Source organism: Pleurodeles waltl, chromosome 8 (assembly GCF_031143425.1).
Source record: "Pleurodeles waltl isolate 20211129_DDA chromosome 8, aPleWal1.hap1.20221129, whole genome shotgun sequence".
NCBI classification, from domain to species: Eukaryota; Metazoa; Chordata; class Amphibia; order Caudata; family Salamandridae; genus Pleurodeles; species Pleurodeles waltl.
In genome coordinates, this window is record NC_090447.1 from 1,166,896,931 (window position 1) to 1,168,050,363 (window position 1,153,433).

The window sequence follows — 1,153,433 nt, forward strand, 5'->3', positions numbered from 1 at the left end:
ACCAGCTTCCCTTCAGGTGGGTAAATATGTGCAAATTTACCAATCTTTTGTATTCATAACCTTACAATACTTGTGTAAAGATAAAAAACAAAGGTTCTAAATAATTTCCCTCAGACCAATCTCTGTGTAATGTCTTCATGTTAAATCTACATTGTTCCACTAAATAGGACACAGCAGGTTTAGTTCAGGTTGATGCTCAGGTTGAGGCTCCCTGAAGGAAGAGTTAAGACTCACTAATAAACCAAACATTTGTGTAACTAAGGCAAGAACCACTACCATTGTTAGCAATGTACAACCTTTGGGGGGACTTGACTCCACAGTTTCTCTCAAGTCAAATAAAAAAGAAAAGGAATAGTCAAAAATGGACTAGTTGATTTTACTGTACAATTCAGCAAAACCTTCAGTTTGTTTCAATGTAAGTCTGTTTGTTCAGTTACAACAGAGGTCTTCAAACTGAGAGGCGGGCCCCCCTAGGGAGGCCTCAAGTAATCCCAGGGGGGTGCCAGACTCCGGTCAAAAGCAGCATTATACAGATAACAGGCCTTTGCTTTAAGCAGAACCATGTTATTGCATTTTTAAACAGGTAACAATACTTAACTACAATGTTAAAAAACATCTAGACATATTTACACTTTGCCACCTTCATAAAATAATTGTGAATTCTGTGGGGGGCCCAATGATTTTTATTTTTTAACTGGGGGGGCGTGGCATTAAAAAATTTGGAGACCACTGAGTTACAATCTACAACTGGATACACTCAAGGGACAACCCTATTCTTCTAATTAAACCTGGGGACTAAATATCTTTACCTGATATTCAGGATACTGACCATGAATCTTCTGCATCTGGACATATGTCACTTGAATTAGGTCAATCAAAAATAAAATAAAAACATCAATCAAGCTTCACTGTGGTAACACCGTTCATGTTTTTTTCCAAGAATTTCCGATGATTCTAAGTCACATGAATTCTTTAATCATACACACTTTAAACAAAGTCCATTCAAGTACCACTGACCAGGCACTTATTGTCATTTTGATCTCCTGACTACCACTTGTTCACTGTCACTTTGTTCGACTGACTCTGTTTCTTCCTTTATCGTTTTAGGGATGTGTTTCTCTAACACAACAGCTCTCAGTCTCTCACCACTTTTTTGCCACTTCTCACATCTCAGCAAAATTCTGGTCGAAGTACTTGTACCTTCCTTGAGCTCAGGGTGCCCACCTTCAGTTTAATCTGCTTGGTTCACAGTGTTTACTCTTGGCTCACATGCTACAGGCTCTGCACTTTTCTCGTCTTAATTCTGAGACACTTGAGTGCAATCTGATCCTCCATTTGGGCCTTCGTTCTGTGCTAGAGTTAGACTGTGAATCAGTGGTCGGTGTCACCAGTTCTTCATTGGCATGTCTCACTCTCTTGTTTTGGGAGGCATGGATCTAGTTGGAGAGGCCCCAAACTTCACAGAAGTGTTCATTACAAGGTTGACCTGGTAAGGGCCTCAGCAGCAGGGCTCCAGTCAGGATTTACTGACATGTTTCTTCACTAGGACCTAGTCCATCAGACTTAGGTCATTGCACTGTTCCTGCCATGGAAGCAGGGTCGCCAAACACCCTGGTGAGAGAAAGAATAAACCATGCCAGGAGATCCTTTGCAGTAGTGAAGAATCATACCATTTGCCGTATTCATAAGTGCAGCTGCAGGCACGGCAGGAGGTGTCATGGCTATCCACACCAGGATGTGATGGAGGAGAACCCAAACCTCTGATCAGGACTGCTTCGGAGGCTCATCAGAAACAAGGATAGAGTGCCAGCCCAGTTCATAGAAGTGGAAGCAGCACACACCTTGGCTAGTTAAGACTTCAGCATCACATTTATTGCTCTGCAAATCCAAACACCTCTGGCTTATGGCTAAAATGAAACCTCTGCTCTACCTGTAGTGCTACACACAGCAATCTCATAATCTCATTCTTCAAATGGGACCTCTGATCTGACTCCAAAGAAACGGATAGGCTGAAAAGAGGGATCAACTCCCTCAGTAGTAATTTGACCACTGACAGACTGTCACACCTCCTGGTCAGGTAGGCTTCCACCTAACACGAAAAGAGACAGACTACCATCAAAGATATACTGGAGTCTGTTGCAGATGGGCATTTCCAGAAATTCCAACTGCATCTTCTTCAAGGGGTCATCTGATCTTCCTATGTCAGTTGTGGCACCGAAATTGGGTTGTACAAGAAGGTCTTAAAGAGACGGATCATAACATCTTTATCGAATCGGATGGAACGGTGGAAATGCCTTGTCATGGTGGCAACATAACATCTGGTAGGACCATCCTCTCATCTGTTGAAACACAAGCCATGTACTGTTTCTTCACACATTTGGACCAAACCCAGTTTCTTTCTTGGTTTTGGGACTTTATCTTGAATTACCTTCAGGTCTTCACAGATATCAGTAGTGCTTAATAACATGTTTTAAGCAGCATTACTTTCAAATTCACATGAGTCTTCCTGATTGAATGAGCAGAAATCAAGGGCTCAGTGTCGTGCCATTTTATCTGCATAGGGGTTTCTCGGAGTCACAATGTCCCACCTGCTCCTGTGTGCCACACATTTTAGAACCAGTACTTCTCTAAGCAATTGCAGTGCACCCACTAAATCTATAACAAGACTCCCATTTTGAATATGGGGGTGCAGAGGAAGTCACAAAACCCATCTAGACCACAACTGGCCGAAATCATGAACCATGCCAAAACCTTCTTGACTATCAGTATAAATAGTGACTCACAAACTGTTGGAGACATTGCAAACTGTAGTAATCAGTTCAGCCACATTACATTACACAAACAGGAGACATCCACTACACAAGCTAAAGCACACACAGCATAAGCTGATTTCAGAATTTCTTGTCCATCTCCTAAATAAAAGCCATCCACAAACAAGATAAAATCAGGCTCTTCCAGGGGGAGGGCTTAAATGTCAGGTCTTGACTCTGTAGACAGTTCCATAAGTTATACAGAGTCATAAGCATCCTCATCATCACTGTAACATTCATTGGAAATGACACCTTCAAAGATACATAGTCAGCACCTAGGATCACTTGTTTGTATGTGGTAAGACTAACATTTTTCATGTGTTGTGTTTGAGAGTGAGTTAATAAACTCTCAAGTTAGTGTGGAAGGTCATTTGGCTTAACCATGAGTCTTTGTCAACACAGACAGTGAGCACCCATCTCTCTGATAACAATAGAGGACAAAATCCTTTGTGTAATAGGATATTCCCAGGACTGGTGTGAGGCACAGTTTCTTTTGAATCTTTAGGAAAGCACTAATGCATTTGTTGTCCCAGGGCAGTGGATCAGACATATAATTGTATGAAAGACTCTGTAGCGACTTTGCCACTGGGGAAAAGTTGGGTATCCACTAAAAAAAATAATCCTCCATTCCTAGAAACATCCTGAGTGCTCTGAGTTGTAGGGGCTCCATACTCAAGAGTGTATCGATTCGATCTTGGGACACTTTCCTAGCTCCTTTCTCAATATGATGGCCAAATTCAGAACCTCCCTCTGACAATACTGTAATTTTGTAAGGGACACCCTGGGCCTCATTTACGAGGAAATGATGCAGCGTGGCAAAGCAAGCCAGCTTGCTGCGCAGTGCTGCATCATTTTGAAAGTGCAGGGATACCTCATATCTACAAAAATACAATGTATCCCTGTACTTTCCTCAGTGCTGGTGCACAAACTGCTGCGTAGTGCCAACTCAGGCACCCTTGCATCATGGTGCAAGGGTACCTGGGTTGCAAGGATGATTATTTATGGGTAGGAAAGGACACCTTCCTGCACATAAACCATCATTAATGACGTTTTCCTCTTTCTATGTGTGCTGCAGAATGCACTACACATACAGGAAAAACAGTGATAAATAATGTTATTTCTCCCAGAAGTGCCACTTTAATGCCACCCCTGAGGTTGTATGAAAATCTGATGCATTCCCAGTCTCGTAAATCTGGGACTGTGTCAGACTCCGTCAGGTTTCATGGGTGTTGCGTGGAAACACCCACAGCAAAATGTCATTAAACTTTTGCAGGTCCTGAACTATCCTCCCTGTTTTACTTGCTGTCTACAAACCCATTGCAGGTGAGTTGTTCCCTAATTTTTCCTTCAGGATGCCCTGCTCTAAGTTGGATTCAATCACAATAGTAATTCTAGCAATCACCTCAGGTGCAAGATTGTATTGGGGTGTGTGGAAATACCCTGCATTAGTTTTATTGTAATTTTCACAGGCTCACTGTTTTTGATCGGGTCAATACCAATACCTGCAAAATCCTACACTTTTTTCACCAAAACTCTTAAGTTTGAAGGAAAGCCTCTCCCATCAGTACTGAAAACAACCCAACTGTTGGTTTTTGTGATTTTAATTTGAAGTCTGTTTTCTCATTGTAACCCAGCCCAGTGTGAAATTTGCAGAGTAAATCTCTGCCCATCTGTCTCACCGAACTTGAGTCACATATTACAAACTGATTGTCCTTTTCAAGAGGCCCTATTTTCAGAGTGACCTTGGCTGAAACTGGGTTCGTGCTGGAAAAGCCTACAACTTGGACTTGCCCTCCCAAGGTACCTCAACTGTTCTAAGAGCCGACCGGGTAGCTCCAGTATTGATCATACAGAGTGGCCATTCACCTCTCCAGCTACATGTGGCCCAATCTGGTCTATCTCTAGAACTGTGCCAATCATGCAGTTCTCTTCCCCTCACAGGCACATCTTTTTGATTGATCTATGTCCAGTTCAATGGGATTGTCAAAAACTGGAACTGTTGGAGACTATCAGCTCTCAAAAAAGGGTTCTGTTGAAACTTTGTATTAAGATTTGGGTTGTACCTTGGGCTGGCCATGTTCTGTTGCATCATGGGAACTTGGTGCATATTGGTATTATATGACCTTTAAACTTGCATAATCTGTATTGCCATTGCATTCATGTTTGGCATTTGAGAATGGGCTTATCTTAGTCAAGGCGATTCAGGGCTGGGACATTCAAATGCCCCAACAAAAGAAGCAGTGGGTCTGACAGTAAAGGTCTGTTCCCATTAGGAGCAGGGACAGTACTGATCTTCATAAGGTTGGCCATTGTCGTGAGTGGCACAGCGGGGGGAAATAATGGGCTAGAATGCAACCCTGAGTGCTTAAACTATTTGCAAGCAGCCGTCCCATCACCTTTTGGGTGTTTGATTGCTAGTATTATCCCTGGAAGGTTGGATACTGGTGTAACATTCCAAGTCTATTAACAGTAGTGATTGTGATTTACAAAAAGTGGTAAGTGTGCATCTTTCACGGGGTACTTCTATAGGTGCAGATTTATTACTCTTTGGTAAACAGATCACTATATCTATGTAAGTTCTTGATCTAAAAAATGAACAAGTTAAATCATCATTGTGAAATCAGGATGATGAGAAAAAAAACACACAGACACAGCAGACCCAACTCAGGGGCCCAAAACCCAAATATCAGGCCAAGAATGCATTTATTTGGGGGGTGTCACACCCACACATCATCCCTGAAGATCCACCCCTGTCTGAACATCATTGTGCATTTGTTTTGAGTTCAGTCTACATTCTCATTTCCAGAGGACCACTTTGTTACAAATATGGAAAGGAGTAGTCTTTTCAAAATATTTATGTCTATCCCTGCATTCTGATCAACAGCCACTCCTCGACCTCTGCCTTGCGGAACAAAATGCCCAGTCTACATCATCTGACCTCTATCTTGGTAACCAACTCCTTGCATTCATGCACCAACTCTGGGAACAGGATTCAATTCTGTACCTGCCAAATAGGGCCATTCTGAAAGTCTCTCTGTGCAAATTTAGTCTGTTCGAAAATGTATTTCTCCTTAGTCTTTTTCCTGTTTTACCTCCACATTCACTGCAACATTTGGTGCAGTGCAAAATGTCATCCCTTAGAGTTTGACTGCCAGCAAATCCCATTCTGTTGAATATGGGAGCTAATTACGAGGTGTGAACTAAGAATGAAGTGTGAAAAGAAACAGCTAAGTTTTTCCTTTTCTGGATTTTCGATACCACTGTGCTGTCTGAAAACCTGGATCAGCCTCTAATAATAGGCATGCTCATATTCTTTGGACTAGTTACTTAAGCCAATCAACCTCTTTATGCTGAACATTCATTTTCAAATAAGCAATGAGTTGGTTTTACTTATCCATAACAGTAAGAGAGGGTATGTGTGTCTGAGCGTCTCTTGTTGCTTCAGTATCTGGCCAACCTACAGCCACCTTACACCGTGTCCACAAATCATTAGGGACCACAAGGTCTAAAAACTGATTTTTAAATGTGGGCACATGCACATACCCACCTCCATGCATATCTCTCAACAGATATGCTCTGACCTCCATATCGCTCTTACTAGTTTCCCCTTCTGGCCCACCTGTCTTCCCTTTTCTGTTTCTTTTCCTCTCTGGATCATCAGTCCTATTGTTTTCTGATGTTTCTCCTTTTTCTGATACACCCTACCAGCTCCCTAACGCGTGATTTCAAGCCTGATGTTCTTGAATTCTCCTTAGTATTCACATTTATGAACATTTCAAAGTTCTTCTTTGATTTCTGACTTTTATTTAAATCAGCTCCAAACTTAGAGGCCTGCTTTATCAACTTTTCATGATTTTCACAGCCATGTCGCACATCTTTCCTACTCAGGAACAAAAGCTCTTCTTCATTGTACCCATCTAGGAATCCTAACTCAAGATTTGTATTGACAAGCTCCTCAAATTCTATTTTTAGTCTTAAAACATCCAATTCTGTACAAAATGTCTCCTTTTCTTGAATTTAGGACCTTGGGCACATTTATAAGGGAAGGCCCCTCATATATAAGGCTGTGCTGCCAAATCTAGAGTAGTACGTGTCAGGTGTACTAGGGGCTTGTGGAGACAACGTGGGGATGTAATGACAACAGTAGTACTGTAGTTCCTAATAATGGTGTAACAGGGTGCAAAATTCCTTCTGGGGAACTCTGATCAACAGGTGCACTCACACCTATAACTATGTTTTCTTCCCTCTACAGGTCCTGCTAAAGGCAACTGATTTCCTGGAACATGATGAACAATATCATACGGAGGTGATTGAGAATTTAGTAAATCATCAAAGAAAACATCATCCTTATCACTGTTGTTCTCATCCCTTCTCTTCTCATTCTCACCTCTTTCTGTGGATTTGTTCCTTCCTGTTCTTTCCTCTGATATGATAGGATACATCACCATCCCCTCAGTCACATTTTCTTTCTTCCCCTGCTGCTCTGTGTTCCATCTGGTCTCCATCCAACCATGGACCTTATTCCTTGTTTGGATCTTATATTGCTTTTTTGTTTTTTTTAGCATGAATAGCTCATTCTCATACATTCTAAACCTCACATTCAGCAGGTCTTGGCTGGAGCTTCATTTTATACAACACTCACCTAAGGTTTTTGATTATTCTTAAATTGAATGTTCCTTATGGTTAGAATTATAAGTCCCCTTCCTTTGGTGTCATTGTATTCCATGGTTTGATACAAATGCAAGCATGTAACCCTGCTGGGTGGTCATATAATGACCGGGTTTGCCCTCTGGAGGGGCCTGCTCACCATTATGGATGTGAATCCTCACGTCATTTCTCAACATAGCTCTTATTATCGTGCAGAATGTCATCCTTGCTCCTTACACAAGGCAACATCGAATCTGTGAATTTCAAATTGAAATTACCAGCAGTTCCCAACAAATCATAATGTAGCACTCAATGACACAAACATCCAATTCTAGCTTGACACCATTGAACCGACCACTCACAGTGCAGCACCCAGTACTGTAACGACCAATCCCAGTGCGGCACACATGCTAAACAACCATTCCAAGCACAGTACTTAAAGTTGTAACTTGCAGCACTGGTCCACTAAAGAAAATAACCAAATGCACATTTATTAAAAAAGCACACAAACTTATTTAACATAATACAGCAAATTCCTGTCTTTTCCAGCACTGGTGTACAATGTTTTGCTCGGTGCCAACGCAAGCACCCTTGCACCATGGTTCAAGGGTGTCTGCATTGCAAGCAGGATAGTTTTTGTGCAGGAAGAGACTCCTTCCTGCACAAAAACAATTCTCTGAGGCATTTTCCTCTTTCTATGTGTGATGCATTCTGCAGCACACATGAAAAGAGAAAGTAATCCGGAGATTTCTCATCATTACACCTCACCTGGGGAGGCATAGCATTTCAACACATTTCCAGGTCTATCAGTAATGGTAGATCTGTTGTTTCACCAAAATCCATGGGTGGAAGTGAGGTAACACCTGCGCTCCTCACATAAAATGCCTTCCTAGGGCAGAGGAATGCAACAGAGTGATTTGCACTGTGTTGTGTTACTCTACATTTATCAAGCCACACAAGGCCACACAAGATGGCCTTGCATGGCTTGATAAATCTAGCTTGAGAGTTGTGTCACTCTTGCATCCTATTGCGTGTTGCAAGGGTGCTACAACTCTTTAATAAATATGTCCCAAAGGCAGCAATCTTTCTAGGAAAATGAGGAATAAATCCTGGCAGCATCAAAAACATAGAATGAATTCTCAAACTTCAGAAGCAGAGTGGGTCAGTTAAATTGTTCACAAATATGTTAAAGTTTTAAAAGGGCATACAATGTAAATGTTGAAAATATTTAGACTGGATAATGATTCCATAGTTTAAAGAGGAACAAAGTTTTTGATTTCTTACACAGAACAAATGTTGTTCTGGTTAGTGATTTGATGCTATTGTGCACCGCATCTAGGAAGGTTGAGGGCAGCATAGTGCTGTGGAGTCAAATGATTACCGCGGTGACTGGGGTTTTTGATACATGTGCAGTTTGAACAACACGTTCAGTGTTTGATGCCATTGTACACCGCATCTAGGAAGGTGTGGGGCAGCGCGCAGCTGTGAAGCCAAACGATTGCCTCGGTGACTAGCAGTTTTTGGTACACATGAGGTTTGTTTGAACAACACCCTCTCGTGCAGCATTTAAACAAGAAGTAGGTGGCACTTGGACATTGAAGCAAAATGGTAGTGTGAGGAAAAAGCAGTATAATACAAGCGTGCAAGAGCACATTGGGGGCAACATTTCAGAAATATTCAAAGTCTATTATCACTTACATAATTTGAAGGAGCACAGGGATATTTCCATAGCTGGATCAGACTTGTGACCTTAGACTTAGCACAAGAATACCCCTGACGTTTTTGGGGACATGAAGGCACGCAAACCTCGCAAGGTTTGGTGGCCATTTTAGAATGGACAGTTTGATATACAGTAACATTGATAATATTGCAGTGTGATTTTGAAGTGTGTGCCGTTGGTGAACAACGGATATCAGCTGATTTCTGACACAAAGGGAGACTTGTTTAGTGGTTTTTGCTGGTAGGAGAATTTAGTTTTTGTAATTTAACATGGCAACAGAATGTGGCAGTGTAGATTTAGAAACAGAGGAGAGAGGTATTAGTGAGGTGAATATAAAAAGGTTAATTCAGAGTGAATTTAGAGCATCAGTAAAAGAAGTGGTGTAGACTGTGTTGGATAAGAAAAGGAAGGGTGCATGGTCAGAAGAGGGAAGCAAGAGAATTAATAAAAAACAGAAAAATCTTAGAAAGACTAAGCATTTTAAAAAAGTGATGAAAGATGGATTTAACTCCATAAAAAAGGTGGGTGGTCGATGCCTGCAGTGGCATGCACAGAAAAGGTGTCCACAGCGACACACAACATCAATCTGATGATGAGTTTATGGATATTGATGCTAACATCATGCACAATGGAGATAAAATATATCATGAGTATATTTTGGACAGTAATCAGAATGATGATTTGAGTGATACCATTAAAATGACTACAAGCACAACAGCTAATGCAGTGCATAAAAGTCCCTGGGAGAGGAGATGTTTTGTCCCTATAGTTTTTTGCATCCTAGTAGTGCTGATTGGTTGCCATTAGACCATGTTGGGAGATTTATAAGAGTGGATTAGGAAACCTTTGGAGAAAGAAGTAAGAAATGTCCTTAAGTCGAAGTGCTCAAGGCCACAGATTGGGAGTAAAGTGTGTGCAACTCTGAATCTTGAACTAGATATAAATACATTTTTGTTCAAAATGGGGAGAGATCCCCACAACTGCCTTGAAAGATCATTAAAGCAATACTGAGATCAGCTGTTGGATACTTTGGATCCACTTGCAAAAATTATGGACATGGCAGAGGAGGCACACTTGAATGAGGAACTAGTTTATGTCGAGTTGTTAAGGGAATGGAGTAAAAGGGCAATGGTGTTCTTAGGAAATGCTAATGCAGGTCTGTTAGTTGAGCATAGGAAAACTATCTTAATGAAAATGAATCCATAGTTGGGAAAGATGGCTAATAAGGAAACCTCAGAGGAAGCTAAAGGTTTGCTATTTGGAGAGGGCATGGTGAAGAATTTAGGGAAGTATGTTGCTTTATTTACAGCATTAGACAAGGTGCAGACAAATATGTGGAAGGATTTCAGTGGTGTTTTTGGAAGGATCAGCAGACAAGGACTTTTTGCTGGCCGGGGATTTTAAAGGACTCAGTACAATTTTAGCAACCCAGGAATTGGAAGATGCTGCCAAGGTTATGAGGGTTTCTTCCTTCAGAGAGGATGGTCTGGGAGAACCAGACGTAACAGGAAGAGAGGTCAAATATCTTCAGGAAACTGTGGTGAGTATGGGGATTTATACTGGTTTTTCTCCCAAAAGTGTATGTGGATGCCTAGAACGATTTGTCAACAAAAAGAAACAGAGAGTTACCATTTCAGGGGAAAGAACCAATGGGAATAAGTTTAACACAGGAGGAAGAGTTATTGACTGATGGAGAAATAGAAGCAATGTTGCAAAAGGGTGCAATACATCCTGAAGAAGAACACTTAACAGGCTTTGAAAGCACTTTATTTTTAGTGAAGAAAGGGCAAAGGATGGAGGTCAGTTATAAACCTAATATTATTGAATAGATTTCTATTTTACAGGCATTTTAAAATAGAAAGGATCCATTTGCTAAGGTATATGCTTCTACCAAGGGATTGGTTAGTGAAATTGGATTTGAAAGGTGCTTAGTTTACAGTGCCAATGGGGGTGAACATTCAGAAATTCTTGCAGCTCAGATGGAGGAATCAGCTATATCAATTTATTTGTCTTCAGTTTGGCCTGTCGTTAGCACCGTGGTTCTTTACAAAGGTAATATGTGCTGTGTAAGCACATGTGTGAGAAAGGGGAGTTTGCATGATTGTTTAATTGGACGATAATCTTATTATGTCACAGGATTTAGAGGAATTAGTAATTCAAATAAAGGAGGTAAGAAATATTTTGGAGAGGCTAGGTTTTCTGATAAACAAGAAAAAGTCAATTGTGAATCCATCTCAAAATGCTGAATTTTTGGGTTCTCAGATAGACACAGTTGGATTAACATTGTTATAACCAGAAAAGAAAATAGGAATGATAAAGAAGGACATGTTGCATGTTTTGGAAAGGAAGAGTTTGACATTGAGAGAGTTGGCGAGAATAATAGGATTATTTTCATCATAGCTGTAGCCCCAGGGCCCTTGCATTATAGGGCTTTTGCAGAGGGTGAAGGCAGAGGTTTTGAGAAAAAGATTATAGTTATTGTATGGCGACAATATCATACTGGATATGGAAGTGATGGAGGAGTTGAATTGGTGGATGCACAATCTCAAGGCATGGAATGGCAGAGCAATATTTGGGTGTGTTCCAGATTATATACTGTAGACAGATGCCAGTCTAACTGGTTAGGGAGCTGGACTGGAAGAGCAGGAGACAGGAGGTGTTTGGTCCAGGTCCAAGAGGAACCAACACATAAACTGTTTGGAGTTAACAGCAGGGCTTTATGCCTTGAAGAGTTTCAGGACTGTGTTATAAGGACAGTCAGTCTTGATGAAAATGGACAATATATCAACAGTGTCTTAGATAAATTGATTAGGGGGAAACAGATTCCGTAGTCTTTTGGACATAGCAAAGAAGTTGTGTTTTTTTATATCTGAAACACAACATAAATTTATGAGTGGAGTATCTGCCAGAGGAGAAGAATCCAGTGGCAGACTGGTATTCGAGGCATCTAAAGACTTCAACGACTGGAAGCTAGGTCGAGTGTATTTTGAGAGAATAGATCAGATTTGTGGTCCATTGGAGGTGGATATTTTTGCAACCAGGTTGCCATTTTAGATTCCCAAGTATTACAGTTAGATACCAGATCCAGGTGTGGCTGTGATTGATGCATTTCAGCAGAAGTGGACAGAGAGGAGGGGGTATTCTTTCCCACCATTTGTAATGATTCACAGAGTGCTTCTGAAGGTGAGGAGGAAGAGGTGTCTGTCAGTACTGATAACTCCTTTTTGGGTGTCTGAAGCATCGTTTCCAATATTTACGGAATTAGCATGTTAAATTCCCTTGTTGATCATGGCAGAGGAAGGTTTGTTGACAAATGAAGAAGGTGAGGAGCAGCTGTTAGTCATGAACAAGGGATTGAACCTTTTTGTTTGGAAGGTGACAGGAGATCTAGAGCATTCAAAGATCTTCTGCAGGTACAGAAGAATATGGAATGCTTGGGTTTATTGGTGCATTGAAAGGGGTTTGGATCCTGTGGAGACGTCTGTGGTAGAGGTGGTAAATTTTTTAGTAGAGCAATTTGATAAAGGTCTAAGTTATGAGATGGTAAATTGCTACAAATGAGCGATATCTGGTCATCTTGTACCCACAGGAGGAAAATCAGTAGGGAGTAATATTTTGGTTTGTAGAGTGATGAAGTGTATGAGACTTAACAAACCTCGTAAAGCAAGATATGATGTGTCATGGGATGTGAATTTTGTCTTGAACTTAGTTTTAGGTTGACAAATAAACAGATATATGAGTTTAAAAAATATAACCATCAAATTAATGTCTCTTTTGTGTTTAGCTTCATGCAGAAGAGTATCAGATGTGAAATGTTTAGAGGTAAGTAACAGAACATGTAGTCCAGATGGAGTGTCCTTTGAGATATGGAAGTGAACAAAGACTATGGGGGTCATTACTATCTCTGCAGGGAAACCCACTGAGATCGGCGCTGGCGGTCATCAGAAGACTGCCAGCGCGCAGACACCCGCCACCAACATAATATACATCCAGCTGGCCTGCCAGGTAGAAACAGTGTTTCCGCCAGCCGGCCCAGCTGGAAGCAGGGCCTGAACATTGAGGCCGGCTCCAAATGTAGCAGTGAAATGTGCGACGGGGCTGTGCATGAGGGCCCGAGGCACTCATTCCGCCAGCCTTTCCCTGGCACTGTAAACCATCAGGAAAAGCCTTGTAGAATACGACTCATTATCGATCAGAAACGCCGCCACCGCCAGGCTGCCTGGTGGTGGGAACCTTGTAGTGGCAGCGTTTCAAACGTGCCGGTTCAGCCACATTCATTATATGGCGGTCTGGACCGCCATGCCATTGGCGACAATTACCGCCATTATGAGGGCCTATGTCTACTTCAGTGGTTTATCCAAAATTTTAAGAATGTAAACAATTGTGTGTGGTAGAGTGTTTGAAAGAAAATGAGTGTGGGGCACTGGAGAACAGGAGAGTTGGTGATCACCAACTGTTGATTTCATACGTGAAGCCATTTAAAGCTGTAAGCACTGCTAAAATTGCAAGATGGATTAAAGAAATATTTAAAGCACATTCTTTAAGAGGAGGTATGGCAGGTAAGGTATGTTGGTCGGGTGGAAAAATGCAAGGAATGATGAAGGTGGTTGACTGGTCAAATGTAGGTACATTTGCAAAACCTTACTTAAAACCGATTGAACACATGTCAGAGGTAGTGTTGAAGGGATTTCAACATGCATTATAGTAGCCTCCTGTCTTGTAATGTAATAAAAGCAAGTTTCTCAGATTATTATGAAAAGAGAATCAGGATTTTATTATAGACACTGCAGCTAATATTCTGCATTGACTTTTTAATTGCCACTCCCACTGCCATTCTCACATTGAACTCAAAATTCTATTTTGACACTACAACTAAAATATGACTGTTGGACTTGGCCCTTTCTACAGGGTCATCCACAAACTTTTTGTCTTCACTCTGCTGTTTTCTGAACCCATTTTATTTGTCCTTTAGGACAAATGCACTTTACCACATCTCACCAGTGCTAAAGTGTTTATGCTCTTCTCTAAACATGGTAGGACTTGCTTACACCTAAATGGCACACTAAATTTAATTGTGAGTCCCTGGAAAAGTAATACTACGTGCACTCAGGGCCTGTAGATTAAATGCCTATAGTGGGACCTACAGCACTGATTGTGCCACCTATTTTAGCAGCCCTTTCAACTTTAAACATGACTCAGGCCTGCTATTGCAGCCTGTGCATGGGGGTATAGACTACCATTTTGACCTGGCAAAACTTGCAAGGCCCACATCTTCCTTTTTAATACATGTAAGTCACTCTAGGGTAGGGGTAAACAGCCAAGCGGGCGCGGTACAGTGTATTTCAAATCATGGGCATGTGCTTCTAAGTTTTAAATGTCCTGGTAGTGAAAAACTCTTAACTTCATTTTTCACTACTGCAAGGTCTGCCTCTCCCAAAAGATAATAATATAGTCACTTTTTTACATTTAATAAGCCATAACTTTCAACTGAGTAGATGGACAGGTTCAGTTTGGTGTCTAAAGAATTGTAATTAAAAGCTCTCTTTAATGGTAGTCAGATTTCTAATCACAGTTCTGAAAGTGCTATTTTTAGAAGTTGACATGTTTTTGCTCTAGCCATTTGGTGCCTGCACTCTGAAACTGGGTCACATGACTAGGTGTAGCTGGCAATTAGTCTTTGTGTATTGCTCCCAGACAGTGAGACAAATGGAAGATAGGCATTGATAGGATGGGGCACTCTGAGTTAATGAGGGGGAGGAGATATCACCTACCACACTTGCACGTGATAAAGGCCGAGCCTGAGCACTCTCCCAAAGGGGTTTAACACTAGTCTATTATGCCCCTAGACAATTTGGGGCTAGGGCAGTGAAGCAGGAAATTCCAGCATCTATGAGGGTTGGAAATCCTTAAAAGGTATAAATAGTGGACTTCCGTCCCCAACTCTTCAGTACACTTCTGAACCTGTGGAGGACTCTCTAAGGACTGCTGTGCTGATGAAAGGACTGCCACTTTGTTGGACTGCTGCCTTGAAGAACTGTTACCTGCTGTGCTGACCTGCTGCCTACTGCCGTCTTGCCTGGGTAAGAAGGACTGAACCTGTAACGTGAACCTAGGACCACCAGAATGACTCCAAGAGCTAGACTCTTTTAATCAGCAGTGAGTCCTACCCTGCCAAGTGGTGCACTTAAGTCCTGGACCCTTGAAAGTGAGTCTGGCTGTGCCAGTGCATCTGTGTATGCAGCAGAACTGAGGCAATCACTCTCCTGCACAGAGCAAGCCTGAACACAACTGACTTATCACCTTTTCTGTGAGGGCTCTTCTAGTGCAAGGATTCCGCATCAACCTCATAGCCTGCAGCTGCATCGGAACCACCGCTGCACGACACATCCCAACACAGGGCCTTATATTGCAGTCCTATCATTTATGGTAGCCTTGACGACAACGCAGAATTTGACATCATAAGCCTCACAGTTTCTTCGGAACCAGCTGTCACACAACACATCCTCAATGTAAGACTTTGCATCACAACCTTCCCTTGTTGATGGCCTCCTCGATGACGATGCAGGACCTCGCATCACAGCCGTGCAGCTTCCCAGAACCTGCACATCACCTCAGCTTCACAATGACTCCTTGGTGCAGGACCTTGCAAGGTTCGCCAACCAGGGTTAAAGGTATGCTTATTCAGTCAGCCTAACTGGCTCCCTGTAGCAGGCCTGCACTCCATCATTGTTGGCATGAACTTGTGACTTTGTCCCAGCTTGACATGACCAGATATCCACAGTTTGAGCTTTGTGCTTTTTTTGGCACTAGTTTCACTGAAATCTTTATACTTGCATATCTCTAGTTCTACTGATTAGCTTTTTTTGTCATTTTGGTCTTGTTTTCATTTATTAGAAATTACTATATTTTTCTAACTTGTTATAGGGTCCTTTTGTGTGGTGTTTTCATGTGATTACTGATTGAAGTGCAGCACCAATACTTTGCACATTGCTTCTAAGTTAAGTGTGACTCAGCTGCCAGAGGGTTAAGCACAGGTTAATTTGGGGTTTGTTTGTGACTTCACCCTGACAAGCATAGTGGTTATGACTTAAGTAGGGTTTCACCTCCTCAACCAGTAACCAAGTTTCTTGCAATGACACATCATTAAAAATGCAAACACCACAACTCTCAACAGCTTACAATCAAAGATGCATAACCCTACTTCTACCCATACTCCTAGGATATTGCAACTATTTTCAGGATTTCTAAAACCATAGGACCATGGAAGTTTAGGAATAGAGACTGAGTCATGGCAGATTTTAACTCTCTCTGGGGCAAATTCTAAATCATCTAAGCCTCAGTAGAAATCATCCTCTTCTACCAATTGATGGAGCATTTTGCTTTGTGCAAATTCAGGACCCATAAGCTTTTTTTGATGAATCTAAGTTCACAACTGAGGTTAGTCATCAAAATCAAAACTATTGAATAGCTTGAAGGACTTTAGGCTACTCAAAGAAGATAGAAGTTTCAAGTCATGAAGGTTTATTAAAAGATTAGCAAGGTCCAAATTTCAAATATTCACATTAGTTATTAATCAATTAGTCAATGTATAGTTCAAAACAATTCAAAAGTCATGAATGCAAAGAATAGTTCTGATAAAGTTGACTCAAAGAGGAAAGTTCAGAACAATCAACTCTCCCAAAAAGAAAACACTCTATTCAGCTAAGTCAGAGAAAGGTTCTGCTAGTAAATCAGAAAAAAGGAGCTCTGAAAGTCATTACAAAGGCTTCTGAACTCTTGTCTACTCAACATTTGCTTAAATCACAGAATTCTAACATTTGATACAGCTACACACGGTTTCCATATAATAGACCAATCAAGCTAAGGCACAAGTAGATAACTAAGCTCATTATTTTTTGAAGCTACTACACAACAGTACTTCCATAAATGTCCTTCAAACATAGTTATCTGCAGCATAATGAGAAGCATTAGATCAAGCTGTATATGCAGGTGCATTGCACCAGCTCATTAAGACATTCTACAAGTATCACATAAAAGAAAACATTTCACATAGGAAAGGGCACATCATATTGGTGTATATAGAGTCAGCTTCTCCTTGAACAAAGAAAGACACATGATAGGAAATAAGATGGCAACCAGATGTTGGCCATCTAAAAATGCAGGCAAGCACAAGCTGAAGTCAAACTAAGTGTGAATAATACACAAGCAGTACATTTGTGTGTTACATGTTAATGTTCATACAAATGCAAAACACTTAAAATTAAAAACATCTCAAACATAAGAACCTCTATCAGGTCACAACACACCTAACAAGCTGCAGATTCCTATATGCCTGGAAGGAAAAGTCAAATGGCTGGTCAACCCTGAGTTAGTGTGGGATAGGCTTCATTCTTCCTGCTTCTAACGTGGTTCTGAGGAATATTGATTCTGACTGGGGTATTTGAAAGAGGTACACCTATACCACAGGTCAAACAAAACTATCCAATCATCAAAAAAATCTCAAACCCAACCCGGCGATACTTTACTGCAAAATTATGCATTTCCTGTTATGTGAGAGCATCTTGTAGATGAAACTGCTAGCGCAGGTCGTGTTAATAAAACATATTCATGAGTATTCATGTATTCTGAGTAATGGATTTGTGTAGAAAATGTAATAACATTGAAAAATAATGCACACATTGAAAATGTGATCACGATGAGTGGGCGCCAATGTTCATGAAGTATACTTATTAATGGTTTAGTAATATGAAATGTTGAGCATATGTTTGATTAATGTGGTAATATGTCATATTTAGGGTTATGCATTATGTATTAGCTTTATTAATTGTAGGCCATAACTTAGCGGAGGTCTTAGCCTAGTTGCACGGCCTCATGTCAAGCTGTATTTCTAAACCGATTAATAAAATAGCTGCCTTAGAGAATTAATCTGTGATTTTCTACCGTACTTACTAAATGTGCTCATAGCTAAAAGTCTTTCTCATGAGAACCGATTGCTAGAAGATGCTGTACTTGCTAAATGTAACATTATGAGTGCAATGTGTGTAAGACTGGCTTTCTCAGGAGAAGAACAATAGAGGCACCGACTGGAGTATAAGCTGCAACAATATTGTTACCTGACTAGACGGACGATGAGGACATTACAGGAGGAGCCAATAGGCGACATGTAAACCTAGTACTAGTAGAAAGTATAGAATTGAAGTTTTAGTTTTATTGGACAAAGTGTGAACATGCGATCCCTTGACCAATAGGGACTTGGGAAGTAGTTTTATTTAACAGGTCTGCACTGAGAAGAAACCAACATTGCGCATTTTGCCTTTTGGCACCGTCATAATTTCCTGTGCGTCTTGACAAGAGACATGCTTAACTTTAATGCTTGAAGACTTTGCCTTTTCTGAACTTTGATGCTGAATCCTGATGCCTTGCTGACTGAACTGATGTCCTGATGACCAAGACTATCTTAGCTTGCCGATCCAATTGAGGAGAGGTATTCTTTTACCCATGCGTTGTGTTATGCCTATTTGCTTTTTTCTTCTTTCTAGGTACCAACTGCACTGTTTTGATAGAGCCATAGTTGGATATTTTCCAAATTTGTGTTTACTAAATTGTTTTACATGAAGCCCAACATGCTGATGATAAGGATCCTCACTAATGAGAATTTGCTTTAGGTACTAACGTTTGATGTATTTCTTTGCGTAATCTAAATGTATATGATATCGTTTGCGCAATTGCTCCTGTTATTGATTTGCACTGTAAATTTAGAATGTATATTAGCTCAAGCTTTGATTAGATTGTGTTTCTTTCACAGATTTGGACAGCCAGTGTTGTTTCTGTATGTGTATCATTTGATTTTGAGATTATGTTACATGACATTAGCAGTGTTAATATAGGGAAATAAACATTCTAACTTTTACTAAAGGTGCGGTTATTCATGACTGAAGGTGACAATTACTGACTCCATTGATTACTAATGTTATTAAATGTAATTGTTTATTGGTGTTAATGATTAATTATTGATTATTGATTTGCCCGTACTGGATCTATGGTGGGAACTCTTAATTGCAAGTCAAAAGGTTCATCCACCTATTCGCGTCCCCTTGTAAGTTTACTTATTAAGGTCAGACGCGCTAACAAAACTCTGCCAGAGGCCTCTGCAACGAAAAAGTAAGATGTTGTGGTAGAAAGGATCCCTAAATCATAGCTCTTTCCAAACCCAAATCATGCCCTTATTTGCCAATCCCACTCCCCTGGAGAACAGGGTTATTTTTTACACTTTCTGACCCACAAATGCTTGATCATGTGTTTTGGAGATGAAAAAGTGATGTTTGGATTGGGCTTCAGTTAAAAAAAAGATTTTTTAGCCTTGCTGAATTTTCCTATGAGAGGCCAAATAGTCCTCCTGGGGCATTTGCGCTCATTAAATACGTTTCTTCATGTGGAAGGCTCTGAAATATTATAATTTTTTTATAGTTTACTGGGCTTTTCCTAAGGCTAGTATTGGTTTCTCATCAAAAAGTTCTATAAAATATGTGGCTGTTAAGGCAACATATTTGGTAAACTTAGAATTGAAAAAGGCTGTTCAGCTCTAATTATTCAAAACTTTTCTGGGGAGAAGACAACCAATCAATCAAGGCTTCCATGGAGAGACTGTGGTTCGCTCACTTTGCTTCGTTTAACATGGGGTGGATATTAAAAATCAAGCCATGGCTGTTTTCAGCTACTAGTCCAGCCCAGAGATTTTCCTTTTTTTAGAAAGGTTTAAAAGACCATTTGTTACATTCAGTCACCTTTTGTAAACATCTTTATGCTACGTCAGCAAAGTATTATGCTATTAATAAGAAAGACTATTTTAAATTTAAAAAATCATGTTTTTAGGTCTGGCAGAGATAGCTTTAGTGGTCTGTTAGATCTTTTGAAATCTATATGTAATAAAATGCACTGAGTGGGATGATGGGTCAGCCTCCCTCAGTCATTGTTTGTTCTAAGTATCATTCACAGTTTGGTCAGCCACATTATATCCACTCAGTGCTGTATCAATCACAAATGTGTTGTTTAGAGGAGAAGTCTACTAGGCAAGAGAATCCATCCCTGTGGTCGTAGCTGCTAGGGTTGACTGTTATGCTATGTGTAATTGTAAATCGCACTATCACCTGTGAGGGTTTCCTGGCGCTGCTCATTTTGGATGTCAGGGAAACTCCCAGAAGCTGAACATTTGAAGGCTGATTTTTCCCTCAGTCTCCCCTGAGTGGCATACCTCCCAAAGGATGTTGCTGCAGGGCTGCAAGCTATCCTATCAGAGAGTGACGTATCTTACTAATTATATTATTCAATGCTAGCCCAGCAGACGACCTGGTGTTATAGCAGACTCCATAGCAGTATTCAGCAGTGTCACCAAATACAAAGGATGCGTGCCAGTGCTAGGGCAAAGGCAGATGACTAACTCATCATCTGTGTCTTCACTTCAAATCTAAAGTGTGGGCACTGTTCGTGCACATGCTTTGGACCTGGAGGCGAGGCAGAGAAGATGAGTGGGTATTTGGCTCGCTGCCATGGTGCATCGTGGAGTAACACGGAGAATTAAGAACAGGTACGCTGATGGAAACACATTGTTTAAAGTAAAGTAATGTGGCCACGGATTAGTAGCCACACTGCAGATGCACACAGCTGAGGTGAGCTTGCCAAGTCATGGGCCTGAAGTGGCGGGACTTGGTATAGCACAAAGCCAGGCCTCAACAATAATTAATTGCGACAGTGACCGGGGCAATGGCAGACATTTCACTCATTCCCTCTGTCTCCGCTCCGAGTCTGATGCAAATACTATCATACACGGATTATACCAAACTAGCAAATCCAATCGGGATATGAATTGAATTGAGAAATAGTGATGGTGCAAATGTGAATGTGCACTGGGGTTACTTTGTCATTGTGCATATGTGGCCCTGCACCCAAGACTGCTAAGTGACATGCAGAACTGGCCCACCACTCAAAATATCTGATTGTAAAACGGAACCAGCATTCAAGATTATTGAGTGATGGTGCAAATAAGAACAATCACTAAGGGGCATATTTACAAGCCCCATGCGCCACCAGAGCATCACTTTTCTTGACGCTCCTGTGGTGCTGTGCACTATGCCATAGTTACAAGGCAGCGTGAAGCCACTTTTTGTGGCTTAACGCTACCTTGTAAATACGGCCCCTTCACACGCAGCACTTTGCGTGTAAGGAGCGCTCTATGAGTGCGGCTGTGGGTGTGCAACAGCACATCCATTGCATTTTGACTCTGCCCCAGATTTATTTGATTTCATAAACCTGAGGCAGCGCCAAAATCAAATGCCACCCCAGCTGTGGCATTAGCATGGGGTAACGAGGAGAAATGCTTTCATTTCTCCTCGTTTTTTGCTCTTTCTTGGTGTGCTGCATTCTGCACCACACATGGAAGGAGCAAATCACTATTGAAGATTGTTTTAATGTAGGAAGGTATCCCTTCCTGCACACAACAATCTCCCCCCAACACAGCAATCCTTGCACCATGGTGCAAGAGTGGCTGCCTTGACGCTCGGCAGAAAATTTAACGCTGTTGCAGGGGGAAACACAGGGGTGTGCTGTATTCTTGTTTTTACTGTGCATCCTGCGTTTCTAAAGTGATTCAGCGTGCCACTGCCACCTTATTGTGAATATGCCCCCGTGACCACATCTGTCCTTATTTGGCCTTTTTTTGTTAACTTATAAGGGGATGCGTTTGAGGTTTGATGGACCTTTTGACTGCGCTTGGAGTGACTCCCACCATAAATCACAATTATACCCAAATATCGTCAACAACATCAATAAACAACATGAAGTTCCTTTGGAGTCAGAAATCTTCACGCACCATGACCCATTTGGCCATGAATAACCACACCTTTATGTAAAAGTGAGACTGTTTATTTCCATATATTAACGATGCTAAGGTCACGTAAATTAGTCACAAAACCAAATGGTATACATACATAAACAACACCAGTTGACCAAATCTTCTAAAGAATTACAATTTAGCTAACACATTGATCACTAAACATTTGAGAGTTACAGTGAAAATCAATATCAAGAATAAATGCACACTAGAAATAGCATACATTTAGGTTCAGCAACGAGCACCATTAACCATCTGTTAATAGCATCTGTTAAGATGTCCAGGTTTCTCTTACTAACCTTCTGATTAAAATGGCATGTTTGGACTTCATGCAAAACAATTTAGTCAACATGAACTTTGAAAACATCTAACTATGGCTCTATAGAAATAGCAGTTGGTACCTAGAAACAAAAGACATATTCCATAACAAGCACAATAGCATTTTGTATACCTCTCCTCATAAGGGTCAGCAAGCTGCGATTATCTTCGTTAGTTGGACATCGGTTCGGTCAGCATCAGCAACGGGCCATGAAAGGGAATGGTTCAGAAACAGGGGTCTCTAAGCTTTTCAAACCATTTAAGATGAAATATCTAAGGGATCAGCATTTAGTATTTAAAGTTTGGCAATAAAGTTAAAGATAGAATCCTCTATGGAGGAAAAGGAAATAGGAATGAGTGCACTTCTCTCCGTGCAGTCGGGCTAAGTTAAAATCACCTAAAGAACTTCCCTCATTACCATTGTTCAAAGGATCAAACGTTTACAATTAGTCCAATAGAAATAAAAGCTCAAATCTAAGATATAACTAAACTTTCTTTCACATATCGATGATTGGCTCCTCTTCTCCTGTTCCCATTGTCAGGCTTGTCAGGTAACATTTTTGTATCCATCCGTACTCCAGTCAGTGCATCCATTGTTAGCTCCTGGGAACATCACTGTCTTACGCCTCAAACTATACATCATATCGACTATTAGTACAAATTTTTCTAGCAAGCAGTTCTCATGAGAAAGTTAAAGACATCTGCTAACATTTGGTCAAATTAGTGCAAACAATACATGAATTGATTTTCTCTAGACATACATTTCAACAATTCTATTAAACAGTGCAGGTTATTATGTGGCTGTGAAGACTATACCCAAACCTCACTAACTTAAGGCCTACAATTAATAGAGCAATATATAACAAGGAATCATTAATATATCACTCTGCTACATTTTCTTAATGCAAGTACTTCAATTAATATTATTAAGCATTTTATAAAAACACTTCGTACTATAATGGAAGCCACTCAAGTGGGCACATTTTCCAAGTCACACATTATTTTCTAAGTGAGTCAAATTCTATGCAAGTTAAAATTCAAAATACATGAAAATCATTAGCGGTAAATTCAGCGTTCACAATCCCTTCTCTGATGACTAGATATGTATCACACTTTACATCATTCTGTATAAATGTTTGTTCACCTAAACCTTTTATTTCTCCTTTCCGTTTTTGAATTTTCGCTAAATAATCTTTCCATTTTAAATACTTCCCTCCTCTGATCATTTTTCAATTTCAACCTTTTGATCACGTGATACATTTTATAAATTCCCCATTCTCCAATTATACAAAGCATAACAATCAATATCACTTGTCTTATTTTCAATATTATCCCTTTCCCTAGGCTGCCAAGCCACAGAAGCGAAACCTTTGCCAATGTTTTCCCGAACTCCAGGTTCTTTCAGTTCTTTCAAATCAGCGCTATAATTAGTCAGATTGTTAAATAAGCTTCTAATTTCCTTATTATTATTAGGTATATATGAGCAACAATGTTGCGCACTCAGCATTTTACAAACTCCGCCCTCCTTTGCTAAAAGGATGTCTAATGCAAGGCGGTTCTGAAGAGTCATAGATCTTACCGCAGCCATTTTTGTATCATGAGGACCATGGCTCCTGAAAAAATTGCCAGCATGTTATCCACAATAGTAGACAAGTTTCCTATTTTCAAAGAATTCATAATAACTACTACTGAAGGAATTAGTACGACAAATATGTCTCCAACTATGCTAGAATATGATTCTCGCTTTTGTCTAACGTGATGTAATTCAGTCATTTTAGGTATTTTATCCAGATTCTCAAGTTGATAAATCTTTGGGAAAACTATCCCCATGTAGCATGTACCATACCATCCTCTTGGAAGACGGTATGACGCATTTGGTCCACAGATATAATAAACTCCTGGAATTGCTGGGTCTTGTCCATTCAACATGAACGTCCATTTATTCTGAAACAAAAACACATGTCTACATTCACTCATTCCTACAAACAATGAATCAGTTCTAGATTTGGGCCTATATAAAAAACGCTTTCCTACATGATGTGCATCTGAAGCTAACCTCTCTTGTGTCTTTATGTCACTGAATGCATGGTCATTTATAAATGTCATTTTCTCTAACCCATTTTCTAATTTCTCCTTCATTGCCTTTCTTCTATCATCTGTCTGATCTAAGAAGCTCTTTTCTATAGGTGTAAGCAAGCATGCTGCCATGCATGTAGGCTTTGCCAAATGTCAATGTAGGTTCAAAGAATCCTCTCACTAACTCTGATAGGGGCAAATGAAAAAAACACATTGTGGTTCGTGTAGAAGTACTGAATGTACTCCTGTTTATAAAATCTGGTTAGTAAAAGACTACAACTTATTCCATAAATAAGGGGCAAACTATGGTAAGTAACTCCTTCCTCCACTGATGAAGGAATCTGTGTGCAGACATAACAATCTCTTGCATCCATCGCATCAACATACTCACGCAATAAGCAATAAAAAAGATTTGAAGAAAGTTCTCCTTGGACACTGTCTACATGTAAATAGTTTTCATCTATCCTAAACATATCTACTTCTGTTAGTATAGTAGTTGTCTCTAAAGCACAGGTGTGGTTGGCCACAGTCTTGTCAAGAAGAGCCATGCTCATAATCAATACCAGACACAATATCATGCATACAATCGCCAAACCAATACCCATGTATTTACAGCACCTATTCTTCCTACCCTGTTGGCTATTGTTACTCATGATCTTGTAAAGAGTCAGAAAGTAGAAGAGAAAAAATGTATAACCTTGCAGCAAAACAAAAATAAAAATCCTCAATCATCTTCAGCAGTTATTTACAGCTTTCTGTCTTTCTTCCAGGACCCTTGTCAAAAATAGGTAGCTTTGTCAAAATCAGTTTAGCAGCTTGTCAAATCAGGTTATTTCAAAGGTCACTTCCAGATATTTTCAATAGTCTCTCTCTGGCACTTTTTCTCAAATTCACAGTTTTGCAAGGTTCTTTCAATGATCTTTTTCAGGTTCCAAAATATTGAACTGGAATGTCTCGATCAAAACTAAAATACAAAAATTCACTTTGCCATTCACTTGTCATTGCATATGCCCATTCAGGACCTGTGTACATTCGATTTGCAATTCTCTTTCTTTTTAAACTTCGATGTCCATTTGACTCTCCATCACTGAATTCTTCTCTTTTTATTGTGTCTACTTCTTTCTCAATGGTTGTCACTGTAATTGCTTCTTTCTTCTTTGCTTGTGATTTCAGCCACTTATCTCCTTTCAGTGGACCTTTTGTCAATGCTCTTTATAGTGCTGGACTAGTAACTACTCTTTGTTCTGCAGGATTTTCTCTTGACATGCCTATTACTGGTTCAGGAGGAGTCAGATCATTTTGGCTTCGATCGGCCTCAACTCCTTCCTCCTCATGGTCTGTAGTTTGCTCTGTTGCTTCTGCTTCTGGGAGAGCTCTCTTCTGACTAGACTCTCCTGATAATCACATCATCTGTCATGTTCACAAAAGCATTCGCAGGGACCGCTGACAACCTCATTGCTCTGAATTTCATACTGCGGAGGTCCTGTTTTTCTGTCAGGTGTGTTTCTCACAGTCATCAGAACTAACAGCAGTGCGTATGGCCATTTCAGATTTGTGGACGCACATATTTTCGCCATTCTTGATTTCAAGGTACCATTCATCTGCTCCAAAAGTCCTGAGCCTTCAGGGCGGTAACTACGATGCAACTTCTCCTCAATGTTTAAAGCTGAACATAGTAATTTGATCACTTCATTGTTGAAGTGACTTCCTCTATCTGATTCTGATTACCCTCTGTCCAAGCAAGAACCCTCACTCTAGTCAGGGTAAGTCACACACAATCCAAAATTATCCTGTGCCCACCCTCTAGTAGCTTGGCACGAGCAGTCAGGCTTAACTTAGGCTTAACTTAGAAGGCAATGTGTAAAGCATTTGTGCAATAAATCATACAATAACATAATATAGCACCACAAAAATACACCACACAGTGTTTAGAAAAATATATAATATTTATCTGGGTATTAGCAGGTCAAAACGATCAAAGATGCAATATGAATTTGTAAAGATATCACTAAAAAGTGATATGAAGTGTCTTAAGCCTTTAAAAGGCAAACAAAGGCCCTCATTACAACATTGGCGGGCGGCTACTGCCGCCCGCCAAGTTGTAACCGCCGTGCGGCCGCACTTCCGCGATGGCCATTTGGACATCCCCGCTGGGCCGGCGGGCGGAAACCGGGTTTCCGCCCGCCGGCCCAGCGGAGATCTCGGCTGCAACATGGAAGCCGGCTCCAAATGGAGCCGGCGGTGTTGTGGCCGTGCGACGGGTGCAGTTGCACCCGTCGCGCTTTTCACTGTCTGCATAGCAGACAGTGAAAAGCTGCATGGGGCCCTGTCAGGGGGCCCCTGCACTGCCCATGCCAGTGGCATGGGCAGTGCAGGGGCCCCAAGGGGCCCCACGACTCCCCGTACCGCCAGCCTTTTCCTGGCGGTTCAAACCGCCAGGAAAAGGCTGGCGGTCGGGGACCCGTAATCCCCTCAGGAGCGCTGCAAGCAGCGCTGCCCTGGAGGATTATCACCGCCGGGGCCATTGTGGCGGAAAACCGCCAGCCCCGGCGGTGCGACCGCGGCACTACCGCCGCGGTCGTAATGACCTAGGAAGCACCGCCAGCCTGTTGGCGGTGCTTCCGTCATTACAGCCCTGGCGGTCTTGGACCGCCAGGGTGTAATGACCCCCAAAGTCTCTTTCAAGCACAAAGTACCTTGTTTAAAGTGGAAAATCTTCGCAAAGGGCCACAGAAGAAGAGATACGTGGAAAAATGGTGTGTGCGTCGATTTCTCCCCTGCACACACAGACTTGTGTCGTTATTTTTCGCGCTGGGAAGTCGTGCGTCGTTTTCCGGCGCACGGACAATCTCTTTCTGTGGGTCGCGGGATTACCAGATGTCCCGGGGTCTGTGCATGGATTCTTCGGCTTGTTTTCCGGCTGCGCGTCGTTCTGGGAGGCTGTGCGTGGAATTCTCGTTCTCACGGCAGGCGTCGCGCCGATTTCCCCTCTGGAAGTCGGGCGGCGTTGTCCTTGCGAGGCCGTGCGTTGAAGTTCCAGTCGCCCCGAAGGTGTCGCGTCGATCAGCGTCGGTGTGCGGCGATTTTCTCGCCGCGGAGCAAGCTGTGCAGCAAAACTTTAGACGCACGAAGAGTCCAAATGAAAAAGAGAAGTCTTTTTGGTCCTGAAACTTCAGGGAACAGGAGGAAAGCTCTATCCAAGCCCTTGGAGAGCACTTTTACAGCTAGACAAGAGTTCAGCAAGGCAGCAGGGCAACAGCAAGGCAGCAGTCCTTTGTAGAAAGCAGTCAGGTGAGTCCTTTAGGCAGCCAGGCAGTTCTTCTTGGCAGGATGCAGGTTCTGGTTCAGGTTTCTTCTCCAGCAAGTGTCTGATGAGGTAGGGCAGAGGCCCTGTTTTATACTAAATTGTGCCTTTGAAGTGGGGGTGACTTCCAAGAGTGGCTAAGAAATGCACCAGGTCCCCTTTCAGTTCAATCCTGACTGCCAGGGTCCCAATAGGGGGTGTGGCAGTCCTTTGTGTGAGGGCAGGCCCTCCACCCTCCCAGCCCAGGAAGACCCATTCAAAATGCAGATGTATGCAAGTGAGGCTGAGTACCCTGTGTTTGGGGTGTGTCTGAGTGAATGCACAAGGAGCTGTCAACTAAACCTAGCCAGACGTGGATTGAAAGGCACAGAAATATTTAAGTGCAAAGAAATGCTCACTTTCTAAAAGTGGCATTTCTAGAATAGTAATATTAAATCCGACTTCACCAGTCAGCAGGATTTTGTATTACCATTCTGGCCATACTAAATATGACCTTCCTGCTCCTTTCAGATCAGCAGCTGCCACTTCAACAATGTATGAGGGCTCGATTTACTTGCCGCTGTAGATTTGGCTTTACAGGAGAAGGCTCCCTTGGCAGTTTTGACTTTTGATGCAGCTAAAGCATTTGATCGTGTTAAATGGATCTTTTTGCAGGTTGTGATGGAATTAGGTGGACTGGGAAATTCTTTTACTAGAACTATCAGGGAATTGTATAGATACCCGACTGTGAGGATCCTGGTTAATGGTTTGCTGTCTCAAGAATTCAGGATTGGTCGGGGTACTCAACAGGGCTGTCCTTTGTCACCTTTGCTTTTCAACTTACATATTGAGCCTTTGGCAATTTTGCTACGGGCTTGCAGGGATATTCTCCCTTTTCGGAGTGGGGGTTGGGAAAAGAAAGTAGCATTATATGCAGATGACCTGATGCTTTATACTTGTGGTGTGGTGGGTTCCCTACCTATCATTAATACATTGATGGAGCAGTTTGGTGGAATGTCAGGTTACAGTATAAATAATGAGAAAACGGAAATCATGTGTTGGAATATGGCCTATGTTTCTCCGTTAGTTAAACGGGAGATTAAATACTTGGGAATCCAGTTTACGGCTAATCTCAGTGATGTGGCAAGGGTTCATTTTGACAGGGCCTATATGGAAACTAAAAAACTTCTTAAGGCATGGGCCATTCTCCCTCTTTCCATAATCAGCAGATCTAATATTTTAAAGATGTGTATTCTTCCAATGTTTACTTTTCTATTTAATACTATCCCTTTGGAGTTTAAGTCATGCTGGTTTCAAAAACTACAGGGTGACTTATCTACATTTGTTTGGGCATCCAAGGGAGTAAGGATAGCATGGAAGAAGCTATGTAGAAAGAAGGAGTGGAGGGGCATAGCATCCCCAGATTTTTATAGGTACTATCTGGCATTCCAACTAAAGAACATTAGAGTTTTACTGAATAAGAAGTTAGATTACTCTCCGGTTTGGAGAGCTTTGACGGCGCATCTTGCGGAAGGAGCTGATAATTTTCTGTATAAATTTGGGCACCTGAAGTTCTTTAAGAAGGTTCGTTTGAAGATTCCCAGACATGCTTGTAAGGTCTGGATGCAATTTCGTAAAGGTGTTAGGGATAGCTTATTATTGTAGCTCTGCCCCCATTTGGGATTCACCAGGTACTCCTGAATGTCTTACGGATAAGATATCTATTCCACTGAAAGTTAACGGCGTGGTAAGATGGGGGAAGATTATAGAATACTCCGAATTAATATCTTGGTCTGCATTTCAGGAGTGTATAGGTGAGACAATCTCCAAGTTTGAGTATTACCAATTATCTAGCTGGGTCAAGTCCCATCAAGTAGGAGAAATTGGGAGGAGTTCTTGGGAGGGAAAATTAAATCAGACATCCATTAATAGGGAGGTTGCTTTTTGGTATCATGCGCAGCTGGATGCAGCAGAAGATATTTTGTCTCTCCCGGTGTTGAAATGGGGGAAGATTTTTCCTACTTTAGATATTATCTCCCTATGGCAAAAGTCATGTTCTAGGTTGTGGTTTACTATTAAATCGGCGGCAATGAGGAAAAACCATTTGTTTACTTTGCATAGAGTATGTTGGTCACCAGCTAGATTAACGGCCATTGGGAAATCCAACAAAAATTGCCCGTGATGTAGGGATGTCAATGCGGATGATATCCATATGTTTTGGCAATGTCCAAGTCTGAGTAAGTACTGGGAGGATATAGAAAGTATCCTTAAGGCAATTTTTGGTGACAATTTAAGAATACATCTTTTAATGGTAATGTTTGGGGTATGTGATACAGAATTTATGGGTCAGAAAGTGTCTGTGCAGCAAGAGCACTTGTTGTTCGTATTAATGCTTTTGGCTAGATGGGAAATATGTTGTAAATGGGTGAACTCACTACCTCCCATCGCTCAGGACTGGCAATCATCAGTAATACGGTTATGCAATATGGAACAATCTGGTCCTCTTAGTAGAAGAGATGATTTTTGGGTGGTTTGGGAAAATGTTTACCAGTGTTAAAAATGGTTGGAGTGTGTTAGATGTTGATTTTTCGTCTTTTTTTTTTCTTTTCTTTCTCTTCAAAATTAAGTCCAATGATTAAAACTCCCTCTACCTAATGGGTGTCGCTTTGGTATGACCACAGCCTGAGTAAAACGGTAAGGTGTGGCCAATGGCATATGTGGGAAAACTTGGTACGTGCAAGACAAGTGGTGTGGCCCATTGGTATTGTGGGGTCTACTCTTGGATGAATAGACCAAAGGTTTTTTTTTTTTCTCTTACCAAAGCGAGGGTTGTAGGATGAGGACAAAAAAAAAATGTATGAGGGCAGCCCCAATGTTAGCCTATGAAGGGAGCCTGCCTCACAGTAGTGTAAAAACGAATTTAGGAGTTTTACACTACCAGGACATATAAACTACACAGGTACATGTCCTGCCTTTTACCCACACAGCACCCTGCTCTAGGGGTTACCTAGGGCACACTTTAGGGGTTACTTATATGTAGAAAAAGGGGAGTTCTTGGCTTGGCAAGTACATTTAAATGCCAAGTCGAAGTGGCAGTGAAACTGCACACACATGCCTTGCAATGGCAGGCCTGAGACAAGGTTAAGGGGCTACTGAAGTGGGTGGCACAACCAGTGCTGCAGGCCCACTAGTAACATTTATTCTACAGGCCCTAGGCACATATAGTGCACTCTACTAGGGACTTACAAGTAAATTAAATAGCCAATCATGGATAAACCAATCAATAGTACAATTTACACAGAGAGCATATGCACTTTAGCACTGGTTAGCAATGGTAAAGTGTCCAGAGGTCAAAAGCCAACAACAACAGGTCAGAAAAAATAGGAGGAAGGAGGCAAAAAGTTTGGGGATGACCCCGTCAAAAAGCCAGGTCCAACAGGCACACATTGACCACTGTCCCTTTCCCACGTTCATTTGCTGACAGATAATGCATCGATGGCAAACTGCTTCGGCAACCTGTCTAAACTTTGGATTGAACCAAAATTGTTAAAAGGTACGGACCATTGCATCCCTCTCAACATGTGCTTGACGATGATAGTATCCAGCCATTTGAGTCAGCAAACTATTAGGTAGAACTACTTGTCCCTATCCAGACACCCAGATATCATCTTCACGTTTGTTAGAAATGGAGTTTCAGGTTGGCTAGTGTATGCACCTAAGCCAGGCAGAACCCACGCACTCTAGTCAGGGTAAGGGAGTTACACGTCCAAGATAACCCCTGCTCACCCCCTTGGTAGATTGGCACGAGCAGTCAGGCCGAACCCGGAGGCAATGTGTAAAGTATTTGCACAACACACGTGACGCAATAGATATACCCCCAAAGGAACACAACACCAAGTTATGTAAAAATAAACTGTATTGCACAAAACATAATTAGACCAAACACAACATGTCAGTAATTACCCTGCTACCTTAGCAGTTGTCAGAACATTACACAGGTTACTAATATTCTGCAAGAATAAACAGTAGTCTCATTAGACACGTAAGTACTTAGAATTCTGCATCATAAGCAGTAGTCAGGAATCACATTATAAAACCAATACATTCATCATGGTATTATCATAAATGCCCATAAGAGGAACATTAGAAAGCATAGGTTATGTCATAAAATACACGGGTTAGCATATCACTCTACAATATCCCTTCCAGGAGCATAAGAACGAGTATGTCCAAAAAGTACCTGTAGTATGATGTAGAGGCACTCCTAGTGCCAAGAAGATCGATATGGGGGACCCCCGGTACTCCTATGTGCAAAACGGGGGCCACGTGTTGATCCTGTAGGGGTGGTACGCACCCCCTATGGGTTTGCAGGTCGGGCCCCTCCTGGGACCAACAATCCCTTAGGTTTCCCCTATGGTCCACTTCGGGCCATTCCACAAAAGGAAGGGGGGGAACAAACAGAATGAAAACCCCATCATGGGGAAACGAGAGAGAGATTTGATGGTGCAGGGGACTCCAATGAGGCTTCCTCCCATCCGCGATCTCTGGGGCTCAAAAGGGGGGGCCAGTGGACGGGGAGCCTCCGTTGAGGCCTCCTTCAATGCTCACACTCCTGACACCTGGGACCTGGGGGAGCGGGGGCCTTCAGTGAGGCTTCCACCCCGCTCTGATGCGGCCGCACCCGACGCGGTGTGCGAGCCCTCCTTCAGCCCTTTCCCCAGCTGCAGAGGTAAAAACAGCACCAAAGTGGGAGCCCACTTGTGCCCCGGGGGTACCTCTCGTGGCGCGCTTCACCCCGGGGGAACTTTGAGGAGCTCACCAGCTCCAGTTGTCATTCCTGCAGACCAGGTACAGTGCATCTCCAACACGCTCGTATTTTCAGAGAGCACGGGTCATGGCGGTGATCTTCCTTACACAGAAACGTGCTTACGAGTGCCAGGGATTAAATAAAAACTCTCACGAGGCGCTAGGATGCCCACAAAGAAAGCACTGCACTCGGCGCTATGTAACAGACCATGAAGCACTCCTCGTGCTTTTGATAGTTGCAGGGATCAGGGGCCACAGCACCCTGTCCCTGGAGACAGAAGAGGGGGGAGCACAGGGCTAGCAGGCCCAACAACAGGTCAGCATAAGGGATGCAGATGGTGGCAGTTCCTCCTAGTGACCTAACAAGTCACAGGTCACAGCAGCAGCAGTCCAAGGTGGGTCCTGGTGAGGCCATTCATTAGCGTTCTGTGTCCTGAAGATGTCCCAAGAATGTCTAAATTGTGGGGAAAAATCCCACGTACTTATACTTGGTTTTGTCAGGCATTTCCAATGGAGAGGAGAGGGGGTTTCAACCAGCTACAACTGGTTCTGGGAGTGTCCCCTCTTTCCTCTAGCACAGGTTCCAAAAATCAGTTGGGAGTAAACAACCCTTTTGTATGAGGCCATGGCACAGCCTTTACAAATGCATATGTGTCCCGCCACTCCCTCCTCTCAGCCCAGGAAGACTATTCAGGATGCAGATGCACCTCTGTGACACCTCTACCTTCCCTGTGTACAGGCTGTCTGAAAAGTATGCACAAAGTCCAACTGTCACTCTGCCCAGACGTGGATTGGAGTCAAGCTGCAAAACACCAGAGTCATAACCACAGAGAAATGCTCACTTTCTAGAAGTGGCATTTCAGTAATGATAATAAAAAATCCACCTACACCAGTAAGTAGCATTTCTCACTACCATTACAACCTTACCAACCATGCCTACACTACCCCTCATAAATCAGACAATACCCCCTACACATAAGGCAGGGCATTTCCAATGCAATCCAATGAGAAGGCAGCACTCATAGCAGTGAGAAACCAATAGGCTGTTTGTCACTACCAGGACAGGCCACACTACTAGGCACATGTCCTGCTTTCTATATACATAGCACCCTGCCATAGGGCTAGCTAGGGCCTACCTTAGGGGTGATTACATGTAGTCAAAGTAGAGTTCTAGGCCTGGCAAGTAAATTTAGATGCCAGGTCCCTGTGGCATCAAACTGCGCACGCAGGTCCTGCGCCAGCAGGCCTGAGGCAGGTTTGAAAGGCCCCTTTGGTGGGTGGCGCAAGCTGCGCTGCAGTCCTAGTAGTAGTATTTAATGTACAGGCCCTGGGTATAGAGACACCACTGTACAAGGGACTTATAGGTAAATTAAATATGCCAATTAGGTGTAAGCCAATCATACCAACTTTAGAAGGGAGAGCACATGCACTTTAGCACTGCAATCCTATGGTAAGGCAGCACTCACAGCAGTGGGAAACCAAATAGGCTGTTTATCACTACCAGGACAGGCCACACTACTAGGCACATGTCCTGCCTTCTACATACATAGCACCCCGCCCATAGGGCTAGCTAGGGCCTACCTTAGGGGTGACTTACATGTAGTCAAAGTGGAGTTCTGGGCCTGGCAAGTAAATTTAGAGGCCAGGTCCTTGTGGCATCAAACTGCGCACGCAGGCCTGAGACAGGTTTGAAAGGCCACTTTGGTGGGTGGCGCAAGCAGCGCTGCAGGCCCAGTAGTAGTATTTAATTTACAGGCCCTGGGTATAGAGATACCACTGTACAAGGGACTTGAAGGTAAATTAAATATGCCAATTAGGTTAAAGCCAAAAGCCAATAATACCAGTTTTAGAAGGGAGAGCACATGCACTTTAGCACTGTTTTGCAGTGGTAAAGTGCCCAGAGTCATAACATCAGACAAAAACAGTCATAAAAATTAGGAGGAGAAGGCAAAAAGTTTGGGGGATGACCCTGTAAAAAGGACCAGGTCCAACAACGTTGAACACATTTTAACTTTATGCAATTCCTTTTCTCACCTTTGTCAACATTATCCTGTAGTGCTTTCAACTCTTCCAAGATATTTATATCATGTAATGCATAACTTGGGCACATTTCTTCTTCAGGTAACAATTCCCATTTATATTTGAATGACATACAGTTCAATGAGCAAAACCTTTCGACTTGATCCGCATATCCAATAACCTTGAAACAAAATCTTGTGCTTTCAGGTGGGCATTGCATTTCACCACAGAAATCTTTTCAGGCACTTGAATAGCTTGTAATAAATCATTCTTTCACCGTTTCTAACCTGTGAACCAGAAGACGTCAGGAAACCTCTCTGTGACCACAGCTGGCCAAAATCATGGACTATTCCAAATCTATGCTGGCTGTCTGTATAGATAGTAACTTTAAGCTGCGGAGAAATGTGGCATGCTCTCATGAGGGCTACTAATTCCGCCACTTGTGCAGAATACACTCCTCGAAGCCAGGATGCTTCGAGTATACCAGAAATTTTGTACATGGCATATCCTGCTCTCAATGTCCCCATGTTGTCTCTTAAACAGGAACCATCAACAAAAACAATTTGGTCATTTTCTTCCAATCGAGTATCTCGAATATCAGGTCTCGGTTTTGTGCACAAATCAGTAACGTCCAGACCGTCATGTTCAACTTTTTTCATTTTGTCAACTTCAATATTCTCTATTGGAAGCAAGGTTGCTGGGATAAGCACTGTACACCTTTTTAACATTACATTTGGGGAACCCAAGATGACAGTCTCATAAAGTGTTAAATACTTAGGGGGTCATTCCGACCCTGGCGGTCAAAGACCGCTAGGGCCACGAATGACGGAAGCACCGCCAACAGGCTGGCGGTGCTTCCTAGCCCATTCTGACCGTGCCGGTAAAGCCGCGGTCAGAAAACCGGGGCCGGCGGTTTCCCGCCGGTTTACCCCCGGCTGGGCGAATCTGCCAGGGCAGCGCTGCAAGCAGCGCTGCCTTGGGGATTCTGACCCCCTTCCCGCCAGCCTGTTTCTGGCGGTTTTCACCGCCAGGAAGAGGCTGGCGGGAACGGGTGTCCTGGGGCCCCTGGGGGCCCCTGCACTGCCCATGCCACTGGTATGGGCAGTGCAGGGGTCCCCTAACAGGGCCCAGGGTGGCTTTTCACTGTCTTCTTAGCAGACAGTGAAAAGCACGACGGGTGCAACTGCACCCGTCGCACCGCCACAACACCGCCGGCTCCATTCGGAGCTGGCTCCTGTGTTGCGGCCCTCATTCCCGCTGGGCCGGCGGGCGCTAACTTGCTTAGCGCCCGCCGGCCCAGCGGGAATGTCAGAATGCGGGAAGCGGTATTTTTGCCGCATGGCGGCCAAATGGCGCTTCCCGCCTGGCGGGCGGCAACCAACGCCCGCCAGAGTTAGAATGAGGGCCTTAGTCTTGGTTCTGGTTAGTAAAATGTCTATGGAGTGAAAGACCAGGACAGTTAAAGGATGACCCATCATAATGCTCTCATTCTGAGTGAGGCTCAATCCAGCCGCTGCAACAGTTCGCAGACAGCCTGGTAAAGGTGCTGCGACTGGGTCCAAAGTAGCTGAAAAATATGCTTCTTGGAGGTTCACACCACCATGGACTTGAGTCAAAACGGTCAGAAAACATACATCATACTCATGACAAAACAACATGGAGGGTTTTGTGTAGTCAGGAATTCCCAAAACCGGGGCTCTGCACAGACTCTCTCTCAATTCAGTAAAGGCTTTCATACAGGTTTGATCTACCACTAAGGGATCAATTACTTCTTTGTGAGTCAGATTCTGCAATGGCCTTGAAAAGACTGAAAAGTTGGGAATCCACTGACGACAATAACTCACCATTCCCAAAAACATCCTGACATCTCTCTGTTTCGCTGGCGGGTTCATCTGCAATATGGCTGTGACCCTTTCTCTAGAAATATTCCTAATTCGTTTTTCAATTAGGTGTTCCAAATATTTTACTTCTTTCTGACAGTACTATAATTTAGATGGGGACACCTTATGTCCATTCTTCCATAAGTGATTCAGCAAGGCAATAGTATCATATTTGCATATCTTTCTCGTCTTTGTTGCAATTAACAAATCATCAATGTACTGAACTAGCGTTGATTGGAAAGGCATTTTCAATGACTCCAGGTTCTTCTTCAGGATCTGGTTTAAAATGGACAGTGATTCTGAAAACCCTTGTGGAATTCTACTCCAACAGTAGACTTGATCCAAAAATGTTAAACAAAAAAGAAATTAGCTATCCTCATGAAGAGGTACTGAAAAGAATGCTTGTGACAGGTCTACTACGGTGAACCATTCAGCATCACATGGGATTTGAAACAATATCACTGCTGAATTATGCACTATGGGACAACACTTAATTACACATTCATTTACTTTCCTCAAATCCTGAACAATCCAAAATTTCCCACATGGCTTCCGCAATACAGTTATAGGTGAATTACATGGCTGTCAGCACCTCTTTCAAAACACCTTGGTTTACAAATTCTACAATTATGGGTGCAATCCCTTCAGTTGTGTCCTGTATCATGTGGTACTGAGGAATCTGGGGAAAAATCACATTTGGCTTAACTGGGACCTTAACTGGCTCAACTCCTTTTATTAGACCAATGTATTTTCCTGAAAAATCCCACACTTTCATTTTAACTGTTCCCTGTAAATCAGAAGGAAGATCTCTCACTGTGAAAACTGGAAAGAAACTAATCAAAGGGTACTCCTCTTTTACTGTGTCACATTCTGTTTCTATGGCAAATCATCATCGTCATGGTTTGTCTGAATGGTAATTTCATAATTTGAGCAAGTAATTGAACATCTTGTTTTGCACAAGTTCCTTCCTAGTAAGGATACCGGACTCGAGTCACAAACTACGAATTTGTGTAATCCTTTAAAATTGCCAATTTTAACCTGGACTGGTTCTGTAGTGGGGTTGGTCAAATACTAGTTTGCAACTCCTACAATCTGGACTATTTTCCATGAAAGGGGCAGGTTTGGAACTTCTTTGTTCTCATTGTTGAGCATGTAGCTCCTGTGTCAGCTAAAAATGAGACTTTGTGACCCATTACTTTTCTTTTCATCTATAGACCTTTCTGATCTATCTCTAGTGAAGCTGCTAACACGGATTCCTCTTCATCCGAACTCTCGCTCACCCAATCATCATTCGCTTCATCCTCATTGTGTAATGAGAATTGGTGTACTGTGTTATTACTCTAATTAAATCTTTGACCTGTGACCTGCTGAGAAAACATCACCTGCTGTTGCTCTATTGGGGCTTGAGGTATTTGGATTTGCTGTCTAGGTACCATTTGAACTTGAGGTTGCATTCGCTGTGACTGGGTTATCTTCAAACATGCCATTTGCACTTGTTGCATGGGTGGAAAACTTAGCATTCGGTTCACATTATTTTTTAAATTTGGGTTTTGACCCCTCATTCTCGGTCCTCTCATATTTGCGAAAGAATTGATTGCGTTCGTTTGCTGAACAACACCTTCCTGTACTAACATCGGACACTCCAGTTTCCAATGTCCGAGGCCTCCGCAAGTGTGACATGGCAACAATCTTTTCATTCCTTGTACATCATTCTGAACAACCGCAGTATTCAAATCAGGACTAGGGTTCACGTTTCTAATTCCACCATGACCACTACCTCTTGCTTGTTTCTGAAACAACACGTTTCCTTGCTGCTGTTGCAGCTACTGTGGAAAACTTCCCAGCATATCTGTTTGTGCCGCTTTAATCTGCATCACCATTGCCTTCTCTTTCAACGTTCTCTGCTTCAACGCAATCTAGTCATTACAGTATTTTGCATACTGCAATACGTCATCAACCGGCTTTGGTTGCCAACAAATCAAATGACTTTTAATATCTGGCTAATCTCGGGTCTCAATCCTTCACCAAATCTGAACACAAAGTGAATCATGTCTTTCGGCTCAATTGTTTCTGTCTCACTGTAATGTTTGAATGCCTGCAACAGTCTCTCATAGAATACATGTATTGTCTCCTTGCCTTCCTAAGCTGCCCTGTCTAATCTCTGCCAATCAATATTTTTGGGCAAAATTCTCGTTTTCAGAAACTCAATTACCTTATAATAATATTTCATTACATCTGGAGATGGCTCACCTGTTGCTGGATCTCTCGGAGGTTCTTTCACTGGCCAATCTACGCTCCTTTTGCACTCCACCCATACATCTGCTGGAATTACTATTTCTAACAGGGTGTTCAAGTCTTCTCACAGGCATTTTGCGAGTTTCACAATCCTGTCTGTTTGCTGGTACCAATCCTCTGGCTTCTCTTTCAATCTGGGATAATCATTTGTAAATGACAAAATGTCAGTACTGCTCCAGGGGACATGCACAAATTTCTCTCCTGGAATCTCTCTCATTGGTAAGATTTTTACTGGGTCCGCAACCTGGTGCATATCTGTAGTAAGATTCATAGAATACCTTTTTCTCTGGTCTCTTTTCTTTGCCCATCTGCCTTCGCACTTGTCTAAGGCTCCCCATGTTTGAATGCTCTGAATGAAATTCCTTAATGTGAATTTTAATTCCCGGGACTCTCATGTTCTCAAAATCCTTTGAGTTGAGCTCCAATCTGTTACTCTTTTTAAAAGCTTTGTTTTCTCAATTTCTACATTGTATTTTCCTGCTAAGCCTGTCAATTCCTGATGTGCCATTCCTGCTTTGTTAGTTACCAGTATGCACAAATAACTCAACTCATCTTCTCTGTATGTGTCAATCCTGTCCAACCCCATTGTTCCCTCTATTAGGGCACTTCCTCCACTGGAATCTCCTTGTGTGCTATTCAACTTCTCTAACCATTCACTTAACTGCTGAGCTGTCAAGCCTTGTAATGAAACATTGTTATGGCTCACATCTGGCACGTGCTGTAATGTTAAGTTCAGGGTCTCTGTTGTCATAATGCTTGGATTAGGACCTATGTACGACCTCACCTCATTATTTGGAGGGGACCTGAAAGGACTTAAATCAATCAACTGACCTGTTCTGTCACATATCGTTCTCATGGTAGTCTTTATTCTTGCATTCTCAATGAATCTCTCCCTCTTTATACTCGGACTCAGGATTTTCAGCTCAGAATTCTTGTTGTTTCCCTGGGCGAACAACGGTATGACTGGACCTATGGTTACTGGCACTGACACTGCACCTGGACTTGATCGGACGTTTCGATCTCTCGGGTACACTATTCCTGTATTCTGACTTGTCAAAGCAGACATCTCTGTCTGTGATCTTGTTATGTGGGTGTATCTCGGGATCGTCTGTGTTTGCATCAGGTTCATTAGATTTGGGGTAGACTCTATCTGAATAAGAGTCAGTTTTTGATAAACTTTTCCTGACGGCACTGCTAGGTTTGTTGTGGTATCTACAATAGGAACATCTGGGTAAATTCTGGGAATATCTATCTGAGGCATAGGCATTTGAATCTCTGAAGTAGCTGGAATATTTTGATTAACCTGAATCTGGCTCTGAGTGGATTAAATTGGCATTGGGGCTGTAGGTCTATACTGGTGTTTGAACTTCTTTAATGCGCTGCATAAGGTGGGGAACGATTTCTCAGAAACTGTAAAATAAACACATCATCTGATTCTTCCTCACACGTTAAAGACTTACTAGACTTTGTGGATCTCTGCTCTTTCTCACCTGAAGGGCAAGAATCCCTCTTCTTACTACTCTTTTTAGCCTTATTCCTGTTCTCTTGTGTAATTGCAGGAAACATCTTAATTCCCTGGAAAGTCTCAGCTCTCCAAAACCTCTGCTCACTATACCATCTAGCCTCTGCTAGTGTCTTCTCATCTTTTCTCATTCTTCTCTCAAATTTCAGTTGGGGTTGCCTTCTAGCTACTAGTTCCCAAATTGCTAATGCTTCAAACTGTGCTGGTCTCAGAGGAGGTTTTAATTCATAAAGTACTCTCCTCAAATTCTCTAAAATGTTCAAATTAAATGTTCCATGAGCAGGAGATGTTAATCTTCAGTCTCTCTCTGTCTCTTTGCACCATTGTTTCAGCCAGACATGGTGCAGCACCTTGTTCTTAGAATACAATATAGGCGGGTGTACCTTCTGGTAGTGTAATTTCTCCTATTCTAGTTGGAATAAACGTATCTCCCATGAGGACACTCTTTGAAGCTTTGAAAAATTTCATTTCTGTAATTTACATTATTTTTAATCAAATCAGGGAGTGACTTTCAATCCCAAAATCCTTTCTGCAGACCCTTTCTTCAAATTACGCTTCACAGTTGTCCACCAATCCGTTTGCGACCTTTCTTTATAACCAACCTAACCCAGCGTGGCTCCAATGACGTCACAGTTACACGTACAGTGCCTGACAAAGCCTTTCAGCTTGTCTTCCTCAACTCAAATTCATACAAACTAAATGCAAAATATTGTGAGCACTAAGTAAAAACAAATACACAAATTTGTTTGCTTACTACAGGTAGGGTAACACAATTGCTTCAGAAACCTTACTGATTTTTCACTGTGGCATTTCGCTCTAACAGATACTCCTATCTCAGTTTCCCTGACTCGCAAGCAAAATTCAACCAGCAAATTTCACTCTCAACTGATCATTGGGTCTATCCAGCTGCACATAGAACTCAGCAAATCTAAATCGAAAACCTTTCACTCACCTTAACATGCAATCTTGAGTTTGCTAACCACGCCGGATTGACCTAGTAAACAGACACATTATAACATAAACCAAGGGTATACACTTATCCCATACTCTGGAGTATTAGCACGCAGGGTCCGTATACCAACAACCACTTGGACAATTTTCGATCACAAAGCACCACACACATGTGAACTTCAAGGACTTTCCTACTTTCACACTTTGGAGTACGCAAACTCCTTCAACAACTTCATCTGGAGTATGCAAACTCCCTACACAACCTTATTTGGAGTGCGCAGACTCCTCAAACCCTCATAAATATCACAATTCACCTGCGATTGGCTTAAGCTGTGCAAGCGCAAAACCTATTACATTCACACTGTCACTAGAATGCTGAGAACTTTCTCAAACAAGCATTGACAAGCTCCAAGGTTCTGGGAAAGTCATGGTAGATTCTTAGGGAGACATAGGCCCAATTATAACATTGGCGGTAAGTGCCGCCTACCGCTGCAGCGACGGCCTCAAAAAGACCGTCACCGCGGCTAACATCCGTCCGCCATAATATGACCACAGCCGGATTTCCACCACAACAAGGGCGGTAATCCATCTGTGGCCATGCTGGCAGATGGTGTTAAGGTGGCGCTGCCTCCACCAGCAGCGCCACACCAGTAGACCTCCGCCAGCCGTATTATAAAAAACAATACGGCCTGGCAGTGTTCTGCTGGTGGGCGCTGCTGGTGGTAGCAGCACCCCAAACCGTCCCCTGCTGGAAGACCCCCTGGATGGAGGTAAGTCGGGTTTCCGACAGGGGAGGGTGATGGGGGGTGTTGTGTGTGTGCGTGTAGGGGTGTGTGCATGAATGTGTGAGTGTGTGCGTGAATGCAAATGTGTGTGTAGTGTTGTCTGCATGTGTGTGTGCATGTGTATGAATGTGTGTATGAATGGAAATGTGAATGCGTGTCTGTGTCTCAGTGTGAATGTGTGTACGGATGTGTACGTGAATGAATGGATGCATGCATGAATGAATGCGTGTAAGCCTGTGTGATTGAGTGTGTGAATGCGTGGTGAGTGCCTGCGAGTGTGCATGTATGGGGGGATTTGAAGGTGGGAGCGTGGATGGAGGGGGGTTGTCTGGGGAGTTTAGGGGGTGGGTGGGCCTCCTGCCAGTAACAGGGAAGGAATTCCCTGTGACTGGTAGGGCGTAACGTCATGGTTTTCGTGGTGTTATGAACGTCACGAAAACCATGGTGGTAGGCAGGGTCAAAATCCCACCGGTGGTACAGTAGCGGCCACCGGGTTGGAGATTGTTATCTCTAGCCGAGCGGCTGCTACCTCCATGGCAGTCGGTGTGGTATATTGGCGGGTTGGCTTCAGCCAACCCTCCAATGTCATAATGTGGCGGTATATAATGTGTCATAGTGTGGCGGTATATACCGCCAGCCTGGACATAATGACCCCCATAATCTTTTCAGTTTTGTATCATCGAATCTGAAAATCTAAACCTTTGTCAATTTCTCTACCGAATCTGCGAATTATTTTGATCTTTTAAGGAGACTACCCATCCAACTCTTCTACCACTTCTGAGGAAATGGTCCTTATGATTGCCTCTTAACAGGGCTAATCATCCTACTGTCTTACCTATTTTGTAAGGGGAAACTTTATAGTCGCCTCTCAAGGAATCTAACTATGTGAAAAATGTTATGATGGCCTCTTAAGGAGACAAGCCATCTTACTCTGCTTTCATTTCTGTGAGTGTGTTTGTCCTTATTTGGTCTTTTATTGTTTATTGATAAGGGGACGCATTAGAGGTTGATGGATCTTTTGACTGCGCTTAAAGTGACTCCCACCATAAATCCCAATTATAATAAAATATCTTCAACAACATCATTTAACAACATGAAATACCTTTGGATTCAGAAATCTTCACACACCATGACTCTTTTGGCCACGAATAACAACACCTTTATGTAAAAGTGAGAATGTTTACTTCCCTATATTAAAATGCTAAGGTCACGTAAATTACTCTCAAAACCAAATAGTATGCATACATAAACAACACCAGTTGACCAAATCTTCAAAGGAATATCAACTTAGCTAACACATTGATCGCTAAAAATTTGAGAGTTACAGTGCAAATCAATATCAAGAATAACTGCACACTAGAAATAGCATACATTTAGGTTCAGCAACGGAGCAACATCAATCATCTGTTAATAGCAACCTGTTAACATGTCCAGGTTTCCCTTACTAACCTTCTGATTATAATGGCATGTTTGGACTTCATGCAAAACAATTTAGTCAACATAAATTTTGAAAACATCTAACTATGGCTCTATCGAAATAGCGGTTGGCACCATAACAAGCACAATAGCATTTTGTTATACCTCTCCTCATATGGGTCAGCAAGCTGTGATTATCTGAGTCAGTTGGACATCAGTTAGGTCAGCATCAGCAGCGGGCCATGAAAGGAAATGGTTCAGAAACAGGGGGCTCTACGCTACCCTAACTATTTAAGAAGCAATATCTAAGGGATGAGCAATTAGCATTTAAAGTTTGACAATAAAGTTAGAGCTACAATCCTCTATGGAGGAAATCGAAATAGATATGAGCGCACTTCTCTCTGTGCAGTCAGGCTAAGTTAAAGTCGGATAAAGAACTTCCCACATTACCATTTGTCAAAGGATTGTACATTTACAATTAGTCCAATGGAAATAAAAGCTCAAATCTAAGATATAACTAAACTGTCTTTCACGTGTCGATGATTGGCTCCTCTTCTCCTGTTCCCATCGTCAGGCTCGTCAGGTAACATTTTTGTCTCCATCCATACTCCAGTCAGTGCATCCATTGTTAGCTCCTGGGAACATCGCTGTCTCATGCCTCAAACTATACATTGTATTGACTATTAGTACAAACTTTTCTAGCAAGCAGTTCTTATGAGAACATTAAAGACATCTGCTAATGTTTGGTCAACTTAGTGCAAACAATACATGAATTTATTTTCTCTAAACATACATTCCTAAACAGTTCAGCTTAATATGAGCCTGTGCAGACTAGGCCAAAACCCCACTAACTTAACGCCTATAATTAATAAAGCAATACATAACATGTAATCATTAATATATCACTCTGCTACATTTTCTTAATGCAGGTACTTCAATTAATATTAATAAGCATTTATAAAAACACTTTGTTCTATAATCGCGGGCACTCAAATGGGCACTATTTCCAAGTCAGACATTATTTTGTAAGTTAGTCAAATTCTATGCAAGTTTAAAATTCAAAATACATGAAAATCATTAGTGGTAAATTCAGCATTTACACCCCTCAGGATTGTTAAGTGCAGGGAGTAATTAACAATTAACTAATTATTATTTTGTAATAGGCCACATCTAAACAAGAATTTGTTATCGTGTACTGAAGTACAAATACTGTTGGCTGTTAAAAGACAATTAGCATTACCTTGTGCAACAAATTAGCTTGGAATGATTGATGTGATTAACATAGGTGATACCAAAATAATTTGCGTATTGGTAACCAAGTGCACCAGGCGTATCTCGTAACCTTTCGAAGTGGTTTCAAAATCATATTCTCCTCATCCATCACAAACTTTTATTGTAGAATAAGTTTTAATTCCTTGACTGCTAAAAATAAGTCAAAATCCAATGTTAGGAATTAAGCTGACTATAGTGGCTGGTAAATCACCCTTTGCTTGTATTGTCTGAATTTAAGAGTGGTGGGCCCTCCAACTTTCTTCTTTTTATGATAGATAGCCTTATCAGGTGACACATAAGATTCTTGCTTGGGCATCTTTTTAATCATAAAAAGGAAGGACACCATAGGTACTTTAAAATATGGATTATAAAATTAGATTCATAGCTAAGATCATTAGCAAATTCTGGCATGACTTAATAATTCATCGACATCTTATAACATTGATTATTAGAACAGATGGACCTCCATGAGGGTTCTTGGTGATGGATCATTTCTTTGCCTTTTGCGGATTAAACTGGAGGGTGATAAATCTGACTGAAAATCCTGTTGCTTTGCTACATTTAGGCATCCTTTGTCTTGGTAAAGAGTAGACCATGTGATATGTTCCTGGCTTGAATATGCAATCTGGTCCTTTGTCAGTTCTGAAGGTACTTCAATCTGTTATTTGAACCCAAGTGGAGATAGATAAATATGGTTGTTTGTCAAAGTGCATATCTGTTGGTAAGGGGCTTAAATATGAATTTGTCTTTGATCTTGCCCTTTTTTTGACTTTTTTGTGAGATCACCCCTCGTATGTACTGATTACTCACTAATTCATTACCAAGATTTGTTATTTCCACATTTGTTAATTAATTTATGCAGATAACCTAACCCTGTTGGATTACATGCTTGTTTGTCACCACCATAAACTAGGTGATTTAGATACCTGCTGTGAAATTAAGAGCAATTAATAAAATAAAAGTGTTTATTTTTAGGACAATCAAGTAAAATCTTGTTGCCAGTTTTCTGCTAGCTGCTTAAATCTAATTATGTCTTTTGAATAGCTTGATATGGATTTTGCTAATTAATTTACCTGGAAAGAGCAGTGGGATGGTGTTAAGGCTAGGCAGGATAAATCTCAAGATTTGATGCCCAACTTGGGGGTATATACGTGTTGCCAATGCTCTAATCTTATCAAGGCAAAAAAGTTCCTCTTACCTAGTATGGGTCTGAACTGAAAAGCTTAGACAGAATGATTGATTTCAACTAGTTAAAGTACCAAATCTTAAAATACATCCTCAGTTTTCTGGAAAATACTTCGGGTCAAGCCTTGAGGCTGGAGTTGGCATTGACTTCCTGGATAACTTTGTGACAGGATAAGGTATTGAAATATATCCACATTAGTTCATTGTAATATGGAACAAAAAATCTCTACCATGTTACAGTAATATTGAAACCTTTCGGTTGCAAAGATTTAACAAGCACTGATAAATCCAATAGGCCCCAGCTTTTGGTTTAGCCAAGGATTTTTTCCAGTGCTGTACAACATGAGCAAAATGTAATCCTTTTAGCCAATGCTGAGGAGTGTTGGCAAAAAATTAGCAATAATACAAATGTCAAGTATGTTGTATGAAACTGTCAGTCGCATCATTCTGTATGCCAACACATGGGTCAGCAAACATGTGCACACCTACAGAACGATGAAGAATATATTCTTTTAGTTGACATTCCAAGATGGTGAATGCCACTTGGAGTAGTAAATAAAAGATGAAGAACAAATATTTGATTTTAACCGCTTCTGTGCCGCGGACGTAATGGTTACGTCCCGCGGCACAGTGCTCATGTGCTGAGGACGTAACCATTACGTCCTCGGCCTGGAGCTCGGAGGGAGCGCTAGCGATCCCTCCGTGGGCCTCCCTCCCACCCCCCAAGGCAGGGATGGAAGGGGAAGCCCTTCCCCTTCCACACCCGGCACCCTCTGATCCCCTATACCCCCAACCCCCGTGACATCAGCGCACAATCGCACGCTGACCTCACAGAGGCCGCCTCCCATCACACTGGAAGCTCAGCTTCCAGCGTGATCGGAAGAGAAATGCAAAAAGCATTTCTCTTCCGATCATGTGATGGGGGCCTGAGAGGCTTCAAAGGGAAGGAAAGGAATTTCCTTCCCTTTGAAGTCTCTCAGAGCATTTTAGCAGCCGGATTGTGAAGCGATCCAGCTGCTAAAATGCCCACTAGACACCAGGGATATTATTTTGTTAGGAAATTGGCATAAGGGGAGCGACCCCTTGGGCAAGGGTCTCTCCCCAGGGGAGCATTTTTTTTCAAGGCCTTTTCTGCCCCCCCTGGGGACAGATCGGCCTATTATTAGGGGGGGCAGAAACCTCTATGCGTCAGCGATCTTTTTTTTTGTTTTGTTTTGTTTCTTTTTGTTTTTTAGAGGTGGGGAGTGACCCCTTAGACAAGGGTCGCTCCCTTAAGGGGCAAATTATATTTAGCCCATTTCTGCCCCCCTTCGGGGCAGATTGGTCTATTTTTATGAGGCCAATCTGCCCCCCAGGGGGGGCAGAAACCACTAGACACCAGGGAGTTTTTTATGCGAATTTCACGCAAAGGGAGCGACCCCTTAGGCAAGGGTCACTCCCCTGGGCGGCACATTTATTTTAGGCCATTTCTGCCCCCCTGGGGGGAAGATCAGCCTATTTTAATTAGGCCTTTCTGCCCCCAAGGGGGGCAGAAACCACTAGGCACCAGGGATTTTTGTTTTTGTTGTTTTACAGATGGGGAGCGACCCCTTGGGCAAGAGTGGCTCCCCTGGGGGGGGGGAAATTGTATTGAGGCCATTTCTGCCCCCTTTGAGAGCAAATTGGCCGATTTTGTGCTACGCCAATCTGCCCCCAAGGGGTGCAGAAACCACTAGACACCAGGGATCTTTATTTTTTTGCATCAATTTCACGCAAGGGGAGAGACCTCTTAGGCAAGGGTCGTTCCCCTGGGGGGGGGGGGGGAATTTATTTTAGGCCATTACTGCCTCACTTGGGGGTAGATCGGCCTATTTTTATTAGGCCGATCTGCCCCCAAGGGGGGCAGAATCCACAAGGCACAGGGGATATTTTTTTAGCACCAATTTCACGCAAGGGGAGCGCCCTCTTAGGCAAGGGTCATTCCCCTGGGGGGCGCAAATTTATTTTAGGCCATTTCTCCTCCCCTTGAGGGCGGATCGGCCTATTTCTATTAGGCCTATCTGCCCCGGGTGGGCAGAAACCACTTAGGCACCAGGGATTGGTGTGTGTGTATGTGTGTGTTTTGTTTGGGGGGGCAGCCCATTGGGCAAGGGTCACTCCCCATGGGGGCACATTACTGTTGGCCATATCTGCCCTATTGACTTATTTTTGGAAGGCCCATCTGCCCCCAAGGGGAGCAGAAAGCCCACAGACCAGGGAAGATTTTTTTTTCAAAATAAGAGTGTGGGGGTATGGCCATGCCCCTACCCCAAATAAATGGGGACAACGTTGTTCTGCCCACCAGTGGGCAAATGGGGCAATTATCCCCGATCCACACCCTGGGGGGGGGCAGAAAGTCTACTAAATGCCAGGGAATTAAAAAAAAACAAATTGTGGGGTGGTGGCTACCAACCAGTATGGGCCTGGTTATGCCCCCACCCCAACTGAAGGGGGTAACAGTATTTCAGCTCTCCTCCGCACACTAAAACATCTTATCCCACAGCAAGCAAGAGGACATTTGATTATTTTGGGTTTTTGTTTTACATTTAAGCCATGAGAGCTTGGCTAACTCTCAAAATCGTCCCACTTGAAATGTTGAGGGCTGCACTTTATGGACTTTGGGACGCTGCCATATAGAAAAATCCACAAGACCTAGACACATCTGAAAATTCAACATCTGGGTGATTCCAGGGTGGTGTGCTTCACAGGCACCCGCACCATTTTATTACCCACAATGCCCTGCAAACCTCCAACTTTGCTGGAAATCACACATTTTTCCCACATTTGTGTTATGCAACCTTCCCGAATCTGCATGAATCCACAAAATTCCTACTACCCAGCATTGTTTCATCTATACTGATAAAAATTCTGCTGCACTTGTCAGCCTAAAAATGTTTTTTTTAAACTGCCCTTTTGGACCCGCTTTGGTTCCCCCTCAATTTCGACATGTTTTTGGCTCTTCCCTGTCACAAGCACTTGGCCCACCTACACAAGTGAGGTACCATTTTTATTGGGAGACTTGGGGGAACACTGGGTAGAAGGAAATTTGTGGCTCCTCTCAGATTCCAGAACTTTCTGTCGCCGAAATGTGAGGAAAAAGTTATTTTTGGCCAAATTTTGAGGTTTGCAAAGGATTCTGTGTAACAGAACCTAGTGAGAGCCCCACAAGTCATCCCATCTTGGATTCCCCTAGGTGTCTAGTTTTCAAAAATGCACAGGTTTGGTAGGTTTCCCTAGGTGCCGGCTGAGCTAGAGGACAAAATCCATAGCTAGGCACTTTGCAAAAAACAGGTCTGTTTTCTTTGGGAAAATGTGATGTGTCCACGTTGTGTTTGGGGGCATATCCTGTCGCGGGCGCTAGGCCTACCCACACAAGTGAGGTACCATTTTTATCAGGAGACTTGGGGGAATGCTGGGTGGAAGGAAATTTGTGGCTCCTCTCAGATTCCAGAACTTTCTGTCACCGAAATGTGAGGAAAATGTGTTTTTTGGCCACATTTTGAGGTTTGCAAAGGATTCTGGATAATAGAACCTGGTGAGAGCCCCACAAGTCACCCCATCTTGGATTCCCCTAGGTGTCTAGGCCCGTATTTATACTCCGTTTGCGCCGAATTTGCGTCGTTTTTTTCGACGCAAATTCGGCGCAAAACTAACGCCATATTTATACTTTGGCGTTAGACGCGTCTAGCGCCAAAGTATTGGCAAAGAGCGTCATTTTTTAGCGTGAACGCCTTCCTTGCGTTAATGAGATGCAAGGAAGGCGTTCCCGTCTAAAAAAATGACGGCGACGCAAATGCGTCGTATTTATACTCCCGGGCAAAAATCACGCCCGGGAGGTGGCGGGTCAAAAAACCCCGCATTTGCGCCACATTTTAACGCCTGGGTCAGGGTAGGCGTTAAGGGGCCTGTGGGCTCAAAATGAGCCCACAGGTGCCCTCCCCTGCCCCCAGGGACCCCCCCTGCCACCCCTGCCCACCCCAGGAGGACACCCAAGGATGGAGGGACCCACCCCAGGGACATTCAGGTAAGTTCACGTAAGTATAATTTTTGTTATTTTTCTATTTTTTTTGGGTGGCATAGGGGGGCCTTATTTGTGCCCCCCTACATGCCACTATGCCCAATGACCATGCCCAGGGGACATAAGTCCCCTGGGCATGGCCATTGGGCAAGGGGGCATGACTCCTGTCTTTACTAAGACAGGAGTCATTTAAATGGCGTCTGGGCGTCGAAAAAATGGCGCTAATCGGGTTAAGACGATTTTTTAGCGTCAACCCGACTTGCGCCATTTTAAGACGCCCTAGCGCCATTTTCCCCCTACGCCGGCGCTGCCTGGTCTACGTGGTTTTTTTCCACGCACACCAGGCAGCGCCGGTCTGCTTGCGCCGGCTAACGCCATTCCATAAATACGGCGCCCGCATGGCGCTTCGGAATGGCGTTAGACGGCGCTAAATTTTTTGACGCTAAACTGCGTTAGCGCAGTTTAGCGTCAAAAAGTATAAATATGGGCCCTAGTCTTTAAAAATGCACAGGTTTGGTAGGTTTCCCCAGGTGCCGGCTGAGCTAGAGGCCAAAATCCACAGCTAGGCACTTTGCAAGAAACACACCAGATTTCAGTGTAAACATGTGATGTGTCCATGTTGCGTTTCCTGTCGCGAGCATTAGGCCTACCCACGGAAGTGAGGTACCATTTTTATCGGGAGACTTCTGGGTACACAGAATAGCAAAGCAAGTGTTATTGTCCCTTGTCTTTCTCTACATTTTTTCCTTCCAAATGTAAGACTGTGTGAAAAAGGCGTCTATTTGAGAAATGCCTTGTAATTCACATGCTAGTATGGGCACCCCGAAATTCAGAGATGTGCAAATAACCAGTGCTTCTCTACACCTTATCTTGTGCCCATTTTGTAAATACAAAGGTTTTCTTGATACCTAATTCTCACTTTTTATATTTCACCAAATTAATTGCTGTGTGCCCGGTATACAATGAAAACCCGTTGCAAGGTGCAGCTCCTTTACTGGCTCTGGGTACCTAGAGTTCTTGATGAACCTACAAGCCCTATATATCCCCACAACCAGAAGAATCCAGCAGACGTAACGGTATATTGCTTTTGAAAATATGACATTTCAGGAAAAAGTTACAGAGTAAAAAGTGAAGGAAAATGGCTGTTTTTTTCACCTCAATTTCAATATTTTTTCATTTCAGCTGCTATTTTCTGTAGGAAACCCTTGTAGGATCTACACAAATAACCCCTTGCTGAATTCAGAATTTTGTCTACTTTGCGGAAATGTTTAGCTTTCTGGGATCCAGCATTGGTTTCACACCCATTTCTGTCACTAACTGGAAGGAGGCTGAAAGCACAGCAAATAGTAAAAGTGGGATATGTCCCAGTAAAATGCTAAAATTGTGTTGAAAAATGTGGTTTTGTGATTCACGCCTGCCTGTTCCTGAAAGCCTGAAAGATGGTGATTTTAGCACCGCAAACTCTTTGTTGATGCCATTTTCAGGGAGAAAACCACAAGTCTTCTTCTGCAGCCCTTTTTTCCCATTTTTTTGAAAATAACTACATTTTTTTGCTGTATTTTGGCTAATTTCTTGGTCTTCTTCAGGGGAACCCACAAAGTCTGGGTACCTCTAGAATCCCTAGGATGTTGGAATAGAAGGACGCAAATTTGGCATGGGTAGCTTATGTGGAGAAAAAGTTATGAGGGCCTAAGTGCGAACTGCCCCAAATAGCCAAAAAAAGGCTCGGCACAGGAGGGGAAAAGGCCTGGCAGCGAAGGGGTTAAGGACCACCTGGGATGAAGGAGCAATGAAACAGTGGGTGAGGTAAAAGTAATGAGTACTGGACAGGGGGGAGCAATGGATACGCTTGAGGCCGAGGGTGGAGAATTAATAAAAACAAATTAAAAAACTGGAATGGGGAAGCAATCGACGAGGTAGAAAGAGGAGGGAGTAACATGTAGCATGTGTGGTGGAAGGAAGCATCACAACAGTAAGAGGGGAAATCAATTAATGATTTGGGGTAGAAGGGGAAGGGAGCAACAAGGAATGCCTAGGGTGGTTATTTGAGAAACAAATAAGAGAGAGATCAATGAAACACATCCATTCTCACAGTGCTTAAAGAAAAAGAAAAAAATAGGTCCCGCAATATGAGCAGTAAATGGATACAAGTATTCCGATCAAAACGATGGTCAAGAAGCTATGATTCAGGTGAGAGGCAAACACAAGGAAGGCTATTGAATACGGTGCAAGCAAATGAAAGAAACAATAAGGCCAACCAATTATAAGCAATGTGCTGGTTCTAAGCCCATTTTACGTTTTTGGTATGGTCCACAGGAGGTCTTTTGGCAACATACAACTAAAAGTTGTCTCTAGGTAAGACCTTTCAAGCTTCTGTGGCCCACATGCTTTGAAGAAAATCATTTTGAATTCTGGTCAGACCCGCAGCTTTATTGAAGTCTCTGCTTATTTAATAAACAAGGTTGGAAGCAATGTGACCAGGAGCTTCTTGAATGATGTGGTAATCTTTAATTATTCCAAACCTATCACGTTTTGCAACTATATTTCACATTAGAGTTAGGATTAATTTATGATGGTCAATATGCATTTAATAATAAAGTGTAATCTTTGGCTGTAACAATTTTGTGGAAATTAAAGTGCCACTGTTTTATATAATATTGTTTTGATATAACGTTTTAGGGGCAATTGCCTAAATATACTTTCTACATTTCAATATGTGCAATTAGGATTAATACGTGATTTTGTAAATCTGAACATTAATTAATGGTTACCAAATGATGCAGAACAAATAAACAGGCATAAAGTTGGGAATTCTTGACAGATTTTGGGATTCCTGACACGATCGTTCCCGCTCCTCCGTAATGCTTACACCGACATTATAGAAGACATTCTGGTATCCTGTATCATGGCATCATGGTGCAGACCCAAGGTCTAATGGTTGAGCTGGAACAATAGTTTTTATTCTTCGATGCCAGTTATTTTGTAATGCTTGTGATGGCACAAACTTGCCAATGATTGGCATTTTTGTAACATTATCTATACTACGTGAGTCCTCCGCCTATACATTTGATGCATATTGTCTACATCCATTCAATGACTCAACCATTCGTTCAGACATCCATAAATGCGTGCATTGGCGTATCCAACTATTCATCTTTGCAGTCGTCCATGCAGCGCCGATGCATGCACTCAATCATCCATTAAATATTCATGCACTATCACTCGCTTATTCGTCTACAAACTCATTTATCCAAACCTTGACTCGTTCTCACATTCACCCACTTGCCCATCCACACACACAAACTCGTCAATCAGCAAAGAAGCAATTTCTCTCGAAGCCAGAAATATTGGCTTTTTGTACAGCCACTTTTTGAGGGTGAAACAAATACCAAATATGTTTATACATCTAAACATATTTATTTAATAACTACAAATAATGCATATAATCAACGAGGAACAACAAGTAGCTTACATTCTGACTGTTGTGTTTCATTTGCTTTCTATGCAAGCTCGTGCCAGCCAGGAACACGAACCAGGAACCCTGCTTTGCGCTGCCAGACTATTCCAAAAAACTCTTAGCAGCTTGCCGTTCACATACAATACAATGCAGCCCACTTTGCATTGCAATGTCGAATATTGCAGTGATGTTAAATCATCATTTATATATTCATTGTGAGCCTAGAACAAAGAGTTGTTAATGCAGTCCCAAAGTATCTATGCACTGCTGTTACTGGACAAATTCAGCTTTAATTTCACTGCATGTAAAAAAAAAGGAATGGGAGATTGGGAGATGCTGGGAATTTATGTGGATAAACTATGAAAATATATGTATTTTATAGTAAAGCAAGGGAATTTTATGATTTGGGATTAGCGAATCAGGGGGTCTAAATGGAAAGTCTAGATTATTTGAGGGAATATCTGTTTAAAAACCCTCCATTCTTTATTGACAGCGCAACAACATTACTGATCTCTGTCACTTAAAAAATTGTGTTGACCACTGTTAATTGTTTTTGGGTTGCTAATTGATTGTTTTCTCTATTTGCTAATTAAAAGGCCACAGGTAGTGGCACTTAGATATCCCTGCTGATGAAGGCCTTTCAACACAAGGCCCTGTTTGATAAGGTGTGAATCCACACCCAGATGTACCTTGGTTGGATAGAAGTAGTGGCTGTGGGTGGAGGCTCAGCATAGCAACTGGCCACATACCAGAGCACCATGGGAGAAACAGAGTACGGTGCCCCAGCAAGGCCACATTCTTCCTTCACCCTGCATGCTTTCCCCATCCCTCTCCCAACCCGACCTGCATCTCCACTAACATATTGACCTACTGAAAGCAGTTGGTGAATATCATTGGAATGGATGGGCCATTGGGAAAATATCTGGATAGTTTTTGCCCATTCCAGGGACTATGACTTGTAATGACTGGTTATAGGTTCTGGAAACAGTTGAAATCGGGGATTTCAGGCACCAAATTTCAGTCAACACTTGAGGACGCACTAAATTATGGTAATAATGTCACCTAATAAAAACGCTGGGGAAATTCATTTTGTAATGCTTGCTTTACAAACGGCGAAGCTAACCATCAAGCAGCAACGAAACTTTAAATGAAAAAAACCACCTATTTCATCTAAATTGGCAGCTGAGATAGTGTTGGTCGCCTGCATCTCTATCCTTCCAATTACTGTAATTGTTACAATCTACACAAAAATGGCAAACAGATCATCTAAATAATAGCCTCTTTTCCTGTGACATTTATGCATTTACTGCTAAAGCAAAAGAACTCAAGTCACTTTAGTATTGACCCTCTCATCAGCCAAATGGCTTTTCATGTCAATTCATGAACTGTAATTAAGATCGACCTGCCCAAAAGCAACCAGGGACATCATTGTGTAGCATGCAGGATCATAAGGCCGCAAATAGCACCCGCACGCAGCTTGCCTTTTCAGTGAAAAATACAAATTGCTCTAAATGGTTTTGTCCTTCTTACCGCTTATTTTAAATTGGCTTCGCGCTCATGCCATATCCTTTCCCGCCACCCCCGTTCATTTATACTTCTTATCCATCGGCCTTGACACTGAGACTTCCCGGAAACGTCCTGTCTTTTAACAGATGGATGTTAGTGGGATATTTATTTACAGGATAGAATTAAATCAGGGCTGCATCTTACCGTACAGTTAACATAATGAGCTTAGTTCTGAACTCAGGAGTTTTAACCAAGCGCTTGGGACCCTTCCATCACTTGCTGTGTCGAATTGGCCTCCGCAGAAAAGGCAAGGCAGCCATTTTGTTGCCACTAGACGACAATCTCTCATCCCATATTGAAATGTCGTAATTCATAGTAACACTGGCAGGTGAGGGACCGAAAGGCAGGATGCCACCATGGCATAGGCTCTGATGAACAGAGCAAAATGTTCATTTGGCATTCCAGAGACCACCCTGCCATTTACGATGATTGCCATCTCTTGGGAGTTGCACGATTTTGCATACCAGTTAGCTATTAAAGGCGCAGGTGTGCGCGCTGACTTCCAAAGGAAACGTAATGCGGCAGCATTTACATATAAATGTTTATTATTATTTTATGGCTTTTCACTATAATGTTTATGTAAAGATTAAATGAGATGTCTGTAAATCCCAGAATACCCATAAATAACATTCACATGAAGCAATGAGCACAAATTCACATATTGTATAAAATCCATAGTCATAATGAAAACTCTCAGTCACTGAAATTTAATTATCTCATGCGAGAATGAGGAATATCTTTGCAGGTGTTCGTTTATTTTTTTTATTTTTAATGTAGGGGCACAGATGACAAAATTAAGTTTCTCCTTCCTGGACTTCAGCTTATTTAAATAAGAATCAATGTTGAAAATGCAAAATAGGCACCGTTTGACGGAACCCACCTCATCACCAGGTTGAGCTCACTAGGTATTTTTGGGTGCCCAACCATGAGTTATAGTTACCTTAGAGCACACGTCATATTTACTTCAGATAACTCTAACTATAACTGGTGAATTTCTATGGTTTGGTACGTTTCAAATATGAGCTTAACTACAATGTCTTTGTCACCTTTGTTTTTTTGGAGTGAATTTCTATGTTTTCTTAAAATTCTGATTCCTAACTATAACGTCCCTGTAACCTTTGTATTTTTTCAGGGAATTTCTATGTTTTTTTAATGTATAGTAATTTTCATTAATATACGTTAATCCAGCCACTATCACGGACGGCCTTCGGCCATGCGGCAACTGTTGGCCACAGGCCAACCCCTCGTAAGCACACAACTTTGCGCCATGCACGTCCTTCACCTGTGCACAGCAGGGGTTGCCCACAAGGCCTAGCCTGCAGCCAGTCCCTGCAGCAAACCCCCCTAACCAGCCAACCCTAATTTGCACACTGCCCTTTGGCCCTGTGCAGCAGAAGTTGGTCACATCCTGTCTCTCTGGGTGTGAGAGTAGGTGTAAGAGGATGTATCTGGAGGTGAGGGTGGCTGTGAGAGTTTGTCTGGGTGTAGAGTGCATGCATGAGTGTCTTAGTGCGTGCGTCAGGGGTGGCTGTTCCGTTAGGGCGGAGGCACGTAGCCCCTGCCAGAAGCAGCAGCTGCAAAATCTTTAAAAGAAAATGACAAAAACGTTTACTATCGTTTTCTTGTAAAGGGGTGGGGCCAGGGCACAGCACTCCCCCTCAGAGTGCCTGTGTGTTTGGCCGGCCATCTCGGGCCAACCAAACACACATGTGCAGTAGGCTCTCTCCAGCTCAGAAACACAGCTGTGGGGCTGGAGAGAGCATGCACAGGCTCCTAGTCTGCTTTGGAGAACCCTGGCTGGGCACTTCCAGTCAATCCTAATGCTGCTCTGAGCAGCATCAGGATTGGCTGCAGGGCAGGCTGGGAGCCTGTGCCCACAGCCTATAGAGGAGATGGAGGAGCAGTGGTTGACCACAGCATGCAGATAAGTTTATTGTTTATTTTATTTTAAAAATTGTATTAATATTTCCTCCCCGCCACCCCCCTGCTCCCCAGAGCACTTCCCCACCCCCGTAACACCCGCAAGATGCGACTGGTGTGCGTCTGCGCAGGTTTGTGAGTGGGTGCATGAGGGTGTCAGTGGGTCTGTGAGTGGGTGTGTGAGTGGGTGTGTGAGAGTCTGAGTTGGTCTGGGAGTGGGTGCATGAGTGTCTGAGTGGGACTGTGAGTGGGTGCGTGAAGGGCTGGGTGGGTGCACAAGGGTCTGAGTGGGTGTCTGAGTGGGAGAAAAAGATTGAAAGAGAGAGAGAAAGAGAGGGAGAGAGCCAGAGATAGAGAGAGAATTGTTTAGGCTTTGATGCATGATATATTTAGAATGATATATCTCTGCACGAATTCAAACTACAAATTTATTTTTAAATTTAAAATACTAAGATCGCCTTTCAGTATGAGAAAACATTTGCAGTTGAAAATAAATTAAAGGAGGGAAATGGCTACAGCTGGAGTCAACCCTGAACTCTAACGGTGAAAGTCTGTCACCTTCTACATTATACTTCAAATTTCTTTATTTAAAGCTATTTCTTTTGCCCTTTAAGGGCTATCTGGGACTGCAGGGGAGCCTCAAGTCCTCCCCCGTGGTCCCACCACAGTTTAAAAAAAAAATTTGGTGGCCCTTTATGGGCTAACTGGGACCGCAGGGGGAGCCTCAAGGCCTCCCCTGCGGTCCATTGCTACAGCAAGCAAGGAGCTGGTATCTCATCTATCTCCCCTGAACGCATCGCTGCATCCCTATATACACAAATATGGTTTTCATTTAGTAGCTATAAAACTACTGAATGGGTTTACACCAACTATCAGAAAGGCCTCTTTTTGGACCAAGGGCTACCTTTCTGCCAAATGTGGTGTAATTCCATCCAGTGGTTTCAGCGCTATCGCTGTTCAAAATCACTGTGGAGAAATAAAAAGGGAAAAAGCATTTTGGGACCCCCCCTTTTACTCTGCCCCCGCTTGATGGATCACCCCAAAACTTTCCAGCCAGCAGCTGAAGTGACAACAGTTGGTTTTTGGAAAATTTCATGAAGATTCACCAATTGGCGCTAAAGTTATTAATTAAAAAACTAGCTTTTTCTATTGAAACTAGGGCCCATATTCATACTTTTTGACGCAAATCAGCGCCAGGGCAGATTTGCGTCAAAAAGTTTACCGCCGGCTAACGCCATTCCAATGCACCAGCCGGGCACCTTATTTATGGAATGAAGTTAGCCGGCACTGCGGCCTGGCTTGCATCAAATTAAATGACTCAAACCGGGCAGCGGAGGCGTAGGGAAGAATGGGGGTTGTGTGTCAAAGAATGGTGCAAGTCAGGTTAGAGTAAAAACTATTGGCTCCAACCTGACCTGCGCCATTTTTTGACGCACAACCCCCATGGAAATGACTCCTGTCTTAGCAAAGACAGGAGTCATACCCCCCTGCCCAATGGCCCTGCCCAGGGGACCTATGTCCCCTGGGCATGGCCATTGGGCACATTGGCATGTAGGGGGGCCCAGTTAGGCCCCCCCATGCCACTCTAAAAAAATCTATATATATACTTACCTGCACTCACCAGGGATGGGTCCCCCCATCCATGGATGTCCTCCAGGGTGGGCTAGGGTGGCAAGGGGTGTCCCTGGGTGCAGGGGAGGGCACCTGTCGACTGCTTCCATGGTTTCCCACCATGGAAAATAGCCCACAGGTCCCTTAACGCCTGCCCTGACCCAGGCGTTAATTTTTGATGCAAATCGAGGTTTATGTCATTTTGCAGCTCCGCCTCCCAGCCCGTGTGCCATTTTTGCCCGGTTGGAAAAATATGGCGCACGGGTGTTTAAGTAATTTTTTGGACGGGAACGCCTACCTTGCATGTCATTAACGCAAGGCAGTTTCACGCATCCAGAAAATGACGTACACTGATACATTTTGACGTAACCGGGGTCTAACGGCAAAGTATAAATATGGTGTTAGGTTTGCGCCGAATTTTCATAAAAAAATGACGCAAATCTGGCGCAAGCAGAGTATAAATATGTTCCTAGGTACTATGTCTTAATTATAACTACCTAGTGGCTACAGCCACTAGGTAATATATGTAAAAAAACACATAAACACACACACATATATATATATATATATACATATATGTATATATATATATATATATGTGTGTGTGTGTGTGTGTATATAGCTTGAGTCATGTTTGATTATAAGATGTAACACAATGGAGCCAGGAGGAATGAATAAGGATGAAGAATTATCCGTACATTTATTTTGATAATAATAATTTTTTCTAATAATAGATGTCGTGAAATATTAATTTAAAATGTATTTTTTAGTTTTGTGTTTAAATGTCTCTCCTCCATTTCCATCTGTTGACAGAAGGCAACATTGCCAAAATGAAAAGCAAAGGAGCTATTACATCATGACTACTTTAGGACTACATAAAGAATTAATTATAAGGTGAAGAACCGCAAGTTTGGCAGGAGGTATGTCTGCCAAAATGAACAAAAAGCAAAAGAGCTATTATATTTTAACTACTTCAGGATAATATAATGAAGGAATCAGTAGGAGATAAGCCGGAGATTCGGCATGTTAGTATATTGATTAAATATACAATATAGCAACAAAGAATAAAGAATAAAAAATAGAATTGTTTTTTGTAGAAGAAATAAGTGTATATTATTGTTTTGGAATATATATATCTTTTCTTGGCTATATGGAGTTAAGTAATGAGTAGTTATAGGAATATCCTTTAAGATGGCTGCCAGTATTTTGAAAGGAATGTAGTCCGCTTTTTATGTTTACGCTTGTGGTTTAAGTTATAATAGGAAATGGAAGAGGGACTCTGAATATCTCAGTGAACAAGGGAGCAGAGTCTCCTGAAACGCGTTGGGGAATGAATCAGTCCCATTGTTTTACCTGCCTGATTGAATAAATCACAGTTTGAAGCAAAAGTAAGTGACTGTGACGTCTTCTTTTGTGCTAAGAAGCCTCATCTTGGGAATGTGAAGGGTTCGCGACCCTTTCGCAGTCTGCAGTGTAGGGTGCAGATTAATAACGCGAATGTTGAGCTTTAATATATATATATATATATACATATATATATATATAAATCTTCAAATATGTTAAAGTTATGGTTATAACTTTCATATGCAATGTATCCGCCACCTTGAAATTATCATAAGAAGCAGACCTCATTATGCTCTGTTACCAGAAAACTTTAACTTTAACTCTCCGCTCTACCATGCATGTGTGGTTAGAAATAATGTCATTTGAGAAGTTCTAAGTGTTATTATTAATGCTTTGATTTCACATTCTATAAATGACATAGTATGAAGAGTATAATAAGGTATTTCTAACTATAAAGTATTCTTAATGTTTGGTTTTTTATTGTATGTGAATGGTTTTTACTTTTTAATAAAAATGTTTTTCAAATCTCAGAGTGGAGTGTCATTTATTGGAGTGCTGTAAAGTGAAGTGCAGTATAGTACAGTGAAGGAGAATGTTGTAGAGTCTAATGTCGTAGAGTAGAGTATTGCAGACTGGGATAGAGTGTAGTCAAGTAGAATGGAGTCAAGTAGCATACACTGGAGAAAAGTGTTGCACAGTGGAGTGGTGTGGTGTGACATATCATAGGGTGAGATATCGTAGAGTAAAGCAGCATGTTGCACAGTGGAGTGATGTGTCGAACAGTAGAGCTGAGCATTGTGCAGTGGAGTGTCACCTACTGGAGGGTCATGAAATAGAGAGTGGTGCAGTGGAGTGTCAAAGAGTAGAGTTTTGTAGAGTGGTAGTGTTGTAGAGTGTAGTGGCATAGAATAGATTTCAGTGGAGTAGAGTGTTGTATACTTCAGTGTTGTAAAGTAGTGTTGTTGAGTACTGTGTTGGAGAGTCTCATACAGTATAGTGTTGTCCACTGGAGTATCATTATTTGTTTGGCCACAGTGCATGGCAGAGCGGTGATCTATAATTAGTGCTTTTAGGTTAGAGAGCTAAAAAGAGTGCTTAGCGAGGTCTGCTACCTAGAATAATTTGAAGGTGATGGGTAAATTGTAAATTAAATTATAACTATACATTTCGAAATGTTAAAGTTTGGATAGTTTATATGGGAAAAATAAGTGTACAATGGAGTGTGTCTGCTTAGAGTTGAGTGCAAATTTGGACAGTGGAGTGTACAGAAATAGAGTGGAGTAGAGTCTAGTATAGTAATATGGAGCGTACTAAAGGTTTTGTGAAGTGGAGTTATATAGAGTGGAAGAGAGTACAGTGTAGTGGTGTGGAGTGGAGTAGCAAACAGTGAAGTGGCATAAACTGGAAAAGCATAGACTGGAGTGGCATACAGTGGAGTGGTGTAAAGTGTAATTGCACACAGTGTAGTAGGGTACAGTGGAGTGGTGTACAGTGAATTGGTTTAGACTGCAATGGTGTATTGTGGGATGGGGTACAGTGTAGTAGCATACAGTGGATTTGGGTACAGTAGAGTGGGGTAAAGAGGAATACCACACAGTAGCAGGGCAAAGATTGAAGTTGCATATAACGTAATAACATAGAATGAAGTGGGGGGGCATGGCCAAGATGGTGGCCAAGTCAGACACTGAGTGTACAGCTCCGCCTCAGGCCCTGGCAGAATCCTGATGCATCCTGCCCACCAGACCACAACACACAGATACAAATTGCTGTCCAGTCGTGGGCATAACGTGGGGCTTACCTGATGCCCACTTTTTTTTTTCATTGACTGGTTCCAGAACATTGGATCTGCGTGGAGGGCATGCTCCAGACTGGGCGGTACGTCCTGTTCTGCCGTGCTGTGATCAGATCCAGACCTGGGGCGCTTGTGCCCAACTCTGCCCCTGGTCCTCCTTCCGAGGAGGCCCCTACTGTTAGTTCGGGGTCCCTCTGGAGGGCATGCCAGGGACCCTGGCATCTGACTGGCTAGAATTGTGAGTTGAGACCTGTGCGGCAGCCATGCATAGGGCTCTCCTCCTCTGTGGGTGGGCACTGGCAGGCTTTGGTGGAAGTGCGGCAGGGCTGGATAGGCAAAGAGACAAGTGACCACCAGCCGGCACACAACAGGAGTATAGCGCAGCCTGCCTTTGTCGCGTCACGGTGCAGCCAGGTGGACTGGCAGCCCTGCACTTGTCCAGGGCACGATCCTTGAGACAGGACCCCAGTGACTGTGAGACCCTCTCCACGATCACAGGTGTCTCTATGTATGCAGTCCCAGCACTGGTGTTTGGTTGCCCTTGTAGACCTCCGCTGCACAGTGAGTACAAGCAGCAGCCACCTGGTGGTGCAGAACTGTTGGTCCTTGACCAGATAAGCAGAGGTTTACTCACCTAAGGACCTTCCCACCCTGTTCCAGGGTGGCAACAAGCCAGTACTCCGCATTTTAAGCTGCCTACTGCTAAGAGCATTAGTCAATGTGCCTACAACCCTGCTAAGGTGTATCCTCTAAGCATGATGCATCCATCCTGAAATACTACCTGCAAGTAGATGAAGGAGCCTTGTGCCCTCCTGCATAATAGCCATCACGGCGGGCATGGGGAGTGGATCCCTGCCTGCTTGTACTTAATTCCGTATTTCTGGAGATGTCTGTGCTGCAGGGCCTCACGCTTTCTCATCCTTTCCTGACCATACCACGCAGAGACAATACCTGGGGGTACATATCAGTGCCTGGTGGTGAAACCGGGTATGGCGATATATTCAAGTATTACACGCTGGTCACTAACCATCCTGCTCTATGCCTACCAGACAGGCACTGCTTGTGGGGTACCCTTGTTATTGATTTAGGGACTGCTGGTGCTAACCAAAGTGTATTTCTCATCACAGCAGTAAGGGCACCTCAACGCATCCGGCTCTCCCACCTTGAAGGTGCCAGTGCTCCACAACACCATAACCAGCGGGGCAAAGGGACACCACAGCATGATGATGAAAACCAAGAGCTCCAGACCCTCACCACAGGACGTCCTGGGATGGCTCCACATTCAACCTACAGCAACGGATGCCTCAACGGCACTGCAGCACCTGGAAACTACACTCCAAGCGTGCTCCATTCAATTCAAGAATTTTCACTAATATCACACATGGTGACGCAAAATTATTTTAAAACCATAATTTGCCCCAAAAACTCATCTATATCATACTCCTGGGGTCAGGGTACCTTCACCCTGACCCCTAATGCCCTTTCAAATTGGATTTTTACCCCCGGGACTGTGTCCTGTGAAATAAAATGGCGGCCCAAACTGTCTAGTCAGGTTGAGGTCAGACAATTGCAATGCTTCCTTTTGCACGTGCATTTGCAAACAATTCACAAATTTTGCAATGTCATTGTGACCAGAGATATACAAATATATTTTCCCTGCAGTATCTCAAAAACTACTGAAATGATTTACACCAAATAAACAAAAGCATTATCTGTGTACCGAAAGCTAGCTTTCTGCCTAATTTAGTGTAATTTGGTCCGGCTGTTTGAGCTTTAGACGTGTCTAAAGGTCATATGCAAATTAACATGGGAAACGCAACTCTTTTCATCCCCCTTTTTTCTATTCCCCCTCTTGATGGATCAACCAGAAACTTTCCGTGTGCAACAAGAATCACTGCAACACTTTTTTGGGAAAATAAATAAATAAATATATATATATATATATATATATATATATATATACGTATATATATATATATATATATTTATGTTACCTAGCAGGATGTTGTACTTGTTTTTAAGAAGCCGCCTGGTGGTCCAGGTCCCGGGGGCTATGACAGTTTGCATATGGGGGGCCAGGTGGCTCCCCTGCAGCCTGTGTTCTACTACCTCCCTTGGGCTGAACTCATTATGTGTGCTGGGGGAAAGCCACCACCGCAGCCCCGGGAACCACCACCTCCCAGGGGCACAATTTAAATATTGAAGGGAGTCCGATACGGACCCCGCACGCCAGGAACCAGCACTCCCCAAGGATATTTAAGATGGAGGGGCCACAGCCCCCCTTGTAAAGCCTATGATGACCCTGGGGACCACCACTTCCCAGGGCCAGCTCCTGCCATGTCCGGGGATACCCACCTCTGGGACATACCTGTTTCCTCTGACTTGATGGGAGCTTTGAAAGCTTCCACCAATTCACAGCAGACAACTTCACTTTCTGCAAGTTAAAGCTGTCAAACAGCTCTCACTTGCAGAAAGTGAAGTTTTCATCTGTTTCCCTGCACGCAAATATTCGTACAGGGAAACGGATCAAAACATTGCTCCTGCAAACAGAGAGCTGCTATTTCAAGTTATTTGATGCAGCTCCCTGCTTTTGGGAGCAATGTTGGCTTGCGTACGGCAAGGGGAGCCGGTTAGGACCGCAGGTGCTTTGAGGCTTACCCCAGGGTCCTTTCACCCTCTTTCTCCCTCCCATCCCATAATGGGATGGAAAAGAGAGAGAGATCATTATTGCATTGGTCTCTCCATACAATGACTTCAAAGAGTCAGACTATCAATATGTTTAGTACCCATGTTATAGTTACTTTTGGATGCAGAGCAGAACAGAGTCACTTTTGGCCTAATGGTCAAAGTCTTGTGCTGCCACTGAGTAGGCTGAAGGTTCAAATCCTAGTATCGCTTGGCAGTCCATCTGTTTATTTTCTAGTGTTTTCACTGTCAAACAATTCTAGTGATGGAACACTGAAGTCTTTTCACCCTCAAATTCTGTGGGTTGAACGTCATAGTTAAGTCTGGACACTACACAGTAAAGAGTCACCTCTGGCCTAGTGGTTAAGGTCTAAGACATGCACACTAAAGGTTAAGGGTTCTGGTCTAGGTGAGTGTGTTGTCATTTTCTGCTTTAGTTTCTTTTCAACTATAAATATTTAAGTTACACACCAAAAGGTGATCTCACTCTTTTTAATTGACAAAAATGTTTTTCTTTTTAATTTGTCTGGAATTATCTAATTCTAAGTATATCATTCATCATAGCCTAAATGGTTCACTTTCTCAATCTCTCCCTTTCTCCCTTTCTCAAGGTTGGGTGGTTGGGTGGGTGGCCACAAAGAACGGCTGCGTGCATGGCATGGTTAGAGTAACATATAGTAATGAAAGTTAATGTACATTAAAAACCATGAAAAATTGCTGTAAAAACAAAGGTAACAAAGAAGTTAAAATAGAATTTAAAAAAACATAGACATTCCCTTAAAAAAAATGTTTATCGGGACATTATAGTTAGGCTCACATTTTAAAAATCCAAAACCAAAGAAATTCACCTGTTATAGTTAACGTGATTCCAGGTAACTATAACTCATGCCCTAAGGTAACTAGAACTTGCACCCTCGCCATCCACTGCCAATTACCCCACATTTTACGACACTCATGACATCTTTGATAACATCATTGATAATATCAATGTAATCTTTGCACTAACATTTGTGACGAAAAAACTCTGCATGGCAGGGGGCAAGTTATAGTTACCTTAGAACACAAGTTATAGTTACTTGGAATAACTCTAATTATAACAAGTGAATTCCTATGGTTTTATTTGGTGACATGGACCCCATTGAAATGCATTTTAGTGAATGGCAGGTTTTGAGGGTCACAAAAAGGAGAATGTATAAAGTGTGATAATAGATTTTAGTTACAATATTAAACATTTGCTGATGATGCCAGAGTAATTTTAGGAATTGTGCTGTGTTCTAAGGTGATTGTACCCTGTGAAAAAGGTTTCTGCTGAGATATCATGAATCATGTTTGAAAGAAAACTGTTTTCTCATGATTTTTCCATATAGGTCATGGAAGGTGCTCCAGTAGCTAAAATGAGAGCATGCTTTCTGTAAATGAACACTATCTTTTTCAACCATATGAAAATGAAGTCTGACATGCTCAGTAAAACATGTACTTCCAACAGCAGCAGCCTGTCAGTTGATCCCCTTGTCTTTTACTGCAGCCTCCACAAGTGTTCTAAAGAACACCTGGAGTGCTATCAGTCTTACTTATCACTAAAGTGTGGCACAACTGAAGCCACCTTGATTGAATCAAACTGGTAAAACCTAAAACATTAATTTTACAAAGAGACAAAATGAGGGGGTTCATTTTATCATAGAAATTATGGTCAATGCTTTAGAAAATGCGTTCTCAAATATCTTCGTCTTCTATTTAATTAAAACATTCTGGCATGCAGACTGAGGCATTCACTTTCAACACCAGCAGTAGACTGCCAGTTAAACTCTTGCTGATCATGTAGCTTTACTACAGTGTTCTAATGAGCCACTAGAGTGCTAATATTCTGAATTTATGCCAAAAGTGTGGCACATCTGAATTCCATCTTGGTGGAATCAGAGTGGAAAATTGAAAGCATTTTCCACTGAGGACACTCACTAGATGAGGTCGGTGGGAATCCTCATAACAAATTAGTATTCCAAGATCATCATCAGAGAAAAAAAGAGCCCATCTGTACCACAAATATCACCCAAATGTTGCCCAAGTGTAACCCAATTCCAGAAGTGTGGAAAACACTTAGGTTTGTTGCTTGCTTGCAATTTTATATAGCACAGACATGAACCAAAGGCATTGGAGTGCTTTAAATGAGCAACAGTTACATTACACAAGGACACATTCATTTTGGTTTAAAGCATGGGGAAATTAAGTTATTTGCTAAGAATTACAGGATGTTGACCTGATACTTAAACTTGAACTCGCTCATCAGTTGCAAAGTCTGCAGCTCTGACCTAATGTCTCATTCTCTTCCACAAGTGTGACATATAATCAAGTGATCAACTAGATAAGAAAGGTTAAGATAGCAAATAATTTAAAAGTGCTTTGTCATCATTTGAGAACTCAGAAAATATGTTCTCATTTTAGCTTTTTAGAGCACTAACCTTAACTTCTAAGGAACTAAGACCCTCTAATTTTTATAATTTCTAAAGGAAATGATTTAGGTATCAAGTTTAATTACATCAAGTTGACACCAGGCTTTTCACACTTATGTAATAAATATAGAATTTTTGCAACTAGAGGTTCATTACAACACTGTGGGGAGGCAGATGTCAGGGGCACAGAATCGGATAACGGAGGGCAGGGAGGAGGGTGCAGAGGGAAGAAGTTGACTATGCTGGGCAGGCAGGAGGGGAAGAAGAAGCACAACGGACCATGGAGGGCAGAGTAAAGGGGAACAGGGGCAACAAACCAACCATGCAGAACAGGCAAGAGAGGCTGTTGCAGTATTACAGACCACCAAGGACAGAAGGAAGAGCCAGTGGCAGTACAATCATACATGCCAACAGACCCAATTCAGACAGGAAACGCCCAATGTTTTTAAGCCCAAGAGGGATTTATTTTATCGGTCTCCTGCCTAAAATCTCCTCTTTTTCAATGTAAGTCAATGGGGAAAATCATTTTTCCAGTTTATTTCAAAATCTCCAGCTTACCATCCTATTAAGTTCAAATGTTAGCAAGGATGGCACATTGGATCATGGACTCGGATAACAGAGGGCAGGAGGGAGATCAGCAGGTGCACCAAACTGGCATTACAGGCCAGGCGTCAGAGGTTGCAACTGCATGATACACCACACAGGGCAAGAGGGACAGCAGTGCAGGACAACAGACCATAGAAAGCAAGAGGGAGGGGACATGCACAAGTACAAGAGAGAGCAGAGGGCAAGAGGCAAGGACAGCAAGCTGACCATACCAGACAAACAAGAGGGACAGTTGCAGCATAACAAACCATAAAGGGGGGGTCAAATCAGGGGCATGACAATGGACCAGACAAGGCAGGAGGGAGGGGGTGGATAGTGGCCTGCACATGGAAAACAGAGGGCAGAGGACAAGGGGGCTGGGCAGGAGCAGCAAGCTGACCATGTGCAGCAGGCAGGATGGGCACTGGAAGCACAAGACACCATGAAGGGAAACAGTGAGACTATAATGGCATACACACAGACAACAGAGGGAAGGTGGGAGGGGTCAAGAAGCTGACTACACTGGGCAGGTGGGAGGGGCTGTAGCAGCACAGAAGACCATTCATGGCAAGTGGGAGGCTTAGTGGCAGCATAACAGCCATGGTGGGTAAGGAAGCGGGATAGGAACTGGATACATACAGAGAGGGCAGGGGAAGGGGCTTCACAACAGACCACAAAGGGCAGGCGGGAGGAGCAGTTGCAGCACAACAGAGCATGGAGGGTAGAAGGGAATGGCAGCAAAATGGACTATGGAGGACAGGAGGGAGGGGATAGGGGCATGGAATTCTGACAGGCAGGGTGGAGGTGGCATGGACAAACAGCAGCAATCTGACCATGCAAGGCAGGTGAGAAGGGGAGTAACAGCTCATCAGAACACTCAGATTCAATAGGATGGGCAGGGGTAGGTCCATGGAGCATGGTGACAAAAAAGGAGGCAGCAGGGGCATGAACACAGACAGAGGGCAGAGGAAAGGATGGTAGTGGCAGCAAGTTAAGTGCAAAGGCTAAGCAGGAGGGCAATGATGGGGCACAGAATTGGGTAACAGAGGGCAGGAGGAGTGGGCAGGGACATCAAGCTAAATAGAGGGCAGTGGCAGCACATCGGACCCAGCAGGGCAGGAGGGAGGGGGCTGGTCCATGGACTCAGAAAACAGAGGGTAGGGAGGAGGTGGATGAGGCAGCAAGTTAACTGTTCAGGGCAGGTGGAAAGGGCAGTGACAGAACAGCAGCTACACAGGGCTGTAATGAGGGAAAGGAGCATGGACTTAGATTATGGATGTCAAGGAGGAGGAAGGGCAGGAGCAGCAAGCTTGGGTGGGGGAAGCACAAAGCCAGGCCAGGCCCTGTATCCACCCTCCCCCCCCCAAACTGTGCATTGCTATGGACATCTTAATGTTAAAAAAAAACATGAAATTCACTGAAAAAGTGAACGTTTACAGGGATGTTATAGCTAGGAAATAGAATTTAAAATCATTAGATTTTCCATCCCAACCAAAGACATCAAACGACTCCAGCGCATCCAAAATGCTTCCGCCCGACTGATCCTCGACATACCCCACCGATGCCACATCTCCCCTCATCTGAGGGAACTCCACTGGCTCCCGGTGGAGAAGAGGATCACCTTTAAACTCCTCACCCACGCTCACAAGGCACTGCACAACACCGGACCTTCCTACCTCAACTCCAGACTAAACTTCTACGCTCCCACACGTCAACTTCGATCCGCCAACCTCGCCCTCGCCGTTGTCCCCCGAATCCAGCGCAAGACCTGCGGCGGCAGATCCTTCTCCTTCCTCGCCGCCAAGACCTGGAACTCTCTCCCCACATCTCTACGCCAGACCCAGGACCTCCTCACCTTCAGGAGACTCCTCAAGACCTGGCTCTTCGACCGCTAACTGCAGCGAGCGCACACCCCCCCCCACCCCCACCAGCGCCTCGAAACCCTGACGGGTACATAGCGCGCTTTATAAATATCGTGATTGATTGATTGATTGATTAGACATTTACTAAAATAACAGGGGTTACAGGGGCATATTAGTTAGATTCAGATTTAACATGCACAAAACAATAGAAATTCAGCTTTTATAGTTACAGTCATTTCACATAACTATAACTCATGTACTAAGGGATCTATATCTCCCTGCTAATCACCCCAGATATTACATCACTCATGACATCTTCTATGGCATTGTTCCTAATGTCACTGCAACATTTGCAGTATTAATGAGAAAACTGTGCATAGCGAGGGTACTGTAGCAACAGGTGAAAAAAGAGGAATTGCAGAAGGAAAAGCAGAGAAGCTCCCTCAGAGTTGGAGGAAACCTGAAGGTTGAGTGTGGGCAGTCAGAGGGTCAAAAGACGTGTGGTTATTGGTTAACTCCCCCAGTTAAGAGACAAAAGCAGCAGGAAAGGGGCTTATTTACAATACTGTGTGGTAGTAGCTTCAGCACAAAAGGTATTTCGCCATGTCAGATGAAGCAGTAAAGGAGTATGAGTGAAGAGTCCATAAATGTTTAAGTAAAGTATGGCCAGTCCTGGCCTCTGTAGTAATGACAATCAAGAAACAGCTCACTGCAGTTTCTTAATGACAAAATTAAGCTAGTTGGATAAATTAGTGCGCACAGAATTAACAAAGTGATGGAAGAGCAAGTCCCTGCAGCAATAAGGGGAAGTTGGTTGGATACCAAGAAGGCTACATGTGTAAGTTGCCCCAAGCATTGAAAACCCGCATCAGTACATGCCCTAAGAATGGGCACAGAGCAACAATGATGGCTCAATACAACTAGTGCAGATTCTCATAAAGTATGCCGATATTGATAAGCAAAAAATATTGCAAGAAATTGACAAGATATTGCAGCTCTGGCAATGGAAGCAAAAACAAGGTAAAATTAGCAAATTTCCTGAAGAGATGAGATTGCACTTAGTGAAACAAGAAGAAATCATCACTGACCAGAAAGATCAGAAATTAAAAGGGGGAAAAAACTATGAAAGGGGACATATTTACTTGTTTGCCCATCCATTTAAGCACATCAGGAGGCAAAGACTCTCAGACAGTAAGAGACAAAGAAAAGAGCAATGTCAGAGTGATACCACATCCATTGTTAGCTCTGGATTGGAGATGGAGAATGAGGATCCTGGCACAAGTGATAGAAGCATTAGAGATGTACCAATAGTTGCAGATGAGCTATATTTTTTATGGCTCGACAGGACATTAAATCTAGGATCACGGAAAAAAGTGCAACAAGGAAAACGAGAAGCAGGGAAAAAAACGAAAGCAACAAAGAAGTAATTGTTCAAAAACAGCCATCACAAGCCCCTAAAGGGAAGCATAAATACAATTGCAAATATAGAATGATATGACTTCTATAACTAATGTATCGGCTTTCCAGCTGAGTGAGGTGGAACAACATATTCTTGCATTGGGCTTGTCTTTCTGTCAGGGAAAGAGCTTTGACTATGTACAGACACGAGTGGACGTTTATAAATGTATTAGGGTGCTCAAGCTAAAGAAATACTATGCAAAGCAAGTTATGTGTAGGCCACCACATCAATCATGTTCAAAGGACAAATACTCAAATTTAAAGGAGTCAGATATGAAGCTTTTGATTCAGTTACAACATTTGAAGAATGAGATACAAGGCATACAAGACGTAGCCACAGAAGAGAGCATCATTGAGGTTCTGAACCTACAGGTTTATGGAGATGCAGCACCTCCTTTTAACCCACAGTCACATTTTGTTCCAAGCCTGCAAAGAGATGGTCTGGTCATATTTTCAGACTTGGTAGTGCAAGAAATTAAGCAGCTGCATCTCAGTGCACTGAAAGACAAGCACCACTTAAAAACAAGACCTAGAATAAATGGTTATGACAGCCTTATAAGGAGGATGAGAGATGACTCAGATATGGTGATCAGACATTTAGATAACAGCAGAAACATTGTCCTGTGGCCAATGCAATTATTCAGGGCTGGAGCAGAAAAATAATTGGATGAAAGAGATTTTTTATGAGCCAATCACTGCAGTACGAGCTAGAGCAATCAAAGGTGAATATCATGCTGAATTGACTCAATGGCATAACATGATGTTGCTGACCCAAGAAGAGTTCCTTTTTCTAAAAAACAATAATCCAAACATACCAATGTTGTATTTGATAGCCAAGGTGCACAAGGATCCAGTGAAGCACCCGGGATGCCCCATCACCACAGCTATAGGCAGTTTGCTAAAAAATATCCCAAATATGAAGTCTATTTTCTCCAGGACCATATAAAGAATCTCACATCGTACATACAGGACACAGGAGACTTTCTTAAATGTGTTTTTGATACCCCCTCAGAGGAGGGATATATTCTAGTCTCTATGGATGAAACATCTGTCTAAACTAGCATTCAACGCACTGATGAATTGCAGGCTATACAGCACTTTTTAAAATGCTAGACCAGTCATGTTACTGAAACATACCAAAATGTTATTGAGTATGGCTAGATGTTGCCTGGAAAACAACTTTTTGCTATTTAACAATATGGTATACAGACAGTTGAGAGGTACAGCTATGAGCACCTGCTTCACCCCCAGCTATGCAAATTTGCATATAGACTGGTGGGAGGAGCAGGTGTTCCAGGTAGAACATCAATAAATATGACACAAGAACATAGTATAATGGACTTGTTTCATAGATGACCTATTTGTGATCTGGAGAGGGACAGAACAAAGTTCTAAAGATTTTGTCACAAAGATTAATGAGAACAACCTTAACCTATGCTTTATGAGCACTACCAGTAAAATGGAGGTAGTCTTCCTGGATCTTAAAGTGTATGTAAACAATCACCCTCTAGAGACCAAGATCGGCTGTAAGCCCACAGTGGGCAATACGGTTCTACATGCCAATAGTTTCCACCTTACAAACTTAAAGATGAGTATTCCATATGAGAAGGATTTCAGAGAAAGGGGTTACCCCAATGAAGTAGTTACAGGTCTATAAAGAAAGTGAAACACATGAGTACAGAAACAGTGTTGTTGAAGAATCATAACTCTCCAAAGCAATGTTCACATGAGTACAGGTTCACCACACTCTGCAAAACAGAACATATAATCAGAAAGGTACTCAATAAGCTTTGGCAAGTGGTGTGGAATGATCCAGTGATAGGGCACATACTCCTCAGGAGGTTAGACTGCACTTTCAAATGAGTATGCTCAATGAGAGTTGAACTGGTACAGATTGACCTACCTGAGCCGATCAAGAACAATTGGCTGGAATCAAGCAAATGATTCAAAAAGCGTAGTAAATATAGGGCGTCTGAATACAAGATCTACAAACCACACTACAATATTTCTAAGGAAAGCAAACCATAGTACATAAAAGGCGATTACACTTGCAAAACATATCATTCTGTAGACGTACTAAAGTGCCCATCTGGGCTGAGATATGTTGGGAGTACGAAACATCAACTATATAAACATATACTGCAACATGTCAGGGCCACTAAACACTGTGATGGGACATAGTCTGTAGCCAAATATTTTGAAGAAATGTATGACAATAGGTGTCTCTAGGCACCTCAGTATTCAGCTCATATTTATCTGTATTCCTTATGGTATACTCTAGAAATTATGACTGCCTCTTCAAGCTATTGTAATCCTTCATGTTTTCTTTGTCAAGGGGTTTTAACACTTCGTTGTTTATTTCTGACAATAATAATAGGGATAGAATGGCAGTGCCATGTCTTTTTTTTCTACGCTGTGAATCTGGGGTATACATATATATGCAAAAAAGAAGAGAGAACTCTGGGTAGTTCCCAAGTTTAGGTGGAGAGCAGCTCTGCAACACCAGCAACACTCTAGATTTGCTCACCTCAAATGTCTGTTTATCTAGCAGAGTTTATAAGCATAGGATCAGCATAGTGCTATCCATGCCGAGCTAGACAGGGACAAAGTCTTATGCCATTTGTACAGCAAAATCTTTAAGTATAAGATCGACACAGTGTCATCCTCACAGAGCTGTAAAATGACAAAAACCATTTACCACTCCAGGCACAGTATTACAGCTTTGGACTGGTCAAACACCATCCAAGCCAACCTGGAATATGTGAAGCACCCCCTGACATGTGTTTTGCTCTCATGAGAGCTCTTCAGAAGGGTTTAGCGTTGTCCAGACACAAGGGAGCACCCAGTATAAGTCAAAACAAAGCCCTTTCAGGGTTAGAGTGATGCATAAATTATGCAAAAAAGAAGAGAGAACTCTGGGTAGTTCCCAAGTTTAGGTGGAGAGCAGCTCCAGTAAGGAGCACCTCGCAACACCAGCGACACTCTAGATGTGCTCATCTCAAATGTCTGTTTATCTAGCAACATTTTCAAGCATAGGATCAGCACAGTGTTATCCACACCAAGCTAGATAGGGACAAAGTATGTTGCTATTTGTACAGGAAATACCTTTAAGCATGGGATTGACACAGGTCATCCTGGCCGAGCAGTAAAATGGCAAAAAACATTTACCACTCCAGGCACAGTATTACAGCTTCGGACTGGTCAAATACCATCCAAGCCAACCTGAAATGAGTAAAGCAACCCCTGACACAGTCGCCAGTAGGTAGCTATAGTTAGGACTTAGTTTCCATTGAAAAAACATTTTTTGACGTGGCTATATCTTTGGTGCCGTTTGACAAATCTTCAGAAGATTTTCAAAAAAAAGTGTGCCCATGGGTGTTGTTATGCATGGAAAGGTTTGGGGTGATCCGTCAAGCAGGCTGATAAAAAAGGGGGGTCAAAAAAGGTGTGGTTTCCATTTTATTCCAACAGAGATTTTGAACACAACTACAGCCTGATCTGCTGAGCCTAGTTACACCAAATTTGGCAAAAAGGTAGAATTTTGGTCCAAAGATCACACTTCTTTTATTAGGTAGAAATCTGTTTAGTAGTTTTGGAGATATTAAAGGAAAATCACATTTGTATATCTAAAGGGTTTAACACTTTGCAAATAATACTGATCTCATGCAGAGATCTGATTGGCTGCCAACACTTCTACCAGGAAGTGTTGGCAGCCGTTTTGAGGCTCAGCTGAAGCCAAGTCTAAAAAAACAGATGAAAACAAAAAAAAAGAAAAAGGGGCAGGATAGGAATACCCTGGGCCCCTTTTTTGGTCTAGGGCTCCCCCTGGATCCTGCCAGGGCAACAAAAAGCATTTTCATAAAATTCACATCAAAATTAATGAATATTCATGAATTTCACAGTGAATTAAGAACAAAAGCAAGCGTGTTCTCCTGCACTTGATTTTAATTTTGCCCCCACATGTGTCAGGTCCCAGGGGCATTGTGCGGACTTAAAAAGCAATTTAGGGGGCACATGGGAGCCCCCTTGAAGGGCTCATTGAAGCCCTGGGGCCACCACCATCACAGGGCTGAATTTCATGCTATGTGGGGAGGAGGGGGGCCTTGTGGACAACACAGGCCACAGGGCTACAATATTATATTAATGTGGGGAGGTCCACGCAGGGGCCCGGGAACCACCACTTTCCCTGGGCTACAACAAATAAAGTTATGCAGGGGCTGCACAGAACCCACTAGGCCCTAGGGACCACCACCTCCCAGGGGCTGCAATAATAAACTAAAGTGGGGGGGCACATGGACCCCCTCGGGCCCTGGGGACAGCCACCTCCACTGGGATATAATTTATAAAACGTTATGGGGGCTGTGTGGGCCCCCTGGGGCCTGGGAACCACCACCTGCCTGGGGACAATTCATATTTAAAAATGGAGGGGGCCTATGCTGCCCCACTCCCAGGCCATATATGGCCCGGGGCCACCACCTTCGCAGAGCCTGTATTGCACTGAACTAAGGGGGTGACATGCAGCCCCCCCTTCATGGAGCCACATCTGGCCCTGGGGACTTCCACCCCTGAGGGCTGGCTCCTCCTGCCTCCCGAGGTGCCCACCCACAGGAGGTAGCTGTTTGCTATTAATTAATCAATGAATCCACATTTACATAGCACTGCTTCTCACTAGAGCAGGCATCCAGGCACTGTGCTGCTGTGTCAATGGAAAAGCCAGATTCTGAGCTACTTCCTCAAGTTGGTCAGTTAGGATGAATTGCAGAGGTGGAGGGGGAGGGCATTCCAGGACTTGGCAGTGAGGTAGTGGAAGGAGCGACCTCCAGTGCAGCAGTGTCTGATCCATGGTATCAGAGCGAGTGCTAGGTTAAGTGCTAGGTGAGTGAAGCAAAGGTTCCTAGGAGGTAGGTGGAAGCTTGGGTGGTGGTTTATGTAAGTAGGTCCTTGGTCATGGATGGCTTTGTAGGTGTGAATTAGGAGCTTAAATTGACACCTTTTATGGATGGGGAGCCAGTGGAGTTCTTTCAGGTGATGGGTGATGTGGGTCCTTTTTGGCAGGTTGAGGATAAGTCTGGCTGCTGTTTTCTGGATTGTCTGAAGTCTTCTCATGAGTTTGGTGGTGGTACCGGAAAAGTGTGTTGCCGTAGCCAAGTCTGCTGCTGATGAGAGACTGTACCACTGTTTTCCTGGTGTTGACGGGAAGCCACTTAAAGACTTTGCAGAGCAAGCAGAGGATGTGGAAGAAGGATGAAGCAACCATGTTGACCTTGAGTTTCCTGGAGAGTTTGCTGTCCAGGATGGTGCTGAGGTTGTGGGCATAGTCCTTTCTAGAGGGGGTGGGTCTGATGGGCAACAGGAGTTGTTCCAGAGGGAGGTGTGTCCGCCGAAGATCAGTACTTCAGTTCTGTCCGTGTTGAGCTTCAGGCAGTGGTTCTTTATCCAGGCTGACATGTTCTTCATACAGTTGTGCAAGTTGGTCTTCGTCGTGGTGGGGTTCGCTGAGAGCAACAGGATGAGCTGGGTGTCGTCGGCATAGGTGACCATGTTGATGTCATGGTTTCTGAGGATGTCTGCGAGTGGTGTCATGTAGATATTGAAGAGGGTAGGACTTCAGGAGGAACCTTGAGGGATGCCACAGATGGTGTGCTTAGGTAGGGAGCTGGATTCTCTGGGTGCGCCCCAAAAGAAAGGATGCCATCCGTTTCAGTGCGTCATCTGTGATTCCGATCTGTCTCAGATGGTGGATGAGCATGCAGTGGAAGACGGTATCAAAGGATGTGGAGAGGTTGAGCAGGATAAGGGCGGCTGATTCTTTGTACAGCAGGGTGTGAATGTTGTCAGTTGTGGCAATAAGGGCTGTCTCTGTGCTGTAGTTGGCTCCGAATCCTGATTGTGAGTGGGCTAGTAGGTTATTTCTTTCCTGGTGCTCAGTGTCAGGCAAAGCAACACTTCCTCGGGTTCTGTATGAAGCTCAACAGGGCCCACCTCCAGATACCACCAAATCTGAATGCTCTTATAGCGCAGATTCTTGGAGTGATCTGATGAGGGGAAGGGTATGGGATGCAGTCAGCAGGGAAGGAGACCTGTAAGAAAAAAAATAATTGTACAACTCTGAATATACTTGCTATTCATTCATAGCAATTCTAGAAGACTTGTATATAAATAAATATCCCAGAGCAGGATTAATTTACCACTTTTCATAAACTTCTTTTCCCATGGGCAAATATGAGTTGTCCTCATCAAAGAAACCAAATTCTCGTAATGTCTGCTGTCAATTCTGTTTCAATTCACAAGATTTGTCCCACAATTTCCAAATGAGTTCACCGTACTCACTTTCATACATATTGTACCATCATTCACACTTATGACCTCAATGTGAATCAAAGATTCGTAAAATAATATACACTCCACAGCAATGCCAAAATATCAAGCAGCTCAAGAAATGGTGCATTAATTGTTAGTAACTGTTCGGTCTGTAATAATCTTAAAACGCCAAGTGAAACGAACCATGCGCGTATTTTAGTTCGGGTTTAAACATTAACACTCCATGTGCCTTAGCGATAGATGGCCTTACCGTGCAGAACACGATCCTCATTCCTGCACATGCTCTAACGAAGAGGAAGATACTCCCAGGAAGTCAGAAGTCAAATTATCTCAACCGCGATAAAACTGGAGGGGTAGAGGAGAAGGCTCTTCTAAGCCGGAACCTCGAAGAGGAGGACAAAATCGGCACAGGGAAACAGCTGACCTTCAGGAGGAATCCGGAAAAGGATAATGAGCATCAGTTGCTAGGCGGTGCCGGTTTTATACTAGGTGCCAAACCCAAGATGGTGGTTGTACAGCCTGCTCGGATTTGTAGTCTCCTACAGACTACTACCAAAACGATAGAGAATGAAGCAGCACAACTTTAGCACACAGCTATATTGGTCAACAAACATTTGTCTAAAAATACAAGACATGCCATATAATACCATAAGATATATGATAGGGTAATAAGACAGTTTTATAGGAAAACGAGCAACAAGACCACCAGTTGGCTTTGCAAGCGGCTTCATGAGCTTTCCCACAAGATGGTTTGGCACACAATGGTAATAATGAGTGTGCAGGTAACTTAACTGGGATGGGCCTTAGATCGCGCACCAGCTGTGTTCTGACATTCAGTGAGTTAGAGATTGATGACCTTCTCCAGGACTATGGCAGGAAACAGGAACAGAGTGATGGGGTCTGGGGTCTGCCAATGGTTTCTTGAGGTGGGGTCTGACATCTGCATGATTCCAAGTATCTGGAAAGGTGGCTGTGGGGATGGAGGTGTTAACGATGGTAGTAAGCTGGTGGCTCAACTCGTCTTTTCTGAGGTTGAAGAGTTGGTGGTGGCATGGATGGATGGGTGCTCCACAGTGGATGGACAGTGGATGGAGTTCATGAGAGTACTTGTGTTCATGTGCTAAGCTGTTCCCATGCATTGAGAGGATGGTCAGTGGCTGTGGTGGCTGGGTTGCAGGGGAGGCCGGCTGGTTGGGGATAAAAATTTCTGTAGATGGTTGTTATCTTGCTGTGGATATGGTAAGTGAGGATGTCAGAGTTCCAGTGAGGGGGGTGTCAAGTTTTCAGTGGCTGGCAGGTAGATAAACTTTTAGGCAATGGTAAAGAGCTCCTTAGATTAGTTGGTGATGGTCTCGATCAGAAGGGTCAAGGCCTCCTTCTTCGTGGCTTTTAGCTTGCAGTGGTAGGTGTTGAGGGCCACTATGAAGGTAGCTCAGTCTGGTGTTGTTTCTGCTAGTCTGCCATTTTCTTTCTAGTTGTTTGTATTCCCATTTCACTGTGCTAAGTTCCGGGGTGTACTAGGTGGCTTGTTTGCTGGATCCATGCGGTCTGAACGGTTTGGAGGGTGCATCTAGGTCAGCAGGGCTGGCGATCCACAAATTGAAGTTCTCTGCTGCCTAGGTTCAGATCTAAGGTGATCTTGATTTGGGTGGTGTTGAGGGAGTATTTCCATTGGTGCTAAGAGACCTTGGTCCAGCTGTGGGAGGGGGCACTGTGGTTGTTAGGGGTGGTGTGGGGAGGTTCAGTGATGGTGAAATGTCTGTTAATGGGCATGAAGATGGGATCCAGGCATGTGACCTGTTTTGTGCATGGGGTCTGTGGCCACTTGCTAGAGGCCGGTGTTGTCCATTCATGCGAAAAGGTCTGTGGGATTGGTGTCTGTGGGGTTGTCCAAGGTAAAGTTGAGATTTCCCAGGAAGAGGTTGTATTCGGATTCAATGGTTAGTGTCCAGGGCAGATGCAAGGGTAATCCAAGACTCTTTGATGAAGGTCACGTCGGATGCGAGGTTGCAGATGGTGTCCTAGACTTTAGTGGTGTGTTTGTAGAGTGATCTGCCGTTGATCAGGATACAGCTGAGGTGTTCTGGGGAGGTCTCGGTTGATGGGGATGGGGTGGTGTTGGTTGCTGAGGTGGCAGTCGAGCCTAGTCCAGGTAGACTAGCAGTGGAGGCAGATGAAAGGTCCTGCTGTGGAGTGAGGTGATGCAGCGCAGCAGTTAATGTTTCGTCTGGGGTTCAGTGCGAGGAGCTCCATGGCGGAGTATCCGTGGAAGGGTGGAAGTCCAGGGTTCCTGGCACTGAGCTCGGTCCACACGCGGATGGACCCAGACAGGCTTGCCTTTGGTGCATAGACGGGACACCAGTAGCATCACTATGCTGCGGCCTTCATTAAATAGGTCTTAGGAAGGGGTGCTTTGGAGGCAGGAAGCAGTCAGCAAGGAGAGAGAGCGAGAAAAGGCAAGAGGGAAATGGTGTGGTGGGCAGTAAAGTGCCCTGGGCCCCTGGAGGCCTAGGCACTAGGGCACTGGAAGCCTGGGCACTGGGAGCCTGGCTGGTGCTTGACTGGCAGCAAGAGGGGGAGCTTGCAATGACCTGAAAGTGTGGATTTCAACTCTTTCCCTGCCCACAGAGATGCAGCCAGGGAAAGAGATGAAAGTATTGCTCCTGCATGCAGGGAGCTGCATTTACTGCCTTGAGGCTTCTCCCGCTGTCCCCAATGATATTTACTGGGGGACCTGGATGGGGCCAGGGCACCTGGGAAGAGGTGGCTGGGCCCCGGGGGATGAGTTCCCAGGGCTGAAATCGACCTAGTGAGGGGCCACATGGCCTCTATCCCATTTTAAAATAATTATTTGGCCCCAGGAAGTTGGTGGCCCCAGGAGCCATGAGGATCTTCACATCCCCCTATATTTTTTTAATATAGCTCCAGGGAGGTGGTGGTCCAAGGGGACTGGAGGGGGCCATGTGACCCCCTAAATATATGTATTTAATGTTGCCCCCTGTAATATCCAAATCCTGTGCCACATATGGCTTTCGGCCGTGCAAGGTGTGGAGTTTGGAGCTTAAAGGACAGGCGTGGCACGGGGTTGGTTTGTTTACAGGGTGTTGGCCGCAGGGCCTGGCTAGAGGCCAGGCCCTGCAGCCACCCTTGTTGTGCATGGCTAAAGGCCGTGCACAGTGGTGGTTGGATAGTATTTGAAATTGCTTTACATTAAAAAAACATAGAAATTCTCTGAAAAAATTGAAAGGTTACAGGGATGATATAGTTAGGAAATAGAGTTAAAACACATAGAATTTCATTTAAAAAAACAATGGTTACAGGTATGTTACAGGTAGGATCACATTGTAAACATGCAAAATCACAGAAATTAAGCTGCTATAGTTAGAGTTATTTTTGGTAACTATAACTCCTGCCCTAAGGGAACTATAACTCATGCCTTCACCCTGCACTGCTAATTACCCCAAAAATTACAGCAATCATGACATCCTTTATAGCAATATTGATAATGTCACTGTAACATTTGCAATACAATTCTTGATGAGAAAACTGTGCATGGTGGGCCGCAAACCTAGTGTGCAATATGATTTATTGCTGTGCGACATGATCTTACCAGTCAAATCAACTTTATTCCACTAACTTAGCCATGTAAGTTACTTCAACACCATATTTCATAAAAAGTCATTTTAAAAGTCCACATAGCGTTACTTAAACAAATATTTCAGGTCACTCATGTAAGTCTCACAACAACATATGTAATACATTTTTAAAGTCCACATTATAATGACATAAAAATGTTCTCATTTACCCATTCACCAAAGGTATGTACAGCCAACCTGCATCCAATCGAACATATCACAGTACATTTAAACAATCATATACCCCCAAAACTTCATGCATCATAGATTTATGTATTATAAAATTCCATAGCTCAATAAAATTCCAGTCCAAAATACCATGCCCCTCTTTCAAATTATTCTGACTTCCAGAAATAAATTCACAATCGAAGAGCAATTACAACAGAAATTAAGTTGCTGCAAATACTGCAAGGCCCATCTAGACTATACAGTTTAAAGATATTATAATTGGGGAAAATAAGAGACATATTTAAGAGCCCCTAGCACTTCCTTGTGCCACAGTAGCATCATTTTGTTTATGCTAATGTGACCCAATAAGGCCAAAATCCCCATACCATATTTACAAAGTGGCACTTTCCCGTAGGTTCTCATTATCCTAAAGAGACTACTGGATTTGGGTGGCAAAATCACCTGTACTGCGGGGGACTCTGATCTCGCACCATGTGACACCTGTCGGCCTATTCCGGTTTTGTTCCGGCTAACTAGCAGTGCCTCATCTCCACCCAAGAGCAGGAATGATTGGGGCAACCGGGCGCATGACATACATGACTCCTCAGGGGAATCGTGGTCACTCAGATCTCGTCCGTTTCTCTCAGGTGCATTAGTCTTGCATATGCAAAGACAATCAGAAGCAGAGGAAAGTTCAACAAGGTTTTATTGAAGTAACTGCATCTTAGATAATAAAGCATGTATTGTAATAATTAGGACGATGAAACACAATAAGATTAAAATTGTGACAAGGAGAGTAAAACACAAGAATAATGCTGCCATACTGTCACTAAGGTTTGTAGGGATAGTTCCTACCTAGGCTATGTTAGAACACAACATGTTAAGCTCTAATTCTGCCTTTCAGGTTCCCCCTGGGAAGACATCATCCCTCATACCTGAGCAAGAGGCCAGTAGTCTACATAAGCAGCTGTAGCAAAGCGATCAGCAATCAGCATACAGTCATGGTCATCTGGCTGGAATCTCCCTCTAACGTACATGAGTCAAAGTAGTGTTTTTATAATAAAACAGCTGATGTTCGAAGAAAGGATCTCCACGTAAGAGTATGTATGTTTCTGTGAACATTGGAGACAAAGCGTACCACTTTTGCTGGCAACCTATATTACTGCAGCCTTGAGAAAAGCACAGAGCAAAAGAAATGTCTTGCTTAAGAACGCAGTGCTGACCTAGGCGGAGAACAGCTAGAGAGAGAAAATAAAACAAGACTGCAAATGTGGCTAATGATAAAATAATATAACAAAGCTAAATGAAATACATCTAGGTTAAGGTGCACAGCAGCAGGCCTAGTTTGCTAAAATAACGTGTACAACACTATAGCTAAAATGGCTACACAACAGCGCAATGCATGCATTGTGCCACTTTGTAACTCTTTGTGCTACATTATGCCTATGCCAGGCATTATGTATCCAAAGGGGGCATTCCCCGTTAGAGGGGCCGAAAAAATGGTGCAAAGAAATCTAGCAGGAACTATGTGCTGCTACAGTTGCCTTACTAAATACCCTAACATCCCTCTTTTCAAAACTCAGGTTAGTAATCCTGGAGACGAGATCCCTTTTATTTATTCACCTCACCGATTGTGGTTTCTCAAAGAAGGCAGGCGAACAAATTATTTCACATAAAATCATGATATAATTAATCCAGGGAACTTTCAGCACCTCCTCCAGGGCCAAACCATCACCTATTCACTTATCATCTGTAAGAAGTACACCAAGTTCTACATGACATGTGCTACAGCAGGTGCTTTAATAAAAATATTAATGAATATTCATGTATTTTGAGTAATGGATTTGCGTTGAAAAATGTATTAATCCAGAGAAAAATAATGCCTCCATTTGAAAATGTGTCCACGTGAGTGGCCACCAATGTTCACAAAGTGTACTTATTAATGGTTATTCATATGGAATATTGAGCTTATGTTTGATTTATGTAGTAATACGTCATTTTAAGGGTTATGCATATTGAAAGCCTTAACTTAGCGGAGATCTTAGCCTAGTTGCAAGGCCTCATGTCAAGCTGTATTTCTAAACCGATTAATAAAATGTTTGCTTAATGAATTAAATTGTGATTTTCCACTGAGCTGAGCAAATGTGCTCCTAGCTAAAAGTCTTTCTCAAGAGAACCGCTTGCTAGAAGATGCTGTTCTTGCTAAATGTAACATTGTAAGTGTAATGTGTGTAAGACTGACTTTCTCAGGCAAAAACAAAAAAGACACTGACTGGAGTATAAGCTGTGACAATATTGTTACCTGATGAGCCGGATGATGACGACATTACTAGAGAAACCAATCAGTGACTTGTGAACAGTGTACTAGTAGAAACTGTAGATTTAAGATTTTAGTTTTAGTGGACAAGGTGTGAACATGTGATCCCTTGACCAATAGGGACTTGCGAAGTAGATTTAGGAAAACTTACTTAGCCGGACTGCACGAAGAAGAATCTGTCATTGCGACTTGCCACTTGCCATTGCGTATTTGCCCATTTTCTTTCTTGCCAAAAGGCCGTTACTTTACTGAGGCCCTCATTATGAACTCAGCGGGAAAACCCGCCGAGTTCGCGCTGGCGGTCTACAAATGACCATAAGCATGTTGAAGACCCCGCTGGCCACATAATGATCATTCCGCTGGGCCGACGGGCGGAAACAACGTTTCCACCAGCCGGCCCAGCGGAATGCAGGGCCTATACACTGATGCCGGCTCCACATAGAGCCGGTGGCAATGTAGCAGTGTGGCGGGTGCAGCAGCACCCGTCGCGCAAATCACTGCCCGACATGCGCGACGGTGCTGTGCACTGGGTCTTCTGCATTGCCCATGCCAAGTGTATGGGCAGTGCAGGGCCCCCTCTCATTCTGCCAGCCTTTCCCTGGCAGTGTGAACCGCCAGGGAATGGCTGGTGGAATCAGGTACATTATCTGGCGGGCAGCACTGCTTGCAGCGCTGCCCTGTCGGATATGTAACTCCGCCATCAGCAGGCTTCCTTTGCCATGTCTATTATATGGCAGTCTGGGCCGCCATGCCGGTTGCGGTAATTACCGCCACCCCCGGCATGGTGTCCCAGACTGCCATTTTCAGAATCAGGGCCTGAGTGTCTAGAGACGCGCTTAACTTTAATGCTTGAAGACTTTGCGTTTTCTAAACTTTGATGCTGAATCCTGATGCCTAACGAACTGAACTGATGCCCTGATGACGAAGACTATTTTAGCTTGCCAATCCAATTGAGGAGAGGTATATTGTTACGCATGTGTTTGCTATATCTATTTGCTTTCTCTTTTTTAGGTACCAACTGCACTCTTTTGATAGAGCAATAGTTAGATGTTTTCCAAGTTTGTGTTGACTAAATTGTTTTGCATAAACCCCAACATGCTAATGCTAATCTGATGTTAGATAAGGGTCCTCACCAATGAAAGTTTGCTATAGGGAGTAAAAGTCGATGTCTTTCCTTTGCCGAATCTAAATGTATGTAATATTGTTTGAGCAATTGTTCTTGTTATTACTTTGCACCGTAACCTTAGAATGTGTAATTATTCAAGCTTTTATTAGATTGCGGTTCTTCCGCAGATTTGGACAGCCAGTGATGTTTCTGTATGTTTATCATTTGATTTTAAGGTCATCTTGCGTGACATTAGCATTGTCAATATAGGTAAATAAATATTCTAACTTTTACTAAAAGGTGTGGTTGTTCGTGACTGAAAGGTCATGATGTGTGATAATTACTGACTCCTATTGATTATGGATTTTATTGATTAGTTATTGAATTATTGATCTGCATGTACTGGATCTATGTTGGGAACATCTTAAATGCGAGTCAAAAGGTTCATCGACCTATTCGCGTCTCCTTGTAAGTTTACTTATTAAGGTCTGACCCGCTAACACATGTAATTAGAGCAATTAGAGGAAACCGAGAGCAACTTTTTTCAGGCACCCGTTTTCCACCTGCTGATTCATATCCGCATTGGCGTATCCCAAATGCCATCGGCATAGATAGCCTCGCTACACATTTGATTTTATGTATGTATATCATTTCTTCTACAGCATTAGTGCCCATTCTTGTAGCACATCTAAATATTGCAGAAATGGTTTTGTCAAAATACTTTCCAAGCACTTTTAGCACTAAATAGCAAGTCTAAACAAGTATTGCAAAACAATGGGTCTCGCATATTCCGAACAAGTTGTCATCTTTTGACAACAGCGCCCATGAGCAAAAACAAACAAAAAAACATGAGTTGAAACTGAGAAAAGATGACTTAACAAAATATATGAAAGTTAGCTTTAAAAAACTAAAACTTTGCAATTTTGTTTGTCCTGAAGGGCACGTTTGTCCAGTCACAAGCCTTCTGTTTGCAGGGCACTATAAGTTAAAAAGAACAAATAGTACCTCAATCACGTCGGGAGCAGCAGACGGGCACTAATTAAGTTGAAATTAATTGAAAATGATGCCAGACATGCCTTCATGAATTACAAGGCTGCAAAGAAGAGTGCCAAGCAAAACAATAAATGGTGAGCGACAGGTGTACTCCAAGCCCTTTACTGAAGACAACAGCATCTCACTTGTGAGACTCATGCACAAGCGCATGCACTCACAGGCTCGACCCTAAAAAGAAAACTTATTTGTAGATGACATCTCATTACACTTCAAGAACGTTACACCTGCCTTCTTCTTGCCCAGTCTCATACACATTGTAATTGCTTTCCTGCAATTCACAGACATGCCAAATTCATCTATAAATAGAAGAAAAATATTCAATTATACACTGAAGGGCATTTCCTGTCCCTACTATCAGGACAGTGTCATCTACATGCAAAAGTATTGTAATAGGCAAGAACAGACTTGTGGGAAATCCTGTGCTATTTCCGGTAATATCACTATTTCACTATTAGGGAACAATGTACACAAAAATGGCTCTAAAATACACGCCTGCCATACTCCTCTATTAACTGCAAACAGGTCTGGACACTCTGCCTGTCTACTATATTGCATTCTGGCCTTTGTATCATCATACAATTGACACAGGAAGTCAATTAGCAACCATGTTGGAAATAAGTGCTCACAAGATTGAACAGTTTATGCTACCAAATGCAGAGGACAAGTCCATAAAGACCAAATACAGAGAACCCTTTTTAACTACAGCATATTTGTTTACAAGAAGAGAGAAATTCAAACATTGATGCACTGTGCCAAGTTCTTTATGAAAGCTGTACTATATATGATGCTGACAATATAATTTTTTCCTGCCCACTCTTCCAACCTTGTCAATACAATTCTTCCCACCACCTTATGTGAGAAAGTCACCCTTTTAGCATGTTCAACCCGATGTTTATGACTGATACTGGTGGCAACTGACTGTGCCCTAGCTCTGCCAAACAGGCCAAGGGCCAGTGCTCTGAATAAAAGGTATATGGTCAAATTGTACAATGTTATAATTCCAGTTGGCAATAACAAACCCTGTACGTCCCTAATAGATAGGACAAGGGTAATTTCAGCTACCTATAAGTCCCTAGAATAATAATATTGAAGGTAAGTTTAGAGGCCCAGTAGATTAACAGCACTTGAGTGTGCAATACTGTGGTGCCTGCTGTCATTTTTAAAGGCAGCCCTGTCTTTTAGACTGTCTTTAGAAAGTAAAATGTGTGCAAATTAGACTTTGGGATTTAAAGTACTTCCCAAGTGAAGAACTACCTTATTTTTACATATGTCACCCCAAGGTCTCCCCTAGATCCCTGAGGGGTGGGGTGCCATGTAACTATAAGCAGGGATGTTATGAAATATATTTTATATTCTCTGGTGAGGGAAAAACTGCACCTTTCATTTTAGCCCATTGTAGATAGATACTTAGGGCCAGATGTAGGTAGAAAACATTTTGAGAGGTGCAAATTGCGAGTCCCAGCAACTCGCAATTTGCACCTCGCAAAATGTAATGCAGAAAGGTGTCTCAGACACCTTCTGCGACTCGCTATGGGGTCGCAAAGACCCACCTCATAAATATTTATGAGGTGGGTCGCAGTTTGCGACCCCATAGCGAGTCTAGGCACTCACGGGGATGGTGGCCTGCTGGAGACAGCAGACCTCCATGTCCGTGACTGCTTTTCAATAAAACAGTTTTTTTTTTTCTCTTTGCAGCTCGTTTTCCTTAAAGGAAAACGAGCTGCAAATAGAAAAAATACCGAAACCTTTTAGTTTCAGTTTTTTTCAGAGTAGGCAGTGGTCCATAGGACCACTGCCTGCTCTGAAAAAATATTATTGTGAGAATTCACAAAGGGGAAGGGGTCCCACGGGGACCCCTTCCCGTTTGCGAATGAGTTACCATCCACTTCAAGTGGATGGTAACTGCGAGCTGATTTGCGACCGCTTTCGCGGTCACAAATCAACTCTACATCGCGGTGCGACTCACAAATAGGTAGGGAACACCCCTTCCTATTTGCGAGTCTGAAACACATTTTGCGAGTCAGTACCGACTCGCAAAATGTGTTTCAGCATCGCGTAAGGGCTTTTGCGCTTCGCAAACAGCGTTTTTCGCCATTTGCGAGGCACAAAAGCCTTCTTACATCTTGCCCTTAGGGTCTTATTTACTAAAAATTACACACTGCTGCCACAGAGCAGCGTTGCATAAAAATGTTTAATGTCATGCTCTGTATTTACATAATGGTGCTACATGACATTAGGATCAGGGCAGCATGAAAAAAATTACGCCAGCATGTGTGCTGAGTTGGGAAAAAAGTGACGCTAGTGCAGCAAAAGTGACGTTAGCCTGATTAGCAGCACATAATCTGATGCTAGTCAGCCAAGTGGCACTTTTGCACCTAAAAGTGATGGGAAAACAGCTGCAAAACACCACTTTACAAAAAAAAAACAGGAGACACTGCAGAAGCAAAAATGGAGACCCCTTGAGACAAGAGACCCCAGGACAGCCCTAAAAACCCCAGTAGGAGCCAGGATGTCCAGACAGACTCCCAGGAGAAGGGGAAAAGGAAGTGCATTTTCAATGAGGTGGAGAACAACATCTTGATCACTGAGGTGATGGAGCATGAACAACATGTCTTCGTCATCTCACAACTGCTTCTATGGAAGAAAGAGGCCATATGGTAGTGCAAAGTGGACAAAGTCAACAATGTGGCAGCGGCGAAGAAGACAGTCATTGACTGTAAGAAGTGCTGGCAGGATTGCAAGTGCAGAACAAAAGAGAAACTGGCTAGCAACCACAAGACAGCATTGCAGACTGGAGGTGGAAGTCCAGGACCCCAGGAGGAGCTAAATGACTTTGAAGAGATGGTGGCAGCTGCCATCCCTGAGGAGTTAGTGACAGGAGTCCAAAGACATGACGGTGCAGCATACAACGAACTACAACAAGCAATAAGTCACTTGGGGAAGGGCAATGTGGTAACTATGCAAGGGTCATTCCATGGGTGTTGCTTTGGGTGTTCCCATGCAGCCCCATGGAACCCGAAGAAATCTGACACATTCACAGATTTTCAAGCCTTGGACTGCGTCACATTGCTAAGCCACCCCAGGGGTGGCATAAGAATGATGCAACGGGGAGAAATATCTTTATTTCTCCCCTTTTTTCCTATTTCTTTGTGTGCTCCAGAATGCAGCACACATTGAAAGAGGAAAATACCTCTTGTGATTGTTTTTGTGCAGAAAGCTGTCCCTTCCTGCACAAAACAATCATCCTCACAATGCAGGCATCCTTGCACCATGGTGCAAGGGTGTCTGCATTGACACTAGGCAGCAATTTGTGCACCAGCACAAGGGGAGAGGACAGAAATTAGCCATATCTTGTAGGTATGGTGCATTTCTGCCATTTCCTGGTGGTACAGGGTGGCGCAGCAAGGTACCTGCACCACCGGCCACGTAGATGAGGCCCTTTGTGCCTCATGTATGAGAAAATGACACAGTGCAGGTGCAGGGATGCGTTGTATGCACTGAACGTCAACGCATCCCTGTACTTTCCACAGCAATGGCATAAAAACTTCTGCCTGGTCCAATGGATGCATCCTTGCACCATGTAGTTACTTGGCTTCACTTGGGCCCCTGCACACTGTAAATCCTCTGACTGGAATAGATGTGTCACAGGACAAACCACTCATCTGAGAGGGGTCAGGTGTGGGAGATGTGAGACATACACACGTAGGAACATGGCAAGAGGCATGTCTATTTGTACCCTGCATGAACCTAAGTTGCACCCAGCTGACATTGTGTGCAGGGGAGTGCACACAAGTGTCAGCTGTCATGGATGGGACCAAAGGAACTAATCACATATTATCAATTGAACGGCGGGTGATGTGAAAAATGTACAACACTGCACTGTGTGTTTACAAACTAATGAATATGTGTGGGCATTGTGGGACATTGATACTGCTCTGCATGGTAGGTGCTTACTCCTCATGGCAAAATTACATTTGGCTTGAACAGGGAGTCTGTACATACTGGGGAGCCAGAAATGAACATGTGTATCTCTTTGTACCCACACATATACACATGGGTCACTGGGTCTGACTGGACTACGCTTGTGGCACACCTGAGGAGGGATGGCAAAGAAAAACCCAATGGGGGACCACAACCTACATGTCAAGAGGACCAGGGGGAGCATGTGATACTTACCAGTAAGGAGTATGATGCAACAATGACTCATGGTGCCACATGTACAATTTGGAGGATGTCAAACAAGATTCAACAAAGGTATACCAAGAAACACCTAATCACCACAAATTATGGGACCCATTGAGGAACTAAGGCCAAAGTGGATGGTCCCACTGATGTTGGATTCAAATGTAGAGACTTGCCACCAATCACAACACCACTAAAATATGGTGTGAGGCCCCAGCAATTGCTGTCTATAACAAAAGAATATGTAGTCCCACTGGATATGGACATGCATGATAGATGAATCCTAGGCATGTGAGAATGAATGTATGAGTTGTGTAGGATCACTGTGTGCCACTTACCCGTTTACCAGGTCTCAAAAGTGGGTAATCTGTGGAGGTCTGAACACATACAATAGCGAGGGACTGAGTCATATGACATGTGACACTCTTCAGATAAACAACTCACATCAAGATGTAATGGGGGAATGTAAGTGAGCTAACCTACACAGTAGGAAAAATCCCATCCCCTTTGAGCAGGCACATAGTGCATCTGAAAACAATCAATTTATAATGTAAATCTTGGGACACTGTGCATGAGTACCCATGCCCAACGGGTGTACTACACATCACTTTGTTAAGTCAGGGACCCATGTATGAGGAAATGATACAATGTGGTGCTGCAAGCCAGCTTGCTGTGCTGCGCTGCATCACTTTGGAAGTGCAGGGATGCATTGTACTTACCAAAATGTAACACACACCTGTACTTTACTCCGTGATGGTATCCGCACTGCTTCCTAGTGCCAACACAGGCACCCTTGCACCGTGGTGTACGGGTGCCTGGGATGCAGGGATGATTGCTCTTGTCCTGAAAGGGACACTTTCTTGAACTTGAACAATCATTAATTTGTCTTCCACCTTCTATATGTGCTGCACAAATACATCGCACATCGAATTAGGAAAAAATGGGGACTCAAATGTCAAATCTCTTTGTTGCACCACTTCAATGCTACACCTGAGGTTGCCTAGGAATCTGATGCATTTCCAGATATCTAAATCTGGGAATGTGTCACATTCCTTTGGAATCCATGGGTGTTGCTGGGGAACACCCACAGCAACACCAATAGAACTCACCTTTTATGCAGTGTAATGCGTAAAAGGGATACACAATTACAGGGCCATGACAAGCTAAACAAGTTGGTGTGGTGTGGCCTTGTAAATTAAGGGCATGCACACTGTGCCCCTGGAGCATCAAATTCATGATACCCCAGTTGCAGAGTGTGCTGCTAGGGCCTTGCAAATAAGACCTTCAAAGTGTTCCCTTAGAAACCTTGATTGTAAACCTGATCACTCATGTCAACATCTAGCAGAGATCAACATTAACTTACCTTCATTTCATTGCAGAAGATGACACCATACCTCCTCGCCAACAACCTGTCCTGGACTTCTTCGATGATGCAGATGACCAGCTGCAAACCATTAATCTGTATACTTTCCAGCAAAACATGAGTGACATAAAGGCATCATCTCTGGTCACAGGGAGGCTAGAAAGTATTGTAGGGTCTCCAGATCCACTCCACAGCCAACGTACAATACTTGCAAGCTCAAGCATAACCTTGGATTCCTAGGACCCAGCACTTACATTCCCAAAAAATGCGGTAGGAGTCCAGCAGGAGATGGCAGGTATGGTGCGGGTGGGGATGGAGACTATAGTGGGTACCCTAAAGGCAGTCCAAATAAGGACAACTCAGCTTCCATACGAGGTACGTATTCTCCGCCTCATGGCAGACAGCAAGGCCCTGGCTGACATCGCTGGTGTCATGAGGCAGAGGCATGGGCAAATACCCAGTTCAAGTGCCACCAGCAGGTTGGCCAACAGGCTGGGGTCAATACAAAATGTCTTGGAGTTCATGGAGCAGAAGTAGGACTCCCTCATTGCCATCTTGGGTGCCCTTCACTAAGATGTTGCTGCAGTGTTGCAGACCCTGCAGCTCCTCCTTGCTGCTGTGCTGCTTCATGTGTTCCACAGATCAGAGCTGCCATGTACACGACATCCACATCTTCAACCCTCGATGTGTGTGTGCCTCCCTCTAATTCAGCACCTAAAACATCCCTGTCATGGGAGGCACCACATACATCAGAGGATGAAGATGTGGATGGAACATCTTTCACCAGGAAAACAGGTAGCTTTTTTCTGTGGCACATGGCCCTTTTCTCTTTTGCTCTGTGCATAAGATCATGCCAGTGTCAAAACACCTGGAAATGTCCTCAATTGGAATCTCCCACTGTTGACCTCTCACATACGTGGACTGTCATTGTGGCCAATATTCCCTAATGGCAATGTGGTCCTCCTCCTCACTAAAGCACTCCTCTCCTACACATGGCCCATGACATGTTCATCCCAATGGACTCTGTTTGTACATCCAATGGCTAAATACATACGTTGGAATTGCTGTCTCATGGAATGTACATCGGTACTGCACGTAAATTAACACATGTAAATAAAATCATTTACAACCTTGGTGTTGTATGTGTGCCTGAAGCAGGAACAACATGGACATGTTTCATTGAATGAAGCTAATACACTGACTGCTTACCAAAGAGATATATGTGGATTACAGTCTGGGAAAAAGACATACAGACTGAGTCAACATACCTGATGAATATGATATGTATGTTGATGAAAAAAACAGTTTTTGAGGCTCCTAAGCATATAATGCAACAGGTATCATGCAGTCATTGTGACAGCTGATATAACACATACCACAAGTGGCTGGTCTAAGCAAGGATAGTAGCAAAAATCTCACATTGATTTGACAACCAAATGATGCAAGTTTAAGTCTGTGAGGGTCAGGTATAAGTATGTGAGTAACTAATCCATGATTTAGGGAGAGGGCAATGACAACAACATTCCACAAATGCATGTCCTATGACTTACCAACACAGAGCAAAAGCACATGAATACCTTTTATGAGATGTGTATCAATTTACATCCAGATTGTCGCTTACATTGCTAAATTATGTTTGTAGATAACGGATGGGATCCCATTGCCAACCTGACATGTACTTTGCCATAAGGAATACACCTTGTCACAAATTTCCAAATACTGCTTGCAAAGCCAAATGCATGTACCTAACATAAGCTATACAGATATGCTAAATCCTAGACAGTAAATCATGATGGAGACCATAATGTATGAAGCAATAAAAGTTTTATAAAGCCATTGATCTTACACTAAAAACGACCTAAACTACCTAACCTAACTATCCTTACCTATCCTACACTACCTTAGAATACTTTATGACTGCAACTAACTTATCTTAACTTATCCTATACATTTAATGCCACATGATAAACATCAACCCCCTCGATCTGTAGTTAAGGACGATAGTAACTAGAGCTCTACACAAACTAACTAACCACCTAGACCTAAACAAAGATTTATTTTTATTTTTTGAAAACAAATACATTTTTAAAGTACACAGACCTAAAGCATCACGCCCCTAATAACACCCAATAATTAGGGAGCCAAAATAAGGTACCCACCTCTAATAAAAACTACTATGGACTAAAACTACCCTACACTACACTAACTTATCTAACACTAACTATAAAAAAAACTCAACTATAAAAACTATATACAAGGGGAAGGAAGGTAAGTGTCTAGTTGGGCCATCCTGTTCTCATTTGCTGATCACTGGAGCCTTAGTCTCAAACAACATAATGAGCAACTGGTCATGCTTATGGTGCAGGTTTGACAAAAGTAACATTGTGTCCATAATTTCGTACCAAATGTCCTGCTCATATTCTGCCCAAAGTACATTTGGTGGGGCCTTTGGTGTGGTTGGGGCAGTTGTGGCGGTGGAGGTGGAAGGACCTTCTCCTGCAGGCTCACCCTTCCCTGTGGCCCGGGATCTGCCCTTTCCATGGTGGGTGGAGATGGCTGGTTCCATGGTTGAAGCCCCTTGTGGAAAGGTTCTCCAGGTCCCTGATGCTCTCTCCAGTCATATGTCTTTCCCATCCTCTTGAAGACTTTTCACACATGGTGGTTGTGGCAACAGCAGTCAACCATTTTCTAAAACTTTCTCTTCAGGGATAAGGTCATGTTTCCGGAGTAAACTGAATGAATATATGCCATACAAAGGTTCATGTGGTGAATGAACATCAAGTATTCCATGTAAATACTATCAGTAGACATCACATGATGCATATCACAAATCACAATAAAATCTTGGAGGGTAAAGTGAATAGACATCTGCCCAATATCCATCATCTCCATATTGATTATGGTCCAGATATCAAGGCCAAGCAAATGTTGCACACTAGCAATGCCCCATCTTTGGACATTTTTGAATGACCATGTCATCATTGACTATGGTTATGATAAATGCTGTTTTGTGATCATGGCATGGCACACTCATCATGTTGCATTGCTCATCAATGTCCCTTCTGCATACTATGTTGCCCTTGGATCCATTGGCAATTAGCAAAGTCATCTGAGCAAGGACTGTAAGTTAGATGGCATATATCACAACATTATGTGGCTGATATGGCATGGGCACGTATCTGGACACACTGCTACATGGAATATACATGTGTCAGGTATCATGTGAGAATGGAGGGTGGATGGCTCACTCACATCACACAGAGATACAGGAAACTATTCCCATATCCACTCATCTACATACATGGTGGACCGTGCCATGACTCCTATCATGCTCCCCAAGTAACTGGATGAGTCCCACTATGCAGCCTATTACGTGTACATATGGGTGCCCAAATCATGTCAGCTTGCTGCACACCAGCATGCAACACAGCCATTTAATAGTGGGGGCATACTTGCCCTACATCTCATCTGCAAAGGGATCTTGGAACAGCAATGGCTAATGCTGTTCCTTGTATGTACCTATTTGCATTACATCCTGTAGACTATCAGGGCCAGCACTATCTAAAGCTGAATTTGGTATTGGCATGTTGTATGATACTGTTGTATGGACATGTGACGGTACCATAGATACATGTCTCAGGTACATAGTGTAAGCCTTTCAAATGACAAACTAGCCCAAGAAATTTCAAGGCCAGCTGAGTGTACTGGCACTTTGCACCTACATGACTCACAAAACACACTCAGCCATGACTAGAAATACACCTGCCTCACTCTTGTCATCACATGTACATGACTATGCAACATACAACAGTAGGTAGACATCCTTGTCTCCTCATTTACCAAACATGGTTAGAAGTCATTGCTGCATGTTCAAAGACAACAAACATACACGTTTTCTACATCCCCAAACTACTACATTCTCATTAAAGGTACAAACATGTGTGATATAATCAGGTGATCCACTGACATGTCTCAATTTGGATCTCAAATGTTAAGGGACATCTCCTAGGGTGGCACATGTTGTCATATGCCCCAGCAGCAGGCCAAATATAGGAATTGTGCACAGCACATCTGGTGACATGTGCACTGTGGTGCTAATAGGAAAGTGTCTGGCAGGTATGCTAGGGACACTGCTCAGTGTGGGGGCATGACAGCCCAGTTTTTGTAAACTTTTGTATAATGCTTTACCTCTGAAATGACTTTTTGGGGGTGTGATGGCATTTGAACCCTGACATATATCAACCATTAACACAATGGACCACAGTTACCACCCCAAGATTCATATTGCACCACCAGAGCAACATGTCTGTTGAGTTCATGTGGCACAGTGTGCCTGGCCATTGGCACAAGGCTAGTAATGCAACACAGTCAAATGTCACCTAAGAGGCCCTATGGGAATGGAATACCTTATTTAACCACATTTTCCTGCTTCCTATGTGTGCTGCTATCTACAATACACATAGACAAAGTACAACACCATTGATGATTGTGTATGGGTAGGAAGGTGTCTCTTCATGCACATGCACACTTGTCTCTGGCAACCATGTACCCTTGGAACATGTCAAAAGGTAATCATCATCAGTTTGTGTTTTGGCACAGGGGACCAGTACAGGAATGTGCCATATGTCAAATTTACAGCATACTGCTGCACTTGTCAAGGATTTTGTTTAGTGCAGCAACACGACTTGAAGCCTGCCCTCTGTCCAATCTTAGTAAAGGAGGCCATCGGGGCAGCAGAGATCTACTGGAATCCATACAGGATTCACTAACATAAATTGTGTACTTACCAACAGTTCCACTGACCTCTATCCGGGGTAATCTAAGAGGTCACGTTCCTGTGAGACGATGGCTACCCATCGATGCTTGAGCTTTTTTTTAAAACAAATGTTATTAGGTTTTGCATCAGTATGTTAACAATAATTACACAGATAAGCATTAAGTGTACTGTGCAGTCAACAATGCTGCCTTACTCCATCTCCAGTGACCCAGACCCTCCCTCTGCCCCATGCCGCAACACCCATACGTCTAGATATGCAGGGAGTGTAGTGCAATGGTATGTTCTAGTTCTTTTCAGATCTTGGGCCATATGTACGAACACATTTTCCCATAGACACAGAATGGGCTAAACTGCTTGCTACATCTGGCCCCTTGTCTTTTAATTGCATGGTCGTGTTGTGGCGGTGGTCACCGTTGGTGTGTCCTTAGCACTTTACATGCTTTGGCAGTTGTGGAATCTAGCGATGAGGGGCAATAGGTGAGATCCCAGGGGTTCCGTGCAGTAGTTTGGCATTTTCCTCTCCGCATCTTCGGCATTTTGTATCAGCTACATGAAAGAGGATATGAAGGCATCCAGCGTGAGATAGGCCCTATGCAATATATAGAAATGTATTAGTTTAAATAGGTGTTTCTGGACACTTTTGCTGTCCTCTCTAGTATCGACTCCCAGTCCCTCTCTGGTATAACATTTCCAAGATCTTCCCCCCATCTAGTCTGCAGGCTTCCAAGGGGCTGTAGTGTGTCAGTCCGTATTGTCCTGTATAAAACATTACTGCCTTAATAGTGCCTGATGATAGTACTACACATCAGCAAGATGCAGGAGGTTGCAGTTTGATTTGTCCAGTTTGCCAGTGTTTCTGGAGTGTCAGTGTGACTGCTTGGTGTAGTAGATAGTGCCCTTGTGAGAGTCCGAACTCCAAGTGAAACTCATCAAATGGGAGGAGCTTTCCTTCTCTGCATGTCTCCCACCCTTGTTGCTCCTACTGCAACCCAATCCGCTATGCCCCCCAGTTTCCTCTGTGAGGTAGTGATGTTAGTACAGTCATTGGTATGTCTGGGGAGGAAGGGATTCTTGTACGTGCTTTTTGGAGGCATCTATCCCAACATTTTTGTATAACCAAGAACTCTTGGGTGTCTGGGGTCTTGGGGCAGTTAGTTTTCAGTAACACTCCTATCAATCGGTGGAGATCTGGGGCAAACAGGCCGATTTTGCGACTCTGAGTTTGCCTGTCTGCTACCCTTAGGGTAAACCTGCCAGCTGTGCTGCCAAGTAGTACAATTTGAAGTCAGGGACTGCCAGTCAACCATCGCTACTCGACCTCTTCATAGTTGTAAGCTCTACCCATCTCCAAAACGAACCCCATAGAAATGCTGTTATCAGGGAGTCTAATTCTCAAAATGTTGTTTTGGCTATCCAGAGCGGGAGAACCATGAAGAAATACAGTAACCTTGGGAGGGCCACCATCTTGAGTAATGCAACTCTCCCTGCCATGGATAATTGAAATGTTTTCCGAAAGTTTAGGTTTCTTTTCAATGCTCTGATTGCTTGACCTATATTTGTAGGTCGGCCCAGTTATGATAAATCTTTACTCCCAGATAGGTTAGACACAGAGGTTCCCAGGGGATTAAGTCTAGACCCACTGGCAGTTCCCGATCCTCCATCATTGGGAATAATTTTGATTCCTGCCAATTGACTAATATGCTTGATAACAAGCCAAATCTCTTGAGGAGATCTCTGTCTCCTTTTAGGTCTGTTGAAGTGTTCCAAATGAACATCAGCAGATCATCTGCATAGAGTGCTATACGTTGAGAAGCATCACTGTATGCTAGCCCTTGGTACCAGTGATCTGTTCTTGCATGGATGGCCAGTCGTTCCATGGCTAGCGTGAATAGCAATGGCAAGGGGGGCGCTTATGTCTCGTCCCCCGTTCCATTCTGTACATTTCAGAGATCGTACATCTCATTCTCACTCTGAACCTAGGGTTTGCATATAGTAACTTCGCTTATGGGAGAAAGACACTGTCTAGCCCTATGTGTTCCTTCACTCCATAGAGGTATTTCCACTCTAGGCTTCCAAAGGCCTTCTTGATATCTATCGCAAATATAGCAGTCACTTATTTTCCCTGGATTTCAGCTTCTCCCTTCTCTTAAGGTGAGGAGATGCCTGATGTTTTGGGCCATGTTGCATCCTGGTATAAATTCGCTTGGTTAGGACGGACCATACTATCATGAAGGGCAATAGCCTTGTAGCCAGGATTCTACTAAGAATTTTATAATCACTATGAAGCATCAATAGGGGTTGGTATGCTTTGCTATCATGCACCAGTCTACCGGGTTTCAGCAGCAGGACTATCAATAATCTATATTTGTTTCCGGCAAGTATCCCCAGTCCCTAGCCTTCTCATACAGTTCTACAAGTTTAGGCACCAACTCATCTATATAGGTAGCATAGAATTTGACGGGTACGCCGTCTGTACCAGGTGTTTTCCCTCTAGCTAATCCTTTTATGGCTGCCCTAATTTCTGGTAACTCAATCTCTCCACCTAGTGCCTCTATTTCCACTCTGGTAAAGTTTGGTATTGCTAGTAGTTCTAAGAAGGGCTGTATGTTGACCTTCGTACATTGCATGCTACTGGTGTAAAGGGTAGTAGGGAAACATCCTTTTTTACAACTTTTTTTTTACGAAGGTCGTGGTTAACGAAAGCGCAACAACGCTTTTTTTTAACCACGACTTCGGTTTTTTGTGCCTTAACTACGTATGTTCTGAACAACAAACATGCGTGGTTAAGGTACAAAGAAGGGACTTGGCGAAGGTAAGTGGTGGGTTTAGGTTTTGGGGAGGGGGGTCAGGGGGTTTTAGGTTTTGGGGTGGGGTTGGGGGGGTGGGGCGTTTTTGGTTTTGGGGAGTGTGTGGGGGTCAGGGGGTTTTAGATTTTGGGGTGGGGTTGGGGGGTGGGGCGTTTTTGGTTTTGGGGAGTGGGTGGGGGGTCAGGGGGTTTTAGGTTTTGGGGTGGGGTTCGGGGGGTGGGGCGTTTTTGGTTTTGGGGAGTGGGTGGGGGGTCAGGGGGTTTTAGGTTTTGGGGTGGGGTTGGGGAGGTGGGGCGTTTTTGGTTTTGGGGAGTGGGTGGGGGTCAAGGGGTTTTAGGTTTTGGGTTGGGGGGGTGGGGCGTTTTTGGTTTTGGGGAGTGGGTGGGGGGTCAGGGGGTTTTAGGTTTTGGGGTGGGGTTGGGGGGGTGGGGTGAGGGATGTAGGGTGAATGGTGCCTATTGCTAATGATTTTATCAGGAATGCCTTTACAACGAAATATCGTTGTTAAGGCATTCGTGGTAAAATCATTAGTAGTAGCAACGAGGTCGGTGTTCCGACCTCGTTGTTAAGGCAGTATTTTTTTTTGCAGTCATTGTTTCGTCGTATATTCAGGGTAGTATAATAGCAATGAAAGTATTCATTGATCTCTTCTTGTCTGTATAACCTCAGCCTACCAGCGGTGTTGATTTCAACTATTGGTTACCCCCCCTTTTGTCAGGTTCTCCAGCCATGCTAGTAGGTGTTGGACTTGGCCCTTTTTGCATGATCATTCCCTCCTATTTTTTCTGACCTATTGTTGTTGGCTTTAGGACTCTGGGAACTTTACTGCTAACCAGTGCTAAAGTGCATATGCTCTCCTTCCCTTTTTATACATGTAAGGCACCCCTAAGCTAAGCCCTAGGTAGCCCCATGGGCAGGGTCCAGTGTATGTTAAAGGTGGGGCATGTACATATGTATTTTACATGTCCTGACAGTGAAATACTACCAAATTCAGTTGTTTTTCACTGTTGCAAGGCCTATCTCTCTCATAGGTTAACTAAGGGGCTGCCTTTAAATATCCTTAAAGCGCAGATTCTCATTGGGAGCACATAGACATGTGGAGTTTGTGATCTCTGAACTCACAATTTAAAATACATATTTTAGTGAAGTTGGTTTTTAGATTGTGTGTTTGAAAATGCCACTTTTAAAAAGTAGCCATTTTCTTCCTTAAACCATTTTGCGACTTTGCCTGTTTGTGAATTCCATGTCTGGGTCAGTTTGGCAGTTTGGCTGTTTGCACCTCTCCTCTACACAGTGACTCAAAGGGAGCTTGGGTGTAGCCTGCATATCCTGATAGTCCATTTGGTCTGAGGGGAGGGAAGGAGTGGTCACTTACACCTGAAAGGGCTATGCCTGCCCTCAAACAATGCAGGCTCCAACTAAGGTGTGCCAGATCATCGTGGCCTGCTGTATGCTGCACAACTTGGCTTTGTGACAACAGGTGCCTTTTCTGCAGGAGGATGGTCCTGAAGGAGGTGTTGTGGCAGCTGTGGAGCCTGTGGACAGTGAAGAAGAGAAGGCAGAAGAAGAGGATATTGACAACAGTAACACCGTGATTCATCAATACTTCCAGTGAGACACAGGTAAGAAAACATCACTTGCTCCTACATCTGATACACTTGTTCTACCTCTCATCTGTCTGTCACTTTCACCCAGTGTATGAACCCTGATTTGTCACTTTCCCTTTCGATTTCACGAGTGGGTCCCACTGTGTGACCTCTGCTATGTTTCCTCATGGACTAGAGCTGTGTGACATAGGTATGTTGACAATAGAAAGGAGATTGATATTTTCGTCAGTTATTGCAAATACACATTTGTGAAAGCACAGACTGACTCCAGATTGTTTTGTGAGTTAAGGGTGTTTATTTAAGTGCTAAATAGTAGTTGGGTTGTAAAATGGTCAGGGGTGATGGTGGAGGAATGTCCATGGCAGAGTCCAGTCTAATAGTCTCACAGGTGCATTGTCCAAAGGGGCATAGGAAGTGGAGCTGGGGCAGTTTATGGATGGACAGGGTGACAAAGTGGGACAGAAGGATGACAATCAGGGTGGTCTGATTTCTTGGCGGGGTCTTGGCATTGTTCTCGGCTTTGTCCTGGTTCTCAGGGACCGCTTGCAGGGTGATTCTCCATCTGCAGGGGGTGGGGTGCTGGTGTTTTGGTCCTGCGATGGTGCCCCCTGTCCACTAGCGCCGGCAGAGGTGGTGGGCAGTTCATCGTCCAGGCTAGTGTCAGGGGCCCCTTGTTTGTGCCACAGTGTCCCTCCTGGTGTTCACAAGTTCCTTTAGCACCCCTACAATGGTGCCCAGGGTGGTATTGATGGATTTGAGTTCCTCCCTGAACCCCAAATACTGTTCCTCCTGCAGCCGCTGGGTCTCCTGAAACTTGGCCAGTACCGTTGCCATCATCTCCTGGGAATGATGGTAGGCTCCCATGATGTTGGAGAGGGCCTCGTGGAGAATGGATTCCCTGGGCCTGTCCTCCCCCTGTCGCACAGCAGCCCTCCCAGTTCCCCTGTGTTCCTGGGCCTCTGTCCCCTGAACCGTGTGCCCACTACCACTGCCCCCAGGTCCCTGGCGTTCTTGGGTTTGAGGGTTAGCCTGGGTTCCCTGTAGAGGTGGACACACTGCTGCTTGACGTGTCCTGGGGACAGAGGTATGGGCCCGCTGGGTGGGTGCTGTGCTGGTGTTTCCTGAGGGGGGCGGCTCTCTGGTTGCTTGTGCCACTGTCAGGGGAACCAACTGTCCCGAGGTCCCAGATGGGCAGGCTGGTCATCTAGATCCAGTTGGACAGAGCTGCTGTCATCACTGTGGGCCTCTTCTGTGGGTGAAGTGGATATGTCTGAAACCTCCTGTCCGGTGACGTTGGGTAGGGGTCCTGCAGGGGTGTAAAGGCATGATTATTGCATCTGTGAGTGCCATGGTGTGCAATGGGTGGGTGACTCTGTACCCCAGTGCTTGCATTCCTGTGTAGGACCTTGTGTGCTAATTGTTTAGGGGTCTGTGTGGGTATGTGTAGTGGACATGCATTGGTGATGGGTGTCCATGCTTTGTTGTTGCATGCAGGGCTTGGTGTTGGGATGTATGTTTTGTGATAGTGGGATATCTGTGAGGAGTTGGAGTGATGGGCGTGAGGGCAAGGGTGTGGGTATGTGATAGCATGCAGGTAGGGTGGGGGATGTAATAGTTAAGATTTGGCTTACCAGAGTCCATTCCTCCTGCTACTCCTGCGAGGCCCTCAGGATGCAGTATAGTCAAGACCTGCTCCTCCCATGTTGTTAGTTGTGGGGGAGGAGGTGGGGGTCCGCCGCCAGTCCTCTGAACCGCGATGTGGTGTCTTGAGACCACGGAATGCACCTTCCTCTGTAGGTCGTTCCACCTCTTCCTTTTTTTTTTTTTTTTATCTTTTTTTTATTTTATTGAGGATGCACAGTGTACAAATACAAAAGCAGAAAGAAGGCTGAATAAATACAATGAATACATTAAATAAATACACATCATTACATAAATTCATTTCATCAATCTACAGCAGACATCAAGACCACTGAAAGGGGGCATATGAAATAGCCTGTTCACGACCATTAGAATACAAATAACGTGCCAAAGTTGAGCATAATTAAATAAATGAATAGATCCCCTACGAGCCTGATTCAGTTATTACCTAGCCACTGTGCAAACGGGGCCCAGATAGCTTCACCCAACCGTCTACGCCCGCGGCCCTTACACGCATAAGCGCCCATCTCTAAATAAAACAATGAGCACATCCGAGCCAGCCAATGGTTAAAAGTTGGTGGAGTTGACTCCAACCAATCAGATGCAATACAGCAGCGGGCCACAGACATGGCTAGAAACAAAAACCTCTGTGAATATTCTGGGGATACCACTCCATCAGTTCCAAGTAATACCAATTGCGGTGAAATTACCACCTCCCGAAGGGTTAGCCTAGTTAAAAAGTTAGCCATATCAGTAAGAAAATTCATTTAGCCTGCTGCACTTAAAAAACATATGCACCAGGTCGGCCGATACACTCTTACATCTGGGACACACCACCCCCCTTGAGCTGCGCCAATTAAATAGCTTAGCGGGAGTATAATATAAGTGAAAAATAGTTTTATAATGTTGGGCATGTGGCCCAGTAGATAATATAAAACGCAGTGCCATATCTAAAGAAATACGAACTGCCAATTCAGAAGCTCCAATATTCCGCGCCCACCTCTCCGCCTGTTTACTCAAGTCATCTGGCATTAAGTTCAAGAAGAGCGGATAAAGCGAGCAAACCCGCCATCTAGTGGAATTATGAAGAACCTCCATAACTGGGATTCTATCCCCCACCTGGCCAGATGCTAATCTAAAATGTACCCCCCAAAAATGTCTAATTTGCAAATATTTAAAAAAATCCTTGGTATTTAATGAAAATTCACTTGTCAGTTCTTCAAAAGATTTAAGGTGGGTATTCCCATAGAAATCACCAATACACCGAACACCAAGCTGTGCCCACCTGGTACAGTATTCATCCTTAAAAATGTCAGGAAGTACCGACGAATTCAAAATTGGGGTGTAAAAATTGATCCGGCCGATTCCAATTTTTCTTTTAACATTGGTCCAGACCTTAAATGCAGCCCAGACAGTCTTGAACTTAACTTTTTTAAAGTAACTAGGCTCCACTGTTCTCAAGAAAGCTGCATTGGCATGACTTCCCCAAATCATATTATATATAGTAGGACAAATTTCGCCAAAATCTCGATTATCAGCCTGTCGAATAATTAATGGTTGGATATATTGCAGTGCAGATGCCCAGTAATAAAAAAGAAAATGAGGGGCCACCCACCCCCCCCCCCTCTCTGGGTAGCACTAAATACTTATATGCCCGCCGTACTTTTTTAAAAGACCAGATAAAACTAGTCGCTAAACTCTCCATATGCTTAAACCATTCTTTGTTAAATTCCAGCGGGATAGTGCGGAAAAAATATAGGACCCTAGGTAAAAAAATCATTTTAATAAGATTGCATCTACCAATAATTGTTAAATGCAGATTGTTCATATGATGCAACTCTTTCCTGGTTTTAGCTAAGACAGGAGCAAGATTGCTCTCTACTATCAAGTCCAAATTAACCGACAATCTGACACCTAGATAGGTCACTTGATTAGCCCTCCTGTTGTCTTCATTAATGGCCCACTCATTGCCCAATATTTGGCATTTACTCCTATTTAATGCATAGCCTGAGATTTGCCCAAACTCCACAGCTAGTTTCTCTATTTGTTCGATCGCCTTCCCTGGTTCAGGAGTAGTGACAGCTATGTCATCAGCATATGCCAAAATTTTAAACCTGCCCTCCGCCATTACCATAGGCGAGATCAATGTATTTTGCAATAACTTCTGAATCAAGGGGTCTATATAGAGTGCAAACAATAAAGGGGAGCAGGGGCAGCCCTGCCTAGTTCCTCTTGTAATATAGAAGGGTTCTGAAATTGCCCCGGCTAATTGAATTCGAGCAAGGGGCTTCTGATATAAACCTTGTATAGCCTTAATAAACCCAGCCCCTATATTAACTTTACTGAGCACTGTCCATAAGTATTTCCAATTGACCCGATCAAAAGCCTTTTCGGCATCTAATAATATTAATGCCATAGGGGCCGCCATAGCCTGAGATGCATCTAACATGGTGATAACACGCCTAACATGATCGGCGGTCCCCCGCCCGGGAATAAACCCATGTTGCCAAGGGGAAACAAGCCCACCAATAACTCGGCTAAGCCTAACCGCAAGGATTTTGGCATACCATTTGGCATCCGCGTTTATCAGTGAGATAGGTCTGTAGGAGCTTGGTAAAAGTGGGTTCTTCTCTTTTTTTTTAAATATAACAATGTTAGCCTCCAGCCATGAGCCCGGCGCCCGCTCTCCAGCCTGTACTGACATAAAGAGTGCCATGATATCATCCTTTAATTCCTCAAAAAACGTTTTAAAGAATTCTATTGGGATCATATCAGGGCCAGTGGCTTTCCCATTAGATGTAGCAGTTAGAGCCGAGATAATCTCATCCAACTCAATGGGGGCAGTCAACTGACAGCCCTCCTCTTGCGATAACTTTGGGCACGACATATCACTCAAATACTGAGCAATCTTTTTGTCTCTCTTATCCGAGAAGAGATTTTCCTGCTGGTACAATGCAGAATAATATTCTTTAAACACCTGTAATACTAATGTATCTCCATACACAATCTGCCCCAGCCTATCTTTAATTGCCAGAATGGCACTCCGAGCCACCTTTTGTCTAGTCTTATATGCAAGTACCTTGCCCACCCTCTCACTAAATTCATAACATTCCTGCGTACGACTCTAGGCTTTAATGATGTCCTGGTCTAAATACAGCTGAATGATCTTGGCCTTCGTGACCGTCATCTTATCCAAAGTATCTTGTATTGGAACATTATTCCTTGAAAGCACCACTATCTGACTCTCCAAAGAAGCCAATTCAGTCTGGGCCGCAGATATAGCTAGGTGCCGTTGTTTCTCCCACCTAAGGGCGTAGCTCAGAGTTTCCCCGCGGATAGCAGCCTTTAAAGCATCCCAGAACATCCCCGGTGGGGCCGTACCCCTATTAAAACCCCAAAACTCAGTTAGCCATACTTTCATCTGTGACACATAAACTGAGTCAAACAGCAAGGCCCGGTCAAAAGACCAGGGTCTCAGATGTCGCTCCTTACGCAAGTCCGAGAGTTGTACTACCAAGGGATTATGGTCAGATATGACCCTAGGGAATTTTTCCACCAGAATTCCTTCGCATAACGATGAAGACAGAAAAAAGTAGTCTAACCGGACAGACTTACGGTGGGGGTATGAAAAGAAAGTGTAACCAGGATCCATAGGCATACAATGCTGCCATGCATCCACAAGACCATGAGTCTGCAGCAACATTTGTAAGGCGCGAAACACCTTCGGCTTTCGTCCAACGTATGAACCCTGATTCTGTAAGAGGATATTAGTCTCAGTATGTATATTAAAATCCCCACATACAATAAGCGGTAAGGCCCAGAGCGCAAGATCAGTATTCAACATATTAATACCAGCCGGATCATCAACATTAGAGCCATAAATAGAACACACAGTAAAATTCAATTGTCCCATAGCACACTCTATTATCACCCATCGGCCCATGTTATCAACCTTTTTCTTAACCACCTTAAGAAGATCTCGCCGTGTAAGTACTGCAACCCCTCTAGTGTTCGTATTTTGGGTGGTGTATGCGACTAATTGGAAACCAGGAAAATCCAACAAATACTTTTTAGCCGGGGTAACATGCGTTTCTTGCAAACAAATTATATCTGCCCTTAATGTTCTAAGCTCATGAGTGGCCAGACGTCTTTTCTTAGAATCATTTAGCCCACATATATTTAAGGTGGCTACCCGTAAAACATTACGGTCCCCCATTGAAAACTGTAACAAATACACCCAAACTTACATCTTGTTTCATCATACACCTAATAATCTCCTGTGCCTTCAAATACATATTTCTGTGCATCTCCCATGCAAAACCTACCCAGCCCCAACCCACCCCACCAATCACCTCCCCACCCACAAAAGGAGACCCTACCCCCCACCCACCCCCCACCCAACCAAATGAGGCTTCCAGACTTGTGTCTGTAAGATGTACAAGCAGCCCTCCCCCCTTGAAGGGCTCCTGCAACGACTCCTAAATTAAGCTAATTAACTGACCAAAGAAAAATTGTTTCCCCTAAAAGACTAGACCCCCACAAACCAGCCATTTGAATAAGAGCACCCCTCCTCCTCTTCTACTCTCCCCAGGCTACCCACCTCTATCACCCGCCCCTTTCATTTTTCCTTTTCTTTTTTTAAATAAGCCCTGCTCTTTTTTTTTTTTTTTTTTAACCGTGTATCAACCATGTATCAACAGTTAAGTCAAAGACTGCAAGTACTCCTTGGCTTTGATCTCAGATGCAAACACTCGTATCATCCCATTATATATAGTCTTAAGTCGAGCCGGGGACAGTAGATAGGCTTCCGCTCCCTTCTCCTGGAAGGGGCTAATCAGTTGTCTCAAACGCCATCGTCTCTCTACCGTAGCATGTCAGAAGTCGGGGCGGGAGAAGAATGTACAACCCTCACAGCTAATCCTAGCATCAGGGCGGGCTTTCTCAAAAACTATTTGGCGTAGCAGATAATTGCCAAAATAGACTATAAAGGCCCTAGGCTGTTGCTGGGCTGTTCCACTTGCTCCTGTTAATTGTTGATTCCTCAGATGTAGTGGAAACCGATGGGCTCTCTGTATTTCTTTCTCCCAGTCCCATCCAGTCTGCTCCGGGAGTGCTGCTTTTAGCAATCTAATTATAAAGGCTCTTGAGTCCTGCCCTTCTACACCTTCTTGTATCCCAATTAAGCGCAAGTTGTTACGACGTTGCCGGTTTTCAAAGTCCTCTACTTTCCACTGAATATCAGAGAGTTGACTCTCATGCATAGCGGCTTGTTTTGTCACTGCACCCAAATCTGATTCCAGTGCGTCCGCCCGGCACTCAATAGCAACAATCCGCTCCCCAATTTCAGAGCATGTCTTCGCAACCTTACTGATTGCCACTTGTAGTTGCTTCGTGGCCACCCTGGCTTTCTTGCTGTCCCTCTGCGTTTGCTTATGCTGTGACGTGATGGTCTGATAAATAAGGTGCAGAGAAGGGGAAGGGGGCGCAGACTCTACATTCAGAACATTAACCTCTGTTTGAGCTGGAGCCACTGAAAGATCACCCATACTATGTAGCAGTTGTTGTGTTTCTGTGTAGTCCTAGGACATAGCTCTCGTCCTAGACACCTTCTTCTTTTTTTTTCCCCTCTTCTCACTGGACTCACCAGCTTTGTCTAGTCTTGTTATCTCAGTCTGATTTGATTGACGTTTGACTGTGGTGCCCCTCAACACAGAAATAGGGGTTAAAGGCGCTGTAGAACTATCACAAGTCTCTCAGTCTATAGAGGGGGAGGTGCTGTCCTCATCCGAATCTTGAGATTGATCCGACAGGGAAAAAAACTTCTCCCCAACTTCACCCTGAGCTGATAAGTCCACTCTACCCTGCCGGTAATCACGGATCGCCTCCAGAGTACAAGCCGGAGCTGACGGGTCGGTGCTTGGCAATAAGCATACTGCTGCTGCTGCTACTTGCTCGCAGTACCCTGCCCCTGACACTACTTCTTGCGCCAGCCCTACATTGCTTTGAAGCCCAGGGGCATATAACGGCAGGTCAATTTCCCCCTCAGATGCAGCTGCAAGCCCGTTACCCCCTACACAAAAAACAGAAGCCTGTGGGGATCCCCCAGCACTGCAACTTACAGTTTGATGTACATCCAGAAAGCGGCTACCAACATTGGTTTTCACCTGAAGCGACCCTCCACTATCTGAGGAAGCCAGACGTCCGGGACCAGTGCTGTCGCCATCCCCAGCCAATTCTGCTGCACTTCGTATAGGTTCAGTATCAGAGTCCTTTATAGTAGTGCTGCCCCCCGTAGGGGCAGAGTTATGAAGGGCTTTAAACATCCGGGGTATAGTCACCACTTCCTCCTTTTCTCCAGTCTGTTTTGCGCCATTCTTTGCCTTGTACGTCTGCCCCAAAGCCGCAGAGCTCCCTGGGGCTGGCTGCCTGCCCTCAGGCGCATTCTCACCACTGCCGGTGTTTCCAAAGCCGCTGTTCCTGGTGCTCCCCCCCCGAACTAGGGGCTGGGGGTCCAGAGGTCGTCGTTCCTGCGACCCTGGTTTTAGCCGGCTGCCGCGTGCAGCTTTCGGGGCCATCCGCCGCTGTTTACCGCGAGGGGGTAAGAAAATAACAAATGTCCAAATGAGGAAGCCACGGCCGTTATGGCCGAAATCACCCAGGGAGCTCCTAATGAATCCGTCGATTCCGCGCGCAATACTGCTCGGCAGGTAATTACCGCAAATGTAAGCGGGTAATGCCTTCATCTGAGGCCGCCCGCATAATCCTCCCCGCGGGGGAAACAAAAACGCGCACAGGAGCCGGGGGGAAGGAGAGCTTTCTGACCGCTAGCAACTCGCGGCCGCCATCTTGCCTCTGAGAATGTCCTCCCGTGTTCTTGGGTGCTGTCCCACTGCATTGACCCTGTCCACGATTCTGTGCCATAGCTCCATCTTCCTAGCTATGGTGGTGTGCTGCACCTGTGATCCGAATAACTGTGGTTCTACCCGGATGATTTCCTCCACCATGACCCTGAGCTCCTCCTCAGAAAACCTGGGGTGTCTTTGAGGTGCCACGGGGTGGTGTGGGTGATGTATGAGGTGGTATGTGTTGTAATGTGTGGGGTGAGGTTTAGGGGTGTGTGGTGTTTTGTGCGTGGATGTGTATGTGTGATGGTGTTGTGTGCCTCTGTGTGCTGGTGTTGTCTTTGCTGTGCTGTCTCCCTGGACTTCGTCAAAATGTTTGGTAGTGAGGGTCTGTGGGTAATGTGGGCGGGTGTTTTATATTGTATTGGGAGTGTGGGAGTGGTGTGTGTATGTATATCAGGTGTGTGTATTTGGAATTGTCCAATATGGTAGTGTTTTGTAAATGTGTGTGTATTTTGAGTGTGGATTCGTGGGTCGTGATAGTGTGGGCGTATTCCTGTTGGCGTGAAGGTAGAGGATTTGTTATCGCCAGTTTATCACTGACATTTGGTGTGGCGGACTTGTGTGGGTGTGTAGATTTTGGCGGATTCCGAGCTGTGGTCGTAATAGCTGTGGTGGAATTCCTCGGCCGCGGCGGTGTGTTGGCGGTCTTCTGCACGGCCGTAAGCGTGATTTACCACCAATGTTGTAATGAGGGCCTACGACTCTTAGGCCATCATTATGACATTGGCGGTAAGTCCTGCTTACCACCATGCTGGCTGCTGCCAACATACCGCCGGTGCGGCGCTTTACCTCTACCCATATTAAGACACACACATAGCAATCCCTCACTATATAGCAACACACACAAGTCCGCCAGCCCAAAGGTCAGTGATAAACTGGCGGTATCCAAACCCATACCGTTACGCCAACAGAACTAAGCCCACAGCATTATGACCCACGAAATACCGCCGTGGTAAACCATTGATGGTACATACCGCCGCGCTCAGAATACACACAACCTAACAAAACAACACTACATTGCACAATTTAAACTACACACACCTGACACACATACACACACCACACTCACACGCCCACACCAATATAAAACACACATCCACATTACCCACAACCCTTTACGACTAGAAAGAATTGCCACCAGAGAGCGAGAGACACCAGGAGCACCCACAGAGCCAGAGCAACAGAACACCATCACCCAAACACCATCCATGCACCTTACAGCACAAACCCCAACACATCCCCCACACACCCTCACACACACCACATACTACACCCATGGCACCACAAAGACTCCCCAGATTCTCTGAGGAGCTAAGGGTCATGGTGGAGGAAATCATCCGGGTAGAGCCACAGCTATTCGGATTACAGGTGCAGCAGACATCCATTGCTAGGAAGATGGAGCTATGGCAGATGATCGTGGACAGGGTCAACGCCGTGGGACAGCACCCCAGAACAAGGGATGACATCAGGAAGAGGTGGAACGACCTACGGGGGAAGATGCATTTCACAGCAGCAAGACACCAGATAGCAGTATAGAGGACTAGCGGTGGACCCCCACCTCCTCCCCCAGAACTAACAACATGGGAGGAGCAAGGATTGGCAATCATGCATCCGAGGGCCTGGCAGGAGTAGCAGGAGGACTGGACTCTGGTAAGTCAACTCTTTACTACTTTCAGCCCCCCTACCTGCATGCCATCACATACCTCCACCCCCACCCTCACTCCATCACCCTACTACCTCACATACACCCCACCATAACAACCCACGCATCTCAATATCAAGCATTGCATGCACCACCAATGCATGGACATCACTCACAGACCTGCATGGACACCCATCACTAACGCATGCACATTTGGGAGAATCACCCAGCTCACAAAATCACTACTCACACAACGCAAAGCTGACAGGGCAATCACAACCATAGAGGGCAACACACCCATGCACAAGATGTCACACGCAGAAACAATAACACTGCATTTACATCCCCACAGGTCCCCCACCCAATGACACCGGAGAGGGTTTGCCAGCAACATCCAGCCCGCCCCACAGAAGAGGCCCACAGTGATGACAGCAGTTCTGGACAACTGGATCAGTATGACTAACCTAGCCCATCAGAGATGTCCAGACAGTCGGTTACCCAGGCACAGTCCTATACCACCACAGAGCCTCCCCCCTCAGGAAACACCAGCACAGCACCCACAGAGGGGGGCTGTTGGAAAATGGGTTATTGGTAAAGGCAGGTAGGTACCTACACCTAGCAACAAGCCACTAACCTCCACTTAGGTCCAGTTAGGTCTCAGTAAATTAACCCCAGCTCAACCCTTGGTAGCTTGGCAACGAGCGTCAAGGCTTAACTTAGGAGACACTGTGTAAAGCATTCAAATATCACAAAACAGTAATTAAATAAAACACAGGAAACAGTTTAAAAATCCAAAACCAATTTATAAAAATAGTTTATATTTTTATCTTTAAAATGACACAAAAACGAATAAAATCGGATAAAGGGAACCGGAGATATGAATTTTTAAAGAATTATTATTTTTCTAGTGCTTAGAAACAAAAAGCGCCAATCGGGTCATCTGGTTGCACCTCGACCGGGGCAAAGTCAAAGTTTCAGGCCGACCGCGATGGAGCCCTGCTCGGCTACAGGTCGCGGGAGGCCTCGGTTAAAAGTTTACCTTCACACTTAGGGGGTGATTCCAACCCTGGCGGTCCGAGACCGCCAGGGTTGGGGACCGCGGGAGCACCGCCAACCAAGGCCGCGGTCAGAAACGGAAAACCGGCGGTTCCCCGCCGGTTTTCCGCTTCCCTGAGGAATCCTCCATGGCGCCGCCATGGGGATTCTGAGCGGTGTCGTGGGGCCCCTGGGGGCCCCTGCAGTGCCCATGCCAATGGCATGGGCACTGCAGGGGCCCCCGTAAGAGGGCCCCTAAAAGATTTTCAGTGTCTGCCATGCAGACACTGAAAATCGCGACGGGTTCTACTGCACCCGTCGCACCCTTCCCACTCCGCCGGCTCCATTCGGAGCCGGCTTCCTCGTGGGAAGGGGTTTCCCGCTGGGCTGGCGGGCGGCCTTCTGGCGGTCGCCCGCCAGCCCAGCGGGAAATACAGAATAACCGCGGCGGTCTTCTGACCGCGTAGCGGTATTCTGTTGGGGGAACTTTGGCGGGCGGCCTCCGCCGCCCGCCAAAGTTGGAATCACCCCCTTAGTCTTTATTTTGAAGATTTTCTTCAGCGGGACGAACCTGCCAGTCCTATCCGACCTCCTGGAGCCCTTCTCCGGATACGCGATGCTGGAATCCTCGGTGGCGATTTTTAACTTCGGACTTAGTCGTTTTTTCGAGGTGAAAATCCTTCGACCGGGGTAAACCTGGATCTTGATCCGACGTCCATGGAGCCCTTCTCGGATACGATGGCTGGGAGGTCCCGGTCAACTTTTCACCTTCGGACTTAGGGGGTCATTCTAACCCTGGCGGTCGGTGATGAAGGTCGTCGTTCCTGCGACCCTGGTTTTAGCCGGCTGCCGCGTGCAGCTTTCAGGGCCATCCGTCGCTGTTTACCGCGAGGGGGTAAGAAAATAACAAATGTCCAAATGAGGAAGCCACGGCCGTTATGGCCGAAATCACCCAGGGAGCTCCTAATGAATCCGTCGATTCCGCGCGCAATACTGCTCGGCAGGTAATTACCGCAAATGTAAGCGGGTAATGCCTTCACCTGAGGCCGCCCGCATAATCCTCCCCGCGGGGGAAACAAAAACGCCGCACAGGAGCCGGGGGTAAGGAGAGCTTTCTGACCGCTAGCTACTCGCAGCCGCCATCTTGCCTCTGAGAATGTCCTCCCGTGTTCTTGGGTGCTGTCCCACTGCATTGACCCTGTCCACGTTAATGTGGCGGGCCAACACAGCCCGCCACATTAACACTCCGACCGCCACGGCGGTACAGACAAACAGCGCAGCGGTCACCGCCAACAGGCAGGCGGCAGACAATGTACCGCCCACACTATCATAACTCACCAATCCGCCACCTTTTCCGGGGCGGGAGCCCCGCCGGTAAAAACACTGCGGAAACAGACTACGAACGGGAAAACGCTCACCAAAACACACTCCACGAGTACGGAGGACAGCATGGAACCCGAATTAAACATCCTACCTGCTCTCGTCTACCTTCTCATCTACCACGAGTACGAACGCCGGCGCAGACGACAACGGGGAGTAGTGCACCTACGACACACGGGAGGGGGGAGGAGGAAAGGTTACGGCCACATACATATGCGACCCCCACCCCCCCAAACAATGTACACACCAATGCAGAGCAACAATGCACAGTGACACCACCCAAACCCCCCTGAAAAATGCAAAGACATAATTAAATTGTGAAGAAAAATTTATATAAAAAATAGGCTCTGATAAATATAGGTCAACTATGCAAAATATCCATACCAAAATAATACTATATACACTGCCATGGAGAACAGAGGCAATTAGTCCTCTACATCAAAATTAAATAGAACAGTCCGTGGGCCACAGTGTAGCGACACAAGGGCAAAGCCCACACAGGAGACCTGAGTCCTTTGGAGATAACACTGCAGGGGCATCTGATGAAAAAACTACAGGCACCTCAGGGGGAAAGGAAGGGGGGGGCACCACAGCCACATGAGTCCACGACGCCAGATCCACGAAGGGGCCACCATGCCCATTGATGTATCCTGGGGAGTGCAAAGCCACAGTCTCTCAAGTCTCTACAGTGGGTGGATTGCCCACTGTGCCATCCTGGGGAGTGCAAAGCCACAGTCTCTCAAGTCTCTACAGTGGGTGGGTTGCCCACTGTGCCATCCTGGGGAGTGCAAAGCCACAGTCTCTCAAGTCTCTACAGTGGGTGGGCTGCCCACTGTGCCATCCTGGGGAGTGCAAAGCCACAGTCTCTCAAGTCTCTACAGTGGGTGGGCTGCCCACTGTGCCATCCTGGGGAGTGCAAAGCCACAGTCTCTCAAGTCTCTACGGGAGTGCAAAGCCACAGTCCATCATGTGGATGACAGTCTCCACTGGTCAAGGAGGAGGCATGGTGGGCACAGTGAACCATAAACAGTGCTTGACAGGAAGGGCCCAGCGGAGCGGTGCTTGAGACGGCGGTGGCCAGCGGAGCGGTGCTTGACAGGAAGGGCCCAGAGGAGTGGTGCTTGACAGGAAGGGCCCAGCGGAGCGGTGCTTGAGACGGCGGGGCCCTGTTCAGCGGTGCTCTTCTGCACGGCGGGCCCTCTTCAGCGGTGCCTATCTACACGGCGGGGCCCTCTTCAGCGGTGCTCTTCTGCACGGCGGGCCCTCTTCAGTGGTGCCTATCTTCATGGCGGGGCCCTCTTCAGCGGTGCCTATCTTCACGGCGGGGCCCTGTTCAGCGGTGCCTATCTTCACGGCGGGGCCCTGTTCAGCGGTGCTCTTCTGCACGGCGGGGCCCTGTTCAGCGGTGCTCTTCTGCACGGCGGGGCCCCGTTCAGCGGTGCACTTCTGCCCGGCGGGCCCTCTTCAGCGCTGCCTATCTTCACGGCGGGGCCCTCTTCAGCGGTGCTCTTCTGCACGGCGGGCCCTCTTCAGCGGTGCCTATCTTCACGGCGGGGCCCTGTTCAGCGGTGCTCTTCTGCACGGCGGGGCCCTCTTCAGCGGTGCTCTTCTGCACGGCGGGGCCCTGTTCAGCGGTGCCTATCTTCACGGCGGGGCCCTGTTCAGCGGTGCTCTTCTGCACGGCGGGGCCCTCTTCAGCGGTGCTCTTCTGCACGGCGGGGCCCTGTTCAGCGGTGCCTATCTTCACGGCGGGGCCCTGTTCAGCGGTGCTCTTCTGCACGGCGGGCCCTCTTCAGCGGTGCACATCCAGTAGGTCAAGGGAGCCAGACCTGGGCTGGACTCCCTGCTCAGTCGCCCTCCGACCGTGATGTTTCTGGACCCTTCGGTGACGGAGTCCTGGGCCCTTTGGTGTCCTCCTTTACAGCTGGGATGTGGCATGTGGGGCCCACCTGCTCCGCGCTCCTGCTGGCTGACTTCTCCGCCCTGCTGCCCTTTCGCTCCTTAGATGGGGCTCTCGGGCCCTTGCCTCCCCTAGATGTTGTGGCTGGTAAAGTGGGAGAACTTTGCTCCTTGGAGGCAGCGGTGTCAGTCCTCGCACGGCGGCCCTTTTGTTTCCTGGTCCTCTTGCCGGGGGGGGGCTGGATGTGTCCTTGCTGCTGATTGAGGTGTCACTGCTGGCAAAGGGTGGACTCCAGAACCCATGCACAACAGTGACACTCGAAGCTGGGCTGATGGTGGCTGAGGTGCTCTTGGGACTCTTTGCAGATGGAGGGGGTAGGTCATCGGAGGGAAAGAGGTTAAGATTAGCCAGGAAAACCTTTTTAGGGCCAAGGTAAAGGGTAGGAGAAGTGGTGATGGGAGTGGAGGAAGAGGATGTGGTTGTAGGAGAGTCAGGTGTGCTGTCATTGGGTGAAGGTGCTGGTGCTGTAGGTTGTCGTGAGGTGGATGTCTGTTGGGTGGGTGGCTGCCTGCGTTTGTGTGTCTTGGAAGAGGGGGTGACAGACACAGTGGGAGAGGACACAGGGGACGTGTAAATGGCAGTGGGGGTGGTGACTGCACGCGTGCGGACTGTACAGGAGGGTGTGGTGGTGATGGAAGCACTGGCTGATGTTAGTGTGCATGCAGGTGTGAATGGAGACGTCACAGGGAGGGAGGAGGGAGACGAGGAGGAGGGGGACACAGGGGTGGTAGTGACTGTTGGAATGTCTGCATCTGGGTGTTGCTTGGGTGAGTGTTTGTGGGATCTGTAGTGCTTGTGTCTGGATGAGCTGCCCTTGGGTGTTGAGGTGTGTGCAGGCTGGTCAGATGGTGTGGATGGGATAGGCTGAGGAACAGGAGACAGAGACAGGGTGGAGGCAGTCAGAAGAGGGAGGCTGGAAACAGGGACAATGGCTGCCGTCAGTGCTGAGGCCAGAGCAGTGAACGATCGTTGATGGGCAGCCTGACCCGAATGAATGCCCTCCAGGTAGGCATTGCTCCGATGCACCTCCCTTTCTACCCCCTGGATGATATTCAAAAGGGTAGTCTGCCCAACAATGAGCGTCCTCACAAGGTCAATGAGCTCCGCACTGAGGGCAGCAGGGGTGACAGGGGCAGGGGCTGAGGTGCCTGGGACGTAGGAGACGCCCGCCTTCCTGGGCGAGCGGGCACAGAGCGTAGGCTGAGGGGCTGCAGGGAGGGCGAGGCTGGGTGGCGGCTGTACCTGTAGAGGCGGGGGGCACGGATGTTGCCGCCACCGCTAGGGAGCACCCATCCGAGGACGTGTCTGTGTCGCTGGTCTCACCACCGGTCCCCGTTGAGGTGCTCCCCTCGCCCTCCGGATCACTGGTGCCCTCGGTGTCTGTTCCTGGGCCCACCGGGGCCTTGTGACTTGCAGCTCCCTCGTGCTCCGATGCCAAATCTCCTCCGCCTGATGATGCTAATGCACACATGCACAAGAAGATGAAGAAGAAGGGTGGGGGGAGAAAAAAGAAGACCAGGTTGAGTGCATGCAATGTCAACACCGTTGGCGGAGAGGACAGACACAGGAGCCTCATGCACTAAGCCGCGCATTCGGGGTACACTACTCAGTACTTCTGACTAGGACAACAGGTCAAGAGACGACAAACGCGCACATGTGTGAGGCTGGACCATCAATAGATGTACTTGTCATCCTACAGAGGTGGGGGCCGGGAGCACAGGGCCATGCCTAAGGGAGAGGACTACACTATAGAAAGCGCCCTGGCCTAATGTCACCCACAACCCTCCTCCCCCACCCAGACGCCTCCACTGCGCAGAAAGATAGCAGAATGTGCTGATACTCACCCCCTTGTGTCTGCTGTGATGCTCTCAAGCGCCCATCCAAATCAGGGTAGGCCACCGCCAGGATCCGGGACATCAGGGGGGTCAGGGTACGACTGGCACCCCTCCTAGGTTGGGAGGCCATCCCCAGCAGTGACTTGGCGGTCTTCCTGGTCCCGCGGCGGATGTCCTCCCACCTCTTGCGGCAGTGGGTGCCCCGTCTGACATGGACCCCCAGGGCCCGGACTTCCTTGGCGATGGCACGCCAAATCTCGACTTTCTGATGGGCGCTGACCTATGTGACATGTACAGGGTGGGAAGGAAACATTCATCAATTTACTGCATGTTAGATGTGATTGGCCCCCCCCCCAACCTTGCCATATGGCACATGCTCTCATCTGTCGTGCGTTGCACTCCTCATTCGCCCCCCACACCACCAACTTACATCCACCCCACTCCACACAGGCATCGCCCATTCCATGTGCACCCGGTGTACTTACCTGTTGGTCCGGAGGACCGTAGAGTAACGCATACTGGGGGAGGACCCCATCCACGAGCTTCTCCAACTCTTCAGACGTGAAGGCAGGGGCCCTTTCCCCAGTCGCAGCAGCCATTGTCACTTCCAGACCGAGGTCACAGCAGCACTTGCAGTATAGGTCCTCTCCTGTGGATGATCAGGTCTCGAGTGATTAAGCAGATAGAAAATGGCGGTCACGCCCGCGGCGGTGCGTACCGCGACCGCCGGCGCACATCGTCATTGGCTCCTGAAACCCATAGGCTTCAATGTTAACCAATGCGGCTTCGTATAGCGGTCTTTGACCGCCTACCGCCACGGTGTGCTCCGCCAGCGCATTGACCTCACATCCCATTGTCCCACTTCACAGGTCAGGCAGCCGCCATTTCAAGGGCCCACATGGCATAATTTCTACTGCGTCACACAGGCCTAGGCCTTGCATTGCCACACATACACGCCTTTCAATACATAGATAACCGTGTGCTATGCAAGCTGTGGTGAACGTACCAGTGATTAGCTTGACTCTGTGCTCCATGTTGTCATTCCTAGGCACCGTCCGCTGGGACTTGCGAGGAGAAGGATGAATCCTCGCGTGTACCGACCGCTGGTGGACGTGTCGACAATGGAAGAACGCCACATCATACTACGATACCGACTTGACCGTGCCACTATCCATGAACTGTGTGCCCAGCTGGAGCCAGCCCTGATGTCCCCCATCCGCCAACCCACAGGAATTCCCCCTCTGGTGCAGGTGCTGTCAGTCCTCCATTTTCTTGCAAGTGGCTCATTCCAGACAACAGTGGCCATGGCATCTGGAATGTCTCAGCCCATGTTTTCAAAAGTTTTGTCTAGAGTGTTGTCTGCCCTGACGAAACACATGCGGAGTTACATTATATTCCCTGAGGAGGTTGATTTGGCCACTGTGAAGGGTGATTTTTATGCCCTTGGACATATTCCCAACATAATTGGTGCCATTGATGGGACCCATGTGGCCTTAGTCCCCCCAAAAGACGATGAGCAGGTGTACAGAAACAGGAAAAATTACCATTCTATGAACGTCCAGGTGGTCTGTTTGGCTGACCAGTACATCTCCCATGTGAATGCCAAGTTCCCTGGTTCAGTGCATGACGCGTAAGTGATGTGTAATAGCAGCATCCCTCATATGATGGAACAGCTACAGGGACAACGTGTGTGGCTAATAGGTGACTCTGGTTACCCCAACCTGCCTTGGCTATTGACCCCAGTGAGGAATCCCCGGACCAGGGCAGAGGAACGGTACAATGAGGCCCATGGGCGAACTAGGAGGATCATAGAAAGGACCTTTGGCCTCCTGAAGGCCAGGTTTAGGTGCCTGCATATGACAGGGGGATCCCTGATGTACTCACCAAAGAAGGTGTGCCAGATCATCGTGGCCTGCTGTATGCTTCACAATCTGGCATTGCGACGTCAGGTGCCTTTCCTGCAGGAGGATGGTCCAGATGGTGGTGTTGAAGCAGCTGTGGAGCCTGCGGAGAGTGAAGAGGAGGAAGACTCAGAGGACGACACAGACAACAGGGACAGAGTTATCCAACAGTATTTTCAGTAGCACACAGGTAAGAATCACCCACGCCATTTTACTTTTCCTGAAAGCCTCCTGCATCTCAACTTTGTCTATGACCCCCCAGTTCTTTTAAACTGATGTTTGATTTTCCCTTCCCTTTTCAGTGCTGTATGACCCACTGCGTGACTTCTGCTTGGTTAGCCCATGGACTAATGCTTCTTGATCTCGGTATGTGTTCAGCACAAAGTTAACAGAACATAATTGATCTGTAATGTGTTATACATTTGTAAATAATACAGCCTGACTCCTAATTGATTTCAGTGCATTGAGTGATTTATTTTTTGTGCTAGATAATGGTACATGATATTAACACAGTGATGGGTGGGGGTGGAGTAATGTCCATGGCAGAGTCCAGTTCTCAGTCTCACAGGTGCATTGTCCATATGCCTGTGGAAGGATGGAGCAGGGGCAGTTCAAGGTTGGACAGGGTGGCAATGTGGGACAGTGGGATGACTTCAGGGGGTATCTCATGCTGGCGGGGGTCTTGACATCCTACTCTGTCTATTTTTTTGATCTCAGGCTCCTCTTGCGGGGTGGTTGTTCTTCAGCAGGAGGTGGGGTTCTGGTGGCCTGTCGTTGTGGTGGGGCCTCCTGTCCACTAGCGCCGGCGGAGGTGGTAGGCTGTTCCTGGTCCGGGCTAGTGACAGGGGCCCTGTGTGGTGCCACATGGTCCCGCAACGTGTCTTCTATCCGGTTGAGGGCCTGGACTATGCTCCCCATAGCGGTAGAGATGTGGGTGAGTTGATTGGTGAACCCCATGTAGCGTTCCTCCTGCTGTGCCTGGATCTCCTGGAACCTGGCCAGTACCGTCGCCATCGTCTCTTGGGAGTGGTGGTAGGCTGCCATGATGGTGGTGAGGGCCTCTTGGAGAGTGGGTTCCCTGGGCCTCTCCTCCCCCCCCTGTCGCACAGCAGCCCTCCGAGTTGCCCGGTTTCCCCCGGCCTCTGTCCCCTGAACGGTGTGCCCACTACCACTGCCCCCAGGTCCCTGTTGTTGTTGGGGTGGTGGGTTAGCCTGGGTGCCCTGTAGTGGCAGACACACCGCTGATTGACCTGTCCTAGAGACAGAGGCATGGGCCCGCTGGGTGGGAGCTGTGCTGTTGTTCCCAGAGGGGGTTGGGTCTGCTGTGGCCTGTGTCTGTGTTTGGACAACCGACTGTCCAGAGGTCCCCGATGGTCCGGGCTGGTCATCAGGTTCCAGGTCGACAGAGCTGCTGTCATCACTGGGGGCCTCTTCCGGGGGGGGTGATGGACATTTCTGGACCCTCCTGGCCGGTGTGTTGGCGTTCGGGTCCTGCATGGGGTAAGAGAGTATGGTTATTGTTTCTGTGTGTGCTATTGCGTGCGATTTATGGGTGCCCTTGTCCCCCAGTGCTGTCATTCCCTTGGGGGAGGTGTTGTGGGGGTGTTTTGGGGGGGGGGTATGTGCAGTGGTCATGCTTAGGTGATGGGTGTCCATAGTTTGTGGTGGCATGCAGGGGTTGGTGTTGGGTGGGTTGTGCTGGAGAGACATTCTCAGGGAGGATGTGTGATGGGGGGTTGGGGGTGAGGGTGGGGGTGGGGGTTAGCATGCTGGGGGGGGGTGAAGTAGTTGAGATTGTACTTACCAGAGTCCATTCCTCCGTGTACTCCAGCGAGGCCATCAGGATGCAGGATGTTTAGTACCTCTTGCTCCCATGCTGTGAATTCGGGTGGAGTGGGTGGGGGTCTCCCGCCAGTCTTCTGCACTGCGATGTTGTGTCGCGAGACCATCGAGCGCACCTTTCCCCGTAAGTCGTTCCAGCGTTTGCGGATGTCGTCTCGATTTCTGGGATGCTGTCCCACCGCGTTGACCCTGTCCACGATCCGCTGCCATAGCTCCGCCTTCCTGGCTATAGTGGTGTGCTGCACCTGTGAGCCGAAGAGCTGGGGTTCAACTCTTATTATTTCCTCCACCATGACCCGGAGTTCTTGGTCCGAAAACCGTGGGTGCCTTTGGGGTGCCATGGGGTGGTGTGGATGAGGTGTGGGGTGGTGTATATGGTGATGAGTGTGTTGGTGTGTGGTGCTTTGTGCTTCTATGTGGTGTGTGTGATGGTGTAGTGTGCCTCTGTGTGATGTAGCTCTCTATTCTGTGATGTGTCTCTCTCTCCTTCGTCTCTGATCTTCGGTCGTAGGGGTTTGTGGGTGATGTGGGTGTGTGTTTTATAGTTGATTGGATGTGTATTTCCTCCACCATGACCCGGAGTTCTTGGTCCGAAAACCGTGGGTGCCTTTGGGGTGCCATGGGGTGGTGTGGATGAGGTGTGGGGTTGTGTATATGGTGATGAGTGTGTTGGTGTGTGGTGCTTTGTGCTTCTATGTGGTGTGTGTGATGGTGTAGTGTGCCTCTGTGTGATGTAGCTCTCTATTCTGTGATGTGTCTCTCTCTCCTTCGTCTCTGATCTTCGGTCGTAGGGGTTTGTGGGTGATGTGGGTGTGTGTTTTATAGTTGATTGGATGTGTGGGAGTGTTGTTTGTATGTGTGTCAGGTGTGTGTATTTCAAATTGTCGAATGTGGCAGTGTTTTGTATATGTGTGTGTATTTTGACGGCGGCGGTGTGTACCGCCAATGGAATACCGCGGTTGAAAGACCGCCGCGTGGATTGGTGGGTCAGAATGGCATGGGCTTGTTTGTGTTGGCGTGGCGGTGGAGGTTTGGTCATCTCCAGTTTTCCGCGGCCCGCTGATGAGGCGGGCTTCCTTGGATGTCGGGTTTTTGGCGGTTTCACAGTTGGTGGTCAGAATGACCGTGGCGGTTTACCGCGGCCGCGGCGGTAGAATGGCGGAGTTCTGACCGGCGGTATAGGCCTTTTACCGCCAAGGTCAGAATGACCCCCTTATTCTCTTTTTCTGAGATTTTTCTTTACCGGGACGAACCAGCAAATCAGGCCGGGTCGCGGTTGAGGCAAGCTGGCTAGAGTTGCTGCGGCGGGTCGGTCCCTCTATGGAGCTTTTTTACAAAAATTCTCCAAACTTCTCCAAACTTCTGGGGCTTCACCCAGATGTCCTTTTAAGGTTCTTTTGGGGTCCACAGCTCACCCCAAGGGTCCAGAAGTTCTGAGATGGTCCTTGGGGGGTGCAGACTACAACTCCCAGAATGCACCTGGCGCAAACTCCTTTTTGGCCACCGGGCAGTGGTCAGCTGGTCGCTTTCTTCAGGAGTTGGTGCAGGGGACTCTGGTTAGCAATTTTTCACCTGTAGCAAACAGGGAGTCCCTCCTTGAACCAGTTGAAGCCAGGCAAAGTCCTTCTTGTGGTGAAGCCCAAGTGTGCAGCTGGTGCAGTCCTTCTGAGTGCAGGTTCCAGGTGCAGGCCAGGGGTCCAGCAGGGCAGTCCTTGTTCTCCTTTTGTTCTTCCTTGTTGGAATCTGATGGGGATCTGATCTGCCAGTTTTATCCTTGCTCCTGGGTGAAAAGCAGGGGGGTCCTGGTTCTCCAATCAGGTGCAGGGTCCTTCCCCCTGCGATGACCACTTCCTGGGAAGTGTGGCAAAAATCCATCCCAAAGGGGAACATTCTCTAAAAATCCAACATGGCTGAATCTGATTTTTGGAGGTTACATCTGGCTGAGCCCACCCACTGGTGTGGCTAAAAATCATAAACACACCCCTCTCCTGCCCTCTCCTAATCTAATCAAGGGGGCACCTAGTTGTCTGGGGTTGCAGGATGTGGGGGTGTTGCTGGTTGCTCCAAATGTCCTTCTCTGCCTTTGAAGACCAGTTTGGCAGCCCTCCCCCTTCCTGCCTCACCATCTGCTGAGGGGAGATTCTCTCCCACAGGCACATTCCTTTGTATGAAGCCAGGCCACTTCACACCTCATCAAGGCAGCTTGGTTAAGCTGCTACAGGCTGGCCAATCAGAGCACAGCAGCAAAAACAATGCAGGGCTGAAATTGGCAACTTTTTAGGTAAAGTCTAAAACTCTTTACCTGAACAAGTTATATTAAATCCAACAACTGGAAGTTGTGGGATTTATTACAACAATTAATTTGATACCAAATTCTTGGTATGCATCATTTAAGGAGACTTGAAAATATAAAACAAAGGGGGTCATTCTGACTCCCGCCGGCGGCGGTAACCGCACGCCTGGCGGGAGCCGCCGAATGACCGCACCGCGGTCAAATGACCGCGGTGGTCATTCTGAGTTTCCCGCTGGGCTGGCGGGCGACCGCCAGAAGGCCGCCCGCCCAGCGGGAAACCCCCTTCCACGAGGATGCCGGCTCCGAATGGAGCCGGCGGAGTGGAAAGGGTGCGACGGGTGCAGTTGCACCCGTCGCGATTTTCAGTGTCTGCTATGCAGACACTGAAAATCTTTGTGGGGCACTGTTAGGGGGCCCCTGCAGTGCCCATGCCATTGGCATGGGCACTGCAGGGGCCCCCAGGGGCCCCACGACACCCGTTCCCGCCAGCAAGGTTCTGGCGGTCAAAACCGCCAGAACCAGGCTGGCGGGAAGGGGGTCGGAATCCCCATGGCGGCGCTGCCTGCAGCGCCGCCATGGAGGATTCCTCAGGCCAGGGGAAAACCGGCGGGAAACCGCCGGTTTCCCTTTTCTGACCGCGGCTTTACCGCCGCGGTCAGAATTGGCCTGGATGCACCGCCAGCCTGTTGGCGGTGCATCCGCGGTCCCCACCCCCAAAGTCTCCCCATTCTAGCCTATGAAGGCCATTTACTACAATGAGGGAAAAACGAATTTGGCTGTTTTGACCTCACCAGGGCTTATAAAACTATTTTTATAAAGTCCCTGCTTATAGTTACATGGCACCCAGCCCTAGGGGCACATAGGGCACACCTTAGGGGTGACTTATATGTAAAAATAAGGTAGTTTAAGACTTTGGAACTACTTTTAATTCCAAAGTCGAATTTGCATATAACTTTAATTTAAAAGCAGCCAGCAAGGCAGGTCTGCCTTTAAAATGACACTGGGCACCTCAGCAGTGCACCTATGGGTGCACCACCTATGCTGTGGTCCCAAAACCTACATGCCCTACCATATACTAGGGACATATAGGTAGGTTAACTTAGCCAATTATAATTAGCCTAATTTGCATATCCATTTTACACAGAGCACAGGCCCTGGGACTGGTTAGCAGTACCCAGGGCACCATCAGAGTCAGGAAAACACCAGCAAAAGGTGGAAAATGGGGGCAAAAAGTTAGGGGGCCTCTGCAATCAGCCCTGTTTTCTCACAGGGGCCATACCTCTATCCCCAGGACACATCAATCAGCAGTGTGTCCACCACTACAGGGACCCCAGGCAACCGAACAAACACAGGACGATCAGGGACCTGGGGTCAGAGGCAGTGGGCACACGGTTCAGAGGACAGAGGCACAGGACAACAGGGAAGCTGGGAGGACTGTTGTGCAACAGGGGGAGGACAGGCCCAGGGAACCTACTCTCCAGGAGGCACTCACTAACATCTTGGGAGCATACCACCGTTCCCAGGAGATGATGAGCCAGATACTGGACAAGTTGCAGGAGACCCAGCGGCTGCAGGAGGGACAATACCTGGGGATCAGAGAGGACCTGAAGGACACCCACACCACCCTGGTCACTATTGCAGGAGTGCTGGCAGAAATGGCCAACACCATGAGAGAGGCAGTGGCACACCACAGGGCCCCTGACACTAGCCACACCGATGAACAGCCCTCCACCTCTGCTGCCGCTAATGGACAGGAGGCCCCGCCACAGGAACAACAGGCCACAAGCACCCCACTGCCCTACAGAAGGAGAACCACCCCACAAACGGTCCCTGCGATCCAGGCAGAAGCCAGAGAACATTGCCAAGACCCCCGCCAGGAAATAAGACTCTCCTGATTGTCACCCTTGTGTCCCACTCTGTCACCCTCTCACCTTGAACTGCCATTGCTCCCCTTCCTATGCCCCCTTGGGCAATGCACCTGTGATACAAATAGACTGGACTCTATCCTGGAATTTCCTCCACTATCAACCCAGCCCATTCCACTGCCCCCTCCACTGCTTAGCACTTAAATAAACATAATTTAAAAAATACAAGTATGGAGTCTGTCAAATTATTTAACTATGTACTTGTTTAGCAAGCTTTACACACTGCAATACAACTGTACAGGAATAGATACATAAGAATGACCTGTAGTAGGCTTCAGTCAGAACACCAGGTGCCAGAATGGGGCAAAGATATCTGAAAATAGAGATGCCAAAGGGTACAGTGAGTGGCCATAGAATTGGGAGAATCTGCCTGCCATGTACAATGTCAAACACAAAACTGTCAGTGTAAAGTGAAGTTACAGTGTTGTAACCTGTGTGTCACTGGAAGTACTGTCGTATAATTGCTGTTCTATTGTCCTCATTCTCATCCTCTGCCTCCTCATCTTCAGTGTCCACAGGCTCCACTGCTGCCACATGGCCATCTCAAGCCTCATCCTCCTGCAGAAAAGGCACCTGGTGTCTCAAGGCAAGGTTCTGCAACATGTAGCATGCCACGATTATCTGGCAGACCTTCTTGGGTGAGTAGTACAGGGATCCACCAGTCAGATGGAGGCAACGAAACCTGGTCTTCAGGAGGCCGAATGTCCTTTCTATAATTCTTCTTGTTCGCCCATGTGCCTCATTGTAACGTTCCTCTGCCCTTGTCCTGGGATTCCTCAGAGGGGTCAGTAGCCATGAGAGGTTGGGGTAACCAGAGTCATCTGAAAATATCAAGGGACAACTGTTAGACACACACTAACCCTTAGGGACCACACCATACCCATACACCAACATCCACTGGGTGGGAACCAGGGCTCACCTATTAGCCACACCCGGTGCCTCTGGAGTTGAGCCATCACATATGGGATGCTGCTATTCCTCATGATAAAGGCATCATGCACAGACCCAGGATACTTTCCATTGGTGTGGGAGATGTACTGGTCCTCCAGGCAAACTATCTGCACATTCATGGAGTGAAAGCTCTTTTGATTTCTGAACACCTGTTCATTTCTCCAGGGGGGGGGGGAACAAATGCAATATGTGTACCATGGATTGCCACAATGACGTTGGGGATATGACCCATTGCATAGAAGTCAGCTTTCACTGTGGCCAAATCCTCCACCTTGGGGAAAACAATGTAGCAGCGCATGTGTTTAATCAGGGCAGACAACACTCTGGTTAGCACTATTGAGAACATTGGCTGTGGCTGCCAAGCCCACTGTCACTTGTAAGGAGCCACTTGCCAAGAAATGGAGCACAGATTGGACTTGCACAAGATGGGGGATCCCAGTGGCGTGACGGATGGCAGATATCAGGTCAGGCTCCAATTGGGCACACAGCTCTGTGATTGTTGCCCTGTCCAGTTTAAGGGTGAGGATAATGTGCCTGTCCTCCATTGTTGCAAAGTCCACCAGGGGTCTGTACATGGGGGGATGTCTCCAACTCCTATTCATCCTCAGCGTTTCAAATCTAGGGGGCAAAATGGGGAGCAGCAAGTCAGTATTCCACATTTCCAAACACTAAACTGCATTGCATCACAGCAGCCACAAGTGGGTGAGTACAGTTTTCCTATATACCACATGCACGTGGTGGGGTGGTCTCCGGGTGGGTGATGTGGGCCTGTGGGTGCCCCTAGGCCAAGCCGGACATTGCAGGATATGTCCCATGTTGGGCAGGGGCTGATGAACACCACCTCCTACCAAGCTAGAAGGCATCCACTACTGGGCAGGGGTTTGTGGGTGCCAGGTATGGTGCTATTGGCATTAGGTAATCCTGTCCATGGCCTGGTGACTAGCATTGTGACTGGTAGTGCATTGCCTAGTGCGTAGGGCTGTTCCCTGTGTGTGTGTGTCATGTATGCCAACGGTGGTGTTCGATCTGCCATTGACCAAGTGTATACTTTGTCTCTTCCCCCCTTTTTTGTTTTGTCACCCTGTCCTTATGTGCATTAGCATCATCTGGCGGAGGAGCAGAGGCACCGGCGACGGAGGGAGCTGCATCCCACAGGGCCCATGAGGCAAAATCCACTGACGGTAAGACGGAGGGCGAGGGGAGCACCACGGCGGAGACAGGATGGGACAGTTCTGACAGTGATACCTCCTCCGATGGAAGCTCACTGGTGGTGGCGGACACCTCTGTGCCTACCCCAACTACAGGTACAGCCGCCACCCCACGTACCAGCACCACCGTCCCAGCAGCCCCTCAGCGAGTTTACCATGCCCGCTCACCCAGGAGGGTAGGCATCTCCTTTGCCTCCCCCTCCAACTTCTTCTACCCAGTCCCATTCCCCTCAAACCCAACCTATCCCATGCACACAGGCAGACCAGCATGCACACAAGACATCACACAGGAGTGGCTCAGGCTAACACAAGCACCACACATCATTCCACAGGCACTCACACAAACACCATCCAGATGCAGACATACCAACATTCACTGCCTCCATTGTGTCCCCCTTCTCCTCGTCCTCCACCTCCCTCCCAGTAGCGTCTACACTCACACCTGCATCCTCTACATCCTCATCCACTACCTCCATCACCATCAGGCCTATCACTACACAACCCTCACTGGTAGTCACCACCCCCACATCCATGCACACGTCCCCTGTGTCCTCTCCCACTGTGTCTGTGCCCCCTCCTCCCAAAGTACACAAATGCAAGCACCAGACACCCAACAGCCACCCACCTCACAACAGCATCCAGCCCAAGCAACTGCACCCAAAATCAGCAGACACCTCCAACAACCACTCCCTCTTCCTCCACTCCCAAACCTTCACCCTCTTCCCGCCCCAATGTCCCTAAGAAGCTTTTCCTCTTCATCGTTGACCTCTTCCCTACCCGTCCCCCCATTGTTCACATCGGGCCAGGGGGATCAGAACCCAGGCGAGCACCTCAGCCACCCAGTCCACGGCCACAGTAGTGTCGACAGCTACTGCAGGTGGGAGAGGCTCCAGGGAACCAGCCATCAGCACTGAAAGTGTGCCTGCACCAGCTGCCAAAGGGAAGAGCAAGGAGGCACCACCAGCTGCCAAAGGAAAGGGCAAGGAGGCACCACCAGCTGCCAAAGGGAAGGGCAAGGAGGCACCCCCAGCTGCCAAAGGGAAGGGCAAGGACGCACCACCAGCTGCCAAGGATAAGGGCCAGGAGGAACCACCAGCTGCCAAAGGGAAGGGCAAGGAGGTACAACCAGCTGCCAAGGGGAAGGGCAAGGAGGCACCACCAGCTGCCAAGGGGAAGGGCAAGGGGCTTGCAACAGCAGGCAGGAAGGACAGGAGGCGTGGGACTGATTCTGATCCCCTACCACCAACCATGGCGGTTCAGCTGTCCGAGGCTGCAGGGGAAGGGCTGGAGCCTCCCCCCACCACTGCCAGCAACGCCACCAGCACCGCCACCAGCATCCCCAGTGGGCAGACGACTGAGGCTGCAGGGGAAGGGCTGGAGCCTCCCCCCACCACTGCCTGCATCGCCACCAGCAGCCCCAGTGGGCAGCCATCTGGGGCTGCAGGGGAAGGGCTAGAGCCTCCCCCCACCACTGCCAGCAATGCCACCAGCACCGCCACCGGCAGCAGCAGCCCCAGTGGGCAGACGTCCGAGGTTGCAGGGGAAGGGCTGGAGCCTCCCCCCACCACTGCCAGCCCCGACACCAGCCCCGACACCAGCCCTGCCACTGCCACCACTGAGCAGCCATCACCGCCGGCTGACAGTGTGTAGTTCTGCCTCCATGGGCTGTAGTGCATCCTGGCCCCTGCAAATCCTGTAGGTGACGCCCAGGTGAGAGACTGTGACCATGCACTCCCCAAGTGCTGCATCACAGGGCACAAGGCACCCTCCAGATCCAGTGGAAGAAGCCATCCACTCACAGCATCTTTGCCAAGATGAAGCACACTGGGCACAAGGCCCCCTCCAGAACCAGTGGAAGAAGCCATCCAGTCACTGCATCCTTGCCAGGATGAAGCACACTGGGCACAAGGCCCCCCTAGAACCCAGGATGAAGCACACTGGGAACAAGGCCCCCTCCAGAACCAGTGGAAGAAGCCATCCACTCACTGCATCCTTGCCAGGATGAAGCACACTGTGCACTAGCCCCCTCCAGAACCAGTGGAGAAGCTATCCACTAGAGAGACTTTGGCCTTGCACTCTCTAGGATCAAGCAGTGTGCAAACCACCCACTAGAGAAACTGTGGCCTTGCACTCCCCAGGACCAGCAAGTGGGCAAACCACCCACTTGAGAGACTGTGGTCTTGCACTCCCCAGGGCCAAGCAGTGGGCAAACCACCCACTTGAGAGACTGTGGCCTTGCACTCCCCAGGAACAAGCAGTGGGCACACCACCCACTTGAGAGACTGTGGCCTTGCACTCCCCAGGACCAAGCAGTGGGCAAACCACCCACTTGAGAGACTGTGGCCTTGCACTCCCCAGGACATCGCTCAGGGCATGTAGCCTCCTCCAGGACCAGTGGTGTTATACCATCTTCCAGCTGAGGTGCCCCCCATTCCCTGTCCCCCTGAGGTGCCTGTGTATTTTCCACCTGATGCCCCTGTAGTGTTCTCTCCATGTTGTTGCAGGAGTGAGGTGGGGCCTTGGCTAATGTGTAGTGGCCCTGTGGCCCACGGACATTGAGGACTGGGCAGTGTCCCTCCATTTGTATACATGTATATACTGTTTTGATTTAGAAGCATGTATTTCTACTATTTTATCTTATTACACTCACTTTAATCAATTCCTTTTGTCCTTGCATTATTCCTGAGGGGTACTGGGTGGATATGTAATGTTATTGCATCTGTTTGTGTGTATGGTGTTGGGGGAGGGGGTGTTGTCTGTTGCATGCGTATGTCACTCTCTTTTTCCTCCCCCTGCCATGTGTGCTAGACGGCAGTTCTCACCATGGTCGTCTTCGCCGGCATTGATGTTCTTAATGCATGAAGAGGTATAGCAGCATGGAGAAGATGTGCAACTCGGGCTCCATGGCATTGTGGTTGTTCCCTGAGCCTCCAGAGGTGAGTCCTTTGACTTCAGTGTTCTGTTTCTGCCGTGCTTTTGATGTTGTTGGTACGGCCCCGGAAAAGGTGGCAGATAGGCCTGTCTTAATACAGTGGGCGGAACATTGTCTTCCGCCTGGCTGTTGACGTTTACCGCTGTGGTGCTTGTTGCTACCGCCGTGGAATGTGGAATACATACCATAGACAATTTCTGAACGCAATCCTGTCCTACTACATTTGCATTGGGAACGCACCAGACCCTGCATCCTGACCTGGTGACTGAAGCCTGAGTCACTTGAAGACCTGAAGTATTGCATGATGACAGAGGACAATATCTGACAATATTTAGTGGAGAACACAGATACACCCCGTACCCCCAGATACTATGGGATGCCTTCAAAACAGTGACCTGAGGTAGGTGTATAGCTGAATCTATGGGAACTCGGGGAACATTGAAACGTGAGATAACAGACATTGAACACAAGCTGAGGGACATAGAAAAAAAGAGGCCAGGCCATCCCAAGCTGCAGCGCATGGTGCGCAAAGCAAAAGAACGAGAAGCGGACCACTCGGAGGGACTCCGCTGCTTCAATTTCTGAAACTATCTGATAAGGGCAAATGCTGAAAGAGATAAATCGGAAACCCTACTGTTAGAAATTGGGTCTTTGGTTGGCAGTCAGGTTACTCCCTATCCAAGTAAGGACCCTCACTCTAGTCAGGGTAAAGGAGAATCACCTTCAGCTAACCCCTGCTCACCCCCTTGGTAGCTTGGCATGAGCAGGCAGGCTTAACTTCATAGTTTTAGGTGTAAAATATTTGTACTAGCACACACAGTAACTTAATGAAAACACTACAAAATGACACAACACAGGTTTAGAAAAATAGACAATATTTATCTAAACAAAACAAGACCAAAACGACAAAAATCCAACATACACAGTCAAGTTATTCATTTTAAAAGCAAAATAGTCTTAAATCTTTTTGTAAACAGGTAAAACAGTGTTAGTGTTAAAAAGTACCTGGGTAGCGTCAAAATAACACACACGGGTGAGTGTACATCGAAAAAGGTAAGCGGTGCCTCGATTTCTCACCTGCAAGCGAGATCATGCATCGTTTCTAATTCTCCGGTCGGGTGGGCGTGCGTCAGTTTTCCTCTCCGCAGGAGAGCGATGCGTCGATCTGTGCAGCACTCGGATCCGGGCACGCGTTGTGTCGTTTTTGCGTGCTCAGCATGTTTTGCATCAAAAATACTGCAGCACGGTGAAAGCAAACCCGGGCTGTGCAGGTTGCGACGTTGCCAGCCTCTGTGGTGTATCGTTTCTCCAGCCGCGAGCATCGATCTCCCAGCCACGCCACAAGTGCTCTGTTGATTTCAGCCGCGGAGCCGACAGCGCATCATTTCTTCAGCCGCGTCTTGGAGGTTGCGTTGGAAGTTTACCTGCATGGCGGTATGCGTGGATTTTCAATCTTGGTATGCCAGCTTCACCTGTCAAGGCCCCAGGAACTGGATAGGGCACCACGTGACATGGTAGGAGTCTCAGCAGAGAGTCCAGGTGCTGGCAGGGAAAGTCTTTGATGGCCCTGAGACTTCAACAACAGGAGGCAAGCTCAGGACAAGCCCCTGGAGATTTCTTCGCAAGCAGGAATGCACAACAAAGTCCAGTCTTTGTCCCCTTTCACAAGGCAGAAGCAGCAATTGCAGGGTAGCTCCACAAAGCACAGTGACAGGCGGGGCAGCACTTCTCAGCTCTTCAGCTCTTCTCCAGTCAAAGGTTCCTCTTGATGTCCAGAAGTGATCTAAAGTCTGTGGTTTCAGGTGCCCTTCTTATACCCAGTTTGGCCTTTGAAGTAGGCTTAATTCAAAGGAAAGTCTCTCTTGTTTGTGAAATCCTGCCTTACCCAGGCCAGGCCCCAGACACACACCAGGGGGTTGGAGACTGCATTTTGTGAGGGCAGGCACAGCCCTTTCAGGTGTAAGTGACCACTCTTCCCCTCCCTCCTAGCACAGATGGCTCATCAGGATATGCAGGCTACACCACGGTTCCCTTTGTGTCACTGTCTAGAGGGAGGTGCAAACAGCCCAATTGTCAAACTGATCCAGACAGGGAATCCACAAACAGGCAGAGTCCCATAATGGTTTAATCAAGAAAATGCCCACTTTCTAAAAGTGGCATTTTCAAACACACAATCTTAAAACCAACTTTACTAAAATATATATTTTTAAATTGTGACCTTAGAGACCCCAAACTCCACATGGCTATCTGTTCCCAAAGGGAATCTACGCTTTAATCATTTTTAAAGGCAGCCCCCATGTTAACCTATGAGAGAGATAGGTCTTGCAACAGTGAAAAACTAATTTGGCAGTATTTCACTGTCAGGACATATAAAACACATTAGTAGATGTCCTACATTAAACATACATTGCACCCTGCCCATGGGGCTGCCTATGGCCTACCTTAGGGGTGTATTACATGTAAGAAAAGGGAAGGATTAAGCCTGTCAGGTGGGTACACTTTCCAAGTCAAATGGGCAGTTTAAAACTGCACACACAGGCACTACAGTGGCAGGTCTGAGCCTTGTTCACAGGGCTACTAATGTGGGTGGCACAACCAGTGCTGCAGGCCGACTGGTAGCATTTGATTTACAGGCCCTGGGCACCTCTAGTGCACTGTACTGGGGACTTAGCAGTAAATTAAATATGCCAATAAGGGATAACCCAATCAACAATACAATTTACACAGAGAGCATATGCACTTTAGCACTGGTTAGCAGTGGTAAAGTGCTCAGAGTTCAAAAGCCAACAACAACAGGTCAGAAAAAATAGGAGGCAGGAGGCAAAAAGATTGGGGATGACCCTGCATAAGGAAAAATTCCAACACCATTGATTCCCATAGTGCGTAATTATGCACAGAAACAGAACATTTGCTAAACATTGAAAAATCATAACTGAAAACATACTTACCCAATTTTGATGACCTTGGTCTTAAAAAATATATAAAAATCAGAGGTATTTCTGCAGATTGTCATTTATTGATAATGTGAGTACAACAAATGCTTAGCACATCTCCTGGATTAGCCTAACTGTTCACCCACACTACGACAAAATTAGAGCATTAGATGGTCTATTTTTGCCTCTGGATAGCAAGGTGGAGTTGCTCGGACTCTGCATGGTGTACATCATTTTTGTACACTTTATAGACAGACAGCCTGACACAGTGGCTGTTTATTCCATTCACTCCTAGTGGGGTAATGTGACAGGATGGTGTCAGATGGGGGTTGCCGAAGTGGGAGCTCCCTTCTCCTGCTCCTTCTGCCATTGGCATCAAACCACTTCCCCCCATTGATGCTTGAGTTGGTAGGCTGTCCGCCCCACCTCGAAGATCCACTGCATGTGGATGTGAACCTTCCACCAACTCAGGTTCTGTGCCTCCATTCTGTACTACAGGATCACTCGCTCAACCATGACCACTATATTTGGCAGGTAGTGGATGACCAGCCGTAGGAAGATCAACAACTCCTTCGCTCTTATGCAACAGGCCCTTCCTTTCCCCGATATGTCCCACCCCAGATGCATGACTGATACAAACAAAAAAAACACACCCTCAGCTACCACTACAAACTAATCCACCCCAATGACAAACACCCAACAATACACAGTAACTTACAACACAATATGAAACTACAAAGGAAAAAACAGACGTCAGGGACACAACAGGGACAGCAGTCAGCACAGAAGACTCAATGAACAGCACTCTACAACAGCACCACACAACCTCTCCCAAGCACAGACACAAAGACTACGAGTGTAAGAGAAAGTGAAAGTACCTTTACAGTTCCTGGTTCGCAACATGGCTAAACCATTCCATCACTTCCTGTGCTGATGCAATACGTTTTGAGCCAATGCATTGTTTTTATTTTGCCATTACACACCAATGTGTGGATTTTTTCAGACACATGACGATGCACCATGAGAAAGTTCTGACGCGTCACATAAGATGCATCAATTTTTGCCAATCTCAGGGGCTGAAAAAACACTCATTGACACAAAGCGTAAATTTATTTGGCACAATGAATGAAATATGTGAATCTGTGTATGGTGTCATGTGGAATTTAATTTTGTAGTCATATGGATTGCTGTCTTGCCTCTAAATAGTTGTGTTTCACACCTTCCTCTCTTTCCATGTTTCTAATGTATGTTTTCTAAGTGTACATGGATGAAAGTGCATGCATTTAAGGGATCAGACTACGCATAGGGTACATACCCTATGTTTTTTAGACACTACACCTTTGAAGGATTGCCCTATGTGTTGGCACCTAAATCCATTGTTTATTCAGTGTAGTGGCCCTAGGCCTAGTTAGCAGACCCAGGATACAGGCAAGGTTCAGTCACCAACATTGTCATTCCGTCAAATTTGGTTGTATATGCAAAAGGCATGACTTTATGACACTGTGACTGGGCGGGTAATTTGGCTAGTCTAGGGCTGTGATGATATGCATTATCTTACATAGTAACACTTTCTTGTAATCACACTCTTCTGACAATGTGTAAGTCATTTATGCATGTACTACACATGTGACTAGTATATGGTACATCAGCACTGTTGCTGCTATTGATGTTACATCTGGCACTTGCTCCCCATCTTCACTGTACTCTTTGTACCATTCTTCATGCTCCTCATTGTCATTGGACCATGGGAGATTGTGCCCAGCACATGCGTTCTGCAATTTGCAGTACACAGGTCTTGGTTTAATTGCTCTTAGTGGTGAGTAGGCTAATTGGCCTCCAACATATCCAAACATATCTAGACTCACGAAGTAACACTTGTGTCTCTGAAAATGTCCTCCACACTGTAGCAGGTCCTGTTTGGGACAAGATTATCACTCTGGTGAGCTTCTGTATAGGTGTGCTCGTGAGGAGTATTCACCCACAGCTGCAGTCTATATCCTTCGTGGGCCTGGGCAGAGTGCGCAGAGTGGCAAAGAATCTCCACTGTGCTACGCGGAGTTCCCTGAGCCGGTGGAGTCCTCCATTGCACCTGTTCACATTGCGTTTGATGTCAAACGCAATGCAAAGTATGTATTCGTGTTAAAAACTGCGTGCAATGGCACCATGCGGTTCGCATGGGCGCAGCTATTTTGTTTTTCACTCTGTTTATGGTGTTGTTCCTTTAGCTTTTCATCTGACCTCAATCTTTGTAATCATCCACCCTTACACTTAATCAATCCCTGTTTTCATTTATTGTATTAGTTTGTCTTTTTGTATCTGATTATTTTTAGGTTGTTTAACTTTTTTGTGTTTTTTGTTACTTTTTGTATTTTGTTTATTTTTCCCTTGTTTCTTCCTTCCATGTCTTCTTGTTTCTTTTCTTCTCTTCTTCACCCTACCCCACCCAGCACCATGGCAGAGCAGGGCAACAGCGGCCGTCTGCCTTGTGGCCAGCACTGCCGGCAAGGGGTGCAACCTTGGCAGATCTTTAGTGAGGAGGAAGTGACAGCAGTGTTTTTTTTATGTGCAGCACCACCCCCCCTACATTCTGGCAGCAGGCGCAGACCTGGGAGTGGTTACCCACTGCAGGAGCATCAGCAGTGTTGGGCTAGGGTGTGCCTTTTGGTCAGGGCTGCCATCCAAGTCCAACACACCACCCAGAAGTTGATGCTCCGCTGGGCGGATATAAACGACCACAAGCAGACCTGCTTGACCTGTAAGGCATCGAGATCCCGGGGCTTGATGAGTATTATATTTTTTTGTGTTTCTGTTCTACAATGCTAACTTTTGTTTCCGAATAGCATGCGGCTTCCACTCAGAGGTAAATTATGCTTAGTTTACATTAAGAATATGATTTATTATGTGATCCAGTAAGAGGTAGGCAGGTGCTCGGCGCTACAACATCGTACTCATAGGTAAGCACACGCTTAGGATGATTATTTAAAAATCAATACACCAATGGATTTTGATACACATACACCCCTTTTGGGTCATCCAGATACTCCTGGAACATCCTCTGAATGGTCATTGGTGCTGCCACCTGCTCAACCACATTTTCCTTCAGTCTGCATCCATGGTCATAGCTTTCCCAATTGCATCAACTCCTCTTTGAATGAACAGCCTTGATTTGTTGGTACTGCTCAAACAGACATTGCAACATATAATAGGTTGAGTTGCAACGTGTTGGCACTTCCCGTATCAGGGCTTTCATTGGTACTCTGTTATCACACTGAATAATCCGCAACTGTTTCCGGGCTTTAAAAGAATTGCTGAAATGCGTGCAGATGCGTCTACAGGTGGTTAGTATGTTGCTGACTATGTCTTCTTTTTTAAGAAAGTCTTGCACAACCAGGTTGGTGCAGTGTGCCAAACACAGGACCCTGAATTAAACACTCTCTACCATAGCCTTGATTATGTTACTGCAATTGTCCATTGCAGCAAATCTAACTCAAAAATGTTTGGGTTGCAGCCATTCAGGAAACACATACTGCGTGGTACCCTTACATGATTACCCAAGTTATCTTCTTTTAAGAGTCTATGATGCCGCCCTTCCTACTCCAAAGTCTCTTTTATAAGGAAAAGAAACATCCCAAAGATTCATACGAGGTGGGCTCACTCATGTAACGTTACATGCCTCATCATTATCTACCTTGTCCTACCCTGGTGGTACTGCCAGGGTGGACTCAACCTCAAGTGGGTCTATCTTGAGGGAGTTCTTAGATATTACATCACTGGGCAAAGAACTCTGGTCCAGATTGAATTAAGAATATCTGAGGATAAACCACAAAAGTATCCTTATTTTTATTTCAGTGGTATGCTCGATATGAGTAAAAGCACAACCACCAGAAAGTTGTCACATTGAGGTCATTAAAAGGATATTATCCCCAATACTACCCCTAATTATTGCCTGCCAGCGTGTTTCTGCCCTTTTCTTAATAGCCTACAGAGGTCTTGGGCATTCATCAAGGCTAAATGATAAAACCTTCATCCAAACAACTAATTCAGGAAGGTAAAAAAAACACTGAGTACAAACAGTAGATCTACCTTGCCAAATTTGTTTCTGCTTTTAAGGTAGTGCCCATATAAAATTACAATAGAAAAAGAAGGAATACGAATGGCTGAAAAATAAAGTTACTGACCTATTGATAGCCCAATACTGGGGCCAATTCAATCAAAACTTCCCCTGCTTGTTTTAGGGTGTCTGTGGGTATATTCATAACAATAGTGATGGCACATGTGCTGAGGAAGACATACAAACATGCATAGCACACGTGACACAAAACATATGTGAATAAAGTTGGAAATACCATATATCCATCTTATATGTTGTATGAAAAATGAAGGTAGACTACCTATACTTTGGGGTACCTTCATCTCATGGTCTGCCCCGAGGGGGCACCTCCTGTAATCACACACTAGACATAAGGTCAGGGTAGCAGTTAAGTGCTGAATTCATGAGCTCTAAAGTAAGGTAAGTATACAGTGTCAAGAATAATATAACTGATGGTCGTTTACGTGTACTCGTATCCTTATCTAAGGTGTTTCCTCATATTACACCATCAAACGCTCATTGTTTTCCTGTTGTTTCTACACGGAGATGGGTGTCGTATGAGCGCTCAGTTAGTCAAATATTAGGGAGATTTTTTTACAATCGATTGTGTTATCATAGCAGGATACCCCTTCAAAAAATTAAGCTTTTCATGTTTGTATCACCCTTTATGCGCCTTCCCCTCCCCAGTGTATCCTGCACTTACTTTGACAAGGAAAGACACCCTCAATAGATTGCGTTCTAACGTGTTGGCATCTCCTGTATCAGCGCTTTAACCTCTACCCTATTGGCAAGCTGAATAATCCACAACTGCTTCTGGGTTTTAAAAGAATGGCTGAAATGAGTGCAGATTCATCTGCAGGTGGTCAGTATGTTGGTAGCTATGCCTTCTTTCTTTAGAAACTCTTGAACAAACAGGATTATACAGTGCGCCAAACACAGGACCCTGAAATAGCCACTGTCTGACATGGCTTTGACTATGTTACTGCCATTATCCTTGGCAACAAATCCAATTCAGAGAGCTCTGGATTGCACCCATTCAGACACCCTGCTATTAAATTCCTCTGAGATGTTTGCAGCCTTGTGCGATTTCTCCATAGCAAACATGGCTACTGTTGCTGCCGAAAACTCTTACAAATATCTTCAGGGCCAAGACCTGTAGATTGCTTTTTATTTACCCAGAGAAAAACGATCCAGTGTGCAGTGATGCACATGTAATCAGCCACCTGACAACTGGTCCACATGTCTGTCGTCAGGTGGATAGTGTGGACAACACTTTGCTGCAAAGCTTATCTAACCAATGGCAGCTCATCATGATGCAGCGCTGGTACAGCAACTCTGGCAAAATAGGTCTGGCTTGGAACCTTCCATTTCAGGCAGAGGTCTGCCACAAACTCTAAAAATCCCACTTCTCCCACAAAAGAAAAAGGAAGGAGGTCCAGTGTTAACATTTTTGCCAGCTTCCCATTGTGCAAACATGTCATTGGGTGGTTGCAGTCATAGGGCCCCTTTTGCCTAAATTTGTCCATAATTGTATCCTGTATTTTCTTCTTCTATGGGGCCACTGACATAGGCAATATTGAGATGTAGGTAGTGGTAGACTGAATGTATGTCATGGTGCAGTCACCCTATACCATGGTGTCAACATCTGACTCTGAGTCTTCCTGTGCTATTGTGAGGTCACTTAGGGGGATGAGTCTGGTGCACTGCTGGGGACAGGGATGGCTTGAATGAGTATGTCACCCTCATCTTCCTCACTGCCCACCATGATTTTTCCAGTTGTAGCTGATTTTTCCTGGCTCTCCTCACATTCACCACTGCAACCACGTTGAGCCATTGTTTTAAGGTACTCCTCCCACTGGATTGTGCGATGTTTTTTCATATGGGTTGTCTGTCTGTGAGTACCATAATGTGAACCTGACATACCTCGACGAACACTTGCTTGGCAAATGGAGCATATGGCAATGTTCTTCTCCAGTTTACTTATCGTAAAAAATTCCCAAACTGGGGAGGAGTACTTTCTTATTGGGCCACTGCCAATGTCTGAAGAAGAACTGGATGTAGGTGAGTGTGTTGATTGCATCTCTGACGTGCCTACTTCTACTGAGGTACAGGTTGGTGCAGGTCTCTGCTGGGGCCTTACAAATATGGGAGCTTGCGGTGCTGCCTGTGCCACATTCCTCGGAGCAGGTTGAATAGTAATGTCAGACTCCTCTGTGCCTACTTACACAATGACTGGCTCGTTGTCATCCTCCTCATCATCATCCCCCTTCCCTGATTTTAAGGCTTTCTGGAAATTTTCTTTTTCCCTTGCCTCTCCTGGCATCTCCCAGACTCTGCTTGGGCCCACTCCATGTCCCTATCATCGTCATCAGAAGTGGTGCTTGGAGAATATGGTGGAGTAGTACCCTTCCTTTTTCTTGCTGGAGACATGGGAACCATTAATTATGAAAGAAGATGTTCTTGCTCAGCCAGACGTTTGACCTCTTGTTCTGCTCCAACTTTGTTCTGCTCCAACTTCGGGAAGATCTGGCTGCAGCTGCTGTCCACTTTGCTCTGTTTCTTGAAATAATTGGGTGCCACGTTGCAAATTGACAAATCCAATTTAACATCACTGCTCATCGGCATTGCCATGATTGCAGTGGCTGCCTCACTAACAGACATGGTCTTGGGTTTGGGTTGGTGTGGTGCTGTTGATGCAGGAGGGCTTTTCCCAGGCTCCTCTCTTGAGGACAGTGTGGCAGGCACAAGTATCCTGAAAAAGGTTGCAGTTGGCACACCACTGGTGGAAAGCTGCTTCTTCTCACTGGCCACTTTCTTGGGAGCAACTTTCTTTGGGGCCATCTTAAGCCCTAGGTTAGCAGTGGCACTGGGATGCACAAGCAAAAGAGTTTGGTGCCTGTGGACTGAAGTAACTGTAAGGCCTTCTCTTTGGCAGTACTGAAGGTGATATGGGGTTTCTTCTCTTGTGTACCTAAAAACAACCAAGCAAGAATAACCTGTAGTTAGTGAAAAGTGGCATTGTGACAGGTTGAAATAGTACAGAGAATTGCAATCTTAATGCGGTTAGTTACTTATGTAATATACCTATTTAATCAAACATTGTAAAAGCAAACAACACCATCACGCCATAAAAAAAATGTCATTTAAAATGAGACAGCTAAACAGGCAGATCTAGCTCTTTGCTTTATCTCCATCTGTTTTAAAAGAGACACCTAGGATAGTCAGCGAGAGATGCACAGGTAAATGGTATAATTCTTTAAATAACCTATGGCGGCGAGGTGGTCCAGGGAAAATTGAATAATCTTTAAGAAAATGAATTATGCTATCGATTAGTCTGCCGTGCTCCACAGCCAGTGTGTCCTGGAGGAAATGGAATTACACCTGAAGAAACTGAATGCAGTAGTGTAGCTGTGTGCCTTGGGGAGATGGAAGGTGGGAGGTGTGGATCAGATGGATGTGGATGGATGGATCGAGGCAAAATGCAGGATTAAATAAAAATTTAAATAATAATAAATTAAAAAATTAAAATTAAAAATCTAAATTAAAAATAAAGTACAAAAATGAAAAAGTCTAAAAAAGTACATCTAAAATTTAAAAACAACTAAACATGAAAATAAAACATGAAATAAAAAAAAGGCATAAAACATTAAAATAAAAATAAAAAATTAAAAATTAAAATGGAAAAAATTATAATAGAAACTTAAAAAACAAATGATCAATGATTGACAATGTTTGTATGTAGGCATATGCCAAAGACACATGGTTGCACACACAAAATGACTGCCAGTCAGTCACACAGTCAAATAACAAGGAGCAAAGAGGATGCATGGAGAACAGAGAACACATGCAAGTCTATGGCAATGGACACTGCCTGGACCGACAAAATGGCTGCCAGCCACATGGTCAAAGAACAACAACAAGGAGCAAAGAGGCATGGCTAACAAAGAGCACATGCAATCCTATGGCAAGTGACACTGGTTAGATGGACAAAATGGCTGCCAGTGAGCCACATGCTCAAACAACCACAACAAGGAGCAAGGAGGCATGGCAAACAGAACACAATAAAGTCTATGGCAAGGGACACTGGCTGGATGGACAAAATGGCCGCCAGCCAGCCACATGGTCAAATAACAACAATAACAAGGAGCAAGGAGGCATGGCAAACAAAGAACACATGCAAACCTATGGCAAAAGGACACTAGCTGCATGCACATAATGGCTGCCACCCACATGATCAAACAACAATAAGGAGCAAGGGGGCATGACAAACAAAGAACACATGCAAGCCTATGGAAAAGGGACACCGGTTGCATTCGCAAAATGGCTGCCAGCCACATGATCAAACAACAACAACAAGGAGCAAGGAGGCATGAAAAACAAAGAACAAATGTCAGCCTATGGCCAAGGGACACTGGCTGCATGCACAAAATGGCTGCCAGCCACATGGTCAAACAACAACAACAAGGAGAACACATGCAAGCTAATGGCAAATGGACAATGGTTGCATGTACAAAATGTCTGCCAGCCACATGGTCATAGTCAAACAACAACTGGAAGCAAGGAGGCATGAAGAACATAGAACACATGCAAGCCTACGGCAAGGGACACTGGCTGGATGGACAAAATGTCTGCCAGTCAGCCCCATGGTCAAACAATAACAGCAAGGAGACATGGTAAACAAAGGACACATGCAAGTCTACGTCAAAAGGACACTGGCTGCATGCACAAAATGGCTCCCACATGATCAAGCAACAAAAAGGAGCAAGGAGGCATGGCAAGCAAAGAACACATGCAAGGCTATGGCAAAGGGACACCGGTTGCATGCACAAAATGGCTGCCAGCCACATGATCAAACAACAACGACAAGGAGCAAGGAGGCATGGCAAGCAAAGAAGGCATGCAAACCTATTGTCAAGACAGGGCCACTCACCTGAAAAGCAGGATGTCTGCAGGGGCGATGGTATGCCTCCCGACCTCCTGGAACACCTCTCGGCATTTCCTGGTGAACACAGAAACCCCAGCAGGTTTCCCAAAAGGAAAGGGGAAGTGGAAGAGAAAGAGAAAAAACACTGCCACGTCTTGCTGGTCCAGCCAGGCACCCTGTATCTTTAGGGGGGCAGGTCGTTGTTGACAGAGTGATAGTAGAGTTAGTGCACTCAACTTCCTTGAAACTGAATCTCTCGTTCTGATATGGGCAAGGGAGCAGTAGAAGAACACCGGGATGCTCCAGCACTTTTCTTCGATAATAATAACTGTTGGCACAATTACTAACACTGCATTACCAAAAACTCAAACTAAGTACCATAACGATAAGTTCTGCAACACTAGGGGTGGCTTCACAGAGATTCACTGTTGCACAATACAATTAGAACTGTGATTGCTCTTATCATGCATAAGAAAGACAAACAAGGGCATTAATTATATCACGTATAACTTTCCTGCATGCATAGGGTTAAACTTAAAGGAACAAAAACAATCCAATAAATACAAATGTCCACTCTAGGTTTAAACAGTTAGGGTGGCACAGTTTGGTTTGGTTTCACTGTGTGTGTGAAAAACCCTTCAAAAGCAAATTCCTCCAACCTGAAACACAGACATGAATGACACAATTTAAATCCAATCACGTAAATGCTCTTTTAAAATTGCACTGTCACTTTTTGTAGTACTTGAGCTCAAGCAGATTTCCTGAAGCCCATTTAGGCAAGTAACTACAATAATAATGTAGAATGTTCAGAAATGCATTTGTCTCTTCAAGATAAGCACTCTGTCAAAATACGAGGTCTGAAATACACCAGCTGTTCCAGGAAAGCGCGGGGCGCAAAGAACAAACTCCCTGGAGAATACTAGTCACTGAGCTGCAGTCTTTTCGGGAGTGCTGGAGGAATGCCTGGTGTCAGCTGGTACAGGAACGAAGAAAAGAATTGCCTCAAAAGTCTTGAATATGAGGATGACAGCAGGGGCTGGACTGCCAAATCAGATGCTGTGATCAGGAAGTAAAACAAAGCCAAGCAGGGAGGCATGCTTCACTCTGCTATTTATAGCCAATCAGGAAGGCAGTTGAGTTTCCACGTGTGGATGAGTCACCACACCCAATTAGAAGCACATGTCTACACCACACTCAATTAGAAGCCCATGTCTACACCTGCTCACATTAGCAAACAAGCATTGGTAAAACAAGCATTGATAAAACCAATTGTGTAACGCAGCACATTATGTTTACTTAGAAACATGAAAGTTTAACCAAGAACAGAGACATGATTTAACCCTAAACCCTGGGGATGCTGACCGATAACGCAGGAGGCACCTTGGGGATTCCTGACACCTATGGCAAATGGAACTGGATGCATGCAGAAAATGGCTGCCAGCCATATGGTCAAACAACAACAACAAGGAGCAAGGAGAACCAAGAAGAACACATGTAAGCATGTGGCAAGTGGACACTGGCTGCATGCACAAAATGGTTACCAGCCATATGTTCATGGTCAAACAACAACTGCAAATTAGGAAGCCTGAAGATCAAAGAATGCATGCAAGCCTATGGCAAGGGACACTGGCTGGATGGACAAAATGGCTGCCAGCCACATCGTCAGACAACAATAAGGAGCAAGGAGGCATGGCAAACAGAACAGATTCAAGCCTATGGAAAGAGACAATGGCTGGATAAACAAAATGGCTACCAGCCAGCCACATGGTCAAACAACAACGACAAGGAGCAAGGAGGCATGGCAACCAAAGAACACATGCAAGCCCACGACAAAGGGACACTGGCTGCATGCACAAAATGGCTGCCAGCCGCATGGTCAAACAATAACAACAAGGAGCAAGGAGAGCAAAGACGAACACATGCAAGGATATGGCAAAGGGACACTGGCTACATGCAAAAAATGTCTGCCAGCCACATGGTCAAACAACATCCTCTCATGCCATCAAATATTATTACTCCACAATATACAGTATACACATTATTGCAAAAAAATGAAATGCATTTTAAATGTAATCCAATGCCATCCCTGCCCTAAATGAAGTTTTAAAAACATACCACTGAAACGTGTATTTCATGCACTGATGACTAGTAGTACTGAGCGTACAGGCTCAATGGCACTTTGGAAATCTATTCCACATTCTCAAATAATATTGCAAATGTTACAAACATGTAGAAAAGATACTGAGCTATGCAACAGTTTTCCTTTACAAAAGGTGAAAAATCATTGAAATGGAAAATAAATATTAACCAGGCCCATACTTAAACTCCAGCCCACCCGACACCATAATCTTTTACAATCAAATATCAAATTAAAGTACAAAGAAATACTGGTGCATGCCCAAGCAAACAAACAACACCCTTATACAATAGTTTTTAAACTTACGTGTGTGATTCAACAAAAACAAAGTCAATATCCAAAGGTATATCCAGGCGACAAAGAGAGTGATCCTTCCACCCTCAAATCTTACTGAAAAGTGACCAGAAGATGGACAAAGCACTGAGAGGAGCCATCAGAAAGGAACAGGAGGTTGGAGTTTCTGGCACAAAAAAGGCTTCTCAATCTACAAAACAAATTGCAGGGTCCATTGGAGAAAAATATCTAGTCAAAATCTCTTTTTTGACTAGATTTTCTAGCTCTGGAGTAGAAAATCTACTTCAGAAGTGAATTTGTGCCCACAAACAGCCCTGTTTTGGCCACCGGCGTGGCTGGAAGCAACGGTAGCAATCACAAAGGCCCTCATTACAACCCTGGCGGTCAGTGTTAAAGCAGCAGTAATACCGCCAACAGGCTGGCGAAAAAAAAATGGAATCACGACCATGGCGGAAACCGCCAACACAGACAGCCACTTTAACACTCTGACTGCCACGGCGGTAGAAACAAACACCGGGCGGTAACCGCCAACAGACAGGTGGAAGACAATGTACCGCCCACACTATTATAAGAGGCCTATCTGCCACCTTTTCCACGATCAAAAGCACGGCGAAAACAGGACTTAAAAGGAAAACCACTCACCTCTCGACACCCAACGAGGAACCAGGACGCCAAGGAGCCCGAACTACCCGTCCTGCCCATGCTGGTCTTCCTCCTTCTGTTTCAGGAGCATGAAAGACGCCGTCGACGACCACAGTGAGGGGGGAGGGAAAAGAGATTGACACACACACGCAACATGCAATATCCTCACCCCCACCCCCACCCTCACCCACAACACCATACACACAAATACATGCAGAAACACTACATATACACCCCCACGCCCCTTGGAAGAACGCAAGGACACAATTAAATGATTGTAACGATTGTAATCAATAAAAATCAGATAGTGCAAGTTCAAAAATCAGTATATACAAATATGTACACCAACTACACAAGTCCGGATATTAATCAAACATCGTCCGTGGATCAGTGTCCCAAAATGCATGGGCACAGCCCACACAAGATAGCTGACTTGAAATGGAGAGAACACTGCAGGGGCATCAGATCAAAATGAAACAGGCACCTCAGGGGTAGGGGGGCACCTCAGCTGGATGAACGCACAACGCCACTGCTCCACGAGGGGGCTCCATGCCCACTGCTCTATCCTGGGGAGTGCAAAGTCACAGGCTCACAAGTCTTTACAGTGGGTGGTTTGCCCACTGCTCCATCCTGGGGAGTGCATAGCCACAGTCTCACAAGTGGATAACAGTCTCCACTGGTTCTGGAGGGGGCTTGGTGCCCACAGTGCTTCATCCTGCCAAGGACTGAGGAAGTGGATGTGAATCTCCACTGGTTCTGGAGGGGGCATTGTGGCCAGAGTGCTTCATCCTGCCAAGGACTGAGGTAGTGGATGTGAATCTCCACTGGTTCTGGAGGGGGCTTGGCACCCAGAGTGCTTCATCCTGCCAAGGACTGAGGAAGTGAATGTGAATCTCCACTGGTTCTGGAGGGGGCTTGGTGCCCAGAGTGCTTCATATGCAGTGTGGCTGGTCCCATTCCCTCACATGGGTGTGTGTGCCACAAGATTGCCTGGGAACAGGTAGCATGATACGCCATGGAGGCAGAGACATACCCCACCCTGCTGTGGCTTCGCCTGCTACCTGCAGGTGCAAACAGTGATGCGAGTCATGCCTCATGGAAGTTGGGCACGATCCAGGAAGTCTTCTCCAGGCTCGGACGGCTGCCCACTGGAGATGATAGCCATGTCAGCTGTGGTGGCACTGTCTGAGCACGTCACGGGGCTGGTGGTGGTGCTTGCGGTGGTGTTTGTGGCGGAGGTGCTGGCGGTGGTGCATGTGTCTGCACCTGTTGAGGACACAGCAGGACGTCTCCTGCAGCCTCGGACGGCTGCCCATTGGGGATGATGCTGGGGACTGTTGCTGAGGCAGCAGACGTGCAGGTGGCGGTGCCTGTGGCAGTGCAGGTGGCGGTGCTGGTGGCGGTGCAGGTGGCGATGTCCACCGCCGTACAGGTTGGTGTAGTGGTTGACAGAAGGGGTGACTCTAGTCCCTCAGTTGGAGCCACCGGGCCCTGTTCTGACCTACTCTTCAGCTTGTGTCCCTTCCCCACCTTTGATGTTGCCGTTGGTGTCTTGCCACTGTCCCCTTTTGGTTGGAGGAGCCCTTGTTTGCTGGAAGGTGCGGCTTCTCATGTGGGCACCTTCTTCACCTTGGCAGGTGGCAGAATGGCATGCTCCTTGGCCTCGCTAGGTGGCACACTGGCAGCCCTGATGGGTGGTGCACTCGATGAGACCGGAGTTGCTGGCACCACTGTGCTTGGGGATTTGGTGGCTGAGGTGCTGGGCTGGGACCTGAAAAGCTTGGCCCTAGGGGAAGGGCGGGGGGGAGGTGTAGGGAAGAGGTCAATGTTAGCCAGGAAATGTTTCTTGGACACACTGGGACGGGATACTGGAGGGGGTTTGGGAGTGGAGGAAGAGGTTGTGGTTGTAGGAGGTGTACATTTGCTGAATTTGTGTGACGGTGCAAGGGCCGGCGGCTGTTGTGAGGTGGATGGCTGTTGGGTGGGTGTGTGCCTGCGTTTGTGTACTTTGGGAGGAGGGCTCACAGACACACTGGGAGAGGACACTGGGGATGTGTGAATGGTAGTGGGGGTGGTGATTGCACGTGAGCGGTGTGTGGTGATGGGCGTGCTGGTGATGGAGGTAGTGGCTGAGGATGTAGTGCATGCAGTTGTGAGTGGAGACGAGACAGGGAGGAAGGAGGAGGACATGGAGGAGGGGGACACAGTGGAGGCAGTGGATGTTGGTGTGTCTGCATGGGGATGGTGCTTGTGTGAGTGCCTGTGGGATGTGTGGTGCTTATGTTTGCCATGTCCACTCTTGTTTGTTGAAGAGTGTGCATGCTGGTCTGATGGTGTGCTTGGGAGAGGCTGAGGTAGAGGGGATTGGGTCTGGGTGGAGGAAGTTGGAGGGGGGAGGCTGGACATAGGGACAATGACTGCTATCAGTGCTGAGGCCAGAGCCTGAAATGCTCTCTGTTGGGCCGCCTGGCCAGAATGAATGCCCTCCAGGTATGCATTTGTTTATTGCAAATGCCTCTCAGCACCCTGGATGGCATTCAAAATGGTACACTGCCCAACAGTGAGGGATCTCAGGAGGTCAATAGCGTCCTCACTGAGAGCAGCAGGGCTGACTGGGGCAGGGCCTGAGGTGCCTGGGGCAAAGGAGATACCCACCCTCCTGGGTGAGCGGGCAAAGGACACACGCTGAGGGGCTGCTGGGAGGGCGGTGCTGGTAGGGGGGTGGCGGCTGTACCTGTTGATGTGGTGGGCAAAAAAGGGGGGGAAAGACAGAAGAAACACATGGTCAGTGCATGCAACACCACTACCCTTGGAGGACACAACACACAGGGAGCAGCCCTATGCATAGGCCATGACTAACAGTGCTTAGGAAATTCACTTGCCCATGGGGGATGATGCCTAGGCCAATTTGCTGCACACCTGGAACCCACAGGAGCCTGACTAGGGGTAGATGGCTATTACCACTATTGGGGTTGGAGTGCCACAGAGCCTGCCTAACAAGGGACCTACCCTACCAAGTTCGCCCTGGCCTAGGGGAACCCACAGCCCACTTTCCCCAGCCAGACATCTTGTAAAGATCGCTGAGTCAGCTGAATTAGACTGTACTCACCCCCTTGTGGCTGTGATGCCCTCAAGCACCCATCCAACTCTGGATAGGCCACCGCCAGGATCCGGTACATCAGGGGGGTCATGGTGCGCTGGGCACCCCTTCCACGTTGGTCCAGCGGCGCAGGTCCTCCCATCTTTTCCGGCAGTGGGTGCTCCATCTATGGTAGACCCCCAGGGTCCGGACGTCCTTGGCGATGGCACGCCAAATACCCTTCTTCTGGTGGGAGCTGACCTAGAGGAAAAGTGAAGTTAGAATGGATGTTACTATCCCGTACAGTTCATCTCACGCATTTCCTAAACACCTCCCACCCTAACCCAGACATACATACACACTCACTATCCTCACATGCTGGCCTGTCCCCCTCCCCACCCTCTTCCATCCAGGACACTCCATACAATCATGTGCCATTCACCATGCTCACAGTGTACTCACCTGTTTGTCTGGAAGACCGTACAGTTGCGTGTATTAGGGGGAGGACCCCATCCACCAGTTTCTCCAACTCCTCCGAAGTGAAGGCAGGGACCCTTTCCCCAGGCACTGTAGCCATCATCGCTTCCAGACACAGGTCACAGCAGCACTTGCAGTGTAGGTCCTCTCCTGTTGAAGGTCAGGTATCAAGTGAGGGAACAGTTAGAAAATGGCGGCCACGTCCGCGGCAGTGCGTACCGTCACCGCCGGCGTACATCGTCATTGGCTCCTGGAACCCATCGGGCCCAATGTTAACCAATGCTGAATTGCGCCGCGGTCTTCGACCGCCTACCGCGACGGTGTACAACACCAGCGCAGTTACCTCATTTCCCCACCTTACAGGTCAGGCAACCGCCATTTGAGGGGACCACATGGCAGGCAAAAAAATTGTTTCACACCTATTTAGGCCAGGAATACGGACAGAAAAAGGCACATGGCGAATTTGTAACGTTTTTGCAAAAAACACATTGTGATACCTAAGTGTTGGATGACCCTCTGCTCACTATTCTCTTCCATAGGGCACGTCTCCTGGGGCAGGTGATGAGATGGCGGCAGCCTCCGGTGTACAGACCCCTGGTGGACCTGTCGACAATGGAAGAGAGACACATCGTTATCACTTACAGACTTGATAGTGCAACAATCCAGGAACTGTGTGCCCAGTTGGAGCCAGACCTGATGTCAGCTATCCGCCATCCCACAGGAATCCCCCCTCTAGTGCAGGTTCTGTCTGTACTCCATTTCCTGGCCAGTGGGTCTTTTCAAACAACAGTGGCCATGGCATCAGGGATGTCCCAGCCAATGTTCTCTAATGTGTTGTCTGCCCTGCTGAAACACATGCGCACCTACATCGTTTTCCCTCAGGTGGAAGGATTTGCCAGCAGTGAAAGGTGACTTCTATGCCCTGGGACATATCCCCAACATCATTGGTGCCATTGATGGTACACATGTGGCATTTGTCCCCCCTGCAGGAATGAACAGGTGTACAGAAACCGGAAAAGCTACCATTCTATGAATGGTGCACATGGTGTGTTTGGCAGACCAGTACATCTCCCATGTGAATGCCAAGTATCCGGGCTCAGTGCATGACACTTACATTTTGAGGAATAGCAGCATCCCTTATGTGATGGGCCAACTCCAGAGCCACCGTGTGTGGCTAATAGGTGAGCCTAAAGTCCCCACAGAGTTCCATTTGGTGTCTGGGTATGGGAGATTCCCTAATGTTTGGAGGATGTCTAACAGTTGTCCCTCGATATTTGCAGGTGACTCTGGTTACCCCAACCTGTCATGGCTACTGACCCCAGTGAGGAATCCCAGGACAAGGGCAGAGGAACGCTACAATGAGGCACATGGGCGAACTAGGAGGACAATAGAACGCACCTTCGGCCTCCTGAAGGCCAGATTCCGGTGCCTCCATCTGACAGGTGGATCCCTATACTACTCACCCAAGAAGGTCTGCCAGATCATCGTGGCCTGCTGTATGTTGCACAACCTGGCTTTGCTACAGCAGGTGCCTTTTCTGCAGGAGGAAGGGCCTGATGTTGGTCTTGGGGCAGCTGTGGAGCCTGTGGATAGTGAAGAAGAGGAGGCAGAAGAAGGAGATGTAGACAACCAAAACAACATCATCATGCAATACTTCCAGTGAGACACAGGTAAGAAGATGGAACTGCTTCCCACATCTAATACTATTGTAGGAGCTAGCATAAGTCTGCCTTTTTCACTCTGTGTATGGACCCTGACTTGTCACTTTGGCTTTCCATTTCACAGATGTGGCTCTCAATTTGTGCCCTCTGCTATGTTTACTCCTGGCCTACAGCTGTGGAACCTTGGTATGTGAACAAGTACATTGACATTGCTATATTCCAGAGATTTTGCAATTACACATTTGTGAAAGCACAGACTAACTCCAGATTGTTTTGTGAATCAAGGGTGTTTATTTCTGTGCAAATAAGTGGAAGGGTGTGCGAAATGGGCTGTGGTGATGGTGGAGGAATGTCCATGGCAGAGTCCAGTCCATTTGTATCACAGGTGCATTGTCCAATGGACAGGATGACAAAGTGGGACAGAGGGGTGACACTCAGGAGGATCTTATTTCCTGGCTGGGGTCTTGGCAATGTTCTCTGTCTTGTTCCTGGATCTCAGGGACCGTTTGCGGGCTGGTTCTCCTTCTGCAGAGGGTGGGGTGCTGGTGGCCTGTTGGTCCTGTGGCGGTGCCTCCTGTCCACTAGCGCCAGCAGAGGTGGAGGGCTGTTCATCGCCCAGGCTAGTATCAGGGACCCATTTGTGTCCAGCTGTGTCCCTCATGGTGTTGACAAGATCAGCTAGCACCCCTGCAATGGTGACCAGGGTGGTGTTAATGGACTTCAAGTCCTCCCTGATCCCAAGGTAGTGTTCCTCCTGCATCCGCTGGGTCTCCTGAAACTTGGCCAGTGCGTCTCCTGGGAATGGTGGTATGCTCCCATGATGTTGGAGAGTGCCTCGTGGAGAGTGGGTTCCCTGGGCCTGTCCTCCCCCTGTCGCACAGCAGTCCTCCCAGCTTCCCTGTTGTCCTGTGCCTCTGTCCCCTGAACCATGTGCCCACTGCCACTGACCCCAGGTCCCTGATTGTCTTGGGTTGGTGGGTTTGCCTGGGGTCCCAGTAGTGGTGGTGGACACAATGCTGATTGACATGTCCTGGGGACAGAGGGATGGGCCCACTGGGTGGGTGCTGTGGTGGTGTTTCCTGAGGGGCGAGGCTCTGTGGTGGTTTGTGACTGTGTCAGGGGAACAGACTGTCCCTAGGTCCCTGATGGGCCAGGCTGGTCATCTTGATCCAGGCGTGCAGAGCTGCTGTCATCACTGTGGGCCTCTTCTGTGGGGGGGCTGGACATGTCTGGCACCTCCTGTCCAGTGACGTTGGGTACGGGTCCTGTTGGGGTGTTAATGCATAATTTTAGTATCTGTGTGTGCCATCTTGTGCATCGGGTGCGGTACCCTCTACTCCTGTGCTTGCATCATTGTGATAGCGCTTTTGTGATAGTTGGTTTGGGTTCTGTGTGGGTATCTGTACTGGGCATGCGTTGGTGACGGTGGTACATGCATAGGTCTTGCATGCAGGGCCTTGGTATTGAGCTGTGTGGGGTGTGATTGTGGGACATATGGAGTTGATGGAGTGATGGGAGTGAGGGTAAGAGTGGGAGTATGTGATGGCATGCAGGTGGGGTGGGGGGATATGGTAGTAAAGATATGACTTACCAGAGTCCAGTCCTCCTGCTACTCCTGCAAGGCCCTCAGGATGCAGTATTGCTAAGATTTGCTCCTCCCATGTTGTTAGTTGTGGGGGAGGAGGCGGGGGTCCACCGCCAGTCCTCTGTACAGCAATCTGGTGTCTGGATACCACGGAATGCACCTTCCCCCGTAGGTCATTCCACCTCTTCCCGATATCATCCCGTGTTCGTGGATGCTGTCCCACTGCGTTGACTCTGTCGACAATTCTCCGCCATAGCTCCATCTTCCTAACAATGGATGTCTGCTGCACCTGTGATCCGAATAGCTGTGGCTCTACCCTGATGATTTCCTCCACCATGACCCTGAGCTCCTCCTCTGAAAACCTGGGGTGTCTTTGAGGTGCCATGATGTGGTGTGGGTGATGTGTGAGGTGCTGTCTGTTGTGATATGTGGGGGGTGTGTTGGTGTGTGTTTTTTGAGGTGCGTGGATGTTGTATGCATGATGGTGTTGTGTGTCTGTGGATGCTGGTGTTGTGTTAGCTAATCTCTCTCTCTGGCCTTCTTTCAGATTTTTGGTTGTAAGGGTTTGTGGGTAATGTGGGTGTGTGCTTTATATTGGATTGGGTGTGTGGGTGTGGTATGTGCATCAGGTGTGTGTATTTCGAATTGTCCGATGTAGTTGTGTTTTGTAAATGTGTGTGTATTTTGAGCTCGGCGGTGTGTACCGCCAGTGGATTTCCCCGGTTATAAGACCACTGTGTTGACTCGTGGGTCGTGATAGTGTGGGCGTATTCTTGTTGGCGTGATGGTGTAGGTTTTGGTATCGCCAGTTTATCACTGACCTTTGGTGTGGCGGACTTGTGTGGGTGTCTGTATTGTGGCGGATTCCGAGATGTGGGTTGTGATACCTGTAGCGGAATTCCGCTGCCGCAATGGTATGTTGGCGATCTTCAGCACGGCTGAAAGCGGGATTTACCGCCAGGGTTGTAATGAGGGCCAAAGTCTTATGCGTGCTCGCTAGTGGCCCAGGAGTATTGTCGTGCCCATGAGAGAGTGCCAAAACCCAATCTCACGAGCACAAACAAACTCCACTCTGTCCCGGAGTGTGAAATTCTGGAATTCAGGAACTTTGCCCTACTCCGCATATCGCACAGTACCCGAATTCCACAAACTCCACTGGTGGAGAGGAATTCTACGCCCAGGCCTAATCCTTGTAAGCTGAACAGTGAGTAAAAGTGGATTGGGGGGATGGTCATTACACCTAATAGTCCCACATACATTTACTAGCCATTCTGTGTCCTGATGTACTCAGACATATTGTCAATTGTATGTGACGTGCTATGCCATTGATTGGCATCCATACAAAATTATCATTGATTTGTCGGACACTGTACCACACATACAGGTGTACTGTCCCCTGTGATACACTGATGTTTGTCATACATGTGAGCGCAAAAGATGTGGATGTTGAGAGTTGTCAGCAGTGTTATGAATCTGTCACTCACTGAGTTGACACATCTCACATAGAAACACTGTTGCAGGTTATGACTACTATTTACATACCTTGTCATGCAGTTTGGCAGTAATGCATCACATAGTGATTCATATCTATCCATTTTCCTTTTGTACCAACAATTCATTGTCGGATGTGAGTGTTTTCATTTCAATATGTATGTTCGACAGGCCATGCATACATTATACAACACACCCTTCAGAGATCACTGCATTGTGTCTGGTACTTTGAGGATAATGACAGTGTTCACACTTAATTGACAACTATTGTGGCCTAGTTATGGTTTCCTCAATATGGGTGTGTTATTTTTTAAGTGGGAGTGTGTTAAACACTCCAAGACATATGTTAGGTTGACTCATTTATTTATATGTTTGGCAGTCATGCCTTCAGTCATATGTGCTTAACTAAAGTTCTGCACAAAGTTAACATCTCCATGCACCTGCAGCAGTGTTCTGAAGGTCAGGTTGATGTGGTGGCTCATCCTCCTCCTCGTCCCTTGGCACCTCCTGTTCTTCATCACAGGATACATTAGTCCTGACACAAATATCATGCATTATTGCACAGGCCAAAATTATCTTGCATACCAAAGGGGGGAATACAAGAGTCTCCCACCCGAAACTACCAGGCAGTGAAACCAGCCCGTAAATAGAACAAAGGTGTGTTCAATTATGTTTTTCGCACGACTGTGCATCTAGGTCTAAGTCTTTTCTGTCTCATGATGTGGGTTTCCAAACGGTGTCATGACCCACTGTTTGGAAGCCATATCCTTGGTCAGCTGAAATGTAAAAGAAAAGAAACAATGTCATTGTTTTGGATTACTATATTTACATACATCTTGCATGTGAGTGCTGTGTGTATTGGGTTTATCATGCTCTTCTCCCAAATATGACCACATGATATGTCGCTCAAGCCAGTGCACTTCAGTTTCCAGGGGCTTGTTCATTCACTGAATGGTATGTCAAAAGCAGTGCATGGGCAGATACAGCATATAATTAAACTTCAAAACTGTTATATTTCTGCAGGAGATGGTGGCTGATTCCCATCACTCAAGTCCACTCAATGTTTTGTCTTCAAATGTGTGCTGTGACAGTATGTGGATGTGAATCTTTTTGTAGGTCCAGCCTGGGTTGTTGGTGACATACCAGACATGGCTGACACAGACACATGTATATGTTAATGCTCATCCCCAGATGTTGGTGTTGCCATACATTACAATTGTCTATGCCTTTGTTTGTACTTAATTGTCCATAACAGTTGACATGATGCCATCCACACAGTAGGCATCATGTACACTCCCCGGATAGTTGGCCACCATATTCAGGATGAACCCACGATGGTCAATGATGGCCTGTACATTCATTGAGTGGGTATGTTTCCAGTTCCTGTTTTAGTGTCCAGTTGCAGCAGGAGGAACGAGTTGCACATGTGTGCAATCCATGGCACCCAGCACATGCAGAAATCCAGCAATGGCGTAGAAGCCTTGTTTTATTTCCTGCTGCAGTTGCTGGGTGTTAGGGAAGCGGATGTGGTGGGTTGTGATGCAGATGATGACATCCAGGCCAGAGGGGAGGAATGCTGACAGGGATGTCTGTGATATTCCTCCCACTTGTACTTCAGTGGTCTGGAAGGAGCCTGATGCAAGCATAAGTAGCACGGCCAGGAATTTGGTCAGTGGTGGTATGCTGGTCATGCTGTCAACCGTAGCCTGCAGTCTGGGCGCAATGAGGTAGAGCATTTGGATGATGGGTGATGACCTCTTCCTCCCTGAGGACAATCAGGGATGTCCGCTGGCAGTAGAGCCACTCCTTTCTCCTGCTCTACCTCTGCAGTAGGGATGGTGGTGTTGATAGATGTGGTGGTGATCGTGAAGGTTGCAGTGGTCGTTATGGTGCCCAGCTGTATCTGGAGTAAATTCCTTTTGTCCTCCAGGTTGACAGAGTGTTTTGTGTGTGTTCGCCTTATGTCCTTTACCATAGAGTCATTTTAATGCTTGGTCTGAGCAAAATGCTGATGCTGGTCAGGCTTAGCATGACTTTTCCTAAGCAAGCGTCATTTTTCAAAAAGCTTAGAAATACGGCTGTGTCAAAGCAGTGTCATTTTTTGAGAGGAAACGCCTACCTTGCATATCATTGTCAGTATATGACGCAGCCCGATGCTATTGAAAAATATTATGGTGGAAAAAACGATGCTAGAGGCTTCTAGCTTCACTTTGAAACATGGAGTTGTTCTAGCGCCGCTGCAGTGTCAGAAAAGATGATGTTGCAGTGGTGCAAACTCCTCGTAAATAAGCCCCTTAGTTCCATATGTCAAAATGGGAATATGTTCCATAAGCCTAGGTATGGCTAGGTGGGAGCTAAATCTGTCATGAAATGACTCAAATGAATGGTAATAATAAATCTAACAACTTGCCCTTGATGAATTTATCATAACTAATACAGAAAATAAGTTATGAGACTTTCTTTTCTGTAAGCCAAGTTCCAGCCTGCTAGTGGTCTCTCCTGATTGGTCACCCCTAGCAGGATTAGCCAGACTGCTTTGATGAGGTGATAAGTGGCTTGCCCTGAGCAGCGGCTATTTGATGGGGGAGATTGGCAGATTCTGAAGTCAGGTCTGGAAGGTGGCTGGGTAAATCATGCTGAGGCTTAAAAGGAAGCCAGTCAGAAAGCAATTGTTAGGGTTTGTGCACAGCAAAGAGCATGTCCCCTCTCACTGCACTAGTGGCTTCTGTAAGAGCTCCCTGTTAAACTTACTATTAAAAGCCTTTCTTGATATCTCACCTTCCCCCCCCCCCTAGGCTTCTGTGTATGTTGTTTAATGTGCTGTTTTGTTTACACATTGGGCCTTGCTTTTACCAAGGCTTCTTTAAAACACTCCTCTCTAGGCCATGTGTTAATTAAACTCATTTGCATAATAACTGAAACTCTGCACACCTTTCAAGAACATGTGCAGCATGTGAGGACCACACCCAGCTCTTCAAACCACACCCAGCTCTGCACACCTTTCAAGAACATGTGCAGCATGTGAGGACCACACCCAGCCCTGTCTATAAAAGGCAGCCCCCGAGCCTCACCCAGTGCTTGTGCTCGTCTACCTCCCGCTTACCTGAGGACAGATCCCTCGGCGCTGGCACTCCTGCTCTCTACAGAATTTCATTGGCTTCAATGGGCGCAGCTGCTGGCTCTTCCTTCTTCCGGTTTCCGGTTCCTCCTTGCCTTAGCCTCTCTCCTACAAGCAACCTGCAAAAGAGAAAGAAGACAAGGTTAGACTGATCAGTATCTCTTGCCAGCAACAAGTAAGTGCAAAACTTTTATTACCTGAAAGAACTTTGACAACAATTTCTGGATTCGTGTATAGACAATTTGAAACAAGATACCTTCCACGAACATTGTGATTCAAACTCTTTGTTACAAGAATACTTTGCGGAACTTTGTGAAGCAAACATTTTTTTTTTTTTATGTAACTTTTAAGAATCGAACCGTGGAAACCATTAACTGCAAGGCAAACAATAAATCAAGGACTTTCACAAATTACATGCTGTATTTTGACGTAAAAGTACAGTATTTGTTTTATAAAAGATTCTGGAAATATGGGAAAAGTGAGTCTGCTATTGGGAATTTAGGCTTTAGTTATATTAAGATGAATATTTGATATTGGTAATTCTGATAACGGTATTTGTTTAATGTTTTAGAAGCTTTAGAGTAATAGAAAGCACATCCCAGAGCAGTAACACATTCCAAACCTGGAAACTAGAGACCAGGATCCAAGAGGTACTTTTAGAAGAAAATTTCTAATAAATAAAGGGATAGTCAGGAACTCAGTTAGGAATAGGTTGTACTTATCTGTTCTTTGTTTATGTTTCATTAGGCACCAGTTTCTACAAAAGTCAGAGAGGGCCGCAGATTTGTGCAGCACTTCAACAGTGGAAACGCAAGAACGGTGTTGTCTCTTTATTTTATTTTATCCACTTCCCCCCTTCCCTTGAGCTTCTGTTCTTAGTGCACTGTTTTAAAAACTAGTGTGCTGGAACAAGCAGTTTCAGGGTGGGGTCGGATTGTCTTCAACCTCCATCAGAACTGAACAAGGACTCAGGTGAGTTGGGCTTTGACAGAAGCACAAGCCTTAAAAAAAAAAAAAAATCAGTTCTGGTGGACGATGAATATCGGGGAAGAAATAGAGGGCATTGACGTCACGGATATGGCGCAGGCCCTAAATGAGGACTTGGCTCATAATGAATCAGTGTCTGGCATCTTGCAACATATGCAAGAGGAAATAGAGAGATTAAAGATGGAGAATACCTCTTTAAAACAGGATTTAAGCAGGTATAAATTTAGGGTATCTCAGTGGAACACAGCTTTTACGCCTTTGTTTAAAACCTCCTCAGAGACAGGGGCGCCATCAAAACATACAACTTTGCCTCCCCCAGTTGAGGTCACTGTTAATGTTCCTAATGCTGTGCCCTTAGCAGCACCTGAACGTTTTCATGGAGATAGTAACAAATTCCATGTTTTTATCAATCAATGTCAATTACACTTCGTTTGTAAGCCACAACAGTTCCCTACTGATGCTATGAAAGTGGCATTCGTCTTGTCTTATTTGGGTGGCACAGCAGCCAATTGGTCAATTCCTTTCGTGGAGAGAGATGATCCCATCCTCCATAATTGGAATCAATTTAAACGTACCATGACCAGCCTTTTTGCAAAACACACTTTCATGCAGGCAAGTGATAATGAGCTTTTAAATCTTAAACAAGGTAACAAGGATTTATTGACCTATCTCACTAGTTTTAATCGTTTACTCACCGAGACACAGTGGCCAGAAGAAAAGCGTGTCTCCCTTTTCTATAAAGGTTTGAGAGACGAGTTAAAAGACGCGCTGGCTCATATCGTTGATTTGCCAGAAGACTATTCGGACTTTGTAGATTTAGTTGTGAAATTAGAACATAGACTAGGAGAAAGAAAGGGAGATAAATACAAACTGGAATCAAGGTTAACTTTTATTAGACACGAGAAGAAAGACCCAGATAATAAACTCCCTGAACCTGAGCCTATGCAAATAGGGACACTCAGAGGTCCACTCACATCAGAGGATAAAGAAAGAAGGAGAAAACTTCAATTATGTTTATATTGTGGAAGGGCAGGTCACTTTGCCAGAGAATGTCCAGTAAAGTCTAAAAATCCACGAAAGGGTGCTGTTTCCTCCACCTCCTCAACTGAATCGGGAAACGATTAAGCTCGACAAGGGGAGAGGTTACTTGTTCGAGAAAACATCTTAATCAAACCTCTAATGCTGCAGCCTTCATGGTACCGCACATACCTAGACATTTCATAATTCAGGTCGTTTTAATTGTTACTACCCAAGTGAGGCATTCTCTCCCTGTCCTACTGGACTCAGGCGCGACAGGAAATTTTGTGGATAATAAGTTAGCTGAAAACTTAGGATTTCCTATGTGCCTAAAGCCTTGTCCAGAAGCAGTATGTGCAGTGGATGGGTCAGAATTGACCTCTGGATTAATCACAAAACAAACAAGTCCACTTGTTATGGTCTGTCAGAACGGGCACACAGAGGTGATTAGCTTTGATCTGATAGATACTCCTAATTTTGGTTTGATTCTCGGGGTACCCTGGTTAACAACTCATAACCCAAAAATTGATTGGGTGAATAGAACTGTTACTTTGGATTCCTCTTTCTGTAGAACCAATTGCTATCAAGAAGCAGGTACAGAACAGAGCACAGTATTACACTGTGCTAGTGTTACACAAGATGAACCAAGTCTCCCTCCTGAATATTCTGACTTTAAAGACGTCTTTGATCCAGTAAAGGTTAGTGTGCTGCCCCCACATAGGTCTTATGACTGTCGTATAGATCTTATCCCAGGGGCCCCTTTACCTAATAACAGACTATATGCTTTGACTGACGAAGAAACCTAGTACTTAAGAACCTACCTAGATGACCTACTACAGTCTGGGTTCATCCGTCATTCCACATCTCCGGTGTCATCTCCACTCTTTTTTATCCCGAAGCCGGATAAATCCCTGCGCGCGTGTATCGATTATAGAGGACTAAATAAGGCTACAATAAAGAATAAATATCCTCTTCCTCTAATACCTGTGTTGTTGGATCAATTAAGACATTCTACTGTATACACTAAACTAGATCTGCGGGGAGCTTACCACCTGGTCCGAGTAAAAGAGGGGGATGAGTGGAAGACAGCTTTCAAGACAAAGGCCCTCATTCTGACCTTGGCGGTCTTTTCGCAAGACCGCCGAGTTACCGCCGCGGTAAAGACCGCCGACCGCGGCGGTATGCCGCTGCGCGTATTCCGACCGCTGGGAGCGTTCCGCCGGAATACCGCCAGCAGCCACACTGGCGGTCGGCGGGAAAGTGGAGACTGGTCAACCTCCACCGCCACGCCAGCAGAACACCGCCCCCAGAATTACGACCCACATTTCTGTGTGGCGGTCTTCTGTTGGCGGTCTTCTGTTGGCGGTCACGTCCCTATGGCTCCCGTCGCCTCCCGGAGGACCAACGCACAAGGTAAGTTGATCGTCCGTGAGGGGAGGGGGTGGGGGGGTGTTGTGTGATGTGTGCGTGCATGGGGGTGTGCGTGTGAGTGTGTAGAGGGGGTGTGTGAGTGTGTGCATGCGGGCGGGGAGTGCTGCTGTGCCTATGGGCGATGTGTGTAGTTCGGCGGGTGCGCATGTCGGCATGTATGTGTGCGGGTATGTGTCCCCGTTGTGTATGTGTGTGTAGGGGGTGTGTATATGTGCATGTTGGGGGTGTGTGCATGTCGGGGTGCGTGTATGTGCATGTCGGGGTGGGGGTGGGGAGGGGGTTCGTACCACCTCTGGGGGGTGGCAGGGGGGTGGAGGGGGTGGGGGGAGGACTCGGGGGGGCAGTGGGGGGTGGGGGAGACCCCTATCAGTGCCAGGGAAGGAATTCCCTGGCCCCGATAGTGCCTACCGCCATGGTTCGCATGGCGGTTCCCGAACGCCAGAAACCGCGGCGGTAAGCAGGGTCATGATACCGTTGGCGGTCTTGGGTCGACCGCCGGACCGGAGTGCGCAGACTCCAGCCCGTCGGTCATGACCGCCGTGGCTGTCGGAGTGGGGAAGTGGCGGTCGGTCGCGGCGGTGACCGCCGCGGTCAGAATGCCATTTTTAATACCGCCGGTCTGTTCGCGGTCCGACCGCCGCCTCTCCGCCGACCGCCAAGGTCAGAATGAGGGCCAAAGTTTGGTTTATTTGAGTACACAGTAATGCCCTTTGGGTTATGTAATGCCCCTGCGGCCTTTCAGTTCTTTATAAATGAAGTCCTACACGAATTCCTGGACGTTTGTGTCATAGTATACATAGACGACATCCTCATTTACTCTAAGAACTCAGAAGAACATACCCAACATGTTCGTGCAGTATTATCAAAGTTAAAAGAAAATCATCTTTTTGCTAAGTTAGAAAAGTGTACTTTTAATGTCAGCAAGGTGGACTTTTTAGGATACTGCCTGTCACCTCAAGGAATAACTATGGATGTAAAGAAAATCAGTGCTATTGCTGATTGGCCAGAACCATCCTCTGTAAAAGATATTCAGAAATTTCTGGGTTTCGCCAATTTTTATAGGAGGTTTATTGCACATTTTGCAGACATTGCGGCCCCAATAACTACCTTGTTGCGGAAAGGGCAACGATTTCTTTGGACTGATGAGGCGGCACACGCCTTTCAACTCCTAAAACAAAAGTTCACTTCAGCCCCAATTCTGAAACATCCTGATCCTGACTTGCCTTTTTTTGTTGAAGCGGATGCTTCACAAGTAGCTTTAGGAGGAGTTCTCTCTCAACGAGATGCAGTAGATGGCCAGTTACATCCTATAGCCTTCTATTCCAAAAAGTTATTACCAGCTGAACAAAATTACACTGTGGCTGAAAGTAGCCTTTTCAGAATGGAGGCACCATTTAATGGGAGCCAAGTACCCAGTTACAATCTTTTCTGACCATAGGAACCTACAGTTTTTTGGATCACTTAAAGCACTAACACCACGTCAGATGCGCTGGTTAATTTTTTTTAGCACATTTGACTTTGTAATAACCTATAGACCAGGTGCACAACAAATTCCATCTGATGTGTTATCTAGATACGGACATACTTCAGACATGAAACAAGATAAAATAGGAGAACCCATTATTCCTCCCCAAAAGTTTTTGGCACCAGTACAACAGACGGATTTCATCACAGATCTATATAATGCACACATGCAAATAGCACCTCAGGATTGGTTAAAGGATTCCCATAACACAATACAACGAGGTTTATTGTATCACGACAACATGCTGTTAGTGCCCACCTCTGAATTACAAACACAGGTGATAATTTGGCATCACGCCTCACCGTTGGCAGGTCATCCTGGTTGGGTAAAAACCCTGGAAAATGTGCAAAAACACTTTTGGTGGGACACTATAAGAAAGGACATAAGCAATTTGTCACTACCTGTCCAATTTGTGCAAGACATAAATCTTCTCATAAGGCCCCTGACGGCTTGTTAATACCAATGCCAACACCCAAACAACCTTGGCACACTGTGAGCGTAGACTTTATTGTAGGTTTACCACCTGTAAAATCTTTCACAACAGTGTTGGTTATAGTGGATTTTTTATCTAAAATGGCACATTTTGTACCATAACGGAAATTACCCACGGCGGCAGAATTTGCAGATATTTTTATAAGGGAAATTGTGCGTTTATATGGTTTGCCAAGCAAAGTGGTGTCAGACCGAGGGAGCCAGTTCAACTCTAAATTTTGGAAAAAATTATGTAAAAAGCTGAAAATAGATGTGGCATTATCCACTGCTTTCCACCCAGAGACAGATGGACAGACTGAACGACTGAACCAAACCTTACTTCAAACGCTACGTTGTTTATTGGCTGATTATTCTAGTGAATGGTTGGAAGCTCTCCCTGTAGCGGAGTTTGTTTATAATAATACTGAGCATTCAGCTCTACTTTGCTCACCATTCTATTTCTTGCAGGGGTATCATCCAAGAGCTATACCCATTTTGTTAGAAGATTCTCTGTTACCTACAGTAACGGATAGACTAACGAGGTTAGGTGACATACAAGACAAAGCCAGGAAACATTTATTAAAGTACAAGGAAAGCATGAAAAGACAAGCAGACAAACACAGATCTGAGGCCCCAATGTATAAAATCGGTGACAAGGTATGGCTCTCCACAAAGAACCTAAACATAGAGGGATCCCGAAAGCTGCAACCACGTTTCATTGGACCCTTTAGTATAACTGCCATAGTAAACCCGGTAACAGTAAAATTAGATTTACCAAAAGAATATCCAGTACATACCACATTCCATGTGTCCTTGCTTAAGCTGTACAATCCAAAAACCCGACCTGAACCACCACCTCCACCCATACCAATTAAGGGAAATCTAGAATATGAAGTGAAAAGCATAAAAGACTCAAAAAGAATTAGTGGACGTCTGTTTTATTTAGTAGAATGGAAAGGATATGATGAATCTGAGAATTCATGGGAACCAGCATCATATGTACATGCCCCACAGCTGATTAGACGGTTTTATTTAAAAAATCCAGGAAAACCCCGTCCTGTAGGAGGGCCTTTGAGGGGGGCAACTGTTAGGGTTTGTGCACAGCAAAGAGCATGTCCCCTCTCACTGCACTAGTGGGTTCTGTAATAGCTCCCTTTTAAACTTACTATTGAAAGCCTTTCTTGTTATCTCACCTTCCCCCCCCCCAGGCTTCTGTGTATGTTGTTTAATGTGCTGTTTTGTTTACACATTGGGCCTTGCTTTTACCAAGGCTTCTTTAAAACACTCCTCTCTAGGCCATGTGTTAATTTAACTCATTTGCATAATAACTGAAACTCTGCACACCTTTCAAGAACATGTGCAGCATGTGAGGACCACACCCAGCTCTTCAAACCACACCCAGCTCTGCACACCTTTCAAGAACATGTGCAGCATGTGAGGACCACACCCAGCCCTGTCTATAAAAGGCAGCCCCCGAGCCTCACCCAGTGCTTGTGCTTGTCTACCTCCCGCTTACCTTAGGACAGATCCCTCGGCGCTGGCACTCCTGCTCTCTACAGACTTTCATTGGCTTCAATGGGCGCAGCTGCTGGCTCTTCCTTCTTCCGGTTTCCGGTTCCTCCTTGCCTTAGCCTCTCTCCTACAAGCAACCTGCAAAAGAGAAAGAAGACAAGGTTAGACTGATCAGTATCTCTTGCCAGCAACAAGTAAGTGCAAAACTTTTATTACCTGAAAGAACTTTGACAACAATTTCTGGATTCGTGTATAGACAATTTGAAACAAGATACCTTCCACGAACATTGTGATTCAAACTCTTTGTTACAAGAATACTTTGCGGAACTTTGTGAAGCAAACATTTTTTTTTTTTTATGGAACTTTTAAGAATCGAACCGTGGAAACCATTAACAGCAAGGCAAACAGTAAATCAAGGACTTGCACAAATTACATGCTGTATTTTGACGTAAAAGTACAGTATTTGTTTTATAAAAGATTCTGGAAATATGGGAAAAGTGAGTCTGCTATTGGGAATTTAGGCTTTAGTTATATTAAGATGAATATTTGATATTGGTAATTCTGATAACGGTATTTGTTTAATGTTTTAGGAGCTTTAGAGTAATAGAAAGCACATCCCAGAGCAGTAACACATTCCAAACCTGGAAACTAGAGACCAGGATCCAAGAGGTACTTTTAGAAGAAAATTTCTAATAAATAAAGGGATAGTCAGGAACCCAGTTAGGAATAGGTTGTACTTATCTGTTCTTTGTTTATGTTTCATTAGGCACCAGTTTCTACAAAAGTCAGAGAGGGCCGCAGATTTGTGCAGCACTTCAACAGTGGAAACGCAAGAACGGTGTTGTCTCTTTATTTTATTTTATCCACTTCCCCCCTTCCCTTGAGCTTCTGTTCTTAGTGCACTGTTTTAAAAACTAGTGTGCTGGAACAAGCAGTTTAAGGGTGGGGTCGGATTGTCTTCAACCTCCATCAGAACTGAACAAGGACTCAGGTGAGTTGGGCTTTGACAGGAATGCAGCCAGGCCTGCCCTCTCACACTGTACCCAACAGATAGATAATGGGCTCAGGAAAGGAATTTGCAGATGTTGAGAGGGGGAGTTAATGGGAATGAGCAACTCCAGTGGGTTGGGTTAGCCAGGTGTTGCTCCTCTGGAGGAAAATTCATTGTCAAATGTTAAAGTGCAGTGTTCAATGGGACAAGAAGATGCCACACTTTGGAGGAAGTTGTCATGCTTCTGGGTGGCACCCTGCAGCTCAGTGGACATAGATGCCAACTGACTGTCCCATAGGATGACTGAATAAAAGTGGCTGATCTGCTTAGAATTCAGATCTGCTGCCTGAAGCCAGAAGAAGGCCTGACCTGCAGGAAACCTGGTCTAAAACCCAGAGGACTGCATACTGAAGTATTGCTCCTGTTGCACATTGCAACAACAGCCCAAAGGATTTTGCCTTGCTTTTAAAAGGACTCCATGAAAGCAACAGGTTAACAGAGTTTCACTTGCACCATCTCCATCAGGAGACCCCATCTGGGCAGCCTCCTGTGGCTTTTTAAAGATTTGGCTAGGTGAACTGTGGGAATTGTAGTCCAAATGAGCAACTCAGATTCTGGAGCTGTGAACTGGGCCTATGGACCACTTTCCTGCATCAAGAAACAGTTCTGGAAGTAAGTGTAAAAGTGTTACATTGTGAAGATCTGGAACCGGTCCAGTGCAACCTACCTTTTGAGCGCCATTTTCTTCTAAGTGCTAGTTGTACTTTTAATCTTTAAAAATGTATATCTCTGGTTCCCTATATTACACCTTTGCTGTTTTGATTCCATTTTAAAGACAAACATAGTTCCTATGTTTATAAATTGGTGTGTGATTTTTATTGTGTCTTGTGGCTTACTTATTTACTGTTTTGGTGTATTTAAATGCTTTACATACTATCTCCTAAATTAAGCCTGCCTGCGTGTTGCCAAGCTACCAGGAAGTGAGCCAGGGGCTAATGTTTTGATAACTTGACTGAGCCAAATACTGCCTGGGGGTGTTATTGATAGGTGTACGTGCATACTTACCTATACTAATAACCAGTCTGCAACATCTTAACTGTTGAATCCAGCAATGAAATAGGCTTATAACAATCTGGATCAGATGTGTTCTCCTTTTTTTAAATAGGCAGTATAATGGACTGCAGCCAGGTCGGAAGAGGACCAAACACAGTTACTGCTCTAGAAACATTCATCACCAGAATGGCCAAAAAGTCAATATTATGAATAAAGACATCCAAAGGAACGCCATTTGAGCCAGAGTATTTCCTCATTCTACTGGGCCTTTTTGCTTCAATCACTTCAGTTTGGCTAAACTCAATAGGAAACGCTGCATTGACATTTGACTTATACTGCAAATAGATCCATTCCTCCTCCATTTCCTTTGCTCCTTCATTATAAATTGAATGGAAGTGCCTAACCTATTCATCAGCCGTAATAACAGTTTCGATAGACGGGTGAGCAACATCATTAAAATACGGGGAATTAATCACCTTCCAAATAATTGCACTGTCAGAGTGGGCACTTCTTACCTGGAGAGCTTCCCATGTGTTCTTTTTGATACTATTGTTCCTCTTATCCACCAAGAGTTTGTATTTCATCCTTCACCTCTTGACCAATGTACTATTCCTGTGGTTACTCCTCAAAGCACTTTACAGGTCTTTATGAGGCTTGGTGCACTATGAGTCAAACAATCCTTTACTTTGCCTGGGGGCTTGTCAACTGTACTATAAACATAATTAACGGAACCTTCAAATGCAGCCAAAACAGCATTCTCTTCTGCCATCTCATCCAAGCAAGTAGCTACAGAGTTAGCATGTGTCCTGATTAAGTTAACGAACAACCTTTTGGTATCCACACCCTCCCATTTCAGAGCAATCCCACTTAGCCTTACCACATCAATCTCCTGGGACAGAGCTTCTGGCTTAACCCTCACTTGAAGCTTATCAAAGCTCATAACAAGAGGACTGTAGTTATGCATACCTAAGAAAAGAATATGAAAATTATCTACAAAATTAATAAGATTTTCTGAGATTTAAGTATAGTCAATATTACTACATTGACCCTTCCCAATACAAACTGAAGGAGCAGTGGCTGGTAAGGGGAATACATTGTTGATGAAATTAAACTTACTTCCCAAAAAGAGCCTATTCAGTGCCTCTCCATAAGGAGAATAAGAAAATGGTTGAAAACCTTTGCTTTATTATTGGTGAAGTTGTAAACCTCTTTAGCAACTAAAGTGCTAAGTAACATCTCCCATCCCATACAAAATTCTCTTTACCACTAATCTCAAGAAAGCCCTTCAGATCTTTCTCGAGATTCATGATAACACTACAGGAGGAAAATATTTTAATATTAATTGGTAAATACAAGAACCTTGCCCCCTTAAAGTAATTTCTGAACAGTTGAAAATACGGATTATCAAGTATCCTCTTAATAACATTCTCTGAGAGATGAACTGCATTTACAATCACCAATTCTCCCCTGACTCTCCCATGAGAGGTCCTATTAGCAGGTGAACAATATGAGGAATAATCTTCTAACGAGAAAGGATCAGTTGGTTTCTTGAAAACATACATTGGAATAGTACACCAAAAGATTTTTAGATGGTTATGACGAAAGTGTCTCAGATCTGTTATATCACCAACATGAAGGGGTCTCTTAAGTTGATCAGATACTTGTAATTCTGGTGGTCACATGGTAAATACACTCTTCCACCCAAAGTTATAGTAATAGTCCTAGAAATAGAATCCTAAAACTAGAACTATAGCAGTAATTTTACCAAAGCACTCAAAGAGGTGTAAACTCAAGTAGTACAATTAAAGTCCATAAAACACAGTATAGATGATGTGATCCAAAATCCATTCAATGGTGAAGTTTTACCAGTGTCCATACAATTAAAGAAATACAAGCTGTCTGGTACATATTAAATAGAAGATCAAAGACAACTGACCTGTGTTGTCAAGTTGACTTTTTCAAGGCTGCAAACAGTATATGGATAGGCTACTCTGAATCATTAATTATGGAGAATTGATTGTTAGTGTCTCAACCAAAGTAGACAACTGGTGAACAGGACCTAAATTGGTGATGTTTATAAATCATTGGAAAGAATGACTCCACCATCTCCCTGGGGCTACCTACTATAATATTTTGTTGGTGGTCACACTGACCCCCTGGTCCCCAGGGCTACATTAAATAAATATGAAGGAAGGCCGTGTGGACCCACGGGCTCCATGGATCACCATCTCCCTGGGATTACCTACTATAAAATGTGCGGGGTGACACTGACCCCCTGGCCCCTGGAACCTCCAGCTTTCCAGAGCAAAAAATTTAAAATGGTTAAAGTGGCTGGGAAACCCTCTCCAGGTCCCCGGGACCACAACTCTTCAGGCACATTTTCATACTTTAAAATGGGAGCAGACCACACAGTCCCATCCCCCAGGACCTGGCTTTATCCTCCTGGGTGCCCTGGCCCCACTCAGGGCACCCATTATAGTTTGATGGGGGGTTTGGGGGGGAGCTCCAATGCTCTTGCGATCCTAGCTGGCTCCCCACATCCTGCTGGAGCTGACATTGGTACCACATGCAGGTAGCTGCTGGAAATGCACCTCCCCAGAGCTGTATATCCCCCCTCCATGATTTTAACAATATTTATGGCCTCATGGAGATGGTGGTCCCCTGGACTGAGGGTTTGACGCGGACCCCCTCTTTTAAGTTTATTGTGGCCCCGGGAAGGTGGAGGACCCCTGGGGCCACGGGATCCACGAAACTCCCATGCATAATTTAATTGCTGTAGTCCAAGGGAGGTGGTGGCCTGTGAGGCCAGGGTGGATCTGTGCAGCCCCCCTCACATCATTAAATTAATAAAAACTCAGGGAGATGGTGGTACCTGGGGCCCAAGGGGCCCATTCGGCCCTCTTATCAGTATACAGTCAAAGCCCCGGGGAGGTGGTGGTCTCCTTCCTGATATTGCATTGAGCCTTAGGGAGGTGGTGGTTTCCAAGGCCCAAGGGGTCCATGCAGCCCCCCTCCTGAGATTTCATTGTTGAGCCCCAGGGATCTGGTGGTCCCTGTGGCTTTAATAAGCCCTAGGATGGGGGCCCCATGCATCCCCCTCCTTTATACTTTATAAATACCCCCGGAGAATTAAAAAGAAATACTTTTTAAGCCTGTCGGTGGTCCCGGGGGATTACTTGACCAAGGCTAGGGTGTAACGATATTGGTACCCTAACCCCTTTTTACTGCTTTTTTTGGGACTCAGCTGAAGCTGAGTACCAAAATGGCTGCCAACACTTCTTGGTTGAAGTGTTGGCAGCCAATCAGATCTCAGCAGGAGATCTCCTTGGATTTGAGGCTCTAGATATACACTTTTCTTTTCCCTTTAATATCTCGAAAATGACTGAACTGAAGTGTGATCTATGGACCAAAAGATACCTTTCTGCTAACTTTGGTGTAATTCCATCCAGTGGTTCGGGCTGTAATTGTGTTCAAAACCTCTATGGGAATTAAAATAGATAACATGCTTTTTTTGACCCCCTCACAACAAGACCCTTGGGCACACTTTTCTTTTCAGACAATAGGTAATTATAGTTTGGTCTGCTTTTCCAAAGACAGCGTGTATTTTGGTTTCCTAATAACTTAGGCCCTACTCATCAACCTCATCTCCATCTTGGAAAGTTTCAGGGTGATCTGTAAAGCGGGGGCTGTGTAAAAAGGGGGGTCCCAAAATGTAAAATCTCCATGTATTTTCCTAGACTTCTTTAAGACACGTGCTAGCAAAATCTGATTAACAGAATTACACCAAATGCGGCAGAAACCTAGATCTTGGTCCACAGATAATGCTTTTAGTGGTTTGGTATAACTCCATTTAGTAGTTTGAAAAATTAAGGGTGAAAAGTAATTTATTTTGGCAGTTGGGCTTGCAAGAGCATCGTGAGCCTCCCCCAAGAGAGCAAAATCTAAATTGTAGCACTGTGGTTGGGTGAGAGGCCTCTTTCTCCAGTGAGCCTTCACGTTCTCATGAGAGCAAGAGGTTCCCTGAGTCTTGGGAGAGCAAGCATTCTGTTTGGCTGGCTGCTAGAATGTTAGAAACAAAATGGTGGCCATTGGTTTTTACTGTGAAAAAATGGAGGTGTTGTGAAGATGAAGTAAAAAAGATTTATAAGGGGGCAGCAGAAGGGCTTGCTGTCCCCATGGATTTCGACATGAGGTGTTTAAGGGATAACCACTGAAGACTATACATGTATTATGTTTTTAACACATTTTTATCATCTTGCAGGACTCTTGGAAGATTGTAAATAGTAAAAAGGAGTATGTGAGTACTCAGTACACTCTACTAGTAGAAATGCATATTGTGGTACCTTAATACTGAGAGGAAGTGTGGAAGAGATGAGTACTGTGATGACTAGAAGGTAAAACATTTTTTTCAAGTAATGATCTCAAAAGACTCGCGCAGGATCATGAAAAGTAGAAAGCAGTAGGTGATCTTTGAATATACTGTTGCATCCACACTTGCTGTTTCTGGAGATGGTGTTTATCAGACTCTACTATTTATATGAATCAGCTTGGTAAGAGTTGTGAGTAGAGTACAGTCTCTTCCCACATCCTTCTATGCACACCCATTTTCAGAGAGTATGGTGTTAGGACTGAAGACAATCCCTCTCCACTCACTACTACACACCTGTCATCTGAGAAAGAGGTCTGATAGGAAAGGTCATTCTCTTCCCACACACTACCACACATACCTCCCATATGAGATAGAGGTCTGAAAGGACAAGCCTGTCATTCTCTACACACTACTATGCACAGCCGTCATCTGAGACTGAGGTCTGAAAGAAGAGGTCAGTCTTTCCTCACACTTTACTACACACAGCCGACATCTAAGAGAAAGGTCTCAATTGAGAGGCCAGCATCTCTCTAGACACGCTACCAAACACACCCGTTATCTGAGAGAGGTCTGAAAGGAGAGGCCAGTATCTCTCTAAATCCTAATATGTTTAGCTGTCATTTCAGAGAGCGGTCTAACATGAGAGGTCATTCTTTCCCTACACACTATTATGCACACTGGTCATATGAGACACAGGTTTGTGGGTACAGGCCTGCTATTCTGTATCCACTACTACTCACACCTGTCACCTCAGAAAAGGTTTGGAAAGAAAGGCCTGTTTATCGACACACCCTTGTCACGTTGGCTCTCATTGTATCAATGAGGTTACTGGATTTGGGTGGTAGCATCAACTGAACTGTGGGGAACTGAGTCCAATCCCACACCATGTGACAACTATCGACCTAATCCATTTCCGTCCTGCTAGTGCCTCATCTCTGCCCAAGAGCAGGTACGTTAGAACTTCTCAGGGAAATCATGGTGGATCAGATCTCATCCTTTTCTCTCAGTTACATTAGTCTCACACATGCAAAGACACCATCCCAATGCAGGTCAGGGAACCGGTAGTCTCAGCAAGCAGTTTTAATGGAGTCAGACAGCATGCAGTTGTGGTCATCTGGCTGGAACCTTCCTCTAACGTGCATGGGATAGGAAAATATTTTTACAATAAAAAAGCTGATGTTCTAAGAAAATCTCCCCAAATAAAAAATATGTGTATTTCTGTGAATGTTAGAGATGCAATGTACCACTTGTGCCAACAAACCAATCTCGCTGCAGCTTTGAGGAAAGTACAGAATTAAAGAATATCATGCTATGGAATGTAATGCTTTCCTAGGCAAAAGGACAACTAGAAAAAGAAAAGAAAACACCACGACAAATGTGGCCAATTTTAAAATAATAAAATGAAGCAGAATAGATGTTACTAGGCTAACGGGCAGAATCAGCAGGTCTAGTTGCTAAAAGGATGTGTCCAGAGACATCAGTAAAAATGGCTCTACAACACCCTACTATGCACACTTATCATCTGAATGAGGGGTCTGACAGGAGAGGTCATCCCCTCCCCACACACTACTGTGCACACCGATCATCTGAGAGAGGTCTGAAAGGACTGGCCTGTCATTCTCCAAATACTACTTTGGACACCCTTAATCTGAGACAAAGGTCTGAAAAGAGAGGCCAGTCCCTCCCCACTCCCTACTAAGCACAGCTATCCCCGAGAGAGATGTCATAGCGGAGAGGCCAGTCTCTCTACACATACCCTACCACTCACACCCATCATTTGAGAGAAAACCCTGAAAGGAGAGGCCATTCCTTACTCACACCCTAATAAGAACAGCTGTCATCTGATAGAGAGGTCTGACAGGAGAAGCAAGTCCCTCCCCATGCATTACTATGCACACCCATCATCTGAGAGAGGTGTGAAAGGAAAGGCCTTTCATTCTTCACATACTACTTCGCACACCCTTCATCTGAGCCAGAGGTCTGAAAGTAAAGGCAAGTCCATCCATACACCCTACTATGAACTCCTCTCATCTGAAAAATAATTGTCAGTGGATAGGCCAGTCTCTCTCCACATACCCTAATATGCACACCTGTCATCTGAGAAGTCTGAAAGGAGAGGCCAGTCCCTCCCCACACTCTACTATGCACAGTTGTCATATGAAAGAGAGGTCTGACAGGAGAGGCCAGTCTTTCTTTATGCACTACTACATGCACCTGTTATATGAGGGAGAGGTGTGAATGGACAGGCCTGCCATCCTCCACATGCAACTAGGCACACCCGTCATCTGAGACAGAGGTCTGAAAGGAAAGGCCACTCTATCCTCATAACCTTCTATTCACACCAGTCACCTCAGAGAGAGATGTCAGCAAAGCGGCTAGTTCCTCACTGCACACTACTATATACCACTGCTGCTTTGGGGAAAGCTGTTAGTATATGGGCTAGAGCCTCTACACACCCTATTATGTACACCCATGAGCACAGAAAGGTCTCAGCAGAAAGGCTAGTCTCTCCCCTCACTCTACTCATCACATCCATTATTCCAGTAAGAGAGGTCTCAGTAGAGATGCCAGTCCCACCACTCACCCCACCCTACTATGCATATCTGTCATCTGACAGAAAGGTCTAATTGGAGATGTTAGCCTCTCCATACACCCTACTATGTATACCTGTTATACAATAGTGGTGTCTCAGCAGAAAGACCAATCCATGGACATGCCCTACTATGTATAGTTGCCATGTGAGAGAGCGATTTAAAAGCAGAGGGCAGTCCCTCCTCATGGTCTAGTAGGCACACCCATAATCCAAAGGAGAGTTCTCAGTGGAGAGGCTAGTGCCTCCTATATACTACTATTTCCCTAAAATTGTGGGCGATCCCGTGAAAGTATCACAAGAGTAGAGTGCAAGCTTCAGGGACTGAAAATGACCGAACATGCCATAAGGTGTTTTACAATCCCATAAGCCTCTCACAAGATCTGTATGGAAAATTACTGTGCCTGCCACAAGATGCTTTACAATCCTATGAGTGTCCCCTGAGATTGTATGGGAGGAAGGACATAAAAGGGCCAAGGCTCAACCAACAATTACCATTCTTATTACATGGTTGAAGAAATGCTGTGATATAATTGGCTGCAGAGCCAGAGATAGCTCACTGCTTTGAGGAGAAGGAAGTCTGTTTGACTTGTGCTCAGCAGAAGTGAATTTATGTGGAGCTGAAAGGCACCAGAGTATACATCTATACTTAGGAAAGAACTTTAAGATCAAATATTTAATAATATGTTTTATAATCTTCATTGTGAGGTAGCAGTAACTGTACTAATGTTGGTAGACTTAATATACATAGTGTTTGCTGAGTGAAAAACTGTTTGGGGAGATGTAGATATGTTTATATAGGTTTGAGACGTCCCCATTATAATGTAGAGAGGTGTGAGCAAGGTTTGCAGATTGTATTAAAAAATTAAATGTAAAGAAATTACTGTTTCTTAAATATTAAAACAAAGAATGAATAATATAAGCTCTACTGTTCTTAACGAACCTCACTGTCTATGTATGTAAATGTATATATATATATGTATATATATATATATATATATATACATATATATATATAAGCCCTATGAGATGTTTGAGTGGTGAGATTACTACTTCTAGAGTGAAACACTATTATAAGTGTTAGAAAAGGTGTGTTACGATGATTGTATTACTTTAGAAACTGTCATGGAAGCAGAGTTCATTACATATTATAATTTAATTGCAAAAATAAGGAAACCGACTGCTTGAGGGTGTGGTATTTTTCAGGAGAAAAGAAGATGTTGTTACTGGTGCTCTAGATATAAATTTGTGATAGTGGGTGAAAACTTTAGAAAAGTTAGACAATATAGTGATGTATCACTGTTATGAATTATTCATTGTATGTAATTTATCTTTTATGTTATTTTGTTTTTTTTAGACAAAAAATGGAAATGTGTGTCTGAGGAAAAAATAAACTGCTTACATAAGTACCCAAAAAAGATTCTTGTTAACACAAACATGATTAGTGTGCAGTTGAGCAATAACTATGTATTGAAGCACAGTGTTTTCAGGACGGAAGTATATAACAGTAACTGGATAGTTGGGCAATTCAGCCTGACCTAGGCTTTGTGAAATGTAGTTTATAGATATGGTGCTTTGCTGAACCTTTCTTGCCACCTAGCCTGCTGATATATACTTGAAACTGAACACTCATTAGCAGACAAAGGTGGCTATAACCTACTGTCTACACAGTATAACGTATGACTGTTGCCACTGGGAGATGTCTGAAAGAGAGGTGAGTGTGTCCCTACAATCATGTATGGGCACCAGTTGTGAAAGACACAGCTGTCAGAGAGGGTACTCCATTTTATACTCTACTATGGATATTTATAACTATGAAGAAAAATTTGCGCAGAAAGAGCAGTCTCTACTCACAGCCTACTTTTCACATATTTTACCCTAGTGAGATGTCTCAGCTTGCAGGCCAGTGTGTTTCCTTAGCTTAGTCTCTATAGTTGTTATGCAAGACAGGCTACTCAGCACAGAAGTAATGTAATCTCTGCACCTTACATGTACATCTGCCATCCTGGAGATAGCTGTAACCAGAGAGGTAACCCCTTTTCACACTTTAATTTGGACACCCATCATCGAAGTAAGAGGGTCACGGGAGCGGGAACAATCTCCCCCACCACTGTATAATGCAGATATCATGCAAAACAGATCTGTCAGCAAACAGGACAGTTCCTCCCCACAGCCTACTATTTATACCTGTCAGCCTATAAATGGTTATTTACCTGAGAAGAGGTTTAATTGAAGAGGCCAGTACTTGTTATACTTGCTATGGAAAAGTGAGGTCCCTTTCTACAATACATACTAGTGAGCATGGGAAAAGGTGTCAGTGGAGAGGCAATGCCTCTTTACATCTTACTAAACACACTGCTTATCTTCATGCAAGGTCTCAGTGGAGAGTCAAGTCTTTCCCCATAGTCTACTATATACAGTTTTTAGGCTGTGGATAGGTCAGTGGGATCAGTTTCTCTTTACACCATACTGTACACTATTGCTATACTGTAAAAGGTCTCATATGAGAGTACTTACTGCACATATCATTCTAATGGAGACTATAAGGCATAAGTACTTTAATAAAAGAAAGTGTAGATTGTTCCTCTAAAAATAAGTTCATGATCTCATAAAAATCTCTAGAAATTGCAAGAAAAAAGTAGTGGTGTACGCAACCTTGATGCAAGTTGTTACTGGGGAGACTGTCCCTCCACACACTTGTGGGCCTAGTCCAGTCTCTCCTCACACCCTAATATGCACTGCTGCTACACTGCAGGAAGTGTCAGTGGAGAGGCCACTTTCTCCCACACCATAGTAGTGGGGGACTGTAAGTGACAATTATTGTAACCATGAAGCACTGCCCCCTTGTAAAGCATGTGAGAATTTGTCTCCCTGGCTCTCGTAAACTCTTGCAAACTCTCGCAAAAGGTTTGCAAAAGCCACCATAAAAGTGGCCTTCTCTGGCTCTCGCAAGAGTCTTCTGAGAGTTTTTGAGAAGGGAAAAAAGGGGAAATATAGTACAACATAGATCATAAAAGAAGAGGGTAGCACCAAAAAGAGCTGTTTTATTAACGTTTTTTAAGAACTATCAAAATTATTTTTGTGTTTTCAAATATTTTACATTTTTTAGGGTTACTGACATTTTTTTAAAGAGAATAGCAAAAATATACAACTTGAGGTGCTAATCAAACACCACCAACATCTTAAAAACAAAAAGAAGAAAAACTTACTAAAAAGATAAAAAAAACAACTACTGTGTGAATGGTCACTTTTGCTCTTGAGCAAAGCTTGTCATGGGCAGACCTGCTTGTCTCTGATGAAAACATTATGGGGGTCATTCTAATCTTGGCGGGCGGCGGGAGCCGCCCGCCAAGCGGGAACCGCCAGAAGACTGTACCGCGGTCAAAAGACCGCGGCGGTCATTCTGAGTTTCCCGCTGGGCTGGCGGGCGACCACCAGAAGGCCGCCCGCCCGCCCAGCGGGAAACCCCCTTCCACGGGGATGCCGGCTCCGAATGGAGCCGGCGGAGTGGAAAGGGTGCGACGGGTGCAGTTGCACCCGTCGCGATTTTCAGTGTCTGCTATGCAGACACTGAAAATCTTTGTGGGGCCCTGTTAGGGGGCACATGCAGTGCCCATGCCATTGGCATGGGCACTGCAGGGGCCCCCAGGGGCCCCACGACACCCGTTCCCGCCAGCCAGGTTCTGGCGGTCAAAACCGCCAGAACCAGGCTGGCGGGAAGGGGGTCGGAATACCCATGGCGGCGCTGCCTGCAGCGCCGCCATGGAGGATTCTTCAGGCCAGGAGAAAACTGGCGGGACACCGCCGGTTTCCGTTTTGTGACCGTGGCTTTACCGCCGCGGTCAGAATTGGCCTGGATGCACCGCCAGCCTGTTGGCGGTGCATCCGCGGTCCCCGGCCCTGGCGGTCTATGACCGCCAGGGTCGGAATGACCCCCTATATGTTTGTGCAAGCAGCAAAATAGTGCTTTATTAAAAAAGCAGGATTATTGTCAGCTTGCGCACTTAGAACCTGGCAGGCACAGTATCTCCTAGAGCAAATGATGTTGAAGCCCCTGTAGAGTTGTCTAGCTTCATGGCATGAGCCAACTCTGCCCCTGCAAGCCTTTGTGTATGCATGGGCCTCAGATGTCCCCATTTCCTTGTGGTAATCATGCTATATTGTTTATTTTTGCTCCTCCGGCTAAACTGTTTGCTGCAAATTTTATAATTGACATACTTCATAGAAACATTCTTGGCACTTAGCTTAATTTGAAAAAAATTGCTACACCAAGGATTCCTTGGTTAGCTGAGGTAGCTGATGTTGCTGGGCTGGTGCAGAAGCCCCTGGCTATTCATCTGAATCAGATAAAGACATCTTTCTGTTAAAAGCAAAAAATGAAAGGAGAGCAAGCCAAATGTTTACTCTCACCAAATTCCAATTGTGAAATAAAACAAAATGGATAGAATCTTCTAAATACAGGGAGTGCAGAATTATTAGGCAAATGAGTATTTTGACCACATCATCCTCTTTATGCATGTTGTCTTACTCCAAGCTGTATAGGCTCGAAAGCCTACTACCAATTAAGCATATTAGGTGATGTGCATCTCTGTAATGAGAAGGGGTGTGGTCTAATGACATCAACACCCTATATCAGGTGTGCATAATTATTAAGCAACTTCCTTTCCTTTGGCAAAATGGGTCAAAAGAAGGACTTGACAGACTCAGAAAAGTCAAAAATAGTGAGATATCTTGCAGAGGGATGCAGCACTCTTAAAATTGCAAAGCTTCTGAAGCGTGATCATCGAACAATCAAGCGTTTCATTCAAAATAGTCAACAGGGTCGCAAGAAGCGTGTGGAAAAACCAAGGCGCAAAATAACTGCCCATGAACTGAGAAAAGTCAAGCGTGCAGCTGCCACGATGCCACTTGCCACCAGTTTGGCCATATTTCAGAGCTGCAACATCACTGGAGTGCCCAAAAGCACAAGGTGTGCAATACTTAGAGACATGGCCAAGGTAAGAAAGGCTGAAAGACGACCACCACTGAACAAGACACACAAGCAGAAACGTCAAGACTGGGCCAAGAAATATCTCAAGACTGATTTTTCTAAGGTTTTATGGACTGATGAAATGAGAGTGAGTCTTGATGGGCCAGATGGATGGGCCCGTGGCTGGATTGGTAAAGGGCAGAGAGCTCCAGTCCGACTCAGACGCCAGCAAGGTGGAGGTGGAGTACTGGTTTGGGCTGGTATCATCAAAGATGAGCTTGTGGGGCCTTTTCGGGTTGAGGATGGAGTCAAGCTCAACTCCCAGTCCTACTGCCAGTTCCTGGAAGACACCTTCTTCAAGCAGTGGTACAGGAAGAAGTCTGCATCCTTCAAGAAAAACATGATTTTCATGCAGGACAATGCTCCATCACACGCGTCCAAGTACTCCACAGCGTGGCTGGCAAGAAAGGGTATAAAAGAAGGAAATCTAATGACATGGCCTCCTTGTTCACCTGATCTGAACCCCATTGAGAACCTGTGGTCCATCATCAAATGTGAGATTTACAAGGAGGGAAAACAGTACACCTCTCTGAACAGTGTCTGGGAGGCTGTGGTTGCTGCTGCACGCAATGTTGATGGTGAACAGATCAAAACACTGACAGAATCCATGGATGGCAGGCTTTTGAGTGTCCTTGCAAAGAAAGGTGGCTATATTGGTCACTGATTTGTTTTTGTTTTGTTTTTGAATGTCAGAAATTTATATTTGTGAATGTTGAGATGTTATATTGGTTTCACTGGTAATAATAAATAATTGAAATGGGTATATATTTTTTTTTGTTAAGTTGCCTAATAATTATGCACAGTGATAGTCACCTGCACACACAGATATCCCCCTAACATAGCTAAAACTAAAAACAAACTAAAAACTACTTCCAAAAATATTCAGCTTTGATATTAATGAGTTTTTTGGGTTCATTGAGAACATGGTTGTTGTTCAATAATAAAATTAATCCTCAAAAATACAACTTGCCTAATAATTCTGCACTCCCTGTAAAGACATCTATATTGACCAATCAGAATCCTGTCTTAGGGTGTGCTTCCTCCCCCTGTCCTCTTGTGAGTTTCTCGCAGACATCTTGCAAAACTAAAAAACAGACTTCCTTCATATCTTCTATAGAACAGTACACAATTCATTTTTCTACCTTAAACAACATGTCAAATGTTCTGTTTTGTTGAAAATAACAGTAAAGGACTAATTAACCTAATTCAAAATGTAGAATCTCGTGTATGGGTGTGTGGGTCACGAGAGCCAAACAGAAAGAACAGACTCCATGGTAACCATGTAGCGGATTGTGAATTAGGCTTTAAAAAAACATAAATAAATATCCAACCATCTTTTATCCACTATTCTATTATAGATTAGCATTAAATAATACCAAAGGGTGGACGGTAAATTCTACCTCACCAGTGGTTTTCGCAGAGCTTTTGGCACTCTGCACTTTGCTTGGAGTGAGGAATTCAGCAACAAACCCTGCCAACTGTCACGTGGCAGAGTTTACCTGCGCTCACCAGTACTGCACTGTTACCATCAATGTGGGCCAGATGCCCTGGTGTCCTCGGGAGCTGACCTGTGCTCTATAAAATCACAGCACAATAAAACGAACCATTTAATGCCAGCATGCTTTCAGGTTGTATCCACCGCGTGGGTATTTGGCCTGGATATCATAACATTTTTGGTGCCTTCAAAATATGTAGATGGCTGCAGCAGATGGGTCTGTGAAATGAACACAGGCCATGCTCATGTGCGTTCCTTAATCGATTAAATTAAAAGATGGGATCATCAAATCATTTGAACATATTAGGAGCAGGCTTGGAAGAGAAAATTGTGAAATATTCCCCATCGCTTGTGCCCTCGCATGACCCATTTGATGTGTCTTATGCAGCTTAGGAAGTGATGCAATTGACTCTAGACTTGGAAACAATGAAAACAGTAAAGGTAAATTGTTGAATACATTAAAGTCTGCTTAGCCTGTCAGCTGTCAGCCTGTCAGCAGAGCATTCTCTGGGTCTAAACAGTAAAATTAAGCCTATTGATTGGAAGCTGATCCTGTGCGAATATCTGCAGTTTCCTTTCTTTTGGGTTTTCACATGTGATGTTCCCTCAGATCAGCAGAATGTGCTTTGTAAGCAGTTTTACTTTTATACAGAAAACAGCAGAACCCAAATGGTGGTCGCACACACTAAACGTACTTGCAGACCACAGGGCAAATTAACATGTCTCTGTTCATATGTGCTGTATGTATTTTTGAACAGCAGATGGGAAAGGGAGCCCTGGGATAGGGAGTGATGTGGTGGCTCTGTGCTTAAGGGGCTGCCTTACAACCCCCTCATGGCTGCTCATGGTGACTCTTACAGTCACAGGCAAAAGAAGGAGGAAGGGGTGGAGTCCTGAGATTGAGCCTGGGGTGTGGCTAATGGAAGGAAACGCCCTGAATACATGGTCAGGGGAGGAAACGAGAAGCAGCTGAGGTGCTTTTCTGCCATCAACCTTGCATACCTCAGGCTGGAGAGGAGGCCCGAGCCCCCAGGCAGTGCACTGAACCATGGGTCTGTGAGCTCCATTTACCCCAGAGTGAAAGATTCTACCTGGCAGCATTTACCCCCTGATAGGCAACAGGACTCTTGAGCTTTGGACTCTGCCCAGTGGGCAGGGGGTGGTCTCAGCGACTCCACACCTACAGCAGGAGCTTGTCACTGTTCAGTTCCCCTGTGCTTTGCCCGGGGCATCTACAGGGCTGTGCTGATCTGCGATCAGGCTGAGGTTGGTGGAAGAGGAGGGCGTGTGTTCTTCATATTTTCCTGCTGTGACCACTCTGCCTGATCCAGGTTGCAGCTGAGGAACCAGCAAAATGCTGCTGGTGACCAGAGAGGCCTGTGGAGGCCACAGCCTGCACACACTCGGGAAGAATCGGATCGGATCTCTGAAATGTCCCCAAAATTATCCCAGTAAGAGGCTGACCCTGGGTCTTGTTGGGGGAGGGTCTAGTGTTCATTACCTCAGCACTTCAGGAGGTGGTCTAGGTGCCAGAACTGCACATTATCCAACTTTGTGGAACTCACTGGAGTTTTCCAGTAACTCCACGGAATTCCACGGAGTAAAACTCCACTTGTTCGCCCATCTCTGATAATAACTGAAAACATGATAAAGCACCATAAAGAATACATAAAAATCAAATTTAGAACAGTACAATCTTGTGCGTCTGCTGCAAGAGTAGCATGTAATGCTGATATGATGCTAATATGTTTACCATAGGACTATAGCCAGTGGCTCAATAAGCAAAGTAGGGCATTTGAATGGGTGTACAAAGCGGTGATTAACTTTATGAATTGAAATAAAATATATTTTGGAAAACTATAAATAGAAAATATCAGCTAAAAATAGAATAGCTATGGAATGGTGAGACAAGTAAAAAAGTATGCATAAAAAGTGTGTATTAGTAAACAAGAAACAAATCAATTTTTGTCAGGGCAAATCTGATCTATAGCTTCAGAAGTTGTGCAGTTAGCTGGGAGCTAGGTCAATATTTTATATTGAGAGTTGTTGGACAATATAAACATAGGTTCTCTGGACCCTTTCATTGTTTTAGGGAGCTAAATAACATCCTCCTATAACAGAAAAGTGGTATTCTGGCTCCATTCAACATACTATTGAGCAAGTTGATTACTGGAGGCTTTAGTTCTACAGAGACAATCTTGAATCACTTTGATAGCAAGTCATCCCCTTCTGAAGCTTTCAATTGAATCCTTGGAGAATGGTCCTCACTAAAAAAACAGTGTGTATTTTAATGTGTGCCAAGTATTCACCCCACAGCTTCCCTAGAAACATTTTATTTGGCTTGATGGATGTGTTGATACCCACCTCTTTTGAGTCTCTGATCTGATTGCCCAATTTAGCATTTTTCAATTAAGTAATTTTGTTCTTGACATTCACAGATTTTTTTCCATGCCAAACTTTTATCTCCCTTATTCCCTCCTTGTATATCTGTTGGCCAGTCATTCAAGAGCTTAAAATTCCTCTTTCTCTAAAATAGGCTCTAAGGTTGTCCTTGGCCAACGTCCATTTTCAGTCAATCAAATCTATTAGAGTGTGATTTTAATGCTAATGCCATCACTGCCAATAACCTAAAAAAGATCTTAATTGTTCCTTTCTTATTTACTTTTCTAGTTGGCATAAGAAATGATCGTCTATCGTATAGTGGCCTTAAGGGAATCCCATACATAGTTACAGGTTGATGAGTTCTCGTTTTGTTAACAAACTAGAGTGATCCGCAGTTTTATCCAAACAAAGAGTGCTTTTCGAGACAGTACCTACTTTGGGGGTGATTCTGACCGCGGCGGTCGCCGCCCGCCAAGCGGTTCCCGCCGAAAGACCGCTCCGCGGTCAAAAGACCGCGGCGGTCATTCTGGCTTTCCCGCGGGGCTGGCGGGCGACCGCCAGAAGACCGCCGGCCGGCCCAGCGGGAAACCCCCGTCAACAAGGAAGCGGGCTCAGAATTGAGCCGGCGGAGTTGAAGGGGTGCGACGGGTGCAGTGGCACCCGTCGCGATTTTCACTGTCTGCACAGCAGACAGTGAAAATCTTTGTGGGGCCCTCTTACGGGGGCCCCTGCAGTGCCCATGCCATTGGCATGGGCACTGCAGGGGCCCCCAGGGGCCCCTCGACACCCCATACCGCCATCCTGTTCCTGGTGGGCGAACCGCCAGGAACGGGATGGTGGTATGGGGTGTCAGAATCCCCATGGCGGCGCAGCAAGCTGCGCCGCCATGGCGGATTCCCATGGGCAGCGGAAAGTCGGCGGTACACCGCCGCCTTTCCGCTTCTGGCCGCGGCTGTACCGCCACGGTCAGAATGCCCGGCGGAGCACCGCCAGCCTGTTGGCGGTGCTACCGCCAACCTCCGCCCTGGCGGTATTTACCGCCAGGGTCAGAATGACCCCCTTTGTGTCTTGACTGATTTTGTCTACAAGAATGCTTGCCATGGTATGATCCAAACTGCTATTAGGTGTATAATTCATAACAGCTCTATTCAAGAGTTCAGAAATGAAAAAAAATAATCTAACCTATGCAGATCCAAAACGTTTTGAAAGAATATATACCGTCTAATGGCAATATTATGTGTTCTCCATGGATCACAAACTCTTAATTCTTCTTTAAGCTACTGAACAGTCCAAACTTACCGACTGTAAAAGGGTTCAGTTTTCCCTGTTAATACTAATTTACCAGGGTGGGTTGAGGTGGTCTGTGATGAAGCATGCCACGTTATGTGGGTGAGACCACCTTATCCAATATCTGAAAAGACCTTAAGAGTAAGGAGGCAATCCAGGATTGAAGTACTCAGGCAGAGAAGAATAAAAATCCCTCCCTGAGCAATTCCTAACCATACTCTTTTGTGGGTGCTGTTAGTTTTAGGTGGCAGTACGTTGAGTAATGCCTCCTTTTCTCTCTTTGTGGTAATGTAAATAATAAAATTCTCCCCTCACAGTTCATGAGCTCCGTAAGGACACCTGGACTATTAACAGGGAATAAAGTGACCAAGGGCCATTTTCAATCGAACCATAGAAAGAGGCAATTGTGAACCCAGCAACATGATGCATCTCATGCTACTTTCCAAACAGATCCAGGGAAATCATTAACAAGAAGGTTAACCATTCTTCTGTATGTATCAAAAACGAAGGAGTAGTAAACTAGCCAAAATGCAGCCAAAATGTGTTTGCTTTTTCTTTGTTGAGATATTTGCCATTCTTGAATCAGAACAACAGAAGTTATTAAGATTTTTGTCCAAGTGAGGATTGTGTTTCTCTTATTGGTATTATTGAGGCTTTTGAAATGTAAGCAAATTATTTTTAAGTAAGGCATGAAACTTGATTTTCATTTATGTCCTCTAACCAGGCCTTCAACAAATGTATAACCATGAAAAATTATGGTTATGAAATTAACCCTTTTTCCTGTCTTCTCAAGAAAATTTAATTTTCAAATTGTGCGCTTTCTTCCATTGCACTCCCTCTCCTTCTTTCTCCTCCCCCTCTTTCATCTTACTGCCGCCCCACCCATCCCCGTTTTATCTTCCTCTACGAGTCTATTCCAACTGTCCCTTTGGAGGAGCCATCCTCCAAAACCACAGTGCTGTGTGTTAGACCTGACAGCCTTAGGGTGGTCATCCCCAACTTGTTTGGCTGCCTCCGTCCACTTTTTGACACTGTTTTTGCTCGTTTTAGGTCTCTGCACATTTTACCACTCCTAACCAGTGCTAAAGTGCATATGCTCTCTCCCTTAAAACATGGTAACATTGGCTCATACCCACTTGGCATATTTAATTTACTTGAAAGTCCCTAGTAAAGGGCACGGCATGTGCCCAGGGCTTGTAAATTAAACACTACTAGTGAGCCTGCAGCACTGATTGTGCCACCCGTATAAGTAGCCCTTTAACCATGTCTCAGGCCTCCCATTGCAAAGCCTGGGTGTGCCGTTTCACTGCCACTTCGACTTGGCATTTAAAAGGACTTGCCAAGCCTTAAAACTCCCCTTTTTCTACATATAAGTCACCCCTAAGGTAGGCCCTGGGTAACCCAAATGGTGGGGTGCTGTGCAGGTAAAAGGCAGGACATATATCAGTGTACTTTATATGTCCTGGTAGAAGAAAACTCATACATTCGTTTTCCACTGCTGTGAGGCCTGCTCCTTTCATAGGCTAACATTAGGGCTACCCTCATATACTGTTTGAGTGGTGGATTCTGATCAGAAAGGTGTAGACAGGTCATATTTAGTATGGCCAGAATGGTAATACAAAATCCTGCTTACTGGTGAGGCTGGATTTTATATTACTATTTTAGAAATGCCACTTTTAGAAAGTGAGCATTTCTCTGCACTTAAATCCTTCTGTGCCTTACAATCCACATCTGGGCTGGGCTGGTTGACAGCTCCCTTGTACATTTCACCCAGACAACCACAAACACAAGATGCTCAGTCACACCTGCACACATCTGCATACTGAATGGGTCTTCCTGGGCTGGAAGGGTGGAGGGCCTGGCACTTACATTTCAAAGGACAGTGGCCTGCCCTTACACAAGGGACTGCTAACCCCCCTACTGGGACACTGGCAGACAGGGTTGTACTGAAAGGGGACCTTGTGCACTTTAAAACCACTCTTTGAAGTGTCCCCCACTTCAAAGGCACTTTTGGTATATAAACTGGGTCCCTGACCCTACCAATTTAGACACTTCTGGACACTTAAAAATACTTCTTGGGACAGACGTTCTGCCCAAAACATACAACCTGCAAAGAGAAACTACCTGGCTGTCCAAAGGACTCACCTGGACTACTTTTCTGAGAAGGATAGCTGCCTTGCTGTTGCCCTGCTGCCTTGCTGGCCTCTGGCTCTGTTGAGAAGTGCTCTCCAAGGGCTTTGATTGAGCTTGCCGCCTGTTCCGGATGTCCCAGGGCCAAAAAGACTTAGGGGGTGATTCTGACTATGGCGGACGGCGGAGGCCGTCCGCCATAGTACCGCCGCCAAATGACCGCACCACGGTCAAAAGACCGCAGTGGCCATTCAGACATTTCCTCTGGGCCGGCGGGCGCTCTCCAAAAGAGCGCCCGCCGGCCCAGAGGAAATGCCCCTGCAACGAGGACGCCGGCTCAGAATTGAGCCGGCGTAGTTGCAGGGGTGCGACGGGTGCAGTTGCACCGTCGCGTATTTCAGTGTCTGCAAGGCAGACACTGAAATACTTTGCGGGGCCCCCAGGGGCCCCGCGGCACCCCCTACCGCCATCCTGTTCATGGCGGGTTTCCCGCCATGAACAGGATGGCGGTAGGGGCTGTCAGAATCCTCATGTCGGCGGAGCGCGCTCCGCCGCCATGAAGGATTCCCCCGAGCAGCGGTAAGTCGGCGGGAGCCCGCCGACTTGCCGCTTCTGACCGCGGCTGAACCGCCGCGGTCAGAATGCTCGTGGGAGCACCGCCAGCCTGTTGGCGGTGCTCCCGTGGTCGGTGGCCCTGGCGGCCACCGGCTGCCAGGGTCAGAATGACCCCCTTAATCTCTGCAAAGAAACTCCTTGTGCAGCAAAAATCAATGCACAGCCTGCCGGAATCAACGCACAGACAGCCTCGCAGTGAAAGAATCATCGCATCTCCGACCCGGAACGACGTAGCCCGGCTCCCCGAGTGCAGATTGATGCAGTGTCAGCATTGTGACCTGAACTTCGACGCACAGCCCACCGAATCGACTCATCGCCGAACCGGAACAATGCAGCCCAAATTCCTGAGTGAGCAATCGATGCAGCATTTGCCGTGCAACATAAAACTCCGACGCATTGCCCACTGGATCGACGCAGCACCTGTGACTTCATACTGCACACCCAGGATTTCTACTCATCGTCCCTGGGCATCAAAAGACCCCGCATCGCAAAGAGGACTCAAGCCTGCATGCCGGAATTCGACACAAAGCCCTTGCTGCATGGGAAAGAATCAATGCATCATCTATGTGCGTCCAGAAATCCGACGAACACCCTTTGTTTTCCATGCATCACCTCCTCTGTGGTCTCCGTGTGTGTAATTTTGATGCAAACCAGTTACTTTGTGCTTGCAAGAGATATTTGTTGCTTTTAAGAACTTAAGACTATTCTTATTGATAGCAAAGTGACGTTTTCAACTAGAGATTGTCAAATCTTGCTCGTTTTGACCCTAATTTAATCAGATAAATAGCTTATATTTTTCTAAACCTTTGTGGTGTCTTTCTGTGGTGTTTTCACTGTGTTTTGCATGATTTATTGCACAAATACTTGACACATTGCCTTCTAAGTTAATCATGACTGCTCAGTGCCAAGCTACCAGAGGTTGGGCACAGGATAATTTGGATTGTGTGTGACTTACCCTGACAGGAGTGAGGGTCCTTACTTGGACAGGGGGTAACTTGACTCCCAAGCAAAGACCCCATTTCTAACAGTGTGGTATTACACTTTAATTGGAGGATTATCTTCCTGCATGGTTCTACACCAATCCACACCGACACAGCGCTCCCTCTCTTGATTTTTAAATATCACCCTCTACTTTCAAGAGTATATTTTTTAAGCCCTCCTCTATATACCATGATTCTTGTTGATTTCGTGTACGTTGTCTTGTGCGATGCAGAGATCCCTAAAACAGTCAAATTTCCCATGTGCTAGCACCTTTATGTTTACCCCTTGCATTAGAATGACCTGCCACCAATAGAGTGAATATTCAGTGGAGACATCTGGGAAAAAATGGAGAGACAATTCATTACAATTTTAAAAGTTTTAAGCTGCGTAGCTTTAACTAAGATTGTTTCTTTTTCTGAAAGTCCCCAAAGTTCACCATATCTCTCCTTGAGGCATGAGCTGTGTTTTTTCTAGTGCAAAGGAAACACAGTCAGGTTGGAAAATGGAGAAATCTTCCTTAGTGTCAAGACAAATAAATGTTCTAATCAGCCTTCAGCTGTTTCTGCAGGGATAACCCTTGTCCCTTATGCTGTGGGACACCCACAAACCCTACATTTGATGTTCACATTCTATTTTCATATTCTTCCTGTTTTATTTCAGAGACTCTAGCTCCTTGAAGAGTGTTGAATGTGTAATACACATCAGGATGATATTCCAGTTTTGAAGCCCATTGCTCTAAGTCCTCTACATGATGACTGCAATTTTCCAGTATAGAGTCCAAGACTTGCATCTGCTGTTTCAGAGTTTTCAAAAGCTTCTGCAGGATAATGTTGATATGCTCAAAAACAATGTCAATGTACACCATGTCATGTGCCAACTTAACAGCAAACTTGCTCTGCTATTGTCGATTCCACCCAACATGACCTCCCTGTCAACCCAGAGCCAGAAGTATGTGGTCAAGCAGGCCCTGGGAATCAGGCCTAAAGCAACTGATTGACAGATCACAGGTGATGTGACACGTAGCCCACAGACAAACGTGCAAAACAGGAAAGACCCAGATCGATTCCCCAGATAGGCAGCAATGCCACAAAGGTTTTAGGAAATTGGCCCTCAATAATACATTTGGCTCAAAATACCATAGAGTTAGATGCCACATGAGGCAAGGAAAACACAGTCAATCAGAACACAGCACACACACCACACACAGTGATCACGTGCTCCCCATGCCGGGCAACTGGACATATTACCTACTGTCCTACACTATGCCAACGCAAGGTCAAGACCCACCTGCACACTTCATTAGATGATCAGATTAATGGCCTTGTGACTAGGTCCCAGATTCCTTTTTTCAAAAAATATACTCAAATGTTTTATTGCACCTCAGGACAATGTATAAAAAAGATGCACAAAACTCTGTAACTTTGAGAGACAGTCATCAGACCATAACTCTGTACTGCACTCTCCCGGCTGCTGCGTTTAATTAAACTGACTCTTCCTGTTTTGCCAAATGCCTATTGTCTTTCATTTATTTCAGGTAAATCCGCATTCAAGCAACAATTCTTTGTCTGGTACTGAAGGTGAGTTGTCTTCGAATAGGAGTAGTTTTTGTTCTACATCTTGATAATGGCCTTGGGGTGTGGGGGGAGCATCATCACCTAAAGTCTTGCCCGCACTCCTCCAGCCCTGTATGATCACATCCCCTTGCAAATATGGTGGCAGATCCTAAACACAGCATCCTAAGAGGTTTGAGAAGGAGAGCTCCTGGATCTTCAAAACCAGCAGGAGTGACGACACCAAGCAAGCAATTAGCAGAATGTTCCCCACACTCATGCCACAGAGAGGCTTAAAGTTCTTTGGCACACAGCTTGTGGAGTCTTACTGGCTTCCTGACTGTCATGCTCCTATCCTTTGCTGCTGTCACACTGGCACTCGTAAAGTGCCATTCAGGGAGCTGTGGAGATTTCCCTAGTCACAAGTGAGGTGAGGCTGCGTGAAAAGAGCTGTGGAGGGATTACTCCAGCATCGCTTCCTCAAATCAATAGGCTCCCATCACAGAGAAATGGCAGCATTATAACTCTCCACTGTGTTGTGTAAACTACTGTTTTATATAAAAGCTCCATATTTATTTCCCCATTATCAGCTTGCATTTGGGCCTATTCTCTCCAGCCACTTCAGCCGAAGTGTTGTGCACTACAAATAGAGTACCACTCACCTTATTTGCTCTAAAGTGCAGACTACTCCAATCTGCCAGTTAGAAGTCCATAAACGCTGAGAAATAAATCAAAATGATTAAGTAAGCCACAAGAAGAAAACTATTGTTTATAAACTCAGCCCAAGAAAAGGATCAGCAAGGAGGTCCACAGTCCCAAAACTCTCTTAGTCAGACACGAGGAATGTGAACAGACCACAATATTGCCAGGTCATGTCAGAGATGAGCTGTCAATTCCTGCAGGGTAGCCACAAATGAAACAATGTTCAAAATTAGGAAATAAGAAGAAGAACAAGAAGGAAAGGTAGATGTAGAATATGTAAAATATGAAAAAGTAGAAGTAGATGCAGTAGAAGAAGGAAAGTTAGAAGTAGAAGTAGTAGAAGAAGATAAAGAGGGAGTATCAGCTGCCTTAGTCTACACCATCACTTTTCTTCCTCAAGAACAGCATCAAACTCTAGAGAAAAAGACAGGTGCAAAAGCAGTTGCCAGCAAAAGAAAACCTTAACTGTATTCTGAGCAGTAACCGTCATCTGTTAGTGGCATGGCCCAAACAATTTAGACAGAAAGACCCACACAATGGCAAGAAACACATGATGGCAGAAAAGATAATGCTTTGCACAATTTCAACATAATTAAAGATGTTTTAAACTGAGAGAATAGGAGCAAGGTCAACAGGCAACCAAAAACTAGTAAAAATGAGAGCACCTTTCATAAGAAAAAATTATTCAGCAAAATTAATGATATGCTTTAAATAAAATGACAACAAAAAGGAAGAAAAACACTTCTGCTTGATCAGGGGATAGCCCTCTCCTTCCTAAACAACTTATTACCATAGAATTTCCCTTTCAAAGGGATGATAAATATATTGTACACCACAATGAAATTTACAACACCACAATGAAGTTTGCAATGAAGAAGAGAGTGATCCTTCCTTAGTTTAAGTACATGTTCTTGATAGCAACAGGGTTCAGCTTGATTAAGTGAAGGGTGACTCGCTACGAGATGGCTGAAGTTGTCTGTGAATTCAACTTCCTTGTCAGGTTGAAAATGGTAAAGTATATATATATACCTGTGAGTAATCTGTGATCAGATATTAGGCGGCAGCCAAATGAGAAGATAATTTGTCAAACAGTTTTGTGATCAAAAGCAAAGGGGAGAACCAAGAACTGGGGGGCACAAGCCAGAAAAGAGGTAGGGGCTGATTTAGTAGACAACCAAAAGAAAGCACCAAGGGAAAATAATGAAACTGTTTGAGCTGGAGGTGGATAGCCAGTTAAGGGATGTTCCAGTTATCTTTGTAGAGGAGAGGGTGGCTAGCAATGTGAGTTCATGGACTATGTTTAAAGTGGTGTACAAGTCAAAGGGACTGAGTCCGAAAGACAGATGGGTATACTATTGATTGGTGATGAAATGACATAACTGTGTGAGACCAGTCAAAGTGCAGTACAGTTGGGACAGAGTAGTTTTCTAAATACAGATGACAGCATAGTTATGGAGGGGGCAAAGTATTTGTTAATTTGTAGGCAAGAGGGTCAGATGGGTGCTGAAGTGGGTAACTGACCTGAGAATGGGGACGTTCTGAAGGGAAGGTTGTGACGAAGGTATACAAGCTGGAAGGATAAGAGGGTGGCCCATAGTATGAGGGGGACATTGATGGCTGTTTGGTCCTTAGGTTAGTAAAGGTTAGTGAATACATGGATGAGAAGAAGCAGGCATGAGTCCTGCATAGTTTCTGTAAGTTACAGTTAAGGGATGGGAACTGTTCTTCATAGCATGCGTAGTAGTGGGAAAGACTGAGGTGGCTGCTTGTATCATAGGTGCATATGTATGTTGTATTTGTTTCATGAGAACCTAACCAATTGTCAGATGGAATGCTGTACAGGGTCAATGGCAAGCATACAGTCAACTAATGACTAATGTGCTAATGATGAATTTGTAAATAATGCAGCTGCTTTAGAGAATGATGCGATCTGGTAAGGGGCACCAAATGACTTCCATCTGGATGGAGGCAATGTTATCCAATCCTAGATTGGGCATGTTGTCTTGTGTCGGATGCCCTTAAGGGGGCGGAGGGCACAGTGGAGCCTGGAAGACATAAATCCGGGCAAACGAAGAATATATTTATGAGTGTTTATTAAAAAACTTATCCACCCTCAAATTTTGTTAGAGGGTTTTATTTGAGCACTTTGTGACATGTTAGTGGCGCAAGGAGGTATGATTTTCTTTGCAGGAAAGTTCTGGTCACCATGGGTGTTTTTAAGGTATAAGAGGATATGGGGCTATAAGGTTTATGGTAAGAGGTGGAGGTTTTGAAGTTGTGAGCTCGTTAGAAGAAACTGAATTCTGACTGAAGTGTTGATGAAAGAAGTAAATTATTTGATACAAAAGAAAGTGCATAAGGTAGGGGTTACAGAAGTCAGGTGAAAGTTTGCATTTAATCAGTTATTTGGTGATTTGGGATGGGGCTGAGGTGAGGAGTTGGCAGGTAAAAGAGGAATGGGTCAGTAGTCAATGGGGAGTAAGTGAGTGCAGTATAGACAAGGATAACATTGAGTGATTTTCCATGTCAGTGGCTTGGTTGTGAGTGTGAAAATGCTGGCATTATACAAAAACTCTTGATTGATAGATCCTTGTAAATTTTTGTGTCAACAATAATATACTAATTATTATTGGACTAATGGTTTCTTTATACACTGCTTTTCATTTAAAAAAATATATATTTTGATTATGTTAAACACTGCTTGGGGAATAGAATCAATGTGTACCACTCACATAAGATCAATTTGTAAACATACATTTCTGCGCTAATCAATCTAGTACCACGATTATATAGACATGCAATACAAAACATTAATTACACCACACTCTGTTATTATATTAAAGTATTTCTTAGTTGACTGCCAACATGTTTTTAGTCCATCTCATTAGGTCCGTCTTTAAGGTAGTCCACAGTTAAAAAAAAACATAACTGTCCCAAATATCTCACACGTAATGAATGTGAACTAGGCTGGTAGTCTCTGTGTTCTCAAATTCTTCATTCTTTTGTTATGGGCTTCTTGCAGAGGAAAATGACGGCGTGCATCAGCCTGTTCATTCCTGGCCTCTTCAGGACTGTATAAGCGATGTGAGTCCTTTGCTTAAAGTTAATGAGCAGAAAAAAGAGTCCAAAGGGAATAGTTCGATAGATATAGGAGAACAATATACTGTTTGGGGAAGCAAACTCAGCTAATGTAATGTGTTTGACGTAAACAGTAAATAGTATTCAATGTTGTGTGTGCACCTGGGTGTTTGCTGTGTGTGCTTGTTGTGTGATCTGTGGTGCCTGTGCTTGTCTTTGTGAGTTCTGTCTGTTGTCTTGGGTGCATGCTCGTCTGAATGTGTGCTTTGGATCGGTGGGGCTAAGGGGTCTGGGACTGGAAACAAGTAGTGGAGGGGGGATGGAAGAACTAGGGACACTGGTTGCAGTAAAAGAGGAGGCCGTAGCCTGAAACGATCGCTGTAGGGCAGCCAAGCCACTGTGAATGCCCTCCAGGTAGGAATTGCATTGCTGTATCTGGGAAGCCATTCACTCTGGTTGACTGGCCTACAGAGATGGATCTCAGGAGGTCATTAGCCTCCTCAGTGAGGGCAGCAGGGCTGACTGGAACAGGGGCTGACGTGCCTGTGGCAAAGGAGACGTCCACCCTCCTGGGTGAGCGGGCATGGGCAACTGGGTGAGGAGCTACTGGGAGGGTGGTGCTGGTACAGGGGGTGGTGGAAGATGATGTAGCTTGGGTGGTCCTAGAGGGGTCCACAACCACCAGGCAGCTTCCATTGGAGGAGGATTCAGAGTTTGTTGTTGTACCTCCTGTCTCCCCTGTGGTTCTCCCCTCACCCTCCAACCAATTGGTCCCCTCGGCGTTGGTTGACACTGCCTCCTGGGTCCGTGGGCTGCAGCTCCCCCACTTACTGGTGCCCCTGTTCCTTCACCAGATGATGCTAATGCACACAAGGACAGGAGAAGGAAAGGTGAGAGGGTGGGGGAGAAAGAAAGGGGGCACAGGGTCAATTACAGCAATAATAGCACATTTGGCATATACATCACAATGATTCACCGGAACTAACACTATGCAGTAACAACCACAATACAAAACCATTGCCTGGGAAGAACAGCAGAAATGAACTCAGCAGACACTACCATCTGCACACCTACTGGGACTCACTGATCCATGTCTGCCTGTTGATAAAGGCACAGCTACACAATTCCGACAAAGTGACTTCACAAAGTGAAATTGCCAGGTCACACCACTTTGGCAGTGGACATCAGAGCATCACAACAACACCGGTGAGTCAGGATGTAGGTCTCAAATGAAGCTGGAATACCAGCTAATTGCCAATACCAAATGTACATACCACTCACCATTGCTAAGCAGGACTTAACAAGATGAGCTACACGGGCATATTGGGCCATGCACTGACTAGAACCTTGCACCCAAACACCATGACAGGCATCATGAAAGAATTCCACATTGTGTGTACTCACCCCCTTGTGGCTGCTGTGCTGCCCGCAAGAGCCCATCCAACTCTGGATTGGCCACTACCAGTATGCAGGCCATTAGGGGGGTCAGTGTCCGACAGGCATCCCTCCCTCGTTGCGAGGACATCCCCAGCTGGGCCTCTGTGGTTTTGCGTACACATTGCATGCAGCAAATTTACACTCCCCAAATGACTCCCCAAATGACACACTGCCTACACACATACATCTAAATACAGCCAGGTTGCATCCAAAGTACCCAAAAGGTGCTCACCTGTTGATCTGGAGGCCCATACAACTGTCCATACAAGGGTAGGCCCCCATCCCCAAGCTTCTCCAGTTCTTCAGATGTGAAGGCTAGGGCCCTATCCCATGTATCACAGGCCATTGTGGGTTCCAGACACAGGACACAGCAGCACACACAGTGGAGATGTTGATATGGTGAGAGTCAGGAATCAAGTGAAGTGGGATACAGAAAATGGTGGTCACGTCTGTGCCGGTGAACACCGTCACCACTAGGGCCAGACTAGGTGGTCCAGAGGAGATAGTGACATACTGACAATATGGCATGGCCAATACTGTGGCATCCTGTGTGAGGGCCTGTCATGAGTTGTTTCTCCTCACTGATGCTGTGTGGAGTCAATTGCAGTGCAAATGTCTGTGTTAATGTGACCAGCTGAATGTAGGCTGTTGTGTTACAGGGTCTCATGTTGCTGTACTTCATTGACTTCTCATTTGAATGTTGCTAAAGTTTTCCTTTTTCACAGATGTTGGACTGTTCACCACCGTGTACTCATGTTAAGTCTACAGACTGCTTTCACACAGTTTGGCGGATGGTGACTTGTGGCATGCTCATACACTGGTTATGTGTACCCCAGACTGACTTTGGATGGAGGCACACTTAATTCTACATTTGCGCAGGACAATAAAGGTCTCAACATGGCATATTGTTGAAATGAAAGCACAAATCCTTCAGTTGTGATTAAGTGTGTTTATTGAATTGATTAAAAGGAAGGAATAGTGCAATAGAGTGGGTGATGGTGGACGAAATCTTCAGTGAAGTGGCCCAATTGGTTTGTAGAACAGGTCCAGTATCCATGGGACCATAGGAATAGTAGCAAAGGCAGTCCAAAGTAAACAAGGTGTCTCAGTGGCACACAAGGGAGACATTTAGGAGGGGCTGACTTCCTGGCAGTGGTTTAGGTCTTGACTACAGTCTCTGGTGGCTGTCTGGGCTCCAGGGAACATTTGCAGGTGGTTCTTCTGCTGCAGAGGGAGGGGTGCTGGTAGCCTGTGAGTCCTGTGGCAGGTCCTCGTGTCCACTAGCTGCAGCAGATGTGGAGGGCTGGTAAGTACACTGGCTAGTGGAAGGGGCCTGCTGATGTGTTGAGTAATCATGCATGATGGTAGCCATGTCACTCAGCACCTCTACAATGGAGGCCATGTTGTCATTTAAGGTGTGCAACTGTTGCATGATCTCCTGGTGGTGTTCCCCCTGCAGCTTCTGGTTCTCCTGCAACATGGTAAGTACCTGGCCCATCCTGTCCTGGGATTTCTGGTATGTTTCCAGGACATTTGAGAGTGCCTCCTGGGCAGTCGGTTCCCTGGTTTGGCCCACCCCATTGCGCACAGCTATCCTCCTACTGGCCCTGGCCTCCTGTGTCCCCTAAACTGTGTGCCCACTCCCACTGACCCTAGGACCTTCATCGTCTTGCCTGTGTGGTGTCGACTCGGGTGCCTGTACAGTTGGGCACACAGTTGATTGACGTGTCCTGGGGACAGAGGTTTGGGGATGTTGAGTGGCTGCTGTGGTAGTGGAGTCCGATGTGGGGTCCTCTGTGGTGGACTGGGTGTTGCCTGTGGTGTTTGATTGACCAGTGGTCTTAGTTGGGCCAGGGAGATCATCCAGATCCAAACATCCAGAGTTGCTGTCATCACTGGAGCCTTCTTCTGGTGGACGACTAGGTTGACGTGGCACATGTTGGCAGCTGACATTACCTGGGGTACCTGTGGACTTGTATGAGATTTGTTACAGACATTGTCAGATACATAGTCAGCATTTTTGGCTTTCCCTATTGGATGGGTGTTGTTCTTCCACCTTTGGTTTGTGTATGGTGATGGATTGTGGGATTGGTAGTGCTACATGCTGCCCATGCATTACTGTTAGGTATGCATGCTGAGCTTGGAGGGGTGTGCTTGCAGTGGGTAGGGCATGCATGGGTACACAGCTGAGGGTGGTTATGGGGGTGGTTCTCTGTTTGGGATGGAGTAGGGTGAAGGGAGTCAGGGTGACGGGGTGACATGCCATGCAGGTGTCAGTGGTGGTGGGGTAGTAATGGTAACTTATCAGTGTCCAGCCCTCCAGTGATTCCAGTGAGGCCCTCTGGATGCAGGATAGCCAAGACTTTCTCCTCCCATGTTCTCAACTGTGGAGGAGGAGGTGGGGGTCCACCGCCAGTCTTGATGACAGCAATGTGGTTCCTGGATGCTATTGCACGCACCTTCCCCGTAGGTCATTCCACCTCTTTCTAATGTCATCCCTTGTGCGTGGATAGGTTCCCACGGAGTTCACCTTGTCCATGATTCTCTGTCATAGCTCCATCTTCCTGGCAATGGATATCTGCTGTACCTGTGCACTGAGCAGCTGTGGCTCTATCCTTACTATTTTGTCTACCATGACCCGTAACTCCTCATCAGTGAAACAGGGGATCTTTTGTGGGGACATGCCTATTGTGTAGTGGGTGTAGTGTGTGTGTTGTGCAAAGGGTGGAATGTTTTGTTGGGGTGCAGGGTGTGTGTGTATGTGGGATGCTGTGGAGTAATGATTGTGACCTGTTTTGTTGTGTGTTGGGTGTTGAGGTATGGTTTATGTGTGCAGTTCTGTTAATGTTTGGTCTGGCAACATGTAGCTAGGTGTTTGCATTTGCAAAGGCTTGTGGGTTGTGTGGGGGGTGTTTTACAGTGCTGTTGGTGGGTGTGTATGGTGCATGTATATTTGTCAGGCGTGGGTTTTTCAATCTAGCCAATGTTGGCTTCTGTTGGTGTGGAGTGGCAAAATCAACCACAGTGGTCCGTACCACCAATGGGTAACCGCTACGGTGATTTGTGGGTCATTATTTGGAGGGCGGGGTGTTGCAGGCATGGCGGGGAGGGTGGTGGGACCGACTGTTTCTCCTCCTCATTAGGTCTGGCTGGATTGTAGTTTTTGCTGCTTTCTGGCAATTTTGTGTTTGTGGGTCATAATCTGGCGGGCGAATTGCCGCCTCCACATTGGTCTTTTGGCAGCCATCACCACAGCGGTCTTCTGAAAAGACCCCCAAAGTCATAATGAAGGCCTGAGTGTTTTATTTCATTTGTGTAAGTACTGTGTGTGACTATGGGGTTATTGCATGAGCTTTGCATGTTTTCTAGATAAGCCTTGGATGCTCATCCACAGCTACCTCTAGAGAACCTGGCTTCTAGACACTGACTACACTACATTAATAAGGAATACCTGGACCTGGTATAAGGTGTAAGTACCATAGGTGCCCACCGCACACCAGGCCAGCCTCCTCCAGACCACCCAAAGGGTAATCATTTACTTGTAAAGGATTTCTGAAGTCATAGCCTGAGCAAAAAAATAGTTTATTACCAATAAACTGGCCAGGACTATGCAAACCAACTCATTTGAGGTGACTTGATGCCCTCTTCTCTAGATCTAAATGAGGTCTACCCCCAAGTCTTGCCATTGCCTCTTGAGAATTCTAATGAGGAGGCCCATAACTCTTCCTAGCGCTTTCCCACCACCTCCAACTGTTGTTGTATGTAAACGTGTACAACACCGTTTCCACCTGCTGACCCAGTGGAGAACTCCTAATGGGGCCCAGGGGAAGGCGGCGGCACTGGCGGAAACCTGACCACGGGAGTTTGGCGGGCGGTCTTTTCCACCCGCCAAACTCTTAATGACCCCCTAAAAGACTAAGGTGGTCATTCTGACCCTGGCGGTCTTTGACCGCCAGGGCGGAGGACCGCGGGAGCACCGCCGACAGGCCGGCGGTGCTCCAATGGGGATTCCGACCGCGGCGGTAAAGCCGCGGTCGGACCGGCACCACTGGCGGGGTCCCGCCAGTGTACCGCGGCCCCATTGAATCCTCCGCGGCGGCGCAGCTTGCTGCACCGCCGCGGGGATTCCGACCCCCCCTACCGCCATCCAGATCCCGGCGGTCGGACCGCCGAGATCCGGATGGCGGTAGGGGGGGTCGCGGGGCCCCTGGGGGCCCCTGCAGTGCCCATGCCACTGGCATGGGCATTGCAGGGGCCCCCGTAAGAGGGCCCCTACATGTATTTCACTGTCTGCTGCGCAGACAGTGAAATACGCGACGGGTGCAACTGCACCCGTCGCACAGCTTCCACTCCGCCGGCTCGATTCCGAGCCGGCTTCATCGTGGAAGCCTCTTTCCCGCTGGGCTGGCTGGCGGTCTGAAGGCGACCGCCCGCCAGCCCAGCGGGAAAGTCAGAATTACCGCCGCGGTCTTTCGACCGCGGAACGGTAACCTGACGGCGGGACTTTGGCGGGCGGCCTCCGCCGCCCGCCAAGGTCAGAATGAGGGCCTAAGTCAAGAAAATGACAAATCTTAAAAATTACAGTTAAAAATCTGGCTTTTTGGATTAACCAGTTACCTGCTCCCATTTGGAAACTACAGCTCATTAAATGTAATAAGACAACTCCAAAGTTAGTCTGTAGGTTAGGTAGGCCTTGCAGTAGTGAAAAATAAATTTAAGAGTTTCACTATCAGGACATGTAAAACTTAAAAGTACATTCTACTTTTTTAAATACCCTGCACACTGCCCTGTGGGCTGTTTAGGGCTTACCCTCGGGTGACATATGTATTGGAAAGGAAGGTTTGGACCGGCAAAGATTTATTTTGCCAAGTCAAAATGGCACTTATAAACTGCACACACAATGGCAGGTATGAGACATGTTTAAAGGGCTACATAAGTATGTGGCACAATAAGTGCTGTAGGCACACTTGTAGCATTTCATTTACAGGCCCTGGTTACATGTAGTACCACTTTACTAGGGAAGTAAATTCAGTATGCCAATTGGGGATAGTCAATGTTACTACGAGTTAAGGAGTGAGCACATGCACTTTAGCATTGGTTCGCAGTGGTAACGTGTGCAGAGTCCTAAGGCCAGCATAAACGAGTCAGCAAAATGGAGGGAGGCAAAAAGGTTGGGGGAAGGCCAACCTAAGGATAACAGGTCAACATAACACCCCCACGCAGGTGAGGAGAACTACCCAACCCACTGGGAGTTCTCATCACTTAGATGGAAGAAACAGGATAGACCTTCAGCACTGGTTTGGTCTGACCCAGGAAGGTGTTCCACTGTAGAGTCCATTCTCTAGTAGGGAGATGTACCACCTCAACAGTTTGGGATTGTTGTACCTCATTTGCATAAGCCATCTGAGGGGACCGTGGTTTGTCTGAACTTGGAAGTGAGTCCAAAAAATTTATGGTCTCAGCTTCTTCAGTGCCCAGACCACAGCAAACGCCTCCCTTTCATTCACACCCCACCTCTGTTCCCTTGGAAGTAACCTTCTGTTAATGAAGGCTACCGGTTGGTCTAGGCCCTCCTTCCTTATCTGTGCAAAGACTGCCCCCAAGCCATGCTTTGAAGCATCTGTCTGCAATATGTATACCATAGACAAGTTAGGGGCTCAAGTACAGGTGCTGTACACATGACCTCCTTGAGGGTATCAAAGGCTTTCTGGCAGGCCTCTATCCAGATCACTTGTCTGGGCTGCTTCTTCAAAGCCAACTCTGTTAAGGAGGAAATAATGGTGCCATATCCCATACAATCCTGTGAGGCCCAGTAAGGCCTTCACCGCAGTCTATGTTTTAAGGGGTTGCAGGGCAAGAATAATCCCAATCTTGGCCTGGAGGGGCTGCACCTCGCACCCGTCAGCACTGTATCCCAGAAATACCAAGGATCCCGGCTCTATCTGGCACTTAGTCAGGCCCACTTGATGCACCTCTTGTCTGTGGTACAGAATTCCTCCAGCTTGAGCTGTAGACAACTATGTTGTCAAGGTAGGTGGCATACAGTGCTTTCTTCACAGCCTCGGCCCTGTTGTCTAACCTCTGAAAGGTGGCAGGGGCATTTTTAGGCCAAAGGGCACCATTCTAAATTGGAAGCTGCCCTCTGGGGTCGAGAATACAGTATTCTTTTGTCCCCTGAATCAGCACAATCTGCCAGTATCCTGATGTGAGATCAAAGATATTTAGGATTTAGGAAGTTGGTAGTGCCAGTCTGCCAATGAGCTCATCAGCTCGGGGGATGGGATATGCATCAGTCTTTGTGCTGGAATAGAGTCCCCTGTTGTCCATCTGGATTGATGCCTAATGGGGCAGCCTTGAATACCACAACCAAAGGACTGTGCCAAAACTGTTGGCGTGCTCAATCACCCCTAATGCCAGCATCTTGGAAACCTCCTCCTTGATTTGAGCCCTCATCCTCTCTGACAGCCTGTAAATTTTGTTTTTAACAGGCTGACTGTCTTCAGGGTTCGATGTAATGGATGCACAGGTGTTTGAGACCAACCGTTAGGTTGAACAGCGAGGAAAACTGCTCCAGCAGCTGGCGAGTCACTATGTTGTTCTGGGGTAAGAGTAGGGTAGATGTTGACACCCTCTACTGACCTAGTGTGCTCTTGGACAGACAGGAGTTCAGGGAAAGGCTAGCTGTCTTCTACCATGCCTTCATCTGTCATCAGGATCATGCTTACTTCCAACCTTTCAAAGTGTGGTTTGAGGCAGTACACATGGCACATCCTTGAGGTGGTTCTAGGTTTCTTGAAATTCACCAGGTAGGTGCACTCCCCCTTCCACTCCTTTACCTCATATAGGGCTGTCCAGCGATCCTGGAGAGCTCTGGTCTCGACAGGCCCACACTTCTGGCCAGTATTGAGCTCCACCAGAGCGGCTTTCTGGTCACTTAATAACATCTTAACTGTCCTCAATATTGCCTTTTGCCTTCTACCAGATGTAATGTATCTAGTTGCAGAGGACTAGCATGTAGTTGGCCCCATCCTGAGGGGGTTTCCTGGGAGCCTACTCCCACCCCTCAATGACAAGGCTAATAGATCCCCTAACAGGGTGGCTACAGAGGTATTCAAAGGGGCTAGACTCCACTCCCTTCTGTGGCCCTTCCCTGTAGGCGAAGAGAAGGCATGGCTACAGGATGTCCTACTTACGCCTCTTTGGTTCAGGTTGGCCCATTATCATGCCTCTTAGGGTCTTCTTGAATCTCTCCACATGAGCACTGATTTAGGGGTGACAGGGTGTGGAGAACGTATAAGTTACTCCACCCTCATCCCACATTGACTTCACGTATGCTGACATAAAGTCAGTGCCTCTCTGACACTACTTCTTCAGGAAACCCCCACATTGAGAAGAATCCATATCAGAGACCTGGCCACTGCAGGTGCAGTCACTGACCTCAGATGGATGGTGTTGGAACTGGCCCTTTCCACAGGGTCATACCAGCCATTTGGCCTTCCTTCCATCTCCTCGTTTTCTGACCTTGATTTTGTTGGTTTTAGGAATCTGGGCACTTTACATCAATGCTAAAGTGCAGGTGCTCTGTACTCTAAACTTGGTAATATTGACTTAGCCACAATTGGCATATTCAATTTACTTGTAAGTCCCAAGTAAATTGCACTATGGGTCCCAAGGATCTGTAAATTAATGCTACTAATGGGCCTGCAGTGCTAATCATGCTAATAATATGTGTGCTAATATGTCTCAAGCCTGCCATTGTAGAGTCTATGTGTGCAGTTTTAAACTGCCATTTCAACCTTGAAAGTGTGCCCACGTGCAAGGTCCAAACCTTCCCTTTTAGTACATATGTTACCCCTAAGGTAGGCCATTGTTAGCCCTAAGGGCAGGGTGTAGTGTATTTAAAAAGCTGAATATATACTTTTAAGTTTAACAGGCCTTGGTAGTGAAAAACCATTAAATCAGTTTTTCACTGCTGCAAGGCCTATTTTTCCCATAGGTTAACATGGGGGTTACCTCGAGATAGCTTTTAAGTGTAACTCCAATTGGGAAAAGAAAGAAATTTGGAGTTTGGTGTCTCTAGATTCACAATTTAAAATCACAACTTATGGTGAAGTTGGATTTTAAATTGTAAGTCTAAAAATGCTACTTTTAGAAAGCTGGCATTTTCTTACTTTAACCATCGTGTGAATCTCTGCCTGTCTCTCAATACACGCCTCGGGTTTGTGACAGGTGGGCTTTGTGCAGTCGCTCAATGGGAGCTTAGGTGTGACTTAATGTGCCTTCATGGGCCCATAACAGGCTTGATGGGAGGGTGGAGCTTAGTACTGCCTCACTTACACCAGAATAGGGCTGTGCCTCTCCCCACACAAAGGGCTGCAGAACTCCCCGTAGAGTGCCTGGAGACAGGAAAGGAAGGGCAGGGACCTTGTGCTCCTTAAAGGCTTCTTTGAAGTCTCACTGGCTTTAAAGGCACATTTGAGTATAAGTATTGGACCCCAAACCTCACAAAATCACAACTCTACTGGAAGTAAGGACACTCTGCAAGGAAGAAGGACCTTGTCGGAGGGATGGGTGGAAATATGGCTTAGGAGGCTTATTTGAGGGGTAATTGTGGCATTTATTAAGGATATGTAAGTGTTACAGAACAAAGCCAAACAAGACTGTAGAAATGGTACTCCACAACTTTCAGGCTGTGTCGCAATTCTTGTGCTGTTTCTGATAGTGTATTTGCAGGTAGGATGGTAATCTTCTTCCTACTTCTTTCTCTTTATGGACCCAGGGAAGGCCACTACCAGTATCCTCAAAAGAAGGAGACAATGTGGTAAAAATAGATCCATAATTATCCATCAGACCCACCATGATATCACTGAAGCCAATCGGTAGTGTGGGCAAAATGAATGGATATAGTTGAAGCCTCAAACCACAAGAACGTTGTGGAAAAGGGGAGGCGAGGGTCAGGTTATCAGTGAGTCAAATCAGAGGAGGAGAATTAGAGCCAGGAAAAAAAAGTAAAAAAAAGATTGTTAAACGAATGACAACAAGTAATCAATAGGGAAAAGATCCCTGAAGCAGGGCTTTAGGCACCCGATGTGTCCTTATTACCTCTTATGCTATACCAATTCTTGCGGTAATATGCATGTGGCTGGGCCCCTTCCCACTCACCACATCTACCACAATTCTCCTCAGTTGTGGCTGGTATTGCTGCATTGACTGGCTGTGTCCACCACTCCTCGGTTCACTTCTCTTCTTCTTGTTCCGCGTCTTCTCGTGTCTGCAAGTTGCTGCATGCCGACATTTTGCTGCCATCTGCATTGGCTTTAGAAGATAGCGCATCTCAGTTAGGCCTGCTTGCTCTGTGTTCCTCTGAAGTCGACCTTCCTGATTCTAGCCGCCCCTCCTCCTGATGACCTCTATTTCCCCTCCTAGCCTATGGGAATCCTCCTCTTGTTGTTCTCTTCTGGGTCATCCTTCCTGTAAATGGAGGTCTTTTGTTAATATTGTTGATTTACCACAAGTCTCCTCCCTGACCTCTCTCTAGGTTTTTTCTGTGGCAGATCGACGGAGAGTGACCGCAGGCAATCTCTGAGGATATCTCAGGTAAGGAGGGCTTCAGGGAGGGGGTTTCTTCACAGACTGCTATGCTGCCTAAAGGGACTGGCACTCTGCAAATGCATTGCTATGCAGGCCTACTGCTAGCTGTGTGCTGTGCTGTAGGAGTGACTGCCACTTTGCTACTTGCTTTGCTGTGTTGGCCAGCTGCTTGCTGTGCAGGACTGGACTTGCTCTCTACATTCTTGAACCCAAGAGTGTCCAAGGGCATGTTGGCTTGCCCCCCGTTCTCCACAGTCTCAGGGACAGCAAAGACTGTCTGCAACTCTCCTGGTGCTGCTGGACTCTGCCATCTGTGAGTCCTACCCATGCATAAGGTGCCCACTCCAGTCCGGGGCCTCAAAAGTGGGTTCTGTAGCTGCCCTCGAAGTCGACCCTTTGCTCCATCAAAGGTACTGTTTCAGCAGACCCTGCATGGGTTCTGTATCTTGTGTACCATCCATTGCGGCCAGCCTGACTTATGATTTGTACTGGTCCCTCGCGACCTCAACTAACTTTTCAACAGATAGTGACTTCTAAGCACGGTTTTCACATTTAATCTTTACAAATTCATATTTTGACTACTACTTATTGGATCTTTGTTGTTTTGGTCCAGTTTTACTCAAATAAATATTCTATATTTTTCAAAAACGGATGTGAAGTTTGTTTGTGGTGTCTTTCACCATGTTACTGTAATTAAGTGTTGCACAGATATTTTACTCATTCCCTTTTAAGTTATGCTTGACTGCTCTGTGCCAAGCTACGAGAGGATGAGTCCAGTTAATTTCGGTTTTGTGGTTATTCACTCGAACTAGGATTGTGGTACCTACTTGGAGATGGTGCGTTCCTCGGCCAACTCAAGACCCAATTTCCAACAAATGGCCTCTGGGGAGTGAGTGGTGTGGTCCACCAAGACCAAGATGAACTTGTTGCCTAAAGCTATCTTGGGGTCCAAGGTTCCAACAATGTTAATGACCACCCTTTTAAAGGGACTGTCAACAACAGGTAATGGGATCAGGGGAGCCTTGAGCTTTTTCCCTGACTTCCGACTGGCCTGAAAAGTGGGACATGACTCACAGACTGCAGCTGAGGCCATCATCATCTAGGGCAAATAGAAATGGGCAACAAGCCTGGCAAAGGTCCTGTCTTGCCCAGATTTCCTGCCAGGGGAATGTCAGAGCCAAATACAGTAGGAAGGGCCTGTAACACTGGTGGGGGGGGCACCAGAATGTGGGCTGCCTCAGGTCCTGGAACCTTAGGTTCACTGTATAGGAGGTAATTCTCCCAATAAATAAAGTGAACTCCAGAGGTATCACCGACTGCCTGGGCCTCAGCTTGCTGCCTCAAGCCCTCTAGAATGTGGCACTCTTTCTGCACCTTGCTGAAGTCGTCCCTGGTAGGCTCAACCTCACCTTACCATCCCACAAACTCAGGCTGGTCACCTACGTTGGCGTCCTCCCCGGTAGGCTCAGGGGTATCCTCCTCAGGTACCTCCTAACCTGGACCACAGGAACTTCAGGGACTGTTTTCCCATGCCCCTTGCTCCCACTCTTCTTGGCAGCTGCTGGGCCATTGGTTAAGGCTCCAGGCACCCTTGACTCTCTTTCCAGGTAGCGAGGGACCATGTGGTCATACAGATCCATTCAGGCAATCCCAACATCTTCAAGTGTGACCTGAGCTCCACCTCCCCCGGATACTGTGCTCCAGGGTGTTACCTAACAGAAAATCTACAGACACTGCAGGGTTCAGAGCTACTTTAAGAGAACCTGATGCCTCCCCCTCACTCAAAGGGACCCAGAGCCACCGGTAGATGACTCTCATGTTGCCTGCAACTATGACTTGGTGAAATGTGTTAGGGAGGTCCTGCTCAAAGGACACCAGCTGTCATCTTACAGTTGTCATGCAGGCTCCTGTGTGTCTCAGAGACTCCACCTATTGGCCATTAATGGTGACCCACTAAATGTACTTACAAGTATTGACAGGCAAATGGGTTATTGGCACCATCTCCTTATCCCCCAGGGGTACTAGAGTCACCTCTGTCTGCTCACTGGTAAGGGGCTATGCCCTCTTTGACATTTGGAGTCTCTTGGAGTGCCCATATTTGTGACACTCAGTACATTGGGGGACAAACCTCCCTGTCTGTTTGTCAAACAATCCTTTTTTCTTGAGTTTATGCTGGCACTGGTTACCATTGTTCCCTAGGGAATTATTTTGGGGCCTTTTGAGAACTCCTTACTTTTAAGTTCCACCCCCCTCTTTCTTCTGGTGGGAACCGTGACCATTTTGGTAGCCCCCCATGCCTTTTTGGACATTCTGGTGCCAACCAAGAGGTCAGTCTCCTCAGCAAGCTTCCTCAGGCCAGTCAGCTTGCTTTCCACTAGCTGCTGGTGCAGCTCTGTAAAACAAATATTGAGCATGTGCGCCCTGAGAATCAAGTTTTATGGCCTATCATAGTCATAGACTTTGCTGTCCCTCACCCAGCCCTTCAGAGCCTTGCTGGGGTAGTTCAAGAAATCTACCTAAGACGGATTTGGGAGCTTGTCGCTGTCCCTGAACCTCTGGCAATACTTTTCAGGGATTAGCCCACTATTTAGCTGCAAGATGGCTTTCATGGAGGTGTATCTGGTTTTGTCATCTACTTCTAGGATCAGAAGAGTGGCACTCCTGACTGGAGGCATATGCTTCCACAGACCCCACCCCATGACCCTCTGGGTTTGTGTGTACTCTCAGGATCACCTCGTAAGATAAAAGCCATTTCTCAATATCATCTCCTACGACCTAACTGGACATCAGGTCTGGGGTGGGAGGGGTGATTCTCATTACAGGCAGCAATCACAAATGAATTCAGAGTGAAGAACAAGCTAACCCTAAATTAACCTGTGCTCAACCTTAGGCTAGCTTGGCACAGAGTAGTCAGGCTTAACTCAGAGTGTAAAGTATCTGTGCAACTCTCCAAACAGTAACAGTGAAAACATACCACAAAAGAAGACCACAGAGAGAGTTAGACTAGAGTATTTTTTAATGAATAAAACAACGAAAATGACAAAAAATCAATTAGTAGAGGCACAGATATTCAAGTTACATTTTTTTTATTAAAGTAGTAGCAAAAGATATAAAGCCCCAACAGTATATCTGGTCACGCTGGACCTGACCAAATTCACAAGTTCAGGTCGACCTTGATGGAGCATGGGCCCAGTTAGGCCAGCTGAACATAGTACATCAAACCCTGGTTTGCAGAGCGTTGCGAGGATCTGCTTCAAAGATGTGTCGTTCAGCTGAAGCAATGCATCTGTTGCAATATGCAGCAAGGCTGTTGTGCGAGGTCCTGCGTTGTCCTCAAGAATCCCATCAACCAGAACTTGTGATGCAAAGTCTAGAGTTGAGGATGCGCCGCGCAGTTGGAGTGGTGTGTTGGGTCTAAGGAGCTGTGAGGCGGTGATGTAGAGTCCAGCATCATCATCGAGACTGCCATCTACGAGGGATGCGAGGGCCGGCATTGAAGATGCGTTGCTCTACAGCAGTTCTGATCCATGGAGTCGCTGTGACGCATCAGTTGAGCTGTTCAGCCGAGGTGATGCTTTGGTTCAGTTGGATCCACAGAGGCTGGCAAAGCACCTTATGCCCACTTATGCGGGTCTATGGCTGGGGTGGCACCACTGGGATGAGAAGACTCCTACATGGCAGAGTATAGGTGCTGGGTCAAGGTTGTTGGAGCCTTCTGTCCCTGAGGCTCAAGTCAGGGGGCCAGCCAACTAGCCCTTGGAGTCACTCTGGGGTTCTGGTTTCAAGAGATGCAGATCCAGTCCTTTTCACACAGATAAAGAGGCAGCAGGCAGTAAGTCAGTACTGCTAGACAGCAGCACAGCAAGGCAGTAGTCCAGCAGGGCAGCAGTCCAGCACAGTGGCAGTCCTTCAGCAGCACATCTGTTCTTCTTTCTAGCAGTCAATTCACAAGTCTAGAAGTGTACTTGTGGGAGTGACTACACTTATATTTCTTTTATATTATTATTTATGAGTTATCACGTATAGGGTAACCATCAATTACCCTTAGAGGTCGATCTGGACCTTTGCTCTCAGATTGGAGTGTGATAACGTCCTAACAATATTAAAATTTGTTAGAAATGGGGTCCCTGGTTGGCAGTCAGTTTGCACTCTGTCCAAGCCGGGGCCCTCACTCTAGTCAAGGCAATGGAGATACACACTTAAGATAACCCCTGCTCTCCCTCTTGGTAGCTTGGCACAAGCAGTCAGGCTTAGCTCAAAGGCAATGTGTAAAGTATTTGTACCAAAACACACAGGAATACAATGACATCAATACAAAATGGACACCACCAAGTTTAGAAAAATAGCCAATATTTATCTAATCAAACAAGACCAAAACAACAAAAATCCATATACAAATAAGGTTATGAAATTAAAAAGAGTCTTACTCCATAGAAAACAATGGAAGCATTCATGTTACACAAAGTACCTGGTTTGCATAAAAAATAAAGTACGCTAGAAAAGTCAGCGATGCATTGATTCCATACTCGCAAGTGAGGCTGTGCGTCAATTTTTCTGCGGTTGGGCAGGCGATGCATCGTTTTTATCTCCCGCAAGAGAGCGATGTGTCGATTTTCAGACTGGCACCTCATCCGGGCAGGTTCAATCTGGCCGCACGGTAATGAGGAACTGCCCTGTGTGTGGCTTCCATTGATTTCAGCAGCCGCAAGTGGGTGTTGCATCGATTTCCCAGCCAAAATGCAGACAGTGTGTTGGTTTCCCAGCCGCAATGCAGGTGGTACGTCGTTTTTACAACCTCGTTGCAGGTGGTGCATCAAATTGTTCTCCGCACGGCTCCTGTGTGTGGATTTCTGCCTTGGTTCCACCAGCTTCACCTTTCAAGGGCCCAGGGACTGGAGTGGGCACCACTTGGCAGGGTAGAAGTCTCAGCAGAGAGTCCAGGTGCTGGCAGGGGAAGTCCTTGATGGCCTTTAGAGTTCAACACAGGAGGCAAGCTCAGTCCAAGCCATCGGAGGCACTTCACAAGCAGGAATGCCACAAAGTCCAGTCTTTGTCCTCTTTCAAACAGAAGCAGCAACTGCAGGCCAACCTAGGAAAGCACAGTCACAGGCAAAGGGGCAGCACTCAACAAGTTCTTCAGCTCTTCTCCTTGGCAGCGGTTCCTCTTGAGTCCAGAAGTAATATGAAAATCTTGGCTTTTGGGTCCACTACTGATACCACTTTATGCCTTTGAAGTAGGCAAACTTCAAAGGAAAGTCTCTGTTGTTCACTAGATCCTGCCTTGCCAGGCCTGGCCCAGACAAACACCAAGGGGTTGGAGACTACATTGTGTGAGGGCAGGCACAGCCTATTCAGGGGTAAGTGTCAGCTCCTCCCTCCACTCTAACCCAGATGACCCATCAAGATATGCAGGATACACCATAGCTCCCTTTGTGTCACTGTCTAGTGGAGATTCAAAAACTGTCCAACTGTCAGTCTGACCCGGATAGGGAATACATAAGCAGACAGAGTTACAGGATGGTTTAAGCAAGTAAAATGCCCACTTTCTAAAAGTGTCATTTTAAAACTGACAATCTAAAAACACAACTTTACCAAAACATGAATTTTTTAATTGTGAGTTCAGAGACACTAAACTCTCTATCTCTATTTCCTCCCAAATGGAAACTTCACTTAAAAGATATTTAAAGGTAGCCCCCACGTTACCCTATGAGACAGATAGGCCTTGCAATAGTGAAAAACAAATTTGGCAGTATTTCACTGTCAAGACATGTAAAGCACATCAGTATATGTCATACCTTTAATTTACACTGCACTCTGCCCATGGGGCTACCGAAGGCCTCCCTTAGGGGTGCCTTACATGTATAAAAAGGTAAGATTTGAGCCTGGCAAGTGAGTACACTTGCCAGGTCGAATTGGCAGTTTAAAACTGCACACACAGGCACTGCAGTGGCAGGTCTGAGACATGTTTACAGGGGTACTCCTATTGGTGGCACAATCAGTGCTGTAGGCCCACTAGTAGCATTTGATTTACAGACCCGGGGCACCTTAAGTGCACTTTACTAGAGTCTTACTGGTAAATAAAATATGCCAATCATGGAAAAGCCAATTACACATACAATTTACACAGGGAGCACTTGCACTTTAGCACTGATCAGCAGTGGTAAATGTCCAGAGTACCAAAACCAGCAAAAACTAAGTCCAGCACACAGTCAAAACATGGGAAGCAGGGGCAAAAAGACAGGGGAGACCAAGCCAAGGATGCCAGATCTAAGAAATACCAGTTCAATACAGTTTCAAACAATAGAATTTGATTATGGAGACATTATATTGCACACACCATAACCAATGGGGCCATGAATCACCACACCAGTTTAGTAAAGTTAAAAACATGTATTTCCATAGATTAACAAAGGTAACGACACATAAATCATACAAAGAACCAAGTGATACAAGTAAAGAAACAACACAGGCTGACTAAAACGTCTAAGGAACCTTAATCTACCTATAAATTATATCATCAAACATTAAAGAATAACAACACTAACTAACAATAAGAGAATAGGATAGATGAAAACAGAATACATTTAGTGAACACTGATGAATCAATAACAATTCAATTTTGTTTGAACAAATTTTGATTATGACGTCCTTAACTATTACACTAATTAGAAGTGGATGTTGGGACATACTTGCAAAAAGGAAAAACAGACAAACTTAATTTGGAAAACATCTAGCTAGGACACTAACCAAAAATGTGGCTGGATGTCTAATAAAAAGAAAACATAAAAACCTTAATGAATTAGATCAGCAAGCAGCGAAGTCTTTATCAGTAGAGCACCTTCAGTCTTCATTCGAACAGGACATGAACAGGGGACACAGTTCAGTAATGTTTGGCCTTATTATATCTGAACTGTCAATGGCAGAAAGCTAAAGAAACAACACAATAATTTCACTAGCAGAGTGAAAGAAGAACACTGAAAGTTTCTGGAAGTCTGAAAGTCTGAGAAAACAACTACTGAATTTACATCATCTAAACATTGTTATATTAAAACCCTAGAAATCAACTAGGTAGAATGCTAATGGGCAGTCTATGGGGTGGTTTAGGTCAAAATCAATAAACTTTACTCCATGCTTAGGAAGAATCTTTTCCTCATTCGCTGCATTTATGATTGGACCATCTTCTCTTGGTCCTGCTCACCAGTTTCCGCAGTAGAATACAATTGTTGCAGGTTATACATGAGCAGTGATGACTCTTGTTCCTGGGTACACATTATCTCATCCCAGGAAGAAAAAAAGAAAAAACAAATGTTACAAGAGAAGAATATAACTTTTCACAATATGTGAGTTACACAGAATATTGAAAATCTATATGTCTAATACATTTGAGATATTTATGAAAGGTCAGCAAATGAACAATGAACGTTTCTAGAAACTGCTGAGACAGAGACATTGCACAGGCCTTTAAATGTAGAACTAGCTTTAGGCATATTCATGCAGGCCCATGCGAACATTTAATAAAAACATTTAACTCACATTTAAACCTAATAATCATTTAATTCAATAGTATTAATGTTCATATCAATTCATATTAATAAATTAGAAAACATTTCTACATTAAACACTAATAATTTCTATTTACGCATTTTGTTTATGGTGTTCGCCACTTTTGCCATTCTACATGATGCACTTTTTAAACACACATTTTACCTTATTAATTAGTACTTTAATACTTCAACATTTTATTAATGAACTTGCTCTCTTACAATCCCTCCCCTGATGAGTATATGTGTGTCGTATGTGTTGTCACAAAATATACTCATTAATACTTGTATTCATTTGCTAGCTTGTCAAAAACCCAAAACTTAGTTTCTTTAAAATATTTCTTATTTCTCAGGTTTTCTCAGTTTTCAGTCATTTTTTAATCAGAATAATATCTGTTTCTCACCTTTTCTAGTTTAATTTCTTCCCTCCTCTGTTAAATTTTCATCCTTTGTCTTTTAATCAGTATGTATAATTTGTAAAGTCCTAATATGCAGATGACACATACAACCACAATTAATAACAGTTTTAAAACAATTCCCACAATCCCTTGACCAAGGTTTCTCAGCCAGTTTATCACTTTTGTAAAACTTTTACCAACATTTTCCCAAACCCTTGGCTTTTTCAGATCTTTTAAGTCAGAATTTGTATCAGTCAGGTTTTTAATAAAATTTCTAATTCCTTTACTATTGTCAGGTATATACGTGCATCAATGTTTCACTTTCCTGCAGACTCTGCCTTCCTTTGCTAAAAGAATGTCTAAAGCAAGATAGTCTTGGAAAACCATTGAATGGACTACAGCCATTTTAGTATCCATTAAGTTCATGGCTCCAGAAAAATCTGGCAGCATGTTATCCACAATAGTAGACAACTTTCTAATTTTTATGGCATTCCAGAACAACTCCTACAGAAGGAATATTTGCTCCAAATATATACCCAATTATTTTGGAATAACTTGCTCTTTTTGATCTTGGTCTTTGCAATTCATTCATGTCATGTGTGTCATCTATATTGTCAATATGGCAAATCTTTGGGAATACAACTCCCAAATAACAAGTCCCATACCATCCCCCCTTGAAAGACGATAATAAGCATTCTTTCCACAGATGTAATAAACCCCAGGAATTGCAGGATCTTGTCCATCCAGCATAAAGTCCTATATATTCTTTAAAACAAATACATGTCTGCACTCACTCGTTCACACAAACTTTGCATCCGTTCTGGATAATGGCCTGTAAATACAAAGCTTTCCTACATGGCACTGTAATTTTAAAACTCAATTCAAAAGTGATTTCAAGCTCCAAAATGCTGAGCTGAATTCTCACTGTCAAAACAAAAGGAGACAAACTCATGTTGCCATTCATCTATTGTCAAGTAGGCCTATTCAGGACCTGTGTATCTTCGACTTGCAATTCTCTTTCTTTTTGATCTCTGATTTACACTTATTTCATTTTCACTCAGATCTTCATCAACATTTGTTCTTCTTACTACTTCTGGTTCTTGCTTTTCATTTATAGTTGACAGTACGTCCGGAATGTTTTCTCTTGTCTGCGGCGTAGGTCATTTATCTTCTTTTAAAACTTTTCTTGACAGTGTTGATTGCAAAACTGGACTTACAACTCTTCTCGATTCAGCAGAACTTGAACTCAAACATACAGCACCATTAGCCAATTGAGGAAGAGTCAAAACTGGGTGACTTTGATTCAACACAGCTCCCTCCTCAGCTAATTCAGGAAACATGATCTGTTTCAACTGATTTTCCCAATCGTCTGCTTCTGGGAGAGTCCTCCTCTGACTGGACTCTGCTGCTATGTCTGCTGGTGCTTGAGTAAGTTTAGGAACCTCTATTTCATCCCTCTGCGGTGTGTTTACCTCATCTCTTAGAGGTGTACCTTGATCGTCACCAGTTTGCACTGTCTCTGCTGTCTCTGCTACTGTCTCCATAGTCGCTCTTCTTGCTCTGTGCGACTGTATAGAAGTTGTTGGTACTCTCAACAACTCATTTTCTTCATCATCCAGAGGATAGGGCACTTTTTGAGGGTGACTGGCATTAATCCAGTTTAGGATATCAGCACACTTCACCGCAGTCGTCGTAACAAGCACGACCTGGTACAGCCCCTTCGCACTAGGCTCCAGACAAGTTTTCTCACTTGCTTCTTAATAACCACCCAATCACCAGCTCACAGATTGTGACACGATTCTTGGGATAGCGGCACGGTTGCAGCTTCCACCTGGTGAGGAAAAGAGGGAACCACATCAGCTAGACTCTTGCAGTAATTCAGCACTATTCCATCTGTAATGTTAACAAGAGCATTTGCAGGAACAGCTGCCAATCTCATTGCTCTGCCCATGAGGATTTCATGGGGAGAAAGCCCAGTCTTTCTGTCGGGTGTGTTTCTCATGCTCATCAGAACTAGAGGTAAAGCATCTGGCAATTTCAGATTCGTGGATGCATACATCTTTGCAAGTCGAGCTTTCAAAGTGCATTCATTTGCTCTGCCAATCCAGAAGCTTCAGGGCGATAGCTACAGTGCTACTTCTGCTCAATGTTTAAGGCTGAACATAGTCATTTAATTACTTTGTTATTGAAGTGACTTCCTCTAAATGATTCTAAACAGGCTGGAAACCCGAAACGCAGTATTAACTCCCTCAGTAAAATGTTTGCTACTGTGAGACTATCATTTCTATGTGTAGGGTAAGCTTCAATCCAATGACTAAAAATACAAACACTCACCAACACGTTTCTCAAACCACCAGACACAGGCATCTCAATGAAATCCATCTGCTTTCTGTTAAATGGACCCCCTGCTCTTCCACGGTGGCTCAAATTGACAACAGTTCTTTTTCCCACGTTCATTTGTTGGTAGGTAACACATCTGTGACAAATTGCTTCAGTAACCTGTCTAAATTTTGGATTGAACCAAAACTGTTTGAATGTATGAATAACTGCATTTCTGCCAATGTTTATTCACCATGATAGTATCTTGCTATTTGAGTCAGTAGACAGTTTGGCGAAATCAGTTGCCCTTCATTTGAAACCCATATATCACCATTGTCTCTCTGAAAACATTTCAGTTTCAGCCAACCTTTCTTTTTATCTTCAGGAACATTCTCTTGCAAACTTTTGATTTCCTTCCATGTATCAATCACTGTTAACATCTAACTTTGATTTACTTCATCAACGATTGGATCTTTCCATTCTTTATTAAAAGAGATGCAATTCAACGCACAAAAACCTGTGACTTGATCTGCATAAGCATTTCCCATTGAAACAAAATCGATTTATTTCTGATGTGCACTGGATTTGACCACAGCTATTTTCTCAGGTATTTGTAGGGCTAGCAACAAATCATGAATTCAATCACCATTTCTAACCAGAGGTCACCAAACCTCTCTGAGACCATAAACTGCCCAAAGTCATGCACTACACCAAATCCATACTGACCGTCTGTAAAAATTGCAACTTTGAGTTGTGCTGATATACAGCATGCTCTAGTGAGAGCCATCAATTCACCCACTTGTGCAGAAAATACTCTTTGAATACTCTTTGAAGCCATGAAGCTTTGAGTACTCCCGAAATTGTGCACACATCATATTTAGATTTCAGCTTTCCTGTATTGTCTCTTAAACAGGAACCATCAACAAAAATTATCTGGTCATTCTCTTTTAACATGGTATCTTGAATGTCAGGTCTGGGTTTCGTGCACAAATCAGTAATTTGCAGGAAGTCATGGTCAACTTCTTTCAGTTTTTCAATCTCAACATTTTCCACAGGTAACAGGGTTGCTGGGCTAAGCACAGTGCACCTATTTAAGGACACATTAGGCAAGCCTAAAATCAGTAACTCGTACTTGGTAAGGCGAGCATTTGTCAAATATTGGGTCTTTGTTCTGGTAAGCAAAACTTCAACAGAATGTGGGACCAAAACTGTTAAAGTATGTCCCATCACAATACTTTCACTGTGTAATACTGTGACCAACTGCAGCCACGGTCTTCAAAAAACCCAGCAAAGCTGCTGCAACAGGAAGCAAAGTAACAAAAAAATATGCTACTGGGGGTTTTACACAACCATGTACCTGCGTCAAAACTGAAATTGCACAACCATCACGCTCATGACAAAACAGCAAGAATGGTTTTGTGTAGTCAGGCAATCCCAGAGCTGTTGCTCTGCACAGATTCTCTCTCAACTCTGCAAAAGCTTTCATACAAACTCCATCAAAAGAGACAGGATCAGTTATGTCTCTGTGAGTCAATCTCTGTAATGGCTTTAAAATAACTGAAACATTTAGAATCCATTGGTGACAATAGATCACTATTCCCAAAAACATTCTGACATCTCTTTGAGTAACTTGCACCCTTCTCAATTTGGTGACCCAAATATGTCACTTCTTTTCGACAATACTGTAGTTTCGCAGGGGACATTTTGGCCCCCATTATGAGTCTGGTGGTCACTACACTGGCAGACTCGTGGTGGCAGTCGGACCGCCTCGAATGCATCAGTCTGTCGGCCACATCACAACCATGGCGGTCGAGCTGTTGTGGAACCGCCAGCGGTTTGGTGGTAGGTGGCGGTCCTAATCCGCCAGGGCAGCTCTGCAAGCTGTCAGCCATTTCATGGAGGTAGCACTGACATGAAAAGGCTGGTGTAAAACAGGTGCAGGGGCCCTCCTGGCCAGTACCCTCACAATGTTTACTGTCTGCTCTGCTGTAGGCTGTTTCCCAGTATACCAGGGGGGCGGAAACTCAAGTTTCTGCCTTCTGACCTAGCAGGAAACTCCTAATGGGCCCAGCGGGAGGTAGCCACTATGGTGGCAACCTCCCTGTCGGAGGTTCGGCAGACGGTCTAAACCATCTGTCAAACTTGTAATGAGACCCTTTATGTCCGTTCTCATCCAGATGATTCAATAAGGCAATAGTATCTTGCTTGCACCCTTCCTTTGTCTTTGAAGCAATCAAAAGATAATCAATGTACTGAACCAATGTTGATTGAAAAGGCATTTTCAGTGATTCCAAATAATTTTTCAAAACCTTTGAAGGTGTCTCTGAAAAGCCTTCTGGGATCCCACACCAAGCAGACACACAATTACAGAATTTGAAACAGAAACAAAATTGGCTAGCCTCATGAAGAGGCACTGAGAAAAATGCTTGTGACAACTCCACAACTGTGAAACGTTCTGCATCACTTGGAATCTGGAACAAAATCACTGCTGGATTTGGCACTACAGGACAACATTTGACCACTATGCCATTAATTTTTCTCAAATCTTGTACAATTCTGAATTTCCCACTTGGTTTCTTCAAACCCTTAATTCGAGAATAACATGGGTTGCTCAGCACTTCTTTTAAAACTCCCTGCTTCACATAACTACGACTTTAACTGGCTCAACTCCTTTTATCAGACCAATATCTTTTCCAGAAAGATCCCAAACCTTTAAAATAACTGTACCTTGAAGGTCAACTGGAAGATCCTGTACTGTAAGTGCAGGATAAAAAACTCTCACTCATCAATTCATAATTCAATTCATCTTCAATGTGTAATGTAAACTGTTGAACCATTTGATTATTTGACTTTGACTTAATCTTTTACCTGTGTATTGCTGAGGAAGAATCACCTGCTGCTGTTGTGCCATTGGAGCTTAAGGTATCTGCATTTGTTGCTGTGGAGTCATTTGTAATTGAGGCTGCTGTTCTATTTGCGGTGGCACCTAAAAACGTGGCACCTGTAACTGTTGCATTGGTTAGGGAATTTGCATTTGCTGAGGAATCTGCATTTGATAATCATGTTCTGAACATTTAAACTTGGACCTCTTATTCTTGGACCTCTCAAATTTAGGAAAAGATTGCTTTCATTCATCTGTGTAACAACACCAACACTTTCTTGTACCACCGTTGGACACTCCCGTTTCCAATGACCGAGGCTCCCACAAGCGTGACAAGGTAACATCTTTTTCATCACCTGAATATCTCCTGGATTAACATTAGTATTGAAATCCAGGATCTCTACCTCTCGCCTGGTTCTGAAACATGCACACGTTTCGCTACTGTGGAAAAACTCCTTTCATTCCCTGCACTCCTGACTGTGACTGTGCTACTTGTGCTGCCTTAATCTGCATCACCAATGCCTTTTCCTTCAGTCTCTATCATTTCATTTCAACTCCATCACTACAGTATTTGGAAAACCCTAATACTTCATCAACTGGTTTTGCTTGCCAGCAAATCAAGTGACTCGTGAGCATGTTACCAACTTCAGCTCTCAGCCCTTCCACAAACCTGAACACTAAATAAATCATGTCTTTAGGCTGAATTGTTTCTGTACCACTATAATGTTTGAATGCCTACAACAGCCTTTTATAGTAAGCATGTACTGACTCTTTTCCTTCCTGGGCTGTCCAATCAATTCTCTGCTAAACAATACTTTTGAGGGAAATTCTCATTTTCAAATATTTAATCACTTTAATCACTTTGTAATAGCTTTTCATTACATCTGGAAATAGTGCACCTGTGACTGGATCCCATAGAGGCTCTCTTGTTGGCCAATCAACACTCCTTTTGCACTCAGCTAGAACCACTATTTCTAACAGAGTATTTAAATCTTCCCACAGGCATTTTGCAATTTTCACAAATCTGTCTGTCTGCTGATACCATTCTGCTGTTTTTCTCTCTCATCATCATCATCATCATCACGTTACTTTATTTCGGTAAAAACATACCATAAAAGTACAGTACATAACAATCCGGAAAAAGATCATACAAGGAGTACCAATAAAAATAAATAACAAATTCTAAAAAGAGAAGTGTACAAAACAAGGTAAAGCAAAAATGTAAGAAGGTTATCTTTCTCCATAAATATAATGCTTAAAAAACATCCAGTCCCAGCTATAGCATAAAACTGGTAAGCTTACACTTAAATACAACAAATATGCACTATAATACCTGCTTCTAAGCTACTGCCAAAACTTGCTTTTTAAAATCACTAATCTAAAACGCCATATTGATTCAAGAAATTTTGCCACAGGGTAAACTATTTGTATGGATGAGTCAGATTTAAGTACTCTCTCAGCAAATAAACAGTTCCTGAAAACCATTTCTTTACATAGGGGAATAATCCAAAAAGCCCTCTGTTTGGTATATGTACGACATTGGAAAAGAACATGAAGATCAGACTCTTCATTCTTACAACCCATCGGGCATAACTTAGACTTATTGATAGAATTGGGCCATTTATAAGTTAAAGAACAAAAAGGAAGCGACCCAATTTTAAATCTAATGTAGAGAGCACGCGCAAATGGAGAGAGTGCTGCATCCATAAAAGGCTCGAACTCATAATGACATTTGAATTGCAGAAAGCTATCAGTCATAGAAGAGGGCACAACTTCAGCCAGTTGTGTAGTTTGAACTTTGAGCCAAAAAGCGTCCTTCAATGTCTGAACAGCATTTTTGGGAATAGAAGAGGGATCTTTCCAATAGGACCCCAAGCCAAGGTGGAGTAAGGACTGTTCAACATAGGAGCACCACTTAATCTTGGTGTTGGGGTTAGAGCCCACCAAATTGAGCAGCCCACATCTAAATGGACTGAGAGCATCTGATGACCATAGCCGAATCCAAAACAATAAAGGCCTTAAGGCAGCGATCTGGTTAATAGGAAAAAGATTTAAATCTAATCGGATGGGCAAGGATGGAGTACTTGATGGAACTTTTAACAACATCTTTAAAACTGATTTTCCACCCTAGTCAAGTTCTCCAGATTGCAATGGCCCCATAACTCGCACCATACAAAGCCCCCCACCCCTCCGGCTTGTGATTTGTATATTTCTAGAGCAGGAGTCAGGGCAAAACTGGGGGATCTGGTTGCAAATCTCACAATGCCACCCGCCCTTTGCTTCAGGCACATTAATGATTTCTGGAGATGGGCCTGCCAGTGGTGTGAATCTTCTAATTTTACACCTAGATAATCAAAAGTGCCCACTCTTTCCAGTGGAGCACCTTCTAGGTAAACAAGTCTCTTCATCGTCTGCTTTTTGTCTCCAAACAACATGTATTTCATTTTTGATGAATTCATTTCCAGGCCATGATCTTTGCCGAACTCCACGAACCTTGCAAGCAAACATGAAAGGCCCATGGCTGTTCGGGAGAGTAATAAGGTATCGTCAGCGAATAAAATACATGGGAATTTCTGCCCTCCCCTACTAGGGGCATCACTAGGACAATCCAAAAGGTAGGGAATTTTTTCTCTCTCAATCTCGGGTAGTCCATGTAAATGATAAAATATCACTCCTACTCCAAGGGACATGTACATAATTCCCTCCAAGAATTTCTCTCACTTTTAATATTTTCCCTGGATTATCAGTCTACTGTGCATCAATATTCCCATTCACAGGCTCCTTTTTCTTCTGATCTCTTTTGTTTACCCATCTGCCTTCCCATTTACCTAATGCTCCCCATGTTTGAATACTTTGAATTAAATTCATTAATATGAATTTTCATTCATGGTGTTCTCATATTCTCAATATCTTTTGAATCAAATTCTAACCTGTAGCTTCTTCACAGTGGTTTCGATTTATCTATTTAAATTCCATATTTTTCTGCAAGTTCTCACAACTTCTGGTGTGCTATTCCTGCTCCATTTGTGACATCTTTACACATAAATCGTAGTTCATCTTCATTATATGAATCAATTATGTTTAACTCATGTTCCCTCAATCATTTCATTGAGTTATAATTTAAGTCTTGTCAGGTTCAATGATTTGTCTCCAGCATTAGTTTCTACTCCACTACCCACTTTTCCAACCAGTCTGTTAATTGTTGAATTGATAAACCTTGCAATGAAACATTATTTTTTGCATTAGACACTGGAGTAATACACAATGTGTTGGGTGTCATCAGAAATGAATTAGTATTTGACTTTGAAATAGAATTATATTGCTCCAATTGTATAGTCCCAGGATAGGTCAAATCAGTCAATGGTCCTGTTCTGTCAAACATCTGAGCCTGATTTTTCTGAGACATAATTAAAGCTGATGCATTTAATCTCTCCATTTCTGCATTTGTGTTAAAATATTCTGTACATTATTCTCATTATTGTTTCCCTGAGCATACAATGATACAACAGTACCACTTGGAATGGGAACTGACAATGCTTCTTGACTCAAAGTAGCATTCTGGTTTCTTGAGTAAATTAATCCAAAACCTTGTCTTTGGTTTTGCGGAGGTTGGTGGGGAGGGAGTTCCAGGTTTTGGGTGCGAGGTAGGAGAAGGACCTGCCTCCTGTGGTGGTGCGTTGGATGCGGGGGACTGTGGCTAGGGCGAGGTCGACTGATCGGAGGTTGCGGGTGGGAGTGTGGAAGTTCACTCTGTCGTTGAGGTAGGTTGGGCCGATGCTGTGGAGGAATTTGTGTGCGTGGATGAGGATCTTGAATGTGATTCTCTTGTCTACGGGGAGCCAGTGAAGGGATTTGAGGTGTCGTGAGATTCGTTCGTGGCGGGGGAGGCCAAGTACGTGGCGTGCAGCTGTGTTCTGGATTCTCTGGAGTTTGCTTTTGAGTTTGAGTGTGGTGCCGGCGTAGAAGGCGTTACCGTAGTCTAGTCTGCTGCTGATGAGTGCATGGGTGACTGTCTTCCTGGTCTCTGGGGGAATCCATTTGAAGGATTTTTTTAGAGTGCGGAGTGTGTGGAAGCAGGAGGAGGTTAGAGCATAGATTTGCTGTGACACGGAGAGGGAGGGGTCCAGGATGATGCTGAGGTTGCGTGTGTGGTTTGCGGGGGTGGGTGAGGGGCCTGGGGCGGTAGGCCATCAGGAGTCATCCCATATGGTTTTGTTGGGACCAAAGATGATGATCTCGGTTTTGTTGGAGTTAAGCTTGAGGTGGTTAGTTGTCATCCAGTTGGCGGTGTCGAGGAGAGCAGCGTGTAAGTTGGTTTTGGCGGTGGTGGGGTTGCGGGTGAGGGAGAGGTTTAGTTGGGTGTCATCTGCGTAGGAGAGGATAGTGATTCTGTGTGATCGGAGGATGTTGGCTAGGGGGATCATGTAAATGTTGAAGAGTGTGGGGCTGAGGGAGGTCCCTTGGGGGACTCCGCAGATGATCTTGGTAGCGGCGGAGTGGAAAGGTGGAAGGCGGACTCTCTGGGTCCGGTCGGTGAGGAAGGAGGTGAGCCAGTCTAAGGCTTTGTGGCGAATTCCTATGTTGTGGAGGCGTGTGCGGAGTGTGTGGTGGCAGACAGTGTCAAAGGCTGCGGAGAGGTCTAGGAGGATGAGTGCGACGGTCTCACCTTTGTCGACTTTGGTCCTGATATCGTCAGTGTATGCAATGAGAGCGGTTTCCGTGCTGTGGTTCTTGCGGAACCCGGATTGTGAGGGGTCAAGAGTGTTGTTTTCTTCGAGGAAGTGGGATAGGCGGGCGTTGACTAGTTTCTCTGCAACCTTGGCGGGGAAAGGGAGGAGGGAGATGGGACGATAGTTGGAGAGGGTCTCCGGGTCGGCTTTGTTTTTTTTTTAGGAGAGCAGTGATTTCCGCATGCTTCCAGGGGTCTGGGTAGGTGGCGGAGTCGAAAGAGGAGTTGATTATGTCGCAGAGTATGGGGGCGATGGTTGGGCTGGCTTTGTTGTAGATGCGATGTGGACAGGGGTCAGAGGGGGATCCACAGTAGATGGAGTTCATGTTTTTTTCAGTTTCTTCGTGTGTGGTGGGGGCCCAGGTGGTGAGTGTGGTGGGGGGTTCATGAGTGGAGGTTGAGTTGGGTGAGTGAGGGGTGTGTGTGGTGGGTGTGTGTGGTATGAAGCTGTTGTGGATGTCCAGGATTTTGTGGTGGAAGTGGTTGGAGAGGGCGTCACATAGGGGCTGTGTGTGTGAGGGGTCTCTGTTGCTGGCTTTGGGTTTGGCTAGTTCATTAATGATGGTGAAGAGTTCTTTGCTGTTTTAGGAGTTGTTGTCAAGGCGTGTCTTGTAGTGCTCTCTTTTGGGGGTGCGCATGAGTTGGTGATGGGTGAAAATGGTGGCTTTGAGGGTGGAGAAGTTGGTTGTAGAGGGTTCTTGTCGCCATATTTTCTCCGCTTAGTGGCATTTGCGCTTGGAGTCTTGGAGTTCGGGGGTGAACTATGGGGCGTTCTTGATGTTGCGGGTGGCGATGTGTTTTCTGAGGGGGGCTAGTGTGTCTGCGCGATCCATTTCGAGAAGGTTGCGTGCTCCTGTGTTGGGGTCGTTGGTGTGGGGGGGTTGTGAGCCAGTTGGGAATTCAGGCGTTCCGTGGGGATCTTGTCCCACATGCGGTAGGGTGTGGTGTGTTGACGGTGGTGTGTGGGGGGTTTGTTGAAGGAGAAGTGGACGCAGTGGTGGTCAGTACAGAGGAGTTCGGTGGTGTGGGTGTAGGCTATGTGTTGGCTTGAGGTGAAAATTGCGTTGAGCGTGTGTCCTGCTGAGTGGGTGGGTGCGGTGACCAGCTGTTTGAGTCCGAGGTTGGTGAGGTTGTCTATGAGGGAGGTAGAGTTGTGGGCTTGTAGGTTCTCCAAGTGAAAGTTGAAATCACCAAGGAGGATGTAGTCTGTGGAGGTGAGGGCGTGCGAGCTGATGGTGTCGGCGATGGTGTCGCAGAAGGCGGGGCGTGGTCCTGTTGGTCTGTAGATTAGTGTACCTCTGAGGGTGGAGTTGTTGTTAATGTGGATTAGGAAGTGCATGTGTTCTGTGTTGTCGATAGTGTCTTGGGAGCTGGTGGTGACTTTGATGATGTTCCTGTGTAGGATGGCGATGCCACCACCTGGCCTTTTGAGGCGGTCTTTGCATTGGAGTTTGTATCCCTTGGGGGTGGCGATGGCTATGTCGGGTTCCAAGGAGGGGTTGGTCCAGGTTTCTGTGAGGGAGGCTATGACAGGTGAGTGTGATGTGATGAGGTCCCAGAGTTCTATGGCATGTTTGTGAAGGGAGCGGGTGTTGAGGAGCAGGCAGTTGAGGTGGTTGTGGTGGGTGGTGTTGGTGTGGTGCATGAGGGTGTTGTTGCGGGGTGTGTTCTGGTTGTGGGGTGGTGTGCTGCAGGGCTGGTCGGTGGGGGCAGAGCAGGTGTGTATTGCTTTGGGGGTGTTGTGTGTGTTGTCGAGGGGTCGCTATGGTTGGTGTGTGGTGTGAGGGATGAGGAGCAGGAGAAATGACAGGTGAGGCAGGTGAAGGGGCCATGAGTGTGTGTGGGGCTGGAAAGGGTGCAGGTGGGGTGAGGGCCTGGGTTGAGTGAGTGGAGGGTGAGGGGGAGTAGGTTTATCTGAGAGGGCCAGGGGGACTGGCGCTGGGCGCAGTCTTGGCGCGGACGGGCGCAGACAGGCACAGATGGGCTTGCCTTTGGTGCGCCTTTGGCGCCCCAGCGGCGCACCTGCTACGTGTGCGCGCCGCAGCTGCCATAAATGGAGGTGAGGGAGGGAGTGGCAGCTGGGAGGAGGGAGGGCTGGATGAATAGGAAGGCTGGGGGGTTGGGGCCGCAGGGGACGCAGCGGCTAGGGATTTAACAAGCAAAAGGAACGGCTGGTGAGGAGGAGGGGGGAGGCGGGAGGTGCCACAGGGGACGCAGCGTCTGGGGATTTAACAAGCAAAAGGAACGGACGGTGAGTTACCACAACTGGGGACTGTGAAACCTGTACTGGCTGTGATAGTGCTGATGCACTTGAACTAGTACTCCTAATACTCAAACTTGATTCTTGTGCTACATATGGTGGAGAACAACTCAATAACTGCATTTGAAATTAATCATCATCTGAATCACTATCATAAGTGTTGGACTTTTTTGCTTATGCAGGGTCATCCCCAATCTTTTTGCCTCCTGCCTCCTATTTGTTCTGACCTGTTGCTGTTGGCTTTTGAACTCTGAGCACTTTACCACTGCTAACCAGTGATAAAGTGCATATGCTCTCTGTGTAAATTGTATGTAATTTGTTTATCCATGATTGGCATATTTGATTTACTAGTAAGTCCCTAGTAAAGTGCACTAGAGGTGCCAGGGCCTGTAAATCCAATGCTAGTAGTGGGCCTGCAGCACTGTTTGTGCCACCCACATAAGTAGCTCTGTAATCATGTCTCAGACCTGCCACTGCAGTGTCTGTGTGTGCAGTTTTAACTGTAAATTCGACTTGGCAAGTGTACCCACTTGCCAGGCCTAAACCTTCCCTTTTCTTACATGTAAGGCACCCCTAAGGTAGGCCCTAGGTAGCCCCAAGGGCAGGGTGCAGTGTATGGTTAAGGTAGGACATATAGTAATGTGTTTTATATGTCCTCACAGTGAAATATTGCTAAATCCGTTTTTCACTGTTGCAAGGCCTGTCCCTCTCATAGGTTAACATGGGGGGTACCTTTAAATCTGATTAAATTGTAGATTCCCTTTGGGAGCGGATGGACATGTGGAGTTTGAGGTCTCTGAGCTCACAATTTAAAAATACATCTTTCAATAAAGTTGATTTTAAGATTGTGTGTTTGAACATCAAGAGGACTGCCTTCAGCCTGGAGAAGAGCTGAGGAGAAGTGCTGCCCTGCCTGTGACTGTGCTTTATCGAGCTATCCTGCAGTTGCTGCTTCTGCCAGAGTAAGAGGGCAAAGATTTTGTGAAGAAATCTCCAAGGGCTTGATTTAGAGCTTGCCTCCTGTTGTTTGAAGTCTCAGGGACAGCAAAGACTTCTCTCTGCCAGCACCTGGAGTCTCTGGAGAGACTCCTGCTCTGGCAAGTGGTGCCCTATCCAGTCCCTGGGCCCCTGGAAGGAAAGCTGGTGGAAATTCAAGGAAATCGACTTCGGACGACTTCGGACCGACACCGCTGCTGAATCCCGTGATGCCGCCTGCAACCGACTCCGTGATCTTCGCTGGAACACGGCGATCTTCGCAAGCCCGACGCCGCTGCAGCCCCGCTGAAGTCCACAACTCCGTGGAAGTCGCCGCACCACGTCGTGACCGGCGACGCTCGAAGTGCACGGAATCAACGTTTCGCATCGACGCCGCGGTCCCCGACTTCGCGCATCGACTCATTTTCACTCTTCACCAAAGGTACTGTACTTGGGAGTCTACGCGACTCCGTGTCCGGTGCCGCTGGTGTCGGCTGGTTGGGAACGACTCTGTCACGATGCTGTGTTAACACCTCTTCGAAGCATTTTGTGTTTCTAAGCGCTATTTTTTAGTTTAATCTTTAAAAATTCATAACTTGATTTGTGTATGTTGGATGTTTGCCGTTTTGGTCTTGTTTTGTTTAGATAAATATTTCCTATTTTTCTAAACTGGCGTTGTGTCATTTTGTAGTGTTTTCATTAAGTTACTGTGTGTGTTGGTACAAATACTTTACACCTAGCACTCTGAAGTGAAGCCTACTGCCCTGCCAAGCTACCAAGGGGGTAAGCAGGGGTTAGCTGAGGGTGATTCTCTTTTACCCTGACTAGAGTGAGGGTCCTTGATTGAACAGGGGGTAACCTAACTGTCAACCAAAGACCCCATTTCTAACAATAAGTCAATGATTTTCTAGCCTCATCTGATTTTGACTCCTCTTCTTCAGAAGAATTGGTATTCTTTTTCTTTGTCTTTTGTCGGGCACTGCTCTCTTTCTCTTGTGTAGCTGCAGGAAGCATTCCAATTCCCTGTAAGGTTTCTGTTCTCCAAAATGTTTGCTAACTATCCCATCTTGCCTCTAATAAAGTTTTCTCAGCTTTTCTCATTCGTCTCTCAAATTTTTGCTCCTCTTGTTGTCTGGCCACTAACTCCCAAATGGAGAAAGCTTCAAATTGTGCTAGTCTCAGAGGAGGTTTTAATCCATACAACACTCTTCTCAAATGTTCTAAAATTCTCATATTGAAAGTTCCACAGGCAGGAAACACTAAGCTCCACTGTTTTAACCAAATACATGCTGTGGTGCCTTTCTCTTTAGTTACGATATATGCAAGTGTACCTTCTGGTGGAGTGATTTCTCCTATTCTAGCTGAAATAAAAGCATCTCCCTTAAGCGCACTCTTTAATGATTTGAAGATTTTCATTTTTACTTTATTTCGGCTTTGAATTACAATTTCATTTCAAAACAGGAAGTAATCCAATCCCAAAATTCTTTTCTCAACCTATTATACTTGTGAATTGTTCTCCAATTTCTTTGCTGCTCCTTCTCACTAACCAACCAGTCCCAGTGTGAACCTAATGACGTTACACAGCGGCTGACAAAGTCTTGCAGACTTGTTTTCCCCAAAACTGATTCACCCAAATCTAATGCAAAATATTGCAACTACTAAGAAAAATCAACACACCAACATGTCTGCTGACTACAGGTAGGTAACACAATCACTTCGGAAGCATCACAAATTTTTGATTGCAGCTTTTAGCTCTGACAACTACTCGTTCAATTTTACCTTTCTCTGATTCGCAAGTAAAATTTGTCCAGCAAATTCTACCCTTGACTAATACTAGATCCTCTTTGTGTACTCAGGAATCACCAATATTGTCAAACTAATACTCCTTTAACACACACTCTAAGAATATTATTTGTCAACCATTCCCAATTGACCACACAAAGCAGAGAAATTACACAACGACAACCAAGTGTCTTCTATACTTATACAATACTCTGTAGTCTTAGGCCAAGGCAGGGTACGTATACCAACAACCATGTGGGCAATTTTTTAGCACAAAGCGCCACACTCAATTGACGTACAATGACTTCCCTACATACACCCTTCAAACTACGTTGGAGTACTCAAATTCCCTGATTCTCACAAACATCACAATTCACCTGCGATAAGCTAAAGCAATGCCAGCACAAACCCTAACTCAAACATAAATCACACTATTAGCACTGGGAACTCCTCAAAACAAGCATTAGCAATTTTAATGTTCCTCCAAACAAGCACTGGTAAAATCTAATTTCCCAATTCTTTCTAAATGACATATAACTAATAAAGATAGGACGTTTCCCTCTGCTACCAGTTTCTGTGGGCGTGACTAGCCTTATATTTATTTTATAATATTATATGTAAGGTGTCACACATAGGGTAACCATCTATTATCCTTAGAGGTCGATCCGGACCTTTGGACTCAGATAGGAGTGTGATAACATCCTAACAATATTAACCATCAATTCAATACAAACAATAGCATTTGATTATGGAGAATTTAAATTTCGCACACCATGAATAATGTGGCCATGAATCACCACATCAGTGTAATAAAGTTCAAAACATTTATTTCCCTAGATTAACAACACTAAAGTCACGTAAATCATACGAAGAACCAAGTGATACAAGTACAGCAACAACACAGGCTGACCAAAATGTCTAAAGAACTTTAATCTACCTAGAAATTATATCATCAAACATTCAAGAATAACAACACTAAATAACAATAAGAGAACATGGTAGATAAAAACAGAATACATTTTGTTAACACAGATGAATCAATAACAATTCAATTTCATTTGAACAAATTTTTATGATGACATCCTTAACTATTACACTAATTAGAAGTGTATGTTGGGACATACGTACAAAAAGGAAAAACAGACAGAATTAATTTGGAAGACATCTAGCTAGGGCACTAACCAAAATAGCGGTTGGATTTCTAAAAGAAAGAAAACATAAAAGCCTTCAAAAAGAACAAATGCACATTTGTTATACCTCTCCTTAATGAATTAGATCAGCAAGCAACAAAGTCTTCATCAGTAGAGCCTCTTCAGTCTTCATTCGAACAGGACATGAACAGGGGACACAGTTCAGTAATGTTTGGCCTTATTGTATCTAAACTGTCAATGGCAGATAACTAAAGACACAATACATCATTTCACTAGCAGAGTAAAAGAAGAACACTGAAAGTCTCTGAGTCTCTGAAAGTCTGAATATCTGAGAAAACAACCACTGAATTTACATCATCTAAACAATGCTGTATTTAAAACCTAGATAGCAAATAGCTAGAATGCCATTGGAAGTCTATGGGGTGGTTTAGGTCATAACCAATAGGCTTTACTCCACATTTCAGAAGTATCTTGACTTCATTTTCTGCATTCATGATTAGACCATCTTCTCTTGTTCGTGGTCACCAGTTTCATCAGTAGAATACAATTGTTCCAGGTTAGACATGAACACTGAAGACTTTTGTTCCTGTGTATACATTATCTCATCCTAGGAAGACAAAACAAATGTTACAGCACAAGAACATAACTTTTTCACAATATGCGAGTTACACAGGATATTGAAAATCTATCTGTCTAATACAGTTGAGACGTTTAGGAAAGGTCAGCAAAAAAATGAACAATGAACACTGAGTCTCTAGAAACTGCTGAGATAGAGCCATTGCACAGACCTTTAAATGTAGAATTAGCTGTAGGCATGTTCATGTAGGCCCATACGAACATTTAATAAAACATTTAATTCACATTTAAACTTAATAAGCATGTAATTCAATTGTATTCATGTTCATATTAATTCATATTAATAAATTACAAAAGATTTCTTCATTACACGTTAATCATTTCTATTTACGCATATTGTTTACATGTGTGCCACTTTTGCCATTTTACATGATGAACTTTTTAAACACACATTTTACCTTATTAATTTGTACTTTAATACTTCAAAATTGTTTTAATAACCTTGCTCTCTAACATACTGAAGAGTGGGTGTCTGAAACCCAATATTTATATCTAGCTGTGACTTTGAAGTTGGGGAGACGTTTTTAGAGGTTTTTCTTTGAAGTCCCCAGACATCCTTCCACCCCGTCCTGGCTCCAGACTAACTACAGGAGGTATCCATCCTTTTGTGTGGAGACATGACACAGCCTATTCAAGTGTAAATGTGGCTGTGTCTAACTCCTCCCTCTCATCCTGCCAGTGGTGGCTCATCCAGGCATAACTAAGCTCCCTATTGTGTGTGGCTGTCCACGAGGAATACACAAAGCTCACCTGGCAGCTACACCCAGTCATGTTCCCAAGGGACAGGCTACAGGCACCAAGTGGCTAAGGCAGGAAGTGGAGCTCAGGTCCCATTTGGAAATGTTGCGATTGCCAGTGTGGGCCTTCATGACTACATGATCCATGGCCGCCGGAGAGGGTAGTCAAGAAGGCCTGGAGCCTGAAACAGTGGCCCAGGTGCCTGTCAAGAAAGGAAGGGGCAAGGAACATGGGAAACCCGCTCTTGAAATTCCCAGGGTCCGAGAGGAGGCTGAACCTGAGGAGGACGCCCCGGAACCTACAGGGGAAGAGGTGGCTGAATTGGGGGACCCGCCTGAGCTGACCCATTGGCAGCAGGAATGAGGCCATACCAGGAAAGAGCACTGAGCAACACAGAAACCATGCCCTACCCTTGAGGTCTTTAGGAACAGGCCGAGGCCCAGGCAGCTGGTGATGGTGACACCTCTGGAACACACCTACTTTCCCAAAAGAATGATCTCCTGTATGGTGAGCCTAATATTGATGAGCCTGGGGCAGCCCATGTGCTGGTGGTACCCCAGTGCTTCAGAGCCTTACTACTGGGTCCGGCGCATGATGTGCCACTGGCAGGTCATTTGGGGCAGGGCAAGACCTTTGACAGGCTTGTCACCCACTTTTATAGGTTCAAATGAGAAAGCACTCAGATGTGTTCTGCAGGACTTGTCAGACCTGCCAGGCAAGTAGCAAGTCTGGAAAGAGGTGCACGGCTCCTCTTCAACCCTTTCCTGTCATGAGCACCTCTTTTGAGTGGTTGGACATTGGCTTTGTGAGGCCTCTGGGTCCCAACATTGCCATGGGCAACAGGTTTATCCTGGTCTTGGTGGACCATGCCACCCGGTACTTGGATGCTACCCCCCTGAGGACTGTGACTGCACCCACAGTGGCCAGGGCACTGAAGGGGATCTTTACTCGTGTGGGTTTTCCCAAGGAGGTGGTATCTGTCTGGGGTACCAATTTCATGTCACTTTACATGAAGGCTATGTGGAAGGCGTGTGGTGAAACATACAAGTTCACTATGCCTTAAAACCCCCAAAGCAATGGGTTGGTTGAGAAATTCAACCATACCCTGAAGGGCATGATTATGGGTCTCCCTGTACCCATGAGACGCAAGTGGGACTTCTTGTTTCCATGCCTGTTGTTTGCCTACAGGGAGATACCACAGAAGGGGGTTTGCTTCAGCCCCTTTGAACTTCTGTATGGGAACCCTGTGAGAAAGCCTCTAAGTTTGGTGGAGGAGCGCTGGGAGCAAGCTCCCAGGCAGCCCCCCCAAGATGTATTCAGTTACATCCTGGCCTTCAGGAACCAGACAGCCCACTTGCGGCAACTCGCCCAAGAGAATCTGGAAGCTAGCCAGGAAGACATGAAACACTGGTATGACCAGAATATCACTCTGGTTGAGTTCTAGCCTGGCCAGAAAGTGTGTGTGATGGCCCCAGTAGAGCCCCGTGCTCTCCAAAACTGTTGGTCTGGGCCATTTGAGGTGAAGGAGCACGCAAACATACTGTCACCTACTTGGTGGAGTCCTAGGAACCCTTCAAGGGTATTACACATGAACCGCCTAAAACCACACTTTGAGAGGTCTAAGTTGACCATGCTCTTGGTCACGGATGATGGGGTAGAAGAGGAGTGTGAACCTCTCCCCTACTCTGACGCTAGAACAGCAGAGGGACTGTTGCCAGTTACTGGGTCAGTACACCTCCCTGTTCTGACTCCCCCTGGGGTCACCCATTTGTGCACCCACGATATTTACACTAGGGATAGTCTACTTGTCATGCACAAGTCTTACAGGGTGACTGACAGAGTGAGAGACAGCATCAAGGAGGAGGTCTCTAAGATGTGGGAGTTAGGGGTGATTGAGCACTCCAACAGCCCTTGGTCCAGTCCTGTGGTTCTGGTCCCTAAGACTGCTCCACCCGGTGTCACACCTGAACTTAGGTTCTATGTTGACTAGAGAGGGCTCAATGCTGTCAATCGTACTGATGCACACCCCATCCCCTGAGCTGATGAGCTCATTGACTAGTTGCGATCTACCCAATTCCTCAGCGTGTTTGATCTTATATCTGGGTACTGGCAGATTGCCTTAACCGAGGGGGCAAAAGAGAGGTCAGAGTTCTCAACACCAAAGGGGGTACTACCAGTTTTGTGTCATGCCGTTTGGGTTGAAGAATGCCCCTGCCACCTTCCAGAGACTGGTCAACCAGGTCCTGGCGGGGTCGCAGAACTTCAGTGCTGCCTACATAGATGGCATTGCTGTCTTCAGCTCCACCTGGGAAGACCACTTGCGCGGCCTCCAGGAAGTGTTAAAGGCCCTGCAAATGCAGGCCTCACTATTAAGGCCAGTAAGTGCCAAATAGGGCAGTGGTCGGTGGTGTACTTGCGACACCAGGTAGGAGGGGCCAGGTGGCACCCCTAAAGGCAAATATAGACACCATTCTGGCTAGGGCACCCCAAGACCCAGACTGAGGTGAAGGCCTTCTTAGGACTCACTGGATATTACAGGAGATTTGTCAAGGGGTATGGCACTATTGTTGCTCCCTTGACAAAGCTGGCTTCCAAGAAGCAGCCATGTCAGGTGATCTGGACAGAGGTGTGTCTGACTGTGTTTGACATCCTGAAAAAAGGCCAAGTGCACAGCATCCACACTCAAGGCTCCTAACTTTTCCAAAGAGTTTGTGGTGCAGACAGATGCTTCAGAGCATGGTGTGGGAGCTGTGCTCTCACAGCTGAACAAAGAGGGCCTAGATGAACCTGCAGCTTTTATCAGTAGGAGGTTATATCCCAAGGAACAAAAGTGGAATGCAATAGAAAAGGAAGCTTTTGCTGTTGTTTGGGTGCTGAAGAAGCTGAGACCCTACTTGTTTGGGACTAACTTCCGGGTTCAGACAGACCACAGGCCCCTCAGATGGCTAAAGAAGATGAGGGGTGAAAATTCAAAATTGTTGAGGTGGTCGATCTCCTTACAGGGAATGGGCTTTACGGTAGAACACGGCCCTGGAACAGACCACGCTAACACTGATGGTCTTTCCATATTTTTCCACCTTAGAGAAGAGAACTCCCAAGGGGTTGGGTAGTTCTCCTCACTTTCAGCTGGGGGGACATGTGTTAGACCTGGCAGCTCTTGGTATGGTTTCCCTGTATTTTTTGCTTCAGACCCCCTGTTTTTGGATCCTGTGCTATAATTCATTTTAGCTGGTTTTGAATCTCTGGGCACTTTACCACTGCTAACCAGTGCTTAAGTGCAAGTGTTCCATGTCTAAATTGTATTGTTGATTGGTTATCCATGATTGGCATATTTGATTTACTAGGAATTCCCTAGTAAAGTGCACTAGAGGTGCCCAGGGCCTGTAAATCAAGTGCTAATAGCGGTCCTGCAACACTGATAGTGCCACCCACATGAGTAGCCCTGTAAACATGTCTCAGACCTACCACTCCAGTGTCTGTGTGTGCAGTTTTAAACTACCGGGCCCTAACCCTCCCTTTTACTACATGTAAGTTACCCCTAAGGTAGGCCCTAGGTAGCCCCATGGGCTGGGTGGATGGTATTTAAAAGGTAGGACATTCACTGATGTGTTCTACATGTCCTAATAGTGGAATACTTCCAAATTTGGGTTTCACTATTGCAAGGCCTAGCTCTCTCATAGGTTAACATGGGGACTGCCTTTAAATATGTTTTAGGCGCGGTTCCCCACCAGGAGCAGATAGCGGTATGGAGTTTGGGGTATATGAACTCACAATTTAAAAATACATCTTTTGGTAGAGTTGGCTTTTAGATTGTCTGTTTGAAAATGTCACTTTTAGAAAGTGGGAATTTTCTTGCTTAACCATTCTGTGCATCTCCCTGCCTGTGGAATCCACGTCTGGGTCAGACTAACAGTTGGACTGTTTGTAAATTCCCATCAGACAGTGACACAAGGGGAGCTGGAGAGTGTCCTGCATATCCTGATTAGTCTCCTGGGCTAGAGTGGGGCAGGAGGAGCTTACACTTACACCTGAAAGGGCTGTGCCTGTTCTCACACAATGCAGACTCCAACCCCCTGAAGTGTGTCTGGGGCTAGGCCTTGGGAAGGCAAGATCTTGTGAACAACTGAGACTTTGCTTTGAAGTCCGCCTACTTCAAAGGCAGAAATGAGTGTAACTAGTTGACCCAAAACCCCAGATTTTTAGATTACTTCTGGATCGAAAGGAACCTCTGCCAAGGAGAAGAGCTTGATTCTTGAGGAGGACCTGCCACTCTGCCTGTTGCTTTGATGTGCTGGCCTGCTGCTTCTGCCTGAAGAGGGAAAGAACTGGACTTTGCTTTCTGAAATCCCGCTTGTGAAGTTTCTCCAAAGGCTTGGACTGAGCTTGCCCCCTGTTTTGAAGTCTTGGGAACATCAAAGACTTCATCTACCAGTGCATGGGCCCTTCCTTCTGTTGGGAGTCCTGACTTGTTAAGTGGTGCCAAAACCAGTCCCTGGGCCCTTAGAAGTGGAAGTGGTAACCTTCAGAGGAAAATCTACGCACAGCTGTGTGCGTGTCAGAAAAATTGACATTGGGCCTGTCCTGTGGCAGAAAAGCTTTTCGCACAGGCATCAGAAATTTCCACGCATAGATCCTGGGCATCAAAGTCTTCAACATCTCCGCATGGACCTGAGGCTGCACATCCAGAATCGATGTCATCTGGTGTGAGTAAAGAATCGATGCACTGCCTCACTTGCGAGTAAGGAATCAACGTATCGCTTGCTTTTCTGATGCACTGTCACACTTGCGACTTTATTTTTGACGCATACCAGGTACTTTGAGCTAAAACAACGCAACCATTGATATCTATGGATTAAGACTCTTTTTATTTAAAACATTCATATCTTTGCTTGTGTATGTAGGATGTTTGTCATTTTGGTCCTGTTTATTTTAGTTAAACACCGGCTATTTTTCTAAACTGGTGTGGGCTCCTTTTGTGGTGTATCCACTATGTTACTGTGTGTGTTTTGTACAAGTACTTTACACATTGCTTCTGAGATAAGTCAGACTGCTTGTGCTAAGCTACCAAGGGGGTGAGCAGGGGTTATCTGAGCTATGTATCTTCCTTACCCTGACTAGAGTGGGGGGGTCCCTGCGTGGGCAGAGTGCAAACTGACTGCCAACCAGAGACCCCATTTCTAACACACCGCATCCTGCCCTGTGGCCTAGCCTAGGGGTGCCGAATGTATTAAAAAGGAAGGTTGGGGCCTGGCAAAAGGTTTATTTTGTCAAGTTGAAATGGCAGTTTAAAATTGCACACACAGGCTGCAATGGTGAGCCTGAGACATGTTTAAAGAGCTACTTAAGTGGGTTGCACTATAAGTGCTGCAGGCCAGATTTTAGCATTTAATTTACAGGCCCTGGTTACACGTAGTACCACTTTAATAAGGACTTAAGTGAATTTAGTTTGCCAATTGGGAATAAGCCGATGTTGCTATGTTTTAAGGGGTGATCACATGCATGTTAGCACTGGTCAGCATTTGTACATTTGTAAAATGTGCAGAATCCTAGGGCCAGCAAAAATGAGATAAGGAAAAATGGAGGACAGAGAAAAATAGTTTGGGGTAAGAACACCCTAAAGCTGACAGGTCTAACAGTATCAGACATTAAATAGAATAGACCAGACATTTAGGGATGTACTTAAGTGAAAACACCAATAAAATGAGCAAATATGGTCACCAAGAGGGAATAAATGAGAGTCACTAAGGAGCTATTGAGGTTCTTTCCATGGGGCCCCCACCCTACAAGCAAACTCACTTTCCTGTGTGGGTGTTTCCAAAATGCTGTTGTTGAATGCCTATAATGCTAAAAGGTTCCCTAAGATTTGCATAACCTATACATCTTAGAGTCCTTTTTTGAACAAACTAGAGGGGACCAAATGGGCCTCAACACATGTTATCTTGATATGGGATTTTATTGGTCATTTGTGCAAGATCCCTATGGCTCCATCTAACAGGCATCAGAGATGTTTGCTCATGAAGGGCCTTCATATGGAACACATCTCCCAAGAAATGTTTTTAACCTCCAACCTAAAGGAGTGTAGTGTTACCTCTGTGTTTGACAAAATGGTTTACTCAGACCCATCAAAGGTTAATCTGACCTTCTAGGCAGGGACCGTGCCTCATTTACTGATTTTGTTTTTGTGTCATCTCCTATTTACTCCATAATTTCAGAGGTTATATCAGGTTGTAGTCACTTTAGTGATCATAACCCCATCTCTCTATCTTATAGATAGGGAATGATGAGGAGGGAGAACGTACACAAGGTTGGCAGAGCCTGGGCGATAAAAAGTCCGGGTAGGAGGCCCAGGTGGAATCAGGTACCTGCTGAGTGTTTTAGTCAGACTTTGTTTTCCAGCTGTGCAAGTGAGCTCTCAATCAGTCTAAACAATGCTTCAAGTCCAAATAAGGTTCTAGTTGTTTTTTCTACCATCACTAGCGTAATCTCAGAGACCCTCAGCCTCCCGACAGGCTTTAAGCCATTTTCTGGACCCAAATAGTTTGATAAAAGATGCTCTCATGCTGCCAGAGATTTAAGAAGGGCACTTAAAGTCAATCCTAGAGACAACAAGATATGTCAGAGGAGACATACACAGGAAGTTAAAAGGTGCTAGAATGCTTTGAGGGATGCTGCCTGGGTTAGTTTGTTGGACGCAAGCTGCCTTAAGAATAGCGCAAAATTCTGGGGCATCATTAATCAACCAGGTTTGGCTCCAGCTGATGCCTCTTCATTATCACACCACATAGTAGTGGAGGACTGAGTTTATAATGGTTGTATAGGGGCTGGAACCACTGTGATATGCAGTCACTGGGATCTCAAAATGGGTTTTCATTGGATGAAGTAAGAAAGGGCATCACCAGATTGACCAGAAACAAAGCACTGGGGCCCAAAGGGATTCCACCTGACCTCTGAGTGACTGACTCGTGGACCCTGAGTTTGCCGTATACATTAAATGCAGCTGTCATGACTGCCCACACCTCCTGGGCTAGATTTATCATTGCCCTGATTTTTTTAAAATGTGACAGGAACAACCCTAAATGCTACTGACCGATTTATTTAATTAATTCTGTTATTAAAGCTGTGGGTCTTGTACTCCTAGACAGAATGTGGTCTTGGGCTGAGGAACGTAATATCTCAGAACTACAGTTCAGGTTCAGGTGTGATATGTGGACTATTGATCAGTGCCTGAACTTATATTTGATATTGAGTAAATATATGTTGGCCCATAATGGATCCATTTATGGATTTTACCTCAGCTTTTGACCGTGTGACCCAAGATAAATTAGAAAGGATTATTTTAAACATGACAGTTGACCTGGAGATACTTTACTTTCCAAGGGACTTCCATGCTCACACTTTAGCGTCTGTTAAGTATACTAGTGAATTGAACTGTACATGCAGATTTAACAGGGGGGTTACAATTGAACAGGTCCTAGTGAACGCTAGGGTAGACCGCCTGCAGGTTGGAGGCCGGTCTCTCCCTGTCTTGCTAAACATGGATGATGCTGTGTTAATGGCAAGAACCACTAGGTGTCTCCAAGCCCTTCTCAACTCCTTTGTGGGTTATATGAACGGGTTAGACCTAAGGATTAACATTGGTAAATCCCATCTGTTGATGGTAAGCCCTAGATTGACAAAAACGTGTAAAAGGTGGGGATGCAGGCCTTATCCCAGGTCAATGCCTTTTCGTATTTGGGTGTCATGCTTGATTCAGGAATGTGCTGGACCCCTCTGTTAAATGTGAAAAAGGCTGATTTATCAAGTGCCACTGCAGCAGTATGGAGGTTTGCTTCCAGAATGGGAAGGGAGTGTGTTGCAAAAGTCTCTTATGGGAGTGACATTTGGGGATACGCTGAACATAACACTCTACAGGTAGTAGAACACACATTTTTTAGGCATCTGCTCACGGTCCCTCAATGTATCCCATCCAATATAATCCATGAAGAACTAGAGTCTCAGGAGCATATTTATGCTTGTTTTGTTCCGAATTTGCGTCATTTTTTAACGCAAATTCGGTGCAAAACTAACTCCGTATTTATACTAATTCGGTGCAAAACTATTTATACTTTGGCGCTAGACCCGTCTAGCGCAACAATTGTGGAGTTAAAGTCATATTTTGGACGTGGAAACTTACCTTGCGTCAAAGAGATGCAAGGTAGGCGTTCCCGTGCAAAAAATGAATCTATGGCCATAGCTCCATATTTATCCCCCGTGGTAAAATCACGCACCGGGGAGGAGGGGTCAAATAATGGTGCAAAGCCTGCTTTGCTCCATTATGTAATGCTTGGGTCAGGGCAGGTGTTAGGGGACCTGTGGGCCTATTTTCATGGTGGAACGCCATGTAATAAGCCCACAGGTGCTCTTCTCTGGCCTAAGGGACACCCCCACCCACACCAGAGGGACAGCGGAGGATGGGGGACCCATCCCAGGTAAGTATACAGGTAAGTATTTTTTTTTAAAGTGCCATTGGGCCCCCATACATGGCACTGGGTGCAATGGCCATGCCCAAGGGTCCCTGGTTCCCTGTGCTGGCCATTGGGGTGTTGGGCATGACTCCTGTCTTCTCTAAGACAGGAGGCATGTGGTATGGATGGTTGTGCATCAGAAAATGATGCTAGGCTGGTTAGAGTCATTTTTGTTTTTACTCTAACCTGCCTAATGTCATTATTTGGTGCAAAACCCCCTTCTCCCATACTGCCACCCTCACCCGGCTAATGTAATTGTTTTTTACGCTAGCCTACCCTTTGCACCGGCTTGCACCATTTCATAAATACGGTCCCCTACTAGCGCTCAAGAATGGTGCTAGCCGGTGCAAACCTTTTTGATGCAAAACTACATTAGTGCAGTTTTGCACCAAAAAGTATAAATGTGCACCTCAGGACCTTACAGACACTATTGCCCTGCGCCCAAATGCATGTTGCTGAGAGCTCTGAATCAAGGGTGGCACCCAATTAAATAAAGCGATTTTGCTGGATTAGTGGTCTCTTGAGCATGCAACTCGTATTCTGTGGTTCAAATACATTGAAGCTACATCCCTTGGGGAAAAGCAACATGTTGCTAAAATCTCTATTCATGGAGCCTTACCTCACCATTGTAACTTCTAATCATGATTGGTTCCTGCTCACAAGGTTCATTCTAAATTTGTTTCCTCAGCCGGTTGCATCTCCTCAGCGTTGGGAAGCTGCCCACTCTCTAGCCCCCGCAGTTGTGACCAGGTGTCCCAGCAGGACACAATGCAATTTGTCATGTTTGTAAATATTTTCAAGACCCTAGGAAAGTTTATATTGTCCACCTTTTAAAAGCTTGTCAATTTAACCAAGTCCTACCTGCTCATTTGTTTTAACAATTGTTCACTGCTTAATTTTTAACACTTAGTTATTCAAAGGTTGCGTTGAGAGTCAGAAATTTAATGGGTGACAGAATGTAGTGATGAAAATTAAGCAGGTTCAGAATCATCCGGTTTGTTAGTCTGTTTTAAATGTTTAAATGATTCAGTATGTGTTTATATATTTCTTCTATTATTGACTGTGATGCTTTTATGTTTTTTTATATTAACTAAATAACGCATATTTGATTTAAAGTGATAGCGTAAAGCAAATAATGATGTGGTGATGTATTCTCATGAAAGACTAAAGACCACTGTACGTTAGTGAAGGATTACAACAAAAACGTGGTAATGATGCAAAAGATTGAAATGATTATCCTAATAGCAATACAATTTTTTTAATGAGCCAAGAGAAGTGGGTCTTGAGGGCTGTACAGCTTCCTCTTGAAAGAGACCATGAAAGGTTCAAACCTTGAATATGAATGTTGTCTCCATTTATTGTTTTATAATAATGTACTTGTTTCTAAAAGTAGGAAAAGGGTGCCAAGTGGCGCCAGCATTTGGAGAATTAAGAAAACTAAGGCCCATATTTATACTTTTTGACGCTAAACTGCGCTAACGCAGTTTAGCGTCAAAAAGTTTTGCGCCGTCTAACGCCATTCTGAAGCGCCATGCGGGCGCCGTATTTATGGAATGGCGTTAGACGGCGCAATCAGACCGGCGCTGCCTGGTTTGCGTGGGAAAAAACCACGTAGACCAGACAGCGCCGGCGTAGGGGGAAAATGGCGCATGGGCGTCTTAAAATGGGGCAAGTCAGGTTACGTCGAAAAAATCGTCTTAACCCGACTTGCGCCATTTTTTAACGACGCCCATCCCCCATCAACATGACTCCTATCATTGTAAAGATAGGAGTCATGCCCCCTTGCCCAATGGCCATGCCCAGGGGACTTATGTCCCCTGGGCATGGTCATTGGGCATAGTGGCATGTAGGGGGGCACAAATAAGGCCCCCCTATGCCACCAAAACAAAATATAAAAAAATAAAAAATTATACTTACCTGAACTTACCTGAATGTCCCTGGGGTGGGTCCCTCCATCCTTGGGGGTCCTCCTGGGGTGGGCAAGGGTGGCAGGGGGGGTCCCTGGGGGCATGGGAGGGCACCTGTGGGCTCATTTTGAGCCCACAGGCCCCTTAACGCCTGCCCTGAGCAGGCGTTAAAAAGTGGCGCAAATGCGCCGTTTTTAGCCACGCCAACTCCCGGGCGTCTCTTTTGCCCGGGAGTATAAATACCACGTAAAGGCCTGGGAGTCATTTTTTAGACGGGAACGCCTCCCTTGCATATCATTAACGCAAGGAAGGGGTTCACGCTAAAAAATGACGCACATTCCGGGAACTTTGGCGCTATTCGCCTCTAACGCCATAGTATAAATATGGCGTTAGTTGGCGTTAGTTTTGCGTCGAAATTGCGTCAAAAAAAACGACGCAATTTCGGCGCAAACGGAGTATAAATATGGCCCTAAATGTCATCTCTATCCATTGCTCAGTCGGTAGCCATAATCATTAAATGCATATCTTGCTAAGGTGTGTATTATAGGATCTTGAATCTCTTTATCAAAAGGAGTAGTTGGCTCCAATAACTGGCTGAGGAATGCCTGCTTTAAGTGAATATTGGGATTTTCCTGCAATTGACAAGTTGAAAAAATGTGTCCTCAACACTGCTTTATTTATTTGGGGGTTGAGGCCCTCCTAGCAACTCATCATCGTTCACAGATCATTCCACTACATAACATTATTAAATGTTCACAATAATAAAAGCTGTCAATCCATCTACATTATGAAAAATAGAGTTAGAACCTATAAATAAATATGATCATATAGCTTAAACATTCTTGGTCAAATCAAGGGACAACATAATTATTTCTTAAACACCAGGCATGGAACTGATATTTTGTTAGTGTAAAAACAATAGGACCACTGGTGTCTGATTTAAAAATGTTCAAAGCATCAACATGGCAGGTCAAACACATAGGACAATCCACTTCCTACATAAAGACACGTAACCAGTGCAAAAAACCATGTGTTCCTCAGTATCTTTCTCAAGTAAACAAACTGAACAATGATCAGTTAGAGATCACAGATCACTTTTGACCATTTACACTTAAACGTTTGGAGTAGTAAAATACCTTATTGAAACCAGGGGTATAGTTGTCTTGTGATCGATGGTGAGAAGACATCTAATAGAATTTCAAAATATGGAGTACATTGAAGATGAGAAACTTCGTAGTTAAAGACCCACTTTTCCTAGTACATCAACCATCTACTATATATCCCCAATATGATTTTTGACCAGTTCTACAGAGGACCCCGTTTTCAGCGTTGGATTGTCTCATACATCATTTAACCCTAATTTGTGCAACCATAAGAGAGGCCAGCCATGGAATGACCTCCTCACTCCTCCCCCTGAGGTCAAGGTTCAGAAATTCTACTAAGCCCCTTCTGAAAGACTCCAGCTCATTGGTGGCCCACAGTCTACACCAGTACATGAGTGGTCTAAGTTGCATTTGTGGGCTACACCGTTTATTTCCATATCCAGGTGTATTGGTACCAGAGGAATGCAGGTTAACAAAGTTCTTCGAAATCTATTGATCTAGATAAGATCAGAATCTAGATAAGCCATCTATAGCACTGAAGCCCCATACTTCAGTGCCTTAAAGGACAGGGCCCAATGTTCTTCCCCTGTAGACCTCCAAGGACGGGGATATTGACAGAGAAGATGTGGCTTTGAATAGCTTCAAAATATCTGCAGAACTGTGCTATAGAGGGCTATCAAATTCGTCCTCAAATGCAGGAATTAAAAAATGTGAGATGACCCAGGGATAAATCATTCACTCTTTTCATCTATCTGATCCACTCAAATAGATCCTATTTTAAGACAACTTTCTGGAGTACACTGCAATAATATACCAGCAGGTGAGTTGAGTTGGATAAGAGGCTTAATAGCAGAGAAGGTCATTTCTTTCTTTCACTAGTTTTCCTAAAGTCCACTCCTTTGTGTGGTCACAGATTTCAGGATGGCAACAGAAAATGAAGCGTCAGTCTGGGTTTCCCGACCTGTCCTTTTTATAACATGACTGACACAAGCCTAGAAACTACCCTGAAGTGGAGAGCTGTGCTGCCAAGTGTGATAATCAGATCATATGTCTCTGGTGATGTACGTAAAATCATAAGGTTGACATTTTTGGTGGAGCGGAATAAGTAGATTTCTCCTGTGGCAACTGGCACTACAATTTAAATGCAAAATCATGTCATGTTAGCTGGCAATGAGGCATGTACTAATAGCATCAGATGTTCTGCTTCTGACTGACAAGAGGAAATTGAAGGTTGATCTTATCAAGAAGCCCCTAATGTTGATTAATGGGATCCTGTAAATGTTAATCCTACACATTTTTTAAAAAGTCATTAAATTAGGCAAATGCGTAATTCTTTATATTAATTGCTCATTAGGTTTTTCCAGGCCGTAATTGAATGATTGACAAATGCTGTCTGTTCAAGGAATTCAGAACCAACAAACAGATTAATTAGCTGCTGTGCTACAGGAAACGATAATTACCTTGTTTACTGCGAGAAGTGGAAGGGACTTCCATGGCTGCACCAAATATTTACTCTGGAGTTCTAAGGGAGGGAGAGGGACGTCACTTGGAACAGAGAGGCACGGAGTCAGAGTGCACTCAGCAGGTCCGCAGCGGGGCTTTTACATAAAGAGCTGGATTTTTTCAAAGCAGAGCCGATCGCCCGTTTCTTGCGCTTCAGGTGTGTATATTTCATACAAATAATTCGGACTTTCTCCGATGCATGGAACATAGACAGCCCAAGTGGGAAACAGTGAACCGAGATCGCCTATTTTTCAACTTGTTCTGTCTGTTAAAAGTTCATGCACTCTCGGAGAAGTTCCGTATTCCGCTGCACAGATTTACAAAGATTTGGATCGAGGTTGTGTCTTTTATTGGCAGCACTAACCCAAAATCCTTTTAGGTATATACAAAATCATTCAAATGTCCATTTGTGTGGCTTCTTAAGAAATAGTAATTCAACGCAGCACACTTGCATTCCATGGGTGGTGCATGGGCACTGGCATCCACCTGAGGCAAAAGCATATTTACAGATGTAGATAAGGGTTAGCACCAAAATGGTGTGCCTGTCTACGACCCCTTCCTGCACAAAACTATCCTGAGTACAATGCAGACTATGGTGCAAGTGTGCTTTCATTGGCACCTGGCAGCCCAAAGGAGGCCAGCACGGAGAGGGCAGAACTATGCCATTTCTTTGAAGGTATGCACCGTTTGCTCTGTTCTGGTTATGCAACACAGCAGAGCAACGTTGCTTGCTGTCTCTGCGTTGTTCCACTTCTTGGTAAATATGCCCCATCAAATGCGAAAAAAACAAGCACACTGCACTGACCTGAGACAGCAAACCTCTTCAAGAACTGGCCACTGAATCTTGGTACAATCTTCATCTCTCTCTGCAAATCCAAATCTAACACATATTTTTGATTTCACTCAGACACATCTTGTTTCAAATTATTCATTACATAGCTAACATGCCCTACCGTTTGAGGCCAATCTTCCCCAGGATCCTTTAAATTAGACAGCCAGGTTAGATAAGATAGGTTAGATAGATAGATAGACAGAAAGATAGATAGATAGATAGATAGATAGATAGATAGATAGATAGATAGATAGATAGATAGATAGATAGATAGATAATGTAAAGTCTAAAATTCAAGCTCTTGACCTTAATGGTTTATCGCTATGTGTATGTAAGCAAGTACCATGAGATGTATTTTAGTACATAATTAAAAGTTGAGAATTTTGGATGAGGATTTGACTAGACAACTTAAACACATAAATACACATATTTATTAACAAATCATAGAGGCCTTCATTATGTCATTGGTGGTAAAAACCGCCTACCGCCACGGCGACGGCCACCAAAGGACCGTCGCCGTGGCTAACATCCGTCCACCATATATGACCACAGCCGGATTTCCGCCACAAGAAGGGCAGAAATCCAGCTGTGGTCATGCTGGTGGATTGTGTTAAGGTGGCGCTGCTACCACCAGCAGCGCCACGCCAGTAGACCACCGCCAGCCGTATTATGACAAATAAAACAGTCTGGAGGTGTTCTGCTGGTGGGCGCTGCCGGAAGACCCCCTGGATTCAGGTAAGTCGGGTTTCCGACAGGGGAGGGGGGTGGGTGTGTTGTGTGTGTGTGTATGTGGGGGGGGTGTGCATGAATATGTGTGTGTGTGTACGTGCATGTACATGAGTGTGTAGTGTTCATTGCGTGTGTGTGTGTGCATGTGTGAGACTGCATGTATGAATGCAAATGTGAATGAGTGTCTGTGTGTAAGTTTGGATGTGTGTACTGATGTGTGCATGAATGAAGGGATGCATGCGTGTATGAATGTGTGTATGCCTGTGTGAGTGAGTGTATGAATGTGTGGTGTGTGCCTGTGAGTGTGCGTGTATGGGGGGATTGGATCGGGGGAGAGTGGATAGATGGGGCGTGGGTGGGGGTAGTATGGGGAGTGTTAAGAGGTGGTGGGGGTATGTATGGGGAGTGTTAGGTGGATGGTGGGGGTTGTATGGGGAGTGTTGGGGGATGGACCTCCTACCAGTGACAGGGAAAGAATTCCCTGTCACTGGTAGGGCCTACCGCCATGGTTTTCATGGCGTTCCGAAAACGATGGCGGTAGGCAGGGTCATAATGCTGCCGGCGGGATAGTGGCGGACGCTGTGTTGGAGATTGTTATCTCCAGCCCAGCGGCTGCCACCGCTGTGGTGATCGGTGTGGTACATTAGCCAATCCGCCAAAGTCATAATGTGGAAGTATGTACCGCCAGCCTGTTGGTGGTACTACCGCCACATTAACACCCACCGCCGGGGTCATAATGACCCCCATAATGTCTTGGATATTTTGACAGAGTTTAATGTAAAAATACACATGACTTCATAAAAGTCAAAGATATTTTACACTTGTCCTAGCTGTAATTTATGCACTCAAGTGTTGAATAAGGCAACTCAAGTACTGGACAATTACGAGCTAAAGCATGATTTCATGAAACAGAAATCACAGTAGGTAGTTTACGTTTTATTTGAAACTGCCCTATATTATTGGAAGCAAGCACTGTTGGTAAAGTTAAGAAAAGTTTTCAAGAGCATCTCGCTGTTAAGAAATAATATTTACATCTATGCCATTAAGCGTGCATTGGTGATCATAAGGATCATACAATTTGAGAAAAATCCTTAATCAGACAGAAACCTTTTTCAATAGCAGATAAAAGCCAATCTCAAACAACAATGGACCCTTAGCAATACTCAGGGAATATGTGTTTCCTAAATGGGCAGGCCCCTTTGGATGATGAGTTTGATGTTAACATGTGCATCACCATTTGTATTATTTAGAGGCTGGTATACGTGCTACATGTGAACTAAATTGCACACAAAAGAGTGGGAATTATGAATCAATTACAAGGTGCCACCTGTGATTGAAAGGTGTATTAAGAATGGACCCTTGTAGATATTTTATGAAATTATGGGGAGTTGGGGTGAGTCACTAAGATTGTGCATTTAAAAAAGTATAGTTTGCTGCATTGACATAATTGGCATTCCATCAATTTCAATGCTTGGAATAAAGGGTGGCTGAGTGAGTGATTGATTGCAAATGTGCATAGATAACCCTACAAGAAATAACACATTGATGGAAGGGTGTTTGAATTAAACTCAGTCACTAGTAATCGCTTGAGGAGTTAGGGGTAACCATAACACCCTCGCTGGCGTTGTAATTACCACTTCTGCTACTCTGTTCCCAACTTTCATTGTATTTCTACTAACTTGTAAAGTGCTCTTCTGGCCATGTGGCTTAGTCTGCGCTATATAAATATGCCTACAATTTTTAAAACAAATAAATAAGTGCAATTGGTGAAAACAATAATGGATGACAAACTGAAAAGTAATTAAAGCTAACACATTCACCTAACAGATATAACTTTTCCTTTACATTACTGACCTTAAAACTCCGCAAACCAATTCACACTCTGGTCTGTGAGAGAAACCTCAGAAAAATTATTATAATAAACCCTGGACTGCCCAAACACTGTTATGCAATAACAGTGGCACATTGTATGCTATGCAAACAAAAATAAAAATAACAATTGATGAGCATATGCAGGGAAAGATGGGTACATGAATGAGTTTAGCTCATGGAAATAAGGAGGGGTAAGTTACTGGGCTAGAAGATTCATGGGACAGGCTTACATAGCCTTTAGGTGTAGCATTCCATCAGAGTGATGTAGTCTAACCTTTAGTAGAGCCACTCGCACCACAAAGGTCATCAGAATGTGATAGTTTATATTTTACATTAATCATAGCTTTAATGGCTAACCGTAGAAAGCTGCATTGACACTCAATTTAAATGTGCACTTACTTGTATTTCAGAGTTCTACGTAGATGGCATTTGAATTAAATCACATGTTTCAAGGATAAACTTGATGTATAATAGAATTTAGACTCTAGATAAACAGAGCATGTAGAAACAATATTGAATTTCTAATGATTAGTAGATGATTGAGTTTAAAAATACGTGTAAAAGTGAGAAGAATGTACTCTCTGTTGTACTTAATTAAATGCAGTAGCAAAGGTTTGCCGTTTAAATGAAATATATTATTAATACTCACTAAATATTAATGCTGAATAAGTTTGCGTATTACATGTGTTTTAACAAAACATTAATTAAATGCATTATTATGATTCCCTTGTGTTTACATGAGGGAGGGCTGTTGAAGCTTGTAGTTAGTGACTGTGCTAGAAATGCTGATTCATTTCCTAATGTGAGCTTTCTTTTAGGTTATGTTCTCACTAGAAGCTTAGAAAGCTGGTAACAGGCTCTATTGGTGAAGTATAGAGAGAATGTAGCATAGTGTCCTTGACAGAAGAACATTGTGAAACATGGACTTGTTTTGTATACAATTGTTTCAAACTTGCATGGAGTCACCAAAATGGAAGATGTCCGCATAACAGACCTAGGAGAGGATTGGACTGTTTCCACTTGGAGTCTGATTATCGATTACTATTGGATGATGCCCCTTCAACATGACATGAACTGATGCTTTTGACGAATCACAATGCTTTGTGGATTCTAAAATATCAATGGACGTTTTAATATTGAAGCAGTTCTGGACCGTCCCTGACAGATCCTTGCAGTCCACAGATGTTGTCCTGATTCTTGCTGATCCTGATGCTTTCCTGATGAAGATTCCCTGAATGCTGTACCCTTGGAGAGGTATCTTTCTCTCTGTCATTACTTTTGAATTTCGATTAGGTTTAGAAATCCTTTTATTTTCCCCTTCAGAAGACTCTTGGCCGAGCTTCTGATGACGCTTGCCTTTTTTTTCTTATTTTTAGCCTAACTTTGTTGGTGACATCCAGTCCGAGACTATCTCTTTCCAAATTATTTTTGTTCCTTTTGTGCTTTTTGTATTTTGGTCACATGTTTTTTTCCCTGCACATGTATTTCCCTGATTTGGTTAGTTGTAGGTTTGACCTGTACCAAGCCAAAGATTTTTGACTTTGCTCATTTGAATTGACTGATGATTGCCAACTCAGAGAAATGTATCATCTCTGTAACTCGGATATTCTTGTTGATGATATGCATTATTGTTCTTGAATGCTTAGTTGTATTGATGTTAGTTTGCCTATATCTATTTTGATGCCTTAGGCAACCCTTAGTGATTATATATCTTAACAACTTGATTTAGAACATTGTCTACATGACTAAGCTTGTGTTTGTAATACCTTTTTAACTTTATTACCCGATTGGAGTTTTCCTTCCTGTGGACGCATTGATCATGGTGTTTAAGTGTTTGGGGCAGTATTGAAATTCTGTTGATGTTTTACCACACAACTTACTGGGTCCAAAGATTCCTCCACCTCAAAGAGCATTTAATCCTGTGAAGGATGAAAACGTAGCAACAAGAGTAAGGTTCAAGGATTCTCAGTTTCTCATCTCAACAAATTGTTATCTACCACTTTAATTGAATGGAATTTGAAGTATGTGCAAAATGATGGAATTAGAATGTCCATATGTCAGAATGACCACCATGATGGCAGCGCCATTATTGTTATGTTAAGAATTACTACAGGTTTCTCAGGCCCACCATTATGTTAAAAGTGGTAACTATAACTTGCTACCTTGACATGCACAGTTTTCTTATCAATAATTTTATTGCAAATGTTGCAGTGATAGTATCAAAGATGGCATAGAAGATGTCATCAATGATTTAATATGTGAAATAATTAGCTGTGAATTGCGAAGGCGCAAGTTATAGTTACCCTAGGGCGCAAGTTATAGTTACTTGAAATAACTCTAACTATAACTGCTGAATTTCTATGGTTTTGTGCAAGTAAATTCTGTAACCTTCATTTTTTTCAGTGAATTTCCATGTTTTTTTTAACATAAAGTCATTTTAATTACTATACGTAAATCCTACCACCGCTGCACATGGACTTTGGTTGTGCGCGGTGGGGGTTACGCTATCCCACAGCGTTTGTGTTTTGCTTCGCTTTTGCTGCCCTAAGTGCGCCGGGTATGCCCAGACGTGGGTCCCGGGCTCACTGTGCCACTGGATTCAAGCTAGCCTGGCTGATGAGGGGTGATACCCCGAAACCGGTCCCAGGATGCTTGTTTCCGGTCCAGGGAGAACCTGGCCTGGCAGTTCGGGCTGGACTGTTCCCATGAGAAACAGGGTCAAGACTGATTTGCATATGGCTGGGTTCAAACTGGGGTGGCATGCTGAGCAAAATAATGGATGGATTAAACCCAGATCTGTGCCTGGGGGAGAATGTTTGATTGGTTCCGCATTCCGTCCATCCAGTTACGCTATCCCACAGCGTTTGTGCTTTGCTTCGCTCCTGACCTGTGGAAAACCTGCACTGCACACTAGCTTTGGGGGTGCACTCCAGGGGTTGGCCACAGGGCTTGTATCTGTCAGTGGATCTGTGAGTGGGTGCTTGAGTGTCTGAGTGGGTCTGAAAGTGGGTGTGTGAGTCTGAGTGGGTGCATGAGTCTCTGAGTGCATGTATAAGTGAATGAATTAATGTATGAATGAGTCTGTGAATTTAAAAAAAAATGTGTTTGCATATCCTCGAATATCCTCAAATATATTCTTGAATATTCTCAAATATTCGAGGATATTCAAGAATATTTGCAAATATTTGCGAATATCATGCATGGTAAAGAAAAATCATTTTAAACCCATAACTTGACCCTAAAATCCCCTATATTATACCCCTGGGGTCAGGGTACCTCCAACCTGACCCTTATACCACTTATCATTTCTATTTTCAGCCCCGGGGACTCTCTCTGCTAACATAAAATGACGGCCGCAAATTTCTACTCAGGTTGTGGACAGTCAATTACAGTGATTCCATTTGTGCATGCATTCCCAAAAATTCATGAATATGTGCAATTTATTCACGAAGGATCCGTGTCCCTAGATGTACAAATGTATTTTCCCTTTAATATTGCCAAAACTACTGGACTGATTTACACTACATAAGCAAAAGCACAATCTGCGTACTGAAAGCTAGCTTTCTGCCAAATTTGGTGTCATTCCGTCAAGTGGTTTGTGCTGTAGTCGTGTTTAAAGGTACTATGGAAATTAACATAGGAAACACAACTTTTTTACCCCCCCCCCTTTTTCTCAGCCCCCGCTTGATAGATCACCTCTAAACCTCCTGTGTGCAACAAAAATCACTGGCACACTTTTTGTGTAATGCTTTGTGCAGATTCTTCAAATGGAGCTAAGGATATAGGCAAGTCAAAAAAAGCATTTTCTATGGAAACATGGTTCTAACATATATAATGTTATTAGGTTGTGGTCAGATAATTTTTTTTTAATTGTTTTATTAAGTTTTGCATCAGTATGTTAACAACAATTACACAGATAAGCAATATGTATCCTGTGCAGTCAGTCATCAATGCTACCATGTTCCAAATCCCGTGACACCCCCCAGTCCCACCCTCTGTCCCATGCCACAATCCCCATTAGTCCAGATATGAAGGGAGTGTAGTACAATGTTATGTTATAGTTCTTTTCAGATGTTGTCATTTATTTGTGTGTTTGTGTCGTGGGGGTGGCCACCAGTGGTGTATCCTTAGTACTTTACATGCTTTGGTCAGTAGTGGAATCTAACAATGAGGGGCAGCAGGTGAGGTAGGTCCAGGGGATTCCCATAGGAGATGGTTGTTCAGTGTATTTCAGGTAGTCTACCAACTGTTCCCAGGCCCTGGCTAAGGCATAAGGTCACCTGCCCCTTCCAGCTTTCTGCATCAATAACACTGCCTTGTATCCCGCCCATCTTTCTACTTAATTTTTCCAGCAACAAATGTATGGACCCCCTGGGGCCTTCCAGTTTCTAGTTATCTCTCTCTTTGCTAAGACAAGTCCCAAGTCTTGAAATCTGCTTGTGTCTCTATGCATGGAGGTGTGTGGGAACCAGTGTAAGAAACAATGCCGAGGGGTACAGGGAATATCTTGTGATGTAACATCTGCCATTGTTGTGGTCACCACTTCCCATTAGTTAGTCAGGGTTGGGCAGGTCCAAAGCATGTGCAGTAGTTCTGCATTTTCCACTCCACATCCTTGGGCGTTTTGGCTCAGCTATATGAAAGTCTTAATGAAGGCGTACAAGGGTGAGATAAGCCCTGTGTAATATATAACAATTGATTTGTTTATATTGGGTGTTTCTGAACACTTTTGGTGTCATCTGTAGTATTGACTCCCAGTCCTTCTCTGGTATAGGAATCTTCCTCCCATCTAGTCCGCAGGGTCCCTTGGGACTCTAATTTGTCTGTCTGTATTGCCCTATATAGACATGTTACTGCCTTAATAGTGCTTTACGTAACGATAAGCTGCATGAGGTTGCTGTTCGAGTTGTCCGGTTCGTCAGTGTTTCCGGAGTGTCAGTGTGACTTCTTGGTGTAGAAGAAAGTGTCCTTGCGGGAGTCCGAAACTTCAACTGAAGCTCAAATGGAAGGATCCCTCCATTGCTGCATAATTCTCCCACCCTCGTTTCTCCCACTGCAACCCAGTCCACTATGCCCCAAACTCTCCTTCATGAGGTGGTGATGTTAGCATAGTCATCGGTATGTCAGGGGAGTAAGGGATTTTTGTACATGTTTTTGGAGGCATCTATGCCAACATTTTTGTATATCCTGGAACTCTTGGGCGTCTATGGTCACGGGGTAGTTAGTTTTCAGTAATCTTACCATTAATTGGGGGACATCTGGGATGAACGGGCTTTCAAGATTCTGAGTTTGCCTGCCAGCTAGACATAGTTTAAACCACAGCAGCTGTTCTGCCAAGTAGTGCGATTTAAAGTCAGGGACTTCCAGTCCGGCTTTGTTACTTGGCCTTTTCATAGTTGAAAGCACTACCCGTCTCTGACCCGAACCCCATAGCAATGCTGTTATCAGGGAGTCTAATTCTTGAAATGTTGTTTTGGGCATCCAGAGTCGGAGAACTGTGAAGTAAAACAATAAGCTCGGGAGGGCCAGCATCTTGAGTAATGCTACTCTCCCTGACATGGATATTGGAAGTCTAGCTTGGTTTTCCATGCTGTGATTGCTTGACCTATATTTCCTTCTTGGAGGTCAGCCCAGTTATGATAAACCTTTACTCACAGATAGGGATCGAGGAGTGTGTCTCTGTCCTGTGGGAAAAGTTTGGAGAGATGTAATATGGTAGCCCTGGCTTTGAGGCTACACCCCCAATTATGGATATGGGTCAGTGGGCTTGAAATTAGATACAGCCAAAACGGAGCACTCAAGATGGGCTAAGACTTTTGAGTTGAACAAATCTTGCATCAGGACATAAACACTTGACACCTGTCTCAATAATGTAGAAGGACATTTATTAGGAGAGGCTTGCGTCATAACATAATATTAACATAACTGGAACTTTGATTGAACACTTTGCTGTTTTACCTTTTGAACTTCTCTGTCTTACAATCTCACTTCATTCCCCACGTTTCTCTGTTCACCCAGCATCCCCTTCCATTCTCCTAGGCATCACCCTTTTGCATGCGTCCCCTGCCTGAAACAGGCATCCCCCACTCTGTCATCCTTCACCTGCTTCTTTTTCCCCATTGGAAGAGTGGCCAGGCCCGCATCTGACCCTCCACCCTCCCCCTCTACTGTCACCCAGCATAAACCCTTTAGGCATTTTGCTGCCCCACCAGCGAACCCACTGCAACTCAAAGAACTCAAACAGGCTCATTCCACCACAGCTTCTCTCCCCACAAATTAGTCGGCAAAAAATTCAATTCTAGCATGTAATGTGCATTCCCCATTTCCGACAAATGTACCCCATCATCCCTGAAACGCCCCTGTTTGCTCTCCTTAATCCCTTTATGCATCAACACTTTGATGTCCTGTGTCCCACAGAACACCCGCATAGCCCGAGGGAGTTTTTTCTTGGCCCATTCAATAGCCCCGTGCTACAAGGCTCCTCTCCATTTTCCCCTGGGCACAAACTCTGTCCATACCACACAAGTCCCATGCATATTGTGCTTCAGTAATGCGAAATCCCACTGCATGTGTTGCAGTAGGGTGAGCCCCAATAATCGTACCAGATCATTTTCCTCTAGGTGCAATGCCAAGACATCAGGACAACCCCATGTCGGCAACATTGAAGTTATAAAAGGAAGAAAATTGCCCCACCTCATGCCGCTCTTCCCCCACCACAAAACCTCGTGCCTGCTACTCGGAAGTCCCAAAGATCGTCCATAGACTTGCTTTTCCACATATTTTGCTGCCCAGTGAATAAACAAATGCCCAACCAGCCATGTCACCGTTTTCTCCGGGTCGTGCACACAACCTGGAAGGATAAACAGATGTCAGTGTAGGACAGAAAAATTCCCCCCCAACGAAAACCCCCCACAGCACAAACTGTCCTGTCCATTGAAAATACTCCAACTCAAACCCTCACATTACTTTTGCAACACTTCGACCGCCATCTTCCAATGTGTCTGATTTGGTCCCAGTCCCAACCTAAGCGAGCCGCCTCAGTAGCCGCACCATTCCGGAATGAGTGAGTTCCAAAATTACTTGCCTGCCTTCCAATAAGCCTCAAAGCCATCCTCAATACCACCAACAACTGAAAAGCCATAAGCTTCTTACCATTCGTATGACAGAAAACACCCCCTCCATGCTCAAAACCGTGCTTCCTGAAAGAGTCCTATTCTTGTACCGGACATGCTTCCCTCTCTGTCTCTCCACTTCCCTCTTCCCAACTGATTCGTTTTTTACCACCTCAACCAGATGCCCAAACGTGCACCCTGCCTCTGCACATCCCCCTTTCATATTCCACAATCTTTTCCCACACCTAACAACTCAGATACTCGGAAAGCCCCAAAAAACATCCATATCATACGCAAACTAAAAAGTGCCACTTCATACTCATCCACACAACAAACCGGCAACACATGTAACATTTTTACCAGCAGGTCAAATGTAATAGCTTCACACACCACCCTATGTGACTCTGATCGTGCCCTGCCCCAACCTTTCAACATTTTTCCCAAAATGTCATCCTTTGCAGGGTCCCTGCCAAAAAAACAACTTCCCATAAAAAGAGACACCCGCCTAATTGCCCCCAATCGTGGCTGGCGACAATCCCTTGTGAATCAGGAATATCACAAAACACACCCTTCGTGCTTCAAGCACACCCTGCCCCTGCCACCAAAAACGCCCTCCATCCACCTCAAAATCCTGAAATTCCAACCATGCTAGATGATAACTTCTTAGAGTGGATTCCGCTAGCGACATCTCCACCAGTCTTATGACCATCCGTCCCCCACTCCTAAATGTCTGCTGGGACCGCAGTCTTGTGCTCTTCTGCATCCGGTGCCAATGTGTGGAAATGCTGCCACTGCGAACAAGACAAGGAATCTGCGATAGAATTGTCGACCCCAGGAGTGTGTGCAGCCTTAAATTTTATGTTCAAAGACAAACAGCGCAGCATGAATATTTGCAAAAGGTGCAGCACCCTGAGATCCCTGGCCCTCCGTCTGTTCACCAGATCAACCACTGTCAAGTTGTCAACATGAAACATTATGGTCCTGTTTGCCAGCGTGTCACCCCACACTGCCAAAGCCACCAACAGTGGGAAGAATTCCAGAAACGCAATGTTCCTTCCCTGGTTTAACCATTGTGCTGGCCACGGTTCCGCACACAACCGTCCATCCCAAAAAAGGCCAAAACCAAAGGCCCCTGTCGCGTCGGAAAAAATTGCCACCTGCCATACGGTGTCCTCCTCCTGAAAAGCCATGGTAACCCAATTAATCTGTGTCAGGAAAAGCTCCCACACCTTGATGTCCTCCCTCAAACCTACCATCAGCCAAATCCTGTGATGAGGAAGGGATGCTCCAGACATCGCCAACCCCATCCATCTACAAAAAGTCCTACTTCCTCGGACCACCCTACATACAAAGTTAAGGAGGCCCAGGAGCTGTTGTGCCACACGCAGTTCTATCCTCTGTCTCAACCTGATCTGTCGTAAAAATTGCAGGATTTCTTCAACTTTATCCGCAGGCAAACGTGCCATGAATGCCATTGTGTCCAGCTCAATGCCCCAAAAAGTCAACACACAGCTAGGGCCCTCTGTCTTTTCAGGGGACAGAGGTAACCCAAAATCCTGTGCCAATCTCTAAAAACACTGCAAGGCCTTCCCACAAGCACCAGAATTTGGTGCCCCCACAAAAAGGAAATCATCCAAATAGTGTGACACCGTCCAATGCCCACTCACCTGCTCAAAAACCCACTGCAAGAAGGTACTGAAAGTCTCAAACAATGTACAAGAAATTGCACACCCCAAGGGCAACACTCTGTCTACGTAAATAGCCCTTCCCAATTGCATCCCCACAAAAGAGAAATCCTCAGGGTGAATAGGGGGCAGCCGAAAAGTTGCCTTGATGTCACACTTGGCAAACTCACCGCCATTGCCGTATCCCCTTATGAGCCAGATAGCGTCATCCACGGAGGCATACACCACCTTGGTGTCCTCAGGTGCAATAAAATCATTGACCGATGCCCCCTCTGGCCATGACAAATGGTGTATCAATCGGAACTCCCCTTTTGTCTTCTTGGGGACCACACCCAAAGGTGAGACCATAAGATCATCCATGGGCCACCTGTAAAAGAGGCCCGCAATTCTGCCCTCTACCACCTCCTTGGTCAATTTTGTCTCTACCACTTCAGGCATGGCCAATGCCGACTGCAAATTCTCTGCCCATCTCTTTGCCCATGGCCATTGGTACCGAACCTAAAAACCCTGTCTGAAACCCCATTCCAATTTGCGTGCCATGTCCGTACCTAGGTACATGAGCAACCAGGACAGTGACCTACCCAGGTTAATTGGAGTAGGCGTCTTTCGGCCCAGGAGCGCCTTGCTCTCCTCTGCCGCTGGTAGATCTCCACTGCTCCGCCAGACTGGCCAAGGAAACACATTGTGTGACTGGGTGTCTCCCCCCACATTTGGAACATTCATGCCTAAATTTGCAGGGGTGCCTAGGGAAAAACCCCTTGTTGAAGTTCCAGCATGCTCCTGAGTTAAGCACTGGTGCTCTTTGTGCCTGACCGGCCACGCCTGGAGCGAGACGCTGCTGAAAAGGCCTATATACCACTGGAAGGCCACTAGCTTTATGTGTTGATGCAGAAGACTGCGAAGAGGCCATCCACTGCATCCATAGCTCTGGGTCCACTTCACCCCACAGTTTTTCAGGATTAACACTCACTCTGGCCCTGAACTCCTCATCGTAGCGCAACCATGCAAAACCTCCAAAATGCATTTGGGCCTTGCCAATAATGTACATGTACTTAAACATGGCAATGGCTCAGTCTGCATATTTTTCGTAGTAAACACTAGCATATATCAGGAATGCCGAGGTCCAATTATCCATAGTAATGGGTACTCTAGGTCTACACGCCAGTCTCATTCTTCCTCTTTAGAGCATTCTTTGGCCTGAATGTCTCTATGCAGGAGCCAAAACACATCAACATACTCATGCTTCCAGATCCGAGCTTTCTTCTTCTCTGACACCCCAGTGGCATCGCTAAACCCATATAGGGGAGACGCTTCTTATGGCTATGCTCTTCTTTAACGTCACAATCCTTGCCCCCACTCACCACAGTCTCCCCCATTACTCCCTGCGGTGTCACAACCTTCTCTGCCTCTTGGTCCTTGTCACTCGCAGATACTGCACTTATACTAGGTGGGTCATGTACTGAATCATCCCCCACCCCAATAGACTTATAGTGGGCCGCACCAGCCTTGTCCCTCCACTTGCCCTAAGGTGACCACCAGTCGCCCTTACCTTGTACTCCGTGAGCCTGAATGCTCTCCTCTGACAAGGCCTTGGGCCAGCCGCCTTCCATGCACGACACCTCCCGCACTCTTGTGCCAGTCTTTGATGTCTGCAAAACAGGAAAAAAGAGGGGATTGCTCCTCTCCTGCACCCCATTCCCATCCCATGGTCCCCACTCACCTCCTTGTCACGTATCTCCCCTTCTTCCCATTCCTCCAGATCCTTTTCATAGTCCAACTCAACCACATTCTCCTCGTCCATCCCCCATTCATCATTCTCACCCTCAGCATCCATCGCGTCATGCTCAAAGAACTTCCCGTGGCCCCCATGGCGTATGCCATCTGCGTACTTCATGCAGTGCCGCGGTGTAGAGAAGGCCACCGAAGACCCTCTATTGCTTCGGACCAACATGCACCCCGTTGGCTTCGCCACCCTTCTGCCAACCTCTGTTGCTGGTGTTGACTCCCCGTGCCGCACCTGACCTCAATGTCCACTGCTGACCAGTCAACGGTAGCCTGGTGCTGAATCACCTCCCCCCATGGCCAACCACAGCTGACTCCATATGTTCCCTAGTGAGCCCCAGTTCAGAATCCCTCACCCTACTCTCAAGTGTCCCCCAATGGCCCTCCTCTGCAACCTGTGCCTTCTTGCCTTCTTGCTTTTGGATTTTCCTTTGCTCCCCTTCTACCCCTCAGCTGTGCCTTCTTCCCAGCCTCAACAGGCTGGCCAGCCACTGAAATGTCCAGGGGTTGCTCCAAGCCCCCAGTCCCCCAGGCCTCTGTCCATTATCAGGGCTGCCATGCCCTGCAGGCAGGCCCAGGTTCCTCCCCAGCTGCAGCTTCCCCTTGCCCTTCCCCCACCTGCTCCTGCAGTACGTCAGGTTCCCCCAGCGCCCCACCAACTAATCTGCACCCGGAGGGGTGACGCACTGCGTCCCTGCCCCCCCGGACCTTCTTCTCCGCCCCGGCTGGTGAGTTGCAGGAGGGCAACCGCCGCCACTACGCCGTGTGTAGTAGCACACGTTGCGGGCTGCATCCCCACCCAGGCCTTCTCAATTACACCAGGCCTGGGGAGCTCGCTACAGCTGGCTTCGCCTATGACACAAAGCACAGCTCGTATGGCTGTGCATCATGTGCCGCAGCCATCCCTACATCTACCGCTACTCTTCTACCCGGGGATCGGCTCCAACCTCAGTGCAGCGCGACAGGTTGCACGGAAGAGGCCGATCCCCACTCCTGCCCCTCCCTATAAACTATCCCTAACCCCCTCCCCTTCCTTCCCCCCCAGCCTATCCCCTTCATGGCTGTCTCCTTCCGGCCCGAAGCTTCCAGTGGAGAGACTGGACTGCGTCCTTCTCTCCATAGGGCCCTCCATCGTAGTGCAATGGCCACTGGAGGGCATGGATAACTAAAATAATTATTGACTCATTGAAGGGTAAGAATGGTACTATGAACCCCAGCATGCTGTTTTACTGGTAACCCACTTGGGAGCCCACCAGAGGGCAAAACTTTTATTAGTAATGAGAAACAGCTATGTTGGTTCATTTAAAAACCCACCTGTGAAAAAAGACGCTGTGTAGTTCAAACACATCAGGCAAAGAAGTGCGATGAGGATTTGTTCTTGCCGCAATTAATAAAGTGCCTGAACGAGGAGTGCGTCTCTCTCCTGTGGACAGAGGTTAGAGAAAGATAGATATAGGTTTTTTTATATATATATATATATATATATATATATATATATATATATATATATTAACCTACATTATTTGGAATCTCAAGCAATTAGCACAGACACATATAATTGATTCTCGTGTTATGCCACAAATGATCGCCTTTATGTCAAAAATAAATGTCACAATTCCAGGTTCTGGATTACACCAGATATGAGCATCATCATGGTGTTGGTTTCAAACTGTAGTCCAGGAACAGCACCATTACGCAAGGGCAGTATTTTTTGATAACATGGTGGAGTATTGCAGGACTGTACATTTGCGCCCCCAGCCCAAAAACAGAACATCAATAGAGTAAGCCTCCACCAAATAAACTACCCGAACAGCAGTGTTGTAGCTATATTCATCATTCTTGGGGCAGTGTGGCTACTAATAATGTTGCATGTCATCGATCCCAACGTGCAAGCCAAGCCTTGATGTTGCTCTGCCAAACGTCTATGTCTCTGCAAGAAAAACTGCTTACTGCACCCCCCCAATTGCTTCCTATGCTTTTCTACTATCACAGAAAATACAATAGAATGCACTATAACCCAATACACACCTATTGGCATGATTAAACATACAAACAAGTATTGCCAAAGTTAGGCTGTATGAAGTGTTTCTTTTGCATATTTATTGCACATCATGTATATACGATGTCAGTAGGGTGTGGCCAGATGATGTACATACCCAAGGTGTTTGCAGCATCAGGAGTTAAAAGGGCATTATCCACCCCACCAATGGAGATAGTCTCTATAGAGGAATACAAAGTATTTATAAATCTTCATGGAATTTCAAAGCTATTAACAAAGAAACTTTGTGGAATGCTCCACATCCATTTAATCAAAGAGACTAATGATTAGTGCACTTAAGCATAATAAATATACTTTATCGGTCTTTACACTATCCATGGCAGATAATAATTAGTTTAATTTCCACTCAATAAGACATCACATAGTAAATATTACAAGCACCTCATGATAACTTTGAAAATGTAAGGATTAAGCTATTGAGTCTGCTCAAATGTTTGGCCAGAGACTGTCAATGAGAGGTAAAAGGTTGCAAAGAAGAGAAAAGCTGAGCTGGGCACTGGAGGGGAGAAAGATGGACAAGTATGAAAGGGCACAGGTAAGTAGAGGAGGTGACAGTGAGGCCCTATCCTTTTTTGACAACCATCACACAACTCCTAATTAGATTATTTGTGAGCATCAGCAGGGCATCAGAATTACCTGCCGCCTTCCATCCAGCACCTTCACAGCATCCTGACTCTCATCAACAGCACCACAAGAGTTACTGGCACCTCAATGACTGCTGCAGGCTCTCTGTAGACATTTACCATTAATAAGTAGATTTGTAGAGTGCTTCTTGTCATCCGTTAGGGTACTTAGGTGCTGCAATCCCTGTGCGAGAACTAAGAGACTGGAGCTTTCAGCCCCACCTGAATCCCTGTCTCTCCTGGACACCAGTTAGGAAAGTGAGAGGGTGGGAAATGGTCCCCTAATCTCAGTGCTTAATTTGTAAAAGAATGATTGCAGGTACCAGAATCTCCATTTAGAAACCTGTGGCTGGCACTATTACATGTCAGCATGCCAAATACCAAAGCTGTGCTGGAGCCTTTCAGATATGCTCTAAACAAGGTCGACAGATCTCTACACCCTAGCAAGGGGTAAGAGATGTTAATATTTTAATCAATCAACATTTAAATTTACAGTATGACCAATTTGACCGCACAAGGAAAACCCAAGTCGAAAATAAAGTTAAAGAGTTTTATCACAAGCTTATGCTTAGGTTAATGTAAATAATTCTCAAAATCAAACTATAAGGATACAGTATCACCATAAGAAGGCCCACACAACAAAAGAAGTTTAGGTGAAGTAACATCAAACAAACTAGAAATTCAATGAGGGTGATGCAGAACAACAGGAGAAGAACCTGATGTTCAGAAATTAAACGCTATCCAAATCTCCTAAACATGAAGACAATCTAAAAATCATCTAGGTTAGCTAACTAAGCAAAAGAAGATCCCAGAGATAACAAGTCACTAACTGACAGGACATGTGTTGGGCTACAAAACATGAGGACAAAAAGTATAAAGGAATAATAGGACAAAAAGAATTTGGAAAAATGGCATTTGAGGCAAAATTAGGCTAACCAAAGTTGGCAAAAAGTAAGTAAAAAGAGAAGGTGTCAGCATTTCAGGCTCTTCTCATGAGTCACGGGAAAAGTCTAATGGGGTGATTACGAGTTTGGCAGTCTAAGGTCCGTCATGTTGGCGACAGCGGTCGTACCGCCAACGGGCCAGCAGTGAAAACTGCTAAATTATGACCATGGCGGTCTTTCCAACAGAATGCAGTCAAACCACCGCCAGTACGGCCAGTGCAGACATGCCACCACGGACAGCTGTAAGCACCTTCAGGCCTGCGAGGCCATGTTGCTGCCGGACATATTACAAGGCTGCACACCACCAAAGTTTCCGACGCGGTCGCACAACCATGAAAACCCTGGTGGAAACTAACTCTATAAAAGGAAACACTCACCTTCTGGAACACATACTTGACTGGAGCCACCATGGAACCTGAACTGGAAGTCCTCCCACTGCTCCTGCTCACACAACAACTCCGGATGGTGACAAAGACAACAAACGTGAGTACACACACCTACCTCACACTGTAGGGAAAACCCACACTACACATGCACACACAAAATACACATCTGGGATGGCTTACGACAGCGAAACACACACGTAACCACACACCCATATGCACATACACACACACCAACACGCACAACCATACTACACACACGCATGCCCATACTATACACAACACGGCCAACACACACGTGCCATACACACACCAACCCGCAGACACAACAGCGGCACTGTCTAACACAACCATCCACAACAGCACCGATGTACACAACAACACAAAAGCAACTACACAGACACTTCGTCAAGCAATGTCATAGCACACCTCCACATGACAACACATACAAAGAACAACATGTAACAACACCAGACAACCAAGAAAAACAATCACACTGCAGTACAACGACACATACATCACAACACTCTAACACCGCACGCAACGCATATGACTTAGCAAACACCACACACACGGTCACACACACAACACCACCATTACACATCTCTACACAAGCAATACACAACTTAGCTGCATATATGCATGTCACAAACACAATCAAATCTCACACACAATACACAGCAATGACTGCAGGACAAATTGCAGGGCCACACCCACACATGCAGCCCAGGCACAACAGCTGGCACAACCAACACACACATGTCACACATGCACAAACTGAAGTCCACAAACACCGAACTGCCATGTAGAAAGAAATGCAGGACAACTATGTCAACATCGAAGCCAACAACATGTTGGTCCAGATGTATTAAAAAATTACAACATATTAAGCTAAAACTATGTACAATTAAAAGGCCAATGGCCAGTCCAAGGTGCCAAAGGCACACATGGCACCTTACAGTGCCCCAACTTGACTCCTGACTGCAGAATGACCTCCACATGGTAGGGGCATCAAGGGGGCAGGTAGGCACCTCAGGGATGAGGGGGTTTGGGAGGGGGGTGCTTGGGCTTGGTTTGGGAGGGGTGTCATTGGGCCTGGGCTTTGGAGCAGTAGACTTCTTGGCAAGGGAAGGGGTATGGCCACAAACAGGGGAGGACTTGGAGGTGGAAGTGCTGGACTTGGGGAGGGAGGGAGAATGCTTGGGGGTATCACAGAGTGGGAGAGGAATAGGGAACAAGGAAAACTCCAAGAGGACTTTTTTTTTATACACGGGGCAGTCATGACTAAAGGGTTTGGGATTGGAGGGAGAGGGAATGGTTGTAAGATGAGTCAGTTTGGATGTCTTGGGTGCAAGTGCGTGCGTGGAATGCTTGTGGGTGCTGGGTGTCTGGTGGGTGGGTGAGTGATGATGTTTAAGTGTCTTGGGAGGAGGAAGGAGGAGCTGCAGGGAGATGCCATGCTGGATGGGTGACTTTCTGTTGGGGTGGTGTCTCTAAGTATGGCAGATGTGCTGCATGTGGGGGTGTCGGTGGTTGTGGTGGGTGCAGATGTGGTGACTGAGGTAGATGTCTGCAGTTCTGATATTGTGGTGGCTGTGGGTAAGACAGGTGTTGTGACTGGATCCGTCAATGATGGTATGGTGGCTGCAGGTGTGTCAGATGTAGTGTCTGTGAAGGAGGGAGTGATGGGAGAGTCTGTCGAGGTAGTGGATGTTGGTGTGTCTGCAGGTTGGTGCTGTTTGTGTGCATGCCAGTGGTGGGTCTTGTGGTGCTTGTGCTTGTCAGTGGTACCCTTGTCTGTTGAGGTGGATGCATGCCTGTGTGTATGTATGCTTTGGATGGGTTTGGGGACAGGGATTTGGGATTGGGGAGAGGTAGGTGGAGGGGGGACAATAGGCAAAGGGACACTGGCTGCCGTCAGTGAAGAGTTCAGAGCCTGAAAGTATCTCTGGAGCCAGCCAGGGCACCGTGAATGCCCTCCAGCAATGCATTGCTCTGTTGGACTTGAGCTGCCAGTCCCTGTATGGCATTCACAATGATGAACTGACCCACAGAGATGGATCTCAGGAGGTCAATAGCCTCCTCACTGAGGACAGCAGGGCTGACTGGGGCAGAGGGGCCTGTGATCAAGAAGATGCCCACCCTCCAGGGTGAGCAGGCACAGGAAATTGGTGGGGAGCTACAGGGAGGGTGGTGCTGATAAGGGGGTTGACAGACAAAGTTGGTGCAGGGATGGTCCCAGATCGGTCCGCCACTGCCAGGGAGTGTCCACTAGAGGATGATTCCAAAGAAAACGTGGTAGATCCCGTCTCCCCCGTGGCACTCCCTTCGCCCTCTGTCCCACTGAGTCCCTGGCTCTCGCTGGTACCAGCTTCCTGGGTCTGATGGGCTGCTGCTTCCTCACTCGCCTGTGTCCCTTCTCCCTTGCCTGACGATGCTGATGCACAAAAATAGAGAGGGAGGGAGAGAGAGAGAGAGAGAGAGAGAGAAATAGAGAGAGAGGGCAAAAATGGGTTAACATATTGCTCACGCACACACTGTTTAACAAGCACATTTGTTACAATACATATCCTGGATAGGTCATCGTAGGTGCCAATATACATTACCAACATCATCTTACAACATGTCCATACTACCCACCCTGTATTGCAGCACTCACACCTACATCAATATCTAAGTAGGACAGCACAACTGGACTCATCCAGAAGATGACTACCAATGCCATTTCTGCTGGGACAGCATGCCCTGGACGTAATAACTGTCTGCCAGAATACACATCATTCTTCTCCATGCCCCTATCACCTATTGGATGTCCAGCTGACCGAACAAAACACTTCTGCCACCACAGTAACAACACATGATCAGACCATGTCCTCTGTAACATATCCATAACATGAAGACAACTCTACTCACAGACCACACAGCACCTGCCTGTCACATTACATGCCAGACCAAATACTCTGTACAGTGATGCCAATATGGGATTCAACACAAAACTGGCCATGACAAGTCAGGCACCCAAATAGTTGAAATTTGATGTGTATAATAAAAGTCTGTGGTATAGCCATTTGGATAGTCTGACCCAATCATAGAATAAGATAGCAGACACCCAACAATATATGTCTCAACTGGGCATACTGCTAAGTGCATCTACAAAGTCCCATATATCACATATGACACATCTATACTCAATCACTGAGTGCAGTGTCACACCAGATGTACTCCGGGAACATACATATATCATTATGGTTCATTTGCAATGCAACCACACATGCAGTCACACCTGTCAGACTGTGCAACATGACAACTCTACCCTCAAACACCATTCCAGAAATGACAATATCTGTCATAGAGGCCAGACAACACACATCTTGGACGGCAAATGTCATGATGCATTAGGCACACATGGACCAACACCACTGCCTGTACACCACTTACACATCCCACTACTACATGAGCCAGCCAGGGGAGACTAAATGCAACATCAGATTTACAGCTACTTGCCATGTGACATGCAATAGGCCAACCTCACCTAATGTGCCACTTCAGCTTACCCAAGGCAAGCAGAAAAGTCCCAGCCCATTAGATGTGCTCCCAACTTACCATTAGGACATGATGGAGGCAGTTACTCTGCAATATAGCATATCAATTGCTAGGCCATTGTCATACATCTTATGTACATACCGTAGTGACATATGCAAGACCTGTCAAGGCACGTTCCACCTCTAGTACCATTCCATTGATTTAACAGTAACATCCCCACAAGTATTACACCTAGGAATGCATAATGTCTGCAACCAGACCTCATCAATTGAACATGTATCTGTATCCCAGTTTGCCTAACTTCAGATACCCTACAGTCAGCAGATCACCTAGATATGACAATACACCTATCAAATCAATGATCCAGTCCCATGAAAGACATATCTGTAGTGGAACTGTAATGGCAGCCCGACGGTCCATCAATAACATAACTAGTACATGATGTTTTCACTCCCTGTGATGAAACTAGAGTCATAGTAGCATTTTCAGGTATCCTACACAGATGGGAGTGGACTGACACCTCAGAGCCACAAATGCAGATGGATGGAGCTGATCATACTCAGTGCTTAGGGAGATACTAATACTCACATCCATTGCATAGGCATTATGGTCTCACACACGTGGTCATGTCATTTGACCATCTCCACGTTCCAGACATGGAGAGGTGTAGTAATGGGAGATGTACATCCACTGTAAAGCATGCCAACACATCTACTATCCATACTCATCCAGGGTGCATGATACCAAATTCCAATGTACGATACACAGGATGCCATCACAACTATGTCACTTTTCCTAAACTGAGGCATATTATCCCTATCACCTGCAGGACATGGCATGATGGGTCCCAGCGACAGGACACAGCAGCTCAGCTCATGGAGGTCTTGCTTGCAAGAGTGTCAGGAGTCAAGTGAGCAAGGCGGCAGACATGGTGGTCATGGTCGCCGTGTACAGCACCGTTACCGCCAGCGGTGATTGCCATTGGCCCCAATCCTCCATAGGCAGCAATGTTATCCAGTGAGAAGTTACACAGTGGTTGCGACCGCCTACCACCATGACGACATACACTGGCAGACATAAGTCACTTCCAACTGTCCTGTGCAGCAGGCCAGGCGGATGCCATTTTGTGCACATATCATGCCTTGCAATCCCTAAATAAGTGTGTCATACACATTTATGAGTTAACTGTGGAGTAGGCCTATGTTGTGCCATCATAGTTTAGCCAATACATGTGACATGCATGTCACTGTGATGCTTCAGCTTGCCCATAATGGTATGTGTCAGCAGTGCAATGCATGTCTACAGTGTTAGGTGTGTGTGCCATGATGACATGTTCTGCTTACATGTGTGAACTACTAATCACTTAGTATATTTTCTACTCTCTATCCTAGATACCCTGCCATGAGGAGATTGAGACATGTACAAGTCTACTGACCACTAGTTGACCTTGCAACTGTGGAGGACAGGCATATCATCCAGACCTATCGTCTGAATCATCAGACCATCATTGATCTATGTGCCCAGTTGGAGCCTGATCTGGAACATTAATACACTTGCAAGTACTGATGGGTACGTTTTTTTCTCCAATATGAAGCTATGGTCTTTTCTTTATCTCCACTGAAGATCCAGTGACAGGGCTGCTACATAACTATGCGTGCTTTAATGACGCAATACCCTTTGTTGGGGTTCTCCATCTAGTTCAGTAGACGGCTCACCAGTCCTTTTTCAGTGTCTATAGGGCGGGGCTTCACCTTGATGATGCCTGTCTGGACAATGGCGAGGCATGCATGTGATTGGCTTCTATTAAAGTCAAATTAACCCAAAATTCAACTTTTGAATTAAGTCTCAAACTACCTTTTTTACATATACGTCACCCTTAAAGTTTGCCCTAGATAACACGAAAGTTTGAGTGTAGTGTAAATAAAAGAAGGGACTTTATAAAATATTTTTTATAAGCCCCAGTGAGGGGAAAACAGCCAAATTTGGTTTTTACCCATTGTAGTACATTATCTTCATAGGCTAACATTGGGAGGCTTTATTTAAAACTAAAGAAATACAATTTCTGCCAGAAAAGAGCTAAATATATCATTTTTGATATCAAATTAAAAGTTAGAATAACTCCAACACCCTGCCAATGTTGGATTTATTATAACTAGTACAGAGGAAGGGTTTCAGAACATTTTCTGAAAGTTACCAAAATCAGCCCTGTAGTGCCCTTTCTTGATTGGTCAGTCCCTGGCAGCCTGAGCCAAACAACCTTAATGAGGTACAAAGGAAGCATCTTGTGGGAGGAGAACTGATGCAGTCGATGGCAGAGCAGGAAAGGGGGTTGGAGTGGACAATCTGGTTCTTAAAGGAGGGAAAGCCACCTGGGACAGAAACTAGACCCCCCCCATTTCATTCTCCCGAGGCCAGAGGGGATCCACAGTAATTAGATTAGGAGAGGGGCTGGAAGGGGTGTGTTAAAGAAACTTAGCAACACAGTGGGTGGGCTCAGCCAGATGTTCTCTAAGGAGAAATTTCCTCCGTCTTGGATTCTTAAAGAATGTTGCTTTCTGGGATTCATTTTCACTACACTTCGCAGGAAGTTGTCACCCCAGAGGTTGGCACGGTGTACCCCATTGGTCAGGGGTGCCCTGATGCTTATGAACACAGAAGCATGGATAAATATGACAGAGTAGCCCAACAATTCAGATCCCTCTCTGGAAGAAAATGCTATAGAAGAATGACTGCCCTGCTGAACCCCTGGTCTGCACCTGAAGGACTGCCCCCACAAGGACTGCACCAACTGCACACTCTTGGCTTCACCAAGAAAAGGACCTTTCCTCGCTTCTACAGCACCAGGAGTGGATTCCCTGTAAGTAACAGGTACAAAGGGGCTAACCAGTTTCCCCTGCATCAAGTCCAGAAGTTTGAAGATATTTGGAGTAACTTTGTGAAAAAGCTCCATAAGGTGACTGACCCATTGACGAGAGTCAAGTCGGCGACGTCTAACCGAGACCCAGCCTGAATTTCAGGTTCGTCCTGCTGAAGCTCCAGAGCTTTTCCCTGTCAATGGAGCCAAGCGGAGCCTCGACCGACGACAAGAGAAAAAGCTCCAAAAAAGATACTAAGGCCCTCATTTCAACCCCGTCGGACGATGCAAATATGGCGGTAAGACTGCAATCAGGCCGGCGGTCATTACCGCCCCATTATGACATTGGCGGTTTGGCATATGCCAAACCGCCAATGTCCCGCACCGTCCGCCACGGCGGTAACGACTGCCAGGCTGGAGACAACGGTCTCCAGCCCGGCGGCCATCACTAGTCCGCCGGCAGTATCAGGACCCTGCATACCGCCATGGATTTCGTGGGGTTTTCAACCGCCAAGAAATCCATGGTGGTATGCACCCTCAGTGCCAGGGAATTTGTACCCTGGCACTGATTAGGGTCTCCCCTTCCCCCCTCCCCCTCCCCTGAGTCCACCCACGACCCCCCACCACCCCCTAAAAGTAGTAGGACACCCTCCCCACCCCTGCCCCCGACCCCCAATGAACCCCCAAACATACCCCCCACAACCCCCTACATGCACGCTTACACCACTCACAAACATACATGCGCGCATACATGCACACATGGACAGATACATACACGTTACATTTCCCCTACACACATTATACCCCGCATACATACACGCACTCACACAACCCCTCTACACACTCACATGCACAACCCCATGCACGCACACAACGCCCCCCCACCCCCTCCCCTAACGGACGATCACCTTACCTGTTCTGATGATCCTCCGGGAGGGAACGGGATCATGGGGGCTGCTCTGCCGCAAGCACCCTGTCACCAGAACACCGACACGCCGAATACTGAGTCGTATTACGGTGGGCAGTGTTCTGATGACGTGGCAGTAATGGGGGAGCAGCCTCCACTACACCGCCGACCGCCAGTATGGCTGCTGACGGCTCTCCATCCAAAAAAGGACAGAGGGTCGCCAGCAGTTATAATATGGTTGGCGGAAGACCACCAACACTGGTGGTCTTTGTCCCGGCAGAACCTCGGCGGTCTCCTCCAGAAACTGCTGAAGTTGAAATGAGTGCCTAAGTCAGAAGGCAAAACTTTGACCAAGGCCTACCGCTCAGTGTATATAACTTGGGCTCCATTGCGGTTGGCCTCAAGTGTGACCAGATGTCCCCTGTTGGAGCTTTCTGCTTTTTGGGAACTAGAAAACACATTTTTACGTCTAATCTTTAAAAATTCTTATCTCCGGTTACCTACATTGGAGTTTTGTCATTTTTGTGTCATTTTAAAGATAAAAATAATTACTAATTTTATAACTTGGTGTTGGATTTTTATTGTGTGCTGTGTTTTACTCATTTACTGCTTTGTTGATAATAAATGCTTTGCACACCTGTCTCCTACGTGAAGCCTAACTGTTTGTGAGCCAAGTTACCAAGGGTTGAGCAGGGATTAATTACTGAGACCTTAACTGGACCTAGTGTGGGATTGTGGCCTGTTATTACGTGTAGGTACCTACCTGCCCTTACTAATAATCACTTTCCAACAATTACATTGGACATAACCCAATCCTCATACACTCCACTGTCCAACTCTATACTCCACTCTGTGCCTGTACACTCCAACATACAACACTCTTTTCCACTATACAACACTTTTCTATATGACACAACACTTCACTCCATAGTACTAGACCACAATTCAATTTATAACAATTTACTAACCTATGCCAAGTGAGTCGAACACCAACCTAGATGTGCCATCAGTAGTTAATGAGCTACGTTTTTATGGATGGACAGAACTGAAAATTTTAGACCAAGAAAGAAAGGGCCAAACCAAAAAAAGAGGAGGAGCAGAAAGAGACAAAGGCACAATAACAAAACCTAAGGCACAAGCAACACAACTGAGATGGAAGAACAAGGATTAACAGACAATGACAATGCGATTGTCAACTTATCGAACATTAATGTGACTAAAGCAGAAGAATACATTTTACCTTACGTTTATCATATTATCCAGAAAGATCTTTCAACTATAAGCTAAAAAGAATTGATATATACAAATTTATCAGGAAATTAAAATTACAAAAATATTATGCAATGCAAGTCACACAACATACACGGATTAAAGAGAGCAAATCTGACAATCAAGGAACTCTAAAGATATCTGATATGAAATTAATAATGGAACTAAAATAATTAGAAAATGAAATACAGGGCAAACTAGATGAAATTTGTGAACAGACTAACTTCCCAAATTGATTTAGATAATTGTGGAGAAGCAACTAGATCATTCAAATTTAAGTCTAGTTTTGTACCTCTACTGCCAAGAGATGGTCTAGATATCTAGGAGGAAACAATTGCTTACGAAATCAAACAGCTGTATATCTCCAAAAATAAAAAAATATAGGGAACAAACATGGAAACAGAAAGCATAGCAGAAACTAATAAAGAATCCTAGAAGTAACAAACAAGTGGTAATAAGAAAGGCAGACAAGGGAGGAAATATTGTGCTCTGGTCTACAGAACATTATATGGAAGACAATTGGAAGACAATTAAGTGACAGGGAATTGTACACTTAAACAACCAATCTAGCTACAATAGCAGTAAGAAGGAGTATCACAGTGAACTGACAGAATGGTGAAATGAGGGTTTATTAATACAGGAAGAATTTCTGTTTTTGAGAAATGAAGTTCTGAAGATGGCAATTTTTTACCTAAATCCCATTTTTCATACAAATTTGGCAAAACTGCCTGGGCAGCCCATTATATCAGGGGTGGGAAGTCCCCTAGAGAACACCTCTCAGTATTTAGATTATTTTTGCAAGATTATGTGAAACAAGTATTATCCTATGTATAAGACACTGGAAACTTCTTCAAGAGAATATTTGATATCCTCTCGGGGGAGGAATATGCATTGATTTATATGGGTGTAACAGCATTGATTGTATATGAGCATAAATTGTAATGATGGTTTAAGAGCTTTGCAATCCTTCTTGAATGCTAAACCATTATGTTTGATAAAACACACTCAAATGTTGATAAAGATGGCTACATGGTGTCTTGAAAATAATTACTTCTTGTACAATAGTCAAGTAAACAGACAACTTAGGGGTACAGCGATGGGCACATGCTTAGCTTCCAGCTATGCTAATTTGCATATGGGCTGGTCAGAGGAGCAGGCGCTCCTGACTGAATTTGAACAAGAACGGAATGAAAATGTGATAATTTGGGTCAGGTTTTTAGATGACCTCTTCATAGTATGAAAGGGGTCAGAACAGAGTGCAAAGAATTAGTTTTTAGAATTAATAACAATAACCTGAATCTTCACTTCACATGATCCATAAGTAAAACAGATGTAGTATTTTCTGACTGTTTATGTTTGCAATAACAATGTAGGAAAAATGATATAGACAACCCACTGCAGGAAATCTGATTTTACATGCACGGTTTTCACTGTGAAAGCTTAATAGCTAACATCCCGTATGGAGAAGGTTTGCAATTACGAAGAAACTGAAGTGAGAACAAAGAGTCTGACCTAGCCATTCAACAGATGAGAGCACTGTTCAAACAGAGGGAATATGCAGAAAACATTGGCCCCATTTAGATGTTGGCGGTGGGAATATTCTGTCACAAATGTGATAGATATCCTCTCTGCCACATTATGATTCCCATAGGCTAGAATGTATTACCTTTGTTATAGCTACTACCCAAATTACACAAGGGTAGACTCAACCCACCAGGCAGACCTATTGTATCTGTAATCAGCTCTTTACTTGAAAGCACCTCCAAGTATATTGACTTCTATCTCCGGTCTTTTGAAGGCACATTACTTCATATATTAAAGACACAACACATTTTTTAAAGATTACTGGGTATATACACTGGGAACAGTACTATCTACTGTTGACACTTGATGTCAGGAGCCTATATACCTGTATCAAGCATGACTCAGGTCTCAAAGCGGTCAGACATTTTATGCGGGCCAGGTCGATTTCACTTCCTCTACATACAGTGACGATATTGGATAATGATTGACTATTCTTTAAAGAACAACCTTTTCATCTTTGATAATCAGGTCTACAGGCAGCTGCAAGGAACTGCGATGGGTACCTGCTTCACCCAAGCTTTGCAAACTTGTTCATGGGCTGGTGGGAGGAGCAGGTGTCCACTGAAATCGCTGACTTTGAGGAAAAGGTGAATCTGTGGCTCTGTTATATTTACAACATTTTTGACACCTGGTGAGGGGATGAATCATCAGCAAAAAAATGTGTGTCTAATCTCAACCAACAGAACATCAATTCACAGTTTACTGAACATTTTGGTAGGTCCTATATTGAATTTTTGGATGTGGAGATTGTAGTTATGAAACATCAATTTACCACAAGGTTATTTAGGAAATAGGCGGCAGCGAATAGCTTACTTAATGCCCAGAGTACACATCCCTCTATACGCAGTATCCCTTGTGGGGAGTTACTATGTGCTAGACTGATTCGTAGTACTGTGGAGGATTATCAACATGAAAGCCAGATCATGTGTGAGAGATTTAAAGAGAGAGGTTATAGTATGGAGGTTATATCCCAGGCAAAAGAGAAAGTTGACATTGTCTCACAGGACAGTTTGTTACATCGAGGTAATATGAAAAAATTGGAGGAACAAGACACAGTGTGGTTCATTACAACATATTCTAATCAGTCTGACAATGTCAAGCTATTGTGAATAGAAGTTGGCACATTTTGTCGACTGATCTTGTAATAAATAAATTCATACCCAGCACACCTCAGGTTATTTTTAAGAAGAGTAGATTATTACATGATGACCTCAGTCAGAATATGGTATCTCAGTATGACAAATCTGACAAAAGTAATACCAACTTTTTTGGCTTCCACTGCTGTTTGCAATGCAGGGCCTGCACTAACAGTGAGAACTGTCATAGAAAGGAGAGGGGAAGAGAGAGTATCAGATCAGAGGTAATTATAACATCAATACAGAATTTTGTGTTTATTGCCTAATATATAATATATTGCCTAATATGCCCATGTGAGAAGTTATATGTGGGCAGCACAATTCATCATGCCAAGAAGGAGTATTAGTACATAAAAGGGCAATTCATCATGATGATCATAATTGCCCTGTTGTCAGACACTTCCATGAGCTACATGGTATATAATGGTTTTATTGATAAATTCCTTGATTATAGTTTTCTTTTCCTTATTTTTGTACAAGGGTGAGAACACAGGTTGGGTTTGTTAGTAGTGAGCCAGGTATGTCTGATCTACTTGTATATCTCTGCAACTCTGCAACAGTATTAACCAGCCACATGCCCACTTGGGGGAGAGAGATGTACGTCATCATGGTCACGTGAGACAATCTTACAGTATGTTTTGATATGGGACAACAATTGTGACATTGGGTTATGCCCACTGGGGCCTCATTTTTGTCATTTCCACAGTATGATTCCATTTGACATAATTTTATTTTTCATGGTCGCAATTTTGAAAAATATTGATAGTTTTGTATTAAACATTTTGTGACTATTTGCCATTTTTTTGTATTAATTTGCCTGTAAGGTGTTGCATAGGTAGATCTCACATGCCTTCTATTAGTTCTTCTGAGTGTCTGATCAAGGGGTGTTTGTACATCTATAATCCCCATTGCCTGATAACTTTGTATAAATTTGGATTTTTAACATAATTACATGAGTATAGTGTTGTAGGTTGCAGATAGGTTTGTGACAATTATACTAATTCAGCTATGTGTACTACATTCAAATATGGCTTTAGACTCTGTGTAAGCACTGGGTGACAGAGTTTGTCCATTGTTTATGTTTATGTTTTGTACTATTTGGCAATGTGTTATTCACTGCCATCTTATCCGTGAACAAGGCTATGGCCAAAACGGTTTGGTGTGGAAGCTTGTAATCCTTCAGTAAACATCATTTTCAGCAGTTCAACGTTGTCCAGGTCCTTCTTTTACATAAGGAGTTTGTGCTGCATATATATACATATAAATATATATATATATATATATATATATATATATATATATATATATATATATATATATATATATATATACACACACACACACACTTATGTGTATACACCCTTCATGGCATCTGGAAAAGAACACCAAAGCACAAGCACTTGTGCAACAAAGTGCAAAAGGTTTATTCAGGTAGCAGCAATAATACCCAGGGATTGCTCCTCTTGCTCACGGGTCAAGCAAGGGGAGCAATCTTTGAAAGGGGTTGAGTATTATTGCTGCTCGTGCTTTGGTGTTCTTTTCCAGACTCCAGGGAAAGTGTATGTTTATGGGACTTCCCACACCTGTCAGTGCAGGCTGGCATCTTAAGTAGTCGGGAGAACAGTGGGAGAGCTATATATGCATTGCATAGGAAGTTGTTGTTTTTTTTGTTTTCTAAAATGGTATGTTTCAACAGATTTTCAGTTAACTGTAACATCCCTTTATACATATACATAGTTGGACTTGGCATTCCCAGTTTTGCAGGGTCACTCCCAAACTTTTTGCCTTCACCTCTACTTTTCTTAATTTCACTTTAGTTATCATTAGGACTCCGTGCACGTTATCACTGCTAACCACTATTAAAGTGCTCTCGCCCTAAAACCTGGTATAATTGGTGTACACCTGATTGGCACATTTGATTTACTTACATGTCCCTATTATACGGTGCTGCATGCACCCTCGGCTTGTAAATTAAAAGCTACTACTAGGCCTGCAGCACTCATTGTGCCACCCACTGAAATAGTACTTAAAAGCAGGTCTGAAAATATTCTGAGCAATACTATTTTTAGAAAGTTGGCCCTTTCTTGTCCTAAACATTTAGGCCCTCATTACAACCCTGGCAGTCGGTGTTAAAGCAGCGGTAATTCCGCCAACAGGCTGGTGGTAACAAAAATTGAATCATGACCACGGCGGAAACCGCCAACACAGTCAGCTACTTTAACACTCTGACCGCCACGGCGGTAGCAACAAACACCGCGGCGGTAACCGCCAACAGACAGGAGGAAGACAATGTACCACCCACAGAATTACAACCTGCCCATCCGCCAGCTTTTCCAGGGCGGTACTAACGCCATCAAAAGCACGGCGGAAACAGTACACAGAAGGGAAACCACTCACCTCTCAACACACAAGGAATAACCAGGACACCATGGAGCCCGAGCTGCAGGTCCTCCCCATGCTGGTGTATCTGCTCATATACCAGGAGCACCAACGCCGGCGACGACGACCACAGTGAGTACTGCACCTAGCACACAAGGGAGGGGGGAGGAAAAAGAGAGTGACACACACACACACGCAAGACGCAACACCCCCACCCACACCCCCAACACCATACACACAAACACATGCAACAACATTACATATACACCCCATAACCCTCAGGAATAATGCAAGGACAAAAGGAATGGAGTCAAATGAGTGTAATATTAGAAATACATAAAAATACGTCCATAAATAAATGAACAGTATGTACAATACTGACAACATTTACAAAGTGAGTGACAATGTCCACACAAAAATTGTCCGTGACCGACTGTGACATAACACATAGGCCAAGCCCAGACTTGACTCCTGCCTCAAAACGGAGAGAACACTGCAGGGGCATCAGGTTGAAAACACACAGGCACATCAGGGGGACAGGGAAGGGGGGGCACCTCAGCCCAAAGATGAGACAACGCCACTGCTCCTGAATGGGGCTCCATGCCCATTGCTTGGTCGTGGGGAGTGCAAAGCCTTAGTCTCTCAAGTGGATGGTTTGCCCACTGCTTGGTCCTGGGGAGTGCAAGGCCAAAGTCTCTCAAGTGGGGGGTTTGCCCACTGCTTGGTCCTCGGGAGTGCAAAACCACAGTCGCTCAAGTGGGTGGTTTGCCCACTGTTTGGTCCTGGGGAGTGCAAGGCCACAGACTTTCAAGTGGATGCCTTCTTCCACTGGTTCTGGAGGGGGCCTTGTGCCCAGTGTGCTTTCTCCTGCCAAGGATGCCTTCTTCCACTGGTTCTGGAGGGGGCCTTGTGCCCAGTGTGCTTCATCCTGGCAAGGAGGGGGTGAGTGGATGCCTTCTTCCACTGGTTCTGGAGGGAGCCTTGTGCCCAGTGTGCTTCATCCTGCCAAGGATAGGGTGAGTGGATGCCTTCTTCCACTGGTTCTGGAGGGGTCCTTGTGCCCAGTGTGCTTCATCCTGGCAAGGAGGGGGTGAGTGGATGCCTTCTTACACTGGTTCTGGAGGGGGCCTCGTGCCCAGTGTGCTTCATCCTGCCAAGTATAGGGTGAGTGGATGCCTTATTCCACTGGTTCTGGAGGGGGCCTTGTGCCCAGTGATGCAGCACTTGAGGGGTGTCAGGCCACAGTCCCTTACCTGGGTGACAAAGCCACGAGATTTGCAGTGGCCAGCATGCATGATACTCCATGGAAGCAGGACTACAGTCCATCCGCCGGCGGCTATGGCTGCACAGTGGTGGTAGTGCCGGTGCTGGTGGGGGTGCTGCCAGTGGTGGTGGAAAGATCTAGCCCTTCCACTGCAGCCTCGGACAGCTGCCCACTGGGGCTGCTGCTGCGGGCAGTGGTGCTATTTTCAGCGATGCAGGTGGCGGTGCTTGCGGCGGTGCTGGTGGCATTGCTGGCTATGGTGCAGGTGCCGGTGCTGCCAGTGGTGGGGGGAGGCTCCAGCCCTTTCCCTCCAGCCTCGGCCGGCTGCCCACTGGGGGTGCTGCTGCTGACAGTAGTGGTGCTTGCGACGGTGCAGGTGGCGGTGCTGACCGCAGTGCAGGTGGCGGTGCTGGTGGTTGTGCTGGTAGCCACCAGGCCTTCACCTGCAGGCTCTGATGGCTGAAGTGCCTTGGCTGGTGTTCTGTGCCCCTTCCTGCCCTTGGCAGATGGTGGTGTTACCCTGGGTCTACCAGCTGGAGTCTTTGACGTGGCCATGCTGGGTGGTTGTGGCTCCTTCTCCTTGCTGGATGCTGTCCCCTTCTTGACCTTGCCAGGTGGTGGAATCTTCTTGGCCTTGGCAGGGGTTGGTGGCACACTGGCTGGCCTGACAGGTGCCCCCTTAGAGCCTCTGACATCTGCAGAAACCAAAGCGGACGTGGACTTGGTGGCTGAGGTGCTGGGCTGGGTTCTGGTCACCATGGCCAGAGGTGAAGGACGGGGGAGGGGTAGGGAAGAGGTCAATGTTGGCTAGGAAAAGCTTCTTAGGGACATTGGGGCAGGAAGAGGGAGTGGTTGTAGAAGGTGTCAGTCTGCTGTGTTTGGGTGCAAGTGCATGAGCTGGATACTGTTGTGAGGTGGATGGCTGTTGGGTGGGTTTGTGCTTGCGTTTGTGTACTTTGGGAGGAGGGGTCACAGACACAGTGGGAGAGGACACAGGGGACGTGTGCATGGATGTTGGGGTGGTGACTGCCAGTGAGGGGTGTGTAGTGATAGGCGTGCTGGTGATTGAGATAGTGGATGAGGATGTAGTCCATGCAGGTATGAGTGGAGACGCTACAGGGAGGGAGGTGGACAAGGAGGAGGAGGGGGACACAGTGGAGACAGTGATTGTTGGTGTGTCTGAATGGGGATGGTGCTTGTGTGAGTGCCTGTGAGATGAAGTGTGGTGCTTGTGTTTGCCTGAGCCACTTCTGTGTGTTGATTTGGTTGAATGCTGGTCTGCAGGTGTGCTTGGGATAGGCTGGGGTTGAGGGGATTGGGACTGGGTAGAGGACGTTGGAGGGGGGAGGCTGGAGACAGGGGCAATGGCTGCCATCAGTGCGGAGGCCAGAGCCTGAAATGCTCTCTGTTGGGCCGCCACACCAGAGTGAATGCCCTCCAGGTATGCATTTGTTTGTTGCAAATGCCTCTCGACACCCTGGATGGCATTCAGTATGGTTGACTGCCCAACAGTGAGGGATCTCAGGAGGTCAATAGCCTCCTCACTGAGGGCAGCAGGGCCTGAGGTGCCTGGGGCGAAGGAGATTCCCACCCTCCTGGGTGAGCGTGCACGGGACACACGCTGAGGGGCTGCTGGGAGGGCGGTGCTGGTAGGGGGCGTGGCAGCTGTACCTGCTGTTGGGGTGGGCACAGAGGTGTCCGCCAATGCCAGGGATCTTCCATCGGAGGAGGAGTCACTGTCTGTAGTGTCATTTCCTGTCTCTGTCGTGGTGCTCCCCTTGCCCTCCTTCCCACTGGTGCCCTCACCGTCAGTGAATTCGAACTCCAGGCCCATGTGGGATGCAGCTCCCTCTGTCACGGTGCCTCTGCTCCTCCCCCAGATGGTGCTATTGCACACAAGGACATGGTGACAAAACAAAAAGGGGGGGGCAGAGGATACACTTGGTCAATGCCAGCAACACCACTACTGTTGACATACACAACACACAGGGAGCAGCCCTATGCACTAGACCATGCACTACCAGTTACACAGCTAGTCACCAGCCCATGGGGTACAATGCCTAACGCCATTAGCTGCACACCTGAAACCCACAGGACCCTGCCCAGTAGTAGATGCCCACTAACACTATTGGGGTTGGAGTGCTTCAGAGCCTGCCCAACAAGGGACCTACCCTGTCATGTTCGCCCTGGCCTAGGGGCACCCACAGCCCACATCCCCCACCCAAGTAAAACCTTAACCCACGCAAAGTCATGAATCTGAATCTGTACTCACCCCACTGTGGCTGCTGTGATTCCTTCAAGCGCCCATCCAACTCCGGATAGGCCACCTCCTACGACGGGCACCCCTTCCTCGTTGGGCCTCTGCCGTCTTCCTTGCCCAGCGGTGCAGGTCCTCCCACTGCGGCAGTGGGTGCTCCGCCTGTCAAAGACCCCCAGGGTCCGCACCTCCTTGGCGATGGCACACCAAATACCCTTTTTCTGATGGGCGCTGACTTGCAGATTAAAGACAGCAGAAAAAGGATTAGTCATACCATCCAGACTGTCATACTCTTGACACACCATATCCCTCTCATCCCCTTACACGCATACATTGACCACCATACATGCAGCACTCTGCCCAGGACCCCTCAGCCCCCCCTACATGAGGCTGACACACACAGCACTCCATACATTCATGGCTCACGCATCATGCTCACAGTGTACTCACCTGTTTGTCTGGAGGACCATAGAGTAAAGTGTACTGGGGTAGGACCCCATCCACCAGTCTCTCCAACTCCTCCGAAGTGAAGGCAGGGGCCCTTTCCCCAGACACTTGAGCCATTGTCTCTTCCAGACACAGGTCACAGAAGCACTTGCAGTGTATGTCCTCTCCTGTTGAAGGTCAGGTAGCAAGTGAGTGAACAGATAGAAAATGGCGGTCACGTCCGTGGCGGTACGTACTGTCACCGCTGGCGTGCATCGCCATTGGCTCCTGGAACCCATAGGGCCTAATGTTATTGCAATGGGCTGGGTTGATGATGGAGGAAAGTCCAGGGTAGAGTCCAGTCTATTGGTATCACAGGTGCATTGTCCAATGGCGCATAGTAAGGAGAGCAATGGCAGTTCAAGGTGGACAGGGTAACAGAGTGGGACGCAAGGGTGACAATCAGGAAAGTCTTATTTCCTGGCAGGGGTCTTGGCAATGTTCTCTGGCTTCTGCCTGGCTCACAGGGACTGTTTGCGGGGTGCTTCTCCTTCTGCAGGGGGTGGGGTGCTGGTGGCCTGTTGGTCCTGTGGCGGGGCCTCCTGTCCACTAGCGCCGGCGGAGGTGGAGGGCTGTTCATCAGTGTGGCTAGTGTCAGGGGCCCGTTGGTGTGCCACTGTCTCCCTCATGGTGTTGGCCATGTCAGCCAGCACCCCTGCAATGGTGACCAGGATGGTGTGGATGTGTTTGAGGTCCCCCGTGATCCCCAGGTACTGTCCCTACTGCATCCGCTGGGTCTCCTGCAACTTGTACAGTATCTGGCCCAAAGTCTCCTAGGAATGTTGGTATGCTCCCAGGATCCCTGCTACTGCCCTGTGGAGAGTGGGTTCCCTGCGCCTGTCCTCCCCCTGTCGCACAGCAGTCCTCCCAGCTTCCCTGTTGTCCTGTGCCTCTGTCCTCTGAACCGTGTGCCCACTGCCACTGACCCCAGGTCCCTGATTGTCCTGAGTTTGTGGGGTTGCCTGGGGTCCCTGTAGTGGTGGACACACTGCTGATTGACGTGTCCTAGGAACAGAGGGATGTGTCCTCTGGGTGGGTGCTGTGCTGGTGTTTCCTGAGGGGTGAGGCTCTGTGGTGGTATGGGACTGTGGCAGGGTAACCGACTGTCCAGAGGTCCCTGATGGGCCAGGTTGGTCATTGTGATCCAGGTGTACAGAGCTGCCGTCATCACTGTGGGCCTCTTCTGGGGGGGGGGACTGGATGTTGGTTGCACCTCCTCTCCGGTGACGTTGAGTGGGTGTCCTGTGGGGATGAAATGCAGTGTTATTGTATCTGCGTGTGCCATCTTGTGCATGGGTATGTTTCCCTTTATGGTTGTTATTGGCAAGACAGCTTTGGCTTGTGTGAGTTGTGATTCGGTTGGCTAAGTGATGGTCACTAGTGTGCATGCTGTGGTGATGGGTGTCCATGCAGGTCTGTGATGGGGGTCCATGCATTGGTGGAGCATGCAGGGATTAGTATTAGGATGTGTGGGTTGTGATGGTGGGGTATATGTGAGGTGGTGTAGTGATGGGGGTGAGGGTAGGGGTAGGAGTTATTGATGGCATGCAGGTAGGCTGGGGGGGATAAAGTAGTAAAGATTTGACCAACTCCTGCGAGGCCCTCAGGATGCATGATCGCCAAGACTTGCTCCTCCCATGTTGTTAGTTGTGGTGGAGGAGATGGGGGTCCACCGCCAGTCCTCCGTACCGCTACCTGGTGTCTTGCTACTACGGAACGCACCTTCCTCGTAGGTCGTTCCACCTCTTCCTGATGTCATCCCCTGTTCTGGGTGCTGTCCCACGGCATTGACCCTGTCCATGACTCTCCCACACAGCTCCATCTTCCTTGCGATGGACGTCTGCTGCACCTGTGATCCGAATAGCTGTGGCTCTACCCAGATGATTTCCTCCACCATGACCCTTAGCTCCTCCTCTGAGAACCTGGGGTGTCTTTGTGGTGCCATGGGTGTAGTGTGAGTGGTATGTGTGAGGGTGTGTGGGGTGATGTGTTGGGGTGTGTGGTGTGAGGTGCATGTATGGTGTATGGGTGATGGTGCTATGTGGCTTAGAGTGAATGGGTGCTCCTGGCTTGCCTCTCTCTCAGTTGGCAATATTTTTTTTCATTGTAAGGGATTGTGGGGATTGTGTGTGTGTGTGTTTTATAGTGTTGTGGGTGTGGTGTGTGTATGTGTGTCAGGTGTGTGTAGTTTGAATTGTCCAATGTGGTGTAGTTTTGTTAGTGTGTGTGTATTTTGAGCGCAGAGGTGTGTACCGCCAATGGTTTACGGTGGTTGAAAGACCTCCGCAGTGATTCCTGGGTCCTGATGCTGTGGGCGTATTTCTGTTGGCATAACGGTGTGGGTTTTGGTACCGCCAATTTATTCCTGACCTTTGGGCTGGCGGACTATTGTGGGTGTCTGTATAGTGGCAGATTTCTCTGTGTGAGTCATAATAAGGGTAGCGGTATACCGCCGCATTCACGGTTTCTTGGCGGTCGGTGGCATTTACTGCCAAGGTTGTAATGAGGGCCTTAGTGCCTGCTGCCTGTATCCTAGCCCACATGACTGAATAGCTTGTCAGTTGGGCTTTGTGTATTCCCCTCAGTCAGTGAGAGAAAGGGGGACTAGATGTTGGCAGGATGGGCCACCCGTCCAGGAATGTCGGTCCGAAACTTTTCGCCGCACCACTTACATTTTAAAGGGCTGTCTTCAGCATGCACAAAAAGAGAACTGACCCCAGTCTTTTGTCAGCCCAGAGTACTTGAAGCCTTAGCACAGGAAGGGAGGTACTTTCCAGAAATTTGGAATCTAGGACTCCTTCCCCACATCAAAGAATGGTACCAGGTTTAAACCCTGAACTGTCTTGCTTTTATTACGCTCCTGGAGCTGTGGGAGACTTCAGAATGACTGCCTTTTACTCCAGAGGACTGTTTTGCTGCTTGAGCCTTGCCTTGCCCCTGAGGACTTAACAGGACTACTAGAGTGACTTCGAAGGCTAGTTGGCTTGCCTCCTGCAAGCTACAGAGACATTACAAGCTCCAGAGACTTTGAACCCCACACCCAGGCTCTGCTGGAGTGAGCCTTAACACTTAGAAATAATGATACAGGTGCTACTTTTGCCTAACCCTAAAAGTTGGGACTTAGACAAATTTGACCAAAAAGTACCGGAAGAATAGACAGAAGACCTGGACCTACCTGCCATCCAATCCAGCCAGGGTGCATTGCTGGTCAGCCTGACTTTTCTGTAGCGCCTGCAATTTTCTTCTCCGCAGCAGCAAATCATGTACAGCGGAACTTCCAAGCTCGGGTACCGGGCCTCCTGGAGCGGCCTTTGGAGACAGTTTGCAGCATCACCCCACTGGAGGTTTTGACTTCTAAAAAGTTGTCTAATTCCAATGGTGACATGCTCCCCGTCATTGATGACCTCCATGGCCTTAAAATTTGGCTTCTCCCACCCAGATTTCTTTCTGCCTTCATCAATGGATTCACCAAGACCTCGTCCAGAGCTCCCTAGTGATGATTTCTCCGACTTGGAAACAGCTTGTTGCCTTGCCCCACTGAACTCATCCTTCTCCTAGACTTTTCTTCAACATTTCTTTTAAGTCTGAAGGTGAACTGAGACTGGGTCCAATCCAGCTCATGTAGCTGAACCACCCTCCTTTGGGGCTGACCTTAACTTTGGGCTTTTCCTTGGCCTCGCATTACCAGATACCTTTGATATTTAAGGCGCAAGATTTCACTAAAAAACTTTTAAAAATCATAACTCCACAGGACACCTGTTCCTAAAAAATATATGTGCAATAATTCATTTTCTTATTTAAACACACTACATTTAGAAAAACAGGCTGCATTTTTTTTTTTATTGCTTTATTGAAAAGCAATTACAGACATGGTCTACTGACCCCAGCCGATTGTGGTGATTCGCAATTTCAGACAAAACACCTTCACATTTATGTTGTAGATTTGCTGGGAAATGGGTTATTGGTAAGGGCAGGTAAGTAACTACACTTAGCAATAGGCCACTAACCTCCACTTAGGTCCAGTTAGGTCTCAATAAAGTAAACCTAGCTCAACCCTTGGTGGCTTGGCAATCAGCGACAAGGCTTAACTTAGGAGACAAAGCGTAAAGCATCCAAATATCACAGAACAGAAATTAAATAAAATACAGGTAACAGTTTAGAAATCCAAACCCAATTTATAACAATAGGAAATATTTTTCACTTTAAAATAAAACCAAAACAAATAAAATCGGATAAAGGGAACCGGAGATATGAATTTTTAAAGAATTAATGCTTTTTAGTGCTTAGAAACGAATAGCGTCACTCTGGTCATCTGGTCGCACCTCGTCTGGGGCAAAGACAACGTTTAAGGCCGACTGTGATCGAGCCCTGCTGAGCTACAGCCTGCGGGTGGCCTCGGTCACAAGTTTATCTTAGGACTTAGTTGTTTTTCTGGAGATTTTCTTCAGCAGGACAAAGTCGCCAGTCCAATCCGACCTCCTGGAACTCTTCCTCAGACACACGTCACGGAAGTCCTCAGAGGAGATTTTTACCTTCAGACTTAGCCGATTTTTTTGAAACAAAAATCCCTTGACCAGGTCAAATCTGAATCTTGATCCGACGTCCTTGGAGTCCTCTTCGGATACACTGCCTGGGAGGTCCAGGTCAACTTTCTACGTTCGTACTTAGTCACTTTTTCTGAGATTTTCTTCACCAGAACAAACCTGCAAGACAGGCCGGGTCACGGTTGAGGCAAGCCGGCTAGAGTTGCTGCGGCGGGTCTTTTCCAAAAAGTTCTCCAAACTTCTGGATCTTCTTCCAGATTTTCTTTTAAGGTTATTTTGAGGCCCACAGCTCACCTCAAGGTTCCAGAAGCTCTGAGATGCTCCTTGATGGTGCAGACTACAAATCTCAGAATGCACCTGCCGCAAACTCCAATTTGGCCACTGGACAGTGGGCAGCTGGTCAGTTTGTTCAGGAATTGGTGCAGGGGACTATGGTTAGCAATTTCTCACCTGTAGCAAACAGGGAGTCCCTCCCTGAACCAGCTGAATCCTGGCAAAGTCCTTCTTGTGGTGAAGCCCCAGTGTGCAGCTGGTGCAGTCCTCCAGAATGCAGTGTCCAGGTGCAGGTCAGGCGTCCAGAAGGGCAGTCCTTCTTCTCCTGTAGTTCTTCCTTGTATGGATCTGAGGTGTGGGTACAGGTCTGCCAGTTTTATCCTTGCTCTTGGGTGAAAAACAGGGGGTTCCTGGTTCTCCAATCAGGTGCAGGGCCCTGCCCCCTGTGATGACCACTTCCTGGGAAGTATGGCAAAAATCAATCCCAGGGAGCAACATTCCTCAAAAATCCATCATGGCTGAAATTGATTTTTGGAGGTTACATCTGGCTGAGCCCAGTCACTGGTGTGGCTAAAAATCCTAAACACATCCCTCTTCTGCCCTCTCCTAATCTAATCAATGGGGTACCTAATTGTCTGGGTTTGCAGGATGTGAGGGAGGAGCTGGGTTGCTCCAAATGTCTTTCCCTGCCTTTGAAGACCAGTTTGGCAGCCCTTCCCCCTTTCTGCTTCTCCATCTGCTGAGAGAAGTTCTCTTTCCCCAGGCACATCTCTTTGTGTTCAGCCCAGGCTACTTCTCACCTCTGGCTAGGCTGCCAGGGGCTGACTAATCAGAGCAAAGCACTACAGGGCTGAAGTTAGCAACTTTTTAGGTAACGTTTAAAACTCTTTACCCGAACAAGTTATATTAAATCCAACAATTGTAAGTTGTGGGATTGATAATAACAACTAATTTGATACCAAACCTGAGGTATCTGTCACTTAAGGGGACTTTAAAAATTAAAATAGCATCTCCTCATTCTAACCTACGGAGGCCATTCACTACAATGAGGGAAAATGAATTTAGCTGTTTTACCTCACCAGGGCTTATGAAACTAAGCTCCCTGCTTATAGTTATATGGCACCCAACCCCAGGGGCACATAGGCCACACCTTAGGGGTGACTTATATGTTAAAGTAAGGGAGTTTAGGACTTTGAAAGTAATTTTAATTCCAAAGTCGAATTTGCAAGTAACTTTAATTTACAAGCAGCCAGCAAGGCAGGCCTGCCTTTAAAATGACACTAGGCACCTCAGCAGTGCACCTATGGGTGCACTACCTATGCTGGGGTCCCTAAACCTACATGCTCTACCATATACTAGTGACTTATAGGTAGGTTAATACTGCCAATTATAATTAGCCTAATTTGCATATCCACTTTACACAGAGCACTGGCCCTGGGACTAGTAAGCAGTACCTAGGGCACAGACAAGAATCAATAACCACCAGTATCTGTCCAAAAAGGTTGGGGGGACCAGGGCAAAGAGGAGGACTTTCCTATACTGCCCTCCCCCAGATGAAAGGTGATGGGGGTACTAACCTACAACCTGGTAGTCTTCATCAGCTAAGTGGAAAATCCTGGAAAGGCCATCTGCGTTGGCATGGGCAGTCTCAGGTTTATGGTCTACTGTGAAGTCCATCCGCTGTAGGGTAATGGACCACCTTAACAGTTTTGGGTTCTCCCCCCTCATTTGCATCAACCATCTATGAGGTATGTGGCCAGTTTGTACACAGAAGTGAGTGCCAAACAGGTATGGCCTCAACTTCTTCAGGGACCAGACCACAGCAAAGGCCTCCCTCTCAATGGCACTCCATCTTTTCTCCCTGGGGAGCAGTTGCCTGCTGACAAAGGCAACTGGCTGATCTTGGCCCTCTTCATTGACTTGTGCTAACACTGCCCCAGTCCCTTCTTCTGAAGCATCTGTGTGCACTATAAACTCTTTGCTATAGTCAGGGGCCAGTAACACTGGTGCTGTACACATAGCCTGCTTCAGAGTGTCAAAAGCTTTTTGACACTCTGGGGCCCAAATGACCTTCTTGGGCTGTTTCTTTGAAGTAAACTCATTCAGAGGGGCCACTATGGTCCGATAATTCTGAAGAAATCTCCTATAGTACCCAGTCAGGTCAAGAAAGGCCCTGACCTGAGTCAGGGTTTTAGGAGCCTCCAAATCCAGGATAGTCTAGATCTTGGGCTGGAGAGGTTGTACATGGCCTCCACCAACAAGGTGGCCCACGTAAAAAAACTGAACTTTGCCCTATCTGTCACCTGCTTGCCTTGATAGTCAGACATTCTTGAAGCAGGGCCTGAAGTACTTCCTTCAGGTGGACCAAGAGGTCCTCCTAGGTGGAATTAAATACAGCTATTTCATCCAGATAAGCTGCACTGAAAGATTTTAACCCAGACAAGACTCTATTCACCAACTATTGGAAGGTGGCAGGAGCATTTTTCAGGCCAAAGGGCATCACCTTGAACTGAAAGTGGCCCTCTGGTGTGGAAAATGCTGACCTCTCCTTAGCCCCTGGGCTTAAGGCAATCTGCCAGTAACCTGAGGTCAGATCAAATGTGCTCAGGAATTTGGCAGCCCCCAACCTCTCAATGAGCTCATCAGCCCTAGGTATGGGGTGAGCATCAGTCCTAATGAATGCATTTAGACCTCTGTAGTCCACACAGAATCTAAATTCCTTTTTCCACCCTGGGGATTAGGTTTGGGTACCAGTACCACTGGACTGGACCAAGGACTGTCGGAGGGCTCAATTACCTTGAGCTCCAACATCTTAGCTACTTCAGCTTTGAAGTTGGTCTTGACCTGGTCCGACAGCCTGTACAGCTTGTTCTTGACAGGTAAGCAGTGACCAGTGTCAATATAATGGACATACCAATTGGTGAGTCCAGGGGTCAAGGAAAACAGACTAGCAAACTGTTCCAAAACTTTTCTGCAGTCTTTTTGCTGCTGGTCTGTCAACTTGGGAGAGAATGCCACTCTCTCCACTGACCCATCTTCTGCATTTGAGGACAGGATGTCTGGCAGAGGCTCACTCTCCTCCTCCTTCCCTTCATCTGTGACCATCAGCATGGTCATGTCTGCCCTGTCCTGGTGGGGTTTCAACCTGTTGACATGCAGGATTCTATGAGGATCCCTGGGGGTGCCAAGGTCCACCAGGTAGGTGACCTCACTCTTTTTCTCCACAATTGGATAGAGGCAGGTCCATTTGGCCTGAAGTGCCCTAGGAGCCAAAGTCTCCAAAACCCACACCAGCTGACCTGGGTGATACTCAGGCATGGTAGTCTTCTTGTCATGCCAGAGCTTCATGAGCTCTTGGCTGGCCTCCAGGTTGCTGCTTGCCTTCATCATGTACTCAGCCATGTGTGACCACAGGCCTAGCATATAATCCAGCACATTCTCCTTGGCTTCTTTGAGAGGTTTCTTCCAAGACTCTCTCGCCAAGCATAATGGGCCTCTTACAGGGTGCCCAAACAGTAACTCAAAGGGGCTGAATCCAACCCCTTTATGTGGCACCTCTCTATAGACAAACAGCAGGCATGGGAGGAGAACATCCCATCTCCTCCTGAGTGTTTCAGACAAACCCATGATCAAGCCCTTCAGGTTCTTGTTAAATCTTTCCACCAGACCATTGGTCTGTGGATGATAGGAGATGGTGAACGTATAGGTAACACCACACTCATCTCACATTGCTTTCAGGTTGGTCAGACATGCAATTTATGCCCCTATCTGAGACCACCTCCTTTGGGAATCTCACTCTGGTGAACACACCAAGTAGGGCCCAAGCCAATGTGGGAGCAGTGACTGTCCTGACGGGTATTGCGTCAGGGTACCTGGTGGCATGGTCCACAACCACTAAAATGTACCTGTTGCCTGAGGCGGTTGGTGGGTCTAGGGGGCCAACAATTTCAATCCCCACCCTCTCAAAGGAAGTCCCAACCACTGGCAGTGGTATCAAGGGAGCCTTTGGCTTACCCCTTCCCTTGCCACTGGCCTGGCAGGTGACACAGGATCTGCAAAACTCCCTGACTTTTCTGACATTTGGAGCCAATAAAAACGGTTGACCAGCCTGTTCTAAGTCTTGATCTGTCCCAAATATCCAGCTAAGGGAATATCATGGCTGAAAGTCAGGGTGAATTCTCTATGCTCCTGGGGGACCACCACTCTCCTGGTTGCCCCTGTTTTGGGGTCCCTTGCCTCGGTGTACAGAACTCTATCCTTCTAATAAACCTTGTAGATTCCACTGGTATCCCCTTGTTCTTGCCTGGCAGCAGTCTGCCTTAGGCCCTCAAGAGTGGGACACTCTCTCTGTCCCTGGCACAATTCTTCTCTGGTGGGCCCACCTGCCACTTGCAGTTCTGCCAAGTCAGGCAGAGCTTGCAAGGGAAGGGGCCCTCCATCAGAAGTCAGATCCTCCCCCTCCGGTTTGGATTCCTCCTGACTCTCTGTACTTGTTGCGGCTGGCAAGCCAGACCCCGTGCTCTTTCTCTTTTTCTTGGATGCTTGGCCCATTGTTCCATGGTCCAAGTGTCCAGCACTTCCCCGTTGTGCTGCCTGTGACCTGGTCACAGCACACACCCATTCATGGAGGTCCAGCATCTGTGCATGGACCCTTCTTTCCACCTCTGACCATTCAGATGCTTACCAATCATTTCCCAGCAGAAACTCTACTGGGGGGGCAGGAGCTACAGCTACCTTCTTAGGGCCAGTCACACCTCCCCATTTCAGGCTCACCATGGCCATGGGGTGGAGTTTGGTTCTGCTATCTGCATAAGTTACTTGGTGGAAGATGCCAGGTAAGCCTGTTCTGGAGAAACCAGCTTCTCTGGGACCATTGTCACACTGGGTCCTATATCTCTCAGAGCTTCAACCTCAGTCCCATTGACGTTAGGCCTCTGCCTATCCCTCTCTATGCTGGGAGGTAAGGTTTCCATAGTTGCAATGTCCACCTCACCCACGGATACTAAGGTGACCTCTGAGTACCCTGATCCCAGCCCTGGGCCAACTTCCACCCCCATCACCACACTAACAATCCCATGGGATTGCCCACCAGTGGGGGGCTTCTTGGAGCAGATAGCATCTCCTCTTTTGTGTCAAGGTTGATGACACTCAAAGCACTTGCCGGCCTTAGCAAGCTCCTGAAACTGTCCTGCCTTAACAGGATCATAATGCTTGCCCTGATACCCCTTCCCCTCATAAGTGGAATGGGTTGGGGCTCCCCCAACCTCTGAAGTTGTTGGGACTCTTGTGAGGACTCTTTGGACTTTTTATCATCTTTCCCTTGGTTCTTCCCCTGAGAAGAACCATGTCCTCCCTTTTTCTGTTAACCCCTTAGGGGTTTCTGGTTAACCCTAGTTATTAACCAGTCATCTGCTGCCTCCCCCAGCTCTCTGGGGTTGGTCAACTTATAGTCAACTAGGTATTGGTGGAGCTTCTCTCGGGCACAATTAGTTAGAAGGTGCTCCCTCATAATCAAATTGTAAAGCCCCTCAAAGGTACTTACCTTGTTGGCCAGTATCCAGCCCTCTAGTGCCTTAACTAAGAGTTCGACAAAATCCACCCAGGACAGGGGGGCTTGTCTTTTGGGTGTCCCTAAAATTGAGCCTATACTGCTTTGGGGTCAGACCAAACCTTTTAGATAAGCACCTCTTCATACTAGGGTATGAATCTGCCTCCTCCCCACTTAAGGTCAGAAGCCTATCCCTCCTTGAGTTGGGGACCAATTCCCAAAGAAGTGAACCCCAGCACTGACGCTTAACTCTCCTCATCTGGAGGGCCCTCTGAAAGGCCCCCAGCCACTTGCCTATTTCGCCCCCTCTACATAGGCAGGTACCACCCCCTTGGGTAATCTGGGGCAAAACTCCGCACTCATGGACATCTCAGCTTCTCTGTCACTGCCACCATCTCTCTTCTCTTCCCTTGCCCACTTTTTCTTTTCTAGGGCCAGCTTCTCTGCCTCCAAAGCTATAAATGCTGGCTGGGACTCCAGCTCTCTTTCCCTAAGGGACAGGTTCTCTCCTTCTGAACGGACCCCTTCCCACAACTAGCTTTGGGTATGACCCTAGTTACTGTGTGAAGTGAGGACCGGTCTTCCTCCTCCTCACCTAGGCTCAGATGCCCTCCCTCTCCTGAGTGGTTGGAGCTAGCATCCTCCCCTACTTCTTCCCCCTCTGGAGCTTCCTCTGGGTCTACTTCTTGGGCCTTAGCCCATGCTGTCGGGAATGTAATCATGACATGCTTCCTGAGGTTAGTGGCTGCAGGCAACCCCCTCTCAGTACATAACCCCCTAAGCTGGACTACTGTCATTGTGGGTAGGCTAGCCAGATCAAGCTCCATGGTTCTGTAGTTTTGTGTCAATAAAAACATTTTGCAAAAACTGGAAACAAGAATTTAGAAAAATCCCAAAAATTCAATAATTGAAATTAATCCAAATTAAAAATTAAAATAAATTGCACTAGGGCAATTTAAAGGATTTTTAATTTGTTTTACTGAAAACAGTAAAGTGATACTGAACATAAAAACAGGATCCCACCACTGCCAACAAAAATGTTGGAAAATAGGTTATTGATAAAGGCAGGTAAGTAACTACTCTTAGCAATAGGCCACCAACCTCCACTTAGGTCCAGTTAGGTCTCAATAAATTAAACCTAGCTCAACCCTTGGTAGCTTGGCAACGAGCAACAAGGCTTAACTTAGGAGACAAAGCATAAAGCATTCAAATATGATAGAACTGTAATTAAATAAAACACAGGAAACAGTTTAAAAATACAAAACCAATTTATAAAACTAGGAAATATTTTAGCTTTAAAATGACACCAAAACAAATAAAATCGGATAAAGGGAACCGGAGATATGAATTTAAAAAAACATTATGCTTTTTAGCACTTAGAAATGAATAGTGCCAATCTGGTCATCTGGTCGCAACTCGGCAGAGGCAAAGTCAAAGTTTAAGGCTGATCGCGAAGGAGCCCTGCTTGGCTACAACCTGTGGGAGGCCTCTGTCAAAAGTTTATTTTAGGATTTAGTAATTTTTCTGGAGATTTTCTTCAGCGGGACCTTGTTGCCAGTCCAATCCGACCTCCTGGAACTCTTCCTGCGATACGCAGTGCAGGAGCTCTCGGAGGAGATTTTTACCTTCAGACTTAGACTATTTTTCGAGATGAAAATCCCTTGGCCGGATCAAACCTGAATCTTGATCCGATGTCCTTGGAGCCCTCTTCGGATACACTGCCTGGGAGGTCCTGATCAGCTTTCTTCATTCAGACTTAGTCACTTTTTCAGAGAGTTTCTTCACCAGGACGAACCTGCAAGTCGGGCCCGGTCGCGGTTGAGGCAAGGGTTGCTGCGGCGGGACCGTCCCTTTATGGCGCTTTTCCCAAAAGTTCTCAAAACTTCTACAAACTTCTAGATTTTCCCCTAGATGTTCTTTTAAGGTTCATTTGAGGTCCACAGCTCATCCCAAGGTTCCAGAAGCTCTGAGATGCTCTTTGAGGGTGCGGACTACAACTCCCAGAATGCATCTAGCACAAACTCCAATTTGGCCACTGGACAGTGGTCAGCTGGTCAGTTTGTTCAGGGGTTGGTGCCGGGGACTCTGGTTAGCAGTTTTTCACCTGCAGCAAACAGGGAGTCCCTCCTTGAACCAGCTGAAGCCATGCAAAGTCCTTCTTGTGGTGAAGCCCAAGTGTGCAGCTAGTACAGTCCTCCAGAGTGCAGTGTCCAGGTGGAGGCCAGGGTTCAAACGGGGCGGTCCTTCTTCTTCTGTAGTTCTTCCTTGTAGGGATCTGAGGTGTGGGTGGAGGTCTACCAGTTTTATCCTTGCTCCTGGGTGAAAAATAGTGGGTCCTGGTTCTCCAATCAGGTGCAGGGTCCTTCCCCCTGTGATGACCACTTTCAGGGAAGTGTGGCAAAAATCAATCCAAGGGAGCAACATCCTCAAAAATCCATCATGGCTGAAAATGATTTTTGGAGGTTACATCTGGCTGAGCCCACCCACTGGTGTGGCTAAAAATCCTAAACACACCCCTCTCCTGCCCTCTCCTAATCTAATCAAGGGGGCACCTAATTGTCTGAGTTTGCAGGATGTGAGAGAGGTGCTGGGTTGCTCCAAATGTCCTTCCCTGCCTTTAAAGACGAGTTTGGCAGCCCTCCCCCTTCCTGCTTCTCCATCTGCTGAGGGACGTTCTCCTCCCCCAGGCACATCTCTTTGTGTTCAGCCCAGGCTACTTCACACATCATCAAGGCAACCTGGCTAGGCTGCCAAAGGCTGGCCAATCATTGCAAAGAACTACAGGGCTGAAGTTGGAAACTTTTTAGGTAAAGTTTAAAACTCTTTACCTGAACAAACTATATTAAATCCAACAATTGTAAGTTGTGGGATTTATTGTAACAAATAATTTGATACCAAACCTGAGGTATCCATCACTTAAAGGGACTTTATAAATTAAAAATAAAGTTTCCTTATTCTAGCCTATGGAGGCCATTCAATACAATGAGGGAAAAAGGAATTTTACTGTTTTACCTCACCAGGACTTTTAAAACTATCGTTATAAGGTCCCTGCTTAAAGTTACATGGCTCCCAACCCTAGGGGCACAGTGCACACCTTAGGGGTGACTTAAATGTAAAAATAAGGTAGTTTAAGACTTTGGATGTACTTTTAATTCCAAAGTCGAATTTGCATGTAACTTTAATTTAAAAGTAGCCAGCAAGGCAGGCCTGCCTTTAAGATGACACTGGGCACCTCAGCAGTGCTCCTATCGGTGACCTACCTATGCTGGGGTCTCTAAACCTACAAGCCCTACCATATACTAGGGACTTATAGGTAGGTTAATATTGCCAATTATAATTAGCCTAATTTGCATATCCACTTTACACACAGTACTGGCCCTGGGACTGGTAAGCAGTACCCCGGGCACAGCCAAGAGTCAGTAACTACCAGTATTTGACGAAAAAGTTTAGGGGTGACCAGGGCAAAAAGGAGGGCTTTCCTACAAGGTTGAATTGCAAACCTCTCGGATTAATAAATAGGTTGGTTAAAAAAATACAGAGGCATTTGGTAAACCTCTGTGTGCAAATTGCAACAACATTTTCAGAACGCATTTTCAGTGTATGATGCCCATGGAGTCCCTTACATATTTCAATGTTGATTCACTATTCATTTTGTTACAGAACATTGTTGCTATAAAGGTTGCCACATATCTAAAAGTGTTGGAAATCAAAGTCACATGTTAAACTGAAAATGGAGATTGGTTTATTGCACCAGGAGACATAAGTGATAAAGTTGTGAATCAGGCACACTTAAGGAGGAACGGCCCTAAAGCTAGGGTGAGAGGGCTCTACTCATCTGTAGTGATTTGACAATTGAAAACTGTATTAAGTTTGCAAGAATAAAATTACTTGAAAGAGGAAAAAAATCAAGGAACCACATTAAATAAACTTGGTTAGTGAGTTACTCGTCAGTGCATCTATAAGTAATAGCATATCCAACAGAAAATGGGGATTAGATAAAATATGCACTGCTCTCAGTAATACTGAGAAATACAATCACCCAACTTAAAATGGGTGGAGTAATGCTGTACCAGGCCCATGCCTGCAGCAACACTATGGGCCTGGTTACGATCTTGGCAGGTGGAATACTCTGTCATAAAAATGATGGATATGCAATCTGCTACAATACAATTTAAATAGGATATAAGGGAGCCATTATCTGGCAGACGGGATATCCGCCATGTTTGTGACCCTGTCTGCCAAGTCCGTAATCAGGCCCTATATTCCTTTGTCGTGCTTGTGATCTCTGCTTTGTTGCATGACTGGATGATGCAAAACCTCTAGCTTGCTGCCATGTAGTGCACTGTTCATAGAGTGCATTGGAAACCCACTTGCAATGTCCCAAAGTGAAATGGCTGCTGCATTGTACTTACGAATGATGCAACATCTCTAGCACGCTGACGCTGCTGGTGTGTAGTGTACTGCTCTTTAAGAACATCAGAAAGCCTCTTCTGTGATGTGCCCTACCTCCCAATGCTCACAAAGGCCTCTGTTGTGCTGCTTGCTGAATTCTGAGGTGTGAGCATGTCCGACTTGCCGTTACCATGCCGCGAGCTGCTTGTTAAGTGTGAGCTGAAGCGAACTTGCTGCTGTAATGCCACGCTTTGCCTCTGAAGCGTGAGGCAAGCCCAACTGGTAGCCCTGCTTGCCAAAATCCCAAATTCTATGTTGGCAGAGCTCCCACTGGAACATACTTAGAAGAGATGGCAATCTCAGCAAGAGGCAGCGGAGGATCAGAGAGCCAAGTGGAGAGTTCTCCTACGCTGTTCACAACATGGGTTCAGGAGAGGTTGGGGTGGTTGTAAATGCCTATTTCCTCCCAGGCTTCTCATTACCAGTGTAAAAAACAGCAGCTCCAAAGACGGAAGGGCCCTAGAACCACTAGTATCCTGTATGGATGCCTGTTTTATGGATTAGGGGACTTGACCAGAGGACAGGGACCCACGTCCTCTAAGGCAAAGCAGTATGCAAAAAAGGTGAAGTCCCACTTTGAAAGTTATTGATTTTATTGTTATGCAGACAATGTAGTCCCAGTTATACAATCAGTCACTGGTTAACAAAACAGGGTATACGGTCCAAGGTCCAAACATTATATAATATCCAAGGAAAAAGGAGAATCAGCCAACACGTGTTTCGCCCCCTCTGGCTATGTATTTGCCGGGGCTTTCTCAAGGCATACGCGAAAGAGCAGACATGTATTGATTACAGACTAAAATAGTCCTTTTCTTGTACAAAGTAAATGCCAGCCCCCGAAAACAAACCATCCAAGGCCTCTCTTTTTCTGGGTTATTCTTGCTCTGGGTAATGTTTGGTAATCACTTTCATCATTTTCAAAACCTTCTTCAGACATCATCAGTGGCATTTCATCCAAAGGGGAAGTTTCATCATCTACCTCATACCTGTTACTCTGCCTCTCTGCTGAGCAGCAGAGCAGAGAGGCAGAGTAACAGGTATGAGGTAGATGATGAAACTTCCCCTTTGGATGAAATGCCACTGATGATGTCTGAAGAAGGTTTTGAAAATGATGAAAGTGATTACCAAACATTACCCAGAGCAAGAATAACCCAGAAAAAGAGAGGCCTTGGATTGTTAAGCAGCAGAGCAGAGAGGCAGAGTAACAGGTATGAGGTAGATGATGAAACTTCCCCTTTGGATGAAATGCCACTGATGATGTCTGAAGAAGGTTTTGAAAATGATGAAAGTGATTACCAAACATTACCCAGAGCAAGAATAACCCAGAAAAAGAGAGGCCTTGGATTGTTTGTTTTCGGGGGCTGGCATTTACTTTGTACAAGAAAAGGACTATTTTAGTCTGTAATCAATACATGTCTGCTCTTTCGCGTATGCCTTGAGAAAGCCCCGGCAAATACATAGCCAGAGGGGGCGAAACACGTGTTGGCTGATTCTCCTTTTTCCTTGGATATTATATAATGTTTGGACCTTGGACCGTATACCCTGTTTTGTTAACCAGTGACTGATTGTATAACTGGGACTACATTGTCTGCATAACAATAAAATCAATAACTTTCAAAGTGGGACTTCACCTTTTTTGCATACTTCATTACCAGTGTAATCTTCAGCCCTCAGCTCTAACTGTTGCCCTACAATTCTCCTCACAGAGCATTCCAGGATGACAGGTCCTAACATGGAACAGATGACAGTTCTACAATAGAACGGATGAGGTCTACACTCCAAGCACAACACAACAGAAGGTTTATGAGGGGAAGACCTAGAGGATGATTTAAATCTCCCAAATGGCAATATTAGACCTTCTCTTTTGTAATGGCTATTTTTCAGCGGTGGCTGCTGCAAATCTCAAGGGGAAAGGTGGGCAGGGGTGAGGGACGCCAATGGGGGAGGGTTAAATAAGAAATACATATATTTTTAAACTTCTCTTCTCCTTTTCCCGTCACCGCCGCTATCTCCTGCTGCCTCACTCCTCTTCTCCCGATGTGGTGTACCAGTATCCACTGGGATACCTGCATAGGTTCTCCAGCAATCCTGGCACTGCTTTCATGCTATACCAGCATGAAAGCAGCATCAAGATTGGTCTGAGTGGCTTGGACTGCCACTCAGACATAACCCTGGGGTCTGTGCTGTTTCTCCAGCCCAACTGTGTCCACTGCTTGTGTGTTTGGCTGACCTGAGATGGCTGGCCAAAAACACATGTGCACCAAGATGCACTCTATCCTCCTACTCCCTCCCACCTCCCTTGGCCCAGCCCGCCCTCCCTTCACATGCTGCTGGTTGAGTCAGTAGCTGAAAGCTAAAATGATAAACAAACATAATTTTATCTTTCAGCTCCTGGCTTAGCCGGGGGGCAACACTCCTTCGCCATTGTGAAGTAGCCACCCCTGCCATTTATCAATGCATTGACTACATAGCTATACTCAAAAGTTCTTGTATGAAATGTTCCTGCCACTTGCTAGTATACTGTGGTTCCTAGACACTCATGCTACATCCTGGCTGATTTCCGTGTGACATACCTTTGCCTATCGTTCTACAATTGTGCTCCTTAGTAGGGCAGGAAAAGAGCTATATCATCCTGCAACATATTTTTGTTCTATACCTGTCTTGTTAGTCACCTTGTTTAATCCTTATTTGTAATGGCATTATACTGTGTCATGAAATGTCTGCCCTTACTATAGGTGTAGCTGTGCACCTGGTTACATGCAATGACACTATCTAAAAAAAACATACATTACACTTAACTCTGAATTTCACAGAGTTAATGCAGGAGCTGCAGATGAAACAACTTAGGAACATACATTTTGTACTCTGCAGCTCATGTACTCACGCTGAGAAATGGGAGTTACATTGGACAATGGAGTTCTTGGCCAACTTCTTTCCACTGGTGGCCCAAATGCTGCTGCTTGGCTCAATTAAAAACGTTTGGGCATATTTAAGGGAATGCCACGCAATGCACACATACATATCATATGAATGTTGTTAGACTTGGCATCCTAGGAGTGGTCTCCCCTATCTTTTTGCCTCTGTTCCCCAGGTTGTTGATATGTGCTGGACTCTGTTTGTGCTGTTTTTGTTACTCTGGGCACTTTACCACTGCTATCCAGTGCCAAAGTGCAAGTGCTCCTATATAAAATGTGTATGTAATTGGCTTTCCATGATTGGCATATTTGTTTATTAGTAAGTCCCAAATATAGTGCACTAGAGGTGCCCAGGGCCTCAAAATCAAATGCTACTAGTAGGCCTGCAGCATTGGTTGTGCCACCCACATTAGTATCCCTATAAACATGGCTCATGTCTGCCATTGCAGAGTCTGTGAGTGCAGCCTTAAACTGCCAATTCGACTTGGCAAGTGTACCCACTTGCCAGGCCTAAAACTTCCCTTTTTATACATGTAAGCCACCCTAAGGTAGGGCATAGGTAGTCCCATGGGCAGGGTGCAGTGTATGTAAAAGGTGGGACATGTTTTACATGTCCTGACAGTGAAATACTGCCAAATTCGGTTTTCACTGTTGCAAGGCCTATCCCTTTCATAGGTTAACATGGAGGCTGCCTTTAAATATGATTAAAGCATAGATTCCCTTTGGGAGCAAATAGACATGTGGAGTTTAGGGTCTCTGAAATCACAAGTTAAAAATACATCTTTTAGTAAAGTTGGTTTTTAGATCGTGTGTTTGAAAATGCCACTTTTAGAAAGTGGGCATTTTCTTGCTTAAACCATTCTGTGACTCTGTGTGTTTTGTGGATTCCCTGTCTGGGTCAGTTTCACAGTTGGGCTGCTTGCACCCCTCTCTAGACAGTGACAAAAGGTGGCCTGGGGTGTAGCCCGCATATTCTGATGAGCCATCTGTGCTAGTGGGAAAGGGAGGAGTGGGCATTCACAACTAGCTGGGCTGTGCCTGCCCTCTAACTATGCAGTCTCCAACATCCTGGTGTGTGGCTGAGGCCTGGCCTGAACAAGAAAGGATCTTACAGACACTTGAGACTTTACTTTGAAGTAGGCCTACTTCAAAGGCAGACGGGAGATTACTTCAAGGATTCAAGAGGAACCTCTGCCTGGAGAAGAGCTGAAGAGCTGAGGAGAAGGGCTTCCCTGCCTGTGACAGTGCTTTGTGTAGCTATCCTGCAGTTGCTGCTTCTGCCTGTGCAAGGGGACAGAGACTTGACTTTGTTTCATTCCTGCCTCAGAAGTGACTTCAAGGGCTTGGAGTAGAGCTTGCCTCCTGTTTTAAAGCCTTAGTGACAGCAAAGGCTCCACCATCCAGACTTGAGTCTACTAGCTGTGGACTCCAGCTTGTCATAGGGTGCCATTCCAGTTCCTGGACCCCTGAAAGTGAATTCCTGGAGAAAGAACTGTCTACCGATGCCGGACAATGCCGTGAGACCTCGTGAAGGACGCCACTGCCTGGAACCCCGACGCCACTTGCCCCGTCACCGTGGACCTTGATGAGTGCGAATCCGATGACCCTATGAGCTGACCCCGCTAACCCTGAACTGTGACTCCACCTGCCCCGAGGCCAAGGACCTCGTAGAAGTCCGACCACCCTGTAGGCCTTGTGTCACTGCAACCGCTGATCCTGCCCGACTTTATTGTGGATTTTTATTGGATCTGGTCTTGTTTATATATATAAAATATTTTATATTTTTCTAAACCTGTGTTGGGTCATTTTGTAGTAGTTCACTGTATTACTGTGTGTGTTTGTACAAATACTTAACACATTGGCCCTCATTCCGACCCTGGCGGTTTCAAACCGCCATGGTGGAAGACCGCGGGAGCACCGCCGACAGGCCGGCGGTGCTCCAATGGGCATTCCGACCGCGGCGGTAAAGCCGCGGTCGGACCGGCAACACTGGCGGTCTCCCGCCAGTGTACCGCCACCCATAGGAATCCTCCAAGGCGGCGCAGCTAGCTGCGCCGCCGAGGGGATTCCGACCCCCCCTACCGCCATCCAGTTCCCGGCGGTTCTCCCGCTGGGAACCGGATGGCGGTAGGGGGGGTCGCGGGGCCCCTGGGGGCCCCTGCAGTGCCCATGCCACTGGCATGGGCACTGAAGGGGCCCCCGTAAGAGGGCCCCTAAATGTATTTCACTGTCTGCTTCGCAGACAGTGAAATACGCGACGGGTGCAACTGCACCCGTCGCACTGCTTCCACTCCGCCGGCTCGATTCCGAGCCGGCTTCATCGTGGAAGCCTCTTTCCCGCTGGGCTGGCGGGCGGCCTGAAGGCGGCCGCCCGCCAGCCCAGCGGGAAAGTCAGAATCACCGCCGCGGTCTTTCGACCGCGGAACGGTATTCTGGCGGCCCCCGACAGGCCGGCGGCGACCGCCGCCGGCCAATGTCGGAATGAGGGCCATTGTCTCTGAAGTTAAGTCTGCCTGCTCATGCCAAGCTACCAAGGGGCGAGCAGGGGTTAACTGAGTGTGATTCTCCTTAACCCTGACTAGAGTGAGGGTCCTTGCTTGGACAGGGGGTAACCTGATTGCCAACCAAAGACCCCATTTCTAAAAAATGTGTTGTAGCATTATCTAATTGTTGAATCTGGCCCTGTTTGCAGGATTATCCCCAAACATTTTGCCTTCTTCCTCTTATTTTTTCTGACTTGTTTTGGTTGGCTGCTAACCAGTGCTAAAGTGCATATGCCCTCTGTCTAAAATGTATTGGTGATTGGTTTATCCATGATAGCATATATGATTTACTAGTAAGTCCCTAGTATAGTGCACCAGATGTGCCCTGGGCCTGTTTCAAATGTTACTAGTAGGCCTGGAGCATTGATTGTGCCACGAACATGGGTAGCCCTGCAAACATGTCTCAAGCCTGCCATTCCAGTACCTGTGTGTGGAGGTTTACACTGCTATGTCGACCTGGCACATGCACCCATTTGCCAGGTTCAAACCTTCCCTTTTACTACATGTAAGTCACCTCTAAAGTAGGCAGAAGGCAGCTCTATGGGCAGGGGGCAGTGTATTTAAAAGGTAGGACATGTAATGGTATGTTTTACAAGTCCTGGTAGTGAAATATTGTTAAATTCGATTTTCACTATTTCAAGGCCTATCTCTTCCATGGGGATTGCCTTGAAATATCTCTTAAGTGTAATTTCTCATTGGGAGCAGATGGAGATGTGGAGTTTGGGGTCTCTGAACTCACAATTTAAAAATGCATATTTTGGTTAAGTTGGTTTCCAACTGATATGTTTGAAAATGGCACTTTTAAAAGTAAGCATTTTCTTGCTTAACCATTCTATTCCTCTACAGGTCTGTGGAATAAATGTCTGGGTCAGGATGATAACTAGGATGTTTGTAAATTCACTTTAGACAGTCACACAAAGGAAGCTGAGCTGTGCCCTGCACATTCTGATGGGGTTTCCTGAGCTAGGGTGGTAGGAGGAGCTGACACTTTCACCTGAATAGGGCCGTGCCTGTCCTTACACTAAGCAGTCTCCAATCCCTTGGAGTGTGTCTTGGGCCAGGGAAGGGATGGCAGGGTCTTGTCTACTACAAAGACTTCTCTTTGAAGTTTGACTTCTTCAAAGACAAAAAGGAGTATAAGTACTGGACCTCTGACCCCACAAAGTTAGAACACTTCTGGCCTGAAGATATCCTGCCAGGAAGAAGAGCTGGATGCTGTAGGAGGGACTGCCCCTCTTTCAGTTGCTTTGTTGTGCTGGCCTGCTGCTTTCTTCTTCTGTCCTGGGAGTGAAAGAACTGGAATTCTCTTTCTACATCCTGTTTTCTAAGGTATTCCAAGGGTTTGAACTGAGCTTACATCCTGTTAAGAATTCTCAGTCCCATCTAAGAATCCACCTGCCAGCACCTGGGCTCTCTCACTGAAAGAACTGACTTGCCAAGTGGTGCCAAATCCAGTTCCCGGGCCCTTGGAAGTGAGCTCTGGTGCAACCAAGAAGAAACTAAAATCGACTCCAGTGTGATTTCAGAACCAGTGTCAGTGCCTGACTCCACCCCACTATCTGCACCAGAGCTGTGGTTCTCACTGAGTGCAACAACCAAAACCTGCAACACAGCCCCCATGCCACCGCACTGCCTCTGAAGTCACGCCACAGCATGAGTCGCAAGTGCTGTGTCATCGTCATCTGTGACAGCCGATTCAGACTCTGCTGCAGCACCTGTGGCTCCTTGGTGTGATTGCAATACCACAAAGTCGAAGCCTTGAATCTTGATCTGCTGGATTTATCGACCCTGCCTTGCCGTAAGGAACCAACACCATATAACTTTCCCTGCAACCGTAAAGAACAGACGCCTCACCTCCTCTGCCTAGCTGTAAGGAACTGATGCCTCACCTCCCCGGTAGCAGTAAGGAACCAAACCCGCTCCAGCACAAGCAACGCCTCACCTCCCTGACTCCACACAGCATCTTTGTTTCTCCATTGTTTTCCAAGGCACTGTAGCAGGGGTCCGTGCAACCCCGTGACCTTCCTACACTCCCTCGCAAATGGCATCAGACTTTTGGAAGCGAATCAAGACGCCGTGATAACCCCAGCTGGAGCTATTGTGTTTCTAAACTCTATACTAATATTTAATCTTTGAAAAGTCATATCTTTTTTTGTGTATTTTTGTCAGTTTGGTCTTGTTTTACTCAGATAAATATTGGATGTTTTTCTAAATTGATGTGGAGTATTTTTGTGGTGTCTTCACTGTGTTACTGTGTGTGTGTACACATACTTTACACATTGCCTCTGAGACAAGCCTGATGGCTTGAGCCAAGCTACCAAGGAGTGAGAAGCGGTTATCTTAGCTGTGAGAATCCCTTACCCTGATGAGATAGAGGGTCCCTACTTGGACAGGGTGCATACCACTGCTAACTATAGACCCAATTTCTATAGCCCCAATTTCTAATACCAAGGATTGAATTTACACTGATCAGTATTGGTTCTGATGTGACATTTTTGTATCATAGTTGCCCCTGACAAAGAGCTTACGCCCGAAATGCATTGGGTTTACAAACACTGTGGTCACCTATGATGTACGGTTATTCCTCATAGGCTGGAGAAAACACCAGGATTGGCATCTCCCATGTATTTGAATACTGGAATTACTATGCTCATAAATATGGACTGAACATTCCTCCACCATCACCCCAGCCCATTGCACATCCCCCTCCACCTCGTAGCACTTAAATAAACACCCTTGGAACAAATACGATGGAGTCTGTCAATTGATTGAAATATGTATTAGTTTAACAAGCTGTAAACATTTCAATTCATATGTACAGTAATATATACACTGGTATGACCTGTAGTGGGCAGCAGTAAACACACCAGGAGCCAGAGTGGGCCACAGGGATCTGAAAATAGAGATGCCAAAGGGTACAGTAAGTGGCCATAGACATAGGAAAATCTGGCTGCCATGTCCAATGTCTAACACGAAACTGCAATGGAAAGTGAAGTTACATTGTCTTACCTGTGTATCACTGGAAGTACTGTTGTACGAGTGAGCTTCTGTTGTCCACATCTTCTTCCTCTGCCTCCTCTTCCTCACTGTCCACAGGCTCCACCGCTGTCACAAGACCATCTCCAGGCTCATCTTTCTGCAGAAAAGGCACCTGGCGTCTCAAGGCGAGGTTGTGCAACATGCAAGCAACATGCAACATGCAACGATGATCTGGCACACCTTCTTGGGTGAGTAGTACAGGGATCCACCTGTCAGATGGAGGCACCGGAACCTGGCCTTCAGGAGACCAAAGGTTCTTTCGATGATCCTCCTTGTTCACCCATGTACCTCATTGTAACGTTCCTCTGCCCTTGTCCTGGCATTCCTCACTGGGGTCAGTAGCCATGAGATGTTGGGGTAACCAGAGTCACCTGCAAATATTCGAGGGATACCTGTTAGACATACACTCACCCTTAGGGACAACCCCACACCCATATAACTATATCAACTGGGTGGGGACCATGGGCTCACCTATTAGCCACACCCAGTGCCTCTGGAGTTGAGACATCACATATGGAATGCTGCTATTCCTCAAGATGAAGGCATCATGCACATAGGCAGGATACTTGGCATTCACATGGGAGATGTACTGGTCCACCAAACACACCATCTGCACATCCAGGTAGTGATATATTTTTCTATTCCTGAACACTTGTTCATTCTGTCGGGAGGGGGGGCAAATGCTACATGTGTACCATCAATAGCACCAATGATGTTGGGGATATGTCCCAGGGTACAGAAGACAGATTTCACTGTGACCAAATCCTCCACCTGGGGGAATACGATGCAGCCGCGCATGTGTTTCAGCAGGGCAGACAACAATCTGGTCAGCACATTGGATAACATAGGCTGTGACCTCCCTGATGCCATGGCCACTGTCGCTTGGAATGAACCACTTGCCAGGAAATGGAGCACTGACAGGACCTGCACAAGAGGGGGGATCTCTGGTGGCTGGCGGATGGCTGAAATCAGGTCTGGCTCCAATTGGGGACACAGTTCTTGGATTGTGGCCCTATCAAGTCTGAAGGTTAGGATAATGTGTCTGTCCTCCATTGTCGCCAGGCCCACCAGGGGTCTGTACATGGGAAGATATCTCCATCTCATATGCATCCTCAGCGGTTGAAGTCTAGGGAGAAAACTGGTGAGCAGAGGGCCATATACACACATCTATTGAAATAATGATGCATCTCTTCCTTTACAGAAACAGAATGTGAATTCGAGAGTCAGTTGATGTGCCAATGTCTGCTGTGACGCAGTTAGGTGCCATGCCCTGTGCCCCCCTGAAATGGCAGCTGCCTGACCTCTGAGGAGAGACAAGTGGAAATGAGGTAATTCCGCTGGCGTTGTGTGCCGTAGCGGTCGGCGGTCGATGACCGCTGTGCAACTTTGCATTGGTTAACATTAGGCCCTATGGGTTCCAGGAGCCAATGGCGATGTACGCCGGCGGTGATGGTACGCACCGCCGCGGACGTGACCGCCATTTTTTATCTGTTCACTCACTTGCTACCTGACCTTCAACAGGTGCTGCTGTGACCTGTGTCTGGAAGAGACAATGGCTCAAGAATCTGGGGAAAGGGCCTCTGCCTTCACTTAAGAGGAGTTGGAGAGACTGATGGGTGGGGTCCAACCCCAGTACACTTTACTCTATGGTCCTCCAGACAAACAGGTGAGTACACTGTGAGCATGATGCGTGGGCCATGAATGTATGGAGTGCTGTGTGTGTCAGCCTCATGAAGGGGGGCTGAGGGGTCCTGGGCAGAGTGCTGCATGTATGGTGGTCAATGTATGTGCATAAGGGGATGGGAGGGATATGGTGGGCCATGAGTATGACAGCCCGGACAGTACGACTAATCCTTTTTCTGCTGTCTTTTCCCTGCAGGTCAGCGCCAATCAGAAAAGGGTATTTGGCGTGCCATCGCCAAGGAGGTGAGGACCCTGGGGGTCTTTGACAGGTAGAGCAACCACTGCCGCAAGTGGTGGGAGGACCTGCGCCGCTGGGCAAGGAAGACGGCGGAGGCCCAGCTGGGGCTGGCCTTCTAACGAGGAAGGGGTGCCCGTCGTATCCTGACCCACTTGATGTTCTGCATCCTGGCGGTGTCCTATTCGGAGTTGGATGGGCGCTTGAAGGCATCACAGCAGTCACAAGGGGGTGAGTACAGATTCAGGTTCATGACTTTGCACGTGTTAAGGTTTTACCTGGGTGGGGGATGTGGGCTGTGGGTACCCCTAGGCCAGGGCGAACATGGCAGGGTAGGTCCCTTGTTGGGCAGGCCCTGAAGCACTTCATCCCAAATAGTGTTAGTGGACATCTACTACTGGGCAGGGCCCTATTTGTTTCAGGTGTGCAGCTGATGGCGTTATGCTATGTACCCCATGGGCTGGTGACTATCTTTGTAACTGGTAGTGCATGGCCTAGTTCATAGGGCTGCTCCCTGTGTGTCGTGTACACCAACGGTAGTTTTGTTGCTGGCATTGAACAAGTGTATCCTCTGTCTCCCTCCCCCTTTTTGTTTTGTCACCCTGTCCTTGTGTGCATTAACATCATCTGGCGGAGGAGCAGAGGCACAGGCGACGGAGGGATCTGCATCCCACATGGGCCTGGAGTCCGAATCCACTGACGGTGAGGGCACCAGTGGGACGGAGTGCGAGGGGAGCACCACGACGGAGACAGGAGAGGACACTACAGACAGTGACTCCTCCTCCGATGGAAGATCCCTGGGACAGCCGCCACCCCTGTACCAGCACCGCCCTCCCAGCACCCCCTCAGCATGTTTCCAGTGCCCAGGAGGGTGGGCATCTCCTTCGCCCTAGGCACCTCAGGCCCTGCCCCAGTCAGCCCTGCTGCCCTCAGTGAGGAGGCTATTGACCTCCTGAGATCCCTCACTGTTGGGCAGTCAACCATACTGAATGCCATCCAGGGGGTCGAGAGGCATTTGCAACAAACAAATGCATACCTGGAGGGCATTCACTCTGGCGTGGCGGCCCAACAGAGAGCATTTCAGGCTCTGGCCTCCGCACTGATGGCAGCCATTGTCTCTGTCTCCAGCCTCCCCCCTCCAACTTCCTCTACCCAGTCCCAATCCCCTCAACCCCAGCCTATCGCAAGCACACCTTCAGACCAGCATTCACCCAAACCAACACACAGAAGTGGCTCAGGCAAACACAAACATATACTTCATCTCACAGGCACTCACACAAGCACCATCCCCATTCAGACACACCAACATCCACTGCCTCCACTGTGTCCCCCTCCTCCTCCTCGTCCACCTCCCTCCCAGTAGCGTCTCCACTCACACCTGCATGCACCCTATCCTCATCCACTACCTCCATCATCAGCACGCCTATAATTACACACCCCTCACTGGCAGTCACCACCCCCACATCTATGCACACGTCCCCTGTGTCCTCTCCTACTGTGTCTGTGACCCCTCCTCCCAAAGTACCCAAATGCAAGCACACACCCACCCACCTGTCATCCACCTCACAACAGCATCCAGCTCATGCACCTGCACCCAAACACAGCAGACTGACACCTCCTACAACCACTCTCTCTTCCTCCACTCCCAATCCTTCACTCTCTTCCCGCCCCAATGTCCCTAAGAAGCTTTTCCTAGACAACATTGACCTCTTCCCTCCCCCTCCCCCCCTGTTCTTCACCTCGGGCCAGGGTGGCCAGAAACCAGCCCAGCACCTCAGCCACCGAGCTCACGTCCGCTGTGGTTCCTGCAGCTGTCAGAGGCTCTAAGGGGGCACCCGTCAGCCCAGTCAGTGTGCCACCAACCCCTGCCAAGGCCAAGAAGATTCCACCACCTGGCAAGGTCAAGAAGGGGACAGCATCCAGCAAGGACAAGGAGCCACAACCACCCAGCAAGGCCAGGTCAAAGACGCCAGCTGGCAGACCCAAGGTGACACCACCATCTGCCAAGGGCAGGAAGAGGCACAGAACACCAGAACACCAGCCAAGGCATTTCAGCAGTCCGAGCCTGCAGGTGAAGGCCTGGTGGCTACCAGCACAACTGCCAGCACTGCCACCTACACTGCGGCCAGCACCGCCACCTGCACCGCCGCAAGCACCACTACTGTCAGCAGTAACAGCCCCAGTGGGCAGCCGTCCGAGGCTGCAGGGAAGGGCTGGAGCCACTCCCCACCACTGGCAGCACCAGCACCATGGCCAGCACCGCCACCTGCACCATGGCCAGCACCGCCACATTAACTGCTGAATGCACCGCCGCAAGCACCGCCACCTGCACTGCTGAAAGTAGCACCACTGCCTTCAGCAGCAGCCCCAGTGAACAGCCGTCAGAGGCTGCAGGGGATGGGCTGGAGCCTCCCCCCGCCACTGACAGCACCCCAACCAGCACCAACACTACCACCACTGTGCAGCTGTAGCCGACGGCGGATGGACTGTAGTCCTGCCTCCATGGAGTATCATGCATCCTGCCCACTGCAAATCTTGTGGCTCTGACACCCAGGTGAGGGACTGTGACCTGGTACCCCACAAGTGCTGCATCACTGGGCACAAAGCCCCCTCCAGAACCAGTGGAAGAAGGCATCCACTCACCCTATCCTGGGCAGGAGGAAGCACACTGGGCATAAAGCCCCCTCTAGAACCAGTAAAAGAAGGCATCCACTCAACCTATCCTTGGCAGGATGAAGCACATTGGGCACAAGGCCCCCTCCAGAACCAGTGGGCAAACCACCCACTTGAGAGACTGTGGCTTTGCACTCCCCAGGACCAAGCAGTGGGCAAACCACCCACTTGAGAGACTGTGGCCTTGCACTCCCCAGGACCGAGCAGTGGGCAAACCGCCCACTTGAGAGACTGTGGCCTTGCACTCCCCAGGAACAAGCAGCGGGCAAACCACGCACTTGAGAGACGGTGGCCTTGCACTCCCCAGGACCAAGCAGTGGGCATGGAGCCCCATCCAGGAGCAGTGGCGTTGTCCCATCTTCCGGCTCAGGTGCCTCCCCCTTCTCCGTCCCCCCGAGGTGCCTGTGTGTTTTTGACCTGATGCCCCTGCAGTGTTCTCTCTGTATTGAGGCAGGAGTCAAGTGTGGGCTTGGCCTACGTGTTTTGGGCCAGTGGGCCACGGACATTTTGAGTGGGCATTGTCCCGCCTTTTGTAAATATTGTATGTTTTGTAAATATTGTTTTTGAATTATAAACATATTTCTAACTATTTCCAATATAACACTCATTTCAATCCATTGCTTTTGTTCTTGCGTTATTCCAGAGGGTTACGGGGTGTATATGTAATGTTGTTGCATGTGTTTGTGTGTATGGTGTTGGGGGTGGGGGTGTTGCGTGTTGCGTGTGTGTGTCACTCTCTTTTTCCTTCCCTCCTCCCCTGTGTGCTAGGTGCAGTAGTCACTGTAGTCGACGTCGCTGGTGTTGGTACTCCTGGTATATGAGCAGATACACCAGCATGGGTAAGACGTGCAGCTCGGGCTCCATGGGGTCCTGGTTCCTCCTTGAGTGTTGAGAGGTGAGTTGTTTCCCTTTAGAACACTGTTTCCTCCATGCTTTTGATGGCGTTGGTACCGCCCCGGAAAAGGTGGGGGATAGGCCTCTTGTAATACAGTGGGCTGAACCTTGTCTTCCGCCATACTGTTGGTTTGTTGCTACCGCCGTGGCAGTCGGAGTGTTAAAGTGGCTATATGTGTTCGCGGTTTCCGACGTGGTCATGATTCCATTTTTTTAGCGCCAGCTTTACCACCGACCGCCAGGGTTGTAATGAGGGCCTAAATGTCAGAATTTACATATCATAGGTTTCTACTTGATACACTGGCGCTTGTTCAGCAGGCTTTTTACTACAAGTTCACGTTTCGCTTAATGGCAAAGAAAAGTGGGGGGGGTTGACATGGACCATGTTTTTGTCACCATGGTTGAATGTGGGTTTTCGATTATGCTGTGCGCACTGTTCACACCACTCTTATGCTTAGACACTTGCCATGAGTGTTAATTTTCCTCATTGGCATCTAGCATGTGGTGCACAGTAACATATGTTTAATCAGAGATTTTTTCATCCACTATTTTCGAGCATACATCTTTTGTTTGAACATTTAACAGATACATATCGTATGAATGTGTGGTCGCATTATTGAATGATTGAATTTGCACTGGTCAGTATTGGTTCTGATGTGACTTTTTGTATCACAGTTACCCCTGACGAAGGGTTTTCGCCTGAAATACATTGGGTTTACAAACACTGCGGTCACCTATGCTGTACGGTAAATCCTCATATGGGAGAAAAAGGCCTGGATTTGCATCTCCCATATATTTGAATACTGAAATTATGATGCTTATTGTTAGAAATGGGGTCTTTGGTTGACAGTCAGGTTACCCCCTGTTCAAGCAAGGACCCGTACTCTAGTCAGGGTAAAAGAGAATCACCCTCACCTAACCCCTGCTTACCCCCTGGTAGCTTGGCAGAGCAGTAGGCTTAACTTCAGAGTGCTAGGTGTACAGTATTTGTACCAACACACACAGTAACTTAATGAAAACAATACAAAATGACACAACACCGGTTTAGAAAAATAGAAAATATTTATCTAAACAAAACAAGACAAAAATAACAAAAATCCACAATACACTAGTCAAGTTATCAATTTAAAAAGCAAAAATAGTCTTTATGTAGCGTGAAAATGTACCTTGGGTACGTCAAAAATAACCCCACACGGGCGAGTGTGTGTCAATCCTTTCCCCGCACGGCGTTCTGTGCGTGGATTTCTTCCTCTTAGGCTGCCATCTTCTCCTTTCAGGGTCCCAGGAACTGGATGGGCACCACAGGGCAGAGTACGAGTCTCTCCAGAGACTCCAGGCACTGGCAGAGAGAAGTTTTTGCTGTCCCTGAGACTTCAAACAACAGGAGGCAAATCAAGCCCATGGAGAACTTCACAAGATGGAAGGCACACAAAGTCCAGTCTTTGCCCTCTTATTCTGGCAGAAGCAGGAACTCTAGGATAGCTGCACAAAGCACAGCCACAGGCAGGGCAAGTCTTCTTCCTCAGCTCTTCAGCTCTTCTTCAGGCAGAGGTTCCTCTTGGTTTCCAAAAGTGTTCTAAAGTCTGTGGTTTTGGGTGCCCTTCTTATACCCATTTTCTCCTTTGAGGTAGGCTTACTTCAAAGCAAAGTCTCTCTTGATTGTGAAATCCTGCCTTGTCCAGGCCAGGCCCCAGACACTCACCAGGGGGTTGGAGACTGCATTGTGTCAGGGCAGGCACAACCCTTTCAGGTGTGAGTGACCACTATTCCCCTATCTCCTAGCACAGATGGGTCATCAGGATATGCAGGCTACACCCCAGCTCCCTTTGTGTCACTGTCTAGTATGAGGTACAACCAGCCCAACTGTCAAACTGAACCAGACAGGGAATTCACAAACAGGCAGAGTCACAGAAATGGTATAAACAAGAAAATGCTCACTTTCTAAAAGTGGCATTTTCAAACACACAATCTTAATTCAGCTTTACTAAAAGATGTATTTTTAAATTGTGAGCTCAGAGACCCCAAACTCCACATGTCCATCCGCTCCCAAAGGGAATCTACACTTTAATCAGATTTAAAGGTAGCCCCCATGTTAACCTATGAGAGGGACAAGGCTTGCAACAGTGAAAAACGAATTTAGCAATCTTTCACTGTCAGGACATATGAACCACATTACTATAAGTCCTACCTCAACCATACACTGCACCCTGCCCTTGGGGCTTCTTAGGCTTACCTTAGGGGTTTCTGACATGTAACAAAAGGGAAGGTTTAGCCCTGGCAAGTGGGTACACTTGCCAAGTCGAATTTACAGTTAGGACTGCACACACAGACACTGCAGTGGCAGGTCTGAGGCATGATTACAGAGCTACGTATGTGGGTGGCACAACCAGTGCTGCAGGCTCACTAGTAGCATTTGATTTACAGGCCCTGGGCACATCTAGTGCACTGTCCTAGGGACTTACTAATAAATCAAATATGCCAATCATGTATAAGCCAATTACATATACATTTTGTAAAGGAGCACTTGCACTTTAGCACTGGTTAGCAGTGGTAAAGTGCTGAGAGTAACGAAAACAGCAAAATCACCATCCAGCACTCATCAACAACCTGGGGAACAGAGGCAAAAAAATTAAGGGAGATCACACCCAGGATGAAAAGTCTAACACTTATGAATATGGATTAAAGAAACTGAAGAAGTAAGAATGACTGAATATTCAGGCTAAACTTGTTTAAATTGGATTACATTTTGTCAATAATGTCTCAACATCTACTGGTTATGCATCTGTGTGATGACTTCCTTGGCGCCAACTAGGGATAAGCATTTTCTAACTTTAGCCATTTGGTGCTTGCTGCCTGTCTCTGCTCACATATCTAGGTAGGGTGGGGTGACAGCTGAGCTTTGTGTATTCCTCCCAGACAGCCACACACTAAGGGAGCTTAGGTGTGACTTGATAGGCCTTTATGGGTCATCCTTGGCAGGATGGGAGGGAGAAGCTGGGCACAAACTCACTTACTATAATACCAACAGTGCCCCTGACAGACAAATCACACTCTACCTCTCACTCAGAGGGAATCCCTAACTGCAACGGATTTTGGTTAAGGGATGGTCCTGTCCCAGTACCTATCTAGAGATAACCCCTGTGTCTGGGTGAGATGCTTTTGTCAGGTCTGGTGAACAGCAATATTCACATCAATCCTGTTCCCAGACAGCTTGTGTGAACAAAAATATATAACTACATATATATAGGAAGCGCCTCACATAAGTGACCACTATGTTGCTAATTGTCTGTTATTCATCAACTTCCTCGCTTTCTCATCATTGGCAGTTTTCCTTTAAATCAGAGGAACCAACACTTGCTAGTGTGTATCCCTGTCAATTGTGTCAGATATATCTTAGCCTCCAAAGTCCTCATAAAGGTAGAAAAGTTGTCCCCATTACAAAAAAGCAAAAAATAATTTGTTTGGCATTTAGCATATGTCTTCATTTTATGCCCACACTCAGGATTAAAAAGAGATTCAATGTTTAGACCATTTTAATGTGAACAGCCGACATTTTTCATTGTCACCTCACAACTAACTAGCAATTTCATCAGAGCAGTAGGACCAGTGATCACCCATTTATGCACCGGATCTGTATTTCTAAAGGAGAGAAAAGGTGGACAGATAACACAGAGTGAGATATATATGCTAACCAGATGTCACAGAGAATTAAAAATGACAAATTACCCTGCCTAGACCACAAGTTTCCTTTTCAATGCAGCAATACAGCCTCACTTACACCGGAATTGTCTGTGTCCTATCCACACACAAAGGGCTGCATTACCCTCTGTAGTGAGTATGAAGCCAGAACAGGAAGGGCAGTGACTCTGTTAATTTCAAAGACATGTCTTTGAAGACTCCTCAACTTCAAAGGCCAAACTGGGTATAAGTACTGGATCTCTGACTCCACAACTTTAGTACACTTCTGGACCTGTGTATACTCTGCCAGGAAGAGCTGCTGTGCTGGTACCAGGACTGCCTCCCTGCCAGACTCTGCTGGACTCTTGTTTCACTGTGAAGACCTGTTACCTGCTGCCCTCTTGCCTGGGAGAGAGAAGGACTGGACTTGCATCTTCACAACTCAGAACTAAGAGTGACACCAAGTGCTAGCCGACTAGTCTCCTGATTTGAAGTCTCAGGGACATAACAGACTTTCAGCCATCCTATTCCTGCACCTGGACTCTACAATCCATGAGTCTGTCCTACCACGTTTTGCCACCCCAGTCCTGTCCCCTTGGAAGTGCAACCAATGAAGCAACACACCTCTGCCATTGCGTGGGCAGAACTGATTCATCTCCTCCGTTTCATGGAACAGAACCAGTGCATCGTCTTTGGAACCAACACTACAGCACTGTCTTTAATGCAAGGTCCCCGTAGCTCCATCCACAGCAACATCATGAACAACACCAATACTCCGCAGCACAGCCACCGTGCCTAATGGACTCAAAACATCACCTTCATGCAACTGGAACCCAGACTCAAAATTCACCTTATCTTGCCATTGATTATGTTGGGAAATCAACACATCTCCTCATCAGCATGGTTTGGAATTGATGAAACACCTTGTCCGCCAGATTTAAGATATTTCAGTTCAACTGGCCCAGCCAGGTCCCTATAGCTGGCACGCGCTCCATCACACATGGACTGAACTTTTGACTTTGTCTCAGTCAGGCATGACCACATATCTCCAGTTGGCGCTTTTTGCTTCTAAGCAGTATTTACAGTTTATTCATTAGAAATTTGTTACTGAAGTTCTGCTTATTGGATTTTTGTCTTGTTTTATAGAATAAATTAAGTTTCATTTTTCTAACCAGGTGTTGTATCTTTTTGTGTGGCGTTTGTACTGTTTTACTGTTTAAAGTGTTGCACAAATGCTTTGCACATTGTCTCAAAGTTAAGCCTGACTGCTCTGTGCAAAGCTACTAGTGGGTGAGCACAGGTTAGTTTAGGGTTTGCCTGACACTTACCCTGACTTGGATTGTAGTTGCTGTTTGACTGAAGTTTACACCCCAGTCAACCAACAACCCAAGTTCTAAAAGGTAGAAAAACTGCAGAAAAACTGGTAACATCTGTTTAGCAGTAGAAACTCATTTGGCACATAATGGTAGACTACACAATAATGTTGCTCAATGGTGGTCCATAATGCAGAGGTGGGGTGGGCCATAATGCATGGGGTTGTACATAATGCATGGGTGGGGTGGGCCCACACATGCATACTCTTTTACACACATATTCTAACCCACCACATACACACGCACACCGTATTCAAAGTATGCACCTCACACACAACATTCATACATACACACACACCCAACATTGCATTTTTTTTAATTTTTCACCAGGCTGCATCCCAGGTTACTGGGGGAACCTCAATGGTATCTGGAGGATTGGGACTGTCACCTCCTCTAACTGGCTGACCTTTGGCCAATGACACGAGGCATCAGTTCCTTGCTCATCACAGAGTGGAATAAGGTCAGTGAGCCTTTCTGACCCCACCCCACTCCACTCTGTGAAGATCATCACTGATGAGCACTCAGCCCTGGGACCTTCAGGTCTTAAAACTGAAGCACCCAGGTCCAAGTCTACCAGTGATGCTCCCTCTCGTCATGAGTTGTAGGCTTACAGACGACTTTGCCAGGCTCTTGAGGTCACAACCACTGGGCTGTGAAAGCTTTAGCCCAACAATTTCGACGCAGCCACCTTAAACCAAGAGGACCCAGTAGTTATTGCCTAATTTCTGGATGTCCTGTTTTACATAAACTAATGAGGATGATGGTTCTCCACCAATTAAATTCTCATGTGGAGGCACGTGGTATACTTGATTAATAATCAGTCAGATTTAGAGCAAATCATGGTATTAAAACAACGCTGTTTGTTGTATAAGCTACTTTAATTCATGTATCAAGGGAACCTTGATCTCGCACCACAGCTTCTGATACTGTAGACTTGGACATTTTTGTCCAAAGGTTGAGGGAAGTAGTAGGAGTAGGCACAAGAGCCAGATGATCTATTATTTCCTGTGTCAAGAAAAAGGCCAGACAGCAGAGATGGCTCTTTTTACCTCTTTTGCTTCCTCTATGCTGAGTGCCACAAGAATGTACATTACAGCCATGTTTATTTAACACCTAAGACCTCTGATGTTCATTTTGAGGAAGTCTTAGCTGAATTTTCAGTAGTATGCAAAGAATACTTAGATGACTTGAAAAAACAAACTGAACTGCTCCATTCATGTATAGGTGTGGTCTCCTTAGACTCCTTCCTCTTTGTGAATTGAGGTGCAAGCTTCATGGAGAGTAGGTGGTGGTCATATTTCCTTTAGGGAAATCAGGCTGCATAAAAACGTTTTCTTTATTTATAAGCAATCACAGGTATGGTGGTCAATAGACCCTTTTAGTCATCCAAACCTGTGACTTTAGTCAAATGAAGTCAGTAGCTATTTCCCACAAACCTGATTAATATTAACTAGGTAGGTCAGATTGTGAACCACTCCAATTCCTCATTTTTTCAACTGTCCTGCTAGTATATAAATCAGTTTTAAAAATAAGCTTCTGGTTGCAAGAAGACTAGTCACAAAATGTGATCTTATTTTGCAACCAGAACAATAGTACATCTGTGCTTTTGTCCACTTGTTCCAAAGCAAACGTATTACAGGAAGTGGTTGCAGACTGGATATATTGAAGCCCATTGGTGAAATAAGAGTTCTGAGTAAACCAAACAAAAAACATTTAAGAAAAATTTAAGAAAAAACCCCTCAAGGACCACATCTGCTAATACCTCTGACAAGTAAGACGACTGCCTCTTAGACATGACATCATCATCTACAAGTGCACTTAAAATGATAATAAGAATTCAGCCATGTCAAACCATGCTCACTATGCATGCATAAACAGAATTTAGGCTGTACTGTCTAAAGTGGAAGGGATATAAAAGGAGTTCTGCAAATAACAATAACCAGAGCTTTCCATAGCTAAGCATTAATACCCTGCCACCTTTTGATTATCTCTGGTTCTTTGATCAATTTCTAGCCCCCTTTCCCCAACCTCCAAATCTTTTAAGACACTGGCCATCAGGAGTTCTCTAAAATATTGAAGTGCCCCTGTCCTATGAATCACCTCCAGGACAACATATTGCAAGCTAAAAATAAGTGTGTGGTGGTTGCTACTTATTGAAAAAAATATTTTGTATTTAGTCTTTGTTCTTCACTCCTAAATCTATGATATTTCACCATTCCATTTGGGGCGTCATACCTTTAGAAGTGGAGAAGCAGTTCTGTGCAATCTTACTAATTCAATGCAGTGATGCAGATTGTTTGTAAACCTGTTAACAAGAGGTCTGTGATAAAGTGGATCATTAGTTGAAGTGGATGGCAGTCCTCTTCAAGTAATTATGGCACTATTCCTTATTCCTTAGTTTGGACTCAGTAAATAAAGGGGCATATTCATCAATGTGTTGTGTCGCCCTGGCGCCACACGAGGGGCGCAAGGGCTATGCAACACTAAAGTAACATTTATTTAAGGCACGCAAGGCAACCTTGAGTGGTCCAGAGTGGCTACATAAATCTGGAGTCATGCAAAACAGCGCAAATCGCTGCCTTGAGTTACTCTGCCTCAGGAAGGCTTTCCAAGGGTGGAGCAGTGTGTTCCCATGCATCCACCCATGGATTTTGGTGGATTCCCAGATTTGCCATTATTGGTAAACCTGGGAATGCATAAAAATGCTATGCTTCCCTATAGGAGGCAAAACGAGGATAAATATGTTCAGTTTTCCTCATTGCTTCCTTTTTCTAAGTGTGCTGTGGTCTGTAGCACACTTAGAAAGAGGGAAATGCCTCTGAGGATTGCTTTTGTATGGGAAGGTGCCCTTTGCTGCACAAAAAAACAATCCTGCCTACAATGCAAGGGTGCCTGCGTTGGCACTAGGCAAAGAAAAGGGTGCCAGTGCCAGGAAAAGGCTGGAATGTGCCATATAATGTTAAATATCATGCATTTCTGGCCTTTCTTTTTCACACAGCAGGGTGGCTTGCAGCTCCACATGAAACCTTGATAAATGAGGCCCCAAATATGAGCTCAACACTTGGTAGGTGTAGCACAGAGCAGGCAGGCTCGACTTAGGAGAAATGTGTCATTACTAATACTATAATTATTGACAGTAACTAGGTAAAACATTGATGTCCCTTAGTTTTTCAACTGGCTAAAAAATCTTTATTTGATAGTTAATTAAAACCATTCCAATGTTGTAGAGATCAAAAAATTAATGTATTGTAAAAATGTTCATTTAAAGATTTAAGAAATAATTTTAAATCATTCAAATTTAAAAAGATAAGAAATAGCATGATGACCAATAGTGAAAGTGCTTGGTGAATAATGTGGTAAATCATAGTTGTGCCGTGCTGGGAATCTCCCAGGGTTCACCAGGGACGCATTTCTTGTGGCCACTTTGTATGTAAACTTCATGAATTGCATAACTGCATACGTCTGCAGTTCCTACCCTAAAAGCAATGATCGAACGCCTCCTGACATAGATGGATATTCCGTTTTTTGGAACAGTGGCTTAACCAGACTTGCCTTTCCTACTTGAAGCCAGGACAGGTGCACACTATGTGGCCAGAGATTACTTCAAGTAGGGGAAGAAGTGACAGATGCTGTCTTTGCATGGTTGTTTCCATCATTGGGCTATTTCCCCTATATCAAATATGTCCATCCGTAATCTTAGGAACATTAGTGTGTATAATTTTGGCATGGGGAATGTCAGAGTTGAGTATTAAGCTTGCTGTAGGTTGCCGCTGCAAACTACATTGGGCTATTTCCCCTATGTCAAATATGTCCATCCGTAATCTTAGGAACATTAGTGTGTATAATTTTGGCATAGGGAATGTCAGAGTTCATGATTAAGCTTGCTGTAGGTTGCCGCTGCAAACTGATTAAGGGGCTTTGCTTGTAATGTGAAAATGTTTTTTGCGGAGTGGATTTTGACAGTCCTCCATGAAAGGCTTTTGAATGAATCATACGGGATATTCAGGGCCTAAGGAGGTGTCATTTGTAAATTGATCAGGGTCTTACCAAATGCCAGCTTGACAGGGAAATGAGGGCATATTGAACATATCTTGACTAAGAAGGAATTTAAAGCACTCAACATCTACCTTCTTTAATTTCAACCAAAGTTTCAATAGATTGGCCCTCTGTGTCAGTGTTTGGTCTATATCACCAAGTTGTAATAAGTACCAAAACAGATAAAAAGTAGAAAAGATACAAAAAAATGTCACTGCAATTTCATAAAACAGAGAAAATGTTAATGGGCAAATAGACCCCAAAACAAAACAAATCAGGTGGAGGGAACCTGAGATATGATTTTTTATGTTTCTAGAGCCAAAAAGCACCAAGCACCACACACCAACCATAAGTATCTGGACACGCTAGATCACATCAAAGTAAAAAGTTAAGGCTGACCGCGATGTAGCGCAAGTCAGATATAGGGACCAGGTTTCGTCCAATGAAAAGTTTTACCTTCTGACTTGGGGCCTGGTTTAGAGTTTGGCCAATGGGTTACTGTGTCACAAATGTGAGGGATATCCGGTCCGCAGTATTACGATCTCCATAGGCTATTATGGGATCATAATACCTCGGACAGAATATTTGTCATATTTTTGACAGAGTAACACCCTCTGCAAAACTCTAAATCAGTCTCTAGGATAGAAGTTGAAAATCCCCAGCAGGGCAAGGCAGCAGGCTGTGGCTAGGAAGGGTTTCACAAAGTCGGATAGCCCTCCGACGAAGCCCTGACTAAGCCATTGACTTTGCACTCCAAGGGAAAGAAATTTGAAATTCATGCCCAAAGATGGTTCCTCCCTGGCCCGATACTTTTGATGCCTTTGTTCTGTGAAGATTTCTACCTTTGGTCTAAGAAAGGTTTTTGTGAGTTAGCATCCTTTCCGTGGGTCAAACCAGCAAGTTGAGTCCAACTGTCAGTGTAACATTGGCGGCTGTGGCTTGGTAGTGGTCTGGTGGTTATCTCTGGTTCTTTTGGAAACAATGCTTGAAAAGTTGTTATTCCCAGCTTTCAGGGTAAGACAGGCGGAGTATACTCTGACACTTTTCCAAGGGCACCAGGACCCTTGGGACACAAATTAGGGGGTCAGGACTCACTCCAGGAGAAACCACCAGCAGGGTCCAGGAAACCTTCATTTGTAACTGGTCAGCTGGGCTATTTAGGAAGTTGATTTTCTTGCAGCTTTTGTGTCCCAGTAGCTTAACAAGGGGCTAGCTAGTAAACCCTTGGAGTCCACTCTCCCGCCTTTAGTTCAAATTAGAGCATTTTCGCCCTTCTGGTTTCTCTCCATAGGTTACAGTAGGTGCACACCTCTTTCTGAAGTCCAAAGGTTTCAGCAAGTATAGTCCTTCTTCTATCCCCCCCCAGTTCCAGCAGTGTTCCGAAGAAGATACCTAGGAGTGACACTTTTACGGTGGGCACCAAATTGTAGGCAGGGGGAAACTCTGTGGCCAACAGGACAAATGTTCCCAGGGACAACCCTGCCAAATAAAACATCATTTCCTGGGGGTTTGACTGCAAACATTCCTACAGTGCCCTGCTCTGCCAAAGTCCAACATAGAGGAATCTTTCTTCCCCTAGTTAGAGCTCTCTGCACACCCCTCAAGTGTGACTAGGGAAATGGAAACTCCCCATAGGAGACATTCACATCTCCCAGCCAGTTACCAGGTGGCAGTCCCAGTTTAACTCTGCAAAGGCTACTAGAGAGTATAGGTAGGAAAATGCCAACTTTCTAAAAGTGGCACTTTCAAAATAGTAGTTTAACATCCGGCGTGACCATCAGATTGGATTTTAAATTACTATCAATTTGAGTCCTTGAATCAAGGTTCTAGCTATTCCAAAACTGAAGTTATGCATCACAAGGTGTTATAATGTATTATAAGGTGTTATAATGTAACCCAGTGCTTTTTGATAGGGGAACAAGCCCTGCCATAGTTAAAAACAAGTTTCAAGATTTTTCACTGCAAGGACAAATACAACTTAAGCACACATATCCTACTTTTTAAATACCATACACCCTGCCTTTGGGCATATGGGGCCTAACTTAGGGGTGACTTATGTAAAAAGGCAGCTATCTGCCTTGCAAAAGGTTTATTTACCAGTTCAAATTTGCAGTTTTAAAGGTGTACATTCAGAAGGCAGGAGTAGGCCTGAAGACATGCTTTACGTTATCCCTTCAGTGGTGCACAATAGATGCTACAGTCCACCAGTGATAATTGAATTTTCAAGCCCTGAGTACACTGGACACCATATACTAGGTACTTTTAGGAAAGTTGAATGTTCCAGTTAGGGTTTTTAACCCATTCAACAAATCTTTAGGGGTCAGAGCACATCCCTGGTGCCTGGTTAGCAGGGTCCCAGTGTGCACAGTCTAAAAACCAACAGCATAAGTTAAAAAAAAAAAAACGAGATTGTCCTGCAAACAGAGGCCTTTTTTCACAAGTACTAATAAAGTCTTTGAATTATTGAATGTACTTCCATTTTGTATTATAGAGTTGGACTCTGCACATTTAGCCTGGTTGTTCAAGTGTAGTCTTCTTTTTAAGTTGGCATGTCAGTTGTAGCTTTATTAAAGTCAGCTTTCTTCTGTACTCCGCTGTACCTCCTTCTTGCATGCTTCGCATGAACAGAACTAGGGAACCTGGCATTTGCTCATTAGTGTTTGACTTGAGTTTCAGTGTAATCATGTGTTATTTTCTCCACTTGCTACTTTATATATTGAAAGTATTGAATTTTGCATTATATGTTCCACCGGCTCACACGTCTAAGTGCTTGTCCGTTGTGTTGCAAATCACACAATTTGCTGCTTGCTATTTTTTGGCATTAATGATGTTAAAGGTCAATGGGATTTCTTCAGTGTTTGTTTTCTTTCAGACCCCACTTTCCTCTCTTCAGCTCTCTAGGTACTTCCCAATTTAAATGAGCTCTCCTCCCAATCTGAGAGTGTTTAAACAGGTTCTTTCCCCCAGTGTGTTTGGAGTCTGGTTGTCTAGTAGTAGTGTCCAGGGGATGAATAGCAGAAGCCCTCTGTGCTTCTCCAACTGAAAAGAAGAACTGTTAAAGATGCCCTTTGTTCTGCAGCTGTCCTGTACTTCTCCAATATATCTAATCCCTGCTAAGTGGTCAGTAGATAACACCACTCCGTTCTTCCTGGGCTTGTTGTGAAGCCATTTTAGTTATAGCTTCTTTCACGTTATTTTAGCGAACTAGGTCTGCCGCTGTGCACTTTAACCTGGATATATTTTATTCAGCTTTGTTCATTATTTTAACAATAGCCACATTTGCGGTCTTGTTTTATTTCTCTCTATCTAGCTGTTCTTTGCCTAGGTCAGCACTGCGTTCTTAAACAAGACATTTCTTTCACTCTGTGCTTTTCTCAAGGCTGCAGTAAGATAGGTTACTGGTAAACGTGGTAACGCTTTGTCTCTGGTGTTCCTAGAAACATACACATCCTTACATAGGGACATTTGCTGTTTTATTATAAAAACACTTCTCTGTCCCATACACGGTAGAGGGAGATTCTAGCCAGATGACCACGACTGTATGCTGATTGCTGAACGCTTCGCTACAACTGCTAATGTAGACTACAGGCCTCTTGCTCAGGTATGAGGGATGATGTCTTCCCAGGGGAACCTGAAGGGCAGAACTAGAGCTTAACATGCTGTGCTCTAATATAGCCTAGGTAGGAATTATTTTAATGATTTTAGCGACAATATGGTAGCGTTTTTTTAATGCTTTACTCTCCTCGTCACTATTTTAATTCTGTCATGCTTTTTCGTCCTGGTTATTGCAGTACATGCTTTATTATCTAAGATGCAGTTGCTTCAGTAAAACCTTATTGAAACGTATACTGCCTCTGACTGTCCTTGTATATGTGAGACTAATGTAACAGAGAGAAACAGATGCGATCTGAGTGACCACGATTTCCTTGAGGAGTCAATTGTGTCATGTTCTCGGCTGCCCAATCATCCCTGCCCTTGGGTAGAGATGAGGCATTGCTTGTTAGCCGGAGCAAAGCCCGGATTAGGCCGACAGGTTCCACCTGTAGTGGGTTCAGACTCAGTCCCCCGTAGCGCAAGTTATTCTGCCGCCTAAATCCAGTAGTCTTATTAGAATAATGAGAGCCTACGCGACATGGTGCCGCCAACGTTTGGTCAGGCTCTAATTTTCAGGTCCTCCTCAGTATCTCTGTCTCACTACATACAAAGACACCTCAGTACTATATATAGAGACGTCCGTGGTACTAAGGATTTTCCTCGTCAGCTAAGTAGGGAGTACCTAACTAACGCTGTAGGTTGTTCAAGCTTGAACCATTAAAATGATAATCCCCATTTGGTGTGCTTGCCTTTGAACAAAATTAACCATTCGTTATGGCAAACCCCCAATGGGTAGGAATTGCAGTCAATATGCGAGCACCCCTTACTGCACATTTATTGGCACATGGCCTAACAGCCCAGGGGGTCCAGTCACATTTGTTGTTGAGGCTCATCCAGCCCATAGAACAGAATTTTCTATTCTTGGGTCACATTTCCAGCAGCTGATGGGAACACAAATACATTTCATCACTATACACCTGCAAATAAACCTGCACAATACAGAGCATATGCATATCTAGAAATACCTCTATCTTATCAAGAACATAATAATTGGCTTGATGGTGCGCTACCCCATATAATTTTACACATTAGGTTAGGTCCTCTAAGTAATGACAGTCCTACCTGGCCTTTATTGGCCACATATACCCCTCACTCTGAAGCAGCAACCTTGATGGTAGCTGAAGGCCGCCGCTTATATGCTGATCTGATGGAAATATATAGATGATTAGTACAGTTTGTAATGCAAACATTAAACACAAACCCAGCATGTGCTGCTCCGGCGCAACCACATGCAGTAACGCCAGGCATTAATCGGGCGACTGTACATTCGATCATGGCTAAAGTACCCGCCAAACAAGAAGAGATTCTGTTTTGGTTAGCTCAAAAAATGCACTGGAAGAAGTATTTCCCCATACAGGACCTCAGGATAAGCATAGAATATTAACTATGTGCTTGCCATTTGGGATGGTTTCCACAATAGACAACTGCAAAAGTTGGAGAATAGTATTTGCCACGTTCTACCCTACTGCACATGGTACACCGACACTTGTCAATTTACCTGAAGTGTTGAAACAAATTCAAGATGAATACGGGACTGCACACACGCATTCTCAGAGCTTTGCAAACAGACATGCTTGCAGCACAACACTTACACACAAGGGACAATAAAAAACATCTGGTCACCAGAGTAATTGCTGGTGCCATTGGTTTCACCTATGAAACTTTCAATGAGGGTGAGACAGTCCTGATTGCTTACAAATAACATTTGTATTCAGCATCAGAACAATTCTTTGCTCCCAAAGAGAAAATTCTCGCTGCTGTTCAGATGGCCGTCATTTAAGAAAGACCACTAGCCAAGGGGAATCTCATTATTGTAATTTCTCCAATTCCAGCCCTTGAGGCTGTTACCAAAGCCAGCGTTTCAAACGCTAAAGCATTACATCCACGAAGGATTCAATGGGCAACGTCTTTGACAGCCACTGATGTTGACTATTGCCCTCATTACGACATTGGCGGCAAATGCCGCCTACCGCCACGGCGACGACCGCTAACATACCGTCGCCGTGGCTACCAACCATCCATGCCATTATGACCGTAGACAGAATACCGCCAGAAGGCTGGTGGAATTCGGTTGACAGTCATGGCGGCAGACGGCGGTCTGGTGGCGCTGCTGCCAGCAGCAGCGCCATGCCAGCAAAACACCGCCTACCGTATCATGTTCCATGATACGGCCTGGCGGTGTTTTGCTGGCGGACGCTGCTGCTGGCAGCAGCATAGCATCCCGTCTCCTGCCAGAGGACCCCCTGCAAGCAGGTAAGTCGGGTTCTCCAACAGGAGATGGGGTGGGTGAGGTGTTGTGTGCGTGTGTGGGGGTGAGAGTGGGGGAGGACTCTGGGGAGTGGGAGGGGGGCAGGGGAGACCCCTATCAGTGCCAGGGAGGAAATTACCTGGCACAAATAGTGCCTACCACCATGGTTTCAGTGGCGGTACAGAAACCACTGAAACCATGGCAGTGTCATAATGCCATGGGCGGCCTAGTGATGGCCGCCGGGCTGGAGACTGTAGTTTCCAGCCCAGGTGTTGTTACTGCTGTGGCGGTCGGTGTGGTACATTGGGGGTTTGGCTTTGGCCAAACCGCCCATGTCATAATAGTGGAGGTAGGTACCGCCAGCCTTTTGGTGGTAATACCTCCACTATTCCACCAACCCCCAGGGTTTTAATGAGGGCCTATATTTTTGACCCAAAATTACAAACTCAAGAATTTTTGCAATAAGAACTAGATTACCCAGTTCCAGCAAATACATTGCCTATTGATCCATACCAAAGAGTCATGTATATTGATGGCTCAGCACAGCCTGCAATAGGCACAAAACATCAATATTCCGCTGCTTGCGCAGTTGTAAGTGGCTACATGGAGGATAATAAATTCTGTCCCCAGCATACATTCATGCAAATCCAGCGGATTGCACAGCACAACTAGCAGAGCTAAAGGCTCTGGTGATGGCACTGGAACACTCGGATCCTGCAGAGCTAACACTGATCGTCTGTGATTCGTACTATTGTGTCCAGTCCTTCAATGAATACCTGCATTACTGGCGCCAGAATGGGTTCAGTGATTCTAAAGGCAACACCATCAAACACAGACTTCTGTGGGGGAAGGTAGTGGATTTGAAGGAAACCCAACCAAACGTCCATGTTGATCATACACTTGGACACCAGCACGTTGGAATACACGTTGCTGGAAATACACTGGCTGATGAAGCAGCCAAATCAGCTGTAGCTACGGCTGAAACCGGACGATGTCATATGGGCTGCTGTGAAAGCCACGGCTGAAGGCACGCCCTATCCAAAAGCATTTCCCGTTAAATATTCCTACCGAATGGGAGGCTTCCTTAACACCAAATTAAAAATACCAGGTGTGGGAGTTCGAGTAATTCCCAAAAAAGACATGAGATCAGAGTTGATTAAAGCAGCGCATGAAGGGGTTGCATCTGCCCATGCTGGTGTGGCGGCTACAATAGCATTATTGCAAACACATTATCGGTGGCCTGGTCTATACAAACAGGCCAAGCAGCATGTCCTTTGTTGTGACATCTGCCAACAAATTAAGGGTTCCACAGCCAAATGCCCACCACAGACACCCCTCCTAATTTCCAACAAACCTTTACAATGTGCATACATGGACCATTGTGGTCCCCTAACACAGGACAGTGCATACAAATATATTTTAGTCGCTGTTGCTCCAGATTTCTATGGGTGTGGCCACAACGCTCGCCTGACACTCGGACTGTTATTAAAAATGTGCAAGTCTTTATGGGCACATATGCATTTACGGCTTTCCACTCGGACCAGGGCCCTGCTTTTGCCTGAAGGGCATTCAGGGACGCCATAACTCATCTCCATTTCATCCCGAGGGAAATAGTGTTGTGGAGCGGCGAAACCGTAATTTAAAGCAGTCGTTAACAGCCAGAGGCTTCGGTACGGGTCGTAGTTGGCTTAATCATCTGTGTGGAGTCCAGAGAGCACTTTACCTACCTAGAAGGTCCCTGGGGGGGGGGTCGTACTTCATACGAGTGCCTGTTTGGAACTCAAATGTATGTTCCATATCTAATGGCCCTGGCCTGGAGGCAGCAGAAACACCTTTTGTCATAAATGAACGTGTCACTGTCTTGCAGGAATTACAACAGTTCTGTGACGAAAACGCTTCTGCCAGTGCTGCCTCCGCAGGCATTAAGGATGTACCAATAACACCTACTGGCTGGATTCCAAAAGTTTGGAATCTAGTACGTGAAAAAGTTTCTGTGAAAAAGGAGTTTGGTCCTTCTTATTGTGCACCGGTCCCAGTTTTGGGAATACACAGTACCAGAACTGTCATTCTACCGCCGTTGGCTGGTGCTAAAGAAAATCGCTTTGTATCTATCGACTATGTCAAGTTACACCATGTGGGCGATCCTGCACAGCAGTCCAAGAGGAGCAGCCAGTAGTTCCCGAATCCCTCTCACTACTGATCAAGAAGTCCCTCTACAAGTTTTGAGCAGTAACGCTGACACCTCTCCGAGCTTGGCGAGGGTGGAAAATGATCTTGCATTAGTTCCACTAACATCTGTTACAACAAATGACAAAGAAAATACTGATCGATTTGACACAACTTCAACACAGGTGGTTGGTGTAATTTATTATGAACCACTGAGGAAGACCCCTACCAGATCTCCTCCTACAAATACGGCTCCAGTTTTTGCACAAACTGCTACTGGATACTTTGTCGAAATCAACGATACTTTCTGTGACTCATTTGCTTCTTCTACATCTGAACTGCCAAAAACACTTAAGATGAAAAACTGGCTTAAAACAAATTACTTTATTTTCCCATGGAACTATCAGTGGCTTTCCTTTACTGTATCTACCTTTCCTTCGTTGGATTGGCTTTGTCATAACATTCTTTCTATTAATATATGGTCATTTTCTTCCTGAACAGTTGAACTGGTGGATGAGGTCCTAAAACCTGATTTTTCTTCTCTCAAGGTCCGCAGAGGCTTGTCATTCGTGAACATTTCCGCCATACCAATTCCTGATGGGATTGTTTGCGATATAGTCACATTTGATATATACAGCCCCACGGAGGTCATTCAAATACCATATGGATTTAAGCTTTCAATGAATGATGTAATAATACCCAGAGTTGTTTCTGATGACTGGGATGTGAAAACAGTTGATTCTAGGATGACTGAATTGCTTTATTTCACAGTATTCGAAAGTGAAGATGTTTATCAATCTAAAGAGAATTATGGTGATATGTTTTGCTATAATTATTATGGGCACCATTTCATTCACAGAGCAAGTACCCCAAAGACTATTTTTAATTACACACAATGGGAAATTGCATATTTTTCTGGGCACAATGTTAAAAATGCTGAGTCATATTATTTTAAATTGCCATTGATGGAAAATGTACATATATTACTGACAAATATGAATGATCATTTTTTTCGGATTGCTTTGTTTCCCGGTTGGCTATAGATGGCTATGAATATTGCCTGAAGTTGATTGACTTAAAAAGTGTGTGGGGAACACAAAATTGGCAAATAAGGGGGAAAGAAGCTTTGTTTTGCGCATGCCTGATACCTGTTCAAATGATATTTTTAAATGAAACTGTACAACAGAAAAGCTGTTTAGGTTTAGCAGACTAAGGAATTGAATGCGTACAGTATACCTGCCTCTGCAAAATTTTACAAATGGCAAAAGTATATAAATGCAACTGAAGATCAGCTCGATGAATAGGTCCAGAATGGCATGTGTAATGCTTCACTTTCACATCCTGGCGGGTGGTTACTGTGGCCAATACATACCAATGGGTGTCATAAACGTTTTATAAACTCCACGCGGAGTTTTAGAACTAGTAGGCCGGACCCTCACTTTGTGTCATCCGAACATGAGGGTATAGTAACAACATGCAGTGTAGGGAAACTATACCAGCAATGGTTGAAGAGTTCCTTACTAGATGCTGTTAGAGAACACCTCAGTCTCCTGTCTAAGAACACTAACTTACAGGATTTCCTGTTAGGCCCCAGAAAACAACGCTTAAAGCGCATCTTATACTCGGTCTTTAATGAAATTTGGAAGCTTTCCCAATAAGAAGCTGCTGCCCGGTCAAGGCAAATAGATCAGGAAAACTAACAGAAGGCATTAGCTGTTGCAGATAATGGGATTCATACCCTGTTCGGATATACACCTTAAACAACATCATTTCTTCTGCAATAGACATAATAGAAAGTGATATGTCTTCTTTACACCATGGACAGAGTCAACTAAGGTCTATTATGCAGTTGGGTTGGATACTACAAACGTTGAAGACAGGTCGCTTTCTCTGGCAACACGTTAGCGCATGGGATATATTTTCTACATTTAATTTACCGCGACAACAACAACTACTGGCTAAGAAAGAAGCGACTTATGTCATGTTAAATATTAAAAAGTTAGAAAAGTTGCCTTTTACTGTGACAGAATACCATCTGCTAAGTGGTTAATACACGGGGTCATTAATGTTCCGATTTCAACACTTCAATTTATGACCTGCTTAAAAGACATTCCAGTAGGCAGATATGAAAGGCTAGGAGATAGTTACATCCATGAGGTCTGGGAGCTACCCTTCTCGTACAAATGTCTCAGTGGCATGAAAGAGGTCTTTCTTAGCTGTAGTGAATGTAAGACTTCTGTCAGCCATTCGATGGTTTGTAAACAGCTGCCGTTGCATGGGGCGTGTAATGCTTTGGCAGCGAACTTGGCTTGATATCTAAAGGGAGTTCCAGTCCCCTTGATTAGACATGCATTCCAGGTGTCTTCAAATGGCAGCTATGTACTCTTCAATAGTGAAAACTGTTGTGGGATGTGAGCCAGAATAGTTTATGTCGTTTCAGTCTCTAAGATTGTTACACGGGAACGTACTTTTTCCTACCACAACACAGAGGGAAGTAGCTGAGATTTGGCCACATATCGCTACTTCAAATGTGATTTTGACAAGTTGAGCAGACACAAGGCTTTATTGTTCCAAATACATGTGGCACTCACATCTGCATGCAAGATCTATGCACTGCAGGTGGCAAGGTTGTCAGCAGAGATACAGTCCCCTTTAGGTACCAACTTTCTGAGACACTTTGTTTAGTTCGTGGGACGAATATTTAATGCGTCCAGTACTACTGGAATGGTACATTTCTTTAAGGCTGTTGGTTCTGGTTTCGTTCACACCTTCTCCTCTTTATATGGTTTAATACCATCAGCCATCCACTCAATATTCTCCAGTATTGTTCGGGGATTTCGGATAACTTTGGCTATAATAGGTGGCATCTTGCTATAGCTACTTTTTCTGCACAATGGCTGTCCCGCTGCAGCAAGGAGGACTGAAAGCGCTCCCACCAGCAAAGATGTGTCGTGAACGCATGATGCAGTACTTTGGAGCAACACTCCTGAAGCAATTGGAGTGTGACTGGTCTCTGTCATTTAGAACGGTTTTGCATTGTGTGCAGCCTGTGTTGCGGTGCCTCTGGTGCTCGTTCGAACATGCACTGAAAGTTTGTCTTTCTACGCAATGCTTGCTTTCATTGGACGCTAATCTGTTGATGTGCTCACTGAGGGCTCATTACCAGACATGCGCATTGAGGGTGCGTTTGCTACGGGAAGCTGCATATGAGTTGCCCTTCATGGAGGATGCAGCTCTAAACTCATTGTTGAGCACACCACGGAATGCTGCTGCCTTGGCTGGAGCTCAGGCTTTGGAACACATACGCTCCTTTATTTTTACTTGGCAATGAACTTCCTACTTTACCACCTGCCGAAGTGGATTATATCCTGTCTTCAATTAGCCCAGATTTGATTGGCAACTTCCAAAATGACTCTGACTCTTGAAATTTCGCTTTTTACGCCACAGTTACCATTTTAAATTGTCCTTTTTATACATGCTCAAGTGTCTTTTTAACCTTTCATTATTGACATTCTCAAATATATATTGCAGGTTGAGTTTTAGTAGCTTTTATCTATAATTAGGCCCTGAGTCACCTTTGAACCGGCAAGGGGGGGGGTGTTGTGTAGCCATTTTTGTTATAGCTTCATACATGTTATTTTAGCGAACTAGGCCTGCCACTGTGCACTTTAACCTAGATATATTTTATTCAGCTTTGTTTAATATTTTAACAATAGTCACATTTGCGGTCTTGTTTTATTTCTCTCTATCTAGCTGTTCTTTGCCTAGGTCAGCACTGCGTTCTTAAACAAGACATTTCTTTCACTCTGTGCTTTTCTCAAGACTGCAGTAAGATAGGTTGCCGGTAAAAGTGGTAACGCTTTGTCTCAAGTGTTCATAGAAACATACACATCCTTACGTAGGGACATTTTCTCAGAACATCAGCTGTTTTATTATAAAAACACTTCTGTGTCCCATAAACGGTAGAACGAGATTCCAGCCAGATGACCACAAATGTATGCTGATAGCTGAACCCTTCGCTACAGCTGCTTATGTAGACTTCTAGTCTCTTGCTCAGGTATGAGGGATGATGTCTTCCCAGGGGAACCTGAAGGGCAGAACTAGACCTTAACATGCTGTGCTCTAACATAGCCTAGGTAGAAATTATTTTAATGAATTTAGTAACAATTTGGTAGCGTTATTTTTATGCTTCACTCTCCTTGCCACTATCTTAATTCTGACATGCTTCATAGTCCTAGTTAATGTACTACATGCCTTATTATCTAAGATGCAGTTGCTTCATTAAAACCTTATTGAAACACATACTGCCTCTGATTGTCCTTGTATATGTGAGACTAATGTAACCGAGAGAAACTGATGCGATCTGAGTGACCACGATTTCCCTGAGGAGTCAATTGTGTCATGCGCTCAGCTGTCCTATCATCCCTGCCCTGGGGTAGAGATGAGGCACTGCTAGTTAGCCGGAGCAAAATCTAGATTAGGCCGACAGTTGTCAATTGTAATGGGTTCAGACTCAGTCCCCCACAGCGTTAGTGATTCTTCTGCCCAAATCCAGTAGTCTCATTAGAATAATGAGAGCCTATGCGACAGGCTCAGAGGTAGGCTATTGTCTTCTGAGCTAGGGATGTGAAGTCTCCTAACAAAAGATGTGTAGTCAAATCCTGGAGGTGTGATGTGAGGCAGAACAGGCACATGCAGCCTAAAGTACATCTTTAAAAAGTTAGTTTCAACTAAAGTTATCAAATATATGATTGCAAAATTAAATCTAAGTGTAAAAATTAACCAGTAATAATGTTAGATGACTTTACTAGCATTTTCCGAGATGAAAACGAAGATGGAAAATAAATATTCTTGTAATACCTAGACTTGTCTTATAAAAAATGAAGATGAACATAAAAAGTAGAAATACGTTAAAGGCCTTCAGTCACTCTGAGGTCATATGTTTTAAATACATACTGTGCAACTTTATTTATTAGACACCCTGCCTTGTGGGCTTACAAGGCACACCTTAGGGATGACATTAATGTGAAAAATAGATTTTCCTACATGGCAAAGTCCAAGTGGTACTGTAGTGCCTTTACTGCAGTGCAACCAGAGAACAGTGGTGTTCCTGGCAGCCATATATTTTTGTCTTGTGTGTGGGTGATGGAAATACACACTGCAGCCTATATATGGCATTTACCTCCCTCACCATTGGTACAATCTCTGCTCCACTTACTATGGCCTTACAGGAAAACTAAATAGAGCGTTCGGGTTAAAACAATTTTACACATACCATTTCAGGACCACAACACATGCACTATGAACAGGGGCGGCTCCTCCATGAGTGTTGCCCCCCCGCCAGCAGCGACAGCTGTAAAACTTTTACCAAACAACCATAATAAACAAAGTAACAACTTTGTTTATTATGGTTGTTTGGTAAAAGGGGTGGGGCCACGGGGTGACAAGTGTGAGGAGGAGTGCTCCCTCAAAGCACATATGTGTTTGGCCAGCCGTCTCGGGCCGGCCAAACACATGCGCTGTAGGCTCTTTCCAGCCCAGCAACACAGTGGGCAGTGTCAGGATTGGCTGCAGCGCAGGCTGGGAGCCTGTGCCTGCAGTCGACGAGGGACAGAGGAGCGGTGCACAGTGAAAGAGGTAAGTGTTTGTTTTTTTTTGTTTTTTTATTTGAATTCCTCCGCCCATTCCCCTGCATGCCGCCCCGCCCCTTCACCTTGCAGCGAGCCGCTCCTGACTATGACACTGAATTGCAGTGTCATATAGTTCTAATACTAGCAGAAAAAAAGGCTCATGAAAAAGGCAAACAATCTGATTTGACAATGCAGAAAAGGCAATTTTGCTACACCTTACAATATAGCTTGTAATATATTGGTAAATAGGACAATACATTGGAAACCATATTCACTTGGGGAGTTAGTATGAACCTGAACGGATGAGAGAAATGAGCAGGGAATGTCTGGTGGTGGGATAAAAAGGCATTAGGCAGATTTAGGACTACATAGCTTTTGTATTCAGTGCTCCCACATTTTATTTAGGCGTGGGAGAAATTTTGATTATATTGGAGTAATTTCAATAATTATTCATTACTCTTGTGAAATTACCAAAGTTACTCTAGCTTGAGTAATTAAGAGTAATTTGGGGCAAAACACCTACCATAGGTTCACAGGAACAACGAACAGAGTGAGTGGCTACTGGCTACTTCTGTTCCTGTTCTGTAGCATTTAATACTATTTTATTAATGCAACATGCATCCTCTGTCTCACTTTGAACACAAGGGTGCATTTTGCTCTAAGAAAATAGTGTTAAATGCTGGATTACACTTCTCACACAATTATGCATAATTATGAGTAATTTATCGGAAATTGTACTACAGAGAATTACACCAGTTATGTCCACCCATCACTTACTTGCACTGGCCGTGTGGTTCTGAGCAAAGCCATGGGCACCAGCTCTCATTATGTTACAAATTAAGCACTAACTTTTGCCAGCCTAGGCAGACAGAATAGAAGTCTGGTGATCTGTTTGGGAAAAACAAAACAAAATAATTCACCAGATCATTCCTCCGGGGTGACCCATAATTTACGGTCCTTAAGTAAAAATACTTTAAAAGCTTTTTTGGGAAAATCGGCTGTTTCAACTCGTTTTCCTTTCCAAAACCTAACAATAAAAAAACAGTACAGGGGTCTGACGATGTCCAGAAAGAACTGATGGAATGACAGTTAATGTAAGATGTACTTAAAGCGTTCTTCTTACTGTGAAATCTTATCAAAATGATTTGCTGAAAATCATAAATATTAGGCCGTCTTGTTTTAAAAAAAGACAGCTCCAGGATAATTATAATTTGTTGGTCTTGTAATTAGAGTATATAAATAATACCTTTTTTGCATATTGCCAGTTTTGAAAGGCACGAATCAAGGCTGATTCCTCAACTCCAAATTTTAGTTTCGCTGTATTCAAGCCTTTCACTCTCTGTCTTTAAAGAGGCTGCGCTGTTTTCCCATATTCTTCTCTCCTCATTGTTCCTGCTCTGTAATACAAAAGATTGAACATATTGTCCTCAAACAGAATAAACAGCGGCAACATTGATCTGTAACTAATGCTGGCATAAAAGATCTCACAAAAGTAGCCCTTTCAGCACTGTACCGTCTGTAACAAAACAATTGTTCTACATACAACGGTGCTTCTGGTCCGTTACAAAGAGCATCTGAACATTAACATATTGGCAGCAGTTTCGCAGAAGATAAATCTACTTGATTATTTATTTTTGTATTAATATATCAATATTATATTATTGGGATTATTCCAACAATGGAAACTTAGATCTGAGAGAGAACGGAGTGCTTTATAAATGAAATGCAAAGTTACCACATTCATAAGTGCTCCTTATAGGAGAAAATGTTGACATTTAAAAAGGGATTCAGATACATATTTCAGGTAGGAAAAAACATACAGAGTAATACAGAGAATAGGGAATGAAGAGGAAAGGGGGATATCTGGATTCAGAAAAGTGTTGGGGGGCTTTACCATTGTGAACTAAGTTAACAGGAGAAAAGAAAGGATTTTAGGGTCACATATCCAACGAGTTTTAGCATTTAAAAACCCTTTGAATATGTAATTCAGAGCATTTGCAAACAATAAATCCCCTTCTCTCACGTACTAAATGCAATTAGAGATTTTGAAAATTGTTTCGGAATTGCAACATATGTTTAGAAGTGGATACCTATTTGCTATTTAAAAGGGCGTGTTGAACGTGTCCCTTCCAAAGACCAAATCAGTATGCTATGTATCAATATTTTGCAATTGACAACCAATATCCGGTTGCTAAACAGTGATATTTTATTAAAAGAGGTGGAATCCCATTAAAAAAAGGAAGCTGCCCCAAAGACCCTTTCCCTTTTGTGAAGGACTTTAAGAGGTGGCAGTTCATCCTCTTAAACAAACAAACAGAAAATAAACTTCATCTTAAACACAGCCCATTTTCCCTTAAGACAAAGGGGTGCATTTAAAAATAAAGTTTGCTCTATTAAAAAGCAATCACATAATGATGTGTTTGCCCCAGCAGGCCACCATCCCTTTGATGCATTGAATCACAGTGGGTCACATTTTGTGACCTACTTCATTAATATTCATCAGGTAGGTCGAATTGCAACCGACTATGATTCTTTTTTTGGGTGTTGAACCGACCTCTTAGTGAAAAGGTTGGCTCACAAAATACCACACTCGGTGAAAAACTACTGGCCGCAAATTACAACAAATATTTTGTGGCCAGTGTGTTTGGTACCCCTGGCCCATAATGCTTTCCTGAAGGATGCCAGATCTAACTGCTCTTGGGCAACTATATAAGGCAATCATTATGAGTCAATTGAAGCAGTAAACCCAGGCGGACTGTTTCTTCTGCACTCGTTTTTTCAGTGTGCAGGGACACCAGATCTGTTGTTACTAGATGCTAATTCCAGCTGGTAAAATCAAATGAGTCTTTGGCTGCAACATTGAAGTCTCAGTTCCCATTCCCACCACATATTTTCTCCACAACTTCCAGGGTGCCTTTTTGGAGTTTCCTTTCCTTCTAATCTTACCCACACACCACCCCACCCAGCACCATCCCACAGCTAACATCAGAGCAGATGATAAATATGAGCATTAAGCCTTCGGAAATAGGGAAAATTGTGCACAGAGTTGTCCCCATTCCAGGGGGATCAATTTGTAGTAGTTTGGTAATGGTTGGGTGCTACTGCACAGTAACATAAATTGTGTATTCAGAGTTTGCACCCTTCCAGTACCATACAACTCATAATGAGGGTACATGGTAGGTGACCACTAGTAATGCAGTAGTGGCTGAAGTACTAGAATATCAACTTGGTATGCCAAGAACCCTAGTGTTTCAGGGTTCGGTTATTACATCAACTTCTCTGAATTCCAGAAGACCCTTGTTAATAAACTACAAAGGCTCCAAAATCAAGTTGACAAAAAGCACCTGAACCTAGAGGAGAGATTGCATCAAAATTCATGGAAAAGCACTTCACTGGCTCCCAGTGGAGGGCAGAATTAAATTCAAGTCTCCCCATGCTGCTGGCGGATTGGGGTGAACACTCTGGATACCTACAGAAACTGGTATCTGTTTGTAACTGTCACATGCCTTATGATAATCTATTATTTATTTGCCATTCCTAAGAGTCCTCAAACTTCAGATACATGGAGGGAAGCTCCCTGGAATCCAGTGATCTGGGCTGCCGAAAGCCCTAAGTCTAAGGCAGATGTCAGACTCAGAGTTTCAGAAAGAACAAGAGACCTGAAATGTTCTAAGTCATCTACCAGAGCTCAATTCCCTGGTGGGTTGCTAAAAATACTTTCAGACTGTTCCCTTCACTTCATTGGTTGGAATCCAACAGCCCACTCCTCCAGCTATACTCCTTTCTGATCCATCCTAGTTCTTTGAAATAACTGCAAGGTCACACAACACTTTACTTAGCCCCTACTAAATAAACTTCAGAAGCTACAGCATATGATATTATACCTGGCAAGCTTGTGTAACTGTGTTATTGTGTTTACCCCAGTTACTTCATACATACATATTTATTTGCCAGGCACTTTACATTCTATTGACTGATTCAGTTCCTGTGACTAATGTCCATTAAGATCATACTACTCAGCAGTAGTTTCCTGTTCCACCATCACCGCACGCTTGGACATATTCATTTTGCATTTCCAAAATTTCAAGCACAGGTTTCTGTCCAACTTCTACGTATGCCATATATTCTTCATAGACTCTGGTAAGACTAGAGCCAGGGTCCCTATAATGAAGTTCTTCTTTGACCATCTGCATGTGTTGCAAGCGGGCTCTGCATACAGTAGAGTTAAAAGTAGTTTATAACAGAGCCACCAATCAAAGCAGGCAGCCTCCATGAATACATCAGCCAATTGAACATTACAGAACCCTGGGCTCCTAGAGTTTTCAATCACACACCCAGGTTCTGTTACCATAACACGTAGTAGAAGCAAACTATAACACATTCCCTTTCCCACATATAACAAGATAATTTGGACTATAACATAGGAACCACAAAATAATGACAAGAGAACAACTGAAAGTACGAGGAAAGGAAATGCAAGATAAAATGTGCTAAAACTTCAATATAGTAAGTTCAAGGTACATAATCCCTCAACCATTCAGGTTTGCGACAGATTCTAACCTCCTTTCCTGCCTTAGTAGGTGATCCTTTTTGTTGGTCTGTCTTGACATTGTCGTTGTCTGGACTGTCAGACAGTTTCCACCATTTCACGGTGCAGGACATACTCCATACTTCACCATTTTCTAAAATTACTACATTTCTTCTTACCTCCATTATCTGGAAAGGATCCATTAATGCAGCTCCTAATACTTCTCCTGATACGCTCTTCCCAACTCAGGACTCTTTTTCAGTCTTTCTCCCCATTGTCTTGACTGCAACATTTCTTCCATCTATGCTGGGTTCATCTTTGTACAACCCACTCTACCACTCAAACACATACAAGGAGATACCATGGGGATAGAATGTGGGGTGTTACGGTGTGCCCACCACATTTATCTGGATATTTCAGCCAGCAGAACTCTTGTTTTATACAAACTGCATACAAAACTTTACCATCCTCTTCATACGCTCAGCCAGACAATTGGCTTGAGGCAAATACAAGGCTGTTTTCAAATGAACAATAGCCAGTGATCTTAAGAAATTCTGCAACTCTTGGGACGTGAACTATACACCATTAGCCCTCAATAAGTGATTAGGTATACCTTCACTGGAGAATCCCTCCTTAAGTAACTCTATCACCACCTAACTTTGCAATGTTCCCTCACATTTTGTCACCACCCACTTGGATTTGTAGTCAACCAATGGCATCACATAGCGTTCATTGGCAAGTAGTAATTGGAAAGGACCCATAAAATCCAAACCTAACTTTCTCCATGGTTTGTCAGGTACCCTAACAGGTAAAAGGGGAGCTTTGACTACAGATTTGATTTTATCATTCTGAACACACATAACACAGTCTTTCACTACTACTTGAACTTCTCGATCTAACCCAGGCCCCAAATTCATCTCCTTGAGTCTGGACTTGGTTCAACTCCTGCCCTGGTGACCCTCATGGGCTAAATTATTCATCTTTTTTCTTACTCCCATGGGTGGTATAGCTTTCAATTCTGTGAATAATTCATCGTCTAAGAAATATAATTCTTCCTTCACAGTCCAATATCCACTTAGGGAATCAGGAATGCTCCTATACTCAGGCCATCCTCTCACCACAAACTCTTCAAGCATCTTCCTGTCAGTGTCTTGTTCTTTCGCCAACCTCCACTCTTCCTTGGAAATGGCTTCTTCCCTCACTGAGCTAATCACACATCGTAGATCTTCATCATTCTCTCCTTCAATTGGAGCACGTGACAAGAAATCAGCCACACTATTCTTCACACCAGGTAAGTATTCCACATGAAAATGTAACTCTGTTAATCCTTCCACCCACCTTTTGATTCTGGGGGCCAACTCATCACCCCTCTTTGAAGAAGAAAATCTGAACAAGAGGCCTGTCATCTGTCTTTACTACAAAAGGTAAGCCCCACATGTAGAATTTAAAGTGTTTGATTAACCAAGTACATGCTAAGCCTCTCTCTCTATGACAGAATAGTTCAGTTCCATACCCCTGAGAGAACAGGAAGCAAAGGAGATAACTCTTTCTTCTCCTCCCACCAATTGGGACAATATTGCTCCCAACACATTTATACTTACATCAGTTGACAGTATGGTCTTAACAGCCACATCAAAATGACCCTAGGTGGACATACTACTGATGCTGTTTTTGATAGAAGCAAAAACAGATGCACACTGACTTGTCCACACAAATTCACTCCCCTTCTTCAGAAGTGACCTCAAGGGTTGTACCACACTTGAAAAATTCACAATGAACATGGCATAATATTTATCCAAGCCTAAAAAGGATCTGACTCCATCATTATCTTTAGGTTAAGATGCCTTAACAACGGAATGTACCAGCTCCAACTTATGACTGATGCCCTCCTCTGAAATGGAATGTCCCACAGGTATTAGCAGTGACTCTGAACTTGCACTTTTCCTTCTTTAGTCTCAGCCCTGATGAAGCTAGTTTGCTCAGTACTCTCCATAAGTTTTCATAATGGTCAGATAACATCTTTCCATAGACAAGAATGTAATCTTGAAACAAAAGTACATCCGGTATCTCACCTAACACTCTTTTCGTCATACATTGGAAACAAGAAGCTGCAGAGGCTAGGCCAAACGATATTCTTAAAAACTGGTTTGCTCCTAGCGTTGTAAAGAATGATGACAAGTGTCTAGGCTCGGCATGCAATATGACCTGATGGTAGGCCAAGGATAGATCTAGAACACTGAAAAACGTAGAACCACTTAAACCAGCCAACGCCTCCGAAATGTTAGGTAAGGGTTGACAATTCACCCATATGTGTCTATTAAAATCTCTGAGGTCAACACACATGCAAATTCGCTTCCTACCAACCTTGGGTACCAATACCACAGGTGCCAGCCACTCCGAGGATCCAATTTCCTTTATGACACCCAACTCCAACAATTTATGTAATTCCTTCTTCAAGGGTTTAAACATCAGTTTAGAGACTCTCCTCATTTTGTGTAGACACAGGATGGTATTCTTTGTGAGGATAATCCTGTGTTCAAAACCCCTCAAACAACTTAAAGTGTCACTGAAAACTGTGGGAAACATATCAAAAATATCCTGGTAGGCATCCTCATTGCTTACCTCCATCACCTGACAAGGGGAATTGGGGTCCACTCTAATGCCCATATTGCGTTGATGACACCAACCTAACAAATTATCCCCTCACTAAGCCACATATACCTTTCCAACAGTTTCCTTACTTTGAAATTTAATTTTCATGACTATGTACCCTAAAACATCAACCTTTGCCCCACCATAACTTACAGGGTTAATATCAGGTGCCATCACGAGATTATTATCCTTCCCGAACACCACCTCCCAATTATTGTCACCTATCATGGTTTATGGTGACCCTGAATCTGCTAAAACCTTGATGTCTCTATTGTCTAGTTTGATGCAACATTCAGTCAGAATAATTGGTCCTTCATCTATGGCCCCAACACCCACTTCTATCTGATTGATATCAGGATTTACACTAAACACTATTTTTTTCACACCATCTGATACCACATCTACACTCATCAGTTTGTCACCCTTACAGACTTGTGCCTAGTGAACCCTTTTTCCACATTTTCTACATACAGAATTTCTTACGTAACAGTTTGAACTCTTCTCTGAGTGTCCTGGGTTACCACAGCAGTAACACTTTGTTTTGATCTCTCTACTGTCTTTATCCTTAGTAGTTGTAGGCATTTTGTTATCAGTATTCACTTTAGACACTACATTAGAATTTTGCATCTTTGTGATAACATCAGTATGCAAGCAATCCTAAGGATCACTGTCATTCATCTCTTTTAGCCAATTACTTGTACTCTCCATTCCTTCAACTGTTGCAACTGCTTCCTTTAAGTAAGGATTTTTTGTCAATAGTTTTTCCTGCACACGCTTGTCTTGGTGCATTGAACAAACTGTTCTCTAATTAAGAAATCTGTAACATCTCCAAAATCACATGTGCATGCTAAAGTGCATAATGATGCAACAAAACTTCCTACACTTTCAGTTTTTCCCTTGGTCCTTGCAAAACATTTGTGCCTTTCCAAGACTACGTTTAGTCTGGACTCAAAATGTTTAGCCAACATAGCTACAGACATTTCATATATGTTGATTGGTTCTCCAACCGCCGAGACCGCCAGGCTGTCGACCGTGGCACTTTTGCCATGGTCATGATGTCAGGGCCTCTTTGGCAGTGTTCTGACCGTGACCATGACCCTGGCGGGCTGGTGACCGCCATGGTCATAATTAAGGCCTTTGTCTTGTCAGTATTTAATTTGAGATGGTTAATACTCATCCAGAGAAATACAGCTGATAGGGTTTAATGGCGTCCTGGTTAATAGGCTCATCCTTCTTGAAGGAAAACAGCAGTTGGGTATCATCAGTGTATGAAATTGTCCCCAAAAGACTCGACCACTGCTGCCAGAGGGGTCAATTAGATGTTAAAAAAGGTTGGGCTAAGGGTCGAGCCTTGGGGTACTCCAACCAGGATACTGCTCTTTCAAGATGGGAAATGTGGCATCAAAATGTCTTGGTATCTGTCTTCGAGGAAGGATTTCAGCGACTTCAGAGCTGTGCCCCTAATGTCTATATCAAATAGACAGGCAAGTAGCCTAAAGTGTGGACTGTATTGAATGCAGCAGACAGGTCAAGCAGTAACAAGACTGCCTTTCCTAGCTTGCATTTATCATTTTGGACACTTCCAGAAGAGCTGTCTCTGTATTTAGGCATAAACCCTGACTGGCGGGGGTGGAGAAGCGAGTTGAATTCAATATATTTGGAAATCTGTCGGTTAACAAACCTATCCACCAATTTTGATGAGGCAGGCAGCAAGGAAATAAGCCCATAGTTGCTTAGACTGTTGGGGTCTGGATTAGGTTTTTTCAAAAGAGGCAGAATTGTGGCCTATTTCCAGTTAGAAGAGTTTCATTAAACCAGGGGCAAGAGAGCTTGGGATGACCTGTCAAGCATCTGGGTAGAGGGACTACGGCCCAGATTTATGAAAAATTACACAAAACAGCGCTAGCAAAGTTGTGCGGCAAAAATGTTAGTACAAGCTACCGTCAATCCCTAGCACCATCAGTGCACCATATTTAAAAAAATGACTCACAAAGGCGCTAAGGAATGGTTAGCGCCAAAAAAAGAAGCTATCCTTTGCGACGTGCCATAAGAAAAAATGAAATTTATGCTCCAAAAATGATGCTAGACTGTTTTGCAGCACGTTTTTGGAAGCAAAACGGATTTGCTCCATATTTAACTACATTAGCATAAAAAAAACTTGCAAGCAAGAAATAGACATTTGGGAACACAAGATGGAGACTGTAGGCCAGGAGAGACCCCAGGGAGATTCCAATCAGCCATGTACCAGCCAGGAAGGTCCACCAAAGTCCCAGGAGGAGAAGAAGAAGTGGAAGTGCTGCTTTAGTGAGGAGGAGCATGACATCTTGGTCAGAGAGGGGAGGGAGCACCAACACCAGCTCTTTGTCACCTCTAAATTGTCAATAGGTAGGAGAGAAGTCTTATGGCAGGCAATAGTAGACAAAGTCAACAGCGTGGCAGAGGTGAGGACGACTGTCATGGATTGCAAGAAACGCTGGCACGATTGCAAGCGCAGGACTGAGTAGAAACTGGCAAGGAGCCAAAAAGCAGCACTGCAAACTGGAGTTGGAAGTCCCGAAGCACAGGAGGACGTGGATGAGCTGGAGGAGATGGTCGCAGCTTTCATCCCGGAGGAGCTGGTCACTGGAATCGCAGGACAGCGCAGACTACCACGAACTACCACAAAAGCAGGATAATTTGCACGGGGGCTATCTGGAATCTCACAAAAATGCAGAAGGGGGAGGCACATAAGACACACTCAATGCATGCTAAAGGGTTGCATCGGGACACATAGGCCCTGAATCAAAATGCCCTATCGCCACCCAAGCCACACTTATAGTGACGCTTTGGTTGCACAATGCACTCCGACATATATACAACGTGGACATAAGCATCTTACTATGTCTCTTATCCAACATGTAAATATGCAGCACATTGCCTGGAAGGGACATGAAGTTAGTATGGCTGTGCTACAACAACACCCATTGCATATTGTCAGTGCTCCAGATCAAACACACCATTTTCATCATAGACTGAGACTGAAGTCAATATCACCCCAGGAGTCGTGTCAGGATAGCGTAGCAAGGCAAAATGCTGTCCTTCCTTCCTTGTGTCATTGCACTTCTCATGTGTGCTGCATCCTGCAGCACATATTGAAATGCCACCTTGCCATAGTAGCTTGAACATGTGCAGGAAGGGACACCTCCCTGCACATAAACAATCCATCCCCTCACCACAGGCATCCATTCATCATGGTGCAGTGATGCCTGCGTTGGTGCAGGGAGAACAAATCTGCTCAGGCACAGGGGGAATCACAGGGGTGTGCCGTATGCCAGTAAATATGATACATCCCTGTGTTTCAAAACTGGCACGGCTCCATGCAACACATATTGCTGCTGCATTGAGTTGTGCCACTTGAGAAAAAATCAGGCCCTATGTATGCAACCTGTGGAATGCAAACCACACAGGGTGGACCAACAACAACTCTCACACACCTCCATGCCCCCTTTGGGAATGGCCACAAAAGTTAACTCATACAACAAATGAGGCATGTCTGTGAACATCACTTGTGTAGCTGTACAAGTAGCTGCAATCTCACTATCTAACAAGAATGATGCCCTCATTATGACATTGTACTTACTGCCATGTCGGCTGCCGCCAACATACCGCCGCAGCGGCGGTTTACCGCTACCCTTATTTTGACACACACATAGCAATCTGTTACTGTAGAGACACACACACAAGTCCGCCAGACCAAAGGTCGGTGATAAACTGATGGTACCAAAACCCACACCAGTACGCCAACAGAACTACGCCCACAGCATTATGACCCACTAATCACTGTGGCGGACATTCAACTGCGGTAAACCATTGGCGGTACATACCCCTGAGCTCAAAATACACACACACATACAAAACTACACCACATTGGACAATTCAAACTAAACACACCTGACACACATACACACACCACACCCACACACCCATACCACTATAACACACACACACATTACCCACAACCCTTTCCGACTCAAAAAGATTGCCAACTGATAGAGAGAGACACCAAGAGCACCCACACAACCAGAGCCACAGAACACCATCACCCATACACCATCCACGTACCTCACGGCACACACCCCAACACATCACCCCACACACCCTCACACACCCCACACACACTACACCCATGGCACCACAAAGACATCCCAGGTTCTCAGAGGAGGAGCTAAGGGTCATGGGGGAGGAAATCATCCGGATAGAGCCACAGCTATTTGGATCACAGGTGCAGCAGACATCCATTGCCAGGAAGATGGAGCTATTGTGGAGAATCGTGGACAGGGTCACCGCCGTGGGACAGCAACCCAGAACAAGGGAGAACATCAGGAAGTGGTGGAACGACCTACGGGGCAAGGTACGTTTCGTGGCTGCAAGACACCAGATAGCTGCCCAGAGGACTGGCAGTGGACCCCCACCTCCTACCACACAACTAACAACATGGGAGGAGCAATTCTTGGCAATACTGCATCCTGAAGGCCTGGAAGGAGTAGCAGGAGGACTGAACTGTGGTAAGCCAACTCTTTACTAATTTCAGCCCCCCACCTGCATGCCATCACAAAGCCCTACCTTCACTCCCATCACTGCACCACGTCCCACATACCCCACCATCACAACCCACCCACCCCAATACCAAGCCCTGCATGTAACACCAATGCATGTACCCCCATCACAGACTTGCATGGACACCCATCACTAAAACATGCACATTAGAGAGAATCACCTAGCCCACAAAATCACTACTCACACAAGGCAAAGCTGACAGGGCAATCACACCCATACAGGGCAATACACCCATGCACAAGATGTCACACACAGAAACTATAACACTGCATTTACATCCCCACAGGTCCCCCACCCAATGTCACTGGAGAGGAGGTACCAGCAACATCCAGTCCCCCCACAGAAGAGGCCCACAGTGATGACAGCAGCTCTGGACGCTTGGATCTGGATGACCAACCTGGCCCATCAGGGATCTCCGGACAGTCGGTTACCCAGCCGCAGTCCCATACCACCACAGAGCCTCCCCCCTCAGGAAACACTAGCACAGCACCCACCCAGCGGGCCCATACCTCTGTCCCCAGGACACGTCAAACAGCAGTGTGTCCACCACTACAGGGACCGCAGGCAACCCCACAAACACAGGACGATCAGGGACCTGGGGTCAGTGGCAGCGGGCACACGGTTCAGGGGACAGAGGCATATGACAACAGGAAAGCTGGGAGGACTGCTGTGCGACAGGGGGAGGACAGGCCCAGGGAACCGACTCTCCACGAGGCACTCACCAACATCCTGGGAGCATACCACCATTCCCAGGAGATGATGGGCCAGATAGTACAAGTTGCAGGAGACCCAGCGGCTGCAGGAGGGACAATACCTGGGGATCAGGGAGGACCTGAAGGATATCCACACCACCCTGGTCACCATTGCAGGGGTGCTGGCTGACAATGCCAACACCATGAGGGAGGCCGTGGCACACCACTGGGCCCCTGGCACTAGCCAAACCAATGAACAGCCCTCCAACTCTGCTGCCTCTAGTGGACAGGAGGCCCCGCCACAGGAACAACAGGCCACCAGCACCCCTCCCCCTGTAGAAGGAGAACCACCCCACAAACGGTCCCTGTGATCCAGGCAGAAGCCAGAGAACATTGCCAAGACTTTCGCCAGGAAATCACATCTCCTGATTGTCACCCTTGATTCCCACTCTGTCACCCTGTCCACCTGGAACTGCCATTGCCCCCCTTCTTATGCCCCCTTGGACAATGCACCTGTGATACAAATGGACTGGACTCTATCCTGGACTTTCCTACATCATCACCCCAGCCCATTGCGCATCCCCTTTACCTCTTAGCACTTAAATAAACACCTTTTGAAAAAATACAAGTATGGAGTATGTCTAATGATTTAACTATGTATTCGTTTAACGAGGTTTATACACTGCAATACAACTGTACAGTACTGTATACATAGGAATGACTTGTAGTTGGCTGCAGTCAAAACACCAGGTGCCTGAGTGGGGCACAGATATCTGAAAAATAGAGATGCCAAAGGATACAATATGTGGCAATAGAAGTGGGAGAATCTGCCTGCCATGCACAATGTCAAATACAAAACTGTCAATGCAAAGTGAAGTTACAGTGTCTTACCTGTGTGTCACAGAAAGTACTGTCGTATAATAGCTGTTCTGTTGTCCTCATCCTCATCCTCTGCTTCCTCATCTTCACTGTCCACAGGGTCCACTACTGCTCCACACCCATCTCCAGCCTCCTCCTCCTGCAGAAAAGGCACCTGGCATCTCAAGGCAAGGTTATGCAACATGCAGCATGCCACGATTATCTGGCACACCTTCTTGGGTGAGTGGCACAGGGATCCACCTGTTAGATGCAGGCACCAGAACCTGGCTTTCAGGAGGCCAAATGTCCTCTCAATTATTCTCCTTGTTTGCCCATGTGCCTCATTGTAACGTTCCTCTGCCCTTGTCCTCGGATTCCTCACTGGGGTCAGTAGCCATGAGAGGTTGGGGTAACCAGACTCACCTGCAATTATTGAGGGACACCTATTAGACACACACTCACACTTAGGGCCCACACCATACCCATACACCAACATCCACTGGGTGGGAACCAGGGCTTACCTATTAGCCACACCCGGTGCCTCTGGAGTTGAGCCATCACATATGGGATGCTGCTATTCCTCAGGATATAGGCATCATGCACAGAGCCAGGATACTTAGCATTGACATGGGAGATGTACTGGTCCGCCAGGCACACTATCTACACATTCATCAAGTGAAAGCACTTTTGATTTTTGAACATCTGTTGACTTCTCCGGGTGGGGGGGACATGCAATATGTGTACCATCAATTGCCCCAATAATGTTGGGGATATGTCCCATTGCATAGAAGTCAGCTTTCACTGTGGCCAAATCCTCCACCTGGGGGGAAACGATGTAGCTGTGCATGTGTTTAATCAGGGCAGACAACACCCTGGTCAGCACTATTGAGAACATTGGCTGTGACATTCCTGCTGCCACGCCCACTGTCATTTGGAAGGAGCCAGTTGCCAAGAAATGGAGCACAGATAGGACTTGCACAAGAGGGGGGATCCCGGTGGGGTGACAGATTGCAGGTATCAGGTCAGGCTCCAGTTGGGCACACAGCTCTGTGATTGTGGCCCTGTCAAGTCTATAGGTGAGGATAATGTGCCTGTCCTCCATTGTTGACAAGTCCACCAGCGGTCTGTACACGGGGGATGTCTCCATCTCCTATTCATCCGCAACGGTTGTAATCTATGGGGCAAAACAGGGAGCAGCTGGTCAGTATTTCCAAACACTAAACTGCATTGCATGTTGTAACTGTAATAGTATGTCGTTGGTTAGGCCCAAATGGTGCCTATGTGTACTGTGACGCACTTAGGTGCTATGGCTTGCCCCCCACGAAATGGCATCCGCATGTCCTTTTTGGAGGGAAGGTGGAAATGAGGTAATTCTGCTGACGTGCGCCATTGCAGGAGGCGGTTGAGTACCACTGTGCAACACCTCATTGGTTGTCTATGGGCCCTATGAGTTACAATGGCCAATGGTGATGTATGCCGGCAGTGACGGTACCCACCGCTGCGTACGTGACCGCCATCTGTTCACTCACTTGCTACCTGACCTTCAACAGGAGAGGACCTACACTGCAAGTGCTGCTGTGACCTGTGTCTGGAACCGGCCATGGCTCGTGTCACTGGGGAAAGGGCCCCTGCCTTCACCGCTGTGGAGTTGGAGAGACTGGTGGATGGGGTCCTACCCCAGTACCGAATGCTGTGTGGGCCTCCAGACCAACAGGTGAGTACACTGTGAGCACGATGCATGGGGCTTGATTGCATGGAGTGGTGTGTGTGAAGGCCTCGTGTAAGAGGGTGTTGGTGGAAGGGTTCTGGGCAGCGTGATGCATGTATGGTGGGCAATGTCTGTGCATAAGGGTATGTGAGGGCCATGGTGGGCGGTGAGTGTAACAGGCCAGACAGTATGACTGATACCTTTTTCAATGTATCTTTTTCTGCAGGTCAACGCCCATCAGAAAAAGGGTATATGGCGTGCTATCGCCAAGGACGTGCGAACCCTGGGGGTCTACGATAGGCGGAGCACCCACTTTCACAAACGGAGGGAGGGCCTAAGACACTGGGCAAGGAAGACGGCGGAGGCCCAGCTGGGGATGGCCTCTTAACGAGGAAGGAGTGCCCGTCGAACCCTGAACCCCCCTAAAGGCCCGCATACCGGCAGTGGCCTATCCGGAGCTGGATGGGCGCTTGAGGACATCACAGCAGCCACAAGGGGGTGAGTACAGTTTCCAAATATAATATTTGCATGTGGTGGGGTGGTATCCGGGTGAGGGATGTGGGTCTGTGGGTGCCCCTAGGCCAGGCCGGACATTGCAGGGTAGGTTCCATGTTGGGCAGGGGCTGATGAACACCACCTCCAACCAAGCTAGTTGGCATCCACTACTGACAGGGGTCTGTGGGGCTCAGGTATACTGCTATTGGCATTAGGTATTCCTGTCCATGGGCTGGTGACTAGCATTGTGGCTGGTAGTGTATTGCCTACTGCGTAGGGTTGTACCCTGTGTGTATGAGTCAGGTACGCCAACGGTGATGTTGTTGCTGCCATTGACCAAGTATCCTTTGTCTCTTCTCCCCCTTTTTGTTTTGTCACCCTGTCCTTATGTGCATTAGCATCATCTGGTGGAGGAGCAGAGGCACCGGTGACGGACGGAACTGCATCCTACAGGGCCCATAAGGCCAAATCCACAGACGGTGAGGGCACCAGTGGGATGGAGGGCGAGGGGAGCACCACGGCAGAGACAGGAGGGGACAGTTCGGACAGTGATACCTCCTCCGATGGAAGATACCCGCTGGTGGCAGACACCTCTGTGGCCACCCCAACTACAGGTACAACCGCCACCCCCGTATCAGCACCACCCTCCCAGCAGCATCTCAGCGAGTTTCCAGTGCCCGCTCACGCAGGAGGGTGGGCATCTCCTTCGCCCCAGGCACCTCAGGCCCTTCCCCAGTTAGCCCTGCTGCCCTGAGTGAGGAAGATATTGACCTCCTGAGATCCATCTCTGTTGGGCAGTAAACAATAGTGAATGCCATCCAGGGTCTGGAAGCCCATTTGCAACAAACAAATGCATTCCTGGAGGGCATTCACTCTGGCATGGTGGCCCAACAGAGATCAATCCAGGCTCTGGCCTCCTCCCTGATGGCAGCTATTGTCCCTGTCTCTAGCCTCCAACCTCCAACTTCCTCTGCAGAGTCCCATTCCCCTCAACCCCAACCTATCCCAAGCACACATTCAGACCAGCATGCACCCAAGACAACACACAGGAGTATCAAATCGGGACACTTCTCAAGTGGTGTATGATGGAGGCCCACCTGCAACACATGACAGGAAAACATAGCTTAGTGATTTTTGGCCATTTCTTTTGCATGGACAGCACGTTAACATTCAACTTGTTAAACTGAGTAAGCAAGTCAACTTAGTGGTAGGTCAGAACAACTGCCAAACAGTTATAATCTGTCTGCGAGATGAAGGTCCAGATAATGGAGACCCTTGCAGCACCAAAGCATCACTTTCCCTGACGCTCCTGTGGTGCATTTCACTGCACCGAATGCACCATGGATTTGTCATGCAGCTTTTTATGAGAGTTACACCTCTATGTCCATATGGGGCAGCATGACACAGTCTGCATCAGAGGGGAATGCAATGGTTGTTGCAGTGGCAGTCTCATTGTAACACCCATTGCTTTTAACCCTGCCCCAGATGTTAAAGACATCTTACTCATTATTAGCGCTAAAAGACTAACAACTGCCCAGGGGTGGTGTGAGCATAGCAAAGTGTTGAGGAATGCATTGATACATCCTTGTTTCGTGTCACTAATATGTGTGTGCCATGTCAAGCCACACACACAAGAGCTAAAATGACATGGCAGTTTACTCATGGTCACGTAGTTGGCCCTTCCTGCACATTAGCTGAATAACATTACGGATGACTTGCAATTTCCGTGTGGGCAGCCATTGTCACCATAGTAAACCATTTATGCCAAGAAAGGGATACCCACCTGCGTATTTACACTCCCCTCAACACAGACACACTTGTACTGTGGTCCAAGTATGCCTGCGTTGGTGCTGGCTTAGTAATATGCTAGTGCTGCCACAGAGGCCTGCCCCATACTGTCTGTAAAACGAGGAAGGCCTGTTGTACAAATTTAGATAATAGAAACATTATGGGGTGTATGTGATACACGATGTACACAAAGAGGAATGTGCAAGTAGTCTGTGCCTAGCTAAGCTCCCTTAAATACCATTGGCCAAAGACACGAGGGGGCTGATTTAAGGAAAGTTGTGCTGCACCTAGTGCCTCACAACTGCCCTTGCACCCCTTAACGCCCCTCTTTCCCCCACCATGTGTGCCGTATGAAATATACACACAACAGCAACAAGACACAGCACAAAACTCTCCAACAACACCAACCCTCCACCAGCACCAGCTCCACACACCCTCACAAAGTCTCAGACAAAAAAACAGTGAAGTGAATGAGAATGCACCGTACCAATTATTCAGCCAGAATGTCCTGTTTCATCACTTCTTGGGGCTGTGCATCACGTTTTCTGATATGTGCTGTTTTTCTTTTTACACGTGACGTTCATGCGTTGATTTTACCCAATTGAGGTTAACAAGGCCTCAAAACTTGCAATTGATGTGCAGGAGTCATGCATAATGTTTTCTTTAGCAAAGTTAGAAGTTTTGAGGTTTGCGTCTACATTTTTGACACATGACGGTCATGCGTGGTATACCCTTCCCATGAAGCCTGACAAGGCCTGTGGACTTCAAGTTCACGCGCAGGGGCCAGGCATCATATTTTTGGCATAGCGGAGTATTGAATATTGCTGTTTGGGTCAACATTTTTGAGGCATAACGGGAATGTGTGAATTTTGTTGGAAAGACTGACAGTGCACCCAGATTCACATACCATGTCACAGGGCTATGCATGTATGTAGTAAACTGTAAACTTTGCACTTGTATAGCGCACTACTCACCCGTTAGGGTCTCAAGGCGCTGTACTCATACCGCTATGGAACCCTTCCTGGCTTTTCCCTGTGAGGTGCCCACTCCAGAGTGAAGCCAGGCATCCAAGCACTGTTGGGGCCGTTGTGGAGATTAAGCAAGCTATTGCCCAGAGTTGCAGAGTGGGACTCATTAATTAGATTAGGCACCGAGGCGAGAATTATCTGGTCCAAGGGAATTGAGCCCAAGACCTGCCGAAGCGGGACTTGAACCCTGGTCTTGAGCCAGATCTCTGCTTCAGGGTCTGCCGCTCTAACCATTGTGCCACACTTCTCACACTAAGGCCCTCATTCCGAGCCTGGCGGGCGGCGGAGGCCGCCCGCCAGGCTTCCCCCCTCCGAAATACCGCTCCGCGGTCGTAAAACCGCGGAGGGTATTCCGAGTTTCCCCCTGGGCTGGCGGGCGGTCTTCACAAGACCGCCCGCCAGCCCAGGGGAAAACTCCCTTCCCACGATGACGCCGGCTCGTAATAGAGCCGGCGGAGTGGGAAGGTGCGACGGGTGCAGTTGCACCCGTCGCGTATTTCAGTGTCTGCTTTGCAGACACTGAAATACTTTTAGGGGCCCTCTTACGGGGGCCCCTGCCGTGCCCATGCCATAGGCATGGGCACGGCAGGGGCCCCCAGGGGCCCCGCGACTCCCCCTCCCGCCATCCGGTTCCCGGCGGGAGAACCGCCAGGAACTGGATGGCGGGAGGGGGAGTCGGAATCCCCATGCCGGCGCAGCATGCTGCGCCGGCTTGGAGGATTCCTTTGGGGCAGCGGGAAACCGGCGGGAGACCGCCGGTTTCCCTTCTCTGACCGCGGCTGAGCCGCCGCGGTCAGAATGCCCCGCGGGGCACCGCCGGCCTGTCGGCGGTGCCACCGCGTCCCACGGCCCTGGCGGACTTGTTCCGCCAGGGTCGTAATGACCCCCTAAGTATGGTGTGGCTCCCTGTGTGTGCATGTTCATACAGAACTTAAAGGTAACATCGGTATGTGTTACCATTGTGTTTGTATGTGTGTGTGATGCATGCAATGACTGATACTGTTTGCAAATATGCATGTGTTGCTAGACTTTGTACACATACATGTTACCACATGTGTACTAGGAGTGTACTCATGTGATCTAAAACATATATGTGGGTCTACCACATTGTAATGTCTGATTTCCAAATGTACATATAACTAAAACACAGTAGATATGATGGACTATGTCCAATACATAGTAATGCATGTGATACCCATGGCAAATCGTACTCTGAGGATGCAGTGGACAACAGCTTGGTTGATTTCACATCACCTGCCAATGTGAGTGCATGTGTGTCCACACTGAGGTGTGTTGTTAGATTCAGGGTTTATGACGCTTTGCTACACGTGACATATAGTTCACCATGCATCTATGATGCAGGAGTTGGTGTACTCACATATATCAATGAAGGTTGGTATGTGCTGTGTGGGTTGGAAGACATGTGTAGTGTTGTATGTGCAAAATGTACTACAGAGGTATGCTCATGGGACATGTTGGACTTTGTTAAATGGCTGTGTAGTCATATCAGTCAAACCTATGTTTCTATATGTTGGAACACATCTGATGGTTGTTTAAGTCTGTCAATGATCATGTAATACAAATGCTTTTCATTAGTGGAAAGTTGACTTTTGTGCTTACTCAAACACACAATGTCAGGCCTGTGCCATTTAAGTGACTGTGCGTACTGAGATGTCAGACATATGTGTGCATGCCACAAACTAGGTACTCACAATCGACCACAACATGTTTGTTATGACTGTCACATACAATGGCATACAACTGTGAAGCAGTGTTGCAGTCAGGCAATGATGGCAGCCTAGTGATCATTTGTACTGTGTAACTATGCCCACACAAACACATAGTCGCATGTTTTGGTGCAGCTTTAAAGTGTTCCATTATGATCAGTCTACTGTGCACATGCATCAGGCCCCTGACTACGTCAAGAGTTAATGTAGCCTCAGCATTGGGGCTAGGGGGTGTTGGGTGGGGATCTAGCCTCCTCATGATAGCTCTTCAGCAGAGCAATGCGCAGTCCCCTGCAGACTGACACATGTACATTTGTGATCAAATGGCCTGAGATTTTCATTTTCCTTTGGGGTACTTGATGTCAGGCTTGCCCTATCATGTCCAGAGGACTGGCTACTTGTAGGTGTATGATATGTCTCTTTATTTGGCATGGTCTGACAGACATGGTAATACATTCTTAGTAATTTCCATTTGCAGCTTGGTTAGGGCCTGAGCTAAAGTGTAACTTGTAATTTTTGTATGCCCTAGGGGATAGATGATGTCATCTGTCACTGCCTTCTGTCAGAATATTACGCGATGGGCAACTACAATATTGTTGTAGCACACATGAGTTATGTATTGACCTAGTCATCTTCTCTGAACATATGTTGAGTGATCACATGGTGACACTGTTGTGTTGCACAGTCAGTATTGGTCTATGTGTGTACCTTTTCCATCATGTACGGCACATCTTGTTTGGAATAGATTAGGTCCCACATTGCTGCCATTCTTTAGGCTGCTTACACTTTTTACAAATCTTCTACTGCAGCATTGTCCAGTCATACATGGACAGGATGCAACGAGTGAATTGTGTAATTTGGAGATGTACACATCTACTACTGGCTACGCAATAGTTTCCCTCTCATTTCCAGGCTTTGCGAGATTGCATGACTTCCACACACACATGACAGTACACCTGCCACAGCACTTGTGTAGTCTCCATGTGACCTCCTCATGTTGCATCTCCAAGTATCTGTAGGATTCTCTCAGCTGCCCTTCCAAATCCTTTGCTGTACATGGGTTTGCACTAAATTTAGCATTCCACAACCTATGTCACTGTCACCATGAGTGTATTTTGTTAGTGAGTGAAATCATCTCAGCGCTGTATTATTTTTTGGCCACATGCAACATATCTGTCTCCTTCTTCAGACATACATTTTAGGATGGGTCTATGACATGTTTGGACATTGGTAGACATACTTGCATATCCCACACCTGTGTGGCATGTTTAAGACCTAGATGTTTTAGGGAATTTTGTCACTGTTGATAACTTTCTCTTGGACAGGCATGTGAGTGTCAATGAGAGGTGTGTTTTTATATGTGCTGTGTGATGGTATTGTACACAGTATATTGGATAACCGTGCGGACACATGTCAACCATTGTACGTAATTGCAAACCCTTTCCTACCTAGGCCATACACCCGTACATCAGTCTTCACATGTATATCTGGGTTAGCTGCATCCATGTGTCAAGACAGCAGACTTGTGTGACAAGTGTGTTAGAATTTAGACAAGGAGTGGGACGGACTCCGTCTGCATTCCACCCAGACATTAATTTGGTGGTGCATGCTCCCATTTTATAGTTAAATCCTGGCTATGGGCCATATGCATGAAGAGTAGATCAGCGCCCATTGCTGCTTCACTTGTCTAGCAACCCTTAGTGCACTCCACTGCCAACATGTGTGTGCTATATCTGAGGTACAGAACACCATGGGACAGGGTTGGGCCCAGTGGTGGTGCCGGAACGTAACACCATTGATATATGATGCAGACTTAGGCTCAAACTTTTGAATTTTGGTTCCTAACCCTGAACAGTCAATGAAGGTCCATTGATACCAATGGTCTCCTCCTTGTCACATGTGGTCAGTGCTGCCCTAGCAGCAATCCCCCTGAGTTGTGACACAGTTCAATTCCTATTTTTCTAATGCACCATTTGAAAACAGCCCCTACCGTATGTGCGCCACTCTTGCATATATCTTGCCAGGTGTGGGGATAATGTAGGGAAAGGGGTAGGAATGTGCAAAATGGCCACTTAAAGCTACATATTTTTGTGGTGCATGGATCTAGGTCTTCAAGTGCCACAGCTGTGCGGCATGGAGGTGCTATACCCTCTTACATCACAAACTATGTTTCAACCATCTTTGTTACTGTTGTGTTTCTTTCCTGCTCTCTGAGGTATGATCAACGTTCCAATGGTATATGTAGTGGCGAATGGGTAGACCATGGACATTCTGGTTCAAAATGATTTATTGGTGATTGTTACAAAGTGACATAATTTGTACATTGTCAGGGGTGGAAGTTCTGTACAATTTGTTGTCTACTGCGAACTTCAGCAGCAATGTTTTGTTGTTCCCCCTCCAACTGTGCTGCACCATTGTCATCATCCTCCTCATTGAGGACATCTACCAGTTCATCCCAGGGAACATTGGTCCATATACATATGAAATGCAAGATTGCACATGCAAGTATTATCTTGCATACCAGTGGTAGTGCATACAACAGGCTTCCTCCTGTCAGGACCAGGCACCTGAACCTTGACTTCAGGAACTCACATGTCCTCTCCATCACATTTCATGTCCCTCTGTGCCCTTCATTGTATGCCCGCTATTCCACCATTGTCGGGTTGCCAAAAGGAGTCATCACCCATTACTGTAGGCCGTAACCTAGGTCGGCTGCAAAGGACTGATAGAACATGTGTTGGTAATGCATATTTGTGGTTTTGTATGTTCCATGGCAGGTGTTAGTTTTAGGTAGAGTTGTGACTCCAACTTGCTTCTGGTTTTGTGTCTGTTCCTGTTTTGTAGTATGGTTACAGTGGTTCGCGTTGATGGACATTACTATCATGAGTTGTGGCTCAGGGACCTGGTGATTGACAAAATAATCCAAACTGACAGTTCAACCATGCCAAACATGTGTTGTGTTGTCCATATTTGAGGCTGTGTCCTATTGTTAGTGGAACCTACCACCCCCTTGCACCACAATTCTCTCATTTGTATTGACACCATGATAGCCCTACAAAGCCAAGCTCAGGCCTCCATGTTACCATGTGAGACCACGCATGCAGTGCAATACTTTGTGACCCTTTGTGGCAGATGATGGCCGTGCCAATCATCATGTGTACAAGGGTGTGATTCACATAATTAAAAGAGTAGCACAATATGTGCAGTGGAATCTCCAAGGTTCCTATACATGATTTCTCACAAACACTTTCAACACATGCACAGTGCAGGCGTTGGGAGGGGGTACACAACATTTTTGCATGGGTCCCTATGTACAGTGCATGAAAGGTCAGGTATGTTCTCAATACTCCTACAGAGTCCTACTATGGCAGCTATTATCTTTACACTATTGCACCTACTGTGCGCCAAGGTGGCCCATTACTTGTATATGGTGCATACATGATGGTGTTACGGGGCGCTAAAGGGTACATGTGAAATGGCACTGGACTAGGTCCAGCACCACTTCTCATTTATCTGCCTCATGGTCTTTCATGGCTGGTGATGTTGTATTCCTATGTGTGCAGCACAATGCAGCAGACAGGTGAAGGTGCACAACACAGGTACATCAGGTATGTGAAGGTGATATGTAGTTGATCATGGCAACCCTTGTGTGTCATTTGATATTGGTGCTGCCGAGGGGCTTGTACACCATGACAAATGTGAGGCTGTGCCTATGTGTGACTTTCTTTACATTAACATGGCCTATGCCATTCACATAGCTGAGCTGTTCATTGTTTGGAGTAATGTGTGTGGGATCTGTATTTAGTTGTCAACCAGTGGACACTTGTAGTGATTTGGGCTCAGCTTCTGTATTGAAAGGGTACATAGCTCCACCTGTGCTTCATGTGTTATACCAGTCAGGTTGTGGCTTCATTATGTACATATGTGTGTATGTGTGTGTGATGTGCAATGAATGTGGTGTAGTGTGGCATGTGGCATATGTGTTGTCTGTACATCTGTGTTCCCATGCCCATGTGTGTGTAGTGTGGTGTATGTCTTGTTTGTCCTACAAGGCTGGTGTGTTGTCTGTGTTCTGGTTGGTATGGTGGATTACCTGCAAGCAGGGCATTGCCATCCTGCCCATCCTCTTACCACTTGTTGATGATGGAATGCCAGAATATGTAGGCATCATGGAAGCTGCTGGGATATTTGGCAAGGATGTTTGTAAAGAACCCACGGTGGTCCACAATGGCCTGCACATTTATGGAATGGGTGTGTTTGCGGTTCTTGTAGAGGTGTTTCATTGCAGCAGGTGGCAAGAGTTGGACATGGGTGCAGTCCATTGCACCCAGCACCTGCAGGAACCCAGCAATTAGATAGAAACCTTGCTTTGCCTCCTGCTGCAGTTGTTGGCTGTTGGGAAAGCAGATTTGATGGGGTGTGACGTGGATGATTGCATCCAGAACCTTTGGTAGGCAGGCCAAGAAAGATGGCTGGGAGATACCAGCCAGTTGTTGAACCTGTTGTCTGGAATGATCCTGACGCTAGCATATGGAGGACTTTGAGGAGTTTGGTCATGGGTGGTATAATAGTTGGGGCTTCCACCCTTGCAGTGATGCCTGGTGCTTTGTGGTGCAGCAGTCGTACAGTAAACACACGCTTTAGACGGTAGGTTCTGATGGCATCTTGTTTCCTGAGCCCAAGGATAGTTGCGCGCTGTTGGAATATCCTCTCCTGCCTTCTAGGCTGCCTTTGTGGCTGCTGTGGTGGTGTTTGGGGTTGCTGTGGTGGTGCAGGAGGGACCTGTTGGCGTTTCAGTCGCCTGCGGTGTGTGCCAAGCTGGAGAATTAACAGTTCCATTCTGTCCAGGAGGTTGCTAATCTTCAGTTTGTTTTCACTGAGTAGTGGTGTGTGGGCCTCATTTGAATGATTGGTCTGACCAGGCGTTAAAATTTGACGTAAATTAGGCTTTGTGTCATTTTTTTAGACTGATTCCTTTCTGTGTGTCGTTTTAGCATTGGGCAGTAAACATGGCACTAGAGGGCTACCGTCATTTTTTGGAAGGGAACGTCTACCTTGCATATCATTGTTGCAAAATGATGCAAGGTCGGTTGGGGCTCCGACAAAATGATCTAACTCAATATTTTGAGGCTGGACAGTTCTAGCGTCAAAATATAAATGTGGTTTTAGGTTTGCACTGCTTTTGTGTAAAAAAAAATGAAGCAAAGACAGTGCAAATTTTTCATGAATATGGGCTAATTGTTCTACTGTAGAATTAATCCATTTGTCAAACACCAGTATGTCTAAGTCAATAGGTTGAGGAAAGTATGGTGCAGTGCTTTCCAGAGTGCTAAGCAAACTGTCCTGAAAGATCCTAAAAAAGGTTGAATATTATTAAATGTGATGGAAGTACTGCCACTCCATGTAGGGCCAGCTGCCATCCAAAATGGAAATGGTGATGGTCAGTCCAGGGGAGAGGTAAGGGGTCTGACAGACATAGATCTCATTATGACATTGGCGGTAAATACCGAATACAGCCATGGGGACTGCCGTCAACATACCCCTGCGAAGGCGAACATCCATCTGCCAGATTATGACACATATACACAAAACCGACAGACAACTGTCACAACCACAAATCCGCCAGAGCCACAGAAGGCAATAAACTGTCAGAACTACCACCCATACCATTTCACCACAAAAAGAACGCCCTCCAAAAAATGACCCACGAATCACCACAGCGGACACTCACTGGTGGTAAACCATTGGCTGTGCACACCGCCAAGGTGGGAATGGCCATCCAAAATACAAAACAATACAACATTGGTCAGATCAAAAAAACAAACCTGACACAATTACACACACCCCACACACCCACTGACGGCACAATAAAACCCACACCCACAAAACCCACAAACCTTTGCAAACACGAGACCAACACATCTTGCAATGCCAATCCCGAAGACAACTCTACACACATACCACAACTATCTATTCATCCCTCACGCACCACAGACCACACACCCCACCACATCACACATCACCCTCTGCACAACACACACACTACGCAACACCCATCTCCCCACAAAGGCACCCATGTTTCACTGATGAGGAGTTGCGGTGAGGGTGGAGGAAATAGGGTAGAGCCACCGCTGTTTGGAGCACAGGTACAGCAGATCTCCATTACCAGGAAGGTGGAGCTACGGCAGAGGATCGTGGACAGGGTGAACGCTGTGGGACAACATCCATGTTCAAGGGACAACGTAAGGAAGAGGTGGAACGACCTATGGGGGAAGGTGCGTTCCATTGCAGCAGGGCACCACCTTGCCATCAGGAGGACTGGTGGTGGACCCCCACCTCCTCCCCCACAGCTGACAACATGGGAGGAGCGAGTCTTGGCAATACTGCATCCTGAGGGACTCACTGAAGTAGCCGGAGGACACAACACTGGTGAGTCACCATTTACAGCCTATCACCCCCCCCATACCTGCATGCCATCTCACCCCCTCACCCTGACTCCCTCCACCCCACTCCATCTCACACAGTGCTCCACCCCAATTACCACACCTAAATGGCAACACCTGCATGCCATAAACACAGCAAGCACATCCCTTCCACCTCTGCATGCACACCCACCACCAATGCATCCACAGTATGTTGAACTACCAATCCATCACCACAAGCTACCAAAGGTGGGAGGAAAACACCGATATCATTGGGAAAGGCAGGAATGCGCAATATATCACAGACAAGTACCCTAACACATCACTTTCATCCCCACAGGTGCCCCAGCCAATGTCGGCGAGGAGGTGCCACAGCTACCCAGTCCCCCTCCAGAAGATGCCCCCAGTGATGACAGCAACTCAGGAGCTCTGGATCTGGATGAACTCCCTGGCCCATCTGGGATCACTGGTCGGTCAGCTACCCCATCCCACAGCCAGTCCACTACAGAGCCCCACCGCCCCCTGAGTCTAACACCACAGCAGCTAGCCAGTGCTCCAGACCTCTGTCCCCAGGACATGTCAGTCAGTAATGTGACCACCTGTACAGAAGCCGAGTCCATCCCACACGGGCAAGACAATGATGGTACTGGTGTCAGAGCAGAATAAGCACACCATTCAGTGGACACAGGCACAGGGGGTCAGAGACAGTCAGGACAGCTGTGCGTCAGGGGGAGGCCAGGCTCAGGGAACCGACTTCCCAGAACGTACTCACAAATGTCCTGGGGGCATACCAACAATCCCAGGACAGAATGGGTCAGGTGATCAACATCATGCAAGAGAACCAGCGGCTGCATGGTGAACACCACCAGGAGGTCATGCAACAATTGCAGGCCTTGAATACCACCCTGGCCTCCATTGCAGGTGCTGGGTGACATGGCCAACATCATGCAGGAGTACACAGTACCCCAGCGGGCCCTACCACTAGCCACTGTACTGTCCAGCCCTCCACATCTGCTGCAGCTAGTGCACAGGAGGTCCTGCCACAGGACCCACGGGCTACCAGCACCCCTCCCCCTGAAGAAGGTGAACCACCCTGAAAGCATTCCCTGCGAACCAGACAGACACAAGAGGCAGCTGCCAAGACCAAGACCACCGCCAGGAAATGAGCCCCTCCAGAATGCCCCCCTTGTGTTCCACTGTGTCACCTTGTCCCTTTGAACTGCCATTGCTCCTCTTCCTTTGGCCCTTGAGTAACTGGACCTGTGCTACAAACAGACTGACCCACTACACTGAACTTTCCCCAACAATCTCCCCACCCTATTGCACTTTTCATTTTATACCTAATTTATAAATAAACACCCTTGGACACAATTTGAGTAATAGTGCTTTATCTGAATGAAATGTACAATGTATTGAACTGTATTGAACTGCATGATCTTGTCCTGTAATGTTTTCATCCATCCTACATATGTGTCTCAGCAGTCTGTACACATCACAGCATTACACTGTTGTAACCACACCAACATCTGCAATAAGGGATGGCATATGTGACAGTAAGGTGGGATGTAAAGGTAGTGACTGTCATTAGACAAACAGCCACACTACACAACACTGTAATGGAGAAATGTATACTTCAACAGTCTTACCTGAGTGTCATTGGAAGTACTGCTGAATGATATGTGTACTGCTGTCCACATCTTCCCCTTCTTCCTCCTCCTCACAGTCCTCAGTGTCCACTGCTGCCACAGCTGCATTGTCACCCCGCTCCTCCTGCAGATAGGACACATGGTGTCTGAGGGCCAAATTGTGTAGCATGCGTGTGATGCTATTAATTGTGTTTGACCAATGACTTCATGTTTCACCATTGCGCATATTAGTTGCTCAATTTTCACCAGTAGCACATTATGGGGGTCATTATGACCCTGGGGGAAGGCGGAGAAGCGGCGGTAAGACCGCCAACAGGATGGCGGTCTTTTTTTTTAGTATTATGACCATGGCGGTTACCGCCATGGTCATCCGCCGCTTCTCCGTTCCGCCCGCCAGGTTTGCCGCTCGGCGTATTATGACTGTTGGCTGCTCTCCGTCCTTTTTCGGACGGAGAGCCGCCAACAGCCATACTGGCGGGCGGCGGGGAAGTGGAGGTTGCTCTGACTGAGTGTGTGGATGTAGGCATGTATGTCGGTGTGTGTGCGTGTGTGTGTTGGTGGTGCCTGTGTGCGTGTCGTGTGTGTGTGAGTTCTGTGATGTTGGGGGTCGGGGTAGGGAGGGGGTCCCTGCCACCTTTGGGGGGTGGCAGGGGTGGTGGGGGGTGTAGGGGAGGGAGTCGGGGTAGGGGTGGGGGGTGGGGATCAGACCCCTATCAGTGCCAGGGAAGGAATTCCCTGGCACTGATAGTGCTTACCGCCATGGATTTCATGGCGGTTCCTACCGCTGGAAATCCACGGCGGTAAGCCGGGTCAAAATACCGGCGGCCGTATTGTGACGCCCGCCTGGCTGGAAACCCAGGTCTCCAGCCCGGCGGGCGGAACGGAGAAGCGGCGGATGACCATGGCGGTTAAGACCGCCAGCCTGTTGGCAGTCTTACCGCCGCATCTCCGCCTTCCGCCAGGGTCATAATGACCCCCATAATACGCTGAGCGGCAAACCGCCACTACTGGCGGTTTTCAGCACGGCAGTCCCTCAGCGGTCTTGTAAAAAGACCGCCGAGGTTGTAATGACCCCCTATAAGTTTTGTTCAGTTTAGCTGCCTATTGGCTTTGACATGGCATTAGCACATTACGTTCTGTATTCAGGATAGCTGCCTATTGGCTTTGACATGGCATTAGCCATTACATTCTGTATTCAGGTCAGCTGCCTATTGGCTTTCACATGGCATTAGACATTACATTCTGTATTCAGTTTAGCTGCCTATTGGCTGTGACATGACATGAGACATTACATTTGATATTTAGGTTAGCTGCCTATTGGCTTTAACGTGGGGTTAGACAATGCAGTTGAGACATTGCAGATGAGCTGTGTTTTTCCAAGCTGTGTTTTTCCACAAGATAGACCAAGCTAACCAGACCTTAGTTGATAAGAGCACGTAGATTTTGTGTTTACCTCGCAATCCAGTCTGAGAACGAGTGAGCTCGGGAGAATTGGCCACTCTCCAAGTTTCTTTGGTTCTCACACTGAGTTTGCTTTTAAGGATGACTCTGGAATACAGCAGGGGTAGATTGAATCTGCTTGACTTCAGACAGGAACAGAGACGTCAGTTGCCTGTCTCCCGTTTGGGTAGAAAATCTCTTTCTTGCAGTTGACCGGAGTCATCAACTTGCAGACCCCAGAAAGATGAAGCTGAATATAGGCCCTACAGCCTTGCCCCTACGGTGATGAATTTTGACTTTTATGCTTTGCTTTGAAGTTATGCTATATTATAATCACATGTATTTGCTGTGTACATTGCAACTGAGAAGTACTTTGTTATATTTAGCTTTCATTGCTTCAACTACTTTTAAACGTGTGCTTCCAATCTACTAATTTCGTCTCTCAGGAACCTTGTGGTGAACAATAAATGTCTTCTTTAAACTCTGAAGTGCATTCCAGAGAGATTCTGTAAGCTAGGTTATGAGATAAGAGCAGGAAAGCAGAACATTTTGGCGTGAGTCAGCAGTCTGGGAGTCAAATTGGAGATTTTGAAGTGCACGATTTAAAAGTGTAATTGTTTTTTTGTTGTTTAGAGAATTACAGAAGCATGGCAGACCATGTTTGAAAATGCATGTGAAGTTAAACTGCCTTATGGTGCTGTGAGAAACATGTTTTCTTGTTTATCAGGACTGTATGAGTCTTCGGATGAGTGCTGTGATAAAGCATATTTAGAAAATGTGCCTTTTGAAAGAAATTATGTTCCTTTTGTTCTTGACAGAAGGGTTTGGATACTTTTATCTGCTTACAGAAAAATGCAGGAGAGATGTAGGCAGTTAGTACATGGAAATAAGTACTTATGTGAGCAAATTAGCCAGAACATATTCATGCAAGATAATGCTGAAATCTATAAAACTGCTGTTTTAGAAGAATCTGGCTTTTCCCCTTCCAGTAATGAGGGGGTTAAGACAGCTGTGAGCCAGTCTGAGCCTAAGTGTAAGCAGAGCATAGAGCAAAACACCCCACAGTTTTGGCAATTGAAGAGCATTCCTTAACAGATAATACTGAGAACAGAGCTCAGAATGTTATTTACAGAGCGCTTCTGCAAAGAAAAATTAATTCAGACATTTCAGAAGTACTGTCGCAAAATGTGCAGTTACTGGCACAAGTAAAACAAAAGATTTTAGAGTTTCTTACTGTTTGCACTAAGCAAAAGACACGAGTTTCATGAGCTTGTTTGATTTTTGGAAACAGAATAGCCCTCATCTGAGTGAAATCTTAACACCTTGGTATAAAGTAACTAGGAAAAAAAAACATGAGCAGCTGCGCGCTTGTGATTTGGTAAATGAAATAATTCAGACTTTAGGTTTCTACGCAGTGCAAGAGGGAAACACTGATTTACATGTAAATCAGGAACAGGGGAAGACAAGAGTGCCCCTGGACTTTTGGTGTATGAAACCTGAAATATCAAGCATGCAGTGGGTGATGAATTCACCTAACTCTCACAGTTTAGGACAGGCACAGGAGGCTAGTATCAAACACTGGATCTGGTACATGCAAGACAGGGCTAGAGTCACTGCAGCCCTACATGAACAGGTGTCACAAGCCCCTTTTCAGGATGTGGAGAGGGTGCAGGGAGTACCACAGGTAAAAGAGTTACCAGTGAAATTGAGTGCACCATTTGAATTTGTGTCCCCTGAGGATAAAAAGCGTGTGTGTTTGACTAATGATTACAATCGAGTTACTGAAAAGTTGTTGTCTAGCACAGGAGAAGGAACAGCGTTGTACAATGTGTGTCAGACTTTAAAGCAAGAGCTGCTTAAGATGTGTAATTTTTACACTGATTCTTGGTTCAATGCCAATAGTTTAGCCGTTTGGTTTTCCACATGGCTTGTACATAACTGGTTCAATTCCCTTGCAGATGTTAAAGAGAAAAATTCAGAGAGAGAAGTGTCCACCCAGAATTCTGACTTAGTGGGGATGGCTAAGTGGGTGCACCAGAAATGTGGACATCTGGGAGAAAAAGGCACTTACAGGTGGGCAGAGATGAGAGAGATGCACATTCTCCTAGATTTGATAAAAACTGTGCAGCACGCACAACAGCAATCTGTTCCACAAACAGTCAAAGATCAGTTGGAGAGAGGAAAGTTACCAGGACAGATATGTCAAATTGATCAGGTTTTAGGGGGAGTGATTGCTGCAGATTACCAAGGAGAAATCAAAATTATGCTGATAACTGGAAAATAATCTGATTCATTCATACAAATTGGAGACAGAATGACCCAACTTGTCAAAAGTGCAGTGAATGGAGGTTTGGTAAAGAAGGAGTCTGCCCCAGCCTTTCTGACAGTGCAAGGAAAGGGAAGCTGTGGTGCAGCAGATAAAAACCTCAGTGCTGAGGTGTGGGTTGAAGCCCCAGATGACCCTCCAGAACCTGCAGAAATCATAACAAAGGGCCCCAAAAACGTCCTGCAGATTATAAAACAAGGAAAGGAAGAGGAAGGGCACATTTCAGATGACAAATGTTATTTGCAAGAAAAGTCATACTTTTTTCTTTTGCAGATCCTACCACGTTTCGCCACTGACCATGAGTGTGCTATGTGGTCTCCCTTCGGGTGTGTGGATTCGGGAAAGGGACCAAACCCCCAACCTGAACCTGATTGATTAAAGTACAAACACCATGGATCCATTTTGCGCAAATGGCGCCTTCAGTTCAAGTTCAACTTGTTTGATTACGTTGCAACCTTACCAGTTAACTGTCTGTGTTTTTTTTCGTATGGAACTCTGACTTTCGCTTACATTCCAGCAAACCTTTCAGGTGGACAGTGTACCTTTACATTAGTAGGACTCATGCTACATCAAATTGCTATTTTAGAGACACTATTATCCCAATCAGAGTATATGAGTTTCAGCCTTTTCTGTGTAGATGAATCTGATGTGAAAGGTTATGAGATCAATATGTTAATCCACTTCCATTGCTTTACAGTGATTGCTTTTATCATTCAAATCTGATTTGCTTATAATGTTTTGATTTTTTTGATGTTTTTGTTTTTGTTTGAAATAAGAGATATGAAACAAAAATTAATTGGTCATAGGGTGGAATGTGATGCTATTAATTGTGTTTGATCAATGACTTTGTGTTTCACCATTGCGCATATTCGTTGTTCAATGTTCACCAGTAGCACATTATGGTGGTCATTACAACCCTGGAGGATGGTGTTAAAGCGGCAGTAAGACCGCCAACAGGCCGGCGGTAAGAAATTGCAATTACGACCGTGGCGGAAACCACCAACAAAGACAGCCACTTTAACACTCCGACCGCCACGGCGGTACAAACAAAGAGCGCGGCGGTCACCGCCAACAGATAGGCGGGAAACAATGTACCGCCCAAACTATTATGACAGGCCAATCCGCCACCTTTTCCGGGGCGGATTCACCGCGGATAAAAACACAGCGGAAACAGGAATCCCGAAGGAAAAACGCTCACCTCTACATACCCCACGAGGAACGAGGACATCATGGAACCGGAACTCCAAATTCTACCTGCGATAGTCTTCCTGCTCCTCTACCAGGAGCATGAACGCCGGCGGCAAAGACCACGGTGAGTACTGCACCTATGACACAGTGGAGGGGGAGGCAAAAAACAGGGTCACACACACGCAACACCCCCACCCACTACAACACACACACTAATACATTTTGATACATTACAGTTACACCCCCCCAATTCCCCCGGAAGAATGCAACGACAAAAAGGAAATGATTGTAACCATTGTAATCTATTAAAATCCAGTACTCCAAAATATATATACACCATAAACAAATATATACACCAATAATACAAGTCCAGGTATTGCACCATTTATAGTCCGTGGACCACTGGGCCCACACTCTATACCCGATCAAAACAGAGAGAACACTGCAGGGGCATCAGATTGAAATACAACAGGCACCTCAGGGGGAAGGGAAGGGGGGCACCTCAGCCGGATGAGTGTACGACGCCAGATCCACGAGGGGGCCTAATGCCCACTGTTCAATCCTGGGGAGTGCAAAGCCACAGTCTCTCAAGTCTCTACAGTGGGTGGGTTGCCAACTGTTCAATCCTGGGTAGTGCAAAGCCACAGTCTCTCAAGTCTCTACAGTGGGTGGGTTGCCCACTGTTCAATCCTGGGGAGTGCAAAGCCACAGTCTCTCAAGTCTCTACAGTGGGTGGGTTGCCCACTGCCATATCCTGGGGAGTGCAAAGCCACAATCTCTCAAGTCTCTTCAGTGGGTGGGTTCCCCACTGCCACATCCTGGGGAGTGCAAAGCCACAGTCTCTCAAGTCTCTACAGTGGGTGGGTTGCCCACTGCCATATCCTGGGGAGTGCAAAGCCACAGTCTCTCAAGTGGATAACAGTCTCCACTGGTTCTGGAGGGGGACTGGTGCCCAGAGTGCTTCATCCTGTGAAGGACAGAGGTAGTGGATGGATGTCTCCACTGGTTCTGGAGGGGGACTGGTGCCCAGAGTGCTTCATCCTGTGAAGGGCAGAGGTAGTGGATGGATGTCTCCACTGTTTCTGGAGGGGGACTGGTGCCCAGAGTACTTGATCCTGTGAAGGACAGAGGTAGTGGATGGATGTCTCCACTGGTTCTGGAGGGGGACTGGTGCCCAGAGTGCATCACTCAACCTGTGACGGACCCAGTTGCATCAGTGCCCCTGCCGCTTATGGGCTAGCGGTGCTTGAGTTGGCGGTTCATGGCCCAGCGGTGCATGTGCTGGCGGTGCCCTGTTCAGCGGTGCTTGTGCTGGCGGTCCTTCATGGCCCAGCGGTGCTTGTGCTGGTGGTGCCTTGTTCCGCGGTGCTTGAGTTGGCGGTCCTTCATGGCCCAGCGGTGCATGTGCTGGCGGTGCCCTGTTCAGCGGTGCTTGAGTTGGCGGTCCTTCATGGCCCAGCGGTGCTTGTGCTGTCGGTGCCCTGTTCAGCGGTGCTTGAGTTGGCGGTCCTTCATGGCCCAGCGGTGCATGTGCTGGCAGTGCCCTGTTCAGCGGTGCTTGAGTTGGCGGTCTTTCATGGCCCAGCGGTGCTTGTGCTGGCGGTCCTTCATGGCCCAGCGGTGCTTGTGCTGGCGGTGCCCTGTTCAGAGGTGCTTGTGTTGGCGGTCCTTCATGGCCCAGTGGTGCTTGTGCTGGCGGTCCTTCATGGCCCAGCGGTGCATGTGCTGGCGGTGCCCTGTTCAGCGGTGCTTGAGTTGGTGGTCCTTCATGGCCCAGCAGTGCATGTGCTGGCGGTCCTTCATGGCCCAGCGATGCTTGTGCTGGCGGTCCTTCATGGCCCAGCTGTGCTTGTGCTGGCGGTGCCCTGTTCAGCGGGGCTTGTGCTGGTGGTCCTTCATGGCCCAGTGGTGCTTGTGCTGGCGGTGCCCTGTTCAGCGGGGCTTGTGCTGGGATTGGGCTGGGCTACTGGGCAGCTGGGCTGGGGGTGGCCTCCTGGGCAGCTGGGCTGGGGCTGGCGGTGGCCTCCTGGGCAGCTGGGCTGGGGCTGGCAGTGGCCTCCTGGACAGCGGGGATGATGGCGGTCTTCTCCGCCGTGCAGCTCTTCCAAAACTTGCCGGGTTTCTTGTGGCCCTTGGGAGGTGTCACAGCTGACTCCACACTCCCACTGGGACCCCTGGGAGCGTCTTTGGTGGCTGGAGTCTTCCCCCTCTCCCGCCGGGCACTGGCCAACTTCTGATGCTTCACAGGTGGGGTACTGGCTGTGCTGGGGCTCCTTGCCACACTGGCTGTCCTGGTGGCCGGTGCACTCCACATACCGGTGACTACAGGCACCACTTGTCGCGGGCTGAGGTGCTAGTTCGGGACCTATGAGATGGACGGGGTGGGGGAGGTGTGGGAAAGAGGTCAAGGGTGGACAGGAAAAGTTTCTTGGACACACTGGGACGGGTAGCTGGAGGGGGTTTGGGAGTGGAGGAAGAGGTGGTGGTAGTAGGAGGTGTACGTTTGGTGACTTTGGGTGCAGGTGCATGCGCTGGAGGCTGTCGTGAGGTGGATGGCTGTTGGGTGGGTGTGTGGCTGCATTTGTGTACCTTGGAAGGGGGCATCACAGACACATTGGGAGAGGACACAGCGGACGTGTGAATGGTAGTGGGGGTGGTGACTGCACGTGAGCGGGGTGTGCTGGTGAGGGATGTAGTGGCTGTAGAGGTAGTGCATGCAGGTGTGAGTGTAGACGAGACTGGGAGGGAGGAGGGAGACGACGAGGAGGGGGACACAGTGGAGGCAGTGGATGTTGGTGTGTCTGCATGTGTGTGTTGCTTGCGTGAGTGCCTGTGGGATGTGTGGTGCTTATGTTTGCCAGAGCTTCCCTTGTGTGTTGAGGTGTGTGCAGGCTGGTCTGATGGTGTGCTTGGGATAGGCAGAGGTACAGGGGATCGGGTCTGGGTGGAGGAAGTTGGAGGGGGGAGGCTAGAGCCGGGGACAATGGCTGCCATCAGTGCTGAGGCCAGTGTTTGAAAAGCTCAGTGAAGGGCCGCCTGACCAGAATGAATGCCCTCCAGGAATGCATTAGTTTGTTGCAACTGCCTTTCTACACCCTGGACGGCATTCAAAATGGTAGACTGCCCAACAGTGAGGGACCTGAGGAGGTCAATGGCCTCCTCACTGAGGGCAGCAGGGGTGACTGGGGCAGGTCCTGAGGTGCCTGGGGCGAAGGTGATGCCCACCCTCTTGGGTGAGCGGGCACGGGGTGAAGGCAGAGGGGCTGCTGGGAGGGCGGTGCTGGTAGGGGGGGTGGCGGCTGTACCTGTAGATGCGGGGGGCACAGATGTTGCCGCCACCACAAGGAAGCTCCCATCAGAGGACTTGTCTGTGTCGCTGGTGTCAGCTCCTGTCCCCGCCGTGAAGCTCCCCTCGCCCTCCGTCCCACTGGTGAATTCCGAGTCCGTAGTCTCGCCCTCCAGGGCCATGTGGGACCTTCGGCCCCCTGAAGGCCAGGTTCAGGTGCTTCCACATGACAGGTGGATCCCTATTCTACTCACCAAAGAAGGTGTGCCAGATCATCGTGGCCTTCTGTATGCTTCACAACTTGGCTTTGCGACGACAGGTGCCTTTTCTGCAGGAGGATGGTCCAGATGGCGGTGTTGTGGCAGCTGTGGAGCCTGTGGACAGTGATGAGGATGAAGCAGAGGAAGAAGACATGCAGAACAAGGACTCAGTGATCCAGCAATATTTCCAGTGAAACACAGGTAAGAATACAAACCTGCCTACTACATGTACTTTTACACTACTACCTCTCTCCTGTCTGTCGTTTTCACCCAGTGTATGGTCCCTGAGTTGTCACTTTCCCTTACGGTTTCACAGATGTGGGTCCAACTGTGTGACATCTGCTTAAATTCCTCATGGACTAGAGCTGTGTGACATAGGTATGTTGACATTACTATTTCAAAAACATTTTGTCACTGTAATTGCTAATACACTATTTTGAAATCACAGACAGACTCCAGATCATTTTGTGCTTTAGGTGTGTTTATTTAAGTGCAAATTATTGGAGGGGGAAGTTAAATGGTGAGGGGTGATGGCGGAGGAGTGTCCATGGCAGAGTCCAGTCTATTAGTCTCACAGGTGCATTGCCCATATGGGCATAGGAAGTGGAGCTGGGGCAGTTTAATTATGGACAGGGTGACAAAGTGGGACAATCCGATGACAATCAGGGTGGTCTCATTTCTTGGCGGGGTCTTGGCATCGTTCTCTGTCTTGTTCCTGGATCTCAGGGACCGTTTGCAGGGGTGTGGAATTTATTAAAATATCTACTTGTCCAGGGGACAGGTTGCTTCTCAAATCTACTTGTCCTGTAAAAAGATCTACTGGTCCCTTTGGTGCCACGTAGTGTGGCGACAAATGATGGCAGCAATCTCATTATGTAAGAGCTCTGATAATAGCCTCTCTGATTATGCCAGGGCTACTACCATAGTAGGGGTTGAATACTTGCAGTTTCAATCCCTACTGTAGCAATTTCCTTATTTTGCCACCTTTCTGCAGATCTGCATACTGGGGCTGGAGGAAGCAGTAAGCAATAGTTTCAGGGCTGGAATGCCTTTGAGTCTGCAAACCTACTAACCTGCATGTTTTAAAGATTTTTACCAGCTTCTCTCTAATATTTTCCCATAATAAGAAAGGTTGGACATTTACTCCTGACAATGGCAGAATTAGAACTTCTTCCAGGGTTGGGAAGAAAGTGGCTGGAGGGAAAAATGCTCAATAGATTTTCACATGAGCAAATCTACACATCGTATTTACCCATGCTAAAATACAGTTCACAAATATTTTATAGGGGTACGACACATACCATGGGTGCACTTTTGTGAATTTCTTTAAGAAGTTGGGGCCACATGTAGGTAGGTTCAAATTTGCGAACTGCAAATTGCGAGTCGCAAATCCGAATGTTGGATGGTGTCCTTGACACCATTTGTGATTCGCAAGGGCTTTGCAAATGCCCACCTCATGAATAATCATGAGATGGGTTGCAATTTGCGACCCCCTCGCGAATGGCGGCCCTCACAGGGATGGTGGCCTGCTGGAGACAGCAGACCACTATGTCTGTGACTGCTTTTCAATAAAGCAGTTTTTTTTTTTTTTTTTTGTAATGCAGCCCGTTTTCCTTAAAGGAAAACGAGATGCATAACAAAAACGAAAATGAAACGTTTTCGTTTCATTTTTTCAGAGCTGGCAGTGGTCCGCCGGACCACTGCCTGCTCTGAAAAAATGTTTACAGTGACATTAACAATGGGGATCCCTTCCCTTTTGCGAAAGTGTTAGCACCCATTTGAAATGGGTGCAAACTGCGATTGGTTTGTGACCGCGAACTACATTGCACTGCGAGTCGCAATTAGGAAGGGAACACCCCTTACTAATTGCGAGTCGCAAACCCGTTTTGCGATTCGGTAACCAGGTTACCGAATCGCAAAACTGGGTTTGTGCATCGCAATGTGCTTTTTGCACGTCGCAAACAGCGAAAGTCGCTGTTTGCGACAAGCAAAAAGCTACCTACATGTGGGTCTTGGTCCCTAATTAGGTCTGGTGTTAACAAAGACATTTTGTTTTTATTAAACTTCTATTTCTCTCTCTTTCGGCTGGCTTTACTGTGAGTGATCGCATTCTGCTCTTCCACAAGGAGCATATTGGCACACAAAGTAGTTTTGTTCAGTGTCAGGAACTACAGTGGCAATCAGTGACGTAACGAAACTGGAGGGTGCCCCTTTGCAAAGAACATTGAGGAGCCCCCTCTCCAGACTCACTCAGGGCAGGTTCTGTGCTGAAGGGGCCCCCTGGAGGGCGGCTGCAGGGCCTTTGTTATGCCGCTGGTGGCAACGTGTGCTTTTAGAGTTCAAAAACATTTTGGTTTTTTTTTGCCAGTGTTTGTTACAATGTTTAGGGCCTGGTAGCTCCCACAACAATAAAGTGTTACAAAAGCCATATCAAAACAAGACACGCATGAAACTAAAAGACTTATAAAAATATGTCAGATCAGTTGGCTTTGTCAGTGTTTGTTTATTTTCATGCTTCCCATAATCGTGTTGAAAATGATTACACTGATTTTCCATTAGAAATATCTTTGGGAAATACTAGCATGCATCAACACATTTTACTAAATGACACTTCATTTGCATCTAATCAGAGAGCATTCTGGGAGCATTATACTTAGCCTCATAGCCTAAACTTTTCAAACGTGTATACACGTTTTTTTTTTTTTTGTACTGGAACCAACGTCAGTAGTGAAGTGTGACCTTAAAACATTTATTTACAGCACTCACCCTAATAATGAAGGCTTTCAAATAATGAACCATAAATACAAGTTTGAACAGCATTATCTTTTGGAAACACATTACCTCAACTGCAGAGAGTTCCACTCCCTGTAAACAGGCAGCCAAAGGGTTTGTGTTGCAGAGGGTTGGGCCTACTTGTCCCAAGGACAAAGTAAACATAAAAACTTGTTGCCCTTGACCCCAAACAAGATGTCCCGGGCGATAGGAATTCCACATCCCTGGTTTGCGGGGTGGTTCTCTGTCTGCAGGGGGTGGGGTGCTGGTGTGGTGGTCCTGTGGCGGGGTGTCCTGTCCACTAACGCCGGCGGAGGTGGTGGGCAGTTCATCGTCCATGCTAGTGTCAGGGGGCCCTTGTAGTGCCACAGTGTCCCTCCTGGTGTTGAGTACTTCTTTCAGCACCCCTACGATGGTGCCCAGGGTGGAGCTGATTGTTCTGAGTTCCTCCCTGAAGCCCATATACTGTTCCTCCGGCATGCGCTGGGTCGCCTGAAATTTGGCCAGTATCGTTGCCATCGTCTCCTGGGAGTGGTGGTATGCTCCCATGATGGAGGAGAGGGCCTAGTGGAGAGTGGGTTCCCTTGGCCTGTCCGCCCCCTGTCGTACGGCAGCCCTCCCAGTTCCACTTTGTTCCTGGGCCTCCGTCCCCTGGGCCGTGTGCCCACTGCCACTGCCCCCAGGTCCCTGTTGTTGTTGGGGTGGTGGGTTATCCTGGGTTCCCTGTAGTGGTGGACACACAGCTGATTGACGTGTCCTGGGGACGGAGGTATGGGCCCGCTGGGTGGGTGCTGTGCTGGTGTTACCAGAGGTGGGAAGGTCTGTGGTGGCCTGTGCCTGTGTGAGGGGAACCGACTGTCCAGAGGTCCCCGATGGTCCGGGCTGGTCATCTAGATCCAGTTGGACAGAGCTGCTGTCATCACTGTAGGCCTCTTCTGTGGGTGGAGTGGACATGTCTGGACCCTCCTGTCTTGTGACGTTGGGTAGGGGTCCTGCAGGGGTGTAAAGGCATGATTACTGCATCGGTGTGTGCCATGGTGTGCAATGGGTGGGTCACCCTGTACCCCAGTGCTTCCATTCATGTGTGGGACCTTGTGTGATAATTGTTTAGGGGGGTGTATGGGTATGTGCAGTGGGCATGCTTTGGTGATGGGTGTCCATGCTTTGTTATTGCATGCAGGGCTTGGTGTTGGGATGGGTGGTTTGTGATATTGGGACATATGTGAGGAGTTGGAGTAATGGGGGTGAGGGCGAGGGTGGGGGTATGTGATAGCATGCAGGTAAGGTGGGGGATGTAATAGTAAAGCTTTGACTTACCAGAGTCCATTCCTCCTGCTATTCCTGCGAGGCCCTCAGGATGCAGAATCGCCAAGACCTGCTCCTCCCATGTTGTTAGTTGTGGGGGAGGAGGTGGGGGTCCGCCGCCAGTCCGCTGAAACGCCAGGTGGTGTCTTGAGACCACGGAACGCACCTTCCCCCGTAGGTCATTCCACCTCATCCTGATGTCCTCCCGATTTCTTGGGTGTTGTCCCACTGCGTTGACCCTGTCCACTATTCTTCGCCATAGCTCCATCTTCCTGTGGCTCTACCCGTACGATTTCCTCCACCATGACTCTGAGCTCCTCCTCCGAGAACCTGGGGTGTCTTTGCCGTGCCATGGGGTGGTGTAGGTGATGTGTGTGGGGTGGAGTGTGTGGTGATAAGTGTGGTGATATGTAGTGGTGTGTGGTGTGAGGTGCGTGGAAGTTGTGTGGGTGAATTTTTTGTCGTGGGGGTTTGTGGGTGATGTGGGTGTGTGTTTTATATTGTAATGGGTGTGTGGGAGTGGTGTATGTATGTGTCTCAGGTGTGTGTATTTTTTAATCGTCCAATGTGGGGATGTTTTGAAGAAGTGTGTGTATTTTGAGCGCAGCGTTCTGTACCGCCAATGGAATACTGCGGTTGAAAGACCGCCGCGTGGATTCGTGTGTCGTGATAGTGTGGGCATATTTCTGTTGGCGTGACGGTGGAGGTTTTGTTATCGCCAGTTTATCACTGACCTTTGGTGTGGCGGACTTGTGTGGGTGTCTGAATTTTGGCGGGTTCCGAGATGTGGGTCATAATAGCTGTGGCGGGATTCCACGGCTGCGGCGGTGTGTTGGCGCTCTTCTGCACGGCGGTAAGCGGCTTTTACCACCAATGTTGTAATGAGGGCCTATATGTTTTGTTCAGTTTAGCTGCCTATTGGCTTTGACATGGCATTAGCACATTACATTCTGTATTCAGGTTAGCTGCCTATTGGCTTTGACATGGCATTAGCCATTGCATTCTGTATTCAGGTCAGCTGCCTATTGGCTTTAACATGGCATTAGACATTACATTCTGTATTCAGTTTAGCTGCCTATTGGCTTTGACATGGCATGAGACATTACATTTGATATTTAGGTTAGCTGCCTATTGGCTTTAACGTTAGGTTAGACATTGCAGTTGAGACATTGCAGATTAGCTGTGTTTTTCCAAGCTGTGTTTTTCCACAAGATAGACCAAGCACACCGGACCTTAGCTCATAAGAGCACGTAGATTTTGTGTTTACCTCGCAATCCAGTCTGAGAACGAGTGAGCTCGGGAGAATTGGCCACTCTCCAAGTTTCTTCGGTTCTCACACTGAGTTTGCTTTTAAGGATGACTCTGGACTACAGCAGGGGTAGATTGAATCTGCTTTACTTCAGACAGGAATGGTGACGTCAGTTGCCTGTCTCCCGTTTGGATAGAAAATCTCTTTCTCGCAGTTGACCGGAGTCATCAACTTGCAGACCCCAGACAGATGAAGCTGAATATAGGCCCTATAGCCTTGCCCATACGGTGATTAATTTTGACTTTTATGCTTTGCTTTGAAGTTATGCTATAATATAATCACATGTATTTGCTGTGTACATTGCAACTGAGAAGTACTTTGATATATTTTGCTTTCATTGCTGTGACTACTTTTGAAATTGTGCTTCCAATCTACTAATTTAGTCTCTCAGGAACCTTGTGGTAAACAATAAATGTCTTCTTTAAACTCCGAAGTGCATTCCAGAGAGGATCTGTAAGCTCGGTTAAGAGATAAGAGCAGGAAAGAAGAACAATGCAGCAAACCACAAGAATCTTGCAGACCTTCTCAGGGGAGTAGCATAGAGATCCACCTGTCAGATGGAGGCACCTGAACCTGGCCTTGAGGAGACTGAAGGTCCGTTCAACAATCCTCCTAGGACGCCCATGAGCACCATTGTATCTATTCTCAGCCCCTGTTCTCAGATTCGTAACAGGGGTCAAGCAAGAGCCAGGACAGGTTTGGGTAGCAGGAGTCAGCTGGAAGAAGTGAAGGACACACATTAACCTTGCACAATGGTATGGGATATGACTCCTGCAGGCATCGTTCACATTCATTGGGTGGGGACTCAGGCTTACCTATAAGCCACACTCTGTGCCTCTGTATTTGTGCCATCAGCTGTAGGACGCTGCTATTCCTCGGGACTTAGGCATCATGCACAGACCCAGGATACGTGGCAGTGACGTGTGAGATACTGGTCAGAAAGGCGCACCATCTGGGCACTGAGTGAGTAGAAACTCTTCCTATTCCTGCACACCTGTTCATTGGCCCGGGGGGAGACTAAGGCAATATGGGTCCCGTCAGTTGCCCCAATCACATGTGATATGTGTCCCATTGCGTAGAATTTACCCTTCACAGTGGGCAAATCATCAACCTGGGGGAATGCGTTGTAGCTGCACATGTGTTTGAGCAAGGCAGCCAGAACCCTTGCAAGCACAATAGAGAACATAGGCTGTGACATTCCTGCAGGGATATTACTGCGGGGCAACGAATAGCAGGTAGCAGATCAGGCTCCAATTCTGCACACAGCTCTGTGATTCTCACCGTGTCCAGATGATAGGTGAGTTTGATGTGCCTGTCCTCCAGTGTAGCCAAGTCCACAAGGGGTCTGTACACGGATGCCTGCCTCCTCCTTCTATTCCTCCGCAGTGGTTGGTACCTAAGGGACCCAAAAGTAAAAAGGGAGTGACAACAGGACCTGTAGACGAACAACATCAGAGTAGACAGAGCATGTATGTATGATGGACACTAGAATTGTCTAGTTGTGTACATTTGACACCAATGACGCAATTTAAAATTCAATACATGAGTACTAGCAGTAGAAAATGGCAACCACCTGTATGAAGGGCCTAGGTGGAATTGACCTCAATCTGCCAGCGTTAGACGTCATGGCAGAAGGCGATCTACACCGCTGTGCAGTTCTCTCTGGAGTACAGGAACCAATGATGATCCACGTCCGCAGTGACGGTGTTCTCCGCCGCGGACGTGACTGACATTTTCACCCTACTACTTCACTTGATTCCTGATTTTCCACTGGACTACATCTCCACTGCCTGTGCTGCTGTGACATGTGTCTGGTACCTGCCATGGCCTGTGCTACAGGGGAAAGGGCCCCAGCCTTCACGTCGGAGGAGTTAGAGAGGCTCGTGGTTGGGGTCCTACTCCTGTATGGGCAGATATATGGGCCTTGTTAGAAATTGGGTCTTTGGTTGGCAGTCAGGTTACCCCGTGTCCAAGCAAGGACCCTCACTCTAGTCAGGGTAAGTCACACACAATCCAAATTATCCTGTGTCCACCCTCTGGTAGCTTGGCACTGAGCAGTCAGGCTTAACTTAAAAGGCAATGTGTAACGTATTTGTGCAATAAATCATGCAATAACACAGTAGAACACCACAAAAATAAACCACACAGTGTTTAGAAAAATATAGAATATTTATCTGGTAAGATGCAGGTCAAAACGATTAGAATGCAATAAGTATATGTTGAAATATCACTGTAAAAAGGGTATAAAGGCTCTCATTATGAACACAGTGGTAAACACCGTCGACGGCCGTGGCAACGGCGAACAGAAGACAACCATTGGCGGTGAACAGAAACCCGCCATATAATGATAAAAAAAATCAGAAACCGAGAAAAATCTCCCTGCCACCAGTAACCGCCAGGACCTTGTCGGCGGAAATGCTGGACCTCCCACCCCACCACCACCGAACACACAAACACCCCGCCCTCCAAATAACAAAGCACAAATCACCGCGGCGGTCAGTGGAAGCTGAATGACCATTGGCGGTACAGACCGCCATGGGCGGCAAGTGGATCCAACAGCAAGAAATGCATACATTGACAAGTTTGAAACCCACACACCTGACACATATCCGCAACACTATAAAACACTCACAGACACACCCCAAACCGAATGCCACAATACACAATACATACACCCAACCACACAAGAGCACCCTCCTCTAGATCCACACAAGACACCATTCACAACACTCACCATGGCACCCCCCAAACACCCACGCTTCACAGAAAGGGAGCTAAGGACCATGGTTGACGAGATCCTGAAGGTGGAGCCACAATTATCTGGGGCACAGGTCCAGCACACACCTATCGCCAGGAAGATGGAGCTATGGCAGACAATAGTCAACAAGATCAATGCTGTGGGACACCATCCACGCACCACGGACAACATCCGCAAGAGATGGAACGACCTGCATGGGAAGGTCAGGTCCATGGCATCTAGGCACCACATTGCAGTCCAGAAGACTGGGGGAGGACCTCCACCAACACCACCCGACTACACTGACTGGGTGGAAAAGTTACTGGCCATCCTGCACCCTGAGGGACTCACTGGAGGAATGGACTTGGTTTAGTCATCTACAATTACCTCATATCCATCACCCCTGGAATGCATGCACCACCTCACCCCTCAAACTACCACCAGGACCACAACCCCACCCAGGCCACAATCACTACATCCAGTCCCCCTGAATGACCACAAACCCACTAACAGCCCCACATCCCTCCCCCTGTGCACAGCCACCCACCCCTGCAAGGAATCACAATGGCCTACAGCACCCAGAATGCACCTCCACATCATAAGCAAAAAGCAATGCTAACCACACAAATGCATCCTGCATGGCCCCAAAGTGTGAAAACCTGCATAAAACTGGACATTGACAGAGGCCACTGTCACCCCCTACCAACAGGCAGGAAGACGATGGCCCCAGACCAAGTGGTACCGCCAGACCTGTGCATGGGACACAGGCACAGGGGGCTAGGCCCAGTGGGAGGGTATCAGTGGCCCGGGGAGAGGCCACAGGATGGATGCTGCAGCCCAGGACATGATCTCTGAGGTCTTTGGAGCATATCACCATACCCAGGACAGATTGGCCCAGGTAGTATTCACCCTGGAGCAGAGTCAAAGGATGCAGCTCGCACACCACCAAGAGGCCATGGAGCAGTGGAAACTGCACAATGACACAATGGCCAGCATAGCAAGTGCGCTGCTGCACCTTGTCCCAACACAACCTGAGGCCCACACAGAGCAGGAAGCCCCTATATCACGCCAGGATACAGACCGGACAACAACAGCATCAGCAGCAACTGCACATGTTCCACCCTCTCAGGACACACAGGGGACATCCATCTCAACCCGTACAGGCCAACACCAGACACCCAAATGGACCCTCAGGGCCAGATATGGCACTGGAACACCTGCCAAGACCAAGGCCCCCTCAAAGAAGTGACCTCCAAGTGTCCCACTAAATCAATGACCAAACCGTGTGAAAACTACAACAAACTCCCGTAAACATTGATGGACCTACCACTACTGCCAACAAATGCTGTGACCAGGTTGCCATGTTGTACAACTACCAGTAGCCCACTCCCATCACTGTAATCTGCACGATTTAATCCCTGTGCCAAATAAAACACCAGTTCACCTGTTACAATGTCCGCTGTCATTATGTTGAAACAAAGTGAAGTATGGATGCAACTGTATGATAACTCATTTATTATTATCTGAGTAGCAGGAAATGCACCACACGCATTACATGTTGTTGTGCCTACAGATGTGTTGAACTACTATACTATAATGTAACCTGTCCCATGCAGACCTGGTCACAGTGGCAATGAGTATTGACCCAACACCCCCCTAGATGCCAAGGCACACTGACAGCATGCTGCAAAGACAGCAATCTCATCCAATTGTCCGACAGAGTTACTGGAAGTAGAGTTGCATCAGTTGTGTCCTGGAATTTACATCTTTCCCCTCCTCATCATCACCATCACTCTCATCCCCTTTCTGAGGAAGCTGGTCTCGATATGCAGCACCCTCCTCCTCCAAGAGGGGGACAGAATTTTTCACAGCCACATTGTGCAGCATGCAGCAGGCCACCACTATTCTACAAACCTTTTAAGGCCCAAAGGCCAGGGAACCGCCAGAGATATGTAGGCAACTAAATTGGTCCTTCAGGAGACCTGTTGTGCGCTCTATCACCCTCCTAGTACGTCCATGGGCCTCATTGTAATTCCTCTCTGCATCTGTTCCAGGATTCCTCACTGGTGTCAGGAGCCAACGCAAGTTGGGATAGCCAGACTCACCTAGAAAATGGTGCAAAACAGGGCTGTCATTGACAACCCTCAGAGGCAGACAGTCTGGCAGTCTGCTATGTGGCAATAAGTGTCAGAAACACCTACCTATGATCCATCCTCTGTCCTCTTGCAGTTATTCCATCTTGTGTGGCACACTACTGTTCCTCAGCACAAAGGAATCATGGACTGATCCAGGGAACATGGCATTCACATGTGAGATGTACTGGTCTGTAGTACACACCAATTGAATGTTCATGGAATGAAAGTTCTTCCTGTTTCTGTACACCTGTTCACTGACTCTTGGGGGGATGATAGCTATGTGGGTGCCATAGATGGCACCTATCACATGGGGTATGTTGGCAAAGGCATAGAAGTCAGGCTTGATGGCAGGGAGGTCAGCACTTTGGGGAAACCTCACATAGGACTGCAGGTGTCGTACAAATGCATTCAGGAACCTGGACAGTATAATGCTAAACATTGGCTGTGAAAAACCTGCACCCATGCCCACTGTCACTTGAAATGAGCCCTTGGCCAGGAAATGGAGTGCAGAAAGCACCTGCACTTCAGTAGGGATGGCATGCTGATTACGACTAGCCTGTCTCAGTGCTGGATGCAGTAACGCACAAAGTTCATCAATAGTAGCACGAGTGAGTCTGTAATTGATAATGATGTGACGCTCCACCATGGTCCGCAAATCAACAAGTGGTCTGTACACCGATGGGACCCTCCCTCGCCACAAGGGTCTGTACCTAGAAGAAGTTGAAAACATGTGTGAGGAACACACATACATCTGCACACATTGTTTCTCATTCAGCACTGCTGGCATGATTGTAGACGACACAAATGCTTAGTGTGTGTGACATTACAGCAACATGACCACAATGAAATATCAGGACTGGTCCGGTTTGGTAATGTATATTGTTTCATGCCTATGGGTGTTTAGGGGACAATAGGGCCTGCATTGTGCTGATGAGGGTTTTACAACTGCATAGTTAAGGCCAAAATGTCCGGCCCCTTTAATCCAGAAGTATTGTTGTGGAAGTGACCTCATACTGCTAGCAGTTGACGTAATACCGTAAGGCGGTGTTTACCGTTGTGCGCAAATTCATTGGTTAACATGGTTGTCAATGGGCATTGTTAGCGTATCATGATCGTCGCCGGGGGTGACGGTGCACATCGCTGCGGTGACTACGCGAACTCGTCACCCCAACTTCACTTGGCTCCCGGATCACGTGCATGCAGGTACTCCACTTAGTGTACTGCTGTGTCCTGCCTCTGGTCATGGAAATGGCACGCGTTGCAGGGGAAAGGGCCCCGGCCTTCACCAACGAGGAATTGGAGAAGCTTGTGGGCGGGGTACTGCCCCTGTACGCCGAGCTCTACAGTCAGCCAGAGGTACAGGTAAGTAGGAGGACTGGGGTGCATGGATGTGTGTAATGGTGGTTGTTGGCTGCATACATGTGTGCACTTGTAACACTGTATGGTCCAGGGTTTCTGACATGCTGCGTGTGTGTGTGCTGTTAGGCTGTTTGAAATGTCCGTCCCATTGTGGACGTATAGCCAGCTGTATATGATTGGCCAGTGTCTGAACTCAATGCTACTTTTCTGTGTGTCCCTTATAGGTAAGTGCCCACCAGAAGATGGAACTTTGGCATGCCATAGCCAAGGAGGTGCGGATCCTGGGGGGTCTACAACCGGCAGAGCACCCACTGCAGTAAGAGGTGGGAGGATCTGCAGCACTGGGCGAGGAAGATCTGTGAGGCCCAGCTGGGGAAGTCCTCCCAATGAGGAAGGGGTGCCCGTCGGGCACTGACCCCCACATATGCAACGCATCCTGGCGGTGGCGAACCCGGACCTGGATGGGCACTTGAAGGCTGCACAGCAGTACATATACCATATTTTGGCTCCTTGATGGATGGGTGTGTGTGCGTTCGTATTTATGCTGTCTAGTGGCAGGGACTCTGACTGATGTCCATCTACATAATGGCCCCCGTGGGGAGTAGGGGTGATTGGGTCAAGTCTGCAGTATGTCAGGTTCTTAAGTTCGTTGGGGAATGGCTGTAGAGCATGGTTCTGGCCACTAGTCAGGGGCATAGCCATGTGTATATCGGTAGGTGCTGCTTGGTGAAATATGTTCTGGGTGGATGTATGTGTGAACCACTAATGTACCTCCATTAAGCTATTTACAAGTGTCTCTACTGTTTTCTCTCCCTATCCCTGTTCTCTTGTGTTGTCTGTGAACATCAGCATCATCTGGTGAGGGGGCTGATGCACCGCCAAGTAGAGAGGCAGCAGCCCACGGATCCTCGGAGGCAGAGTCTTCCGACGCCAAGGGGACCAGTTGGTTGGAGGGTGAGGGGAGTACCACGGGGGAGGCAACTACCACTGGAGGTAGTGACTCTGATACCTCCTATGATGGGAGCTCCCTGGCGGTGGTGGACCCTAGTGGGCCCACCCCTACTGTGTCATCTTCTGCCACCCCCATGCCATCACCGCCCTCCCAGTGGCTCCCCACCGAGTTGCCCTTGCCCACTCACCCAGAAGGGTGGGCGTCTCCATCGCCCCAGGCATCTCCTCCCCTGTCCCAGTATGCCCTCCTGCCCTCACGGAGGAGGCTATTGACCTCCTGAGAACCATCTCTGTAGGGAAAACAACCATCGTCAATGCCATCCAGGGGCTAGCATCAGAGGTGCAGCAGACCAATGCCTATCTGGATGGCGTTCACGGTGCTGTGTCTGGCCTACAGAGATCTTTTCATGCTCTGGCCTCCTCTTTGACGGCGGACAGTGTCCCTGGTCATTCCCTCCCCCCCCCAACCACCTCTACCCCCTCCAGCACCCCACTCCCTTCACCTGTCTAAAGCACACATTCTGACATGCAGGAACACACCTCAACACACAAGAAGCACACTTCAAAACACAAACACCACACCTCCCACCACAAGCATACACACAGCCACCATACACATCCAAACACACCAACATCCACTCCTCCCAGTGTGTCCACCTCTTCAGCCTCCCTGTCTGTTCAAAACACAAACACCACACCTCCCACCACAAGCATACACACAGCCACCATACACATGCAAACACACCAACATCCACTCCTCCCAGTGTGTCCACCTCTTCCGCCTCCCTGTCTGTTCCCTGTACATGCACACCCACAGGCACTGCACCCTCATTCAATGTTGATGACCCTATTCCTGAAGTCACCACAATAGCACACATCCATTCATGCACCCCAGACACCACACCTGCACTCACCACAATGACTTTAGTTGACATATGCAGGACACTCACCAGACTTGCAGACACACAGACAACATCCATTTACACTGGCAGCCTGTCTTGTCCCACTGTGTCCACCCCTCCTCCTCCCAAGACACTCAAATGCACCAAAACACCCACCCATCACACATCCACAACACCTCAGCATACTGTCCAGTCACCTGCACCCACCTCACTCACACCTACACCTGTAACGACCACTCCCTCTACCTCCACTCCCACGCCTTCCTCCAGGTCCACCACAATTGCACCTAAGAAACTTTTCCTATCCTGTGTTGACCTATTTGAACCCACTAGCCCACCCCGACTCGCCCCTAAACGTGCTCACCTCCTTGCCCTGTCCACTCCTCCCACGTCACAGCCCGACCCTGTCCGCCTTTCCCATTCCCGTGCTACCTCCCCTGTGAGGAAGAGATCCCGTGCTGGCCCAGGAATATCTGCCGCACCCCAGGCCAAGTCTGCTCCAGCAGCTGCTGTGACAAAACCTAAGCCCCCTCCACATTCCTAACGGAAATCTAAGCCCCCCCTCCCAGTCGTAAATCTCCACCCCTCCACCCCCTGTCCCTGAGCTGCGTCGATCCAGTGGGCGCTCGGTGGAAATTTCTACCGCAAGGCAGGTGCTGCGTTGATTCCTCTCAGGAAGTCGCGCTGTGTCATTCCGGCTCGGCTTTGCGTCGATCCAGTGGGCTGTGCGTCGAATATACAGTCACTACGCTGGCTCTGCGTTGATCTTCTCCTTGCAAAGTCGGGCTGCGTCGTTCTGGTTCGGCGTGCGGTTATTTTCTCACCGCGATGCAGGCTGTGCGTTGTTTCTTGCAGTATATGGTTTGTGTTGCCCCTAGACCTATCTTTTCCCATTGCATCGATTTTTGCTGAACGGGGAGTTCTTCTTGCAGGAATTAAGTATTTTTGGTCCTGAGACTTCAGGTAACAGGAGGCAAGCTCTATCCAAGCCCTTGGAGAGCACTTCTTCAGCACAGCCGGAGAGCAGCATGGCAGCATGGCATCAGCAAGGCAGCAGTCCCTCTCAGAAAAGCAGTCAGGTGAGTCTTTTGGGCAGCCAGGCAGTTCTTCTTGGCAGGTTGCAGGTTCTGGTTCAGGTTCTTCTCCAGGAAGTGTCTGAGTTGGTAGGGGCAGAGGCCCTGTTTAAATACCCCCAGTGTGCCTTTGACGTGGGGGAGACTTCAAAGAGTTGCTTAGAAGTGCACAAGGTCCCCTTTCAGTTCCATCCTGTCTGCCAGGGTCCCAGTAGGAGTTGTGGCAGTCCTTTGTGTGGCGGCAGGCTGCTGTCCTTTGACATGTAAGTATCAGACCCTCCACCCTCCCAGCCCATGAAGACCCATTCAATATGCAGATATATGCAAGTGGGACAGAGCATCCTCTGTTTGGGGTTTGTCTGAGTGAATGCACAAGGGATCTGTCAACGAAACCTAGCTAGACATGGATCGTAAGGCTCAGAAGGATTTCAGTGCAGAGAAATGCTCACTTTCTAAAAGTGGCATTTCTAAAATAGTAATTTTAAATCTAACTTCACCAGTCAGCAGGATTTTCTATTACCTTTCTGGCCATACTAAATATGACCTTGTTACTCCTTTCAGATCAAAAGCTACCACTCAAACAGTATATGAGGGTAGCCCTAATGTTACCCTACGAAAGGAGCAGGCCTCACAGCAGGGTAAAACAAATTTAGGAGTTTTACACTACCAGGACATGTAAACTACACAGGTACATGTCCTGCCTTTTGTCCACACAGCACCCTTCCCGATGGGTTACCTAGGGCCTACCTTAGGGGTGTCTTCTATGTAGAAAAAGGAAAAAGGGGAGTTTTAGGCTTGGCAAGTACTTTTAAATGCCAAGTCGAATTGGCAGTAAAACTCCACACATAGGCCTTGCAATGGCAAGCCTAAGACATGGTTCAGGGGCTACTTAAGTGGGTTGCACAGTCAGTGCTGCAGGCTCACTAGTCGCATTTAATCTACAGACCCTAGCCACATATAGTGCACTTTACTAGGGACTTATAAGTAAATTAAATAATCCAATTGGGTATGACCCAATGTCATCATGATTAAAGGGAGAGAGCATATGCACTTTAGCACTGTTTAGCAGTGGTAAAGTGTGCAGAGTCTTAAAACCAGCAAAAACAGTGTCCAAAAAGTGGAGGGAGGCAGGCAAAAAGTTAGGGGTGACCACCCTAAGGCTGTCAGGTCTAACAGGCCTCCAGACCAACAGGTGAGTACATCATGGTATGTTGCCTGCGACATGGCTGCATGTAGATGTATGTGTGTGCTGGCAGCGTGTCATTTGGGGTGGTATGACTGCAAGCAATGTGAATGAAGAGGTACGGGTCATGTGTGTGCCTGATGAGGGGCAAATGCTGTATGTATGCCATTTGTTTGATAGGCTGGATTGTCTGGTTCATGGTGTCTCTCTGTCTGTGTTTCCTCTGCAGGTCAGCGCGCATCAGAAGAAGGGGTTGTGGCGTGCCATCGCCAAGGACTTGCAGACAGTGAGGGTCCATAGCTGGCAGAGCACCCACTGCAGGAAATGGTAGGAGGACCTGAGACGCTGGGCCCGGAAGACTGCGAAGGCCCAGCTGGGGATGGCCTCCTAACGAGGGAGGGGTGCACATAGGAGCCTGACCCCCCCAATGGCCCGCATACTGGCGGTGGCCTACCCAGAGCTAGATGGGCACTTGAGGGCAGCACTGCAGCCACAAGGGGGTGAGTACAATGTGTGTGACATTTATCATTTGTTGCCTGGCATGGGATTTGGGTGCAGGGTTCTAGTCCGTGGATGCCCCCATATGGTAGTTTAGACATTGCTGCGTGGTCTAGCTTAGGTATGTTGGTTGGTATGCTTATTTGTATTTGATAGGTAGCTGGCTTTCCTTGGTAGACAGGGCTTAGTTGATCCTAGTAGGTGTGCAGATGGCAGTGTTTGGCTCCTACCTGCTGCTGTACCTAGCCAATGGTATTCCAGTGTGGCCCATACTTCCCATTCTTAGTCCCAGTGAGTGATAGTGATGTGTATGCCATCTGTGATGTTGGTGCTGTGATTGACCCTGTGCTCCCTTTCTTTCTCACCCCCCCTCCTTTTGTCATCCTGTCCACGAGTGCATTAGCATCATCTGGCAAAGGAGCAGGGTCACTGGCGAGTGAGGGAGCTGCAGTCCACGGGACCCAGGAGGTAGAGTCCAACGATGCCGAGGGGACCAGTGGGATGAAGGGTGAGGGAAGCACTATGTGGGGGGGACAGGAGCTGATACAACTGAATCTGATTCCTCCTCCAATTGGAGCTCCCTGGTAGTGGCAGGCCCCTCTTGGACCAGCCTAGCGACTTCATCTTCCGCCACCCCCTGTACCAGCACTGGCCTCTCAGTAGCCCCCCACTGAGCTGCCCGTACCTCACACTCAGGAGGGTGGGTGTATCCTTTGCCCCAGGCACCTCAGGCCCTGACCCAGTCAGCCCTGCTGCCCTCAGTGAGGAGGCAATTGACCTCCTGAGATCCATCTCTGTAGGGCAGTCAACCATAGTGAATGCTATACAGGGGCTGGCATCCCAGGTGCAGCAATGCCTTCCTGAAGGGCATTCTCAGTGGCTTGGCGGCCCTACAGAGATCATTGCAGGCTCTCGCCTCCTCTCTGATGTCTGCCAGTGTTCCTGTTTCTTCTATCCCCTCTCCAACTACCTCTTACAAGTCCCAGTCTTCTCTCCCCAAACCCATCCCACGTACACATTCTGACAAGCATGCGCCCAAAACAACAAACAAGACTTGCACAGACAAACACAGGCAGCACACTTCAGTCCACAAGCACACACACAGCCAACACACAGATGCACACACAACATCAGCCACTGCCTCCACCGTCTCCCCCTCCTCCTCCATCACAGTCACATCAGCACTCACACCTGCATGCACAGCATCAACAGTCCATATCCTGCCACCTGCACAGCCTTGCCCACAGTCACCACAACAGCAGACATGCACCCCACACACCACATGCGCAGTCACCACCATCACCACCTCACTTGCAGACACCACCACAACATCCATCCTGTTTGTCCTCCCCACCCTGTCTGCCCCACCTCCAGACACACAAACACTCGTACTCAGACCCCAACAGCCATCCACCTCACACACGCACGCTGTCCATGCACCTGCACCCAAGTCCAGCATATCTCCTCCTCCTACAACCACTCCCTCTACTTCCACTCCCATACATCCTCCCACAGCCCACCCCACTAGTCCTAAGAAGCTTTTCCTTTCCTGCCTTGACCTCTTCCCTCCCCCGTCCTGCCAGTAAGCAAAAAGACCCACCCCCCTAGCCCAGTACCTCAGCACAAAATCAAGCCCTTTTCCTTCCCCGAATACTTCTGCTGCTACTAAGGGGCACAAGAGAGGCACTCTGGCCCCCGGCCCCAACCACACACCTCTGCCGCCTAAACGGAAGTGCAAGAACCAGCCCTCTCCAAAAACCAAGACCAAGGACCCCCACAAAGAAACCCCACTGCCACCCTCCCACCACCACTGCCCCCTGCCTATCATCTCCATGATGCCCCTGCCCAGTGGTGTGACTGGGCTGTCAGGAGTCAAGTTGGGTCTTATAGGTTGCCCTGTGGCCTTGTGACACTTTGGACTGGCCAATGTCCCTTTCTGTACATACTGTACATATTGATATTTCAAGGTCACTCTTTATAATATTGAGGTCGCTGTTCCCACAATTTTAGGTATGTGTCCTGGCTTTCTATGCTCCTGGGTTCTGTTGCTGTTGTTTTACTCTCAAAACACAAATAGAGTCAGGGAGATTGGAACTAAATAATTTTTGACAAATTTAAAGGAATCAACCCATACTAACTCCCTACATATGAAGCCAAAAAACACAAAAAGGTATGGGGTTCACTTATAATGAGGAGCTGTACCCAAAGGAGATTTTCCTGGAGCTCCTTGACCTCACTGGGTGTACGAATGAAGTGTAAGTGCTGTGAAGTGGTGATGGGGGGGTTGTTTCCTTCATGGACTAGGTGGTCTCACACACTATATAGTGTCATGCTTCATCATTTGACCACCTAGCCCCACCCAGGTAGGACAATGCCACCTGGGCAGACTCAACCTCACCGTTAAAAGAACGGGAGGGAGTGCGTACATTTTTATTTTCTGGAATTAGTGGGATCCAGCTAAGCTAGGGAAAGATATAAAAACACCTTAGCAGTTACCAGTGTGCAATCTACACTTTTAATAATGGTGTCTGCTGGTGTGTTTAAAAACAAGGATAGGACACCTTAGTGAGAACAAGGACTCACTGGGTCACCTATCTAAAAATGGCCGACATGTTTCTGCCCTCTACAAAGAGCCAAGGAAGGTCTGGGGGCATTCTTCAGGGCCTAGGATCCCCTAACGTCATGCATTGCAGAGACAGACATCCAACACTCAGTAAGAGAGTGGGTACAGTAAAGTGAGAAATGATGTGGCCTACCTGAAGCGAGGAACTACCTTGAGTAGGCCCCAAGTCTAAAGGCTCCAGGAGGGGGAGTGTCCCCTTATAGTCACATTTGCATCAAAGGAGGTGCTCGCTATGCGCCTAATCCATCCCCTCACTGGACCGCTTGAGCGTGTGTGTGTCACTCTCCCCTCCCTCCCTTGTGTGCTAGGCGGCTGTACTCACCGTCATCGTCTTCATCAGCGTTGGTGCTCCTGGACAGCCATGGCATTGTACAGCATCGGGAAGACTTGCAGTTTTGGGTCCATGGCGGCCACAGACTCCTCTGTGTTCCTGGTGGTGGGTGTCTCCTTTTATATGATAGGTTTCCACCAGGCTTTTGCTGGCGTTGCTAACGTCCCAGAAATCCTGGCTGTCTTCTGTGTCTTAATATGGTGGGTGGATCCTTGTCTTCCGCATGCCTGGAGATAGCTACGGCCGTGTTCAGTGGTTGTACCGCACTGGAGGTTGGGGTGGTACATTGGCATCTATGGGAGGGATCACCGCCATGGTCATAATTTGGTGGTCATTACCTCCTGCCCGGCAGCGGTACTACTGACTGTCAATGTTATAATGAGGGCCATAATCTTTCACTGGAAAATACTAGGTCAAAAGTGTGTTCACCTGAAAGTGTGGGGTTGGTGACCATTTGCGAAAGGTCAAGAGGGGCCTTAATGTCTTTAATACTAAGTGCGTCTTTATCCAAGGGATAGTCACTGTGGATATTACAGAAGATTTTCTCAAAGCCATAAAGTCAATCATCCCCAGAAAAGCCCTGGGCCCAAATTGCATACAGGCGGACTTATATGCATCTGAGCCCCTTATGTTAACATCTTTTCTAGGGCAATTATGAAGGGAGGAATATACCAAAATCTTGGAAGCTTGTAGAAATCGTACCAATACACAAGACAGGGTGGCAAGATGATCCTGCAAATTTTAGACCAATTAGCCTCGGAGACAGGCTTCAAAAGACCTTTTGCCATCAGATTTTGAGGAAATGATAAAGTGGTCCCTAAAAAACTGTATCCTTTCTGACTTGCAGACATGGTTTAGGCAAAAGACAAGAACATTAGACCAGTTACTGAGATTCTGAGATTATTTTGACGGTACTGCTAGGAAAAGGTCACCCCTATCTAGTATTTGTAGACCTAAGGGCACCATTTCACCTAGTCCACCGGAAAAAAGCTTTGGGAGGTCTTAGAGAATGTGGGAGTACCTGAATACATTCTAGTTACCCCACACTGCTAATCTTACAAGTGTTAGATATGGGGAAAATGAGGAACACTGTAAACAGCTGGAGACAGAGGATGCTACAACCGGTCCTAGACTCCCTTGCCAGGTCGACAAGACCAGCCTACAGACAGGCTAGAGTTCTTGGACAGTGGGATCCATTGGAGGGGGGAGGCGTAGACAGGACAGTGGATGTGGTGCAATTTATTATGTCATTGGTTCAAAAGGGGGAGTCTAGAGTTACTATCGCTGGTAAATCAGCAGGTATTTCTTTCATGGGCAAACTTCTTTGGGGCTATATGCCTACAGCCGCCGAGCTCAGGGCGTGGATCTTGGAAAGGTGGGCTTAGAAAAGAGGACACCAGGGACCTAGAAGGAAGCCATTAACCTGGGAACTATTCTGAGCAGCAATAAAAAAATTGCCTTTGACATGCCAAGAGGAGGATGAGGTGATTTTATTTTCCACTTTAATGGCGTGGATGTTTTTTGGGGTATTTAGGGTGTCCGAATTGCTAGGCAATAAGAAGAGCAGGGGATTAGTGTGGGAGAAAGTGTCTCAGAGTAATGTCGGTGGGAGTGTCTGGCTCCCCAGATCCAAGATGGATCAGAGAGGGTGGGGAAAGGAGGTTTTCCTTTGCACATACTCAGTGGAGGCATATTGCCCAGTAAGATGGGCCAGTCTGTTGAAAGGAAGGAGAGTAGCAGAGAGGGACGTGGTCTTTATACATTACATCAAACTGTTCACCTGATAACAGTGTATCAGTTGTTAGCCATTCTAAGGAAGGTGCTGCTGCATAGGGTGGAGGCAGCCTGCTATGGCACACATTCATTTAGGATTGGGGTAGTGACAGAGGCAGCTAGGAGTGGGTGGGAGAAAGATAGCATCATGAGGTGGGTAGGTGGACATCAGACTGCTATCAGTGTTATGTGCAGGGGGAGGAGGAGTGTCAGTAGGGAGGGAAGACTACTTGCTATTGTGTTTTTCAGGTATGGTATCAGGCCCGGATGTTCGGGCCCTATTAGTGTGGATCATGTGACATTCGTTCATTAAATGGGCAGAGAGACATTCAAAGCGGAGTAATCACGGTACCAATTTGGGATTCAATCCAGCATTGCTGAATGTGCGGGGCTAGGGAAAGGGGGTATGAGATGGTGAGAATTGCTGCAATGTTTGAATAGCTTGATGATTCGGGGGTAATTTCCTGATTTGTTGATCATCGATTTAGGGGAAAATAATTTGGTTATTAAAAAAGGAGTGGTAGTCATGCAGGGCATGAAAGACAGCCTACCAGAGATAAGGAGACAGTGGTCAGAGACCCATGTGATATGGAGTGGTCAGGGACCCATGTGATATGAACTGAATATATACTGAGAAGGAAGTGGAGAGGGGCTGTTAAGCTGGCAGCCATAGAGAAAATGAGGAGGAAGATAAACAAAGAAATGAGGAACTTCTGCAGGATACATCGGGTAGGCAGAGTAGAGCACAAGGATTTAACATACGAAACACTAGAATTATTCCAGGGGGATGGGGCGCACCTCTTATTATTCAGTACCTATCTTTATCTTTTGCAGATCCAGGATGTGGTGGCTCAAACATCAAACATACATTAGAAGTCAGCAGGGCAACTGGTTGAGAATATCATGTTTTTTTTCAGAACCTAGAAAGTGGCAGGTGGGGCAGAAAAAGGAAAAGCAAGGCTTCAGTCTTTCTGGGGGGTAGGTTGGCAGAGACGTTGTCATGGGTGAGGAAGGCAGATTAAGGTTCAGTAACAATTTAAATTACTTACAGGTTTAATAATTGCAGTTAAACGGGATGGAAGTTTGAAAACTTCAAGGGAGGAAGTTTAACCCAAAACAGGGGTACAGCTTTGCAGTTTAAGTTGCGGGGGAGGGACATTTGTAGAGGGTGGGAGGGTAATTTAGATAATCCAGTATATAGTGAGGCTTTTAGTTTTGTAAGGCTTAAGGCCAGGTTAAATTATGTGATGTGCACCTGTTTAAATAAAGCAGCCTTTTTCACATAACAAGGTGTCTGTGGTCTGTACTGATCCCCTAGTCTCCAAAACTACTGGTCGCAAAAACACACAACATAAAGAAATGAACAAACAGAACTAACCAAGGTTCACATGTCTAGGCGCGGCTGCCATACTTGTCATCCATCAATGTACAAGATAAGGTGCAATTTATGTTTTAAACGGACAAGTCACACATTCAAATAATGTATTTCCATCAGCAGGTCCAAACAAGCATGTTGAAAATTGGAATGGAACAGCATGTGAATAGAGCTCCATACTTAGAAAAAATACTCATATCTGCTACAACAATTAAATAATAACCACTATTTGCAAAAACATGTTTGCTCAATCAAGCCACATAATTATATACCATCCATCATAATTAAAGGGGAAATCCCTAAGTATATCAGTGATACGCACCTGTAGACCCTAGTAAAGGCAACAGAGAAAGATTAACATTACATCAGTATTTGGTGCACAAATAGCTGTAAATAATGCCAACTTTTGACCCTTCTGCATAATCCTAACATCATACGTCAATAGATGCTTGTACCAGCTAGTCATCGTACACTGAAGGTTCTAGTTAATCTGTTTCTTCATATAAAGTGAGAAAGTCATTAACTACCATATGTACGCTGACACAAGTCAAATATATTAGGACAATGAAATCCTATACATTAAGATTCTTACTTCGTGTATAGTAAACCTACATTGCATGAAAACAAAAGCATATGGTAATCAACACAAACAACACCTCCTGGTAATTGACTCCTTATAAACCGATTCACATATAAAATTGAGAACCAGGTGCATGAAACACATAATCAGGACCTATCCAATTGACAACACCATGGACCCAAAAAATATTGCATTTTATGATCAATGTTTAATCCATTCTCAACAGAATGTAAGCGTCTCGCGTTTCCTCAATTTAAGTTCCTGATTACCACCCCTAACATCACGCTTGATGTAATCAATGCCATATGAAGCTGAAATGTCTATCCTGGGCCTCATACTCCATAGCATGAATTGTTATGTGGTAACATCCTACTGTTTCAATGCTCTAAAATGTTCTGTAATACATTCCTTTAATGGCCTAAAAGTACTACCCACTTACACTATCTGACATTTGCAAATTATTACATAATTACATAATTGCATTATCCAGCCCCCCCCCCCCCCCCCCAGGCTGGAAACAATCATTATAGTGAAGGGGATGCACGGCCCCCCTCCTCAAATCATTCGAGGACCAGAAACCCCACTCTCAGGTCCAAACATATGTATGGAGAGAGGGGGCACACAGCCCCTTTCCCTAGTCATCAATGTCCTCGGGAAACCCACACCCAGGCCAAAGATATTATGTATGGAGAGAGGGACGCATGGCATCCCTCCTAAAGCCATCAGAGGCTCCGGGGAGCCCACCCCTGGGCCAAAATCATTAAACAAGGGGAGGGGACCCCCGATCCCTCAAGTTTTGACAGGCACAGACGCACCCACCCCAGTGGCTGAAATATTGCAAAATGTGAATGGGGCCACATGGCACCCCTCCCTGAGCTTCTAAATGTGCAAGGGAGCCCACCCCTGGGGCCAAAATGTAATAAAAATGGGAAGGGGCAGCACAGCCTCTCTCCCGGAACCTCAAAAGACCAAGGGGAGCAAAGCCCAAGCTGATCACTTTAAGAAAGGGAGCTGCGAAACCCCCTGCATGAGCCAATAAGGGCCTAAAAAGACCCCATCCCCTGTGGCAGACTCAGATGCTGTGTCCCGGGGAGTCCACCCTAGGACATAGAGGTTTCCCTGCCCACACCGGGATGGGCAAGGAAACCTCTGTTTGCTCTCGCTTGGCAGGAGCATTTTCAAAACTCCAGCTAAGCGGGACCAAACACAAAGGGCCTGATTTAGATGTTGGCGGTAACGGTCCCGCCATTGGTTTTCTGACTGAAAACCCATCCGTCCCCATGACCGTCCGCCTGCCGGATTTAGATGTTGGCGGTCCCAAAGACGATAACCCGCCCATGTCCCACCAACTCCACAGAGGAAGCCCATCCACCACGACAATGCCATAGGAAAGATTGTCTGATGGCAGGACTCCAGCCTCACTTACTGCCAAGCAGATTTGGATGTGCCTTAAATGCAAAGCAAAGGGTGGCGGTCCGAACACCAGGTCTGACTTGATGGATTGGGGATGAAAGGAGATGAAACCTCACCTTTTCTTTCGATTCAACTTCCGTTTCTGGCTGAACATGACTGGACAAAACCCTCCATTGCTGCTACCACACGAACATGGAGAAAACAAGACCCTCCCCGATTGCTGGACACAAAGGTAGGCAACCCACATTGGGTGTATATGGTGGGGGGGGGTCACTACACATGGGCTCAGGGCCACTGCGGACATATATGTCACAGTAATTTTTTTAAATTATTGTGACATGGATATGTTTGGGACACAGGTGGGTCAGACACACATGGGGACACACTGGTACACAACATGTATTGCACACACACGCAACTGTCATTATGGTGCCAGTATTGATCGCCAAATGGATGCTGGCACCACAGTGACAGTACATTCACACATGTAAACAGTGCCAATGTGTGCACATTGAAAGGGGACCTGTACCTGTCATGGTGTGCTTCGAGTTGTGTGTGAGTTAATATGTGTATGTGTGATTCGATTGGCTAGGTGAGGTGGATGGAGGTGTATTGAGTGACGTGACTCTATCAGTATATGTGCCACTTCGTGTGGACGTTGTTGTGTATGTTGTGTTGTGTGTTGTGCTACCGCGTGCAGATTTCTGGTGAATGTTGGTTTGTGGTGGTCACTACTGTGATGTGTGTAGCTGTGCATATGTGTGGATGTGTTTGTAGAGATGAGTGTGTTGGTTGTGCCATGTGTGATGCAGGGGGATGCATATGTGAAGGGTAGAGTGTGCGACTAACCTGTATTCCATAGTCGCTGCATTGTCCGATGTCCATTGGGTCCAGCAAAGTCCTCCCTCCGTCAGCAGACCAGCGACAGGACACCGCCTGTCCAACTGTAATAGCTAAATATGGCCATCAAGAACCCGCCTGGCTGACAGCTTGGAAAAGCAAGCTGTTGTGGTGGTCTGCAGCTCAGCTGCAATACATCTAAATGCAATGGTATTCTCAGGCCCCCCTCCAATGCAGCTTGGCGGTAACACTGCCAAGATCAAAATCAGGCCCCAAGTCTGCTCCCAGTGGGTGGGAGCTTTGAAAACTTCCACCCGCTAGGAGAGGACTTATGAACTGTTTCCCTGACCGCACTGTAGCAGGCAGGGAAGCAGATCAAAATATTGCTCCTGCCCACTGGAAGCAGCAGTAGTCACTACTCCCTGCGGGTGGGAGTAATGGCGGTTCCAGCTGTATGCAGGGAGCCGGCTGATGTTGCTCTCCCTGCAGCCCCAAAGAAGACTATGGTGCCTGGTGTGAGCACTAGGGCACCCAACTTTGACAGTTCCAGGCCCAGGGGGATGGGGTCCCTAGGGCTAAAATCGGCCATGGAAGGTAGGCTGCCTGCCACCCTCCTCCTCAAAATCATGCCAGGCCTCCAGGAATGGGTTCCCTGGGGCCAAAATCGGCCCAGGGAAGGGGACTTTGTGTTTCCCCCTAAACATTACTCTGGGATACAGAGGCACTGTGGTCCTCTGGGTTGATAATGGCTCGAGGATGGGGGCAGTGTGCCCCACTTCCCCTAGAAATCATGTGGGGCCCCAAGGGATGGGATCCCTGGGCCTAAATTGGCCTGGGGAGGGAGAACACCCATGCTTCCATCCCCTTCATTTGAAGGAGTGGCCCTGGGGAATGGGATCCCCTGAGCCCAACAAGGCTCAGAGATGGGGCCACGTGGCCACACTGCCCTTCAAAAAAAGAGCCTGGGGATGTGGTTGCAAGGTCCAATTAGGCTCTGGAAGGGGTGTCATGCAGTCCCCCTCCCCTTTGAAAAAAGACCCTGGGGGTTTGGGTCCCCACCGCCTGGCCCTGTGTCCAGCTCCCCCCACCCGAAGACCATGTGCAGTTTGGGTTGGCTGACTCCAAGGGGGTTGGCCACAGGGTGAACCGTCCGCCATGCATGACCAAAGGTTCGGGGTTAGATTTATGTATCATAATTTAATATTACTTTACTATAAAAAATAAAAAAAATCACTGAAAAAACAAAGTCAAAGTAACATTACAGCTAGGTAGTATTTTTTTGATAGTTTTCGATAATTTACTGAAAAAAACAAAGGTTAATGTAATCTTATAGTTAGGTGAATTTGTCATTGACAACATTAACACTTTAAACTAAAAGGACACAGAAATTCACTAGTTATATTTAGCAGTGCTAACCATCACTTGCAACCTCGCCATGCACTGTTTATGACCTCACATATTACGTCTATGAAAAAAACATTTTTTATTTTGTTAATAACTTTGGGGCCACTTGATGAATCTTCACAGAATTTTCCAAAAAAGTATGATGCTTACTTCATTGTCTGCCTGGAAAGATTTGGGGTGATCCATCAAGTGGGGGCTGAGAAAAAAGGGGTCCCAAATGCTTTTTCCCCATTCATTTTTTAGAGGGATTTTCGACAGGAATAGCACCCAAACCACTGGATGGAATTACTGCAAAAGTGGCAGAAAGGCAGCTCTTTGTCCAGAAAGTGACCGTTTAGTTATGTGGTGTAGTTTTTTTCAGAGATTAAAGAAAATCCAAATTTGTATATACAGGAACGAAAAGGCTCTGTGAACCCTCCCAATCTCGTACTGAGATCTGATTGGTTTGCCAACACTTCAGCAAGGCCATAGGCCAGGCCCTGTGGCCAACGACCGCCAGTCTAAGTATAGTAATGAAAATGACTTTACCTTAAAAAAAACGAAATTCCCTGAAAAAAAAAGGTTACAGGGACGTTATAGTTAGGCAATAGAATTTAAAAAGCCATAGAAATTAACTTAAAAACTCAATAGTTGCAGGGACCTTGCAGGTAGGCTCACATTTTAAATGTACACAACCATAGCAATTTAGCAGTTATAATTAGAGTGTTTTGAAATAACTATAACTCATGCCCTAAGGTAACTATAACTTGCGCCATCTCCATGCACTGCTAAATACCCCAAATATTACAGCACTCATGACAACTTTTATAACGTCATTACAACATAAATGAGACATTAGCAGAAAAATTATTGAAGAAAAAATTGTGTATGGTGGGGGCACGAATTACCTCAAATCACATTCTCAGTATTGTTGTCAGTGAATTTGGGAGAGTGAGATCACGTTAGTGTCTGAGTTTTCCAATACCTGAAACAGACCCAAATTCTGTATAGAGGGAACATTCATAACTGCGGTCATTAGCACAATAGCGTCAACATTTTTGACGCTATTGTGGCACTTTGCTACACTAGCGTCAAAATTGTTGACACTAGTGCAGCAAAGCACAGGGAAGCCCATTAAATAAAATGGGTCATATAAAATTGACGGAAAAAATGGCGCAGTAAAATGTTGTAAATGTCACTGTGCCATTGTTTTGGGCCTCTCTGAGCTGGAACGCCCCCTGATGCAGGCATAATGTGGCACAAGGGGTTTCAAAGTGGCGCAATGCAAGCATTATGCCATTTTGTAAATGTGGCAGGAAAGTCACCTTAGCGCCGCCTCAGCATAAAAAATGACCCAAGGTGGCGCTAAAGTGGCGCAAGGGGCTTGTAAATATGCCGCCAAGCCTTTACCGCTGCATTCTCTGGGTAATGGGTGCCAAGACACCAGCAGTTAAAATACCACACAGTCCTAACTTTCAGAAAAAAGATCAAGATTTCTGTGAACATGTAGAGCATTCTATCACTGAATTATTAAGTCCCTTTTCATTGTACCAAACAAGGACTAGGTTTTGTCCCATCAGAAGAATGACAGTAAATGCTGTTAAACTATAAGTTTCAGACTCTTAAAATGCATAACTAAAAAAATATGTTTTCTTTGCCTTTCTTGTTGATTCTCACTGGCCAACTTTAAACTGCAAACATCTTCTATGACTTGCACTCGAAAAGTGCTAACACGTCATTGAGATTGAAACCTAGAAATGAGTGGAAAATAACATTTAATACCAGATGTTGCTAGTTGAACAAAAAGTTATGCCCTTTGGTCTTTGAAATGCATCAAGAGCGTTCCACCGTCATAATAATGTCACATTGCTGGATATTTTGAATATGTTTGTCATTTTTTCATGACATTTTGATGAACGCTCATAACCCAGAGGGTCACTTGGAGCATGTTAACAAAGTGCAACATCGCTCAAAGCATCGCCTCCGGCATGCTGAGTATAAAGATGTCAATTTTATAATACCCCAGTTGAATTTTTAGATTTGTTATTTAATCTCTTGGGATGTCAATGGACTGAACAAAGCAGAGAGAATATCATAAAAAAGTGTTTGAATCATACTCGATTTGTCTTATTCAGAAATAACTTTCTTTTGCAGGAACCAAACTACTGATTTTGTGATTCAGCAATTAAAGAAGTGATTTACCTGTCAGGACTTTGTATGATGGATGTAGAAGTCCACTCCATTCCTTTAGCTGAGCCGGAATGCAATTTCCCAGTAAAGGAGCAAGAACTACTATAAGGCACTGGAGCAATAGGGATGAATGGATATGGGGGGAGAAACACGGGAACTGAACTTCTTTTTCTGGAATGCTCCAATAGTCGCTTTGCGCAACTGTACCACTTTTGCACAACTTTGCCCAAATTTGGAAGGATTTTGGAAGCAAGTGCTGGATGATGTAGATCACGCATTCAATACAGGGATCCCTCGATTCCCAGCCTATACTATTCTAGGCCTACCTAATCCCCTAACATTCCCGTACGATCCCCCAGAGGGCATCAGATGGTTTTAGCTCTAGTCTAGGTGCATCACACCAGGTAATCGTTTCCCTATGGGGCTCAGAAAGAATTCCTGATACCACTGCTTGGCTCCACAAACTATGATTTTTGCTCGAGATGGAAAATATCTCAATTATGGTGGAACTAAAGCAGGATGATTACGCAGACACTTGGGCCCCTTTCATCACCATACTGTCTTCAGAATTCAGTGAGCTTAATTGCCCTGCCTATCTGAAAACATTGCAATTACTCCCCCACAATGCGTTCACTACAGCATGACTCGCCCTGGCTAAGCACTTTCTTCACATAAGGCAGATGGACACGATACAGCTGTTTTTGCTCCTCACTTGGAATTCATAGAAACTATTGTACACACGGACACGGGGCAAGGGTTGGGGTTGTTACTCTTATGGTGTTGTTTTGTTTCTATATTAATCTATCACTGCCGGCCCCAGGGTTGTAGGAGAAAGTGGTGTTTCACATTGCATTTCCTCACCCTACGCTGCCAGTCTCCGGGGTTGTAGGCACAATGCTGTGAAAGTTCTTGTTTGCCCATTTAGGCTTTCTTAAAACAATAAATAGAAATAATACATAAAATCCTGGAAAAAATAAATGATAGTAAGTGTTAGACCGGACAGCCTTAGGGCGGTCATCTGCCAACCTTTTGCCTGCCTCCCTCCACTTTTCTGACACTGTTTTTGCTGGCTTTAGGACTCTGCACGCTTTACCACTGCTAACCAGTGCTAAAGTGCATATGCTCTCTTCCTTAAAACATAGTAAAATTGGTTCATACCCAATTGGCCTATCTGATCTACTTGTAAGTCCCTAGTAAAGTGCACTACATGTGCCCAGGGTCTGTATATTGAATGCTACTAGTAGGCCTGCAGCACTGGTTGTGCCACCCACATAAGTAGCCCCTTAACCATGTCTCAGGCCTGCCACTGCAAGGCCTTTGAGTGCAGTTTCACTGCCTCTTTGACTTGGCATTTAAAAGTACCTGCCAAGCCTTAAACTCCCCTTTTTCTACATATAAGTCACCCACCCCTAAGGTAGGCCCTAGTTAACCCATAGGGCAGGGTGCGGTCTGGGTAAAAGGTAGGACATATACCTCTGTGTTTTATATGTCCTGGAAGAGGAACACTCCTAAATTCATTTTCCACTGCTGTGAGGCTTGCTCCTTTCATAGGCTAACATTAGGGCTATCCTCATATACTGTTTGAGTGGTAGATTTTGATCAGAAAGGTGTAAATATGGCATATTTAGTATGGCCAGAATGGTAACACAAAATCCTGCTTATTGGTGAGGTTGGAATTTATATTACTATTTTAGAAATGCCACTTTGAGAAAGTGAGCATTTCTCTGCACTTAAAATCCATCTGTGCCTTACAACCTGTCTAATCCACGCCTGGACTGGGCTGGTTGACAGCTCCCTTATTCATTTCACCCAGCCAACCACAAAAACAGGATACTCAGTCACACCTGCACTCATCTGCATACTGAATGGGTCTTCCTGGGCTGGAAGGGTGAAGGGGCCTAACACTTACATTTCAAAGACACTTTTGGGTATATAACCTGGGTCCCTGACCCCACCAACTCAGACACTTCCAGGGACAGACACTCTGAACCAGATCCTGAGACCTGCCAAGAGGAGCTGCCTGGCTGCCCAATGGACTCACCTGGACTGCTTTGCTATGAAGGACTGCTGCCTTGCTGTTGGCCTGCTGCCTTCCTGGCCTCTGGCTTTGCTGAGAAGTGCTCTCCAAGGGCTTGGATTGAGCTTGCCTCCTGTTCCTAAAGTCTCAGGGCCAAAAAGACTTATACTCTTCAAGGAAACTCCTTGTGTGATGAAATTCGACGGACAGCCTGCCAGAATTGATGCACAGCCTGCCCATTGGTGAAAGAATCACCGCATCGCCAAACCAGAACGAACCAGCCCGGCTCCCCGTGTGAAGATCGACGCAGCACCTGCATTGCGACCGGAACTTTGACGCACAGCCATACCAGATCGACGCGTCGCCGAGCCAGAACAACTCAGCCCGACTTCCTGCATGAGGAATCGACACCGCCTACGTGCAACAGAAACTCCGACGCATCGCTACACTGGATCAATGCAGCACCTGTGATTTCGTTCCCCATGCTCATGATTTCCACGCATCATCCCTGGGCGTCAAAAAGACGCTGCATCGCAGTGAGGAGCCAAGACTGCAGGCCAGAAATGGACGCAAAGCCCTTGCCGTGTGGGAAGAACTGATGCATCATCTGTGCACATCAGGAAATCCGACTCACACCTTCCTTCTTCCACGCATTTCTTCCTGTGCGGTCTTCGTGCATGTCATTTTGACGCATACTAGGTACTTTGTGCACACAACAGACATTTGTTCATTCTTAAAGACTTAAGACTCTTCTTAACTTTTGAAAAGTGATATTTCAACTTGTGCTTATCAAATCTTGATCGTTTTATCCTTAATTTACCCAGATGAGTATCTTATATTTTTTTTAACCTGTGTGGTGTATTTTTGTGGTGTTTTCACCGTGTTATTGCATGATTTATTGCACAAATACTTTACACATTGCCTTCTAAGTTAAGCCTGACTGTTCAGTGCCAAGCCAAGGATAATTTGGATTGTGTGATTTACCCTGACTAGGATTGTGGTCCCTACTTGGGTAAGGGTGTGTACCTCTGCCAACTAGAGAACCCCATTTCCAACAGTATAGTACCAGTATATTATGTGTTCAATATTGTGCTCAACATATTTATGTTTTGTCGATATGTATAGGTATGTATGTAGTCAAAAATATTAAGTTTACCAATATATACTTACCACAATGATATTTTGGTTGTCAAAGTTTTTAGTGCTATGTTCATTCAGTACAATATTTCTTTAGTCGATATTTTGACATAAAGGACTCTAGGACATCCGAGCTATTATATATCAGGTTCACAGTTCATGTTTGCGCCACAGTGCACCTTTAAATGAGTGTTCTGGTTGTAAATTTGTGTCGGAATACAATACATTCACTGCACTCATGGCAGCCATGAACTCAGGGCTGCCCTGGGGGCAGATCAATCAGTGAAATATGGAGTGGCTGTTTCAATAAGTGAGTGAGTTACTGTGCCTGCTTCTCCCCCTAGGGTTGCCTTCTGGGGCACACTGACAGTGTACCATCTATTTATGACACACTGTCAATGGGTCTCCTTACAGCTAATTTGCCTTTGCGCTCATATCTATAATATAGGGCGGGTGCAAAGGCGAAAACGATTCCTTCACATCCCCATGCAAATGAGGGAAGACCCTCTCACAATAGCACTGGCACTTCATGTGCACCATTGCTATCAGTATTGCAAAAGGAGCCGCACAAGAATCTGTGGCCACTCTTGTCATACCAAAATGCCTTGAAGGCGCACAAAACAGATGTACATGCCCTCTGCGTCCCCAGGGCACTTGTGTAATACAGCCCTGGCTTTCCCCATTGATCTTAAAAGGTGCATTTTCAGTTAGTCATTGGTTTCCGGTCATATCTAGTACTCTCTGAACTAGAGGATTAATGTCATCTTTGTCAGCTCATTTCCCTCATTAGTGTACCTATTGAAACCTAATCATTAGCCTATTCCTGCTTTCAAGACCTGTACATGCAGGATACTGACTTTCTATCTGTTATCTTTGTGAAGAGTACAACATTTAGCAGCCAATGTAGTACTTATGCACTTGCTGCTACTGTGTGAGATCACTGTTTGTCTTGCTTACCCAAGTGATGGTGCTGCAGAATGCATGGAGAATACTGCACAGATTCTCCTAAAATGAGAAACAGGCAATTCCAAAAGAGGCTAATAAGAGTACACCACTATCTTACACAATCCAAACAAAGCGACTGTGATTCTGCACTTTTGCCCTCTTCCAATGGGAATGCAAACTATCAAGGATTTTCCACCATACATGTGTAGTTCTGTCAAACATAATGGCCACCTTGGAATGCTGACTTGGCTCAGTACCATCTGAATGATTTTCCTGGAACTGGTATCTATTTTTTCCTCTCACCTATCTTCAGATTATAATAGTACTATTCCCTCACAATAGAACCATGTATGTCCTGAAGACAAAGTTCACTTGGATTCAGAATGCACATACATTGGAACCTCTGGATTGGATTGTAGGGAATATCTAGTAGTTGGCTTTCTTTTTAATTTGATCAACAACATCTGACCAATATCTTTTAGTTGATCAAGATGGCTTGCTTCAGTCACCAAATATGCACTATAAGTGTTCTAGGTTTTCCACTGCCTTTCTGTTTCTCTACAATGTGAGTTCATCAAGTTCCATATGGGGCGGGGGTATTCACAAAGGTATGTCACACGTGTGAGTAAATTACATGTGTAACTTTCCTCTTGCACTTTTTGAGTAACTACTACTTTTGCCTGTTTGTAAAATCTCAGTGCAAAGTTACTGAAAAGTGTGGACTTACATGTCTCCACCTATCAGTTTGTGGGGTGAAGTCAGAATAATCATAATTTATGACCCTATAATAACTATAAGTCACTCACAACAGTATTTAACACCTAATGGGACCACAGCACTCTGTACAAATTCTCACACACGAGGAGCCTCACATGGTAGTGAATCTGAAACCTCCTCACACAGGGATGAACCTACGCACAAGGAGCAGATACTTCTGCATGACATGTAATAGTAGACCTTTACATGGTAATGAACAGGCACATTATATACACCCGAATGAAATCCGGCACATTTGACACACATTCACTTACAACTACATAAATTTTGCACACACCATTGGGTTTGCTTTTCTCTTCTTCAGCTTTTGGATGCTGCAGCCAACACATTTTGTCTGGAGGATGTTTCAATTTGGGAAGAGGAAGATACATTTCAGCCTGGAGGAGAAAACCCTTTTAGCAAAATGTGTGGTAAAATACTACAAGCAATTGCATGGGCTGCCTCCATTTGTTTTCAGGGGAACCCAGTAGTGCAGCTTACGGCAGGAGGTCACAGACCCTCTGAATGCACGGGGACATAAAAAGGCAAGATGAGAGGTGTCGGGTGATGGAGAAGTTCTTCAGGATTCAGCTGGCTAAAGTTCTTTCTGGAGAACAACTGGATCCTGTCTCACCAACCTAGATGTACCCCATTTGTTGGATGTGCAGCCACTTCACAACAACACTAATGTGGTGGCAGGTAAAATGATAGCTCCCCTTCCAACTCTGTCTATCTCTTGAAAACTAAATGTACTAGCATTCATCCATATCTGCCCTTCACTTATACCTGCATTGCTAGTCGCAGATATATATATCCTCATCCTGTAACACAAGCCATAAAAATGCATACATGTTGTGTTTGTTTTGATTTCATTACTCTTTCACACAGGCACTCCTTCAAGTAGATTGGTTGCTTCAGCTGAGGCAGAAGTTGCTATAATGCAGCAGGACAACACATAGAGCAGGTCTTGTAGCACACTCCCCCTGCACAGACAGGCTTGCTCTTATGGTAACAAGCTCACTAACACACAATAGAAGAATGTTCTCCGTTGGTTCTTAAAATCCTAAAAATAAATGTCACTATGTGTTTTGACCTTGTCATGTAAACTGTTACACTATTACATAGTAATATTTTTACTTTGACCTCTTAAGGCCCGGTAATGTTGTCATAGCCATCCACTGCTGCACATCAGCTTCTGCTCCTAGCCATGCAACAACATGTGGATTGGCACCACACAGCATACAGGTGGTACACACTTGTAATTTAAATCTCTGCACTTCTGCCTAAGAATCAAACCTGTTCATTTATTACTGACACAATTCCCTATTGGCACCATGCTCAATATGCCATCTTGTCCATTGATATTATTTTTGTCAATGACTCTGAAATTTGGCAATAGATAGGTAACACCATAAGATCTGTTAGGTCATGGTTTAACTTGTGGGATAACAACCATGCCTGTCAAATGGGTAGTGAAACCATGTACCCAGCATCTTCTTGTTTGATTTAAAATGGCGTACTTTCCTATATATGCTCCTCTCTCTCCTGTCAGCTTTTGTCATACAACAATGCTTGGTGACAACCTTGAAAGCATCCACAACTAAGGCATCAGGGGACATCTTGACAGCAACAACTAGGCCCTCTACCACCAATCCATCAGATACGTCTGGGAACCTGTGTTTTTAACCTCTATATTGCATCATTAGTTCTTCCGCTAACTCGTATTTTTCTTTTTTGTAAGTATATCAAATGTGAAAGGATTTTATAATGGTGGTTGTTGGACCTGGCCCTTTCTGAAGGGTCACGCTCACATGTTTTACCTTCTCCACTCTTGTATTTCTGTACCAGCTTTTGTTGGCTTTTATGACTCTGTGCACTTTACCACTGCTAATCAGGGCTTATGTGATTGTGTTCTCTCCTTTAAACATGGTGATTTTAGCTTACACTAAATTGGCACATTTAATGTACTTGTAAGTCCCTGGTAAAGTGGTACTTCAGGATCCCAGGGTCTGTAAATTAAATGCTACTAGTGGGCCTGCAGCACGTATTGTGCCACATACTTGAGTAACCTTTTACTCATGTCTCAGGCCTGCCATTGCAGTGTGTGTGCAGTTTTACACTGCCATTTCTATCTGGCAAAATAAACCGTTTTTTATAAGTCACCCTTGGAGTAGGCCATAAACAGACCCAAGGGCAGGATGCAAAGTATTGAAAGGGTTGAAATGTACTTTTAAGTTGTACATGCCATGGTAGTGAAAAACTCTTACATTTGTTTTCACTATTGCAAAGGCTTACCTCTCCTATAAGATAATATTGGTATTATCTAATTACATCACGCTGGTGCCCCTGGGGACAAGGTAGTAGATCAGTCAATTGTTTGTTACTCACCTCCTGAGCTCTTTAATTATACTGAACATTCTGTGTTTAGGTCTAGAATAGATCTGCAGGCCCTCAAAGTTTCCCCAATAGGGAACGATAGGCAGGTGCTATTGCGGGAATTATGATCTGCACCCGAGCAACAGAATATGAAAGTTCTGAATGAGTGGGGGTGGCTCCCACTCGTCCTAAACCAGGTGCAGGAGTCCAGGTCCCTGTCTCAATCCTCTAACTAGCATAGGCCTAAATATTATTTCCTGAAATGCAGCAGGGGTAAAATTCTGTAGGGAAAAACTATCTTACAAGCTCACTAAACCTTGACTTGATTTGCCTCCAGGAGACTTGGTCCGATACAGATTTATTATGGGATGACTATTTTGTTATTGATTGCAAGGCCACTACATCTCAAAGGGGGCACGCTAAATGGGGAGTTGCCTTTTTTTTGTCAAATACAGTTAAATGGGAATTTGTTTGCTATAAAGACCCCAGTAATCTCTTTATGGCCTTAACCCTTCAACTGCATAACACTTCTCGGGACTCTACCCTGTTGTTACAAATTAATGTTTATGTTCCTCCTGAGGCAGCCTATGATACCTTGTTACAGAATGTTTTTGCCTACATAGAGAATGCATTAGATAGCGAGTTCCCCCCATTTATAGTATTAGTGGGAGATCTACACTGCAAGATATCCATCCATGCCCTATGTCAAGTGCGTGAAGCTGAGGGAGAGGCTGTGCTGTGAATTCCAGCCTGTGTCTCCTCCCCCTCAATAAGAACAAATAAAAGAGGGAAACTCCTCCTTAGTCTTCTTGGGAAAAACGATTGCATCATAGCTAATGGAAGGTCTCCCTCTGATTCTCCTGCTTCCTTTACAGACATTTCTTCGGAGGGAAGGGCAATTTTAGACTATCTGGTGCTTGGTTATTCCACTTATTGCCTACTATATGATTTGAAGATCATCAGCACCCTTCTCAGTGACCATAAACTGCTTCTTTTTACATTAGAAATGAACTTACCATTGACGTGGTCTTGGGAGCTGGGTGGGTTAATTCTGATCTTTGATAAAAAGACAGGGAGGTCACGGTGGGATCTCAAAAGGGTTGTAGGTGTATCAGAGATGTTGGTAACTGTGTTGGCTGACCTGGTTGATTGGGAGGGTAATGAATTGCAAACATTTTCTAAATTCATGAAGCAGCTTTAACCAACTCTTCTTCCGGAGTTTCAAAAAATAACTTGCTCATTACTTGACTTAATCAGGGAAATAAATAACCTGGTCAGGTCCCAGTATTTAGTTTATTCAGTTGAAAGGAATTCCAGGGTGTCTTTGTTTAAAAGGAGCAAAGGCGTTTGAAGGCCCGCCTTGCAAGAGAATCTAGAGATAGGCTTTGGATCCACCTTAGGGAAGCATCAGTAAGGGTCAGGCCAGGCGTTTTTGGGCACTTGTGGGTGAAGGCTGTGGGTCTAGAGTTCAATCGTCCCCTGTTGCCATAGCTGAAGCCCACTGTTCTGAATTTATTGCCTTCCTATATGCTTCAAATGGGATAGAACCGTTTTGGCCCCCCAAAAGTAATGGGATACATTCTTTCACCTCTCCCTCAGTAAAGGAGGTAGAACTGGCCATTCGCTCTATGCGCCTTTCTGCCGCAATGGGTCCTGATGAACTTCCCATTCATGTATTAAAACAAGATATCTGCTCTTGGAGTAAGATCTTATATGTGGCCTTCAGAAGGTGTTTTCTCTAGCCTATTGTGCCCCCAGACAGAATAGGACCGGGCAGGAAAACAGGGAATTCCATACACATCTGTGAGAGGGAAACCCCAGATGCTTTTTCCACTTCAAAGTGGGCACCAGGTATGAATATTGTACTCTCAGACTCAACTCTTCAGATCACTTTCAGGCCTCTGCAATACTCAGAAGGAGGACTGTTCTGCTGCCTTGCTGCTCTCCTATAGGAAGGACTGCCCAGCTGCTCTGCTGCTTTGCTGCCCTGTTCTTCTGCCTGCAAGAAGGATTTTTCTGCTGCCTGAAGAACAAGGATTGTGCCTGTACTTTAAACCCAGGACACCCAGAGTGACTTCAAGGGCTCCATCACCCTTAATCCCTGCACGTGGACTCAGCCTACTATGAGTCCTAACCCCCAAGTGGTTCCTCCACAGTTCTGGATCCTTGAAGGTGGGCATAAAGGTGGTTTGCCAGCCCAGCTGTGGTCCCCATCAGAACCAATGTAGCGCTACACAACCTAATGCAGCATTTGCAACACCTTATTGAAACCGATGCAGCATGACGCAACACGATGCACTACTCTGCTTCACTTCTCTGAACTGCAGCTGGACAGCACAACACGCTGCATCCAAGGCATAAGGTATAAGTCTCAGCAGGAATAACCTGGTTCCTGCATCTGGCCTGCACTCCATTGTAGTCGACTTGAACTTGTGACTTTGTTCCAGTCCGGCATGAATAGATAACCACAGTTGGAGCTTTGTGCTTCTAGGCCAGAGGTCTTCAAACTTTTTGATGCCAGGACCTCCTCTCAAAATATTTGAGGCATAAGGATCCCTCTTAAAAAAAAAACGTATAGAACTTGGTACTCCTCATCATCCACACTCGTAAATGTCCCCAATTCCCACGGCAAATTATTTTTACAGTGAAGAAATCATTTTAAACAGTGTTTAGCAAACCAAAGGTCAGTGAGTGTGGTGGAGTGGTCAAAGGTGCAGCAAAAACAAAGGTCCTTTTTATGAGGAATTAGTGTAGGGCAGAGCTGCAAGCCTTTTTGCTACACTGTCTTACGCCAATATAAAAGGGCAGGAATGGACCGTATTTTATTAAATACAGTGCATTCCTGTCCTTTCCCCCTGTACTGGCTTATAAATTGCTGCCTAGCGCCAATGTAGGTAGGATTGTTTTGTGCAGGAACCTTCCTGCACAAAAAAAATCTGAAGATGCATTTTCCTTTTTCTATGTGTGCTGCAGAATGCATGGAAAGAGGAAAAATGAGGAGAAATGAAGAGATTTCTCCTCATTATGTCTGCTTTGGGAAGGCATAAGGTTTTGGCACTGCTCCAGTTTATGTGATTTTGAAAATCTGGGGCAGCGTCAAAATCCATGGTTGTTGAGTCGGAACAGCCACCACAACGTCCATGGCACGCCTCCTTAGCACAGAGTAAGGCAGCGCAGTGACTTGCGCTGCTTTGACTTACTTAATATCTATGAGGCCATGCAAAGCCACACATGCAAAGCCACGTAGGGTGGCTTTGCTTCGCCTCAGGTATGATTGACAGACTTGTATTGCTGAGGCGTAAAAAAAAGTGATACTCTGGTAGCGCAAGTCTCTCATAAATAAGCTCTAAAATATTATGAAAGCTCAATTAGTTAATGCACTGCAGAGGCTTGTGTAACCGGAGAAGACAGAAAGCACTGTGAATATGTAAGTCATTATTTTATATTTGCATTATACATAGTATAAAAAAGACTACTACAAAATGTGCAAATTGTTTACCATAAAACAGTGATTCCAAAATATAGATTTTAGTAATACGCAGATCATACGTAATACATTTGTTTAGCAGAAAAGCCCCTTCAACACCTCATTAGGGGTAGTAAACACTATGTAAATAGAATTACAATTAAAAGCAGCACTTCACAATTCAGTTGTGAACTCTTTTTACTACCACTCAAAAATAATAAATCTTTCTCATCACAAAGCTTCCAGTGATTGAGTCAGTACCAGCTCCCAAGCATCCTTTACATTTGCAGATGCATATTAACTGTTAGAGCATATGTGCATTTCTTTCAGGCAAGCGGTCACCCTAGCAAGAATCCCTCTTTAAAAGCTTACCTGTCCCTCGGATTCACTGAACAGGAGACTCACTGAATGACAATTCAGCTGAAGCTTTCTCAACTATCTAAATTAACTGTCCCAGGATGGTTGTTGTCTTCCAAAACAAAGACGTTTTGGATTTGAGGTAGAAGTGGCTGAGGAATGTGCGCCCCCCCTTCCGATTACTCCACCGCACCCTGGGGGTCCCAACCCACAGTTTCAAGACCTTTATTCTGGGCACTATTTTAAACAAAATCTTTAACATTTCATATCTTCAGTTTTACTAATTGTTTTTTTTGTCATTTTGATGTCAAACAATTTATTAGACTTTAGTCTATTCTTCTAAATTGGTGTGGGATTTTTCTTGTGTCACGTTTCCCTTTATTACTGTTTATGTGCTGCATAGATACTTTACACATTGCCTCTAAATTAAGCCTTGACTACTTTGTGCCAAGCTACCAGAAGGTTAAGCACAGGTTATTTTAGTGACTTTTTGTCTTTCACCCTGAAAGAGATTGTGGTTGTTGCTTGAAAAGGGCTCACACCCCTCTCAAACAATAACCCTATTTTTCACATTGGTGCATCTTCTTCTATATGCCTCTCTACAGTATATGCATTTGTGGTTATGATGACTTATTTAGGTTGGCATAGAAGTTGGATCTGGACATTATTTGGAAATATCAACCAATATGACCCAGGTCCTGCAGCTGATTAAGCATGGGCTATCCCAAAAAGCCACCTCTAATGCAAATTCAGATTGATGAGATATAATATTTTAATGCATGGATTGACTGTTAATTGTAAATGCTAGCTTATGTTCGTATGATACTAACTTTACTCTTTATTTGCAGGGCAATGTTTACTAAAGTACTGTGTTGATATTTTGAAACAAAAAACTGGGTGTGATGTACTTTAGCTGCTATAACCTTATTCTTCCATGTACTGGGGATACTGAGTCAGGCGATGATGCAGAACTATCAACAAGTGGATGACCGCAGGCAATCCAAGGATTGGATCCAAAGCTATAATATCTATGTCCAGCACTGCTCACCAAGAACAGGAGGAAGAACAGGTCAAACAGGAGGTGGATCTGGACACTAAGGAGAACTTTGTTGCTCCCACGAAATACATCTTCAAGAAGACCAATTCACTGTCTGGCAGCAGTGATGCTCCTAAATCCCTTCTGAAGATTGACAGTCCTCAGCCATTAGCTAAGCAGCAACAGATGTTAGTTCCACCTATATAACAGCTACCTCCACATGGCCCTCAAATTACAGGTATCTCTGTATAATTACCTACCCACTCCCACCATGAGGGTGCATCACTCGCTTTCTCTCAATCATCTTAAAGAAATCCCCCCTTTGAGATGCAGGCATCCACTATTCATGAATCCCTCCCTCCACACGCACACAATGGTCAATCTACTGGCCATGTCAGAATACCACTCAAATAGAGATGTTGACATGGGCTAATGTTGCTAACTGGGAGGATCAGTTTTACCAACAACAGTTTAATGTGGAGTAAGTTATTTATGCTACGGGGGCTATTTTTGTGGGATGGCTGATTCCCTTAAAAGACTCCCTCAGATGTTTGACAAGCAGACCTGTTCCTTTTGAAAAGTTGATAAATGTTACAAATGCGTGACAGAGATGCACCAAGAAAATGTTCTAACTTTTGAGGGGGGTGCAAGGCACCATGCCTTGGCCATGAAGATGATAGAGGAAATAGGCAAGAAATGCCAATGTTGATCTTCAAGGTCAACGCATGTAGGGTAGCAAACCCGCCAACCTCTGCCATCCCCACCTACACCACTTTCAGCACCACCACCACCACCACTTCTACCACCTCAACCTTCAATACTACAAACCCAACCTCCAACAACACTAGCATGTCTTTAGTCATTTCCTTTCAGTATTGTGTACAGGGAGTAGTAGGAGAATACCCCGCCAACATATTTGTTCAGTCAGTATCTCTTACACATTTATGGGCATATTTAAGAGTCCCTAGCCCCTATGGTGCAAGGGTTCCTACATTGGAGCACGGCAGCCTATTTAACGCCGGCGCAGGGGGAAACACAGGGGTGCGCCATACTCTAGTAAACATGGTGCATCCTTGTGTTTTGAAAATGACGGTGCGTGGCGCTGCCAAATTTGGCACAGTGATGCACACCGTCATTTTCTCTTAAATTTAGTCCTTACTGTCACCCTTTTCATTAATATAAATCTATACTTTTTACACATTTTACATATGTCAACCTTTCATCTGTGTTTAATGTTTGATCTTGCATTTACTGCATAGGATAGTGCTATGTTTGTTACCTTCTGTGTTCATTTTCAAAGTGTAGTGCATCTACAAATCGCACAGTGCTATACAAAGTACCTTCTAACTAACAAAACGTTTTCAGTGGCTGACTACAATGCAAAGTGTAGTGATATTTTAATTACAAGGACTAGATTTTTTTGTTTCACTTTGAAGTTATTTCTATACATATGAAAAAAATGTGCTAAAAGAAAAACATATAATTTGAGGAAATGGGAATCTGTCCTTGAGAAGGGGCAAAAATGAATGAAATTGCAGTCTTTTCTCAGAGGGGAAATGCTAAATTGGTTGGGGTCAGGCAAATAATAAATACATGTCATGAAGCGTCGAGGGGACCAGTCTGTATACATAGGGGCAATTAGAAAGTCCATAGTCCAAATAGAAGAATCCACTGTCCAGACTTATAATAAAGTCAGACCCCCTAGCGGGTTTGTCTGACTCAGGTTCCTGGCTTTGAGGCAAAAATTGCTGGTCATCCTCACTCTCCGTTTTGACCAGTGTGTAAATACTCCTCTGACCTGGACATCAAATTAGTGGCATGGCATGACCAACCATCTCACTGGAAGAATGAAACAGGAGTGTAGCAGGGGGAACTGGGGCCACATATGGTTTAGAGATGCTCAATGACTGTCTTTCAGAGTATCCAGACCTCTTCAATCAAGAGGCTGATTTATGTGTTGGTGGTATGGATATTCATTTGCAATCGCAATCGCAACGGAGTATTGTTACTGGAAACATAATGGCCCGCCCCCTTGATTTATATGCAAGCTAACCTTTGGGGTAACCACAGTGGAGACTACTCAGTCTCCCCCATGATTATACCATTTCAATGGTCTGACGGAGTGAAGGCCGTTGGTGGTTAATATCTAGTTTGCCTACCTAATTTTGATGGGCTGACATTTCACTGCCATCCACCACCAGAAAAACCCTGGCGGTAAGGGGCAGTCAAAACTGTCTAATGCACCTCTCACCTTGGAAGAAAACTCCCATGGGGAGGAGGACATTGTATTTTTATCTTCAAAAAGAAAATCCCTTTTGGGGATTTTCTTTTTGAAAATAAAATAAAAATAAGTTTGACTGACAGCTCCGCCATGTTGTCATGTTGATATGTTGGAACAGCGGTTCCTGCCAATGTTTCAGAAATTACCCCAACCTTGGTGGTCATTTCTTTTTTACTCAGAATCTGTTCATTAGGTTTTCAAGAAGCATTACATGTCATTGTGATGAGTACATATGACATTGACTGCGATATGTATACACCAGTTGGAAACATAATGTAGCTTCACATGAACATCAGGAATCTTCCCTTAGGAGGATAAACAAGAAGAAAGAGATCTTTGGCCATGCGGGCCAAATTGGGGAGGATACAGCTATGTGACAGTGCTAGCGATGCCGTTAAGCATGTGGGTAGAAGCAAAGAGTGAGGATCCAGTGTAGGTACTGGTCAGAATGTGATCATCAGGGCACCCCCCACAGTATGTGAGGCTGAGGAGCGACTAAATGGATGCTGAGCGGGTTCCACCCCATTGCATCTAGTCAAGGGGGATCAAAGGGTCAACAGATCCAACAATAAGGAAGAATAAATTGGAAAACCAGAACCAAACTGGGGGAAAGGAAGAGGGGGTCTTCCTGTTTCGCAGTACCAGGGAAAATAGGTTTGACCAGCAGGGGGTAAGGGGAGCATCCCAATGGGATCCCTGGGAGAGGGATGCCTGGAAGTGGAAGAGAGGGGGAGGAGATCCCCCACCCCCAGTGCCCAAAAGCCCCCACAGCACCAGAACAGACTATTAATCAAACAGATGGAGAGCTCTAAACCTATGGGGAGTGAAGCACAGGTGCTCAAGTCAAGAATTGTAGTCAATGAGGGGTTGCCAAAGGAGTATAAATTGTTTGTCAGTGTATGTTATTTCATGTGACATTCATTCCATAGCTAATGTGTGCCATAATTGCATGAACTAAGCTGCTATTAAAAGAGCTGACTGGGTTTTCCAACTCAAAGAGATAAATTGGTTCCCTGCTACAGTCATGTGGCAGACAAGGTACCAGTCTGCGTAACTCAGTGCTTCAAGTGCAACTGGTTGAATCCCTAGTCTGATTGTGCAATAGCCTGCTAGAATGGGAAAACCCAACATGCCCATAATGTGACTGGGATTAGGCCGGAATAAAAAGGAATTCCTTTGAAAATGTATCGATGGAGGAGCAGAACCTTCAAATGTGCTGGAAGACCACAACCTATGTGCCACACCTCCAGCAAGTATCTATAGGAGCAGGAAACATGGTGTACAATTGCTTGGAGATGTAATACCACTGTAGCAGTAGCTTATATGTTGATTCTTGTTGCGAAATGCTTCCATGGGTCTTAGGGATCTCGCGACACAGGAGCTCCCATTGCATCTGGGAAATGCCCAGAGTGCTGTCCTGGTCCCATTTAGCCTGTTAGGTTTAGTGAGGGAGTATCCAAGATTGCTGGAGGACACTATGTTTTAGAGATAAGAACTTTGATGCCCTCAAACCCATGCACTAGGGGCTTGGATGCTGGGAGGAAAAGAGCCCAGTGGCAAAGCTGGAAATATTTATGCGAGATGTTTGAGGGATGACGAAGTCAAGTTTACATTGCTCAAAGGACTCGATGGTCAGGCCCAAGAAGAGGTCTTCCAATGTTCTTCAGTACCCCTTCTCCCATTCTGGGAAAATGCCTGGGATGAGGGTGGCTGCAAAGTCCAGGTTGAGCATTGTTGGAGTGTTTGGGGAGGGGAAAGAAGTATGACCTCTCCTAATTGCCAGCCTGTCCCAAATCTCCAGGACTGTGCGGTAGGAGTCACCAGGTAAGCTGTGCCAATTGCAGGACTTGCTATGACGAGATCATCAGATTAAGTATGTAGGATTTACTCATGTTGATTTTGTAGCCAGAAACTGTCTCAAAAGCCCGGAAGCTACCGACTACCTCAGGGAGGGAGATCTCCAGTTCAGTTAGCACAAGCAGAATATCATCCGCAAACAATAGGGTCTTATGTTGTTCCCCCAAAGGATATGCCAGATATGGCAAAGTCGTGCTGTATGCGGATAGCTAGGGACTCAACCAGAAGGGCAAAAAGCAGTGGGGAGAAAGGGTATCCCTGCTGGGTGCCTCTTTGCAGAGTAAAAGATTTGGTCATCTGGCCCCTTACCCAAATCGCAGATGTGGAGGTGGTGTAGGGGGCCATGATCTTACTAGCCATAAGGAGGCCCAGGCTGACTTTGTGGAGGACAGCGTGCAGAAACTGACTCAATCTAATGCCTTCTTAGCATCAAGTGAGAGGAGGCAGGCAGGGATGTTGTGAGCTTGAGTCTTTTTAGACCAGATAGTCCAGGTGTCTGATATTGTCAGCACCCTGGTGCTGTTGGATAAAGCCAACCTTTTTGGGGCCTATCAGGCCTGGCAGCAAGGTCTCCAAGTGGTTTTCTAAAATCTTTGTGTAGATTTTAGCATCAGTGTTAAGCAGGGTAACAGGTTGATAGCTCAATGTCAACATGATCAGAAATTGAAATTGCTGAGATCTGTGCAGCCTAAAAACCCCTTAGAAGACAGTGCATGAGAAGTCAATGTGAACAATGTGGGAATAGGGCCAGTGAATGTGGTGAAAAAGTGCAGTTCCTAGAATCTGGGTGCAAGTATCGCCTAGAATCAATAAGCCCAGGATCTGAAATTTCTCGACGAAGCTGTCCAGACTTGGTCCTAGTGCTCTGGAATTGTGGTGAGCTCCTATCAAGGTTGGGATCCCAGACTAAATTAAAGCCCCTCCCCCTCACTATCAGGGCAAAGCTACTCGAGCGGCACAAAGAAACAGCGCCTACTGGCATACCTCGTGGTACAGTTTGTGTTGATTTTACAGTGAGGAAGAAGCTTCCAGTGCTAAAACTCTGCACGAGCAGTGCGACATGCCCAAATTCAACCTGCTAGTGGAACTCAGCAGAATCTGGTGGAGTTATTATGTATGTCTGTGGAATTCTTTGGAGTAAAACCCCACAAGTTCCATCCAGGCCTAGTTTCAAGAGTGAGTAAGTGCCTGGACCTGATACTAAGCAGGACAGGAAACATAATTGTATGTATTCATTTGTAATGTGCCATTTCTGTATCTGCTTACTTTAAATATTAGTCATGGATAACTTCTAGAACACCTTTAAAGGCGCTTTCTATGCATATTTGTTCTTTGATATATGTACAGATAAAAGATACAAAATACCAGCTTGAAGTGATTTTGCTTATTTTGTACCATCAGTAACATCAAAATATCTGCCCTGTGTCCAATTGCTCTCAGAACATGTGCTTAACGATAATAGGGTGTAAAAAAATACCATAGCGTGGGGGTATAAAACATTTTAGGATGATTTCTTTACTTCTATATCTTCTGAGCACAAAAATCATATTTGTATTTTAATATTCCATTTCAGGAGTTTTGTAGCAGTTTCAAGATAGTTTAGGCCTTCTCATTGATCAAACGGGGGTAATTTCTAATATTTACCTCTTTCCATACATGTCATTGCTTGGTTTCACTCAGAAGAAAATGCTACACTAAGTGTCACACATTTTCTAATTGAGTGTCTCTCATGAATACACTGAAACCATGGAAATGCCACACATAAGCAATCTGAATACTTGGCAGCTATACAATAATGCATATCTGTACAACTTTAGTTAAAACTGAATATTGTTCTTATTTTATAAGTGCTGAAATTGTGTAGACTTCAACAAACTTATCCCTATTGTGGGCTTCCATGCTCAAATGTTGGTAATTACAAATCCTTATAATTGAAAATTCATGATATAGCTGCAAAATCAGCCATTCAAAGGTGATGAAAGTGTTAATAGTAGTTTACGTCTGTTACACATCCAATTTGCCTGTTGGAAATGTATGTTATGAACAAGTTAAACTGGATTCCACATATTGGTTATTTGACATTAGACAGTTTTTCAACAGGGCTGAAATGCATTTTAAAGGATGTTGAACAGGTCAATATTTTTAAACATCAAACATTTGCACATTATTTGTTGGATGTGAGAAGGTAAAACATTGGTGGTTAGAAGGTAATGTAACAGTACACAATGAGTAGTCAATCCAATGAAAGCAAATAAACATGCATGCTTGAAAAGCTGAACTGTTAAAACTTTTATGCCATACAAATATATGAACTAGAACAATTGACAAATCAGAACTCTCAAAACGAACATGTACTTCAGTGTGAAATACTGATATACACTTATTTACCCTCTCTCCGTGGCTCAAACTACTCCAGCTGACCATGGAGGGCAGCTAGGCCACTTTCAGGACCCTCTGGGACAGTGGTGTTCTGTGGGGTTGTTGCATATGTGGTTGGGAGGACAAGCCGATATGTCCTGAACATTAATGTTGGCCCAGTGTTTAAGATATTCCTAGTGCTTGCTACGCATTTTCCTCAAGGGGTGTGGCCATCCACTGCATTGAAGCACATTAAGATGTCTTACCAGATTGTGGCCCTTGCTGCATTGCTCAGCTGGATAACTGGAACCCCATAAAGCTGAGGGTACTTGTTGACGATTCCCTATGTGATGATATTTATTCCACTCTTAAAGATTGGGGATCCTTCTTCTCAAGTCCCTCAGCCATGTTGGGGACAAGAATTGTCTAAGGAGCAGGAGGATGGAGGAATATGGGGCTTTGAAGAGAGGATTCCTTAGAATGGCCACAAAATGGCCGACCTTCTCTTCCTGTATATCATTTCCCGTCTGTTGTGGTAGGTTTAGATCTCTGTGAGCTGTGGGGAGATGGGAGAGAGAGAACAAACATACGCAGCATCACCTGCAATAAAGCAATATGCATTTTTAACAAATGGACATCTATTCTGATTGTACTACATTGGGCCTACCTACATGCAGTGTGTGCCACAGTAATGTGTGTGTATTGGGTTGGAGTGATTATTGATTATGTTACATACCATTCCCAGAGGCAAATGTAGGCCCAGTGTAAGTATTTGTTATTTACCAATAAACAATATGTCACCAAACCCAAAGCAACCAAGAGACATGCAGGAGGTGACTGTCAGCAAATTTAGCTTTCATGGGTGCTTCCAGGAAAGGCAGAGTAGACATCTGTGAAGCAGCCCCTGGCACTGCAGATTGCCTGTAAGTTGATGGAGTGCTAGTAATGTCTGTTGCAGAAAAGATGTGCTGTGCATTGAGGTAGCTAAATGTGACATGGGAGCAGTCAATGGCACCTAGCACATGAGGGAGTTCCCTTGCCACTCTTTGCCTTTCCAACAGTAACTGTGGCATAAGAATAAACTGGTGCACTCTTCTGTTGAAGGACCTCAGTAGCTGATCCAAGCATCCAGAATAGCTTGTTTGGAAAATACAAACTCGCACTAAATAGATGGCGCGATCACGACGTCTTTCCACTTTCAGGACTCCACTTTGCATATCTGGACTGCCGGGTAAGTCTCTCTCTGCACTTCAGCTTACAATTATTCATTCAGCCGTGCTCCAGGTTGCAATAGACTGCGGGAGTCTTTTTAGATGTACAGAAAAACTTTAATCTTACTAAGCATATTGCGGGGACCACACTGTCTCTGGTAAATTATTCTAGATTCTACAACCTGCAGTTATCTTAGCCCACTCACAGAACTACATATTTGCCAACTTATACAGTACTCCAGTTTTCTGTTAAATTTTTCAACCGCCTCGTTCTCAGACTGACTTTTGCCCCCCTTTTCCTACATATGCATGACCTTTACAATTCTTATATATTCCATCTTCTCAGTGTAGGTCACACTGTGCTTTAGACCAGGTGCAGTTTTGGTTTTCGTACACTTAGATGTGGCCTTTCTTTTCTTGTTTCAGAAACTGACTTATCAGGGTCATTTGTCCCACTCCAGTTAGGATTGCCTATCAACTTTCACATGAGTCTTGACCTTCCGTCTATGACTGGAAAACAATCAATTAGACCTATTGAGGTGAATACCTTGATGATTTAGTATGCTTATACCAGGGTTGTTTGTCCCCTGTGCTACATTATGACTAGAGCTTTTTATTCATGTTGCTTAGGTACTTGATGTCAACAAACAAACAAACGAGGGCACTGCAAAATTTACACAATGGTGGCACGTCTTGACATGCTAAAGTTACTTATTCATCCAACACGTACGTGATCACTTATTGACGCACAATTCAGGTTCTTGGTTATCTTCTCAAGCGCACTTTATATTAGCACAACTAACAACACTTAATTCCATCTATTCCTTAATTTGGGGCACAGTTGTGATGGTTCATTACTGTTTCGCTCTAACATGCTGCACTTCTATGCTGCAATATAGTACATGCTATCATGTTGAGTTTTGGGCTTCTCTTTCGTTCCTTCTTGCACCAACTGGTGGATCATTCGTTCTGTTCTTTTCTAACATATTTAGACCAATGCATTACCAAATTGTTTAATTTTGGGGGGCTTCACCATCAGCCCCTGGGCACCTACAATAGAACCTATTACTACTTATCGCAGACCTGTCAACTATTGCTATCATCCTCTTTAGGATTTTTACAACTATTTGTTTCTCTGTATATCTATACCTTTCTTACAGCCTTGGAAAAGTTACTGTTGTGATGAAACACGTGTTGGCTATGGCTGTGAAACTATCTTCAACTTTTATATGTTAAACTGATGCTTCAAACACCAATAAAAAGATCTCACTCTAATCGGACTCATCTGGATAAATGCATAACAATTTACTGTATATGAGTGCTGCGGTATCTCTAGGAATATATATGTGTTGACAAAGGCACTCTGTGGCAAAACACGTTATGTTTAGCACTTCCATTAAACAGTTTCAGTGCGATCTTCGTGTGCTGTCCTTCTTCATGTGAGGAGAGAAGAGAGTGACAAGATATATATATATATATACATATATATATATATTTATCTTTATGTTACTAACTATTTTAAATAATTTCATTTAATTTAAATGTTATTTCTATGGGGTTTTTATTTTAACCTTGTATCTCCATTCTTTTCTATAGGAGAGTGTTGCAGTACCATTGGTTGTCCTGTGTGGTGCTGTACTTACTTTAGGTTTGAGCTGGAGTAATTTACTATTGCTTTGGGCCCTTTTTTGGCTTTAGTAACCTTAGAAGGGCAGTTTTTACATAGCAATGAGCTTACTATCCTCTCGGTGGGTGTACATTCCTTCCTAAAACACTCTCAAACCCACACTAAATTCCTTCTTACTCCTGCCTACTTCCATTCTCTTTAATTGTAGGTATTCCCTATCTTCAACCGTTCCTTCCACATTTACTATTAGAATGTATACTTACATATACAGATACTCTGCAATCGGGGAGGAAATCTCCCCACAGAAAAGGATAAGAGAGGCGGAGGTGTAACCTGTGCATGTCATTTAGTGGACATAGGGGGTTATTCTAACTTTGGAGGAGGTGTTAATCCGTCCGAAAAGTGACGGAAAAGTGACGGATTTACCACCAGCCGTATTACGAGTCCATTATATCCTATGGAACTCGTAATACGGCTGGTGGTATATCCGTCACTTTTGGGACGAATTAACACTCCTCCAAAGTTAGAATAACCCCCATAATTTGCTATTACATTTGTAGTACTGTTGTAGTACAACAAAACACACTACAAATGCAGTTTGTGAATGGGCCCATGGTGTTTTCAATATGTTCACGGCGAAAACAAAATTATTGGCTGCATCTCCACAAGAAATACATCACTGTCAATAGCAAATGCAGTCCAAACACCTGTCAATCAAATCAGTGTTGTTAAGCTTCAATGCTAGAAATATGTGTCTGCTCATCAAGGGTCTTTCTCATGCTCAAACTACTCCCACCAGATTTGCATAAGCAGATACAGGAGATGAATTGTACTTAAGCAACTTCTACATGTTGGTTAAGGATGGACGTCACAGACTTTAGGCTGGCCATTTGCTATCTTGGTTCGTCTCTCACATGTGTGATCATGATAAAACCCCTTGTTACAGAGTAAAACATCAGAGAAAATGGCACTTAGCTGACAGTCTTCCACACTGTGACCTGGTTCCCTTTTCCTAAATAAAAAAATGTCCTTTGTGTAAATCGTCATAGCCACCTTTTTAGACTACTATTCAAATACTCTTGCCTTGCAATTAGATGGGTGTTTCTACCGCGGCATCTGGTGTGTGAATTTCGCAAATTTGTGCATGTAGAACCCTGCTCATGTTTAGACACTTTCGAAAGCTACTTGCTCTGAGAGTCTCTGAGATTCTCTGTTTCCCATTACATGGGGGGTCATTCAGACCTTGGCGGACGGCGGAGGCCGTCCGCCAAGGTACCGCCGACAAATAACCGCACCGCGGTCAAAAGACCGCGGCGGCCATTCAAACATTTCCGCTGGGCCGGCGGGCGCTCTCCAAAAGAGCGCCCGCCGGCCCAGCGGAAATGCCCCTGCAACGAGGACGCCGGATCAGAATTGAGCCGGCGTAGTTGCAGGGGTGCGACGGGTGCAGTTGCACCCGTCGCGTATTTCAGTGTCTGCAAAGCAGACACTGAAATACTTTGTGGGGCCCTCTTACGGGGGCCCCTGCAGTGCCCATGCCATTGGCATGGGCACTGCAGGGGCCCCCAGGGGCCCCGCGGCACCCCCTACCGCCATCCTGTTCATGGCGGGTTTCCCGCCATGAACAGGATGGCGGTAGGGGGTGTCTGAATCCCCATGGCGGCGGAGCGCGCTCCGCCGCCATGGAGGATTCAATGGGGCAGCGGTAAACCGGCGGGAGACCGCCGGTTTACCCTTTCTGACCGCGGCTGAACCGCCGCGGTCAGAATGCCCTTGGGAGCACCGCCAGCCTGTTGGCGGTGCTCCCGTGGTCGGTGACCCTGGCGGTCACCGGCCGCCAGGGTCAGAATGACCCCCATGATACTTGCACCTGCTCATTGGAAGAGAAAAACCAACACTCATGTGACCTTTGACTAGAAGCTTTTCAAGTTGGGTGAAAAATGTGTGTGATGCTCTCCTATTGAAAGGAGCTCTCTCCTCAGCAAGTGTCAAGGAGATTTCGGCCCGATTTTCCCGTGACCAGTGCTATTTAAAATAAATAAATACTTTTTGCAGACTCATACAAACACAAAGTAGGAGATGTTTCTTCAATAGATTTTGTCAAGTATTATGGCTTAGTGGTACAGATGTGCAATAATTGCATACAGTAGAACTTCTGATTTCTGCGCCACTGCTTCTCCAGGTAGATTTGACGCAGAGATGCTCATTAGAAATTATTAATAAATGCTTATATGTTATGATTTATAAAAAAAAATAATCGTAGAGAAACATTAATGTGAATGTTTGAAAATGTGCCCATTGGATATGTCAGCCACTTATACAAACTTGTACTTAAAAGAACTAAAGATGTGTGAAATAATGAAAATATGTGGTAATAATGTAGTAATGTGCCATGATGAGATGTATAATCTATGTTTTGCATTATATTGTAGAGTTAACTTAGCCAAAGTTGTGGCCTAGTTTTTCCAGGCCTCATACGGGAGCTGCATTTCTAGCGCACTGCAGAGAAGCTGGTGCATTGAACTGTCCCTGAATTGCAGACGTTAATAAAATCTGCTTAGCTGGAATTTTCTGCAATGTACTGACGAACAGGAGATGAGGGACTAGGAAATGTAACAAGTTTGATGTAAGACAGACTCAATGTACTTTCCCAGGACTCGAACAATAGAAGCACTGACTAGAGAAGAAGATGCAACATTTTCGATACCTGATGAGCCAGATGATGAGGGCATCGTACAGTAAACCAATCAACTAATTGGGGATAGAGGAATATTAGAACTCATAGATTTGTAAAGTTAATATTATAGGTTAGAGTCATATCTGCCAATTAACTGACCAATTAGGAATTAGGGGGATAGACTGAAAAATGCTAATAAAAAGTAATGACAAGGGGCTATAACTTCACATGAGAGGGGAGAAATGCTGATACCAAAAGACACTATTCGAGATTCTGTCATTGGTCCCATGCTCTCGAGACCCTGATGCCTTGCTGATCGATTGATGACCTGAGGATGAAAACTGACTTTGTTGCTGATCCATTTCGTGGATAGGTAGCTATGACAATGTGACTGATTAACTTTTATGCCTCTCTGTACCAAGTGCGCTGTTTTATAGTTTTTCTCTTAGCTAGATGTTTTCCAAATTCTCGTTTTCGAAATTGTTTTTGCATGAAGTCCTACATGCTAAATTCTAATCTGGGTTAGGTAAGGGACCTTTGGTGACGTTGACAGTCACAAATGATTGTCGGACTGATTGCTGACCTCTGCTATTAATGCTGTTATATTAATCTTTGTTGGTTTATGCTGAAGCATTCGAGAATATGTTTTCTCAAGTTCTGATTAGATTATGTTATTGGTGGTCATTAATGCACTCATTTTGAGTTGATTGAATAAAGTTTGATCTAACCTGATGACCTAGTATTGTAACTAATAGGGAAATAACATTGTTAAAATGTCTAATTGAGTTGTGGTTATTCATGAAATGTTGATTTATTGTCTCATGCTTAATGATTCTCTTAGTGGTTGTTGATTGATTACATTGATAATAGATGTTCATCGATTACTACATAGCTAGGATGCTTCATGCGATCCAAAAGGTTCATCGGCCTATAGGCGTCCTCTTGTAAGTTTACTTACTAAGGACCAGGTGCGCTTGCAGTTTTTGGTAGCAGCTTGATGGTAAGTTTCCTTGGAGAACTAGTTATGTGGTGACCAATGGTTATGGTGGTAGTTTAAGTTAGGGTTACTTATTCATTTTTATGAGGTTTGAATTTTGTTTTTCTGAAATGGCAATTGTAGCAGAGATGATGTCCCCTTAAGTCCAGAAATGACTTTCCCAGATCCTGGATCCCGCTAGTAAAGAATGGTGTGTTCTCGGCATCTTTGTGATAGTGTAAAAGTGGTAGGTTGCGCTTGCAAAGGCTTATGTAAATCGCAGGTGAATTGTGATGCATGTGAGGAAAGTAGGGAGTTTGCGTACTTCAGTTGAGGTTTAGTAGGAGTGTGCGTACTCTGCAGTATGTGAGTAGGAAAGTCGTCGAATTTCATATGTGTGTGGCGCTTTGTGCTAAAAAATTGTCCAGGTGGTTGGTGGTGATGTGCGGACCCTGCGTGGTCTAAGGCTCCGGAGTATATTGACAAGTGTAGGAGACACTTGGTTATATTTTGTAATCTGTCTGGTTTAGTAGGTTGATCGGGCGTGGTCAACAAGTCAATGTGTGAGTTAAAGTGAGTAAAAGAGATTTTTCTACTGAGATTTGGCGAGTCCTATGTGCACCAGGACAGACCCATTGATCAGTTGAGAGTGAAATTTGCAGGTCGAGTTTTGCTTGCGAATGTGGGAGACTGAGAAAGAGGGATAGCTGCATGAGCAAAAAAGGCCATCAGTGAAAATCCGTAAGGTCTCTGAAGCGATTGTTTACCTTCCCTGTAGTAAACCAGCAGGTTGTTTTGGTTATTGGTTTTTGGTTAGTGCTCTCAATAACTTTGCATTAGTTCTGTGTGAGTTGAAGTTTAGGAGAACAAGCCGCAAGACTTTGTCAGCCGCAGTGTGTGAGTGTGACGTCAGAGTGAGACGTGCTGGGATAGGTTGGTTAGTGAGAAGAGTCACGAGCGAATTGGCAGCTGTCCATAAGAGACAATTGGTTGAGTAAGCGGGTCAAAGGAATCTTGGGAATAAAAGTCATTTCCTTATTGAGTCGAATACACAAAAGATAACAAAATTAAGTTTTTCAAAGCATTCAGAAGTGCCACGAAGGGTGATTCTTACATTGAAGCGACATTTGGGGAACCGACCCCACCGGAAAATTCTCCAGCATTTATTGTCATGGAGAAGCGATGTGTCGCACCATGTTTTTGGTTACAGCAATGGTGCAAATTGTCAGAGAAACAAGGAGCTTTAGCGTTTCCAGAGCATGGAACATTTAATTTGAGAATTTTGGATCAGTTGCGAATGACATTATATGAGACGAAACCACTTCCGAGACCAGCACAGTTTGAGGATTTAGCAGTTTGGGAACTCGTAGCCAGACAGCAGCAAGAGATGAAGTTCCAGAGGAGAGTAAGGATGGTAGAAAAGACCTTGGCAGAAGCAAGGTGGGATTGAGAACCGAAAAACTGGAGAATGACGTTACATGGGGTTAGGTTGTTTCCTGCTATTGCAGAGGAAGATGAGTCAGATGAAAAGGAGGATGATGACAAGAGTGAAAAGGGATCAAGAGATAAGAAGAAGAAAAGACTTATGTAGAAGAAGAATATTCAGATGTTGAGGATCTTATCACACAGATATTGAGGGATCGTCCTCCGCCTTATGCAGCGCATGATGGGGGTCCAAGTACTAGTTCTGTTCCGACTGCTCCAGCACAAGTAACGGAAACAGTGGGACGAGTGCAGACAGATAATAGACAGATACAAGGGGTAGTGCAGAGTACTCCTAATGCAGTAACTACTTCGATGGTCGAAGGGCAAATGTACCCACCATTGATACAGAGAATGTATCCAGATGTGCCAGTTCTTGAGACAACTTCGAGCTTAGTGGTGCCATCATAGTAAGTGGTTCCAAGGCCAATGCTAGTCCAGACTGAGCCGACTCCAATGCTGTTGCCTCAGGCACAGACACATGGTTTGCCGAAGTTTACACCAATGACAGGGACACAGTCAGATGTGACACCAGTGATGAATCAGAACATGGGAGTAATCCTTCCACAAAATGCAAGTGTCAGAGCAGCACCAGGTGCAATATCGCTGCCGATTACTGTTGGTCCAGCGGTACCATTGTTTGCGCAAAAGTAAACAATTGCAGGAGACAGGGTGAATTGTCACAGAGCCTCGTGAGGAGGGGAGTGAGTGATCATGTGCAGGTGGTATCATCTATGGTACAGAACTTTGATAAATCTAGAAACCATTAATGGATCTCAGTCCACTTGTTTTAGTTCCAGATGCGGTAAATGGCCCGAGTGTAAGTCAGAGCCTGAAGCTTTTGACACCGCAGACTCCAGGTGCAGTGGTACAACAGGTACTATTGCTGAATGTGAGAAATATCTCATTACAGGGATTGACAGCACAGCAATTGAATGAGTGGTTGGATAGTTTGAATACTCCTCAAAACACTTTCAAGGGTGAAGAGCAGATAAACCGTGTAAGGCTGGCTACAGAAATAACCGAGCTAGTTGAAGGGACAATGGGAGTTAATAGTTTAGAATCCTATACAGAAGAAGAGCTGAGGTACTTGTGTCCGAGTATTATGAGAGAAGTGGGCAAGAGACACCAGTAATTGGCAGACCTAGCAGATAAGCATGACATAGAAATTGAGAAAACAAAGAATTTGAAACAAAGCTACAGGTTAGACTTCGAGGCAAAGGATTTTGAGCATATGAGGTCAGCAGGAATGAAGACGCATCTTAAAGAATTATTGCAGAGTGCTCAGATTTGGGGAGCATTAGAAAAGTGGGAAGGAAGATGGGCAAAGAAGAAAGATAAACAGAAATGAGATTCACAAAAAGGGTCTGAAGGTGCTCAGAAAGAAAAGGATCCAGTAAAAATGTTACAGATGAGGGAAATTCCAGGAGGGCAGTGTGTTCATGTTCCATGGCACAGGAGTGATATTCTGTCATTCACAAACGATTATCCAAAACTGAGCGAGAAACAGGTTGAGTGGTACCAGCAGATAGATAGATTTGTGAAACTTTCTAAATGTCTGTGGGAAGACCTGAATACCTTGTTGGAAATAGTGGTTCCAGCGGATTTGTGGGTTGAATGTAAGAGAGCAGTGGATTGGCCGACGAGTGAACCGGAAAGGGATAGAGTTACAGGTGCACTATCACCTGAAGTGATGAAACGTTACTATGAGGTGATTAAGGCGAAAGAGTCAATACATACCTATTATGAGAGATTGTTGAAAGCTTTCAAGGAGTACAGTGGTAAAGAAGCAATTGAGCCGAAAGACATATTGCACTTTGTGTTCAGGTTCGTTGAAGGATTGAGACCTGAAATAGGGCAGATGATTAAGAGCCATTTGATTTGCTGGCAAGAAAAGCTGTTTGATTAGGTGTTCCATTATGCAAAATACTGTAGTGATAAGATTAGTTGAAGCAGAAAAAGCTGAAGGAGAAGGCGATGGTGATGCAAATTAAGGCAGCTCAGACAGGAGACCAAGGAGCTTTAGTGCAACAGATACCGCAGCAGCAGAGAACTGTTACGTTCCCACCTCAGGTGAGAGGTAGGGGTTGTGGAGTCATGGGAGTGGCAAACAGACAGTTGACAAATCCAATCACAGATCCTGTAGAGGTTGAGATTGGCAACTTCCAGGGACTGCACAAGTTTGTAGTTTGTGACTCAAGTCCAGTGTCTCCACTGGGAAGGAACTTACTGTGCAAGACCAAATGTTCCATTAGTTTTTCGACTGCTGGAATAGAGGTCCAGACTAACAGTGATGATAAGGACGATCAGGCACCGGAAACAGAGACTGAAAGTGTTAACGAAGAGTCCCCGTTGATTGAGTTTTTCCCAATGTTTATTGTGAAAGAATTGCATGCAGACTTGCAAGGAACAGTACAGGAAAATGTGTGGGACCTGACAGGTAAAGAAGTGGGTTTAATCAAAGGATTGGAACTGATTAAGATTACTTTGAAGCCGAATGTAGTGTTTCCGCAGCTTCCACAGTATAACATGGCACAAGACGTTCTAATGAAAGTGGCACAGATAATCGTAGGTTTTCTAAAACAAGGAGTTTTGAAAGAAGTGTTGAGCAGTCCATGTAGTTCACTGATAAGGGGCTTGAAGAAGCCATGTGGGAAAGTACGCATTGTGCAGGACTTATGAAAAGTGAATGACCTGGTGGTCAAGTATTGTCCTATAGTGCCGAACCCAGCAGTGATACTATTTCAGATTCCTTGTGATGCTGAGTGGTTCACGGTGGTTGACTTGTCACAAGCTTTCTTTTCTGTGCCTCATCATGAGGATAGTCAGTTTCTTTTTAGTTTAAAATTCCTAGACAGAGTCTACAGCTGGTGCAGGCTTCCACAAGTGTATACGGAGTCACCGTCTCTGTTCAATCAGATCCTGAAAAAGAATTTGGCGTCATTGGAGTTACCGTACCAATCAACTCTAGTGCAGTACATTGATGATTTGCTAATTGCGTCCAGGATAAGGGACGAGTGTAAGTATGGCTTGATTGCCCTGCTGAATCATTTGGCAAACTTTGGACATAAAGGGGGTCATTACAACATTGGCGTTAAAAGGCGCTTACCGCCATGCAGAAGACCGCCAATACACAGCCGCGACCGCGGAATCCCGCCACAGCTATTATGACCCACATCTCGGAATCTGCCGAAATTCAGTCACCCACACAAGTCCGCCACAACAAAGGTCAGTGCTAAACTGGCGAAAACAAAACCTCCACCTCCACGCCAACAGAAACACACCCATGCTATTACGACCGACGAATCCACGCAGCTCCAAAACACCGCCACATTGGACAATTCGAAATACACACACCTGATACACATACAAACAACACTCCCACACACCCAACACAATATAAAACACACACCCACAAACCCCTACGACCAAAAAATAGAGACGAAGGCCAGAGAGAGAGCACAGAATAGACAACCCCACCACACAGAGGCACACAACACCATCACCCACACAACATCCACGCACAAAACACCACACACCACTGCACATCACCACACTCATCAACACATACACCACCCCACACATCACCTACACCACCCCATGTCACGCCAAAGACACCCCCGGTTTTCCGAGGAGGAGCTCAGGGTCATGGTGGAGGAAATCCTACTGGTAGAGCCACAGCTATTTGGCTCACAGGTGCAGCACACATCCATAGCCAGGAAGATGGAGCTATGGCGCAGAATCGTGGACAGGGTCAACGCTGTGGGACAGCATCCAAGAAATCGGGAGGACATCAGGAAGAGGTGGAACGACCTACGGGGGAAGGTGCGTTCAGTGGTCTCCAGGCACACCATCGCTGTTCAGCGGACTGGCGGCGGACCCCCACCTCCTCCCCCACAACTAACAACATGGGAAGAGCAAGTCTTGACCATCATGCATCCAGAGGGCTTCGGAGGAGTCGGTGGAGGAATGGACACTGGTAAGTCAAATCTTAACTATCATATCCCCCACCCTACCTGCATGATATCACAACCCCCCACCCTCACACCCTCCCCTATCACTCCAACTCCTCACTAATGTACTAATAACACAAACCACACATCCCAACACCAAGCCCTCAATGACACAACTAAGCATGGTCACCCCTCACCAAAGCATGCTCACTGCACATACCCAGAACACCCCCCCAACCATCATCACACAAGCCCCCCCACAGGAATGCTTGCACTGGTGTACACGGTGAGCCACCCATTGCACACCATGACACACACACATGCAATAATCATGCACTTATGCCCCTGCAGGATCACGAAGGACCGTCACCACACCGGAGGGTCCAGACAACTCCACTCCACCCACAGAAGAGGCCCACAGTGACGATAGCAGCTCTGCCCTACTGGATCCTGATGACCAGCCTGGACCATCGTGGGCCTCGGGACAGCCGGTTCCCCTTGCACAGGCACAGCCCAACACTGACCTTCCACCCTCTGGTAACACCAGCACAGCACCCACCCAGCGGGCCCATAGCTCCCTACCCAGGACACGTCAATCAGCGGTGTGTCCACCACTACAGGGAACCCAGGATAACCCACCACCCCAACAACAGGGACCTGGGTGCAGTGGTAGTGGGCACATGGTCCAGGGGACGGAGGCACAGGAACACAGGGGAATTGGGAGGGCTGCTGTGCGACAGGGGGCGGACAGGCCAAGGGAACCCACTCTCCACGAGGCCCTATCCTCCATCATGGGAGCATACCACCACTCCCAGGAAATGATGGCGACGGTCCTGACCAGGTTTCAGGACACCCAGTGCCTGCAGGAGGAACATTATTTGGGGTTCAGGGAGGAGCTCAGGACCATCAGCTCCGCCCTGGGCACCATCGTAGAGGTGCTGAAGGACATACAGCAGACCTTGGGGACACGGTGGCACTCCAAGGGGCCCCTGACAGTAGCCAGGACGATGAACTGCCCACCACCTCCGCCGGCGCTAGTGAACAGGACGCCCCGCCACAGGACCACCACACCAGCACTCCACCCCCTGCAGACGGACAACCACCACGCAAGCGGTCCCTGAGATCCAGGAACAGGACAGAGCAAGAAGGCAAGACCCCCGCCAGGAAATGAGACCACCCTGATTGTCCTCCCACTGTCCCACTTTGTTAACCCTGTCCATACTTTAACTGCCCCAGCTCCACTTCCTTTGCCCATATGGCCAGTGCACCTGTGTGACCAATGGACTGGACTCTGCCATGGACATTTCTCCACCGTCCCCCATCACCATAGTACAACCCTCCTCCATTTTTGAGCACTTCAATAAACACCCTTGAACCACAAAAAAATCTGGAGTCAGTCTGTGATTTGGTCAAATGTATTATCAATGACAGTGTCAAAATGCGTTTCTAGTTGTAAAGCCAATATACCTATGTCACACATCACAAGTCCTTGAAAGATGCAAGCAGATAACACACGTTGGTAACCACACCTGTGAAACCGTAATGGAAAGGTACAACTCAGTTACCAAATAATGCTATGAAATTACACACAGGATAGAGGAAGACGTGTGACAGTGAATGTAATGGTAAAAATGAAAATGTTCTCACCTGTGTGTCACTGGAAATATTGCTGTATGACTGACTCCCTGTTGTGTATTGTCTTCTTCCTCAGCTTCCTCCTCATCACTGTCCACAGGCTCCACAGGCTCCACAGCTGCCACAACACCGTCATCTGGACCATCCTCCTGCAGAAAAGGCACTTGGCGTCGCAAAGCAAGATTGTGATGCATCGAGCAGGCGATGATGATCTGGGACACCTTCTTCGGTGAGTAGAATAGGGAACCACCTGTCATATGGAGGCACCTGAACCTAGCCTTCAGGAGGCCGAAGGTGCGTTCGATCACCCTCCTAGTCCGCCCATGGGCCTCATTGTAGCGTTCCTCTGCCCTGGTCCTGGGATTCCTCACTGGGGTCAGTAGCCAGGACAGGTTGGGGTAACCAGAGTCCCCTAATAGCCACACACGGTGCCGCTGGAGTTGACCCATCATATAAGGGACGCTGCTATTCCGCAGGATGTAGGCGTCATGCACTGAGCCAGGGAACATAGCATTTACCTGGGAGATGTACTGGTCTGCCAAACATACCATCTGTACATTCATGGAATGATAACTCTTCCGGTTCCTGTACACCTGTTCACTCCTGTGGGGGGGGGACCAGAGCTACATGGGTCCCATCAATAGCACCTATGATGTTGGGGATATGTCCAAGGGCATAGAAGTCACCTTTCACTGTAGCCAAATCCACCACCTCAGGGAAAATGATGTATCTCCTTACGTGTTTCAGCAGGGCAGCCAACACTCTGGACAACACGTTGGAAAACATAGGCTGGGACATCCCTGATGCCATGGCCACTGTTGTCTGAAAAGACCCACTTGCAAGGGAATGGAGCACTGACAGCACCTGAACGTCAGGGGGGATTCCAGTGGGATGGCGGATTGGTGACATCAGGTCTGGCTCCAACTGGGTATATAGTTCCTGGATTGTGGCACGGTCAAACCTGTAGGTGATGATTAAATGTCGCTCCTCCATTGTCAACAGGTCCACCAGCGGTCGGTACACCGGAGGATTCCGCCATCTTCTCAATTGTCCCAGCTGACGGTGCCTAGGAAGGACAACAGCGACCACAGAGTCAACAAATTTCCAGGTATGTACCCAGAGATACACAGAACACGACACCAAACACAAAACCATTCCTGTATGTGTGTTGAGTGTAGGCCTAGCTATGTGTGACGCAGAAGTAAATGAAGCCATGTGGGCCCCTGAAATGGCGGCTGCCTGACCTCTAAACTGGGACAATGGTATTGTGAGGTAACTGCGCTGGCGTTGCACACCGTCGCGGTAGGTGGTGGTAGACCGCGGCGCAATGCAGCATTGGTTAACATTGGACCCAATGGGTCCCAGGAGCCAATGAACAAGTGTGCCGGCGTTGATGATACACACCGCCGCGGACGTCACCGCCATTTTCTATCTATTCAATCACTCGATACCTGACCTTCGACAGGAGAGGACCTACACTGCAAGTGCTGCTGTGACCTCGGTCTGGAAGCGACGATGGCTGCTGCGTCTGGGGAAAGGGCCCCTGCCTTCACTGCTCAGGAGTTGGAGAAACTAGTAGACGGGGTCCTCCCCCAGTACACGCTACTCTACGGTCCTCCAGACCAACAGGTAAGTACACAGGGAGCACGTTGTATGGGCTAGGCCTGGGTGGAGAGGGCTGGTTGTAAGAGGGAAGGGGGCAGAGTTCAGGGAACATGAATGCATGTGAATGCATGTGCCACATGGCAAGGGTAGGGAGGGGGGACACTTACATCGACGGTGCAGTTGGTAATGACTTCTCTTCTTCCCTTGTGCATGTCATGTAGGTCAGCGCCCACCAGAAGAAGGACATTTGGCGTGCCATCGCCAAGGAAGTCAGGACCCTGGGGGCCCACCAGAGACGGGGCACCCACTGCCGGAAAAGATGGGAGGACATTCGCTGCTGCAGCAAGAAGACAGCGGAGGCTCAGCTGGGGATGGCCTCCCAACGTGGGAGGGGTGCCCGTCGCACCATGACCCCCCTGATGTTACGGATCCTGGCGGTGGCCTACCCTAAGTTGGATGGGCGCTTGAGGGCATCACAGTAGACACAAGGGGGTGAGTACACTATCATTATGGGGACTTTGCGCGCAGTGGGAGGAGGGCTGTGGGTTTCCCTAGGCCATGGAGACTTCCATAGACTAGGCCCCTCCATAATGCAGGCCATGTGGCACTCCACCCCACCGCAGTAGAGTGCCAAGTACAGGTATATATGCCCCTGTGGCATCCATGTGTGCAGATGTCCACCATAGCCATGTAGGCCAGATCCCAGGAATTGCATCTGTAGAGGCCAGGAGCATGGCGTAGTGCAGGGGGCTGCTGTGTCTGTATTGTCCGCCAACGGTAGCGGTATGCCATGCACTCAACCTGCCTTTCTTCTGTCATCCCCCCCCCCTTTTTGTGCTCTCCCTGTTCTTTTGTGCATCAGCATCATCAGGCGAAAGTACAGTGGCACCGGAGCACGAGGGAGCTGCATCCCACATGGCCATGGAGGTCCACACCACGGACTCAGAATGCACCAGTGGGACGGAGGGCGAGGGGAGCTTCACGTCAGCCACCATCTGTGCCCCCCACTTCTACAGGTACAGCCGCCACCTCCCCTACGAGCACTGCCCTCCCAGCAGCCCCTCAGCGTTCGCCCTGTGCCCGCTCACCCAGGAGGGAGGGCATCACCTTCGCCCCAGGCACCTCAGGCCCTGCCCCAGTCACCCCTGGTGCCCTCAGTGAGGAGGCCATTGACCTCCTCAGGTCACTCACTGTTGGGCAGTCTACCATTGTGAATGCCATCCTTGGTGTAGAAAGAGAGTTGCAACACGGTAATGCATTCCTGGAGGGCATTCATTCTGGTCAGGCTGCCCTTCAGCGAACCCTGCAATCTCTGGCCTCAGCACTGATGGCAGCCATTGTCCCTGTGTCTAGCCTCCCCCCTCCAACTTCCTCCACCCAGACCCAATCCCCTGTACCCCAGCCCATCCCAAGCACACCATCAGACCAGCATGCACACACCTCAACACACAAAAGTAGCTCAGGCAAACATAGGCACCACACATCCCACAGGCACTCACACAAGCATCACACACATACAGACACAGCAACATCCATTGCCTCCACTGTGTCCCCTCCTCATCGTCTTCCTCCTCTCTCCCCGTGTTGTCTACACTCTCACCTGCATGCACTACATCTACAGACACTAGGACTCGCACAGAACACCCAGCACCACACCCCGCTCACCTGCACTCACCATCCCCACTACCATTTACACGTCCCCTGTGTCCTCTCCCAGTGTGTCTGTGACACCCCCTCCCAAAGTACACAAACGCAGGCACCCACACACCCAACATTCATCCACCTCACAACAGCCTCGAGTACCTGCACCTGCACCCAAAACACCTAAAGTGACATCTCCTACAACCACCTCCTCTTCCTCCACTCCCAGACCCCCTCCAGCTATCCATCCCAGTGTTCGTCAGAAACTGTCCCTCTGCAAAGTTGACCTTTTTGCCCCCACCCCTCCAATTCATCAGTCCCGTCGTAGCGCCTCAGCCAAAAAGCCTCCAGTACCAGTGGTGCGTGTTCAAGGTGTGTGGAGTGCACCGGCCACCAGGGCAGGCATTGTGACACGGAGCCAAGGCACTGCCAGTCCACCCCCTGTAAAGGCTCTGAAGTTGGAAAGTGGCTGACGGGACCGGCTGAAGTCTCCTGGAGGCAAAACAACTCACAGGGTTCCCAGGGGGATTGCAGAGTCAGCTGTGACTCCTCCAAAGGTGGGGAAGGGCCAGAAGAAGTCTGCACAGCCTGGTGTGAGCATCACGGCGGAGAAGGGCGGTATCCTTCCCGGCGGCTGGGATGCCACCGCCAGCACCGTCGTCACTGGTCAGGAGACCACCGCCATAGGCATTGCCCAGGAGGGCCCAAGTATCGTCACTGGTCATGAGACCACCGCCAGAGTCATTGCACAGGAGGGCCCAAGTATCGTCACTGGTAAGGAGACCACCGCCAGAGTCATTGCCCAGGAGGGCCCAAGTATCGTCACTGGTCAGGAGACCCCCGCCAGAGTCATTGCCCAGGAGGGCCCCGGCAGCCACAGCCACGCTGGGCAATGAGGGACCGTCATGCCACACATCAATGCCCAGTCCATAGCCCGCCATGGCAAAGCACCGCTGAACAGTCCAGAGAGCGCCATGGCAAAGTACCGCTGAACAGGGCATGCACCGCTGAACAGGACAAGCACCGCTGAACAGTCCAGAGACCGCCATGGCAAAGCACCGCTGAACAGTCCAGAGCCCGCCATGGCAAAGCACAGCTGAACAGTCCAGAGCCCGCCATGGCAAAGCACCGCTGAACAGTCCAGAGACCGTCATGGCAAAGCACCGCTGAACAGGGCATGCACCGCTGAACAGGGCAAGCACCACTGCACAGTCCAGAGACCGCAATGGCAAAGCACCGCTGAACAGTCCAGAGCCCGCCATGGCAAAGCACCGCTGAACAGTCCAGAGACCGCCATGGCAAAGCACCGCTGAACAGTTCAGAGACCGCCATGGCAAAGCACTGCTGAACAGGGCATGCACCGCTGAACAGGGCAAGCACCGCTGAACAGTCCAGAGACCGCCATGGCAAAGCCCCACTGAACAGTCCAGAGACCGCCATGGCAAAGCACGGCTGAACAGGGCATGCACCGCTGAACAGGGCAAGCACGGCTGAACAGGCCAAAGACCGCCATGGCAAAGCACCGCTGAACAGTCCAGAGCCCGCCATGGCGAAGCACCGCTGAACAGGGCATGCACCGCTGAACAGGGCAAGCACCGCTGAACAGTCCAGAGACCGCCATGCCAAAGCACCACTGAACAGTCCAGAGCCCGCCATGGCAAAGCACCGCTGAACAGTCCAGAGACCGCCATGGCAAAGCACCGTTGAACAGGGCATGCACCGCTGAACAGGGCAAGCACAGCTGAACAGTCCAGAGACCGCCATGGCAAAGCACTGCTGAACAGGGCATGCACCGCTGAACAGGGCAAGCACCACTGAACAGTCCAGAGACCGCCTTGGCAAAGCACCGCTGAACAGTCCAGAGACCGCCATGGCAAAGCACCGCTGAACAGTCCAGAGACCGCCATGGCAAAGCACCGCTGAACAGGGCATGCACCGCTGAACAGGGCAAGCACCGCTGAACAGTCCAGAGACCGCCATGGCAAAGCACCTCTGAACAGTCCAGAGACCGCCATGGCAAAGCACTGCTGAACAGTCCAGAGACCGCCATGGCAAAGCACCGCTGAACAGTCCAGAGACTGCCATGGCAAAGCACCGCTGAACAGGGCATGCACCACTGAACAGGGCAAGCACCGCTGAACAGTCCAGAGACCGTCATTGCAAAGCACCGCTGAACAGGGCATGCACCGCTGAACAGGGCAAGCACCGCTGAACAGGGCATGCACCGCTGAACAGGGCAAGCACCGCTGAACAGGGCATGCACCGCAGAAGAAGGAAAAGACCGCCACATCAAGCATCGTTATCCCATGTGCAGCTGGGACTGTGACGGGACAGGAACTGTCACGGGGAGACTAATCCAGTCTGGGCACCATTTCCCCTCCAGAACCAGTGGAGAGATCCATCCACTACCTCTGTCCTTCACAGGATGAAACACTCTGGGCACCAGTCCCCCTCCAGAACCAGTGGAGACATGCATCCACTACCTCTATCCTTCACAGGATGAAGCACTCTGGGCACCAGTCCCCCTCCAGAACCAGTGGAGGCTGTTATGTACTTGTGAGACTGTGACTTTGCACCCCCCAGGATGGAACAGTGGGCAAACCACCCACTGTAGAGACTTGTGAGACTGTGGCTTTGCACTCCCCAGGATGGAACAGTGGGCAAACCACCCACTGTAGAGACTTGTGAGACTGTGGCTTTGCACTCCCCAGGATGGAACAGTGGGCAAACCACCTACTGTAGAGACTTGTGAGACTGTGGCTTTGCACTCCCCAGGATACATCAATGGGCATGGTGCCCTCCCCTTCCCTTCCCCCTGAGGTGCCTGTTGTTTTTCTCTCTGATGCCCCGGCAGTGTTCTCTCCGTTTGTGGACAGGTATCTTGTGTGGGCCTCGCCCATGCATTTTTGGCCTAGTGGTGCACGGACATTGAGATGCGCATATCTGCACTACTTCTCGTACTGTATATACCTTTGTATGAGTTTATATATATCTGTATATAATTGACACATGTATATTGATACATTACAATGTTTGAACTGATTTCGTTTTGTCTTTGCATACTTCCGGGGGGGTTGGGAGTTGTTACTGTGATGTTTGTAAATGCATTGGTGTGTGTGTTGTAATATGCTAGGGTGGGGGTGGGGGTGTTGCGTGTGTGTGTCCCTGACTTTTGCCTCCCCTATGTCGTAGGTGCAGTACTCACCGTTGTCTTCGCCGGCGCTGGTCTTCATAGATGAGTAGGAAGAGAAGGGCAGGTAGGATTTGTAATTTCCTCTCCATGGTGTCCTCCTTCCTCGTGGGATGTGTTAAGGTGAGCGTTTTCCCATTGCAGTAACTGTTTCCGCCGTGTTTTTATCCACGGTGAATCCGCCCCGGAAAAGGTGGCGGATTGGCAGGTTGTGATACTATGGGCGGTACATTGTCTTCCGCCTGTCTGTTGGCGGTGACCGCAGCGCTGCTTGTCTGTACCGCCGTGGCGGTCGGAGTGTTAAAGTGGCTGTCTTTGTTGGCGGTTTCCGCCACGGTCATAATTCCCTTTTTTTGCCCGCCGGCCTGTTTGCGGTATTACCGCACCTTTAACACCGTTTACCAGGGTTGTAATGACCCCCAAAGTGTCACCTTTGAAATTGCAGTACTGTCAGAAGTCAGTGAAATACTTGGGAAACCAGACTGAGAAGAGGTCAAGGAGAATCATCTCGAGAGAGAATTACAATGATACTGCAGAGAAGTCCTCTGACTTCACAGAGAGATGTCCGGATGTTTCTTGGAATGGTAGGTTATTGTCGTCAGTGGATTCCAAATTTTGCTGAGATTGAAAAGCCATTGCAGCAGCTGACACACAAAGATGTTACAGATCCCATAACTTTATATGAGGATCAGATGAAGGCGTTCACTGAGTGAGAGTTTGTGCAGAGCTCCAGCATTGGGAATGCCTGATTACACGAAGTCATTCACATTGTTTTGTCATAAACGTGATGCTTGTTCCTTGTCTGTTTTGACACAGGTCCATGAGGTGCTTATCGCTCAGTAGCCTATTTTTCAGCTACCTTGGACCCAGTTGCAGCAGCTTTCCCAGGCTGTTTGCGGGCAGTTGCTGCAGTTGGTCAAAGCCTTTCTCGATGTGAGGGAGTAGTGATGGGATACCCTTTGTCGGTAATGGTTCCTCATTCTGTTGAGATTTTACTGACAAGGACAAAAACACAGTACTTGACTGGTGCAAGATTGACAAGGTATGAGATGAGCATACTAGGTGCTCCAAATGTAACATTGAAAAAATGTAGTGTCGAACCCGGCAACATTACTTCCGAGTGATACTGTTGAAATTGAAAAAGAGGAAGACATCAAGCTTGATTGTCTTGATGTAACTGAACTGTGTACAAAACCAAGGCCTGATATCAGAGATACTCAATTGGAAGAAAATTATCACATTGTCTTTGTTGATGGCTCATGGCTCAGAGATGGTGCAGGGACATTGAGAGCAGGATATGCTGTATGCACAATCACAGGTACCTTAGAAACTTCCTGGCTTCGAGGTGCATATTCTGCACAAGTAGCAGAATTGGTGGCTCTTACTAGAGCTTGCCATGTTTCTGCGAGACTGAGAGTCACAATCTATACTGCCAGCCGATATGGATTTGGAATTGTTCATGATTTTGGTCAATTGTGGTCGCAAAGAGGTTTCCTGACCTCTACTGGTACACCAGTAAGAAATGGCGACAAGATAAAGGAGTTGTTGTATGCTATACAGTTACCTGAAGAAATTACAGTGGTGAAATGTAGTTCACATCAAAAGGCACAGGATTATGCAGATTAAGTCGCAAGGTTTTGTGCACTGAACTGTATATCCTTTAAAGACAAGTGGGAACTGATGTCAGAAGAAGACAACAAATGTATAAGTTTTGCATTAAAAGTGATTGATACTCTAGAAGAGTTAAAAACATGGCAAAGTAATGTTGACAAGGAAGAGAAATGTTTTTGGACTAAATTGAAATTTGTTCAACGACCTGATGAAATTTGAGTTTCTGAGGAGGGTCAGATGGTCCTGCTAAATAGTTCATTGTCCCAAATGGCCAGATATTACCACAGACAGGCACACATTGGGAGGGATGACACGGTTAGATTGGTCAAGATCGACTGGTTTAACCCTAAGTTGAAGCAGGCAGCAGAGGCAGTGTGTCATCGCTGTATAATTTGTCAGCAGCTAAATGTGGGAAAAGGGACAGTGGTGAATTTGAGCTACATTGGAAGAGCAGGAGGTCCATTCAGCAGAATGCAATTGGATTTCATTGAGATGCCTGAGTGTGGAGGTTTGAAATACGTGTTGGTGATTGTGTGTGTTTTTAGTGACTGGATTGAAGCATACCCTACAAGAAGAAATGACAGTCTCAAAGTAACAAAGTTGTCACTTGGGGAGTTGATACCATGTTTCAGGTTTCTGAGCTCTTTAGAATCAGATTGGGGAACCTACTTCAATAACGAGGTGATTAAACTCTTATGTGCAGCACTAAACATCGAGCAAAAGTTGCATTGTAGTTACCGCCCTGAAACATCAGGACTGGTGGGACAGATGAATGGTACCTTGAAATCAAGAATTGCAAAGATGTCAGCAGCTACAAATCTGAAATGGCCAGATGCATTGCCTTTGGTGTTGATGTCGATGAGAAACACAGCTGAAAGGAAGACAGGGCTGTCGCCCCATGAGATCCTCATGGGTAGGGTAATGAGATTACCAGCAGTTCCAGCCAATGCACTTGTAAACACCTGAACCAGAAAAGGAGCCAATAGAGCCTGAAGTTAAACCAGAGCTTGTAGAAGATAGTCCTATTACCTGTGTAAGAGATGAAAGTGAAGAATTACAGGAGGGTGAGCAAGAACCAATTTCGATGGATACAGCAGGAGAGCATAGCTCAGCAGAGGTTCTCCCAGAAGCCGACGGTGCTGAAAATCAGAGAGTTGAGACGGGTCAAAGTGATCCGACTCCTCCTGGGCCCGTTGCAGGTCCATCAAGAGAAAACAACATAGAAAAAGAGAAGGATAAGAGTCCAATCTTGAGAAGAATATTAACGGAAGGAACCCGAAAAGGAGATAATTGGCCTGAATCACAGATAGGGAAGAAAAAGGAACTGGATATAAATGAAACAATAGAGGAAGAAGTGGATACTACGAGAAAAGAAGAATTGAGTGAAGGAGAATTAAGTGGTGATCGAAGGTTGAAAAGAAAGAGAATAGCAAGTCGATGTTACACAGGTCCTGAATGGGCTTATGCAACTACCTATGAATGGCAACACAAGTTTATGTTTTTTGCTTTGATAGAGAAGTTCTGAGTCAATACTTTGATGTAACCTGAAGGGAAACAAGAAGCTGAACTGTTGAGCTGATCTGAAAAACTTAAAAGAGACTGTTTGAAAATAAAACTGAAAGAGACATTGATAACCTGATTTGACATGAAACCGGATATGACAAGCTGCTAATCGATTTTGACAAAGGAAAAGGGTTCCTGGATGCGAAATTGAACTATGAATAAATAATTTTTTATTTTTACTGCACTTTATATGAGCGTTACGTCTGCTTTCTGATTCTTTACTGAGCATGGCTGAACTAAATAATCAAGATAGGGTTGCTAGGCACTGTAGATACATGAGTGTTGGATTGGCAGTTATGTGTGGATTCTTATTTATAATAATGAATGTGGGAATGTCTGTTCATGATATGAAAAGACCTACTTTGACTTCTGCTCCTGAAACTGCTGCACTAACAGCTTTAGAGAGGTTTAAGCTAGATGAGAAATACTTGCATGATTATACTAATGCACAAGGAGAGCTTTCTTCTAACATTTTCTATCGCTTGTTGAGTGAGTATGTTGAGACAATGAATGCGAGGAATTGTCTTGTATGTACGCAAATTACTTCGTCAGTAGAAGAATGGGTTACATACCATAGTCTGCCGCTAACATATGGAATAAGCTTTAGCTTGCTACTAACCAGATTTTATAACCAAGAGTATATACAGTATTTTTATTCCAACTATGACATGGTGTTTTCGTTTGTTCCTATTATTAGATATCTGAGTAGAGTAGCTAAAGAGCATGATATAGTACTAGTTAGAGGATTCTTTGAGCCAACACTAACATTTGGGACCGCGTATGCACATCGTAATAACCTTAGATGCTTGCTTACACCTTCAGAAAAGAGCTTCATAGGGCATACTGATGATAGGAAAAAAGCATTAAAAGAAAAATTAGAAAAGGGGTTAGAGAAAAGGACTTATAAAAATGATTATGCTCACACTGCAATTAAAACACAAGGGAAATTAGCATTAGATGCATTACATGTAGGGAAGCTTTGCATATATATGGGTCAAAATCATGCACTGACACTTTATTTGTGGGAACGAGTGAATGTAGAAATGTGTTTTTGTTTCAGAGTAAGTGGACGTTTATGCTGAATGGTCAGGACCCTGCTATTCCTGGAATCTATTAGATTTGTGGACTTAATGCTTATTATCGTCTTCCAAGAGGATGGTATGGGACATGTTATTTGGGAATAGTTTTCCCTAAAATTGACCAGATAGATGACTTAAAGAAGTTTCCAAAATTTACTGAATTACATCATGAGCGACAGAGGAGGGAAACCTCTTCTGCAATTGTGGGAGATATCTTTGATGCAGTGACTCCTTCAGTTGGAGTCATTCTGAATTTGAGTAAGATACGAAAGTTGTCTACTATTGTAGATAACATGCTGATGAATTTTACAGGGGCAATACTCCTGATAGATACTGAATTAGCCGCTATGACGCTTCAAAATAGGCTTGCTTTAGATATTCTTTTAGCGAAAGACAGCGGAGTCTGTAAGATGATTAATGCGAGGCATTGTTTTTCCTATATCCCAGATAATGATAGGGAGATAAGAGACTTACTCACTAATCTGACTAACTCAAGTAAGTATTTAAAAGAATTGAAAGAACCAGGTGTTTGGGAAAAGGTTGGAAACGGATTTGCTTTAGTGGGAAATTGCCTTAGTCAAATTTGGAATGGGGCATTATTACAAATCATACAAGGGATATTAATTGTGATTGCTTGCATATTAGGATTATGGGGTTCATGTAAATTATGTCTAAAGATAACATTGAAAAGATCTATGTTAGAAATGGGGTCTTTGGTTGGCGTTCAGGTTACCCTCTGTCTAAGAAAGGACCCTCACTCTAGTCAGGGTAAGTCACACACAATCCAAATTATCCTGTGCCCACTGAGGTACTGGGTTTTTCAGAACTGGTACTGATCCGGTAACCCAGCGGTGCCAGGGTACACCCAAAGACCTCGGGTACTTTCCTGATTCAGACTACAGAAACTCAGAGTCTTCTAGGTGAAGTCAAAGATCGAATTTATTGGCTGCAACCAATTGACAAGTGTCCTAGAAGTACAACAGCACGATTTGTATGTTCTCAGGAGACTGTGTTTCAATGCAAAGTCAGGTTTCCTTATATACAGTTTTTTAAGCTTCAGGCAAACATTCTTGACATTTTGGTTGGTCATTCACATGTTTTCACTACAAAGGAAAAAACAGTGTCATGATGAAACCTTATATTTCATGTCATCCAACCCATAATAAATTACCCGGCAAGGCCTAGTATTTTACATCAGATAAGTGTGGACCCCTAATAAAAACAGACACCTCCCCCTCGTAAAGTAAGAAGAAGAAAAGAGCAGGTGCAGGTGTGAGCAAGTTAGGCAGGGTGTGTGAGCGATAATAAGGGTTTTATGGCCTGGTGTGCCTTGATGCTATCTGATTCGGCCACTGGGAGAGGGACTGACCAAACAGGTTTGGCCTGAGGCAATGGTTCCAGCTTGCCCAGGTCAGAGAAAAGTCAATCAAGGTGTACGTGTCCTTGGAATCAAATCTGACTGTATTATAAGCCTATGTGAGGGCAACTTTTAAAAATGGCTGCCGTGTATAAAATGGGAGCCACGAGTGCAGGACGAAAATGGCGATTTCGAGGTGAAAACGCTGCTAGAATTGAGCGAAAATGCTCATGCTTAGTGTACTAGTCATTATCGGTCTTTTGATACTAAAATCGTACTGCTGTGGCAAAGTAAATTACATGGGTCCAGAATTTTTAGAACCACACCACCCTCTGGTAGCTTGGAACTGAGCAGTCAGGCTTAACTTAGAAGGCAATATGTAAAGTATTTGTGCAATAAATCATACAACAACACCACATAGTAGCACAAAAATACCCCACACAGTGTTCAGAAAAATATATAATATTTATCTGGATAAATGCAGGTCAAAACGATCAAAGATGCAATAAGTAAATGTAGAGATATCACTGAAAAGTGAAATAAAGTGTATTTAAGTCTTTTAAAAGCAAACAAAGTCTGATTCAAGCACAAAGTACCTGGCTCACATGAAAAATCTCTGCAAAGAACTGCAGAGGAGGAGAAACGTGGAAAGAAAGGGGTGTGCGTCGATTTCTCGGGCCACACATGGCAATGCGTCGCTTAGTTTCCATGCAGGGACGGCTGTGCGTGGATTTCCAGTGCTCAGTCGTGGATCCTCTTCGGGTTGCAGAATTTTCAGACGCCCCAGGGATGGTGCGTGGATTTCCTGCGCTGGCCGAACAAAGTCACAGGACCTGCAGCGGTCTGGCTTGCCTATGCATTTATCCTGTGGGCTGTGCATTCAATTTCCGGTCGCTACACTGGCGCTGCATCGATCTTCTTGTTGCGAAGTCGGGCTGCATTGTGCCGGTTTGGCGTGTGGTGACATTTTCACTGCAGTGCAGGCTGTGCCTCGTTTCTGGCAGGCTGTGCATCGAATTTCGCCACACAAGGAGTCCTTCTTGAAGAGATGAAGTCTTTTTGGTCCTGAGACTTTAGGAAACAGGAGGCAAGCTCTATCTAAGCCCTTGAGGAGCACTTCTTTACCCCAGCCAGAGAGCAGCCAGGCAGCAGGGCAACAGCAAGGCAGCAGTCCTTTACAGAAAGCAGTCAGGTGAGTCCTTTGGGCAGCCAGGCAGTTCTTGGCAGGATGCAGGTTCTGGTTACACGTTTCTTCTCCAGGAAGTGTCTGAGTTGGAAGGGGCAGAGGCCCTGTTTATATACCCAAATGTGCCTTTGAAGTGGGGGGGACTTCAAAGAGTGACTTAGAAGTGTGCCAGGTCCCCTTTCAGTTCAATCCTGTCTGCCAGGGTCCCAGTAGGGGATGTGGCAGTCCTTTGTGTGAGAGCAGGCCCTCCACCCTGCCAGCCCAGGAAGACCCATTCAAAATGCAGATGTTTGCAAGTGAGGCTGAGTATCCTGTGTTTGGGGTGTGTCTGAGTGAATGCACAAGGAGCTGTCAACTAAACCCAGCCAGACTTGGATTGTAAGGCACAGAAAGATTTAAGTGCAGAGAAATGCCCACTTTCTAAAAGTGGCATTTCTAAAATAGTAATATTAAATCCAACTTCAGCAGTCAGCAGGATTTCATATCACCATTCTGGCCCTACTAAGTATTACATTCCTACTCCTTTCATATCAGCAGCTACCACTCAAACAATGTATGAGGGCAGAACCCAATGTTAGCCTATGAACGGAGCAGGCCTCACAGCAGTGTAAAAACAAATTTAGGAGTTTAACACTACCAGGACATGTAAACTACATAGGTACATGTCCTGCCTTTTGCCTACACACCACCCTGCCCTATGGATTACCTAGGGCAGACCTTAGGGGTGTCTTATATGTAGAAAAAGGGGAGTTTTAGGCTTGTCAAGTACTTTTAAATGCCAAGTCGATTTGGCAGTGAAACTGCATACACAGGCCTTGCAACAGCAGGCTCGAGACAATGTTAAGGGGCTACTTAAGTGGGTGGCACAATCAGTGCTGCAGGCACACTAGTAGCATTTAATCTAAAGCCCCTGGGCACACATAGTGCACTCTACTAGGGACTTATAAGTACATTAAATAGTCCAATTGGGTATGATCCAATGTTACCATGTTTAAGGGGAGAGAGCATATGCACTTTAGCACTGGTTAGCAGGGGTAAAGTGTGCAGAGTCTTAAAACCAGCAAAAAAAGTGTCCAAAAAGTGGAGGGAGGCAGGCAAACAGTTAGGGCTGACCACCCTAAGGCTGTCAGGTCTAACAATCTAAAAATAATCAGCAGAGGGAAGAACGAAACAGGGAAATAATTTATAGGGAAGATTTGAGAAGGAGACAAAATACAGCTGAAACAGAATTGTGAAATGATGGGGAAAGAAAGGTGTAATGACATATTTAATCATCAGAAGAGGAACAGTTGACGCAGATATGCTAATTAGAAATTATTAATAAATTCTTATACATTATGATTTATAAAGAAATTCATTGTAGAGAAAAAATTATGTGCATGTTTGAAAATGTGCCCACAGGATATGCCAGCCACTTATACAAACTTTTACTAAAATAACTAAAAATGGGTGAAATATAGAAAATATGTGATAATAATGTAGTAATGTAGTAATGTGCCATAATGAGATGTATAATCTATGCTTTGCGTTATATCGTAGAGTTAACTTAGCCAAAGTTGTGGCCTAGTTTTTCCAGGCCTCATACAGAAGCTGAATTTCTAGCGCACTGCAGAGAAGCTGGTGCATTGAACTGTCCCTGGACTGCATACGTTAATAAAATCTGCGTAGCTAGAATTTTCTGCAACGTACCAACGAACAGGAGATGAGGGACTAGGAAATGTAACAAGTTTGATGTAAGACACACTTGATGTGCTTTCCCAGGACTCGAACAATAGAAGCACTGACTGGAGAAGAAGATGCAACATTTTCGATACCAGATGAGCTGGATAATGAGGGCATCCTACAGAGAACCAATCAACTAATTGGTGATGGAAAAGTATTAGAACTCATGGATTTGTAAAATTAATATTATAGGTTAGAGTCATATCTTCTGATTGACTGACCAGAGAGATGGACTGAAAAACTCTAGTAAAAAGTTATCACAAGTGGCTAAAACTTCAGATGCGAGGGGAGAAATGCTGATACCAGAAGACGCGATTCGAGATACTGTCATTGGGCTCATGTTCTTGAGAGCCTGATTTGTTGCTGATCGATTGATGACCTGAGGACGAAGACTGACTTTGTTGCTGATCCATTTCGTGGATAGGTAGCTATGACAATGTGACTGATTAACTTTTACGCCTTTCTTTCTAGGTGCCAAGTGCGCTGTTTTATAGTTTTTCTCTTAGCTTGATGTTTTCCAAATTCACTTTTTCGAAATTGTTTTGGCATGAAGTCCCACATGCTAAATGCTAATCTGGGTTAGGTAAGGGACCTTGGGTGATGTTGACAGTCACAAATGATTGCCGGACTGATTGCTGAACTCTGCTATTAATGCAGTTATATTAATCTTTGTTGGTTTATGCTGAAGCATTTGAGTATATGTTTTTACGTTTTCTCAAGTTTTGATTTGATTATGTTATTGGTGGTCATTAATGCACTAATTCTGAGTTGATTGAATAAAGTTCGATCTAACCTGATGACCTAGTATTGTAACCAATAGGGAAATAAAATTGATAAAAAGTCTAATTGAGTTGTGGTTATTCATGAAATGTTGATTTATTGTCTCAAGCTTAATGATTCTCTTAGTGGTTGTTGATTGATTACATTGATTACATTGATAATAGATGTTCATCAATTACTACATAGCTAGGATATCCAAGCGAAAGAGGGTGGAGAATGCCAAAGGCGCTCGCACATCAACACAGGTTTATCTAATGTCCATTAGTAGTAGTCTTTTTCAAGCAACAGCTAGTAATGGGTGCCAGGCTAGCCATGCACCTGCCACCTCAGGTGTCAGAGGACCACACACTGAAACCACTGACTGGTTACCTGTACAATGAGAACACAAAGGCCAGGGCACACCCAAATTAAAATTCCGTGTAGTGGATCCAAGTGGTAATTCGAGAATTGAGTCGAAGTCTAGCAAACAGGTGACACTGGATATTTATTACAGGTGAGAACAAGTGGTCAGAGTTCCAGTCAAATGACCACATACAACACAAGTCCAAACAGCAAAACAGCCGACACGGGTTTCGTCTTCAAGACTTTATCAAGGCTGTGAAATAGATGAACAATATATACAAATAGATGAGATGGGATATGAACAATAAGATATCCAACATCAATGTCAATTATAGGAAAAAGGGGGAAAGGCCCAACCAACTGAAACCAGTGTGACTAAAACAATCACACGAAAGAGATTATGAGTGTCTGAGTGGTTGGCAAATCATACCATAATTAGGGGGATGCGCACCACAGGTGAAAAGTCATGTACGGAGAAAAGTGCACAGTATGAGCGTGATAAACAAACTGAATAAGAGTAAAAGAGTGGGCACGAGCACAGCACCATGGAGTGATAGTGCACCGATGAACACATAGAAGGCAGCCTACAGAGTGAGTGAACCGCGCCATTTAGAAAAAGTGATTTTATAGGCCAAACGGTGCATCAAAAAATTTATTTTTAAATTGATCAAGCAAAATAGAAGGCACATTAGTAAACAAGTGCAAGAGATTAAGTCAGAGGTCAAATACCTTCAGCTATGCGAACATATGGAAGTGAAGAGAAGTAAAAAGGAGTTCCAGGCGCGCTTGCAGTAGTATTTCTCATACTGCACTGGCTGGCATACAAAAGGTAAAATTCCCAGTTGACAAGTCCTCCAATCACCTTGAATAAATGTAAAGGTGTAGGAAAGTACCATCTTGCCTGGCATGTTACCCCCATATTTCACTGTATATATGTTGTTTTAGTCTATGTGTCACTGGGACCCTGCCAGGCAGGGCCCCAGTGCTCATAAGTATGTGCCCTGTATGTGTTCCCTGTGTGATGCCTAACTGTCTCACTGAGGCTCTGCTAACCAGAACCTCAGTAGTTATGCTCTCTCTGCTTTCCAAATTTGTCACTAACAGGCTAGTGACTAAATTTACCAATTCACATTGGCATACTGGCACACCCATATAATTCCCTAGTATATGGTACTGAGGTACCCAGGGGATTGGGGTTCCAGGAGATCCCTATGGGCTGCAGCATTTCTTTTGCCACCCATAGGGAGCTCTGACAATTCTTACACAGGCCTGCCAGTGCAGCCTGCGTGAAATAACGTCCACGTTATTTCACAGCCATTTACCACTGCACTTAAGTAACTTATAAGTCACCTATATGTCTAACCTTCACCTGGTGAAGGTTGGGTGCAAAGTTACTTAGTGTGTGGGCACCCTGGCACTAGCCAAGGTGCCCCCACATCATTCAGGGCAAATTCCCCGGACTTTGTGAGTGCGGGGACACCATTACACACGTGCACTATACATAGGTCACTACCTATGTATAGCGTCACAATGGTAACTCCGAACATGGCCATGTAACATGTCTAAGATCATGGAATTGTCACCCCAATACCATTTTGGTATTGGGGTGACAATTCCATGATCCCCCGGGTCTCTAGCACAGAACCCGGGTACTGCCAAACTGCCTTTCCGGGGTCTCCACTGCAGCTGCTGCTTCTGCCAACCCCTCAGACAGGTTTCTGCCCTCCTGGGGTCCAGGCAGCCCTGGCCCAGGAAGGCAGAACAAAGGACTTCCTCTGAGAGAGGGTATAACACCCTCTCCCTTTGGAAATAGGTGTGAGGGCTGGGGAGGAGCAGCCACCCCCAGCCTCTGGAAATGCTTTGATGGGCACAGATGGTGCCCATCTCTGCATAAGCCAGTCTACACCGGTTCAAGGATCCCCCAGCCCTGCTCTGGCGTGAAACTGGGCAAAGGAAAGGGTAGTGACCACTCCCCTGACCTCCACCTCCCAGGGAAGGTGCCCAGAGCTCCTCCAGTGTGTCCCAGACCTCTGCCATCTTGGAAACAGAGGTGTTGGGGGCACACTGGACTGCTCTGAGTGGCCAGTGCGAGCAGGTGATGTCAGAGGCTCCTTCTGATAGGCTCTTACCTCTCTTGGTAGCCAATCCTCCTTCCTAGGTAGCCAAACCTCCTTTTCTGGCTATTTAGGGTCTCTGCTTTGGGGGATTCTTTAGATAACGAATGCAAGAGCTCATCAGAGTTCCTCTGCATTTCCCTCTTCACCTTCTACCAAAGGATCAACCGCTGACTGCTCAGGACGCCTGCAAAACCGCAACTATGTAGCAAGACGACTACTAGCAACATTGTAGCGCCTCATCCTGCCGGCTTTCTCAACTGTTTCCAGGTGGTGCATGCTTTGGGGGTAGCCTGCCTTCACTCTGCACCAGAAGCTCCGAAGAAATCTCCCGTGGGTCGACGGAATCTTCCCCCTGCTAACGCAGGCACCAAAAGACTGCAACACTGGCCCTCTAGGTCCCCTCTCATCCTGACGAGCGCGGTCCCTGGAACTCAGCAACTCTGTCCAAGTGACTCCCACAGTCCAGTGACTCTTCAGTCCAAGTTTGGTGGAGGTAAGTCCTTGCCTCCCCACGCTAGATTGCATTGCTGGGTACCACGTGATTTGCAGCTGCTCCGGCTCCTGTGCACTCTTCCAGGATTTCCTTCATGCACAGCCAAGCCTGGGTCCCCGACTCCTTCCTGCAGTGCACAACCTTCTGAGTTGTCCTCCGGAGTCGTGGTACTCCCTTTTGTGACTTCGCGTGGAATCCGGTACACTCTTCTTCCAAATGCCTGTTCAGGTACTTCTGCGGGTGCTCCCTGCTTTTGCGAGGGCTCCCTCAGTTGCTGGGCACCCCCTCTGTCTCCTCCTCCAAGTGGCAACATTCTGGTCCCTCCTGGGCCACAGCAGTACCAAAAAACCTCTACTGTGACCCTTGCAGCTACCAAGGCTTGTTTGTGGGACACCCCCGCGCCGCACGGCCACCAGCTGCTGTGTGTGCCCCCTCGCCTTGCCCCTGCCTCGCTGCCTGCCTCGCTGCCGGCTGACGCCGTTGGCGTCGGTTTTGCTTGTTTTGTCTAGCATTTGTGCTTGTTTGAACTGCATTTTCCTCCCGTGTTAGCAGCTTTTGCCTGACTTTTGTGCCTGTTTTTTTTTTTCTAATCAGTTTCTTCATTTTCCTCCCGTGTTACCAGCGTTTGTCTGACTTTTGTGCCTGTATTTTTTCTAGTCAGTTTCAGCCCTTTGCGTTCTCCTGCCTGTCTGCCCACCTCCCTCCCCGCTCCCCGCTTCCCGCCACCACCGCTGACCACGCCCCTTTTTCCTTTCTGTTCCCTCCCCGCTCCCGCCTCCCAGCTGCCCCGCCCACCCGCACACTTCGCCTTATATGGCGACCGTGCGAACGCGCAGCGGTCACGCGCAGCGGGCGCGCCGATGGTGCGCCGAAGGCGCGCCAAAGGTAAGCCCGTCTGCGCCCGTCCGCGACCGGATCGCGTCCAGCGCCAGGACCCCTGGCCAAAGAAGATCCAGACCGACCCGCCTGACGTACTCCGCCGCCACCCTCATCGCTCTCAACACCGGCCGACTCCCAGACTGCCACCAAGCCACACCACGACGCACCCACGGACCCTTCAGCTGCCACGCCTGCAAGTTCTCCCGCACCCAGACCAGACGCACACCAGCACCCGCCAAGTCGAACACCAGCAGCACCCACCTCAAGTGCATCCTGCTCAACACCCGCTCCGTCCACAGACACGCCATCGAACTCTGGAACCTCCTAGACGCCACCGCCCCGGACGTTGCCTTCCTCACGGAGACCTGGATGAACGCCTCTTCAGCTCCCGACATCGCCATCGCTATCCCAGAGGGCTACAAGATCGTCCGGAGGGACCGAAACGCCAACCAGATGGGAGGAGGCATCGCCATCATCCACAGAAACACCATCCGGATCACGACCAGCACCGACATCACCCTGACCAGCGCCGAACACCTGCACTTCCAGATCCACACCAACCCGAACACCACCCTCAGAGGCACCCTGATCTACCGACCCCCTGGTCCACGCACGCAATTCAGCGAGGACATCGCCGACTTCGTCAGCCCGCATGCCCTCCCCTCCGCTGACTACATCCTCCTGGGAGACCTCAACTACCATCTGGAGAACAACAACGACCACAACACCAGCACCCTGCTCGACAACCTCGCCAACCTGGGACTCAAGCAACTGGTGTCCACCCCCACCCACCTCGCCGGACACACACTCGACGCCGTCTTCTCATCCAGCACAGACATCCTCTTCAGCCACGCCACAGAGCTTCAATGGACGGACCACAGCTGCGTCCACTTCACCTTCAAGAGAACGACGACCCACCAACACCAGCAACAAGCCGCCCACAGAAGCTGGAACAAGATCACAGCAGACCAGCTCGCCACCTCCCTGAGCCAGCACCCTCCTGCCAGCTCAGCGAACCCCAGCCAGGCCGCCGACAACCTCACGAAGTGGATCAGCAACTGCGCGGACGAGCTCGCCCCGCTGAGGACCCCGCCTAGCAGACCCGGCAGCAAGAAGGCCCCATGGTTCACCGACGAACTCAAGTGCTCCAAGAAGAACCTCCGAGCCCTCGAGAAAGTCTGGAAAAGGGAACCAACACCGGACAACAGGACCTCCTACAAACTTGCCACCCGGAAACACCACCAGCTGATCCGCGCCGCCAAGAAAACAGCATTCAAGGACCGGTTGGACAACAACGCACACAACAGCAAGGAACTCTTCAACATCGTGAATGAGCTCTCCAACCCCAGCGCAGGAAACAACGAAATCACCCCATCACAAGACCTCTGCAACTCCCTCGCTTCATACTTCCACAACAAGATCGCGGACATACACAACAGCTTCAACAACCAACCAACGCACACCATGACCGAACAACCACCCCCCACCACCACCCTCCACGCCTGGACCCCGATCAGCACCGAAGACACCATCCGCACGATGAACTCCATCCACTCCGGATCACCGACCGACCCCTGCCCTCACCACGTCTTCAACAAGGCCGACGCTGTCATCGCACCCCACCTGCGAGACATCATCAACACATCCTTCGACACCACCATCTTCCCCGAGAGCTGGAAACACGCCGAACTCAGCGCTCTACTCAAGAAACCAACAGCGGACCCCACCGACCTCAAGAATCACCGCCCCATCTCGCTTCTCCCGTTTCCAGCCAAAGTCATCGAGAAGACCGTCAACAAGCAGATGGCCGCCTTCCTCGAGACGAACGGATCCCTCGACCCCTCACAGTCCGGCTTCCGAGCCAACCACAGCACCGAGACCGCCCTCATCGCCGCCACCGATGACATCCGAGCCCTGATGGACAATGGAGAAACAGCGGCCCTCATCCTCCTAGACCTCTCCGCGGCATTCGACACGGTCTGCCACCGCACCCTAGTACGGCGCCTCAGCAACATCGGAATCAAGGACAAGGCGCTGGAATGGATCATCTCCTTCCTCGACGGAAGAACACAGAGAGTCCGCCTACCACCGTACAAGTCAGAGGCCTCCGAAGTCATCTGCGGCGTCCCACAAGGATCATCTCTGAGCCCCACCCTCTTCAACGTCTACATGAGCCCCCTCGCGGCCATCGTACGCAAACACAACCTCAGCATAATCTCCTACGCCGACGACACCCAGCTGATCCTCTCCCTGACCAACGACCCCGCCGCCGCCAGAGCCAACCTGCACGAAGGGATGAAAGAGGTAGCCGAGTGGATGACGACCAGCCGCCTGAAACTGAACTCGGACAAGACGGAGGTTCTCATCCTGGGCTCTTCACCCTCCGCCTGGGACGACTCCTGGTGGCCTCCCGCCCTGGGCACCGCACCCAAACCGACAGACCATGCACGCAACCTGGGCTTCATCCTGGACTCCTCCCTCTCCATGACCAGGCAGGTCAACAACGTCTCCTCGGCGTGCTTCAACATCCTACGCACACTTCGGAAGATCTTCTGGTGGATCCCCACCGAGACCAGGAGGACCGTCACCCAGGCCCTCGTCACCAGCCGACTGGACTACGGTAACGCCCTCTACGCCGGTACCACCGCCAAGCTCCAGAAGAGACTCCAGCGGATCCAGAACGCCTCAGCCAGACTCATCCTCGACATCCCACGATCCAGCCACATCTCCGGACATCTGAGAGACCTGCACTGGCTCCCCGTCAACAAGAGAATCACCTTCCGCCTCCTCACCCACGCACACAAAGCCCTACACGACCAAGGCCCGAGCTACCTCAACAGCCGAGTCAACTTCTACGCTCCCACGCGCCACCTCCGATCAGCCAACCACGCCCTCGCCGCCGTCCCCCGCATCCAAAGAGCGACTACAGGAGGAAGGTCCTTCTCCTACCTGGCCGCCAAGAACTGGAACTCCCTCCCGACCGACCTGCGCCTGACCCAAGACCACCTCTCCTTCAGGAAGAAGCTGAAGACCTGGCTATTCGAGCAGTAGCGGCACCCCCCCCCCCCCCAGCGCCTTGAGACCCTACGGGTATGTAGCGCGCTTTATAAGTATCATTGATTGATTGATTGATTGTGGTCTTTCTGTGCGGGAACACCCCTGAAAGCTTCATTGCAACGTGGGACATCCGTTTTCCAAAGGAGAAGTTCCTAGCTTTCTTCTTTCTTGCAGAACTCCAAGCTTCTTCCATCTGGTGGCAGCTTCCTTGCACCCTCAGCTGGCATTTCCTGGGCTCCTGCCCACTCTCGACACTGTCGCGACTATTGGAATTGATCCCCTTGTCTTACAGGTACTCAGGTCCGCAAATCCATTGTTGTTGCATTGCTGGTGTTTGTTCTTCCTGCAGAATCCCTCTATCACGACTTCTGTGCTCTCTGGGGGTAGTAGGTGCACTTTAAACATACTTTTCAGGGTCTTGGGGTGGGCTATTTTTCTAACCCTCACTGTTTTCTTACAGTCCCAGTGACCCTCAACAAGCTTGCATAGGTTTGGGGTCCATTCGTGGTTCGCATTCCACTTTTGGAGAATATGGTTTGTGTTGCCCCTATACCTATGTGTTCCTATTGCAACCTATTGTGATTCTACACAGTTTGCATTCCTTTTCTTGCTATTACTTACCTAATTTTGGTTTGTGTACATATATCTCGTGTATATAACTTATCCACATACTGAGGGTACTCACTGATATACTTTTGGTATATTGTCTCAAAAATAAAGTACCTTTATTTTTAGTAATTCTGTGTATTGTGTTTTCTTATGATATTGTGCATATGACACCAGTGGTATAGTAGGAGCTTTACATGTCTCCTAGTTCAGCCTAAGCTGCTTTGCCATAGCTACCTTCTATCAGTCTAAGCTGCTAGAAACACCTCTTCTACACTAATAAGGGATAACTGGACCTGTCACAAGGTGTAAGTACCTCTGATACCCACTACAAGCCAGGCTAGCCTCCTACATTGGTTGTGCAGCGGTGGGATAAGTACTTGTAACTACTTACCACTTTGTCATTGTGTACTTTTCATAAGAGAATAATATACAAAACAATTCAGTGTATGTACACCTAACCAAAAAGTTTTGCTTTTCTCCTCTTTTTACAAAGCTCTGAAAAGTTTTCTAAAGCTTCTAAAAGTTAGAAAAGGTTTTTTTCTCTCTTCTTTAAAAAGTTCTGAAACTTTTTCTTCCTTCTCACTATTTCTAAACCTTTTACTATCATGTCTGTAGATTCTACTCTTAAAATGGTCAATACTACTTATGACAATTTTAATTACAAGAGCCTAAGGAGTCTCTGCTTAGATAGAGGTTTAGGGATAGGAAAGAACCCTACAAAAGAGTTTCTATTTAACATGCTTATTGTAAATGATGAGTTCCAAGCAGGCACATCAAATGAGAGGTTAATAGAAGGTTCCCATTCTGACTCAGGGGATCTCCTTGAGGGAGGTGGGGAGGGTTCTGAACAGGATCTGCCCCCTAGCAGGACACCCAGTAATGTTGGTAGTAATGGAGGTTCCCATCACAGTAGAGAAGTCTTTATTCCTAGAGGCCAAGTTGCTAGGGTTCATTCAGTTAGGGACAGATCCCCCTCTGTTGTTTCCAATTTGTCTTCTGTGTCCAAGCATTCCCAACCCACCCACCCTGAAGATAACTTGTTAGAAAGGGAACTCAAAAAGTTGAGGGTTGAAGAGACCAGACTGAAGCTTAAACAGCAACAGCTGGCCTTAGATAGGGAATCCCTAGACCTGGAGAAGGAAAGACAGAGGTTGGGGTTAGGACCCCATGGTGGCAGCAGAAGTATTCCTTATAGTAATCCTGTTAGAGAGCATGATTCCAGGAATCTGCACAAGATAGTCCCCCCTTACAAGGAGGGGGATGACATCAACAAGTGGTTTGCTGCACTTGAGAGGGCCTGTATGGTACAAGGGGTCCCTCAAAGGCAGTGGGCTGCTATTTTGTGGATATCTTTCACTGGAAAGGGTAGGGATAGGCTCCTTACTGTTAGAGAAAGTGGTGCTAACAATTTTGCAGTTTTGAATGATGCACTCTTGGATGGATTTGGCTTAACCACTGAACAATACAGGATTAAGTTCAGAGACACCAGAAAAGAGTCCTCACAAGACTGGACAGATTTTGTAGACTGTTCAGTGAAGGCCTTGAAGGGGTGGTTACATGGCAGTAAAGTATCTGACTATGAAAGCCTGTATAATCTTATTCTGAGAGAGCATATTCTGAATAACTGCATGTCTGACTTGTCACACCAATATCTAGTGGACTCAGATCTGACCTGTCCCCAAGAATTGGGAAAGAAGGCAGACAAATGGGTCAGAACAAGAGTGAACAGAAAAGTTCATAAGGGGATGACAAGGATGGCAAGGAGAAGGATGGTAAGTCTTCTGACAAGGGTGGGGACAAAAGTAAAAATGAGTCTTCATCAGGACCACAAAAATCCTCTGGTGGGGGTGGTGGGTCCAAATCCTCTTCCAATAATCAACCTAAAACGCCTTGGTGTTATTTGTGTAAAGTCAAAGGCCATTGGACAACTGATGCCAGTTGTCCAAAGAAAAACACCAAACCTCCCACTACCACAACCCCTGCTGCAAATTCTAGTGCCCCTAGTAATAGCAGTGGTGGTGGGAGCAAACCTACAAATAGCCAATCCAAGGGAGTAGCTGGGCTCACTATTGGTAATGTAGTTGGGGTTGGTCTTGTTAGGGAGACCACAGAGGCTGTGTTAGTCTCTGAAGGTGCCATTGATTTGGCCACCTTGGTTGCTTGTCCCCTTAATATGGATAAGTACAAACAACTTCCCCTAATAAATGGTGTTGAGGTTCAGGCCTACAGGGACACAGGTGCCAGTGTTACCATGGTGATAGAGAAACTGGTGCACCCTGAACAACACCTACTTGGTCAGCAGTACCAAGTGACAGATGCTCATAACAACACTCTTAGCCACCCCATGGCTGTTGTAAATCTCAACGGGGGGGGTTACTGGTCCAAAGAAAGTTGTGGTTGCCTCAGATTTACCTGTAGACTGTCTACTAGGAAATGATTTAGAGACATCAGCTTGGGCAGAAGTGGAGTTGGAGGCTCATCCTGCAATGCTGGGCATTCCTGGCCATATTTTTGCTTTGACAAGTGCTCAGGCCAAAAAGCAAAAAGGACAGTGTAACTTGGATCCTAGAACAATGGACCAAGTGCTCCCTAAAGCTAGGGTTAGCAAGGGTAAATCCCTACCCATTATCCCTCCCTCTACAGATGATTCTCCTTCTGAGGAAGAAGAATTTCCTCCCTGTGCAGAACCTTCACCAGATGAGCTGGCAGCAGACACTGCAGAGCTTTTGGGTGGAGGGGGGCCTGCCAGGGAAGAGCTGAGTGTGGCACAGCAAACCTGTCCCACATTAGAGGGTCTCAGGCAGCAAGCTGTCAAACAGCAAAATGGGGATGTCAGTGGCTCACATAGAGTTTACTGGGAGGACAACCTCTTGTACACCGAGGCAAGGGACCCAAAACCTGGAGCAGCCCGGAGATTGGTCATTCCCCTGCAGTACAGAGAGTTCCTCCTAACTCTTGCACATGACATTCCTTTGGCTGGGCATTTGGGCAGATCAAAACATGGGAAAGGCTTGTCGCCCTGTTTCACTGGCCTAGGATGTCAGAGGACACTAAAGATTTTTGCAAGTTTTGTGTGACCTGCCAAGCCAGTGGAAAGACTGGTGCCACCCCAAAGGCTCCCCTTATTCCACTACCTGTGGTTGGGGTGCCTTTTGAAAGGGTAGGGGTTGACATAGTTGGCCCCCTTGACCCTCCTACTGCTTCAGGCAATAGGTTTATCTTGGTGGTTGTGGACCATGCCACAAGATATCCTGAAGCAATTCCTCTAAGGACCACCACTGCTCCTGCAGTGGCAAAGGCCCTCCTGGGAATCTTTTCCAGGGTGGGTTTCCCTAAAGAGGTTGTATCAGACAGGGGTAGCAACTTCATGTCTGCATACTTGAAAGCAATGTGGAAGGATTGTGGTGTTACCTCCAAGTTCACCACTCCTTATCATCCATAGACTAATGGACTGGTAGAGAGGTTTAATAAAACTCTCAAAGGTATGATAATGGGACTCCCTGAAAAACTCAGGAGGAGATGGGAGGTCCTGTTACCTTGCCTCCTTTCTGCTTACAGGGAGGTTCCCCAGAAAGGAGTGGGCTTTAGCCCCTTTGAACTCCTCTTTGGACACCCTGTAAGAGGTCCACTCACTCTTGTGAAGGAGGGTTGGGAACAACCTTTAAAAGCTCCCAAACAGGACATAGTGGACTATGTACTTGGCCTAAGATACAGAATGGCCGAGTACATGAAAAAGGCCAGTAAAAACTTCAGGCCAGCCAAGGGCTCCAGAAGCAATGGCATGACCAGAAGGCTGTTCTGATTCAGTACCAACCAGGACAGAAGGTGTGGGTATTGGAGCCTGTGGCCCCAAGAGCACTCCAGGACAAATGGAGTTGACCCCATCTCATTGTTGAAAAGAAGGGTGAGGTTACCTATCTGGTAGACCTGGGCACTGCCACAAGTCCCCTTAGGGTGATTCATGTCAACTGCCTAAAACCCTTCTATGACAGGGCTGATCTCACCCTGCTAATGGCAACAGATGAGGGACAGGAAGAAGAGAGTGACCCTCTCCCTGATCTCTTTTCCACCACTAAAAATGATGCTTTAGTGGAGGGAGTAGTTTCGGCAGATTGTCTGACTGCAGAACAGAAAGACAACTGCATAAATCTCCTTGGACAATTTTCTGAACTCTTTTCAATTGTGCCAGGTACCACATCCTGGTGTGAACACACAATTGATACTGGAGACAGCTTGCCTGTCAAATGTAAAATCTATAGGCAGCCTGACCATGTCAGGGACTGCATAAAACAAGAGGTTCAGAAAATGCTTGATCTAGGAGTGGTTGAACCTTCTGAAAGCCCATGGGCGAGTCCTGTGGTGCTTGTACTAAAGCCTCACTCAAAAGATGGAAAAAGGGAGATGAGGTTTTGTGTAGACTACAGAGGTCTCAATCAGGTAACAAAAGCTGATGCTCACCATATACCCAGGGCAGATGAGCTCATTGATACACTGGCATCTGCCACGTATCTTAGCACCTTTGATTTGACTGCAGGGTATTGGCAGATCAAATTGGCTGAGGATGCTAAACCTAAAACTGCATTTTCAACTATAGGAGGGCACTACCAATTTACAGTGATGCCCTTTGGGTTGAAAAATGCACCTGCCACTTTTCAGAGGTTGGTGAAGACAGTCCTACAAGGGTTGGAGGCTTTTAGTGAAGCATATCTAGATGATATTGCTGTCTTTAGCTTCACCTGGGATGAGCACCTGGTCCACCTTTGGAAAGTTTTGGAGGCCCTGCAAAAGGCAGGCCTCACTATCAAGGCCTCAAAGTGCCAGATAGGTCAGGGAAAGGTGGTTTATCTGGGACACCTGGTAGGTGGAGAACAGATTGCACCACTTCAGGGGAAAATCCAGACAATCATGGATTGGGTTCCCCCTAGAACTCAGACCCAAGTGAGAGCCTTCTTAGGCCTCACAGGGTATTACAGGAGATTCATTAAAAACTATGGCTCCATAGCAGCCCCTCTTAATGATCTCACTAGTAAGAAGATGCCTAAAAAGGTATTGTGGACAGCTAGCTGTCAGAAAGCTTTTGAGGAGCTCAAACAGGCCATGTGCTCTGCACCTGTCCTAAAAAGCCCATGTTACTCCAAGAAATTCATTGTTCAAACTGATGCATATGAATTAGGGGTAGGGGCAGTCTTATCACAACTGAATTCAGAGGGCCAGGATCAACCAGTTGCTTTTATCAGCAGAAGGTTGACCCCTATAGAAAAAGCGTTGGTCTGCCATTGAGAGGGAGGCCTTTGCTGTGGTCTGGGCACTGAAAAAGATGAGGCCATACCTGTTTGGCACTCACTTTATTGTTCAGACAGACCACAAACCTCTACTTTGGCTAAAACAAATGAAAGGTGAAAACGCTAAATTGTTGAGGTGGTCCATATCTCTACAGGGAAAGGACTATACAGTGGAACATAGATCTGGGAGTACCCACTCCAATGCAGATGGACTCTCCAGATATTTCCACTTAGACAATGAAGACTCATCAGGTCATTGCTAGTCTTATTGCCCTTCGCTTGGGGGGGATTGTGTAGGAAAGTACCATCTTGCCTGGCATGTTACCCCCATATTCCACTGTATATATGTTGTTTTAGTCTATGTGTCACTGGGACCCTGCCAAGCAGGGTCCCAGTGCTCCTAAGTATGTGCCCTGTATGTGTTACCTGTGTGATGCCTAACTGTCTCACTGAGGCTCTGCTAACCAGAACCTCAGTGGTTATGCTCTCTCTGCTTTCCAAATTTGTCACTAACAGGCTAGTGACTAAATTTACCAACTCACATTGGCATACTGGTACACCCATATAATTCCCTAGTATATGGTACTGAGGTACCCAGGGTATTGGGGTTCCAGTAGAACCCTATGGGCTGCAGCATTTCTTTTGCCACCCATAGGGAGCTCTGACAATTCTTACACAGGCCTGCCAGTGCAGCCTGCGTGAAATAACGTCCATGTTATTTCACAGCCATTTACCACTGCACTTAAGTAACTTATAAGTCACCTATATGTCTAACCTTCACCTGGTAAACGTTGGGTGCAAATTTACTTAGTGTGCCCCCACATTGTTCAAGTCAAATTCCCCGGACTTTGTGACTGCGGGGACACCATTACACGCGTGCACTATACATAGGTCACTACCTATGTATAGCGTCACAATGGTAACTCCGAACATGGCCATGTAACATGTCTAAGATCATGGAATTGTCACCCCAATACCATTCTGGTATTGGGGGGACAATTCCATGATCCCCCGGGTCTCTAGCACAGAACCCGGGTACTGCCATACTGCCTTTCCGGGGTCTCCACTGCAGCTGCTGCTGCTGCCAACCCCTCAGACAGGCTTCTGCCCTCCTGGAGTCCAGGCAGCCCTGGCCCAGGAAGGCAGAACAAAGGACTTCCTCTGAGAAAGGGTGTAACACCCTCTCCCTTTGGAAATCGGTGTGAGGGCTGGGGAGGAGTAGCCTCCCCAGCCTCTGGAAATGCTTTTGAGGAACCGGGAGAAAATGACGCTGATTCTCTCTCAGCGGTGGAGGGACACCCTAAATCCTCAGGGTATATAGTCATACATTACACAAACCAGACGGAGTCACCAACTGTAGGAGAAAAGATAAATTTTATTAGATGGTTTACTAGCCCGAGCCAGTACAGAGTCCCAGGACAGTCAAGTGACTATCCTACGGAGGCTTCCCCTTCACTCTGGGGCACCCAACCCTATATACACACAAAACTGCTTAGTCAGAGGACAGCTCCACCCCTAGTGTCTTCAAGGTCCTCTGCGGCCTTCAGAATATTTCAGGGATACACGTGTGGTGGGAGAAGGTACAGATGCAGCTGGCAGGAGGTGGCAACGACCTGTACGAACCTGTTCTGGCAGTTACTGATTAAGCACAAACATTCTCGGAACTACGGTTAGAACAAGTAAATTACAGCGATAAGTAGATTGCAGCCCAAGGCTGTGAACACAAGGTCAATCATCAAAGTTCAGGAGGTTTGTCGAGCACATGGCAACATAATAAAGATACAGATGCCTAGCAGCTTTGGTGTATGATTAACTTTATGTACATTTTCTCAATCCCTCCTTTTGCCATTGTGAGGCAAGTTTGAACGTCATTCAGTGTCTGTGTTAATGGACATAAGGGCCCTCATTCTGACCCTGGCGGTCGGCGGAGAGACGGCGGTCGGACCGCGAACAGACCGGCGGTATTAAAAATGGCATTCTGACCGCGGCGGTCCCCGCCGCGACCGACCGCTACTTCTCCACTCCGACCGCCACGGCGGTCATGACCGCGGGGCTGGAGTTTGCGCACTCCGGCCCGGCGGTCGTCCCAAGACCGCCAAGGGTATTATGACCCTGCCTACCGCCGCGGTTTCTTGCGGGCGGGAACCGCCGTGCGAACCATGGCGGTAAGCACTATCGGGGCCAGGGAATTCCTTCCCTGGCACTGATAGGGGTCTCCCCCACCCCCCACTACCCACCCGAGTCCTCCCCCCACACCCTCCACCCCCCTGCCACCCCCCAGAGGTGGTACGAACCCCCTCCCCACCCCCACCCCGACATGCACATACATGTACCCCGACATGCACACACCCCCAACATGCACATATACACACCCCCTACACACACATACACAACGGGGACACATACCCGCACACATACATGCTGACATGCGCACCTGCCGAACAGCACACATTACCCATAGACACAGCAGCACCCCCCGCCCGCATACACGCACTCACACACCCCCTCTACACACTCACACGCACACCCCATGCACGCACACATCACACAACACCCCCCCACCCCCTCCCCTCACGGACGATCAACTTACCTTGTGCGTTGGTCCTCCGGGAGGCGACGGGAGCCATAGGGACGTGACCGCCAACAGAAGACCGCCAACAGAAGACCGCCACACAGAAATGTGGGTCGTAATTCTGTGGGCGGTGTTCTGCTGGCGTGGCGGTGGAGGTTGACCAGTCTCCACTTTCCCGCCGACCGCCAGTGTGGCTGCTGGCGGTTTTCCGGCGGAACGCTCCCAGCGGTCAGAATGCGCACAGCGGCACACCGCCGCGGTCGGCGGTCTTCACCGCGGCGGTAACTCAGCGGTCTTGCGAAAAGACCGCCAAGGTCAGAATGAGGGCCAAGGTCTTTTATTTCCTGCTCAAGGGACAGCATAGCCGTGTGTTGAGGAGGGCAAACAGGCCAGGGGGCAAGGGATGCCATACAGCAACCGCACAAAGCAGGTAGGCACTGTACACAAAAACAACAGGTGAGGAATACAGCAGCGAGCACAAAAAGGAATATTAGTATCTTCCAGCCCCATTGGGAAATCAAACCCCAAAACCAGTTGGTTAAGGACCATGTTCCTTCGTCTTGGTGTATTGTGGAAGCTATCATATGCAACCTTTGAATAGCTTTATACACTGAAGGGGCATTGTCTGGTATATAAACGCAGCAGCTCGATCCAATCAAAGTACAGACTCCATCACGGTCTGCTAGTATGATGTCATGTACCATTCTATTTTGAAGAGTAACAAGGCGGTCAGTAGCGAGTTCTGCAGTGATGTTGCTCAGGGCCCCAGCAGTCTTGTTAATTGTTGCCTCCACAACTCGTGTGAGATATCTTATATCCCTACTGTTCGTCATAGGGCCCCAAAATGGAAGGACTCCTTTAAAGTAGTCCAATGCTTCTAGTGCTGAGGTATCTTCTGCAGATATTACCCCTCTCCGAGTCCTGTGGTGTTGAGGGCCAGCTGTGTAAGTTGGTGGTAGTAACCAAGCAATGTAACACGTTCCGGTCCAGGTGGGTACCAAGGAGGTGTAGGCATTATTACCAAAAACAAAATACGTGTTTCGTGACGGTATCATTGTAGGCCAATCAGTTCCATTCAATATTATTGTAGCATTACAGTTGCTGTTGCCTACACTTCTATTACCATTTTTCTGAAAACAAAGTGGAGCCTTGACCTGTGTTACAAAAATCTTCGGCCAATCCGGGGTGTGGTATTAAAGGATAAAAAATATATGTCAGTAGACCTATTTCGTCGGTCAGCATACTCTGACTTTGCCTCCTTTGTTCCATAGACTCTCGTTCCAGTAGGCCAACATAACCGGTATAGGTGGGTGACCAATAGTCCAGAATTAGTAGCATCCATTGAGGTAGCCCAGATGGCTGATAGTTCATACCAGGCGCTTCAGGAGCCATCGAAAGAAAAAGGAAATGAAATATATGGTAACCCTTTTTGCACGGAACTTGGTAGCAAGCCACATACCCAACAATTTGTTCTATTTACAGCCAGCTGATGTTGATGTAACATAGATATGAAGGTATTTTTTTTCATATTCCTTGCATCGTCCTTCCTCATTGGGTGGTAAGGAAACATGGCTGTGTTCTGGAGGCGGTGACAGAGTTGGAGAGACCTTTGAGTCAGAATCATGTATCAACCATCCAATGCAGGCCAGAAGTACCAGACATAGCACTGTTATGGTGAGGCAAGCGATATGCGAGCCCAATAGTCTTTTTGATATTTTATTTTCTGCATTTTCCTCTTGTCTTCCTGTATAATGCCCATTTCTGTTTATTGCTTGTCCCACTAGCAGTTCAGTCCAACCTAGGTGCTGCCCGTGACTGTTGGTTTCTTCACTGAGGGGTGATTCCAGCAGTCCTATTGACACACTCTGGTCCGCCCCAACAGACAAAATCATGGCCCTGCAGCTATTGTCAGACTTAGTACAGGGGACAAGCAATTAGTTCATGTTCTTATTTTCTAATTTTTTGTGGGCGAAAATTGTATCTGGTGGAATTTGGTACGGTATGGTCAGGAAACAACTGTTCAGTGGGACCAGGATCTGGAGAGGCCCCCTGCAGGGCACTGTCGTTCTGTTCTTTATTTCTTTCTGTATTTCTATTGGAACTGTCCTTCCTTGTTGGGCAGTCACCACCTTTTATGCCTTCACAGGATACAAACGGAGGTATTTTCTTGCAGTGTGAAGCATGTATCCAATTCTTGGCTCCCTCGACTTTAACTGCTGTTCGAGTAGCAAGAAGGACCTGTCGCGGACCTTTCCAGTGGGGCTCAAGACTCTTTTTCCATTGAAAATTCTTCGTGAGGACCCAATCACCAGGTTGCAAGTTGTGGCCTGTATCAGTGGGCACAGAGAGTAGTGCTTTGTGTACCTGCTGATGAATCAGACGTAAAGAATTAGTAAATTCAGCGAGATAATCCAGCAAGACAGGATGCTCAATGTCAGAGTATTTACGAGGACATGGAACACCCCAAACGTTCGCCGGCCTCCCCATCACTATCTCGTGTGGTGACAACCCTGACCTTGAATGGGCTGTCATCCTAACAGATAATAATGCTAGGGGCAGTGCATCTGTCCATGTAATACCGCGATCAGCACATATTTTTGATATTTTCAACTTGAGTGTACCATTATAATTCTCTACTAAGCCTGCTGATTGGGGGTGATTGGCTGCGTGAAACTTCTGGCGGAGACCTAGACCTTCGCAGACCTTCCTCATGACCTGTCCAGTAAAGTGACTTCCGTTGTCTGACCATACACATCGAGGGATCCCGAATCGGGGAAAGAATTCTTTCAAGAGTACTTTAGTTGGGTAGGCCTCCACCCATTTACTAATCATACAAACCACGACCAGGACGTATCTCAAATTGTTAAACCTTTCCATTTCAATATAATCCATTTGTAACACTTCAAAAGGATAATCTGGGGGGCCAAAATGTCCAGGTGGGACTGGTGTACCTTTTCCTGGGTTATGTTGTAAACATATGATACATGTTCGAACCAGATGGTCTGCTGTCTTCCTGATACTATCATTAGCCCAAACAGGGTCAAGTATCTCACAGATACTTTTGGCACTTATATGGGCTGGACCATGGGCCATCATTACTACTGGTAAGATAAATGCATCAGGGAGCATCCATCTTTTGTTTTGAGACAGATCTGTCCAACACTGTATGTCCTCGTCAAACTCGGCCTTTCATCCCTTCCATGAAATTAGCTTGTGGAATCGCATTTTACAGTTCTTAGGTATGCTATGCCTAGTGGCCCCTGTGATACACAATGACAATCTCTGCACAGGCCTATCATTAAGTAAAGAGGCCTACAAATGTAATTCGCTACTGCTAGGATTGCATTATGTTGCAAGGCTTGCTCTCTGAACAGCCATCATGAAATATCATCATCATTGCATGCTAGCTGAAGCAATCTCCCTTCTGGAAAGTACCAGTCTGAGTACGTGATGTTCTCAAGTTCTGTCACAAGATGGACCATGTGATATTAGGCACGTAGGCCACCTTGTGTAAAATCCTTTTCTATGCTTTTTGTTACTATATATGGTATGATAGGAAAAACTACCTCAGCCATAATGGAGAAGTAGTCATACGTCAATCATACGTCAAAGCCAAAGAACCAATAAGACGTTGAATTATGTTTGTGGTTTAATACTATAAAAGATCGTGTATTACTTCCTTGAATTAGGCTGTTCCTGTACACTAGTACAGAGAATCCTCCATGTACATGTCTTTCTATTCTATCCCTAATAAATTCATTATGTTTATCTAGAAGAGCTGGCTAACGGTCGTTTGTATCCTGAATGGGTGCTGAATAATTAGGCTTCTACAAGCTCTTGTTCAGTAGCCTCTGCCTGAATCCTTTGTACACTTTTCAGTGTGTTCCCAAATATCTCATGCTCAGAGACCTCCTTTCTATTTTCCACTATGTACATACATCCTATCTTTTCATGTGCTGTTTCTTTCGCTATCTGGTCAGCAAAGGCATTGCCTCGGTCGACATCATCGGTCACCTTTTTGTGTGCGCTACACTTGATGATGGCCATGGTCTGGGGAAGTGCAAGAGCGGACAAGAGGTTCGATATCAGTGTCCCATGTTGAATATGGGTACTGTGTGAGGTCAGAAAACCTCTTTCTGCCCATAATCGACCAAAATTGTGTACCACCCCGAATGCATACTGGCTATCTGTGTAGATGTTGACATTCAGTCCCTTACTCAGCTCACAAGCTCACGTCAGAGCTATCAATTCTGCCGCTTGAGCCGAATTCTGTGGTATCCTAGCAGCCTCTATTATCTTTTCCATTGTTGTTACAGCATAGGCTGCAGAGGTGGTACCATCGGGTAATTTAAGGCATGAACCATCCACATATAGTGTTCCATCAGGATCATGTAATGGAGTATCTTGCAAGTCTACTCTGCCTTTTGTCTCATCTTCTGTACGAAGGATGCAGTCATGTAGATCAGTGTGGGTATCCTCAAGCTCCTCCGTGAGGGGCAGCAGGGTTGAGTGTGTTACACCTCTGAAGTGTGATATGGCTAGCCAGAAGTGTCAATTCATACGTGGTCAAACGGGCATTTGTGAGATGTTGCGTTTTTGTCTTATTCAGTAATGCATCAACAGTATGTGGAACCAGTAACATGAGAGGGGAGTCCATTACTATCCCAGCAGACTGGCGCACCGCAACTGCAGACGCAGCTACTGCGCGCAAACATCCCGGGAGAGCACGGGCCACAGGATCTAACAGGGCCGAAAAATAGGCACACGGGCGCTGTTTGCCCCCCATGTTCCTGGGTCAATACTGACAGGGAACATCCATCCTTCTCACAGACATACAACTGGAAGGGCTTACGATAGTCAGGTGTGCCTAGCACAGGTGCTGTACAGAGTGCGTGCTTAAGGTCGTCAAAACTGAATTGGAAATCATCATTCCACTCAATGTTCTCAGAACAATCCTTACGTATGAGAGACAAAAATGGTTTGATGAGAAGGGAATAAGTGGAATCCACTGACGACAAAAGGAAGTGATGCCTATAAAGGCTCTCACATCTCTCTGAGTACGTGGGACAGGTATGTTTCGAATGGCTTGTACTCGTTCAGCAGTCAAGGTACGTCCCTCCTTAGACAAGAGGTGACCGAGATAGGTGACCTGCTGTCTACAATACTGCAATTTAGGGAGAGAAACCTTGTGATTATGGTGAGCAAGGTGCTGTAGTAGGGCCACTGTGTCCACTAGAAAATTACGAGGAGTACCGTTGACTTGTACTTCAAAGTGAGGGCCTTTCTGTTTAACAGGGATAGAGACCGGTCCCACCCCACTCTGTCCTACGCTGTCCTAATCAAAAGAGGAACCATGTCCCTCCATTGGGTCATAGTCATCATTAAAAAATTGGCGCTGTGGAATTTTGGAGGAGGGATTGTCAAAATAGTTCTGTCGCGGAGTACTGTGCGAGCGGGGTCCCACTTGCTGTCTGTCTCTGTCAGTATTCTGTGGGGAGGGGCCTGGGTGCCCCCGTACTCTATTATCCGGGTGGGCGATATTTCGGGAGGGGCCAACTTTTTTTGGGCAATCATTTTTCCAATGGCCCTCCTCTTTACAGTACGCACATTGGTAATACCCTAGAGACGGGCAGGAAGGTGGTAGTAGTTGTTTGTTGTTAGATGGGCCCTGGGAATGGGACCTGGAAGGCTGTGGACGGGACGGCAGATATGCCCGTTGAATTTATATTTTTGTCTTCAAATCTTTAGTCTTTTTATCCGCTTTCTCTTGCTCCTCTATTTCCCTATTCTCGTAATATTGGGCCATTGTCAGAATACCAGTGGATGTTGTCACTGGCCAAGTGCTTTCAAAAAGTTTCAATTTAGCGTTTATGTCAGGTAACAGGTTAGCAACAAATTTGTCCACAAACAATCAGAGTCCACCTTCGGTGGCCATATCCTGCCCACTAAAGTCAGAGAATATATTCTCAAACCTAGTGAAAAAGTCTGAAACACTCTCACCCTTTTTCTGCTTACAAGCTGACAACTTATCCCAATTTATTCTATGCAGCGTTAACATTTTTTTCATGAAATCTACAATGCGATCTGGGAGAGCTAATATTATTGGTTCAGGTTTTGCTCCCCCTGTTCGTGCACGCTCAGCTCCTTCAAATGCTGCCCAGGTACCCCCGAGTTCAGCAACATGGTCAGCACGGCGTATACGTCCAAATGTCGGGGGGAACTACCGCAGCCATCAACATGTCAATATCAGACAATGTCATTACATAGGAGTCTAACGTCTGTTTCAACTCCTTATAATAACCTGCTGGATTCTTTCGGGGGTCGGGTAACGCTGCTTTGAATGCATAAGTTTCGGTCCTCTTCCATGGGGTATGGACCCATATTTGTTGGAAGTGGCCAGGTACTGCTGCGTTGTTCCCAACCGCCGGTACTGGTGCGTGCCAGACAGGTGGGACCTTCCTCATTGGGAACATGCTGGTGTCGGGACTGGCGTCGCATAAATACAGACGGCCTGAAACGTAAGAAGGGTGACAACATAAGAAAAAAAGGTCTGTCCCGAAGGGGACTCCGCCGGAGGCACGGTTTCAGAGGGTGACCAGGCCCTCTAGGGTCGGTATTCCTGTATCTTCGTATTCGGTGATGACTAATTCACACATAAGAGAGGCCGCGTGAAATTGTACTTGGGTCCTCCACTGCCTTATGGTCTGATAAATATCCCGTGCCCCATACTCATTCCAATTAGTCATCCATCGGTGAGTCAGCTCGTCCACCACATCCTCCTCATGAGGACTGGAGAACAACTGACTCCAGAAAGTACTCTTTCGTGGAGTGGTGGGACGCGGGGTGTCTCGAAGGGATGGAGAAACTATTGACCCAGAAGTCGTAGGGCGTTCCGCGGACCATGAGACGGGTAATCTATTCAGAGGGGGAAGAATAATAGCAGGAGGAGCAGTGGGACCCTGGGGACCATATTCCTGAGGCGTCTGTATCACAGGAGTGGTAAGGGGCTGTAGGGTGCGTGTATTAGACCCAACGGGAGGTGTGACAATAGGCGTGCCTGGCACCGGTGGTTAATTAGGTAAAACGGGGTATAATGGGGATGTGTATATTGGTGGCTTATCTAACAAGTCATTCATAAGTGGGTCTTCTTCCGTCATTTTTTCCTGAATTGTCTGGGAAGGGTAACATTTATCAGTATTCAAGCGGTGTGTTCTGTCAAACGTCATAATGCCTTGTTCACGTTCTGTCCTGTCTAATTCACCTGCTTTATCAGTCAGTGTCCTAGTCATATGTCTTTTAGCGTCCTTTTCTGCCTTTTTGCGTTTCTGGTCTGCTTCTTTCTGCCAGATCCGCAAAGAGTTGAACATGCCTGGTCTACTTTTAGTTGCAAACAATCGTTCCTGTAAATAATTAAGTTTACTTTCTTCAAAGGAGCCATGAATAGGCCATTGTAGGTCTGAACTAGTTCTCGTTCTTTTCCTCCATATGTCAGACCAGACAATAGGGCCTATCCCATATTTAACATACATGTCATGATTTGGAGTCCCGGCCGGAGTAGCAGGACACGTTTCCTCCAGGCGGGAGTCCTTGTTACAACAACAACAACACCATTTTCTAAAACGACTCAGTACCGGCATTATGTATATAGTTTGAAAAATATTGCAGAAATGAACCGTTCAATTACTTACATCAGTGGTATTCAAAACAACTCAAATGCAAATATGCTTTCTCCTACTATATCATAATATATATCAGACAACTTAGGTCCGTTTTACCACTGACGTCGATCTTTGCAAAGAGCGATTTTACCTTTTTAAAAGAAACAGATACAGACAGTTTTAGACAGGAATTTCAAATTCCTGTCCTTACCTGACACTCTATTTTCTCCGTCAGTCAGGGACTCCGATTATTCACAGAAGACAAAGACACCAGTCCAGACAGCGCCAGGAGGTGTCTCAGGCGACCGAAAGACCCAGTAGTCGAAGTCCGCAGGTCCACAACATAGAATGGTGCTCAGGATCAGATGTGGGGCGCCTCCCTTGGAAATTCGTCAATGAGTCCTCCGTCACCGGGACAACCCCCTGGATGCCTGGATGGTGTCCCTGTTTGGGCGCCAACTGAGGAACTGAGAGAAAATGTCACTGATTCTCTCTCAGCGGTGGAGGGACACCCTAAGTCCTCAGGGTATATAGTCATACATTACACAAACCAGACGGAGTCACCAACTGTAGGAGAAAAGATAAGTTTTATTAGAGTCCCAGGACAGTCAAGTGACTATCCTACGGAGGCTGCCCCTTCACTCTGGGGCACCCAACCTTATATACACACAAAACTGCTTAGTCAGAGGACAACTCCACCCCTAGTGTATTCAAGGTCCTCTGCGGCCTTCAGAATATTTCAGGGATACACGTGTGGTGGGAGAAGGTACAGATGTAGCTGGCAGGAGGTGGCAACGACCTGTACGAACCTGTTCTGGCAGTTACTGATTAAGCACAAACATTCTCGGAACTACGGTTCGAACAAGTAAATGATAGCGATAAGTAGATTGCAACCCAAGGCTGTGAACACAAGGTCAATCATCAAAGTTCAGGAGGTTTGTCGAGCACATGGCAACATAATAAAGATAAACAGATGCCTAGCAGCTATGGTGTATGATTAACTTTATGTACATGTTCTCACTTTGATGGGCACAGATGGTGCCCATCTCTGCATAAGCCAGTCTACACCGGTTCAGGGATCCCCCAGCCCTGCTCTGGCGTGAAACTGGATAAAGGAAAGGGGAGTGACCACTCCCCTGACCTGCACCGCCCAGGGGAGGTGCCCAGAGCTCCTCCAGTGTGTCCCAGACCTCTGCCATCTTGGAAACAGAGGTGTTGGGGGCACACTGGACTGCTCTGAGTGGCCAGTGCCACCAGGTGATGTCAGAGGCTCCTTCTGATAGGCTCTTACCTCTCTTGGTAGCCAATCCTCCTTCCTAGGTAGCCAAACCTCCTTTTCTGGCTATTTAGGGTCTCTGCTTTGGGGAATTCTTTAGATAACGAATGCAAGAGCTCATCTGAGTTCCTCTGCATCTCCCTCTTCACCTTCAACCAAAGGATCGACCGCTGACTGCTCAGGACGCCTGCAAAACCGCAACAAAGTAGCAAGACGACTGCTCGCAACATTGTAGCACCTCATCCTGCCGGCTTTCTCGACTGTTTCCAGGTGGTGCATGCTCTGGGGGTAGCCTGCCTTCACCCTGCACCAGAAGCTCAGAAGAAATCTCCCATGGGTCGACGGAATCTTCCCCCTGCTAACGCAGGGACCAAAAGACTGCAACACTGGTCCTCTGGGTCCCCTCTCATCCTGACGAGCGTGGTCCCTGGAACTCAGCAACTCTGTCCAAGTGACTCTTCAGTCCAAGTATGGTGGAGGTAAGTCCTTGCCTCCCCACGCTAGACTGCATTGCTGGGTAACTCATGATTTTCAGCTGCTCCGGCTCCTGTGCACTCTTCCAGGATTTCCTTCGTGCGCAGCCAAGCCTGGGTCCCCGACACTCCTTCCTGCAGTGCACAACCTTCTGAGTTGTCCTCCGGAGTCGTGGGACTCCCTTTTGTGACTTCACATGGACTCTGGTTCACTCTTCTTCCAAGTGCCTGCTCAGGTACTTCTGCGGGTGCTGCCTGCTTCTGTGAGGGCTCCCTGAGTTGCTGGGCGCCCCCTCTGTCTCCTCCTTCAAGTGGCGACATCCTGGTCCCTCCTGGGCCACAGCAGCACCCAAAAACCTCTACCACAACCTGCAAGCTTCATCGCTACGTGGGATATCTGTCATCCAAAGGAGAAGTCCCTAGCTCTCTTCTTTCTTACAGAACTCTAAGCTTCTTCCATCCGGTGGCAGCTTCCTTGCACCCTCAGCTGGCATTTCCTAGGCTCCTGCCCACTCTCGACACTGTCGCGACTATTGGACTTGGTCCCCTTGTCTTACAGGTACTCAGGTCCAGAAATCCACTGTTGTTGCATTGCTGGTGTTTGTTCTTCCTGCAGAATCCCCCTATCACGACTTCTGTGCTCTCTGGGGGTAGCAGGTGCACTTTACACCTACTTTTCAGGGTCTTGGGTTGGGCTATTTTTCTAACCCTCACTGTTTTCTTACAGTCCCAGCGACCCTCTACAAGCTCACATAGGTTTGGGGTCCATTCGTGGTTCGCATTCCACTTTTGGAGTATATGGTTTGTGTTGCCCCATACCTATGTGTTCCTATTGCAACCTATTGTGATTCTACACAGTTTGCATTACTTTTCTTGCTATTACTTACCTAATTTTGGTTTGTGTACATATATCTTGTGTATATAACTTATCCTCATAGTGAGGGTACTCACTGATAAACGTTTTGCATATTGTCATAAAAATAAAGTATCTTTATTTTTAGTGATTCTGTGTATTGTGTTTTCTTATGATATTTTGCATATGACACCAGTGGTATAGTAGGAGCTTTACATGTCTCCTAGTTCAGCCTAAGCTGCTTTGCCATAGCTACCTTCTATCAGTCTAAGCTGCTAGAAACACCTCTTCTACACGGGATAACTGGACCTGGCACAAGGTGTAGGTACCTCTGGTACCCACTACAAGCCAGGCCAGCCTCCTACAAAATGTATTAATTGATCATATCCCCATTGATAACTAATAGAACTAAAATTGACAGCAGGCGTTACCCATACCCACAAGAGAAACTAGTTTGTTACGGCTATTCCCCTTGGCCTCAGACTCGTATACTTTACTGTACCACCTCAGAGGTGGCTCTAGCCCACAATGAGAGTCTGAAATACTAACACAATCAAGTAAGCAGTGCAAACACTGGGCTGGAAACTGCCCCACCAACAGCCTGACATAATAGCTTCCCCACCCTTGCATAAAAGATAGACTTAACCTTGTACAGGAGCAGCCTACCCATTGGCACAATAGCAAACCCAGCTATAGCAAATGACCTGATGTACACATGACAAAGAGAAAATATAATGCTAGAATAGGAAAATTGCCAGAGTTATCAAATAGGCAGCACTAGCAGTGGCATAATAGCAGGACCAGATGTAGCACAATACTTGATCCTGTTCGGCATAAGAGCAGCTTCTGCCCTAGAGCATGAGTAACCATGCCCTGGCGAAGAAACAGCACAAGGTATATTGCATGAGAAACTCTGGGCACAAACACCCCTAAACCTGAGAGATCAGAGATGCCAGCCCTGGATCATGAGCTCATGACCCTCATTGGTATTATATGAAACTCAAAGTATTTATGTAAGCTGAGACATTCTTCTGAGTGTTTTGTTGATCACAGATGGATGTAAGAATGTGAATTCACATGTGTTCAGTCCCAGCGGGGTGTAGAGATTCGCACTGGTGCAACCTCACCATTACATGAGCAAATCCAAGAAGGACAGAAGACTGATTAGCTAAAAGACACTTCCTGGGAGAGAGGGTGGAATCTTCCCCTCATTTTAGTTATATTGATGACAAAGACTCCACCCCATGCTTTCCTGAGCCCCTTCTTCCCTCGAAAGACTACCTTGGTCAGTGTGGTACATTCATCATCCATTAGCCTTGTGTCCCTTCTGAATTAATTAACATTGAGAAATAGTTCCCCAAAATTAAAGGAAACCCCATTCAGTTAGTTGAAGTATTACAATGGAAAAACATGAAAGCAGACCAAACTGGGCTAATCTGAATCAACTTCTGTGGTTCGGGGTCTGTGGAAGTGAAAGAGTAATTAGTTGAGCAGTCAGCATGGGGAGACAAAACTCCAGGAATGATGAGACCCATAACATGGAAAAGAATTGTTGAATGCTGCAGTGGATGTACGTTGGTGAGAATGGACTATAGTAAGATCTCAAATTGAAAACAGAATGAAGACTAGTCACCCACAGGTTATTTAGTCACTCTGAAGGATGTGTTTGAGCGATAATCAGGAATTGCCCATCCAATGGAGATGGGTCAGAAAGCTTTTGGGGCTGCCTTTGTGCAGGGATTGTTGTCTAATGTGAAAAGTCAACTGATGACAATATGTATTGGATTTCAAGCTAATACGTTAACAGATGTATTGATTGTTGCAAGTCAGTGAGTTACTTCATAGGAAAGATATAAAGTGAATGTTGAATCTAAAAGAATGTCTTTGAAATGGCAAAATATGTATTCGAGTGTGAAGGCGAGAGGGCAGGGAGCCCTGTGAGGGGTGTCAAAAGGGAAAATCGAAAATCAAGCAGGAGAAAAAATAGGGAGGACAATGGGAAAGAGTAAAAGCTTTGGGTCCGGCTGGGTCATGTTTTGCCTCTCGTCAATTGGGACATTGGAAAAGGGATTGTCCTAACTCTTTTACTCAAACATACCCAAATGTGCTGACCCACACAACTATAAACAGATCACTCAGAACCCTTATTCTGAATTTTAGGACCTCAATGCACCCTGTAGATCTGAAATGTCCCTATGTTAATTTCATGATAAATTATAAACTCACCACCTACCTATTGATATTAGTGCCGGCCACTCTGCTTTGAATACCTTCCTTAAACTTGTCTATAGGCGCATCTGGTGTTTTGAATCAATGTGTCCCCCATTTTACAATTCTGTTTTTATCACCCTGGGCCCTATTACAAATAAGAATTGCTTCTTAGTAAATCCTACCTCTGCAGTCAATGTATTGGGTCAGTATATATTGCACAAACGGGACTGCACTCTGTACTGAACACCAGATGGAGTCTACCATAACATCACCAGGAGTTCACAACTGTCGCAGCAAGAATGTGGTGTCTTTGATTATTTGCCCATTTAGCCTTTGTTATTTTGGTGAAACCAATCATCTTTTAGGAATAGGACAATACCCTTGCATGAGTATCCTTTGAGGTTTTATTAAAAAATGATGAATGAGTGTTTATGAATTTTGAATAATAAGTTTATGTAGAAAATATAAAACATACCAAAATAATCCACGCATTTGAAAATGTGATCTCAAAGAACGGCCACCAATGTTAACAAAGTGTACTAATCAATGAGTTATTAATATGAAATGTTGAATATATGTTAGATTAATGCAGTAATACGTCATATTAAGGGTTATGAAGTATGCTTTAGCTTTATTAATTGTAGGCCTTAACTTAGCGAGTGTCTTGGCCTGTTTTGCCAGGCCTCATGAAAAGCTGTATTTCTTAGCGTTTAATACAAATGATGACCAAGTGAATTAAACTGTGAATGTCAATTGTATTGTTCAAATGTGCTCATAGCGGAAGCTTTCGTGTGAACCGACTGCTAAAAGATGATGTTCTTGCTATTGCAACATTTTATGCGTAATGTGTGTGAGGTTGACTTTCCCAGGGCAAGAACAATGAAGATACTGACCAGAGTAGAAGCTGCAACAATAATGTTACCTGACAAGCCGGATAATGAGGACATTGCAAGGCAAACCAATCAACAATATGAGAACTGAAAAATATTATAATTTATAGATTTGGGATAGTAGTTTTATTGGACAGAGCGTGAACATCTGATTAAGTGACCAATAGGGAATAAGTATATAGTTTAGGTGACTTTGACTTAACAACGCTGCAGAGAGAGAAGGGGGGCATTCTGAGACATTCTGCCCTTGCCTTCATGAGACCATTAGCTCATTCTGAGAGAAGACAGCTTGCTGCCCTTATTCTTTCTGACCGAGAAGTTATTACTTTCTGATGCATCTTTACTAGAGACGTGCTTAACTTAAATGCTTAAATGACTTTGCCTGTTAAATTTCTTATGCTGAAGCCTGATGCCTGGCTGATCGACTGATGTCCTGAGGACAAAGACTGATTCTGCTTTGCTGATCAATACCGAGGATAGGTATATTTCTGAAATGTGATTACCATGCATATATTCTTTTTCTTTCTAGGTACCAACTACGCTGTTTTGTTAGAACCATAGTTAGATGTTTTTTTCCAAATTTGTGTTACTAAATTGTTTTGCATGAAGCCCAACATGCTGATGCTAATCTGACGTTAGTTAAAGATCCTCACTTAAGATAACAGGGACTAATGCTTGATGGATTTCTCTCATTTAATTGACGCAGTTGACTTTGCTATTGATTTCCACCGTAACTTTAGAATGTGCTGTAGTTCAAGCTTTGATTTGATTGCGTTTTTCTGCCACTTTGGACAACCAGTGTTGTTTCTGTATGTGTTTCATTTGATTTTGAGATTAATCTAGATGACCTTAGCATTGTTAATATAGGGAAATAAACATTCTAAACTTTTACTAAAGGTGTGGTTATTCATGACTGAAAGGTCATAGTGCGTGACAATTACTGACCCCATTGATTATTGTTTTTATTAATTACCAATGACTATTGATTATTGTGTATTGTTATTGATTATGTAGTGGAGCTATGGTAAGAACTTCTTAATTGCGAGTCAAAAGGTTCATCGACTTAGTCGCATCCCCTTGTAAGTTTACTTATTAGGGTCTGATGCACTAACAGTTGTTTCAAGGATTAGTGCTTAGCATGGTTGTGGTGACACAAAAGTGATGGGATACCAAGAGGTATGAATTTGTACCATGTTAGTTTGTGGGTTTGCATTTTGTTTTAATCTAAGATTGGTTATGTATTTTTTAGCAAGACAGATATTTCAAATGTTTGGTTTTACACTGATTGTAATCTATATATGTTATTAAATAAATTCATGTCTCATGAAAACTAATGGTATTGTCTCAGATAAATTACCTTATGTGCACACATACACACATGCACACACACACAAATATAAATATATATATATATATATATACAGTATAGATAGATAGATAGATAGATAGATAGATAGATAGATAGATAGATAGATAGATAGATAGATAGATAGGTATAGATATATATGATTTAGATCTCAGTGGAGGGAAATACTACTTCACAAATGTGACGGATGTCCCGTATTCCATATTACTATCCCATTAAAGCCTCTGGGGTCTGTAATATGGTGGACAGGACATCTGTCATGTTTGTGATCAAGTATGCCCTCTGCCGAAATCTAAATCAGGCCCAAAGTCTTTTGCAATTTATACAGCAAAATCTTTAAGTATAGGATTGGCACAGTGCAATTATTGCTGAGCTTTCAAATGATAAAAGCCTTTCACCACTCCAGGCACACTATTGCGCCTTTGGATTGGTAAAATAACAAAATAGCACCCAAGCCAACTTGGAATGAGCATACTACTGGCAGTCGCCGGTAAGTAGTCATAGTTAGGACCATGTTTCCATAAGTAATGCATTTTTTGACTTGCTTACATCTTTAGCACTGTTTGACGAATCTTCACAAACTTTTCCCAAAAAAGTTGCACAGTGAATTGTATTGCATATGGAAAGTTTCGGGGTGATCTGTCATGCAGGCTCTGAAAAAAAGGGGGCTAAAAAAACGTTGCCTTCCCCATGTTAATTTCCATTGGATTCTTTAGACACGACTATAGGCCGAACCACTGGATGGAATTACACCAAATTTGTCAGGAAGCTAGCTGTCGGTACACAGATTACGCTTTTTCTTATTTGGAGTAAATTCGTTCAGTAGTTTTTGAGAAATTTAGGGAAATTCCAATTTGTATATCTCTGACAACAAAGTATTCGCGAACAAAGACGAGCTTGTGCAGGGAAATGCGCAGCTCTGATTGGCTGCCAACACGTCAAACCAGGAAGTGTTGGCAGCCATCTTTGGACTTGGCTTGAGCCGAGTCCCAGAAAACATTTAAAAATAAAATAAAAGGGGCCAGGGTAAGGACACCCTGACCCCTTAGGACTGGTGCAGTGAGTTCAGGAGAGTCACAAATTTGTGGCGAATAAATGGAAAAATACAGGGGCTGGCTACTGCGCTTGTGTTTTTTTATAGGCCCCAGGGTAGGCCAGGTCCCAGGGGCAATAAAAATCTAGTGTCAGGAGGACCACCACCAACCAGGAGCTTTTATTTTTGTATATGTGTGGGGCCTGCACCTCTCCAGGACTTCCATTTTTATATATACAGGCAGGCCTATAGTCCTCCCCACTGCCCTGGGCACCGCCACCTCCTCAGGGTTTTTGTTTGTGAATATTTGGTGGGGAAGCTGTGACCCCCCACTGCCCTGGTGACGGCCTCCCCTGAGCTTCTTATTAAATACATGCGGGTAGGCTGCCCTGGCACCACAGTGCCCCAGGGACTACCACCCCCCAGAGCAAAGTGTAAAAAACAGAAAGGGGGTGCCTTTGGGACCCCCAAGTCCCAGGGACCACCGCCCCTGGGGTTCTTATTAAATACATGTGGGGGGCCCACGACAGCCCCATGCCCGGGGACCACCACCCTACAGGGCGTAGTGTAAAAAAATGCTCAGATGGCCCTGGGGACCGCCACTCCCCAGGTCTGCTCCAGAGTGCCCACCCCCAGGACATAGCTGTTTTCTGTGGCTTGTCTGCAGCTGCAGCCAAGCCAAAGGAAGCGCTCTGCTGTTTGACAGCAAGAGCTTTAAAGCAGGTCCTGCCGTCAAACAGTAGAGCTTTCATCTCTGTCCCGTGCCTCATAGGTTGTGTGCTGCGGTGTCAGGGTCGGTGGGGTTGACGGGTGGTTTCTGGGCTAGGGCGTTGGTTAGTTGAAATTCTGTGACTTTGCCCCATCGACGGCGTGGTGGTTGTTCGGTGAGGTGGTGTTCTGTCTGTTTCTTGAAGGTGAAGTGGATGCAGTGGTCGTCGGTCCAGTAGAGTTCGGTGGTATCGTTGAAGGTGACGTGGTTGCTTGTGGAGAAGATGGGGCCAAGGGTGTGACTGGCTGTGTGGGTGGGTGTGTTGACGAGCTGTGTGAAGCCGAGGTTGGCGGGGTTTTCGGTCAGGGTGGTGGAGTTGATGTCATTGTTTGTTTCGAGGTGAAAGTTCAGGTCACCGAGGAGGATGTAGTCCGTGGAGGCGAGTGCATGGGTCCTGGCCAGGTCAGCGATGGCGTTGGTGAAAGGTGTCCTGGGGGTCTATAGATGAGTGTTCCTCTGAGCGTGGTGTTGGGGTCGGTGCGGAGTTGGAAGTGAAGGAGTTCAGTGGCGCTGAAGGAGTCGTCCAGGGTGGTTTTGACTTTGAGGGTGGCTTTGTGGACGATGGCTATGCCTCCTCCGGTTCTGTTGGTGCGGTCTCGGCGAGCGACTTTGTATCCGTTCGGTATGGCTATGGCGATGTCGGGTGCTGAGGAGTCGTTCCACCAAGTTTCGGTTAGAAAGGCTACGTCCGGGGAGGTGGAGTCGAGCAGGTCCCAGACTTCGATGGCGTGCTTGCGTGCTGAGCGGTTGTTGAGGAGTATGCAACGGAGGTGGTTGGTCTTGATCCTAGGAGGTTTGTGGGCTCTGTTGCAGGTGAAGCTGCAGTTGTGGCAGGAGAAGGGTCCGCTGCGGCTGCCATAAGAGGAGGGGAGGGTGGGAGTGGCACCTGGGAGGCAGGAGGGCCTGGCGAATGAGAGGGCTTGGGGAGTGGGGCCACAGGGGGCGCAGCGGCGGGAAAAAAGAGGCAGGCGAAGGAAACGGTGAGAAGGAGGCAGGAGTGGCCGCAGGGGACGCAGCGGCAGGAAAAAGAAGCAGGCAAAGGAACCGGGATGGAGGTGGCGCGGAAGGCGGAGCGGGGAGCGACCTGCCTGCAGAAGCATATGGGAACACTTCATGGTGTATACCCTCTATAACAATGTGACACTCACTTTGGCTGGAAAAAAAAGTGGTTTCTTGATGTTGTCAATCCTAAGGTACTGCTTCTGGGGAGCTATCAGTTTATTCCAGCAGTTTATGCCCATGAGAGATCAGATCAAGCAGATTTTATTTTTTACTAATAGACACTCTGATCAACGGCACAAACTTCAGTACATTGACAGGCAAGTGAATGTCAATCAAGCGTGAGCATATTTCAATTGTTATATGATATTTCTCAAGTAGCAGCAAGTGAGAGTTACTTTTATATAAAGGGTGGCACCTCCACTCCAGGATAGGAGCAATACAGTTAAGTTTCTTGACAACTCAACATTCCACAGCAATGCAGTATACCCCCAACTGCTAAAGACTGAGGGCAGCAGTAACAATAGCAGACGAGACCCACAGGGGTATCCAGTCTCCAGCAGACAGCCACTTACCCCAGGCACAGGTGGTACGGATAAGGAGTAATGGGGGCATCATTGTGTGGCTGGCGTGGTGCGGATGAGGAGACTGAGAACTGGAGATATGACTCATTGACAAGTGGGCAGGGCAGCATCAGGAGCAGCTCTGGCAGGGAGGCCAGTCTGGGTTTAGATGCGGGTCCAGAAGTGGACACCGCTGGGATGCTGTCCCCGGAAGGTGCAGCACACTTGCACTTGATGTAGTGGATCCACATCATCAACCCACAACACTTGACAGCTGTGCTGGTGATGAGCAACAACTGTAGGGACCACCTCAACAAGAGTGAAGAGTGAACATTCTCTGATGGACTCAGATGTAGATCCATTTATAGAGCTGGAAGTAATTGAAGACTTCAGTTGGACACTCAGGTAAGGCAGCCTGACCCTAAGAACAGAAAAAGTAAACACAACAGTATAGGTTTTCTGCAGTATTGGAGGACAGCATCATCATTTAATTGTAGTTCGAATTTGGCACTGAGATCGAAGGGTTTGACAGCAACATCAGAGAACATCCCAGAACTATCTCGTAGAGTATCAGTCTGTCTTTCTGAGTTGGGAAAGCTCTGAAGGACAACAGAGCTAGGTCAAGGGATTGGGCCATTTCAACTGTATTTCATATCATATTTCTGATAGCTTATTCTTGGGTATACCATTGTTTCATTCCAATATGCCAGCTAATTCAGGGTGATTGGTGCAGTAGAAGTGTTGACAATCCCTAAAGTGTTGTAAAACTCTTCCTCTCCTGAGGAAATGATGTGTGATCCTCAGTGGCCGGAGAGGCAGCTCAGGATTCCAAAATGAGAAATGATGTCCCTAATTAAGCGCTTTACAGCTGTAATGGTATCTGCTCTTGTGCAGGGATACGGCTACATGCACCTTGAGAACATAGAGACAATCACTAACACAAAAGAATATTAGGCACATCTAGGTAACATAAAGTTGATCTGGATTTGGACAAAGGAGGCCAGACAAAGGAGGTTGAGCAGTGAGTCTGGTCTGTTAGATCAACTGAAGGCTTTTTCACATTCTCAGTTACAATTAGAAAACATGAGGTTCTTCCTCTTTACTGATGGCATCAAAGATGTTGAGTTCAAAGTGTGGGAAAGGACAACAATATCATAAAAATGCACAAAAGCATTTGATATCACAATAATCTGGTGGCGGATAGGTATTGCATTTTAGTGGTGAGGAGAACAGCAGAAATGGCAAGGGGTGCAGTAACCATCAGAGTGGTACTCAATGTAATATTTCAGAAGTGTAGCATCTAAAAGGTAGCAGCAGTGCTTACAGAGAAAGCAACAAGGACCTAGCCCAGTCGTGACTGGGTCCAAAGCAAAAAAATATTTAGCTATAGGCTTTTCCTAGTCCGCACGATCTTGTACTAGGACCCCCAGGGCAAAACCATTTTAATAATGACAATATAGATTAGAGGGTTTTGCACAATCCTAGGACAAAGCTTTTTTGTTACCTGTACAAATGCATTGCAGCTTCTTTATAATGCTACAAGGGCCCAGGGGTGTCTTTTCTTCCATAATCTTGCAGAGTATGCGTTATATTATAGTGATCCAGGATCTATTGTCTACAGTACCCAACTGTTTGACCTGGCCCTTTTACAGAGCCATACCCCAGACGTTTTGCCTTTTGCCTCCTTATTTTTCTGACCTTTGTTGGCTGACGCTTTGACTCTGAGCACTTTTTCACTGCTAACCAGTACTAAAGTGCATGTGCTCTCCCTTGTAAAATTGGTATGATTGGCTTATACCTAATTTGCATTACCTAAAAGTCCCTTGTAAAGTGGTACCCCTATACCCAGGGCCTGTAAATTACATGCTTCTAGTGGGCCTGCAGCATTGCTTGCGCCACACACTGAAGTAGCCTGTCAAACCTATCTCAGGCATACTGACACAGGGCCTGTGTGCGCAGTTTTCTGCCCCAGGGACCTGGCATCTAAATGTACTCACCACACCCAGAACTCCCCTTTTACTACATGTAAGTCACCCCTAAGGTACGTCCTAGCTAGCCCTATGGGCAGGGTGCCATGTATGTAGAAGGCAGGACATGTGCCAGGTTGCGTAGTGGTAGTGACAAACAGCCTAACGTCGTGTCTCACTGCTGTGAGTGCTGCCTTCTCATAGGATTGCTTTAGAAATGCCCTGCCTTATGTGTAAGGGGTACTGTCTGATTTATGAGGGGTAGCGTAGGCTTGTTTGGTATGGCTGTGATAGTAATAAGAAATGCTGCTTACAGGTGTGGGTGTATTTTTTATTACTATCACAGAAATGCCACTTGCAGAAAGTACGCATTTATCTGTGCTTATGACTCTGGTGTTTTGCAGCTTGCCTCCAATCCACGTCTGGGCAGACTGACAGTTGGGGCTTTGTTCATACTTTTCAGACAGCCTGTACACAGGGAGGGTGGAGGTGTCACTGAGGTGCATCTACATATTGTATGGTTTTCCTGGACTGAGAGAAGGGAGATGTGGGACACAGCTGCATTTGTAAAGGCTGTGCCCTGGCCTCGCACAATAGGGTCGTTTACCCCCCACTGATGTTTGGAGCCTGTGCTGGAGGAGAGAAAGGGCACTCCTAGAACCAGTTGTAACTGGTTGAAACCCCCTCTCCTCCCCATTGTAAAACACACTGTAAACTTAGTATAAGTACAGGGGAATTTTCCCCACAAGGTAGACATTCTTTGGACTTTCTTAGAACTCCAGAAACCTTACCTGGAGCTGGACACAGGACGCTGTTGAGAGGACTCACCAGGACCACCTTCGACTGCTACTGCTGACCTGTGACCTGCTAGGTCACTAGGAGAAACTGCCACTGAGGACATCCACTTGTGTGCTGGCCTGTGGCTGGGTTCGCCAGCCCTGTGCTGCTTCTTCATTTTTTGTCTCCAGAAGCAGGGTGCTATGGCCCCTGACCTCTGTAAGCTTTCTTCAGCACAAAGAGTGCTGCTTTGATGAGGTACCCTGCACGCTTTTGTAGCGCTTTTCTGGCCAAAATCACCACTGCAGCCCGGGATCACCGTGGTGCCCCTCACATTGTTTTGAAGCGCTCTTAGTGCCCAAAAATCACCACCGCAGCCCGGGTGTATAATAATACCCTAGCGCCTTGAAAAGCGCTTCTTGCCAGCCAAAATCCCTGCCACAGTCCAGGGCATCCCGTGTGGTTCTGTGCGATTTTTAATGCGCTCCGTTAATTGCTAAAAATCACTGCGGCTGCCCAGGCCTCCGTAATTATCCCAGCGTGTCAGAGCGCGCTGTGTGGTGTGCCCCCAGGGCACTTGGAGGACCAAGAGAAGGAGAAAAGGAGCGAGCGCGCTCCAACCGTGCCCTGGGGTGAAGCTTGCTTTTAGACATGCCCCTGGGGCTCCTGCAGGCACCTTCCTTGGTGCCTGCTCAACAGGAGGGCCCAGGTCGGGCAGGAGAGCAGCTTGAGCACCGTGTCGGGTGTGGCCGCTTTGTGCTGCAGGAGGGATGCCTCATCGGGCCCCGACACACAGCACCGGAGGGGATGCAGACCACCACCCTCCCCCGAGAACCAACATGTGGCCCCCCGTTTAGCGCACAGGAGCACTGGGGGCCATATATTCTGCTTCTAGGCACTAGGAGTGCCCTTTCTTCATATAAACCAGGTACTTTTTGGATACATATTTTGCTCTGGGAGCTTGGTATGGACCGGGGTGGTTCATATATTACATACCTGCTTGTATGACACTATATATGTGCTCTGATGTTCCTTTTATGGGCATGAGGTGCTAATATATATTTTATGACTTGTGATATGTTCTCTAATGTTCCTTTTATGGGTATTTACGAGGTATTCATGACAAGTGCATAGAATTCTTTACTATAATTCCTGAATACTGCTTATGTTGCATAATCCTGAGTACTAATGTGACAACTGCGTATTCTTGCAGAGTATTAGTAACTTTTGTAACGTTCTGACAACTGCTAAGGTAGCAGGGTATTACTAACGTGTAATGTTGGTCTAATTATGTTTTATGCAATACAATTTATTTTTACAAAGCTCAGTGTTGTGTTTACTTTGTGGTATACATTTTGCGTCACGTGTTGTGTGTGTTGTGCAAACGCTTTACACATTGACTCCAGGTTAGGCCTGACTGCTTGTGCCAAGCTACCAAGGGGGTGAGCAGGGATTATCTTGGATGTCTAACTTCCTTGCCCTCACTAGAGTGGGTGGGTTCTGCCTGGCTTAGGTGCATACCCTAGCCAACCAGAAACCCCATTTCTAACACCAACCATACCAAAGAAAGATAATACCTATTAGGCAGTCACTGGACGGGCAAGTTATAGATGATTTCAATTAGCTCTGGTGACAAGGGATACTCTCCGTCTGAAATATAGTGACCTAAATATTGTTTTCAGGAAAGGCAAAACTACAATTTCTCCTTTCAAAGTCTTATGCCCCATTTTAGCTAATTCAGTGAGGAAATACAGCGAGTTGACCTTGCAGTGGCGTAAAATAGTGGATGTCAACAACAACTCATTATGTGGACCCCCCCAGGAAAGATCAAAGTTCCCAAACCTTTCAATAAAGTTTGGAAAAAGATTGACAGACACTCCACAAATCCTTCAGGGACTGCCGACCCCAAATACTGTTATTTGCCGAATGAGAACAACTAGAGGAACTGACTCTCTGTGTGTATGGGGATGGAAAAGAAGGTGGAAAAAAGATTGATGTAAAAAATATGAGAGAGACACCCTCACACCAAGGGGACACATTTCTACAACCAAAACATATGACACTTCTCTAGGTACACTCCTCACGAAACACTCACACACACCACTAAATACCACAGAGGTTTACAAAAATATATGTGTGGCTTTAATTTTGTCAAGCATACAAAATTAAATATTTTCACTTTTAAAATTTCAAATAATAAAATGTAAAAACACACTCACACACACATATATTTATATAAATATATATATATATATATTTATATATATATATCAACACTTCACCATTGATGCTGCCTTCCCGCTTCATGCCACGTCACCGCATCAACTCTCCACTCCCTTTCTGGATCCAAAGGAGGAACAGGCACACCGGAAAGGCAGTATGTCAAAATGTAATTCTCCATGTGCAGACAAATCAAACAGCATGGGTTTTGGCAATTACTTGCCTTTGTCAACATACTCAGAGCCATTTTCCCATGACTCGCCATGCACAGTTGTCTTATCAATAAGTTTATTGCAAATGTTGCATTGTGGAGTATGAAAGATGGCAGAGAATATTTCATCAATGATATAAAATGTGGAGTAATTAGCTGTGCATGGCGAAGGTGTGAGTTATAACTACCTTAGGGCACGAGTTTTAGTTACTTGAAAGAACTCTAACTATAACTGCTTAATTTATACGGTTTTGTATGAGTAAATTCAGAACCTAACTATAACGTCCCTGTAACCTTTGTTTTGTTTCAGTGAATTTCTATGTTTTTTTTAACGTATAGTAATTTTAATTGCTACATGTGAATCCAACCACCTCCGAAGGTCGTATGCAGCGGCGGTCGACCACAGGGCCTTGCCTGCAGCCCTGAAGTCAACCCCATATAAGCACCCAGCCTTGCACCATGCACTCCATTCTCCTGTGCACAGTAGGGGTTGCCCTGTGGCCAACCCCCTTAACCACCCAACCTGATGTTGTGCACTGCCCTTTGCACATGCATGGCTGTGGGTGTGAAAATAGATGTGAGAAGGTACATCTGAGGGTAAGAGTGGCTGTCAGAGTGTCTGTCCCTCAAGCTATGGATCAACGACTGCGCCGACTGCCTTGCTCCACTCAGAAAACCCTCCAACAACCACATCAACAAAAAAGCCACCTGGTTCACCAACGACCTCCAAGTCTCCAAATGCCACTGTCGAAAACTCAAGCAAATATGGCTACTCGAACGGACTCTAGAAAACCACGCGGCACTCAAGGATGCCACACGCAAATACCACCAACTCATCAGGCTAGCAAAAAGATCCTCCTTCAAAACCCACCTAGAAAACAACGCCCACGACTACAAAGAACTTTTCAGCATCGTAAAAGAACTCTCCAACCCAAACGCCACCGTCAACGACATCACACCCTCCCAAGAACTATGCGACGCCCTAGCAACCGCCTTCCACCAAAAAATCACAGACATCCACAACAGCTTCAACTCCCCTCACACTCCGGACGCTCCTACCCCACCCACCACGAACCCTACCCGCTCCAGCCGACTGACCTCCTGGATCAACATCAGCGAAGACGAAACCCGCAAGACCATGAACTCCATCCACTCCGGATCACCATCAGACCCCTGACCACACCACATCTTCAACAAAGTAGACACAGCCATCGCACAACACCTATGGAAAGCCATCAACATCTCCTTTGAAACTGCAAGATTCCCGGAAAGCTGGAAACACGCCGAAATCAACGCCCTTCTCAAGAAACCAAAGGCGGACCCCAAGGACCTGAAAAACTTCCGGCCCATCTCTCTGCTCCCTTTCCCGGCAAAGGTCCTCGAGAAAATCATCAACACTCAGCTCACTCGGTACCTCGAAGACAACAACATCCTCGACCACTCCCAGTCCGGCTGCAGATGCAACCACAGCACAGAAACCGCCCTCCTCCCCGTCACAGACGACATCAGAAGCCACCTCGACAATGGAGAAACATCAGCCCTGATCCTCCTAGATCTATCAGACACCTTTGACACTGTCTGTCACCACACCCTAAAATCCCACCTCCACGCAGCAGGAATCCAGGACCAGGCCCTCGAATGGACCACATCCTTCCTCGCTGGCAGAACCCAAAGAGTCTGCCTCCCCTGTACCAATCCAAAGCCTTCAACATCATCTGTGGCGTACCCCAGGGCTCATCCCCCAGCCCGACGCTGTTCAACATCTGCATGCCCCCCCTCGCACAAGTGGCCCGCCAGCACAACCTCAACATCATCTCCTACGCCGACGACACCCAACTCATCCTCTCCCTCACCAAGAACCCGCACAATGCCAAAACCAACCCCCACAAGGGACTAAAAGCCATCACCGACTGGATGAGAGACAGCCGGCTAAAACTGAACTCAGACAAAACAGAGGTCCTCATCATTGGGCGCACCCCCTCTGCCTGGGACAACTCATGGTGGCCATCCACGCTGGGTCCCCCACCGACTCCCACCGACAGCGCATGAAACCTCGGCTTCACCCTCGACTCCTCACTCTCCATGTCAAAGCAGGTCAGCGCCATCTCCTCCTCCTGCTACAACACCCTCTGCATGCTTCGCAGAGTTTACAAATGGATCCCAACAGAAACAAGAAACAAGAAAACCCAGGCCCTCGTCTGCAGCAAACTTGACTACGGCAATGCAATCTACACCGATATCTCATCCAAACTCCTCCAACGCATCCAAAACGCCTCCGCCCGACTCATCCTCAACATCCCTCACCTCTGCCACATCACCCCCCACCTAAGAGACCTTCACTGGCTCCCCGTCAACAAGAGGATCACCTTCAAGCTCCTCACCCACGCACACAAGGCACTCCACAACACCGGACCATCATACCTGAACAACAGACTCAGCTTCTACACCCCCACCCGGCATCTCCGCTCCTCTAAACTCGCCCTCGCCTCCATCCCCCACATCCGACACAAATCTTCTGGCGGCAGATCATTCTCGTACCTCGCCGCCAAGACCTGGAACACCCCCCTGCCGGATCTACGACAGACCCAGGACCTTCTTTCCTTCAGAAAACTCCTCAAGACTTGGCTCTTCGAGCAGTAGCAGCACCCTCCCAACCCCCCCTCCCCCCTAGCGCCTTGAAACCCTAATGGGTATGTAGCGTGCTTTACAAATTGATTTATTGATATGAAGATCGCCTTGCCACTGGCATGGTGTTTCAAAAGTGTTGACATCAAAGGAACTATGCACGTTTTATCCGTGGCAAGAAAGCTTACTCTTGGCACTCTGAGCTTGGGCTGCACTCTGGTGTCCTGGTTAGATCATCGCTGCTATCAGACACTCTAGCCTTTACCTTCTCCGGAAGCTGCAGAGGCACTGCGAGGTTTCCAAAACAAACCGGTTATTTTCTATTCTGTTTCCTAAGTATAGCGTAGGACAAGCCATCCACGGACTAAACACAATGTTTAGATCCTGCAAAAAGTAGCCAGTTTCCCTTGGTTTGATATCGGATGATTTAGATGTCCAGAAAACCATGCTTCTGCAGAATAGAGTGCCCTCAGAATATACCCTGTGATCTGTTCAATTGTACTCTGTGAGTGCTGTACTCACCTTTCCAACACCTCCCTTAGCATACTGATCACATTAGAGAAAGTGTGGGTATATTATGTGAGATTTAAATTGGCTTAAATTTCAACCTCAGTTGATTGTTGGGAATATTCGGAATTTTGTGAATTAAGTTTCATTAAGTCATAATTGCTGTTATCCTCGTTATAATGTCATTATACTTTCTGATCACATTCAGTATTTAAATCATCCAACGTGCTTGCTGTATGCTATTGATTTTGTTTAAGGATTTTACATCCTAGTGAAAAGGGGTGAGGGGCTTGAGAACGTAAATACACTTTGCCTTTTCATGACTGCATATACACTATAGATCTGTAAATCGACACAAGTTCTTATCATGTGGTGCTATATTGTTTAATCAATTATAATTTTGTTTTTTACCCACTTGGAGTTCACTAAAGCCTTAGCACAGTTGCACATTTGCATGCACTGTAGACAAACCACCATGTTGTTATCCTGTGTTGTACATTGCACATTTTAGCTTAATCATTCTAGTAAGCGCAGCCTCATTTTGAAGATGACACATTGAAACAAGGATTGCACATAGTAGTATAGTTACCGTTTAGCTCTAAATCTTCCTAATAGTTTTTTAAGGTCTTCTTACATTCTTTCTTCAAGAAAAGCCCAGCACTTGCTTATTATTGCTTGTCTATAAGTTGCTGCCCGTCACATGATTCTGCTTCCATTCACTTGTATTGGATACAAGTGTATACATGTAGCACCAATTTGTATTGATTTTAGCATTGCATTGCTCCAACTGACACGGGGGTAAAGCTGTGGTCTGTGGAAAAGGCATTTTGCCTTTATTTATTGTTTCCCAATTTTTGATGTGCTACACACTATCTCAGTGTCTGTCTTCTTTTACAGTGATGCAAGCTAATCATAGTGATGCTAAAGATCATTTAATTAAATAAAATTCTAGAGTTTGCGAAAACAGGCAGTATAAATAATGATCATTCTTGGGGAAAATGTTATATTGAGAAAAAGTATTGTCTGCTTTAATAAGATAAGATCCAAGGAGGTGAAAACCTTGAAAAATGGAAAATACAGGGAAAGAAAAATGGGCTCGGATTTTTCCTGAAAGATAAACAAAATCAATGAATACATGATCCGAATCAGAAAAAAATTGAGTCTGGTGATAATCATACAGAAAATAATCATACACAAAAAGATAAGAGTAGTAGAAAATAAGGACAGATGATTAACTTGTAGAAGCAGCAGCGCTACAACTCATTCTTTAGAAGATCCTCTAAGGTGTGTTTTGAGAACCATCTTACCTGGGAAGTTCCTGCAGGGACCCTGTGTCCAACATCCTTTGGGCTCCTGGAGGCAGCCTTACGATGCATCTGAAACTCCTGCTAACTGCTAAAAAAGCACACCTAGTGGTCCCACAGTGCAGGAGGATTCCTGCAGGGACTTTGTGTCCCAAAATTCTTTGGGATCCTTGATGCTGCCCTGCAACCCACCTGAAACTCCATCCAAGCACTATAAAGTGCCCCTTGAGGCCATACGGGAAGATTCTTGTAGGAACTTCCTCTCCCAACATCCTTTGGCCTCCTGAAGGTGGCCCTGCAATGCACCGAATCTCCCGCCAAGCACTATAAAGCACACCTTGTGGTCCCGTGATGTGGGAGGCATGTGGACCAAAGGCGGGCCCATCTTGCATCCATCATCATCTGGAGGAGGCTGGACTGGGCCACCCACTGATATATTTTCTTCCAAAAGGTATGCTTCTCTTCTTTTTGTAGAGCATTCTTCCCTTTTTAATCTTTTCACAGCTTTGGTGGTGACCTGCCTGCATCTGGAGCACTGTTTAATAGGGAGAGAAGAGCTTCTTGCTGGGGACTTGGAAGTAGCTCAAAAACCCTATGCCCGAGCTGACCTTCTCTAAAATTGTCTGCACGTCAGGGGCACTCAGAATGGGGAACCTCAAAGCATCAAATAGCACAGGCAAGACCAGTGTTAACAGCACATTAGATGGTTTTCTTTAGTGGGCAGTGGGTGTACTAAAAAAGGAATTCAAAACAGCAGAGAGACGACTATTGCTAACTTCTCCCCTCCATGTGTCTTTTATGACCCCCTTGGATGCATGTTCTGAACTGTGTGGTGGAACACCAAGCCAAATACCGCACACTGAGGCTAGTAAGTCCCCGCTGGCCCCCTCTAAATTCAGCACCTAGCATTCCCCCAGAGCCTCTCATTGGAATTGCTCCACTAGCTTGAAATAATTCCAGAAGAAACAGGAAACATGCAGAAACATGCATCAACTCAAAACCTCCACAGAGAGGGGCTAACAATCCACAGGAGGCCATAGAAGGCTGAACCGAGGACAATATTGATGATTTATTGGGAAATGTATTTGCGACGGTTACTGAGGAACTTGAAAGGAAGTTGATGCCAACACTTACACTTAAGGTACGGAGGGTGGGGTGGGTCGTCCACTGGTTAAGCAATTTCTGGGTCACTGTGTGATCATTAATTTAATTTTTAACTCTGCTTTTATCGTTCATTATTTTCATTTTAATGTTGGGGCATTATACCTTCTGGGTTGGCCCTATGCCTGCGGATTCCTTCTACCCTCCTGCACACACTGAATCGATCTCCATGCTATATATGCAAAGTACCAGAGGGTTTTACCCTAGAAATTAACGTAGGTCCTGACTTAAAATGGTCTAGTGCCTCCTTGCACCACATTAGTATCATGTTTTTTACACTAATGTGGCCCAATGAGGCCAAATTAGCAGCATCATATATTCACAAAGTGGCATGATGCAGGCATTGTGTCACTTTGTAACCCTTTGCGCCACATTATGCCTGGCCAGGCATTAATTATGCAAGGGGGGCATTCCCCCTTTAGGGGGGCCAAAAAATGGAGCAAAGAAATCTTTTAGATTTTTTCAGCATTTTTAACACCTGCTCAGAGCAGGCGTTAAAAGGGGGCACACCATTGGTTACAATGGGCCCATATGTACTGTCCAGGGTTAGTCCATCATTTTGGAACTAACCCTGAACAGTACATCAATAGTGTGAAAAATTCTGACACTATTGCCCTCTACCCTGTACCATGGTGCGATGTATTTTAAGTATGGCGCACACATGGTGGCAATAGTGGGACGCTTAGGTGAGCCAGGAAAGTGGCACTGCACTGGGTGTTGCCCCACTTTTCTTCAAACTGCCCTATAGAGTGGTTCCAACAAGGGGTTCTGCAGAAGAAGGGTCGCTCACCCTTGACCGAGAATGATTGATTTAATGGGGGCAGCCCCTTGCACATCGTAGCCCCCTTAAATCATAACCAGCCCTCAAAGCAGCAGTGTCCAGCACATGTTGGTCGTGTTCCATCTAATAAATAAACAGGTCTATTCCTCAAGTATTTGATATATCCAATTTGAGCCTCCAACAGCAGTCTTTGACCTGCTGGAAGTATGTAACTAAGAAATGATGGAAGAACAAGCCTCAATGCTATTGCCAAGTGGAAACCATGGGGGCAATTCATACATAAGCACCAAATATGTCTGTTCAAAGAAACCTGGGCCATAGATCCAATATACTGGAATGGGTTTAGGAGTTTTTGGATCCCACCTATGGATTGGCAGCAGGACAGCCATTGGGTGGCTTACTTGTATTAGTAAGCTTGTCACTCCTCTGCACTGTAACTGAACTTAGCTTGGAATCTAGAGACATACAAGGGCTAGTCCTTTCTCTAGACAAAGGTTTTTCCATAGTACTAATTAATTTATGCAACAGATGCATAGGGAAAATGTGTGAGTCTGATACACTACAACTACTGGATAACTTTCTTACAGGCTTCACAGGGCCCAACTAAATGATTATCATAGCCAATTTCAACCTTACCTTTGAGCTTAATTTCATTGCCCAGGATTTATCCCTCAAAAAAGGTCAAATATGGGGCATCCCAGAGCTGAAAGCCCCACTCAGGAGACTATTAATGAGGGCAGATTTTCAGGTACTGGTTATCACTTTGGCTCAAGGGCTACATGCATGTAACAGCTGTTAGTCCTCAGATGTCATTCCTGTTCCCATATTCAGATGTGGGTGCAATAAAAGCTACATTGACTATGTCCTGCTAGACATTAGACTATGGAAACACATGGTTGAGATGGAGGTAACTGAGTGCAAGGAACCTCCAGTACTTTGTATTTGCAAATTGCTAAAACTAACCACCCCGCTGCACTCTGGGAATTATGAGCAGCAATTTAAAGTGACCAACAACTGTAGGAATGTTAAATGGGATATTTTAAAATGTTCTACTGCTGGAACAACTGCACTATACCAGACTCTCACTACACATATGGAGGCTATGTTCATAAAGTGGAATGATAGCGGTAAGGTCATTAAGGAACATACCAATTTTTTCAATACACTGAGGACAGAAGTTTATTAATAGTAGCAGGAAGGCCAAACACAACCTACCAATAGCAATCAAAACAGAAAATTGTAGAGAGATCAGGGTAACTAGAACTACATACAGGTGGGAGCTAAAACAGGCAAAAAGACCCTTGAGTGGCAAACTGTGGGCAGATCTACTCAAAGCTGCTCAGACTTATGATCAGAGAAGCTTCTGGTGGCTTATTAGCAGTGGTAGTGGGAATCTACAATCTGCTCCCAGGCCCTAAATACTCCAGTGTGAATGGACTGCCCACTTAAGCAATCCCAGTTCTTGCCCCCCTGAGACTGACCCCTCTTTAGAAAGGGCTGCTTTTACCAGCTTTGAGGACAAGTTCTGTGTTCCACTAGAGTTCTCACTTACAGACACCACATCAGCAGTGAAAGCACTCAAACCAGGGAAGGCACTGAGGCCAGAAGTATCATGCATTTTTTTGATTGCAAATGGCCCAATGGGCCATTTGGAATCACAAAAATGCATTTTGGTATTAAGAATTCCAATTTGGTAACTTTTTGATTGGTTAGTGGAGTGGATTGATGAGAACACTGCAATTTCAAATCTCCAACCAGGATTTAGACCTGTAACAAGCTTGAGTGACCAAGTATTCAGATTTATGCAGATTAAGTGGAAAACTGTGGACCTAGGGGGTGGGGATCTATTTGTGGCTTTTGCAGATCTCTGCATGGCCTTTCACCTGGTCCCAAAAGGAAAAGTTGTGGGCTACTCGCCACGGGATGGGGTCATCAGTGAATTGTTAAGTATCATAGTATGCCTACATGAAGGGAACTATGTCAGAATCTGCTATGGCGCCAAGGGCAAACCAACTGACTCAGTAAGTATTAGCAAGGGGGTCCAACAGGGATGTGTCATGTTGCCCATACTTTTTCTCATGTAAATCAATAATTGCACTGATTATTTAGTTAATTGTGTCAAGGACCCCCTTCATTAGCTGGACGAAACATCCCTGGCCTGTAGTACGCAGATAACACCCTCTTGTTAGTCAAAAATACGGTTGGGCTTCAAAATCTGTTGAATAGCTTTTATGCATTTGGCAAAGATTGTGGCTTGGAAGTTCATATTGCAAATACACAGCTGATGGTATACACCAAAAAGAGGAGGCTGAATGGAGTGGTTACACTGAACACTGGAAAGGGTTGTTGAGACCAATTGTTTAGGTATCAGATTGGTGGACTCTGGATCATGGCATCCTCAGATTATCAAAAGTTCTCACACCACAAGCGACAGAACAGGGGACATTATAAGAAAGGGACAGTGTTTTCCAGTTAATCATGTGGTAGAACTATATAAATTGCAGATACAGGGCAAGGCCATTTATGGGGCAGAACATTGGGGTCAGTGAAATCTGTGTACTTTGGGTGTAAAGGAGAATCATTTCCTCAGAGCCATTTTAGGGGTAGGGAATGGGACCCCTCGTTGCCCCTAACATTAGACCTTGAGATCCATCCTGTTGCAGAGCTTGTACCTTTAAGACTGCTGCTATACATCTCTTCCCAGTAGTCAGTCAGAGTTGGGCAGATCCAAAACGTATGCTGGAACTCAGCAGTTTCCTTTCCACATCTGTGACATCTTGCCTCAGCTACATTAAAATGTTTGTGAAGGTGTCCAGGGGTGAGATAGGTCCTGTGTAATAGGTACGAATTGACTAATTTAAATCAAGTGTTCCTGGACACTTTGGGTGTCTTCTCTAGTATCATCTCCCAGTCACTCTCTGGTATTGGGATTCTGAGGTCCTCCTCCTACCTAGCTCACAAGGTCCCAAGGGGCCGTAGTATGTCAGTTCATATTGCTCTGTACAGACATGTTACTGCCTTAAAAGTGCTAGCTGATAATACTACGCATTGGTAGGACACATGTGATTGAGGTTCGAGTTGTCCAGTGGGCCAATGTTTCCAAACTGTCAGTGTGACCACTCGATGCAGGAGTAAGTGCCTCTGCTGGAGTCCAAACTCCTGCTTAAACTCAGAAAAATTGGAGTAGCCCCTATCTTTATATAAGTCTCCAAGCCTTGTCTGCACGATTCAACCCTGTCCATTATGCCCCCCAGGCTCCTCCACGAGGCAGAGAGGTAAGCATTGTCATTGGTATGGCAGGGGAGTAAGGTACTCTCATATGTGCTTTTGAAGGTACCTATTCCAGTATTTGTTTATCACCTGGAACTCTGAGGTGTCTGTGGTTACAGGGCAGTTAGTTCTCAGTCAGACATCTGTTAGGTGGGGAAGATCTGGGATGAGCTGGTTTATGTCACGATTTTGTGTTGGCCGGGCTGCTATCCATTGAGTGGACCACTGCAGCTGTGCTGTCAAGTAGTACAATTCAAAATCAGGGACCACCAGCCCACACTCAGCGCTTGGTCTCTTCATAGTTGCAAGCGCCACTCTGCACCGTCCTGAGCCCCATAGGAATGCAGTTATCAGGGAGTCTAATTCCTGGAAGGTGGTAGCGGGAATACAGAGCAGGAGGACTGTGAAATGATACAATAACCTTGGAAGGGCTACCATCTTGAGTAATGCTAATCCCCCTTTCCATCAATAATGGAGGTGTTCTCCGATTAGCCTTCAGCACTCTGATTGCTTTGCTCATTTTTCCCTCTTGAAGGTCAGATCAGGAGCAATACATTTTTATTCCTAGGTAGTTTAGGCACTCGGGCTCCCAGGGACTGAAATCTATGCAAGTGGCTCTCATCCACTGTCTTTGGAAATAATAGCGATTTCTGCCAGTTGACCTGCAGGCCCGATGTGGAGCCAAACCTCTCTAGGAGCATCCTGGATCTCCTCAGGTCAGATGAAGTTTTGTGGAGGAACATCAGCAGAATATCTGCATAAAGTGCTATGTGATGGGCAGTATCCCTGTGTGTTAGCCCTTGGTAACAGTGACCCGTATAGTTTGTGCAGGTTGGAAAAAACAGAATAGTTTTGTATGTGCGGGTAGAGGTTGCACCATGAGTCTATGAGGCCCCATTGGTTCTGCCAGTCTGTCAAGGCACAGGCTGTGCAGTGAACCAAGGATTCCTGAAGGGACGTGTGTGATTTGTCATTGCTGAGATCCATGATGCAGGTAAAGTCCCCTCCCATCAACACAGAGTGGAGTAGGTAAGAGGCAAGCATGTCACTAGGAACGTTACTTGGTCTGTGTTTGGTGCGCATATACTAATAAGGGTTATGTCCCGACCTTCCAGTCTACCTGCTGCCGCTACAAACAGCCTTCGGGTCTATGACTTCCCCAGTTTTTTTGGAACCGGACACACACCCTGCCCCATCTGAGTGTTCTCTCGAGCATATATAGAGGAGGTAGTATAATATGTCTGGCCTCTCCAGCATTTCTGCAAAACTGCTCTCTCCTTGGTAGTCATATGGGTGTCCTGCAACATCACTATGTGGGTCGCCCTTCAGTGCAGGCAGGAGAACACTTTGTAGTGTTTTGCCATTGTATGCATATCCCTAATGTTCGATGATATGATCTTGTATTTCAAGGAATCCACCATCTGTCTCGTCTAACGTCCCACCTGCACCGCCAGCACCACACGCTGCGCACGCACTTTACCCATTTCACCCATACACACCTTAATTGTGCTATTCTTTAGGGGACACGACATTGTAACCCCAATTTAACAGACAACTGTTATTCTAACTCCCACTCCCCAGGACAAGTACATAACGATCCCCCATCCAAACCATCAGTCAAACTAACAACACTTGTGGAGTGACACACGTCAAACAAAGTGAGGTTGGCAGCTGCATAACGTCCCTCACCAGGCACCCCCAACCAGCCAAATCGGGACAGTATACTAGTCCCCAATTCATATGAGGAAATCTTAATGGAGGCCCCCCCATCAGGCATCGTCTACAGTTAGAAGATGAGTTCAGATGATATTGGCTGAGGTCCCCGGCTTCACCACTGGCAGTTCGATAATTGGGATTGTTGAAGAAGCGGATTCTCCATCAGATTCTGTGTCTCGCTGTATTACTAATGACTAAACAGAGGAACATCTGCTCTTTTTCGCCTCAAATATGTCATACCTAGCCTCAGATGGGTCACTCCTTTATGGAGGAGCTTGACATTCACAGATTGAGTTCAGGATCTGCAAGAGTGAATCTGCCTCAGTGGCAGTGGTGGCAGTCTCTAAATTTCTTTTTGCAGCCTGGACCATTAGACAAAAAGGGCTACTGAAATTACAATGAACCAGAAAGAGAGGTCTATAGCATGAGTGCAAAGTGACCAACTTCTTAGCTTTTCCTACTGTATACGATTTTATGTATGCTGTTAACTTCATTTTTAACTTTTTTTTTGATACTTTTGAGCTTTTTATCTAATCATTTTAATGATGAAGTGATGGGACGTTATTTTTATATGTTCTGTGATGATGAAATAATTTGTTTCGCTCTGTCTATAAACTTGAAACTTGAAAAACAAATAAGGATATTAATTTAATCATGTAAAACTAAGTTGGAAGACGTTAGATCAATAAAAAAGATATCTAAATCTGATACATGCACCTTTAATCAGGAAATCATACTTGTGAAAAAAATAAAGATGTAACTAAAGGATTGCTCTAACAATAAAGTAACCAGCAAGGTTAAATGTCAACGACAGTCTTGCTAATCACAAGCTTCTAAAACCAATAAGGCAGCAACAATGGTAGAATCTATAACTACCTTGACCCTGATCAACTATGCACCACTACAATTTTTATTTTTTAATTCAGAATTAATTTGTAAATAGACATAGGATGCTATAATAAATGCACAGGATTTTACACCATTGAGTAATTAAAGCATCATGTATTGCACTAATATTACCGGTGAAAACAAAATGAAATCATAGAATCCAAAGCCCAAAATTGGGTTTGCTCTGACGGACATTGCATTGAATTGATATACAGAGTCCGATTTAGATCTCGCAGATGGAATACTATGTTAGAAACATGACGAATATCCCATCTGCCGTATTACTATCTCCAAAGGATATAATTGGTTTGTAATATGGCAGATGGGATATCCATCACATTTGTAATGGAGTATTCCCATCCGCCAAGATCTAAATCAGGCCCATAGTTATGCTGAAGCCTTCAAAATGAGGGTGTTTAATACGCTAACTGTTTCAAGAGGTATCTCATTTCAAAGATATATCAAAAGCTGCAATCAACAGAAACCAATAGATACAATATTATGGAGATGAGGAAGGTGAACCTAATGAAGATGGCATAGTTTGTAGTTCTTCTGAGGATTCACCTTGGTTGACTTTGGCCTTAAGCCTCCACTCATAAGTGTCCTGAAAATAAAGATAACTGTGCCTTTACTATTATTTCAAGGAATTAGGGAGGGGGCTAAATAAACTCCCAATGTATCTCACTGCATAGGGTCTTCTTTCCTAATTTAAACATTTGAAGATTTTATTATTAAAAGAAGCATTAATTGTAAATAGCTGTAGTATTAAAGGGTTTGAAATATTCCCAATGAATACAATTCAAGTAGTTGAGTTGGAAATGTTACTTGAAATATCAGATTCCACAAAATATGTCAATAATGCTAATGATATGTAGGAAAGGGATCCTTTTTACCCTGATCACCCCCATTTTTGAATGATGCAGGTGGTTACTGACTCTGAAAGTGCCCTGGGCTCTGCTAACCAGGCAGTTCTCTGCCCTCTAAAGGTATTTGGTTATTGGTATGATTCTAATTGGCCAAGGCAACTAACATGTATGCACCTAGTATATGTACGGCATGTAGGTTTAAAGACCCCAGTGGACTTAAGGCACTTAAGTGTGCAATGCTGTGGTATCTAATGTCATTCTAAGGCCAGGCCTGCCTTGCAGTCAGGTGTTAAAATAAAACTGTGTCCAAATTCGATATTGGAATTAAAAGTAGTTCCAAAGTCCACAGCTGCCTCTTTATAATGCAACTGTACCTAAATCTTTGCAAGCATCAAACCTCAACTGCACACCACTGTCAGCAATACATAGCACAAGTTTGATGAGGCTTAGCTTGTGGCCAGCATCTGTTATCACCCACCACAAGGAGTGAACATTCATTAAAGTTGGACAGAAACACTGGAAGTTGTCTTCCAAGTGTGGTGTCATGCCAGACCCTGCATCTAATTTTCAATAAGGAATGGATGGTGGCCTTGCATTGTTGAATTCCTGTGCCTTTCCCTCTGAATGTGACCAATCTCGACTAGGCTTTACTTTGCACAACAGGGAATTGGTCGCAGGTCCTTGTCTGTGGCCAGTCTCTTCACCAACCCCTCCATGACCACCTAACACCATACTTTCTCACCCTTCAGCTTTCACCGCAAACGTTGACCAAATGGTCTATTGTTCAACGATGTGCAGCAGCCAACTCTCTGCAAGGGACCCACAAACACTGCTCCCATCTTTTGGGTGACTACTAATAAAAAGACAATGATATCAATCAAAAATGCTTCACAGTTTCCTTTGCAGCTTTCAAAAATTTACAGGCAAGCTTACAGGAGTTGAACCATTGATTTTGGTTGTTGTTGTTTGACTTCACGTTCTCAAAGTTTATAGCACACCCTATGAATAATTATTTGATTTAATTAGTACTTTCAACAATGTTGTTATGTACATATAATCAGTGATGTCATTAATGATGTCATTTAGCATGTCTGATCTAAGTAATATGTGCAGTTATGAGCACTGCATGATGGGGCACTATTCATAGTTCACTAAACTATAACTGGATTAATTTTGTATTTCAGTGATTTTTTCCATGGCTGTATATGTATGCCCAGCCATTTGAGTTGTAACCCTCTGGGGTGGGGCACAGCCCAGAGGGTGGGTGCCGATGTTTATTTTCTTTTAAATAAAGCTTCTTGGAGAGGGTGCGTGCGTAGGGCCCCCTTACTGCTCTTTGACAAGCCTCCTGGAGCCCACACATTCCGAGGTTCACTGAGCATTATAAGGGTGCCAAGGACACCATCATTAGGGCCCCGAAGCACACATTAGTTGTCTTTACAGAGCGAGCATGTGTGGGACCCTCTTCTAACACTTTATGCAGGGGGCCACCCACTGTGCATTATTATCTAGCATTCCCTGTCATGAGGGAAGAGGAGGTACACCACACTTTTTCTCCCTGCTCACATAGAACAGTCAGGAAGCATAAAGTTGCCAACTCCTGCACTAGCACAAGCTGTGCTTGCCTGGCAGGGAGCTGTCATGGCAGCACAAGAGTGGGCCCCTCATGCTGCCACTTCTTGTGAAAGTCCATGGGTGCCCAGGTTTGAACGAGGACACCTAAAAGAAAAACAAAAAGTGCTGAAGTGAGCCCCTGTCCTACTGTGAGTAAAATAAAAAATCTGTGGGTGCCCGAGTGAGACCAGAGCACACAGAAAACTAAAATAAAAGTTGCAAGGCAGTGCAGGAGTGGGGTCCCCACACTGCCATTACTTTTAAAAAACTTAAATTAATGAGCAGCCTTGGTTTGTTTTTTAATATTTAAGGTGAAGCAGGAGCACCATCAACCCTTTAGAAAACTGTTCGGGGGGCTGCAAGGAGAACAGCAGCACCCAGGAAACTTAAAAAAGTGTAAGTCTCCTGGCTCATTGCAAGACCCTGGGACAGCTTATCATTATATATAAAGTACTCTGAGCTGCAGCTGTATGCTCTTCGTCTAGAGTGGAGGAACCTCTTAGTTAGTTCCGTGACTGAATGTTAATTTCATGGCCTGAACAGTGTTACAAAATATTCAAACTCACATTTACGGTTGTGTGGAATGAAAATGCTTCATTTTGAATATTTTTGTGCCAATAATTATTATGTATCAACATCTGTGTATTTATAAGTATAACTTTAAGTTATGGCCATTGATAACTTATTGTGGTTACTTTTTGACAAACCCAATAGATCTGCATTATAAAAATTGATGTGCTGAACCCTTGCGAACGGCAACAGCCCAGTCTTTTGTATTTTGGTGTTCTTATCTTTTGACAACCCCAGTAGGTCTGCCTTATTTAAAATTACCTCTCTTTATATTGTTACTTTACATTGAAAAAAATGTTTCACTGGAAAAAATAAAGATTAAAGTGACATAATAGTACCATACCATTTTAAACTAACAAAGCCATTGGAATTCAACAGTTATTGTGAACTCAAGTAACTATAACTTGTGCGTTAAAGTAACTGTAACCCTCCCCTTAGTACTGCTAATTATCTCACATATTACATCACTCATGACATCTTTTATGACATCATTTATAACATCACTGCAACATCTGAAATGACATTATTGATAACAAGACTGTGCATTGCATAGTTGTATTTATGCTAATCATTTTTCTATGACTATTCTGAAAATTTGAGTAAACAAAACAGTAATGGGTGGAATACTTGAATAAATCTCAGCCACTGGTAATCACTTGGGCCGCATCCCAATCCACTGATTTTTTTCACACCATGCCACCTCAGTCTGGACCGAGCTACATGCAAATCAGTCTCAACCCTACTCCAATAGGAACAGTCCAGCACAAGCTGCCAAGCCAGATCCTCTCTGAACCGGACACAATCAACCCAGGACAGATTTTGCCCTAGTTATGTACTCATCAGTTGAGTGCAGCTTGGTTCCAGTAACACTGTCTGCATGGACGCCACGTCTGGGCATACCGGTCCATACCCATGTACACTATTATTCTGAAAATCTGGCATCAATGTAGTCCTCCTACACCCACGTCGATCACACCTGCTAAAGAGTCATCAGATATGAGTTACTTAACTACTAAATGTGATAGACTTCCAGCATTCACAGCTCGGTGAGTGACAAAGCAACCTTGAACTGTACCTGAGCAGGTTGGGGCAAACAAAGAAGCTTCTGTTTAGGATGACCATCTCAATCCATGTATTCACAGAACTTTTTTCTAGCTGTCAATTTCAAATCCACAAGTCATTAGAGTAAGGTGTACTACTATACATAACTCAATGGAAGCAAACTAAGGGCCAGATTTTCACATTATTTTGCCAGAAAGCTACAATACCCAAAACATTTTTCGTTGCCATTTTAAATCTGAGGACTGGAAATGAACCTTGTTCAACGTTGGTTCTCCTATCCAATTATTAGTGTTCAAAATCTGATACAGTTAAGGTGCAGCATTCTTCAACACTTTCTTCACACAACAAGAGAATGAAGCACATTCCCAAACCTGGTTTGAAAGGAGTCCCCATCATTCATAATGAATCTCGAACGTATGTTTCAAAAGCATATACAAATGTAGATTTTAGATAAGTCTTGTAATTTCTAATATAAGTAACCCGGAAGGCATCTCTTGCACAGATCTGTATTTCTGAATTTCAGACCACTAAGCTTGGTTTTGCAAAAAATACTGAACAGAAGAGTGCAAAAATCCTGACGTTTAAACGTCCACATAATTTGAGTCAAATTAGTAGTCTGAGATGGCACAGCCTTTATTTTAAATTTGATGTGCAGAGCTGTCACTTTGCGCTCATTTCCCTCTTGTAGAAGCCGAATAATTATGTGTCTGTGACACACAATCAGCTTTAGACGGCTCTGTTCCTTCCACCATGATGAAAGGAAGCATGCAGGAGAATAATATATGACTGTCACCAGCGAGATATGATTAGATAATGGTTGAATAGATACCACTGTGGGAAAAAGCAGGCATAATTTAGATAATAAAGCAACCAGGCTTTCATTAAAAATTGTATTAAGTTGCCTGTCAACTCCATCCAACTAAACTTTTAATTCCAATCAGTTCCCAAATCCTTCTATCAACACTGTGTGCTATTTTATAAGATGGTATGAAAGATTAAGGAAATCAATCTCTGACTATTGACACAATTGACAGTAAGTAGGGAAATATTTTCCCATAATCAATTAAAATCAGTGCAATCAATATGCATAATGACTATACAATCAGGAACAGTTTAAGGATTTTGGGAGCCCTTGGGCAAACGTATTTTGGGGGCCCCTGTTCGGAACAGCTTGAATTTATGATCAATGTTCAGCTCTTTAAAGCCCTCCTTGGTCAGGTCACTGACTGTCTGTGCACATGCACACTCATCCAAAATCTAAATGTGTATATGTATATATCTTACATTTAGGGATTGTGACGGGTGTTCAATATTAAAACACAGCAGCAACTCACTAATAGTACTGCAATTAATCTCTGCAACATCCTCCCATTTCTCATATATGAGGTCCTACCTTGATCTGAAAGAACCTTTTTTATAAAGGTTGCATGAAACATAAACACCACATTCTTAACAAAATGTCTGTAATAGACTCACACATCATCCACATTAAAATTACTCAAAGGAAAGCAGTATTCAAACAATTCGTTTAAGAATTATTCAAGGTCATCAAGGCAAGACTCTGCAGAACAGGGCTGGCTCTATCAGAGCCCACCTGAAAGGCTGGGGCCCTGGGCCAGAGCCCTCTTTACCCATGCTTTAAAAGGTCTCTGTATAAATACATTAAATAAATGGTATCTTAAGATCAATACAAATCCCTGCTACTTGTGTTAAATACAGAAAAACAAATCCAACTTGCATCAGTAGAACAGGGTCAGATTAAATTTAGTTTCGGGTAAATAGTATACATTTTAAAAGGCACTAGTCATTTGAGGGTTTGAGCCTGATAAACAGGTCTTGACCGGATCAGGACATGTTGGATGATTTGAACTTTAGTCTTAGTAAACATGTTCTTTCAGTAATCGAGGGTTTACAGACACCTAAAATACGGATCAGAGACTTTTTTGCCAATTCTACAGCTGGCAATTGGAGGTCATACCACCATTTAATTTGCCACTTCTGAAGTCTTTCAAGGGGATCAGCGAAAAAAACGGAATCTAATTATCATGAAGGTTTAGGTGAGTAGGTGATTTAAAAATGGTGATATTTCATTGTAATTGTATGTACTGCTCACCATCCATGAAAGATGTTTTCTCTTCAGTATTGGTAAAACATCGTAGAAGGAGAATTTAGCCAGTTTCATTGACAATGTCCTAATCTGTGGGACTGACCAGTGTTTCTCCCGAATGTCTCCATGATGTACGTGCTTTAGGGAGGAGTCAGAGTATTCATTCCTTGGGTTTTCTCCCTCATAAGGTCTTTCCAAACAATTCCCTTGAGCGACTTACTGGGCCAAAATTCAGATTCCAAGCACATTTGTACTTGTGGCATGGAGACTGGGAGATGGAACAGTGTTTATATATATGGACATTGTGTTACATCCGTTCTCATTGTTAGCGGTCCCTGGATGCCACATGTAAGAGTTTGAAGGAACACGTTGACCATTACACACAGTATTGGTTAGATGGTAGGACCAGAGTTTGTTGAACTGTGTCAACACGATTTTGAAGGTGAACGCCCTTAGCTTTCAACATATCTAACTGTGTTGCTGAGCCAGATATTTTTGGCATTTAACTCGATCAAGGGATGTGTTGTCCAGCTGCCAGAGGCTTTTAAAGATTAATATTTTTGTTTTCTCTCTGTTAATTCTTAAACTGTTTTTGTGACAGTATCTATGTAAATAATCTGAAGTGTTTTGCAGCACTTTGGAACTCTTGTCTAAGTCGTCTGTATCATCTGTATACTGCAGTATACCAATAGTTACTGCTCATGATGCATCTCCCACATAAGCTAGCTGCAAGTTAAAGAGCAGTGGTGTAAGTATGCAGACCTGGATACGTCTCTTATTAGTAAAGATCTTCTCTGACTGTGAAAATAGGTCCCCTCCCATTCAATATGTCAGGATTCTTTCCTTTTTAGGTAACATGGTTTTGGACTTTTTTAATGTGGATGAGGCTCACTGCTTGTGTCTCACCCACCATAATTCCATGGTAAATGGACTATGTGTGTTTACCACCAAAGTATGTCTTTTAAGATAAGGCCACTGTGATGTAGGTAGGCTAAGGGACTGTTGGATTGTTTCACATGAATACTTGTGCACATGCTTTGCACACAGTTTGGGCTGGGCATGTGAAACTACCATTGTGCACAGCCTGCTACCTGTGCACAGGTAGTCTGGTGCAGAGGGGACTGCAAGGTTAGATGTTGACCTGCAATAGGCCATATAATATTAGTGGGCACTCATAAGTAAGGTCAGAAGGGTTTACTTGTTTATCTGCAATGTCAGTGCATTATATACATGGGGGAAATCTGCCTTAAAGTGCAATTTCACTTTCCTTAGGCCTACAAAGTCAAGTAAGGTAACAAACAGGGGTGAAGCGTGTGTGCCAAGTTTGAATGCAGAGGTCCCAAGAACCAACATGTACACCGTATGGGTCAATAAGAATAGTCATATTTCTCTGGCTTAGATCTGGATCAGATTCTAGGCCTTTTGTCACCCTGCTGGGCCAAGTTAACTACTCTGCTCCACAGCAGAGGTAACAAAGGCCTACCCACACAAAAGACTGAAGAACAGTACTTCAATCAGCTCCTGAGGATGAAGAGGTGGGGAAGAAAATATGTATCTGTTAATTAGCTGTCACACTGTAATAGGGTTGGGACAGCCCACTGAACCAAGGAAGGAGCCCATACATCTGGGAGGGGGTCCAACACAGGAGGGGGGTCCCTTTTTAGGTTTTTGTAGGAAAGTCCCTGGCAGTAATGTCAGCAAGGAGTGAAGCTAAGGCCCCCAGAGGAGATGTGAACAGAGACCAATTGACAGCACCATCTTGAAGTGTCCCAGCATGCTATGGAGGAGGGTTGGAACAGGGGTGGAGGGGTGATGTAGCACCCTAGATGTGGTCAAGGGTACCAGGCATCTAAGAGATTTCCATCCCCATTTGTAACCTTGAGAGACAAGAGACAGAAGGAGAGTTTGACTCTAGAATTGGATAGCGGCAACACCAAGGAACACTGGAAGGACAAGCCCCCTGATTCCCTAGTAGACTAAGGCTGTGCTCACAGCTGAAGACAGGAGCAGTGGGTCTCTCCAAGGGCCAGTGTTGCTGGCCCCCTACACTCCCTGAGGACTAGCTTGGGAAGACTTGGAATCCTCTGCCACCCCAAATGCCCTGCAAGATGACCAGGAAGCCATGGGGTATATGGAGCTCACATCAGAGGTGAAGGCTGGTGCAGAGAGCCAATGCAACCACCTCCCAACAGAGTGCACCTCTTTAGAGGCCAGGAGTTCTCTATTGGGAGACAAAAGAGCCCAAGAACTTTGAAATTCGCCCATCAAGGCCAGAGATATGCACTTTTAAAGAGATTTGACTGTCAACCTTTTAAAGAGATTTGACTGTCAACCCCCCCTTGAAAAAATGAGTGTGTGGTGCTCCATGGCATTGCTACAATTACCCCAGGAGTGGGCCAATGCCCAGTGGATGGCACAAGAATATTTACATTTTCAGGGAGAAGGCATGTGTGAGGCCAGTGAGAATTTCATGGAGCCCAGATCCTCATCTGGGTCCCTGAAGGCACATTCTAGGTCCCAAGGCCCCATCTCTGGGACACAGTACAGGAGAAATCCAAGGACCGAGAGTACCTCCTCTGCCCCACGGGGCCCATGTCGTTTGGGGATGAGGGCACCCTGCAGCATACATCCTGCTTGCAAGGCACACAAGTGGGAGAAAGAAGGCAGTTTGGGTCCCCCACCGGACACTGTAGAAGTCCAGGCACGAGGGAGCCGGTTAGGGTCATGAGCCTTGCAAATCCCTCCACCACGTCACCCCAAAACTTGCCTTGGGGGTATTCCCAAAGGGACGGGGACCACCTTCCCTTTTGAAAAAAAGACAGAGCAAAATGAAAGCAGTTCTACCAAACACAGCTGAAGAGCTGCTCATAAAATATTCATGGCTCTCAGACTGGGAACTCCACATAATATCTCAGAAAAGGCTTAGTTTCCTACATGTTCCTTGCTTTATGGTGCTCCAGGATGGCTAGGGCACCAACAAAGCAGATAAAACCAGAGTTGTTGGCTGTAGGAGACACAACCCCCCCCCTTGTATAACGTTTTTAATTTAACCTTAAGTATCCTAGGTTTTAGGAAACCTGATCTGGGGAAACGTTTCCTTCATTTTCAAATTCTCCTAAGGTTGGAGCTTTTGTTTTATAGCCTGGGGGTGCAGTGTTCTCTAGGGTTGGGTCTAGATGTGCTAGAGAAAGGCACATACACATGTTATGTTGATTTTTAATGCTTTACTGGCAACATATTGCTGATAGTGATTTTTCATAAACATGACAGTGCTCTATTGATAGCAATGATTGCATTTAAGCACAGGCTACTGATTTTAGAGATACTGGTGATTTTTAGCATGTGTTTATTGGTCCTTATTCGAAATGGGGTCTCTGGTTGGCTGTCAGTTTGCACTCTGTCCAAACAGGGACCCTCACTCTAGTCAGGGCAATGAAGGTACATGCTCAAGATAACCCCTGCTCATGTTGGAGTGTGACTTTTATAATCGATATTAACATGACATGCTTGCAAAATAATGTATAATGAAGCTGCATAGGAAATGTATTAATATGGTACTAATGCACGCGTTTGAAATGTGCCCACAGGGAGTAGCCACCAATGTATACGATGATTAATGAAATTGACTAATAATGAATTAATAATGTACTAATGTATGATTTTGTACTAGCACTAAGAGTTATATGTTAAGATTTTGCTAAATTAATCACTAGGCCTTAGTTAGCAATGGTCTGGGCCTAGCTGCCTGGTCTCATATTAAATGTGTTTTTCTAACGTGCAATGTGCTGTCTTCCTGAAGGACGTGAAGCTGTACTTTTCCAGAAGCTAGAGATGTGTGTGGAACCGTAGTAAATTCTTTCTCATGAGACCCGACTTGCTCAAGGAGACATTTTCGCTGAATGCAACAGTGTAATTCGCAACAGGTGCAAGGTCGCCTGTACTGGGAGAGGACCCACTACTGAGGAACTACTGACTGGAGTGACAAGTGTAACTTTTCTTACCTGACATTTTACCCGTTGAAGACGTCAATTACAGGAGCCAATAAACTACGTGAGAACTGTCTTAAGTGAAAATTCTAGGGAGATGTGTGATGGGTCATTGGACAGAAATAACGATGCACCAAATATTCCCCTTTGGAAATTAGAGGTTTGTTAGACAAGATTAATATAACACCGTGACACAAGGAGAAATCAGCCATTATAGGGACACTCTTGCTGTTACTCTGATATTCTGTTTTAAGACTTTGCTGTTCTGATACTTTAAGCCATCCTCATCTTTCTCGCCTCGCCCGATATTTGCTTCTCCTCCTTATGAGGGGAGAGTCTTTGCCCTACCTTGCTGAAACTTTGCTGTTCTATCCTGGCTGATGGCGAATTGGCTGATGTCCTGAGGACGAAGACTGACACTGTGTGCCGCCCCATTTTGGATGGGTAACTATATGATGATAAATTGTAATTGTCTGTTTGCCTTTTCTTTCTAGGTACCAACTGCTCTTTTGATAGAGGCCATAGTTAGATGTTTTCCAAATTTGTGTTGCTAAATTGTTTTGCATGAAGCCCACCATGCTGATGCTAATTAGAGGGTAGTTAAGAAGTTCACTAATACTTGGTGCAAATAGACAAATGACTGGATCTTTGCTTTGTTGAATAATGTGCTAATGATACTCTGCTAAAGTTGATTCATGTTGACATCGTGCTTTGTTCCAATGTTCATGATCTTTGCTTTGATAAAGTCTTATTCAGGTTGCCATATTGTAGTATTGTTGATGTGTTTACTGGCAGTAAGACTAATAGACTTGCTAGTAGAGTGTAACAAATAGGGAATAAATATTTTAAATTTTACTAGGTTTGTGTGGTTATTCATGACTGAAAAGTCATGGTGTGTTTTGATTCTTATTAATGTTATTAACTAATTTGATTAATGTGTTCTTGTGAATATTGATGAGGTTATTGATCTACTGATTGAAATGCTGAATCGGTATCTCGTCCAAAGGAGTCTCCAATCAGGGTCAAAAGGTTCATTGGCCTAAAACAAGTCCCAGTGTAAGTCAAATTATTAAAGGTGGGACGCGTTATCACTCACCCCCTTGGTAGCTTGGCATGAGCAGCCATGCTTATCTCAAAGGCAATGTGTAAAGTACTTGGACCAACACACACAGTAATACAGTGAAAACACTACAAAAAGGACACCACACCAGTTTACAGAAATAGGTAACTTTTATATAAATCAGACAAGACAAAAACGACAAAAATCCAACATACATAAGTCAAGATATGAATTTTCAAACAAATGAGTCCTACGCCATAGAAAACAATGCAAACGTTGATTTTACACAAAGTACCAGGTTTGTGTAAAAAATAAAGCCACATGGGCAATGCGTGCATCAGAAAAGTCTGCGATTTATCAAGTCCTTACTTGCAAGTGAGGCTGTGCGGTCAGGTAGGCGATGCATCGTTTTTCTCTCCCGCAAGAGAGCTATGTGTCGATTGCCGGAGGGGGCACCTCAGATCGGCGCAGGTTCGCGATCACGTTGACGTCCAGCAACGATGCGTGAGAAATCCGGTTGCATGGTGTTAAAAAACCTCACTGCATGGGGTTTGCTTCATTATCAGCAGCTGCAAGCAGGTGTTGCAAAGCTTCTCCAGCCGTGATACGTCAATCGCCCAGCCGAGATGCAGGTGAAGTGTTGATTTCAGCCGTGAAGTGGGCGGTGCATCGTTTTTCAGCCGTGTTGCATGTGGTGCATTAAAAATTTCCCTGCATGGTGTTCTGTGCATAGAATTCAGTCCTTGTTCTGCCAACGTCACCTCTCAAGGGCCCGGAGACTGGACAGGGAAGACGTCTTAGCAGAGAGTCCAGGTGCTGGCAGAGGAAGACTTGATGGCCCTGAGACTTCAAAACAGGAGGCACGCTCAGTTCAAGCCCTTGAATATTCTTCTCAAGCAGGAATGCACAACAAAGTCCAGTCTTTGTCCTCTTTCAGGCACAAGCAGCAACTGCAGGCCAACCCAGCAAAGCACAATCACATGCAGAGGTGCAGTACTCCTCCTCCAGCTCTTCACCTCTTCTCCGTGGCAGAGGTTCCTCTTGATTCCAGAAGTAATCTTCAAATCTGGGGTTTTGGGTCCACTACTTATACCCCTTTCTCCATTTGAAGAAGGCAAACTTCAAAGGAAAGTCTCTGTTGTTCAAAGGCCTGGCCCCAGACACACACCAGGGGGTTGGAGACTGCATTGTGTGAGGGCAGACACAGCACATTCAGGTGTAAGTGACCACTCCTCCCTCCACTCTAGCTCAGATGGCCCACCATGATATGCAGGCTACATTCCAGCTCCCTTTGTCTCACTGTCCTAAGGGGGATTCACAAACAGCCCAACTGTCAGTCTGACCTGGACAGGGTATCTACAAACAGGCAAAGTCACAGAATGGTTTAAGCAAGAAAATGCCCAGTGGCACTTTCAAACTGACAATTTAAAAAACAACTTTACCAAAGGATGTATTTTTAAATTGTGAGTTCAGAGACACCAAACTCCACCTACAATCTGCTCCCAAAGGGAAACTGCACTTAAGATATATTTAAAGGCAGCCCCTGTGTTAACCTATGAGAGAAATAGGCCTTTCAACAGTGAAAACTGAGTTTGACAGTATTTTACTGCCAGGACATGTAAAACGCATCAGTATGTGTCCCAGGTTTATCATACACTGCACCTTCCCATGGGGCTACCTAAGGCCTACCTTAGGGGTGCCTTACATGTATAAAAAAGGAAGGTTTGGGCCTGGCAAGTGGGTACACTTGCCAGGTCGAATTGGCAGTTTAAAACTGCACACACAGACACTGCAGTGGCAGGTCTGAGACACGTTTACAGGGCTAATCATGTGGGTGGCACAATCAGTGCTTAAGGCCAACTAGCAGCATTTGATGGATGTACAGGCCCTGGGCACCTCTAGTGCACTTTATTGGGGACTTACTAGTAAATCAGATATGCCAGTCATGGAAAAGCCAATTACACATACAATTTACACAGGAGCACTTGCACTTTAGCACTGGTCAGCATTGGTAAAGTGCCCAGAGTATCAAAAACAGCAACAACAGTGTTCAGCACACAGTCAATACATAGGAAGCAGAGGCAAAAAAGAAGGGGAAGACCACGCCAAGGATGCCAGGTCTAACAGTCCTTTACTGAGATGCCCCCTTAACAAAGCTGATAGGCTTGCCTTATGTGGTTGTTATGATGTCCTCTTGACAAACCCAAAAGGTTTGCGGTACATATTGGTGTGACACCCTTTAACAAAGCCAATAGGCCTGTTTTTATTAACGCGATACCCTCTATTATCATGATTTTCTATATTGTATATGGGGGAGATTTTGGGGGGCCATGATCCAATAGGGGTGATTTGTGATTTCAAAATGTCCTAAAGGTATTTCGATATGCCTGATGTATATATTTGTAAATTAATGTGTTGAAATTGGTAGTGTGTGTTCAATAAACATATGTTTACTTTATTTAAAGAAAAAGCACTGACTGGACAATCATTTATTGAGTATTAATATAGTGTGCCAGCGAATGGTGATTACTAGTCCACACCACCTTCCTTGAGTAAGCTCTGGATTTCTCTTCTTTGCTACCCTGGCACAGTCAGGCAGACAATGGGGCGCTTGGTTCCCAGTGAAGAGAAGTTGTAGACATACGAGTTTTGCAGGCCTCTCAGACAACTAATAACACAATTTTGTACACTGACATTACCATTTCTGGGGTTAGTCTCACCCTTTCCCATGTCTGTGTGTATAGTGAAATGACAGCGGTCAAGAGAGCAACAGGAGTTTCCATTTTGATAATTTTTCCGATAATCTCCCTCTGTTTATGCCTTCAAAAGCTGCTTCCAAATCAATGAAGGCAGCATTCGGAGGGCTGCCTTTGGGAGGTTTGTTTGATCAGATAATTAATACTTCATCTTGTATTTCACATTCCTTTTGAAAACCTGTTTAATATTTTGGAATAAGTCCTTTGTGGGCGACTTAATGGTCCAGTTCCATATAGAGAAATTAGGAAAATATTCCTCTCTATGTCTAGCAACGCAGTAGTTAGCCAGTGAGCAACAGGAGCCTCTTTTATGAATGACCACTAGTAATGAGCCCATCCATCTTTCCAGATGTATGTTTTGAAGACAATAACGGTATAAAGGTGTTAGGATCACTGTCTATAGGGGTGGATTTGCCTTAAACATATACCCCAATTGATAGCATTAATATGATGAACTGAATATTGATTATGACTCAGGCTATTCTTATTCTGAAAAGTCAGTCACTATGTCAGTAAGACTTCATTCTCAGAATTATGTAGAACACTTTTAATACTTAAAATCAGTCGAACAAAAATGTAAAGTTAGCTCATACTATTCATTTATTCACAGATAATTGCCACCGTTGAAATGCTCAGAGTAGTTGAGCACTTAGAGATGAGCAACTTGTTATAACAATGCTCAAAGATTTATTAATAGTTCCAGCTTTTATAAATCACATTTCTAACAAGGAAGAGTTTTGTAAGGGTAGTTGAGTGTTGACTCAGTACTTTCACATAGTAGACTGCTTAGATGATCAGGTTCAATTCATGCTCAACTGTTAAGAAATAGTTGAAAGCTCTGGGCTGAGCTCCTACGTTTTAGATAGGTGTTACTCTCAGTGAGAGCCCCTCAATATCCCAGCTCTCAACGGGTGAGTTGGCATATGCAATAACATTGTTTATCATTGAATATCACACCCTCATATGAAACCATGAAAGCAGAATTCACCCAATAATGTTGATCGTGAGTCGCCACACGCAGATACTTTAACTTCTACTATTATTGGAGATCACGCTCTGAAACACACATCTCAAGGGCAGTTATTTGGAACACCGTGAACATTCACTGAAAAGTTTCGGTTGTGAAGCTTTCAGTTGACCAGTTCTAAGTTAATAAGTAGGTTCTCGTAGTCCTAGCTGCTACATGTGATTTTAGACGACCACTGAACTTAGGCCCATATTGATACTTTTTTGCGCAGCACTTGCGTCAAAAGCGGTGCAAACTTACAAAATATAATTGTGGGCCATGTTTATACTTTTTGACGCAAAACTGCGCCGACGCAGTTTTGCGTCAAAACTTTTACCACTGGCTAACACCATTTATTTGCGCTGGTCAGGCTTCAAATTTATACTTTGACGCAAACCAGTGGTGTGAGTAATTTTTTTTTTACTCAAACCAATGCATTACGTTGTAAAGAAAAATGACGTTAACGCAGAGAAAATGACTGTGAGCCCTTTTATGATGCCGCAAACCGGATACGTGCCAATTTTTGATGCAATAGTGTAAAAAAGCGGCACAAACACTGCAAAATGTGCTAAGGAGAGCCAAAATGGATCCCACATGCTTGCACAGACCCCAGGAAGATGACAACAGACCAGCCAGGAGGACCCACACAAGACCCAGGAGAGGGAGAAAAAGAAAAGAAAGAGTTGCTTCAGTGCAGAGGAGCAGGATATTCTGGTGAAAGAGGTGACGGAACACCAGCACCAACTTTTTGTCACCTCAGAGTTGCCAATTAGTAGGAGAGAGGCAATATGGCAACACATTTTTGACAAGATAAACAGTGTGGCAGAAGTACGGCGACCAGTCATCGAGTGCAAGAAACGCTGGCATGACTACAAGCGCAGGACCAAGGAAAAGATGGCCAGGAACAGGAAGGCAGCACTGCAGATTGGAGGTGGGAGTACAGCACCGCAGGAGGCCCTTGACCACATGGAGGAGATGGTGGCAGCTGTCATCCTTGAGGAGATCGTCACAGGGATTCAAGGACAGGACAGTGCATACTACCAGGAGACAACCCAGATGCAGGGTAAGTCGCATGGGGAATTAAAATGCACAAATGTTAACTGCAAGCGGGGGGGACATACCTACTACACAATGCATGTCAGCCATGATATTCAGGGAGTTGAATGGGTAAAGGGGCACGGCACAGGGGTATGGGCTGTGCAGGGTAAACCTGGGGCACAGTACTACACTACACCAACAACCTTTGCATGGGGGTATGCTGCCATGCCAAGGATGTTGGAAAGGTAAAGCCAGTCCAGGAGGGTAGGGTACAACGTAAAACTGGCCTGCTGTCACACGTCAGCTGGTATTCTCCCTCAATGAACTAGGGTTCAATTAACAGTCCCAGGCCATATCAGCAAGTGGAATTTAACATTGACAACAGTTGCCACTACCACCTCTGCTGTGTGTGCAGGTCAAGTAGCTAATGGCAGTAACGTCCCCATGGATCAAACACACCCAAATTAGAGAGTTCAGGAGGAGAACTTTTATCAATCCCCTCTAGTCAATACAAATATTCCAATCCTGTCAAATGTGATTGTCCATAGTTGCTACAAACATTATCCATTGCCATAAACATTATGAGGTACACAGCACAAATTGCATACCCATGCTGTATATATCAGGGTCCACCCTGTGCCTGGGTCACAATAGCTCCAATGAAACTATGCAACATCCCAAATGTCATACTGCTCAGACATCAGCATTGAGGTGGAGGACATATGTCACCGGCTAGTGAAATTCACCCTCACAGTCAGAAGAGGAAATGGAACACTGCTAGGACCATCAGTGCAATCCAATGTAGCACACATTCCCCCACATCAACATTACACACTACCAGTGCTGACGTACGTAGTGTGCCATGCCAATGCTATACATAGTATATGATAGGTCTCAGCAAGATATAGCTGGATGAGAAATATCAGAGACTGGGACAGTTCCAGATTTTTAAGTGTGGTGCAAGTGCCATCAGAACACTCACAGCCAGTGCAAGGCCTCACCATGAGAATGGAAGTAGACGAAGGGTTGAGTAGGACAAGAAGGTGGCACTTCACAATTTGGCCAGAACCAACACCTAGAGGATGTGATGCTGACAAGTCCCCAAACTGACCACAATACATGTGACATGCAGGTGGGGCATAGACCATGGGAGAATGCTAATATGAAAGACAGGAGTAATGAACCGTGTAGGAAGTTGGCTCTGTGTGTACTATTTCAAAGTAAGAAATAGCATGCACACACAGAGTCCAAGGGTTCCCCTTAGAGGTAAGATAGTGGCAAAAAGAGATAATTCTAATGCTCTATTTTGTGGTAGTGTGGTCGAGCAGTAGGCTTATCAGAGGGTAGTGTTAAGCATTTGTTGTACACACACAGGCAATAAATGAGGAACACACACTCAAAGACAATTCCAGGCCAATAGGTTTTTATTTAGAAAAATATATTTTCTTAGTTTATTTTAAGAACCACAGGTCCAAGATTTAAAAACAATACTTTAAATGAAAGGTATTTCACTTAGGAACTTTATGAACTTTGAATTAGCAAAATAGCATATACAGTTTTCACACAAATGGCAATAAGCTATTTTAAAACTGGACACTGCAATTTTCAACAGTTCCTGGGGGAGGTAAGTGTTTGTTAGTTTTGCAGGTAAGTAAACCACCTACAGGGTTGAAAGTTGGGTCCAAGGTAGCCCACCGTTGGGGGTTCAGAGCAACCCCAAAGTTACCACACCAGCAGCTCAGGGCCGGTGAGGTGCAGAGGTCAAAGTGGTGCCCAGAACACAGAGGCTTCAATGGAGAAGGGGGTGCCCCGGTTCTAGTCTGCCAGCAGGTAAGTACCCGCGTCTTTGTAGGGCACCGGGGGGGACACAAGTCAGCACAGAAAGTACAACCTCAGCGGCACGGGGTGGCCGGGTGCAGTGTGTAAACAGGCGTCGGGTTTACAATGGAAATCAATGGGAGACCAAGGGGTCTCTTCAGCGATGCAGGCAGGCAAGGGGGGGGCTCCTCGGGGTAGCCACCACCTGGACAAGGGAGAGGGCCACCTGGGGGTCGCTCCTGCACTGGAGGTCGGATCCTTCAGGCCCTGGGGGCTGCGGGTGCAGTGTCTTTACCAGGCGTCGGGTCTTTGAAGCAGGCAGTCGCGGTCATGGGGAGCCTCAGGATTCCCTCTGCAGGCGTCGCTGTGCTGGCTCAGGGGGGTCAACTCTGGCTACTCACAGTCTCGTAGTCACCGGGGAGTCCTCCCTGTGGTGTTTGTTCTCCACAAGTCGAGCCGGGGGCGTCGGGTGCAGAGTGAAAAGTCTCACGCTTCCGGCGGGAAAGGTGTGTTGTTTCAAAGTTGCTTCTTTGTTGCAAAGTTGCAGTCTTTGGGGAACAGAGCCGCTGTCCTCAGGAGTTCTTGGTCCTTCTAGATGCAGGGTAGTCCTCTGAAGCTTCAGAGGTTGATGGACCCTAGGAATGCGTCGCTGGAGCAGTGCCTTTAGAAGTGGGGAGACAGGCCGGTAGAGCTGGGGCCAAAGCAGTTGGTGTCTCCGTCCTCTCTGCAGGTTTTTCAGTTCAGCAGTCTTCTTCTTCTTAGGTTGGAGGAATCTGCGTTCCTTGGTTCTGGGGAGCCCCTAAATACTGAATTTAGGGGTGTGTTTAGGTCTGGGGGGTTAGTAGCCAATGGCTACTAGCCCTGAGGGTGGCTACACCCTCTTTGTGCCTCCTCCCTGAGGGGAGGGGGGCACATCCCTATTCCTATTGGGAGAATCCTCCAAAATCAAGATGGAGGATTTCTAAAGGCAGGGATCACCTCAGCTCAGGACACCTTGGGGGCTGTCCTGACTGGTGGGTGACTCCTCCTTGTTTTTTTCATTATCTCTCTTGGACTTGCTGCCAAAAGTGGGGGCTGGGTCCAGGGGGCGGGCATCTCCACTAGCTGGAGTGCCCTGGGGCATTGTAACATGAAGCCTGAGCCTTTGAGGGTCACTGCTAGGTGTTACAGTTCCTGCAGGGGGAGGTGTGAAGCACCTCCACCCAGAGCAGGCTTTTGTTTCTGTCCTCAGAGAGCACAAAGGCCCTCACCACATGGGGATAGAAACTCGTCTCTCAGCAGCAGACTGGCACAGACCAGTCAGTCCTGCACTGAACAATTGGGTAAAATATAGGGGGTATCTCTAAGATGCCCTCTGTGTGCATGTTTTAATAAATCCAACACTGGCATCAGTGTGGGTTTATTATTCTGAGAAGTTTGATACCAAACTTCCCAGTATTCAGTGTAGCCATTATGGAGCTGTGGAGTTTGTTTTTGACAGACTCCCAGACCATATACTCTTATGGCTATCTTGCACTTACAATGTCTAAGGTTTTGCTTAGCCACTGTAGGGGCATAGTGCTCATGCACCTATGCCCTCACCTGTGGTATAGTGCACCCTGCCTTAAGGCTGTGAGGCCTGCTAGAGGGGTGACTTACCTATGCCACAGGCAGTGTGAAGTTGGCATGGCACCCTGGGGGGAGAGCCATGTCGACTTAGTCATTTTCTCCCCACTAGCACCCACAAGCTGGCAAGCAGTGTGTCTGTGCTGAGTGAGGGGTCCCTAGGGTGGCATAAGACATGCTGCCACCCTTAGAGACCTTCCCTGGCATCATGGCCCTAGGTACCAGGGACTTACCTGGGTGCCAGGGTTGTGCCAATTGTGGCGACAACAGTACATTTTAGTTGAAAGAACACTGGTGCTGGGGCCTGGTTAGCAGGGTCCCATCACACTTCTCAGTCAAGTCAGCATCAGTATCAGGCAAAAAGTGGGGGGGTAACTGCAACAGGGAGCCATTTCCTTACAAACCGGAACCAAGATCACAATGTGCAACAAATAGGAAGGCAGGCACGTCACATTGCAAATCCCACAACACAGACACACTAATTGTGCAATATCTCATTGCAGAGGACAATGGCTCTCCTGGGGATATGCCTGTCCTAGACTACCCTGATTACATGGCTGACGAGCTGACAAACATCAGCCAGCAGACCCTCCAAGATGTCCCTGGGACCCTCCAGACCCCACCTTCAGTCTCAAGGAGGAGCACAGACACAGCAGCCTTAACAGTGGACCCACCCACCACCCCAACTGTACAACCTGCCAGCTGCAACCCAGCTGAGGAGTCTGACGACACTGGCACCAGCTTTGAGAGGACTGTAGTTGGAGTTCAACAGGAGCTGGCCAAGGAGGTGCGGTGGGGATGGAAACTATGGCAGCCAGCCTAGAGGGGGTGCATCGTGCATGATGTCATCTGCTGAACAGGCAGCAGCCATGCAAGGGCTAACATCAATCTTACATAAACTGAAGGAAATCAGCGCAGCTGTAAGAGAATTGACACAACACCTCCAACAACAATCCTGTCAACGCGTGCAGGAATGCAATATTGACCCCCTCGGGGATGACCTGGCTGCCTACCACAGTGATGTGGCTTCTATACTTAAGAACCAGCAGCTCCTCCTCTGCTGCAGTACTGCCCTTAATAGCCCCACAGTTGGCAGCTACCGGGATGTCTGACTCCACGTCTTCAAACACTGAGGTGTGTGTTGCACCTGCACTACCACCACCACCAAGGGAAGAGGAGACAACACACACATCAGAAGATGAAGACGTGGAAGAGATCACCTTTACCCAGAAGAGCACCCGGTAGCACTTGTCCCTACCACATAGCCACCTATATCCAAGGTTCTGTGCTTTGTATCATGCTAGTTTTGCAACAGCTGCTCTCAAGCACTGTTCTCCAGCCCACTGTTTATCTTGTAACCCTGCCCTGTGATTGTCTCTCACTAACTCATTGGCAAATCCTGTCCCTCTGCACTGTCTGACACTTCACCCCAGCATGTCCAATGACATGTCCGTTTGCACTTGTGTAGGATCACAATGGAAGGTGTCACACTAATGGACTCACAATCATGGACAATGTACATATAGCACTACAGCAATTTAAAATAAATAGCACTTACACAACAACTTTGTCTCTGTGTAATGTGACATATCAACCGTGATGGCCATCAGTGATGTTTACCCCAGGTCAATGATTATAGATTGTCACTACAACTGACCTGAAAGAATGTTGGCTGATAACTATGCACTGTGGTCTGGATTGCACCATAAATTGCCCTTCCTGAGGGTTGATTCTGAGGGAAATAGAAACTATACAGTATAATGCTGTGTCAGACAGAATAATGCTTCATCAAGGGATGTCTACGCCAAAGATTATTGCCTTCAACTTTTTCTTCAAGCCCAAATTTACATATGTGGCATTTGACCCAAATTTTACCTAACACACACCATACAGCATGAATGGATGTGTATGAGTGTACGTACAAATATGTAACCTGGCTGAACAATGTAAACAATTATAGGTGTGAGTTATGTATACCATACTACATGAGATCATACTACCACTCACCTTAGAAGGCTTCTCTTGGACATCAGGCTGCAGGCAGACTTAACACAGTGTCCTCAATACCAATTCTGGTTGCAAAGTATGTGAGATTTAAAACATATATCAAAAATTAACAGCACTTTGGGATACATAGTAACCTTGAGTGGTGGGTGCAATGGATGGCAGAATCTTAGCAAAGTAGCTCTGGTGTAGCTGCCAATGTAACAGCTCAATTGGGATTTGGTTGCAGGATGGGACACAAATCCCCAAGCATGTGACACATACTGTAAAGGGTTACCTAAATATTTATGTAACAGTAAAAACTGAAGCTAAAACCAGGGGAAACACCTTACCTAACCTATCCTATCCTAACTACACATCACCCACAACTGGCCCTAACTAACCTAAGCTAAACTTACTTATCATATTTAATGAAACAATCTAAACATCAGCCCCCCCACCCCCCTTATAAGACGGGACACATGGAGGACAACATATACTAACCTAAACGCATACTATCTTATAGTAAACAAATATATATATTTTTTGTATTTTTATATTTCTTTTTGGGTTTTTTATTTTTAAAACCCCAAAACGCCAACATCATCCCCCAACACACATATTAAAAAACAGATATTAAAAGTATCATACACCCACCCTCCCACCCACTACTACTAGCTAAACTAACAGTCTATTCTAACCTAACATTAAGCCCCCTAAACCCACAAATGAAAAGAACCAGGAAAGAGGGGGTAGGGGAGGGAATCATGGCTGAGGGTAAAATGTTTACAGTTCGCCCTCCGCAGGGTCTTTATGGCACGCACCCTCCTATTTACTTGTGCCACCTCCTGCTGTGCCCTGTTCATTTTCCTCAACATACGGTCAATGTCACGTTGCATCTGCTGAAAATCTGCTGGGTCAATGACTGCAGCAGGGGTGGTCTGGGTGCCAATTGAAGATGTATGTCCCCTTGTCAGTGCCATGCGTGTAGGAGGAGGTGCAGGTGGTGCTGTGATAGGTCCTGGAGCAGTGGAGGTTGACGGTCCAGCGAAGGTGCCTGCTGTGGTTGGTGCCACCTGGGTGGTAGTGGTGGTGCTGGTGGTGGACACAGAAGGGCCCCCGATAACGCCTTGCCATGTTGCGGAACCCAGACTCCACATCCAGAATGTGGCGGTAACGCATTGCCCGGCGCTGAAACTCTAGAATCTGGATGGAATTCATATTGGCAGCTGTTAAAAAATATATTAAACCAAATATTAGGTACTTCATTGTGTGATGTGGCTCCAGAAGCAAATCAGACAATACATCTAATGTACCAGAAACAGGCCATATCATCATACAGATCACTGATTGTCCCTGAGGAAGTACATGCCAACGTAGCCTACACATGTCCTATCAAACAGCACAGCAATGCTCTAAAAGATGAGTATTTAAATGACCAATGCATCATTGTTCAGCCATTTGTCACGTAAAAAATGCTGCAAGTCCTCCACATGTAACAGGCCAACTAATGACTAACTTCTGGATGACAATCAAGGGCCACAAGATCTGTGAGTTGTAAATGGAATTGCCAGATGGAATGCAGTTGCCAATCATGATTGGGTATCCTAGTTTTGGGTAAGTGATTTACAGATTTACAAGTCTGTAAACTAAACTTGGATCATCAGTCCTAGGTACACATTTCATAACCCTACGCCTGTACCTGAGGGGGGGGATGGACAACCAACAAATACTTTCAAACATCAAGGACACCCAGAAAGCTTTGGACAGCTGTACATGGGTTTGGGCAGTCCACCATAGGTAAGGAGGATGTCCAACTAGGATACACCCAAACCTTGGACAATCCCACCCACACTTATGTTTGGAAATGCAGACAATTGTCAACATCATTTCATACCAGTAAAACATGACTTACAACAAGCAGGTAGATGCATGCACACATCTGGCCATGAGCTGCATGCACACCTAGGCCATTGTACTCAAGTGCCTCATGCACGTAGCACAACATGTGGAGCTACATGCTGCTAGGAAGTCAAACATACAGTCAAACATGTTAATCAGTGAATAGGGTCGCTGAAGTCTGTGGGTAAGACGTTGGCATCCCTATTCTGTGAGATTCAGGGTCTGACTTGCTGACTAAATCATAAATATGGTCCTCTGTTACATTTTCTAAATAAAGGTTTTATCCACAAAAGTCACCCTATTCAAATGGCCGTGCCTACAAGGCTGCCCTACAATCCCAAAATATGACTATACGCTAATGATTGCTCAACTCAAAGATGGGGAAAAAATGATACTCCTCTCAAGGAACATATCCGATCATTTACTAGCGCATCATACCTTGCTAAGTGTCCAACACACAGGAGTCAATCACACAACAGCAACAAACACAACAAAGAACAGAAATATCATCACTTACTGGAGATGTCTGGGTCCGCAAATCGACCCACCTCTCCGATAGTGTAGGGGGCAGGTCCACCTGTAAAGCATGGAACGGAGAAATGTGCTCAATGTCTGTGCACTGTACAACACTTCCAAATACAATTACTGTGTGTAAGATTAAATCAGAAAGTCAAGCCTCTCAGGCATGATGATACTGCAACCGACATACCACTGCAAACGTACAAACCCAGGCACTCCAGTGAGTGATACACACATATCTGCACACATGCAGTGGCCCTAACTATCATGTGGTGGCAAACATGCTCCATTATTTGTTTGCAGACTCATTTATGGAGTGTATTCCTCTCATCATGTGTTTCAATGAGAGACATGCAAAGCCACTTTCCTGGAGGACTGCAATACCAGTCACTCAGGTATTGTGGCTTGGGCATCAAAGGATAATCCTTTACTGTGTGACGCACCTGTGGGTTGAATTAAGGGCATGATTTATCATGCTTTCTATGGTCCCTTACATGTACGGCCTGTGTTGTGTTACATATTCTACATTAATAGGGTATCCTGAGCCACGTATGCCCCCAATGACACCATAATGGCAGGGATCCTGTGCATTATTTGGTGACAGTTTGAGGCTAGCCATGGATTGAGCAGTTTTCATATTTGGATACAACAAGGAGATATATGTTGACAGTGTATATTGGATTCATCTATGACAGACTGCATGGGCACAGGTGTAGTCATTGCACCTGAAATGTGTCTCTCATTGCCCTATTTCCCCAACATGGGTTTCGGAACTCACAGATGAGCCACATTCATTATCTTACATTTGCCAATTTGGTTGATCAGCGGATCTATAGCAATCTGACACCGTGATATTATTAATACATGGTTTAGCAAATGTACCAGTGTGTCAATCATGCTGATGTAGTTTTCAATTTGTATGTACCTTCGGAATGAGAGCAGTCACAGGTATGCTGCACTTGATCAGCATGGGTGTGCCAAATTAAACTAGCTAAGTATTAGTCAACTTTATATGTATGATGGAATTGGTCAGGGGTCCCTTGCATGACATCATGCACTTAATCCATTGTGATCAAGCATTCCCCAATGTCACGTATCCCATGATGATCTCATAACTTATGAGAAGTACATGGCAACAGAGTAACACAGATGGCAAATGCATTAGCTCGGGCCAGCTATTGTGACTAAGACCAATGTAAAACACACAGGTACAATGTACAGAGGGCCATGGATAGTTGTTACCCCTCAATTTGTATCATTTGCTTCATTTTATGTGCCACAGCTATGGTAAGTTGCACCAAACATTTTGATATGAATGCGTGTGCATTACATTTGGCATTCATCTCTAATTTAATTGCGGCACAACCAAGTCCAAATATCAGTCTAAGATGTTACCTGAGGTAAGATATAACTTGTTACGTATGTGTCAGAATCCAGTTTAGACATGTATCAGAAATAATTGAGGGGCACATTATTTCTTGAAAATATCTGGATTAAAAACATGTCTTTCCTGGTACACACTGACAGACCATGCATAAAACATATGTTAGAGCCACATTTGCATCATCTATTGATGTGAAGGCAGAACTAATTTACAGGCTCCTGTTGTGTTTTGTAAGTTAGTGCAGCTGTTGCGTCAACAAATGACGGTAATGTGTAGGAATTATTTATAACTCCCGGCAACTGTATGTTTAACTTGCATTCCACATGTCTAAAAACATTGACTGCAGCATATGGACAAATCTACTACTGTCACTACAGACTATTAGGTACAGAGTACCAACAATCACAATCCCCAGGTGGTCCAGCAGGTCTTGCTCCCTGGTAACCAGGTTAGCGCAATGGTGTTTCAGATGGTGGTCGTTGCGCTGTGTGTTGTAGATTCGTTTTAGATGATACAGGACCTTTGCCCACCGATACCTCCTTGCCTCTGTGTGATACCCCTGTTTCACCCAGCCACCTGCTTCTATCATTAATGGTAGGAAGTGGCACACCACCCAAACAAATCCCCCCAGCTCCTCCTCTCCCATCCTACCAAGACATGGCCTACCCAACATGCTTTAAAACAAAAATGTAATAAAGTGCTAAAGAGGATAATGAAGGGAAAGTAGGAGAGAGAAATGAAAACAAATTAACACTGAAACAGCCCAACTATCCCCAAACTAACACTGCCCACAACAGACTCCCAACAGTACAAAGACAAAATTAGACACCAGAAATGACAAAAATACACTTACACAGGATAACACTGACACTTAGGAAACACCAAAAGACAATTTAAAGACCACACAGGAGACAAATTTACAAAATGCACAGAGAGACAAGTCCAAACACAGCCACACAGTCAGGAAATATCACAGACTGGAAAGTGAAAGTACACCCACTGTACCAATTCTGTAAACAGGATATTCTATTACTTCACTTCCTGCTTCAAATGCAGTGTGTTTTTATTCTTATGCGTAAAAATATTGTGACCCTTACAGTCTGGACGTCATTTTTTTTTTTACGCACATGCTTAGAAATTACCCTGCATCCATATTTTCAAATATTTTTCATACATAACCAATTTCATGGGGTACAGTGTGGGAATTACCGCCCAGGGCCAATGGATGTTTCATGGCAGTGAGCATCATTTTTCCACGCATATGTATCATTTTTTGATGCATGTGCCTCTTTTTTTATGCGTATGCGTTAAAATTTCTGTCTTTGACTGGGTTTGGGTCATTTCTCAATTTTAATAGTGCATGACAGGTGTGACAAAACAGAGATAGGCTGTTTGCACCTACTTTGTGCATTCCGGTGTATGGGCACATGTGACAGATCATACTACTGCGGACCATGATCATCTAGTTGTTGTACGTATTTGCACTCTTCACTGACGCAATAGATGCCCAAACGTGTGGAATACAAATTGGTATTACCCAGTTTGGGCATGTTGTGCGTCAATAGAGGATAGGATGGCTACAAAACTCAATACAGTAACTCATTGCCTGTGTGCAAATGTGTGTGAATTGGCTCTTACTAATGTAGTTGTCCCACTGTGTGAACATCACAAGACACGTTTTCTCAAATATGCTTGTATGCAGGTATTCTCAATGTGGCCAAACATCAGATGCTATTCAGTGTGGAAATGAGAAAGGAAATGTGTTTGTCATGCACATAGCAACAAATGCTGTGAGAACTTCCCAGGTTTTTTGGGACACAAGCATCGCCAATGAAAAACCATGCACAGGATAGAAAGAAGACGGTTGATCATGGCAAAGTTCCAAGACTAGGCCATCACATGTCCTGGAATGTTGGATACCACTTCCTGGGCACTTGTTTGTATGCTACCCATGAGTCAGGCATTGGAAAATGCTATGTGGGTACGGTGTTTGTGACACCAAGTCAAAAAACCAATCCACAAATGTCATTTCAAGCCACAGTTCGAGTCATATAAATGACCTATGTTTCTCCTGTGGCAGTGGATGACCAGCAGACCAAGCAGCACGGGTGCACATATTTCCAGTGGTTAATTGCACAAAGGTGTCCAGTTCAAGTGTGTGGGGCAATGTGTAGCCTGAGTCATTATTGGGGTCCATGTTGTCACAGTTACGTGCAGGTCTAGTCATGAGTCTGTGGAGCCATTTCCTGCATTTACAAAGTATCCTTCACAGCTGAATTGGAGGAAAGCCGAAGAGGAATTGAGAGCACACATGGGGATAGTCCAGCAATGCCACTGCAGACGTTTTATGAGACTGACAACAGGGCAACCTTGGTGTGCTGACAAAGTTAATGGATCAGGAATTTTAAACCAGCAGGTTTCCTCACAACATTTGTACACAGGGTGGCCTCTAAAATTCCCACTGCAGCCGGGAACATCAGTGCCTCTGTGCTGATTAATATCACAGCTGTTCACCACGCAAGCCCCATCAATATGTTGGGGGCAATGTGAATCAGTGTGTGGACTGTCAGGGTACAAACATGTGTTGACATTTCATGCACATTATCTGACGTTGTTTGTTGTGCTGGAGGCACCATACCCAATCCATGCATACAGCCATGGTACACCATCAATATTTGTCACTCATGCATATATGAAACCCAGACAAGGGATGGGCCATGATTAGGCTATTTGAAGACAAGTTCCACCCCATGATACGATAAGTAAACTAATTACGCTATACAATGTATTTGAGTATTCATTGTAGACCTACCTGACACAATACCCCAGGAGGAGAGTGAGGGCATGGAAAGCAACTATGAGACAAATGTAGCCACAGGGAACCTTTATGGTAACGCAAAGACAGGAACCAGTCAGGCTAACAGGATGCAGGGTCAATCAGGAACAAAAATGAACAAGGCAAATACACAGTGAGCAGATTGAGACTGGTCAAAGCTGGAACAACACTGTGAAAAATGAAAACTGTATTTGTCCTGTGTGTTGGAACGTAACACAATAACCCAAGGCCTGTGTTACAAAAGTGATTTATACAGCAATGCATAACAGTGTTATATATATAATGGCAGTTTCCATGCCATTCCAGGCACCTGCAAGGGTAGTGCATGTTCAAATGGCTGGTCTGCATGGAGGCGCACACAGGTGTGTGCAGCTTCAGTCTCTCACAAGTCCTGTAGGTGAGAATCAAGTACAAAGGGCCAACAGTACCTTTCACATGGGAAGCAATGTACAGGTGATTACAGGTCCTACAGACTACAAGGCAGTGCATTATTGATTACAGGTCCTACAGACTACAAGGCAGTGCATTATTCGACCAGAAGTCCATGCAGACAGAAGAACAATGACTATGGCATACCATACTAAAGAGGGAAGCACACTGGAGTCAGAATGTGAGTCTGGGTGTGTGTAGATGAGGGATTATCTGGGTACAAATATTTTATTTCCAGGGCCCTCTGAAGAAGGGTGGGGTGAGACAGGGAACATGGCAGTGACAGGACTTATGACCTGGGATGACATGTGCAGGGGATGTCTTGTGAGCAATGCTAGTCATACCTGGGGCGCTCGTGCTATCCATTTGCTGCTTATATGGATTTCTTGTCACACATACTCCTTGCAAAGATTGCTGATGCCACACTTATTGTTGTCAAGGGTCTGGTCATACCTTCTTGTTACCTATGCTATAGCACATCCACTGCCTCATGCATGAGGCATTTTCTTCCTTAGTGAATGATGGTGTCTTAGTTGTGTGCCATATGCTGCAATGAACCATGTTGCCAACATGTATGTGTGAAATAGCTGTGCTCCTCAGCTATTGCCCTTCAAATGTGAAATGGACAGGATATATGTCATTTACAGTGTGTGTGAAGTTGGGTGTACATTCATACCCATCAAATATGATGTGGATTTTTCTGCATCCTAATATGTATTTCTGCAATGCTCCATGAGGCTACACTCTGATTAAGATTATTAGGGATAATGTTATGAAAAATGATTATCCAGACCATGATATAGTGATTAGAATAGGTGTTTATTGACATATGGTAAGACAGTGGTGATGGTGAGTAGAGTTAAAAGAACAATATGTTGCCTCCGACGTAATCCTGCAGCTGTGTTTGGATGGTCCCCCTCATGTTGATGGACAGCATCCACCTCGTCCATTTCTTCAGGCATTTGTGGGTCGGGCTCATATAGGGGAATGTTCCTCCTTACACATATGTTGTGCAGGATGGCACAGGTCAAAATGATTTTGCAGACCATTTCTGGTGAGTATAGGAGATGTCGAGGCACCTAAATCTTGACTTCAGGATGCCAAAGGTCCTCTTGACTATGGTGTGTGTCCTCCGATGTGCCTCATTATAGGCACACTCTGATGCAGTGCTTGGGTTTGCAAATGGGGTCATGATCCATGCCTGGATCCCATACCCCTGATCAGCTGAAAGAGAAAATGAGTTAGAAAATGTTGATGTTGCTTGCACCATGATTATCACTTTGCATGGCAGTTGTTCTGTTGTGTTGTCTGTGACTCATCGGTGTTTGTGTTATTGTGTGGGATCCTAGGCTCCTAGGATGAACCATCAGCATTGGGTTGTTTCCTTATCTGAACTGGTGTTTGGCTGATTGACCGGATGTCAGCGGTATTTTTGTATAGTTGCAGTACATTGTATACTCCCTTGCATTATGTCATGTGAAAGAGGTGTCTGTGTGTATTAACTGGGGGTGACATGATACTTCCATACACAGAATCAATTCCACAGTGGTGGTAACACGGTTGCATCTATAGGGCCTGGACATCCCATCCAATTTAACATATGCAAAAGAATAAGTTAAACATCAGTGAGGCCCTTAGATTTGGCAAGGTGACAATGTACAACACATCTCCATAAGTTGTCAGCACTGATGTGTTGACAATCAACTATGCACAAATATCTCATGTGTGACAAATTCTCAGCACACCTAATTCTCTGCCCTTGCCAAGTCAACTCAGTTTCAAACATGTGCCTATACGCCTGAAGATATTCTAGTTCAGCTGGCTAACTTGGTTGTGAGTTTGTTATTTACAGTGTCAGAAGGTCCGTATGCTTGTACATCTGTTGTATATATGTGTAATTGTCTCAATCCGTATGCGTAGGAATGTGCACTTTCAATATTGTCACATCAATATGTGTTCTTAGAGCAGTCCACTTTGCTTATTGGTTGTGGACAATGTCAGAGCTGGAGTGTCACAGTATCCTTTCCTCGGGGTCTGCACGTTGCTGAACAAAAGGCCCACCTCTCAGCATCACCAACTCAGCAGCTATTATAGCACAGAGTTATGATGAAGCCAGGCGGGGGAAGGGAATTAGGGTAGGGAACTGCAGGGAGAGAGATCTGAAAAGAAAAGGTTAGAACAAATATGCATATACTCTTTTATAGCAGTATAAATCATCAATAGACTCTTGACTAAAGGTGTCTCTGTGATATCAGATTGAATTGAGGGCAAAGCCCCTTCTTTGAATCATGGAACAAGAATTTTTGAATTTTTGAATTGAGTGTGAAGCCCCTTCTTTGAATCATGAAACAAGAACAAACTACAACCTTAGAACCAAGAGATGGCAAGAGCTTTAGACTATTGTATGATCATGCTCTAAATAGCAATCCTGTAACAATTAGGCATTTATAACATAAATGTTTTGATCACAGCTTAGAAGTTCTCAGAAGACTTAAATATGCTTGAAACTATAATTTGCTTACCTTTAAAAATGCTTTCACATTCACAACTTTGGGGCGGAAAGTTTTCCTCATTGAACTTGAAGCACTTTGTTCCTCATGCCAGATAGCACTTTCACTTGTTTCATCAGAAGCGCTACACTCGTTATGCTAAGGGGCGCCTTACTCATGTGGCCTGAATCACTTTGATTGCTGTGCCAAGGGCTTTTTACACATGTGGACTGAAGCGCTTTGATTCCTGCGCCAAGGGCACTTTCCTCATGTGGACTGAAGCGCTTTGATTACCGTGCCAAGGGTGTTTTCCTGATGTGGACTGAAGCGCTTTGATTGCTGTGCCCAGGGCACTTTACTCATACAGACTGAAGCGCTTTGATTGCTGTGCCAAGAGTGCTTTACTCATGTTTACTGAGGCGCTTTGCTCGTTGTGCTAAGGGGTGCTTTACTGTTGTGCTCCGAAGCGCTTTAATCATCGCGCCAAGACTGCTTTACTCTGAAAACTGAGACCGCTTTGCTCGTTGTGCTAAGGGGCGCTTTACCTTTTGGAAGTAACAACTCCCTTCAAGATTGGGCTCATCAAGACCTTACTGCTATGAGTACGACCTACTTGTTTCTGAATTCACCATGGAAACAAGGATACTTTGTTTTGCTGTCCATCTGCCATGGAGGAAATCTGCTCTTCTTCAGGGGAACCCACACGAGGTCTGACTGCATCGAAGTCTTCAAAACAGTGAGAAACGTGCTTGGGTGTGCCACACCCCAAGATGGCCACTGCCTCTAAAAACATGGGAATTGTAGTCCCTTCATAGAATAACACTGATAAGTGCATCTTGTCCACCAATGTCCTGAACCTGCAGCTACATGAGCTGTACCACAGGGCAGACGTTGGTTGCCACCTTTGGAACACAAGGGGGTTACATGTGGTGCGCATAAAGCGCCGCAAGTCCGCGCAGCAGAGTTTTGTGTGGGACCTGGACCGTGCACAGCCTTATTCCTGACATTACACCCCTCAACCAAGCGCGGTCCAGGGCCCAGTTTATCAGGATGGAGGAGGGGATACCGTCGCACCAAACGTGGTGCATGGACATGTCTTGCAGGTTCCCAAGAGTAATTTTCCGGTCCGTATCCCTTCCAGGACACCAAGTACCAAAGAGAAAACCCCAAATATCTGGAGTCTAAAATAGATTGCACCTCGTACTCCCAATGACTTTGGACCAATAGAGAAGCAGGTTGTGTGACACTTGAGGGCGAAGCAGGTTTAAGAAGCAAAGTGTGAAACACCAGCTGAATTTTCAAAGACGATGGTAATTTTAGTTTATATGTTACTGGGTTTATTAGAACTTCATAGGGCCCTATGAATTTTGGATGAAACACATTTTTATTTTTGAATACAAAGTTTTTCGTGGGTAACCAAACTCTGGGGGTTATTACAACTTTGGAGGAGGTGTTAATCCGTCCCAAATGTGACGGATATACCACCAGCCGTATTACGAGTTCCATAGGATATAATGGACTCGTAATACGGCTGGTGGTATATCTGCCACTTTACCGTCACTTTTGGGATGGATTAACACTTCCTCCATAGTTGTAATAACCCCCTCTATCCTTGTCTGTATACTGAGGACCATGCTGGTGTTTTTTCTCATATTCCATTTTATATTTTTTCTTTGCTTGATGAAGATTTGTTTGCAATTGTGAATGTACTTTTTTCATGTGTGTTAGCATGTCCTTGACTGCTGGTGTGGTTTGAGTAGAAGCAGGTAGCGTAACTGCCAAAATGTACAGATGACGCCGATATAAACCATAGTAAGGAGTTGAATTTATTGAGGAGTGGTTAGAGTTATTATAAGCCAGTTCTGCAAGCCACAAAAGATCCAGCCAGGTTTTAGGAGACTTTGGCCCTCATTCTGACCCTGGCGGTCCTAAACCGCCAGGGCCACGGGCAACGGAAGCACCGCCAACAGGCTGGCGGTGCTTCAGTGCCCATTCTGACCGCGGCAGTAAAGCCGCGGTCAGAAAAGGGGATCCGGCGGTTTCCCGCCGGATTTCCCCTGGGCCAGAGAATCCTCCATGGCGGCGCTGCTTGCAGCGCCGCCTTGGGGATTCCGACCCCCTTCCCGCCATCCTGTTCCTGGCGGTAAAACCCACCAGGAACAGGATGGCGGGAACGGGTGTCGTGGGACCCCTGGGGGCCCCTGCACTCCCCATGCCACTGGCATGGGCAGTGCAGGGGCCCCCTAACAGGGCCCCACAAAGATTTTCACTGTCTGCTATGCAGACAGTGAAAATCGCGACGGGTGCTACTGCACCCGTCGCACCCCTGCAACTCCCCCGGCTCCATTCGGAGCCGGCTTCCTCGTTGCAGGGGCTTTCTGCATCGCCCTTCTGGCGATCGCCCGCCGGCCCAGCGGGAAAGTCAAAATGACCCCCGCGGTCTATTGACCGCGGTGCGGTCTCTCGGCGGTTTCCGCCCGGCGGGCGGTGCCCGCCGCCCGCCGGGCTCAGAATGAGCCCCTTTGTTACATAACATCGTAAGCATTGTTTCAGAGTTTGGTTTAGTCTCTCTGTTTGACCATCCGTTTCTGGATGATAACTAGTAGATAAAGTCGAATCAATTAATAAAGCCTTGCACCATTGTTGCCAAAAACGTGCAGAAAATTGTGTTTCTCTATCAGAGAGGATGACTCTTGGAAGTCCATGAAGGCGAACTATGTTTTCTAGGATGATAGTTGCTAAGGTGTCAGATGTTGGGAGTCCTTTGCAGGCAATGAATTGAGCATATTTGGTAAGACTGTCCACCACCACTAAAATGGTTGTAAATTGCTTTATTTGAGGAAGACCAGTAATAAAATCCATAGTGATATGTTCCCATGGATGATTGGGAACGGGTAGAGGTATCAGTAGTCCTTTGGGCTTGCTATGTTCACTTTTGCATCTTGCACATGATTGTAGCATTTGCTTAAGGTCGTGAACGAATGTAGGCTACCAAAAATACCTTTTCATGAGTTCTATTGTTTTTTGGGGACCTGGATGACCTGCCAGAGGATGACTATGTAACCAATGAAACACTGTCTCTCTTAACTCCTCAGTAGGCAGGAATATTCGAGATCCGTGTAGAGGTAGGCCTTGCTGAATGGACCTTTTGGTGCCTTGTTGTAACCACTCTTGCTACTTAGTGATATGAAAATGATTACGAATGAGATCAAAGAATTTCTCGGCTGCTACTAAACACAACACTTTTGAAGGCGTTATAATAGGCATGGGTTTTTGTTCAGTATGTGTGATCGAAGAATCTTGCCTAGATAATGCATCAGCCTTACGATTATCTACTCCTGGTCTAAAAGTCAATATGAAATCAAATTCTGCAAATAATAACATCCATCTCAGTTGTCTGGGAGTTAGTAGTCTGGCAGAACTCATAAATTGTAAATTTCTATGATCAGAATATACAGTTATGGTGTGTTTTGCTCCCAATAAATAGTGTCTCCATTCTTTGAAAGCATTACAAATTGCTAGTAATTCTTTTTCTGCTATGGTGTAATTCTGTTCCGCTTCATTCAATTTTCTTGACGCATAGGCTATGGGGTGCAATTGTCCAGTTTCTCGATGACATTGGGACAGGATGTCCCCAACAGCAACATCGAATGCATCGGCTTCCACAATGAATGGTTCCTCCACATTGGGGTGAGCTAGAATGGGAGCTGTAGTAAAGGCTTTTTTAATGTCTTGAAATGCTTCCTCGGTCTCTTGGGACCTGTTGAAGATGGCCTTTTTCCTTAGCACTTTGGTGATTGGTGCCACCTTTTGGGAGAAGTGATGGATGAAGTGTCGATAAAAATTTGCAAAACCCAAAAAACATTGAATATCACGTACTGATTTTGGTGTGGAAGTAAAACAATAGACGTAAAACAAACATCACTCTCCCATTAATATTTAAAGTATTCATTAATCTGAAATAACACCATAATAAACACACAATGATTTTATTCATATATAAATATAAATGAATTAAAATAACCAAGACACATATGTAATGAGACAAATCCCCCCAACGACAAAACGACAAGATCAATAATTCAACTTATATACAGATAAAACTGCAACACAAACAAACAGACATACTCGACCAAAGATAACATCAAAAATGCCGGACAAACAAATAATAACATCAATGTATAAAAACAAATAAAAATAAAGACAATAATGTTCAACAACCATGATCAAAATCATAAGAGTATGTAATTATATATTTATACAATTTCGCAATCCTTGTAAACAGCACATAATTTCTCTAATACTATAGTTCCAATGAATGAAGGCATTAAATGTTCAGAATATATCTCGGCACAGACTAGGGAATGTTCTGAAGGATGTAAAAAGATGATGTATATCAATCTTGTCCGGTGTCGACTTAATATAGTTGTCAAAATTTCAGAATTCCTCAAAATAATCGTTGATTCTCATCAAGGCCAATCATTAATTCACATCAAGGCCCATTGATTCACATCAAGGCCGATGCGCTTTTCGGTGGACTAACAAATCCTAATAATCCCAAAGAACTTGAGCCACCTTCATCAGGGCACTATAGGATACAGAAACATTGTGTCGCAATCTAGGATCTAAACATAATGGAGAATGAATATCTCAGTTAAATACTGTTGCAGCTATACCTGGGAATGTCTAGCCCTTTGTCGTGACAGTGGAAAATTCTAGAAGCGTGAATATTAAAACCTATACAGCACACCGCCAAACCCGTGAGAAAGCAAAGATAAAGAGTAAGACCCAAAACCCAGACTGAAGTGAACTCCAAATCGAGTTTCTAGGCACATGTAGAGCCTCCATCATTAATGAATAGATACAAACGATGTCTAATCTCCATCCTACCTGATGGTACTAACAAACCAAAATAATTCCAAACACCCCTCATAGGGGTAAGGGGTAGTTGACTCTAGAATAACAAACAACAGAAAAACACTGCTGTATAAAACCTCCAACCACATGTCTATTACACAATGGTTAAGTGGTACTCGAGGAATGGCAAAAATAAATCAGCCTATCCAACAAAAAGTGAACAACACTTACCCTCGAGCGTGATCGCTGGGTGGATTACTGTATCTCCCTCTGCCTTAATTGCAGTCGTTTGTCATACCTTACACACTCGCAATACATGCCGCTTTTATAATTGGAAACAAACCCCGAGGTGAAGATAACATAAAAAAGGGACTATACGCCTTCTCGAGTGTGCTCATAGCACAAGTCCGCCAGTGGCAATGTTAGAATGGATACATATGGCTTAAGACTAGAGGTTACAAACTGCCTAGTACTCCGATCGGCCCAAATAAACAAAACCAATTATAAAGATAGATAACAGCATGAAATACTAAAACAATATATACTCAAAAGACTAACCACGATATTTGTACAGAAAAGGTTCTGTATGAAAAGTCTAAAAAAAGGGTTAATTTATGGTGGCCATATTGGAGTGGAAGGCAAATAATCTAAACAGATAACAATACAGCATTCTAATAATCTCACAAATGCGCGATTAAATAATACGATGACCGATTAGCAATGCTAAATATGACAAAGAGGGGCCTGATGGTAAATAACATAACAACGAAAAATGTGTAGAAAAAGAATGAAAAAATGTAAAACTCCAACACAAATTCAACAGACAGGGGTACATCTAACTAAAGAAGAAAGGATTCATAGGTCACGAAAACTAGAAGAAGTTGCTGGCAAGGTTAGAGGGCATTGTGTCAAGGTATTTCCTTGTTCAGACCTTTCTCATAAGTCCTTAAATGGAAAATCAAGAATACCTCTCTCTTTTTTCTGATAGATTCCACACAGGCACCCCCTCTTGGCCAAATTTTCGCCAGTATGGTTCATCTTAACTCGTCTTCCCTGTGATTTTGTGTAGACCAATGGGAAACAAACGGGGTATTCAATTTACACGTTCTTATCGCAGATTTATGCTCACATAGTCTGGTCCTAAACTCTCTAGATGTCTCACCCACGTAACCTAGATTACATGGAACACAGGATCAAATACACCACGTTTTTAGATCTGCAATTCGTCATAGTTGTTGAAACAATCGTTCTTTCATTGTGTATAAACTTGTCAGTAATCATGGCCCCATCGCATGCATGACAGCTACCACATTTAAAGTTCCCTTTAATGGGGTCCAATCCTAGGATAGATCTTTGTACCGGATCATATGTCAGCCTAACAGATGCCCGGACCAGAATATTACGCAAATTCTTGTTCCTTTTGAAGGCAAAGAGAGGTTTTTCTAATAAAGTGGCATCCTCACTCCTATTCAAAATGTGCCACTCAGAGTTAATAATTTGCCTGACTCTGTCATTTAAATTAGAGTGATGAACTACACAGACCAACTTCTCACTATTTCCTTTTTCCTTGCCTTGCAGTAATGACTCGCAATCAAAATATTTCGCTCTTTTTAGAGAATCCTTGATCACCCTTGGTGGATTTTGGTGTGGGCCATTCGGATACAGCTTGAATTTTTCTTTCAGTCATTTGCATGCCAACAGGTGTTAAAATGACTCCTAGAAATTCAACTTCTTTGGTATGGAATTCACATTTACTTAATTTGCAAAACAGATTATGTTTTTGTAGAGTTTGTAATACCTTTTTTACATGTCCTTCATGTATTTCTTAAGAGTTTGCATAAAACAATATATCGTCAATATAAACGATGACAAAGCTGTCTAAATATTCTCTCAGAACATCGTTTAGGAAATATTGAAAGGCTGCTGGGGCATTACATAGACCAAACAGCATTACTAGGTACTCAAATAGGCCATAGCGAGTCTTAAAAGCTGTTTTCCACTCATCTCTCTCTAGAATTTGAACTAGGTGATAAGCACCTCGTAAGTCAAGTTTGGTATAAACAACGGCGGATTTTACCTGGTCTAACAAGACTGGTATGAGAGGTAGTGGATATTTATTTTTAACTGTGATCTTATTCATCGCTCTAAAGTCAATACAAGGCCTCAAATCGCCATTAGCTTTAGGTACGAAAAACAGCGGAGAAGCCGCTGGGGATCGTGATGGACGAATTAGCTTGTTGACTAAACATTGATCAAGGTATTCTCATAGGACTTGATTTTCTTTCTCTGATAACGCATAGATTTTACAATTTGGTATATTGGCACCAGGTACAAGGTCAATCTGACAATCGTACGGCCTGTGAGGTGGTAAGGAGCTCGCTTTGTTTTCACAGAAAACGTCAGTATATTCTGAATACTGTGAGGGCAGATCAATTTCATTCTCCACTGCAGTAGCAACAGAGTGTTGAAGATTTTCTTTTTTGTCTCGTCTTGGTTGAAAACATTTTTTGCACAAGAGGAAGAAGAAAAATGCAAAACCTGGTTGTGCCAGTCTATGCATGGATTGAGTAACATTAACCACGACATTCCTAGAATAAAACCATATCGGGGTGCTTGGATTATATCGAAGCAAATTATCTCACAGTGGTTCTGATTCTCATCATCTTTGCAAATCATTTGTATTCGTAAGGTTTGTTTAGTAACGGGGCCTCCTGCCAATTCACCAACATCAACTGCATTAACAACTTCTGGAACCTTTTTCTTGACACTGGGTATCTGCAAGTCTAGTGCAGTTTGTTGGTCCACAAAATTTCCTGTTGCCCCTGAATCAATTTGAACTTGTACATTATGGGGGTCATTACAACCCTGGCGGACGGTGTTAAAGCGGCGGTAAGACCGCCAACAGGCTGGCGGTCTTTTTTTTAGTATTATGACCATGGCGGTTACCGCCATGGTCATCCGCCGCTTCCCCGTCCCGCCCGCCAGGGCGGAGACGACCACTGGGCTGGAGACCTGGGTCTCCAGCCCGGCGGCCGTGACAATACCGCTGCAGGTATTGTGACCAGGCTTACCGCCGTGGATTTCCAGCTGTAGGAACCGCCATGAAATCCATGGCGGTAAGCACTATCAGTGCCAGAGAATTCCTTCCCTGGCACTGATAGGGGTCTCACACACCCCCCACCCCCACCCCGACTCCCTCCCCTACACCCCCCACCACCCCTGCCACCCCCCAAAGGTGGCAGGGCCCCCCTCCCCACCCCGACCCCCAACATAACATTACTGACACACACCGACACGCACACAGGCACCACCAACACACATACACGCACACACACCGACATACATGCCAACATCCACACACACACTCAGACACATACACCCACATTCACACATTAACGCACACATCCATACAGACATACATACAGACAGACACGCACACATTTCCGAAAACACCAACACCCCCGCAAGCATACACGCACTCACACACCCCCCCTACATACACAGACGCACAGCCCCATGCACCCACACAAAACACAACACCCCCCTCCCCTAACAGACGATTGACTTACCTGTTCTGTCGATCCTCCGGGAAGGGACGGGAGCCATGGGGGCAGCTCCGCCAACAGAACACCGCCGCGCAGAATCACAGGACGTGATTAGCTCGGCGGTGTTCTGTTTGCGTGGCAGTGGAGGTGGAGCAACCTCCACTTCCACTCTGCCCGCAAGTACGGCTGTTGGCGGCTCTCCGTTGGAAAAACGACGGAGGGCAGCCAACGGTCATAATACGCCGAGCGGCAAACCGCCACTACTGGCGGTCTTCCGCACGGCGGTCCCTCGGCGTGCTTCTTAAAAGACCGCCGAGGTTGTAATGACCCCCCTATGTCTTTTTTCTTGCACAGTCATTTGTACTAAAATTTGAAAATGTTTGCCATAACGATTTGTACAAGAGCACACCGAAGGGATTGTCAATTTGCCCAAGAGGTCCCCTTAGTTTTTTCTTGGGCACTTTAGTTTTCCTGTGAATTTTCCAAACAACTGCTATCTTTTTCTTTGTCACAAATGCAGGGTCAATTTTACCTTTGGATTTCTTTTGACATTCTTTCACAAAATTACCCTTTTTTCCACAATACAGACACTGACCATTTCTCTGTTGCATGTCTTTCTCCTCTTTGGTCAATGATGGGCGAACAGTTCCGATATACATCGGTTCTATCATAGGATCTGAGGACAATTGAAGGTGTCTGGACCTTTACATTCGCTAGTTGGGTTTTTCCCATTTTTTACTTACTCCTTTTCTTTCAGAGAGTCTATGATCTATCCGTAGGGTTAGATTAATTAAATCAGTGCAAGTTTCGGGTTGTGGTTCAACTTGGGCCAATACATCTTTTAGTTCATCTTTTAGCCCTTGATAAAATACTGCTGACCTTTTTTACTCTGGCCAAGCGGTTTCTACTACTAACCGGTTGAAGTGTGACAAATACGTTATGAAGTCTTTGTTTCCTTGGCGGAATTCTAGTAACTCTTTGTCTACAGACATAGTTATTGCGCGTCTGTCAAATACCTTTACAAATTCTTCTACAAAACGACGCCAATTATATAAAAGGGGAATGTCTAATCAGACTAATGGCACTGCCCAGGTAGCTGCATCACCATTCAGATATGATATACGGAATGCAATTCTAGATTGTGCATCCGGAAGGGCACTGGGACAACACGTAAAATGTAGTTCCACCTGTGTGAGAAAAATGTGAACCTTATTGGGGTCCCCTGAAAACCTCTCTGGTGCAGCTAGAGGAATCTGTGTCGGCACATTCACAGCTATGTTAGTAGGTGCGGAAAGCGTAGGACGAGACTCAGATTCAAAACCATCCACCTTACTCTGTAACTGAGTTACTTTAGTAACTAAATCAGCTGTAACTTTTTTGAGTCTGTCAAATCCCTTTGCATCTGAGTGACTATTTGCATAAGGGTATCTAAGGTGGCCATTTTGCACAGCTCACGTACAGACCAAGAGGAAAGTATAAACTTGTGGACTCACTATTCTGTCACAGTGTCCTTTCCTCGGGATCTGCACATTGCTGAACAAAAGGCCCACCTCCCGGCGTCACCAACTCAGAAGCTATTAAAGCACAGACTTATGTTGAAGCCAGGTGGGGGGAAGGGAATTAGGGTAGGGAACTGCAGGAAGAGAGATCTGAAAAGAAAAGGTTAGAACAAATATGCATATGCTCCTTTATAGCAGTATAAATCATCAATAGACTCTTGACTAAAGGTGTCTCCGTGATATCAGATTGAGACCCCTTTTGAATGGAGGGCGAAGCCCCTTCTTTGAATCATGGGAAAAGAACAAACTACAACCTTAGAACCAAGAGATGGCAAGAGCTTTAGACTATGATTCTCAACACCAGAGCAATATGCGCTCTATTGGCGACAAAAATGCAAAAACCCAGCACTCTCAAAACAAAGTAATTTATGCATTGTGCTAATATGTTGTGGTTTAACCTTTTGCATTGCAGAGTTCAATCCTGGAAACTTATTTTTAATATGCTTACAAATGCTGTTCCTTTGCAAGGTATTGCTGCAGGTTTTCAGAGTCTGTTAGGATGTGGCCCCTTTCCAGGGCCTTCCAGAGACTTTCACTGCAACATTCCTTGGCGTGGTTCTGGGCTGGGCCAAGACTCTATAAAAGAGAGCCAGCCCAACTCCCAGTGCTCACTATTCAGAGGTCCCGGTGCAGAGCAGCAGCTTCTTCCTGAGCTCCTGTCCCTGCGGCCTATTTGGATCTTCCAGTCTTCTGCCCTAATCCTTCATTGGTGATTATTGTTCCAGGCAGTAAGACAGTGGTTGGACTGTCCCGACACCGTATTTAGAATTTTCATATTCTTGGTTTAAATTCTTAAATGAGTAACAGATTACTTGCGCGCTACCATTTCTTGACATTTATATGGTAGTTTACAAATAGGCAAGACGTGCGATTTATTTCATAAAGGTTTGACTTTGTTATTCATTGAGCGCTACCATTTCTTGACATTTACATGGTGGCTTAAGAATCGGCAAGACGTGCGATTCGTTCTATGATGTTTAAACATTGTTGTCCATTGCGCGCTACTATTTCTTGACATTTACATGATGTTTTACAAATTGGCAAGACGCACAACTCGTTTCATGAGCATTTAACTTTGTTGTTCATTACGCGCTACCATTTCTTGACATTTTACATGGTGGCTTAAGAATCGGCAAAAGAAGCGCGATTCGTTTCATTGTACTTTGATCTTGTTATTTATTGTGCGCTGTTATTCCTTGACACTTACATCGTGTTTTACGAATCAGCAAGACCCGCGATTCGATTAATGATGATTTGACTTTGATATTAATTGCGTGCTACCATTTCTTGGTATTTTACATGGTAACACTCGAATTGGCAAGACGCACGATTCACTCCTCGAGTTTAATTCATGTTGTATATTGTATGCTACTATTCTAAGATATTTATTATGTAATATTCGAGTTGACAAGTTATGTGATTTGTTTCCTGAATCCATATTGTGTTATTCATGGTGCACAATCCTTTTATGGTGTTTACTATATATATATATATATATATATATATATCTGCAATATGCACAATTTGTCTTAAAACATTTTAAGAGTACACAGAAGGCCAGAGTTTCTAGATGCAATATTGTGTGGTCCTCGTATACATTCTCAAAACAGGATTTATATGACTGGTTTAAAATTTAGTCAGAATTTATTTTCTGATTCTCATGTAAAGGAAAGTACTTGAATAAGAAAGTTTTCATTTAATTCATCTTGATTCCCCTACAGGTATCCGGCCATCTTGAAACTTAGTCATTTTAAACTTAACTCTTAGATTGTTCATGTTTTCAGAGTGACTAGGCTTAGAATCATAGTCTAGTATTGATTTCAGGAGATATCATTTTCATATTGTGTGTTCTAACCTTTTTCTTACTACAGGTCTCCTTCCCAGCTGTTCCCTTCCTAATCCCCTCTTCCCCTCTTGGACTCTCTCAGTCTCTGTGATTTATCTATCAGAGTCTTGAAGCTGTTCAGTGGTGGACTTGTTGGGAACGTGCACAGACCCAGAGGATCTGGTGACTCTGACAATGATCATACTCTGAATATCAATCCTGTAACAATTAGGCATTTATAACATAAACGTTTTGATCACAGCTTAGAAGTTCTCAAAAGACTTAAATATGCTTTTCACATATTATGCTTTCCAATAAAACCATGAAACTATAATTTCCTTATCTTCAAAAATGCTTCCACATTCACAACTATAGGCTGGAAAGTGTTTCATTGAACTTGAAGCACTTTGTTCCTTATGCCAGATAGCACTTTCACTTGTTTCATCAGAAGCGCTATGCTTGTTATGGTAAGGGGCGCCTTACTCATGTGGCCTGAATCACTTTGATTGTTGTGCCAAGGGCTTGTTACACATGTGGACTGAAGCGCTTTGATTGCCGTGCCAAGGGCGCTTTCCTCATGTGGACTGAAGCGCTTTGATTACCGTGCCAAGGGTGTTTTCCTGATGTGGACTGAAGTGCTTTGATTGCTGTGCCAAGATCGCTTTACTCATGCGGACTGAAGCGCTTTGATTTGCTGTGCCAAGAGCGCTTTACTCATGCGGACTGAAGAGCTTTGATTTGCTGTGCCAAGAGCGCTTTACTCAAGCGGATTGAAGTGCTTTAATTTGCTGTGCCAAGAGCGCTTTACTCATGTGGACTGAAGCGCTTTGATTGCTGTGCCAAGAACGCTTTATTCCTGTGGACTGAAGCGCTTTACTCGTTGTGCTAACGGGCGCTTTATTTCTGTGCTCCGAAGCGCTTTATTTGTCGTGCCAAGACTGCTTTACTCTGAAAACTGAGAACGCTTTGCTCGTTGTGCTAAGGGGCGCTTTACCTTTTGGAAGTAACAACTCCCTTCAAGATTGAGCTCATCAAGACCTTACCGCTACGAATACGACCTACTCGTTTCTGAATTCACCATGGAAACAAGGATACTTCGATTTGCCATCCATCTGCCATGCTGGAAATCTGCTCTTCTTCAGAGGAATCCCACGAGGTCTGACTGCATCAAAGTCTTCAAAATAGTGAGCAACGTGCTTAGGTGTGGCTTGGCTTTATAGGCCTGCCACACCCCAAGATGACTGCTGCCTCTAAAAATATGGGAATTGTAGTCCCTTCATAGAATAACACTGATAAGTGCATCTTGTCCACCAATGTCCTGAACATTCAGTTACATGAGCTTTTCCACAGGTCAGACAACCTTGGTGGCCACCTTTGGAACATGAGGGGGTCACAAGTGGTGCGCATAAAGCACCGCAAATCCGTGCAGCGGAGTTTCGTGCGGGACCTGGACCGCACACAGCCTTATTCCTGACATGGAGTGATGCGAGATATTGGTACAGCCTCAATGATTCCATCTCACCTTCATTGTAGTCATCATCATGCTATGTGTGTCATGGTGTTTGACCTGCAGCAAAACACATTACACACCCCTGACACAGTACTTATTGCTTGGAAGGGTGTTTGATTGAGTGTTCTTAATGTGATATTGAAAGATTAATCTTCCAAGTTGTACTGCCAATTGAGGCCATGTCATTGTCATTGTGTTGTTTTAAATTGTTTGCTTGTGTCTGTGTAGTGGCATCTGTTGTTATTTGGATCTGTCATTTGTCCACTGGTTTGTGTCCAAATCGGTGAGGATATCAAACATGCATAGCAGTGTCACAACCTCAGTGTCCTCCTGGCCACGTGCCAATGTAGTGGTGTATGTGTTGTGTGTCCTACAGGGTTTCTGTGCAGTGTGTATATAAGTAGGTTTCTGTACTTACAAACAAGTAGGCCATTTCCATATCGTCCATCCTGGAAGTGTTGATGGATGGTGCAGTGACGGAAGATGAATGAATCATGTACACTCCCAGGATACTTTGCCACGATGTTGGTGATCAATCCCCGGTGATCGACAATGGCCTGCACATTGATGGAGTTTGTGTGCTTCCTGTTGCGGTATAGATGCTCGGTTGCAGCAGGTGGCATAATCCGTACATGTGTGCAGTCAATGGCACCAAGCATGTGTGGGAAGCCATTGATTTGGTAGAAGCCCTGTTTGGTCTCCTGCTGCTTCTGCTGTGTGTTGGGGAAGCTGATGTGGTGGTGTGTGAGTGAGATGATGGCATCCAATACCTTGGGTACGAAGGCAGAGAATGAGGGCTGTGAGATCCCATCAACCAGGGCACCAGTGGTCTGAAAGGAGCCACTTGCCAACATGTGGAGTACAGCTAGCAGCTTGGTTTCTGGTGGAGTGGTGTGTCTGTAAGCTGGGTGCCAACTGTGGCTCAATGTTGCGCAGCAGCTGCAGAATGGCTTGCCAGTTGAGTCTGTACCTCTGGATGATGTCTTGTTGCCGGAGCCTCAGAAGGGTTCTCCTGGTGCGGAATATCCTCTCCTGCCTTCTGCGTTGCCTTTGGGATCCCTGCTGGTGTTGTAGAAGCTGCTGCTGTTGGTCCTGTGCTATGCGTCAGCGTGCATGCTGGGTGAAAAGCACCTCCTTGTCTTCCTTTTGGAGCTCTGCTGTTGCTTCTGTGTGTTTTCCTTCAGTACTGGTGTGTTTGTCCCATTTTAACACCTGCCCTGACCCAGGTGTTATTTTTTTATGCAAATCAGGCCGTGCGTCATTTTTGCGTGGTAGCATATGGCGCATGGGTGTTTAAGTCATTTTTTGGACGGGAACAACTACCTTGCATGTCATTAACGCAAAGCGTTTTCCCACATTCAGAAAATGATACACTTGGCGGACTTTTGGCGTTCGCGGGCTCGGGCGTCATTGTATAAATATGGTGCACGGTTTGCGCTGAATGTGCGTCAAACTTTTTTACGCACATTCGGTGCACACAGAGTATAAATATGGGCCTGTATTTTGTATGTTTGTGCCACTTTTGCGTCAAAAAGTCACACAATGCGGTGCAAATAAAGTATAAAAATGGGCCTTAGTTTGAAGAACTTCACATGACCATGCACCAGCGAAACTTTATTATTTTTCCAATCGTCACCCTTTGCGAAGTTTGCAAAACCTCCCAGTTTGCTTTTACTCAAGCGTACATTTTCTCTGCATTGCAAGATAATTTTCACTATACAGTAAAATCTTTTTCTTTGAACCCACAAAACCCATTTTCTCTGCAAATGGGCCATTTTTATACACGTAGGTCAAATGTGTGATCATTTATTTTGGGCAAGATTACCTTCTGTACAAAACAAGGTTGCTTTAGGGAAGAACACATAGCTGTTTTCCGTGAAATATATTTTATGCTGATCAACAGTGTTATAAGAGCAAATACACAACATAAAGTGACACTAAATTCATAATTGTGAAAAAAATGAATATTTACAACCTTTTCACAGTTTTCCACAGAATTTTACATTTATTGAGCAATGCCAGCTTAGCAATTTTGCACGCCGCTGAAGTAGACAAGGAAAATGCCACTCGTTGCAGAAAACTGGCAATAGAGTTGAACAGATATCACTGAACATTTCTAAACTCACTTCATGGAATTCGAAGTCCGGCCTTTTCTATGATTACCAAAGCACACAAAATGTAGGTTTTAAACGTGAAAATATTTTGAGAAGTACTGTGCCCCTTCAGCTGCACTCTTCTTTACACATAGTTCTTTGGTTTCAATACACCTTAACGTTCTCTTTTTATTGATCCAAGTGTCCCTCGTTGTATAAAAATAATTGGACTGCCTTAACTATGGAGCCTGCTCTGCATGGTGCCGATTTCCGATTTAAGGCTCATTGGGCCAGATGTAGCAAAGGTTTTTACCCATTCTGTGTCTATGGGAAAAAGTGTTCGTACATATGGCGTATTATGTCATAGATCTGAGCAGAAAACCTGGCGCAAAACTACGTGTGTGAATGTGTACATAAGGCACACATATAATTTCAAAAGAAAACTTAAAAGACTCGTGGAATTTCAAGTTTCAAGCATGTAGTGTGCCTCAAGCATGTCAGAGGTTATTGAGGGGTCTCAATCCAAAGCAAGGTGTGGTCCTCTGGACATTTCTTCTATTTTTCATAGGTGCCTAAGTGCCTGCCTAAGTATTAAGAGAAAACATGGCTTCTGGCACCATCTAGTAGTGTGTCTATATGAACAGGCTCATTATTAATGAAAGCAAAGGCTTGTTTACGATTTAAACATTTTTTTTTTTTTTAAACACGGGGCCCTGGAAAGCATTGGGGTAGGCCATAATGCCCCCTTGCGTCTCCACCCCCATAGCAGCCTTGGAAGCCCCAGTGCATTAATCACCAATAGGATGACTTATATGTCTGGGCCTCCACCTCCCGATGGCCCGACCTAAAAAATTTGTGATATGAAGTGGTTAACCCACCTAATGTAGGTCCAACAAGATTATATTTTTTATACACCTTAGGGGTTAAAAATGTTCTGGACGTGAGTGCGGGACCTGGCATCGGACCAGTGTGTCATGATGAAACATGCATTACCTGCAACCACAGTATATTTTTCAAATGCATTTGTTGTCTGGGGGGGCTGCGCTATTGTCAGTCCAGGCACAGTGCAAGCTCCTTGATGCGAATACTTCACAAATGGAATGTCCGCATCAATGCACCAAACTTAAGGGTATCTAAAGGACATTATGGTACGCACCTAAATGCGTAATACGTATAGAATTGATTTATTCCTTGGACATGTACATACATTTGGAAATCTCCCCCCGAAATATGTCCCTCTGTGAGACTAACTAAACCAATGAAACTGTACAAACCCTCCCTTTTAGAATCGGACAAGGTAAAAAAAACTTGTCAATGCATAGATGCTGGGAAAATGTTCAAAAAGAAATGCAGAGGTAGGTGGTGCTGGAAGAGAGCGGGAAAAAGCAGGTGAGTGATGAAGCGGTAGCAGGAGGCTAACATAAGGAAGGAAGAGATATACTAACGTTTTGCATTATTCAGAGAAAACAGGACATTCAACTCTGCAGTATGAAGCCTCACTAATTTATGAAGTTGGATAAAAAGATCTGTGTGTGTGGCCTGCAGTTCACACATTTCAATCAAGCCATAGAAACCTTTAAGTAAATCTCGAATAGACTATTCATTTCTTTGTGTGCACTAAAAAAACAGACGATATGTCTTACTGCTGATGTAACGTAGGCGCATATTTATGAGTAATGGCGCTGCACCTAGTGCAGCACCACTTTTCTTGTGCCCCTTAGCACCCCCCTCATGCCACCATGGCGGTAGTCAGGGGGACTAGCATCCTAATTTTTTACGCTAGTCGGCGCTTTGCAGGACTAGCGTCAAAAATGTTGATGCTAATCCTGCAAAGCACCCAAAGGCCCATTGAACACAATAGGAGCCTCTTTTTAACACCTGCACTTAGCAGGTGCTACAAAATGCCAATCAAAATGGCGCAAAGGAATCCCATAGATTCCTTTGCAACATTTTTTATGCCCCCCCAGCGACAAATTGCCCCCCTTGCATACATTATGGTTGACAAAGGCATAATGTGGAGCAAAGGGTTACAAAGTGGCGCAATGCAAACATTGTGCCTCTTTGTAAATATGGTGCAGCATTTTTTTGCCCTTCCAACGCCACATTAGCATTAAAAAATGACACTAATGTGGCGCTGGAATGGCTCTAGGCCACCATAAATCTGGGCCCATGATTTGTACCTTTCTGTTACAGGACTTTGTGTTTGATTTCTTTCTAGACTGGCTCTCCATTTCACTCTTCTGATTTTTATAAAAAATAGTGTAATGGGGATAAATAGTTTAAATGGCTGATGTCAACAGAACCAAGAGAAATCCACTTTGGAATGTCCATTATTTGAAATGTCTATATCGAAAATCTCTTGGTTCAAAAGATTAGTGATTAAGGGCCATATGTAGCAAAAATTTGCTAGTCGCAAATGGCCCGAATCGCAATTTGCGACCCTGCAAAATCGGAAATGGGATGCAAAAATCCCATTTCTAAATTGCAAATTGCGACGTGAGCCATTACCGACTCCCAAAATTTGAGACCCCATTGTGCGACCGGCAAATAGGTAGACTCAATTTGCGAGTTGCAAACCATATAAAAAAGCCACTCGCAAATTGCGACTAGTCGCAAAAAGCCCATTTTGCACACCCAAATTACAACTAAGTCAGAGCAGGTGGTAACCAAAACCAAAGTATAAAAGGAGACCCAGAAGGCATCTGGGTTACTCAAAATGGCTGAAATATATGTCATAGCAAGGAGGAGGAGAGTCCACGCCGCACAGCAGAGGAGGAAGAGGAGCCATAGACAGGAGAGGATATACAGAACCAGGCAGACACTTTTCCAACAAACTGAGGAGGAGATTTATGACAAACACAGACTCAGCAGTGCAGCAATATTAGAATTAATTGATCTACTCAATCCGCAGCTTCAACGACAGACTGTGCGCGGCAGCGCCATCTCCACACATGTGCAAGTGCTATGCTCACTGTACCTCTTGGCCTCTGGTAGCTATCAGGGGGTGATTGCAGTGGCAGGTGGGGTATCCCAAAGTGCACTCTCACGAAGCATTGCGCCTCTTTGTAAATATGGTGCAGCGTTTTTTTGCCCTTCCAACGCCACATTAGCATAAAAAAATGACACTAATGTGGCGCTGGAATGGCTCTAGGCCACCATAAATCTGGGCCCATGATTTGTACCTTTCTGTTACAGGACTTTGTGTTTGATTTCTTTCTAGACTGGCTCTCCATTTCACTCTTCTGATTTTTATAAAAAATAGTGTAATTGGGGTAAATAGTTTAAATGGCTGATGTCAACAGAACCAAGAGAAATCCACTTTGGAATGTCCATTATTTGAAATGTCTATGTCTAAAATCTCTTGGTTCAAAAGATTAGTGATTAAGGGCCATATGTAGCAAAAATTTGCGAGTCGCAAATGGCCCGAATCGCAATTTGCGACCCTGCAAAATCGGAAATGGGATGCAAAAATCCCATTTCTAAATTGCGACGTCAGCCATTACCGACTCCCAAAATTTGCGACCCCATTGTGCGACCGGCAAATAGGTAGACTCAATTTGAGAGTTGCAAACCATATAAAAAAGCCACTCGCAAATTGCGACTAGTCGCAAAAAGCCCATTTTGCACACCCAAATTACCACTAAGTCAGAGCAGGTGGTAACCAAAACCAAAGTATAAAAGGAGACCCAGAAGGCATCTGGGTTACTCAAAATGGCTGAAATATATGTCATAGCAAGGAGGAGGAGAGTCCACGCCGCACAGCAGAGGAGGAAGAGGAGCCAGAGACAAGAGAGGATATACAGAACCAGGCAGACACTTTTCCAACAAACTGAGGAGGAGATTTATGACAAACACAGACTCAGCAGTGCAGCAATATTAGAATTAATTGATCTACTCAATCCGCAGCTTCAACGACAGACTGTGCGCGGCAGCGCCATCTCCACACATGTGCAAGTGCTATGCTCACTGTACCTCTTGGCCTCTGGTAGCTATCAAGGGGTGATTGAAGAGGCAGGTGGGGTATCCCAAAGTGCACTCTCACGATTCTTCAGATGTTTCCTAGATGCCATACTCACACACATGTCCAGATACATAGACCTACCCAGGAATGAGGCAGAAATCAACAGCACCAAGTTGGAATTCTACAGAATTGCCAACTTCCCACATGTAATAGGGTGTGTAGACGGGACACATATACAAATATGCCCTCCTGCAAATCTGGAATATCTGTTACGCAACCGGAAGTGTACCCACTCACTGAACATCCAGGTGGTATATGACGCCCATTATGTCATCAATGACATGGTAGCCAAATTTCCAGGGAGTACACATGACTCTTACATTTTCATGCACAGTGGTATACACCAACGCCAGGAACGTGGGGAGTTTGGAGACAGATATCTATTAGGTATTGCTGAAGACACCCTGAAGCCATACACACAGGTCACTGTAGAAACCATCCATGCCCTGCTAACATTGTTAATTTTTGCCACACAGGTGACAGTGCATATGCGCTACGACCATGGATACTTACCCTGTACCTAACACCCAGCAATGAGAATGAGAGGCGATATAACAGTGCACATAGGCGGACCAGAAATGTCATAGAGAGGACCTTTGGACTGTTAAAGGCAAGATTCTGATGCCTCCACAGAAGTGGAGGTGCGCTCCAGTATGTCCCAATAACAGCTTTCAAGATAGTTGGCGCATGCGCTATACTGCACAACATTGCCACCAGACGTGGGCTACATCTCACCCCTGAAGACCCAGATTCAGAGGATGACGAGCAAGAGCTACCACATCGCCAGCCTGGGGATAGAAGCATGCAAATCAAGGCAAACAGAGACTGGACCACATTGCAAACCAATACTTTGGAAGGTACGTGGTAACTGTCACCACACACACTAATGTCACACACAAAGAGCCCCGTTGTGAAGTGGATCAAACAATACTTTTTAATAAGTGAACCTAATAACTAAAGAACTGAACTGTTGGTAAGGGGCTGCACATGTCCACCCTCAATGAGGACACATTAAATCCATGTGCCTCATGTGTCCTGCAGTGTTTGGGCCTAACACCTCCTCCTGGTACGCCCAGCATGGCTTGTGCTAGGTAGGTCAGCAGACCCCTGACGTGCACTGCCACTCCGCAAGACATGTGTTTCTGTGGGGGGAACATGGCGGCCAGTTAGAGAGCTGGTCCACGAGCTCTCCGTCGGAGAGGAAGGAGGCGTCAGAGCGTTAAGCTTTGCCCGGAGCGCGGAAGCAGAGCGTTGGAGGTTCCAAGCCATGCGCGTCTGTGTTTTTGTGGTTCTTTGTTGTTTTTTCTTCGTCGGAACGATATGATGTGCCTGGATTAAGGAAGCGGAGTGGAGCGGAGCTTTGGAGCTCTCAAGCCGTTTGTTTTTTTTTGTTTTTTTTCTTTTCCGCATTTGTTCTCGGTCTCAGTCCAGGATGGGCTGGGGAGTATAACGGCAGACAGGGAGCTCCAAAACCGCATGTTGTTTTGCAGCCACGTATATATATATATATTTTTTTTTCTTTTTTTTTTTCTTCATTTTTTTCCCTGCCACATTGTTGTACGGTCCTGGACGGGTCGCTAAGAACAACGGCAGATAGGAGAGGGGAGACACGCGCTCCGGCGAAAGGAGGTGAGGTGCTGTGCTGGAAGCGCGCATCAGACTCCAGCAAATGGGCAGAGGCGGTGAGGGGTGTGCGCCGCGGGAGACGCTACACCGTTCGCTGCTCTCTTCATGGAGGACTACCAGAGACTCCGGGGTTTTCGTTTAGGAGAAACCTAAGTGGAAGTTCGAGAAGAGGAGTAGGGGACGGCGTAGGAGCATCACAGTGTATGTCGCCAGCCAAGCGTCGCCCCGGGGGTGTCCGGGCAGAGGTCATTGAGTTGGAGGGTGCGAAGAAAGGTAAGCCTGGCCCCCTGGGGGCGAGTGTTAATCCCCATTTACCAGTAACTATAGCAACGGCTATAGTAAGAAATAGAGGTTTAGAGTCTTGCAGTAAAGGCCCAGTGAGGAGGGGGATTGAACACACAGTATTACACTTGGAAGTGCCCCAACTTTCCTCAGAGGAAGGCCGGGCTGAGCCTGCGGGGAAAAGTGAGTCTTTGATTACTAGGTATTTTCAGAATACAACCCTTCCCCCGCAGGATATGGTAAACGTTCAACCTCCTTTAGGTGGTCTGGGGTCATCAAAACAATCTGTGAGCTCGGATAGTAATATGTCAGATCAATTAGCAAAGGATCTAGTAGGACAAAGGGAGGCCTCTCCCGTTACATTAACCTTGCCGGAAGTAGAGGTTACTCTCCCAGCCGTTTCAGCGACTCACAGCACAGATGTGCAGAATTTGTTAATTTCTCTTACTAAAGAGATTAGGGAGAAATTTGAGATTTGAGAAAATAATCAAGCTAGAATCCAGGAAGCCTGTGAAGTTTTGGAGAGCAAAATTAATTTGTTATCAGATCGGTTGGGCAAGCTGGAGGCTGTGGTGGGGGCTCAGGAGGAGCGGTTGATGGTACATTCTCAGGATATTTCACAGCTAAAACTTGGAGAAAAGATGTTGCAGGATAAGCTGGAGTCGTTGGAAAACAATATGAGGAAAAACAATATTAGGCTTTTGGGAGTTCCTGAGGGATTAGAAGGGGAGGATATTAAAGGTTATGTGATCTCTCTAATCAAGGAGGCTATTCCGAGCTTAGCTTCGTTGAACTTAGAGGAGGACATCCAAAGAGTTCATCGGGATCCGTTCAGGAAGAACCCCGGAAGGAAAAATCCCAGGAGAATTTTGATAAACTTTGCTACATATACAATCAAGGAGAGGATTCTATCCGAAGCCCTTAAAGTTGGAGCTTTTTCCAAAGGAGATTGGTCTTTTCGTGTGAGATCGGATGTGTCTAAAGCAACGTTAGATAGGCAGTGGGAATTGGGGAATTTTATGCAGAAGCTTCGCTCTCTTGGAGCCACGGTACAGTTAAGGTTTCCGGCTGCTTTACGTATTATGTGGAGAAATAAAATGTACAATATGAGAGATCCAGGGGAGGTCAGGGCTTTCATAGAACAGATTAAGGCGTCTTAGTAGAATTGGGAAATCCTGTCCGACGGAGAGCTCAAATAAAGGATAGCAGGATGGTTATCCTAAAAGAAACAGGGAGGGTTCCCCTGGGGGGGGGGTTTCGGTTGTGTGCTGGTTTGGTGGGTGGAGGGGTGGTTTGGCACTGGGTGTAGGGGTAGACGGGTACAAAAATATAAAAATAAGAGAGTCCTCATAACTTGGCTAGATAGGAGGGGGAAAGATAGTGACCAAGACTTTTTCTTTGAAAATGACTAAGTATGGTAGTTTACGATTAAAGTTTCTCTCATGGAATGTTAATGGCCTAAGGGTGGTACATAGGAGGAGGAAGATTTTTGAGTACTTAAGATTGGTTGAGGAGGAGATTATTATATTGCAGGAAACACACTTACAACGAGAAGAGTGGGAAAATTGGATTAAACGAATGAAATGGGTATTATATAGTGCATGCTCTACTCAATCTGGTGCGGTCAAAGGTGTGGCAATTTTGTTAAAAAATCCTACAAGGTTTAAGGTAGGAGAGGTGCAAGTAGACTCCAGGGGTAGATGGGTAGTGGTAGAAGTGTGTGTATATGGCTACTGGGTTACAGTGGCAGGTTATTACGGTCCTAATTTAGATGATCCGACGCCATTTCAAGAATTATTTAATATTTTACTTTTAGCTAGGTATCCAGTGGTGTTAGGAGGGGACTTTAATATATTGTTGGATCCTGTTCTTGATAAATCGACCCCCTGGGGTGCGGTTAACTCACCTAAAACTAGGGCACAGGTGAAGCAAGCCATGCAGGACTTAGGTCTGATAGATATTTGGCACTGGAAAGGGGGCGAAGGAGATAGATATACATTCCACAATAAAAAATATGGACATAAATCTAGAATAGATTTCTTTTTAATATATAAGAGTTTGTGTCCAGATGTGATAAAGGCAGCCCACAACCCAGCACACCTTTTGGATCATTCAGCTGTAAAACTACATCTGGGTATTAAGGTGGAGAGTCAGGGTACTAGGAGTACAATAAGTCGCTCTTTACTTTTAGATGACTCAATAGTAGAGATGTTAAAGAAAGATACAAGAGATTATTTTGATTTGAATCGAGGAACAGCAAGTTTATGGTGTGTTTGGGATGCTTATAAGGCCTATATTAGAGGAAGGCTTGTGAGCCTGGTGATCTATAGGCGTCGCGAAGAAAAGGAGAAGTTGGGGGGTATGGAATCATCTTTAAATACCTTTCAGGTTTTAATGCATAATGCACGAAGAGAAGGGAAGGAAGAGCAACTAGAGGAATTGGCACGTCAAGAGAAAAAGTTTCGGATGGACTTAGAATTCTTTTTGGAGAATCGTAATAGGTTAAAGTGGGAAAGCAGTCGATATGCGCATTACGAATACGGAGAAGGTTGTAGCAAACTGTTAGCTTGGAAGGTTAAGTCAGATTAGTCTAAAAGGCATATTTTATCGGTTAAATTAGACTCTACGAATCAGACTTATGTTGAGCAATCTGAGATTGAGGGAGCATTTGTATCTTTTTTTCAAGAAATATATTCAGAGAACCTTGTAAATTCAGAGGAGTCGATTAGAGCATTTTTTTAAAAAGCGCATCTCCCAGTTTTGGATGAATTAGCAAGGCAGTCACTGGGTTGTGAGATAAGTGGGGGAGAGCTTGCTGAAGTTATAAAAGCCTTGAAGAAAGGGAAGGCAGTTGGGCCAGATAGTCTACCAAATGAGCTGTATAAGGTACTGGGGGAGGAACTCACTCCAATTTTATTGGAATTATTCAATTCTATGCTTTTAGAAGGGGCACAGGTACCTAAATCATGGAATGAAGCCATAATTTGTTTATTGTTAAAACCAGGCAAGGATTCAACGTCTTGCTCATCGTACAGACCTATTTCATTGCTGAATTCGGATTATAAATTGTATACAGGGATTTTATCTAGGAGATTGGGGAAAGTTATAGGTAATTTGGGTAATTCAGATCAGAAGGGCTTTATGAAGGGTAGACAACTTTATGAGTTAACCCACGAGGTACTTGCTGCAGTAGATTTAGCGGTACAAGAAAAGGCTCCATTAGCGGTTTTGACTTTCGACGCAGCCAAAGCTTTTGATCGTGTCAACTGGTCTTTTCTGCAGGTTGTGATGGAAATAGGTGGTCTGGGAATACCTTTTATCAGGGCTATTAGGGAACTGTATAGATGCACATCTGCGAGAATTTTGGTCAATGGTTTGCTATCTCAGGAATTTAGGATTAGTCGGGGTACTCAACAGGGTTGTCCTTTGTCTCCCTTGCTCTTTAATTTATATATCGAACCTTTGGCAATCTCATTACGGGCTTGCAGGGACATTCCCCCGTTTCGGAGTGGGGGTTGGGAAAAGAAAGTAGCATTATACGCGGATGACCTGATGCTATATACTAGTGATGTGGCGACTACTTTACCCATTATTAATACATTGATGGAGCAATTTGGTGGATTTTCAGGTTACAGCATAAATACAGAAAAGACGGAAATTATGTGTTGGAATATGGCCTATGTTTCTTCTTTAGTTAAACAGGAGATTAAATATTTGGGGATTCGGTTTACAACTGATCTTAATGATGTGGCTAAGGTAAATTTTGATAGAGCTTATATGGAAACTAAAAAGTTGTTAAAGGCGTGGGCTGCTCTTCCACTTTCCATAATTGGAAGATCTAATATATTAAAGATGTGCATTCTTCCAAAGTTTACTTTCTTATTTAATACTATTCCTTTAGAGTTTAAGGTGGGTTGGTTTAAAAAACTACAGGGGGAATTATCCTCATTTGTTTGGGCCTTCAAGGGAGCAAGGATATCATGGAAAAAGTTGAGTAGAAAGAAGGAGTGGGGGGGCATAGCATCTCCAGATTTTTATAGGTACTACCTGGCTTTTCAACTAAATAATATTAGAATGTTATTGAATAAGAAGTCAGAGTACTCATCGGTCTGGAGAGCTTTGACGGCGCGTCTTGAGGAAGGAGCTGATCATTTTTTCTATAAATTTGGACACCCAAAGTACTTTAAGAAGGTGCGCTTGAAGATCCCCAGACATGCATGTAAGGTTTGGATACAATTTCGGAAGGTGCTAGGGATAGCTTATTATTGTAGTTCTGCTCCCATCTGGGATTCACCTGGTACTCCTGATTGTCTTATGGATAAATTATCAACTCCTTTGAGAATTAGCGGGATGGTAAAATGGGGGCAGATTATGGAAGGTTCTGAATTAATATCCTGGTCTGCATTGCAGGAGTGTACAAGTGGGACAATTTCTAAGTTTAAGTATCTCCAGTTATCTAGTTGGGTTAAGTCTCGTCAAGTAGGAGAAATAGGGAGGAGCTCGTGGGAGGGGAAATTAAATCAGACATGTATTAAAAAAGAGATTGCCTTTTGGTATCATGTACAGCTGGAAGCAATAGAAGACGTTTCTTCCCTCCCTCTGTTGAAATGGGGGAGGATTTATCCAACCCTAGAAGTCACATCTTTATGGCAAAAGTCATGTTCAGAGTTGTGGTTTACTATTAAACCTGCGGGGCTGAAGAAAAATCATTTGTTTACATTACACACGGTATATTGGTCACCAGCTAGATTAACGGCTATTGGGAAATTCAATAAAAGCTGTCCACGGTGTGGGGAAACCAATGCCGATGATGTTCATATGTTTTGGCCATGCTCAATTTTGAGTAAGTATTGGGAAGATATAGGAAGTATTCTTAGGGTAATTTTTGACGATAACTTAAGAATAAATCTTCTTATGGTGGTGTTTGGGGTGTGTGAACCGGATTTAAAGTGTCAGAAAATGTCTGTGCAGCAAGAGCATTTGTTGTTTGTACTAATGCTTTTGGCTAGACGGGAAATATGTTGTAAATGGGTGGATCCATCTCCCCCCCTTGTTCAGGATTGGCAATTATCAGTAAATCGATTGTGTAAAATGGAACAATGTGGTCCTCATACTAGAAGAGACAATTTTTGGGTGGATTGGGAAAATGCTTACCAGTGGCTAATAAGTTTGGAGTATGTTTAGATGTGTAATTCTTGTTTTGCTGTTTTCTTTTTTGGTTTCCTCCTCCCGATGTCTTGAAGAAAATAGTAAGACGTGGTCGATGGCAATCGGTGGGGAAAATTGCAGTGTGTAGAACAGGTGGGGTGGCCCGGCAGTGCTGTGGACCGCGCACTTGGAAACATACTTTAAAGGCCTCGGCCTTTGCTTTTTTCTCTCTTAACCAAAGCGAGGGTGGCGGAATGAGGACAAAAAAAAAAAAGAAAAAAAAAAGACCTGTGTGTCTGTGGCAGATGCGCTGCTGATGGTAGACCCCTCCTCACTGCCCTGAGGTGTCTCAGCCGTGCCCCTTGCCACCTGCCTGGCCTCCACCATGTCCACAGCGTGGCTAATGCGGCCCAGTCCCTGAACCACATCCCCTGCAAAGTGGCCCAAGTGCACCTGCAAGCTCACAGTACATTGTGACAGCCCTGTGGTGTTCACGGCAAGACGGACAATGGATGCAGCCATGCGGTCCAATCTCTGCACCAAATGCCGCTCACAGCGCCTTGCACTTTGTCTCTCTGACACCAGTTCCGTCACCAGTTGCCGTATGGATAGTGCTAGGTCACTGACATTGTCATTTAAACGTGTGAACTGTGTGTTCACTTCTGCCAGGCCATGTGTAAAATTGTGCTCCATCCTCTGCATTGCCCCAGAAATAATTATCAACTGCCTTGTTTGCAGGCGCTAACCAGATAGGAGGGATGCCTCAGCTGCAGACATGGTTGCGTCACCTATATCCTCCTGGGACACTGCCTGGACATGGAGTCTGCGTCTGCAACGCGGTGGTGCTTCTGGGTCTTGCTGTCTCACACTGTGGCTGGGACCAGGAGCTGTGTCTCTTTCCTCCATGTCCACCTCTGCATCTGGAGGGAACTGTGGTGGTGTGGTGCTAGGCCCTGTAGTGGCTGCTGCAGCCTCCTGCCCTGCCTGTGGTCTGCTTTCTTCACCCTGGATGGTGTGGCTGGTGGGGGTGTCTTGTGGGAGACCTGTGGAACATAGGGAACACACTCTCAGTATCTAAAATCTGTTGTATGCCTCCTAATAAACAGTTGCCTATAAGCTAACTACTGTACTACATTGCCCATAATGCACCATTCTGGTGGTTGTTAGTCAGGAATGGAGCTAGTCTGGTTGTGCATGCTGCTGTGTACTGGGTGGGTGCGGGTATAGCATTTATAGGTGTACATGCATGTTTCATGGTACACTCCCTTGCGCTGACGTGTCCAGTACTCCCATTCCTGACACTGCCTCAGGCTCCAGGGTCTGTTCAACCAGTTCCTCCATGGCTGTGGGTGGTGGGATGGTGGATGGGCCTCCTCCTGTGCCTCTCATCTCCCTGAGGCGCTCTGCCACCCTCTCCTTTGCCCTGGAGCGCAGGTCATACCACCGTTTTTTAATTTCCTCGATGCTTCTGTGGCTCACCCCTATGGCATTGACCCTCTCCTGGATGCCTTGCCAGATTCTCCTCTTTTCAGTGTCTGGGACACTCAGGGCAGCCTTTCCAAACAGCTGGTCATGGTGCTGGCAGCATTCCTCTGTCAGCACCTCAAGTTCCTTTTCAGAGAATTTCAATTTTCTCTTCCTGCCTGCACTGCCTGAGTCTTCCATTGTTGCAGCTGTTCCTCCAGGTAGTTTCTCAGCAGTTAGAAAAGGGTGTGGTCCTCCCTCCTCCCAGGTGTATTTGATGTCTTCCTGGCTCTGATGTCATCAGCAAGAGCCAGGAAGTGTTTTTCCAACTGTTTTGCTGCACCTGCATGCAATTTGCGGCACAGTCAAAATTTGCTATACCCAACTCGCAATTTGCGAGTTCGTTTTTAGCGAGGTCGCAAAAAGCGACCTCGCTAACAGCGGACTCGCAATCTGCGGTGCGACATCATTTGCGAGTCGCAAATTGATGTCACTTTTTTTTGTTGGATCCCATTTTGCGAGTCGGAAATTGCGAGTCGCAATGACTCGCAATTTCCGACTCGCTAATTATTTGCTTCCTACATCTGGCCCTAAATTCGGCTACTGCAGGGATCTTTCCATAACCTGCAAGTTACACCTGTGAATATAAACAGGGAAACAACGCCTTTCATTCTTCTGGAGTTGTTACAATAATAAAAGTAGTTCCTGTGAATAGTAAAACTAATTATTAATAGCTCACAGTTGATAAGTAGGTTTGTAGTACCTGCTATATTAATTGTCATTATAACCGTACATATTTTATTAAAACAGATAAATGAATTGATTCGTCAGCAGAAGAGAAAGTTATGGCCTGCATGTCTCATGATGGAAACTAGGCAGGCAATCCAAGCAGTTCTTCTTTGTAAAATCGACAAAATTAGTACCGCTCAGTTGAATGTACAATCGTTTGTTATTAATACCTCAAATTGGCTGGTAATTACATACAAAAATGAATATCAACAATACCGAAAATGTAGATATACATTACTGGTTAGTGTCAGACCTGACAGCCTTTTGGGTGGTCACTCCTAACTTTCTGCCTGCCTCCCTCCACTCTTTGGACACTGTTTTTGCTGGTTTTTAGACTCTGCGCACTTTATCACTGCTAACCAGTGCTAAAGTGCATATGCTCACTCCCTTTAAACATGGTAACATTGGATCATACCCAATTGGACTATTTGATTTACCTATAAGTCCCTAGTAGAGTGCACTATATGTGCCCAGGGGCTGTAAATTAAATGCTACCAGTGGGCCTGCAGCACTGGTTGTGCCACCCACTTTAGTAGCCCCTTTACCTTGTCTCAGGCCTGCCATTGCAAGGCCTATGTGTGCAGTTTCACTGTCACTTCGACTTGGCATTTAAAAATACTTGCCAAGCCTAAAACTCCCCTTTTTCTACATATAAGTCACCCCTAATGTGTGCCCTAGGTAATCCCTAGAGCAGGGTGCTGTGTGGGTAAAAGGCAGGATATGTACCTGTGTAGTTTACATGTCCTGGTAGTGTAAAACTCCTAAATTCGTTTTTACACTACTGTGAGGCCTGCTCCCTTCATAGGCTAACATTGGGTCAGCCCTCATACATTGTTGAATTGGTAGCTGCTGATCTGAAAGGAGTAGGAAGGTCATATTTAGTATGGCCAGAATGGGTTTAGTTGACACCACCTTGTGCATTCACTCAGACACACCCCAAGCCCAGGGTACTCAACCTCACTTGCATACATCTGCATTTTGAATGGGTCTTCCTGGGCCAGGAGGGTGGAGGACATGCTCTCACACAAAGGACTGTCACACCCCCTACTGGGACCCTGGCAGACAGGATTGAACTGAAAGGGAGCTGGTGCACTTCTAAGCTACTCTTTGAAGTCTCCCCACTTCAAAGACACATTTGGGTATAAAACAGGGCCTCTGCCCTACCACCTCAGACACTTCCTGGAGAAGAAAACTTCTAACCAGAACCTGCATCCTGCCAAGAAGAACTGCCTGGCTGCCCAAAGGACTCACCTGACTGCTTTCTACAAAGGACTGCAGCTTTGCTGTTGCCCTGCTGCCTTGCTGAACTCTTGCCTTGCTGCAGAAGTGCTCTCCAAGGGCTTGGATAGAGCTTTCCTCCTGTTACCTGAAGTCTCAGGATCAAAAAGACTTCTTTCTTTCAACTGGAAAATTCACTGCACGCCGACCCGGGACGACGGCGCTCGACTTCGCAAGGAAAAGATCGACACGGCGCCTGTGGTGCGACCTAAACTTCGACGCACAGCCGGCCTGGACAACGCCGCCCGACTTCCTGAGAGGAAATCGACACAGCACCTGCCGTGAGGAAGAAAATTCCACGCACAGCCCACCGGAACGATGTGCAGCCGGACAACAAGCCCAGGATTCCACGCACAGACCCCAGGGCATCCGAAAAGCCTGCGACCCACAGAGGAGACTATCCGCGTGCCGGAAATAAATGCAATGTCTTACCCGCATGAAAAATACCGACCCAAGTCTGTGTGTGAAGGCGTTAAACCAACACACACACCATTTTCCACTCATCTCCTCCTCTGCGGCCCTCTGAGGAGATTTTTCACTCCAAACCAGGTACTTTGTGCTTGAAAGAGACTTTGGGGGTCATTCCTACCCTGGCGGTCCGAGACCACCAGGGTAGGGGACGGAGGAAGCACCGCCAACAGGCTGGCGGTGCTTCTGGGGCTATTCTGACCGCGGCGGTGAAGCCGCGGTCAGAAAAGGGAAGCCGCCGGTTTCCCGCTGCCCCAGGGAATCCTCCATGGCGGCGCTGCAAGCAGCGCCGCCATGGGGATTCCGACCCCCTTCCCGCCAGCCTGGTTCTGGCGGTTTTCACCGCCAGAACCAGGCTGGTGGGAACGGGTGTCGTGGGGCCCCTGGGCACCCCTGCAGTGCCCATGCCACTGGCATGGGCACTGCAGGGGCCCCCTAACAGGCCCCCACATTGATTTTCAGTGTCTGCTTGGCAGACACTGAAAATCGTGACGGGTGCAACTGCACCCGTCGCACACCAGCAACTCCACTGGCTCCATTCGGTGCCGGCTTCCTCGTTGCTGGTGCTTTCCCGCTGGGCGGGCGGGCGGCCTTTTGGCGGTCGCCCGCCCGCCCAGCGGGAAAGTCAGAATTACCGTGGCGGTCATTTGACCGCGCTGCGGTATTCTGGCGGGGGAACTTTGGCGGGCGGCCTCCGCCGCCCGCCGAAGTTAGAATGACCTCCTTTATTTGCTTTTTAAAGACTTAAGACACTTCATATCACTTTTCAGTGATATCTCTACAATTTCTTATTGCATCTTTTATCGTTTTGACCTGCAAATATCCAGATAAATATTATATATTTTCCCAAACAGTGTGTGGTGTATTTTTTGTAGTGCTATATTGTGTTATTGTATGATTTATTGCACAAATACTTTACACATTGCCTTCTAAGTTAAGCCTGACTGCTCAGTGCCAAGCTACCAGAAGGTGGGCACAGGATAATTTGGATTGTGTGTGACTTACCCTGACTAGAGTGAGGGTCCTTGCTTGGACAGGGGGTAACCTGACTGCCAACCAAAGACCCCATTTCCAACAGTTAGTCATAAACCCAGATGCTCCTTAACTTGAACTAAGAAGGTGATGGCCACCATGCAGACTTGAATTAATGTAGTTTGGGCTGCAAAGTTTCTCACCTAGGGGCACTGCTTTAGTGAGGATACTGTCCAACCCTTCTGCCCCAACACACCCACTGACAAAAAGTTAAACTTAAATAAGAGCACACCCAAATTTTGCCTGATGGGTGGTTAATCAATAGTAATCAGCATGGCTTGAGTCTGACTCTTCCCCTATCCCTGGAAAGGAGGGCGCTGATGGAGTCAACCTCACTAGAACTCATGAATCACCATATGGACCCACTATGCTCATTACCAGTACTGGTAACAGCTAAAGTGCACACATGACTATCTTTGAGTTCTCCTTCAAAATGCCCTCTTCTGCTACAGCCTGCAGCCATGCCCCGCTAGAGGAACCCAAGCTCCAAAGAAGAGATTACGTGCAAAGTAGAAATATTCATGAGGTGAAGGTGCCAAAAGTACCTGGCCAGTGAGGGACCTTCCTTGGGTGTGATATTCAAATTTTCCCCACCAAAAGTTAACAGCTTCACCGGGGACCTGTCCCATGGCAATCTAGCCTCATAGAGCCCTTTTTTGCAATAGCCTGCTGGCTTGCCCTGCTAAACATTTTGGACTTCCAATTAAGAGACTAAATCCAAAGATAAAAGGTCAGACCGGGTTGAACCGGGTTTCTGGTTCTGGCCTGCTCTCAATCGCGTTGAGCCTCAAAGCGCACCTAGATCATAGTCTACAGTGGCCAGCTGACTGTGGCCAGCACTCAATGCTTTTTGGTGCTATTTTTATGTAAAACCTTAAAAACGTCATATCTTCTGCTCCCCTTATTGGATGCTTGTCTAAATTGGTATAGGATTTTTCTAGTGTTGAGTTTTGACTTTATTACTGTTCTGGTACTGTATAAATAATTTATACATTGTTAAGTCTGTTTGTTCTGTGTCAAGGGAATTGAGCTCAGGTCTACTGGCTTTAGTGGTGCACTCTGACAAGGACTGTGATTATTACATGAGGAGTGTGGTTACCCCCTCAACTAACACTCCAATTTCCTACATGAAGTGAATGGCATTTACAGAGATTTAACAGTTTCTGAAATCATTTCTTTCTTTTGCTCTTAACACCTTTTGGGGAGTGTAAAACACAATGCTTTTTGACCAACCTAAATAGAGGTTTGCTTGACAAATAAAAAAAAAATGTTTTGTTAGCAAAACTTATTCTCATTTATTTTCACCTAACAAATAACTTTATTTGTTAAGTATTTGAACTAGGATGCTGCAAAACAAAGTATCATTACTGTTTACCGTCTTCCTTCTTTTCCTCCATGAAATGAGGGGGTGCTGCAGCACTCCGTGTACTGGCCCATCTTCAGTTTGACTACAAATTTAAGTGCCTCCTTCAACTAAGGAAAGTGCTTTTAACCAACACTCCTTTTCCCCATTTCCTCTCTGCCCTCCATCCCACTATCATTCAATTATGTTCCCACAATCCATACCCTACAGCTTCCATTCTTCCCCCTCTCAATGTCTCCCTCTACGCATAGGAAAATAAATATGGGGGCACAACTCACACCTCGTCAGTTGCAGATTATCCAGATGCTACTTTCAAAAACATTACCTCTTTCTTGGACTTTATCTTTCATGAAAGAGCGCTCCCTCTTAAGACTGCAGATGCTAGTAACCATAAGTCTAATGGCATCTCGTACACAAGCAATCATCTTTCTGCATTCAATCTCCTTTCTTCTACAACCAATCTCTCAATGTACATCTTATAAGTCTAATGCTGGACTTTGCTCTAAAAAAAATAAGCTACAACTAACTTGTAACTCACAACCTTGCACACTATGATGCTGACAGAAGTAGCTAACAGAATAATCTGTCCATCCCCATAGCTCACCCATCAATATCACAGATACTCAGTCCACCTGATTCAATCTCCCAAGCTGAACATTGGAAAGTCCTGCTTTCACTAGCAACTTCCTTTACACATATGGTAAACTCAATATACAAGTTGGAAAACTTAGTTAATTTCCACTTGCTTTTTTGTGCAAACTCCTGCTCTTCTGAACTGCAGCACAGGAGTATACCTCAAAACAATAAAGACCCGCACCCCAAAAGATCAACCCAACTATTATCAGAGAGACACATAAATGAACTGACCACTTCATAGAATTCTAATTTAGTAACAGGATCTGACAAAACTCCCTTCCAAATCAAAATCATGATGAGGGTCAGAAACAATGATTAGGTTGTAGTATGGAATATTAACTATGCAATATTGTGATACCTTAATATCATAGCCAACATATCAAGGGCCAAATTAACCAAAATACAATATCAACAGGTAAGAGCATGCAGGGAACTATAGATTAGCTATTCAAATGCCACAAAACTCAACATCTATGTACTTTGAATATATATATATATATATATATATATATATATATATATATATATTTGTATCTATATTTGCACACACACACACATATCTATGTATGTATATACATGTAAACATGTATCTTTACATATATCTATACATACATACAGTATATATGTATAAATAATCAATGTGTGGCAATATATATAGATGCATAAGTATATAATATGTGTGTGTGTGTGTGTGTGTGTGTGGAGTTAGGCATGGGAAATCTTAAATCTATACATATCTAATACATACTAACCTGACAATATTTTGGTTCTCAATATTTTGGGTATGAAATGTTAAAACATTTTTGCTATAATATTAAGGTATAATGATACTCACTACTCAATATTCCAGACCCACACCCCATGTGCAGAGAGTGTCAAAGACAGGAGAGAATCTGGGTGAAAAATGAATTCAAGTGCTAATCTTTCCAGCCCACTCAATAAAATATGATCCTTATTCTTTTAACACATTTGCAACTGTAAGCTGAACTTGTAACAGTCTGAAAATTGGAGAGGTCATATCTCTACTCAAGAAACCAGTGACAGACCAGAAGATCTGAACAAGGCCTCCCCATAGCCAACCTCCTTCTAATCTTGCCTAATAGTCCTTATTAATCAGTTAGCAGGGCCTTACACTATCAACCATGAATCATGGCTTTGAATCCTTGAAGAAATTAATGCGATTCAACTTGGCAGTTCTTAGATGATTCAAAACCTGTCCTCTAAACCACTCCCAGCTAATGCAGCTTCCATTCCTCTGCCCATTTAACAAGGAGTTCCTCAAGGCTCCATCCTCTCCCCAACAATTTTTAGTTTGTAGATGAGAGTCTTCAGTTGCCTCTTGACTTCATCAAACTACATGGTTCATCTATATGCCCATGAAACCAAGCTACACTTGAAAGTTTCCTCACTGTGGGCATAGCTCATCTTGTGAAGACCCTAGATGATCTTCAGACATTGATGTAAGGACACCACCCTAGAGAAATATCTGAGTCTGCATGCCCACCTCAGCATATTAGCAAATGGGTCACACTTCCGAATCTGACTCCTCTGAGCCATCAAGTCACTGATCGCAACTGAAGATTTTGAAACAGTTGTCCAATCCATGGTACACTCAAGGCTTGGTTATGGCAACTCATTCCCATCAGCCATAGCCAATGTTCCTCTGGCACATTAAAAAGAGCCCTCAATCCTACGAAATGACTAGGTGACCAGTTTCTGAAGCAAGAAGATCAGACCACATCACCTAAAACCTGGCCACTTGTGAATCCATTTTGATTGAGATAAAAAGCTTATTTAAGCTGTAGTATATATATATATATGTATGTGTGTGTGTGTGTGTATATATATATGTATGTATATCTCTATCTCTATAGCTATCAGCATCGACCCCTGCTTTGCCAATTTCAAGAAAGGTATTAAAGATCTGCTATTTCATCGTCAATTTCAGATATTTCAGAGTGCACATCAACCTTCAGCAGTCTACCTAAGCAGAAAGATTCTGCAGTTCTCTCTTCTCACACAAAAGGGAGACCTCTTTGAATGTTATACTTATGAATGTGATCCTACATTTCTTCCCATTACTGATTTTGTGGCTAACATTCATCGTATTTTGGATTATTCAAGCCCCTATTCTAAATATTGTAACCCTTGTTTGGCTATAGGACTATCAGCTATCCTGTTGGAGTTTGTCTCCTCATAAATGAGCTTTCTCTGAAGTTGAGCACTGACTTCAAGCAATGTGCTTTATACTATCCCCCTTTTTAGTCTGAGTATTCAAGACTGCTTGTATATACTTTAGAATATACTTATTTGTGGGCTCTCTGCTTTTTCATTGTTTTGTTTCAGTGTGCTTAAAAAATCCTTGCTTGCTGGTGGTCAATCCTTAATTTTTTTCCATCCTTTTCATCAGTTGTACACTCCCCTGGAGCATAACCCCAGTACTTGTACCCTTCCACTTGTGCCACTGTAGCATCTGCTTAGGGACAACTTTTTCCTTAGTCTAAGAGCATTTGACCAGAGTGCTTGATGTTTTCAGTTGCTCCACTCCATTTCTGTATATAGTGTTGTAAATCATGTTCTTCTCTGGTTACATGTGCTGTGCATTCTAAGAGTGAGGTTGAATGTTAGAGTCTGTTTTCTGAGGGCGTCTGCTTCTGTTCCCTGCCGCACAAAGACAATCAACTACTTACATTGATTTCCTTATGTGATGCTGATGAGCAAAAATAAAATCGGTACTGTTATGCAGCAATTATTTTATTAGTCTTAAGCGCAGCTTTGACACAGTCGATCATAAAATCCTTCTTCAAAGAATTACTCAAAGGAGATTCAAAGGTACTATTTTAAACTGGCTTTCCTCCTTCTTAGAAAGTAGGTTGTTTCAGGTTTTGGATAGGTCTTTTTTTCTGACATCCATTCCTTTACCTGTGGGGTTCCTCAGGGCTCCTCTCTAAGCCCCACTCTTTTTAACATCTATATGTCTCCCTTGGCTAAAATTGTGGAACCCTATGATCTCTCTCTGATATCTTATGCTGATGATACCCAGCAGGTCTATTCTTTTAGCACTAATGTAAACTCTGATCAAGAAGCGCTATCCCCCTGCCTTACAGACATCGCTAACTGTATGTCGGATAGTAAGCTCAAGCTAAATGATGAAAAAACGGAAGTATTGTTGGTTGGCAATTTTCCCCTACTTTAATCTCCCATCTCAATTCCAGAAGAACTGAAAAGACTTCCTCCCCCAAAGGAAACCATAAAAAGCCTAGGAGTATGGTTGGACTCCCGTCTATCGATGCAACAGCATGCAAAACCATTAGCGGCTTCTTGCTTCAATCTTTCAAGAATGCTTAGAAAAACTTTTAAATCCCCCCCCCCTTTCTTGCCAAAAGACATATTATTCAAGCCCTCATATTATCCCGCCTAAACTATGGGAACGTGCTGTTCCTGAGTTCTCCCATATGTGTATTAAGGAGACTGCAGATAGTGCAGAATGTGGCAGCCCGGCTACTCATGGCCATCCCCAGAACTGCATCAGCCAAACCAGCCTCAGCATCCCTCCATTGGTTTCCTATCCAGCAAAGGATTAATTTTAAAACTTTGTGGATGGTATATCAAGCTCTTCATGATAGGGGACCATCTTTTATCAAGCGCATGATCACACCCTACACCCCCCAGAGATCGCTTAGATCCTCATCTGCTGCTCTAATTAACACCTACTGTGTTAAAAAAGCAAGATAGGGAGGTAGGTCCTTCACATTCAAAGCAGAGAATCTATGGAATTCCCTCCCCCTGTCACTTCGAATGGACAATTCTGAATCTCTTTTCGAGGTAAATTGAAGACTCTACTGTTTCCAGCATAAATTCCCACTGTGGTGCCTTCATCGTCTTTCAGCGCTGGGAGGCCTTTGAGTAGCCATGCACTTTATAGATCTATTAAACTTAAACTTAAACTCAAACTTACAATTTTTAATGTATATTGCCTCAATTTACTATGGCAGCTGGACGTCATGCCGATGACATCATCAACGTCATGACAAGGCCATCTCTGTTCTTCACTTTGTTTGTTTATACTTGTGGAATAGACTTCCAATGCCTTGAGCATTCTGTCGGAGGACAGCTGCTGTGGGCCAGGGAATCGTGCAGATCTGTTTCCTGTCTACGTATGGAGTTTCCTCAATAAAGAAGGAGCTGTGTTATAAGTCAGCTTGTGTGTCCTCCTTTGTGTGCAGCCTGGATACACGTGCTACAATGCTGTACAACATCATTCTGCAGTGAATGTTGTAGTCCTGAGCCATCAACGTCCGACCTCGAGTTCTACTTCTATTTCTATGGGTGTTCTTTGCTCGATGTAAATGATGAGCCCGCGCATGCACAAACTGACTATGTGTTTCCATGGCATGCCAGAGCATATAATAGAATACAAGACATTCATAGTGGCATGAAAGTTCAACTACTGCGGGTATAAATATATATAATTATTGCAGAGTGCTATCGCACAGCGAGGCTGCTAAGATATCGACCTCTAATTCACAAGAGGTCTAATGTTTTGAATAGCCCATGGAGATGACTTATATCATGTGACCAGCATGAACCTGAATGTTTGAACTATATTTACCGATGTGCACCTTAATCTGAGATGATGTCAGTGAGTAAAGCAGGGGATTCCAGATTTCAGTTACGGCACAGAAAGGTATGGGGGTACCTAACCCTCAGCCCTCTTTGTCAGGCAGACTGGGTATTGTATTTCGAATCTCAAGTTAAACTTCAATGCACCTGAAAAATTAGGCTCCCGCTCTCACCAATACTAAGGGGCCGGAACGTCGCTGTGATATTGACAGAGACTAGTTTATTCTGATCCTTGACAGGAGAAGGTTAATACTCTCTCTAATATAGTTACTGTGCAATTAAAGTACCAGTCACTATGTGGCTTGCCTGATGGTCCTACGCGCACGCACGGTCTCGTACCGAAGAGCTATAGCGTAAAACACAAGTAGTCACCAGAGAGGTCCTATCATGTGCAGAGCACTGAGACTGGTTCTTCTAGCCACCCTGGCATGCGTCTGTCCCCTGCATTTGACTGTTTTTTTCCATACAGTGCGCTAGCAACCAGCCATAGCTGTGAAAATAACTGCTCAGACCGCGACAATATATTACCCACATTAGCGCTTGAACGTTTTTGCTGGTGCGTGCAAACAATGATATAACCTATTGCACTCGACAGTTCTTTCCACGTGTAAACTGCTGATTGCAGGGTCCACTCTCTCCACTGTGCTATGAACATTGTCTTAAGATATATTCTACACACTACAGACAGTATGGGCGTGTTACCTATGCATCAGTCTGCCAAACCTTTACCCCTTCTCACGCCAATGCAGCAGTCACATTGGTGCAGAGACTGGTGCTCGAATAGATTTATGTCTGGTCTTCTCTCTAGCTGTTACACTTGGGTTGAGCATTTTAGCACACGACTTGAAGAAAATGAATGTTCTTAACCAGTTGATAAAAAGCTGGTTCCATTTGATGATCTTCCTAGTGTAAAAAAGAAGTAATCCAAATATACAGGAGCATGGCATCAGTGCATTTCCTTCATATCAGAGTAATATTCAGTGTGTGAAGTTGTATTTTCAAAGGGTGAGCCTTTGTCTGCTGTACCTCCGGACTTAGGCTACATACACCCTGTTGACCATGAACAGTGAATTAAAAATGTCCCTCGGGTGGCTTGTTTGTTTTTTCGTAGCTACCTATTAATTAGAGGATTTAGACCCATCGACAGCACTTAAATAAACTAAAAGTTCAGTGATGTTTGTACTCCTCCCATGTTTGCAGGGGCATGATGGTAATTCTCCTTGCACAAGGGGTAGTAAGGCCCAGGAAATAGGTGCAACTACCGTTAGCATAGATGATCCTCTTCTTATTAGTACGCAGCGTGATAATCGAGCGCAAAAAGTAGCGGTTGGTGTTGCAAGTGTTGTTTGCTGACACCTCATGGGAGTGAGTGGCCCTTTCGGTGACCTAGCAATTTTGTGTTAGACTGATCGTTGCTGGAAACACTTGGTTAAAGTCCAATCCATTCTGTAGCCACATATTGGAGCTAAAAATAATAAAATCTTGCTGAAGGGCATGTAAGTAATAATAGAGAATGTCGGTGGTGGGGGCAGGGTAGAAGCGAGGCATCTGCATTTTTCTCGCGTTTGGATATTTCGAGGGATTCTGTACCAGCTGAATGCTGCACACGGCAGCGAATAATGCAGTTGCCCTGATCCACTTGTAACATAAATCATGGTGGTTCTTATGATGTATTAGCTCTAGACGTTACCAAGCATTGGTTCAAGCATGCCTCTCATATTTTAGCAATAGAAGATTCAGACTGGGCATCTTATGTATGGTTTTATCTATTATTCATTAAAACAGACTTGCACGCTCTTGAAAGAGAGGCTTGTATGATTCTGTAAGAAAATATTGTAAAATGCTGAGAAATCGGCTTGTGCCATTCTGGATTACAGGTTTGCTTGATTCAATAAATAAGACTAGTATGATTGTAAACACAGGCTTGCGTGATTCTTTTGTGGCAGTCTTGTGTATGACAGTCTTCTATTATTTTTTAAAAACAGGTGTGCGTGATTATATTACAAATGTATGGTTATGCAAGGTAGCATTATATAATCTTGCAGGACAGTTGTGCATTGTTCTGTAAAACATTCATGTATGATTCTACAAGACAGCATTGTATGATTCTGTGAGGCCCATGGGATAATCTTGTAAAATGGGTGTGCAAGATTCTATGAAATATCTCTGTAAGATTCTGTAAACTGCCATTGTATAATTTGGTAAAATGGATGCGCACAGTCATTAAATTATTTTTTGATTGTACGAGGCAGCATTTTGTAATCTAGTTAAATGACTGTGCATGATTCTATAAAACAGCCTTTTTAGGTCGAGCGCACAAGCGCTTCCAATCAGTTGTCATGTATTCTGTGGGCTTTAACCGTGCCCATCTCGTGCCCATCATTTTCATTCGTTCCTGGGCTTGCTTTCCAAAAATCGCTTGATGTCATTGCTAAATGCCTTATTTTGTCACGCCTTGAGGCTGCTTTGTTACGTCTTATACGCCAACCCTGTTACTTGGATAATTGTTAAGGACAGGGTACCACAGCACTATACAATTGTGAAGAAAATGAAAGTGCTTAACTATAGTGAAACAAGCTGTGAGCTGCCATATTGTAAGAGGTGAGCGAAGGGGATGCACTGTCCTCTCCATAACTGTGATGTGAAGTAACTACTTGAAAGTGCCATGGCTGCCATGGAGCTTGAAGGAGAGACAAAACAAACAATGTAAAGCACTCCAATACTGCTGATTGAGTTTGTGCTGTGTAAAACTTAAAAGCACCATTGCCCGCGAAGTAGAAACAAAAGAAACAATGTGAAGTAACTGCTAATCACAGAAAGCGCTGGAATACCTACGATTGAGTTTGCATTGTATAAGACTTGAAAGCCCCATGGAGTGCTAAGGGGAGAGACAAAAAAAAAGTTGTTTGCTCACAGTAAAACATATCGTCAATAGGTAAATTCTTGTTTCACTTTTTCTCATTGAAAGTTCCCTTTTGTCACACATGGTCTTGCAGAGCTGCTTGCTCAGCACAATTATGTGGCAGAAAAGGACCAAATTATGAGGCAGGGTTGACCAATTCATGTTGCAAAAAAGTCCAATTATGCATTTACAACACCATTAGCTCCAACTCTTACAAATGCGATAACTATTGCATAGCAAATGCTTGTTACAATTGCAATGTCTTTGTTTGAGTAGTTCTGTTCTTCTGCTGCCCTGGTTATTGCTCTGTAAAACTGCCAAAAATAAATACCAATCAGTCATCCCTTCAAGTCTACACCTTGTGGAGAGAAAATATGACAATGGAAAGCTGAAACGCAAACCAATATCTATTGGTAAAAGTAGTGAAAAACCTTAAAGACAATGAATAAATGTTTTTGTTAAATGTACACCTCAAACCTACTGATGGCTGCAGCAAGCGTAGGCCATATTACTAAGAGCATCCATGTGCCAACTACCAAAAAAGTCCTCGAGCTCACCGAAGAATCTAACCACTAAATTTAGGAAAAAATATAATCATCCTTGTGTTATACTATCTTGTACTTGCTGTATAATGTGATTTATTGTTGACTACGCGCCATAAGCACGTCGCGTGCAACGCCTTTGTGGAATGCTGTGCTTCTTTACTTGACCTGCTAAGGGTGAACCAAGTTATCCCTTACCGAAACAAGTGCTTCAGCATGGGTCAGATCGTTTGGACTATGTGGGAGGTCAGTACCAGATTATAACAGAACTGTAACCATTCGCACACGTATCCTAGCACTTGAGTATTCAACACCTTTGATATATGGCCAGTATGCATGCACCAGTTGGTTGCAGCCAGGTTTTAGCATGATGCAGTCCCCACAAATAGTCGGGTAGACAAGACATTAAATTGTGGTACTTGCATACTCCTATTGGTTACGTCTTTATTGGTTTCTTCAGTCTCATCCAGTGCAGTCACATATGTCTGTCTAGTCCACCCAAGGCCTGCATTCATCCTCCAATGAACACGCAACCTAATAGCCTGAACTTCTCATCATATTAGAGCCTCGAAACACACCCAAAATTGCATTATTACAGCCATATACTTAGGAAGAACCATCATTTTCTGAGAGATATTTTAGCTGTGAACGTTACCAAATATCACAAGACCAAATTTCCAGCTTTCAGTATTAGAAAGCACCCTGAGTACTCATGTTGATTTCCTCTTTCGAATCTATTTCTAAGTCATATTTCAATGAAGCAATTGAAAAAAATCAACGAATGTACCTGTCCGTTCTTTCTTTCTTGATTCCATCATCATTTGTGAACGAAGAATTTTCATCATTGCGATTCATGGGCGCTCTAGACTCTCTTTTGTCTCTTTACAGCACTTCTTTTAGTGCAGCCTGTACTGTCTCCCTATGTCCACATTTCTTCGGCCTTTGTCCCGATAGCTTAGTCATTCCTACTCTTGGTAGTATCCTTTCACCTCTTCTGCCACTCATCATAAGGCATCTGTCTGTTCCCTTTCCTCATGAGGACATCACTCTCCAAGCAGTCCTTCCTTTCTTTTCGAGGTCTTTACTCCTGAATATCCAGAAATCCCATCCCTTTCCTTGCTAATACCACCTTCTTTGCTATATATGTATATACCCATGCCCTTCCGTTCCCTTTTTTCCCTTTTCTCTACTTTGTGACTAATCAATGCATCACATCATGTCATCTTGTATACAGTTTCACCATGCGATATTCGGTACTTAAAAACTTGCTCTCTTGGCAGACATTTTGTTTAGCAATCACTACTGTTCCCGCAGAACGAGAATCTGGGTCTTGATTTTGCCTGTTCAGCCAATTTCGATCCCTAGTCCTTTCTCCCACCTGTAAATTGCTTTATACCTTCCCTCTGCATTTCCTCTTGAGTGTTGATTACTTTTTTTATAATGATGGCAGGCAGCACACGCTCTTGTCTGGTCCTCTTTCATCCTAATGGAATCCTCCTGGTGACTTCTCTACTTCTTTGACATCCGGTTCTCATTCATCTAACTTTTGCAAAAAACAAACTCCTCAATACCACTCACGCCCCCTGCTACTCACCTACAGGTGAAGGTCCCACTTCTTCCAAATATTCACTGCTCATTCTTCTCATCCATCTCTTAGTGGCCCACATCAAGTGTCTGAACCAACTTTCCGATCTTGAAGTGTTACACAGGTGGGATCAAGCACACAATATCACTAATTTTCATCAACCGTTTGGTGGTCAGTTTGTCTTGTGTGCCCATGGCTCATTCTTTATAGAAAAATGGCCTCTCAATGCTCATTGCCAAGACTTAGCATCAAACTAATGCACCATGCTGTCTGCCTCAACACTTACTCATGAGAGTTGGCGTTCAGGTGTGCCCTACTTGTACTTTAGTACCCAGGATGCCAGCCACCTTTGCCCCTCCTGTATTGTTTTGGCACTCAATTTAACTCTTCCAATTTCCAACAACTTTCAATCGTCCATCAGCCATAAGCTTTCCCTTTCACCTGCTGGTCCTGGAAGATTTTGTTATCCTCCTTTTTTATTTACCCCTCATTGCATCCCTAATCTTGCTATATCTACCCACTCATTTTCCATTTCCCAAGGAGGGGCCACAGGTTTCCCGTTTATGGTCTGTAGTACATCTACCCAGCTCGCAACCAGACTGATACAGGGTGCCACCTTATTCTTCTTCTTATCCCGGAATGGCTTACCCATCTCTGCCCCCGGAGACATCTTTTTAACACTGAATACGGTCATTTCGTGAGGCTCACCCACAGCTAGGACCACACTTAAAAACAATTTTTAATGTTTGTTGTGCCCATGTCTTGGATGTGACCATGCTCTTTCAAGTGCCCCTATACTCTTTTAGGGTCCATTCATATCTGAAGAGAATCACAGGCCAGCACCAATACAGGTCCCTGAGAGGAATCTGTCAATAGTGGTGGGCATCAAATGGGCAACCATTGGTTCAATACACAGTCTGTGTCCTCTCTAAGCTGGTCCGTAGTTATGGTTCTTTGTGAGCCTGTTAGCGTATTGGACCTTATTTGGTTAATTTATAAGGGGATGTGGTTGGAGGTCGATGGACCTTTGGACTGCGCTTCAAGTAGTTCCCAAAGTGATACCCCGTACCAATACAAATCAATGACAGTAACAATCAATAACATCAATAATCAATAGGAGTCAAACATTTCTACACACCATGACCTTTCAGTCATGAATAATCACACCTTTATGTAAAGGTTAGAATGTTTATTTCCCTATATTAATAATGCTAATGTCACGTAACTTAGTCTCAAAATCAAATGATAAACATACAAAAACAATACTGGCTGACCAAATCTCCAAAGGGATCGCAATTTAATCAAAGCTTGGATTGCTGCACATTCTAGAGCTACAGTACAAATCAATAGCAAGAATAACTGCGTAACAGAAATGGCATACATTTAGAGTCAGCAAATAAAAGACATCAACTGTTATTACATTTAGCGAGCATCTTCAGTGAGTACCCTAACTAACCTTCAAATTAGAATAACATGTTTGGACTTCATGCAAAAACAATTTAGTCAACACAAATTTGGAAAATTATCTAACTATGGCTCTATCAAAATTAGTGGTTGGTACCTATAGACAAAAGCAATAGACATAACAATCAGTAACATCGTCATATACCTTGCATCATTATGGTTCAGCAAGCTGTGACAGTCTTCGTCAATAGGACATCAGTTCAGTCAGCAAGGCATCGGAATTCAGCATTAAAGTTCAGAATAGAAATGTCTCAATAATAGACATACAGAATGTCGCTTCTAGGCAACAAGCTTAAGGAAAGTTAAGCTCGTCTCCTCTCGGGACGGTCAGGTAAATAATGGCGAAGTGGTGTTCTCCTCTCAACGAAGTCTGGCTAAGTTAGATTTCCTAAAACTACTTCCCACATCGTCATTGTTTAAAGAATCATATATTTACATTTAGTCCAATGAAAGTAGAACCTCAAATCTAAGAATTTACTAGGACGCGGTTCACATGTCGATGATTGGCTCCTTTTCTCCTGTTTCCACCGTTGGGCTTGTCAGGTATCAATACTGTATCAGCTTGTACTCCAGTCAGTGCATCCATTATCTTCTCCTGGGAAGGCCGCCTTTACACACACTATGTTATACATTGTATCCCTAAGTAGTACAGCATATTCTAGCTAACAGTTCTCATGAGAAAGAATTTCAGCTACAAGCATTTGGTCAGTACAATGGAAAATCTAGAGCACTTGCACTGCTAATCATGTTGCCTGCTCGCAACAGCCAATTATGTGATGTTACTTATGTGAGGAATTTGTAAAGCACAACAAACCACCTGAAGGTCTCTAGGAAGAGTAGCAAAGGAGTGAGTTAGGGTGTAAAAGGATAACGTTATAGGTATTTTCTGAAAAGGAGATAAGACTAAATTGAACTTAAAATTAGCAAGAAGTCTGACGATTGCATAAGCAGCAAGACAGAAACAGAGGTGTCATGTGCAGAGACTTTACTGTGGTGAGGAACAACTAGGACGTTGATAGAAGATGGCAAATATTTGTTTATTTTGGCTTTGAGAAAGCCAAAATAAAAGACAGAAGATTTAAAAAATAAATCTCTCGTGAATAGGCAACCAGTGAATCTTATGAAGAAGGTTTTCCCCAGGCAGAGCGCGGGGCAAGAATGAGTAGCCTGTCTGCTTGATTTTGAAATATTTGAAGCCTATTGATAAGATTTTTTGTTTTTTTTGCGATGCCAAAGTAAATGGAATTACTATAGTCAAGGCGGGAGCCAAAGTATTATTCAAATGATAGATTTTCTAGAATGCTCTGGAAAAAAGAGAGAGAATGGAGTCAATCTTGCCTGAGTAAGGTAAGATAGCAGGTTGATATGGCAAAGGATATCTGAATGTCCATTTTCAATGTTGCACCTTTACCTAGCCCCATCCCTGGTTTGACCCTTATAGCTCTTGCTTCAGTGCCTGGACGCCCAGGTGAGTTGTGTGCTATACAAATACATATTTGATGTTGAATATATGCATTTTTGATGTTGTACATACAGTTCGAATTAATACAGTTTGAATCGGACAGCTATGGTCTGTTTTCTCTTGGTGCGAGTGTGACCACTTATGTGGCACATATTTAATTTTGTCGAAAATCCCTGTGGGACACTGTTGTTTGATATATAATACAAATACACCTGACATGTAATTTAAAACCTAAAGATTTCACATAACACTGGAGCTCAGGACAGCTGCCAAAAAAGGACAGCCAATTAATTGAATCCCAGTAAGAACTTCTTCCCAACAAATTCTCAGCTTTGTTCATGTTTATTTTTATCTGATTGCAGTCCATCCGTCTTTTTTTACCTGAAAAAGCTATTCATAGAGATTATTTACAGGCAGCGTTCTCATGCGTGCACCAAATTATCATCCACAGCTGTATAAAGATTTTAGGATGACGTGGGGCCAAGATTACGAATAGCAATTTAAATTATTTTGCACGTCGCAATCTGGAATGTGCAACAGTGTCAACCACACTGTTTTCGATTCCCAATGGGGTTGCAAATGACATACCTCATCAATATTCATGAGGTAGGTCGCAATTTGCAACCCCATTGGGAATAGCTGCACTCACAGGGATAGTGGCATGCTGAGGACAGCAGACCACCATGACTGTGATTGCTTTTTAAATTAAGCATTTTCTTTTTTAAATGCAGCCCGTTTTCCTTGAAGAAAAACGGGATGCATTTCAAACAAAAAAATGAAAAGTTTTCTTTTCATTTTTTCATAGTAGGCAGTGGTCCGTGAGACCACAACCTGCTCTAAAAAAATATTTCTGCTTTCATTCACAGAGGGGAAGGAATCCCGTGTGGACTCCTTCCCATTTGCGAATGGGTTACCACCAATTTCAATTGGTGGTAACTGCAATTGTTTTGCGACAAAATTGCGGTTACAAAACAATCATACATGTTACTGCGATTCCAATTAGGAAGGGGTCCCCTTGGAATGCCCCTTCCTAATTGGGTGTCGCAATCCCTATTTTGTGAGTCATTATTTGCATGCCTACTGGTAAAATAGGGATGGTACTTCGGAAAAAGTAATTTTGCGGTCGCAAAAGGTGAACTTCGCCTTTTGCGACCTCAAAATTGGGTCGTACATCGGCCCCCTAATTAGGACACATTTCTGTAGCACCCCTTAATCGTGGCGCAGCACTAACTAAGTGTGGCAGCAATGATCACATACCTTTTAAGGATGATAACTAATCACACATACAAACACAGAAAGACGTTAGAGCTTGTAAATAAGCTGACAAGCAGCATTAGAAAATAACCTACAATTAAAGGCCTCCTCCCTTGATTATGCAGCGCGTGTGGCTTATTGTTCTAAGGGGACTCTTTAAGGAAATGTGAGGTCAAACCGCTTGCATAAATCAATAACAATATTCTTAAACTTCCGAGTAATTGATTGCTTTAACCTACTCCTCCAACATAAAAGGAAAAAGGCACGTTTGACCCTACCTTGAACGAGGGGAGATTTTTCTTCCTATTTTGCACAAGTCTTTAGGGAGTCTCTTCCAAGTTAATAGGTTTTCAAGACTTCTTTCCCTGTGACATGAAGCTTGAAATTAATGCTGGGAATAATTTAAATGAAGCCCCAGCGTACAGGGAAAGCAGACAATGAAATTATTCCTCTGGTTGATTATGTGAGATATTGTTGTAATGGTTTCATTTTTAAAGCATGCACTCTGGGAATTCGATGTGCTGAGGGGAGCAGTGAAGAGCATAGTTTGTGATTACAGTTTTATTCCGGTAGGTTTACTCTTATCTGTGGTCAGAAGCTGCTTGCACAAGTGGGTGCTTGAGAAAATAGGGATGCAGCGATTTTCTTCCGCCCCTCACAGAGGGATGAGCGACCAATTTTATAAATTAAATTCAGTATTTCCGCTCACTTTTCAAAGGTTTAATGATGCATTAATATTATAAAAAGCTACAAATCCTTTTGTGACATTAATAAAAAACATTAAATCATACACTTTCAACTATGATCAATTTCAGTCCTGTATGGGTTGCATGTCAAAATACTGAGTGAAAATGATCAGGGGGCCAACATTCTGAGGCCTGAAGATGGAGGACCAAAATATCATGAAGGAAAGAGGAAAAAGGTAAGTATACATTTTATATTATTAACTGTCCATCTGTTTTCTTCAAAAATATATATGTTGTCATGGTACACATTTGTGAACAATTTATTATAGGTCTCTTATCTCGCTTGCTTATCTATGTCACTCATGACCAGTTATATAGGTGTTGTTAGACATGGCATCGTTGGTGTGTTTTTTTCACTATCTTTTAGCATCAGACCTCCTGTTTATGTTGACACTGTTCCTGCTGACCATGATCGCGCAATGAAATCATCAAAGGGTGCAAGACGAGCTGGAAGCCATTTGCTTCCAGCGTGTAACCCGAGGAGGAGGTAAGTTTTTCCTTTGGGTGGGGGGTGTTACTAAAAAAGAGGTATCGGGGGAAAGGAAAGGGTTTTCCTTTCCCTCGATGTCTCTTTCAGCATTCCTGCAGGGAATTAGTGTGTGTGTGCGTACAGTGTGGGTGAGTAACCCCTTGGGCAAGGGTCACTCCCCTTTGGGGGGCATTATATTTATCACCATTTCTGCCCCCAAGGGCAGATCGACCTTTTATTTTTTGGCCGATCTGCCCCCAAGGGGGAAAGAAAGCCACTAGAAGCCAGGGATTGTTTTTGTGGCTGATTTGTTTGTGTTGGAGGAACGGCCCCTTGGTCAAGGGTCACCCCCAAGGGCCATAAAGCACTATTGGGCAGTTTTGCCCCCCTTGGGAGCAGACCGGCCTATTTGTGTTTAGGCCCATCTGCCCCTAAAGGGGGCAGAATCCACTTAGCGCAAGGGATCATGTGTGTGTGTGTGTGTGTATGCTTTGTGTGGGAGGGTGGCCAAATGGGGCAATATAGTCTATACAATTTTTTCCCTTCTTGGGGGCAGATTGGCCTATGTTTTTTAGGCCCTTCTGCCCCTGATGGGGGGTGTGGGGGTGCAGAAACCATAAAGACGCCAGGGATTTTTATTGTTTTCTCACTTTTGTTTTTTTGTGTGTTGCTGAGGTGCCCCCTTGTGCCTGGATCGCCCCCAAGGGGCAGAAATCCCTATTGGGAAGTTCTGCCCCTCCCCCTTGGGGGCAGATCGGCCTATTTCTTTTAGGCCCATCTCCCGCCGAACGGGGCAGAATTCACTTTGCACCAGGGATCATGTGTGTGTGTGCTTTGTGAGGGGGATGGCCCCTTGGGCAAGGGTCTCCCCCCAAAGGGGGCAATATAATCTATGCCGTTTCTGCCCCCTTGGGGCAGATTGGCCTATTTGTTAATGCCCTTCTGCCCACTGGGGGGGCAGAAACCATAAAGATGCCAGGGATTTTATTTGTTTACTTTATTTTGTTTTTTTCTGCGTTTGAAGGGCGCCCCCTTGAGCAAGGGTCGCCCCAAGAGGCAAAAAGCACTATTGGGCAGTTCTGCCCCCCTTGGGGGCAGATCAGCCTATTTTTTTAGGCCCATCTGTCCCCAAGCAGAGAACACTAGACATCAGGGTAAATTTAAAAATGGTTGGTGGTGTGGTGTTTGTCAACTGCGAAGTATTTGCATTTATGATAAAAACACTTTATTTCTCCTTTTTGTTCTAGTTCAAAGCTTGTGCTTCCTTTGCTGTGGCTTGTTGTGGTTTTGGCAGTTGTTGTCCTGCGGTTTGCGTAGTTGCATGTTTTAGGTAAGTAAATAAATTTACTCCAAAGGAGTATTGTTGCAGTGCATTAATGACATGTTTGTAGGTGGTGTACTAAATGCAGGACTGTGTGTGAAATTGCCCTTAGATTTATACACAGTGATTATTGTGTTGTCTTGTATCTAATTTGCTTCTCTTTTTTTCTTTTTAGTGGGATATCATTGGTGATTGCTGTGGCTGTGCAGACTAGTTGCTGGTGAGTCAAGCTTTTTCAGGCAAGTGAGTGGTATAGTTTTGAGTTTATAACTCTTAGTGATAAAGCTACACTTTGTTTATTACTTACACAGTGCTGGTTGTTGGTGGTGCATTTGTCCAGTTACTTTTTGTAGGAAGCATCATGGCTAGCCAAAGGATGACTGCTCAGCAGGTTGTTGATGTGCTTTTTGAGTCGTCTTCTGACCATGATTATGAGACTGACTTTACATCTGAGGCAGAGGAGGAAGTGCAAGATTCTGGAAGTAAATTTTCTGTCAGAGAGGAATCATCTGATGATGAAGCCACTCTCAGTGCTGATGAAGGGCCTGTTTTAGAGGAGGACACTGGTGTGCCAATGGTGCAGCAGCAAGCGGCTGAAAGGGTTCCCATTGGAAGACCACACACGTTGGTTGCACCAAACATGGAGCAGACACAGTTGCCTGCGTTTACTGGTTTCCCAGGGTGTCGAGTTAATACGGAAAACATTTTGCCTGTTGACTTCTTTGAGTTGTTTATGGACGATATATTTTTGGAAGAGATTGTTAGGCAGACTAATTTGTATAAAGAGCAATATTTGATGGACAACGCTGCCAGACTTAGGCCACACTCTAGAGCGAGCCAGTGGATTCCCACAAATCTGGAAGAGTTGAAAAAGTTCTTGGGTTTAACTTTTTTGATGGGGCTGATAAGGAAGCCATCGCTGTCTTCATATTGGTCTACTAGTCCCTTGATGGCAACTGCTATATTTCCTGCAATCAGGAGTCGTAACCGGTATGAGCTTCTTCTTCAGATGTTGCATTTTGGAGATAATGCTTTAGCCTTGCCACGAGATCACCCTGATTCTGACTGTATTTTTAAGATTAGACTTGTCCTTGATCATTTGGTAGATTGGTTCTCAGAGATTTATGTTCCAGGCAAAGAAATATCAGTAGATGAGTCTTTGGTCCTGTTCAAGGGGCGTTTGGTTTTTAGGCAGTACATTCCTAGCAAGAGGGCACGGTATGGAATTAAATTGTATATGCTGTCTGAAAGTAGTACAGGATATGTTTATAATTTCCAGGTCTACACTGGTAGGGATTCCAGTATTGACCTCCCTGGTTGTCAGCCCACTTTAGGAGTTAGTGGAAAATTGTGTGGGAACTTGGTAGACGACTGTTTAACAAAGGTCACAATTTATATGTAGATAACTTCTACACTGGAGTTCAGCTGTTCAAGGAGTTGTTCAGAGTGGACACTGTTGCTTGTGGCACAATTCGCACTAATCGGAAAGGCTATCCAAGAGAGCTTGTCTGTAAAAAACTTGAGAAGGGACAGTGCAGTGCCTTGTGGAATGATGCGCTACTAGCTCTGAAATTTTTAGTCAGGAGGGATGTGTCCAAGCTAACTACCATCCATGATGAGAGTACTTCACCTGTGGCTGTTTGGGGTCAAGTTGCTGAAGTGCGCAAACCTGTGTGCATTTTAGACTACAATATGCACATGGGTGGTGTTGGTAGAGTAGATCAGAGGTTGGAACCTTACACTGCTGCTTGAAAGTCTTCTTTTTGGTATAAGAAATTAGTGGTTCACCTGTTCCACTTGGCAACTTGGCAACTTTTAATGCTTTTGCTGTGTTCAAGGATAGTTCTCCAGAGTCAAGGATTTGTGAAATTTCAGGAGTCTATAATAGCGAGCCTTAACAGGCAAGAGTTCCTAGATAAACAGTGGTGAGGGTGTGGCTAGATTGAAAGATCGTCACTGTGCTGAGCACGTTCCTCCCATGGCCCAAAAAAACTTTCCTGCTAAGAGATGTAGAGTCTGTGCTCAAAGAGGTATAAGGAAGGAGACTAGGATGTACTACCCTGATTGTCCTTCAAAGCCTGGGCTGTGTGTGGGTGGCTGTTTCAGGAGCTACAACACACAGAAGAATTATTGGGAAATACCGTGAGCATAAACTGCTGTTTTATATTTTCATATGTTCTGTTTCACGATTGGCATTACTGTCATGCACTCAGTTAGAACTTTTGTGTTTGTAGTTTTGTACTTATTTATAAATAGTGTTTTCTTTGTTGTTTAAAAACACAAAAAAGTGATGGTGTGTGTGGGGTGGCGCTTGGCTGGTGGTGTTTGTGGGGTGGTGCTTGGCTGGTGGTGTGTGTGGGGTGCAACTTGGCTGGTGGTGTGTGTGGGGTGGCGCTTGGATGGAGGTGTGCGTGGGGTGGCGCTTGGCTGGCGGTGTGCGTGGGGTGGCGCTTGGATGGCGGTGTGCATAGAGTGGTGGTTGGCTGGCGGTGTGCGTAGGGTGTTGCTTGGCTGGCGGTGTGAGTGGAGTGGCGCTTGGCTGGCAGTGTGAGTGGGGTAGCGCTTGGCTGGTGGTGTGAGTGGGGTGGTGCCTGGCTGGCTGTGTGCGTAGAATAGTGCTTGGCTGGTGGTGTAAGTATTGACTTGCTGTTGGGTACAGCATCACACTTCCAGCCAAACCCCAGTCCACACACTCCCATCAGCTGGTGTGATTGCTGTGTCAGGCATGAGGGTGTATGTAAGTGATGGGCCCTTGAGTAGCGCTGTCTGTTGAAGCGAGTATTGTAATGTGCTGGGCCCGTGGTTGGAGGCATGAATGATCTTGTGCATGTCATGTATGAAAGGTGTGTGAATGGACTGTAAAACGGTTTGTGCCTTGTCGTGGCTTTACAGCTCGCGAGCTGTGAGTCATTGGTTCAGTTTTTTGGCCTTTTCAGTTATTAACAGTGTTTTTCACTTTTGTGAAATCTCTTGTTAATTAAATTTGATCTACTGAACCATCACTCACCCTCGTGCCAAATCCAACCAGTATGTCTGGTAAAAATAACAAAACCTGCTCTGCTGTAATGAGGCGTCGCAGCACACCCGTGACACCTCGATGATGAAGCATGCCACCAACTTGGTTTATAGGCGAGGGGTCTTTCTAACATAACCTATGTGCATTTCTTTTCACAATTTTAGTGTTTGGAACATCACATAAGTATGTGGGCACATCAAAATGATCTATTGCAAAACTACCTGTGTTTGGGGGAGCACCTATGTTTTTGGTCCCGGGTGCGGCCTTCATCTAGGGAAACCTACAAAACCCAGACATGTTTTAAAACTAGACACTCCAAGGAGTCCAGGAAGGTGTGGCTTGCCTGGATCCCCTAAAATTTCTTACCCAGACTCCTCTGCAAACCTAAAAATTTGCTTAAAAAAGCATATTTTCCTCACTTATCTTTGTAGGATCACTGCTCCGGCACACATTTCCTACCACTTAGCATTCCCCTCAGTCTTCCAAGTAAAATGATACCTCACTTGTGTGGGTCCTCAAAGCAGAGTCAGCCTAAAAGATGTATAAAAGAAAAATATGTGCTTATCAACTCGCTGTGCTAACCCCTCAATCTCTAAAGGTTATTGGCATTTTTCTGTTGCAGGCACCTGGGCCAGCCACACAAGTGAGGTATCATTTTTATTGGGAGACTTGGGGGAACGATGGGTCGTAGGACATTTGTGACTCCTCTCAGATTCCAGAAGTTTCTGTCACCGAAATGTGAGGAAAAAGTGTTTTTTTAGCCAAATTGTGAGGTATGCAAAGGATTCTGGGGAGAAAACACTGGGGGATCCATGCAAGTCACACCTCCCTGGACTCCCTCGGCTGTCTAGTTTTCAGAAATGTTTGGGTTTGATAGGTTTCCCTATATGGCTGCTGAGCCCAGGACAAAAAACTCAGGTGCCCCCTTCTGAAAAACAGTTCGTTTTGTATTTGATAACTTCAATGTCTCCATATAGTGTTTTTGGGTATTTCCTGTTGCAGGCACTAGGCCCACCCACTCAAGTGAGGTAACATTTTTATCAGGAGACTAGGGGGAAAGCTAGGAGGAAGGAAATTTGTGGCTCCTCTCAGATTCCAGAACTTTCTGTCACCGAAATGACAGGAAAAGGTGTTTTTTTAGCCAAATTTTGAGGTTTGCAAAGGATCATGGGTAGCAGAACCTGGTCAGAGTCCCACAAGTCACTCCATCTTAGATTCCCCTAGGTGTCTAGTTTTAAAAACTGCACAGATTTGGTAGGTTTCCCTAGGTGCCGGCTGAGCTAGAGGCCAAAATACACAACTAGGTACTTCGCAAAAAACAACTCTGTTTTCTTTGGAAAAATGTGATGTGTCCACATTGTATTTTGGGGCATTTACTGTCCTGGGCACTAGGCCTACCCACACAAGTGAGGTACCATTTTTATCTGGAGATTTGGGGGAACGCTGGGTGGAAGGAAATATGTGGCTCCTCTCAGATTCCAGAACTTTCTGTCACCAAAATGTGAGGTATTTTGTATTTCCCTAGGTGTCTAGTTTTCCGAAATGTGCAGGTTTCGTAGGTTTCCCTAGATGCCGGCTGAAGAGAGGCCAAAATCCACAGCTAGGCACTTTACAAAAAACAGCTCTTTTTTCTTTGGAAAAAAGTGAGGTGTTCAGGTTGTGTTTTGGGGCATTTCCTGTCCCTGGCACTAGGCTTATCCACACAAGTGAGGTACCATTTTTATTGGGAGACTTGGCAGAACACTGAGTGGAAGGAAATTTGAGGCTTCTCTCAGATTCCAGAACTTTCTGTCACCGAAATGTGAGAAAAAAATGTTTTTTTGCCAAATTTTGAGGTTTGCAAAGGATTCTGGGAAACAGAACCTGGTCAGAGCCCTACAAGTCACCCTATCTTAGATTTCCTTAGGTGTCTAGTTTTAAAAAATGCACAGATTTGGTCGGTTTCCCTAGGTGCCGGATGAGCTAGAGGCCAAAATCCACGGCTAGGTACGTTGCAAAACACAGCTCTGTTTTTGTTGGGAAAATGTGATGTGTCCAGGTTGTGTTTTGAGGAATGGCCTGGTGCGGACGCCAAGCATACCCACACAAGTGAGGTACCATTTTTATCGGCAGACTCAGGGGAACGCTGGGTGGAAGTAAATTTGTGGTCCTCTCAGATTTCAGAACTTTCTGTCATGAAATGTGAGGAAAAAGTGGTTTTTTGGCCAAATTTGGAGGTTTGCAAAGGATTCTGGGTAACAAAACCTGATGAGAGCCCCACACGTCACCCCGTCTTGGATTCCCCTAGGTGTCTAGTTATTAAAAATTTGCAAGTTTGGTTTGGGATCTGGCATTGGTTACCCACCCATTTCTGTCACTAACTGGAAGGAGGCTGAAAGCACAAAAAAATAGTAAAAATAAGGTATATCCCAGTAAAATGCCAAAATTGTGTTGAAAAAAATTGGTTTGCTGATTCAAGTCTACATGTTCCTGAAAGCTGGGAAGATGGTGATTTTAGTACCGTAAACCCTTTGTTGATGCCATTTCCAGGGAAAAAACCACAAGCCACCTTCTTCAGCCCTTTTTTACAATTTTTTTGAAAAAAACTAAATTTTCGCTGTATTTTGGCTAAGTTCTTGGTCTCCTTCAGGGGAACCCACAAAGTATGGGTACCTCTAGAATCGACACGATGTTGGAAAAAAAGGACGCAAATTTGGCATGGGTAGCTTATGTGGACAAAAAGTTATGAGGGCATAAGCGCAAACTGCCCCAAACAGCCAAAAAAATGCCTGGCACCTGAGGGGAAAAAGGCCTGGCAGCGAAGTGGTTAAAGTAAAACTAAACTTACCTATACATACTTACCTTCATGACATTTCTGTTCTCTATATTTTGACCTGTTGATATTTTTCCTCGTTACTCTGGTGGAAAACATTGAGTTAATTTGTAAACCGCAAGTGGTGTTTATTCGCTTTGTGGTTTTATGCAAAAAACTCAACTTATGAGGATCAATGGAAGAATTCTACAGTCTGAAAACAAATGCTTCTGCGCTTTTTAGGCGTTAGTCTCTTTAACTCATATCGCACTCTGTTGTCTCAAGTTTAGAAATGTGTGCGCTAAACATTTGAATCAATAATTAAACGTCTACTCCACTGTCCCTACTGTGATTATAAATAGAAATTGTGTTTTCTATTACTGGAAGTCATAAAACTTACGATCCGAAACTTTCCAATTCCGTGAAGGTCTGAAACAGTCGTTAAAGCTTCAACCATCAGAGATTTTGTAATAATACTGCATCTCAGGTCTAACTTCTCAACATGTGTTATTTTTGCTAAGTTTAAAAAAAAAGTAATAAAATTGATTACGATATTAAATTGCATCTCACTTATGACCCCAAAATGATGTTTATTGCCAGGGCTGCAAAGCTGGTGCTTTAGGACAGCCAGTCAGATGATGACTTCTCCTATTTTATGTTAGCATTTCCTAGTTTGGTGTTATTACTGATTTTTGCACCTAAACATAGATGGAAAACTGTTTCCTTGTTTAACAAACGGGAAAACCTAGGAATTAAAAACAAAACTATGTCATAGTACACCTCAAACATCTACCTAAGTGCAGCATGTCTGCAATGCTTTTAAGGGGGGGCATTTGTTTTTTTTTTTAGTATATGGCTTCATAATGCAGTACAACGAAACATTCACGAAACTGCAACTGTATATCTGTTAAATGTGGAATTTTTATAGTATCATCTTTATCTTCTCAACGATCAAATAATAAACAACCATAAATATCAATAAGTTGATAAAAATATGTACGGATAAGTGCAGATGGTGACGTCAACAAAATAAATATCATGCAACCGGAGCTCTTTTTTTATGATCCGAATAATAAACCAAGATACAAAGCAGTTCGAACTGAGAAGTGATATTTTAAGAGGAGATAATTCAATGCTTGCACTTCCAGAAAGGTCACGTGTTAGAGACATTTTTTCTGTTTTTAAAAGGTCAGAGACAAAATGGAGTCGACTGCAGGACATTTTTCTTGAAAATGGCTCTTTAATTGCATCCGACTCTTCTGATCTTTTCGGTGCTCAATGTACTTGGATCACATATGTGCACAATCCTACTTGGTCCTGCCTTAGATGGGTAGTTAATTTATTTATTCAGTTCTCTGTTGCCCTGCAGATGCTGCCTTGTCCGCGGGCGGCCAAAGCATTTCACGTGAAAAGGTGAAACGTGCAGACTCCCCAGTATTCTGCTTCGCCCAACCCTCGGTGCGCCGCAGTGCACTCTATCATTTATTTGCCATACCCAGACCACAGGTGAGGGACATATGCTGACCATTCCAGGCAAAGTGAAGATTCCTCAAAAACACAGAATGCTCGAAACAGGGAGAAACTCACCCATGAAATCTATATCTCGAGGGCGATAAGTTGCAATGGTTGGTTTAAATGAACTTTGTGAACTCTTTTTTCAAAGCTTTGCAGCTACCATCTAGAGCATAATTATTAGTGTTTTTTTTCCAAATTTGCAGCGTTTGTGAAGTTCCCCAAATAGTTTTATGTGGATAAAATCCAGAAATATGACTCTTCCCCAAACCTAGTTTTAGTGGGATAGTTCTAGTACTAAAAACTTTGGGCCAGATTTAAGAAAAGTGGTGCTGCTCCCAGTGCAGGGCTACTTTTCTTGCACCTCTTGTGTTTAACACATGCTTTATTCGATCAATCAATCATCAAAGCGAATGTACAATAATAAAGAATAAAATAGAACTAAAACCAATAGTAATAATATTATAGAACATAAATGAAGGTTATTTTAAAACATGTATTCCTAAAAGCATAGTCTAATTAAAATTCTCAGTACACATAATACACATAATACATATAATACGGTTCCACCCCCCTTCCTACAGTTCTTGTAAGAGTAAAAGAATGAAAATAAGGCTCTAGATTAAGACACAGTCTTTACAATGGAATTGCGTATTCGCCATGCTGCTAATAAATATTTACTGACAGCAAGTATTAAAACCGTGGAATGGTGACTTTTTAAAATCCTCAAAGCAGGGGCACAATCTCTTATCCCCATATCGCGGCAAATATGACGGATCCACTTAGACCTGGGAAGGGAGTATACGGGGCAAAAAAACATAAAATGTTCAACCGTTTCTGCTTTTACACCACAGGCTGGGCATGTACTTGTTTCTGTTTTTGTACCCCATCTACACATCAGCGTCATCAACGGCAGTGACCCGAAACGGAATCTGGCATATAAGCTTTTACCAAGGATGTCATGAATATTGTCTAAGTAGGGTTCAAATTGTGGATACCACTTAAAATCTGTGAAGCGATTTGTTAAGGTGCCATAAGTTCTGTGGGTAATATGGTCATTACATACATAGGTCCAATATATGTGTTTCAGCACAATGGAGTGAGCCTTTTCTAGTTTATAGGGTTCCTCCCAGAAGTGACTAAGGCCGAGTTTGTTAAACCAACTGGATACATGTTTGACCCAAGGAATGGAGGTTGAATTGGGACACCTTAGCAGGTCGTGGAGTGAGGTCTTATAGACGTCTAATTCGGGGTTGGTCCATAGTCGTATCCAATATAATAATGGTCTTAAGATAATTAGATCAGCTATGCGTCTCAGGCCCAAATCTAAGAACAGTGGTATCACTGGAGTACTAGGAGGACAAGCACACAATGACCTCGCGAAACTGTTCTCACTAATGATGAGCCTGTTGCAGTCCGCAAAACCCCAGACCTCTGCTCCATATGCGGCGGCACTCTGTGCTCTGACGATATAGATCTTAATTGACGGGGAGACAGTTTTTACTGTCGTACCCCTGTAGAAGCGCAGGATTGATGCCGCACCATGCTGCAAGCGGCCCACACTTTTGTTAATCTGTTCTCCCCAGTTTAAATTATCAGCAATCCTTACGCCCAAGTAGTCAATGGAGGAAACCTTATCCAGGAGGTTCCCTTCTGAATGGATAGTGCATTTCTTCCGCACTCCTGAGCGGAACGCCATTAGCTTGGTCTTTTTATGGTTTAGCTCTAGGCCGTAGTCTCGACAAAAGGAATTAAATCTATTGATAAGTGTTTGAAGGCCCATGGGAGATTTAGAAATAAGAAGAGAATCATCAGCAAAAAGAAGGATTGGAATTTTTTGAGCGCATAGGGTGGGGGCATCATTCTGGCACATCATTAAAACCTGTACAACCTCGTTAATAAAAATAGAGAATAAAAAAGGTGCCAGCACACAACCCTGGCAAACACCCCTATTTATGGGGATTTTATCCGTTAGTTCACCTAGGTTCCCCCATCTCACCTGCGCATATGTGTCCTCATGCAACCGCTTTAAAAGTTGGATTAGATTGGTCGGAGTACCTATTTTGTTTAGCACCTCCCACAACTTTTCCCTCGGGATCAGATCAAATGCTGATCTCAGATCGACAAAGGCGATGTATAATGGTTGTTTGGCCAGGGCTGTATACTTCCAGTACAGAATGGCCAGTCTAAAGACCTGGTCTACTGTACTGATCCTTGGTCGAAATCCAGCTTGGAGAGGGGAAAGGATATTCTGATCTTTGGCCCAATTGGTTAATCTACCTAGAACTTGTTTGGCAAATATTTTTTGGATGTTATCGATTAGACTGATTGGTCTGTAATTTTTCGGAAGGTTTACGTCACCCTTTTTATGGATGGGGATAATTTCTGCACCCTTCCATGTCATGGGGATCTGCCCCCCCTCTGCAATTTTATTAGAGAGTGTATTGATATACCAAGTCCAGACTATTGGTTCAGACGAGTAGAGATCCCCCGGAATTTTGTCTGGGCCTGGAGCTTTCCCAAGTTTTAATGAACTAATAGCATTAGCTGTTTCTTTAGTAGTAAAGCAGATGTGGCTCTTGAAAACATGTGTGCCCCCTACAAGAGGAGCTGGGCCTTTATGCTCATCAGGGGTAAAGGGAAGATCTTGGTCTGCTTCCCCTGTAGCTAAAATTATGGGGGTGTCAATTTTCCTGTATAGGCCGGAGAAATGGTCAACCCCATTTTTCTGGCTGTATGTGGCTTCTCACACCAATCCTGCCCTCTTTCTCTCGTTTGCCTAACAATTCCCAGAATAATTTATTGTTATTGGATTGAGTAGCATCCAATAAACTCTGCCAAGTTGTGTCTTCCCAGTTTTTTTATGCTCGGGTGATGGATTCTTTGTAAGTACGTCTAGCTAATAGTATTTCCCCGTGGGAACCGTTCAAGAGGGCACCTTTTAATCCTTTCTTAGCCATGTGACAGGACTCGTCAAACCATGTGTTAAAGTTAGCTCCTTGATGTCTTGCCCCAACCTTCCTATAGAATGTACGTTGTAATCTTGTGATCATATTTTCATGTATAGATAGGAAGGGTTTATCATTAGAGTCGTGGTCACTATATGGAGCAAGAATATCTATGAAGGCCTGATAAATCTCACGTAGCAGGTAAGGGTTTGACTGAACCTTTGGCCACCTGACCTTCGTAGATGTGATGTTCATGGTAGTAATAGGGACCATAGTGGTTTGTTGGTTCGAAGTCCTACCAAAAACATCACCTGACATAGAGAGTAGCAAGGGATAGTGGTCGCTTTCGGTTCTAGCGTCCAGCTTCATATCATTCAGAAAGGGCCACAGTCTCACATCCACTAGAAAGTAATCGATTACACTAGTGATTGAACCACGTTTAAAAGTGGGTGCAGTATCCAGGTCAGAGGGCATTCGGCCATTGCATGCCCTGAGGCCGTGTTTCAAACAAAGGGATGGCAATTGGGTAGCTACACGAGAATTAACACAGTTGTTGTCACTAGTCAGCTGCGCAATCCCCCATGTTTCATCTTCATCCTCTGTGAGACCAGTTAGTATCACAGAGGGTTCAAAGGTGCAGTTTACATCCCCAGCTATTATTAGGTAGGAGGTTGATTGCAGGGTGTCTAGAAAATCAAGAAGCTGTTTTAAGACTAGGGACTCAGCCCCTCGTGAAACCGAGCGGGCATAAATATTGACAAGCGTTATGGTGAAATCCTGTTGGAACATAATTTGTAGCCCCATCAGATCTGGGCTATCGAATTTTAGGATCTTATATGTGCACTGCACAGTTTTATTTATTAACATCAAAAGTCCACCTTTAGCTCTGCCCGTCGGTTTTGTGGAGGGTTGAGCAGCCACATTAAAAGAAAGAAAACCATCTAGGGTAATCGGCTCTTTGGTCCATGTTTCTTGAAAAAGACATATGTCTTGGGTGTTGATATACGAGCACCAGTCATTGTCGCCTAATTTCCTCCCAAGGCCTGCTAGATTCCACGTCATGATTGATATGCCTTTTTCCTCCAGGACCGGGGTTGGTGACTGTGGGTTGAGCCTCTCGGAAATCGACTCTGTATCGGTAGGTCCATCAGAACTCGTCGGACTGGGTTCCATTAGATTAGTCCCGGGAGTTGGTCCCTGGGCTATTGCCAGTCATACAGGGCTAGGCCGAATAGAAACGACATGCCTGGGCTGATTGCTGGTTGAATTGTTGCGTGAGTAATCAGGAATATGTGGTTGGCCTTCCATCTCTAGTACTGTCTCTAAGGTGATGTACCCCCTTCTTTGTTCCATAAGATGGAGAGTTCGGTCATTGAACAGAACAAGGTTTTCTACCAGGGATCTATTATGAAACTCGATTGAAATTACATTGTATGTTGATCCTAAGGGACACCACCGCTTAGTATTACGAATATCTGAACGTATAACTGATAGACAGTTTCTTTGGTGTTGTAGCCAGTGGATTACTTTGTTAGCCCTAGACTCATGATCCTCACTGAGTCCAGGAAGCAGTTTCGGGACTTCTTTCAAAAAGAGAGTATTAGTTCCAGGCTTGGGGCGTTGGGGTTTTGGCAATAAGACTGGGTCGTGAGGAATCCTCTGAGGGGAAGGGGCATTAAAACAACTGGGAGCATACTTGGGAGCAAATGGGTCGCTGTCATTGGGAATGGCATAGGATCTCCTGGGTGGGAGATTGTCAATCTGTTTACGGCTCTTTGCTGGCAGATAGTTTGAGGGCCCTGAGGGGAGTTTATTTATGGCACTATGGTTTCCCATGGTATCCCCCTCATCTAATGGTCTTTTGCAATATTGGCTCGCCTGTGTAGTGTTAAATTCTGGGTGTGCTACATCCCCATCTGAGCCAACCCGATATGTCTTTTCCTTTTGTAAATCGGTGACCTGGCCCCCCTGTGCACGCTGGGTTGATAATATTGGATCAGGCATTGTATGGCCTATGTTCGCCGCTTCATCCCTATGATTGCACTTACATCCATACTCTAAGCTCTCCCGGAAGCATTTGACCAGTTGTAGTACCAGGGATCTTACTTCTTCTATTCTCTGAAGTATAAAGGCATTGCTAGGCTCGGTGGCAGGGTGCATTGGAGGGGAGACAGGGACTGGTTTCGGAGTGCAATTGGTAGCTTCTTTGCTGATATCGTCTGTTGTTGTATCAAAAGCGCTAGGAGTTTCATCATCCTCGGCTAGGGCCTCAAACCGGTTTCTGCAAGGTATATTCGAGATCATGTTGGTCACAGGACTCAGTGATATGGCAGGATTTGGGATGTTGCCCTCTGTTCCGGCATGAGGAGATCCACTCCTGTGCACCAGTACATTTGTCGTGTGTGTTGTAGCATTTGTGGGGGAGACGGATAGCAGGTGCGTTATTGGTAAGGTTGCACTGTTTTTGATCAACCCTGAGTCCAGATCTTGATCCTTTGACCTTTTCTTAAAATAGTCTTGTATCTTCCCGGGTGGAACTAGGGCATTTTTTCAGAGGGAGGCACCATTATGATTAGGTGAACAGTTTAGAATTGCCTCAATCTCTTCAAACAACTGATCTATCTCCTCAAAGGTTTTTTTTGGCTTGGTGACCAGTTTGGCAGTGCGCTTCCTCTGCTTTTTGCTATCTGACAAGGGGCCTAGTGAGTCAGCAGCTTTTCTTTTCCCCATGGTGCCTGTAAGGTTGTGGTATACTCAAATATATATAAGTTAAACTTACTTGGTTTAATTAGACAGTAGATGAAAGAGAGTAGGCCCAGCCCAGCCTCCTCCGGACGATGACGGGCGCAGGACGGGCCCGCCCTTGGCCCGGGTTTTGCCCGGGCGCCACCCGCGCGCATCCCGCGGGCGGGAGCGCGTTGTTTAAATTTAAAGGGCTCCTGCCCTGGTTGCCGCTGCCGCTGCCCCGGTGATGCGCTTCCCGCTGGGCGGGAGCGCGTTGATTAAATTTAAAGGGCTCCTGCCCTGGTTGCCGCTGCCCCGGTGATGCGCTTCCCGCTGGGCGGGAGCGCGTTGATTAGGTTTAAAGGGCTCCTGCCCTGGTTGCCGCTGCCGCTGCCCCGGTGATGCGCTTCCCGCTGGGCGGGAGCGCGTTGAATAAATTTAAAGGGCTCCTGCCCTGGTTGCCGCTGCCGCTGCCCCGGTGATGCGCTTCCCGCTGGACGGGAGCGCGTTGATGGGGAGCGCGTTGATTAGGTTTAAAGGGCTCCTGCCCTGGTTGCCGCTGCCCAGGTGATGCGCTTCCCGCTGGGCGGGAGCGCGTTGATTAGGTTTAAAGGGCTCCTGCCCTGGTTGCCGCTGCCCCGGTGATGCGCTTCCCGCTGGGCGGGAGCGCGTTGATTAAATTTAAAGGGCTCCTGCCCTGGTTGCCGCTGCCGCTGCCCCGGTGATGCGCTTCCCGCTGGGCGGGAGCGCGTTGATTAGGTTTAAAGGGCTCCTGCCCTGGTTGCCGCTGCCGCTGCCCCGGTGATGCGCTTCCCGCTGGGCGGGAGCGCGTTGATTAAATTTAAAGGGCTCCTGCCCTGGTTGCCGCTGCCCCGGTGATGCGCTTCCCGCTGGGCGGGAGCGCGTTGATTAGGTTTAAAGGGCTCCTGCCCTGGTTGCCGCTGCCCCGGTGATGCGCTTCCCGCTGGGAGGGAGCGCGTTGATTAAATTTAAGGGGCTCCTGCCCTGGTTGCCGCTGCCGCTGCCCCGGTGATGCGCTTCCCGCTGGGCGGGAGCGAGTTGATTAGGTTTAAAGGGCTCCTGCCCTGGTTGCCGCTGCCGCTGCCCCGGTGATGCGCTTCCCGCTGGGCGGGAGCGCGTTGATTAGGTTTAAAGGGCTCTTGCACCTCTTAACGCACCCTAGTGCCACCATGTGTGCGCCGTATTTAAGATACGGCACACCATGGCGGTAATTAGGGGAACTACCATCAAAGGCTTTGACGCTACTTCAGAGCTTTGCAGAATTAACATCTAAAACTTTGACGCTAATCCTGCAAAGCCCATTGAGGCCCATAAAAAACAATGGTGTGCCTCATTTTAACGCCTGTAAGGGTGCCATAAAAAATGACACTTTTTTGCCCCCCCCAATGGGGGAACCTCCCCTTTGCATACATTATGCCTCCCCCAGGCATTATTTAGCGCAAATGGTTACAAAGTGGCACAATGCATGCAGTGCTCCACTTTGTAAATTTGGCGTGGCAATTTTGGCCTCATTGGGCCACATTAGTGTGAAAAAAGATGACTCTAATGTGGCACAAGGAGGCACTAGAGGCTCTTAAATCAGCCCCTTTGTATCTTTGTCCAAAGACATACTTGAGACCAGATTTAAGAAAAGTGGTGCTGCCACCAGTGCAGTAAACTTTTCTTGTGCCCCTTAGGGCTCCCCCTAATGCCACCATGTGTGCGCCGTATCAAAGATATGACGCACCACGGCAGTAACTAGGGGCACTAGCGCCAACATTTTTGATGCTAGTTCGGAGCTTTGCAGGATTAGTGTCAAAATATTTGATGCTAATCCTGCAAAGCCCATTGAGGCCCATTGAAAACAATGGTGTGCCTCCTTTTAATGCCTGCTCTGAGCAGGCGTTAAATGTGCCGAACAAATGATGCAAAGAAATCTCTTAGATTTCTTTGTGCCATCTTTCGGTTCCCCCCTGATGGGGGAACGTCCCCTTTGCATACATTATGTCTGGCGCAGGCATAATGTAGCACAAAGGGTTACGAAGTGGCGCAATCCATACATTGCTCAACTAAGTAACTTTGGCGCAGCGACTTTGGCCACGTTGGGCAAATTACTAAACAAAACAAATGACACTAATGTGGCGCATCAGCCTCTTTGTGTGAAAAATTGTTCTACAACACATTTTCCTCGACATTTTACATGTAGATGAAGTTGGGAGAAGTTAACAAACATTGCAAACGCCACAAAGTGCAAACCTTGTCAACCTTACAAAGTTTCATGGGTAAAATTGAAATTCCACACACTTTAAACTCTCATCGTCTCCTAGTTGGTCTAGCTTTCATTGTGTTCTTTGTATTCGTTCTAATCTTGATGAGATGCTGCTTCTGTGGAAAATAAATATGACATGTAAACCAATTGGACAGGATAACTGATCAGAGGAGTACTTTGCTGCTGGTGGAATATCCTGTTGTCAATATTCTTTCCTTTATTACAGAAAAAAACATATTGGTATTGACAAAAGGTCTGGCTGTATTTTGCTAATGCATGAAAACTGCTTTATTGCATGCCTTTGTTTCAATGTGTTACCACATGAAAGCCAGATCTATTGGTTTTACCATTGCTAATTTTGTTTTATGCAGCTGTCAAACTCAGAACAATTGTTTTTTCCAGTGTTTCAACCCAGATGTCTGCCTAGCACACGTGCATAAAGATCTTGTAATAGATTTTCCATGTTTTGTAAAAGAAAAACCTATTGTATAGTGGCCACAATGCGTCCATGCATGCACAGAGGCTGGCAGTTTTATAGAAAACATAAAATAATACATTCATGCACACCCTTGCACAGAGGCTATTTTGGCTTTGCCAAAGCTTGCGAAGCAGTTGAATAAGCACTGGCAAAACCAAATGCACAACTGTTCCGCCACCAGCATGGGGCAGTTGATGGGGTTGACCACATCCTGGACTGGGAGGCAATGGCACAGATAAAGTGAGGAGGGTACAGACAGTGATGAGGGTACCACACAGGGGATTTTCTAAACACCTATATATCCTTCTGTGACATGCAACAGCTCAGTAATAACTTCTAAAAACATGACAACTGCTAATGGCTGAACACAGATGCCCATAATCCCACTCTTGTGAACCTTACTTAGGTTTGTATATATGTAAATATACATGCATGTATATATGTATGTATGTAAGATGTATGATGAAATAACAAATGCCATTACAACAAATGGCTTAACTACGCACGCTTTATAACAAAAATGCCTTTACAACGAAAGGCTCTTACAGCAAAAAATATTTATAAAGAATAAGTCTTTAAAATATATGGCTTAACCTAGAAAATGAAGCATTTAACAAGTAAGTATATACCCATGTGAATTATATTTTATATATATATATTTTTTTCTTTCTTTTTTTAAATATATAATATGTTGATTTTTACCTGTAAAACACTTACATAATTGTGGTAAAGGCATGCATTTATATATATCTAATCAAGAATATAAATATGTATATATATATATATATATATATATATATATATATATATATATATATATATATAAATAAAAAGACATATATATATATATAGTGTATATATATATATATATATATATATATATATATATATATATATATATATATATATATGTTATAAATGGGGCCTTTGGTTGGCAGTCAGGTTACCCCCTGTCCAAGCAAGGACCCTCACTCTAGTCAGGGTAAGTCACACACACTCCAAATTATCCTGTGCCCACCCTCTGGCAGCTTGGCACTGAGCAGTCAGGCTTAACTTAGAAGGCAATGTGTAAAGTATTTGTGCAATAAATCATGCAATAACACAGTAGAACACCACAAAAATACACCGCACAGTGTTTAGAAAAATATATAATATTTATCTGGTAAGATGCAGGTCAAAACGATTAAGATGCAATAAGTATATGTTGAAATATCACTTTAGTCTTTTAAAAGCAATAAATGTCGCTTGCCAGAACAAAGTATCTGGTTTGCGTTTAAATTCTCCGCAAGGGACCACAGAGGAGGAGATGCGTGGTAAACAGGGAGGTGTGCTTCGATTTTTCCAGCGCACACTGATGATGCGTCATTGAGTTTTCACGCAGGCAGGCTTTGCGTCGATTTCTGGGGCGTAGACTGGAATCCTCTTCGGGTTGCATGGTTTTCAGACACCCAGAGGTCTGCTGCGTTGCTGTTTCCCTGCTTCCTTGTTGCTCTCTGGCTGTGCTGCGAAGTGCTCTCCTAGGGCTTGGATAGAGCTTGCCTCTTGTTCCCTGAGTGTGTGTTTATTATTCTGAGTTGTTTGATAACAAACAACCCAGTATTCAGAGAGGCCATCATGTAGCTGGGGAACTCGTAATGACCAGTGTCCATAACATGTATTTGCTGTGGCTCCGCTGTACACTTACTATGTCTTAAGGTTTTGTAAAGGTACAGGAGGGGCATATGTGCTCATGCAAACATATGACCTCACATGCATTGTAGTGCACCCTGCCTAAGGGCTGTGAGGCTATAGTGCATGCAGTGTTAGTAGACAGGGCACACTTGGTGAATGCCATGTCGAGTTTGCAACATTTAAATACACCTTGTCATGAACTTGCACTGGCAGTCGTTATGAGGCTGATGTGGGGCCTCTCAGGGTGGTACTATTGGCGCTACAGCTCTGTGGGGGACTCTTCAGAACCCATGCCCTAGGTACCAGCAGGGCTATTTATTAGTGAGCTAAAAGGGTGGCTGATGTGCCAATGCATAGTACAGTTTTGGGGAAAGAGATCTGGCCCTGGGAACCTGTTTAGCAGGGGCCCAGGGCACTTACAGTTTGAAACCACATTGTTTTCCAGGTAAAAAGTGGGGGGGCCTACCAGGTCAAAAGAGGCCTTTCCTCACACTACCCCCACCAAACAAAAGGGGCAAACCTACTCTTCCTCTGGGGAGTCTTCAACCTCTAAGTAGAAGAACCTAGAAAGGCCATCTGCAATGGCATGGGCAGTCCCAGGTCTGTGTTCAACTTTAAAGTCCATTTCCTGTAGAGATATGGACCATCTAAGCAGTTTGTTGGGGTTGTCACCTTTCATCTGTTGAAGCCACCTGAGAGGCCTGTGGTCTGTTTGAACTATGAAGTGAAAGACAAACAAGTATGACCTCAGCTACTTCAAGGCCCAGGCCACAGCAAAGGCATCCCTCTTTATGGCACTCCAATTTTGTTCCCTAGGAAGTAGTCTTTTGCTTAAAAAAGCAACAGGCTGGTCATGCACATCATCATTGGTCTGAACTAAGACTGCTCCTATTCCAAGTTCTAAAGCACCTATTTGGACAATAAACTGCCTGGAGTAGTCTGGAGCTTTCAGGAATGGGGAAGAGCACATTGCATCCTTCGTAGTGTCAAAAGCCTTTTGACAACCCACTGTCCAGTTGATCCATTCGGGCATTTTCTATGAGTTAATTTCTGTGAGGGGTGCCACTATAGTGCCATAATCCATCACAAACCTCCTATAGTATCCAGTCAAACCAAGGAATGCCCTGACTTGGGTCTGTGTGGTTGGAGCTTCCCAAGCCAGAATGGTCTGGATCTTGGGCTCTAGGGGTTAACTTGGCCTCTACCTGCCTGATGGCCCAAGTATACACATTTTCCCTGCTGTATCTGGCACTTACTGGCCTTAATTGTGAGGCCTGTCTTTTGCAGGGCCTCAAGGACCTTTCCATGGTGGATCAGGTGATCCTGCTAAGTGGAGCTGTGGACAGATTTATCATTTAGATATGCTACACTAAAGTATTCCAGCCCAGCCAGGACTTGGTTCACCAACCTCTTGAAGGTGGCAGGGGCAATCTTTAATCTAAAACTACTGGGCTAGCCCAGGGACTCTCAGACAGTTTAATGACACCCACATCCAGCATCTTTTTGACTTCCACTTCGATGCTCTCGATGACATGGTCTGACTGCTTTTAAATTTAGTTTTTGACAGGCAAGCTGTCACCACTATCCACATCGTGGGTGCACCAGTTAGCCTGCCCAGGGGTCAGAGAGAATAAATCAGCATACTGGTTGAGGACTTGCCTACAATCAGCCTGCTATTGCCCTTTGAGTGTGTCTGACAAGACCACTCCATCCACAGAACCATCTTGTGGGTTGCTGGAGAGGAGATCCGGGAGATGTTCATTCTCTTCTTCCTGTCCATCATCTGTAGCCATGAGCATGGTCACATCAGCTCTGTCAAAATAAAGCTTCAGGCAGTTGACATGTATAATCCTTTTGGAATTTTTGGAATTTCCAAGGTCAACCAGTTAGATGACCTCCCCTTTTCTTTCAAGTATGGGGTAGTGCCCAGTCCACTTGTCTTGGAGAGCCTTTGGAACCACAGGCTCCAATATCCAAACTTTCTGTCCTGGTTGGAACTTGACGAATGCAGCTTTTTTGTCATATCAGTGCTTTTGAAATTCTTTGGCTGGCCTGAAGATGTTTGTTTGTTTTTCTCCATGTACTCAGCCATCCTGGAACGTAGACCAAGCATATAGTTCTCAATATCCTGTTTAGGCTCTTTGAGAGACCTCTCTCAGCCTTCCCTCTCAAAACCTAGTGGTCCCCTGACAGGATGCCCAAACAAAAATTCAAAGGGGGAACACCCTACTCCCTTTTGTGGTACCTTCCTGTAGGCAAAAAGTAGACATGGAAGTAAGACATCCAATCTCCTTCTGAGTTATTCAGGGAGTCCTCCAATCATGCCTTTCAATGTCTAGTTAAATCTTTCAACCAGTCCATTGGTCTGTGGGTGGTACATGGTAGTGAACGTATTAGTCACTCCACATTCCTACGACATGTGTTTTAGGCATGCAGACATGAAGTTGGAACGCCTGCTTGATACTACCTTCTTAGGAAAGCCAACTCTGGTAAAAATATCCAGGAGGGCCTTGGCCACTGCAAGGGCAGTGATGGTCCTAAGTTGAATGGCTTCAAGGTATCTCGTGGCATGTTCCACTACCACTAAAATGTACCAGTTTCCTTAAGCTGTTTGATTGTCAAGGGAGTCAACAATGTCAACCCCTACCCTGTCAAAGGGCACCCCAACAACAGGTAGTGGGATTAAGGGGGCCTTCAGGTAGCCTCCTGCCTTGCCACTGGCTTGGCAGGTGACACAGGAGTAACAAAAGTCCTTCACTTTCTGGGACATTCCAGGGCACTAAAAGTGAGTGACTAGCTTGTGCCAGGTTTTGTTTTGTCCCTGATGTCCAGCTAGGAGAATGTCATGGGCTTGAGAGAGAAGGAACTCTCTGTATTTGTGGGGACTACCACCCTTCTGGTTGTACCAGCCTTGAGGTCTCTGGCCTTCCTCCCAATAAACTCTATGGGTACCACTGACACTACCCTTATCTTCCTTTGCAGCTTGTCGCCTCAGGCCTTCAAGGGTGGGGCAGGTGTTTTGTCCCTGGCAGAGATCCTCCCCAGAGGGTCTCCCTGTCCTAAGAGCTCTAAGTGGTAAGACCCAAGCTCTGCAGGCTCAGTTCCCTCTGCGGATAGCAAGTCCTCTTCCTGGGAAGAGGGGTCTAACTTGTGGTCTCTTCAGAAGCTGATCCTCCAGTCTTTTTGCCTTTCCTCTTGGAGGGTTGGGCCACTCTCTCAGGATCCAACACCTCCCTTTACCTCTGCAGTTTGCTCTGTGCCCTTGGCTTGACACAACCCCATTCTGGGAGTCCAAGCATTGCTGCATGAGTCCTCAGTTCTACCAGGGAGATTGCTCCAAATCATTTCCAAGCAGTCTCCAGAAATGGATGGGGACACAGCCACTTCCTTTCATCCAACTATTCCCCCTAGTCAAACAATACAATTGCCATGAGATGGATCTTTGTGACATTGTCAGCATTGGTCACAGGATATGTTTTCCCTATCAGGTACTGACATGAGTATATGAGTATGAGTGGACCAGGTGCTGGGTCACCATGGTGATACTAGTGCATGTGTTCCTCAAGCTTTCCACCTTAGTCCCATTAATAAAAGGGTGCTGCCTGTACTTATGCATATTAGTGGGCCAGGCAGCACAGGATAGATCTACCCCTCCCTCAGTGACTAATGTTGCCTCTGTAGGTTCACGGACATAGTCAGACCACAACTGTGATCCCATTTGGAGATTAGCAACTGCATTTACTGCAGGTGGATTAGAAGCATTTTTCTTGTTTTTACAGGTAGGGTCTCCAGTTTAGTGTCTTTATTCTTGCAATCATGTCACCAAGTCTTGTGGGATCAAAGTACCCACCCTTAGGCTGTGCGGAGTCTCTGGGCCTACCCTCCAGAACAGGTTTTTGGGGGCCTGATTAAGACTCCTTGTTTTTATTTTGATTCCCATCTGTCCCTTATGGTGACTTTTTGGCCTCTTTCATTTGGTCTCCCCCCCAGTGGTGGTTTTGGTCACCCTTGTCCTGATCCAGTGGTCTGCCTTCTTCCCCAGCTCTAGAGGAGAAAATAGACCAAGGTCTACTAGGAACTAATGTAATTTCTCATTGTATCAATTAATCAAAAGGTGCTCTTTCATACATAAATAAGAAAGCCCATCATAATCTTGTACCTTGTTACCTTCTGACCAGTCACCTAGCATTTCTTTCTGAACAGTCCACAAATTCTACCCAGGACTTGAACCTAATTCTGTAGTTAGCCCAAAGCCCTCAATCAGGGAAGCCTTCATGAGGTCAGAGGACGTGGCATCTGCCTCATTCAATGTCCAGAGTCTAACCTTGCGCTTGCCTGAGAAACGTTCCCACAACAGAGAGCCCCAATGTCTTTTATCTACTTACCCTGCTAAGCAGCTCCCTCATAGACAGAAAACCACTTTGTGATATCATCACCCTCTGTAAAAAGTTGGACAACTCCTTTTGGGAGTTTTTGGTTGAAAGACTTCTCTTTCTCCCTGGTTACTTGAATGCTGCCACCATAGATGGATCCTAGGCCCATCTCTCTTCTTTTGATCTCTATTTCCAAAAGTTGACCTTTTAAAGCCAGCCTTTTAGTCAACCTAGCCAGGACCACATACTCCTCTGAGGGGTTCCTACTTCTGAGGCAGAGGATCCTACCTCCGCCTCAGCTTCTTCAGAGTTGTCCTGATTTTCTGTTCCTGAGAGTACCCACTCATCCTCAGGGTTTGTAGTCTCATATTTTGCGACAAGCTGCCTAAACATTTATGAGGTAGCGTGAGCACCAGTGTGGATTTAGTATGCTTTGCAGAGAGCCCTTAGTTGGGGATACTTAATTCCATCCAAGGGGCTAGGTTGAACTCCTGAGACTGGTTCTCTGCAATAGAAATTTTTCTTGCTAAAGTTGGGACCTTTTTAACTTTTGGAAAAACTTTTGCAAGCATTTAAAAAACATTTGCAAACTTTTTGGAAACATTTTCTATGACCTAACTATAGTTAAAGACTTTTTAAATTCTAATCACTATTTTAGGGAACTAACCAGGGCCCTAGTAATTAATTTGAAAAATAAATAAAAAATACCCCAATAGTAAAAAAAATACAACTTTAGACACTTTTTAGAGTTATTCGTGTGATCATTTAGTGAGATAGTGGTATCAGCAAATGCAAAGTCTTGTATCCCACCGCTGTAACACTAGGAGCCAGATGTAGCAAGTTCCTATTTTGCGAATCGGAAATTGCAAGTCAGTGCGACTCGCAATTTCTGATTCACAAAATCGGATGCAGAATGATGTCTCAGACACCGTCTGCGAATCGCTATGGGGTCGCAAAGACCCACCTCATTAATATTAATGAGGTGGGTCGCATTTTGCGACCCCATAGTAATTCCCTGCACTCACAGGGATGGTGGCCTGCTGGAGACAGCAGACCTCCATGTCTGTGACTGCTTTTTAAATAAAGCAGTTTTTTTTTTGTTTGCAGCCCGTTTTCCTTAAAGGAAAACGAGTTGCAAAACAAAAAAATAACGAAACCATTGGACCACTTCCTACTCTGAAAAAACCTTTTTGGCAACATTCACAAAGGGGAAGGGGTCCCATGGGGAGGCCTTCCCTTTTGCGAATGGGTTGCCAGCAGTGTGACACTGGTGGTAAGTGCGAATTGCTTTGCGACCGCGTTCGCCGTCACAAAGCAATTTGGCATCGTGGTGCGAGTAGCAAATAGGAAGGGGACACCCTATTTGCGAGTCGTATTCACATTTTGCGAGTCAGTACCGACTCGCAAAATGTGAATGAGCATCGCGATGCGCATTTTGCATGGCGCAAACTGCGATTTTCGCAGTTTGCACCATGCAAAATGCTAGCTACATCTGGCCCCAAGTGTGGAAGGCTGGCTCTCTATATAGTGAAAGAAAAAGACATGCACTGTGCAGAGAGTCCAGGCAACAGCACTTTTGTAACCAGAGGTAAAAAGCAGACCACCTAATGCTCTGTTTTTTGTGGTAGTGTGAACGAGCAGTTAGGCTTATCTGGGAGATGTGCTAAGTATTTGTTGTACTCACAGTATCAATAAATGTGGGCACCTTCTTGAAACAATAACTAGATTTTTATAAATTTATTAAGACCAAGATCATCAAAATGGGGTAAGTACTTTTTAAGTTATGATATTTAAACATTTAGCAAAAATAGTCTTTTTGTGCGTAATTGCGCACCGTTTGAATCAATGGGAGAACACTTTAAAAATGCATAGAAAATCAGGCAATGTTCTCACAAGTGTCCCCTTCTGTTTTTAGGTCAAGGTTGTCAAAATGTTCTGTGGGCCAGCCGGAGAAGTTCAGGCAGTTCCCAGTTCGTGCAGAAGCAGCAGCTGAAGGTCTTGGAACTGGTGCAGAACGGAGAAGGGGACCACTTGGAAACACACTGTACAGGTGGACTTCAAGGTAAATACGGTGGGTCCCCATGGAGTGTAGAGGTCACAAGAGTCTAGGGACCACAAGAGCCCACCTGTTTTTCTGATGCAGGGACCAGGGAGTCCAGGTGCAGTGCAGCTTTCCCCTCGTCTGTTGTCCGGTTCTACAGCATCAATGACAACAAATTTCAATAATTTAGCATTTTGATCATGAGTTTCTGCAGAATCCCTTGCTACTGGACGTTGCCTATCCAGATGTTTAATGGCCCTCATCTACTCTAGAACTATTCTCCTGGCTCCACGTATAGTACTCCCCACATACAGTTTACCACATGTACTGATACACAAAAATCAGTGTTGCATGTACATCTTTCTGATATTATGATAACTAGAAATAGCTGGAATGCAAAACCTGCCACAATTAGTGCTGAATGTGCATGTTTTACATTGTATACAACAAAAAACCCTACAGAAGTCTGACCTCTCTTCTGGGTAGTCTGCCTAGTCACCATGTTCCTGCTGAGGTTGTCACGTAAAGAGGAACTTTTGTGAAATGTAATTTGTGATGTGTTGTCAATACATTTTGTTACAGTGTCATCTGTTTTCATCATATGCCAGTATTTGTTAAATATCTGACAAATTTGGGGTGCTTGATGGGAGAAAGATGTAACTCTGTGCACTTTTCTTTGGGCTGTAACAGCTGAACTCTTTCAACTAGATTCACATGGCAATGGCTTGGCTGATAGTTGTGTAACTGTAGCCTCTTTCTCTGAATCTGAAGCTCATAATTTCCTTCTCCTGCTCAAAATCTTGTGCAGTACTGCAGACCATCTTGGCTCTAAGGAGTTCACCATTAGGGATGCTGTAAATAAGACTCCTAGGATGTGCACTTGTTGCATATAAGAAACTGTTCCCTGCTGTTTTTTTTGCAGAACAACCTTGTACTGAGTCTGTCCCTCACCACAAAGACTTCCACATCAAGAATGAATTTAAATGTTAGACCTGCTGACATGACCAGTGATAGATTGTATAATAAGGTTATCATTGTTTAATTCACTGATAAAATGATCTGTTGAGTTGACATCGCCTTTCCATGTGATAAAAATATCATCAATAAAGTGTGTTCACAATACCACCTGATATTTTTATCATATGAAAAGGTGATGTCAACCTCATACCCACCCTAAAACGTTAAAATTCCCTTACCACTCAAAAACCGATACCCACCTTAAAACCTAAAAATTCCCTTACCACCCAAAACTCCAACTCCATCCTAAACTCTAAAAATTCCCTTACCACCAAAGAACCCATACCCAACCAAAAACCTAAAAATTCCCTTACCACCCAGAAATCCATACTCACCCAAAACCCTAAAACTTCCCTAACCACCTAAAAACCCATACCCGCCTAAGAAAACCTAAAAATTCCCTTACTACTCAAAAACCCATACCCACCCTAGCTGCTAAAAAATTCCTTACCACTCAGAAATCCATACTCACCCAAAATCCTAAAACTTCCCTAACCACCTAAAAACCCACACCCTCCTAAAAAACTAAAAAGTTCCTTACTACTCAAAAACCCATACCCACCCTAGCTGCTAAAAATTTCCTTATAACCAAAAAACTCATACCCACCATAAAAGCTAAAAATTCCCTTACCACAAAAAACCATACCCACCCTAAAACCTAAATAAAAATGTCCTTGCCATCCAAAAACCATAACCTCTGTAAACGCTAAAAGTTCCCTTACCACTCAAAAACCCATACCCACCCTAAACGCTAAAAATTCACTTCCACCCAAAAATCCATACCTACCCTAAATGCTCAAAATTCCCTTCCTACCCAAAAACCCATGCTCACCTTAAAACCTAAAAATTCTCTTATCACCAAAAAACCCATACCCACATATACCATAACAATTCCCTTACCTCCAAAAAACCCATACCCATCCTAAAACCTGAAAAAAACTAAACTATATATATATATATATATATATATATTCATTTTGCAAAACAAGGTGCCATACACTCGCGGAGTGTTGCCAGGGATGAATGAATTTATTGTGCCAGCACCAATTCCCAAAAAAAGAAGAAACATGTAAACGTATTTCGGCTATCAGCCTTTCTCAATGCCATATGATGCCTAACGCTCACAGTCCATTTAAATCATTGCATTATGTTAAAAAAAACAACATCAGTAATGGACTACCAACACAACAACCACGTCATTTTACTTGAGGGTTGCAGCAGCCATTTATAAGTTACCATTTGCTATGATCACAAATACTCTGATGCCGCTTGATCTGAATTGCTGCATGTAGTTTGTATCCACAACTGTCAAGCAATAAATTATTTTTTATCTTGATTAACCTACAACCCAATTTGATACAGTGAAAACTTTGGAAAATTATGTGATCTATAACAGCTTAACTTGTGGATACACAAACAGAATCAAATAACATCTATGTATCCTGTTTCAAATTGCATCATATGATTCATTAAATAAATTCACTACCATTTGATAAAATGAATTGCAAACATCCTGTACCAAATCAATTATCCCAGGCTACTTTTAACACGAACTAACATGTGTAGTCAAGAAGCGTAAAAATAAACCACATCTCATTAGAAATTGTGCCCTAGGGAGGTGACGGTTCCAGGGCTGAAGGGAGGTCAGGCAGCCCCCGCTTTCCATTATTAGAAATTGTGCCCCGGGGCGGTAGAGGTTCCCGGGGCAGCAGGGAGGCCAGGTAGCCCCTCTGCATTTTATTACTACAAATTTTGACCCATGAAGGTGGTGGTACCCAGGGCTGTGGCGCCCGAAACGGATCCACTAACATATTTAAATTTAGGCAGTCCCCAGGGCTGTGGGACCCTTGCATTCTTAATCTATGTCGCCTCAGGTAGGTGGTGGTCCTCAGGCTGTGGGTTCAAAACGGACACCCTAACATATTTAAATGTATTCATGTGTCGGTCCCCGGGGCTTTTGGGGGGGGGGTCTGAGTGCCCACCCACAAATTTTATCTGAGATTAGCCCCAGAGAAGTGGTGGTTCCTGGGGCTCTGGGGTCTGTGTGGCCCCCCTCTCATCTTATTAGACACCTTAAGGCACAAGTTATAGATACCTGAGCTAACCATAACAATAACTCCTGAATTTTTATGGTCTGCTGCGAGTAGATTCCGATCCTAACTATAACCTTCCTGTAAACTTTGTTTTTTTCTTTGAATTTCTATGTTTTTCTTAATTCGATTTTCTAACTATAACATCTCTGTAACCTTTGATTTTTTTAATGTAAAGTCATGAAAATGTAACTTACCCAGTGTACATCTGTTCGTGGCATCAGTCGCAGTAGATTCGCATGTTTTGCAATAGCTCGCCATCTGGTGTTGGGCCGGAGTGTTACAAGTTGTTTTTCTTCGAAGAAGTCTTTCGAGTCACGGGACCGAGTGACTCCTCCTTTTGTCTCCATTGCGCATGGGCGTCGACTCCATCTTCGATTGTTTTTCCCCGCAGAGGGTGAGGTAGGAGTTGAATTGTAGTAATAGTGCCCATGCAATGGAGTGACTAAGTATGCACCTATTTAAGGTTGAGATGATACATATATAAATAGTTGAAGGTAACTTCCAAACTGCTACAGGCTCCCGGGGAGGCGGGTGGGCACATGCGAATCTACTGCGACTGATGCCACGAACAGATGTACACTGGGTAAGTGACATTTTCAGTTCGATGGCATCTGTCGCTGTAGATACGCATGTTTTGCATAGACTAGTAAGCAGTTATCTCCCCAAAAGCGGTGGATCAGCCTGTAGGAGTGGAAGTAGTCTGAAATAATGTTCTTAGTACGGCGTGACCTACTGTGGCTTGTTGTGCGGATAACACGTCTACACAGTAGTGCTTGGTGAATGTGTGAGGCGTAGACCATGTGGCTGCCTTACATATTTCTTGCATTGGGATGTTTCCTAGAAAGGCCATGGTAGCACCTTTCTTTCTGGTTGAGTGTGCCCTTGGTGTAATGGGCAGCTGTCGTTTAGCTTTAAGGTAGCAGATTTGGATGCATTTAACTATCCATCTGGCTATACCTTGTTTTGATATTGGGTTTCCTGCATGAGGTTTTTGAAATGCAATAAATAGTTGTTTAGTCTTTCTGATGTTTTTTGTTCTGTCAATGTAATACATCAATGCTCTTTTGACATCTAATGTATGTAGTGCCCTTTCAGCTACGGTATCTGGCTGTGGAAAGAACACTGGAAGTTCCACTGTTTGATTTAGATGGAACGGTGAAATAACCTTTGGCAAAAATTTAGGATTGGTCCTTAGGACGACCTTATTCTTGTGTAGTTGTATAAAAGGTTCCTGTATTGTAAACGCCTGAATCTCGCTTACTCTTCTTAGGGAAGTAATGGCGATGAGAAATGCCACCTTCCAGGTTAGGAACTGTATTTCGCAGGAGTGCATGGGTTCAAAAGGTGGACCCATAAGTCTAGTTAGGACAACATTTAGGTTCCATGAAGGAACAGGTGGTGTTCTTGGTGGTATAATTCTCCTAAGGCCCTCCATGAATGCTTTAATGACTGGTATCTTATATAGGGAAGTTGAATAGGTAGTCTGCAGGTATGCAGATATTGCTGCAAGGTGTATTTTAATGGAAGAGAAAGCCAGGTTAGATTTTTGTAAGTGAAGCAAGTAACCCACTACATGTTCTGTAGTTGTGTGTAATGGTTGTATTTGATTAATATGGCAGTAGCAAACAAACCTCTTCCATTTACTTGCATAGCAGTGCCTGGTGGATGGCCTTCTGGCTTGTTTTATGACTTCCATACATTCTTGGGTAAGTTGTAAGTGCCCGAATTCTAGGATTTCAGGAGCCAGATTGCTAGATTCAGCGATGCTGGATCTGGGTGTCTGATCTTTTGGTTGTGTTGTGTCAACAGATCTGGCCTGTTGGGCAATTTGATGCAGGGTACTACTGATAGGTCTAGCAACGTTGTGTACCAGGGTTGCCTTGCCCAAGTTGGTGCTATTAATATGAGTTTGAGTTTGTTTTGACTGAGTTTGTTTACCAGGTAAGGAAGGAGAGGGAGAGGAGGAAAAGCGTAAGCAAATATCCCTGACCAGTTCATCCATAGGGCATTGCCTTGGGACTGTTTGTGTGGGTATCTGGATGCGAAGTTTTGGCATTTTGCGTTCTCCTTTGTCGCAAACAAGTCTATCTGAGGTGTTCCCCAGAGTTTGAAATAAGTGTTCAGAATTTGGGGGTGAATTTCCCATTCGTGGACCTGTTGGTGATCTCGAGAGAGATTGTCTGCGAGTTGATTTTGGATCCCTGGTATAAATTGTGCTATTAGGCGAATTTGGTTGTGAATTGCCCAACGCCAAATCTTTTGTGCTAGCAGGCTTAACTGCGTGGAGTGCGTCCCCCCTTGCTTGTTTAGATAATACATTGTTGTCATGTTGTCTGTTTTGACGAGAATGTATTTGTGAACTATTATTGGTTGGAAAGCTTTTAGTGCTTGAAAAACTGCTAGAAGTTCTAGGTGATTTATATGCAGTTTTGTTTGATGTACGTTCCATTGTCCTTGTATGCTGTGTTGATCGAGGTGTGCTCCCCACCCTGTCATGGAAGCATCTGTTGTTATTACGTATTGTGGCACTGGGTCTTGGAAAGGCCGCCCTTTGTTTAAATTTATGTTGTTCCACCACAGAAGCGAGAGGTAAGTTTGGCGGTCTATTAACACCAGATCTAGAAGGTTACCCTGTGCTTGTGACCATTGTGATGCTAGGCACTGTTGTAAGGGCCTCATGTGCAGTCTTGCGTTTGGGACAATGGCTATGCATGAAGACATCATGCCTAGGAGTTGTCGTACCATCTTTGCTTGTATCCTTTGTGTTGGATACGTGCGTTGTATGATGGTGTTGAAATTTTGAATTCTTTGTGGACTTGGAGTGGCTACTCCTTTTGATGTGTCTATTATGGCTCCCAGGTATTGTTGTACCTTGCGCGGCAGAATTTTGGATTTTGTGAAATTGACGGTGAACCCTAGTTTGAAGAGGGTTTGTATGATATGATTTGTGTGATTTGAGCACTCTATTAACGAATGGGCCTTGATTAGCCAGTCGTCTAGATATGGGAACACATGTATTTGCTGCCTTCTTATGTGTGCAGCGACTACCGCTAGACATTTGGTAAAGACTCTTGGTGCGGTTGTTAATCCGAAAGGCAGTACCTTGAATTGGTAATGTATTCCCTTGAATACAAACCTTAGGTATTTCCTGTGCAATGGGTGTATTGGTATATGGAAATAAGCATCCTTGAGGTCTAAAGTTGCCATGTAGTCGTGTAGTTTTAGCAATGGCAATACTTCTTGTAGTGTGACCATGTGAAAGTGGTCTGATTTGATGAAAGTGTTCACTACTCTGAGGTCTAGGATTGGTCTCAGCGTTTTGTCCTTCTTTGGTATCAGAAAGTACAGTGAGTAAACTCCTGTGTTTATTTGTGTGTTTGGCACTAATTCGATTGCATTCTTTTGCAATAGTGCCTGCACTTCTATCTCCAGGAGATTGGAATGGTGTGTTGTCAAATTTTGTGCTTTTGGTGGTATGTTTGGAGGGAATTGTAGAAATTCTATGCAATAACCATGTTGGATAATTGCTAGAACCCAAGTGTCTGTAGTGATTTCCTCCCATGCTTTGTAATAATGACTTATTCTTCCCCCCACTGGTGTTGTGTGGAGGGGGTGAGTGACATGTGAGTCACTGTTTAGTAGTAGGGGTTTTGGGGCTCTGAAATCTTCCTCTATTCCTAGGGAATTGCCCTCCTCTATATTGTCCCCGAAAACCTCCTCTATACTGTCCCTGGTAACTGGACGGTGTTGCTTGTGAGGTGCTGGCTTGTGTGCTCTGACCCCGAAACCCCCCTCGAAAGGGTGTTTTACGGAATGTGCTGTAATTCCCTCTGCTCTGCGGGGAGTAGAGTGCGCCCATGGCTTTGGCAGTGTCCGTATCTTTTTTGAGTTTCTCAATCGCTGTGTCCACTTCTGGACCGAACAGTTCTTTTTCGTTAAAAGGCATATTGAGAACTGCTTGTTGAATCTCTGGTTTAAATCCAGACGTTCGGAGCCATGCATGCCTTCTGATAGTTACAGATGTATTAATTGTCCGTGCAGCTGTATCTGCAGCGTCCATGGAGGAGCGGATCTGGTTGTTGGAAATGGTCTGTCCCTCCTCAACCACTTGTTTTGCCCTATTTTGTAAGTCCTTGGGCAGATGTTCAATGAGATGTTGCATCTCGTCCCAGTGGGCTCTGTCATAGCGCGCAAGTAGTGCCTGGGAGTTCGCGATGCGCCACTGGTTTGCAGCTTGTGTTGCGACTCTCTTACCAGCTGCATCGAACTTGCGGCTTTCTTTATCTGGGGGTGGTGCATCTCCAGATGTGTGGGAGTTGGCCCTTTTCCTAGCTGCTCCTACAACGACAGAGTCTGGTGGCAGCTGTGTAGTGATGAAAACCGGGTCTGTAGGAGGCGCCTTATACTTTTTTTCCACCCTTGGTGTGATTGCCCTACTTTTGACCGGCTCCTTAAAGATTTCTTTTGCGTGCCGGAGCATACCAGGGAGCATAGGCAGGCTTTGGTATGAGCTGTGGGTGGAGGAGAGTGTGTTGAATAAAAAATCATCCTCGACCTGTTCTGAGTGGAGGCTTACGTTGTGAAATTGTGCTGCTCTAGCCACCACTTGAGAATACGTGGTGCTGTCCTCTGGTGGAGATGGCTTCGTAGGGTATGCCTCCGGACTGTTATCTGACACTGGGGCGTCGTATAGGTCCCATGCGTCTTGATCTTGGTCACCCTGGCTTATGGTGGTGTGAGCTGGGGAGTGTGATGGAGTTTGTGCTGGTGAGACGTTAATCACGGGCGGAGGAGAGGGTGGTGGGGTAACTCTTTTCACCACTTTTGGTTGTGGTGTCTGTTCAGTTTGGAACTCCAACCTTCTCTTTCTTCTAATGGGGGGAAGGGTGCTTATTTTTCCTGTCCCCTGCTGTATGAAAATACGCTTTTGCGTATGGTCCACATCAGTTGATTGTAGATCTTCCTCAAACCTATGCTTTTGCATTTGGGAGGTTAGCGAGTGCTCTTCTGTATAAGAGCCTGAAGCTGGGTCGCTTGCAGTTTGTTTCGGGACCGAAACCCTGTCTGCGTGTCTTTTCGGCTCCGAGGTGACTTTTTTCTTTTTCGGGGCCGAAACCTCTCGGCGTCGATCTTCTTCGGTGCCGCTGTCTCGGCGTCGAGCCGTGTCCACACCGGCATCTCGGTGTCGAGGCTTGTCTCCAGCACTTTCTCGGTCCCGAGAAGGCTGCGTGCCGGTGTCTCGACCGGAGTCGGACGATCTCGGCACTGTTTGGGCCTTTTTCGGTGCCGACGGTCGGTCACCGAATTTATGGGTGGAGCCATGGCCTGATGGCAGTGGCGTCCCCTGGGCCTTGTAAATCTTCCTCTGTGTGGTTTTCAACGTCTTACTCACGGTTTGTGTATCGTCGAATCCTTCGGAGTCCGATTCTTGGATCGAAAAGGATCCCTCCTCTTCTTGTTCCTCGAACTCCCGGTGGGCTGTCGGCGCGGACGCCATCTGAAGTCTTCTGGCTCGACGGTCTCGGAGAGTTTTTCGGGACCGGAACGCACGACAGGCCTCGCAGGTGTCTTCGCTGTGCTCAGGTGACAGGCACAGGTTACAGACCAAGTGTTGGTCTGTATAGGGGTATTTATTGTGGCATTTGGGGCAGAAACAGAACGGGGTCCGTTCCATCGGCGTTCTTCAGCACGCGGTCGGGCCGACCAGGCCCCGACGGGGGATCGAAAAACTACCCCGAAGGGCACCGGAGCTCTTCGATCTTCGATGCGGTGTTGAATCTAACTACGCCGATCCCGAACGCAACAATACCGACAAAAATCTTCCGAAATTAGCTATCTTTCCGTTCCGAAACTCGGAGCGACAGGAACACGTCCGAACCCGATGGCGGAAAAAAAACAATCGAAGATGGAGTCGACGCCCATGCGCAATGGAGACAAAAGGAGGAGTCACTCGGTCCCGTGACTCGAAAGACTTCTTCGAAGAAAAACAACTTGTAACACTCCGGCCCAACACCAGATGGCGAGCTATTGCAAAACATGCGTATCTACAGCGACAGATGCCATCGAACTTTTAATTACTATACTGTACATTATTGCAACCACCTGTGGCCAATCCTTGCGGCCAACCCCAATAACCACCCCACCACATATGGTCTTTGGCAGTGCTCAGCAGGGGTTGGCCACTACAACCACCACACCATGTGTGCATGATTCTCTGAGTGGGTCCGTGAGTGTGTGCATGAGTACCTCAGTGGGTCTGTCAGTGGGTGCATAGGTCTGTGAGCTGGTACATGAGTCTCTGAGTGGATGTGTGAGTGGATGCATCACTCTTTCAGTAGGTCTGTGAGTGGATGCGTGAGTTTCTGAGTGGGTCTGTGAGCGGGTGCATGAGTGCATGAGTGTCTGAGTGGGTCTGTGAGTAGATGTGTGAGTGTCTGAGTGTGTCTGTGAGTGGGTGCGTGAGTGTCTAAGTGGGTTGGTGAGTGAGTGTGTGACTGGTAGGTCTGAAAGTAGGTGTGTGAGTCTCTGAGTGGTTCTTCGAGTGGGTGCATGAGTGTCTGAGTGGGTGTGTGAGTGGGCCTAAGTTTCTGAGTGGGTTTGTTGGTTGGTGCATAAGCCTCTGATTGCATCAATGAGTGCATGAATTAGTGTCTGAATGAGTCTGTGATTTTTTTTTTATTGTTTAGGCGTTATTCATGAATTCATCACAATGTACCATGGGGGGCTGCGCTGACGCTCACGGTGAATTCATGAATATCATGAGTGGAAAAAAAAACTGTTCTTCAACATATTTTACTCATAAGGTGTTCCTCAAATACCCATATATTCCTCTCATGGTGTTAGGGCACATTCAGACTAACCCCTTATGCCACTTTCTGCCATTTGGTTTGAGCTCTGGGAACTGTTCCAATGAGGTAAAATAGCAGCCGCAACTCACTGCACAGGCTGTGGCCAGCCAATCATGGCATTTGTATTTGTACACGTATTTGCAAATTTGTCGAGATAAACACATATCTTTTCCCTTTAATATCTTGAGAACTACTGAATTAATTTACACCAAATAACAAAAAGCACAATCTGCGGAACAAAATCTAGCTTTCTGCCAAATTTGGTGTAATTCTGTCCAGTGGTTTGGGCCGTAGTTGTGTTTAAGACTCCTATGGAAATTAACATGGGAAACTCACTTTTTTGACCCCTCTTTTTCTCAGCCCCCACTTGACGGATCACCCCACAACTTTCCATGTACAACAAGAATCACAGCACACTTTGTTGGGAAAATTTCATGAAGATTCATCAAACAACACCAAAGAGATAGACAAGTCAAAAAATACTTTTCCAATGGAAGCATGGTGCTAACTATGACTACACACTGGCGACGGGCAGTAGGTAATGTATATATAAAAAAATGGCAAATCTAGAGTGTTGCTGGTGTTGTAGGGTGCTACTTATTGGAGCTGCTCTCCACCTAAACTTGGGAACTACGCAGAGTTCTCTCTTCTTTTTGCATAATTTATGTCACTCTAACCCTGAAAGGGATTTGTTGTGACTTACACTGGGTGTTCTCTTGTATCTGGATAAAGCTAAGCCCCTCAGAAGAGTTATAATGATAGTGAAACACATGTCAGCGGTTGCTTTTACTCATTCCAGGTTGGTTTGGATGGCACTTTACCAGTTCAAAGCTGTAATACTGTGCATGGAGTGGTGAATGACTTTTGTCATTTTACAGATTGGTAAGGATGGCACTGGGTAAATTTGAGATGTCATCAGTGATGTCACTGACCATGTCATGAGTGATGTAATATGTGAGGTCATAAGCAGTGCATTACAGGGGCGCAAGTTATAATTAGCTGAGGTTACTGTAATTGCTGAATTTCATTGATTTTGTACATGTGGAATGTAAGCCTAACTATAACGTCCCTGTAACCTTTGTTTTTTTCAGTGAATTTCCATGGTTCTTTTAATTGTATTTCCTAACTATAATGTCCCTTTAAGCTTTGGCTTTTAAGTGAATTTCTATGTTTTTAAATGTAAAGTAATTGTCGTTACTATGTGTTAATCCAACCACAGCCGCGCATAGCTGAAGGACATGCATGGTGAGAGTTGGCCGCAAGGCCTGGCCTGTGGTCACGCACTGCAGCTATCCCCCTATAACCACCCAACCCCGTGCTCTGCAAGGCCTTTGGCTGGACAGGGGTTGGCCGCAGGACCAGGCCTGCTGCCAGGCTCTGCGGCCAACCCCCCTAATCACTCAACCCCCCCATTGTGCACGGCCTTTGAGAGTTGACCTGTTTCTCTGGGAGTGAGAATAGGTGTGAGAGGGTGTATCTGGGTGAGACTGGCTGTGAGAGTGTTTGTCTGGGTGTGAGAATGGGTGCATCATTGTTTTAGTGGGTCTGTGAGTGGGTGTGTCAGTGTCTGTGTGAGTCTGTGTTAAGGAGTGTGAGGGTTTTAGTGGGTGCGCAAGGGTCTGAGTGGGCCTGAGAGTGGGTGCATGAGTGTCTGAGTGGGTCTGTGAGTGGGTGTGTAAGGGTGAGTGGGTGAAGAAGAAAGAGATTGGAAGAGAGAAATTGAGAGAGAAAAAGAGAGAGAAAGAGTGAGAAGGAAAGAGATAGACAGTTTTTTAGGCTTTGATAAATTAATTACATAGAATGAGTAATTGCTGGACAAACTGAAAAGAAAAATGTATTTGTCAATTAAAAAGAGTGAGATCACCTTTCAGTATGAACCTTAAACTTTTGAAGTTTAAAAAGAAATTAAAGAAGCAAAATGACCAAAGACACACCTGGAGGGGAACCCTCAATCTTAAGTGTGAGGGTCTGTGACTTTAACCTACAGGCCACAGGTGACTCCTTACTGTGAGGCTTACCTATGACAGTTTACCCACACATGCGATTGGAGAGAAACATGAATGTTCCATCACTAGGAAGGATTACCAGTCAAAACAATAGTAAATGAATAAACACACTGCCAAGCGATACTAGGATTTGAAACTTTAACCTACTGAGTGGCAGCACAAGACCTTGAGCATTAGGCCAGAAGCGACTCAGTTCTACTCTGCATCCAAGCATAATTATAAAGTTCGTACCAAACTTCTTGCTAATCTGTCTCTGTGAAGTCATTGCATAGAAAGAGCAATTGTTTCATCTGTTTCCCTGTGTGCATATTTCCATGCAGGGAAATGGATGAAACATTCACTTACTGCAAGTGAGGGCTGTTTGACAGCTAGCACTTGCAGAAAGGGAAGTGTTCGCTCTGACTTGTTGGGAGATGTCAAAGCTCTCGCCAAGTCACAGCTAACTGCTATGTCATGGGGGTGGGCACTCTGAGACATAGCAGGAGGCAGCCCTTAGGTGTTATGGTCCTCAGGGCCATCATTGGCCCCATGGGTGAGGCACACAGCCAATCTCTATCATTTACAGCCCCTGGCAGGTGGTGGTCCGTGGGGCTCAGGGGTCTGCAATGGACCCCCTTTATTCTTTTATTGAAGCCCTGGATGGTGGTCCCTTTGGCTACAACGGGCTGGGCGGACCCCCTGCATTACATTTCCATAATGTCTGGGGAGGTGGCAGTCCCTGGGGCTGTGGGAGGGCCAGGCGCCTCCCACATTACATTTTGTTAAAGCCTGGGGAAGTGGCTGTCCCCAGGGCTGCAAGGGGTCTTCACGCCCCCACATTATATTTTGTTAGAGCCCCGGGAAGGTAGTGGTCCCTGGGGCCACGGGGAGCCTGGTGGGCCGCCGCTTTACATTTTATTAAAGCCCCAGGGTAGGCTGCGGTCCCGTGGCTGCAGAGGGGCTGGTGCCCCCCTGCATTACATTTGGTTAAAGCCCCAGAGAGGTGGCTGTCCATGGGCCTACAGAGGGGCCAGACAGCCCCCTCGCATTAGATTTTAGTAAAGCCCCAGGGAGGTGACAGTCCCCGTGACTGTGGAGGGCTGGGCCGCCTTATTTGTTTAGCCCTGGGGAGTTGGTGGTCCCCAGGGCTTTCGGAAGCCTTAGAGGGGGGCTCCATGTACCCCCTCCTTAGGTATCGGTATGCCCCGAGACTTGGATCCCCTAGGGGCTTCTATAATAGGGTTGAAAATCATCCTTTTTTTTAAATGTTAGAAAAATCCACAAATCCATCCACGGACTTTCCCGACATTTAAAAAAAAATACTTTTAAGCCCTGGCACGGTCCCTCCTGGACCAGCACCAGAGCTAAGGGGTCAGGGTGTCCCGAACCCGGCCCCTTTTCTTTCTTTGTACTTTTTTTTCTGGGACTCGGCTGAAGTGAAGTCCCTAGATGGCTGCCAACTCTTCCTGCTTAAAGTGTTGGCAGCCAATCAGATATCAGCATGGGGACAGTTAGAGCCACATCCCAAAACATATATATTTTTTAAACATTAATTTCTCCAAATATATTGAAAGCATTTGCACCAAATCACAAAAAGTATGCTTTCAGGACCAAGATCTAGCTTTCTGCAAAATGTGGTGTAATTCCGTTCAGCGGTTCAGGCTGTAGTCGTGTTCAACATTTTTTACAATCCTATTGACATTGAATGGGGAAAAAGTGTTTTGGGACCCCCTTTTTCTCAACCCCTACTTGACAGATCACCCTGAAACTTTCTAGGCAACAGCTGAATTGACCAAAGTATACATTTTGAAAATATTGTGACGATTCAAAGCGCCAAAGTTATTGGCATAACAAAACTACCTATTGATGACCACCACTAGGTAATATATACATATATATATATATATATATATATATATATATATATATATATATATATATATATATATATATATATGTGAATATATATGTGTATATATATATATATATATATATATATATATATGTGTGTGTGTGTATATATATATATATTTATGTTATAAATATATATATGTCTATATGATGTTTCAGTGTACATTTGGGCCAAAAAATAGTGCCTCATGCATTTTTACGCAAGCACCTCTTAGAAGGCGGAAAGGTGAATCAAACAGTCAATAGCATAAGGTCAGATACAACTTCTTCTCTGTGTGGAGCCAAGACCCTTCTACATGTTTTAAAGACTTGGGCCCTCATGTACAAAGATTCTTAAAATCTGAGTCTTTGCAACCAAAAAAATTGCACTTTTGTGGTCCCAGACCCCAAATTGTGATTTGATAACATGTTACCGAATCACAATTAGAGTTTGAGAATAAGTACCCAAGCATTATTTAGGAGGGTAGTGTTAAGGGCGTAAGGTATTTATTAATGTTTTGCAACTGATGTCCAGTCACAAAACAGTAATATTTTACAACCGCATTACAGAGATTGTAAGCTATTCGCAAACCAGAAGTGGTCCCAAAAAGACTCCTCTTCTTTTGTCAACGTTGACAAAAAAATTTCTAGTAGAGCATGCAGTTGTCCATGGGAAAAAAGTTTGTGTAATAATTCTCTTTTTTTTAAACTTATCCTGTTTTCCTTTAAGGAATATGGGCTGAATTTGAAAGAAAGATTGCTTTATTTAAAAGCAGTCATAGACATGTTAATCTGCTGACCGCAGCAGACTACCATGCCTGTGACTGTAGTGAATCGTAGTGGGTCCCAATTTACAACCTTCCTCATGCATATTAATGAGGAAGGTCGAATTCTTACCCACTATGATTTGGCCTTTTTGAACCAACCTATTCACAAATAGGTTGGGTTGCAATATACCAATGCACTTGGCAGAAGTTAGTGTGCAAATTGTGACCAATTCTACTAAATCCATGTTCATAAATTGCACATAAGAAATCACAAATTGTGATTCATTATTAATCGCTATTTACAATTTCTTATTTGGAATTTTAGTGCATGAGGGCCTTGGTGAAAAAGGTCTTGCAGACAGCTGCTCTGTCATGCCAGATCTCAAAACATGTTCTTAGTCTCAGGTCATGAATAGATCAGTGTTTTCTGACACCTGTGCAAACCTCACACAGGGATTAACCACATGAGTCACAATTCCAAACTGGATGGCACCTGGTAATTTCCCAATACATCAAATATCTCATCCTTTATTACATCATGGCAGATCAAACCTTAACATATTTTACCGGGGAAAACAATACACAATTCACGGAGACATGCAGATCTTGTTGTGGTAAATCAGATGAAATTACTGGGCTGAAGAAAGAAAAAGAGAGAAAGAGGAGGGCAATAAGAATCCAGATCTGCTGAATTCTCTGTAAAGACTCTAAACCACCTACAGACCACTGCCTAGGAAGCAGCATCCTAAATGGACATTGGATTTGTTTATGGAGGGGTGCTGACCCACAAAATGGAAGAAACTATTTTGCAATATTTGTGACATGGAAAGTGTCTGGTCTATGCTGTCTCAACAAGGAGCCTCGAAGAGGATTAGAGAAAGATACAGCTCAACGTGACTCAGTATGTGATGTGGGAACAGTTTCAATCTAATGGGTGTGCAACAATCATGTAGTAATCCAGCACATGCTCTGACATACTCTGCAGTGCATATTACCACCTGAGTTTCAGCACATAACATAGATTATACAATGCACATAACAACAGCACTATTCAATGTTTATTTGGACCAACAAATCACAGACAACCTCAAGTGCAACAGACAACTCTCTGGCAACCTAGACTATTCTTCACCACTTGCATTTTCCTGCCCTGCCTCTCCTGATAAACTCTCCAACTCTCCCCACCAAACTTTCCTACCCTGGTGGAGCCCGCGCACCATCCCCTTATTGCTTCCAATCTCCCGGGCCCTACTTAATGGCGACTGGAGCTGGAGAAGCACAGAGGGTGTGTCACTGGTATTTTGAAGGCACGCCAAAGGCAAGCCCATCTATCCCCATCTGCACTTGGACCGCACAAGCATCAGAAACCCTGGTCAAAATGCCTCCTGCAGCTACACTGCTGACAAACTTCAACTACTCAGCTCTGGAAACTACCACAAATGCTACTGCCAGGCTGTGCCTCAGTTCATTGGGGCCCCTTTACCTGCTCACATTGACACTTCACATGCCTCCACACACCTTCTCCCACTGCCCACATGCACTGCACCCCTCACCAAGTCACAACTGATGATCTATACTCACACAGAACCACACACTCATCCCACACAATACTCACCCACATGCATGCTCCTCAACACACGCTCACTCTGCAAGCACACCACCAAGACTATAGACCTCATCAACTCTAACACTCCTGACCTCCCCTTTCTCACTGAAACCTGGCTCATCCACACACCAGTGCCAGACATCACTGCAGCCATCCCTACTCGATATAAAATCCTGCTACAGCACTGACACCCTAAATGAGGAGGACTTTACCATCACAAAGACAACTTCAAGTGTACCTCTAACACTGACCCATAAGACACCTTTATGGAACACATGTACTTCAAGATTAAGACAGACAGTAAAACTAATATCGAAGGCACCCTCTTCCACTGGCCTCAGGACCCCACAACAACTTCAACAACCTCCTCACTGCACCTCTTGTTATGGGCACCAAAAATGTCGTACTCCTAGATGATCTCAACTTTCAAATCAGTTACCACATGGATTCCAACTCCACACATTTGCTTGTCAGTCTACAAAACATCTGCCTCACCCAGATCGTACAAGGCCCTACCCACATCTCCAGACACACCCTGGGCCCCATCTTCTCTGCCAAGAACAAGGTTAAAGTCAGCCACATCCCTCCACTCACATGGACAAACTTCTCCATCATCCACTTCCACATAACAGGTCTGCCATCCATACCTACGAAGTCTAGCAACACCCCAAGTTGCTGTTGGAAGAAAGTTACAGAAGCAAAATGGCCCAACACCCTCCAACTAAACCACCCAGACCCCACCAACAACCTCTTCAATAACACTAATAACTTTGACAATTGTATCACCACCTGTGCCAATCCCTGACACCCCTGAAAAACACCACACCCAAAAGATTCCACAAACAAGCTGGCTGATACAACGCTGACCTCAGAGAGTACAAGACAGTTTGCAAATAGCTCATAAGGAATTGGAGAACCACCAAAGAACCCCCCGCAATAACCTCCGACAAGGTTGCACTTAGACACTATCACCATCAAGTGAAAGAGACAAAGAAAAAGATCCTAACTGTGAGAACCAAACCTACCTCCAACAACCACAAGGAACTCTTCACCATTGTCAAAGAATTCACCAAGCCAACAGCAGCAACCAACACCATCACCCATACACAAGAACTCTGCTACAACTTCTCTGACTTCTTCCACCACAAATCACCTTAATTTGAAGCAACTTCAAACCCCAGCCACCACCCACTGACCTTCCCATCCTCATCAACAAAAGATCACCAACTGACAGCAAGGAACCCTCTATCCATCAATGACACTGCAGCAGTAATGAAGATAGTCCAAATATGGGCACCCACAGACCCTTGCCCTAGTATATCTAAAACCTTTAAGAGAAACAATCATCCCTGCACTCACTTCCATTGTCAACACAGCCCCCAAGACATTGACCTTCCCAGATAGCTGGAAACATGTAAAATCACCACTCTCCTGAAATAACCCTTAGCTGACCCCATCCTCAAAGTACTCACAAGCTACGGATCCATCTCGCTGCTCCCCTCCCCAGCCAAAGTCATGGAGAAGACCATAAACAGACAACTCTCTGACCACCTGAAATGCCACAAACTCCTTGATAACTCACAGTCAGGATTCTTAAAAAATCACAGCACCCAAAGAGCGCTCATTGCTGCCACAGAAGATATACGTGCCATCCTTGACAGTAGGAAGACCGCCACCCTCATCCTCCTTGACCTCCCCAGCACCATCCTCAACTGTAGAAAGACTGCCATCCTCATCCTCCTAGATTTTGCTACCACTTTCAACACCTTCTCTCACAATACACTCAACACTATACTACACACAGCGGGAATAAAAGGACCAGCACTCAAATATATAGCTTCCTTCCTCTCTGGAAGAACACAACGAGTCAGAATCACACTGTTCACATCAAAACCCAAGGACCATATCAGCGGAGTCCCCCAAATATCATCATCCAGCCCCACACTTTGCAACATGTACATGACTCCTCTAGCCAAGATCATTAGATCCCACAGAATAAACAAAACAATGCATAACCAGCGTGGTCAATTGGATGAAAGAGAACTGCCTCAAGCTCAACATCAACAAAATTGAAGTGCTGATCTTCAGGAATGAGAGCGCACCCTGAGACTCCACTTTGAGGCCTGCCTATCCCGGACCCACTCCCACCCCAGCAGACCATTCTAGGAACCTAGGCCTCATCCTGTTCACCAACCTCACGTGAAGTCCCAGATCAACACTGTTACTTCCTCATCTTCTGCATCCTCTCAATGTTACATAAATCTTCATGTGGCTCCCACTAGATACCAGAGGTACCATCACGCAGGTTCTCACCACAAGCAGATTGGACTATGTCAACATACTCTATACATTTCAACCCATCTTCTCACAGACTTCAAACTATCCAAAGTGTCAGCACCAGACTCGTCCTTAACCTCCCTCACCGATTCCTCGCCGCTCCTCAGGCAGCTGTACTGGCTCCACATGCGAAAGCGCTGCCAGTTCACGCTTCTCACACATATATTCAGTCACTGCACAACACAGGACCCACATATCTCAATCACTGGCTTTACTTCCACCAACCCTCCAGACAGCTTCACTCAGCATCATTCTCACTCATCCACATGCCCCACATCCACATAAGCAGAATGGGAGGTTGATTCCTCTCCTACCAAGTTGCCAGATCTTTGAATGATCTCCCTCAAGACATCAGGACCTTTGACTCACTTCTTGAGTTAGTTAAGAAACTGAAGATCTGACTTTTCAGTTAGTCTTCTTGTGGAACCATCAAGACTGGCTGTGCTCAGGCCCAGCCTCACCATATGCCTACTCTCACCTATTCAGTGCCTGGATAGCCTTGTGGGTGACATGCAGTGCTCTACAAATCCACTTTACCTTACATTTTATCACACCTTTCATATTAACCCAAAGTTCTCATCATGTACCGCTCTAATAAAATAAAGTCTAGTTTACCTTGAATAAATAGAGGCTGCGGGTTAAGAATGCACTACACAAAACATCAGAGCATGCTCTTTATCAAAGGCTTGTATTAGAAAATGTATATTTAGTTAAACCATAATTACTTGGTTTTAATATTCATTGGTGATGGGTGGTCTTTTAGTTGTTCTGATCTTCTCATATTTCATTTGCTTTGTGGAAATTTGTACATTTGGCTTGTACTTCAGAGAATTAAGAATACAGATTAACATGGTTCCAGGCTGATGATCAGCAGCACTGCATAAAGATCCATTTGTAACTTAACTGTGTCATTTGTGTCCGTTTATCTGTCTGGCACTCTTAATATACGGTCCATAGATCCGAGTGTGTACAGTCCCTTCCAAATAGGAATAGGAAATGGGCGGAATAAGTAACATTGAAAGGATGGTCTTGAGAAGAGGGTGGAGTGGAGTTTACAATCCACTGGCGACTGGGAGGATTGAGACGATGGGGTGGGGAAGATGGGGAAGCCAAAAGTGAAGACATTAGGATGAACAGGTCTGTGTTGCTATGTAGATTCAACTCAAAACACACCATGGCACTTTCAGGGAACTCTGTGATAGCTAATTCGTTGTTTTAAGAGGGAAGCAATATGTCAGGACACATGTTAATGGGATGTGAGATGTTTAGGTAGCTCAAAGAACAAAGGCAAATAAGTGATAGCATTTATAATGCATCTACCCTGGATCACTGTACCCTTTGTGGCATGCAGAGAATGTATGCTTAGCCCCCTCTAATGATCTCGGATGCGTGCAATAGTGAACAAAAATCAACTACGCAAGAATACAATTTACCATGTGTTAAGACCGCACTCTCTTCATGTGTATTAATAAAGTTCAAGCTAAGAGGAGTATAAATTGCCAAAACAACGTGTATTTTACATTTTCTGAATGTGTGCAGTAAGTAGCAATAACATGCATCTTCATACCTATGATTGAGGATGAAGAGGGTTTCAGTTCAAGTTCCAAAGGCGAGTTTAACGATAGGGTGGAAAGACTGGTTTACAGCCCATTGGCATGTTCACCTTAAAAAAGGAGTTCTTAACCTGTGATCCTTGGAGCCTTCAGAGTCCTCAGCACTACCCAGGAGGTCCACGACTTTTTGGAAAATGAAACATTAGCAGTGTACTAAATTATATATACTTAAAAAAAAGCAAAATGTAAAATAACATATTTTAAAAGGCTCTATAAAAACTAAGGAATTTAAAAATTAAAGGTTAAAAATTAAGCTGGAACTCTTTGCTTGGTTCGTGAGAACAGCGTAGGTACACCAAGCAGAGTCTTGTATGGTCAATTGGTGTCCTCATTTGAAGAACTGTTATGCGCAATCAAAAAAGAGCGTGCATTAGGAGCAAAATAGTGATATTTTAGAGTCTAGCATATTGCTTCATTCTCCAGACCATTTATTACCCTTGCACTACACTGAAACGTAATGAACAACATTGACATTTGAAAAAACATGAATTAAGCTCTTACCTTCACATGTTTTTACAAAGCTACTCTATCTTTTGTAGAATGATTTTTACTGTTACAAACATTTTAAATTCCAAGCCATAATACACTTTGCATAACCAACTTAAAATGACTCTTCATTCAGCTGGCACACACTATGGCCAAACTCTCCATTGGTGTGCAATGCTAGAGTGCTTTGAAGGAGATCAAAATGTGTAGATAACTCCCAACATATTACATACTTACACACTTTCCAAGCTTTGGCACACTTGTGACTCTCTAGCACCGCCGATGCTGGCACCCTACCAGCATATTTCAAGTATGCCTGCATTGTGGTCAACTATCCTTTGAATCTATTTCCTCTTTCTATTGCCTCTGCAGAATGCATCACTGTTACATATAACTACATGAACAACTTGTAGGTTAAGTTGTTTAATTCACAGAACCACCAACCGATACAGGCAGCGTTCAGGAGTCTTTCCCCAAGTGATTCGTCAAGAACTCCCTGCCCCCAGGGTTCTATATTATATATGCAGATTCCACAACACAACTCCTATAGCAACAAGAAACCCACAACAAGCACACAATGACAAACAAAAAAAAAACAAATAAGGGTATTTCTCCTGATGACGCCAGCCTCAGCTAGGTGCACCATTTTAGCACAAAGACATGTTTACAAGTCTTTGTAAATATGGCTTGGCGTCAATATATATATGGGTGGATGCAAGGATGCCCATGCACCACCCATGTAATGCCTACCTGGGGCAAAGTAATACAAAGCAAAGTAATACAAGGCAATATTATGCACTGCATTGTGGACCAGCAAGGGAGATATGTGGCCCTATCTGTCACATGGGAGGATCGGACACTTAGGCCCTCATTACGAGTCTGGCGGTCCTAGGACCGCCAGACTTGCGGTGGCAGTCAGGATGCCACATTATGACCATGGCGAAAGCACCACGGTCGGACCGCCAGCACCGTCAGTTTTCCTCCACAGAAGGGGCTGGCGGTGCTGGCGTTCCTAATTTGCCAGGGCAGCACTGCTTGCAGCTCTGCTCTGGGGATTACGACTCCTCTCTCTGCCAGGTTTAACATGGCAGTTGCACCACCACGTACAAGCTGGAGGAGACAGAGTGCAGGGGGCCTCATGAGGGCCCCTGCACTGCCCATGCAGTTGACATGGGCAGTGCAGGGGCCCCCATCGACAGCCCCTTCGCACTTTTCACTGTCTGCTTAGAAGACAGTGAAAAGCACAATGGGTGCTGATGCACCATACGCACCACAACATTGTCGCTGGCTTAATTGCGAGCCAGCGTCAATGTTGTGGGCTGTTTCCTGCTGGGCCAGTGGGCACATTTGTATCCAGGCAGATGGGAAAATTATTTAGTCAGGAGGTTATAGCCCAGAAGGCTAGTGTAGGAAGTTGGCTGAGTAGGTACTATTTAAAAGTAAGAAATAGCATGCACAGAGTCCAAAGGTTCCCCTTAGAGGTAAGATAGTGGCAAAAAGAGATAATTCTAATGCTCTATTTTGTGGTAGTGTGGTCGAGCAGTAGGCTTATCAGAGGGTAGTGTTAAGCATTTGTTGTACACACACAGGCAATAAATGAGGAATACACACTCAAAGACAATTCCAGGCCAATAGGTTTTTGTATAGAAAAATATATTTTCTTAGTTTATTTTAAGAACCACAGGTTCAAGATTTACAATCAATACTTTAAATGAAAGGTATTTCACTTAGGAACTTTAGGAACTTTGAATTAGCAAAATAGCATATATAGTTTTCACACAAATGGCAATAAGCTATTTTAAAACTAGACAGTGCAATTTTCAACAGTTCCTGGGGGAGGTAAGTGTTTGTTAGTTTTGCAGGTAAGTAAACCACCTACAGGGTTCAAAGTTGGGCCCAAGGTAGCCCACCGTTGGGGGTTCAGGGCGACCCCAAAGTTACCACACCAGCAGCTCAGGGCCGGTCAGGTGCAGAGGTCAAAGTGGTGCCCGAAACACATAGGCTTCAATGGAGAAGGGGGTGCCCCAGTTCCAGTCTGCCAGCAGGTAAGTACCCGCATCTTCGGAGGGCAGACCAGGGGGGTTTTGTAGGGCACCGGGGGGGGACACAAGTCAACACTAAAAGTACACCCTCCGCGGCACAGGGGCGGCCGGGTGCAGTGTGCAAACAGGCGTCGGGTTCGCAATAGGATTCAATGGGAGACCAAGGGGTCTCTTCAGCGATGCAGGCAGACAAGGGGGGGGCTCCTCGGGGTAGCCACCACCTGGGCAAGGGAGAGGGTCACCTGGGGGTTGCTCCTGCACTGGAGGTCGGATCCTTCAGGTCCTGGGGGCTGCGGGTGCAGTGTCTTTACCAGGCATCGGGTCTTTGAAGCAGGCAGTTGGGGTCAGGGGGAGCCTTGGGATTCCCTCTGCAGGCGTCGCTGTGGGGGCTCAGAGGGGTCAACTCTGGCTACTCACGGTCTCGTAGGTGCTGGGGAGTCCTCCCTGTGGTGTTTGTCCTCAGGAGTTCTTGGTCCTACTAGATGCAGGGTAGTCCGCTGAGGCTTCAGAGGTTGCTGGACCCTGTGGAACGCGTCGCTGGAGCAGTGTCTTTAGAAGTGGGGAGACAGGCCGTTAGTGCTGGGGCCAAAGCAGTTGGTGTCTCCGTCTTCTCTGCAGGTTTTCAGCTCAGCAGTCCTTCTTCTTCTTAGGTTGCAGGAATCTATCTTGCTGTGTTCTGGGAGCCCCTAAATACTCGATTTAGGGGTGTGTTTAGGTCTGGGGGGTTAGTAGCCAATGGCTACTAGCCCTGAGGGTGGCTACACCCTCTTTGTGCCTCCTCCCTGAGGGGAGGGGGGCACATCCCTATCCCTATTGGGGGAATCCTCCATCTGCAAGATGGAGGATTTCTAAAAGTCAGAGTCACCTCAGCTCAGGACACCTTAGGGGCTGTCCTGACTGGCCAGTGACTCCTCCTTGTTTTTCTCATTATCTCCTCCGGCCTTGCCGCCAAAAGTGGGGCCGTGGCCGGAGGGGGCAGGCAACTCCACTAGCTGGAGTGCCCTGGGGTGCTGTAACAAAGGGGGTGAACCTTTGAGGCTCACCGCCAGGTGTTACAGTTCCTGCAGGGGCGAGGTGAGAGGCACCTCCACCCAGTACAGGCTTTGTTACTAGCCACAGAGTGACAAAGGCACTCTCCCCATGTGGCCAGCAACATGTCTGGTGTGTGTCAGGCTGCTAAAACCAGTCAGCCTACACTGGTAGTCGGTTAAGGTTTCAGGGGGCACCTCTAAGGTGCCCTCTGGGGTGTGTGTTACAATGAAATGTACACTGGCATCAGTGTGCATTTATTGTGCTGAGAAGTTTGGTACCAAACTTCACAGTTTTCAGTGTAGCCATTATGGTGCTGTGGAGTTCGTGCACGACAGACTCCCAGACCTTATACTCTTATGGCTACCCTGCACTTACAATGTCTAAGGTTTTGCTTAGACACTGTAGGGGCATAGTGCTCATGCACTTATGCCCTCACCTATGGTATAGTGCACCCTGCCTTAGGGCTGTAAGGCCTGCTAGAGGGGTGACTTATCTATACCTATAGGCAGTGTGAGGTTGGCATGGCACCCTGAGGGGAGTGCCATGTCGACTTCGTCGTTTTATCCCCACTAGCACACACAAGCTGGCAAGCAGTGTGTCTGTGCTGAGTGAGGGGTCCCCAGGGTGGCATAAGACATGCTGCAGCCCTTAGAGACCTTCCCTGGCATCAGGGCCCTTGGTACCAGAGGTACCCGTTACAAGGGACTTACCTGGATGCCAGGGTGTGCCAATTGTGGAAACAAAGGTACAGGTTAGGGAAAGAACACTGGTGCTGGGGCCTGGTTAGCAGACCTCAGCACACTTTCAAATCATAACTTGGCATCAGCAAAGGCAAAAATTCAAGGGGTAACCATGCTAAGGAGGCATTTCCTTACAGCTAGCCACAACCTATAGGGTGGGCAACCTGGTCTGTACAGTCAAGGAAGACTTCTGTCACCTTGAAAAGTGGCAAAATAGAGAGTTCTGGTTAGAAAAGGAGCCATCAGAGGAAAAAAAAATCATTATATGCAAATGATGTACTGGTCTGTGTGACCAACCTGGAACTGATCCTAGACCGGCTGATGCAGATCATCATGATGTTTGGTAGATACTTGGGTTATACAATCAACAGGCATAAATCCATATTATACCCTCTGATGAGCCAAGTGCCACAACTGCTGCCACATTGCGCAACAAAGATGGCTGCCACGGGCTTTCACTACTTAGTGATCTATTTCATCTCAGATGCAGCTCGCTTTCTGCAGAAAATCTGGCCCCGGTGTTGGATAGATTAAGTGTGAGGTCATTACCATTCTCACTACTGGCCAAGGTGGCCTTGTTCAAAATGATGTTGCTAGCCTGCTTTCCCGACACTACAGAAATCACCCCATGTGAGGTTCCCAACTCATACTTCTAGGCAATTGAGGATGAGGTTCAGACACTGTTCTGGGTTGAAGACCCAACACATATAGCCAAATCCAAGTTAACGAGGGGTTGGTACATTGGGGGCATTATGGTGCCTAATATCCAGAAATACTATTGGGTGGCACAGTTCGACAGGATTAACCACTGAGCCTTTCTACCAATGTCGGAACCAGCGTTCTGTCTGGATAGGGTGGTGATGGTACATTACAGTTATCCAAGGGCCTTACATTGAGACACTGGGCCAGGAGACTAGCCGGACCTCACACGGATAGTAGTACAACTCTGGAGGAAGGCCACTGCATTTCTGAGGTGGAAAAAAAAGGTCACGCAGATGACTCTGCTTTGAGAGACAGATATATTAAAGCTGCTGTGGCGCCAGCCAGGATTCAATAAGTGGGACCTTAAAGGGATCTCCAGGGTGAGTGATATTTGGACTCGGTGATGTCATCCACAGTCCTGAGCTACAACAGGAGTACCAGCTAGCACCAACATTTACCGATACCTGAAAATCAGACATGCACTCCGAGCGATCCTCCCGAAGGGGACAGACCTCCAGAGTCCTCATTCATAGAGGATAGACTACTGGATGAGTATTTGCCTCAGAAGACCACCTCATCGATATATCAAAAGTTACTTAATCACTCTCCAGATGTCCTAGAATAGTTAAGAGGAAAGTGGGAGCGAGACTTAGGAGGTTCAATGATGGAAAGTGGGAGGAGGCCCTGGCAGCCCCCAAAGAAATGGCTATAGGATCAGGATTTTGTTTAATCCAGATTTGAATTCTGCATCACTCCTATTATGCTCAAACAATGGTGGTGCTGTTGGGGCGGATGGGGGTTGCACAATGTCTGTATGCCTGCAGGCAGACATGTACCTTCTTTCAAATCCTCTGAAAATGCCCAATGCTGTAGGAGTACTGGGCATCGGTGGTCAAATGCCTGAGGACTGTGGTAGATGAGGGCATAAGTGAATGAGCGAAACAATGTATTCTGAACATTTGGGGCAAGACTGATGCATAAAGGATATAGAGGACGGTGGGTCTGGCAGTGGCAAAGAGGAACATTGAAAAGGCTTGGGGAGCCGGACAGGCCCCAGATCTAAAGGCATGGAAACAAAATATGGACTGGTGTATGATGGTGGAGCTGGTGGTTTATGAGGGTAGAGGATGCTCCAGAAAGTGGGGAAGATCTGGACTGGTTGGAGTACCTATAAAGCCAATATATGAACAAATTACGACTGACGGAGGGAGGTATGAACCAGTCACAGGGAAAACACACTTGATGCACACACTGAATGAAGGGTGTAGGGGGTGGGAGTGGAGGCGTGACATGTTGGTGAAATGTTCAACAGTGTCAAATATGCTGACTGTAACTGTGTTCAAATGCTTAATAAAAAGGTTTTTTTTAAATATCCTTATTTGCCATGAGTGATGTAATATGTGTTGACATAGGCAGTGCATGATGGAGGCGCAAGTTATAGTCAGTTCACTAAACTATAACTGATGCATTTCACTTAAGGTCACTTAAAGTAATATTTTTTAGTGAAAAAAATATATAAATTTTTTCACTGAAAAAAACGAAGGTTACAGGGACATTATATTTAGGCTCACATTTTAAATGTACAAAACTATACAAATTTACCTGTTATAGTTAGAGTCATCTCAAGTAACTATAACTCGTTCCCCGACCATGCACAGTCTTTTGTGAAAAATATTATTGCAAATATTACATTGATATTATTAGTGATGTTATCAAAGAAGTCATGAGTGCTGTAATTTGTGGGGTCAATAGCAGTGCATGGCAAGGGTGCGAGTTATAGTTACCTTAGAGCAGAGTTACATGAGATAACCCTAACAGGTGAATTTCTATGGTTTTGTACATTTAAAATGTGAGCCTAACTAATACGTCCCTGTAATCTTTGTTTTTTTAAGTGAATTTCTATGGGTATTTTTAAATTCTATTTCCTAACTATAACGTCCCTGTAACATTTGTTTTTTTTCAGTGATTTGCCATGTTTTTTAACATATAGTAATTTTCATTGCTATATGTTAATCCAACCACCGCAGTGCACAGCCTTTGCCCGTGCCTGTCGGGAGTTGGCCACAGCCTGTCTCTCTGAGTGTGAGAATAGGTGGGAGAGGGTGTATCTGGGAGTGAGAGTGGCTGTGAGAGTCTCCCTCTGGGTGGAGGAGTCCGTGCATCAGTGTCTTAGTAGGTGCATCAGTGTCTGTGCAGGTCTGTGAGTGGGTGCTTAAGGGTTTCAGTGGGTCTGTGAGTGGGTGTGTGATAGCCTGAGTGGGTCTGTAAGTGGGTGCGTGAGCGTCTGAGTGGGTATGTGAGTGGATGCATGAGGGTCTGAGTGGGTGTGTGCGTGGGCAAAAAAGAGTGAGAGGGGGAGAGAGAGTTTGCTAGGCTTTGGTGGATGATATACTTAGAATGAGATATTTCTGGACAAATTGAAAAGAAAAATATATTTGTGAGGTCATCTTTCAGTATGAACCTTAAACTTTTGAAGTTTAAAAGAAATTAAAGAAGGAAAACAACCACAGGCACACCTGGAGTAGAATCCTCAACTTTCAGTGAAAGGGTCTGTGACTGTAATCTTTAGGCCATAGGTGACTCCTTACTGTGATGCCTCCAGACATACCTATGACAATCAAACCCACGCATGTGATTGGAAAGAAATGTGAATGTTCCATTACTACGAAGTTTTAACAGTCAAAACATCAATAAATAAACAAAAACACAGACAAGCGATACTAGGATTTGAACCTTCAGCCTACTGAGTGATAGCACAAGACGTTGACCAATAGCCCAGAAGTTTTACTCATTAAAGTCATTGCATGGAGAGACCATTGCAATGACAATCTCTCTCTTATATCCCATTATGGAACGGACGAGATTGAAAGAGAGAGTGACAAGACTGCAAGGGGAGACTGACGGCCCCCGCGGCCCTAGCTGGCTCCCCTCATCCTGTGAGAGCCGGAATTGCTCCCCCAAGCGGGAAGCTGCTTTAAGTAGCACCTCCCTGCTTGCAGCAGCAATGTTTTCATTTGTCTTCCCAGCACGCATATTTACATGCGAGAAGACAGAAGAAAACCTGCAGAAAGCGGACTACCAGCTCCTGCCAAGCAAAAGCAAACTGGTATGTCCTGGGGGTGGGCAACACAGGAATAGCAGGAACCGTCTCTGGGGGTGGTGGTCCCCAAGGCCATCATTGGCTCCTTGAGGAGGGCCGTGCAGCCACCTCCCAACTTGTATTGTTCCTGGGAGGTGGTGATCCCCTGGGCTGCAAGGGTCTGAAACAGACCCCCTTTTTTTTTATTTCTTGTTTGCCCTGGAAGGGAGTGGTCCCCTGGCCTGCTGCACGGTCCCCCTGCATTAGATTAAACTAGAACCCTGGGGAGGTGGTGGTCCCTGGGACTGTGCGGAGGCCCGCTGCATTAAATGAAAAATAAGTTCCAAGGAGGTGGTGGTCCCCGAGGCACTGAAAAGCCCAGTAGTGGGGCCCCATGAACCCCCCTCCTTATTTTTTACTTTGCCTCTGGGACCGGGCCCACCTGAGGGCTTTAACAAAAACAAGCATGGGAGCCTGCCCTTGTTTTTTTATATTTTATGGCGTGAATTCATGAATTTCAGGAATTTGCGGTGAACGTTTGTAAAAAAATGTTTTTTTGCCCTGGCTGGGTCCCTCTGGGATAGTTGTTTGCCTATCATTCTCTGTTGATTTTACTAAGCTCTCACATAATGTGTCTTTCAAAGAGATACATATTTTGAACGTGATATGTGGTGCATCCCCTATGTGTTGAACCAGATATTCCTCTGTAGTTAGAGTCTCCCAATGCTTACTTATGCTCTGCTTTTCTTCCCATGCCTGATAATGAAATGTAATGATAAACCTCACTGGTTGAATCTCTTCACTTCTCTTCATATTGGGAGTTAGCAGTTCCTCACGGTTAACACTCTTGAAAAAAAGGTCAAAAACATCTATAAAGGTTTTATTTACATGTGGCACATGTAAAGCCTGTAAATACAGCAGTAGCTACAAGGAGGTTCGATTATCAAAGAGAGTCGACCCTATACAATTAGGAAACATCTTACTTGCAACTCTGAATGCTGTGTCCGTGCCCTAGGATGTCCATGTGAGATGTATTATATTGGCAGTACAATTCACAGAGCCAGAAAAAGAGTACTTGAGCACATGAGAGCTATAATTAATTAGGATAAACAATATCCCATTGCTAGGCACTTTTGGATTACATCATCAAAACAAAACCAACTTGTTAAGATTTTGTGTATTAGATAGTATTCCCAATCATGTAAGAGGAGGTAAAAGAGTGCAGGAAGTAAGAAGATTGGAGTCCAAACTTATCATTGTGTATATCACACTGCTCCCAGGAGGATTACATTTTGATGAGGGATTGTCAGTATATTTAGGATAATTAAAGCAATGCGAACTACAATTTAAATATTTAAGACAGCAGTTTTGACAGCTCCACCCCCTTTAGGTTTTTAGATAAGTATTATGGGTTTTAGAATTAGATATATATGTGATGAGTGATGTTTATATATAATTTTGGGGATTTAATTTTTTTCACTGTTTTTATTGTATGTATTTTTCATTGTATATTTTATAGGGAGAAGACATACCAGAGAAAGAAGTAATGGAATGCAAGAAAGCTTATTATATCTAGCCCTTCAGGGTCTTAGGAAACTAGAAACATCTGCAACAATGCTGCACCTGTCCTTGTATAAGTATTGTTTGGAATTGAATATACTTTTGGCTCACTTGGAAAGAATTGGCATGTGTGTTACAAATCTGATAATATTCAATACTTACTGTCTTAAGGGTATCTCAATGCAATTTGGATTTTTTTACGTAACAAAGGATATAGGGTGCATTAGCTTTGTAAACTACTTTTACTTACAAAACGATATCAAGTTGTGAGGAATTGCTTATTTTCCAAAAACCGTATTGTTATCTATAATAATTGAATTCTACATCTGCTCTTGTAAGCTTAATTTAATAAAATATATGATGTGATATTAAGGCCATTCAGAATGGAACTCGCAAACAGTAGAATGTTTAATTATATGTGTGATGTTACAAAATGGCGGACATGTTTCTTGAGAAGTACAACACTGTTTGATTGTCCGTCTTTTATGTTTAAGGAGCACATTAAGTTTCACAGAGGTTGTTTAGGAATTGCTTATTTTCCAAAAGGGGGTCCCAGGGGGGAGCGCCAACATTGGCAGTCTCCCCCCGGGAGGTTTGCGGGAGATGGTACAGGCCATTGGCGGCCGAGAGGTACAGCAGGCACAGGCTCATCGGGCCTCGCGGTGCATACAGGGCGGCAGGCCCGCCGCCTGCCGCCCATTGGGATCACACGGCAGCGGAGGCAACAGGAGGTGCAGGGAGCTCCCCTTCCCTGTCGTACAGGGGCTAAGGGGACCTTGATGGACGGGCAGGAAGGAGGTAGGGGCAGTACTTTGGAGAGCGAGGTTATGGGGCTGGATGGTGAGCGGGAGGCACTGACCTTCCCAGATAAGGCAGAAGAAGGTGGCATCGTAGCAGGCAGCAGCCAAGGCAAGGTCGAGGATGTAGGCAACCTGGGTGATAATAGTAGTGCAGAGTCAGGAGGGGACAGGTGCATGGGCCATATATTTGACTGGAGTGAGGAGGAAGCCCCAGGATTAGAGGACGATGGTATCACTATGAAAGTGCGCCCGCCGATGCGCATATATGAACGCAGGTGGGGGGGTGCAAATGTAGGCAGCCCAGGGGGTGTAGATAGTTCGGACAGTGAAGGGGCGGGGCCGGGTGAGGAGGTAGGTGGGCAAGGGCGAGGATGGGGTCAAAGCGTTGTATCTATGCTTACCGACACACTGGGCCTTTTACAGCGGGAGCGGAGCGTAAGCCTGGACGGGGACCCAGGCGGGCCTGTGGCTGCTCCGGCACCCTGGTAAGAAGTGAAGGTGGGGCCCAGTGCGGCTGGCTGGATGGAACCACAGCAGAGTAGCGGGGCACGGCGGGCCAAGGCACTAGTGCGGAGGCACCAGACCGGATTGGGTGTTGCGCCCACCGGTGGATCGGCGAGTAAGGGTAAGCGGCCTGGCCACACAACGCGGTTGGGAGGGCTAAGGACGGCCCCTCGGCGACCGCGGACACAGGCGGCGAGTGCAGCGGGTATCATAAAGATAGCAAAGTTTGGGGAGGAATTGGTGACAGGTGATAGTGAGACTGCTAGTGAGCACGAGTTACTGGACTACGAGGATGACAGTGTCGAGGAGGGAGAGACACGCAGGGAGGAGGAGGAGTGGTGGACTAAAGGGGGGAAGCCTAATGTTGTTCCTAAGTCATTGTAGGTACCGGCAGTTGTCCCTACGGCGAGGGGAGATACAGAACGGATGGTTTCGGAGCGGCCCCCGTCACTGGACAAAGGTAATGCAAACAAAGGGGGTCATTCTGATTCCGGCGGGCGGCGGAGGCCGCCCGCCGGAATTCCGCCCCCATTATACCGCTCCGCGGTCAGAAGACCGCGGAGGGTATTATGAGTTTTTCCCTGGGCTGGCGGGCGGTCTCCAAAAGACCGCCCGCCAGCCCAGGGAAAAACTCCCTTCCCACGAGGATGCCGGCTCGTAATCGAGCCGGCGGAGTGGGAAGGTGCGACGGGTGCAGTGGCACCCGTCGCGTATTTCAGTGTCTGCAAGGCAGACACTGAAATACTTTGCGGGGCCCTCTTACGGGGGCCCCTGCCGTGCCCATGCCATTGGCATGGGCACGGCAGGGGCCCCCAGGGGCCCCGCGGCACCCCCTACCGCCATCCTGTTCCTGGCGGGCGAACCGCCAGGAACAGGATGGCAGTAGGGGGTGTCAGAATCCCCCATGGCGGCGCAGCAAGCTGCGCCGCCATGGGGGATTCTAAGGGCAGCGGTAAACCGGCGGGAGACCGCCGGTTTACCCTTTCTGACTGCGGCCAAAGCGCCGCGGTCAGAATGCCCTGCGGGGCACCTCTGGCCTGTCGGCGGTGCTCCCGCCGACCCTCGCCCCGGCGGTCAAAGACCGCCGGGGTTAGAATCAGGGCCAAAGTGTTGATTCAGGTACGTGTGTCTGTAGGTACCGAGGTGAGGGGAGATGGCGCAGGTGAGCGCTTATATAAAGCGGTGTATGTGTCTGATGTAGGGGTGGGTACGGACCCTTCAAAGGATCAGGCGAGTGCGGTTGTGGAGGAGAAAGCAGGTAAGTCTAGCGAGGAGTACGGGGTAGGTAAGGTCAGTGGGAAGCACAATCGATTGCCCAATATGGGTACTGCGAAACCGTTAGGAGCCCATCTGATGCTGGCAACAAAAGAAAAAATATGGAAAGGTGAATATGTGGAGATGCTCAAATTGCTGCATAGAGAGGTACGGGCGAAAGAAGGGTCTAAAGAGGAGGAATATGAGTTGGCAAAGATGGCCAGAGTACCGGTGACTATCGAAAATTGGACGGCGGCCTTTCTGATTTTTGCAAGTGTGTATTGCGAGCGGTTTCCGGAGCGGGCGGTGGCCTTGTTTAAGTATATAGATGTGATATGAAAAGCTGATCTTAACTACGGTGTTGGCGTGGGACGTTGGAAGTCTAACGCATATAAGAGATATGTGCGCCAGGGGCTTGCGATTACGGAGTAGTAACATATTTTTTCTTACTGCAGGTTCTGTTCCGGGACCAGAGGTGCAGTTCATGTCCATCTGGGTTGTGGGCCATTCCTTTGTCAAATGGGCTTGGAGACAGGCGCGGTCGACGGCATTGGGGGACAACTTAGGATTGGACCGGGACGATACAGGGTCAGGTGGGAATGACAGTGGGGTATGCGCTGGGGGGAACTGTTGGGGACACTGCAGCGACTGCGGGGACGGGGTTTTTGCCCCGATTTGCTGTTACTGCATTTGGGCGAGAACGACTTGGTTAAGCGGATGGGACTGGATATTTTGCGGCATATGAAGCAGGATTTAAGTGTTCTGCAGCAGCAGTGGCAGGGTTGTCATGTTGTTTGGACGGCTTTCGTTCCTCGTCGATTTTGGAGGGGAGCGTGAAAACCTGGGGCTGTTGAAAAGGCGAGGAGGAAGATAAATGAAGAAATGCAAACATATTGTTCAGAGCAGGGTTTTACGTATTTAGAGCACATGGATATTAGATTCGAGGACGCAGAATTCTTTCGGGCGATGGAGTACACCTGTCTTTCGTGGGCATGGAATTTTACCTGCTCCAATTAAAAGAGGTGGTGAAGAGACTTTTTAGCAAAACCTAAGTACATGGACTGGCGTCCCTTGGCGAAGACAGAGAACAGGCCCATGACAGACGATAACGGATGGGAAGGAAATATGACAAGACAATTGCAGATTGGAGGAGGGTGGACAGTAGCAGGGCTACGAAAATAATATACAGAGCTTTAGGGGTTGGAGACTTGCACGCTCAAGACGCTAGCAACTGACTATTAAGGTACTAGACGGATTAAACAGGAGCAGTATGAAAGGAGGACTGGACTAATGAGCGGCAAGTTCAAGGGGGAAAGGAGGGGGAGGGTAGGGTAGAGGAGGGGGGAGTGCTTTGCTAGGAGAGATTATGTATAGTGAGGCTTTAGTTTTGTAAGGCACAAGGCCAAGGGCAGTAATTTGTGAGTGCACCTGTTTCCAATAAAGCGGCCTTTTACACACAAAAGGGAGTAATGGTCTGGGTTATTCTTCCGCAAGGGGGTCCCAGGGGAGCGCCAACATTGGCAGTCTCCCCCCCGGGAGGTTTGCGGCAGATGGTACAGGCCATTTGTGCCATTTTGGGCGTTGTGGATAGCTTTTTGGTAGCTTGGGGCTACAACATAAATAGGGGAGCCATTTTAAATCAGTCACCATTTTGTAAGGTGACACAGTGGTGGTGAGCGGCAGGTTTTTGCCCTCTCTCCCGCCCTTTATAGTAAGAGATTGGGGGGCGATTGGGTCCTGGGGAGTTAGATTGTAGGCCATATTGGAAAGGGGTGCACAGGGGGAATTGGTGTATTTGTCGCTTGGAGCAGGTGCGCGAAGACAGAGAATGGGCACATGACAGACGATAACGGATGGGAAGGAAATATGACAAGACAATTGCAGATTGGAGGAGGGTGGACAGTAGCAGGGCTACGAAAATAATATACTGAGCTTTAGGGGTTGGAGACTTGCACGCTCAAGACGCTAGCAACTGACTAGCAAGGTAGTAGACGGATTAAACAGGAGCAGTATGAAAGGAGGACTGGACTAATGAGCGGCAAGTTCATGGGGGAAGGGAGGGGGGAGGGGAGGGGAGGGGAAAGGAGGAGGTAGTGCTTTGCTAGGAGAGATTATGTATAGTGAGGCTTTAGGTTTGTAAGGTACAAGGCCAATGGCAGTAATTTGTGAGTGCACCTGTTTCCAATAAAGCGGCCTTTTACACACAAAAGGAAGTAATGGTCTGGGTTATTCTTCCGCAAACAGTGTTGTTATCTATAATAATTGAATTCTACCTCTGCTCTTATTATACATAATTGCATAGGAGATACAATGCAATTTGAAGGCCACTCAGTATGGAATTCGCAATCAGTAGAATGTTTGATTGCATATGTGATGTTACAAAATGGCCGACATGTTTCTTGAGAAGTTCAACACTGTTTGATTATCTGTTGTTTACGTTTAAGGAGCACATTAAGTTTCACAGAGGTCATTTAGCGAAAAGAGAAAAAGAGTACCCAGACCCGTGATCAAGGAGCGAGGGCTTTGAAACGCGTTGTGTTGAATGCTTTGTTGCAAATATAAATAAATCACGTTTTGTGGATTTGAGCCACGATTTGTCGTCTTTTTTGTGTTATACTTTCGCTTTGAGGAGACGTGTACTTTCGATATGTATACATATGTGTGCGTGTGTGTGTTACACACATACTCACAGATATAGTTATGGAAATAGATTTGATCTAAGTATGGCCTTCACCAACTTTAAGTGAACCAGTTCACAGTCAAATTTGCTTCATAAAGGGCTGTTTTATGGCTTCAGTTTGCGCCATCAGCTTGTTTCAAGTCATGCAACGCTCTCTCAAATCACTCACTCGCTCACGTGTAAGAGTGATTCATTATTAGCAGTGACATCTGCGTGGAAAGTGTAATAACATAGCATGATCTATAGTTCAATGGGATAAAATAAATCTAAGAACAAACTATAGGCCGATTGGTCTCTTCGCATTAACTTTGACGTAATGAATCATGATTCTTTTTAATATCAAGAAATTAATATGCCTGGCTGAGGAGTGAGCCATGACTGCGACCTTCCCTCGGCACAGGTCAGTGCTTTCTGCGGCATCGCTCCTCCTCTATGTCCTAGAGCCTGCACTAGAAATGATGGAGTTCGAGCAAGCATCATTCGCCCCTTCCCTGGTGGCTCGGTAGAAAAAAAGCATCAAGAGTTTGGAAACACGTTTCATTCCAGGTGCAAACAGCAGAGTATTATTTTACACTAATTTAATAGCCTTAGAAAGGGCAATTTTTATGCCAAAACATATTTACTATCACGTTCACATTGTCAACCAATAATCAAAATTGTATTTTTCAGAATATAAAGGCAGATAACTAAACCGAGTTTGTTTCGCATTCATCCATGTCTCTCAAATCCTATGTAATGAGTTCACTTAAATTTGTGAGAACAGTACCGTAATACTACATAGTATATCTTGCGTAGAGTATTACTCCTCTTAATGGCGTCGAAAGCCTAACCAGACAGACAGAGTGGTCTTTACCTACGTCTCAGGAAAAATGTTTCATTCTGCTATCAGTGCGCATAAAATTTCAGGCTGCCCATCTAACCCCTGCCCAGGTAGCAACACAAGACTGGGTTAAGTCTGTTTATACATAATTTACTAACGACATCTTCCTACAAACCCACATGCCCCTGTGAATTTATTATTTTGGAAGCGAAAGACTGTTCGAGTCGGACTGCCCTATAAGACAATCAGGCAGTGGCAGAAGGGCTAGTCTGACAGGGCAGAGTGTGGGTGGGCCGGTTTTTAGCTGTTTGTCGGCCTCTTTTATGGTCTGATGAGAAGTTTTTACTGTTGAGTTCCCTGACATTAGAACAAATATTGCAGTCGCGGCTTGGGGGAGGAAAAAGGGGCAGAGCGGCGCGTGGGTAACACACACAAAAAAATATATAATAATATATATTTTTTTAATTACCTTTTTTGCCACGCCGCACCACTCCGACCCGCTCTGGTCCTCCACTATAGGCACAGACTAGCAGCCTGCCCTGCGTCCAATCCTAATGCTGCTTTCATGCTGCTGAGAGTCTCTGCCTGTTTTTCTCCAACCCAGCACCCAGTGACGCTCCTCCGCCGCCCCTGAAATATTGCCTGCAGCATGCTCAAATCCATTCAGTCTTCCATACCTTGGAAAACACGTGAACAGAATGTTATTATTAGTTTAAAACTGCCCCGAAATGAAAACATGGGCCACTTTTTAAGTATTTATTTCATTAATGGGGGCCACTTTTTTTGGGGTGGGGATGGCCTATTTCCGGTCCCAATCCAATACTGAAGAAAAATTGTAAAGTTATCATTTTCTTGTATATTTCAAATAAATTGACAGTGGCCTGCAAGCTAGTGGTTCAAATTTTATTGGGTCTCCTTGCCACTTTTTACTGCTGCAAGTTACCAAGCCCTACAAGCTAGATAGGCAAATCATATAGGGGTTTGTGTGCGGTATGGAAATGCAGCTCATTTTTACTGAGAGAATATAGCCAGCTGATGGAGATATCCGAGTTTCCCATGTTTACAAAACATTGGCTTTACCCCTGCATTTGCCTTCTAGCTCACCTTCGATGGCGTCTACATATTTCAGATGGCATGTGTCATCATCCACGTGATCCAGACTTTAGGATGCATAGAAGAGTTACTGAACTGACATAGCGCTTGGATAGGAACAAAAGAGCTTGGCATGGTATGGGCATCTTTCCCACTACATGTCGGTGATTGTTTTTGAAACATCCAACACAAGTTTCATGCTAACTGGCTCGCACACTATTGTATGTGATTGGACTGACCTAGAGGTACCCAAGGGCCCCTTTTAGAGCTATCAAAGTTACATAGATTGAGTGTTTGAATTCATAAACGTAACTGTTTTTCATAGTGTATTTTCCCATGCCATTAAAAACGTGCCCCGAGGAGCATACCTTTTGCTTCAAGGCCACTGAGTACAAACATGTTTTAACTGCATCACTCTTAGGTGACCATATAGGGACTGCATCACTAAGGTAAACTTATACTTTTGCGTAACTTTTCGTTATTTTGGCATTCACAAACTACAAGTTAATAGTACGTTTACGACTATGGAGACTCTGCAGTCAGGGCAGGGAACTCCGCACATAAAAAGATAGTCCCTTCCTGTCCTATCTTTTTATGTGCAGAGTTGTCCACCTCAACTGCAGGATTTCTGCAGTCGTAAAATTACAAATACTAAATAAAACTTGTAGATTGTGAAAGCCAAAAACGTATTAAACTTATACAAAAGTGTAAGCTTACTTCTGTGAATCAAACCCATAATGTGGTTGCCATCTTCAAATGGTATCAAGAGACACTATCTATTGATAAGGGAGTGGTGATCTGGTCTTCACATGGCGGCCCTTCAGTCCAACAGTACACCAAGTGAAACAAAAATTGATCCTCTGCCTATCTATCACTCCCACTCCTGGGTTCTGATAACGCGTCCCACCATTGATAATTTACTTACAAGGGGACTCGTTTTAGGCTAATGAACCTTTTGACCCTGATTGGAGACTCCTCAGGATGAGATATCTACTTAACATCTCAATTGACAAATCAATAATCAAATCGATATTCATAATAACTAATCAATCAAACTAATCAGTAACACTTAATGAGAATGAAACACACCATGACTTTTCAGCCATGAATAACCACACAACTCTAGTAAGATTTTGGATATTTATTCCCTATTAGTTACAATCTACTAGCATATTCATTAGTCTCAATATCAGTGAGCACATCAACAAAACTACGATATGGCAACTCGAATAAGACTTTATCAAAGCAAAAATCATGAACATTAGGACAAAGCACGACGTCAACATGAATCAACTGAAGCCGCGTATCATTAGTACATTATTCAACAAAGCAAAGACTCAGTCATTTGTCTATTTGCACCCCATATTAGTGAACTCCTTAACTAACCCCAAATTAGCATCAGCATGTTGGGCTTCATGCAAAACAATTTGGTGAAGAATGTCTCGATAATGGCAGGATAATGGCTAAGAACAGCAAAGTAATGGCTCGGTGAAATGTCCAGTAATGGCTGATTTCTCCTTGTGTCACGTTGTTATATTAAAGTCGTCGGACAAGTCCCTAATTTCTCATTGGGCAATATTTGGTGCATCGTTATCTCTGTCCAATAATCCGTCACACACCTTCCTAGAATTTTCATGCAGTTTATTGGTCCCTGTGATTGACGTCTTCAACGGGTAAAATGTTGGGTAAGAAAAGTTACACTTGTTGCTCCAGTCAGTAGTTCCATTGTCTTTTACCAGTTTAGCGACCTTGCACCTGTTGCGAATCACACTGTTGCTTTTGGCAAGATGTCTACTTGAGCAAGTCCGGTCCCATGAGAAAGAATTTATTACAGCTACACACATCTCTCTAGCTTCTGAAAAAGTACAGCGCCGTGTCCTTCAAGGAAGCAGCACATTGCACATTAGAAAACACAGTTATGTGAGACCCGGTAGCTAGGCCCAAACCCTTGCTAACTAAGGCCTAGTGAGTAATTTGGCAAAACCTTAATACATAACTCTTAATGCTAATACAAAAGCATACATGAATACATTATTAATTCATTTATTAGTCAGTTTCATTAGTCATCGTATACATTGATGGCCACTCCCTGTGGGCACATTTCAAACGCATGCATTACATTTATGCGGTTTCATTAGACATTGCATTGCGAGCTTTTCATTGTTAATATTAATTATAAGAGTCACACTCCAACAGTTCTGCTTCTGACAACACCTGTCTTCTTGTGTTTGACAAAGTGGTCTTAATGGAACTAAATGGAAGGTAAGGATTCTGCTGATGCTGATCAGGTGCTGCCCAGATTTAGTTCTGGTACTCCTCTTTCAACTATGAAAGAACATTGAGGCATTTCTTAGCAAGACTTATACGCTTTAAACGCGGCAAAGCCAATATGTCATAGCAGCAGCGCTACAGGGTACTCTTCACAGCAAAGCTGTTGTAGTTTCATTGGGAGTGTATCAGCACTTCTTATCAGGGCTGCAAACTTGTAACCAGAGGCCAGGCAAAAGTGCCTTGGAGCCAAATGTAAGCATCACCTCCACTCGCTAGTTTTGCAATAAAACAACATTAGTTATTTTAGGGGTGCAGTGGATCTTGCAGTGGACCTCTCGCAGCCCTGGCACCTCCACTTCACAACAGGACAGTTGGAGCACTTTTCGATAGAAATGCCATGGATTAAAGGAACTGTTTCAGGATTACTAGTCATGGCTGTCATTGGTTTCAAGAGACATTACAAACATCTGTCAGTAAAACTGGACATTTCCCAAAAAACTTATTTTGTCTAAAACAACACAAGGCAGAACTTCAGAGCACGGCTGCTGCACTTTCAAATCTGTTTTAAAGGAACAGTACATATCTTCTCAGCAGGACTTTTAATAAAACATCTCCAAAAACACCTCAGCTAAGAGACCAATGTTCAAATGGGCATGGAGTGTAGACTCCTCTTTAGTTCTCCTGAGCAATTCTAATGGATAATGTTATGATGTACATGAGACACCATTAGTACAAGTTTGTATTATACACAGACAAGTTGCAGCACAGGCAGCAGCAGTGAAAGATTCCATCAGGCAGACAGCAAAAAAGCAAAAGTGCAAGTTTCACCCAGAAACGCGATACCCTGCAGTTGGTGGCGCTTCTCAGACAGGATCTGAGCAGACACCGTACGGGCAGCAACAGTACAAGTTTCACTACGATGTAAGAGGTACAGAGTCTGCAGACTAGATAGCAGCAATGCAAGCTTCACACACACAGTTCGGAGGTAGAATCCAGGCAGCAGCATGGTTAGCTTATCTCCATGATCTATGTGAGCAGTTTTCCTTCTGTCCCGTAAATCTTTGAAATGTTTGGTGCGTTCAGTTTCAGTGAAGCCTTTGTAATTGCAGCGCTGTAGGCACCAGAAGGCACAAACATTACATGACCTACTATACCTGACACGAGGCTTCTCGGGGCCTCTGTGACATTTGCAGACCGTATTGTAGACAACAGTTGACATGGTGGAATATGTCACATTGTGATACAATCAAATGTACCGTTTCACTATGTCAGATGTGATCAGTTGTGCCTGACATTCTATTTGTTTGCAGTGTGATGCTAGAAATTGTCTTTTTCCAATAAAAATTATTGAGTGCAGTGAAACATACAATGCTCTAAATCTAGATGCACTAAGATGCTCGTGGAAGGTTGAAATCATGCGATATTCCAATAGAATATTAGTTTACACTCTGGGTACTCAAACCTAGCAAGGGTCAGTTTGCAATTTCTGAAAATTCCTACTTTGCTTATTTTTTCAGAACACAAAAGTCTTTAAAGCTTGCATTCCACACTTGCTGTTTTCATGTATCGTTTGATCCGGGATGCCTTCGTTGCTAAGCATTATATTGATAGAATTCAGGTGTCTTAGATGTACGTGGCCTATTGGTACAAAAGATAAGCAGACATTATGTTAGAACATTGCAGCTTTGTAAAGTTTAGGGAAAAAATGACAGCACTCAGTGATTGCATTTAGTTTTTGTTTCTCTACAGGAAGGCGCCTGTTGCACCAGCCAAATGAAAGCTGTGGAGATTCCGACTTTAATATGCAGAGGATGCAATCCGTATAAGAAACAAAAACAAGCATTTGCAATGCAATGGGTCTCGCATTTGCGTTGTAAATTCCTAGCTGGACTTTTCTTGCCACATAGATTGAAAAGAAAAGTAAAACAGTTGACATGAGCAAGCCAATTCAAAGCGCCACGGCTGCCATGAGCGTGAGCACCAAGGAGAGACACTAAAGGAAAAAGAAATTTGCTCGCAGTCAAACGTATCGGCAAACGTGCAATTATCCATGTAACAGGGTCGATGGCCAGGGCGGTAACAAAACTGCCCCAAGGAGGGACAAACCTAAAGCATTTACTAATGATTACAAAGGATTTTTGAAAGGCAAGCCCATGAACGAGTGATAGTGGTGGGGTTGCAGTGGGAGTGGTTAAAAGCCCATAAATAGATAACAACACGTCAGAGAGCTTGCACACTAGACCTAACAATCTACTTTATTTAAGGAATACTGCTCCCAGCACTCCATTTTCTAACAGTGCTCCTTAATATAGTGCTCTAAACAGATACAATTACCAAGTAATTTCAGATGAGTGTCCGTGCCATAGAGGGCAATTTGCACCGAGCTTGTGAGAGACTTTACTACTGGAGCCTAGAGGATGCAAGGGTGCAGGCTTCAAGGAACTCATATCAGTAGGGGAAGAGCGATTGAAGCTTGGCAGAAAAGTAAAGGGAAATTAAAGCAGCTCTTTGTTGTTGTTGCTGTTATAATTGTTGCTGTTGTTACTATTATTATTATTATTATTATTATTATTATTCCAAGTTCCATCACAGTATCATAGATAGAAGAGAATAACCTAATAAAAACGTGTATATTAGACACAAGTAACTATTTGATAAATACTTTAGACTTATAAGTGCAGTGAACTTATTAACAATGCAAATTAAAGAATGCAGAATTGCAAAAATACTCAAAATATTGTTTGAATAAATAGAGTAAGGAACAGGGACATCAATACCGATAACATGCTGTGTACAACTTAAATAAACCTGAATATAATTAAAATGCAGTCTGGTATCAGATTAAATTACTAGAAATAATGAAAAGAAAAAGAAAAAGACAAGGGGAAAAATCAGTGAGAGAAGAATAATGGGATATGGCACTGTTATTTAAGCAAGTTTGATATGTGAATCATAATATTATTAGATGTATAAGCCAATAAAGATAATGACAATAATGAATGAAATATTTTTAAAGTACGTTATTACTTTAAATTAAATTATAAAGAGCATCTTCTGAAATAATTAGAAAATTCTTACCTATGGAAAAGAAACTTGTGTAATAGCAAACAAAATCTCTCCAAACTTCAAGATTTATGACTTAATACTTATCTGTCCAATCTTTAAACATGCACAATTCCCCCAAGAAACAGCAGATCATTTGAATGAGTCTTTGAAAGCAAGTTGAATTTGAATGAGTCTTTAAAGTTGTTATCTGCTGAAAGTTGGTAAATGCAGAGATTATCATAAAAGTCACAGACAGATGTTACATTAGGAAGTGATAAGGAATTTAAATAGTGGAGATAAGAGGTAACCACCCTGCACAAACAACAGCAGTTCTCTCTGGAAGCTTGTGTCCAAAGAGGCTGCTATGCTGCAACTCTGTGCACACCTCTGTGGTGCACTGCCGGACGGCTGCCCACCAGCTTTTGCAGAAGACCCCCAGGAAAGGATGAGGAGTGCAAATTGGAGGCTCAATGTTTTAAGGAATCATGATGGAAACCAGCTACATGCAGGGAGGCTGTTAACCTCAGTCATACCTCTTTACCATAAATCTGATGGATAAGGAGAATTGAGTAGATATGGATCAGTGGTAATGGACTTTGACTGAAGCGTGGTATCTGCAGAACAAGTTGCTGTGGCGTCACAGAGAAATAATCTGTTGAGTACAGCATTTGCTTTTTTTCAACAGAATTATATGAAATTTATTATCTACCTGAGTATACACACAGAGTAGGTCAAACGTCCCCTGCCCACAATTCTGAGGCGTTACAAATATTGACTCGCACATTTTCAATGCTTTGGAAAAATTAGATGAATGAATGAGGGTGTTGTTGTGAACACATTGTTTCAAGATAAACATCACTGTGTGTTCGATGTGCTTTTGGAGCCCCTTGTGATCTTTTTAGCTTTTTTTACTGTATTTTAAGTAACATTTAGGGCCTGCTGTGGAGGTACATACCAAACTATAGTCTCCGCTATGGGGTGGTGGCTTAGCAAGCAACAAGGGTCGTGAGGTCACCACTGCAATACAATTGTAGGTATGAATCTTCAGTCAAAGCACATAAGGCTCCATTCTTATCTCCTCAGCTTCAGGGTGGTTACGTTGCAGCTAAAGGGTTTTACTTTAAATATTTCATTGCATTAAGATTTGAGACTTAGGTCCACATGTATGAACATTTGGAGTTGCAATTTACTAATTACGATTCCATGTGAATTGCAATTAAGAAATCGCAATTCCAAATGTGAGAAACTCCACTGAGTTTCTTCTGCGATTCCCGGTGGGTCGCAAATAGACCTACCTCATAAATTCTAATTTGCAACCCACTGGGAAGAAAAACGGGAAGCGTTTAAGAAGAAAAAAATTAAACGTTTCAGTTTCATTTTTTAAGAGTAGGCAGTGGTCTGTGGGACCACTGCCTGCTCTTAAAAAACGTTTTTACATGCATTCACAAAGGAAAAGGTGTCCTTTGGGGACCTGTTCCTCTTTGTGAGTGGGTTAACACCAATTTGAAATTGGTGCCAACTGCGATTGTTTTGAGACCTCATTCAGGGTCAAAAAACGATCATACATCATTCAGATTCGATATTAGGAAGGGAATCCCTGAACAAGCCCCTTCCTAATACCAAATCGCAAAACCCAAATTGTGATTCGGTAACAAGTTACTGAATCGCAATTTGGGCTTTGAATATCCCAAAAAGCATTCTGTGAATCAGACGGTTTACGATTAGTAAAATGCTTTGTACATGTGACCCTCAGTTCATTGTACTTCATTTCAAAATGTCCAAAGCAAAAGTGACCATGTTTGCACATATGACTTAGATGTGACTTCTCACTGTAACACTATAATAAAAGTTATATATGTCTTCACACTGGATATGCATAAACATATCAGAAGAAAAGCCTCAGTATTTTGTGAGATCTGGGGCAGGCAATTGTGTCTTTGTTGTGTGTTAAGCATTTATAATTAGCGGCCTGAATAAATTAATACTTAGAGTGCATGATTAAAAATGCATTTAGTAATGGCAAATGTTCTCAGGAGTCAGCTACATAAACATGTACATTGGATCATATGCTTATGACGTCAGAGTCGGACATTTTGTACCTTTCTTTTGAGTTATTAATATAAAAACCTGATGGCTGGACTCTTTAGCATTATGTTGCTATATTGGGCTTGCGTACATTACATAGTTGCAGTTTTGGTCTCTGTGGAATTTTCATTGGTACTTTGTTAAAAGTCATGCAAAAAGAGGAGCATAAAGTGGAATGTGTTGTATGCTGGTTGATTATTACACAATTAGTTTGTGGGACATTGTTCTGATGAAAGGGTCCCTTCCATGCTTCCAAACATGCACCCCTGCCCTGAGTGCTCCACATGTAACAATGTCTGGATCCCCAGTGCTGATTTTGGGTTGTCATGGGCAAATATGGATCATGCATGTGTGCCATGATATATGCCTGTCTCACAGATTATGGTCTTGTTGGACTAGGAAGGTCACCCAAAACCCTATCTCACAGTGATGAAAGGCTACTGTCTTTGCTAGGAGTTAAGTAGTATGCTGGTAGCAGCATACTGTATAGTAATCAGTAGAAGTGAACATAATGTTTTATCTGTGTCACTGTAGTGAGGCCTACAGGCTCACTCATGTAAAAATCTGGTGATGTGTGCTTAAGTCACTCTAAATCAAGTTAGTATGTAGCATTGTGCAGAGGGTGTGTTGTATGCCAGTGCTGGGTGTATGTCTGTCTGTGAATGATACATTACATGGAAGACTCTGGCTTCCATTTTGGGAGATCTATGGTGGACTAAAGGAGCTTGAGAAGGTAGAGGGATCCCTCCAGATAGATTTGTGGATTACTGTAGTCCTGTGAGCTGGGTGGGACACACACTGGAGAAAGGAGAGCCAGGCTCTTCAAGTATACTTCAAAGGGTGCTCTTTGATTCTGGGAGAGGCCACTGCAAAAGGGCCTAGGTACATCTCAGGAAGGAGGAAGGGATGGTAATAGAAACATGAAGAATATGGCTGGGCCCCGGGGTGACCTATTGCTGCATATATTGCTTTGGCTGACTTCCAGATGTGAACCTCTAGTCTCTCTCATGTCCTGTATTTAGGGTCTGAGTTAGAGTTTGGAGGACAGATATCCTGTTTGCCATATTATGATTTCCATAGGATAGAATGGAATTGTAATACGTCGGACGGGATATCCATCATGCTTGTGACGGAGTAACCCGATCATCCAAATTCTAAATTAGGCCCTCAGAGTCACTCATGCTGTGACAGACTGCTTTCAGAAGGAAGGGTAAGAGGGAGGAGTGGGCACTTCAAAAGGAAGCAGAACCCCAGCACAAACTTAAAATCTCAGACCCTAAATCACATTTGGTATTTGAAAATTTACTGTAACAAGGGGTACTGTCAACTATCAATCAGCCAGTTGGGCTGTGCGAGGAGGAGAAGCTCTGCAAGACTTCTGCCTGTGACTAGAACTGGAGGCTAAAGCCTACCAGTCTTCCAGCTGGGTGAGTGGACATCACCCAGGGAAATCTAAGATCACCTGTGTCTGGAGCCTGAAGCACCAATGTGCCTACTTGCTTACCAAGCCCAGTGTGCCCTGGAAGGAAGAGAAGAGCACTTGGAGAACGCAAAGGCCATCTGGCGATCCTGGCAAATGCATCCCTTTACCAAGTTAGAGGAAACAGCTACTGTGCTGATTGGGACATCACCTGTGAGCAGGTCCCAGTATATGACCCCAAATGCCATAGGGGGCCGCAGTGAATGGGCCATAGCCCAGGTGCATGAAGTTGGTGACCCCATATGCTAGAAGGGACAGCAGCTAAGAATACTGCTGTGCAGATTTGATGTGTGCATGCTGAATCCCTGAAGCTGAACCCACGTCATCATCCCCCAACTTGTGAAAGGATCAAAGGAACTTAAAGTTTCACCAGAGAAAGTGCCGTGGACATCCAGCTGCTGCTTCTGCAGAGCCATGAGTGTTGAGTGCAACTCACCATCAGCAGCTGCTGCAGCCCTCCATGATGTCCAAGAGTGAACCTTTCCTGGGGACTCTGGTAGCACAACAACTGGAGGTAAGAGTAAGACTGATCGCAGGGCTGGAGGGACCTGGGAGAACTTGTTCTGCTGCATGTCACTTCAGACACTGGGACACTTGACATGTGGATTAGCAGAATAGGTACACTTGAGACTCGGACTACTACTGAGGTTAACCTGAATGTTTCCTATAGTGAATAGGGAATAACCCCTACCTTGAGTGAGAGGGAAGTAGGACTCAGTGACCTGCCTATCGTACACGAGAGCGCTGATCTCAGGGGACTGTGTGTATTGTTTCTGCATGACATATTTTACTTTGTGTTCATATGTGTTTGTATATATATATAAACTAAAAAAGCAGGTATTTGACTAGACACTGGTTGTATTACTTCTATTAAATGTATTTTGAGTTGAGACTGTGTTCACCTGCATGTGTCTACCTCCCCCCTGCGAAGCCCTGGACTTGTCGACCCACGCTACTAATGAGAGTAAAGTGATAAAGGTGTACTTAGCCCATTTTCTAAAGATTTATAGTAAGTCAGACCCAACCCCATGCATCAGAAGTAAACAACCTCAATCCAACAAGTTAGGGTCAGTAGCTCCCACTTGCCTTGTGGACCTCTGAAAACCATTGTAATGACATCACACAAAAGAGTCATGCAAGGTTTTACTAAGTCATTAATGATTCCTGTATCTTAGACCTGATGGAATTGACATACAATATATGTAATCCCCCACTATGATTGGAAGGGATGAGGTGTAGAACATGTGAAAAGGCTGTGGATGAGTGACTAAAATGGCTTATTAGTGAGAAAGCATCTTCCCCGATTGTGGAATTAGAAGCTCTTGGAGAAAACACTTTGTAGCTTCCTCTCTGTGGGCTCAACTGGAACACCATAGAGGCGAGGAAGGAAAATATAAACTGCCCTATAAAAAAAAACACAGTGGGTAATTCTGGTTTCTCATGCTCTGGGCATGAAAAGAAATCAGGCATAGGAGATGCAGGAACAGCTGATGGCAAGTGGTGAATGATACAGCACACAAAACAAGAATAAAGATCTATTCACTGTACAGGCAGGGTTATATAAAGTAATCTGCAAGCTAATGAGAAGTTCTTAGGACTGCAGAAGCGCAGCACATTTCTGACAAACAGCTCAGGACATTTATGATGAATTGATTCTGCACAAGCAATTTGAAACTCTCACATCCAAGGCCTATTGTCCCAAGAGGTTCAAATGGAGTGACATCTTACGTGGTTCAACTCCTCTAAGTCAATGATTAATATCAAGGTGGCACCTTAGGTTAAATGGGAAAAAGGCTCACTTTTTCTATTTGTCCGATTTATTTAAAATGCCCTTTAGTGTTAGAGTTGAGAAGCCAGTTTGCTGCCAAACCTAGAGAAAACTCAATTTTTTATATTGTATTTCAGATTTCCTGCAATTTGTTTACTGAGGAATGCACTGCAGCAAGATAAGTACTAGTTCAATGCTAAGTGTGGAGAAAAATGTCTTGCTGCTAAATCTGAGTCCCTTTCCTTTGTTTTACCTTTCTAGCCTGTCTGCATGATTTCTCCCAGTGGAATTGGAGTCTGAGAGCCTACTAGTGCTTCACATTTAGAGAACAACCACAAGGCCCAGCCACAAAGACCTGCTTGGAGTACAACATGAAGAAATAACACTTCCCAGGAGCCACAATGATCGGCATATCAGTAATACATACCATAATGGAATGGCAACCGCATTACATACATGATGGGCAAGGATATCCCTGTATCATCAATTGAGGGAATTTTTATGAGCTCCCTATTCCATTTGAATGTTCAAAGGCCTATCGTTGTGGGAGCTCTTGTCACCATTGCATAAGCCATTGCATAAGCCTGAGAAGGACAAGAGATTGTTTTACCTTTGCATTACATTTTTGAGGTATGTCCCATTAGTTCAGTATGGCTACACTGATCTCAAAACCGACCATTTAACTAATCCCAGTGATTTGCTGCTCCTGAGGTATTGAAATATGACGTCTGGTTCATTCCAAGCTAAAACATTGCTTCCCAACATTTGTTACTCAGCACTAAGACAATGAACAATGCCAACCATATAATTTCTTTTCCATGACATAGGCTCATTTATTTTGGAGCCATTGGGAAGCCAGCTCTAAGACCTTCTAAATACTATATTCCTTTCTAGTCATTTTGACTCTAGGTGTTTCTAGAACCTTCTGAGTTTCCCCAGTGTGCCTAATATTAAATGTACTGTATTAACAGCCCTACATTAGTCACATTCTAACAAAAGTCGTATTGATGAAATGTGAAAACATATATAGCATGCTGTATGAAAATGTTTGCCTTTAGGAGCTGTGTGTCTGTGGTAGTGACATGAGATTGACTTTATTGTTTGTGATTTTGTATCATAGCAGATATGGGTTACAAACTACCACCTCCTCAAGCAAGCCTCAGCATTATTAACACTTTGAGAAAGAAGAGGAAAAACAGAGTGCTTGAAGATCAAATGAGAGTGCAATGGCACCTACAACATTGGACACCAGTGATAAATGTCAGCGGTGACTACATAAACTGTCAGGTAACCACTGAATGCCCTAGGATTCAAAGGAAATGTCTCACACCCTGTCAAGTGAGTAAGAATTATTCTCTGAGAAATACATAAATTAATACATACATGTGCGATATTTGTCATAATATCCTCAAAGCCAAAGGATAATCTAGCTCTATACTGCATAGTGGAACCAAGGATGGTATCAAATGCAGATTTTTATATAAATTGAAGATTGAATTCTCTAAGCATACCTTTTGTCACTGAAACATCCGAGGAAATGTAAATCACATTTAATTATACTGAGGTGCATTTTGGTGAGGTAATTATGTATTAAATCGAGAACAGGGTCATTCAGCGATTCTGGAACTGTATCATCAGTTGTAGGACACTACTGAAAAAAGCAATATTGACATACACAACTATTGTCAATAAAAAATAAAAAATATAAATAAAGCAACCCTCTACTGAAGCAGTAAACATACAACTATCAATAAAAAAAATCCTGAAAATATATGTAAAATACAACAAATCATAAACAAATGACATCTATCATCTACACATTAAAACACATTCAATCAGGAAAAACAAAATATCAAACAAAATAATTCTAATTAAAACACACGAAAGTATATGAAATACACACACACACATATATATGTCAAAATAAAAATGTATATATATTTAATAAATAATTAAAAAACTATTTCGCTCTCATCATAAATGGTTAAACAATTCAAAATAGTATCCAACCAATCATATAAACTAAATATAAAAATATTTAACAAATATAAAACATTTTTCTAATTAACAAACAGTTTAAAAATTCCATGAAAACTCTGACAATCAAAATGCTTCCTAAAAAGAAATTACAGTAGGGCAGTATCCCTCTGCTGGGTTGCAAAAGTACAAATCAAGATGGCATAGCTTTAACAAAAAACGTAATGCTACAAACAAAGTAAGTTTCACAATAAATGAAAGCTAAAAAGTTAAAAAACTTATGTTAAAATAACAAACTCTTAAAACCATACTACATATTTATTTCTCCAATCTACAGGGGTGTCCTCAACAAGAAAGGAAATTGCTAAAAGGTAACAAAAATAAAGACACAGACACCGAATTATTCAAAGTTAAAAAATGACCACCTTTAAAGTAAGTATAGTAACCAAACTACAAGGCTAAAAATAAGCCAAATACAATGCTTTGACTTATTTAAAAATGAAATCAAACAAATAAATTGTAACTAAAAACAACTGACATAACTAGCACATTTAGCCTCTCAAAGGAACAAATGAAAAATAAACTATGCCAAAAACAACATAAAAAAAACTGTCAGAACAAAATTCTACAGCTAAAACAAAGTCACCACAACACCAAAACTATAACTCAATTGTGCACCTTTAATGTAAATTGTTTAAAATAAATCTAAATATACCTTAAGTGTTAAAATAAAAATGCTGAAATAAAATGAATGTATGAACATTTTGTATACTCTAAAAAACAAAGTTAACATACTGGAAACAGTAAAATACTTGTCCTTGGCAGAAATATAATTCCGCTCACGGACTTGGGAGAATTCAGGTAACTGAGTTATGCATGTAACATGGAATTCCTGTCATATTCTGCCATATGGTGAAATTATATTCCCGTTGGTGGCAACGAGGCTCTGTAAATGTGCGCTCAAGTGTGCAAACTTGCTGACCGCTAGCGCAATTTCCAATGGTCACACAGCCTTCTGGTGCCAATTTCTGATGTCAGTGATTGCGAGCGGCCGAGGCTGCTTCTCGAGTAGGATTTCTATTCGAGAAGCAGCTAACTCAATTCAAAAATACCTTTTCAATTGATATCCTACACAAATGGATGGTTCAGGGTGTTTTTGTAGTGAGGAAAGCATTTTATTTGTTTTACTTTATTTTCTCCTGGTTGGAAGTGCCCCAGAGACTCCAACTTCCTCTTCTTGTCCTAAAGGCGCCTCTCAGTGCTTTGTTCATCTCCTGGTCACTTTTCATTTGGATTTAAAATATGAAAGGATCACTCTCTTTGTCTGCAATTCCTGCTGCATATATATTTTTGGATTTTAAGACCTTTGTTTTTGTGACATCACAACAAATAAGTTCAAAACCTTTTGGATAAGGGTGTTGTTTGATTAGGGGGCATGTGCCATTAGTGTTATGTGTACTTTTTTATTCAACCTTTAAATTTGATTGTCGTTGTGGTTGGTGACCTGAAGTTACAGTAAGAGGTTAGGGCCATATGTACGAACACATTTTCCCATTGACACAGAATGGGAAAAACCCTTTGCTACATCTGACCCTTAGTATTTTTATAAGGGAAAAATGTTACACAGTTAAGTACATTTTCTCCATGTTTGTTAAATTTGCACTATTCATTTATTTTACCATGTGACCTAGTCTTACAATGGGCCAGCCAGGCAGTACTAATCATTGGGTATATGAAACAACTGTTTCTGTAGTATATGTTGTTATAAAACATTGATGATTTATGCCAGGGATGGAACTGGATTAAATAGATTAAATGTTGTTTTCGTATTTCACTATTTTCCTCAAAAAGTGTATTTTGGTAGGATAATATCATGCCTTGGGAGGATGTGTTATTCTATAAATTCTCATAGTGACTTAATTTTTGCTTTTGGCATTGCTGAATTAATGATAGTGTTTTCTTCATTGTTTACCATGACTCTTTTATCTGGCTAGTGTCTGGGTGTGTGTGTGTGGTGTGTTTCCCATAGGCTACCATTTTGTCTTTGTTCTCCATGCAATGTGGCCGGTGGCCATTTTGTGTAGTCAGTATCCATCCTTATGCCTCCATGTATTCCTGTTGCCCATACCTCCTTGCTTGTTGCTGTTTGACCATGTGGCCCAAGCCATTTTGAGTAGCCAGTCAATGTGGTAATTTTACCATAGGCAATTTTGTGCACTCAGTCAGTGTCCTTTTCCATTAGGCCTGCATGTGTTCTTTGTTTTCCATGCCTCCTTGCTTGCTGTTGCTGTTTGACCATGTGGCCAGCAGCCATTTTGTGTAGCCAGTCAATGATGTTTTGTCATAGGCCTGCATGTGTTCTGTGTTCTCCATGACTCCTTGTTTGCTGTTGCTGTTCAACCATGTGACCACTGGCTATTTTGTGCAGCCAGTCAGTGTACTTTTGCCATAGGCCTGCATGTATTCTTTTGTGTCTGTGCCTCCTGCTTGCTGTTGTCATTTGACCATGTATCAGTGGCCATTTTGTTTATCCAGTCAGTGTGCTTTTGCCATAGGCCTGAATGTGTTCTTTGTTGTCCATTCCTCCATGCTTGTAGTTGTTGTCTGACCATTTTGCAGCCAGTCAGTGTGATTTTGCCATAGGCCTGCATGTGTTCCTTGTTGACAATATCCCCTTGCTTGCTGTTGTTGTTTGACCATGTGGCTGGCAGCCATTCATAGACAGTCACGTAGGGTATTAATCTTTATGTTCCATTTTTCAAAGCCATTTTCTAAAGACATTGATAGAAGACCTCTGCCATTTTTTGTTATTTTTTAAAACTTGTTTCCCTGATATCAGTTTAATGTGCTTGAGGATCGTTGTAGAATTTTATGACCAGTGTTTATTAATATTATATGCATTTTTTGTCATTTTCCCTTCAACTTCTTGCCTCCCAATAGATTTCTCATAGTGCCTAGTCGTACACCAACAACCCTTTTTTACATATTTTGCCTCCACCTTCTGCCTTCTATTAGTCTTTGATTAGGCCATAGACACACATCAGCATTCATTTTGTAAGGATTATGTAATTTTCCCATGCACCCCCTACCTGCCAAAGGTGAACACCAGCATAAATTTTTTAAGGAATACGTAATCTTCCCCTGCTGCTCCTGCCTGCCATAGGTGCATGCCAGCATTGATCTTTTAAGAATTGTGTCATTTTCCTCTGCACTCAGTGTCTGCCACAGGTGCACACCAGCATTCATGTTTTAAGGATTATTCAATTTTCCCCTGCAACTCCTGCCTGCCAAAGGTGCACACGAGCATTCCTTTTTTAAAGGATAATTCAATTTTCCCTGTACCCACTGCCTGCCATAGGTGCACACCAGTATTCATTTCTCAGAAATATTTAATTTTCCCCACAGCTCCCTGTCTGCCACTTTTGTCTGTCCTTAGATGCACATAAAGCAAACGGTTACATATGTATGTTATATCCTGATTGAAATAATATGTTATGTTGTGAATTGAAATCAATGCAGTATTCCTGTCAATTATTTGGGATAATCTCACTAATTATAGTGTCTGTCTTATGAAAAATTAAAACTGTAAAAAATGCCACGTTTCACTAAATGTTTTTCTTGTTTAATTCCTTTTAGGTACACAGAGACATCACCCACATTAATACCTGGAAGAAGGCTGGCACAAAGTGAGGTGAACACAACGCATGACTCCTTTGTTTTTGCTTGTGCAGCTAAGTTCCAACTGACAGAGCTTAAAGATAAAGAAACTTCCTGCCAATAATTTGGCCAGTGAGGAGGAGAAGAAGCAGATTGCCACCACTGGCTTACCGTCCTCGACCTTTTTCAGGAAACTTTGCGTGCCTGCCACACCTTCTTCCAGTCAGCAAACTAGAAGCAGCACTCCTGTATCAACGATGGTACCACCCCAACCTAAGCCCAAGGCCATGTCTCTCAGTAAGGCAGCCAACCATGGGCAGGAGTAGTGAGCCTGAAAAGGAATTATCTCAGCTGCAAAGTACCCAATCGTCACAGGAAACTGAGCAAAGTGGACAACAAGAGCAGCAGCCAGCAGGAGCTCTTCCTGAAGTAGGAGCAGAACAGGGGGTTGAGCTATCTGCTTAGCATAATGTACCTCTTCTCGAACCATTGGCTTTCCAATCTTCAGCTAGTACGAAAAAGAAAGGGTACTTCACCATCTTCTCCATGCCCCACTTCTAACGATCTGGAAATGGATTGGACTCTGGCTGAGTCCAAGATCCGCCACAAGAGACAAGGGAAAAGGAAAGTTCTTGAAAGCCTTAGAATTCTGGAAAGGAATGAGAATACGCAAGTGATTGTCAGCACTGAAGCCGGTTCAGAGGACACCAACATTATCCCTCCTATTCAACCTGCTTAGAGGGATGTGACACTGGTTCCACCACCAACACCACTGCTAGATTCCATGTTTGTAAGGCCCCCGCTGAGACCTGCATCCACCACTACCTCAGTTACAATATGCACTGCAGAGAGGCAATCTTCACACCCACCTACCTTCAATTCTTCAACATTGGCAGTGGCAGACTAAAAAAGGTATCCTCCCCAGTTTGGGACTTCCATACGATTAGCAAGCAGGAGGATAACATTGCAGAAAGCTCAATCTGCTGCACAAGTGTTCATCAAGGTAAGCCTGGTTCACACTATGGTATTGAAGGCTAAATGACCCATATAAAAAAATCACTCAGTTGGGTGGGAGGAACACCATAAAAGAATAGCTGGTGGTGGTGATGAGAGAGGAGAATCAGCTCTGACCACAGTGGTAGATGATGAGGAAGAACACAATGACAGCTTTACACAAAGCAGCCCTGTCCCCAGCAGTGTGCCAGCACCACCCATATCAGCAACCTAAAAAATGGCACAAGACTCATATGGAGACACCACTGCATACAGTGGATCCTCCAAAATGCACATTGAGCGTACCACATCCGGGTTCTCTCCAAAAGTCACCTGCACCAGTGGCATCACAAAAAAAAAAAACTGCTATTAAGGGCATGTTTAGGCAGGAGGGTCCCTATGAATACAACCACCCATTGGTATGTTTGTACAATGGGAACTGGCTCAAATGTTAGCGGTGGACCTTCTCCTTTTGTTTTGTGGAAGGAGTGGGATTTTTAGAGTATGTGACAGTCATCTCCCTGAAATTGAAGGTTCCCAGCCGGACCTATTTTGTCAGAGTTGCTATTCCAGCACTCCATGGAGATGTGCTGCAATTGGTTGGACAAGCTTTGCAGCAGAGAGCTGTTCACACTAGCCACCTGATGACAGAAATGTGGACCAGTTGTCAAACAAATGATTACATGTGTATCACTGCACACTGGATTTTTTTGTGAGGGTTAGGCAAAAGCTATCTGCAGGTCTCAGCACTGAAGAAACATTTGAGGGCTTTCGGCGAAATGCAGCAGTAGTAATGTTCACCATGAGAAATCCCATACAGCTGCAAATATCTTGGAAAACGCATGATGCTTGAAGGACTGTGACCCAGGGGTTGCAGAATTGTATTTGTTGCCACTGACGATGGCAGTAATATAGTCAAGGGCATGGCATATGGAGGCTAGTTCAGGATCCTGTGTTTGGTGCATTGCATCAACCTGATTGTGCAGGACTTTTTCACAAAAGAAGACTTAGGGCCTGATTTAGATCTTGGTGGATAGCGTTACTCTATAACAAACGTGATGGATATCCCATCCGCGGTATTCCGATTCTATTATATCCTATGGAAATTGTACTATGACGGATGGAATAACTGTCACATGTTTGACAATGTAATCTGTCAGTCAATATCTAAATCAGGCCCACAGTCAACAACATATTGGCCAGCTGCAGAAGAATCTGCACTCAGTTCAGTCATTTTTTAAAGCCCGGAAACAATTGAGGATCATTTGGTGTGCTAATAGAGCACCAGTAAAGCCATCATACAGGAGGTGCTGACACATTAGAACTCGACCTATTACATGTTGCAATGTCTGTTTTAGCGATATAGACTGAACACTGACTATGTCCTTCAAAGATGAGGGGATGCAACTGGGAAAAGCATGACCATGGAGGTGGACAAATTGGGCTAGTCAAATGCCTGCCACATGGGAAGTCGGCAAGAAGGTTAAATATGATAAGCCAAGCTATCCTGTTGTTACATCTGGAACGGGACCAGTTAAAAAGGTGTTGCAAATGTTTGCCAGTGTAAACAAAGAATCGTATGAGTTGGTTGAGAGCTTAATCTTTCACTTGGCTGCTAAGCCAAAGCTGAAAAGAGAGATTGTGTCCTCTAAAGAGTACATCTGTGCCACAATGCCTGATCCACAGTACAAAAAAATACTGGCTACTTTCATTCCTTTGTCATAAGGGAATGTTTCATTAACCTTTTGGGTGCCTTGGACGAGGTGACCTCGTCCAAGGCACGGGAACTGGGGGGAGCGCTAGCGCTCACCCCTGTGCTCCCCACCCACCCCCCCAAGGCAGGGATGGAAGGGTGCCCTTCCCCTTCCACCCCGAATCCCCCCCACCCCCCCTGTGACGTAAGCGCGCGAGCGCGCGCTGATTTGTCACAGGGCTTCCCCCATAGCGCTGGAAGCTCAGCTTCCAGCGTGATCGAAAGAGAAATGCTCCCGTGGGGGAGGCCCAGAGAGGCTTCAAAGGGAAGGAAATGTATTTCCTTCCCTTTGAAGTCTCTCCGAGTGTTTCAAAAGCCGGATTGCTTGCAAACCAGCTTTTGAAACGCCCACTAGACACCAGGGATTTTTTTTTGGGCAAGGGTCGCTCCCAATGGGGGGCATTTTTTTGGAAGGCCTTTCCGATTTTAGGTCAATCTGCCCCCAAGGGGGCAGAAACCACTAGGCACCGGGGATTTTTTTGTTGCCGCCAATGTCACGCGGGGGAGTGATCCCGTAGGCAAGGGTCGCTCCCGGGGGCGGAGGGGGTTTGGGGGGGCGGGGGGGCACATTTATTTTAGGCCATTTCTGCCCCCCCTGGGGCCGGCTGAGCTAGAGGCCAAAATCCACAGGTAGGCACTTTGCAAAAAACACCTCTGTTTTCTGTGAAAAAATGTGATGTGTCCACGTTGTGTTTTGGGCCATTTCCTTTCGTGGGCGCTAGGCCTACCCACACAAGTGAGGTACCATTTTTATCAAGAGACTTGGGGGAACGCTGGGTGGAAGGAAATTTGTGGCTCCTCTCAGATTCCAGAACTTTCTGTCACCGAAATGAGAGGAAAAAGTGTTTTTTTGGCCAAATTTTGATGTTTGCAAAGGATTCTGGGTAACAGAACCTGGTCAGAGCCCCACAAGTCACCCCATCTTGGATTCCCCTGGGTTTCTAGTTTTAAAAAATGCACTGGTTTGCTAGGTTTCCCCAGGTGGCGGCTGAGCTAGAGGCCAAAATCTACAGATAGGCACTTTGCAAAAAACACCTATGTTTTCTTTAAAAAAATGTGATGTGTCCACGTTGCGTTTTGGGGCATTTCCTGTCGCTGGCGCTAGTCCTACCCACACAAGTGAGGTATCATTTTTATAAGGAGACTTGGGGGAACGCTGGGTGGAAGGAAAGTTGTGGCTCCTCTCTGAGTCCAGAACTTTCTGTCACCAAAATTTGAGGAAAATGTGTTTTTTTAGCCAAATTTTGAGGTTTGCAAAGGATTCTGGGTAACAGAACCTGGTCAGAGCCCCACAAGTCACCCCATCTTGGATTCCCCTAGGTCTCTAGTTTTCAAAAATGCACAGGTTTGGTAGGTTTCCCTAGGTGCCGGCTGAGCTAGAGGCCAAAATCTACGGGTAGGCACTTTGCAAAAAACACCTCTGTTTTCTTTAAAAAAATGTGATGTGTCCACGTTGCGTTTTGGGGCGCTTCCTGTTGCGGGCGCTAGGCCTACCCACACAAGTGAGATATCATTTTTATCAGGAGACTTGGGGGAACATAGATTAGCAAAACAAGTGTTATTGCCCCTTGTCTTTCTCTACATTTTTTCCTTCCAAATATAAGAGAGTGTGTAAAAAAGACTTCTATTTGAGAAATGCCCTGTAATTCACATGCTAGTATGGTCACCCCGGAATTCAGAGATGTGAAAATAACCACTGCTCCTCAACACCTTATCTTGTGCCCATTTTGGAAATACAAAGGTTTTCTTGATAGCTATTTTTCACTCTTTATATTTCAGCAAATGAATTGCTGTATACCCGGTGTAGAATGAAAATGCACTGCAGGGTGCAGCTCATTTATTGGCTCTGGGTACCTAGGGTTCTTGATGAACCTACAAGCCCTATATAGCCCTGCAACTAGAGGAGTCCAGCAGACGTAACGGTATATTGCTTTTGAAAATCTGACATTGCAGGAAAAAGTTACAGAGTAAAACGTAGAAAAAATTGCTGTTTTTTTCACCTCAAATTCAATATTTTTCTTTTTCAGTTGTTATTTTCTGTAGGAAACCCTTGGAGGATCTACACAAATGACCCCTTGCTGAATTCAGAATTTTGTCTACGTTTTAGAAATGTTTAGGTTTCTGGGACCCAGCATTGGTTTCATGCCCATTTCTGTCACTGACTGGAAGGAGGCTGAAAGCACAATCTTTTTTCAAAATGGGGTATGTCCCAGTAAAATGCCAACTTTGTGTTGAAAAAGTGGGTTTTCTGATTCAAGTCTGCCTGTTCCTGAAAGCTGGGAAGCTGGTGATTTTAGCACCACAAACCCTTTGTTGATGCCATTTTCAGGGGAAAAAACACAAGCCTTCTTCTGCAGCCACTTTTTCCAATTTGTTTGAAAAAAACGAAATTTTCACTGTATTTTGGCTAATTTCTTGGCCTCCTTCAGGGGAACCCACAAAGTCTGGGTACATCTAGAATCCCTACGATGTTGGAAAAAAAGGACGCAAATTTGGCTTGGCTAGCTCATGTGGACAAAAAGTTATGAGGGCCTAAGCGCGAACTGCCCCAAATAGCCAAAAAAAGGCCTGGCACAGGAGGGGGAAAAGGCCTGGCAGCGAAGGGGTTAAGCAAGACATGGATTGCTTTTTTTTTAAAATATCACTAATTGTGTTTTTTTGAAACAACAACATAATCAAACATCATGGAGCATCCAAAGCAATGTTTCCAAAGGATACATGCTTTAAGGCAACGACTGTGCATTTTCTAACATATCAACAACACTGAAGCATAGGGGTGAATCTATTGTGTCTTCCATCACAGCAACAACCAAAACACTGAGCACTCAGTGGCAAGGTGGACCCAGCAGCACAGGGCATTCAATTAAAAGTGCCACTCTATCCCAATGTCCCGGGCACAGCATCAGCAATTCCCAGTCCCTGGTTAACAATTTCATCAGTCTTAGGCCCCAAGTCATAGTAACGCAGCCAGTGTCACAATACCTTGCCGAATTTGTGGGGGTATCCCCTGCTTTTATATGTGACATGCTTAGCAACCATGTACATGTCCAACCTCTATTCACGCAGAGTGGGGACCTACTGCATGCTCCAGTTTTTGGCCACATACATCTTTGCCACAACCAAATCCAGGTTACAGAACAGGAGTTGTGCCCTTGGCACATCAATCTCCATTGGTATCAAAGCGAGAGACCTGGAGGAAGAATGGCTGGAAGTTGGAGACCCAGGGTGATGTTCTGGGTTGCTGCCTTCAACCTCCAGGGAGGGCAGTGCTGTTGTCTCACAGCAGCCAACACCAGCAACAACACCGGCAACAACCATACCAGCAACAGAAGAATTGGACCCAACCTCTGCAATGGCTTGGTTTCAAGTGACAAGGCTTATGTCAAGTGCAGAGGGGAAGGCAAAAGAGGTTGATCAAGAGGCAGCACCCATGACCATTCAGAGGTCTACACATGTCAAAACCCATTAGTCTGTTGGTATGGGAAGATGTGCAAATGACCAGAGCTTCGCAGGCTGATAATAAAGTAACTGTCTTGCCCGTTAGCCAAAGTGTCTGCTGAGACTGTGTTCAGTGCAGCTAGCACAGTTGCCACAGTCAGAAGGACCAGTCTTTTATCCCAAAACATGGAGAGGTTGACCATGATTGAAATAAACCAACACCTCATACCTCAGGATTATACTGTTCCTGAAACAGCACAGGAGGTGGATGGGGGCACAGGGGGGAGAACGGGCAGGATATCTGCCTTGCTTAACCAGTACAGTACATTGTCAATAAGAGAGCAAGGTGACTTACTAGTTGTCCTTGTCACCAATGGGGAAAACCCCTCTCTCTCTACCTCGGTCAAATCCACCTCCTCCAATGGCCCAGCTGCGACGGCACTGCTGGTGGTGGTCTGTGCACCTGGTGAAAAAATGTATGCACTCATTTTAAATGCCAGATAGTCACCTAAGTATTTATTTTGCACAAGATACAACAGCAATACCTCACTACAGTTAGGTTAGCTATCTATCAATATTGTTTTTTATTGACAGTAATCAATTTGAGAGATTGGTGTTATTTATTGCTTGGCAACATTTTGAAAACTAAGTAACCACTGTGTCAGCCATAAAAAAACCTTTTCTCATAATTGAAGGATAAAGATCAGGATTAAGAGGATTCAAGAATAAGGGAATGGATAAGGGGCAGAAGGGAATGCAAAATACATATGGTATTGGTTGTGGATGTGGTATCTCATTCCTGCCATGATTCACTGTCATGGAAACGGCTAGCAAAAGACAATATTGGGGGCCCATGATCATGATGACCACTCTGTCTCTGCCCCTGTACTTTTCAACTGTTTTTTTGATCAAGAAAACCACCAACACATTTGTTGCTTAGAGTATTACATGGGCCTGGCTGTGCAGCCTTCTTTAACCGGTTCTGTGCCGCGGACGAAATGGTTACGTCCTGCGGTACAGTGCTGCTGTGCCCAGGACGTAACCATTACGTCCTGGGCACCCAGCCCAGAGGGAGCGCTAGCGCTCCCTCTGTGGGTTTCCCCCCTACCCCCCCCAAGTCAGGGATGGAAGGGGAAGTCCTTCCCCTTCCACACCCGACCCCCCCCCCTTGTGACGTCAGCGCGCTGACAATCACAGAGCCTCCCCCATTGCGCTGGAAGCTCAGCTTCCAGCGTGATCGGAAGAGAAATGCTTTGCATTTCTCTTCCGATCACGTGAGGGAGGCCGAGAGAGGCTTCAAAGGGAATGAAATGTATTTCCTTCCCTTTGAAGTCTCTCTCTGCGTTTTGGCAGCCGGATTGAAAGCAATCGGGCTGTCAAAACGCCCACTAGACACCAGGGATGTCTTTTGAAAAAAGGAAATTGGCAAAAGGGAGCGACCCCTTGGGCAAGGGTCGCTCCCAGGGGGGGCATTTTTTTTTTAGGCCTTTTCTATTATTAGGCCGATCTGCCCCCAGAGGGGGCAGAAACCTCTAGGCACCAGGGATAATTTTTTATGTTTTTTGTTTTTTTTGTTTAGTTTTTTGTTTTTGAGGTGGTGAGCGGCAAGAGTCGCTCCCCTAGGGGGAAAATTATATTTAGGCCATTTCTGCCCCCTTGGGGGCAGATTGGCCTATTTTTATGAGGCCAATATGCCCCCTAAGGGGGGCAGAAACCACTAGACACCAGGGAGTTTTTTTTTGTTCGTTTTTCACATAAGGGGAGCGACCCCTTAGGCAAGGGTCGTTTCCTGGGGGAGCAAATTTATTTTAGGCCATTTCTGCCCCCCATGGGGGCAGATCAGCCTATTTTAATTAGGCCGATCTGCCCCCAAGGGGGGCAGAAACCACTAGGCACCGGGGATTTTTGTTGTTGTTTTACAGATGGGGAGCGTCCCCTTATGCAAGGGTCGCTCCCCTGGAGGGGCAAATTGTATTTAGGCCATTTCTGCCCGCTTTGGGGGCAGATCGCCGATTTTAGGTCAATCTGCCCCCAAGGGGGGCAGAAACCACTATGCACCAGGGATCTTTTTTTTGTGCTGTCACGCAAGGGGAGCGACTAGGTAGGCAAGGGTCGCTCCCCATGGGGGGTGGGGGGTCAAATTTATTTTAGGCCATTTCTGACCCCCTGGGGGCAGATCGGCCTATTGTTATTAGGCCGATCTGCCCCCAGGGGGGGCAGAAACCTCTAGGCACCAGGGTAAATGTTTTTCTTTTTCTTATTTTTTGTTAGTTTTTTTTTTTAGAGATGGGGAGCGACCCCTTAGGCAAGGGTCGCTCCCCTTGAGGGGCAAATTGTATTTAGACCATTTCTGCCCGCTTTGGGGGCAGATCGGCCGATTTTAGGTCAATCTGCCCCCAAGGGGGGCAGAAACCACTAGGCATCAGGGATCTTTTTTTTGCGCGGTCACGCAAGGGGAGTGACCTTGTAGGCAAGGGTCGCTCACCGGGTGGGGTGGGGGGGCAAATTTATTTTAGGCCATTTCTGCCCCCCCCTGGGGGCAGATCGGCCTATTGTTATTAGGCCGATCTGCCCCCGGGGGGGCAGAAACCTCTAGGCGCCAGGGCAAATGTTTTTTTTTTTTTAGAGATGGGGAGCGACCCCATAGGCAAGGGTCGCTCCACTGGAGGGGCAAATTGTATTTAGGCCATTTCTGCCCACTTTGAGGGCAGATCGGCCGATTTTAGGTCAATCTGCCCCCAAGGGGGAGAGAAACCACTAGGCACCAGGGATCTTTTTTTTGCGCCGTCACGCAAGGGGAGCGACCTTGTAGGCAAGGGTCGCTCCCCAGGGGGGGGGTCAAATTTATTTTAGGCCATTTCTGCCCCAATTGGCCTATTGTAATTAGGCGATCTGCCCCCAGGGGGGCAGAAACCTCTAGGCGCCAGGGCTAATTTTTTGTTTGTGTTTTTTTTTTGTTTGTTTGTTTTTTAGAGATGGGGAACGACCCCTTAGGCAGGGGTCGCTCCCCTGGAAGGGCAAATTGTACTTAGACCATTTCTGCCCCCCTTGGAGGCAAATCGGCCGATTTTAGGTGAATCTGCCCCAAGGGGGGCAGAAACCACTAGGCACTGGGGATCTTTTTTTTTTTGCGCCGTCACGCAAGGGGAGCGACCCCCGTAGGCAAGGGTCGCTCCCCGGGGGGGGGGGGGAATTTATTTTAGGCCATTTCTGCCCCCCCTGGGGCTGACTGAGCTAGAGGCCAAAATCCACAGGTAGGCACTTTGCAAAAAACACCTCTGTTTTCTGTGAAAAAATGTGGTGTGTCCACGTTGTGTTTTGGGCCCTTTCCTTTCGTGGGCACTAGGCCCACCCACACAAGTGAGGTACCATTTTTATTGGCAGACTTGGGGGAACGCTGGGTGGAAGGACATTTGTGGCTCCTCTCAGATTCCAGAACTTTCTCTCACCGAAATGAGAGGAAAAAGTGTTTTTTTGGCCAAATTTTGAGGTTTGCAAAGGATTCTGGGTAACAGAACCTGGTCAGAGCCCCACAAGTCACCCCATCTTGGATTCCCCTAGGGCTCTAGTTTTCAAAAATGCCCAGGTTTGGTAGGTTTCCCTAGGTGCCAGCTGAGCTAGGGGCCAAAATCTACAGGTAGGCACTTTGCAAAAAACACCTCTGTTTTCTGTAAGAAAAATGGGATGTGTCCACGTTGTGTTTTGGGCCCTTTCCTTTCGTGGGCACTAGGCCCACCCACACAAGTGAGGTACCATTTTTATTGGCAGACTTGGGAGAACGCTGGGTGGAAGGAAATTTGTGGCTCCTCTCTGATTCCAGAACTTTCTGTCACCAAAATGTGAGGAAAATGTGTTTTTTTAGCCAAATTTTGAGGTTTGCAAAGGATTCTGGGTAACAGAACCTGGTCAGAGCCCCACAAGTCATCCCATCTTGGATTCCCCTAGGTCTCTAGTTTTCAAAAATGCACAGGTTTGGTAGGTTTCCCTAGGTGCCGGCTGAGCTAGGGGCCAAAATCTACAGGTAGGCACTTGGCAAAAAACACCTCTGTTTTCTCTCAAAAAATTGGATGTTTCCACGTTGTGTTTTGGGGCATTTCCTGTCGCGGGCGCTAGGCCTACCCACACAAGTGAGGTATCATTTTTATCGGGAGACTTGGGGGAACATAGAATAGCAAAACAAGTGTTATTGCCCCTTGTCTTTCTCTACATTTTTTCCTTCCAAATATAAGAGATTCACATGCTAGTATGGGCACCCCGGAATTCAGAGATGTGCAAATAACCACTGCTCCTCTACACCTTATCTTGTGCCCATTTTGGAAATACAAAGGTTTTCTTGATAGCTATTTTTTACGCTTTATATTTCAGCAAATTAATTGCTGTACACCCAGTATAGAATGAAAACCCACTGCAGGGTGCATGTCATTTATTGTCTCTGGGTACCTAGAGTTCTTGATGAACCTACAAGCCCTATATATCCCAGCACCCAAAAGAGTCCAGCAGACGTAACAGTATATTGCTTTAATAAATATGACATTGCAGGAAAAAGTTACAGAGTAAAACGTAGAGAAAAATTGCAGATTTTTTCACCTCAATTTTTTAGGTTCACATTTTACTCGAACAAAACCATAGAAATTCAACAGTTATGAGTTAGGGTTATCTCAAGTAACTGTAATTCATGCCTTAAGGTAACTATAATTTGCGCCCTCGCCATGCACAGTTTTCTCCTCAATAATTTCACTGCAAATGTGACATTGATATTATCAATGATGTTATCAAATATGTCATGTATGATGTAATATGTTGGGTTTTTAGCAGTGCATGGCGAGGGTGCAAATTATAGTTGCCTTAGGACACAAGTTACTTTAGGTAACCATAACTATAACTGCTGAATTTCTATGGTTTTGTGTGAGTAAAATGTGAATGTTCGCAGATTTGCGGCACAAATTGAAAAAAAAAACAAGCACAGTCCCTTGCACTTGTTAAGACTTTAGCTCCTGGGTGGGTCAGGTCCCGGGGGCATGTGGTAATAAAAGAATAAAAGAGGGGTTGCATGGAGTCCCCTCCCTTTGTGCTCTTTGAGCCCCGGGGACTGCCATGTTTAGCTGAAGTAAGTATATATTGTGCCCTATATATATCCTATATATTTAGGGCACAATCTACTAGGGTTATGAATATCCTCAAGAAACATTGGCATGTCCTTCATTCGGATGATACCCTTAGGAAATATTTGAGTGCAGCTCTGCAGGTCACATTTAGGAGAAGTCAACCTTTAAAAGATACACTCAGCAGGAATTGTATTGTTAATGACATCCCGAGTAAACGGAATGCGGGTTTCTTCTGCTGTGGGAAATGTAAAGTATATAGAACTTGTTATGACATTTTGGAATTTATGGTTCCTAATACTACGAGATTGTTTTCTATTTGAAAATTAACAATGTTCAACACTGAGTTTTATGTTTACTGTCTTGTATGCCCATCAAATTTGCATTGATTCTGATTCGCATGTGGTGAGTGGTCCCATATTTAAAAGGTTTAAAAAGTCCCCTTTTGTGCTGCTACAGAGTCTATTTTCGCAACCTGTTGTATTATTTAACAACACTGAGTCCTGATGATGGTTTCACGGACCTCTGACTGTGCTACAGGCCGAAACGTCGACATTACTTTCTCATTTGACAAGCTGAATTGAAAGTCCATGATGTTGCTTGAACTGGATCTGAAAACAAGGTAATTATTGTGCAGGACTGTGTTGTGAGGAGGGTTATAACCCCTTCCTGGATCTTCTGTTGGGAATCACTCTTATGATCTAGAGGGGTTATATACAATGTTGTTGTTCATGAGATGGACATTCGTTGAAATTGATGTTTTTTTTTTTTAACTTCCTGAATCCTATTGAGTAATATATTGAATTTTAACATTATGGAGTTGTCTTATTCATAAACTTAATACTGGATCATATGTATGCATACTCCATCTAAATAATTCCACTAGGGGCATTTTTAAGTGAGACTTTTAGAAAGTTGGCATTTTCTTACTTAAACCCATCTAGTGCCTTCTGCCTGTCTCAGAATGCACGTCTGGGTAGGTGACAGTTGGGCTCTTGTACATACCCTTCAGACAGCCACACACAAAGGGAGCTTAGGTGTGACTGATGGACCATTAACATCCTGATGGCCCATCATGGGCAGGGTGGGAGGGAGGAGCTGACACACCAGAATGGGCTGTGTCCTGAGCCCTTCAACTGGCTGCATAACCTCCTGTTGTGTGTTTGGAGCCAGGCCTCGAAGGGCAGAGACTGTGTGCACTTCAAATACCTCTCTTTGAAGTCTCTACCACTTCAAATGCCCCACTGGGTATAAGAACTCGACTTCTGAGCCACAAAATCAGTTCACTTCTGGACCTAAGGACATTCTGCCATGCTGAAGAACTGACGTGTTGCTGAAGAGATTGTCACTCTGCCGGACTCTGCTAGACTTTTCTGGACTGCTGCTGTGCTGTGCCCACCTTGCTGCCTTCCTTGTCTGGGAAGGCCTGGATCTGCATCTCTACATCCCCAAAACCAAAGTTACTCCAAGGGTTTGCTGACTTGCCTCCTGTTCTGAAGTCTCAGGGACATCAAAGACTTCACTCAACCCTGCCACAGCTTCTGGAGTCTTCTAAATCTAGGTCCAGCGCTGCAAAAAGGTGCCAATCAAGTCCTGGCCACCAGCTGTTTCTACAAAAATCCATGCATTGCTGTTACTGCGCTGATCTGAAAAAGTGCATCACCTCCCCGACAGATCTCCGCTGCCGCTGTGGACAAGGACATCGCAACGCTGGCTGCGCGACTTAGAGTCCATGCATCGCCATCAGCCCCGACTCAGATAGGATATTGGGATAGGGATAGGGATAGGGATGGACACATCGCCTGTGCATCGCCTCCTCTGCTCCTCGCATTAGGAGTTCGGCATTGATGCACCCCCCATTCCAAAAGTACATTTTCATCAGGACCAGGACAAGATTTGTCTCTGAATATATATAAGGTTTTACGGTGGGTACAGATTTGTGCATGGTAATGATAATTTTAGTGTTTAGGGTGGGTATGGGTTTTGGGATGGCAAGGGTATTTTTCAAGGTTTAGGGTGGGTATGGATTTTTAGGTGGCCAGAGTAATTTTAGGGCTTAGGGTTTCAACAGATTTTTGGGTGGCAAGGGTAATTTTAGGGTTCAGGGTGGGTGTGTTTTTTTTGTTGGTGAAGGTATTTTTGGAGTATAGCTTTTGGGTGATAAGGACTATTTTAGGGTTTAGGGTGGGTATGGGTTTTTGGGTGGCAAGGGTAATTTTAGGGTTTAGGTTACATACCTTCCAAGTGAGAACAAAAGAAAGCCCACAGTGGTTGCTTTTGTTCCCATTTGAAACAAAAGCAACATAAATAGGTTAATTGCTCTTGGTCGCCATGATATAAATGCAGAGCTGCACTGTTCTTTCCAGTACAGCAAATCCACTACAAAAGACTCCCTAATTTTCATCCTACACTGACATCCAATAAAAAGCCAATGACTGCTTCCTACTCTCAGAAACATTTCTACACACAAAGGGAAGCCAGATATAGACCTGAAATCACCTGTGTTTTTTTCTCTTAGTTGACGAAATGGGTTTTCTACTATCATGCAAACTTTGGACAGTATAGCCCATGCAGACAAGCAAAGCAGCTTCTTACAAGAATTAACAAGTCAATTTGTGAAAAAACAAGTACTGGTGCTTAAAGGTTTTCTCATAAGCCTGCGGCCGGTGCATCTGCACACTGAACACTAAAGACACTCCATGCCCTTTTATCTCACCCTTGCAGCTTCCTGCTTTCTCCCTCTGTGACAGTTTTGCCATCTTTCTCTTCTTCTGTCTGTCCAGTCTGTGTGGGCCTCATTTACAAGAATCTGATGCATCAGCATCAATGCATCAGATTTCTTGAGCCTGTTACAAATGCCTTAACAACACCATACAGAGCTCCTTGGCACAAGTTTTCACGGGTGCATAAGAAATTCTGATGCATCTGTTGGTACTAAAATGATGCATTGCTGGAGTTGTCATGAATCTGACGCAACTCCAGCAATGCGTCAGAACACTGAGGAGAGTCCTATGTTAAAAGACCTGCGTCAATTCTTACACCTTGTCTGAGCAGGCATGAGAATTTTGACAGACAAGTCACAGAGTGACGCAGCGAAAAGTTGTAAATTTATTGTGCCAATTCTGCATGGCTTTTAATATGAGAATGCCAACGCTGCATACATTAGAACTGGCACAGATATGTGACGCAGGTCTCTACAAACTGATGCATTGGGCCCAAGGTGTCAGTTTGTAGATATAAAGCAGTGTGGAGCACTGATTGCTCCCCACTGCATAAAAAAAAATAATGCAGTGGCAGCGCAAGCTCCTTGTAAATGAGGCCCTGTGTGTTTTTCCCTCTCTTGAACCTGGTAAATGCCTTATGCAGAAAAATAAACGCCATTCCACAAAAATAAGTGATGGTGGCCCCCACCAGCAACCACCAGCTCAAATTAAGCACTGGTCATGGGCCATAAAAAATCTTTCATAGGGTACTTGGCCAGGGTGCTACAACATATGAAAAACATTAGTGAAACACGATGGCTAGCCAAATGATCAATATCAAAATGTCATAAAAAATGAAATGGCAATGCTTAGTTGTTGATCTCTGGCACAGAGGTAGGATCAATCTACTAGAAACATGATCAACAATTGAGTTCATGTAATATAATGGCACTCCTTAAAAGCATCAAACAATGTTTGCGATGTTAGTGATGTCATTGTTGAATGAGATGTGGAGTGGCCAGGCTGCAATAATTAACAGAAACTACTCCTTTCATTACTCCTATGACTTTGCGGGATCTCTGTGTTTGTGCTTCTCACAGGACTCATATATGCCATGTACTGGACATTGGATAGTTGGCATACTGGTACTACATTCTGCTTAGTGCCAACTCAGGTACACTTGCTCAATGCTGAAAGGGTGCCTGTGCGGCATATTCCTCTTTCAATATGTGCTGCAGAATGCAACATACATTGTAAGAGGAAGCAATGACAGGAAATAAAGATATTTCGCCTTTTTGCTCCTCTATTGAGTAGGTGCACCATTTTGACACAAACCCAGGTTTACAAGTCTTTGTAATTCTGTGGTTGTATCACAGTACCAGGGTGAGTGCATTTTGTATTTTTGTATTGATGTGTTTTTGTGAATCATTTCCTGGTTTCAAAAAATATATGTGTTGGAGATATTTTGTAGCCCTGAAGAAGTCCCTTCGAGGGAAGAAATGTGTTGGATACAGTGCAAAGACATTTTTAAGAAGAATTTTAAATAAAAAAATAATATTTTAGGAACAATCTTGATGAGTTTTGGAATTACTATGGATTTGATGTGATATTTGTTCACTTGGATATGATGTGATGGTTTTCTCACAAGATTATTGTGAGTCCTGAGTCATATTTACTTCTTCAGGTTGCATCCACTAATGTGCTTGAGTGTGAAAAAGCACGCTCCACCAATCTTAGGCCTACCACCCGCAAAGTAACACAAGATAGCACTATGCATTGTGTTGCATTAATTTGTATTTACTAAACCACAAAAAGTGGCTTTGTTTGGCCTAGTAACTGCCAAAAAGGATTTTGCATGGGGCTATGCCACAAATGTGATGCAACTTAGACGAAAAATCATAGTAAATATTGGACTTGGTCCCTTAATTGCATCCTGTTGGAAATTGGGTCTTTGGTTGGCAGTTAGGTTACCCCCTGTCCAAGCAAGGACCCTCACTCTAGTCAGGGTAAGTCACCCACAATCTCTGGTAGCTTGGCACTGAGCAGTCAGGCTTAACTTAGAAGGCAATGTGTAAAGTATTTATGCAATAAATCATGCAATAACACAGTATGGCACCACAAAAATACACCACACAGTGTTTAGAAAAATACATAATGTTTATCTGATAAGATGCAGGTCAAAACGATTACAATGCAATAAGTATATTTCGAGATATCACTGTAAAAGTGATAAAAAGTGTCTTTAGTCTTTAAAAAGCAATAAATGTCTCTTTCAAGCACAAAGTACCTGGTTTGCGTGCAAAATCTCTGCAAAGAACCGCAGAGGAGGAGGTGCGTGGAAACAAAGGGGGTGTGTGTCGATTTCTCAGGACGCGCACGGCAATGCGTCATTTAGTTTTCACGCAGCGACGGCTGTGCGTCAATTTCCGGCACTCGGTCGTGGATCCTCTTTGGTTTGCGGGATTTTTGGACACCCCGGGGACGATGCGTGGCTTTCCGGCGTTGACAGGACGAAGCCACAGGGGCTGAGTCGATCCGGTGGGCGTTGTGTGGAAATTTCTACTGCAGGCTCTGCGTTGATTCCTCTCTGGAAGTCAGGCTGCATCGCTCCGGCTCAGCTGTGCGTCAATCCAGTGGGCTGTGCGTCAAATTACTGGTCGCTCCGCTGGTGCTGCGTCGATCTTCTTGTTGCGAAGTTGGGCTGTGTTGTTCCGGTTCGGCATGCAGTGAATATTTCACCGCGGTGCAGGCTGTGCGTCATTTCTGGCAGGCTGTGTATCGGTTTTCGCCGCACAAGGAGTCCTTTTTGTAGAGATGAAGTCTTTTTGGTCCTGAGACTTCAGGGAACAGGAGGCAAGCTCTATACAAGCCCTTGGAGAGCACTTCTTCAGCACAGCCAGAGAGCAGCAAGGCAGAAGGGCAACAGCAAGGCAGCAGTCCTTCACAGAAAGCAGACAGGTGAGTCCTTTCGGCAGCCAGGCAGTTCTTCTTGGCAGGATGCAGGTTCTGGTTCAGGTTCTCTTCTCCAGGTAGGGGGTGTGTCAGTCCTTTGTGTGAGGGCAGGCTACTGTCCTTTGACATGTAAGTGTCGAGCCCCCCACCATCCCAGCAACTTATATGTAGAAAAAGGGGATTTTAAGGGTTGGCAAGTACTTCTAAATGTCAAGTTGAATTGGCAGGGTAACCTGACTGCCAACCAAAGACCCCATTTCTAACATTGGTGATCAGCGATGAGGATAGAACTTGTATTTGCACAGTGCCATATAATAGCTACATGTACACTTCCTACCCACAGTTGAAGGTCAACTTGATTTTTTATCTTTTTCTGCAATTTCGTTTTTTGCCTGAAATTTTTAACTTAATCCTTATTCAAGATGTCTCTGGCTGGGTCTCAATCAGGAGCTGAAGATTTTTACCTAGCCAAGGTGGAGACATAGGGCCTCATTCCGACCCTGGCGGTAGAAACCGCCAGGGCCGCGGACCACGGAAAGCACCGCCAACAGGCTGGCGGTGCTTCCTGGGCCATTCTGACCACGGCGGTAAAGCCGCGGTCAGAAAACCGGGTCCGGCGTTTTCCCGCCGGATTAACCCCGGTTGGCCCAATCCGCCATGGTGGCGCTGCAATCAGTGCCGCCATGGGGATTCCGACCCCCTTCCCGCCAGCCTGTTTCTGGCGGTTTTCACCGCCAGGAACAGGATGGTGGGAACGGGTGTCCTGGGGCCCCTGGGGGCCACTGGCATGGGCAGTGCTGGGGCCCCCTAACAGGGCCCCATTAAGCTTTTCACTGTCTGCATAGCAGACAGTGAAAAGCGTGATGGGTGCTACTGCAGCTGTCGCACACCTGCAACACCGCCAGCTCCATTCGGAGCCGGCTTCAGTGTTGCAGGCCCTTTCCCGCTGGGCCGGCGGGCGCTCCCTTGGCGGGCGCCCGCCGGCCCAGCGGGAAAGTCTGAATGGCCCCAGCGGTCTTCTGACCGCGGAGCGGCCAATTGGCGGTTCCCGTTTGGCGGGCGGCGGTTGATGACCCCCATACACTGTTAACCAGCTAAAGGGGTTCTGCAAGGGGTTGGAAGTACCTACCCAGGGTGCCTCCAGAAAGGAGGAATACCAAAAGGCGCTGAGGGCCTTGGCAGAAGCCCATTCAGAGGAGAATGTTGAGGAGGAGGAGCCAGAGGATGGCCCCTCAGAGGATTTTTTGTCAGCAGTGGGGGATGTTACCCCTGGAATTGTGCCCCCTGCTAAACCAGGGAGCAGTATCTCTGGGCATGGCCTGACCACAGAGGAAAGGAGGGAGGAGAGAGAATTTCAACTGCAAATGGCAAAGTTAAAAACTGAAGCTCAATAGGAGGAAAGGAGGGAAGAGAGAGAAGCCATACAGGCTGAAGCTGAGAGAGCAGCCAAACAAGCTGAGGCTGAAAGGGCTTTGGCTAAGAAGAAGATTCTTCTGGCTCATGAAATGAGTCTCAAAGAGCTGGATATCAAGGCGAGGCTGTCTGAGTCCAGCAGTAACGGTGGCTACCTACATGCAGGACCTGCTGGAGAAAGGAAGGTTCATATACTCAAAAATATGGTGCCAAGTTATGTGGTGAGAGATGACATTGATAAGTGGTTGGCTGCTTATGAAATTGCACTAAGGGCTCATGGGGTTTCTGAAGAGCAATGGGGGGCAGCCTTGTGGTGGTATGTACCAATAGTGAGGAGGTACACACTCCCTGCATTGGATCCAAGGGACAAAAACACATATGCACCCATGAAAACTGCTTTATTTGCCAAGTTTGGGCTGACATCTAAGAAATACCGTCAGAGGTTCAGGGACAGCACCAAACTCTCCACACAGAACTGGGTTCGTGTTTTTGATTTCTCCAGTAAGGCACTGAATGGATCGTGTGGGGCAGTAAAGTAGATGACTATTTGGGGTATATAATTTGATCCTGAAAGAGCATATGTTCAGTGTTTGCTTTACAGAGTTGCTCCAGCACCTAGTTGACAGTAAACTGACTAATTCTATAAAGCTTGCTGAGGAGGTGGACCTCTTGGTTAGCACCAGAGTGTCCAAGAAGGTACCTGGGGGTGGATCCACAAAGGTGGTCAGGGTTCCCACCAGTAGAAAGAGGGGGGAGACAAACTTAAAAATAAGGAGTTCTCAAAAGACCCCAAAAGAATTCCCAGGGGGAGGGTGGCAAACAGTCCCCGCCTGAATTTAGGAAGTGTAGCGCTCGGGGGGAGACAGTCCCAGTTAGCTTTGGGGAACAGATAGAGGTGTCCCTAGTATTCCTGGGAGATGAGGAAATGGTACCAAAAGCTCACATGCCTGCCAATACTTCCAAGTATAGGCAGTGGGTCACCGTTAATGGGCAAAGGGTGAAGGCTCTGCGTGACACAGGAGCCAGTATGACTACTGTCAGGTGTCATCTGGTGTCAGGAGAGCAAGTCATCCCTAATACATTCCACCAGGTCATAGTCGCTGACAGTCGCGAGAGCCACATACCAGTAGCTTTGGTTCCCTTTGAGTGTGAGTGGTCTCTGGTACTCTAAAAGTAGCTGTGAGTCCTGCCATGCCTGTAGATTGTCTCTGAGGCAATGATCTTGAGCACACTTGCTGGAAGGAGGTAGAGCTCAGATCCCACCTGGAGATGTTAGGTTTGCCTGAATGGGTCTGCATGACCACACGGTCCATGGCTGCCCGGTGTCAAAGTCCAATTCCTCGTGATCTGTAGGTTGCTCATTAATAACCCACTTCCAGACAATACTAATTCAGATGTTGTAATATCACTAAAGGTTAGAGAGACCAGGCAAGGGGGAAAGAGAAATAAGAGAAGAGCAGCGTGGAAGGCGATCTGAAAAGGAAGATGTTAAATGCAAGGAGAACAACTATAAAGACATTACACACTAATCAATTATTTATTTTTGTAATTATGTAGAAATAATCATATAAGGTAAATATGTAGGATAATCATACAAAAAATACCAAAGCTCCTTAATATCTACTAATGAACTTCAAGCAGTGATATTCCATTATTTATATAATAGATATATATATATATATATATTCATGAAAAATAGTGTCCAAGAAAAAATAAAGCTTTAACATTGACTAATGCTTCACATTAAAATAAACAACTTTATCTTCTGCTGTTTTATTGTAAAAAATAATAAGTATCCTTCATTTATAAACGACCTTGCAACAATGTGTCATCAACATCAACAATGTTTTAAGTATCCAAACGTTTCTAAAATCACACACCAAATACAAGAATGTACTTTTCGATCCTGCGCGAGCACGTGTAAATGTCTTTGTTTTTTTAAAAACATAAACGTCTTTGTACTCATATGATATTGACACAGTTCGCTTTGCAAACAAGAAAATCCTCAAAGAGAAAACCATCCCAAGAACGAACTGGTAACCATAGCAACGAAACAATTTCCTAAGCTCCGACAATCACTGGAGCAGCAACAAAGTAGCAAAGGATTTCTTTGATTCTAAATAAACACTAGTGGAGAGAAATCCTGACAGAACGTTCTCACCACAGCGAGTCCGTCCACTCGCTCAAAGAAGGACTCCGGAGGTTTTTATCCAAACGACGGTTGACTGGAAAAGGAAAATCCACAACAGGAACTGCAACCACGATCCAAACCCAGGCAAGGTTCCAAAATAGTAAGCACTGGAACCTGGGTGTGGTTGGGTTTTATAGAGGAGCCACACCCTTAATCATGGCTTCTCCTGAAGGTTGCTGGGAATTGTAGTCCCATCATCAGAGAACAGCGCGGATATGTACAATTAAGCCACCATCGAGCACTTCTGCTAGAAATATGTATTTTACCGCATGGATAATGAGAAAAGTGCGATTTGGTGCAACAAAGTGCGTGACAGGGGCATGCTAATCAAGGAAGTTTTTTAGGAGAGGCTAAATCGATACCGCACCTAGGTATATGACTACTCCAACTCCAAAGCCTGACAGTACACCCCCCTCCCGGGCGCGATTGAGGGCCGGGTTTAGTTGGATGAATACGATGAAACTGTTGCACCAAACGAGGGGCATGAACCTGTGTAGCGGGTTCCCAGGAATTTTCTTCTGGTCCATAGCCTTTCCATGCTACTAGGTACCATAAGGAGGAACCACGGAGTCGGGAATCTAGAATGGCACTCACTTCATATTCCCAGTGTCCTTGTACCAGTAGCGGCGCTGGCCGAGGTGTGCTTGATGAGGTGGCAGGCTTTAATAAAGACATATGAAAAACTGGATGTATCTTTAGAGAGGGAGGTAATTTCAATTTATAAGTCACTGGGTTAATTTAACGAAGGACCTCGTAAGGACCGATGAATTTAGGATTAAACGCATTGTGATCTTTAAATGTGAAATTTTTGGTGGACAACCAAACTTTATCATTTACTTTGTAAGTGGGACCAAGTTGATGTTTTTTGTCGTATTGTGGTTTATAATTGTATTTGGCTTGACATAGGTTAGCTTGTAATCGTGTATGCACTTTTTGCATTCGGGCTAAAACGTCTTGAACCACAGGCATAGTTTGGGATGCAACTGGTAAAGTGACAGGCAGTACTTGTGGGTGTCGACCATATAGACCATAAAAAGGGGTTTCTTTTATGGATGAATGATAAGAATTGTTATATGCTAGCTCAGCAAGCCATAAAAGATCTGGCCATAAAGTAGGAGTGTCAGAGGCATAACAACGTAAATACTGCTTCAGTGTCTGATTCAATCTCTCGGTTTGACCATCAGTTTGAGGATGGTAACTGGTGGATAGAGCGGAATCTATTTGTGAAGCTCAACACCAAGCCTGCCAAAAGCGAGCTGAAAATTGTGTGCCTCTATCTGAAAGGATTGCATTTGGGAGTCCATGAAGACAGACAATATTTTGAAGTATGAGATTGGCTAAAGTGCTAGACGTTGGGAGTCCCTTGCACGCTATGAAATGAGCGTATTTTGTAAGACTGTTAATGACTACCACAATTGTGTTTGTATGATTTACTTCTGGGAGCCCAGTGATGAAGTCCATTGTGATGTGTTCCCAAGGGTAGTTTGGAGTTGGCAGGGGAATTAGTAGTCCTTTTGGTTTGCTATGTGTACTCTTGCAGCGAGCACAAACTTCACAGGATTGTATACATTTTTTGACATCTTTAGAGAACGTGGGCCACCAGAAATATCTTTTCAAAAGCTCCATAGTTTTTAGAGGTCCTGGGTGACCTGCCACAGGGTGAGTGTGTAACCATTGGAAGGCTGTTTGTCTTAAATCTTAAGTTGGTAAGTAGACCCGAGAGCCATATAATGGTAAGCCTTGTTGAATGGTATGTTTAGTACTTTGTTGTAACCAATTCTGCCAGTCTGTGATATGAAAATGAGAGCAAATAAGATCTAAGAAGTCATCGGCGGCTATTAAACAGAGCACCTTTGTAGGATCTATAATAGATTGTGGTTTTTGTTCTTCATGGGAGAGAGAAGAGTCTTGTCTTGTGAGAGCATCTGCTTTTCTATTTTCTGTGCCTGGCCAGAAAGTTACAATAAAATTGAATTCTGCGAAAAATAACATCCACCTTTATTGTCTAGGAGTCAATATCTGAGCTGAGCTCATGAACTTGAGATTTCGATGATCAGAGTATACTGTGATCTTGTGCTTTGATCCTGATAGATAGTGTCTCCATTCTTTGAAAGCATCTTTGATTGCTAAGAGTTCTTTCTCAGCAATAGTATAGTTTTGTTCAACGACATTCAATTTTCTGGACATGAAAGCAACTGGATGAAGTTGTCCGGTATATGGATGACGTTGAGATAAAATGGCCCCTATTGCCACATCTGAGGCATCGGCTTCTACAATAAAAGGGTCTGTAACTATCGGGTGAGCTAGAACAGGAGCAGTAGTGAATGCCTGCTCTAACATGATGAATGCTGCATTAGCTTCTTCAGACCAACAAAAGGGAATGTTTTTGCGTAATAGTCTAGTGATAGGAGCCACTTTATGGGAGAAATGATCTATGAACCATCGATAAAAATTTGCAAAGCCTAGGAAACATTGCACATCTCGTACAGATTTGGGCGTAGGCCATTCCATTACTGCTTGGATCTTTCGTTCGGTCATCTGCATTCCTTTAGGGGTTAAAATAACTCCCAAGAATTCCACTGTGGTTACATGAAACTCACATTTACTAAGTTTACAAAATAAATGATGAACCCGTAATGTATGCAACACTTTCTTTACATGTTTTTTATGTAATGTCTCTGAGGTGGAATAAATCAGGATATCATCGATATAGACAATCACAAAAATATCAAGATATTCTCTCAATACATCATTGAGAAAATATTGAAAAGCAGCAGGAGCATTACACAAAACGAAAGGCATTACCTGGTACTCAAACAGGCCATAACGAGTTTTAAAAGCTGTTTTCCATTCGTCACCTTCACGTATGCGAACCAAATGATAGGCTCCTCGTAGATCAAGCTTAGTATAAATTATTGCGTTCTTAACCTGGTCTAACAGTACTGGGATTAATGGTAATGGATATTTATTCTTCACTGTGATCTTGTTCATGACTCTATAGTCTATGCACAGTCGGAACTCACTGTTTGCCTTAGGTACAAAGATTAATGGAGAGGCAGCTGGAGAATGTGAGGGACAAATCAAATTGTTCTCTAAACACTGATCAAGGTATTTGCGTAAAACAAGATTATCCTTTTCAGATAAAGTATACATTCTAAAGTTAGGTGTTACAGAACCAGGTAGGAGATCTATTTGACAGTCGTACGGCCTATGTGGTGGTAAACTACTTGCGGCTTGTTCGCTGAAGACATCTACATATTCATTATAAATATGAGGTAAGGTAATATCCTTTTCTGCTGCAGTAGCTATACATTGTGAAAAGTCTTCCTGATCAGTATGCAAACAGTTCTTTAGGCAAAATTCGGAGATAAAGTTAACAGTTTGTGTTTTCCAATCGATGTGTGGATTATGCAGTATTAGCCATGGCATTCCAAATATGAAACCATACTGAGGTGCCTGGATAATATCGAAAGAGAGACTCTCTTGGTGTTCTTGACCATCGACATTTTTACAAATCGTGTGAATAGGTAAAGTGCGCATGGTAACAGGGCCTCCGGATAATTCACATCCATCCATAGCTTGCACAATCTCGGGTATTTGTTTTCTTACACACGTGAGTCTTAATGATTTAACAGTTTGAGAGTCTACGAAATTCCCAGTTGCACCTGAATCAATCAAAGCCTGGACTCTCTGCCATTTTCCTTGAACCATGATTTGTATGGAAAGCCGAAAATGTCTAATATGATGACTAATTTTGGAATAAATGGAAGGAATCATTTTAGTACCCAAGAGGTCCCCTTCCTTGTTTCTTGGGCTGTCTAGTTTTCCTCAGAATTTTCAAGCATGGCTACTTGTTTCTTTGGATTGGTATTTAAATCCGATTTGTTTTTTTGCTTAGATAGACAGTCCCTTACAAAGTGTCCCTTTTTTCCACAATAGAGACATTGGGGGTCATTCTGACCTTGGCGGTCTATGACTGCCAGGGTCGCGGATGACGGAAGCACTGCCAACAGGCTGGCGGTGCTTCATAGCCCATTCTGACCGCGGCGGTAAAGCCGCAGTCAGAAAACCGGGGCCGGCGGTTTCCCGCCGTTTTTGCCCCGGCTGGGCGAATCCGCCATGGCAGCGCTGCAAGCAGCACTGCCATGGGGATTCTGACCACCTTACCGCCAGCCTGTTTCTGGCAGTTGTCACTGCCAGGAAGAGGCTGGCGGTAACGGGTGTCTTGGGGCCCCTGGGGGCCCCTGCACCGCCCATGCCACTGGCATGGGCAGTGCAGGGGCCCCCGAACAGGGCCCCGGCCGGCTTTTCACTGTCTGCCTAGCAGACAGTGAAAAGCGCGACGGGTGCAACTGCACCCGTCGCACGGCCGCAACACCGCCGGCTCCATTCGGAGCCGGCTTCTGTGTTGCAGCCCTCCTGCCCGCTGGGCCGGCGGGCGCTAACATGGTTAGCGCCCTTTGGCCCAGCGGGAAGGTTGTAATGCCAGCAGCGGTCTTTTGGCCGTGTAGCGGCCTAATGGCGGTTTCCGCCTGGCGGGCAGCTACCGCCGCCCGCCAGACTTGGAATGACCGCCATTGTCCCTTACGGCGACAACGTTCTTTTTCTTCCTTGGTTAGGGGTTGACGAAGAGTTCCTATTTCCATGGCTTCGCCAGTATTTTCTGATGAAGAGGTAGAGGATAATGTGTTTCGATATCGCTCAGAACGCCAATAGCCCCGTTCAGGGCGTTTTTTGTCTCCTCTTCTTTCAGTCAGCCTATGATCTAATCTCAAAGTGAGATCTATCAAATCATTGCAAGTCTTTGGTTGAGGATCAATTTGTGCTAAATTGTCTTTTAATTCTTCTTTAAGCCCCTGATAGAAGAGTGCAGCTATTTTCTCCTCAGGCCAAGATGTTTCCACAACCAGGCGATTAAAGTGAGAGAGATATGAGATGAGATCTTTATTGCCTTGTCGTAGTTCCAAAAGTTCTATATCGGCTGACAGATCGTCGATCAAACACTTTTTCAAACTCGTTTATAAACATATGCCAGTTATATAATAGCCTACTGTCGTGGCGTACTAATGGGACTGCCCATGTAGCAGCATCGCCAGTTAAATATGAGATAAGGAAGGCTATTCTAGACTGTGGGTCCAGGAAAGCAGTCGGACGACATGTAAAATGTAGTTCCAATTGAGTAAGGAAGATTTGTACCTTAGAGGAATCTCCTGAGAATCTTTCAGGAGCAGCAAGGGGAATTTGAGTGGGAACATGCACTGAGATATTACTAGGAAGAGGAGGAACATGTGACTGGGAAGTGGCTCCTTGTTGCATGGTTGTTGTACCATCCACCTTGGCTTGTAGTTGTGTCACCTTTGTAACGAGAGCCGCTGTGGTGTTTTTTGAGTCTTGTAATTCTTTTTGTAATTGAGTCAAGGCTTGCATTACAGTATCCAATGTGGCCATCTTAGCAACTCTAGCACAGACCGAGAGGAAAGTAAATTTTGTGGGCTTACTATTCTGTCAAAGTCCAATTCCTCGGGATCTCTATGTTGCTTGTTAATAACCCGCTTCCAGACAATACTAATTCAGATGTCGTAATATCACTAAAGGTTAGAGAGACCTGGCAAGGGGGAAAGAGAAATAAGAGAAGAGCAGCGTGGAAGGCGATCTGAAAAGGAAGATGTTAAATGCAAGGAGAACAACTATAAAGACATTACACACTAATCAATTATTTATTTTTGTAATTATGTAGAAATAATCATATAAGGTAAATATGTAGGATAGTCATACAAAAAATACCAAAGCTCCTTAATATCTACTAATGAACTTCAAGCATTGATATTCCATTATTTATATAATATATATATATTCATGAAAAATAGTGTCCAAGAAAAAATAAAGCTTTAACATTGACTAATGCTTAACATTAAAATAAACAACTTTATCTTCTGCTGTTTTATTGTAAAAAATAATAAGTATCCTTCATTTATAAACGACCTTGCAACAATGTGTCATCAACATCAACAATGTTTTAAGTATCCAAACGTTTCTAAAATCACACACCAAATACAAGAATGTACTTTTCGATCCTACGCGCGCGTGTGTAAATGTCTTATTTTTTTTAAAAACATAAATGTCTTTGTACTCATATGATATTGACACAGTTCGCTTTGCAAACAAGAAAATCCTCAAAGAGAAAACCAGCCCGAGAACGAACTGGTAACCATAGCGACGAAACAATTTCCTAAGCTCCGAGGATCACCGGAGCAGCAACAAAGTAGCAAAGGATTTCTTTGATTCTAAATAAACACTAGCGGAGAGAAATTCTGACAGAACGTTCTCACCACAGCGAGTCCGTCCAGTCGCTCAAAGAAGGTTTTTATCTAAACGACGGTTGACTGGAAAAGGAAAATCCACAACAGGAACTGCAACCACGATCCAAACCCAGGCAAGGTTCCAAAATAGTAAGCACTGGAACCTGGGTGTGGTTGGGTTTTATAGAGGATCCACACCCTTAATCATGGCTTCTCCTGAAGGTTGCTGGGAATTGTAGTCCCATCATCAGCGCGGATATGTACAATTAAGACACCATCGAGCACTTCTGCTAGAAATATGTATTTTACCGCATGGATAATGAGAAAAGTGCGATTTGGTGCAACAAAGTGCGTGACAGGGGCGTGCTAATCGAGGAAGTTTTTTAGGAGAGGCTAAATCGATACCTCGCCTAGTTATATGACTACGCCAACTCCAAAGCCTGACACCCGGGAAGGGAGTCAAGGGTGCCTGGAGCCTGGATTAATGGCCCAGACAGCTGCACAGAGGAAGGGCAAGGGGCGCGGGAAACCAGACCCAGATATTCCCGTGGTGGTTGATGGAGTCCCAGAAGAGGAGGCTGCTGAGCCAACTGGGGAAGATATTACCACCCTGGGTAACCTGCCTGAGCTTGCTGGCTGGCAAGTGGAGGGTGGGCCAACCAGGGAGGAATTCTGCAAGGCGCAGAAGCAGTGCCCCACTATTGAGGGTCTGAGGCAACAGGCCTCAGCCCAAGCAGCATGTGAAGCCTCTGGCGATCACAACATATATTGGGAGAATGATTTCCTCTACAGTGAGCCTAAGGTACCGGCCGCTGGGGCAGCATGTGTCCTGGTGGTCCCCCAGTGCTACCAGGCCTTCCTACTGGACCTGGCTCACAACATCCCTCTGGCAGGACATTTGGGGCAAGATAAGACCTTTGCAAGGCTTGTCACCCACTTTTATTGGCCTCAAATGCAGGTAGCCTCAGATAATTTCTGTAGGTTTTGCCCAACCTGCCAGGCTAGTGGGAAGAGAGGGAAAAGTCTCAAGGCCTCCCTGATCCCACTCCCCGTCGTTGGCACCCCCTTTAAAAGGGTGGGCACCAACGTCATTGGTCCCTGGGACCCCAAAACCGCCCTAGGCAACAGGTTTATCCTGGTTTTGTTGGACCATGCCACCTGCTATCCAGAGGTAATCCCTCTAAGAACAGTGACTGCACAGGTGATGAGCAGAGCTCTAATAGGGATATTTACCCATGTGGGGGTCCCAAAGGAGGTTGTGTCTGACAGAGGCACCAACTTCATGTCAGCGTACATGAAGTCCATGTGGGATGAGTGTGGGGTAACCTAACAGTTTGCCAGCCCTTACCATCCTCAAACCACCAACTTGTTGAAAGGTTCAACAAGACCCTGAAAGGCATGATCACTGGCCTGCCTAAGGCCATGAGACGTAAGTGGGACGTCCTCTTGCCATGCCTTCTTTTTGCTTATAGGGAGGTGCCCCAGAAAGGGGTGGGGCTCAGCCCCTTTGAACTTCTCTATGGACACCCTGTCTGGGGAGCACTAAGCATGGTCAAGGGCGGATGGGAGAAAGCTCCCAAGAAACCTGCTCAGGATGTGGTCAGTTACATGCTGGCCCTCTGCAACCAGGCACAGCGTTTCTGGAAACAGACCAAGAGCAACCTCAAGACCAGTCAAGAGGTGATGAAGGAATGGTATGACCAGAAGGCCACTCTTGTGGAATTCTCACCTGGAGACAAAGTATCGGTGATGGAGTCAGTAGAGCCTAGAACTCTCCAGGACCGCTGGACTGGCTCATTCAGAGTCAAGCAGCGAATGGGGGAGGCCACTTACCTAGTGGACCTCAAGACCCGCAGAAACCCCCTAAGGGTTCTCCATCACGACCTACTTAAGCCTCATTTAGAGAGGCCTGAGGTCAGCATGCTTCTCGTGACAGATGAAGGCATGAAAGAGGAGAATGAGCCTCTCCCAGACCTCCCCTTTGCCAAGGAAGGTGATGGGTCAGTGGAGGGTGTTAATCTCTCTGACTCCCTGACTCTAAATCAGAGAGGAGACTGCTACAAGTTGTTGGAGAAGTTCTCTTCCCTGTTCTCCCTCACACCTGGGCTCACACACTTGTGTGTCCACGATATTGACAAAGGAGACAGTCCACCTTAAAGACTAAAATTTACAGGGTGTCAGATAAAGTGAGGTCCAGCATCAAGGAGGAAGTGGCCAAGATGCTGGCTCTGGGGGATGATAGAGAAGTCCAGCAGTCCTTGGTTCAGCCCAGTGGTGTTGGTTCCCAGGGCTGCTGCTTCTGGTGCCAAGCCAGAACGTAGGTTCTGCATGGGCTACTGGGGTCTCTACTCTGTCACAAAGACAGATGGTCACCCCATTCCCCACGCTGATGAGCTCGTAGACAGGCGAGGTGCTGCCAAGTTCCATAGTACCTTTGACTTCACGTCAGGGTACAGGCAGATCACCTTGACTAAAGGGGCTCAAGAGGGATCCACTTTTTCTACTCCTGAGGACCATTACCAGTTCAGAGTAATGCCCTTTGGATTAAAAAATTTCCCGCTACCTTCCAACTGTTGATTAATGGGGTCCTAGCTGGCAAGGATGCCTTCTGTGCAGCCTACCTAGACAACATTGCCGTCTATAGTTCCAGCTGGGAGGAACACCTGCTCCACCTCCAGGAGGTGCTTCAGGCCCTGCAACAGGCAGGCCTGACCATCAAGGCCAGTAAGTGCCAGATTGAGCAGGGTTCCGTGGTGTAGTTGGGACACCTAGTAGGGGGTGGCAAGGTGCAGCCTCTACAGTCCAAGATTGAAACCATCAAGGCCTGGCAACCACCTAGAAATCAAACAGAGGTGAGGGCCTTCTTAGGCCTCACCGGATACTACCGCAGATTCGTTAAGGGATATGGCACCATAGTAGCCCCCTTAACAGAACTGACATCCAAGAAACAACCGAGGTTGGTGAATTGGACAGAGGCTTGTCAGAAAGCCATTGACTCCCTGAAGGAAGCCATGTGCACGGCCCCTGTGCTCAAGGCACCTGACTACTCCAGATAATTCATTGTGCAGACAGACACTTCAGAGCATGGCAGAGGGGCGGTCTCAGCACAGCTAAATGAGGAGGGCCTAGACCAACCAGTAGTCATTATTATCAGAAGACTATTACCACAGGTACAGAGGTGGAGTGCTATTGAGAAAGAAGCATTTGCTGTGGTCTGGGCACTGAAGAAGCTGAGACCATACCTGTTTGGGACTCACTTCTGGGTAAAGACAGGCCACAATCCCCTCAGATGGTTCAAGCAGATGAAGGGCGAAAATCATAAACTCTTGAGGTGGTCTATTTCCTTTCAGGGGATGGACATCATGGTGGAGTATCGCCGGGGATTGACCACGCCAACGCTGATGGCCTCTCCAGATACTTCCGCCTCAGCACTTGAAAGCTCCCAGGAGGTTGGGTAGCTCTCCCCACTTTCAGCTGGGGGAGACACATGTTAGATCTGACAGCCTAGGGTGGTCACCCTCAACATCTTGCCTGCCTCCCTCCACTTTTTGACACTGTTTTTGCTGGTTTTAGGACTCTGCGGACTTTACCACTGCTAACCAGTGCTAAAGTGCACATGCTCTTTCCCTTAAAACATGATGACATTGGCTCATACCCAATTGGCTTATTTAATTTACTTTTGAGTCCCTAGTAAAAGTGCACTACATGTGCCCAGGGCCTGTAGATTAAATGCTACTAGTGGGCCTGCGGCACACACTCACACCTGCACACATCTGCATACTGAATGGGTCTTCCTGGGCTAGGAGGGTGGAGGGCCTGACACTTACATGTCAAAGGACAGTGGCCTGCCCTCACACAATGGACTGCAAAACCGCCTACTGGGACCCTGGCAGACAGGATAGAACTGAAAGGGGACCTTGTGCACTTCTAAGCCACTCTTTGAAGTCTCCCCCACTTCAAAGGCACATTTGGGTATTTAAACAGGGCCTCTGACCCTACCAACTCAGACACTTCTTGACAAGATACCTATTGGGAAAGGAACTCTGACCCAGAACCTGCAACCTGCTAAGAGAAGCTGCCTGGCTGCCCAAAGGACTCACCTGACTGCTTTGCTGAAAAGGACTGCTACCTTGCTGTTGCCCTGCTGCCTTGCTGCCCTCTGGCTCTGCTGGGAAGTGCTCTCCAACGGCTTGGATTGAGTTTGCCTCCTGTTTCCTGAAGTCTCAGGGCCAAAAAGACTTCATCTCTGCAAAGAACTCCTTGTGTGGTGAAAAATCGAAGCACAGCCTGCCTGAATCAACACACAGCCTGCATCGCAGTGAGAAAATCACTGCACACCGAACCGGAACGACACAGCCCAGCTCCCCGAGTGGAGATCGACGCAGCGCCAGGGTTGTAACTAGAACTCCGACGCACAGCCCACTAGATCAACTCATAGCCGAGCTGGAATGTCGCAGCCTGACTTCCTGCAAGAAGAATCAACGCAGCACCTGCCGTGCAACAGAAATTTCCTCGCATCACCCACTGGATCGATGCAGCTCCTGTGACTTTGTTCCGCATGCCCAGGATTTCTCTGCATCGTCCTCGGGGGTCCAAATACCCAGCAAACCAAAGAGGATCCAAGTCCGCACACCGGAAATAGATGCAAGTCCCTTGCTGTGTTGAAAATATTAACGCTTCGTCTGTGTGCGCCCGTAGAACCCAACGCACACCTCCAGTTTTCCACACATCTCCTCCTCTGCAGTCCCTTGTGGATAATTTAGATGCAAACCAGGTACTTTTTGCTTGCGAGAGACAATTATTGCTTTTAAGAACTTAAGACTCTTTTTATCATTTTCTAAAGTGATATTTCAACATGTACTTATCAAATCTTGATCCTTGTGACCTGCATTTAATCAGAAAAATATTCCTATATTTTTCTAAACCCGTGTGGTATATTTATGTGGTGTTTATGCTGGGTTATTGCATGATTTATTGAACAAATACTTTGCACATTGCCTTCTAAGTTAAGCCTTGCTGCTCAGTGCCAAGCTACCCGAGGGTGGGCACAGGATAATTTGGATTGTGTGTGACTTACCCAGACTAGAGTGAGGGTCCTTGCTTGGACAGGTGGTAACCTGACTGCCAACCAAAGACCCCTTTTCTAACAATTACCATCCACTGAAGTCATGCACAATTTAAAGTTTCATCTTCAGCATAGAAGTATTTTAATGAGCACTCTGTATGGAAGTCTGAGAATGACTCAGTCAGTTAGAATGCTAGCAAGTTGACATTATCTCCCTCGACCCAGTACTTGCAAAGTGAGGTTTTCCTCCTTTACTGGTAGTTATTACCTATTCTAACTGAATGTTTTAAAAAAATATATACCTATTACCTAACTCTCGCTGCTCCCCTTGCCAAGATATAAAAACAAAAGCTACTCCTAGAAAATCCAATTATTGATATCTCGAGCACCAGAAATTCCTGTGTTGAACCAAATTCACCTTTTCTGTCTGATCACCCAAGCTAGTTTGACCCTATTTTTGCTAGTGTTACGACTCTGTGACATATGCCACTGCTATTAATCACATATGTTTTGGCTCTAAAATAGTATTGATAAAATTGATTTAATCCAATTGGTTTATTTACCTTTCCCTTAAGGCCATCCTAGATAGTGCAGAAAAAAACATCAATGGCATGGGAGTTAAATGTGATAAATGAGCTGAAGTTTCTATTTACAACATTCCTCATATATGTCAAAAGTAAATGGTTCCCTGAAGCACCACTGTGTTCTTGCTGGGCTGCAGTAAAGGCACTGCAAAAACACCTGACAGAAACAAGCATTGGCAAAGCCAATAGGTTTCGTCTATGAGAGCTCTATTGGCTTTGTCAATGTTCGTTTACATATTGCACACGGACGTCTGTGCAACATGGCTTTAATGTAAAAAAGCACTATGATGTGGCCAGTGCTAACTGCCTCATAGCATTTTTATTTATTTTAAAGCCATATTACACAGCTGTGCAATATGTCTCAAAACAGAGCAAGGAGTTGGGGGTGCGTCAATCAAAATGAGGGGATGGTGAGAAAAAAACGGTGGGAGGGGGTAGGGTTGGTGAAAAACAGATGGGAGATTATGAAAAAACTACAGAGAGCAGGAAAGAAGAGCAGGAGGAGGGCAGGTGGTGGGTTTGACGCAATGGAAAGTTGGAGAGTGGATGATGAAATACAACAGAGAGCGTGAAAGGAGAGTGGGAGGAAGGTGAAAAACAATGAAGAGTGGAAGGATGGTGGGGTGAGTGAAAAAGAATGGCTAGTAGGAGGACAGTGGATGGGTGAAATTGAACAGAGGTTGGGAGGAGAATGCAAAAGAACAGAGAGCAGGAGGAGGGTGAAAAAGAACAAGAGCTGGAGGTGGGTGGGGTTTCAGAAGAGGGACTGCAAATACATGCACTCTCTAAGTGTGCATGTCAAAGAAAAACAACAGAGTACCAGCAACTAAAGCAGCAGATGATGACTTCAAAAGGAAGAGGTACTTGGTTGTTTCTCCACAGAAACACAAACATGAGGGAAAACGAAGAGAGGAATTGCATGCAACAACCAATAAAAAGCAAAGAAATAAGAGTAGCAAGCAAGTCAACAAATGGTAAGTAATGAGTGGGCTTCAATCCCCTTTTGAGATTTCTTTTTATTTACAGGAGATTTCACAAGCACAGCACAAGCAGTATATAGGCGAAACCTTAAAAGGACCTTTGTCATCTAAGACAACTAATTTCTGTGTATTAGGCCATCCCTAAAGAGTGCCTTCCTAACCCACAATGGAGGATGCTAATTTATAAATATAACTGGCAGAATATATATTTAAAAAGCATGCCTTCACAGTGACTGAATACCTAAAAGCTACTTCACATGTAGGTTCAGCAAGATAGGCCTAGGTGTAATTAAAATATTTAACACTATAGTTCTGTCTGGGGAAACGCTAGGGAATCACTTAAAATTATTTCCTACTTAAAAATGTGATTTAATGATGAAATCAACATTTTGATAATTTAGTAGCAAAATAACACTATAAAAATGTACATGAGGCTGCCTGAGGCAGAACTGGCTTATAACCAGTTCTAGTACTCATTATAAGGGTGAGTGACAGGTTGAGTATTATTTGAGGTGTCACTGGTACATCCTCTCCAGTACAATATCTTTCACAAAGGGTATCACCTTTACGATGCACCCACTTTCAATTTAAGGAGGTCTTGGTACCTTTTGGGTTGGTGTCATGGTACCTTTTGAGAGAGTTAAAAACAGTTCTGCCACTCACCACACCTCCAGAGGGGGAATACACATTCTTCATTGGGAGAGCTAACATCTCTAGCTAAGAAGACAATGACTTCCCTCAGAACCCAGGAAGGGCAGGGTGGTGTTAACTGCTGAACACTTACGAGGGACTTGCTATCTGTGAGTCTAGAAGAAAGAACAGCTGATAGTACAAAGGACATGTTTAGCACCACCTATTTTGACTTGAGATGCCAGGGAAGGCTTCTCCATCTTACTCCAAGACTGTCCTAGACAGCCAGGCTCCAGTCATAGTGGAGGGAAAAGTAGTCTGGACCTTGTCAGGTGGGAGATGAACTCATTTAAATTGGGCAATTGCTAAGGAGCTGACGAGAGGCCTGAGTGGTGGCAGAAGTGCTCTGTCACATTGAGAAAAGTGGTCCTGGGTAATTTTACAGTAACACAGAGAGGAAGTATTGCAAAAGGAGGTGTGAAGACTGCAAGAAAATAGGACTGGGTGGCAAAATCATTTGCTAGCACAGACGATAAATCAGGCATCTTGACCATTTCCTTCTCAGAACATTTTGAGACATAGAAAGACTCCAACCCAAAAACTTCCTTTTGGAAGAAGACTAATGACTCCTGCTGGAAGAAAAAGATTCATTCAAGGATTCAAGGGCTTCAGAACTCCTGATTTCTACTGACACTCAAGGGTGTTGAACCGTGCTCTGCAAGGCTAAAGTGGTTGGCTTGGTTTTTGCCTGTTTCAGAGACACAAAAAGCAGAAGGACTCTCAACTCCAAGAGGGCCCAACAAACAAACCACAGAGGACTAGACCCCAAAGAAGACCTGGCTGGAGAGAGACATGGTGCCTAGAATCCTTCCCCAAGAAGCTAGAGATGCATGATTGACCAAAAAGGTACTATCCCAGCAGGATAAAAATGCAACTTACTTACTTTTTCCACCATCAGAAGACCAAAACAAAGTACTGAATTTTGCCTGAGAATGTCGCACACGAGGTCGCAAGACAATCTGGTTCTCCCTACTTAGAAATTCTTGCTGTGTCGAAAACAGGTTGAGTAGCACCTCTTTGTAAAGATATTCATTGTCATGAAGCCCTGGCTAGCAACAGATTTCTGTCATATCATGCGGGAGTGACTAAGGGCCTAATTTATATTTTGGCAATAGGTATACTCCGTTGGAATGGCGATGTAGTATACATACCACCAAGAAAATCGTCCACCAACTCCATTTAAATATGGGTGACCTATAGGTTTAATCAAGGCTATGACTACTCCATCTCTGCTGTGATTAAACCCCTCCGAAGGGCCTGCAGAGGGAGACCTTTAATTCCCCTCACATAATTTAGATGGAGGTAATAGAGCTCAGTTTCCACTGCTCATCACTGAAAACTCTAGTGGTAGGGGGCACTGAAAACTACTAAATGCTCTCCTCACCATGGGAGATATCCCCCATAGTGAGGGGAGCATTTCTCAAAAATAAAATCCAACTTCAGAATTTTCTTTTTTCAAATGAAAATCTCACAAAGCCCTCATCATTCTATTAATCTGAATTTTCATTTTTAGCTTGCTTCATTTGTAGCTGAAGACACATTTGATGTACAATCCAGATTTTTATTTTTATATTGTCTGTATCCTTTTCAGGTCCAACAGCCAAGGCCAGTGGACCACTGTCTGCTACTGAAGACACCTCCACTCCAGACCAGGATCAAGCCTTCAGTGAAGACTTCACTCCTGCAAGTCCAGATGATTGGAAGCTGCCTGATCTTTCTGGTCTGTCTGGGCAGACAGTTCCAGTGTGTGAGAAAACAGGGCTGATTGCAGAGGCCCCATAACTTTTTGCCCCCATTTTCCTCTTTTTGCTGGTGTTTTCCTGACTCTGATGGTGCCCTGGGTACTGCTAACCAGTCCCAGGGCCTGTGCTCTGTGTAAAATGGATATGCAAATTAGGCTAATTATCATTGGCTAAGTTAACCTACCTATAAGTCCCTAGTATATGGTAGGGCATGTAGGTTTAGGGACCACAGCATAGGTGGTGCACACCTAGGTGCATTGCTGAGGTGCCCAGTGTCATTTTAAAAGCAAGCCTGCCTTGCTGGCTGCTTTTAAATTAAAGTTATATGCAAATTCGACTTTGGAATTAAAGGTACTTCCAAAGTCTTAAACTACCTTATTTTTACATATAAGTCACCCCTAAGGTGTGCCCTATGTGCCCCTAGGGCTGGGTGCCATGTAACTATAAGCAGGGACTTTATAAAAATAGATTTATAAGCCCTGGTGAGGTAAAAACAGCCAAATTCGTTTTTCCCTCATTGAAGTAAATGGCCTTCATAGGCTAGAATGGGCAGACTTTATTTTAAATTTTAAAGTCTCCTTAAATGTTACATACCAAGAATTTGGTATCAAATTGATTGTTGTAATAAATCCCACAACTTCCAGTTGTTGGATTTAATATAACTTGTCCAGGTAAAAAGTTTAGACTTTACCTAAAAAGTTGCCAATTTCAGCTCTGCATTGTTTTTGCTGCTGTGCTCTGATTGGCCAGCCTGCAGCAGCTTCTGCCAGGCTACCTTGATGAGGTGTGAAGTGGCCTGACTTCACACAAAGGAATGTGCTTGGGGGAGAGAATCTCCCCTCAGCAGATGGTGAGGCAGGAAGGGGGAGGGCTGCCAAACTGGTCTTCAAAGGCAGAGAAGGACATTTGCAGCACCCAGCAACACCCCCACATCCTGCAACCCCAGACAACTAGGTACCCCCTTGATTAGATTAGGAGAGGGCAGGAGAGGGGTGTGTTTATGATTTTTAGCCACACCAGTGGGTGGGCTCAGCCAGATGTAACCTCCAAAAATCAGATTCAGCCATGTTGGATTTTTGGAGACTGTTGCCTTTTGGGATGGATTTTTGCCACACTTCCCAGGAAGTGGTCATCACAGGGGGACGACCCTGTACCTGATTGGAGGACCAGGACCCCCCTGCTTTTCACCCAGGAGCAAGGATAAAACTGGCAGACCTGCACCCACGCCTCAGATCCCCTCCAGAATTCAACAAGAAAGGAACTAAAGAAGAAGAAGGACTGCCCTGCTGGACCCCTGGCCTGCACCTGGACCCTGCACTCAGAAGGACTGCACCAGCTGCACACTTGGGCTTCACCACAAGAAGGACTTGGAAAAGATTGGAGAATTTTTGAAAAAAAGCTCCATAAAGTGACCGACCCGACGCGGAAATTCTAGCCGGCTTGCCTCAACCGCGACCCTGCCTGACTTCGTGGTTCGGCCCGGTAAAGAAAAACATCCAAAAAAGAGACTAAGTCCGAACGTAAAACGTTGACCGGGACCTCCCAGCCATCGTATCCGAGAAGGGCTCCATGGACGTCGGATCAAGATCCAGGTTTACCCCGGTCGAAGGATTTTCATCTCGAAAAAACGACTAAGTCCGAAGGTAAAAATCACCACCGAGGAAACCGACTTCGCGTATCCGGACAAGGGCTCCAGGAGGTCGGATTCAACTGGCAGGTTCGTCCCGGTGAAGAAAAACTTCAAAATAAAGACTAAGTCAGAAGGTAACTTTTTAACCGAGGCCTCCCGCGACCTGTAGCCGAGCAGGGCTCCATCGCGGTCGGCCTGAAAGTTTGACTTTGCCCCGGTCGAGGTGCAACCAGATGACCCGATTGGCGCTTTTTGTTTCTAAGCGCTAGAAAAGTAATAATTCTTTAAAAATTCATATCTCCGGTTCCCCTGAACCGATTTTAATCGTTTTTGTGTCATTTTAAAGATAAAAATATAAACTATTTTTATGAATTGGTTTTGGATTTTTAAACTGTTTCCTGTGTTTTATTTAATTACTGTTTTGTGATATTTGAATGCTTTACACTTTGGCCCTCATTCTGACCTTGGCGGTCGGCGGAGAGGCGGCGGTCGGACCGCGAACAGACCGGCGGTCAAAAAAATGGCATTCTGACCGCGGCGGTCACCGCCGCGATCGACCGCCACTTCCCCACTCCGACCGCCACGGCGGTCATGACCGACGAGCTGGAGTCTGCGCACTCCGGCCCGGCGGTCGACCCAAGACCGCCAACGGTATCATGACCCTGCTTACCGCCGCGGTTTCTGGCGGGCGGGAACCGCCATGCGAACCATGGCGGTAGGCACTATCGGGGCCAGGGAATTCCTTCCCTGGCACTGATAGGGGTCTCCCCCACCCCCCACTGCCCCCCGAGTCCTCCCCCCACACCCTCCACCCCCCTGCCACCCCCCAGAGGTGGTACGAACCTCCTCCCCACCCCCACCCCGACATGCACATACACGCATCCCGACAGGCACACACCCCCAACATGCACATATACACACCCCCTACACATACACATACACAACGGGGACACATACCCGCACACATACATGCCGACATGCGCACCCGCCGAACTACACACATTGCCCATAGGCACAGCAGCACCCCCCGCCCGCATGCACGCACTCACACACCCCCTCTACACACTCACACGCACACCCCCATGCACGCACACATCACACAACACCCCCCCACCCCCTCCCCTCACGGACGATCAACTTACCTTGTGCGTTGGTCCTCCGGGAGGCGACAGGAGCCATGGGGAGGTGACCGCCAACAGAAGACCGCCAACAGAAGACCGCCACACAGAAATGTGGGTCGTAATTCTGTGGGCGGTGTTCTGCTGGCGTGGCGGTGGAGGTTGACCAGTCTCCACTTTCCCGCCGACCGCCAGTGTGGCTGCTGGCGGTTTTCCGGCGGAACGCTCCCAGCGGTCGGAATGCGCACAGCGGCATACCGCCGCGGTCGGCGGTCTTCACCGCGGCGGTAACTCGGCGGTCTTGCGAAAAGACCGCCAAGTTCCGAATGAGGGCCTTTGTCTCCTAAGTTAAGCCTTGACGCTCGTTGCCAAGCTACCAAGGGTTGAGCTGGGATTAATTTACTGAGACCTAACTGTACCTATGTGGAGGTTAGTGGCTTGTTGCTAGTTGTAGGTACCTACCTGCCCTACCAATAACCCATTTTCCAACACAGTGAGTCTCACTCGGACCACACCTACACCCCAAGCTGCAACCACATCTCAGCATCAAGATACCTCCACTTCTTGTGTTCAGAGGAACTTTGTACTGTTCTTGTACCCCCCAGTCCTGGCTGCTGTTGAGACAAAACCAACACTGCCTCCAGTTGTGCCAGGGCCCAGTGGGATGGGGCACACTGCCTCTGGGGCACAGGATAGTGGGCATACAGATTGTGGGAGGGAATCTGTGGCCCAGAAAAGTGAGGCCACTGGCATCATTGTCACCCAGACCACCATTGACCGAGTCTTGGAAAGCAATACAACAGTCCCAAGACGTGAAGGGCCAGGTGGTAACCGAGCTCCAGGATATGAAGCAGGTGCAGAGGGAGATCATAATGGAAATCTGGAATCACAACAACAAAATGAGCTCCCTGCCTTCAGTGCTTTCCAATATATGCCATCATATGTGCAGGGCTTTTCTAGTACATTCAACCCCTATCTGTGGCACTCCTACATCTGGACAAATATACCACCATCAACCACAGACAGGGAGGCCCTGCCACAACAGGAGACTGGTCCATCCACCCCAATCCCTGCACCTGTGCCCCCTGCTTCCTGGTGGGGATGGCCATCCGGACCACCAAGAGATCCTAATTTCCTACAGTGTGTGTCTACCATTTCCTCTGTGAACTATTTCAGAAACATATTCACATTTTTTAATTTATTTGTCTCATGGAAATAAATACTAATGACACATTCTTCAAGACTGTTGTTTTTATTGTGGTATTTACTTTTTCATGCCTTCTTGCCACCATCATTTTGTTAAATCTTTTGAACAATTAGTTCCAAAGAAAAATTAGATACGACAAATAGGTAATGTGTAAGCCATTTTATTCAAACATAACAAAAGTCACCATGTATTGGTGTAATATATTTGAAGGGAACAAGTCTTTGATAAAATCAGAGCTCATAGACTGTGTCATTTAGAGGTTGCCACTCCACAACCTTGACACCATGGAAGAAATGGCATTATTTAAAAATCCAAATTAAATAAGCAAAATATCATTGATTCATGGCATCAGCTGGAGCCAGACATCCTGCCCTCACAACAGGAATCTTACACCAATAGTCCACATAATGGCAGTTACAAACTTTGAGGCTATAGGACCATTTAAGTATACTGTTGCAGTATCTGGAGGCATGTCACAATCACCTTTAAGTGGTGTGCTACAAAACAGTTATTGTAACAATGATGAGGCACATCATCAGCTTCATACACTGAACACACATTGAAACTTTAGCCAATGTCAAGGGAGATCACTATGCCATGGCTTGAGATATACATGTAATTAGAGTAAGTTAAGCAGCACATATGGCCTTGGTGGCCACATCCAACAGGAAACAGGTCTGATACAATCTCAAGAACATCCATTTAATCACTGTGCAAGTTGTCTCTGTACAAGATCTGTACATCCAAAGTCGGGATCTGTCCCTGGATCAATCCATGTTCCCTTTGTACATTCCAATAGCAAACCATCTCTGCAAATGTCACAACTTTGAAATATTCAAATAAAGATGACACAGTGAAGGATCTAAAAAAATAAGGGGATGTTAATGGATTCACCAAAGAAATTAGACTCATATGACCAGTTAGGAGGACACATATACTTAGCACAAGCAAAGAAAATATATCTTAGTAAACACAGTAGTCAATGCATTGAAACTTTGATCAATAAACATCTTAGCCTTAGACTTTCATGAACTGACAATTCCTACTAGATTTCCATCACAGAATGACATGGTCAGTATGCTCCAAGTTGTTCTGACGTTGCATGTTACAATATGTATGGTTATACATAGACTCGGGTGAAGAAGAGTTCAATGACATCTTGATATGGGTCAAGTTCTTCCTCTTCACCACTGTCATCTTCATTGGGCATTTCGACCTCTTAACCCATTCTCTTCATGGTATCCATCCTCTGTGATGACTGGGATTGTCCATCGCAGGGCGATGTACAGCATACATCAGGCAACTGTGATTTGGCACACCTTATCAAGTGAGTAGAGAAGGGCTCTACCGGTCTTGTTGAGGCACTGAAATCTGGGCTTCAGGAGCCCAAAAACCTGCTCCACAGACCTCCTTGATCTTTGAGGGATCTTATTGAAGCTGACCTCCCCTGGTGCTGTTGGATTCCTCAGTGGTGCCAACAACCATGGTCAGTTAGGATACACTGAGGCGGTCATTCTGACTTTGGTGGTCCTTACCGAAGACCGCCATGTAAGCGGGCGCCGAAAGACTGGCGTGTTAAGAGTCACCAACACAACACCCCCAAAAAATTACCAAAAAACTACACCGCCGGCCCAAACAATGGCATGAACGAGGCGTCTGCACCTCCAGCACCGCCAACCCGAGAACATCCCGCCCACCAAATTATGAATCACATATAGGCACTGCGGTCTTAGCACGACTCCACTCCATTGGCGGTCCGAACCGCTGCAGGAAAAAAGCACCTCCACCAGAACACTGCACCACATTGGACAATACCAATGCCCCACATCTGATACATATACACACACCACTCACACCTGACCACAGCACTACAAAACACACACCCACACATACCCAGAACCCTTTGCACACAGAAAATTATGACAGAGCGAGGCAGTAGCACACTGAAAGAAGGCACTGCACCTAGATATCACAGGCACCATCACACTGAACATGCATCACACAACACACAAAATCACGAGAAACACAACACACACATCACCACTGCACACAAACATCACAAACCACATGCACAACCCATCACCCGAATTCATACCAACAAACAGCACACCCAGCATCCCTGCACAACGCACATCCCACCACCCACAATGCAACCACCATGGCACCACAAAAAACCCACGATTCACAGATGACGAGCTGAGGGTCATGGTCGACGAAATCGTCAGAGTAGAGCCACAACTGTTTGGAGCACAGGTCCAGCAGTCATCCATAGCCCAGAAAAATGACTTACGGCAGAGGATTGTCATCAGGGTGAAAGCTATGGGGAACCATCGCACACACAAGGGAGGACATTAGGAAGAGATGGAATGACCTACAGGGAAGGTATGGGCCAAGGCTTCCAGCCACCAAATCGCCATCATGAGGACTGGTGGTGGGACCCCACCACCTCCCCCAAGATTATCATCGTGGAAGGAGAAAGTCTTAGCTAACCTACACCCAGAGGGGCTGACAGGAATACTTAGTGGACTGGACACTGGTAAGTCAACTACACTCCCCGGCCAACATGTCCCCGTGCACAGCATGTACTCCCACCACCCTCTCACCCCCTCATACTACCCTAGTGTGCACAAGCCCACCATGAACCCAATACCCACCCTTGCATGCCATAGCTCCCTACTGACACCATTCCCTCACAGGCCCACCTAGTGCACGGATAACCCACACTGCAGCAAGTATTACAATTACCACAATGCAACACTCCCTACCCTTGCATGACTACTACATCAACTTCACATCTCTGCACTTGCACGTTAAACCATGTCACTCCCCTTCACTAAAAAGTAATTGGAATGCACATCAGTACATTGCAATGACAGTAGCAAGACAAATACAAACTATTCCCCAAAATAGGATCACTGCAACATTCCACTGATGGAAACACAAGCAGTAGTCTAGTAACTGTCAATGCTATTACTGCCCTGCAAATCCTGTCAATTATGGCATGCAACCATGTGTATCACTTGTACAATACCATCATGTGACACAATACCTCTCAATCCACAGGTCTCCCAAGTACTGCCACACAGCAGAGGATGGCAGTGACAGAAAGCCCAGGCTTGAAAGCAAGTGCAATAGTGGAGGAATCCCCTGGATGTCTTGATAGGGATGACGAACCTGGCCCATCAGGCATGAGTGGTCAGTCCACCACCACCAGCCTCACCCTGCCCACAACGGATACCACCTCCCTGTGGCATCCATTGCACAGCAGAGCCCACCTTCCCAAACCTGTGTCCCAAGGTCACATCAAACATCAGAGTGCCACATAGGACAGGGGCATGAGTCAACATTGCAATCCCAAGACAATGACGGTCCTGGTGTCATTGGGAGGGGGCACACTGCAACAGGGGCACAGGCTGCAAGGGCTAGTGGGAGGGTAATCGTGGACCAAAGAACAAGGCAGCAACAGGACACAACTGGGCAGGAGGCCGTCTCCAGAGTCCTGGGAGCCTACCAGCAATCCAGATACTCACCACCTTGCAGGAGACCTAAAGGCTGCAGGGGGAATACCACCAGGAGGCCATGCAGCAGTGGCAGGCACTCATGCCACCATGGTCTCCATGTTAGCGGAGTTCAAGGAGCTCAACAACATCCTGCGGACATCCTCCACCCCACAGCAGGTTCCATCCAGTAGTCACACAACACCATTGCCTTCTACATCAGCACCTGCTACTGGAATGGAGGCCCAGTAGGAGGACCACAGGCCACCAGCACCCCTGCCCCTACAGCTGAGGGACCCCCCCATAAAAGAGGTCAGCCATCCAGACATCCTGCAGGACCTGAGGCAAAGACCAATCCCCCCACCAGGAAGTGATCCCTCTCCTGAACTGAACAAACAGCTGGACCACCCACTCTGATCTTCAACTAAACCAAGGGCCAGATGTATCAAAGGGTTTTGCCCATTCTGGGTCTATGGGAAAATGCGTCGGTACATATGGCCCCAAGTCCCCACTCTTCTGGACTGTGATGTAATAGACTAAATAAACACTAATTTGCACAAGTCATGGTGCATGTGTCTTCATTGTGTAAAGTGGAAATTCTGTTTACAAGCAACAATCATATACACATGTCGGCGCCACAATAATGTCAAAGTGACAGATATAGTAGGAATCTCCAGCAGTTGTATAAGTACATCCATATTGTAGTACAACAATGCCAACAGGCAAATAAGTAAGTTGCTTGCAAACAGACATGTGACCTGAAGGGGGAAAATGACATGGAACTAGGCACAATGTTGCAAAGGATGTACTCCATGGCCATACATCAACAGCAGTTAAACACAAACACAGGATGACTGCCCCAGGAATGATACCACATATGTAAGGGCTTGCATTGTCACTCACACACATATGTACGAAAGTAAATATATCACATAGGTAATATAATCTACTGTTCACCTCCCTGAGTAGTCAGAAACAAGTAGTTGCCACACAGCAGCTGACAATGCAGCATGATAGGCCTACACAACAGGACAAGACTGATAAGTCCCCCTTACATTTACCCAAACAGGCAGACTGAGGATCCGAAACCTTTGGTGCAAACCAGCATTTCACATGTCTTTGGTGCAAACCAGTATTTCACACGTCATTAGCAGCAATGCATTTCCACTACCTCTCATGGTAAGTCAGCTACCTTTCAGAGTCAGAAACCAAGATGGAAGGCAGCAGTCCCTACACACACCATGAATCCATGCAAAATCTGGGTACAGACTGGCTTTACCAATATATAATCCAAGTGCAGATGACATAAAAATCACACATACCTGTTCATCATTGAAGGTAGTGATGAATCAGGTCAGTCCTGTTTTCTTGTGCCTCATCCTCGTATGACACCTCCTCAGTATCAGAGTCACCGGCCCCAAACACTGCTCCAGCATTAATGTCCCCATTCTCCAAGAGTGGAATGTACCTCCTGAGGGCCAGATTATGGAGCATGCAGCATGCAACAAAGATCTTGCAGACTTTCCCTGATCGGTATTGCAGGGCACCACTGGACACATGGAGGCAACGAAATTTAGCTTTCAGGAGGCCGAAAGTCCTCTCAATCACTCTCCTCATCCAGCCATGTGCCTCATTGTACCTGTTCTCCTCTCCTGTAGTTGGATGTCTAACAGGTGTCAAGAGCCAGGGCAGGTTGGGGTATCCTGAGTCACCTGTGTGGAAAAGGAGATATGATGATAGGTAACAATGCTAGGCAGAGTGCAGACTGTGTAAGTAGGGGTATCAAACGTCTGACATGGAGAGCAGTACACATACCTATTAGCCAGGCCCTTTCTCCCTGTAGCTGTAACATCAATGCAGGGACACTCCTGTTCCTCTGGACGTAGGGATCATGTATCAATCCAGGCAATTTTGCGTTTGCATGCGTTATGTACTCGTCTACAAGACACACCACTTGTACATTGAGTGAATATGTACTCTTCCAGTTTCTGTAGACCTGTTCATTGGCCCTCTGAGGTACCAAGGCAATGTGAGTCCCATCAATGTGATATATTGTAGAAGGCTGCTTTAACAGTGGGCAATTCAGCATGTTGTGGGAACCTTAATGTACCTGTTCACATGCTTGAGTAGGGTATCCAGCACATCCCATAACATCTTACTGAACTGGGACTATGACATCCCTGCAGTCAGTCCCACAGTCACCTGAAATGAGCCACTCACCAGAAAATGCAGGACTGCCAACACCTGGACTGTTGGAGGGATGGCATGGGGATGTCTCAAAGCCGACAGGAGGTCTGGTTCCAACTGGGTGACCAGTTCCCTGATGGACCCACGGCTCAGTCGATAGGTCAGGATGATGCAGAGCTCTTTCATGGTTTCAAGATCTTCTAGGGGCCGGTAAACTGGTGCATTCCTCATCACTCCATTTTGGCCATATCCAGGCAGGGAGACAAACAACAATCTTGGCACCTCTCACAATGTTGTGCACCAAGTATGACATATGACAATCACGAAATATTGGTCATGTAAGTTGGCTGTCATGTTGTGGAAAGACACATTACTCTACACTCCATTCCTAGCCAGACAATGTCACATAATCTCTGTGACAAGGGATGTGTACAGGACATGTAAACATGCATCTTCCATGTATTCCATCATGCGGATTGTCAATACAGACATATGTAGTGACAAGTGTGGTGATGTAACCTGACACTCCCTACATATGTGAACCAACATGAATCAATTTGTGACAATATGCAGGTAATGACACAGTGTGAACCCAGGGCAGTCATGTAAGATACTAAAATGCATCCACCTGTCCTGCATGCATTGGACAGATGGAAGTGACCTATTTCCGCCGGCTGCAGTCGTCATGGCAGAAGGCTGTCGGAACCGCTGTGCAACTCCTCATTGGATAACATTGATGTCTATGGGAAACTGGGACCAATGACGATCACCGTCGGCGCTGACGGTCATGACCGCTGCGGTCGTGACCGCCATTTTGTATGGGCAAGCTCACTTGGCTCCTGTCATTCGGGCAAGGAAGACGTCCACTTTGTGTGCTGCTGTGTCCTGAATCTTGGAGCAATGATGGCACGCACTGCAGGGGATAGGGCCCCAGCCTTCACAGCTGAGAAGCTGGATAAACTGGTGGAAGGGGCCCTACCCCTGTATGGGCGGTTGTATGGGGCTCCAGGGCAACAGGTCAGTACAATGTCCTTTGTCCCACATTTTGGGTGGTGACGATGAATGTATGTGCACATTGACATGTGATAACTGATTTGGGCTTTTGCATGCACATGATGGGTGTGGTATATTAGCAGTGTGCATGACCAGTGTATGTTGTGTGTCGCAAAAGGTTGCAGCTCTATTGTTATCATTTACATCATGTCCCCTATGAAGATACCCTGAAACCACTCCTAGGATGCTTGTTTCTGGTCCAAGGACAACCTGACTTGGAAGTTCGGGCTGGACTGTTCCCATGAGGAACACGGTCAAGACCGATTTACATATGGTTGGGTCCAAATTGGGGTGGTGTGGTGAGCAAAAAAATTATGGATTAAACACAGATCTTTGTGACTGGGCATGAATGTTTGCATTGTTGAGCATTCCGTTCATCATCTGTTCTTTTTGGATTTGTCGCCCCAAGTGGGAAGGGTATACCCAGACGTGGGTCCAGTGCCCACTGTGCCCCTGGATTCAAGCTAGCCTAGCTGATGAAGGGTGACATTCTGAAACTGGTCCTAGGAAGCTTGTTTCCGGTCCAGGGAGGGCCTGGCTTGGCAGCTCGGGCTGGACTATTCCCATGAGGAACAGGGTCAAGACTGATTTGCATATGGCTGGGTCCAAGTTTGTGTGGTGAGCAAAAAAAACGATGGATTAAACCCAGATCTTTGTGACTGGGGGTGAATGTTTGCATTGTTCAGCATTTTGTCCATCATCTGTTCTTTTTGCATTTGTCGCCCCAAGTGGGAAGGGTATGCCCAGACGTGGGTCCTGTGCTCACTGCTCCACTGGATTCAAGCTAGCCTATTTGATGAAGGGTGATATCCTAAAAAACGCTCTTAGGATGCTTGTTTCTGGTCCAGGGAGGACCTGGCTTGGCTGTTCGGGCTGGACTGTTCCTATGAGGCACAGGGTCAAAACTGATTTGCAAATGGCTGGGTCCAAACGTGGGTGGCGTGGTGAACGAAAAAGCAATGGATTTAACCCAGATCTTTGGGACTGGGGGAGGTGAATGTTTGCATTGTTCACCATTCTGTCCATCATCTGTTCTTTTTGTATTTGTCGCCCCAAGTGATCAGGTCATGCCAAGATATGGGTCCCGTGCTCACTGCACCACTGGATTCAAACTAGCCTAGCTGATGAAGGGTTAATCCCTGAAACCGGTCCTAGGATGCTTGTTTCCAGTCCCGGGAGGACCTGGCTTGGCAGTGTGGGCTGGACTGTTCCCACGAGGAACAGGGTCAAGCCTGATTTGCACATGGCTGGGTCCAAACTGTGGTGGCGTGGTGAGCAAAAAAATGATGGATTATTCCCAAATCTTTGTGACTGGGGAAGAATGTTTGCATTGTTCAGCATTCCATATATCATCTGTTCTTTTTGCATTTGTCACCCAAAGTGGGGAGGGTATGCCCAGATGTGGGTCCCGTGCTCACTGCATCTCTGGATACAAGCTAGCCTAGCTGATGAAGGGTGATACCCTGAAACCGGTTCTAAGATGCTTGTTTACGGTCCAGGGAGAACCTGGCTTGGCAGTTTAGGCTGGACTGTTCCCATGAGGAACAGGGTGAAGACTGATTTGCATATGGCTGGGTCCAAACTGGAGTGGGGTGGTCAGCAAAAAACGATGGATTAAACCCTGATCTTTGTGACTGGGGTCAATGTTTGCATTGGTCAGCATTCCGTCCATCATCTGTTCTTTTTGCATTTGTCTCCCTAAGTGGGAGGGTATGCCCAGACGTGGGTCTGTGCTCACTGCGCCACTGGATTCAAGCTAGACTAGCTAATGAACGGTAATACCCTGAAACCGGTCCAAGGGTGCTTGTTTCCAGTCCAGTGAGGACCTGGTTTGGCAGGCTGGACTGTTCCCATGAAGAACAGGGTCAAGACTGAGTTTGGCTGGGTTCAAACTGGGGTGGCGTTGTGAGCAAAAAAATGATGGCATAAATCCAGATCTTTGTGACTAGGGGTGAATGTTTGCATTTTTCAGCATGCTTCAAGGGCTCTGACAGGCCCTTGATCATGCCTTTCAAGGTGTGCTTGAATCTCTCAACCAGACCGTTACTTTGGGGGTGGTAAGGATTGGTGAACTTATATGTCACCTCACTCTTCTTCCACAGAGACTTCATACGGGTTGCTATGAAGTTGGTACCCCTATCAGATACCGTCTCCTTGGGGAACCCCATGCGGGTAAAACCCCCATCATAGCACGTCCCACTAGAGGGGAGATGACTGACCTCAAAGGAATGGCTTCCAGGTACCAGGAGGCATGGTCCACTAAGACCAGGAGGAACCTGTTTCCCATGGCTGTCTTGGGATCCAGAGGCCCCACCATGTCAATACCAACCCTTTCAAAGGAGGTGCTGATCACAGGAAAAGATTGGAGGGGAACCTTGAATTTCCTCCCACTCTTGCCACTTGCCTAACAAGTTTGGCAAGACCTACACTGTGCATATGAATGCCTGCACATTTGGGGCAAGTAGAAGTGGGTGACAAGCTGATTTCAATGTGGCTGGGTCCAAACTGGGGTGGCGTGGTGAGCAAAAAAAATTATGGATTAAACCCAGATCTTTGTAACTGGTGGTGAATGTTTGCATTGTTCAGCATTCCGTCCCTCATCTGTTTTTTTTACTTTTAGAAAGGAGGCATTTTCTTGCTTTAACCATTCTGTGACTCTGCCTGTTCGTGGATTCCCTGTCTGGGTCAGACTGACAGTTGGGCTGTTTGTGAATCTCCTCTAGACAGTGACACAAAGGGAGCTGGGGGGTAGCCTGCATATCCTGATGAGCCATCTGCGCTAGTGTGGAGGGAGAAGTGGTCACTTACACCTGAAAGGGCTGTGCCTGCCCTCACACAATGCAGTCTCCAACCCCCTGGTGTGTGTCTGGGGCCTGGCCTGGGCCAGGCAGGGTTTTGTGAACAACAGAGACTTTCCTTTGAAGTTTCCTGCTTCAAAGTCTGAAAGAGGTATAAGTAGTGGACCCAAAACCCCAGACTTTAGATTACTTCTAGAACAAAGAGGAACCTCTGCCTAGGAGAAGAGCTAAAGAGCTGAGGAGAAGTGCTGCCCCTGCCTGTGACTGTGCTTTGATGGGCTATCCTGCAGTTTCTGCTTCTGCCTGTGAAAGGGGACAAAGACTGGACTTTATTGTGCGTTCCTGCTTGAGAAGAATCTCCAAGGGCTTGAACTGAGCTTCCCTCCCGTTTTGAAGTCTCAGGGCCATCAAAGGCTTCCTCTGCCAGGACCTGAACTCTCTGCTGAGACTACTGCCCTGCCGAGTGGTGCCCCATCCAATCCCTGGCCACTTGAAAGGTGACGTTGGCAGAACAAGGACTAAAATCCACGCACAGAACACCATGCAGGGAAATTCTCAACTCACTACCTGCAAAGCGGCTGAAAAACAACGTGCCACCCGCTTCGTGGCAAGAATCAATGCTTCACCTGCTTTGCGACTGGGAGATCGACTCCTCACGGCTGGAGAAACAATACAACACCCACTTGCAGCTGCTGATAACGACACAAACTTCCACATAGCACAGTTTTCTAACACTGTGTGACTGGATTTCTCATGCATCATTGCTGGGCATCAAAAACCAACGCAAGCCTGTGTGGATTCAAGGTGCCGGTCCGGAAATCAACGCATTGCTCTCTTGCGGGAGAGAAAAACTACACATCACCAACCCGATCAGAGAAGAAAATACGCACGGCCTCACTTGCAAGTAAGGAATCAACACATCACTGACTTTTCCGATGCACGCTCGCCAGTACAGCTTTATTTTTTATGCAAACCAGGTTTTTGTGTAAAATCAACATTTCCATTGTTTGCTAAGGAGTAAGACTCTTATTCTTTTGAAAATGCATATCTTGACTTGTGTAAACTGGATTTTTGTCATTCTGGTCTTGTTTGAACTAGATTCATATTACCTATTTTTCTAAACTGGTGTGGCGGCCATTTTGTGGTGTTTTCCCTGTGTGTGTTGGGACAAATACTTTACACATTGCTTCTGAGTTAAGCCTATCTGCTCGTGCCAAGCTACCAAGGGGGTGAGCAGGTGTTAACCAGGTGTGTTTCTCATTTACCCTGACTAGAATGATGGTCCTTGCTTGGACGGAGGGGGTAACCTGACTGCCACCAAAGACCTCATTTCTAACAACAACCAAGTGTATTGCTTGAAGGATTTAACTTTTTAAAGAGAAAATAGGCTCAAGAGGAGTCTGTTGAGGAATTTGCTTCTGCACTTAGAGTCCAAGCAGCGAAATGAAATGTTGGCAATTATTTAGACACATATATCAGATCGCAATCTGTTTTCAGTTGCAACTCAAAGAAAATAAAGGAACGATTACTTAGTTTTCGTGATTTAACATTAATGGAAGTTTTTTATATGACCAAAGCAATAGAATGTTCTGTTATCTCAAGTAAATGCATTTCAGCTGTTCTCAGTATGTAAGCATTGACTTCTGTGCAGATTCCTGACTCTGTGAATTTATTGTCTTATAGAGATAAAAATACAAAGTTTACACAGAAAAGGAATGAGACATATTGCTTTAGATGTGGTTTCAAAATGCATCTTGGCAATCATGCTTCATGTCCAGCTGTGGGAAAGAAACACAATAAAGGTCATAAAGTTGGATACTTCCAAAGGAGTCTGCAGGAGCTTTAGAGATAGCTCTCGAGTGGGTTCTGTGGACATTGATTCCATCCTGGATTTGTTCTCACAGGATTTATCGAGGGTGGTCCTTATGCTTGATGTAGATTCTAAGCAAGAAAAACCTATAAAAGCTCCCCTTTGTTATGTATATATTGAATCAGTCAAACTTAACATGATGGCCGATTCAGGTGCTCCTATAACGATTATTTTAGATACTTTGTGTAATAAAACATGGGGTAAAATACAACTTTGCATACATCTGATATTTCTCCCAAAGTTTATGGAGGTCATGAGATTTACATGATTGGTTACTTTATGAACAATATAAGATGTTGGGCTGGGAAATATGCACCAAGGTATATGTCACTGAAAAAGGAAAACGTATTGTAGGATGACCAGATATAGCAAAATTGGGCATAATCTTTGTGGCTAGTTCATCAAAACCTATTAGGTTGAATAATTTGATTGTGGTTTCAGTCATTGACAATAGTGACAAATTACTGTCAGAATAAAAGCTAAACATTTCCAGAAGTTTATAATAACGAAATCGGCACCATCCACAAATTTGAACACAGGATTAAACTCAAGAACAATGCCATGCCTATTGCCGATAAGGTGAGGCCTGTATCTTTATGGGTAAGATCAGGTCTCAAGACTCTCTTTGACAAAGTAGATATAGAGGGTGTTATCTCACACACACACACACACACACACACTCAACCACGCACACACACACACACACACAGATTCTTCTAAATGGGTAAGTCCCATTGTCATTGTACGAAAAAAGATTGGAGACATTATGCTCTGTGCGGACCTGAGCACACTAAAAATAAATTGGGTAGTGGATTGCCACCCTTTGGTAAGATAAATGATTTGCTAGCAAATAATGATGGGGCCAAGTTTTTCTCTTTGTTGGATTTACATTCTGCATATCACCAGATTCCACTTGCTACAAATTCGCAAGACCTCACCACTTTTGTTACCCCTTTTTGGGGCATAGAAATTTCTTCAACTACCTTTTGGTCCTGTGTCTGCAGCAAGCATGTTTCAGAAATTGATGGATTCCATCTTAGCCAACACACCATGTACCCAGGCTTATCAAGACAATGTTCTGATATTCACCAACTCAGTTGCAGAACATAATTATGCACTCACCAAGGTCTTAGAAGTGTTTAGTGAAGTTGGCATTACAGTCAAACCAGAGAAGTATTGTTTATTGAAAAAAGAGTTGGAATATTTGGATCAAGGTATTTCTGAAATAGGCATCAAGCCTAAATTTTCTTGATCCAAGCGATACAGGACATTACTCAATCCAAAGGCAAAAACACCTTGAGATCCTTCCTTGGTTTGAGTGTGTATTACTCCAGGTTCATTCAGGGGTATGCACTGGTTCTTCTACCACTTTGTAAGCTATTGAATAAGGGTGTACAATTTAATTGAGATGCTGCTGATCAAGATTTTCCAAAAATCAAGACTTTGATAATTGATGTTCTTGCCTTTCTTCATTTAGACCTGAAAGCAAGTGCATTCTTTTATTGGATGCAAGTCAAGTTGGTATATGGGCTTTTTTACTTTCACAGTTTTATGACAACAAAGAACACACTATTGCCTTCGCTTCCCGCTCATTAAAATCCCCAGAGTCACACTACAGTACTATTGAGAGGGAAGTTTTGGCCTCCACATGAGTGATTGAGAACTTTAAATTTTTCTTTGGGGCATGCAATTTGACTTGTTTATTGATCACAAACCCTTAGTATTTTTTCCTAATGGCAATGGTTCGAGAAAAGCTTTTACAAGGATGGCTAGACTTCTGTCTTTTTGCAAGAATATAATTTCAAAATTGACTACGTCCCTGGGGGCAAGAACTCTAGGGATGATTGTTTATCCAGGATGCTGGTGGAGACTATGGATCAAACTGATTTTCATGATGAGGTTGAATCTGTGGTAGCCACTTTGGATAATATTTCGACCTCTTCAGGATAAGTTTCCCGTGATGAATGATTGAATGCTCTGATGACAATGTTTTACCTACAGTTATGGATTTCATCAAAAAGGTTGGCCTAATGAGAGGTCTTTGGCCACTCACCCTCAAACATTTTTTACATGTAGAAGATGAATTGTCTATTGTGGATGGTATTTTGTTATTCAATTATGTCACTGTCCTTCCCTCTGCTGTTAGACCCAAACTCATTGAAACTGCTTGCCAAGGCCATTTAGGGGTGGGGACTACTTGTAAAAATCTTAAACAATTCTTTGGTGTCCTTCATTAGATTCCCAAGTTGAAAGTTGGATTTAAAAATGTAATAGATGTTTGCAATCAGATATGCATTGGCTTACACACAAAACACCTTTACACACAGTTCCACTTCCCGATGATGTATGGACCAAGGTTGCATTGGACATTGAGGAACCTTTTGAACTATAACCTTCAGACAAAAAATTCTTACATGTCTTAGTGGACTATTTTCCTAAATGGGTATATTTCAAATTTGTCCCAGCATCCAAGCCTATTGCAGTAAGAACATTTTTGAAGAAGGTGTTTGATATTAAAGGTTCTCCAAAAGAGTTAATTACCAACAAGAGTGCACATTTTACTTCCGTACAAATTAAGGAATTTGTTCATAATTTACATATCAGACATTTGAAAGTATCATTATACTCACCAACTTTGAATGGTCAGGCAGAAAGAATGAACAGATTCCGTGAAGAAGGAATACAATCTGCCCTGGCCAGCAGAGCTCCTGTTGAAACGTTTCTTAGAAAAAAGTTGTGGGCATATCAACTCACTCCACATTCTACCACTGGTGTTTCACCTTTTTGTTTATCATGTGAAAGACAACCGAGGTCTGAACTATGTCCTGATTGGGTTAAAGATCTTATGCCAAAAGAGTAAAATTGTCAATGCAAAATTAATAATATGGTCAAAGAGACAATTGCTGCAGTACAGTCCACACCAAAAACTTGGGCCCCGATTTATACTTTTTTTGCGCCCCATTTGCGTCATTTTTTGATGCAAAAGCGGCACAAACTTACAAAATACAATTCTATTTTGTAAGTTTTCGCTGCTTTAGAGTAAAAAAATGACACAAATGTGATGCAAAAAAAAGTATAAATCAGGGCCTTACTCTGATAGTGTACATGATGTAAGAAATGTGTTTTTCAATGTTGGTGACTGGGTTTTGATCAAATGACTCAGAGTGAAAAAAAGGGAGACAAAATTCTCTGAGCCAATCCAAATTGTCAAAGTTTCTAAAGGATCAGCCTTGTTTATTGAAAAAAGTGATGAAGTAAGAGGGCATCACATATAAAACCGGGGAGGACTCTCAAGATTGATTTGCATTGGATGATTCTAAGAGTCACTCAGATGGACTTATCTGTCATGTGGAATCAGATCTCCTGTTTTTACCATATCTAAAACTTCTGAATTGTGCTAAGATTCAGCTATCACCAAGGAGAGTACCACAAGCAATTCAGAGGAATATATTGGCCTTGGTTGTCCTTTTGAATGTACTAATACATTAGAACCTTTCAACACAAGTAGACAATCTTCTAATAATACATCTATGCACCGCAAAGTACAGAGACTATTTTGTGCACAAAAGTATTAATATTTTATATAAGGGGGAAGATGATGCAGTGTTAGACATTTGCAATATTTTAGTCCTTTATTTATGTTTTCTGCTTACTGTATTTGTAACGTTGATGGTCTCGCACCTTGTGTCATGTTTATAGTTGTATATGTGTACTTTTGACTTACCTCACGCTCCGCGTTCCTTCTCCCTGGTATTCAACTACAACACTGTCAGTTGCAGCCTGGACTCCGTGGAGAAAGGGAATGCAGGACATGGGCTCTTTTTAATTGAGCATTAAACTGGAACAAAATTAATTTCGTCTGAGCCTCGGCTTACCTGTTCAAATCCACTTAACAGTCATATATGTTCCCATCATTCTTAAAAGATTCAGCTACTTCAAATCTAAATTTTTTTACATCTGAATTTTTTTTTAAATAACGTGTAAATTATACATTTGAAATGTATTATTTGCACATTATTTTCTTTTTTATGATTTCTTTTTTTAACAATTACCTTCAACAGACGTACAACATACACTGCAGCACTAATGATGTAAAACACAGCAACAGTTCACTTGTTTATGTGTCATATTTTGGCGAAAACCGTGTTATTCATATCTGACATTTTATGTATACTAGCCTCCATTTTGAGTGCTGGTAATGCATATACAACTGAAAAATACATAACTTCACATCCTAAAATGGCTGGTGCCGGACCTTGACGTCAGGACATTGGCTAGCCAACAGGTGTCAGCAGAAGTTAACCTCGTAGTAGGTGTAATACTCCACAACGGACACTTCCATAGGCTAACGTATTTGGTGGCTACACACAAAAGCCAATGGCTGTGTCCAAGCTCAGTTGCCTCCAAACACTGCAGCCAACAAGACCTCCTCAATTTGTGCTGCTGTTACTGACCTCTGGGAGCCAGGATGCCGGGCAGAGTAGGTGACAGGGCCCCTGCCTTTACCCCTGAGGAGTTGGAGAGCCTCACCAAGGAGGTACTGACCCTGGACAGCCATCTGTATGGGAACTCAGAGGAACAGGTACATATTTGAGTGGAAAATGTTTGTCAAAGTAACTTGTTCCCTCTTTGTCCCATGATTTGTTATCCCTTTTTGTTCATGAGTGAAGTGTTGTGATTGTAGTGGAGTGAACTGAATGATTTAGTGGGGTACAGGATGTTGTTTGAGGATGTTAGGAATGTTTGTGCATTGAAATGAAATGTCACCTGGAAGAATTAGCTGAGTTTTCACTGCATATTACACACAATTCCAAGTTTAATTAGACAAACTGCAGGTACCTAATTTCCAGTGGCTAGTAGACACTGCACCACTAGTTTAAGTGGAAACATACAGCCATGTTGAAATGAGAGACATGTAAAGTCCAAGTACAATCTTTAAAGTTATGAAGTTGTCTGATGTTGTTCTGTCAAGTAAATGTACAGCCCATATTTTGGAATAGAAGTATCTGTATGCTTTAAACATGACATGGTGCCACATATGGGGAAATATATTTCCTGTGCTGCCATTCTAAATGACCCAGGCTCTCACTCAGCCGTACAAGTATGTCCCATTACTACAGACACTTGTTCAGATGTCATCTAAACCCATGCTTTCACTGACACATGGCAGCCCTCCCATACCACCCTTAGTCACTGTATGTGGTGCAAACCATAGTATCTGACTCTTAGAAGGTAAGGCATGGAGACAATGAAGCTGCATGTGTGGTTATGTTCAAATAATGTGCAGGTTGTTTAGCCTTTAGAACCTTACAATGAGTTGTACTAATCTGGAGTTGGTCTCAGTACATGAAACGATTTCTAGCCCTGGCTTAGATGATATTTGTGTGTTGGATTGGTAACATAAGGAGAAAGAGAGTGTTGAGGGTAGTCCACAAATCAATGCAATTAGTGTTTCTTAGGAACTGTGAAATGTTTGCAAATAATTTGTACTGACTGTTCTGGGAATGCATGTGAGAGATGCCACAAAATTGTGTCACTGCACTACAGACAAACAAAATCACTCAAAAGATCTTCTGTTGTTATTTGTTCTCATCCGTACATGTCAATGCTCATCAGAAAAGCAATTTGTGGAAGGCCATTGTGAAGAAGGTGTGGACCTGGGGGGTCTTTAAGCGATGCAGGCTGCATTGCAAGAAGAGCTCAGAGGAGCTCCAAAGCTGGACCAAAAAGTCAGTGGAAGTCTAGCTCGGCCAAGCATCCCAGCCAGGCAAGCAAATGTGTTGCACCCTGACCCCTCCTATTGGCCCACATCCTTGTGGTGGCATACACGGTGCTTGATGGGCAGTTGAGGACCTAACAGCAGCATCAAGGAGGTGAGTTATTGTATGTACATAGTCTTGTTGTTTAACCTTTTTTATTTAAAGCAATGTTGTTTGGCATCAACATGACGGTTGACACACATCCAACACAGATGGGATTTCTGGAGGTGTAAATGTTTTAGACGGTGGCTGATGTATGTTTGGTTTATTGTTTTGTGCTAAAGGTTGTCACTAGATTCCTCATCGCAGGCCAAGTCCTGTTTTGAGCAGACACATGGCTGCATGCAAGAAAAAGGGGTACCTGCATTTTTTCCATGTTATGAGGGACATTTGTACCAAACATCCCGCTTTTGAGGACTTGGTCATGTATGATGCACCATCACAAATGTGAATGGGTAATGTAGGCCCTGTTACTGGTGACTCTACATTGGTAAGTTGGTACAATGAAAATATGATCATGAGCATCTGCGCCAAAAGGACCAGAAACATGTATACAGTGGAATCATTCCCTGTCTGAACTATGTTAGAAATATGTTTGAAGAGCAAAATTCAATTCATTTGATGTAGACAGTAGCAGATTCTCATGAAGCCTAAGTCCTTCCCAAATGTGCATGTAAGCTGTGTCAACCAACATGAATTTTTATGGGAAAACCAGAAAGGGAGCACCCTGTCTCACACTCCAGCATGCAGTCAGCCCCAATGCATCATGGTAAATGCAGTCAAAGTTTGTTTTATATCCATAAAGTAAGCTTGTCACTTTAGTAGGTGCAGCGAGTACTATAAATCTCAGGACATGTGTTTCTGGGTTCAGCCCTTCATCAGAAGAGAGCAGCTTTGCCTGTGGGGTTGCTGGAAATGCTGCCAAAAGTCCTTTCAGCTTTATGTACTACTCACTGCACGCTGGTGCTCAACCAGAGCTTGTCAGCTCGTTGGCTCATTGGCTCAAGGGAGCCTTCTTAAACAGGATAACCAGAAAGGGAGCACCCTGCCTCAGACTCCAGCATGCAGTCAGCCCCAATGCATCATGGTAAATGTAGTCAAAGTTAATTTTATATCCATAAAGCAAACTGTAGGTTTTCACCTTAGTAGGTGCAGCAAGTGCTGTAAATCTCTGGACAAGTGTTTCTGTGTTCAGCCCTTCATCAGCAGAGAGACGCTTTGTCTGTGGGGTTGCTAGAAATGCTGCCAAAAGTCCTTTCAGGTTTATGTACCACTCACTGGCACGCAGGTGCTCAACCAGAGCTTGTCAGCTTGTTGGCCCAAGGGAGCCTTCTTAAACAGGAAAACCAGAAAGGGAGCACCTTACCTCACACTTCAGCATGCAGTCAGCCCCATTGCATCATGGTAAATGCAGTCAAGGTTTGATTGCTATCCATAAAGTAAACAGTAGTTTTTCACCTTAGTAGGTGCAGCAAGTGCTGTAAATCTCTGGACACATGTTTCTGGCTTCATCCCTTCATCGGTAGAGAGCAGCTATGTCTGTGGGGTTGCTGGAAATGCTGCCAAAAGTCCTTTCAGGTTTATGCACCACTCACTGGCACACAGGTGCCCAACCAGAGCTCGTCAGCTCGTTGACTCAAGGGAGCCTTCTTAAACAGGAAAACCAGAAAGGGAGCACCCTGCCTCACACTCCAGCATGCAGTCAGCCTCAATGCATCATAGTAAATACAGTCAAACAGACAGTAATGTGTCCACATTGGTGACAGAGTTACACATACCCCAAATGACATTTGAATCCTTAGTTATGTCCAGATGAGAAAGCAATGCTTGTAACAAATGTGGTTCTTAAAAGGACAATTGCAGATGGAAGGTTACATCACATAAATGTTGGAGTATCTCATCTTGATAAATCAATATCAGGCACAAAACATGTCTCTTTTGGAAATGTGGAAATGTTTTTTGCTCTGTACTGAAGTGCTTTAGGAGTGTGTCCGGGCCTATGTATTTACTCATGCTATTAAAGACATTTGCCATGCAGAGAAACAAAAGTGGATAAGAGACAAAAGGCATACATGACATGGAGCTAGCATGGGTAATTTCTAGGCTGTGAGCAAATGGCTTGTGTAATTCTTCCGTACATGCATGAAACATTGAGGATTAAGAAGTCACATTTCAGTGCCTTGAAGCTGGTTTATTAATAGACTTGGCAAATGTTTTTTCAGCAAAGTTCATGTTCAGATCATGATATTTTCTGATCTTTTTACACAGGTACCCCCAAACGGTTGTATCTCTTTTTATAGCATCATCTGGGAAAGTTGAAGGTGATAGCGGACAGGTTGATGGGGAAGAAGCTGGGCACTGTGGTCCCTGTGCAGACACTACCGACACCGAGGGACCCAGTGCTATGGAGGGGGAGGGGACTAGCACAGAGGCCACAAGCAACTCCACATAATCTTCAGAGGCCTCCACAGAAGAACAGTCACTAGTGGTGGTTGTCTCTAATGTGACAATTCCATCTGCATCGTCAACCGCCATCTATGTTTCCATCTCCACCATCTGTCTTGTCTCCTCCCCAGTTAGCTGCAGCCATGCCCCTAAAACGGATGGTGTCACCATTGCTACAGACACCTACCCCTGTCTCCCAGGCTGTGCTCAATGAGGAGGCTACTGATCTATTGCGGACTCTACCTGTAGACCAGACTGCAGTACTGAATGCCATCCTGGGGCTTGGTGGACAGATGATGCAGATGCTAGCTTACCTTGATGGCATTCACAGTGTCGTGTCTGGACTACAGCAGTCATTCCAGGGTATGGCCCCCTCAGTGGCTGCAGCCCACCACCCATCCCAACGTCCTGCTCCAACACCCACAACTTCCCCATCCAAAGTCCCTCTTCCCAGCCCTATCCAAAGAACACACAGGCGGTCATTGCGACTACCGCCGCCCGCCATGCGGTTACCGCCGAATGACCGCACCGCGGTCAAAAGGCCACGGCGGCCATTCTGGCTTTCCCGCTGGGCCGGCGGGCGACCGCCAAAAGGCCGCCCGCCGGCCCAGCGGGAAAGCCCCAGCAACGATGAAGCCGGCTCCGAATGGAGCCGGCGGAGTTGCTAGTGTGCGACGGGTGCAGTGGCACCCGTCGCGATTTTCAGTGTCTGCTTTGCAGACACTGAAAATCATTATGGGGCCCTGTGAGGGGGCCCCTGCACTGCCCATGCTAGTGGCATGGGCAGTGCAGGGGCCCCCAGGGGCCCCACGACACCCGTTCCCGCCATCCTGTTCCTGGCGGTATTTACCACCAGGATGGCGGGAAGGGGGTCGAAATCCCCATGGCGGTGCTGCAAGCAGCGCCGCCATGGCGGATTCCTTGGGCCAGGGGTAAACCGGCGGGAAACCGCCGGTTGCCCTTTTCTGACCGCGGCTTTACCGCCACGGTCAGAATGGCCCTGGAAGCACCACCAGCCTGTTGGCGGTGCTTCCGCGGTCCCCGGGTGGATCGCCAGGGTCGGAATGACCCCCACAGTCCTTTACATGCACCCACTGAAACACACACAAGCAGCACATCCTCACATAACCACAAACATGGCAGACACCACACACCCCACCATAATCACAACCACAAGCATACCCAGAGGCACCACATCCACCACGACACAAACATCCACACTCACCAACAGCACACCCAGAGACACCACACCTACCTTTTTTCCTAAGGAGGACCTGATGTTTGTCCTGCCACTGACCCCTTACCCATCCCAGACCACCCCACCTAAACATCTTGGAACCCCTTCCATACCTCAAACCACCCCTTTCACATCCTAACACCCCTTCTAAAGCCAAACCCACCCCTCCTAAATCCAAACCCACCCCTCCGAAACCCAAGAACCCCTCTCCCCAAGTAACATCATTGAGATGCCTGCTCTCTGCAATTTGGATGCCCCTTCCAGAAGATGTTTATTTTGGAAGTGTGAATAAGAGTCAAGTTAAGGTCATGCCACTCAGACTTTGGACTTTGTGGCACTGAGCCTTTGTTGTTTTTTGTTTCCTTCAATAAGATTTATGAGAACGTTATCTCATTAATATAAAAAAAACTTTTACTTTGAGAATACTTTTGTCCTGGCCTTCTTTTTAGATTGTTAATAATTGTTTGCTGATGATGTCATTTCTGCTAATGTTTGTGCCATGCACTTGCTCTCATTTGTGACCGTGACAAGCAAAGGTTTCCTTTTTTAGCTATTCTTACAATGCATACATTAGTGTTTTACATTTGTGATGGAAAATGTCAATTTTGGTGCAAGCATTCATCATGTTACTGGACACTTAAATCAGAATTATATGTGTTTCTGTTGTGCTTTATTTTAACATGATGTGTCAGTAATGTACACACATTCATTACACAGGGAACCTGACACTTAACCGTTAGATGACATCTAATGTTTGTGATAAATTACTGCACACACCTGTATGGACACATTTCAATTTGGGATTGCTGTGACTTTTTGTGTAGGTGTCCATTGCCATGAAGGCAGTTAGTACCAGATTGGTAGTTGTTACTAATATCTCAAGGTGTACTTTTAAACATTTTTCTAAATACGACATTACAGACAAATGCATTGCACATCATTGAACCATTGCTTGCAAGTATTTCTTGAACATGCTCGAGTCCAGTGCTAATGTACAGCAACAATTCTGAGGATGACAGGTAAAACAGTAACTTACCTTCTGTTTCGGCAACAACGGGATTGCTTTTGATCTTGGTCCAGCAGTAAAGGTAGTACTTGTACGATTGGATTCATAGCAGCAGGAAATGGGAAAAGTGGAAAAATTTGAAAGTTATAGTTATAACTATATAGTTATGACTTTGAGTTATAATTTACGCACCACCTTAAAATTACTATAACTCATGCACCTCCGTACACAGTGTTGTGAACTAGCTAACCACTCTACATTACACTGGGGTCAGCTATAACTCTTTAATTTTTAAGATTGGTGAAGTTTTAAGCTATTTATCAATTGAAATAATAAATTACATTTCTCTCATTATAACTAAGCTTTAGCCTTTGTTTTTTTCAATTTAATTTGTATGTTATTAAAACGTTGTTGTTAACCATATAGGCGGTCATTCTGACCGCGGCGGTCGGCGGTCACCGCCCGCCAAGCGGTTCCCGCCGAAAGACCGCACTGCGGTCAAAAGACCGCGGCGGTCATTCCGGCTTTCCCGCTGGGCCGGCGGGCGACCACCAGAAGACCGCCAGCCAGCCCAGCCCCTTCAACAATGAAGCCGGCTCGGAATGGAGCCGGCGGAGTTGAAGGGGTGCGACGGGTGCAGTGGCACCCGTCGCGATTTTCACTGTCTGCTAAGCAGACAGTGAAAATCTTTGTGGGGCCCTGTTAGGGGGCCCCTGCACTGCCCATGCCAGTGGCATGGGCAGTGCAGGGGCCCCCAGGGGCCCCACGGCACCCGTTCCCGCCATCCTGGTTCCGGCGGTGGACACCGCCAGAAACAGGCTGGCGGTAAGGGGGTCGGAATCCCCATGGCGGTGCTGCAAGCAGCACCGCCATGGCGGGTTCCCTGGGCCAGCTGGAAACCGGCGGGAAACCGCCGGCTCCCCTTTTCCGACCGCGGCTTTACCGCCGCGGTCAGAATCGCCCAGGAAGCACCGCCAGCCAAGGTCAGAATGACCCCCATAATGTTCTTTATTATAGATTTAAATATTTATTTGTATTTTCCAATACCATGACACTTCTGTGGTATCTTCATGGTGAAGAGTGGTGTAGTGGAGTGCAGTGGATTACAATGGAGTAGTGTGTCATATACAAGAGTAAAGTAGCATGGAGTGATGTAGAGAGAGTTGTGGAGAGCTGCAGAGAGTGTTGATAAGTGTCGCAGAGTGGTACTGAGTGGAGTAGAGTTTTATGGAGAGAGGCATATAGTGGAGAAGAGTGTTGTAGAATCGATGAATGTACAGTGTTGTAGAGTGGAGTGAAGTGATACAGAATGGTGTTGAGTGGAATGGTGTAGTGTGGAGTGATGTATCTTAGTGTAGACTGAAGTGGCATAGAGTGGTGTGTCATGTCATAGAGTACACTGCAGTGGCATGCACAGAGTGGTGTGTCATAAGAGGCATAGAGTGGCGTGCAGTGGAGGCTCATAGAGTAGAGTAGAATGAGATACAATAGCATACAGTGTAGTAGAATAGAGTGGGGGAGTGTAGCATGGAGTAGAGTGGGGTAGGGCGTCATAGAGTGGTGTAAAGTGGAGCGGTGTAGAGTGGAGTGGCATCTCTTACAGTAGAGTGGAGTGGCATGTCATAGAGCTGCATGTCATAGAGTGTATTAGAGTGGCGTGGCATACAGTGGAGAGAAGAAGAGTCAACTACAATGTGGTAGAGTGTAGTGGGGTGTGGTACACTGGAGTGGCATGTCGTAGAGTGTGGTGGCATGTCATAAGGGGAGTGGTGTGGGGTAAAGTGGTATAGAGTATACTGGCATAGAGTGGAGTAGTGAAATAAAGTGGAGTGGAATGGCAAAGCGTGGAGTAGTATGTGAAAGAGTAGAATTGAGTAAAGTGGTATGTAGTGGTGTAGAGGGAGTTGTGAAGAGTGTCACACAGTTGAGTAGATAGTCGTACAGTGGCATAGAGTGGATTAGAGCCTAATCGAGTGCCATCAATTGGAGTTAAGGGGCATAGAATTGTTTGACATAGAGTGGAATGGCATCTTGTATACTAGAGTGATGTGTGGTACAGTGGAGAGGTGTGTTGTAGACTTGTGTGCCTTACCATAGATTGGCATGTCATAGAGTGGAGTGGTGTCTCATAGAGTGGAGTGGAGTAGAGTGGCATGTCATAAAGTATTGCAGAGTGAAGTACAGCGGCATACAGTGGAGGGGTATAGAGTGGAGTAGAGTGTTATAGAATGAAGAGGAATAGAGAGAAGTAGGACCATGCAGTGCGGTAGAGTGGCGTGTTATAGAGTGTTGTAGAATGGAGTAGCAAAAAGTGGCATCTAGTGGAGTGCTATAAAGTGTAGTAATCGAGAACAGTTGAGTAGTGTGAAGTAGTGTGTCATATAGTAGAGCTGAATAAAGTGGCATGGAGTGGCATAGAAGGAGTTACATAGCCTGTTGTAGAGTGGGAGTACAGTATTGTATAGTGGCTTAGAGTAGAGTGTCATAGAAGGGCATAGAGTGGAGTACAGTGTCATGGAGTGGAAAAGCGTAGAATGTGGTAGAATAGAGCATATTGTCGTAGAGTGGTGTAAAGTTGAGTGGCGTACACTGGAGTGACTTGTCTCAAAGTGGAGTGGCATGCAGTGGAGCAGCATGTCATACAGTAGGGTGGAGTGGCATGTCATACAGTGGTGTGTTGCACCGTGTCTTAGAGTGAAGGGGTGTAGAGTAGAGTGGCATAGAGTGGATTGGCATGTTGTAGAGTGGAGTAGAGTGATGTACAGTGGCACTGAGTCAACAAGGGTGTCGTAGAGTGGAGTGGCGTAAAGTGCATTGGCATGTCGTAGCATACAGTGGAGTGATGTGATGTACAGTGGTGTGGTGTGAAGTAATGTAGAGTGTATTGGCGTGCCGTAAATTGCAAAGGCAGGACATACAGTTGAATGGAATTGAGTGACATAGAGTGGAGTGACATGCCGTACAATGGAGTTGATGACATTTGGCAGGAATATAGATTATGGTAGGGAAAGGGTATTTTTCCTTATTAGACTAAAAATGGGTCAGCAGTTTGTTAGTAATAAGGAACAACAACTCAGTAATATATATGTTTGCATTATACTGCGGTACTTTCACAGCATACTGCAGTAGAAAACCATAATAAAAATGATAAAATTGAATGTTGTTAGGTAATGAAAGGCTTTACAAAATTAGACGGTTGCCATATGGTTTAGAACACACTTTGGGTGTGTTCTGGCTTTGTAAGTGAGATAGAGATTGATACTATTTTAGAAACCTATAGAAAGAAAAGATGTACTTTACAAAAGTGTCGAAAGTTAGAGAAAAGTCAATTCATTTGAATTATCCAGTGATCTTTTGTTTCTTCTTGGCTGCCTTTGGGTTTCAGATGGATACTGAGGAGGATATTCATTTCATTCCTTTACCAGCAGCAGGCTTGCCTGTCCTTCTCACTTTGGTGGGGGGTTTTGATCTTCCCCTCTCATCCCTGGCTGATTTGTTTTTGGGACGTTCTACGATATGTGCATTCTTTTATGACCCCCAGAGGTGGTAACCCGGCCTGTCCTCTGGTATTGCCTATGGTCCACTTGGATCTTTCTTCACCTGTAGTCAATGCGGATGCCTGCTTTGGTGGTTCCTCTGTCATCCACTTACATCTGCCTGGTCCACTCGGGAACCTTTCACTCTGGGGTATATTTCTTTCAACAGTGATCTTCAAAGGGCATCTATGAGGATCTGTTTTGCATTGCCACCACGTTTCCATATCTGCTATCCTTCCTCTAGCACTATAATTTGTGAATAAATTGCGGCCTCTCAAATTCTCAGACTTGTTCTGTGTGGTTGATTTTGCAGGTGAATTCAGGGTGCAGCTGCCCATGTCTACCTTGCATTTTTTCAGTCCTCTGTAATCAGTGTGTTTCTGCTTGCATACATCCTCACTTTCTAAGGTCTGGGTTGTGGAATACAAATGAGGAATCAGTGCAGCAATTACTTATCGGTCATCTTTATTACTGTGAGTTCTAATTTTGATCGTCACCCAGCCCACCACCTCGTGCCACTGATGTTTGGCCTTTGTAACAGTGACGTTGCCTCTTTCATTATACGAGGAGCCGTAATTGCTGGGCAGGTATTTTAGAGTGGTTAACACCATGAGGAAAGGACGGACTTTATTAATGTTGTTCGCTAAATTACTAGTTGGCAGGGATGGCACTCCTCGTCAGATCATTTGACTGGCATACTGATTTGCATTTAACTGACTAGGGTGAGGCGAAGAACCTGCAGGCCCAATGATGATCTGTCTAGATGGATAGCACAGTGTTGATGTCTTAATGACGATGTACAATCATACATCTAGACCGTGTCGTGCCACAACAGTAGCTTGTGAGCTTCTGTCACCTAAACACGTCTCCTAAACACATATAACACGTTAGACGGAAATTACCTTACGTGGACCCTTAACATCTCAGAAAGAAACGATTGTGTGTTTTATTTTTCTGAGAATTAGCCATACAATAATGACTACCTGCGTGAATCTGATTTAGTCTTCTCGTCCGGAAATGTTGGTAGAGGTCGAAAAACGAATAAGAAAAACATTAATCGCTGAAGAGTGGTCGAACATGCGCTGCACACTCGTGGTCACTCTGAATAGTTGTCATGGAAATAGAACACAACAAAAGGACTGGCGGAATGAAATAATTCTATATCTTCTGTGCTCTCACTGCTCAAGCTGCAGACAGCCGAGCCCGGAGACTGAGGGAGAGAAGGAGGGAGAGACACCAAGGGAGATCATCCACCCAACTGCTCAGAAGTGCAGGTAAGAGAATGTAAACAGGATAAACGACTTGGTCGTCCTCCTGTTTAAATCAACTGTGTCACCTGAAATTATTCGTTTTCTTTAAAATTTATTCTTAATGGTAAATACATTTTCTTCCTTTCTTTCTTTTTTCTTTTTTTTACCTTCTCGCTTTCTCTTCATCGCAAACAAGTTATCTTATTTTATAACCACTTCAAATCGTTGTATGACAAATAAAAAGAGAACTGTCATTCAAGTAGGCAGTTCATAGAGTATAAAGCACCTGTCCCTGTAGGCAGAGATTTTGATCCCTTGAATCTGTTGCGGTGGTATGATAGGACTCTAAGGCCCTGATTTATACTTTTTGACGCAAACCTGCAATAGCGCAGGTTTGTGTCAAAAAGTTTACCGCCGGCTACCACCATTCCTAGACGCCAGCCGGGTGTCATATTTAAGGAATGACGCTAGCCGGCACTAAGGCCCGGTTAGCGTCAAAATAAATGACGCTAACCGGGTAGGGGAGGCGTAGGGGAAACTGGAGGTTGTACATCAAAGAATGGTGCTAGTCAGGTTAGCGTAAAAAATATTGACTCTAACCTGACCAGCATCATTTTTTGACGCATAAACCCCCATGGACATGACTCCTGTCTTAGCAAAGACAGGAGTCAGGCCCCCCTGCACAATGGCTGTGCCCAGGGGACCTCTGTCCAGGTGTGGGTGAGGCTATCCATGGGTGCAGAGAAGGGCACCTGTGGACTGCTTCCATGGTCTATGACCATGGAAATGAGCCCACAGGTCCCCTATCGGTTGCCTTGACCCAGGTGTTAAATAATGGCTCTAAACAGGCTTAGCGCCATTATTTAAGGCTCTCCTCCTCCCTTGCGTCATTTTTGCATGGGAGGATAAATAAGGCGCAAAGGCCTTAGAGTAATTCTTTGCCCAGGAACGCCTACCTTGCATCTCATTGACGCAAGGCAGTTTTCCGCAAGCATAAAAATAACGCTAACTCCATAACTTTGACAGGTCTAGCGCCAAAGTATAAATATGAATTTAGGTTTGCGCCGGATTTGCATAAAAGTAATGGCGCAAATCCGGCGCAAACAGAGTATAAATATGCCCCTAAATGAGAAGGTTCCTTAAATACATTAGATGATGGTCCTTAGGCTAAACAGGCATTTCCAAAAAAGGATGGGCACTCTTCTTGGGTCTGGCTTGACAGAGCAGCTGTCGCCAGATGTAACGTGATCATCCTTAAAAAAGAGAGCTTTCACCAGTATTAATGAGATGGGCTTTGGCTCCGCCTACATGTTGGTAGCTGTAGTGTTGGCCTGTGTCTGGGCCAGCCCACCCTGCAAGGGTTCGCAGGGCTTTAATAAGAGTTACCCCTCCTGTTGAGCCTGGAATGACTGCATCCTGGTGTGACATAGCTAAGAGCTTATAGTTAGGAATGAGGGCAGGAAAAGGCATTCAGGCAGTGAGTTTGTAGTTTGAAGAAATTACCCCTTCAAACTGACCTGGGCTAAGCGTCATTTTTGCCCGCAGTGACGTTACAGTAGCCAGTAGTACATGCAGGGACAGGTGGTTTGCTAAAATCTGTATACTGAGATTGAGGAAGATGTATAAAAGCATGACGATTGAGACATGGTTGCAATCGGATCAGAACATTTACAAGCTCAATGGACAGCATGATAATGTCAAAGAGTTGTGGGAGAATTTTTTTGACTGATGAAGACACTTGATGACGCAGCATAGCTGGCTCTACTTCAGCTTTCTAAGATTGCGGATAGAAATGAACGAACCTGAACAACCCGAGCAGGAAGCACTATGTGAAAAGAACCTTTAATTCTTTGTTACTTTTGTTTTGTTATGATGTTTAACACATCGACTCAGATTCTCCAAGGTTTAGTGTTGGTTTAGCATTACAAAACTATTGCTAAACTGATGCTAAACGTTTTTGAGATTCACAAACCAACGCAAATTGGTATTTGTGTTGGTTTGTGTGGCAAAGTCACGCAAAAACGCTGCTTTGCATTACTTTACGTCATCAGGGTGTTACATGGGTGGTACGTCGGCGTATCCGTGCTACCAGCCATGCTTTTTGAGGCTAAACCCTATTCTAAAACATCAGAAGAAAGAGTTTAGTGCCAAAAATTAACCCTGCTGAAAAGCAGGCATTAAAGGAGAAATGTTTTCATTTAACCGTGCACATCCGAATTTGCATGTGTACAGCACACATACAAATTTGGAAAACCATTTTCACTTGTCTAGGCAAATAATTTTGTACAGGAAGGGTTTGTCCTCGCGGTCGTCGGTGTGTCATTGGGCCCAGCTGCGACTTCCGGTTCGGGAGTTAGCGGCTGGTCATTGAAGTGACCCTCACTGGTTTGCTGGTTTCTTCTTGTTGCAGAGTGGTATCTCCACTCTGAAGGGAGTTCTTGGGTAATTTTCAAAGCATGGAGGTCCTCTGGGATTTTTAGCTCCTCAGCAGTGATTGTTGGGTCCTGGTTGCAGCAGGCAGGGTTTGGAGCCTTTTCTTTTTTGCAGCAGATCCACAGTTCTCATGCCTTGTTTCTTCTTGGTGCTGGTCTTCTTTTGTCCATTGAATCTGATTACTTGGTCGAGGGGTGCTCACTAAATACTGAATTTAGTGGCATTTTAGAGGAACCTGGTAGTGTTCAATGGAACACTTATCTTTTGGTGGCTGCACCCACCATAGGGACCATTTCCTGTGGGAAGGGTCACTTCCCTATCCCTAATTGGCTATTTTCCTTCCGTCAAAGATGGAGAAAAATGAAATGGAGTGCCCATCTCGCAGGCAACATCTTAGGGGTGGTGCATGTCAGGTGGGGCCACTCCCCCTACTCTTTGTGTAGTTTCCCACCTTTGCTCCTGCCAAAAGTGGGGGAATGCAGAGGGGGTGACCATCTGCAGCTACCAGCAGGCCTGGGGGTCAAGTTTCAAATGATGTAAGCCCTTTGAAGCTCGATACCATGGCAATGCACATTCCTGAGGGAGGGGGTGTTAGCACCTCCACCCAGGAAGGGCATTGTTCTACAAACCAGAGAGACAGTTCTCTTCCCCAAGATTTGTAGTTGGGTGTCTGTAGGTGGCAGACTGAATAGGACCAGTCAGCAACCATGCCAGGGTACTTAGCTTCTGCAGGGGGCACCTCTAAGATGACTCCTGAGTACATTTAGGGATACATCCAATACTGGTACCATTTTGGATTTATCATTCTGAGTTGGTTGATACCAAACAACACAGGGTTCAGAGTGGCCATCATCTAGCTGGGATACTCCTATTGACTACTGTCCAGCACATGCATTAAAATGGCTGCTCTGTTCACTCACTGTGTCCCAGGTTTGGCAAGGACACAGTGGGGGCATATTGTAGCTATGCCCTCACATATACTAGGATGCACCCTGCTTTAGGACTGGAAGGCCAGAGGGGTACATAATCCATGGTGTATGGAGTATATGGTGGACAGGGTACACAGGCAGTGTGCCATGTTGAGTTTGTGGGTATAGGTTTGCACCAGGGCACTCAGCCTGCAATGGCAGTGCTGAGTGCATCCAGATGCATGGCCCATGCCCTGGGTACCTAAGTACCTTTTACTAGGAACTTATAGTGGTAGCTAAATATATATCCAATTGTGCCAATACATCACAACAGTTTTAGGGAAAGAGCTCTGGCCCAGGGGACCTGGTTAGCAGGGGCCCTGGGCATTACAATTTCTAGGCTACATCATACATCAAGCTAAAAGTGGGGGCTAACCATTTCAAAAAGAGGCCTTTTTTCACACTACCCTCCCCAAATGAAAGAGGGTGAGACTACCCTTTCCCTAGTGAGTCTCCATCATCTAAGTGGAGGAACCTGGAAAGGCCATCTGCACTGGCATGGAAAGTTCCAGGTCTGTGTTCCACTTGAACGTCCATTCCCTGTAGGGAGATGGATCTCATCCAGATAAGCTGCACTAAAAGTTTCCAGTCAAGCAAGGACTTGGTTCACTAACCTCTGGAAGGTGGCAGGTATATTCTTTAGTCCAAAGGGCATAACATTGAACTGATAATGCCCACTAGGAGTGGAAAATCCTGACCTCTCTTTTGCTCCTGGTGGTCAGACCAATCCGCTAGTACACAGATGTTAAATCAAAAGTACTCAGATATTTGGCTGCCCCTAGACTGTCTATGAGCTCAGCAGCTCTTAGAATAGGGTGTGGATCAGTTTGTGTAATAGAATTGAGGCCCCTGTAGTCCACACAAAGCCTCATTTCCTTTTTCTCTCCTCTGGGGTGAGATTTGGGGACTAAAACTACTTGGCTAGCCCAGGGATTCTCAGAGGGTTCAATGACACCTAAATCCAGCATCTTCTTAACCTCTGCCTCGATCCTCTCTCTGACATGGTCTGACTGTCTGTCAATCTTGTTCTTGACAGGCAAGCTGTCACTAGTGTCCACGTCATGGGCACAGCAGTCTGTTCTTCCAGGGTCAAAGAGAACAACTCAGCATACTCGTTGAGGACTTGCCTGCAATCAGTTTGCTGTTGTTCTGTCAGGTTGTCTGATAAGACCACTCCATCCACAGAACCAATTTGGGGATTGCTGGAGGGGAGATCAGGGAGAGGCTCACTCTCATCTTCCTGTCCCTCATCTGTAACCATGAGCAATGTTTTAGGCGGTTGACATGTATGATTCTTTTTGGGGTTTTGCAACTGCCTAGGTCAACTAAATAAGTGACCTCCCCTTTTCTTTTAAGTATGGGATGAGGCCCAGACCATTTGACCTGGAGGGCTCTTGGAGCAAAAGGCTCCAACACCCAAACTTTCTGCCCTGGTTGGAACTTCACCACAACAACTTTCTGGTCATACCAGAGCTTTTGCAGCTCCTGGCTGACCTGAAGATTGTTGCTGGCTTTCTCCATGCACATCCTTGAATGTAGGCCAAGCACATAGAGGGTCATTCTGACCCTGGCGGCCGGTGGCCGCCAGGGCCACCGACCACGGGAGCACCGCCAACAGGCTGGCGGTGCTCCAATGAGCATTCTGACCGCGGCGGTTCAGCCGCGGTCAGAAGCGGAAAGTCAGCGGTCTCCCGCTGACTTTCCGCTGCTCTTTGGAATCCTCCATGGCTGCGGAGCGCGCTCCGCAGCCGTGAGGATTCTGACCCCCCCTACCGCCATCCAGTTCATGGCGGGAAAGCCGCCATGAACAGGATGGCGGTAGGGGGGGTCGCGGGGCCCCTGGGGGCCCCTGCCGTGCCCATGCCAATGGCATGGGCACGGCAGGGGCCCCCGTAAGAGGGCCCCGAAAAGTATTTCAGTGTCTGCCTTGCAGACACTGAAATACGCGACGGGTGCCACTGCACCCGTCGCACCTTCCCACTCCGCCGGCTCGATTACGAGCCGGCATCCTTGTGGGAAGGGAGTTTTCCCCTGGGCTGGCGGGCGGTTTTACTGGAACCGCCCGCCAGCCCAGGGGAAAACTCGTAATACCCGCCGCGGTCTTTTGACCGCGGCGCGGTAATTTGGAGGGCGGGATCCTGGCGGGCGGCCTCCGCCGCCCGCCAGGGTCATAATGAGGCCCATAGTCCCCAATGTCTTGCTTGGGCTCTTTGAGAGGATTCTCCCAGCCTTCCCTAACAAGACGTAGTGGTCACCTAACAGGGGACCCAAACAAAAGTTCAACTGGAGAGAAACTACTCCCTTTTTGTGGCACTTCCCTGTAGGCAAACAGCAGGCAAGGAAGCAGGACATCCCATCTCCTTCTGAGTGAGCTTTTCAGGGAGTCCTCCAATCATGCCTTTTAGGGTCTGCTTAAATCTCTCGCCGAGCCCATTTGTTTGCGGATGGTGTGGGGTGGGGAACTTATAGGTCACCCCACATCCCTGCCACATGTGTTTTAAGTATGAAGAGCTGAAGTTTGAACCTCTGTCTAATACTAATTCCTTAGGGAACCCTACCCTGGTAAAGATACCCAGGAGGGCTTTGGCAACTGCGGGTGCAGTAATGGTCCTAAGGGGCATAGCCTCAGGATATCTAGTGGCATGATCCACTACCACTAGAATATATCTGTGTCCTGATTCTTTTTGAGGATCAAGGGGGGGCAACAATGTCAACCACTACCCTTTCAAAGAGTACCCCAACCACAGGCAGTGGCATTAAGGGAGCCTTTAAGTGCCCACCTGCTTTGACTCTGGCTAGGCAGGTGTGGCATGGCTGACAAAAGTTCCTCACTTTTTGGGACATTCCTGGCCAACAAAAGTGGTTAACTAACCTATTCCAAGTTCTCTCTGAAGCTTACTCTGTGCCCTTGTCTTGACACATGTGCACTCAGGGATCCCTAGCATTGTTGCATGGGTCTTCAGTTCTACATCAGCCCAGGGGGAATGCTCCATTCATTTCCAAGCAGGCAATCTACTGGGATGGATGAGGACACAACCCTTCTTTTTTGCCCTACTGCTCCCCCCAAACAAAGGTTGCCATAGTCATGGGATGGACCTTTGTCTCATTGTTAGCATTGGTGACAGGATAAGAATTCCCTACCAGGAACTGATTTGAGTGGACCAAGTGCTGAGTTACCATGGTAACACTAGCTCCTGTGCCCCTCGGTACTTCCACTTTCACCCCAGTAATCAAAGGGTCCTGCCTGTACTTTTGCATATTACTTGGCTAGACATCACTGGATAATTCTACCCCACCCTCAGTGACTAATGTTGCCTCTGTGGGGTCACTGACATGGTCAGGCCACACCTCTGATCCCATCTAGAGATTGGCAACTGAATTTATAGCTGATTGACTAGAGGCATTTGTTTTGTTTCTACAGTTAGAGTCTCCAGTTTGGTGCCCTTTAGTTTTGCAGTCATGGCACCAAGTCTTGCTGGGATCAAAGTATCTACCTTTGTACCCACTCCTGACTGTGAGGAGTCTCTGGGCCCAACCTCCTGTGCAGGTGTCTGGGGGCCTTGGGAAGGCTCTTTATTATTTTTGCTTTGGCTCTCATCTTTCTTGGGGGGAGGAGGGGCTTGTTGGCCTCTTTCTTTTGGTTTCCCCCACCAGTGGTAGTTTTGGTCACCCTTGTCTTGACCCAATGGTCTGCCTTTCTCCCCAATTCTTGAGGAGAGAGTGGACCTAGGTCTACCAGATGTTAATGTAGCCTATCATTGAAACAATTACTCAGCAGATGCTCTTCCGTGAACAGGTTATACAGCCCATCATAATATTGTACCTTGTTTCCAGCTAACCAACCACCCAGCATTTTTACTGAATAATCCACAAAGTTTTTCAAGCCTCCCTGAACTTTATTCTGTAATCTTCAGACGTAAATCCAAAGCCCTCAATCAGGGTACCCTTCACGAGGTCATAGGATTTAGAATCTGCCTCATTCATTGTCAGGAGCCTATCCCTGCACTTTCCTGAGAATAACACCCATAACGGTGTCCCCCAATGTTTTCTCTCAATTTCACACCTAATACAGGCTCTTTCAAAGGCAGAAAACCTTTTCATTACATCATCCCCTTCAGTGAAGGGATGGACAACTGTTTTTGGGAGTTTAATGTTAAAAGATTTCTCCCTCAAAACTTGCATGCTGCCACCAGAGATGGGTCCTAAACCCACCTCTTTTCTCTGTTTCTCTATTTCCAAGAGCTGACTCTCTAAGGCCAATCTCTTGGTCAGCCTAGCAATGTCCAAGTCTATTTCTGTGGGTGCTCTAGAGCTTCTAGTAGGAGAGGAACCACCCTCATTCCTATTATCCACAGGATCATCTTCACCCACCACAGATGCATCATCTTCTCTATCATTCGGGGGATTATCTTTTTCATACCGGGCCACCAGACACTTAAGTTTCTCTGCACTCTGGCTTTTCCCAATAGGAAATTGGTACAGCCTGAAGAGTTTCCTTAATTGGTCATGGCTATATGTCTCATTAGGTTCCAGGTCGAAATCCTGGGCCTTGGAATCTGCATCTGTTATTTTTACCTTACTAAAGTTGGGATCTTTTTAGAAATTTAGAATCCCTTTTTTGGATAGACCAACTAAAGTAAGGACTTTTTACAACCTTTTGCTAAAGTTGTAGGGGCGTAACCAGAGCCCTAACAATTATTTAAAACATTTCCAAAAACTTTAGTCAATTAAACATCAAACATAATTAACTAAAGGCAATTTGGAGAGTTATCAGTGTACTCACAAAATTGACAAAGTGGTATCAGCAAATGCAAAGTCTTGATCCCACTGCTGATACACCAAATGTAAGAGGCTGACCCTTTATGTAGTGTGCAAAGTTAGGCACACTGTGCAGTGGACCCAGGCCATTGGTTGACAGGGGTAAACACTAGATCACCTAATGCTCACATTTTTAAGGTAGCTTAGTCGAGCAGTTAGGCCAATCGTGGAGAAGTGTAAAGCATATGTTGTACTCACAGTATCAATCATGCAACTCACACACTAGAAGGAATAACTCCAGACCAATTTATAAAAATACTTCAGATTTATCTATAATTTATAAGACCAAGATTATCAAAATTGGTTGAGTACTTTTGCAGATATGGATTTCTGAAGTTTAATAAAAATAGTCTGTGCGTAATTACACACCATAGGAATCATTTGAAAGTCACCTTTAAAAATACATATAAAAAGGCACAGTTGGTTTACCAAGTTCTTCTTTTGCAGGTTGGTCGAGGTAATCGTTGGGCACACTGTGCCAGCTAGAGAAGTTCAGGCGGCTCCCGGTTCTTGTGGGAGGCGGCGATGAAAAGTATCTGGAGTTGGTGCAGGGTCACTGCGAAGGATCACTTGGAGAAGGACTGCACAGGTAAGTTTAGAAGTAGTTCCTTGGGGTCCCCGTAGAGTGTCGAAGTCGCAAGGGGTGAGAGACCCTTAGGGCACAGCAGTTTCTTCATTGCAGAACACTGGGCAGCCGGGTGCAGAGCGAATCAGTGAGCCAAGAGCTGTGTGCAAAGATGCCCTTTGGGACTGGAGGTAAGTCAGTTCAAGGGTCGTTTGCAGGACAACTGGGGCACTCTGGGAGGAGGCCCAGAGAGTCCCTGAAGTCCCTCCTGGCCTTTTTTCAACCCCCTGGTAGGCTGGATTTCTTGGTGCCTGACGTCAGCTGAAGAATACCCAGGGAACTGGTACAGTTTGACCACCAGAATGCACAGTGCCACCAAACTTGGCCCTCTTGCAGGGTTTGTCCTCGCAGTTGTTGCTGTGTTGTTGGGTCCAGCTGCAACTTCTGGTTTTATTTGTTGCAGCAGGTCCACAGTTCTCGTGCCTTGGATCTTTTTGGGGCTGATCTTTTTTTGTCCATCAAATCTGATCACTTGGTCTAGGGGTGCCCACTAAATACTGAATTTAGTGGGCATTTTAGGGGGAACATGGTAGTGTCCAATCGGGAAAATACCTTTGGGTGGCTACACCAACTATAATGACCACTTCCTGTGGAAAGGAACACTTCCCTATCCCTGAATGGCTATTTTCCTTCCATCTAAGATGGAGGAAAATGAAATGGAGTGCCCACCTTGCAAGCACCACCTTAGGGGTGGTGCATGCCAGGTGGGACATCTCCCTCTATTCTTTGTGCAGTTTCCCACCTTTGCTTCCACCAAAAGTGGAAGTTTGCAAAAGGGGGTGACCATCTGCTGCTAGCAGCAGAGCTTCAAAGGTGCTAAGCCCTTTGAAGCTCACCGCTAGGGCAGTGCACATTCCTGAGGGATGGGGGTGTTAGCACCTCTACCCAGGAAGGGCATTGTTCTACAAACCAGAAAGACGAATCACTCCCCCAAGGTTTGAAGATTGGGTGCTTGGAGGTGGCAGGCTGGATAGGACCAGTAAACAACCATGGAGGGTAGTTAGCTTTTGCAGGGGGGCACCTCAAAGGTGGATTTACCATTTGATACCAAACAACTCAGGGTTCAGAGTGGCCATCATGTAGCTGGGAAACCTGTGTTAGCCAGTGTCCAGCACATGTATTAAAATGGCTGCTCTGTTCACTCACTATTTCTGAGGTTTACAAGAACACAGTGGGGGCATATTGCTCATGCAACTATGCCCTTGCATATTAGGGTTCACCCTGCCTTAGGGATGGAAGGCCTGCCCGAAGGATGTCTTATCCTTAGTGTATGGTGGACAGGGCACACAGGCAGTGTGCATTGTCGTGTCTGTGTTTTGTGTTTGCACCTGGGCACTCAGCCTTGCAATGGCAGTGCTGGGTGCATCATGATGCATGGTGGCCCAATCAGTGCTGCTGTCCTCAGGGGCCTACCCTTAGTACGCCATGCCCTGGGTACCTAAGTACCTTTTACTAGGGACTTATAGTGGTATCTAAAGGTGTATCCAATTGTGGCAATGCATCACAACAGTTTTAGGGCGAGAGCTCTGGCCCAGGAAGCCTGGTTAGCAGTAGCCCTGGGCACTACAATTTCTAAGCTACATCATACAACCCTTTCTGTACAAAAGCTATGCTAGACTACGCGCACACACCGTAGGAGTATGGCGCTAAAGTGTGTGCATGGCGAACAGCAGCTGAAATCAGGGCCTGCACTAGGAGGAGGGGAGGAGAGTACCATTTCTATGTGCTGAGCTGCTTTGCCTGTCACCTTCTATCTGGGCCCTTGAGTTCTTGCACTGAGGATATTTTGCAAGGGTTCCCACACATTAAGATCACTGGGACTATTTCACAACCAAGTTAGTTGCAAAGAGAGACTTTAACCGTCTAGAACATGAAACAATTAATCGTTTAGTCATTATTATATGTAATGGAACCAGCAGAATTGCTCCCCAATTATATCTCAGCAGCCAAGTTTAGGTTGGATAGTGCCAGCTGCTGTGATTTGCTACCATTCTTAGAAGATAATCCAACTCTATCTTATTGAATACTTTCTCTGCCTCTAAAGATAAAGCTGCTTTCTCATCCCTGTCATGCCGTACCTCCCCAATATGCAGGAAAGTGATGGTAAGTGAGGTGCTTGGGAGCCATGTGGGACAAAGACCTGATTAGGGTGAATCCGTGTTGTAAAGATTTGCTTCAGGCAATTTGTCAAGACTTTTGCAAGGATTTTGATGTCTGCGTTTATGAGTGAAATTTGTCTATAGCTTCCACAATGCAACTGATCTTTGTCCGGCTTTAAAATAAGAGAGATGTTTGCCACATTAAGGACTGGAAGAGGAATCGTACCAGGTGCTATACAGATGAAGATATTCTACACAAGGGGAGCACTTGCCTCTTTGTTGCCTTTTTAGAATTCTTTTTAGAATTGTATGAAGTATCTATCTAATCTCAGAACCTTACCCAAGGGTGTGACAACAATTTCCTGGACAATCTCTTCCATTAATATCTCAGTGTCTAATGATTGAGATCATTAAGGGGTTAGCATCTGCAGTCAGAGGCGAGAATAAACCTGGTTCGTCCGCATCTGAGAGTCATTACTTTCAAATGTATGTACTGACTGATACAAATCTTTGAAAGTCATCAAGATATTGATTGGATGTATCACCAACTCTTATTGCCTGTCTAAGATCACTGAGATCTTATGCTATGCTTCTCACTGTCTTACCTGGAGAGATATGGGATGCCCTGCCTTTTTCTCTCTGTCATAGTGGTGCTGGCATAGATGGCAGAGTGCTGGTTTGGCCACGGATGTTAGCCAAGTATTCAACTCATATTTTGTATTGAGTAGGTTACTTAGCTTCTCCTGGGAGTGTTGTCATTTGTATTTATTCATTAATTCCAGTACTCTTTTTTCTGAAAGTGACTGCTAATTGGTCAAATGCTTTTTTCCCTCATAAGGTCTCTTCTTACACAGGCATTACCTGCCACCCAATATATATGGGGTGAGGTTACTGTACACTCATTTTCTTAGAATAGTTATTGAAAAAGGACTCAGTGTAAATCCCACTACGAAAGGTTTTCACAGTCTTAGGTCTAAATTATTCTGTATCTTGTGATGGTCCTATACAATTCAGTGCACAATAGCAGCAAGCAAGACACTAACTAATAAAGCATAAGATGCTAGGTAAATCTCTATTTGAGCACAGGATCCATGGATACAGGATGTAAAGAAAATAACTATTTTGGTTAGGTGCATAGTGCACCAAGAATCTGTCAATGCAAAGTCCTGCATTACATTTTTAAGTAATTACAATTCCTTAGGATGGGGGAGAGTATGGGGATCCGACTTAGCCCAAAATGGCTCCTGCACTAAGCTTCAGTCACCGCCTATCAGGTCTTTGCCACAAGGGAGGGACAACAGCATTCTGCTGACATCTCTGAAGAATTAGTTTTTATTCCATATCGAGGCATAAATCTGCTGATGTATGTGCATTTTAATAAGAATATGGTGGTCATTTGGATCCACACTGGTGTGTGTGACTCGTACCAGGCGCCATTTCCTAATCAAAATCATCACTCCTACTTTCTGAAATGCCTTCAAGGAAGTGTCTGGTGTTCCTGCTTCAGGTCTTTTACTACAGTGGTATACCTTTCCCATCCATTCCCTCCTTAGTATTTCACTTTGTAAATTAGAGAGGTGTACCTCTTGTAATAGTGCAATATCTGGGGTGAACGATTTTAAGTAAGAGAGAGTCTATTTTGTTTAATGTAATGTGTTTACCCATTGGCATTCAGTGAGACAGTTAACAGGTCATGGTGAGAAGCCATTAAGAGACTGAGCACTCAGGCAGAAGTAAGTTTTCCACTAGCCTATTCTACACAAAAATAGGTTGGGCTAGTGGTGTGCTGTGGGCTTAAAATGAGGATTATGGTTTCTATGTTGCCAGTGTTTCGTATCCTAATGTGATTTGCATGTAGTCGCTCCCAAGTGCCTCAGATAAAATAGAGACAGAGCTGGTAGCAAGTATGTAGGTGTGTTTCAATTACCTAATGCAACAGATCCCGGTCAGAATGGAGCAGGGCAGACACCACTTTTGTGGAAGGTCAACGATGGGTGTAAATGGGATGCCTAATGTAACTTCAGTCAGGGGGGTAGCTGGAAAACCAAGTATAAATTCCGGCACATGTGGGAAGTCCCTCAGATTTTTTACATAGTGGACAAAATCTACGACAGGACATTGTAATCAACACAGAGGTGTCGCAGATGTCAGAGAAATCCTAAACTCATGGGTCATTGTTGTGGCAGTTTGTAGCAAAAAGGAGGCACTATCTCACAGCAGGCATATCAAGGTGTAAACTCGTAGTCCATACCTGGATGCCAGCGTAAACCTATGGATTATTACCAGACATAGTAATCACAGCAATTCATTCCACGATACTGCATCATCCAAAGAAAATATCTGCAAAGAAGTCTTATTTACAGTCAAAGGCACACCGCAACCTATCCTGATCCACATCGGTGTGCTCAATAATTTCCAAGGTGAACAAGTATCACCAGAGTTATATGGCTGTCATTTCTGGTTTTAAGAAGTCAACAGGGTCTCCCCCAGGTGGATTTGAGCAGTGTTCTTGCTTGTCCATCTGGGGGGGGGTAATGTTGATGTCGACGATGTTTGTGCTTCTCCCCAGATGTCCCATGACTTGTACTAATCTTTCTTTTTCCACCGCTACATTGTCCTGCTGGGCTGCCCAGCTAGATAGGCAAGAGGTCATGAGTTCAGGTTGAAGTTGTGTGATATCCATTACCGAGGGGCCCGGCATCTAAGAAATGGTCCAATTGATATATGTTGGTAAACTCTGTTATGTGACCTTTGTGAGTTATTAAGATGGTAGACGGGTACGTGAGGCTATAGCAGATCTCCATTTTAGTAAGCCATGGTTGCAGGGCCAGAAAACTGTTAAGTTTCTGTAGTGTCTAGTTTGAGATATCCTAGTGGGTCAAACTCTTAAATTCACTATATATAACCCCTGTGCACTTTGCTGCCTGAAACAATTGCTATGCCTGTTGGTATTGAAGGAATTACTCAATGATTTTCCTCGGGTCTAACCAGCAGCCCGTCTTCAAACCCAATTCACTCTTCAGAAAACCAAAGGTGGATAAAATGTGAAAAGACAGGGAGTCTCTTTAATTTCTGGCCTCCAGTTCGAAGAGTTTTGTCTGCATGTTCCATTGATCCTTCTCTCCGTCAATTGCTGTTTGACAGCCTACTTTCTATTACCTTCAGACAGAAGTTAAAATTAGCTAGTTTTATCCTGGGAGACACAATTTCTGATGATATCTTCAATATGTTTTCCTTTATCGTGCTCACAAAGATCTTAAGTTCTGTGAGCTCATACAAGATAGTATCGAGGGCTGAGTCATGCGTCATGACATTTGGAGTTTTCACAGTTTTTTTTGGTCTGCCTGTGACAGGATCCATAAACTGTTATTGTCTCACAGGTTTTAACATTAATGGGGTTCTGGTCAAAAGATAACTTCTTTCCTAAAATAATGGCCACAGGCTTATTAGTGTGATGTTACTAGGAGTGTGTGTATCTCGCATAATATGCTGTACCATAATTATGACAAATTACAGCAACATCATGTGGAATTACATGAGGAGGGTAACACAGCATTCAAGGCCAGATGTATGTAGCTTTTTTGTGCTAAAAAATGGCTACGTTCACAGAATCAGGACATTTGCCGCTGCAAAAATATCTTTTTGTATGTCCAAACCCCATTTTGTGATTTAGTAAACTATTACTGAATTGCAAAATAGGTTTGGGATTCGGTATAAAGAAGGGAGATGGTAAGGACGTCCCTCCCTAATAGTGACTAGCAGGGGGATGTAAGAATGTTGTGTGACCAAAATACAGTCGCAAAACATTCACAGTTTACCACCAACTTCAAGTTCACAAACTTTTCATTTTTGTGGGCCTCGTGTTCTAAAGCAACTTTGTGCGAACGTACACAAAATTGACCTCTCAGTAATATTTTCCTTTGTCAATTATCCAATAATTTGTGTACAGGGGCTACGGTACTCAATGAGTCTACTGCCTCAACTCAGGGGAGCGCTGTTCCCTATATTGCATCTGTACTACCTGATCCTCTTTCTGTGTTCACTGCTCACAGTCTTTCAACCGCTGCAAACTTTTCATGGTGCTGGCCATCCAGAGACTATTCACCTTCTGCCTGCCCTCCACATATGGCCCTCATACCTTTGCCACTGTTGCAGAGTCATGAGTAATACAAATCTGTGTACCAGCATCCCTCCTGTAGTGAGGCTGCGGAATTAACTATGCTATTGTCTGGGAGGTGTTACTCTCTGTAGGTCTCTATCCCTCAGGGTCCTGTCAGGGTGCCATTGCAGAAGTGCACTGCTGCACCCGGTCTCTGCTTTTATTTTACAGTTCTTGGACCTTTGTGTTGTGCATGATTTATTGATAGTGGGTGATGGCAGCCCTGGAGCGATCTTCTTTGGCCTTCAGACTCTGCCACTCCAGAGTGCAGTTTTATGTTTGAGTGCACAGTGGGATACCCAGGGATGCACTAATCTACATGATTTTTAGGTCTGGCATGACAGTGCAACTTTCACCCGGCATTATGTGATCAACAAAAAAGAGCTGTCAGAGTCTTACAGAGAGAGGAGCATGGGTTCCACTCACATTACTCAATCTCATCTGCCTTGGCATCTCTGCTTTGGTTATCAGTGTATAAGAGAATTCATTTTAAGACCCTTTGAATAGCCCACCGGGCGATGCATAAAGAGGGCCCTCAGCTGATGCGGCATTTGCTAAGTCCTTACAGCCCTAAAACATCATTGCAGTCCACTGACCAAGTGCTGTTTTCAGTCCCCAGGATTAAGAAAGCCAGGAGCAGTAGGCGAACCCTTGACTTTTTAGCACCTAAACTCTGAAACGTCCTCCCACCCAAGATGAGAAAGAGTAAGGTGGAAATGAGCTAAGAGAAACAATTAGACATTCCTCTTCAACTTGTTTCCATCTGTTGTGCATTAGGACTCTGCAACTGGTATGTTTTAAAGAGGTGGCAGGCCCATCAGGTAGTCATGCGCTCTAGAAATTCCAAGAATAAAATAGACATGTTGGTTCCTCTGAGTACAGGATTTCTGTGGTTGACTTTCTGTGCTTCACTAAAAAGATTGCTTTTATTGCACATTTGGCTTTTGGCAACATTTATACTCAATACAGCAGGGCTGAGTTGGTTTTGGTGGCAACCCAATGATCATGGCTATAGGCATGATCAGTTTATTATGAAATGTTATGGTAAAGGTTCTAAGCCTGATGTATCTATTGTGAAAACCATATGTCAAATGCAATAGGCACTTAAGTGTGAATTTGTATTACTGTATAATAAAACTTACAGATAGAGATTTTGTTACATGGAATCTCTCAGTACAGGCACTGGTCTTGGTTAACCCATATGACAAACCATGAATGTAGGTTTGTCTGTGACAATTCTTGTTAGGATGTCTTAGGAGTGATAGCATTTTGCTTATCCAGCTGTCATTTTATATACTTACTTTTCTAATTGTGTGTCTGACGGTTGCCTTCTGGAAAAGCTTAAAATAAAACATTTTTGCTATGGTGATAAGCTAGAGGCCTCGTTGGGGAACCAAGAAATGTTATGTTCAGTGCCATATGTCTAGTTTGCTAATTAAGAAATATTATTGCAAAGGCAGATGATTTAGCTTATTGCTCATGAAAAGCATGCGTTAAATCTAGTAGGCCTTAGGCCGTGGCCATGTTGGCCAAAATGACAGTCATATCTTAGATGTGCTCTGGGACCTCTTCCAGCATCCCAAGCAATCCAACTGCTTGCAGAGCCCTTCATCGCACCTAGAGGCATTTCCTGGCAGTTGGTGTGAGCCTCTTTGCTGCTGGAGCCTGTAAACCACCTAAAACCTGGCTGTGAGTGACCAACTGGCCATGGTGAATGTGGGTAATGACAAAAAGATGGTGGCCTGCTAGGACCGGCAACTGCTGGGGCCCACCACGCACTCACACTGCCCTCTTGGAGTTGGTGAACTGGATGACAGAGTCAGGGGGAGTGCAGGGCTGATTGACACCTCTGCCTCCTGCCACCCTTCCCAACTGCTGCAATAGTGTGCAGAAGACCACAGCAGGAGGGAGGGCAGAGTAGCTGCTGATAGTGGGCTGCACAGTGGGTCTTTGCAGCCTGCGCAATGTTTTACACCTGTCAGCTGCTTGTTATGTCCTGGCCCTTGATGTGCAGTGGCAAGTGGGCCAGGTGATAGGGATCCTCCATGTGGCCATCTGGGCATGAGTTTTGCTGTGGCCTGTAGTGCAGGGGCTTTGAGCCCAGCCCTTGTGGGACTCCTGGCCGGCCCAGTGTTTCACAGTGCTTCACCCGCCATGCCCCATAGACGTCCTTGCTTTCTTGGGTCACTCCCTGGGCCCTGGACGTTTGCACCCCCTTGAAATAGGGTGACTTTGACAGCCACCCCACACTTTGGCACACGTGATCCTGATCTTCTTGGGGGCCCCTTGTCCCCACTGCAAATTACTGGTGAAGGACACCACTATTTACCCCAGTGGGGCTGTGAAGAGGGGTGATGACTCTTTTAGGGGGGTTGACCGCACAAAGGCATGCTGTGAATACCTGGGGGGTCTTACCCACGTTTACCCTTGTGTCCTTCTCACAAGGGAAGACCTGCTGTGCCCATTATGCCACAGGCAAAGACAAAGGTCCCAGGACCCACACCCAAATAAAGGTGGACAAATTCATGGTTCAGGCCCCTCTTGGTGCCGGTCCCTGGCTGGACCTCCCCTTGACCTCAATGCACCCGGCTGCTGCTGCCACAGACCTAGCCACCATCCTAAAAGCAATACAGGCTTCTAAAGAAGCAGCAGAGACCAAGATTGGCAAGATTAGAGGGGATGTGGTGCTCCTGCCGCAGGATTTTTGCAGTGTGTTGAGCATGGTCTCTAGAGCTGATGTCAGGATCTCAACCCTGAAAATCAAAGTGGCCACTCTTACATGCTCTGTTGCCAAGTTTAAAACACAGCTGCTACTCTGGAAGCCTGAGCCGAAGACTCCCAAAGACCTATCTCATCAATCAACCTGCTATTTGTAGGTTTCCATGAAGATGATGACGGCCTGTACAATTGAGAAGTTCCTGGAGTCCCGGCTCATGTCCTGGGTGGCTAAGGTGAAACAGTCATTCTGGTTTGTGGTACGCCCCTCTTTGGCCCAGTATCCCCCCCAAGCACCTCACTCTGGCCCTTCATAACCAGAGGCATCAACTACAGGGGTGCAAACCTGCGTGAGGCCTGACTGGTGGGTACCCTGACCTATCACTCCAGTTGCATAAAGGTCTTCCCTGACTACACAGGTGAAGTCTTCTGAGGAAGTGAAACAAAAACTCAGAGCAATGAATATTCAGTACATGCTCATTTTCCCCACATAGCTGAAGGTCGTCCACTTCTCTAAAACCTACCTCTTTGACTAGTCGGAAGGTGCCTGGGAATGGGCAATCGAACACCGGAATCTCAATGGCTGCCCCCAGTCCAGGACAAGCAGGTCATACTGGGCCTCACCCAAGACCCAGGATACACCAGAGAGCGCTGTCACACAAACGGCAACTGACCGCTCAGAGCCAGTCTGGGGCTGCTGGAGGGCATTAATAGCTCATGCAGGAGAGAGTGGCACCCAAAGATGGACAATGCAAACCAAGATCATTGTTTCTGTGTACCCCATCTACCTGAACGATGAGAGTCTGACCCGGGGCCAGGTACCGTACTTGGGCTATGGCAGCAATGCCATCCTTGGTGCATTTCCAAAACCTAAGCTATCACACTAGGCAATACACAAGTCCTGCTTTATCCTGCCTTAGAGGAAGCTCCACATAAATGTTTCACACATGATACTGTTGAGGTATTGGTTTTCAGAAGGTTTGAGGGTAACAGCTGCTTCAAGGGGAGCAGTGTGGGGTGAAGGGAGTTGGAGGTTGGGTTCTTTGGTACTGTGATGTTTGTTTTTTTGCTCTTTCAGTTCCAGATCATCTATGCATGACAACACCACACTAGACACTACATGAGGGAGGGGTGGCAGGCCTTTCCCCCCTTATCCTCCGAGAGCAGCCTGTTTCAGGGAGCCAGAAGTCTTCCTTCATACTATTAATGACCCGGGGTTTCACTGTCACACTTTAAAGTTCTGTCATGGAATGTAAATGGTCTCCTGGACTGCATTCAGTGAACCTCAGTCCACCAATATGCTAAGTGTTCCAAACCTGACATTCTAATGATCCAGAAGACCCATCTCCTAAGCTCTCTCTGCTCCTTCTTGAGGGGATTCGGGAATGGCAGGTTCTAACATGCAGGCATCACCAGGGGGTCCCCGAAGTGACAATAGTCATCCATAGGTCCTTTCCACCGACGGTGACCTATGCAGTCATCAACACTCTGGGCCAATACATTGGAGTTGTGGGTCTCCTCAAAGGAAAACTGAGTACCCTCTTCAGTGTGCATGTGCCACCCCAGGCCCCAGCCCAGGCCTTTTCTGTCCTGTGGAAGGCAAGAAGTGCCTTTCTCTCTGGATCTATGATTATGGGTGGTGATTTTACCGCCCTGCCTGATCCATCCTAAGACTGTTCCATGCCGCCCACAACTCACAAACTTTCCTGTACCCAACAGCTATCCTCATGGATGGATTCCTTGGGACTGTGTGATGCCCGGCATAAATGGCACCCCAGGGATACCCATACCTTGGCAGACTACGGGCCCTTCTTGTTCATCAACCTGCTGCTCCTGCCGACTCCATGTAATCAGCGCAGTGATTCTTCCATTGAGTATCTCAGGCCACTCTCTTGTCTGTCTCCGATTTGGGTGCCCGAAACATTTGCAGCACTGGATGTAACACCAGAATGTGTGGTGTCTGTTGGATGCCCAATGTACAGAGCTTCTGCTGTCTGAGGAGCAAGAGTACTTTGACTGCAATAAGGGTGCTGTTGATTCCCCCAGGATCCTGTGGGTGGCAGGCAAGGCATTACATAGAGGTAGGGCTCAGGGTTTCATCTGGGCCCAGAACCAGGAGAAACTAGCCCAGATCACTGCACTTGAGGCACGCATATTGCAGGTGGAGCGCAAACTTCAACGTAACCCCTCTATAATTCTGGAACGCCAGCTGTAACTTGCCTAGGAATCTCTGCACCAATTCTCCCTACAGGAGGCGCTGCAGTGCTGGAGGCCCACAGTGCAAAGGGTGTACAAATGGGGTGACAAAAGTGGCAAACTGCTTTACTGGCTGTCCAGCGGTGATCTGACCTCCAGAATCATCCTCGAAACAGTGGACTCGACAGGTCTCTATCGACGTACGGCTCCTGAAATTGCAGCATATTTTGCAGGACATTACAGACAGCTCTGTTCATGGCAACTATACTCTGCAGTAGCCACTATGAAATCCAGAAAACTCCAGGGCCTGATGGGTAGCTCCTGGATTACTACCAGAAATATGGTGACATACTTTACCCCTTTCTACTAGAGATGTTCCTTTTTTCTCTCGTCAACGAACCATGGACATGCTTCATTCCCACTGATGTACAGGTAAGGGGATGGCAGTGGGCTGATCAGTTCGATGATAGAATCATGTTATACGTGGAAGATATCCTCCTCTTTCTCAAACACCCACATCTCTGAGGTCACCAAGCAGTGGAAATCCTCCACCTCTACAAAATGGCCTCTGGTCTTCAAGTTAATTGAAGTAAGTCCCTCCTTGTCTCAATCCATGGAGACTGTCTTACATTGGAATGGGAGGTGTCCATACCCATTTGGTGGTTGAGCTTCTGATACTTGGGCTTTCATATCTTCATGAACCCAGTCCTGGCCTGGCAGCTCAACCTCATTCCCCTCGTATGTGACATGAAGCGTGATTTCCAGAAGTGGGACAGCTTGTCGCTTAATGTGTTGGAAGGAGTAGTTTTGTTCAAGATCATGGTCCTCCCCCAGTTTCTTTACACCCTCCAGCATTTTCCACGTCATTCCCAGCAGCTGGTTCCACACCTTCAGCGCCTCCATTCACAACTTCTTATGAGTGAACTGCCATTCTCCCAAAGAGGTGGGTAGGGCCCTGAAGGTGACATATGATGGTGTCTTCTGGTCCACCAATGTCCGTCTCACTTGTTGGGCATCACCGCTAGTGGTCATCAATGACCGGCTACCCGGGGGCAGGGACAACCGTGCCTATTGATTGGAGCTTGCTCCTCTGGCCCTGGTCACTGTCATGGGGCTTTTCTATGGTAATCCACTACCCTGATCCCTTCCTTCCCTGACTGCGGTGGTACTCAAAGTGTGGTGGGCTGCTTAGGTGTACAATATTGAACAAGACATGCAACTCACTCCTTTGTGGGAGGGACACTGTCTACATCACTCTGCACAAATTGAGGGCTTCAGTGGTGGGACAGAATTGAACTCACCACCCTTGGGGACATTTGGCAGGGTGGACACCTCCATTCCTTCAGGGACCTGCAACTGCAATTCTTTGTAATGCACTCCCAATTCCACAAATACTTACAGCTGCACCACATTCTGGCCTGTCTCCTGCAGGATTCCCCCAGAATCTAGCCCATGTGAGTTCAAGCTACTCATGGGTCTACTTGGTAAGGAGGCAATTTCCTACATCTATCGCGTGATAGGTATTCATGCCCCCAAAGGACTTTCCCTCCCTTAAGCAGAAGTAGGAGGGATGGGTGTGTCCCTTTGAGGAGATAGCTTGGCAATACATGCGTGCAGCACCCCAAGTGATTGCCACCTCCTCCAGACTGCATCTCACCCAACTGTACTACTTGCAAACCTCCTATCTCACACCCCCATCGCCCATCAGTGGAACTCACCCCAAGTTCCCACCCTGGCTGAGTGGCAAAAAGGGGTAGGCTGGTGTGCCATGATGGAACTGCCAGTTTATCAGGCATGAGGATGTCTTCAAAACCACAACAAGATCTGGGGGAAGTAGTCTGCATACTTGGGACTTGGGCTTCCCACAGGTTAAAGGATGCCTCATACTACATGTAGAGCCCAATTGTTATTGTACGCAATATACTGTTGTGTATGAGATTCAATGGGAGTGCTCTATATTCTATGTTTTGTCTGTGAAAATATCAAAAACATTGTGCTAATAAAAGAATTTAGTAGGCCTTTAACGGTTGTTATCACATTGTGCTACATGCCACAGACATGTTTTTTGTTACATGTAATCTCACACATTACCAGAGTAGGCAACGGTTTTGGTATTGGTCACCCACACAGACAAAATCTCTGGGTTTTCACAGTGATGATTATTGTTAGGCCCTTTTGAGGGAGTTTGTAATAGTTTTGAAAGCTGCATTTGCTACATTTCTGTAATTTAAGAACTGCCAGCATGATGGAAAAAGTCATGTCAGATTTCATAGCTTTGATCTTTTTATTAGGAAACATTATGAGAAAGCCAATAGGCATTGCCAACTTATTAGACAATAGGCTGCGCTAGGGCTGTAGGCATGTATATTGTTATATATAATTTCACACATTACCTTTTTAGGCAAGAGTTTTGATGCTGGTAAGCCACCCGAACAAACCACAGGGATAGAAGATATGTACTACAATAATCTCTATTAGGCTCTCTAACGAGAGACAGTAATTGGGTTTATTAACTGTAATTTTGTATACATTTGTAATTTTATGACTGCATGCCCGATGGTTGCCTTGTGGAAAGCTTACACTTAGTATTGTAGGCTTGTGTTGATTATTGTAACAAACCAATTATAAAGACTGTGAGGGTCATTATGACCCCGGAGGTAGGTGGTAATGTGGCTGTAGTACTGCCAACACAATGGCTGCAACCAACCCACCAATTTACCATTCCTACCGCCATGGCGGTAGTAGCCGCCGGGCCAGAGTAAACAATCACCAGCCTGGCGGCCGCTATTGTACCGCCGGCGGCATTTTGAGCCTTCCTACCGCCATGGTTTTTGTGGCATTCACAATGCCACGAAAACCATGGCAGTAAGCCCTACCAGTGACAGGGAATTCCTTCAATGGTAGGAGGATCACCCACCCCCCCAAACACTCTCCAAGTGTCCCCCTATTGAAGTACTGGGTTTCTCAGAACCCAGTGGTGCCAGGGAACACACCCTAAGACTTCGAGTCCTTCCTGTTTCAGACTACAGAAACACAGAGTCTTCTTGGTGAAGTCAAAGATCTTGTTTATTGGCTGCAGCCAGTAACAGGTATCCTAGAAGTACAACACAGTGTATATTCTCAGGAGACTGCTCCTCTTGCAAAGCTAACCTTCTCTTTTATACAAAATATTATGCTTTGGGCAAACATTCCTTATTTTACAGTTGACCATTCACATATTTTCACTACAAAGAAATAGCAGGGTTATGATGACAAGCCCATATTTCAGTTTGTCCAGCCCTCAATCAATTACCCAGCAAGGCTCAGTACATTCATCAGATATCAACGGACCCCCAATATAAACAGGCACCTCCTCCGTCATAAAGAACAACAAGTCATAAAGAAAGAAACAGGGACAGGTGCGTGTAAGATTAGGCATGGTTTGTGTGTGATGAAAGGTTTTATGATGTGTTGTGCCTTGATACTAATCTCATTCGGCCACTGGGAAAGAAACTGGCCGAACAGGTTTGGCTTCAGGCAGTGGAGTCAGCTTGCCCAGGTCACAGAGGAGTCAGCAAAGATGTACGTGTCCTTCAGACTCGTTTTCGGCATTTAGTCATTGGCCTATGTGAGGGCAATCACAATATGGCTGTAGTTTAAATGGAACACGAGGGTTCAGGACGGAAACTCTGATATTCGGGTGATTTTGTTACCCGAATATGAATACAATGCTTGTGCATACTATTCTAATCATTCTCGGTCTGCTGATACCAAAATCGTTGTGATACGACGATGTTTATAACACAGGTCCAGAATTTTCAGTACCACAGACCCTCCTTTTGCTCTTACATAGGCAATAACCTATACTCACGCTAATCTGAGTCCAGGTCTATATTCATAAAGTCGTTGAGATGTTGCTGTAGCATCATCCTATTACCTAGCTCGTCCCTTGATACAGGTTTCCTTACACACGATGTAGCACAAAGGCCACATATTGCAGGAGCACACTGTACACACAGACAGGACAGGAAAAGAATGGCTAAGATCATCCCAATGACTACCAGAGTCTTCCATCCCCAGGCGGATATCAGCTCCCAGAACCACCCCATCAATGACCAATCTCCTTTATCCACGTGAATAGACTCAGAGATCTTATGCAGTTTGGAAATGGCCTGGTAGACTGTCGGAGTGTTATCTGGGATGAAAACACAGCAACTTGATTGGATCACTTTACATACCCCACTTCTGTCTGCAAGTATGATGTCTAATGCGACCCTGTTCTGAAGAGTCATAAGGCGATCCGACTGGAGCTCAGCAGTCAAATTACTAAGGGCACTGGCGGTTTCAACTACCGTGGATTCAACCACCCTTGTCAATTGCCTTATGTTCCTGCTGTTAACCATAGGACCCCAAAACGGCAGAAAACCCTTTACAAAATCTCCAAATTCTTGTCCTGTAGTGTCTTCTTTACTTATGACACCTCTAACTATCCTTGTCTTATGGTAATCTGCTGTGGCCGTGTAGGTGGGAGGTAACAGGAACGAAACAAAACATGTGCCTGAGAAGTCAGGGGGCAACCATGTATAGGTTCTATTATGGAAGATGAAATAGGTACCCTTAGCTGCTAAGAACGAAGGAGGAGTCTGAGACGCAAAAACATATGTTTCAGTGCAGATACTTTTCCCTAACTGAGCTCTGGGATTCTTGCCATTACCTTGCAGACATAGGTGACCCTGATGGGGTACAATCCAAATCGGGGAGGATCTCTTTGCTCGCTGGTTCCCACTCAGAGTAACTCCATATCCTGTTATGTTCCATCCAATATATGCTAGTGTCTCATCTCTCGGGATAGTCTCATAGGAAATATCTTCCCTAATCATATCTACTATACCCTTAGCTAGAGCACTATTCTTATGATTATCTTTCACAGAACGTAGGGGGTTGGCTTCATACGCGTATATGAACACCGTTCTATATGCCCATACAGAACCATTATGGCTGAAAGACAGGACCAGATAAGGGATACCTTTATCAGTAGTATGAGGCATAAGACCACACACCCAACAGTTAGTTGTGTTCACTACTAATTGGTGTTGGTGTAGAAGCTGAATGAATGAATTGTTGACAAATTCTAATCTTCTGGCAGACTCGTGTTCAGGCAGGGGGTGAAAAGAATGCGAGGAAACAGTAGAAGGAGGTATGGGCTGTGTAATGGGTGCAAATGTCACTTGAAAAGAGAATAAAACATATCCTATTAAAAACGTCATTACACAAAGCAACATGAAAATACATAATATCAAAAATCGTTTCTTTGTCATTATTATACACATTCTGGCTTTAAAGTCCATCTGTCTGGCAGGTCTCTCATTCTTGAAAAACTCCATCCTCTCTAATTGCTGCTCGTGGTGGTAGGGTGTTCTATGCTAGGGAATGCTTCTGTCAGTCCAGGGCAACTCCCTTAGACCGACCAGAACTGTCGACCTAACGTCTTCAGCTGCACTCCAAAGACTTGGGCAACCACGACCCTACAGCTGAACCTGGATGGCGGTTCGAAAAGAAAAAAACAAAAATAAGAAAGTTTCTCAGATGAGAGAGCCGCACCTTTAAAAAAAAAAAATAGCAAAGGAACAGAAAAAAATTATTTGTCCTTAGTTCTTGGTCTCAAATTATAACGGCTTTTTCCAGGTACTGTCTGGTTCTGGAACAAGAGTTCAGGCTCTGTAGTGTTCAATCGAATTGACGGTAGCACAGCTTCTTGCAAATTATTGTCACTTTCTCGTTCAGAAATTGTTCCTTTTACACGTGCATCGCTAAATGGCAAAAAACAAGGCACAGTCTCAGTCTCAGAGTCAGCGATCCCCTCCTGGACCCACCGGTCGTACGGTAGAGGAAAAGGGACCCTCTTACAGTGTACGCCGTGGATCCAGTTCTTTTTCCCTTCCACTCGAACAGCTGATCTTCTTGAGAGAAGGACGAGGTGGGGGCCGGTCCAACGGGGCTGGTCATTCTTTGTCCGCTGGAAGTTCTTGACCAGCACCCATGATCCAGGATCGATAAGATGTCCTGGAGCTTCAGAGACCTGAGGCAGAGTATTGTGAACCTGTTGGTGTAGAACACGCAATTTAGCCGTCAATTCATACAAATAATCAAGCAGTACAGGGTGTTCGATCTCACTGAATTTTGTTGGTCTTGGCACTCCCCATATGTTGGCCGGGCGGCCGAACACAATTTCATAGGGACTAAGAAATTCACAGTCATTCTTGTTGATAGGAGTGCTAGAGGCAGAGCGTCAGGCCATTTAAGACCAGAGCTTGCTTGTATCTTTGCCAACTTCAGTTTTAGCGTGCCATTATAGCACTCTACTAGTCCAGCTGATTGGGGGTGATTTGCAGCGTGGAATTTTTGCTGGATACCTAGCCCCTCACATACTTTTTTCATCACTCGACCCACAAATTCACTCCCATTATCACTCCAGACCATTCTCGGCATTCCAAACCTAGGAAAGAATTATTTGGCAAGGGCTTTAGCTGTGGATAAGGCAGTGTTGTCTTTTAAGGGATATGCTTCTACCCATCTTGAAAAAGCACAAACAACAACGAGTACGTATTTCTGATTGTTGCACCTTTCCATGTGGATGAAATCTAGCTGCAAAACCTCGAACGGATACGTTGGAGGCGCAAAATTACCAGCTGGAGTTGGGGTTCCCCTAGCAGGATTGTATTTCAGACACACCATGCAATTCTCTGCACATTTAGGAATTCCAGCATTTTGCCATACTGGAGCCAACAACTTACAAATCCCTTTCACACTTATATGGGCCATTCCATGAGCCATTGTCACCACTGCAAGCACCTAAGCATCGGGTAACAACCATCGCTGATGTTCTGACAAGTCAACCCAACAACCATTTTCATCCAATTTACCCATACTTTCTTTCCACACACTCAACTCTTTCTCTGAAGCTTCAGCTTGAAGAGACTTCACACCCTCTATCGTATCTTCACATATTCCAACGTCACCAACCCATCTTGCGGGGCCTGCAACATACATTCGATTCATCACATCTTTTGCTGTTTCTTTTGCGATTTCGTCAGCAAATGCATGGGCACGACCGACATCATCAGTAACCTTCTTGTGTGCACTGCATTTCACAATCGCAACCTGTAATGGCAAGGTCAGTGACTCAAGAAGCTCATTCACCAACTGACCATGCTTAATTTTAGCTCCATGCGAAGTCAGGAACCCACGTTCTTTCCACAATCGTCCAAAACTATGGGCCACACCAAACGCATACTGGCTGTCGGTATATATGGTCACTTTCATTCCTTTCGATAACACACACGCTCTCGTAAGTGCAATCAGCTCTGCTGCTTGAGCTGAATTATGTGGTATACGTGCAGCTTCAACAATCGTATGCAAAGTTGTGACAGCATATGCTGCAGTCGTATCACCATTCAGAAGCTTGAAGCATGAACCATCCACCCATAAGGTACCATCACACTTTACAAGAGGAGTAACTTTAAGATCTACTCTCCCTTTCGTTTCTTCTTCTGTTCTAAGAAAACAATCATGTTGTTCAACATCATCTGTCTCTACTGAAATCGGCAATAACGTGGCTGGATTCAACGTATTGCACCTCTTTATGTGCACATGACTCGCTAACAGTGTCAACTCGTAACCTGACAATCGAGCACTAGTTAAATGCTGTGTCTTGGTCCTGTTTAACAACGTGCCCACTGCATGTGGAACCATCACAATCAACATATTATTCATCACTAACCCAGCAGACTGTCGAATAGAAACAGCTGCGGCCGCTGTGGCTCTCAAGCAACTCGGCAATGCTTTAGCTACCGGATCCAAAGTTGACGAAAAATATGCGCATGGGCGCTGCTTGTCTCCAAAAGACTGTGTCAGCACTGACAATGCACAACCCTCTTTCTCATGGTCATACAGTGTAAAGGGCTTACTGTAGTAGGGGGTACCCAACACAGGAGCCGAACACAATGCATTACGCAATTCGGAAAAACTTTTCTGACAATCTTCAGACCACGGAACGGGGTTCGGTGTATCTTTATAGGACAATGCTACCAAAGGTTTGGCCAGCAAAGAAAAATTCGGTATCCATTGTCTGCAGTATGATGTAATGCCCAAGAAAGCACGTACTTCTCTCTGTGTCCTTGGCACACTCAATTTTGCAATTGCCTGAATTCTTTCTGAGGTCAGTTTCCTTCCCTCCTTCGATAAGAGATGACCTAAGTAGGTCACTTCTTGTCGACAATATTGCAGTTTTGAAAGGGACACTTTGTGATGTAAATCAGATAAATGACGCAACAACGACAAGGTGGCTTCTTTACAAATCTCTTCAGTATCTGTAGCGACTAGCAAATCAACGACGTACTGAATAAGGGTAGCGCCGTCAGGTAAAACAATTGCATCAAGCTGTGTTTTTAAAGCCTGACTATATATTGATGGACTTTCACAGTACCTTGTGTGGCGCGTTTGAAGCGGAAACTTCGGCCTCCTAAACTGAAGCCAAAACTATCCCTGCTCTCCTCTGCAATCGGGATGCTGAAGAAAGCATTCTTTAAGTCAATCACCGAGAACCAGGTGGCGGAAGCTGGAATCATAGTCAATAGGGCAGTGATATTAGGAACAACTGGAAACTGTGGCACAACTATTTTATTTACCTCTCTAAGATCAATCACGAGCCTGTAAACAGGTGGCTTAGAGGGGTCAGTACGTTTCAAAACAGGCAGAACAGGACTATTACAAACGTTGCCTCTTGTCTCTTCAATTACATCTTTTTCAATTAAATCATAAATGATCGCTAGCAACGCCTTTTCACCTTCACTAGAGATCTTGTATTGTTGAATGCGTGGTAATTTAACATTGGCTTTCAATGTCACAACATAAGGCGGTATTTCCAAAAGACCCACGTCATTAGGACCAGTAGCCCAAATGGTATCAGGAAGAAACGACAATTCGGTCGGAAGTTTATCCTTCGACAAATACATTGGAGAGACCATTTTCCTACCCAGTGTAAGTTGTACACCCGAAGGAGAACAATATAATGTCGCATACAATCTTTTCAACAAATCCAATCCTAACAAGTTTTCACCACAACCTGTTGTCAGAATAAGTGGTGCTTCCAATTCACAAGGTCCAACAGAAAGGGACATAGGACTAGAAATCGGGTTCCTAACCGGGGAGCCAGAAAAACCTACTGAAACATTCATCTCGCCAGACAAAGGTGCGCCAGGGAGTTTTGAGTGCATAATAGAACTCTTTGTAGCACCAGCATCCAACAGAAAAGGCTCCGACACACCTGATGTAATCACCTTAACATAAGGTCCATTCTGATCCTCTGGAACTAAAAAAACTCCCTCTCTTCGTCTATGGCTGTCCTAGCAATTATTACCTTCCAAGTTCTCATCTTCTGCATAGTAGTCGTCAGCATAGTACTGAGCCGTCCTACCAGACGCGTTATGTTGCTGGTCAAAAATAATTCATTGAGTTTTGAGACGGAAAGGAACGTGTGTCAAGGGGAAAACTTCCACGTCCTCTACCTCTAGGAGCTTGTTGAACACCTCGACCTCTTGCGCCAGAAGCACCATTCGTACGCTGTAACAAAATAGGACAACTATACTTGAAATGACCCTCTTCTTTACAATATGAACGCTGATTGGGACCTACAGGAACACGTGGTTGAGAAAACTCGAACCTTTGCGAGTTTCTCTGGAACTGTTGAGGTTGCTGATAGTTACTCTGACCACCACGTGGAGGATACGCCTGTTGTAAAAGAACCTTCGTCTTTAATTCTTTAGTTTTCTTGTCTGCTCTATCCTTCTCATCTTTATCCCTATTTTCGTAGTACTGTGCAGTAGCCAATATTTGTGCTGAAGAGGAAACGGCCCAAGAACTCTCTGAATCCTTCAATTTCTTACACAGCTCGGCAAGCAAATTGTGCACAAACTTGTCGACGAACAACCGTTGACCACCTTCTGTACTCATATCTTGACCACGTCGATAAATGTTTCCTCAAACCTGGTGAAGAAATCAGACACTGTTTCATCTTTCTTCTGCTTACACGCAGACAATTTATCCCAATTCACACGCATCGCAGGCATTAAAGTCTTCATGTAAGTAATGATCATAGCAGGCAGTTCTGCTACCAAAGGCTCCGGCTTGGCACCACCAACTTGTCTATCATTTGCAGCACTAATATTAGCCCATGAGTCACCTAACTCTTGCGCATGATCTGTATGGCGAATCAATCCCCACAAAGGCTGTGGAACAACATTCCCAAATAACATGTCTATGTCGGCTAAATTCATAATGCATGAGTCTGCAGTCTGTGATAATTCCTTATAATACCCTGCAGGGTTTTTACGGGGATCAGGCAAAGTCTGCTTAAGGGCTAAAACTTCAGCTCGCTTCCACGGAACATGTACCCAAACAGGCTGAAAATGAGCTGGGACAGCATCAATTTGATTAGCAACATCAGCCGCAACGGCGTCCTTCCATACCGGAGGGACTTCTCTCATTGGGTACTGTTGCACCTTTTTTTTAACAGAGGAGTCATGTTGGAACAATGACTGAGAAGGATCCTTATTCCTAAAGGACAACAACGTCGCAACTGCTTTCTCAACATCGGGACCCACAATCGTGCCTTTTTCAAACTCAAACCGTACACGGCACAAATCAGGCGGATTTGTTTAAAAAATCATTATCCTCCAATTCCTCACAAAGGAAAGCACACATTTTCTCAAAAACGTATCTTTGTTTCGGTGCTCCCATTGACGGAAGACATCCATAACAGACTCTACATCGTATCTTAAAGGGTAAACAACCCATTTACGCGCCATACGGTCAAACATTTCTCTTTCTTGAGAATTAGGCAATTGACTACGCGACTGTTTACGCTCCGAATCTGGGGTCACACCAGATGAACCAAAGAGAGGAAATATAAGGCTGGCAACAGTATCTGTGATTCTCTGTCGGACAGAAGGAGAAGTTGATGAAAGAACAGGAGGAAAAACAGAGGGAGGCAAGGCAGACGCAGAAGCAGACGCAGAGGCAGTATCAGGAAGAACACCAGAAGAGGCAGTCGATGTAGTACATAAAGTCGTAGTAGGTACAGATGAAGCAGGTAGCGAAGTCGGCGGCCCTTGAAGGGGCTGCGCCATAGTAGTAGGAGCAAACTGAAGAGGAGCTGGCGGCTGTGGAAGAACCTGAGGCACAATAACCGGAGGTTGCACAGCTAAAGGTTGCGGTGGTGCTGTAGCATTCTTCGCATAAGGGGGTGGCGAACTCAACAAGAGTGACATTAAAGGATCTTTCTCAAGTTCTTTTGCTGCATCTTGCTGAAGAAGCGGAAAAACTGGATAACATTTATCGGTCTCCAATTTACGTTGCCTGTGCAACTGCTCATTCATCTGTTCTTCTTCATCATCTTTAAACTGCATGGCAGCTTGCATTATCGAGATACCCTCTTCCCTCTTATTTCTCTTTGCTAATTTAATTTCCTTCTGTTTGGCTTCCTTACGCCATAGGCGGAAAGAGTCAAACATCGCCGGCCGGGCTTTCTTCTTGAAAAGTTTAACCTCCAGATTATCCAGAATCTCTGTGTCAAAACTACCATATTGGGGCCATTTTAAAACACCATCTTTCCTGGTGTATCGGATCCATACTTCATTATATGTGAGGGGGCCTCTGCCATGTTTCACATATAGTTTATAGGTTGGAGTTCCAATCGGAGGAACCGGACACGAGTCCTCCAATCGGGAATCCCTATTATAACCAAGACAAAACAAATTTCCATGTCTGCTAAGACCAGGCATCTTCGCTCTCTAGTTTAGCTTCAAACTTCAAAGGATTATCGAATACGATAGTCTCGTGAATACACGAATCCCTCGGCTTTGGTACTTGCAAGTTCCAAATCAAAGATCCCAAGGGGATACCAAACTAAGAACCAAACTAAGGACTGGGAGACGCTCCACTTATACTTAACTGAGGTATCGATGACGTCACCAGAAGACTTGTTTATCGTTTCGCTCTACCAAATCATCAAGGGTCCAAAACAGGGTGATAGTCAGGGCAGCAGTCCTTCGTAGCCGTCGGGAAGCGGGGAACCTCGCAGCAAAGACTTTCGGACCACGTCGACATACAGGGGTCGATGAAGTGGCGGCCTCCCTCCAGAATTTTCACACAAAGCTCCTCAAGAACCTCTGGCTTGGACTGGTACCGCTGAAATCGCCCCACGTTGGGTGCCAACTGAAGTACTGGGTTTTTCAGAACCCAGTGGTGCCAGGGAACACACCCTAAGACTTCGAGTCCTTCCTGTTTCAGAATACAGAAACACAGAGTCTTCTTGGTGAAGTCAAAGATCTTGTTTATTGGCTGCAGCCAGTAACAGATATCCTAGAAGTACAACACGGTGTATATTCTCAGGAGACTGCTCCTCTTGCAAAGCTAACCTTCTCTTTTATACAAAATATTATGCTTTGGGCAAACATTCCTTATTTTACAGTTGACCATTCACATATTTTCACTACAAAGAAATAGCAGGGTTATGATGACAAGCCCATATTTCAGTTTGTCCAGCCCTCAATCAATTACCCGGCAAGGCTCAGTACTTTCATCAGATATCAACGGACCCCCAATATAAACAGGCACCTCCTCCGTGTAAAGCGAGTCATAAAGAAAGAAACAGGGACAGGTGCGTGTAAGATTAGGCATGGTTTGTGTGTGATGAAAGGTTTTATGATGTGTTGTGCCTTGATACTAATCTCATTCGGCCACTGGGAAAGAAACTGGCCGAACAGGTTTGGCTTCAGGCAGTGGAGTCACCTTGCCCAGGTCACAGAGGAGTCAGCAAAGATGTACGTGTCCTTCAGACTAGTTTTCGGCATTTAGTCATTGGCCTATGTGAGGGCAATCACAATATGGCTGTAGTTTAAATGGAACACGAGGGTTCAGGATGGAAACTCTGATATTCGGGTGATTTTGTTACCCGAATATGAATACAATGCTTGTGCATACTATTCTAATCATTCTCGGTCTGCTGATACCAAAATCGTTGTGATACGACGATGTTTATAACACAGGTCCAGAATTTTCAGTACCCTCTCCATCCATGCATCCTCCCTTCCGATCCCCCACCCCCTACACACGCACACACTTACAGACACGCACCACGCATACAGCCACTCGCTCACACTGGCATACACGCATTCATTCAACCATACATCCATTCATTCTTGCACACATACGTACACACATTCACACTGACATTCACATTTTGATTTTTACAGGCATTCACACACATGCATTGACCCACGCAAACAACACTACACACAGATGCATTCACGCACACGCTCACACATTCATGCACACAACCCCACACACACAACACCCCCAATTCCCCTCCCATGTCGGACGCCCAACTTACCTGCATGCAGGTGGTCTTCCGGCAGGGAATGGGTCAGGGCGCTGCTACCGCCAGCAGCGCCCGCCGGCAGAACACCACCAGGCGGTATAATGTGTCATGATACGGCTGGCAGCAGTCTACTGGTGTGGCGGTGCTGGTGGTAGCAGCGCCACCTTACCAGGATCCGCCAGTATGGCCACTGCCGGATTTCTGCCCTTCTTGTGGAGGAAGTCTGGCTGTGGTCATAATCTGGTGAATGGATGGTAGCAGCGGTGACGGTCTTTTGGCGGCCGTCACAGCAGCGGTAGGCGTCTTATACCACCAATGTCTTAATGTGGGCCTATATGCTTGATTGTTTATTATGAAAAGTAATGACAAAGGCAGAAGACTTAGGGGGTCATTCTGACCTTGGCGGTCCATGACCGCCATGGCGGAGTGCGGCAGACGCACCGCCAACAGGCTGGCGGTGCTTCCTGGGTGATTCTGACCGCGGCGGTAAAGTCGCGGTCGGAAAAGGGGAGCCGGCCATTGCAGCACCGCCATGGGGATTCCGACCCCCTTACCGCCAGCCTGTTTCTGGCGGTGTCCACCGCCGGAACCAGGATGGCGGGAACGGGTGCCGTGGGGCCCCTGAGGGCCCCTGCACTGCCCATGCCACTGGCATGGGCAGTGCAGGGGCCCCCTAACAGGGCCCCACAAAGATTTTCACTGTCTGCTTAGCAGACAGTGAAAATCGCGACGGATGCCACTGCACCCGTCGCACCCCTTCAACTCCGCCGGCTCCATTCCGAGCCGGCTTCATTGTTGAAGGGGCTGTCCCGCTGGCCCGGCCGGCGGTCTTCTGGCGGTCGCCCGCCGGCCCAGCGGGAAAGCAGGAATGACCGCCGCGGTCTTTTGACCGCGGTGCGGTCTTTCGGCGGGAACTGCTTGGCGGGCGGCGACCGCCGCGGTCAGAATGACCGCCTTAGTATGTTGATTGTCAAAAGCACATGTTAAGGTCAATACGCTTTAAAGAGTAGATTGTTATTATTCAGTATTAAAGCATACAGATAGAGATATTTTTGTTAAAAGGAATCTCACACATTATCTTAGTAGGCAAGGATTTTTGGTGTTGATTCCACCTTTGACAAACCATGGTACAGAATATGAGAATGTGAGACTCTTTCATAAGCACTTGAGAAATTAATTGTAAGACCTGTCAGCCTTAGGGCGGTCTTCCTCAAGACTACTTACCTCCATTTTTTGCTGAAATTTGTTTTATTGGTCCTACGAATCTGTGCATTTTACAACTGTTAACCAGTGCTAAACTGCTTGTGCTCACATTCCTAAACATGGTTTGACTGGCTTGCGCCTGATTGGCATATTTCATTTACTTATAAGTCCCTTGTAGAGTGGTATGACATATACCCAAGGCCTATATATTAAATACTACCAGTGGGCCTGCACACTTCTTGTGCCGCCCACTTAAGCAGCACCTTAAAACATGTCCGAGACCTAGTTTAAGTTTTATATGTCCTAGTAATGAAAAACTCTAAATTTGTTTTTGGCAACTGTGCGGCCTTCATCTCCCAGAGGATAACATTGGTGATTCCTTATTACATTTAATAAGCAGTCATCTTTGGTATCTATGAAATTGTAATGATAAACGCTTTTTAATGGTAAAGTCAAATGTTTTTCATTACAGTTTTGAAAATGCCGCTTTTAGAAAGTTGGCATTTCCTGCCCTTATACCTTTGTACATGCAGCCTGTTGTGGCACACAAATGGGTATACCTGACAGACTTTGTGAATTCCTCCCATACAGTCACACAATAGAGGAATTAGGTGTGTCTCAAAGGGTTGTCGGCTGGCAGGATGAGGGTGCAGAGCTCAGCACAATTCCAATTGCAGCTGAATAGATTGTGTGCTATCTTCACACAAAGGACCTAACACCTCCACACTGTTACTGCAGTTAGCTTGAAGCCAGGCCAGGGGAGGCAGGACATTCCATGCACTTCATAGATCCTTTCTAGAAGTTTCTCCACATTTAAGAGGAAGGACAACAGGGTATAAAAGTAGGACCTTTAGATCCACTCTTCAGTTCATTCCTGGACCTACTGCTGTGACCTGCTGTGCACTCTGCAAGACGTCTTTGCTATACCTGGAAGGACTGTTTTGCTGCCTGGAACCTGCATGGAACCCTCAGAAGCCAGTCCTGCTTTTGAGCCCTGCATCTTCACCTGAACCCAGGACTACCAGGGTGGCCCCATGGGTTATGTTCCTGACCTCCTGTTCTGAGCCACAGGGACACAAAAGGCTCTCACCATCTTAAACCCATACCTGAACCCAACCTGAGTCCTGCGCCTCCCATGAAGTCTCCCACCAGTTTTGGACCCTTGGTTGTGTGTCTAAAGGTGCTCAGATGGCCAAATCCCAAAACTGAAGACTTACAAAAATGTTGGCCAAAAACTGCTCTAAGAATCAGGAGAAAAGGAGAGGAGACCTGGACTAACCTGCTCGCCTAGTCACCCAAGGTGCATCACCTGATGAACTGACTTTGCGTCTTCTCCAGCTATGTTCTTCTCTGCAATAGCAAATCCGTTTCAATAGTCCTCTGCCAAATGGGTATCCATCGTCTTCAGCTACAGCCCTCTGCCTCATCCCACTGGAGATTCTTGATTTCCATTTCAGAGACTAAGGGCCAGATTTCGATCTTGGCAAACAAATTTACTCTGTGACAAACGTGACAGCTATCCTGTCTGCCATATTAAGATATCATGATATCCTATGGGCATTTTGATATGGCAGACAGAATAACCGTCACATTTGTGACAGAGTAACGTGTCCACCAAGATTGAAATTTTTACCACAGCTTCTACCTCAGGCTATCTGACAGTGATGCTCCCTCCTTGGACACCTCGTGTAACCTTGCGTAGCTGAACTTTCCCATATCACACACTTTTTCTCAGACTTTCTTTCAATTCTGAAGGTATGCGCTCACCAGTTCCAATCCACTTCTTATATCTGAAATGTGCTCTATTGCGGTTGGCCATATTTTCCGACTTTGACCAGGTCTCGTTCAACTAGATGGCGCTTCCTACTTTTCACTTACATTTTATTTTTAATTCATAACTATGGTTCTATGGATTGGATTTTTGCCATTTTGGTGTCAAATAATTTACCCTATTTTTTTAATTGGTTTGGGAATTTTTTTGTGCAGTGTTTTTACTCTATTACTGTTTGTGTGCTGCATAAATACTTTACACATTGTCTCTAAGTTAAGCCTGACTGCTTTTGGTGCCAAGCTACCCAAGGTTAAGCAGACGTTAATTTAGTGACTTTTTGGGGTTCATCATGCAAGGAACTGTGGCTGTTACTTGACCAGGGCCAGGACCCTAGTCAACCAACAACTCAATTTTTCACATTAAATTTGTATGGATTTGCAATTTTATGACTGTGTGTCTGATGGTTGCCTTGTGAGAAAGCTTATGCATAGTACAGTAGGCCTGATTTGATTATGGTGACAAGCCAATGATAACAGCTATAGGCTTGTTTGCTGTGAAGAGACATTTTATGCCGAGTGCTCAGGTTCTGTACTATTTTTATGGAAGTTATCACAAAGGCAGTAGGCCTGGCTTATTAATTGTAAAAAGTATATGATGAAATCAATAGGCCTCTAATGGTGGATTGTTATCACATTATGTTACAGACCATAAAATGTTATCTGGTTACATGTGAACTCACAAATGATCATAGGAGGCAAGGGTGTTGGTCACCCACTGTAACAAACCCTGGGAGTTGAACGCATGATTCTTTTTAATCCCTACTGAGAGAGGTTATATTGTTTTGTGACACTTTTATTTTATTCTTATTTGTCAATGCATGATTGATGGTTGCCAGCTTATATGCACTTCAGCAGGCCTGGGTTGTATACAGTGTCAAACCATTGGTAAAGGCTTGAGACCTTATTAGTTCACTAGGAAAAGTTATGCCAGAGTCCATTGGTGTGATTCGTTTATAAAGAACCATTCTTAAAAAGCAAGTAGGCTTTGCTTAACCATTGTGAAAATCATGTGTTAAAGGCAATTGGGCTTTTAGTGCACTGTGCTAATGCATGTCAGCAGGTATTTTGCTGCAAATTACTGTGGTGCGCAAGGGTTTATATAGTGCTGGTCACCCACCTTTACAAACCATGGGGATAGATGATTTGCACTATGGTAACCCTTATTAGGCACTATGGGGGTCATTCCGACCCTGGCGGTCCAAGACCGCCAGGGCCGGGGACCACGGAAGCACCGCCAACAGGCTGGCGGTGCTTCCCAGCCCATTCTGACCGCGGCGGTAAAGCCGCGGTCAGAAAAGGGGATCCAGCGGTTTCCCGCCGGATTTCCCCTGCATGGGCTGAATCTCCATGGCGGCGCAGCAAGCAGCGCCACCATGCAGATTCCGACCCCCTTCCCGCCATCCTGTTTCTGGCGGTTTTTACCGCCAGGAACAGGATGGCGGGAACGGGTGTCGTGGGGCCCCTGGGGGCCCCTGCACTGCCCATGCCACTGGCATGGGCAGTGCAGGGGCCCCCTAACAGGGCCCCATAAAGATTTTCACTGTCTGTTTAGCAGACAGTGAAAATCGCGACGGGTGCAACAGCACCCGTCGCACCCCTGCAACTCGGCCGGCTCCGTTCAGAGCCAGCTTCCTTGTTGCAGGGCCTTTCTCGCTGGGCCGGCGGGCACTCTTTTGGCGGTCGCCCGCCGGCCCAGCGGGAAAGCCAGAATGGCATCCGCGGTCTTCTGACCGCGGAGCGGCCATTTGGTGGTTCCCGCAAGGCGGGCGGTTCCCGCCGCCCGCCAGGGTCAGAATGACCCTATATCTGTTGAGATTTTGTATTGTTTCGACAACTGTGTTTTTAAAGTTTTTTATTTGACATGTTATTATGGGATACCTAATGGTTGTCTTGTAGGGCAACCTTCTTGTGGAAAGGCTTATTACCAACACAGTAGGTCTGAGTAGATTGCGGCGACAAGTCAATAATAAAGATTATGAGGGTCATTCTGACCGCGGATGCCATTCTGGCTTTCCCGCTGGGCCGGCGGGCGACCGCCAAAAGGGCGCCCGCCGGCCCAGCGGGAAAGGCCCTGCAACAAGGAAGCCGGCTCCGAATGGAGCCGGCGGAGTTGCAGGGGTGCGACGGGTGCAGTTGCACCCGTCGCGATTTTCACTGTCTGCTAAGCAGACAGTGAAAATCTTTATGGGGCCCTGTTAGGAGGCCCCTGCACTGCCCATGCCAGTGGCATGGGCAGTGCAGGGGCCCCCAGGGGCCCCACGACACCCGTTCCCGCCATCCTGTTCCTGGCGGTAAAAACCGCCAGAAACAGGATGGCGGGAAGGGGGTCGGAATCTAGCGCCGCCATGGAGATTCAGCCCATGCAGGGGAAATCCAGCGGGAAACCGCCGGATCCCCTTTTCTGACCGCGGCTTTACCGCCGCGGTCAGAATGGGCTGGGAAGCACCGCCAGCCTGTTGGCGGTGCTTCCGTGGTCCCCGGCCCTGGCGGTCTTGGACCGCCAGGGTCGGAATGATCCCCTATATGTCTGACTTTATGATGGAAAAGTTATAAAGGTAGTAGGCCAATATTAATTCAATAAGCATTTAAGAGTAGATTGTTATTACTCTGTATTACAGCCTACTAATAGGGATTTTGTTACATTGAATCTCACAGATTGCCACAGTAGGCATGCTGCTACAGATAGTTGTTTTGTTGTATGAAATGTCACCGATTAAAACACAAACATGCACACCAACACACACACACACACATGCATGGGATTTGGGTTAGCTCCATTCTGTCATTGGTCTGTTTCAGTGTTAGTTACACTGTGCTTCCATCTATGACAGTGTAATGCATAAGTTAATGGTTAAGCGCACGTCAGTCACTGGCTCTCTTTCTCTGTGACTGATGGTATTTTGTAACCACATGTGTGCAACCACTTCACAATAAGTGTGCTTTAGTGTCACAGCTGGTTGGCAAGCCCTTTAATTTTCAATTGTCTACTTTTATAGTTTCCGTTCTATTTCTCTGCTTCTACTAGTGTTATTTGAATGGTTCTTAATGCAATGTTACAGCTCTCCTGGCACTGCTAATAGGTTGGTTGCTTTCTGCTCATTTCATGTGCAGAAAACCACATCCCATGTAGCCACTTTCTCTAAACCAGGAGATCTTTATGGAATACTGTTGTCCACAGTTAAACATTCTTTCCCATTCCAAGATGGCCAAAATGTTGGTTTTGAATGTGACAGCCATAATGGAATATAAAAAGCAATAGACTATTTTCAATACCTTTGCAAGACAAATACCCTCTGCTGTGTTTAGTTTAGTAATTACAGGCGTGTGCCCTCTGTCTTTAGATGGCAGCATGTTTTCTTTTTTCTACTTCCATTCTTTTAATTTATTTTGCATATGATGTTGATTTTGTGTGTTGTAATGCAATAGTGTCAGAGGATGAATCCACAAATGAGTTAGTGGATGAATGAATGGAAAAATTAGCGTAAAGTTGGGTGACAGATTGTATGTATGATGATTTATTGAGTACTTAAACCCTTCAATGATAAAACACTTTTTAAATTCATAAGCCAGAACCAATGGTACTGCCAATTTTTTTTTCGACTTAATGCTGTGGTTCTGACCATGAGTCACCACATTCAGACATTGTCAGAAAACACTTTAATCTCATGAGAGACTGGCATGGAGTGCTGCAGAATAATTAGATTAAGTAGTACCCTGTCCTTTATCTTCTGTTTACTGTGTCTCTGTGTGCTGATTTTCATGCTACCTTCTACTGAAATGCTGATTGGTTAGATGGATGGTCATGGAAGACTCATGATACAGATAGGGTCAGGGTTTTTGAGCAGTGGCTAGCCACGAATAACTGTGAGCCTATACTATGGAGGAGGTCAACCTCTTTCCCCTTGTCACCCAAGGCACAGCTCTCCATTTAGCCCCATTACTAGAGCTTTTGTTACCCTAGACAACCTTGCAGAAGCATGCCATGGCACAATGATTAAGCCTAAAGCATGTGGGAGTACAATTTAATTTAAAGCTATCAATAGGACTGCAGTGAAGTGTCCTGAAGTATTGCATCATTTGAAATCATCACAATATGGCTTTGGCACACTGGTCAATTTATTCACCCTGCAAAACAGACACTAATTAGGAACCTAGGGCCAGATGTAGCAAGCAGTTTTGCCCATTCTGTCTCTATGGGAAAATGTGTTCGTACATATGGCCCCCACTACCTGAAGGCAGCAAGATGGTTTCCTGTTTGTCAAAATCCACTGCTTGCACAAAAAAATCTATGTACCTTCTGACTATAAATACGCCACTGCTGGATGTTTTTTACCATCACAAATATATGAAGTGCCTGATTTAGATCTTGGTAGTACTCCAGTCGTCCCTCCGAGTTTACAAGTACTCATCAAGCTGATGGATTTCCCACCCTCCCTATTTAGATGGATTGCAGAGGAACCTCTGTTCGCATCAACAGAGTGCACTACTATTGTCGTGGAGGACTCCTGTGCTGGCTAACATTACTCCATCGCCGCCAGGGTCCTGGGTTTGTGCTGAGCATATTTAGATTTCATAGTTGTACAGGTGTTGTTCTAGCAGCAGTTTCTTGACTGCAGGAGTGAGTTGCGGGAAACGTTCAAGATTGCACTATGTCTGTGCTTGTGGATGGATACCAGCAGTACACACCTGATGTGTGTTGGCTAATTGTTTCCACCTGTATACCACACTATAAAACACACTCCATTACAGACCATGATCCCTTGACATTCCACTGCAGCACAACATTGTGAAGCAGAAAGTTTGTTAGTGAAGTCAGGTGTTTTTTTTCATTTTGTCTGTATTTGTACCCTTTTTTTCCTCTCATTTGTTTCTTGTGGGTATACAATTTTGTTTCAATATTTTTCTGATATGACAGTGAAGAGAAGGGAGAATTTTCATTTTCCAGAGGGAGAATTATCAGACACAGTGAGTGAAATCAGTAGAGTATAGTCACAATTGTTTGAAGCCCAAGAACACTATACAGCAATAGCTCAGAAAAGGCAAATGTGGGCAAGAATAGTTGACAGGTTGAATGCTGTAGCAAACAACCTGTGCACACAGGAACAAGAACTCGCATTACTTGCGGGGGAGAGTGCATTCCCTGGCCTTCAAGTATCACCTGGAGGCCCAGAGGACAGATGGTCGTTCTCCCAGCCCCCCTTACAACTTTGTCCCTACGAGGAGTAGATTTAGTATATCCCACGACCTGTAAGCTTGACAGGAATCCCTGGTGGAGTGGAGACTGGTAAGTTATAGTTTTTAATTTGTCACTACAGATAAATGTCATTTTTGCTTTTAGGTTAGCTTTTGCTAATATGTTTTGCACTTTGGAAGACATAAACCCAAATTGAAAGGTATCAAACTAATTTTATCATCAAAATAGTAGCATATTGGTAGTATCTCTTGTTTTACTAGTGGTCAATGTGTGTGTTTTGTTCATGGATTATTTGTTGTATTTGCCTTGTTTGTTTGTCTGTTTGAATGTATTTTGTTGTAGTTAAGTTAATAGGCTCCAAACTCCATTTAATTTCACATGACATTATGGTGCTTGTAAGTGTTTTTTCACCTAATAATATACTTCTCACATTTTTTATATTGGAAATTTGTGCTCATCCTCACTGCATATATTTTACTAGGGATGTGCAACTTACAATTTTGCAAGTGATCTTAATGCATAATTGAAATGACTACAACTACCATTATGCCTTGTATTTGTATCTGGAAAATAATATTGTAATGTGATGTTGGTCATTCTCTCTTTTCTTTCATATATGCACATTTGTTAAAGTGTTATGTATTAAGCAATCTTCATTTTATTCTATATATTAAAATCCTTTTTCTGTATGTTGTCACTTTCTTGTTATGAATTGTTGTAATTGGTTTAAAAAATCAAAGTATGTTGACTCAAAGATTTTCATTTGCAATGTTTCCATGATGACAATGCTATTAATCCTACTAAGTTGTATAACAATCTGAATTTTAGCCTTGGAATGGTTTAGTTCTCATTTCTCCTCTCTACTGTGTTGGGTTGAATGTTTGGTATATTTTATGTACAGTTTCTAAACAATAATTTCCTCTTCAGGACATCTCTTTACCTGTTTGTTTCAAGTTTGTATGTGTGTCTTTTAAACTGGTTATGTAATTTATCATAAAACCAGTAAAAGATCTAATCATTCTATTAATTATATTTTTCCTTTTTTTCGTTGATTCATTTGTTGCTTCAAACTCATTTGATGGATAATCCAGACGTTTACAATATAATTCATATTAGGTCCAATGCCCAGAGTATGTGGACAACCATCTGCCACTGGGGTTACCTCAACTCCAGATCATGAACCAGCCTCCAGTGAGGACTCCTCTCCTGCAAGTCTGGATGATGAGGAGATGTCTAGTCCATCTGGTCTGCCTGAGAAGACAGCTCCAGTGAGTCTCACTCGGCCCACACCTATTCCTCCCACCCCAACTGTTAGCAGTCCTCAGCCTATAGATACATCCACTTCTTGTGCCCAGAGGAACATCACTCCAATTTTGGCCCCCAGTCCCGTCTTCTGCTGCCTCAGCACCACCATCACCTCCCGTTCCGCCAGGACCCAGTGAAACGGGGCACACTGGGTCAAGGGCACAGTTTAGTGGGGCTTGGGTTCTGGGGAGGGAATCTGTAGGTCGGAAAAGGGAGGTCACTGGGTTTACTGTCACCCAGGACACCATTGACCAAGTCTTGGGATCTTTACATCAGTCCCAAGACTTAATGGGCCAGATACTTACAGAGCTGTTGATGTGTCTCATCATTGAAGAAAGAACTTCTTGTAGCACACTATTGAAAGTTGGTTGTGACATTCCACCAGATGCTGCCACAATATATTGGAAATGATCCACAAAATGGAGTACTCTCATGATTTTGACAATTGGTGTTATTGATGTGTGATTCTTATTATGAGCCAGAAGATCTGTCTCCAGCTGATGAGACAAATCAACAATAGTTTGCCTATTCAATATGAATTTTTTGATCACATCCCATTCTTGCATGGTGAAAGGTCTGGAAATGGTCGAAAAACTTGAGGATGTCATCTTCCATGTCTCCCTGTGTTGATATGTCTGCATTAAAAAAAAGGAAAATAATGTATGTAGATTTGCATCCATTTCTTTGATATTTAACACAAATCTTATTTGTTTGTAAAACTCTATTTGGTTTCTTAACATATCTGTACACAATATTTATTATTGATGTTGTTATTGAAATAACATTTTGACATGTCTATTAATTTTGTAAAAAATGTGTAAATAATACATTTTGAATGCTTGAATTGTTTCTCAAAAGTTCCATCAACAAAAGTATAAATAAAACTGCACAACTTTTGCATTTAACCACTATGACACACTACATAATACTGTTTTTATTTGGAAAAAATTTGTAACAAAATAATTTTGTATATGTAAACAAACAAGCCACCATTTTGAGCGTTGGTAACATGCTTAACACTCACAAATGCTCAATTTCACAAACTATAATGGTGGGTACCTGACCTTACGATCAGGACATTTGCAATCAGGTGGCCATTGGCAGAAGTCAACCATGTAGTGGGTTTAAAACTCCTTGACGGACACAGCCATAGGCTAACATGTGGGACAGCAACATATGAATGCCAGTGGTTATGTACGTCTTGGTTGATGATTGTGTCCATCATGTAGATGTACGTGGCATCTGAAAAAAAGCTCACTTGCCTCCTAACACTGCAGCCAACAATACTTCCTCAACGTTTGCTGCTGTTTCTGACCTCTAGGAGCCTTGATGCCAGAAAAAGGATTTGACAGGGCCCCAAATGTCTTGCCAGAGGACCTGGAGTTGCTATTTGTGGAGGTTTTGTCCCTGTACAGCTAGTGGTATGACTCACAAGAGGAACAGGTACATGTTTAAAAAGAAAATGTAATTCTGGCTAACTTGTTTTTTTATGAGCACAGGCTAGAATGTCCCTTTTAATTACTGAGTGAAGTGTAAAGATTGAAGTGAAGTCTCAGGTCTTTAAAAATAAAATAGAAAAATTATGATGTTCATTTCGGAACACATTATAATTAGACAACACCACAACATTATTGTTTTGTATGTGTTTGACACCCTCTTTTGTTTTAGGTGTGTAGCACTATATCTATATGAGAAATGAACTCATGTGAAATCTAGAAAGTTAACATGTTAATTTAACAAATACATTATATTAGCAATACAAGTTAACATACGGATATATTTTTTAACATACCAAATAAAAAAATGTTTTTGCATGTATTATCCCACAAATGTCTCAGCCTAGGTCAGGTGATTCCAAACAGTCGATTGGGAGCTCCCAGTAGCTCTCAGACACCTTCAGATTAGTTCAACATTGAGTTCAAATTAAAATAAGCACAAGGTCAAATATTCCTTTTCAAGTTCAGGGAATGCTATGTTCATATTATATTATAATCATCTGGCTCTGTATGGAAGGGCCTGATAATGAGTTTTGCTCAGTCAGAGTTATGACCCAGGCTGGGGCTGGGTCACAGAGGTGAACAACAGAAGCCCTGATGAATTTAACTCTTAAAAAGTCTTTGTCAACTCAATATTGGAGCTGTGAACAAAATTATTTTCCTGAATGGTTTTAAATTTCAGAAAATTAAAATGAGAAATTACCTTGATGATTAGGTTAACTCATAATTTCAATTTTCTTTAATTTCAAAGTGTTGCATTTACAAGCAGCGGACCACTTACATTCAGTAGCCTGTAGTCACTGTGCAATAGGTATAAGTGAAAAATACAGTCATTTTTTCAAATGAGAGACATTTAAAGTGTAGAAAAATTATTCATATTATGAACTTGTCTGCAAAATATTTTTCTGCACTTTAAATTTCTCCTATTTTAAAAATCATTAGTGTATATTTGTGATATTCATGTAACGGTGCCACATACGGCAAAAGGTGTATCCTGTGATGCACTTACATACAACACAAGCTCTTAGGCACCCATGCAAATATACCCCATTCCTATACATACATGTTCACACATCACCAAAGACCGCACTGTTACTGACACACATGACAGCCCTTTCATAGTGCCCTTAGCCATAGTATGTGGTTGAAACCATAGTACCTAGCTCTATGGACATTAGGCATTAACCCAATGAAGTTGGGTGTGGGGGTGTCTGATACAAATGTGCCTTCAGTAGCTCACAATCATTTTCACTGATCAGAAGTACAGAAAATATTGCAGACCCCTTGCCTAGATTATGTACCTGGCTTGGATTAGTAAAATAAGGACATGAAAAGGGATAAAGGTACTCAACAGGCCACTACAATTTTTACTTTTATGTAAGGAGAAAATAAAAAATATGCTGTTCCAACTCTTTGGAAATGGTTGTGACTGATTTCTCAAAATAGGTTTACATCAATATAAACAAACCTCGCAATTTTTGTTTCTTTCATTTTTTGTATCCATACAGATCAAGGCCCATCATGAGAAAACAATCTGTAAGGCCGTTGCAAAGAAGGTGCAGTCCTTGGGAGTGTACAAGCGGTGTAGCATCCATTGCTGCAAAAGATGGGAAGACCTACAATGCAGAACGAAAAAGTCAGTGGATTTCCAGCTCGGCCAGTCCTCCCAACATGGGAAACCTGTGCGCAGCAACCTTACCTCCCTAATGGCCTGCATACTTGCAATGGCCTATTCATAGCTTTATGGGCAGTTGAGAGCCCAACAGCAACATCAAGGGGGTACGTTATTTTTTGTGTTTTTCTTGTTAAATAACTACTTTGTGTTACAGCAACACATTATGGCATCAGCATAAAGTTTGGCACATGTCCAATGCACAAGAAGATTTCTTGAATGTGTAGGTTTTGCACAAGGTGTATGTATATTTATATGTGGAAAATGATCCCACTATATTTCTGATCATTTCCAAAGGTCTGTTTTGAGCAGATACATGCCTGCCTAAAAATGTACAAGTTTGTTTGATGTTATGAGGCACAGTTGTACCAAACAGGCCATAGTTTATAATAGTGTCAAGTGTGATGCTCCGTCACAATTGTTCAGGAGGTTATGTTGGCCCTATTACAGGATACATAGCATAAAATGCACTTATGATACAGTGGATGTTCCAAACATCACATTTGTGAGTTGGTATTATAGACAAACAATGGTGAGTAAGTGGACCAAAAAGACTAGAAACATGAGAGTAAATGGCAAGATTTGTTTAGTAAAAACATATTTGTAATACATATAATTCAATTTATGTTAAACGTGACAGATTTGCATTATGTAAGCCAGTCTGTTTTTGAAAAATTAATTTGTTAGGCAAACCTTTTTGAAAAAATTGATAGGAACGTGTACACATTGGTGACAGAGCAATACACACCCAAAAATGCATTTTTTATGCCCTTTGTTGTGCCCAGATGATAAATCAATATGGAAGAAAAAGAGATTAAAGGGATATTTGCAGATGGACAGTGTACAAAGGTTTTTTAGCTTGATAGTGATTTTTGTGACATAAGTTCACTGTTCATTGCTGACAATCTGAACCATTTAGAGGTTTTAAACCATGCCAGGAAAAAAATAAAAATGGTTAAGAAAAATGATCATAAATAATATGAGAGCAATACAGGGAAATTGAAAAAATTTGACCGAATTATTTCTGAAGCTGTTCCCCACATGGATGAGACAATGGTAACACAAACCTAAGCTTGAAAACTTTGAAGGAGGTGAAATATGAAGAGTTTGAAAATGTTTTGAGAAAAAAACCTCACGATGAGCTCTATTTACACACATACAATACAGTTATTTTATAGGTCTTTTCAGCATCTTCAGGAGCAGATGAAGGGGACATTGGCCATGAAGGCAGTAAAGCAGCTGGCCTCTGTGTTGTGGGTGGTAAAATGTCACACACCGATGGACACAGTGGCATAGTGGGTGAGGGAACTAGAATGGAGGCCACCAGCTCTTCATCATCTTCAAAGGCCTCCACAAGTGACCAATCCCAAATGCTGGTCGACACAACAGGAACTGCATCCTTGCCTGCCACCCAGAGACCCATATCCATCCTCCCGCTTGCCCCCCCAAGTTGGCCAAACTCAACCCCCTAAAAGGGCTGGAGTCCCCTTCACTGTAGGCACCTCACCCCTTGCCACAGTTCCCCAGCTTCACTGCGTGAGGAGGCTATTGACCTCTTACACATCATCTCTGTAGGCCAGGAACTGATCATGAATGGCATCCAGAGCCATAGTTGCCCAATGCACTAAATGTTTGCATAGTTCGATGTTTTGCATGCAGCCATAACCTGTTCAAATAGCCTTCACATTCACTGCAGCCCCCAACCAGCCCAACCTTGAGCATCAACTGAGGACCCTCCCTCATCCCAAATCCCACATACCACCCCTATCCCAAGCATGCCCATTTTTCTGGACCCAAGCAGCACACACACACACACACAGAAAAAGACAAACACACAAAGAAACACAAACAGACAGCCAAACAACATACACACACTACTGCCCCTACACCCACAGGCACCACACCATCCACACACACACAAACACAACAAGCACTACCACACCCACAACAGGCACCACACCCACAAGCATCACAACCACCAGCACACCCAAAACTACCAAGACACACACAACTACCACCACACCTACAAGCACCATAACCACAACAACCACTTCAACAGCACACTCATCCAAATAAGTATGCTTACACAAAAGCACACCTACGTGCAAAACAACACCCACAAAACCCAAGACACACCCTCACACTGACCTGAACACCAAACACCTGCTAAACCACACACATCTAAACATACACCAGACACACAAGCAGTTGCAAAATATACAGATATGTGCACCACATCCACACCAACCACCTCAACAGCAACACCAACCAAAGACAAATGCACACACTCATGTGAACCAAAGACCAAAACACCTTCCCCAAAACACACACCTAAACATACACAACATGCAGCAGACCCACATGCGACTGCAAAACAGACAGATGCACGCTTCAACCATTCTAGCTCCCTCTACCTCCCAAACCCCATTCCTTCCCACCTCTCCTACCCATACTCTTCCGCCCAAATTGATGTCTTACCTTTCCCTAACACCTGTGAAACCCAAACCAACCCTTCCCAAGAAGGATCCTTGAGGTGCCTGATCTGTGCTTATTAGATGTCCCTTCCTGCTGAGGTTACCCTTTGGCAGTATATTTAAGAGGCATGTTCTTGGTAAAAAAAAAAAAACATAGATTGATGCTGTGCATCATGGTTTTCCTATATTTGGGAGACATATCTCATTAAAAAGTTTGTCCTGACATTATTGTTAATTTAGAAGTCATTGATTAGTAAAAATGTTAATGATGAAAATGTAAGATACATAAACTTACTTACATTTTTGACAGAAAAGACAAAAGCTTTTTTAAATAGCATATTTGTATAGGGCAAACATTACTGATAAAAATTTGTAACGGACATAGAAATTTTGGTGCAAGCACTCATCATGATAATAGACACTTACACCAAAATTGACCATTTTTTATGTTTAAGTCTTTAGTGTTTATTTTAAATTTATAAGTGATGAAAATAAATTCATATGCATTACACATTTAAAAAGAGTAAATTAAAATGTAATAAAATAGTCAGCAAATGCACTAGACAAAGGCAATGTGACATTAATAAATATGTAAGATGTAAGTTTTGAACTAACATTGATTTTACATTTATTACAAACAAATGTTTTGCCTTGTCTAGTGCAATTTCTACATTTTATAAGATGCATATTACTTCAAAAATGTGTAATGCATATGTATATGATTTGAAAATTTACGGAAAATGATTAAACACACCTGTGTGGACACATTGTGAATTAGGGATTAATGTCACTTTTTGTGTAGGTGTCCAATAGCATGAAGGCAGCTTGCACTAAATTTGTATAGGAAATTAAATTATACAGGTTTGTTTCTTAATTTTTTTTTAACAACCACATTACACGCATATGCATTGCACATTAGTAAAGTATTGCTTGTAAATGTGAATTAAAAATGCATGTTCAAGGGCTAATGACAATTCAAAAGGTAGCAGGTAAAAAATACACTTACCTCCGATTTCGGCAACAAAGGGGTTGATTTGCTTCGTGGTCAAGATGCAGCAAGAAAGGAAGGACCTGGACGATCGGGTTCATGATGCAAAGGGAAGTGAAAAAAGAAAAAAAGGTAAGTTATGAGCTTATATCCCTTCCAACTCAGGTGTGGCGGTGTAGTTACCACAGTTACATTGGCAGGAAGGCACATTGTGATTGCCCTGGCAGAAAAGATGGCTGTACTCCCTCTGACAGCCGCTTTTGCCATGACACCATCAACAAGGGAGGAAAATTCTGACAGGGATGGTGGCACTATGATGGACTTTAGTTTATCGACCCTTCAGCATCTAAATAGAGAGGGGGAACCACCTAGTAGGTGGATGGAGTAACCGAATAAAAAGTGACAGCAGAACCAAATTTACTAAGATCTAAACAGGTCCTATGTTATTTTACAGTAATGCCTGGGGATAAAATGTTGTTTCGATAAGGAGAAAATGGAAAATAGTTAGAGTTCCCAAAATATGGAAAGAGGTGGTGATGGGTGTACTGGGTGGTTATATTGCAAATCCAGCAAACACGGTTACTGAAATGTATTATGGTGCAACTGCTGCCCAATATGTCAGTGTATCAACCTATGCAAGTTTTAATAAAAGTAAACCCAACACTGCATTTTTGCAAGTGAGATGTGTCTACAAGTGTGAGAAGGTAGCCTATTTTTAGCATTGTTACCCCTACTTTTGGCCTGTTTGTGAGTATATGTCAGTGTGCTAACCAGGGCCCCAGTGCTTATAGTGAAAACCCTATTTGTCAGTGTGTTTTGCCTGTCTCACTGGGATCTGCTAGCCAGGACCCCAATGCTCATAGTTTGTGGCCTAAATGTGTATGCGTGTGTAGTGCCTAACTGTGTCACTGAGGCTCTGCTAATCAGAACCTCAGTGCTTATACTCTCTCTGCCTTTACATTTGTCACTATAGGCTAGTGACCACTATTACCAATTTCAATTGGCACACTGGAACACCCTTATAATTTCCTAGTATATGGTACCTAGGTACCCAGGGTATTGGGGTTCCAGGAGATCCCTATGGGCTGCAGCATTTCTATTGCCACCCATAGGGAGCTCGGACAAATCTTACACAGGACTGCCACTACAGCCTGAGTGAAATAACGTGCATGTTATTTCACAGCCATTTTCACTGCACTTAAGTAACTTATAAGTCTTCTATATGTCTAACCTTCACTTGCTGAAGGTTAGGTGCAAAGTTACTAAGTGTGAGGGCACCCTTGCACTAGCAAAGGTGCCCCCACATAGTTCAGGGCCATTTCCCCGGACTTTGTGATTGCGGGGACACCATTACACGTGTGCACTACATATAGGTAAATACCTATATGTAGCTTCACAATGGTAACTCCAAATATGGCCATGTAACATATCTAAGATCATGGAATTGTCCCCCCATGCCAAATCTGGTATTGGGTGCCAATTCCATGCATCCCCGGGGCTCCACCATGGACCCCGGGTACTGCCAAACCAGCTCTCTGGGGGTCTCTCTGCAGCTACCGCTGCTGCCACCCCACAGACAGGGTTCTGCCCTCCTCCCAGGAAGGCAGGACAAAGAATTTCCTCTGAGAGAGGGTGTTACACCCTCTCCCTTTGGAAATAGGTGTTAAAGGCTGGGGAGGAGTAGCCTCCCTCAGCCTCTGGAAATGCTTTGAAGGGCACAGATGGCACCCTCCTTGCATAAGCCAGTCTTCACCGGTTCAGGGAACCCCCAGTCCCTGCTCTGGCACGAAACTGGACTAAGGAAAGGGCAGTGACCACTCCCCTGTCCATCACCACCCCAGGGGTGGTGCCCAGAGCTCCTCCAGTGTGTCCCAGACCTCTGTCATCTTGGATCCAGAGGTGTGAGGGCACTCTGGAGGTCTCTGAGGGGCCAGTGCCAGCAGGTGACAACAGAGACCCCTCCTGATGGGTGCTTAGCTGACTAGGTGGCCAAACCTCCTCTGAGGGCTATTTAGGGTCGCTCCTGTGGGGTTTTCCTCAGATAACGACTTGCAAGAATTCACCAGAGTTCCTCTGCACCTCTCTCTTTGACTTCTGCCAAGGATCAACCGCTGACTGCTACCAGCGACATTGTAGAGCCTAATCCTTTCTCGACTGTTTCCTGGTGGTGCATGCTTCAAGGGGCTGCCTCCCTTCATCCTGCACTGGAAGCCATGAAGAAATCTCCAGTGGGTCGACGGAATCTTCCCCCTGCTTCAGCAGGCACCAAACTTCAGCATCACTGGTACTCTGGGACCCCTCTCATCCTGACGAGCATGGCCCCTGGAACACATGTGGTGGACCCAAGTGACCTAGACTGTCCAGTGGTCCAACTGTCCAAATTTGGAGGAGGTAAGTCCTTGCCTCCCTTCTCCAGACAGTAATCCTTTGCACCACATGAACTGCAGTGGCTAGGGCTTCTGTGCACATTTCCATTGACTCCTTTGTGCACAGCCAAGCCCAGGTCCCCAGCACTCTGTCTTGCATTGCTCAACTCCCTGAGTTGACCTCCGGTTTCGTGGGACCCTCTTTCGTAGTTTTGAGATGACTGCCATGTTCAGTCTTCTTGAACCCATGTTCAAGGACTCCTATGGGTGCTACCTTCTTGTGCATGGGCTTTCCATGTTGCTGAGGGCCCCCTCTGTCTCCTCTCCCATGTGGCAGCATCCTGGTTCTTCCTGGGCCCGGGCAGCACCCTTTTTCTTCAACCGCAGTTCTTGCAGCTAGCAGGGCTTGTTTGCAGTCTTTTGCCAAAGAAACAACCCTGCATCTTCCAGCACTCCGTGAGACATCTTCTGCACAAAGGAGAAGTTCCTAGCACATTTCGTTGTTGCAGAATCTTCAGCTTCTTCCATTCGGAGGCAGCCATTTTGCGCCTTCATCCGGGGTTTAGTGGGCTCCTGCCCCCCTTGACACTTTCACGACTCTTGGACTTGGTCCCCTTCCTTTGCAGATCCTCAGGTCCAGGAATCCATCTTCAGTGCTTTGCAGTCTGTTGTGGTCTTTGCAAAATCCTCTATCACGAGTTTAGTGTGTTTCTGGGGAAATAGTAGTACTTTACTTCTACTTTCCAGGGTCTTGGGTTGGGGTATCTTGGACACCCTTAGTGTTTTCTTACACTTGCAGCGACCCTCTACACACTACACTAGCCTAGGGGTCCATTTGTGGTTCGCATTCCACTTTCCTAGTATATGGTTTGTGTTGCCCTAGGCCTATTGCAGCCTGTTGTATTCTGCAGTGTTTACACTACTTTCTGACTGTTTTACTTACCCGATTTTGGTTTGTGTGTATATTTTGTGTATTTTACTTACCTCCTAAGGGAGTATATCCTCTGAGATATTTTTGGCACATTGTCACTAAAATAAAGTACCTTTATGTTTAGTAACCCTGAGTATTGTGTTTCTTATGATATAGTACCTACATGATATAAGTGGTTTAGTAGGAGCTTTGCATGTCTCCTAATTCAGCCTAAGCTGCTCTGCTATAGCTACCTCTATCAGCATAAGTTCCTAGAACACTACTAATCTACTAATAAGGGATAACTGGACCTGGCACAAGGTGTAAGTACCATCAGGTACCCACTATAAGCCAGGCCAGCCTCCTACAACAAGGATGAGTAGTCAGCAATTAGAATTTTGTTGGTTAATGTACATTTCTTTCCACGGGGGGTCTTTTGACCGAAGTAAACTCTAATGGATGAGATATGTAAATTTATGGTAGAGATGTTGGAAACAGCAGGAAAGTGGGATATTTTAACTGGACATAACTTTACAAATTATGTAATATGTCCACCAGGTAAGTTTGAGGTATCCAAGCACGACAAGCTGGGTGAAATAACCTGAATGTTTAGCATCTCACCTAATGTATGTGGTGAACGACCATCTTCCAGACAAAAAAAAGTCACTGATTTTTAATTTGTTGCTGGACCCCTCTGGAAGTCTAGTAAATACTTCCAGAGTGGTTCCAAAGTGATGAATGATCAGTGCCTACAGAGATTGTTAAAAGCACATGGAGTGCCATTCAGCTTAAATGTGTCAATGTTGAAAGATTAATAGCAACAGACATGAAGATAAGCTAGGAGGGAGGTGACACGGAGAAGGATCAGAAAGTTATAAATGGTAGTGAATTTATTAAGCCGGATACTGTGATTATAGAGAAAGGCTTGTACGGGAAACATATAGTACAGTCAATCAAAAGCATAGTAGTGTTATGAGTGCACAAAATAAGAGAGAGAAGAAATACTTAAGGTATTGTGCTTTTGCAGAAGGGTATGCCACAGACTGCTTTTTTGACCAGTCTTGCAGAATGGCTAAACACGAAGCAGAAATGAAAATCTATCAAAAGTATTATATTACACTTCCAAACCAAAATGTAAAGCATATAAAAGTGTGAAGGAATGATACAAGAATTGTATGCATGGAAAAATTGATTTTGCAAACAGTAAGAAGGGATGAGGTGCACTTGATAATTGCTGAAAGTCATAGTAAGATGTGTTCCAATTGGTTTTAGAAGGAAGAGATGGAAGGTAGTCTGCATGGCTCGAAAAGATAAATAGCTGTCTTTTCTACCTTGCCTTTACATTGGAGAGGGGTATTAATAGGAGCAACAGACCTCAGTTAAAATGGATTTGGGGTTATAATTTAAAAAAGTGTTTTTTTTGCAAATGTAAAGAATTAGAAAAGGTGGAATTCAAGAGGCCCTGGTAGTGGGTGTTCATTAGGTTGAGTTTTCTGATCTTAATAAAATTTTTTATATATGTCTTTATTGGAATTTCAGTAGGTCAGTGATCCACATCATGTTCGCTGACAATGGCTGATCTTGAGAGATGGAGTGATATGTTATGCACACTGATTTCAGATGAAGGTGTTGCCAAAGGTTTGCTGTAGAGAGAAATATGCGATAAGCACAAGAACGGCTTTTGGGACGTTCCCTTTAAATACCATTTCAATTTCTATTTGGATGTAGACTCTAAAATTATGGCCAGTCATAACTTCTCTCACATAGTCATAGATTATCAATGCAGAAACCCTGCCACATTACTAAACAGGGTCCAGAACCACTGATGTCCACAATAGACTAGTTTTTTGCAATTTAAGAAATATGTGAAGAAATATACATGTTGTTTGTTTGGAATATGTGCAGACTTTGTATGTACATTCAGATTTATTAATAGTGACATATTTTGTCATAAAATAAGAATTGGGGCATCTACAGAGATTTGCCAAATCTGTTAGAGCACCTCCATACAGATATTGTAATCTACAAGGATCCTGTGTTGAAAAATATAGAGGACTGAAGGAAGTCTGTATAATTGTGTTTATGCTAACAGGACTGGCTGTCTGGAATTCAAATTTTATAGTAAGCAGATGACAGAGTTGTACTGCTCAATTTCCACAATGGCCTTAAGAATCATTTCAGTGCACTTTGTAGATTCAGCAAGACAAACAATCTCACAATGAATTACCCCAAAACGAAGGTGATTATTTTTTAAACAAAATAATATGACTATTTATGGACTAATGGCTAATTAAATTTGGAGGTGTTACGATGTGAATATCTTGGTAGGACTGCATCTGCACATGGGTGAAGAATTTAACTGAAGTTGAGCAGAAAGCTCTAATGTATGCTACAGGGCTGAAGTGTTTTAACTAAGCTGAAGTTGCTCCTCTTCTTTGAAATGGAGAAAAGTTGAGGGAATCAAACGTGTTAATGCTCTCAAAGTTAGTAATGATTAAGTCCAAGATATGACATTTGTCTTAGGCTACTGTCAAGTATTTCTTCATCCTCTACAAATAGTGAAGTTGACATGCTCCTACTTAGGGTCAAAGCTGAGAATCGCTATAAATTATTCTCAGTGCAGAAGCTAAGGGGCCCACAAAACGAATTTATGAAGATAGTTGCAAAGGAGCAGGGCAATACTGCCCTGAACAAAAGAGTGAGGAACTGGAACCTTCAGGAAAAGTAATGACTTATGTAGCCAAGATCCCGCAATGTAACGGTATTATGCAAAAGAGCATGTAAGCAATATGGCCTTTCACAGTAACTCTGGATTGCAGGGTCAAATGTTGGGATTCCATTCTATTAGAAGGTTGAGGAATCAGTGGAGCATTAATCTTATCTATACGTTAAATTAATGCTCAGTCTGAGTATAAAGTTTTAGTGGTGTGACCTGGTCAAGTTGTGCTGTTTATGCTCCATGGAGCTTGGCAAATTGTTAATAGAAAAGTGAATATTTGCTGTGGATTAAACATGAAAATATACTTGCTCAATATCATTCTTTATTATGAAAATCTAGGTATCTTCAGGAAAGAACAACGATATTGTTGTGTTGTGAATGTACTGTAGATATTTGTAATTTGATGGCTGTTAGGATAACTATGTAGAGGGATCGCGAGGAAAAGATGGTTATGACCGGCATATCCTATGTATTTTATATAGTGAAGTCCCATCCTTCCATGCAATTTCAGCAGGATGTCTTTCCTAAGGTATGTGGTTTTAAATAGGCACAATGTGCTGGTAATGCTGTGTACTAAATCTGCTGTAGATAACTGTAAGGCATGGGCATCTGTGACTAATAATATTTCTTAATGTTCTGCATGGTAAGGTGTCAGGTACCTTCCTCGACCAGTCGTTTTTTAAAAGTTGTTCTAAAGTAAATGATTTTAAGAAACACGAGCAAACAATTAATATGTTTTGGCAGTTTTATTAGCAAATGGAGCCTTATTTTAGACATTTAAAACCCAATGGAAACTGCAGGCTGAAGCCAATTTACGATCGTCAGCTACGGTGTTAGGCAGATTGCTACCGATGTGCTTACTATGACACACTTGAGGTTTTTGCATGTAGAGTAACAATCGAGCCTATAAGACTAGTGGATTGTATTTGTGAATTTCAGAGCCTCTTTTCTGCATGGCTAAACACACTCAAGAAATCCACACTACATATTTAAAAATTCTAAATTAGATGTGAGCATAATAGGTGAAATGCAATAGGGGCACACACAAGCAAGAAACCGCAATACCTGCAAACCACCAGATTGAAAGGGCAAACATTCTGGTGAATATGTGTGTATATAAATCTACACAAAGAAAAATGTAAAAGGCGAAACAATAACCTTGTGTATAATTTTACGATGCAGCATGGTACGAAACCAAAAATAATCCAAAAGGGATTAAAAAGCAAAAAAGACATGCTGATGATACCTGTACAGGCAAACAGCAACCGCTACTGACTGTCTTTTTATAGGTTTTAATGAGTTTCTTTCATCGTGAATACAGAGCACCTCAAAAGAATATAATTTTACATTTTCAACATTGAAGTGACAATCTATGACTGCGAACAATGACCTAATTTACATCAAAAGACGCTGGAGATGTTGGACCTAAATGCACTGATATTAATATTTGCCATCTGTTGCTGATGAGGTTGACAGGATGCAACTAAAAATGAAGCTGTAGAAACCACAGGTGAGTACGTCACCAAAGGCGGGGTCCAAGTTACAGAAAACTGGGATTGGTGAGACTGGTGATAACGCGTCCAGCCCTTATAGATTACCTGTACCTGGACACGTTGGAGGTCGGTGAATCTTTTAACCGAGTCGGGCTCTCCTCATCCTAAAATAGTCGAGTCACTTAGATCATTAATCAATAACTATGTAACCGGCAATCAATACTCAATTAATAGATCAATATAGCACATCAGAAATCAATAACAGTTAATATTTCGGCGCACCATGACCTTTCAGTCATAAATAACCACACCAGTTTATTAAAAGTTAGTGAATTTATTTCTCTATATTAACAAAGCTAGCACGATATATATATGTCTCAAAACCAATTGATATATGTATATGAACATTACTAGCTGTCCATAACGGCGGAAGAAACACAATCTACGCAAAATCTGGATGATGATACACTCTGTTATCGCAATGCAAATCACTAATATGACTAACTGTATTTGACTAATTGCATACATTGATCAGCATAACAAGATTTCAATTTAGCTTGGTACATTGGATGAATACCTCGACTAACCTCTAATTAGCATCGGCATGTGGGACTTCATGCAAAACGAATTTAGTCAACACAAATTTGGAAAACTTCTAGCTAGGACCCTATCAAAATAGCAGTTGGTACCTAAAAGGAAAAACACAATGCATAATACATTTATCCTTTCATATTTACGAAACACAATCAGCATTCAAGAAAAGTCTTCGTCCTTCAGGTACCGATTGATCAGCATAGGACAAATTTCAAAGGGGCAAAGTTAAGGGCAAGCTTCCTTGCAGCGGCAAGGAAAATGGGGCAAAGTTACTGCATGGGCAAGACAGGGGCAAATCAAAGTTAAAGTCTCTAGGGTGAGAATTCTTAAAGTCTCTTTCTCTCAGATAGAGAAAAGGGCATCAGGGCGTCGTCCAAAATGGAGTCTGGCATCAGGCTTCAAACTGGCATCGAGGAAAATGGCTGACTTCTCTTTGTCCGGTGGGTTTAAGTAAGAAACATTCCAAATTCTGCAGGGTCTTCCATTGGAGGGTTCATAGGTTGGCTTCAAATTGTCCAATCATAATTGTCTTTTACTAGCGCTCATTTATGCATACACTGTCCTTGGAGCCTTGGAACACAAATTGTAACATGGTTTGCCAATTATTTTACTATCTGTACCTTCATTGTCCGCACCTGCAGACTGACCTTGTATCAAAGGGGATGAAACCGGCCTAGTACGAAACCTTGGAGATAAGTGTATCAGTCAGCTCTACTGGAAAAATACAACTTCAAGCAAGAATATATGTTTCATTAGTTCAAGGAAAAAAAAAACACGCAGTTAGAATTTGAAACCAGGCAACTAGGCCAAAGCCTGTACTAAATTTAAGCTAAGCAAAACAGTTTTCAAACAAGAAATCATGGCATACATTTGCAATTATGACGGATTACTACATTTTCAATACTTCATGATTAATAAAGCTCGTTTACAATGATGGCGAACTACCCGAGGGCACAATTTCCCTCGTACATTATTTTCTTTACTAAAATCACACTTCATTATATGTTTTGATTACACAATATGTATGAATATATGTCGGACCTTCTTTTTCTGCGTCATCAATCCCTCCTCTGATGACTAATTATGTCATCACATCAAATCTACCCACAAATTTTATTCCATTAAAATTCTGTATAGTAATTTGGCACTTCAGTCAATTCCCTTTTTCTTTTAGTCCCTTTTGACTTTTCCCTATATATTTCCACCATTTTGTTCTCTATTTTCTCTTCTCTTCTTCTTTTGTTCCTTGCTTTTAAAATTTTGAAAGCTTTCCATGTTCCCCAAGAACCTACTAGACAAATCAATATTATTAATATTCCCTTTATTATTTTTAGTAACAATCCGTTCCAAATGTTGCTGAGCCAATTTCCCACAGAAGCAAATCCTTTTCCAACTTTCTCCCAAACTCCGGGTTCTTTCAATTCCTTTAAATCTACACTTTCTTTAGTTAAATTTGTAAGCATCATTCTAATTTTTCCACTGCTGTCTGGTATATATGTACAACAGTGACGTGTACCAAGCATTTTGCAAACGCCGCCATCCTTTGCTAAAAGAATGTCTAAGGCAAGCCGATTTTGAAGAGTCATAGCTCTTTCTGCAGCAAGTTCAGCATCCATCAGGATTATAGCTCCTGAAAACTTTGTCAGCATGTTATCCACAATAGTAGACAACTTTCGTATTTTGATTGAATTCAATATGACTCCTACTGAAGGAATCAATGCTCCAAATATATCTCCTACCACACCAGAAGCTGTCTCCCTTTTCTGAACATGATGTGATTCAGACAGCCTTGGAAATTTCTTTAAGTCGTCTAGTTGGTAAACCTTTGGGAACACTATTCCCAAATAACACCTCCCATACCATCCTTTAGGAAGACGATAATAGGCGTTAAGTCCACAAATATAATATACCCCTGGAATTACTGGGTCTTGTCCATTCAGCATGAACGTCCACTTAGGTTGAAACAAAAACGTATGTTTGCATTCACTCGTTCCCACAAAAACTGTGTCATAGTATGATTTATGTCTATGTATACAAAATCTTCCTACATGCAATGTATCTAAAGCTATTTTCCCTTGTGTCTTTATTGCAGCAAAAGCATAATTATCTACAGATGTTCTTTCGTGTAATTCCCTCTCTAATTTCTCCTTCATTTCATTCTTCCTATCATCAGTGCGGTCTAAAAATTCTATTTCTACTGGTGAAAGCAAGCATGTAAGGTTCTCTCTATGTGCGTGAGTTGTGTGAAAAGGTGACAACGGCTCAAAGAATTCTCTCATTAATATGAAATAATAATCTCTAGCGATTTTACTCAGGTACTCAATTATGGGGACATATGCAAATGTAACATCGTAATTAGTGTAGAAATAATGAATGTCCTTTTGACCATAAAATCTGGAAGCTATTATACTACATGTAATTCCATACGTAAGAGGCATGCTGTGATACGTTACCCCTTCCACTACTGAGGTAGGTATTTGTGTACACACATAACAATCTTTCGCATCCATGGTCTCAACATACTCACTCAGCAAGCGATAGAAAACGTTAGATGAAAGTTCCTTTTTATCATGCAAGTGTCTCTCATCTTGTTCTAGTCTTTTCAGAGCTGTTAGTTCAGTGACGATAGTAGGTTTAGAAGTAGTAGCATCATTCGTCTCATTCTCATTCTTCCCATGCATTCCAAGAACTATTACTACGATGATTAGTACGCATGCAGTTATTAATCCTATACACATGTATTTACAACACTTCATTTTACGCCCCTGTGTAGTGAAACTAGTCATGATCTGTATAGAATCAGAAAGTTGAAGACACCTTATCAAAGCGGTTTTGCAAGTATTTACAAAGCTGAACGAGTTCAATGTTCACACAGTTTTCTTTAGCAGCTTTTGTCTCTCATCGGTTAGCAGCTTTGTCTCAAGATCGGTTTCAAAGTCAATCAAGTTAGCAATGTCTTAGCCGGTTGAAAAGTCAATCAGGTGATCAATGTTTTCAATCAACAGAGTCCATAAAGTTTTTTATTTCCAAAATGAAGTTCTGCCTCTTCGTTCTCAAGACTGAGGGATACGAATTCGTCTGACCAATCGTTATTGGCTACGTATGCCCACTCCGGACCGGAATACCTCCTGCTCGGTATCCTTTTTCTTTTCAATTTTGCATCTCTCTTTGATTCTTTCTCACTGGTACTTTCCTCTTTGGCCAAGTCCTTTTCTTCACTTGGTGTTGGTACTACGACAGACACTTCCTTTCTTTTCTCTTTCACTCTTGGCCCTTCACTGTCGTTCAACGTTTCTCTACTTCTTAATTTTACTGGCGATATGCTTGGTCTTCTTTTTGCACTGGGTCCACTTGATGGACCTGCAATCTCTTCTGAAGGAGTTTGAGCAGTTTTGTTCTGTTCTGCCTTGTTCCCTCCTTCTGGGGCGTCAATCAGGTTTTCCTTTTCTTTTTCTGTATTGTCTGCTTCTGGGAAAGCCCTCCTCTGATCAGGCTCTCCTGCTTCTTCACATGTTTCGAGCCCTTTGTCACCGTTACTTTCTTCAGGCTCTTTATCACTTTCAGCTGCTTCAGGCTCTTTGTTACCTTCAGCTGCTTCGTCGCTTTCTGAGGCTCCTCCTTGGTCCCCAAGTGAATCAGTTGTTTCGTCCTCAGAGAATATTTCTCCCTCCTCTATTTCTGCCTGTTCGCTTCTAGTTCTTTTTCGCTCTGTCTCAGCGCTTGGTACTTTGTTATCAGGTACTGGCAACGTCAGCGCTTCAACTTCCTCGTCTGTGGGACACAATACCCTCTTTGTGTGACTGGCGTGAATCCAGTTGGGAACTCCCGCACACTTCACAGCGGTGGTAGTCGTCAAAATCACTTGAAAAGGTCCTTTCCAACGGGGTTCCAAACACGACTTCCTCACATGCTTCTTTATCACAACCCAGTCACCTGCTTTCAGAGCGTGTCCTGGACCTTGGATCGGTGGCAAGGTGGTTGCCTCCACCTGGTGAGAGAAAGAGCGAACCACATCAGCTAGACCTTTGCAGTAGTCTAACACCATATCATCTGTAATATTCAAGAGTGCATTTGCAGGAACTGCTGGAAGTCTCATAGCTCTGCCCATGAGAATCTCGTGTGGGGACAGTCCAGTCTTTCTATCAGGGGTGTTTCTCATTGACATTAGTACCAAAGGCAATGCGTCAGGCAAATTCAAGTTTGTTGATGCACATATTTTCGCCATTCTTGATTTCAATGTGCCGTTCATTTGCTCCACTAGACCTGATGCTTCAGGGCGGTAGCTACAATGCAGCTTTTGCTCAATGTTCAGTGCTGCACAAAGCAATTTTATTACTTCGTTATTGAAGTGACTTCCCCTATCTGATTCTAAAGAGATCGCGAATCCAAAACGTGGTATTAACTTTCTCAAGAGTAATTTTGCAACTGTGATACTGTCATTTCTGCGTGTAGGGTATGCTTCAATCCAGTGACTAAAAATGCACACAACCACCAACACATACTTCAAGCCTCCATGCACAGGCATCTCAATGAAGTCCATTTGCATCCTGCTGAATGGACCCCCTGCTCTTCCAATGTGGCTCAAATTTACTTCGGTTCCCTTCCCTGCGTTCATCTGTTGGCAAATGACGCAACGGTGGCAAACTGCCTCAGCAACTTGACGGAATTTGGGGTTGAACCAATCAGTTTTAAACAACCTAATCATGGCATCCCTCCCAAGATGAGCTTGTCCATGGTAAAATCTGGCTATCTGTGTCAAAAGGCTGTTTGGAAGAACGAATTTCCCTTCACTTGAAACCCATAATTCATCTAGTCTCTTTACACATTGTGATTTGGCCCACGAGAGTTTCTCATCCTCACTGACATCGTTCTGTAAGGATTTCAATTCGTCCATCGTATCTACTACTTTTAGAGCAAATATCTCACTTGGTTCAAGCTCTGGTTCACTTATCAAATTCCATTCATCCCTAAGCAATATACAGTTCAATGCGCAAAACCTTGCGACTTGATCCGCATATCCATTTCCCAGAGAAACATAGGGGGTCATTCTGACCCCGGCGGGCGGCGGGAGCCGCCCGCCTGGAGGGAGCCGCCATATGGCCGCTCCGCGGTCAAAAGACCGCGGAGGCCATTCTGGCTTTCCCGCTGGGCTGGCGGGCGACCGCCAGAAGTCCGCCCGCCAGCCCAGCAGGAAACCCCTCCCCACGAGGAAGCGGGCTCCGAATGGAGCCGGCGGAGTGGAGGATGTGCGACGGGTGCAGACACTGGAATTCAAAGTGGGGCCCTCTTACGGGGGCCCCTGCAGTGCCCATGCCACCCCTCACCGCCATCCTGTTCCTGGCGGTCGGAACCATGGGGGATTCCCAGGGCAGCGGAAAACCGGCGGGAGACCGCCGGTTTTCCTGGTCTTACCGCGGCCAAACCGCCGCGGTCAGAATGCCCTGTGGGGCACCGCCAGCCTGTTGGCGGTGCTCCCACATCCCCGGCCCCAGCGGTCCTTGACCGCCGGGGTCGGAATGAGCCCCATAGTCTTGTCCCTTCGAGTGTGCACTGCATTTTACCACTGCTACTTCTCCTGGTAATTGGATGGCATGTAACAATTCTCTTATTCTTTCACCATTTTTCACTGGTGATCCTGAAGAGGTCATGAAGCGTCTCTGTGACCACAATTGTCCGAAATCATGCACTATTCCAAACCCGTACTGGCTGTCAGTGTAAATGGTAACTTTCATTAATGCAGAGAGTTGGCAAGCTCTGGTAAGGGCTACCAATTCTGCTACCTGTGCAGAGTAAACTCCTTGAAGCCAAGATGCTTCCAAAACACCTGTTACCGTACATACAGCGTACCCTGCTTTCAATATACCCAGTGCATCTCTTGAACATGAACCATCAACAAAAATAATTTGATAATTTTCTTCCAATCGGGTATCTTTGATATCAGGTCTTGGTTTGGTGCAAATTTCAGTCACCTGAAGACAGTCGTGCTCGATGTCTTCAGCGTTCTCAATTTCGGCATTTTCACTGGGAAACAAGGTCGCTGGATTCAACGTAGTGCACCTTTTCAGCTGCACGTTAGGTGATCCCAGAATTATTGTTTCGTACCTTGTGAGTCTAGCACCAGTCATGTGCTGTGTTCGGGAACGTGTCAAAAGTATCTCGACTGAGTGAGGGACCATGACTGTTAAAGGGTGTCCCATCACTATTCCTTCACTCTGAGTGAGGCTGATACCAACTGCGGCTACGGCGCGCAAACACCCTGGCAGTGCTGCTGCGACCGGATCCAAAGTAGCTGAAAAATATGCTACTGGTCTGTTTACGCCACCATGGGCTTGGGTCAAGACAGACAAGGAACATGCATCACGTTCATGACAAAACAATGTGAAAGGCTTGGAGTAATCAGGCATACCTAAAACTGGAGCCCTGCACATGCATTCTTTCAATTCAATAAAAGCATCCATCTCATCTCCTTTCAGTTCAATTTCATCCAATGCATCCTTCTGGGTCAGTTTCAGTAAAGGTTTTGCTAGAGTTGAGAAGTTGGGAATCCATTGGCGACAGTAGCTCACCATTCCCAAAAACTTCCTCACCTCCCTCCTCGTCTTTGGGGGTCTCATTTGGAGTACACTCGTTATCCTTTCCTTCATAATTCTTTGTGACCCTTTCTCTATTTGGTGACCCAAATATTTCACTTTCTTCTGGCAGAATTGTAATTTCGAAGGAGACACCTTGTGTCCATTCCTTCCCAAATGGTTCAATAGGGCAATGGTGTCGGCTGTGCAGTCACTTTCTGTCTTGGATGCAATCAGTAAGTCGTCAATGTACTGTACTAGGGTTGACTCGAATGGCAATTCCAACGCTTCCAAATCTTTCTTTAGAATCTGATTGAAAATTGACGGTGACTCCGAAAACCCTTGAGGAATTCGACACCAACTGTAAACTCTGTCTAAGAATTTGAAACAAAAGAGAAATTGGTTGTCCTCATGAAGAGGCACCGAAAAGAATGCTTGTGACAAGTCGATGACTGTGAACCACTCAGCATCACAAGGGACTTGAAACATTATCACAGCTGGATTTGGTACTACAGGACAACATTTTATTATTATGTCATTTATTTTCCTCAAATCCTGAACAATTCGGACCTTCCCACTCAGTTTTATTAGTCCCATAATTGGTGAATTACATGGACTGCTTAACACCTCTTTCAGTACTCCCTGTTTTACAAACTGATCAATGAGTTGGGCGACTTTCATGAGGGTGTCTTGTGCCATATGGTACTGTGGGGTCTGGGGAAAGGTTACATTGGGTTTTACAGTCACTTTCACTGGTTCCACCCCTTTCACCAATCCCACCTCTTTTCCTGTCATATCCCACACTTCTTTCCCGACTGTTTCCTGTAACTCAGCAGGAATATCTGCTGCAGTGATCATTGGGTAAAGGGTAATCAGGGGATACTCTTCATCGACAGTCTCCATCTCATCCCCTTCTACACTGTCCTCTTCTTCCCCATCACTGCTCGTCTGAATTCTAATTCCATCGTTCGAACACATAATCGAACATCCCAATTTGCACAATAGGTCTCTCCCTAACAGTGATATCGGGCTTGAGTCACATACCACAAAATTATGTGTCCATTGATAGTTACCAATTCTGACTTGTACTGGATCTGTGATTGGGTTCGTCAGGTACCTGTTTGCTACTCCCACTACTTGAACTGTTCTCCCTGAAAGCGGCAAATTTGGCACTTCAATGCTCCTAACAGTGGAACGTGTAGCTCCTGTGTCAACCAAGAATGAAACGCGATGACCCATAACTCTCCCCTCCACATACGGACCCTTTTGATCAACTTCCAAAGATGCTGCAAGCACACAATTTCCCTCCTCATCTGAACCTTCACTCTCCCACACATCGTTTATTCCATTTTCGCTGTGTAGTGGGAATTGGTGTACTGTGTCATTTTGACTCATTCCCTGACCCGTGACCTGTTGAGGAAGCATTGCTTGCTGCTGATTCATTGGTGCTAAGGGTATTTGCATTTGCTGATTAGGTACCATAGGAAACTGCTGTTGCATTGGCTGCAATTGTGTCATTTGCACACAGGGCATTTGCACCTGTTGCGGTTGCATGGGTTGTAAACCCTGCAGCTGGTTCATATTGTTTTGGAAATTTGGGTTCGGACCTCTCAGTTTCGGTCCTCTCATGGTCTGGAATGCATTGACATCATTGTTTTGCTGACCTACACCTTCCTGCACCATCATTGGGCACTCCCGTTTCCAATGCCCGACAATTCCGCACGTGTGACATGGCATCACCTTCTTCATTGCCTGTATACCATTTGGAATCACAACGGTATTCAAATCAGGACCATTATTCACAAACCCTCCTCGGCCTCTGCCTCTTATCTGCGGCTGAAACATAGCATTTCCCTGCTGCTGCGGCATCTGTTGTTGAAAACCTTGCAAACCTTGTCAACCTGTCTGAGCTGCTCTGAGCTGCATCACCATCACCTTTTCTTTCAATCTTTTCTGTTTGGTCTCAATCTCATCACTGCAGTATTTCGCATAATTCAACACTTCATCGATCGACTTTGACTGCCAACAAATCAAGTGTGACTTAATCATCTGGCTAATTTCGGGTCTCAGCCCTTCCACAAACCTGAATACAAAATGGAGCATGTCCTTTGGCTCAATCGTTTCCGTGCCGCTGTAATTTTTAAACGCTTTCAACAACCTCTCATAATACGCGTGTATAGATTCTTTAACCTCTTGGACGGTCCTGTCAATCCTTTGCCAATCCACATTTTTCGACGCAACCTTGGTTTTCAAGTGCTCGATCACCTTGTGGTACAAACTCATTACCGTAGGTGATGGCGCACTTGTGTCCCTATCTCTCTCTGGTTCACTCGTCGGCCAACCTACAGCCCTTTTACAATCTTCCCACAAATCTGCTGGAACCACAATTTCAAATAAAGTATTCAAGTCTTCCCAGAGATACTTCGCGAGTTTCACAAATCTATCTGTTTGTTGATACCACTCAATCAGCTTCTCTCTCAATTTGGGAAAGTCATCCGTAAAGGATTGAATATCGCACCTGTGCCATGGTACATGTACAAGTTTTCCTCCTGCTGTCTCTCTCATTGGTAACATAGTTATCAGATCGTCATTCTGTTGTTTTTTCTCATTCCGCTCTAGAGTATTTTCTTTCTTTTTGTTCTTTTTCTTAACCCATCTACTTTCCCACTTGTCTAAACATCTCCAGACCTGTGCACTCTGCAGTATCTCCTTAAGGTGTGTTTTCATCCCTGCGGATCTCATGTGTTCAAAATCTTTTTTCTCAAAGTCTAACCTGTAACTTCTGCTCAGGTGTTTAGTCTTACTTATATCGATCTCGTTTCTGTCTGCAATTTCTTGTAACTTCTTATGTATGCTGCTTACTTCTCTTGTAATCCTAGGGCACATGTATCTTAGTTCTTCCTCTGTGTATGATTCTAATCTGTTCAAACCCATTGTTCCCTCAACCAGTTCATCTGCCTCCATACCCAACCTTATTTTATTCAGGTATTCTTCTCCCTTCCCGCTGGATGTACTCTGTGGGGAGTTCAGGCTGTTGAACCATTGTGTTAACTGTTGCGCGTTCAGTCCCATCAGTGTAGCAGTTACATCATTTGCCACTGACGGTTTCTGTAATGTTTCAGTCTGTGAGGTTAACGGTACTAATAGTGGTGGATGTGACCTTACCACGGTTGACGGAGCACAAATTGGAATTGGACTAAATTCCGACAAGGACCCGGATCCATTTGGCAGTGTCGCTATCGGAGTTGTCTCTGGAGTGGTTTCTATGCATCTTCTCCCTGTCCCATTCTGTATCATTAACCCTTGGTCGCTTGTGCTTGAATTTGCCTGTATGTACAGTGGTACTGGTGGACCTACAGTGATAGGTAGAGATATTGTGTCTGGATTCTGTCTGTTCCCCGAATTCTGTGGCATGTTAATCCCCACATTGTGGTTCATCACTGCTGGCATACCTAACTGGCTTTCTATCACTCGCACTTCTTGTGTCTGCTTTTGGGGCATCGAGAACTGTGATGATTCAGCTTGAATCAATGTCGGTCTCTGATAGTTTTGTCCTCCCTGCGCCATTGAATCAGAAGTCATTCCCATGTTATGCTCATCACAACAGTGCCTTTGAACCTGTGGATGATAGTTATCAGCAGGTTTCAATGTAGGCACGTCTGGGTATACTCTCTGAATCTGTGGTGAGAAAGGCATGTCGGAGCTGCTCGGCCTCTGAGATATTCTCAAATTTGGTGTTACATTACCCTGTATTGGTTCTGGAGGGGCAGTACTAATGCTTGAGCCTTTTTCGCTTTCCACATATGGTGGTGGGCGATCATTCAGCAATTGTATTATGAACTCTTCATCATCTGACTCGTCTCCCCTTTTCGAGTTTCTATTGCTCTCTCTCTCTCTGGACTGACTCCTGTTTGTCTTATAGGTGGCTTTCCTTCCTTCCGTCTCCACTTCATCAGTTATCGCTGGAAACAATTTAATCCCCTGCAATACGTCTGATCTCCAAACCTTTTGTGTGCTGTCCCATCTAGCATCCGCTAGTGTCTTTTCTACTTTTCTTATTCTTGTCTCAAATTTCTTTTGTTGTTGGTTTCTAGCTATTAGCTCCCAAATTGCTAGTGCCTCAAACTGTGCTGGTTTTGGAGGTACTTTCATGTCGTATAGCGCAAATCTCAGATTTTCTAAAACTCTTAGATTAAACGACCCGTGGATAGGGAACGCTACACTTCCATGTTTCTCTGTTAATTTGCACCATTGTTTTAACCAAAGACATGGCGTTACACCCTTTTCTTCAATGACAATGTAAGCTGGTGTACCCTCAGGCGGTGTTTCTTCTCCTACATTTGCTTTAATATATACATCTCCCCTCATGGCACTCCTAAATGCTTTGAAAAATTTCATCTTTCCGTCTTTTGTTTTTTTCTAAAATATGTAATCAATAAGCGACTTTAATTCCCGGAATACTCTTCGCTTGCCTTTCCCCTTCCAATTGCGCTTCACGGACTGCGTCCAATCCGTGCGCGACCCTTCTCACCAACCGACCTATCCCAGCGCGGCTCCTAGTGATGTCACTCTCACACACTGCGGCTGACAAAGTCCCGCGGCTTGTCCTCTTTTCATTCGGCTTCACTCATAAACTAATTTCTGCAATATAACGCGAGCACTTAACCAAAAGAATAAAACAGATCTGTCGGCTTACTACAGGAAAGGTAATGCAATCGCTTCAGAAACCTTAGGGATTTTTCACTAGCCTCAGCAGTTATTCCATCTTTCTCGGTTTCCCCCTTTCGCAAGCAAAATTTGACCCGCAAACTTTACTCTCAACTGATCAATGAACTATTCTAGTGCACTTTAGAATTCGTCAAATCTCAAAGTCGAAGTTTTCTTTCACTCCGCAACATTCATACCGACTTGTTGACCACGCCCGATCAACCTATTAAACCTGACCAGATCACAACATCAAACAAGTGTCACATACACTTTTCAACATACTCCGGAGTCTCTTGACCTCGCAGGGCCCGTCTCAACATCAACAACCACGTGGAAAAAATTTCTGCTCAAAGCGCTACACACACGTGAAGTTCGACGACTTCCCTACTCTCACACCTTTGGAGTAACACTCCTCTAATATCTTTTAACCCCCCTAAAATCCTCACAAACTTCTCAATTAATCTGCAGCAATAAGCTGTGCAAGCGCAAAACCCTAACTTCACTCATACCGTCACTAGAAACGCTGAGACCATTCTCATACCTCCATGTTCCTCATTCGCAAGCTCCGAGATTCCGGGAAAGTCATTGGGGACTTAGGGCATCATCATCTCTCCAACTTGTTTTATCAAAGAAAATTCTAACTTGACTCTGTCTATTGTTCGGATGGGGTCCCAAAGGGCTAAACCATCAATCTCTGCTACCATCTACTGATAACGCGTCCAGCCCTTATAAATTACCTGTACCTGGACACGTTGGAGGTCGGTGAATCTTTTAACCGAGTCGGGCTCTCCTCATCCTAAAATAGTTGAGTCACTTAGATCATTAATCAATAACTATGTAACCGCCAATCAATACTCAATTAATAGATCAATATAGCACATCAGAAATCAATAACAGTTAGTATTTCAGTCATAAATAACCACACCAGTTTATTAAAAGTTAGTGAATTTATTTCTCTATATTAACAAAGCTAGCACGATATATATATGTCTCAAAACCAATTGATATATATATATGAACATTACTAGCTGTCCATAACGGCGGAAGAAACGCAATCTACGCAAAATCTGGATGATGATACACTCTGTTATTGCAATGCAAATCACTAATATGACTAACTGTATTTGACTAATTGCATACATTGATCAGCATAACAAGATTTCAATTTAGCTTGGTACATTTGATGAATACCTCGACTAACCTCTAATTAGCATCGGCATGTGGGACTTCATGCAAAACGAATTTAGTCAACACAAATTTGGAAAACTTCTAGCTAGGACCCTATCAAAATAGCAGTTGGTACCTAAAAGGAAAAACACAATGCATAATACATTTATCCTTTCATATTTACCAAACACAATCAGCATTCAAGAAAAGTCTTCGTCCTTCAGGTACCGGTTGATCAGCATAGGACAAATTTCAAAGGGGCAAAGTTAAGGGCAAGCTTCCTTGCAGCGGCAAAGAAAATGGGGCAAAGTTACTGCATGGGCAAGACAGGGGCAAATCAAAGTTAAAGTCTCTAGGGTGAGAATTCTTAAATTCTCTTTCTCTCAGATAGAGAAAAGGGCATCAGGGCGTCGTCCAAAATGGAGTCTGGCATCGGGCTTCAAACTGGCATCGAGGAAAATGGCTGACTTCTCTTTGTCCAGTGGGTTTAAGTAAGAAACATTCCAAATTCTGCAGAGTCTTCCATTGGAGGGTTCATAGGTTGGCTTCAAATTGTCCTATCAAAATTGTCTTTTACTAGCGCTCATTTATGCATACACTGTCCTTGGAGCCTTGGAACACAAATTGTAACATGGTTTGCCAATTATTTTACTATCTGTACCTTCATTGTCCGCACCTGCAGACTGACCTTGTATCAAAGGGGATGAAACCGGCCTAGTACGAAACCTTGGAGATAAGTGTATCAGTCAGCTTTACTGGAAAAATACAACTTCAAGCAAGAATATATGTTTCATTAGTTCAAGGAAAAAAAAAACACACAGTTAGAATTTGAAACCAGGCAACTAGGCCAAAGCCTCTACTAAATTTAAGCTAAGCAAAACAGTTTTCAAACAAGAAATCATGGCATACATTGGCAATTATGACGGATTACTACATTTTCAATACTTCATGATTAATAAAGCTCGTTTACAATGATGGCGAACTACCCCGAGGGCACAATTTCCCTCGTACATTATTTTCTTTACTAAAATCACACTTCATTATATGTTTTGATTACACGATAAGTATGAATATATGTCGGACCTTCTTTTTCTGCGTCATCACTGGCAGTCCCACAAACACTAGTTGTAGCACATGCGTCAGCACAAGAAGACTCAAAAGAGCAACTGGTGAGGGGCAATTGCATTGTATTGAGCTGCAAAATGATATAGACTCTGAGTCGTCAAATTAGTTCTCACAAATCAACAGATGGCACAGCTTGTTGTTCCTGGGGAATGTTCAAGATGACAGCCCAAACACACTTCAGTTCAAGCACTGATACATAGGTCCCACATAAGGAGGTTGAAGTTTGTGAAAACACAGAGTCTAATGCGCGCTCAGAGTAGAAAGTAGATATCTTCCCTATAGAAAGCAATAGCTTTGTGGCACTGCTGTTCAGCCATATGAGGTGTGTAATTGTTCTTATTTTTCTTGATCAATTTAACATCACCCAACATGCTTGAAAACAAATAACCTTAAAAGCTAGAAATGGTCCAAAAACAGATTTGAAGCCAGGTAATAAGCCGAATTCAATGACTTTAAAAACGTACATAATGCCTGTTTCATTGAAGACTTGGAGCACAGTGTGGAGCAGGCTAGGAAACAGAGTCAGAAACGGAGGGCCTGTTTTAGAGTTTGGCGGATGGCTTGTTCATCACAATTTTGCCAGATATCCTGCCCCCTTTTTACAAATCTATTAGGATATTACAATTGCATTAAGATATAAAGCATTAGCAAAAAGATGGGCAGGATATCCATTACCTTTGTGATTGAGTACCCACTTACCAAACACTTCATCAAGCCCAGGGTGTGCATTTCAGAGGTAAAGTGGGCTGTTTGAATAGCAAATGCTTCCACTACAGAGGTCAGTGTTAACTCTTTTGTATTAGAAATGCAACATGCTTATTTAATTTATTGAGGAGACATATCTGTTATATCAATTTTGGCCCGCGGAATATTTTCAGGAATGCTTACCAGAAGAGGAGAGAACGTCATTCCTTGGCATGTCATTACTTTTTGAAGAGTAAAGAGATACAAGTAATCCTGAACTAATGCACAACAAGAACTATATGATTAGATTACACACCTTCCATTGTTTGACTAAGCACGGTAGGGAGGACTGAAGGCAGCACTTTCCACAAGCAAGGTTAGGCTTCTAAAGGTTACAGGAGTTGTGGTTGTTGTATTCTTACAAACAAGTGAACCTCATAAAGGATTAGTACATGGTGATGTGCTAATGCAAGCAGGATTGTCACCAGTCAAGCAGTGGAATTCAAAAGGAAAACGCTGAGTATGTTGTAAAAATGTATCATGTATATGTTTATACCATCCAAGAGACATGTTTTTCTGACAACCATATATGGATCATTAGCAATCACAAAATATGCATTCTGTATCTGTTCGATACAGATAAGGCTATAGGATGCATTTTTTAGATTGTTATCTGTCTTGCTGTGAGATTGTTGGGAAGAAAGTTAGTAATTTAATTATTCAAAGACAAGGTCACTTTTTGTAATGATAAGCATTTGTAATGCCCAACTTAATTGTGCCACCACACATAGCATGAGCTTATCCTTGTACAAGGCATTCCATAGTTCTTGGCAAAGATTTAGAACAGAAGAAGTAATAGAAGACATTGTATAGATGCATTTACATAAAGTTTAAAGCTATTATTATTAATAACATTAAAGTATATTGCTTCAGTTCACTATAAGCTTGCTTATTCTTTCTGCAGCTGCCACCTCTGGATGTGCGTGTTTTTTTAATAGCTACATAGAATATTATAGTTATGAATCTTCTATTTTTACAGGATGCAGTCCTAAAATAAAAAAATCATTCAAATCCATTTCTTCACTTATATTTATTATTAGTTTTCACAACATTCAGACTAGCTATTTATAACTAGCTCTAACAAATCTTTCAGACACTGCATGTAATCTCTGATGTCAACTTGTTTTTCAAAATATCAAAATGTACAAAATATTGTGGAAAATTGTTTTAAAAATGTTTTCGTTTTAATGATGCATAGAGATGTAACCAAAGGAGTTTCACCTGAAAAGAAATAGATACGTCATATGGAAGTGTAGGTAATGCCATGAAAAGTTATGCCACGTTTTCATGTGATACGCCATTACTTTTAAAATGGATACTGTTTATTGTGTTGTGTTCATCTTCTCTTGCTCATTACCCCTCCCAATCATTGTTCCACTGCAAATCCATCTCTGCCCTTTCTCTGCAGAGAATCAAGCAGATGATGTCAAAGAATGGAAGATTTCTCTTACTTTAAAAAACGGTTTAGTACCTAAATAATTACATAGTTTTTAAATATTATGTTGTTATTCCTGATTTTCCAATAGCAACCCTAACCATGATCATACCTTGCTGAGTTTGAAGAATGTATTAATAACTTGTGTGATTTTGCTACAAAACCTTTGCAATTTGACATTTCCTGGGCTTCATTCTCTTTGTCTCTGATAGGGATACTTTGCCATTTCCCCTTGTAGGTGGCATGTTATGCTGTCAGTAGTCTTCATGAGTTTGAATCTTAAGGCCTGATTCACAAAGAGAAACATACACTTTTGTGTACGTTTATGAGTGTTTGCTATTCACAACGGGATTCACCAATTGTATTTTTCGACTGCAGAGTCTCCACACATCAAAAGATAGGACTGTCCTATCTTTAGACTCCACACTCGTAAAGATACTACTCGTAAATCCTTCTGTGAATAACAAACAATCGTAAAATTACACAAAAATGTAAGTGTACCTTTGTGAATCAGGCCCATAGAATTCTTGCTAAGAATATGCCTGACGTTGCATAATTTCTTGTATCTCTGCCTTGGGTCTTTATAGTGATTTATACTTATTCTCCTTTGTATATCCTTTTGATTATTTTGTAATAAAAATATTTTTTTGCGCCTTTTTGCATTTAATATCTTTAATCCATTCAACTCTTCAGATTTTTTGCTCTCTCTAATGAGGAGTGCAATCTCTAACCGCTAGATCAATTGAAGATTTTGGAACCAAATTATTTTAGTAAATATTGGTGTGATAAAACATTGAGGTTCAGATGATTATTGGAATTGAGCTCCCACAAATTCATAGAAGAAAATGTAATGTACCAAGGATCTTGTCTATGTGTTAGTGGATCTGTAGCTTTCAACAGAAACCTGTATATGCAGATGTTAGTATCGATTGGCCTTAAGGCTATTTTGAATTAACAAAACAATGTGCCATTGTGAACCATACAATTTAAATCACTGTCAGAAATATTTCCCTTCCATTCCCAATTAAAATGTGTTTACTTATTTTTTTTAATTAATTGTGTCTTTAACTCTGAAAGAGTAGGATAACTCATGAAAGTAGTCTACTGCACCTTCATTAAAAAAAAACATTTCTCTAGGGTTCATACATGTTTGAAACAAACTGTTAGTCCCCTGAAATTGCAAACATTTAATCCTCCACACCTTCTTGACGTGCATATCCTCCTTTGAATAACTATAATCTTGTTCTAGAAAATAATGTACAAGCTGTGATGAATATATACCCACGTGCCAAGTAATCAAAATCTTTTAGACCTGTTAGCCTTAGGGTGATCTTCCCAAAAATGTTTGCCTTACTCCTCCTGTTTTTGAAGATGTGTTTTTGTTGGACTTAGGTATGCGTGTACTTTACAACTGCTAACCAGTGCTAAACTGCTTGTGCTCTCTCCTTTAAATATAGTAAAATTAGATTGCAGCCAATTGGAATCTTTAATTTACTTGTAAGATCCTAGTAAACTGGATCTACATGTATTCAGGGCCTGTAAATTAAATGCGACTAGTGAGCCTGAAAAACTAACCACTTGAGTAGCTTTTTAAACATGTCTCTCTCAGGCATGCCATTACAGCCTGTCTGTTCAGTTTTAAACTGCCATTTTGACCAGGCAAAATAAAGCGTTGCCAGGCCTAAACCTTCATTTTTATTACATATAAGTCACCCAATAGTAGGCCCCACAACAGCCTATAGGGCAGGGTGCAGCGTAATTAAAAAGTGGGGCATGTGCTTTTAACTTTGTTACGTCCTAGTGGACTCTTAAATTTGTTTTTACTGCTGCAAGGCCTGCCTCTCCCATAGGATAACCCTGGGTTACCATATTACATTTAATAAATGATAACTTTCAACTGGGGGCAGGTAGAAATGTCAAGTTTGGTGTCTGAAGAATTGTACTTTAAAACTCACCTTAAAGGTAAAGACTTTTTAAAGTCACAATTCTGAAAATGCCACTATTAGAAAGTTGGAATTTACTTGCCTAAGCAATTGGGGAGGGGTTGTCACCTACCACACTTCAACATCGCAAGGGCTCTGCCTCAGCATATTCACTATGGGGTTCACACTAAACTTCTGTGTCCCCAGACAGGCTGTGGCCAGGGCAGAGAGGAAGGTAATTCCAAATAACTTTCTAGAAACATATCCTACTTCAAAGATGGCAAGTATAAATATGAGACCCACAGACTCAACTGTTCAGGACACTTCAGGACCTGTAAATACTACAGAAGAAGGACGCCCTGTTGCACTGCTGCTTGACACCTGCCCTGCTTGCTGAGAAGGGAAACAACGCCTGCACCCTTCATCCCAGACTGAAGTGACTTCACGGGTCAGCTGACTAACCTCCTGTTCTGAGCTACCTGGACATAACAAGCTTGAGTTCCCCCCCCTGCATCTGCCCACCTGACCTGCAACTGGACGTCCAACTAGAACTGCATGAGCCTTGACAGTCTTTGCTGGAGTGAGTTCCTGATCTCCCAAGTGGTACCCGTCATGTCCTGGATTCTTGGTGCGGCATCAATTGAACTCCTCTTCAATGAAAAGGAGAAATCTTTGGAACCAAGAATGTGCCTGTTCACACTAAGAGCTTGCTGTTCACGCCGACTGCTAGTGTGAAGCTCTGATAAACTTGACTCTTCATGCTACAGTTACTGCCAACAACTGTCAATGCAAGGTTTGCGCTACAGCATGGACAGCTCATGTTGACCACCAACATGAATTCCAACAACAGCCATCCACGATACCAACAGGATCTTAACACTACAACAATGACCTTTCATGGTGCCTGGCCTGCTCTTTGTGCTATAGCGACACTCTCCCTGCTTCTTGCGGCCTTCTCCAGGGCAAACTGGACACTCTTTACACTAGATTTTTGAAGGGAAGTCTTTCAGCAGGACTAACCTCGTCGCTGTATCTGGCCCATTCCCCATCACGGTTAGCCAGAACTTATGATTTTCATGGTTTTACACAAACAGATAACCATAAGTGCACTTTGTGCTTTTAGGAAACTACTCTTACCTTACATCTTTAAAATTGCACTTCTACTGTTCTTCTGGGTTTTGTCATTTTGGTGTCAAATAATGTGTTACAGTTCACTCTATTTTTCAAAATTGGTGTGGGGGTTTTCTTGTGTTGTGCTTTCACTTTATTACTGTTTAATGTGCTGAATAAATACTTTACAAATTGCTTCCAGGTTAAGCTTGACTGCTTTTTGTCAGGCTACCAGAGGGTAAAGTACAGGTTAATTTGGGGTTTCCTTGTGTTTCACCCTGACAAGAATTGTATTGTATTGTATTGTAATTGTATTTATATAGCGCTTACTACCCCTGACAAGGCGTCAAAGCGCTTTTTGATGAGTAGCACGCTACTCTGGAACCCAACAAGAATTAGTGATGGATTAGTATCAGGAAATAATGAGTACAGTTTTAGTATTATTATGAGTTAATTTGAGCCGCGGATATGAGAGTTTGTTAGTTAGATTGACTGGAGTAATGGAGGGGTGGAGGAGGAAAGAAATCCAGAAGTGTTAATTGGGAGTATATTCTTCATTTACTCAACCCAAAGGCTTGGAATGAGTAAAGGGGGGCGGAGGAGGGAAGAGTATGTGGGAGGGTAAGGGAGAGCATAGTAGCAGGGTGAGATAAATGCGGGAGAATTTAGTAGGGTTGTGTGGGAGGTCACAGTAGTAGAATGAGGTTTGGTGAGTTAGATGTGGAAGCGGAGGGAAGAGCTTAGGGAGAGTTATTTAGGAGATGAAAGTAGTAGAAGGGATTTGGGATCAGTCAGAGTGAGAATGGAGGATAGTTTGATATAGACATGACATATGATGATGAGTATATGTGTGATAAGATGAGAGCAGGAATTCATAGATATCTAGTATAACAACCCACCCAGGAGCCATGCAATGATCCACGAACATGCCAAGCACAGAAACAACATATACACATACATACATATATATATATACACACACACACACACATATGAATACACACACATATGCACATACAATACATAATTAGAACCATGGGTAAAAAATACTTAGTCAAACAGGTTTAAAGAGTGTGTGTGTATTTTATTGTTATGACACAGTAGCGATACATATTTTCTAAAGAAACGATAGATAAATATATAGAAATATACACATAATCTGAAAAAACATTTATCAACGTAGGCATATGCAGTTCATAGTTGTTTGAATATGGTGGTTATGAAGGAAAGAGCCAACTCTTGAGTAGTTTTCTGAAGACAAGAAATTTACTGTGGCTCTCATAGTTGGGGGTAATGAATTCCATAGTTTGGCTGCTTGGACGGAGAAGGATGTACCACCTATAGTCTTTTTCTTGTATGGTGGTGTTCTAAGGTGGGCTGCCAATTGTGGTTGCTGTTTGAATAGGGCTTTACCCTCTCAACCAATAACCCAATTTCCTATAACATTGTTTTAAACTTTTCAGCTTCATGTAAATAAAATGCAGATGTGCCTGGTCGGTCATCACTATTAAAATTGTAAAATCTATTTTAGAAATATTTAGGACTGTTAATGAACTGAGTTCTCCAATGCTCACCCTCTGTAGAATTATCTACATCTCTGGGGACATTTTATCAATAAAGGTAATGGTACCCATAATGAAGAAAGCATAAGAGCCTCAGATGGTTATTGGAATAAGGATGCTGATCATCATTGTACAATAAAGCATGCCAACTTAAATAAGCTATCAGTTCTTCAAAAGCACAGATATCTCATAAACTTGTAAAAGGACTTGGTGTGACAATGTCATTCAATGAAATTCTCAAAATGTAGGGAATCATTTCTGTGGGGTCCAGAATCAGATATTGCACAGTTTACCAAATATCTCTATCTGATAATATGTATGCAGTGATGTTAACAGCATGCAGGTTTCTTTTAGATCACTGTGATGAATGGTGCAGTTGCAACTCTTGTATCATTGGAGATGAGTCAAAAATTCAGGAAGATAGTGCCTATTCATCATCAACAAATTAATAATCAACATAGCACGCCACAAAATGAACTACTGTATTTCAGCATAGATCCAAATTTAAGACCATGGTTGGTCGATATACCTGTCTTGACCCCAGCAACATGTAAAAATCAATCTATAGTATAAACTACTTGTAGATATTGACATTTCTTGTTTTCCTTGGAGAAACATAAATTAGACCACTCTCATTCCAGGCCTGGATTGGGCTCATTCCCAGATAATTTGATTCCATGCATAATTTCAATTGATGTAGATTATTTCAGTGTTGCACATAAGGCTGTATTTGTAGCAAGTACAGGTGAGGTTGCAGCACATTTAATTGATGTTATTTACATCATATCTGGATAAGTACTTTCAGATAGATGTAAAGTGGGAAACAAAGCAGGTTCATCAGTCCCCCGGAACAGGTCCAATGATTTCAATTTGGCTTAATCTATTTGGGGCAACTCCAGAATGGGGAGAGACTATACTGAACAAGTCTGAAAGAACTTTGACATTGGTGGCAGGCTGCATATTTTTACTTTATATTATCAACAACCTCCTGTTTTCTTTGCACAAGGCAGTGGTGGCAGAATGGTAGGTTTGTATCTTAAACCCCAATAACTAAAACATGTGGTTTGCATGGTGGTTCAGAGAATTGCTGGTCAGAAATGTGTTCCTAAGCTAGCTTTTATGCTTTTGGGAGCCATTTCCATACAGCAACCTTCTCCACAGTGACAGTATCAATATATTTCATGTTTGAACGTTTTCCTGTGTTGTCTTGAATGCTTTGCAGTATATACAACTGTGTAGAGTTCAATCAAAATTTTGACTCTGACAGCTTTCCAGCGAGATCAAAATCAGGGACATACGGAACATCAAAGAACATTTCATATTGTGTTCAGCCACCTAGCACTCCTACAGGCAAGTTCTTGAGTGCTTGTAAAACCCTATGGAGATTGTAATACCATGTCAGTCCTGAATCCAAAACATTAGCAGTCAATGCTTGCTTGAAAATACCATTGGCTCACTCAACCATGGCTTTCAATTCTGGACAGAAGTGGGTGTGAGAATACAGTCATACTCATACAGCACACATAGCATCCATGAATGCCTTAGTGATGAAAGCAGGACCATTGTTTGAATGAAAGGTAGGAATTTCTTCCTTTGCAAGCCTTTTATGACAGCCTGAGATATCCTTTTGTGGTCATGTTCATGGAACCTAGGGCAACATTTCACTGCAGCCAATACATACTTATATTAATTGACTGCTGGCAGAGGGCCATAATGTTCAGGGAAAACAAAACAAAAAGATTTCTTAAGGGGAGTAGGTAGGCACTTTTCCAACAAAAGGAGATTGCTTAATTTGTTGACAAATGTGACATTTTGATATATTTTTCATCACGTTTGGTAGGTGTGGCCACCAGTATTGTTGCTGTAGCACTGATATAGTACCACTTATGTCAACATGAGTCTAGAATAATCCTTCATGAGGTGCCCTAATCAGTTCTCATCTAGCTTTCTAATTGAGTATATACTTTTCTTCAATTCAGGTATACAAACATTAGGAACATTGGGTTTGGTGAGGCTATACAATTGCTTGGAAGAGAAACCATCAGGTGACCTTTCCCCTTTCAATGCTGCTTGTATCACTACAATTAAGTATGCATCGATCTTCATGTGTGATTGAATCACAGCAGCAATCTTAAAGGTTTCCGACATTGTCTTTGCAAGTAAATTAGCCTGACAGTTCCCTTTAGCATGTGTATGTATGTATATATGTGGTATTACTAAAGCATGATTGCAGAGGAGTTCTGTACATCATCAAAGTCCAAAATAAAGCCATTGAGTGCTAGGAGATGTAACAGGTTTGTTGACTATTAATGCATGCAATGTTCTTTAAAGATGTGCACTTCAACTTCCTAAATTGGAGCAGCGTCCTAACTGATATGGGAATGTTGAGTCAGAGCTTTAGTGCATACATGGAAAATGCATGCTGTCTTGGTTTTTCAGTTTTACACTTCTTAGTCTGCAGTCTAATGGTATTCTCACTGCAGGTGTACCAAGAATCACCAGAAATGGTGAGCTCGACTGCAAGATAAGTGAGGGTGCTGATTGTGATGGCTTTGCATGTGACGCCAGTGGTTTTGGTGTAGGCCAGCAAAAGGAGCCAATAGAGGTCTATCAGGATGACGGTAATGAGATCATAATTCTTCAGTCTATGAATGAGACATGCTGAAGCATTTTTGATGGCCTTAAGGGGTGCAAATGCGGAAACCGGGAGGCCTTGGATTAGGGTGCTAATGCCATCCAGATACCAAAGTCATTTTCTGGAAGAAAGAAATGGTTTCTTTTTTTAGAAGAGAGAGCTGGTCACAGAATGTCTTTGTTTTGTTGACATTGTGTTTCTAGATGGTGAGGCTGATGTCCAAGTGACTTGGCATTTAGGGAAGGTTAGGGTCTTTATGCCATCAAGGTTCATTTAATTGAGCTTGGTATGTATTGTTTCTCGTTTGTTGTTCCTGACAACCAACATGAATTCTGTCTTGGTTGGGTTGAGCTTTAGGTAGGAACTGAACATCCAGGCCTGGGTGATGTGCATACAATGTTTGAGGCATTGGATGTCTGACACAGACTTTTCTGGTAGAGTTGTGTATCATGGGTATATTGGTGAATCTTGATAGTGTTAGCTTTCAGAAGAGCACCAAGTAGCTTCATGTAGAGGTTGAATATTACTGGGGTCTGCATAGACCCTGAGGGACCCCGCAGTTGATAGGAATATTTTGTGACCTGTAGACATGAAGCCCATTACTAAAATATGCAATCATGAATTTTCAAAAGTTTATTTTATATCCATTTCATGATAAGAAAGTCACTATTTTGTCCATCCTATTCAGTGTTTTTTAATTCATCTTCTTTGATTTATATGTCATCAATGTATAACAGCCCATTAGGGTCATCTTGTAAGATCTCCACAATTTATAAAACAAAAGCCCAAAACTAATCCTATAACCTTGTGGCAATCGCTGTGACATATGCTCCATGAGGCAAAACACATGTTGCATGGGTGTATTTAAGTTACCTTTGTGGAAATAAAGACTGCTGATACCACATACTCCACATTGACTCATTTGAATTGCTCTGTGATCTGATTTTCTTTCATCTGTTTTTCTGTTTAGCTTTCTGCTGTCTCTTTCGTTCTGGAGCTTCCCGCTTCACCAAACCCTCAGACTCAATGCTGTTTCATTTTGATTGGCAGGTTTGAGGCACAAGTACCTAAAATATCACAACCGACAGAGGTATATACTTCTGAAATAATTTTGGGTAGTTCATGTTCACAATCTTGTGCAGAAACAGCCAACAAAGCTATTTTCCCTTGAACGTTACTACGAACTATCAGAAAGATAGTCTCAAAGTTACCATACCTAAATCAGCTGCTGGATAGGCTCCATGCTCATTCTATATTTGTTTCAATACTTCAGTAATGCCACCAAACAGGGTGTGCCATACAGCAGTATATATACACTCACAAATATAGTTCCCCATGTAGTACAATCCTATACAAATCCTGCATAAAATTGATATCCGAGAGCGGATGATAGTAGCTGATGGAATCCTATATGCACTGAAGAGGGTTGACTGAAGAAGGATTACTGTGGAACTCTGCAAATGAGGTTGCGGGTGTCCAAGATGTACAATGCCAGGCTGACTGACTGGGTACTTCCAGTTAGAAAGAAGCAGATCCATCAGAATGTGTGTTATTGGATTTTGATGTTGTTTAGGTGTTGGGTGAGAATGGGAGACTGCAAAGAGGTCCAGGAGGATGAGGGCCACCTTCTCTGTTCAGACTCATGAGAATGTAATCAAAGGCAGCGATGAGGGAAGATTCTGTGCTGTGGTTGGGTCTGAAACCAAAGCACCTGGAGGACAGCTGCATGTTTTCAAGCATCTGGGAAGATCACAGAAGAGGTGGAGGTGTTCATAATGGGTGTGAGCATGGTGCCAATGGGTTGCAGCCCTCTTGAGTAGGTGTGGTTGGGGCAGGGATCTGATCGGGGCCTTGAGTGGATGGACTTCATGGTGGTGGGAATATCTCCTGGGTTGATAACATGCCTTGTGGTTAGCATGCTTCTGTGGATAAAGTTGGGAGGTGTTTGCGAGGTCTGTTGGTTTGATTGTGGCCTGAAGTTGTTGTAAATAGCAGTGATTTTGTCTCTGAAAAATTCTGAGAAATTGTTATAGTGGTCCTGCGAGGAAGTGATCAAGTTCGAGGCAGCCGATGGTCTGGTGAAATATTTCACAATAGCGAAGATTTCTTTGCTTCTGTTGGTGCTGGAATCGACGTGATCCACCAGAGTGGCACATTTAGTGGTACTTACCATTTGGCGGTAGCATCTCAGGGCAGATGTGAATGTGCTCTTGTCTGGATTGTGTTAGCTTAGTCTCCATTTGCACTCCAGTTGTTTTGCAGTGGTGTTTCATCACTCTGATTTCCTTCATGTACCAACTGGCCTGGGGTCTGGCTCTTGTTGTGTTTGAGGGGGACCAGGGAGTCAGTGCAGATGCTGACCCAATTCTTGAATTTCTTGATGGCTTTGGGGAAGCTTTTGCTTTGTTCGAGATAGTAGTTGTTGAGAATGTTTTTTCAGTCTTTGTCAGTGATGCTGTTCCATTTTTGGCTGACTGCTCTGGTGGTTGTGCATGTGGGTTGGGTCAGGACGTTTGTGCTGAACTTGACAAGGGTGTTGCGTCTTCAGGGAATGTGCTTGGGATCGTTTACTCATATGTTGCAGCAGTTGGTGAAAATTGAGTCTGGGAGGTGTCCAGCGACATGGGTAGGTCACTTTAATTGTTGGGTGAGGTCTTTAATGAGTACTCTTGAGCTGGGGTCTACGTGGTCATCCAGGTGAAAGTTCAGGTCTCTGAGTACGATGTAATTGCTAGCATGAAGGGCGAGTGGTGTGCCGAAATCCCTTAATGGTGTCAGTGAAGTTGTTGCTCAGCACTGGTGGTCTGTGGATGAGTGCTGCTTATGGTAAAGTTGGCTGTGATGTGAAGCTTCAATGACATGAATGTTCAATGCTGGAGGATGACGTGTCCATGGATATGATACAGCTGAAGTTGCTGTTGTGGATGATGGCAATTACATTGCCTGCCTTGTGAACTCTGTCTTGCCTGCCAATCTGGTGACCAGGGTGGATGGCTGTGGCAATGTCAGGTACCAATTCAGGGATAAAAAAAAAAAATCCCTGATAAAAAGTAGATTGGGGCATTGTACAACAGCAGGTCCCAGATCTCTGTGGCATGTTTGGTGAATGACTCAATTAATCTTGCGAGCAATCCAAAATTAGATTTCATCTTCCTTGGTGAGTACATTGTCTGTGGACTAATTGTCTGTGTATTAGAAGAAATTAACAAACCATTTCTTATTACCTGTAGCCCATATTGTCGAAGCCCTGTATGTATATATATATATATATACATATATATATATATATATATAGACAGTGGTTTGGATATTACATTTTCTTGCTTCCTGATGAGGAATATTGCCAGCTAATACTGGCCACGTATCTCTTGGCAGTCCTAAGGACCCATTCAGACCATTTATACCACTGTTGCAAGCACCTCTCAAACTGCATTTGATATTGTTGAAACCCTGTAGGAATGTCCTGTCTATTATATGGTTCATAATGTTTAGGAATAGGGGGAGCCTTCTAAGTATGAAAATGACTATCGTTTTGATCTACTGGATCAGACTCTGCCCTGAGTAAAATATGTTAATAGAGTATGCTGCATGTGATGTAATTACTTTAGTTACTTTACTCCCCTACCTCAGAAAACCTTCATTCAGTGAGATGTTTTGTTAACAGATCCCTGGAGTTTAAGCATTTCACTACAAGCACAGATAAACCCAGATTCAAAATATAATTCAAAACAGAATTGAATGAGGAAAACCTTTTACTCTTCGAAGATCATAAAACCCTTCAGCAGAGAGGGTGTTCCTGTCGGAACTGAGGGAGGGAACCAATTGACATCTCTTGTTAGTAATTATTGGCATTTGTTTTGTGAGTTGCTCAAGGGTACACAAAGCTCTATCTATCCCATGAGTTGGACACCATGATACATTTTTCAATTCTACTAGCAAATATGGTCCAGTTTGGGAGATAAAAAGGCCTCTCGAAAGTGCAGACTGAGGCCAACTTGAGTTACAGTGTCAGACAGACTGAAGCTCACACACCACCTCGAATATGTATAGGGTAATGATTCTCCCTGTGAGGCTATAGGAGTATATTTGTTAGTGGGTTGCAGAGCCTATCCTTCCCATGGTTGAACACACACAAGAAATCCACACTAAATATTTAATAAGGCTTTATTAAAAACTAATGCCCTTTTATAATGGAGACTATACGAACAGATGTTACTTTAAAAGTAAACATAATGGTGGAAACTAAACAAATGATCAAACAATATATCAAAACTAATTGAAGTAAAGCATTAAATTATGAAACCAGCCTGTGATAAAAGCCCCTCTATGTCTATCCCCTGGCTAAAGCCATCTTAGCACTAGGGCGCTCATATGAGTTTATCAGATGGCCTCCAAAATGAATATCTTTAGGACATAATCAAGTTGTTTGTTAAGAGCTGCTGTTTCTTGAGAAGGTCATAGCATGGGTCTATTATGGGTTACTGAGATGTGAAAAGCCTAGGTAAAACTGGCTGTGCTAACTTGCTGCATTCAGATACGATGTCTGCAATATAAAGCTCACTTAAAGCTCCAAAGGAAAACTGAAGATGTCTTTTCTTGAAGATGATTTTGCCTCATCACACAAATACTCTTTTCTTGTTATTATGAAAAGATTGGACCTTGAAGTGAACCATGGAAATACAAGGATTAGCATATGAATTCTGTTGCGCATGGACTAAAATCTGCAACACATTATAATTCATACTACTAGATTTATATAAGCAAATGTTGCACCGGCTACCTATAATAAAGCAAATGTTACATGTCAAGCACACACAATTAATACTAAATGAAATTTGCTTCCACAAATGAGAAATGTGCCAGAGCATCTTGTTGTTCTGTGTTGGACTACAGGGACCGGAGGTTCCTGCAGCAGGAGTGGCTGGATACTACCAATCAGCACTTAAGAGTGCCACAAACTACCTGCAATGCAGGATGCCAGAGCATCTTGTTGGGCCTTGTTTCATGACACAGACCAGAATTCCGTGCAGCAGGAGTGGCAAGGGACTGCAAAGCAGTTCTTAAGAGAGCCAAAAGGACACCTGGGTATCTTGTTGGGCCTTCTGGGACTACAGTGACCAGAATTATCTGCAAGAAGAGGAGCTGGAGACTGCCAAGCATGGCCTAAGTCCACCACAAGGAGCGTGCAGCACAGGATGTGTGTAGGGCACACCCAGTGCTGCCTGGGCCAAGACCGGACCAAGAACAGGCCCGTCTGCACCGTAAGGGAAAGGAAGCAGTTGTCCTGAGCTACTACTCTTGGCCCTGGGATCAAGGATTTTGGAGAAACCTGTTGAAGGCAGACTTGTGCTTCACATTAATTTTCATCATGGGTATAAGAAAAGTCAGTTCAACGAAACAGGGGAATGATACTGTAGCCTCCGATACTTCATCCGTCACTAACTATTTAATTTCAGCCATGGTAGCAACTAATACACAAATTGGTTTAGTACAGAAAAGGAGTGACGCAGTGCATTGGAAGGGATATGTCTACCATGACTGTGGAACACATATTGAGCAGGATGACAGGCTTGGAAGAGGGTGAGGCCAATACCTTAATTGGTAAAGTAGCAGGTGAGACACTTGTCAAACTCCTGTGTCATTTACGATCCTCAGACAGATGCCATTGAAGGAACCATGACTTTGACTAGTTCACACCCATCCAAAAGGAAAAGGAAGGACATGCAGTTCCAAACCACTCGGAAGGATGCAGTAAAACACACCAACAGAATAATAGCAAATCAGAATGTTAGTTCCCAAACTCTCTTAGCTGGCCAAGTGGGGGAATTTGACAAAATTGATATGAAAAACTTGCAAAGTAAGTCAATTGACCGCTGCACAAAATGCTTCAGAGTGTTGGATGATAAAATCTGCCTTTCATCTCAGGCACACTAAAGGTGGGTATGATATTCTTATGCTACCCGGTTACTTAATCACATACCAAGTGAAGGAAAAACTCAAAATTAATAATACTAAAGAAATATTGCTGGAAAGAAGCAAACCACAGACAGCAGTAGTTACCAGCAGTACTTATATAGTGACTACCAGGAGGGAAAAAATGATTTAATACAGTCATCTTCACCAAAGTCTAGTATGATTAGCACCAAACATGCAAGATGCAAGATTTAGCTACATGTTCCCCCGATTGTATGCCTTTTGTAAATGTTATGAAGAAAGTTCAATTGTTATCTACTGACAAAACAGAAAATTGGTTTGACCTAAAACACAAGGGGTACACTGGTTAAAGAAAAACCTAAGGTGAAGTGATGACTTGTTTGGTGATTATTTTCCAGTTAGAAAGGGTTGGCTGGGTTAGCTATCATCCCAAACATTCAGATAGAAACTGTGTGGTCATAAACACAAAAAGGTGATGCCTGTAAAAATGTATTGCAACAGTTGAACTATCTGGCTAATTTACCTGGCCCATCCTGCTGGGATATTTTTACAGGCTACATCCTGAGTGTCCTCAATCCTGTCTTGATTCTGTACCTGGTTCTAGTACAGGGAGTAGTAATCTGGAAAGATATAGGGCCTCATACGGTGGCGGTCAGACTGCCACCAATGCGGCGGTGCCAGTCCCATAGCACTGCCAGATTTTTACTACACAACGGTCTGGCAGTGCTGGAGGTCCTAATATGCCAGGGATTACGACCCCCTTCTCCACCAGTGTTTTCATGGCGGTAACTATGCATGAAAAGGCTGGTGGAGATGGGGTGCCCCAGGGGGGCCCCTGCTCTGCCCATGCACTTGGCCAGCCCCGTCACAATGTTGAACATCACAATGGGTGCTGGTACACCCTACAGCATTGCCGCCAGTTCTATTATGAGCCGGAGACAATGCTGTAGGCCATTTCCTGTTGGGCCAGCAGGCAGAAATTGTGTTTCCACCCACTGACAAAGCGGGAAACTCATGATGGACCTGGCAGGGAGGCTGCCACACTGGTGGACATTTTGTAATGACATGATTGATCCGTGGGCACCGATTATAATGAATGTATTGTCAGCTGCAATTGTTTGCCCAAACATTGGGTCCTTTAAAAGGCAAAAATAGTATAAATGTTTAAGACAGATAACAGTAATCAATGTAGCTGTTAATACCCAAGCTGTTTACTGGACTGTACCACTAAAATCATAGGCTGAGTCCTCCTCTCCAGACTAGAGGCATGAGCTGAAGGAAATAACATTCTATCTAATGTCCAATTTGGGGTTTGCACAGGCATTGGCACAGTTGAGCAAGTCATTGGTGTTCATGGACCTCTCCTGAACTTTGTCACTGTGATTCTCCAAACTATGTACTAGGATGGAAAATATGGCGGTGGAGAGTACACTTGGGGCCAGATGTAGGAAACAAAAAATTTGCGAGTTGGTGCGACTCGCAAAATGCGAGTCGCAAATCGAAATGCAGGTAAAATAACAGTGCTGAAATAGCGACTCGCACCCGGAGTCGCAACGCAGTGAGCGAGTCCGCCGATTGCGAGGTCGCTTTTTGCGACCGTGCAAAAAACGAACTCGCAATTTGCGAGTAGGTGTCGCAAATTGCGAGTTGCATGTAAATTGCTTACAGGTGCTGCAGAACACTCCAGAAACCACTCCAGAACACTCTGGAAACACTTCCTGGTGCATGATGATGACATCACAGCCAGGAAGTTTACAAATACACCTGGGAGAAGGGAGGACCACACCCTTTTTTAACTGCTGAACTGCACACAGGAGAAACAGCAGCTGCAATGGAAGGAACTCCAAGGAAGAGAAAACTGAAGTTCTCAGAGAAGGAGCTGGAGGTGCTGACAGATGAATGCTGTCAGCACTATGACAAATTATTTGGGAAGGCAGCCCTCAATGTGTCAGAAGCCACCAAAAGACAGCTGTGGCAGGACATCCAGGAAAAAATCAACTCCCTGGGGGTGAGCCACAGGAGTGTTGATGAAATAAAAAAAAGGTGGTTTGACCTCCGCTCCCGGACCAAGGAGAGGGTGGCTGAAAGGCTCCGGGAGATGAGAGGCACAGGAGGGGGACCATTGTCAGTACCACCACCCACACCCCTGGAAGAAAGGGTGGAGGAAACCCTGGAGCAGGAGGCAGTATCAGGATTTGGGGACCTGGACACCTCAGAGCCCACCACATCAACCAGTGAGTACCATGTGACATGCCTGTACCCCTATCAATGCCATACCCCCACCCACCATGTACACAGGGGCATGCTCAACCAAGATAGCTCCATTTCAGGGTAGCAAACACCAGAATGATGCATTATGGGAAATGTAGTCAAGTAGCCAGTACATAGGCAAATGTTTATTAGGAAGTGTGCAACAGATAGTAGACACTGACAGTCTGTTCCCCATGTCCCACAGGTCTCCCACAAGACACCACCACAACTCACAGCAGCCAGCCCCATGAGGACAGCTCAGGACCCGCCAGCACTCCCACCTGCACGGCCAAAATCATCCCTGCAATATCCACACCTGCTGCAACTGTGTCCCAAGAGGCTGCGCCAGCAGCAGGCAGGAGTGAGACAGTGGAACACACAGGGCAGCCACTGCTGCGCAGGCGACGCAGGTCCAGGAGATCAGGGCTGCAGTCTGCGTCCGGCCATCAACCTCCCAGCAACAGTGAGGCACAGCTGCTGCGTGGTCAGCGCCTACAAAATAACATATTAGGGAGGATTAGTGGTGTGCTGCACCGCTTTGTCCGCAATAACGAGGCCAGCATGCAGCAACTTAACTCCAGAATCGACATGATAGCCACAAACACTGGGGACCTTGCCCTGGCCATGAGGGATCTGGCGGCAGGACTACTGGCCCAGGCCGAGGGTGGGCGGCGCAGGGACCGTCAGCTCCTGCAAAGACTAGATAGGATGGCCACATCCATCAACAGGCTGGCTATGAACACCACAGGCCTGTCGAGGAGGACAGTTGGCCTCCAGGTCGAAATGGGCCATTTTGCTGGAGATGTGGCTAGGGGCCTGGGACGTCTCACACACGCCATAGACTTAATGGAGGCACGGCATCTGTCCAGGGGCACAGGGGAAACACCCCAGGACAGCGAGGAGGGCTCTACAGTGAGCAGTGTCTCTGCCACTGATACTAGGGTGCTCCGGAGTACCAGGCAAAGCACAGCAGAACCACCAGGGACCAGCCAGGCTGGCAGGAGCCGCAGAAGGACATAGACATTACCCTGGCCCTGTTGATGTGGCACATGACATCAATGTGCCCCATGATTGGTTGGCATTTACATGCCCATGAACAGTCATTACTTGTATATAGTTCTATTTCTGCACTAATTAAATAGTTTTTTTGTTCCACTTAACAAATGGTGTTTTTGGTCAATAGGTGAGTATGGTTGGAGTTGACACGTACCTTCCAAAGTATTGTGTTGCGATGTGTTCCCGTCTCAGTCTGCCTTGATTAGCTATACTCCGATCCCCATGATGGCGATGTGGTTGCTCTTGCTCTTCATCATCAGGATCTGGGTCTGCAGGGGTGAGAGGTAGCCCACATCGGGTGGCTATGTTGTGGAGGATGGCGCATGTGACCACAATTTTGAATGCTGTAATGGGGGTATACTGGAGGGCACCTCCACTGCGGTGGAGGCATCTGAATCTTGCTTTCAGGAGTCCAAAGGTACGCTCTATCAGATTCCTGGTCCTCTTATGTGCATTGTTGTATCGCCTCTCACATTCATTGCTGGGTGTTAAAAACAGAGTCATAATCCATGGCCTTAGAGCATATGCACTGTCACCTGTTGGGCACAAAAAGTACATTGTTAGAAAGTCCTGGTTGGTGTGCACAGTGACCTGTGTGTATGTCTGCAAGGTGTATGTAGCTCTACCTAGGAGGTATCCGTCTCCAAACTCCCCACGTTCCAGGCGTTGATGTATCCCACTATGCCTAAAAATGTAGGAGTCATGGGTACTGCCTGGAAACTTAGCTACAATGTCAGTGATGACATAATGGGCGTCACAAACAACCTGAATATTGAGTGAGTGGGTACACTTTCTGTTGCGGAAAAGATGTTCCAGGTTTGCAGGGGGGCATATTTGAATATGTGTCCCATCTACACATCCAATGACATGGGGAAAGTTGGCAATGCGGTAAAAGTCCAGCTTGGTGCTGTTTATTTCTGCCTCATTCCTTGGTAGGTATATGAAGTGAGACACGTGTGTGAGTAAGGCATCTAGGAAGGCCCTGAGGAACCTTGACACTGCACTTTGAGATACCCCACCTGCCACAGCAATGACCCCCTGATAGCTCCCTGAGGCCAAGTGGTGAAGTGAGCATAGCACTTGCACATGCGTAGGGATGGCGCAGCCACGCAGAGTCTGGTGTTCTAGCTGTGGTTTAAGTAAATCAATTAATTCTAGATTGGCAGCGCTGCTAAGGCGATATTTGTCATAGATCACAGTTTGCTGAAAAAGAGTCTGCCTTGTTCTATAAATCTTCTCCTGTCTGTGGCCCCTCCTCCTCCTCTGCTGCGCGGCGTGGACTCTCCTCCTCACTGCTATCAGGTATATCTCCGCCATCTTGAGTAACCCAGATGGCTTCTGGGTCTCCTTTTATACTTTGGTACTGGTTACCACCTGCTCTGAGTTAGTGGTAAATTGCAAGTGCAAACTGGGCTTTTTGCGACTAGCCGCAATTTGCGAGTTGCAATTGCATATGGTTTGCGACTCGCAAATTGCGACTTGCTATTTGCGGGTCACAAAATGGGGTCGCAAATTTTGTGAGTCGCAAACGGCTCACATCGCTTTTTGCAAGTCGGAAATTGGGTTTTTGCATCCCATTTCGGATTTTGCACAGTCGCAAATAGCGATTCGGGCCATTTGCGACTCGCAAAACTTTGCTACATCTGGCCCTTGATTCTCTACTCAGATGTCTACATTGAGACTATTCTCCTAAGGTGCACTATGGCCCAAATGGTGAGTGTTCTTTCTTAATTAGTTCCAATCTGGGTTACAGCAGGGCTGCACTTTGATCCCTTTTTATTCCTTTTATATCAATGGTTTAACAGTTACCTCTCCCACAAAAGAAAAGTCATGCCACACATTGGGAAACAGACCATTCCAACTCTCTTATATCCAATCTGTGAACAACAAAACACCCTGGTCAGTGACTGGGGATTCCGCTGAATTTAAACAAAATGTTCCCATTTCACCTCTCTTATATGCGGATAGTGCAGTACCCAGTGCCAGAACTGCCAGTGGATTGTAAATTCTACTGGATTAATCTCCTTCTTTTATGCATGATTTTGATTTAAAAGTAAATCTTGTGAGGTTTATGGATGAAAAGTAGTATTTAGCTGTCCGTTCTATGTTGTTTTCATTGGTGGCTGTGATGAAAGAACCATAACCAGCACAATTTTGCAGGCAGGTATTTGGTATTTGTCATAACAGTCTATGGGGGTCATTACAACCTCGAGATTGCGTGCGCCAGAATACCGCCATTGCTGGCGGTATGGCTGGCTCCCTATTTTGACATTTCCGCTGGGCCAGCGGACGGTAACAGAAATGTCACATCAACATTGCCGCCGGCTCGTAATTGAGCCAGCGGCAATGCTGATGTGCAGCGGGTGCAGTAGCACCCGTCACGCATTTCACTGCCTGAAATTCGGGCAATGAAATGCGCGATGGGGCTCTGCCTGGGGGCCCCTGCACTGCCCATGCAAAGTGCATGGGCAGTGCAGGGGCCCCCAGGGGTCCCCTGAGTCCCCTTATCGCCAGCCTCTTCCTGGCGGTGCAAACCGCCAGAAACAGGCTGGCGGTAGGGGAGTCATAATCCCCAGGGCAGCGCTGCTTGCAGCGCTGCCCTGGCGGATTAGCACCGCTGGGGCTAAAGTGGTGGCCTGTTGGCGGTGCTCCCGTCGTTTTGGCCCTGGCGGTCATAATACCGACAGGGTCATAATGACCCCCTATGTGTATGTCGTTGTATTACCTGACACAAGTAGGGTGTCAATTTCAAGACTGTTCAGTGAGCCTTATCTTTATGACATCCATTTACAGCGGCTAATGGATGGCAAAGGATCCTTTGTGTGTATGAAAAAATATAAAGATGAGCCAATGTGAAAATGTGTGTGGGATGCTCAACAAAAGATTTGGTGAAACAAACTTGCTTTTTAATCCTTGGTATTGTAAAAGAATAATGAGAGGAAGATTCAATTCAGTTAAAACTAAGAAAGCAAAAACAATGTTAATAATATAAATAGAAACAAGTATACTTTGCAAGAAAAATAAACCGACCACTGCACAAAAATCACAACTAGAACTACAGTCACCTGCAGGAGTGTAAGGCATTGGCTACACATTTCCTTTATTATTTCACATCGATAAATTTCTATACTGTGCTTCTAACTATGGGAATGCTTCCTCGTGCATAGGGAACACTTTTATGTGGCTATGTGAAATATGTATACACCAAAACCCTTTGATCGTTGACTGGGCATTTGACTGAATTTAAACAAAAAAAGTTGATCCAGTCCAAAGTGTACTTGTCTTCATCAGACTTTGTGTATATGTTTTAAATGCTATTAATAGTAGTACTCTACTTGAAACTGTAAAGTGATTTACATTCATCGTCTTTGAGCGTGGCAATGGGAAATTGCAGCGACACAAATGATGCATTTTTCTGTGCCTGAAACACAACCTCTCCAATTGTTTATTTCTGATAAAAAAGGATTTTTGCAGCCAGGAAATTTTCTTGCGTCCATTTGGATACAATATCAGCCAAAAAAGAAACTGTATTAAAACCCAAAGAAATGTGTCTATTACTTCCACTCCAAACAAAGCAAAGGCAATTTCAAATGTCATTTGTCCTCCGATAACCTTCTGCCCTGCAACATACATTGCTACAATTCAAAACCTGAAAATGCAATTCTTTGCCTTCTAAAGTATTCTCAGATTCCTCCATAACAAGTGGGGGTAGCTTATCCAGTCTACGATGGGAAAATAGTCCCCTTGTACGAGAACGCAAGAAATACATAGAACTAGATGAGCTGCTCATGCATGACATAGAATATCATGAGACCTCTATAGCATCACTCTATGCCCACCTTCTGCAAATGAACCATGCCTCCTGATACACATTACCTTGGACCAATCTAAACATAACTGTGTACTCCATGCCATACCATGTGTCTTCTACTACACCATTTGCCCCCAAAACATACGTAGCTCTGTGCTACATCATAGCTTGAAGCCCCCGGATCTCGACACCTAGCAGGTCGAGCAGGTCCTGCTCATAGTCGATGATGTTCGCCCAGCTGTGCCTCAGCTAATCTGTGGTGCGCTGGACCTGGGTGGTGTCCCTGACCAACTGGTGCACCCCAGCCCAGCACTACTGATGCTCCCAAAGAAGGTAACCACTTCCAGGCCAGCCACCTGCTGCCAGCATGGAGGGTAGGTGGTGCTGCACATAGCACAACAGTGCTTCTCCTCCTCCTTACTGAAGATCTGTTGAGGCTGCACCCATTTACAGCAGCACCACCCACACGACAAGTGGATGCTTTTGCCCCACTGCTCAGCCATGGTGCGGGGTGGGTAGGATAGGAGAAAAAAAAACAGGAGGAAAAGGAAGGAAGAAATAAGGGGAAAAATAAAAAAAAATACAAAAAGTCACAAAAACACTGTAAAAATAATGAGACACAAAAATTCACACTACTACAATAAATGATAAAATAGGAGTAGCTAAAGTATGGGGTGGAGAATTACAAAGCATGAGAACAGATTGAATTTGAAGGCCCAGCACCATAAACAGAGTGAAAAATAAGATGGCCACACCCATGCGAACCGCATGGTGTCATTTGCGTGCAATTTTGAATGCGAGTACGTATTTTGTGTTGTGTTTGTCATCAAACGCAACACGAACGGGTGCAACAGAGAACTCCACCCACTAGCAGAACTCCGCATAGCACAGCAACATTTTTTGGCCACTTTGCGGAGTTCCGTGTAGCACGACTCTGTGCACTCCGCCCAGGCCTCCTCTCAAAATGATTATAAAACCATTAGTTCACAAGTTCATAGAAAACCTGGAAAATGTATCGATGTAGGCTTTAATATTGTAAAGCACTGCATTTTGTGCAATAGAATTAAACTGTGTATAGTATGCAGTAGTTGTTGACATATCATTTGAAAAATGTTTTTGAGTGGCATCTATTCTCACTATCAAAGCCTCATGAGTTCTGGCAGACTTATCAGAAGAATAAATGATTGTGGTTGGCTAATTCATGGCTTCAATTTTATTTCTGCCATCCTTAACTGTGTGAATTTGGCATATTTTGAACACGTAGCAAAAGCTGTGAAGTCTGCACTGTAGAAAAAATCAGAGAGAAGAAAATGCATTCTTTTAAGCACAAGAGAGGACTAGATATGATGACAGAGGCCTGGACATTACATAAATAAATTGTCAGAAATGCTCTTAGCATACAGTAGAATGTAAATTTAAAAAAATACATAGACATGCAGCTGACATTTTGTATTTTGATTCAGGCACTCATTTTCTGAAGTTTAAAGTTTCAGATTATTAACATGGGCAGTGCAGCCCCGCTCCCCCCCCCCTCCAGCGGCCCCCTGCACCTGTTCTCTACCAGGTTCTTCATGGCAGATGGCAGTGGATCCACCATGAAAAAGCTAATGGAGAACCGGGTAGTAATCAGCAGGGCAACGCTGAGTTAATCACCGCCCCTGTCTGATTCTGACCTGGACCACCATCAGCCCATCGGGAACATTGTTCCCAACGGAAACAGTGGTCTTTTGGAGGTCTAACCACCAAACACTTCATTTGGCAGCTGGACCGCCAGACTCTTAATTTGGTGGTTGGACCTCCATACCGGCACCAGTCAAGATGCCACCGCGGTGCTATCGGTCTCAAGACCTCCAGCCTCGTATTGAGCCCCAGAGTCTCTTCTTCAGGGCTGCATAACACATATAAAACTATATACGATGAGGGGAATTAACATGTATTACTCCTCAGTATATACAGACATTGTCTACTAATTCTCTCTACAACATGTAATAATCTGCCTCTTGCGACAGGTCATATTCCAATCCAGATCAAAAACCCAGGGAAAACTTTTTCTCCAAAGATACATAAATAAAATATTTTGAATATTTTGATACATGTTACTACAATTTCAGCATAATTTATTCCTCTTTAAATTATCTCAAATACAGCAACACTAGCAATCTCATGTGCAAGATGCTCTGGAAAGATTCAATCTACCTTCACCCTCTGTACTATAATTAGTCATCCTACTGAGATCTAAGTGGGGGTAAGTGCAGGAAAAACACCTTCTTTTATCTTCAGTAACTACAAGCTCTCAGATCCTGCATACCCCTATTGTTCCCATCCAAAAAGCATCCAACCTCATATTTAAAATCCTCCTGTCTGAGTTGTAGATAACTACATCTACATCACATGATAATATCCACCAAAATCATTGCGCTCACCTGTCAATTATCATCCAATTACCTTAACATTAAAGTCGATCCAAACGCCCAATATGGCGCTACAAAGTCCATCTCATCTGTTAATTTCTCACATGATATGGTTAACCTAATTCAAATACATATAAAGTTAAAAAAAGAGAGACATAGCAAAAAGTATACAACGTGGAACATTGCCATACAATGAACAATCCCTACACCCAAAAGGCTCTAATTAACTGGAAGACAAAGGTATATTCAAGACTCTTACTAGTCGGCTACACAGATCCCTCATAACCTGTCCATTGTTACAACCCCATGATAAGGACAATCTAAATACAAAAAAGGAAAAGCAAAATAAACATAAACATAAACTCAATGTGAAAACCCAAATCTTCCCTCAGAAACAACATCCTCTCAGAACATACTCTTTGTCGTGCGAACTGCAAAGTCTCATGGTCTCCGTATGCTTACCTGGTTCAAAAGGTGCCCCTGACATATACCGTCAATGCAAAACCGCTCAAACTTTACCTAACTGACCTTTAAATATCCCCTACCATCCAAAGCACTGGTATGTGGACTGTTATCCAAACCAAAGAGGAAGAAAGACTCATTCAAACACAAATCAGGGTCTTAGGCCTCATTACATCTTTGGCGGTCCGAATACCCTGACCACCAAAACCGGGGGGAGGAGGCAGCCATCATGACGTTCCCGCCAGTCCTTTAAGGGAGCCGAGGCCATTCAGTGGCTCCCTGCACTGTGTTTCTACCAGCCTACCAGGCCATGGAAAGGTTGGCAGAAACAGGAGTCATGATCAGCACAGTGGCACTGAGTTCAGTGCTACCGGGGCTGACCACAAGTCCTTCCATTGTCAGCCCGTCTGGACCATGTTCCCTGCAGTGTCCGCGGTCCCCTGACGGTCCGACTGCCAGGGTCGTAATGTGGCAATCGGACCGCCTGGTGTGCGACAGTCCGACCGTCACTGCAAGGCTGGTGGTCTGAAGTCTGACAGCCTTGCAATCAGGCCCTAGTTTTTTGTATTGTTATACAACTTTTCTCTTATTCCTTACATTTTCAGGAATTTATACCACTTGCTTTTGACTGGAGGTATTTTAAGGTGGTATTTACCAGTGATTTGCAATGACTTCTCATACTTATAATTGGGTGTTGTTTACCATGTGTTATTTTTCACATGTGGTAAATATCACTTGCGGGTAGCAGCACATGCGATAACTAGCGCAGGTGGGGTAAAGACATGCAGTATTTAGCACATGATAAATACCACATGCATTTTTTAACTCATGATTGGACTGGTCTGTAAGTTAAATTGAATTTTGAAATGTACTTCTATCACCTTTTTTCAATCTTTGCACTCAAACTACAGTTAAAAACTATAATGAATTGGCAAAATGTATTTAAATCATTTAAAAATTCTCAATATATTCTAATCAAATTTACTCATACATCTGTAGAACCCTTGAGCAGATCTTCTGCTATTTAAAAAACATAATAGCCGCTTTGTAATGCACATTTTTAGACCAGCTGCTATCCTATTTGTTAACTTCCTTATGTCTCTTACTTCAGGGTACCATGGTTACATTGCTGTGCATCAGTATCACACTAAAATCCAGACTGCTCAATTGCAAAGCAAGAATAATCAATAAAAATGCCATTAGTACCTTTCACAGGTACAGAAACGCACTATTTTTCATCCTTCCTGACAGTTGGTGAAAACCCTATTGAAGCAATCTTTGGAGAACATCATAAAACCTGGATCTTTTAAACTCCCTTTTTACCATAGCAGCATTGTACCTAGGCAAGATCCAATATCTGTGATACCCCATAAACCGAGTCTCTGACTCAGGTCTACAAGGTTTGTTTTCACACCCATGGGAGACAAGAGTAAACTTAGTCCAATGCACCATCCCTGAATCTGAAAGACAGGTTACTGTAGCACCGCAGAACCCCACCCAATATATAAATGAGGTGATGCCAAGTCTTTTGATTCACCAACAGGACGCAGTGGTAATCCAAACAATCATTCACTAATGATTTACACACTCAAGATCAATTGAAACATAATATGTATTCAACATATTCATTTGAAAATAGTTATTTTCCAATGCTGGGATATAGTGCACATAATTGCGGTAACATCACAAAGATAATAAAAACAGCTAACCTTTTCAATAATAGTGAAACGAGGGAAAAAATAGTGACATCCAATTTATAGCACTTACTATGTGCTATTGGTAAGTGTTCTGCTAGTCCTAGCAGATGAATAAATAATAGGTCTATGTTTCGGATGTGGTGTGCATACCTGAATAACTGTTTTTTTTATCCGTTTGGAATAGCTTGTCAGCTATTTTAGCACAAGGCCAAAAGCTAGGAATTGTGTCTACAAGGGGACATAATCTTTGCAATGGTTCATGAAGGCAGAATGGAATTCTTTCCAGAGTTTCGGGGAGTCTTGCTTGAGGCTCTTTCGATGGAGATGGAATCTAGTGCTGTGCTCATCTCGATCTGTGATCTGCATCTGCAACCTGGGCGAAGATTCTGTCCTAATTAATTGGCCAAGTGACTGTCCATATATTTTAAATCTTTTCAGAGATTGGAATTTCTGACATAAGTTAAAGAATGTCTGACATAGATTATGTGCATCACTAATGCTTCCTTATGGGCATATAAGGTGAGAGGACGTCATTTTACACTACACTATTTTTGCTATGTGTCAATATGTGTTTTTAATTAACCTTGACATGGTGGACGATAGGCATTTGACTCAGACAAATGGTGTCTTGTTGGTTGTGCCTGTGCCATTGATCAAAGCACTTGGAGCTTTCACAGTTCTTAGAAAGGTAAGGTCAGACAACATATGTATCCAGTACCATTCATGACAATAATTCTGCATAAATCATGAAAAAAGGCGACTGTCATTGTTTGAGATTGGGAAGATGGTGTCCTCCATTAGTCAAGATGGAGTCAAGGCCTTCATATGGAATAAAGCTGGACAGTCTAACTAAAAAAAACTATAGCTAAAACGGAACCTGTCCTGTTGTTGTTTCAGAAACTAACACTGAGAGAAAGAAGTCTAAAAGCAAGTGATTAAAATAATAGAGGGAAACAGTCATAAGATTTATGACATTGGTGGAATAATTTCTAAGCTAAATAGTTGATAAATTATCACTGAATGCGTTTTTGATTGAGCTTGCTTATCAAAGATAATCATTATACCTTTACAGAATAAAAGCACATGCCGCATTTAATGAGATTGCAACTCATCACTTGTTAGATGTTCGATAACGCTTCTTCACACTGAAATTAAAAAGGGGTATCTGCACTTGAAATATAATCCTTACAACACCATGTACATTACAAAGCAAATTAAATTGCAATTTACAAAATCAGAAAACATAATCTGTAGGCTAACCTTCTTTTCACAGATGGTATAAAAATACACTAAATGTAGGATACAAATAAGAAGGGGAGACAATGAAGGTACAGTACCTAGGCTCCAAACCCAATAAGGAGGGTGCTGTTTCTGTCCTGGGTGTTTTGAGTTATGACAAATATTGAAACCACATATGTGTACCCATGCATCTTTTTGCCTTAGGAACGGGCCTTCTGCCTGCAACTTCACCTCCATTCCTTCTCATATTCACTATTTTATATAAATGGCTTTGAGCTTCTTATACCTTGTCCAAGTTCACTCATCCTTAGCAGCAACAGCACCACTATAAGATGGCTACCACCGAGGGATGTGCGCCATGAGTCAGGCCGGTTACGTATGCCTGACTCCACCTCACAGCCCCAGCTTACATACCTGTTTGTCTGCTGCATACTCACTGTCCCCATACCTGAGCCTGATCTGGCAATCTACTGTAGTTATAAAGACCACCCCCTCTGCTCGATCTCGATCCCGGAGAACAGAAGAGGGCAGGTCAGTCGATGACTCCATGCAGTGACTATGTGAATACGACTCTTTATCACAGAGCCTTGTCTTCTTTGCATTTTTCCAGTATTTTTGCATAATACTGTAAGTTTTGACTACAATCATCATGATTTTAGAGTTAGTAGGTGCACGCTAACCTCTGACTTTGACCTATGGGGCGTAAGATCCCTCAATCACACGTAATAGTGGCTACTATGGGGATATAATGTACCCAAGCAGCAAAACAAGGTGTAACCGAGATCAGGCCGACATGATTCACTACCTAATGGCAAAAAAGGATCCACAGCACTTCTTCAGGACCTAAACAATGGTGTTGTTCAAAACTACCCCACACCTAAACATTCAAGTATGGTCGAGGTATTCCCCTAAGCGATAATACCTGATGTTTATAAGGGAGAAATGATAGTCCAACTTCGGAAAAATGAGTAAGAGAGAAGAAATAACACGTGTTGAGCCAGTAAATAAAATGCCACTGGTTCATTGCATTATTTGGATTGCTCTTCCAATACATGGTATTGTACTGTCTCCAACAGTAGATGTGCACAAGTTGTGGATAAGAGCAATATCAGTCACCAAAAGTGTAGATAATTGGGAACAGTGACAGAACACACATCAACAAGATAGGAAAAACAGCCATGCATTATGTAAATAGCACACAATCAGGTCTGTGTAGATGTCACACATTGGGTCACAAGTGACCAAACCACTTCATTTTTTTAATCCTATCAAAACAGCCACTATATTAAAGGACGTGTTTGGCATTTCTTAGACAGTTTTATTCTCCCCTCATGTGTACATACAATATTGCACCACCCCACCAACTTTGAATACCCTCACACTTACATTGCTCATCATGTGGCATAAACAAAAAACAACCTCCGCTAAAGTGACCCTTCGAGGGTTCCATGGGACATTGCATCACTGATCCTACGAGAAGCAGCCCTATGATGAAGCATGACACCCCTATTGGATATGTGCTGGCACCATAAAACAATTCCTGGAATTACCCTCCTTGCTTCCTCCTCCTTTCTCCCTTAATGTGAAAAAATACACTAGACAGTTACTCAGCTGGACAGTAATGACAATTTAGGAGACTGAGTAAAGGAGTGGTTTCTTTCAGAAACATTCTCAAATTTCCTAAAGTTAATTTCCCAATGATGACTATGAGGCTCATTATGGGTATGGTGGTTGGACGAGCCGACTGCCAAACTTGCAGGGATAATGCAGCCGTGAACATTGCTGCCTCACCCCCTGTCATATTATGATCTTCCCACGGGCTCTCTGGTGGGAACATCGTATTACGATGAAACCTCTGGTCAGCCCGGTGGGAACAATGCTACAGTATTAGCCTCAGCTCCCTTTAGGGAGCCAAGGCTAATACCGTAGCACAACAAAACCCTCAGAATGCGCACTATCTGCACCGTGAGCATTCTGAGGGTGCTGGGCAGGGGACCCCCTTGCACAGCCATTCTGTATGCCTTTCCATGGTGCTTGAACCACCATGGAAAGGCTGGCGGAAAGGGGACTCATGCTCAGCATGGCAGTGCAGACCTCAGCACTGCCATGGCTGAGCACAAATAAGACCACCGTCAGCCCATCGGGATCCATGTACCTGGTAGGGAGGGTGGTCCCCCAGTGGTCTGACCGCCAGGGTCATAATGTGGCAGACCGACTGCCTCGAGTGCGGCTGTCTGACCACCACCACGAATCTGGCGGTCCTTAGACCCCCAGACTCATAATAAGGCCCTATATTTGGAATTCTTTGTATGAATGGCAACGGACTGTGACATTTAAAATACATTTCAGTTTCGCAACTGTGATGCAAACCTCATAGTGTGTGGAGAAGTTGATTTTTTACAGAAGATGGAAAGCAGCTATGACAGAACGCAGCCCCAGGCACTAGAGTAGGGGTGCAGGGTGTGCAGCAGCACCCACAAAATAACCATGCTGGAGTTTAGAAGACAAATGAACAATAAAGATGCCTTTAATTTTGTTCTTACTTTTTAACATTTGCTGTGTGTCACAGACAGAGGTCAAATGTCACGCTATGTCTTCTGACAAATTGCTGTTTAGTTTCTTTTAACCTGGTGGTTTCTGTTTACTTCTTTTTCTCTGGCTGCAAAGTTAGAGGATTTTCTAAAGTGAAGTGTTTAACAAGCTTGCTGGGGTACTGAAAGTGAAAGAAAAGGCTGCAGGATACCACAACAAAATGTAAACACTTGTAAATGAATTATATGAATATTTCAAAATATATCAGCAGTTAGAAAAGCTCAAAAGAAGCACATTTGTTAGTAATTTTAAAGTGTGTTTGAAACAAAGAGTTTAATAGGATCAAAACAAATCAAGACACTTTGGCCCTCATTACAACATTGGCAGTAAAAGCCGATTACTGCCGTGCAGAAGACTGCCAACACACCGCCGCGGCCGCGGAAATCCGCCATAGCTATTATGACCCACAGCTCGGAATCCGCTAAAATTATAGACTACACAAGTCCGCCACACCAAAGGTCAGTGATAAACTGGCAAAAACAAAACCTCCACCGTTACGCCAATAGAAATACGCCCACACTATCACGACACACGAATCCACGCGGCGGTCTTTCAACCGCGGTATTCCATTGGCGGTACACACCGCCGCGCTCAAAATCCACACACTTTTACAAAACACAGCCACATTGGACAATTCAAAATACACATACCTGATACACATACACACACCACTCCCACTCCCACACACCCATTTCAATATAAAACACACACACACACATCACCCACACACCCCTACGGCAAAATTACCGAGAGAAGGCCAGAGAGAGACACCACAAACAACTACCAAGCATCCACAGGCACACAATACCATCACACACATAACTTCCACGCACCTCACACAACACACCACTAAATATCACCCCACTTATCACTACACACACCACCTCACACATCACCCACACCACCCTAGGGCACGGCAAAGACACCCCAGGTTCTCTGAGGAGGAGCTCAGGGTCATGGTGGAGGAAATCGTCTGGGTAGAGCCAGCTATTCGGATCACAGGTGCAGCACACCTCCATAGCTAGGAAGATGGAGATATGGCGAAGAATAGTGGAGAGGATCAACGCAGTTGGATAGCACCCAAGAAATAGGGATGACATCAGGAAGAGGTGGAACGACCTACGGGGGAAGGTGCGTTTCATGGTCTCAAGACACCACCTTGCGGTTCAGCAGGCTGGCGGCGGACCCCCACCTCCTCCCCCACAACTAACAACATGGGAGGAGCAAGTCTTGGCAATTCTGCATCCTGAGGGCCTCGCAGGAGTAGTTGGAGGAATGGACTCTGGTAAGTCAAATCTTAACTATTACATCCCCCACCCTACTTGCATGCTATCACATACCCCCACCCTCACCCCATCACTCCAACTCCTCACAAATGTCCCAACATCACAAACCACACATCCTAACACCAAGCCCTGCATGCAACAACAAAGCATGGACACCCATCACCAAAGCATGGCCACTGCACATACCCATACACCCCCCTAAACCACCATCACACAAGGTCCCACACAGGAAGGCAAGCACTGGGGTACAAGGTCACCCACCCATTGCACACCATGGCACACACAGATGTAATAAACATCCTTTTATACCCCTGCAGGACCCCTACCCAACGTCACCGGACAGGAGGGTCCACACATGTCCACACCACCAACGGAAGAGGCCCATAGTGATGACACCAGCTCTGTCGAACTGGATCTAGATGACCAGCCCTGCACATCGGAGACCTCTGGACAATCGGTTCCCCTGACACAGTCACAGGCCATCACAGAGCTTCCCCCCTCTGGAAACACCAGCACAGCATCCACCCAGCGGGCCCATACCTCTGTCCCCAGGACACGTCAGACACGTCAAGCAGCAGTGTGTCCACCACTACAGGGAACCCAGGCTAACCCACCACCTAACAACAACAGGGACCTGGGGGCAGTGGTAGTGGGCACACGGTCCAGGGGACGGAGGCTCAGGAACACAGGGGAACTGGGAGGGCTGCTGTGCGACAAGGGGAGGACAGGCCAAGGGAACCCACTCTCCACGAGGCCCTCTCCAACATCATGGGAGCCTACCACCACTCCCAGGAGAAGATGGCAACGTTACTGGCCAAGTTTCAGGAGACCCAGCGCCTGCAGGAGGAACAGTATTTGGGCTTCAGGGAGGAACTCAGATCCATCAATTCCACCCTGGGCACCATCGTAGGGGTGCTGAAGGAAGTCCTCAACACCAGGAGGGACACTGTGGCACAACAAGGGGCCCCTGACACAAGCCTGGATGATTAACTGCCCACCACCTCCGCCGGCGCTAGTGGACAGTAGGCACCGCCACAGGACCACCACACCAGCACCCCACCCCCTGCAGAGGGAGAACCACCCCGCAAATGGTCCCTGAGATCCAGGACAAAGACAGAGAATGATGCCAAGACCCCCGCCAAGAAATGAGACCACCCTGAATGTCATCCTTCTGTCCTACTTTGACACCCTGTCCATCCTCAAACTGCCCCAGCTCCACTTCCTATGCCCATTTGGGCAATGTACCTGTGAGACTAATAGACTGGACTCTGCCATGGACATTCCTCCACCATCACCCCTCACCATTTTACAACCCCCTCCAATATTGAGCACTTAAATAAACACCCTTGAAGCACAAAACAATCTGGAGTCAGTCTGTGATTTTGAAATAGTGTATTAGCAATTACAGTGTCAAAATGCTCTTGTCAAAATGTAATGTTAACATACCTATGTCACACAGCTCTAGTCCATGAGGAAACAAAGCAGATGTCACACAGTGGGACCCACATCTGTGAAATCGTAAGGGAAAGTGACAACTCAGTGACCATACACTGGGTGAAAACAACAGGCAGTAGAGAGGTAGTAGTGTTAAAGTACATGTAGTAGGCAGGTTTGTATTCTTACCTGTGTCTCACTGGAAATATTGCAGGATCACTGAGTTCCTGTTGTCGATGTCCTCTTCTTCTACTTCCTCGTCTTCCCTGTCCATAGGCTCCACAGCTGCCACAACACAGCCATCTGGACCATCCTCCTGCAGAAAAGGCACCTGTCGTCGCAAAGCTAAGTTGTGAAGCATACAGCAGGCCACGATGATCTGACACACCTTCTTTGGTGAGTAGAATAGGGATCCACCTGCCATATGGAGGCACCTGAACCTGGCCTTCAGGAGGCCGAAGGTCCGCTCTATAATCCGCCGAGTTCACCCATGGGCCTCATTGTAGCGTTCCTCTGCCCTTGTCCTGGGATTCCTCACTGGGGACAGTAGCCATGACAGGTTGGGGAACCAGTCACCTGCAAATGGCGAGGGATAACTGTTAGACACACACTAACCTGTAGGGATATCCCCAGACCCAGACAATCATTCCCACTAACTTGCTTCCAGGTGCTCACCTAATAGCCACACACGGTGCCTCTGGAGTTGCCCCATCACATAAGGGATGCTGCTATTCCGCAGGATGTAAGTGTCATGCACTGAGCCAGGGAATTTGGCATTAACATGGAAGATGTACTGGTCTGCCAAACACACTATCTGCACATTCATGGAATGATAACTCTTCCTGTTTCTGTGCACCTGTTCACTCCTGCAGGGGTACCAAAGCCACATGTGTCCCATCAATGGCACCTATGATGTTGGGGATATGTCCCAGGGCATAGAAGTCACCTTTCACTGTAGGCAAATCCTCCACCTGAGGGAAAACGATGTAGCTGCGCATGTGTTTCAGCAGGGCAGACAACACTCTGGACAACACTTTGGAAAACATAGGCTGGGACATCCCTGATGCTGTGGCCACTGTTTGAAATGACCCACTTGCAAGGAAATGGAGTACTGACAGCACCTGCACTTGAGAGGGGATTCCTGTGGGATGGCGGATAGCTGACTTCAGGTCTGGCTCCAGCTGTGCACACAGTTCCACGATTGTGGCACGATCAAGCCTGTAGGTGATGATCACATGTCTTTCCTCCATTGTCGACAGGTCCACCAGCGCTCTGTACACCGGAGGATGCCGCCATCTCCTCACATGTCCCAGCAGACGGTGTCTATGAAGGACAACAGCGAGCACAGAGTCAACCAACTCAGAGGTACGTACTCACAGCTTACAAAGAACACGAATCATAATCCGAAAGTTGGCCTGTATGAGTGTTGAGGCAAGGCCTAGGTATGTGTGACGCAGTTAAAATTTAAGCCATTTGGGGCCCTGAAATGGCGGCTGCCTGACCTGTAAAGTGGGACAATGGGATGTGAGGTAACTGCACTGGCGTTGTACACCGTCGCGGTGCAATTCTGCATTGGTTAACATTGGACCCTATGGGTCCCAGGAGCCAATGACGATGTACGCCGGCGGTGACAGTACGCACCGCCGTGGACGTGACCGCCATTTACTATCTGTTCAATCACTCAATACCTGATCTTCGACAGGAGAGGACCTACACTGCAAGTGCTGCTGTGACCTCGGTCTGGAAGAGACAATGGCTTGTGCGTCTCGGGAAAAGGCCCCTGCCTTCACATCGGAGGAATTGGAGAAACTCATGGATGGGGTCCTCCCCCAGTACACGCTACTCTACGGTCCTCCAGACAAACAGGTAAGTACACTGGGGTCATACTGTATGGGCTATGCCTGTGTGGAGTGGGGTGGATGAAAGATGGGGGGGGGAGATTGAGGCATGCATGAAATGACGGTGAGTGCATGTGCCACATGGCAAGGGTAGGGATGAGGGCCAATGACTGTGACGGTGCAGTTGGTAATAACTTTTCTTTTTCCCCTGTACAATTCATGTAGGTCAGCGCCCACCAGAAAAAGGATATTTGGTGTGCCATCGCCAAGGACGTCCTGACCCTGGGGGTCTACCACAGATGGAGCACCCACTGCCGTAAGAGATGGGAGGACATTCGCCGCTGGAGCAAGAAGACGGTGGAGGCCCAGCTGGGGATGGCCTCCCAACGTGGAAGGGGTGCCCGTCGCACCATGACCCCCCTGATGTTCAGGATCCTGGCGGTGGCGTTTGGTGGCGAGTTGGATGTGCGCTTGAGGGCATCACAGCAGCCTCAAGGGGGCGAGTACACTCTCATTCTGCTGATTTTGCGTGCAGTAAAGGTGTCTGGGTGGGGGAGGTGGGCTGTGGGTTTCCCTAGGCCAGGGCGAGTGTGCTAATTAGGTCCCCTTGTTCTGGCAGACCCTGTGGAACCCCACCCCAGCTGTGTACAGTGCCAAGTACACCTAGTCAGGCTCCTGTGTCATCCATGTGTGCAGATGTCGGCCATAGCCTTGTAGGGCATGTCCCAGGGATTGAAGAGTGGACCCCAAGTGCGTGGCGTAGTGCAGGGGGCTTCTGTGTCTGTCGTGTCTGCCAACGGTAGCGGTAATGCATGCACTCAACATGTCTTTCTTCTGTCCCCCCCCCCTTTTTGTGATCTCCCTGTTCTTGTGTGCATTAGCATCATCAGGCGGAGGAGCAGTGGCAAAGGAACAGGAGGGAGCTGCATCCAACATGGCCCTGGAGAGCGAGACAACGGACTCAGAGTTCACCAGTGGGACGGAGGGCGAGGGGAGCTCCACAGCGGGGACAGGAGCTGACACAAGTGATACGGACTCGTCCTCTGATGGGAGCTCCCTTGTGGTGGCAGCAACATCTGTCCCCCACGCATCTACAGTTACAGCCGCCACCCCCCCTACCAGCACCGCCCTCCCAGCAGCCCCTCAGCCTTTGCCCCGTGCCCACTCACCCAGGAGGGTGGGCATCACCTTCGCCCCAGGCACCTCAGCCTCTGCCCCAGTCACCCCTGCTGCCCTCAGTGAGGAGGCAATCACATTGACCTCCTCAGGTCCCTCACTATTGGGCAGTCTACCATTTTGAATGCCATCCAGGGTATAGAAAGGCAATTGCAACAAACAAATGCATTCCTGGAGGGCATTCATTCTGGTCAGGCGGCCCTTCAGCGAGCTTTTCAAACTCTGGCCTCAGCACTGATGGCAGCATTGTCCCTGTCTCCAGCCTCCCCCTCCAACTTCCTCCACCCAGACCCAATCCCCTCTACCTCAGCCTATCCCAAGCACACCATCAGACCAGCATGCACACACGTCAACACACAAGGGAAGCTCTGCCAAAGATAAGCACCACACATCCCACAGGCACGTACGCAAGCATCACACACATGCAGACACACCAACATCCACTGCCTCCACTGTGTCCCCCTCCTCCTCATCTCCCTCCTCCCTCCCAGTCTCGTCTACACTCACACCTGCATGCACTACATCTACAGCCACTACTTCCATGACCAGCCCACATACCAGCACACCCTGCTCACGTGCAGTCACCACCCCCACTGCCATTCACACATCCCCTGTGTCCTCTCCCAGTGTGTCTGTGATGCCACCTCCCAAGATACACAAATGCAGGCACACACCCACCCAACAGCCATCCACCTCACGACAGCCTCCAGAGCATGCACCTTCACCCAAAGTCACCAAACAAACAACCTCTTCCTCCACTCCCAAACCCCCTCCAGCTACCCGTCCCAGTGTTCCCAAGAAACTTTTCCTGTCCTACCTTGACCTCTTTCCCTCACCTCCCCCACCCTGTCCGTCTCCTAGGGCCCGACTCTCCAGGTCCCAACCTAGCACCTCAGCCACAACATCTCCGGGACCAGTGGTGCCTGTAGTCACTGGAATCAGGAGTGCACCGGCCACCAGGGCAGCCAGTGTGCCACGGAGCCACAGCACGGACAGTCCCCCACCTGTCAAGCATCAAAAGTTGGCCAGTGCCCGGTGGGAGAGGGGGAAGACTCCAGCCACCAAAGCCGCTCCCAGGGGTACAGGTGGGAATGTGGAGTCAGCTGCGACACCTTCCAAGGTGGGGAAGAGCCACGAAAAAGTCAGCAAGTCTGGGAGGAGCAGCACGGCGGAGAAGACCGCCATCATCCCCGCTGACCAGGAGGCCACCTCCACCAGCCCTGCTGCCCAGGAGGCCACCCCCATCATCCCCGCTGCCCAGGAGGCCACCGCCAGCACCAGCCCAGCTGCCCAGGAGGCCACCGCCAGCACCAGCCCTGCTGCCCAGGAGGCCACCGCTATCATCCCCGCTGCACAGGAGGCCACCTCCACCAGCCCTGCTGCCCAGGAGGCCACCCCCATTATCCCCGCTGCCCAGGAGGCCACCGCCAGCACCAGCCCAGCTGCCCAGGAGGCCACCGCCAGCACCAGCCCTGCTGCCCAGGAGGCCACCGCTATCATCCCCGCTGCACAGGAGGCCACCAACACCAGTCCTGGTGCACAGGAGGCCACCGCCATCATCCTGGACCACCAGGATCAGCCCCGCTGGGCCAGACAGGACCGCCAGCACCAGCCCCGCTGGGCCAGACAGGACCGCCAGCAGCTGAGTCACTGCCAAGGACCCCGCCGCCACAAGCACCGCTGAACAGGACACCGCCGCCACAAACACCGCTGAACAGGATACCGCCGCCACAAGCACCGCTGAACAGGACACTGCCACCACAAGCACCGCTGAACAGGGCACCGCCGCCACAAGCACTGCTGCCAAGGATACCGCCTCAACAAGCACTGCTGGCCACAGAGCGCCAAGGGCACTGACGCTACTGAGTCCATCACAAGCAGGGTGAAGCACTCTGGGCACAAGGCCCCCTCCAGAACCAGTGGAGAGATCCATCCACTACCTTTGTCCTTGGCAGGATGAAGCACTCTGGGCACAAGGGCCCCTCCAGAACCAGTAGAGAGATCCATACACTACCTCTGTCCTTGGCAGGAAGAAGCACTCTGGGCAGAAGGCCCCCTCAAGAACCAGTGGAGAGATGCATCCACTACCTCTGTCCTTGGCAGGATGAAGCACTCTTGGCACAAGGCCCCCTCCAGAACCAGTGGAGAAAGGCATCCACCTGAGAGACCGCGCTTTGCACTCCCCAGGATGAAGCAGTGGGCAACCCACCCACTGTAGAGACTTGAGAGACTGTGGCTTTGCACTCCCCAGGATAAAGCAGTGGGCAACCCACCCACTAGAGAGACTTGAGAGACTGTGGCTTTGCACTCCCCAGGATAAAGCAGTGGGCAACCCACCCACTGGAGAGACTTGAGAGACTGTGGCTTTGCACTCCCCAGGATTGAACAGTGGGCAAACCACCCACTGTAGAGACTTGAGAGACTGTGGCTTTGCACTCCCCAGGATTGAACAGTGGGCAAACCACCCACTTTAGAGACTTGAGAGACTGTGGCTTTGCACTCCCCAAGATTGAACAGTGGGAATGTGGGCCCCTCGTGGATTTGGCGTTGTGCACTCAACCGGCTGAGGTGCCCCCCATTTCCCTTCCCCCTGAGGTGCCTGTTTTATTGCTATCCTATGCCCCTGCAGTGTTGTCTCCGTCATGTTCGGGGATTGAGTGTGGGCCTCGCCCATGCCGTGTGGGCCCAGTGTTCCACGGACTTCAATGGAGCACTACCTGGACTACTATTCTTGGTGTATATATTTGTTTATAGTGTATATATATTTTTGCATACTGGATTTTAATATATTACAAGGGTTACACTCATTTCCTTTTGTCCTTGCATTCTTCCAGGGGGGCTAGGGGTGTAACTGTAATGTATCATACTGTATTAGTGTGTGTGTTGTCATGGGTGAGGGTGGGGGTGGGGGTGTTGCGTGTTGCGTTTGTGTGTCACTGTTTTTTCCCTCCCCCCTCCCCTGTGTCGTAGGTGCAGTACTCACCGTGGTCTTCCCCGCCGGCGTTCGTGCTCCTGGTAGAGGAGCAAGAATATGAGGGCTGGCAGGATCTGGAGCTCGGGTTCCATGGCATCCGGATTCCTCGTGGGGTGTGTTGAGGTGAGCGTTTTCCCTTCAAAGTCCTGTTTCTGCTGTGTTATTGTTCGTGGTGAATCCACCCCGGAAAAGGTGGCGGATTGGCCTCTCATGATACTGTGGACGGTACATTGTCCTCCGCCTGTCTGTTGGCAGTGACCGCGGAGCTGTTTGTTGCTACCGCCGTGGCAGTCAGAGTGTTAAAGTGGCTGTCTTTGTTGGCGGTTTCCGCCACGGTCGTGATTTCATTTTTTTTTTCGCCGGTCTATTGGCGGTCTTACCGCCGCTTTAACACCGACCGCCAGGGTTGTAATGACCACCTTTATCTTATGATGCACAAATGATAAATGTTTGCTGAAACCCAATTTTCACACAATGGGTTGTGTGCTATAGTTTTATCAAAACTACAAGCCACTGTGAATTGTGTGGCCAATTCACTGAAATATGTGCAGTTTGCTCGTCTGTCTGTAAGTGACAGCCTGCTAGCAGATTACGCTTTAGTAAAATATTTGCTAACAATGTGCTCCAAAAGGCACCGCCTACCACATCCTTACCACTCTTCTGCTGAATGGGCGTAGCTCATTTTCTATACTTGTGCTTTAGGAAACACTTTGATTTTTCATAATTCCTATGACTTAAGTGATGTAATATTGACAGCAACCCCACTCTGAAAATTGTCCAAGCACCACTGTACACAGCAGCAAAGAGCACTGATAGAATTCTGTGAAAAACCAACCAGTTGAGTAAATTTTGCCATTGAGTGATAGATTTCTTAATATAAACTGTTTACCTGCTAGTTTTTGAAGGAGCTATGTGAGACAAATGCTGGGCAGACCAGAGGCTAGTTTTACTCAGACAAACAAGGAAGATCTCTGGCCTGAATGTGGCACTGTTATGGTGTCTCCAAGGCATTTCACCTAGGGACTACTCTGAGGAAGAAAAGAAATGACTATAACACTAAACAACCTTTAACTTGTGCTACAAGTCTTGTATCTTTAAAGAGGGCATCACTCACACAGCACATGGTACCCATACATGCCATATGCCATACAGCCACTGAGTACACACTTATGAGGAAGTTATGGTGGAGTGAAAAGATATTTCCATGAGCGTCAGCAAGCATTGTGTTCACAATTATATTAGACAGAGGCATCTATAATACTTTTTCTTTTTCTATTGTTTGTAATTAATAGCCCTTAAAAAAAAGAAATGCCAATGGTGTAATAGAAGCTTCTCTGTGATTGAAATGTTTGCAAAGGTGTCTGGGGAAGATTCCATGTCCCATCATATAGGGTTAAAGTTCATCCATGACTTGCCATAGTGAGTTACAGACAGTTACAGATGCATGGTTATGAAATTTCAGTAGTCACTACCAAATTTACATAGTATTTCTAGCTTGCTACAGTAGCCTAGATAAAAAAAGATCTCAGCTTTATACCTTCTTAATCAGATTTCCATCTTCTTATGAATTATAAAAGTGAGCTCACCAATGTGAATTCTCTGAAGACTGAAGTCAAGTCCAACATTTTTTGTAGGTTTTTCATAGTATAGCCATGGCTGTAAAAATTCTGTATATAAAGGTTTAAGCCATTTTATGTGATATCCTGAGTCATAAATTGTTTTCTAAGTCAGAGCTACAAGTACAGTGTATTTTTTAAACTTACCATGTTCAGTATTAAAAAAATCAGAAACCCACACAAAGAACCTCGAAATACTAATCAGCAACCAACTCACCTTGACCAGTCAAGTGAATACAGTCTACGTCTCCTGCTTCTACACACTCAAGATATTCAAGAAGATGTTCAAAAAGCTACCCATGAACACTCACAGAATGATCACTCAAGCCCTCATCACTAGCCAGCTGGACTACGGCAACACACTTTATACTGGAATCAATACTCAACTGATCAGACAAATCAAGATTATACAAAACACAGTGGTCATGCTCACCCTCAACTTCCCACCCTACCCTCTTAAAACACCCCCCAGATAGCTCCACTGGCTCCTAATCCACTAGAGATCAGTCTTCAGATAGGTATTACAAAGCCAATTCAACCGTGCGGTTGGATTATTAATAAATATTAAGGAAAAGTAACTTTTAGAAAGTTACCTGTTCCGTGCCTAAAATTTCTGAAGGCTAGATTTACATTTGTTCTCCCACTTCTGCAAGCCCGTAATTAGCAATTGAAGATGTGTGAAAGCTACTCCCAGAGCAGAGAGCATAGACCTGAGTGGGTGGAGGTGTTGTACCCCTGACCGGGTCATCAGTGGAGTTGGGCACAGGAGCTGTATTAAATTCAAAGAGGCCTCACCTTTCACAGGCAAATATTAGCTAACACTCAGCAGGATCCTTCCTTTATAACCCAACCAGCCAGACTCCAATCACAATGTGCCTCCTTTTAACGTTACAATGTCAAATCCTACAGGGCTTTCAAATCATACTTGACACTGCTGTAATTTTACATGCAACATGTGGGGTGTGTTTGGAAGGGTGAGAACAGAATCCCAGACAAATTGTTATGTACTGACTGCCGGGTTGCTGGAAAACCCTGTTTTGTTCTACAGACTTTATGTTCCTCCAGACCCTTGTACCTGAGTTTATTATGGGTACAGAGGCTGCCCCAAACTGGATGTTAATTTTAAATGAAAGATGACTCTAGGATTACACTCCACACACACACACACCAAGCCTTTGCAACCCAAGTTTAGTGTGGGCCAAAGACCATCTTGATAATGCCCAAAGTGGGTAGGGTTGGCCATGGGAACTTTTATGCCATTGATTATGGCTTGCCCAGTAGTCATTCCCACTCAATAGCTCATACGAGGCGGATATGTGACTCTTCAAACACCTACTTCAGAACACTCTGGGCCTGAGGAAGATCAGAAGAGGACTGAACCCACTGGCTGGGACTGAGGTACTGGGTTTTTCAGAACCGGTACTGATCCGGTAACCCAGTGGTGCCAGGGTACACCCAAAGACCTCGGGTACTTTCCTGATTCAGACCACAGAAACTCAGAGTCTTCTAGGTGAAGTCAAAGATCGAATTTATTGGCTGCAACCAAGTAACAAGCGTCCTAGAAGTGCAACAGCACGGTTTGTATGTTCTCAGGAGACTGTGTGTCAATGCAAAGTCAGGTTTCCTTATATACAGTTTTTTAAGCGTCAGGCAAAAATTCTTGACATTTTGGTTGGTCATTCACATGTTTTCACTACAAAGGAAAAAACAGTGTCATGATGAAACCTCATATTTCATGTCATCCAACCCATAATAAATTACCCGGCAAGGCCTAGTATTTTACATCAGATAAGTGTGGACCCCCAATAAAAACGGGCACCTCCCCCTCGTAAAGTAAGAAGAAGAAAAGAGCAGGTGCAGGTGTGAGCAAGATTAGGCAGGGTGTGTGAGCGATAATAAGGGTTTTATGGCATGGTGTGCCTTGATGCTATCTGATTCGGCCACTGGGAGAGGGACTGACCAAACAGGTTTGGCCTGAGGCAATTGTTCCAGCTTGCCCAGGTCAGAGAAAAGTCAATCAATGTGTACGTGTCCTTGGAATCAAATCTGACTGTATTATAAGCCTATGTGAGGGCAACTTTTAAAAATGGCTACCGTGTATAAAATGGGAGCCACGAGTGCAGGACGAAAATGGCGATTTCGAGGTGAAAACGCTGCTGGAATTGAGCGAAAATGCTCATGCTTAGTGTACTAGTCATTATCGGTCTTTTGATACTAAAATCGTACTGCTGTGGCAAAGTAAATTACATGGGTCCAGAATTTTTAGAACCACAGGACCCAGAAAAAAGTGGATTCCAAGGATCATAAGGATGACCTCTAGTTAAAGCTTCTGTGACATAAGAAACTCCAAGAGGCCTTTTCCTTAAACTACCCAGCTGACCAGTGGCAATTGGACCTGGACTGGTCCCTACTATTTTGCCTTTGCCTGACACCCTTTGAGTATCTAAACACCTCCAACATGTCTTGAGAGTCTGTAGAGGTGTACTTGTGTGGTGGATTGGGACATAAAGGACTAAAGTCAGAAGGAAAAATGTTTGACTAGGAGGAAACTAGTTGGTGTATCCCACCCACATTGCGGTCACCATCAAATTGCAGTAGGTCTCGATCTACGTCGACCATTGACTGCCATTCACACTTTATACTTCTTAGCACTGTTCCTACTTATAACTTTACAAATTCATGTCTCCGGTTTGCCTTATTAGATTTTTGTCAGTATGGTGTAATTTTGTTTTCTAAATTTGATTCTATTTTTCTAATCCACTTTGGGATTTATATTGTTTTGCATTTTGATTTCATTACTGTTTGTTATTGTATAAGTACATTACACATGGCTCTAAGTTAAGGATGTCTGCTCTGTGCCATACTTAGCAGGGGGTTCAGTTCAGATTAATTACTGACTTTGAAGGTTCACTCAGACAAAGGATGTGATTATTTCTTTATGCGGGTAGTCACCCACTCTAAATAAAAATCCAGTTTCTTACAGCTAGCATCACTTTTTTCCATGCCAAGGCCTACTATGAAAGATACAGCAGGCAATCAAGGGTTGCAATGTGTAGGGCGAAAACTCCCTACAAAAAAGGGCATTTGTGTTTTTTCATTTTCAGATATAAACTCTCACTTTGTGAGCTTGTTTCAGAAAAAAAATGAAATCTTAGGGCCTCATTACAAGTTTGGCGGCCGGTGGCCCGCCATGGCGGCATTGGCGGTCTGACCGCTGTTGGGTTGGCAGTCGGACTGCCAAATTACGAGCCATGCAATCCTATGGAGCAAAGACCGCTAGGGTACCGCCAGGCAGCACAGACTGCTGCAGCACAAACAGCTGGCAGAGCCTGCGTTTCCACCAGACACATTATGAAGTTACACACCACCAGTGTGACCATGGCGGTCCAACCGCTGCATCTCAGCAGGCGGAAACGGGGAGTATAAAGGGAGACACTCACCTGCAGGCAGCCTTAAATGTCTGGTGCTGCCATGAAGCCCATCACACAAGTCCTGCCTCTGACCATCGTAGGTGCACAAAATCCACACCACTGTAGATGCAACTGACTGTAAGTACACACACCTACCTGTGTTGTTACACCCAACAACAGTTTGTTGTGCTGTCAGCCATATCATATGGGGTCACGCTACGGGCACCAAGTACACTTGTCATCTTGTACACAGTCTGAGTCATTCACAAACCAGGACACAGTAACAAAATGCCCCCTTTGGGCAGGTTACTCACACTGCACCACAAAACTACACAAAAACACACCTTTACTCATCTCAGGCTCAGGGACAATGAAGTACACACAACATTGTCTCACACAACACCAACAGCACAGCAACATCACATCTACAAATACAACTCACACGCTCACATTGCACACACACCACAGACTCTTATCACATTCAACAAACATACGTATGGATATGGCAAGGAACACAAACACCATTCCCATTAAACAGCCCTGCATTGGACACGCTCATCACCCACATTGCAGCACACTGGAAGGACAATGGGATGCACAATAGACTGAGAGACAAATATACAAAGATCACTAGGCAAACAATACCTGCACAATAGGGATGGGGGCATCAGGGGCACTCGAGAAAGGAGGCTGCAATGGGACATCTATCACTTTGCACATGCCCCTTAAACAACATTTGCACAGGAACTGGACCTTCAGGTATCCCTGGGACAAACAAAACTAGAGCCAAGTGACATGCCAATCTGCACAATGTGGAAGTACAAGTCAACAAAGCAAATATAACTCTAAATGCATGGGACATACATCTACAGAACGTAGCTGCAAGGTACACAAAGCTAAATGGACACATGCACAGTCAAATGCAAACTAAGGTAGCACAATTTAACACCCTCTGTATTTGCACAAACAAACCTCAAGCTGCCACACATTATCTGAATCTATAAACAATATAAGGGGTTCAAGTAGAACACCATACATGCTCACATTTGACAACACAAGATGAAATACCTACCATATAAAACAGAACACAATGCTATGACACCACAAGTGCATTCACACCCGCATATCCATACAGTCAACATCTGCCTTTGTCCTAGGTGACACCAGCACTGCCCACAAAGTCAAATACTGCAAACAACAGAAAATGGATTAGCAAGCAGGCTAAAACAGACACAACTGCAGGCGGACAACACACGTTACTCAGGAACAACATAAAGGTAGAAAAGGAATTGCAGAAAAAATGTTGACCCAACAAAACAGCTATTTGGGTTTGTTCATAATCAAATGTAAATAGTCCAATGCCATTGACCAGTTGTAGGAAAGTACCATCTTGCCTGGCATGTTACCCCCATATTTCACTGTATATATGTTGTTTTAGTTGTATGTGTCACTGGGACCCTGCCAGCCAGGGCCCCAGTGCACATAAGTGTGCCCTGTATGTGTTCCCTGTGTGATGACTAACTGTCTCACTGAGGCTCTGCTAACCAGAACCTCAGTGGTTATGCTCTCTCTTTGCTTTCCAAATTGTCACTAACAGGCTAGTGACCAATTTCACCAATTCACATTGGCATACTGGAACACCCTTATAATTCCCTAGTATATGGTACTGAGGTACCCAGGCTATTGGGGTTCCAGGAGATCCCTATGGGCTGCAGCATTTCTTTTGCCACCCATAGGGAGCTCTGACAATTCTTACACAGGCCTGCCACTGCAGCCTGAGTGAAATAACGTCCACGTTATTTCACAGCCATTTACCACTGCACTTAAGTAACTTATAAGTCACCTATATGTCTAATCTTTACCTGGTAAAGGTTAGGTGCTAAGTTACTTAGTGTGTGGGCACCCTGGCACTAGCCAAGGTGCCCTCACATCGTTCAGGGCAAATTCCCCGGACTTTGTGAGTGCGGGGACACCATTTCACGCGTGCACTATACATAGGTCACTACCTATGTATAGCGTCACAATGGTAACTCCGAACATGGCCATGTAACATGTCTAAGATCATGGAATTGTCACCCCAATGCAGAGGGGAGACAATTCCATGATCCCCTGAGTCTCTAGCACAGACACGGGTACTGCCAAACTACCTCTCCCGGGGTTTCACTGCAGCTGCTGCTGCTGCCAACCCCTCAGACAGGTTTCTGCCCTCCTGGGGTCCAGCCAGGCTTGGCCTAGGAAGGCAGAACAAAGGACTTCCTCAGAGAGAGGGTGTTACACCCTCTCCCTTTGGAAAAAGGTGTCAGGGCTGGGGAGGAGTAGCCTCCCCCAGCCTCTGGAAATGCTTTGATCCGCACAGATGGTGCCAATCTCTGCATAAGCCAGTCTACACCAGTTCAGGGATCCCCCAGCCCTGCTCTGGCGCGAAACTGGACAAAGGAAAGGGGAGTGACCACTCCCCTGACCTGCACCTCCCAGGGGAGGTGCCCAGAGCTCCTCCAGAGTGCTCCAGACCTCTGCCATCTTGGAAACAGATGTGCTGCTGGCACACTGGACTGCTCTGAGTGGCCAGTGCCAGCAGGTGACGTCAGAGACTCGTCCTGATAGGCTCTTACCTGTGTTGCTAGCCTATCCTCCTTCCTAAGTAGCCCAACCTCCTTTTCTGGCTATTTAGGGTCTCTGCTTTGGGGAATTCTTTAGATAACGAATGCAAGAGCTCATCAGAGTTCCTCTGCATCTCTCTTCTCACCTTCTGCCAAGGAATCGACCGCTGACTGCTCAGGACGCCTGCAAAACCGCAACAAAGTAGCAAAGAAGACTACTGCAACCTTGTATCGCTGATCCTGCAGCCTTCTCGACTGTTGTCCTGGTAGCGCATGCTGTGAGGGTAGTCTGCCTCCTCTCTGCACTAGAAGCTCCGCAGAAATCTCCCATGGGACGACAAAATCTTCCCCCTGCAACCGCAGGCAACAAAAGACTGCATCACCGGTCCTCTGGGTCCCCTCTCAGCATGACAAGCGTGGTCCCTGAAACTCAGAAACTCTGTCCAAGTGACTCCCACAGTCCAGTGACTCTTCAGTCCAAGTTTGGTGGAGGTAAATCCTTGCCTCCCCACGCTAGACTGCATTGCTGGGTACTACGTGATTTGCAGCTCCTCCGGCTCCTGTGCACTCTTCCAGGATTTCCTTTGTGCACAGCCAAGCCTGGGTCCCCGACACTCTAACCTGCAGTGCACAACCTTCTGAGTTGTCCTCCGGCGTCGTGGGATCTTCTTTTGTGACTTCGGGTGAGCTCCGGTTCACTCCTCTTCGTAGTGCCTGTTCCAGCACTTCTGCGGGTGCTGCCTGCTTCTGTGAGGGCTCTCTATCATGCTGGGCACCCCCTCTGTCTCCTCACGCAATTGGCGACATCCTGGTCCCTCCCGGGCCACAGCAGCATCCAAAAACCCTCATCGCAACCCTTGCAGCTAGCAAGGCTTGTTTGTGGTCTTTCTGCATGGGAATACCTCTGCAAGCTTCTTCACGATGTGGGACATCCATCCTCCAAAGGGGAAGTTCCTAGTCCTCTTCTTTCTTGCACAATCCACAGCTTCTACCATCCAGTGGCAGCTTCTTTGCACCCTCAGCTGGCATTTCCTGAGCATCTGCCCAATCTCGACTTTGTCGCGACTCTTGGACTTGGTCCCCTTGTTCCACAGGTACTCTCGTCCGGAAATCCACCTTTGTTGCATTGCTGGTGTTGGTCTTCCTTGCAGAATTCCCCTCTCACGACTTCTGAGCTCTCTGGGGAACATAGGTGCACTTTACACCTACTTTTCAGGGTCTTGTGGTGGGCTATTTTTCTAACCCTCACTGTTTTCTTACAGTCCCAGCAACCCTCTACAAGCTCACATAGGTTTGGGGTCGATTCGTGGTTCGTATTCCACTTTTGGAGTATATGGTTTGTGTTGCACCTATACCTATGTGCTCTCATTGCAATCTACTGTATTGTGACTGTACATTGCTTGCATTACTTCCTTTTGCAATTACTGCATATTATTTGTATTGTGTACATATATCTTGTGTATATTTGCTATCCTCATACTGAGGGTACTCACTGGGATACTTTTGGAATATTGTCATAAAAATAAAGTACCTTTATTTTTAGTATATCTGTGTATTGTGTTTTCTTATGATATTGTGCATATGACACCAGTGGTATAGTGGGAGCTTTGCATGTCTCCTAGTTCAGCCTAAGCTGCTCAGCTATAGCTACCTTTTATCAGCCTAAGCTGCTAGAAACACCTCTTCTACACTAATAAGGGATAACTGGACCTGGTGCAGAGTGTAAGTATCCCTTGGTACCCACTACAAACCAGGCCAGCCTCCTACACCAGTTCATTTGGAATTATCCATGTACAACACTGTGCTATCACTAGACTCCCCGGGAACCTTCACAGGAAGGGGCATCAAGTGGAGCAGGCAGGCACCTTAGAGATCATCCTAGGGGGTATCAGATTTAGAGTGGGTGGGTTTGGGTTTGGGAGGAGTGGACTGCGTCTTGGAGGGGTATGGGTGCTTATAAGGGGGCAGGTGTGACAGGGGAGGACTTGTAGGTTAAAGGGATGGGTTGGAAGGTGGGTTTGGGCCTCTTGGTTTTGGGATTGGGAGTGGAGTGGAGGGAACAGAGGAATGGGCAAGCTCAAAGATAAAATCTATCTTAGGAACAAGGGGATGGTAAGCAGAAGAGGGTGGGGATTTAGAGGTCGAAGGAGTGGTAGTTGTGTCATTGTGAATGTCTTGGGTGTGTGCATGTGTGAAGTATTATTATGTTTGAGTGGTGTATGTTGCGTGTGAGCGTTTGCGTGTCTTGGGGTGGAAGGTGGAGGTGCTGTATGATGGAGTGCTGTATGTGAGTGTGTGTGATGGGGTGATGGCTGTGGATATGCTTGTAGTGGTGGATCTGGTGTGTAGTGTTGGGGTGGTGTCCGCAGATATGGTGGATGTGGTGGATGTCTGAGTGTCTGTTTGGGTGGTTTCTGCGGGTATGGTATATGTGGTGGATGTCTGTGTGTCTGTTGGGGAGTAGGTGTGGTGGGTGTGTCACTGACTGTTGTGGTGGTACCTGTAGGTATGCTTGATGTGGTGCGTGGTGCGAATGGGGGGTGGGGTACCTGGGAAAGTAGTGGCTGATGTGTGTGTGGCTGTCTTTTGAGTCTGTATGTTCCGGTGTGTTTTGTGGTGTTTTTGTCTATGTATGCTACTCTAGTATGTTGAGGTGGGTGTGTGCGAATCAGTGTGCATAATTGGGATAGGTAGTGTGAAGGGTGATTTGGATTGGGAAGAGGGAGGAGGGGGGTAGAAGGCAGGGGGTGACTTGCTGCCGTCATTGTGGAGACCAGAGCGTAAAAAGATCTCTGTAGGCCAGATATTGTACTATGAATGCCTTCCAGGAATTCAGTGCATCAGTAAATACCATTAGTGCTTTGAATGTTGGATGTTCAATAGGAAGCTACATCATTGTCTTCATTTTGGTCAAGTAAACCCAGATGTCTGTGGATAAATGCTTTCACCCAAACACGTGTGTTTCCAACATAACTGTAAGGCACTCCATGATGCATGCGAACAGTCAGGTTACAAACCTTCCCCATTTCACTTGTGCAAAGCACTTTTCTGCATGATTCTACATCAATTGCATGGAAATGCACATTGTGGGTAAAAACTCTAGGCCTACCTGTCATTTCCTCATTGCTCCTGCAGTTATAAATGTCAAATGGCATGCTATGACGGGTCAGGGTGTGTGTCAGCCAATAATCAATGGTGACACACTGCTCTCTGTGGCACAACATGAAATATACCTCCATTTTAAATGTCCTATTCCAGCCACAGGATGGCATGCACATGTATGTGGTGAGGGAATAGAGAAATTATCCCCACAACACAGGTAGACGATGCATCAAACATCAGCTTACAAATATTTTTATAATGAGAAAGGGGCACATGCTGACATGTTGGCAACAGTGACGGCACATAAATCATGCCAATGGACATCCCCACTTACGAAAGGAAAGTATTGATCTATAGCTGCAACCCCCAAACAAATGTATGTACTGTCACATAAATTATAGCCATCTGCACAATACAGACAGTAGGGAGGCACCAGCATCCGTCATACACTGAAGACAAGTAGCCTCTAGGTGGCAGACACAAAAATACTCTTTTCACCAGACACATGGCTGAAGACAGTGAGCCATCACTGCATTTCTTTTGGCCTGTAACACTAAGGAGTAGTGGTCTGCTGTATAGAAATTACACCCATTACAACAACAAACAGTACTTGATTTATCACTGTACACAGCGATATGTTGTCCCTGGAGAGCAAATTGTTTGTGGATTGTACACAGTTGTGTCCTCAGTCCCTGAGCCAATACGCAAGGCACATCCGTATGAAAAACATGATGTCTTAACAATCACTCATCTACTGTGTTACACATGGCTCATCCCTAATCGTCAGGGGTAGCAGTCAGAACATATTCACTTGGCAATGCGACAGGATGGAATGTGCACTGTACACACCACCTTGTGGCTGCTGTGCTGTCCTCAAATGCCCATCAAGGTCTGGGTAAGCCACCGCCTGAATGTGGGCCATTAGGGGTGTCATGGTTAGATGCGCACCCCGCCCACGTTGGGAGGACATGCCCAGCTGGACCTCAGGGATCTTCCGTGCCCAGCACCTCAGGATCTCCCACCTCTTCCAACAGTGAGCTCTCTGCCGGCTGTGGACCCCTAGGGTCTGCACCTTCTTGACGATGGCTCTACAGAACTCCTTTTTCTGATGGGTATTGACCTGCATGGATGCTAAAGAGAAATCAAGAGATTACAATCACAAGTGTTGTCACAAATCATTGAGTCACATACACGTCATAAACATCAAGCTAGAACGTTTCAATTTGTTAACACTCCACAAGTGTGAAACACACAAGCACATAAATACAGGGACATGACTACAGACCTATATATTTGTATCTGCAGACTAACCCACTACCCTGCTCATTGCCTACAATGACAAAGCATGCGTTCACCTTGCGTTTTCTCCCATTTTTTGTGTGCCGTGTGCCTTTTATTTGGTTTTCTCTCATTGTCACTGCCTTTTCCCCTCTTGTTGTGTGCCTTCTCCTTGCTTTTCCTCATTTTTACTGCTTTCTTTTTGCTTTTTCCCTTATTTTCTGTATGCTTTCTCCTTGCTTTTCCCTAATTTTCACTGCTTTCTCTGGGACCTACAAGCACCCTGTTGGGTGATTAGTCGTGCTTTACCAATCCTAATGGTCGGTTGATTGAAGTACAATCAGCCAATTATGTTTCAAAATTCATGATATAACGAGAAATAAATATTGATTAACTTGTTGAAATAGTTATTTGAATTTAATTATACACCTGCTATTATGATCAAATGTTAGCTTTGATATTCTGGTGAAGCCGCAAGTGTATAGAATTGAGTGCTGATATGGAGCATTTATTTGAAAATTAGGATACTCCTCTTTTATCTTGAAGTCAACTTGAGATAAGCTGGCAAAGAAATGGAAACTTCTGCATTTCTACACAGACACAAAGCATATTACTAAACTTTGGCACAGTTAATAACAAAATTAGTATTTTTATATTCAGAATACAAGCATTTAAGTAAGTCACCCATAATATCCATAATAGGAAATCAAAGTTTTGGAAGAATCATATAAATTACCAAAGACAGACTATTCTCCCACTTAGACAATTTGTAGCCTAGTCAAATAATGTTTGAGTGTGCAGACTCTTCAGCTGCAACTGCAGAAGTACACACACACATTGAATCAGCATTTTCACTCTGCATCGAACATGCACATAAGTGTACTTCAAGGCAATACGTTCAAATTGATGACAAGCTTGAAGAGACTGACTGACGATCCCTTTCCAGGTGTTGTGAATTATACTTTGATAGCTCATGACACATCATGCCCGTGCTCCAACCCTTTTCAATAAATTGTATGTGCAAGGCAGTCACCACCACCAAAACCATAGCAAACAGAGTTCATTACAATATCATGACAAACAGTAGTCTCTAAATGTTCCAAGCATCTGTAAGCCCATTATGCACTATCCTGCAGCATGCTGTAATTCTCCCATGCAACCCGCGTGTAAAACAATGCTTGCTGTAGTGTTCAAAGGGTTTCCAGTACCCGTACCAACTATCAAAGGCCCACCTTCAAGCATGGTTATAATTAGTAGTAAGGTTTACATATATTTCACTATTCCCTTCAGCACATACATCTCACAATTATATATAATTCATGTTTCTAAATCAAACAAAATATGTATCACCAATGTTATCTCTGTAAACATTAGCAGATTCGTTATCCTCGCCACATACAGTGGCGTCTGCAATCACAGTCTGGGTCTAAATTGACACCAAAATCACCCGAACAATATACAGCGTTCCACTCACACTATATTTGACTGATTGCACAGCAGTATGCCACCAGACGGTGATACATATCCCTGTGAATTCAATATCCCAAAGGTAAGTACAATCACTCCTTGTATTCCAATATATGCTGTGTTGAAATGCTTCTAGGCACTGGTCATCGGATTGTCCTGTGGACCATGATCCGTTTTCATGGCGCATAAGCACTGCCAACTGAGCGAGAAGCATGCATGATCATTCGGTACAACACATACAGTCCATCTGTGACTTTTAACAAATACAAGTTGTTATTTTTGCCAACTTTGCTTGGAGCTTGATGCTTCCTAACATAAGTCAAGGACACCTCCTCGGTCCTTTGCCATTACATTGGTGTATTTTTTTTCTTTTCAGGGGTTGGTGGATTTTTTCGTTCTGCTAACCCTGATAAGTGTCAGAACTCAATACGGGTACCATGTACTGTGTCATTTAGATTACGGAAATTTGCAATACTATAGACAGACGCCCTGTGTCACTCTGATCAGCTTTGCCTGTGACAAGGAAATTCTACGTACTTGCTGATGTTGAATAATATTGCATTTAGGAAGGATTTCACGCTCCTAAATGAGGTACAGTTGCTTGGAGTGACCCAGAACCCAGGAAGTAAAAGGAGCACAGGAGCGCCATATGGGCGCAGGGTTGGAATTACATGGCTTCATTGTGTATGAGGTGCAGAACGCCAAAACTCCACAGCAAAGATTAAGATAGCCTGACTGTTTACTTTACTATTTTCTGCAAATTCATATTATTTTTTGTTGGAATATGTTCATCCAGGGTCGGAGTATACCCTCCCTCTTCCTAAACTCTTCCCGGATTGCATTTTCATCTGATATCGACCCTTGCTAGATCATAATCAATGTTAAAATGATTTAATTGGGCTGTAACATTAATTTTCAGACTGAACCATATATTTAAAACATATGAACTAATTCACAAAGGTAAATGTGCCTGCGTACATATATTTCCGTTTTTAATGACTGCTACAGATGTGTTACTCAATTTCTTATTTTATTCACCACTTCAGAGAGGAGATTTACAGTTAGTTATAAACTCACATGTTTTACATACACATATATATATATATATATATATATATATATATGTACACACATAAATATATATGTATAGATATGTGAATGTATTAAAGTTTATTATTCTTTTAAACAATTGAAAAATATTTCAATGTATAAAATAACTGTAAGTTAGATCTAAAATATGTATTATTAACTTAAACTAGTAAAATAAAATGTTACCGTGCATCAAATTAAATCTATAATAAATAACATTTTAATCTAACTATATTAATATAATGTATACATTTTTCTAATTAAATTAAACAACTACCCAACCCCACTAACATTTTTATTTGTATTTAATATTTAGTCAATTTTTGTAAAACATCTGTGTTTAATTAAATTTTTATCACACACACAAACGTGCACATACATACATTTAATTGTCAAACAAATTTAAATTATTTAAAATTAGTTCTTATGAGGCGTTTTGTTCCCTGTCTCCATTATTTTCTAGGAGAGGGCGTTGCAGTACAAATGGTTGGCCAGATATGTTGCTTGATTTACAATAATGCAGGGCTGGCATGCATTTACCCCTGTTTCGACTGTAGTACCTTTAGAAGTGCAGTTTGTGAATAGCAATATTCTGCCTCTTTTGAGGGTGTGCATATATATTATCATATCTCGCTCAAAAAGCATCTTTAAATTTCTCTAAACCCGTCCCACATTTTAGTAGATATTCCCAGCTCTCCCACCACTCCCCTGGTGCCTCCCCAATTAAAATATACACCTATGTGTATGGAGATCTCTGCCACTGTACTGGACACCTCAGTGCAGATGTAATAGGAGAGGTGGAGGTTTGTGGCCAAAGTTTTGTGAATTGTATTTTGTAGTACTTGAATAGTATTACTGTAGTACTGCAGGGTTGCATAGTCTTCATCTTCGTTCTACATTTTTCAGCATCATATGGTTGTCATACAGTTTGATATGGAGGTTATGCTGATGCCACTACATAACTGAACCTCTCACTCCTCATTAGATGTTGAGAATATATCTATGTCAGAAGTCATGTGACCCTCACAACTTTCACTGTGCATAAAATGCACCTTTAAGGCTAGGACCTTATGGCTTGATTGACAAACGCAAACGTACACTTTTGTGTAAGTTTACATTTTTGCTGGCATTCACAAACTAAAGAGTAAATAGTAAGTATATGACTGCTGAGTCATACAAAATTACCACCCCAAAAGTTGGAGTGATAACTTGTTTGCAAAGTGCAAGGGTCCTCTTTGAATCCCTTCCCTTTGTGAATTGGGGTAAAGTTTCAGGGATAGTAGGCAGTGACTCTCATTGAGACTTTAATAAACTATTTTTTTTAAGCAGACCTGTTTCTTTGAAATTGGGTTTCTGTAAAACAAAGTTTCTTCATTTAAAAGTAAACACAGGCATGGTTGTCTGCTGTGACCAATCAGAGTGAGTCACAATTTGTGGTCTGCCTAATAAATATGAACTAGATAGGTCAGACTGTGATCCACTCCAATTTGAAATGTTGTGATCCCATCTATTTTCCACAGCCTGATGGGCTGAAAATCTAGATTTTATTGAAGACAACGTGGCTAATACTATGCAATATTCTTTATTGCCACTGCTCATAGCAACCCCTTTAAATAATACAATGAATATTACAAATCTTATAAAAGGCCAGAACCCCAGCCATCTTCCTTCTTTTTTAGCTAACTGAAACATGCCAAATCATACCACGAACTTGAAATTTAAGAACAATCTCTGATAAATCATCCTGAAAATGTTCCATTCCTCTGTCGGCTACTTAACACATCCAGGAATCGCTGACTGAGGCTCTTCCATGAATAAAAGTTTCTCACAAACTACAAGTTAAACAAAACAACACTGAAACAAGGGATGGGGCAGTGGGAGGGATTATAATAGCTATATGTGTCTTTAATAAAATCCAGATGTTATGCACACCAGGCTGTGGAAAATCTAAATTTTATAGCAAGACTCAGAGACTAACATTATGCAAGTTTAAAGTTTCTCAACCAAACAACAAGCCACATTCTCAACAGGCTTAAAGTAGAACGTCCTAAAAGTCACATCATTCAATCAATCCACAACCTCAAAATGGCCTGCAATGCACCTCCCATCATAAAGGCCTTAGTGGCAGCTGCACCTCTTACAGAATATGCCCCAAACACACCCACATCCACACCCATTCTCATCAATATTTTGTTTACCCATCTTGCAAGCATGGGGGGGTGACAGCTTTTAAAGGTCTCTTAAACAATAAGCAGCTGTGTCACTCTGAAAACAGCATGACGTCCTCCCCTTACATAACAAACCACACACAAATTCCCATTCAAAAGCTATAGAATATTGATGTTGAAGTTGTTTTATTCCTCCTAGTCAAATAAAAACATAACTTTTCAGGAGAAAAAAGCCTGCTTGAAACATCAAGAGCCCTTACATCGGACACCCTCCTAAAAGATCAGACACAACAACGTCAGTTTCAGAGACAAATCACTCAAACACAACTCTCTATTCAGTCCACAACGCTCCAAACAAAACAACATCTTTGACACCTCCCAGACATAATTATACCTAGATACTGGTAGTTTTGCATGCTTGATGCTTCTCATTAACTTCCTTAACAAAACATCCTGCCCTACGGACAAACCCTTCACCAGGACATGCCCTGCTGCAATTGCGTACCTTAATACTCCTATAAGACAGTCCTCCCTCAAACATTTCTGATAAATAATTAACCACCTCTACTATATCTACTGAAAGGGGATAAAAATCCCTCATCAACCACTAGTGAAACCATTTCTGCCAACCCAGTCTATACAACTTCCTTGTACCTGGTGCCCAAGATTTTGTTATGAGTGCCCAAACTTGTTGTCAAAGGTCTTGCACCTCCCTAACTCTCTTAAAGCTTTCCACACCACTAGCCTCAATTGACCCGTTCTCACCAAATCGTGCATTTCTCCTGCTGGCCCTACCGGCATTTCTTGAAACACTGGTAACAGAATTGGAAAATCTATTGACAACTCCAAAAGTGTTGGAAACCAAACCTGGGCCCTCTAGAGAGTAGTAATCACCACAACTGGTTCCTTCCATTTGCGAACCATCAAAAACACCCAAGGAATCACAAAAAATTGTGTGGAAACTCTTAAGGGTGAAGACCTCTTCAGTCCTGGCGAAATGCATCCATCGCTGCCTTCTACTGTCCGAATTCAAACTGAGAAACGTCCTCACCTGAGCATTCAACCTGTTGGCAACAGGTCCACACCAAATGGGCCCCAAACACTTTCTATCTGTAAGATCCTCTTGAATTTCCAGTTTCTGGAATCTCTGAAATTCCATGAAAAAAATCTGCCAACACATTGCTCATTCCCAGTATGTTTTCTGCTTCAACCGATACATTGCTCATCAAACAATGCTCCCAAAAGACTCTCACCATATCCACCAGATTGTTTAACCCCTTCGTTGCCAGGCCTTTTCCCCTCAGGTGCCAGGCCTTTTTTTGGCTATTTGGGGCAGTTCACGGTTAGGCCCTCATAACTTTTTGTCCACATAAGCTACCCACCCCACATTTGTGTCCTTTTTTTCCAACATCTTAGGGATTCTAGAGTACTCAGATTTAGTGGGTTCCTCTGAAGGAGACCAAAAAATTAGCCAAAATACAGTGAGAATTTCATTTTTTTTAAACAAAGGGGAAAAAGGGCTGCAGAAGAAGGCTTGTGGTTTTTCTGTGAAAATGGCATCAACAAAGGGTTTGTGGTGCTAAAATCACCAGCTTCCCAGCTTTCAGGAACAGGCAGACTTGAATCAGAAAACTCAATTTTTCAACACACTTTTGGCATTTTATTGAGACATTCTCCATTTTTACTATTTTTTGTGCTTTCAGACTCCTTCCAGTTAGGGACAGAAATGGGTGTGAAACCAAAGCTGGATTCCAGAAAGCTAAACATTTCTGAAACGTAGACTAAATTCTGAATTCAGCAAAGGGTAACTTGTGTAGATCCTACAAAGTTTTCCTACAGAAAATAACAGCTGAAATAAAAAATATTGAAATTGAGGTGAAAAAAACAGCAATTTTTCCCAACGTTTTACTCTGTAACTTTTTCCTGCAATGTCATATTTTTTAAAGCAATATACCGTTACGTCTGCTGGACTCTTCTGGTTGTGGGGATATATAGGGCTTGTAGGTTCAATAAGAATACTAGGTACCCAGAGCCAAGAAATGAGCTGCACCTTGCAATGTGTTTTCATTCTATACCTGGTATACAGAAATTCATTTGCTAAAATATAAACAGTGAAAAATTGGTATCAAGAAAACATTTTTATTTCCAAAATGAGCACAGATAAGGTGTTGAGAAGCAGTGGTTATTTGCACATCTCTGAATTCCGGGGTGACCATACTAGCATGTGAATTACAGGGCATTTAGCAAATAGACTTCTTTTTTACACAATGTCTTACATTTGGAAGGAGAAAATGTAGAGAAAGACAAGGGGCAATAACACTTGTTTTGCTATTCTGTGTTCCACCAAGTCACCCGATAAAAATGGCACCTTACTTGTGAGGGTAGGCCTAATGCTTGCAACAGGAAACACAACATGGACACATCACATTTTTACATTGAAATCTGACTTGTTTTTGTGCAAAGTGCCTAGCTGTAGATTTTGGCCTCTAGCTCAGCTGGCACCTAGGGCAACCTACCAAACCTGCAAATTTTTGAAAACTTTGCACCTAGGGGAATCCAAAATGGGGTGACTTATGGGGCTCTCGCCAGGTTCTGTTACCCAGAATCCTTTGCAAACCTTAAAATTTGGCCACAAAACCTCTTTTTCCTCACATTTTGGTGACAGAAAGTTCTGGAATCTGAGGGAAGCCAGCAATTTTCTTCCACCCAGCATTTCCCCAAGTCTACCAATATAAATGGTACCTCACTTGTGTGGGCAGGCCTAGCACCCGCAAGAGGAAATGCGCCAAAACACAACATGGACACATCACATTTTCCCAAAGAAAACAGAGCTGTTTTTTGGAAAGTGCCTAGCTGTGGATTTTGGCCTCTAGCTCAGCCGGCACCTAAGGAAACCTACCAAGCCTGCGCATTTTTGAAAACTAGACACCTAGGGGAATCCAAGATGGGGTGACTTGTGGGGTTGTGACAATTACTGTTACCCAGAATCCTTTGCAAACCTCAAACTTTAGTTAAAAAACATGTTTTCCTCACATTTCGGTGACACAAAGTTCTGGAACCTGAGAGGAGCCACAAATTTCCTTCCACTCAGTGTTCCCCCAAGTCTCCCGATAACAATGGTACCTCACTTGTGTGGGTAGGCCTAGTGCCTGCGAAAGGAAATGCCCCAAAACACTATCTGGACACATCAAAATTATCAAATACAAAACTACCTGTTTTTGAGGGGGGCATCTGCGTTTTTGGTCCTGGGCTCAGTAGCCATCTAGAGAAACCTACCAAACCCAGACATTTCTGAAAACTAGACACTGAGGGAGTCCAGGTAGGTGTGACTTGCATAGATCCCCCAATGTTTTCTCACCCAGAATCCTCAGCAAACCTCAATTTTATCTAAAAAATCTAAATTTTCCCACATTTCTGTGGATGATCATTGGACCAGGACAAATTTCCTACCACTCAACGTTCCCCTCAGTCTCCCGGTAAAAACAATACCTCACTTGTATAGGTGGGCCAAGTGCCTGTGACAGGGAAGAGCCAAAAACATGTTGAAATTGAGGGGGAACCAAAGCTGGTCCAAAAGGGCAGTTCGAAAAAAAACATTTTTAGGTTGACAAGTGCAGCAGAATTTTTGTCAGTGAAGATGAGACAATGCTTGGTGGTTGTAATTTTGTGGATTCCTGCAGATTTCAAAAGGTTTCATCATAAAAATGTGAGGAAAATGTGTGATTTCCAGCAAAGGTGGAAGTTTGCAGGGCATTGTGGGTAAGAAAATGGTGCGGGATGCATGTGAAGCACACCACCCTGGAATCACCCAGATGTTTAGTTTTCAGATGTGGCTAGGTCTTGTGGATTTTTCTACATGGCAGCCTCTTAAAGTCCAAAAAGTGCAACCCTCACCATTCCAAGTGGGACGATTTTGAGAGTTAGCCAAGCTCTCATGGCCCAAATTCAATGGTCCAGGAAAAATAGACTGTAATATTGTAAAATGTAAAATGTAAATTAGCACTTGTATAGCGCACTACTCACCCGTTAGGGTCTCAAGGCGCTGTACTCATGCCGCTATGGAACCCCTCCTGGCTTTTCCCTGTGAGGCACCCACTCCTGAGCACCCCCAGGGTGAAGCCAGGCATCCAAGCGCTGTTGGGGCCGTTGTGGAGATTAAGCAAGCTATTGCCCAGAGTTGCAGAGTGGGACCCATGAATTAGATTAGGCACCGAGGCGAGAATTATCTGGTCAAGGGGAATTGAGCCCAAGACCTGCCGAAGCGGATTGGGAGGAGGTGAGTAGGAGGTTCCATTCTAGATGTGAGGAGAGCTGTTAGTTGATGTATTTTTTTTATGCTTTGGCCTGGAATGAGAGCAGGGAGATTGGTCGGTAGTTGTTGAGTTTGCTGGGGTCTGCCAATGGTATCTTAGGCAGGGTGTTGTCTTCCACAAGTTGACTTCTGCAGTGGAAAGACAGTTGAGGCTTCCGAGAGACAAATTGAAAATTATAAGGAAGGAGATTTGGAGGGTATTGGAACTAGATCAGATATGACAGAGAATGTTGGCTTGAATAGTGGGTCATTTTATCATTATTTGATGTTCACTTTTCAGGGTTAAGCAAAACAAGGCTGATAACAGATTATGGGACAAAGAGGTGGTGCTGGGGACTCCTCTGCACAAGTGCGCGTTTTCTCCACAGACTACAATAATGTCTGGGGTGAGTTTTTCTTGGAGAGCAGCTGAGTGTTAGGGAGTGAATTGTTTGTAAAATAAGAAGTTGGGTGCTTTCTCCCTTGATGACCATTTTTTTGCATTTCTTTTCCTCTTCTTTGTTTGTTTTTTTCCCTCTGTTGTCCTCAGAAAATGACTGATGTGGAGAAATAAGTGCCAGCCCCCAAAACTAAGTGCTGGTCCCCCCTACCGGCAACCATCGGCTTAAATTAAACATTGTTGGTAGGTTCCTGGGTAAGGTTTTCCCCTGCGCGGTCACAAGAAAGAAGGTGGGGACCGCAGGGGAACTGCAAGGCAGAGGCCAGCAGCACCAGCGGGAAAACACTGCTGTAGCCACAGGCTTTAAAGATTGGAGTGGGTGGTAAAGTGCACAAACACGCTCAGGGACTTTGATGGAAGCAGACGACAAAGTGCAATGATGAAAATAGGGATAGTCGATGAAAGCGGACAGCAAAGTCCAGCAAGCCACTCAGGGATGTCAAAAAAAGTAGGCGGCAAAGTACAGCAAAGCCACTCTGAGTTGTTGATGAGAGCGAGTGGCAAGGTACAGTAAAGCTACTCATTGATGAGAGCAGGCGGCAAAGTCCAGAAAAGCCGCTTGGGGTTGTTGATGGAAGCAGGTGGTAGAGTACAGCAAAGTTGCTAGTGGTTGTTGATGAAAGCGGGTGGTAAAGTACATCAAAGCCACTCTGTGTTGGTGATATAAGCATGCAGCAAAGTAGAGCAAAAGCCACTCGGGTTGTTGATGAAAGCCGGTGTCAAAGCACAGCAAAGCCGCATGGGGTTGTTGACGAAAGCGTGTGGCAAAGTGCAGGAAAGCTGCTCGGGGTCTTTGGTGTCTCAGAGACTCTTAGTAGAACCAGAAGCAAATTGACAAGCCCTTGGAGTCACTCTGGGGCTGGGAAATGAGCTACCAGGCAGAGCTCAGCAGGCATCAGGGTGGTGCAGCAGGACAGGGTAGCAGTTCCTAGGATCGGTCAATCCTGGCTGAGTGGCAAACATGGCACACAGCAGTCTTTACTCCAGCAACATTTCCTGGAATCTAGAAGTGTATTGTCTTAAGTGGGTCAGAGGCCCACTACTTATACTAAAAAGTATCTTTGATGTGGTGGAGTATTTTAAAAGGTTTCTGTGAAGTGCTCACGTCCCCCTTTCAGCTCAGCCCTGGCTCTAGACAATTGGTGGGGGGTAATCAGCCTCTGTGTTTGGGCTCTAGTCACTTTCCTTTCAGATGTAAGTGGGAACCCTTCCCAACCTCCTCCCTAGGAAGAACAATCAGTCTGCAGATGAATGCAGATGCAATTGAGTATCCTGTGTTGTGGTTGTCTGATGGGAATTCACAAGTGTAACTGCCAACTAGCCCAGGCCAGACGTGTAGTGGAGATAAGCTGTAGGCACACAGGACAGTGAGGTCAGAGAAGTGCCCACTTTCTAAAAGTGGCATTTCAAAAATAGGAATGATAAATCTGACCTTACCAGTAAAGAGTATTTATCATGACCATTCCAATGATAGTAAACATGATGTAGTTACTCCTCTCTGATCAGGAATTACAGCTTACAAGTTTCATAAGCAATTCCCAATGCTGGCCTGTGAGAGGGGCAGGCCTCAGCGTAATGAAAAATGACTTAGTGAGTTTTTAAATACCAGGACATGAAAGACTTTTAAGTACATTTCCTGCCTTTCACGTACATGACACCCTGCCTTATGGGCTACCTTAGGGGTGATGTATGTGCAAGCAAAGGGGAGTTTAAGGCTTGGCAAGAGGATTTGAATGCCAAGTCGGGTTTGCAGTGAGACTGCACAAACAGGCTCTTCAGTGGCAGGCCTGAGGCATGTGTACAGGGCTACCTAAGTGGGTGGCACAATGAGTGCTGCAGGCCCACTAGAAGAATTTAGTTTACCAGCCTTGGGTATATGGTATACCACTTTACAAGGGACTTACAGGTAAATTAAATATGCCAATTGTGAAGACACCAATATTGCCATGTTTTAGGGGAGGAGCACATTCACTTTAACACTGGTTAGCAGTGGTGACGTTTTCAGAGTCCTAAGGCCAACAAAAAGTTACTGCAACAAAACAGGAGGTAAAGGCAAAACGTCTGGGGTAAGACCAACCAAAGGATGCCAGATCTAAGAAAAAATAATTGACATGACTCAAAAAAAATCCAACACCAATTTATATAAATATTGCTTATTTATGCCTTAATTTAGACACCAAACCAAACAGAATTGAATAAGTATAACCGGAGTTGTGGATTTTAGAAGCATTATTAAATAACAGCAGAGCTGGCATTTAAATGTTGCATTGAAGTCTATGGGAGAAATATCCCTGGTTGCAAAAACATACTTAGAAAGTGAGTTGCCTGGAACCCTTATAGGGTTAAGATTGTGCAGCTCCCAGTTCCAGATGGTTTTACGTGGCCCGTGGCATCCGGGTGCAGTGTTGTCCTGGCTGTCCGTGCTGCTGAATGGGATTCGTGCTCAAGTCAATAGCAGGGAGCCACTGGTGACAAACGACCACTTGGTGGTCGAGCTGCAGGGAACACTCGCAGGATTAAGGTGCAGTGGGCCCTAAGACTAGGCCACAGTAGTCAGTACACTTCTACTTGGTCCATGGGGTCTGGGTACAGAGCTGTCCTGGCTGCCTGTTGTACTGAACGGGACTCACACTGGTGCTGGTCTTACTGCTAATATCGCTGGTGCTGACAAGGGGATGCAAAATCTCATCTGGCACTGGGTTGCAGATGGATGCAGGCTGCATGCTTTGGCCTTCACCTGCAGTGTCGAGTGTGGGGATTAGTTACCGGACTGGCAACTAGCAAGCCTTGGCAGCAATTAAGGTACAGAAATCCTTTAGGAACTTTCCAGTGTCCGAGGTGTGGTGTAGTGGCCTAAAACTTGTAGGCAGGTGGGACTACAACTCCCAGAAACACTGGACCACCTGGCATTTGCCAATTCCACTGCGGGCCCAATGACCGGTGATCCTGCGAGTGTTTTTACCTGCCGTTTGCAGGGAAAAGGTTTCATCAGTCCAAAGGAGTCTAAAGGTGCTTCTGACTTCCACAAGGGTCCCTCTGGTAGTGAGTGACGTGTTTCAGACAAGGACGAGTGTCGTTCACGCACTTCCCAGTCTGTTGTCTCAGGAACAGGGTACCTCTCTTTTGGCTTGGTACACTGGGCAGAGTCCGGTTGTCGGTAATGCAGAGCACCTCTTTGTCCTTCTTTGAAGTTGGTTGATCAGAACTGAAGTTCTGGTATCAGGGGTGTCCCTTAAATCCTGTATTTAGGGAGTTAGGGATATGGAAACTAGTGGCTAATGGGCAGCTAGCTCCTACAGTTATTCAGCCCCTGAGGTGACCACACCCGATGGGACAGGTCACATTTAGCTACCCAAAACCCTCTATCCTGCCACTCCTAAGATGGCAAAAATCAAAATTTAGTGCACAGATGAGGCTGCTCACCCTAGAGGTGTGGTAAGCCTGTTGGGGTGTGAACAGTCTTGAATACCTAATTTCCTGTCTGTCCACAAGCAAATGTGCCTGAGGGGAGGGAGAGGGCTGTTTCCTACACTGGGGGATAGTACAGATGACTATCAGGGGTGGTGAAGTCTTTGAAGGTCTATTCACTCACCCAACTGGGGGGCAGGAGGTGTGACCTCCTTCCTGTGTCAGCTTTTGTTCCTGATTCCTGGGAGCACCCATGCTGCCTGGCAGGTGGTAAGAAACCTGTCTTGGTGGCAGAAAGCACATGAAAAAATGTGGGTTGACCATCCAGAGCACAAGAAGGGTGCTAAACAGGTGGGCAACCTCTAGTGTGCCCCCTGGGTGCCTGCCACCTGCCCCTCAACGTCAGATTTGTGTTAAGGGAGAGCCAGCAAGTTGTTTGACATCAGACTTTACATTTCTGGGCAGTACCATAATGAAGCTAGCAGCCCTGGTCTGCCCCGGCTTATATCCCATGTTATCCTATGGACCAGCCTGCACTTATAATGTACCTTAATTTAAATTAGGCTTTAGAGACATATAAGCTTGTGTTTATATGTCTGCACTCTAAATCCAATGCACCCTGTCTCCTGGGTTGCAGAAGCCTACTTTAGGGGTGTCTAACATATATGTAAGACAGTGCATGGGACTGTGCAACTCATGGTGAGGGCACAGTCGAACCCGAGCAGTTTGCTCCTCTCTGGCAGTCTGAAGTGGCAGACCTGAATCAGCAATTTGTGTGGGTTACGTAGGGTGGCACAAACCTGTGCTGCTGCCCTGGGTTCCCCTTTACCACCTATGCCCTAGATACTGTGGGTATCATTTCATAGGCTCTTAAAAGTGGATAATGTCTTGCCAATCAGGGAATCAACATGTCAATAAATCAATTTAGGGAGAGAGCACAGGCACTGGGGCCTGGTTACCAGGCTTCTAGTACACTAACAAAGTCATACACATCAGCACTGGGGGGCAAAAAGTGGGGGGTCACCATACATAAAAGGGCACTTTCCTATAAGCATAAATTCATCAAACATACCCCCATAGCAACAACACCAAACTGTACTTGCTCACATCACTCAAACTGTACTTACCTGGATGGTGCAGCAACAAAAAAGAAGGAAGATGGCTGGGTGTGCTAGTATTTTATAAGATTTAGAATCTTTGTTGTGTTCTGTATTCTTTAAAGAGTCTGCTGTGAGTAGTAACAATAAAGGAGATGACATAATGTTAACATCCGGGCCTTGCCATAAAATTACATACATCTGGCCCAACATGCTTTTTTGAGGTACACTACGAAATGTCAACTAACTTGATTTTTGTGCATTCTGGACTGATATCCAGCATGTCTAATTGTTCACACAGTCATTTTATATGTCACTTTACTTCAACTAATCGACCCCAGAAGGGGGAGATGACACCCAGGTTGGGCTCTCGATGACTTAGCAGCCAGCAAAAGCTTTGTGAGATAAAACAATGTATGAGACCATTTATGGTACACATGAGGGTCTTTTTAGGGATTTAGCATTCGACCTCTTAGCCTATTTACCTCTGTACTGATATGGTGCCCCTGGAAGTCCATATTCTTCACTGGCTCTTCACAGCGGACGGTATTGCATACTCTCACATATATCATCACTGTTTCAGACCAACATCTTCTGTACAAGATACACTAGTTGTTAAAGGGGGTAGCAAATATGCATGCCTGCTTGGATGGCATCTCCTGAGTTTGTGATGGTCTTAGGGTGACCACCTATCTGCAATTTTCACGGGCTGCCCATAATTTCACCCTGCAGTCCGTTGTCCGTGATGAAAGGCTTAACAGACTGCATTTGTCCATAGTTTTAGCCTTTCACCTAAAGGACAAAATGTAATTAGGACAAATCAGTTTCCCCATCTGAATTGGAAGGCAGGGAGTATCCTGTGCTTTGAGGGAGGGTGGGACAGGCAGATAAGAAAAGGCCTTCTTGCCAGGGTGTCTCTTTCCCTAAAGAAATGCAAATGTGCACAACTGGTAAATCTGCAAATGTAAAGGGGCTTGGAAACATGCATTGACTTTAATCAAAGGAGTCACTTGAAGCTTTCTGATGACAAAGATATTTTATTTTATAGAGGTACTGTAATTGTGTTCCAAGGTGAGCTGTGGAGTGTGTGGTTTTATAGGACTGTTATAAAAAAAATATTAGTACTAGGTATAAATTGTATATTATTCAAACCTGTAATTTAGAAGGACTTTTTTTTATTTAACTGCAATGTACTTTCACATTTTGTAGCAGCTTATATTATGATTTGTGTAATGCATGTTTAAAATAAAGACTTTCACATTCACAGTTCTTTCAGGGGCCTTGGTACTTCATAGTACTAACAAACATTGGCAAAGCCAATAGGTCTGGTCTACGCAAGAGTTATTGGCTTTGCCAATGTGTTTTAGCCATGTAATACACCATGTTCAGCATGGCTAAAAGTGAGTGGCATAGTGGTGTAAAGTGGAGTAGAGTGGCATAGGAGCAGTGGTGCAGAGCACAGAGGTGCAGAGTAGAGTGCACTGGGGTACAGTGCAGGTGTTTAGAGTGCATTGATGTAGAGTGCAGTGGTTTAGAGTGCAGTGGCATGGAGTGGTGTGAGGTAGAGTAGAGTGGTATAGAGTGCAGTGGAGTATACTGGCATACAGAGAGTGCAGTAGTGTAGAGTGGTGCAGTGGCATTGAGTGCAGAGTAGGCTCACATGGCATAGAGTGCAGTGGTGCACAGTGGTACATAGTGGAGTAGTGTAGAGTGGTGCAGAGTTGAGTATAGTGCTGTAGAGTGCAGTGATGTAGAGTGGAGTGATGCAGAGTAGAGTGGCATAGAGTACAGTGGCATAGAGTGCAGTGACGTAGAATGTAGTAGTACTTAGTAGAGTGGTGTAGAGTACTGTGGCAGAGAGTGCAATGTAGCAGAGTAGAGTGTCAATACAGTGGTGTTGAGTGGCATAGAGTACTACAGAGAGCAGTGGCATAGAGTACAGAGGTGCAGAGTAAAGTGCAGTGGCATAGAGTGCAGTTTAGAGTGCACTGGCGTAGAGTGCAGTGGCATAGAGTGGCATGGGGCAGAGTAGAGTGCCATAGAGTGCAGTGGAGTAGAGTGGCAGAGAGTGCAGTAGTGTAGAGTGGTGTGTTGGCATTGAGTGCAGAGTAGACTCGAGTGGCCTATAGTGCAGTGGCATAGAGTGGTGCAGAGTGGAGTAATGTAGCGTGGTGCATAGCAGAGTTTAGTGCTGTAAAGTGCAGTGACGTAGAGTGGAGTTATGCAGAGTAGAGTGGTTTATAGTGCAGTGGAATAGAGTGTATTGGTGCAGAATGCAATAGTACAGAGTACAGTGGTGTAGAGTATAGTGGCAGCCAGTGCAGTGTTGCAGAGTAGAGTGTCAGAGTTCAGTGGAGTATAGTGCAGCTGTTTAGAATGCATTGGCATAGAGTGCATTGATGTAGAGTGCAGCGGTTTAGAGTGCAGTGGGGCAGAGTGGTGTAGAGTGCAGTGGCATAGAATAGATTGTTTCTGAGTACAGTGTAGTTGCATAGAGTGGAGAGGTGTAGGGTAGAGTGCAGTGGCATAGAATGCAGTGGTGCAGAGTGCAGTGGCATACAGTAGATTGTTTCACAGTAGAGTGAAGTGGCGTAGAGTGGAGAGGTGCAAGGTAGAGTGGAGTTGCATAGAGTGTGATGGCATAAAGTGGTGTAGAGTGCTGTGGCATAGAGTAGATTAGAGTGACGTACAGTGTCTTGATGTAGAGTGCAGGGGCATAGAGTTGAGTGTTACAAAGTAAAGTTCGCTACCATAGAGTGTATTAGCATAGAGTGTAGTGGCGTACAGTGCAGTGTTGCAGAGTGGCATAGAGTGGAATTGTGCAGACTAGATTGGTGTTGCCTAGACTGGAGTGGTATACTGTGCAGAGGCACAGGGCACAGTGGTGTATAGAGGTGTAAAGTGCATTGGCATACAGTAGAGTGGTACAGTGTAGAGTAGAGAGGCATAGTTTGAAGTAGCACAGAGTGTAGTGGCATAGAGTGGAGTGGAGAAGAGTGGAGAAGAGTGAGTGTCCCATAGTGCAGAGGCATGGAGTGGTGTGAAGTGGAGTGATGCAGAGTAGAATGCAGTGATGTGGAGTGGTTCAGAGCACAGTGGAGTGGAGTATGCATGGTGTGGTAACACACTGACATTACAGACAGCACGTTTTTGATTGAAATGACCATTACATTGCACAGACAGACAGTTTTTCAAATAAAACTATACAGTGCATAGACGATGATGTGTGGAAATTGCATCACCTCATGCAATGGTTTGTTTTAATCATATAAAGGTATTTGTTTCCAGCACAGTTCAGAATTAACAAAAATGTGTTTCATTTGTACTCCTAATTCTGCTATGTTCTGAAGTTTATTTGAATGTTGTCATGTGATAGAAAAAACTCTTTCCTAACCCCAGTATCCAGCAAGATTGTCGCATAAGTCCTCTCACTTTGAAGTAAGAGAAAGAAAAGTAAACAAGAAGGACATATTTATACTTTTTCACACAAAACTGTGTCAGCGGAGTTTTGCGTAAAAAAGTATAGCGCCGGCTAGAGCCATTCCAAGACGCCGACCCAGCACCATATTTATGGAATAGCACTAACCGGCGCTAATGCCCTGTCAACGTCCTTGGAAAGGACGCTAACAGGGCTGGGGAGGTGTAGTGGAAACCGGGGCTTGTGTGCCTAATTATGACTCTACACTGTTCAGAGGCAGAAAAATTGCCTCTAAGCAGTGCAGTGCCATTTTCTGGTGCACAACCCCAATGGACATGGCTCCTGTCGTAGTAAAGAGAGGAGCCATGCCCACCACCCCAATGGCCATTCTAAATGTCCCCTGGGCATGGCCATTGGGGCCAGCAGTGTGCAGGGGGCCCCAAGTCAGGGACCCCGAGTAGTGTTGGATAAAAAAAAACATATATACTTACCGGGACTTACCTGGGATTTGTCCCCCTTCTTTAGGTATCCTCCTGGTGCGGGTGGGGGTGTCCCTGGTGCCAGGAAAATATGCCTACAGGTCCCCTTACGCCTGCCCATTCCCAGGCATTAAATAATGGTGCTAACCAAGTTTAGCGCCATTATTTAAGGCCCCCATCCCCCGTGCTAGATTTTAGCACAGGGGAATAAATATGGCACTAAGGCCATATCGTCCTTTTCTGAATGGGAACGACTACCTTGCGTCTCATTGATGCAAGATAGTTGTTCACGTCCAGAAAATGACGTTAACTCCATACCTTTGGAACTAGACATGTCTAGCACCAAAGTATAAATGTGGAGTTAGGTTTGCTCTGACTTAGCGTAAACAAAATATGACTCTAATTCAGTGCAAACCGAGTATAAATATGGGCCTAAGTTCCCACCGAAGACAGAGCCTGACATTTGACCTTCTTCTTTGAATGCACAGCAAATGTGATGAGATAAGAACAAGATTTACAAACCTCTTTTCAGAAAAGGGGCACTGAGAAGGATACTGAGGTTTGGGCAAGGGAAGGGACGAACTAAGGCTGCATAACCTAAAACAAATAAAGCCAGCAAACTGAAATCAGTGAAATTTTAGGTACAAACCACAAAGCCAATGGCAAGCAACGGGCCGAATGCATTCCCAAGGAAGCTCTATGAATGTACTTCAAGTGACAGCTGTGGGACACTTTGTGGGGAAAGTCCAGTATTTTAGTCCAGCCCATATCTTGCAGAGGTTTGGCCACATCAATCCCCCAGGTAGTATGACGAGAAGATCTGGAGTGGTCTCAATGTTGCAGGAAGGCCTGTACACCCATTCTATTAGTCCTCAGGTAGGGCTAGTGCTAGATGGTACTTTTAGGGGTGGGAGGTTGGGGTCATTTTAGTTTTTAGGGGCAGGTGGGGGGTCACAGTAGTTTTAGTGGTGGGTGTTGGGGTAATTTTAGTTTTTAGGGGTGAGGCGGAGGGGGTGGTGTAGTTTTAGGTTTTAGGGGCGGGTGGGTGGGAGGTCTGGGTATTTTTAGGGGTGGGTGGGTGTTGGGGTAGTTTAAGTTTTAGGGTGGGGTGGGGTAGTTTTAGGTTTTAGGGGTGGGGGTCGCAGTAGGTTTAGGGGACGGGTGGGAGTCTGGGTAATTTTAGTTTTAGGGGGCAGGGGCAGGGGTGGGGGGTCGGGGATAGTTTCAGGGGTGGGGTGGGGTGGGGGGTTGAGGTAGTTTTAGGGGCAGGGTGTGGGGTTGGGGTAATTTTAGTTTTTAGGGCTGGGTTGGGGGGTCGGAGTAGTTTTAAGTTTTATGGATGAGGTGGGGGGGTCGCAGTAGTTTTAGAGGCAGGGTGGGGGGTCAGGGTAGTTTTAGGTTTTAGGGGTGGGGTCACAGTAGTTATATAGGCGAGGTGGGGGGCCAGGGTAATTTTAGTTTTTAGGGGTGGGGTGGAGGGTCGGGTAGTTTAGGTCTTAGGGGCGTGTGGTGGGTCGCAGTAGTTTTAGGGGCAGCCTTGGGGGGTTGGGGTAGTTTAGGTTTTAGGGGTGGGGTGGGGTGTCCGGGGAAGTTTTAGGTTTTAGGGGTGGAGGTCGCGGTAGTTCTACGGGCGAGGTGGGGTTCAGGGTAATTTTAGTTTTTAGGGGTGGGCTGGCTGGTCAGGATAGTTTTAGGTTTTAGGCGCGGGGTGGGTGATCGGGGTAGTTTAGGTTTTAGGGGCGGGGTGGGGGTCACGGTAGTTTTAGGGGCATAGGTGGGGGAGCGGGATAATTTTCGTTTTTAGGGGTGGGGGTTGGGGTAGTTTTAGGGGCAGGGTGGGGTCAGGGTAATTTGGTCAGGGTAATTTTAGTTTATAGGGGTGGGGTGGGGGGTTGGGTAGTTTTAGGTTTTAGGGACGGGTGGGGGTCAGTATAGTTTTTGGGGCGGGCAGGGTGGGTGTTGGAGTAGTTTCATGTTTTAGGGGCTGAGGTGGGGAGGCCAGGGGGGGTCGCATGCTGGAACCATGCATGCCATTACATGTGTGCCTTTACCAGGCATACCTTTACAATGAAAAATCGTTGTAAAGGCATTCATGGTAAAGATATTAGTGGTAACAATGTGGTCGTTGTTACGACCATGTTGTTCAGGCATGCGTTGTTCCAGCATGCGTTGTTCCGACGTATATTCGCCCCCCACACCATCTGCCTTGCTTCATTAAATTGTTTTTAGGTTGAAATTTCATGGGCGGTTGGGGTGAGGCAGATTTTTTTTTCTATTTGTTTGAACTAGCACTTGGTTAATTACCTTAATGTTTCCCAAACAGTTTGACAGGGGTTTTAAAATGTTCAGAAACATAATAAAAATGTTGTTGTTACTTTCTCTTTAAGAAAGATTGGGTAGATTTGGGTATGGGTGATAGCTTTGACACAGTGCTGAAAGGCATTAATTTACTACTGAACAAGAATGTAATGTGACACCTGAATGTAGCATACCAGGAGGCAATCAGAAAAAGACCACAGTGAATAAATAGTGCTATGTTAAAAAAAGTAAATAAATGCACTGACAACATAATAAGGCATGGCCTCTCTTGGGTGTGTCTGTAAAACTGACGTTTGTTCTTGAATTTTTGTCCTGAATTTTGACCCTTCATCCTGAATTTTTCTCCTGAATTTTCACCTGTTCTCCAGAATTCTTTACAGTCCTGTCCAGAATTTGCCTTAATGCCAGGTGGTCCCCCTAGATGGGCTTCTCCTGCGGCGAATGCAGATTATGCATTTGTAGCTGTCCTTTTCTTTGTTAAACTCTTCATGTCATAGCCATCTTTTGTAACGGAGAGCGTTTTTCTAAGAAGGAACCAACACACAGCATCTGCCTGCTCTGGAATGCATAACTAGCGCTCACACGGAAGCAGATTGTTCGCCTCCTTTGACGCTTCCTCAATGAAGCCATTCATTGAGTTTGTGGGGTTTATTGACTCATATATCCGGCCCACTGCGGCAACAAAAGAAGAGTCTGGAAATAATTCAGCAGTGCTGCATTTGTAATTTTACTTTCCCTTTGTGAAAGTACCTGGGAGATTGTAGAGTCGAATGCTATTGTTTGAACCATCACTCCTGCGAACTACTCACAGAAAGTGCTTTCCTTACTGTGTTGCCCCCTTTGGTTATGTGCGCTGTCGCTCTAAATCACGCTACGCTATTTTATCTTACCCACACAGTCCATTAGGCAGAAGCTGAGTTTTATGCCCCCACAAGAAAAATGACTGCATAACTATTATTGGTGTCCAGGAAGGCTACACATACTTTAGAGAAGTGGCACAGTAAAATCTAAGTTATGTCAGCTCTGCACCCAGCAGCATATTTTCATCTTTAACACGCTGCACATTTGACAGAATACAGCAATAAACCACTGTATTGTAATTCCTGCCAGTCTTTATGGGTTTCTTGTTCTGGTGCGTTCGTTGTACAAGATGCAAAGACGTGGGCATATTGATTGGTAAAGAAAACCTTGAACAGCAGGCGAACAAATTATGTCAACGTGTTTCTTTCAAACAACTTTTATATAAAGGCTGTAGGCTGGACTTTCTTTCTGACTATGTGGCTGCCCTTCTTTTAAAATATTTATTCAGTTTTGTTGTGGTAGGTGCCAGGTTTACTATGCTAAACTGTCTTCGGTGGCAGGAACAATCAGCACCCGTGCCCTGTTTTGGGCGCAACAATGCGCCTTTTGTGACATGGGCCCTTTTCTGTGATACAGTCACCAAGGAGGTGAACATTTCCAACTAAAGATCTTATCCAGTCAATGTCCTGCTCTTACCAGTGTGAGTTTCATTGTATCAATCCCCACTCTAACCCACTTATGGCTTGCTTATTTAAGTCTCTCGCTATTTCTATTGAACACTTGTTCAGGTTGGGATATCTAAATTTCTGCGTAAATAACGAGGTCATCTTTGATTACTAAATGTAGTTGCTATTTTGATTTCTCTGGTTAATCTAGTGTTATGTGGCACTCACTGTCATAATACTCTCATCTATCTTCCTTACTTTCATTTTACTTACATCTAATCATGCCTCTTTTTAATATTTGTGTGGTAGTTCGGTGGTGTTGCCTTTTATTATAAATACAGCTTATAAAAAGGCCTCTACAGGGTATTTTGCAAAAATATCCGAGACATGTCAGTAGAAAACATGTACGTTGGGCCACATGTACGTAGGTTTTTAGTGGTCGCAAATGGTTCAATTCGCACAATGTAATCAATTCATAACATCATGAACCATAAAAGGCTTTCTGATCATGAACATTAGTTCACACTGTGGGAAGTTAGCAATTGTAAAGCATACCTTGTTATTTCACCATGCGCCAGACATTTAAGTTCATAGGTTTTGACTCATGATGTCTAGAAATCAGTCATTTTAGTTTTACATTTGTAATGTGTTTAACATAACATTTTGAACAGAAAGATCAAGCATAACTGAATAATGATTTCAGTGTGTATTGGTAATCACTACTAAGGTAGACATGTTATTTTCTGCATTCTACATTATACCATCCTAAGTGTTTTGTGGACGTACCAAGGTTCGTTCAATTTTGGCAAAAGACTCTGCCTCTGTATCCATGTCCCCCCTAGGAGTTGACAAAAACCTGACCACCAAAAGGGCAGCGTTAGGCCTGGAACTGATAATTGTTTTGAGAAGTGAGTGAAATGAAGGTTTGCGACCCCATGATGGAGATGATCACCAACATATTTATGTTGATGTGTATGCATGAACGTCAATTCACCAAAATGCCAGGGATAGCGGAAGTGACGTCACACACCCATTTTGACCATCAAGTCCACACACATGCTTACACATACACACATTCACACACATTTGCTCATCTAAACAGACACACCCTCATGCACAAACATATATGTAAAAGCTTTTTTTTGTTTACCTCAGCTGTGAGTGAGAGTCTAATCCAGTGAATAGTGCTACATTTTTAAATTACACTAATAGCGAATAATTGAAAATTTTTCACTGTTAGTGTAATAAAAAAATGAGACAAAACAAAGAGAAAGGAGCCCCAACCAACCTCCATAACGACGAGCTGCCTCTGAGTTTCTAGCACTGCTTTTGCCACCTCTGAAACCAGGGGTCGCAAAGGCAGTACCAAGGATCGAAAGGGGTAAGCCAGGGGTCGCAGCTGCGACCTCTGGCGACCACTAAAAGACGTCCATGTGTGTATGGTTTGTGTCCTTGTTAATAAGGGGAATCCACAAATTTCTCAAAACTTCAATTTGGGGGGTGTATATTATGTGGGGTATAAGGAATTGTCACAAACCACCCACATTAAATTGGAATGGCTCTAGTGTCTGTCAAACTGTCTTGCAGACGCATGCCTATACTGTTTTGCTGGTGTGCCTGCTTAATCTCCGGTGTAGCCAATGGAAAGGTGCACAGACTTGGCTTCATGTGTCCTTTGTTTAACTTTTAGGTCACTCTGCACCTTGACGACCCATAGACCAATACAGCTTTAATTGTTTGGCAGAACAAAGGCTGCTAAATATCTTGAAAAGACTTAGAGAGTATTTCTCATGTCACCATAGGTTTACAATTCCATTTGCTGCTTTCCCTTTCGTAGATTTGAGCAAGCTTGTCTGTTAATCCAATAATTACTATGTACTGTAGATTATGCAAATAAATAAAAAAAAATGTATTCACTTATTTTGCATGTCGTCATATCTTAAGCATGCCAGGGAAATTGCTTTAACCTATGATATATAGATATAATATTAGATCTTGCATGAGCTACACCTTTTATGTTTAGTGGCCAAGACCGGATAATGACTATTAATGTGGTTAAGTACTAACCTAACGTTTTTAGCCACAACAATTGATTTTTAATCAAGGCTTAACATTTAAAACTTTCAACTGAAAAATAATTGGAGTACATTATTTAAATTGTCATTTATTATTTTTTAGGCCTTATTGTTTGCTCTCATGAATTGTATACTTTACTGTATTAACAGTCAACTCTAAGATTAAAATGTTTTTTTAGTTTTTGAATCTAAGGATGGTGTTTGCCTTTACAAAATATTTAATACAATTTATATCTTGGCTTTTATATTTAAATTGATTTTCTAGTATGCCTTCGATCATGTTGTTCCTAATGCAGATTCTGTGGCGATATACCTAGTCCATACATCGTTTGTCCATTGTGAGTAGTTCTTTTATGTCCTCTTGTCAAATTTCAGGTGACATGATAAACGTTTACTCTCTAGATGAGGCAACTGGAGGAGAGGATGAGGTATGGAAAGAGTTCGGATTCCAAGGTCCTCTGCCTCACTTTTTAGATTTCTGTACCAGAAAGGTGTTTGGTAGTTCTTGGGCCACATGGCACACTTTGGAGGTAGTTGAAGATTTTCCTAACTTCTTAGACACAGGTGAATCAAGCCTTCCACAACTCCTGGATTTGTAAGTGGCCTCTGACAGGGTAAATCACACTTTGCACCTAAAAACTCTCAAGTAAAGAATGAGAATTAAAAGTACAGTCCTCAGATGGTTCTCTTCAATCTTAGAGACGAAAGCCTTAACGGAAAACAACAATATGACATTGTTAACACAAGCTGTACCTGTAGACTCTACACTTTTGCCCATGCTATTCAACATTTACATGGAACTACTTGCAGGCATTCTAAAACAAGGTAACATCAACTACCATTCTACACTAATGCTACATAGCTATAACTGAAAATCACCACTGAGCTCTATCTATCTTTGCTCGCAACAAGATTCATTGAGGCATGTCATGTCATTATCTGAAGCTTAACCCTTTAACATTTCCATTTGTTCTTCTAACTGCAACGCACTAGCTTAAAAGTTCTGTCCAATTCTGGACACCAACTCAAACATCGTAAATTCTGTGAAGTCCAGAGGCTTCATACAAGATAAAAACAGAACCTACAACTTTAAATTAATAATATAGCTAAGCATGCATAATTTCAACTAAGCGTCCTGTGAGGGACCAAATGTCGGATTCCATCCTTTGACTTCAAAGAATTTGTATAGGCCCTTGTTGCATCAAGATTGGATCACAGCAACTCTCTCTTAGTAGGCATTCCCAAAATCTAACTGACTCCCATCAAACTAGCCCTGAATGCATCTGCAATGCTGGTCGCAGGATCCATGAGCTTCAAAGATCTCTCCCCATCCATATGTCCCTGAACTGCGGGCCATTGTAGCAATGTGAGCTGTTGAGAAATCAAAGTTACTTAAACAATAATTCTCAGGAAGTGCCCCAAATGTGTGGAATTCCAGTCCTTGAATATAGAACATTCAGTTCAAATGGAATGTACAAAACCAAAATTAAATTCCTGCTAATTAAATGATAGGGGTTCATCGAGGCGTAAGGCCTTCCTATTTATATATACAAGTGCCCAATAGCCTATTCCTGGTAGATTTGTCATAGGAAAAATGTTAGGAATTTTGACAGGCCATTATATTTTGTTTTTGGCAGATGGCCCATTACTTTACTGTAGAATGTTTATTATTTTTATCAATGTTCCAAAAGCATCTATTCAGAGAATGGATGTTACACACCATTGTGACAGAAAGCGGATATAGTGTGGAGTATGGCACTCTCCAGTAAAGTATGGCTCAATACCAACACCATCAAACCTAACACTGGTTTGAAGGTGTATTTGTCAATGCTTTTTTTGTTCCATAACATGTCCATGTTGAAAAATACATTGTTAAACTCCTACAGAATAGATGTAAAAAATTGTGCAGCCAGTTTAAAGTTAATTCTTTTCTTTTGTTGACACATCTTCCTGTGGTTCATCAGTGGGATAAGATACTTATCAGACCAGTTTCACTAAAACTAACCTCTCTAGCAAAGAACCTTCTCTTATTACTGTTATATCTGCTTTCAACAAGTCTGGCCATCAACCCTCTAAGATTTATCACTTATTAAAACCTAGGTGTACATGACTGAACTCCAATTTGATCAGATTCTCTAGATGTCATTTCTCCCCATGACTAGAACTTAAGAAGCTTGATTTAGATTTTAGTGGATTTGCCGTCCACCGTATTAAGATCTCCATAGGCTACAATGGGATCGTAATACAGCGGACTGGATATCCGTCATGTTTGTGAGGAGTAATCCCCTCAGCCAAACTCTAAAACAGGCCCTTAATCTGGATGTCAGTTGTATCTCATAAGATATCCGCGACTTTATCTCAAACAAAACTCTAAATCAGACCTTTAATATGGAAGTCAGTTGTATCTCATAAGATATCCTCAACATTATCCAAACAAAAGTTTGGCTTGCCTCCCTCTTGTCTCCATAAGCTATCCCTTATAAACTGTCCTACATGCTGGAACTGTGATGAGGCAATTGATGATTTACCACACTAGCTCTTTCACTGCAGTTCTATCTCCAATTTTTGGGATAACATTTTTGACTTTATAAAATCCCTTTTTGGAATTCAACTACGTAGAGAATTTACCTCTCTTACTCAAGGTTTTCTTGACCCTCAACTTAAGACAACTGATGACCCCTTATTACTAGACATACTGCTGACTGCAGCCTGTAAGTCTGTGCTCATTAATTGGAAGAACACCTCTTCAAACTTTCAAATCTTGGATTACCTGGGTATCCTTCTTCAGAAGTGCAGTCAATACTTACTTACAAGCCTCACCTTGGAAACCACAATCCAGATCTCCTTGGCAAACTCTAGATGATTCTTTTGCTGTTACCAAACCCCGTGATTAATTGTCACATTTCCTCTCTCTATCCTGGATTATGTCCCTTTTCAATTCACATATAGCTTTATTCGATTACCATCAACCATAAAAGCAAAACCATCACTCAAATACAAAAGTTATAAAAAGAAGGAGAAAAAAAACATAAATATCACAAACTCAACATATATAAAATATTTTTTTATAAAAGGAAGATAAAACATGGGTACTTAAAATCATAAGGATACGTTCCTTCAAGGTGTACTTGACCCCCTAGACCCTATCATTCGGCCCAAAAGGCAGTCACTAAGATCGTGAGATCTTGTTTCAGGCTTAAATAAATAATTAAAGCTAAAGACTAAAACAAATAATTAAAATTTATCATTTTTTAAAAAGCAATTACATATATGCAATGCGACTGCAATATACTTGCTGACCGCACAGAATAGAGATGTGGAAGTATCCCTGATCATAATCCTTAGGGCAGCCATACAATGTCTCATCCACATAATTCTGTACACTGGTCTTAGCCACTTCCGTCGAGCAATCTTATTTGCTGGACATATAAACATGAAATATATAGTGGATTCTGGAGTACAATTTTAGCTGGGACATAGATCAGTACTTGGGGCAGAATTCCGAGTACTACCATAGGATTTGAGAGGTAAGCAGCCATATCTAAACTGGATATACAGACTTTTTGCTTAGTGGATCAAGAATCAGATCCATAAATGGTTCAAAGTACGGATACCACTTAAAATCTAAAAATTGAGAGGTCAATCTGCCATGTAATAAACACAGCAGATAATTTTCCCTGACATACGTCCAATAAACAGTTTTCAAATGTTTTTTCTGATCTTTCCTTAAACTGTCAGGATGGCTCCAAAACTTACTAAGACCCAAGATAAGGAACCATTTTGAGATGTGCTTAAACCAAGGAATGGTGAGTACATTTGGTCTGTCTAAGATGTCTTGGATAGACTCCTTGTATGAAATTAATTCAGGGGTGGTCCACATACGAACCCAGAAGAGCAAAGGTCATAGAGCAATTACATCTGAGATGCATGAGAGACCGAGGTCCCAGAACATTGGCAACAGTGGGGTATTTCGAAGACATGCCAAGAGTGACCTTACAAAGTTGTTTTCCCCCACTACAAGCTTGCTAGCATTTGAGGAACCCCTGATTTCTGCCCCGTAGACCACAGCACTCTGTGCCTTCGCCCGATATATTTTAATGGCTGGGGTGACCACTCTCTCAGAAGTAGACTTGTGAAAGCGTAGAGTAGCCCCAGATCTGCAAGCCAGGAGAGTTAGGCTTTTGTCAATCTGCCCCCCCCAGTGCAAGTTATTACTGATTCTTACCCCCAGGTAGTCGATGGAGCATACCTTACTTAGGGGGGTCCCATTATAGACAATGGAATATCTTTTGGTAGGGCCACATCCCAAGGTCATAAGTTTGGTTTTATTATGGTTGAGCTCCAGTCCAAAATCATCACAAAACGAGCTAAACCTATCCACTAATACCTGTAAGCCCATAGGTGTCCTATAGATCAGGAGGGAATCATCATCAAATAGCAAAATTGGAATTTGTTGGTTGTTCAGGGAAGGTGCGTCATTTGGGCAATCGGTGACAACTTGCACCACCTCGTTAATAAACAAGGTGAATAGGGTCGGGGCAAGGACACAACCCTGACGCACTCCTATCCCGATATCTACTTTGTCGGTGAGTTCTCCCTGTTTACTCCATCTTACTTGTGCAAATGTGTTCTCGTGTAACCTTTGGATTAAATGCACTAGATTCCCTGGAATACCAATTTTGTTTAATACTCTCCACAGTTTCTCTCTTGGAACAAGTTCAAAGGCAGATCTTAAGTCTACAAAAGCTACATATAATTTTTGCTTGGCCAGAGTGACATACTTCCAAAATAATAAAGACAGCCTAAATACTTAGTCCATAGTATTGGTTTTAGGCCGAAAAACGGCCTGAGGAGGAGATAAAATCTGATTGTCTTGGACGCATTCGCTAAGCCTGTCTAAGACTTGCTTAGCGAAGATCTTTTGAAGGATTTCTATGAGGCTAATTGGTTGATAATTCACTGGTGAGCCTACATCACCTTTTTTATATATAGGAATTATTTCTGCGCCGCGTCACAAGTCAGGAATAGGACTACCGGCTGCTATGGCATTAGACAGTAGATTTATATACCATGCCCATATATTGGGTTCAGATTTAAACAAGTCCCCTGGAATCTTGTCAGGACCAAGGGCTTTCCCTGGTCTCAGAGAGTTAATAGCAGTTGTTGTTTCAGCTAATGTGAAAACAATATTCTCAGCGCAGGGCTCTTAGTAAGAGGCCTGCAGTCGGCATATCCGATAACCTCCTGGGCTTGCGGTACAGGGTAGGCATAAATTCTGGAAAAATAGGAAACCCATTTTTCAGGCTGGATGTACATACCAATCACATCATTGCACCCTTTCGGACTGTAGGCCAACAGCCTCCAAAAGGAGCTGTCATCTTGGTTTTTAACTGCTTCTAACAGCTTCTGCCAAGTCTCATAATCCCAGTCTTTTTTAGCTTGTTCCAAGGCCCTAGCGTACTTATGTCTGGCGTCCCTAATATCCTCTTGGATAGAGTTTTTTAGGGCTTCATTTAAATTAGATCTTGCACGTGCACAATCTTTATTGTACCAGTCCCTACGTAGGGTAACATCAGAGGTCTGCTTTAAAGGAGTTTTCTTGCAGAAAATACCCTGTAATGAATCCACCATTTTTGAGTGAATAGCCATAATAGGAATGTCAGGGGCCTCTTGTTCCTCAAAATCAGAAAAGAGTTTTAAAAATAATAAATACATTTCCCTGATCAGATACGAGTTAGATTCTACCTTCGGCCAACTGACACGAGAACGTCTATAATTCAAGCAAGGGATTGGAACGTTAGTGGTCTTTGTATGCTGGACTCTTGCAAATGCATGGTTAGTCAATGCAAGATGCAAAGGATTATGGTCACTATCATGGCAAGGTATTATTTCCATGTCCAATGAACTAGACCAAAGCCTAATGTCCACCAGAATATAATCAATAGTGCTAGAGGAAAACCCTCGCTTAAAAGTGACAGCTCAATTTGGGTCAGATCTAGTGCGACCATTGCATTCTCTCAAACCAAATTTCAAACAAAGGGAGGACAACTGAGTTGCAGCACAAGAAGGAGGAAGGGGAACGATTTCCTTAGGTTGGGGAATACCCCAAGATTTGTCCTCCTCAACAATCAGGCTGCTAATGATGTTATCCAATGCAAAGGAGCAATTAAAATCACCTGCTACAATCAGGTGGTCTGATGAATCTAAAAGCTCTATGTAGTCAGTCAGCTGGGTAAGAACAATTGATTCAGTCCCACGTGGAACAGATCTTGCATAAACATTTAGTACTATTATCCTGAAACCAGGTCAAAATGTAAGTTGTACACCCAGCAGATCAAGGGAATTTAACTTTATCACTGAGTGGTTGCATTCAAGCCTGTTATTCAGCAAAATCATTAACCCTCCAATCCGTCTTCCAGAGCCGCCAGAAGCAGATTGGGCTGCAGAGAAATAGGTTGTAAAGCCTTGTAAATAATTCAATTCTGCAGACCAAGATTCCTGAAAAAGACAGATGTCTTGTTTATTTTCAAAGCTTACCCATTCAGGGTCACCCAGCTTTGACTTTATTCCTGCTATGTTCCAAGATAAAACATTAACTTTTGGGGGTGAATATATCAATCGGGTTCTAATTGAGGGGGCAATTGTTGAATTCCCTGTGCATTGTGTCTTACACTCTTCGAATGCTATTTTAGGAGTTTCTGTGTAAGAGACAGTTAGTCAGTCTAATTCAGAGAGCGAAGGGTAGAAATTCTCAGTCTTAGAGGATGAAAAATTCTCAAGAGGGAAAGTAACCCCATCTGCAGTAATTCCAGATGTACAACATCCTCTACGTGTCTGAACCCCAGGAGGATATCTGCTAAGTCTAGGATTTGTTTCCCTGCCTGTGCTTAATGAACCAGTCTGTGTATCAAAGGAAATAAGGTCATTTACTAGACTGTTATCATTGAAAAGAATTGAAATAAAATCGAGTTTTAACCCCAACTGATTATATCTACGGACCTCACGAAAATCAGACCGGATAACAGAGAGGCAATTCCTCTTCATACATATCCAGTGAATAACTTTGTTAATGAGAGAGTCGTTCAACTCTCTATTACCCTGGGACAGCTTGGGCACCCCAGTCAGGTATATGCAAGCATCTTCCCTTCTCCATCCATGCCGTCCCTTGATATCATGAATCTGTGTATGTGTTGAATAATCAAAGTGCAGTGCTTTAGATGAACTAACAGGAGGACTCGCAGCAGATGGCACTCCTCCAGGATCTGAGTTGGAGATTATTTGACAAAGAGTACCAGAGTTCCCCTGCCCATGGGCATGTCCAGTATTTTTTTTACCTAACTTAGAAGCTCGCTCAATGGTAGTTGGTGAAATCTGGTGAGCAAACCTGCCATTCCTTGGTATGTTTCCATTAATTTCCCTAGTCGCAATAAAAGTAGGAGGGGGGTCATTTTGTCACCTAGGATGGAGAGACCTGATGTTTTAGGCCTCAACAACGGGTCAGAAGAGAAGGCAGCCTCACAAGACACATTACAATTGCAACCAGACTTTTGGGCATAAAGTCCAGAAATTTTGTTCATAAAGTTTGCCAGCAAACACTTAATATCGTCTAATTTATGGGAGATAATTGCTAGCTGGGAAACTTCATTACTACCCATCTTCATGTCCCAAATGCCCTTATCAATCCCTTCTGTATTTAATGTTTGAGGGTGTTTGGGACTTGCAGGACTAGGGGACAAAACCGAAAACCTATTCGAGCAGGGAATACTGTAGTAATAAAAGGCAGAGACTTGCACCTCAGAGAAGGCGCAACCTCCACAGGAGAGCATCCATTCATTTCCACCGGCAGTGATGGTGTCTTCAGAGGTGAGGGAATAGCATCCTGAGAGTTAGGGGGAGGATGCAAAACCACCTTAACCTCTAGGCTGGGTGTCTGTGGTTTTTTTCTTAAAAAGTTCAGGGATCTTCTTAGGGGGAATGGTATCCATATTGGAAAGGCCAGTGATGGAAGGGCTCCTCAATATTGCCTCGACCCCTTCAAACAGTGAGTCAATTGTTTTAAATTGGTGTAAGTTTGTATTAGGACGACCATCTGCTTTCCCAACTGGTTGTATTTTTATTTTTTTAACCCGTGATTGGATCACTGGTATGTCATCAGCCTTCCTCTTCCCCATATCGTATTCCAATAACCAGTCAAAAAAGGGAAAAAATAACAACAAGTAATCCCTGCAGAGCTATATCCACCTATGAGTCTCCTTACCTAGGCGATTCCAGATACATCCAAGGTAAATAGCCCGGCCCAGATTCCTGCTATCAATAATAAGAGATAACAAGGAGGAATGAAAGACTCTAAAAGCTGGAAATGATAGGAACTTGGTCCGCTATCCCCTCCTGTGCCAGGAACTGCTCAAAATGGAAAGGGCTATTCTGTCTGAGCAAGATGATATTCCAAAATCCTCTAATCCATGTCCCGGTGGTGCGCGGCGCGCTAAATAGCGCCCACAATGAGGGAACCTCCCCTCAACAAGAGGCAGAAGCTGTGGTGCTCCAGGGACTAGAAGTCCCACCAAGAGTCTTGGGAAACAGGCAGCGGTGGTGCGCGGCGCGCTAAATAGCGCCTGCGACGAGGGGACCTCCATTCAACAAGAAGCAGCAGCTGTGGGGCTCCTGGGACTGGAAGTCCCACCAGGAGTCTCGGAAAACAGGTGGCGGTTGTGCGCGGCGCGCTAAATAGCGCCCGCGACGAGGGAACCTCCCCTTCACAAGAGGCAGCAGCTGTGGGGCTCCTTGGACTGGAAGTCCCACCAGGAGTCTTGGGAAAACCTCCCTTTTATTTTGTATTACCCCCATATAGTTGTCTCATTCCATGTCATTATAGTGTTAAGTCTATGTTTTTTCAACTTTTTTCTTTTATTTTTCAGCTACTTTATTGTAAAGCATAATTTTAAACATGTACTTACATGACTTATTCATTTAATTTACCAAATGCTCTGCGATGCTGTTACTTATAATGTTTCTTATTTCTTTTTGTTTCTTTTCTATTTCTACAAAAACACTCAAGAAAAATTGTTTAATTGTTTGAACTTAAAAAATAGATACCCCTCAGCCCTAGTAAAAGATAAAAAATCAATTACTTTTGACCTGAAATACATTTAAATTCAGATTTGTCCGTAGGTATTGGAATTAAAAATGGAACCCCCTCCCCATATTGCACCAGTTCTGGAGAAATAAAGGAATGTGATGGGTGTAATTCTTAATTTAGTCTCAGACTCTAGTAACTACTTTGGGTTAGCATTTCAGACCCTTACTTTTGTTCATTATACCACTACAGACAACGATCGAGGAAACACACAAAAAGAATCATGTTGAGCATCATAGGTGATGTTGCCACTGACTGAGTTTGCAGAGGTGCAAAATGGAGGTGGCTTAGATATTTAGGGACCGTCCCTTTTGGAGTAAGGAAAATACTGATTTGTTTTTGTCTATCCCTGTCTGTAGTGGCACATCTAGCAAAAAAACAATGGACTAAAATGAGGTCCGAATGAATTAACCTTGGTTGAGATGAATTTGAGTATTCCATTCAACCTTTTCAGTTTTCTCAGTAAGGCACTGATGCCAAAATTATTTCAAAAGTTTTGCAAAGGGTCAATATATTAAATTAATTATGTGTTTCATAGTGCTTTAAGCAAATCTCACAATATAATGTAAAGAAACAGCAAAAGTGTTCCATTCTAAATTACCTTAAAAATGAAGTCAGTGTGTTTTAAAAAATGCACAAATGTAATTCTTTCTGAATAGTGAGCACATTATACTGGAGCAATATACTCCACAATGTGAGAAAAGTGGTTTACTAAAGGGTTTGGTTGTGAGGACACCTCAACAGGTAATAAACTCACAAACCCGTTTTGGGTCCAGTCAGGCTGGTTTGCACAACTTTAGCTCAACCAGAGGTTGCTGAGGCTTTCAGCAGTCAAGCTTTGTCAAAGGAATAAGTGCAAAGCATCTAGAAGTACCAAAACAGTTGAAGAAGAAAAAAACATGACAAAGACAATCCAACACCAATTTAGAAAATTAGCTCTTTTTCATGCATTTTTAGACACCAACATGAAAAAAATCCACCAGAGGGTTCCAGTGATATAACTTATTAAGTAAATAATAAATCACTAATTTTAATTCAAATTCCAGACAAGCATTTGCAACTACCTTGGTCAATGCTTACTTGGACAACTTTTGTAAAGTTGTAAATGAATACTTCAATCCTCTTTGGGTGATCAGCTCTGGTAGGGAGTGAGTTACAGAACCAATGAAACTTGGTACAACAATCACTGTAGGAAATTAAGTTACTGATTAAGGGGGTAAATACATTATTTGAGACCAAAACAACAAAAATCAATAGACCCAGATACATTTATTTATCAAAAGGATTTATGCAAAAATAGTGCTTAAAAATCACAAAGCATCAACTGTGTTTATCTGGTCATGCTGGACCGGGATAAAGTCACAAGTTCAAGCAGACCGTGATGAAGCGAATGCCCGATATAGGTACCAAGTTTGGGCCACTGAACAAAGTACATTATAACCTTGGTGCGTGGTCTGCGTGTTGTTGCTTTGCGAGGCTTCACGTCATCCAGCGTCAGTTTTGAGGACGCTGTGTGGCGATGCTTTGCAGGGCTTTGCGTCACTCTGTATCAGTTCCGTGAGCTGTGTAGCTAATCTTGGCAGGATTTTGCATTGCTCTACGTCACTTCCAATGAAGCTGGTAGATGTGCAGCAAGGCTTTGCAGGGGTTTGCGCCACTATGTGTTGATTCCGATGAGGCGGGTGGCTGTGCAGTGAGGTTTTGCAGGGCTTGAAGTTGCTTGCTTCCAATGGGGACTACAGCTGGGCTGGCAGAGCACCTAAAGGCCACTCCTAAGGGTCCAGGACTGATGTGGCGCCACTTGAGGTAACAGGACAAACAACAAGCATAGTCCAGGTGCAGGGTTCAAGGTGGTTAGAACCTTTTCTGTCCATGAGGCTCTGATAGAAGGCCAGTCATCTAGCCCTTGGAGTCACTCTGGTGGCCCTGGGTTCAAGAGGTAGGGCCAGTCCTTCTCACTCAGGCAGTAGGGCAGCAGGGCACTAGAGTAGAAGAGTAGCGGGCAGCAGATTAGCAGTCCTTCCGAGTCTTCAAACATGGGCAACAGAGTGGCTACTTTCTTACTTAAAAGTTACATTCAATTCGACTTGGGCATCAAGACAGGTTTAATGTAATGATTCCTTTGATACCTTGAGGTAACAACTTTAGTAGTCCAATTCAGAAGTTAGCACAACTGAGTTGCCAGTGTGGAAACATGTGCTTGGCAATATGGCTATTAGCCTCTGTACAGCAAACATGACAACTTGCATTTTTGTATTACTGTTAGGACATGTAAAACACATGTCCCACTTTTTTATATGATATAGAGCGTGCCTCATAGGTGATATATATATATATATATATATATATATATATATATATATATATATATATAATAAAAATTGAAGGTCCGGACTTTGCAATTATTTTAAATTGCAAAGTCAAGTTAGCACCTCAAAGACTGCTTGGCCAGCCATCATTGGCAGTCTGAGAGTCTTGCTTTGTCACGCTTGTGGTGGCACAGTAAGTGCTGCAGTCCACAAGGGACAGTTTAAGTTACAGGCTATGGGTAACACTGGTACCAGATAATAGGGGCTCGTAAGTAAGTTACCATATCCCAATTGTGGATGAGCCATTTAGATATACAAGTTTTAAGGGTCAGAGCACTGGCACTGAGGTTTGTTTGGCACAGCTGAGTGTACTCAGAGTAAAACAAAACACAGAATCAGTCCAAATTTTTGAGGTTTGAGGTGATCATGACAAACAAGACATTTCCTTATACACAATTAAGGGAAAGTTAGTTTTTCTAGTTGTAGCAATAGTTTCAAAATATTTAAAATATGGTTCCAAATGTTTATGCCTAGCTCCTAAGAACATATAACCATAAATTATGGCATGTGCGAAAAGGTAAATGCCTTCAAAAAACAATAACATGTTCTCTACTGATTTTGAAACCCCTTCCCGGAACTTTTAAGGAAGGCAGGAAAATATTGAAGCTTTTAAATGCAGCTTTCTAATTTCAGTATCAGGAGTTCTTACAAGTACTACTGTGAACCTTATTTAAATATCCTTTGCCAGGTGTGGTGAAATCAACAATAGCAGTGCAACCCTTGCTTATGCTTCTCGATGTACAATATCAAAAACATTTGTCAGACTTTAAAAACAATTTGCAGTTATTCATCAGAATAAAACAAAACACTCGCCTCATTGTGTTTTCAAAAAAATGTTAATAAAGAAAATACATTAAAAAGGTTAATGTTCTCTACTAATTTGGAAATCCCTTATCGAAATATCTAAGGAAAGCAGAATAACATCTAAACTTTTAATTGTACCTTTCTAATTTCAGTGCCAGGAGTTTGGAACAAGTACTACTGTGAACCTTAGTTAAACATCTTTTTCCGTGTAGGTGTGGTCAAATCAAAGATAGCAGCACAAACCTTGCTTATGCTTCTCCATATACAATATCAAAAACATATGTCAGACTTTTGTTTTAAAAATATGCAGTTATTTTTCAATATAAAACAAAACCATCACCTCTTCGTGTTTTTCAACAATTGTATTAAGGCAAATAAATTAAACCTCATAATATGTTTTTAAAAACCTCCTAAATCTTTATTGCCACATGAAATCATAAACTACTCTAGGACAAGACCTATAAGAAATACTGACTAAGTGTGCCTCAAAAATGCACAGACAGCACATGGCACCCCTAGTATTTAACCAGTCATTCAGTTTGCATCGTAAGAACATTTATTTTCCAATCAAATCATGACACCTGTAAGGAAGAGCCCCATCTCACTGTTTTTGCTTTCATGAAAAATGAAGTAGTGTGCTTAAAGCCAGTTGTGTGTGAAGGATCTCTGAGGTTGGTTTGGGTGATAAGAATTGAATCATCTATGCATACTAAATTGCTATTTAGGGTAGACTAGGAAACACCATTTAGCTTTTCTGTATGGTTGTTGATTAAAAATCTAGAGTGTATGGTCACAGACTGGCTCACAACTCATTCACAATCCATTTTCCACTGCTATTCTAGACAACCTCATATTTGGACTCAACCAAACTAAGAGCAAACAATCATAATAAATAATCTGAATAGCCCTCATGAAACTGACACCCACATCAGAATTTTGCAAGCATAACTCCTGTATGCTTGCAAAAAACACAGCATAGGAGAGAAAATACCAGTCTCAGCTGATCCTTATTCCCTGTTTTGTGCTAAGGTCAATTGTAAACTCAGACCAGAAAATTGTTGATTGTTTAACTTCAAAATGTAAACCAATGTCAAGGATTGGACTTGAAGTAGGCCTGTTCAGAGCTCTTCAAGGTTCCCTGGGGTAAGGGTGACTTCTTCAGTAGCGACAGTGCCACTATCCACGATATATTAGATGTGAAAAAGTGGCTTGTGTCTCCCTTAGAAGAACACACCCAAGAGGGAAACTTGCAAATGGAAAAAAACCTTCTTTGACAACTGTAATTCTCAATGTAGACTGTGTCAGTGAAATCAGCAAGGCACGACACACCGCTGACATAGAGAATGGGAAAAGAATTGCACAAGATACAGGTCCAGAGAAGGAAGATCCACAAGGAAGTTTACCCAATTGTTTGATGATAAACAGCAACAATAGAAAAGACTCTAAGCATGACAACAGATAAAATAGGATTGTTCCAAATGAAGGATACAATCTGGTGAGGAAAATCAGGGATTAAAATGAATAGCAACGGCATGAAGAGTGTGACAAAATATCAGTGAACAAATGCATTGAGATGCACCTTACCTTTTCATGTGCTACTTTGTATATGCCCTGTCACAACAGGAAAAGGCTCTGTTCTTTCATGGAATGGGCGCTTTATATGGTCAAACTCTGCTCCTAATTGGGAACACATGGCATTTGTGATCCCACAAAGAGAAAGTTCAAGTATGACATTCCACATGCCAAGTGGTTTTATAGAGCCCTCCTGTCTCCTGCACTGCATGCCATTGACTACTCATATGCAGCCCTTCTGGGTTCGCATGAGTGTGCTGGTGCCAGAGCGACTCTGCTTATCAGAGGTATGCTTTGAAATATTGTTGGGCATTCATCAGCAATAAGCTGAACAGTACTGCATAGGAGACTTCTTTTCCTTCCAAAACTGCAAGTATTTGTGTAAACTCTGATCTTTTGCTTAGTTCTAGTCACAAATATGAAAGACTGACTGACTTCAGAAGCTATTTGTTTCTCTGGATGTATTCACAAAAAAACAATGAACCAAGGCAACAGCATGAATTGAGAAAGCATTTTCCAGGAGTGTTCACTTGGATGATATTCCTCCCACTGGACAGAGACTGAGGTTTTCTTCAGAATTTTTAAGAATCACAAATCTCTTGTACCAACATGCAGCTTGTTGTGGTGGCTGGTCTGAAGATGCCATCAGTGTTTATGACCCACTCTCACACAGGTCCTCTGCCCCATCGGATTTCCTTTCTGCAAGGACATTTGCCGGTGTCCCATTCCTGCTCAGCTCCCATGACCCTACTTGAGTCAATGCCATGGAGCTCAGTGGCACCGAGCTCAAAAGCTCCAAATCCCATAGCTTCCTGACACAGAAATGTAACAGTCTGGCAGATGCTAATGGCAGCAGCACCACATTCCCATCACTGTCATCAGATCTCATGTCTTTCAAGTTGCCTGGTGATACTGTGTGTAGCTGGACTATTGATACGACTGGAATAAGCACTCTACAAAACCTCTTCAGAGTTCCAGTTCCTGTAAAAACAGTGGCCATCTTGGGGGCAGTCAGATATTTAAGCCTCACCCAAGCACATTTCTATGCTAGTCTTTCAAGATCATCCCTTGGTTCTTCTTGTGCATTTCTTTGGACATCATCCACTGCTGTTCATGATGCCACACTTTTACAGACAAGCTACGCTTCCCCAGGTACACACTGGTTACCAGTCCTGTCTAGCTTGATTCCTGAATCAGCACAGAAACAACAGAAGAATACAGTTTATATTCAGTAAAAGAGGTATTGCGTATGCACACACTTCAGAGCCTAGTTCTCTTGTGCACTCGTTTATAAAATTCAGCGGCATCCAATGAGGCCTGTGTTACAGTCCATATAGGCTTGTGAATTTTTTGGATTCTCCCCTTGGATTCTCCCTTTGGGCTCAAGGTACGATGCTCAGTGGTGACATTTTCTAACACATGCAGAAAATGTCCATGTAAGATTATAAAGGTACCTTTTTCATAGACCTTTATTTATGGCTTGACAGTTCTTCTATGATAATTGATACAATTCACAGCTATTGTAGTCTGTCTACTTAATTACTTTGAATCTCATTGATTGTGTTCTCCAATAGATTACACTGGTAGTTTGTTTACTTTGAAAAAACATTTAGGTCACAAGCAGCTAAGTAATGAAAACACAGGGTATTCTTATTCAAAATTATTCTTATTTCTGTCACTTACTGTCCATTTTATCTCACCAAGGATGGATAATCACAATAGAAGGGAAGTGGCAATGATTCTAAATTCATACACTTAGTACTTAGTTCCAAAGATTCTGATTCAAATAAGTAATATGAATCAATCCTCTACCCCAATAGACAAATATTTTGCTGGGGGTCTGTATTTAATGAAGCCACCATCTTCAATGGCTGTTGTTCCTTAGGTAATTTAATATTTTGCCTCAGACCTACTTCCCCTTATTTAATTAAAAGATCAGGTGTGCAATGAAAAACAATGGACATTGGATTGTACATCACACCAATTTCAATTTAATGTAGTTAATTGAACAACACATTTGTCCTAAGGTCATTTGAAAATACAATCAGATAATCTGTTGTTTACATCAAATAGACTTACCATTGATGGTTTCTGTGGACATTACAAATGTATATTAAAAATAAAGAGTGACTAGCAGATTTAACATATTTTTCACATTTTACTCTGCTTCTTCATTAAGACTGCATTATCACCAAAGAGGCAGTCTTTAACTAATTGTTAGGATTTGATGTCATAGAAATATTACCCTCCCAATGTCATATAATGCAAAATCCAGTTTCCTTGGAACACAATTATTTCATACCAGGATTGAGTGTCATTAAGTTCCTTTGTAGCAAATAGTTTTAAACTATGCCAGGATCCAAGTCGGTGCATAAGGAATGTTTAAAGGAGACACTTAATACCCAGGTATTAGCAGATTCACTTTATGTATTTTTTAGCAGTTACATTCACTGCAGATCAGATCTAGAGCTCTTTACTAAGTGCAAACATTTTTTTCCTTAATCAGAATGACACAAGCAAGGACAGAGCAAAGACAGTGCCTTCAATTACAAATAACGTTATCAGCTGGTACGCTACCATATTGCATAGCTCAATCTATATTCACTGAAAAGCAAACTTCCAAGTTAGCCTGATTGTTACCCTTTTGTCAGTAAAATGTATTGTAGGTCTAATTTCCCTATCATCTTCAGCCATAAATTATTCTTTGCATATGTGCTCCATACTCTGGTTGTGCTTTTACTTATATGGCATCAGTTTCATCACTTGCTCGGAGCCTTCACCAGTACACAAAATGTTCACATTCAAAGCCAACCCCAAAGAAGAACTTTAGCAATAAAGAAATCATCTAAAAGGGGTGGGATCTCAAAATTCTCATTGACTTGAAACAATTACAAGCAGAACAGGTTGCTACTCAAAGACTGTAGAGATACTTGCTTAGAGCTTAGGAGCCTATTCACAATCTTCATTTTGTAGAACATTTAGTAGTACTACAATAGTAACATGCAACAAAATACTGCTCACAAACCGACGTGCTGTGGTTCTGCCTTCGCCTCTCCAAACTCCAACACAACTATAGAGCCTTCACACATGAAAGATATGTTTTAGTAGTAAATGCAGGAGGGGCAGAGGGGAGTGGTTGTAAAATGGAATATTAACAATAAACTGTTAGCTATACATTTGGAGGGGTTTAAGGGAGTGGGAATTGGGGTTGTTGAATGCTTAAGGTGGGGCTTAGGGAAGGATATGCACCCATTGGCAAAAGAGTAAACCCATTCATATTAAGAAACTATGGTTCTAAAGTTGCTACAATCAAAAAAGATCCAAATCAGTTGTAAATATACTGCACCTCAGAGCTGGAGTAAGTTCAGCACCACCCATGGCCAATGTCTGGTCCTCTACCCTCTGATGGAAAGAAATGGACGTAGGGTCTTCATCATAGGAATTATGTTAAATGAAATTTAATTATTTAAACAAGTTAAAATGATAAACATTTAATTTAATGTTAAAAAAATGATTAAAAATAAAACATGTTTTTATTTTAATGTAACATATCATAACAAACATTTTTACATTTTTTAATTAATGTAACAGCTGTTATTAAAATATATTTAAGTTACATTTAATCAATTCTATTGTTTTTACTACTTTCTAGCACGTGATACAAATGTACATTTCTCATTTTAAGTGGAAAGTTTGTTGTCATAATTGAAACTGGAGAAAAATTAAATTGAGTTATAAATGCTGACATATGTTTATGGTATTCTAGAAGTACAATAAATATATACAATTATTCACCATAAGTAGTTTACACTAAAGTATGTTTCTATTTTTTTAAAGTTTAATAAACCTTTACACATTTTCCTATATTTTATCATATGGAGATCTTAGGCCGCCTGGTGAAGACCTTGTTCTACATTTGAAAAGTTACTAGTAATAACGGAAACTATTAACTTATTTTTTAATTAATTAATAAACTAATTTAAATTATCAAATTAAAAATAAAGATATATTAAACAAGCATTGGCATAGGCAATAGGTCTTGCCTTTAGGATCAGTTACTATCACCATACACTAACACCCACCAACCCCCGCCTCACATTAAGACCAAATGGAAGCTTGATGCTATCCAGCAGTGTTAGGACTATTGTTTGTGCAGGTTTCAAATCAACTTATAAGCCATAACTAGGCAAATGAGTGGGCTCTTAAGCACCTCCATTTTCTGGCAGACACGTCACACCAACTCCAGGGGCATATCAGTGATCAGTGATTTGCCCCAGATCACACAATGTGGCTAAGTGAGCACTAGGATTAGCTTTCAATTCAGTGGCTAGCTTCCTGTTTAACTGTGTTGTCTTTGATCCTGTGCACAATCCTCCTCAAAGCAACCATTATCAATAGCTGCTAGGAAGCTTGTCTGATTGACTTTAATATGGGATGATGTGTAACCCAAAACCAATTTTATCAGCCCTGACAGGTTGAATAACTGAACCTGTCCTGAAAGATTCAAATCTTTTTCAAGCAGATCACATTTGCTCTACCAGTCCTGTCCAGACAGCTAAATCTGGCCTTCAGGAGCCCAAAAGCCCACTCTACTACCCACTGTGTTCTTCCATGGGCCTCATTGAAGCGGACATCCCCTGGCATAGTTGGATTCCATAGTGGCGTCAACAACCAAGGACGGTTTAGCTATGCAGAGTATCCTGTTAAGTAATGGGCCATATGTGCAACAATAAGTCACTAATTTCATGATTGTAGCACCTCACATTGCACACACACCATCAGGACAGATGTGACTTACCAACTAGCCGGGTCCTCTCTGGGTCAGTTGTGATATCAGGTGGGGTATAGTGCTGTTCTGCATTATGAAGGAGTCATAGGCTGCATTGAGACAACTGGCACACACATGTGAAATGCAGAGATCCACCAAACAGACAACTTGCACGTTGATGGAATGGAAGTTCTTTGTGTTACAATAAACTTGTTCATTGGCCTGCTTTGGGACCAAGCCAACATGTGTGCCATCAATGGCCCCCACCACATGTGGGATGAATACAAAACCATAAAAGTCAGCCTTCACATGGGCTAAATCCTCCTTCAGAGAAACTGGATAGAGCTGTCAAGGTGTTTCAACATTGCTGTGACGACATCCTTCAACACCAGACTGAACATAGGTTGGGACATACCAGCAGATAGGGCTCCTGTATTTTGGAAGGACCCTGTGGCTAGGAAGTTGAATACTCGCATGACTTGTACAATGGGTGGTATGCTGGATGGATAACTAATAACTGGCATCCAATCTAGCTCCAACTGATGACATAAGTCCACTATTGATTGCCTATCCAGGCTGTAATACATTATTATGTGGCATTGCTCCATGGTCTTAAGGTCTGGCAGTGGACTGTAGACAGGAGGTTGTAACATATTACCTCTGCCTTGGTACCTATAAATGACAAGACATGATTTCTAACATTAGTCAGTGTGTCCAACATACATGATGCATGTCAATAAAATCATGTGGCAAAGCATTTCTGACTGGATAGACATAGCACCCAGCACACATCACAGCTGCAAATAATGCATGTGTCACATTCGAGCCCCATGGTTTACAGCACATGTGGCCACAACATGGATCTGGACCAAAATCAAAGATGTATAACACAACTGCCCCTCGAAACGTGACCGTATATCCCGACTGCAAAATTACCATTGGTGGTGGTGGACTATGCCCCACTGTTAAATGCCATCGGAGCCCTGCAACATACTATAATGGTGGTTGAGTAGTAGGACCTACAGGATGAGGATGTTTGTGAGGTGCAAAAACTTTTTTGTAGGTATGACTCAGTTTATAAAGCACAATACAGCATTTCTGGCCACCAAAATGGCGGATGCCTGGCCTGCTCCATTGGACATTAGTACCCGCCCGCTGCTGCTGGTGGAAGTCCTCATAGTGGTAGCCGATTGCAACGGTGGCAGACACAGCCATAGGTTAACGCTGCTGCCGGTAGCAGTCAGTGCCCAATGGCTGTGCCACCAGCGGTGACAACTGCGTACGTGGCGGAAGTGACCGCCATGTTCTGCTGATTCACTCACTTGACTCCTGGAACTGCTGCCAGCAACACCTCCAGGACCTCGGCTGCTGTGTGCCACCTCTGTGAGCAATCATGCCACATCCAGCAGGTGATAGGGCCCCTCCTGTCACTCGAGAAGAGCTGGAGAGGCTAGGTAATGTGGTCCTAGCCCTGTATGAACAGCTGTATGGCTCACCAGAAGAGCATATAAGTACCTCATATGCACAGTTTTCTCTATACTCCACTATCCTTTTCCTCCTCATAGGCTAGAATGTGTCCATGTGTGCCAGTTAGACTTCTTGTGTGTCTGTTGTTGCAGTCTGTGTCGCATCAATGGGATGGACAATGTGCAGCTATTGGTAGCAAGGGCCATATGTTAAGTTCAGTCACATTGTGTTGTGTGAGGTTTTTAGTGTCCTAGATTCCTTGTGTTGGATGCACATGACTTGGTAAGGAGACATTACTGCCATCCACTGTCATCTCCTTCCTCATGATTGTTATAAATGTCAGACAATATCTATGTGCATGACAGCATGAGCTGTGTATGCTTGTTGTATGATTTATTTGAGAATCATGTGAGAAATGTGTATAGTGTCATAGATCTTTTAAACTACATCTGGCCTTGCTAAACTGCTGTGTGGAAGGCATATCATGACTCACTCAGCCCTTCAGGTTGCCACACCACATGCCAAATTCTTGTTGGCCACATGATGTACTGTGATGGGAATGGAGTGTCATGTAGGTTCTGTATGCTGAGTCTGCAGAGACCAGGGCCTGTCAAATGTATCTCTCAGTATGGGACCTACTCTAGGCTGGTGAGAGTCACTGTGGCTATGCAAATTTGGCACTGTACCCACTCCCTCTACACCAGCAGATCCTGGCATGTGGGCAATATCATACTCTAGTGGTAAAACCGTCCCTGAATGCCTCATTCCTTTGACTAGATTAAGAATGGGTACAGTGCTAAAGTAATACTCTAGTCCATATGTGCATTTAGCATCATTGTCAATGTGTGTCTTCGACTCATTACACGTCTCTTATTCTCACAGCTCTGCTGTAAGCTTTACACAGGTCATATTTGGCCTGTACAGGCTTATTGCACAACTGACAGCACCACAGTGTAGGTTGTGTATTGATTCCTGGGATGCCATGATAAGCGACACAGTAGCTTTGTCACATAGCAGAAACTATACAATGCATGCCTTTGTTTGTTGGATGCCATCTCTGTAGAATAGACACATATGTCCACAGTAGTGTTCTGTGGCACAGGTACATACTACAGAACCCAACGCCTGAAGTGGCATGTGTCTGCATTTGTTTTTCCTCATGTCCACACATGGACAAGGAAGACACTTTCTGTACCCACCATGCAAGCCCCTTGATTGTTACTCATGTGTAATGTTGAGGCTTGTAGTACTCTGGCAGTTACCTGTAGGGACTGTATGCAGTGAGTCATTCTCACAGAGTGTCAATGTATTGGTCCATTCCTGCATAAGGAGTTTACCCTTCAGTGTAGTGTAGTGTTTCATTGTGGCTCACATCACAATACAGGTTGCTAGAGCATGGACTACCTGATGTCAGTAAGCTTGCTCAATCCATGTAGACCATGTGCAGTGTTAGAAATGGGGTCTTTGGTTGGCAGTCAGGTTACCCCATGTACAAGCAAGGACCCTCACTCTATTCAAGGTAAGTCACACAGAATCCAAATTATCGTGTGCCCACCCTCCTGTAGCTTGGCACTGAGCAGTCAGGCTTAACTTAGAAGGCAATGTGTAAAGTATTTGTGCAATAAATCATACAATAACACAATATAGCACCACAAAAATACACTACACAGTGTTTAGAAATATATATAATCTTTATCTGATAAGATGCAGGTCAAAACGATTAAAATGCAATAAGTCAATGTTGAGATATCACTGAAAAGTGATATAAAGTGTCTCAAGTCTTTTAAAAGCAAACAACTTCTCTTTCAAGCGCAAAGTACCTGGTTTGTGTGAAAAATCTCCGCAAAGAACCGCAAAGGAGGAGATGGGTGGAAACAAAGGGCTGTACGTCGATTTCTCGGGCCACACACTGCGATGCGTCGTTTAGTTTTCATGCAGGGATGGCTGTGCATCCATTTCCTGCGCCCGGTCATGGATCTTCTTCGGGTTGCGGGGTTTTCAGATGCCCCAGGGATGATGCATGGATTTCCCGTGCTGGTAGGACGAAGTCACAGGAGCTGCGTCGATCCGGTGGGCGTTGGATTGAATTTTCTACCGCACGGCAGGCGCTGTGTCGATTCCTCTCTGGAAGTCAGCTGAGTAATTTACTCAGCTGTGCGTCGATCCAGTGGGCAGTGCATCAAATTTCTGGTCACTACGCTGGCGCTGCATTGATCTTCTCATTGCAAAGTCAGGCTGCGCCGTTCCAGTTCAGCATGCAGTGAAAGTTTTACTGTGGTGCAGGCTGTGTGTCATTTCTGGGAGGCTGTGTGTCGAATATCGCCGCACAAGCAGTCCTTCTTGTAGAGGTGAAGTCTTTTTGGTCCTGAGGCTTCAGGGAACAGGAGGCAAGCTCTATCCAAGCCATTGGAGAGCACTTCTTCACCACAGCCAGAGAGCAGCAAGGCAGCAGGGCAACTGCAAGGCAGCAGTCCTTCACAGAAAGCAGACAGGTGAGTACTTTGGGCAGCCAGGCAGTTCTTCTTGGCAGGATGCAGGTTCTGGTTCCAGTTTTTTCTCCAGGAAGTGTCTGAGTTGGTAGGGGCAGAGGCCCTGTTTATATACCCAAATGTGCCTTTGAAGTGGGGGAGACTTCAAAGAGTGGCTTAAAAGTGCACCAGTTTGATCCTGTCTGCCGGGGCGCCAGTAGGGGGTGTGGCAGTCCTTTGTGTGAGGCCAGGCCCTCCACCCTCCCAGCCCAGATAGACCCATACAAAATGCAGATGTATGCAAGTAAGGCCGAGTATCCTGTGTTTGGGGTGTGTCTGAATGAGTGCACAAGGAGCTGTCAACTTAACCCAGCCAGACGTGGATTGTAAGGCACAGAAAGATTTAAGTGCAGAGAAATGCTCACTTTCTAAAAGTGGAATTTCTAAAATAGTAATATTATATTCAACTTCACCAGTCAGCAGGATTTTATATCACCTTTCTGGGCATACTAAATATGACCTTCCTACTCCTTTCAGTTCAGGAGCTACCACTCAAGCAGTGTATGAGGGCAGCCCCAATGTTAGCCTCTGAAGGGAGCAGGCCTCAAAGCAGTGTAAAAATGAATTTACGAGTTTTACACTACCAGGACATGTAAACTACATAGGTACATGTCATGCCTTATGCCTATACAGCACCCTGCCATATGGGTTACCTAGGGCATACCTTCGAGGCATTTTATATGTAGAAAAAGGGGAGTTCTCGGCTTGATAGCTACTTTTAAATGCCAAGTCGAATTGGCTGTGAAACTGCAACGGCAGGCCTGAGACAAGGTTCAGGGGCTACTTAAGTGGGTGGCACAATCAGTGCTGCAGGCCCACTAGTTAATTGTCAGGCCCTGGGCACATATTGTGCACTTTACTAGGGACTTATAAGTAAATTAAATAGTCCAATTGGGTAAGATCCAATGTTACCATGTTTAAAGGGAGAGAGCATATCCACTTTAGCACTGGTTAGCAGTGGTAAAGTTTGCAGAGTCTAAAAAACAGCAAAAACAGTATCTAAAAAGTGGAGGGGGGCAGGCAAAAAGTTAGGGGTGACCACCCTAAGGTTGTCAGGTCTAACAAGCAGGGTACTGGGTAAGTCTGCAGATGCAAATACATATGTCAGTAGTCAGGTCCCTTGATTTAATGGCCTGTGTGCTTCACACTTGGGCAGTGTTAACAAATAGAAAAGTTCTGGCTTGGTGTTCCTGACATGTATTTGACTCAACCATTTGTAACAAAGCTTGTGATTGTAATCTCTTGATTTGTCTTTTGCATTCATGCAGGTCAACACCCATCAGAAAAGGAGCTATGGAGAGCCATCGCCAAGAATCTGCGGACCTTGGGGGTCTACAGTTGGTTAAATGCCCACTGTCAGAAGAGGTGGGAGGAGCTGAGAGTCTGTGCCCAGAAGATCACTGAGGTCCGCAACGAGGGCGGGGAACCAGTCGGACCATGACCCCCCTAACAGCCCGCATTCTTACATCTCCCCCGACGATTACAGATGAGCCATGTGTAATACAGTGCATGAGTGACTGTGTAGACATGTCTGTGTTGTATACTGATGTGCCCTGCCTATTGGCTCAGGGACCTAGGACAAAACTGTGTACAATCCACAGACAATTCCAGGGACAACATATGGTTGATCAATCAAGTACTGTTTATCATTGTTGTGGTTGTAAATTCAATGTTACAGACCACTACACCTCAGTGTTACAGGCCAAAGGTAAGGAAGTGATGGATCACTGTCCTCAGCCACGTGTCTGGTGAAATGAGTATTTTGGCATCTGTCACCCAGAGGCTAGTTGTCTTCAGCGTACTATGGGTACTGGTGCCTCACTACTATCTGTAATGTGAAGATGGTCATCATACATGTGGCAGAACATACATTGTTCTTTGGGTGCAGCTACAGATCAATACTTTACCTTGGTAATTGGGAAATGCCTATTAACATTATTTTTGTTCCATCACTTTTGCCAACATTCCTTGTGCGTATATGTCAGCATGTTTCCCTTTCTCTTTAGCAAAACATTTGTAAGCTGCTGTTTCACACATGGTCTACCTGTGTTGATGGGAGGATTTCTGTATTCCCTCACATATATGTGCATGCCAAACTGTGTGTGGAATAAGACATGGGGGTACATTTCATGTTGTGCCACATACAGGAGTGTGTCACCATTGATTAATTGCTGAGATACACACTCACCAATCATAGCATGTCATTTGGCACGTACAACTGCAGTAGCAATGAGGGACATGACAGGTAAGCCTATAGTTTTTAGCCAGAATGCGCATTCCCATGCCATTGTTGTAGCATTATGTAGTGAAGTGCTTTGCGCATGGGAAGGTTAGAAGAAGGTTTGTAAACTGACTGTTGGCATGCATCATGGCATAACTTGCAGTTATGTTGAAATCACATGAGTTTAGGTACATACATTCATCCACAGACCTCTGAGTTTGCATTACCAAAATGGAGAAAATAATGTAGTTTTCAATTGGGCAACATGTTGAGAGCCTTCGTCAAGTACTTGCAAATCACTGGGCCTCTCCAACATCCATGGGACTAATGGTGTCTACTGATGCACTCAGAGTATGGCATTGCAAATGAAGCTAGGCATTAGTGCTGATTTCCCTGGGGCTTGCTGATTCATTGTCTTGTGGAGTTTAGAGACTTTTTTCCCTGACATTTTGCACATGATGGCTACAGTGTCCATTTTCATGCCAAATGTGTGGCCTATCTGAGCAGCATTAGTGCTACCTCAGTGACTCCATTGGGACAAATATCTCTTGGTAAAGTGTGCACCGTGAAACTGCTTCCAGCGTGACATGGTATTTCCATGTCACCATCTTCAGGCTATTGTACTGTTGCCAGCAACATGGCAGGATTTTGGCACATCATTTCTTATTATTGGGTCACTATGTATGTGACATAGATGTGTGCATGACCTTGTGTGTAATCTGTGGGAATGGACTTGGCATTGGCCTACTATTGTATGACAACAGGTAACTGAGGTATGCTCCATGGGGCAAAGCATTTAAGGTGATGAGGTCTCCTACTTGTTCAAGGTTGCACAACTTCAGCCATGCAATTGTAGTTGTCTGAGATCCTGATATTCCTGTGGGCATCTGTTGACAGTTTAGTTGACATACATGCGGATGTATGGTTTGTATATAGGCCACTTAAGTGGAGTTTGTGCTTGGGCCTACTTGACATCATGGTAATGTTTGCTAATCACAGCTGCTGTTCAAGTGTGAGCATGGACATGTGATGACCCTATTTCTCTTTGTATTTGCAGCATCAACCCAGGGAGGTTAAGGAGACAGGGCACAGCCGAGTGGGAAAGCATCTGGCCACGGGACCTCAGGTCAAGACACCACTGTCACAGAGGGACCCAGTGGCTCAGAGGGTGAGGGGAGTACCACAGGGGAGATCGGATCAACATGCTATTCATCATCGGATTCTCCCTGTTGCTCCCCACGCAGTTGACCGTGCCTGCTCACCCAAGAGGATGGACATCTCCTTTGCCACAGGCACCTCCGACCCAGTTTTCCCTCCTGCCCTCAGTGAGCAGGCTATTGGCCTCCTAAGGAGTATTTCTGTGGGCTAGACAGCCATTGAGAGTGCCATCCAGGGATTGGCAAGCCAACTGCAGCAGACAAATGCATTCCTGGAAAGCATTCATGGTACACTGTCTGGCCTACAGAGATCTTTTTAGGCTCTGACCTCCACACTGACTGCAGCCACACAGACATTCACCACATCCAGCATATGTGCACCCACCACCACAACAGACTCACAGACAACTACCACTACCAGCATGCCCACATGCACTACCCCAATAGACACAGACACATCCACCACTCCCACATTACCCATCACCTCCACCTGACAGCCCCTTAAGACACACAAACACCCACACTCACATATGCAACAGACTCCACCCAAACACAAGCATACCTCCCACATGCACAAACCTAAGACATCCACAGCGACAATGGAGACAACCACTCCCTCAACCTCTAAACCCCACCCCCATCTGATGACCACCCCCGTGTTCCTAAGTCAGATTTTTTGTTTGAGTTTGCCCTTTCCCCTGTTCCCTTCACCTGGTCCCAAATTCAAGAACCCCCAACCCTCCCCTCAACCCATCCCTTCCACCTCCAAGTCTTAACCTGTCACACCTGCCCCCCAAAAGGAAGCACACCCATCCCAAATCCAACCCCCTCCTAATGATGATCCCTAAGGTGCCTGCCTGCCCACTTGATGCCCCTTCCTATGGAGGATCCCTGGCAGTAAAGGAGTCAAGTGAGAGCACAATTAAGCCATGCGGCCAGACTCGGGCGGAGAAAAAGTTATGCGACAAAAATGTATCCATAAAAAGGCACCATAAAGCATTCATACTTTGTGTAAAATTGAAATGTATGTATACAAAAGGAAAACATTGCATGAAATTTTTTCTGTTACAAGAAATGTATATGTTTTTAAAAAGTGTATTTAAAAAATGAGCAAATAAGAAAAACTGAGTAAATAAAAGATATAATAACATTTTATTTTTTACCGGCAAAACAATAACCACACTACAATCATCTACAATCATTAGAATAGTTTCACATGTCACTCCTCTAACACAAATATGCAAATAACTCAAATATAACATTAAACAAAATACTCACAATGCATTCTACTTACAATACTTACACCAAAAATGATGTACTACACTACTCCAAGTGCAACTTAAACCATCTTCAGAAATGTGTTAGACAATCACGTGGGTTCCATATACTATAACCACACAAAAGGAAGCCTCAAGGTGGCTTCCTCAATGCGCACATAATAGGCCACTCAAGAGGCCATATGTACTATTCCCATACCAAACTGAAACCATCTTTTTGGATGGTAAAAGGATCAGATATACTCTTCCCATTCTAAACCAAACAATCTTGGGGAAGAGGTTGGAGACCAACAGCCTCTGGCACTGGAAAGCCAGTGCTGGGGGCTACAGGGGGACCCCTGCACAGCTCATGCCCATGATATGGGCAGTACAGGGGCCCCTCTGCCCAGCACCATCAGAATGTGCAGTTCGAAGGTGCTGGTGGGGCCCTTCTGTGCTACAGCATAATATCCTAGCACTGTTCCCACCAGACCGACCAGCAGGAACATGTATTACAATGTTCCAGCCGGTTAACCCAACTGGAGCATTGTAATATGCTTGTGGGGGACATCACCGCCATGGCAGTGGCATCCTCCCCGCAAGAGTGGTGGTCCTGTGGTAGGACAGCAAAACTCATAATAAGGCCCTAAATGTGTTGAATTTGCTATCCCCACTCCAAACTAAAGTATTTTGGCAAAGCTTTTGTGCAGTACAATGATCAGATTTACTATCTCCACTCCAAACTAAGGGCTTCGGTATGAGTGTGGCAGTCCAACGACTGCCGCACTCATGTTGACGGTCAGACCGCCACACCCTGGTTGGTCTGACTAGCCAATTACAACATAGGGGGGCGGACGTGCCTAAAGACCGCTGTCCCCGCAAGGATCTCAGATCCCAACAGGATGCTGGTGGTCGGGCTTGTAACCAGCCATGGCAATTCTGAACTCAGAATCACTTGGCTGATTACACCCCCACTTTCTACCGGCCTTTTCACAGCGGGGATCCCATTGGAATGCGCACTGTCTGCTTTGCAGACAGTGCTCATTCCGAGGGTGCTGGAGTGCTAGTATACTGGCCTCGGTTCCCGGATCTGAGGCTAATAGCTTACACTGTTTCAGCCGGTCAGCCTGGCGGGAACACGTATTGCAGTGCTCCCGCTGGTCAGCCCAGCAGGAACATTGTAATAGGCGCGGGGGAACATCACCGGCATGGCAGTAGTGCCCTCCCCGAGGCTTTGGTGGTCCCGTGGTGGGACCGCCAAATCATAATCAGGACCTAAACCATCTTGGTGAAGGTTTTGGACACTAAGAAGACAGATTAGTCCACCTCCAAACTAAACAATCCTGTGGAAGGTGTTCAACACTAAAGGGGTCATATTTACTATTTCCACTACAAAGCAAACCATTGTGAGGAAAGTGTCTGACACATGAAGGGGCCAAGTTTACTATCCCCACTCCATACCAAATCATCTTGAGGAAGGAGTTAAACACTAAAGGGGTTATACTTACTATCCTACTCCAAACTAACTATCTAGGGGAAGGTGTTGGAAATTAAAAGGGACAGATTTGCTATTCAGATTCTCCCGAAAAATGTACATTTACACTAAAGCACAGCCTAAAATACCTTTCCAAATCCAATAAAAGGCACATACAATCCAAACATATGTATATGTTTAAAAATACAATTGGAAAATAAGTATTTATTTTAAACCCTATGGTACCTTTTTTTTAAATACAAATTCTTGAAATATTTGAAATCTAAAAAATACAAACACTATTTTTAATTTATTTGTTAGTACTAAAGTAAAAGTCAGTAAAAAATACTTTTTTAGAGTAAACTTAGAAATTAACAACTTAGAAAATATATGTTTACATAAACACATGCAAATGTAAAAAAAATCAAAAATTAATATTGCACATTTTATTTAAAATAATATTTTGTCTTGAAAAATGTAAAAAATAAACATTTTTTAATTGTTAAAATTATTCAAAAATATATTTTTTATTAAAAAATATATACAATATGCTATTAAAACATGGATAGAAACACCTATAAATAGTCCTGGCCCCTTGATATACCTCCGTAAAAAAATATTTTCCAGAGATTTTCATTTTTGATTTGTGTTTCTCTATCATTAGAGAAGTAATTTAGCTTGGGATGACATTGCTAATCTGGGCCGATTCTTTCTGGAGAACATTTTTAAAAATGGCAGATGTGTTGCAGTGATGATGTGATATTTTAGGAACCATGAGACCTATATACTTCATTTTAGTGTCAAAACATAGATTTTGGGGGTCAAGTAGTCTTATATAGACAGACAATAACTCCTCGGAGCAATCCTTACACCATGTTCCCAAATTGTGGCTCTATAATGATGTGTTTTAGCTAACGTATTGGTAATTCATTTTAATATTGTTTTTGGTTCAGGTTTTCCATTGGTTAAAATTATCAAACATGAGTGAAGCAGGTGGTAGCAGAGTATTGTTACCTCCTGATAGAGTGTTGCTATCTACAAAATTGGAGGACTCTTTCAATAAAGAAAAAATGTGTCATATACCAAACTAATCAGAAAGAAAAGCTAACATCAATTGAGGCTGGACAGAAGAGAGTTTGAGATGCTGCAGAAATAGGGCAAAACAAAGTTCACAAAAGATTGAAACTGATGGGTGAATAGGATCAAATATTTTATTATGTACCAAGTGTGCTACAAGTCATATACAATGGAAAAAGCCTGGAAAACAATTTGTCAAAAACTGCAGAAACCAGTGAATCACAGCAAGAATCCGGGTCTTCAGAGAAAGTGACGACAACCAAACCCAATGCCCATTCACTTAAAAGATCGATGGCTACCCCTTGCACACTTCCAACAACTGATCAAAAAGCAGAGGTCATTCAATGTATTCTTGGTGGTTTGGCAAGACCAAGAACCAAAGGGCTTGACGAAAAAACAAAGTACAGAGTATGTGATATCAAAAGGCAAACATTTTATTTATCTGCAGCCAGTTTCCTCCAAGATTAAGTTTTAAGCTGAGTAGCTGATCTAAACAATGAGGTGAATATATTTGCAGAGTATTTGTATGCCCACCGGAACTGCATGTGTGCATACATTCGAAAATATGAATGTACAATGAGCTCCCAGCAGCAACATAACCACCAGCCTTCAGTTACGTTTGCACTCTTTGAAAAAGAAAATAAAGTTTTAAAGCCACTCTTGAGTGCTGGCTAAGGGTTCACACTCAGTGAGATCCGAAAAATAATGATCAACATTGATGAAACTGTATTGATCCAGAATAATGAAATTTTCTGGTGAGAATATACAATGACAGAATTCATTTTTGTCAGTCTAACAAAAAGAATGAGCCACTAATGGTGTTCTCAGCTGATTTGACTCCTGAAGTTCTTGATGCAAAAATAAGATCACAGGATGCAGTAAAATCAATATGAACCATTTTAAGAAACATCCTGAAATATTTAGATTTTGGACTTAATGACAAATTTTGTGAAGCCCCAGAGCTCAGCAAATCTGAGGAGTCAACAAGAATGCCTGATGTTTTCTTAACATTTTTACATCATTGTTTAATATCAGCAAAGCAAAACTGTTTGTTACAAACTCAAGTTCTTCAGTTCTGAACAAAAACCAACGACATTGATGAAGGGTTTGAAGATGTAAGTGAAGAAGTGGAAGACAATCCCATGAACCAACAGGCTTATGCTGTGCAAATGTACGATCATTTCCAAATCATGTTTTATGAATTATGTCACAGCAAAAAGAAAACTCAGCAATAGATGATGAATGCCAATGAAATTGGACAAGTGCAAAAGTAGAGAGCTGATCACTTCACTTGGTGGATAAACATGTTATAATGACATAGTACGGAGCAGGAACTTGTTAGCAGCTCATGCTGTAAAAACTTGTGAATCCAACAGCACACCACTTTCAAGTGACTTTACCAAGAGAGGAATTATAATTGCTGCTCTTGATAATTTTGATTTTGAAGGCAGCTACTCTTTGTTTGGAACATCTGGCACACATGATTCTGCAGTGGTGCTTTTTCAAGACTGCACCAATGAAGTAGCTTCTGGAAAACAAGCTGTGCCAACAGTAGGCATAACCAAACGAAGCTGCAAACTTATAACCCAACTGCCTTGCTAGTTAGTGCAAAATCACTTAAAGCCACCAACATGTCCCAGTCTGCCAGAAAGTTTCAAAGTGGCTGAGGCCATGGATCTTCTTCTACCGGATGCTGTAGTTCACAAAGCTTATATAACTGAATTTATCATATTGCTTATTTGGTGAGGACTGAGCGTTGAAGAAAAGCCAATTCCTTTGTGGGCTGGAATTCATGGTCTGATTTCTCAGAATACCGTCCCACTGAAGAAGGTTGGTTTTTTACCAGTAATACCATATCCATTCACAAACTACGCAACTGTATACACAGCTCTACAAAATGTCCCAAATGTTTATGCTCAGCTTGAAGACCAGCCTATCCTCCCAATTTTCTAAAATGAAGGTGTTTTCTATTTGGTAGCTGACATTTTTGTGAGAAATCCAGTAGAATGTGATGATCTTTATCCAATGATGGGTGTTTTCCACATGACAAAGTTGTGTTGCAGTGTGCAGGACATTATCTCAGTGGATGTGGCATAGAAGATTCACTTATTGAGGCTGATATCTTTGGAAGCAAAACTGTCCAGTCAGTATTGAGTGGAACTCGTTATGTTTGTTCATTACAAGGTATCCTCATCATATCTGAGGATATAAAAACATTGAATTAGGTGCTTTCTGGAACAAGAATGACAAATTAGGTTTTGTGTATCTTATCTCAGAAGTGGACAAGGAACAGGGTGCACTTCATTCAAAAGACATAATGCAAATCCGGGCAATGTTCATTCCACTCAGTTCAAAGTCAGAAAACCTGAAAACCAGGTTCATAGTGTTGGTCAAAGAATGTGAAGAAAAATCAGAACTTTGCAAGAACTGGAGAAATGTTTTACACATGTTAGCTCTAGTGAGAAACGTGGTACATGCTGATCGGGAAGGTGATTGGGAGCTGCACGTGAAGGCTGTGGAGTCACTGATTACTGTGTTTCGCGAAGTCGACTGCAGAAACTACGTGAGGTATGGGTCCTGGTATTTGGAAAGAGTAAAGAAGCTAGACGTGGAAAAAAACACACCTCTACAGAAAATTAATCCAAAGGCATTTTGTGGTGAAAGTCAGGGTGGGAAGGTTCAATGCTGTCGCTTTAGAAATCAAACTGAAACAATGATACAGAGATCACAGAAAAACTCCAAGGACATTGTTGGTCAGTCCCTTAACAGTGAATATGTTGCTCAATGGCTGCTACTTTACGCTGAAGTCCTTCCTATTTGCAATCTTTTCAGAGAGATGACAAATTCAAAATTAATGGATCATTTTGAAACTGTTTCTCACCACAAACTTGTGGGAAAGAAAAAGGGAACATTTTAATAAACATGTTGATAGGCAAGAGGAGGGAAACTCCTTTGAAATGACTGAGCCTGTGCGACTACACAACTTCAGGAGATATTTGTATTGAACTGTTTGACATAATCACTAAAGCTGAACTTCCACGCTTTAATTGCCGTAGTAAGAGTTTCATCCAACCAGCCACTACAAAACAGGCTACAAGGTTTGCAAACATATAGAGAGATGGATGTAACAAAAGAAAGGGGTGAATTCATCAAGGACATTCTGTCACATGATCTTTTTCCAACAAACGCATTATTTGATGGAGATACTGCAACCAAACCAGTAAGCCCAGACTCATATAAGAGCTCGAAAAAGTTTTTTCATCTGAAGAATTTCAATGTTAAACGGTGCCCTAATTGAAAACTGCTGTTGTTGTGGCTTGTATGTCACAATTGCTAATGGTTAAGATTTCATCCATGCATGCGGAGAGGTCGGTCAAACTACAGACTACAGATATTAAAGTCAGTGTGCATCTTGCAAGAACTGCACATTTTCTTTGACAGTTATCTTGAATTATCGGTCAAAGAATGTGAGAGAATCAGATGAATGTCTACAAATCGAACAATTGACCTTGCTTGCATCAAAAATGCGACACACATACCTGTGCAACTTGATAAATTCTTGTCATCAACATCGAACAAGATGAACTTGGAGATGCTAACTCGCCAAAACATTGGTGATGCTCCAGAAAACACTGAATTTCCAATTAGTGCAAATGAAATGATTGTTAATGAGGAGTTGGTGCCTGATGAGATATATTCAAACGGTACGGGCCATATTGTTCAAGAACATCAAATTGGAGGAATCTGCCCTTCTTGTTGTGCCATATGTTGACTAAACTGTTCGAAATGGTTCCAATTGAGTCATTGTACTGTCAAATGACACAGATGTTATTATTGTGCTACTTTGATTTGTTGCACTGTTCATAAATCAAGGATTGTTAGAGTTATGGATACATTATGGAACAGACGAGAAAAGACACTTTTTCCCACTTCATATGCTATACAAAAAACTTGACCCAGAGATACCCAGTGTTCTTTTCAAGGCACATATTCTTAAGGATAATGGCACTATGAGCACAATTGGAACAAAGTTTGGAGTTTTAACTGCTGAACCTGTGAAGTTTCTAAACGGATTTGCTGAAGCAGAAGGACAAGTTCTGACTGTCACACATTTGACGATCTTTATTTTAGTACAGTGAGTTCAAGAGATCAGTCCTGCTAAGCAATCTTCCACCAACATCATATTCTGTGGGTGGACACATTAAAAGAGCATTTTAATTGATCAGAAGATGTGTAAATGTTTTGGATCATGCATATGTAAAGAAAGATCTAAGTGAATTTGGTTGGGAAGATAGTGATGGGGTACTAAAATTGATGAAATGTCTAAATCCTCTACCCATAGAACATATACGTACATGTACTTGCACACCTGTGCTACAAAAGGTTGTCCCTGTTGATATGCTCTTCTCAAATGTTCAACATTCTGCAACTATACCACGAGCATTTGCTGAAACAAATAAATAAAGTGAACTATGAAAATGTATCTAAAACAGGAGTGATAAACATTATTTTTTTCATAGTCAGATCATAAACATTGTTTGATGTACACAAAAAAGGATTAAAAACCATTATTATTGGTTCAATTTCTATATATGTCTCTTCTTCCTCTGTTATAGCTACCATTTTGGAAAAGTGCAGAAGGGTTGCTCTTACGGGTTATTTTATGTCTCTATAGGACTACTTGACCTCCAAAACATATGTTTTGGCACCAAAATGAAGTATATATGTGTCACGGTTTCTGAAATATTATCATCACTGCAACACACAGAGGCATATCAGAGTGTCTGAATTATAAAATATGAAACTAAATAATGGAACTGTAACTTATAATTAAAATTATACATTAATTTAGAACATTCCTACCTTTTAAAAAATTTGTTTCACCATATTCGCCTATAAACCTCACATCATGTTACTAAAAATGTTATTTAACCTTGAATATTTTAATTATTAGAATTTGCTTTAAAAAATGTTTACATCAATATAAACAATAACAATGATCACAAATTAAATAACAAATGCATAACAAACATTTATTTCATATTCAAACACAACAAACAAAAAATACTTAAAAAGTAAACAAAAAAACAATAAATACTATATTAGTGACAACAATATTTTTAACAATGATATATTTAAAAGCGATACTAAAAGCATACCTAACAAGCGATATTCTTACCTGGATTATTCCTGTTGATGATATTTCCTTCATCAATATATTCTTGCAACAATGTTGAAAACTAATTTAAAAATATTTTGTCTAAACACTACCTTTGCGTATAGACCCATAGAAAGGAGGGTGGTAAAGGGTGTTGGGTAGAGGATACCATTGCATCCCATGCCTACTGCTGGGCCAATGGGCGAGTAACACTGGGCCACTTTTTTGAGATCATGGATGGGGGACCATCTAACACTAGACATTGAGGGAGGACATTTGCGCTCAACATAGAACATCAGTGGCAGCACAATGAGGAATGTGAAGACATTGATTGTACACCACACGCCAACAACATTGCATTTCTACCCATTTACAATGGACAGTACACTGCTCCAGAACCCAAGGTTAGGGATTAATCAAATGTTATTGGTTATTGATAGTTATTGATCATTGAAAGAAGGAGAGGTTGTGATCTTTGATATAGGTTTGTGGCCAGTTGTCAGAGATATAACCATATAGATTAAGGCAAACATGCATGTGTTTAAGAGCAAGCTGTGCTCAAAGGGAGGAGGTATGCAGAGGTTAAAAAATAATGAGAGGGACATTTGAAAGAAAAAAAGATAGTGAGGTGTTAGGTCAGTTTTCCTGACAAGTTTAGAAATAGAGACTAAGGGCCAGATGTAGTAAAAATCTGGGTTGCGACTCGCAAATTGCGAGTTGCAATCAAGAATGTAGTATGGTGTCCCTGACACCATCTGCGACTCGCAAGGGGGTCACAAAGGCCCACCTCATTAATTTTAATGAGGTGGGTCGCAATTTGCGACCCCCTTGCGAGTGGCGGCACTCACAGAGATGGTGGCCATAGGACCACTGCCTGCTCTGAAAAAATGTTTTTCATGCCATTCACAAAGGGGAAGGGGTCCCATGGGGACCCCTTCCCTTTTCCAAATGGGTTACCACCAGTGTGACACTGGTGGTAACTCCAATTGCTTTGTAACCGGTCACAAAACAATACAGCGCTGTGACTCGCAATTAGGAAGGGGAACACCCCTTCCTAATTGCGACTCACAGTCCCGTTTTGTGAGTCGTAACCAGGTTGCCGACTCGCAAAACGGGGATTGGGCATAGCAATGTGCTTTTTGCACGTCGCAAACAGCAAAATTCACTGTTTGCGACGTGCACAAAGTTTTGAACATCTGGCCCATTGTGTTTTGGGATGGTATGCAATTTGAGGATGCAAGGCTGTAGAAGCAGCAGCATATTTTGTATATGACAATAGTGATACATTAACTACCATTGATAGGTACAAGAATCAGAAGACAGACTATCTGCTGCTAGGCTCTGGCTATTCTAGTAAGGGCAAGAAAGCATGATGCAATGGCTGGATGCATACACTAGGAAATATCAACAGCTTTAGGCTGTGATCGAAGGAAGCAGTAACCTCAGGATAATAGCAGTGGGGGAAACGTGCAAACATTAAAAAGGAGATTCTGCAAAATCCTGGAGTGGATGTCTGGGGATGAGTACCCTCAACTGTGGCTCACAGTATTAATTATAAGAAGGGTTTAGCCATATTTATTTTTGCTCATTTACACCCTCATTATGAGTCTGGCAGTCATAGGACCACCGGACTCGCTGTGGTGGTCGGACAGCCACCAATGCGGCGGTCCAACAGCCACATTATGACCGTAGCGAAAGCCTCACGGTCCGACCACCTGCACCGCCACTTTTTCACCGACCGATGGCCTGCCGCTGCCGGTGGTCTTAATCCACCAGGGCAGCGCTGCTAGCAGTGCTGCCCTCGGGATTACGACTCCTGTGTCAGCCAGCTTTTGCAAGGTGATTCCACCGCCATGCAAAGGCTGGCAGAGATGTGGTGCCGGAGGCCCCATGGGGTCCTCTGCACTGCCTATGCACTTGGCATGGGCAGTGAAGGGTCCCCCAAAGGCAGCCCCATCGCGCTTTTCACTGCCTGAATTATAGGCAGGGGAGAGCACGACCGGTGCTGTTGCAGTCTACGCACCGCAACATTGCCACCAGCTCAATTATGAGCCGGCGTCAATGTTGTGGGTAGTTTCCCGCTGGGCAGGATGGCTCAAACTCTGTTTCTGCCCACTGGCCCAGCGGGAAACTAAAAAAAGGGCCAGCAGGTGAAAGACCGAACTAGCGGTCTTCGGACCTAACGAGCCACCCACCAAACTCGTAATGAGGCCCTTAATCTGAAAGTAATTAATACTTTACTTGTTTCAATTAATTAAAATTGTTACAAAAATGTTGGGACATATGAAATACCAGATTTGTTTTTTTTAAAGTACAACATTTGTCACCCTTAAAGGTTTCGAACGTCTTGTGGATCATAAAATATATAATGATTGCTGTAGCACACAATCAATAAAATTACATTCATATATGCAGTGTATCTTGTCAGCCCAACTACATAAACCAGCTCGAACCGAAAGAGTACCCATAAAATAAAACTAGTCATGCTCTAGGAGGACAGTTGACAAGTGCATATTATAAACCATCATCTGTGCTTTTGGCTAAGCAGGCTGCCGACCAAGGGCACAGGGATTCTAAAGGATGAAAGTGTTATGAGTGTCAGACATGATCAAGATACTCAACGGGGCCTAACACGCACGTTCTTTGTTTATGATGCTTTTGAGCAGCCAGCAGGGGACACAGAATCACAAGGTGCATAGACTGAGCTTTTTAGGACTTACAGGCTGCTGACAAGGGGCATCGGCCCAAAAATGCTACTTGTGAAACACGACCACAACTTTACATTTAATTGTGTAAAGAAAATCAGGTTTGCGCCATGTGCTAAAGTGCAAGGGGCTAGATGTCCTTCAGAATATCAATTTGCTGAGACCACCAGGTCACAAGGCATCACTAGTGCAAAGTGCCTAATGCCAATTGTGGACACACAGACTATGCTCTAGGATCTTACTGGCAGAAAGCAAGGGGCACGTGGCCACTGAAGTGCTGTGTGCTGTGTGCTGTTTTCTGTTTTGTATTAACTAGGCTTTTATCAGTTTATCAGTGTCTTGGCCATTTAGCATCTTTTGATATAAATCAAGGAGTTTGGTGTATCTTGCCATCTCCACAGGGGTTTCCAGGATAAAAAGCAGATCCTTTGCCTCTCTCAGTGACTGTGCACCATATTTTAAGAAGAGTGGCTTTATTAATGTGTTCTGTGTGTTTAAAAGGGCCAGACATGTGCAGATCAGATGGACCAAGGATTCCTTATGTAAATGACATAGGGCTTGATTTAGAGTTTGGTGGAGCCCATCCACTGTATTACAAGATCCATAGGCTGTAATTGGATTGTAATGTGGCGGACAGAATATCCGTCACATTTGTGCTTTTTTCTTTTTGAGTTTAGTATTTCCTGGATATTACTATCAGAGCCTTTGATGGATTTAAGGTCTTCCTCCATGGTTAACAACCTGACTTGTTTTTTCAGTGCAGTTTTTTTAGCCCTCGGATGATTTACACGTTTTTCCCAAATGTCAGTGGTCAGATTTAATTTAGCGCATGCTGCAGTCAAATACACTGACCATAGGTTCTTCTCATTTATGAAAATGCCCTTTAAGATTTCTTTCATAGTATTTATAGGAAGCTGGCCTGGTCTGTGGTGGGTACATAAGGTACTTACACCTTATACCAGGTCCAGGTATGCCCTATTAGTGTAGTGTAGGCAGTGTCTAGAAGTCAGGCTCTCTAGAGGTAGCTGTGCATGAGCAGCCAAGGCCTATCTAGGAGACATGCAAAGCTCATGCAACACCACTGTAATCACAAAGCACTTACACACATGAAAGAAAACACTCAGTGTTACAAAAATAGGTGGTTTATTATGGCAACACAGCACCAAAAATACTATAGAGGCAATACCCCTGATAGTAGTCAGAAATAGGCATAAGAACAGTTAGAAAACAGTGCAAAACAGTGTAAAACACAATAGAGAATAGTGACCCTAAGGGAAGCACAAACCATATACTAAAATAAATGGAATGCGAGAGTTGGACCCTCACTTAGGTAAGTGGAATGTGTAGAGAGGAGCTAGGGGTACCAGGAAAGCACAAAGGTAAGTACCACAATACCCCCCAGCGACCAGGAAAGCAGGATGAATTTTCCCAGAATACCTACTAAGAAATAAAGGAGAGAATTGCAAAACCCAGAGGCGACTGCAAGGAACCAATGGAGGATTCCTAAAGAGGAAGACCTGTGGAAAGAGGGGACCACGTCCAGAAGTCACAGCAGAGTTCAGTGGGGGCAGGAGCCCCTACCCACAAAGCTGAGGATACAGAAGTTTGTCGACGGCGAGGAAGGAAAGTCAGCACTGAAGCCCTGGAGTCGGAGTTGAGTTCCTGGAAGATGCACGTGATGTCCCACACTGGATGGAAGATTGCAGTTGGGTTTATGTGTTTGGATTCCACCAACAAGCCTTCGTACAGGCAAAACTCACGGTTGGCGGAAAGTGGTTCTACTGGGGACAAGCAAGGCCCAGGAGGGCTCAACCCAGGAGGGGCAGTTAGAGGGGGCCCTCAGCATCACAGAGAGCCCACAGAAGCACATAGTGGGCTCTCTGTGGGCTCTCTGTGATGTCCCACAGGACAGGGTCACAGAAGTTGCAAATGGAGCCCATACAGCACTACGAAAAGGAGTCCAACGTTGCTGGAGAGCCACTCAGGGAGCGGTGTGTCACAGGAAGGAGTGCTGGGGGCTGGAGCTACGCAATGCCTGAAGACCTCTTGGAAGAAGTGCCAACATGCCTTGGCAGCTCCAAAAGACGCAGTGCGTGGGGTACTGTCCTACATGGAAAGGCAAGGGGTTACCTCCACCCAAATTGAACTGCTGGCAAAGAGGACCAAAAGGACCCTGTCTGACCACCACCCATGATGCAGGATCCACACAGTTGCAGCTGGTGCCTGCAGATGCAGGGGAGTGACTCCTTCACCCAAAGGGAGATTCCTTCTTCTTTCCTGTGCAGACTGAAGACGGACTGTCCTCAGGGGATGCACGGCCGGGAAAATGTTGCAGGAGCTGGAAGAAGCTGCGGAAACAATGTTGCAGGCAAAGTCTTCGTCTTTGTTGCAGATTTTCTGGTCCTGGAGAGTCCAGATGCAGTTTCTTTGGCCAGAAGTCAAAGTGGAGGTTGCAGAGGAATCCTGCTGGAATCGTGAAAGCTGAATCTGAGGAACCACCCAAAAGAGAGAGTCCCTAAATAGCCCTGAAAGGGGGATTGGTCACCTGGCTGTGTGACCACCTATCAGGAGGGGGCTCCTACGTCACATGCCTGACCTGGCCACTCAGATGCTCCCATAGTTCCCTGCCAACCTTGGATTCAAGATGGCAAAATCCAGGGACACTCTGGAGGAACTCTGGGCACCACTCCAAGGGTGGTGATGGGCAGGGAGTGGTCACTCCCCTTTCCATTGTTCAGTTTCACGGCAGAGCAGAGACTGGAACTCCCTGAATCGGTGTAGACTGGTTTATGCACGGAGGACAACAAAAGTGCCCTACAAAGCATAACAGGTGCTTGGGGAGGCTACCTCTCCCAAGCCCAGAAAAACCTATTTCCAAAGGAAGAGGTTATAACACCCCTCTCCTGAAGGAAATCCTTTGTTCTGGCTTCCTGGGCTTGAGCTGCTCAAGCAAAAGGAGGGCAGAAACCTGTCAGTGAGGTGGCAGCAGCTTGGGCTGCCTGGAAAACCTCAGAAGCCTGTAGGAGCAATGCTGTGGGTCCTCTAAGGAGCCCCCAGAGTGCATGGAATCATACTTCCAATACTTGCAACAGTATTGGGGTATGATTCTGGCATGGTTGATACCAAACATGCCCAGGTTTGGAGATACCATTATGTAGCTGGACATAGTTACTGACCTATGTACAGTACACACATAATATGGCGTCCCCGCACTCACAAAGTTGAGGAAAAAGAATCTGGAGTTTGTTGGGGCACCTCTGCTAGTGCAGAGGTGCCCTCACACACAGGTACCTGCACCCTGCACCCTGGGCTGAGAGGGCTTACCATAGGGGTGACTTACAGTGACCTGGTGCAGTGATGCGTAGTGAAAATGGGTGCATGCACCCGTTTCACGCAGACTGCAATGGCAGCCCGGCAGAACCCTTTGCATGGGCTCCCTATGGGTGGCAAAATAACAGCTGCAGCCCATGGGGATCCCCTGGAACCCCAATGCCGTGGGTACCTAGGTACCATATACTAGAGACTTATATGGAGGGACCAGTATTCCAATTGTGGGAAGAAAAAGGTTCCAGCAACCAAGTTTAAAGGAGAGAGCATAATTACTGGGGTCCTGGTTAGCAGGATCCCAGTGAATACAGTCAAACACACTGACAAACATGCAAAAAGTGGGGGTAACCAAGCTAGAAAGAGGCTACTTTCCTACAGTATTTAAGGATGAAACACAGACCATATAATAGTACCGGACTATAGCTACCCTGTTCTCTAGAGATTGTTTGTTCAAACCAAACTCCAGGCGTATTAGGGAGTTGAAAACATATGAGTGGATTTGAAAGATGCACATGTAAGTGCGACATTGTGTCTGTTCCATGGTGTCCACTAAGGCCCCGGAAAGGCTATTTGTACGCAGCAGATGGAGGGTAATAGTTTTTCTCTGTTTGCCTCTCAAATGGCTTCGCTGGTTGGGCTCTGTAGGGCGGCATATCATTTACAGAAGCCATAGTTCACTACCTTGCCCTTTTCTTCTGTATGGGTGATGTGCACATTGGGCTTGCTAACCATACCCCAAGATAGTTACTGATGGGAGCAGTCTTTAGTTTAAGGTGTCCCAATCTCCACTGCAGCTTATGTTTATTGGGGTATTAACCAAATATGACAACCTTTGTCTGTTTACAGTTAACCCACTAGTTTGTTGGTGAGGTTATAGGTATTCAATGCATCCAGGGCTCTCTACACTCTCACTTTCGGTATGGTCTATTAGTATCATATTGTTGGAGTACCGCATCAGGAGTAAACATATTTGCCTGAAATTAGGTACTAACAGATTTGCACTTTTTAAATCTTTCCTAGGTCGGCGCTGTACAGGTTAACAGCATAGGCTCAAGGACACAACGTTGTTTAAAGCCTTGGTCTGTGTACAATTCAGCAGTTGCTGTATTTTGAGTGAGCTTGATTTGAACCCAAGTTTGGGAGTATAATGCAACTATAGCATTCAGAAACTTTTTCTTGATTCCCCAGCTGTTTAATTTGTTTCACAGAATATTCCTATCCATACTATCAAAATCTGCAAAATAATCGACGAAGCATGCAATCAGGGGATGGGATTGTGGGCTGGATAGCCTGCTCGACTGTGCAGGCTAAGGCCATGATGTTATCTGTGGTAGAAGCTCCTCCCTGACTGATAGCATACCCTCATCTCTAGCCTACGTATCTAGGCCACGCTTGCATAAGCTTTGGCTTCGATGTACAGCTGTGCAATCATTCTATAATTTGCTCTGTCAATGTTATCTCCCTTTTTGTGTATTGGCTGTAAAATTAAAGCCTTCCAAGATTCCAGGACTGTAGCGAAAGCACTGCAGTGCTAATAAAGAAAAGTGAGAAAGGTAGCCCAGAATGAGTAATCCTCCTTGAATAGGAGGGCAGGCAAACCATTCGGGCCTGGGCACTGTCCCTCCTGTTCTTAAGTATTTTAATCATGCGACAGCATCCCCTTGCATTGGGCTTAATGAGGGGCTAACTTTATGGTGACCCCTGTTTTGAGCATGAGAATGGTTGGGCACTGTGCTGTCCTCTGGCACTAGAGGATTGAAATTGCTGACTCCGGTGGGAGGTGTTCAGTAGAGTGTTTTTGACGTGCTTAATCCAAGCGTCTGCTAGGACTCCATTTTACCTGTATTTATCCATATTTATGTCGTGCTATGTGTAAAAAAAGATAAAGCCACAATGAGTACATTTCCACATCTATTTTACTGACAAATGTTTACACGTTTGAATGTCAAATGCTTGCAAGACCAACCCTTCTGCCCCTTATGAAAACTTCAGTAAGGGAGCATTCAGTGGACCCGGAGCATAAGAAGAACAAGACTGAAAGCAAGAATGCAGAACTGCCTCCATTCCTTTCATCAATGGCACTAGACTGGAATGGACAATGCTCTCAGCTGTAGACATCACAACTAAAGTAGGACTACGACTGCTGCTGGGGCAACTCAACTCCGGTCTCTTCAGTTGGTCTGCCAATGTGTCGGAAGCAGTACACATTGTGCTATATAAATACATAGCATCACAAACCTTATAAAATAAAGGTGGCCAAATGAACAATACTTACACTGCATTGCCTCAGAACTGACGGTAGTTGGAAAATGGCGAAAGTGTGGCCGACTACAATCACCACAGCCCCTGCTCACTCCGTGCTGTAGATGCTTAGCAGAGACGCAGAACATGGCAAATCATGCTTCGTGGGTTAATCATACAGGTTTGATATTGGAGTATGTGGTTAAATTAAATAATTCAAAACAAAACTAATTATTTCTCCATATCTCAATGGAGTGGTCCATGTGCAGTAATTTCATATCAGATAATATTTAGCCCAGGCCTTTTGTGGCATGTTTGTTGCACTTGTTAGAAGATTACCTAGTACTTCAGAATGCATCCTCTTTGGGATAACTAAATGCTATTTCTTGGGCTCCTTGGTTTATCATTTAAGGTCACTTACAGCAGGCATGTTTGTAGGCGGATAGGGAGTCTGATTATAGCTGTCAGCACACATAATGATGATGTATGAAGCAGAGGAGAAGACACGCTGATTTGTACAAATTCCACACTGTACTAAAACTGTGTTGACGGGAAAGACCAATGCCATTTTTTTACATGGAAAATAAAGGATTTTTTTTTTGCTTAATTTTACTTACAGTTAATGTGTTAAAGGATGAGAGAGGTGAGTTTAAGAAGGAACCGTGCTCTCTGTGTCAATAGGCAGGTCTCAGCTGAACATATTTGTCAGAGATTAGATTCATCCATTTTGATTATTTCTTTTTTATGAGACAGGACTGCCCTGGCTCTCACCTTGCTGCCTGGATCAATTGAGGCCTCACTGCTGCTTCCAACAAATACGTCAGTTCTGATTACCACGGAGAATTAAAAAGCACTGGAGAGGGAGCAATGTGACATTTATCTGAACATTGAGGCGCTTCTGTCAGATTAATTGCTTAATTTAATTAAAATAAGCTGAACAAATGTTTAGCTATATGCTTCAGGTTTAAAACAAATTATGATTGCAGAAAATAGCTTGCATATCAATATATGATTGTATGCAGACAAATATTTGTGCTGTGCTAGTGAAAATAAATGTGAGCCGATAAGACGTTATTCAATACAGATCTATTGAATATGCATCCAGACATGTAAGACCAAGGTGCAAAGGTTACATTGGGTGTTTTTTTGCACAGTGTAAGCTATCTAAACATTTTGTAACGAAAACATCTAGGCCCAGTTTTCCTGTGAGTCGAGTTGCATCACTTTTGACTCGGCAAGCAGGTTACTCACACAAGTTTAATCTACACAGCAGATCACAGATTCTAGCCATAGCAGATAATAGACAAATCTTGCACTGGCTTTCAAAACACATGACATTTTAGCATGTGCACATTTCTTATAGCCTGTATTAGAAAAGAAGCTAAAAAGTTCATGTTAATTAATAGAGGCCTGCTTTAGGTCTCACAGATGAATTTTTACTGAATCACACACTCAAATATTCAAGGTGCACTAGCAATAATTATGTTAACATACATCAATGAGTGTGGCACGTATAACATTGTTAAACGTCATAGAAAAGTGTGCACACATGAAACACCTTGAGTAAACAGTGAACAGCATCAAAGGATAGCATCTTCATATAATGCTCCTAACAAGGACCTTAATGTGTCTGTGGTGCCAGCATGGGGACGCAATTTGTGGTGGTAAGTGCCTCCAGGGGCCCCTTACCTCTTTCCAGATTCTGGACGTGACCTGATAAAAACAACACTTCTATGTTGAAAGTAGTTACATCCATTACTTGGAAGGTTGTCACCGTTAAATTTTTTCAAAACCTCATGAGAGGTTACATAAGTTATATAAACTGTAAGCCATACAGTAGAGTCATGCCAACATATGCTTGCCATGAATGTTAATTAGGTGCAGCTACTGGTTTCATCTGCTGCTCCTTGTTTGTTCTTCTCTACCTGTCACTGCCTTGGATGCATTTGGTCTTAGGGCCTCATTAGGGTTTGAACCGTCTGCTGAATTTCCGACAGGGAGGATGCCGCCCCACTGGCTACCTCCCCACTGGAACCATTAAATTTTCCCGCTGGGCTGGCTGGCAAAACACGACATTTGTGCCCTCCAGACAAGCGGGAATCAGGTGTCAGCATTGTCGTCACAGCAGACAATGAACATTGCAATAGTGCTGGGCAGGGGTACCCCTGCACTGCCCATGCCACGTGCATGGACAGTGTAGGGCCCCCCAGTGGCACCCTGCACCTGTTCTTCACCAGCCTTTTCATGGCGGTAAAACCACCATAAAAAGGCTGGTGGAGAACGAGGTCGTAATCAGCAGGGCAGCGCAGCATGCAGTGCCATCCTGGTTGATTGCGGTCTCTGCCACCGACAGCCCATCACAGTGGATCTGGAGGTACCCTGGTGGTCTAATCACCAGGGTCTTAATGTAGCGGTCGGATCGCCACAGCTGCAGCAGTCCTGACTGCCACAGCGAAGCTGGTGGTCCTTAGTGTTTTTCAATAAAAACGGGCAGAAAGTGAACAGGAATCTAAGTGGATCTAAGAGGTGTGCTTAGTTTCCATAGTTTTCAATTTTTGTCCTTCCCCTAATCTATCAGAATCAAACAGGATGACTTTGTAGGGTAAATGATCAAAGCTGTGATGGCATCACAGATGAAAGGATATCACATCTGCTATCTTTGGTATTGAAGTCTATTGACGCCTGTAAGGAAATGCCTCCTTGGCATGGTTACCCCCTGACTTTTTGCCTTTGCTGATGCTAAGTTTTGATTTGAAAGTGTGCTGAGGCCTGCTAACCAGGTCCCAGCACCAGTGTTCTTTCCCTAACCTGTACTTTTGTTTCCACAATTGGCACACCCTGGCATCCAGGTAAGTCCCTTGTAACTGGTACCACTGGTACCAAGGGTCCTGATGCCAGGGAAGGTCTCTAAGGGATGCAGCATGTCTTATGCCACCCTGGGGAGCCCTCACTCAGCACAGACACACTGCTTGCCAGCTTGTGTGTGCTAGTGAGGACAAAACGAGTAAGTCGACATGGCACTCCCCTCAGGGTGCCATGCCAACCTCACACTGCCTGTGCAGTATAGATAAGTCACCCCTCTAGCAGGCCTTACAGCCCTAAGGCAGGGTGCACTATACCATAGGTGAGGGCACCAGTGCATGAGCACTGTGCCCCTACAGTGTCTAAGCAAAACCTTAGACATTGTAAGTGCAGGGTAGCCATAAGAGTATATGGTCTGGGAGTCTGTAATGCACGAACTCCACAGCACCATAATGGCTACACTGAAAACTGGGAAGTGTGGTATCAAACTTCTCAGCACAATAAATGCACACTGATGGCAGTGTACATTTTATTGTAACATACACCCCAGAGGGCACCTTAGAGGTACCCCCTGAAACCTTAACCGACTATCCGTGTAGGCTGACTAGTTCTAGCAGCCTGCCACACACCAGACATGTTGCTGGCCACATGGGGAGAGTGCCTTTGTCACTCTGTGGCTAGTAACAAAGCCTGTACTGGGTGGAGGTGCTTCACACCTCCCCCTGCAGGAACTGTAAGACCTGGCGGTGAGCCTCAAAGGCTCACCCCCTTTGTTACAGCACCCCAGGGCACTCCAGCTAGTGGAGTTGCCCGCCCTCTCCGGCCACGGCCCCACTTTTGGCGGCAAGGCCAGAGGAGATAATGAGAAAAACAAGGAGGAGTCACTGGCCAGTCAGGACAGCCCCTAAGGTGTCCTGAGCTGAGATGACTCTGACTTTTAGAAATCCTCCATCTTGCAGATGGAGGATTCCCCCAATAGGGATCGGAATGTGCCCCCCTCCCCTCTGGAGGAGGCACAAAGAGGGTGTACCCACCCTCAGGCTAGTAGCCATTGGCTACTAACCCCCCAGACCTAAACACGCCCTTAAATTTAGTATTTAGGGGCTCCCAGAACACAGCAAGATAGATTCCTGCAACCTAAGAAGAAGAGGACTGCTAAGCTGAAAAACCCTGCAGAGAAGACGGAGACACCAACTGCTTTGGCCCCAGCTCTACCGGCCTGTCTCCCCACTTCTAAAGACACTGCTCCAGCGACGCTTTCCCCAGGGACCAGCGACCTCTGAATCCTCAGAGGACTGCCCTGCTCTAGAAGGACCAAGAACTCCTGAGGACAGCGGCCCTGTTCACCAAAGACTGCAACTTTGAAACAAAGCAGCAACTTTGAAACAACTTGCGTTTCCCGCCGGAAGCGTGAGACTTGACACTCTGCACCCGACGCCCCCGGCTCGACTTGTGGAGAACCAACACTTCAGAGAGGACTCCCCGGCAACTGCGAGACCGTGAGTAGCCAGAGTTGCCCCCCCTGAGCCCCCACAGCGACGCCTGCAGAGGGAATCCCGAGGCTCCCCCTGACCGCGACTGCCTGCTTCTAAGAACCCGACGCCTGGTAGGGACACTGCACCCGCAGCCCCCAGGACCAGAAGGATCCGAACTCCAGTGCAGGAGTGACCCCCAGGAGGCCCTCTCCCAGGTGGTGGCTACCTCGAGGAGCCCCCCCATTGCCTGCCTGCATCGCTGAAGAGGCCCCTTGGTCTCCCATTGAAACCTATTGAAAACCCGACGCGTGTTTGCACACTGCACCCGGCCGCCCCCGTGCTGCTGAGGGTGTACTTTCTTTGCCGACTTGTGTCCCCCCCCGGTGCCCTACAAAACCCCCCTGGTCTTCCCTCCGAAGACGCGGGTACTTACCTGCTGGCAGACTGGAACCGGGGCACCCCCTTCTTCATTGAAGCCTATGTGTTTTGGGCACCACTTTGACCTCTGCACCTGACCGGCCCTGAGCTGCTGGTGTGGTAACTTTGGGGTTGCTCTGAACTCCCAACGGTGGGCTACCTTGGACCCAAATTTGAACCCCGTAGGTGGTTTACTTACCTGCAAAAACTAACCAACTCTTACTCCCCCCAGGAACTGTTGAAAATTGCACTGTGTCTGGTTTTAAAATAGCTATATGTGATTTTTATGAAAACTGTGTATGCTATTTTGATTATTCAAAGTTCCTAAAGTACCTATCTGCAATACCTTTCATTTGAAGTATTACATGTAAATCTTGAACCTGTGGTTCTTAAAATAAACTAAGAAAATATATTTTTCTATACAAAAACCTATTGGCCTGGAATTGTCTTTGAGTGTGTGTTCCTCATTTATTGCTTGTGTATGTACAACAAATGCTTAACACTACTCCTTTGATAAGCCTACTGCTCGACCACACTACCACAAAATAGAGCATTAGTATTATCTCTTTTTGCCACTATCTCACCTCTAAGGGGAACCCTTGGACTCTGTGCATACTATTCCTTACTTTGAAATAGTGCATACAGAGCCAACTTCCTACAACGCCCATGATGCGTGCAGATCTACAGGGGACAATGTGGCAAAATGCTTGAGCTGAAATGAGCTGCAGTGTAAGTTCTGGCGTTGTAAATGGCTGTTTTGCACCCTAAGGTAACTTCTATAAAAAGCGCTGGCTTTGTGCCATTTAAAGAAGGATTGTGCTGCTCACACAAAATGATCCTATTAGTTCTGCAACTTACAGGCTTTCCCTTCAAGCCTATATTGAAAGTTCTTTCAATTGCACAGCTTGTGTCTAGGTAAAAGGGAAATGATCTTATTAATGTCTGTTGATTTGCTCAATTAGTTCCTGGTTTTAGAGATTGTGGAATAACCGTGTCAGTATCTGGGTAACATTAGATAGAAAAAAGGTCACCCAGGTAACTTCATGATCATAGCTTTCAGCAAACTAGCAAGGCAGTGAAAAGATGCTTTCGAATGTGTTATCAATGAATGTTTGCAATTGACTAATTATACTAACAATTTTAAATCCTAGCAATGTCAATGTAAATACTCTGACTTCATGGAAAGACATACCATATACATTATACGCACACGTTTCTAGGATGGTCAGAGCCTAAGCAGGTATAAGCAGGTATAGCACGCATCACTAAGTACAACAGTGATGTAGTAAACATTGACGATGCTATCTCCCTAGCAACAGTCTCTTTTTACCACCGCTCATCGGCAAGATAAGTGCTTTCTATCATATGCTGTCAACTTTTTTCTAGTTGTATGCTCCCTTATTTTTAATTATCATATTTATACGTTGCTATATTTACATATTCATGGTGTTGCTAATTCTTACTGCGTTAATTTATTTTCCTGCTTGGTTTCAATTCATTCGTGGCTTTTATTCAGGCTCATGACTATATTTTGCATTAAAATACTCTTCAGTAAAACTTACTGCTTGTAGCATGACTTTAACCGAAACATGATTACAGCTTTTGGCCTTGCACCCTTTCCTGAATTTATGAAATGGGTGTACATCCAAACCAAAATGGTGACATTTGGGAACGATCGCGCTTGGCGAGAGATTCTGGAATGAGAGTAATACCCAGTTATACTTCTAATAGAAATACCATACGACTTCAATTTCATAACCCCTTTACTAGTGTTTCATTGTCTGTGTGCCGAACTGTCATCAGAGCTCTTCATGGAGAACCGGTATGCTGCCCCTTCTGTACACATATGTGCTATTTTGTAGCCCTAAGCGAGCATGTTTCCCGCTGGAAGTGATCTGTCCTTACCAGAGTCTCGGCATCCTGGCCCGCAAGACGGTATGCCATCATGGCGATGGTTGTCCTAATGCCTGCTTCATGTGTTGTAGTGTAGATTGTTCTTTTCCTGATTGGCATTTATTCCTTATATAGAAAAAGGAAATGAGTCTGTGATTCGCTGCCTGACTGGAAGCAAAATATAGAGATACCATGAGCTGCACATAACATGTGAGAATCTTAGCAGATCATAATATAATGTGAACCTCAAATAAAATCTGGTATTGATTCTGCTAATGAGGACATCTGGTCATGGTTAAAAAGTTGGCCAGGGGTTTAAGATGCTCCTTTCATATAAACATTGTTTTGGAAAATGTAATGTCAGAATATCGAGTTTTAAGAATTGTCATTCAAAAATATTGTATCATACATGAAGATAAGTACATATATGTAAGTATAAATTAACTACTCAACTCCACAGCTATGTACCTTTAAACTACATAGATGTACTATACTTATCTACGGATCTTCACACCTCAAAGATGTATTTTCAAGATGAGGTGCATAGCTGTATAGTCAAGAACAGTTAATCTGTATACAGTATCCTCAGGATATTGTGGTGGTTGATATTCTGGATACAATATCTTTGTAGAGATATTTTTGGTGGCAATATTCTGAAATACACACATTTCGGGATAGTGCTGTTGCAGTGTTGCTTTTTCTATCATTAGGAGACCAGGCTAGGACTTCCTTTGTGTAGAGACTTTCCAGCCCCTGTTCTAATTTTTCATATATATTTAGATCCTAACGGAATACAAAATACATCATGTTCAATTGCAGTGCGCTGCTTATCTCCTTCGCACCACTGCCCATTGGTGATTGGATGCCCAACAGGCCTACACCAACTGCCTGTGCAACCGCTCATCCCCCCCAGCGGCCTATCAAGATAGCACACAGCACACCTACAGCCACGTCCTACCTCTGCATGTGGAGGGGACCACTGGGACTGGCTGCCCTGGAAGAATGCACACATGGAGGCTCCTGCAGGGGACACATGATTTGGTGGCATCACAACACTTCAATTACAACCTTTCTCACCATTGCACTCCATTGTACCTCGCCAGGTGCTTCTTACTATGGTGCACAGTGACCCCTGCCTGAGGAAGCCTTTTGAGCAGCCCAAGACTGCTGATACATCTGATGCCTTATTGGATCTGGATATGGTCGTAACTGGGAACGTGGATACTGAACAACTGACTGGTGCAGAGGCGATCATGGCAGAGCTCCATGCTGGCTTTTGTTTAATAGATGCCCTGTTCGACACCCTCACAAGCAGGCTAGACCAAATGGGGGAGTGGCTGGACTGCTAGAACATTAGACTGGATGGGGCAGAGGAACAGATATTGAGTCTGGAAGATGGCACGGGTACAGTCACCAAATGCCTGGAGTGAATAGAACATCTCTTCAAGACTGTCGTCATCAAATATGAGGATCTAGAAGCTCGATCCCACTGCAACTACCTCTGCATACTGGACATAGCTGAGTCAATGGACACAGGTCACCCCAATATGTTTGTTGAGCACCTCTGTGTTGAGCTTTTTGGCCATCAGATCTTTACATCAACTTTCATGGTGGAGCGGGCCCACAGGTCACTTGGTCGGCATCTATTGCCTGTAGCCTGACCTCGTCCAATACTAGCCTGGTTGCTCATCCTCAGGGACCAGGATGCCGCACTCCGTGTAGCGCAGGGCCTGATACAGTACCAAAGATCAGTGATCTCCATCTTCCTGATTTAACAATGGTGATGCAGGAGGCATGATGCAAATTTCCTGAAGCCAAAACCATGCTAAGAAAACTGTCCCAAAATATGTTTTGTTCTACTCTGGCCACCTTCGAATTGATCTCAATGGTAAGGCCTGTTTCGTCTATACCATGGCAGATGCTCTCACTTTCTGCAAAGAGTTTGTAAGGAAGGATCCCCCTTAACTGTGACACGCCTGAACGCTCACCCTGGCACCTGCCCTCCTTGGCGCGTGCTGACCTTTTCCCCCCGGACTGATGGCCTAGCTGATTACATGTCAAGGACTTCTGCAGCAGCACTGCCTTGGTCACTCCATCTAAGACTCCATATACCTTATGAGTTGTTGCATCCCAACACCGCCTGCACCCCACTATGTTTCCTTCTCCTTAAAGCCCACTTCCAAGCCCCAGACTCCATCAGTATGGGGGACTTGTTTCCCCCAACGTACGCCCCCCCAACAGTGCACATGGGCCTGGAGACTGTTGGGATTTGTGTTTAGTTTGATTGCACAATTTGGGAATTGTTAGGCTTGTTGATGCCTAGTGAGGGAGGTGGAAGTATTGTTATTGTGGTGTTTATTTACTTTTGTTTACCTGCCATGTTGGGCGAGGTCCACATGCCTGTTAATCACCATCACAACACATTCGCATTTCCCAGTGACAGGACACGTAGCAACCGGGTGTCAGAGGCTGAGCTCACTAATATATCATGGAATGTTAATGGTCTTAACAATCCCTGCAAAGGCAAGCAGGTACAACACTATCTCACCAGACATGGCACAAACATTATATTCTTACAAGAGACCCCCCCCTCCTGGGCGACCCCATACCTTCGCCACCACTTAGGGCTCACACAGATACTACTCGAGCTATAGTACATATTCTTTTGGAGTGTGCATACCAATATACAAGAGTCTCCCGTTTCACCCCACAGTTAACTTTCAGGACAACAAAGGTGGATATATCATTGTTGCGGGAACCTTAGCTGGCCAACAATTGTTGTTAGTTAGCGTTTATGCCCTGAGTGTTGACTCCCCAGAGTTCTTCCACAACCAGTCTTACTTACTGAGGTGCACAGATGCCAATCATATCATAATGGGAGGTGACCACAACATGATTCTCAACTCACAGTTAGACGCTACAGCAATGGCACCGAGCGGAAAGCCAAGCTCACTAACGAACCTCCGAGACTTACACCCTTAGGAATGCATGGCGCCTGCATCATGCTTCCACTCCTGGCCACACGTTCTACTCAGAGCCCCACAACACATGGACACATTTAGATTATTGGTTCATCTCTGCAACTGTTGCCCATGGCAGGTCAATATAGCCCACTTACTTTGCACAGTCTTTGACCACCACCCAGTCCAGGTGGTGCTGAGAGTACCCTATATAGGGGGCCTGGAACGTCAGTGGCGCATCCCATGCAAATCCCTGCACAACAAGGCATTCTGTTCGGAGGTCCACGACTTCATCACAGAATACTTTAAACCCAACGTGGTCTTTGTCCCTTGGCAGACCACTTTACAGGAGGTCTTCAAGGCCTACATTTGTTAATTCTGTATAGCTAAGTATGCAAGGTGTTGTGAGATCTTTGTAACAGCTTGGCTCGCATAGAGGCCACACATAGATATCAACCGAGAGACTACTCGTGCAGCTCTGGAGCGCAGTTGTGCTGGTGCCCTACCCTTGTGGAGGAATTTCGGGAGTTGGCTGAGTGGGAAATAGTCTTCTTGGGGAAGTTCTCCAGGGCCCGCTGGTACAGTGGGAGCGAGCGCCTGGGCCACATGTTGGCACAACTACTGTGCACACTGAGAGGCAGCGGTTATATCCCAGAACTACAATTACCTGATGGGTCATGAGAGACAAAGAATGTTGGGATACTTGCTGAGGTCCTCTGATATTACACACGTTGTGCACTTCTAGCACAGCTAGCGATGACAAAGCACTGACAGACTATCTCTTGGAGGTCGCAATGGTTTGGATCACTGACACCCAGAAGCAGTTTTTCAGTGAGCCCATGACGACTGACGAGATAATTCAAGCCATAGACTCCCTTGGTCTGGACGGGTTCACTGGAATATTCTAAAAAACCTATAAAAATCTCCTCGTTCCGCATTCATTACCAATTTATGCTGAATTTCTTGACTCGGGGCCCTTCTCCTGGCACTGTGAAGTAGTAATTAATTTTTGTTGCTGAAGCCTGGTAAGGACTTGCAGCATTACAACTCTTACCGTCCTTTGTCGTTGCTTAAAGTTGACAGTAAAATACGAGCCAAACTTTTCGTGAACCGAATGTCACTATTGCTGGACCAGATAATATCACCCATGCAGTTAGACTTTGTTCCCCATCGCTGTACCTCGCTGAATCTGTGCACTGTTTTTTCTGTGCTGAGCAGAACCTCCCCTGAAGTGCCAGATGCTGTGACCCTTTTGGACGCAGAGACAGTCTTTGACTCTCTAGAGTAGCCATTTCTGTTTGCGACATTGCACAAACTGGGATCGCTACAAGGTTCATCTAGCTATACTCAACGTACATGGCTTCATTACACCTCCCTTCCATCTCTCTAGAGGGGCCTGACAGGTCTATCCTCTGTCTCTACTTCTTTTCATTATTGCCATGGACCCATTGGTGGGACAACTCCAGGAGAAGTATGTTCATCGTGGCTTGCCCTTTAAACCAGGCCTCATCCTTATCTCCCTCTATGTTGATGATATTTTGCTGTTCATCCAGCAAAGATCCTGACTCCCATAGTTCAAAAAATTGTTCACTTCTGTGAATTGTCCGGCCTACATGTGAACTGGTACACATCTGAACTATTCCCACTCACAGAAGCCACGGCTCCTGTGGCATGCAAGTTCCGCTCATAATTGTGCAATGACCCAGTTGAGTATTTAGGCACTATGATATACTGCGACAAGGAACAGGTGATCTGTTTGAACTATGACCCTGCCATAGACACGCTGGCTACCCAAATAGACTGGTGGCTTCGGCTCTCACTTTCTATGGCTGGCTGTATCACAATCATTAAAATGGTAGCACTCCTGTGTTTTTTGTACCTCTTTTCCAACATGCCCATTCTCCTCTTAAGGGGCCTCCTACTGAGGCTCATCTGGGCTGATCGTCATCCCAGGATTGGATGGAATGCCTTAGTATTCCATTTTAATCAAGGAGGTTTTGAGGTCCCAATTTCCATCTACACTACCTGGTCACCCAGTTTCAGTATGCACAAAACTGGTACCACACATAGGCATGCCTCCCCTATGCCAGGAATGAGAGAGGCCAAGTGGCTTCGGTGCCATGACCCTCCATGAGGGCCTCTGGCTGGACCTCACTGACATCCAATCTCTCACAACTACCACTTGGGCATGGAAGAGTCTCACCTGATTACTCTGGGGGAGTGGGTCTTCTCTGTTTACCCGCACTGCCTCTAGCAAAAAACAAATGGATCCCCAGTCTTGCAAGAGAAATTGGTACAGTGCACCCTGTCACAGCACCACCTGCTCATGTTGGGAGATCTCTTTGCGGACGGTCACGTCCTTTCACATACTGATGATGCACGGTTCGTCAATGCCACTCAAATGGATAATTTTGTGCTGCAACACATTCATAGATTACTTCTTGCCCAAGTCCATATTAACCACTGGCTCCAGAAGAATTCCCTGCCTTGACACTAGTGTTTACAGACCCCCAGGGGGTGAGGCTAGTCTCTGTACCATACAGTGCCAATGTAGTTGTTGCAGACATGAGATGGGAAAGTTAGAGAGACTTGGGAACACAAACTGGGGCATCCCCTGGCAGACTACATTTGATACTACTGTTGTAAGCAGCACCTACCCATCTCTCCCAAACACAGACATAAACTCATACATTACAAATTTCTACATAGAGCATACACTACTCCAATTGTTCTGGTTAGAGATGACCCCACAAGATCCACCAGTAGCCCTAAATGCATGTCAACGACGCTGATTTTGCACACATGACAAGGACATGTAACCATTTGCGGACGTTTAGTGGGATGTGTTCTCACAGCTCTCTTTAATGATAGGAATCAAGCTTACTCCTGAACCACTTCCGGCCCTTCTGGGTTTTGTAAAAGACATACCTAAGCGAGTCTGCAGATTCACAGCTATAGCATTACCGCTGGTAAAAAAGAGATAGCCATGCATTGGAGTAGTAGACATTACCAGACCATTGGCTACTTGGCTGAATAGTCTGACATAATGCAATACCATGTCTTTCTTCAGCCCCCATGCTGCCCTGCCTAAGGATTTCTGACAACTGCTTAGACACTATCCACTGTCCCTGGACTCCACTGTTCCAAACTGATCAATACATATCACTATTTGGTGTATATGTTAATGCCCACATACCACTGTTTTTTCCATGCAAAAACTGATGTAGCTGTTCTGTCTTGTTGCAGGCTCACCCACCCCCCCTAAGTTTTTGTGATTCATCCATGTTGCTGTGATGTTAATGCTATTTCTGAATGTCTCTCCTCTCTAACTTGATACACCATCATTATTATCTCATGATTACCCACATGGTATGTAGTATTGTTGTATGTTATACAAGTCATAACAAAATGATAAATAAAGTTAAAAAAAAGATAGGCCAGATCCTCCAATTCCTAAAGAAACCTACATTAGATCTTGATGACCTCGCCAACTACTGGCCCATCGTTGACTTACCATTCATCAGCAAGATTATTAAAAAAGCAGTCTACATTCAACTCCAAGATTGCATTAATACTAACCATTTTCTTCACAACTACCAGCCTGGCTTCAGATCACACTGCAGCACAGAGATCGCTATATGAGACAATGTAGTCAATCTCCCCCTGACCACAGATGAAGATGACCCCTGCCTCCTGATATTGTTGGTTCTCTAAGCTGCCTTCGATACAGTCAACCATCCCATCATCATTTGCACCCTGAGGTCTCAAATGGCATTCACAGGCAACATCCTTCACTGATTCTCCTCCTCCCTTTCCAACTGACACCAGTTTGTTCACATGGACACCCTCTGGTCACAAATGATCCCTATCATCTGTGGAGTCCACCAGGTTCCATACTGTCTCCTATCATTATCAACCTTTATATGGAGCTGCTTGATGGGCCAATCGCAGATAACAACATCACAATTCACCAATATGCTGATGATACAGAGCTCTACTTCAAACTTTCCTCTACTTCAGTGATCTAACACCTCAACCACTGCATGTACATTATCCAGACCTGGATGTCCAGTGCCTAACTGGAGCTCATCCCAAACAAGAAAGAATTCCTGTTCTTTTTCAAGAACAACAAAGAAGATACGGTACAAACCATGCTTGATAACATGAGCCTTGACCACTTCCAACCCCAACTTTTACCAAATGCCAAGTCACTTAGATTCACCCTGGATATCAATCTCACCCTCAAGAAATAAGTCACCAAATAACAAAGATGACCTGGTACCAGATCTCCCTTATAAAGAAAATCAAACCATTTCTTCCAGGAAACAGCTCAGAACTGCTGTTCAAGCCCATGTACTCTCACATCGATATGGTGCTAATGCCCTACAAACTGACCACACTGACAACCAACAGGTGCATCCTGCACTCTGCAGCACTTCTTGTCCAGGATGTGAAGAAATATGATCACATTGCTCCCATCCTAATGGAACTCCACTGGTTCTCCCTGCTGGCCCATACTGTATACAAAACCAGATGCATAATTTACAAAGTCATCACAATTGTCAGCCCTGCTTATCTTGCAGACATGTTTGCCATTCCTGGTGCTTCTACCTGCAAACCTGCAGCCAGGACACGATCAGACGGCAATCTAAGAAGTGTTAAAAAGAAAAACCCAGACAGCAGGCCTTTTCCATCTATGCACCCAAGAACTTGAACAACATCCCCCTTTCCATCAGGACCCCTTGCCCTGCACCCCACTAATGCTGCTCTACTTTAGGAAAGAGTTGAAGGCTCACCTTTGTAATGAATGCTACACTACGATTCATTAACTGGCTACAATCCAGCTGTCATATTCATACATACGTACATGTATACATGCATGCATGCATACATACTATACACACATTAAATGGGAGAGTATGTGACTTTTCCATGAAGTATTAATCAGGTGACTTGTTTTACTATGTATGTTCCTGACTTGACTGCAAAATAAAGAGTGCCATGCTCAGCTCTTTCCTGGATTGATGTGTAGTCTAGGCTGGCCACTGAAGTGCAGGTAGTTGTGGTTTTTGGAAGACTCATGGCATTCTTCTAGAAGTGAAAGTAGGGTCTAGTAGGTAGTGCTAGAATGTTGCTACTTTACTCACAGCAAATGAAAATGGCTAATGAGGGCAAGGATGTTTTTTCAATCGTATGAAACCATGCCCTGGGCAAATGAGGGTTCGCCCATTTGGGATCCCAGAGATGTAAAATGTGTGCCTGCATGGTTATTTTTACAAACGTTTCTTCACAAGAACTTGAGGCCCTATTTTAATAGTTTTGTGACATAGGCTCATTAGAAATTCCCATTACATTCTGCAGTGGCACTTCTGTAACTGATGAGGGTGTTGCCAATGGAGATAGATACTATGGGGGTTATTCCAACTTTGGAGGAAGTGGTAATCCGTCCCAAAAGTGACGGTAAAGTGACGGATATACCACCAGCCGTATTACGAGTCCATTATATCCTATGGAACTCGTAATACGGCTGGTGGTAAATTCGTCACATTTGGGACGGATTACCACCTCCTCCAAAGTTGGAATAACCCCCTATGTGCTATATTTATCAAATATAATCCCAGGTGCAGTGCCAATCTTCCTTTTGGAGATCACATTGTGGGTTGTGACTTAAAGCTACAGTTCTTGGATTCCAAAACAAAATCCTGTAAATGGATTGGCCTTGCTTTGACACACTGTAAAGGGTCTGTTTTGTGATTAGAATGTACCATTTTCAGTTGTGGACCTACAGAATATGTTAATCTCCTGCCTAATACCGATGTGGGAGAAGTGCAGCATTTAGTTGAATAATAGTGGCAGTTTGAGCTTTGACAAGGTCCTTCTCGTCACTGCACTGAGTAGGCTTTTACAGAAATATACTCTCTAAAACAAGATATTTTTCAACAGTGGGCTTCAGTAATTTATTAGCTTGGAATAAACAAATACCCCTACGTGTGCAATAATTATGAAATCAGATTGGGCAGTCATCTTGTCTGGGATGACTAGCATTTCACAAAGGTCATAATTTGCATTATATATTTTAAGAACCATCCTACATATGGATTTGTGTTGTATTTGTAAGTTTTTTGCATTTGCAAATGATTCTCAATTTGTGTAAGAACTGAGCCATGCCATATCCCACATATATTTTTATGAAAAGTGCTTCAGATGAAAGGAGTACTCACAAGAAGATAATTCACATCCCTTTATTTTGGTGCCAAATATTCAGTGCTTTTCAGCTGCAAAGTCCTTCTCAAGCATGCAAGCCAAAATCACCTTACAAAATATGAAAATACCAATAAATAGAAATGTAAAACATACTTCTAAGTACACCTTACAGGAAAAAACTCAAAAGCAATTTACACTGATATACAAATGACTAAAATAAAATATCTATGATAATATACATAATCAACAGTCCATACAATGTTATTAATCTTATCAATATCTGCTGCCTGTATTTCATAGCAGCTTCACCTATGAAGTGGTCTACTGTATCACCTATAAAATAATCACTTTTTCAGACTTGATACCCTTAGTAGTGACTAGAAGGTGATACAAAAATCTCATTATAGTTGGTACCAAAATATGCATGAGGTGTATGTCTGATAAAGATGATATAAACATTAATGAGTCACTGCAACTTGTTAGTAAGTTAGTATGATCTAACTGTTGAACTATTACAAATAATTGTGTGAACCATACACATTCATCACACAATATTGACGAACACAATACTGATTCACCAAAATATCAGGAAAAAATATTTCTGTTGTCATACTATACATAAACAAGAAAAAACACAAATATTGATACAATTTCACAAAAAAATATCTAAAATGGATAACAGAAAATATTGTTAAACAAGATATTGTTAAATCATTACATATGTACAAAATAAATAAAATATTTTAAACAAAAATATTGTTAACAATAACACCACCTAAAAAACTAAAACACTATGATACTATAACAAATTACTTTTAGTTACTCTATGACCAGTTAAAATCACTAAAAGTATATAACAATAAAATACACTTTAATAAACCCACCTCTGTAGGTATCCTGAATGACATCTCAATAAAGAGTTATTTAATAATAAAAAAAAAATATTTATCATAGAAAAATGTATTGAAACAAATGTTAGTAAACCTATATTCTAGAAAAACTATAATGGCTTATAAAACAAACCACATACATTCAAATACAACCTAAAAATAAATACAATACACTAATACACTTACAATCATTTTAAAAAAGGTATATCAAATACAAGAACCTAAAAACATAATAATTATTGTTATAAATCCATTAAACAGTATTCACATATAAATAACATATTATTTCAAAATAAAAAGTATAAATATATATCACTTAAAAAAACAAAGGTTACAGGGACGCTATAGTTAGGTTTTGCATTTACTCGTACAAAACTATAGAAATTCAGCATAGTTAGAGTTCTTTCAGGTAACTAAAACTTGCACCCTAAGGTAAAAATAACTCTCACCCTCGCCATGCACAGTTGTCTCATCAACAATGTTATTGCAAATGCTGCAGTGAGAATATGAAGGATCGCCTAGAATATGGCACCAATGATATAACATGTGGAGTAATTAGCTGTGCATGGCGAAGGTGCGAGTTATAGTTACCTTAGGGCGTGAGTTTTAGTTACTTGAAAGAACTCTAACAATAACTGCTGAATTTCAATGGTTTTGTACGAGTAAATTCTGAACCTAACTATAACATCCCTGTAACCTTTGTTTTTTCAGTGAATTTTTATGGTTTTTTTAAACATATAGTAATTTTCATTGCTATACGTGAATCCAACCACCGCTGCGCACAGTCTTTGGCCGTGCGTGGCAGCAGATGGCCCGGGCCTGAGGCCAACCCTTTATAAGCACCCAACCGTGCACCATGCACAGCCTTCTCCCGTGCACTGTAGAGATTACCGACAGGGGCTGGCCTGCTGCCAGTCCCTGCTGCCAACCCCCTAACCACCCAACCCACTGCTATGCACGGCAATTTGTGCATGCACTGCGGAAGTTGTCTGCGGCCTCTCGGGTGTGAAAATAGGTGTGAGAGGCTGTATCTGGGGGTAAGAGTGGCTGTCAGAGTGTCTGTGTGGGTGTGAGACTGCATATATCAGTGTTTTAGTGGGTGCGTCAGTATGGGGGTGGGTCCGGGAGTGGGTTCATCAGGGTGTCAGTGGGTCTGTGAGCGGGTGTGTGGCGGTCTGAGTGAGTGTGTGAGAAGATGCATAACTATCTGGGTCTGAGTGGGTGTGTGAGGGTCTGATTGGGGCTCTGAGTGAGGGCATGAGGTTCTGAGTGAGTGCATGAGTGTCTGAGTAGGTCTGTGAATGGGTGCGTGAGTGTCTGAAAGGGACTGTGAGTGGGTGCATAAGTGTCTGAGTGGGTGTTTGAGAGGGAAAATTGATTGAAAAAGAGACACAGAGAGTGAAAGAAAGTGAGAGAGTTAGTTTTTCAGTCTTTGATGATATTTATAAAGTTATTTGTTTCCAATTTAATTTTTGTTTTTATGATTTTTTTATGAGAAAAACATTGAAATGAATCCAGCTGGATTTGAACACCTAGAACTCAGTGAGCTATGTTTTTTATTTTTTATTTTTTATTTTTAGCGCTTTACGTGCTATCGTATTTTTTTTTTTCTTCATAAAAGCATTTTTTTTATAATAAAATGCCCTTATGGGCTACCTGTCACTGCCAAAAGGCTTCTCCTGCAGTGCCATTGCTCCAGCGAGCACGGAGCAACTTTGACTTTGGTTCTTTTTTTTTTACAATTTGCCCTGGGGGCGGTGGACCCCGGGGTGCGGAGGGCCACTGGCCCCTTTGCATATTTTAATTGAAGGCCGTGGGGAGGTGGCAGTCCCCAGGGCAGTGGGGGTTACGGGCCCCCAACATATTTTAATTGAAAGCCCTGTGGAGGTGGCGGTCCCCAGGGCAGCAGGCGGCTGTGGGCCCCCCGCATATTTTAAAAGAAAGCCCTTTGGAGGTGACGTCCCGAGGGCAGCGGGGTGGCTGGGAACCCCCACGTATTCATAAAGCAAAGCCCTGGGGAGGTGGCGGTTAACAGGGCAACAGGGGAGCCACAGCCCCCCCACACATATTTAAAAATGAAAGCCCTAGGGAAGTGGCTGACCCCCAGCTTATAAAAAAATTAAAGCTCTGGGGAGGTGGTGGTCCCTGGAGCTGTGGGGGGACCTGGCCCACCTGGGGTCCTGTTTAATTCATGAATATCGCATATTTGCAGCAAAAAAAAGAATTTAAAAAAATGTTTTTTTTAACTGGGAGTGTCCCTCTCGGACGTCACCACCAGTGCCAAGGGGTTGGAGTGTCTCTACCCTGGCCCCTATTATTTTATTTTTACTGTTTTTAATGGGACTCGGCTGAAGCCGAATCCCAAGATGGCTGCCAACACTTCCTGGTTTTAAGTGTTGGCAGCCAATCAGAGCTGTGCATTTCCCTATACAAGTTTGTCTGTGTTCGCAAATACTTTGTGGCCAGAGATATACAAATTGGAATTTCCCTAAATATCTCAAAAACTACTGAACGGATTCACACCAAATAAGCGAAAGCGTGATCTGCGAACCAACAGCTAGCTTTCTACCAAACTTGGTGTAAATTCATACAGTGGTTCAGCCTGTTGTTGTGTTTAAAGAATCCTATGTAAATTAACCGTTTTTGAGCCCCGTCTTTCTTGGCCCTGCTTCACGGATCACCCCGAAACTTTTCATGCACAACAAGAATCACAGCAACACTGTTTTTGGAAACTTTTGTGGAGATTCGTCAAACGGTGCCAAATATGTAGGCAAGTCAAAAAACAATTTTCATATGGAAACATGGTCCTGCCAGTAGGTAATATAAATATATATATATACACAAATAGCATTCACTTAAACCAAATTAACCAGTATAACCTTTTACGTTATCAACACACAAATATAAAAAGAGCACAAAACCAGCTAAAGTTTGCTCCAAAAACATTACAACTGGATGACAATTACATTCTGCCAGATTTCCTGAAGAGAATATCCAGGATCAAATTTCTCAAAAATAACCACAAATCACTTCAACAAAGTAGAGTAACCTAAAAAACGAAATACAACTCACAACATTGCTTCTACCTGCCTTTTCATTTATATCTCCAAACTTTTTCATTTATATCTCTAGACCTTTTCATTTATATCTCAAAATCATAAGTTCCACATCAACATTACAAATAAAAAAGCCATCCTCCAGACCAACAACACCAACTTCATAACTTGGAACTTCAAAACACACATTTTAAGCCATTAAAAGTATAAAAAACCCAACCTGTAAAATGTAAAACTAACCCTAAACTAACTCCCAAACTAAATTACCAATATTTTTCACTCAACATTAAACAAACATTTTCGCCTTAACTTAGAAAGTAGGTCCACCAGACCTACATCTTAACTTAATAAACAGATACCGAAAAAACAAACAACTCAATAAAATAGCAGAAATTATGTAAGTATGAAATATAATGAATAAAAATGCATTGTTCCGGTGCTAGTAATAGGTAGAATAAAATGTTTAACACAAGAAATAAATACATTTCAGATACAATGTCACCAAAAGCCACAGAAAGGCAACTGTTACCTGCCAAAAGGAAAGCACAAGCATTGCAAATGTTAACTGAAAATATACCCAATATAGTACTGAAGCTTGTTGCAGGAGGACCACAGCCAATTTTCCCTCTAAATATTGTCCTTTATGTACAGCACCAAAATGTACATGCACATATTTCCCTAAATTGTGTGCAGAATCAAGACTACCGGTGAGTTGCTACTTGAGCACTCAGTGTGAGGAAGTTGTCACATCTGCGTGGGGTGTATTGGTGGAGGGGATTTAATCCAGAGTTATTATATCATTTTGGGGATGAATATTTATTCTCCAATTTGTAGCTGCAATGGTTGTAATATTTGTTAATTTATTTTGAGTGAAATACCCATACCTTGAAGTTCAAAATAATGCTTACCTGCACCCCGTGAGTGTGCATCTACAAATATACTTTTGGGTCTAGATATAAGATGAGCACTGACCATGAACAGTAGGTTCAATTCACTTCAAATATAGTCAATGAAATTTGAGTTTTCCGTAATAATTATGTATTAGGTGAGCAAATGTAGTAAATGTTTAGCTCATTAAAATAGATATGTTCAATTTATTATTTCACACTGATTTTTTTACCTACTTTTCTATTTGTTAACTATATGTGTCACCCAGGTAGAGCTCTCTTGGACTCTCAGACTAATGTCTGTCAAACACCATTCCCTGATAGATATTTAGAAACTTGTAAAGAAGAGGAGCCTACTGAAGGCTTATCTCATTACTTAAGTAGGATGGCTTTAACTAGGTTCCTATGAATACAATACATGGACTAGAAGCAGCAATACATAAGACGTTGTATTCCATCAGTACCAATGTCTCATGAAGTGGCACAAAAATTAGCTCCTCTGTTAGAGGTCCCACAAATCCTTCCAAATGTGTTTATGTGTAGTGTCCCGGAAGAGTGTTACACATTCAGAGGCAGCTGCACATATTGGTGCCTACTGTGGGTGTCATACTTGGGGGAGGGGGATAATGGAAGGCTTCCAAATCTGGCCCCAGAGCCTCATATATAAGTGTCTCCTCTGACACATTTTTTGTAGAAGTGTGTCTAGATAACTCTTGTCTCCAGACTCAGTAGTTCATCAGGGAAGACAAAGCTTCTCTCTAAATGTCACATGAAAAGATTTACTTTCCTAGGTTATGTATGTATGTATGAATGTGAGGTATGCAGATCTATATGTGACTGTGTAATTACAATAAGAAAACACTAACTGAATTGTTTTAACCTTTATTATTGGTGATAATTACAACAAATATTGATACCCATTTTATTAGCCTCAGTAAAATGAAAAAATCAAACCTATCACTTTTCAAATGACATTCAGCTGTTTGCAGCAGGCACATAATCTACTAACCAATTTTACCAGGACTGTAACATGTAACCTGCAGGTTACACAAGGACTACTTCTGCAATGAACACATGCAGCAACTGAGCTATCTTACTACCATAGAAACCAATGACATGATAGTTGACAAATGCACAGATTTCTTCAGCAGGTATTTTTACATTCTGAGACATCTTAAAATATGGGGAGTTTATAAGAAATAAAGTAAGCTGGCACAGCTTTGCTATGCATGATAAATTAGTGTGTTAAATGTTTGCCACCCAAAGTTTGTGGTGAGCACAAGTTGCATGTTTTGATAAACTATGGCAGACTCAGCTTTCTGTCCTTCCACATTCACTAAATCGAGTACTATGAAACTGAGTAATACTAACACCAATTATTTATACTATTTAGCAAACATCATGGGGTGAAATGAAGAGCTATATAAAAAAGTTATTATTGGTATTGCATTTGTCTTGGGGGGGCAGTGTTTTTCAAATAATGATTATGTGCCAGCAGACCATAGGTGGACTACCGTTAGTTCATCCCTGAATCCTAACTTCATGGAATTACCCTTCTATTTCTGGCAATGTGTGCATTCCTAAAGTAACCTTTTGTACATTTTGCAGCACTGATTAGGCTCTCTTTAAATGGCTTACTTAACCAGAAAATTTGTACTATGTTAGGTTTTCTGTACAAGACCCAGTGAGAGATGCAGAAGATTGAAATAGGGAGAAGTTCTGTTGTTCTCAATGGAAGAGTGAGACTCTTACTTTGACTGCATCTCATACAGAATTCGTAATCTCAACTCACGCACACATTTCCAGTACCTTAAATGAAGACCCAAATGTACTTTTAAATGTTTAACTTTTAAGTCTCATTTATGAGTTTATGACAGGAATTCAGTGTGCAGCACACAATCGAAGGATTCTGTGAATCAAGTTTCCTTCGAAAGATGTGAAGTAAGAAGGATGTCTCAGTGTGTTAAGTGTTGACTGATGAGACATGCAAAGATCCATGACCAACTCCCCAAGCAATTCTCAGACTTCTATACTTCTGATGCTAATACCTTTTTTTTACTGTAACAGTAACAGCTGTTGTTTATAGTGCTTAGAAAAGGCAGGCATATGGAATGAAGAGCTTACAGGCTGCTGTTGCAGCAAACATTTTTAAATAGGCCTTTTGCATTGATGCAGGAGCAGACTTGACATTACCCTTACAGGGTCAACAGGTTGAACCAAACTTGTTAGGGGCACTCTCCCATTGGTTAATGGTATCTTCCCTTCATCCAACATCTCTCCCGATTAGCATCAGAAAATATTAAAGTTAAGTGCTAAAGCGTACACACTGTGAGCGTCCCCTCACATTGTTTAAAACAGATCATTTTCAGAGTGTGGGCCTGCTCAATACATCACAGTGCACCCACGGCAGCGTAGAAACCTTCTTTGTTTCAATGTATTAGTAGATGTAGTTGTCTAGTGTGTGTGCATGCGCGCAGCGTGCACCCTAGAGAGAACATAGGCCACAAATGAAAAGGACATTGTGATTCATGTTAAAGAACACAACCACTCTACATGCAACAAAGATAGAAGTATGGCTTTTTTCCAAGATCTCAGAAAAAAGCCCTAGAACTCAAGAAGCTACAGGCACTATTTAAAAAATATGACTGCGTAAAATTCCAGACAACTTTACAGGTTAACTACCAACAATCCCCAATCTACAAAGATTAATACAAACATTGATTTGGTTGCAGTGGTATTATCCCCGCACTTACAAAGACCTCGGTATTTAAGAGATTAGACACAAGTAAATGCAAATAGTTGTTCACTTGGTACTCAACACTATGCTACCTAAATTGTGTATTACATTTGTTACTGAAGTCTCGCAAAGCCAAACATGTATATAAGAATACCGAAGCATACACAAAGGCAAAATACACAAAGTTGTAGTAATCAAAACCTACTATTTAGAAGAAAAAAAGTTCCTATGTACAAGAAATAAGAAAATAATCCCATACATCTATGAGTCCATAGCACAGGTTTAATATACTAGGAATAATTCCATGTCTTCCTGTCAGAAGTAGATTCCATTCCTTGACGACTACTGGCAGTTGACACATCTTTCCATGATTCCCAACTTTCTCAAGGCTGCAAGGTTCACAAATTAATATAGAGAGGATTTTAATACACACATTGGAGTACTAGTCTCATTGGACAAAATAGATTTGTAAAGGCAGAAACCAGGTACTAAACAAGGTAAAGAATGTAAGGTGATGCAACCCAAGAGTGGTCGTATGAAGATACAAATCACAAGATTCTGCTAAGAAAGAGGTAAAATGAACCTATGAACTAAAATGAGAGAGAGGCTACTTAAGAATCATAATACCAAAAGTATCACAAACGCCAATTCTATGCAAAGATGGAAAAAGAATAGGGCCTGTGTGGGTACAGCATAGTCCTGTCGACATAGTACCGATGTGACGGGTAAAAGCGCAGTTAGGCAATCAGTAACATGATTGTGTTAAGACATAAGACACATAAGTAGCACACACCAATTCTAAGCGACAATGGAAATAGAATAGGACTCATGTGGTAAAAGCATAGTCCTGATGAGGTAGTACCCTTGTGATGTAGAAAAGCACAGTTAAACAATCGGAAATATAGCTGTGTTAACAAGTTTGCACTACACCAGTTTAGAGTGTGGCAATTACCTCTTAAATTTGAAATTACTAAACCATCGTATTAGGAGTATGTAGCATTGCAAGTGGTATTGCAACCAGTACTAGTCAATTTCACTTCTGTTAAAGATGAATATTCGCCTAAAAATATAGAGACAAAATAAACAAATTTGGTACACTATGGAAAAAGAAAGGAAAACTAGTCAAAAAGGGGTTAAAAAACAAAGCAAAAATATTAACCTTGGAGAAATAAATGTATGTACTTTATATGACTCCAGCCAATCCCGATTGTAAGAATGGTTACAGCAAGTAGTCTCTCTATAGAAATCTGTTTTCTAGTAGCCATGATAAGCCTTCTGAAAAGTGCTGTAAACAAGTTCACCATAAAATGCATCTGGGAGAAGAGTCGTTAACACAAGGCACAGAAGTGTAATCAGTAAAAAAGAAAGTAACACACCTGAACAGCACGGGAGGCGTTCTCCTTTTTCTGAACCAGCCAAAGTGAAGCACGAATGCTCAAATAGATGGCTCTTCAAAAAACAAACGAAGGACTCTGATGAGTCTAACACCGTATTGTATGCAGGTATGCTATTTTGCAAGTTCCCTAAAAGAGTTATGAGCACCATAAAAAATGTATTATGCCATGAGGGGACTACAAATTAAGGAGTTATAGTGTGAGAAAAGTCACAAAAGATCCAAATGTCCATTGCGGTCTCAAATAAAATAAAATGAGGGGTCCTCATCTTCCTCTAATGTACACGGAATGACGTACTTGAGCAAATGAAAACGATGAGTCAGTGAAGCCAAAAAAGGGTGGGTTTACCCGTGGGAACCATCTCTATAATTGGCTCTAGTTGAAAAATGTGACCTTGAGTGCCGTCAGCCTCAAGCTTAGGCAATGACAAAAAAGTAAAAGATAAACACCTTCGATAGTATTTAACAAAGGTGCATCAATAGTGGTGTTTCTAACCTTATTATAATCTGACAAAAGGTGACTGAGTTATAGGGTGGGTTGAGTAATGTAAATTTAAAAACAAAAGAAGAAGAAAAAAGTTTGGTGCAAAAGTGTGAAAAGCATGAAGTATGTGAAATATAAGCTAAAGTGAAGTAATCTAATAGAAAAGTGATGACCCTGAAATACTAGGAGCTGATATCAGAAAGCAAGTAGCGATCAGATCGGTACAGTACTATAATTTTCACTTAAATGCAATAAATGTCAATATGTGTCCATAATATAGTATTATACACATTAATAAACAGGTAATCAATAATCCACATTATACCTTATGGGTCAGAAAGTAATAGAATATTATACTTCAAAGATACAATCATACTAAATTCTACTGGATATGTGTTTTTCTGGTACATAAATACCCAAGTGATGCACATTTAATGGCATCAAATAACAAAATACATTTTGAAAAGTGTACCAGTGATCAACATACAGGTAATACAAGGAATTAAAAGTGTCACTATATGTCATACAGCAATACATAACAGATAATCATGCTAAATTTGACAGGATATGTGATCTTGTATATAGGTACCCAAGTAGTAATCATAATGTCTTAATCCATCACAACAATGCGTTTCACTGTATCAGAATTGAATCCGCAATCAAATGCTCTCAGTCTAGTTATTCAGTATGTCTCCAATTCAAACTAACAACTACTATCCTCAAAAAATAATTATAGATTTAGGCCCTGATTACGAGTTTGTCGGATGGGAACACCCATCTGCTAAACTCCCGACTTGGTGGCTGCTACTGTAGTGGCGACCTCCCCACCGGCACCATTATGACTTTCCTGCTGGGCTGATCGACGGACACCAATGTTTTCACCGGTCAGCCCAGCTGAAAAGTGGCGGCTGCATTGTCGCTGGCTCGTAGTCGAGCTGGTGGCAATGCTGCCACCCACATGGGGCACAAGCACCCTCATAATGCTCACTGTCCCCCCTTAAGGGAACCGAGTCCTATATCGTAGCACAGAGGTTGGCCATCCAGCACCCTTGAAATGCCTACTGTCTGCAAAGCAGACAGTGTGCATTCTGATGGCGCTGGACAGGGTGGCCCCTGCACTGACCATGCCATGAAAAGACTAGTGGAAAGTGGGGTTGTAATCAGACAGGCGGCACTGAGTTCAGTGGCGCCATGGCTGATTACAAGCCTGACCGCCGTCACCCCGTTGGGATCTGTGATCCTGGAGGGGACAGCGTTCTTCAGGCAGGTTGGGCCGCCTATGTCATAATTGGGCGTGTGGACCGCCAGGACTGCGGCGAACCAACAGTCGACGTGAGTGTGGCGGTCCTTGGACTGCCACACTCATAATGAGGTCCATAATAAATGTAAAATAAATTCAAAGCACTCAAACATAATCCAAAATATCTTCATGATTACAATAAAAACATGTAGAAATTTGAAAAAGATAAACACTAAGGTGGTCATTACAACCCTGGCGGACGGTGTTAAAGCGGCAGTAAGACCGCCAACAGGCCGGCGGTAAAAAATTTGCAATTATGACCATGGCGGACACCGCCAACAAAGACAGCCACTTTAACACTCCGTCCGCCACGGCGGAAGAAACAAACAGCGCGGCGGTCACCGCCAACAGACAGGCGGGAGACAATGTACCACCCATAGTATCACAACCTACCAATCCGCCACCTTTTCCGGGGCGGATTCACCGCGGATAAAAACACGGCGGAAACAGCCATTTCGAAGGGAAAACGCTCACCTCTATACACTCCAAGAGGAACGAAGACACCATGGAGCCGGAACTCCATATTCTTCCTGCACTAGTCTTCCTGCTCTTCTACGAGGAGCATCAACACCGGCGGCGAAGACCACGGTGAGTACTGCACCTACGACATAGGGGAGGGGGGAGGCAAAAACACAGGGACACACACATTCAACACCCCAACCCCCACCCGACCCTCACCCACTACAACACACACACCCATGCTTATCTATACATTACAGTAACACCCCTCAAACCCCCCGGAAGAATGCAAAGACAAAAGGAAATGAGTGGAACCATTGTAATATATCAAAATTCAGTAAGCAAATATATACATATATATATATATATACACAATAAACAAAATATACACCACGATTAGTAGTGCAGGTATAGCACCATTCATAGTCCGTGGACCCCTGGGCCCAAAATGCATGGGCAAGGCCCACACAAGATACCGATCCAAACAGAGAGAACACTGCAGAGGCATCAGAACAAAATAGCACAGGCACCTCAGGGGGAAGGGAAGGGGGGGGGCACCTCAGCCGGATGAGTGCACCACACCAAATCCACGAGGGGGCTCCATGCCCATTGATGTATCCTGGGGAGTGCAAAGCCACAGTCTCTCAAGTCTCTACAGTGGGTGGTTTGCCAACTGCTATATCCTGGGGAGTGCAAAGCCACAGTCTCTCAAGTCTCTACAGTGGGTGGCTTGCCCACTGTTACATCCTGGGGAGTACAAAGCCACAGTCTCTCAAGTCTCTACAGTGGGTGGCTTGCCCACTGTTACATCCTGGGGAGTGCAAAGCCACAGTCTCTCAAGTCTCTACAGTGGGGGGTTTGCCCACTGTTCCATCCTGGGGAGTGCAAAGACACAGTCACACAAGTGGATGCATGTCTCCACTGGTTCTGGAGGGGGACTGGTGCCCAGAGTGCTTCATCCTGTGCAGGACAGACGGAGTGGATGCAAGTCTCCACTGGTTCTGGAGGGGGACTGGTGCCCAGAGTGCTTCATCCTGTGCAGGACAGACGGAGTGGATGCAAGTCTCCACTGGCTGGTTCTGGAGGGGGACTGGTGCCCAGAGTGCTTCATCCTGTGCAGGACAGACGGAGTGGATGCAAGTCTCCACTGGTTCTGGAGGGGGACTGGTGCCCAGAGTGCTTCATCCTGTGCAGGACAGATGGAGTGGATGCAAGTTTCCACTGGGTCTGGAGGGGGATTGGTGCCCAGAGTGCAGCACTCACCCCGTGACGGTCCCTGTTGCGTCACTGCCCGTGCCGCAAATGGGCTAGCGGTGCTTTCCATGGCGGTCTTTGCCCTGTTCAGCGGTGCTTGAGTTGCCAGTGTCTGACCTGTTCAGCGGTGCTTTCCATGGCGGTCTTTGCCCTGTTCAGCGGTGCTTGGCCTGTTCAGCGGTGCTTGAGTTGCCAGTGTCTGACCTGTTCAGCGGCGCTTTCCATGGCGGTCTTTGCCCTGTTCAGCGGTGCTTGAGTTGCCAGTGTCTGACCTGTTCAGTGGTTCTTGTCTGTTTAGCGGTGCTTGAGTTGCCAGTGTCTGACCTGTTCAGCGGTGCTTTCCATGGCGGTCTTTGCCCTGTTCAGAGGTGCTTGAGTTGCCAGTGTCTGACTTGTTCAGCTGTGCTTTCCATGGTGGTCTTTGCCCTATTCAGCCGTGCTTTGCCTGTTCAGCGGTGCTTGAGTTGCCAGTGTCTGACCTGTTCAGCGGTGCTTTCCATGGCAGTCTTTGCCCTGTTCAGCGCTGCTTGAGTTGCCAGTGTCTGACCTGTTCAGCGGTGCTTGGCCTGTTCAGCGCTGCTTGAGTTGCCAGTGTCTGACCTGTTCAGCGGTGCTTTCCATTGCGGTCTTTGCCCTGTTCACCGGTGCTTGAGTTGCCAGTGTCTCACCTGTTCAGTGGTGCTTTCCATGGCGGTCTTTGCCCTGTTCAGCAGTGCTTTGCCTGTTCAGCGGTGCTTGAGTTGCCAGTGTCTGACCTGTTCAGCTGTGCTTTCCATGGCGGTCTTTGCCCTGTTCAGCGGTGCTTGAGTTGCCAGTGTCTCACCTGTTCAGCGGTGCTTGGCCTGTTCAGCGGTGCTTGAGTTGCCAGTGTCTCACCTGTTCAGCGGTGCTTTCCATGGCGGTCTTTGTCCTGTTCAGCAGTGCTTGAGTTGCCAGTGTCTGACCTGTTCAGCGGTGCTTTCCATGGCGGTCTTTGCCCTGTTCAGCGGTGCTTGGCCTGTTCAGCAGTGCTTGAGTTGCCAGTGTCTGACCTGTTCAGCGGTGCTTTCCATGGCGGTCTTTGCCCTGTTCAGCGGTCCTTGCCAAGGCGGTCCGTCATTGCCCAGCAGAGCTGTGGCTGGTGGTCCTTCATGGGTCAGCTGGGTTGTGGCTTGTGGGGGCCTCCTGGGCAGTGATGATTGGGCTGCGGTGGCCTCCTGTGCAGTGACGATTGGGCTGGCGGTGCCCTCCTGTGCAGTGACGATTGGGCTGGCGGTGGTCTCCTGGGCAGTGACGATTGGGCTGGCAGTGGCCTCCTGGGCAGTGACGATTGGGCTGGCGGTGGCCTCCTGGGCAGCGGGGATGATGGCGGTCTTCTCCGCCATGCTGCTCCTCCCAGACTTTGGAGATTTCCTCTGCCCCTTCCCCACCTTGGGAGGAGTCACAGCTGAGTCGACACTCCCCCTGTGACCCCTGTGAGTGGCTTGGCTGGCTGGAGTCTTCCCCCTCTCCCGCCAGGTACTGTCCAACTTCTGGTGCTTCACAGGAGGGGACTGGCTGTGCTGTGGCTCCATGCCACAATGGCTGGCCTGGTGGCCGGTGCATGCCACATACCTGTAACAACAGGCACAACTGGTCCCGGAGATTTTTTGGCTGAGGTGCTAGAAGGGGACCTATGAGTTGGACGGGGGGTGGTGGGAAATAGGTTAAGGGTGGACAGGAAAAGTTTTTGGGAGACACTAGGACGGGTAGCTGGAGGGGGTTTGGGAGTGGAGGAAGAGGTGGTGGTTGTAGGAGGTGTAAGTTTTGTGGTTCTGGGTGCAGGTGCATGGGCTGGAGGCTGTCGTGAGGTGGATGGCTGTTGGGTGGGTGTGTGCCTGCGTTTGTGTATCTTGGGAGGGGGCGTCACAGACACACTGGGAGAGGACACAGGGGACGTGTAAATGGTAGTGGGGGTGGTGAGTGCACGTGAGCGGGGTGTGGTGGTGGGTGTGCTGGTGCAGGACGTAGTGCCTGTAGTGGTAGTGCATGCAGGTGTGAGTTTAGACGAGACTGGGAGGGAGGAGGGAGACGAGGAGGAGGGGGACACAGTGGAGGCAGTGGATGTTGGTGTGTCTGCATGTGTGTGATGCTTGCGTGAGTGCCTGTGGGATGTGTGGTGCTTATGTTTGCCTGAGCTTCCCTTGTGTGGTGAGGTGTGTGCAGGCTGGTCTGATGGTGTGCTTGGGATAGGCAGAGGTACAGGGGATTGGGTTTGGGAGGAGGTAGTTGGAGGGGGGAGGCTAGACACAGGGATAATGGCTGCCGTCAGTGCTGAGGCCTGAGTCTGAAGGGTTCGATGAAGGGCAGCCTGACCAGAATGAATGCCCTCCAGGAATGCATTTGTGTGTTGCAACTCCCTTTCTACACCCTGGATGGCATTCAAAATGGTAGACTGTCCAACAGTGAGGGACCTGAGGAGGTCAATGGCCTCCTCACTGAGGGTAGCAGAGGTGACAGGGGCAGGGGCTGAGGTGCCTGGGGCGAAGGTGATGCCCACCCTCCTGGGTGAGCGGGCACAGGGTGAAGGCTGAGGGGCTGCTGGGAGGGTGGTGCTGGTAGGGGGTGGCGGCTGTACCTGTAGAAGTGGGGGGCACAGATGTTGCCGCCACCACAAGGGAGCTCCCATCGGAGGAGGAGTCTGTGTCGCTGGTTGCAAATCCTGTGACCGCTGTGGTGCTCCCCTCGCCCTCCGTCCCACTGGTGTATTCTGAGTCCATGGTGTGGGCCTCCATGCCCATGTGGGATGCAGCTCCCTCGTGCTCCGGTGCCACTGTACCTCCGCCTGATGATGCTAATGCACACAAGAACAGGGAGACGACAAAAAGGGGGGGGTGACAGAAGAAAGACAGGTTGAGTGCATGGCTTACCGCTAGCCTTGGCGGACAATGCAGACACAGCAGCCCCCTGCACTACGTCGCGCTGTTGGGCTATACAGATGCAATTCCTGGGAAACGGCCTACAAGGCTATGGACAACATCTGCACACATGGATGATACAGGGGCATGAATAGCTGTACTTGGCACTCTACAGAGGTGGGGTGGGGGGCCACATGGCTTGCCTTACGGAGGGGCCTTGCCTACGGAACTCGCCCTGGCCTAGGGAAAACCACAGCCCTCCTCCTCCACCCAGACACCTTCACTGCGCGCAAAGTCCGCTGAATGATGTTGTACTCACCCCCTTGTGTCTGCTGTGATGCCCTCAAGCGCCCATCCAACTCAGGGTAGGCCACCGCCAGGATCCTGAACATCAGGAGGGTCATGGTTCGACAGGCACCCCTCCCACGTTGGGAGGCCATCCCTAGCTGAGCCTCCGCCATCTTCTTGCTCCAGCGGCGAATGTCCTCCCATCTTTTACGGCAGTGGGTGCTCCGTCTGTGATGGACCCCCAATGTCCGGACGTCCTTGGCGATGGCACGCCAAATATCCTTCTTCTGGTGGGGGCTGACCTACAGGAATAGTACAGGAGAAGAAGAGAAGTCATTACCAACTGCACCGTCAAAGTGAGTGGCCCACATCCCTACCCTTGCCATGTGGCACATGCATTCACAGTCCTTCATGCACGCAGAACTGTGCCCCCTTCCTTCTTACAACCAGCCCTCTCCACACAGGCATAGCCCATACAGCATGCTCCCAGTGTACTTGCCTGCTGGTCTGGAGGACCGTAGAGTAGCGTGTACTGGGGGAGGACCACGTCGACGAGCTTCTCCATCTCCTCTGCAGTGAAGGCAGGGGACCTTTCCCCAGACGAACGAGCCATTGTCTCTTCCAGACCGAGGTCACAGCAGCACTTGCAGTGTAGGTCCTCTCCTGTTGAAGATCAGGTATTGAGTGATTGAACAGGTAGAAAATGGCGGTCATGTCCGCGGCGGTCACGTCCACGGCAGTGCGTACCGTCACCGCCGGCGTACATCGTCATTGGCTCTTGGGACCCATAGGGTCCAATGTTAACCAATGCAGCATTGCGCCGCAGACTTCGACCGCCACCAGCAACGGTGTACAACGCCAGCGCAGTTACCTCACATCCCATTGTCCCACTTTACAGGTCAGGCAGCTGCCATTTCAGGGGCCCACATGGCCAGATTACCAACTGCGTCACACATACCTAGGCCTTGTCTCACAACACAAATACAGGCCACATTTTGTGTATGAATGGTGTTCTGTGTAGACTGTGGGTAAATACCTCTGAGTTGTTTGACTCTGTGGTGGCTGTTGTCCTTCATAGGCACCGTCCGCTGGGACATGTGAGGAGATAGCGGAATCCTCCGGTGTACCGACCGCTGGTGGACCTTTTAACAATGGAGGAAAGAAGTTTGATCATCACCTACAGGTTTGACCATGCTACAATCCAGGAACTGTGTACCCAGCTGGAGCCTGACCTGATGTCAGCAATCCGCCATCCCACAGGAATCCCCCCTCAAGTGCAGGTACTATCAGTGCTCCATTTCCTTGCAAGTGTGTCATTTCAAACAACAGTGGCTATGGCATCAGGGATGTCCCAGCCTATGTTTTCCAACGTGTTGTCCAGAGTGTTGTCTGCCCTGCTGAAACACATGTGGAGCTACATCGTTTTCCCTCAGGTGGAGGACTTGCCTACAGTGAAAGGTGACTTCTGTGCCATGGGACATATCCCCAACATCATAGGTGCTATTGATGGGACCCATGTGGCTTTGGTTCCCCCCACAGGAGTGAACAGGTGTACAGAAACCGGAAGAGTTATCATTCCATGAATGTACAGATTGTATGTTTGGCAGACCAGTACATCTCCCAGGTAAATTCTATGTTCCCTGGCTCTGTGCATGACGCCTACATCCTGCGGAATAGCAGCATCCCTTATGTGATGGGTCAACTCCAGAGGCACCGGGTGTGGCTATTAAGGGACTCTGGTTACCCCAACCTGTCATGGCTACTGACCCCAGTGAGGAATCCCAGGACCAGGGCAGAGGAACGCTACAATGAGGCCCATGGGCGGACAAGGAGGGTGATCGAACGCACCTTCGGCCTCCTGAAGACCAGGTTCAGGTGCCTCCATATGACACGTGGATCCCTATTCTACTCACCAAAGAAGGTGTGCCAGATCATCGTGGCCTTCTGTATGCTTTACAACTTGGCTTTGCGACGACAGGTGCCTTTTCTGCAGGAGGATGGTCCAGATGGCGGTGTTGTGGCAGCTGTGGAGCCTGTGGACAGTGATGAGGAGGAAGCAGAGGAAGACGACATTGACAACAGGGACTCAGTCATCCAGCAATATTTCCAGTGAGACACAGGTGAGAAAACATTCCTGCCTACTACAAGTACTTTAACACTTCCACCTCTATCCTGTCTGTCGATTTCACCCAGTGTATGGTCACTGAGTTGTAATTTTCCCTTACAGTTTCACAGGTGTGGTTTCCAACATGTGTCATCTGCTTAGATTCCTCATGGACTTGAGCTGTGTGACATAGGTATGTTGACATTACATTTGAAAAAGCATTTTGTCACTGTAATTGCTAATACACAAATTCTAAATCACAGACTGACTCCAGATTGTTTTGTGGTTCAAGGGTGTTTATTGAAGTGCTCATTATTGGAGGGGGTTGTAAAATGGTGAGGGGGGATGGTGGAGGTATGTCCATGGCAGATTCCAGTCTATTAGTCTCACAGGTGCATTGCCCATATGGGCATAGGAAGTGGAGTTGGGGCAGTTCCAATGTAGACAGGGTGACAAAGTGGGACAGTGGTTTGACAATCAGGGTGGTCTCATTTCTAGGCGGGGGTCTTGGCATCGTGCTCTGTCTTGTTCCTGGATCTCAGAGACCGCTTGCGGTGTGGTTCTGTCTGAAGGGGGTGGGGTGCTGGTTGTCAGAGTCACCAGATCCTCGGGGTCTGTGCACGTTCCCAACACTTCCACCACAAGACAGCTCCAATACTCTGATTAGATTTATCACAGAGTCTAAGAGAGTCCAAGTGGGGAAAAGGGGATTAGGACGGGAACAGCTGGGAAGGAGACCTGTAGGAAGCAAAAGGTTAAAACACAACATCAAAATTACATCTCATGAAATCAGTACCATGCTACAACTCTAAGCTTCGTCTTTTCCGAAAAACATGAACAACCCTAGAATAGTCCTAAAACTGACTAGGCTTTAGATGAGCGAATGCCTGAGGAGGAAACAGGAAAAGTTAAATAGGACTTTCAGATTTGAGTACTTTCTTTAGCATGAGAATCAGGAAACACTCTGAGCAATTTCTAAACAACCAAAATAATCTCCTTTTAAGAATATATAGCAGGAACACACAGCATTACATCTAGAACTCTGGTATTGTTGTGTTCATCTCAGAAAAAACATTGGGAAGTGAATTGCGCACATTGCAGATTTTTATATGAGTATTAAACACCATAAAGGATTGTGCACCATGAAATCACACAACGTAGATTCAAGGAATAAATCATGCAACGTGTCAACTTGAAATGCTACCAAGAAAATGTCTTAGAATAGTAGCGCACAGTAATTTACATTATTTATATACGAGGAAAGAATTGCGCGTCTTGCTGATTCAAATGCCACCATACAAATGCCAAGAAATGGTAGCGCACAATGAACAACATGAAAAGCACTCAGGGAAAGAATTGCGCGTCTTGTCGATTCAAATGCCACCATGCAAATGCCAAGAAATGGTAGCGCACAATGAATAACATGAAAAAACACTCAAGGAAAGAATTGCGCGTGTTGCTGATTCGAATGCCACCATGTAAATGCCAGAAAATGGTAGCGCACAATGAACAGCATGAATTACACACAAGAAGTGAATTGCGTGTTTCGCCGATTCGAATGCCACCATGTAAATGTCAAGAAAAGGTAGCGCGCGCAATGAACAACAAAGTTAAATGCTCATGAAACGAGTTGCACATCTTGCCAACTTGTAAAACATCATGTAAATGTCAAGAAATATCAGTGCGCAATGAACAACAATGTAATAACGAAGTCAAATCTTTATGGAATAAATTGCGCGTCCTCCATATTTGCAAACCATCATACAAATGTCAAAAAATGGCAGCAAACAAGTAATTTGTTATTCGTTTAAGAATTAAAATCAAGAATATGAAAATTCTCAATTACGGTGTTGGGGAATGTCCAAACACCGTCTTACCGCCTGGAAACAGTGATCAACAATGAGAGATGAGTGCAGAAGACTGGAAAATCCAAATAGGCCGCCGGGACAGGAGCTCAGGAAGAAGCTGCTGCTCTGCACCGGGACCTCTGAATAGTGAGCACTGGAAGTTGGGCTGACTCTCTTTTATAGAGTCTTGGCCCAGCCTAGAACCATGCCCAGGCATGTTACAGGGAAAGTCTCTAGAAGGCCCTGGAAAGGGACCACACCCTAACACACTCTGATTGTCTGCAGCAATACATTGCAAATGTACAGTATTTATAAGCACCTTAAAAATGAATCTTTTGGATGGAATTCTGCAATGCAAAAGGTTCTACAATAACATATCATCACAATGCATAAATTACATTATCTTGCGAGTGTTGGGTTTTTGCATTCTAGATGCCCGTAGAGCGCGCACTGTCCTGGTGTTGACACTGGTGTTGTGGTCCTATGGCGGGGGTCCTGTCCACTAGCGCCAGCGGAGGTGGTGGGCAGTTCATCGTCCATGCTAGTGTCAGGGGCCCCTTGGAGTGCCACAGTGTCCCTCCTGGTGTTAAGTATTTCCTTCAGCACCCCTACGATGGTGCCCAGGGCGGAGCTGATGGTTCTGAGTTCCTCCCTGAACCCCAAATACTGTTCCTCCTGCATGCGCTGGGTCTCCGGAAACTTGGCCAGGACAGTTGCCATCATCTCCTGGGAGTGGTGGTATGCTCCCATGATGGAGGAGAGGGCCTCATGGAGAGTGGGTTCCCTTGGCCTGTCTGTCCCCTGTCGCACGGCAGCCCTCCCAGTTCCCCTGTGTTCCTGGGCCTCCGTCCCCTGGACCGTGTGCCCACTGCCCCCAGGTCCCTGTTGTTGTTGGGGTGGTGGGTTATCCTGGGTTCCCTGTAGTGGTGGACACACAGCTGATTGACGTGTCCTGGGGATGGAGGTATGGTCCCGCTGGGTAGGTGCTGTGCTGGTGTTACTAGAGGATGGAAGGTCTGTGGTGGGCTGTGCCTGTGTGAGGTGAACCGACTTTCCGGGCTGGTCATCTGGATCCAGTTGGACAGAGCTGCTGTCATCACTGTTGGCCTCTTCTGTGGGTGGGGTGGAGATGTCTGGACCCTCCTGTCTGGTGACGTTGGGTAGTGGTCCTGCAGGGGTGTAAAAGCATGATTATTGCATCTGTGTGTGTCATGGTGTGCAATGGGTGGGTGAGCGTGTACCCCAGTGCTAGCATTCCTGTGTGGGGGCTTGTGTGATGATGTTTGAGGGAGGTGTTATGGGTATGTGCAGTGGGCATGCTTTAGTGATGGGTATTCATGCTTTGTTGTTGCATGCAGGGCTGGGTGTTGGGATGTGTGGTTTGTGTTATTAGTACATTAGTCAGGAGTTGGAGTGATAGGGGAGGGGGCGAGGGTGGGGGTCTGTGATAGCATGCAGATAGGGTGGGGGATATGGTAGTTAAAGGTTTGACTTACCAGAGTCCATTCCTCCACCGACTCCTGCGAGGCCCTCAGGATGCAGAATCACCAAGACCTGCTCCTCCCATGTAGTTAGTTGTGGGTGAGGAGGTGGGGGGTCCGCCGCCAGTCCGCTGTACCGCCAGGTGGTGTCTGGAGACCACGGAACGCACTTTCCCCCGTAGGTCGTTCCACCTCTTCCTGATGTCGTCCTGATTTCTTGGGTGCTATCCCACTGCGTTGACCCTGTCGACTATTCTTCGCCATAGCTCCATCTTCCTTGCTATTGAGGTGTGCTGCACCTGTGCTCCGAATAGCTGTGGCTCTACCCGTACGATTTCCTCCACCATGACCCTGAGCTCCTCCTCCGAGAACCTGGGGTGTCTTTGCCGTGCATTGGGTGGTGTGGGTGATGTGTGGGTTGGTGTGTGTGGTGATAAGTGTGGTGATATGTAGTGGAGTGTGGTGTTTTGTGTGTGGAAGTTGTGTGGGTGATGGTGTTGAGTGCCTGTGGATGCTGTTGTTCTTGCTGGTGGTGTCTCTCTCTGGCCTTCTTTCTGAATTTTTTGTTGTAGGGGTTTGTGGGTGTGTGTTTTATATTGTAATGGGTGTGTGGGAGTGGTGTGTGTATGTGTATCAGGTATGTGTATTTTGAATTGTCCAATGTGGGGATGTTTTGTATATGTGTGTGTATTTTGAGTGCGGCGGTGTGTACCGCCAATGGAATACCGCAGTTGAAAGACCACCGCGTGGATTCGTGTGTCGTGATAGCGTGGGCTTATTTCTGTTGGCGTGACGGTGGAGGTTTTGTTTTCGCCAGTTTATCACTGACCTTTGGTGTGGCGGAATTGTGTGGGTGTCTGATTTTTGTCAGATTTCGGGATGTGGGTCATAATAGCTGTGGCGGAATTCCGCGGCGGTGTGTTGGCGGTCTTCTGCACAGCGGTAAGCGGCTTTTACCGCCAATGTTGTAATGACCGCCTAAATGACAAATAAAACAATATTTAAAAAAAAGAAAATGCTAATTACAAAAAATATGTAATAAATATTTTAAAAAATAGCCTGCACCCTATTTAATACATTTTTGGTACTGTAACAAAATGTTGCTATAACATAGTTATCTTTAAATTACATTTGTAAATTAAGAAATAATTAAATATGTATTAATGTGAAAAAAAATTAAACTGATAATAAATATATTACTTTATAATCTTGCACCTCTTGAGGTGGTCAGGATCATTACCAGGCTTACAGTATGTGATTTTGGACTCTGGGCGTTGGGGGGGGGGAGGCAGATGGCTATTTATCCTTGATTTCTGTTACTGTTATAGACAAGTGGTAAATGTCAACAGCATTATACCCCCCCATGGCGAGTCACTGTGAAAACACAATAAAATATGTTAATGGAAATAAACATAATTGAAAACTATTTTCTGATTTAAAACTACTCCATAAAAATTATAAATTGTGCTTTTAAGCACTAAAATGTAAAAAATATAATTATGATAAAACATACCTTTGTTTAAAAAAATATGAAATCTGTAAACATTAAACATAAAAAATGTTTTAACCGAAATATAAAAAATTATAAAACAATAAGTATTAAATAATACACACAACATTTTAAATTCAAGCATAAAAAACAAATAATAAAATACACTTAAGATATAATGAAAATAGTGATAAAAAATATAATACTCACAATGATTTTTTTTGTGAATGACTTAATTACCAACGGTATTAAAACATACCTAAAAAACTATATTCTTACCTATGATATTCCTTCCAATGACAATTCCAGCACTACAATATTTGTGCAACTATATTCTGATATCACAATATTTAAAAAAATAATATTTTGTTCAAATACCATCACTAGGTCTGCATCCATGTTGAGACCTGCAGGGTATTTAGTGGTGAGGTCCTGAATATATCTTGATTCAAAGCATCACAATGTTTTCTCCTAATCTCCTTTCAGTGTGGATTGGATCACCCTGTCAATTCCAAAAATAACACAATACTTAAGACTGCCGTGTACTTCTCAAAAGTGTCATGCCACAGGATATTTGTCATCTTCAGTTTTAAAAGTTCTGATGAGTTTGAAACTTGTTTTTTTCAGGAAGAATAGTACTACCTATGTGTTTGAGTGAGCGTGGTCAGTAAGTACAAAAAGGCAATAGTCAAATTAACATGGAATCAATGGTCTTACCTTTTTAGTGATCCCTATATTGCTGAAAAATCTGTTCACATCATCACTCGATTAGCATACCTTATTGCTACTACATCTTTTAAAACTCTTCCTTTGAGCCAACCAGTTTAGTCTCAGTGTGTTTACTAAAATAACTACCCACTAAACTGTGTTCGAGGGAAGCAGTTTCAGTACTTAATTAATGATTTATTCTCCAGCTGTCTTCCAGTAACACTGGAATTATAAAGAGTTGCTCAAAGTGTTCTATGGATAGATCTAACCTTAGAGGCATCCTGGTTAATAGTGGTTATAAATCTGATTCTGTGGGTACATGCATTGCTGGTTGAAGGGTGACTGGCAAACAGGAGGTCTATTCTATATTTATCATCTGTTCTTGTTTCTGATATCATCGGGTTATATTTTAATAATTCATTGCTGGAATTCTTGGTTTGACCTGTCATTCTCTTTCAAATATGCTATTTCTGTAATGAAATTGAATTTTGCAAGATGTAATTCACCACAAGTGTGAACAAATGTTGCTTTTAATTGGTTATCCTAATTTATTTGTTGCATTTTAGATTCTGCAAAGTGGGGCACTGCTGTTCAGGGCTCAGGGTTTGCACTCAGACCCTTAAATAAAGCAGAAATTGGCTAAACTCTGGGTAATAACTGATTAGCGTATTAACCTCGACTATAAGGCCATAGTATATGGTGTATAAACTGCAACCATAGGTAATTAAATGTCACATGTAGACTGCAACACATATTGTGCTACTGATTGGTATGACAAAAAAAGTGGCTTGAGGCCTACCATTGTAGTCTGACTGCTGCAGTTTAAATGTGCAGGGCAACCTGTTAGAATAACCCTTTTTGACAGGTAAAAATCTCCCTTAAAAATATTAAAATATTAGTAAGTCACCCTTATGTAGGCCTTATAGATCACAAGTTAGGTTGTATGGTATTTTAAAGTGGGACATGTAGAAATGTAATGTTAACATGGCCCTAAAGTGACAAGACCCAAAAAAGCTATTTCCACTGTGCATGCCTGTATGTCCTATGTGGCAAACCAGAGTGCAGAATAAAATACTAATAGTGCTAATGCTGGAAAGGGACCAGCTAGAAAAATAATTAGTTCGCTATTTTGGTATGAAAAATTAAATTAAATGACTAAGTCAGATTTGTAATATATAATAAAGAAAAGTAACTCTGACAATGCTGCTTTTAGGCTGATCTTTCATGAGGCTAATTTGCATTCCCTCTGAAGCTACTTCCAGCCAGTGCTCATCCTTGAATGAGGTATCAAATTCTTTAAAACAGATTTGCCTAAAAAACGTGTAAAAAGATTTGTGCCCTTCAAAGGGAACAAACAGGATGCTAGGACAATTCTTGTGCATTACTCGTCTGGTTGCTGAAGGACCCTGCACTTTCCTACCAGACTTCTGTCTCTGGGTTTGCTGTAATGTAATGCCTGGTTTAAACTGGATTTTAGTGTTAGATGTAGGGGAACAATGACATTACCTTAGTAACATTCCATAATATATCCCCCACACACAGGCACAGTCCTCAGAGCCCAGGGTTTGTGTGTTTGAGGCTTTTTTCATCCTGAAAATGCCTTAACATGGCAATTTCAGCCTGTCTACAGTAAAACAAACACAAACAACTGCAAAAGTAGGTAGGTCAACCTTTAGTCCATTGGTCCGGAGAGGATCTAGGAGTGTCGTAGGGTGTTCCCCACCCAGAGGCTCTAAAGCTCCAGAGCTTCAAGGGGACCGACTACAAGAAGTATCAAATAAGCATATTACAATGTTCCTGCAGGGCTAACCAGCAGGAACATTGTAATACACATTCCCGCTGGTCAGTCGGCAGGAACAGTGTTATAATATAGTACTCAGCTCTCTCAAGGGAGCAGAGTCATATACCGTAGCACAGAAAGCGGCCGACCAGCACCCTCGGGAATGCGCACTGTCTGAAAAGCAGGGACATGGGCAGTGCAGTGGCCCCCTTGTGGCCCCCTGCACTCGCTTTCTACCAGCCTTTTCATGGCGGGGTTCCAGCCATGAAAAAGCTGGTGGAAAGCGGTGTTGTAATCAGCCAGGCGGTGCTGAGATCAGTGCTGCCCTGGCTGGTTACAACCCCAATCGTCGCCTCTGCATCGGGAACAATGTTTTTGGTAGGGATAGCAGTCTTTAAGCGGCTCCGCCCACCGAAGTTGTAATTTGGTGGTCGGACCACCTTGATACTTGAAGTATCTGACTCACACTCCAACAAGGTTGGCCTCGGATCACACTTAGGCCCTTTTCTACCGCAATCCTTGTGTATCATTGGCCCATTGGTGCATTGCACTTTTTGGTTCTATTTTCACTTAAATCTTTAAAAGTTCAAATCTCTGTTAAATTTAGCCAAGGCCTACCTAGCATGAGCAGTATGAATGGATCAAACCAGCGAAGACCATACTGACTTGCCATGGTTTCTGGTTTGATCTATTTCTGTTGTGTGCCACACACCCGGCCATACAAGTGAGGTAGCATTTTTGTTGGGACAATCATGGGAACTTTGGCTGTTAGGAATTTTGTAAATCTGTGCAGATTCCAGAACTTTTCACTCACAAAAATGTGAGGGAAGTCCATTACTTTAGCAAAGTTAGGGGTTTGCAGGGCACTGGGGGGAAGAAAACATCATAGGATCTACACAAGTCAACCCACCCTCAAAACACCCGGGTCTCTAGTTTTTAAAACTGTCTTGGTTTTGAAGGTTTTCCTGGATGCTGACTGACCCCTGCCTGAACAGTGCTCCATTCAGAATAGCAGGTGAAAGGAAATTGGAATTCAACCCCACTCTGCTGGCTCTCATGCAATACAATCTTTATCACAATGTCATCTTACTTGCCATGGAGATGGAGACCATTTAGTCTCCACAGGGACAAACGAATATTGCATTATTTTTGGGGTTTGAGTACCAACCAATGCCTGGGTGGATTGACTCCACTCCTTCTTTTTTAGGACTATATTCTGCCATGTAAAGTGTGTTTTCTGCCCCTGGGTGTTTGGAGGAGTCAGATTGGGAATAAAATCCAAACCTGCCCTCAGGCAGGGCAGAAAGATTGTTCTAGGGTGGGATGCGGCCCAATGTTTGAGTAAGCCAACCTCTTACATTTTTTGCAAACTGGGCAAAAACTGCTCTGTCCGCGCACCCCACCCCAGGTTTGCAGAAATACTTTATTGCCCTTTTGTACATGGAGGAATTGCCCAACGGCAGGGTGGGATCCCTCTACCCCTTTGTTGACCAAATGTAAAATCACTGGTGGCTACTGAGCTTTCTACCCACTATGGGCAGAACTGACAGAACTCTAGTCTGGGCAAACATCCTATCTGGTCCTCGGGGGGGGGCACAAAAACACTCTTGCCCTTTCAGAGATGGGGTTATGCCCCTGTCTTTTTTGTATGTTTTGATGACATGTTGGAAACCCTGGAGCACATTGGAATATCTCCGTCAGGGCCATATTGGGGGCATACCGTCTATTTGCTCCTGGGGTTGGCAGAAAGACTGGGTTGTTTCCTTTTGGGGTGGTGGTATGGTCCAATGACAGGATGGAGTGCCCCACTTGTTTTTGGCCTAGTGTAAAATCCCTGGTGTCCAATGGGCTTTCTACCTTGATTGGGCTAATTAGAGGCAAACCTCCAATCGGGCCAAGCCCTTTATTGGCCCCCTACGGGTTGAAAGACTTAATTGCCCCATCTGGGGAAAGGTAAGGCCCAACCTCATGCATTGTGGTGCCATATTGAAATTCCAGGGGCCGTATTTATACTCCGTTTGCGCCGAATTTGCGTCGTTTTTTTCGACGCAAATTCGACGCTAAACTAACGCCAACTAACGCCATATTTATACTATGGCGTTAGAGGCGAATAGCGCCAAAGTTCCCGGAATGTGCGTCATTTTTTAGCGTGAACCCCTTCCTTGCGTTAATGATATGCAAGGGAGGCGTTCCCGTCTAAAAAATGACTCCCAGGCCTTTACGTGGTATTTATACTCCCGGGCAAAAGAGACGCCCGGGAGTGGGCGTGGCTAAAAACGGCGCATTTGCGCCGCTTTTTAACGCCTGGGTCAGGCATGGCGTTAAGGGACAAGTGGGCTCAAAATGAGCCCCGAGTGCCCTCCCCTGCCCCCAGGGACCCCCCCTGCCACCCTTGCCCACCCCAGGAGGACACCCAAGGCTGGAGGGACCCACCCCAGGGACATTCAGGTAAGTATTTTTTTATTTTTTTTTAATAATTTTTTTGGGCATAGGGGGGCCTGATTTGTGCCCCCCTACATGCCACTATGCCCAATGACCATGCCCAGGGGACAGAAGACATTGATAGGAGTCATGTTGATGGGGGATGGGCGTCGAAAATAAATGGCGCAAGTCGGGTTACGACGATTTTTTCGACGTAACCTGACTTGCCCCATTTTAAGACGCCCATGCGCCATTTTCCCCCTACGCCGGCGCTGCCTGGTGTACGTGGTTTTTCTCGCGCACACCAGGCAGCGCCGGTCTGCTTGCGCCGGCTAACGCCATTCAATAAATACGGCGCCCGCATGGCGCTTCAGAATGGCGTTAGCCGGCGCAAAACTTTTTGACGCTAAACTGCGTTAGCGCAGTTTAGCGTCAAAAAGTATAAATATGGGCCCAGGTGTCTAGAGGGATTTCTGCTTCTACGGCAGGACACTTTGGGGGTAAACTCTCTATATGCTACCAGGCGGCCCTCATTACCACCCTGGTAGTCGGTGATAAAGCTGCAGTAATACCACCAACAGGTCGGCGGTAAAAGAAATGTAATTATGACCACAGCGGAAACCGCCCACAAAGATAGCCACTTTAACACACCGACCGCCACGGCAGTAGCAACAAGCACCGCAGGTGTAAACGCCAACAGCCAGACGGAAGACAATGTTCCTCCCACAGTATTACAACAGGCCTATCCGCCACCTTTTCCGGGGCGGTACCAATGACATTAACAGCACGGTGGAAACAGTACACAGAAGGCAAAGGACTCACCTCTGGAGACACAAGGAAGAACCATGACGCCATGGAACCCTCATGCACTACGAACAGCAACGCCAGCAAAGACGACCACGGTGAGTACTGTCGCCTAACACACAAGGGAGGGGGGAGGAAAAAGAGAATGACACACACACGCAACACCCTCACCCCCAACACCATACACAAACAGATGCAGTAACATTACATATTCACCCCGTACCTCTCAGGAATAATGCAAGGACAAAAGGAATTGATTAAAGTGAGTGTAATAAGATAAAATACTAGAAAATCGTGCTTCAAAATCAAAACAGTATATACATATACACATATGTACAAATGGAGGGACACTGCCCAGTCCTCAATGTCCGTGGGCCACAGGGCCACATCACATAGGCCAAGGCCCCACTTGACTCCTGCAACAACACGGAGAGAACACTGCAGGGGCATCAGGTCGTAAATACACAGACACCTCATGGGGACGGGGAATGGGGGGGCACCTCAGCCGGAAGATGGTAGAACACCACTGGTCTTGGAGGGGGCTACATGCCCTGTGCGTTGTCCTGGGAAGTGCAAAGCCACAGTCTCTATAGTGGGTGGTTTGCCCACTGCTTGGTCCTGGGGAGTGCAAAGCCACACTCTCTCTAGTGGGTGGTTTGCCCACTGCTTGGTCCTGTGGAGTGCAAAGCCACAGTCTCTCTAGTGGGTGGCTTGCCCAGAGCTTGGTCCTGGGGAGCGCAAAGCCACAGTCTCTCTAGTGGGTGCTTTGCCCACTTCTTGGTCCTGGAGAGCGCAAAGCCACAGTCTCTCTAGTGGGTGGTTTGCCCACTGCTTGGTCCTGGGGAGTGCAAAGCCACGGTTTCTCTAGTGGGTGGCTTCTCCACTGGTTCTGGAGGGGGGCTTGTGCCAAGTGTGCTTCATCCTGGCAAGGATGGGGTGAGAGGATGGCTTCTCCCACTGGTTGTGTGGGGGGGGATTGTGCCCAGTGTGCTTCATCCTGGCAATGATGCGGTGAGTGGATGGCTTCTTCCACTGGTTCTGGGTGGGGGCATTGTGCCCAGTGTGCTTCATCCTGGCAAGGATGCGGTGAGTGAATGGCTTCTCCACTGGTTCTGGAGGGGGCCTTGTGCTAAATGTGCTTCATCCTGGCAAGGATGGGGTGAGTGGATGGCTTCTTCCACTGGTTCTGGAGGGGGCCTTGTGCCCAGTGTGCTTCATCCTGGCAAGGATGGGGTGAGTGAATGGTTTCTTCCACTGGTTCTGGAGGGGGCCTTGTGCCCAGTGTGCTTCATCCTGGCAAGAATGCGGTGAGAGGATGGCTTCTTCCACTGGTTCTGGAGGGCACCTTGTGCCCAGTGTGCTTCATCCTGGCAAGGATGGGGTGAGTGGATGGCTTCTTCCACTGGTTCTGTGATGCAGCACTTGAAGAGTGCAAGGTCACAGTCTCTCACCTGGTGTCAAACCTATAGTATTTTCAGGGTCCAGGACGCACTACAGGCCATGGAGGCAGGACTAGACACTGCCCGCTGGCGGCTGCCCAGTAGTGGCAGTGGCGGTGCTGGTGTCAGGGATACCAGTGGTAGGGGGAGGCTCCTGCCCTTCCCCTGCAGCCTCAGAGAGCTGCCCACTGGGGCTGCTGCTGGCAATGGTGTTGGTGGCGGTGCTGGCGGTGGTGCTGGTGGTGGGGATGCCAGTGGTGGGGGGAGGCTCCAGCCCTTCCCCTTCAGCCTTGGACGGCTGAACCACCATGGTTGGTGGTGGGGGCTCAGAATCAGTCCCAGCACAAGGCCTCCTGTCCTTCCTGCCTGCAGGTACAGGCCCCTTGACCTTCCCCTTGGCAGCTGGTGGTGCCTCCTTGCCCTTCCCCTTGGCAGCTGGTGGTGCCTCCTTGCCCTTCCCCTTGGCAGCTGGTGGTGCCTCCTTGCCTTTCCCCTTGGCAGTTGGTGGTGCACCCTGCCCTTCCTCTTGGCAGCTGGTGCAGGCACACTTTCAGTGCTGATGGCTGGTTCCCTGGAGCCTCTCCCAACTGCAGTAGCTGCCGACATTACTGTGGCCGTGGACTGGGTGGCTGAGGTGTTCGCCTGGGTTCTGACCACTGTGGCCCTACATGAAGGACAGGGAGGGGAGGAGTAGGGAAGAGGTCAACGGCAGAGAGGAAAAGCTTCTTATGGACACTGGGGTGGGAAGAGGGTGAAGGTTTGGGAGTGGAGGAAGAGGGAGTGATTGTTGGAGGTGTCTGTCTGCTGTGTTTGGGTGCAGGTGCATGGGCTGGATGCTGTTGTGAGGTGGATGGCTGTTGGGTGTCTGAGTGCTTGCGTTTGTGTACTTTGGGAGGAGAGGGCACAGACACAGTGGGAGAGGACACAGGGGACGTGTGCATAGATGTGGGGGTTGTGACTGCCAGTGAGGGGTGTGTAGTGATAGGCGTGATGGTGATGGGGGTAGTGGATGAGGATGTAGCGCATGCAGGTGTGAGTGGAGACGCTACTGGGAGGGTGGTAGATGATGAGGAGGAGGGGGACACAGTGGAGGCAGTGGATGTTGGTATGTCTGCATCTGGATGGTGTTTGTGTGAGTGCCTGTGGGATGATGTGTGGTGCATGTGTTTGCCTGGGCCACTCCTGTGTGTTGTCTTGGGTGCATGCTGGTCTACCTGTGTGGTTGGGATAGACTGGGGTTGAGGGGACTGGGACTGGGTAGAGGAAGTTGGAGGAGGGAGGCTAGAGACAGGGACAATGGCTGCCATCAGGAAGGAGGCCAGAGCATGGATTGATCTCTATTGGGCCGGTATGCCAGAGGAATTCCCTCCAGGAATGCATTAGTTTGTTGCAAATGGCCTGCCAGCCCCTGGATGGCATTCACTATGGTTGACTGCCCAACAGAGATGGACCGCAGGAGGTCAATAGCTTCCTCACTCAGGGCAGCAGGCCTAACTGGGGCAGGGCCTGAGGTGCCTGGGGCATGGGAAACTCGCTGAGGGGCTGCTAGGAGGGCGGTGCTTGTACGGGGGTGGCGGCTGCACCTGTAGTTGGGGTGGGCACAGAGGTGTCAGCCACCAGCAGGGACCTTCCATCGGAGGAGCTATCACTGTCCGAACTGTCCCCTCCAGTCTCCACTGTGGTGCTCCCCTTGCCCTCCGTCCCACTGGTGCCCTCAACATTGGTGGATTCGGCCTCCTGAGCCCTGTGGGATGCAGCTCCCTCCGTCACCGGTGCCTCTGCTCCTCCACCAGATGATGCTAATGCACATAAGGACAGGTTGACAAAACCAAAAGGGGGGGAGAGACAAAGGATACACTTGGTCAGTGGCAGCAACAACACCACCGTTGGCGTACATGACACACACACACACAGGGAACAGCCCTACGACTAGGCAAAGCACTACCAGTCACAATGCTAGTAACCAGCCCATGGACAGGAATACCTACGCCAATAGCAACATACCTCACACTCACAGACCTCTGCCCAGTAGTGGACACCTACAAGCTTGGTAGAAGGTGGTGTTCATCAGCCCCTGCCCAACATGGGACCTACCCTGCAATGTCCGGCCTGGCCTAGGGGGACCCACAGGCCCACGTCCCCCACCAAGAGACCACCCCACCACGCACAAGTAGTATATTGGGAAACTGTACTCACCCCCTTGTGGCTGCTGTGATGCCCTCAAGTGCTCATCTAGCACCGGATAGACCACCGCCAGTATGCAGGCCATCAGGGGGGGTCAGGGTTCGACAGGCACCTCTTCCTCATTGGGAGGCCATCCCCAGCTGGGCCTCTGCCATCTTCCTTGCCCAGAATCTCAGGTCCTCCCACCGTTTCTGACAGTGGGTGCTCCGCTTACACTCATGGCCCACCATAGCTCTCACATCCCCTTACGCACAGACATTGCCCACCATACATGCAACATGCTGCTCAGAACCCTTCCACCAGCCCCCCGTACACGAGGCCCTCACACACAGCACTCCATGCATCCATGCCCCTTGCATCGTGCTCACAGTGTAGTCACCTGTTGGTCTGGAGGCCCATACTGCATTCGGTACTGGGGTAGGACCCCATCCACCAGTCTCTCCAACTATGCAACGGTGAAGGCAGGGCCCTTTCCCCAGTGACACGAGACATGGTAGGTTCCAGACACAGGTCACAGCAGCACTTGCAGTGTAGGTCCTCTCCTGATGAAGGTCAGGTAGCCAGTGAGTGAGCAGATAGACAATGGCGGTCAAGTCCACGGTGGTGCGTACCGTCACCGCTGGCGTACATTACCATTGGCCGCTGTAACCCATAGGGCCCAATGGCAACCAGTGAGTAGTTGCACGGCGGTACTCGACCGCCTCTCGCAACGGCGCACAACGTCAGCAGCAGTACATAATTTCTACATGTCCATTCACACAGGACAGGCAGACGCCATTTTGGGGGTGGGGGCAGGTCATGGTACCTAAGTGCGTCTCAGTACACATAGGCACCATTTGGGCCCATCCAACAACATACTGTTACAGTCACAACATACAATGCAGTGTAGTGTTTGGGAATGTGGTATACTGACCAGCTGCTCCCCGTTTTGCCCCCTAGATTACAACTGCTGCGGATGAATAGGAGACATCCCCCGTGTACAGAGCCTTAGTGGACTTGGCAACAATGGAGGACAGGCACATCATCCTCACCTATAGACTGTACAAGGCCACATTCACAGAGCTGTGTGCCCAATTGTAGCCTGACCTGATATCTGTTATCTGTCAGCCCACTGGGATCCCCCCTCTTGTGCAAGTCCTCTCTGTGCTCCATTTATTGGCAACTGGCTCCTTCCAAGTGACAGTAGGCTTGGCAGCAGGAATGTCTCAGCCAATGTTCTCAATAATGCTGACCAAAGTATTGTCTGCCCTGATTAAACACATGTGCAGCTACATTGTTTTCCCCCAGGTGGAGGATTTGGCCACAGTGAAAGCTGACTTCTATGCAATAGGACATATCCCCAACATTATTGGGGCTATTGATGGTACACATATTGTATTTGACCCCCACCCCCGGAGAAATAAACAGGTCTTCAGAGATCGAAAGAGCTTTCACTCGTTGAATGCGCAGATAGTGTGCCTGGTGGACCAGTACATCTCCCATGTCAATGCAAAGTATCCTGGATCTGTGCATGATGCCTATATCCTGAGGAATAGGAGCATTCCATATGTGATGGCTCAACTCCAGAGGCACCGGGTGTAGCTAATATGTGAGCCCTTGTTACCATCCAGTGGATGTTGGTGTATGGGTATGGTGTTGGCCCTAAGGTTAGTGTGTGGCTAGCAGTTGTCCCTTGATATTTACAGGTGACTCTGTTTACCCCAACCTCTCATGGCTACTGACCCCTGTGAGGAATCCCAGGACAAGGGCATAGGAACGTTACAATGAGGCACATGGGTGAACAAGGAGACTAATAGAGAGGACATTCGGCCTCCTGAAGGCCAGGTTTCGTTGCCTCCATCTAACAGGTGGATCCCTATACTACTCACCCAAGAAGGTGTGCCAGATAATCGTGGCATGCTGCATGTTGCCTAACCTTGCCTTGAGGCGCCAGGTGCCTTTTCTGCAGGAGGATGAGGCTGGAGATGGGTGTGTGGCTGTAGTGGACCCTGTGGACTGTGAAGATGAGGAGACAGAGGATGAGGATGAGGACAACAAAACAGCTATTATACGACAGTACTTTGAGTGAGACACAGGTAAGACACTGTAACTTCACTTTGCATCAACAGTTGTGCATTTGACATTGTACACATGTAAGGAAATGGCTCCCTGTTGCAGTAACCCCCCACTTTTTGCCTGATACTGATGCTGACTTGACTGAGAAGTGTGCTGGGACCCTGCTAACCAGGCCCCAGCACCAGTGTTCTTTCACCTAAAATGTACCATTGTCTCCACAATTGGCACAACCCTAGCACCCAGGTAAGTCCCTTGTAACTGGTACCCCTGGTACCTAGGGCCCTGATGCCAGGGAAGGTCTCTAAGGGCTGCAGCATGTCTTATGCCACCACAGGGACCCCTCACTCAGCACAGACACACTGCTTGCCAGCCTGTGTGTGCTGGTGGGGAGAAAATGACTAAGTCGACATGGCACTCCCCTCAGGGTGCCATGCCAACCTCACACTGCCTGTGGCATAGGTAAGTCACCCCTCTAGCAGGCCTTACAGCCCTAAGGCAGGATGCACTATACCACAGGTGAGGGCATAGGTGCATGAGCACTATGCCCCTACAGTGTCTAAGCAAACCCTTAGACATTGTAAGTGCAGGGTAGCCATAAGAGTATATGGTCTGGGAGTCTGTAAAAAACAAACTCCACAACTCCATAATGGCTACACTGAATACTGGGAAGTTTGGTATCAAACTTCTCAGAATAATAAACCCACAATGATGCCAGTGTTGGATTTATTACAAAATGCACACAGAGGGCATCTTAGAGATACCCCTGTATTTTACCCAATTGTTCAGTGCAGGACTGACTGGGCTGTGCCAGCCTGCTGCTGAGAGACGAGTTTCTGACCCCATGTGGTGAGAGCCTTTGTGCTCTCTGAGGACAGAAACAAAAGCCTGCTCTGGGTGGAGGTGCTTCACACCTCCCCCCTGCAGGAACTGTAGCACCTAGCAGTGAGCCTCAAAGGCTCAGGCTTCGTGTTACAATGCCCCAGGGCACTCCAGCTAGTGGAGATGCCAGTCCCCTGGACACAGCCCCCACTTTTGGCGGCAAGTCCAGGAGAGATAATGAGATAAACAAGGAGGAGTCACTGGCCAGTCAGGACAGCCCCTAAGGTGTCCTGAGCTGAGGTGACTCCGACTTTTAGAAATCCTCCATCTTGCAGATGGAGGATTCCCCCAAAAGGAATAGGGATGTGCCCCCCTCCCCTCAGGGAGGAGGCACAAAGAGGGTGTAGCCACCCTCAAGGACAGTAGCCATTGGCTACTGCCCTCCCAGACCTAAACACACCCCTTAATTCAGTATTTAGGGGCACCCCAGAACCTAGGAAACTAGATTCCTGCAACCTAAGAAGAAGAGGACTGCTGAACTGAAAACCTGCAGAGAAGACGGAGACACAAACTGCTTTGGCCCCAGCTCTCCCGGCCTGTCTCCCCACTTCTAAAGACACTGCTCCAGCAACGCGTTCCACAGGGTCCAGCGACCTCTGAAGCCTCAGAGGACTACCCTGCATCTAGAAGGACCAAGAACTCCAGAGGACAGCGGCTCTGTTCCACAAAGACTGCAACTTTGCAACAAAGAAGCAACTTTGAAACAACACACGTTTCCCGCCTGAAGCGTGAGACTTTGCACTCTGCACCCGACGCCCCCGGCTCGACTTTTGGAAAACAAACACCACAGGGAGGACTCCCCGGTGACTATGAGACCGTGAGTAGCCAGAGTTGGCCCCCCTGAGTCCCCACAGCGATGCCTGCAGAGGGAATCCCGAGGTTCCCCATGACCGCGACTGCCTGCTTTAAAGACCCGACGCCTGGTAAAGACACTGCACCCGCAGCCCCCAGGACCTGAAGGATCCGACCTCCAGTGCAGGAGCGACCCCCAGGTGGCCCTCTCCCTTGCCCAGGTGGTGGCTACCCCGAGGAGCCCCCCCCCCCTTGCCTGCCTGCATCGCTGAAGAGACCCCTTGGACTCCCATTGATTTCTATTGAAAACCCGATGCTTGTTTGCACACTGCACCCGGCCGCCCCTGTGCCGCTGAGGGTGTACTTTCTGTGTGGACTTGTGTCCCCCCCGGTGCCCTACAAAACCCCCCTGGTCTGCCCTCCGAGGACGCGGGTACTTACCTGCTGGCAGACTGGAACCGGGGCACCCCCTTCTCCATTGAAGCCTATGCGTTTTGGGCACCACTTTGACCTCTGCACCTGACCGGCCCTGAGCTGTTGGTGTGGTAACTTTGTGGTTGCTCTGAACCCCCAACGGTGGGCTACCTTGGACCCAAACTTGAACCCCGTAGGTGGTTTACTTACCTGCAAAAACTAACAAACACTTACCTCCCCCAGGAACTGTTGAAAATTGCACTGTCTAGTTTTAAAATAGCTATATGTCATTTATGTGAAAACTGTATATGCTATTTTGCTAATTCAAAGTTCCTAAAGTACCTACTTGAAATACCTTTCATTTGAAGTATTACTTGTAAATCTTGAACCTGTGGTTCTTAAAATAAACTAAGAAAATATATTTTTCTATACAAAAAGCTATTGGCCTGGAATTATCTCTGAGTGTGTGTTCCTCATTTATTGCCTGTGTGTGTACAACAAATGATTAACACTACTCCTTTCATAAGCCTACTGCTCGACCACACTACCACAAAATAGAGCATTAGAATTATCATTTTTTGCCACTATCTTACCTCTAAGGGGAACCCTTGGACTCTGCATACTATTCCTTACTTTGAAATAGTGCATACAGAGCCAACTTCCTACATTGGTGGCAGCGGTGGGATTTTGCTATGGGGTTTGTTTTTGGGACAAGAAGTGTCATTGGTGTGGTGCCCTGTCTGTCTACAGTCTTGGCACCATGCCTTAGTGGCATCCCAGTTCTTACCCTGGTACCCACCTTTCTTTTGGGTTGTGTCTTGGGGCCCACCCACCTGGTCTGGTTTTTGGGGGCCTACAGAGGACTCTTTTTCTTTGTTTCTAGTGTCACCCACTTTCTCCTGGGGAAGCTTTGTAACCTCTTTCTTTTGGTCACCCCCAGTGGAAGTTTTGGTTACCCTAGTCTTGACCCAGTGGTCTGCCTTCTTTCCCAATTCTTGGGGAGAAATTGGACCTAGTTCTACCAGATACTGATGCAACTTTTCATTGAAGCAGTTACTTAAAATGTGTTCTTTCATAAACAAATTATAAAGCCCAACATAGTCATGCACTTAATTTCCAGTTACCCAACCATCCAGTGTTTTCACTGAGTAGTCTACAAAATTAACCCAGGTCTGGCTCGAGGATTTTTGAGCCCCCCTGAACCTAATCCTGTACTCCTCAGTGGAGAATCCAAAGTCCTCAATCAGGCTAGCCTTCATGAGGTCATAGGATTCTGCATCTTTTCCAGAGAGTGTGAGGAGTCTATCCCTACACTTTCCAGTGAACATTTCCCAAAGGAGAGCTCCCCATTCAGATCTGTTTACTTTTCTGGTTGCACAAGCCCTCTCAAAAGCTGCGAACCATTTGGTGATGTCATCACCATCTTCATATTTAGTTACAATCCCTTTAGGGATTTTCAACATGTCAGGAGAATCTCTGACCCTATTTATGTTGCTGCCACCATTGATGGGACCAAAACCCATCTCTTGTCTTTCCCTTTCTATGGCTAGGAGCTGTCTCTCTAAAGCCAATCTTTTGGCCATCCTGGCTAGCAGGAGGTCCTCTTCATTGAGCCTGTCCTCAATGTTTCCAGAGTTGCTGGACTCTCCTGTGAGAGAAGCAGCATCTCTGACTATCACTTGTGGAGACAGGGTTTGAGCGACCCTGTTCTCCCTAACTAGGACTGGAGGGGGAAATTCTCCTCCACATCACTAGCTTCCCCCTCTGTGAGGGCATCATCAGAGGGGTTGTTTTTAGCAAACTCTGCCAAGAGCTCCTGGAGCTGTTCTTTGGTAGGGTTTGATCCAGTTTTAATTTTTTTGATTCTGCAGAGAGTCCTTAACTCTGACATCCTAAGACGCAGGTAAGGTGTGAGGTTGAGCTCCACCACTGTCTCTTCTGCAGTAGACATTATGGGCCAGATGTAGCAAAGAGATTGCGCCTCGCTAATAGCGAAAATCGCCGTTTGCGAGGCGCAATTGCCTCTTTGCCCTGCAGAAATGCATTTTGCGAGTCGGATCCGACTCGCAAAATGCATTTCCGACTCGCAAATAAGAAGGGGTGTTCCCTTCCTATTTGCGACTCGCAATGCGATTCAATTCCATTTGCGACCGCGAAAGCGGCCGCAAATGGAATCGCAGTTACCATCCACTTGAAGTGGATGGTAACCCAGTCGCAAACGGGAAGGGGTCTCCATGGGACCCCTTCCCCTTTGTGACTGGGATAGAAAATATTTTTTCAGAGCAGGCAGTGGTCCAATGGACTACTACCTGTCCTGAAAAAATCCGAAACTAAAGGTTTCGGTTTTTTTTCAAAATGCAGCTCGTTTTCCTTTAAGGAAAACGGGCTGCACTTAGAAAAAAAATAACTGCTTTATTAAAAAGCAGTCACGGACATGGTGGTCTGCTGTCTCCAGCAGGCCACCATCCCCGTGAGTGCCCCTACTCGCAATGGGGTCGCAAACTGCGACCCACCTCATTAATATTAATGAGGTGGGTCTTTGTGACCCCATTGCGAGTTGCAGAAGGTGTCTGAGACACCTTTCTGCATTCCCAATTGCGACTTGCAATTTGCGAGTCGCAGGGACTCGCAAATTGCAAGTCGCAATTTGGATTTTTGGTACATCTGGCCCTATGTTTCTAAAAGTTGGAATACTGTTTAAGAATCTAAAACTATCTCTAGAACTTAATTCAAACTTTTGCAAAACTTTTAAACTCTAAAAGAAATGCTAACAGGGACTAACACAAGGACTTTTAAATTTTTTTAAAAATAGCTCAAATTTCAAAAATCAGTTTCTAATGACAATTTTTGGAATTTAGTCGTGTGATCAGGTATTGGCTGAGTAGTCCAGCAAATGCAAAGTCTTGTACCCCACCGCTGATCCACCAATGTAGGAAGTTGGCTCTGTATGCACTATTTCAAAGTAAGGAATAGTATGCACATAGCCCAAGGGTTCCCCTTAGAGGTAAGATAGTGGCAAAAAGAGATAATTCTAATGCTCTATTTTGTGGTAGTGTGGTCGAGCAGTAGGCTTATCAAAGGAGTAGTGTTAAGCATTTGTTGTACACACACAGGCAATAAATGAGGAACACACACTCAGAGACAATTCCAGGCCAATAGCTTTTTGTATAGAAAAATATATTTTCTTAGTTTATTTTAAGAACCACAGGTTCAAGATTTACAAGTAATACTTCAAATGAAAGGTATTTCAAGTAGGTACTTTAGGAACTTTGAATTAGCAAAATAGCATATGCAGTATTCACATAAATGAGGAAGTAGACACTTCCACCACCTACTGGTGAATGGAATCCCAGCCACTGCCCTGAGAGACACTTATGCCAGTCACACTATTGTGCATGACAGGCTGGTGTTCTCAAACCAGTACATCCCAGGTGAGTCTGCCAGAGTAAGACTTAGCCCAGACAGGGTCACTGATAGGCCTGTGGCTTTTGTTCCCATAGAAGTGGGTGGGACTTTTAGCTGGAGAAGGGTGGTAGTCAGTACAGACCTCCCCCTTGATTGTCTCCTCGGAAATGAATACCCAGAGGTTAGTCAGAGCCCAAGAGAGGAACTGGTCCAGTGCCAGTCCTCTCCCAAGAATTCTGGAGGTCCTGCCCCTGCAGTAACTGCAAGCAGGCCCCAGAAGAAAAAGAAAAGAAAACAGAGTAGGAAAGGTGGACAACCTTTAGCCAAGGTTCCAGCAAGCCAAGGAGATTCTGCTCCAGTAGGGGAGAACTCCAAAAATGGCACTGGTAAAGTCCAACCTGACCCACAAGAAGTCCTGGCTAGTCAGGCAACTGTTAAACCTGAGTGGGTGGCTCCTCAGTTAACAGAAGAAAGAGTGGAAGAAGGGTGTTTACTACAAGATGTAGTAACCCCCCACTCTAACAAAGCAGACAGGCACCCTGAACCCAAAGAAGCCTGTAACTTAGCCCCTTCCCTTGTAGGTGATGAGCTAAAGGTGTGGTTCTGGGCACTGACAGCTGTCAGTTGCCTCTGCTGGGTGTTAGCCTTTATGGCTGCACTATCCTTGGCATGGTGGTCTGACCCCATGCCAAATAGCAAGTTAGGCCCCCTGACCCTATTGTTCATGGTGGGGTTACTCCAGCTCTGGGTAACCTCTTTGGGGAAGCTAGGGTGACCCTGGCTAAGATAAGATTAGCAGAGGTGGATACCTCTAACCCCAAAATAGAGAGAATGGGTGAAGACATTAAAAGCACAGACAAGAGGCAATTCAGACTAGGTCCTATCACTGTTGAAGTGGGTCACTTCCCCAGAGGGAATGACCTGAACAGGAGGATGTAAGGCAGAGTAGGCCCTGCAATAAATCAGCCTATTTCCTCTACTCTTCCTCGCCTGACAGACTAGGAAGACTCTCCCAGCTTTGGCTGAGTCTCCTGGCCTGTGGGCTGGGGGGGGGGCTTGTGTAAGGAAATGGCTCCCTGTTGCAGTTACCCCCCACTTTTTGCCTGATACTGATTCTGACTTGACTGAGAAGTGTGGTTAGTTTTACGTATCCTTTGCACGTTAGCTTCAGGCTTTAGGCCTTTGTGCACTTTGCCCTGGATGTATTTTATTAATTTGCTTGCAGCTTAGAGCCTCTATGCACTTTGCTCTGTATGCCTTTAATTAGGCTTCGTACTGTTATTTTTCAAATAGCCAGTTCTATGGTTTCGTTATTTATTCATATCACACTGTTTAGCCTACTTCAGCACTGGAGTTCCCACTCTGTGCTTCAGTCAAGGATACAGTCTGGTACATTGCCGATAGACGTGGTAGGAGTTTAGATTTGGCATTCCTGTGTAGGGACATTTTGTGATCACGCTGACATGTTAGTTATAAAATCACTTCCTTGTCCCAATACACGCAAGAGGGAGATTCCGACCAGGGAACCACAACTAGACGCTGACTGCCTCGTTGCAGATGCTGAACCAGATCACAGGCCTTTGCTCAGGTATGAGGGCTGATGTCTCCCCACTGATTCAGAAAGGCAAGCTAGAAGCTTAAAATGCTGTGCTCGAAATAGATCAAGCAGAGGGAGAGTAGAAACTAATAGACACGATGATAGCTTTGTTCTTATGTTTTACTCTAATGGTGACTATTTCAATCCTACTGTGTTGTATGGTTCTGGTTATTGCGGCTCACGCCTTATTATCTAAAATACAGTCGTTTTATTAAAACATTATATAAAACTCATACTGCCTTTGTCATTTGTATATGAGATCATACTGTAAATGAGAGAGTTGGTTTGGATCTGAGTGACCACGACTTCCCTGAGAAAGTTCCAAAGATGTCATGCGCTCGGCTGCCCAATCATCTCTTCCCCGTGGGAGAAATGAGGCACTGCTAGTTAGCCGGAGCAAAAAACGGATTTAGGGTGACAGAGTTCTTTACACGTGGGTCAGACTCAGTCCCCCACACCGTTATCGATCCTGCTGCCTAGAAATCCAGTAGTCTCATTTAGAATAATGAGAGCCCACGCGACATGGCGCCGCCAACGATTGGTCTGGCTCTAATTTTCGGGTCCGGCTGACTCTCTCGGCCTCATATATATATTGACTCCTTGGTTCCGTATACGGAGACGTCCGTGGCACTGAGGACTTCTGCCACCGCAATATAGGTAGATCCTATTAATAGCGGTTGGTTGTTCAAGCTTGAACTTTAAAAGGAAAACCCCGATATTGGTGTGCCTTCTCTGACCTAGTGCTATTTTTTACAAATGGCAAATCCTAATGTAGTGAATATAGCAATCAATATGCGACAACCGCTCACAGGACATCTGTTAGCACATGGCCTGACGGTCCAGGGGGGTCTGGTCACTTTTGTGGTGGACGCCCATGCAGCCTATAGAACAGAACTTTTTTATTCTTGGGTCATATTTCCAGCAGTTGATGGGGGTGCAAATACTTTTCACGAGTACACTGTTGCGAATGTCCCAGGACAATACAGGGCTTATGCATATTTAGAGATACCTTTATCTTATCAAGAACACCATAATTGGCTTGATGGCGCCCTCCCACACACAATAGCACAAGTTAGGTTAGGTCCACTAAGTAATGATGGTCCTACCTGGCCTTTATTGGCTACATATACACCTCATCCTGCGGCTGCTCAGTTGACAGTGGTTGAAGTTCGTTGTTTATATACAGACTTAACGGCTACATATAGACGATTAGTTCAGTTTGTAATGCAGACCTTAAATACTAATGCAGCGCGTGCTGCTCCGGCGCACCCACAGGCAATGGTTCCGGGTATCAATCCGGCCACTGTACACTCAGTTATGGGTAAAATACTGGCTAAACGTGAGGAAACTCCATTTTGGCTGGCGCAAAAAATTAATACGCTGGAAGCAGTATTTCCCCATACGGGACCTCAGGATAAACATAGAATTTTGACGATGTGTTTGCCGTATGGGATGGTTCCTCCGGTGGACCTTTGTAATACCTGGGGCACGGTGTTTGCCGCGCTCTACACTACGCCACACGGTACACCGACATTAGCAAATTTACCGGAAGTGCTTAAACAAATTCAAGATGAATATGGGGCTGCCCCTGCCTTAGATTTGGGCATGCAGTTTCTTCTATTATTTGAGTAATCTCAAGGGAGAGGCAGTAGCACTAGCAGTGCAAATGCGTCTTCGGGAAGTTCTGCAGATTAATCAAGAGCAGGAACTCCCGAGAATAATAGCGGAAACATTTTGCAGTATTGGTCGCGATAGCCTAGGGGCTAGACGCCAAAAACCCCAATTACAGGGTAAAAATAATAAAGATAATGCTAAACAACAGCAACCTGAGGGTACTAAAAAGCGCTGGGAAAGAAACAGCAAACACCTAAGAAAGATGGGGGACAGTCTCCGCAACCGGAGACCCCCCAGACTAGGTATAATCTCAGGAATAGGGATAATTTGAAGACGTCTGAAAGATATCAATATACTGATACACGCCAATCTCGTTCCTTTCAGGACTCCTCAGAGAAGAGAAGTGAGAGAGTTGGGCGGTCAGAGCGGAGAACGGAGTACGTGAAACCAAGACAGGATTCACAACGCTCAACTGAGGTTTCTGTTAAACAGGAAGAGAAACCGCTCCAACAAAAGCAACAATTTAAAAAGAAGAAAGTGGCAGCAGTCTCAGTTAGACATGCCGCTCAAGAAGAGAGTTCTCTTGACGAACAAGACATGGGCGTTAGCACTGTTAGACAGCGCGGCAGAGGTCACAATAGTTCGCCGGAGTCTTCTAGAGGATCTGGAGGTGAAAGCAACTGATGACTTCATACAAGTCGAAACGGCGGATATACGAGTCTCTGATCCTGATAGAGTATATAACGTGACTCTGCTATTCGAAGGGGACATTGACCGCATTATGCACGCCATCTTTTGGGACCATGTGGTAAAATCATATGGCGTTCTGCTGGCCGAACAAGATTGGCCGCCTGACTTTGTTCGCGACTGTCCGGTTGGGGAAGAGGTTATTACACCTTCCTTCTCACCACTTGTTCCGAGAGAACTAGCGGAGTCCTATAGTGAAATATGGGCTCTAGCACAGGCCCCCGCTCTATATAGAAATAATGTGGGGTGGGATAGACAATCACCTTATCACGTAATTCCAATAAAGGGCGAACCTCAGCCGCAGCCGCAGTATCCTATCAAATTTGAAGCAAGGGCATCGGTTAGGAAAATTCTTACACAATTGGAGTACCAGGGTGTTGTTGAGCCCTGTGTCTCGCCGATGAATAATCCCTTATTTCCAGTTGCTAAACCGGACCATTCCTATAGGATTGTGGTGGATTACAGACATTTAAATAGTCATACATACACATATGCAATACAGAATTCACATAGCGCAGCGCTTATGAATATTATAGTGCGTAAAAAATACAAAACAACGTTAGATATCTCGAATGGATTTTTCTGCCAAAATATAGCGCCTGAAAGTCGGGACTATACCAGTTTCAGTGCGTTTGGCTCTCAGAAAAAGTTTTGTCGTTTGCCTCAGGGGTATAAAAAATAGCCCAGGACTGTTTTCGACTCGTGTAACTGAAATTCTGCACGAGTTGGACCCTGAAGCGTTGTCATACGTTGATGATATATAGCTGGCAGACGATGAGATTCTGCAACATCTAAGGCGTGTATCGCGCATTGTTGTGGGGTTTGCCGAAGTTGGCTATAAGTTTAATTTTAAGAAATGGAAGATTGCCTTCCTCAGCGTCATTTTCCTGGGATATGAATTGTCGAGTGAGGGCAAAAGCTTAGCGCCTAATTTTTGGGAGAAATGTGCTTTATTGCAGCCTCCTGATACGGTTCAGAAGCTCCAGTCATTGTTGGGGTTTCTGAATTTTGGCAGAACTTACATTCCTGATTATGCTACACGTATAAAACCCTTATACGAGTTGATTCGCCTGAATTTTTCGAGTAGATTTTGGACGATTGAGCATACACATATACTGCGAGATTTGCAAACTGATCTCTTAGCAGTTAAACACTTACACACGCGGGACAATAAGACACATTTGGTCATCAGTGTGATACCTGGGGCTGTTGGGTTTACATATGTCACCTTTAATGAAGGTGAGACAGTCCCGATTGCATACAAGTCTCATTTGTATTCAGCTGCAGAACAACGATTTGCACAAACTGAGAAAATACTCACTGCAGTACAGATGGCTGTGATTAAAGAAAGACCGCTTGCCCAGGGCCAACGCATCATTGTCGTTTCCCCGATTCCGGCCTTAGAGGCTGTTACAAAAGCGAGTGTTCCTAATTCGAAAGCTTTACACCCGCGATGGATACAATGGGCTACGTCTTTGACAGCCACTGATGTAGATTACATATTTGACCCTAAACTGCAGACTCAAGAATTTCTTCAATATGAAATGGAGTACCCAGTTCCTGCTGGTACATTGCCTATTGACCAATATCAGGTGGTCATGTATACCGATGGCTCTGCGCAACCAGCGGTTGGGACTAAACAACAGTATTCTGCTGCATGTGCGGTGGTGAGCGGCACTATGGAGGGGGAAGTGTTCTGCCCCCGACATACTTATACTAAAACCTTGGGAGATTGCACGGCACAGCTGGCTGAGCTCAAAGCTCTATTGTTAGTGTTGGAGCACGCGGATACGGCGATTTTGACATTGCTGGTCTGTGACTACTACTACTGTGTTCAGTCTTTCAATGAATATTTGCACTATTGGAAGTTGAATGGGTTCAGAGATTCTAAAGGCAACACCATTAAACATAAATTGTTGTGGGGAAAGGTTGCGGATCTGAAGGGGACGCTTCCTAAGGTCCATGTTGTGCATACACTTGGACACCAGCGCGTTGGAATACACGTTGCTGGGAATACTTTGGCTGATGAAGCCGCAAAGTCAGCAGTGGCTGTCGCCACTGTGGCCGCAGTGACTCGTTCGAGTTCCAAACCAGACACAGAGATTTCAGCTGCCATAAAAGCTACGGCTGATGGCACGCCATTTCCTAAAGGATTTCCTTCTAAATATGGTTACTGCTTGAGTAGTGCACTAAATGCTGTTCTTAATATTCCAGGCATTGGTGTACGTGAACTACCCAATAAAATTGAGAGACCTCGATTAATTTCTGCAGCACATGAGGGGGTGGCATCTACACATGCTGGTGTGGCTGCCACGATTTCACTTTTACAGGCTCGTTACTGGTGGCCTGGTCTCTATAAAGAGACAAAGCAGTATGTCCTTTGTTGTGACGTTTGTCAACAAATTAAAGATTCGTCGGCTAGACGCCCGCAGCAGACGCCCCTTCTGATTTCAAATAAACCTTTACAGTCTGTGTACTTGGATCATTGTGGTCCGCTGACACCAGATAGTGCATACAAATATATATTGGTTGCTGTAGATTCGTGCTCCAGATTTGTGTGGGTATGGCCACAACGCTCGGCTGACGCTCGAACTGTTATTAAAGATTTGCGCATCTTTGTCGATACATTTGCAGTTGCGGCTTTTCATTCGGACCAGGGCCCTGCTTTTGCCTCTAAGGCATTCAGGGACACCATGGCTTCGTTGGGGGTCCAACTCCAATTCTCGTCTCCATTTCATCCCGAGGGAAATTCTGTCGTGGAGCGTTTAAATCGTGATTTAAAGCAATCCTTTAACGGCCAGAGTTATAGGTACAGGTCGTGGTTGGCTAGCCCACCTGTATGGAGTACAGAGAGCACTTAATAACTTGCCTAGAAGGTCACTGGGGGGTCGTACTTCATATGAGTGCCTGTTTGGAACACAAATGTATGTTCCTGATCTAGATGGTCCTGGTGTGGAGGCGGCGGATACGCCCTTGGACATAAATGATCGTGTCACTGTTTTGCAGGATTTACAACAATTCCGTGAAGATAACTCTTCTGCAAGTGCTGCCTCCTCAGGAATTAAGGATGAGCCAGTAACTCCTACTGGTTGGATACCCAGGATTGGGGATCTACTGCGTGAAAAGGTCGCAGTAAAGAAAGAATTTGGTCCTTCTTATCGAGCACCTGTCCCTCTGTTAGGGGTTAGCGGCACGAGAACTGTGATTTTACCGCCACTGCAAGGGGCCAAAGGAAATCGCTTTGTTTCCATTGATAATGTCAAGTTACAACATGTGGCCGATTCTGCACAGCAGACCAAGAGGGACACCCAGTCGTTCCGGAATCCCTCTCACTACTGGGGAAGAAGTCCCGCTGCAGGTGATTTACACTGACGCTGTTTCCTCTCCGAGCTTGGGGAGGGTGGAAGATGATCTTGCGATTGTTCCACAAACGACGATTAATTTGGAATCTTTTCATCAAGTTGCTGTACGTTCTACTGATGTTTCTGAACATGTGGTTTACAGTGTGCCAAGGCGAGAGCCTCCATCTGCTTCTTTGTTCACGGTTGCACCGTTTGCAAGAACTGCCTCTTGCTGCTTCAACGACACTGATGATGCAGTGTCCAGCTCCTCGTCCTCGATGTCTTCAATCCGAGGTCCACGTAAGCTGCTGAGATGGCTTAAACGCACATATTTTGTTTTTCCTTGGAACTATTTGTGGCTTTTTATGGCTGTAATGACTGTTTTTTTGTGGTTGGGATTTGTGGTTACTTTTTTTCTAGTAATACATGGTCATTTTCTTCCTGATCGGTCTGACATTGAGCATGTGGAGACTGTGTTAAAACCACATTTTTCGTCTCATATGGTTCGAAGAGACTTGTCCAATGTAAACATTTCTTCATTACCGATTCCGGATGGGATTGTGTGGGATAAAGTAATGTTTGATATATATGGTCCCACTGAATTGATTCAAATACTGTATGTCCTCAAGTTATCAATGAATGATATTGTTATACCAGGCATTGTTTCTGATGATTGGGATGTGAAGACAGTAGATTCTATGCTGACAGATTTGCAATATTATACTGTCTATGACGATGAAGATGCTCACCAATTTAGAGATAATCATGGTGACATGTTTTGCTACAACTATTATGGACACCACTTTATTCAGAAAGCTAGTAGCCCTAAGTCCATGTTTAATTATGTGCAATGGGAACATTGCTCGACTCCTCCACAAGGGAGTTCGAAAACGTATTCTGATACATTTGCATATTTTTCTGGGCATGATCAACGAAATGCTAAGTCTTACTATTTTAAAGTTGCTCCGTATTATAATAAGCAAATGTTATTGACCGATACTAAATTGCTGTATTCAAATTTGTTTGTATCTAAACTTTCGGTCGAGGGGTATGAATACTGGTTTAAGACTGTTGACTTGAAAAGTGTTTGGGGTATGAAAAATTGGCAGATGCAAGGCAGGGACACATTATTTAGAGCATGTATTATCCCTGTGCAGATGATTTTCCTCAATGACACAGTACAACAGACTAGCTGTTTGGGTTTGGCAACAATTAGAGAGTTAAATTTGCCTAGTATACCTGTCCCTTCCAAATTAAACAACTGGCAGCACTATTTGAATGCTACTTTTAGTGAATTTACACATTGGGTCCAGAATGGTACGCTTAACACTTCATAGATACATCCGGGCGGGTGGTTATTATGGCCTGTAGACGCTAATAAGTGTCATCAACGTTTTGTCACCTCTTCAGGGGGGTTCAGGACTAGTAGGGCAGACCCTCGTTACATTTCACCAGAACATGCTGATATTATAACTACATACAGCGTGGGGAAGCTTTGTCAACAATGGTTGAAGTCATCCACGCTGGATGCAGTTAAGTCACATCACACGTTACTGTCTAATGATACTGATTTACAAGATTTTTTGTCAGGTCCCAAGGTACCACGGAAGAAAAGATTTTTATACGAGGTTTATAATGAGATTTGGAAGCTTTCACAACAGGAGGCTGCAGCCCGGTTGGGGCAGATTGATCAGGAAAACCTGATGCAGACTTTGTCTGTTGTTGATAATGGCATGCATACCCTTTCTGACCGTGTTTATACGATTGACAGCATTGTTTCCTCTGCTATTGACATTATTAAATCAGACATGTCTTCTTTATATCATGGGTAGAGTCAGACGCGGTCCATCATGCAGCTGGGTTGGACTCTTCAGACCTTGAAGGCAGGTCGTGTTCCATGGCAGCAGATTCGTGCCAGAGAGATCTTTGTCTCCTTTAATTTGACTCGTCAACAACAGCTGATGGCTAAAAAGTAAGCGACCTATGTCATGTTGAATATTGAAAAATTGGAGAAACTGCCTTTCACGGTTGCTGAGATTCCGTCAGCTGAATGGTTGATTCATGGGGTTATTATTCTGCCTATCTCCACTCTGCAATTTACTTCTTGTTTGAGGCACATTCCGGTGGGGAGATATGAACTATTGGGAGACAGTTACATACACGAGGTGTGGGAGCTTCCCTTTCAATACAGATGTATTAATGGTTTGAGGGAGGTTTTTCTTAGCGGTAGTGAATGCAAAACTTCTGTCAGCCATTCTATGGTTTGTAAACAGCTGTCCTTGCACGGAGCGTGTAACGCTTCGATTGCTAACTTAGCTTGTTATCTGAAGGGAGTTCCAGTCCCGGTTATTAAGAACACTTTCCAGGTGCTTTCTAACGGCAGTTACATTGTTCTTAACAGCGAACTCTACTGTGGCATGCGTGCCGGAATAGTTTATGTTGTCGTTGTCAACAAGGCCGTTACGTGCTGCGGGAATGTGTTGTTTCCCCCCACTCAAATTAGGGAGGTAGCGGACATCTGGCCTCATATTGCTACTTCCAAGGTTAATTTCGTCAAGTTGAGTCGACTAAAGGCTTTATTGTTTCAAAAGCATGTGGCCCTTACATCTGCGAGCGAGACCTACGCACTTCAGGTGGCAAGGTCATCGGCGGAAATACAGTCCCTTTTGAATACTAACTTTCCGAATCACTTCAGTGAACTTGTGGGGCGTATATTTAATGCATCCAGCACTGCTGGTATTGCACATTTTTTCAAAGCCGTTGGTGTTGGTTTTGCTCACACCTTCTCTTCCATATTTGGTTTGATACCTTCGGCTATACACTCTATTTACGGAAGCATTTTTGGGGGTTTCCCGATTACTTTGGCTTTATTGACTGGAGTTTTGCTGTTGTTGCTATTTTTTCGCAATGGCTGTCCCGCCACGACGAGATCCTATATTGCTGCTCCCGTCAGCGCAGCTGTGTCGTGAACGCATGATGCAGCATTTTGGAGCAACACTCCTGGGCCATTTGGAGTGTGACTGGTCTCTGTCATTCCGACCGGTTTTGGATTGTGTGCAACCCGTGTTTCGGTGCCTTTGGTGCTCATTTGAACATGCACTTGCTCTCTGTCTCTCACTGCAGCGCCCTCCAGTGGTTGATCCTGATCTGTTGATGTTCCCGCTTAGGGCTTATTCCCAGACTTGTGCACTACGGTTGCGTTTGCTTCGTGAGGCAGTTTATGAGATTCCCTTCCTGGAGGAAGATGGTTTTGTCTCATTCATAGGCCCTGCATGGGGTGCCGCCCTGAATGGTTTTGGGGCTTTGGAACACACCTGCTCCATGGTACTTTGTGGCGTGGATCTTCCGATATTGACATATATCGAAGTGGAGGAGCTCCTACTTTCTATTGCTTCTGTTTAACAATTGGATTTTTTTCCTCTCCGGCAAAATTGACTTTATATTGAATTTGGCTTTATTGTCCCATGTTTCCTAAATTTATGACTTTGTTGTCTTCTGACCTTGTCGAAATATGAATATAATTTTAGGTGTTGTTTATATCTGGGGCACATTTTTATATTATTGGAACCACTTGCTACCGACAAGTGGAGGGTGTAGTGTGGTTAGTTTTACATATCCTTTGCGCGTTAGCTTCAGGCTTTAGGCCTTTGTGCACTTTGCCCTGGATGTATTTTATTCATTTGCTTGCAGCTTAGAGCCTCTGTGCACTTTGCTCTGTATGCTTTTAATTAGGCTTTGTACTGTTATTTTTCAAATAGCCAGTTCTACGGTTTTGTTATTTATTCATATCACACTGTTTAGCCTACTTCAGCACTGGAGTTCTCACTCTGTGCTTCAGTCAAGGATACAGTCTGGTACATTGCCGATAGACGTGGTAGGAGTTTAGATTTGGCATTCCTGCGTAGGGACATTTTGTGATCACACTGACATGTTAGTTATAAAATCACTTCCTTGTCCCAATACACGCAAGAGGGAGATTCCGACCAGGGAACCACAACTAGACGCTGACTGCCTCGTTGCAGATGCTGAACCAGATCACAGGCCTTTGCTCAGGTATGAGGGCTGATGTCTCCCCAGTGATTCAGAAAGGCAAGCTAGAAGCTTAAAATGCTGTGCTCGAAATAGATCAAGCAGAGGGAGAGTAGAAACTAATAGACACGATGATAGCTTTGTTCTTATGTTTTACTCTCCTGGTGACTATTTCAATCCTACTGTGTTGTATGGTTCTGATTATTGCGGCTCACGCCTTATTATCTAAAATACAGTTGTTTTATTAAAACATTATATAAAACTCATACTGCCTTTGTCATTTGTATATGAGATCATACTGTAAATGAGAGAGTTGGTTTGGATCTGAGTGACCACGACTTCCCTGAGAAAGTTCCAAAGATGTCATGCGCTCGGCTGCCCAATCATCTCTTCCCCGTGGGAGAAATGAGGCACTGCTAGTTGGCCGGAGCAAAAAACGGATTTAGGGTGACAGAGTTCTTTACACGTGGGTCAGACTCAGTCCCCCACACCGTTATCGATCCTGCTGCCTAGAAATCCAGTAGTCTCATTTAGAATAATGAGAGCCCACGCGACATGGCGCCGCCAACGATTGGTCTGGCTCTAATTTTCGGGTCCGGCTGACTCTCTCGGTCTCATATATATATTGACTCCTTGGTTCCGTATACGGAGACGTCCGTGGCACTGAGGACTTCCGCCACCGCAATATAGGTAGATCCTATTAATAGCGGTTGGTTGTTCAAGCTTGAACTTTAAAAGGAAAACCCCGATATTGGTGTGCCTTCTCTGACCTAGTGCTATTTTTTACAAATGGCAAATCCTAATGTAGTGAATATAGCAATCAATATGCGACAACCGCTCACAGGACATCTGTTAGCACATGGCCTGACGGTCCAGGGGGTCCGGTCACTTTTGTGGTGGACGCCCATGCAGCCTATAGAACAGAACTTTTTTATTCTTGGGTCATATTTCCAGCAGTTGATGGGGGTACAAATACTTTTCACGAGTACACTGTTGCGAATGTCCCTGGACAATACAGGGCTTATGCATATTTAGAGATACCTTTATCTTATCAAGAACACCATAATTGGCTTGATGGTGCCCTCCCACACACAGTAGCACAAGTTAGGTTAGGTCCACTAAGTAATGAAGGTCCTACCTGGCCTTTATTGGCTACATATACACCTCATCCTGCGGCTGCTCAGTTGACAGTGGTTGAAGTTCGTTGTTTATGTACAGACTTAACGGCTACATATAGACGATTAGTTCAGTTTGTAATGCAGACCTTAAATACTAATGCAGCGCGTGCTGCTCCGGCGCACCCACAGGCAATGGTTCCAGGTATCAATCCGGCCACTGTACACTCAGTTATGGGTAAAATACTGGCTAAACGTGAGGAAACTCCATTTTGGCTGGCGCAAAAAATTGATACGCTGGAAGCAGTATTTCCCCATACGGGACCTCAGGATAAACATAGAATTTTGACGATGTGTTTGCCGTATGGGATGGTTCCTCCGGTGGACCTTTGTAATACCTGGGGCACGGTGTTTGCCGCGCTCTACACTACGGCACACGGTACACCGACATTAGCAAATTTACCGGAAGTGCTTAAACAAATTCAAGATGAATATGGGGCTGCCCCTGCCTTAGATTTGGGCATGCAGTTAATGGGCAATTTTGCCACAGTTTCTTCTATTATTTTGAGTAATCTCAAGGGAGAGGCAGTAACACTAGCAGTGCGAATGCGTCTTCGGGAAGTTCCACAGATTAATCAAGAGCAGGAACTCCCGAGAATAATAGCGGAAACATATTCTAGTATTGGTCGCGATAGCCTAGGGGCTAGACCACAAAAACCCCAATTACAGGGTAAAAATAATAAAGATAATGCTAAACAACAGCAACCTGAGGGTGCTAAAAAGCGCTGAGAAAAGAAACAGCAAACACCTAAGAAAGATGGGGGACAGTCTCCGCAACCGGAGACCCCGCAGACTAGGTATAATCTCAGGAATAAGGATAATTTGAAGACGCCTGAAAGATATCAATATACTGATACACGCCAATCTCGTTCCTTTCAGGACTTCTCAGAGAAGAGAAGTGAGAGAGTTGGGCGGTCAGAGCGGAGAACGGAGTACGTGAAACCAAGACAGGATTCACAACGCTCAACGGAGGTTTCTGTTAAACAGGAAGAGAAACCGCTCCAACAAAAGCAACAATTTAAAAAGAAGAAAGTGGCAGCAGTCTCAGTTAGACATGCCGCTCAAGAAGAGAGTTCTCTTGACGAACAAGACATGGGCGTTGGCACTGTTAGACAGCGCGGCAGAGGTCACAATAGTTCGCCGGAGTCTTCTAGAGCATCTGGAGGTGAAAGCAACTGATGACTTCATACAAGTCGAAACGGCAGATATACGAGTCTATGATCCTGATAGAGTATATAACGTGACTCTGCGATTCAAAGGGGACATTGACCGCATTATGCACGCCATCTTTTGGGACCATGTGGTAAAATCATATGACGTTCTGCTGGCCGAACAAGATTTGCCGCCTGACTTTGTTCGCGACTGTCCGGTTGGGGAAGAGGTTATTACACCTTCCTTCTCACCACTTGTTCCGAGAGAACTAGCGGAGTCCTATAGTGAAATATGGGCTCTAGCACAGGCCCCCGCTCTATATAGAAATAATGTGGGGTGGGATAGACAATCACCTTATCATGTAATTCCAATAAAGGGCGAACCTCAGCCGCAGCCGCAGTATCCTATCAAATTTGAAGCAAGGGCATCGGTTAGGAAAATTCTTACACAATTGGAGTACCATGGTGTTGTTGAGCCCTGTGTTTCGCCGATGAATAATCCCTTATTTCCAGTTGCTAAACCGGACCATTCCTATAGGATTGTGGTGGATTACAGACATTTAAATAGTCATACATGCACATATGCAATACAGAATTCACATAGTGCAGCGCTTATGAATAATATAGTGCGTAAAAAATACAAAACAACTTTAGATATCTCGAATGGATTTTTCTGCCAAAATATAGCGCCCGAAAGTCGGGACTATACCAGTTTCAGTGCGTTTGGCTCTCAGAAAAAAGTTTTGTCGTTTGCCTCAGGGGTATTAAAAATAGCCCAGGACTGTTTTCGGCTCGTGTAACTGAAATTCTGCACGAGTTGGACCCTGAAGCGTTGTCATACGTTGATGATATATATCTGACAGACGATGAGATTCTGCAACATCTATGGCGTGTATCGCGCATTGTTGTGGGGTTTGCCGAAGTTGGCTATAAGTTTAATTTAAAGAAATCGAAGATTGCCTTCCTCAGCGTCATTTTCCTGGGATATGAATTGTCGAATGAGGGCAAAAGCTTAGCGCCTAATTTTTGGGAGAAATGTGCTTTATTGCAGCCTCCTGATACGGTTCGGAAGCTCCAGTCATTGTTGGGGTTTCTGAATTTTGGCAGAACTTACATTCCTGATTATGCTACACGTATACAACCCTTATACGAGTTGATTCGCCTGAATTTTTCGAGAAGATTTAGGACGATTGAGCATACACATATACTGCGAGATTAGCAAACTGATCTCTTAGCAGTTAAACACTTACACACACGGGACAATAAGACACATTTGGTCATCAGGGTGATACCTGGGGCTGTTGGGTTTACATATGTCACCTTTAATGAAGGTGAGACAGTCCCGATTGCATACAAGTCTCATTTGTATTCAGCTGCAGAACAACGATTTTCACAAACTGAGAAAATACTCACTGCAGTACAGATGGCTGTGATTAAAGAAAGACCGCTTGCCCAGGACCAACGCATCATTGTCGTTTCCCCGATTCCGGCCTTAGAGGCTGTTACAAAAGCGAGTGTTCCTAATTCGAAATCTTTACACCCGCGATGGATACAATGGGCTACGTCTTTGACAGCCACTGATGTAGATTACATATTTGACCCTAAACTGCAGACTCAAGAATTTCTTCAATATGAAATGGAGTACCCAGTTCCTGCTGGTACATTGCCTCTTGACCAATATCAGGTGGTCATGTATACCGATGGCTCTGCGCAACCAGCGGTTGGGACTAAACAACAGTATTCTGCTGCATGTGCGGTGGTGAGCGGCACTATGGAGGGGGAAGTGTTCTGCCCCCGACATACTTATACTAAAACCTTGGGAGATTGCACGGCACAGCTGGCTGAGCTCAAAGCTCTATTGTTAGCGTTGGAGCACACGGATACGGCGATTTTGACCTTGCTGGTCTGTGACTACTACTACTGTGTTCAGTCTTTCAATGAATATCTGTACTATTGGAAGTTGAATGGGTTCAGAGATTCTAAAGGCAACACCATTAAACATAAAGTGTTGTGGGGAAAGGTTGCGGATCTGAAGTGGACGCTTCCTAAGGTCCATGTTGTGCATACACTTGGACACCAGCGCGTTGGAATACACGTTGCTGGGAATACTTTGGCTGATGAAGCCGCAAAGTCAGCAGTGGCTGTCTCCACTGTGGCCGCAGTGACTCGTTCGAGTTCCAAACCAGACACAGAGATTTCAGCTGCCATAAAAGCTACGGCTGATGGCACGCCATTTCCTAAAGGATTTCCTTCTAAATATGGTTACTGCTTGAGTAGTGCACTAAATGCTGTTCTTAATATTCCAGGCATTGGTGTACGTGAACTACCCAATAAAATTGAGAGACCTCGATTAATTTCTGCAGCACATGAGGGGGTGGCATCTGCACATGCTAGTGTGGCTGCCACGATTTCACTTTTACAGGCTTGTTACTGGTGGCCTGGTCTCTATAAAGAGACAAAGCAGTATGTCCTTTGTTGTGACGTTTGTCAACAAATTAAAGCTTCGTCGGCTAGACGCCCGCAGCAGACGCCCCTTCTGATTTCAAATAAACCTTTATAGTCTGTGTACTTGGATCATTGTGGTCCGCTGACACTAGATAGTGCATACAAATATATATTGGTTGCTGTAGATTCGTGCTCCAGATTTGTATGGGCATGGCCACAACGCTCGGCTGACGCTCGAACTGTTATTAAAGATTTGCGCATCTTTGTCGATCCATTTGCAGTTGCGGCTTTTCATTCGGACCAGGGCCCTGCTTTTTCCTCTAAGGCATTCAGGGACACCATGGCTTTGTTGGGGGTCCAACTCCAATTCTCGTCTCCATTTCATCCTGAGGGAAATTCTGTCGTGGAGCGTTTAAATCGTGATTTAAAGCAATCCTTAACGGCCAGAGTTATAGGTACAGGTCGTGGTTGGCTAGCCCACCTGTATGGAGTACAGAGAGCACTTAATAACTTGCCTAGAAGGTCACTGGGGTGTCGTACTTCATATGAGTGCCTGTTTGGAACACAAATGTATGTTCCTGATCTAGATGGTCCTGGTGTGGAGGCGGTGGATACGCCCTTTGACATAAATTATCGTGTCACTGTTTTGCAGGATTTACAACAATTCCGTGAAGATAACTCTTCTGCAAGTGCTGCCTCCTCAGGAATTAAGGATGAGCCAGTAACTCCTACTGGTTGGATACCCAGGATTGGGGATCTAGTGTGTGAAAAGGTCACAGTAAAGAAAGAATTTGGTCCTTCTTATCGAGCACCTGTCCCTGTGTTAGGGGTTAGTGGCACGAGAACTGTGATTTTACCGCCGCTGCAAGGGGCCAAAGGAAATCGCTTTGTTTCCATTGATAATGTCAAGTTACAACATGTGGCCGATTCTGCACAGCAGACCAAGAGGGACACCCAGTAGTTCCGGAATCCCTCTCACTACTGGGGAAGAAGTCCCGCTGCAGGTGATTTACACTGACGCTGTTTCCTCTCCGAGCTTGGGGAGGGTGGAAGATGATCTTGCGATTGTTCCCCAAACGACGATTAATTTGGAATCTTTTGATCAAGTTGCTGTACGTTCTACTGATGTTTCTGAACATGTGGTTTACAGTGTGCCAAGGCGAGAGCCTCCATCTACTTCTTTGTTCACGGTTGCACCGTTTGCAAGAACTGCCTCTGGCTGCTTCAACGACACTGATGATGCAGTGTCCAGCTCCTCGTCCTCGATGTCTTCAATCCGAGGTCCACGTAAGCTGCTGAGATGGCTTAAACGCACATATTTTGTTTTTCCTTGGAACTATTTGTGGCTTTTTATGGCTGTAATGACTGTTTTTTTGTGGTTGGGATTTGTGGTTACTTTTTTTCTAGTAATACATGGTCATTTTCTTCCTGATCGGTCTGACATTGAGCACGTGGAGACTGTGTTAAAACCACATTTTTCGTCTCATATGGTTCGAAGAGACTTGTCCAATGTAAACATTTCTGCATTACCGATTCCGGATGGGATTGTGTGGGATAAAGTAATGTTTGATATATATGGTCCCACTGAATTGATTCAAATACCGTATGTCCTCAAGTTATCAATGAATGATATTGTTATACCAGGCATTGTTTCTGATGATTGGGATGTGAAGACAGTAGATTCTATGCTGACAGATTTGCAATATTATACTGTCTATGACGATGAAGATGCTCACCAATTTAGAGATAATCATGGTGACATGTTTTGCTACAACTATTATGGACACCACTTTATTCAGAAAGCTAGTAGCCCTAAGTCCATGTTTAATTATGTGCAATGGAAACATTGCTCGACTCCTCCACAAGGGAGTTCGAAAACGTATTCTGATAAATTTGCATGTTTTTCTGGGCATGATCTACGAAATGCTAAGTCTTACTATTTTAAAGTTGCTCCGTATTCTAATAAGCAAATGTTATTGACTGATACTAAATTACTGTATTCAAATTTGTTTGTATCTAAACTTTCGGTCGAGGGGTATGAATACTGGTTTAAGACTGTTGACTTGAAAAGTGTTTGGGGTATGAAAAATTAGCAGATGCAAGGCAGGGACACATTATTTAGAGCATGTATTATCCCTGTGCAGATGATTTTCCTCAATGACACGGTACAACAGACTAGCTGTTTGGGTTTGGCAACAATTAGAGAGTTAAATTTGCCTAGTATACCTGTCCCTTCCAAATTAAACAACTGGCAGCACTATTTGAATGCTACTTTTAGTGAATTTACACATTGGGTCCAGAATGGTACGCTTAACACTTCATTGATACATCCGGGCGGGTGGTTATTATGGCCTGTAGATGCTAATAAGTGTCATCAACGTTTTGTCACCTCTTCAAGGGGGTTCAGGACTAGTAGGGCAGACCCTCGTTACATTTCACCAGAACATGCTGATATTATAACTACATACAGCGTGGGGAAGCTTTGTCAACAATGGTTGAAGTCATCCACGCTGGATGCAGTTAAGTCACATCTCACGTTACTGTCTAATGATACTGATTTACAAGATTTTTTGTCAGGTCCCAAGGTACCACGGAAGAAAAGATTTTTATACGAGGTTTATAATGAGATTTGGAAGCTTTCACAACGGGAGGCTGCAGCCCGGTTGAGGCAGATTGATCAGGAAAACCTGATGCAGACTTTGGGGGTCATTCTGACCCTGGCGGCCGGTGACCGCCAGGGTCACCGACCACGGGAGCACCGCCAACAGGCTGGCGGTGCTCCCGAGGGCATTCTGACCGCGGCGGTTCAGCCGCGGTCAGAAAGGGTAAACCGGCGGTCTCCCGCCGGTTTACCGCTGCCCCAGTGAATCCTCCATGGCGGCGGAGATGAGGATTCAGACACCCCCTACCGCCATCCTGTTCATGGCGGGAAACCCGCCATGAACAGGATGGCGGTAGGGGGTGCCGCGGGGCCCCTGGGGGCCCCTGCAGTGCCCATGCCAATGGCATGGGCACTGCAGGGGCCCCCGTAAGCGGGCCCCAAAAAGTATTTCAGTGTCTGCTTTGCAGACACTGAAATACGCGACGGGTGCAACTGCACCCGTCGCACCCCTGCAACTACGCCGGCTCAATTCTGAGCCGGCGTCCTCGTTGCAGGGGCATTTCCTCTGGGCCGGCGGGCACTCTTTTGGAGAGCGCCCGCCGGCCCAGAGGAAATGTTTGAATGGCCGCCGCGGTCTTTTGACCGCGGTGCGGTCATTTGGCGGCGGTACCTTGGCGGACGGCCTCCGCCGTCCGCCAAGGTTAAAATCACCCCCTTTGTCTGTTGTTGATAATGGCATGCATACCCTTTCTGACCGTGTTTATACGATTGACAGCATTGTTTCCTCTGCTATTGACATTATTAAATCAGACATGTCTTCTTTATATCATGGGCAGAGTCAGACGCGGTCCATCATGCAGCTGGGTTGGACTCTTCAGACCTTGAAGGCAGGCCGTGTTCCATGGCAGCACATTCGTGCCAGAGTGATCTTTGTCTCCTTTAATTTGACTCGTCAACAACAGCTGATGGCTAAAATGGAAGCGACGTATGTCATGTTGAATATTGAAAAATTGGAGAAACTGCCTTTCACGGTTGCTGAGATTCCGTCAGCTGAATGGTTGATTCATGGGGTTATTAATCTGCCTATCTCCACTCTGCAATTTACTTCTTGTTTGAGGCACATTCCGGTGGGGAGATATGAACTATTGGGAGACAGTTACATACACGAGGTGTGGGAGCTTCCCTTTCAATACAGATGTATTAATGGTTTGAGGGAGGTTTTTCTTAGTGGTAGTGAATGCCAAACTTCTGTCAGCCATTCTATGGTTTGTAAACAGCTGTCCTTGCACGGAGCGTGTAACGCTTCGATTGCTAACTTAGCTTGTTATCTGAAGGGAGTTCCAGTCTTGGTTATTAAGAACACTTTCCAGGTGCTTTCTAACAGCAGTTACATTGTTCTTAACAGCGAACGCTGCTGTGGCATGCGTGCCGGAATAGTTTACGTTGTCGTTGTCAACAAGGCCGTTACGTGCTGCGGGAATGTGTTGTTTCCCCCCACTCAAATTAGGGAGGTAGCGGATATCTGGCCTCATATTGCTACTTCCAAGGTTAATTTCGACTAGTTGAGTCGACTAAAGGCTTTATTGTTTCAAAAGCATGTGGCCCTTACATCTGCGAGCGAGACCTACGCACTTCAGGTGGCAAGGTCATCGGCGGAAATACAGTCCCTTTTGAATACTAACTTTCCGAATCACTTCAGTGAACTTGTGGGACGTATATTTAATGCATCCAGCACTGCTGGTATTGCAAATTTTTTCAAAGCCGTTGGTGTTGGTTTTGCTCACACCTTCTCTTCCATATTCGGTTTGATACCTTCGGCTATACACTCTATTTACGGAAGCATTTTTGGGGGTTTCCCGATTACTTTGGCTTTATTGGCTGGAGTCTTGCTGTTGTTTCTATTTTTTCGCAATGGCTGTCCCGCCACGACGAGATCCTATATTGCTGCTCCCGTCAGCGCAGCTGTGTCGTGAACGCATGATGCAGCATTTTGGAGCAACACTCCTGGGCCATTTGGAGTGTGACTGGTCTCTGTCATTCCGACCGGTTTTGGATTGTGTGCAACCCGTGTTTCGGTGCCTTTGGTGCTCGTTTGAACATGCACTTGCTCTCTGTCTCTCACTGCAGCGCCCTCCAGTGGTTGATCCTGATCTGTTGATGTTCCCGCTTAGGGCTCATTCCCAGACTTGTGCACTACGGTTGCGTTTGCTTCGTGAGGCAGTTTATGAGATTCCCTTCCTGGAGGAAGATGGTTTTGTCTCATTCATAGGCCCTGCATGGGGTGCCGCCCTGAATGGTTTTGGGGCTTTGGAACACACCTGCTCCATGGTACTTTGTGGCGTGGATCTTCCGAAATTGACATATATCGAAGTGGAGGAGCTCCTACTTTCTATTGCTTCTGTTTAACAATTGGATTTTTTTCCTCTCCAGCAAAATTTACTTTATATTGAATTTGGCTTTATCGTCCCATGTTTCCTAAATTTATGAATTTGTTGTCTTCTGACCTTGTCGAAATATGTATATAATTTTAGGTGTTGTTTATATATGGGGCACATTTTTATATTATTGGAACCACTTGCTACCGACAAGGGGAGGGTGTAGTGTGGTTAGTTTTACGTATCCTTTGCGCGTTAGCTTCAGGCTTTAGGCCTTTGTGCACTTTGCCCTGGATGTATTTTATTCATTTGCTTGCAGCTTAGAGCCTCTGTGCACTTTGCTCTGTATGCTTTTAATTATGCTTCGTACTGTTATTTTTCAAATAGCCAGTTCTACGGTTTTGTTATTTATTCATATCACACTGTTTAGCCTACTTCAGCACTGGAGTTCTCACTCTGTGCTTCAGTCAAGGATACAGTCTGGTACATTGCCGATAGACGTGGTAGGAGTTTAGATTTGGCATTCCTGCGTAGGGACATTTTGTGATCACGCTGACATGTTAGTTATTAAATCACTTCCTTGTCCCAATACAAGCAAGAGGGAGATTCCGACCAGGGAACCACAACTAGACGCTGACTGCCTCGTTCCAGATGCTGAACCAGATCACAGGCCTTTGCTCAGGTATGAGGGCTGATGTCTCCCCAGTGATTCAGAAAGGCAAGCTAGAAGCTTAATATGCTGTGCTCGAAATAGATCAAGCAGAGGGAGAGTAGAAACTAATAGACACAATGATAGCTTTGTTCTTATGTTTTACTCTCCTGGTGACTATTTCAATCCTACTGTGTTGTATGGTTCTGGTTATTGCGGCTCACGCCTTATTATCTAAAATACAGTCGTTTTATTAAAACATTATATAAAACTCATACTGCCTTTGTCATTTGTATATGAGATCATACTGTAAATGAGAGAGTTGGTTTGGATCTGAGTGACCACGACTTCCCTGAGAAAGTTCCAAAGATGTCATGCGCTCGGCTGCCCAATCATCTCTTCCCCGTGGGAGAAATGAGGCACTGCTAGTTAGCCAGAGCAAAAAACGGATTTAGGGTGACAGAGTTCTTTACACGTGGGTCAGACTCAGTCCCCCACACCGTTATCGATCCTGCTGCCTAGAAATCCAGTAGTCTCATTTAGAATAATGAGAGCCGACGCGACACAGGGACCCTGCTATCCAGGCCCCAGCACCAGTGTTCTTTCACCTAAAATGTACCATTGTCTCCACAATTGGCACAACCCTGGCACCCAGGTAAGTCCCTTGGAACTGGTACCCAGGGCCCTGATGCCAGGGAAGGTCTTTAAGGGCTGCAGCATGTCTTATGCAACCCTAGGGACCCCTCATTCAGCACAGACACACTGCTTGCCAGCTTGTTTGTGCTGGTGGGGAGAAAATGACTAAGTTGACATGGCACTCCCCTCAGGGTGCCATGCCAACCTCACACTGCCTGTGGCATAGGTAAGTCACTCCTCTAGCAGGCCTTACAGCCCTAAGGCAGGGTGCACTATACCACAGGTGAGGGCATAGGTGCATGAGCACTATGTCCCCTACAGTGTCTAAGCAAAACCTTAGACATTGTAAGTGCAGGGTAGCCATAAGAGTATATGGTCTGGGAGTCTGTCAAAAACGAACTCCACAGCTCCACAATGGCAACACTGAATACTGGGAAGTTTGGTATCAAACTTCTCAGAATAATAAACCCACACTGATGCCAGTGTTGGATTTATTAAAAAATGCACACAGAGGGCATCTTAGAGATACCCCCTGTATTTTACCCAATTGTTCAGTGCAGGACTACTGGTCTGTGCCAGCCTGCTGCTGAGAGACGAGTTTCTGACCCCATGTGGTGAGATCCTTTGTGCTTTCTGAGGACAGAAACAAAAGTCTGCTCTGGGTGGAGGTGCTTCACACCTCCCCCTGCAGGAACTGTAACACCTAGCAGTGAGCCGGCGTGTTACAATGCCGCAGGGCACTCCAGCTAGTGGAGATGCCCGCCCCCTGGACACAGCCCCCACTTTTGGTGGCAAGTCCAGGAGAGATAATGAGAAAAACAAGGAGGAGTCACTGGCCAGTCAGGACAGCCCCTAAGGTGTCCTCAGCTGAGGTGACTCTGACTTTAAGAAATCCTCCATCTTGCAGATGGAGGATTCCACCAATAGGAATAGGGATGTGCCCCCCTCCCCTCAGGGAGGAGGCACAAAGATGGTGTAGCCACTCTCAAGGACAGTAGCCATTGGCTACTGCCCTCCCAGACCTAAACACACCCCTATATTCACTATTTTGTGGCACCCCAGAACCTAGGAAACTAGATTCCTGCAACCTAAGAAGAAGAGGACTGCTGAACTTAAAACCTGCAGAGAAGACGGAGACACAAACTGATTTGGCCCCAGCTCTACCGGCCTGTCTCCCCACTTCTGAAGACACTGCTCCAGCGATGCGTTCCACAGGGTCCAGCGACCTCTGAAGCCTCAGAGGACTACCCTTCATCTAGAAGGACCAAGAGCTCCCAAGGACAGCAGCTCTGTTCCACAAAGACTGCAACTTTGCAACAAAGAAGCAACTTTGAATCAACACACGTTTCCCGCCAGAAGCTTGAGACTTTGCACTCTGCACCCGACGCCCCCGGCTCGACTTGTGGAGAACAAACACCACAGGGAGGACTCCCAAGCGACTACGAGACCGTGAGTAGCCAGAGTTGACCCCCCGGACCCCCCACAGCGACGCCTGCAGAGTGTATCCCGAGGCTCCCCCTGACCGCGACTGCCTGCTTCAAAGACCCGAGGCCTGGTAAAGACACTGCACCCGCAGCCCCCAGGACCTGAAGGATCCGACCTCCAGTGCAGGAGCGACCCCCAGGTGGCCCTCTCCCTTGCTCAGGTGGTGGCTACCCCGAGGAGCCCCCCCATTGCCTGCCTGCATCGCTGAAGAGACCCCTTGGTCTCCCATTGATTTCTATTGAAAACCCGAAGCTTGTTTGCACACTGTACCCGGCCGCCCCCGTGCTGCTGAGGGTGTACTTTCTGTGTGGACTTGTGTCCCCCCGGGTGCCCTACAAAACCCCCCTGGTCTGCCCTCCGAGGACTCGGGTACTTACCTGCTGGCAGACTGGAACCGGGGTGCCCCCTTCTCCATTGAAGCCTATGCGTCTTGGGCACCACTTTGACCTCTGCACCTGACCGTCCCTGAGCTGTTGGTGTGGTAACTTTGGGGTTGCTCTGAACCCCTAACGGTGGGCTACCTTGGACCCAAACTTGAACCCCGTAGGTGGTTTACTTACCTGCAAAAACTAACAAACACTTACCTCCCCCAGGAACTGTTGAAAATTGCACTGTGTCTAGTTTTAAAATAGCTATATGTCATTTATGTGAAAACTGTATATGCTATTTTGCTAATTCAAAGTTCCTAAAGTACCTACTTGAAATACCTTTCATTTGAAGTATTACTTGCAAATCTTGAACATGTGGTTCTTAAAATAAACTAAGAAAATATATTTTTCAATACAAAAACCTATTGGCTTGGAATTGTCTCTGAGTGTGTGTTCCTCATTTATTGCCTGTGTGTGTACAACAAATGCTTAACACTACTCCTTTCATAAGCCTACTGCTCGACCACACTACCACAAAATAGAGCATTAGAATTATCTCTTTTTGCCACTATCTTTCCTCTAAGGGGAACCCTTGGACTCTGTGCGTACTATTCCTTACTTTGAAATAGTGCATACAGAGCCAACTTCCTACAACATGGCAAGCAGATTCTCACAATTCTATGGCCACTTACTGTACCCTTTAGCATCTCTATTTTCAGATTTCTGTGCCCCATTCTGGCACCTGGTGTGTTGCCTGCAGCCAACTACAGGTCATTCCTATGTATACATTACTGAACAGTTGTACAAAGTGTGTTTATTTAAGTGCTAATAAGTAGAGGGGTATGTGCAATGGGCTGGGGTGATGGTGGAGGTAAGTCCAGGATAGAGTCCAGTCTATTTGTATCACAGGTGCATTGTCCAAGGGGGCATAGAAAGGGGAGCAATTGCAGTTCATGGTGGACAGGGTGACAGAGTGGGACACAAGGGTGACAATCAGGAGAGTCTTATTTCCTGGCGGGGTCTTTGGTAATGTTCTCTGGCTTCCGCCTGGATTGCCTGGGCCGTTTGCTGTGTGGTTCTCCTTCTGCAGGAGGAGGGGTGCTGGTGGCCTGTTGTTCCTGTGGTGGGGCCTCCTGTCCACTAGCGGAGGTGGATGGCAGTTCATTGGTGTGGCTAGTGTCAGGGGCCCGGTGGTGTGCCACTGCCTCCCTCATGGTGTTGGCAATGTCTGCCAGCACCCCTGCAAGGGTGACCAGGGTGGTGTGAATATCCTTCAGGTCCTCCCTGATCCCCAGGTACTGTCCCTCCTACAGCCGCTGGGTCTCCTGCAACTTGTCCAGTTTCTGGCACATCGACTCCTGGGAATGGTGGTATGCTCCCAGGATGTTGGTGAGTGCCTTGTGAAGAGTTGGTTCCCTGAGCCTGTCCTCCCCCTGTCGCACAGCAGGCCTCCCAGCTTCCCTGTTGTCCTGTGCCTCTGTCCCCTGAACTGTGTGCCCACTGCCACTGACCCCAGGACCCTGATCGTCCTGTGTTTGTGGGGTTGCCTGGGGTCCCTGTAGTGGTGGACACACTACTGATTGAGGTGTCCTAGGGACAGAGGTATGGGCCCACTGGGTGGATGCTGTGGTGGTGTTTCCTGAGGTGGGAGGCTCTGTGGTGGTATGGGACTGTGCCTGGGTAACCGACTGTCCGTCCGGAGATCCCTGATGGGCCAGGTTGGTCATCCAGATCTAGGTGACCAGAGGTGCTGTCATCCCTGTGGGCCTCTTCCATGGGGGGACTGGATGTTGCTGGCACCTCCTCTGCAGTGACGTTGTGTGGGGGACCTGCGGGGATGTAAATGCGGTGTTATTGTTTCTGCGTGTGACATCTTGTGCATGGGTGTGTTGCCCTGTATGGTTGTGATTGCCCTGTCAGCTTTGCCTTGTGTGAGTAGTGATTTTGTGGGCTAGGTGATTCTCTCTGATGTGCATGCTTTCGTGATGGGGGTCCATGCAGGGCTGTGAGTGATGTCCATGCATTGGTGGTGCATGCAGCGCTTAGTATTGGGATGGGTGGGTTGTGATGGTGGAGTGTATGTGAGGTGGTGGAGTGATGGGGCCAGGGTAGGGGTGGGGGTATGTGATGGTATGCAGGTAGGTGGGGTGATAATAATAGAGATTTGACTTACTAGAGTCCAGTCCTCCTGCTACTCCTGCCAGGCCCTCAGGATGCATGATTGCCAAGACTTGCTCCTCCCATGTTGTTAGCTGTGGGGGAAGAGGTGGGGGTCCACCGCCAGTCCTCTGTACAGCTAGCTGGTGCCTTGCTACCATGGAACGCACCTTCCCCCGTAGGTCATTCCACCTCTTCCTGAGGGCATCCCTTGTTCTGGGGTGCTGTCCCACGGCATTGACCCTGTCCACGATTCTCTTCCATAGCTCCATCTTCCTAGCAATGGATGTCTGCTGCACCTGTGATCCGAATAGCTGTGGCTCTACCCGTATGATTTTCTCCACCATTACCCTTAGCTCCTCCTCTGAGAACCTGGGGTGTCTTTGTGGTGCCATGGGTGTAGTGTGTGTGGTGTGTGTGAGGGTGTGTGGGGTGTTGTGTTAGGGTGTGTGCTGTAAGATGCGTGGATGGTGTATGGGTGATGGTGTTCTGTGGCTCTGGTTCTGTGGGTGCTCTTGGTGTGTCTCTCTCAGTTATCAATTTTTTTGAGTCGTAAGGGGTTGTGGGTAATGTGTGTGTGTGTTTTATAGTGGTGTGGGTGTGGAGTGTGTATGTGTGTCAGGTGTGTGTAGTTTGAATTGTCCAATGTGGTGTTGTTTTGTATGTGTGTGTGTATTTTGAGCGCAGCGGTATGTACCGCCAATGGTTTACCGCGGTTGAATGTCCGCCATAGTGATTTGTGGGTCATAATGCTGTGGGCATAGTTCTGTTGGCGTAACGGTGTGGTTTTTGCTACCGCCCGTTTATCACTGACCTTTGGGCTGGCGGACTTGTATGTGTGTCTGTATAGTGATGGATTGCTATGTGTGGGTCATAATATGGGTGGCGGGAAACTGCTGCGGCGGTGGTATGTTGGTGGCAGTCAGCTTGGCGGCAAGCGGGACTTATCGCCAATGTCATAATGAGGGCCTATATGCCCTTTCTGTAGTGTTGGCATGGCCAAATGGCAAGGTAAGCCACTCCACCCTTTTTGTTTCTAATCCCTGGTGTGTAGTAGATTTTCCTGCGGGGAAGGTTGGCACAAACCCCACAACCTAGCCCCTTAGGTGCGGGAAGCACTGGCCCTTTCCTAAGGGACCCCCCAGAAATCTAAGTCCCTTGTATAGAGTGGAATGGCTCCCTGCTTGAGGATCGTCCTTGTAGGGAGATCTCCAAAATTGGATTCACTGTGGAGAGATAGTGCTTGAAAGGGGACATTGTTCCATTTTTAGCACCACCTATCCTGCTCACAGAAATTGGTGTTTGTGGGTAGAGTTTGTGGGTTCCACTCTCCCTGTCTCTGACCTCGCTGGTGTTACATCATCACAAAAAATAATCAAATCCAGACTCAAGGGACGTTTTTACTTCATATCCCAACCTTGATTTTGAAAAGGAAAATGCTTCTTATACTGAAAATAAAAGTGTTTTCTTTTTCAGTGGTGACACAACCCATTGGCGTCCTCTTCATTTTAGACATGGTGCGCAGTTTCTCAATGGGTAGTAACCAGCATTAAAAAGACCTGCATCCCAAAGAAAGAAATATCATTCATATATCTGATCTAGAGAAGAAAACTTTGGGTGTACTGTACTTCTCGGTACTGTGTGTCTAGACTACCTCCTCCTCCCACCAGTGGATACTCATATCAGTCCCTGTTTTTGCCTGAACAAAGTATTTAAAAAAAATATCTTTATACAAGCGAAATTCAATAAATTACAACAGCATCCTGTTCTGTTCAAGAAAATTCATAGGATGACTCTTGAGAAAGTGTGCATGGGAATTTATTCATTTTTCATCCTCTATGCTGATATAAATTACAAATATTCTGTTGTGCCCATTTCAAAAGATTCTTCTCAGCTAGTAGCATGTATCTTTTAAGAAAATATGTGTTGTCTCTTCCGTTCTAGGACAACACCAAGACAAATAGTAACAGATATATTTATTCAAAGAATGTGGTGAAATTCCCTAATAAACTACCATTATGAGTCATATTCAGTGTTCCTGGAGGGTTTATGGGATCCTTATGAATCTTCAGAAAAAGATAAAAACAAGTAGATAAAGGTTTGTCATTTTTCAAAAAACATATTCATTAATTTCCCTTTCTCCTTTCAATCCCACAACAAATCAAAAAATCGACTTACCACTTATTTTTACTGCATGTTCAGGATGGCTTCATGGCAACCAAGTTGGTGTCATTATTGTTATCCTCTTTAAACTGTTATATTCATTAATTCATTACTGCCTTTGTCAGGTGGCTTTACCATCATATTGATGTCATGAATGTTTGAATAGCCACCCTATGTTCTTTATTCAGACTATGCTGGTGGGCTATGCTTGTATTAGAGTACTACAAGATCTTGGATGACCAATACCTGATTCCATGAGGCATATTATGTACGTATTTAGATTTAAGTTTAAACCCACTTCTCTCCTAGGTAGTGACATCAAAACCCAATATTTCTTACACATTAGCATTCAGGTTGTTCAACATGGCAAGGCTATCAACATATCTTACTGTAAATTCACTGAACTTATTCTCTACAAATTAATTATCATCCTTTATAGAAGATAATGCATATAATTTGAGTAACTGCCATGCCCTGATTCTTTAGAACAAACCAATTGTAGGACTAAAATAATGGAATGAATGCTGAGACAAAAATTGGCCTAATTGTCAGAAACTGGGTCTCTAGTTGGCAGAGGTTTGCAAACTCTCCAAATAGAGACCACTATCCTAGTCAGGGCAAGTAACATACACTCTAAACGTTTACGTGTGCTCACCGTCTGGTAGTTTGGATCAGAGCAGTTAGGCTAAACTAAAGAGGCAATGTGTAAAGTATTTGTGCACAAACACAGTAACACAGTGAACACACCAGAAAATGACTCCACACCAGTTTAGAAAAGTAACCAAAATGTATCTTAGACAAACAAGCCCAAAACTACAAAAATCCAACATACACAAGTAACACAGTGAACACCAGAAAATGACTCCACACCAGTTTAGAAAAGTAACCAAAATGTATCTTAGACAAACAAGCCCAAAACTACAAAAATCCAACATACACAAGTCACGTTATGACTTTTTAAAGGTTAAAAATGCAGTGTTTAGAAAAACAATAGCTCTGACCGAAGCTATCTGGTCGCACTGGACTGGGACACGGGTTGGGTAGAGGAGTCATGCAGACCAGCTGACAGTACCTTTGTTGCGTTGTTGCGCAGTGATGATGCATTTATCCAAAAGAGGGGGATGCGTCATCCTCGCAAGCAATGCGTGGTTTTCCGATTGGGCAACGTCATTAATGCGTCGATGTCCATAACCAATGAGTACTGGTTCAGTTGCATTGGTCTTGCTTCAGCCAAGCCGGGGGTGGAATGTAAGTCAGGGTCATTGGGCGGCGCAGTTGGGAGCGGTGTCTGCAGCTTCAGTGGAGGCAGCAGCAAAGCAACATTTCTGCAGTGGAATGAGTCAGTTCCAAGTGTTATGCCAGTGTTGTTGCGTCAGTTCTTGTGTTGCAGAGCCATACTCACCTCTAAGGGCCCAGGACTGGATTTGGCACCACTTGGCATAGCAAGACTCATAGCAGAGAAGCTCAGGTGCTGGTAACAGGATGCAGGTGAACATTTTCATATCCCTGAGACTTCAAAAACAGGAGGCAAGCTTAGTAAGACCCTTGGAGAAACTTTAGATTGCAGGATGTAGAGAGTTAGATCCAGTCCTCTCACTCCCAGGCAAGAAAGAAGTAGCAGGCAGCAGGCCAACACAGCAGAGCAAACGGCATAGTGGCAGTTCCTCCTGACAGCACAGTGGGCCTTCTTCCTTGTAGAATGTCCTCAGTCCAGAAGTGTTCTGACTATATGGTTTCAGAGCCCCAGTACTGATACCAAAAAGGGCTTTTGATGTAGGGTAAATTCTAAAGAATTCTCTGAAGTCCACAAAGTTCCCTTTCAACCCAACCCTGACTCTAGACTACCAGTAGGGGATAATCAGCCCTTTGTGTGAGAGCAGGACACAGCCTATTCAGATGTAGGTGTGAACTGTCTTTCCCTCTGCCTGCCCAGGAGGACTATTAGTATGCAGATGAATGCAGCTGTATCTCCGGTCACACCCAGCCCTTCCTGTTTGTGGCTGTCTGGAAAGAGTGAACAAATGTAGCTGTCACTTAAACCCATACATGTATTCAGAGATAGGCTAAGGCACAGAACAGTTAAAGTAAGAAAATGGCAACTTTCTAAAAGTTGCATTTTAAAAACCACCTTTACCAAAAAATGTATTTTTAAACTGTGAGTCCATATTTCTAACTTTTCCTGATTGGAAATGACACTAAAAGATGTTTTAAGGCAATCCCATTGCTAGCCTCTGGGAGAGATAGTCCTTGCAATAGTAAAAAATGATTTTAAGAGTATTTCACTATCTGGATATCTTAAACCTAAAAGTACATGTCCAACTTTTTAAATACACTGCACAATGTCCTTAGGGCTAAGTAGGGCCTACGTTAGGGATTACTTACATGTAATAAAAAGGAAGGTTGGGCGTTTGAACACTTGCCAGGTCAAAATGGCAGTTTAAACTACACACACAGGCTCTGCCATGGCAGGCCTGATACATGTGTGAAAGGCTACCGTAGTGGGTGGCAGAACCAGTGCTGCAGGCCCACTAGTAGAATTTGATGTACAGGCAGTGGACACACATAGTGCACTTTACTAGGGACTTACTGGTAAATCAAATATGCCAGTCACAAAGAAGCCAATGGTACCATGTTTTACTCACAGAGCATGTTAGAAATGGGGTCTTTGGTTGGCAGTCAGGTTACCCCCTGTCCAAGCAAGTACCTGCACTCGAGTCAGGGCAAAGGAGAAACATACCTGGTTAAACCCCACTCACTCCCTTGGTAGCTTGGCACGAGAAGAAAGGCTTAACCTAGAAGCAATGTGTAAAGTATTTGTACCAACACACACAGTAATATGGTGAAAACAACACAAAATGGACACCACACCAATTTAAAAAGATAGGCAATATTTATCTAAATCAAACAAGACCAAAATGACAAAAATCCAACATACACAAGTCAAGATATGAATTTTTAAAAGAATAGGAGTCTTACTCCATAGGAAACAATTCAAATGTTGATTTTACACAAAGTACTTGGTTTGCATCAAAAATAAATCCGCACGGGCAAGCGTGCGTCGGAAAAGTCAGTGATGTGTCGATTCCTTACTCGCAAGTGCGCTCGTGCGTAGTTTTCTTCTCTGGTCGGGTTGGCGTGGCATCGTTTTTCTCCGCAAGAGAGCAATGCATTGATTTCCGGACCAGGCACCCCGAATCCGTGCAGGTTCACAATTACTTTGACACCCAGCAAGGATGCATGTGAAATCCTGTCACACTGTGTTAGAAAACCATGCTGCATGGGGTTTGTGTCGTTACCAGCAGTCGCAAGCAAGTGTTGCATCGTTTCTCCAGCAGCGATGCGCTGATCTCCAGGCGCGATGCAGGTGGAGTGTCGATTTCACCCACGAATCGGGTGGCGTGTTGTTTATCAGCCGCGTTCCAGATAGTGGGGGTCATTCGCCGCCCGCCAAGCGGGAACCGCCAGAAGACCGTACCGTGGTCAAAAGACTGCGGCGGTCATTCTGAGTTTCCCGCTGGCCGCCCGCCCGCCCAGCGGGAAACCCCCTTCCACGAGGATGCCGGCTCCGAAAGGAGCCGGCGGAGTGGAAAGGGTGCGACGGGTGCAGTTGCACCCGTCGCGATTTTCAGTGTCTGCTATGCAGACACTGAAAATCTTTGTGGGGCCCTGTTAGGGGGCCCCTGCAGTGCCCATGCCATTGGCATGGGCACTGCAGGGGCCCCCAGGGGCCCCACGACACCCGTTCCCGCCAGCCAGGTTCTGGCGGTCAAAACCGCCAGAACCAGGCTGGCGCCCATGGAGGATTTTTCAGGCCAGGGGAAAACCAGCGGGAAACCGCCGGTTTCCCTTTTCTGACCGCGGCTTTACCGCAGTGGTCAGAATTGGCCTGGATGCACCGCCAGCCTGTTGGCGGTGCATCCGCGGTCCATGGCCCGTCGGAATGACCCCCAGTGTGTCGAAAATGTTCCCAACACGGCATTCTGTTCATGGATTTTAGCTCTTGCTCTGCCATCTTCACCTTTCAAGGGTCAAGGGACTGGATAGGGCACCACTTTGCAGGGCAGGAGTCTCAGCAAAGAGTCCAGGTGCTGGCAGTGGAATCCTTTGATGGCCCTGAGACTTCAAAACAGGAGGAAAGTTCATCTCAAGTCCTTGGAGATTTTTCTCAAGCAGGAATGCACAACCAAGTCCAGTCTTCGTCCCCTTTCACAGGCAGAAAGAGAAACTACACTTTAAGGATACTTAAAAGAAGCCCTATGTTAACCTATGAGAGAGATAGGCCTTGCAACAGTGAAAAACGAATTTGGCAGTACTTCACTGTTAGGACATGTAAAACACATCAGTACATGTCCCATCTTTAACATACACAGCACTCTGCCCACGGGGCTTCCTAGGGCCTACCTTAGGGGTGCCCTACATGTATAACAAGGGAAGGTTTAGGTCTTGCAAGTGCATGCACTTGCCAAGTCAAATTGCCAGTTTAAAACTGCACACACAGACACTGCAGTGGCAAGTCTGAGCCATGTTTACAGGGTTACTATTGTGGGTGGCACGACCAGGGCTGCAGGCCCACTAGTAGCATTTGATTTACAGGCCCTGGGCATACACTTTACACAGGAGCACTTGCACTTTAGCACTGGTCAGCGGTGGTAAAGTGCACAGAGTACCAAAAACAGCAAAAACAGAACCCATCACACAGTCAAAACATGGAAAGCAGAGACAAAAAAGACAGAGGAGACCGTGTCAAGGATGCCAGGTCTAACAGAGCACATGCACTTTAGCAGTGATCAGCAGTGAAAAAGTGCACAGAGTCCAAAAGCCAGCAAAAATGAAGTTCAGCACGGAGTCATAACAGGTGGTCAGAAAGCAAAACGTCAGGGGAAATCATGCCAAATGATGCCAGGTCCAACAGTATTTATAAACCCTTTTTTCAGGTGTAGTACGTTCATGCTCAGATAAATGTGTAATACTACAGTTTTCTAAGATCCATTTTTTCTTATTTGGCATCCTCTGCATCCAAGAGGTTTTGTGTACCTTCTTTGCTTTGCAATATCTTCACCCTTCTTTTCCATTTTTTACCACTTGTTCCTTCCTTCCTTTTTGACAATCCTATCTCCCCCCATCTGTAGATGGCAAACTCTTCTACAGAAAAGACCAGATTCAGATGTTCCTACTTGTTCATCAACATCAGACCTTAAATCTGAACTTGATTCTGCTGCGAACATTTCTTGTTGATACTGCATAACTTTTTTCTTTGATCTCTCCATAGGATATCATATTTCTTAGCAGTTCTGATAACGTTTTGTGTATGCAGCTTTTCTATAGGGAAAAATCTTATAAATCTTCAGATTATTACCCCTTCCTATGTTGGTTCCCAGTCTTTTCCTGGGATCTAACTGTGAAACACCCGGTCCCACCTTGCTTGATAGCCCCACTTATTAATATCCTAGGAGCCACTTAAAATTATATGTAAAACAGAGAAACGCCTTGTTGACCTTTAGTGCTTTTTAGTCAATTTTTCCGTAGTCCTTCAGCTCTGCAGCCCTCTTTTGGGGGTTTAGAGCGCAGTGTATTATCTGTATGTATTATAGCCTGTCATTCCCCCTCTCCAAATTATTTCTTACAGTCAACAATGTTTTTAGGTTCTCCATGGGTGAATAGATTGGATAATATCCTGCAATCTCCCCCCACTCCATTGTTTGAAGAGGTCACCATGAAAAACCAGTGTAATGTGGGAGTTATAGCGTATTGGTGTAGTTGGGGATGGGAAGCTGGTCAGTTTTCCTCTCTGTCATTATATCATTTACTCGTAAAACCATCTTCAAAGAATGGCTTTTTAGACATTTTGGTGTTGTTGCAATTTTTCCAGCAATACCAAATCCAACAATGGTCATCCCACAACTGCCCATCCATCAGTATCCATTTGTTTTTCTAGTGGTCTATGCAAGTATTACCCTGAGGTGCATTGCTCTATAGTATGAGTAGAACATATGGGCATTCCAATAACCTTTCTTGTGATGCTTTTAATATCTTTGTGTTTACTCTAGGCCTGTTTCCCTCCCAAATGAATTCTATGAGCTTGTTTTAATTCTAATAGCTTGGTCTCAAAATTCTGAGGAAAACGGCCTGAACGAGGTAAAGAAGCAGAAGAGGTATAGGTATTGTGATTCCAATAATTTCCATCTTTTTAAGTCCCATTTTATTTGTTGACATAGTGCTAGCCAATTAGCTCCCATCCTTCCTCAGCTCTACTTGTGAATTATATCCCCAAATACTTACTAAATGGTGTTGTGCATCTGAATGGGTACCATTTAGTTATCATGCCAACTGTTATTGGTGGCAAAGTGAGATTCTGCATCTCATATTTCTGTCTATTTACTGTGAAACCTGACATGCTCTCAATTTCTTTCACAAGCTATACTACCTCTGGGTTAAATGTTTCAGGTTAGGTTGAAGGCAGCAGAACAACATCTGCAAAGACATACCATGGCTGCATATTTTGATTGCCAATGGTTCTACCATCAGCACAAGCAATTAAATGGATAGGGGACATGCTTGCTTTATCCCCTTCTGTAGGATGAATCACTGCTCGGTCATTTAATCAAATCCTAGTCTCTGGGTCTTTATAACCAGCTAAGATCCATCCCTTCGCTTAGACCCTAGACCAATCTGTGTTGAGCTTCCATATGACACGGTGAAATGCTTTTTCAGCATCACGACTGATCGAGAGGGTTGGTATCTTCTTTTGGATTGGCTTTTTCCACCAGGGTGCTGCATTTCTCAGGTTATTACACCACTGTCTCTCTGATGAAGCTGATCTGGTTGGCTTTTGCAAGGTTTGTCATCACCTTTGCCATTATGTTGGCCATCAATATTACTTTCTGCATTTACATTTAGCAGTGTTACAGGACAATATGAGTCACATTCTTCAGGGTTCTAATTCAGTGTATAGATCAATGTAAATTCAGCCTCCCTTATTGTTTGAGCTATTCCTATTTCCTATGTAGAAGAGTTAAACAGGATCATTAAGGGGCTTCCAACAGTGTTAGATATATTTTCATAAATTTGGTCAAGAAACCATCAGGACCAGTGGATTTTCAGAATGTCATTTCTTTAACTGCTCTCCATACTTTTGCAATTTATATATGTTTTTTTCAGTTCTTCCACGCAGCTCAGCAGAAGTAGTCACAGGGCACTGTAGTATTTTCCTTTCAGCCCCTGAACCTCATGTATACAGGTCGAAAAAGAGGTCTCAAAAAGTCTCTTGTTTGTCAGCTTCCTTGCTCACCCAAGTTCCACCTTCGGCTTTTAATTTAATTATATATTGATTCACCCACTGTAGCTTAAGTCTTCTGGCAAGAATTGTCCCAATTGTGTTTTCCTCTTCTTAGACAGTTTGTTTTAAGAGTGCTCCATTGTCCCTTGTCAAATTCTAGTTTGGATCCTGTTCGATGAGTGCTCCCCATTTTGTCTAGCCTTTTTACGTCTTTTAGCCATTTTGTTAGGTTATCTTCTACAGTCTCCTTTGTTTCCTAGCCCATGCTGTGATCATAACTGCCACCCCTCTAGTTTATACCTTTAAATTGATCCATCTACATATGGGTACTGTGCCTCCCTTCGTATTGTCATCAAAGTTTTACCAAATGCTTTGGAATAGTTCCTTTTTCCTCACTGAGTACCTAAATAGTTCCTTAGAAATACATCAGTTTTTCATCTTCTGTCCCTTTTAATTCCGCTCCTATATTATCTCTACATGCACATGACTGGGATATGGGGCAAGCGATTACTCATTAGACCTTGGATCGTGAACATGTAATCAATCCTTGCAAATGTTCTATGTGAGTGGGAGTAGAAAAGTATTCACTGGTTTTAGGATCAAAGACCCTTTGCGTGTCTTCTTTTCCCACTTCCCCAAAATATCTTTAAAGGCTTTTTTGGCTTCCCCTGTGCTCCCCCTGCTATTGGGGGCTCTGTCTAATTCTGTGTCATAAGCCAAGAATAGGCCGCCTCCAAAATCACTTCTCCATTTGTGTTCCCCACAACATTTTTAAAGATCTCCTAAAGGAATTTATCCTGCACTCTAATAGGAATGTATACATTAATTAGGGTTAATAATGTGTGTGCCACATTTACTTGAATTTGCACCAGGTCGTTCATTTTTTCAATATCGGACCACCGAGTCCAAGTTTGCTCAATATGGCCTCTCTTTCTTGGAGGATGCTGATGCTCAGACTTGTATTGGGAATTATTTAATTCTAAATGTATATTTGTGAAGTAGATGAGTTTACTGTAGAAACAGGCTGTCAGGGTCATGATAACTCACATAATTCTGTATTTCCTGTCCATTGTATGGGGATTTTAGCTCCCCGACATTGAGTGATATTTACTTAAACATCAAAGACCTTTTCTGTGATTCTTTCTTAACTGTTCACAAACAACTTTGAGGGGTTGTCATGCCATGTGAAGGTGCATTCTAACTCACATAACTGTTTCCAATCAGCCATGACTTTGTCCAACCTGGCCTTACCTATTTCTCTAAACTTCTTACAACAGGCAATTTCCATTATAGTGAGATTTACCTCCCTTGTTTCATCATATGAAATTAGTAATTCTAAGAATAGGTTAATATTAAGTTGTACTATGATCTGGAGTTAAATTGGTATTACTTCCCACCCTTCGTGTCATCCTCAACTAAGCTGATCACATTATGTTTTGCCCATTTATTTCCTTCTGGGTTAATTCTAACCAGTGTGTCCATTTATGTGAAATTTGTGGAGAACGTGTTGGGAGAGATGATGGCACATAGCAGCATTTACAATTTACTCATATCTTTCTTGCTTACTTTGCAATCCGGCTGCTGCTCAATGTTGTGTAGAGGCCTTCCTATGATGAATGAGACAGATCTGCATCTTTGTTTAATCTAGCCTTGTCTTTTGGCTCAAAGTGGTGGGGTGTGTTGCTGCTGCTGTGGTGCTGCAATCTTGAATGGAGGTGTTGGTCCCTTCTAGATGGAAACAAAAGCAACCAAGGATGGTGTTGGTCTACTTAGGGCTCTTTAATGAAATATAGCTTAATACTTAGAGCACAGTGAGCACGAGACCCACACCTGAGAATACTAATTGAGCTTTATCACGCCTCACTGAGTAGAATAAAAAGGTGATGGATGAAATGTTTTAATTAATCTCAGTCAATGGCTGGTAACAACTCAGCATCACACCCCACTGTATAATTTATTTGCTGACTAAGCCACTCCAGCTAGAGACAGTTAAGTGCAACTAGCCTTGGCTTTTATTCTCATCTCAATGGGGACTTCATTCGCCAATCTCAAGCAAATGCTAGCATGGAGCTTTAGTGATGAAATTAAATTGACGCATTGATATGCTGCAGCACATACTATTGATTATTATTACTATACCTGAATGAACCTTAGCCAGGCACACGTGCACTGACATGCTTTTCTAGTCCAATCCCTGAGGCCCTGGATTCTCAAGCCAATACGCCGGACAAGTTGCACAGGTGAGACTGGAGCGGCGACGTCACATAAACACCCCCACTGAAGCGAAGGACCTCTGATAGCAACTTAGCCCCAAGAAGTAGACTACACAAGAGGAAGATGAGAGGGATTGCTGGCGGGCCTATGGACCGGGGCCTGTCTTGGGGGGAAATGCCAATGCATGCAAAGGTCCAACATGATCTGTCAACTCAGGGAAAGCTTACACAGAGATTCTTGATAGTGGTTGGGAATAGGGAGGGACACACATGGTTTGGTGGGCTGGTAGGCTTTTGGTCGCTGGCCACCTCAGCTCCACGCAGATCTAATAGATGCCTGCACTGTGAAACCTAAAGGGCCCTGCTGAGGCCTTTGGAGCGACAACAGTGGACTAACTTCATACAGGGCCGATGGATGAAGGCCATGGAATATCACTGCCTGTAGGCATTGTTGAGGCGACCTCCGCTCACAATTCCTGGGCTCCCTGTGACACTAGACAATGTAGGGAAGACCTAGAAGGACTACACCTAGGCCCTGCTGACTGTTGTGCCTGGCCGGCCTGACAGGTGGTGAGGAATGTTTGCTGCCGCTTGCCCCCACTCTGATGTGACCTCTGCCCTGGTCACACTGGCAGGGTCATGAACGCCAGTGGACAGCACAGGTGCATTACCATGCTGATAGCTCTTGGCCCTCCAGAACACCGACCCCTGGTTTCTACACACTCAAAGTCTGCAAATCCCCTGGGTGAATGACTTTGGTCACCTACAAATGTTGCACCCTACACATGTTTAAGGTGACCTCTGCACCTACTAGCGTGCTGACTTTGTTGTTGCGCCTAGTTGCTTAGCCCTCACGCCCCCCAGCCCTTGTGGGGAACCCAGAGCGCTGATTGTGGCTACGAGTGCATGATAACTCTACACTCTATACCCCAGCAACAGAGAGCCCTGCCATAGAAGGAGTGGTGAGCGGACACTGGCGGCTGTAGTGGGGAGCCCACATCAGATGGTGACATTGGGTGCAGCTTGCCCTGTGCCCTGCTTGCCCTGTGCTAGCCTGGTCATTGATCAAGATATGTACCAATTGGAACTGGTCCCTGGTCGGCTCCTTGATTAGCTGCTTGCATAGTTAATATTGTTTTGTTAGTCATTGGCCACCCTAGAAATAACAGTATTCTTGTTCCAGATCCACACCCTCAGAGAGCTCTGTCACACAAACACTTAAGGACATAATCCTCCCTATTGTTCTGCCAGACCAAGCTGACAAATAGGATATTATCCTACAGTAGATATGTGAGTCACGGGTGGCAATTGAGCAAGGCTTGGGGGCAATCCTGACTGACATTAGCATTCTTAAAGATGACCAAGTGAATTGTCTGATAGAGTCATAATGAATAAGAGGACCCTCTGGGCCCCGGCCTCATGTAAGACAGACCATTCCTCTCAGAGTACTCACCTGTATTAACAAATGTATCCTCTGCAGGACTGCGTGGATAACCCGGAGGGAAGAGCTTGCAGGATCCCTGTATGAATAGTGAGAGCACCAGAGAGAGTGGAGGGATGCAATGGCACCCAATTTGTTAAGGACTGGCTCTGCAGAGTGGTGGCCCCATCCCAGCTCTCTGAGATGTTCACAGTGGAGGGAGCGTATCGGGTCACCACTAAACGGCTCACCCTAGGAGGGCCGCCCCAGCCCATAGTGGCTAAAATCTTGAATTTCAGAGACAAGTACACACCTATGCCTGCTGCATGTGAAAAAGCCCCCATCCTCATGGAGAGTGCCAGGGTCTCCTTCTTGCCAGACTATTCATTGTTTGCCCAGGGAAATGGTCTTCATTTCAAGAGGTTAAAAAACAGTGGGGATTCGGTATGCCCTATTGTTTCCTGCCAAGGTGAAGGTGATCTACGAGGTGCGCACTTTCTTTTTGGAGTGCCACAATGGGTATGGGACTTGTTGAAGGTCCATTTCCCAAACTCATGAGCCCAATGCAGATCTCACTCTGAGCTGCCCAAACCTCAACATGTTTGACAGAGGAAACATCGTCTCTCACTTGGAGCAGCCTGAGGGTGGCTCCTTCCCCACATCAGGCCCAGGATGGACAGCAGGCAGTGCTCACTGTGTCGACCTCTCTCAGACCAAATAATCATATCAGCTCCAGTTCATCAAGGAAGTGTCTCGGATTCAAACTCTGCTGTCAGCATGGCGTTCTTTCCATCAATTACACCGCAGATGACTCATGATTTGATGTGTTAAGGGCCTGAGTGGGATGCGTGGGGTACATTATATTCTTTCTTTTGAGGTACTGATTACATTGTTGAGACCAAGGTCCGCCAGTTAGCATCCTGTGAAAGAATATGAACTGCACACACATATATAGTGTTCTTTTATTGAGTATTAATGGGTTTGAGTGGAACCGGGCCTCGGTCGATGTGTGAATATGTTATTGTCGGTTCTAATATTTGGTCTAGTAGTTACTAGAAGCTGGACTGTGTATTCGGGTTTTGGGGTTTGTGATTGTCCACAGATACTGAGGGGAAGGGTCTGTATTGTATTTCTGTTGCCTATGGCCTTGAGCTTGAGTACATATAACATAGTCACCTGAAATGTGCAGGGCCTTGGGTTGGTGTATAAGAGACAAAGAGTGCCGGCACAACTAAATAGGCATTGTGCACACATCACATTTTTGCAAGAGACCCACCTTTCCGTCCATGAAAAACAGATGAGCAGAAAATGTAAGGGTCACAATTTCTATACTTCTTACTCAGCCTTTGCAATGGGTGAAGCGATAGAGCTCAGAGCCGGGATCCCATTTGCAATCCTTGATAATAGGATAGATGTGCAGGGGTGCTATGTTTTTCGCAAGGGCACACTAGATGGTGGTACAATTGTGTTAGGGTGCATAAATGCACCTAGCACAGAACAAAGTATTTTCCTCCCACATCTTTACACGGTATTGGCAGACTGGGCAGCATCCCCTTGGATACTGGGTGGAGACTTTAATGCAGTGCTGGATACTTTAAAATGATCACACCCCCACTACTCGGCATTGCATCGAGCTGGCAGTCTAGAGCTTTAAAGCAATGGATGGAAGGCTGGTGCCTTTCAGATGTCAGGCACAGCCGAAATGACATACTACGAGAATGCACCTTTTATTCAGACCCTCATGCTTTGCATTCTCTCCTTGACAGGTTTCTATGCTACACTACACCCCTCCCTAGTACTACACATGCCGCTCACTTAGGAAAGACGATTTCTGATCACAACCCTGTAGAAATAACTATATCCTGGGGATGAGTATCAACCCTGATACCCAACTGCAGCTGGCCCTTCTAGAGGAATACAGACACCCACAAAGTCCGCCACACCAAAGGTCAGTGATAAACTGGCGATAGCAAAACCCACACCATCACGCCAACAGGAATATGCCCACAGTATCACGATCCACGAATCAACGCGGCGGTCTTTCAACCGCGGTAATCCATTGGCGGTACACACCGCCGCGCTCAAAATACATACACATTTACAAAACACAACCACATTGGACAATTCAAAATACACACACCTGATACACATACACACACCACACCCACACACTCACACCACTATAAAACACACACCCACATTACCCACAACCCCTTACAATTACTTTTTTGGAGTAAGCAGAGAGAGAGAGAATAGCAAACACAACACCAGCATCCACAGACACAGAACAGCTTCACTCATACAACATCGACGCACCTCAAAGAACACACACCAACACAACACTTCACACAGCACAACAAACATCACTTCACACATCACCCACACCACATTATGGCACCTCAAAGACACCCCAGGTTTTCTGAGGAGGAGCTCAGGGTCATGGTGGAGGAAATCATCCTGGGAGAGCCACAGCTATTCGGATCACAGGTGCAGCAGACATCCATTACAAGGAAGATGGAGCTATCGCAGAGAATTGTCGACATGGTCAACGTGGTGCAAAACCCAAGAACACGGGATGACATCAGGAAGAGGTGAAATGACCTTCGGGGGAAGGTTAGTTCTGTGGTATCCAGACACCAGGTAGTCATACAGAGGACTGGTGGTGGACACCCACTTCCTCACCCACAACTAACAACATGGGAGGAGCAAGTCTTGGCGATCATGCATCCTGAAGGCCTCACAGGAGTAGCAGGAGGACTGGACCCTGGTAAGGCAAATCTTTACTATTATCCCCCCACCCTACCTGCATGCCATCACAAACTCCTACCCTCACACCCATCACCCCAACACCTCACAGATACTCCACTATCACTACCCACATCCCAAAACCAAGCCCTGCATGTAACACCAATGCATGGACACCCATTACAGACCTGCATTGACACCCATCACCAAAGCATGTCCAGTAGAGAGACTCACCAGGCCACAAAATCACCAATCATACAAGGGCCAAGGCAATAATGCAAGCACAGGAGTAGAGGGAAACTCACATATTGCACAAGATGGCACACACAGATACAATAACTATGCATTTACACCCCAACAGGCCCCCTACCCAACATCACCGGACAGGAGGTGCCAGCCATATCCAGTCCCCCCCCAGAAGAGGCCCACAGTGACGACAGCAGCTCTGCACACCTGTGTCTAGATGACCACCCCGGCCCATCGGGAACCTCTGGACAGTCGGTTCCCCTGCCACTGTCACAAGCCACCACTGAACCTCCCCCTCAGGAAACACCACCACAGCACCCACCCAGCGGGCCCATGTCACTGTCCCCAGGACAAGTTAATCAGCAGTGTGTCCACCACTACAGGGACCACAGGCAAACCCACTAACCCAAGACAATCACAGACCTGGGGTCAGTGGCAGTGGGCACACAGTTCAGGGGACAGAGGCACAGGACAACAGGGAAGCTGGGAGGACTGCTGTGCGACAGGGGGAGGACAGGCCCAGGGAACCCACTCTCCACAAGGCACTCTCCACAAGGCACTCTCCAACATCATGGGAGCATACCACCATTCCCAGGAGACCATGGGCACGGTACTGGCCAAGTTTCTGGAGACTCAACGGCTGCAGGAGGAACACTACCTGGGGATTAGGGAGGACTTGAAGTCCATTAACACCACCCTGGTCACCATTACAGGGGTGTGGGCCGACATGGCCAACACCATGAGGGAGACAGTGGCACACCAACGGGCCCCTGACACTAGCCTGAACGATGAACAGTCCTCCACCTCTGCCAGCGCTAGTGGACAGGAGGTCCCGCCACAGGTTCAATAGGCCACCAGCACCCACCCCCTGCAGAAGGAGAACCAGCCTGCAAACGGTCCCTGCGATCCAGGCACAAGACAGTGAACTTTGCCAAGACCCTCGCCAGCAAATAAGACTCTCCTGATTGTCACCCTTCTGTCCCACTATGTCACCCTGGCCACCTTGAACTGCCATTATTCCATTTCCTATGCCCCCTTGGAGAATGCACCTGTGATACAAAGAGACTGGACTCTACCCTGGACATTTCTCCACCATCACCCCAGCCCATTCCACATCCCCCTCCACTGAATAGCACTTAAATAAACACCCTTGAATCACAGAATGATCTGGAGTCAGTCTGTACTTTCACAAGTATGTTATTACAACCTCTCTGACAAATATCAATGTCAATGTTCATTTGCACATACCAATGTATGACAGCTGTTGGGCAGCAGTAAACATAGCAGAAGGCAGAATGGAGTACCCAGATCTGTGAAAAGGAAAGGCAAAGTGAACTGTCAAGGTCCATACACAGAGGTAAAAAGGCAGAATCATGGAATATGAGAGGAGCAGTGCCAGTCTCTTACCTGAGTCTCACTGAAAGTACTGCATGATGATGTTGTTTCGGTTGTCTACATCTTCTTCTTCTGCCTCCTCCTTTTCACTGTCCACAGGCTCCAAAGCTGCCACAAGATCAACATCAGGCCCATCCTCCTGTAGAAAAGGCACCTGGCATCGCAAAGCCAGGTTGTGCAACATACAGCATGCCACGATGATCTGGCACACCTTCTTTGGTGAGTAGTATAGGGAGCCACCTGTCAGATGGAGGCACCGGAACCTGGCCCTCAGGAGGCCGAACGTCCGCTCTATAATCCTCCTAGTTCGCCCATGTGCCTCATTGTAGCGTTCCTCTGCCCTTGTCCTGGAATTCCTCACTGGGGTCAGTAGCCATGACAGGTTGGGGTAACCAGAGTCACCTGCAAATATTGAGGGACAACTGTTAGACACACACTAACCCTTAGGGACTCTCCCATACCCATACCCAGACACCTAGCCAAACTGTGTGGGGACTTTGGTCTCACCTATTAGCCACACACGGTGCCTCTGGAGTTGGCCCATCACATAAGAGATGCTGCTATTCCTCAAAATGTAAGCGTCATGCACTGAGCCAGGATACTTGGCATTCACATGGGAGATGTACTGGTCTGCCAAATACGCCATCTGCACATTCATGAAAAATACGCCATCTGCACATTCATGGAATCGTAGCTTTTGTGGTTTCTGTACACCTGTTCATTCCTGCGGGGGGGAAACAAATGCCATATGTGTACCATCAATGGCACCAATAATGTTGGGGATATGTCCCAGGGCACCTTTCACTGTGGGCAAATCCTTCACCTGAGGGAAAACGATGTAGCTGCGCATGTGTTTCAGCAAGGTAGACAACACCCTGGACAACACGTTAGAGAACATTGGCTGTGACATCCCTGATGCCATGGCCACTGTTGTTTGAAAGGAACCACTTGCCAGGAAATGGAGCACTGACAGGACCTGCACTAGAGGGGGGATTCCTGTGGGTTGGTGGATAGATGAAAGCAGGTCTGGCTCCAACTGGGCACACAGTTCATGGATTGTGGCACTATCAAGTCTGTAGGTGATAAAGATGTGTCTGTCTTCCATTGTCGACAGGTCCACCAGGGGTCTGTATACCGGAGGATGACGCCATCTCATTATCTGCCCCAGCGGATGTGCCCTATGGAGAAGGGTGAGCAGAGGGTCTTATACCACATAGATTGCACAAGGGTGTTTTGCACTATTGTGATGTAATCGGTGTGTGGGGCTGTCTGTCCGTATTCCTGCCCAAAAGTGCTGTGACGCAGTTAGTTGCCCTGCCATTTGGCCCCCTGAAATGGCGGCTGCCTGACCTGTAAGGAGGGACAAGGGGAAATTAGGTATCTGCGCTGGCGTTATGCAGCATCGCGGTAGGCGGACGAACACCGCAGCACAATTCAGCATTGGTTATCATTGGGCCCTATGGGTTCCAGGAGCCAATGACGATGTACGCCGGTGGTGACGGTACGCACCACTGCGGACGTGACCACCATTTTCTATCTGTTCACTCACTTGATACCTGACCTCCAACAGGAGGGGACCTACACTGCAAGTGCTGCTGTGACCTGAGTCTGGAAGGAACAATGGCTACAGTGTCTGGGGAAAGGGCCCTTGCTTTCACCGCGGATGAAATGGACACACTGGTGGCTGGGGTCCTCCCCCAGTACACGCTACTCTACGGTCCTCCAGACAAACAGGTGAGTACACTGTGAGCATGATGGATGGGACATGAATGTATGTAGTGGCGTGGATGGAAGATACAGGTGGGGGGCTGTAGCCAGCATGTGAGGATGGTCAGTGTATGTGTTTCAGATCATGGTTGGGAATTTGTGGCCAATGAGTAAGAATAACCGGACGGGGGAGTAAAATCAATTCTTACTTTACTTTTCCTCTAGGTCAGCGCCCACCAGAAGAAGGGTATTTGGCGTGCCATCGCCAAGGAAGTGCAGACCCTGGGGGTCTACCATGATGGAGCACCCACTGCACAAAAGATGGGAGGACCTGCGCCGCTGGAGCAAGAAGACGGCGGAGGCCCGGCTGGGGATGGTCTCCCAACGTGGAAGGGATGCCCATTGCACCATGACCCCCCTGATGTAGCGGATCCTGGCGGTGGCATATCTGGAGTTGGCTGGGTGCTTGAGGGCATCACAGCAGCCACAAGGGGGTGAGTACAGTGTCATTCAGCTGACTCAGCACCCTTTAAGAGGTGTCTGGGTGGGGGAAGTGGGCTGTGGGTTCCCCTAGGCCAGGGTGAACTTGGTAGGCTAGGTCCCTTGTTAGGCAGGCTCTGTGGCACTCCATCCCTAATAGTGGTAGTGGCCATCTACACCTAGTCAGGATTCTGTGGGTTCCAGATGTGCAGCAAATAGGCTTAGCCACAGTCCCCATGGCCAGGTGATTTTCCTAAGAACTGTTAGTGCATGGCCTAGTGCATAGGGCTGCTCCCTGTGAATTGTGTCCGCCAACGGTGATGTTGTTGCTGGCATTGACCATGTGTCTCCTCTGTCTTTCCCCCCTTTTTGTTTTGTCACCCTGTCCTTGCGTGCATTAGTATCATCTGGTGGAGGAGCAGAGACACCAGAGCAGGAGGGAGCTGCAACTCACATGGCCCAGGAGGGTGAATTTACGGAGTCTGAAGGCACCAGTGGGTCGGAGGGAGAGGAGGCTATTGACTTCCTGGGATCACTCACTGTTGGGCAGTCAACCATTTTGAATGCCATCCAGGGTGTCGAGAGGCATTTGCAACAAACAAATGCATACCTGGAGGGCATTCATTCTGGCGTGGTGGCCCAACAGAGAGCATTTCGGGCTCTTGCCTCAGCACTGATGGCAGCCATTGTCCCTGTGTCCAGCATCCCCCCTCCAACTTCCACTACCCAGACCCAATCCCCTCTACTTCAGCCTATCCCAAGCACACCATAAGACCAGCATTCACACACATCAACACACATAAGTGGCTCAGGCAAACATGAGCACCACACATCCCACAGGCACTCACACAAGCACCATATCCATGCAGACACACCAACATCCACTGCCTCCATTGTGTCCCCCTCCTCCACCTCCGTTCCTGTCTCGTCTCCACTCACACCTACATGCACTACATCCTCAGCCACTACTTCCATCACCAGCACGCCCATCACCACACACCGCTCACGTGCAGTCACCACCCCCACTACCATGCACAGGTCCGCTGTGTCCTCTCCCAGTGTGTCTGGGAGCCCTCCTCCCAAATTACACAAACGCAGGCGCATACCCACTCAACAGCCATCCACCTCACAACAGCCACCAGCCCATGCACCTTCACCCAAACTCAGCAAACGTTCACCTCCTACAACCACTTCCTCCACTCCCAAACCCCCTCCATCTTCCCGTCCCAGTGTGTCTAAGAAACTTTTCCTAGCTTCCATTGACCTCTTCCCCACACCTCCAACCCCTGTCCTTCCCCTAGGGCCAGGATGTCCAGATCCCAGCCCAGCACCTCAGCCACAAAATCCTCGAGCACTGTGGTCCCTGCAAATCCGGGAAAAGCGAAGGCGGCACCTATCAGGGCTGCCAGTGTGTCCCCTAGTAAGGCCAAGAACCACCCTATTCCACCACCTGCCAAGGTGAAGAAGGGGCCCACATGCCAAAGGGAAAAGCCGCACCAACCACCCAGCAGGGCCTCTTCCAGAACCAAAGAGGACAGTGCCAAGATCCCAGCCTCGACTTCCAAGGTGGGGAAAGGACACAAGGGCAAAGGGAAGTCAGCTCAGGGTACGAAGCCTCCGGGTGAGGGACTGGTGTCACCCCTTCTGCAAGACAGAACAACCTGTATGGCGATGGGCACCGCTGCAACAACCGCCACCTGCACCGCCACCTGCACATCTGCTGCCTCTAATACAGTCCCCAGCATCATCCCCAGTGGGCACCCTTCCGAGACTGCAGGAGACAGCCTGGTGTCTCCCTCCACAGGTGCTGACACGTGCAACACCGCCAGCATCTCTGCCGCAGACACCGCCACCTGCCCGCGACGTGCCCATTCAGTGCCACCACAGCGGACATCAGCAGCATCCCCAGTGGGCACCGTTCCGAGGCTGCAGGAGACGGCCTGGACCCTGCACACACTACATGAGGCACCACAACCAGCACTGGCACTACCAGCAGTTGGCAGGCTAAGTCACTGCAGGGTGGAGTGTGTCTCTGCCTCCATGGAGTATCATGCTACCTGTTCCCTATAAATCTCGTGGCTCAAACACCCACGTGAGGGAATGGGAACTGCCCACCCCAGGTGCAGCATCTTTGGGCACCTTGCCCCCTCCAGAACCAGTGGAGAACTGCATCCACTACCCCATTCCTTGGCAGGGTGAAGCACTCTGGGCACAAAGCCCCCTCCAGAACCAGTGGAGAATAGCATCCACTACCCCAGTCCTTGGCAGGACGGAGCACTCTGGGCACAAAGCCCCCTCCAGAACCAGTGGAGAAAAGCATCCACTACCCCAGTCCTTGGCAGGACGGAGCACTCTGGGCACAAAGCCCCCTCCAGAACCAGTGGAGAAAAGCATCCACTACCCCAGTCCTTGGCAGGACGAAGCACTCTGGGCACAAAGCCCCCTCCAGAACCAGTGGAGAAAAGCATCCACTACCCCAGTCCTTGGCAGGACGAAGCACTCTGGGCACAAAGCCCCCTCCAGAACCAGTGGAGAATAGCATCTACTACCCCATTCCTTGGCAGGACGAAGCACTCTGGGCAAAAAGCCCCCTCCAGAACCAGTGGAGAACAGCATCCACTACTCCAGTCCTTGGCAGGACGAAGCACTCTGGGCACAAAGCCCCCTCCAGAACCAGTGGAGAACAGCATCCACTACCCCAGTCCTTGGCAGGATAAAGCACTCTGGGCACCAGGGCCCTCCAGAACCAGTGGAGAACAGCATCCACTACCCCAGTCCTTGGCAGGATGAACCCAGTCTTTGGCAGGATGAAGCACTCTAGGCACAAAGCCCCCTCCAGAACCAGTGGAGAAAAGCATCCGCTAGAGAGACTGTGGCTTTGTACTCCCCAGGACCAAGCAGTGGGCAAACCACCCACTTGGAGACTTGAGAGACTGTGGCTTTGTACTCCCCAGGACCAAGCAGTGGGCAAACCACCCACTTGAGAGACTTGAGAGACTGTGGCTTTGCACTCCCCAGGAGCAAGCAGTGGGCATGGAGCCCCCCGGTGGAGCAGTGGTGTCGTCCCATCATCAGGCTGAGGTGCACCTCCTTTCCCTCCCCCTGAGATGCCTGTGTTTTTTCGAACTGATGCCCCTGCTGTGTTCTCTCCATTTTGAGGCAGGTGTCATGTGTAGGCTTCGCGCATGCTTTTTGGGACCACAGGTCCACGGACATGTAATGGAACAGTATACAGACTTGTGTCCTTGCTGTAAATATTTGTATATACTGATCTTTTAAAGTTATCTTGGCCTATCTGGATTCTCAATGATTACACTCATTACAATCATTTCGTTTGGTCCTTGCGATCTTCCAGGGGGTGACAGGGTGTATCTGTGATGTGTTTAGATGTGTTTGTGTGTCTGTTGTTGTGGGTGGGGGTGGGAGTGTTACGTGTGTGTGTCACTCTCTTTTTCCTCCTCCCCTCCCCGTGTGCTAGGTGCAGTACTCACCGTGGTCGTCGCCGCCGTCTTTGTTGTTCCTGGTAGAAGAGGAGGTAAACCACCATTGGTAACACCTGTAACTCGGGCTCCATGGCGTCCTGGTTCCTCTTTGGGTGTCGAGAGGTGAGTGGTTTCCGTTCCACAGGTGGGGAAGGGACACAAGGGCAAAGGGAAGTCAGCTCAGGGTACGAAGCCTCCGAGTGAGGGACTGGTGTCACCCCTTCTGCAAGACAGAACAACCTGTATGGCGATGGGCACCGCTGCAACAACCGCCACCTGCACATCTGCTGCCTCTACTACAGTCCCCAGCATCATCCCCAGTGGGCACCCTTCCGAGACTGCAGGAGACAGCCTAGTGTCTCCCAGACTGTTTCCGCTATGCTTTTGATGGCGTTGGTACCGCCCTGGAAAAGCTGGTGGATTGGTGCCTTGTAATAATGTGGGCCTACATTGTCTTCCACCTGTCTGTTGCCGGTTACCGCCACGGTGTTTGTTTCTACCGCCGTGGCAGTCAGAGTGTTAAAGTGGCTGTCTGTGTTGGCGGTTTCCTCCATGATCATGATTCCATTTTTTTTACCGCCGGCCTTTTGGCGGTATTACCGCTGCTTTATCACCGACCGCCAGGGTTGTAATGAGGGCCTAAAAGTATCTACTTAGACCCAAAGTCTAACTTTACTATGAGTAAAGTCAGACTTTAGGTCTTAACTTATACTTTTGGTCTAAACTTACACTTTGACTCTACGTTCACCTTTGTGAATTGGGCTCTAAGGGTTTACCAAAAAAGGTTGTGCCCAAATGGCACTCGTTGAGAAATCTGCACAGGTCCTTTCGGGACCGGCACAAGGAGTAAATTAGAGTTGCCTGCAAATGGGTAGGCAGGTTCACAGATCTCACAGATGCGAGGTTGGAGTCACAGTACCTTTAGAAGCCAAAAGGGCCTTGTGTCACTCTGGGCAAAGTTGGCCCTCAGAGTCAGAGATCCCCATTTGGGTAGCAGTGCTGACATGGAATTACTCGCTGCCATGGCAACCAGGCAGGGCCACACAGCGAGGGTTTACTTGGCATTGTGGCATTGTTGATAACAGGCGCTCAGAGTGTTACTGCAGCAACGCGATTGATCTTCTCTCCAGCTGTGTTGAGTCAGGCAAAGTAGCCAATGCCAGTCTTCTTCTCCAGCCACACTGAGTTGGAGCGAGGCAGCCAATGCTTGATCTCTGCTTCTGAAAAAGAGCTCGATTTGGGGTCGCACAAGCTGGGGATAGGTCCAGGTGGTTGAGGGCTGAAGTGTGACAGCTGGATTCTCATATGGCAGAGGCCCAAGGCAGGGAATTGGGTCTTTAACGACCATGCAACTTGGGAACAGAGGGCAAGCCAAAAAGCCCTTGGAGAATCTTGATTTCAAGGATATGGAGAACAGTTCCAGTCCTTCTCACTCCAGGCAAAAAGCAGCAGGCAGCAGGCCAACACAGCAAAGCCAATAGCAAAGTGGCAGTCCCTCCAATATCACAGCACACAGCAAGCAGTAAGCCAATACAGCACAGTTAACAGTGGCAGTCACTCCTGGCAGCACAGCGGTCCTTCTTCTTAGCAGAATGTCCTTTGCTCCAGTAAAATTGATTTTGTGGGGCTTGGGGTCCAGTACTCATACGCAAATGTGTCTTTGAAGTAGGGGAGACTTCAAAGAGGCCTTTGGAGAGGATAAGGTCCCTGCCCTTCCTTCCCTGGCTCAAACACTCTACAGGGGGGAATGCAGGCCTTTGTGTGAAGGGAGGCATAGCCCTATTTAGGTGTAAGTTCAGCTCCTCCCTCTCATCCAGCCTAGGAAGGCCCATCAGCCTGGTGATAGGCCATCAGGGTGCAAATGTGAACCAAAGCTCCCTAGGGGTAATGCACAAAGCCCAGCTTTTATCCAACCCAGACGTGTAATCAGAGACATGAGAGGCACAGAATAGTTAAAATAAGAAAATGTCAACTTTCTAAAAGTGGAATTTTCAGACTAACAATTCAAAATCCGACTTCACTATATGTTGTGATTTAAAATTGTGAGTCCAGAGACAAATTTTTATCTTCTCCCAGTTGGAATTTACACTTGAAGGTTGCTTCCAGATAACCCCAATGTTACCCTATGGCAGAGATAGGCATTCCAGTGGAGGGAAACAAGTTTAGCAGTTTTTTACTACCAAGACATGTTAAACTAAAAAGGACATGTCCAACTTTTTAAATACACCGCACCCTGCCTTTGAGGCTAACTAGGGCCTACCTTAGGGGTTACTCACATGTACTAAAAAGAGGGTTTGGGCCTGGCAAGTGGGTATTTTAAAACTGCACACACAGGCTCTGCAGCCATATTTACAGAGTAACTGTAGCAGGTGGCTCAATCAGTGCTGTAGGCCCACCAGTAGCATTTAATTTACAGGCCCTGTGAGCCTATAGAGCACTTTACTAGAGACTTACTAGTACTTACAATGGTGGATAAGCCAATATTACTAAGTTTAGAGTACTGAGCACCTGCAGTTTAGCACTGGTGAGCAGTGGTAAAGTACACAGGGTACTAAGGCCACTAAAAACGAATTCAGCAAAATGTGGAGGCTAAAGACAGAATGTCTGGGGATGACCCTGCAGAAAATGCCAGGTCCAACAACCATCATCCACAAGAACAACATTGGCTGCTACACATCCATAGACAAGTTATCCTCCAACATGAAACACCTGTCATTCAAATTCCATGTCACAGCCAACTCTATCCTAAGAGGCACTCTCATCTACAAACCACTAGGACTGCACACCAAATTCGTCAACAATGCTAGCAATTACATCTTACTCAGAGATCTGATGTCCACCTGGAAGAGCACACCAACCCCAACTCAAAAGCACACATTGAGCTTGGGTGTCTGGGCCTCATCCAACAAGTAAAGCGGCTTACTGATGTCACTGGATACCTCCTGGACCCTATTTTCACCAATGTCTGCAACATCTAAATCAACAAGACCACACTAGTTCCATGGACAGACTAGACCGTCATCAATTTCAGCATCCTTTGCCTGGTCCAACACACATGCACCACTGCCAGACCAGTTTGCTGAAACTGGAACAGCATCACTGAAAAGGACTGCAACACCGTTGTCATCACCCATCGACATGAACACAGCAACAGCCTCCCCAAAGCCATCAAGAATTTCAACAATTGGATCACCTCCTGTAATGACACCTTGGCTTCCCTGAAATGCAGCAATACAGCATGATCCAGTCCCCAGGCCAGTTGGTGCATGGAGGAACTCAGACTGATGAACTGGAAATAACTAGAGTACCCATGGAGAATGAGCAGGGACGATCCATACAGGAGCCCATTTAAATCTGCCCTGAGACCATACCATCAAATGATCTCGACCACCAAATGAGCTGCTCTGATGGACTGCATCAATGCCAAAACCAACAGAAACAAAGAAATCTTCGCCATTGTGAATGATTTCATATCACCATTGCCCACATCTAATTCCATCACTCCTTGCAGCACCTCTGCAATAATCTCTCTCAATTCTTCAGCAGCAAAATCACCACCGTCTACAGCAACTTCAGCCTACACCCAGTCTACAGCTTGCCAAACACTTCCTGATCTTATCCAAAGAACCAATGCTAACCACATTTCCTGTAATCAATTCAGAAGAAACTGGCAACACCATGAAGTCCATCCACCCACGGGCCCCACTGGACTCCGTCCCCCACCATGCCTACTGCAGACAACTGCTCCCCATCAGCACCATGCTCATACCCACTCTAAATGCCTCCACCTCTTCTGAAATCTTCCCAGATGCTTGAAAACCCGCCACTGCCCTCTCATTGCTGAAAAAATCCTTTGTGGACACTTCACCACTTGCCAACTACAGACCCATCTCCCTGCTACCATTCCTGGCCAAGGTTTTGGAGAAAATCATCAACAGACACGCCACCAACTATTGTAATGACTACCAACTCCTCAATACCAATCATAGCATGAAAACTGCCCTCATTGATGCTACAGTTGACATCTGCATGACTGCGGAGAGGGGAAATATGGCGGTCCCTATCCTCCTAGACCCTCTCAGCAGCATTGGACACGGTACTGTACACCTCAACACCTCAGATGCCCGCAAAGTTATCTGCGGAGTTACGCAAGGATTCTCCCTGAGCCCAACCTTCTTCAACACTTACATGATCCCACTAACCAGCATCATCCACTGTTGATATACCAACATCACCTCCTACGCTGATGGCACACAGCTCAGTCTCTCCCTCATAGACAAAGCACCCAGTACCTGGATCAGGTTCAATGCCTGCATATCCAAAGTTGCCCACTTGATGAAGTCAAACTGTCTATAGCTGAATACTGACAAAACACAAAATTGTGACATTGGCGAAGAGCACATTACTGTGGGACTCCGCCATGTGGCCAACAGAGCTAGGACTGAAACTCTCTGCCACCACCCATGCCAAGAACCATGTGATCGTCATCAACAGCAAACTTGACAAAGCGCCCATGTCAATGCTGGCACTGATTTATTCTTCTTTCCTGGGATAAGCAAAAAACTTGACTTGCCAGAAGGCTGCAGACTATTCAGAAATCGGCAGCCAGAATCACTCTCAACCTCTAACTTTGCATTTACATCACACCACAACTGAAGGAGCTCCACTGGCTCCCCAGTCGCAAAAGAGCACAATTCAAACTCCTCACCCAGACTTTCAAGGCACTACTTAACATTGGACCAGCATACTTTAGCAATCACATCTACTTTGACACACCTTCCAGGCACCTCCGCTCATCCAGACTCCTAAATTAAGTTGTGCTTAAATTCTCACCTGCTCGTTGCCGGGATACCATCCCAGGTGATGGTGCGTTCTACAAATCTACATAACATAACATAAGATATCATATTATGCTCTGGTATATTGATTTACAAGAGACATTTAATATATATCGAAGTCATAATTTTTAGAAGTACAACAAAACCCTCAGCATCAGCACAATAGTTTTGCTTGCTGGTAGCACCTCAACAGAACCCCCATGTAATCCGTGTAGGCGTGTCAACTAGTCACAAAGTCCGTTAACTAGTGAACTATGCCAGGGTATTAGAATTCAAGTGGTGCGCTTTTTAAGAGCGTATCAAAGAGAAGTGCGGAACCTTATTACTAGGATATTGAGAGAGGTAAGTTGATCCTTGCTCCGAAATAACATCTAAGACTTTGGTGAAGAAGTAAAGGTGATAGCGGTATATTAAATGTAAAAAGGAAAAGATAAAGCAAACTTTTGCAAACTGATAAAATAACAAAAAGCCTATTAAGAGTAGTAGTTAGGCTTGGATCTAAATCATATGTTCTATAGATAGGAAACTGCTTAGAAGCCAATGGCTGCAAAACATGGAAAAGCCTCATCAGGGGTAGTAAGCGATATATGAATACAAATTACAATTACAACTACAGTTAACTTACAGGCTTGTCTCTGATACCACATATCTTGCCGTATCTTAGTTGCCTATATTTTTTTTTTTTTTATAGAAACCTGAGTATTTGCGTAATTAAGTGAAACCGATCTACTAACAACATATATTTTCTAAAACGATAGGGCACCCCAAATTGTAACAGGGTATACATGAGAGCAGGATTGTTGAAATGCAAGGGTTATTTTTACTCCTGTCCTGACCTTGGGCCGTGGCTGAACTATCCCTATTGATTACGTGACAAGGAATAATGCTTCTCAGAGATGCATCACTGCACCGTGCAGTCACTTAGATAAAACGTGCTCCCTCCAATGATGGCTTTCCATTTCTGCTGCACAGTCTTTAATTTCGAGAAATTCTCTTCGAATGAAGGGACATCTCTCTTTCTCACCAGGAAGAAAATCATCTAATTTCTTTAACTAGATACAAACACGCTAATTCTTGTTTTCAGGGTCTCCTTCAATAACTAGTTTGTTAATTTATCAGGTCGACTAAATGTTGCAAATGTTCCATTTGTATCTGACTGGGTGAAATTAGAAATGTTGCAAGGAGAACGTGGCAGGGCATTTGTTGGGGACCTCTTGCTTGAGTGGTCATTTTAGGTTGACTGAACATAGCATACATTGAGGCAGGTTAATGCAATTGAATTTTAAATGAATTTCAGGTTTCTACTGCGAACATGCCAACTAATCCTTCTGCATGAGTCTTTCCTGACTGGACATAATGAAAACTGGCTGATATCCAGTCCACTCCATTTATATAGAAGTAACCAGTGATCACACTGAACAAGGCAGAGGCAACATCGGCCAATATCCGGCAGATGTCTACATCTGCTAAACTCTAAGTCAGTGGTTCCCAACCTGTGGTCCGGGGACCCCTGGGGGTCCCCGAAGCCTCCTCATGGGGTCCACGACTACTTAGAAAATTAAATAATATTAACAGTTTAGGTCCCAGCAGTCAGTGGAAGGGGTCCCCGGATTCTAATAATGATTCAATGGGGGTCCCTGGGTTCCAGTAATGATAAAGTGGGGGGCCACAGAAGTCAAAAGGTTGGGCACCACTGCTCTAAGTAACCCCCTAAAACCATATGCATTTACAGGATCATCTTTGTGAATCTAGCCTATCATGTCTTGTAGGGACAGCTGTCACTAGATTATCCTGCCCAGGATAGCCATGAAAAGTCTTGAAAAGGGTAATCAGTTAATGCCCAAAAAGGAAAATCCCTACACGACAGGAACAATTCTTTTTTCAGTAAGGAAATTCTGCTTTGGGAGTTTATTATTAGAAAATTAGCATTTTAGCCAAGTGGGCAAAACAAACAAGGTGCCATCCTAGCAAAGTCAGTTAGTGCAACCACCACACCTGTAGCTGCACTGAAGGTGTTAGAGTTCCCTGACAAACTGATGGAGATCACTAAATCAGATGGGTGGCATAACATCCACTAAACTAGTAGCTGTGGACTACCTGTTATTTTTTTAATAAATCCATAAGTATGGATGTATCTTCCCCATAGAATAAATGAATCCCCTCCATCATAATACAATTGCATCACATTCCTCTTGCTACTAATGCATCACCTACCATTACGTACAGATGCATCCTCTCTGACATAGTACAAATGTATTTCCATCCACTTCATAGAGACAGCATCAACTACAACTTAGTACAGTTGCATTTCTTTCTTTTCATAAGAAATGCATTCCTTCCCATTTAATATAGAATCCAACCTCTCCCAGTCAATAAAACTGCACTTCCTTTCACCTAGTATAGATGCATCCGGTCCCTTTTGGTGCAAATGAGTGCACCTATAATCTGGTACCTTTTAGTGCAGATACCTCCCCCCCCACAGAGGTATAACCTCCATCCTAGTTCAAAGGAAAGAAAATATGGCGTAATGGCCAAAGTTGCCGACTGTGGAATTAAGGAACCAAGTACGAATCTCAGTGTTGGCTTAACATCTGGTGAGTCTGGGCAAATCGTTTACTCTCCCCATTCCTAAAAACAAAAATGAATGTGTCCTTCTGTAATGTAACTTGTGCTCATAGAGTACCCCAATACTTTCAGGTCAAGTTCACGCTATATAAAACTGCAAAAACAAAATGCATTCCCATCCACTTAGTAAATGATGCATCCTCTACAACCTAGTATGGATGCATCACTTCTGAATTAGTATAAAATGTATGCCTCCTACCTATCTTTTTACATAATATATACTTCCCACTAAGGGACAGATTTACACACAAAAGTGGCTGTAGGAGGCTGGCCTGGTTTGTAGTGGGTACCTAAGGTACTTACACCTTATACCAGGTTCAGTTATCCATTATTAGTGAAATGCAGGCAGTGTTCTAGTAGCTTAGGCTGTCTAGAGGTAGCTGTAGCAGAGCAATTTAGGCTGAACTAGGAGACATGCAAAGCTCCTGCAATACCACTCTAGTTACACAGTACTTATACACAATAAGACAATACTCAGTGTTACCAAAAGTAAAGGTACTTTATTTTAGTGACACAAGGCCAAAAATATCTTAGAGGCAATACTCCTTCTGAAGGCAAGTATTATACACAATATATACACTAGAGACCAAAATCAGGTAAGTAAATAGTCATAGAATAGTGCAAACAGTAGAAAATACAATAGAATGCAATAGGTGTAGGGGCAATACAAACCATATACTAAGAAAGTGGAATGTGAATCAAGAATTCCCCCCTAGGCAAGTGTAGTGTGTAGAGGGGTGCTGGGAGTGTAAGAGAACAGCAAAAGTAAGTAAAATACCCCACCCCAGAGCCCGGGAAAGTAGAAGTAAAGTAGTACAAGTTTCCTCAGGGCACACTACAAGTCATGATCAGAGTTCTTGCAAGAACCAAGCAAGACTGCAAGCAACAAATGGTGGATTCCTGGACCTGAAGACCTGTGAAGAGAGGAGACCAAGTCCAGAAGTCGCAGAACCAGGTCGGACTAGAAGATTGTGCAAAAGAGGATTCTCCGGTTAGAAGAAGTCTGCTGAAGAGCACCAAAGAAGATGGATGGATGCGGGTCCCTGCGTGGTGCAGGAGATATCCCATGTTGAGATGTTGGATGTAGGCTGTTTGCGTCACAGCGGTTCCTGGAGCAGTCTGCGGTTGATCCGATGGTCAGAAGCTGAAGCAGAGGATGCAGAGGATTCCTGGAAGGGTTTTGCAAGCTGAATCTGGAGAGGAACCTACAGGAGAGACCCTAAATAGGCCTGAGGGGGTGATTGGCTACCTACCCAGGTATGCACCTATCAGGAGGGGTCTCTGACATCACCTGCTGGCACTGGCCGCTCAGAGATCTTCAAAGTGTCCCCACACCTTAAAAAACAAGATGGCTAATGCCAGGGACACACTGGAGGAGCTCTGGGCACCACCCCTGGGATAGTGATGGACTGGGGAGTGGTCACTCCCATTTCCTTTGCCCGGTTTCATGCCAGAGCAGGGACTGGCGGTCCCTGAACCGGTATAGACAGGCTTATGCAAGGAGTGCACCATCTGTGCCATTCAAAGCATTTCCAGAGGCTGGGGGAGGCTACCGCTCCCCAGCCTGTAACACCTATTTCCGAAGGGAGAGGGTGTAACACCATCCTCCCAAAGGAAATGCAGTGTTCTGCCTTCCTGTGACTGAGCTGCTCAGACGCCAGGAGGGCAGAACCCTGTCTGTGAGGTGGCAGCAGCTGTAGCTGCAGTGCAAGCCTCAGAGAGCTGGTTTGGCAGTACTGGGGGTTCATGGTGGAGCCACCAGGATGCATGGGATTGGCCCCCAATACCAGATTTGGAATGGGGGGAGAATTCCATAATCTTAGACACCTCCCATGGCCATATTCGGAGTTACCATTGTGACCTATATGTAGTGCACGCATGTAATGGTATCCCCGCACTCACAAAGTCCAGGAAATTGGCCCTGGACAGCATGGGGACACCTTTGCTAGTCAAACTTAGTAATTTTGCAACTAGCCTTCAGTAAATGAAGGTTAGACATATAGGTGACTTATGTCAGAGTCACCAGATCCTCAGGGTCTGCGCACGTTCCCAACACGTCCACCACTGAACAGCTCCAAGACTCTGATAGATAAATCACAGAGGCTAAGAGAGTTCAAGAGGGGAAGAGGGGATTAGGAAGGGAACAGCTGGGAAGGAGATCTGTAGTAAGAAAAAGGTTAAAACACACAATATGAAAATTACATCTCATTAAATCAATACTAGACTATGGTGGTCATTACAACCCTGGCGGACGGTGGAAAAGGTGCGGTAATACCGCAAACAGGCCGGCGGACAAAAAAAGGGAATTATGACCCTGGCGGAAACCGCCAACAAAGACAGCCACTTTAACACACCGCCCGCCACGGCGGTACAGACAAGCAGCGCGGCGGTTACCGCCAACAGACAGGCGGGAGACAATGTACCGCCCACACCATTACAACCCGCCAATCCGCCACGTTTTCCGGGGCGGATTCACCGTGGATAAAAACACGGCGGAAACAGCTTATGCTATGGGAAAACGCTCAACTGAACACATCCCACGAGGAACGACGACTCCATGGAGCCGGAACTCCAAATACTACCTGCCCTTGTCTTTCTGCTCGTTTACGACCAACAGCGACGTAGGCGCAGAAGATACCGGTGAGTACTGCATCTACGACACGGGGGAGGGGGGAGGCAAAAGTCAGGGGGACACCCATCAAACACCCCACCCTCGCATATTACAACATACACACCAATGCAGTCAAAAAGATCACATTAACAACCCACAATCCCCCCGGAAGAATGCAAAGACAAAGCGAATTGCGGCCAAACATTGTAATGTGCCAATATACATGTCATACCAAAATATACATATATATATCTCTAAATCACTCATAATTATATATACAATACAAGAAGTAGTGCAGATTTGTACACAACAATGTCCGTGCACCAACAGTCCAAAAATGCATGGGTGAGGCCCACAATAGATACCTGACCAAAATCCGAGAGAACACTGCCGGGGCATCAGATAGAAACACTACAGGCACCTCATGGAAAGGGAAGGGGGGGCACCTCAGCCGGATGACTGCAAAGCCAGATCCACAACGGGGCTCCATGCCCATTGATGTATCCTGGGGAGTGCAAAGCCACAGTCTCTCAAGTCTCTACAGTGAGTGGTTTGCCCACTGTGCCATTCTGGGGAGTGCAAAGCCACAGTCTCTCAAGTCTCTACAGTGGGTGGGTTGCCCACTGTGCCATCCTGGGGAGTGCAAAGCCACAGTCTCTCAAGTCTCTACAGTGGCTGGTTTGCCCACTGTTCAATCCTGGGGAGTGCAATGCCACAGTCTCTCAAGTAGATGCAGGTCTCCACTGGTTCTGGAGGGGGACTGGTGCCCAGACTGGATGAGTCTCCCCGTGAAAGTTCCTGTTCTGTCACTGTCCCAGCTGCACATGGGATAAGGATGCCTGATGTGGCGGTACATTCATTCCTACACGGTGCATGCCCTGTTCAGCGGTGCTTTGCCATGGCGGTCTTTGCCCTGTTCAGCGGTGCTTTACCATGGCGGTCTTTGCCCTGTTCAGCGGTGCTTTACCATGGCGGTCTTTGACCTGTTCAGCGGTGCTTTGCCATGGTGGTCTTTGCCCTGTTCAGCGGTGCTTTGCCATGGCGGTCTTTGCCCTGTTCAGCGGTGCTTTGCCATGTCGGTCTTTGCCCTGTTCAGCGGTGCTTTGCCATGGCGGTTCTGATACTGACATTGGTGTGTGGCATGACGATCTCCACACTGGGCATTGGTGTGTGGCATAACGTTCCATCATTGGCCAGCGGGGCTGTGGCATCCTGGCCCCTCCTGGGCTGTGACTCTGGCGGTGGTCTCCTGACCAGTAACGATACTTGGGCCCTCCTGGGCTGTGACTCTGGCGGTGGTCTCCTGACCAGTAACGATACTTGGGCCCTCCTGGGCACTGACTCCGGCGGTGGTCTCCTGACCAGTAACGATACTTGGGCCCTCCTGGGCTGTGACTCAGGCGGTGGTCTCCTGACCAGTAACGATACTTGGGCCCTCCTGGGCTGTGACTCTGGCGGTGGTCTCCTGACCAGTAACGATACTTGGGCCCTTCTGGGCTGTGACTCTGGCAGTGGGCTCTGGACCAGTGACGACGGTGCTGGCGGTTGTGTCTGGACCGCCGGAAATGATGGCGTACTTCTCCACCGTGACACTCACAACAGGCTGGGGAGACTTCCTCTGGACCTTCCCCACCTTCTTAGGAGTTACAGCTGACTCACCAATCGCCTTCAGTCCCATTTCACTTGTAGCCCCACCAGGAGTCTTGACACGATCCCGTCGTCCACTCCCCAATTTCAGAGCCTTTACAGGGGGTGGGCTGCAAGTGCCTTGGCTCTGAGTCCTACTGCCTGCCCTGGTGGACGGTGCACTCCAAAAACCTGGAACACGCACCACTGGTACTGGAGGCTTTTTGGCTGAGGCGCTACGACGGGACTGATGAATTGGAGGGGGGGTGGGGGCAAAAAGGTCAATTTGACATAGGGACAGTTTCTGACGGACACTGGGATGGGTAGCTGGAGGGGGTCTCGGAGTGGAGGAAGAGGAGGTGGTTGTAGGAGGTGTCACTTTAGGTGTTTTGGGTGCAGGTGCAGGTACTGGAGGCTGTCGTGAGGTGGATGGATGTTGAGTGAGTGATTGATGGCGTTTGTGTACTTTGGGAGGGGGCGTCACAGACACACTGGGAGAGGACACAGGGGACGTGTAAATGGGAGTGGAGGTGGTGAGTGCAGGTGATCGCCTTGTGGTGCTGGTTGTCCTGGTGCGAGTCCTAGTGCCTGTAGATGTGGTGCATGCAGGTATGTGTGTAGACGAGACAGGGAGGGAGGAGGGAGAAGAGGAGGAGGGGGACACAGTGGAGGCAGTGGATGTTGCTGTATCTGTATGGGTGTGATGCTTGTGTGAGTGCCTGTGGTGTGTGTGGTGCCTATGTTTGCTTGAGCTTCTTTTGGGTGTTGACTTGTGTGCATGCTGGTCTGTAGGTGTGCTTGGGATGGGCTGGGGTACAGGGGATTGGGTCTGGGTGGAGGAAGTTGGAGGGGGGAGGCTGGACACAGGGACAATGGCTGCCTTCAGTGCTGAGGCCAGAGATTGCAGGGTTCGCTGAAGGGCAGCCTGACCAGAATGAATGCCCTCCAGGAATGCATTACTGTGTTGCAACTCTCGTTCTACACCCTGGATGGCATTCACAATGGTAGACTGCCCAACAGTGAGTGACCTGAGGAGGTCAATGGCCTCCTCACTGAGGGCAGCAGGGGTGACTGGGGCAGGGCCTGAGGGGCCTGGGGCGAAGGTGATGCCCACCCTCCTGGGTGAGCGGGCATGGGGCGAACGCTGAAGGGCTGCTGGGAGGGCGGTGCTGGTAGGGGAGGTGGCATCTGTACCTGTAGTAGTGGGGCGCACAGATGGTGTCACCACCACAGGGGAGCTCCCATTGGCGGACGAGTCCGTGTCGCTGGTTGGTGATCCGGTGGCCGACGTGAAGCTCCCCTCGCCCTCCGTCCCACTGGTGCATTCAGAGTCTGTGGTGTGGCCCTCCATGGCCATGTGGGATGCAGCTCCCTCGTGCTCCGGTGCTACTGTACCTCCGCCTGATGATGCTGTTGCACAAAAGAACAGGGAGAGCAGGAAAAGGGGGGGGGGAACAGAAGTAAGACAGGTTGAGTGCATGGCATACTGCAACCGTTGGTGGACAATACAGACACAGCAGCCCCCTGCATTACGCCGTGCTCCTGGCCTCCGCACATGCAATTTCTGGGATATGGCCTACATGGCAATGGTAGAAGTCTACGACCGCCTACCGCGACGGTGTGCAACGCCAGCGCTATTACACCACAATCCCATTGTCCCAGTTTAGAGGTCAGGCAGCCGCCATTTCAGGGGCCCACATGGCTTCATTTACTACTGCGTCACACATACCGAGGCCTACACTCAAAACATATCCAGGAAGGGTTAATTGTCTGGTGTAGTCTTGTGTGTGACTGTGGGTACATACCTGGAGGAATAGTGACTGTTTCTTCGCTGTTGTCCTTCTTAGGCACCGTCACCTGGGCCATATGGGACGATGGCGGAATCCGCCGGTGTACCGACCGCTGGTGGACCTGTTGACAATGGAAGAGAGACATTTAATCGTCACCTACCGGTTTGACCGTGCCACAATCCAGCAACTATGTACCCAGTTGGAGCCAGACCTGATGTCACCAATCCGCCATCCGACTGGAATCCCCCCTGACGTGCAGGTGCTGTCAGTGCTCCATTTCCTTGCAAGTGGGTCATTTCAGACAAAAGTGGACATAGCATCAGGGATGTCCCAGCCTATGTTTTCCAACGTTTTGTCCAGAGTGTTGTCTGCCCTGCTGAAACACGTAAGGAGATACATCATTTTCCCTGAGGTGGAGGATTTGCCTACAGTGAAAGGTGACTTCTATGCCCTTGGACATATCCCCAACGTCATAGGTGCCATTGATGGGACCCATGTAGCTCTGGTCCCCCTCCACAGGAGGGAACAGGTGTACAGGAACAGGAAGAGTTATCATTCCATGAATGTCCGGATGGTCTGCTTGGCAGACCAGTACATCTCCCAGGTAAATGCTATGTTCCCTGGCTCTGTGCACGACGCCTACATCCTGTGGAATAGCAGCATCCCTGATATGATGGGCCAACTCCAGAGGCACCGTGTATGGCTATTGGGGGACTCTGGTTACCCCAACCTTTCCTGGCTACTGACCCCAGTGAGGAATCCCAGGACCAGGGCAGAGGAACGCTACAATGAGGCACATGGGCGGACTACGAGGGTTATCGAACGCACCTTCGGCCTCCTGAAGGCCAGGTTTAGGTGCCTCCATATGACAGGTGGGTCCCTATTCTACTCACCGAAGAAGGTGTGCAACATCATCATCGCCTGCTCCATGCTCCATAATTTGGCATTGCGACGCCAGGTGCCTTTTCTGCAGGAGGATGATCCAGATGACGGTGTTGTAGCAGCTGTGGAGCCTGTGGAGCCTGTGGACAGTGATGAGGATGAAGCTGAGGAAGAAGAAAACGACAACAGGGAGTCAGTCATACAGCAATATTTCCAGTGAAACAGATGTGAGTACATTTTCAGGTTTCACATTATATTAACTTTCACACGTCTACCTCTATCCTGTACCGACATTTCACTCACTATTTGTTAATGAGTTGTCCCCTTCCATTTCAGTTTCACAAATGTGGTAACCTACGTGTCAACTGCTTGCATCCTTGAAGGGCTTGTGATGTGTGACATTGGTATGTTAGCCTTCCAATGGGTAACCCATTTTGACACTGTAATTGACAATACAAAGTTCAAAATGATAGACTGACTCCAGTTTTTTTAGTGTTTCAAGGGTGTTTATTTAAGTGCTAAAAAATGAAGGGGGGTTGTGAAATGGGGATGGGTGATGGTGGAGGAATGTCCATGGCAGAGTCCAGTCTATTAGTCTCACAGGTACATTGCACATCTGGCCATTGGAAGTGGAGCTGGGGCAGTTCTGATTTGGACAGGGTAACAAAGTGGGACAGTGGGGGGACAATCAGGGTGGTCTTATTTCCTGTCGGGGTCTTGCCATCTTGCTCTGTCCTGTTCCTGGATCTCAGGGACCGCTTGCGGGGTGGTTCGCCGTCTGCAGGGGGTGGGGTGCTGGTGTGGTGGTCCTGTGGCGGGGTGTCCTGTCCACTAGCGCCGGCGGAGGTGGTGGGCAGTTCGTCGTCCTGGCTAGTGTCAGGGGCCCCTTGGAGTGCCACGGTGTCCCTCAAGGTCTTTTCAATGTCCGTCAGCACCCCTACGATGGTGCCCAGGGCGGAGCCGATGGTCCTGGGCTCCTCCCTGAACCCCAAATACTGCTCCTCCTGCAGACGCAGGGTCTCCTGCAACTTGTCCAGAACCGTTGCCATTGTCTCCTGGGAGTGGTGGTAGGCTCCCATGATGGAGGAGAGGGCCTCGTGGAGAGTAGGTTCCCTTGCCTGTCCTCCCTCTGTCGCACAGCAGCCCTCCCAGTTCCCCTACGTTCCTGTGCCTCCGTCCCCTGGACCGTGTGCCCACTACCACTTCCCCCAGGTCCCTGCCCTGTTGTTGTTGGGGTGGTGGGTTATCCTGGGTGCCCTGTAGTGGTGGACACACCGCTGATTGACCTGTCCTGGGTAGGGAGGTTTGGGCCCGCTGGGTGGGTGCTGTGCTGGTGTTACCTGAGGGTGGAAGTTCGGTGTTGGCCTGTGGCTGGGCAAGGGGAACCGACTGTCCTGAGGCCCACGATGGTCCAGGCTGGTCATCAAGATCCAGTAGGGCAGAGCTGCTCTCGTCACTGTGGGCCTCTTCTGGGGGTGGAGTGGTGTTGTCTGGACCCTCTGGTGTGGTGACGTTCCTTCGGGTTCCTGCGGGGGTATAAGTACATGATTATTGCATGTGTGTGTTTCATGGGGTGCAATGGTTGGGTGTGCGTTCACCCCAGTGCAAGCATTCCTGTGTGTGGATTTGTGTGATGATGGTTGGGGGGGTGTTCTGGGTATGTGCAGTGGGCGTGCTTTAGTGATGGGTGTCCATGCTTAATTGTGTCATGCAGGTCTTGGGGTTGGGATGTGTAGTTGGTGTTATGGGTACATTAGTGAGGAGTTAGGGTGATAGGGGAGGGTGTGAGGGTGGCATGCAGGTAGGGTGGGGGATATGATAGTGAAGATTTGACTTACCAGTGTCCGTTCCTCCAACGACTCCTCCGAGGCCCTCAGGATGCAAGATGGACAAGACTTGCTCCTCCCATGTTGTTAGTTGAGGGGGAGGAGGTGAGGGTCCGCCTCCAGTCCACTGTACCGCGATGTTGTGCCTGGATACCGTGGGCGCACCTTCCCCCGTAGGTCGTTCCACCTCTTCCTGATGTCCTCCCTATTTCTTGGGTGCTGTCCCACAGCGTTGACCCTGTCCACTATTCTTTGCCATAGCTCCATCTTCCTGGCTATGGATATGTGCTGTACCTGTGAGCCAAATAGCTGTGGCTCTACCCGTAGGATTTCCTCCACCATGACCCTGAGCTCCTCCTCGGAGAAGCTGGGGTGTCTTTGGCGTGCCATGGGGTGGTGTGTGTGATGTGTGGGGTGGTGTATGTGGTGATGAGTGTGGTGAGTGTAGTGGTATGTGGTGTTTTGTGCGTGGATGTGGGTTGGGTGATGGTGTAGTGTGCCTCTGTGTGATGGGGTTGTCAATTCTGTGCTCTCTCTCTCGCCTTCTCTCAGAATTTTTGGTTGTAGGGGTTTGTGGGTGATGTGGGTGTGTGTTTTATATTGTATTGGATGTGTGGGTGTGGTGTGTGTATGTGTCTCAGGTGTGTGTATTTTGAATTGTCCAATGTGGCGGTGTTTTGGAGATATGTGTGTATTTTGAGCGCGGTGGTGTGTACCGCCAATGGAATACCGCGGTTGAAAGACCGCCGTGTGGATTCGTGGGTCGTAATGGCATGGGCGTGTTTCTGTTGGCGTGGAGGTGGAGGATTTGTTTCTGCATGTTAATCGCTGACCTTTGGTGTGGCGGTATTGTGTGGGTGTCTGAGTTTCGGCGGATTGCGTGATGTGTGTCATAATAGCTCTGGCGGTCTACCGCCGCCGCGGCGGTGTATTGGCGGTCTTCTGCACGGCGGTAAGCGCCTTATATCGCCAATGTTGTAATGACCCCCTATGACTCTAAGCCTAGTCATTCTGAAAACATGAACAACCTAAGAATTAGGCTTAAAATTACTAAATTTCGAGATGGCCGGATACCTGTAAGGGAATCAAGATGGATAAAATGAAACTTTCAAATTCAAGTACTTTCCTTTACATGAGAATCAGGAAAACATTCTGAATAAGTTCTAAACCAGTCATGTGAATCCTTTTTTTTGAGAATGCATACTAGGACCATGCAATATTGCATCTAGAAACTCTGGTCTTCTGTGTTCTCTTGAAATGTTTCAACACGAATTGCGCACATTGCAGATTTTCATATATATAGTAAACACCATAAAAGGATTGTGCACCATGAATAACACAATATGGATTCAGGAAACAAATCACACAACTTGTCAACTCGAATATTACCTAATAAATGCCTTAGAATAAATGGCATACAATGAACAACATAAATTAAGCTCGAAGAGAGAATCGTGCGTCTTGCCGATTCGAGTGCCACCATGCAAAATGTCAAGAAATGGTAGCACGCAATGAATATCAAGGTTAAATCACCAGTAAATGAATCGTGCGTCTTGCCGTTTCGTAAGCCACAATGTAAATCCAAAAAATAACAGTGTGCAATGAATAACAAGATTAAAGCACCATGAAACGAATCGCGCGTCTTTTGCCGATTCTTAAGCCACCATGTAAATGTCAAGAAATGGTAGCACGCAATGAATAACAAAGTCAAATCATCATGAAAAGAATTGCGCGTCTTGCCGATTCGCAAGCACTATACAAATGTCAAGAAATGGTAGTGCGCAATGAATAACAAGATCAAATCAGCATGAAACGAATCGCGCGTCTTGCCGATTCGCAAGCCACCAATTAATCTGTTAATCATTAAAGAATTAGGCCAAGAATATGAAAGTTCTCGATAACGGCGTCGGGAGGTCAGCCCAACCACCGTCTTACCGCCCAGAACAAGGATCACCAATGAAGATTGAAGGGCAGAGGCCTGGAAGATCAAATAGGTCACCGGGACAGGAGCTCAGGAAGTAGCCGCTCCTCTGCACCAGGACCTCTGAATAGTGAGCCCTTTGAGCTGGGCTGGCTCCCTTAATAGAGTCTTGGCCCAGCCCACAACCACACCCAGGCATGCTGCAGGGAAAGTCTCTGGAAGGCCCTGGAAAGGGACCACACCCTAACACACTCTGAAAGCCTGCAGCAATACATTGCAAATGAACAGTATTTTTAAACACAGTAAAAATAAGTCTTCAGGATTAAACTGCAATGCAAAAGGTTAAACAACAACTTATCAGCACAATGCATAAATTATGTTGTTTTGAGAGTGCTGGGTTTTTGCATTCTAGTCGCCAATAGGGCGCGCACTGCCCTGGTGTTGACAACTTATAAGTTACTTAAGTGCAGTGAAAATGGGTGTGAAATAGTGTGTGCACTATTTTACTCAGGCTGCAGTGGCAGTCCTGAAGAAATGCTTGTCTGAGCTTCTTATGGGTGGCAAAAGAAATGCTGCAGCCCATAAGGATCTCAGGGAACCCCAATGCCCTAGGTACCTGGGTACCATATACTAGGGACTTATAAGGGGGGTCCAGTTTGCCAATTGGAATTGGAATATGAATTCACTAAACTATAGTGACTAATTTGGAAGCAGAGAGAGCATAAGCACTGGAGTTCTGGTAAGCAGAACTTCAGTGACACAGTTAAGCATTACTGACAACATACACATAGGCCACAAACTATGAGCACTGGGGTCCTGTCTAGCAAGATCTCAGTGAGACAGGCAAACACACTGACAAATAGGGTTTTAACTATGAGCACTGGGGTCCTGGCTAGCAGGATCCCAGTGAGACAGTAAAAACACACTGACACACACTCACAAACAGGCCAAAAGTGGGAGTAAACATGCTAGAAAGAGGCTACTTTTTCACAGTGGCATATCGTTCCTGATGCACCACTTTTCTTGCGTACCCCTACTGCCACCTAACAACACCATGCTTGCACCGTATTTGCAATACTACCCACCATGGCACAAGTTAGGACAATAGCATCAACATTTTTGGTGCTTTTGTGGCACTTTGCTGCAATGGATGTGTACTTTAATGCCTGCATTGAGCAGGCGTTAAAAATTAAGCCAAAAGTGTTGCAGAGAAATCTTGTAGATTTCACTGTGACATTTTTGCGGGCCTCATAATGGCAGAACACCTCCCTTGCATACATTATGCCTGATGCAGGCATAATGAGACGCAAGGGGACGCAAAGTGGCGCAATGCAGGATTGCAGGACTTTTTAATATGGCTCAGGGCCTTGTAAATCTAGCCCAAAGTATGGAAGCATCACCCCCCTTTTAGTCCGAAAGTGTCTCTTCCATCTTTTGTCTTAGTATAAATGCATCTCCTTCCACTTAATACAGATACATTCCCATCCAGTTAGTAGTGAAGTCATGCTCTTTGAGGTGATGCAGCTCCTGTATCTCCCTTCAAGTACATATGCACCTCCTTCCTCTTTTTAAAAATGCATCTCTTCCTGCTTCTTAAGGATGCATCTACTTCCTATTAGTGCAGCTGCATTTCCTCTCACGTAGTCCTGATGCATCCCACCCTTTTTAGTCCCACCAACCTGCATCCCCTGCCACTGGGTATGAATGCTTCTACTTCCTCGTAGTACAGATGAATTCCTATGACAGCAGATAACATGCATCCTCTTGCAGCTGGCAAAGCTGCATTTCCTTCTACTTTGTGCAGATTGCATCCCCTGACACTTAGATCAGATGCAGCCATTCCCACTTACTGTAGAATACATCCCTTCTGACTTCCAGGCCTTTTAAACCGAGTACAAATCCTATGGGACAGTGGTACTAGGGTCCACTTATTGTTTGGTGAAATTGTGGCCTCAGTATACCCTTACAAGGGATAGTGGGCTTTGCACATACACATAACCTAACCTCATTGCAAATCTGATAGAAAAAATTTGCAGGTAAGGTAAAAAATTCTGAACATAAATGACACGTGTGCTTTCAATATACTGCTCAGAACAGAAACTCAAGACCACTCACTATAACATACCATCATCATCATATCACTTAATTCGATTTAAACATTTTCAACCATAAAAACATATAAATACCAAGACATCACAATCTCTTGGACCTTATAGCCCCCAATTACATTTTAAAATCAATTAAAATAAAATTGCTTTTAAGATTACATTGTTCAAATCGATGGTTGCACAGTAAGATAAACATTTACATAAACACTAAACCATGATTACAAATTTACACTGTTCTGCCAAGTTATAGCTCCCTTTAGGAAGGGACCAATCCCTCGCCACACCAACACATCAGAAGTCATACATAACCACATAAAAGCTGGACGGTATTGCACAAAACCCCTGTCCCTCAAAAGAGGGAATAAATATTGTTTCCTAAAAGGTGCATCTAGCTCACAAAACATAGTAAAATGCATTAGGGTCTGCGGGGAAACGCCATAACACGGACACAATTTTATGGTGTTCTGGTCAAACTGCCCTAACTTGAAGCACAGCTTAGTTCTAATCACCCCCAAATGAAATCGCGTAATGAGGGTCCTTTCCCATATGTTTTTAACCTCCAAGAGGTAGGTCTCTGGGCCCACCCCCATCTTTATCACAATAAAATCCCTCACTGATTTCTTCCTTAGCTCCATCTCCTCCCTCTTGGACATTGCCATTTTTAGGAAATTTTCTTTACCCACCTTTGTCCATGCTGGAGAGACCTTCTGGTGCATCAAAGATGTCTACGAGTCCCAATGCATTAGCTACTTTTCTTACATAAGTCAACCAGGGAATTTCCTTAGCGTGATCGCATCGCAGACAATCCCGCAGGACTTCCCTTTTAAAGGATGCAAATCTATTCGACCAAATTGAAATCCACAATAAAATGGGAGCTAAATTAATGGTGTCTTCTATTAAATCCAGATCCAGCTCAACATGCAAACAAAACCCAGAATTGTTTTGTCCCACACCTAATAGCCTTCTACAAAAACGGTTTTCCTCAGTCGCAGGGACCCTATTTTTCATGTAGCCCCAGAGTGGGGCCCCATACAACAAACCTGGAAGACATTTGCACCTGTATAGCTCAAGCAGGGGCTTTCTGGGTTTGTTACCTACCCTGGCAGCAAATTCAAACATGGCACCTACGGTGGAGTTAAAGAGCCTCCCTCTTTTGGCAATACAGGATTTCCAAGTTCCCTTATCACCAAAAATCACTCCAAGATAGGGAAAATCCTGCACCTTTCAATCAATCAATCAATCACAGATATTTATAGAGCGCACTACATACCCGTTAGGGTTCCAAGGTGCTGGGGGGGGGGAGGACTGCTACTGCTCGAAGAGCCAGGTCTTGAGTTGTCTTCTGAAGGCGAGTAGGTCTTGGGTCTGTCGGAGGTGGTAGGGAGCATGTTCTAGGTCTTGGCGGCGAGGTAGGTGAAGGATCTGCCGCCGGAGGAGGTTTGTTGGATGCGGGGGACGTTGGCGAGGGCGAGGCTCGCGGAACGCAGTTGGCGGGTCGGAGTGTAGAAGTTGAGTCTGTCGTTGAGGTAGGAGGGGCCGGCGTTGTGAAGTGCCTTGTGTGCGTGGGTGAGGAGCTTGAAGGTGACCCTTTTGTTGACGGGGAGCCAGTGGAGTCCTTTGAGGTGAGGGGTGATGTGGCTGTGGCGGGGTGCGTTGGTGATGAGTCGGACTGAGGCTTTTTGGATGCGTTGGAGGCGTTGTAGGTGTTTCGCTGGGATTCCTGCATAGAGTGCGTTGCCGTAGTCCAGTCTGCTGCTGACGTGGGCGTGGGTTACTGTCTTCCTGGTGTCGGTCGGGATCCACTTGTAGATCCTGCGGAGGGTGCAGAGGGTGTTGTAGCAGGAGGAGGTGACGGTGTTGACTTGTCTGTCCATGGAGAGTGCGGAGTCGAGGATGAATCCCAAGTTGCGGGCGTGGTCGGTGGGCGTCGGGGGGGGTTCCGAGGGAGGTGGGCCACCATGAGTCATTCCAGGCGGAGGGGGAGGTCCCGAGGATGAGGATTTCTGTCTTGTTGGTGTTGAGCTTCAGGCGGCTATCTCTCATCCAGTCGGCGACTGCCTTCATACCCTCGTGGAGGTTGGCTTTGGCGGTGGGAGGTTCGTTGGTGAGGGAGAGGATGAGCTGGGTGTCGTCGGCATAGGTGATGATGTTGAGGTCGAAACGCCGGGTCACTTGTGCGAGGGGGACCATGTAAATGTTGAACAGCGTTGGGCTCAGGGAGGAGCCCTGGGGGACGCCGCAGATGATGTTGTTGGCTTCTGAGCAGAAGGGTGGGAGGCGAACGGTCTGTGTTCTGCCAGTGAGGAAGGATGAGGTCCAGGCTAGGGCTTTTTCCTGGATTCCGGCTTCTTGGAGGTGTGACAGTAGGGTGTGGTGGCAGACTGTGTCGAAGGCCGCTGAGAGGTCTAGGAGAATGAGGGTGGAGGTCTCGCCGCGGTCGAGTTGGGGTCTGATGTCATCTGTCACGGCGATGAGGGCGGTCTCGGTGCTGTGGTTGCGTCTGAATCCGGTTTGTGAGGGGTCGAGAACATTGTTGTCTTCGATGTGGCGTGTCAGCTGAAGGTTGACGATCTTTTCTGTGACTTTGGCTGGGTAGGGGAGGAGGGAGATGGGGCGGAAGTTCTTGAGGTCCTTGGGGTCGGCTTTTGGTTTCTTGAGGAGGGCGTTGATGTCTGCGTGCTTCCAGTTTTCTGGGAAGGTGCCTGCTTCGAAGGAGGCATTGATAATCTTGCAGAGTTGGGGCGCGATGATAGAGTCGGCTTTGTTGAAGATTTGGTGGGGGCAGGGGTCGGTCGGTGATCCGGAGTGGATGGAGTTCATGATTGTGCGAGTTGTGTCGTCATCGACGTTGGACCAGGTGGTGATGGGGTTGGCGATGCTAGGGTACGAGGTGGTGACTGAGGAGGGTGCGGTCGGGGTGTTGAAGCTGCTGTGGATGTCAGCGATCTTGTTGTAGAAGAAGGCGGCGAGGGATGTCGTTGACGTTGGTGCTGGGGGTGGATAGTTCCTTCACAATGCGGAAGAGCTCTTTGCTGTCATGAGCGTTGTTGTCTAGGCGGTCTTTGAAGGAGGACCTCTTGGTGGTCCTGATGAGGTGGTGGTGTCGGCGGGTTGCGTCTTTGAGGGCATCCTGATTGACTGGTGTGCGTTCTTGGAGCCATTTCTTTTCTAGTTTCCTGCAGGCGCGTTTGGAGGCCAGGAGTTCGTCTGTGAACCAGGAGGCTTTCTTGCTGGTGGGGTTGCTGGGGGGTTTCTTCAGTGGGGTGAGGATGTTGGCGCAGTCGTTGATCCACTGTCTGAAGTTGTAGGCCGCGGTGTCTGGGTCGGTGGGCTCGTTCGGTGGGTTCTGGGAGAGGGTGCTGAGGAGTTGTTCTTTGGTGACTTTGCCCCAGTTGCGGCGGGGGAGTTGGCGGCTGTGGAGGTGTGCGGTGTTTTTGTTGTAGGTGAAATGGATGCACTGGTGGTCGGTCCAGTAGGGTTCGGTGGTGTCGTTGAAGGTAACGTGGTCCCTGGTGGAAAAGATGGCGTACAGAGTGTGTCCGGCGGCGTGGGTTGTTGACGTGACAAGTTGTCTGAGTCCGAGGTTTGCGAGGTTGTTGATCAGCGTGGTGGAGTTGTGGTCGTTGTTGTTCTCGAGGTGAAAGTTGAGGTCCCCAAGGAGTATGTAGTCCATGGAGGCGAGTGCATGGGTGCTTGCGAGGTCGGCGATGGAGTCGCAGAACTGGGCCCGTGGTCCGGAGGGGCCGGTAGACGAGCGTACCTCTGAGGGTGGTGTTGGGGTCGGTGTGGATCCGGAAGTGTAGAAGCTCTGCAGTGTTGAAATGGTCGTCGGTGTGGGTGGTGACCTTGAGGGAGGATTTGTGGATGATGGCGAGTCCTCCTCCGTAGCCGTTGGTGCAGTCCCTGCGAGAGATCTTGTATCTGTCTGGGATGGCGATGGCGATGTCTGGCGCGGATGATTCGTTCCACCATGTCTCGGTCAGGAAGGCTACGTCCGGGGCGGTGCTGTCGAGCCGGTCCCAGAGTTCTACGGCGTGTTTGCGTGCGGAGCGTGTGTTGAGGAGTATGCAGCGGAGGAGGTTCGGTTTGGTGGTCGTTGGTTTGGAGGTTCGGTCGCAGGAGAAGTGGCAGGTGCGGCAGGTGAACGGGCCGTGGGTGTACTTCGGTGCGGCTTGCTAGCAGTGTTGGTTTTGGTTTCGGCCGTTGTTGAGTGCGTGGAGGGACGTAGCGTCGTAGCTGAGCCTGGGCGGGGTGAGGAGTGGCGGGAAAAACGGGCGAGGGAGCGGCGAGGGTGGAGGGGGGTTGGAAAATAACACTGGGGAACTAGAGGGGAGGGGGAGGTGGGAGGGCAGGGGGAGTACAGAAGAATAAAAAAACAGGGAAGCAGGCGGATGGCGATGGATTGGGGGTGGGAGGGTCAGAGGAGGAGAGAGACGCGCGGGGTCAAGCGCACAGATAAAACAAAAACAGTAAACAATAGAGTAATAGAGTAACAGAGATACAAATTACAGATACAGATACAGAGTACAAGAACTAATGGACACAGTGGGCACAACAGGGACAGTAACAACAGCAACACAACAGAGACAACAACGAGGAGAAAAACAGACACACGACAGAAGCAAACCTTACTGCCCACCACTGGGCCACCAGGGATGAGGCGCAGGCGAGGGCCTGCGGGTTGAGGAGGGCCTCGAACAGGGGCAGCAGCGGCAATCAGGGAACAGGGCACCTGCAGGGTGCGCTGCGCGACGGGGGGAGCGCCCTGGCCTTTCCAGTTACCTGCTCCTTTAATTTTAGTGTGCCCACCTTCCTCAGAGGTTTACCATAGACCATAAAATGTGATTTACTACAGATTATCTCCAAGTCTAAGGATGTCATGAAAGTTTCATATGCTTTAACTGCCTCACGCAGACCGCTCATAGTGCGGGCCATAAGAACTGCATCATCTGCATATATCAGTACAGGAATACTCTTGCCATTAATTTTAGTAGCGTCATTACATCTTTCAGCTAAGAAATCGAACAATCCATTTGTATATAACAAAAAAAGGGTAGGGGCTGAAACACCCCCCTGTCGCATGCCCCTATTTAATGCAAACAGCTCCTTACTTTCACCATGCAGCCCAAACCTCTCATTAGCATTTGTACCTGGATGGAGATAACGGAGCAGCTCCACAATGTGAGAATCCATACCCATCTGGTGAAGCCTATCCCAGAGCTTGCTGCGATTTAACCTTATCAAAGGCGCAACTTAAGTCCATAAAGGCAAGGTACAGGGTGCCCCTCATGGCATGTGTATACTTGCCAATCAGCATAAGCAGATTTAAGCACTGCTCTAGGGTACCTAACCATTCCCTGAAGCCGTACTGAACCCTGTACAAGACTGTGGCGGTCATTCCGAGCCGGGGACCGCGGGAGCACCGCCAACAGGCTGGCGGTGCTCCCAAGGGCATTCTGACCGCGGCGGTACAGCCGCGGTCAGAAACGGAAAACCGGCGGTGTACCGCCGGTTTTCCGCTGCCCTGGGGAATCCTCCATGGCGGCGCAGCTTGCTGCGCTGCCATGGGGATTCCGACCGCCATCCTGTTCCTGGTGGCTTTGGCCGCCAGGAACAGGATGGCGGTATGGGGTGTCGTGGGGCCCCTGGGGGCCCCTGCAGTGCCCATGCCAATGGCATGGGCACTGCAGGGGCCCCGTAACAGGGCCCCACTGAGAATTTCAGTGTCTGCATAGCAGACACTGATATTTGCGACGGGTGCAACTGCACCCGTCGCACCCTTTCCACTCCGCCGGCTCCATTCGGAGCCGGCATCATCGTGGAAAGGGGTTTCCCGCTGGGCGGGCGGGCGGGCGGGCGGCCTTCTGGCGGTCGCCCGCCAGCCCAGCGGGAAACACAGAATAACCGCGGCGGTCTTCTGACCGCGCAGCGGTATTCTGGCGGCTCCCGCCGGCACCGCGGTTACCGCGGCCGGCGGGAGTCAGAATGACCCCCTGTATCTTTAAACATCCAATCCTCAATACGTTTTAGGTTGATCCGACCCAGAATTTTTGCTGAGGAATCAAGTAGTGAGATCAAGCGATACGACTTCTGGTCATTACGATTGCCCTTTTTATACACAGGAAAAATACATGCCGTTCTCCAAGTAGCTGGAATTCCTACACTAACGCTGCATTGAGGACATTAAGCAAAATGGGTGCCCACAGCTGTGGACAATATTTGTATAAGTCCATTGAACTAGTATCGGGCCCGGGGCTTTGTGGCTAGCAATTCATTGCAGCGCCTCCTTTACCTCTTCTAGGTTAAACCTAATAGCTAAATCTGGGGGGTGTCCCTGCTGATCGCCCCTTAGGTCTCCTATAGGGCACCCAGAGAAAATTCCACAAAAGTGGGCCCCCCAGGTCTCAGGAGTGATGTTGCAACCCAAACCCTCAGAAGTTTCCGTCTCAATAGAGCCCCTGTTGACCACCTTCCAGAACAGGCCGGAATTCTGAAGTAATGCTGCACTTTCCAGGTCCTCCCAGGCCCGCTCCTTAAGTTGTTGCTTCCTGGTCCTCAGGACTGATTTATAGTGGGCCCTCGCATCTCTTACAAGTGTTACATCTCTTGGTTTTTCCTTTAAGACCTTCCTCAGAGATTGTTGGCTTTGTACCAGGGCTTGGTGAACCAATCCCCCTGTACCTTACACAGACGCTGGGCAGCTGCAGTCATACTTTCTTTAAAAGCTCTATTTACTTTGGATATAGCATCCATGACTTCCCCCGGGCTGGGAGAATCAGCCAGGAGAGTTCCTAAAAACATGTTTACATTTTTGCCCACTACCCTCTCTGTTAATTGCCGAATATTAACTTGTTTCCAGCCGAGTCGTCTACCCTGGTCTTTAGGTCTCACCAAGACTGGCCCACCCCCCACTGATTTCCGCATTGTGTCAGGGAAATTAAAAGAAATCCTGAGAGGATTGTGGTCACTGAAATGCTGCACTACTACTTCACCATCCTTGACCATGTTGTTGAAATTGTGACCTCAGTATACCCTTGCAGGAGATAGTGGGCTTTGCACATACACATAACCTAACCTCATCACAAATCTGATAGAAAAGATTTGCAGGTAAGGTAAAAAATTCTGAACATAAATGACACGTGTGAAAAATAGACAAAAACTGGCAGCGGGTTCGAAATGACGAAAAAAATGCACCTATTCCTATCACCAACTTGTAAAAAGTATTTATAAGATACAACTGTTATCAATCATGAAATGTGTGCACTGAACACAGTACCTGCCACCAAGGTACAAACTCAGGAGAGTTTTGAATCTGGAAAACTTTGAACGTGCACCACAAAGTTCAGAATAATTGAATCAACTCATTCCATATTGTAGCAAACGTAGTTTTGTCTTTTTATTAGAGTATCCTTGTATATAAAAACAAAACAGCCAACATGTTTCATCCTTATTGAAGGACTTCTTCAGGGCCGTAAACACAATAAAATCAAAAAGAGTCTAAATATATATATATATATAAACATATATAACAGTAATGACATGGACATAACATGCACAAAACCATGCAAAGATATTCGAATAAAACATATATAAAAAAATGTGACCCACAATATGAATAGATGTAACGGCAAGAAACAACAAAAACCAACAGCCAAAAGGAAAAAAGGAGACGAAACTCCCCATTATTTAGAAACTGTCAACGCCATGATCTTTGTCAAGATAAGGTGAGGCAACAATAACTGACATGATCAATACATTTGTACCAAGAGACAGACAACAGGCAACAAATAATAATAGAAATTGTATGTTCTGGTCATGATTCCAATATTTAAAAAGATATAAGTAAATACAAAATGCCATACCTTATGATATAAGTGTCACTCATTTTTCCACACATTAATGGTAATTCTTTGCAAATAGCATATCTACAAGCAGTCAGTAACCTAGGAATAGACTAAAAAAGAATAATAACAAAATGATAACAAAAGAAAATAGAACTGAGAATGAAAAGCTATTAAACAGGCAAATAGGGACAAGGAAAGACATGAATTACCGCTGGCATGGTAAGTAATATGCATATAATCATAAAGACAGAGAGTGGAAAATTCGGATTTGCCCCTCCCAATCCCTCATCAGACTGGCCAATAAATCCATAATGGGCTGCACCCATATTTTTATCCGTATTAATCATACTAAAGTGCTTATCCCATACTGTATGCAAAAGAACAAGTACAAATATATTAAGTCCGAAAACTATTATCATAAATTAGCTGTCATCATACAGAACAAAAAACGATATTATGCCTGAAACACAACAAGCGTAATCAAACGTATATTTAAAGAAAACGTTTTGCCACATCATGTGACACCATATAGAATTGGACAAGCAGCTACACGTGCTCTCTTGTGAGCGTAGTTAAGCATGAATGGGAACGACTATCTGCAAATGAAAGAATCGACAATCTAGTAAAAAAAAAAAAAACTATATTGAGTCGCCGTCTATCAAAAGCGGAGACAAAGTGATGACCAGGAATTGCCCATGATAGTAAACACTTACCTCGAACTGTGAGGCGGTATCATAATGAACTGGTAGCTGCCCGCGTTCTCACTGCTGAGCGCAAGCCAAATAAACCGAGTGAGAAAGGTTTCCAGGTATATGTACTGAAATCCCAAATTCCCGATAACGCTAATGCCAGAGCTTTGTCATGGAGACCTATCCGGCTAAAACATATCGACTAGAAATAGAAACGAGGAGAGAAGAGAGGCGCGGCCATCTTGAACTAGGTTCAAAGAGGTCAGAATAAGCCCAAAAAAGAGTGCGGCCATATTAGAATGGGCAAATCACTATATATTTTATGGTAAATTGTATATACTCGGTACGGAGATAGATATAATAAACACTACAACAGTCACAAAAGAAGAAAAAAGAAAGAAATAGACAAAAAGTAAAAAAGAAACGAACTAGAGCCAAAATGTGAAGATATAATAAAAACTAATAATACTAAAAGTAAGAAAAAAAGGCACCACAAGACAATACTAATAAACATCCAAAGTAACCATCAACACATAAGAAACATATAACACAGATGTTGTGTTGATTGAGAAGTCAATAATCAGAAAACAGGCACATTAAAACAGGGGACGACTAAAAAGCAAAGTAGTATCTAAAGAAAATAATGGTTTTCATCATCACAGTTATGCCCCTTATCAACAGCACGTAAGCGGTATATCCATGCCGCCTCCTTTCGTCGTAGGGCCACTTTTGAGAATGTAAAGTGGAGAGCCAGGCACTATAAGTGGCAAAGAGATATTCTGCTGAACACATCACATCATGAAATAAATGGTGTATATATATATATATATATATATACACATATTGCTCATTCCAGGTTGGCTTAGATGGTATTTTATCAGTCCAAAGCTGTAATACTGTGCTGGGAGTGGTGAATGGCTTTTGTCAGTTTACAGTTTGGTGAGAATGGCACTGTGTCAATCCTATGCCTAAAGCTTTTGCTATGCAAATGGCAAAAGTCTTTGTCCCTCTCCAGCTCGGTGTGGATAGCTCTGTGCTGATCCTATGCTTAAAAACTTTGCTAGATAAACAGGCATTTGAGGTTAGCAAATCAAGTGTTGCTGTTGTTGCATGGTGCTCCTTACTGAAGCTGCTCTCTACCTAAACTTGGGAACTACCCAAAGTTCTCTCTTCTTTTTTGCATAATTTATGTGTCAATCTCGTCCTGAAAGGACTTCGTTTTGACTTATACTGGGTACTCCCTGGTATCTGGACAAAGCTAAACCCCTCTGAAGAGCTATAGTAATAGTGAAACACATGTCAGGAGTTGCTTTTGCTCATTCCAGATTGGCTTGGATGGTATTTTACCAGTCCAAAGCTGTAATACAGTGCATGGAGTGGGGCATTTGTAAGTTTACTGCACGGTGAGGATGGCACTGTGTCAATCTTATACTTAAAGATTTTGTTGAACAAATGGCAAAATACTTTGTCCATACCTAGGTTGCTGTGAATAGCACTGTGCTTACCATATACTTAAAAATTTTGCTGGATAAACAGACATTTGAGGTGATCAAATCTAGAGTGTTGCAGGGTGCTCCTTACTGGAACTGCTCTCCACCTAAACTTGGAAGCTACCCAAAGTTCTCTTTTCTTTGTTGCATAATTTATGCACCTGATTTGAGATATATATATATATATATATATATATATATGCACATGTATGTGTATGAATATATGTTCATGTGCACTTTACCTATCGTTTACTGCAGGCACATTTCCTATAAATATTGATAAGTACATATCCAAAGAAACATCAGTTGGGGCTCTATTAGTGACTGAAGGGGAGAGTAATCTCAGTAGAATGTAAACTTCACTCTTACTTTATTTAGAGGTCGTTAAAATGTGCATCCTGGCAGATAAACTTATTTTGCTGGTGTTGGGGACCAGCGCAGTGGAGGCTAGTACGCTGTGCGGGGGATTCTATGATCCAGGGACCAGGGCACCTATGAGGCACTGAAAGTGCGTGTGTGTATTCGTGCACGTGTGCTGTGGAGTGAAGCACCCACGCGCACTACAGAAAGGGAGGGAGTGTCATGGAATACAGAGATGCACAGCCATACATTCAAAATATAAATTAATACAAAATAAAGATACAGACTGATAGAAGTGACCAGTGGCGGTAAACATAAAGGGGCAACGCTCGCCCTGAATGTTTACATCAGAAAAATGCATTAACCTTATAAAGGGGACGCTTTAACTGTCGTGTTCTTTGTGGATCTTGTTTTATCTAATATAAGTTTGGGGATGATCCCTAAAGGTTTTCTTTTAAATAAAGAGTCCATTTTCGCTGTTTTCTGTATTTTTGTACATGCACAGATGCGCATAATTCCACACTGTCCTTCGCATGCCCAGGACTCTAACAGAATATATTTATGTTTCTCTTCCGAGGTGCTAATAAATATTGTGACAATAAGAACCCTTCACAGCCTCAAAAACTCCACAAATCCTTTTAAAATCTGGGACTTGGGAGTTATGCCTGCTCTTTCCTACACAGCACGTGAGGCACAAGCGGCCGACCCATGCAGGTAATGTGACTCAAGGAGCCCCCATGCATGAAGCATGCCCCGAGTTAATAGCTCAAGCTGCCCCCGTGCATGGAGCTTGCCCGAATATGTGACACGACAGCAGCTACCTCATGCATCCACGTAATATCCTGCTGTGTTTAGTGTGTTGAAGTTTGGCGCCCTCCTCTGTACTAGACTCCAGCACAGTGCTGGGTACATTTGTCAACGGAGGGCATGGAGGAGAGGGTAGGGTCCCTGGGGAAGTCATGTCCAGGAAAGTCCAGCGAAGAACTCGTCCACTACTTAAAGGAATGTGAACGGAAGACAGAACCTAGATGCGAGTCAGCACACGCTATATGAACTATGAAAACAGTAGAGACAGCGCTTAACCTACCAAACAGCACAAAAAGCACATCAATGCAGGCACGCTAAAAGTAACAGACGACACATGGCTAACCCAGAAACAGAACATACCACGCATAGCAGAGCTAATGGTAAAAACACAAGAAACATGCATAACATACTGTGCACAACAAATAACAAAATATTCTAAACATTTGTAACAGTGGTAACAAAATAAGTACAACAAACATACTATAGCAGCCAATCACAGCAGAGCAAGCACAGTATACCAAACATAACAGAACAAGAATTCCAAGGATAGAGATACAGGGAATGAGACATGTCAAGCTTACAAATATAAAAAAGAACAGATGATGGACGAAACGCTAAACATACACCCACTCACAGACCCACTCGTACACTCTCTCACACCCCAACAACTCATACAGTTAGAAATTGAGTCTCCAGTTGGCAGAGATACGCCCCCATCCAAGTAGGGACCACAATCCTAGTCAGGGTAAGTCAGTTACTCTCCCTAAATGAACCTGTGCTCACCCTCTGGTAGCTTAGCACAGAGCAGTCAGGCTTAACTTGAGAGTCAATGTGTAAAGTATTTGTGCAACACTTAATTCTAGTAACATAATGACAGATGGCTCAAAAAGGCTCAACACCAGGATAGAAACATAGGTAAGATTTATCTGATTAAAACACGATCAAAACAGCAATAATTCAACAAGTAGAAGTCGAGATATGAATTTTTAAAGGTTAAGGGGCAGATTTCAGAAAAGTGTTGCTGCACCTAGTGCAGTGCCACTTTCTTGCGCCCCTTGATGCCCCCTACCGCCACCATGTGTCCACCGTGTTTAAAATACAGTGCACCGTGGCACAGGGTAGGGGGCAATAGCGTAATTTTGTTTTACGCTATTGATGTACTCTTCAGGAGTAGTGCAAAAATGTTGGTGCTACTCCTGCAGAGTACATAGGGGCCCATTATAGATAATGGTATCCTCCCTTTTAACACCTGCTCTGAGCAGGCATTTAAAGTACCAAAACAATGGTGCAAGGAAATCTCTCAGATTTCCTTGCGCCATTTTTTCGGCTTTCTAACAGGGGATACCACCCTTGCATACATTATGCCTGGCGCAGGCATAATATGGAACAAGGGTTTACAAAGTTGCACAATGCATGCGCGGGAAAATGGCACTTTAGCAACACCTTAGTATCACAAAAATGAGACTATGGTGGCACTAAGGTGGTGCTAGCAGCTTTTAAATATGCCCCTAGATGTGGAAACAGTGCTAAGAAGTCAAAAGCAGTCAAAAGGTTACTTGAGGTCGCGAGGGACCAGTGGAAATCTAAAATCTAGGATGACCGCAATGGAGTGAAGCCCGACTACAGAACCCATGCGGGGTCTGGTGAACAGTACCTTTGATGGAGCAATGAGTCAACAGCAAAGACGCAATGCGTCAACGTTGGCAATGAGTCAACATTGGCAATGAGTCGTGGTCAAGCTACGCAGTCCTTGATTCTGCTGTCATGGATAGCTGCTGCGTCACCATTGGAGGTGTGATGCGCTGTTTTTTCTGCCGCAATCAAGCAATGGGTCACTTTTTGTAGATTGTAGCTGCAAAGATGCACGCAAGAAGGCAGAGGAAACTGCTCTCACAGAGAGGGAGCTGCTTCAGCTCAGGAGGTGGGGAGCCAGCTGGGCTCACAGAGGCCCTCAGGGTCCCTCCACAGTCCTCAACATTGTCACTGGGTGCCCTGGGGGCACCCAGGTCACATGGCTGGGCCCCAGGTGGTTGGGGTCCCTCAGTCAAGATCAGCTTGAGGAGGGGTCCCGCGTGGCCCACTCTCCCCCCCCCCCAAAAATTAAATATTTAGGCTGGGTCCCAGGGCCGAGATTGGCCTGGGAGGGGGGTGCCATGCGGGGTTCAGTTGTTATAGGGGTTGGGCACAGGGACTAGCTGCAGGCTAGGCCCTGTGGCCAACCCCCACTGTTCACAGCTGAAGACCGTGTGGAGCGCAGGGTTGGTTGGTTAAAGGGGTTGCCTGCAGAGTTTGGCCACACTCTTGCCATGCATAGTTATCTGCCCAATATTTTACTGCAGATGTAATAATGACGTTATCAAAGATGTTATCAAAGATGTCATGAGTGCTGTAATTTGTAGGGTAATCAGTAGTGCATGACGAGGGCATGAGTTTAAGGGCCAGATTTAGGAAACTCCCAAATTGCGACTTGCAATTTGCGAGTCCCTGCAACTCGCAAATTGCAAGTCGCAATTTGGGATGCAGAAAGGTGTCTCAGACACCTTCTGCGAGTCGCTATGGGGTCGCAAAGACCCACCTCATTAATATTAATGAGGTGGGTCGCAATTTGCGACCCCATAGCGGTGCAGGGCACTCACGGGGATGGAGGCCTGCTGGGAACAGCAGACCTCCATGTCCGTGACTGCTTTTACATAAAGCAGTTTTTTTTTTCAAAGTGTAGCCCGTTTTCCTTAAAGGAAAACGAGCTGCACTTAGAAAAAAAAAACGAAACCTTTTGTTTCGGATTTTTTCAGGGCAGGTAGTGGTCCCTTGGACCACTGCCTGCTCTGAAAAAATATTTTTGGGTCCAGTCACAAAGGGGAAGGGGTCCCATGGGGACCCCTTCCCGTTTGCGAGTGGGTTACCATCCACTTCAAGTGGATGGTAACTGCGACTCCATTTGCGACCGCGTACGCGGTGGCAAATGGAATTGCATACCACTGCGACTCGCATTTAGGAAGGGAACACCCCTTCCAATTTGCGACTCGGAAATGCATTTTGCGAGTCGGTTCCGACTCGCAAAATGCATTTCTACATAGCAAACACGCATTTGCGACTCGCAAACGGCGATTTTCGCCGTTTGCGAGTCGCAAAGTGTTTGCTACATCTGGCCCTTAGTTACCTGAGGGAACGAGTTATAGTTACTTTAGATAACTCTAACTATAAGATGTGAATTTCGATGGTTTGGTACGTTTAAAATGTGAGCCTAACTAAAACGTCTCTGTAACCTTTGTTTTTTTTAAGTGAATTTCTATGGCATTTGAAGTGTGAGCGCATAGTCAGGTTAAACTTGTAAACATGCCATCACATTTACTAAATTTATAAAAATACCTTTGCCTAAAAATATAAAACAAAAATGGATAAAACAGGTACGACATGATTCAATTGTCAATAAACTGTCTATAAAAGGTGAAAGCCAGGAATGAATTTATAAAACAAGAAACAAATTTGGACTACACAAATAGAAAAATAAACTTTTGCATGAAAATGAGATGATATCTGTGCAAGGGTTACAAAAATATAGTGATGCATGTATTCAAGTCATGTCTAGTTTTTTCCGGAAATCAACAAAGCAGACATTTTAATAGTTGACCCTCAGCGCTCTAAGTGACTTACACAACGTTATTGTCATAGGACGCCAAAATCCAGGGCATACAATAGAACACTTGACTCTTTGAAAGACATCCATCCGCCCATTTAGACCTTATTGAGTTTTGGAACTGGATTTGTTGTATGCTCCTTCTGAGATGTACGAAGATCAAAGGACCAGATAATCACAAAGATATTATTATCCGGACCGGACTACATAATAACTATCTTATATTATCTACAACTGTTTCTTTTGCAATTGGGGAAGCATGACTCTTACCATGCTTACCCTAGAAGGCCCTGTTTTCATGTGCCTTTCATTCCTCCACTTCCTGTCCCTGCTGTCACAGGAAATTGTACATAGTACCGCTATTTGGTTCAAGCTCTAACATTCAATAGACTCTTTAAAAGATTTTAAATCCCAGCAAGTGAAGGTTGACACCTACAGCTTGCTTAGATTGCCTACGTGGGCAATGGTCACAGAGCCCACCAACAATTCTCCGGAAATATATGATTTCTGTAGTTTTCTTTGGCATAAGACTGTTTGTATTAACCTTATGTTTACAGATTTTCTATATAGGGGAATATCAAAGTATTCAGGTTATGATTACTGTTACATTTTGTAACTTTTTTTCTTGAGATGGAAACCCAGATTCCTCCACAACTTGCATCTGGACCTTTTAGGTGCATCTAAGGAAATATAAATAAGTATAGGAAAAGTGATGTAAATATCCGTAAATGCCCAAAAATATACAACCTTTAATATACACCATTAGCCCTGCTCATGTCTCTGCCACTGGGTTGGGAACACCTATTTCCCGTTTACTAGGTGACAAGAATGCACAAAACTCAGCAAGCCTGACAGTAGTTCTGCAATTTTAAGAACTATTTCTGTATGCAAAATTCAGTCGATTTTAACATTGTAGCTCGGAATCTGGAATGTATGTGTAGAAATGTAATATATTCTGGATATAACTTAGTTGCTAGGCTGGAGAGAGCCTGCACAGGCTCCCAGTCTGCCTGGGAGCGCCCAGCCAATCCTGATGCTGCTCCCCAGATTAACTGAAAACTCACCACTAAAAAAAGTTGTGTTTGTAGGCAAATTGTCAAATTTCTGGTTCTCTCGATAAATATGAATGCAACATTTTGTTGATAAAGTCAGCAATGCAAATTATTCATTTTATTTATGAATTCAATCATCATATGTGTACCTCTTAAAAGCATTACTGCCATATAATATTGCCAGGAGCACATATTTCCACCTAATCATACACTTAGAAAAATATAAGAGATAAAGTACCCCCTGACATGCATTATAGGTATATTGCAAGTCACTGAAGAGTTCCATAACCATATAGATGAACGAGACCAAAGGCAGAGTTCCTTAATAAGGTTATGGAGCTCCAAAATGACTTGAAATATCCTTATGTACAGTAGGGGGTACTTTATCTCAGATAATACTTGGCCACACCATCACCTTTCCCACTAACCACTAAAACTAAAAATGTTTGCAAACATAAAGAATAAAAATAAAAGCTCTAGTGCAAAATTAAATATAAAAAACCTGTTAGATATTTGTTTTGAGCCAACATTTGAAACAGTTCAACACAAGTCAGTATTTAAAAAAAGCTGCAGTAGTTCAGAATGTGTAGAAACATGCAGAAAATTCTAGCTTTTCTCTATCTAAGGATTAAAAAAAATAAACATATTCTCTCTGCTTGTCGCTGTAAGGTATTAAAATAGAGCAGAAGAAAGAAAAGCAATGTTCTGTTTTTCGTTGCTTCAAACACTTGCTTTAATTGTGCTCCATGACCTGACTTGCCTTCCACCTCAGCTGCTGGCTCTAGCAGCAGGCATTGTGATGTCTGAACTCAACTATAAAGAGTTATATGAGCTGAGTTCTAACGTCTTTTCTTTATAAGCAGTGACTGGGTGTGTCATAAGTCGCTAATAAAAAGAAATTAGAGATTGATTACAAAATCCCATATATTACATAAGGCATAAAGTACCCCTGTCTTATATTATAAGGCTATTGCAAGTCACCGAGGAGTTCCATAACTATGTAGAGGAATGAGGCCGAAGACAGAGTTCCTTTATATAATACATGGTCACACAATCACCTCTGCCACAAACCACTTAAAACCTTGGTGTGTAGCTTTTTCATATGAAAGAGTGAGCATGTTTGCAGACATGAAGAATGAAAATAAAACCTCTAGTGCAAAACTAAACACATCAAAAAACTGTTAGATATGTGTTGCAAACAGATATTAGAATCAGCACAATACAAGTCAGTTTTTTTAAACAAAAAGCTGCAGTAGCTCAGAACATGTAGAAAATGCAGAAAGATTCTAGCTTTTTTTTTATATCTATGGAGTGCAAAAACGAAACATATTCTCTCTGCTTGTCATTGTAAGCTATTAAAATAGAGCAGAAGAAAAAAAGCTTAAAGCAACTCCTTTAATTATGTCTTGTGACCTGACCTGCCTTTCGCCTGGCTCTGGCAGAAGGTATTGTGGTGTCAGAACTCGACTGTAATAACCTTATAACATTGCCTGTAACAAACTCAGATCAATGCAGTCTTTCATATACTGCAAATATGTATACAATGTGTCTTTTAAAGTTTAAAAGTGTCCTAGTTGCAAACATCTGCCACTTTTTTAGCTACCTAATTCACTAACAGGGCCACTTTTGATGCCTGGGTCTATTTTCTGCCCCAGTCCGACCCCGATAATCATTAGGAGATGAAAGTAGTATGTCCTTCCTATCAGCATTAACTCTCCAGCCTTGATAACCTTTCTAGAGCAGTACATCGAATACCTCCCTTATTAATTGGATACACTGTTACAAATGACAGTTCATAACTGAAAGATATCCTTGTTGTATCTTAGAATATTAATTTATAAGGAGAGCAAAATGAACTTGTGATTCAAGACACCTTCTTTTAGTGTTTATCAAGCACATATTTGTTTCACTTTTCCATTGTTTCACTGTTTCAGAAACAATCTATTTTATAGATTAATAAATATTATATTACTTACCGGTAATCTTCATTACTCCTGGTCCTGTGGTTCTCTTCTCATTCATTACTTATGGAGATAATCCCTATTTCAACGACAGACAAAATGCTGGAACACCTATCCCACCCCCTCCCAGTGGGAGTACATAATACATACCTACCCAGTATTTGCTCTGAACTACCAAGCCCCCAAACATGAATGCCAGCTGTCCAGAAAGGAGGGTGGGGCATAATGAATGGCACAAGGACTACAGGACCAGAAGTAATGAAGATTACCAGTAAGCAATAGGACATTACCCCCATCCCCCCCCCCAGGTCCCTCCAGTCCTTATTCTGTTCTTTACTTATGGAGAATATCAGAGCCAGAACTCCGGCCTTCGGAAACAAAGAACAGGAAACCACAAAAGGACACAACACCAGGAAGCAGCACCCAAAAGTGATTTATTAACAAAAAACAGGCATAACACAGCCAGGTTAAGAGTGGATAGCCTGCAAAACACCCAACTGAAAATTTGTATCCTCCCCCAACACATTTTGCAGACGATGATGCCTAACAAATTATTGGAGGCTTCCCAGGTAGCTGCCAGCAAATCTCATAAATGGACCAACCCCCTCAACTCAGCCAGAAAGATGCAATCCCCCTGGTCGAGCACCCCTGTTCCCTCATCGGTGGAGGAACCCCAGCCAAAGAATAAGCCAACTCGATCAGCTGCTTGATCCATATACTGATAGACAAAGAGGAGGCCTTGTCCCCCCTAGGAGGAGGTGCCAAAAGAAAGTAACAGGAAATCAGACTTCTGGGAAGACTTTGTACTCTACAAATATACCTGCAGAGCCCTTTCACATCCAACAAGGAGCAAGCCAAGTCCCCCTCACCCTCAGACTCTGCAACAAATGCAAGCAAAACCACCTCCTGGGAACAATGAAACTGCAAAGTTACGTTGGGAATAAGAGCAGAATCCAATCGCAGCACCACCTAATCCTCTGAGAAAGACAGGAAGGGTTCCCTAGCCATCAGCGCTCTTAGCTCACCAATGCAGCTGGCTGAAATGATAGCGCCCAAGACAACCACCTTGTATGTGACAAAATAATGTCAGCCAACACCAGGGGCTTAAAAGGAGCAGACACCAGAGCTCGCAACACCAAAGGCAAGTCTCAAAAGAGAAAAAGAGGCTTCACCAAGGGATGAGTTGGCCCTAATTTATACTTTTGGGGCAAAACTGCACTAAGGCAGTTTTGCACCAAAAACTTTAGCACCGGCTTGCACCATTTCTGTGCACCAGCCGGGCACCATATTTCTGGAATGGTGCAAGCGGTGCAAAGAGTAGGGTAGTGTAAAAAAAATGATGTTAGTCGGGTGGGGCTGGCGGTATGGAAGAAGGGGGTTTTGCCCCAAAAAATGACGTTAGCTAGGTTAGAGTCAAAAAATGACTCTAACCTGCCTAGAGTCATTTTCTGACACAAAACCATCCATACCACATGGCTCCTGTCTTACAAAAGACAGGAGCCATGCCCACCACCCGAGTGGCCAGCACAGGGGACCAGGGTCCCCTGGGCATGGCCATTGCACCCTGTGCTGTGTATGGGGGCCCATTTCGGGGCCCACTATGTCACTTCACAAAATAAAATAAAATACATACCTGTACCTACCTGGGATGGGGGTCCCCATCATCCGCAATCCCTCTGGTGTGGGTGGAGGTGTCCCTGGGGCCTGGGGAGGGCACCTATGGGCTTATTCCATGGTGTTCCACTATGCAAATAGGCCAACGGGTCCCCTAATGCCTGTCCTGACCCAGGCATTAAAAAATAGGGCAAAGTAATCTTTGCACCATTTTTTGACCCCTCCTCCCTCCTGTGCACCATTTTTGCACGGGAGAATAAATATGGCGTTAAGGCCATAGAGTCATTTCTTTGCACGGGAACGCCTACCTTGCATCTCATTAAGGCAAGTTAGGTTTCCAAGTTAAAAAAATGACTTTAGCTCCATAAATTTGGTGCTAGATGGGTCTAGCGCCAAAATATAAATATGGAGTTAGTTTTGCACCGAATTAGAGTAAAAAAATTACACTAATTCGGTGCAGAGTATAAATATGCCCCTAAGTGACAAACTAGCCACTAAATCATCCACATCGGCCAGGTTTCCCCAAGGAGAGTGGAATGCCTTGATAGCTGCCTACTGGGTCCCCTGCAACCCCCTCCTTCCAACTTCCAGACCAAAAGACGAAGACGCTTTAGAGCCAGAAAGGCCACTGACTGCAGAGGATAAGGGGAGCAGGGAATAATCTATGGGCCCTGGACTGCTATTAGCTTGAGAGTGGAAAACGATGAATGATGTGGCCAAAACAGCACCACCAGAACCACCACCCTGGATCCCCCCATCAACAGAACCAGAAACCTAGGAATGAGAGCAATCAGCGGAAAGGTATACAACAGATGCTCCGGCCAGGGAACCGTAAGAGCATCCATCTCTCAGACGCCGTCCTGCTGGCTGTGAGCACAAAACCTGGGAACCCGAACATTGTGCCAGGAAGCAAATAGGTCCAGGAAAGGCATACAAAACCTAGTGCACACCTGTAGAAACACCTCCAGGGTGAGAGAGAGCTCCTCCGAGAGAAGAAAGAACCGACTGAGTGCATCTACTACCCCATTGTCCTTCCCCTCACATGAACTACCACCAAAGACTCAAGATACCTCTCTCCCCATAGGAACAAAGGCAGAACCATCACATTGAAGGACATGGAACAGATCCCCCCTGGTTGTTGAGATATGCCACCATCACCTAATTGTCCAAGCCTACCCCCACGTTGTGCACCACCAGAAGATGGCAAAAGCCCATCACTGTCCTGAAGACAGCCATCAGTTTCCTTCAATTGGATGAGCATCTCCCCTCCTGATGAGACCACCAAGCCTGCAGAGACCTGCCCCCAGGGTCGCTCCCCAACCAAAAGGCACAATCATCCATAGTCAGGACCATGGGTGGATCTGGCTGCAATGGAACACCCTTAGCGAGATTGTCCCGTACTGTCCACCACTCCAACTCGACAAGTATTGCTTGAGGCACCAGAACCAACAGCTCGAAGTGAATGGTTCATGGATCCCAGAAGGATAGCAGATGAATCCACCAAGGCATGAGGTGAAACTGAGCCCAAGGGACCATGAAAACTGCAGCTGCCATATATCCCAACAAACAAAGCCAACTGCGGATGGAACTGAAGATAGGATCATCACCTCTTGAGCTAAGGACAGCAGGGCCATGGCCCTGGTAGCTGGATGGAAGAGTCTGTTGTGGTTGGTGCAAAACTGTGCCCCAATAAACTCTAGATCTTGAGAGGGAACGAGCTGACACTTTTCCCAGTTCAGCAAGAAGCCATGATCCCTAAGAGAGGCAAACACCACATGGAGATCTTGAATATTATGCTACAATGATGGGGTGGGAACCCCGGAGATGGAGACAAGTAATCAGGGGAGCCACCACCTTGGTAAAAACCCTCAGAGATGACCCAAGGCTAAATGGCAGAACTCTGAACTGATAATAAGTTTCCTAGACACAGAACCACAGACACTGCTGGGAGTGAGGATGGACCGGTACATGATAACAGGCTCCCTGCAGATCCAAGGTGCACATCAGATGACCCTTGACTATCAGTGGAATTATCCTCTGCAATGTCTATATCTTGAAGGGGACATGACACACACCAGCTGGAAGCCTTTGGTAGATTTCACCAACAGGAAGATGATAGAATAGAACCCTCTGCCCCTCTGGAGGGACCTCCAGGTTGGTCTTCTTCCATATATGAGAAAGCGAATCCCATGAGACAAGGCTTCCCTTTTCACAGAGTTGGAGGGGCAAGGAGTAGTTGCACCCCTGAAGCATGAGGGACTCCCCCAAACTTGATCTTGTAGCCGTTCACCAAGATGCCCAATACCCAGGCATCTGAAGTAGACACCATCCAAGCCTGGAGGAATGTGTCAGCTCCTCCCACCATTCTAGCTCAGGAAGACCTATCAGCCTGGTACAGGGCACACCTCAGGTCCCTTTGTGTGACTCCCTAGAGTGAAGGCACAAATTTTTCAACTGTCGCCCTGACCCAGGTGTGTATTCAGCAGACAGGCAGAGGCACAGAATAGCTGAGGAAGAAAATGCCCACTTTCTAAAAGGGGCATTTTCAAACTCACAATTCAAAAACCAACTTTATCAAAAGATATATTTTTAAATTGTGAGCTCGGAGACCCCAAACTCCACATCTCTATCTGCTCCCAATGGGAAATTACACCTAAAAGGTATTTCAAGGCAATCCACATGATAGAGAGGGATAGGCCATGCAAATGTGAAAAACAAATTTAGTAGTATTTCACTATCAGGACATATAATATACAGCAGTACTTGTCCTACCTTTTAAATATACTGCACTCTGCCCATGGGGCTTCCTAGGGCCTACTTCAGGGGTGACTTATCAGTAGTAAAAGGGAAGTTTTGGGCCTGGCAAATAGATGCACTTACAAGGTTGAAATGGCAGTTTAAAACTGCACACACAGGCACTGCAGTAGCAGGTCTGAGATATGTTTACAGGGCTACTCATGTGGGTGGCACAATCAGTGCTGCAGGCCCACTAGTGAAATTTGGCCTACACGCCCTGGGCACAACTGGTGCACTATACTCAGGACTTACTAATAAATCAACTATGCCAGTCATGGAGAAACCCATTCACCCATACAATTTAGACAGGGAGCACTTGTAACTTAGCACTGGTCACCAATGGTAAAGTGCTCAGAGTCCTAAAGCCAGCAAAAACTAAATGAAGCACACAGTAAAAAAGCAGGAGGTCAGAGGCAAAGAGTTTGGGATAACCCTGCAAAAAGGGCCCTTTTCAAAAGTCAAGAACGAGGTCTCAGAGGGAGACTTGGGTTTTTAATTCCGACCTCTACCAGTAGTACATCGCCCTTTGGACCAGACAAACTGCCTCCGTGAAGGCAGAAGATTTCTGGCACTCATCTCATCTCCAGTCCTTCAATACCAGATTTCGATGAGCCACCACACAGGCACCGTGGGAGAGAGCCGAAGGCCTCCCCACATCAAAGAACGCATCAGAAAGATACTCGACTTGGCACTCAATATGCTCCAGCAACCCCGAGCAGTCTGAAGAATCATCCACGGCTTTGTAGAGGCATTTCAGATCCGCAATCAGGGATTGTACCTCATACATGCCATAGATGCCAGCTCAAAGGGCCATATGGCCACAGGAATACACCTTCTTTAAGGACACATCCACCATCCAGGGGGTCTTTGATAACTGCATCCTCAGCCAGAGATGCCCTGCCCACCAAACTGGGCACTAAGGAGTCAATGGGGCTAGAGTCTGCCAAGTCCTTCTGCATATCTTGCAACAAATATAACTTGGCCATAAGGCGGGGCAGCAGAATTTAGTTAGGATCCCACTCTGAATCTAGGGGTGCCCGGGGACATCTACTGGAGACGTGCTCTGAAACTTATGCAGCAAGGACCTAGATAAAGTTTCAGGCACCTCCTCACCTGGGAACCCCACATTTGCTTTAACATGCCTAATGAGGTCAGGCAACATCTCCTTGGAGACATACTTCCCTTTCTGTTCCTCAGGACCTGGTCCTTCCTCGTCTGATCCTGAGGACTGAGAGGCAACTGAGTGGACAGCACCCCTTGGCCTGCAGGAATCCCCCACCTCCAGCAAGGTTTCCTTAATAAGCCTTCTCAAACATGCATCCTCATCCTACCTGCAATTTTTAGACCAAGGAGGCGAAGGGGAGGAGGCTGAGGAAGAAATGGAGGCAGAAGAGGACTCTGACACATACTTCCTCTTATGTGTATGCTTCCCCTTAGCAGCAATATAAGTTAACCAAACAGCAAGCAGAAAATATGCACAATCCATCTGGATGTAAACAGTGGCAAAAAAGAAGATTACCCTATGCAGAACTTTCTACAGGGGCCTCTGTCTTATTAGGCATTCAGCAAATCCCCCAAAAAGCAGGAAATGCCATATTTGCAGCGCAAGTCAGATGCACCTCATGCCTGTGCAGAAGCAGCTTGTCTCACCCAGAAGTCAGGCAGGATCGAACAGCAGGGCCAAGTCACCTCTCTCCTCCTGCAGCGGTGGGAACCAGCTGATGGCATCCACTTGCCCTGATAATCAGAAAGCTCCACCACAAGCGCACCACCCCGTCCTGCCCGACAGGCCAGAAGATGCTCTCCATGAAGTCCCCGTAGTAATCAGCAGGGCTGGAACAACAGGCCTGAGCAGCGGCCATCCGACCCTCAGCAACATGCAACTCACTGTGAGCCTGGCATGCAGGAAAGCACATTCACCAATGCCGACCTCACAGCCCAGCTGGAGGACGGACAGCATGAACTCCGACCCTACTCCAGCCCCACAGGACCAGCTTCCTCCAGTCCTCGTGCCAGGAAAAAAAGAATAAATGCTGGGTAAGTACGTATCAAGCCCTCCCAGTGGGAGGGGGTGGAGGTAGGTTACCAGCATTACTTGTGTTCTTTTTTCTGTCATGGAGATAGCGATTATCTCTGTAAGTAATGAATGGGACAAGGACTGGAGGGGTCTGAAGGTAATAATCCTGTATCTTTAAGTTGCAGGACCGCCGGTGAGAGTATCCTCTTTACTCAAATTCTATATTTGGTGAACGTTGGAAAGGGAATTCCTTGTTGGCTAGGATAGGCACCTCAGCCAGGCAGGGACCACCACTCCAGTCAGGGCAAGAGAGTCACACACCCAAGATAACCCCTGTTCACCCCCTTGGTAGCTTTGCTTGAGCAGTCAGGCTTATCTTATAGGCAATGTGTAAAGCGTTTGTACAACAAACACAATGCTAGTGACACAATAAATACACCACAAAGAACACTCCACAACCAGTTATATAAAAATAAACTGTATTGCATAAAATATTAGACCAAAAAAAGACATAACTCAGTAATACTCTGCTAAGGAGCAGTTGTCATCATTAGGAATGCAAACCATGAAACATTCTCATACTTTGTAAATATCATAAACACACACCCTCCCCATGCCTGTGATCCAAATCCTGAAATATATATCTGTCAGCCCACCAAGCCCAAGATAGCATATAGCCTAATCAGGGCAGGAGCAATGCAGTAAACAACAGAGGGGTAGGCACCTGACTTGCATCAGGAGGTGAAATGTTAGAAATCAACAACCTAGACCACCAATACAGTGCATCCCATACAATTATCCCAACTGTGGCGGACATGAAAATACCATAATCTTACCTAAAATAGCCAGTGTCCCTACAAACATGGATTGTGCACGTAACATCGAAAAACAGTAGTAGAGCAGAGAGCACCAGGGAGCCTGTGCTTCCACCTTGGCAATTACAGTAGGGCTCTTAGTGGCAAGGAGCGCTGTGCAATACATTGGACCACTCTGCTCTGAGTTACTAATTCCAAATCACCACCACGGTCGTGGACCAGGACAGCCGGGTAAGAGTACCTCCACGTCTATGCAGGGATTTATGGTGATGGCATGGAGCCTGTCTCAGGTCTCCACATGTAGAATCCCTAGGGAGAAAAAACTGCTACTCGTGAGAGAGCGGGCGGCTGATGGCACCAGGACGGCTCTCCTCTGGGAACACGTTGGCAACGGCACTCCCCCAGAGCCGGCTCTGTCACCTTTGCCCTGGGCTGAATTCCAGGAGGCCGTGTCACTGGTCTCCTCTGTCTGCGCAATCCCCACGTAGGACCGCACTGGGAGTCTGCTGGACATGGCATTCTAAAGGCGGGCCTGGTAGCACTGACTCTGTCAGCGTCCTGTTACTGCTAGACAACCCTCCGGCTATGGCCCTACAGCATCTCCTGGCAACCCTCCGGCTATGGGCCTACAGCATCTCCTGGGCCTTTGGCACGGCATGCAGCAAAGATGTTTCCCATTCCCATGGAATGGCCATGGAGGGAGAGGTCTGGGGGAAGGTAATCACCTGCCACACTCCTTTCACAGAATTGGCCACAACACAGAGCTGTGCCTCCACCGACGAAAATCTCCGAAATGAGGCAAGAAATAAAAAGGATTCACTCCACACCAGGCAAAGGATTGTGATTACATCCTGACCATGCATATGAGGAGATGAGAAGGGGAAGCACTCACCATCTGCTGGTAAAACAGAAAAGCAAAGGGACCATATAAAGCACTTGCCAAGCGCTAGTGGCCAGGGGACAGAAAAACAGCACCCTCTCCACGCTGGGCTCCCTGGGAGGCACAAAAGGGGGATCACAAAAGGGGTAGTCAGGCCTGCATACAAGAAGAGGTTGAGGTGGCAGTTTCTTCTAGGAATCCCACAGAACATTTGCAGTCCAGATTCAGGCAGCAGGGCAACATACAGAAAAGCAATACAGTTGAGTCCTTTGTGCCACCCAGCAGACACCAGGCAACAGGACAACAAAAGAAGAGCAGTCCACATGAGTCCTTTGTGTAGTCCAGCAGCCCCTCTGGCAGAGGTTCAATCCCAGTTCCTAAAGTGCTCTGCCCACCGGGAGCAAGAGCCCTCTAGTTATACGCAAAAATGCCTTTGTTCAGGGTGAAACTTCCAAGGAGTCCTTTCAAGAGAAGAACAACACTCTTTCAACCCAGCCCTGTCTCCAAACATCAGTAGGGAGTAATCAGTCCAGTGTGTGAGGGCAGGACACAGCCTATTCACATGTAAGATGTGAACGACCCTCCCTTTCCCCAGCCCAGAAAGGCTATCAAGATGTCTCTTCTGTCACAACAAGCTCCTCCTGTGTGGTGGTTGTCTGGAAAGTATGCACCAAGTGGAGCTGTGCAAAATTTTACATAGTATGACATCACACATTTTTAGCTATATTTCTGGAGTGCCACTTTTCTTGCGTCCCTTAGCTTCCCCCTAACTCCACAATGTGTGTGCCATATTTAAAATACGGTGCACCATGATTGTAGTTAGGGACTAGTGTCAGAATTTTTTACGCTAGTCTGGCGCTTTGCAAGATTAGCATAAAAAATGCCGGCCCTAATCCAACAAACCACCCAAAGGCCCATTGTAACCAATTGAAGCCTCCTTTTAATGCCTTCTCTGAGCAGGTGTTAAAAGTGCTGGAAAAATGACGCAAAGAAATCCCTTAGATTTCTTTGCACCATTTTCTTGGAACGCCCCCTTTGCATACATTATGCCTGGCGCAGGCATAATGTAGCACAAAGGGTTACAAAGTGGTGCAATGCATGCATTGCGCCACTTTGTAACAATGGCAAGGGATTTTGGCATCTTTGGGCCACATTACTGTAAAAAAAAAGTGACGCAAACGTGGCGCAAAGAGGTGCCAGGGGCTCTTAAATATGACCCCAAATCTTTTTAGTCTATGGAAAGCCAGCAGATCTTCCATCTCCCTATAATGGAGAGTTTTTCAAAAGGCTGGAAGTGAGTGATGCATAGTCGCTATCCGGAACCTTGTACATGTTCTCATAAAGAGAAATTGCTAGGAAGAATTTGAGATGTCTGACTGCTGAGGTGTTTCAGTAGTAGGGAGATTAAGAACGTTGACACTTTTGGAGCCTGCAAATGTCGCACAATAGAAGGTGAATATGTACAGAGTTGCCATAATCAAGTGAGGTGGATATAAAACCGCTGACTATTGTAAGTTTGCCATGGAAAGGCAAGTAGAATCCTGCTTTTTCTGTACTTAATTTGTAACAAATAAAATAAAAAAGTAAGTGAAAATAAGTGCTTCGAGTTCGAACTTTTTCTCGAGGTGTTACGAACTGCCCACTTTGCCACTAGGGCCACGGAATGCCAGCGTGTGCACACAGTCCCCATACATAAATATGCCTTCTGCAGGGCATACGGCACTGACGCTGTTCTGCGGGCTGGATACGTAAGACAGTCGAGGGACGGGCACTGGCAGAGTAGTGCAGGTTGCGTTATTATAGGAATACCGCAACTAAGTTTACTCCTGTGTGTTTCAAGCACTAGTCAGAAGTGGAATCAATGGCAGCCTTGTAGTGTCTGCACCTGGAGCTCGATAGCTCAGGACTTGTGCTTCAAGGACAGGATCAGGTGCAAGGAGTCAATGTTCAGAGGCACGCTAGAATCTCCTTTTGGGTGTGAATCCTCGTTCATCACAATTGGTAAGCCGGGAGTGTAAATATGATTTATGGCAAGTTACGTTAGCATTTGAATACGACCCATGGACACTCATCATATGAGTCTAAATATTACCTTTTTTTTGCCTTGGAATTAATAAATTATTAACTTGCTAAGGTCATCACCAGACAACTTTTGCCCTGTGTTCTGTTGCAATCTGATTTACCCAGGGCATTTTGTCAATGCATCTTTTATATAAGTGGGCCTTATTGTTCTTTCTTCTACGCACTGCCTCGTCACCAACTTACGTCATTGATTTTAGACCTGACACAAACAAAAGTATGCACGTGTGTCAGACACCACTGTATTGAGCTATAGCATAAGAGGCTGTTCATGATGTGCTTTGTCCCAGTGTATTTTCTACTAAGTGAATCAACTTTTACATATATAACCTTGTTTTGCTGGCAGTCATTTTTTTCCCTAACTATGGGCCTGATTACGAGTTTGGCCGTCCATGGGCCTCCATGGCGGTGGTGGCAGTCTGACTGCCGTCGTGTTGGTGATCAAACCACCGTATCACGATGCATGCTGTTCCATAGATGAAAGACCGCTGCAGTCCCACCAGCACCACCAGGCAGCGCAGACTGCTGCTGTGGTGAGATAGGCCGATGAGGCCATCGGAGCTAGTGTTTCAGCTGGACAGATTTTGATGTTGCCTTCCGCCAATGTGCCCGTGGCAGTCCAACCACCATGTTCCAGCTGGTGACAACAGAGGCATAAAGGCAAGAAGTCACCTGCAGGCAGCAACTGCTTCCATGGAGCCAATTATACATGTCCTGCAGCTGCTCACAGATGGGGCACCAAATCCACACCATCATGGACGCAACCAACAGTAAGACCACACACCTACCCATGTTCCGAAACTCAACAACCGATCAGTGTGCCACAATCCATCTGTTATGGGGGTTGCGCTACGTGGACCAAGTGCACTTTTTTTGTGTCCCAGTTCGGAGTCGTTCACAACAAATGAGCCATACACAGCCACATGACGCCTCCTTTGGGCAGGTCACTGACTCTGCACCACCACACTCCACAAAAACACACATCTGCACATCCCAGTTTCAGGGACAGTGAAGTGCACAGAACATTGTGTCACACAACAGTAACACCACATCAGCATGACACATAATTAAACTGGCACCCTCACCTTGTTCACATGTCGTGGGCCTGTCAAGACATTGAAGACACATATGTATGGATGTGTCATTTAACACAAACACACCTTCCATGAAACATCCCTGTGATGGACCCACACGTATCACCCACATTGCAACACAAGGGAAGGTCAATGGGATGGACAATATTTTGTGAGGCAAATATCAAAAGCTCACAATGCACACAATACCTGCACAATAGGGATGGCGGCATCAGGGGCATTCCAGGAAGAATGGTGTCCTGGGACACATTTTACTTTGCACATGTCCCTAAAACACCATTTGCACAGGAACTGGCCCTTTATGTATCTCAGGGACAACCAACAGTAGAGTCATGTGACATGCTAATCTGCCAAATGTATAAGTGCAAGTCAAGAAAGCAAGTACAACACCAACAGCATGGGTCACACATGTAGATGAAGTAGCTGCAAGGTACACACATAAAAATGGACACATGATCATTCAAATGTATAGGAAGGTAGCACAAATGACCACCCTCCATCTGTAGACAAACAAAACTCTAGCTTGCACACATGAGACAAATGTCCAGTCAACATCAATGGGACAAATGTAACACAATACATGTTGACATTGGCCAAGCCAAGATGAATTACTTACCATATCAAACAAAACACGATGCAATGACACCCCAATTGGATTACCACCTGCATATCCATACAGTGAACATCTGCCCTTGTCCTGAGTGACCCTAGCACTGCCCACAAAGTCAGATCTTGTTAACCACAGCAAATGTATCAACAATCAGGGTGAAACACACACAACTGTAGGCATACAACACAAATTACTTAGGGACAACAAGAAGGTAGAAAAGTAATAGTAGGACAAATGGGTACCCCAAAAACAACACCTTGCGTTTATTAGAATAAAAACAATCATGATCAACGGTCATTGGCCAGTCCATATCAAATTCCATACACAGTACAGTGCACCAGCTTGATTCTGAAACCTACCAGAGAACCTTCACAGGAAGTGGCATTAAGAGAGCATGCAGGCACCTCAGGGATCATTCTTGGCTGGGGTTGGTTCGGGATGGGTGGGTTTGGAATTGGGAGGGGTGGCCTTCACCTTTGTAGGGGTGGACTTCTTCATAGGAGGGGTATGGTTGCTTGCAGGAGGGCAGGTGTGATGGGGAGGACCTGGTTGTGGAAGGGATGGTTTGGGATGTGGGTGGGGTTCTTTTGGTTTTGGGAATGTGTGTGAATCACAGGGGTAAGGGCATGGTCAAAAAGGAAACTTTCTTGGGAAAAATGGGTAGGGTCTGCAGAATGGGTAAGGAGTTCAGAGGTTGATGGGAGTGCTTGTTTTGCCTGTGGGTGTTGATGCTGTTAGTGTGTGCATGTCTGAGGAATGCTTGGGTTCTGATGATGCCTGTGTAAGTGTGGGTATTTGTTTTTCTTGGGGGGCTGTGAGGTGAAGGTGCTGGGTAATGTGGGAGTGGTGGCTGTGCTTGTGGATGTTGGGGTAGTGTCTGGGGGTATGGTGGATGTGGTGTCTGTGTTTGTGGGTGTTGGGGTGGTGTCTGGGCACATGGTGGTTGCAGTGGCTGTCTCTTTAGGTGTTGAGGTGTTGTCAGGGGACATGGTTCAAGTGGTGTCTGTGGGTGTTGGGGTGGTGTCTGGGAGCATTGTGCCTGTGGTGTGTGAGTCTGTGGCTGTTGAGATGGTGTCTGGAGTTATGGTGGGTGTGGTGGATGTCTCAGTGTGTGGGTCGGTAGGGGGGAGGGTGTGGTCTGTGTGAATGATGGTATTGTGGTGTGTGTGAGTGCTTGCATGCAGGAGTGTCTTGCAGTGCTTGTGTTTATAAGTGCTGCTTGTGTGTGTTGAGGTGCATGCGTGCAGATGTGTCTGTGTGCTTGGGAAAGGTAAAGGCAATAGGGAAATTGGATGGGGAAGAGGTAGGTGGTGGAGGAGGACTGTGGGGGGTTGATGGCTGCCGTCAGGGAGGATGCCAGTGCCTGAAAAGATCTCAGTGGGCCAGACATGACACTATGAATTCCTTCCAGGTACACACCCTTCTGCTGGATCTGGCTGCCCTGCACCTGGATGGCATTCAGAATGGCAGTCTGACCCACAGCGATACTCCTGAGGAGGTCAGTAGCCCCCTCAATCAGGGCAGTAGGGGTAACCAGGGCAGTGGGTGAGGTGCCTGGGGTGAAGAAGATGCCCAGCCTCTTGGGTGAGCGGGCACGGCCAACTGGGTGGGGAGCAACAAGGAGGGTGGCAATGGAACTGGGGGTGGAGGACAAGGATGGAACAGGAGCAGGTCCTGATGGGTCAGCCACCACTAGGGAGTGGCCACTGGAGGAAAAATCTGAAGATGATGATGTGGATCCTGTTTCCTCAGTTGCACTTCCCTATCCCTTCAGGCCACTGGGTCCTTCCATGTCAGATGTCTCATGGCTTGAGGTACCATGGCCAGCTGCTTCCCCACGTGGTTCCGCCTTGCCTGGGATGATGCTGAAATTACAAAGACAAACAGGGTCACTACATGTTCCTGAGCACACTTGAACAACAGCTGTGATTAGCAAACATTATCACGACATAAAGTAGCCACAAGCTCCAGCAAAGTGACTTCAACATTTGCAACACCATATGCATGCATGCTGTATGATCTGTCAACAGTTGCACATAGGAAATTCAGAATCACAGACAGCTCCAATTGCATGGGTGAAGTTGTGCAATCAGAGTGCCCACTGACCAAGTAGAAGACTTTATCACCTTCAATGGTTTGCCTCATGTAGCATCCCTCAGTTACCTGCTGTCACACAATTGTAGGGCAATGCCAATTGAATTCCACAGATCCCACACAAGGTCATGCATACAGCTAATCTTCATATACCCAATTCCACATCATGAAGAAATGATGGCCAAATAATCCAGCCATGTTGCTTAAAAAAATACAGTAGCCGGAATAAGGTGAAATGGAAAAACTTGTGTAACCCTGTAAAAAATCAACAATGGTCCCTTCACTATATGTACATTGTCTAAATGGACTCATGGAGGTTGTACAAATGTTGCTCAGATAGATAACACATCTTGCACAGAAATGTACACTGGAGATGTCGAGGGGGATTTCTCCACAAAATTTATACCACAATGAATCAGCTAGCCCCAGGAAAATCACCTCTCTCAATTGGTACCCCTGATAATACCATACTATGATTGCATCAGTAGAAACCAATAGTCCTTTGAATGTTGTAGAGGCCCAGGGATTCTCATGTAGCTGTAGAAGGCCCTTAACATGTTGCTCAGTGTGAAGGCATGTCACTGTCTCTTCTTGTTATGCAAACACAGATTTCCTTGGAAGAATGGTTGTACACAACAACATATGATTCCCGCATTATTTCAAGTCACTCCGTGATGCATGTCAACACTTAGGTAATGAACCTTCATCATTGAAAATGTGCTAAGCATTGTGCTAAATGATTCTATATCAATGGCATAGAAATGCACATTGTGGGTAAAAATTGTAATTCTATTTGTCATTGCTACTGCAGCTGTACATACCAAATTACATGGAATGATGGGTGAGGGTATGTGTGAGCAATCAATGGTGACACACTTTTGTCTGTGGCACCACATGAACTGCAGCCCACATGCTGGAATGCACACATATGTGAGGGAATCGGATATCATCCCATGAAGACAGGTAGACCTTGCATGAAACGGCTTTGAAAATGATATGCAAAAGTGAAAGGTACACATGCTAACATGTAGGCACAATGAATGATGGCATTAGTGATGTCACCAAATCATGTCACTGGACAATCACTACTTACCAAGGGAAAGTATTGACCTGAGACTGCACCCAAAGGGCAATGTATGCTATGTCACATTTATAACGGCATCCTTGACATGACAGACAGTACTAAGGCACCTGCGATCGTCACACACTGAAGACAAGTGGCCTGTGGGGGACAGATGCCAATAGACTCACTTGAGCAGACACATGGATGAGTACAGTGATCTATTACTCCATGTTATTTGGGCTGACACAGGGAAGACAAACGGACTATTAGGTACAAGTGACACCCACAACAACAAACAATATGACCTGATTGATCTCTGTACTCAGCCATGTTTTGGCCCTGGAGAGTTAATTGGTTGTGAACTGTACTCTGTTGTGTCCTAGGTCACTGGGCCAATAGGCAAGCCCCATCAGCATGCAGCAACTGCCATACCTACACAAACAATCACTCATCTTGTGTGTCAGACATGACCCATTCTAACACATCAGCTTGCCAATGTAACAGGCAGGAATATGCACAGGAGTCACACCATTGCAGCTGCTGTGCTCCCCTGAAACGCCCATCAAGCTTGAGGTAGGCCGCTGCCAGACTACAGGTCTTTAAGGGAGTCAGGCTCTGACCTGCACCCTGCCCATGTTGGAAGGACAGCCCCAGCTGGATCTCTGTGATCTTCCAGGCCCAGAGTCTCAGGTCCTCCCACCTCTTCCGACATTAGACACATCCATTTTTTTGCCCAAATGGCTGTGTCACACACATTTCAGAAACACCAGGCACAACATTTTTTATTTGTAAACACAACACAAGTGTAAAACACACATGCTGATAAGTACAGGGACATGACTATATACTTTTTGAGTCATCTGCAGACTAATCCACTACCCTGTTCATGGCCTACACTGACTAAGCGAGCCTACTGACATCAGTTAGCCCAGACTCAAACACCATGCACTGTGAAGTGAGCCACAATAAAACACAACACATCATTGTGGCATTCTGAAGGGTAAACTTCTTGGGCCAGACTGGATAGACACATGTACGTCCAGCCACATTGACTCAAGGCATACAGACCCTCCAGGCAACTACCATCGTACAAACTGAAAGACAATGAAAGAACTTCCATGAGTGGCACAGAAAGTCTTTTCCATGTGCATGGTTGGACATGTGGGCTACTCAATGTTAACTCATACCACTTCAGGGTGGATTTGTATGGGCTGACGAGCTCTGGAGCAGGCACCAGCAGGCCAGGGAAGAGGTACTGAAACCGGGTGATTTATGGCAGCATTCCCAGCACCCCACAAATATGTTCTCTGCTGAAGAAGGGACTAACCCAGAAACACATGTGTCCAGAGATGCACAGTAAAGGCTGTACCTACTTAAAGGTGAAATATTTAAAAATTAATGGAGTTCGTTTTTTGAAGATACTACATCTACCATGATGCAATGGGGCAGATTAATTGCTGGGATGTCAGGCAGGTGCGCTCCTAACTGTTTGTGACTTTAAAGGCTCCCTTGAGCTATTGGGCTGACGAGCTCTGGAGCAGGCACCAGCAGGCCAGGGAAGAGGTACTGAAACCGGGTGATTTATGGCAGCATTCCCAGCACCCCACAAATATGTTCTCTGCTGAAGAAGGGACTAACCCAGAAACACATGTGTCCAGAGATGCACAGTAAAGGCTGTACCTACTTAAAGGTGAAATATTTAAAAATTAATGGAGTTCGTTTTTTGAAGATACTACATCTACCATGATGCAATGGGGCAGATTAATTGCTGGGATGTCAGGCAGGTGCGCTCCTAACTGTTTGTGACTTTAAAGGCTCCCTTGAGCTATTGGGCTGACGAGCTCTGGAGCAGGCACCAGCAGGCCAGGGAAGAGGTACTGAAACCGGGTGATTTATGGCAGCATTCCCAGCACCCCACAAATATGTTCTCTGCTGAAGAAGGGACTAACCCAGAAACACATGTGTCCAGAGATGCACAGTAAAGGCTGTACCTACTTAAAGGTGAAATATTTAAAAATTAATGGAGTTCGTTTTTTGAAGATACTACATCTACCATGATGCAATGGGGCAGATTAATTGCTGGGATGTCAGGCAGGTGCGCTCCTAACTGTTTGTGACTTTAAAGGCTCCCTTGAGCTATTGGGCTGACGAGCTCTGGAGCAGGCACCAGCAGGCCAGGGAAGAGGTACTGAAACCGGGTGATTTATGGCAGCATTCCCAGCACCCCACAAATATGTTCTCTGCTGAAGAAGGGACTAACCCAGAAACACATGTGTCCAGAGATGCACAGTAAAGGCTGTACCTACTTAAAGGTGAAATATTTAAAAATTAATGGAGTTCGTTTTTTGAAGATACTACATCTACCATGATGCAATGGGGCAGATTAATTGCTGGGATGTCAGGCAGGTGCGCTCCTAACTGTTTGTGGATTTGTATGGAATGCACTTGTAGCACAGAACACCCTTTTTGCCATATGTTGCAATCCTACATAGATGGCATCTAACATACTAAGGTCAGTTTGGTCTGATTGGTGGCATGAAACCAAGCTGAGTCACATGTCATGCCCTTTCCGTAATCAACCAACTATCTGCACTGTTGGTTTGACACTTGTGCAATACACCTGTACTGTACAAATATAACTTATGTAAAGGGGACAAGTGAGCTGTGGGACTAAGGGAGCTGTCATAAATCAATGACACAGATTGACAATGAGGCAAAATGCACAAATGAACTTGGTCATGGAGTTGCCTCACTACCCACCCATAATGTAGTCAATGGACAAAGGCCTTCAGGCCAAGTCTTGTGACAGGAGACTTGGGCACATGCCAGAATCACATGCCAGAATCTACAGGGAGTCAGCCTTGTGCCACAGTATAATAGCCAAGGTAACTCTACCCCAGCCCTGCCTATATCCCATACTAGGAGATACATATGACAGGCCCTGGGCCCTGCAGGCTGTACACACAGAACCTACATGACATTCAAATTTCCATCACTTCCATGCATGACAGTACGTCATGTGCCCATCCTCTATGTGGGTTGTGGCTTGTGTGGCACTCTGAAAGGAACAGTCATTTTTGTATGGTTCTCACACAACAAGTTGCCAAGGCCAGATGTGGTCTCTGTAGCACTATACATATTTCTAACAAGATTTTCAAATTACTTAAACAGTATACATATACAGCTCATGCTGTGATGCACATATTTGTCATTTGACATTTGCAAACATCATATCCACAGATATGTCATTGTATGGCTGTAAAGTCTCCCTGACTGGGTATATGAATGCAACACAAGGAGGATCAAGGCCTTATCACACATCATACAACATAATGTTAATCTGAAATGCATAGAGTACTTTTCTCTCTCTACCTGCACAATGTACATTCTATGCATGGCACACAAAATGTGACAACAGGCACCCAAAACACATAACTGGCACACAGAGGCACATTGTAGCATATGAGGAAGGAAAGGATGGTTTTGAACAGAGTCAATTATGTCTATGATGTTCTTACCGGCTCCTCTGGTGAGCCATAGAGCTGAGCATACAGGGGAAGTTCCTCCTCAACGAGCCTCCCCTGGTCCTCAGGAGAGAAGGCAGGGGCCCTTTTACCTGACTGGCCTGGCATTATTGCTCCAAAAGGCAACACACAGCAGCTGAAGTGGTGGAGGTGTTAATGGCAGCAGTGTCAGGAACCAAATGAGTGAATTTGCAAAACACGGCATGTATGAATGCCACATATGTGGTCATCTCCGCTGACGGCCACAGACACTGACCCATGACTGCCACAGGCAACAATGTTAGCCTATGGCTGTGCCACCATGGTTGGAACCACACACCGTGCAGTCAGCTTCCACCAGCGACCGTGGGCGGTTCCTATTGTCTAGTGAAGTAGGACAGACATATGCCATTTTGGCGGTTGGAAATACAGTATTGGACCCTTATAAATGTGTCACAACACCAATATATGTGTCAGATAATCACAAACATTCTAAAGCAGCCTTGTTGTGTAGGTTCTACTACACAATCACCAGTGTAGTGTGTTGCTGGGACAAATGGCATATTATAGTGGTGCACTTTCCACTGCCAATGACGGTATTTTTGTCGGTTGGAACAGACTGTTACATTTTGAGGGGCATTTGAGCAGCAGATAGTTGAATGTTGCCCAAATCCATGTTGTGGACACGTGTTGGCAACCATGGGGGTCACATTTGACCCTTGTGTAGTTGACAGCTGTGATATGTACTTGGTGTCAGAAATGCTTGGTCACATGATTCTGTTGCTATAGATCATGTATGTTGGTTTGGACACAGTGACTAATGCTCCAACTCATGTATTTTAGCAAATAGGTACCCTGGGAGAGGGAGGAGGCAACAACCTCCTGTGCACCATCCATTGCCAGACCTTCAGACCATGGAAGAACATCACATCATCAAACAGTGCTGTCTGAATAGGCAAACAATTGTGGATTTATGTTGTCAGTTGGAGCCAGATCAGATGCCTGAAAACACTAATCCATCATGCATTGCATCAATTGTTCCACTCATGGGAGTATGACACTTCCTGGCCACAGGGTCTTTCCAATATACAGTGGCCATATCTATGTCCCAACCTATGTTCCGTGTTGTGTTAAGAGATGTGCTATCAGCAGTCATGAAGCACACTGACAGCCATATCAGGTTCCCCAGACATGAGGATTTAGCTGACTTCTATGATTTTGCTTGCCTCCCATATGTGGTGGGAGCCACTGATGGCACATGTTTCCATGGTGCCACCGCAGGCCAGTGAAAAAGTCAATCACAACAGGAAACACTTACATTCTATCAATGTGCAAGTTGTCTGCTTGTCGGATCTCAACATCTCAAACGTCTGCGCCCGGTTCCCAGGTTCGGCCCATGATTTCTTTGTAATGCGGAACAGCACCATACCCCAGCTGATGTCTCATCTGCAACCAGAGAGGGCCTGGCTGGTTGGTAAGACACATCTGCCCCGATTTTGTGGTTGCAAAGGCAGGTGCTACAATCATGAAGGCTGCATTTATGTCTCATTCCTAAACAGGGGATTCAGTATGTCCAAACTGACCTAAATTGTTGACGCCGCTGAAGAATCAAACTATGCCCGGAGATGTCCGCTTCAATGAGGCCCATGGAAGAACACAGTGGGTAGTGGTGCTGACTTTTGGGCTCCTGAAGGCCAGATTTTGCTGTCTGGACAGGACTTGGGGAGCCCTCCTCTCCTCACCCAGAAAAGTGTGTCAGATCCCTGTGGCATGCTGCATTCTCCATAACATCGCCCTGTAGAGAAATATCCCTTACACCCCGGAGGAGGGGGAGCCTGTCGTGCCACCGGGTAAGATCCTGAAATTCCAAATGAAGATGATAGTGGTGAAGAGGAAGGAGCTGACTCACGACAAGATCTCATCAACAGCTTCTTCTCAATAGTTTAAGTATGTCATTAGCTGTCATGACTTTGTACAAGGAACTGCAGTAGTGATAATGTGTGGAGTTAATACTTGCAAATAGTTAGGGAGCTGGTGCTCAGGCAAAATCAGCTAATCGGTATTTGATGGGGTAGCTTTTGACACATCCACATCTTGATGATGTTGCTTTGTTTGTGTCAGATTTATTGCAATGTACTTGGTTCTCCAGATGCTTGCTATGTGACTTGTGTCATATGTATTTGTTTCATACCTATACTCCTTGGTTTGTATTTTGTTCAGGTACCTTCACCATGAAATCTTCATGTGGGCATTTCAGAGTTGTCACTTTGGCAGGTAGGTGATGCTGTTTGGACATCCGAAGTGAACATGGATTGTTCCTGGGAATGTAGGTCACAGATTTAGGATGTAGAAGTACTGCGCCAAGACAGCTTGCACAGTGATGGAAGTACAGAAGACTCAGTTGGACTTGTTCCTTTTTGTGTGGTGACCCTGATGCATCATGTGTGTCATTACGTGGTCAGAAAATATGAAGGCCTTGCCCAAATTCATGTAATTTTCCCTTCCCATTAACCAAAATCTAATCTCTTTATGTGTGAACTGTTTGTAGCTGTTTTTCATACCTCTAGAAGCATAAGCACTGGATTGTAATGACCCTGTGATCGGAAACTGTTGTACTGTTATCTGTCTGAGTCTTGCACTATATGATGTTGGATTACTTTTGTGTGGTAGGCAATATGGCTCCAGCTGATGACATCAACCACTTTAATGTTTGCCTATTCTACAGGAGAATGTTTGATAAAATCCCTTCCTTCCATGGTTGGAGGTCTGTACCTGTAAATCTCACCATTTACCCAGCATGATTCAATCATGTATGGTTTACAATGTTTCAGACACATTGACAGCCTACGCACTGAACAATGTAATAAAACTTGTTCTTTGACAAGACACTTGTATGTACGTGTTTCTGTGGAATGGCTGTAACACTGTAAATGCAACATATCCCTGTTTGCACAAGTACCATGGATCATCATCATATGGTTCACATATCTACATGGCTAAATGTGAAATTTAGGATAGCAGACAGTGCGTTTGTAATGGGTAAATCTATTGCAATGCTACTACATACAAAAATACTTGTGACAGAAAGAAACAAAAATATAAAGTGAAGGGGTCAGTCATGGTGAATGAAATCATTGGAGTAGATGCAACACCATTGGAAGTCCAAAGTCCAGAGTATTCCTCCCATTGGAAATGGAATGTGGATCAGTCCACAGATTGTATTTGTGACACACAAAGAAAGATACTAAGGAAGAGGTCTATTGCTGGCAGTGGTGGGTGTCTTGCCATCTGCACATCCTGGATTATTTGATGGACGTCCCTGCTTGCGAGGGGGGTAAGCTGCTACAGAGCACGGCTGTCTGTGGGTGGTTGTGCCTCTGGCATGGCCTCCCTTCCTGCGGCTGCCGCAGATGTACTTGGGTGTGGTGAGGTTGCCACACAGGAAGGGGTAGATGATGGGGTGAAAACCTGATCAGGGTGGTGTTGATGTCTCTCAGCATCCCTCTTATGGTGCCCATGTTGTTGTTATGGTCATCTATTTTTTCTATTATGACCCTCTGAAGCTGCTTCATTTCCTGGAGTTCAGTCAACACCTGGCCCATCATACCTTGGGACTCCTGATAGACCCCCAAGATGTGGCTGATGGTGGCCTGGCCAACAGCAGCCCCAGTGGCCACACTCCGCTAGCCCACAGCATCCCTCCTAAGCACTGTACCCCCATAAGCTTGTGCCCTTGGCACAGAATGCCTGCTCCAACTGGGTCCTGGACACTCAGTGTCAGGCGTGTCGAGTGTCACCTCAGGATCCAGGACTGCGGGCTCAAGATGGTGCAAAATGTGCTAGGTACCCAGGTTGGGGGCGTGCATCATTGGCTAGTTTGTTGATGCAACATTGCTGGTAGGTGACATTATGGCCACAGTGAGACTCACTGTGGCTGTCTGACCAGGCTGCCCAGATCGGCCAGGACATCCTCCATGTCCACACGTCCAGGAGTGTCATCATCTCTGAGGGCTTCATTTCGGGGGTAGTGGGTGTCTGTTCAGTGCCCTCCATGTGCCCAGTGGCAGCTCGACCTGTTGATGAGGGAAGTACATAGTTACTGGTTGAAGTGTGACATCTATCGCCAATGGTATTGTGTTACAGTAAGCAGAGACATTGGACATTCTTAAGTTGTCGGTGCCTATTGTGCCATGTTACCATGGTATTGCAGTATTTGACATGACATGTGAAGCTTGCTTAAACTATTAGGCTCAAGTAGCATATGAGGTGTGCAGATCAGTTGCCCTTTGGATGATGGAATGGATGATGGAATGAAAATGGCATCTTGCCAACAGTGAAGCCAACACAGTGGAGAGGCATCATATACCTTTGACCCTTCGAAGGCTTAGTTCAGTGAGATATAGGCAAACACAGAGCTTTGTTGTGTATGTAACTGCTGTGTCAATGTGTTTGCTGCCACAACAAAATCTGGTGATGCAACTTAAGGCCTTGGGAATACTTGGTGTTCACACTTGATAAGGTCTCATTCTTGTCCTCAATAGTTTAACCTTGGGGTAGAAGTCAAGATGGAGCTAGGTAGACCGACACGTCTCTGAGTTGAGCATGATCCCTTACAGGTGAGTAAACATCAATTGAAAGTAAACAAACAGGTTGATTTGGGCAAGTGAATACTTGGCTGGTGGTTGGAATTACAGACCGCGGGCCTCATGGGAGTTGCAGTCAGGTCACTCCCTCTACTTTCCACAACTGACAAATGCTATTCTTCCAGGTGAGTACGTTTCTATTGAGAGTTAACAAACAGGGGTACGTCGGCAAGTGACAACTGGGCTTGTGGTTGGAATTACAGACACAGGGCTTCCTGGGAGTTGCAGTCTGGTCACTCCCTCTACTTCTAACACTTGATACATGGTGGACAACTAAGTGTTTGACAGGGACTTAATTAACAAGGGAAGTACAATAGGGAGTGAATGGTCAAAAGTGTGTACAAGTTGTTAAATGAGATGGGGACAAAAGGGGTTCCTAATCTAGGGAAAATATAAAAAATGATGGTCTGTGTTCTTTGTCTTCCAGTGGAGATGCAAAGGATTGTGGTCTGGGAAAGGGTGAGTTTTATAGTGTGATTTGCAGGTGTGTCCACTGGACCAATTTGTGCCAGCTGTGTTGTTTTTTAATTCATCCAATGTGAACTTGTCTGTTACTTTGCTGAACACGGACTGTGGTGGTTGAACGCCATTGACTCACCACCACAAAGGGACTGCTATGGAGACTGTCTATTTGTAATAGGCTCGGTGGTTGGCCGTGGCTCTGATGGCGGTAGAGGTCAGACCGCCTAGATAGCAGACTGCTGTGCCGCTGACCGTCTGCCTTTTTGCTTAGCAGGCGATGGTACTGACAGTCCACATAGTAATACAGTATGCTAGGGACTGCCTGTTTAGTGGTCTTTTTAGGCCCATCAACTTGGCGGTCCGCCGGCCTGGTGGTCCGTACGCCAAACTTGTAATCGGGCCTTATATCTGTAGATGGGATTAGGGGGCCATGTGTTTTTTAAAGCAAATCCTTTATTAAGATACTTGGGGCTTTCTTTGGAGTAACACAGGCATTGAATATTTTCCATTTTCTAGAGCAAGGGCTTAATTCAGATGAGTCACTACTAGCAGGCCCCTATAGAGGATGATTTCCACAAAAGGAAAATGTTTATCATGGAACTTCTCAATATTTAAGACTTCTTCCACAAACTAGAGACAATTCCTTTACCACACGACTTGTCAAAAGTATCTTTGCAAATAAGTTTTTCAGTGCTTGTCCAGTACAAGTACAAAGTTAGGCCACTTACCTACTCAAATAACACTATATAAGGTCACTCATAAATCAGATGTGGATGCAAAGGGACTGGATGCTGGCGGAAGTCTCCCCTGCTGAAATTCTGATTCAGGTGAAATATCTCTTTCAGATTATGTGTACTGATCAGCATTAGATCCAATCCAGTATATCTCCTTTATTCTGGCAACCAAACCACTACCAGTCCAAGGTAGGACATCCAATCTTTCTAAGCTGGTTTTTAGCTTACATGTGACTCTCCCGAAGACTATCTCTACAATGCAAAATATATCTGGAGCCATGGTTTGATGGAGAAAAGGAGGTTTTCCATAATATTCGTATAAAGCTTGTACTCAGCTGTATTAATGTGCCAGATGTTGCAGGAATACCATATACTACATAACTTAATGACAATGGGAACCCATCAGTCTTCTTCCATGCTGCAATGACATATAGGGCAGCAGTCAGGGCAGCTTTCCCCATTATAACCCGGACTTCATCCTAAAAGGTATCTCACTGTTGCAGGTGAAACACTGCTCCATAGTAGTGAAAAGAATCTGCCCGTGGCCCTGCATTGAACATTACGGCCCATTTGACAGTTTATCTTGTGTGTGGAAATTAGCAAAATAGTATTGGTTCTAATCCTAAATCTGTAAAGGAATTGTTAGGAATTCAGCTTTACCCAGACAATTAGTAACGAAAATTAGTGTAAATTTCCTGGGGTTCCCCACTTGTTTTTCTGACACTGACAAGATTCCCCAACTCAAACTAATAGACGTAGGCTGTGGTAAATGAATGGGGTTTAGGGTAACCCTGATATGGAGGATGAGGGTAGCTTAGGTACATTGAACTGAGATTTCCCACCCCAATAATGCATGGAACAAAAAGAGAACGCAAATGTGATGATTACAAAAGAGCTGTCAGAACCACATTCAGAGGGCCATGGGGCAAGCAGGAGCTAATGGGCCCAACTGTGAGGGTTGAGGTGTTGTATTTCTGATTTCCTGGTTCGAACTTACTATGGAGCCAGAGGAATTGGGCCAAGTACTCTTTCAGCACTTGACTCTCAGGAATAGTGTGGTCTGCACAGTCCAAGGCTCCCTCAGGGGGAGGTGGATACAGGGGGTGAGCATAGGCTCACAACACAAAATACTCACAGTATCAGCAATAAATTATTGTCTACCCACATGCTCACTTTTATGATGACACAAGTATTTTATTTTACCACTAACAACACAAAGGTAACTACAACATTGACATACAACTACACAGTTCCCCTGAGGTCAGGGCTCTGATGTTTTATAAGCAGCTTCCAGTGTTTTGCTCCCTCCTCGACATTCAAATTGTGGTTATTCTCCATTCACCTTAGGCAACATCCAGGGTAATCCCCACTAGCAGTCTGAGCCTCAAGAGTCCACCCCGACTATATGGTAAAGTTAAAAGTGTTCCAGCACCAAAGCGCTATGTAGCAAGGAGGTTCCTCCCTGCTCAACTTGGCCCAAATTAAGCCCTACCCGCACCTGCGGGATCAGAACATCCAGAGTTCCTGAGTGAATGTTCTGTAGGCGCTGGAGCAGCAGTGGCTAGATGAGGTCAATTCACTGCATGCGGCCCAAGCCGGTTGTCCTTGGCAATTCCCAAGTTCCTCACACACAGTTGCGCTCCTGCTACGACTGGAGGTTCCTAGAGGCTCCACCTGGTGAGGTAAGTGGTTCAGTCTATCCCTCGATGGACAGAAGTGCTCATTCTGCATCCCAATGTAGGTGTGTGGGATGTCTCACAAAGGCCTCACTCCAGGGCTCATTCAATCAGCACAGCAGATACCTGCACGGTGACCCCTCCTAGCATACGAGGTTGGGGTTTTTTCACTGAATTAGGGTTAAGGCCCACTCCATACGTCAATCTATCCATAGTGGTCCCTCCTGGTATACGGGGTCGCTGAATACTCACTGCACATGGACTTCAACCCTACCAGCACAGCGATTAGGGTTGTTTACTTTATGGTGGCCGTTCCTGGCATATGGAGTGGCCGATGCCTTGCTGCACAGGACTCCAGTTTGATCGGTACTACAATATACACAGCTCCTGGCATTCGATGGTTGCTGACTTCATCCTGCATGCAGGCAATGACCCCATCACTGCAGCATCCATTTCTCACACCTCACACAGGGAATCCATTCAACAGGGTTCCTCACTGGACCCAGCTCCCTCCAACACTCTCCTCTTCCTCAGGGGGTGCACTAGTCTTGGTAAACAGTCAGGTGTTGGTGCTCTATGCTCTAGAGCAGATGGTCTTGGATTCCCTCTGTGATGTTCACGCATACATCTAAGAGACTAGCAGGTCTTGGCCCACAGTCCTGGGAACAAACAGAAGTCTTGTAGAGCTTTTCTTCCTCTCACGCCTGACTGGCTGTTTGACAGTTGACAATTTTTAGGGTCGCAAGCTCCCCCTCTCAGAGTCCATTTCCAGACACTAAATGTGATTTAGAGTCTGAATTTTTGAAGTTCATGTTGGGGGAGGTCTACTTTCTTTTGAAGTGCCCACTACTCTGTCCTCTCTTTCTTTTGAAAGCAGTTTGTCACTGGAGGAGCAACTCCAAAGTTGATAGCCCCACAACACAGACCATGGGAGTGACTAGTGTTTGTCATCTACAGTGATATGTGTATCAAAATGGTAAACCAAGGCCTCAGCCCTACTCCTTATGTTTCCCTTGTCAACTCCATCTTCTTCCTGAGATGTACCCAGATTCCTTCTTTGTGACCATTATCCAAATCAAAGAGCACCCTTTGAAGTGTATGGGAAGTCCGGCTCTCATTTCTCTGGTGTGTCCCACCCATCTGTCATCAATCCAGCAATACACAAATATGTGTGGGGGGATTCTTCTACCTCCTCATGATTCACCATGCAGACATGGGTCTCCCAAAATGGAACTCATGGTCTGCCGTTTATTGTACCATTCACAGGTATATATACACACTGTACATGCATTTAATATACACACACTGCACAGCACTGTATCGTTCATGTACTGTACCATTTACAGGCACACATTCACTCAGCACATACATTTACCATGCATGCACTGCACAGAGCTGTATTGTACTACTTACAGGCATACATACATTTATCCCACGCATTTACCCTGCAGGCACTGTACAGCACTACATCTTTCATGTATTGTACTACTCACAGGCACCCATGCATCCAACATATGCGTTTATCATGCATATACTGCCAAGTACTGCATTATGCCTGTACTGAACCGTTCACAGGCACACAGAGAACCAGTGCACATAGCCCACTCATCCACTGCAGAGCACTTCACAACAGCAATGTAAGCCAAGGGGAGAGTGAAGCACAAAGCAGTGAAACTTTGAATGAGTGAGTCTGTAGGCCTCACTCCAGTGACACAAGTTAAAAAGGACATTTTGGTTCCTACTGATCACCACAGGGTATGCTGCCACCACCACTGCTTAACTCATGGTAAAGGCAGCAGCCTTATGAGGGTAGCACTTTGGGTGCCCCTCCCGGTCCATCAAAACCTCAATCCATGAGACCAGTTTATGTCATGGCACACACGCATGATCCATGTTTGCCTATGGCAAAAATAATCACCATTGGGGATCCAGACCTCACTATAGTTGGGGCAGGGGTGCCTGTCCATTACCTTGAGGAGGACTTTTCCGTCCCAACAGGAACAATGGGTTTCACTGACGAACCTATGCCTTTGATCACACTCATGTGATAAAAGCAAAAATAACTAGTGGTGTCCAAATAAGAAAGGACGGTAATTGTGGCATAAACATGAAGATGTCGTGACACAGCAAGTGATGGCATGTGAGCTAAATGAAACTACTCTTTTATGATATTGCTATATTAAAAGCATACTCCAAGGGACCGTGAATCCTTCAAATTAAGCATCGGTTGAATATGAAAAGAACAGGATTAAAAATGTGCGATTATGGTTAAACATTTGAACACACAGTAGAAACTTTACAAAACCTTTCTGTGTTTTCCTTAAGTATAATGCAATTGGCCCAACATTAATTGTGGTTAAAAAGTTTAAATCCCTGGAAGCATCAGAGTAGATGCAGTACTTCTAGCACTGGGTGAAATGTACTTTAGTGCTACTGGAGGTGCATATTGATGATAGCATAAGGAGGAATGTAGCTTATTGTTGATTCTGCACTGCACACATTTTTATACGATTGCAACATCTATCTAAGGTTGGGTGGAAATGGCAGAATTTGATTCTATGAAATGTTATGGAATTACATTAAGATTTCAAGAAATTCTGCGGAATTCTGTGACGGATGGAGTGGGGGTTTGGCACGATCTTCTCAGAGCAAAATGCATCCTCGTGTCCAAAAATGGATACGAGGATGCATTTTGCCGTAAGAAAATAGCTCAGCCAAGTACATTACATACTCTGCAGTAATTATTGCATAGTATATAAGGGCACTGAGATGTATGCACTGCAGTCATTTCTAAAGAGGGGCGAATGAGGAAGCCGCCCCTCTACGTTCAAAAACCACTGCAGATTAAAATGTATTCTTCAGTGATTTTTTTTCAGTCCTCTTTAGACATTTTACTGCAGGTTACTTCCACCGACAGAATGGTGAAATTTATAAGTAATTCTGCATTACAAGAGTAACACAGAATTAGCAAATTCCTCTGATTCCACCAGCGTAATTAAACATTCCGCCGAGGACTCCATCTATCAGTGTCTTTACAATTAAATTGATGGGGGGATCATATGTAGCTCCCATGTAACTCCCATCAACTCTGTTGATACAGATTTTTATTCACAGAATCGAATGTAAACAACGCCACTCACACATCGAAATTTAGTTCTGCTGGGGATGGTTCACGCTCCTTTTTTTGTGAAATATGGGAGACGTTTTGCTTCTGCTACAGGGAGATATGTGAGCTTCACTTTCTAGGGAAAAGGTGAGATGGAGATATGTGAGCTTCACTTTCTAGGGAAATCTGGAGTGTATTCAAATAAGACTGATTGGACCTGAATTAACAGAATACTGGTCGTATTGTAGGATGGTGGAGTCTACTATCAAGAGTTGTGCAATCCCATCTTTGGCCTCCTTTACATTGGCTAAGAAGAAAGAATGGAATTAGCTAATTTAATACACAATAGTTTTGAGAAATGCCAGGGTGCTTCCTGGACGTTATTGCGTTGCGTCCTCATCTGATAAAGGATGTCTCACAATCTGTTCTCTTTGATGAGATCATCTCATCCGGGTTCACGGTGTATGATTCAGACAGCTCGGACAGAGAATATTTTAAAGTAGGGGTTATTTATATTGACTCACAAATGAGGGCTGTGGTAAACCTTCACCACACTTCCCCTTCAGTACCAATAATTAGTCCAAAATCGGTGCCCAGGGAATTAGTCGTCCTCCGCTACTATTGTTTTGAAACGCAAACCTTTTTGTCAGCTTCTTTCACAAATCTGGAAAGCACTCCAATTATATTATATCATAAACCTAGCACTGTACAATGTGCTGAGTGGTTAGAGTAGTCCACATTTTCCAATTATTTCTCGTGGAAAGTGGTCTAACTCTAGACTGTAGTGAAGATAGTTTAGTGACATTTGGAGTTGTTGCAGGAGGGGAGCATGACTAGGTGGGTGAGTAGGAAAGTGATAATGTAAGGGTTCCTGATCACTGCATTTTTAGAGGAAATGTATGGGCAAACTCTGAGACAGATAAAAGAGACTGAGTGAGGGATGGGAGAGTAGGAATCGAAGGAGTTAACGATATGAAAAGGTTTTGAGTTAGGTCAAGCACGCAGTTGTCAGTGTTCAGTACGTTTGTGAGGTCTTTCAGAGCATCAGGGCAGTCATCCAAATGCTCTGTGGTCTTGATCATGTGACATTTGCATTCTTGTTTTCATAGGGTAGACTATGGGTTTTTACTCTGATATGTATTGTGATATCGGAAAGAAAGAAACTGAGGCCCTCATTACAACCCTGGCGGTCAGTATAGAAGTGGCGGTAATACCACCAACAGGCCGATGGAAAAAAATATATAATTACAAGCATGGGGGTTACCTCCATGCCAAACCGCCACTTCTACACTCCGACCGCCAGAGTGGTAACGACTGCTTGGTCGGAGACTTCGGTCTCCAGCCTGGCAGCCGTCACTAGACCGCCGGCGGTATCAGTATCCCGCATACCGCCATGGATTTCGTGGGGTTTTGTACCGCCACTAAATCCATGGCGGTAGGCACTATCAGTGCCAGGGAATTTGTTCCCTGGCACTGATAGGAGTCTCCCCCTCCCCCTCCTTCTCCCCCTCTTCCTCACCCCAAACCCACGAACCCCCCACCACCTCCAAAGGTGGCGGGCACCCACCTCCCCACCCTCCCCCAGCCCCCAAAAACATTGACACACACCGCCCCACCCCCCCTACATGCACACTCACACAACTACTACACATAAACGCAGACATGCACGCAGACATACACGCACACATGCACACAGACATATACGCACACATTTCCCATACACACAACACACCCCCGCATGCATACACGCACTCACACACCCCCTCCACACACTCACACGCACACCCCCATGCATGCACACAACACACAACACCCCACCTCCCCTAACGGACGATTACCTTACCTTGTCCGGTGATCCTCCAGGAGGGAACGGGATCCATGGGGGCTGCTCCGCCACCAGCTCCCCATCACCAGAACACCGCCACGCCAAATCCTGGGTTGTGATTCGGTGGGCGGTCTTCTGATGACGTGGCGGTGGAGATGGAGCAACCTCCACTTCACCGCCGACCGCCAGTATGGCTGCTGGCGGCTTTCCATCTGAAAAAAAAGGGCAGAGGGCTGCCAGCAGCCATAATACGCTGGGTGGAAGCCCAGCGGTACCTCAGCGGTCTTGGAAAAAGACAGCCGAGGTCCAAATGAGGGCCTGAATATTGTTCGACATATGAGGTGAGTTGCTTGAGGAATTTCTCCCAACTATGGAGGATTGTGTAGGATAGGTGAAGGGAGCTCCGGTCTCTTTGTTCATATATCTTTTCAGAGTGAACTTTCTTTGGGATGTAACTTTCAGTGTTGGTTTCTAAGGACATGTTAAAAAGGATAAGTGTGCAGTAACTTTACCTTACTGAGAGGGCCGGGCTTAAACTACCAGTTAATTGTTTTTAGATGCTATGATCTAATACATAATACGCTTTGAGAAGGACCTCTTGTCATTAACTGTTTCAGTTACATTAAGTCTAGGTTTGTGCTAAGTTGATGTGGCTCTACATGGGAAAGCCTACTCATAAAATGGAGTTGCCCAGTTCCATCATCACATCTGTAAAAACACTGAAAGGGCTGTCATTTGCAGGCATTTTGGTGCTTAACATAGGCATTTTATGGAGGATACAGTGCAGTCATGATATGAGTCTAAGGAAGGTTGATTATTTTTTAATGTAATTGAAGTAAATGTGATCGATAGTCCGTCACCCTCTCTGTTGGACAGGATGTTAATCTAGAAAATGCAGAAGGTTCTTTCACTCCAACCTAACTATGTCGAATTTAGATATTCAGGTTTATGATATGGTGAGTAAGTAGTGAACTTGTGACTTGATCTTATTCATATGTTGAGCATAATGTAAAAGCAGAAGATTAGATAGGCTTTTTTGAGTTCCTGGTGGTGGGATATGAAAAGCAGATTTTATGACAGGATACAGTGGTAGGTAGGAAAGAAGGTGGAAATACTGGGAGTATGGGGAAAAAAGGGAGGGTGCAAGGTATGGAAAGCCTCAATTTCATATTAAACTGCATTTCAATGCTGTATGGAAACCCATGAGATTTTATATATTTCTGAGGTGTTTCTCAGTACCTTTGTAAATGCAAAGATCATCAGCATCAGAGTTTAGATATAAGATAATGTCATTCCCTCTCTCAATCAATGCAATATCCTTGGTTAAACTTTAGAAAATTGAAACTGAGTGTCAGATTTATCAAGGGCTTGCCTTGCCCTTGCGCCATCATGGTGGCCCAAGGCAAAGGAAGCTCTTAAGGGATATTTACTATATTTACCTTGTGTGGCTCTGCATGGTTTAGAAAGACTGAACTTGCAAGGCCTTTTGTTACTCTTTCCTGGGGGTCGTTTTATGGGTGGGGAGTGGATGTCGCTTCTTGCACAAAATAAATCCTGGCTGTAATGCAGCTACCCTAGTGCCTGCATTGGCACTTGACAGCCATAAGTGCGCCACTGCAGATGGAGAGGGGAATGCACAATATTTTAGTACACATGGCACATTTCTGCCCTCTCCATTTGACACAGTACAGTGCAGCAAGTTGTCTTGCTGCATTACATTGTGCCAAATGTTGCTAAATTTGTCCCCAAATTTTTTTATCATCCCAGTTTGAGCTGTATCAATCCCTTGACACATTCTTGTCAACTTTTTCCTCTTCTGTGCAGTGATATTGAATCGCTCACAATCAATGATCAGCCTTCAGCAACATCATATGCCCTATTACTGGGCTTTAAATCATAAGCGCACTTGGACAAATCCATATGCATTTGCAGCAGTCAAGCCAATGACTCTGTAGAAGAGTGTCTAACTAGGGACCCTACCAACCTGTCCCTCCTTCAGCCCATCTCACTTCCATTTAATACCAAACCTATGGAATGTGAAATCACAATACAATTCAAGCATTATTCTCAGCAATAATATCCTAGATTGTGGTTCATCCACACAATAGTGGAATTAGCAATGCCTGAATGGGCCATTAACTGGCTTGATGGGGGGGGGGGCAGCGTTAAGCACAGCCCCACTTGCACCTGAATAGGATGTGCCCTGTCTACTCACAATAAGCTTAACAACCCTGTATTGTCAGTGCAGCCTGCTTGGAGCCAGGGCATGGGAGGCAGGAAACTCCAAGAACTTCAAAGAGCCTTTCCAGAAACGTGTCCCACAATCTAGGAGAAGGGCCCCAGGGTATAAAAATAGGGCTCTCAGACCCATTCTTAAGTTCACTATTGGACCCGGGGAAGGACTCTCAAAGAACTGCCTGCTGCTGTGATCCGCTGTGTACTCTGCCAGACTGCTACTATACTTCCCTTTTTGCGATTTCCTATTCTGGGGATCACAAAATGCAATTTCTACAAAGTAGAAATCACAATTTGTGATTCAATAATGGACTTTTTACATAAGAAAGGGATGTTTAGCATTTCTGAATGGCCCGAAATACCGATTCGGACTGTTAAGAAATGTAAAAGAGCTTTGTACATCTGGCCCTATATGTCTCTGGTTATCGCTTTTATTGTTTACATGCAATTTTTAACCTTAAACTTTATAAATTGATAACTCCTGTTCTACTGATTAGACTTTTGTTGTTTTGGAGTACAATAATTTATTAAAATGTACTTTATTTTTCTAAATTGGTTTGGGATTTTGATTGGGCTTTATTTTGGCTTTATTACTGTTTGTGTGCTGCATAAATACTTCACACATTGCCTCCAAGGGAAGTGTTAGACCTTGCATCCTTGGTGTGGTTTCCCCTAACTTTTTCCCCTCTGACCTCCTGTTTCGGTGACCTCCTTTTTGCTGGTTTTAGGACTCTGGGCGCTGTACTACTGCTGACCAGTGCATGAGAGTGCATGTGCTCTTTTCTTAAAACATGATAACATTGGCTTATCCACAACTAACATATTTAATTTGCTTGTAAGTCCCTAGTAAAGTGCATTACCCATGCCCAGGGCCTGTAAATTAAATGATACTTGTGGACTTGCAGCACTGATTGTGCCACCCACAGCAATAGCCCTTCAGACATGGCTCAGACCTGACTCCGCAGAGCCCATGTGTGCAGTTTTAAACTGCCATGTTGACTTGGCAAGTTAACGTTCTTGCTAGGCCCAACCTTTCTTTTTAATACACATAAGTCACCCCTGTGGTAGGGTCTGGATGGCCCCAAGGGCAGGGTGAGGTGTATTTAATAAGTTGCACACCTACTATTTCACAAATCTAATTTACAATAGGGAACAGATAGAACCCCCAACTTTGGTGTCTCTGGAATCACAATTTAAAATCACAACTTATGGTGAAGTTGGATTTTAAATTGTAATTCTGAAAATGCCACTTTTATAAAGTTGGCATTTTCTCACGTTAAACCATCTAGTGGCTTTTGCCTGTCTCTGTATGCATGTCTGGCTGGGTGATAGCTGGGCTCTTGTGCGTTTCCTCCAGACATCCACACACAAAGGGAGCATAGGTATGACTGAGTGTCCATCTGCATATTGATGGGCCATCCTGAGCAGGACAGGAAGAAGGAGCTGGCACTTACACCTGAATGGCCTGTGTCCTGAGCTCACACAGAGGGCTACATAACCCCCTGTAGTGTGTCTTGAGCCAGGTCAGGAAGTGAAAGGACTTTGTACATTTCAAATACATCTCTTTATGGTCTCCACCACTTAAAAGGCACAGCTGGGTATCAGTACTGGACCAGAGACCCCACCAAATCAGTACACTTCTGTACTTGAGGACATTCTGCCAGGTAGAAGAACAGCTGTGCTGCTGAAGAGACTTTTACTTTGCTGGACTCTGCTGGACTTGCTGGACGTCTGATTTGCTGTGCCTGCCCTGCTGCCTGCTGCTCTCCTTGTCTAGGAGTGAGAAGGACTAGACCTACATCTCTACATCCCTAGAGCCAAAGTGACTCCAAGGGCTTGCTTGATTGCCTCCTGTTCTGAAGTCTGAGGGTCATCAAAGACTTCCAACAACCCTGTTACAGTTTCTGGACTCTGCCATCTGTGAGTCTGATGTGTAAAGGATTTGTGCAACACTTAAATTACAGTAACACAGTGTACGACACCGCAAAAAGACTCCACATCAGATTGGAAAACAAGATAAGATTTATCTGAGTAAAACAAGATGAAAACAACAAAAATCTAATAAGTGGAAGTCGAGATTAGAATTTTTAAAGATCAAGGGCCTGATTTAGTGTTTGATGGATGGGGTTACTCCACAAGTGACAGATCTACCCTCTGCCGTATAACGATTCCAATATAGCCTTTGGAGATCGTAATACAGTAGATGGGATACCCGTCACGTTTATGACAGAGTAACCCTTCCGCCAAACTCCAAATCAGGCCCCAAAATGTGAAAACAGTGCTTGGACATCAATAGCGGTCAAAAGGTTACTAGAGGTCAGGAGGGCATGCAAATCCAGGCCTACTGAGATGGAGGGGAGACCAGCTATAGAACCCACCCAGTGTCTGCTGAAATATTACCTAGGATGGAACAATGTGAAGAGGTCGAGAGCACGATGTATCAATATTTCCCACGCAGTTGGGTCACTGTATCATTGTCGGGCTCCACTGTAGTGAATGTGATGCATCGTCATCGAGCCGCGCAGGCAGTGGATTTGATATCATCGAGCAGCCTCTGCATGGGCTTTGAATGAGTGATGTAGCAAAATTTTACAGGCACTCGGACCAATGCATGACGTTTGCAGTAGACAGCTGAGGAGCTCCCTTCTGAGTCCCAGGACCGGAGGGGGGGCACCTCAGACCAGGGTAGGACTCACATTGCAGAGTCCATGAGCACGAGGAGAGTTGCAGGCAGTTGTTGATGTCCCTGCGGATGCAGGAGAACAGCAGGAAAGCCAACAAGCCCTTGGAGACTCTAGAGTGAAATGGTGTAGAGGACAATTTCAGCCCTTCTCACTGCACGCGAGAAGAAGCAGGTCAACACAGCAGCAAGTAGAAAAGTGGCAGCCCCTCCTACATCATAGCACACAGCAAGCAGTAGGCCAACAAAGCAATGCAGTTGCAGAGTGGCAGTCCCTCCTGGCAGCACAGCAGTCCCTCCAGGCAGAGTGTCCTTGGTTCCAGGAGAGTTCTGATTTAGTAGGGTTTGGGGTCCAATGTTTATACTTTGGTGACCTGGTTCTGGAAGGTGGGAGAAACTTCTAGAGGCATGTGTGAAGTGCACAGATGTCCTTCCTCCCTTGTCCAGGCTCCAAGCTGGCTGGAATGACCACGAAAGGCTGTTAAGCCCATTGTGAGTGGACATGGCAAGCCTATTCAGGTGTAAGAGAGGCAGTGCTAAGCTCTGCCCCCATCAAGCCAGATAATGGCCTATTAAGGCCCTACAAGTCACGCCTAGTCTCCCATTATGTGGGGCTATCTAGGGTAAATGCACAAAGCCCAGCTGTCACCCAACCCAGACATGTATTCAGAAACAGGCAGAGGCACAGAATGGTTAAAGTAAGAAAATGCCAACTTTCTAAAAGTGGCATTCTCAGTTTTACAATTTAAAATCCAACTTCACCATAAGTTGTGATTTTAAATTGTGAATCCAGGGACATTAACCTCCAGATCTCTATCTTTTCCCAATTGGGAGTTACGCTTAGAGGATGCTTCAGGTAACTCAAATGTTAACTTATGGGTGAAATAGGCCTTGCAGTAGTGAAAAATTAATGCAATAGTTTTTTTACTACCTGGACATGTTAAACTTAAAATTACATGTCCAACTGTTTAAGTACACTGCATCCTGCCCTGGGGGCTAACCAGGGCCTATCTTAGAGGTGACTTATATGTAATAAGAAGGAAGGTTTGGTCCTGGCAAGTGGGTGCCTGGGCCCAGTCCAAAAGGCAGTTTAAAACTGCACACACAGACTCTGCAGTGGCAGGCCTGAGGCATGTTTGAAGGCTACAGTAGTAGGTGGCTCTATTGGTGCTGCAGGTCCACTAGTAGCATTTACTTTACAGGCCCTAGGCACATACAGTGCACTTCACTAGAGGCTGTGTATAAGTCAATGTTACCATGTTTTAAGCAGAGAGCACGTGCACCTTAACACAAGTTAGCAGTGGTAAAGTGCCCAGAGTCCTAAAGCCAACAAAGACAAGGTCAAAAAAGGAGGAAGATGGCAGAAAGTTTGGAGGTGAAAGGGCCATTTCCAACACCCTGCTTTTAAGCACTATATTTGAAGATATTCTTTAAAAATCATTATCTCAACTTTTACTTATTAAATTTGTGTTGTTTTGGTCTTGTTTTGTTTATTAAATTGAGCTCTATGTTTGGCGTTTCCACTGTTTTACTGTTTGAAGTGTTGTACAAATACTTTGCACATTGCATCTTAAGTTAAGCCTCCCTGCACAGTGCCAAGCTACCAGAGGGCGAGCACAGGTTAATTTGTGGTGTGTAACTGACTTACCATGACTAGGACTGTGGTCCCTTCTAGGACGGGGTGCATACCTCTGCCAACTAGAAACCCCATTTCTAACATTAAGCCTGACTGCTTTTTTATCCAGGCTACCCAGGGTTAAGCACATGTTAATTTAGTGACTTTTTGTGGATCACCCTGCAAGGGATTGCGGCTGTTGCTTGACCAGGGCTCACACCCCAGACAACCAACAAACCAATTTCTCACAATGGCTGTGTTTATTTCAATGTGCTTGCAATTTATGACTCTACTCCTTTTCAGTCCTTGACTACAACTACGGAATGTGCCAAGGGACTATCATTGTTTCCCTCTTATTCAACTTTTATTGTTACCTTTTCACTTCCAGTCCTGCAAAAAAGGGAGGAGGTTACGCACCAAGTATATGCAATTGGTTATCTGCCCTGGGAGTAACAAATGAGTTTAGATATCACCTGATATTTAATGCATTCCGATGGTAGATGTGCAGTTAAATCTTACAATGTAACCCATTTAACTCTGAGCTCCAGCTGACTTCAGCTGCTTTGCCTTAGTGGAACCTTCTTTTCTGGCCTCCATATAGGTGCCAGTCTAGTCTGCAAATTAGTAACCTAGTCAATTTTCATATATTACTAGGCCCCAGATCAATGCCGTCTTAAACATGTGGTTTACTAATTCAGACTACTCAGTTAGAATCTCCCATTTCATTTATCACCTCGTGCAGTGAAAAGGTTAATACTGTTGTGTCTACACAGTCAACCATAGGAGGGAACCAAAGCTCTTCTATGCCATGCTGTTCCTCAACTGCAGCCAATCTACAATTCTGGTGGTAGAATATGACTGGAAGTAAATCTGTCTCCATGTCTCCATTTCTGCACTGATTACTAGTACACTAAAGACACAGTAGGATACGTTGTGCTATCACCTGGGCAGGGATAATTAATTCATGGTATACAATATTTAAAATGTGTGGTTTATCTTTATCACTCACAGATAAAATAATGCCTTTTGATAATTTAGGTGCACAGAAATGTATTATCCCCAGGCCTGTGATGTCACTCTTAGTAGGTAGAAGATAGTCCCTGGTAGAGCCCTGCTTGTGTGAAAACTTTTGAAAGCACGTGTACTCCAAGTTGAACTCTAAAGCCTGTTGCACCTATATATTTTCACTGTATAAATACGTATCCTCATAATGCAGTAAAACAGTTGTTTGTTTAGTTTGAACTAGTCACCTCGTGACTGGTTCAATGACGCACCCCTCTTGGCAGGCATGAGTAGAAGAAGGACTAACAACGTCTGAACTCTATCCTGAGGAAAAATGCACCTGTATAAAGAATCGGCAGGATGCACATGCCTGCTAATGCCAGTGAGCCGAAGCTCTCTTACAAACGTCCGGAATTGTCATATTATAATCAGTGGGACCACCTATCATAACTTGTTTTCTAGATAGCTCGGAATACTGTAGTTTTGTTGTTTCTAAGCACTGTACGTAATAGGTGTTACTATTACCCGTCGAAGATTACTCAAACTTGGAAGAACGACAGACTGGGATGGCACCGAATGGTTTTGAGAACTGAACTTTGAAATCTTATAATGACCTGCAAGGTGTGCAGATATCAACATAAGGCTCTTTACTCGCACAGTTATTTGTTTCTGTTAGTGGTGTCACTTATGCAAACTATCTAGTGCATTCCTGAAACGATATAGACAACCAGGAGAAATATTTTCAGTTTTAAACCCTGTGCTGGCCATAAATACTATTTCTTTCTCGCAACTGTGTAAAATAGCATGACAGTGCTGCCTCATATATTCGGCATGGGGAAAACACCACAACAGTTATACATATATTGGGAGTGTGTGGCAAAAAGCATGTTTCTCACATGTCCGAAGCACTCTGAAAACTGGCATCGCAATGGTGCTTTGAAAACTGGGCCCTGGGCAGTATAGAAATTGGCCTGACAATGCGTGCTTGGACAATGCGAACACTGCATTCTGGCATTACTCAACTGCCTGAGGTCTCAAGGGAATAAGTAACCTGTGGCAGTCCTACGGCCTTGAGCAACAGCGTTGACACGCTCAGGAACCGCCAGGCACAATCAAACGTCCCCTGCGTCAGGGAGCAGCTGTGGTTTATTTGAGTATCAGTGATCAGTCTTGAACTGCTGCTGTTTTATGCAGTAACCGCCTATTAATTGCTTGATTTTGAATCTGGATTGGGGCCTACTTTATGTCACAAAATATCTATAGTGTTCTTGCTATTTCCAATTGACTTGTGTTGTCAAATTTTATTTGCTCTTGTCAGTGATTGTCTGCCACTAGTGCCTTTTAAAGTTATTTTTGGAATCTATTATTTCACATTGATTTTGTTTTTTATGTGTTTATTTATGCATCACTTTTGATGACACAGACAAGGCCTGAAAGCGATTTACATTGCACAGCAGCGTTCCACAAGTCAAAAAAGAGCAAACTAATAAACACTGAGCAGTGCAAATTTAATTAGTGGAGATATAATTGTATGAATAAACATAGACATTTACAGTAATTCGATCGGACCAGAATTACGACAACGAGGAAGACCGTGATCACACCCATTCAGTTATTATAGTGATTGCCTGAAACCTTTTGTCAGAACCACAAGTACACCAGTCCTCCCGACAGCAATGCAGTCTGTGTATTACAATGCCCAGTTAAGAATTCTCTTCAGTGTCTTGTCATTGGCAAACGAGTACTCGTAGACTTCTATTGGACGTCTTCATTGACGTCCAGAATAAGGTGGAGGAGGATGTAGGAAGTTGGCTCTGTATATACTATTTCAAAGTAAGAAATTGTGTGCACAGAGTCCAAGGGTTCCCCTTAGAGGTGAGATAGTGGCAAAATTAGATAATTCTAATGCTCTATTTTGTGGTAGTGGGTTGAGCAGTAGGCTTATCAGAGGGTAGTGTTAAGCATTTGTTGTACACACATAGGCAATAAATGAGGAACACACACTCAAAGACTTACTCCAGGCCAATAGGTTTTTACATCGAAATATATATTTTCTTAGTTTATTTTAAGAACCACAGGTTCAATATTTACATTAAACACTTTAAATGCAAGGTATTTCACTTAGATACTTTAGGAACTTTTAATAAAAGCAATATCATATACAGTCTTTGTAAAAATGGCAATAAGCTATTTTCAAAGTGGACACTGCAAAAATCAACAGTTCCTGGGGGAGGTAAGTAAAGGTTAGATTAGGAGGTAAGTAAAACACTTACAAGTCTCAGTCCTGGGGCATAGGCAGCCCACCATTGGGGGTCCAAGGTAACCCCAAAGTTACCACACCAGCAGCTCAGGGCCGCTCAGGTGCAGAGGTCAAAGAGGTGCCCAAAACACATAGGCGCCTATGGAGAACAGGGGTGCTCCGGTTCCAGTCTGCCAGCAGGTAAGTACCTGCGTCCTCGGGGCAGACCAGGGGGGGTTTGTAGAGCACTGGGGGGGACACAAGTAGGCACACAAAACGCACCCTCAGTGGCACAGGGGCGGCCGGGAACAGTGTGCAAAGCAGGCGTCGGTTTTTAGGTAGAAAACAATGGAGGGACCTGGGGGTCACTCTGGCGGTGCAGGCAGGCAGAGGGGGGCTTCTCGGGACAGCCACCACCTGGGCTAGGCAGAGGGTCATCTGGGGGTCACTCCTATGCTGAAGTTCAGTTCCTTCAGGTCCTGGGGGCTGCGGGTGCAGTGCTGGTTCCAGGCGTCGGGTCCCTTGTTACAGGCAGTCGTGCTCAGGGGGAGCCTCTGGATTCTCTCTGCAGGCGTCGCTGTGGAGGCTCAGGGGGGTCGTCTCTGGTTACTCACAGACTCGCAGTCACCGGGGAGTCCTCCCTGAGGCATTGATTCTCTGAATTTAGAGCCGGGGGCGTCGGTGCAGAGTCTGAAGTCTCACGCTTCCGGCGGGAAACGTGCAGTCTTTGAAAGTTCCTTCTTTGTTGCAAAGAAGTAGCTGGTTTTGAATAGGGCCGCTGTTCATGGGAGTTTATTGGTCCTTTAGTCCAGGGCAGTCCTTTGAGGCTTCAGAGGTCGCTGGTCCCTGTCAGATGCGTTGCTGGTTGCAGGTTTTCGAAGTTGGAGACAGGCCGGTAGGGCTGGTGCCAAAGCAGTTGTTATCTTCCTCCTTCTCTGCAGGCTTGTAGGTCAGCAGTCCTTCTTGTTTCTTCAGGTTGCAGGAATCTGATTTCCTGGGATCTGGGGTCCCCCTAAATACTAAAAATAGCGGTGTGTTTAGGTCTGGGAGGGCAGTAGCCAACGGCTACTGTCCTTGAGGGTGGCTACACCCTCTTTGTGCCTCCTCCCTGTGAAGAGGGGGGCACATCCCTAATCCTATTGGGGGAATCCTCCAAACTCAAGATGGAGGATTTCTAAAGGCAGGGGTCACCTTAGCTCAGGACACCTTAGGGGCTGTCCTGACTGGTGGGTGACTCCTCCTTATTTTTCTCATTATCTCCTCCAGCCTTGCCACCAAAAGTAGAGGCAGTGGCCAGAGGGGCGGGCATCTCCACTAGCTGGCATGCCCTGGGGTGCTATAACAAAAGGGGTGAGCCTTTAAGGCTCACCGCCAGGTGTTAAAGTTCCTGCAGGGGGAGGTCAGAAGCACCTCCACCCAGTACAGGCTTTGTTCCTGGCCACAGAGTGACAAAGGCACTCTCCCCATGTGGCCAGCAACATGTCTGGTGTGTGGCAGGCTGGCAGAAACTGGTCAGCCTACACCAGAAGTCGGATTTGTATTTAGGGGGCATCTCTAAGATGCCCTCTGGGTGTATGTTACAATAAATTGCACACTGGAATCAGTGTGCATTTATTGTGCTGAGAAGTTTGATACCAAGCTTCCCAGATTTCAGTGTAGCCATTATGGAACTGCGGAGTTTGTGTTTGACAAACTCCCAGACCATATACTCTTATGGCTACCCTGCGCTTACAATGTCTATGGTTTGGCTTACACACTGTAGGGGCATAGTGCTCTTGCACATATGCCCTCAACTGTGGTATGGTGCACCCTGCCTTAGGGCTGTAAGGCCTTCTAGAGGGGTGACTTACCTATGCCACAGGCAGTATGAGGTTGGCATGGCACTCTGAGGGGAGAGCCATGTCGACTTAGTCATTTTCTTCCCACCAGCACACACAAGCTGTGAGGCAGTGTGCATGTGTTGAGTGAGGGGTCCCCAGGGTGGCATAAGACATGCTGCAGCCTTTAGAGACCTTCCCTGTCATCAGGGCCCTTGGTACCAGGGATACCAGTTACAAGGGACTTACCTGAGTGCCAGGGTTGTGCCAATTGTGGTGACAAAGGTACAGTTTAGGGAAATAACACTGGTGCTGGGGCCTTGTTAGCAGGGTCCCAGCACACTTTCAATCAAAAGTTAGCATCAGCAAAGCAAAATGTTAGGGGGTAACCATGCCAAGGAGGCATTTCCTTACAGAGGGGCACACGGCAACATTATGCAGTTATTTCTCATGAACTTCCAATGACAGGGGCGTAGCTGGGCAAACAAACACTGTTCACTTTTTTATTGATAATCTTTACTGAATCTCTTGCAACCCAGAGCTTTCTTATGACTTTGGACCGTTAAGTAGGTAAGTGTATTGTTTTGAGGAAAGTACAGCAATAATTCAATATAACTACAAAAGTCGGTATTCGGGCACCCCTTTAAGAGAATGGTACTCGTTGTATGGCCTTCACTATCATATAAAAATTATTTGCATAAATAAATATAAAGTGGCTCAAATGTGCAATACAATAGGGTCGATTATTGATCAGTTACTGAGAATACTGAAAAACAAGATGATTGTTTAAGGGGATTTGGAGAAATGTTTATATTTAAACAGCCTCAAATATAGAGAAAAGTCTTATGACTGAATATTGATGGACTGGCGCATGAAAACGTGCTGATTTGAGATAGGTCTAATTGTAAGAACTGCAAGTAGGTATTCAGTGTGGAGCTACATTTTGGGGGGCTTTAGCAGGCAGTTTCACTTGCTGACTCCCATGCGACGCTGTTCTTCGGGTCATATCACCTTGATTGTTAACTTGGTACTTACTTACAAGGGCACAAACCACTATTGTTCTAGCTGCAGATGGAACGTAAGAGAGTATTTCACCCCAAAAACACAACAGAAAATCGATCTACGTGCTTAGACATAAAAGAGAACCCATGGAATGTTTTTCAAATCCTGGGTCCAATGTTGGTGGGAAGGGAGAAATAGGATCTTGACACTTAACCAGCTCGTTAGTTCCAAATAAACATGATCTTAGAGAGAAACTTTAGAATTTAACCCTTATTCACCAAACCAATGGGTCAGCTAAAACATTTTGAGTGATGTGCTAATCAGTTTTGTAGAGTACGCGACAATAGATCCAAGTATCTTATCTCTATCAATATATAGACAACTTGTATTTAAATATGAGGAGGTGCCTGAGAGAGCCAGAGCTTAAGGCAAGATGGAGGACTCAACGTTTGTTAGCAAATTCAAATGTACCCGTGAAACCCAGTAGCATTTTGCTAATTAAATAGTCTAAAGGTGGTTTTAAACGGGATACACTTAACATCATTGCAATGTTAGGAACGATCAGAGTTTTGTTATTGTAAGAAAATAGAAGCCAATTATGAGCATGCTTTGTCAAGATGGCTTAGACAATGCTTGGACTTTGTCCCCTGATAACTTTAAGACGTTTTGTCTCCCTTGCTTACAAAATTGTTTTGGGACTTTTCTTTTAAGACACCCCTAATCTGGTCCCTCTTGATACGCTTTGTTTGCTTGCAATGCATCATCTGGCATCAATGTATTGTGCTAAATTAAAAAGCACAATTTTAGGAGAAATGTCATTTACGCAATAATTGTAAGAAATACTATATCGTTTGGGACTGTCCTGCTCGAAAAAGTTCATAGACAGTGCTTGTGGTAAAACCACTATGAGGTTCATTCAAAAAGATGTAAAACAGAGGCGACACACAGAGAAACCTGAAACCGGTGGTCACACTGGGGAGCGGGTGTAAAGTAAGTTCCTCCTCTGCCCCTGTTCAAGCATGAACAAAGCCATAGCAGGATAGATGTTACAAGGCTGGTCACACACGGTAGTCTAAAATCTCAGAAAGGGAGTGGGCACCTCTACACTGTCCAAGCCGTTCCCGGAAGCAGTGCCTTCAAACTCGAGCCAGTTCCCTTAATGATATGACTTTCAGAAATCCCAGCATCTGTGTTATCTCTGAGCAGAAGTCTATAACAGCGCAGGTACTGTCATTGCATCCACTTTATCTATCTTATTTAAGAAGTATAGAGTAGAGGAACTAAGCATTTAGATGAGCACTATCAGATTTGCACGTTTTGCAATTGTTGACAAATTGAGTTCATGCAAAGTAGCTAATTGCTCTAAATTTTCCTCGCGGAATGTTCATGCACATATGGGACACTGCTGCTTACTAATGAGAATGTATCCATCTTTCCAGGTTGATATTCTCTCGTTATCTCTTGATTATGGGGCACAGTTGCTTACTAATGAGAACGTAGCCTTATTTACATGTGAATTTGGTCTTGTTAAGTACTGAATTTAGGTCATAGTTGCTTTCTAATGCGAATGCATCCATATAAGCAAGCCTATTTGTGGGTCTTGGGTGTTTAACAATTCCCACCTAAATGTGCACACTTCTCTGTAGAATTATATTGGGTCAATCAATCATCAGTCCCCAAAAGCCTTCACTTCATCCTCTATGGCATGATCATTCCTTCATTGGATCCCTGGTCCTGGCATGGAGTTTATTGCTAATGTGCCTCTCATCCCTTTTACCAGGAAGGCATTTGCCCAGCATGCCCGGCTTCAGGTTCCAGGACATCTGTCCGTGGAGCGCATACTTGATGAACTAAACCACCTCCAAACCGAGTTTTAGGTTAGTCCACTAAATTCTATCAAAGCCAGCTATTCTTGAATCATTGGACTGATCTGAGTCTACATAAGCCTATCTTTCCACAATTAATACCTCATCGATCATTCTTAGCCTAGTGTGAATTTTTAGAGCCTATAAATTACTGACTGGACCACACCTGGAGCATGAATCTCAGTAGACGGGTTTGGACAGGAATTGAAAGGCTGTTTACGGTCTGTAAATATTAACGATTTGACTAGTTTATCACGCATAGTTCATGACATATGTTTGATATACAATCACACGCTACTCTAGCACGTTTCTGCAATGTTCTAAAAACGGATTTAAATAAAACATTCGATCGAAAATTCACCTATGAGTGGCTTTCTCAGGACATGGCATGCTGTAATTTGAGTCTTCGGACTTGAATATTCGCTTCTGATGCATAGCACTAGCTGATTACCAGTGATTGCATAAAATGCGTTGTGTTGATTGCTCTTCCGCATCGACGTTTGTCTAATTCGATAGCCTTCTATTGAAGTAGTAACCTCAAATTAACATCTAGGAAAAAAAGGGCCTTCTTGGTCTTTATGTACTGCGTTTTATATTTGCTGTTGAATGAAAAATGTTTGTATTTTTTACTGTGTCTCACAGGGCCACACTCTGAAAGGAAACTGATTGGAGGCTAAATGAGGTCATCTTTGTGCCAGCCTTATTTATTTTTTGTTTTGGCAAACAAATCAATAAATCCATCAGTGTTAAATGATTTATAGGCTTCCTCTTTCTCTGCAGGAATGATGAATTGGTTGCTCCTTCCAACGGCATTTCCATCTACTTAATGCCTCCATGAACAATGGACGGGAGCAGCTTGAGAGACTCGAGCGCCAAAGAGAGCGACGCAACTTCCTCTTCTAATCAGCAGGCCGTAACTCACATCGCACTCGCTCGGTCACCCCTCACAGTCGAAAACGTCAAAAAATTACAGAAAGAGTATGAAGCCGCTGGACGATTTACTTCCAGGGAGTCAGTGCAGGACTTCCTCTACAAACAGTCTCAGCTCTTGACGCCACCCGGAATCTTACGCCATAACATCAGCACCGGATATGCTGCACTGGGGGCCAACGTTTCTGATGGCATTAGTTCATCTGTAGGAGCAACAGAAGATGAAGATGAGAGCATAGCTTCACTGGAGACGATCCTGGTAAACAATGCAGTGGCAGACAAAAAAGGTAGTGTTCTACCCAATTAGATTTCACTCCTCAACGCTTCCATTGTCCAGCAGAGAATAAAAATGGGGGCGGCTTATTGATGTACCCAGCGTGTCATGAGTTCTCTTATTTCACAGTGTACATTTACTCGCACAACATGTTTCTGGATTCCAGTGAGTCTATTTGAATATTCGCATTTGTTGGGTGCCAAGCAGTTACTTCCAGTACATCTGCACCGGTGTGCGACCATAAGTTACATGTCTTCACCCGGAGGAAATCTGCAGTACAATGCTTGAGACTGACAGCAGCAGCATGATTTTCAATTACTTTTGTCTATGTGATATACAGTGGTGGTGGAGGCCTTTTACTCCTGCTGTCTCGGGCCTGACCTACTATAGATCCTTAGCAACTGGGCCAAGAAACCATTCTGCACTTGACTCTCAATGGTAGCTGTGGGCAAGCTGTCAAAGGCTCCTTCGGGGACAGGTGGGTGAACATGGCTCATGTCTCACAGTACACAAAGTACTATCAACACATCAATTTACAGTCAAATGCTTACTTTTATAAGAAAAATAAGTATTTTATTTCTAGCTCCACACATTCAAAGGAAAACCAACATTCATAAGCAATAACACAATCCCTTTTAGGTTGGGGCTCTAGCATTTATTAGGCAAAATCCCTGTCCTACCCTCTGCCTTGTAATGTGGTAGGAGTTATTCCCCATTCAATGGTGGATGCATCCAGGGAGTACTCAGTAATAGTCCGTAGTCAAAAGTTCCCCTTTGACTCTCTAGGAATTAGTCAAAAGTGTTTATGGTACCACAGCACCTTCAGCATCGAGTCCACTATGGCTCTACAGGCCCAGTTCAAGGCTTACCTTCTCTGACAGTTTTGAAGCATTTAGGAGTGCAGTGAGTGCCCTCTCAGCAGGCACTCACAAGTCCTAATCCTGTTTAGAGAAGTCAAGCTGCACACCTTCCACGTTGCAGGACCTGGCAGGCAAGGACTCGGTGCACAGCCATTTCCTCACACCTCCCATCTCGCTGAGGGAGTCCTCGGTAGGGATCCCCACTGGACCTTGTACCTTTCAATGCTCTCTTCTTCCTCACAGGGCACACAAGTCTTAGGAAGCAGGCAGACGCTGGTGCTCCAACTCCAGGGCAGGTGTTCTTGGTTTCACTGGGTGATGTCCCCTCACCAAGCAGGGAGACTAGAGGGCTTTGCCCCAATCCTTGTCACAGGCAGAAGTCATGCACAGCTTCCCCTTCTCACACAGCCCGTCAGGCTGCTGGGCAGATGACAAAGTTTGGGCTCTCCACCTCCCCCAACTAATAGTCCATGCCCAGACACCAAATGTGATTTAGGGTCTGAGGGTCTGATATACAAAGGTAAACTTATGATTTTGTGTAAGTTTATTACTGTTTGTTATTCACAAAGGTATTTCACTTGTAGTATCTCTATGACTGTGGAGTCTCAACACATAAAAAAATAGGACAGATCTTTCTTTTTACGTGCAGGAATTATGCAGTACTATTGTGATTCTACTAGTAAATATTCCCTTGTTACACAAAAGTGTAACAGAATGACCACGGCACACAGGATGGTGCAATTACAGTTCAAATTAAAGACAAGTGTCTCTGGTATACAGGTTCCGGATGTGGGTAACAAATCTGAAGAGTCCTCGGTTGGTGATGTAAGTGTCTTTATTTGTAGGCCCAATTCGCCACAGAAATGCGTAGTCTTCCAAGAACAGCCGCTGGGGGTCGCGTAACTATTCCGATAACGAACGAGACTCCTCCATGCTAACTAGTTATGCGACCCCCAGCGGCTGTTCACCAACCGAGGACTCTTCAGATTTGTTACCCACATCCGGAACCTGTATACCAGAGACACTTGTCTTTAATTTGAACTGTAATTGCACCATCCTGTGTGCCGTGGTCATTCTGTTGTTCTTGCTATTGTGTACCAGTTACGCATATCTGTGCCTACTAGGGTAGTTGGGCACCCGACCCATCGAGCACCAATGTTTTATTTTCACTGATTCTATCTATTACTTGTGTTGTTACTCCACGGAAGTGCGGCTGCTCTCACCCTTACTACCTTTCGATTGTTTACACAAAAGTGTGTTTACCTTTGTTAATGAGGCCCAATGGCTTTAAAGTTTTATGTTTAGGTTTTGCTTCTTTTGAAGTTAAACCTTTTTCTCTCTTCTTCCTCTTGATAGACTGTCTGTCACAGCAGGAAGGACACCAAAGTTGATTGTCCTACAACGCAGCAATGGGAGTGACTAGAATTCACACCTGGATATCAGCCTCAGAGATATGTCCATCAAAAGGTTAATCCTGGGCTCCCAGCTCCACTCTTTATGCTTCCCTTGTCAGCCCTATTGTCTTTTAGATATGTGTCCCGGCCCCTTCCTTGTGATCTATCATTGAATCCAAGAGCAGCCTTTTGAAGTGTCAAGTGGGTCTCTTTCTCCAGTGCGTGTCCCATCTAACTCACAGGAATGCAGCAATACACATATTTGTCTGGGAGATTCCTCTACTCCTCATGTCTTCACCAAGCAGGCCTGGGCTTCCCAAAGTGGAACCTAGGGTCCTCCGTGTTATGCACTATTGCCAGCACACTTGCACTCAGTGTACTTTCACAACACACATATTCTCCAGTACTGTTACCTCCATGCATTGTGCCACTACAGACCCACATACATTCAGTACACACATTCTGTCAGTACACACTACTCAGTACTGTATCTTTTTGGTATTGGGCCAAGGTGTGCTATTGGCAAAACCACACACTGCCATCACACACACACTTACCATGTACGCACTAGACAACATCTCACCCACCATGTATTGTCCTTTTCCCAAGTACACATACACCCAGCACATGCTTTTATTGCACACACACTGCACAGCACTACATCTCTCATGTAATGTCTTCACCGGCATACACACACTAAGTACATGCACTAAAACGGTAACAGGAAATGGTAAACATTTTTAAAGTCTGACAAAGACGAATCTTCACCAAATAGCAGTGTACAATGGATCAATAAATATAGAAAAATTAAAAGAACCTTTGCATTACAGTACAAAGTGCAAGGGGTCACAAAGTCAGAGTCTAATCATATTGTGAGAGCGGGTGCAGCTAAGGATATCTGCCCAACAAAATCTTGTACTGCAGCCTATAAAAGAGGGAACTCTCTTAAGAACTCAAACGTTGAAGTGACATAAGTGCAATGTAGGCATAAGTACAGCAAAGACTAGCCAACTTTTCTACTTGCATTCAGCGGTTTTGCAGTTGGTGGATGAATTTTCAAAATTTTGCTAAATCAGTGGGTTCTTTCACAGTAAAAACTAAATTAATTGCTTGTCCGCACGTCCTTATGCCTTGACTTAAAAAAAGAGGTTTGAGCAAAGTGCAACGTGCAGTCCTCAGAGCTGGGCAACAGCAGAGAAGATGGCTAAACAACTCAAATTTATACCAACAAAGCTTGCAATTGGTTATCATGGAAAGGGATTGCCATTTTGCTTTCATCTCTTTAATCCTCAGTGCCATCAACCTTGCGGACATAATTCGCAACAAGCAGACTTTTCCAACCGCACACTTTAAGTATGGCTGCACTGTCAGCAGATGAGGGCTAGACTCGTAGGATGGTTTCAGGGCAAAAGAAGAAGTATTTAATTTAGCAAGATCTGTTGTCATTGACATATATCTAATCTGATTCTTCAGAGCCGCTTTGAGGGTGTATTGCATGAGAAGCAGCGAGTGTAGGGCTGACTGGTTAATGTGTAACAATTGAAATGAGGTCCCTAGAAAGTTCAATCAGGGATTATCGTTTAGGGTGAAGATACAGCGACTTGCTGATTTCAGTGTATTAGGTGGAGCTGTGGCAACCCTATAATAGTACTTTAGAAAAGCACCCATATGGGCACACTTCTGACTTTCTAGTCCAACCTCTAATCTTACTAGGTAACCTCTTATATACTGTAGCAGTGTAAACACCCTCTTATAGGCTTTAACTTGAAGTTGCTCCGTTAAATTAGTGAGCTGCCCTGAAAACGCTTTTTGACTGTAATTTAATGCTGGCTGTAATGAAATGCCTCCTTGGCATGGTTACCCCCTGACTTTTTGCCTTTGCTGATGCCAAGTTATGATTTGAAAGTGTTCTGAGGCCTGCTAACCAGGCCCCAGCACGAGTGTTCTTTCCCTAACCTGTACCTTTGTCTCCACAATTGGCACACCCTGGCATCCAGGTAAGTCCCTTGTAACTGGTACCCCTGGTACCAAGGGCCCTGATGCCAGGGAAGGTCTCTAAGGGCTGCAGCATGTCTTATGCCACCCTGGGGACCCCTCACTCAGCACATGCACACTGCTTGCCAGCTTGTGTGTGCTAGTGGGGAGAAAATGACTAAGTCGACATGACACTCCCCTCAGGGTGCCATGCCAACCTCACACTGCCTATGGCATAGATAAGTCACCCCTCTAGCAGGCCTTGCAGTCCTAAGGCAGGGTGCACTATACCACAGGTGAGGGCATAGGTGCATGAGTACTATGCCCCTACAGTGTCTAAACAAACCTTAGACATTGTAAGTGCAGGGTAGCCACAAGAGTATATGGTCTGGGAGTCTGTCATACACGTACTGCACAGCACCATAATGGCTACACTGAAAACTGGGAAGTTTGGTATCAAGCTTCTCAGCACAATAAATGCACACTGATGCCAGTGTACATTTTATTGGGAAATACACCCAGACGGCATCTTAGAGATGCCCCCTGAAAACATACCCGACTTCCAGTGTGGGCTGACTAGTTTTTGCCAGCCTGCCACACACCAGACATGCTGCTGGCCACATGGGGAGAGTGCCTTTGTCACTCTGTGGCCAGTAACAAAGCCTGTACTGGGTGGAGGTGCTTCTCACCTCCCCCTGCAGGAACTGTAACACCTGGCGGTGAGCCTCAGCCTCAAAGGCTCACCCCCTTTGTTACAGCGCCACAGGGCATCCCAGCTAGTGGAGATGCCCGCCCCTCCGGCCACAGCCCCCACTTTTGGCGGCAAGGCCAGAGGAGATAATGAGAAAAACAAGGAGGAGTCACTGGCCAGTCAGGACAACCCCTAAGGTGTCCTGAGCTGAGGTGACTCTGACTTTTAGAAATCTTCCATCTTGCAGACGGAGGATTCCCCCAATAGGATTAGGGATGTGCCCCCCACCAGGAGGAGGCAAAAAGAGGGTGTAGCCAACCTCAGGGCTAGTAGCCATTGGCTACTATGTTCAAAATACGGGAGGGATCAGGAGGAGTTATGGTCCAGTGTATATCCTCCAAATGGAAACATCAAAAATAAGTAGTACACTGTTCCAACCATGTAAAACAGAAAGTAGTGACCGGGGTCCTAAATTCTAGGAGCAAGAGGCCTCACACACCCGTAGGGTGTCATGCTTCATCATAGGCACTGCTCCTCGTCAGACCGGCGCTGCAATGTCTGACGGGCACCACCCCGTGAGGGGGGGCTCTTTGCCGGAGATCTTTTTATGTGGTGGTGCCGTGACCCCAAAGGTAATTGAAGTGTCAACGGAGATCAAAAAAGAATGTGATTTAAAATTGACTACCAAAACCGCCACTGAGACAATGGATTTTATTAGACCAGATGGACGGTCAGGGCCAAGGTTAAAAATATATAGTCAGAAGAGTGAATAGAGAAATTAAGATCAATCACTCTTATAGTGAAAAAATGTATCAAAAGGAGGTCCCCTCCAATCTTCGGGAACCACGGACCGGGGTAGGTTACGTCCTGGTTACAGCAGCAGACAAAAGTAAGTGCACCGCCGATCTCCGTTTTTACATTTCCGAGGCTAGTTTGCTTTCTCGGGACTCGGCCGGTCACACGTGCATTCCGCTCTTTATAAAGAGGCAAGATTCTGCTTATACTCTCCGGCTTTTCTCACCGTTAGACCTATTACCTGGTGGCCTATTATTATGAACCGGTGCATCGATTAAGGTGATACCTCCACATTTATTGTGATCCACCCCATAGTTGACACTCGTTATTCTACCGGGACATTGACAAATATTTTGTACCATCCCATATACTGTTTGTTGTTTAAACTCTTCTACCAATACGGAACTAATGTTTGTATTGTTGTGTTTTGTTCTGCTTTCCAGAGACACCGTGTCTTTTATTACTGATCATCAGTTATTTGATTAGAATACAGTACTTATGACTTTTACCAGTCACGTTTGAGCTACCATGTTTCCTGTGATGTTTCTAATTTAGAACCTACCATTATTACACATTAGACCTCTATGTTATTGGACATTTGAGACATTTGAGTGGGTAATCTACTTGTCATTTAAACTTTTTGTTCCACATCTCCTCTGTAGACGTCATTTAGCGCTGGACCATTGGTCTGTGTATTCCTAGGATGCGCGTCTTCAAGTTTAGGACGGTAAGCTCGTATTCACAAGCATTTGCATGTTTGCTGTTCACGAGTTAACACTTTCACTGTACTGCACGGTCGCTTTCCTTTCCCATGATACACATAAGTCATATCTCGTGCTTACTGTGGTATAACTTTTGTACTTCTCTCTCTAGGGCACGAGTTAGGAACGACTGGTTCCACGTTCATGTAAGTGATTGTTACTCCCCCCAGCTAATTGCGGGCTGATAGTAACTTGTATACCTTGTTCGGAAATATATGTGGCCCTTAGTACTTAGGAGATACACATAGTCATATAAGGTCATGATGAAGCATCACTGGATCCGTTTGGACCACCAGGATGCGAAACATGTTGACCCATGAGAGGGTAGATTTTGGAAAATTCCCAGACCCCTCCTTTTGATACATTTTTTCACTATAAGAGTGATTGATCTTAATTTCTCTATTCACTCTTCTGACTATATATTTTTAACCTTGGCCCTGACCGTCCATCTGGTCTAATAAAATCCATTGTCTCAGTGGCGGTTTTGGTAGTCAATTTTAAATCACATTCTTTTTTGATCTCTGTTGACACTTCAATTACCTTTGGGGTCACGGCACCACCACATAAAAAGATCTCCGGCAAAGAGCCCCCCCTCACGGGGTGGTGCCCGTCAGACATTGCAGCGCCGGTCTGACGAGGAGCAGTGCCTATGATGAAGCATGACACCCTACGGGTGTGTGAGGCCTCTTGCTCCTAGAATTTAGGACCCCGGTCACTACTTTCTGTTTTACATGGTTGGAACAGTGTACTACTTATTTTTGATGTTGCCATTGGCTACTAACCTCCCAGACCTAAACATACCCCTAAATTGAGTATTTAGGGTCCCCCAGAACCAAGCAAGATAGATTCCTACAACCTGAAGACAAAGAAGGACTGCTGACCTGAAGCCCCGCAGAGAAGACGGAGACAACAACTGCTTTGGCCCCAGCCCTACCGGCCTGTCTCCCCACTTCAAGAAAAACTGCAACAGCGACGCGTCCCCCTGGGTCCAGCGACCTCTGAAGCCTCAGAGGACTACCCTGCATCTAAAAGGACCAAGAAACTCCTGAGGACAGTGGCCCTGTTCCACAGAAACTGCAACTTTGCAACAAAGAAGCAACTTTTAAAGACCACACGTTTCCCGCCGGAAGCGAGAGACTTTCCACTCTGCACCCGACGCCCCCGGCTTCACCTGCAGAAAACTAACTCTACAGGGAGGACTCCCCGGCGACTGCGAGCCCGTCAGTAGCCAGAGTTGACCCCCCTGAGCCCCCACAGTGACGCCTGCAGAGGGAATCCAGAGGCTCCCCCTGACCGCAACTGCCTGCTTCAAGGAACCCGACGCCTGGTAAAGACACTGCACCTGCAGCCCCCAGAACCTGAAGGAACCGAACTCCAGTGCAGGAGCGATCCCCAGGTGGCCCTCTTCCTAGCCCAGGTGGTGACTACCCAGAGGAGCCCCCCCCCTTGCCTGCCTGTATTGCTGAAGAAACCCCTGTGTCTCCCATTGAAACCTATTGCAAACCCAACGCCTATTTGCACTCTGCACCCGGCCGCCCCTGTGCCGCTGAGGGTGTACTCTATGTGCTGACTTGTGTCCCCCCCGGTGCCCTACAAAACCTCCCTGGTCTGCCCTCCGAAGTCGCGGGTACTTACCTGCTGGCAGACTGGAACCGGGGCACCCCTATCTCCATTGAAGCCTATGTGTTTTGGGCACCACTTTGACCTCTGCACCTGACCGGCCCTGAGCTGCTGGTGTGGTAATTTTGGGGTTGCCCTGAACCCCCAACAGTGGGCTACCTTGGACCCAACTTTGAACCCTGTAAGTGCTTTACTCACCTGTGAACCTAACAAATACTTACCTCCCCCGGGAACTGTTGATTTTTGCACTGTGTCCAATTTTAAAATAGCTTATTGCAATTGTTGCCAAAACTGTACATGCTATCGTGTTGATTTACAGTTCCTAAGATACCTGAGTGAAATACCTTTCATTTAAAGTATTGTTTGTAAATCTGGAACCTGTGGTTCTTAAAATCAACTAAGAAAATATATTTTTCTATATAAAAACCAATTGGCCTGGAATTGTCTTTGAGTGTTTGTTCCTCATTTATTGCCTGTTTGTGTACAACAAATGCTTAACACTACCCTCTAATAAGCCTACTGCTTGACCACACAACCACAAAATAGAGCATTAGAATTATCTCTTTTTGCCACTATCTTACCTCTAAGGGGAACCCTTGGACTCTATGCATGCTATTTCTCACTTTGAAATAGTACATACAGAGCCAACTTCCTACACTGGCAGAAGAGAAGCTGCAAGCACTTGTTGAATGGGAATCGAAGAAGGGCTCTCGATCAAGTTGTTAAGCTGACACTCTGTTGCAATTATCAAGTCAGCCTTAGTATTAAGATGGCAGAGGTGAGTTTTTGCCCTCCCATTCAATGTCAGCGACACCCCTAAGTAGTTGTACAATTTTGCCCCAGTGATCTTCAAGAGGCCCATAAACCAATAATGGCTCAGGTTTTTAGAGGCTTTCCTGAAGACAACTACCTTTGTTTTAGAAGCATTCACCATCATCTTCTTTGCCTCGTTGTAATTATGAAGAGTAGATAGTGCTTTTTGAGGTCCTACTCTAGAGTGATCCAACAAGACAATGTCATCAGCGTACTGTAGAAGCAATATTCTTAATTTCCCAATTCTTGGTGGGAGCAAGTGCTAGAATCATATTGGTTCAAGTGCTTAGAAGTAGAGTTTCTATTTTTTTTTGCCCTTGGGTGTCTATAAGAAGGTGACTTCTCGAAAGTATCCCATGAAGCAGTAGTAGGAGGGTAAAAGGAGTTTATTCTTCAGGAAGAGATCACACCCAGTTCTCCATTGCCTCCCCTCCTCAGCTCTAACTGCCACCCTCGCTCTCCTAGATTCCATACTGACCTCACTACATTTTGTTTCCTCGTCAAGGGACTATGCCTTAAGTGCATGCATGTTACAGCTCACACATCACAGTTTCCTATTCATTCTAGGGTTTATAAGTAGGGTTTCCATTGGTTACCAATCCTAGGACATTTATTGATTCCTAATCCTATCATTCTTATTGCTTCTTACCTTAAGTTGTTGGTTTCTATTGGTTTTATGGTTTTAGAACTTAGGGTTCCGAATGGTTCTGGTCACCTGATTACTAAGGCTCTCACCTCACCCTATTTAAACATAACATTTATAGGGTTCAGTTAATGTGTATCAGATTAAGGATGCTATCTGTTTGGGCCTGAAAAGGTCCTGGGTAGAAACTTTGCATCTCTATCTTCAAAAGACTAGGAAAGCAATCCCTCATCTAGACAGGCAGTGTTAGACATATGATCTTTGATGTGGTCTTTCCCCAATTTCTTTGCCTTCACCTCTCCTGTTTTCTGAATATAGTTTTTGTTGGTATTAGGACTCATTTTGCCTCTGCTAACCGGTGCTGAAGTGTTCGTGCTTCCTTCTTTAAACAAGTTAAACTTTCCCTACACCTGATGGGCACATTTAATTTACCAGCAGATCCCTAGTAAAGTGGTACCTCATGTTCCCAGGGCCTGTGAATTAAATGCTGCTAGTGGTCCTGCAGCACTAATAGTGCCACCCACTAAAGTAGCACTTTAAAAAATGTCTCAGGTCTGCCATTGCAGCCTGTAGTTTGGTTTTAAACTGCCAAATCGACCTGACAAAATAAACCTTTTGCCTGGCCCAAACCTTCCTTTTAAATACATGTGATTTACCTTTACGGTAGGCTCTAAACACCCCACAGTATAGGGTGCATTGCACTTAATAAGTAGGACATCTGTTTTTAGCTTTTACATGTCTTGGTAGTGAAAAAAACCCTGAAAGTGCTAATGTTTGACAGGGAGCAGGTAGACATATCATGTCTGGACTTATATGAAATGTAATTTAAAATACTCTTCAATGGTAAAGTCAGATTTTAAGTCACATTTCTGAAAATTCCACTTTTAGAAAATTGCTACTTTCTTGCCGTAACAATTTGGTGGCTACTGCCAGTGTTCTGGGTCATATGACTGTGAATAGCTTAGCTGTTGGGCTTTATGTGTTTCTCCCAGGTGACTGCATTGCTGATCTAGCAGCAGAGCAGTCCTAGTTTGCTCCCTAGAGGAAGGTTCTAGTGCTAAAGGCCTGCCTTCCTGTCTGAATCGAGGACTACCAAAGTGACTCCAAGGCCTAGCTGACTGGCCTTCTGTGTGATCTACAGGGATATAGAAAGCTCCTGAGACTTAGAACTCTGCCTCTAGCCTCTGCTGGAGTGAGTCCTAACTCCTCATGTGGTGCCCTCTGTGTCCTGGACCCTTGAATGTGGTGTTAGAGGTGCTACCCCTGCTTAACCCTAAAAGTTGGGATTTAGAAAACTTTTCACCAAAAAGTTCCATTAGAACCAACTGAAGACTGGAAACTACCTGCCAGTCAATCTGACTAAGGTGCATCGCCAGTCAGCCTGATTTCACAATAGCTCCCACTAAATTATTTTCTGCAGCAGAAAATCCCCTTCATCAGGGCATCAGAGCGATGGTGTCAGGGCTCATGGAGCCCTCAGTGGCGATGGCTTGCACCCTCATCCCAGTGAAGGTTTTCGAGTTCAAAAAAGTTTTTTAAATCTAAAGGTAAACATCTTCACTGGTCTCATTGGTGAAAGTCTCCCCATCAATGATGACAACTTCCTTCGCATGGAAATCCAGCTTCTTTTGCTCTGAGCTTTTCTTCACCATTGTCAACAGATTCACGAGACCTTGTCCAGTGCTCTCCAGTGATGGCGACTCCTCCTTGGACACAGCCTGCTGCCATGCCTCACTGAACTCTACCTTCTCCTGGACTTTTCATCAACATTTCTTCTACATCTGAAGGTAAGCTGAGACTGGGCCCAATCCACCTTGTATATCTGGGCCACTGTCCATCGCAGTCAGCATTACATTTTAATTTTGCCCTTGTCTCAAACGACCATATACCTGTAGTTGACGGTTCGATCTTTTAGGTGGTAGATTTAAATAAAAATTAAAAAATTAATAACTCCGGTTCTACTGATTGTACTTAGTAAGTTTTGGTGTAATTTTATTTATAAAAATTTTCTCTATGTTTGCAAATTGTTGTGGGATTGTTTTGTGTGGTGTTTTCACTTTATCCCTGTTTGAGTGCTGCAAAAATGGTTTACACCTTGCCCTTATGTTAATCCTGTCTACATTTGTGCCAAGCTATCCGAGGATTAGGAACAGGATATTTAATGAATCAGTTGTTTAAGTAAGGATTTTACCCAACAATCAGTTACCCATCTTCCCACAGGAGTATCTGCTACTACCCTCTAAAGAGTATCCTAAGCACCTAGCCTCAAATACATAAACAGATTACATAATACTGAAGCTACAGGTGACTATCACACTGATTTACTAAACAACTGCTAGCCAATTGGCAACATTGCACACATATCAGGTAATCAGAAAGTCATCTCAGGAGCAACCCTCCTCCAATTTTGCAGAAAGTCAGCCCAGGCACCACCTTGCAATTTTGTCAAGACCAACAGTCATATCTACCCACTTCCAGCTCCAGAAGACACACAAACCCATTCTGGATCTAAAACAAAACAGGCCAGAATGACCTAAGTAACCCACAGAAGCACTCACATAAGCCCTAGCTTTGCACACAGCAAATCAAACCATACAAAACCTGAAAGACCGCAACCCAAACAACTGATACAATGTCACTTGCCAGGAGGAAATTAATACTACAAAGAAGGAGTGAACTCATTATCACTCTCAGGTTCTCTGATCACTCCATTCGTCAAGAGCCCTCCACTCCACATTCAAATCACTATATAACACAGAAACTACAATACCACCACTTGCCACAAAAAACCCCTCACTCTGACTTCTCAAACCTCAGAATTCTCTAACTAACAATGTACTCTCCATCCCTAGCTCAAAATACAACAGAAATATGCCTCATCCCACCCACACTAATGCTCCTTTTGTCCTACCTTTTATATAAGACTACACCTCATCCCCAAATTGCCATTACATCATGAGGAGGGAAGAGACACAGCAACTAAAATGCTAACTCTTCAGTGCAAGGGCCATGATGAAAATTTGCTTTGGCATATTTGATCTACCTTTAAAAACACCAGCCCTCACTGTCATTACAGAAACATAACTCAGCAAAAACTCTGCACCTACATGCCACATTGCCACCCCACCTGAATTTGGCATCATCAAATAAAATTGTAACTCTATAGGTCAGTCTTAGAAAATCACTAAACATAGCACATCAATAAACCCACCATGGAAGAGGGCAAATGACAGTCCACTGCATTATTATTTTCAGGATCAACACATATAACAACATTTCAAAGACAGACACAACCACCAACAACAAACACACATATAGGCCCTCATCACAACCCTGGTGGTCTTAAGACTGCCATGGTTACAGATGCCGGTCGGACTGCCACATTAGGACTGCACCGGTAGCGTTGCGGTCAGACCACCAGCACTGCCAGTTTTCCTCCACACTAGGGTCTGACGGTGCTGGCGGTCCTAATCTGCCAGGGCAGTGCTGCAATTGCAAACAGAACAAGTGATGGACGGAATGCTGAACAATGTCAAACATTCACCCGAGTGCAGAGATCTGGGCCTAAATCCATAGTGTTTTTTTTGTTGCTACCCATGCCATTCCAGTTTGGACCCAGCCATATGCAAATCAATTTTGACCCTGTTCCCTATGGGAACACTCCAGACCAAACTGCCAGGCCAGGTCTTCCCTAGACTGGAAACAAGCATCCTGGGACCGGATTCAGGGTCTGACCTCTCCTTAGCCAGGCTAGCTTGACTCCAGTGGCATGGGAAGCACGGGACCCATGTTTGGGCATACCCATCCCACATAGGGTAACTACTGCAAAAAGAACAAGCGATGGACAGAATGCTGAACAATGTCAAACATTTACCCCCAGTACAGAGATTTGGGCCTAAACACATTGTTTTTTTGCTATCAAGCATTGCCAACCTGGGAATTACGACTCCACCTCTCCACCAGCGGTTACGTGGCGGTAATCCCGCTATGTAAAGGCTGGTGGAGACAGGGTGTAGGGTGCCCCAGGGGCGGCCCTGCACTGCCCATGCAGTTGGCATGGCAGTGCAGGGGCCCCTCTGGCCAGCCCTGTTGCAAAGTTCACTGTCTGCTTTGCACACAGTGAACTTTGCTGCTGGTGCTGGTGCACCCTAAGGACTGCAGCATTGCAGCTTGCTCTATTATGAGCTGGCAACAATGCTGTAGGTTATTTCCCGCTGGGCTGCTGACCCAGCAGAAATCATGTAATGGGGCCAGCAGGGAGGCACCCGCACTGGCGTCAACTTCCCCGTCGGAACTTCAGTAGACGGGATTTTCCATCCACTGAAGTCATAATGCCCCCCATAGACACTGGAGAAACCTAGACATGAAAACCTCAACAACCATCTTGAAAGAACCACAGTGTTTGGTAACCGGGGGAGCCTGAACTGCACCTACCAGGACACACTGCACCATGAGGTGGGTCCAGAAGGCAGCAGTGTCCAGAGGTGCATTTAAGCAGCGCTGTGTTCCCACTGTGCAGGGAGTGTTTGGTGACGGGAGGGAGCGTGAACTGCTCCTACCAGGGCACACCATGGCAGGATGCGGGCCCGGAAGGCAGCAGCGCCCAGAGTTGCATTTTAGCAGTGCTGTGTTCCTGCTGCATGGGACGCACCCGGGGTGTGCCTCGGCAAAGACCGCATCTGGGCCCCTCTGCGGCCAGATGGGGCTGGGCCATCCCTCTTGGCTGTGTGTTTTTGTGGACTGTTTACTATGAGGAGGTACCAATCATTCTGTTTTGGTCCACACTGTCTGCTACTGTTGTCTGTAAGTGCATTTTTCTGTTAATACAGTATGTCGAAGGCCCACGCAAGCCTACTCTTAGAGTGCTCTTAGAGCACGGAATTTTTTTTAACGCAGGAAGTTGCTATTATTAATAAAGAGATTGAGCTGGCAGAGCGTCGGCTCTCAGTTGCTTTGCACCTCTCCCCCCCTCTCAAGAGCCTTAGTGGATCTACTCCCTAGTCTAGACGTCACCATGCCTATTTTGCAATCTGAAGGGGCACTATATCCCAACCTAGCAGGCGCTGCTCTGCTGGTGGCTAATGGAGTACTTTGTTGCACCTGCAGGTTCCTGCTCCTCTGGAGCCGAAAGTTGTTATTGCTGCACCTAATTCTAGGATTGGTGATGATCTTCCGGGGTGGGGAAGCAGCATGAGCCCACTAGGTCCTCGAAACACCAAAGGGTCAACACTACTCAGTCTGCTAGGCAGAAGGCGCCATCAAGGAGAGATGAGGCTGCATCTGTATCTGGCCAAGGCCCCTGACTGGCCAGCAGAAAGACGTGATAAATACTGCCTTGGACCTAAAGTTGAAACCACTATTTGAGTGCTTGGGGCTGATTGAATAAGAACTTAAAAAGATTGGTGTCCTGAGGCGTGAGAGCTTGCAAGCTTGTGGTTTATCTTCCTCTGGCACTGCAACAATGACTGGATCTGAGAATCCAGAGCAGAGGGAAGTTACTGCAGTCCAGGCAGCTTGTTGGACTAGTGTTGTTCACCACACACCTGGGTTTTCACACTTGGAAGGGGGAGAGCAGGGCTCTTAATGCTATTAATGGATGGCTTTTGTTGATCTTTGAGCTGCTTTTGACCCTATTCCCCATGACAATTTGTGAAAGGTACTGAGGAACGTGGGTGTCCCTAGTGACCTTGTGTATATCCAGGTTAGATTATACCTTGGGAACTATGCTCAGGTAGGATGGGGGGAGTATGGGGAACTGACATCCAAGATTCCTATTGGTTGTGAAGTGCGCTAAGGTTGTGTTCCTGCCCCTATTGTATTTTTTCATTCTATAAATGATGTAACTGAGATCTTGCTGAAGTGTGTTTATGATTCGCCCTCTCAAAATGGGGAAAAAATCCCACATCTTCTTTTTGCGGATGATTTATTGTTAATCCCCAAATCACCCAGTGGTCTTCAAAATGTATTGACCAAGTTTATGGTATTTTTAAGTCAGAGGCTTAGAGATAAACTGCTCAAAAACTAAAGTTTTGGTCCTTGGTAAGAACTCCACAAGAACTAATTGTGTTCGGGTGGGGAATGAAACTCTCGACAGGGTGTCGTATTTTGACTATTTAGGAATTACCCTATCGAACAAGTTTAAGTGGGATCCCCCAATTCATGCTGTTACATAGGTCTAACGCAATTTTACGTTTTTTAGAGCAACCTTGACTTATAAGTCTCACCTGCCCTTGAGGACTATCCAGCCAAGGCCCTGAATGCTGCTATTTACAGCACTGAAATTTGGGGGTACAGTAACACACATAGGTTATCAGTGTCCGAAAACAATTTTATTAGAGCTCTAGTGGCTGTTCCTGTCAGTACATCGCTCATTCCCCTGTGCTATGATTTAGGCATCAATGAGGTTTCAGATTTTTTCCAGCTTAAACCCCCTTCTCTATTGGGTTCCTATTTGGTCTACTCCTGAATTGGCTGCATATAGAGATTGGCTAAGAGATCTAATAAGCTTCGACTGTGCCCTAAAAGTAACTTGGTTGAAGTTTATACATGCTTGGTGGAAGAGATTAAAGCTTGATGTACTCTGGGAGAACCCTGAGCAAATCTGCAAGGGGGATAAACAGTTGTAAAGGCAGCGTACTGGAGCATCAACAATCCATGCTCAATCTGCGTCACTGAACAGAAAGGTTTCTCTGGGTCAAAACAGCCCCGATGTTTGAGTATTTCCTGGACACTGTAACTCCCCCTTTGGCTAAAAGCCTTTATTTACATTTTATTTACGTTTTAGATACGGTTGCCTGCCATTGAACACCTGCAGTTCATGGTATGAAGGATGTGTACCTGCTTCATGCCCTATATGTGAATCGGCTCCTGAAACAGTGAACCACATTATCATTGTTTGCCCAGGCTATTGAGCAATAAGGCATCAATGGCTCTGACTTATTTGTCTATCACTAGGGTTCAGGGATTATCAAGTGGCGATGTGCTTATTTAGAACAAATATATCAGGGCCTATTGTGTATTCATTGAGCTGCTTCCTTCTAAGTGCTTAGCACAAGCGGGCCAGGTTTTTAGTTAAAAAACAACACGAATATTTAAGTTTCAGGTTTATACTTGACTTTCGAGGGAGGAATACGATTTGGGAACTTGTCCAGTGGGTAGTGTTCTAATTGAATAGGGATACCTTTAGTCTTAAGTGACTCATTAGGAACCTCTGGTTTTATCTAATTTCATTCATTTAACTTGTGGTCTCACTGATTAGATAATCCAGCTCGGTCAGAATCTGGGTATGTGGGTGCTTTAAAGGTCACATGATTAGATATTACCAAACCTACAAATTTCATATTAATCTGGCAAGTGATGGCAACTGAAGAACTAAGGGCCAGATGTAGCAAACTGTTTGCGACTCGCAAACGGCGAAAATCGCCGTTTGCGACTCGCAAATGCGTGTTTGCTATGCAGAAATGCATTTTGCGAGTCGGAACCGACTCGCAAAATGCATTTCCGAGTCGCAAATAGGAAGGGGTGTTCCCTTCCTATTTGCGAGTCGCAGTGGTATGCAATTCCATTTGCAAATGGAGTCGCAGTTACCATCCACTTGAAGTGGATGGTAACCCACTCGCAAACGGGAAGGTGTCCCCATGGGACCCCTTCCCCTTTGTGACTGGACCCAAAATTATTTTTTCAGAGCAGGCAGTGGTCCAAGGGACCACTACCTGCCCTGAAAAAATCCGAAACTAAAGGTTTCGTTTTTTTTTTCTAAGTGCAGCTCGTTTTCCTTTAAGGAAAACGGGCTACACTTGGAAAAAAAAAACTGCTTTATTTAAAAGCAGTCACGGACATGGAGGTCTGCTGTTCTCAGCAGGCCTCCATCCCCGTGAGTGCCCAGAGTCGCTATCGGGGCGCAAATTGCAACCCACCTCATTAATATTAATGAGGTGGGTCTTTGCGACCCCATAGCGACTCGCAGAAGGTGTCTGAGACACCTTTCTGCATAGCAAATTGCGACTTGCAATTTGCGAGTCGCATGTACTCGCAAATTGCAAGTCGCAATTTGCTAGTTTCCTACATCTGGCCCAAAGTCTCTAAAGTGTGCATTCCTAGGGAATCAAGCCGGTGCTTATTTATTTATAGTGCAATATGTTTATTTCTTGTTTCTATTCATATAATCATTAGCATTGGGCAATAAATATGTTAATTGCTCATTGGTTTTTATCTCGGATTTTAATGTTTTGAAGAACTGCAGATTTTTAGGGGTTTTTATAAAGCTTAGATCGATTGTATTTTTGAATGATTTTATGTAATGATTTTTATGTGCTTTTATGGCCATTTGTGCCGAAATAAAGATCAAGTTCAACCCCAATTGATGTGCAAACTCAAGACATACTCACTTTTCAGAACTGGATCTCCACTGCATTAAACACATAGGTTCATACAAAGACCACATTCAGGACGAATCACAAGAATAATACCTCATAGTTTGATGATAACATCAAAAGAATGAAAAAATAACTAAACATATTACAACACCAGTGGAGAAATTATGAGTATGAAAAAGACAAACCATACTTCAGAAGAACAATCAGGAATCACAAAAAGACAACACTATTCCACATGCATAATTGATGCTAATTTCTCTTCTAATGAACGCTACAAGATTCTAGAAGAATTCTGCAAAGTAGAGTGACAAAACACAGAAGCACCACAATCACAGGCTTTTTGGGACAAACTCTTCATGGAATTGATATAAAAAATTAGAAATAAAAAAAATTACCTTGAGAGCATATATATAACCTCCACACCCAGAAAACCTTCCCCAACTGGCATAGAAAAAGACAAAGGCAATCTTGCAAACCTAAATAATTTCAGTACCCTCTCAAGAAAATATTTCCTCAATATTAACATTGCAAGCAGACCATCAGGATCAAGTTCAGACCTGGCATCTGAAAAATATTTTAAGATATTTTTAGTCAAAACTGTGCAAGGGATGTAGCTAGAAATGTCTTCAACGCGTTCTTGGTACTAAGTTCATTCTCACTTGAGCTTTAAACCTTATCCATTAGACAATGTCTCAAAAAAATAACTCAAGCCGTCAAACCCAGCAAATTGTAGACTAATATCAAATGGGCAATTCCTTGGAAAAATATTTGAAAGAGCAATTTTTACTCAAATGTCCAGATTACTGGAGAAAATAACAATGTTACTCCAACAATCTCGTTTCAGAACAGGCAGAGGCATAGAGTCAGCAATCCTATCCATTTAGGAGCACCTAAAACTCACAGTAGATAAAAACTGAGTGGCCTCCCTCCTGATTCTGGACCTATCAGTGGCCATTCACAATGGCCACCACACACTACTACAAAGACTCATTCATCTTGGAATGTGTGAAAAAAGCTCTAAAATTGATTGCCTAATATTACACCAGAGACAAATAAATCATAGTATAGCTAGCACCTTTTACATGGTCCACCATATGCCTAGCCAAGAAGACCTCTACAACTCAAACTCAATACCAGCCTACACCACAAAATCTAGAGCTCTCTCCAACAATATCAAGAGAAGTCACAAACTTAGGGGTAACCATGAAATCAGATCTATCCTCATACCACATGTCAACAAGGCCGCAACAAACATTTCTGCTCAATGAAAACTCTTTGTTGCATCTTCTCATACCTTGTATGCAAACAAAAGCTATCAGCTATCCTCACATTGTAATCTCCACATTTGAATATGCCAACAGCCTACAGCTTGATGCAACTAGTTTCATCATCCACAAACTACAACTCCTCCAAAATGCTGCCGCAAGACTCCTTCTCTGCCTTTACCATAGGAAATAAAGTACTCCAGTCCTGCAATCATTTCATTTTTTGCCTATAGCTGGGAGAACAGTGATGAACGCTCTCTGCATTGTCCACAGAGGCTCTCAAGAAAAAGGACTACTATGCTTAGAAGTTAAATTCAAGCAATGCAAACAAAGTAGGACACTGCACTCCAGGCTTGCACCATGGATCATCTTGCCATCTTACCATAAGGCATTCATAGGAGGCACTACTTTATCAGCACAAAACACCAAGCTCTGGGACTCGCTACCATCCAAAATGTGATGCATTCAAAAGCAAATACACTATACACTTCACAAAAGAGTTGAAAATGTGTTAATTTCCAAGATACTCATTCCACAACATTGGGATTGAATCCAGAACTATAATTGTATCATCAACAGTTTCAACAGTCTAAAGTGCTCACATAAGGAAGCAACAAGCAGATTACTTTATATGTTCATTTAAGTTATGAAGGGCTGAACTATGTCTAACCTGGGTAGTAAGGTCAATTAATGTATGTGCCCCCTGGCCAACACTAACACTAGTACCATAACCCTCAGCAGTTGGACAGCCAACTGTAGCTCATACAAGCTGCATGTTAATTCCCTTATACAACTTGACCCTTTTAACTCATATAAGATAAAACTGATGCAGGTCATGTCCATCACCCAATACTGTATCAGTCCACAGCAATAAACCACCCATTACAACTGAACTGTCATTAAATAACTGAAGAGATCTGCCACATGCCACTATTCAATAGAAGATTTTTTTTAGTACACCATTTCAGGTCGGAGCAAGCTACACACTATGATCACTTTTTTGATATCTCAAAATGACAATCAGATATGGGATGATTTTAATAAAGTCAAAACCTAACAGATCTCTCCACCAGCTTTTCCCTCAACCTATACCTGCTCAGGATCTCAAACATAAATTAAAATATCCCAGAATGGACAACCCAGAGGAGTAATCAGCATAATCATAAGAACTACAAAAAAAGAACCTGCAAAGCTGTACAAAGCTGCTAGCTTAATGAAAACCATAATGTGCATACCTGCTTCTCAGACTTCTTTATGGATCACATTGCTAAGTGCTGCATCCCACAATATGGTAACTGCAACTCAGTGGTCCTCGTGCGTGATTTACACCTCTCATATAGGATAAAAACAAAAACAGCACACAAACCTACATGGTATAGGCTGCTGCCCATCTAGGCCAGCACCACACATAGGGATAGTAAACTCAATATCAGTGTTGGAATACAACACAATAAAATATTCCACAACTAAAAAATAGTGTGGCAGAATAATTTTAACAGAACGTTCAAGATTCAAGGTGTTATATAAGTTGTATAGGTAGGTATTCTTTGAATTCAGGAGAAGTGGGGTCTGTTTAGTGTGGACATATTTGTGGGCAGGCTGAATGCACAGGTTCTGGATCCAAAAACAGAAGGCCTACCTGCTTTCTGCAGGATATGAATGAATTGTTCTCATTTGCTTTTTCACTGCTTGCAATGTTATCCTGAAAGTGATTAAGGTGTTTGGTTTATAGGTGAAGATGGCAGTGGCAGTCACACCATTTTAGCGGTGTTAGGCAGGCTTCCCAGTCATATTGTATACCTGCGAATTCCCTGTTTCTTCTGTGAAGGGAGGTTCATGAATTATTGAAATTAGTGGCTTGAAGGAATTTAGGAAGGTATGGTGATGAGCCTTCCAAGTGGAGCTTCTAAACTCGTTTCAGAATCTTGGGTTTCAGGAACAGAGAGAGCGTATAGATTGGTTTGGCAAAAATGCCTACACTGGTGGTGGGAAAGGGATCCTAATCTTGTTTCAGCCCATGTAGAGTATGTGGTTAATTATTTGTTAGAGTTGTATGAGAGCAGTCTGTCCTACAGAACAGTCAGTTTGTGTAGATCAGCTGTTGTAGCAGTGCATGAGCTAGTGAATGGAACATTTACAGGGCATGATACTTTCAGAGAGAGGTTGTTAATAAATGTGAAGCCATGCAAAGCTGCTAACGTCAAAGTAAATTTCCTTGTGAAAATTGAATAGTGTTGAGGCTTTTGCAATGTTGGGACTGTAATGAAAGGCTGTTATTGGATTTACTTCCATTGAAAGTTACTGTGTTGTTATGTTTGGCCTCTAATGGATGGTTTTGTGATGTGAATGCTTTTCATATTTCTTGAAGGATATTTCTACCTAACCTAGGGCCTCATTACAAGTCTGGCAGTCACTAGACCACCAGACTTGCGGATGGCGGTCGGACCGCTGCCAATGCGGTGGTCTGAGTGCCTCATCACACCCTGGCAGTCGGGCCACCAGGGAACCACAAGATCTGCCATGATTGGAGATCTCGGTGGTCTGGAGGTGGGGGCGATCGTAATCTGCCAGGACAGTGGTGCAAGCAGCGCTGCCCTGGGGATTACAACCTATTTCTCCGCCAGCGGTTTCATGGCAGTACCACTGCCATTAAAAGGCTGGCAGAGAACGGGTGCAGAGGGCCCCAGAGTCCGCTGCACTGCCCATGCACTTGGCATGGGCAGTGCAGGGCCCCCCTGGCCAGCACCATTGCAATGTTCACTGTCTGCTTTGCGAAAGTGCTGGTGCACCCTGCGCTACAGCATTGCCGCCACCTCAATTATGAACCAGAGACAATGCTGTATGCTGTTTCCCACTAGGTCAGCGGACGGAAACTCATGTTTCCGCCCGCTGACCTAGCGGGAAACTCTTAATGGGGCCGGTGGGGAGGTAGCCTGTGTGGTGGCAACCGACCCATCAGAAGTTCAGGGACAGTGAAAACCATTCGCCAAACTCATAATGAGCCCTATATTCTGTTTGTATCTTCTGTTCAGTGTTTCTGGATAATAAGAATCTGTTTGTATTGCAGTAAGTGAAAGAGTATGTGAAGGGGCAGTAGCAGTTAGAGGCTTAGGTGCTACACAGTTGTTGATTTCTTACAGACCCCTTATGAGGCCATGTTTTCTCTGACATTGTCTAACTGAGTGAAGGTGGTAAAGAAGGAAAATGGAGTGTGTTCTAGCATTTTGGAGCAGATACTGCAAGGAGAGCATGTGCCTTAAAAGCTTATGTGAAAGGGTCTGGTTTTCCATCATATTTTACAAGTGGCTGATGTGTTCAATGATTTCAGGTTTTGTCAATTTAATTTTAAGCTTGTGGTGGCAAGGCTTCAAACTTATATAATGTTGTTTGTTATGGCTTGCTATAAATGTAGATTTTCCACAGCCTGGTGGGCCGAAAATTTGGATTTTATTAAAGACACAGGGCTAACATTTTCCATCCCAAGTTATACTGGTAACAGTTATTTTACTTTCTATGTTTTAACTTGATTTTGAGTAGTCAAATTACAAGAAAGCAGGAGGATAAGCACAGAAGGGACTGGGATAGATGGAACAGTAATTTCAATATGAACACTAAACTGAAACATAGTTTCCTCTGTTCATAGCAATAAAAAGAAGCATGATAGCTGTGTGTCCTCTGCTTTTATTAATCTATCGAATCTCAGGGAATTCCACATTCTTTGTTTGTTGCTTCTTTGAGGAGGAGCAATAGAACAGATGTGCCTAATATAAGCCTCTGTGTTTTCAGTACAATAAACTAAACTTTTTGCCCATCAGGTTGTGAAAAGTCTATATTTCTTCTGCTTTTTCCTGAACACAAATTGGGCTGGAGTGTTGGGATACTGATTATAGATGTATGTGGTAAAATGGAATTTGGGCAGTGACAGCTATTGAAAACAGTTTATGATTCATCCCACAACAATCCTGTCCCTATTTTGAGTTGAACATTTTTCATTATTTGTAGTTAGAATTCGTGTAATCTTACAGATTTTACTTTTTTAAATATACATAGAGTGTGCTCTGGCTCTGCTCTGAGTAATATTTCTCCTTCAACTCATGCTATTGGTTGTTTGGTGTATTGCTCCACCTTCTATGAACTGCTTGTCTGTAATGCAAAGGGGACTATTTTGCTTCTTAAAAGTAATTTGAATGGTCACATATTAAATTATTTATTTATTTCAGAAAAGTATTGTCTACAGAAACACACTTTTGTTGTTTTCTTTCCTTGCAGCAGGCTTTATAAGAACTTAAAATGCAAGCTGAAACTTTTGCCTTCGCCAATGCCTGTTATCATTTGGCATTACAGTAGACTCTTTCAAGGCTTATAATTTCTTGCTTTGCAATTGGCTGAGTGTAGGAGTTTTACAAACATAATGTGCCTAGACTAGAGTTTTGCTTTCCGACATGCTAATACATTATCTGTTTTTCATTGCGAGCACACAGCTGCTGGTGAAAACAAAGTACAGTTTGGACACAGAGGCATTTTTTTGTGATAGCTATGTGATCCTTCTTAGGCCTGGGAGAAGATTTAATTATGCTGCGGTATTCAGAGTAAGTACGCATTGCTCTTGTGATGCAAAATTACAGAAATTACCCAATTACGCCATCTTGAGTAGTTAACAGCTATTTGGGGCAGAATTCCTACCCCAGGAGCACAGAAACAGAAAACTAAGAGAGAGCAGTGGCTGCTGGCCACTGTTGTTCTTGTCCTGTAGCATCTAGTGCTATTTTATTTTTTGGACACAAGGGTGCACTTTGCATTACGAAAATAGAGCTAAATGCTTTATAATGCTTCTCACACAATTATGCATAATTACGAGTAATTATGTGGTAATTATAAGTAATTATGCAATAGAGAATTACCTCAGTTACACCCAACCCTGATATTTATCAATGCCTGGTGGCAAAATCCTATTTACACTCCATTCTCTGTGTATTATATCTATCATCCCAATACAGTGATTTATTGCATCAAAGAAATTGTCTGCAGGAAAGAAGACACAACAGCTGAACACAATAAAAGAACTATAATGATTTTAAGAAGTATTTGCTTTTTCTCATCTTGTTGCCAAATGCTAAAATTCATTTACTTTATTTAGGATATCAGGATTTCATCATTTTGTTTTACCTGTGCCCATGGCACAGACATGGTCACGCAAATGGTGATCACATAACAAAAGACCTCTTTATAATCACCTATAGGACATTGATGACATGGTGTGAGATAAGCACGAGATGCAAGAAAGCTGTGAAAGAGCCACACGGCCACTGCAGCAAGGAAAAAGCAGAAATGTTATCATAGGGCTGATTTAAAGTTTAGTGGATGGATTACTCCACCACAAAAGAGCATTACATCCAGTGTAATTTGTAATAGAACAGGCAGGATATCTGTCATGTTGTGACAGCATAACCTGTCTGTCAAATTCTAAATAAGGCCCATAGTCTCTAACCCTGCTAGTTCAGAGGTTCTGAATGTGGGAGGTCGCTACTAGACATTGGATACATCGGAGAGCGGTTGCTGATTGCTCTTGTTCATATTGTTGATAGTCTAGCCCACCTTACCCAAAATCTGCTCAAACCCACTTACAAAGCCTAACCAGGGTGAATAATCGAGGTCAACAGGAGGGCGCAGGATTAACTTCTGACTGGTTTCCCAATTTTATCTTACATCCATCTTTCAACAGTGACTAACAGCAGTGGAAGTGACCTAGCATCCTTGTACCACAAACTTGGCCCTCCACTGTAATGCTTGCCTCTGCGATTTCCTGGCCTTGAAACCACAGCCGTCAAACTCCACTAGCATTGCTGCTCCCTCCATTTACCGTGAAAATTTGCCAGAGACAAAGGTTACTGGTAAGTCCTGTGGAGGAGTAGTGGTGGGGTAGTGGTAGAGGCATTATATAAAATGCAGCAAGAGGTCAACAGCACGGTAATGTTGACTGTTGACCACAAGGTAGGCAAGTAGAGGGTGGCTGGACGCTTTGGTGGTCCATCATGATCCAAAGTGACATGCCGAGACCTGTATCAGGGGTGAAAGGAGTTCACTAGTGTCTCTTTATGCTGTGTTCATCTTTACTATTTGTACCATCCTCACTGAGGCGGTCACTACAACATTGGTGGTAAAAGCCACTTACCGCCGTGCAGAATACCGCCAACACACCGCCGCGGCCGCGGAAATCCGCCACAGCTATTATGACCCACATCTCGGAATCCGCCAAAAGTCAGACACCCACACAAGTCCGTCACACCAAAGGTCAGTGATAAACTGGCGAAAACAAAACCTCCACCATCACGCCAACAGAAATACGTTCACACTATCACGACACATGAATCCACGCGGCGATCTTTCATCCGCGGTATTCCATTGGCGGTACACACCGCGGCGCTCAAAATACACACACTCTTACAAAACACAGCCACATTGGACAATTCCAAATACACACACCTGATACACATACACACACCACTCCCACACACCCAATACAATATAAAACACCCATCCACATCACCCACAAACCCCCACGACAAAAAATGGCCAGAGAGAGACACCACCAGCAAGAACAACAGCATCCACAGGCACACAACACCATCACCCACACAACTTCCACGCACCCCACACAACACCCCACTACATATCACCACACTTATCACCACACACTCCACCCCACACATCACCTACACCACCCCATGGCACGGCAAAGACACCCCAGGTTCTCGGAGGAGGAGCTCAGGGTCATGGTGGAGGAAATCCTCCGGGTAGAGCCACAGCTATTCGGATCACAGGTGCAGTACACCTCCATAGCTAGGAAGATGGAGCTATGGCAAAGAATAGTGGACAGGGTCAACGCAGTGGGACAGCACCCAAGAAATCGGGAGGACATCAGGAAGAGGTGGAACGACCTACGGGGGAAGGTGCGTTCCGTGGTCTCAAGACACCACCTGGCGGTTCAGCTGACTGGCGGCGGACCCCCACCTCCTCACCCACAACTAACAACATGGGAGGAGCAGGTCTTGGCAATTCTGCATCCTGAGTGCCTCGCAGGAGTAGGTGGAGGAATGGACTCTGGTAAGTCAAAGCTTTACTATTACATCCCCCACCCTACCTGCATGCTATCACATACCCCCACCCTCAACCTCACCCCCAGCACCCCAACTCCTCACATATGTCCCAACATCACAAACCACACATCCCAACACCAAGCCCTGCATGCAACAACAAAGCATGGACGCCCATCACCGAAGCATGCCCACTGCACATACCCATACACCCCCCTAAACCATCATCACAAGGAATGCTAGCACTGGGGTACACGGTCACCCACCCATTGCATACCATTACACACACAGATTCAATAAACATCCTTTTATACCCCTGCAGGACCCCTACCCAAAGTCACCGGACAGGAGGGTCCACACATGTCCACACCACCAACAGAAGAGGCCCACAGTGATGACAGCAGCTCTGTCCAACTGGATCTAGATGACCAACCAGGACCATCGGGGACCTCTGGACAGTCGGTTCCTTTCACACAGGCACAGGCCACCACAGACATTCCCCCCACTGGAAACACCAGCACAGCACCCACCCAGCGGGCCCATACCTCCGTCCCCAGGACACGTCAATCAGCAGTGTGTCCACCACTACAGGGAACCCAGGATAACCCACCACCCCAACAACAACAGGGATCTGGGGGCAGTGGTAGTGGGCACACCGTCCAGGGGACGGAGGCCCAGCAACACAGGGGAACTGGGAGGGCTGCTGTGCGACAGGGGGCGGACAGGCCAAGGGAACCCACTCTCCACGAGGCCCTCTCCTCCATCATGGGAGCCTACCACCACTCCCAGGAGACGATGGCAACGGTACTGGCCAAGTTTCAGGAGACCCAGCGCATGCAGGAGGAACAGTATATGGGCTTCAGGGAGGAACTCAGAACCATCAGCTCCACCCTGGGCACCATCGTAGGGGTGCTGAAGGAAGTACTCAACACCAGGTGAGACACTGTGGCACTACAAGGGGCCCCTGACACTAGCATGGACGATGACCTGCCCACAACCTCCGCCGGTGCTAGTGGACAGGACGCCCCACCACAGGACCACCACAGCAGCACCCCACCCCCTGCAGAGGGAGAACCACCCCGCAAATGGTCCCTGAGATCCAGGACAAAAACAGAGCACGATGCCAAGACCCCCGCCAAGAAATGAGACCACCCTGATTGTCACCCTGCTGTCCCACTTTGTCACCCTGTCCATAATTAAACTGCCCCAGCTCCACTTCCTATGCCCATATGGGCAATGCACCTGTGAGACTAATAGACTGGACTCTGCCATGGAGACTCCTCTGCCATCACCCCTCACCATTTCACTACCCCCTCCAATACTGAGCATTTAAATAAACACACCTAAAGCACAAAACAATCTGGAGTCTGTCTGTGATTTCGAAATAGTGTATTAGCAATTACAGTGCTAAAATGTTTTTTAAATAGTAATGTAAACATACCTATGTCACACAGCTCTAGTCCATGAGGAATCTAAGCAGATGTCACACAGTGGGACCCACATCTGTGAAATCGTAAGGGAAAGTGACAACTCAGTGACCATACACTGGATGAAAACGACTGACAGGAGAGAGGTAGTAGTGTCAAAGTGCATGTAGTAGGCAGGTTTTTATTCCTACCTGTGTCTCACTGGAAATATTGCAGGATCACTGAGTCCCTGTTGTGCATGTCTTCTTCCTCTGCTTCCTCCTCAACACTGTCCACAGGCTCCACAGCTGCCACAACACCGCCATCTGGACCATCCTCCTGCAGAAAAGGCACCTGGCGTCGCAAAGCCAAGTTGTGAAGCATACAGCAGGCCACGATGATCTGGCACACCTTCTTTGGTGAGTAGAAGAGGGATCCACCTGTCATATGGAGGCACCTGAACATGGCCTTCAGGAGGCCGAAGGTCCGCTCGATCACCCTCCTTGTTCGCCCATGGGCCTCATTGTAGCGTTCCTCTGCCCTTGTCCTAGGATTCCTCACTGGTGTCAGTAGCCATGACAGGTTGGGGTAACCAGAGTCACCTGCAAATGGCGAGGGACAACTGTTAGACATACACTAACCTGTAGGGATAACCCTAGACCCAGACAACCGTTCCCAATGACTTGCTTCCAGGTGCTCACCTAATAGCCACACACAGTGCCTCTGGAGTTGACCCATCACATAAGGGATGCTGCTATTCCGCAGGATGTAGGCGTCATGCACTGAGCCAGGGAACATGGCATTCACATGGGAGATGTACTGGTCTGCCAAACACACCATCTGTACATTCATAGAATAACAACTCTTCCAGTTTCTGTACACCTGTTCACTCCTGTGGGGGGGGGGCAAAGCCACATGGGTCCCATCAATGGCACCTATGATGTTGGGGATATGTCCCTAGGCATAGAAATCACCTTTCACTGTAGGCAAATCCTCCACCTGAGGGAAAATGATGTAGCTCTGCATGTGTTTCAGAGGGGCAGACAACACTCTGGACAATACGTTGGAAAACATAGGCTGGGACATCCCTGATGCCATGGCCACAGTTGTTTGAAAAGAGCCACTTGCAAGGAAATGGAGCACTGACAGCACCTGCACTTGAGGGGGGATTCCTCTGGGAGGGCGGATTGCTGACATCAGGTCTGGCTCCAACTGGGTACACAGTTCCTGTAATGTGGCACGGTCAAGCCTGTAGGTGATAATCAAATGTCGCTACTCCATTGTCGACAGGTCCACCAACGGTCAGTACACCGGAGGATGCCGCCATCTCCTCACATGTCCCAGCGGACGGTGCCTATGAAGGACAACAGCGAGCACAGAGTCAACCAACTCAGAGGTACGTACCTACAGTTTACATAGAACACAATCCATACACAAAAGGTGGCCTGTATGTGTGTTGAGTCTGGGCCTGGGTATATGTGACGCAGTTGAAAATGAAGCCATGTGGGCCCCTGAAATGGCGGCTGCCTGACCTCTTAAGGGGGGCAATGGGATGTGAGGTAACTGCGCTGACGTTGGACACCGTCGCGGTAGGCGGTCGAAGACCGTGGCGCAATGCTGCATTGGTTAACATTGGACCCTAAGGGTCCCAGGAGCCAATGACGATATACGCCGGCGGTGACGGTACGCACCGGCGTGGACGTGACCACTATTTTCTATCTGTTCAATCACTCGATACCTGATCTTCGACAGTAGAGGACCTACACTGCAAGTGCTGCTGTGACCTCGGTCTGGAAGAGACAATGGCTCGTACGTCTAGGGAAAGGGCCCCTGCCTTCACATCGGAGGAGTTGGAGAAACTCGTGGACGGTGTCCTCCCCCAGTACAACCTACTCTACGGTCCTCCAGACAAACAGGTAAGTACACAGGGAGCATGTTGTATGGGCTTTGCCTGTGTGGAGAGGGCTGGATGTAAGAAGGAAGGGGGCAGAGTGCTGCGTGCATGAAAGACGGTGAATGCATGTGCCACATGGCAAGGGTAGGGATGGGGGCCAATCACTTTGACGGTGCAGTTGGTAATGACTTCTATTTTTCCCCTGTACATTTCATGTAGGTCAGCGCCCACCAGAAGAAAGATATTTGGCGTGCCATCGCCAAGGACGTCCTGACCCTGGGGGTCTACCACAGACGGAGCACCCACTGCCGGAAAAGATGGGAGGACATTCGCCGCTGGAGCAAGAAGACGGCAGAGGCTCAGCTGGGAATGGCCTCCCAACGTAGGAGGGGTGCCCGTCGCACCATGACCCCCCTGATGTTCAGGATCCTGGCGGTGGCCTACCCGGAGTTGAATGGGTGCTTGAGGGCATCACAGCAGACACAAGGGGGTGAGTACACTTTCATTCTGCTGACTTTGCGCGTAGTGGAGGTGTCTGGGTGGGGGAGGAGGGCTGTGGGTTTCGCTAGGCCAGGGCGAGTTCCGTAGGCAAGGCCCCTCCGTAAGGCAGGCCATGTGGCACCCCACCCCACCTCTGTAGAGTGCCAAGTACAGCTATTCATGCCCCTGTGTCATCTATGTGTGCAGATGTCGTTCATAGCCTTGTAGGCCATTTCCCAGGAATTGAACAGTGGAGGCCAAGAGCGCGGCGTGGTGCAGGGGGCTTCTGTGTCTGTCGTGTCCGCCAACGGTAGCGGTAATCCATGCACTCAACATGTCTTTCTTCTGTCGTCCCCCCCCTTTTTGTGGTATCCCTGTTCTTGTGTGCATTAGCATCATCAGGCGGAGGAGCAGTGGCACCGATGCATGAGGGAGCTGCATCCCACATGGCCCTTGAGGGCGAGACTACGGACTCGGAATTCACCAGTGGGACGGAGGGCAAAGGGAGCTCCACGGCGGGGACAGGAGCTGAGACCAGCGACACAGACTCGTCCTCTGATGGAAGCTCCCTTGTGGTGGCGGCAACATCTGTGCCCCCCGCATCTACAGGTACAGCTGCCACCCCCCCACCAGCACCGCCCTCCCAGCAGCCCCTCAGCCTTCGCCCTGTGCCCGCTCACCCAGGAGGGCGGGCATCACCTTCGCCCCAGGCTCTTCAGGCCCTGCCCCAGTCACCCCTGCTGCCCTCAGTGAGGAGGCCATTGACCTCCTCAGGTCCCTCACTGTTGGGCAGTCCACCATTTTGAATGCCATCCAGGGTGTAGAAAGGCAGTTTCAACAAACAAATGCATTCCCGGAGGGCATTCATTCTGGTCAGGCGACCCTTCACCAAGCTTTTCAGACTCTGGAATCAGCACTGATGGCAGCCATTGTCCCCGTCTCTAGCCTCCCCCCTCCAACTTCCTCCACCCAGACCCAATCCCCTGTACCTCTTCCTATCCCAAGCACACCATCAGACAGCCTGCACACACCTCAACACACAAGGGAAGCTCATGCAAACATAAGCACCACACATCCCACAGGCACTCACGCAAGCAACACACACATGCAGACACACCAACATCCACTGCCTCCACTGTGTCCCCCTCCTCGTCGTCTCCCTCCTCCCTCCCAGTCTCGTCTACACTCACACCTGCATTCACTACCTCTATAGCCACTACGTCCCTCACCAGCACACCCACCAGCATACCCCGCTCACATGCAGTCACCACCCCCACTACCATTCACACGTCCCCTGTGTCCTCTCCCAGTGTGTCTGTGACGCCCCCTCCCAAGATACACAAACGCAGGCCCACACCAACCCAACAGCCATCCACATCACAACACCCTCCAGCGCATGCACCTTCATCCAAAGTCACCAAACGTACACCTCCTACTACCACCACCTCTTCCTCCACTCCCAAACCCCCTCCAACTACCCGTCCCAGTGTGTCCCAAAAACTTTTCCTGTCCACCCTTGACCTTTTTCCCACACCTCCCCCACCCCGTCCATCTCATAGGTCCCGAAGTTGCACCTCAGCCACAACATCTCCGGGACCAGTGGTGCCTGTAGTCAGCGGTATGTGGAGTGCACCGGCCACCAGGACAGCCAGTGTGGCACGGAGCCACAGCACAGACAGTCCCCCACCTGTGAAGCATCAGAAGTTGGCCAGTGCCCAGCGGGAGAGGGGGAAGTCTCCAGCCACCAAAGCTGCTCCCAGGGGTCCCGTTGGGAGTGTGGAGTCAGCTCTGACACCTTCCAAGGTGGGGAAGGGCCACAAGAAACCCGGCAAGTCTGCGAAGAGCAGCACGGCGGAGAAGACCGCCATCATCCCCGCTGCTCAGGAGTCCACCGCCAGCCCCAGCCCAGCTGCCCAGGAGTCTACCGCCAGCCCCAGCCCAGCTGCCCAGGAGGCCACCGCCAGCCCCAGCCCAGCTGCTGAGGAGGCCACCGCCAGCACCAGCCCCGCTGGGCCATGAAGGACCGCCAGCACAAGCCCTGCTGGGCCATGAAGGACAGCCAGCACAAGCCCCGCTGGGCCATGAAGGACCGCCAGCACAAGCCCCGCTGGGCCATGAAGGACCGCCAGCACAAGCCCCGCTGGGCCATGGAGGACCGCCAGCACAAGCCCCGCTGGGCCATGAAGGACCGCCAGCACAAGCCCCGCTGGGCCATGAAGGACCGCCAGCAGCTGAGACCCCGCAATGTAGACCGCCATCTGAAGCACCGCTGAACAGGGCACCGCCATCTGAAGCACCGCTGAACAGGGCACCGCCATCACAAGCACCGTTGAACAGCGCACCGCCATCCGAAGCACCGCTGAACAGGGCACCGCCATCTGAAGCACCGCTAGCCCATGAACGGCAAGGGCACTGACGCAACTGGGTCCGTCACAGGGTGAGTGATGCACTCTGGGCATCAGTCTCCCCCCAGAACCAGTGGAGAGATCCATCCACTACCTCTGTCCTTCACAGGATGAAGCACTCTGGGCACCAGTCCCCCTCCAGAACCAGTGGAGACTGTCATCCACTACCTCTGTCCTTCACAGGATGAAGCACTCTGGGCACCAGTCCCCTCCAGAACCAGTGGAGAGATCCATCCACTACCTCTGTCCTTCACAGGATGAAGCACTCTGGGCACCAGTCCCCCTCCAGAACCAGTGGAGACTGTCATCCACTTGAGAGACTGTGGCTTTGCACTCCCCAGGATGTAACAGTGGGCGTGTGGCCCCCTCGTGGATTTGGCGTCGTGCACTCAAGCGGCTGAGGTGCCCCCCCTTTCCCTCCCCCTGAGGTGCCTGTTTTCTTGCTGTCTGATGCCCCTGCAGTGTTGTCTCCGTCATGGTCGAGGATCTTGTGTGGGCCTTGCCCATACCGTGTGGTCCCAGTGTTCCACGGACTTTCTTTGTGCAGTACCTGGACTACTATGCCTGGTATTTATTTTGTACATTGTGTATATATATATATGTCTGCCTACTTGTTTTTACTATATTCCGAAAGGTTACACTCATTTTCTTTGGTCTTTGCATTCTTCCGGGAGGTTTGGGGGGTGTAACTGTGATGTATTGATATGCATTAGTGTGTGTGTTGTGGTGGGTGAGAGTGGGGGTGTTGCGTGTGTGTGTCCCTGTTTTTTCCCTCCCCCTCCCTTGTGTCGTAGGTGCTTTACTCACCGTGGTCTTCGCCGCCGCCGTTCGTGCTCCTGGTAGAGGAGCAGGAAGACTATCGCAGGGAGAATTTGGAGTTCCGGGTTCCATGGTGTCCTCGTTTCTCGTGGAGTGTGTAGAGGTGAGCGTTTTCCCTTTGAAATTCCTGTTTCCGCCGTGTTTTTATCCGCAGTGAATCCGCCCCGGAAAAGGTGGCGGATTGGCCTGTCATAATAGTGTGGGCGGTACATTGTCTCCCGCCTGTCTGTTGGCGGTGACTGCTGCGCTGTTTGTTTGTACCGCCGTGGCGGTCTGAGTGTTTAAGTGGCTGTATTTATTGGCAGTTTCCGCCACGATCGTTATTGCAATTTTTTTACCGCCAGCCTGTTGGCGGTCTTACCGCCGCTTTCACACCGACCGCCAGGGTTGTAATGACCACCTGAGTAACTATTGGTACATTTCCGTAGGTTCATTGGTCTTTAGACCAGCACATGGTTAAAAATAGAGGGCATAGTTCACAAAGGTAAAAGTTTATTGCTTTTGACATTCACAAACTCCGTGTGCACTCTTACTTCAAAAGTGTGAGTTGCATGGCTCCACCCACAGTGCATAGCAATTGGTTGTTCCTGGCCCTGCTTAAACCCCTCTTATTCCTCCCTAATCCCATCCACTTTAGTAGTAAGTCTGGCCCTTTTCCTACCCACTTTCCTGTATCTCTCCCACATGTATTATTATATATCTATACCTATATCTGTGCTGACTCTGCAGTCAGGGCAGAGAACTCTGTACATATAAGTGTAGGTAAAACTTACATTTTGTAGTAATGTTTGTAGTATGTTTTGCAGCACTATAAAACGTACTACAAAGTGCAGTTTGAGAATCAGGTCTGGAATGAAGAGATTAAGGCCCTCATTATGAGTCTGGCAGTCCTAGGACTGCCAGACTCAGGTTAGTGGTCGGACTGCTTTGGCAGCGGTCAGACCACCACATTATGACCATGGCGGTTCAGCCACGGTCGGATTGCCAGCTCTGCCAGTTTCCCTCCACTGGAGGTACTGGCAGTGCTGGAGGTGCTGGCAGTGCTGGCGGTCCTAATCTGCCAGAGCAGCGCTGCATGTTGCGCTGCCCTGGGGATTACGGCTCCCCTCTATGTTAGGTATTACATGGCGGTTGCATCGCCATGTAGGAGCTGGCAGAGACGGGGTGCAAGGGCCCCCATGTGCAGCCCTGTCACGCTTTTCACTGTCCGCTTAGCAGACAGTGAAAAGTGCAACCAATCAGTTATTTGTTAAGTGCGCTACTCATCCGGTAGGGTCTCAAGGTGCTGGGGGTGGTGAGGTGCTACTGCTCGAAAAGCCAGGTCTTGAGATGCTTCCTGAAGGGGAGAAGGTCCTTGGTCAGACATAGGTTGACGGGGAGGGAGTTCCTGGTCTTGGCGGCGAGGTGGGAGAAGGATCTGCCGCCGGCTGTGGTACGGTGGACGCGGGGAACGGTGGCAAGGGCGAGGTTGGCGGAGCAGAACTGGCGTGTTGGGATGTGGAAGTTGAGACGCTCATTGAGGTAGGCAGGTCCGGAGTCGTGGAGAGCTTTGTGAGCATGGATCAGGAGTTTGAAGATGATCCTTTTGTTGATGGGGAGCCAGTGGAGGTCTCTGAGGTGAGCTGAGATGTGTTCGTGGTGAGGAAGCTTAAGGATGAGTCGTGCTGAGGCGTTCTGAATGCGCTGAAGTTTTCTCTGGAGCTTGGCTGTTGTTCCCATGTAGAGTGCATTGCCGTAGTCCAGTCTACTGCTAACGAGGGCGTGGGTGACTGTTCTTCTGATTTCAATGGGGATCCATCTGAAGGTCTTGCGAAGCATACGGAGGGTGTTAAAACATGAGGATGATATGGCGTTGACTTGCTGGGTCCTAGAGAGCGATGAGTCCAGTATGAAGCCAAGGTTGCGTGCATGGGTGGTGGGCGTTGGGGCGGCTCCTAGTGTGGCAGGCCACCAGGAGTCGTCCCATGCTGATTTGTTGGAGCCGAATATGATGATCTTGGTCTTATCCGAGTTCAGTTTGAGGCGGCTTGCCTCCATCCAGTTGGTGATGGCGTGAAGTCCGGTGTGGAGGTTGGTCTTGGTGTTGGCAGGATCCTTCGTGAGTGAGAGGATCAGTTGTGTGTCGTCCGTGTAGGAGATGATGTTAAGGCCGTGGGATCGGACGATGTTGGCAAACGGCGCCATGTAGACATTGAAAAGGGTGGGGCTGAGAGAGGATCCATGGGAACTCCGCAGATGGTCTTGGTGGCTATTGACAGGAACGAAGGGAGGCGGACTCTCTGAGTTCTGCTGGAGAGGAAGGATGTGATCCAGTCCAGGGCCTTGTGGTGGATTCCAGTGTCATGGAGGCGTGTGCGAAGTGTGTGGTGATAGACGGTGTTGAAGGCTGCAGAAAGGTCAAGGAGGATGAGGGCCATGGTTTCACCTTTGTCGAGGTTTCTCCTGATGTTGTCGGTAGCAACGGTGAGAGCGGTCTCGGTGCTGTGGTTCTTGAGGAAGCCAGACTGGGAGATGTCGAGAACGCTGTTGTCCTCCAGGAAGCGAGATAGTTGGCTGTTGACTATCTTCTCGATGACCTTTGCTGGGAAGGGGAGTAGAGAGATGGGTCGATAGTTCTTGAGGTCTTCGGGGTCGGCCTTAGGTTTTTTGAGCAGGGCTTTGACTTCAGCGTGTTTCCAGCCCTCCGGGAAGGTGGCGGTCTCAAAGGAGCTGTTGTTGATGGTACGGAGCTGGGGAGCGATGGTTTGGCTGGCTTTATTGAAGACATGGTGAGGGCAGGGGTCAGCGGGTGAACCGAAGTGGATGGTGCTCATGGTCTTGGTGGTTTCCTCGTCATTGGTGTGGGTCCACGCACTCAGGAGGTTGGTGTGGATGGGTGTGTTGGGGTCTGCGTTGGCAGTGGTGGTCGTGGGGGTCGGTGGTGCGAAACTGCCATGGATGTCTGTGATCTTGCAGTGAAAAAAGGTGGCAAGGGAGTCCCAGAGGTCTTGTGAGCTGGGGGGTCGGCTGAGCAGGACTTGGGGTTGGTGAATTCCTTGATGATGCTGAAGAGCTCCTTGCTGTTGTGTGCGTTGTTGTAAATTTATTCTTTCTAGAATGATCTTTTGGTGGTCCGGATGAGCAGGTGGTGCTTGCGGATGGCAGCCTTGAGCGTGGCGTGGTTGCTCTCTGTTTGGTCTTGGCGCCAGATCTTCTCCGTTTTTCCGGCATTCCCGCTTGGAGGTCTGAAGGTCGGCGGTGATACAGGGAGCCTTCTTGCTGGTGCGGTTGTTAGTAGATTTCCTAAGTGGAGTGAGGGTGTTAGTGCAGCCGATGAGCCATTGTTTGAGGTTGAGGGCGGCAGTGTTGGGGTCACTGGTGTTGGGTGGCGTGGCGAGGGTGGAGATCAGTTGGTCCTTGGAGATCTTGTTCCATCTGCGGTGAGGAGTCTGTTGCTGGTGGTGGTGAGCGGTGGGTTTCTGGAAGGAGAAATGGACACAGCGGTGGTCAGTCCAGTGGAGTTCGGGTGCTGTTGCACTCCACGCATCATAACATTGCCACCGGCTCGATTACGGGCCGGCGTCAATGTTGTGGGCTGTTTCCCGCTGGGCCAGTGGGCAGAAACTCTGTCTCTCCCCACTGACCTAGTGGGAAACTCGTAATAGGGTCCGTGGAAAGGTCACCGCACTGGCGGTGACCTGACCACAGGAATTTGGTGGGCGGCCTTTTCTGCTGGCTAAACTCATAATGAGGGTCTAAGTGCCATGAAAATGATTTCTGTAGACCTAGGAATAATGATTAGGGGCGTGTGAACCTATGTAATGTGCTGCAGCGTAATTTCACAAAATTGTCACAAAATTACTCATAATTTACTTGCAATTATGAAAAATGCACCTCACACTCAAAACATTACCCAGAGTGTAATTCGGAGTTTATTTCTTCTTGCTTGTATTCAAAACAATGCAGCACACATTTGCGTTTATAGTTTTGTGCAAAAAAAGTACCTGAACGTTCTGCTTAGGTGAAAAATATACCTGAAATGCTTGTTGACTGTACACATTAAAGGAACTGCTGCTTGTATTCAAAAGAATATAGCTTGCATTTGGGTTTCTAGTTTCACTCTCAAAAATTACCCAAGCAGTCAACTCGGGTAAAAGAAATCTATCTGAAATGCATCTTGTGTAAAAAAATTAACTGAAAAAGCAGAGATGGATACTGAACGGACAACAATTAGTGAGTGTCAACAAATATACTTACCTAGTAATCATTTTTAAAAGTACCTTCTATTTTAATAGACATATTGAGGTACCAGAGCCCTGAGTAAACAGTGGCAGGTGCATTGTTAGACCTGACAGCCTTAGCGTGGTCACCCCTAACTTTTTGGACACTGTTTTTGCTGGCTTTTAGACTCTGCGCACTTTACCACTGCTAACCAGTGCTAAAGTGCATATGCTCTCTCCCTTAAAACATGGTAACCTTGAATCATACCTGATTGGACTATTAATTTACTTATAAGTCCCTAGTAATGTGCACTCTATGTGCATAGGGCCGGTAGATTAAATGCTACTAGTGGGCCTGCAGCACTGGTTGTGCCACCCACTTAAGTAGCCCTTTTCCCTTGTCTCAGGCCTGCCATTGCAAGGCCTGGGTGGGCAGTTTCACTGTCACCTCGACTTGGCATTTAAAAGTACTTGCCAAGCCTAAACCTCCCCTTTCTCCACATATAAGTCACCTCTAATGTGTGCCCTAGGTAACCCCTAGAGCAGGGTGCTGTGTGGGTGAAAGGCAGGACATGTACCTGTGTAGTTTACATGTCCTGGTAGTGTAAAACTCCTAAATTCGTTTTTGCACTACTGTGAGGCCTGCTCCCTTCATAGGCTAACATTGGGGCTGCCCTCATACAGTATTAAAGTGGTAGCTGCTGATCTGAAAGGAGTAGGAAGGTCATATTTAGTATGGCCAGAATGGTAATATAAAACCCTGCTGACTGGTGAAGTTGGATTTAATATTACTATTCTAGAAATGCCACTTTTAGAAAGTGAGCATTTCTTTGCACTTAAATCTTTCTGTGCCTTACAATCCACGTCTGGCTGGGCTTAGTTAACAGCTCCTTGTGCATTCACTCAGACACACCCTAAACACAGGGTACTCAGCCTCACTTGCATACATCTGCATTTTGAATGGGTCTGCCTGGGATGGGAGGGTGGAGGGCCTGCTCTCACACAAAGGACTGCCACACCCCTACTGGGACCCTGGCAGACAGGATTGAACTGAAAGGGGACCTGGTGCACTTCTTAGCCACTCTTTGAAGTCTCCCCCACTTCAAAGGCACATTTGGGTATAAAACAGGGCCTCTGCCCTACCTCATCAGATACTTGCTGGAGCAGAAACCGGAACCAGAAACTACATCCTGCCAAGAAGAACTGTCTGGCTGCTCAAAGGACTCACCTGTCTGCTTTCTACAAAGGACTGCTGCCTTGCTGTTGGCCTGCTGCCTTGCTGAACTCTTGTCTGGCTGTGAAAGTGCTCTCCAAGGGCTTGGATAGAGCTTGCCTCCTGTTCCCTGAAGTCTCAGGACCAAAAAGACTTCTCTTTTTCACTTGGACTCTCCGTGCGCCGAAATTTTCGACGCACAGCTTGTTCCGCGGCAACAAAAACGCCGCACACCGACGCTGATCGACGCGACGCCTTCGGGACGACCGGAACTTCGACGCACGGCTTTGCAAGGACAATCTGGTAATCCCCGCAATCCACAGAAAGAGACTGTCCGCGTGCCGGAAAATGACACACGACTTCCCCGTGTGAAAAATAACGACGCAAGTCCGTGTGTGCTGGGGAGAAATCGACGCACACACCCTTTTTCCACATATCTCTTCTTCTGTGGCCCTCTGAGGAGATTTTCCACTCCAAACCAGGTACTTTGTGCTTGAAAGAGACTTTGGGGGTCATTCCAACCCTGGCAGTCGGTGTTAAAGCGGCGGCCAACCCGCCAACAGGCAGGCGGTCAAAAAAATGGAATTCTGACCCTGGCGGGAACCGCCATCACAGCCCGCCACTTTAACACTCCGACCGCCACGGCGGGACAAACAAACAGCGTGGCGGTCACCGCCAACAGACAGGCGGCAGACAATGTACCGCCCACACTATCACGACCCACCAATCCGCCACCTTTTCCGGGGCGGGAGACCCCTCGATAAAAACACGGTGAAAACAGACCACGAACGGGAAAACGCTCACCTCTATACACTCCACGAGGAATCTGGACAGCATGGAACCCGAATTAAACATCCTACCAGCTATTGTCTACCTGCTCTTCTATCAGGAGCACGAACGCCGGCGCAGACGACAACGGTGAGTACTGCACCTACGACACAGGGGAGGAGGGAGGAGAAAAGGTTACGGGCACACACATACGCGACACACCCAATCCCCCCCCCCCAAATCCCTACACACCAATGTAGAGCAATAAGTCAGAGTGACACCCCCCAAACCCTCCGGAATAATGCAAAGACAAAATAAAAAGATAATTAAAATTGAAATATATAATAGCATATTTGAAGTTAAGTGAAATATGAAATATATAAAATAAAGAATTTACAACATGAACAATATATTCATAGTCCAAAAGTCCGGCACATATTGGCAACATTCCATTGTTTGTGGGCCAATGTACATAAACACATGGGCAAAGCCCACACACGAGACCCGATTCCATTGGAGAGAACACTGCTGGGGCATCAGATAATAAAACGACAGGCACCTCAGGGGGAAGGGAAGGGGGGGCACCTCAGCCACATGAGTCCACGACGCCAGATCCACGATAGGCCTCCATGCCCACTGTACCATCCTGGGGAGTGCAAAGCCACAGTCTCTCAAGTCTCACAAGTGGGTGGATTGCCCACTGTACCATCCTGGGGAGTGCAAAGCCACAGTCTCTCAAGTCTCTACAGTGGGTGGGTTGCCCACTGTACCATCCTGGGGAGTGCAAAGCCACAGTCTCTCAAGTCTCACAAGTGGGTGGATTGCCCACTGTACCATCCTGGGGAGTGCAAAGCCACAGTCCATCAGATGGATTACAGACTCCACTGGTTATGGAGGAGGCATGTTGCCCAGAGTGCTTCATGAAGCCCTGCCCGACACAGATCCGGCCCTGCCAATGGACCAGCGGTTCTTGAGTTGAAGGGCCCAGCGGAGCAGTTCAGAGACGGCGGTGCCCAGCGGAGCGGTGCTTGAGTTGAAGGGCCCAGCGGAGCGGTGCTTGACAGGAAGGGCCCAGCGGAGCGGTGCAGAGACGGCGGTGCCCAGCGGAGCGGTGCTTGAGATGAAGGGCCCAGCGGAGCGGTGCTTGACAGGAAGGGCCCAGTGGAGCAGTGCAGAGACAGCGTTGCCCAGTGGAGCGGTGCTTGAGATGAAGGGCCCAGCGGAGCGGTGCTTGAGATGAAGGGCCCAGCGGAGCGGTGCTTGAGATGAAGGGCCCAGCAGAGCGGTGTTTGAGATGAAGGGCCCAGCGGAGCGGTGCTTGACAGGAAGGGCCCAGCGGAGCGGTGCTGAGACGGCGGTGCCCAGCGGAGCGGTGCTTGAGATGAAGGGCCCAGCGGAGCGGTGCTTGAGATGAAGGGCCCAGCGGAGCGGTACTTGACAGGAAGGGCCCAGCGGAGCGGTGCATGAGATGAAGGGCCCAGCGGAGCAGTGCAGAGACGGCGGTGCCCAGCGGAGCGGTGCTTGAGATGAAGGGCCCAGCGGAGCGGTGCTTCTCACGGCAGGGCCCTGTTCAGCGGTGCTTGTCTTGGCGGGGCCCTGTTCAGCGGTGCTTCTTACGGGGGGGCCCTGTTCAGCGGTGCTTCTCACGGCAGGGCCCTGTTCAGCGGTGCTTCTCATGGCGGGGCCCTGTTCAGCGGTGCTTCCCACGGCGGGGCCCTGCTCAACGGTGCTTGTCTTGGCGGGGCCCTGTTCAGCGGTGCTTGACTTGGCGGGACCCTGTTCAGCGGTGCTTGTCTTGGCGGGGCCCTGTTCAGCGGTGCTTGTCTTGTGTTCCTAGGGAACCAGATCTGGCCAATAATTCCCGCTCAGTCGCAATCCGACCTTTCGCTTGCGGGGCCCTCCTGTGCTGGAGTCCTGGGCCCGTGGGTGTCCTACGTCACACCCCAAATGGGGCTGGTGGGGCCCTCCTGGGCAGCTCGCCTGCTGCCGGACTTGTCCGCCCTGCTGCCCTTGCCCTTCTTGGCAGAATCTCTGGGGCCCTTGCCTCCCTTTGTGGATGGGCCAGGTGACGGTGCAAGGGTGGTGTCCTTGGGGGCAGCCGTCTCAGGCCTGTCGCGCCGGCCCTTCCCTTTTTTGGTTCTTTTCCCAGGGGGTGGGCTGGCTGTCCCCTTGCTGCTGGCCGATGTTCCTGCCCTAGGAGCTGGTGGACTCCAATAGCCCTGAACGATGGTCCTAGTAGGTGCAGGGCTTGTGGTGGCTGAGGTGCTGATTGGAGTCTTATGAGATGGAGGGGGTGGGTCAGTTGTTGGAAAGAGGTCAAGGTTGGAAAGGAAAATCAATTTAGAAAGACAGGGACGGGTAGTTGTAGTGGGTATGGGAGTGGAGGAAGAGGATGTGGATGTAGGAGAGTGAAGTTTGGTGTCTTTGGGTGCAGGTGCTTGTGCTGGAGGCTGTCGTGAGGTGGATGGCTGTTGGGTGGGTGGCTGCCTGCGTTTGTGTGGTTTGGAAGAGGGGGTGACAGACACACTGGGAGAGGACACAGGGGACGTGTAAATGGCAGTGGGGGTGGTGACTGCACGTGTGCGGACTGTTCTGGTGGGTGTGGTGGTGATGGACGTACTGGCTGATGGTGGTGTGCATGCAGGTGTGAGTGGAGACGTCACAGGGAGGGAGAAGGGAGACGAGGAGGAGGGGGACACAGAGGAGGCAGTGGCTGTTGGCATGTCTGCATGTGGATGTTGCTTGGGTGAATGCTTGTGTGATCTGTGGTGCTTATGTCTGGATGAGCTGTCCTTGGGTGTTGATGTGTGTGCAGGCTGGTCTGTAGGTGTGTCTGGGATAGGCAGAGGAACAGGGGAGTGGGACTGGGTTGAGGAAGTTGGAGGGGGGAGGCTAGACACAGGGACAATTGCTGCCGTCAGTGCTGAGGCCAGAGCGTTGAACGATCGCTGATGGGCAGCCTGACCCGAATGAATGCCCTCCAGGTATGCATTGCTCCAATGTACCTCCCTTTCTACCCCCTGGATGGCATTCAAAAGTGTAGACTGCCCAACAATGAGCGTCTGGAGGAGGTCAATGATCTCCGCACTGAGGGCAGCAGGGGTAACTGGGGCAGGACCTGAGGTGCCAGGGGCGAAGGAGATGGCCGGCTTCCTGCCCGAGCGGGCACGTGGCGAAAGCTGAGGGGCTGCTGGGAGGGCAGAGCTGGTGCGCTGGGTGGCGGCTGTACCTGTTGTTGCAGTGGGCACAGATGTTGCCGCCACCACAAGGGAGCTCCCTTCCGAGGACGTGTCGGTGTCGCTGACGTCTCCACGGGTCCCCGTTGTGGAGCTCCCCTCGCCCTCCGTCTCACTGGTTAACTCCGAGTCGGTTGCAGGGCCCTCCGGGGCCATGTGAGATGCAGCTCCCTCGTGCGCCGATGCCACTTCTCCTCCGCCTGATGATGCTAATGCACACATGAACAGGAAAACCAAAAAAAAGGGGGGGGAGAAGAAAGAAAGACATGTTGAGTGCATGCATTGGCAGCACCGTTGGCGGAGAGGACAGACACAGAAGCCCCCTGCACTACGCCGCGCACTCAGGGTACACTACTCAATTATTGTGACTTGGCCTACAAGTCTATGAACGACAAATGCACACATAGGTGAGCCCGGACCATGGATAGCTGTACTTAGCACCCTACAGAGGTGGGGGGTGGGGGCACAAGGCCATGCCTAACAGAGGGGCCTAGCCTACAGAAACCGCCCTGGCCTAGAGATAGCCACAGCCCTCCTCCCCCACCCAGACACCTCCACTGTGCGCTAATATAGCAGAATGTGCTGATAATCACCCCCTTGTGTCTGCTGTGATGTCCTCACGCGCCCATCCAAATCGGGGTAGGCCACCGCCAGGATCCGGGACATCAGGGGGGTCAATTGACGACTGGCACCCCTCCTACGTTGGGAGGCCATCCCCAGCAGAGCCTCGGCAGTCTTTCTGCTCCCGCGGCGGATGTCCTCCCACCTCTTGCGGCAGTGGGTGGTCCGTCTGTTGTGGACCCCCAGGGCCCGGACGTCCTTGGCGATGGCACGCCAAATGTCGATCTTCTGATGGGCGCTGACCTATGTGACATGTACAGGGTGGAAAAAGAAATATCATCACTTTTCTGCATGGTCGATGTGAGTGGCCCCCCCCTCCCCAACCTTGCCATGTGGCACATGCTCTCATCTGTTGTGCGATGCATGCCTCATTCGCTCCCCTCCCCACCATCTTACATCCACCCCACTCAACACAGGCATAGCCCATACTACGTGCTCCCTGTGTACTTACCTGTTGGTCTGGAGGACCGTAGAGTAGCGCATACTGGGGGAGGACCCCATCAACAAGTTTCTCCAATTCCTCAGATGTGAAGGCAGGGGCCCTTTCCCCAGTCGCAGCAGCCATTGTATCTTCCAGACCGAGGTCACAGCAGCACTTGCAGTATAGGTCCTCTCCTGTGGATGATCAGGTCTCGAGTGATTAAGCAGTTAGAAAATGGCGGTCACGCCCGCGGCGGTGCGTACCGCGGCGGTGCGTACTGCGACCGCCGGCGCACATCGTCATTGGCTCCTGAGACCCATAGGGTTCAATGTTAACCAATGCTGCTTTGCGCCGCGGTCTTCGACCGCCTACCGCCACGGTGTGCCACGCCAGCGCATTGACCTCACATCCCATTGTCACACTTCACAGGTCAGGCAGCCGCCATTTCAAGGGCCCACATGGCTTAATTTCTACTGCGTCACACAGGCCTAGGCCTTGCATTGCCACACATACAAGCCATTCAATGCATAGCGAATCGTGTACTGTGCAAGCTGTGGTTACGTACCTGTGGGTTGCTTGACTCTGTGCTCCATGTTGTCCTTCCTAGGCACCGTCCGCTGGGACTTGCGAGGAGATGGAGGAATCCTCCTGTGTACAGACCGCTGGTGGACCTGTCGACAATGGAAGAAAGACATGTCATACTGACATACAGACTTGACCGAGCCACTATACAGGAACTGTGTGCCCAGCTGGAGCCAGACCTGATGTCCCCCATCCGCCAACCCACAGGGATTCCCCCTCTGGTGCAGGTTCTGTCAGTACTCCATTTTTTGGCAAGTGGATCATTCCAAACAACAGTGGCCATATCATCAGGGATGTCTCAGCCTATGTTTTCTAAGGTTTTGTCCAGAGTGTTGTCTGCCCTGATGAAATACATGAGGAGCTACATTGTTTTCCCTGAGGTGGGCGATTTGGCTACAGTGAAGGGTGATTTCTATGCCCTTGGACATATCCCCAACATCATTGGTGCCATTGATGGGACCCATGTGGCTTTGGTTCCCCCCAGTGGAAGTGAGCAGGTGTACAGGAACAGAAAAAGTTATCATTCGATGAATGTCCAGGTGGTCTGTTTGGCTGACCAGTACATCTCCCATGTAAATGCCAAGTTCCCTGGGTCAGTGCATGACGCGTACATCATGCGAAATAGCAGCATCCCTTATGTGATGGAACAGCTACAGAGACACCGTGTGTGGCTAATAGGTGACTCTGGTTACCCCAACCTGTCGTGGCTACTTACCCCAGTGAGGAATCCCAGGACAAGGGCAGAGGAACGCTACAATGAGGCCCATGGGCGAACTAGGAGGATTATAGAAAGAACCTTCGGCCTCCTGAAGGCCAGGTTTAGGTGCCTGCATATGACAGGTGGATCCCTAATGTACTCACCAAAGAAGGTGTGCCATATCATCGTGGCCTGCTGTATGCTTCACAACCTGGCTTTGCAACGCCAGGTGCCTTTCCTGCAGGAGGATGGTCCAGATGGTGGTGTTGTGGCAGCTGTGGAGCCTGCGGAGAGTGAAGAGGAAGAAGACGACGGGGACGACACAGACAACAGGGACACAGTGATACAACAGTATTTTCAGTAGCACACAGGTACGAATCAACCACGCCATTTTACATTTACTTAAAGTCTCCTGCCTCTCTACTGTCTGAGTTCCCCCCAGTTCCTGTTAACTGAGTTGTGACTTTCCCTTCCGTTTTCAGAGCTGTGGGCCCCACTGCGTGACCTCTGTTTTGTTTGCCCATGGACTACAGCAGTGTGACAGTGGTATGTTGTCATCACAATGTAACTGAACAATTTTGCACCGTTATGTCTAATACATTTGTTCAAAATACAAGCAGACTCCAGATTTTTTGAGTGCAATAAGTGATTTAATTAAAGTGCTACATTTAGGATAATGATTGTAAAACAGTGATGGGTGATGGTGGAGTAATGTCCATGGCAGAGTCCAGTTTTCAGTCTCACAGGTGCATTGTCCATATGCCTGTGGAAGGATGGAGCAAGGGCAGTTCAAGGTTGGACAGGGTGACAATGTGGGACAGTGGGATGACATCAGGGGGTATAGTTTGCTGGCGGGGGTCTTGGCATCCTACTCTGTCTTCTTGTGAGATCTCAGGTTCCGCTTGCAGGGTGGTTCTTCTTCTGCAGGAGGTGGGGTTCTGGTGGCCTGTCGTTGTGTGGGGGCCTCCTGTCCACTAGCGCCGGCGGAGGTGGTAGGCTGTTCCTGGTCCAGGCTAGTGACAAGGGCCCTTTGTGGTGCCACATGGTCCCGCAATGTGGTGACTATCTGGTTAAGGGCCACGACGATGGTCCCCGTGGCGGAACTAATGTTCCTCAGTTCCTCTCTGAACCCCATGTACTGTTCCTCCTGCATTACCTGGATCTCCTGGAACCTGGCCAGTACCGTAGCCATCGTCTCCTGGGAGTGGTGGTATGCTCCCATGATGGAGGAGAGGGCCTCTTGGAGAGTCGGTTCCCTGGGCCTGTCCCCCCCCTGTCGCACAGCAGCCCTCCCAGTTCCCCTGTTTCCCTGGGCCTCTGTCCCCTGGACGGTGTGCCCATTACCACTGCCCCCAGGTCCCTGTTGTTGTTGGGGTGGTGGGTCAACCTGGGTGCCCTGTAGTGGTGGACACACCGCTGATTGACGTGTCCTGGAGACAGAGGCATGGGCCCGCTGGGTGGGAGCTGTGCTGGTATTCCCAGAGGGGGTTAGGTCTGGTGTAGCCTGTGGCTGTCTGTGGGGAACCGACTGTCCCGAGGTCCCCGATGGGCCGGGCTGGTCATCTGGGTCCAGGGAGACAGAGCTGCTGTCATCACTGGGGGCCTCTTCTGGGGGAGTAGGTGGGGGTCCGCCGCCAGTCTTCTGCACCGCGATGTTGTGCCTTGATACCATGGAAAGCACCTTCCCCCGTAGGTCGTTCCACCGCTTCCTGATGTCGTCCCGATTGCGTGGATGCTGTCCCACAGCGTTGACCCTGTCCACTATTCTTTGCCATAGCTCCATCTTCCTGGCAATGGTGGTGTGCTGCACCTGTGCCCCGAAGAGCTGGGGCTCTACCCGAACTATTTCCTCCACCATGACCCTGAGTTCTGCGTCAGAGAACCTGGGGTGTCTTTGGGGTGCCATGGGGTGGTGTGGATGAGGTGAGGGGTGGTGTATGTGTTGTGGAGTGTGGTGAGTGTGGTGGTGTATGGTGTTTTGTGCGTGGAAATTGTGTGGGGGATGTTGTGATTTGCCTCTGTGTGATGGTCTACTCTATGCTGTGCTCTCTCTCTCTGTCCTTCAGTCGCAATTGTGGTCGTAAGGGTTGGTGGTTGATGTGGGTGTGTGTTTTATATTTAATTGGGTGTGTGGGAGTGGTGTGTGTATGTGTCTCAGGTGTGTGTATTTTGATTTGTCCAATGTGGATGTGTTTTGTAAAGGTGTGTGTATTTTGAGCGTGGCGGTGTGTACCGCCAATGGAATACCGCAGTTGAAAGACCGCTGCGGGGATTTGTGGGTCGGAATGGTATGGGCGTATTTCTGTTGGTGTGACGGTGGAGGTTTGGTCATCGCCACTTTCCCGCTGACCTTTGGTGTGGCGGCCTTTTGTTGATGTCGGGTTTTTGGCGGTTTGCTAGTTGCGGGTCAGAATGACCGTGGCGGTTTACCGCGGCGGTGTTATGGCAGGCTTCTGACTGGCGGTAAGCGCCTTTTACCGCCGAGGTCAGAATGACCCCCTTTGTTTGCTTTTTAAAGACTTAAGACACTTTGGGGGTGATTCTGATATTGGCGGGCGGCGGGAGCCGCCCGCCAAGCGGGAACCGCCGGAAGACCGTACCGCGGTCGAAAGACCGCGGCGGTCATTCTGGGTTTCCCACTGGGCTGGCGGGTGACCGCCAAAAGGCCGCCCGCCAGCCCAGTGGGAAACAGCCTTCCCACGAGGACGCCGGCTCAGAATTGAGCCGGCGGAGTGGGAAGGTGAGACGGGTGCAGTGGCACCCGTCGCGTATTTCAGTGTCTGCATAGCAGACACTGAAATACATTGTGGGGCCCTCTTACGGGGGCCCATGAAGTGCCCATGCCATTGGCATGGGCACTGCAGGGGCCCCCAGGGGCCCCGCGGCACCCCCTACCGCCATCCTGTTCCTGGCAGGAGACCCGCCAGGAACAGGATGGCGGTAGGGGGTGTCAGAATCCCCATGGCGGCGGAGCGCGCTCCGCCGCCATGGAGGATTCTCAAGGGCAGCGGAAAGTCGGCGGTACACCGCCGACTTTCCGTTTCTGGCCGCGGCTGAACCACCGCAGTCAGAATGCCCAGCGGTGCACCGCCAGCCTGTTGGCGGTGCTACCGCGGTCATTCGCCCTGGCGGTTTTTACCGCCAGGGTTAGAATGACCACCTTTATATCACTTTTCAGTGATATCTCTACAAATTCACATTGCAACTTTATTTGTTTTGACCTACAATTATCCTGATAAATATTATATATTTTTCTAAACACTGTGGGGGTCATTCCGACCCTGGCGGTCATAGACCGCCAGGGCCGGGGACCGCGGATGCACCGCCAACAGGCTGGCGGTGCATCCAGGCCAATTCTGACCGCGGCGGTAAAGCCGCGGTCAAAAAAGGGAAACCGGCGGTTTCCCGCCGGTTTTCCCCTGGCCTGAGGAATCCTCCATGGCGGCGCTGCAGGCAGCGCCGCCATGGGGATTCCGACCCCCTTCCCGTCAGCCTGGTTCTGGTTTTGACCGCCAGAACATTGCTGGCGGGAACGGGTGTTGTGGGGCCCCCTAACAGGGCCCCACAAAGATTTTCAGTGTCTGCATTGCAGACACTGAAAATCGCGACGGGTGCAAATGCACCCGTCGCACCCTTTCCACTCCGCCGGCTCCATTCGGAGCTGGCATCCTCGTGGAAGGGGGTTTCCCGCTGGGCGGGTGGCCGGCCTTCTGGCGGTCGCCCGCCGGCCCAGCGGGAAACTCAGAATAACCGCGGCGGTCTTTTGACCGCGCTGCGGTATTCTGTCGGGGGAACTTTGGCGGGCGGCCTCCGCCGGCCGCCGAAGTCAGAATGACCCCCTGTGTGGTGTATTTCTGTGGGGCTATATGGTGGTATTGTATGAGTTATTGCACAAATACTTTACACATTGCCTTCTAAGTTAAGCCTGACTGCTCGTGCCAAGCTACCAGTGGGTGGGCACAGGATAATCTTGGATTGTGAGTGACTTACCCTGACTAGAGTGAGGGCTTTTGCTTGGACAGGGGGTAACCTGACTGCCAACCAAAAACCCCATTTCTAACATTGGTGATCAGCTGTGAGGATAGGACGTGTATTTGTGCAGTGACATACAGTAGCTAAGTATTTCACTACCTACCCACAGTTGAAGGTCAACTTGATTTTTATCTCTTTTTGCAAATTCGTTTTTTCCTGACAATTTTCAAAAACGAAATCATCACTCAACATGTCGCTGACTGGGTCTCAGATAGGAGACTTTGACCTAGTCCTGTTGGATACATATACGGTCAAACAACTAAAAGGATTCTGCAGGGCAATGAGGGTACCCACCCAAGGGGCCTCCAAAAAGGAGGACTTTCAAGTGGCGCTGAGGGCCTGGGCAGAAGCCCATTTAGAAGAGGATGATGAGGAAGAGGAGCCAGAAAATGGCCCCTCAGAGGATTTGTTACTATCTGTGGATGGTGTTACCACTGCAATTGTGCCCCCTTCCAGACCAGGGAGCAGTGTCTCTGTGCAAAGCCTGACCGCAGAGGAAAGGAGAGAGGAAAGGGAGTTCCAATTGCAAATGGCAAAACTGAAAATTGAGGCTCAACAGGAGGAAAGAAGGGCAGAGAGAGAAGCCAAGCAAACTGAGGCTGAAAGAGCAGCCAAACAGATTGAAGCTGAAAGAGCTGAACCTGAAGCTGAGAGAGCCTTGGCTGAAAAACTGTTATTGGCTCATGAACTGAGTCTCAAGGAGCTGGATCTCAAGGGAAAGCAGTCTGAATCCAGCAATAATGGTGGCAGCATACTGACAGGACCTGCTGGAGACAAGAAAGTTCGTATACCCAAAAATGTGGTGCCCAGTTTTGTGGTGGGAGATGACATAGATAAATGGTTAGCTGCTTATGAAGTTGCACTAAGGGCTCATGAGGTTCCTGAAGGGCAATGGGGGGTAGCTATGTGGGGTTATGTACCGCCATTGGGGAGGGACACACTTCTCACATTGGATCAACCTGATCAAAACACATACCCCTTTCAGAAAGCCACTTTACTTGCCAAGTTTGGGCTGACCCCTGAGGGATACCGTCAGAGGTTCAGGGACAGCACCAAACAAACCACACAAACATGGGTAGATTTCTTTGACTTCTCCAGTAAGGAACTGAATGGATGGGTGCGGGGCAACAAAGTAGATGATTATAAAGGTTTATATGACTTGATTCTGAGAGAGCATATGCTTAATACTACTTTTACAGAGTTGCGCCAGCACTTAGTGGATAGTAAGCTGACTGATCCCAGGAAGCTTGCTGAGGAGGCAGACCTCTGGGTTAGCACCAGAGTGTCCAAGAAGGTACCTGGGGGGGACACCCACAAAGGTGGTCAGGGTTCCCAACAGAAGAAAGAGGGGGGAGATAAACTTACAGATAAGGAACTCTCCAAAGGCCCCCAAAAGAATTCCCAGGGAGGGGGTGGCAACCATTCCTTTTCCAGATTTGGGAAAAAGCCAGGGACATATGATAGGTCAGGAAAATCCAACCCCAAATGCATGGAGTGTTACCAGTATGGTCACTATAAAGGCGACCCCCAGTGCTCCAAGAGAGCACCGTCCACTACCGGACAGACACCTGGGTTGACTAGTGTAGCGCTCGGGGGTAGATGGACCCAGATAGCTTTGGGGAACAGGTAGAGATTTCCCTAGTGTCCCTGGGAGAAGGAGAAATGGTGCCCAAAGCCCCCATGCCCCAAAATACTTCCAAGTACAGGCAGTGGGTCACCCTTGATGGGCAGAAGGTGGAGGCTCTGCGTGACACAGGAGCCAGTATGACTACTATCAAGAGTCAGCTGGTGTCAACAGAGCAGATAGTCCCTAATACATTCCACCAGGTCATAGTCGCTGACAATCGTGAGAGTCACCTACCGGTGGCTCTGGTTCCCTTTGAGTGGGGGGAGTCTCTGGTACTCTGAAGGTAGCTGTGAGTCCTGCCATGCCTGTAGATTGTCTGTTAGGCAATGATCTTGAGCATACTGCTTGGAAAGAAGTGGAGCTCAGATCTCACCTGGAGATGTTAGGGTTACCTGAGTGGGTCTGCATGACCACACGGTCCATGGCTGACCGAGAGGGAAGTCAAGGGCGTCTGGAGCCTGGAACAATGGCCCAGAGAGCTGCCAAGAGGAGGGGCAAGGGGCGCGGGAAACCGGCCCCAGAAGTTCCCACAGTGGTTGACGGGCCTCCTGAGTAGGAGGCTCCCGAGCCAACTGGGGAAGACATTGCCACCCTAGGTGACCTACCTGAGCTTGCTGGTTTGCAAGTTGAGGGTGGACCCACCAGGGAGGAATTCTGCAAGGTGCAGAAAGAATGTCCCACTCTGGAGGGTCTGAGGAAGTAAGCCTCAGACCAGGCGGCAGGTGAAGCCTCTGGCGATCACCACATTTATTGGGAGAATGATCTCCTCTACAGTGAGCCTAAGGTTCCGGCCTTTGGGGCAGCGCGTACGCTGGTGGTCCCCCAGTGTTACCGAACCTTCCTACTGAGTCTGGCTCACGACATTCCCCTGGCAGGACATTTGGGGCAAGGCAAGACCTTTGACAGGCTTGTCACCCACTTTTATTGGCCCAGAATGAGGACAAACTCAGATAAGTTCTGCAGATCTTGTCCTACCTGCCAGGCCAGTGGTAAAGCAGGAAAAAGGGTTAAAACCCCCTGATTCCACTTCCTGTCGTTGGCACCCCCTTTGAAAGGTTGGGCATCGACATTGTTGGACCATTGGACCTCAAAACTGCCTTAGGCAACAGGTTCATCCTGGTTTTGGTGGACCATGCCACCCGTTACCCAGAGGCAATCCCTCTGAGGACCGTAACTGCACCGGTGGTGACCAGAACTCTGATGGGGATATTTACCTGTGTGGGATTCCCAAAGGAGATAGTGTCTGACAGAGGCACTAACTTCATGTCTGCGTACATGAAGTCGCTGTGGGATGCGTGTGGTGTAACCTACAAGTTCATCACACCCTATCACCCCCAGTCTAATGGTCTTGTGGAGAGATTCAACAAGACCTTGAAAGGCATGATTGGGGGCCTCCCTGAGGCCATGAGGCGTAAGTGGGACGTCCTCTTACCATGCCTTCTCTTTGCTTACAGAGAGGTCCCCCAGAGGGGGGTGGGGTTCAGTCCCTTTGAGCTTCTCTATGGGTACCCTGTCAGGGGACCCTTAAGCATTGTCAAGGAGGGGTTGGAGAAAGCTTCAAAGGCACCCCCTCAGGATGTGGTCAGCTACATGTTGGCCCTCCGCAACCAGATGACCCGCTTCTGGAAAGAGGCCCAAAGTAACCTTGAGGCCAGTCAAGAGGTAATGAAACGGTGGTATGACCAGAAGGCCACCCTGGTAGAGTTTCAACCTGGAGACAAAGTGTGGGTAATGGAGCCAGTAGGGCCTAGAGCTCTCCAGGACCGCTGGTCTGGCCCATTTGAAGTAAAGGAGCGGAAAGGGGAGGCCACTTACCTAGTGGACCTCCAAACCCCTAGGAACCCCCTAAGGGTGCTCCATGTTAACTGACTAAAGGCTCATTTTGAGAGGTCTGAGGTCAACATGCTTCTGGTCACAGATGAAGGAATGGAAGAGGAGAGTGAACCTCTCCCCGACCTCCTCTCTGCCCAAGAAGGTGATGGGTCAGTGAAAGGGGTCATTCTTTCTGACTCCCTGACTCTAAACCAGAAAGGAGACTGCTATGAGCTGTTGGAGCAGTTCTCCCCCCTGTTCTCCCTTACTCCTGGACTGACCCACCTCTGTGTTCATGACATTGACACCGGTGACAGTCTCCCTGTGAAGAACAAAATTTACAGGTTATCGGATAAGGTGAAGGCCAGCATCAAGGAGGAGGTCTCCAAGATGTTAGCTCTAAGGGTTATCGAGAAATCCAGTAGTCCCTGGGCCAGCCCAGTGGTGTTGGTCCCTAAGGCTACTGCCCCAGGTGCAAAGCCAGAACTCCGGTTCTGTGTGGACTACCGGGGTCTCAACTCAGTCACACGGACTGATGCTCACCCCATCCCCCAAACCGATGAGCTTGTTGACAGGCTGGGCGCTGCCAAGTTCCTGAGTACGTTTGATCTTACTTCAGGGTACTGGCAGATCGCCCTGACTGAGGGGGCTAAAGAAAGATCAGCATTTTCAACCCCTGATGGCCATTACCAGTTCCGGGTGATGCCGTTTGGATTGAAAAATGCCCTCGCTACCTTCCAACGGTTGGTAAACGGGGTCCTAGCTGGCAGGGATGCCTTCTGTGCAGCCTACCTGGAAGACATAGCTGTCTACAGTTCCAGCTGGGAGGAACACCTGCTCCACCTCAAGGAGGTGCTTCAGGCCCTTCAACAGGCAGGCCTGACCATCAAGGCTAGTAAGTGCCAGATTGGGCAGGGTTCCGTGGTGTACTTGGGACACCTAGTGGGTGGTGGCAAGGTGCAGCCACTCCAGGCCAAGATTGAAACTATCAAGGCCTGGCAACCACCTAGAACTCAGACTGAGGTGAGAGCCTTTTTAGGCCTCACAGGATACTACCGCAGATTTGTCAAGGGCTATGGTACCATTGTGTCACCCTTGACAGAACTCACTTCCAAGAAACAACCTAGGTTGGTGAATTGGACAGAGGCTTGTCAGAAAGCCTTTGACTCCCTGAAGGAAGCCATGTGCACGGCCCCCGTGCTCAAGGCCCCTGACTACTCCCAGGAATTTATTGTGCAGACAGACGCTTCAGAGCATGGCATAGGGGCAGTCTTAGCACAGCTAAATGAAGAGGGCCTAGACCAACCAGTAGTCTTTATTAGCAGAAGGCTATTACCACGGGAACAGAGGTGGAGTGCTATTGAGAGAGAAGCTTTTGCTGTGGTCTGGGCACTGAAGAAGCTAAGACCCTACCTGTTTGGGACTCACTTCCGGGTTCAGACAGACCACAGGCCCCTCAGATGGCTCATGCAGATGAGGGGTGAGAATCCAAAACTCTTGAGGTGGTCCATTTCCCTACAGGGGATGGACTTTACGGTGGAACATTGCCCAGGGGTTGACCACGCCAATGCTGATGGTCTCTCCAGATACTTCCGCCTTAGCGATGAAAGCTCCCAGGAGGTCGGGTAGCTCTCCCCACTTTCAGCTGGGGGGAACACATGTTAGACCTGACAGCCTTAGGGTGGTCACCCCTAACTTTTTGCCTGCCTCCCTCCACTTTTTGGACACTGTTTTTGCTGGCTTTTAGACTCTGCGCACTTTACCACTGCTAACCAGTGCTAAAGTGCATATGCTCTCTCCCTTAAAACATGGTAACCTTGAATCATACCTGATTGGACTATTAATTTACTTATAAGTCCCTAGTAATGTGCACTCTATGTGCATAGGGCCGGTAGATTAAATGCTACTAGTGGGCCTGCAGCACTGGTTGTGCCACCCACTTAAGTAGCCCCTTTCCCTTGTCTCAGGCCTGCCATTGCAAGGCCTGGGTGGGCAGTTTCACTGTCACCTCGACTTGGCATTTAAAGGTACTTGCCAAGCCTAAACCTCCCCTTTCTCCACATATAAGTCACCTCTAATGTGTGCCCTAGGTAACCCCTAGAGCAGGGTGCTGTGTGGGTGAAAGGCAGGACATGTACCTGTGTAGTTTACATGTCATGGTAGTGTAAAACTCCTAAATTCGTTTTTGCACTACTGTGAGGCCTGCTCCCTTCATAGGCTAACATTGGGGCTACCCTCATAAAGTATTGAAGTGGTAGCTGCTGATCTGAAAGGAGTAGGAAGGTCATATTTAGTATGGCCAGAATGGTAATATAAAACCCTGCTGACTGGTGAAGTTGGATTTAATATTACTATTCTAGAAATGCCACTTTTAGAAAGTGAGCATTTCTTTGCACTTAAATCTTTCTGTGCCTTACAATCCACATCTGGCTGGGCTTAGTTGACAGCTCCTTGTGCATTCACTCAGACACACCCCAAACACAGGGTACTCAGCCTCACTTGCATACATCTACATTTTGAATGGGTCTTCCTGGGCTGGGAGGGTGGAGGGCCTGCTCTCACACAAAGGACTGCCACACCCCCTACTGGGACCCTGGCAGACAGGATTGAACTGAAAGGGGACCTGGCGCACTTCTTAGCCACTCTTTGAAGTCTCCCCCACTTCAAAGGCACATTTGGGTATAAAACAGGGCCTCTGCCCTACCTCATCAGACACTTGCTGGAGAAGAAACCGGAACCAGAAACTACATCCTGCCAAGAAGAACTGCCTGGCTGCTCAAAGGACTCACCTGTCTGCTTTCTACAAAGGACTGCTGCCTTGCTGTTGGCCTGCTGCCTTGCTGAACTCTTGTCTGGCTGTGAAAGTGCTCTCAAAGGGCTTGGATAGAGCTTGCCTCCTGTTCCCTGAAGTCTCAGGACCAAAAAGACTTCTCTTTTTCACTTGGACGCTCCGTGCGCCGAAATTTTCGACGCACAGCTTGTTCCGCGGCGAGAAAAACGCTGCACACCGACGCTGATCGACGCGACGCCTTCGGGACGACCGGAACTTCGACGCACGGCTTTGCAAGGACAACGCCGCCCGACCTCCAGAGGAGAAATCGACGCGACGCCTGCCGTGAGATCGAAATTTCGACGCGCAGCCCCGCAGAACGACGCGCAGCCGGAAAACAAGCAGGAAAATCCACGCACAGACCCGGGGCATCTGGTAATCCCCGCGATCCACAGAAAGAGACAGTCCGCGTGCCGGAAAACGACGCACGACTTCCCCGCGTGAAAAATAACGACGCAAGTCCGTGTGTGCTGGGGAGAAATCGACGCACACACCCTTTTTCCACGTATCTCTTCTTCTGTGGACCTCTGAGGAGATTTTCCACTCCAAACCAGGTACTTTGTGCTTGAAAGAGACTTTGGGGGTGATTCTAACCCTGACGGGCGGCGGAGGCCGCCCGCCAGAGTTCCCCCCTCCAGAACACCGCTCCACGGTCATAAGACCGCTGCGGTGATTCTGGGTTTTCCACTGGGCTGGCGGGCGACCGTCAAAAGGCCGCCCACCAGCCCAGTGGAAAACAACCTTCCCACGAGGACGCCGGCTCTGAATGGAGCCGGCGGAGTGGGAAGGTGCGACGGGTGCAGTTGCACCCGTCGCGAATTTCACTGTCTGCAATGCAGACCGTGAAATTCAAAGTGGGGCCCTCTTACGGGGGCCCCTGCAGTGCCCATGCCATTGGCATGGGCACTGCAGGGGCCCCCAGGGGCCCCACGACAACCCGTACCGCCATCCTGTTCCTGGCGGGCGAACCGCCAGGAACAGGATGGCGGTATGGGCTGTCAGAATCCCCATGGCGGCGCAGCTCGGATTCAAATGGGCAGCGGAAAACCGGCGGAGACCGCCGGTTTTCCACTTCTAACCGCGGTCAAACCGCCGCAGTCAGAATGCCCAGCGGGGCACCGCCAGCCTGTTGGCGGTGCCCCCGTCATTTTAGCCCTGGTGGTCTTGGACCGCCAGGGTTAGAATGACCCCCTTTGTTTGCTTTTTAAAGACTTAAGACATTTCATATCACTTTTTAGTGATATCTCTACAAATTCACATTGCAACTTTATTCGTTTTGACCTACAATTATCCTGATAAATATTATATATTTTTCTAAACACTGTGTGGTGGATTTTTGTGGGGCTATATGGTGGTATTGTATGAGTTATTGCACAAATACTTTACACATTGCCTTCTAAGTTAAGCCTGACTGCTCGTGCCAAGCTACCAGAGGGTGGGCACAGGATAATCTTGGATTGTGTGTGACTTACCCTGACTAGAGTGAGGGCTTTTGCTTGGACAGGGGGTCCCCTGACTGCCAACCTAAAACCCCATTTCTAACATGCATTAAAAAGACCGGACTGGAGATTGGGTTTAAAATCTCAGTAGATTTTAAAAGAAACATTTAGTATGAAAATTGTTAGTGAGATACTAGAGGAAAAAGAGATCAGATGACTCCAGATGGTTAAAATTAGTATTTGGAGTGATTGATTGGGTCTCTTGAGGGGTACAGTACATAGTATAGTAAGGTTGGAATTGAGCTTGATAAATATTGCATTTAAATGCTATCATAGGATGATGAATTATTTAGAGATTATCATTAGGCTTGAAAAAGCACAATATACAAATATATTTACAGCTTTTGAATTATGCTGCATGGTACAAAAATCTAAAAATGATCATGTTGACTGTTAGCCCGCTAAACGTAGTGAAATCAAGTGAGGCTACACCATTTAAAAGAAAGAGACTGGTGAAAAGTCTGATAAAGGAGCACTCTCTTGAAAATGATTACCAAAATGTGAGAATGAACCAAGGTATGCTCATCTGTTGGATACAACATATGTTGATGAACTGCAACCATATCTAAAGAACATAGAGGATAGGAACAACAGAAGACTGAAGATGAAAATAAGACTCGGTCTAAGTGCACTGTTTTATTACATGAAAAGTGAATAGGATAAAGACGAAAGAAGAGGTTGACACTCTGTACACTTGTCCCTTCTGTAAAATAGTTTGTATCACAATATTGCCCCCAATTCTTTTTGCACATATGATTGTTTTTGCATGTACTTGCAAATATAAGACTACTACCTCCAGTTATTTAAAGAATTGCAGATTTGGAAATTGAATTCACTATGAAAACGTACCATGAATTATAATAATATAAGCTCCAGATACTTCTTGCCACCACAGAAGTCAGTTGACCAGAACCCCTTACCCCAGAGGAGAAGGAGGAGCCACAGGGGGATCTCTATTAAGCACATGGCAGTTTCCTGCATGCGGGATGCTCCAGATACTGCTTGCCACCACATGACTCAGTTGACCAAAAAC